The sequence below is a fragment of the Mycotypha africana genome (assembly GCF_025528875.1).
Source record: "Mycotypha africana strain NRRL 2978 chromosome Unknown BDF20scaffold_11, whole genome shotgun sequence".
In the NCBI taxonomy this organism is placed as follows: domain Eukaryota; kingdom Fungi; phylum Mucoromycota; class Mucoromycetes; order Mucorales; family Mycotyphaceae; genus Mycotypha; species Mycotypha africana.
The window spans coordinates 68,568-1,092,524 of record NW_026515735.1 but is presented as its reverse complement, the minus strand read 5'-3'; the positions used below and the strand labels follow the sequence as shown (position 1 = coordinate 1,092,524).

Below are 1,023,957 nucleotides of genomic sequence, written 5' to 3'. Positions count from 1 at the left end.
TTAGCGCCTACCATCCAATAATAATAATTGTTGTTATCGGGCAGACTTCTTTTCTTTTTCGTCTTACTCTTTGAAGCACGTGTAGAGGACAAAGATACTACGGGTAAATAAGTGATATTGCCTGAATATTTTGTTGAATCGACACCTCCTAGAATAAGTTCACCTGCCCAACCTTGGGCATTAGCTGAGTTTAGATAGATAGAAAATACAGGCTCTTTGATTAAGTTTTGTGCAGCAAGTTGAAAGACAAAGGGGGTATATGCGCCATGACCGTTACTGGAGGCTGCCGTCAGTTTAGGGTATCCGAGACCCAAAATGCCGTTACCAACTGGCGAATCCAATTCTGTTAATGAAGAAGAAGAAGAAGAAGAGGGAGATGCCGATGCTAAAGACCAAATTTTTGATAAGGAAGATTTGATAAAATCACTTGTTGCCATAGTAGTTGCTCCTACGTTTTCCGCTGTGATTGTGTTTGGATTGGTTAATATCTGTTTCGTGTAGCTTGCTAATCCGAATTGCTGGTTTTGAACTGTCGCTCCTGAAATGGAAACTGTATCTGTCACATAGGTGCCGTTTACACTACCAATGCCATACGTCAGTCCAAACGATTGTCCAAGATCCTTGAACGTGGAAGACTTTGCTTCGTCAAATAAATTATTTGGGCATTCAGTTTTTGGGCAAAATTTTCCAGGAATCCATAAATCAGCACTGAGCGGCCCATTCGTAAACAAACAAATCCTTACTTGTTAAAATGGCTCATTATTGCATTGGAGTCTTTATTTTTTATGTCATACCTTCCAGTATCAAGGGTAACCGAGAAATTTTGAGGTGGTGTGCCTACGCTAATATCGACAAGGTACTGGCTACCTTGATCATTGTATAATGGTGCCTGAAAGGGATCCCGTTTCTGAATAGATGATATGATCGTATCAGGCCGTCTTAACCTTCTTATAGGCATCTTGATAATTCCTTCTTCTTCTATGGCATATGTACCACTTAAATATAAAGCACCAATTAGAAATATAGCTGTATATATGTACATCTTGTTCAGATAAATCAATAGTAGAAAGGTGTAAATACAAGTAGAGATCGTGAAAGAGTTTGCGATAATGTATAAAATTCCTGGGAGATAAAGAGAGAGTAGGTTCAGAACATGATTTTATTACGATAATTTATAATACCCAATCGACACGAGATACCTTAACTTATCTAAATTGCCCGGGGCAGATCCATAAAAAGAGAATGCAGCATTCTACGCTAAAATTAGACCAGTTCAAATTCTTCTATTGAACAAATTGAGACCCCGATTGTTGTATTTGGTTTTCTTGAGACAATTGTATAATGAAACTAGATATATTTGCTTTTGTAAATTAGATATTCGTAAAACATTTTCTGAACAGTGTTTGGCAGTATAGATTCTTAGAAACTATAAAGGATTTCTCCAGTTCAATAAACCTCTATTTCTCTGCTATATGTATTTTGACGGTCAAACTTTGATCATTGATCAAAATTCTTCTAATGCTTGTTAACAATTTCTACTTTGTATTATAATTTCGAAGAATTTGTATTGCCAAACATTGTTCAGAAAATATTTTGCAATGATTTTGAAGTTACGAGTTTAATATGTGCTTGTCCAAAAAAAAAAAAAAAGAAAGCTCAAGTACCAGCTTGTTCAATAAAATTTCTGAAAACGTCTAATTTCAAAGTAAAATCTGTTTAAAGACGAAGGGGTACTAGAAACTAAGCAGTTTAAATCATGCACCAGCCCAACAAGAAAAATGGGCCTTCTCAATTTCAAAATCTTTTGCACGTAGAAAGAACTACGGGAAATAGAAAGAACCATTCTTCCTTATAATCCGCTTTTGTGAAATGACGAACGATCATTGCAGTTTCTTTCTATGTAGCTTCTTTCCTTGAATGAAACCGTATTCTCTCTTCTAACAAAAGGCTTGCATAGTCCCTCAGCAAATAATGTAATATGCCAAGAAAGTTAGAATAGTCAATAAGATTTTGTGTTCGTTTCATTTGATTTTCTACTATTCTTCATATTTTCTGGATTCCTTTGTCAGCTTGTGCTTACCTAGCCTGTCAATGAGGTATTAACGTTGCTTGATGTACTTCATTTCTGTCCTTCGTAACCTTGAGCTCTGAAGAAGCGCACATCCTTTTTTCGCAGTTACAGTAATGTAGTCATAATGATTTATTACTACTGCAGACGTTTGCCACAGTGACAGAATTACATTGCGGTGTTGTCATACATGCGTTACACCGGATACCAAGCCCTTTTCTTCAATTTCTTTTTTTTTTTTTTTGTATTTCAGGTACATTAAATGTACCATATTATCCGATACCAAAGCATGATGTAAAGTGAACTGTCTTGGTAAGGAGCAAGCAGAGTTTGAATATAGTAGTTTCAAAATCAGCCTGATTTTCGGCAGGACCTTGAACCAAAATGAAATTGAAAACGTCCGAGGCAACAGTTTTATATATTAATTATACCATCAAGTGGTATACAGCTTTTTGTTCTCAGTCTAACAAAATATTACTTACGAATGTTTGGATCATGATCACTTCAGTATGGTTATCACATACGATATAAAATACAACACACGACATTGAACCCGTGAAATAAAATGATGTACGTATATGGATAGTATATAAAATGAAGGTAAGAGATATTCAGTAGAGACCACTCCCACATAATACTAAAAAGCTTATGTTAATAAGATGCATCGCAGCAGTTTCCTAACTGCCGTTAATGTATAATTAATTATTTCGACATAAAAGATGGTATATTTATTGCCAGCAAAACGAGGATAATGCAGAATGCTACTGAAATACTCGTTGCGTGGGTAATGATAACAGTAGAGCCACCGCTGTCAAGCGTTGTTAAATTATAGCCATTAGCAGCTGCTCCAATGCCTATTTGTAATCCTAGCATATCATGCACTACATATGCGCTCCTTAATACTGTCTGTCCCAAGATCCAGCCTCTTCCTACCGACGCTACAAACGAGTCAGAAATTGGAGCCAGCCCAAATAAACATGTCTTGGCTGTATCGATCGAATCCGTATCTTGTGGTAAAGCTAATTCCTTTAATGGAACACGTATCACAACAGGAGATGTTGAAAAATCACTGATAGACGTGGAGAACTGGAAATCAAACCAGATATCTTGGCTGAGAAAGTCAGAGCAGTTAACTTGGTAGGCTTGCACAGTTCCTTCATTCAATGCAAGAGGTTTGTAGTTAGACGTTATAGTTCTCAGTAATGAGACAACTGTATCTTCAGCAAGATATGATAGAGTGGTGCCTGTGTCCAATATAACCGGTTGAATATCGTTGAACTGAGATTCATAAAGTTTTGTACCGTCAGATAAATAGCTAAGTACGGCTTGGCCCGCGACAGTCCAATATTTGTACAGTTTGCTACTGTTGCTGTTTCGAAACGAGCGACCTATATTCGCTTTGCCTGTTGTTGAATCGTAGTTGACCACTGGTAAGAAGCGTATTCCACCCATCAGTCGATCTGTCTCATAACCACCCAAAACAATCTCTCCTGTATATCCATAATTGCCTTGTTTGTTCAAATAAATGGAGAAAACTGGCTCATCGATTACTTTATTTTTTACGAGGTTTGTTATGAATGTTTCCTCGTTAGGATTTCTCAGCAGTCCTTGAAAACCGAGACCAAGAATACCGCTCGCCTTGTCTGTTGAATTAGTACCAGAACTAAAAAACCCTTTGGCTGATGTTACTAGCCCTAATGCTTGGTTAGAGGAAGTAAAGCTGTTGATAGTAAGTGTATCATAGGCTGCAATTCCTACTGCAGAGCCACTTCCGTATTGAACCTCAAATGCTTGTTTGGTTTGTTTCAACGAAGAAGAATCTTTTTCGATAAACAGTGAATGAGGACACATAGATTTCGTACATTGAGACGACGGCACCCATACGTCTGAACTTATAAATTCAACATGTTGGTCATACAAGGTATAAGTAATCAGCATACAATACAATTATTTTAAGTACCTTCCTGTATCCAAAGTAACATTAAAGAATTGCGGTGGTGTCCCTATACCGATTTCTATCAGATATTCTCTAGCATTCGCATTGTATAATGGTACAGAAGGTATATAAGCTCTTTTGGAAAAATGTTGGTTTTGTATGTGATATTGCTGTATAGGTATTATGAGTAGACGACCTTGAACTTCAATTGAACAAAAGAACAACACAAAGGTAAATAAGATTACAGATTTCATCTTAGAATTGAAAAGAAAAAACAAATTAACAAAATCAGAGGTACAGGCGTTGAGCATGGAATCAACTACTTATTAATCCTCAACATGCTAAATGCTATATTAAGTAATTGTTTTTTTTTACAGTTTTTTAGTAGAGTAATCCACTTAGTGTAACTATATGAAGGTCAAATGCTATGAATAGCTATCTTTGAGTTATGGTCGTAAATACATATGCTGGGGGGGGGCAAGAACAGAGCTATTGTAAAAACTAATGATTGTTGAGCTAAACTCTTAGAACTGCTAAGGGAGAAATTTCACTCGAGTTTTAATGATAGCTTGACTGTTATAGCCGTATCTTGACATTTTATCTTCCACCATTACATCGAAACGAAATTTTGATGCAAAAAAGAACGCCGCGTGTCTGTGCGCTTTTGGATGTATGAACTATTCAAATCCAATATTTCGTTTGACAAAGCTTGCATAATAGTGGATAAAGACACTAAAAGGATACATAAGAGACAGAAAAGAAGAAGAGACATGAATAGTTCTTCTACAAAAGCTGCTGATGATATTAACATTTGGCTTTCAATATGGTTTAGATTGTTTCTTCTTTAATTATTGCTTGTTCTACAAGTCAGTTTTCATGTTAAATATAGCGCGAAAAAAGAAAGGCACTGTGATTTTGTATAAAAGTACAATATGGGAATAAATATGTAAATTGGTTAAAGTTGTTGGGTTATTTCATGAGCAATTGAGGTATCTATGAATGAATCGGATACTTCTATGTTTGATCCAACTTGAACATCTTTGCTTGCCTCCAATTTATTCTTTGGTAATAACCAGACAATCTTATGTATAAATGGCTTCAGTTTCTTCACAATATTCTCGCCATCATCCATTTCCCAACCGCCTTCAATATGAATGAAAGGTTCAATGTGCCTGACGATATGAACTTTACCCTCTTCCTCTGAGCAATAAAGAATCTTGCGTTTGTCGAAGCTGCCTTGTTTGAGATTAGCTTTTAATAAACTGTCAATGTTCGACTTTTCTTCTTCAGAATTGACATGTACAATAATATAAATATCGTATATATAAGATAATCCTGCAAGAAGCTTCAAATTGTTTTCTTTAAAACCATAAATAGGCGTGGTAACGTCAGGTGAAGGATTCCACAATATGGTCTAAACAAAGAATAGCACTTTAAGCTTAGTATCAAAGAGTGACATAAAAATCATTGGGGCAACCAGAAAATATAGCGAAAATTTACATTCTTAAGAGATATTGTCATCTTCTTTCTATTTTTTCTAACCTTTGATTTCAGGTTATTTAACCATTTGCTTCCCCATGTACTATCCTGCCCTACTGCCTAAAATTTGTTGAAGAAAGCTGCCTTAGCCCGTGTTAACAATCCTACTTAACAACGCTTCCATACCTGTTCTTGCTGTTGAGAGAGATTTTGTCTACTTTGCGAACTTTCTGTACCTTCATCGTTCTTCCCTATTCTACGCCTCGGAGGAAACTTTTTGACATAATATACAACGAAGCCTATGATAACTGTGGCTATCGAAGAGATGCCTACTAATCGTAAGATCCAAGTTGGAAGTAATCTCGATCGCTTTGCTGATCCTGTCATTACAATTGTATAAAGGTCTTCGTTATGGTGTAGGTTATAAAGAAAAAATAGCTATATCGAATCAGACGTTATAAAAAAAGATAGAAATTCAGAAGTAAAGAAAAGGAAGGTATAAAAAGTTTAAAGAGAAAAAAGAACGCTGCTCGAAAATCATACTCAATGAGATTTTTGAAATTCATCAATGCGGGGTAGATTTCAATTTTTCACATGTTAAACAGCAGTGTGCACGCAGAGCCATTTAATCATTGGCCAAAGTTGAACTAGCCACAGGTTCAGGCACAAGTATAATTCAGCATCACTGCAACTGGAATGACTCAACGTGTGACAGCTACGCGGTGTCCTTAAACTCCAGAAAGGGAAGTCTTACCAAAGAAATGGTTGCCTTACAGCTTATATCCATGTTGAGTATATAAATTCTGTAGTGTGCTTCTAATTCAGGAATTTTCATTTCCTTACGAACGATATCTTCTCTCAACTGAGCTGACAGGTTCTTTAACAGTTAGCCAATCACTGTCCTCCTTCGTTATCAACGTCCTTTCTTACGAACGGTATTGTGCCATATAAAGCCATCAGCATGTTTCTTTTTTGATTTCAGTCGTCGGACGGCGTTTAAATTTATTCACAGTGATGACTGCTTCTTAGTTTTGCATTTCCAAAACAAAAATAAAAAATTTGACAGAAGCAGATCTCCTTAACTGCGATTCATAAGTAGAATTTATGATGGAGGAACGAACGCAAAAAGCGCACGTTCCAAAAAAAGCCGGCAAAAAAGTAGAGCGCAAAAAAGCGAATAAGTTTAGCAATGCAAAAAAGTCCAGCAACCCTAAGGCTTTCACCTTTCAAAGTGCAGGCAGAGCAGAAAAGACAGTGCGCAGAAACTTTGATATTGGTGAGAAGAAGCTTCATGTTCCCTTAGTTGATCGTACACCTCTAGAATCACCTCCAGTAGTAGTTGCAGTTGTTGGACCACCTGGAGTAAGTTAATCTCCATTTCGAACTGAAGCCTCAAATAGAAGGACATGGACACTTATAATCATCAATTTTTTGTAGACCGGTAAATCGACACTTATTAGATCTTTGGTAAAGCGGTATACAAAGCACAATTTGAATGAGATAAAGGGACCCATTACCGTTGTCAGCGGTAAAAAAAGACGTTTGACCTTCATTGAATGCAACAACGACATGAACTCCATGATCGATGTTGCTAAAATCGCAGATCTAGTCCTACTGATGATCGATGCTAGTTTCGGTTTTGAAATGGTAAACCCCTAAATATTACTATGAAAGATATTTTTATAGATTTTCAGTGTATTAATGTATACTTAAATTTGTGCAGGAAACATTCGAATTCCTCAATGTTTTACAATCTCACGGTTTTCCTAAAGTGATGGGTATTCTCACTCATTTGGATAAATTTCGCAACAACAAAACACTGAAAACTACGAAGAAGAGATTAAAAAATCGTTTTTGGACTGAAATCTATCAAGGTGCTAAACTGTTTTACCTCTCTGGCATTATCAACGGCCGATACCCCAATCTAGAAATTCAAAACCTATCCCGTTTCATATCTGTCATGAAGTTTAGACCTTTGATTTGGCGTAATACTCATCCTTACGTGGTGGCTGATCGTATAGAAGATTTGACAGATCCAGAATTATTGCATAGAAAACCTACATGCGATCGTACCGTCACTTTATACGGTTATTTACGTGGTACCAATCTCAAACCTAATATGCGTGTGCATATTCCTGGTGCAGGTGACCACTATTTAGCTGACGTCTCAGTTTTACCCGATCCTTGTCCTTTACCTGACAAGGAAAGAAAACGTTTGGATGAAAAGCATAAGCTTATCTATGCTCCTATGTCCGACGTAGGAGGCGTCATGTATGATAAAGATGCAGTTTATATTAATGTACCTGGCCATTTTACGAAAAAATCAGCCTATGCGCCATCAGAATTACAAGAAGGCGAAGAAGCTGATAAAGAAGAGAATACTCCTCAGGGAACCGGAGAAAAGTTGGTCATGGATCTGCAGGATGCGCAAGACACACTAGCGTCTCAGTTAGAGGATGCTGAGTTACGTATTTTCTCTGGCTCAGCTCCAGTAAGAGCCGCAGATGTGAAGGAATCTTTAGAAGAAGACGATAATGGCAGAACGCGTCGACGAGCTGTTTTCGCTAATGAAGATGCGGAAGATGATGATATGAATGTGGATGATGACGACGAAGATGACGACGAAGAAGATGAAGAGAACGATATGATGGAAGAAGATACTGACGATGAGGATGAGGAACATGCACCTCGACGAGGAAAGGCCCTGAGTAAATTTGATACGAGAAATATTCCCAAGAAAGGGGAAAAAGACGATAAAAATGATGAAGAGGAACCAGCATTTGAATTCGCCGAAAGTGACAGTGATTTAGGAGCTGAAGATGATGATAATGAAGAAGATATGGTGTTTATTGATGGCCATCGAAAAAGAAGTGCAGAAGAGGAAGAAGAACTTGCAGGCGAGCTTCGTTGGAAAGCCAATCTGAAAGAAAAAGCCAGTGAAATGTTCGCTAATCGTCGACGTACCAACTTGATGTCACTCATTTATGATAGTCCCGATCTTAGTCCGGAAGACATTATTAACGGCAATTATAATGACAACGCTGATAATGATGAAGGGAATACAGACGAGGATGAAGACGAAGAGTTCTTCAAATTGAAACGAGAAAACGAAAATGTCAAGAAAGAAATAATCGACTCTAGTCGTGATCCTTTAGATCCCGAAGATTTGGAAGATTGGGATGATGAAGACGTATTAGATTCCATTCGAAACCGTTTTATTACAGGTGATATTGACGCAGCTAATGGAGAAAGTGCGTTCCCCCCGGAAGAAGACGAAATTGAAGGCGATTTTGAAGATTTGGAAGCTGGCGAAAACGAAGTTGAGGAAGAACCAAATGACGAGGAAGAGACTTCATCTAGCAAGAAAAGGGATAAAGAAGGCATGATTCGTGATCCTGTTGCTGTTGAACGTGAAAGACTCGCCAAACGCAAAGAACAGTTACGAAGGAAATTCGAAGAAGAATATGGTGATGATGATGAAGGGCCAAAGATGGACTTCTATGAACAAAAGAAGTCAGAGATTGAGCAACAGCTCGAAATCAACCGTGCTGAATTCGAAAATGATGATCCTCAAACAAGAGCCATGGTTGAAGGTTACCGTCCTGGTAGTTATGTTCGTATTTTACTCAAGGATATGCCTTGCGAATTTGTGGAAAATTTTAATCCTACCTACCCTATTCTTATTGGCGGTTTACTGACGAGTGAAGACCAATTTGGTTGGGTTCAAGTGAGAATCAAGCGTCATCGTTGGTTCCCCAAGACACTGAAAACAAATGATCCTCTTATCTTTTCAATGGGTTGGAGACGTTTCCAAACGATTCCTATCTATTCCCTTAATGATGGTACACGTAATCGTATGCTCAAGTATACACCTGAACATATGCACTGTTTGGCTACTTTTTATGGTCCGGTGCATACTCCTAATACAGGTTTTTGTGCTGTTCAAAACGTTGCTGATAATAAGAGCGTGTCATTCCGTATCAGTGCAACAGGTGTCGTTGTAGATATTAGTCAGTCTGCAGAAATTGTCAAGAAGCTCAAGCTTACTGGTTACCCCACTAAAGTGTATAGGAATACTGCTTTCATTAAGGATATGTTCACTTCCGCTCTGGAAGTGGCAAAGTTCGAAGGTGCCAATATCCGTACTGTTTCTGGCATTCGTGGTCAAGTCAAGAAGGCCTTGCCTAAACCAGAAGGTCACTTCCGTGCTACCTTCGAAGATAAGGTCCTTATGAGCGATATTGTGTTCTTAAGAGCATGGTATCCTGTCAAACCTCGAAAGTTCTACAATCCTGTCACATCATTACTACTATCTTCCAAAAAGTGGCAAGGTATGCGTACAACGGGCCAAGTTAGAAAAGAAAACGACCTTCATGCGCCTCAGAGAGTGGATTCTATCTATAAGCCTGTTGAAAGAAAGGAGCGCCGTTTCAATCCCCTTAAGGTGCCTAAATCTCTACAAGCTGAACTACCATTCGCCAACAAACCGAAAAATGCAACGAAGAGTAAGAAGGCTTCTTATCTTGCTAAACGTGCTGTTATTCTAGAGCCAGAAGAGAAAAAGATCGTGACCCTAATGCAACAATTGAACACCCTTCGTAATGAAAAGGATCGTAAGCGTAAGTTAAAGAATAATGAACGACGTGAGGCATTGGAACAGAAGCGTGCAAAGATTGCTGCCGAGAACGAAATCAAGACCAAACAGCGCCGTAAAGAATTTTTCAAAAAAGAACAACAGAAGGCGTCCAAAGCCAGTAGTTAAATCAGATCCCCCTCCCCTCTTCTACTACCATCTATTAGATTCTAGCATGTTATTTTTCTTATTCAACTTTTGTATATTATTGCTTTTTATAAACGTCTTATTATTTAACGTCTCTTATCGACCGCAAATTAGTAAGGTTTTTATGTATTTGTTATATTTTGTAATTCTGCCTTTTTTTTCCATCGATTTTTGCAGTCTGATCTAATAGGGAAAAAACCGGGCACAAATGCATGAACAATAATAGATGCAGAAAGTGACAAGTTCTGACTCAACTGAAAGCTTAAATGTCGCTTGCATTTAGATAAGCTTTGTACAGCCCAAAAAATATGTATTGATTATTTTTGAGACTCGTATACAGCCATACATTCCCATATGCGGTAGCTGCATCTGTAGATTATGTCTTTTTCTGAAAGGAATTTGGGGGCGTGTTTGAACAAAGGATGTCATTCTATCGCTTCTATCCCAGTAGATCAGTCTACTGAGGCAGAAGCTATTCGCAAGAACGATAGTACATATGAACTGTATATTGTTATTTCGAAGTACACATAGTTAAATGTCTGGTCACTGTACAGCGTACCTGATTGAGTAAAGCTCTCAGCACGTTGATGGTATAGATAGCGGATTAAACATTCAACCAATGATAGTATTTACCTTTAATATAAAAAAAAAATTTTGACAATGGGAAACCCAATCTTTCCCGATCGGAACTACCCATCTTGCATTTTTTTCATTGTCAGAAAACGAAAAGAAGTCTCATTTTTTGGCCTATTTAATGACCAAACAGGTTCAGGAGCATATGTTCTTGTTGGTTTTCTCCATCTTCGAATTAGAATGTCTGCTTTTGAAAAAGGTACTCTCACAGTTGTCCTCGGTGCTCAGTGGGGTGATGAGGGTAAAGGTAAGTTATCCGATATCCTTTGCGGTGAAGCTGAGATTTGTGCTCGTTGTGCTGTATGTTGACAATTTTGAAAGTTTAAATGATACACGGCAAAAGATTCTTTAAGACTCATAGTTTTTTGATCCGCTTTTGAATAGGGTGGTAATAACGCCGGCCATACCATCGTTGTCAACGATACCAAGTATGATTTTCATATGCTACCCTCTGGTAAGTTTTGGTATTTTTGCTAGATTGTCAGTTTTTGACAGATACTTACAAATTTTTGACAGGCTTGGTTAATCCCAACTGTGTTGCCTTGATTGGTAATGGTGTCGTTATTCATTTACCTTCATTCTTCGAGGAAAAGGCCAAGATTGAAGCTAAAGGTAGTGTACCTCTCTTTAATGAAGGGGAAGAGAATAATAAAGGAAAGCCAGAGAGACTAAAATTTAAATTCGGGTGGAATTAACATTAGGTCTCAACTGTGATGGTCGTCTTCTTGTCTCCGACCGTGCCCACCTCGTTTTTGATTTCCACCAAAAGGTTGACGGCCTCAAAGAAGTTGAATTAGGTCGTGGTAGTATTGGTACCACCGGTAAGGGTATTGGTCCCACTTACTCTTCTAAGGCTTCTCGTTCTGGTATTCGTGTTCATCATCTTTTTGAATTCGAGGAATTCTCTGCTCGTTTCAGAACTATGGTTGAAAACAGACGCAAGCGTTATGGTAATTTTGAATATGATGTCGAAGCCGAACTTGTACGTTATAAGGAGTTGGCCGAACGTATCAGGCCCTATGTTATCGATACTATCCCTTACATTCACAACGCTTTGAAGGAAGGCAAGCGTATCCTTGTTGAAGGTGCCAATGCTTTAATGCTCGATCTCGATTTCGGTACTTACCCCTTTGTCACCTCTTCTAGCACTGCTATCGGTGGTGTCTGTACTGGTCTTGGTGTCCCTCCTAAGACAATTGGTAATGTCATTGGTGTTCTTAAGGCATATACCACACGTGTTGGTGGTGGCCCTTTCCCTACTGAACAATTAAATGAAGTCGGCGAACATCTTCAAACTGTTGGCTTCGAAGTTGGTGTCACTACTGGCCGTAAGCGTCGTTGCGGTTGGTTAGATTTAGTCGTTGCTAAATATTCTACTCTTATCAACGGTTACACTAGCTTCAACTTGACCAAGCTTGACATTCTCGATCAGCTCCCCACAATTAAGGTTGCCGTCGCCTATAAGTTGAATGGTAAGAGGTTAGAATCCTTCCCTGCCGATCTTGATCTTCTCGATAAGATTGAAGTTGAATATGTCGACCTTCCTGGCTGGCAAACCGATATTAGCAAATGCACTAAGTACGAAGATCTCCCCGAAAACGCCAAGAAGTACATTGCTTTCATTGAAAAGGAAACTGGTGTTCCTGTTGAATGGATTGGCGTTGGTCCCGGAAGAGACTCCATGATCCGTAAAGCCATCTAATTCAAACCGAATATTTTAGAATTTTTAACAACTTAAGTACAAGGATATGTCGTCATTGTATCCTTTTTGCACATAGATCATTACGCCCTTATTAGATATGAATTGTTTTCTCTCATATTACCAATAAATCACGCTTTGTTTTTGATGATATCCTTTAAATCTATTTCGAGGCCAATTTAAGTGCACAAATTGACTATTAACAAAAGCATAACATCTGCATCAGCAGAAAGAATGAATTTTGTGAGATTACAGTTATTAAAGATCTAGTCGTGAGGGTCGAATTTCCTTTCTTCATTTGGAAAATTAAAACTGGTTACGGATAAACGATCATTCGGCTGCTACCTCGCGAAAAGCGATGAAGGAAGACAATACTTCCATTGTATTTAGCTTAAAAATTGAGAAGTACCTTACGAAGGATCAATAGCATTCTCACGACTCGATTCTGACCTAAGTCAAAGATTGTACTAGGTTTTATCGGTATCTACACTCTGACAATATATACATAGAAAGGCCAATATGTTTAGTTCTGATTGGGATAGAAGGAAGTACAGTAGTTTTTACGACTTAAAAGCAGTGGAAATCAGTAAATCTAATATCTGAACCATCGATGGCCTCAAAGAATTCTTGCCTGTTGTTTATTCATACATACCCAACAGTAAGAATCAGTGTGCACAACAAAATTTTCTTTAGAAAGGAAAGGATACATCGATTAATCTACGATTAACAAATATTAATCTGATTTTTTTGTAGTAGCATTGATGGAAGAAGCATATGTACATAGTAGAAGGGAGGGCCACACGAAATGTCACTTATCTAGTCAGTGTGGTTAGACAGAAAGGCTATATGTAATGATAATCAATCAATTATTCTCTCTCAATGCTCTCGAAAAGTTCCAACATCAACAAGCAATAACAAATTAAAGTATAGATCAAGACACATTTGCATGGTCAACGCAGATTCAAATAGCGTTAGAGCAAAAATTCATCACTAAGGGAACATGAGCCAAAAAATATTTATACACATTATATGTCTCTATATAATTTGCTAAGTTACTTAAGGAGTACATCTTCCAGTGAAACGAGGGTACAGACAGCAATCACGAACAGTATAACGGTTGAGAAGCCAAGCAAGGAAACGTTCAACACCGAGACCGTAACCACCATGAGGAGTAGTACCATACTTACGTTGATCAGTGTACCAGTAGTAAGGAGTAGGGTCAATACCAGCAGTGCCGTAAGCTTGAAGAAGCTCTTCTCTGTTATCCATTCTCATACTACCACCGACAATTTCACCAACACCAGGCATCAACACATCAACACTTTCAGTCACACGTCTATCAGAAGGATCTTTTTGCATATAGAAAGCCTTGATTTCATGGGGGAAATGAGTGAGGAAAATAGGTCGGCCAATCTTATCAGTCATGGCACGTTCAGGAGCTTCAGGAATATCTTCACCAAACTCGTAGAAAGAGCCATCTTCCTTTTTAATATCATTTTCCTTCAAGTATTTGATGGCATCGGCATATTTCATGCGGAGGAAGGGACGAGAGGGCTTTTGGAAATTAGGGTTCAATTGCTTGACTAACTCAGCAGTCTTTTCGTCGGCTAAGGTACGATCAATAACGAAACAAATGAGGTTTTCAAGATGATCTAATAAATCGTCGAAAGAGATGAACGCCATTTCAGCTTCTAAGTGAGTGTACTCAGACAAATGTCTACGGGTATGAGACTTTTCCGCACGATAGGATTCGGCGACACAAAAGACATCACCAAGAGAAGGAAGACAGGTTTCAAGATAAAGTTGAGATGATTGAGTCAAATAAGCCTAAAGTGCAACCATGAAGAAAATTAGGAATAAGACAACACTACTTCAATTGTTACTCTATACAACTGTTTCCAAAATCTGCTTACATTTTCACCGTAATAGTTGAATGCAAACAAAGTAGAACCACCTTCGACTTGAGTTTGAACCATGCAAGGGGGAGTGACTTCAGTGAAGTGTGCTTGGTCGTAGAAAGCACGGAAGTTCTTGATAACTTCAGCTCTAGCTCTGAGAACGGCAGAGACAGTTTCACCACGGATGACAAGATGACGGTTATCCAAGAGGTAAGAAGGATCAGCATCAGGTGTGACCTTGTTATTGAAAGCATCCTCGCCGCTGGGAGCCTTACCGACTACTTCCCAATAATCAGCAACTAATTCATGATGACCAGGTGCGGTTTTACCCTCAGGAAGTTCGTTAATAACACCATAAACGGTGATAGCGGATTCAACGGTAAGTGTAATAGCATCAAAAGAATGGCACTACAGGTAGCAAAAAAAACTGTTAAAAGCGGCTCCGTACAACTGTCCATATAAAGATTATAGCATTTACCAATTTACCGGTCAAGACACATTGTAAGTAACCGGAACCATCACGCAGAATAATGAACATCATGTCCTTACCTTGGACACGAAGACGATGAACCCAGCCAGAAACTTTGACACGCTTGGTCCTGTTTTGTGTGGCATCACGGATTTTAATCTATATTAGGAGCATTAAACTAACGCATTAGGTACGCTGATACTTTGCTTCATCCTAGATTGTGTATTACCTTCTCGGCAGCGGGAAGACTCTTATCTTCCTCAAGAACAATTGATTTGGCATATTCAAGAGCCTTAGCTTCATCTTCTTGCTTCTTCTTCAAGTCGGCTTCCTGCTTGAGCTTTTGTTCTTCAAGTCGCTTAGCTTTTTTCTTTTGTTCGGCGAGTGTCTTTTTGGCTTTCTTCATTTGTGCGCCAGAGATTTCCTTAAAACCTTCATCGTCCTTCTTAATTTGAATTTTAACGTCTTCACCCTTTACTTCGAGGGCTTTGAGGACAGTTTTGAAAGGAGCATTTTCGGCACCGGTGCCTTGAGCATCACAGCCAGAAACTTCATCGACGTATACGGCTGGAGGTAAAAAAAAGAAACGAAAAGCGCAAGGTATTCAGTCACTCCATAAAAGGCAAACAAAAAAATAAAACCTTTTCTATCAAAAACTTCTTTACTTTCACTGATGCTGAGCTTTTCAGCTGCTTGGGCAATTTCTGAGGCCATTGTGAAATGATGGTCGATAGAATTGGTAGAGCAGTAGAGAATAAATGACAGGAAATTATTGGAAGTGCCTTGGTAAGCCACATTGTGTGTCATTTAAAGTTCAGTGACTGTATTTCCTTAATAGCAAGTATCGCAGCTGAAATGGCCATGATGACTAAGATATTACCACTGCTAAAGAAATACCTCCTTTGGGAAGAATTATCGTGAAGAATGCAATTATGCCGCTTTTTTCTGACATTACAATAAGTTTATTCTTTGGGACAAATTGCTTGGGTTATTGGCACTTTCCTATCCGATAGCGTGTTGAAATACCGCCTAAGTTCTGCAACACAAAATGTGCAGAATGCAATTGTGAACTGTACCCCGCTTTTTTTTCTATTTGAGCATAATCGAGAAGTAGCCCATATAACGAACTACATGTGCCATAAAGATATTGTTGAGGTAACAGCAGATCCATTACCAACACTGGATGAAATCGCAAATTCAGTACAGGATGATGCAGCAGGGGCTATCAGTACCTTCTCTGGCACGACTAGGAACACATTTAAGGGTACCCTACGCCTCTGTCAATTTGTTTATATCCATATATATTGCTATTTACAATAAAATTCTTTCATAGGAAAAAAAGTTGTGAAATTAGAGTATGAAGCATATATACCAATGGCTGAAAAAGTATTAATGCAGCTTGTGCGAGAAGCGAGAAATAAATGGAATTTGCAACACGTAGCTATTTATCATAGAATAGGTACTGTTCCTGTGGGGCAGACCAGCGTTGTGGTAGCGACATCATCAACCCATAGAGCAGATTCAATGGAGGCAACGCGCCATCTTATTGATCGTTTGAAAGAAAAATGTCCTATATGGAAGAAGGAGGTGTATGAGGATGGTAGCGTGTGGAAAGGGCAATGCCATTAAAGATAATTGATAAGTAAGCCAAAACGAAAAATCTGCAGCAAAATTCCCTAGAAACGGCTATCTTTGATTCTAACGCAAATAAAGTTGAACTTTCGCTATCATACAAAGAAACATGAATTGACATTAAAGCTCAAGTTTCCATTGCATTGAACTCAACATAGTCGATCAGTTTGTTACATTATCAGACTAGTTGAAATTTAACCCATTCTTTCTGTATCGACAGTAAAGTTCGACAAAGGCTGTGCTACATCTGCATTTGAAACATTTAAAATCGAAGAATAATTCTTTACACTTACTTTCGTTTGGTTAATCTAAGCGCTTCAAGGGCTTAAATTGTTACGTTGCATGAATAATGCCTCTGAGAAAGGGTACATCATTTCAAAATATAGTCAAGAATATCTAATGATAAAGTTAAGATTCTGCAAACAATATCTTTAAAAGCTTCCGAGCTTTTTATAACCAATCTCCACGCATGATTAACAAATATGGGTAGAACAATAACGAGGCAACAGAAAAAGAGAAAAAAAGAACTAGTTCCATTTTATTTTGTGTTTTCGTAAAAAATACTTTTTTCAACTTCTCTTTCTTTCCTCTACACATTTAAATCTGTCCCTCCATCTAAACCCTGCATTCGCATTACTATGTTGCCTTCAGGCCAACCACACATTTCAACCTCTGACGGCAATCAGCAAGACAATCAAAATTTCTATAGGTAACCATGGCCGCGCCTTCTATTTTAAATGCTGCTTTCACAAGTTAGGTGATATATCAATTCTTTTGACGGTATTCCTTTCCAAAATAGTCATGAGAGCCAAAATATGATGAACCACCAAACAGGCTACAACCAACAGCCGCCTTGCTACTATCATAAACAGGAGCCATTATTACTAGATCCATCTTTACGAACAGTCTATTTAGGAAATATACCAAATGATATATCTGTATCGACTATATTAGATTCCGTTAAAGCAGGGCCTATTCAGTCGATTCGTCCATTGCCAGAAAGGAACGGATTGTTCATCACCTTTCTAGATGCAATAACAGCCCATTACTTTTTTCAGAGAGCGAGTGATCCCAAAAGTCGACTGACCGTAGAGGGTAATGAATTGAAAATAGGATGGGGTAAACCTAGTTTACTACCAACAGCATTGCATGCAGCTATTCAAAATGGAGCAACCCGCAATGTCTATCTTGGTCTTTTGGACGATATAACTGAGGAAGAACTTAGAGAGGATTTATCACGATTTGGACACATAGAGCATGTTAAAATTATTCCCGAGAAGCATATTGCCTTTGTTCATTTTTTATGCGTCTCTAATGCAGTAAAATGTGTAAATACACTTCAACTAGAAAGTAAATGGAAGGCCAAACGTATCAACTATGGCAGAGACAGATGTGCTCCTGCACGTAGTATACGATACCCTCATTATCAGCCTCAACATTCACAGCAACAGCATTTGTACATGCTTCCGAATACAGCAATCTATCAGCCAGCACCTTCCTCGACAAACTTTTCCTCACATCATCATTATAATAATGTACAATACGCTCCATTTGATACAACAACAGCAGCAGCCATGATGTCACCTTCATCAAGACTACCTCCATATTTATATCATCAACAACCACAGCATTTTGTCACAGAAGAAGTGGCAAACCGAACTATTTATTTGGGTAACCTTCATCCAGATACAACTGCCGAGGACATATGCAATTCTGTACGTGGGGGCATTTTATCACAATTGAGATTCATGCCAGAGAAACATATTGCCTTTGTTACATTTCTGGATTCGAATGCAGCGCTTTCCTTCATGCACCAAGTGAATCAGCATGCTATCATCATTAAGAATCGTCGTTTGAAAGTAGGTTGGGGAAAACCCTCCGCTTTACCGTCAGATGTGTTTCGAGCTGTTCAACAAGGAGCGACACGCAATGTCTATATTGGGAATATCGATTTTGCCAATATTCTCGATGAAAATTCATTCGAAGAAAGATTGAGGGATGACTTTAGTCAATTTGGGGACATCGAACTAATTAACACCTTGAAAGAAAAGAATTGCGCTTTTGTCAATTTCATGAGCATCAGTAGTGCCATGAATGCCATCGAAGGAATTAGGAATAAAGAGGAATATGAGAAATTTAGGATAAGTTATGGAAAAGATCGATGTGGGAACCCGCCAAAAATATACAAAGCACGTGCCAGACTCGCTGACGATTTGGTAGATAATACGCTATCGAGTAATAGATCGAATATCACAACAGCAGCAGCAGACGATCAGCAACAGCAGCAGCCATTCACAACGAGTACTACTATTAACGATACTATACACACCACTTCTAATATGATTACATCCAACAAGGATACGGATACCACAAATAATGTATAGAAGGCTACTTTATCTGTTCAGCAGTGATATTATACGTATCATATACACAATTCTATTTATATAGTATGGCATTCACAATAGTTCCTATTTAATAGCCAAATTTACTACTACTTCTATGTAATAATATATCACGAAATGATTAATTCTGAAAAAGAGCGGATTTGTATAATCTAGTTATTATATCTTTTGCTTAACTGGATATGCAAGGTTTCAGGGCCCAATAAACCAATTCCACCACCATTAGCATTCTTAAGGCCATGAAGATGTTCACTACGAGGGGCTAATTTCCAAGTGTATCTTTTCAAAAACATAGCTTGCATTATTCTTTGCTCCTGTAAACTGAAGTTTTTACCGATGCAAGTTCGTGGACCATCTCCGAAGGGCATCCACATGCTTTGAGATCTGTAGCTAGGATGTTCTTTATTGAATCTATCAGGATTAAATATCGAGGGACGTTCCCAATATTCATCTAAATGATGAACACAATAAAGCTCCTAAAATGAAGGATAGAAAGTATGCATATTTTAAAACCAGTAAGCTTTGTGATAATTCATTAACAACACTCACGATTGCAACACGTGTCTCTTTAGGAATAAGATATCTGCCCAAAACCGTGTCTTTAGTGACTATACGAGGAAGGTTACCAGAGGTAGGAGGATTGATACGCATAGTTTCCAATATACAGCTGTTCAAGTAGGTCAACTGCTTCAATTCTGCCTCAGTGGGAATAACGTCCTCTGGTGAATCCCCGAGAATGCCTAATACTTCTTTGCGTGCTTTTTCTTGAATATCAGGGTTGGCGGCGAGATAATACAAAAAGGAAGCCGTTGCGCTAGCCGTTGTTTCATGACCTGTATACACCATAAAGATGATGAGTACCCCTCTATGAAACGAAAGGACGCATACAATTAGATTCATAGGTAAGTAGAAACTTACCAGCAACAAAGAATACAGCTAAATTTGAAACTAGTTCTCCATCGGTCAAATATGCATTCGTATTATCAGAGTGGCCATTAGCAGCCATGATCATGAGCGAGAGCAGGTCTTTGTTATTGCTTCCTCTGCCAATAGCATTTCTACGTTCTGTAATTATATCAGCCAGGATTTTGCGGAGGCTTTCATTCGCCAAGCGAGCGCGATTTCGATAGGGAATGTATTTAGAAGGGATACGAGCATAAGCTGGGAATAAGTATACGAAAGGATCTCTAACAATGCCTATAAATTAAAAGATAAATCATTTAGTTTATATTATAATCAATTTTGGTTCTGCTAGCACATACTGAATGCTTGTTTGTACAATGTAGCGTAAGGTGAATTGGGATCAGTTACAGCTTGCATATCAAAATCCTGAAGAAAACATATTAAGAATATACTCTGAACCGTTACTATAATTCGTATCTTATCCTAAATTTGCTTACAAAGATCCCTAGACCAAGACAGTCGAGAGCATATCTACAAATAAAATGAAGAAAAACAAAAAAAAGGTTACACATACTGACGAAGGATAACCAGACGTATCACTCTTTTGTACTATAAACGTTTGACTCATACCTTCGCATGTAGTCAGCCGCATCAATGATACCATTTCGACTATATTCATTCATAGAAGCGAACATCCTTAGAGCAATCTGACCAAATGTTTCTATTGGCATAGCTCTGTGGAACACCGGATTGGCAATGCCTCTTTGTCTTTTCCAGTCTGTATAATTAGCGTTTCCCATGTTGGGCTCTTGATTTGTTAAGATAAGATCCTACATTCAGATCGAAGTTGTCGCCATAAGTTAATAAATGATTATGTGCTTAAACGCAGTCGCTCTCTTGTTCTATAACACTTTACTCGATCCATAGTCACTTGTTCCTTCGGATAGGTATAGACATCCTTTAATAAAGTTTGTAATAAAATCGGATCACCCACTGTCACCGTCCAGCGACCTAAGATATACTTTAAGCAAAGGCCATGCTCAGCTATTAAAGGAAGCATCAATTTTTTAATTCGGACATCATGACTTTCACCGATCATGATACTCCAGAACCAACGCAATGAATTGACCTTTGGGATATGGCGGAGGTGCTTTGGGACAACAAGGGCTTTCCAGAGTGATCTGACAACGTAGCTACCGGCGAATACAGAGCAAAGGATGCTGAGGAAATAATTCCGTTCTGCACGCGTAAAAGTTGCAGTGAGCTTATTCAACGATGAAACAATCCGCGTAACATCGACACAATCCACAGCAATTGGTAGAGAAATAGCGTTCATTTTGATAAAATTACTAAACAAGCGGTAAGGGAAAAGAAACAATATGTAAAATTTAAAGAGAAGAAGACGATGAAAAGAGGTTTATTCTCCATGTTTAACGAAAATCAAGGATTTGTGTGGAGGGAAAACTGAAATTTCTTGTACATGCATCAATGCATTTTGTTAGCCGTATATGGGTAAAGACCGAAAAAACACCTTTTTCGAAGCAGGTATTAAACAGAACAATGAGTTTGTGTAAAGTTGGCTTTTAATGCTATATTTTTGTGTCTAACAAGTGTGTAATCAAGAAGTAATAGACTAAAGTAGGTATAATTTTTTACATTGTAATTGCCGTAAAGATGTCTAATGGATGATTAGTTATGTTCATATCATATTTGCACACTCATCGAAATTATGCTGCATGATCTGATACTGTCATGGGATTATTGTTTCTGGGCTCTAGTTCCAAGCTACGTTCGTACAGGAAATCGATATCTTTGCTTGTTTCGAGTTGCATTTTTATATATACTTGGATTTCAGGCACATATTGGAAATTGTAAGGTGGTGATTGAAACTGTTTGATCTCACGAATTACTTCTGCTGCTTTCTGCCTTTTGGCGAAATTGATCAAATTATTGGATTTTTTCAACATATCAGGATTTCCATCTTCAATGAAGGTTAAATCCTGAAGATAAATGCCCAAAAAAGGTATACATGGTGGGTTCACTGAGTGAATCATTTCCCGATACTCTTGAAAATTCTTATTCGAGCCCATGATTTTTCGAATATGCGCAAGTCCTTGATTCGTACGACCGCTGACTAGCTCCCATGTTTTTTTCAGTCTTGCCACAGCACTATTATCAAACGCAGAAAGTACGGCCATGCACGTGTTGAAATTGTTCATCTGAAGACAACGCTATTTTTATGGTAAAAAAATTATAGGTTTTACTTTTCGTTTCTTTTTATATGTTATGCACAGAAATATAAGAACTTACATTGGCAACTTGAGCCCAATATTTCAGTAATACCACTCGTTTTTTGGCTTCCTTATTGCTCAAAATGGTTCCTGTGACCCACGCTGTCAAGCGGTTACAGTAATCAATAGACTGCTTCACATTAACAGCTGTTGATCCATCCTTACACCAAGCTTTTCCCAAGCATTCAATTGGTTGAATTGAGCTATATAGTTTGAAGTCCAAGATGGTTAGCTGTCGAGCCATTTCCAAAGGGTCCGTGTCTAATAAATGAATGTGCTGCAAGTTTTTCGGCATGATAGGCATAGGACCATACAATGCATTTGGTATCAGCTTCTTCAACCCTCCAGTGTTCTCCTCTAGCTCTCTTCTCTTTCGAATGAGCCGGTTAAGCTGCTCTGCAGAAAAAGAAGATGAATCGCAAATAACAGTGTTCGCAAAAAACTGGAGTTTGTCGAGAATAAATTCATCTTCGTCATTGTAATAGTTTTCCAACCAATTTTTCATGACGTTGAAGACACTATGTAAATAAAGTTAAAATAAGTTTACACACGTAAGCATCAGTAGTAAGCCTTTTCCTTACCGTAGTCTAACTAACTTCTGCTTTTTATCAGTCCATATTTCTAATTCATCGGGTGTTAAGCTCTCAGGAGGGGCTAAATTGTAGCGCTCCTGTAACAAAGCAACGAACTCTTCTGTTGTGCAAAAAGATCGATAAGTGAGCAAAAAATTTGCAATAAAACTCATATCTAAGGTCAACCAAGGATGATTAGGTCAGGAAACATTTCACTTATAAGTCAATTTTGCAAGTACTCTTACCGATATAATCATGAAGTGTCAACCGTTCAACTAGTACCTCTAAAGTTCCACCCTTAATATTCTTGTCTTGCGTAAATTCAATATCGTTCTCATCGTAGTCATAACCCAAAAACCAAAACTGTGACCTAGCCGTGGCCTGAGCATTATCGCTCGCGCCGTTGGTCATTACATTGTTATTGCTGAGTTGTCGATTGATAATAGTGCGTTTATTAGAACTGTTTATAGAACGAGGTAATTTGATGCTGGTTTGTTTCTGTAAAGATTCGTTCTGCTGTGCAGAATTGTTAATTGATACTTGCTGTGGTAATGGCGCTTCTTTGCTGGGAGAACGTATCGATAAATAGTGAGGTCCATTGTGAGGAGAAGAGGCTATCGAGGTAACCTCATTGAAAGAAGTATTGTTTGGAGTAATTGTACTATTATCGCAAGTGTCAGTTCCATCCTTATTATAAACGCTATTGGTACTCATGCCACCGTCTTCTGTTCTCATTAGCCAAACTTTTCTTTCAGCTACCATTTGCACTACAGTGGAAAATATCATCTCTATCGTATTCTCCACATTCGCAATATTATGCTCAACCGAAGCAACCGCTGTCGCTAAGTCCTTCTTAGTATCGGTTAATGTTTGTATGGCGCTGAACAGTAGCCCAACTGCATTATACAACCTCTGCTTGTTACAATAGTAGTCAGGCAGAGAATGGAGCTGACTCACATCTACATTACTGATGTCAATATCCTCTAATATAGTGAAATAGTTCCCGATCTGTGAAGTCAAGTTTTGAAATAAAAGGATAAAATTGGACCTAGACTTTTGCTCCAAAATTAGACTTTGCCCACCACTTGAAGGATGTGTTGACAATATACTATTGCCATCATGAAACTGACCCTGCTGCTCTTCTTTTGAATGACATAGAAATGTCGTTGCTTTACACAAAGCATCTGTAGAACCAACGATTTGTTTTGCATGAGTTTGTAAACTGACGACTAAATCCTGATTTAAAGGATGCTTGGCTCGAATACTGTTTGCGTTGATAATAGTACCACTATCTCTTTTATTCGCTATTGCTCCATTATTATTGCCATGAGGCGCTATTGCAGCTACAAATTCGCTGTCATTTACTTTTAATATGGGTTCGATTTGCTGAATTTGGACGTTTTTTGTTTGACATATAGTTACAAATTTTCTTGTAGCGGTGAGAACATCAGCTGCATCACGTTTCACCTTATTATTATCCATATTATCTGTATTGATATCATTCACTGCTTTGGCCGATAAAATGAGTTTGGCTAAAGTTGAAAGGACTAATCGTAAAGATTCTTTAACCTCTTGATCTTGCAGATGTATGGCATCTTTGTCGAGTGAGCGAGAGGAGTACAGCATGTATCGAACTGCATCAACGACAGCGTAAGTTTCTGTTCTAAATTCATTTGCATTTTCAGTGTTTATGATAGCTCTTTGAAGGTCTTGAACTGATCGAGCAATATTCGTGGCAATTGTTCTCCAGTCACGGGGTATATTTTCTTCGAATAACATCTTATTGTGTGCATTTGGACTGTTATTCATCCGGTTGCTGCCATAAAATCCATTCATCGTGGTGGCTTTCCCCTTGATACTCTCGGTTTTTCTTGTGCACATCTGACGTAAGGACATTCATTTAGATATAAGAATCTCGTGGAAGCGTTTAAGTTGCTTTGATTAAATCTTTACCGCATCATCAGCTTTTGAGCTACAGTTAGCTTTCTGTGCCTCATTACAGTATGTGGTATGTTTACACCTTTCCCCTAATGCTGTTGGCTGTTAAACCTAAATTAATAAAGCTATTGATTTACAAGTTAGAATTTGTCATTCAAGAGTTACATACCTCACATTGGCATTTTATAGAATTACAACAAGAGCTGTAGTTCTTGCCGTGCTGTTTAGCGGTTGCCCTTGATCCGAACTCATTAGTATCGATTCTGAGCTTACTTTCGTCATCACATTTATCTTGCTCAACGCTGCAACAGCTATCGTCTTCTTCATTTTCGGATTCTAAAAGTGCTGGGTGAGTGTAGCGTAAGCCGCCTGTCCGTTGGTTAAAGTAAAATTTTGTTCGCCCATCAGTTGCTATATGCATTGTCCAGCCTTCGGGCAAAGGCGGTGTGTGTTCATCATCATTCTCTTCATCCAATTCGTTTGCCACTGCGGATGTTCTTATACTGTTTCTTATCGACGATTGGAATGACTTCCTGTTATTCGTATTGTTTTTTTCTCGGGCTGTGGTCGCTGTATTGCTGGTAAATGCAAATTCCGTTGAATTTTTCGCACTTCTGCTTGTAAGTGTATCCACAGAGTTGAGTGAGCAACCAGGAAATCCTGCGGTTTCTGTGTGCTTTTTAGTTTGCTGCTGCTGTTTATAGTTGTTAATATTGATACTGCTATTACTATTACTTTGACTGATAACCTCTACATAGTTACTAGGAAACCATCCCCGGTTTCCTTTACACCAGCCGTCCCACCAGCCAGAATCAAGCTGGTTGAGTACATCAATGGAGTCGCCCTCTTCGAATGATAGGGAGGAACTCTCGGTAGAAGAGTAAGTATATAAAGCTCTAACCGTACATAATATTTTTGGAAAATTGACTGTCTTAACCATGTAATGAAAGTGATGCTAATATAGAGGGGAGAATATACTTAAATAAGAGTAAAAGAGATGGTATAATTGTTCGTTAACCATCCCGAAAAGCTATATACGAATAAAATTTTTTGCCAAGGTAACACAAATTTAGTTATCAATGCTTTATTGCCAAAAGTGAGCCCTTGTCATTGGTCATGGAGGCGAATTGCCTCTTTCCCATTTGATTGAGCCGTTACGATAACTGTTCTAAAAGCTTACGAAACGAATTATTGAAGCCAATTAAAAGAGAAGAGCAATCCAGCTTAGAGTAGGCAACAAATAAAAGCAGAAGCTATTTTATACAGTACTAGTTTAGCAAAAATAAATATGGCTAAATGAATATAAATAATATATAGTTGATAGAGGTATGTTATAACGCAAGACGTTCAATCTTATAGGTTAAATCGATATAAATAAGATCAATGAAGGTAACTACTAACAAAAACTTCACACATGCCCACGAAGTATATGTTGAGCTTTTTCAGCTATCTTGGCTGGTGATTGGTACCCATTGTTTGCTCTCTTTGATGCAGTAGATACAAGTATGTCATCTTCATTCATTTTAAAAACCCCGTCGTCATCCTCATTATCGTCATCTTCTGAAAGATTACAGGCAGAGTCTGCATCGCCAAGATATGTTATAAAACGGTTTAGTCTGCTTAGATTATCTACAATAATGACGTTCTCAGGCACATTCTGTAAAGCTGGACATCCAATTAAACGGCGCAAATACAAAGTGATTTCGTTGATTCGCTCTTCATAAACAGTAATTTTTTCCGTTGTTGTGGCTATTGTGTTATCATCACTTCCTAAGATGTCAAGGGCACGCATCCATGATTCTAAACTTAAAAATGCTACTGCAAATTCGGCTTGTATCATCACAGTATCTTCCAGGCTTCTATTAAAATCGTTCCCAGCTACTGCTTCCCCATTATCAGTAAACGAGGAGCGTAATTTGGCCTGAAGTTTACGGATGGGTATACGGAGTGCTTCGCCATTTTCTAGTTCTTCTAAACCTTGCTTTTGCTTTTGTGGATCTTTGTTTCGTAAAAGAGTGGAGCCCACAAGAATATGAATCATATATTTTTTAAGTGTTTCATCCAAATGATTTAAAAGTTCTTTTTGGGCATTAGAAGAGGCGCTGCATGTCATGCATCGAGGAATACGATGAATCAGGGAGGAGAGGTGTTTTTCAACTTCTTCTAACTCGTCCCGCCAAAGACATTCTGATAGAAGACCAACTGTCGCTAACCAATTAACCAAGCGTTGATCATTATCCATGCTCTCATCAGTCGTTGCTTCGGTTAATAGTATGATATCAAGAAAAGCGGTTACATTGCTATTACTGTGGGCAATGTCGTCAACGTCGTCCTCATCTTGACAAGCAAACATTACAACCAATTTATCAAATTGAATACGAAGATTATCCAATAAGTGTAAATTCGACAAGATAGCCATTGGAACGGTTACAGGGGCATTGTAAGAAAGAGAAAGATTCGAAAGAGAGAATTTTTTGGCAGATGACACGCAGTTTGATTGATTTCGTATAATTTCACAAGTTTCAATCCAAGCTTGGCTGTTGTAGACATCATACACTACAGCACCATTGTCATCTTCATACAGATCAGGATCAACCCAAGAAAAAGATTGCATCCACATATCACTTTGCTCTGTCATAGCATCACTTCCTTCTATCAAATGCAGATCACCACCATCGAAACATTTACTGTTAGTCACAGCACAAGACCAGAAATAGCGACTAAGACGGTGAGCGAGCTTATTGGGTAACACGAGAGACATTTGAAATGCAGCGGTTGCATAAGCACGAGAGTAGAGTTGAGCAATTACATTTTCGTCCAGATCATTTTCGTCCAGATCATTTTCGTCGTTGCTTAAAGTATCAACCGAATTGATCATGCGGAAACAAGAATAAACCATTGATAAACGGTTGGGAGCCTGGGATGATCCACCGTCTCCACCAACGCATTTCAATTCATTCAATTTAATCCACATACAAACTCGATTCAATGCTTCTTCAGGTGTTGTCTCAACATTGCGCGTATTTCCGCCTATTACGACATCAAAACCGAACAAATGATGGCAGACTAACAAAATACACTCTTTCATGAAGTGTAAGAAGATCACGGAAGAGTTTCCAATCACCAATTCCCCTTCGGCCCTTAAAGACTTGGCAAGTATCGAGTAAATCTTCTCGCATTTCAGTTCGCCTGCCGTTTTGACTTTTTCTTCCATAAGTCCTCCTCTTCTGAACTTTTTGTTTTTAGTCTTTGATGCATGAACACGCTTTAGTCTAAAGGAAGAGTTTAACATCGACTTGATATATGGTAAAAAGACTTGAATTATGCAAATGATGAAAACAACATTACGTAGCGTGGACCTAAAAGAGGAAAGCGCAATAAAATAATAAGTAAAACAGGTGAGCATTGTCAGTGCGAAGGCATATAAACTTACCATCCATCATTGATGCTGAAGAAGGAGCTTAATGTGGATTGCTGTTGTAAAGATGAGATATGTGTAGCATTAAAGCTGTTCGCTGTTGTAGAAGCTTGATTTAAAGGATTATTGTTGTTATCACTGGGTATTCTGTTTGCTTTAGACGTATGGTGATGATTACGATATTGCTCAGAATAACTGGATCCACCACTCGTTAAAGGTGATGTGGAGAAGAAAGTAATACACATAAACAAAGCCATAAACACTCGGTTCGAAATATTCGAAGCAACAGGTGGAGTTTCTGGATCTGTCGACGAAGATCTACTCGATGATGAATCATATTCATCTTGCTCACGTGTAATATTATACTTGGTACGTTTTCTACTAGCTGCTCTACGCTGTTGAGCAGTTTGCTGCTTTTGACTCTCTCTTTCGAGCAATTGCTGTTTTTGAAGCATCTTTTCTCTCTGCTCCTTTTGACTCAGGTATTGTTGCAGAACTTCGGCGCCGCCCGGTAATTGCTTAAGGATTTGTTGTAAAGTTTGATTTTCTTGTCGAAGATCTTCTCCTGTCTTTTTCAAATGAATTATATACTCAGTCGCTTTTCGGAGGATAGTGGCTTTATTAAGTTTGGTGGCAACAGCCACGCCATCTAAATACTCTTCGCCGTCCTCAGCATCATCATCCTCGTCGTCGACACCTTTATGAGACCGCTTGTTGTTTACATTGTTCGAGGAACGGCTGGAATTATCTTTCACTTTCGCATAAAGAAGAGCGGGTACGGCATTCTTTAATTCAGCAATTCGATCATTAATGTTATTACGATAGCGTCTCTCAATGGCATTGTGGGCCGTCTTCTTTTGTTGACGCCCTGAAGTAGGTTGACTGTTGTTCGTTCCAACGTTGAAACTGCCACCATTAGTTTGACTGTTATTGTATTTTAAGCGTTGAATGGGGAGTTTGGCTATTAAGGGTATCTTTAGTATATTATCTTTCTGATTGGCTTATCGGCTAAATTAAGCGAACAAAAAAACTTTTTTTATTATTAATACACACCTTGCGTTCCTTCTGTGGACGAATTCACTGTTACTGATGGATTCCAAGTTGTTGGTATTGTTGTATGGTTCTGTGCAGCAGGTATAGCAGCAATAGAACTCGTAGATGTATCAATAACAGATGCTGCAGTTGTGGTTGGCTTATTACTTTCGGAAGTGGGTGATGCTGATTCGGGGAATTGGAAGAAGCTTATAGCTTGTTGATTTGAATTGGGCAAAGGGGGCGACAAAGACATTGTGGATTGCATATTCTGAGGTGGAGAATAAGGTAGGGATTCTGGACTAGCATAATCCTGTTTGGCTTTGCTATTATCAATTTCTTTAGTAACCCAATTTGTTGGTTGCGGCGGCAGGGTAGAAGAATTTCCGGTGGTTACGATATTATTATTTTCGATAAAGTTAGAATTTGTTGATACAACGGATGGATGCTGAGATACCACAATAGGTTGTTGAGCATTCGGTGGTAATAAATCTTTTAAGGGCTCATAAAGCAATGGTGTATTATTGGCGGAAGGTATATTGAAATAATCACTACTGTTCGTAGATTGAGCTGTACTAGCGGCAGCAGATGTTGCTGTAGTTGGTGTTGTAAAGATAGACTCAGCTTCTCTGCTCCTTAATAAAATATTTGCGTTATTGTTGAGATTTTGACTTCTACTGCTATTCGTCATGGTAGTAGTAGTGTCTATATTCAAGTTGTTACTCATTGGATTGAAAGGCTGACTATCCATTGGTAGGTATTTATCGAAATCTTGCCATAAATTCTGTTGAAGTAAGGCCGCTTGTGCCTGTTGTTGCAGTTCGAAATCAAATTGTGAAAGTGAAAAATAGGCAGCAGCCTCATCATCCCTATTGTTGATTCTATTACTACCGCCTCCATTACTTTGATCAGAATCTGCAAATAAGTTTATCGGAAGAGGCGCAAAAGCTTCCATTTTAAACACTGAAACTGAAAAAATAGTAAAGAAAAAGTAAAAAAAAAGAAGCTTCTCCACTCCTTTCCCCCCACTTCTAACCAGAAAATCAAAAAATCAAAAAATCATTTAAACTTTGTAATTCCGACTGCCAAATCCGTTTTTCTGTTGAAAAAATGGCCTGATTTTTTCTTTTTAAGTGATTCATTGTTAAAGATCATCGCTATATTTAGCTTAGTACACATTGACTCCACTCGAAAGCTTACTCTTTTTTAGATAGCACGAAGAAACTCAGGTCCAATGTTTGATTCGACAGTTTTGCTTGCATCGAACAGATTGTACAAACTGATATAAGGCTATTTCGCCTTCAAACGGCATCACAGCCGCAGAATTGTGGAAAGAGCCCATATTTCCATTTTCTGCATATAGGAACAGAAGCCACAGCTCCCTTTCTTGTGTCAAAAGAGCATAGATCTTGAAAGAGATTTATAGCCTTTTCTGACTTATTACTGTATTGATGAATACACAGTACACCATTACTTTTTAGAGCAGCATTCAGGAGTGAGTCTCATTTCAGTGATACTCTGCTTTTATTGTATCACATACATCAATAACGACATTCGAAAATGACAAGAATTTCACTCTTTGTAATATTAAACATAATTTATTTTAAATCTGCTGGTCGATAGTCAACTTGATCAAAAATAAAATGAACACGCATTCAATCTCTTGGGAAGGTCTACTGAATTGGATATATAAATTTGAATCACAACAGCACAGGTAAACCTTACATTCATATTCGATGGATTAATGCGGATTTGGTCAGCAAAAACTAATGCGTGCTACTTCCAACTTTCAGTTTATTCAACAGACAAAACAGAGAACTCAGTGGGTGTGACAAAGAACCATCAAATTAAATTAAGGTAATGTCAATATTTTGCGAATATAGTGAATGGGGATGCCCATTGAATACCAACAATTGAACTCTGCTCCAAAAGGTAAAGTTAAGGAGAAGACGAAAGATTACAGCTCTGCAGTTTAATCATTCATAATAAAGAATATAGTACATTAATCAATGAAGTCATTAACACAACAGTTTCAATTGCATAGACGTATGTCCTATGGAATAGGCTGTTCAACTGCTAAACCTGAAATTGCCATTAGGCGATATTGCTGCTCAAATATCCAAAAATAAGCAAGCTATTATGTGCCTCATATTTGCTCCATGGGCTACAGCCATCTTAAATGTGTAGATACTTTCCGTTACACTGATGGCTATTGGTGTTTTACAGTTTTTACAACATTTTTAGCCACTCAAGCAATTACAATTATTGACAGTAATGAATCATTAACAATTATTTGCCTATGGAATTGCAAATTAAAAGCACATAGAGTCACAGATATCACACTTTATTGGTATAGCGGGCTTACCAGCCTTATCTTACCTCAAATTTTATTCCTTATTCATACATTAGTTCACAGGGAGTTTTTTGCTTTTTTTATTTCATTGGATAACAAAACAATTCGTTCCTAATAGTAATAACGTAGTATCTGTTTATATTCTAGCCACTGTCGGCTGAGAGACTGGTCCATCAATCTTAGCCAAATGAGCGGCAAGAGGTAATATCATCGACGGTGATTAAAAGGGATATTGTTGATAATCTAAATATGGCAAATATAGGGTTACTGGATAGCACAGATACGTTCAGTTTGGATATCAATGGGTTGTTTATGGCTGTGTTGGATTAATTACTTCTTTGTGGCTGTATATTTGATTCTCATTGCTGTTGTTTGGGCTGTATCAAAATTTCCCGCAAAGTATCAGAACTGCAGCAGTTAATAAACACCATAACATTATGGTTGCAACAACTTCTCTCAGATTAACGCGCCTTTCTCGGGAAGCAGTTAAAGGTAATTTCAAGTAAATCTATATGAAAAGGTCAAAGCTAATTTAAATACGCTTCTCTGCAACAATTAGATTATATTATTCTATTACGGGGTTTTACACATTACTATTCAAATAGTATAGCACCATTGCAGATATTCGAAAAGTCATCATTACTGCAGCAAGAGGGTCATCGAGAGAGTAGCCAATATACCTCTACAATCATCAGTCCTCAACGAGGCTCAAATTTACTGACCGGATACTACGATCACAATTCGCAACAACAGCTTAATAGATCACATGTCGTAGCTATATCTCGATCATTTACTGGTCTATCAACCCTACTACCTCCTCCTAACCCACCTCATATAGGATTACGAAAGCAACAACAACAAGCTTCTTCCCATTCATCTTGCTGGCACTGCTATTGCTCAACCGCATCTATTACAGCACGGAAAACCAGATATTGTCGATAGCAATTTACATGCTAAGTACGACAAAATTCTTGATCTTCACTAGTATTTTTCAATACTACGTTATACAGTTGACACTAGCCTTTAAACGAATAATAGATTTCTGCGCAAAAGTTAAAAGCTTATAATAAAAGTAAACAAATATTTGGCGTTTCTTTTCCGGCGTTCGATTTTTAATCTGGAAATGTTCCTTTCCGTTTCTTCTCCTTAATCAAAACATTAAGAGATGCGTTTGAATTGCAATATAAGTAACAATTTAGGAAAATGAAAAAGGGTCCAAATGTTAGCAAGAGAATTTTAAGCGTTCCCTTCGCCCTTGTTTAGGGTGCTTAATTGGCTCAGAGTTCTTTTAATAGATGATAGCTTAAACCTTCAGAAGCTTAAACACATACCTGTAAAATACAATATGATAGTATCTACGCGGTTGCTCCTACATCTAATGAATTATTGGATTCACTTTATGCGGGATACAATAACATACTTTGATGACTCATTGAGCATCTAGACGATGCTACATCCTGCACAAGACAGTGAGGGAGAGCGAGACAAAGTGTAAAGGGAGTTTATTTAGCACCCCTTTTTTCTATGAAGAAGCGGAATGGCCATAGACACACAATTGAGAGCCTCACATATTTGAAAAGAGATAAATAACATCAAGCTCAACAATTATTTGTTACAGCAAGAATCTCCTCGTTATTCTGCATCTAGTGGCGAGTCTGTCTTCATTTTGCTCGCATACCCTTGGAAAGATTGCTTTCTAATTCTGCGTATAAAACAATAAAACAGTGTGAAAGGAGACAAAAAGGGGGTTGATATCAATCTCAACAACTTTGTACGACCAGTTACACATAACACAAAGCATTATTGTTTGAACTTTCCAAATTCGAGGACCTCAGAGAAGCTATCCTTTCTTTCACTCTTTTCTCATTTTCTATTATTTAATACCATTTTCTATATCATTATTATATATATATATATATAATTTCCCAAAATAATCCTAATCTAAGCTTCGTAACTACTGTTCTCAATATAGCAAAAGACTTATATTCTCCAACTTTGAAAAAGTGAACGCAAAGCTCAACAATGACCGATCGTAAACAAGGCATGGTTCAAGCTTATGGTTATCCTAGCAGCAACCCAGGCCCTGGACAAATAGTGTCTCGCGCTGTTGCAGCAGCAGCAGCTAATAATCATCATTCTAGCAGAAGTAGATCTGGTCGAACTTCCAAAAGATATTCAGTATCTGCTTTCTATTCAATGGCAGCAGAACAAGATAATGAAGTGGAAGATGAATTAGCACAAGGTACTATGATGTGCCAAGCATAAAACTTCATACTTTACAGTGTAGGCATACAATAATAATATATCTTCTCGTCAACGGAAAATTTATATAGCTCAAAGAAGCCTTAGAGATTTAAAATCAAGAATTTCAGCACAATCGAAGAAAAACTTTGTATTAGAACGAGATGTACGATATCTGGATTCTCGAATCGCCTTATTGATCCAAAATCGAATAGCTTTAGATGAGGTGAGTATAGCAGGGACATAATCGTTGTTATTGACCGAATTTATAGCTCAACAATCTCAACTTTGCTATCATAACAACACAGCAACATGAAATGGCTTCTCATTTAGAAGAGCATGGTGTAGAGAATGGAGATTCATTTCCCGATGATCGTAAAATGCAGCTGTATGGCAACTTTTTCTTTATCTTGCAAAGTGAACCAAGGCATATAGCTACTCTATGTAGATTGGTGAGCCTGGCAGAAATAGATACCTTATTACAAACTGTCATGTTTACACTTTACGGAAATCAATACGAAAGTAGAGAAGAGCATTTATTGCTTACCATGTTTCAAGTGAGTAAAAAGATACAGCGAAATTACATGAACTTGGATTGAAAGAATAGACTTAATTCATATCTGATTTCACTAATAGAACGTTTTAGCAGCACAATTCGAGACCTCAACGGAATTTGGCTCTTTATTACGGGCAAATACCCCAGTATCTCGAATGATGACAACTTATACACGCCGAGGACCTGGTCAATCCTACTTAAAATCAATTTTGTCACAAAAAATTAAAGATATCGCCAACGACCAAAATTTAAACTTAGAAATCAACCCTTTAAAGGTATACGAGGAGATGGTTCAAAAAATAGAGGAAAAAAATGGACAATTACCGGACGAACTGCCTCGAAGCGTCACACCCGAGGTCGCAGAGAGCAACGAAGATGTGCAAAGAATTATCAAGCCCCGGCAAGAGCGATTAATGGATATAGCTGAAGACTTCTTAAGCACCATTTTATCATCAACAGCATCTGTACCTTATGGTATTCGTTGGATATGTAAACAAATTAGATCGTTAACGAAGCGTAAAAACCCTGATGCATCTGAATATTCTGTTTGCTCGATGATCGGCGGGTTTTTCTTTCTCAGATTCATTAATCCAGCTATTGTTACGCCGCGAGCATATATGCTTCTAGATACTGCACCAGGCAATGGGCCAAGAAGAGTTTTAACCCTGGTAAGCGACCTGGAACTGCAGATATTATTTGTAGCTAATTTTACTGATGGAATGTTTCTTTATCGACTTTAAAGATCGCAAAAATGCTACAGAATTTGGCTAATCGACCTTCTTATGCTAAAGAAACATATATGTTGCCTACCAATCCATTCGTAGAAAAAAACAAACAGAGGATCAACAGATTTTTGAATGAACTATGTGAAGTGGGCGATTTCTATGAAACTCTAGAAATGGATCAGTATATGGCACTCTCAAAAAAAGATATACAAATTAGCATTACATTGAACGAGATCTACAGTACGCACATGCTGTTCCAGCGACACTTAGATATTATTGCTCCAAAAGAAAAAGACCATCTGCGGATCTTGATCAATGATTTGTCGCCTGTACCTACGCAAGTGTCGCGAAAAGAGAATAAAACAATTGATTTACCACTGTTTAGTCGATGGGAGATCCCAATTCAAGGTAAACGAGCGCCTACTTTTTGCTTATGGGAGTACTCATCTTCTTCCATTCTTTCTTTCATTCAGATCTCACTACGGCACTCATGTCAGAAAACAACATAACTCAAAATGATATTCTTTACATGGAGACAAAAGCCATATATGTTCAACTGATTCGTTCATTACCGCAGCTCATTTCGGGCCCGTTAGATTTGGATTATATTGCAGAAAACGCGGCTACCACAAAAGACGCACAACTCGTACGAAAGGGTATTAAAGTAAAAGATATGCTTAGAGAATTAGAAGACGCGGGCGTCATTGATCATAGAGACCACTACAAACTACTTGTTGAAGAAATTACCCAAGAATTAGCTCACCTTGGCAATTTGAAAGAAAAAGTACTTCAAGAAATCAGCTCTTTGGAAATTGTTTATAAAACCATCTTAGATCACAATAATTACTTAAGAAGTCAATTAGAAAGTTACAAAGCCTATCTACAGAACGTGAGAATGCAGAGTGGAGGAGAAAAGGGGTCCAAAAATTCTGTGGGTATTGGCGTTGAAATTGAAGGAGGTGGCAAACCTCGAAAGGCAGTGAAAGGCTCGCCGAAAGGGCCCTTCAAATTTTCACATAATAATTTAGAAAAGGACGGGGTAATATCAGAGAGTACTGTGCCTGAAAATAGACGACCCAATATATATTTCGCCATCACATCACCGTTACCCGGAACATTCATTATTGCTATGCACTTTAAAGGAAGAGATAAAGCGATATTGGAGATGGACCTAAAACTAGACGATCTTTTGGAAAAGGTAGTGAAATCGCACTGATATAAGTAAACCAAATACTAGTAGAATTATTATTGACTTAATGTATCTTTTTTGTTAAATGAATGTAGCAACAAGATAATGTGGAGTTTCTGGATCTCGAATACGTGCGTTTGAATGTTACAAAATCGCTCGCACTCCTGAATAAAACATTTGTTACCCGCCATAAATAAGCCTCAAAATATTACCAGCGAAAGAACGCACAATACCTTCACTACTACATCTAAATGTTTAAAATACCAATATAATATTATAATATCAATACTTACCCACGAATGGAACATCACTGGCTATTATGGCCTTGCAGCAGTAGTACCTCATTTCACTAATAAAGGGGATAAGGTGCCTTAACTGTATGCAACATTTACAAATCTGCAACAAATATCTTACTTTGAAATTTCTGACAACGACTTATTACATTATTCTTTTCGTAGTAAAGCAGCTGTTCTAATCTTGTACTCTTCAATATAGGGGTTTCGAGCACAAAAAATATACGAGAACTTCATCAGCAATAAGGCTTACCAAATTTATAGCAAAGTTCACCCGAATGGCCGTTTACGACTCTTAAATCATTCGGTCGACTAATCAATTACGATAGCGGCCTGTAAGCTCTATTAAAAATCAGTAGATACAATTTTCTAGTATCTCTATGTGCTTGCTTGCAGATCTAAAATTCGACCTTTCCTAAACGGATATCAATGTTTATGGTAACAGTTATTTGATCAAAAAGGTACACTTCATTGTTGATAGTGTTTCTAATCTCGATGCAGCACTTGGTCTTTGGCTGCTAGTTCTATGTAAACAGAGAATAATTTGATAGAACATAGTGTATAGACGTTGAGCAAATTTTTCGTTTGAGGATCGTAACACAACAGTTCGCTTGACAGCCATGGCGTTGCATTGACAGTTGAAGGACTATCATTAAGTTTGATATGCATGATAGTTAATCACATAATTTATCGCTTTGGTTAGTTAAAATTGATTTACGGCCATATCAAAAGTATATTACCTTGTTCTGGATGCAGTATCACCAATCGTAGCGACATAGTATGAGATCTTTTCGTATGATTGGAACAAAAGCGGCAGCGGTGGTTTTTTGTTTTGTTTTGTTTTTTAAATTCATTACTCTTTCTTTCTGCTTTATCAATAAACTATTCAACAGGAACGTCTTTGCTCTGAAATGGCAACTCTTGAGGATTTATTTGGGAAATTGGCTATGACAACTGTAAATACAGTGTCTAAAATTGCCATTAGCCATGCTACTAATCTCGCTATTGTAAGATCTAAGAAGTACAACAAAATTATGCAACCCCGCAATATTTGCTAACCGTCATTCTTATGTATAGCGCAATGTCACGTCGTATCTCACTACGCAATTACCAAAAAATAAACCTGATACCAAGGAGATATCAATGCTTCAGCGACAACTTGACTTGAAAATTAAAAATCTAAAGGTAAAAAGATACGTTTGCATTGTTTTCGTCACACTATAGAATGATAATACTTAGAACCCTCCATTTATCACCATCTGTTTTATAGCCTACAATTGATATCATTGCTAGATCAGTTGCTGATGGAAATACTGATTTAGAACCAGCTTTGGAAATGTGTAATGACTTGAAGAAGGATATGGATGAGTTTGCCAGAAGCATTGAAAACGTGAAAAATCCAGAGCAGATGAAGTTACGCTTAAAACAAATTATCAGGAACATCGATGAGTCTATTCCATCTCTTCACTTAGCCCTGAGGCAAGTTAATGAAGAAACGAAATTATCACCTTCAAAGCTTCTTCAAGCTTCACACATCCTCAATTCATCGTCAACAAAGAACATAAAATTTGTCGTGAGACTCTACTCACTATTCGCAGCCAATCAGCGGTCGGATGAAAAGCATTTCTTCACTTGGAAAGAGGAATATCATAAGGCACAGCTTAGTATTGTTAATACTACAACAAGAGAAAACGAAAAAGGAACAAACAAGAAATATCAGTACGAATTGAATGTCATAGAAGACCTCAATGATGGATTATATCATGATGACTGCGACAAAGAACAGAAGCTATGTATCGACGTAGGCTTAATTCAACGCATGTATTATACACAAAGTGGAGAATTATTGAATATAGAAGATGCGAGGTCACCAGTGCTCGTTCTGAAAGTGAGTAAGCATCATAAGAAGAAACACGAACTTAAACTTAATGATTCGGAACATGAAGATGCAGAAAATGTTGTTGAGGTATCCGAGTCAAAGCCAGAAATTGTTAAGGAGGAATTGAAGGATTCGAATTGGTACGCAATTGGTTTATTCAACGATGATGCTGATACTGACGAAGATGAAGACTGTGATGAGGATATCGATAATGATGCCAGTTCTAAAGCTATAAAAAAAGATGCAGGCAAACAACGAACAGTTAAGGTGAATGAAAATAGTCTCGGTTTCAACATGAATTTGTTGCTGCTGGAAAATATCATTAAGTTAGCCTTACTTGAGATAACCGAGCAAATGGATCATATGCAAGCTTCTGATGATCTGATATCTTCGTATATGTCAGAATAATAAACTTTTTGTTCTTTTTTTCTTTTTTTGCAATAATACGCATTAATATAATGTAAGCGCATTTGTACCTTTTGAATAAATCATGTAACCTGTTTGCGCAATATTTCCACTTGTTTCCTTCGCTCAGGTCTATAAATGCTCAAAGCAGTTTCATTCATGTCTGTATATAACTTTTTATCGTAGCTTGAGATTTCCACATTTTATATGATTGGCTCTCACTTTAGTACCGGGTGGCTTATTCGAGTAATGCGAGATCAGACAACACGTTAAATTCATATGTCAAAAAAGTTTCCATTAATTTTGGTAACCATCCTTCCACTTCCGACTGTTAGATCTCGTATATGTCCACCGAAGTTGTATTATCAGCATCAAGTACAGACAGTACTATTTATTTATGGGACATTCGTTCCGGCTCTAGTATTTTTTCATTCAAACAAAGCATGTCACAAAAGGGTGGTTTGACATTAGTTCAGAAACCAGGTGGCAGTTTTCAGATCGATTCGATTGTCGCAGCTCAAACCGATCGTGCTATTCTCAATGTATATCAATGGCAACGCGATCAAGTACTTCATAAAATGACTACCAACGAAAAAATGGTCAGCGTAGTATCTTCACATCAAGGTCGTTATTTAGCAGCTGCAACAGCCAGTGGCAAAGTGTATTTATGGCATATACCCACCGGTCATTTATTACGAGTTTTTGAAGCCCATTATCGCCGGATCAATAAGCTTGCATTCAGCTATGATGACGTAGTTTTATTAACAGCAAGTGAAGATGCGACAGTAAACGTATGGTTGCTAGCACATCTTGTGCAACCATCGGATAGTAATAGTGGCTATGGGGATCTGACAGCACGCCCATCCCCATTATATTCTTGGTCAGACCACACATTACCTGTATTAGATATATTTGTTGGTATTGGCACTCTGTCAAGCACAAGAGTGTGCACAGCTAGCTTGGACCATACAGTCAAGTTGTGGGATTTGTCAACTGGTCATCTTTTAACAACGTTTTTATTCCCTAAGGGCGTTACCAGCATTGTAATGAATCCATCAGAAACAACCTTATTCGCAGCTTGTGAAGACAATAAAATTTATTCAATTGATCTATACAAACGACACGAGGATCAGTCCTATGGAGTTAATACTTTGAAGAGTTTAGGAGGCATGAGCCGAGTTGAGTCGGTTGGTATCAAATCAATAACATCATCAACAGCAAAATCACATAAACTAGCAGAGGAGGAAGACACAGGATCGGTTTATGTGGGACATACAGATAAGATCAACTCATTAGCACTATCATTTGACGGCACTGTACTTATTTCTGGATCAGATGATGGCAGCTGTATCGTTTGGGATGTACTTAGTCGTCAGTTATTACGTAAATTCGAACTACATAAAGGGCCAGTGACACACGTTTCTTGCTTTTTGAAGCCATTACAATTACACTCTGAGTATACTAATAATACAACTCAACAACAATCCAATATACCAATGCCATGGAAGCCGTTAAAACGTGCTCTAGCAACATCCGATGAGGAATACCGTGATGCTAGCTATCAGGTACTTACTAATACCAGAAAAGACTTAGCGTCTCATCAGCAACTGTCAGATAATGGTCCCTTATATTCAAATGTGACCAGCGAATTGAAGTCTGTTAACAGAGCCGCTGAAACTGTTAGACTTATGAAGGTATGTTTGAGTGTTATTTGTATAGTATGCCTCAAATTGTAGAGTATTAATTTACTCATTGGCTTTGTGTTCCATAGGCTGACGATTCAAGTGCTGGTTTACAAAATCAAATAAACACTCTTCAATCAGAATTAAGTCGTTTAAATGAGCATTACAAAAAGGCCCGTTCATTACACAATGAAATGTATACGACACTTGTAGATAAGTTTATGGAAGAGAGAAGAGCAAAAAGAAAACTGGAAGAAGATGGTGATGGTGAAGATGAACAAGAAATAGAAGCAGAGGATCAAGAGGAAGAGGAAGAATAATGAATCAAGAATTAAAAGATATAGATTTTTTTTATATCGATGATACTTGTTCAATAAAAATGGATTCGTGATCGATTGATCTCTAACTTCAGCAATTTCAAAATTAACAATTACCAATATTGCTGCTTCTTATTCGAACGTAAAGCTTAGAACGAGGAGTTGCATAATCACATCTGCCTTTTCATTAGAATATTTGTCAATTCGGTTTCGAATCGAGGGTTTTGTCGTCTCTCATAATCTCACTCATATCCTTCTAAGGAATCAAGCAGTGATTGTACAGCTTTCTTGTCTGTTGGTCATTTCTTTAATATCGTGAGATATGTGGGAGGCGAATTAGTACGCGTCACAACTTCGGACGTGTTTTACAACAAATGCGCGAACATGAATTATTGTGCTACACCAAGCGATTTCATCCATTACATTAAGGTATAGGGTTAGTTGTTACGAATATGGAGTCAAAATCATATGAACGAGGCTACTTCGAATCGTTCTTTCTTATAATAAAGATCATTTCACCTCTACTCTATGGATAGAAAGTGTACATGGTTTCCAAAAGTATGTTGTTCGACCGCAAGCTGCTGTTTGAGGTATTGTACGAAGTGTTAGCGAGTGCACTTCATTTTGACAAAGAAATAAGAGGAGCCAAATCTCTTAATACTAAGACCGGCTTTGGATACTTCAGTGCATTTAGGACGAATGTCTTATTGGATAGTCTCACCTTAAAGACACCTGCTTACTGCTATTTCCTGTTAAATAGTTGCTAGAGAGCCAGCATTTATACGTTTTTATTATTTGATAGTAGCTGTAAAATTTAACAATTTCTATAAACGAAGAAAAACATAAAGCATAAAATCTACCAAATCAACTGTCGTTCAAAACCCTGTTGCTGAACGCTGTTTAGTAGCCAAAAGACTTGTCAATTAATCAGATGGTAATTTTGTTCGACCGAGTTTTTTTGAATAAGACAAATTCATAACAGTGTAATTTAGCCTTTCTCTCTTCAGAGAACATTGGTTGCTAGATACTATGGTTAACGAAAAGATCAATTAGATATCACGCCTAATGACCTCATTAACGTTTGACGCTGATTATCTACTTACAATAATTATTGTTTGGTCATCCCCATAAACCTTTAGTTCTTTTTGCAGAAAATATCTACCTCGTTGTTCAATATCTGTCATATCGTACAGTTGCTGTTGCTGATTGGTATCGGTAACAGAATCTTCAATAGAATCGGCATCATTGCCATTATATTGTCTTGGTGAGCGGCAGGTTGTTGAAGCACTTTCTCTTTCATCATCGTCTAGACTATTTAGATCGTTAACATTTAGCATCAATTGTAAGTCTTGCATTGTCAGTTGGTCATCATTGCTCTCTTTAGTATCTTCGGCAACAAAGTGTGTATATATCGCTTTAGGGTCATTATTTAAGCTTGCCATTGAAACCCTGCGGCTACTATTAGTAGATGAGATACTACTCCTTTCAATACCTTCAATTGCCGTACAGGCAATGGAAGACTGGCTTATAGGTCGATCATCACACATGCTAAGTGTGGTTGGTAAGTTTTGTTGAAAAATATCTGTTACTGTTCGTGGTCTGCTGCTACTTGTTGATGATCTTTTTAGTTGTATACTTTGCAATGTGACAGTAGCCTGATTCTCTTCTGAATAGTCCTCTTTTTCAGCATTCTCCCTTTGAGTTTCTATCGTATTCAATTCTGAGTTTGGTAGGTATTTGGTTATAAGTGACGCTGACTGCCTATTATTAGAAGTATCGTATCCCGTCGATTCAGATTGATGTTGCTGAGCTTCATTCTTTCTGAGATAAGTCATTAATCTTTGACTCCATCTTCGGCTTATTGTGCTTTGCTCTGAGTTAGTTTCTGATATACATTCTCTGTTTAATTCAGTACAGAAAGGAGAAGATGCTGTGAAAGCGCTATTATTGTCATTGACATTAAATTCGTCCATTTTGGAAAGATGATGGTACATACACGATTTTAGTGAAATTGTCATGAAAATGGTATGAAGATAGGCCAAATAAGCGTCATCAGACTAGTAACACACCAGAAAATGATGAAAACCAATGAAATGATAAGATGGTTTGACAATGCGATTATATCGCTTACCGTAAAGAGATTTACACGATCGATAAACTGGTTGATCCATTGTCCTTCGACATATATAGGGCCAGAGTTCAAAGAACCATTTACGGCGTCTATGTCAAGAACACAGCTGCTGTTGATGTAAATGCTCGAATCAACTTTCTGTTTTTCCACACCTATCAACTTGACATCATCAATTTCAATATTTGACAGAATTTCTTTATCGAACCATTCAACTATCTCATGCTGCTGGTTCATTTGCCCTGGTACGAACAAACTCAATACACGAACAGTTTCCTCGACTAGGCTATCAGGGATGCAATATTTAAACATTGAGGGCCGTAAATAATAACATCTGAATTGATTCGTACCCTTTATTTTGCTGACTCCCTTCAATTACTACCGTTCTTCCCGTCATGAGGGCAAAAATAACATCTACGATAATCGATTGAAAACGGCGCAATATGTTCAATAATTTTCCTTGCCTCCTATTTTCTGCTCTTGACTTCCATAACTCGACTGCTGAAAAGAGCATGGAATGATATGGCTCGTCATTATTGTGTTCTTCAATAATTGTGTTCATTTCAAATTGCTTGTCAAACCAACACAAGCTATTAATTGTATTGTCCTCTATAGGTGAATTTTTCTCCTAACAGTATCAAATTGAGTTCATGTCCTAACGCTGTATGGATATCAATATTTTGTACGAACCTTGTATAACGGACTTGGAGGTAGGCTTGCATCCTCTCTATAACACAAAGATAATCAATTTTAAATCGTAATCAATGTCTAACGGATGCAAATGCTACCTACTTCCTCAACGGTGGATTATTGAAGTTGATCATAAAGGTTTGTCCAATTGTTAAGGCAGAGGATAATGGTTTGATATGGTAATTCTCTTCATCTACCAAATCTAATACAATATTTGCTTTACCTAAACGTTCAACAATGCGTTGAATACAAGTAATTGCATCTGAGTAGGTGTCATGCTTTATAGCATTGGCGATGGTGATATTGTTATTAGGAGGATTGTCTTTCGAAAAAGAAAAGAAGTCGGATATTTTAGCAGATAGATGAGGTGGGGAGGATGTTGAATTAGTCGTGTGATCAATTATGTCTTGCTGTTGTTGCTGTTGTTGTTGAGCTTCATCCATCATCGAGAAAACCAAAGGAATCATCGTTGCGGTCGTATGAGTGATACTTGATTGCCTCATTAAACGATGCATTGAATTTGCGTCGTCGTTGTTATCTTCTGTCTCTTCAGTCTGCCCTTTCTCTGACTTGTATGGCTGTTCCTGACATAACTGAGCTAATGAGCGCAGTTTCCGCTCAAAGTTGGTTACTGGATATAACGTCTCCACATATTTTGGCTTATAGTCTGCAGGTATCGCAGAACTATATGCGTCTCGTTTCTCTTTTCCTTCATGGCTATCAGCCTCTACTGTCTGATCATCGACTGCAATTTTAGCATATTTTTCTGATATCATTTGGGTCATTTGCGTCATGCTTGTTTCTAATGTGTCTATCATCAATTTTGTTGTTGTAATTGCCTGATCAACTGCCTTCATTGTTAATGATGATTCCTTCGATTCATCTGATCTGGCCTTTTCATGCCACTTTTTCTTTTCAAGCGCAACACATTTGCGTGTATATTCGAGATCAAGCAAACGAAATTTCAATTCTCTCATGAAGTTGGAATAGTTGCCCTGCTTCATGCGAACAGCAACCTACACACACAGCCAAACATATTACCACTCTGTTTCAAGCAGGGTTCAAGAACGACTGATGGTCACTCACATCATTAAAATCATCTATTAGTTCTTCAAATCTTGCTATAATCTTATGGCTATCGCGACTGATATAAGATAAAGCAATTGGGTGGACAAAGCCTCTCGCGTTAATATCAAATAGAGATAAATGATGAGTCTATTAAGATAATGTGAGTACAGAGTGTAGATACGACATTCTGCTTATCCAGACTATGCATGGTCCAGTATAATATGTAAGCACTTACAAATGCGTAAAAGTTACTCTTTGAATCCGTAAAGTAGACTTGCGTGTCATCAGGAATTGAAAAAGACATTCTCTGTGGCTGTAACTGTTCCTCATCAGACGCTACTGTTCCGACTTCACCATTATCTTCGCTTAGAGAAGTTTGACTAAAGTTATTATACGCATATGTATATTCAATTATTTAGTTATTTTGCCATAGACTGCTACAAATTATGTCAAAAGGAAGGAATAGTAAAAATCCTAATTGCCTTTACTCATAGTCTGCAACTCCATCCACTGATATGACGCGTAAAGCGAAAGCGTTAAAGTCAAACCCGCTTAAACCCAAACGTTGAAGCTCTTGCTTTAAACGTTCACCGTTTCCTGAAATTTCATCACTACGATAATCTTTGAGATCAAGATGAACTGCTTCATTGACAATGGCAACGGGCAAAGGTCCTTCCAACTCGGAAAACTCACTGATAAGCACAAAGTCTTGGTACAAGGATGTAGCTGGTGATGCTGACGCCTCGGACTTATGTTCGAGTGTCTCAACGTCGCTCATTCACAGTTAATGGTTACTTAGATCACTGAACAAAGATAAAACTTTAAAAAGAACAACTGAATATGAAATTAGTTATAAATGATAGATTGCTGAAAAAAACATTATAAGTTGAACAGAAGGCGTGGTATCATGCATTCACATTTATTATCCTTTGAGAAATGTAAACAGCATGACCTAGTTGGGAGAATTCTCAGAGAAATTCATTTGAAGATAACCTTGTTTCAGTTTCTCGTCAAGCAGCCTTACTAGTTATTAAGTTGCAAAGCTCCGAGACAATGTTAGTTTTTATTGTGCCTACGTCTCTTCATAGACCATACATCTTTCTACTCCCTGGTACTGAATTCAATATTGTTTGGTACGACAACCATTTGACTATCTTTGTCATTTAGAGGAGCTTTTGATTGTTTTTTCTTCATGGAAACTGCTCCAACAACAAACAGTACTACCATTCCTATAATTTACTGGACTAAATGGTTTGGAATCGATCAGTGGGAAGGTTTCACTATTGAAAACTGTCCCCAGATTCCATCAACATACAAATGTCAAATAACTCACGATCGCCGAAGAGCGATCGATTCTTCTGTTATCATTTTTCATGCGTCGGACGTACAGCAAGGCAATAATGATGAGCTGCCACCGTCAACAGCCACTCAAGCATGGGTTTATCATACAGCTGAAGCGCCAAACAATAAGCAGAATGGTGTCATTAATCTGATGCAGTACAGTATGACTTATCGACTCGACTCTGATTTTCCATGGGGTTATTTTGAAGATCCACAAAAACTCATTGGCATTATGGAAAAACCACCTCTTGTATCCAAGGATAAAAAAAGAACAAGTGCACCTATTGCTTGGATTGTTTCGAACTGTAACGCTCAAAACTATCGGCACCATTATGTGCAAGAATTGAAAAAGTGGATTGATATAGATATATACGGCCATTGTCTAAACAATCAGATTTATCCAGACAATACAACTACAGTTGAATTGATTTCACAGTATCATTTTTATTTGGCTTTGGAGAACTCAAATTGCAAAGACTATGTCACTGAGAAGTTGCTGAATACGTACATAGCTGGCGTAATACCCATTGTCGACGGTCCCAGCGATTACGGACCTTTTATACCCAACGATCACGCAATCATTCGTCTAGATGATTTTGCAAATCCGCGTCAACTGGCGACCTATTTAAAACTTGTATTAAACAATGATGAGTTATACGATCGATATTTGAGTTATAAAAAACCTGGAGGTATAGCCAATTCAAGCCGATTTTGGTCAACGCTTGAAACATATAAACAAGGCACTTGTCGTTTGTGCAAAGTAGCATATGAGCGATATGTAAAGAATCCAGATTTTTATTATCCTGGGAAGAAAATCTATCCGGACAATACATGCATAAACAACAAGCATTTCAATTATCGCAGCCAATTGATAGAAACATGTACGTCTCCGTTCACAATTCTATCGTGTTTCATAGTATGTATTATGTTCTATTTCCTTTTCGGACGTCGCATGTTGGAGCGAAAAGCCTGGAAAAAACTTAATTATTCCAACTAGACGTAAAGGATTGTATCTGTCTTGGTATACAGATGAGAACTCTTTGCACTCAGTATTGAGTTTTCTATCGAACAATTTCTTATAACTTTAATTCAAGTAATCTTTACTAATTTTACTTGCGGTAGCCTTTAATGATTTGGTAATATGTTGATGATTGAAGAATACTTGTACACATAATGTAACATTTTTGCTACAAATAAATGGTAAGTTATTTAATCTACAATCACTATCGTATTTGTAGGCTTTGGATGGAAGTTCAAAAATGCACCTTTTTTTACACTCTAAATACTTGTATTAAAAAAAAGGGTACTATACAGCTGATTTTGCTTCGTAAAAGGGAGGGCTCCAGCAATGAATGTTGATCTATCGTCCGAGAATTGCCTTGAAATGTCTTCAGTCAGCCCTGTACAACGAAACGGGTGGGTCTATCTTTTCAAGTAAACCTCGATAGTCAATTTTGCTGATCATTTCACCAGTTTGTCGCTCTGAATGAATAGTTAAGGCTTTGTTATAGTTAAGAAAAAAAGGCTCTAAGATGAATATGAAGGCAGCGCTATTATGAAGTTTGAACATTTGTGCCTTCACTTACTTTTTAAATTCAGTGCAATTCCCTACTTGAATCGACGTCTGAATGATAACAGGCATTGCTGATGAGAAAGATGAAGAAGGGCCAGGAGGAAGGAAAAAAAGGTGGAGGGAAGCATAGACGTATTATGTAACTGGTGTATAGTTACATACAACGACATTTCATATACTTGAATTGTTCGGACTTGTGAGCAGGGCTGCGCGGTAACCCGCCAGTATAATAGTTGATCGCTGCTTATCCAACTCCTCAAAGACTGCTCAGCGTCAATTTTGTAATGAGATGTAAGCTCATATAATAAAGCTTGTCAGTGACTCATTCTAGATAGCATACCTTATTAATGAGCTATTCCATAGTATATATTTTTCTCTCTTAGTGCATAGTTACTTACTATCAAGATATTCCTGGATGATACTTGTAGGTGGTGTTATCAGGTGGTAGATCAGATAAAACTTACTCTGGCTCAGCAATATCGCTTGTGTCATTTGTTGATTGAGATGCTACTCAGATAAACATGATCGTTCTAATAATTTTCGAATCTCTGCCTTTTTCCTTGTCAAACGTCCAGTAGCAAATATATCCATGGACCGTATTATCTGATATCTTTAAGGCATGTTCCATGAATTTCTAATAGCAAGCAATAGCAATAAAACAGCAATACATATTTCATTTTCAGCAGTTCTTCAAATTAGGTTCCTGAAAATGTACCTCTATCAAAGTACATTCGTTCTTGGTCAGTTTTGGATTCTTAATAAACCTATTCATAGTTTTCGCAAACTTGTCTTTGTCTACTCTTTGATTTGTTAGTTTCCCTTTCATTTAATCCATACACAACAGAATTGAATTTACAGTAACTTACAAAAATGCAACCATATACTGAATTTTCCGGCTCTACCATGTTTATGGCTGTAAACTGTGATACTTTGCCTGCAGCACATTTTAAATTCCTCAAGTCTTTGCCATCCAATGCGAAAACCTCGAAGACACCGGCATCAGCCAATAACGTACCAAAAGCAAGAAATGGACCATGAGTAACATCGGAAAGGTTCTCCATTTTGCCGCTTTTGGGTGTACTTTGTGCGCCACACATTTGCACTGAATCTGCAACAACCTGTGTTTCACATTCATATAAGAATTATTGGTTCTTGCCTTTGTTTTGCTACTCCTCGCTTGCTTAAACCTCTTCAACTGAAGTAAAGATGAGCCATCACCACAACCCTTTGGTCAAAAAGGTCCTGGCTCTTTTTAAAAAAGTGCACAGTGATAAAGAAGGCAAAACCTCGAAATACCCACCAGATCTCGATGCCAAATATATTATTGATGAGGATGTCACTTTGGGTGTCGGCTCATTTGCAGTTGTCAAGCAATGTGTTCAGCGTACAACCAAAGAAAAATGTGCTGTTAAAATTATCTTAAAGAAGGCTATTGCTGGTAAAGTGAGAAGAATTATATCTCAAGAATGAGTGTGAAAGAAAGATAAACGCGTGTTTTTGTTCCTGTACATGTACCTTATCATAAAAAGGATAAACAGAGCGTCTCATCAAAATAGTTGGTTCTTTATTTTTGAACGATACTAGGTAAACAGCAAATGTTGGATAGCGAGCTGGGTAAGGATCCTTCCGTCACACTTTCACAACAGATCGTACAACTAAATCAGATCATGAGTGTATTTCATAGATATTTTAACGAAAGTGCGCCACAAGCACGTTGTCTCTTTACATGATATTTATGAATCAGACGAAGCAGTTTACATTGTTACTGATTTATGTACTGGAGGAGAGCTATTCCAGCGTATTGTTGAAAGAGGAACTTATACTGAAGAAATGGCTTCTGATCTAGTACGCCAAATGTTGGAAGGACTGGCTTATTTGCACTCGCTAGACGTAACAGCTTTTTTTATTGTTTTATGTATCTCTTGACATGCCTAAATTAGATTTGTCTAAGCCAGTTTTTCCCGTTCCATTAGATCGTACACAGAGATATCAAACCAGAAAATGTAAGTTTTTTCCTGTTCTGGACAGTTATCGAGCATAATGCTAATTCTTGTATTTTGTTCTTATTCTTATTCTTTCCCTTTCAATTTTAGTTATTGTTCAAAACACCCGCTGAGAACGCTGATTTGTTAATCACCGACTTTGGATTATCTAAATTGTTGAAAGACCGTAATGAAGTCTTAACAACCGCTTGTGGTACACCAGGCTACGTAGCTCCTGAGGTGCTTTTAGGTACCGGCCACGGTAAACCCGTTGATGTATGGAGTGTTGGTGTTATCATGGTAAACGGTTTATAATGGGATTTATACCCAACATGTAGAAGTCTTGAACTAATTGCCGATGTTTCTACTATGACAGTATACCCTTCTTAGTGGCTATACACCATTTTACGGTGAAGACCAAACCGAATTATTTGAATGCATCATGCAAGGAAAATATGAATTTGAAGAGGAATATTGGGGCAATATCTCGATTGAGGCCAAAAACTTGATCGACAAACTATTGACATTTGATCCTAAAGAGCGTATCACAGCCGAAGAAGCGCTGCAAGATGTGTGGATCACACACAAAAATAAGGCTATCAATTTGGCTCCGAATGTTCGTAAAGGATTCAATAGTCGAAAAACTCTACGTTCTTTAGTGACAGCAGTAGCAGCTATGAATAGGTTGAAGCTGAACTTGGAAGATGACAGTAGCAGTGGTAGTGACAATGAAAAAGAGAAAGACGCTCATTAAAAGGCTGCTCCATTTCAGTGGCAGATTTGTTCGTTAATACAGTCGAACCTGTCTAATTGAATCAAGACATTAACTTACAATGTTGTCCTTTTCTTAATAACTGAATTCTGTTAATTTTTCTACTAAAAACATTTTCCAACAATGGGCACGTTTTTTATAAAGATGGACAAAACAAACATTTCTAAGTTCCACGTAAAAAACGTTTACGATCCTTTGAAGGATCTTACTCAAATTGATTATCCGAATGTAGTTCCTGACAAAATGACTAGCCAACCAAAGGTTAAAGTGCCAGATTCGGATAGATCATACAAGAACTATCACGACTTTAGCAAAGAGACGTTTATAGATCGTATGCTTGAAAATCTTCAAGATTGTGGGTTGCTGGCCAAAGTTGATTATAGCCTATCAGATGAAATTTCTTCAGCCATAATCTTTATTTTGCTTTTAAACTGTTCAATAGGATTCAGTTCAAGTGAGGGTAAGCAACTGCAATTATAAGGGGGGGGGGAGAGAGATCAAAGGAGCCATTCTTTGGCATAGTTGATTGACTTTCAATTTCGTCCAATGATAATTGATGATGAAAGTGCTTAACAATAGCACCAGAAAAATAAGTTCTTTCACCTGTTGGTCTTACACTTACTTTCTCTTTTCTTTTTTCGCTTTTTTTCTTTCCTTCCTGAGGTAAAAATGAACACAACCTTCAACTATGCAGACTATCCTGTAATTGTAGGCATAGATTTCGGTACACACGCAACATCTTTATATGAATCATTTTTTAAGAAAACATACTTAAGAATATCATTTGCATTTTTTTGAACAGGTACAACTTATTCGGGCTGTTGTTATGCATTTGCACAAAACGAGGAAGTGATTGATATTGTTAAATGGTATAAAAGAGACTGACAGTTCATTGACAACATTTCTCAGAAGCAACTTGTACTTATCTTGCGATCTTTTGTATTTGTAGGCCAAAGCAAAATAATCAAGTTTATCCCAAGGTATGATAACTCGATTCAACTACTATTTATAGAACCAAAAGAAAAAACATCCAAAAAAGAAGAGCTCGTCTCACCATCATTCTTTCATTTTTACTTGAAATCAACTATCGGATACTGAAAGACACCAACACTCTCTTTATACCGTAAAGGCTCTACTCAGCTTGTAGAATGGGGTCATGGTGCTCGTCGCCTTGCCATGAAGCCCAATAATGCTGATTCCTTATTATTGTCAAAGTTCAAGCTCTATCTAGACGAACATTTACAGCAAACCGAACTAGGCAACGGTCTCAATATCATCGATGTCATTGCAGACTATTTGAGAGCCTTTCATTTACATGTGTGCACAGAATTATTGAAAGGGTTTGCAGGGAATTATGATCAATCCCGGTTTCGCTACGTAAGTCTCTTCGATGAAAAATGTTGTCAGTTAGGTAAAAAGGACAAAATATAATCAATCAAACTGAAATTAAATTAAATTCTCTATGATATACTATACATATAGTGCCTCACTGTACCTGCTATGTGGAGTGATCGAGCGAAAGCTACGATGCGTGAAGCGGCTATTCGAGCTGGACTCATCAATGCCAACGACCATCCCGATCGTCTCATGCTTATTTCAGAACCCGAAGCAGCAGCCCTTTATTGTGAAAAAAAATCAGAACAGTTCAATTTAAGACATGGGCAGCGTTTTATGATATGTGATGCTGGTGGTGGTACTGTCGATTTGATTGTTTTCGAGATTCATGAGCCTCCAGGTGAAAGACGCACCTTGAAAGAAGTCACTAACGGCCATGGCGGCTCATGCGGTTCTGGGTTCCTTGATTTACGAATGCGAGAATATCTTAAGCGAAAGTTCAGCCATTATCACACCATCAATGATAGTGCTATGGAACTGATTATGGATACCTTTGTCAACGTGATTAAACCCGATTTTGATGGTCTGGAAGATCATTTTTTGGATTTGCCTGCATCGATGGGCTTGGGTGATTTGACAGATACTGATATCGGACTGGATAACGGCTCGCTTTGTTTGCCTGCCGAGGAATTGAGGGAGTATGTGTTTGAACCAGTGATTCGACAGGTGCTTGAATTGATCAGGAATCAGTTAGTACAGTCGCCTCAATTGGAAGCTATATTTTTGGTAGGCGGCTTTGGTCAGTCAAATTACTTGTTCCGTCGCGTTGAAGAGGAATTTGCCAATCAAGTTGGAATGATCGGTGTTCCCCCTCGTGGTGAATTAGCCGTGGTTCGTGGTGCAGTTTATTTCGGCTTGAATCCTCAAATTGTAACAGAAAGAGTGTCAAGACGTACCTATGGCGTAGAAACACGCATGTTATTCCAGGAGGGCATTGATCCGCCCGAATATGCTGTTATGGGAGGTGATGGTAAACGATATTGCCGTCAACGGTTCAGTGTATACGTGCATAAGGGTCAAAGCGTAAAGGTGGATGAATGTGTATCAAAGAACTTTGTAATCAGCTATCCTAACGACACGGATTCTGACTTATTTGCCTTTGACGAAGACGGGCAACCGCCGAGACTTACTTCTCATGCATTGGTGCGCAAGGTGGGTAACTTTCCTATCCGAATGCCTCATTTAGAAGGCGTCAAGCCTGGTGAGAAAGTAAATATGTCCATCAAAATGTATTTCGGTTTAACTGAAATTAAGATTGAATGCGTTATCGCCGACAAATCATTTGTCTTTACTTCTTCTTTTGAAGCATCAGATGCTCTCAATGGATCTTCCAATTCGACGGCTACTACCAGCGCCTTGACGAATGGTATTCAAGTACATTCCCAACAGCAGTCGATGTACGATCCTTATAGCAACCCTGCTTCAGACATGACTGCGGCCCCTGCTCCTTATGCTAATTATCAAACGCCCATGGTAGCAGCTGAACCATCGAATAATATGTACGGATTAAATCATGCTATGAGTCATGTATCCCTTCAACAACAGCCACCACCACCACCACCACAGCAGCCTCCTTATGGTAACTATCCTTCTGCTACACAAGGAACTCAAGCACCCTTTTCGTATGGTCATCCTGTTTCCTCATCACAATATTATTATTCGAATCCCGCCCAAGGCGGTGGTTATTCCTCTTCCCAACAACAACAGAATGCTTATACCAATAGCTCGTTTTATGCTAATACAGGTTACTCACCATCTCATCAACATGGCTATCCTCCTCAACCGGCAACCCAGCCACCACCCTCCCAAGGGTATTATCGTTAAACTATCTACCAAATATTTTACTGTTATTATTTATACATCAACCCTATATCTATCCTATTGTTTATCTACTTAGTATTCAATAAAAAAAAAAAAAGAAATTCAATCGCGGCAAACGTCTCTTTTGCTGCATAGGAGGTTTTTTGCTTTAGCCAAAAAAGGCATGAGCAGTGAAGACAGAGAAAAAAAAAAAAAAAAGGAAAAAAAAAGCGATATGCAAAAACTTGGCCTGTTATTCTTTTTTCCACATTCTTAAACTCTGTTTCTCTTCTTCTTACTCTTCCATTCCAAGCATCGGAAGCTTCTTCCTTATATAATCTTGGAGCATCAGCTTTTCTTTTAAAGATACCAACTCTTTCTTTCAACATTCGTTCAATGGATTCACCTCCATCCAGTTCACAAGAGCAATTCTCCGAGTCATCAACACCAGAAAAAGAAGAGGTTGACAACACTAGTGGCAATGCGAATGCAAGCGGTAGTAATACAACGGACAATACAATACCTGCTATTCAGTTTGGACAGCACTTCTTTAGTGATTGGAATTCAAGTTACGACGAGCAACGGGAAGGTGATCATTTAGTGACATGCCCCGATGGAACACAAATATTATGCGATTCTCCCGATCCCAGCACAGACTTGCGACCACCTTCTTATGCTGAGAAAGACGAAGCGAGTCGTAGCACTAGTGATCAGCAAGTTGTATTATCAACACAGCCATCAAAGCAAAAGGATGACGAAGGAAATAATGGTTCCGATAGCACTGATATGAAAAAGGCAGTGAAAAGAGACAAGAGTTCTACAGTAGCTTCCACTAGCAGAACCAAACATAAGAAATCCGTCACGACGAAACCACGACGGATTATTGGCAATTATACGTTAGTGAGTACTATTGGATCTGGGTCAATGGGAAAAGTTCGTTTAGCAATACACAACCATAACGGAAATAAGGTTTGTTCTGTCAATAGCGATGATGTAGTGTCGAAACTTCTATGTATATTTAACGATTTTGTCTAAAAATAGCTTGCAGTCAAAATTGTGCCTACTAACTTGATGGATAGCAAACAGAAAGAGCAGCAAAGTCATGAAGACCACCATCGTCAAATTAGAACAGTACGAGAAGCCAACATCATGATGCTATTGCATCATCCATTTATTGTCAGTTTAAAAGAGATGATACTACTGGAACCATACTATTATTTATTCATGGAATATGTGAATGGGGGTCAGCTATTGGACTATATCATTGCACATGGAAAATTGAAGGAAAAGCAAGCCAGAAGGTTTGCACGGCAGATTCTAAGTGCATTGGATTATTGTCATAGAAACTCGATTGTTCACAGAGATTTGAAGATTGAAAACATTCTGATTTCGCAGTCTGGCAATATTAAAATTATCGACTTCGGATTGTCTAATTTATTTTCCCCAAGGAGCTCTTTGAACACATTCTGCGGATCACTTTATTTTGCAGCACCAGAGTTACTGAATGCCAAAGCTTATACCGGTCCGGAAGTGGATGTGTGGAGTTTTGGTGTCGTTGTCTATGTCTTGGTATGTGGAAAAGTACCCTTCGATGATCAAAATATGCCAGCTTTACATGAAAAGATCAAAAGAGGCGTAGTAGACTACCCATCTCATTTGAGTACAGGTAAATTAACCCATTCCTATTATCGCTTTATCGCAGATACTTACTATTTATATGTATATCAGATTGTAAAAGTATTTTATCCAGAATGCTGGTCACCAATTCAACGCATCGTGCTACAGTATCCGAACTAATGATCCACCCTTGGATGAATAAAGGATATGATGGACCTGTGAACAATTATGTTCCAGAAAGACTACCGCTCACTTTGCCCATCGACATGAATGTTGTGCGAGGTATGACAGAAGGATTTGGCTTTGGTACTGAAGAAGAAATCAAACAGCAATTGGAAGATATTATAACGTCTGATGAATATCAGAAAGCAGCACAGACATTGATGGAAAGGACAGCAGAAGTACAAAGATTGCATCGACATAACAGTCATCATATGGACAGCAGCAGCCATGCTAATGGCAACGGTCATCACCATCGACCACGATTCTTTTCGTCGACTTCATCGTTTCTTAATGGCAGTAGTAGCGCAAACAGTACAAATCACAATAGTAAGGCACCGATGACTCTGCCCAACGATGATCCGCAATCCATCCCAGCTGCCTATCACCCACTTGTATCCATCTACTATCTGGTCAAAGAGCGAATGGAAAGAGAACATAGGATTGCTGAATCGAACAACCCTGATACCGATTTAACATGCTATTTTGATGTGAACAAAGACAGTATGAATGGCAAGCAAACCACCAAAGATAGTTCAGTCGACTCCAAACCTTCATTTTTACGTATTCCCAACATTACTCTACCAGAAAGTATTCATCCCACCATTAAGGCGACCAACTTTGATACCGAAGCCATCTATCATGGCAACAATGGCAAAACACCCCAGTATCTACCCGTAGAAGATAATAACGAAGAACACAGCATTCATGAAAAACTTCATATGCTGGAAAATGGCCTCAGCCGTCTATTTTCGAGATCTTCTGGTAAAAGTTCGCATCGTCGACCATCAGCTACCACCAATGGAGAATCGTCTGTAAACGACGCTCATACGAATGTTGATGATGATATGTTGAATGCGCATACAATGTTCGAACGTCGCAGTTCTAGTAAAGACGCGGGTTCTACGAACAATAATCATACCACAATGTTTCGACGTATCAGCCAAGCCCTTTCACGCACTTCAACCAATGACAGTGCAAAATCAAGGCGACGAAAGTCTGCCGCCTCCACTCATTATTATTCCGATAAGCAGAACCCATCTGCTGCTGTTGCTGCTGCTGCTGATGATGATTTTGATAACCATTATCCAGAGCCTCCACTTTCTCCACCTGCACCCGTTACAACTTCTACATCCACGCCTATACCCATACCGTCCACATCTCATTATCGCTATTACAACGAGGACAACAACAGCATAATTGATAAAAGCAGTATCGGGGAAAAGTCACCACAAATATCCACTTCTTATGCACTATCACCGCCATTATCGGGCTCCTCTCGTTTCCCTAATTCCTTGATATCACCACCCATTTCTTCTGTTCATAAGTCCGTTAATCTAAAAGACGAGGAGGAGGACGATGATGTGGCTATTGCTACTGCGGCAGCAGCGGCGGCAGCGGCAGCGGCAGCATTTAGTTTACAATCCAATAACAAGAAGGGTAAATTTAGTCGTATGTTCCCCCGAAGAATGACAGTCGGCGGTAATACATCCGTTAATGCCCAAAACCATGCCAATTTCATTAAAGCGCAACAGGAACAACAACATATTCCCAAAAATCATCATCATCAGCATCTCAATTCGACGAACCGCACTCATGATAGAAAGCATACCGATAAGGACGACAATAGTGACTTGGGCGTATCCTCCCAGCAGTGCCATCTACGTCAACAACCCAGCCCCACAACTTCAAGCTCATCTTCCTCTTCTTCCTCCTCACCACCTCCTACAAGGCAGACTACCACTGCGACAACTACCAAAAATGGCATGGCAGACGAAAGTATAAAGCCTGTTTTCTTGAAGGGTTTGTTTTCAGTCACTACTACCTCTACAAAGCATCCCTCTGTTATCCGAGCAGATCTCATACGTGTTTTAGAGCGACTAGGTGTGAAATGGCGCGAAACGAAAGGCAAGTTTGAATGCGTACACATGCCTAGTATTGACATGAATCATGTGGCTTTTTCTCAGCAGCAACAACAGCAACAAGGACAATACATGCCGATGACTTCAATGGCCAATGAAGAAGCGCCATCTTATCAGCAAGCTGAAGAAGATATGACTTATGGCAAGACAAACAATGGCATTGCGCCATTACCCGATTTGGTGATGCGATTTGAGATATATATTGTAAAAGTACCTTGGTTATTGGGTATGCATGGATTGCAATTTAGAAGAGTAGGAGGAGATTCATGGCAGTATAAGAATATGTGTAGTAAAATTCTGGCAGAGTTGAAACTGTAGTAGCTGTACTTCCGTACAATAGAGGAATTTACGCCGGTCGTCTTAATATTTTCTTTTATATTGTATATCATAATTCCATTTTTATTTTATTTTTTTATCATTTTCTAATACTTGATCTTTATTATCTTTTATTTAGTTTTGTTTCCTTTCTTGTATATAGCTTCTTTATCATTTTTTGCTAATTTCAATGTTCTATACGTAATTGTATTTTTAGCTCACTCCTTGACAACTAAACATTGAACTTAATTTATATGGCAAACACACGAATAGTTTCAATAGTGTACCCGTGTATTTTTCCACTTAACATTTTATTAACAAATGAAAAGATGCCTGAGAAAGCTGTTGCCTCCAGCTAGAAGGTCGTTCTCTTCCTTTTACATCTAACCAAATCGAATAACACAGGTGAAATATGAAATTTACTCAGGGGCACAAACGAGCAAGTCTAGTTCTTGCAAAAAGTCAATTTGATGGCATCATCAAAATAATCAGTTATGCGTTGGTTGTCCATCAAATAGTTGGCTTGTGTCCTGAATACAGTTTTCAGCGACTTCCTCTCAAAATACCATCTCAACTTTGTTGTTCCTGAATATTTTAGATAGAATATCCAAATTTTGACAGATGGCCTGTGTCAGATTTATTACATTAAATGTGTGCACCCTAAGTTGTCCAGTCAATTTATAAAAATAGTGAAGCTCACAGCAGGTGTTTGTGGCATTACTGAGCAGAACAAGATGCATATAACAATTGTTGATGACGGTTTGACCGGTCCGTATATCAAAACAAACCGTAAAATTTATGAAAGTTAAAAAATTACAAGGAGCAAGAGCAATCATATCTCTCTATTACGAATCAATACAAGCAGAACCTCAGAAAATTACGAAATAACTTCCTCCTTTTGTTCAATAAATAATACCATTGTTCCACTTTTTTAGACACGCAAAAGATGTAAGAAATCTGATAACTATTGTTAGATTAGAATAGTATGTTGAATGCTTTAAAAATCTCAGCTTAAAACAGTTGCAACAACTTGTTGAACCGTGCAGAGGTAATTACAAATTTTCGACAATGACTTTTCCATATCTGAATATTTTCAAAGTATTTAAAGTTGCTGTCAAGATGTTGACCAATAAAATAAAAAGCGTTAATGAAAAAAGACGCTTTGATCCATCGTATCGACAAGAGAAAAAGCTAATATATCTGTATCCGAATGGTCTTTTTGACACTTAATTTTACAACTCAGCATTTTTCTTTTACTCGTTACTGCAATACTGTCGTTCATCTTGTTTCCCAAAGCATCAGCTTTTCCCATCTACTACAGTAATAACTATAAAAATGGACACAGAATCTATTTTATTTGGCATCCGTAATCTGTTTGCAGTCGGAAATTATCAAACTGTCATTAACGAAGTCAGTTCCACCAACGGACTCATTACACCTGAGGCCAAATTAGAAGCCAAAGCTTTCTTATATCGTTCCTACGTAGCTCAAGGCAAATACAATCTTGTTATCAATGACATCAAAAACGACGATGAAGCACCATTACAAGCTATCAAGTTATTGTCTCAATATATGGCTGACAAACAAAGAAACAACAACGTGGATGCTGAAGGCTATTTACAGAAAGCTAATGCCTTGTTAGAAGAAGGTGCCAATCGCATCAATTCAACTGTTCAAGTTACGTTAGCCACTCTGATGGTACAGGCTGGGAAATATGAGGAGGCTTTGAGAACACTTCACTCACGTCAAAAGAAATTAGAATGGTAAGCCATACAAATAAAATGTAAGGAAACAAGCTATGCAATTGTTATTGATATTTGAAACTTTACCGTGTGTGCATCATACTATAGCTCTGCTTTGGCAACTCAGATCTATCTTTTGATGGATCGTTTAGACTTGGCAAGAAACGAAGTAGCCAGTTGCAAATCTTGGGCAGAAGATGCGTTATTACTGCAAATGATGGAAGCTTGGGTTGATTTACGTGTTGTAAGGCTTTCATCAATAATGAAGTAGTATGATGTACGCCATACAGATGTTGAACTGAATGGAATCCTTTTACTCTTTTTTTTTTGTAAAATCCAGGGCGGTGAGAAGTATCAAGAAGCATTTTATATCTATGAAGAGTTTGGCCAATCATCTTCTTCTCAGACTGTCAATGTATTGAACGGACAAGCAGCTGCCAACCTTGCATTAGGAAGATATCCCGAAGCAGAGAGTTTATTATTAGAGGCTCAAAATAAGGTATAAATTTGTATAAAAGCAGCAGATATGATTGTTTCTTTCAAAAAGTAAGAGGAAGTGGTCTGATAAAGCTGTATGATACCTATAGGACTCTGATAATCCGGATACACTCATCAATTTGATTGCATGCGCCACTTTATCAGGAAAACCTCAAGAAGTTGTTAACCGTTATGTTAGGTATGTTGCAAGAATAGAACAGAAACGTTAATAATAATAATACTAACATGTCCTTTTCTTCTTTTGTAGTCAATTGAGAGAATGTGCTCCTAATCATTCTTATTTACAAGACCTTGATATGAAGTCCAGCTTATTTGATCATTGTGCATCTCGTTATTCTTTAGTAGATACAGCTTGATTACATTAATAAATTGCCATATGCACTATTTGAAACGTACAAGTATCTTAAAAGTTGTATTCTTGATTTGATTGGCTGCCTGTACCTTTTTGCTTTTCTTATAATTTTGCTGTTTGCATTGGGAAATACACACACAACGACGTTTCTTCATCTTGCAAAAAGAGTCAAGATGGGAGCAGGTTCATCAAAGCATAAGATTACTTCACAGGATAGGGCCATTTTAGACCTAAAAGTGCAGCGTGATAAACTGAAAAGATACCAAAAGAAGGTAAAACAGCAATTGCTCACCTAACTAAACCAAGGCTAAGCATGTCGGATGCAATAAAGCTAATGCCATTCGTAACATGTGTCTAGCTTAATGTCGTGATTGAGAGGGAAGTGCAAGCGGCAAAGCAGGCTTTAGCGCAAGGAAACAAATCAAAGGCGCTGTTAGCTTTAAAAAAGAAGAAATACCAAGTACAACTGCTAGAGAAAACTGATCAACAATTGTTAAACTTGGAAGACTTGGTAAGGGTTCAGTTTAAAAAGTTGAAGTAGTCACTCTTTTTTCTATTTCTTTTTTTTTTTTTGTTTTTAACTTTAATATCTGTATAGACACAATCTATAGAATATGCCTTAGTAGAGAAACAAGTATTGGAAGGGTTAAAGAACGGCAACCAAGTCTTAAATGAGATTCATAAAGAAACCTCAATTGAGGCAGTTGAAAAATTATTGGATGATACAGCAGATGCCATTGCTTATCAAAATGTAAAATGATTTGTACTATTGAAGACTATGGTTAGAGAATTTGACCTAAACTATTCGTGGTTATTAGGAAATTGACGAAATGCTAAGTGGTGTTATAAGTGCGGAGGCGGAGGAAGAGATTTTGGAAGAATTGGATAAACTCAGAGAGGAAGAGGTTTGTTTAAACTATTCGATTTTTGTACTAATTATACAAATATGGAAAAAATAACCTAGATTTTGCTTTTTAATTTTCTATCGTCGCACGTATCCGTTTATGCCCCTTGCACAACGTCGAAACTTTATCTATGGTTTTTTCCCAATTTTCTGGTCAATTTTTGACAGTTGAATGCAGAGCTGCCTTCTGTACCTGACAATAAGTTACCTGTCAAACCTATTGAAGACAAATTGCCAAATGTGCCTACACATATACCTTCCTCTGCGGCAGAAGAAGATCAGTTAGAAAACAGACAAGGTAAATGGAACTGTTTAGGTGCCGCCATTTTGTGACTAACCGTGAGTACGTTTGCGTGCAAAAGAATGGTTCTGATTTTTTTTTTTTTTTAACAGCCGTGAAATCCAGCAAACAAAAACAGGCTATGCTGGCTTAGACCTGCAATTTAAGCCAGGTCGAAAATGAGGGGTGGGGAATAAATGAAAACCCGCCCTGGAATGAGTCCGAGAGCTGATACTGCCAAGTGAATGGATAAACGATTACAGAGGCTGTCAAAATTTTTTTTGCTCCCCTATAAATAAAATGGTATAGTTGATATTTAATTGCCTTCTTCTTTTCATCTGTTTGCATTCTCTTTTCTTGTTCCAATCTTTCACTTCGCTCCTTCACATACCATATCTCGATATCTTTTCTGGCAGACTGTGTAGAAAATTGTTGAATTTCAAGCAGCCATAACTTTTCATGACATCGAAAGAAAACGATAAAATTCAAGGCTATAACCTTGATGTCACTACAGAAGTTGACTTTGGACCAAACGACGTTGAAAAAGTCGAAAAAGAAGCCTCTCAGTTGCGTCGTGTTTCTGAACGCATCCCTCTTGCAGCTTGGTTTATTCTAATTAACGAATTTTGGTAAGCTATTTCACTCGTCATATGCTGACTTTTTTGAGGAGCACATCACTAATATATTCATCGTAATTTTTACTAATAGTGAAAGGTAAAACTCATCTATATTATTGTCCACCATTGCTCGTTTTCCAAAAGCGGCAATACTGATTCATGAATTTTTCCACAGTACTTACACTAAAAATTTTTTCTTCTTTGGTCACGTCTTACAGATTTGCATACTATGGTGGTTCCACACCTTTCCAGAACTATGTTCAGGTACTTTTTTATTATTCTATCATGATGATATGCCAATTACACGTCAGTTAGTTAATCCTCTCCTTTTATTATAGTATGGTCCCCATGATGAAACTCCTGGTGCTTTGGGTCGAGGCCAGGCCACTGCCACTGCCTTGCAAAATTTCTTCACTTTTTTCTGCTATTTTACTCCTATGTTGGGCGCTATTATTGCAGATCAATATATTGGCCGTTATAAAACAATCATCATCTTTTCCATCGTTTATATGTTTGGTTTTCTTATCCTTACCACTACATCTATTCCTGCAGCTCAGGCTAAAGGGGCTAGTTTCCCCGGTTATATCGTCTCCCTTATTGTCATTGGCCGTAAGTACTTTTTTTTTCACCTTATCTTCTGCCAAGGATATGAACTCATCAGCATCTTTTATTTTTTTTCTTTTCTTCTTCATATTTTAGTTGGTACTGGTGGTATCAAAGGTATTGTTTCCCCTCTTTGTGCCGATCAATACAGAAGGACTGAGAACTACATTAAAGAACTCAAGTCTGGCGAACGTGTTCTTGTTGACTTTGATCTCAGCATCCAGCATTTATATAATTGGTAAGGCTCTCTTTTTGGTTCTCTGTACAACGGCCTTTTATTGACAATCTCTTATAAAATTTGGTTTTTTTTTTAGGTTTTACTGGGCTATCAACGTTGGCTCTTTGTTAGGTGGTATTATCTGTCCCATTCTTGAACTTCGCGTGGGATTTTACGCGGCTTTTGTATTACCTACCGTGATTTTCTTCATTGCTATCATTGTCTTTATTGGCGGTTCTAAAACCTATTATAAGCCTGGCCCCACTGACTCCGTCATTGCCAAAGCTTGGCAAATTGTCAAATTTGCCTATAAGCGATCGCGTTTGCCCGAAAACAAAGAAGCTCGCAAGAACTGTAAGGATGTACTTGATTTTGCCAAGCGTGACTCTGGTATTCCCGCTGCAATTGAGTGGACACCTGAAGCTTACAGTGTTGCCACTTGGGATGATACTTTTGTGGATGAATTGAAGCAAGCTGTCATGGCTTGTAAAATCTTTGTTCCTCTTTCCATTTACTGGGTCTGTTACAATCAATTGTCCAACAACTTACTTTCTCAAGCAAGTACCATGTATCGTCCTGAAGGATTTCCAAATGATATTATGAACAACTTTGATCCTATCGCTTTGATTGTTTTCATCCCTATTACCGATGGTTTCCTGTATCCATTATTACGTCGCTTGAAGATCAATTTCGCTATTCAAAAGCGTATTACTGCTGGTTTCATTTTCGGTGCTTTGGCTATGGTTTACGCAGCCGTTGTTCAGCATTACATTTATATCGATCCTCTTTTTGCCGAATCAGGAGGAAGAACTTCACATGTCTCTGTATTCTTACAAATTCCTTGTTACTTTTTAATCGCTTTCTCTGAAATCTTCGCATCTATTTCCTCCAACGAATACGCCTATACACACGCTCCCAAGTCCATGAAGTCACTTGTATCTGCGCTCTCCTTGTGGCCTAGCTGTGTCGCTGCTTTGATTTCTTTGGCTATATCACCTTCATCTCATGATCCTAATATGGTCTGGGTATACACAGGTGTTGCTGTTGCTGCTTTCATTACTGGTATCATTTACTATTGGATGTTTAGAAGCTATGACATTATTGATGAACAAGCTAAATTGAAGAAGTTTTTGGAGCAAGAACAGTTCGAAAGCAACATTGATCTGGACGAAACTAATGTTGCTCATAGTGTGTCTGATGAAAAAACCAACTTGTGATAATTCAGTCACAGAGCACTCTCATCAATAAATGCAACACTTTGTAGCGTCTTGTTCACTCATCAATTGGAACACTGCTATATCAACTTGTCCTTAACTTTTCTTTTTTATTTATCTTTTGTATTTTACTATATACTTAGATGTATATAATCTGTTTATATTGTATACCATAGCCTCTTTTTTTTTTCTCTTTTTGTAAATAAATAATAACCGATATCTCAAATTATTCATTCGTCATTATTTAATCTTGAAAATACTACGAGAGGACAGAATTGCTCTCTAGTAATTCCCTTGTTCTTGTTCATATTGCTCTTGATGATTCTTTATGATTGTCATATACATGTCGGCAGGGTACTCACTGCCTCTAATTTGAAAGGTATAACAGGCTGCTCGTAATAATATGAGTAATGTATGTTAATTTATCTTGTGCCAAAGGAGCAAGTAAAACAAGAGCAAAAAAGAAACTGGTGTACCTTGTTCTACTTTTTTTATGCTTTGCTTTAGCGTGTTTAACTTCTTGTTCAGTTGTGGTAGGTAGGTTGAGGCGATGAGATCAAAATCTACGTTGTATATGGCTTTTTTAATGATATCATAACTCATTCATATCTGATACGCATGATATCCAGATCTTTACCTTGATCGAGTTTTCGTAATGTTCGACAAATGTGTAGCGCTTTATCATATTTTCCTGAGGACACTAGGTGTATAGCGTACCTCATTAGCTCGCCTGTAAGGTCGGCTAAACCGCACATCTGATAATATGCAATTAGAATTAGCTACATTAATTCAGATGGTACAGTTACAAATGTTTACTAACATAATCTTCAGCTGTAATATGTAACCACTAATATGCATCGCAAAATACTTGCTTTAGTTGAATAATTTTGTTAACAGAACTTTCTGGTAGTTCCTACCGCTTTCCCTTCTTCGTTTATGAAGTGGCCTTCTACTTCTGGTTTCGTGATTATTTCATCCGTTTGTAAGAAATGGTAAAATGCCAGTGCCTCAATCTATCCGTTGGTATTACACATATATGAGATATAATGCTGCTTGTATATTTTTCTCGAAGGATTACTTACAAACTCTTCAATTCCACCAGAAAAACTTCTTGAATACCTATCGCATTATAACACGTCTTAATGATTAGAGTTACAGCACATACTACTCTTAATACATAATGCCTTCTTCAACCTGTAATAATCCCTTCCTTGTATATCCTCTGCTAGCTTTTTGAATAGAATAATAATATCTTTCTTTCTATCCTCTGTTTCACTGAACTTCTTTGTATTGTCTTTATACGATTTTGCCTGTGCCACTCTATACAATTTTGTTCACCAAAAAGTACATATTGCTTTTGTCTTAAATTTAAGCTTCTAGCTACCTGTGCAAAGCAAATATCATTTTTTTACTCTGTGACGTGATGTCTCTGTAGAATGAAGTCGTTAATGTCAATTGTCACTGGTCGATTGCCGAAGATCAAGTACGATTATAATGTCGAACCTGGATAATTTGATGATCCTTTCGCGTCTATCATACTTTTTATAAAATATGAGTTCCTCAAGCCTTTGTCAACCAACTAGCTCAGCTGTACCTGTATGTCCAAAATGTCTCTGCATTCCCTGAAAAAAACTTGTGTGTTCATTTCGAATTTCTCAATTTAGCTTGGTTTTAGAAAAAGGTTTAAATGATTTACAAAGAATAAATTTTATTTCATGCAGAACTCTAACAATTTTTTTGCTTGACAAGCATTCAGGACGAAAATAATAGGCGTAATTTCTACAACTAAATGTCAATCACTTCACTATCACAAGCAGAGCATCTGGGCACTTCCATAAACTCAAAGAAGTCGGGTTTTTTCAAAGGAGGCAATTTGCCAACAGCAGGAATATGTTTCTTGGCAATATCATTTTCCTCTTCTGCATCATCTTCGTCTTCTTCTTCTTCTTCTTCATCATCTTCGTCATCGTCGTCTTCTCCTCTAGCATTACCTTCATCATCTGTATTTGTCCATTGGAAACCGTTCTCACTCACAGGACTGATACCGTTCATCATTAGTTTCACCTGAGCAGCATCCAGGGCTGAACGACCTAAGGTCAGGTCCTCTTCATGATGGTTTCTCATGTCATGATACTGCTTCCACATAGTTTCTAAATGTTCTTCATATTCCGATCGTAGACGTCGAATAGTGAGCTCCAGATCACGATTTTCACGTTCAAGAATGGCTCGATCAGATTCTGTGCTGAGCTGTCTCTCTCGTTGTGCGGAAAGCTCAGTACGGATGGTATTGAATGCTTGCAATTGACGATCTACTTGATTTTTTAATTCAGTTACTTCTGGGGTATCTGCCACCTTGGCTTCCAGTTCTCTCACTTTTTCACGTAGTTCCCTGATTCTTGTTTCGCTTTCATTAGGACTTAAATTTTTGTCTAAATTATCTTCAATGGCATTCTTCTTGGTCCTTTCTAATTCAGCTTGTAATTGCGAGGCACGCTCATCCTTCTTTGTTGATTCCTCCTGTAACTTATTCAATTGTTCCTCCATATCATTATGTTTACTGATTTCTCGTTTGAGTTCCTCTAGCTTGCGGTCACGAGTTTGCACTTGTCGTTGAAGTTCAGCCAATTGTACTTCTAAATTCCTGTCATTTACAGATCTCGTCTTGTTGGTATCATTAATATTGTTCTTATTCTCACTGTTATCTTCCAGTACAGCGACTTTTTGACGGTATTCTTCTAGCTCCTTCTCTTTTTGCTTTAGCTTCTTCTCAGACTTTTTGAGAACAGAGTTTTGGTCTTGGAAAAACTGCACTTGACCTCTGAGTTTCTTGGCCTCTTTATCACGTTTGGCCAATTCTGCTTGAAGTTCCTCGATTTTTTTGTGTTGTTCGTTACTATCACCGTTGTTAACACTGTTATTCTCTTGAGTTTCACGGGAACTGGATGCTTCATCAGTTGTAGCATCATTATTAGTCTTCAGTTTGCTTAACTCTTCATTGCTCTTCTTCAATAAGTCCTCTAATTCCGTGATACGAGTTATCAATTTATTTGACTTGTCGGCATGTGTAGTTTGAGCCTTTTCATTAGCAGCGCTTTCTTCCGCCAACCTGGCTTTAAGATCGTCTACTTCCTTTGAATGATTATCTGTTAAGGTTGCAATTTCTTGTTCATGATTAGTAACTATTTCAGTTTTATTCTTTTCAGCCGCTTCAAGTTTTTGTTGAAGTTGTTCGTGATCTTGAGTAAGATCGTCCAACTTCTTCTTGGTATCACTGAGCTTCTCCTCGAGCTGTTCGAGAGTCTGAAGCTTTTCTTCAAGATCAAGTCGTGTATCTCTTTCTTCGGCAGCTTTTGCTTTTATATCTCCTAGTACTTCCTCGTATTCAGCAATCTTTGTCCTCTGTTGATCGGCAAGTTCTTGCATTTCAGATAGCTGTGACTGTAATGAAGTAAGATCTTTAAGTTGTTCCTGAAGTTTGTCGAATTCTATAGTTTGTGTTCTCAACTTGTCGTTCAAAGCTTCCAGTTGCTGGCGAAGTTCGTTCGCCTGCTTCTGTTCCTTTTTCAAGGCTTCTTCAGATCGCATCTTATGTTCTTGAACTTCCTCGACGTACTGTTCTTGCTCTTTCTTTTGTTTAAGAAGTGCATCTGAATTATCAGCCAGTTCTTTATTACGTTGTTCAATTTCCTCCCTGAGCTTCTCCAATTCTTGGTTCGCAGTTTCCAGTCGAGATTCCAGATCGCTTTTAGACTTCTCCGTATTTGTTAAGTTTTTACCACGAGTTTCGCATTCTTTCTTTTTTTCTGTTAATGCTTCTTTGGTAGTTTTGAGCTCATCTGAATCACGCTTCAAAGAGGGGAACAGGGCTTGTAACTCTTTTAATTCTTCCTGGTGTTTAGCTAAGCTGTCTTCCAATTGCTTTAATTCATCTCTCTTGGCGTTGAGCTCATCCTTCGCCTTTTCAGCTTCGTCTCTAATGGCAAGGAATTCTTTTTCCTTCTCGCTTAATTGATCATTAGAATTTTTTAGGTCTTCCAATACTTGTTTAGCATCTTCCAATTCCTTTGTCTTCTTACTAAGTTCGTCTTCTAAACCCATAATATTTTTCTGATGATGTTCAATTTCTGATGTCTTCTTTTCTAACTCTTCTTTGATGCCTTCTTCTCTGCTCACTGAACGTTGCTTTAGTTCTGCTAAATCTTTCTTCAGTTTATCTTGATCTTTAAAGAAATTGGCTTCCTTAAGTTTGAATTGTTTTTCAAGGTTTTCGAGGTCTTGCTTGAGCTTAGTCAATTCTGTATCTTTCGATTTAATAATGTTGGTTGAAGAGTTTTCCTTATCCTTGAGCTGCTGTTCATGATCGGCCAGAGCCTTCTCGGCTTTTTCTCTTGTGTCTTTTAATTCGCTATCCTTGGCGTTCAGGCGGTCCTCAACTTCAGCAATAGAAAGTTTGAGCTTGCCAATTTCATCCTCTTTGCTTTGTAATTGTTCTTGATAAGATTCTTTGTCTTTACTTAATCGTTTTTTTATCTTGTTGATTTCCTTTTCCAACGCTGATTTAGCATCAGCAGCTTCTTTTAATTTATTGGTAAGATCCTTCAACTCTTCCTTCAATTTATTGATTTCTGAGTCCTTATTGGTTACTGCAGTAGTATAAGTGTCCTGAGCACTCTTTAATTCATCTTTCAATTCAGCCAACTGCTTGTTTGATACAATCCCCACATTCTTCAGTTCTTCTTCTTTTTCTCTTGTTTTCACGTTTAATTGTTCAAGTTCCTTTTCAAGAGTTTTAATTTTGGACTCATTATATTGCAAGTGTTTTTCTTTTTGTCCCAGATCAACCTCATGCTCTTTTCTTAATTCAGCCAGCTTATCTTCAGACTCTTTTTTTAATGTATTCAATTCTGTCTCCTTTTTTTCAAGGTCTTCTTGTAAGGTCTTCTTTTCCTTTTCGAGGCTTTCCAGTTCGGTGGTTCTCTTCTTTAATTCCTCTCTATTGGATTTGTTTTGTTCGTCAAAATCTCTTTTCAACTTGGTAATCTCTTTCTTTGATTCTTTCTTCACATCTGAAAGCTCTTTATCTTTTTCGCTCAACTGCATACCAAGGTCTTCAATGTTTTGCTTAAGTTTTTCTACTTCTGCTTGCAGCTCATCAATTGCAGTTTGGTGTTCTTGCTGCTCAGTCTGTAATTGGTTATTCAAGATGTTTTCTTTCTTAGTCCATTCCTTTACAGCATCTGCTAGATCATTCTTTTTAGTTTCAAGCTGCTCCTTCACATCGCTAATTTCTTTTCGTAGGCTCCCTATTTCATCATCTTTCTTCTTTGAAGCATCCTTATGACGTTGAGCTTGGTTATCTAATTGCTTTTGGATATTCGCAGTTTTTTCGTCTGATGTTTGCTTCAATTCTGAGAGTTCTTTATCTTTATTACTTAGTTTATCATTCAATCCTGCAATTTCTTGTTTGAGTTTCTCGAGTGACTCAGTTTTCAGCTGCTCATGTTCGTGAAGCTTATTCTTCAAGTCTGCTGCAGTTTGTTCGTGTATTTTAGCTTTTTCAAGTGATTGTTCTTTCTGTTGTAGTTGTTCCTGCAAATTTTTGATCTCCTTTTCGTATCTTTTCATATCAGAGTCACCTTTCTTACGTTCTTCGTCATGCTGCTTTTGCAGCTCAGCAATCTGCTTCTTCAAGCTTTCAGCTTCATTAGCTAATTCTTCCTTGATCTGAGAAAACTCGTCTTCCTTATCCTTCAGCGTCTTTTTAGCGGTCTCTAACTCGACTTTTAGTTCACCTATCTGTTCAGTTTTTTGCTTTTCATCTCTCAGCTGATTTTCAAGATCAGTTTTTTCTTTTGTTGCCTGTTCTTGTAACCTAGTGAGGTCTTCCTCCTTACTATTCAATTGTGTCCTGGCTTGATCAATATCCTTTTTCAGCTGATCAATTTCTTGAGCCTTCTCTTTAAGAGTTTTGTTACTGGACCGCTCCTGAATATCTAATGTTTTCTTGATATCGGCAAGTCTTTCCTCGGACTCTTCTTGAGCTTTTTTTAACCTGACTTCCTTCTCTGTCGCTTGCTTTTGCAAGTCATCGATCTTTGACTTCATGCTATCAATTTCGATACCTAATTTTCTGGTTTTTTCATTTGCTTCAGCAAGTGCTACGTTCTTTTCCTTTAATTGCTCTTCCAGCTTCTTATTCTTATCTTCTAATTCTTCGAGTTCTTTCTGAAGTGATTCTAACTGACTTTTGGCTTCCATTAAAGAAGTACCACGTTCTTTATAAGAAGCTTCTAGCTCATCAAGCTTTTGTTGGAGCTGTTTGGAGGCGTCCTGCTCACATTTTAAAGTCCTTTCCAGTTTTTCAAGCTGATTATTGACGTCTGAAGAATTCTCTTCGTCGTTATTCTTACGCAGATGCATTAGTTGGTTTGATAACTGCTCGACCTTTGCGCGCTCTGTTTTCAACTGGTCTTTTAGGCTTGAAAGATCTTTCTCGAACAAGGCTGATTTCTCATCGCTGTCGTTGCTAAGTTTTTGTAACTTGTCAATCTTCGACTGCAGCACATCGGATTTCTTCTCTTGAGCCTGTAGACTCTCCTTTGCAGTATTCAAAAGCTTTCTTACGTCGCTGTTGACGGACGACTATTAACAGGCAATCAAAAGTCATTAGAACACGTTGGAAAACCTTTAAGATTGGAAAGGATCGATGACAGGCTCGCTGTTCATCTGTACCTTTTCTCCCTTAGCCAGGTTACTTGAGTCTTCCATATTTTGAAAATTACTGCTAGGACTCTACTAACTAAATAAGAGGTACGGCTTGCAGGTTTGTAAAGGTTCAAGCTGAAACCTGCATTTTCTCAACTTTTGCTCAAAAGTAGTGTTGGCGAAATGGCCCAAATTTGGCATCTTTATTCATGTTCAGATTGAATTTCTATAGACTTTCCGCTCAACTTTTTGCATTAAAAAATTTCCCTGTTGCCATAATTGGGCACATTCACGTACAACAACAGTGATTGGTATCAATTGCCTAATGGTGAAGAAACTGTGGTATATGCCTTATTCAGCGGTCATAATGATTGTGAAAAAAAGATAAATGATAAAATAACTATACACCAAAGTTTAGTAATAAAGCGGAAGCAAATGAAATAGAATAAGATGCCTAAAATAGGATCGTGAAACTACTTTTATTGTCTTCGGTCTCTCTTCAAAATACGAGTAAAAGAAGATCTACTGTATTGATCGCTGTCTAATTGAAAGAAAAGAAAAAAAAAAAAAAAAAAAAGATTCATACCTTTAGCCGCATAGAAATGACATCGTCAAATGGAAGGACTTACTATTATACTTATATAAGATAGTACGTCAATTTCGTATAGGGTTGGGAATGTGTTCATTTTCATCATATTTTAACCAATTTTATCAAATAATGATCTCTGCCGTCATATATTTTTTTGTGGTTTCATTCTCATTGATAGCAATGATATTTAGCTACCTCATTTTTATAATTTAAAAAACTTGCACAGAACATTAGGTTCCTGTATAAGATGTACAAGCTCTTACAATAGACATAGATAAAAAGCCGATTGATGAGGTTGATTATTCAGTGAAAAACGAAATTGTATATTGTATATGCTCAGGACATATAAAAGACACATTATTTTAACACGTTTTCAAATTGAAATTACAGACAGGCAAAATTCATGGAGAAGAAAAGCAAATCGGTCCAGTCAGTATGCACAAAGCAAAAGTAAAATACTGTCGAAGGAACAGCGGATGAGATCAATGAGGCACAACGAATAACAGCAGGATAATCACTAATACCGATGGCTTAAGTTGAGAGCAATACAGTCAGTTTATTTTACGGCATAATTGAAAATTGAGTATTTAGTAATCACCAATTCTTGTCTACAATAATATCATGAAACTATTATTGAAAACGATAATACAGAGAAGCTAATCAGAGGTCAATGATCAACGCATCTGAAGAATAGTTCTGTAAAATGCAAATGGCTCGTCCTCGCGAATTATATGGATGCTTGATCCTTTTTATGTGTTTATTCTTGTAAAATGCAATCTACAAAAAGCAATTTGTCTATTTTTTATAGAGAATGATATAAAGTGGAAATAGACAGTTATTAGCGCTTTCCAGTATTGCTTTTAGACACACTAAAATCAACATACCAGCGGAAATTATAACGTTTCAGATCAATATTGTGTGAGCTTTAGTGATAGGTTTTTCTGCTACACTGATAGAAGTCGTCACTCCTTTTCGTCAACGCAACCATTTACTTCAGGTACACTATTATAAAGAGTCGACGTGAAGTAAAACAACATAATCCAATTGCTTCGTCTTTACAGCAAAATTCAGTATAAGTAGATTGTTTGTTTTTCTCTTTCATTTGCATTATTCATACAAAAAAAAAGGTGTTGATGTTCTAGCCTACTCTCTAGGAGAGTAGTTGCTCAGACAACCTCCACGAGGAGCGACAACAATATGGCCGCCCATGGGGCTGATTGGCGCGATAGCCATCACCTACCAACCTCGAGACCCGATACGTACCCATTCGGCTATCTGCGGTGACAACCAGCATTACACATGAATAGAAGGGCCATCATTGAACAATAGGACTACTAGTCCATCTAAACAGAGGAAACCAGTTTAGAAATCAAAGCTGCTGCAATATTTGTGCTGAGCTGATTTCCTGGGTAAAGAAAAAGAAAAGCGGAAATGCAGAAAACTGAACGCCTTTATACACTTTTTGAAAAGCATTTAACCTCCTTTAAATAGCTGCTTTATAACCCAATAGAAGTCATATTACTTTATCTTCTATTGAAAGACTGCTCTTTCGTCCAATCGAAATACACCTGCAGCTAAAGAATTTACTTACAGCAATGGATTTTTTGAATCCTCAATGCCCAAGAGTAAAGATATCTGCTTAATAAAAGTACCTTTCAAACTGGGAGCACCAATCCTACCAGTTATCAGTGAAATCTTCCAGCAAGCTTAAGGTATCACCCTTCCTGAATATCATTTTTGTTTATGGTATATTTGACAGTTGGAGAAAGATTATGGGTTGCGTTGTCACTTTCTCAATTGGGAATCTATAACATGCACCTGGTTTTACACACATTCAACACAATTTTGTAACTTAAACGGGTTTATTGAATAAACCAAAGCTAGTTCTCAGAAAAGTGATTCTCATTTCCTTAAAAGTTGGCAGTACTCTTACGGTCAACGGTGGTTATTAGACAGATATCAAAAATATTTGCATTGAATTTGTGCTTTGAACCGATATAGTCCTTGACTGCCAAGAAACGCGGTACTTCGATCCAATAGAACAGAAATTGGCGCTATAGTTATCAATCAAAAATGAGTAATAGCCAATCTGTATATGCCTAGAACTGTTGTATTTAGCATTCTCTGTTCTGAATTTATCCTCTTGGTCATTTTGTGTTACTCCAGAGAACACCAACTTTCTCCTTTACTCTTAAACCATTTACGCCTCTTTCTGTCATTGATACGCGTAGAGAATAGGTCGGAATCGAGAATATCCGAATGCGCTTTTCCTCTTCAACATATCTTAGTGAAACTGTCTCACTGTTTATAGCTGACTCTAATTTTACCCTTCATAAGGAGAACAGTACTATCTTGTGAGAAAATTAGTGAGAAAAGAATCATAACCAAACACGACTAAATCGAACCTTAATCTCATCGACGTTGACCTGATCAAAAGAATCTCAAGTCAATAATCAGTTAATCATTAGCTGCAACGGCAAACGCTGTTGCGCTGTTATAGCCTGCTTTACTTCCCGGGTTGACACATGGTGATGTTGAATAATAAGAGCTAATGTAAAGTAATTGTTTAGATCAAAAAAGGCTGGAAAAACTGATATTTCCAAACTTTAAATAAGTAATTCATAAAAAACCCTCTGTGCAGAATCAATCACTAATCTATGTCGATCAATCTTGTGAATCCAGTAGAACATTTGAGCGTCAGCAAACTTCAGTATAATAGGTTACTATAGACTCTACATAGTTTGCCATATGACGTCTCCAATCATAGTCAGATTGTCAGAGTGACATACTACATCATATTACGGAAGAATGGTAAAGTCTTACTTTGTTCTTACAGTTGAAATTATTGATGCGGTCATAGTTTTTCCGGGACTATGGTACTGCAATGACCTGCTTTAATTTGATACAGTCGGCCACATTGAATATCTGTCAAAAAAACAATTCTTACTTTATAAGGAAGTACAGTAGTGAATGTTCCAGATCAAAAAAAAAAACCAAGGAAAGTGCTGTCGTAAGCGATCGCAAATGGGCATAAGTCCGCGCCTTTTAAATTATTGCTATCGTCTGAGTATAAACACCGTCTCGTTCATGTAATGCAACATCAAAAATACAAAAAATGGTAAAGCGTACTACCACCTTTTTGAATCTGTTTCATAGAAACAGTCTATAGATGACAATATTATGTTCACCCCGTTCATCGTTACCGTTATCGGCGTATAGCCTAGTTTATTTGAGTCTTCAAAATACCAATGTTTTAACATGGGATAATCTCGGCCCGCCCGGCCCGATATCCGTATTTATTAAGAAAACACTACCTGGAACCTTCAGCCGTTTCCCTGTTTTGAGTCAGACGGGAGAGGTATGCTGCAAGCTGGAGAAGTGTACAAAAAGAGTAAAAATAGTATACGGCAATGTGCAAACACAAACTGCTTACACGAAGCATGCAAAACTGTGACAATACCATTGAAGCAAAGATAAAGCTTCATTATTTGTGTCTACTTTCTGTCTACGATCTGGCCAACCAAATGAAGATGATATATGAGAAAAGGTTAATTTTTCTTTTTTTTTTTTTAGTATTTTCTCTCTCCACAAAATTTGTTTGTTCGCTGGTTAAATTGGAAAACACTTAAATCAGAAACGCAACTTCCTGTCAATACTTCTTCGCTTTCTTTTCGAATATAAAGTCGACTATTCCATAGTTCTTCATTACTATAGTTTTCCATTCTATGGACGAGACGAAGAATAGTTCTGTCCCTTTAGGAGCAGAAAATAAAAACATTCAAAACCAACCAAATTTCAATGATGATGCGTATTCCACTAATTCCACAGTAAATACAGCATTAAGAGATTACGGCCATAGAGATACTTTTGGCGAAGCACAAGCAAATCAAGTCAATGTGAAAGGTATAAATTGGATGGAAAAAAACCCAATTATATCTTTTATCATAATAACAGCGCAGACCTTACTTATAAATAGATGCTATACAGGAATATCAATCATTACGCCGAGAATTGACGAGTAGAAGTCAACATGCAGCACCTTCCATGATGGAAGAGGGTCAAGCTGATGCTGATGTATTCAACCTTGATGAATTTTTGCACGGCATTACAGAAGAAAGAGACGCCAATGGGCTAAGTGTAAGGAAGAAACTTGGCGTTGCTTGGACAAATTTGCGAGTTGAGGTATCTTCGACACTTTTCTTAAGTTGTCCTGCAATTTGGGCATTACTAACTGAAGCATTTAAAAATTTAGGGTCTTGGTGCAGATGCATATACCATTCCAACTTTCTTCAGTTATGTCACTGCTTTTTTGACATTTTGGAAAAAGAAAAAAACCAGTACGAAAGTTATATTGGATAATCTCAGCGGCTGCTGTAGAGACGGCGAAATGCTGCTCGTACTAGGTCGCCCGGGTGCAGGATGTTCCTCTTTCCTCAAAGTCATCTCAAACTTGAGAGATTCATATACACACATTGGTGGCGAAGTAACGTACGGCGGCATTGATCATAAAACTTTTGCCGAACGATACAGAGGGCAAGTATGTTATAATGAAGAGGAAGATCAACATTATCCTACACTTACAACGAAACAGACACTTCAATTCGCATTACGTACAAAGACACCTGGCAACCGTTTGCCAAACGAAACAAAAAAAGACTTTGTCAACCGCCTTATTTACTTATTGGGAAACATGCTTGGACTGACTAAGCAGATGGATACTATGGTCGGCAATGCTTTTGTCCGTGGTTTGTCTGGTGGTGAACGTAAACGTTTATCTATTGCCGAACAAATGACGACCAACAGTTCAATTAATTGCTGGGATTGTTCCACTCGTGGTTTGGATGCAGCCTCTGCTCTCGATTATGTTCGATCTTTGAGGATCATGACTGATATTTTTAACATTACCACTATTGCCACTTTATACCAGGCCTCGAACAGTATCTTTAATGTTTTCGACAAAATCCTTTTGCTGGATGAAGGTTACTGCATTTACTACGGTCCTGTTACTGAAGCTAAACGATACTTTGAAAACCTTGGTTTCCATTGTCCACCTCGCAAATCCATACCTGATTTCTTAACAGGTATCTGTAATCCTTTGGAACGTGAAATTAGGCCGGGTTTCGAAGAAACTGCTCCAGCCCATGCATGCGAATTTCAGAAAGTTTATTACAATTCCGACATTTATAAATTAATGCTGGAAGATCTGGATAATTATAAGCAAACAATAAGTGCTGAAAACAAAGCTCAAGCTTTCCAAGACGCAGTTCGTGAAGAGCATCAAAAGCGTGCGCCGAAGAAGAGCCCTTATATTGCTTCCTTTTTTCAACAAGTTAAAGCTCTTACAATTCGAGAACATTATCTTATGTCAAAGGATGTAATGTCTTTAATTTCTCGTTATGGTACTATGCTTATTCAAGGTTTAGTTACAGCTTCTTGTTTCTATGCGTTACCAATGGACGGTCAAGGCGCTTTCTCCCGTGCTGGTGCTATTTTTTTCTCAGCTATGTTCAATACCTTCATCTCACAATCTGAATTGGTTCGTTTTTTAATGGGTCGACCTGTCCTGGAAAAACATAAACAATATGCGTTATATAGACCTTCTGCTTATTACATCGCTCAAGTTATCTTGGATATACCCTACACTCTCGCGCAAGTGTTGTTGTACAGCATTTGCTCTTATTTTATGATGGGCTTAAATCTCACAGCTGGCAAGTTTTTCACCTCCCTTATTTTCCTATTCTTCTTGTCCATGTGTATGACAGGCTTCTTTCGTTTCTTTGGCTCCATCACCTCCAGTTTCTTCTTTGCCACTCAACTCACTGGTATCATTCTTCTGGCTACTACGACTTATACCGGTTATACCATTCCTTATAACAAAATGCATCCCTGGTTATTTTGGATTTACTATATCAATCCGATCACATATACTTACAAAGGTTTGATTTCTAATGAAATGGATGGTCAAATTTACAGTTGTGAAGGTCCTGGTAATGCTATTCCTTTCGGTCCTGGATACGATGACTGGAACTATAAGGTTTGTACTATGCAAGGAGGAAATCCCGGAGAACCTTTTGTGCGTGGCGAAGCTTATCTCGAAACGGCCTATTCCTACCATGCGAAAGACCTTTGGGCGCCAGATTTTGTCGTTGTTGTCGCTTTTTTCATTTTTTTCACCATTCTCACTGCGTTGTCGATGGAATATGTTAAATTAAAGAAATCATCCACTCTCACGAAGCTTTATCTCCCTGGAAAGGCGCCTAAATCACGTACTATAGAGGAAGAAGATGAACGTCGTCGTAAGCAAAATGAAATCACCGAGAACATGGGTAAGATTTCGACCGGTACTACTTTCAGTTGGCAACATGTGAACTACACAGTACCTATCAAGGGCGGCTCCATTCAATTGTTGAATGATATCGGCGGTATTGTTAGACCTGGCCATTTGACTGCGTTAATGGGCTCATCTGGTGCCGGTAAAACGACTCTTCTGGATGTTTTGGCTCGTAGAAAGACGATCGGTAAGGTGGAAGGTGAGATTTTCTTGAATGGAGAAGCGCTTATGAATGATTTTGAGCGTATTACCGGCTATTGCGAACAAATGGATATTCACCAACCAGCTGTCACTGTGCGTGAAGCTCTTTGTTTCTCTGCTCAGCTTCGCCAGCCTGCTGATGTACCTATTGAAGAAAAGAACAATTATGTTGAACAGATCATTCAATTACTAGAAATGGAAGATATTGCTGATGCCCAGATTGGTTCAGTCGAAAGTGGTTTTGGTATCTCTATCGAAGAACGCAAGCGTCTCACGATTGGTATGGAACTGGTCGGCAAGCCTCAATTATTGTTTTTGGATGAACCTACATCTGGTCTCGATGCTCAAAGCTCTTACAACATTATTCGTTTCATTCGTAAGCTGGCCGATGCAGGCTGGCCAGTTCTCTGTACCATTCATCAGCCTTCTGCAGTTTTGTTTGAACATTTTGATCATTTACTGTTACTTGTAAGAGGTGGCCGCACTGCTTACCATGGTGAAATTGGTAAGGATTCGCGCACCATGATTGAGTATTTCGAATCCAATGGTGGTCCTACATGCTCTCCTGATGCCAATCCTGCTGAATATATTCTTGAAGTTGTGGGTGCTGGTACCGCTGGTAAAGTTACTCAAGACTGGGCTGAAATTTGGGCAGCATCGAAAGAAGCCAAAGCGCTTCAAAACGAACTTGATGAAATTGCTAGGACTGCTGACAAAAATCCTACACGCGAGGCCAAAACATATGCCACTCCGTATGTTACTCAATTCAAACTTGTATTTAGTCGTATGTCACTTGCTTACTGGCGGTCCGTTGATTACAATGTGGGTCGTTCCATCAATATCATGTTCAACGCTTTGCTCACTGGGTTCACATTTTGGAAATTGGGTTCCTCTTCTACTGACATGCAATACAAGGTTTTTGCTCTGTTCGGTACTTTTATTATGGCCTTTACCTTAATTTTCTTGGCGCAACCTAAGTTTATTACAGAACGTACTTATTTCCGTCGTGAATATGCCTCACGTTATTATAGTTGGCTTCCCTGGGCAATATCTGCTATTCTAGTAGAGCTGCCTTATATTATTTTCTTTGCTGCTTTCTTTATGTTTGGCTTCTACTGGACGACTGGTATGCGTAACACTTCTGAAGCCTGTGGTTACTTTTACATCGCCTTCGTTGTTCTTGTTTTCTGGTCTGTTTCAATAGGTTTCGTCCTTGCTGCTATTTCAGAATCACCAACAACTGCCGCTTTATTAAATCCTACTTTCTTGTCAGTACTTATTCTTTTCTGTGGTCTTATGCAGTCCCCTAAGGCTATGCCCAAGTTCTGGAGTTCTTGGATGTACTGGCTGGATCCTTTCCACTATTATATCGAAGGCTTGACAGTCAATGAATTAGCACATCTGAAGATTACTTGTACGGATCAAGATCTGTTAAGGTTCACTCCTCCCCCAGGCCAAACTTGTGGCGAATACACTGCTAATTTCTTTGCTTCCGGAGCTACAGGCTATATTGCTAATCCTGATGCTATGCAGCCTGAACAATGTGGTTACTGTACCTTTAAATCTGGGCCTGAGTTTTATGAAACAACTATCGGTTGGAATGCAGCTAACAAATGGCGTAACTTTGGTATCTTGATCGCCTACGCTGTCTTCAATGTCATTGTGTTCATCACTTTAGTATATCTGAGGAGAAAGCCAAGACGTTAAACGTTGATCCACTCCTCGACTTTTACATTTTATATATTCATTATTGTATACATTTATATCTATTTGATAACATATCTGTTACATCCTGTACGTACTTGCTAGAAATTTGTCTCACACACTTAGAGAGGCATTCCTTCAAACCTATATATTCCTTGTAGACAAAGAATTTACAATGTATCACGATCCATTAAAATCTTTGGCTCTATTTCATCTGTAAGATTTCCATGACAAGTGTTTTGTTTGATTGCGTGAGTAAGTGTTGATTTTTCTCAGCCTTTTTTACATTTTAGAAGGTGGTAGCACAATCTTGGGCGGTTTCGTGACACTTCAAATGCTGTACTTTGGAGATATGCTAATATTGTATAATGATATACGAGAGGGGATTGTGTTCTAAATAAGGATGAAATTGCCGCAAATTCCTCCACGGCAATTGTCTCAAAGTCAATTAAAAAAGATCAGGAGATATTGACAGATTATAGAGTCCCAAGTCTAAGAAAGGCTGTTTACAGCAGAGAATATGCCTTTTAAAAGTATAACAGATTTGTCTTCTTAGAATATACTCCAGCCTTTTGTTTCTGCAAAATCCTTTTAGCTAACTTCTTATTTGTCGTTATGTAGGGTAGCAGCAGCTAATTTCCCAAGCAACGAAATGCTGCCAGCAGACGAAGAGCGGTGATTATATTAAGGGAAAAAGTTCTCTTGTTAAAGCCAAAAACTGTTTTCAGGGTTCATTACCTGAAATGGCCATATTACCGTTCTAGGTATAAGTTAACTTCCTGTGAAAAAAATTTAAGGTTATTTAATAGCACAAAGTTGAAGCGACCAAAACAATAACAGTTCACTGTCGATCAAAACATTGATTGATTCGATCTGGCAAGCGACTTATATTATTTTTGTAGAGTAGATTGTAGTAGCTTGTTTGTTCTCCAAGTGAAACTTTCGGGGCTTTTGCTGCAAATCGACTTCTTTGTGCTATGGACTAACTCCATAAAAAAGTCACATTTAAGGCAAAAAGAGATACTATCCAATCATAAGGGTTTTTAAAACCTCTTGAAACCAGCTTAAAAGAAAAAAATTTCTTTTTGACACAAAGAAAAAAAAAGCCATCAACTCAGGTACTTGCCTCCAGCATCCCTCTCTTCTTCTTTCTTTTTCCTTTTTACTTCTTCGTCTTTTTTTTCACTGTTCATCTCGTAAAGCGCCTTTTCTTTTGTTAAAAAAAAAGAAGCTTTTATTAGAAAAAGAAGACAAAAATCTAGCTGGGTCGTTCAATAGTCATAAAAACGTCACAGTGATTTAGCCCATCATCCCTTTAGAAGCCGTTTATCAAAGATCTTTCAAATTTCTTGTACTCAAAGCGGTACAGATACGCTTTCGCCCTCCGTAACAACAGCAATTTATTAGACATTACACTCTCTTAGCCACTTACTACCACATAAGAGGAAGATAGTATAGCATTTTCGTATAATATTTATGGTACATTCAACTCAACAATCTGACATTATCACAGCAGCAGCGGCATCACCAATAGTCACCACACCAGGTGAAAACTATTCAGCCTATGAAGGTGCTTTTGAAGGACCCGAGAAATTACTAGAAATTTGGTTTTCACCCTCGCCTGACCGTATCAAAGATCATCAAAACCTCGAAGATGATGATTCTGATAAAGAAGCAGCATTAGAGAATGGAAGCAGGAGGAAGGATAATAGATTCGGTCTCCGTGTCGTGCCAAAGCCTGTTTGGGATAAAATGTTGGCGTTGGTTAAATGTACTGTTTTAAATGTCATTAGTAACAAGGATGTAGATGCTTATTTATTGAGGTAGAGTATATGGAAAGGCAAAAGAGACGTGTCTTGCTGGTGTGGCTTTAGTTATCTTTTTTCGGTTCTAGTAAAGGGCACAAGATCTAATCTCCACTTTTTTTTCAGTGAGTCTTCGATGTTTGTGTATCCGCATAAGTTGATTTTGAAAACGTGTGGTACCACCACCCTTCTTCTGGCGGTGTCCCGACTTTTGGAAATCGCTAAGAGTTACCTTGGATATGAAAAGGTTTGGAGAGTCTTTTATTCTAGAAAAGCCTTCATGTTCCCTGAACGCCAAATTGGTCCTCATCGTTCTTGGGATGATGAGGTCAAATTTTTAGATCAGTTTTTTGGTAAGTTGCAGTAATGTCTTGCAAAGGGGAGAAGTAGATAGAGAGAAAATAGAGATGGTGAGCGAGAAGAGGTTTGCAAATTTTTGCTAATGATAGTTTCGCACTTTATTAGATGATGGCTCCTCATACATTGTTGGTAAAGAACGTCAGGATCAATGGCATTTATACATGACAAAGCCATCAGATGATGTTTTACACCATATCAACAGTAACCACACAATAACTACCAACAACAATAATAATACCAATCATGATAGTCCACTTTCCTTTGAAAACCGCGGCGTTCAACCTCGACTGCGCGGCGTTATGCAGGAACATGAGATTGCCAGCGGTGCCTCTACACCTGCGGCATCCGACTCTGACTCTGAAGATCCTTCACCTTTTGGCAATTCTGGACACTCTCATCCCGACCAAACAGTTGAAATTCATATGACAGGTCTCAATCCTGAGAAGATGAAGAAGTTCTATCATGACGCTTCGAAAACAGCGAGCGGCATTTCTGGTGGAAAATGGGTAGATCAGCAAACTGGCATTGATAAACTATATCCCAGCGCAACTCTTGATTCTTACCTTTTTGAACCCTGTGGCTATTCCAGTAATGGTCTTTGGGAAGATCGTTATTTTACATTCCATGTTACACCTGAACCTGAATGCTCGTACGCTTCTTTTGAAAGTAATATACCCGTTGAAAAATCGCATGGTGGTAAAGCAGCATCAGCAGACGACGAGGATAACAGCCCTATTGAAGATCTAATCAGTCAAGTTCTGGATATCTTTGATCCTACTTCATTCACTGTCACTTACTTTACTTCACATCACAAAGAACACGATAGCCATCGACATATGATACGCTCTATGAGCACTGTCAACGGTTATAAGAGAACCAATCGCATTTGGTACGAATTTGAAGGTTATGATTTAGTATACGGTCACTATGCAAAAAATGAATGATAGACGTTCTATAAAAAAAAAAAAAAAAAAAAAAAAAAAAAAGGAATAAAAAAGAACAGTGGTTTTTTCCGGCATATTTCAATCTGTAACTAGTAAGAGTGGTATTGAGTGAAAACAGCACGTTTTAGATGCATATTAATGAAATATGGCTTTGCTAATGTTTGTTGTACAAGCCTAAAGGTGTTTGAATGATGATATAATTAGCCTTTGGATTTGAAAAGAATTAAATTAAGGTGTAACTAGAGCTTGTTAATAGATAGAGATCGACCAATTCTCCTCATCCCTCCCTCCTCTTTACACCTTTTTCTTCCCATTCCACTTTCTTTGTCAAATTTGGACTGTTCTCTGTCCTTTTCCGTCCTTCCTTCTTTATAGTAACTTAAAGGCAGCAGCAATCAAGTTGCACTCTCTTACTTTACTTTCAACATCGAATAAGGCACCTGTACGCTGAAGATTTTCGGTCCACCCTGTTTACAGCCTTTTCTCCCTTAAAACACACATTTCATTATATCGTAACCGTGAAGCTTAGATTATATATTTATCTGCATACTCACGACGGCATAAGAACCTTACCAACTAGCAACGTAAAAGAATATGCGCTTAGAATCAAAATTCAAGGCCTCTCGACTGGCGAAATACGCCCTAGTGACTTACGTCATGTTATCACTATTCTTTGTGACAAACCATTATTTTTCATCACATTATGCAAATACATCACCCTCTTACTCATCATCCTCACTAGCGACGAGGAACAGAATCAAAATGCAACAGGAGCAACAACCACAAGTTATAGCTGCGGTCATAGAAGACGAGCAGCAACCTTTTCTCGTACCTGAAGCATTAACTAAAAAAACACCAGCAAACAGAAAAAAAGAAGAAACCGTAGTGGTAGATTATGAGACGGATAATGAAGAAGAAGCAAGTACCAAGCATGTTATTTGGCCAAGTGTTGAAGGTAAAATACCGTCATACACGTGCTCTTTCCGGATGAAAATCGCCTCTTTTTGGTCATTAACAACTTTTTTTTTTTTTCTTTCATTATCTTTTATATCACAGGCAGTGATGCTACACACAAAATATCCGAGCAGTTACTCAAATCGAAATTATTCTCCAGTGGTATGGGGTTGGACAATGTAACACCGTATTACTTCAAAGCCTCCCATATCACAACGTCTCAAGATATTACATTGGCTACTTTGGTAACTCGCAACCGTTTCCAAGTTTTAAGCAGGTTGGCGACAAACTACCAAGGTAAAAAGGGTCTAGAACACCTTGTCATTGTAAATCCCTTCTATTATTACGTCCTATACTAATGCTTTCTTTTAATTCTTTTCATGTTACCAGGTCCTATTTCAGCTGCTATTCACGTATTAGATGATGATGAAAAGTTAGCCACTATTAGAGAGCTCGTCAAAATCTACAGCACCAATCCCGATATGCAAAAATATGTCGATGTTCACCTCATCATTGATAAATTCGATCGACAATTTAATATGTGGCGTAATATTGCCAAACTTTTCACTCGGACCGACTATTTGATGATGCTGGATGTTGATTTCCATCTTTGTACAAATTTCAGAAAGACAATTTTCTCAAATAAGAATATTTTCGATATGTTAGCTTCTGGTAAAACAGCACTTGTAGTACCTGCTTTTGAATACATCAATCAGAAAGATGGTATGGACTGGCGCACTTTTCCTACAAAAAAATCTGAGGTGATAGAACAAGTGACAAGCCAAGGCAAGTTGGATAGCTTTCATAGCTCTTGGACAGCGGGTCACGGCGCTACTAATTATACTCGTTGGTATGAGGCGGATGAGATATATCCTGTAACAGAATATGAGTATTCGTACGAGCCTTACATCATTTATAAGAAAGATAACACACCTTGGTGCGACGAGAGATTTATTGGTTACGGCGCAAATAAGGCAGCTTGTCTTTATGAGATATTCATTTCAGGTATAGATTATTGGGTTCTGCCCAATGACTTCTTGATTCATCAGTCTCATAAATATGCAAACCATGATCGTACGAGAGAGGTATTACATTTAGGATTTCATGGAAAAAAACAAATTTTTTTTCTTTGGATTCTGGTTATACTAACTTTTCTCTAAACTACGTGGGACTTAGCGTGTACATAACAAGGAACTGTACGAAAACTTCAGAACTGAGATTTGTCTACGTTATTCAAGAAAATACGTAATCGAAGACACTTGGTATACACCAGCCGCCGATAACATGAAGAAAGTATGTACAAATATACCCAAATGGAAGTATTTGTCAGGCATTTCGAAAGAGCAACGCTTAAAGGATCTAGCTGAAGAAGCAGCCTTAAAAGCGCAACAGGAGCAACAAACTGCAGGCAACTATCAAGATGCTCAAGAAACACCAGTCAGCGACAGCATTGAAGTAGCATCCATCCCAGAAGCAGCGACTGCAAAGTCGGCAGAGTCAGAAGAACAGTACGCTGAAAAGACTGATGACGCAGCATCAAGCGCACAAAGTGAAGAACTTCGAATGGAAGAAGTGATTGCCACTATTTAGGAAAAAAATGTCATTTCAACAATTATGTAATATAAACTTACCGTACCCTTTAATCTAGAGCCTCTGTACTATTAACACGTGAAAAATCAAATCGATATACACAAAGCATAATATTCTCAAATACCTTTTCTTTTCTTTTCTTTTCTCCTTATCTTACTTTGCTCGTTACTTATCTTGCTCTTTTTTTTTCTCTCCTCTCATACATATAAAGTACTGCACGATTGTTATCGATAAATAAAGCAAGCAGTTCTAAATCGTAGTCTTTGCTACAGACAGCATATAGATAGACAAGTTTGCCATGAACACAATCAGTTCAGCCACCAAAATGGAGCTTTCGTCAGTATGTTTCATCGAAAGACCAAATAAACGAACAGACATCCACATCGATTATAGTCGTCCTTTGTGTTGGCTGATACATATATATATCTATACATGACTAATAATAGTATTATTATGGATTCTTTTTCAATTTACAGGAGCTGTGTAAAAAGCTTTTGCTCCTAGCAAGTACTCCGTTGTCGTCGAATACTAAAAAGACAATAGCATATTACGAAGAACAGCTGAAATCAGCAACATCATATGAAGAATGGCTCAAAATAGCTTCGATGCTGGATGAGATGGATGGTAAATGATAGAAAATTTAATCTTGAACTGGCTAAAAGATCAGCAGCACCTACATGCTATTTTTTTTTTTCTTCACATTTTAACAAGTACGTTTCACAATACCTAGGTTCTTACGCATGGAGAGAAAACATGAAATCGAAAGACTACGACTGGGAACTCATCAAGACGAGACTGGATCAAATGAGGGAGATACGAAGGTCAAACAAAGGTCAATCAGCCATGATATTTTTTCTTAGAACAAGCCTAGCAAGAAACCTTGGCGATATGGGTAATCCCAAGGTCTGTTTACCTGTCCCCTATTATAAGTTTTTTTTTTTTTTTTTTTTTTTTTTTTTTTTTTTTTTGTCCAGCATATCATAATCGTCTTCTAATCACTGACTTTTTTTCATTCTCTCTCTCTTCCTCTTTAGCTATATTCGCATTCACGCGTTGGAACGAAGAAGTTAATTTCAGAGTACATTGACGAAGTTGTGAGACAACTTAATTGGATATGTGAGGATGAAGAACAGAAAACAGAGGGAGATGCAGAAGAGTGTTCTGCGCAAAATGGCAGTAATGCAAGTAGAGGCTTAGATTTGAACGATAAATATGAGTTCTTTATGAATATTAGACAAAGCTTTGGTAGAACAGCGCTGCTCCTAAGTGGTGGCGGAACATTAGGACTGAACCATCTTGGTGTGATTAAAAGCTTATTTGACGCGAAATTGTTACCAAGAATCATATCAGGTGCTTCAAGTGGAAGCATTATGGCTTCTCTTATATGCACAAAAACAGGAGATGAGCTACCTTTTGATCCGTCTATTGTGCGTTTGGTAAGTTGCAAATAGTTTTGGCGCGACGTACCATTTAGATAGCCCCTACTGGTTACATTAATAGACAACATTGTACGTAGGATGTATTTGAGAGAAATGATCAGCCGGATACACCATTATTGCGATTACAGAGGCTTTTGATGAGTGGCCAGTTATTTGACATTGAGGTTTTTCGAGAAGCTATCCGATCTAATTTAGGGGATATTACATTTCAGGTACATAATTTAGACTGCAATGTTGCAAAGCTTCTACTAATGACTGATGAGAGGTTTAATTTTTGTAGGAAGCATTTTATCGGACGCGCTTTGTGTTAAACATAACTGTTAGTTCGTCAACCTTATATGACATGCCTCGTCTATTAAATTATTTAACAGCGCCTGACGTGGTAAGAAAGTTGTATACATTCAAATACAGTGAATTTGTTTTACTGATAGCTTAATTATTCTCGCACGTCATAGTTAATCTGGTCTGCAGTGTAGGTTTCAAAATTTTGGTAGTCAACATTTTGTACATGGCAATTTACCTAGATTGTCTGTATACATTAGAGCGGCATCATGTGCGGTTCCAATATTTTACGGCTCCAGCCCTTTATTTGCAAAAGACAAAACTGGCAAAATAATACCATGGAACTCTACAGGTAAAATGGTTTTTGTGCTATCAATCAAAATCATATAGTTAATCAAGTTTTTTTTTTTTGTAATTACTACTTGATACAGAACAACTTTACATTGATGGCTCTGTGGAGAAGTAAGTGACTCGAAAACAACATCCCGTTGCATGGCTATTGCTGGCAATGCATGGCAATATACTGACCTTTAGTTTTTCAGTGATTTACCAATGAATAGACTAGCAGAACTATTCAATGTGAACCACTTTATTGTATGTCAAGTTAACCCACACGTTATTCCATTTCTACAAAAGGCCCCTGCACCTACTAAATGGAGGCAAGTAGCCAGCTTTTGTATGCGTTTAGCAAGAACTGAATTACAACATCGTTGTACTCAAGTAAGTTTTCTTATCGCTTGGCAATATCTACCATCCTTTATCGGTTTTTTTTTTTTTTTGACCAAGCATATATAATATAAAAAACAAACAAACAAACAAAAGCTTACGGAGATTGGTGTGTTGCCTTCCTTATTCAACAAAATTCAATCCATTATCTCACAAAAGTATTATGGCGATATAACGATTATACCAGAAATAAGGTATATGGATTTCTTAAAGGTCCTAACCAATCCAACACCCGAATATGTTTTGGAATGTATACAGCGAGGAGAAAGAGCTACATGGTCGAGTGAGTATTGAATTCGCACCAAAAAAATTGTAATAAGGTTATTATCATTTGGGTATACTTAGCAGTATGATAACTGTAAATTATATCAAACACGCTGGCAGAGATGTCCATTATAAAGAACCATTTACAAATAGAATTATTGATCGACCAGATGTTATATCGGTTACGTTTACTTCGATTGGAACGGATGAAGAAGGCACCTTTATCGCAAAAACAGAACAAAGGTAGACCTGCTTTAGAGATTCGTTCGAATTCCTTATTTGGTATATCAAACCAGCATCTCTCTGAGCACCAACTTCATACATTCATGAGCCAGAACTGCATTGATGATGATGTTGTTGACGAAGACAAGCAGCAACAACAGCAATACTTGACAAACAAAGGGAGAAGGAGGAAGGGCCCACAACTGTCTCAACGCTCCTCTTCTCTACAGCACCTCAAGGAAGGGGTGGCAGAGTTTTCTTTCACTCCCTCTGGCAATGTCATAGGTACAAGAACTCCATGTATAATAACCGGCTCTCAAAGCACACCCATGATGATCACGTTAACAGACCCATATGAACTCAACCATAATGACGAGCATATAATCGCTACAACTGCTAGCGGTGTCAAAAGCAATGGTGGCAGCAGTAGTAGTATGGATAAAGAAAGAAGACATACAAAGCGAAATCTCTTGATGACCAAACACAAGAAATAGAGAAGAAAGCTGCCCACCCTTCCCACTGAATTATGTATACAATATTTGATATAAGAGTAGATATTATCAAGGCAAATCTTTTCTTTCCTTTCCTTTTCCTCTTCTACGAAGTAAACGAATGAAATTTTATTCTATATTTGTATTTACATAATGTACAATATTGAGAACATTTCTAAAGAAAAGAACATACTGAAGAGCAAAAATAATAATAAAGTGATAGACAGAAGTAAAGAAAGAATAAACAAAAAAGAAAGAAACGCCCCCTCCCCAAAGTATTGTTCGTTTAATATCGACAGACATTACCATAAATTTTCTCGTACCCGCTCATCCTTAATGAGGGTAAAATAAATGGTGCAGTAGATGAGGATTTGTCTGTAGCGGGTAATAGAGGCCTTAGGTTACTGGTGTTAGTATTGTTGTTCGTACTGTTCTCTATATTGTGATTATATAATGTAGGTGGTTGTGGTATACGGTGGAATGTAGATGGAGTGGATATAGAATTCGCAGCACCTGTAGCGGAAGCAGTAGTTTGATAAGGTGGGAAGAATGGAGGATAACCGCTTTGTTGGTTTGCTGTCACAGTTGCTGTTGCTGTTGCTGCTGTTGCTGGCACTGGTACTGAGGCTGGAGCTGCTATCGTTGTTGCGGTTGTTGTTGTATTTCTTGCTGCGGCGGAAGTTGACAATGGCGATATCGAAGGAGACGAGGTGACTACAGAAGAATTAACAGTGGAATTGGTTGGGGAAGGAGAGGATACAGACATATTGGAGAAGATATGCTGAATTTGTTGATGTGTATAAGGCGCAGGCATTGTAGGTGGCGGAGGCAGTGACAAGGATGGAGGCGGCAATGCTTGATGATGCATGGTATTATTGCCGCCACTATTTGAACTGGTAAATACTGGTGAGTTTGACATCGATATAGTTTGTTGTTGTTGTTGAGGCTGGGGTTGTTGTTGTGCATGCTGAGGTTGTATGTGGAAGGTGGTGGTGTGGCTATTGAGCCCGTAGCGGTGTGGAGAGTTAGGTGCTGACGGAGATTGCTGAAGGAAATTGCTACTGGTAGGGTTATTCTGGTATTGTTGGTATTGAAGAGGAGGATGAATCTGATGATGATTGCTATTCGTGCTATTGTTACTAGCTCCATTCGTATTATTACAGGGTTCATCCACCGACATTTGGACAGAATGTTTAGCAGTGGCTGTTTCTACGTTAATAGCCGGTGACGAGGAGGCAGCAGAAGGTGGAGATAACAATTTGTTCAGACGCTCCTTCAACGCTTCGTTTTCAGTCTTCAATTCCTAACATTTTTGTTAAGCAATTCCGACCGTTAGTAGAAGAAGAAGGGCAAAGCGAGATAACAGATGACTTACTCTGATATAATCGAGTGACAATTTTAGGATATTGCCCTTGTTGGGCTTTTGGCCAGGTTTAATGGCATTAGGAACAACAGTCGATAGTTCAAAAATGGTGTTGTTAATGTTATCTCGACGACGACGTTCAACGTGATTGTGATTTTCTCGTCGACGTTGGATTCTTTCAATGGCAGTCTTACTATCCAGCTCATTTCTGTTCAAAATATTGACACCGTTGACTCGGTAAGCTGTCTGTTTTTTGGATTTCGTCTTCTTCTTGTTCAATTTCTGAGGTGAAAGATCAGAAGTAAAATTTAAAAAAAGCGGTTGCGACAAGGGCGGACGATTTCCAGAATCATTATGAGCGTAATTTTCGCTTCTTATGACGGAGGTGGTAATGCTGTTTGCACTGTTGCTGCTGTGAGAGTAGTGACTATGGTGGGCAGTCTCGTCTTGTGAAGAGTCTTCTTCTGAATCCTCGTCATCTTCCATAGCCATATCAAAATCCGCTTGCTCTTGTGGCTGCTCTTGCTTGATGTAAATTTCTGCAGTTTTATGAGGTGCCATTGAGTCTAATTTTACGATATTCTGTGAAGTCGTATTTGTAGCACAAACCATCAGTGGGCGAGGCGGTATAAGGTTTAATGAAACGAAGCAAGCGCGCGAATATAATCAGAAATATATAATCAGTATATGTATCAATTATGTCTTATAAATAGGAAAGAAGCGGATTTTGCTTGAATGTTTGGGAAAAAAGTCCTTTTTTAATTAAAATAAGAAAAAGAGAAAAAGGAAGATCTAATCATATCTTTTTTGCACACATGACATGGTAAAAAAAAAAAAAAAAGAAAAAATTTCAACAGTCTTTTTTCAATTTCTGCGGTTCAAAGGAGCAAACATCGAACATGTGCGTTGCCTTTAAAGGTATGTTTGTCAAAGAAATTTTATATCGCCGATTGAAATCCAAAGTTCTCACGATGTCATCCAATCATTTTTGCACTTTCCCCTTTTATCCTTTGTACCCTCTCCTTCCTTTCGGGCCAATGGAGAAGTGATTTTCCTTTTGTTTTCTTTGCTGGTGTTCGAATGTTACAAACAAACCAGATAGATGGTTTATAGGGTAATAATAAAAAGGGGCGTGGTTTTGAGGAAAAGCCTGTGAAAACGTCACAGTATAGCTTGGTATTTTCTTGGTAGGGGCAAAGCAGCTCTACCCTCTTCAATACCCTATTTCCATAAATACAAACAAGGTTATTGTTTAAATATAGCAGCAATCGAGGAAAGGCTCAATCGCAGTCAGTGCCACTAAGAAATCAAGGTATCATTTCAATCGGAGAGTTGAGACACCTTGAAAGAGTAGGGTTCGTAAATTTGACTGGAAAGTAGTCCTTTAAAAAGCGAACAGGGAGGTACAACAAGCATCAATGACATCTTTCTGCAACTTCTCAATGCCTTTTATGGTGATTGCTTCGAATTACAATCCAGTTCCTTGAACACATGCTGTTATGTTTGGATGAAATGGAGCTAGAAAAGGAGGAAACAAAGCAGAGAGGGTGCGGGGATGGTTACGTCTGGTCTAAGGCTGGACAAACGGAGTTTTGGAGTTTTATGGAGTTTTATGGGGGTGAGATAACGATGGTCTCTGAAAAACGGTCTCATGAATATTCTATGCAAGTGGAGCAATTTGTATGTTTGATTTAAATGGCACTTTTTTCTTGCCCTTGAGTTTTCCAGTAACGTTTGACAAGCTAACGAACGCGCTCTTAACCGGCGGAAAAAATTTATCTTCAAGTGTGATTAGACCTACAGTCTGCTGTTGCTTCTGCGGTACAGTCAAACCTGTCGGAATCTTAAGAATGGATGGCTAAGGTTGGTTATAACAAAAGACCGATTGATCCTTTCAAAAAGTTACCGCTGCCTGTTTAAGCAGATATGGCTGTCGACTTCATAAGGACCCAATGATGCTTTTTACCAAAAACAAATAGCAACACTTGTGTTAGAATATCAGTTATAAATCATGGAAGCTTGTTTGAGCAAAATGTTTGCATTTGAATTTATAGTAGCACTTTTTTATTTGACGGTATTCAAAGGTTTTATAGATAGTTTATCCCTTTCTGTAGCTTCTGTCTACTTTCTGTCCCAGTTATAGCTTCCTTCAAGATCGTCAATACTTTTTTCTTGTCGCAGTATTCTTTCAAATAAAGTTTTTTGACTGAAATCTGTTGAATTCTGTCAACTGGGATTTTTATGAAACTCAGTCTTATGTTGTCCTTTATGTCGTCCCTTTCTACGTCATTGTAGAAAGTGAATCATTTAGACTGCTGCTATGAAACGAAACCCAAACTGAGATAATGAAAGGCATAGACAGACATGGCCACTGCAGGTGATGTCGTTTATCCAGTCAACCAGGTACAGCTTGTATAATTTTCTGGTACAATATAACCCCCCCCCCTTTTCCCGTCTGATGTCTACAACAGTGAGTTGTATAAGCCCAAGAGTGTGTCATGAAATGTAATATTCAGTGATGTCTTAAAATTCACTAATGTTCTTGACAATAAGACTGTTAATAGGTTCGTTAATTGGTGCACTTTTAAGAAATTGAAGTTGATGGACGCCCCCCTCAAAAAGAACCATGAATGAGACGGGACAAAAAACTGCAAAACATCACCTGTATGTACTGAAGGATAAACTCGTTGGTAAGAACAATTTCTTCAATTACGCACATATATATAATAAACGTATGCGCTAAGAATAACATACAATATTGGCAGCGGCTTTGGCAGACATCATCATAATTCCGCCAAGGTACCAAGCCAGTTTAATGACAATAAAATACAACGGGTAAGGGAAGGATTTGTCATTATGTTGACCAATATAGACCTATTGAGTAGACTTGTTAAAACACATCCATATACAGCAGCATCAAAGAAGTTGCTTAGGACGACGCATCATAGAGAACAAAGTTAAAATGCATATCAGTGGAGCATTCTTTGAATAAAAAGCAGAATATAAAAGAATTTGAATGTAAAAAGAGCTGCATTCAGGTGCTCAAAGTAATTTGATAAAATAGTAAATCGTTACATAAGAAGTCCATGTTAAACATAGTCTGTGGAATCGTCTCTCCAACAGGTATCCGGCCCAACTTTTTCCGCTCCTTCTAAATATTCTTTTGCAAGAGCCTTGCTATATGGCTCGTAGAAGAGCATGCGGTTGGCATTATATTGACCATCAGTATTTGTAGGATTGTAAACCGACATCGTAAAGAACGCCGTAAGGCTGAGCACGATATCTACAATGCGCCAGACTTTTTGACAAAACGGAGTACTATGACAATAAACAAAGGCTCACTCACGACAGATAAATTCAACGCAAAAACGAAACATGGCAGCAGTTTTAGTCACAGATAGGATTCTGTGAAATATACAAAAGGAATAGCTCGCTTTAGCAAAATAGGCTTAAACCTTCATATTCTTTTTCAAAAGGCCCTCCGATCGCTGCTGATACCATGGCATCCCGTCTTTTCTGATCGACTTCTGTCACAGCTATCGTATTTGAGGTACGACGGTAATATGTTTACATGAGTCGATCACTGCTACAACATCTTTTGAACGACATACAATTTAAAATCCTTCTCTACAATGCCAAATCGACTTGTTTTCATCTTACCACCTATGCTCTTCAAGGTTGTAATGTATCTCCTTTACTAATATTCTTAAAATATCAATAAGTCATCAGCTATATTCAAACCGTGAGTGATCTACCTCCACTAGAACTCGCTAGCCGCCTGAATCGCCTGTTATCCACTTACGTGACCCGACCACAGCTACAGTATGGTCTAGCTGTTTGTCCCATAAACCGAGCAAATGCACTCAAACTGAAAAACAGTTGGATATAATAAAAGGAAGGGCGTTATATTCCTCCCGCAATTTGCGCAAGATAAGACGTTTCAAATTCAGAAAAGCAATTAAAACAGTGGGCAAGCATTTCTGGTGAATTTCAGCAACCAAAACGCATTTTTTCAAGAGTAACTAAAAAACCAAGATAGAAACAACTATTGTCGAATATCGATTTTGATCCCAAGAGGCTTAACTTAACTCAACAATAGTACGCTGGTACGGCTTTTTTCATTTTTTTCTGTTTTTGTTTTCACTGGCCTGTTCTCACTCTATTTTGACCTTTGCCATTGACTTGTCATCATTCTCCATCTCAACATCATTAACGAAACAGCACTTCAACAGGAACATCTTTGCAAAAACTATACGATTGCATAAAACGTACCATAAGGAAGCTTTTGAAATTCTGACATAGTGGTTCCAAGCCAACAGCACAAAAAGAAATGAAATTAATTGAAAAGTGCGGTTTTTGCTCCATACTATTGTTCTTGACTTTTCTCGTTCAATTCACAGTCGCCGAAGAAGTTCATTTGGTAGGACGATGGCAAATAGTCGCGTTTCCTTTCGTTCAGTTGACTAAAAGGGAGGCTGAAAACTAAACTTGAAACCATTGCTCTGTTATTCCTGTAGACAAGTGACGAATATTCAGCAACATCATGTTCTGGTGTTTGGAGTAAAAAGTCAATACCGGGAGGATCACAACCTTTCATCAAAGGTTAGTCTACCAAAAAATTATATATATATACACACACACACACACACACACACACAGATGGAAAGACTACGAGAGAGCGAGCGTAGAAGAGTCGATCTACTTTCAGATAAAAGAATAAAGCCTAATTTACTCTCACCGTTATTTGTTGTGCCTACATGATGGTAGTGTCATTGGATAGCCGTTCTAGAGGCAATGTGTCATTGCTTATTTATGAATGGAAAGACTTTGATCGTCTAGGTGCCTTTGATGAATCAACAGGAGAAGTAAAATCACACAATGATCCATGACCCAGAAGTGTTACTTGATACTCACCCATCGACTCCTATTGCTTTTCAGTATATCTATGTTTGTGACTCGACAGCGGTCTCGCATAAACTCTGTCAAAAATCGGAACTAGGCCAGTTTATTGTCAATCTACCAGAAAATGAAATCAATACAACGAGTATCATGACATCCAGCTTCCCTCTAACAGGAAATCAAACGGAAATGGCATTGTATAAGATTGAATACACAGGGTATTATTGTGTAGCTTTAGTACCAACCGAGAGTAATAATGCTACCCAGTTTGAAGCGTGGGTTGAATGGAGTTTTGCTTATGGTGAATTACCAGCAGTGGATTACCCCAAATTGATTGTAAAGTATATGTATTTGTTATCATTCTGTCAGCAAGGGTACGTAACTGACTCGCTTTTTTTGGGTGGGGGGGGAGAGTAGCTGTATGGTGTTTTTACTGGTATTTACTTGGCAGTTGGCGTCTTTTGGGCCGTTCAAAGCTACCGTAATTGGTCTGATATTCTGCCTGTTCAGGTGAGAAGACAAAAGAATGGGAGTGAGTGGCTATCGTTTGCTCACAGTCTCCGTAATAAATTCTGTGATGTCTTTCTATTAGCACTTTTTATCCGGTGCTATATTTTATCTTGTAGTCGAAATGGCGTTCAATTTTGGTTTCTGGGAGGCGTATAACCAGTCAGGAAAAGCATGTAAGGCATCATTGCAGTTAGAATAGGCTGCATTTGCTGGCTCAACTTTATTAATGCACATTCATTTTAGCTTATGGTTTATTGGCGTTGGTCGCGTTATTGAATGCAGGAAGAACGAGGTAAGGGTGAAATAGTGGGTTTGAGAAGACGTGAAAAAGGAGCCGTTCATAAAGGCCATATGTTTAGTCTACGATGATAAACTAACTGGCACCTATAATGCTAGTATGTCTTTCTTCATGCTTCTGATCGTTTGTATGGGATACAGCGTTGTCAAGTAAGTTGATTATTTTACTCCTAAAAAGAAGGTTTTTTTACGTAGTTGCTTATTTCTGTGAATGGATCTTCCAACCAATCATTTTTCGTTCTCCTTTTTATGTTCCTTAAAAAAAAAACTAGACCCAGTTTAGGTTCTACTATGAAGAAATGCATCATTCTTGCTTGTACTCATTTCTTCTTTGGCGTAATTTATACCCTCGGCACAATGATCATGTCGCCAGAAACGGCGGGTCTACTGATTTTATTGGTCATTTTCCCCCTTTCTATCACTATGACACTTTTCTATGTCTGGACTCTCAATTCGATCACAGGCACGATCCACGATTGCGAACTCCGTAAGCAGCACGTCAAGGTGACCATGTATAAACGACTCTATCGCCTTCTTGTGTTTTCCGTTTTTGCGGTGATCGGCATCTTTATTTTCAATATGCTTGCTTTTTCAGGTCGTATGGAGATCGATTGGGCGGCTAAGAATTGGAAGTACCGTTGGGTCATGTTGGATGGTTTGCTGAACATTCTTTATTTTGTCGTCTTTTTGGTGATTGTCATTCTGTGGAGACCTACCAGTAACAATGCAAGGTACGGGTTGATGCAAATCAGTCAAGATGAAGAAGAAGCCCTGGATTTGGAGGAACGTCTTGGAAGAGCAGGAGACGACAATGAGGATGAACATGATCCTACTGGAAATAGACCGTTCAATAATACCCGTAACCGTCACGATCAGCATGACATCAATGATGCTGCTATCTTTGATTTAGGAGGTGAACTGAGTGAGGATGACGATGAAGAAGAAGATCATCCTCCTTTGTTTCATCAGAAAAATTCGAGCAATAAGAATGACAAGGGTAGCATGATGAAACAAGGTTACCAGCAAAGTTCTAATAAAGGAGCTGAGCAAAGCGCCTTATTGCATGTAGAACAAGATGAGGATGATTTTGATGAAAATGATCAGTAAGTGTTTGTTCTCATTCTCGATCAGAAAGTAAAGTTTCTCAGAGGATAAACGGTTAACTTTTTTCATTCATTCATCCGGATCGATTTGATTTCAGTCTGGATGATAGCGAACATGCTAGGTTAACTCAAAATGCTAGGCGATAGACCGATTATTGTCTATTTTCGATGAAATAGAAAGAATTTTTACTTAAACGAGAAAAGCAGAATGAATAAAAATAGGGGATGAAAGGCGAGATTAATTTTTAAAGGATTTATTGTATTACTAAAAAAGGACACATAGAAGGAATTATCACCAAGAAGATTGAACAAAGAAAAACTTTCCATGGTAATACCCTTTCCTCGCTCCACATCCCTTGCTTCCTCCCTTTTTTTTTGGAGTCAAAGGAACGATTACTCACCAAAATAAGTCAAATCATAGAACATTTAAGGTTATTCAACAAACAAGAATACCAGAAAAAACCACTTTCTTTCTCACCTTTTTAAGTCAAATGTAACATGTACCAAAAAGCTTATTTTTTAATGTGTTGGTGCACAAATGTACTCTCTTGTTGAAAAAAAGCCGAGTTAAAGAAAAGCTGTAAAGAATATTACGTTTTAGTATAATAGTCGGAAAGGCGAAAATGATTATATATGTAGAGAGAGAAAGAGAAAGAGAGAGAAACAGAGAAAGAGAGAGAGGGGCTGAACATCGGACCGATCTCAATCAAAACGATGAAATCCAGAGTTAAACAGATCTATTGTCTATACACTTCTTGAGTACGTATTATTTACCTAATAGGAAAAAAGAACGACACAAAAGTGTACGCAAAACTCCCCTTTATAAATCTTGTTGCATACTTTTTGTTACGTATCATGTTATGAAGAGCATATTTTTCATCTGTCATTTTGTTACGTTTAATAAAAGTTTGTAAAATGTAAATAGTTTCATTGTTTTGAATAACTTGAAAGAAAAGAAAAAAAATGCTTTGGCTTTTTTATGTTCGAAACAACCTTCATGTTCACAATGATCCCACAAAAACTGCGTGTATGTCACGACACAGTTTTTATAATATTCATATACAGATCTTAGAGTTCCTGGATTGTACAACTTTTACTACTTCTCGTTTTAGACTGTTTTACAATTCGAGAAAGTGACCAAGACTTTCTTTATTTTCATATCTTGGGCGAAAAAGAATAAATTATACATCGAAGTGTACATATGATGTATGTTGGTACATGTATTAAATGTCATATGAACAGAGAAATGAAATGCTGACGACGACGAGTGCGTGGGCATCAAGTAACCAAAAGAATGGAAAAGCTAGGGGAGAAGGGGGGGGAAGGCGGGTGTTTGATTTTTTTGGCTTTTTTTTTTTCGAGAAATAGAACAAATTTGTTTACTTTTTTGTTAACTGCATATAATAAAGTTAATATCTTTAAACCGTAGCGAAAAGAAACGATGTATATAAATACGGAGATTTCCTGTTGCAGAATGTATGAGTCTACATTTATGAATTATTGTTTAGCAATAAAGGTTATAGTCAAAGTAAGAAGGATCTGACTTGCCCACCGAAATAAGCACTGAAGAGTCAGAATAAGGAGTAAGAACACCAGCAGAATGGGTATATTGATCGTGACTGTTGTTGTTGTTGTTGTTGCTGTTGTTATTAGTAATATGAGTGTTCAGATTCATGTTCATATTGGGTCCAGAGAATGGTAGCTTAAGCATAGAGTTTAAAAATAAACCTTCATTGGAGGATGGAGTAGTCGTTTGGAAAGCAAACAATGACGGCAGATCTTTATCAATTTGGGTTGGTTCAATGGCGGGTAAAAGGAAGGGAGCTAGTTGTTTTTGCTGCGTTTGCTGTAGACAAGGAGTAGGAAGAACCGTAGTGGTAGAGTAGGACCAGTAACCAGTACATTGTTGTTGTTGTTGTTGTGGTGGTGGTGGTTGTTGGAGAGGAGGTGGCGAAGGTGAAGGTGTTCGTTGTTGTTGTTGTTGTTGTTGCTGATAGTGAGTGTATAACAATGGTTGCCGATCTGTCAGAGCAGGTGATAATGGCTTCAGCTTATCCAATGCCATGTTGGATGGCTGTCGACCCGAGAGAATAGCATCACTTCTTTCCATCAACTGACGAACACAGCGAAGTCTGTCTTCTAATGAGAGTTTGTTCTTATTAGACTGTTTTTGATGCACCTTGAAATGTCGCCTCAAGTTTGACACGACAGAGAAGGAACGACCGCAATTAGGACTAAAGATGTTAAGGATAAACACGTTTCAGTTGAATGAGCCTTCAGTTCCTAACACAAGTGAAAACTATTTTTTTTTTTTTTCTTTACGATAGATGCTTACCTTGAGCATTTGAAAGGTTTCTCAGCGGTATGCGTGTAAGAATGGGTTTGGAGCGCACTAGGGCGACTGAATATCTTTAGACATTCGGGACATTGATATTGCTTCTTGGGTTTTGGTTTTGTTGCTACATTGAATACCACATTACTTCGTCCTGGTTTGGATGGGTGGTTTATAGCAGCAGGTCGTGGAGGCAAGCATATGCCAGAAAGAGAATACGAAGAAGATAACGATAACGATGATGATGATGATGACGATGATGATGATGATGGTGATGATGATAATGGTAAAGATATGAGCAAAGAGCGCGTGCAAGTAGAGGGGGAGAGGGAACCAACGGATGATGCAGGTGAACCCGTATCACGGTACTTTGCAATGTTAAACTCCCCAGCCGGTGATCCGACGGTAGTAGTTTGCTGAATCAAATTGTCTGTGAACATTTCCTTTTGAAATACAGAAGAATTAAAAGGAAAATAGAAGACAATGGAAAACTATTTATATGAAATTAGAAGAAAGAAATAGCTTATTTTGAGTTGTACAGTCATATGATCCAATGCGTCAGAAGCCGAACTTCTTGTCATTCAATCTAGACGAATCATATGCCATATTTTGGGTAAACACTTCAAAAAGATAATGAAAACACTTCTGACGGCATAAAACTCGACCTTTTTCTGTAAATCAAGATTGTTTTAGAAAGGAGTAGGAGTACAGACAGACGGCATAAATAAAGCCACATGTGTATTCAATGATTCAGGAGCGAATTATGCGCACTCTTTTGTAACAGCAAAAGCCGAACTCTTATTTAGCTTTTTTTCTTCTTTTACACGTAAAAGAAAGTTTTGCCTGCTATTTTAGATTGCATTGTCTTTTGTCCAGAATGATGACAACTGCTTTCATAGAAAGTAGCTACTTATTGGATGTTGCAATACTCTACTACCGTTTGATAGATGATGACTAGCAACTGTAGTCTTTCATCATTCTTTGCGCTAACTACGCAAGTTCTTTTTCTAAAAAGACAATGGTTGCTCTAAGTGAACATTCTGCAAACAAACAAACCAAGAGACTAGACAAAAAAAAAAAAAAAAAAAAAAAAAAAAAAAAAAAAAAAAAAAAGGGGGGGGGAGGGGCGGAGGAGAGGAGTGATAATTTGAGAAAGGGAGACCAAAAGAAAAGCTAAAATACGATGGAAAACCCACAGGATTTCTGTGGTACAATTGGTAATGTCTTTGCGTTTTTTCTATAGCTTTTCCCATTACTTCTAAAAAGTTCGTTTCTTACAAAAAAAGAATACGTGAATTGTTTTGTACTCAGAAGCATAAATTTTTCACCGCCTTTATTCACGATGCAATGCTCAATATGGCAATCCATTGGTTGAGGGTACAATTTGAAGTCGAGTTTTTTGAATCGATAGCAAATCTACTGTTGGGTTCTTACGCGTTTGAAGAAGACTTCAGTAAGAAGAAAAAAAAAAGCTGTCAAGAATTATGATTCTAGTGGCAGTTTCAAACAAGCCAATGTATATTCAAATTGCGTTACTTATAGAATAAAATAGGATTACTTGTGGATGATAGCCGCTTTACCACAACAATACTGGTTGTGGTAAGTGCTTGTTCAATTGAATCAACAGCTTCAACAACAGCGAATAGCCTTGTCATGACTGCGTTGAATGGTATAGTTGTTGTTGTTATAAAAGCTTATGTACATCTTCTAAACCAGTTGGGTTGCTTTCCTGTCGAACTATATCACAAATAATCCGATCCCAAGTTCGTATCAACTTTATCTATTGCTCAGATGATTTCTGTCGTTTCTCGATGGTGAGATGTCTTTTGACAAGTGGGACGATAAGCTGCATCAGCATATTCTTTCTTTGTTTGCTTCAGTTCATAAAGGTTTCTCATTGGTAAGCCTTAACCATAACATCTAGTTTTGTACATCATAAAAAGGAGATGCTAGATACAATTTTTTGCATGAACACAGCAGCATCTTGCAGGAAATCGAGATTTCTGTCTTAGAAGTAGTTGAAAGGAAACTGTTCGTTACAAACTTTTGTTATCTGCCTCTTATATTAAAACTTTTGTACACGAGGAATCATTAGCTCTTTTTTGAGTTTTTTCTCTTCACAGCAGCCACAATGGTGATGTGTTATCGATTGGTGGACCCATAATGACTATTGGAAAACAAACAAATAAACAAACACAAGTCTATAAAATACAACATTACCGTTATAAGGTATAATGACTCATTTACACTTCATTAAAAGAATATGAAGAAGCTCGACCTTAACTCATGAACACATTGAGACTTTTCGTTTCTTTATATTCTTTATTCATTTTTGTTTATTGTAACCTCTCAAATCAAACAATGAAGTTATGACAACCACCAAAAAAAAAATATACTCTGTGTCCCCACCACTGTGTGAATTTAGTAATCGCCGTTCGATCCTGTAAAGCTTAAAAGATTCCCAAGATTGGTATAAAAAAAGGTTTTTGACCATAGTGTTGGTTTAACGTTGTATACCGTTTAATAAACACACAAAAGAACTTTCTATTAAAGAAGGCTGAACAATTTATCATATACAGAGATTATATACATTACTACAATTGGACTTTCATTCTATCTAAAAGTCCTGAAGAGACCCTTACGCAACAGCTTAAGAAGATACTCTCTTGATTCGACCAAGCCAAAAGATGACCAAACTAACAAGAGAGATAGTGATGGAGGCATCGAAAAGGGATTGAGCACCATAGTTATCAAAGACGTAACCGCCTAAAATACTGCCGAAACCATAGCCCAGACCTGAAAATAAAGCTGCAAGTACGCCTTGCGCAATGGCACGTTGATGATCGGGGAACATTTGGTCGACTTCTGATACACAAGTCGACCTATGGTATAATGTTAGTTTGTTTTTGAAAACAATCGACCGATTTTTCATTAGTTGGAATAACGCTTATCAACGACATCAAGTATGTACACTTACCAGGTCAATGCAAATGCAAAACCTTAAATTAAACGCAACCATAAAGACAAACAATTTCAGCATTCTTAACCATCCTTTCCCGCAGCAAAATGAAAAAAAAGAAACCAAAAAAAAACCAACACTTACCGCTAAGGAGTTGAAGAGCTAGAGCGAACCATAGTGTTGCTGACTCATTTGGTACCAATGCTTTGTATGCCAGGTTTCTTACGACAATGGTTAAATGCGAGCACGTAAGAAGAGTGCTAACATCAAATTTCTTCAATAACTAGATCGTATAAAAGTTACCCACACCGTTTTAGCAAATCTAGATACTGCCATTAACTATGTCACACGCCGATTTCATCAACGATATTATACAGATTCCAACTTTCTACACTTACAGCTCGGGAGAAATAGAATGTAGCAACTTCTGTCACACCCCCTAAAGGTCCTGTCCAACCCATCACTGACGCATTTAAACCAAGATCCTGTTTGAAGAACAAGAATAAAAATTGTGCAACCATTGAATAGAGCAGACCAAAGCATAAGGCTGTGATGAGAAACGTCCACACTTGCACTGATCCAAAAATAGTGCTGCCTAACGTTTTCACTGCTAATTCCTCCTCTGTCGTCGCTTCTACAACAGTTGCAAAAGCTGCCAACGAAGAATCAACCGTAGGGATTTGCGACAATGCAAGACCCAGTGGTGGTAAACTGTCCATATGCTCCATGACTAAGCTTGCCTCATCCTGAACATCTCTGACGGCGATGGATGTGGTTGTTCTTTGCAAAGCCAACAAATTCTGGTCTCCTTCAACAAGGATCGTATTTGCACGACTACTTGCAGTACTGTTCATGCGCTCAATTTCGTTAATAAAGTTGTCCACAGTGGGATCGGCCGCATAGTATCCTCTCATTTGCTTATTGTTGTTATTGTGGGCAGCATTTAAAAGTGGTTCCCGTTCAGTATCGGCGTTCGTTACATTGCTTCCATCGCTCGTTGTAACAGTGGTGCATAGTGCAGTAATGATGAAGCATGTCACGCTAATAGCAAATATATAGAAAGCATAGTTGATTCCAAGCTGCCCAATGACGTATCCAACAACCAGTATGTTCACGCCATTTGAAACTGAGCCCCATAAGCGCTGATCACCTGCATATAGAATATATGAAAATTTATTCCCTTGGTTTTCAGACATACTCCTTCCATGCACAAGCTCTCTCCCTCTTCTTCCCTCCCGCGCCCTACACTTTTGTGGGATTTTTTCTCTGACTTTACAAATAGGGAATGCTTTACTTCTATTCCTTTCATGTACATCCGCCTTGAGCGCACTTTAATTTTTCACGGTCAAAAGGAAAAAAAAAGGCTACCAAGTTGTTCCTCCACCCCTGAATTCATGCAAATCCAAGTCCTCAACTTACCGTAATAAATTGCATTGTCGCCTAAAATTTTAAGCACGGCACTGTCCACTAACACAGTGACGGGTTGACCAAAGAAAGCAAACGAAATAGCAAGTGATATGGTAATAGCCAAGATAGAAGAAGGCCTACCTCCATCACCACCGCCGAAAAGAATGGGTATAAACATCATAGCAACAATACTCAAACCACCGATCAGCATCAAAGCTGCCATAAAGGCTCCGTGTCGGTGGGGTCTTTTATCTACCTGCATTGTCCAGAAGGGGCATGCTAGACTTTGAACAAAGGGTGCGATAGCGAGGATAATACCTATTTGCTGTGATTGTAAGTGTAACTTTTCTGCATAAAAGATGGATAAATAGGGTATGGCTGAACCAAGTACGCCATATAAACAAACGTATAAAAGCTTTGGTAATAGGTACTGCACCATCAAACTATGATGAACCGATAAAGAACGACAACGGAAGAGAAAGCTGGAAAATACAAAAAAAACAGAATAAAAAATTACGAAACAGAAATGCCCATTTTTAACGAGGAACAAAATTGGATTTTTATTAATTTTTTGCACTATTTTAAATTGACATCATCAGTTTATCATCTTCAAATCACAGAGCAAATCCCTCAAATAAGACATGCTATGAATAGATGAAGAGTAAGTATTTTCTGTCAAGCCAACTCGAATGATTTGCCTATACGCTACAGAAAACCTCCCGTAACACTCTTGTAAACAAATGGCTGAAGCAGTTAATAGGAGCTTTGGTAAATAAGCGTGTTAAATGTCAGCTTTAATGCCGCGCTTACCTTTTAAAGAAGTACTTCAGTCCTACCATGTACCATCCTGTCTTTGCAGCATAGACAGCGCATTGTACACTTTGTTGCAAACAATCAATTCGAGATGCCATAAAATAAAAAATTTTCAAGCCGTAGTATAATATCATGGAAAAATGTTGATTTATGAATGCATAAAGTGATACGTTAAGGCAAATATGATACTCTCAAACTGTGTAGGAAGCCGCGTTGGCACATGCTAACCAAAAAATAAGAGCACGCTATCTTCGTTAATCAACAGCAATGAGGTGTTTGTGCTCTTTACGCATGTTGATAGGTGCAGCATGGTTCGAAAAGCTGCTACCTTGAAAAGTTGCTACCTTGAAAAGCTGCTACCTTGAAAAGCTGCTACCTTGTGTCTATAGGTTCGGTTATAAACCTAGCATATTCATTGTTCGAACCCAATTAGTCTGTTCGCATTCAATTGTAGAACTCTCATGGCAGGTTCAGGCAAAGGCGATTTACATCCATTGTTTTCTGGTCCAACACTTTGCATACATATCCACTTGAAATCTCAATAGGTAACTACTAGAAAGTAAATCCAGCCGTAGTACCAAGAGCTTGTTCAAGTCTGTAGTATAGTTATGCCCATATCGAGTTCAATCTCATTTAAAGTACTATGTCAAAAACATTTCTTTCAGCTCAGAACAATCAATCGTACATTAGCAATAAAAACATTCTCGAACCCTCCACATATTCGGCATACAAAGATTTGAAAACATGCTTCTCCGGTAACAACTTTCGAAGCAAATAAGCTGTTATAAATTTGCTATCCAGTAAACCCTACGCAAGACAGCTATGCTTATACCCCATATACTGGTTCATAGTGGGTCTACAAAACGTCATTGAACCCTTGTCATTGATTACTCAAAAGCTACAATAGTGATAAAAACTTTCAAACATAGGGTAGAATCAAAAACAAAAACATTGCCTTGACCATTAGAATCCTTGGGTCATTTCACCTCTTCAGAGCCCTTTTAGAAGAGAATATGTTGCAAAGTATATCGCATGACTGAGATGCACGATATATAAGCACAAAAATCCAAAAAGATACCCGCATACAGTTTCGTGTAGCTTTTGAATATTTCTTTTCAATTACGCTCGACCTTTCACATTTACCAGGTTGAAGCCCAAAAACTATCTAGCCCCATCATCTAAACGAAGGCTTCCAATAAAGCTTCTTGATAGACCATTCTTGAGTCATATTGTAGGAAACAGTAAGAAAAGAAAAAGCGGGTTTAATCTACTTTGAGAGCGTACAATAAAAATGGTTAAATAAAAAAAAAGAAAAAAAAAAAAAGAAAGACAACTTCTCCTTAATCACTCTGTTTATATAATTTTTGATATCAAGGAAAAAGAAAATTATAAAGAGTATGGTGTATAAAAATACTGGTAGATTATGTAATTTTTAGAGCAAAAACTTGTGAATAAAGTATATATATACAAGATTGATAAACATCAATCAAATAAATAAATTATGACAGCCATTGATTAACGTAAAGCTCTTCTCTTCATATATACAAGCGCAAGAAATACAACTATATTGAACATTAAAAAGACAATAAGAATACCAAAGTTACGCCATTTATTGGCAGCGCTCCAACCTAACATTGTTTCATAGAATTCAGGTCCAGACTTGAAGGTGCAATAACCGCATTGTTCTGGCTGCGTAGCATCAGGATTAGCAATATAACCTGTAGCTCCGGAAGCAAAAAAATTAGCAGTGTATTCGCCACAAGTTTGGCCTGGGGGAGGGGTGAACCTTAACAAATCTTGCTCCGTACAAGTAATCTTCAGATGCTCTAATTCATTGACTGTCAATCCTTCAATATAATAGTGGAAAGGATCAAGCCAGTACATCCAAGAACTCCAAAACTTGGGCATAGCCTTCGGAGATTGCATGAGACCACAAAATAAGATTAGAATGGATAGGACAGTAGGATTAAGGAGAGCAGCCATAGTAGGAGATTCAGAGACGGCAGCAAGGACAAAACCTAATGTAACAGCCCAGCATACAATCATAACAAAGGAAATATAAAAGTATCCACAAGCAGCAGACGCAGTACTCATACCAGAAGTCCAGTAGAAGCCAAACATAAAGCAGGCTGCGAAAAAGACGACATAAGGAAGCTCAACCAAAACGGCGGAGACGGCCCAAGGAAACCAGCTATAATAGCGAGAGGCATATTCGCGCCTAAAGTATGTTCGCTCTGTCATAAACTTGGGTTGTGCCAAAAAGATCAACGTGAAGGCCATAATGAATGTGCCAAACAAAGCAAAAATTTTGTATTGCATATCGGTTGAAGATGAACCAAGCTTCCAAAAGGTAAAACCAGTCAAAATAGAATTGAACATGACATTTATGAAACGGCCAGCATTGTAATCAGTAGATCGCCAATAAGCAAGCGACATACGACCAAAGACAAGCTTGAATTGAGTACTAAAAGAGGTGGCATAGGTACGAGCTTCACGATGAGGGCTTTTATTCACCTTTTTGGAGATTTCATCAAGTTCGGCTTCGAGTGCTTTGGCTTCCTTCGATGCTGCCCAAATGTCCGCCCAATCTTGAGTGGCTTTACCAGCAGTACCAGCACCCACAACTTCAAGAATATATTCAGCAGGGTTGGCATCAGGAGAGCATGTAGGTCCACCATTGGATTCAAAATACTCAATCATCGTGCGTGAATCTTTACCAATTTCACCATAGTAAGCAGTGCGGCCACCTCTTACGAGTAACAGCAAATGATCAAAATGTTCAAACAAAACTGCAGAAGGCTGATGAATGGTACAGAGAACTGGCCAGCCTGCATCTGCCAGCTTACGAATGAAACGAATAATGTTGTAAGAGCTTTGAGCATCGAGACCAGATGTAGGTTCATCCAAAAATAATAATTGAGGTTTCCCGACCAGTTCCATACCAATCGTGAGACGCTTACGTTCTTCGACAGAAATACCAAAACCACTTTCGACTGAACCAATCTGGGCATCAGCAATATCTTCCATTTCTAGTAATTGAATGATCTGTTCAACATAATTGTTCTTTTCTTCAATAGGTACATCAGCAGGCTGGCGAAGCTGAGCAGAGAAACAAAGAGCTTCACGAACAGTAACGGCAGGCTGATGAATATCCATTTGTTCACAATAGCCAGTAATACGCTCAAAATCATTCATAAGCACTTCACCATTTAAGAAAATATCGCCTTCCACTTTACCGATCGTTTTTCTACGAGCCAAGACATCCAAAAGAGTCGTTTTACCGGCACCAGATGAGCCCATCAACGCAGTCAAATGACCAGGTTTAACAATACCGTTGATATCATTCAACAATTGAATGGAGCCGCCCTTGATAGGTACAGTGTAATTCACATGTTGCCAACAAAAAGTAGTGCCAGTAGAAATCTTGTCCATATTCTCAGTAACTTCTTTTTGCTTACTACGCCGTTCGTTCTCTTCTTCAATTGTACGAGGCTTAGGAGCCTTTCCTGGGACATAAAGCTTCGTGAGAGTGGATGATTTTTTCAACTTGACAAACTCCATCGCCATCGCAGTGAGAATGGTGAAAAATATAAAAAAAGCGACAACAACGATAAAGTCTGGAGCCCATATGTCTTTGACATGGTAAGAAAAGGCTGTTTCAAGATAGGCTTCCCCACGCACAAAAGGTTCTCCAGGGTTTCCACCTTGCATTGTACAAACCTTATAGTTCCAATTATCGTAACCAGGACCATAAGGAATAGCATTACCGGGACCATCACAACTATAAATTTGACCACCCATTTCATTGGACACTAAACCTTTATAAGCATAGGTAATAGGGTTGATATAATAAATCCACGAGAGCCATGGATGCATTTTGCTATAAGGAATGGTATAACCGGTATAGGTTGTAGTGGCTAGAAGAATAATACCCGTAACCTGAGTCGCAAAGAAGAAGCTAGAAGTTATGGAACCAAAGAATCGGAAGAAACCAGTCATACACATGGACAGGAAGAATAAGAAAAGACAAGAAGTGAAAAACTTGCCAGCAGTTAAGTTCAAACCCATCATAAAGTAGGAGCAGACGCTATACATCAAAACCTGGGCTAATGTATAAGGAATATCCATGATGACCTGGGCAATATAGTAAGCTGAGGGTCGGTACAGAGCATACTGTTTATGCTTTTCCAAGATGGGTCGACCCATCAAGAAACGAACTAACTCAGATTGCGAAATGAAGGTGTTGAACATAGCTGAGAAAAAAATGGCACCACTGCGGGAGAAAGCACCTTGACCATCCATAGGGGACATATAGAAACAAGAAGCAGTAACTAAACCTTGTATTAGCATTGTACCATAGCGAGAAATAAGCGAGTCGCGATCTTTGATAAGCAAATGATGTTCACGAATGGCAAGGGCCTTGACTTGTTGGAAAAAAGAAGCGATATAAGGGTTTTTCTTATTAGCGCGTTTTTGATGTTCTTCGTGTACGGCTTTCTCAAATTCTTGTGCTTTATTTTCGTTGCTGACTGATTTTTTGTAATCTTCGACATCTTGCAACATACTTGTGTAAATTGGAGATCCGTAATAAGCGTTTTGGAACTCGCTAGGATGGGCAGGGGCAGTTTGTTCATAACCTGGCTTGATTTCACGCTCAAGCGGATTACAGATACCAGTCAAGAAATCAGGAATGGATTTACGAGGTGGACAGTGAAAGCCAAGGTCTTCAAAATATTGTTTAGCTCTAGCAACAGGGCCGTAGTAGATACAATGACCGTCATCAAGTAAAAGAACTTTGTCAAAAAGCTTAAAGATGCTATCAGATGCTTGGTATAAAGTGGCAATAGTGGTAATGTTAAAGATATCAGTCATGATCCTCAAAGATCGAACATAATCGAGAGCAGAGGCTGCATCAAGACCACGAGTCGAACAGTCCCAACAGTTGATGGAGCTATTGGTAGCCATTTGTTCTGCAATAGAAAGACGTTTTCGTTCACCACCAGATAAACCACGAATAAACGCATTGCCGACCATAGTATCCATCTGCTTAGTTAGTCCGAGCATTTTGCCCAGAAGATACAAAACACGGTCAACGAATTCTTTTTTCGTTTGGCTCTGAAGACGATTGCCAGGGGTTTTGGTACGAAGTGCAAATTGAAGCGTCTGCTTTGTAGTGAGTGTAGGGTAGTGCTGATCCTCTTCTTCGTTGTAACAGACTTGCCCGCGATAGTGCTTTGAAAATGTTTCATGGTCAATACCACCATAAGTAACTTCACCACCAATATGTGTATAGGCATCACGTAAGTTGGAAACAACTTTTAGAAAAGAAGTACAACCAGCACCAGGACGTCCAAGAACAAGAAGCATTTCACCATCTTTACAACAGCCGGTGAGGTTATCAATAATAACTTTTGTACTTGAAGTGTTCTTTTTATATCTTTTCCAGAAAGCTAAAAAGTTTGTAACGTAACTGAAAACATTTGGTATAGTGTAGGCATCAGCACCAAGACCCTATAATGAAAACAAAAGTAAATACGATATACTTGTTCTTATATGAAACTGCTTCTCATTTGAGCGATTACAAGGGGATAGACAAGATACGTTACCTCTACTCGTAAATTGGTCCACGCAACGCCAAGTTTTTTCTTTACAGCTAAGCCGTTTGCTTGTCTTTCTCTGAAGATTCCATGTAGAAATTCATCAAGGTTGAAAACTTCGGTGTCCGCTTGTCCATTTTCCAAAGCTGAAGGGGTAACTTGCTGATTTTTGTTACTTAATTCGCGGCGGATCGACTGATACTCGTGTATGGCATCTGATGGAATAGAGCAAAGTAATTTATTACTTAAGCAGTACTTTTTCATCCGAGCTTATTTTTATTGTAATGTACCATCAACGTTGACTTGGTTAGCATCTGCTTCACCATAACTATCTTTATGACCAAAATCTTGAGTGGTGTCAATTTTTGTCTTTTGGGATGATGTATCATTATAGTTGGGTAGGTCTCGAATAGCAAGACTTCTCGCTTCCTGCGTACAAAGCTCCTTTTTAGAGGAGTTATCCATTGAATATGAAAAATAACCGAGCTTATGAATCAACACTAAGGAAAAATGAAAGGTAGGTAAGGTATTATATGTGAAATCAGATCACTCTTGAGGAAAAGAGCAAACAAAAGAAGCTGTGATCACAAAAACACGTTCTACATTTATATGGTCTAAGTTCTGGTTTTTTTTTTTTTTTTTTTTTTTTTTTTTTTAGTTCCTGTTCTGCCCCAACAGCACTGGCACAGTCGTGATTACCGCAGCAATTACTGAATCAAAAAACATTTTAGTGATCAACTTCTCCTTCAGAAAGCTCTGATCGGTATGCCAATTGGGTAAGGATCAATGTCAACAACGATCAATTAGATTGCCGCAGCAAACTTTCAAATTTTCGCACAATTGCCTACACATACAAAGAAAGATATCTACAAGAATGGCCTTCAAAAATTCATTCTCGTGGAAATAGAGCCCCTTTGTATGGAAACTTACTGAAATGCCCACTAATAGGAACAACAGCATCACCGACCTTTATCCTTTACAACTACTACTGAATAAAATCAATCCGGAAAACATTGGTATCAGTTTCCAAACATCAACAAAACTGGTTGTTAGTCAAATACATAACAATCAACAACGATGAGTCTATGAATCACTATAACCTTTTACATTCAGAAAGCTTTTTTGCTTGTTCACTGAACCAAGTCAATAAATTCACTTATTCACAAGTATTTGTAGAAATTTCATCGAACTGAATGGAAATAACTTTAATCCATGTCATTTTGACAAGGATGTGTGTCAGTCCACTACAAAGACCAAGTTAGAGGAAATATTGAACCCATACTTACACAATAAATGCAGCAGCTTGGATAGATAAAGGGAAAGTATACATTCCTATTGATATAAACGGTATTATAATATTTTCCTCTGTAGTTGCCTTCAACTAGCAAAGAAGAAAAGAACATAACGAGAAATTTTCTACCTTTAAAATCTACAAGCATATTTGTCTAAGAATAAATCGAAAAGGAACAATCCTTTAAGAACATTTGCCTGTTTATATAGAGGATAAGCATATTTAGTAGCGGTTTACTAGTTTCTTTTATTAATATTGACCTTCCCTCAATAATAAAGGTTCTATTATAAAAGAAAGGTAGTTCAAAGAAATGGTTAAAAATCGACAACAAACGTTGATTGAGATCTATTCAGATTGTGTATTGGTGTAACAGACATTTATCTGGAAACTAACAAAATGAAGTTCTCTTTTTAATAGCCTTTAGGTACACATATTTGCTCTTATATGGACTACTGGCAAGGACAATTTTCAGAAAGCTATCTGATTCAGAATTACCGAAGCAGAAATACAGCAATGGTTCAGTTTTTTCCGTTGACTTCAAAGAATGTAGACACCAAAGCATTTGCCTCAAAAGTGTAGAGATTAACGTAAAGCTTAACAGAATAGATGCAACTAACACATTTGATAGACGAAACATCTTGACAAGTACAGTGCAATTTGAAATTAATGTACCATCATGGCTTTAAGCAACTGCTACTCCCGATTTGATACCATTCATCGTACTAAGTGAGTACCCTTTGAAATGCAATGTATTGCTTCAGATTACGCAGGTGTATGAGCAGTGCTACAATGAGGAGCGAAGCCAGCTGAGCCGTCAAGAATCCTACACTATAACAGTTACTGAGAAAGAGCGTATCTTCTAGAGAAGCGATCAAGGCAAAAATGGGTTTACAGAGTTATGAATGGGTGATAAAGAGACAAAAAGTGACATTCACACATGCTTCCCTCCCATTTTAGAACTTCGCAGACTGAACGTAAGTCAACCAGTTTTGTAACTGTTTCGGTCGCAATGCTAGTTTCACCAGTCCTGTCTACTGTATGTAGTCAGTATAGCCGGTCGTGATAAGGGTTCTTTTTTATACTACTATGAATTGGCTATTCACTTCTAACTAGTTCCAGAATAGCTTTCAAAGTCTTTATCTTTGGATAATGTTACAGCCCGATGTGCAATATAATTCAACTCGGCTGCTATACAACGAACGACCTGTAATTTTTGCACAAAAAGGCAGTTAAAGGTAATCAATAAACTTTTGGATTACAGTCGTAAACAACGAGTTAAACCATCTGGAATCTAAAAAGTCTTTTTAGTTGAGCCATATCTGGACAATTTTTTGTGGGGCAAAAACCACAGCCTTGATTTGCAGCAGCTGTCAAAACAAGGGCTTTTTGTACCTTAAATTATTATTTTCTTTTGTTATTGGAGCACAGTTGACAATGTTTAGACGCCAAATATTTGCGCTTGCTTATAAGAAAAACCTCTATCCTACAATACAACACACTTTCTGGAAGCCTTCACCGTTTGTTATTCAGCAACAACGATTCGCTGTAGGAGAGGAATCTGTTTCCCCACATTACGGGTCGATGAGGATCGTGCAAATTGACATCCTTCTTTCTTTTTTTTTTTTCTGTCTTAGGGACACAATAAGTGGAGTAAGGTGAAGCATACCAAAAACGCTAAGGATGCCAAAAAAAGTTCAATGTACTCAAAAATAGGCCTTGAAATAACCGCTGCTGCCAAAGGTACGATAGAGAGAGCTAAGAAATTTTAAAACATCAAAAACATTACTTTAACTATCAGCATGATGAATGCACTATATAGCTGGCGGGACTGATCCAATTACTAACAACAAGTTACAGGCGGCTTTGAACAGAGCAAAATCAGCCAACATGCCGAAAGATACCATAGAAAATGCATTGAAAAGAGCCTTGGATAAAAATAAGGATAGTTTAGAAAAAGTGACTTACGAATGCGTTGGTCCAGGGGGGATAGCGATGATTGTGTAAGTTTAATAAGTATTCTTGCCTAATTTTGATGTTGCGTGCTCCAACAGTTTTATTGAGCGGCAAATGTTTGATTGTCAATAGAGAAACATTGACAGACAACAAATCACGTACGGTGAAAGAAGTGAAAGAAGTATTAAATAGAGTAGGGTAGGTACGAGCATAGTATAATGAGTTGTTGAAAGTGATGTGGGTTATTGACTTGTATTTTTGCAATTTAAAAGTGGTTCTGTCTCGTCTGTGGGTTATTTATTCGATAAAAAAGGAAAAGTGACATTTACAGCGGGACAATCTGGACATAGTTTTGAACAGATAATGGATCATGCAATTGAGTGCGGTGTGGAAGATATAGAAGAAATACCAGCAGACGAAATTACTGCACCTGAAGGAGAAACCGAAGGAAACACTGATAACCTGATAGAGGTGATTTGTGAGTTCTCGGAACTTAATAATGTTTCAAAGGCTCTGATGGATCGGTGTCAATATGAAGTCCAAGAAATCGGACCTGTATACATTCCAAATAGTACGGTAGAAGTTAACGATGAGGAGACAATTGAAGCAGTAGAAAAAACATTTGAAAGAATGGAAAATTTGGCGGATGTTGTAAAGATACATACAAATGCAAGCTTTGCAAATTAAGTTAATGTTGTATATAAATAAACATGACAGAAATAATTAGTACAAAATGGTTGTGCGAATGTACAAAGTTGATAGAATTAGAAATACTGGCCCAAAGAGCCTTCTTTTTTCAACTCAGGATGATTGGCGACAACGTAGTAGGTATGCAATAGTAAATGAGGGAATCGAGTTGTGAAATAGTATAAAAATTGATTTGGTGGTTCACCATATACTTTTTTCACTGGATCAGGCAAGTCTTGCCAATGATGTTTCTAACGTGTATGATTGTAAACAGTGATTAGTACATATTGGTTCACAACAACTTAAATGAGTATTTTTTTTTTTTTTTTTTTTTTTTTTACCTTATTTCGTAATGCTCTCAGCAAGTCGCGAACTTTCTTCCCATCATATTTTCTAAATTTACCTAAGTCGTTCGCTACCACGCGGTCAATGCGCTTATACCAATCATTGAATATTACAGTATCCAAATTGGATTCGAGATCTTGTAACAGGCGTGAAGGAGGATCACGCTCTTCAATCTCAAAACGATCAGAAGCATCTTGCAAAAACGCCAGTTTCTTGGCATTGGACCAAAAGAAAGGGTGCGACAATATTGTATCACAATTGGGTCGCAGCTTTGGTTGAGACGAGATCATCCTCGTCACTAAATCTTTGGCTTCAACACCATCTTCTCCCATATGATCCAATTTGCTGAGATCATAGTCACCATTCAATATATTATTTTCACGTCCAAAACGATTGCCAAACGGATGGTCACCATTAGACAGAACGTAATAAAACACGCAGCCAGCCGAGAAAATGTCAATAGCTCGTGTTGCTTTCACTCGTCCCATCATTAAGTTTGGATCTTGCAGTTGCTGTTGAGACGATAAATCTCGTAGACTTCGACTACTTAGGCTTGTATCTGACGAAGTAGCTGCTAAGGCACCAGCTAATAATTCAGGCGCACGCCAACCCGATGTACCTGCAGGCGATGCTGCTGTATAATTAAAGCTGCTTTGTTCACCATCGAGCTTCTTACAAAGACCGAAATCAGAAATTAAGACACGTACTTGCGATTTATCTTTTGATATCCTATGTTTTACAGGAGCCAGCAAAATGTTATGCGGTTTGATATCACGATGGACAATTTTGAGGGAATGCAAATACTGGAGACCGCATGTCATCTGCAACAGTATATCAGCTGGATCCATGCGATCACAAAGCTGCATTTCGGGTATAGGAAGGCTTCTTTCCATATAATCATCAAGAGAGCCAAAACATAGTTCAAGAGCAATATACAGAAAGCGATCTGTTTCTTCTTTATAAAAATAGCGCACAACGTTTGGATGGTCATCACTTTCTTGAAGTAATTTGACCTCTTGCAGTGCCACGTCGTAAAAGTCTAAAAGAAGTCGCTTGACAGCAACATTTCGACCATCGAAAACACCTTTGTAGACAACAGTACCATGACTACCGTACCCCAAGACGGTATCTGTTATTTCTAATACACGAGATTTGGCTTGTTTGAAGTTTTCAAGATCTAGCCCTGTTTTTTGCTTAACAGCTATGAGTCGTCTATTTGCTAAATTTACCACTGTATCATTTTCAGAAGATCGTTCTTGCTTTTGTTTCTCAAGTTCTTCATTCATCTTTTTCGGTGCGTTTGAACCGTGATTCAACAAACCCGCAGATTTTTTGTCCTCATCTTTCTCTTTTTGCTTTTCTGTAATCTTTTCAGTCACATTTGTTGACACATTGTTAGTGGATCTGTCCTTGATGGCTGTCTTATGATCAACATGTTGGTTGTTATCAACAGATGTAATGGAATCAGCTCGTTCACGACGGATTTTTTCTTTTTCTGCTTTCACAACAGCAGCAATTCTTGCTTTGTTCTTCTTTTGCTTGGCTCGCCTTTTCATGATTTGCTTCCAATTATGAACCACTTTAGTTTTATAAAAAGTCATAATGCGTTCGCGATAAACGTAGATGATGACAGAACTAATAAGCAAATAACTTTTCCAAAATTGACCAAGCCCATTATTGAAGAAACTATCTTTTGTTGCTCCTAGAGATGAGTCATTAATGAGGTAAGGTTCCAATTCTTCAACTCTATATTGTCGTATTGTTGAAGGTGGTAAGGGAGATGCGACAGTCGAAGGAGCATGTAAGTGATTGGAAGATGTTGAAGGCAGAGCGATCCCTGGTGACGCAGAAGGTGGTAAGTATAAATCTCGATACTCGTCGTTTACTATATCATCATCTCCCATCAGCATTTGAACGACATGTTGCCCAATCAGACAATCGGTATGGTATTCACAGCCATGACAGCACAACTCATGAGGTTTTTGAGTCCAACTGGTTTTTTCACCATTAATCTTCTCTGACGTATCGTTGGCAAGTGAGTCATGCCTACTGCTATTGCTGCCTTCTATTAATGGGCTTGTATCGCCTGGCTTTCTGCCTGTGTACATGGATGACCATTGCGAAATTTGTACTAAAGGGTAGTTTTCATTCGAAAGAGCATATAGGCTACCATCATGAATACCCACATAAGCTGTCGAAATGGTGTAATTATTATCACTTCTGTCCCTAACGACTAAGCTAAGCATATCTCCAATAGGTCCTTTGCTCAGTGATTTTGGTGGTGCTTGTTTAGAGACTGCAAAAGTATAATCTTCTCTTCTAAATACATCAAATACATCTACAACTGGGTATGGTAGTTCTCGAGTCCACATTAAATGACCATCTTGCATGTTGACGCCTGTGATAGCTTTGTGTGCATCCGGAGCAATGTAAATATCTGTAGGAATTGTAGTGGAAGGAACATCCCATTCTAACTTGTTTGGTATATATTCACTGTAGGTTACGTTCCATAACTTTCTATAACGGTGATCAAATATAGCCACCTTGTATTCTATTGAAAACAACAATTTAGCAATCAAATATAAAAAAAAAAGTAAAACAGATAGTTTTTTACCATTTCTACCAAGCAGAATGGTTTTACTCGTCTGGAATTGATGTTGCCTTGAAAGCGGATATTTTGAACTATCTTCTACTTTGTTGAGATCAATTTGCTGCAATATCTTTCCATTTCGTGGGTCGATTTCAATCATTAGCGTTGATTTTCGCCCTATATAAGTTGTGCCATCTGGTGTACGAAATGGTGAGGTGTCTACAATTTCTTTAACTGTGAATGGCAGTTTCTATCAAAATAAATCTTGCGAGTTAGCCTTTCAACGTTATTTTAACCATGCCTAACTGCTTGCTTTCTTACTTCTAAAGGTTGCCCATCTTCATACAAATATAATGTACCTCCATTTTGAGGTTCAATAATATAATATATTTCTGACTCATTCATATCATTGTCTGTTTGATCCCAAACTGACTCTTGTAACTGTATATTATCATCCATTGCTTCAAAAGAGTCATCAGCATCAGTTATAACATCATCAAAAGTGTCATCATCAAATAACTTTTCCTCGTCTGTTTCTTCTTCAGACTCATAGCTATTGCTGAAATCTGGCCCTGACTTATATAGCTGATGTGTTTCAAATTTGGAATTGGACTTAATAAGAGAACTACTTGGTCCTCCTTTCAGGGTCCAGTGAACATCGCCTTGAAACCGGTCGATGCCTCGAATGGAACCGTCTAATGTTGACACTAATACCAAGTTGGTGGGATACAGATCACTGGGGACATCGGGGAAATCTTGCTGTAGCGAGGTGGCACGGCTTTTATTATGTCCCTTACTTTGAGTTGTTTGAAGTCTTGTTTCTGCTCCTTCTGCACTACGTTTCTGATGATGATATAAAATTATCTCCTGTGAGGAGGCTGGTGTGGAATCCACACAATAAATAGCAAAAGTTGATAATAAAATGAAAAAAGAGAAGCATAGCCATTGAAGTATGTTGACTGTACTTCGAAAAGACCTGACCATTAGCACCATTGGCTATAATTACACATAATTCTTTCTAGGCGAGAAAAACCAAGTTAAATGTTCCTCAATGAAAAAGTTGCAGAATTACAATTTTAAGCTCATACCTGCTTGGATTTTAAAACAAATACGGGTAAGTGAATTTTGATTCGCTAAGAACATCATTATTAGGGCAAGTGGGTCTTAGCAGTTAGTCAAACTGCTAATTAATAATCAGCGTAACTAGGTTTTTATTGAATAGGCTCGTCATCAAGAAAATAATTATTACTATGAATAATGATTAATTGAAAGAATAACAATCATGAATGGGGAAAAATTACTCTGCTGTAACAGCTTGTAAATGCTTAGCCTCTGTTGTCATATCTTCTTCTGTTTTCACCATCGCCAGGGTGTCCAGCATAATCACGTCTTTCACTTCTATCGTTATATCTAGATGATGGACCTCTATCATTGCTGTTGTGAAAAGTGTCACGATGGGGGGACGAAGCGCGACGGTCATCACGGTCATAGGGACGTCTATCATTTCTGTTGCTGTACGTACTATGGTGATGTATTTACGTTTAATAAATGTATATCTTCCGAGTCTTTTCAAATTAAATACTTACAGAAAATTCATGAATATTAGTCAACCGGGTCATCAATTTATGTGTTAATGATAGGCCGTAGAAATAGAGAATTTTGTAATATAAAGAGAAAAGAAAAAAGCCAGAAGGATGATGTCAGAAATTCAACCTGCAAGATATCATCATCGTCCCCTCATTTTGCAGCCGTCTTGAATAGCAGGGTACAAGATAGACGGAAACATGACATGGGATAGCATATTTTTGGGGTTTAAGGGTAGTTGAATGAAAATACCTTCGTCTCTCATCACGGTGTCTACCATCCAAAGGTGCATTAGAGGAGCGGTATGAGGTAGATGATCTATCTTCAATGTTCCTGTGATAGCTACTGCCGCTTCCACTGTTGTTGTATGCATAGGCCTTTTCCCGGTATTTACGTGCATTTTGATCACGATCACGATCACCGCCTTTTTGGGTACAGTCTCTCGCCCAATGACCTAAATATGAAGAAGTATACATAGAGTTGAGTTAGTTATATTGTATTCATCAATGATGATATCACACGCCATATAGTTTCATTACCTTCTTTGCCGCAATGGAAGCATTGATTGTCGGCTGTTACTCTTCTATTACCATTATTTTTTGCCCATTCCACGATAAATTCCTGATAGTAGAGATAATAGAAGGACGATGGATGTTTAGGTTTTCAAACTGGGCATTAATGAAAAATCGCAAGACAATCAAAAGGAAAAGGGGACTCTGCTGTACTGTTTTCTGTCCTTCACGGGTTTCTTTCAAAGCGTCTTCAGCGTCGCGTTTGTCTGCGAATTCCACAAAACCATAACCTAATCAGAAAGGATGAGACACTCTTAGCAAGGTTGATATAGATTGAAGAATTTGTTGTAGATGGGTAATCTACCTTGCTTTAGACTGAGTCTTGAGATTTTGCCATACTTTGCAAAGTAGTCCTCAAGCTCACGCTGCGATCAATTAATAATAAGCTTTAAAGAACCTGAAAGATAATTTCTTAACCTTATATGTCCTAAAACTTACATCGTTGATGTGGTGTGGAATTTTGCCTATAAAGAGTGCCATCGCTATTTGCAGATGAAAAAGGAAGTAAAAGGTATGTGAGAAATTAAAAGGGGAGAAAGAAGATTCAGAACAACTTATTCGTCACACATCATTCAATTGGATAAATACGTACATGCTCTGCTACTTTATTGTAAATAAATTTATGCTCATCACTGTGCTTTGCTGCAAAAGAAAAAAATGCAAAGTGATACTTACTTATTGTATCTTTCCTTTTCAATATCTCATCAGACTATACAATAATTAAGCCTATATAAGCCTGACATGAATACTTCTTTTTCAACTTTTCCTCACTTCTGCGATTATCAATACAAAGAATATGTTTTTGTACGGCAGTAGTACAGCAAAAGACGGCTGGTTGTTAGTTCTCGCTTCTTCCTGCGCATGTATAGCTGGTGCCAGTCTGATCTTTCTTAAACGACGAATACTAGAAAATAAACACTTCATATCAGCTTCTTTATCGTTGGGTGGAGGCGTTCTGCTGTTCAACTCACTTTACATTCTGCTACCAGCATCTCATCAAAACCTTAACTCTAACTTATTGACTTTCGCATGCTTCTTCATTGGAGTTTTCTTGACAATAAGTTTATCATATATAGTAGAATGGTCTACGCCAAATGCTATTCACACCTGTGATGCAACCGCTTCATTGAACAAAAATGAAGAAGAAGAAGAAGCTCTCTTAGCACGAAATCAACATAACCAGGATCACCGCCATCATAACCATCATCATAGCCACCAACATCGCCACGATAGTGCTCACCATAACCATCACAACCAACAGCAGCATAATCATGATGTTGAATATGGAACTGTTGTAGTAGGAGATGCCAGTCATGTCGATCATAAGAAAGACTTTCTATCTATTGGTATACAGACCGCTATTGCTATCTGTATTCACAAGTTTCCAGGTTAGTAGTATTATGCTGTGTTTATTGTTGAAGATTTTGACAATCTTGTGATCCAAACTTTGATATTAACATAAATAATGCGGGTTATACTCTTGGTATCAGAGGGTCTGGTAATGTTCATATCAAATGAAGCATCAAGTCAACTGGGATTAAAGGTCACTGCAGCAATGACCATCCATAACTTTGTTGAAGGATTCCTGATATCTCTACCTTTATTCCACGCTATAAACTCACGTTCTGCTGCCTTCATCTACGCTTCCTTGCTGGGCGGATTATCCCAGCCATTAGGCGCTGTTTTAGGCTTACTAACAATAACAGAACTAGATCAAATATACAACAAGTATCTATTCGGAATTACTTTTGGTGTAGTCAGCGGAATGTTGTGCTTCATTGCAATACAGGTAGAGTTAATTCGAAAACAATAGTATTTGCTTAGATTTGCTAGGAATACTAATTACATACATTGTATAACTGATTTTGCATGCAGAGCATGCTTCCTCAAGCTGTTAAATTAGACCATCATAATCAAAGAAATGTTACTCTATTCTTCTTCATTGGGATTTCTTTGATAGGCTTTTCGAATATCATTCAGTCTCTGTAATAGCGTCATCGGGAATCAGATCAGCTCACATGATATAATCATCTCATCAACTGGATATTATGAGAGCAAGCTGGAATTTTCATAATTGTATAATATGGCTTATTTATTTCTACATGCGTACGCATTTGAGACAGTGTTCATTGATAGACAGACTCGTTACCAATTCATTAAAGATTGACATAAACAAAACACATATTAACTATTTATAATCACAAAAAAATTGTGTTAGCTATCAATGTTGCTTTCAATTTATTGCTCAATTCACTGATCTGAAGGCGCTCAACGAGCAGCTGCTCCGTTAATGTTGGATACTCCGCTTTTTTCAAACAGTTTCTGATTTGTGGTGGGACCATCCATTGAGGAATGGTTTAATTGGACAACTGAATAAAAATTAGTGGCTGATTCTAGCCTATGAAATTTTTTCTTTTCTTTTCTGCTTTATTAAAGTCGTAACTTTGTTTGTTGCTAACTTTTCGACTTTCCTTCTTTATTGATTCAAAACATGTCATCCTATTCATCGTCTTATCACCAATCTTCCTCTGGAAGTAGCTACTCCAACAGCCGTGGCGGAAGTTATAGAGATAATAGAGAAACCTCACCTAGAAGATCAAGTAGACCGTACGTACTTTTTAAAAAGTTGATGGGAAGCTAATTGTAAAAATGTACAAAAGAAAAGTTTTACTAATTTTAACATACTCCTTTAGTTCTTCTGGTTATAGCCACTCTAAAAGTGATGATCGTGGTTATTCTTCTTACCGCTCCGGAGGTTCTGATAGCTCAAGATATGGGAGCAGTAGCCGTGGCGGCAGCTATGGTTCGTCTTCCCGTTATGGTGGTAGCAGCAGTGGCGGTTACGGTGATAGTTACTCTAGCCGAGGTGACTCCAGTAGTTATGGCCAACGCTCCTCTGGTGGTAACAACAGTATCAATAATATCAATTTAGGTGATATTCAATGGGATTTGGCTTCTCTTCCCAAGTTCGAAAAGAATTTCTATAATGAGCATCCTAAAGTTTCCCAACGCACCAAAGAAGAAGTGGATGCTATTCGTGCAGCTGCTAATATGAATGTGACTGGTCATGATGTACCCAAGCCCCTTCAAAGCTTTGAGGAAGCTACTTTCCCCGGTTATGTAATGGATGAATTGAACAAGTTGGGCTTTGAAAAACCTACTGCTATTCAGTGCCAAGGTTGGCCTATGGCTTTAAGTGGTCGTGACGTCGTTGGTGTTGCCGAAACTGGTTCTGGCAAAACTTTGGCTTATATTCTTCCTGCCATTGTTCACATTAACGCTCAGCCTTTGTTGCAACCTGGTGATGGCCCAATTGTTCTTGTTTTGGCTCCCACTAGAGAATTAGCAGTTCAAATTCGTGAAGAATGTGTGAAATTTGGCTCTACCTCTAGAATTAAGAATACTTGTCTTTATGGTGGTACTCCACGTGGACCGCAAATTCGTGATCTCTCTAGAGGTGTTGAGATTTGTATTGCTACACCTGGTCGTTTAATAGATATGCTCGAAGCTGGCAAGACGAATTTGAAGCGTGTCACCTATCTTGTACTTGATGAAGCTGATCGTATGTTGGATATGGGTTTTGAGCCTCAAATCAAGAAAATTATCAACCAAATTCGACCTGATCGTCAAACTTTGATGTGGTCTGCTACATGGCCCAAGTCTGTAGAGCGTTTGGCCACCTCTTACCTTAAGGATTATATTCAAGTCACTATTGGTTCGTTGAGCTTGAGTGCTTCTGCCAACGTCTCACAAACCGTTGAAATTTGTACAGAACAAGAAAAGCGTGGTAAACTGATCACTCATTTGGAACGTATTATGGAAAGCCCTGAAAATGAAAGAAAGACAATTATTTTTACAAGTACCAAACGTACGGCAGATGAAATTACTCGTTTCCTTAGACAAGATGGCTTCCCAGCACTTGCTATTCATGGTAACAAACAACAAAATGAACGTGACTGGGTTTTGAATCAATTCCGTTCTGGAGGCCATCCTATTATGGTGGCTACAGACGTTGCTTCTCGTGGTATAGGTATTGTATTATATTATTGTTGGGATTGTGTGTGTCTTTCTCTTCATTCTCTTCCTTGAGCATAGCTTTTTTCCGGTAAACCATTCAATTTTATGTATATGCACAATGTCGATCGTATTCTCTTTGTGTGTATATATATAATTATTGTAATTATCGTCTTTAGCGAGAAGATTGGATATAGATATCACATTTTATGTCGACAATCAATTTCTCTCTAAAAGATAGCTTGCAACTTTTGCTGGAAAAATTGCCTAGGAAGGCGGAATGAGATGGAAAACAAAAGGATTTCAATATTTTGTTACTTTTTTATTATCATACAATTTGGTAAGTTTGATCAAGGATAGAGAAAGTCGAAAGATACAAAAAGGTTTAGAAAGGAAAGGGACATACTCGGCATACTGTGTAAGTAGAATACTCTTTCCTTCTGTCTCTTTATCTTTTTGCCTGGTTTCTTTTTCTTTTTCTTTCTCTTCTCTTCTTTGATTATACAACAAAAAAAGTAGCAAATACATCCTTTTCTTTTCTTTTTTTACTAGCATTTGTCTTGATAAGTTGGTAACATTTTAACTGACCTTATGTCTTTTTCTTTTTACTCTTCTTCCAGATGTCAAGGATGTCAAATACGTTATCAATTACGATTTCCCTAACAATGTTGAAGACTATGTCCATCGTGTCGGTCGTACCGGCCGTGGTGGTGCCACGGGTCACTCCTTCACGTTCTTCACCGCCGATAATGCCCGTCAAGCAGGTGACTTGGTTGATATCCTTAATCAGAACAGTCAATTTGTTGATCCTCGACTTCAAATGATGGTTCAAACAAGACATGTTGGCGGCGGCGGTCGCGGTAGAGGAGGACGTGGCCGTGGTTACGGTGGCGGTCGTGGCGGCGGTCGCGGTGGTTACGGCGGCAGTAGTAGCAGTGGTTATTATGGAGGTAGCTATGGTGGTGCACAAAGCTACGGTGCTTCTTCTTCTTACGCTGCTAGCAGTGGAGGTTATGGTAATGCTGGTGGTTATTATGGTGGTGGGGCAGATGCTGGTAGCAGCTCCTATGGAGGTGGTTCTTGGTAAAATTATTTTGAATTCAAGTAGTATTGACAGTCATCATAAACACGCCGTTGATCAGTACTACTATATATTTCTTATTCTTCTCTCATGCTACAATATTTATATCATTTCATTTTAAATATGTTATATTTCCCAACATTTGATCAATGTGACCCCAACTTAGACTTACTTAACTCCATTAACACTCATTAAATATTCTTTACCTATTTGTCAATAATTCAAGGTTTTATTCTGTCATATCGTTTCTTGGGATATTATCTTTGTTCTGTCTTTGAGAATCGTTTGTAAGCAATTGCTAAAAAGGAAATATGGAGGAGCATGAAAAAGGTCGAGAGGGCGCGGGGAAAGAAGCGGCGCCAGGGGTTGAAATTTGACGGTTCCATTACAGTTTATAAGAAACTTTTGAATCCACTCATCCTTTCAAAATGACAGATGTCGAAAGCAATGTTGACACTAGCAGAAGCACGGAAACTGAGGAAAAATTATCGTTTAAAGATATGAAAAAGTTCGAAAAATGGACGAAATCGCTACGATATATGACTGGACTGGGACTAACGGAAGCTGAGAAGCAAGACTTTGAAAAACGCTTAGCAACAGAAAAGGAGCATTATCAGTGTCACCAATGTGAAGTTTGGAAAGACAGTTTGTTGAAAAACAGTAAATACTTAATTTGATCTCTTCAGTATGCTGTTAACAGTTTGGCACAAACTGATCTCACTTATCGTTTCATGTCCAGGCCCCATTGTGAGATTCATGGTTGACGAACTTCGCAAAATAAATAGGCCAGTAACAAAAGATGATTTCAAATGCTTACCTTGTGATACAACAAGAGCAGGGGGCTTCTCACCGGTCGATGGTATTTTATTATGCCAAAACTATCTAACAAAGTCTATTCAAGAACGTACAATGGCGCATGAAATGATACACATGTATGATCATTATAAGTTCAAAGTGGATTGGAGTAACCTAAAGCATCAAGCGTGCAGTGAAGTAAGCTCAAAGAGAAGAAGAATGTATGAAACTTTGTAACACATTGAGTTCAGGTCTAAAAATAAGCTTTTCATACTGTGTAGATTCGAGCAGCTAGTTTGAGTGGCGATTGCAGTTGGACAAACGAAGTTAAAAGAGGGTTTTACACATTTACAAAGCAACATCAAGCGTGTGTGAAGAGACGGGCAGTTCTATCAGTGATGCAAAATCCAAACTGCAAAAGCAAGGAAGAAGCAGAACGTGCAGTTTCAACTGTATTTGACAGTTGTTTTGCAGATACAAGACCCTTTGATGAAATCTATTAATTTATACTGGAATTCCTTTTCTTGATATTCAAGTCGATCGTTACACATTGTACATAAGTTCAATACAGATATCCTGAACTAAAAGAGCAACACATACAAAGCGTACCTGTAGAGGCCTTTTATAGATGACGCGAATTTTTTTTTTACTCCCTTTTTTCAAATCACTTTTATTTATACAACACATTTTATAAATAAAGACAAAGCTTGGTGCTTTTCTGTATTTTCTCTCCTTTCTTCTTCCTTTCTTCCTTCTGCACTCTTATAAGCATATCAACATGACTATTCCGGAACCTACATCTTCCTCTCAACAACCTACTGGTAGCACCCCTGCTATCAATATCTATAGTGCACAAGGCCTTAAGGTTAAGGCAAAAGAATATATTGAAATTTTAGACGTAAAGCTGAATGAAAGTTACTACGCCAAAGAATTTGAAAGTAAAACTGGTGTTCCAAAGACGTATGCTGTTCTTGGCGCTGGCACTGTCATTTTCCTCATGATATTCTTTAACTTTGCTGGTCAACTTTTGACCAACGCTATCTCATGGCTCTATCCTGGTAAAGTAATCATTACCGAAACGACTACAATGTATTATTTGCAATGCGTGATCTGAAACATATTGCAACAGCTCTTACTGATACCTTTTTTTTCCTCTGGTTCCCTTTAAAACGGATATGTAGCCTATGCTTCTTTCAAGGCCATTGAAACTGAAGGAACAACTGATGATAAACAATGGTTGACCTATTGGACTGTTATTGGATGTATTCAAATGGTTGAATACTTCTCTGATCTTCTTTTGTTCTGGTTTCCCTTCTATTATTTGTTCAAAACTCTGATTGTCCTTTATCTGGCTTTGCCTCAAACAAGAGTAAGTACATAACGTATACATGGCTGGTAGATGAAGGATGAGTGAGATAAGAAATTCTTTCTAAAACAATAATGCGTGTTTATGGAATCTTTGTGGGAGAAATTGGAATTATTTTGTGTTTACAGACTTTGTGTATATATGCGTGTATGTGTTATGAAACTTTCTATTAACATTTGTCAACTTTATTCTACCCATCAATAACAAAATCGAATAGGGTGCCGAAACCTTCTACAACCGTATTTTACGCCCTTACTTGTTATCTGCTCAAAGTGATATCGACAACCAAGCTGAAAGAATTAAACAAAAGATTACCGACCTTACTTCTGATGTCAACAAAACAGATTGAACGACCTGATTCTATGATTATTAGTAACAGTGATGTTGCGTTTTTCATGAGCAGGAGAAAAAAATGAAAGGAAATAAAAAATTAATCGATATTCTGCTCATAACTGACGATATTCACGATTATATTCTACGCTGGTTCACAGAAATTGTTTACCATTAAACTGCCCTACTGTATATATTATGGGATATATTCTGTTATATAGTATGAGAATGATCTGTTTGAGTGTAGTTATTAGCTTGATAGTTGGCTCCTTAGAATAATAATAAGTCAGGACTAGCTTTATGGAAGCTGATAACTCTCCTAGTTCAACAGTAGGAATGACTCATTTTTTTTTTATTTTTTAAGGCTTATTAAATTGGTGACTCCATCAGTAAGAGTAACTTATCATGTTGCATACTGCTTTACTAGTATGTAGGAAGTTACATTCTGCTGTTTTCAAATTTTTATTATATTTTGATTGAGTAGGATACCATCGTCAGTGTATCTCATATTGTTTCTGAGAAACTTATCCATAAGTCGACCAGGGTACAATCTCTCCACTGCCATTCCTAACCCACACATTCTTTGTTTCGAGACCAACATCGTTATGAAATTCAGATGAAAAATCAATGGCCAAGGTACAAGTTTACGCAAGCATACTTCATATATAGAGCTTTTTTAAATTACTGAGCCGTTTTGGAAGTAACGCTTCGATTAACAGCACTGTGAAGGACGAATTCTGTAGAGTATTCAAATCCATGCCAGACATTCCTCACTTGAAATATATTCTTTCGCTCTTTTCTTTAAACTAATTTCGAACGGATGCATTGGTCACTGACCGTAAGAAAGTTTTTTAAGTGCTCTTAATTACATAAAGTATGTTATGGAGACTATCAGGTCTATTAGGTATAAACGAAAGTGGTACATCAATGGTGTAGAGGTCATCCCGTGCGTCCATTAATTATGACAATTAACCAGTAAGCTCCACTGGGGTTATGAATCTAAGGCTTCCTTCTATCATCTGTCTTTTTCGCTTCTACCTGCGCTTGCTGGTAGCAGTTCAATCGTATAAACCCCACATGATGTTGCTGCCGCCACTGACAAAGATAATAACAGCATTGAATATTGTAAACACAATTCCCTGTTGATCGTTAAGAGCTACAAGATAAGAACAGGAAATCTCAAGTTGCAAACATATCCAATTTGAAAACAATTTTCCATATCAGTTTAATAGCTTTTTCCGAGCGAAAAAGACAATGCGGAAGTATTATTTATACAGAGCTTTCGAAATTGAACAACACCAATACAGAAGCAGTATGCAATATGAACTCGAATAATACGGCAAAAATAATCAAGAATTATCGATGAGTAACGTACAGGAATACCATGTGTTGCAGTGAACACCCTTTTCAAGAGCCACTAGTGTTGTAGAATCGGACAAATTAACGCGCCTGTACAATTGTTTCCGTACCCAAGATGTATAAGCAATTATTTAGATGTTGTTATGCCCTATTTCAGTAAAATACCACGTCATATTCGGATTTGGGGGAAGTACAAATTCAAGTGTTGGACTACTGCTCGTAGACGAGCAGTTGTCAATGGATTTATACGCAAACGCCGGCCATCTGGATTTAAGATCCCTACTTATTCAATGAGAGTTCAAATATACAGATTTACTAGGCTGTTTATTGGCTGAATAAGTGAGTATCTCAGTGATTATATGAAAGTAAAGGCGTTTGTCAAAGGTCCTTCGAACAAATGGATCGGCTTACCTGGGCAAACACTAATGCATATGGCCCGCTTGGTCGGAGTTTACAACAGCATTAAAATTAAGGCACATAAATCTGTCAAATTGTTGATGAAACCCTGGTTTTGACAACAACTATCAACCTCAATGTTGAGTACGATTGCAACCGCACGATCCGCTCATCGCTTCTATTTTTGTAAACGGTCTGCTGTTACCATCATAAAAGCTTCTTCGTTCAGATATCAAACTAAGTTTTATGCAACAAGTAGGTGACAACAAAAAGGAAAGGTGACAAAATAGTGGGGAACCTGAATAAAGTATACATTACCCATCGATGATTTAGATGCCAAGGACTTCTCCATTTCCAAAACGAGGAACATTGGTATTATTGCTCATATTGATGCAGGTAAATAAGAGCGAGTTTTCTTTTGGATTGATCTAGTTTGCAAATACATTAATACCAAGTGCAATTGTTGAATAGGCAAAACAACTACCACAGAACGCATGCTATATTATGCAGGTGTAACAAATCGACTTGGAGGTACATAGTGTATAAGCTTCAGTATTTTGGATTGATATTCAAATAATAATTTCTTTTTGGAATATTCATCAGACGTCGACGATGGCGATACAGTTATGGATTTTCTCGATGCAGAAAGAGAAAGAGGCATCACTATTAATAGTGCGGCTATAACATTCGGTTGGAAAGGCCATCGAATCAATCTCATTGATACACCTGGTCATGTTGATTTTACTATGGAAGTAGAAAGAGCCGTACGTGTGTTAGATGGCGCTGTCACCATTTTAGACGGCGTTGCAGGTGTGGAAGCACAAACAGAGACAGTTTGGAAGCAAGCCGATAAATATGAAATTCCCCGTATTGCATTCGTCAATAAGTTAGATAGAATCGGCGGTGCATTTGGAAGAACTGTAAAAGAGATGTGGAAAAAGCTTCGAACTCGTCCACTAGTTGTACAATTACCTGTTATGCATGAGGATAGCCTGAATGATGAAAGGAAAGGCTTAAAGTCAGTAGTTGACTTGGTGACAATGGAAATGATACAATGGGATGAGAATAGTGTGGATGGTTCAGTGATCAGTAGAGTCCCTCTGGAAGAAGCAACCAAGGACGAAAAAATATTGAAGGAAAGTAGGGAAGGTCGAATAGCGTTAGTCGAAACTCTGGCAGAAATGGACGATGACATCGTGGAGGTATTTTTTGATAAAGCAAATGGTGATCATATGTTAGTGGATGCTGAGGCTTTGAAAGGTGCTATCAAACGTGTCACTATAGCCAATAAGGCTGTGCCTGTATTATGTGGCTCCGCCTTTAAGAATCTTGGAGTGCAGCCTCTGTTAGACGCAGTAATCGATTACTTGCCAAGTCCAATAGAGCGACCCTCTTGTATGGTAACATACAGTAACGGTAAAACTGCATTGCTACCCTTGAATGATAGTCAATTATGTGCACTGGCGTTTAAAGTGGTTCATGATTCAAAAAGGGGATCATTAGTTTACGTTAAGGTTTACTCAGGTATAGATTACTATTTGTAAGAAACATATAATTTGAATGTTGTGCTCAATCATTTTTACCCTGATAGGAAAACTGAATGCTAGATCAACTTTATTTAACACCACAACTCAAACCAAAGAAAGAGCCAATAAACTGTTACAAATGTATGCTAAGGATGTTGAAGAAATACCGTCCATAAATGCCGGTAATATTGGCGTGATCGTAGGCTTGAAAGATACCCGTACAGGTGATACACTAGTACAATCCAACAATACCAAGGCTATCAAAAATGGCTTACAATTAGGCAATGTCGACATACCAAACGCAGCTTTCTTTTCGGCCGTCGAGCCTGCTTCCGTTTCCGAAGAAGCTGCAGTGCAAAACGCTTTGAATAACTTGGTACGAGAGGATCCTTCCCTCAAAGTCTGGACAGACGAAGAGAGTGGCCAGATAATGGTCAGCGGCATGGGCCAACTTCACTTAGAAATCGTCAAGGACCGCTTAATCAATGATTTTAAAGTCAAAGCAGAGATGGGTAAAATAAGAATCAGTTACAGAGAAACATGTCAAGCTGCCGCTATTGCAAAGGCCAGCTATGATAAAGAAATTATGGGTAAAAGAGCTAAAGCTGCTTGTCAAGTGGAAGTTAACCCTATTGAAGAGGATGAGCATGATGATGCGGAGGAGGGGCAAAAGGAGCGTAAAATGCAATTAGTGAAGCAAGGTTGGATTTATGATTCCGGTAATCACTTAGCTGTAGATCTGGGTATCAAAAAGAGCTCTGGTAGTAATAGTGAAGAACCTCATCCTACTGATGATACCACTAATCAGCTGAAGCCTGAAGATATTAAGCAAGCCATGCTAAATGGTCTTCGAGCCGGTCTTGCTCGTGGAGCGGTATTGGGTTTCCCGTTAACTAAAATGAAAGTTAGAGTATACGATCTCGAATTATTTGCACAGGACACAACTCTGGGTGCTATATCTGCTTGTGTCTCAAACGGTGTTTTCGAAGCTGTCAAGAAAGCCAGTCCTTGTCTTTTGGAGCCCATGATGGAAGTAATTACAACAGTGAATGAAGACCATATTGGTAACGTTGTAGGCGATCTAAGCGGTACTCGAAGAGGGCAAATTATCAGTTTGGAATCTACGATGGGTCTTGAAGATGAAAGTAAAAATGAGACTGAAGATTTTCAAGTGTATGCTCCGAAAGATTTATATTTGACAAATTCAGAAGTAGACGGATTTAAGCCCAAACAGATCATCAAAGCGGAAGTTCCTCTTAGTTCAATGTTAGGATATTCTAGTGCACTTCGCAGTTTGACAGGCGGTAGCGGCTCATTTTCCATGCGAGTTATTGGCTATGGCAAAATGAGCAAAGATAGAGAGAATGCCGTTGTTTCTGAAATGAAAGGTTGGTAAAAGCAATTTTTGTATAAACCTCGACTTATACTGTGTAATATAGTATTTGTAAATGTATATACATTTCTATTTATTTATAATTTAAAAGGCAGACAATACAAGAAGAGTAGCATTCTGTTTTAACGTATTTCATATTGACAAAACTGCTATTATTGACATGTCACAAACACAAAATCCATGAGGTTGTTTGTCAAAAGGACAAAAGTTCTGTTACACCACTTAATCTGAGATATAACCATTTAATTTATTCATTCCATTTTCTTTGAATGAGAAAGACCAGGCCTTTTCTTCCTTTCACTTCTTTCTCTATAAGTAACGCACATACCAATGTTAGCTTCTGCAATTAATGGAGTGGGTATCGCTCACCTCCCCAATCAGCGCCATAAAATTGTGACTAAACGAGGTGTCAATTTTACCCTGATGGTTTGCGGTATGTTTAACCTTTTCAAAAACTGACAGAGGATCTTGCATAGCTTAGATAAATGCAGTACAAATGATATTGATGGCTTTATTATAAACAGGCGAGTCTGGTGTAGGAAAAACAACCTTTATCAATACGTTGTTTACTACCGGTATTAAATCAGCGAAGGACCCCAACAAGCGCCGCGGAAAGCAATTAGAAAAGACTGTTGATATTGAGATAACCAAGGCTGGTGAGTAGCTAGAGTAGTGCTGAGAACTGAATAATGATATACAAGGACCGTAACATTGAAACAACTATATCTAGAGCTTGAAGAGAAGAATTTCAAAGTGAAATTGACAGTTATTGATACGCCTGGTTTTGGGGATTATGTGAACAATTATAATAGTTGGATGCCGATATACGAGTTTTTGGATGATCAACATGAAAGTTTCATGGCACAAGAGCAGCAGCCAATCCGTCAAGGCGTTATTGATATGAGAGTTCATGCATGCTTGTACTTTATCCGACCTAATGGCCACTCGTAAGTCATGTTTTGGATTTAGTTGAATGTATATAGAAGCACACTTGTTAAAAGAAGCCCTCACCCCCTGTTTTCTCAACCACACTTACACGCTTCACCATAAGTCTTAAGCCGCTAGATATTGAAGTGATGAAGCATCTTGGTTCCCGAGTCAATCTCATTCCTGTTATTGCCAAAGCTGACACTCTAACACCAAAAGACTTGGCTAGATTCAAACTGAATGTAAGTCGATCTGTTACTTTATACACAACTAACGTCTCAAATGTAACCTAACGTCTTTTTCTCGCGAAGGTTCTCGACTCAATTGCGGCTAACCACATCCAAGTTTATTCATGTCCTATTGAAAGCGAAGACGAAGAGGTTACCAAAGTCAATCAAAGTATTATGGCAGCTATGCCCTTTGCTATAATAGGGTCTACACAGGATGTTCAAACTAGCGATGGCCGTATTGTAAAAGGCAGAGAATATTCGTGGGGAATTGCTGAAGTAGAAAATGAGAAACATTGCGACTTCAAAAAGCTTAGAAAACTTCTAATCAGATCCCACATGCATGACTTGATATCTACAACTGAGGAGAGGCATTACGAGAATTATCGTCAAACGCAAATGAGCACGCGCAAATTCGGAGAGCCCAGGGTAAACAAGTATGAAAACCCTAAATTCAAGGAAGATGAGGACCGACTTAGACTGAATTTTACAAAGCAAGTGAAAGAAGAAGAGAATCGTTTCCGTCAATGGGAGGCACAGGTAAGGAGTTCTTTATTGAGCATATATAAACCTTAAGAAACTCACATTTAAATATGTGATAAATAGTTGGTTGCAGAACGCGATCGGCTCAATAAGGATTTAGAGGAACAACATGCTCAAGTGAAAGCATTGGAAACCGAGCTGGAACACTTGTATCAATCGCAAGGCCGTATGTCTACTCGAAGATAAATGGTACACAGTACCAGCAGCATTTAGAGGGCCGCAGTTTGAAACCTTTGCCACCCATCACAGAACAGCTTCCCATAATACGAACCTTCTAATAATAAAGCCCTGTAACTTCTTAATTCACATTATTATACCCTTTGTCTCAATGATACGCACAAAAATATTGAATGGCTGTATATTTTCCTCTTCTAACCAATCAATCCTTTCGAGGCATATAATAATTCAGCACAGAAGGAACTTCATTGCAGCCAGATCTATTCATAATCGTCGTGATTCTGACGATCGATCGAATAAGCCTACCTTTACCAAGCACGTCAGAAATATCAAGGACGATAAGCTCTCTTCGCAACCAGAAGACAAAGGCTTGGAGTATGTGTATGGGTTTTCAAGCGTAGTATCAGCACTTCGGCTGAAGAAAAGGGAGATTTTGGATTCACTGTATATTCAAGAGTCCGCAGGAAAAGCTACCACTAAAAAGAAGGACGACTCATTGCTCACTGATATAGTGCAACTAGCAAAGGAAGCAAAGATAAAAATTTTTCACATGGATAAAGGCCGATTAAACAATTTAACAGATAATAAGCCTCATCAGGTGGGTTTGAGAGAATTGTAAAAGTTAAAGGTACCGAAAGCGATACGACAGGGACTGATAGGTGCCATATTTTCCAGGGCGTAGTACTACGAGCTTCAGCATTGCAACCGCAAGAAGTTTCATCGTTGACACAAGTGACAGAAAATGGATATAGAGTTTTACCAATACAAAAATATGCTAAGGAAGGAAATAAGCCGTACACTTTCAATTTCAGTAGAAATGGGTCGAATAAGCGGCCTTTTTGGCTAGCGCTCGACGAGGTCCAAGATCCTCAGGTAATATTCCACTCTTAGGTCATTATGCTAGTTATAAGCTTAGTAAATCAACTAGCATTAACTTAACTATTGCTTAGAACTTTGGTTCAATTTTACGAACAGCCTATTTTTTTGGAGTAGACGGTGTTCTTGTTTGCAGTAAGAACAGCGCACCTCTCAGTCCTGCCGTTTCTAAGGTGAGTTCAGGAGCTGTGGAATTGATGGATGTATTTTCAACTACTAGACTTGACAAGTTCTTAACGGAATCCCGTGACAATGGATGGAAAGTTATTGGTGCAGTTGGCGACGCAAAATCTTTCATTATACCTTCTCAGATTGCTTCAGAGCTAAAGAACTGTCCAGTTATTCTAGTGCTTGGAAATGAAGGCAAAGGTTTACGAAAAAATATAAGAAATGTCTGCGATACATTTATCAGTATACCAAGAGCAACAAATCCAGTTTTACAAGATTTTGGGGGATCTATAGATAGCTTGAATGTTGGTGTGGCAGCTGGTGTACTGATACACTCTTTTACAACAGAAAATTAATTAAAATTATAATGTACACACGGAATACCAATTGCACTCTTTAGTTAATGATACTACATTTTTAGCTCTTTGAAAATAGAATAATATCTGCTTCTGCGAGATACATAATAAAACCTTGCTCATTCCATGGATAGTCTGCTTATGTTCCTAATGCCTGTGTATACTTAAATGTGTGTCTTTTATAAATTGTTATCAACACAAAAAAATTCATATCATTTTTGAGACATCAAAATATTCGCGTAATATATTGATTTGTATTTCCTTTCAGTTTTTTTATAATAGCAACTGCTTCGGTATTCTATTGTACGCTTTAATAGGCAAAATTTTTGGTTCGTTTCTTCTAAAAATACTTATCCCCTTAAATTGCATACGGCATGAGATTGAACTGTATTAAGCAACCTTTATTCCATAACTATTGGCTGGGAACAACAAATTCAACAAAAGAAAGCGGAAGGATGAGAACATATGGATTTCGTAGGAAAAAATAATAGAAGAATCAAGTACGCTATGTAATACATTGTTTACTGTAAGGTTTGTAGCGGTAGGAAAATTGGCCAATTTTAGAGCAATAGAATTTCAGCGCTAAGTATGGCCACCAAGTAAACTATATGTTGCTTTTCTACGATAATGTAGCAGGCACCACATGAATTGCAACTGTAGGAAACAAAATCTTTTTCATGTTCCATACTCATATATTACAATCGGGACGTTTATAATACTGTGCTGTCATGTTCTTGCTTTTACAAATATGTTGACCTCTGTAGTCGTACATAAAACGTGTAAAAGAAGGGCGAACTAGATATACGTGGAATCAAAGATCTGATCAACATATGTTGAACCAAATATCTTTTTTCATAGGGCAAGTGAAGGAAGAATGTTTAACCGTTTCAAAGGTAGGCGTAGATGAAGAACAGAGTAGACAGAATAGCGAAAGAGTTTGATGAGGTGAAAGACGATGTAGAATGTCTCTTATTGTAATTTTCCAAAGTATTAGACGATACCACACTGTGCAGGCTGAAAGGAGATAGTCAGCCGCCAGAATTGTGAGCAAATCAGAGCTGTGACAGAAGGAAAGGCAGATAAGTGCGGATGCAAGAAGGATTTGGAGTGGTGAGTACTATAAATGGAACTCGCGTCATGGAAGAAATATAGTGTAGACGCTACGTTGACGGAGTTATCACATGGCCGCGAGAGTGGAGAAAATTAGGTGCCCGTACACAAAGGGCTGACCCATTGCCATTGTAGAGCATATTGTTGTTGAATGGATTTAGCAAACAGACCACCATGCCTACGGATAAAGTAAGCGTGTCAAAGGTTAACCGTGAAAGATCCTATGGTTGATAAACGAACCACCGAGCTGGTATAAGCGAGTCAGTTGAGTGTTAGTAAATACTGTGAGGCAGTATAAGTCACAGTTAGGAAAGGAGTTGACAATCGTGACCCGGCCTCTAATGGATAGCTGATGATGAGAGTAAAGGTTACAGAGCGTCTTCAACTGCTCGTACAGGATGTTAAAGGCTACGTTTTGCTAAGAGATATTGGCGCTAAAAGGAAATCCAAGGTAAGTTAGGGGGTTGATATTACTTCGATCATACCACTGAGTAATGTTATATTGCTGTAAAAACGGTCGTCATAGGTGAAGGGGCGACAAGGTCGCTGTATCGTGATAATACAGAAGTCAATTTCTCGATTTTTGTTCCCCGATTATAAGTAGAAATTGGTTTTAAATCAGGTACATAATCACACTACCTTTTCTCACAGATGCAAGCATGTCTGCTTTCATCTCCAAATTCTTACCAGGAAGAAATGTTCCAAAAACAAAATTAGAACTCATAACAGAGGCATGGAACAATATTCAGAAATACTATGAGACAGCTGCCGGTATAGTGTTATTGATCAGAGGTTTAATTCTTGTACCTGACTGAAAAAGTAGAAGGCGGGCCACGGGTGTTTAAAACTGACTTTTCGTAAATCTACTTTGTAGACCCACTCAAAGATGCTGTTGACTTGACACCCATCCCACAGAGTTTGGACAATATCATCAAACTTATACAAGCTGAAGAAATAGAGTTTGAACGAGAAACTGGAAGTTTGGAAACAGGACCATGTCTAGAGTATCTACTACAAAAACGTGTGTTAGAGGAACTTGTCGAATTTGCCAAGGTTGATGTAAGTAAACCAAAGTAGATATTCTATTTTTCTTGTTGCGGTTGTGATAGAAACAAACCCTTAACTTTGAGCTTTACCTTTTACAAACGCATACACTTTAAATTGGGTATATGGTAGACACCTTACGGCATGCGCATACATTGTCTTAGATTTTTCTGTAGTCTAGTTACAAATGTCCACGCCCAATTATTACCGGAGAGAGCAGTTCACGTTCCACTACAAAAATTGATAAATTCCTCACATCGCTTAATATGTCGACACTATGAAGATTTAGCAGCAACAGCAGATAACAGTAACAAAAGCGCCTTTGAAACCTGCTCTGAGGAAAGAATTGCAGCGATATCAGAACTAACGCTGGAGTTAGTAAAGCTGATGCACGGAATTTTTTCACATTTTAAAGGTGCCAATGCGGCCTTGATGGATTTATTTTTCGAAAGAGGTTGGTGTCGATCCAGAGGCGAGAGTGTTTGGAGATGCTCGAAGGAAGGAAAACTATTTCACAAGCGCAAAGAAAGTGTAGAGGAGAAAATAGCATGGGACATGTTTTTGATGGTAAAATATAAGCCAATTCATATATAAGTACTTTGAACTCTTATCTTACATTGTTATAGCCTCGTTTTGACATGTTTCAATACCTGATTGACTTTATGAACATGCCTGGAGAAACGGGTGAGATTGCTAGAGAATCAATCCTTTTTGCACTACGATTGTTGGAAGATGATCCGGAATATGTGTGCTACATTGTCGAATACTCCAACTTATGTGAAGTGATGGTAAAAGAAAATATAACGATTTCGGATAGTCTTTATGCTTGTAAGGTTCCAAAGTGTTAAACAAGAACTTTATTCCTAGGCAGAACGACTTGCATTTTATTTCGCTCATTTACCAAAGAATAAAGGAGCTTTTTCTGTTTCCAGCAATAATCGCATTAATATGACCAGACCTTCGCGACGCCAAATTCGATTCTCAATACCCGCTATGGTGACCAACAACAGCCTGCTTATTACTGTTAATGCACAAAGCAGCTTTAAAAAGAAACGCAGAAAACGCACACCTTTTGATGTTAATTTCCTTCGTACTTTGGAAACGACTATTGATAAAGACCGAATTATTGATGAATTTTTCAGCTTTTGGGAATATTTGAATGATGTTGCTCGTGTTGCTGAGAAGCGGCTTATGACAGCACTCATGGTTCAATTGACAACTAGTTTCTGGCATCCTGTAATATGTACAGCATTAAGCTCTCCTTCTGCTGAGGTTTCCACGTCAGCTACCGCCTATACTACAGAAATGATTCGATCTCTTACCGATCAGAGATTATTACATGTATTTTTGATTGTATTATTGGGGGAAGATAGTGGGGTTGGAAAAGACCTCGAACCGGAAATTGAAACCTATATACCCATACGAGACTTGATTGATGACGATAAGGAAGAAGAAGAGGACGATGACGAAGATACCTCCACCACACATACAACAAGGGCAAGTGAAAATGAAGATAAAGCAGGAGATAATGAAAAGAGTTTGCTAGAGAAAAAACAAAGAGAAGCTGCTGAAGATGAGGAATTAACGCTCAGATTACTGTTAATAAACCGTATCGATACGGAAAATTATGATCTAGCGTTAGCCACATTGAGGTTATTTGATACCATTATTGAAACGTACAACCAATTTGCTGTTTACAATCTGGTATTAAGAAACTATTTGGATATAACTCCCGACGGTGATTATGTTGTTGAGGATGAGAACCGTGACAATATAGATACATCATCATTTGAATCGAGAACAATAGATGAAGATGCCAACGTCACTACAACTGCCACTAATAATGCTGCTCCTGAGGAGGCTAGTAAAGTAGATGAACTTGCAATTGCTGAAAAAAGTAACGTTTCGAATAGCAGTAATAACAAAGTAGACGATAAAAAGGAGAAAGTTCGCTGGTTAGTAGAGAGAGTCATATCGTTACTGCCCCTGGAAGACGAATTGGAAAGAATGAAGACTCCACCATTGTCATCTATCATATCCGCAGATTCATTTGTGTCCGGAGCGGATGGCAGCGAAGAAAAGCCTGGGCAAAACAAAAGTGGTAGCAGCAATCCTTACAGTGTGGTTCCAGGAAACAGTTACGACGACTATTTCCATGAAGCACAGGAAAGGTTCCACTATGCTTTATTGGCTAGAAATTTCTGGCAGATACCCTACCCACCGAAAAAAACGAAGCAAGATTATGAACAAGAGGTAGAAGATAGAAAAGGTCGCCCTGCTCGTCCGACTAGTATAGCAGCAGCGGAAATATCACATTCTGCTGAAAGCAGCCATCACAAATCCGCAGATCAAGCCAGTATTACTAGTTCAGCAACAACTAACACTTCAAATCGCAGGACTTTTGAGACATACGAAGGGTTATTTTTGTCTCGGCTCTTTGATCAATTTCAAAGGATGCTGGAATTGCCTATGGAACAGAATTTATTGATCACGAGTATCTTACAGAAAGTAGCAGGTGTTGTAGATAAACGTATGGATGGCATGCTATGTGACTGGCGAGCTGTGAGAGTAGGTAATGATGGAGCACTTTACGGCGGTGTATGGACGTTACCGTCGGCTAAAACGAAGCGCCGTACTCTCTATGCCCTTTTGGAACAAGTAACTTTTGAGGCTTTGAAAAGAGCCCAGCTCGTACCAAATTTTGAGACACGAATCTCATTAGCGAAAAAGCGAGGTCTATCTTCGAATATCAATCCTAATGTGACAGGTACATCACAAAAGAACTTCTCGCAGCTGAACGAGCGGCGGTCGCTGTCGAGCAGGAAAGAAGATCTCTACCACCCATCGCCGCAGCAGCAGCAGCAACAGCAACAACAAATGAGCGCCAATGCTGTATCAAAAGCAAGTGAACAGCAAAAACCCAATAGAAGCCATTCAACTCTATCCAAACTGATGTTCAATAAAATGTCTGTTAATAGCAACGCATCCTCAGTATCACCTCGCTCCAGTACTACTGGTAAGTCGGTAGGCCTTCTACCGTTAAAGATTACTCGAGATATGGGGGTTGAAGGTGGAGGCGGTGCTAGTACACCTAACTCTCCATCTTCTGCCTTCTTTCAAAATTCTCAACGCCCCAATGCCACACCTGTTACCATCACCAACCCTTTCGCCAAGTTTTCAAACTTTGTCAACGCTTATATTGTTCTCCAAGAATTCTGTAAGGAGCTTGCGGCTGTTATTCTTGTTCGTCATGCTAGCAACTATAATGACGTGAGCTTCGTAAGATATCAGGGACAACGTGAAATGATGATTCTCGATTCTGTCATGCAAACTAACCAAGCAGGCCCGTGGATGATGAGTAATAACGATGAGCTATTTATAGATGAAGAGGTGGAAGATATAGATGAGTTTACCAGACGGAAGAATTTGGAAAAGTGGAAGAATAGAATCTCTGTCGTATCGACTATGACAACAGATTGGCGAAGTGTAAAAAGTCTGGATACATTTGATGAAGTCATCACAGCAAGAATACCCTTTCAAAGAAAATCAGATGCAGCTATAAATAAGGATTAACAGAGCTTTACAACTATTTTCTTGATACACACATAACCCATTTATCTCATTCATATCCTCCATTATTACCACAATGAAGAAAAGAAAAGATTATTGTCGTAGATTGCATTGGCATAGCCTTGGTCTGCTAAGTGCTTAAATAAAGAAGTGGAATGTATGCCAGTGAATAGCATTTATAATTAAGCCAGCATAGTAATACCTAATGATTGTTTAGGGCGCAAGCGATCCTTTGGTTTTACTTGGTTACAAATATGAACGATTAGTCTATCAAACTCTGCATGATCAAATTTGTGAACAAACGAGAACATCGCCATCATATTAATGTATAAACTTGAATGCTCGTCTTATACACTCAGTTTCACTTCCTGCTTGTTTTAATTTTCTAATGCTGCGTGCTGTTCGTTTTTATACACTTGCTTTAATTTTCTCGAAACCTTATGTGTAATTATTGAAGCTCCCTTTTCACTTTATAACGAACAAAAATAAGTAGAGATTCAAAGTCGATAATATTAGTAGAAGAAAAAGAAGCCATGATGCCTACATCTTCCTCTGTTTCCATGCCTTTATTTCCTCAGTTGGCAGAAATGAGCGAAGAGGACAAATTAAGATTGGTCGCACGGTATTTACCATGCGATGTTTGCCCGACATCGTCCTCATCAGCCTGCAGAGGTTGGCGACCGAAAAGTGATAGCAGCAAGGTCGGTCGCGAGAAAGGTTGTCGTTGTGGCCATGACTTTGAACATCATGTAGATAAGGGTCAAGACCTTAACAGACGGCTAAAAGTCGCACTTCGATTGAATGAGCTATTGGAAGTAAGGATTTGCAATAGCCTTGATTATGCAAAACGTGCCCGTCACTAAGCAATAATGCTCATGCCTCGAAAACCTTTTTTTTTTTCCAGGAAAAAGGACAAACAGAAGATTATGAAGACGAAGATATTACTTCTTTGAAAAAGTAAAATGAGAATAAAGCCATGATAATGCATTGTTCGTTTCTCAAACTCAAACCCATATCCGTACGTTTTTGCGATAAACAGGCAGATTTTATACAATGCTGAGAATCAGACATCATTATCTCAAGGTGAGAGACGCACGCAAAATACTCGAATTGACTGATTCAAAGATATGAGCTTAGTGAGAAATAATCGATACTAAATGGAAACATGTAAAATGTGTAGGCGAGAAAAGAAGTAGAGAGAAGTTTGAAAAAGAGCATGAATTCGACAGTGTCAAGACAGGAGTACCAGCAGAAAAGAAGTATAAACCGAATAATGGTGATATCAGCGACATTTACAAAGACGATCCATCGATAACGCAGAAAAAACAGCACACATCGAATGGAAAATACGATAATGGGCGTAATGAGGATGAGGGAGCCTGTGTCATTGAAAGTATTAGTAATGATGCTGATATCCGAATTGACGACGAAGATGAAGCTGTCGACCAAACTGAAGATAAAGTGAGAGATAGAAAGATGGTACAGGATGGTAGAGATAAGACTGAACTGGTGCATGACAATACACTACATGAGATGGATGATTCAAAAACACTCCATCAAACGAATGGCCATACTTTCAAAATTGATGACGAGGAGGAAGACAATAGAGTGAGTGAGGAGGAAAATGATGATAGTATCAGGCATACAGATGTGGAGGATCGACTGAAGGAGTATATGGTAATCCTTAATATAATCGGATAAATTTGAGCAACCAAAAGGAAATGGTACAAACCGTTTTTTGCTTCCATAGCCGAAAGTTAGAAAAGAGACGCCAGCTATGAAAGAAGAAAAAGAGGGCTCCATACGTGTACAAGCAGTCGTTAACGATTGCGCACGGGAAAGCGTGATGCTACTCACAGGACTAAAAAATGTTTTTCAAAAGCAATTGCCGAAAATGCCTAAAGAATATATTTCACGTTTGGTTTATGACAGGTAAAGGGTAGTATACGATACAATGTCTCCTTGTGTCGCTAGTTTTTCACCAAAAGCCCCCAACAGAAATCATTGTAGTATAGCCTTAATCCGTAACCCTAACAAAGTCATTGGTGGTATCTGCTACCGTCCTTTTGATGCTCAAGAATTTGCGGAAATCGTCTTTTGTGCTGTAGCTTCTACTGAACAAGTCAAAGGCTACGGTTCTTTTATTATGAACCATCTCAAAGACTACGTTTCCACTCATACCCCCATCAAACACTTTCTTACTTATGCAGATAATTTTGCCGTGGGCTATTTTCGAAAACAAGGCTTCACTACTGAAATCACGTTGGATAAACGGAAATGGGTCGGTTACATTAAAGATTATGAAGGTGGTACGATCATGCAATGTACAATGATACCCAAAATGAAATATATGAATATGTATGATACGTTAGCCATCCAAAAAAATGCAGTGTTGAAAAAGATAAAAGAGAATGCAACGGATCATATTGTATATCCCGGTGTTTCTATGGAGATTGGCAACAAAGGGAAACGATCTATTGATCCACTGACAGTGCCGGGTATTAAAGAATCAGGATGGACACCGGAAATGGATATTCTGTCGAATAAGCCACGGCACGCTCCACATTACAATCAAATGCTTCATATAGTAGAAGAAATGCAAAACTTTACAGATGCCTGGCCGTTCCTCGAGCCTGTCAATATAGAAGAAGTAGCTGATTATTATGACATTATCAAAGAGCCAATGGGTAATTATGCACATATATATATATATATATATATATATAAAGCGTAGACAATAGGTGAACAGATGACTAATTTACCATTTGAAACAGATCTTGCTACGTTAGAAGAAAACGTAAAGAATGACGCCTATCCAAAGTGGGAAGACTTTATAAAAGATACGCGCAAGATTTTCGATAATTGCCGAGTTTATAACGCTGAAGACACAGAGTATGCTAAATGTGCAGCAAGACTAGAAAAGTTTTTCAATGATAAACTACGTACTGCCAAGAGAAAATCTTCCTGATCATTTTATTGCACAACTTATTTACACGACTATCCTTACTCCCTATCCTTACTCTATTTTATTAGAAATGTCATAATATCACGTTGCAACCGTAGTTACTAATGTATGTCAAAAAAGCGTTCCTTATACTGAGAAAGGAAAATAAAAGCATGCTTTAGCATGCGATCTAATACTTTTGCAATGTTTTTAATAACACATTGTACTATACATTAAAAGCACTGAGGTCTACGTCTTTGTAAGCCAGCAACTGTATTCATCTGTTCTCTAGAGTTTGTTACTCATATTTCATTGTTGTCTTTAATAAAGTATGCAGCTTAACAGATGGAATTAAAAAAAATTGGCTGCTGGTGTGTTCTATGTATAAAATGATCATAATCTGTGCATAAAGAAGAAGAAGGTGAAAAATAATGGTACAAATTCAATAGATGCACATATAACAAATGTAAGCACGAGTCATCACTACACCATGTTTTCTGGAGTATTCTGATTCATTCTTGTAGTGCTGTTTGTCGATGATGTCGCTGCCGATGTATCGGTCACGGCTAGAGCACTTCTTGCTGTTGAAGATTCAGAGCTTATGATTTTTTCCAATTGTTTCGCTCTGAGATAATCGGCAATGGACCGAAGGACCAAAAACCAGCCCAACATCATCAGGAAATAAGCGATAATAGCAGCGTCTGTACTGTCATCAACTGTTCCAGACGTGCTCGAAGATGACCTTGAAGACGTCTGGCTTCCATCACTTTTTTCCGCGTAATGATACTGATCGTCTTCCAACGTCCCACCTAACAAGAAGCAGGAAGAAGAGGTTCAATCATTCACGTTACACACATTTCCTTTTCACTTTCATTAATTCTTGTTGTAACATTCGATTGACATTGGAAGGATGAACTTACGACTACGAATATAGAAGCCCATTTGCACCAGAGAAACTCCCAAACCTGCTCGCGATCCTTGCTACAGAAGCGCGCGCGCGGAAAGATGATGTTAATGTGATGGTCGCTGAGAGGTATGAAAGTATCTGGAGGGTGGATATACCTTGGATGCATGTGATGTATGTAACAAATAAGTCAGCATAAATCCTACGAACTGAAAGCTTGCAGAGACTAAAAGAAAATCTCACGTGGGGTCAGAGCAATGAAGTAGGCCCCCTCCTTTTCTTTGGTTGAGAAAGTGTACTGCTACTTTACTCATTAAATTCCAGAAGAACGCAAAAATGCCACCCACAGGTAAGCCTTCGACGAGTATCATACCATCGAAAGTGGCCGGTGCAATGACAGTTGTTGGCCAGTAAGGTGGGGTAGCATCCGCTGCTGCCTCTTCGTACGTCTGGATGAGAAAACAGAAACTTTTTTATCAGCACAATGACTCAACAGATCCAGTAGGATAAAGCCCTTTCGTCTTTTGTTTGTTTTTTTTTTTTTACAGGAGGAATTTCTTCAACTGCTGTGCTATCCGATTCTGGTTTGGCGGACATGTTTGCAAATACGCCATCATTTGTTACGGGTAAAATAGCGACCGTTGATCTCTGTTGTTGTAAATCATGTTCTAACGGTCCTTGGTAAGAAAAGCTATCCGTTGTCGGTGGTATATAAATAGGGGTAGTGAGATTGGGTATGTTGTTTGTTGATGTTGATGATAATGTTGTTGTTGTTGTTGGATTTTGAGGTAATAAAGGGTCAGTGACAGCATGCGGGTCATCGTTATCCTCCTCCTCCTCCTCCTCCTCTAAACATTCCCCAAAAGTGTCTTCTAATTCATTTCTTTGATGTTGCTCTCGTTGGCGGCCGGCATCATAATCTATATCGGCAGTTGTAGTATGATGGTCCTCCACTGTATTTAACTTTACAAAAGAGAGCATTCAGTTTCATCAATAAGATTTCATTGTATTACTCTTTCAGTGTGAATTTGTTTTTCTGCTTTCTTTACTCTTTGGTACCGGGACGACATTACATGTAGATGTGAATAGTAGAAAAGAAAAAGGAAATAACTGAACGAAATTCAGGAGTCAAAAGAAGGCCTAAATCCGATTTAATTTGAAGAACCTCATCATCCATTTATTTGATCATGGCGAGTATCTCATTGATCGCTCGTTTTAGCCTATTCAAAATTGGCCGGTTTGAATTTTTTTTTTTTTTCTTTGCATTGATGATAAGTGCTGTTGTCAAATTAGACTTTTTTTTTCCAACTTGAGGGTCAACAAAAAGGGAAAAGAAAAAAACGCAGAAAAAGAAAGAAAGAGATTTCACAACTATGTATGCATTGGCTGACAATAATAAGCAGTTAGAGAGCGATGACAGTATGACTTTAGCCAACAAGGCCACGATAGATACAAACAAGTCGTCCACAGCAACAGATCATCAGCAAGATGAAGCCAATACAGATACTAATGATACCCCGTTAACTACTGCATCAGCTGTGCCGTCATCATTGCCCGCACCGTCATCGAAAACTTTAACAGAAGTGTCGTCAAGCAACAATAATAATTGGTCCGTGTTGGACTCGTTTCAATTTCAAGACGATGCGGATATGTTTGAGGAAGCTTTAATACCACCAGAGAACTTCAATATGGTCTGTGAGCACGTTTATCGATCTTCGTTTCCTAAAAAGAAACATTATAGGTTTCTAGAGAAACTAAAATTGAAGAGTGTTTTGTAAACTATCGAATGAGAAGTGAGTGTGTGTGTGTGTATATCTTATTCGAATTAACTTGTGTAATTTCTTGGTTCTAGAACATTGATTCTCGAAGAATATCCGGAGCAAAATATGAAGTTCTTGAAAGAACATAATATTCAATTCCTACAGTTTGGTATAGCTGGTAACAAGGTAACAAAGACTACTATCAAGTCTCCCGTCTTGATTCATTCTATTGATTTTTTCTTTCTTTTTCTCATTAGGAGCCATTTGTTCAAAGTAAGTAAAAAAGAAAACCAAAAGTGATAGTGCTCTTAGGGTCAATAGATAGCTCACAATGCATAAAAACAGTTCCTGAAGATAAAATAAGTGCAGCGTTAGCCGCATTACTAGATAAACGAAATCATCCTATACTGATCCACTGTAACAAAGGAAAGGTAAAAAGAGCTAGAGAGAACGCAACAGCCATCCATCCTGTCAACGACAAAACCGGCTTAACATTTCATTATCTACTAAAAATAGCATCGCACCGGTTGCTTAGTAGGCTGTTTAAGAAAGCTGCAAAATTGGAGCCATACATCTATATTTGATGAATATAGACGATTTTCGCATCCCAAATCTAGGTCCATGGATCAACAGTTTATAGAATTATATGACGCAAAACAGGTTTGGCCTTTGGTGGACAAACGCTATTTACCAGATTGGCCTACGTTAGCATTACCTTTTTGATAAAAAAAAAAAAGTCATCGTTTTCTTTTTCTTTTTTTTTATCATCTATTTTAAACCCAGTCTCTACGTGGTTTTTTTTTTTAATTTTTTGGGCCTGTGCTTTTTTTTTATCTTTATGATTTCTGTTGATGATGATTGATGATTGATGAGTTGGAATTTTTTTATTTGCCGTTTTTTTATTATGATTTTCTTTTCTGGCTTCCACTTCCCTCCTCATTTTTTTTTTTTTTCACTTTTTTTTTTTTTTTTTTTCCCTCTCTCATTGACCCTTTTCGTTACCTTTTTTTTTTTTTTTTTTTTTTCTCTTTCGTGCACCATTTTATAGAAATAATTTATTGATTCCTTTTTAGTTACCATGTTGATGCCTAATGGAGTCAGTGGTTTACCGCAAAATCCAGGTAAAAAAAAAAACAACAACAAAATAAATCAAAAGGGAGTCTATCCACAGTGATTTGATTCAGTCATTTATATATAACATATTCTACGTGTCAATGTCAATATAGTGACAGCAACCGCTATGGATCTTGATCCTCCTCGAGAGAACAGTGCAAGCGATGATGATGATGATGATGATATCCCCTTAGCTCAACGTCATCAGCAACAACAACAACAACAACAACAACAAAAGCAACGTTTAGCACCCATTAAATTAGAAGGAGAGAATGGCAATGATAGTGATGATAGTGACGACGATGATGATGATATACCTCTATCTGCACGTATGCAAAAGCCGCTTGGAGTAGCATCACCAGCCATCACCCATTCCAGTGCGAACAAAAGTGATGACGTTGAATCCAACGACGACGACGAGGAGGAAGATGATGATGATGACGATATTCCTTTAGCTAAGCGTACTTTACCCCCTAAAAGTAGCCATGCTATTGAAAGCAGTGATGACGATGATATTCCATTGGTAAGAGAACAACAAAAAAATGCCAAGGGAAAACCTCCTCTTCCAAAAAGTGATGACCTACATTTTCTTCTTTTATAAAACAGGCACAGAAGCAACAGATAGCAAAGAAAAAGACATCCAAACCCACCGTGAAAACGGAACCTATGGACATGGATGTTAAATCGGCCGCCGCCACATCAAAAAAGAGACCTTTAAGTGGTAGCGATTTTACCAAATTGAAAAAGGAAAAGGGCGGTGAACCTAGTAAAAAGAAGGTGAAAAAGGACGAAGACGATCCAAATCTTTATAAATGGTGGGAAGAAGAGCAAAATGCTGAATTTAAAGAAGACGATTCTATTAAATGGAACACACTGGAACATCAAGGTGTCTTGTTTCCTCCTGAATATGTGCCTCATGGCGTGAAAATGAAGTACGATGGCCAGTTCATTACGTTGAGCCCTGAGGCTGAAGAAGTGGCTACTTTCTTTGCCGCTTTGTTGGAAACAGATCACGGTAAAAACCCAGTGTTCCAAAAGAACTTTTTCAAGGATTGGCAAGAAGTGTTGAAGCAAGATCCTAGAGTAAGTTTTATTTCCATTTTTCTTTTTGCAAAACAAACCTAGGATGAAATGACTGAATGGAGTACCCTCCCCCCCCCCTTTTTTGCCCTCTTTAGAATCCTAAAATAACAGATTTTAGCAAATGTGATTTCCGACCTATTTGGGAAAAGTTAGAAAGAGACAAGGAAAAGAAAAAGGCATTGACAAAAGAAGAGAAACAAGTAAAGTAGCTTACGATGAGGGGAAAATCTACAATTTTAAAGAGAGGACGGTTCAGTTAAAAAACCGGACTTTTTTTTTGGGTTTTCTGTAGCGTATCAAAGCAGAAAAGGACAAGCTGGAAGAGCCCTATCTTTACGCTTTGGTGGATGGTCGTAAGGAAAAGGTGGGTAATTTCAGAATCGAACCTCCAGGTTTGTTCCGTGGTCGAGGTAGCCATCCCAAGACCGGTAAATTAAAGCAGCGCGTCCGACCTGAACAAGTCACACTCAATTTGGGCAGAGAAGCACCGATTCCTGATCCTCCCAAGGGCCATAAATGGGCAGCGGTGGTTCATGACCAGACAGCAACGTGGTTAGCTACTTGGAAAGAGAATGTCAACGGCAGCACCAAATATGTGTTTTTGGCTGCGACGTCTTCGTGGAAAGGCCAAAGCGATATGCAAAAATTCGAGAAAGCGAGAGAATTAAAGGTAAATAAAATGACGGATGTCACGGGGAGAGAGATGATTTACCCAAGTAGGCATTCGCGTACTTATCTTTGCGCCACACGCGCGTCCAATGCCCTCATTTTGACTATAGAAAGTGGTGGATAAAATTCGTGAGGACTACAAGCGTGAATTGAAAGATAAATTGAGCGAAGTACGTCAACGAGCCACGGCGATGTACTTGATTGACCGTTTAGCCCTCAGAGCGGGTAATGAAAAAGGCGAAGACGAGGCCGATACGGTAGGCTGTTGTTCGCTTCGTTACGAACATATCACGTTGGAGCCTCCAAATACACTGCATTTTGACTTTCTCGGTAAAGACTCGATTCGCTATACGAATTCAGTAGCGGTCGAGCACCAGGTGTACAAAAACATTGGCATCTTCAAGAAGCAAGTGGGCCCGGGCAACATGATTTTCGACCGCCTGACACCGACGAGTCTGAACAAGCACTTGAACAACTACATGAAGGGTCTGTCTGCCAAGGTCTTCCGTACGTACAATGCGTCGTACACGTTCCAGAAGGAGCTGGATCGACTGACTCAGGCTGACGACAGCATGGTCGATAAGCTGCTGTCCTACAACCGTGCCAACCGTCAGGTCGCTGTCCTGTGTAACCATCAAAGGGCGGTCTCCAAGTCGCACGCGGACTCGATTGCTCGGATCAACGAGCGTATCCGCGCGCTGAAATACCAGCGTATGAAGTTCCGCAAGCAGCTTTACTACGTCGATGCCAAATACAAAAAGCAGCCCGAGTTCGCCGACCCCGAGTCAGACATGGACGACGACTGGATTGTCCAACACGAAAAAGACCTGGTGGAGAAGGAAAAGGACAAGATCATGAACAAGTTCCAGCGAGAGAACGAGAAACGAAAAGCGGAAAAGCAACCGTTGATGGCAGAAAGCGAGCTAAAAGAAAAGTTGAAAGCTGCGGATGAATTGGAGACACGGTTGAAGGAAGAACGCAAGCAGAAAGTGATTGCACCCAAGTCTGCGTCCACGACAGCTGAAAAGCTCATTGAACGCATTCATAAGGTCGATGACCGTATTTACGCGACAAAGAATCAGGCGACAGATAAGGAAGAGAACAAGGAAATCGCCCTGGGTACTTCCAAATTGAACTATATTGATCCACGTATCTCTGTCGTTTGGTGCAGAAAGAATGACATTCCTCTGGAAAAGGTGTTTAGTAAGACTTTGTTGGAAAAATTCAGATGGGCAAAGAATGTGCCTGAGAATTGGGTAAGATCGAATCAACGTCGTCTAAAATATCGGGTAGAAAAACTAAATTTTTGCTTTTTTAATCCTTTTTGTTAGAAATTTTAATACATACACTTGTGGCTGCTTACTCATCTTTATGTACTTTACACACTTTTTATCTTTACTAATAAAAACAAGGACATCAGACTTGAGTTTACGATGTTTGATTTATTTACACATTACAGAGAGAAACGGAAAAAAAAAAAGAAAGAAAGCAAGAAAAAAAAAAAGTGAATAAATAAGAGATCAGAAGAAGAAAAAAAAGCTAATTTGATAGGAATCCTAAGGTAGTTGAGTGTTTGTATGGTGTCTGTGGTGCGTGTATGTTGGGTGGTGAGTTTGGTTTGGTTTTTCTCTTTTGTTTTTTTTTTTTATTTTTTTTTTTTTTTTGTTTTTTTTTTTGTTGTTGATAAATAGGATAACAGAATACTTTTTTTTTTTTTTTTCCATCCTTCAACACAATGAATTGCCATCATGGATTTCGATCCCATTCGTCAAAGAGATAGATATTATATAAAAGTAAAGATAGTAGTAGTAGTAGTAATGGTACATTTATCGTTTTTTGGGCAAGTTGGGCTTGGGTTTATGATAAACATGACACTAAGGAAGGAAAAAAGTAAAAAGTCAATTTTTTGTTACCAATCATCCGGAAGAAAGGGAGTAGTTTACCTTGTGTGCGTGCCGATACCAGAGAACACTGTTCTTTCTCTTTACGTTACTCACGGCGACCCATGTATGACACTGATGACACAAGCCTTCGACTAAATCTTGATCCACCCAACGCGTTTCAAGTGGTTGAACAAATTCTTTTCCTGACACGGAAGAAATGCCATGAAAAAATTGTTTATGGTACCTAAATAACAAAAGGAGGCGCGGGTTGTTGTTAGTTTTGAAGAATAGAAAAAGAGAGCACACAACCAACAGAAAACTTACCAATAAGCACTGTTCTTCAATTGTAACCATTTTCCAGGTTTACAAGTATCACACAACCCTTCTTTCAACTGACCATTGAAACGCACCCATTGTGGTGTATATTGATCGCCAGCAAACCGTAATTTTTGTTTACGCGGTCTCGCTTCGGGATCTTTTCGTGCGGCTTCAATATCACGGCTGGTCATGTCGGGATACTCTTCTTCATTGGCAGCTATTTCTTGGCTGTTGCCACCCTGGCCACCTGTATAATCATGGTTGTTGTCCTCTCCCATATCAAAATCGTCCATGACATTGTTGAAAGAAGATTTTTGTTTCTTTCGCTTGGGTTGTTTGGCGAGTAGTGGAGGGGGTGGATGGTGATGTTGTGGTTGTTGTTGCTGTGGTTGATGATACTGGTGAGAAAGGTGGTGATGGCGTTGCTGGTGATGATGACTTTGTTGTTGTTGTTGTTGTTGTTGTTGGTGGTGAGGAGAAAGATGATGCGGATGGTGTAAAGACTGTGACAGAGGGTGGGAATGAAGAGAATCCAGTGTAGAAGAGGAAGAAGAGGCAGGCAAGGGTAACTTTCCATGGGTCGAGGATAAATGACTACTGTTGGCATAGTGGTAAGAGGAGGAGGGAGAGGAAGAGGGTGGCGGTGGTTGAGGCGGGAATGTATAGGAATAATAGGAGGAGGGTGTCTGTAGTGGATCGAATTCGTTTTTGATGCCATTGTCAGGCTGACGCGCGAGAGGATGCAACATAGGGACGCCCTGATGAGGGTCCTGAGGATGTGGCTGTTGTTGAAGAGAGGGGGGTGGTGGAATATAACGGTGTTGTGAGTAGGATGACGTGGAAGGGGGAGGCAAAAGAGATTTACTATCCAAAGAAGGATGAAACAACCTATCATGCTGTTGCTGTTGACGCGGCGACATAGGATGGCTCGTACCACTGTTGAAATCGAACGTAGGTTGTTGTGGCTGCGGTAATTCGTGGAGAGAAGTCGTCGTTGTCGTCGTCGTACTGGTCGACGGCCGTAAATCTTCATGGCTCCAGCTTACTTTGGTAGGTGCATTTAGCGTAGGATTAGCCACAGAAGACGTGTTGACAAAGAGGTGATTTTCTTGATTGAATAAAGGCACCAAGTGATCTGATTGGGTTGTCGAACTGGAGGCGCTGATATTTTCAGACATGTTTGGAAATAAATCGGCTCGTTCCAAAAAAGCAGCAGGCATCGTCTGCCAACTCATATTGACATCGTAAGAGTGACGACGATTCGCCTCTGATTCGTTTGTCATGATGTCTCCCCATGATGTCTTGTTTTGAGTAGGAATAGACATATCATCTTGCCATGAATGACCTGTTTTATAGACAAGAAATTTTTTTTTTTAATTTTTTTTTTTTAAGGGCGGGCAATTCTGACAAAAAAAAAAAAAAAAAAAAATTTTATGCGCATAATTTCACTCCTGTTTTTTTTTATGCTTATTTTTTTTTTTGAAAATGGACAAATCCTTGCTCCATCGTCAAATGGCCCTTTTTACAGTTACCCCTCCCTTTATTTTTATATCAACAAAGGGAATAGCATAGCTTTTGCCTTTGAGATTTCCTTTGTTTGCTTTTCTTTGATTTTTCTCTTTTTTTTTGAAATTTTTTTTTTTTTATTTTTACCTTTATGATCGATATCGTTTGGTTTGGGAAAAGCCACAGACTTTGTAAAATTGGCTAATAACATGGCTGCTTCAATAGAATTTCTTTGTTGTGATAGATGTAAACTCAGTTGAGCTTCATGGTTGATACCATATGGTAAACCTAAAATGGCTGGACTGCTCTTACGTTTATCAAACCGAGTGGGTAATAATAAAGCAGGGTTTAAACTGTTTCCATTGATAAACTCTCGTTCTTGTTGTTGTTGTTGTTGTTGTTGTTGTTGTTGAAGTGATGAATTCACAGCATCCGTAACAGCAGCAGAGGCAGCGGCGGCAGCTGCAGTATAATCAATAGAAGAGGACGATGGTTCGCCCGACATGGGTGTACTTAGCAAATGATTAATGCTTGTAGCAGAAGGAGTGGTGGTGGTTGCCGCTGAGAACGTATTGTCGTTACTGTTATACTCCTCTTCAACTAATGTTGGCAAGATGCTGGGAATGGAGGATGTTGTTTTGTAATCCGAGGCTGAAGCTAAACTCAGTCGGTTTGAAGGGACACTTGCATAGTGGTGGGAGGAATGGTCTTCCTTTGGCGCAATATAACCTTGAATATCCATCGTCTTTATGAGGTTGCAAGTAGGGAAAATTTTTTTTTTTTTAAAAGCGAGAGTGTAATTTTTTTGGGACAGCTGCTTTAAAAATGTTCTACTCTATTGTTTGATGAATAAAAAAATGAGATTAATCAACCGGCGAAAAAAATAAAAAAAAAGGCCTTTTCTTCCCATATGTCCTCACATACAATGTCTATTAAAGTCGCAATAATGAGCGCTTTTCTTTTCTTTGATATGTGTACAGATCAAATGAAATATGCGTATATTCCTTTTTCCCTTCCTTTTTTTTGGAAAAAAAAAAAAAAAAAATGAAAAAGACTAAAACGTTGAAGCAGAAAAAAGAGGTGGACGAGGACCAAAAACAAAAAAAAAAAAAAAAAAAAAAAAGAATTGGAATTAAAGCAAAATGGATTATGATTGACCAATCAACAGCAGTTTGCTTGCACCTTTGTACATATAAATACAGTGTGACTGTAATGCTAGCTAAAATGCTGTTTCGGTCATAGAGAAGGAAAGGCGTATCATGTCGTTGACAATAGCCTTTATCTGGTCACGGCAACGTCTATCATTGCATGTTGGGCAATACTGAAGAAAAGAAGTGGCAAGTGTCTGTTTGAAAGGGGATTCTGAGTGGAACGACAAGTGATAAAAGTTAAGTGAATGAATGCATTAAAGATGGCTTGTTTATTCAAACTCAAAACGCTTATTTGATTGGAGTTATTTCACCTAGAGAAATTGAGATTATTATTTTTTTAAATTTGTGAAACTGTTAAGCTTTCTTACACAACACCGTTCTATTTTGATTTATCTACAGTATTTCAACTCATATTTTAGATGAAATACTTTTTTTTTTGGATGATCCATATTTTCATTTTAGATGAGTTGCAATTGTGTCGTAGATGAAAATATAAACCGTTCACATAATGGTTCAAAAATCAAAAAACTTGCCAGTAGTGCGAAACAAAATAAAAAACCGTACTATTCCTCACCTGTAATGATCTAAGGAAAACCGTGTTTATTACGGGGATACTTTCTTCTTCTTCGCTGGCATGAAAACGTCGGGTCTTCCGGCTCCAGATCAAACTGCTCGAGATAGGCTCATCATAGAAACAGAGGCTGCATGTTTTAGAGGATTGTGACAACAACCAACTGACCTTTAGCTTCACGTTTCTTCAGAGTGGCAAAAAGTTTACCGACAACACCCCATCGTTGCCCTTTCAACTTGACTACATCTTTGCCAAACATACCAGCATCAAAGACAATCAGTGGTACCCTTCTATGGAATTCGAGTACTTATCAAGCCTCCACTTCCTAGCATTTTTGACACAAATAATATTCTTCAGTGGGTGAGGTTGAATCAAACCTTTGTTGGAACACATCGTCATATCATAAAAAAGTTGTCCATCCTATTGCAAGATAATGTCAATAAAACCATTATTGGCGACTTTTTTTTACTGATAGAGACCCATTTATTGGGTTCGATTGTATGTCCTCCTTCATGCTGCTTGGATATCACTGAATAATGGAGTATCCAAATTGATATCCAAAATACTATAAACTTTTATAAAAATAGTTTATAATAAATCTAAATTTAAAATGTATATTGTCCCTTAAAAATTGTAAATTGTCTAAAATATAAGGTAGAATTCTCTATTACGCTGCCCCTTGATCAAAAAATTAGACAAGCTGTAGCTTAACCATATCCCCATTTACATCAACTCTATACGGATGACGTCAAAAGAACAGATTGACTAAACCCAAAAAAAAAGGGTTACCTTTGACAACGGTGATCTACAGGAATGGATGACTCACCTTGTTGAACCTATGCGTTTTTTTGGCAGTTACTGTCCAACTGCTCGACGCAGGGGGAGATGGGACATTTAAAGTGTCCTTTTTTTTTTTTACACTCATCAATAAAACAAAGAAGCATAGAGTTTCAAGCGCAGCTTATTGCACTTTCATGCAGCTCATAGCAGAGAAAAATGAAAAAAGCTTTTAAGGCTTCCAAATCCAGGGAAAAACCAAAAAAAGAAAAAAGTTGGCATGATGTACACAGTTTTTTTTTTTTTTCTCCAAGTTTCAAAAAAAGTCTGTACCTCTGATAGGATCGACGTCTGACTCTCTTCGTTTGTCGAGGACATGACAGACACCGAACGTGCACTGAGAAAGTGACTTTCTAAGGTAGCTTATTGTAGACCTTTGACTGTTTAGACACACTGGCCAAGGAAAGCCCCATTTCTATCCATTGCTCGCTAAACAAAAAAGCTATCTATTGAACAATGAGCCATTGAGTCTCGTTCTATGCTAAATTGTCTACACCTTATTTCCCTTAAAAAAAAAAGAAGGTGCTAGAAACCCTCGTCTTCTTTTCAAAAAATGAAATTTAGTAGTCACTAAACAACAAGAAATGAAAAAAAAAAATTTTTTTTTCTTTTATCGGATGGTACTGTTGGAGAAACAAGTATTTAAACACCCATCTTTTTTATTCTACACCTTTTCTTTTCCTTTGTTTTACGTCAAAACAAATGTTCTGTTGCACTCAAATGTGTTAAAGGTAACGTATCGATACTTGTTGGAAAGGATAAAGTGCTTTTTTTTACTGGTTTGCCGAGGATTACAATTATATTTGCTACTCCTGAAAGTCGAGGAAGGCTTCATGAGGCCAAAAAATATCACCAAGATCTATGAGGCTTTCCTTTAAAAGACAAAAAGCATTTATCCTTGCAATATACCCGTTGGTTTATTCTTTTTGGATTATCTAACCATTTTCTCTTTTTTTTCACATGATTAGGTCCTCTTCTATTTTTTTTTATTTTTTTTTACTGTTTGTTTTGTATATATCATTTGAAAAAAAAGATGATCCAATAAAAAAACCTTTTTTTTTTTTATTTGATATAAATTCCCATGTTGTTCTTTTTCGCCTGTTGTTGTGCGTGGGATTGGGTAGTAGTGCTATTTTTTTTTTTTCAGTAGGATATTATCTTGAGTGTTGCTCGTCCAAATAGACCGTTATGAAGGTTGGCTCTTTATGAATTGGTCGTGATACTCATCTTGAGAAAAGTACCCTCGATGACGAAAAAAAGGGAATAAAATACGCGTGGTACGCGTTGTGTCCCCTTTTGTCATCCCTGCCTTTACTAACCTCCACCGTCCCACAAGGTTCAGTTGAAAGTAATGAAGCGGATAAAGTATCTGTCACTACTTTAGAAGATGACTACGTGGATACAACTGCATGGGGGAGCATGGCTTTTTGATGCTTTTATATATGTCTCGTAAATGAAGGGGCTTATGATGATGTAGACCCCACTTTTTAACATCATGGCACATTTCCAGTAGCAGCAATGTCGTTCAAAGGACATTCTACCCTGCTTCTATTGAAAATGCATGGCTCTGTGGATTTGTTAGAATGTGCGCAGTGGGACGAGCGATTGGCTTTATTCAAATCAACAAGCGGTCTTTTTTGATTGGATAATTGTTTCTTCTGGGCAGAAAGTCACAATGAGAATCCCTCTTTTTTTTTTTTTTTTTCCTTTTTTTTTTTCCTTTTGGTTTTTCCTGTTCAGCTGTTCATGAAAAAAAAAAAAAAAAAAAAAAATTCAAAAAGAAAAATTTTTATTTTTTTTATCTTCTTTTTTTTTTAGTTTTTCTCAACCTTTTTTTCATATTATCTATTATTACATAATTTTCTTCTGTTCAAAGGTAAAAACGAAAAAAAAAAAAAAGAAAAAATAACAAAAAAGTCTGGCCCTAAATCATAGCTTTTTTTTTTTTTTTTTTTTTTCCTTGCCTTTTTTCTTTTTTCTCTTTTGTATCTGGATAAACGTTTGACCTTGCCTTTTCGTCCATATTATTACTATTCACAGCTAAACGACGACCACGACGAAACGACCTACCACTACTACACTACTGGACAACTTTTTTCTTTTCTTGGACGGAAGAAAGTTTGTATAAACATATCTACTACAAAAGTCATATCAAAGGAATAGAAAAAAAAATGAATGCAGAAATTAAAACAGAGGAATCTACACAAGTGTAAGTTGGAAGTATGTGTGAAACGCAAAAGAGAACACAAAGAAAGCGATCTATAACGCGTCTTTGTTCTTAAAACCCCATCGCCCTCCCCCCTTTCCCTATTTTAGTCAAGAAGAATTTCAAGAAATCGACACTACATTGAACAAGCCAAAATTGGCGCTTAAAGGAAACAAGTCTTTATTAGACCGTGGAAAGAGTGGAGGTATCAAAAAACAACAGGTAAGATGGGATAAGAAAAAGGACCTTCGAGTGACAGAGACAAGTCTATTGATGTTTTCAAGGGATTGGTTTGTTTGTTTTGTTTTTTAGTCTAGAACAAATTCGCCTTCACCATCCTTATCAGACATCAACAGCAAGTCCAACATGACACGCGATCAAATCAAATATTGTGGGGCCATCATGAGAAATCTAAAGAAACATCGCGATGCAGCTCCCTTTTTACATCCAGTAGACTATGTTAAATTGAATATACCTGACTATCCTATCGTCGTCAAATATCCCATGGACCTTACGACGGTCGATAAAAAGCTCAACAGTGGGGAATACGCCAATGTGGAGGACTTTGTCAGTGATATTAGGCTGGTATTCAACAACTGTTACAAATTCAATGGCCCTGAAGCCATGATTTCTATGTTGTGTCAGAATGTAGAGTCAGCCTTTGAAAAGAGTTTAAGGCAAATGCCACCTTCTTCGAATGTAAGTTGACCCAAAAAAAAGTAGAAAAAGAAAAGATTCGGGGAGGGGGGAGGGAAAAAAAGAACCTGTCACGCAGGCAAGGTCTCTTTTTTTTTTTTCTTTTTTTCTTTTTTTTGCCTCTTTATGTGGTGATGAAAAGCAATGGGAGAAGGGCCTTTCCATTATGAAATATACTATGTGGTATTCATTCTCTATCTCTTATTTCTTTGTTACAAACAGTCCATGTCCAATACACCAGCGTCCATGTCACCAGCAAATGACGACCATCTGCACCGGAATCAAAAAATGATTGAACGTCGCATCTCTGAAGATGGCCGACCGAAACGCGAAATTCATCCTCCTCCTTCCAAAGACTACCCCGAAACCATTACGAAACGCAATCGTAACCCCAGAAAGAACGATTTGCAAATGAAATTCTGCATGCAGACCTTAAAAGAATTGAAAAAGAATAAATACAGGGACATCAACTACCCATTTTTACAGCCTGTGGATGTCGTGGCATTAAACATTCCAGACTATGTTGAAATCATAAAGCATCCTATGGATCTAGCGACCATTGAAAGAAAATTAAACGAGGGTGATTATGAGGAACCAGAGCAATTTGAGCAGGATATCCGTTTGATGTTCAATAATTGTTACACTTACAATCCACCCAATTTACCTGTCTATAAAATGGCACGCGAATTGGAGAAAGTATTTGATGAAAAGTGGGCTCAGAAACCAGAACCTGCACCTGTAAATAGCGTCATTGATGAACAAGACGAAGATGACATCATGGAAGAACCAGAGGAACTGGAAAGAGGAGGACGAGAAGAATTGGACGAAGAGGAAGAGGAATCGGATGAAGATGGTAGGTTTCTTTTTTTTTTTTTTTTTTTTTTTTTCTGCTATGTCTCATCTAACCCACCCCCCTCCCCTCTTTTTTTTAAAAAAACCCCCCACTCACGCACGCACGCCCCCTATCGACGGATAGAACGTGAACAGAGAATTGCTGAATTAGAGCGTCATTTGATGGATATTTCGCAACAAATTGCGTCCATCAAATCACAAAAGCGAAAGAGAACAGGAAAGCCCAAGTCCACCACCACACGCAGACCCACCGGCAGCAGTCATACAGCAAAGGAGAGAAAGCCTGCTGCTGCGGTGAAAGAGAAAAGAAAACGGGCTCCAGCAAAGAGGAAAGAGACACAATCTCATCAAGCATCGAAAGCGTTACCAAAACAGATGGTGGATGATTACCCTGAATTCTCATTTGAACAAAAGAAAGAATTAAGTGAACAAATCAATAGCTTACAGGGCGATGACCTGACCACCGTCGTGAATATCATTCAAACCTCCATGCCCAACATCAGTGGCGTAAGTTGACCTCTTTTTTCTCGTAAGCAAAAAAAAACCAAAAAACAAACAGAACACAACTCACCATCCCTCCTTTTTTATAGCAAGGACAAGAAGAAATTGTGTTGGATATTGATGCGCTTGATAGAAAGACATTGCACAAATTACACGAGTTCGTTACAGGCGGCGATAGTTTAGTGGACAAAAAAGCCGCCAACTCACCACCCACAAAACGAGCTAGAAACAGTTACTCAGAAAGAGACAATGCACGTAAAATACGTCAATTAGAGAAAACCTTACAAAAATTTAATTCAGGTAAAAAAAAAAAGAAAGAGCCATTGCCTTTTTTTTTTTCGTTATCCCACCATGAACATGCCCACGAGACATTGAACGAACATTTTGTCAATTTCTCTTAGATAACGATTCTTCAAGCGAAAGCGACTCTGAAAGTTCTTCTGGCTCTGATTCAGATGATTCTGGCAGCAGTTCAGATTAGATGTAGATACCTTAACTTTTGTTATATTTTTTCTTTTTACTTTTTTTTTTTTTTTTTATATATCTCAGACAATCACATATGAATATGCTTTCTATACATTTTTATCCCTCCTTTCCTCTTCTTTCACGATATGGTAAGAAAAACGCATCCATTGACTCCAGATCATGATTCCAAAAAGCAAAAAATAAATTCTCAAAAAAAAAAAAAAAAAAAAAAAAAACGCCCCACAAGTTACCTTATTCATTATATTGTTATTCACAGGCTATGATTGTTTGAAAAATGATGCAAAAACAAAAAAAAAAAAAAAGCTATATTTTTGAGGAGGTGGGGGGAATAGAATTTTTAGTATATATATATATATGTGTGTGTGTGTGTATCATTTCCTAGTCGGGGTGTTTCTTTTCAAGTCGAATCTAAAAAGTTTCATCATCATACTCTAACGCATTCACTGCTGGCTGATGATGAAGAAGCTGCTCTTCCTCTCTCTCTGCTCTTCCTGGTGCTTGTTGCGTGGTGCCTGCCAAGATGTCCTCTTCTTCCTCAGGAGGGACTTCAAACCCATCCTCTGTACTGTACAGGATATTCTGGATATTACGCAAAATAGCATACGCCTCATGTTCTTCAGGTGGTTGTTCATTCTCTGCCGTGGCTACTTCAATTTGTTCTAAATTCTCTTGCACTTCAATCTCGATTTCTCTCAACTTTCCAAAATAAAAGTCGCGTTCCTTTTCAAGTCCATCGACAGCTAATTTGAGCTCGGTAATCTGTTTGTTTAAATCAATAATCATGGAAGCTGAATGGTTATCTAAAACACTTGTACGCCCACCGCCACCTCGACTGCCACTACGCGAAGCTTTTTTTGAATCAAAGGGGTGGGGTGTAAGAACAAGATTATCTATTCTATCCTTTGCGAGATTTTCTGTACCTGGTGTTTTTGTAGCCTTTCTATTGGTAGAACTGGCTCTTCCTCCTCCAACAGACGAGGAGACGACAGATCCAGGTGAGCTGCTCGTCGTCGTCGTTGTCGTTCGAGTGGAGGAAGCCACGGTGGGCACTGTTCCTTTACGACGACCTAAAGCATCATACTCTCCTCCAGGGTAGTTTTGTTCCCAGTATCTCTTTACCCATTGCATAAATTCCAAGTTGTCTTGAAGTTTGCATTTTATTAAACGATCCACAGGCACATTCTAATAAAGAAGGAAATCAACCAAAAGGGTTCTCTGTAGCCTATCGATTGTTTCTTTTGGTTCTTACCTTATCCACCCTTTTTTGTCCATCACCAAAATAGTGATACAATCATTTAAAAAAAAAAGGGGGGGATGTGTTCGTTAGCATCGAGCCATTCCATTCTATAAGCATCATGTTGACTTACTTGTGCTTTTTCAAGGCATTCTGTAGAATTTTAAAGTTGTTGATAAACTCGTATTCAAGTTTAGCGTCAAATTTTACTTTACTCATAGGCACATCACCTAGATGAACAACAGTGGATGGATTAGTTATTGAGAGACGACTCTTTTGTTTCCCCCTGCTCAAACTCATTCTTTTTTGTACCATAGATGGAGTCGAAAATCTGACAATAAGCACCACCTAAATTCATAAAGCCTACATTAGGAATCTTCATTGACCATCGCTCGGGATAGTGGTAATGAATGTTACCTGTTCCTGCTTGTTCAACCTTTGTGTATCTGGTCTGTAAAAGATCGTTAAGCCAAGCCAACAATTCAGTACGTGATTCACCCATGGCTCAAATAAACGGATGGTATAAAGAGTGGGAAAAGCAAAGAATAGAGAAAACGGGAAACGGGGAAATAGAAATTTAGAAAAAAAGGTTAATACACGTGTGTCTTCTAATATAAGAATATTGCATGTGACGTACGTCAAATATATAAATGGCCCTTATTTTTTCTGCTTTTTTGGTTTTAACCACTATAAACCAACATCAGTGGTCGCCCTGAATATCAAGATGGGGCACCCCACCCCCCGCACCACTACCACACCCCCCGCCTCGCCCTGCCTCCTGAATTCCATGCTTAGTGATTGGTCCATAATAATATGGATACAGGAACCCTTTTCTCAAAAAATAAAAAAATAAAAAAATAAAAGTACTGTTCCTAGAAGAAAAAAGACAACAACCGTAACAGTGTACTTTATTGAAAAGAAAAATAGATAGAATGTACAAAATTGGATGGATCATGGTATATTAAGGTCATTAGAAAAATGGGGGGGGGGGTATGTGTTCTTTTATAAGTAACTTTCAACATTCTGCAAAAAATCCCAATCCAAGCTTTCTTCCAAATCACTGTCCCAATACCCTCTGTCAACGTCCTCTCTTGTGTCGTCGTTGACTGCTGTTGTGTCATTCGTTTTCTCATCTTTCGTGATGATAGAACAAGATTCGTGGGTAGTTTGCTTGCATCTTTTCCGACTCTCTTTTTCAACATTTATCTTTCGTTTATTGCTGGCAAGGCCTGTTTCAACGTCTTCAGAGGGCTCTGAAAGAGGGCTGCTTTCAGCATCAAACAAGCTTGGCACTCCCTCAGCAATGATCTGCGAACTGGGTATAAACCCTTCATCTACCGTACATTGCTTCTCATTGTCGTCGTCGCCGTTGTCGTTGTCGTTGTCATCCGTCTTTCGAACTGTACTCCCTACTGCCCCCTTTTCCGAAGAACCCAAGTCGATCTGCGATATTAACCTGTCATTCACAGCATCATCGTTCCAAATATCCTCGAATTCTTTCGCTTCCTCTTCCTCTTTGATTTTTGCCTGCTTCACTTCTTCCCAAGCAGAATCCATTTCCTCTGTCCATTCCGCTCGCTCATCGCTCTCTTTTTTCACCACCTCCACTTCTTCTTCTTCTGGATCACCAATACCCTCCTCCTATGGACAATTGGAACATGAGGTTTTGGCATGTGTATCTATAGATTTCTTTTTTTTTTTTTTTTTTTTACCCTTATATGAAATTGAACAGGCCTGCTGTTCTCATTTTCAACTGCCTTATACAAGAAGCCAAAGCGATAGTGTCGTCTTCGAAACAAAAATAGACGATTGGCACACCAATAACCCCATTCCGAACCTAAGGAAGGTGTCAACGGCCCTTGATAACCATCGGATGCCACATGGTTCGTCACCACCACGGACAACGTATAGACCTTGGCTAATTCAATCAACATACGAGCCGTATAGTTTAAAATGGCTGTCCGTGCTCGAGCATCCAATACATTCAACCGGAAATGATACGCAATGGAATCAATAATGACGAGTTTGATCTTGGGATAGTGTTGCATAATGTCTGGTAATTGTCGAATCATGGCAATCAACTCTGAGTGATCCAAGATGCGGAATACATGAATGCTCTTGAGCATCTTTTCAATGCTAAAGTGACGTCGCCCTATATTGATGTACCGTGAGACTTGAAAAGAACCTTCTGTATCAATGTAAAGACATTCGCCATCTACACCGCCTTTTTCTTTGTCTAACTGTACATTCACAGCAAGCTGCATGCTGGAAGTGGGATTGACATCTTTTCGTGAATGGGTGCTCTCAAGTGTGTGTGTGTGTGTATGTCCCATAAGTTATTGCTTACCAAAGTTGTGTTTTTCCAGATCCAGGTTCACCGCATAACTCGGTTATCTTGAAAGGCGGTATACCATGACCACCGAGTAATGTATCCACATTTTTGGACAAAGTAGTTATACTATTCTCTTGTTCTGCTGCGATGATTTCTGCCAAGGTTCTCTTTTGAACAGTAGTAGGTTCTGTATTATATCATTTTTATTTTATTTTTTTTTTTTTTTTTTGTGTGTGTGTGTGCAGCCTTTGTTTAGTTAAAAAAACTGTCTACAATCGCAACGAGATGGAGAAAGTCATAAAGATCAGCAAGTAACATTTACCTCTACCGCACACTTTTATCACATACTCTACTTCTTCCGTTGAGAGTTGAAGTTCTTTTTTTTCAAAAAAAAAAAGACATGCCCAAACACGGATCGATCGAGAAAAAGTCAGTATGGCTACAAACCGAGAGGAAAAACAAAAAGAGGTGTCTCACCTTTGGTTAATTCAAGTATACTGGTTTGCTTTAATTCTTCTAACGTTTGATAGCCTCCATTGTCAAGTTTTTCTCTCAGTGAATGTAATTCGATCCAATCTCTCAGAGGCATTTTGCTCTTTTACTCATTACGCTTGGAGAAGGGAAAAAATCAAATCATTTTTGAGTTGAGTGAGGAGGACGAATTGATCCCCGTCCGGAGCATGAATTTTCCCTCTTTGGACACGCCTAAAATGTCGCTGCTGCTGCTGCTGCTGCTGCTGATGCTGATGCTGAGGCTGAGGCTGATGCTGCCCAAAAAGATACGGATAAAGCGTGGATACCTTGAGTCTCTAGAGTTGTCAATCTACTTTTAGGACAAGTAGAATAAACAGTCCAATCATCTTTTCAAAAAAGGTAGTGATTGTTCACTTCTTCTTCTTTTCCCTGGAACAGCGTATCCCTTCTTTCCTCCAAAAAAAGAAACGGCATCACTTTTCTATAAATAAAAAAGAAGAATGAAGCTAAGCGAGCTATCAGGTCTGTTCTTTATATCTCATCTGTGCATGTGATAGGTAGATTGATGTCTGGTTTCTCTCGCACAACAGTCCTTTTAAGCGAACTGTTGGCGTGTTTGTCTGCCGTCTCACTTGTCGAGAATGAAGTTTTTATCGGTCACATTTGGACCAGAGCAAAAGAAGTCGACGACTGCACAGCGACACTTTTAATAAGAGAGACGCAGCATTCTATGGATCGTTTGGATGAAGAAAAGCAGCAATTAACAGTACACGGTATATATTCAAGAAGCTTTTGTAACGTAGTGTGTATGCGTTACGTACAGTCGACCTATATATTCCTACTTTTTTTTTGTCTGTTAGCCTTAAGATTATGGAACGAGTCTGTTCGATTGACCCACCATGTTCAATCTGACAACAACTTGACATCATTCAAGATATTGGCGAAATGTAAAGAAACCAATAAGAAATGTGTCATGGTCTAGTTCTAAACGTCATCTTTTCGACAAATACCCCCCAACCTGTCCATAGTAAAAGATACTTGCTGCAGAGTTTTGCACTTGAATCAGAAATGGAAGCAAGATCATTACTGGGAATATCTACACATATTGAGCAACACCTACAAGCTCTGGTTAGGTATTCTATCTTTTCTTTCGTATCTCACCCATCCATACTAGGAAATCTTTCTCTTTTATTCATCATCCCACTCGAAAAGATTGTGATGGCCTAGATAATATCAGTTTGTTTATGATGGAAGAAATGGAAAAGGTAATCCTTAGAACCTACTTTTTGTTTTTGCCTTGTCATTCAAAAAGTTTTAAATTATAAATATACGGATAGTATTTGAACGATGGTAATGAAACAGGTCTTTGTAGCAGATCAGACGATCAAATACGAGCGTTCATTCGATGTGCTTTGTACCAATCTGAATACGTAAGTCATGGCGGTCTACCTCTCGTTAATAAGCTCTATTTTATTGGATGGTTGATTATCATCAGCCTCCCAATAGACGTCGCGCAAAGAGAAATGGATAGAGTCTCAACGTCTCTACGAAAAGGCGATAGGTACCACATAAAGACGAGAACTTTATCTTTCTCCCTTGTGTTTTTTTGTTGATTCTATGAGATTTATTTTTGTTACAGAAATGACGGCAAGTCATTTATCACAGGGCGTCAGAAAAGCAGAGGTGAGTTGTACACATTCACTAGCTCCAGTGAAGTAGGTACATTGGGGGGGGGAGGGGGGAACATCCGTTGTATACTCAGTCCATGCCTTATTCGATGTATTAGTTACCGTACATGTTGTATGTGCTTTTAGAAACGAGTATGCTCCTCTTGAAGAATTCGTGTAAAACGTCTGTTGAAATACTCTACTGGATGATGGGATGTCTCCAGCATATGATCGACTGCTCCGGTTTGGATAGTTTTCCGGCCTGTTTCCATGTAAGAACAGCAACCCTCTCACTCTTTCATTTTGCATTTGCTGCAAGAGAGGAAAAAAAAAATAAAATACAGATGATTCATGCTGCATAAACATAGGATATTTTAATGGATCTATTAGGTACCCCTATTGAATTGTCATTATGTCAACTTTCCTGAAAGTATGCAGCTAAGATATCAATGATAAGCTTCTGTATGCCAAAAAGATACGCATATTCTCCACGGGAATGACGCCACTCGGCTATTAACGACCTTGGATCATGTCCTAACACGAGTAAGCAACTTGCTTTTTCTTCTCATCAGGGTATTTGCTCAAGCGATAGATCATGTTCAATATAGGAAGAGAAACAATCGTTACACTACTATTACTGTAAATTTCATCTTTGGCTCAAATCAATGTCATGCGCAAACGAGATTTTACAAAAAAAGATGCAAGAAGGTCTGAATATGTCTCAATTGAGTTTTTGCTGATTATAGACAAGGCAATTATGGTTGTACTAAATACTGCTTTATAGAATACTTCAATATGGTGGAAACCATATCAGTAACGACAAGTACTCTAGATTTAGCGCTGTAAAAAAAAAAAGAGAGAGAGTTTTATTTGATCTCTTCCATTGGATACATTTGTAGACTGACTCTGTTCATCTATATAGGCTCGTGTCCATCGCTCATTTAGTCAACCAAAATCAATATGTGAGGTAAGTCTGTTCATGAGTAATTACCTACTTCCATCTCGAGCTAGATGCAGAGTAGTGCTTACTATGCTGTATATATAAAACATAGCATCTCGAGTATTATGGATGGATTAGACGTGTTGATTCATCGTGCGTTGCTGATAAGCAACAAAATAAGTAGTAGTGACAACAGCAGCGAATTCTACCTCGTCAAAGTTCTCATTCTCTCCGAATTATGTCAAGAAGCTATGCAGCTTTCGATTGACTTTGAAGAAAGAGTATTAGGGTCCACCATGGATGATATTTTTCTGATAAAAGGAGATATACCAGATGCGGAACTGTCCGCTATACAAATGGTAACATAACTTTGAGGCCTGAGAAAAGTAATGCGCACATGTATTCAAAAAATAAGCAGGCTTAACGATTTCGTTTTGTCAACAGTTACTTTGGAGAACAGGGGATGGCTTTTATGATGTAAGATGCAGCGGGACAGAATAACTCAAGTTTGTGCTTTGGTTTCTATTAAAGATAACCCACAAGAATATTGATTTTCTTTTCTTTGTAGAAATGTCAGTTTAGAACAGCATCGTTATGGTTCAAATATGCATACAATATAACAAGTTCCACTTTTGGAGAGAATACAAATGCTATCATCATGGCAAGGTGAGGGAAAGAAAGGCAAAGTCTCATGGTGGTCTCGTATGACGATAAGTGTATTCACTGTATTTGTGGGGGCGGGGTTTTTTTTTGTAGGAAATTATCGGTTTGTTTTATACAGATGGAAGATGCAGATGCAGCTTACGAATCGTTGAGAAAAGGTATAGAAGATACCGCTGAGCCTGCCATCGAAGACTATTTATTGCTATTCCAGTACAGTCTGAGACAAACCAAAGTTGAGCAGCCTTATTGTAAGTTACGTTCGTGGTGGAATTTTTTGTATTTATTTGAAAACAAGTAAAAAGCATGGAGAACAGACGAATTGAAAGAGATGGGTATTTTTTGTTAAAGTAACAGATCCTATTTTGGCGACTCTATTTGAATGCAAAGACTTGAGTTTAAAGCATTTTTTACCCATACTTAAATATTGTTACAAAGTATGTATGCTGGTCTAACCAATGATCTATTTGGGAGAGGAATAAGATGATTGATTTCTTGTTTATTTGCTCACATAGTATGGGAAGAAAGGATCTATTATGAAAACGGTTTTGGACGGTTTACTGCTCGTCTATGACAGAAGCTTGAATGCACTTATTGAACGACAAGAGAAATTAGACATGATTCATTTGCTAGTGTTTCTGATAAGGTATATAAGCGGTCTTAAACAACGAGTTCCTTTACAAACACTTGACTGTTAACGTCTACATGTGTATGTATGTATGTAGATGCACCGTTCATATAAAAACAACAGTTTATGATGCCATGAAAAAGGAGGGTAATTCCAGAACTAGGTACAGACCACGAGGTATGATATACTTTTATAATCATTGCTAAATTCTTTATTGTAAACTATTTAGAAAACTAAACTTCAAAGCAATCGCTTCCTATTTTGGTGTTGGTATGAGCAAAAATTCATTTTACATTGTGTGTGTCCTGTATAAATGCTTGATTCTGATGTTTCTAGTTCTCAGTATGCGAACTCATTGCAGAAGTTCCCAAAGATGAAGTTCAGGGAACAGTGTTACTGAGTGATCTTGAATGGATATTGCATACGTCATGGAATCTAGGGCTTTTCTGCTTTAGTCAAGGCAGGCATGAGGAAGGAGTTTTGATGTTTGATAACATTAATAAGGTAGTAAGACTGAAAGAAGATTCATTATCTTTCCTTCATTCGTTTAACGTACATTATCTGTTATGGTGTAGCTATCTCTTCACTTTGACGATTTAACAAGAATTACTTATGATCAGCATCGTATTCGTACATTTCTCTTTGTCAGTGCTTATCTTCTGTTACTTCGTGACAAAAACAAGGTATAGACGAGACCATCACCCTTAGGCTGTCAAAAAAAACCAAATTGAAAATCTCTCAATCCCTTTCTTTTTCTCTCAAGTCTTTGCTCAACAAAGAAGCAACTTTAGATAAAAAGATGATGAACGAAAAAGAAGGTGATATCAATGAAATACTTTCCATGTTGTCCTTTTTAAGACAACGCCAAACAGATGAGACAAAGGAGAATGATGATGCTATCTCTATCCTATCCCTCTACTTTGAGATCGAAATTCTTGTTAGCAAGCAAGATACAATGAACAAAGCCATCCATTGTTTAAAGGTGTGTCTTGAGCTCTGATTTGTCCTCTCCAAGGGAAGTAGCTTACCAGAAAGACCCTTCACCTACCAACACGATTTTTATAATAGATGCTTGAGCAATCGAACTCATGTTCTTATTCAGTCTTGGAAAGGGCGACAGGTACCCGATTATTTTCAATGAGGTTAAATTTATTTGTTACCAACGCTCCTTCTCATTTGGATTGCGGGTGAACACAGCTACTATATTATTACATCATCAATGCTCTATGGATGGTAAGCGTCTGTTTTTCGCTTTGTTACCAAGCATACAACCACATCTTTTTCTATAATTAATGAATGTCGTATGTCATTTTTCTTTAGATGCATTTTCAGCTATCAAGGTAAAAAAAAAAAAACAACCCCAACCTATTGACTGACTTTCTCGATGCTAAGGGGACTCATCATGTTTATGGCGGGTTTTGGGAAAGATTTTACAATCATCCATCAAGTCTATCGATTCAGACGATATGACACAGCATGCAAAATGGACGCGTATTCTTCTCTCGATGGCAGTAAAAAAAAGCGATCCTCAAGATCTACTTCAATGCATGACGTCTGTCATAGAACAAGAAGCGTATAAAAAGGTTGCGAAAAAAAGTTGGCCTTTTCAGATGGACAATATGTACTACAATTGTATATTCTAAAGCCTCTTTTTTCTTCCATGTTAGGTAACCTATCCTCATGAGGAGCTCTATTACTTGATTGTGGTAGCTTGGAATGAAGGTATCACGTGTTATTTAAAGTGGGTAGCTTTATTGATGGTAACAGAGAGTATCAAAGGAGTACTATTTCGGCTGATAGCATGTATTTCCATAGATCAGAGGTACAACAGGGGCAGAACTGGTGTAGAATGGCGTTTGATCTATTAAAATACCTTAAAGATGATGTAACCAAAGCTCAGCTTGAAGCGCAGGTGAATGCAAATGCATTTTATGCTGATGCAGATGAAAAGAACTGTAGAAACTAATCGCGTTGAATAATAGATGAACGAAGCCCACAAATTCTTTACTCATACCTCTATTGCGAGTGAAGGAAAAGAAGAGCAAGAAGACACAGAAAATGGATGGCTGTAGTTATACAACAGATAAATGGTTGTTTGCTAATAGACTCACTCTAAAGGAGTTGGTTACGTATATTCATAGCTGCCTATTTTCAATACAATTGCTTTTTTTTTTTTTTTTTTCCTTTTCTTTTTCATGTGTTAAACAAAAGGCCTTTAGAGTTGAAGAATAAATAGAACAATAAACATATTTGAGTGGTGGCTGATCCATAGTTGTAGTCTATTTCATCATACACATTGCTACGTCTCTATTACAAATGCAACTCTAAATTGTTTTCCCTGTACCAAACATGGGTATTTCACGTTTGATGAATGATATGCTGGAAAGGACTCACAGTGGATGAATAAAGAAACACAGGTACGGCATTACACGAAAGATCTTTTTCATTTTTAGACAGCCAATTTGAACGCGTCCGATCATTTAGCTTAAGCGTCAAAAAGCCCAAACTGATCATTTTTTTGGGTTTGTTTCATATACAAAGTCGAGAACTTCTTTGACAATATCAAAAGCAAACAAAAGCTTTCCTGTGACAAGCATGTATAACAATCCTATTCACAAACTTTAACCTCTTTTTCTAATGGAACAGTCTTCCATGATTGGGTTTCAAATTTATGGATATTTTTAAAGACTTGCGCCACACGTCGGAAAGTTCGATCCGCTAACGTGTGGGATAGAGCAGTTTTACCTGGCTCCGTTAAAAAGTTTTAATACAATTTTAGAATCTGTTGTCCATGTCCGCATGAGAACGAATTTTAACTCTACCGAACGCGTGCTTTCTCTTGACTTAGATAGCCATGTACATCATCTCGACCCTTTTCTACATGTGTCTTGCATTTTATTTTACCAGACGAAAGGCAGTTAAGAATAGGTCATGCTTCAAAAACACTGTATAGAATATACGCCTTTTGGGGGAGGTGGGAGGTTTGAAGAAAAAAATTTTTTTCTTTGTTTTTCCATAATGTGAAACCAAAAGTTAACTCTTGTTCTTCCTCCCTTTTCGGCGCCCCTCTTTTTTTTTTTTCGCTTTAGGTCGTTCTCTATCTGCGCGCCCGTGACATCTGATGATTCTATTCACTGGAGGCTACAGATGAAAAACCAACGAGCGCGTTGGTTCCGTCCTACTATTTTCTCCAAGGATCAAATGTTGTAGACAAGTTAACCAGACGCGTTTATTGTAACCAATGGGATGATTATGTTCGTTTATCTGTTGAAACCAAGCAAGCAGGATGTATTACTTTATTACTTTCCCTTTTTTAATAAAAAGAAAAAGAAAAAAAAGGTCCGAAATTTAATAAGCTCGACGTAAGTATAGTTGCTGGTTTCAGCGGTGCTTGTGTTTTTGTCTGTATGTGTAGTACGTCCGTAAAAAAATAAGGGCTTTCTTGTTTCTGGCTTTGACAAAGTTTGATTCGTTTCATAGAAAAAATTTTTTCATTCAAAAAGTAAACGCATTACTGAAGGATTAGTAAGGTGAGTACCCCCCTTTCTTGGTACCTTATTCTGTTAAAATCAGAGCAGTTTACCCAATCTTAAACATTGCCATCACAGGGCTTTGGTACAGGGCCTTGGTTAAAGTACTACAACTTTTTCCCTTTTTTTTTTGGGACGCAGCTGCACGTGCTTCTATAAAAGGAAAGTAAAAAGAAACGTAGAAATGATTATATGCAAGAGTAACGCGCCCAAACAGAGAGGGAAAAAACCAATTAATGGTCCGCTTTCAATATACCCTCTATTTCAGTAATTTTTTTTATTTTCAACTGACAGCTCACTTGTAAAAATGAAAATCGAGATGATTGATAAACTTTTTTTTTTTTTTTCTATGACTAAAACAATTGCCCTGATGAATAACAAATGGTTTTAGCTTGTCCTAATTCTATAAAGGACTTGCCCCCAATATTGTCACGTAAAAAGGGAAAAACAAAATAAAAGCTTTCATTCTAGAATGTATCTCAGAAGGAATAGTTTTTTATTCATGCTCCAATAAAATGGAAGGGGTTTGGTATATGTGCAAAAGAAGTATACAGGACATTTGCGGGGATTAAAAATGGAAGGCAAAAAGATGAAGGGACCAGAGAAAGGATCAAAAAATTTACAAGGAATGGGCCATTGGGAATCAAAACCAAAAGTACTAGATATTACAGGGAAAAAAAAAAGGTGGAAAGATAGATGCGTAGGTGTAAATTTTGTACAAATGCGAAATAATGAAAGAAAAAATCAAGACTTATTCAAGTGACGCTGAACTTTCTCTGCTACTTGTGCACGGACTTGCTGAAGCAGAACGCTCTTTTGTACGAAGCGCCTGGCGTTTATTTTGGAACCAAATCTGAACAGTACGAGGGCTCATACCCAGTTGACGACCTAATTCAGCTCTTAGTTGCGTAGAAGGGAAAACGGTTCTTTCAAACACCTTGTTTAATACATCCAACTGTTTCGAAGAAGCGCGTCTTCTTTTGGCTTTGAGAGGCACGAAATTGGTTTGCTGTTCCTGTGATCGTTCAGCGGCGGCTTGCTGTAACAGTTCTTGTTCAATCTTTCTGGATTCAATTTGATGTTGTCTTGAGGATCGACAATAGCGCTTGTCTAATAATGGGTAAGGTGTTGTCAATGAAGGTAAGGATGAAGATCGGTTACGGCTACTGCTGCTGTTGCTGCTGCTGCTGCTGCTGCTGCTGCTGCATGAGTCCACATGTTCGCTGAACGAACGCTTGTCTTGTTGTTGTGGTGGCTGTGCGTAACAGTGATGCTCATGGTGTTCCTGAAGATAAATGTTGGTTTGTCCATAACTGTCACGATAATAGTTGGAGCAGAAAGAACTACTGTAGCTGGCTGTCTTCACGTCGTCATAGTTGTCGTTGGAACATAGCAACGAAGAGATATTTAATATGGATGGACGTATGTATTGTTTGTGCTCCTCTTTAGATAAATTGTCCGTGAGCATGTTTCGCACAGAAAGCATAATGGAATCAAAAAACTGAATGATATTTTTGCACACACACAAAAAAAAAAAAAAAAAAAAAAAAAAAAAAGTCAACCATAAAATGGAAATGATTTACCCTTTTATACATCTTTCTATCCCGTGACGACGGAGAAGGGGTCTGAGGGAGGGCGCGGAGGATAGTCAAAGATTTTTCTCAAGAGAAAATTTTTTTGATGGGTTCATCCATGCCCGACCAGTGCATTACCCACTATTCGGTAGGACAATTGAATAAAGAAAAAACCCCCATTTTTAACGTGATAACAAAAAAAAAACTTTCTTTTTTTCTTTAAAGGGGGAGCATAAAAAATTGCCGTTTTTTTTTTAATTTTATCGGAATAAAGCCGAATGGAGTGCGTGCGGAAAAAGAAAATAGGGGTTTTCCTTTTTTTTATGGTTTTTTGGGTTAGCCTTTCAAACCATAGCTTAAAATGGTTAAAAATTCTTTTCTTCTATAAGCTAAACCACAACATCTAACAAGATGTCATCAACTGATGTGCTGGTCATCAATTAAATCACATTATTGAACCTGCCATTGCAATGACAGCTCTATCATTGAATGTTCTGATGTGTAGGATACGTAATCACAAGACAACGTCTTCAAAGACCAAAAAATACCTGTTCTCTTTTCGTAGTCATTTGCTGTGGTATTTTGTTGGGCAATGTGAAAGACTTGACAAAAAGCCAGTTTCGTTCTTTAACGTCTCTGAACGGATGTGTCGGAAAAAAAGGTACCATCGACAATTTATAGTTACGAGTCACTGAGAAAGAAAAAAGGAAAAGCATAGAAAGATGGGCTTTCTTTCCTATTCACGACCATCTTTGATCCGCAAGTCATTTTGATATGAAAAAAACGGAAAACTGGGTTGCACAGCTTATTCTTGTTTGTTTTGTAACGAGAACTGTTTTTGAAGCTCATTCCAGTTTAAAGATCCTCTTGTCTAAAATATAACAGTAGCTACTGCTCATGGTTGTCGTTTCTCGAGATTTGCTTTATTTATAAATTCTGCGTGTTTGTGGTTTTTTTTTTTTTGTACGAGCTGATTGAATGAATATATCATCATTTCGTTCTGGTATTTGGGGAGGTTTTCTGCGGTCTTTTCGACGAAATACTAGTCTCTTCAAGGGTCTTCATAACCAGTGGTAGGCTTACGGGGTCGGTTGGGAACTAGTAGCAATTTTTTTGTTATAACTCCTTTCTCTACTACAGCCGTCTCTCTCTCTCTTTATGTTTATACTTACGAGGATAGGTGATGGGAAGAGTCTCATAACCCTGAAAGCCGAAATACTCGCGTCTGACTTTAGGGACCGTGAAAACCATGACAGGGCCTTCAAAAGGTGGGTCAAGGAAACGAATAAGTTATCTTTCCGCTGATGGCCATGCTTTTTTAATAGACTGACAAAAATGGACAGGGTTATTTACCAATGCTTCCAATGACACAAGACCAAAAGATCGCTGGTTTCCTCAGGGCAAATTGATGTAACGCTTGAAACATAGGGACGAATGGGCTGATGGCCGATTTTAATGTAGCTTGCAAAAAAAAAGAATGAGGGACAATCGATAAATAATCTGTTATTTGCTCAAATACTACCCCACCTTTCCTGGAATTGAAAATACACTCTCCTCCTCTGGATGGCCTTTGTCTGTGGACGACAGCTTAAGCGATGACGTCAAGCATTCTAAATTTTGGAAATAATTTTTCCCAAGTCAAAAGCCCAAAAAACGTGTAGATTCATTTACTATTCTTTGATTACTCCAATTCATACAATGTCCATCGTCACTTTGTTCGTGGATACACAGGAAGAAAAAGTCAGTAGCGAGAGACGCTTTGACAAAAGCCTCACCATTTCACAATTGAAGGTACAAACGAGCTGACTGGGACAGACCATCCTGAACAGCCTTCACATTAAAAAAAAAATTTAACTATTACAGTACAAATTAGAACCCATCGCAGGTGTTCCTTACTCTACGCAAAAAATACAACTCTACAGAAAAGATGAACTACTATGTTCGCTGGACGACGACGACAAAATGTTGGGAGCTTATCCGGTAGAAGATTATATGCGCATCCTTGTTATCGACACCAACCCTCATCGCGTAAAGAATCAATATACCGACGTCTCTTTAGTCGAGAAATTCGAACTTTCAAACGAAGAATACGAGAAACGCTCAGGTGATTCTTCAATAAATAAAGCTCCCCCCCCTCGCCACCCACAAAGTGCCATCGTTTACCAACCACTATGTGTCTATTTTTGATACCCATAGATACTGTAAGAGCATTCAAAGAGCGTAACAAATTGGGCCGATTTTCTGATGAGGCCGCTGCTCGAGAAGATGCATTAGAAAAGTCCTACCAAGAAGCTGCAAAAAACATCCATGTTGGCGACCGTTGTGAAGTATCAACAGATCCTCAAGCCCCACAAAAGCGAGGCACTGTAAAGTATATTGGCACTACCAAATTTCAGCCAGGAATTTGGGTGGGTATACAGTACGATGAGCCCTTGGGTAAAAACGATGGAACCGTTAAAGGAGAAAGGTATTTTGAATGCCCTCCAAACTATGGCGGATTTGTGCGTCCAACAAAAGTTACTGTAGGTGACTTTCCAGAAGAAGACATTCTGTTAACGGACGATGAGTTGGAAGAAATGTAAAAACAATGATAGACCGTAAAAAAACCAAAAGAAAGGAAACGCTTCCCTCCCCACCCACTTTCATATACCAAAAACGGAAACAAAAAGTCACTGATCTCTCAATACAAAAAAAAAAAAAAAAAAAAAAAGAAAAGGCAGCAAAAATATTTTTTTTGCCTTACTATTTGACAGTTTGTTTCATTGCTTCAAGCAAAACTACTTTTTTTAAAGTAATTTGAGTGTGCATTACAATTTTTATTACATCTTTTTAAACTATATTTGAATAGTAAACTAATTTGAATATAACTTCCTTTCAAAATGTCTGAAGAGCGCAAAAGGTAGTATTTTTGAAAATAGAAAAAGTTCAAAAAGGTTGTCTTTTTTTTTCTTTTTTTTCTACTGCTCACAACTTTGAGTCCATGTAGATCACTAGAAAATGACATGGAAGAAGAAGAGGAAGAATTAGACGAGTTTGGAAGAGTCATACGTCGTAGAGCAAAATTCAAAAAAGAAAAGCCTGATGAGGCAACCATCGACTCAAATACACGACCTGAGATAAGTGAAATAGATGGACGTGAAGACAGACATACTTATCGCAGCCGTCGTCACAGCAGACACAAATCACGTTCACTATCACGCTCGCGATCCCGTTCTCGATCCCGATCTCCAAGGCGATCACGCCATCGCTATCCCTCCGATTCTGACGATGACTATGACTATCGTCATCACAGTAGCCATCGGTACAGACGTCGTCGTAGTAGCGGTGCTGGTCATAGATACTACCACCGTCCTTATTATCACAACAGCAGCAGCAGAGGAGCAGACGTGAGTACAACAGAAAAGAATCGATATTGTAAACAGAATGCGAGGGCTGTGTTATCAATTCGTCCATTCATCCCTTCATTTCCACATTAGGTCTATTCTGAGGCAGCGCAATATCTCGATACAGAATTTTATGCTACAAAAATATACGTAGGAGAACTGAAAGACGTGACAGAGAGTGACCTTAAAAGTATCTTTGCACGGTTTGGACCATTAGAAAGCGTAAGACTTGTCGAAGGAAAAGAGTACGTAGTGGCATTTTTGCATTTTTATCAAGGTTGTGTTTATGATACGCAGATGCTAAGCATTCAATAACATTTATAGCTATGGATTCATCACTTATGAGCGCAAGGAATCAGCATTAGCAGCTATCCAAAATATGAATGGCGCATTGGTGGGTTCCGGGCATATAAAAGGTATGATACACACCATCTGGGAATAGCATAGACTATAAAACATACAGCCTCAACATCAGTCACTCTAACCTCTAATATCGAACCCTCTCATAGTGAACCGTGCCAAAATACCCGAACGAAATAAAGTTGGGTTTGGTAACGTGCCTTGGCAGGATGAAGATGGTCTCTTAGCGCAAGAAGCAGGCTATGATAATCACACGCTAAGACCTACAACTTCAGCCAGCTTAGCTCCATCCGTTCCTCCTGTAGATGCCACTATACCTCAGCGAAGCCTAACTACTTATGACGATCTCTAATCTTTTTGTTGTGTTTCCTTATCTGTTACTATTACATATTTTTAAAAAAGGAAAAAAAAAAAAAAAGAGTTGCTTCAAAGCACTCTTACCACATGTATATTTTGACCATACTACGTATCTCTTACGCTATCATTTCAATCATTACGATCTATTTAAAAAAATATAAATAGTATCATAGTGGAGACGTTTCCCAGCCTGTGTATAAATCTTCTTGCCTGAATAAATAAAGCTATTATTTTGCCCTTTCTTCCAACAAGTGTAACATCCCTATTTTTCTCTTCTTTCAGGTTGCTGCTTAAGTGACTTTGGAATGATGTTCCAACAGAAATTCCGGACCCGCTTCGTTCGAAAAAGTTCTGACGCTTCTTTTTTTATTTTTTCTCAAATTATATTTTCTGGAGTTAGAAGAAATTTCAATAAAACCCACTTTCAACATCTTTTAAAAAGCAAAGCGCAATGTACGATTGAACAGTTATAAGCTGAGACTGTAGATGAATGGAAACACACCCATTACTAAACGAATACTGACGCATGTATTATTCATCCGTTATTGCTCAATAGGGGTTCTCCCAGATCGTACTCTAGATCACCTTCTCCTCGCTCTCGCTCACGTTCAAAAGGACGCTCGCGTTCACCCTCACCAAAATCTGCGAAACGACGTGGCTCAGCACGATCCATGAGTCCAAAGCACTTACACTCGATTTTGGTCACCAACTTGACGCGCAATGTTACGGAGGCACATGTGCGAGAAATCTTCTGTCAGTTTGGAACCATCACTGATTTAGAGTTTCCTATGAACAAGTTTTGTAAGTGACCCTCCTTTTGGGAGAGAACAATAACAAAGACTGAGAAAAACAATCACTGTTTAACGAGTGTCTATATTTTCTTTTCTCAACAAACAGTAAACACCAATAAAGCTAAAGCATATATTGATTTCGCAACACAAGAAGAAGCAGATAAAGCTATCAGTTATATGGATAATGTAAGGAGACAGCAATTTTCAAGAACAACGAACTTGAACTAAGCGACTTTTTTTTTGTGTTAGGCCCAATTGGACGGTAAGAGATTATCATGTGTAATGGCACCCAAACACCGCGAGCGTACACCTTCTCCAAGAAGAGGTATAGATTGTAGAAATAGAAGTTGAGCGTGCTGTCTCTGTCAAGACTAATGGATATGTTTTTTTTACTTGACTTTCCTTAGCTCGTTATTCCCCTTCACCGTATAGACGTCCTAGCGCGCGTAGCCCTCCTCGACCTCCAATGGCACGACGTGGCAGTCGTTACGGTGGCGGCGGTGGTGGTGGTGGCATGAGAGACAGAAGGGGCAGACGCTATTCTCGTTCTCCATCACGATCACCCGTAAGACGTGGAAGACGTTATTCTTATTCCCGATCCAGATCTCCTAGCCGTAGCTATTCAAGAGGCAGAAAGAGATCCTATTCTCGCGGCAGACGTAGCTATTCTCGCGGTCGAAGTTACTCGAGAAGCCGCAGCTACTCCCGCGGACGCAGTTATTCACGCAGCAGAAGTTATTCGAGAAGCTTGACGCCCAGCAGAAGTCGCAGTCGATCACCACTCAGCCGCAGTCGATCTCCTAGAAGAAGCCGAACACCGTTGAGACGCAGTCGCTCCCCCAGAAGAAGAAGCAGATCCATCCGACGAAGCAGATCTCGCTCCTATAGCCGATCCCTCTCCCGACGCAGAAGTGGAAGTAGCAGACGCTAAGAGAATTGCTTATAACCCAGCCTCACAGATTCAAAACTTACACCACACGCAACAATATAAGTGAAAAGCCAAACTAGCTTATATCAATCACACTAACAGAAGGATAATCATATCCATATGGAATAAACAAAACGAGAAAAAAAAAATAAAATAAATATATACTATATATATCGTCGGATCTTTCACTATTGTGAACTGACTGTTGTGATGAATGATGATGAAATAGACGGGTACACAGTGGTAGTGATAGTCATGCTCACGGCTGCCCTTATACAACAGAGTACAATCATTGGAGTGTATGGATAAATGAAGTACTGGGCCCAAAAACTAAAATACGAGTAGCCAAATAGAGCGGTCGAGCGAGGTATAGAGTTTAATATGCAAATAGGTAATGTAAAGAGACACAGAATGAGAAGCGAAAAAAAAAAAAAGAGAAGTCAATGGTCAGATGCCCAACGATGAGTTACTATCAAAGCTAATCTACTGGTGATGAGATTGTTTATAATTCACTGAACGGGCGAATACGGTGTCATTGTCAGTGTCAATTACAGCACCTATAAAACCAGCACTTTAACTCTCAACGGATGGCTCTCTTTTAGCTTTTATTTACAATCTATAACTACAAAGCTTAGCACTAAATTTTAGTCGTTTTAGAACTTGTGGGGCCTCTCCATTAATGTTCTCAAAGTAACTACAGCACTTAGGGTTGGATCTTTCAGGATGCCGTTCATAAATGTTATTTCGAACTTAACAATTTTCTTGGATTAGATATGGACTCATTATCATCCGAGACAAGCTTTCCAACTTATCCTTTTGTTGCTGGGAGAATTAAACCGTCTTAAAGGGCTCTGTTCAACATAGGGGCCATTTATCCCATATTGCAAAGTTTTCAATATTTCTAAGCGCTCTTTCCATAACTTCTCTTCCTCCTGGCTGATGTGAAAAGCGACTAAGCGTTTCATAATCCATACGCGTTACATGATCAGTTATTAAGATAATAGAATAAGAACCCTATGGAAAATTTCATTTGCTACTGCAATTCTGTAAGGGTATAACGTTTTGATGATGTTCTTAAATATATTCTCTTCCGCTTTTGCATGTCCAAACCTTGACAATTTATTTACGCATCAGAATGTTTACCAGTTTTATCAAAAAGGGTTTCTGGCTAGACATAATTCACGGTCCTTTGTTTCGTCTCGATAATATATACCAGCCCATGAAGGGATATAATAATCAACCAGGCGCATGTGGCACAGAAATCAGAATATCATTGGGTTCCCTTTCAGTCATTCGTCTATATGAATCATTACAACGAAAAGCGCTCAACCTACAATTATGTATTCAGAGAGTTAAATCTCTCCAACTTGCTTTAGCCAACCAGGTAGACCAAGAATTTACTGGAAAAAAGCATATGTCACTGAGTGCATCGCAAAAAAAACGGACGTTGATGCCAACCCAGTGTCTAGGAAAATCCTTGCCAATAGAATACTTAATTGAAGGAAATGATACTGTATTAGTAATCGAGCAGTATAAGAAATAGTTTGGTGATTTAGAAAGCCTCTTTTCTCTTTAGGACTCTTGTTTTGCCGCTTCAGAGAAATGCTATAGTTTGATTCACAATTCATACACTTAAAATAGATGACTAATAATGTGCAGAACGTATTATCGATGGATGCAGATAGTTTATACACACATGTCCAATTTGAATATTTCTTTCTTCGTCCTATCATCCATAGTCTAGACTATTTACATTCACCCTATCCATCAGATGAGATTGAAAGACTTCCTTTTTTATGTACACTGTTCGATGATCCGGAAATAGCTCTTCTTCACGTCCCTTCCCCACCTGGGATCGATTCGCTACTGATTTCACAGAGAATGTCACTTAGAAATTTCTGGAATGTAGCAAGCCAGATACAAAAGGTATAAAAACACTTATTTACAGTTTTATTAAAATACTATACAGTTATTTTGGTCATAAAAAGAAGAAGAATAACATATTTTTCTTTTTCGGTCATAGAGTTTTATCTATTAATAGGTTTTGGAATACATTAATTTTGGTTGTGAGGTGAAATATAAAATGGCTCTTGAGCAAATACTACCCTTCTGTTTTTCATGTTGAGAAGGTTGTAGTGGTCGAAGAGGTAGAAGAAGATGTTTTGTTGGAGTTCATATTAGTTGTCATCATCAATATACCCGTACCGGGCAATGATGTTACAGCATTTTTGTAAGCTGGCGTTATTGTGCCATCACTGTTCCTTGCTGAAAAAAGCGATTTTTGATCGTAATATCGAGGCTTTTTTAAGTTGTCGTGAGATACTGCTGAAGTGATGAGTGATTCTGTTCTTTGTCGCTTCTTTATCACATCTGTCTTCATAGATAGAGGACGCATTTCATTGTGCAGTTTTAGACTAAAACACAAAAAGATACTTCCGTTAAAAGAGGAGTCATTCACGGCTTAACCACAATAAAGAAACAACTTACTATAGTCCGCAAGCGTTACATAGAGGCGCACCTTGAACATCCCTACGCCATAAAGGGGTCTTTGTTGTCTTGCAGTTGGAGCATATAATCTGTGGTGGTGACTGTGATTGTGATTGCTGCGATTGCTGTTGAGCGTCGGCATTTTGCAGTAATTCTTTTCTCTCAAATTGTTTACTTCGTCGGTGGTAGGGTCGTGCTGCCGTTGGTGAGACTGATAATGGCGATGCTGAATTGAGACCCTTAAGTTGCTGGCGCTGCTCAGCTGTATGCTCCTCATCCATTTCCATACGTTCCGTTTGATCCGGTGAATTATTCTGACTGTTGGTGTCCTTTTTCATATTTTTGGGTCTTGGTATTTTATGTAGCTTGTAGCTGAGTTAATTCGTTGCAAGAATTTCAGTGAGTATAAAATTTAGCCTTTGTCAAAACCTGTACAAACATCTGTTACTTACTACAACCCGCAAGCATTGCACAAAATTTTATCGTCAGCGGATCGTCTCCACAATGGCGTGCTTGTTGCTTCACAATTACTGCAAACCATCATTTTATCTTCATTGTTAGTGTGCATACTTGTGGCCGGCAGCATGGAGCTATTTCCATTCGGTTTGCTGCCGTTGCTGTCTATCCTCTCCCCGTGGCTATATTTTTTCTTTGTGGTTGGTGATTTTGAAGGTAAAAATGCTGATGATAATGTACTGTTCGGGGTGCTTAGTTGAAACGTGTTATAGTAATGCTGTTGTGCGTTCTGCGTCTTATTCAAAATTACTGTAGTAGGGACAGATATGGCTATTGCTGGCGCATTTGAGCCTGTAGTTCTTCTGCCATTACTGCTGTTCATACTACCGTCCGTGTACTTTATGTTACTACTGCTGTTCAAAGGTTGAAGGTTATTGCTACATACACTAATATAATTGGGTGATACGTAATGGTTAAGAGAGGAGGATTGTTGTATTGTAGATCCTATGTTACTTCGTGTTGATGGAGGTGTAATTGGAGCATATCTTGCTGGTGATAAAAGCCGTTCAGCTGATGCTAATGTTTTAGGAGGTAGTGTAGCTAGTAATTTGTTATGTAATGTTGCGTTGGGTATGCTTGTGAAGGCAGCGGCAGTAACAGCAGCGGCATTATTGTAGTCTACTATAAAATCTTGCTGCTCTTGCGAAAAAGACTGTTGATTCTGTGCCTGTGCTGCAGCAGTAGCAGCAGTAGCAGCAGCAGTAGCAGCAGCAGCAGCAGCAGCCGTAGCAGCAGTGTTATTGTTCAAAGTGCCGTTCTCTTGGCAACAAGGTATAGTGATTGACGGGATATCAATATGGTTTGCAAAATTAGAATGAATTCCTGTTATGGGTTTCGGCATTGCGTTTTCTGTGCTTATGCTCTTAATGTTGTTGTTGTTGTTGTTGTTACTGATGGAGGCTTTATGGGTAGCAGTTGTGGCAGTAGTAGTAGTGACACGTTGCTGTGAATCGGCGGGCATAAAATGAGTAGATAAATTTGTCGAGTACGTCATAGCTTCATTATTACTACCACTATGATTACTGGTATCTATTACTGCGTTATTTGATTGGTTACCATATATTACTGGACTTTGATTGCTCATATCAGTATGCGTTGGTTCCCAAGCCATCGAAGGAGATGCTGAATTGTTATAGTAAGCTGGTATAAAACTTGGAGATGTTGAGTCTGTGTTGTTGCTTGCAAATTGAACATCCGCTGTCGTTGCCGTCGGATTCTCTCCATAGATGGGATACATGAATTCCTGCATATCATTCAAAGGAAATATGTCCTTTAACTCTATTATTTGATCACCCTCTTGATCAGACGTAAATTGATTAAGTATAAAATTCTCGGTCCCTAGTGGCTTTATATCATCCAACGAATAATTCAGCACTGATTCGGTAGGTTCGTTTGTTGAGGACGGCACTATGCTAATTTGTGGTGGTTGTTGTTGTTGTTGTAGTTGCTGTTGTGGGGTAGACTGCTGCCGCTTTTGTTGAGATGGTAGTGGCTGTTGTTGTTGTTGTAGTTGCTGCTGCTGCTGCTGCTGCAGTGGCTCCTTAGTCATATCTTCACTGGTTTTTTCAATGGGTAGTGTCAGGTCTACCGCTCTTCTATGCCTCGAGGTTTTCATACTCTTCGAGGTGTTTGACTTGATATCGTTTGCGTACGCAACATTGTGCATGAACCATAACCTCCAAGACAAATTCTCGAGTCTAGAACCATTCTCCAGTGAGTCTTTTACTTTTGTACAAACTCTCCAAGTTTTTGATAACTCATCTTGGTCTAAATTAGAAAATGGAAGATTTGACTCATTTCCTTCAATTCTCAGTATAATTGGTGGCATGCTTTTATAGTCAGTTACAGCAAGAAGAAAGAAAGGTCGAAGAAAAAGAAGAAACAGAAATCAACAACACAAGACACGGAAATGGTTCAGTGAAATAGAAAAGTTAAATGGAAAAACTGCGGGTTGTAAAAAAAAATAGAAAATCATCCAAACTGCATAAGATTGGAGAAAATACCCCTACAAGATTTTTTTAACAGACATCAAATCATGAACACACGGCAGTAACCGTAGTAAAAATGCTCATATGAACCCTTTTCTCAATTTTTTGCATATCAAATGATTTGCACGTTGTACACAGATTGAACGTGAAAAAATACCGTAAGATGCTTATGCAACGTCAAGAAAAACGGAAAAACCCCACAAAATGCAGCACCGGAGAGTGTTTCTATTTTTATTTTTTTGTCGGCTTCCTAGGAAATGAAGACCTTCTTCAGATCTTCCATTGTATAAACATCTCCTGTTCTGGGACAAGTTAACTTCCCTTCAAATTTAGCCGCCATATCTTGTAATGCCTATTTACCATAAGAAGTAAAAGCAACTTAGAATTTCTATGTTTAAACTCCACTTCTATTAGACTTACACACACTTACATGGAGACTGTAAACTCTGCCATTGGGTAAAAGCATCGGTGGATTGTCTTCGTTCATGATTTTACCGCTGATTCGACATACAATGGTTGAATTTACATGGTGGCTCAATGGAAGCTTTTCAGCCAAATTTCCTAGTGTTTGATTATCACATATAGGACAGTTGACATTTTGGTCTTCTGGCACGTAACATTGAGGGGTTTTGAGTGCTGATAGACCGGCTTGTAAAGTGATTGATAAAAGTGGATGTGATGTAAGCGAGCATAAGGCAAAATTATCTGTTCGGAACTGGTCAATCAATTCTTGCCATCTAGCATGATCATAAAGATCCTTTTTTCACAATCCAAGTTTTGAGACATCATTGAGTCTTTCTTTCTTTAAGAAATCGAAATAAAAGTCATGGATATTTCTTACCTTATATGGCTGACACTGAGTATCACTGCTGTAGGCCAACAACCCCATCGCTTGACCAATTCTTTTATGCTCAGTTGCGTTCCATGGTGTCAAATACTTCTGAGCGTAAGTAATTGCTTCTAAACCTTTATTTCCTCTAGCTAATTCAATATGTTCCTGCAGTCGTAAATTGAATTCTAAAGTGCTCTAAGTATAATTAAGAAACCGATCGTTCCTTCTGTTAGTTGTATCAGGGTTTACGACTTTTTTTGCTAATAAACGACAGATACCCTCATTTTCCTTAAGTTAGATTTATTTTCTGTGCACCATGCAAGACATTCCTTACAGCTGTGGTTTCTTAAGGCCTGCTCAATCTTTTCTGCTTGAGTAAATAAGTCTATATCAACCATATCCTGATATTGAAATAGCAAAAAAAAAAAAAAAGAAACAACTCATGGTAAGGCTTCAAAGCAATCTTTTGTTCACTTATAAGGAGAAGCATTTTCTTTGTAATCATAAACCCATACCTCAATGTGGCTTTCTTTTGCTACTCTCTGTGCAGTCCCTGTTAGCCCTTCTCTGAGTAAGTAATCCACTATCACTCTATGCAATCGAGTTTTACACCACGCTGTAAATTCTGGTGCAGTAGGGCTAGTCACTTCTTCAATTTCCAATAAATTCTTAATTCGCTTTTCTATCTTGTTTATTTGCACTGCATCCAATTCTTTAAATTTTTGTAACTATTAAGGATAGAAAGCCTGTTACTACTTGCTGTGAGACTGTAGAAGAGCGATAACAAAAACATACTCTCCGTGATAATTTGTCTACATGCTTTCTTATATCAGCAAGTGTCTCTATCCCCTTTTCGACAGACAGCTCACTATTCCTTATGCTACTTTCTATTTTCTCTTGCATATAAACTGTATCTTTCTCGATGTGTTTGTACTGGGAACGAAATGATTTACGTATTTGTTCGTATGGTACCTGGGGGAATACACCAGTCAAGTTTATTTGAAATGAATATCATAACTCTCTTGTTATTCGTTTTGCTACAAAAATAAGACAAAGCATACCTTGATGAAAGAGGGTTCCAGCTCAATTATTTGGTCTGCTTTAATGGTGTTCATTTTGTTTGTTAAAGATGTCAAGAAAGTAGTAGAAAAATTCCCCAAAAAATGTAAAAGAAATAAGTAAAAGGGTGCTATCCTCAAATTTGTGTAATCAATGCAGCAAATTCTCAAACTCAGTCACGAAGCGAATGAACATTCAACAGCATTTAAAAGGGACAGCATAATTTTTTTGTTCTTTTTTTTTTTCCATTTATACATTCTAACATATATCCTGCGATACATTCGAACATGGCCGACAAACCCATTCGACCTGCTGCGAAGAAGCCTCAGCCAACTGTAAAATGAATACATCAATTTTAGGAAATCAGTAAAAGATTTTTATTTCATTAACACATTCTCTGTTTTAACAGGCTTCTAATCAAGATAAAAGAAAGCTCGAGTTGATTCAATTGGAAACTCGATATAAGTCTACTTACCGTCTAGTCAGGTACCCATTGGATTATACTTTAATGATACCGAGTTTACTGTACTGTGGTCTTATTCATACTTTCTTTTCGATATGCCTTTCTTTTTCAGTGATGACGACCAGAAAACGTTGATTAGACTCGCTGTAAAACCCTCAGATCCCGACTTCCCTTACGATATTGATGCTTTGCAGTTACAAATTACTGTACCAAAAGAGTATCCCAAGCAAGCTTGTACGATTCAAGTACTGAATTCAGATATACCCAAAGGCTTTGCAGTGTAATAACACGAACATTAACTATTTTGACAGTTTGCTGACAAGCAACTTATCACGGCTCACTCATACTTTCTTTCAATTCACATTCCAGGAATGTTGAGAGAGGTTATGCTGAAAAAGTAACCCCTTCTAATTCAGCAGTCCACCAAACTCTTGTGAGGCAGATGAATTGGTTGGATCGAAACCTAGAGACATTATTACAACAAGCACCAGCACCAACTGTACGCTTTGTTTCCCATAAGCGACATTCTACACCAAATGTCGAAGAACAGATGTCAAAGGTCCCGGTAACCGCAGCAGTAGCATCAGCGCAGCAACAGCATCAAGGACACCAGCAATCTGTCAAACCTTCTGCGGAAGCTACACCTGACCGCAGCAGTAGCAGAGCATCTACATCTGTAATTTCAAGTTCCGCTATACCAATAATGGAGCAAGCCAATGCCACTGCTACCGAAGCATCAAATACCACAACTGATGCTAGCAATCAAACTTATAAAAACAATAAAGATACGATCAAAAAACACAACTTCTCTGCTGAACAACTTGCTGAAGCTGCAGAAAAACGTGCACGGGAATTGAGGCAGCTTCAACATCGTTTCTGTAACAGTTATAGACTCATCAGGTAAACGCATCCTATTTGTCTGGTGCTTTTTTGGGGGAAAAGGACGTGTTTCGACTGATATTCATGGCTGCAATACTATGTAGAACGAAATCGGCAGATACTATAGTCGCACTCACGATGACAATCAACGATCCGGAGTTTACTCATGAGCTTTTACTTGGAGGGAAAGAATTGGCGATCAAATATATTATTCCTGAATTGTACCCTTTGATTCCAAGCAAGATTGAATTAGACAACAAGAATATAGATAAAACCAGAGAAAGGTAACATGAACATGGCATTTTCTTGCTTATGTAAAACTTTATCCTATCTATACTGATGTGTAATCCATTCTGTTTCAATTATTACCGATGGGACATAAAGCTGGATTGTTTCTGGCTTCAACGAACATTTAGAGATCGAAACGAACAACCTAACTCTTTTTGAGAATCTGAATTGGCTGAACCGTCATTTAGAACAATTGATTAGCACACCGCCTGTACGCAAATCTGAAGAACAGGAAGAGGTTGACAAACTAGCTGCAGCTCAGCAACAAAATAGGCGTAGTAGTTCCTTAGCGCTGCAACAAAGTGAACAAAGCCAACCTATAAATCAGCAGCAACCATCGGCAACAGCCAACAAATCATCAAGGAAAGTAATGTCGCTTTTTGACGAAGATGATCTTTACTCCAAAAAGAACAACGTTATTATCGTCAATGATCCCAGCTTCGTCGATATGGAGCAATCCACAAGTGATGAACAGGAAGAGACTACAGCTGACGATGAAAGTTCGTCTGAGGACGAAGAATTAGAAAAGGATAAAGAACCGCAACAAGATAGCAGCACGAAAACAGTTGTGAGCTTAGCCCAAGCAACAGTTCGTAGAGGCACCGAAATTCGCCTAGAAGATCCAAGAATGGAGAATATCTCACTCTTCCGTTGTACTTTGTTACATATTATGGTCAAATGTGCGCGCTGTAAAGATACAGTGGAAGTGGAGAATATTAAACCAGAGGTAGATCCCACTCCATTAGCATCGGCAGAACCTTCTTCTTCCACAAACGCTACGGCGACCTCGAAAACTGAAAGATGGACCACTTGTCCAACTTGTTCCTCTGTCTTGGGTATTAAATTCCTCGGTGGTGAGTATATGTCATTTTTTTTTATTTGTGCTTATGCATGTACGTTGACTTTTTTTCTTGTTTCATCAAAGAATTTATTCATCAAGGCGCTAAAACTCTCGGTTTACTCCAGCTCGCTGGATGTACTGCTTACGACTTGTTGCCTTCAGCCTTTATTGGCACCTGTGGTTCTTGCATGGCCGATATGCCCTCAACTTTAAAATTATCCCCACATGATCCTCCTAAAACCATCCATTGTTTCTCCTGTCATGCTAAAATGACGTGTAACCTCGGCGAGTACAAATTTGTCAAGATCGGCAGCGAAGGTGGAGAGAGACTTAGAGCCAACGAAGAACAAATTTTGAAACTCAAGAGAAAAAAGAAAGATAAAGAAGCGTCTTTGACCGTGGGGGAACCATTACCTAATCAAGGTACTTGTGCTCATTATCGGAAATCGAAACGATGGTTTCGCTTTTCATGCTGCAATAAGTTATACCCCTGTGACATTTGCCATGACAGCCAGACAGATCATGTTGCTGAGATAGCAAAGAGATTTGTGTGTGGTTTATGTTCAAGAGAACAATCATTTCACACTGGAAAGCCTTGTGCGTGTGGTCAGGAATTCGAGAAGCAACCCATGAAAGGAGCCTTTTGGGAAGGTGGCAAAGGTGTCAGAGACAAAGCTAGCATGAGTCGAAGAGTAAGTATTTAACCATGACAGGAAACTATCTTCTTATTATTGTTACTGAAAAACTGACTGTCATCTTTTCATCATTAGGATCCTCACAAGCATAAGGGTTTAGCGAAAACTACCTCAAAGAAACAGGAAAGAGTTGGTTTGGCGGGTAAGCAGCGTCATCAGAAGGATACGAAAGATCAACAATGATAATCGAAGATATCAACAGAGCGTTATTGTCAGTAAGAGGCATCTCATTGAAGCAGGACAGCATAAATTTGTATCATGATGTTGTTATGCCAGCAAAGATGACAAAGCCTTGGGGAGCCCCCTTTTTGCTGCCGTTGAATTTCCTCAGGTGGAGATTGAGATACCCTTGGATTCCCAAAAGGGAAATAGAGATACAACTTATCCTTTGTAATTGTCTTTCTACAACCCATCCAGTATGGTCGCTTTACCTGCTAGCTAGTTTACGTTTCAGTTTTGATTGAATAAATACACTTCTTTTACGTAGTTAAATGTTGAATATTTGGTGAGCTAAGAATGCTCTTTTTTTTTTTTAGAAATTTCTGCCTTTTAAAACTGCTGAAAAAAAAAGAAAAAGAGAAAAACTATCCTAATTCAGTAACGAAAGTATCAAAATGGATGGAAGAATAAATACATCTCCATACCCCTTCACCTTTTCTTTCTTTCTTTAACTATTGCTTTGTAGAAAATTCAAACAACAAATGACAACTAGCACTGAACCACAGGATTCACTTCATACAATGCAAGATGATAACGATCTACATCCTTTGGCTACGTCTACTAGAGTCACTTCTAGCGTAAGTGACAGCCCTGCTGAATCATCTGCGTCTTCCACGATCTCATCCCCCCCTTTGACAGCTGTTGACAAAGTTACAACAATTTTCGTCGTTGGATTTCCCGATGATATGCAAGAAAGAGAGTTCCAAAACATGTTTTTGTTCTCGAAAGGTTTCGAAGGTGCTTCTTTGAAGTGGCACTGTAAGGAACAACAAGATGATCAAGATTTAGTCTCTTTTAATAACATGAATAAAAAGCAAATGGTAAAAAAAAAAACTAAAAAAAAAAACTATTAGATAAGCTTGTAAGTTGACAAAATAGCTTAACGATAGATCGGCTTTGCTAAATTCCATACGCGTAAAGAAGCTATGGACGCCGCCAATCAAATGAATGGTAAAAAGGTTGACATGGAGAAAGGTTCTATTCTAAAGGCAGAAATGGCGAAAAAGAATTTGCATATCAAGCGTAACTCCAGTATCCCTACCACTAGTATTTCAACACCATATGAATCTAACTTACAACCATCAGCATCTTTATTTTTGACGCCAGACTTACCGACATCCCAGTTGGCTGCACAAGCAGCTTCTCCCAGAAGACTGAGTCAACCACAGCCCCAGCAGAAGGATTTACTTTCACCTTTCTCAGCTATCAATGACAACTCATGCTCTGGACTGGAAGGATTCTCACCTCTTCCCAGTGATTTGTTATCACCTGCAGACTATAAGAATGACCCACTTTTGAATGATCCCCTTTTACCAACATCTGATGCACCTTCCTTCGGTGAGCCTTTGTTTGGTATTCGTTCACAGTCTTTTGATGGCCAAAATTTGAGCAGTAAGATTACAACATCCTCGACAGCTATCAATAGCAAGAATGACATTTTACATCCTTTCAACTTCTTTTCCAAATCTTTCAATATTACTGATGACAATGACCCCTTCAGTTATCTTTCAAAGTCAACCCCATCGACAAACAATGACTTCTTCTCTACCCTCTCCTGTTTTCAACCACAAAGTAACACTGGACTATTTGGTGCAGATGATTTCTTATCTATCAGCAATCGCAGATGCTCATTACAGCCTCCGTCCGCAGTAGCAGATTTGACATTCAAGAGATCAGCTAGTGTATCGTCGTCTTCTGGCCGTCCAAGCACAAACCCAGCTGACCAGAATCCACCATGTAATACACTTTATGTCGGTAACTTACCACCTACTACAAGTGAAGATGAACTGCGATCTTTGTTTTCACATTGCGAAGGCTATAAGCGTATGTGTTTCCGTCAGAAACCTCAAGGACCCATGTGCTTTGTTGAATTTGAAGACGTATTATATGCTGCAATGGCTATGACTGAAAACCAAGGCCATCTTTTGTCCAGTTCTATTAAAGGTGGTATTCGCCTTTCATTTTCCAAGAACCCTCTTTTCATCAAACCTAACAAAGATAACAAAGACAACAATAACAACTTGACTAGTCATGCTTTCAACTTTAAACAACTTGGCACTGCTTTATTAGCTGATGCTTAAAGAAAAAGAAGAACAAAGTACATTATATTCTTTCATTTTTTTGCATAATTTTGTTTCACATTTTTATACACATTTGTATTATTGCTTTCCATCCCGCATTTGCTAACAATAAAACAGCGTATTATTATATAACCTTTGCTTGGTAAGACGTGTCGCTTCCTCTGTGTTTGAAGATTTATTATAGTTTTCAGTTTTCGTCTTTTGTTTGTTATGCTGCCCTGCAGATTAAGGTTTTGGCTGTAGTAAGGCTGAAGAAAATCGATTGGGAAACAAAACAATCTTCCTTGGGCTGTTTAGAACAAAATTTGAGACAGCTGAAAAAATCTGGGACTTGTTCCAAGAAGTGGGATAGTTAAAAACGGGGGACAACCAATAAAGTGTTGGACACTTTTGTTACGAATACTAAACATACAGTGATGTAAATACATTGCTCTACCTGGCCGAGTTGAGAAGTATATCTGTACAAAAATAAAAGTGGGCCAAAGTTTGGAAACCAATACGCACCATATCTTTAAATTGAAATAGTGAGATTCCAAAGCAACAAATAGATGCTGATATGATGTGAAGCTTACAGCAGTGATTATTCCTGTTCTTTATAATTTTTCTAGAAACCCATAATACATACAATGAAAATAGAGATAGGGCTATGAATATAGCCTAGAAATAAGGAATTCAAGGATCAAGAAACACTTCTATCATTGGTATCAATAAAAAAGTGCGCTCCTCGATAATAAGTTAATAAGGCCTTTCTTGACTTACTATAACGATATTTACATCCCTTCAACGCTAGCATTATATCACTACTAATCTTCAGCTTTTTTTATTTTGTAGTAGACTAAATCAGTCCAATGAAAGGAACATTAGTAAAAAGTAAAATTGGCGGATTTCTCTAGTTTTGATGGCAGTTGTTCCTAATAAATGGCAAGGAGCATCTTCTTTAATCGACTATATATAATGTTAAAGAAACGAGAATGATACTGACTACTTGAAAAGGATAAGACGGATTCCTTGCAGTAGCATTGATTATTGAAGAAGGAAAACGATTGCTGTAACATAGCAGCATACCCCGTCAGGACATTAGGACAGCCTTTGCTAGACTGGCTTTATACCCACTAATATCAATACACTATCTTTTTTCTCATTAGCTGGGCACTGGTGCCAGAATGTGAAATTGGGCACCTCTAATAGTAGGTGGACACCGGTGCCAGAATTTAAAAATGGGCACCTGTAATAAAGTGGACATAAAGGAAATAACTATGGACACCGGTGTCCACCTACTATTAGAGGTGCCCATTTTTAACTGCCCAGCTATTCTTTTTTACGTCCACTTTATCACCCATTGAGTTTAAAATCATTTGTCAATCGTAACAAGACTTAAATAGGCTCTCCAATTTTCCCCTTTTCAATTGAAACTATCAAATGATACCAACGAAGTTGTCTCACTTTGATCAGGCAACCAAAACTGAGCTCCTTGGTAAAACTGATACGGAATCGATTATTTTTACAGGAATCGCTAGTAATGTAAGTCCAAGGATTATACAAAGTTAGAGTGTTCAAGTTGATCACTTAAAATTGTACCTGAACGCAGCAATGGTGTATTGGAGATGTTCCTCATGTAAGTTTCACCTTTAAAACGGATTGGTCAGGCTTTTACTAATGATAATTTGCATGATACATCTTTCTCTTAGGGAGGTAGCGTACAGTTATAGAACTGATACATTTCGGTCTCGTACCTGAAACTTATAACGAAATATTTACAAAGTAATATTGTACGTGCAAAGGTTACATTGCCAGTATTGTTACCGATAGTGTACTTCAACACTTTTCAGACAACTATCAGAAAGACCTTGTTGCCCTTAACTGCTTTTACTTCAGCAAAACTATTCCTGGTCCTCTCATTGTCGAAATAGAGGAACTCAAAATGAGTAAAAAGGGGTATTGTGTCGTCCGAGCGCTCTTGAAACAAAAGAAAGATTTGACACCATTAAGAGATATAAAAGCATATAAATCTGCTGAATGGCTTGTCAAATTACACTGCATTTTTACTATCGGCAACATGGACAGTGAAAAAGGTGTTACTTCATTTTATAGAAATCCTATTGCTCCCTCTAAAGAGTATATAGAACCTTACCACTATGCCTTCATGGGTGAGTTTCTCAAAACAACGATCGATGCAACTACTTTTCCTAGAAACGACAAACAACCTGGCAAACCGGAGATCATACAAACTGTGGAATTTTCAGATGGAAGGAATATTGACTTCAAATCCATTCCTTATCTATGCGATATGTTCGTGACACCGCCTTCGTTATTGGGACCATCAGTTCTGGGCGGTTTAGTATGGTGTCCTACCATGCAACTAGAAGTACAATTCAAGAAGAGGCCTACAGGGAAAGAAGTGCTTGCCCATTTCGTGGCACCTCACATTATCAATGGTAGATTTGACATTGATGGTGAAATCTGGAATGAAAATAACGAAATCGTTGCGACCACAAGGTAGTTATAAAGCATTGCACTAGTCTTTAGAAAAATCAACACTAATGAGCTACAATATTCAGACACCAATGCTTGATAGTCCCCTGGAGCCGAAACTCGAAGAATTCAGATGCTGTTCAAAGACGACAAAAGATGTTGAACGATAAATCCAAACTTTAAAAATAGATAGACATCGCTTTTGCATAGCAGAATTTTGCTGGCTATAGGCGTTTAAATCTATAGATAATAGCCATATGCATAGTATTGATTGTATCATGCCACAGTAAGTTTATTGATAGCCATATCACTTAGAAAATTGTTAATATTTTGTTAGTGAATGTGGGGTTAAAAAGAATACAGGCTTCGTCAGAGAATAATTTATCTAAATAGATCTGGACATGAACATTTATAAGTTGTACGTCCTTCTTTCTAACTCTTACTTGAGGACAAATAAAATAGCTATCTTCATCGATCAATTGAGAGCAATATACAATTCATGGTAGCAAGTATAACGCTCGCAAATTCATCCACGCGATGTGCGTGCCATTATGGAGTAAAGGTGGTGTAGCCGATGCCAGAACGCAGACGCAGATTGCATACTACCATGAATAAAGCAACGACACCGACTTTTAACCATTTGAAGTAGAATCAAGATATTCCCCACATTTTAGAAACATGAATATCTTGTGTACATGAAATAATTTGCAGATGGTTGGAAAGAAACCTTACCGATTCACATTTTACTTTTTGTTCAAATAAAAAGGCACAAAGTGCATAATTATTTTGTGGTAGTTTCAAGGGCTACTGGGAATAGAGCCTTAGCAACCTTAAAGAGTCCCGTCAGATAAATAGATAAAGCCAATCAGAAAACAGCGTTGGCCCTAATTTGGCCCCGTAAACACCGAGTGGCTCAACCTAGCCAATCAAAAAACCACGTTGGGATCAAATTGGGGCCAAAGTTCGCTAACTATTGCTAAAGAATACAGTACAAAGCCTTAGCTCGCAGCTCTTGCAGGAAGCGGCTGCCTTACGACTAATCACCCATCATAGAATTTGTCTTTTCCTCTCCATGCTCCACCCCTCAGCGATGTTTGACTGAATTATCTTAAATAAAATTATCTAAAAAAAAAAGAATACAAAGCCTTAGCCACCGAATGTGAACCGAGTGGCTCAAATAAGCCAATCAAAGAGTCCCTAAGGAGTACAGATATTTATCCAATCAGAAAGCCGCGTTGGGGCCAATTTGGGGCCAAAATGGACCAACGGGACCTAACCAAAAGCCAACTTCCTCTATTGCCATGGCAGCCACGTTTGTCACGTATGTGAAAAGGAGTTTCACTTTCCGTCTGGATTACGACGACACATCACGAGCAATCATCAAATACCATTACCCTCCAGACCTAAGACAGCATATTACGATCTAAGTGGGAAAACCCTTGTGGATAAGAATACACCAAACGCAATTCAACATTATGCTTGTCCATCATGCTGGACTTACCATTCTGAACTTAGTTGGATGAAGGCCCATATACCGTCTCATAAAATGCAACAACAACATGATATTGCTAGTATTCCCATAAAAACAAGGAAAGATACCTTTCTCTTCCGTGATGCCACTTCATTCTTACATACGCCCAAACGGCCAAAAATTACGACTGAGAGTATATCCACCTTGTCTTCCATAGCAACTATAATTAGTCCGTATAATGTGCATTTGTCCCCTGATCATAGACGTTTCGCAATTCAGCAGTTAATGGATCAAACCAACCACGTCTCATTAAAACAATTCCCGGTAGCATACTTAATGCTAAAGCAAGCGTTGGAGACGGAATTGGCGAGCTTACCTCATTTTCTTTGGACGTTTACCCAGCCAGATATCATTGCAACTGACGATGCAATTCTTTTAAAAACCATTCAATTTGTATTAACAGATTATTGCAATAAATGTCATCGAAATGCCTTTTACCAACCGAAAAATGAGCGTTCGTATTGGATTGACCGTGTAATACCCATTTTTCAAACATTCGGTGACCAGAGCCAGTTACTTGGATTCCAGTGGTGCGAGATTCCTACAGAAGAGCATGTCGAATTCACCATTGATCCAGATACATGGATGCGAACTACACCTATCAAATACCATGACGGCGTTGGCTATGATATTAATGGCTGCAGTCGTCTGGTGATGGAAGGATCAAGCAGTAGCACACTAAAAGAAAACGTACTTCACACCCAAGACGACACAATCAAGACGTTATACGCATCGATAGAAATCCTCACGTCATTCTTACGACGCCATGCCACTGCATCATTTCCTAGTCTTTGTTCTGTCGTCTCTTATTCTCTACAGTGTGTATGCACAACAATTACTCTTTCTATAACAATGTTGGACCCTGATAATGTTGGCAGTTATATTCAAAAGGAAATACGATCTGTAGACATCCCCTCTTCCTTTAACAAATGTCATTTATGGATGCAAGTATTTGAACTCGTCGCGTATCTTTTTGTTTCGCTTCGGGAGCAGGAAGTTATCCTGGAAACAGTCATGAAGGAAAGCTCAGGTGTCATTGAGGTTAAAGATGAAGAGAGAGGACTTCATGTTCTTAATGGGATTATTGGAACGGTTGAGCCTCTATCTGTTTGAGATGACCATGGAAGTGCGTATTCTGGGATTGATAAAATAATTTTATTTCTGTTTAAGTTTTATATAACATGGCGATTCAGTTATGTTATTCTGCCATTATCAATATCAACATCAATACCATCAATAAAATAGTTAGCTAATTTTGGCCCCAATTTGGCCCCAACGCTGCTATCTTATTGGCTAAATATGCGCTCAATTTGGCCCCAACGCTGCTATCTTATTGGCTAAATATGCGCTCAATTTGGCCCCAATTTGGCCCCAACGCTGCTATCTTATTGGCTAAATATGCGGAAGACTGACTCTTTCAGTCTTCCTTAAATTGCTCAATTTGGCCCCAATTTGGCCCCAACGCGACTCTCCAATTTGGCCCCAACGCGACGCTATCTTATTGGCTAAATATGCGGAAGACTGAATCTATAATTATTTATTTTACAATTTATTTTCCAATTTGGCCCCAACGCTGCTATCTTATTGGCTAAATATGCGGAAGACTGACTCCTTAAATTGTTCAATTTGGCCCCAATTTGGCCCCAACGCTGCTATCTTATTGGCTAATTCAAAAAATGACGCAGAGTGCGCAGAGTGTCTAATATAATTCTGGCATTTCTCAATGCTAATCAGCTTATTTGCTTGAACAATTCTATTTGAGACATTATCGGCTTGTGGCAGGCAATTCCTGTGGTATTTCCATACCTCCTATAATATATAAAGACGAATTAGACACACTTTCAAGCATTTGACTCGTTATTATGATCATAGAATCATAATAACACTTGCACACGTCATATTGTATTTCTAAAGATGCGCATATATAATGCTGCATTATTACTGGCTGAGAAATTAAGGAACGAGGACTTTTTTTTATTTTTTCTCTTTTAAATACAAACATTCAGTTTGCTGTGAACGCTCCCCTCTCTGATTTTCAGTGTATAATAAAAGGACTAAAGGAGACTCATTTCACCTTACAGTTTATATCAAATTATAAGTCGCGTTCACTAAGCATAGAACAACCGCAAATATCACAATTCCTTCCTACATCAGCCTTTACCTAGGAGCAAAACAATTTGATTGGGTTTAGGAAGGGCGACTAGGAAGGCAAAAATACTACAGTATAGCCTCGTTCTTGCATACATCTCTGAGTCTCTTCGGTTCTATGAATGATAGCATTTTCATGATAATATTACGTCACTGCATACAACGCTTATCCAGGATCCATAACTCCCTCAATAAACTGCAAAAAATGTTCGGCTCTTGTGCGTACTTTTATGGTTCCCTCTGGTATCTTCAATTCTGGCTCTCCATCATTTCTCTTGATGTGAACATAAGAATTATGTATGCTTAGGCCCCAGCTTTATATCATTCCCTCCGTTTCGTCCCTTTTTTTTCGGCCAAAGCACGCGCAATCCATTTCTTCTCATCGTTGTAGGTTTCAACGAAACACTGGGCTGATCGCTCCGTTAATGTACTGTAAAAGCCTGCTTGTTTAGCACACACGCCATACTCAACAATAAGATCTAATAACTCTTGAACTTGATGGGGAATATGTAAATCTTATAACTTTACGGATTATGGTGGACTAATTAAGTGTAGCAGGACTATTGTGGTATTCGCTAGTTTTAACTATAAGATAAAAGGTAAATAATAACTGTTGTATTTGCTTAATTAAAGATTTATAACTGTTGTAAGTCGATGACTATGAACTTAAGTGTCTTTATTGTGGTATTTGACGACTTGTAGAGTTAAATATCACTTATAATTACAACAGTAAAAAAAGCTTAACGAGATCAAACTAGTAGGTTTTTATTTTGAATCAAGTTTTCCAAGAGAAGAAAAAATATCTACTGCAAAATTTTAAATATCTTCTTCACATTGCGGAACTTAGAAACTGACAGCTGAGTTATTCTACTCAAAGAAGACGTACGTCTTCTGAACCGTAAAAGAATAGAATTCTCCCTTGAGGAGATTACGCATCTACCCGGAGCGGGTGAACTTGTAAACGTATCCATGGCTCGATCTAGTGATCATGCAACTAACCTATTTTTCATGCTAACCATTATGTAGCACTGCTTGCAGGAAAATAGTATTAATTAGGAAAATGGTATTCGTGCGTGGTGTTTGAGTTGAGTGAACAGTTATTGTAAAGGATGATCGCAAACTATTATCTTGTAATCATTCTTTATGCCGAAGGCAGAGAATAGTACTTATAACCTATTATACCTTGGTGTTGAATCAATATATCCTGCATGTCCATATATTAATTCTACTATACATCCTATGTCATATAGTAACGTATTACAGTAAAATAAGTAAACTATATATCCTAACTGACAACCTGTTCAGCCTTATACGAGGTAGCTAATCTCGTATAAGAAATCATCACCTATTCTATATTCGTTTCCTACTCTACTTTATATTATTTCAGCAGTAATGAGGTGTGAGGATCTGGTATAATTTGTATACGAGTTCTCCACATCTCATATGATGCTGTCAACTAAACACAACACTTAATTCACGGTACTCATATATTCGAGTTTATGTAGTTTCTAATTATTTCTGGTTTGCAATATTATATAATTCATCTTTATCCTTCATAAAGTGAATTATATCTTTAATATTTGTATATCATCTACCCTCAAATACGACAATAGTGCTTTTTAATTGATCAGGAAAGGGCCCCTCTTTATTTATCCAGATCTAGTTTGATATATCCAGTTACTTTAAAAGACTTATTGTTGGATCGGTAAGATCAAAATATAGAATAAAAGTAGGAAATAAACAAGTGACAAGTCTGTGAAAACTCTGGAAGGTTCAAGTTTATTTCTTTCTTCAAAAAAATTCAGATGAAGTTCGTTCAGATGAACAGAATCAACTGGTATTTATATTTTTTACGAAATGGGTATACAGGCTTATTCACCATGGACTATGTTGACTGATCTTGTAACTTGACTTAGTAACCAGGAGAAAGGACCAATAAACACCAGCGACAGGAACACCGAAAGAGAGCAACAGAAATGTGTAACTCGACCCTTACTGGTCGGACTTAGTAGTAGCGGTCAATATAAAGATTGCCCTATAGGACAACAAGTGATTGGGTATATAAACTGGTTCTGAATGATACTAATAGCATCCATTATAGGAACCAGTAGAGAAGAGGATATAATCGACATGGGCATTCAATAATTACCATAATCGAAATGAAGATTATAAATTTACAATAAAGTGATTACCGAATCTAGTGTACCTCCTCTACGACCTTTAATAGGTGGAGTCTGGAATAGAATAATGTCTGTGGAATAGCAAATAAAGACATCTCACTCTATAAGGCAATAGTTATAGAGGCTAACAGAAACTGGATAAGTCACTTCAATCATCAATGTAAATTATAGACTGAATACCAATAGATCATGCACGTGAAGTAACCTGCCATTTAATTATAACTATCAATAACGAAGCGTACTTCTGTTTTATTATGTAATATTCAGCAGTGATATCTTCATCGATACAACACTTATAAAATAAAATAAGACAGTAAAATGACCAGACACAACAAAGATACTCTTTATTCAAGTTTGTTGAGAATGATACTTTTATATGAGAAACGGGGTTATTAACGGGTATTCAACTATTAATACAACTGAACTAAAACTATCATGAGAATGATAAGATCTTAGCCGCAAGCGGGTGTCAAAGTAGATGTGTATCAGATTGTCAAGCAGTGTTGTATATGTTATAGTAAGAACAGAGAGAGAAAAGAAAACAAGAGGAAATCTGTGAAAACCAAGTTATCTTCTTTTATTCAGATAAAGAATGAAGACAAAAACCATGTAGGAAAAAAGTACTTCTATTTATATTGTGGATATTGTAAAAAACTTTTTCTATCGGGACCCTTAGGTACAAGATGACCTGATGATAAAAGAAAAGACATACCCAATTGCTACAGCACGGTTAATCATGCTAGAGCGGTGCCTTGACCGATTGGATAGGTATAAGAAGGTAAGTGATGAGCTGATCTGGCTAACGGTTCCTTTAACCGATACCTCGGCAGATTCATTATGACTAATGGGACGGATAGGATAAATCATCTTTAATTCTGCCGATATCTCCATTTCAGTCTTATTGAATTCTGTCAGAATGTAAAGAGTTAAAGTAAGGGATCAACAAGTTAGATAATAGCTTAAGTAGATTAGATTTATGTATTGTGGTTTGATCTGCTGAGTAAAGTTATCTGATTTAATCAAATCCAAATACTATAATATCTTATTCCTAAATAAAGTCAATTACTAATACAATGTTGTCTCGAATATACAGATGAAATATTCTTCCGTAAAAGAAAAGAATTGTTCTTGACGTGTTTGGTGAGATAATAACTACAATACTCGAGTACGTACAACCAGGTAGAGAATACATTCTACCACGGTCTATCTATATTGCATCTAATATAGGTTATGTACAACATAGAACAAGATATAGGCCTAAGTATAATAATCACCCAATAAGCATCTGAACCTGAAATTAGTGACTAGCATACGCGTCCTCAAATAATATAATTCCCATTAAACCTCACAAAGTAAATAATCCTTCTACTTCATCTGAAGAATAATAAAGACACCTAAGTTCATAGTCATCGACTTACAACTGTTATCAATTTTTTAAATAAGCAAATACAACAGTTCTAACAAATCTATCACTCACGGTTATTCTAACCTTCATAAAGATCCGCAATCTCTTATTTCAGTATTATGTAATAATCCAAGAGTAATATGCTGTTGGATACAACAAGCAGGTACTGAAGTCGTTCTGTAGTTTAAGACGTATAGTTGTATCTTGGATACAACATAGTTCCTTTAAATAATTATTTAGAATAAATTCCAATGAATATAATCTCCGGGTACACACATGATCGACCCGTACTTGCACTTCCGACTCAACAGATAACTTGACGGACTTTCAATTACTACTGCTACGTCATTCATATTTAAGCTTATCACAAATGACACGTTAGGAGTAGTAGTCCGTGAAATAACTATGGTTGGTTTTCCAGTATAGATTTTGTTGTACTGTTTCTTAACTTAGATATAAGATTGTTATATGAAAGAAAGCTCCTTTATTAAAGGTATATTTCTCATCTATCTATTTAAACTATTCTACTTCCGCACATTCATTCTATCGAGCACCGAGCCGGACCTCACGTGCTCTAATTCTATTGATTGGGCTGACAATCCTTCACACTCCGTTTCACAAATTAGGAAATAGTTTATAAAGTTTTGTAACGCGCATCTCTTCAGTAGAGGGAATGCTGTGTTTTCAAAGCAAGCAAGTGATGATAATATTCTATTAAACTCCATATTCACAAACATGATGGTGGTTTAACTGACTACGATGGTATCTGATGTTGCGTTTCCTGTACTATCTCGATATTACTTAAATTTATTTTATTTTGTTTTGCTTTTCAACATATTCGTTGCGTAATGCCTAGCGAGCTAGCTTTTATCTGTGAGGGATCTTCTTTATTTATTTATTTGAAAGTTGATTTTTCAATTGAGAGATTGATTTCTTCTTTATTTCGTAACGATCTTTTTATAATAACATTGATGCATAAGCTTATTAATTTGTATATAACCATATTTCGTCGCACGACAGCTGTTACTGTCTTTTGAGACGCAAAGTCGTGTAATAAGCCCTGCCATACAAGTCCTTTACATTTGTACATTGGCCTAATAGATTTGTCTGGTTGATCCATTACAGATATCGATGCTTGATAGAATAACAAAACCATCGAAACTGGATCCAGTTCATAACGTCAGCCTTGGAAATACTGTAGTGTGCATATTTTATCAGTAAGTTGTATGATCCATTTTCTAGGCAGTCACTCGTTCTTAAATAAAGCATATAGGGACTGACTTCGAATACAGCAATTCTCTCCTTATCCTTTACTCTCGCTAATGTCATACTTAGAACAAGATGATTTTGACGACGACTGGGATGATTTGACACCGAGCTTTCAGGATAAACTATTCGAAAATCTACAGCAATTAGAAAGTGAGCATTTACTGAAAACCGAAGTAAGAGTAATTAAAAGAATTTACAGAATTAGATAATGGCTTAATTAAGCACATCAAAACTTTGTCTCGTTTCAAAAAAGGACAAAGATAACAACTTTTTGACAGCTGACGATTTAACAACTGATCCACTTGCAAGTAACGATGAGTCATCGGATATTTTTGAGGGTTTCCTTGACCGCTTGCTCGAAATTCCTTTCAAAATGAAGGTTACTGCTTTTCCTACAGGTACAAAAAAACAACGCATGGTTTTGGAAAATTGTACAAATGAACAGCCTATAACAGTAACTTTAGAAGATAAACAACAACTTTTTAAAACCTTTGATGACACATTCCAAGAGGGTGATCCCCTCCAGCAACAAACGTCAACGAAGGAAAAGACCGAAAAAGCGTTCAGCAAGCGATTAAATGATGAGAACGAAGAGGCACCATTCAGCATTGAAACCAAGTCAATAAAGCATTCAGAACCGCCGCCAGCGCAACCGACAATGGTATCATTTAAAACGGCATCCGGCAAATCAATTTTGAGGGAAGCTCAAAGAAGGGCTTTAGAAGAGTTCAAAAAGTCAGAAGATCTGAAAGCAAGTAAATCGTTTTCTGTTAGTATGAAGAATACTGGGGAACAGGAAGAAATCCAACCAAACAGTAATCTCAAACGAACAATATCATTCTCCAAAGAATCACCAGAAAACAGTCAGCAAACTTCCTCAGAGCGAAATAATAAACGCCCTGCAACCGATTCGTTGGAAGATAGTAACATGGAATCCACAAATTTCCTAGCGAAATATGGGGGGTTTAAGCTTGGCAAGAGTAACCGTAATTGGGAGGTATCAGCAGCAGCTAAACGACGGGCGATATCTTTATTAGACAATGATCCAGTTATTGTTAACAACGAAGTCTTAACAAGCGATAAAAAAGACAAAACCGATACTTCCGCTTTAGTCCATTCTAATTCATTCACTCCACCAACACTCGTCATCGATTTGAAGAAAGTCTCTGCATTTCGAACACCCCTCAAACAGGCAAAATCAAGCATTATTTCCTCTACAATACCTTCTCGCACATTCTCCTCGATTCCCAAACAAAAAGCATTCAAATCGCCGGTAGTCGCAAAAGAACGTACCAAAGCTGCTTTACAAAATAAAAGTGCTCACCGGGCAAAAGGATCACAAGTTTTTGATTTAACAAGTAAGCGTTTAAAATTGATTAAATAATAATAGCTAAAATAATCCAAAATATTGAAACTAAAAGTTATCGTATTTGATTAGTACCCAATAATAGATATACTATTGCACATCTAGGAAAGCCGCTGCTATATACCCGTGAGCAGTTACTTGCGAAAAATGTGTAAGTTCAATTCAAGTTTCATTATGACGATGTGCCAATGTTTAATTCTATTTGCTCTATGCTTTACAGTCCTGGCTGCATCATTGATATGACACTTCAGGCCGCTAAAAAGTACAAATATAATGGATTTTGGGGTGTGGAAGAAGCTGCTGCTGAGATGATCAAAGCCGGAGTCTTGTCTGATCGAATTTCGTCGGCATGGATGGAAAACCATTTTGGAATGATTGTTTGGAAAAATGCTTGTCTTATACGAAGCTACCCGGACAAATTGTTAGAACGTTGGACATCACAATATGTATTAGATCAATTATTGTATAGATACGAGCGTGAGGTCAATATGGGTCAACGTTCAGTGCTGAAAAAAATCTTCGAATATGATGATGCTGCAGACAAGTATATGATATTGTGTATTACAGATATTTGTAAGCGAAATAGAAAATCGTCTTTCAGACCATGTAAGTCAAGACATAAAATTGAAGTATCCGAGAGTTTTTCTTGTTACTAAGTATCTCTGTCTAGCAACCAAAAATTACGAGAATTTGTCGACTGAATATTTCCTCAGAGTATCTGATGGGTGGTATGAAGTCCCTGCATGTATTGATAGGAGAATGGAAAGAGCTATACTGAAAAAGAAATTGAAAATTGGGCATAAACTCGCTATACATGGTGCTCAAATTGTTGGCAGCAAAAAAGCTCAATCACCGCTTGTTATCAAGGATGATGAAACACGCTTGATGATTACAGCAAACAGTTGTTTGCCTGCCAAATTTGATGCAAAGTTGGGCTACCAGAAGCGGAAACCAATTGTGCGCTCGATTTCATCCATATTCGACGATGGCGGATTAGTAGCAGTTGTGGATGTGGTTATATGCCGCAAATTTCCTTTACTTTACACTGAATGGCTTCCGAATGAAATATGCATCACACGCACTGCCAAGGAAGAAGAGGACATCCAAAATGAAATGAATGAACGCCATTTTTACAGAAACAACAGTAGTGTCGCCTTCCCATATTTTACAGCTGGCAAAAGAGATATTAGTTTGCCAAATCTTGATCGTAGTGTAAGTGAACCGCAGAAGCTTGAGGAGAGACGTGTTACTGGATCTTTCAAGGTTAGAATATGTGACAGTAAATCTTCACCGGATCAGCAATTGGCTACCTTATCAATATATGGGGCAAATGAGCTACAACATCTTGATATTGCTGAAGGCAACAGATATAGGATCTACTTTGTCCAACCAAACTCCAAAAACATGAAGTACTCAGGATTGGACCTTAAAACCCTGCCAATAACACGTTGGGAGCGTGTGTCTGCTGTCAATCAGCCAAATGCATATAAACCAAGGTATTTGACATGCTGTCTAAATATGCAGAGACAAGACCGTTATTCCGCTTTTGATTTAGTTGTGCTTGTTTTACGTGAGTATCTCGATGGAAATAGTTTCAGCTGCTTTTTGACGCCTTAACTTTGCTACTTTTTTGTAGATGCGAGTTCCCCTGAGCTGGAAACAATACATGGGCGAAAATTGTGGCATCAAAATGCATTTGTGACAGACGAAAGTCAAGGCATTTGTCATGTCAGTCTTTATTTCCCTGAAAAATCGCTCACAGATATTAATGGACAGATAATAGCATTGATTAACGTTCGTTATGAAGCTTATGACAACAAATTTGAGATTGCGAATCTGAGGGCAACTGACGATACGGAAATCTTGAGTAAATTGTCATCCGCCAGTGATTATATCAAAAAAGGTATTGCAAGCTTGAAAAAATGGAAAAACAGTAAACCTAATGAACTCAAAGCTGTTACTGCTCGAATTGGCGAATTAGTCTAGTAATACTATGATAAAAATCCTATAACATTCTCGATACCCTTTCATAATCAGTTTACGTTTCAACAATCTATCGTAATAAAGATAATACCTCTGTCATTACTAAATTGACTCAATTGAACCAATATGTTTCTCACTGAAGGTGTTGCATCAAAGATCCTTTGCCACTAGTGTTGGGAAAAGCTTTTCTCCGTTCTTTCTTACCACGTTTGACTTTTCAACGGCGATTTCTCTGAATCAGCATGAATATAGTAATACATTTGACCAGTTCCCTTTATGAAGAAAGTAAGGAATACATAGACACAGACAGTAACTAAAGTGCAGGGAATTGTTTATTTTTTTCTTTTTAAATCTGGCAATTTTTAAGAAGTGATATAAGGAATGGTCACACTAACATTAACAAACTTGCAGATATCTTTATTTTTCTTCGACATGATTGACATGTAATCCGGTTTGGACTGCTTTAATATTATTTTCTAAGCGAAGCAATATGTGTATTCTTAGGGCTTTTGTGAGCTCATTCAAGGAATATATCGCATGAAGAAATGTATCCCAATAATCTATTTTTGATTATGCCATCAATAGCTTCGTGCGAAGAAGTAGGATAAATTACGATGTTACACTACCTTTGCTGATTAAGCCTACGCTTATTGGCACATCCAGGAAATCAACTTTTTTGTAACCATTTTTTTTGGAGAGTATATTTGCGATTTCATTGGACACCATGGCAAAGCTATTCACAGACCGCGTGATAACCAACATGAACGCTCCAAAAAGTGAAAGCTAAAGAAGTCTAACTATAAAAAATAGAATCTTTTTTGATCCCTTTTTATTTCTGGATTTACCTGGTTTTTTTCTTCTTCTTCTTTCTCTTTCCTCTGTTAAAAGCACTTCTTTACCAACTACTTCTAACCCCCTCCTCTACTGAATATCAAAATGTCTAAGAACGTCTTGACTACATCCAACGGCAATCCAGTTGAAAACAACCAAACCTCTCAAACTGCTGGTCAATGGGGACCTGTGTAAGTATACTGGAGTAATTTATACAATGTCCATCTTTCAATTATAATTCTAATTTGACTGTTGATTGAATTGGGAACAGCCTTCTTCAAGATTTCCATTTAATTGATAAGCTCGGTACGTATATTCTACAGAGAGTGCTATTGCGAAGGGATTTGTCCCACGCATTAACTTTATTATTCAATTGCTGACATTACTTAATTTCCCTTTTTTAGCTCACTTCGACAGAGAACGTATCCCCGAAAGAGTCGTACACGCCAAAGGTGCAGGCGCCCATGGTGTTTTTGGTAAGTAACTAATTGGATCTAAGAGATAATCATGGAAATAGACATACTTATTTATCTATCGGTTCTTTCATCGCTACAGAGGTCACTCATGACATCACCCATCTCACCAAGGCCAAGTTCTTGAGCCACATCGGTAAGAAGACTCCTGTCTTCCTTCGTTTCTCTACTGTCGGTGGCGAAAAGGGTAGTGCCGATACTGCTCGTGATCCTCGTGGTTTTGCTGTCAAGTTCTACACTGAAGAAGGTACTGTCCAGCGTTAACAAATAGCATATTATAGCCTATGCTAAAAAACTTAATTGTTCTATAGGTAACTGGGATATGGTTGGTAACAACACTCCCGTTTTCTTCATTCGTGACCCTTCAAAGTTCCCTGGTAAGTAATACATATGTTGCGTAGTTTGCAGTAGACTATGTGTACTGATTCGGTTCATAGACTTCATCCATACTCAAAAGAGAAACCCTCAAACCAACTGTGCTGACCCCGATGCTTTCTGGGATTTCTTGTCCCTTGTTCCTGAATCTATTCACCAAGTCAGCATTCTCTTTTCCAACCGTGGTACTCCTGATGGTTATCGTCACCTCAATGGTTACTCCTCCCACACTTTGAAGTTGGTTGATGATAAGGGTAACTTCAAATATGTCAAGTGGCACTTCAAGACTGACCAAGGTATTAAGAACTTGAGTGCTCAAAAGGCTCAAGAACTTGCTGGTTCTGATCCTGATTACGCCACTCGCGATCTTTTCAATGCCATTGAACGTGGTGATTATCCTTCTTGGTCCGTCTTTGTCCAAGTTATGGATCCCCAAGATGCCAAGAACTACCGCTTCAACCCCTTCGACGTCACCAAAGTCTGGCCTCACAAGGTAAGAGACACGACCTATCAGAATTTTGTGCTTATCCACTGATAGCAACTGACATTTTTTTCTTCCCAAATTATTTCAGGACTATCCTCTCATCCCTGTTGGTAAGATGACCTTGAACCGCAACCCTGAAAACTACTTTGCCGAAACAGAACAAGCTGCTTTCTCTCCTTCCCACATTGTACCCGGTATTGATGTTTCACCCGATCGTATGTTGCAAGGCCGTCTCTTCTCTTACCCTGATACCCACCGTCACCGTCTTGGTGCTAACTATGCTCAGATTCCTATCAATCAACCCCAATCTCGCGTTGCCAACCATCAACGTGACGGTGCCATGGCTGTTCTCGGTAACGGTGGCTCTGCACCCAACTATGAACCTAACTCCTTTGGTGGACCTTACCAAAACAACATTGCTGCCACAACCTTCACCGCTGAAGAAGTTCAAGGTTTCACTGGTCGCCACAGCTACAATTTGACTGATGTTGACTTTGTTCAAGCTGGTGATTTATACCGTCTCCTCTCTCCTCAAGAGAAGACTGACTTGGTCAACAACATTGCTGGTCATTTGAAGAACGCCAAGAAACACATTCAAGAACGCCAAATTGCGCACTTCAAGCGTGCTGATCCCGAATACGGTCAACGTATTGAAGAAACAATCTTGACTCTCAGCTCTAAAGCTTAAATTTGAATTATTATTTATTCCATATATTTATTCATCTATGAAAGAAAAGAAAAGCATTATTCCCTTTTGTTACAAATCATAAATAAAGTTTCAGTACTCTTCATGCGGTTTGGATTTTTTTTAGAAGAAAAAATTTTGTCACTTTATATAATTGTTGATTTGCTTGGGTCAACAAAAGAGTACCGTTCGACATTTCCGCTGCGGTAAAAACTCGATTAATAGTAAGCATTCTCACAGACAAGAGAGTAACATCGAAGTGCTTAACGTAGTTGCATTGTTCAACCGAAGGGGAGTAATATAGATAGAGTGAGAGATAAAGAAAAAGTCAAATGCTACAAATGGCTGATAGTGTTATAGAATGGATAATCTGTATAACCCACCGCATCATGGGTGTAAAACGTTTGTCTGTTGTACTTGTTAAAATCGTACTTGCTGCGTAATCTTTCAGGCAAATCAGGGTTAGCGATGAATGAGCGACCAAAAGCAATCAAGTTACCGGTCTTCTCTGCCAATTGGACAGCATGCTCGCTAGCTGTTGAGAACCCTCCGGCAGTGATAAAGGGCCCTTTCCACAACTTACGATAAGGGTCTAAAGTGTCAACTGTATTGACTTTATCATCTTGACGGAAATCCGAACGAGCCTCGATGAAATGTAGGTAGGCTAATTGAGGATGTTTTTGCTGTAATTGCGAGGTGAGATAGCTCCATGTCTCTACAGGAGTATCGTCTTTCATCCCATGAATACCGCCGTTGGGAGAAAAGCGTATAGCAGTCCTTTGCTCGCCGATAGCTTCAACAATAGCATCAACGACTTCCAATGATAAACGGCATCGGTTAGGAATACTTCCACCATACTCGTCTGTTCTCTTGTTCGAATGCGAGTTGACAAATTGATCCAATAGATAGCCGTTTGCATTATGAATCTCTACACCATCAAATCCAGCCTTCATGGCGTTGATAGCTGCCCTTTTGTACCTTTTTACGAGTTCTTTCACCTCATCTGTTTCCAAGGCACGAGGTGTTTCATAGGGCCTTCCATTGGGATTATTACCGGGAATGGGTATAGAGGAAGCCGACACAACTGGCTCTTTAGCAGGGTTAAGACTGGAGCTGCCAACACGACCCAAGTGCCATAATTGTAAAAAAATGACGCCGCCCTTCTTATGGACAGCATCCGTTACTTTTTTCCAGCCTTCCATCTGCTCCTGGGTATAAATTCCTGGAGCTTGTTTATAATTGCCCGCAAGCTCATCAATAAAAGTCGCTTCTGTGATTAAAAGGCCACCCAGCGTACTTCGTTGAGCATAATATTCTACCATTAATTCACTTGGAACAGCTTCCAGTGTAGCTCTAAATCTTGTGAGTGGAGCAAGAACAATTCGGTGTTGTAGTTGATGATGACCCACTTGGATTGGACTGAATGCTTTCATTGCCTTATGCTGTATTGAACACTGTAAAAGTTTCTTCCAAATAACAATAAAAAGAACAAAACTCTCAATGTCGCAACAGAGTTAGTTACTGTCATTTAACATTGGATTTTGCTTACTAAACACATCGGTGGCAGTAACCAACGTAAATAAATAGCACGCCGCTCATTTGTTGGTGCCTGCCTTTGTGTGACCGATGATTGTCCGATGACTAACAGGGCAATCTGTTGATTAAAACATTTATTTCTGTTATGTCTGGTTCAGAGAAGGTTCATTAAATATCAGATAGAGATTAGCCTGTAAAAGTGATTTAAAATTAGAAAAGCCCCACAGAGTAGATATTTACCATTAGTTAATAGATTTAGAGAAATCATAAAAATCTAAAAGGCTAATTGAAAACCAAGTGTGTACGACTACGTTAGGCTTTTTATTCAACGTGCTTGTTCACTGTAACAAGTTTTCTGTGATTGTATTGATGCTGATAGTACCGATAATCACCGGTAGTTATTGTGATTTTATAAAAGCCGTCATATTTGATTTCTTATGAAAACACTCATAGTATGTGTTTTATAAAGCTGCAGCACTATGTTGACCAAATACATTGCACCTGATAGCTTTTACTAGACCTACATTTGAGGAAACAAACGAAATAGAAGAATCAACATTCCATAGACATGAAAGTATGTTTCTGCAGTATTCTCAATTTCTAAGAGTCTGCAGAGTACATTGTTCTTCAAAATATTCCCAGCTTAGAGATCTTTAAAAATGCTGTCTGCAAAGTGTTTACAATGATTGAAGTAGATTCAATTTCTTCTACCCTATCAAAAGTACTTCCTGTTCAGTGCTCTGAAAATAGCTAACAAAAGAAGGGTCAATAGCAAACAGTATATGAACGGGGATGGACACTTAAAAATTGATTTACAGAACATTAGATTTGAAAATGGGTAGACCAGCAGAACGATATTATTCTCATGTATATCCCCATTATCATTGTAAAAAAATATCGCATGTCCCTGATTCAAACACCTCATTTCATCGGTGAATACGAAATCCACGCAAAAGGTAATAAACCAGTGGGAATACTATTCGCTTGTGAAGAGAACATGCTAAGCATACATTCAGTAGGAACGGCCCAGTTGAATAGTAATAGAGCAGCTATAAACAGCCCTAGTTACCCCACTTGTGGCAATGTCCGCAGTCGTTAGGTGCGCCCCCGTTTCCTAACTCTCAGCAGAAAAAGGATAATGACAGCAACATTAGCTGTCAAGTATTTTACGGTTAAAAGGAAAGTCATACTATGCGGAGATGTTTCTCAACAGAAGCGTTTTCTACTAAGTTTGGCCACACTTAAATGTACTCTTATCAATGTTATTAAAATGCCTCCCCGTTTTTCCATCGCTCTCAAGGCGAATTCTAGAAGCTTAAGAAGAAAAAAAGAAAAACCTAAAGTCTACTCCAACCATTGTCAGAGAAATAGATGATTTTATTACATGAATAATACTTGTTGTTTAGAGATTATCTTATTACTACTACTCTAACAGGTATAACGAACAGATTGTATTACGATGATAAATAATAGATACAACAAAGTAACTTATAAAAAGCAAGTGTGAATATGGGGGAAATGAAATGATGAACCATGGTTTTAAACTGCGGGCTTGTTTTCAACTTCATATTCAGCAACCACCTCAGCGTCGTCTCTGGTACCAATAGCATCCTCAGCTACATCAGATTTATCATTCTTACCGTGACAGAAATAGAATAAGGGAGCACAGATACCCATGGCGATGGCAATACCGGCGTACATCCACATAAGTTTAGGATCCACCGCAACAGTAACAAGAGCAAATCCAAGTATAGAGCCAAAACAATTGGTCAGTAAAAAGGCAGCCATGATCAACGATTTCATCTTTTCAGGAGCTTTACGATAGGCATATTCAAGACCTGTGATGGAGGCAAAGATTTCTGAAATAGCGATAAAGATATAGGCAGGTACAATGTAGCCGGCTGAGATATCATTTTTGTTGCCAGTAGGGTGATCATAATAGGGCGGTTTGCTATAGACAAGAGCCTGTATACCAGCAGAGTAAGCCATGGCTATAGCTGCAAAGAAGAAGCCGACAGCAATTCGCTTCATAGGACCGAAAGTGATGCCGATTCTACGAAGACCAGGGTAGAAGAATGAATTCGCGATAGGAATAACGAGAACGAGAGTGAGAGGATTGATATTCTGCATGATATCGTTAGGAACATTTCCTGTTTGCATCGTGGCAGCCATAGAGACCAAATTGTTCGTCATTTGAGAGTAGCACAACCAGTAGATGGGATACCAACAGAATACTTTGCAAGCCTTGATCGTACGGCGAAGTTCGTCAATAAAAACGTCATCCCATGTGACCTTGTCAATTGCTTCTGGATGATCCATGCGTAAATTGGAGGGTTTACAACCTTCTAAACCATATTTAAAAGATAAACGAATGACTTTGCTAGCTTCAATGAAGATAGATCCACGAGGTGGGTTAATCACATAGAGATTCTTTCCTGCCAGAACAATGAGAATACCGGGTATGAAAACGATGGTAGGCAAAAGATAGGCAGCCCAGAAACCAACATTTTTTTCCAATATAACTGTTGTGATGGCAGCCAGTGAGCCACAATTGATACCCCAGTAAAAATAGTTGAAAAGTTTCTGATAGGTTGCTTGAGGAGATACAATGACTTGCTGTTGTGATCCACCTTTTTGAATTGTTTTGATATAAGGCTTGGAATTCTTATATTGTTCAGCGACGAGAGGAGAGACATTGGATTTGATACCACCCGTAGCTAGACCAATGATAATAATGGCGACAATAAACCCAGGGAAGGTAGCCCCAGACGTAATGGCAGCTGGTATGGCTGTCAATGTAAGAATGAGAAGCCCTAGTAGGTAGACACCAGAGAAAACGAGAATAGTCTTGTATTTGCCCCAGTATTGATCAGCAATGATCGCACCAATGATAGGCGTTACATAGCACCAAAATTGAAAGAAGGTAGTCAGTGCGGTAGCCGTTTGTTGACCTTTACCCATAGCGCCTGGAGTCTCAGCGGGATCTACACAACAAGACAAAAAAAAAAAAAAAAAGACGGTGAGTCTATCTAGCGCAGTAATATATCATGCTTCTCCTTTGCAACGTACAGCTTGGTGGATTGGGATGCTGGATGTAGTTTTGGAAGGGTCCTGTTAGGCCATAATATGTGAATCGCTCACAGAACTCCAACAATATGACCAAATAAGCTGCCTTGGGTATATCATCCGCGACTTCTCTCAGATTTTTCCAATCGTCTTCTGTAGGTTCCACAAACCCTTCACCATATTCATTTAACTCTATGCCAGTTTGATGCTCTGTTTCTTTAAGAGAATAGTCATTTTTCAAATCTTCCTTGCCTTGGATTGACATGGACATCAATTAATAGTCTGTTGTAGCAGTGAAAATTCAAAAAAAATAGATCAAAGAATAGAAAGAAAAGAACTGTCGTGCAGCGGTTTAAATGCGAACAAAAAAAAAAAAAAAAAAAAAAAAAAAAAAACCGCGAAATATGTGAATCAATACCAGTGATACAAAGCAAGCACACCCTTTTCCAGCAGGAATGTTCCTGATTCGATTGTTCAACTATAAAAGGAAATCCGTGGAATCCTTTTTTTTCTTCGGATCCAGCTTTCTGTTTATTCTTTTTTCCCCATTTGCAAGGTGAAACATTGGATCGTGGAAAAAAACGAGATTTCTTTTTTTTTTTATTCACAAATCTGAAAAGCTAAGATCAGCTAATTTGATATTGACAATAGCAGGCTCGTCATCTATGTCATCTTCACTTGGAGAACTACTAGGATGACTACTGCTATCAGAATCTATGCTCTCTTGACGAGTGATAAATAAGGATGGAGAGGAGGAGCATGCTTGTTTGCTATTATTAGCTTCAAATCGTTGCTTCAGGCCTTCATTTCCTTCCTCGTCCTCTTCTTCTTCTTCTTCTTCTTCCTCAGAAGAGGAATCCTCATCCTCGTCATCGTCGAGCACAAGGGCAACAGAGTCAATATGCTGCTCGATCTTCTCTGGTGGTATGGGTCGTGAATGCTCTGGCAAGATAGGTCTCTTTGAGTTTTTCATTGCAATATGTGCTATTTCTTTATCTACAACCCAGGGAAAGCTTAGATAATGGCTTGCAGAAGACGGGTATATGGCTGTTGTTGTCTTGGTATATTCTGATGGATGGTAAGTAACGTAATACCACGCTGCTGCTTTAGCTTCGCGTTGGTTTTCTAATTTTTTGTCATAGGTCAAGTTGAGTTCAGATTCAAAAACGTCTTTCCAGTATTTTCGAAAGTTAAGAAAGGCAGATCGGATTCTTGTACAATACACGTCCTTTTCATTCTCAGGTAGATACTTTGGCCAAAGGATGATATGGCCCGTTATGAATTCAATTTCTGTCTCAACAGAAAACTGAGCTAGTAATAACCGAAGACTATGGTCATATTTTGCTTTGGTTTTGCGAGCATCTTTGATGTATCTGTACATATCATCAACGTAGAGACGCGGATCATAAACGCATTGTCCTGAAGCAAGACTTTGATACTGATACTCCTTCACCTTTCGGTATATGCGGCCGACGGGTTTATCAGAAGTATAGGAATTCAAGTCACTTTGCTTCATAAAGTCGGGGTATAGAAATTGACGAGACTCATCGCTTAAGCTAGCATAAACACCTGTTTTGACAAAATCTAAAAGGGGGCGAGTGTATGTAGTGTATTAGCACGCATTCAAAAACCTATTTTTCAACAATCCATTTCTTTACCTAAAGCACGATTGATTTGCTGTGATAAATGTATACATGCACCGTTGAATATGCCTTCTTTATGCCAATCTGCGAGCGCTATATAGGCTTCTTTCAAAATGGGTGATACATCTTTTGATATGTATGTTGTAAAGAACTTGGCAGCTTCCGTGAATGAAATCTTTTTCAGACTTTTAGGAGATACTACCGTTGTATAGTTTCTGTGATCTGTTAGATGGACTTTAGGAGGAATCAAACGTTTATCCCAAATAATACTATGTATAACCCATAAGAAAGATGGGGGGGGGTTCCTTAGTATATACATACATTACCCGCAATAGCAATACACATTCCAAACGACTTACTTGAAGTTATCGTCATCTGGAGCATCATTTGAACAAATGGACGGTAGGTCACATAAATCGTATACTGAATACACCAAAACATTTACATAATGTCGTAGCTCTTTGTAATCCACAGCATGAACTACTCTTACATCTGAAGGAAAGCAAGAATTCTCCCTAAATACCACACATGGACCTTGTATTACGTGACGTGAAAGTACTGTGCCATATCGGTTTCTCGTAATTTGTAAGAATACCTCTCCTTTCGCCAGCGTGTTGGTTTCATCCATAATAGCAAATACTCGTACACCTTTGTGAACATACAGTCTCGTGTCTTCTTTCCAGCCTTTCAATAATTGGTTTTGAAATGAACGGACTAGATTCGTGATAAAAGGATCGCACCGTGCTGTAAAATCCCCTTCTTTAATAATTTGTTCAAAGGAATGAAAACCACCATTCGAGTAGTGTTCTATCATCAAATTCAAATGATCTTTGCCTTCAACGTTCATATGCTTTTCAACAAAGGCCATTCCTTCATCCAAAAGGTCATCGAAAACGTAGTTTCTGATGCCCATAGAAGACAAAATGGTAATAAATCTGTTATTTAGAAAAAGCTTGTTCGGCTTCGAAACCTTGATCACTTCCAAAGTCGTATCCTCACTTTTAAATTGTATCTGACTACTTCTAAGCTGTATTTTACGTTTTTTTAAATAATTGGAGAGCATCAGAATGCCTTTTGCGCCACAAAGATTGAACTTTACAACACTGGGTGTACAATTCATATCGAGACGTTTACTGATTTCACGAGCAATCTCAGGTGACATTTTCCCGCATTCTTTGCTAAAATTACAGTCGTTTCGAATAAAATCGTCAATTTCTTCTATCTCACTCAAATCAATGACCAGATTGAGTAGTGCAGGCTGATGACTCTATTCCATCCACGGAAATAAAAAAAAAAAAAAAGTAGCACAAGCATGAATGATTTCGTTCTTAAGAAGAATAAATAGCCTTTTGAGGGTATCCGTCTTACCTGCCCTGTACAACTGACATATTTTGCTACTGTTTGAATCTCGGAGAAATCACCCATTTGACGTAATATATCATTTCGATTGCATTCTTCCAAGGGTGCGAAAAACCAGCAACTATGACTTTGTGTATCCGTGAGTGATGAGCCAAGAAATTCGTAGAATCGATTGGCAATCCTCAGCCCTCTCCTTAATACAGTATAGATACGCTCATAAATTTTGCTATTTCGAGACTCTACAGTAGGCATGGCTTCGTTATGGTTATGGGTTTCATAAGGAATCAATGGGCATAAATCTTCATCAGTAAAGTAAACCTTTAGAAATCGATCAGCATGCTGTTGAAACTGACGTTGTAAGTGTGTCATTCTTTCCACTGTTGGCTGTAAAGGATAAATAGAGGTGGGTGTGACAATCACGCGTCTGAGGAGCACATACCCATCCGGCAAAGGCTGCTGAAAACCAATCTGTGCTTTACATAATCGATACGCTTGCGCGATGGCCGCATCCACATTGTAAATACGTTGTTGAGGCGCCGATAAAATGGATAAAAACATACAACTGACTTGTGGGGGAAATTGGCGCATCTTTTCAAAGAAATCAGTTGACACATTGTATGCGCGTAATATCTTCAAATTAAAAGCATGTTCTAGCATGTATCTCACGTTGAAAGAGGGGATAGAGGCAATTTGAGCGTCCACTTGAGGCGTTTTGCTAGGGGGTCGAACAAGAATCTCAGCATGATGTTGATCACCCCCTATGGATACTCCAGCAGCCAAGCTCAATTTTCGTTCCAACATCTCGTGAGTTAAACAATGTTCCCCGAGATGGTTTGATGAATGGCTGAAGGGTATTTGGAATTCTAAGCGGTACACAGTCCACATGTTAAGTTTCATCAAGTATTCAGGAAATTGTCCGTCTGGAGTGACAGGCTCTTTCTTCCATTTGGGATTCGTTGTCGTCTTATGTCGGATCATATCTCTGGAAAAATCATCCATCGGAATCTCTGTTATCCTCTCCCACTTTGACAAATAGTAAAGATTAAGATTTTCTATCCTCTGCACAGGCACTTTGGATCGCCAGAAGTAGGCCGGATATTTACCGCTGATAGTTAAGGATGTGATATTATGATAGCGCTGTAACATCAGCGAGTTCTTTAACTCATTATCATACACAATCCGAACACGATAATAGGCATCGATATGAGCGAAAAAGATATCCATATAGTTTTCATTTAAATTGAGATCGAAGAGTACATATTGATCTGTACTCCATTCTTCAATAAACACTTGTGGAGAGTTTAAACCACCGAGAGAGAGCTTGTCAGCATGAACAGGTTGACTACAACCGCGAATGTATTCGGCCATAGACAAAGGTCGAACAGAAATAAGACGACCATGGATATAAATCGATTGAGTAAATAGTTGGTCAGAGGGTTGTGAGCTGTCAAATTCAAAAAAGTGTTAGCTACAAGTTAGGTTTTCCCCCAGCAACCTGCATTTGAAGAAGCCTAGCTGACAGACCTGTATATGACTGCAGCCTTAATTTCATCGTCCTTTCGGATTTGGATCTCGACAAGATTACCGAACTGACCAAAGACTTTCTGTAGCGCATCACGGTCGACCTCTGAATTCAAGTTGAAAATAATATAGCCATGAACGTTCTCCGCTGATCGGGTTCGTAGAATATGAGACAATTGTCACACGTGTGTACACTACTTTTGGCATTTCAATTTCTGGCTTACTTAGTTTTTCAGATGGCAGGAACTTCATTGACTTTTGGCAATTTTGTAATCTAAAGCTAATCCTAAAAGCTGATCCAGTTGACAATATGCAGTTCAGGACACTATCAAAAAATTTGCTGCTCCGTCTGCATCAAAACACAGACCGCTCCTTTCCTGCATGAAAGCACTCCATTAGAAGTTGTTGCTTGATTAGTAAACTATAACGTAAATCTATGCGGATTTACGTTATATGAGTCAGTTTACTTTTTCTTCCAGTAGACTGTAACAGAACGCCATAAAATGGCAGTAGGGCCATCTACTTGCTTCTTTTTCAAAAGGGATTCAAACAATGAATTTGTAAGTTCATAGTCCTGTTGGACCCCTTTTTTTTGTTTACCCCTTAATTTATGCAGGTATTATAGAAAGTCTGAGCGCTCGCACTTTAAGTTCTTTTGTGATAAAAATAATGTATTTTCTCAATCTTTTATCACAAAAGGGAATGAGCATTGGCGGATGAACTGACTTACTGGAAATTTGGGCAATTGAATCACTCCGCAATAGAATTTGCTTCCACTTTTTTCTGTCCCTATCTTTTGGAGACTTGCTGTTGATCAAAGCACACGCAGAAACAAAAGTATTTCGATGCCCAACTGCCGCTGTGGATATCCAGCTACCTGTTTCGAAGTACACAAGCCCGGCCCTAACAGAGGTCGCTGGTATTGGAAGGTAACAGCATAGATAGTAGTGAATCTGTATTGGAAGTCAACTATTCAACGCGTGGTACTCTTTTACTTTCCTTCGCAATGCCCATCGTACGAATTTGAATTTTCTTTTCCATACATGTAGTGCGCAACAGGCACCTGCAGGTTCTTTAAGTGGGACGATTCAGCTTACAACTTCATTCGCCACCCCGTCGAAGCTTATGCTGCCGCTGCACCTTTAGCCAACTTGCTTAAACGACCCCCTTCTATTCCACATGACTACACGAAAGGTCACGAGAATGTGCTGCCACCAAGCCATGTCAAAATTGCCTTCAGTTTGCTGCCTGGATCACGAATAGGCATCAAGGCTCAAAAGAATTTGACCGTCGATCCAGTGATCGCAAGAATCGACCAAATTGAGTGGAACGACCAGCTAGAGTTATGGACAATTCCCGCCACTCTCTACAACTATGAAAAAGCTTTAGCTGCGCTACCTACCAGTATACCCAACATTCATCTTGACATTGATCCACTTCCTGATACTTTGATAGACGGCATGATGTGTGAACCAGAAGTCTTGGCTACAGGTGGCGATAGTATGGGAGATATAGAAATGAAGTGGACTGAATTCATAGAAAACCCTATACGAAACCGACTGACAGGTTTCCAAAGGGAAGCAGTACGATTAGCCATTGAAAGACGAGGACGTATTCTATTTGGAAACGAGCACGGTGTAGGGATGATGGAGCCAGTATTAGCGTTGAGCGAACTCTACAATGACGGAAAGCCCGTCTTCCTAAGTTGCCACGAAGTGTTGTGTAATACTTGGAAAGAGGAAATACAAAAATTTTTGGGTCTTGAAGATGAGGAAGTCTGTATCTTAGATAACGTGACGACCGCTTTGTTCAAAGCGCAACTACCAAGCTTGAAAAAGAAACGAAATAATCTATCGGCAACGAAGAACAACGAAACAACTAAAAAGAGAAAGTGTCCATCCCGGACCCATTCCTCCTCTTCACAGAAAAAACCGAGGAACAGGATACGACAACCTTATAAACAGAGAATGAGAGAATTAATGGAGAAAGGACACATATCAGATAGTAGCGATTCTTCGTATGAGGAGAAAAGTGAAGAAGAAGAAGAAGAAGAAGAAGAAGAAGAAGAAGAAGAAGAAGAGAATGAGATTGAGAATAGTGAGAGTACACATGCCAAAAATAGAGAATGTGGAGAGCTTGAAGTAGGAATAAGGCCTTCCCTTCCCGTCAAATTCTACATTGTTAGTCACCGAAAGGCATCCAAGAATAAATCAAAGATTATGGAACAAAAGTTTAATCTAATGATTTGTGATGGAAGTCATTATCTAAAGCATAAAGATGTAAGAGTCAGCAGTAAAGGGAAAGCTGAAGCATGTTGTGAAGTTGCCAAACGCTTTGTTAAAATGTTTTGTTTATAAAAACTGTAGATCAACGAAGCAAAAAACCTTTGTACATTACTTCAATCGCACCCAAGGGCCATTTTATTGTCAGATCAAGCGTCGTTTATGCTTCCTATTGATCTGTATTCTTTGATTAATGCTGTTGATAGCAGATGGTATCCCGATTTGGATTTGTATACGAAGCGTTATTGCAATCCTAAAAGCACAGTATTTGGCTGGGCATTAAATGGTAAGCGTATAATTTCAGTATGTATTTTCCTACTTTACGTACTCATACATTTTCTGTAAAGGAAGGTCCAATGTAGATGAATTCCAGCTCATTCTAGATTCTAAAATTTGGTATTGCCCAAAATTGATTGACATGAAATCTGAACTTCCAAAAGTCGTTCGACAACGAATTATTTTGACTTTGGAGGATAATACAGAAGAAAAGAAGACATTACAAGCACATATGCGCCGACTGCGAATAGAAGAGCACACATTGGACAAATACATTCAAGAAAATGATCTGGTAAATGAATGAAGTATCCAATCTACAACTATTTATTTATTCATACTAATGCTTTGTACTCATGATTTTTAGTTGAAAATGACAAACATAGCAAAAAGGAAACCAATATTTAATTACATTGATTATGCTTTCGAAACGTACAGAAGACCGAAAATTGCCATTGGATATTTCGATAATGATACCTTAAAAGCGATAGAAGAATTGATGAAGCAAAGAAGGGTAATTTGTGTGTGAAATATGTGTGCTATTGCAGATAAAGTGTCTGATTATTTTGCCTTCATAGATGAAGTGCTCTGTATTAAATAATCTACAGGATGCTCACGAGAGAGCTGAAGCTTACAACATTAGTAAAGCAGTACAAGTAGTTATGATAGATATGAATCTGAACTTTCAAGAGGAAAATATATATCTCCCCGCAGTTGATCTGGGTAAGCATACATCGATGCCTTAACTTTATTCACTCTTCGCAAAACGCTAATTGTACCTATGTATGTTTAGTTATTGTTGCTGACCTTCCGGCAGAGAAAGAGAAACTGAGTACTTTTGAGTCTTATTTCTCGGTAAATATCATGCGTTGAAATGCTTTGATCAATAAGAGCTAACGTTATCTGTATTTAAAGATTTATGAAAGAGAGACTCCATTAATTATTAAATACCTAATTGCGCCTGAAACCATTGGTAAGTAACATGCAATATTTACTTTGCTATTCAAAACAATGCTTACATTTTGTTATGTCCTTCGTAGATACCTACCTTTGGCCTATTGTGTGTCAAGAAGAATCATGAATGCCAGTGCTGGATGAACCACTCCCTGTACAAAATGTTTAATTAACATTCTATTACGTCTATACAGTATCTACTTATTATTCTTTAATATCTCCTTCTTCACTTTAGCATATTCATTATTTAATTGTTTAATCCCACAAATTTCAATTCAGTATCGTCAATAAAGCATTTTACAACATTGTATAGGATTGAGTCTTGCACCAGCTGCATTGGCAACAGACATGTGAATTGCCGTTGTGGGGTAAACGTCTGTCACAATTGCCCCCAACAGCCAATTAGAACGAAGGAAGCAAATAAAGAAACAAACACATTAGAGATATGGTAAAAGTGATACAGAGCCGACGAAAAAGGTTCTTGATCTCTTCTACTCGAAATAATCCCTTTCTTTTCTTCTTTGCTATATCCTCTATTCTCCTGCATTTTGCGTTAATTATCATACTAACGGTCAGCAATTGCTGAGTACCAGTTACGATGACAGTCTCAGCAGCTGATAAAACACTAATTCTAAGAGAAGATGCACCTCCACGTCGAGTAAGTTCATATCAGCGCTTGAAAGGAAGATTAAAACGGAATTTGCCTGAAACTGTCGATAAAAAAAATTGGAAAATGCCAAAAACACCGAACGAGGTACTACAACATTCTCTTAGGGGAGGAGCACGTAATCTACGAACGTTATACATTTTGTACTTCTGAGAAGTGCTTGGGAGATTGATCACCCAAATAATGTTTATCATCGTATACAATTTTTAGGTGCATTCTTATTGGCATATGGTGTAAGAGCTGGCATTAATTTCTGCTTATACTTGACGAGGATAGTACAAAAAAGGTAAAAGAAATCTTGCTCATTCTGTTCCTGGAAAACCATCCGAATTTTTGATCCGACTGAAAAGCATATTAATTTCTAAGGGGCCGATGGAGTCGTATTCTGGAAGTTTCGTTTAAGAACTTAGACTCAGTACGATTTGGAGCCATGTTTGGGCTATTTGCTCTATTATGGAAATTTGTCAATAATAGTATGCGATTGTGCCGTGGGAAAGATGATCGTTTGAATGGGTTCGTGAGCGGTGCTATAGCTGGTCTAAGTATCATGGTAGAGAAAAAAGAGCGAAGGATTGATATTGCCCAGCAGCTATTCGTCAGGTGAAAAAGTTTTTCGAATAATGTAAATATTACTTTGAATTATTGACATTGCATCCACCATTAGAGCCCTACAAGCCCTTTACAACGCAGGCAAAGCTAGAAATATCTTCTATTGTAGAAATGGTGATGCATTACTGTATGGTATAGCAGGCGCTCAGATTCTTTATGCATACACAATGCGACCGGATACTCTGCCGCCTGACTTTTACAAATTTATGGTCAACGCAGCACAATGTCCTGAAGGAAGCCTTTTACTAAATGCCAAGTCGGTAAGGGGTACTCCTATTGCGTCAGAAGAGACTATGTCCGTTGTCAAAAAGTTACACCCTACCAAACAGGCATTAGAAGTAGCAAGCGGGATTCCCTCAACTCAAGTACCTGTGATTCCATGGTAAGTATCTGTTAGAAGTTTGGAAAAAGGGAAGCATTGTATTCTAATGCGTTTAATCGACATTTATTAGTGAAGTAATACATCCTTGGAACAACAGTTGCTGTATTACTAATATTGAGAGGTTTATCAAGGTGTTTAAAGCTTTCCTTCCCGTATACGGTACATTACATTTTGTCCCCATGCTTTTGCTCCGCAGAAAACATTTCATTTCAGAGTAAGTATATAGGATCTCGTGTTAACTGTCTGACAGACTGCTGCACTTACCCTTGTGATTGATACTCCTTCGTTTCAATTAGCCCTGGTTACATGATTAAGAAAACTGCCATATCTACTTTGAGATCAGGTGCGTTCATGGCCAGTTTTATAACTCTATATCAAACTGCTATATGTATGCATAGGCAAATAGTCAAGACTGGCTGGATCGGTAACTGGAACCCCAAGTATTTATATTTTCTGGCCGGCGTTTTCAATTCTTACCCTGCTATTTTCTTTGAAGAAAAGAAAAGACGTAGCGAATTAGCACTCTACATATTACCAAAAGCCTTTTACAGTTTCTACCACATAGCTTATTCTCATAGCTGGATTTTCAAGCTAAAGCATTTTGAGGTTGTAATGACTAGTATTGCGATGGCCATCATTATGTCATTCTATCAAGAAGAAAAAGATGTGCTATCTTCTTTCGTGCAAAAGATCATGTATCAGTTCTTTGAAAAAAATTGATACGAAAAACTAGCTATAAACATACAATGTTAATTGATTAAATAGTTAAACGTATCCAGGTCAAGTTAGAAATTGCGTCAAAATTGTCTTTCAAATCGATCAAACCAACAATGATTACGCAAAGTACAATCAGATTTTGGTAACGCAAGCTTCGCTTTTAATGTTCTGAAATAGTAAATAAACTATATGATTGTCAACAATAAGTTACAGAACATACTGATATATCCGTCAATATTTTGCTATGTTAAATTTCTACAAGGCAACACATAGAAGAAAAAAGGGGCTTGAAATAGAGGGTCTCAGGCTTTAAAATAGCAAACAAAGACTTGAACGTTTATATTTTATTGATATAAGAAGAAAACAATGAAATGTAGGCTTTCAATGCCATCGAGCGTTTATCGAATGTGATGCATCTCACTTTGAAGTTGATGAATAAGCCTATTATTTTGATTGGGAAAGCTTACAGTATGAGAATACATTCTTCATAGAACTTACTGAACACTAAACTGTACCTTAACATTTGCTCATTCTCTTCCTTTAATTGAATTACATTCTGGGTTAGATGGCTATTGTCTATCTCCAGTTTTTCTATCTTATGGCTCTGATCCTTCAATTTGACCTAAATATTTTGAGATAAATCATAGCCGCTAAGAAATACGAATTATTTTGAGCTAAACGTTATCGTAATGCTTTGCGTTACCTCAGAACTTTCAAATTCTGCAGACATCCATCTCATTTCTAATTCTTTTGATTTCAAAATCTCATCTTTCTTTTGAACTTCTGCTTCTGCTTTAGCTAGCTTATCTTTATATTCTTCATTCATCTTTTCCATGTCTTTTTGTTGTGTTGTTGTTACAGTTTTAAGACGATAAGAAAAGTTTTCAAGCTCCTTATCCTTAATGTCGAGCAACTGTTGAAATTGCGTCTGAAGAACATTAATTTCTTTTTGATGTTGATTAACGATTGTCTGTATTCTATCATCCTGATCCTGCAAAGTATAGTCATCATTAGCAATTAATACGTTTAAATTAAAGAGTCGATTTAATGAAGAGTTACCTTCAACTGCTTAGATCTCATCGAGGCTTCTTCAATACGCTCCTCTGCTTCTTTGATTTCTTTGTCCTTGGCAGCAATCATCTTTTCATAGGCTATTTTGAGAGTATTCAACTCCTCGGCATTGCAGTTATTGCGCTCAACTTCTTTTTCAAGGTTCTCCAGCTTAGAAGTCAACTCACCCTGTTCTTTCTGTTTTATCGCTAAAGCTTCCTCGTATTCGGTTGCTTTTTTGGCATATTCCTGATCTTTTTGTTTATTTTCAGCAATTATCTATATGTAAATCCAATATGTCAATTTATCTCACTTCAATCTTACTCACAATTGGTTCATTGTTTGTTTACCCGTTCTAGCTCCTTGGTGATAGATTGAAGGCTCGATTGAAGCACTTGAATAGACTCTTTATGATTTTCTTCAAGCTCTTTTATCTTGCTATCGTGATCTAACTGAAGTTTAACAATTATTTCTTGATGTTCTTTTTGCCATTTCGCTTGTGTAGAATCTATTTCTTGTTGCAATTTGTCTATAACCTCATCATTATTCTTTGCCATAGTTTCAGCCTGCATTTGCAGCTCGTTCTGAAGAGCATCTATTTTTGCACGGTATTTTGTTTCTAATGCTGCTTTATCAGCCTCGTATTGTGTGTTTGCTGTTTGTAGGGCTCCTTTGGCGGCTCCAAGTTCGTTATCCCACTGAATTTTCGAGTTGTTGTGCTTCGTTATTAGCTGCTGCATCTGTTTTTCATAATTCTCTGCTATTTCAGTCTATACAATAAATAGGAGGTAAGTTTCAAAGATTGGTATCTGAAGACAGTATAATGTCAATATTCTTCCTACCTCGATTTCGGATCTTAATACTTCAGATTGAATCTCCATTTCAGAGGTCAATTTTTGTTGCCTTTCTTCGTGTTCTTTTTTCATGCTTTCAATGACTTCATTGTGTTCAGCCTTGATTTTTTGTATTATCTTATCATAGTTCTCTTGTAAGTCAGCCTTAACAACAAGGGTAATGACGACGGCATTTTAGCGTTCAATAAGGAAGGCAATTGTTATATTTAAGTTACCTTAATTTTGTCGGCATTACCAAGAGACTTGAGTTCAATACTTTTTTGCAATTGTTCAATCGCCTCTTCATGTGCAATTGTCACTGTATTCAGATGCGTTTCATGATTGCCTTTCAAAGCTTCAATGTCTTTATCATGGTTTTCTATCATACTATCAATAGCGGTTTTATGCTGTGTAACGATATTTTCTAACTTTTCTTTGAGTTGTTCATTTTTTGTATTTAAGGCAGCAAGCTCTTCTTGTAGGCTTTCAATCAACTGCATTTTGCTAGCTTCTAAAGTTGTTAGCTCGTTTTTATGAGCTTCCTCTATTTTCTTCAACTTCAAGTCGTGATCATTCTGCAATTTTAGCAACTTCTCATCAAAACTCATTCGCAACTCTTCTTTTATAATGCTAAGTTCGCTTTCATGTTTGCCTCTATACTCATCATCGAGCTTTTTTAGTGCAGCACTATGCTTCATATTGGTTTCCTTGAGAGCTTTTTCGTGAGCCTGCTGCTGATCCTTCAATTTTTGCTCATTTTCCACGATTAATTGCTCTTGAGCTCCTTTCAACTCTTTCAGTTCCACATCATACTTTTGTGATAGCATTTCCAACTCTTCTGAGCTTGATCCCTTTAGTATATCCAATTGCTCCAATGCTTGTGAATATTTGATTTCTAAATCTTCGACCTCTGTTGATCGTTGTCTTTCAGTATTACTATTAGCTTTCTCAAGTTCGACTAGAGTATCACTTTTTTTATCAATCTCTTGTTGCATCACTCGCAATGCATCGGCGTGCTTTTGAAGTAATTCATCGATTTTTTGGGCTTGTTGTTCTTTGAGTAATTTGATATCTTGTTCGTACTGTTCTTTTATATTACTGGTTTCTTTGTTAAGCATCTTTTCATAGTTGGCTTTCAGTTCTCCTGATGCGAGTTCTACCTGTCTTATATTATCGGTTTGGCATGCTTCTAACTGCCTTAAATGTTCCAGTTTTAGTTCTTCAAGAGCAGAAAGGTGTATATCTTGAATCTCTCTTTCATGTTTTTGAGCTGCTTCGGCCAGTTCTTCAGAATGCTGCTTTTTCAGATCAGCAATTTCTTTTTCAAATTCTGCTTTGATTGTTGACACATCCTCGTCCTTTCCTGCTAAGGATTTAAAGTTTTGTTCAAGCTCATCTAATTGCTTCTGGTGAGTCGCTTTCAAGATGTTGATATCTTCCTCAACTTTTAAGCGAAGCTTTTCATTTTCCTTTGCTAACTGAGTTATTTCGCTCTCATATTTGGTTTTTAATTCCTGCATTCTCTCCTGATAACGTTGCTCAATGGCTTGTTCAGCTTCGTCTCCTTGTTGGTCTAGTTTTGATTGAGTTTGTTGAAGAGATTCTTTTAATTGCTTCTCATACTCAGATTTCAAGGAAGCCAAATTCTCGCTTTGAGCTAATTCTAAATCAGATATAGCCTTTCTATGTTTTTCCTCTAATAAATCGCGTTCCCTATCACGTTGAAGAATGTAATCCCGTTTAGCTTCATTCAATTTCGAATCGTGTTCAGTATTCAAACGAGTAATTTCAGCATGGTGCACCGCTCGAAGAGCGTCTTCTACTTCTTTTTGGATCAATTCTAAATGGCTATCACGTTCTTTCAGTAATTCTGCCAGCTTGGATTCATGCTCAATAATGAGTTCGTCATGCTTCTTTTTAGCTACTTTCAATTCCGCTTCTAGCTGCTCTATTTGTGTCGAATGATGTGCTTCTAATTGCTCAATTGTTTGTTGATGACTTTTAGTTAGCTGATCAATCTTTTGGTCAAATATTTCCCGACTTTGTCGTTCGATATCTGATCTGACGCTTGAGTCAATTTTACTCTTCGCTTCTTTGAAAGCCTCAACATGATCATCGGTGAGCTTTTGTATCTCTTCAAGATGAACAGACTTTAGCTTTTCGATCTCAAGCCGCAAACTCTCTTCAGCTTCAGAATTTTGTTGTTGCAATGCTTCTGAATGAGACTTCGACAGTTCATCGAGCTTTGCTTCATATATTGCGGTGATACGTTCCTGATGGCAAATTTCGATCAATATTATTCCCTTATATTTCTACTTTTTCTTATTTTTTTTTTCTTTTTATGTTAGTTTTACCGCTTCTGTATCTTTAATATTCTTCAAAAGGATTTCTTCTTCTTCTTTGATCATGGCGATCTCTTTGGTAAATTTCTCCGTAATTCTGGCAACCTGAATTTCGGCTTCTTTTTGTTTGTCCTTCAATTTTTCCAATTCTGACTGATGTTCCGCTTCCAATTCAGTAATTTTTTTATCCATTTGCTCATTGCATTGTTTCTGTTCATTAATTTTTTCTCTTGAGTAAAATGTCTTCCGTTTATGCCCATAATGTCTCTGTGCTTTACCTCTGCTTCGTCGCGAATTCTTTTAATCTCAACTTCAGTAATTGTCACTTGCAGTTCCTTCAGTTCATTTGTATGCATTGCATTGAGTTCTTCTAGCTGCTTTCTATGAGTAGATTCGAGAAGTTCGATTTCTCTCTGTAAAATTGCCGCAAGGGTATTAATACAGAAAAAATCAGTTTATATGTTCCCCATATCTGTATACCTTTAATGAGTCAACAGTGTCCTTTAGCTTTGTTTGATGTTCTGCATTAAGTTCTTCCAGTTCAATGGCTGCTTTTGATTTGAGTTCGTCTAATTCCTTCTCATGCTGAATCTTATCAGCTTCCGAAAGTTTCTCGAACTCTTCTATTTTGGCTAGCAAAGACTCGTATTCGGAACTATCTTTTTCTTCATTATCAGCTACAGAGGAAACTGCCTGCTGCTGTTGTTTTGCTTTATCTAGCTCTTCTGCGAGAGCCTTGAGCTGATGCTCATAATCTTCTTTCAAACTAGCTACTTGATTCATATGTTGCTCGTTTAATTGATTGCTCAGATTGGTTAATCTTGTCTGATGAGATTTATGCATCTCCTACATAGCAAAAAGTAGAGTAAGAGTAGTTACTCGGAATCAGTAACTGCGAATGACTCAGTATTATCTGGTACGTATTACCTGAACACTCTCGCGCAATTCATCGAGCTCTTTTTTCAATTTGGCAATTTCTGTTTCTTTTTCTATAATCTCTTCCTTGAGTTCTTGTTTATCCGTTTCAAGCTTTTCACGCAGCTTCTCCATATTATCTCTCAAAATCTCTTCAGCTTCTTCGGTCTTTCGGCTCCAAAGAGATTTCTCTTCCTCGAAAGAAGCAGCTGACTCCTTCAGCTCCTTCAAGGCCTCATCACGAGATGTTTCAACTGATTCAATTTTCGCTTTCAGCTGGATGATTTCCTCTATTAATTGTCGTTGTTCCATTGAATCCTCTTCAAAATGCTTATCGCCATCTTCGGAATTGTTACTCTCTTTGTTAACAATATCATCCTCTTGCGTCTCCTCCGTTGGCTTTACATCAACTGCCTCTGATTCCTCAGGAGTAGCTAGGCCTGTTTCCATCTTTTTCAGTCTTTCTTTCAGAGTATTCAATTCTTCTTCCTTATTGTCCAATAAGGATTGTTTTTCTTTAAGCAATGTCTCCATTTCTTCAGTCTATCAAGTTTGATAAATATGAATGTCAAATCTTTTCACTGTATTGGCATTTCAGATAATGCTCACCTTTTCTTTTAACTGCTTCAGCTCCGCCATAACTTCTGTCGATCTTTTCGCTGTGGAGATTGAAGATGTGATAGAGTTCCGCTTACTGGTAGGAGATGTACGGGTGGTGGAAGAGGAAGCTGAGGAAGAATTAACAGACCGACGAGCTGCTGAGGCTGAAGTAGCATTACTGCCTGCAATTAAGGTACTACCAGCACGGCCACTTCGCGTGGTTGACGCGGTAGGAGATGTCATTTTCTTACTAGTGCTATGACTACTGTCATTTGTGGCCGAAGTAGAGTTGCTACTTAAATTAACTGATGAGCGTGCTGAAGGAACTGTTGTTCGACGAGTAAGTGAAGCTGTAGAACCTGTTCCAGTTGTACCCGTTCCTGACGAGGTAAGGGCTGGTCTCCTGGCCACACCAGGTGTAGTGGTAGCACGCGATGTAGTTGATGTTGCTGTCCCAGACCTTGAGGAAGAACCAGCAGGAACTTTTGAAGCGCGAAGTGAGCTTGCAGTCGGCCTAGTGAGCGAATTAGTAGTAGCCGTATCGGCTGTACGGGTCGAAGCTTTTGTGGCTGCTGCTGCTGACTTGGTCACGGGAGCTCTGACCGTAGTGCTTGCAGTCCTAGGTGTGGTAGCGGTTGTGCTAACAGGCTTTCTAGAAGGACCTGTCGGTGTACTCGTCAGGCCGGCAGCTGCTAAAGATGATATACGACTCCTGACACTTGGAGAATTATCCGTCATAGTTGCCAAAAAAAAGAGAAAAGAGCACTTATTAGTGGGTTAAGGTCTCAAAAAATTGTATACGGTGGTATATTGGTGGAAGGATTAAGCAATTGCAAGCCTTAGAAAGAAAAGGAGAAGGAAGAGAGAAAAGAAAAAGGTTCATGATTTGAGTTTAGAGACTACTGTTTCGCAAGTGAAGTGCACTGAAATCAAAAACGAGTAATTAAGATTCAAACACAGTTAGATTGGGTGCAAAAATGAAATGCATCCCGAAGCAACTTTAAATTTTCAAACATCCAATTAGATTGAACAATGTATTCTGAGTACGCACCAAAATCCAGGAACGAAAGGTAGTTTATGTATATCTTTTGCAGCAAGCAAGCATTGCACCGTAATTATACTACGTAGTGCTACTTCAATCAATGACACTTATATTATAAAAATGAAAAGAAAATCTTGCTCTTTATAGCGAAGCTGACAAATATTTGAAGATAATTGCAAAAGAACAGAATACTTCGTGTTACAGTCAATTTCCATCAATTTGAAAAAAAAATTGCCAGACTCCAAATGCCCATATGTGTATCCGTTGATTCATTTGCAAAATATATCCACATCATCTCAATGCACAGCTATTTACGAATATCCACTAATATATATATATGGCTGCTCAAAAATATCGTAGGTGTTCTAAGAACTTCTCGTATCACCTCATTCACACTGAATGTAAAATTACTATGAGAAGCGAATTCACCACGATGGCGTATGCATATAGAATTTATTTGATTTCTTTCGCTGTTATTCATCGTTGTCAGAAAGCAATAGCTCTGCTAGTTCCCTTTCCTCTTCCTCGGTCAATACATCAGCAGTATCTTTTGCTTCTTCTTTTTTCTGCTTCTGCAAACGGGCTTCTTCATTATATTTCTCTAATGCTGCCTTTGTCAAGGACCATTTCCGCACAGAGCAATCCAAAGAGCCACTATATAAAATCGTTCCCAGCACACTTAAACTTCCCACTTCGTCAAAATGTCCTTCAATTGTACATAACAGCTTTGATGACCCAACATCCCATACTCTGATGTTATCATCACTAGCTCCAGTTACGATATAAGGGCCAGCTAATGCAATTGACTTCACGCGATCAGGATGTTCCAGCAACATATCTTCCTTGCCTGTATTAATGTTGAATCGGCGAACTGTTTTATCGGCTGATGCTGTCCATAAATCTTCTTCCCACACACGTATGCAATAAATACTAGTATCATGTCCAGCAAATGATTTGACCACTTGCATGGTCGCTACATCCCATTGAAGGACTGTGCCATCAGACGAACCAGAAAAAACGTATTTTCCATTTTCAGATGGGGCCAATGTTTCAATAGGACGACGATGTTTCTTCTCCGCTGCAATGCATTTATTGTCACCATTCTTAATATGCCATTTACGAATAAAGCAATCAGAAGAACCTGAAAGTAAATAGTCGCCAATGACAAGTATCGTTTTAACAAAATCGGTATGCCCTTCTAATGTAGCAAGGCATTCTGCTGTAGCTATATCCCATTGCTTGATTGTTTTATCCCAAGAACCTGTCCAAAGTTTGTCTTTGCAAATTGCAACTGTTGTAACGGGCCCTTTGTGCCCTTTGAAGAATTTGACAGTTTTAGAAGTCTGCGGCAATGAATGCAGAAGAGGATTTAATAACAACGCATGAAAACAACAGCCAAAGTCAAAAAATAAGAAAGGTACCTACAGCTAATGAGATTTTCCTGACAAAAAAACCAGATTCAGCAACATAAAGGTACTGGCCATCCTCATCTACTTTGATCTCTAAAGCTTTCGACGATAGTTTAATAGCTTCACCGGCTGTATAATTGTATTTAGCTGCCTTTTCTTTCTGTTTGGCGATTTCTGCATCGGTTTGAAAAAAAGCACCTGCTTCTTGACTAACGTTGACCATTTTGAATGAAGATCGAAAAACTGGAGAAAATATATTCAAGAATTAAAAAAGCTTCCTTTTTATTTTCTTTTTCTCTGATTCCATATCCTTCTTTAAAAATCGTGTAGTTTAACAACTCAGCATTACGTACACAGTAAACACGGAAAAGGCGCACAACAATTTGAAGAAAGATCAGTTGTATGTTGACAGCAGTACTTGGGCAAGATTCAAAAGGGCAAGAATTAAGTAATCCTGAGATAAAGTTATAGATTTTAAGAATTAGTGCAAAGATACTATATGTTGGATAATTATGGTAAAATAGCAATAGAACAATTAGGGGTGTTTAATGGTTATTAGGTTTAGTAATATCTCGACTGGTACAGAAGAATATATCAAATGCGTTACTTGCTGATCTGTGCTTTAGATGTTGTGAATGGTTGACAAAATTACTACTGGTCGTAGTTGGTTCTCTTGTACTCTGAGTTCGTCTTATATTGACATTGTTAGTACTGGTATATCTTCTTGCATATTTAGGAAATGCAGGTTTTGTAGCTTGCGCAGGTACAGGTGGCGGAGGAATATGGTAGGTGTTTGGTTTGGTATTGATGGAAGTTGGGAATACATTATTATTATCATCGAAAGGGCTTTTCAAAGCTTCTTCTGTCGCTGCTATACAATTGCCATCAAAATTGGTATCAATATGAAAGGGATTTTTTGAATTCATTTCTCTCTTCTGAACCGAAGGTGACTCGTATATGAATTTTTGAGTTAACAGTAATTGTTTCCCTTCTAGTGAATGATGTCCATTTCCGTCCTCTAAAAATACCTTTGCTTCCAAGTCATTAATTTCTGACATATCTGTTTGCGTCCAAGGTAGCATTTCCTGCTGTTGATAAGTAATAGGAGGTGACAGCAATTTAGTTTTACTGGTAGAGTTATCACTCAAGGGTGCAAGTGTATTGAAATAATCCATCATTTGCAAAGTGCTGCTATTATTATCGGTGGCATTAACAATAGGAGAACTGATCAGTGTATTATTAGATGTAGTGGTAATAAATGTAGTAGTATTAGTATCATGCGGAAGAAGGTTAGGTGAAAAATGTGCATTATTGGGTATGGAGGTATTCGTGGTATATGGGCCATTATAAGAGCGACGGTTTCCGTTTTGCTGCAGTGATGGCTTATTGTTAATAAAGCCATTGCTACTACTAAAGCTGCCACTGCTGTTAGTGATGCTCCACCAAGATTGCCTATTAATTGGGCGTTTTTGATGCTCTTCGCACTGTGATACAATTGTATTATTTGGTATCACATCAAAGATATGGTTCTTGTAATTGTCATCCTGCCCTTTCTCACCATTGTCAAAATAAAATGACTTTTGACTAGAATGATGTTTAAATACATCTTCCATTCGTAACGTATTGCATGGTTTAATATTACATCGCGGTATAGGTGCTACAGAATAATGACCGCATGTTATTTCGTCAAGCAAAGTACTTCAGATAACCCTCTTAAACCGTTCTTACCTCCAAGATAAACAAGGGCTCTACTGACCTTACGACCATTCTGAGCATGCGCAACCAATCTGAGTAGGGCAAAGAATTGTAACCTATCCAGTCCATGTTCCTCTATACTGGATGTTTTGAATAAAGCTAAAATCTGTAAAGTGTTATAGAGTGGATATAATAAATTAAGCCTGCGTTCGATATTTTATGATTTCTTTTTTTTTTTTTTTTTTTTTTTTGCTCCTGTTCCTTTACTTGCTCTAATTTCTCGTCGGGTAAGCTACATCCATTCAAGAACTTAAACAGCGCATGGTTACTGACTTTGCCCAAGTCAAAAGGGTCAAAATCTTTCCACCAAGACTCATATGTTTTTCGTTCATTATCGGACAATTCGGCGCCGTCAATTGAAGGTGATGTTGTCAACCAATTGTCAATATTACTGATATTGTCTTGGTGTTTATGGCTTCTTGTCGTAGCTGTTGCAATTATTGACGCTGATCTATTCAGTGTAGTTGTTGCAATGGCAGAATGTCGCTTCACAAACTGTTGAGATCGCCTATTCTCTTCGGTCTGCGATTTTTGCGACCGTTGAAAGACATGCTTCAATTTGTGCATATTTGCTTCGATCCAACTGTCAATTTCTTATGATGAATAATAACTGCTTTATCAAAAAAGATAATTAATTAGGGTTCACAGAGTCCAAAAAAGTCAGAAAAAGGTAAGAAGAGATAAAGAAAGATGGCCATAATGAAAAATAAAGAAAAGATATAAATACACTTATTGAGCATCAACAATGATCAGATCGGAAAGCCTGGATTTGAAGTATAAATCATGCTGTCTTGTACTTCCTCATATCTCAGGTCTCGTCACAATCATTATTTTTTGACAAAGTAAGTTCAATACAATCCTTCCAATGATGTTATCTAAGTATAATGAATATCTACATGGGTGCTTTTTCTCTATTCGGAAAGCCTTGGGTTCACGGTTCCATCATCGTAACTGAAGATCATCTATTTTTTCGGACATACGGCGAAATTATCGTTGTAAACAAGACTACTTTTTTGATCTTTGTCAGTCGGACACACATTGTTTGATCGGTGTAATAATGCGGACGATGTAATATGTTGGAGTAGGCAATTTCTTCTACAGATTTATATTTTAAAACAGCTCATGTTTGCAATTTCTGTTTTTCAATTGTGAGAAGTAAATTTGTAAATTTGATAAAATTTAGGGGAAATTGGTTGGTTTTTAGTTTCTCCAAAAGCGATGATGCTTCATAGTACCTCTTGGGCTTGCTGAAAAATAACTTTTTTTTGTTTGGACGTATTTCAGTAAGCAACTATATCTTCACAGTTGTAACCAAAGTGCTGTTCAGCAGAGTGATTAACGACTTTCAATACCATGTACATCATTATTACTGTTGTTTACATATAGAGAATGGAGTTTCTTAAACACATCCCCTTTGTAACATTGAAGTGAAGTAATTTTACTTCTTTCTGATCCCTCAATCATGATCTAACGATCTTTTCCCAACAAAACATCGATATGTAACACCTGCTTTGACTATATACATGCACGAACAGACGTTCGATGATTTATTCAAGTTGAACAAAAAAGAACGAGGTACTGTTCAAATACGTGTGAATTGAGTTGAATAAAAAATGTAGATACTTAGATTAAACTAATTTAATCGAAGAGACCGAAGCCCATATCGTCATCTTCTTCTTCTTCTTCTTCAGCGGGAGCATCTTCAGCAGCAGGAGCATCAGAGGAAGCGGCAGCAACAGGAGCGGCAACAGCGAAGGCTTCAGGGTTGGCAATGTATTCCTTGATCTTTTCAGAACCTTCGAAAGTGTAATCAGAGGCAACAGAGACAGCCAACAAGTTCTTGTAACCGTTGATAACGGAGTGAGGAACGGAGGCAATGGTAGGATAACCGACAGCCAAAGAGATGGAAGCAACTTCACGGATAGCAGCCATGAGCTTACCAACCAATTCATCTTCTTCAACATCAAGAACATCGGCAGAGAAGAGAGAACCGTCATCGTAAACTTGAACAACGGACATACCGTAGGTGAAGGGAGAGATGTTCAACATGTTCAAGAGAACAGCTTCGGAAGGACCGACCTTTTCACCAGAGGTAACGAGCTTGACATCAGAGACGATTTCAATAGTACCACGAGCAATCTTGGTAGGGATACCGAGAGCTTGGAAGAAAGAGGTCTTACCGGGTTCCATACCAGTGTTACCAGCAGGAACGACGACATCAACAGGAGCAACAGCACCAGCACGAGCAGGAGCAGCAACACGGTTGGAGACGATCTTTTCACGGACCTCCTTAAGATCACCATTGGTGAAGACGAAACCAATGTTACCCTTGACGAAGTTGAGGAGCTTTTCGTATTCGGGATGATCACCAATCATACCCTTCAAGGCACGACGGACCATGGTGTTCTTACCCATGAGGACAGCACCTTCACCACGGAGAGAGTGACGAATTTGGTGCATTTGGTTGGAGCTGACATTGTCAACGTTGACAATGAAGATGGACTTGTAGGTTTCCAAATAGTTGGAAAGCTTTTGGAAGTAAAGGACCTTGGATTCTCTCTTCGACATGTTAATAACTGTTCGAGGACTTATTAAAGAACTAAATAACAATGAGGAAGGGATGGATTATATGAGTAAGACATGAATGACTAATGGATGGATGGATGGATGGATGGATGCATGCTATGCATTTCGTAAGTATTTACCTGGTTAGAGGAAGAATCAAGCAATGATAGCTTCTGTCAACTTTTTAAACCAGAGAGATTTCCCTCCCAAATCAGTGACTCGGTTACCATATTAGGAAATTCACAGAAACAGCCGTCAATTACCCCGTTCGAAATAATTGAGGTAACTGTTCGATTTATATTGATTTCATTATACCCCCAGCTTCTATTATGTTTGCTTGCTCAAAATCTCCACTTACATCGCGAGTCCTCATCCAGTTAAATGCTGCTAATCTACGTCTCAAATGTATATATCCTCCCATAAGTGGTTTTCACACATCATGCTTGCGTTATGAAGCGGAACAGCAACTGAAAGACAAACATTCGAATAAGTCTATACAATATAAGCTACGAGGAAAGGTAAATATGCAGCGCAGAATGGCTATAATAGAGTATAGACAAACTGTTCAGTTAATTCTAAACTATATTGGTGGTTCGTTGTTCTCATGAAGTTTGTGGACTTTGTTCGTATCAAAGCAATAGCAGGAGACGGTGGAGATGGCTGTGTCTCGTTCCTTCGAGAAAAGTTCTTACCCAAGGGCCCACCAAACGGTGGCAACGGTGGTCCAGGCGGAAACGTGGTAATCCGCGCTACTCGAGATGAAACTAGTTTGAAGCATGTTGGTCATGTGTGTAAAGCAAAAAAAGGGCAAAACGGAGCAGGTGGCGGGCGAAACGGTAATGTAGGAGATCATCTCGTTCTTAATGTGCCTATTGGTACTGTAGTTCGTGAAATTGAAGTAGAAGAAGAACCAAGAAAAATGATAACAAAAGAAGAGATACAAGCAGAGAAGGAAGCTCGTTGGGTGCTGTATCCACGAGCTGAGGATATTCAGGTGCCTGAAGGGAAGCCTAATTTCTTCAAACAAGCACAACGCATGATGGATGAAGAAGACCGTTATTACCGTTGGCGGCAACGCACGAAGAAAGGAGAACCCATCCATATCGATTTGACGGAAGAGAATCAGCAAGTAGTGCTTTGCCGCGGTGGCGTTGGCGGACATGGCAATCCCTATTTCTTAACGAGTGATAATCGCTCACCAAAATGGGCTACACGAGGTCGTGCTGGTGAAATCCGTGAATTCGAATTGGAAGTGAAAACTATTGCTGATATTGGGCTTGTAGGGCTACCGAATGCAGGCAAATCAACCCTATTGGGTGCTATTTCGAATGCCCATCCAAAACAAGCAGACTATTCGTTCACAACTCTTCATCCTTACGTGGGAACAGTTGATTATGCGGATCAATATCAATTAACTGTAGCAGATATACCTGGGCTTATATCAGGTGCTCATCGCAACATTGGTTTAGGACATTCATTTTTGCGACATGTCGAAAGAGCTAAAATCTTAGTGTATGTAATTGATATCAGCAGATCCTCGCCTATCGATGATTTGAAAACGTTACAATATGAGTTAAATGCTTATAAATCGGGACTGACAGACCGACAATCCCTAATTGTTGCGAATAAGGCTGACAAAGTTGGTACAGCAAAAAATAATCTTGAACAGCTTCAAGCACACGTTAAAGGATCTATTCCTATTGTACCAGTATCGGCAAGATATGAAAAGAATGTACTCAAGCTAACATCTGTGTTACGTAAAGAAGTTGAACGCATTAGAGCGATAGAAATCGAAGAAGCAAGAAAGCTAGAAGAAGCTAAAGAAGATGATGAATTGGTATAAATTATTTCCAGATTGTCCTTTCGGTTATTGTTGCATGTTGCTTTAAATAATTGTATATCCGTTTTGTTACACTTTTCTTCAAACTTGCACAAGAATGAAGCCTTGTAATTGTATAAATTTTGAATTGTAAATACACATAGTTTTGTTGCTATCTAGACGATGTGGACAACAATTTGTTGTGTACTCTTTTATCTACTATCAAGCAGAGGGGATATCATGTCTCTTTTATTTCTCTCGACAAATTAGAATGTTTGTATGCGTGTATCAATATATGTGAGCCGCTTCAGCACTGTATATACCGTCTTATCACATTCGTTATGTTGTCATCCGTTGTATTATTCTTATTTATTCTGATGCTGCTAGATTTTCGGCTTGTGCTCTGCGTTTTAATAAGATTTCTTTCTTTTCAGCGATTTGTGCAGCCTGTCTTTCTTGTAGATTGTAAAAAAAATAACCAACACCACCAAATACACCAGCAGCTAGAAGATGACCACTAGGATCTATTCAAATCTTGAATTAGTTTTGACATGGCAAAAGTACATTTGGAAAAAAAGCAAAATACTTACTTGAGAATAAGGGACGCTTTTGAAGCCCTAAAGCATAAGTACGGACAAGGACACCAAAGGCTGCAAAACCAGAAACGCTAGTAAGCAAAGTCATTTTCTATATGGTAATAGGTATATGTGTTATAAAGTAGAAGGATCTCTTAAAACTGGGGAACGTGAAAAAAGAAGAGAGATTGAAATTGAGTTTTTCTTTTTCCTCTGGAACATGTTCTGCCCTGCTTCCCCACATCAGATCAAATCCAGTGTGACGTCACTTGAGTTTTCTTGACTTGCTTAGTTTTTTTTTCTTTTCAACGGATCCTTTATAAGAGAAAGGCATCAGACATTGGTGAAGCTAAAGCTTGTAAATTAGTCAATTTGTATCTACCGTTACGACTACTATTTGATGCAAATTTCTCTTTCTTTTGTGCGTTGAAATGCAAGGCAGTGGGTATAACAAGCAGCACTTGGTTTGGACTTCGGAATACAAAGAATCGAGACCCTCCTTACCAAATATGAAGATCCTCCAGGAACAACTGTATAATTTTGCCCTTTACAAAGTTTGCGGGGTCGCAAATCTTAATGGATAAAAGTGAGCACAAAAGATGTTTGAGCTCCTTAGAAAATAAACAGATTCCACGTCTTTTTGGGTGTGTGTATCATACACTTTTTTTCTCTTCCTCTTTCTTCTTTGAAGCCTTTCAAAATATTGTTATACTGTTTCCGTCCTTCATCATCAATTGTCCGAATTAGAACAAAGCTATAAGGAAGCTTTGACTATAATCTACTTGATCAATGCCAACAAGACTTTTATCAACACAGCGTTTTCGACTTCTGCCATTACTATTATTATATTTCTTTAGCAATACATTCGCTCAAGATGCAATTCAAAGTACTCCAACCTTAACAAACACACCGACAGCAACTAGTAGTAGTCTGATATTTTATACAAGCAGTACTACTATCTCTTCAATAACAACGACCAATACTGGTCCAAACAATAATTCGATGACTTCTACTGCTACAAATGCTCTAACAATAACAACGGTAACATACAACACCATTGGTACTCCCACCGCAACAGGAACACAAAACAACACCAAGTATCCGATACCAACTTCTACTACTATTAATGCTGTTGCTACATCATCCGACAATAACAACAATAAGCCTACTCCATCTAATACTGATAATACTGTGCAGGGCACAGGCTGGAACTATAATGCAAATGATCGACAAACACAGCAAGAGAGCTGGCTCAAACAACATAATCGATTTGTTTTTATAATTTTCGTTGGGCTATTTCTGTTTGGTTTATTATTTTGGTACATATATAAAAGTGTCAAAGCAATGCGCAAAAGACTAGAGGAAGAGAATCAAGCCCAACTATACATGATCGATCAAGCCACTGGTCATCATCGGAGCAGCCAGTATCCTTCAAATAATGTTGCTGCTGTTGGCACTGATGGACTTGTTAACAACAGTAGTCAGCAGCCTGTGTTCCAGCCAACACAGCAACAGTCAACAATGACAACAGCAGTTGGCTCACCTCCACTTGGTTATTTTAATACCAATAGTAATGACAAAACAGAAGTTGAAAGTGATGATAACATACCATTGCCAACTGTATCACACCCTCAACAACAACAACAACAACTACAACAGCAGCAGCAGCAGTCTGTCACTGAACGTCAACGATACTAAGACGCTTCTTCTCCTTACAACCGCTATTTTTTCTAGTAGAACCTTGCCTTAATATGTATACCTTCAGCTACAATACAATTCATCTATACGATTTGCAACTCCTTATATCCTTACTTTTTTTTTTCTCCTCATGAAACCCCATGCTATTACTCCCTTCTTCCTGCTTCTCTATAACTTCTCGAAACCAAAAAAAGAAACAAAAAAAAAAAAAAAAAAAGCTAATATAATTTATAATGGTTTTACTATTATTGCTCATTGACAATTGCATAAATGATACGATTTTGTAATCAAATAAAGTATTACAGTTGATTAACTTTTCATTGTTACTTTACTGTTTTATACTTAATCGATCAAACTACACAATAAAATCAGTAACTTATACACGTTGTGTGAAGAGATTAAAAAAAGGTAAGGCTGTATTTCGTGCTAGACAATAAATTGTCTTGTGTTCAACTGCCTTCGCCTGTTACTGTTATACATAACATCGAGACCGTTATACATACAGTAGTACATTACACTAGAAGTTTAATATGTAAACAAGGGCCCGAATCAGGATAGGACAGAATAAGAAAGCGGCATTCAGCAGTCAAATTTTATTCTTCCTCACTGTTGCTCAAGATTATGGAGTAAGTGTTACTCTCGGTCCTACTGCCACAGTAACATTATGTTTATGTTTTTGATCAACACTTACTGCCATTCACAACCATACTTTGCAACGTGGGTTGATATACCTTGTGGTTTATCACCTCCTTTTTTCAGTAATCTCGAATAACAACGCTTAAGAGGATCAATTGGTTGATGGTATTGAGCGTAATTTATCCAGTTTTACATTCCATGAGCAGCAAGATCTATCAGGACTCTCTGAAATTTACCGCAAGGCTTTCTAAGAGGTCCATCTAATTGCCATCCTGAAATTGCCCTATCTACGATCAGTCATGGAAAACTATCGTTAGACTGTTTCACAGCTTCTTAAAATTATTTTACCATACTAAACGGAGCTTTACAGTGTCCAATTTTGTATATTGATGTCGTTTTGCGCGTTGAATACTTTGTGAGACTGCTCGAAATCCTTATACCATTGAAGTTGAAAATTGATTGGCTAACACTCTCCGCATCGTCACAGTAATCTGAAATTTTACAGAGAAAACCATAGCTGTCACCGATGTGATCTACTTCAGAATCACTCCATCATCGTAACCATGACCGATCAACCCTCAGAAAGGCCTATAATCAGTTACTGTATCGAACATGCCAAAACACAACAATCTAAGTGTAATGCTTGTAACAAAGTCATTCCTCATAAATCACTTCGAGTAGCCGAGATCTACAGGCGAAGTAAAAAAGTAAAAAAAGACGACGCTAAACACACTTGGTTCCACTTCAAGTGCTTTAAAGGTAAATTGATGAGTGCAATTCTGTTGCATGTTTCTCTTCACAAACTCACATTCTCAACTATGATAGTACCCGAGTTGTTAAAAAGAGTGCCAATCGAACAATTTAGAGGATACCCAGCCTTGAATGAGAAAGATAAAGTGAGAGTTCAACGGTTGATAACTGAGGGCAGTGTTGGAAGTACTTGGACAGACTTGATGAATAAGTCCAAACCTGAGAAAACAGAACAGGAGTTAGAAGTAGAAAAGAAGAAACAGGAAAATAAAGAAAAGAAGGAAAAGGAAGCAAAAGATACAGAAGATATGGATATGACAGAGAGCTTGACCGGGATGCAAGTTAAGAAAGAGGAAATGAAGAAGAATAAAGATAAAAAGTCGTTATCTGCAAAGGATAAAAAATCGAAGAAAGTGACAAAGCCAGAGAAACCAAAGAAAGAAGTTGTTTTGCCAAAGGAAGATTTGCAAGAATTAGCAAAGTTTGCCAAAGAGTTTAAAGCATTACAATAGAGCGTTACAATAAAGCATTTATTATTCACATTATAAATATAAAGCAAAGCTTAAAGTGGGATGACGGGGAAAAAAATCAGCACACTTCTTATAAGGCATATATGGGAAGTAGAAACTTACTACCGTGATATATGTGGTTGTTCAACATTCGTTAAAATGAAGAATGAGACATTGAAGTACAAAACGAATCCGTGAATGAATGACAGACTTCGATATAAAATATATGGACAAAACGATGACACAACAGATCAGTAAATATTTGATATGGTGATTGTAGTAGTTGTACAATAAATATGTTGACAAAACTTCTATTAAGTGTGGACTAGAATTATACGATAGCTGCGCACTTCTATTTCTTACGACGAACGGTCTCCCAACCGTCTTCATCGACTAAAGGCTCTTCTGGAGTAGCTTCTTCCATCACATCATCGTTATCCTCTTCGTTATCATTATCTTCTATGCCCTGTTTTATTAACAAAACAAACAAAAAAGACAAAAAAAAAAAAAAAAATTAGATCTTTTCCTATTACGTTTGATTATTATGGCAGCACCCGCCCTTCCTTACATTATCATTGCCATCTATATCACTATCTTCAGCTTCATCGTCATCGCCTTGTTTGATACTGCTTGAAGCAGCGGTAAAAGAATTTTGGGTTTTAGCCTTCTCCCTAAGCCTTTCTACTTCTGTATAATTGCCAACGATGCATTGATTGAATAATGCAATAAGATGTTTAGCGACTAAATAGGGCGAATCATCTTCTAGAGTGGTATTAAACTCGTCTGTCATAATTTGGTATAAAATATCTTCTACTTCATCAATATCTAACTTTTTGCCCCCTATGTACAAATGTCAAATTAAAATATATTCAATGCTGCATGTGACAATATCGGCTTACGTTTTCCAAAATAGTCTACAATAGTATCAATAAACCATTCTTTTTTTTCAACAGAATCAACACCTCCCCATTCTTGTTCGACGGCTAGTTTTAAAGCAGTCCAATTGTTGAAAATATATGAAGCACCTTCTTCGAATGCTAACTTATTAGGGTGATCTGCCATCGTCTGTAGTTGTTCACCAGTAAGTAAAAAAACTGATTTTGTATGCAAAAGAAAGAAAAAAAGTTTCCTGTGTGACTTTGTTTGATCTGCCCGAAAGACGGTGGCCCTTAACTTTTTCATTTAATCACCACTTTTTTTTTGTATTGTCCAATCAAATCATGCATTCAGCCTCCACACCATTCTCAAAATCTCAACATATGGCATGTACGATGGACCTACATTCTGGAATCATTGTATTACAAAAGTCCTACAGCCTAGCATTTTCAAAACTCGCAGCCAATTTGACATCATAAGAACAAGGGAACCTGTCGTGTACAGATGTTATTCGAAGATGAGTATAATATTCGGTGTGGAAAAGAGGGGTTATATTAACCAACCCCACCTTCGTTGGTGGGACTGTGAGTAGAAACCACGTCCGCATAGCATTCTTCAATTTTCGTATTCTCAAGAATCTGATAGAGGCACTCATTGAGTGTTTTTATACTAACTGAACAGCATCTTTTTTCTAATTGATATTCTATTTTTTTACGCAGCTTCAGCTTTTCACACTCAAGGTACTAAATTGGGAGCAATGTAGTCATGTTCAAGTGTATCTATTCTGACATTGAGTTGTGTTATTAACTGTTTGAACAAGAATTTTAGTTGTCGAGATGGTTTAGTCTTCCTCGAAGAACATTGTATACATGCATCTATCTACAATCAAAATCCCTTCAAAAAATGGAATGCTTTCTACTCAACACTTTAGCTCCTCCACAATCACCACATAGTGTTGACTTTTCTGGACCAATTTACGTCGCTCTCATTAGCGTTCAAAGTGTATGAAGGGGCACCTACCTTTTAACTAGAGGATCTTCATTTAACTATGTCGGCGCATGTTGATACGAGGAATAATCGTAGATGAAAACCTTAGTGTTGTATAACTGTCTTTGTAGGCTAATCATACGTCTCTTTATCTTTAACATCGTCATAACCCATTTCTTATACATCATTATAGAAGTGTTTCAATAATAACCTGGACACTTGAGTAACTACTTTTGACTTCCGTGTCAGGCACTCGGACTACTGTTGATTTTAGTTTATTAGTCGTTTAGTGGAGCATATAATTCAAACAATTTATTGTTATATGTCTTTCCAAATAATACAAAAGAGAGGGCGAATGGTTGATTTTCATATAGATTAAAGTGAAGCTACAAATAAGGATATTACAAAGTGAAAGTTAAATACCTTTAAATCCACTTGTGTTCTGTAGCATTTGTTGTTAAAAAAAAGTTGGAGACTGATAGCGACCAAAATAATTTACACCGCGGTTATTTTAGAAGCCTTGGATTAGACAAAATTATCTCACTGTATGACAATAATAGAATATTACCGTAGAAAAGGAAAATGAATCAAAAGCCAGATGGCTGAAACGGATGTTCACATACCTCGTTCAGTTATAGAATATTATATCAATGATCAAATGAAAGCATTCTATACATTTCCAGTTTGCCTTCTTTATCTTTGTTTACAATAGTTAACTTTACAAGAAACAGGAAAATTAAAGAATGTATAGTTTACTCTTGATGTTTTAAAAAAGAAAAGCAAGACTTGGAGGTAAGATAGGTTCGTGGGGGGGGGTGGAGGGTAAAGCATATCAATGGAGTGTATTCATCATTTTTAAGAATATAAAATGTTTTATTTTGGTAGTTTGTCATTGCTGAAATTTGATATCTGTAATTGATGTCTGCTATGGATGTGAAATGAGTATTAAGCATAGAAATATCAAAATGAGAACTTTATCAATAGGTATAATTGGGCAATTAACGATAAGTATTTTCTTTTTTATAACAAATATACGGACAGAACAAATCGCCTGCGAACTGTTCAGTCATGATATTTACAGAATTAAGAAACACAATTAGTAGCATGTTTTCTTCTTTTTTTTCCAGAAAAAAAAAAAAAAAGTGCAAAATAAACAAAAGAAAAACTTATAGCCTATAACTCAACAACCCCTCCTTATTGATCATAAGGAGACCAGTGAATGTTATATTCTTGGTTTCTTGCTACGACTTTACTGGGGATTAATGATGTATCCAAGGGCAAAATGGGTCTTGTACCGTCGTCCTGCGATAGCTGTTGAAGAGCGATGCCAGCCTTGATAATGTCGATGAGTTCAATAGCGGTACTGTCTGCTGATATATTAGCTGGTACTCTGTAGGTAATGTATGAATCACCATGAGCAGTTTCTGTAAGAGCTGGTTCAGTTACTGGTGGTAAAGGAGATGACGATGGGCAATTAGGCAGGTCTTGAGCTGTTTGATAGGAATTCAGGGTTTGCGAATGGACATTTTCTACCATGGAAAATTCTTCTTCTAAGCCAGTAGGTACAGTAGTGATATTCATGGTCAATCTGCTCTCAGGACCAATGGTTGGGCCACATTCTCCGGATGGTACATCATTATAAGCCAAGGAAGATCCTGCAGTTGAAGATGGAAAAGAGAATAAGGTAGACGTTGATGCTGCTGCTAACGCTGCTGCTGCCTTACGATTGCTTATTCTTGAGCTACGTCTGATATTGGAGAGGTTGGAGATGTTTTTGAAAGCGGACCGGCCATTGTCTCGACAATAAGGTTGGAAACGCTCAATAGGTTTTTTCGTCTTCTTACGAGTGATGGCAGCCGTAGCAGCCGTAGTGGAAGACATGTGGATATCTTCACCTGTTGACCGGCGTGACAAAGGAGGAAAAGAAGCGGAAGCAGAAGCAGAAGAAGAAGAAGAAGAAGAAGAAGAACCAGCAGCAGACAAAGAGGAGGAAGCAGAAGCGGAAGCGGCAGGTACAGAGAAAGAGGAGGAGGCAGAAGAAGCGTCGTTGGCTCCAGTATCAAGCAAAAGAGAACCATAATCAGCATGACTAGGCCTAATAGCTTCGTCAACAATGCGTTTGCCGAAGAGAGGAACAAGCTTCTTTCGAATTTTCCAGGCGACTTTTTTACAAAGCGCATATGCGCTTTCCATGGGAATCCTTATTGTGAGAAATAAAAAAAAAAAAAAAGGCTTTCCTTAGTCTCCTCATGGCGCGTTGAAATTTTCAGACTAGGAAATAAGAATATACTTACCAAGTTCCTTGGATTTTCAAACAACCTCCTCGTATCTTCTTCACTTTGAGGTTAGGGTTGGCCTGGACCATTTTGGCTATCTCGGTCTTTGATTTTCCCAAAGCCTTCCAAATGCCAGTGAAATGGACATGGCCTGGTTTATAGAAGTAAATAAAGGTTAGTATGTGCCTACTCATATGAAGCACGTGTCTGTATTCGAAGGAGCTACCTGTCTCTCTATCCCACATAATGGGCTGTCCATGAATCAGATATTCATAGACTATAAGAAATAAAGTTAAAGCATATTCATAAGCAGGAAATACACGCGCAAGATGACGGTGAATGAGCTTACCAGGGAGAAAGCCACGTGAATCCAACGAAGTGGAGTATTTTGCAGCTGTGATCTTTATTGATCCACAGAAGGTTGGTGGAAATTTGCTCTTTACAGTATTTTTTTGAAAGCTCATTATGAGAAGTTTTTTTTTTTTATTTTTAACAAAAGGAATAAAATGTAAAGAGCTAAGGAAAAGAGAAAGATAAGCCATTAGACCTTTTCCCTCAATATATATACACTTTGCACTGTTGAAATGAGGGGTACACAACTGATTAGGAAATCAAGGGGCTTATCGATCTGTGCCAACTCTAATTGTATAAAGCTTACATAAAGCTTGCGAGGCCTACCTATACGGCGTCGATCCATTATGTTGTATTTGGTAAGGCAAGTCTATCTGCCTTTCAATAGTTTTAAATATAAGGGTTTAGTCTAATATTCAATGAAATGAAATGCTGTTGGATTCTGGACAACCATTCTTATCGTTCATTACGACGACAACGGCAACAAAAAAAGAGAAAACAACAATATTTTTTTTCTCGCATGCACAATAGATTTGTTTTATTTTTTTCATGTGTGTTCCACAACTGTCAACAAACTGTTTCAAAGTGGGTCAGCTGCCTCCTGTCTATGCTTTACAAAAAACTTCTTGATAATGAGTTTAATTAGCAAGCTTTGAGGATGGCGTAACAGCACTTACTCCGGCAGTTAGAATCAATACACAAGCGCTTATATAACTGATAAAGAGCATACGTTTTGGAAACTCCCGAGAAACAGAGGCTAACTAGTAACAAATTGAGCTTATACAAGTGAGTTCTTACTCTTGGAATTAAGATGCTTCTCTAAAGATTCGAGATCCTTGGATATTCTTTGAATGGTACAATTCAGATGATCGGTAAAAAGCTTAAATTATCATTATTTGTTTTTCCTGTAAAGGAAGTACTATTTCTAGGTGAGCTCATCATCAGTAAAGTATTAGCAGAATATTCTAAATGAGAGATGTCTTCTCAAAAACATATACATCATAAACAATTGAAAAAAAAAGTATTTGCGCTTGGAAACTCATTTTTGAAGTCTTCTTTATTTACAAACTGATACAAGCTAAAAATCAGTTTCCTTTATTTTCCAGACATACGTTGATACACAAAACTTACGCATAGAATCCAGCTTTGTCAATGACCAAAATGACAATGGATAAACTCTTGTTGTACATTTAGTTTTTCTTGACATTGTATTTTCTTGCTAGAATATCAGCGTATTTCTCGTTGCCACAGTAAGTATCTTTAATACTTGGTCGGGAGCTGATGCCTTCAATAAACTGAGCAAGTCTAGGATGAGATTCGATAGCTTCGAAACGATAGCCGTCCAAGAATAGATCATTGAAGCTGAAGATACGCAAAAGGAAAGGGGCAATAGCAATATCGGCCAAAGAGAAGTCCTCACCAAGAAAGTAAGGACCCTTTTCTGATTGTTTCATCAGAAGATCATTAAACTGTAGTCAAAAAGAACGAGTCAACAAGCGTGGCATTGGGGATAGAAAGCTTTTTTTGCTAAAGAACTTACGCTAGCCAGAGCAGCATTGGTGTTTTTCTTATAATCCTCAATAGCATCTGCAGCGTCAGCGTCGTTGAATTTCAACATGCATTTATACAAGTGAGGGTTCACCTTTGAACCAAACCATTCGATAGCAAAACGGACATTTGCTCTCAGTAAGGGCTTCTTGGGCATAAGACTACATTTGGAAAGAAGAAAAGGAATGAGTTTTCTTGTTAAGAGCAAAGCATAACTAGCACACTATTCCCTAGCCAGATGTCCTACGTACTTCTTTTCAGGGAAGCGATCATTAAGGTATTCAATGATAATTAAGGATTCGGCAAGATTCTGGCCTTCAGTGGTTAACGTAGGAACCTTTAGTTCAGGATTGACTTCTTTGTACCACTCAGGCTTATTCAAGAGATCAATGTCGACAATGTCAAAATCTGCATCCACTTCTCTGAGAGTAATGTGCGCACGTTGGGCATAAGGGCAGATGACGGCGTTGTATAATGTTATTTTGTCTAAAAAAAGCAAACGATAAGTATCTTTATAAAAGAAACGGTCGTGTTTTTTACACTTTCTCACCTGAAGAAGACATTGCACTGTGAAGTTTGTTACTGCAAGGAAAACGAAAAACCAAATTCAATATGCCTTTGGGGTATTTTTTTTTTTTAACTCAACAGGAAAATGCATCTGCATTATTTTCTAGCAAATGCGTAGTAAATTCAACGACTTTCCAAGAGGACGCTGTAATGCCTTTCCACCAAAAAGTGTAATGGTTTTATATTTAAGCATTACAAGTGCTAAACCACTTTTGATTTATTAGATATGCTATTTATTTTGATAAAATGATCCTCTGGTTATATGTGGGAAGCGTAGTACTCCATGCTCGGTATATGCTATCTCTATCTATTCCTACATGTGCGCTGTAAAATTATACCGCGCTATACTCTCAAGAGTGATTCTTGGTGTATAGAGCCCGTACTAAAATCTACTGTTCAAGATGGGTCATCAAGCACATATTGTTGGTTCAACTGGGGTTTTTTTTTTAAAAAGTTTCAATCAGTTTCTTCTTACAGCGAAGCATCTGCTCGTAAAAATGCAAATGGTAGTGGGGGTAAACATTGTAACTCAACGACGGGGAAAAAATGCGGTGAAGATGCACGCGGCACGAAAATCCAACCTTTTCGCGTTTTTTTTTAATTTTTTGGGTCATTTTTCCTTTCCTTCTTCACATCTCAATAACAGCATAAATTTCGACATGGAGAAGCCAACACCACGCATTAATTCTGCTTTGAGAGAAAAATATGTTGGAAGAGTTGTTCGATTGATAGGGAAGCTTGTTTCTGTAAGTAACGAGAGTATGACATTCGTATGGAATCTCTTGAAGCAAACTAATGGTTTGTCTATTGTAGCTTTCTGGAAATACCGCAGTAATAGAATCGTCAGATCACGGACAGGTGCTTGTTGCTTTGAATGGTGTAAAGTATAAATAGTCTTATTTACATTTGTGGAATATATGAAAAATGCACGACTGATTCTCATGCTGCGCAAAATCGTGATTGTAGGATAGCACTTGGGGAACTGACTATGTCGAGGTCATTGGCCATGTTGAACCTGACTTTACTATAAAGGAATTCAAAACGCAAAACTTGGGCAACTCATTCAGTAAGTTATTTGTAAGCAGCCTTTCAGAGAAAAAACTTTTGCACTCTAACTAATGACTTTATAGATCTGGAAATAGCAAACAAGTTTGTGGAATTCAGTCAAAAATGTCCTGAATTATTTGAAGCAAACTGATAATAGACATATCACGAGATTCCTTTATCGGATAATTGTTTATTCTACAATAGCAAAATTAAGATATCCAGCATTTAACAAAATTGATACAATTCTATCACAGTAAACGATGTAAATTATGATAAGTCGAGTTCAATACACATATATAAAAATCCATCACAGCAACAAGGCTTTTCAGACTGCTTAATATAAACTATCTGAAGAAGCATATCTCTCACATGACCAAGGTGTATCAAACCAGATTACTTTTAAGGGAATATGAGGGGCAAAAAGACGAACAAAAGTTTAAAAATTTAGACTGGAATCCTTGATGAATGCAACACAAAACTTAAAAGATATGACATAAAAGGGGCCAATAGTTGGAAAAGACACTAAAGTTTTTGTATTTTATGAATGCTGTGTAAAGATAAAAAGACGCTAAAAACTAGTCGTATACATGCGAATATGCCTCAGAATGTGTTCTTTGTGTGAATATAGATATATATATATGTGTGTGTATGTGCGCGAATCATTATGTTAACGATAGAAAATGTAGAATTGAGATGGGGAGGGGGAATACGAATGATAAACATCCTTTGAATGATTCTGCTGTCAATTAAAGAAAACGAGGATGATAATGAGTGATAAATTGTTCACCTTAAGCCTCTTTGCCTAACTGTTCTGCTAATTCTCTACCACGATTTTGAGCAGCAAAGACAGCATCTGCCATGGCCTTTCTGATCCCATTGGCTTCCATAGAGTTGATTGCAGCTTCTGTTGTACCTTTAGGTGAAGTGACTTTACGACGCAGAGTAACCAAATCGTCTTCTGATGTTTGAGCCATACGTGCTGCACCAATACATGTTTGAATGGTTAAAGCTTTGGCGTCTTCGGGTGTTAATCCAGCTTCAATACCAGCGTTTTGCATAGCTTCCATGATTAAGAAAAAGTAAGCGGGACCACTACCACTAATACCCGTTACTGTGTCGATCAACGATTCGTCTTCAACCCAGGATACCTGCTTAGCCACTGCTTTCATAATCTTTTCTGTCATATCTCTTTGTTCTTGTTTCACATTTTCGGTTGCAAATAAACCAACAGAGCCTTCGCCTACCAAGGCAGGCGTATTCGGCATACAACGAACAATAGCCACCTCCTTGTTACTGTCGTTGCTCTCACACTTACTACAAATCCACTTATTGATGTCGAACGTAGTAATACCAGCTGCAATGGAGATGATAAGAGGTATTCTGGACTGTTGTAAGATAGAAGGGCCTAAATCAACAACGACCTTACGAAGAACTTGTGGCTTGACAGCTAGCACAATCACATCGGCATCCTGAACAACTTCAGCGTTATCAGTGGAACCGGCCATATCGGGATATTTGGTTTGCATATATTGATATCTTTGTTCAAAAGGCTCAGAATAACGAAGTTTTGAAGGAGGATGTCCAGATGATTGCAGACCGCACAAAATAGCTTCTGCCATGTTACCACCACCGATAAAGGAAATGACAGGCTTCGAGGTCTGCTTGTCTACATTGCTGTCAGTGTGACCATGGTTTTGATCTGAGGATATTGTGGAAACCATATGAGATGTAATTGATTGAAGTCTTTGAGTGATAGAATTAATTGTCATACGACTTTGGAAGAAGAAAACTTTGCGATGGATAGAACCAAGAGGCAAGTTTCTTTTAAATGAAAGGAAAAGCTGCTGCATTCTATTTTAAAAATACCAAAACCAGCTTATCAAATAAAAAAGGGTTCATTTTTTTAATTGTGAGTCACTTTCATCCAATTAGGGAAAGGTTCTTTTTGAGCCTATCAAATTTCAAAAATCGCTACGGAAAAAAAAGACCCAATCAATTGTCTCTCTTTCAATTTGAACAGAGATCATCAGTTAGATAAAAAGAAAGGTACACAGACAAAGTATATAAAATAGGTAAAAGTTATGTATACAGGGAAAAAAAAAAATTCTTAAATAGAGGGTTTTCTTGGTTTTTTTTTTCATGACGACATCGGCTCAATAATCGTCTTCTTCTTCCTTGTTCAAATGAGTAGGTAATTCATATAAATCATGTTCCGATAAGGCACCATTTCTAAATGCGCAGTTCAAAAAAGGTTAGATCAGTTTATGCTAACTATAATAAATACAGCTAACGTGCACACGCATCTTGAGCATATTGTATACACACACACGCACACAATTCTCCTCGCTCATGAAACACTCTCATATAAACTTAATTATAATGGAACTCATGACATAAACATGCACAAATGACGTATCATCAATAAACTGTACCTTAAAAGAACTTCTTCAATCGAGTCTATATCAAATCGTGATGTCGCGCTGCATTGATCTACTAGTCTTACCAGATTCGCAACAAGAATGCCTCCTTTATAGGCCAGAATAGCAGGTGAACCTACGAGGTCGAAATCCAAATCTTGAGCAGAAACACGTAGAAATTTCGCCAGTCTATATTTCTTGCTTAAATCAGTCAAAATAGTATCCAACTCTTTGCATTTCGGTAAACTGGAATCAAATAAATGAATGATAACAGGCACAGATTTCCATTCGTTATCCACTTCATCTGCATAATCGTCTGCCGCTATTGTCTTTAGTTGACCGAATCTCTTCTGCTGTTGACGTAGAGCATGATTTCGTTCCTGAAGTCTTTTCAATTCTAAAAGTCGCTTCTGTCGATAATCTTTAAGGAAAGTGTCGTCATCACCCTCTAGCTGATCGTCCTCATCATATATAAGGTTTTTTGCCCCAGATAGTGGTGACGGTTTATGCTCCAACACTAATTCTTCTTGTTGCTGAAGATCTTGTAAATAAGTTGTGGTAGTAAGCGCCTTAGCTCGCATGTGTGCATTGTAATCTGCATAGGCTTTTGATTTGTCTGCCAACTGTTGTTGTTTGTAATATTTGTGATCTGCTATCACCCCTTTTGGCCCTGTTTGTGGCCCCGATACCCTACTGTTTAGTTGTTGATGATATTGTTGTTGTGGACTGAATGCCTTTTACAAAAATAATAAAAGCCTTTTTAATTAGGGAAGCGAAAAACCAAGAAAATACAAATGCATGCATAGAGCATGGTTTGAAACTAAAATGTGGGGTTTGTTTTTACAAGTGAGTCTTCTTCTCCTTCTGTATCATTGTCGTCGTTATCAGTTTCACTTTCACTTTTGCGTTTGTCATCGTCATCGTCATCGAGATGACTATTTTGCAATCGGCGCAAGAGTGTATCTTCCATTTTTATAACTGACAATCCATATACTCACTGGTGTTATAGCTTATGGTTGAGTGGTATTGTTGCAGAAAAAAAGGAGAAAAAGAGGGACGAAGAATCAGGCTGCAAGTGAAAACAAAAAACACACCAAAGCAGAGCTGCCAAAGATTCTGCTTTTTTCAAAGGAAAACCAAGTTCCGCAATTCTTATGAAAAAAGCCCATCTCCAGCAGCAAAATACCAACACATGGTTTCTGATGTGCGGTTAATGATAATGGCCTTTCAAGGCGTGAAGGATCCATTTGCATTTGAACTTATGTTATGTTGGACAGCTTTGTTGACATTGTTACTCGTTGAAGTAACAGACTCGGCAAAATTTAACATATATACAGTTCAGCAATTTGAAGTCTAGTGTTCAGAGACAATGTAATCCTACACGCAGCAGGCACACAAGTATATATTTTTCTTCTATGCTATCATTGCACTCGAATGCCTTTTACAGATGCAATTCTCGTTAGCTATTTTATATAAAGTGAAATTGAACCAACCAATCGATATCGTTCCAACTTACCTTAAAAACCAAGCAGCTTCATTATATCCATCGTTCAATCGCCAAATGAAGCTTTATGCTGTTCTAAGTTGACTGAAAGTCAGGAAAGCGATACCCCAATCAAAAGTTGATAGGGTTTACATTGCCTTGTTTTGTTGCCGCAAAGTCGTGTAGCAGTTTTATTCTTTACTGTTTATGAGCAAGATAAGCTATGTAATTAAGTTGATGGGTTCTGACAGCCGAAATTGCACAGATTTCCTTTAAGAAAAAAAAAAAATTTCAGATGTTAATTGAAAAATAAGCATTTTTTGCATGAATTCAAGCAAGCTCTCGGCATTAATTTCACCTTTCCACTAGTCTTTTTGTTTTTACTTTATGGATGATATATCTTCATCAACATCAACACCGAAACGTAGGGCAAGTGAACCACAGCCTACAGAAGCTTTAGCACTTATCAGCAATCGTCTACACAATTATCAGAGAGTACCGCCACCGTTACCTTATTTACCAAGCGATTATGTGCCTTCACCTGACAGTCCGCGACAATACATTATACCAGAAACAACAGCTCCCAATGTGCATAACAACGCTCTCTTTTTCCGTAATGCCAATTCCGACAATAATCAGGGATCGAATAGTAAAAGACAAAGGGCTCATTCGATCGACTACCCTTTGGCCAATGAACCAAACAGTGCTTTAACCTACAATTCAGTATCGAGCAACTATGGCAGCAATGTCATTTCGACAAGAAGAAACCACCTAGAATTAGTTCCCTACCGTGAGTGGACAGTTATAGCGTAAAGATCAGCGGACGGGGAGACGCATCTCTCATTGACAAACTATCCTTACTAACGAAAACACCTATTGTAAAAATAGTCGAAACAATCAAAAAGGCCAACTTGTTTTATATAACGAAGACAGCCAATCCATCACTCTAAGGAACTATGTTCCTGATCAATTTTCAAATATGCCATCTATTCCAGTAAGTATAAATGATACGATAATCAGTGTTTATTATCTACTTATGATCAAAATCTTGATTGGCTTGCAATGGTAGTTGGAAGTAACAGAGGAAGAGTTTTGCCCTTATTGTCACCAACGCTTGCATCATACACCCGGAACCACACCATTGGAGGTATCTATAGCTATATGCATATTTAAAGAAGAAATATCTACTTTTTTTTTCTTGCAAAGGAGCTTTGATTGATCATCTTACTGTTTGAATAGACCGATGGGCCAGACTATATGGACCGAAACTACTTTCGCTTACTAGCCTCTAGTTCGACTCAAATGTAAGTATCCCACACAATAGGGTCTTATATGGCTTATTGAATAGACTACACTGACGCAGCATTATCTCTGAAATCGTATTAGCTCACCTACCCCATCACGAGCAGATACCACTTACACTACATACAGTAGTACCGATGAAGGGATAATGGACAATCATCAGCAACAACAGCAACAACAACAGCAAGAGTTACCCTCACTATTTGATAACCAGAACCTCAATGCGAATGCCTTCAATCAAGGATACTATGCCAAGTTTTTTGATGAGATCAATAAGTTAGGCAAAGGTTTCCGAGGCAGTGTCTTTTTGTGTGAGCACCGATTGGATGGTGTGAAACTAGGAAAGTACGCTGTGAAAAAGGTTGCCATAGGCAACAACCATCCTTGGTTAGTTAGAATGTTGCGTGAGGTTCATTTATTGGAAAGACTACGCCACCCCAATATTGTTAGCTATAAGCATTCATGGTTAGAGTACGCTCGTTTGACACAGTTCGGTCCCGAAGTACCATGTTTGTTTATTTTGATGGAGTGTGCTAATGGTGGAAATCTGGAGGAATATTTCGAAAGAGATACAGCTGAAACGAAGGATAACAGCAGTAATAGGTCGACTAACAATGGGGAAGAACAGCAAAGTTCCCTTGGCAATCCTACAACAGCAGGAGAAACTACACAAAAGAAAAAAATGTCAGCTAAAGAGCTGAAACGTGAACGGATTAGGAGGCAATATAGAGAACAGGAAACGTTTGAACAAGAACAAACAAATATCTCAGAGCCTATCACACATGTGGAGAGACGTTTGTTGACATTACAAGAAATCTGGTCTCTGTTTTTGGATATTGTTCAAGGATTGGCTCATTTACATCAGCAAAATATTGTGCACAGGGATTTAAAACCGCCAAATCTGCTGTTACAGTATGATACTCGTCGCAACAGACATGGCAGGAGAGGAATGTAAGTGATCTGTAGAGAAGAGAACTATTTTTCTGCGCGGATGTTAATGTGACCAATTTTTTAAAGTCCAAGAGTGTTAATCTCGGATTTTGGTGAATGTGAGGATTTGGATGAGACACGAGTTGATAACAACAGGACAGGCGCTACGGGAACATTAGAATTTATGGCCCCAGAACACGTGCGGTTAGATCCGCGTGGCAGAAATACAGTAGATTATTCACCAAAAGCAGATATGTGGTCGCTGGGTATGGTCCTCTATTTCTTATGTTATTCAAGGCTACCGTACAATGTGATTGATGATGTAGACATATTAAGAGAGGAAATATTGGCTTTCAATGAGTGAGTATCATTATTTGTTCGTCTGATCAAGCCTCACGTATTAATCATTATCCTATGCAGAATCCATTTCCCAGCATCAAGATATGACATTTACAAAGATAACCCTACACTCTACGCTGAGGCACTCAACGACCCCAAAATTACAACAGATGTACCAAAAGAAATTAAACAGCTTATTCGAATGCTTTTGTCGTTAGACCCGATCAAACGTCCTTCTTGCAACGAGATCTTATCGAAAATACAGAGCTTTCGTGGAAATGAAAGTACATTGTCATCAATTTTTGAGCAATCCAACATACCAAATCGATGGAAACCCATGACAGCTAGGAGACCTGCTCAGCCGCCTAGACCATCTGCAACTACAACTGTACCAGTGGCTTCTCCAACTGTATCTCCACCGTCGATAACGTTATCCCCTTATGTTTTATATCAGCCAAACAATCCCACAACAGCTTTCACATCTCCAATGCATGCAGGTCCATCTTTAAAACAACTGCAAGATAACAGGCCTAATGATTTCCATTCAATGGAGCCCTCACGAATGTCTTCGCAAAATATGGATGTAGACAAGGCGGAAGTCGTTACCAATGAAGACTTTGAGCTCATTTACAATAACAGTAATAGTAAACGCGCTCATAACTACCGCCATTACCCACCATCCAAAGCGGCCCCAGTAAATCCATCGATGGAACTTTTGCAATCTGAAGATGATACCAGGATGGGCCGCTATGCTAGCAGTAGCTGTTACAATCATGGAAATGATGCTATAAGCTTGTCATTGAGAAAGAGACAGCGTGTGTCAGAATCACCTAATATAATGCCCGATGATGATAGCATGAATGAAGACATTATGATGGAAGAGCGTGAAGCAAATCAAGACATGAACGTTACTAGCTGTTTGAATAGGGAGGACAAAGGCAATAGTAGTGCTATAAAATTAGCTGATGGCAGTGATAATGATCCATCAACTTCCTTCACACGACTCTTACTAGACTCACCCCCACCTCCGCCTACAACTGATGCCGTATTCAGAGTAAAGTGGTTATCAGACCGACAAACCAAACAACTGATAAAAACGATTACAGCGGTCTTAAAGATCGCTTCTTGTACGTATCCTTGTTCACCATATTCAGCCAACCCACTGATATTATATCCTACGATATTTTTTGCTACACTTGATTTCTGGTGCGAATCTAGTTCACCTAGTTTTATCTTATTATTGCTACATGTTGTTTGGATCCTGGCTGCGACTTTGTTATCAACGAGCGGAATGTGTGTAGCTTAACATCATACTTTTTAAAGCGGCGACGCTGAAGGATTTGTTGCAAGTCAGTGTGGGGAAGCCCAAAAAGAAAGGAAATCCGTCTTCAATTTTAACTTTCAGTTCTATACAATCATTGCTGATTTTTCTTCTCTCTGTATTTAATAATAAAATTTATATCCCTCCCACAATATAACCCATCTTTTTTATATCATTATATACATCTGTCAAAAATAGACAAAGCGAGAGATGTCAAATAAACAAGGGTCAGCTGTTGCCGATTTCGTTTCTGGAAAGTGAGTTCGCCGCAAGTTATATCTGTAGAAGGAGCAAAAAATAGTATATTTGAATAGCTTACTGTTTTTGATTTACGAAATGATATGCAAAAAAGCTTAGGTGGTATGTCACAGGTCTTGGTCGGTCAGCCTTTAGATACAATTAAAGTCAGACTTCAACTGGATCAAGGCAAATTCAAAGGTGCCTGGGATTGTACTGTTCAAACCGTTCAAAAGGAAGGTTTTTTTGCTTTATATAAAGGTAAAATTTGTAGCATAAAAATTACTAAACAGCAGAAAGCTCATTGAAGATTCTGTGTGATAAACGAAACGTGTTCTAAAAAAAAAGAAAAAAGGTATGGCTAGTCCATTGATAGGTATTGGTGCTGTCAATGCACTGCTATTTGCAGCCAATTCAAAATTCAAAGGCATGCTTCAATCACATCCTGCTGAAGTGCTATCTTTAGATAAAATTGCTTTGGCAGGCGCTGGCGCAGGCATTGTGAATAGTGTTTTGGCTGCTCCTGTAGAATTATTAAAGATCAAAATGCAAGCACAATTTGGATCAGCAGCAGCAGCAGCAACAACAACCGAAGGATCAAAGTTGCCATCACAGCGTTACTTCACGGGGCCTATCGACTGTGCAAAATACTTAATCAAGAAAGATGGTATTTCACATGGTTTATTTAGAGGTCTCTGGGCGACGATGATTCGTGAAATTCCTGCTTATGCTGGCTTTTACTCAGGGTTCGAGTTCACTAAGCGAACATTAACTAAAGGAAACGAAGCCAATGTATTGCAATTAATGATTTCAGGAGCCGTGGGAGGAATTGCTTATTGGACATGTTGTTATCCTTTGGATGTGGTCAAGTCAGTAGTAAGTGACAGAGATTAGCAGAGCATGATGTACTGACAAGATTCGACTGGATCTGACATGACCTTTCTCCTCCATTAGGTTCAAAACCAACCAAATCCGCCCAAAGGATTGTACATATCACAAGTGATGAAGCATATTTATGCCGTTGATGGTATGAGGGGACTTTTCCGCGGTTATGCTCCTACTGTATTGAGATCTGTACCTGCAGCAGGCGCTACGTTTACTGTATATGAGCTTTCTATGCGCATGTTTCAGTCCAATGACTGGTAAATATTAGATAGAAACACATCTAGTATTAAATGTTCGGCTCCTTTCACATATAGAACGAAAGAGAATTAAAATGCGCTAGTAGCAGTTTATTGTATATATAAACGATGTAGAATAAAAGAAAACGTAAAAGAAATATTTTGGATATTCGTACGTACTGTCAAATACGTCAAGATGAAAGCTATGTTAGGCTGTAACATACCATTACCTCATGGCCTTTGGATGAGTTCACTCCTCTTGTTTCACAGGAACACCCTCACTTTCTGATATCTCTTGTTTCTGTTTCTTTTCTTGTTCCTTCTCACGGAGAGCAGCACTACAGAGTTCAGATAAGCGTGCAAATTGCTCTATCTTTCGTGACATTTCTTCTGCCGTGTCAACAATAGTGGACTGGATGTTCTCCTCGTCATGTTTTGTACTATTGTCCAACTTGGTTGCAGTCGCTGTCTCGGTCTTATTGTTCACAACTATAGGAGCAGGATAATCAGAATAATTATTGGGTAAAATATATGGAACGGTCATAATATGACTACCATCATCCTTTTGCTCACTTTTTTCTACTTTGGTGGTGGCTGTCAGGTTAATGTTATAATAGAGAGAATGATAACCTTGCGGGTATTGACTCAATTGTGGAGGATATCCATAATCGATACTGCTGTTGTTAGTGGTAGATGCTGAAGAGATAATCGGATTGTTAACTTCGGTATTATTATCATTTTTTAGTGTGCTTTCCTCAGTCGTCGATGTGGCGATTACTGGCACGATAGGTACAGGTGAAACTTTGTTGCTTTGAATATCTGGTCTTCCTTCCTCTAACAAGGTATAAGCCATTTAGTCTTATATTCTTCATCAATTTATCATCAGTCTTTAACAATATAATGTATGCTTACCTTCATTTATCGCTGTCTTATTTTTTCTCTTGTAGGGACCACGTTTAATGCCCCTTTGACGTTCTTTACGAATGGAGTTAACGCACGTTGCTGCAAGATCAAGTTTGATGCAGCGAGGACAAGGTCTTTCGTCAGCACATTTCTTACAGGCTTTTTGGCAATTAGCTGTATATACAATATACATTATATTGAATAAAAATTAATGTTAAATTGATACATCAGTAAATTTTATAATTTAATTCAGGGTGATTCAACTGCTTTGCCTGCTAAATAAGAAGTCAGGCATGTAAACCTTCTTTCTTCTGATTTCAGTTGAAACCCGCCCCCGCCCCCAAAAAAAACAATATGCGTGTATTAAAGAAGAGACTGTTTACTTACTGCAAGCATTTTTAACTTGATTTCGCTTCTTAGCCATCATCTTCCTCTCGTTAGAAGACGCTTTTGAATGCGCTTGCTCTTGTTGTTGAAAATCCGCTCCATTACTATTAGAGATATCGTTATTCACCATGGTTGTTGCGGCAGATATAACTGATGTTGCAGAAGCCGTAGTGGCTGCTACTAAGGCGTTGGCTAGATTCTCTGAAGCTGGCGAGGCTGATGTTGCTGCTGCTGTAGCTCCTGTAGACATCACTTTATTTTTAGAATTGATTACTGTTTCAGAGTAGGCAGAATAAGGCTGTACAGTCTGCATTCCAGTCTTTCTCACAAGACTGTGGTGAATTTGGCACTTGGAATAGAAACGAAAAAAAAAGAGGCGGCGCTATAAACTGGCAACGAAAAAATGAAGAAAAGGAACCAAGGTTGAAGAGAAAAGAACATTAGCTACTATCAAGAAGCCTGTATTGCTCTTGAAAGCTGAAAGAAGCTGGCTTACCTTATTCTGTAATAGTTCTGAACCTGTATATTCAATAAAAAGTGAAGCTAGGAAAAGGATAGTGAAAGAAAAATAAAAAAATAGGAAGCCCCCAGATAACGATTGTACAAAAATCGCGCTAACAATAAAGGATTAAACCTTTTCGGACTTTGAATTTTCATTTTGTTCTCACAGAAGGTCAAACAATTCGTGAATGTGCTGCATTGAAGCATGTTCATAACACTGTTGTAGATTAACACTTAATGTCTTTCAATAAACACCTTTTGCTATAAATGTGCGATACTAGACAATGATTTAATCGCAAGAAAGTCGGCTTATAATGCAGATTTCAAATTAGCCGTTTTGTACTCAATCATACGAAAACAAAAAAAAACCCCAACCCCTAACAGGACAGGTATGACGAATTCTTTCGTCGTCAAAAGATACAAAAACAGTCAACGAAAGATACAACCGTTCCAATTAATACACAAAACGTCTTTAGTATTAAGCGAGATCTTAAAAACATAGTCCATTTTTTGTCCGTAGCCAATTCTACAAAATTAGTACACTTTCGCCGTTATTGGAAAGAATTGTACACATGTTGGCGACCTTTTATGCTACACCATACCTAAGTTATTCGCTTTTGAGACTTTTTTAATACTTATTTTGTACATTAGAAAGGTTTATTCAGACACACGTTGGTTACTTGTTATAATTCAAACTATTGGGGCCATTCGAATCACTAATAAAAATTCTTTTCTAGTCTCAAAACTATATAGCACAAAATACGATTCTTCTTCCTTCTATTAAATCAAACCTTTGATACACAACTTAGTATCACCTCATATATGAGGTAATGGTATCTGAATAATATTGAGACCGTACGTAAACGTCTCAATCATATTGGTTGTATTGAAGGAACGATGGATTTTCGTTTCTCTGCCATAAAAGCGTATCATCCACAATGATTGTGTTGTTCCTTCCCAACAGCAGTAGCAGAAGGGAACAATGTGTAAGTAATTAAAAATCAACATCAAAACATGAGCAACATCAAAATAGATATATCATAAAAATGGAGCAAGAACAGTCAGAAAAATAGGAAGAGTTAGTAAAAGCACGCCAAATAACGCGTGTATCGATAGTATCAGAAGCAGTCTTAGCACTCAGAAAAGCAACAGTAGTATAACGATGACGAGTATCAATGTAGTCAACCACCGCGTAATATTAGTGAAGGACTTGATCCAGAGAATTACGTTGGAAACGGAGATCATACTAAGCAACATACAGAAGAGGAAAGTGTCGAATAACTTACCTTTTTCAAACAGTTGATGATCAACCGAAGTTTGAGCGAGTATGAGCGACCGAACAACTATCCAATAAAGTGTAAGCTTTGATTTATTACGCAAAAAAGGGCCAAATGTTCAAATCTCACTGTTTCGGGCATACTTCAAATTTGTGTACAATATTTCAGAATTTTCATTATATTTTTCAAATATGTAAATTCGATATTTTGGCGTATTCGGTTTTACAACAGATCTAAGCTCTATACGGGCTCACTTTTTGATTGTCTAAAATTGTTCCATTTGGTAGATAATATAAACTTTACAACCGAATATATCCTCATTCATACGTATTACCATTCTGTCCCTGTCTTATAAAGTGATATATTTTATTGTTCCCAAGCAAATTGGCTATTGTTGATTAACATTTTAAGCGATATTTGCCAAATAATCTTTGACTTCACTCAAACTTAATTTCTTAAATAATGGAATCTCCTTTCTTTCACCACCATAAACACCAACGGTGCTTGTTCCAATAATACCAATTTCCAAACTATTTTCTGTCATTTGTCCTTCGAATCCCTCTTTAAGCTTTTTTTTTGTTTTGTCGAAAGAAGAAAACACAAGTTCGTTAGCTTTGGGTATAATAAATTGTAGAAGCAGAATCAAAATCTTACTGTTAAAATTGCTGTGTGTACTGCATCTTCTAATTCCATTTCTTCGTTGTATCTATAGTTTCATTGTTCACTTAATAAATGCTCGTATCTCAATCGTAGTTCGGCTGTGCCATGTTTTACCTCTTCTCTAAGAATGTCTTTGCATTAATCATATTTTTACCAATCGCACTAGCCTTCCAAGCAAAATAAGAACCGGAAGGGTCTACTTGATAAAGTGAAGGTCCATTGATTTCATCATAACCTGCAATTAAAACAGATACACCAAACGGACGCACACCACTAAAATGAAAATGTTCAGAAATAAGAATTGTAATTACAAAAAAAAAAAATTAATTGCATATTGCTTTCTATTGCCACTTACCCGCTCTGAGTATATTCTTGCATGATACTAGCCACTTCTTGTACAAGTATACGCACTGGTGGTTCTTCCATGTAAACTCTTTTATATGCTTGTGCTGCTTTACGTGCAGCAGCAACTAAGACACGAAAGTCAGGACCCATTCCGGAATAAACCATACCGATGTTGGCACTGATGGTTGCTACTTTCTCAAGTGTTGAATCATCAACGAGTGTGGAAGCTGATTTCTTTTCTGTTGCAATGACAATACCATTGGTAGCTATTTACAACATTGGCGAGAAAGTCCATTTTTTTTTTTAAAAAAAAAAGGAAGATAAAAAGCTCAAAGTTAATTTCGAAGATGGTATTGCTGTTGCTTTTCAATTGTTCAGAGGTTAAATGTACCTTTGATGCCAACACTTGTAACACCTTGAGATACAGCATTCAAGGCATATTCGATTTGAACAAGTTTTCCCGATGAGGAGAAGGTTGTAAGAGAGAAACTGTAACGGTCAGCCATTGATATTTATAGAGAATAGCTGTGAATAAGATGAAGGAGTAAAAGAAAGTTGTAGTTTCCGAAAATGCGTATTTGCAGAGAACGCGTGTCGAGATTAAAAAAATCAAGCAGCAACAAAAGGAAACTTAAAGTCCGGGTGACGTCTCGGAAAGAATCTTACCAGATTGCTCAGTACATTTTGGCACTGTTGTATGGCAATTTCACAAACCGAAAGCAGAAGTCACTTTTATTTCATTTTCAGGTCGTTAAAATGCAAAACACTGCACAAACAAAAAGTAAAAAAAAAAAAAAGTTTGTGATGCCCTTTATTGCTGGACTTCTTTTCTTTTTCATCAGCTTCTTTAGCCCACACTATGGAGGTAAGAAGGAAAAGCATTCGAATATAGTAAAGTAGGTTGCGTGTTCAAAATAATTCTTGTATTTCCATAGCAATTTGTTACGGGACTGGAAGAGCTTTTAAATAAGCTAGCCACAGCTCAAGACTCGAACACTATTAAGCTTGTAAATATGATACATGTTCTCTTCCCTATACCAAATAATGACATTTCTGTACGGAACGGACAACTAAATATTTGTGATACTATGACACCGAATAGGCTACGTCAACTTTAAATACACAGTTTTACGTATCCGCCGATTGTATTCCTGCACTTGTTCAAATTATTAGTCGTTCACCACACCATCCCGTTCGTCAACTAGCTGCCGTTGAGGTTAGAAAACGTATATCAAAAAAATGGCAAGAGCTCCCTACAGATGTAAAAGCCGCTTTGCGTAGCCAACTACTGCAACATGCACTGAATGAACAACAGTAAGTTGAAGAAGAAGAACTTGATCGACAAAAGTAGCGATATGCAACCTTTTCAAAATTTTGATACCTTCCCTTCCCCCTAATGACAGTGAAATTGTTCGCCATTCTACTGCTCGAGTTATTTCTTCTATTGCTCGTATTGATGTTCCCGAAGGACAATGGCCAGAGCTTTTGGGCTTTCTAAATGATGCCTGTAATAGTAGTACAGACATTCATCGTGAAGTAGGCTTTTATTGTTTATACACGCTGTTTGAAGTCATTGCAGATTTTTTCATGGATCATACTGGGCCATTATTTGAAGTATTTATGAAGGGTATTGCGGATCCTCAAAGTAAAAGAGTCAGAGTGACTACAGTCCTGTAAATTACGCCAGTGAACAACGAGCAATATCGAAAGGAGGAATTGGACTGATATAGAACCCCTAATTCTTTTCAACATCGGATAGGACATTGGGCAAGTTAGCAGAGTTTATTGAAGCCGATGATAAAGAAAACATTGTACGGTCCGCTCAAACATACATATTTTATATACGACCGGCATTATGTACAACCTGAACTCAACCCGCTAATATAATTTCTGCATTGTGTCATTTTATGCATTTAGAGATTATTTAGAACCATGATCCCTGGTATGGTCAATATTTTAGAGCAGTGTTTGACGGAAGAAGACGAAGAAAGCGCGAGTGAAATTTTCGAAGTATTCGACACCTTGCTAATGTTGGTAAGACTGAATTAAGGGATGAGTGATTCAATATCGCCACAACCGTGCTATACGAAACAAGGTATTCACTGCCAATATTCATCTTTTAGGAAGCTCCCTTATTATCCAATCATTTGGCTGATTTGATTAGACATTTCTTAAGTATTGGAGTGAATCATGACTTGGATGATGCCCTTCGTGTTATGGCTTTATCCTTCCTTATGTGGGCAGCCGTATAGTAAGTTTGCAGAGAGAGAGAGAGAGAGAGAATTTTTAATCGAGAAGGCTAGCTGGAAATTAAGCCCTTTTTTAGCAAACAGAATAAGATCAGAAGCCTAAAGCTTGTAGGTTTCTTGGTTGAAGGCTTGATGCCCATTGGTACTGAAGAAGATCCCGAGGATGTTGATGAAGATTCTCCCTCGCGTGTATGTACTACAATACGATTTGATGCGAACTCTTCTAACATAATCTATTTTCGCGTTGTTTTCATATATAGCTTGCCTTTAAAGTTTTGAACGCACTCTCAACAAACTTACCGCCTCAGCAAGTTTTTCCTGTTGTCATGCCATTGGTATTAACGTACATGCAAAACCCCGACCCCAATTATCGAAAAGCAGCCATGATGTCTTTCGCCGTTATCATTGAAGGATGTGCTGATTTCATGAGCCCTAAATTAAACGAGCTGCTACCGCTAGTTTGCACAGGCTTACAGGATCCGGACATTATTGTTCGTCGCGCTGCTTGTATGGCATTAGGCTGTCTCGCTGAAGAGATGCCCAGCGATATTTCCGAGAATCACCAAATTTTACTGCCACTTGTCTTCAATTTGATGAATGACACAAACTTGGAAGTAACAAAACATGCATGCAATGCTCTAGACGCTATTTTGGACGGTTTGGGCGATGAAGTATTACAATACCTACCCTTGTTGATGGAAAAATTACTATTTCTTTTGGATAATGCACCCCAAACAGAAACTAAAGCTACAGTAATAGCAGCTATTGGCAGTGCTGCCCATGCTGCAGGAGAATCATTTGAGCCTTACTTCAACAGCGTCATGCCTCGTATTCGCCATTTAATGTCATTGAAAGAAAGTACAGACGAGGCATTACTACGCGGTGTAGCTACAGACTCTGCTGGTGCTATTGCTGAAGCTGTAGGTGCCGAAAAATTTAAGCCTTTTGCTCAAGAACTCATGACTTTGGCTATTGAGCAACTTAATTTGGATTCTCCTCGTTTACGCGAATGCTCCTATGCCTTCTTTTCCATTATGGCCAATGTCTTTAGCGAAGACTTTGCAGCTTATCTCCCCACCATCATGCCCTATATATTCGCCTCTTGCAAAGCCGAAGAAAGAGATGACACTAATGTAACTGGCGAAATAGACTTGACTTTGGGTGATGATAGTTTTGATGACGATGATGATAACGCTTACGGTTATAACTCTGCTATTGCTGATGAAAAAGAATTTGCAGCTGACGCCCTTGGCGAAATTTTTGAAAACACACGATCTCAATTTTTACCATATGTGCCAGAAGCTGTTCAAGATTTGACAGAGTTGTCTTTACATGTAATCGATGGTGTCAGAAAGGCTGTCGTGGGTAGCCTGTTCAGCTTTCTCAAGACGTTTTATATCATGTCGGGAATGGAGGATTGGAAAGCAGGCTTACCAATCAGCTACCCTGTGCATGAAAATGTTCAAAATATGACCGCAGTTATTATTCCTACAATTTTGGCAATGTGGAAAGACGAAGATGAGAAGATGGTGGTTGTCCAAATTTGTCAGGAGCTGACGCATTCACTTAAATTAATGGGCCCTAGCATCGTTGCCGACCATCTTGAGGAAATTTCTCGCAATATCTTGGACATTTTTGAGAAGAAATCCATCTGTCAGCAGAACTATGATGAGGACGACTGTTTAGATGATGAAGAAGAAGCCGAGTCTGAATCGTTACTTATTGGAGCTACCAGCGACCTTGTCGCCACCATTTGCGTCACCGTTGGAGAAAGCTATTCATCTTACTTTGATGTATTTATGCCATTAATCGCAAAGTACTATAAAAAATCAAAGACACCAACGGAGCGTGCTATGGCTATTGGTTGTTTAGGGGAATGTATCATGGGTATAAAAGCAGCTGTAACACCCCATACGGAACGGCTTTTACAAACCTTCTTAAAAGCTTGTGCAGACGACGATGCGGCCGTCAGAAGTAATGCGGCGTATGCATTAGGTTATCTCGCTGTCAATTCTCAGGTTGACCTCAGTTCCCATTATGCCACCATCTTTACCGCACTACATCCTCTTTTCCAAAATCAACCTGTACCTACAGTGACAGATAATGCTACAGGTGCCGTCGCTCGATTGATCATGGCACATCCCAATGCTATTCCATTAGATCAAGTCTTGCCCGTATTTTTAAGCGTGTTACCGTTAAAAGCTGATTTTGCAGAGAACGAACCAGTTTTCAATTGTTTATTTTCGCTCTTCCGAGCTAATAATGCTTATGTAAGTTCTTCCCTGACGTCAATCGTTCATACGTCAATGGTTCATAGAATACTACTAACAGTTTGTGTCTTTTTATTACAGATCCATAGTCAGGTGCCAAACCTGTTACCTATCTTTCATCATGTATTGATCAATGAAGATCAAATTGAAGATAGTACGCGTGCTGAATTGGTTGAACTTTTACGCGCAATCAACGTTCAGTCACCGGCATTAAATATTGCCAACAGTGATTTAGCACAGTTTCTGTAGATAATTCATCCTTGTGTTCTTCATTTCGAAGCATTTACTCTTTTACTACTAACTGTTAACCATACACCACTTAATATCTATAGACGATCATTTACTCTTTTTGCTATTTACTAACAAGTTATCTCAATAAAATATATGTGGATAACAATAATACTATATTTTTTGAACTGTAACTACAAGTAGCCAGAGTAAGTAATGCAAAAAGTAATTAGATCATTCAAATATGATTCAGATAAAATTTATCATGGTGATTCACCATTGTATTAACATGTACAAAAGTCATGAATTCTTCGATATTTGATTCAAGTAGCAAAAACAATCAGTGGATACTTTTACCCCAGTTCACTCGCCTTACTGCAAGAATTCAATAGTGTAGTTGATCTTAGCAAATTAGTTGTCTTTAAATGAGAAAGAGCAAAAGTTTATTTGATACATGATCTATACACAAGAAACCCTTTTTCAGTTCTCTTAATATATTTGCTGAATACAATTCAGTCTTGCTCAGCAAATAAAGGAGAGAATCGTACAGAACGGGCAGCACCAGGCATTTGGAAAGCATTACATCTACGGTCTATTTGATTATTCAAAGATGCCATTATCATGCCTGTATATATTTGACAGAGCACGATCATCAGAAGAATAACCACATAAAATTGATGAGGGATAGTAAATTCTTTGTTGAGAAACCAGTTGACAATTCTGGATACTGTGTGGCCGACGACAAATTCTTTTGGTTGTTTGACAGCAGCTAACTTAAAAGATAGGCGTTTGGTAGAAGGGGATCTTATCGGCAGTTGCTGTTGATGGGTACTATTTGCGTCTAAATGCCTCCGCTTTTGACGGTGCCGAGCGCTTTTTCGTTTTCCTATTACAGCAGCTTGCTGCCCTGGTTGCTGTTGTTCTGTTTTAGCCAGCCGTGAAAGATGTTCTTGAAGTGCGATATCCAATTCCGTATAAAACTTCTGTTGGCCTTCGATCGATGCCTTCTCAATCGTACCTATAATGGTAGATAAGAATTTCTCAAAATAAAAAATCGTATATATATCCAAGGTAACATAAATAGGTTTCTCTAATTATACTTTACCTTTTATCCAACATGTTTTGGTAAATTCTACACTTACGGTGACCAGCACACGTACTTGCCCTTGGGCGCACCATGAAATACATGTGCGAGTCTTAATTAGAAATGATCCGCCAGAAGGTACATCGGGCGTTCGGCATACTGACAGATGAGTGATATAATCGGTGGTGTCCTCATGCTGAATTTGTTCCGTTAATATGCATCTGGTTTGTTTAGGACCAAGAGCGTTGTTGAGTGGTTTGACATAGCTTGTTTGACGTTCCCGACAGTTATTGTTCTCAATACTCCAAGCGCCAATACTAACATCTGTTTGTTCAGTTTTGAAATATCAGTAACAAGTATTTGTTCACGATTCGGGTTTTTGTTTTTGAGGCCTTACCAGAAAGCTTTTGATCATTATTAAGGAAGATTTCCATGAAATCAGTGACAAAAAGTAGCTCATAGATTGTTCTCAAGTCAGTTTTATATTTGCTGTCCAACACAACAATAGGAAAATGTTCATTCTTGATGCTACATTCACATTCGGTGATACTCTTGATCTGATGGGTAGACGTGCTGGTTTTGTTTAAGGCGCTATCACTCATTGCTTTTGCTGAAGCTGTTGTTTTTTCAGCAGTAGCATTGGTAGTCGTAATATCCGTTGAGGATGCTGACTTTGCAGTTGTCATCATGTCATTACATTTTGTTGTTTCAGGGGATAACTTTTCAATGGTCGTTTTATGATCCTCTTTCATATTGATGTCTCTCGCGCCAGTTTCTGAAAGAGCGTGGCATCGAGTAGTGGCATCATTTATTGTCATCGTCATATCCAGCGAAATTTGGTTTTCTGTTGTTTTCAAAGATGATACTGAATTCTGATCAATTATTTTCGCTTAAGGAAGAAGCAAAAAGAGACATGAGCATGAAAGGACAGTATACATATTGTATCCGACATATAAGTTTACCATTATTACGAACGATAAGGTGTTCATGTTCATCAAGCTCATGATCTGAGCAGTCTGAACAATCAAAGGAAGACGTATAACCGCTTTCGTCGTCACCTATAGTTTCACTCGTACCATCCATAGCGCTGTCTGTTGGACCTATAGCATTTCCCACTTTGTTACAGTGGCTGACTGTTCTTAATGCATTTGTAGTGTTGCATTTCATTTGGGCATTGTTCCATAATTCAACCAGTAAATCGTACGCTTGATCACGAGAAATAAAAGATCCAAAAAAGTATTTGGTTGAACCTACTGTAATGCATATGGCATTTGGTACAATAATAGCAGTGGATCTTTTCTCGATCAACTCTATATCCCTGAAGTCAATAACCAACTACGAGAAAGCCAAAAATAAAGTTAGACTAGGAAAAATAAAGTAGTTGTAAGGAAAATTTAGTACACATTACATTTGTGATCCAACCAAAAATATTTGCATAGAAGCACAAGTGATCTTCGGAAATATACATTTTACCCTGAGCAAGAATTTCTCTTTGAAGAGCACAACCATAATCTAATAATTGTCAGTACGGATAATGCGAATCAATTTAGAAGCATTTATAACTTTGCAGTTTAAAAACTCGGCATAACTGTTCCGATAACGTACCATCTATAAGTCTTTCGTCATCAGACAGCCCTTCGAAAAGCGAATGGAAGTCTTTGTTACGCTTTCGACTAGCATAATGGATAAGGTCACCAGCAGGAAGTATTGTCAAGGGCACAATAGCAGGAGAGGAATCCATTATAATAGTAGCAGATTGTGTTGTACATTTCTTATCCACCATAAGTTCGAGGGTTAGATCGCTATCGGAAGCAGCGGTATTGATATAAGTTGCTGTGGAGGATGCGCTCGTCTTGTTTGAAGTATCAGAACCACGACGTTTCCAGGATTTTTTGTTTGGTAAGTGAGGGAAAGACCGTTGCGTGGTAAGAGCTTTTACAGAGCCACGCCTAGTGTTGGTTTCGGATGAAGAACTACAGCGCCGCTGTATATTGAATGCACTCGATTTGGTAGGTACTAGAGGCTTATTAGCTGTAGAAGAGGGCGATATAATAGAATAATGTTGGAGGTGTGGTGACATAGGACGGATAGGATGAGCTTTGCTAGTTGAGGCTGTAGCACTAAGAGTTGCTGATTTGGATGATTGCAAGGCAATCATGAAATCGTAATAAGAGTGTATTCTTTGGTAGACAGAAGGTTATGTATATTCACTGCAGAAGATGAAAGTGATAGAAATAAGAAAGAAAAGCATAATGACATTATTGACAAACACAGTTAGAAAAAAGAATACTCACTTAGGGGCTCGCTTTAAGGAGTTATTTTCTCTCTGTCTGTTGATTCTGTGCTTTTTTTCTCGGAACAAGTTATTGAGACAGAGCCTTATTAGGATACTTTCAATGATTCCATTTTCAAAAAGAAGGCTGATTTCCTTAATCAACTAGCAAACATATGTGAAGCTATATATGATGAATATGTTGTTCGGCGTACAGACAACAACAATTAAGGAGAAGAAGTCCTAACCAAAAACAATACCAGTGGAACTACTAGCTATGCATATTATTATTATGATTTGATGGTTGAATGCTACCGTCAATAACCTTTTCCCCGAAGATTATACTTTTAAGTTAGGCGCATGAATTCTAATTTTTGTTTGTTAATAGCAATTCTGTTTGTTTATTTATTAGCAGTGGTGACCAAATTCTTTATGATGTAGCAAAAGTTTTAACCTATAGCATCACAAACAACATACTACACTACACTGCTGAGACTTTTGATTTTCAATATGAATGTTTCATATAAAGTCATTCATGAAGAGAAAATTTCATTTACTCTTCTTCATAGTGAACTGAGATCTTCTTAGTTCATCAAGCCTAACTTCCCAGAAAATGCTGGAGACACGAGTATCAGCAAAGTAAACCAGGAGAAGCAGTATTTTGGCAAGAAAAGTTATTTCGAATTCTCGCAGCCTGAATAACACATTACTAGACAGTAATCTTGGTGTTTAGAAGGTATATAAATGCTAAAACATAACTCCTTTTTCTTCCAGTTTCCTAACCTAGCATAACACGTGTATAGAAATTGTCGATTCAATTACCACTGTTATTTAGAGTAGAGGAAAGCATATTAAAGCCTCTTCACCAAGGAATAATGAATATTATAATCTAGTAGACAATGCAATGCTTTAAATTTGAGACTTTCTGAACATATGGTATTCGTAGATAAATTAATTAACCATGAGTGGTGCAGTCTTTTGTCTTCAAAAGACTGAAGTCTTTGTAAAACGTCATACTGGAGCATATCTCAGTGCAGTAGTCAACTTTTATACCCCGCTAAAAGCAGAGAGTAATCAGCAAAGAGAATTTATCCAACTTCTTTCTCATAGTACTGTAGGATTTTACATGGCAGCCAATTATTGGGCCTCAACACAGAAGTAAAAAGTCTCATTACGTTTTGCAATACGAGAGTGAGAACTTACCAAAAGCTGATGATATATAGGAATCACTGGACAATTGATCGTTGGACATTAGCAAAAAGTAGGGAGGAAGATTTGGAACACGTCCCAATAAATGATTACGTTAAACTGAAAATATGGTTCTGCCACTGTAAAGCCTTTATTCTTGCTACAAAAACATTATACCGTAAAAAAGTTGCTCATCGGGCTTTTACATTATGTTAATCGCTAGTAATTCAAAAGCTTTCAAAACGTTTGCAATTAAGACAGCAAATTGTCGCAACGGCTTTCGTTTATTTCAAACGATTTTACGTAAAGTAATGTAGTCTTGTAACGAGCAATATAATCTCACCAAAAGCCTGCAAGTAAGTAACATACTGACTCTAAATATAAAGCAATAGTCTTAGAGAAACAGATCCAGTGCTGGTATTGGTGACATGCGTGTATTTAGCAAGTAAAATCGAAGAATGTCCAGTCCATATAAAAATTATAACTCAAGAAGCGAAAACAGTATTTCAAGGTACATAATCTACGTTATAGACTTACCTATTTGTCTAGAAACTTATCCGCCCTTCTCATTCAACAACAGCCGATTTTGGCGGATTTCCATACGATGCTTCCAGAGTGGCAGAATTCGAGTTTTACTTGTTGGAAGAGCTTGAGTTTTGTTTGATTGTTTGGCATCCATATCGTTCTATAACTCAGATATGCAATGAATTAGGCATGCGAGAGTCCGGCATTCAATATGCTTGGTTCATTGTCAACGATTCCTACCGAACCGATGTCTGTTTATTATACCCACCTCACCTCATTGCATTAGCCGCTATTTATTTAACTGTTGCTTTAAACCATGCTGATTTTGCGCCAGGATCTACAGGAGATCAACGTGATATGAAGCAATGGTTTGCTGATTTGAACGTAGATATGACCAGTATTGTCGAGATTAGCCAAGAGATACTTGCAATTTATGAAATTTGGGCTGACTGGAAAGAAGAAAAAATGCTACCACTCTATAAGGAGCTGAAAAGTAAGCAAGCTAAGCAATAATACATCTACATGGAAGTACTATCCAGCGACCTTCCCTGCATACACAATACCATATTACGTAATTCAGCGTTTGACCCTTTCCACATCCACTTGTAAATAGACTGAACCTTTTAAATTACCACCTTAATTACATGGTACTGCATATTACGTAAGACAACGCATTACCTAATGACGGGAAAATTTTCCGTTTATGCGGTTTCTCGGTTGAATCCTTTTGTCCGTTGTGGCAGTCGGCTATAAACCTGAGGGTTTGATGTCATCAGTAAATCAATGAATTAAAAATGAGTGTTACTTACTGGCCTTATTAAATACTTCCATAATGGGGAGAATAACTTTGAAGAAACAAAACTGTATTTTCAAAGTTCGGTGATTAAACAGAGGGGATCTATTAGGTTTTTAATATGAAGGCCTCCCTTTCCATTTCTTTCCCTCTGCGGGATTATACTGACAAAGCTTGTAATTGGTTAAATTCATGTCAATTTGACTCATTTTTTTTTCCCTTTTTTTTTTTTTTTTTACCCTTCTTCAATGTAAAATAGGTACAAAGTAGGTCAGCGTTTCTTTCTTTCGCTACTACATAACTCTACTTTTCGACTATCAAAAACTGCATTAAAAATGGTGCGTTCGTTTCAGTACAGCAATAACGCTGAGTTACCATGGGTCGTTCAAAAATTCGGTGGCACAAGTGTTGGAAAGTTTCTAGACAATATTGCCAACGAAGTTATAAAGTAATTAATTCCTCCTATCTTCGAGCATATATACTTTTAGTCGTGAAAACACTCTAACCTTTTTACTGTTCTGCACATTTCAAAAACCAGAGAGTATGTTAAGCATAACCGCCTTGTTGTGGTTTGCTCAGCTCGTAGCGGAAAGGATAAACAAACTGGCACTACTAACAGATTGATTCGAGCCGCCAATGATGCTTTGAAACCTGGATCCACTGAATATCTTAGCATTATATCAGACTTATTAGAAGATCACCTTGCTGTTGCCAGAGACATGATCAAAAACGACGATATTCGAAAGGAATTGGAAATGCACATCAAATATGAGTGTGATAAATTGAAATCATTTTTGGAAGCAGCACAAATTATCAATGAAATATCGCCTCGATCGAAAGATATCATTATCGGTGTAGGAGAGAAACTGTCATGTAGAATTGTCGCTGCAGTCTTGCAGGATAGGGTAATAATTTACACAGTAGTCTGACTGAAGTGGCTAGAATCTCAGTATTTAATTTGTATTGTAATAGGATGTGGATGCTCAATATGTATCATTGGAAAACATAGTTGACCGTGAGTTCGATAAATTGGATCAAAGTTTTTATGATTACCTGGCCGAAAAAATGGCTAAAGCCGTTAAGCAATGTGGAAATAAGGTGCCAATTCTTACTGGTAAGCCCTAAGCAAGGTAATGTCCATGAGGAAAAATAGATATTCACAGTCATTTGTCTTCAGGGTACTTTGGAATTGTTCCTGGTAGTTTGTTAAGCACCGTAGGCAGAGGTTACACTGATCTTTGTGCAGCATTGACTGCTGTAGGATTATCAGCTGACGAATTACAAATTTGGAAAGAAGTGGACGGTATTTTCACCGCTGATCCACGCAAAGTGAAAGCCGCCCGGCTTTTACCTATCATCACACCAGAAGAAGCCTCAGAATTGACCTACTATGGTTCAGAAGTTATCCACCCTTTTACTATGGAGCAAGTCATTCGTTCGCATATCCCCATCCGTATCAAAAATGTCGAGAATCCTCGCGGACAGGGTACTGTTATCTTCCCCACGGATATTCATAGTAAAGACGGCACAGCTACACCCCCTCACTCCCCTCAAGTGTTAGAAGAAAATGGCTACTCCATTGATTTGTCCCGTAAATACCCCACAGCTGTAACGATCAAAGATCATGTGGTGGTTCTTAACGTTCATTCGAATCGTAAGAGTGTCAGTCACGGCTTCTTTGCAAAGATCTTTTCGACATTAGACCGATATGGTGTGGTTGTGGATCTCATTTCGACGTCAGAAGTGCATGTGTCAATGGCTTTGGGTGAAGATAACTTGGATAAGGATCTAAATCACGTCATCAAGGATCTACGTGAAGTGGGTCGAGTAAGTGAATTTTATGGAACAGAATTAGAATCCTTGGCAGTTTCTCAACATACTTCCGTTGTATAACTTATAGGTCGATGTTATCAAGAATCTTGCCATTCTTTCTTTGGTTGGTAAGCAGATGAAAAACATGGTTGGTATTGCCGGTATGATGTTTAGCACACTGGCTTCTGCGGGAGTCAATATTGAGATGATTTCGCAAGGTTCTTCAGAAATCAATATCTCATGTGTTATCGATGAGCGTTGTGCAGTTACAGCTATGAATGTTATACACGATCACTTACTAAGCAAACGCGGCAAATTGATCTTACCCTCTGTAAGGCTGGCACTTGATGAATAGAATACTTTCCATTGCTTCTTTTAAATACATTAAAAATACCATTTATTTATTTAATTCGTAACGTTACGATCGCGCATGCCCTATTTTTATTATCTCTCAGCATGTATAAAGCAATGGCAATCATAAAGTTCCATATAAGATCAAAATTTGAGTAAGCGTTCGGGTAAATGAAGCAGCAGGGCTTTATAGAATTGGATCCGAACAACGTTTATCGAAGATCGATATCTATTACAAGTTGCAAATCTGTGTATTGTATTGTACTATACTTTCAGTACAATTGAAACGTTATTTCTATTTTTTTGTAATACCTTTTTTTGCCTAATATACACATGCTGTAAAAGCACGGTAAAAGACTTAGAAGTTTGAGAAAAACACAAAAGATGAAAAAAATAAAATAAAAAAAAAAAATTGAATGTGAGTCCACTCAAATAGAAAATAACATTTCAGGTTTAATAATCAACTCACGCGTATCTCTGTAATCAGTGAGAAAGCGATACTTCGTTCGGATCCATTTTTATTTAGACAACATATTTTTGAACCCCACCTAATGCGGTTAAAATGGGAAGATTTGAACCGAAAGCCAGACTATTCACTTTCGTTATACTTTCCTTGGACAGATCACCCTTCATGCTCAACCCATTAACACAAAACAGACACTAAGTCCCCTTCATTCCCAACAATATGATACCTATAGCGCCCGCTCCCATACAGTCACAAGAATCCTCATCGGAACAACAACCGTTAAGCAGATCAACCGAGATCCTAAGAACAAAAAGAAGGAGAGCCAAACGAAGTTGTGATCTATGCCGACAGAAAAAGACTCGTTGTGACTCTAGCGTCAATTACCCTTGTTCAAACTGCAAGAAAAACAACAGTGAATGCCGATTCTTGAAAGAGCAGAAAAAGAGAGGGCCTGCACCAAGGTACATCTATTAATATTAAAAAACCTTCGTTTATCAGATCATTGATACCAGCTTGTTTCTTAGGAGTTATGTAGCAGTATTAGAAGATAGAGTACAACGCATGGAAAAACTACTAGAAAAAGTATCCAATAACAAACAGAGCAGCACTCCCGATGATACTATTTATCAACAACAGCAGCAATTACTTGCACTACCATTAACTGAAAATAAAGGTAGCGCCAGCGATTCAAGTTTTCTAATTTCAGCTAGCTTAAGTGAGCCTTCACCAAAAGATGACATTTCGGAGGACGGTTATAGACAATTTGATAAGTATAATAATCAAGCATCTGATGTTCCTTACAGTACAGCATTAGATAGTGATGAAAATGATAATTCGCCAGATATGTCTTCACCTAATCTTCTCGAAGAACCAGAGGAAGAATGTGAGAAAAATAGCACTAATACCATTGATGGTGCTTATGCCAATATGGAACAACAGTTGAAGAAGTTAACAATTAATGATTATCAACGGACCCGATATATCGGCTCTAGTTCAGGCGTACATTTACTGGATGATCAGTATCTGATATCGAATAGAAAGCATCGATCACAACAAGACACGTCTTGGTTTGTTCAAAAGTTGAACAAAGATAAAGAAGAGCACATTATTATGAAAACACAAGAGGTTGGTGCTATTGTGTCGAAAGGAAAATTAAAGGATAGAAGTCAAATATCGTATCTGAAAGATATACCATATATAACGCAAGAGTTTTTGGACTGTACAGTTTACATGTAAGATCCTTACCAAAGGTCGACAGCATATGGCGGTCCTCTTAGTTGTTTTTTATTCCCTTCACTTTTTCTAGGTTCTTCACTTACAATCAATTATATTGTCCCTTTATCAACAAAGTCCAATTTCTGGAACAATATTATTTCCATAACCCTTCACCACCCGACAAATATCTTTTTTATGCCATACTTCACGTCAGTGTCTCTGCGTTTCGTGACAGTTTTGAAAGGTCTAATGTTGTAAATCTCACACCAGATCAATGGACAGAACTTCAGCATGCCATAAAAGAAAAAGCCCTTAACTTGCTTGGTATTGTACATAAGCGATCGATGATCAGTACTGTTCAGGCACTCATGATACTTGGAATGTTTGCGAGCTACAATTGCAAGGATGATGAACAAACGAGCCACTGGTTTTTGACCGGTATGGCAATTCGCACTGCTCAAGATTTAGGTTTACATCGAGATTGTAGCAAGTGGTGTATACCGGAATATGAAAAAGAGCTTAGAAGACGTATTTGGTACGCTGCTTACATGATGGATCGATGGGTATCAGCTGAACTAGGGCGGCCACTTTCTATCTTAGATCACGAGTTTGACGTTCAACTACCGTCTCCCTATGAACTAGATTATCAGCCGATTGCAGATTTTCCTGAAGACTCGACACCATCCTTAATCTTGGAAACACAAGCGGCTTTGAAAGAAAGACGGCCTATTTACATTGCATTTACCAATTTGTTGACTCTGACGCAGATTTTTGGAGAAGTGCTTCATACTTTCTATTTAACTGATAAAGCCAAGGAGGATCGATATAATGACGTTGAATTGTTGAATCTTTATGACGAAAGATTGGCCCAGTGGAAGTCGGCACTGCCAGTTGAGTTGCAATTTGATGTTAATCGGCTCCATGAAAGTAAACAGCTTAATCCTGCACAAATATCAGCCAGTATCGTGAATATGATATATGGCTCTATACTATTATTACTCTTTAGACCGTATATTAAAAGACAAAATGAGAGTTCATCTCTTAATCCAGAGTTGGCTTTTAGATCATTAAGTATTTGTACAGCAGCAGCAGTCAATATTTTGAGTATAGCAGAATCAGTAGAGGTCGAGTGCTTGGTAGTTTTACCATGGAAAATGTCCATTTAGTAAGTATGGTGTTTGTGTTTTTGTCTGAATATTCTCAGTCGTCTTACTGTGACCTCTATAGCGCGTTATTTCAAGCAGCGGTTATATTCTTACATAACACTAAAGGCGAGAACGATGTTATTAAAGAACAAGGTAGAGAATATTTAACTAGATGCTCTAAAGTATACCTTGGACATCCTTATCTCTCTCAAGCTATGACTCTCAAAGTACTTCAACTTTTAATTGAGAATTTTGATGTCTCCATGAAGGATATACCCATATCAGAAAATACCAGAACCGAAAAAGGCGAATTGCTCTCAAAATTATTGCCAAAAGGAAATCACCCTTCTCAACAACAAAAGACATGCTACATTGACAGCCTTGTCCCACATATAACCACAGCCCCATCAAAAGCACAGGAGAATACGAAACTATTTCATGAGAAAGAAGCATTGCCACAAAGTAACTACACTATTTCTAACGTTGATTCCTCATCAATGTTTGCAAAATCCAATGGAACTTCATCAACAGCTGTGGAAAATACAATAGGAGACATGTCTGGCCATATTTTCCCAACGACTACAAATAGTGGTGATGGCTTTATGGATTTCAGTCTAGATCAACAAACTATCAAGCAAAATTATATTACTACCACCCTGTACAATAACAGCAACGCCGACTATTTAATTGAGAAAAATATAGATAATGAGTCTCACTTATGGTTGAACGGGCAACAATATAGTAACGATAATAACGACCTTCCGAATAGTTGTACTCCTAAGACAGCGGCAGATTACCAACGGCAACCGACGCCTGTCTCAACGTTTTATCCATCGACATCAACTTACACAACAACTTACAATTTGAATACTCCTTTTACGCATACTGAAAATTCAAATATACATCAACATCCTCGAAATCCATTTGATCTGAACTATCTCACTTCGTCACATCAAGCACAGGCACAAACACAAGGACAGACGATCCATTTCGATTCGACTTGTCTAACGTCTGAAGTCCCTTTGTGGGATTTACCAAGTGGCGGCACATGGAACGATTGGGAAGCATTTATAAGAAACAATCAATCGCAGGAACCTCCAGCGCCACCAGGATAGTACATCTTGATACGAAAATAGTAGTAAGTGGCACAAGTCTATGCTGTGCAAAAGTAGTAACCAAGCAATAGGGTTACACTCATTCTTTTCTTTTTTTCTCAATTCTGAAGGAGGAAAAGGGGCACCTTTTTCTTCACTCTGTTGTTGTTAATACCCATCCTCCCAGCCTCCCATTTCTCAATACACTCCTTCTCACCTTTTAACCCATTTTTTTTTTTCAATTTCATATAGAGAATTTTATTTATACATGTACAAATAATGAAAAGTACTTTTTGGCTCTATTATCAATACATTGTAACACTCGTTCTTGTTGTAGCAATCACCTCAATAAAAGCAGATGACAGTAAAAAAATGGATCCTTTTTATTTTACAATAATTGTGTTTCTTTCTCCTTATTAATTAACTTTGAGCAATCTATAGGCTGTTCTCCAATCAATTGTTTGACGAGTTGTGCATCGAGTTGTTCAGCAGATCAAGTATGCGTTGTAGGTACTATGACCACTTGTGGTATTTGTCCACAAAGCAAATGCGTACCTAGAGAATCATTGGGATTGTCATCTACAGGGCAGTCAATAACCAGTACTAATGGTGATAGTGGTACTCATGGCTCCAGTACGGCAAGCAGTGATGATACAAACGATGATCCTACCGTCAGTAGTACTAATAATGGTGCACTCATCGGTGGTATTGTGGGCGGGCTCCTTGGCGGAGGTACGTTGTTATGCCTACTAAGTTATTTGATCTTCATTCGTCCAAAGCGTAACCAAAGAAAGAGCAATATGCCACTACACCTTCGCCCACCCACGATTAAACCTACCAACAACAATACCGCTGAACCAACCGTACGAGATGAAGAGGAAATGTATCAACACAGTCAACACACCAGTTTAAGTAACAATATCTACAGCAGCAGCGGTAGACAGCAACAAATGTCCGGTGTTATTCCTGTTACTTTTATACCTCCAATGACCTATTCTAATAGGACCACAACATCTTTATCACGTTTTAGTGCCCTAAATGCACTACATCAAAGCATTCTAAATGATGGCAACCATGATGACGATCAGGCCAATCCTTTCCATGATAGACAAAGCATTGTTACAACAACTACAATGTCAACAGATACGCAATTTGCACCCAACCAATATAATCCAACCAGGATAAGCAAAAATAGACATATGTCGATCGAATCAGATATGAGCAGTAGCACGATACATCGCTCTTCAATAGCAGTAGCGACTTCGACTACAACAATAGCAACTATTGCCCAAGCAATGCAAGTAATGCGGGCTAAACCACAAGTTATGAGAGTGAATACTTTAAATAGCAACTCTGCCACTAGAAAAGTTTCTATTAAAAGGACATCGTCATCTGAGAAAGTCGTGGAAGAACACGAACAGCAACAACAAGATGATGAAATGAACGACAATCCTTTTGATGATAAAAATAAAGTGACTAGCAAGACATTAACATCTACAGCGGCATTAAATCATACCAGCACCTCAAGACAGCAACAATATTTCAGCGGAGTGGAATCTAGCAAAGCAACCACAGATAGTGTGTTATCATGCCCAGGTGATGGAGAGATTACTATCATATGGAACGCAAATTGATATAAAATATAATTTTATTCAAAAAGGAACTCCTTTTAGCTAATTGTATCTCTTGCAATGTTTATGCATGTACATGGTACAGTTGAAATGGATATAAATAATGTTTGGCTCATAGTGAACAATATTAAATAGAGCTTATTCTTCCTTGACATTTTTGCCAGTCTTCTTGATAGCGGCGAGGACAGTTTCGCGAGGAAGCTCAGTATCAACAACAACTTCTTGCTTTTCTAAACTAATGTCGACATTCTTGACGCCTATAATACACATATCATTAAATTCCCTGAAAGCCATCCATATTCTTTCGTATAATGATTACCTTCAAGTCTAGTTAGAGCTCGGTTAACAGCATTGGAGCAACCAGAACAGCTCATTTCAACGTTGAATTTGTATTGCTGGTAAAACGATCAAAGGTTACGATGAGGGAGAACATAGTAATAAAAAATAATGTCAATGCTTGCTACTACTTGACTATGAATCAAAAAGAGTATCTTACTTACAGGCATTGTATGTTATACTTGATAAAGTTGTAGAGTTGAAAAGTAAATAAAATGAAGAGTTGTCTTGTTCCTTAAGCTGGATGTGGGCAGTGAATTTATAGACACAGATGAATAAGCCAATCACGTAATCCAAGTGAGCAATTTATGCGTACAAGTTTAACCGACAGCACGCCTTTTCCTTTTTCTTTGTACCCAACTTTATTACTCATGACAAGCAAGGTAAAACGGCAGAACTTATGGCTACAAACATTCGCTTTCGTTTAAATTTGCATACTTAGAATCATATGCAAGTTTAAAATATTATATTTCGCAGGAGTGAAAGACATCACAGAAAAGGAGTCAGAAGAGATGTCCTTAGAAGAAGGCAAAGTCATGACCTTGAGTGATCTGTCAGTTACTCTCATAGACAAGTATGGTGCATCTTTGAAAGAGATACTATCAACCTCAATGTATGCATTCAACTTGGATTATATTGAAAAAGAAAAGGAGCCCGAGACTATCATTATACCTAATTCAGAGATTGCCATCATCCCACCTGTGAGTGGTGGTTAAGTCTTTATTGTTGTTGTTGGACAGACCAAAAGTGAAAAAAAAAAGAACCAAAACAGTTACGAAATGTTTCTGATTCATTGCCCCTTTTTTTATTTCTCACTTTGTTTCATTTCTACGCACAAAAGAAAAGTGACAAAGAATGCTCATTGACTCTTACTACTTGGTTGCCTCAAGTGTTGCAGCGCTCATTGCACGATTCATAACATACCCACGTAAACTATAATAAAAATGATTTTGTATTGTTATCATATGATATAGTAATCGAGAGATAAAACTCTCATTCTAGTTGATACCATAAAGACTCGAGTTCAAACTAGAACCAAGAAACATCACACAGAGTACATACCAGTACCTACAACCACAGCTGTACCAGTTACTGACAGTTCTACCATTCGCTGGCAATCCTTCCGATCGCTATTTGATGGCATAGGTATTACTTTACTTTTTTCTGTACCAGCTCTCACTGTTTACCTCACTTGTTACGAGTTCATCAAGACTTGGCTTGATTCTCAATACGGCGTAACAAGTGTATCCTGGTTACAAAGAGATTCTTTGTTGAATCATGCTATTTCAGGCTGTTTTGCTGAGTTGTCCGCGGGTATTTTTTTTACGCCCATGGAAGTGATTAAGAGCCAGTTGCAAATGCTATCTGCCGTCAACACCAACCACCATCATTATTCTTCCTTCGACAACAGTCCTCATTCAAACAGTTATAGAAGGCGAGTCACCACGTTATCTTTAGCTAAAACAATTGCAGTAACCGAAGGGTTAGTAGGGTTTTACCGTGGTTACTGGATTACAATTGCTGTCTTTTTACCTCACTCGGTTACTTACTTCATCGTTTACGAAAAGCTAAAATTTATATTTTGGTCTAACCCCGAAGATCAGACATTTGCTGTTTATATACTATGTTCTGCCATAGCGGCTGCCATGGGAGTGCTTATTTCAACGCCGCTTGATATTATTAAAACGCGCTGGCAAGTATCTTCTCAAGAGCAGTCATATCAAGGTGGCCCATTTCAAATTGCTAAGCAGTTATACCAGCTTGAGGGTGGTTGGAAGGCTTTCACTCAAGGCATGGGCGTGCGTATTTTATGGGGAATACCAGCGACAACCATCAATATGTCTATATTCGAATGGCTCATGAAATTACATAATGAGCAATAGCCTCATATTTCTTATCTTTTACTGTCTGTCAGCTGATGAATTATTTATTGTCAGAGAAAAAAATAAAATAAATAAATCAAGTCGTCTAACCACCTTTGTTTCTCCCTGCAAGATCGTTGAAACCTGCCATGGGTTTTAGAGTAATGCCTTTCTGGGCATCGCATGCTAAGTTTAAAGTCTTCCAAGTAATTTTTTGAATATCATGACAAGGATAACAGACGGCGCATTCAGATACTTCAACATCTGTACATTGTGGTATATGCCTTACAATAATATTATCATACATAAGCTTCATGTCGCTTATTTGGCGTACCCTTTTCGCAATCAAATCGTTTTCACAAACATGTTCACTTTCTTGTATCCGTCTGTCGTGCAGAGGTGGCGGTAAATTGAAACCAAACGACAACCAAATAGCTAGATTCTGCCCATCATCTTGAATAAACCGACGATGTTGTTTATGTTGGTGTTGTGTTACAATGAGCTCTAGGATAGAGTTTGATATAAGATAGAATACACTATGGGCATAGATAGGAAAGATGGGTAATCCATAATTGATCTGTAATTCTTTCGTGTTGGCCATGTATTGTATAGGTATATTTCTGAAATTTAATCCTTTCCAGTAATAGTCATGGGTATTGTTTTCTTTGCTTTCGATATTTAATAGATCGTCTATCATTTGGTCCCATCTGACAAACACATCATCTTCTGTCTTTATCACATAATCAAATTTCACTCGTTGCTGCTCTTGTGTAGAGGCTACCCAATTGAACGCTTCAAAAACTTTTCTACTTTTATCGGCTTTCAAATCAGAGGAGGAAACCATTAAAAGATCTTCGTACATTTCTGATTCCTCCAAGATGGATTCTGATTTGACTAATTGGTCTTTTGCAGAAGGCACTTTTCCAATGATGAATCGATAATGTATATTGATTCGATTCTTTGTGGTACTGGAGGCGAGAGATCGAGAAAGTAGCTTCAAACTGGTTTTCCTCAGCATATTACGTCTTTGTAGAGATTCAGTCGACCAAGAGGAAATGATCAATACGAGCACATTCATAGTTGCTAATGTTGAAACTCTTGTGAAATCTAATTGATTATTCAGAAATGTGGCTGAATTGTCCATGAGTTGACTCGTTCTATACTGCAGTTTATCCAATTGGTATAATACAGTAAAAACCGATAAACACGTTGCAGCTGATAATGGGTATAGTATAATCCGCATGACAGATAATTTCAAATAAATACTGGGGTCTTTCAACTTCTTTAATCGTCGATAGTAAGATATAATAGACAGTCGTATGATATCAGTAATGAGCAGGATGAAACAATTGATCATCCAAGTGCGAATAGGTTGATCTGGCCCGTTAAGTGAATTGACATAGGCAGAAATAGTCCATGTGATGACAATGAATGTGATCAAGCGAACGATAGCACTACTCATTTCATATCGGAATATCCAACGACGCATCATACTAGTAGTGAGAATCCAGTTCCAATAACCTGCTAAAGCGCACTATATCATGTAGTTCAAAAATTTGTTCGAACAGAGAGTTAGATCGTTGATAACAAACAGATATATTGATATGTTTTGAATGCTCAACTTACCCATATACTTGCCACGACGTAATCCAATTGTGAACTTTGCAATATAATAGCTCCACCGGCATCACGGAAAGGTACTCGTAAAGCTTCCTTACTATTATATACAAATCCAATAAAAGAGGGTATAAAACTCAATGTACGCAGGATATCAATCGCTATCTTGTGCTGACGAGGTAAATTGAGATCGGATAGTGAGAGTACTTTCCGCCAAAAGTAAAAGCGTCGTGATGAATTATTGGTCGTCGATGGAGATTTCTTCGGTTTATTTTTAGCCATGACTTTTTTATTACTGATAAGTTTCTATAATAATGCTTTAGCGATAAAACTTCGCATTTGCTATGCTCAGGAAAAATGATAGGACACGTAATACCAAAAAGGAAAGGAAAGGGTAGTAACGACTAGATAAATAGATAAATATGATGATAATAAAAATAGAACAAAGAAAAAGGAAGCAGAGAGGGTGTCAGAGAAAAGAAAAACGTTGAACCTGAATCAAACAATTTTTAAACGCAGGTCACACGAAGGCTGTTAGATTTTGATGCATCGCTTAAAAATTCTTCAACATTGCTACTTCTTGTATTAAAGACATTTCTATGCCTGTGATACGTGCGTCGAACTTATTGACATTTTCAGTTAACTATTAATATTAGGACATTTGTGAGTAACAGAATGTTCTGTAAGATCTTCATTATTGAAACACTTACGGCATGACATCCCCAGACTTGAACATCTTTTAATTTGGGGCAATTTTTGATCAATTTCAATAAAACAAAGTCATCCATAGAACGTACAAATCCACAATTGAGTGACTTTAATGACTCGCTTGCGATATACTCTAAACTTTCTGGTGTCAACTTCTCCAAACTATGAATGTTCAGGTATTCCAAAGTTTTCCCAGAATGGTCTATGATTGCTTTGAGTGCTTCGCCTTTTACCAAAAGGCACCTTGCAATATTCAAATGTGTCAACTTGAAGTTCTCTTGCCAATTGCTGAATAACTCTACGAAAGCTTCAGAAGTTAGCTGTCCACATCCCTCCAGCGTTAATTTTTTGAGCTGACGACAATTCTTCAGTATGCCAACGGTTAGAATAGAATCTGACAAATCAGGCCCACCGCGAATAGATAGCTCAGTAAGATTTTCCCCCACAGCTTCTAACAGATCATTCACATCCTTTGTTTGTAAACATTTGTCCTCACTTAACCAAGCAATTTCCAACGTATTCAGCTGTTGTAATTGTCCGATCAACGCTAACCAATCCGTATCTAGTTGACCAATATGGGCAAGCTTCAAAGAGGTCAAATTGGGACAATATTGCACCATCGCCTTCAGACAGTCTTTATCAAACCGAGCAGAGTGGCGTAATTCAAAAGATTCTAATCTCGAACCGATTTTCTTAAAGAAAGCTATCCATGCTTCTTTTGTAACTAAAAAAGCACCAGAGAAATTGACTGCCTTGAGTTGGTGTAGACGGTTTGCATAACCCTCAAGTAACACCTTATCCGTCATACGACCACAATAAATCAGCTCCAAACGCTCCAGTTGATAGCAGAATTGCGATAACATCAGCAGAGCGTCTTCTGTCATATTGGTACAGTCATATAACTTTAAATGCTTTCGATGAGGGGTCATAAATAGCTTTGCAGTCAAATCATTCAGTTTGCGGTTGCGACAGATAATCTTGGCTAACTTATTGACACTTTCGTCACTTATGATACCAAAATCTTCTACTTCTTCAATATATTTGGCTACGATGCCAATACATATATCTTGCAATGATGGAACATACGTAAAGTACTTTTGTTTGTGAACAATAGGAATGTTCTTTTTTCTCCCAACCGACGCTTTTTTCTTATTAGCAGCAGAAGTGTCACCGTTGCGGCAATTTGGACAAGTGGTGATAGTCTTATCTTCATCGAGCTTTCTAGCAAACCGCGACTTGCATTCAGTACAAAACAATATAAGTGCACGACCGGGTGTAATTGCTCTTCGAGACGATGAGGGGGGATTATAATCATCCTCATCATCACTGGTGTAATCATCATCGTCGTCGCTGCCTTTGCCGTTTTTCTTGTTGCCTTTTCGAAGTCTCTTTTTACCCTTATGCTTAATGTTCTTCTTCTCATTTTCAATTGCACGTGAAGAACCAGCAGAAGATACAGATGGAGGTGTATACAAAACGGTAGTCGTGGCCGCAGTACCTGAACCATTTGCTGCTGCAGTCCGATTTCTTGTCACCCTTCGATTTAAAGAGACTTCCTGTTGTTGTTCTTGCTGCTCATTTTGTACCTGTTGCTCCTGTTGTTGTTGTTGTTGCTCCTGCAATTCTCTCTCTCGCCTAGCCCTTCTACTTTGGTTTGGTACCCGAATACCATGTTCCTTGATAATGGTTAAGAAAAAAAAAAAAATAGATCAGTTTAGATCAATATATGCAATCTGAAGGCAAATGGCAAAAAGCTAACCCTCAAGAAGCTACTCAAAGCAGAAGTAGGTCCATGAACTCTGTTGGCACCACCATTGCTATTACGACGTTGATTACGATTGTTGTCGTTATTGTCCATAAATATTTTACGCAGCAAGTGTTAAAGGAATAAGCAAGTTTTGATTTGCATTACTTGTTTCTAAATTGAGCTGGCCGATTAAACATCCGCAAAAAAGTTTATTTTATCTCAGCATTGTCCGGTTAGCTACAAGAGGCATCCAAAAATGTTTTGTCAAAAAACAAAACTGAATCTTCCCTTTTTTGCTCGTCTTCTAAACCAATCCATTAAGGTATTGCATCCGTCATCAAAAGAACATCTATCAATCCATCCATCCATTCATCTTGACTTATTCGCTTACTTGAATTTTTGAAAACAAATAGTATGTCTGATCACGAAGAAGTTATTAACACTGAAGAAGTCGTTGAAGTTGCTGCTGAAACCACCAGTTCTGGTCAAATGTCCGTTGAAGACGCTCTTCAAGAAGTTCTTCGTCGTGCTTTAGTTCACGATGGTCTTGCTCGTGGTTTAAAGGAAGCCGTTAAGGCTTTGGATAGGTAAGATGATCAAATCTTCTAGAACAAAAAAAAAAAAGTCATTTTGCTCTTTCTTTTAGCAAGGTTGAACAAAAAAAAACAGTGCTGAGACACTAAGTGAGAAGAAGATTCTCGCTTTGTCGCTTTACTTTCGAAAGTTTCTCGATTTTTAAGAAGAAAAAGGAGAGATTTTTTTTTGTTTGACTTTTGTTAAAACCTTTAACAACGGGAAGATGACAAAAAAAAATGTTTTGATGATGTTTTTTTCTTAAAAATTGACACTTTAACTTTGGTAATGGATAAACTATGATAGACGTCAAGCTCACTTAGCCGTTCTCTGCGAATCTGTCACTGAACCTGAATATCCCAAGCTTGTTGAAGCCCTTTGTGCTGAGCACAACATTAACTTGATTAAGGTCTCTGATGCCAAGAAGCTTGGTGAATGGGCTGGTCTCTGTAAGATCGACCGTGACGGTAACGCCCGTAAGGTCGTCGGTTGCTCTTGTGTTGCCGTTACTGACTTTGGAGAAGAATCCGAAGCCATGAACGTCCTTTTGGATTACTTCAAAAGCCGTTAAAAACCTTATTATTGCTCACTAGAATTTGTTCTTGAATAAATACAGTTCACATCTATAGTTTATTTGTCTTTTTATTATTTATTGTATATACATCTTTGTCAGTTTGTTTGCGAAAGCTAATAAACCAGTATAGCCTCAAAATTTGGCTTTTGATCTGTTATCCGTTCCTAAATCGCGTTAGTTTTTCACTTAGAATTACTGAATACGTTAGCAAGTTGAAAGCCGGGACATAGTTTGCATTAATCAAATAAATGTCTAGCGTTGTTTTTGTCATCGGACCTTTTTTGCTTATCTATTGCTTCAAATACCTTCATAAAACAAAGATCTGATCGCAAATGACACATGAATTATGTTGGCATAAGTGAAGTATAAGTCAGACTCCGTAATTTTTTTGGTTGAAACAGTGTAGCTTTCCACTCTTCTTTCTCAGAACCCACTTCATACAATGACTTCAGTAACAGCCGAGCCAACATTCTTAATACATCAAGCTACTCATCAATTTGTGGCAGAGCCTATCCATTTCCAGGTGTTACAGATGAACAAGTCTGTTTTTGTATGGATAGGAAAAGATGAAGCAAAACTAGGTGACATGTCAGTTGCAGTGCCACCTTTTGGTAATCAGGTAAAAATTGCTTTATACAGTAGAATCATACTTTGAATTAAAGTCTAAAACATTTCGCACAATGCTAGAGTACTGCAGCAGCAACATCCATTATAGTTAAAGGCATTGCTGAGCAAGGAAAGAATTTAGCACGATCTTTAGGTACTAAGCATATATGAAAAAAAAAAAAAACAAAACCAGATAAGTTTGTCATCGCACCGAAACTTACCATACAATTTTTTCAAGCACTCAAATATAAGCAGCAGTTTTTCGTGAGCTTAAATTTGAATAATCCAGATGATATGTTGATCTTATTCATAGAAAAAAAGCTAATGGAGTTATTGAAGAATATAATGTAAAGCAATCTTAGTAAACAGGAAGATCATTATAGAGTTATTATTGTTTCTTATGACTGCTCCGGAAAGTAGATTGTGTGAATATGTTTCTATTTTATTGATGTGTGTACAAGGTGTTGAATTTCTGTCTTGCGAGGAAGGGGAAAAAAGTATATACTTACAGTGTTTGCATCTGGATGCTTTTAAGTTTCGTGTATGTGTCGGGGAGGGTGTATGTATGAGCTATGTGAATAAAAAGAACAAATCAAACTGAGAAGAACGATAATATACATCTACATATTACATATTAGAGAGAAAAGGGAATATAATCTAACTGAGATTACATAAGGCACGATATTGTCCAAGTAATCCTGAGGTATCAAGTAACCAATTAACCAAGATGGAACCGTTGGCATTCGTTGTTAATAATAAGGCATTTTGCATGATAGCAGCTGCAACATAGATCTGTATAAAAGTAGCAAATCAAATATCGTTCGCTGTCAGTGTCATTGTTTATTATTCGAGCACTTTGATCTTTCTTTACCTGTTGCTCCTTGGTAACAATGGCATTTTCAAGTATGGCACGAACGGCACGAGCACCATAGCGGCCTTGACCGATTTCCCAGCACTTGTCGACGATCCCATCGAATATATATTGATTGCGAGTCGGCCCCATACGTAAACAACATTGTACGACGTAATTGCCAAATTGATCGAGTAATAAGAGAGGAACGAAGGGAGCAATATGCTCACAGATCATCGCGATTTGTTCGTCGGTGCATGCAGTGGTGATGATTTTTTGGGCTGCCCAAGTACCATTCTTATGAACACCAATGGAGGCTAAGTAGGGTGCGATTTTTTTGAGCATAGTGAATTTGGTTTCTTCACAGCAGTTTTCAAAAAGTTTTTGAACGACTGTATTGCCGATATAATCTGATAAGGAAGTACAAGAATGTGTCAGTGTTAAATGGTAAGCCACCAATACATTGAAAAGAAAGCGATGCATAACACTTACCACTACAAAGTTCAACAATCTCCTCGTAGCATTCCTTAGCAATGGATTCTATATCATTCATTCCTTGTCCATTATCAATAAGCTTTCTGATTTCTCTTAAACGAGCAGGGCTGAGGCTACGGTCGGTACCAAATTCTGGAGCCGTAGGAATAGTAGACATGTACTCAATAACAACACGATCCACTATCACAAAAAAACAATGTAAGACGGCATAAGAATCTTTTCTTCGGAGGAAAATGAATGAATCTTTATGTGACGGGTGAGCGTTACCTTCATCAGCTTTTGGCTCGTAGCCTAACTGTTGCATGATCATTTTGCGCTCAGCAGCCAAACGTGCAGGTGTATCGCCATCAACTGTTTTGCTAAACGCATCAATAACAGTGCATTTTCCGTTTTCTTGCTTTTGCTGTTGTTGCTTTTGAGCATTCATCATCATACTGGCCATCAAAATGACTGTAGCCCATTGACTAGTATTCGTATTTTTGTTGTTACCATGGCTGTTATCATGAGTAAGTGCTTTCTGAAGCTCTGTTGATGTCAGATCTGATGTGTTACCAGCATTTTCATCGCTGCTATTAAAAGAAGACTGTGATACCGATGAAGATGACGGCAAATTAAGTGCGTCCAATCTGGACTTGTCCGCAGCGTTGCGTGTGAATGCGACAGCACTATCATTATCATTCATGCTTTCTGCAGTCTTATAGTTGCTGCTGCTGTGATTCTGCTTGTTGTTGGGAGTTGCGTAAGATGTTACGGTTTTTCCGGAAATGACAACATCCTCGATGACTTCACCAGGATTGTTTGTTGGTGCTCTTGCGAACCCAATACGCACAGTACCCGTACCAGTACCTAGGATCTCTTTATTCTGCATCTGTTTACGTGCGCGGACAGCGTCTTCTTGTCGTTCAAAGTTGACGAATCCACAATTCTTATGAGACAGAATACGAATAGATTCAATGCTACCGAATACCTGAAACACAGATCTTAGGACAGCAGGACTAATATTTGAGGGAATGTTACCGACCCCTATTTCCCAAAAAAAAAAAAAAGAGAACAGAAAGATGAGTAAATAAGTCAGAGCAACGTAAACCATAGGTACATACAAAGAGACCGAGTGGGTCCTTGAGCGTTCGGTCCAGCATCTTGAGTTAACGCCATAGCTAAATCAACATCAGCTTTTCCAAATCCTACTTTCACGACCGTACCTCCCACTTTGCATCCTAAACGGTTGACCAAATCTTCTCTGGCGGCCACAGCAGAATCAATAGAGTCAAAATTAACAAAAGCACATTCCTTATCGGACAAAATACGAGCACTTTCGACACGACCGTAACGAGAAAACATTTTATGCAAATCAGGAACACTTAGGGAAGGGTTGATATTGCCCAACCAAAGAGCACGCGAGGGAATCTGTGCGGAGGAGGAAATGACAGAGGACGATGAAGCAGCAGTTGTATCAGTAGAGGACTGATGGCGATAATGGTTTGTAGAAGGTAAATGAGAATTTTCTACCAAGTCATGACGGAAGTCCGATGTTGCTGTGACATTATCCAGATCTGATTGAGAATTCAAAGTATTTGTGGTAGAGAATGTACAAGGCTGATATAGTAAAGGTAAGGAGGTATTATTTAGATTATTACTGGTATTAAATGTATTATTGCTACTGTTAGTATTAAGGTTGCTCAAGTTACTGTTTTCATCTGTCAATTTGGAATTGGTGGATCCCGAATTTTGAAAATCCGACACTATGTCAAAAGGTGAGAATGCAGTACTGCCATGCGACAGCTGTTGTAGTGGTTGAAGCTGAGGGGTAGTCAAAGGTGAATCCATCATACCCAAACTGATGGCACGCGGACGATTAGCACTTTTACTGTTTTGCTGTTGTTGTTGCTGTTGCTGTTGATGTTGTTGTTGTTGTTGTTGTTGCGAAGATAGTTGTGGTATCGCTAGTTGATGGTGCTGGTTTGGTTCAGGGAAGGGACTAAAGGCTAACGATTCATGAGGCCGGGTCATATCGGTCAAAGTGCTTCGAGAAGAGACTGTGAATGCACGGTTACGCGTCATTGACTCGAGATAACTTGAAGGTGCAGAATTGTCTGTCGTAGTATCAGTCGAAGACACGTTATTGTTACTGTTATTACTACTATTTGCACGTTGAAAGATTCTACTGTCTTCATGAAGACCTAGTGACGCTAACGTGCTGGCGATTGAGTCTGTGGCGTTTTCGTCCAAAGGACTTGACAAGTTGGAATGAGAATACAGGTTAGCTGGTTGATGCAATGTAGTTGTTGCTGATGACGAAGTTAGAGAAGGAGACTGATTTGGCCTGTCCTGAGCGGTTGCAGACATGTATAAATGCGAATGGCCTAGGCTCATCAGAGGAGGGATGCTGGAAGAGGGCATGGTACCTGCACGAGAACGTTTAGCTATTTCCGAAATTTTTGTATTGTTGTTGTTGGAAGGCGGTGTATAAGATAAACGCGAGCCGCTTCGCGAGAGTGTTTTAGGTATCTCACTATACAATGGGTGTTGAATATATTATGTCAAAAAATCTCTTCGCCTGTCAAAAATTTTTTGTGGCCGAAATTGTCACTTACCTTTGAAATAAAGAGTTTTTGAAATTGTCCATGGTACTATTATCATCGATATCAGGGTTAGGTATACGGGAGGCCTGTTTACGGGTATTGGGGATATCGGATACCCACGGAAAATCCATTGTCTCTCCTTTCTTTTAAATTGTAAATTTTAGTGAGAAAGAAGATTTAAGGCCGTTTTGGAAATGAAAAGAAGAAAGGAATGGAAAGCAAAGATTGAAATTGGTTCTCCACTCAAAGGCCTTTTTTTTTGTTTTTCCTCTTTCGTTTTTATTGCTTCACACTTATGATATGAAAAGGACTTGGAAAAAATTGTTTTCAACCGCTTGCTGGTTTTTTTGTTGTGACATTTTTTTGGCTCATAGAAAAGTTTCATTTGTTAGAACTCTTTGTTGCGAAGAAACACCTTCTATTTTCATCTTTGTTATTTGAGATATGATTTAAGTCGCCGCTTACCGAGCTTAAGAGCTTTCGGCCAATACTAAAGCGTGGTGGTTAATGAAGGCTTACTCGTTAAAGTAAATTGGTTTTAATTCACGGAATCAGTTCCATCGTAAGTCAATGCAGGATTAAAGCCATTTAGCCCCTTTCTGTCAAGGTGATATTCAGACGTTTTCCCTATTGGAAAAGTGTAAAGGGCAACTTGCTCATCAGTATTTGGTATCCGCTTGAATGCCCACTTTTTGAGTAGCAATAGATTGTCATAAGGACCATCATCCGGGATCTTGATTTATGATATATAGTTTAAAAATCGACTTTGATGGCAATGTATATAAATCTCAGCCTCAAATCGAAGTTGGCAGACTAATATCAGATTGACGGACTTCCATCAACTTATCATCTGAGAGAAACTGTAACTGCTCGACATTACACTGAGAAAAAAGTAGTAAAAGAACACCCCAAAGATTGAGATAAGAAAGCAAAATATGATATTACGATTAAATGCAAGCTCTTCCAATTCTTTTACGCTTCGAAAAATTGAGACTTGACACCCTCATACACTATTTCACATCGTCAGCTAACATATTGCAAGTACAGCTCGAAACTATTCGTGAATATATCATCATAAAAGATACCTCGATTATTTGAGTAAAGGAAAACGCGTATAATGAATCCATATCCAAAATGAGCAAAAAGGTTACATTCCGCATATAAAAAGCTGCTTCCTGATTTCCAGATCTTGTTATATTATGCAATTGCTCCTTTACAGTCTCTAAGAAATTCTGGTAATGTACTTGAACCAAATAGTTGATCTCAATTATTTCAGTAATTACGAAGCAGTTCTCTGGATAATATTATCATGCGTCAAAAACAATTTAATGCACAAAGTTTTCAATCAAGGGTCATTACGTCTTGTCCGATAAACTGTTTAATGGTTATTACGCGTTAAATTACGGAATTGCTTGTTTGTACTTTGAACTTACGGTTACAGCACTTAGTGAACTAACATTTTCAGTGATGCTTGTAGGAGCAAATATGTCACCGTCAAAATGCTCGCCTTCATAAACGTATTTTTTACAAATGAGATGATCGTTGCTTGGCGAACGCCTCAATAGGCTATGACGCCTTTGCCACTGTAAGAACAATGATTAGACCTTCCCAGCATATTTATTTTTATGGGCAGAATCAGTAAGTCTCATCTCAATCAATACAGACTCTATTTTATCTTTTAGAAGATGCAACATATCGGAAAACATAATTGATGTGGTTGCCGCACTTTAAAAACTTATTGTAAACTTACTTAAGCAAAGGCGTTACCGCGACTGACCGGAGTAATTATCATTTCGATTCGGGGATGGCATACACAGAAATCTTCACTACGCTCGTCATGATTGTCTATCAGTTATCAGCTTTCCTCACCATTAGTTCCGCCTTACTAAGTGAGAAATATCGTCCGCGAGTATATGTCATGTGAGAATAAACTTTTTTGATCTTGATGGTAAGTTTTTTTTTCTTCCCACTTTCCATAACTGGCTATGACGACCTGCTCATGTGCCTAAAGCTATCATCATCCTGATATCGTTGAACAGTAATAGTGGCTGTAATTACTATCAGTTTGTTTAAATGAAGCATTACGAAAAACAAACTGCTCTGTTATTTCTCGTTCTACTCATCAATAAAGACCTCTATGAGTATTCGAGATACCAGATTTATCAATAATACTTACCATTTGAATACTTAGCACGAAAAAATCGATAGATATTCGCCATTCGTAATACTTCTTTCAGTAATTATCCATTTTTATCTACCTTACCAATGAACAGTCAGGAACGGAGTACAGCAATTGAAAATCATCATACTCGGGAAAGTGTCTATTTCACCATGTACGAACAATTTTAATTGTTGCATTTACCGTCCCAGAATGAAACGATCGCACTTGGTATCTGGTAAAGAAAAGATTTTTGTACAACAGATCTTCCATTTGAAAAGATAAATACACGTATCGTATTGTTTGGTATCTAAAGAAGTAGAAGTCTTAAACATGAGTTTGCTTTAATTAGCGTCACAAGTCTACAATGCAAATCTAACGCGAAGAGAAGTCACCCCTTACATCTGAGGGAATTGTAAGCCTTTTTGTGTGGAGTTTAATACATAGGAATCACTTACTATTGATAAAGCGGTCCTGCATCGCATTACACACCCCTTTGTGGAATAAGGTCTGTACGTGTGTACTCTGTCAAGCAAATAGTGTCTGAGCGTATATGTAAACAGACGTGACAGTAGTACCATTTTATTCAATAATCAGTAAGTTTCATGTCAATTTCATATACTTTCATATAAATACACAAACTTTCAAGTGCATAACATGGCTTTTTGGACTTTTTTTCCTCGAAACTCCTAAATTATTGATATGACGGTTGACGAGAAAATTCTAGATCAGAAAGATACTGGAGACTATCAATCCAAAACGACATTTTCCATCGATGAACATGTTAAACCTGAAATATCGCCAATGGAAAAAAAGCTAGTGAGGAAAATGAGTGCAAGATTCATGCCAATGGTGTGTGCACTCTTTTTCATTCAGGTATTGAATCATATTTGATAAAAAAAAATAAAGACTCTCGCACCTCACCTATTGAACTTTTCTGTAACTTACACAACCATTTAGTTCATCGATAAATCTATTTTGACCGCTGTTGGTATCATTCCTCGATTCTACACTGATACTAAGATTAATCACGACCAATATGGTTGGTTAGGCTCTATCTTCTCGTTGGGGTATCTGTGTATGCAAATACCAAATAATTATCTCATGCAAAAGCTTCCTATATCCAAATACCTCGGAACTGTGCTATTTTCCTGGGGGATTGTCCTCTTCTGTATGGCGCTTTCCCATAACTTTGCTCAGCTTGCTGCCCTTCGCTTCTTACTTGGTTTCTTTGAGGCTGTATCATATCCATGCATCTTCTTATTGATCGCTACTATGTATCGCAGGTCTGAGCAAGTGATCTTCATTGGTCTTAGCTATGTCAGTAATTCAGTAGCAATTGTTCTCGGTTCACTCATTTCCTTGGGTATATTACACATGCCAACACGCGGTGAATGGTCTGCTTGGAAATTCTATTTCGTTATTTTCGGCTCCATCACCATCATTATGGGCGTCATCTACTTCTTCTTACTACCTGATAATCCAAAATCACGCTGGTTCAAACTTACAGAAGAAGAAGTAGCAATTGTCGATGAAAGAACCCGCGACAATGCAGTTGTGCGTAATAAGCGCTTCGAGATCAGCCATGTTTGGGAAGCCATTAGAGAGCTACGACTTTATTTATACTGCCTCATTTCCATTTGCATCAATTTACAAAATGGCGGTATCAACTTATTCGCTAACATTATTATAACCGAAATGGGCTTTTCCAACGTGAATGCAATCTTGCTTCACTTACCAGGCGGTGTCATTCTTATTTTAATGATTCTTTTGACAATCTATCTTAGCAAAAGGCTCAAAGATATTTGTTATATCGCCATTGGGGCTACTGTTGTTTCTTTAGTTGGTTTGATATGCTTAGTAGCTATCCCAGCTGGCGGTAGTAAGCTTGTAGGATTATATCTCAGTGGTGCAGGTACACCTGTCTATGTCTTGATGCAAACGTCGATTTCGAATAACGTCTCTGGTTATACCAAGAAAATCTTCTATACCAGTTGTGCAATTATCTTTAGTACTTTCGGCAACTTTACAGGTCCTCTTCTTTTACGTTCGCAAGACGAACCTCGCTATATTATGGGCTTATCTGTTTATGCAGCAGCAAATGCTGTTGTCGTTATCTGCTTTATATTAATTCGATTTAGTTATGCAAGAGAGAATAAGAGACGCATGTTGAACAAAGCTGCTGATGCTGTAGCTTTACCAGACGACTTCAAAGACTTGACAGATAAGCAAAACCAGCATTTCATCTACAGAACTTAACTTCATTTAACCACTCATATCACATCTCCATACATCTAGTCAATAAGATTACCTTCATACCACTATTCACCCTTCATATCAATATTAAGATCTGTAGTAGTCAACAACAAGTTATTGTTTTGATTTCATTTTGAATTCATTTTAGAATTCAATTTACTTTTTGGTAATTTAATAAAGAAATCTTAAAGATAACGAGTAAGAGGTCGGTCCAAAAACTCAAAACCGTATTTCTTAGTATACAATTATTTGTCTGTTATTCTATTTTTAAATATTCGACAGCTTTAATACTGAATGTGTTCCAAAATTCAGTTGAGTCCAATCGAGGTTGAACACCACCTCGTTCGACTATTTCCTCCAATGAGCTATCACCCAAAGCTTTCTGGCAAGTTTCATCATTTTCAGCTAAATACCTGGCCATCTTAATTTGCTCTTCTGTGCCCCAGACAAGGAACAGTTTTAACCAATCATAGCAGCCATTGTCAGTGATAATCCATCGTTCGCCAGATTTGAAATTGTTGTGGACAGCTAGTATAGCCCTTGCAACGTCTTTTCCATGAATTAGATGTAATTGACGTGTTAAAAGCTTGTTTTTTATAGCATCCATTGTAGCGAAGCGAGGAACCCAACCTTTCGGTTGTCTATATTAGTTATAATTGGCGAAATTGAGTGAAAGTTGCCTGATAATGTATTACTTACTTTCCTTGCTTTACCTTTGATTTCCCCATAGCCCTGCCAAATGGAGAACAGAACCCCCACGTTCGATAACAACATCCTCTGCGCCCATACGTCCTGTATCTTTACTGCGATCAAGAGGAGTATGTCGGTTGGCGGGTTGGCCGACAAATGGGCGAGTGGACGACAATAATATCCATTGAGACGATATGTCATGTTGTTCTTCATAAACATCAATCAACCTATTCATACAGTCACGCTCAAGTACTGGAAAAGTAACAAGGACAGTTTTGGCTTTGGGTAATTGTGACACATCAATTGCATCGCACTTGCTCGGCATGTTCCATTTGATCGTGCTGTTACGCCCATCGCGTGTTGTAGCAGCATAGTTTATATTCATAGAGACCATGAGCTCAGCCAAGAATTGGCCTGTCCATCCTAGTCCGAGAACCAGCATAGGAAGGGTTGCTGATATAATTTGTTGCTCCATACTGGGATAAATGCAGTAAGAAGGTTAAGTGTTGCTTATCTGTGCAACTGGCCTGTTCCTGCATAAGCGGTGAGTTAGAATGTCAAAAAATACTGGAATTAAATTGTTGAGAAGCGCCTTGCCAGAAAAGGTTCAATCTATAATCAATTAAGCATTTATGTAAATATATTTTATTATTTTTCTTTTAAACAAACTTCTATTTTATAGATAACCCTCCAATAACAATACATATGAATTCAAAAATATGCCAGTAGTGCAAACCAAAAGAATCAGAACCGTACTATTTCTCACCTGTAATGATCTGAATCCTTAAAAATAAATGGAAACCGTGTTTATTACGGCGATGCTTTTTTTCTTCTTCGCTGGCTTGAAAACGTCGGGTCTTCTAGCTCCGGACCAAACTGCTTGAGATATAGTCATCATGTTAATAGCTGCGTTAATGTCTCTCTGTCATAGCTTTAGACATTGCTTGCAATGAAGAACGCAGGAGTATCAATAATTTGCATATCATTATAGAAACAGAGGCTGCATGTTTTAGAGGGTTTAAATTCATCGGTTGTGACAACAATCAATTGACCTCCAGCTTGTTTCTTCAGAGTTGCAAAAAGTTTATCTACAACACCATACCTTTGGCCTTTCAGCTTGACTGCATCTTTGCCAAACATTGCAGCACCAAACACAATCAGTGGTACCATTCTGAGGGATTCCGAGTACTTCTCAAGCCTCACTTTTTGGCACTTATCCTTCAGTGGGTGAATTCGAATCGAAACCTTTGGCAGTATAGACAACAGTTCTGGGAGACGACGTTGTCCTACGTCGAATAACTTCGCGTTCCCGCTCAAATCTGCGTTCAATGATAATAAACTATGTAAGACCGGGGATCAGCAGATACTGTCTTCATGTTCACTTTCTTCTTTAGCTTCTTCTTTAAGGTTCACAAAAGTTTGGGATCTTTTCCTTTCAAAGACTTAATATTTCTTTCAAAAGATTGTCGTTTTGGACATGGCTCATGGTATGTATAATAGAATGTGAAAATGACAGTGGAAGAGGCAACCTTTGATTAAATGAGCAATCTATTTTGTAGTGTAATCTTTAGACATCACCCATTAACTACGCATACAAAAACAATGACAACAAATAATATAACCACCCCGCCCCGCTATGGTAACTGTTATATTATGCTCTTTTTGTCCTCCGTCAATGGTTTGATGTCAATCAAGTTGAAGTTGACCTTTTTTGGAACTTTGTCCAAAAAAGTCACTGACGAACATATCCTTGGTCTTGGAACACATCGTCATTTTGGCAAGTTTTTTGTAGTTCAGTCTATTGCAAGATAATGTGAATAAAACCATTATTAGCGATTTCTTACTAATAACTTAGGGTTAGGATTGTAAGTCATCTTTAAGGCTGCTTAGAAGTTACTGAATTGTTGATTATCGTCCCAAGAATAAGTTACCACTTCATTCTAGAAAGCTTGCTTTTTCTACCAATAGACCAGATAAAAGCAAAACGTTTATGTTCGCAATGATTTGATTTTTATTACAAAGTAGAGTTTTATTATTGCTAAAGACATGCCATTCCGTATAACAAAGCAATAGTGTAGTGCCTTCTAAAAAAACTTATTATCTTGCCTTTATATGCTCGAATCTCATTCACTATGTTGTTTAAAGTTTCCTATTTTGGGTTGGTTGTTTGACGATGCACTATTTCTGAGCAAGTAGCACTTGCCAAGGTTATTCTACCACCGAGTTTCTTTTCACAGACCTCAGCAATATCAGAGCATTTGGCAATCTTTTCATTTTGTCCAAAGGCACAATAATCTGCCATTTTTTGTGTACCGGCATTATCACCGTTGCTAACCAACATCGGCAGGTGCAGACACTGAAGCTCCTTCTCGCTTTTCTGAATTTCATCTGCTGTGAGAACCTTTGATAATGTACATTCGGCAACGCCTAGTTTTTGACCCTCTGTAAGATATTCGATATTAACAATGTCGAAAGTTTGAGCGTCTGAGACAGGACGAAGAAAGGCATTGGCGATGCCAAAAAACAAGAAAATCATAATCATATATGGTAGCATGACAGTTGTAATAGTGGCCATTATGCTGTTGCAAAATTTACTGATCCTAAAGGAAAGAGAAGTGTTATCGTTAGAGTTGGGCTTCTCCTGTATACAAAATACACATTTTTATCTCACTAGTTGCAAATAAGGGAGCAAAAGATCATTAGTTATGCAACTTCTCGTCATAGTGTAAATTTTCCTCCTTATCATCTTTTCAAACTGCAATACTTTCTTTCAACTTTTGTCGCTTCGTATAACATTATGGAAGAAAAAAAAACAATTGTATTACAGTGTACGATTAAAAAATGTAAAAAGGTTACTTTTTAAAGAGATTCCACTTTGAGTAAGAAATGTATAAAGGGCTGGTGGCGACTATAAGAGTTGTAGCAATAATAAAAAGAACTCTCCTTAACTCTGATCATTGTTATTGCTGTTTATGAAAAAGCTTGTTAAAACATTGTCTAAATTAAAAATATATATTGTCCAATAAAGATCTGTAAGATGTCTAAAAAAATGGAAGTTAAAACACTTCTATTTGCCAGATCACATATTTCTCCAGAAAATGAATCTGCCAATAGGAATGCAGGTAAATAAGGTAATCAAGAAATTTAGCCATTTTGGTTCGAATTTCTATTGGATGAAATACAATTGCGCCATCACTTACTGGAGTCGCTAATCATCACGAAGCATTATAAGCTCATGAATAAAACAACCGACAAAATGCCAAAAAAGACGTTATAAGAACCCTCAGATTTCCTGCTACATCTTTTTTCTTATTCAACTATTTGATAATTAAGATGGCTAATACTCCTCATGGTGGCGTCCTCAAGGACCTTTATCTTCGTGATGCTGATATCCAAGAAACCCTCATATCAGAAGCTGAAACTCTACCTTCCCTTGTTTTGACCGATCGTCAATTATGTGATTTGGAACTTCTTTTGAACGGCGGTTTCTCTCCACTTGAAGGATTTTTAAATCAGCAAGATTATAATAGGTAAATATGGGGAAGCACTATTTGGATGTCTCATCGGAATGTATTGTACTCAACAAATCAATCTCGTTGATGGATACAGTGTAGTCGAAAATATGCGTCTTTCCAACGGCCTTATTTGGCCTATGCCCATCACACTTGATGTTAGTAAAGAAGATATTGAGCAAAGTCAGATCGAGCCTTCCAAGCGTATTGCCTTGCTAGACCCTCGTGATTATGAGCCTCTTGCCATCCTCACAATCAGCGATATCTACAGACCCAACAAATCCAAAGAAGCTGAATTAGTTTATGGAGCTGATGATATTGCCCACCCAGCTGTCAATTATCTTCATAATATTGCTAAAGAATTCAACGTTGGTGGTTCACTTCAGGCTATTCAACCTCCTTCCCATTACGATTACGTTGCTAATAGATGTAAGTATCCTGGATAAATGGCTTAAGAGGTATAATATCATTGGTACTGATCGGTTCAAATTGAATCGATAATTTTAGACACACCATCCGAACTTCGTGCTCACTTTAAGAAGCTTCAGTGGACTCGTGTGGTTGCCTTCCAAACACGTAATCCTATGCATCGCGCTCATCGTGAGCTAACTGTTCGTGCTGCTCGTCAGCGCAAAGCCCATTTGCTTATCCACCCTGTTGTTGGTCTTACAAAACCTGGTGATATCGATCATTACACACGTGTGAGAGTTTATAAGGCATTGATGCCGAAATATCCTAATGGTATGGCTGAACTCAGTTTGCTACCTCTTGCAATGCGTATGGGTGGTCCTCGTGAAGCACTCTGGCACGCTTTGATCCGTAAAAATCATGGTGTGACTCATTTCATTATTGGACGTGACCATGCCGGTCCAGGTAAAAATTCTCAGGGTGTCGATTTCTACGGTCCCTACGACGCCCAAGCCTTGGTTGAAAAGTATAAGGATGAGATTGGTATTGAAATTGTTCCTTTCCAAATGGTTACATACAGTCCCGACACCGATGAATATATTCCTGCTAATGAAGTCCCTGAGGGCGTAAAGACCCTCAATATCAGTGGTACAGAGCTTCGCCGCAGATTGAAGACGGGATTACCCATTCCTGAATGGTTCTCTTATCCTGAAGTCGTAGCTGTTTTACGTCAATCTCATCCTCCTCGCAGCCAACAAGGCTTTACTGTATTCTTCACTGGTCTTCATGCTTCTGGTAAAAATTCTATTGCTCGTGCTCTTCAAGTTTCTCTCAATCAAGAATCAACTCGTTCCGTTTCTTTATTAAGCAGTGAAAATACTCGTACTGAGTTATCTTCAGAACTTGGCTTCTCAAAGCGTGACCGCGATATAAATATCGCTCGTCAAGCATTTGTTGCCGGTGAGTTGACCCGTGCTGGCGCTGCTGCCATCTTAGCTCCTATCGCTCCTTATAGTGCTGCTCGTGACTCTGCTAGAAAGACCATTGAGCAATATGGCGGTTTTTACCTTATTCATGTTGCTACTCCTCTTGAGGAATGTATTAAAAGAGATAGAGATGGCATTTATGAACGTGCCAAGCGCGGTGAAATCAAGGAATTTACTGGTCTTGATGCGCCTTACGAAATACCCACCAACGCTGATTTAACGATCGATATTACCAAGCAGTCAGTATCCCAAGCTGTGCATGAAATAATCTTACTTTTAGAAAAAGATGGCTACATTGGTTCGGCTTAAAAAGCGATTCATTACGCTATGCTTTTTCTTTTTATTTATTTGATTATATCTTATATAATTTTATCCTTAGAATGATATCCATTTGTACATTAATTTCTATAATAAAATTGCTCCAATACGTGATCATTGCTTTTTTCCCTAAGATCTAAGGTTTTATTTTTCAAGCTCCTGCAGCATTTTCTAATCAAGAATATATTGATAAGCTTCTAGACAATTTTTTAAAGAGACTCAAAATCATTCCTTAGTTGACTGTAGAAAGTAAAGTAACTCGCTATGAATATTGTTATGTAAGTTATGTATGACATTGTATCGTTATTGAATTTTTCTCTGCAGTTCGAAAATTATAGTACATTTGTGGTGCAACAAAATAGAAGCTATCTAGCTTTTCGAGATCAAAATTACGTATATTTTTTGCAAAATCGACAACAATAGCATTTTAGATTGCGTTTTTAAGTAAATAGTCTAAGTGTATTTTGTTTATGCACATCCCTGCTCAATTAGAACAGTTACCCCTTCTGTCGTCAAACATACATGCGCTATTGGGAATAATCAAAATGTATGGAAACACTTGGAGCTAAAACACTGATTGATCGATGGTACACAAGTCGGAGGGATGTATAAATCTGCTGTCACTTTTTTATAAGCCTAACTAGTTTAACATCTCTTCGCTTTTTTCTTTCTTTTTGGTTTAGCCCTTCATTTTTACAACATTTGAATATGGTAACAGTCCAGTTGGAAGCGGGAAATCAGTGCCCCAGTAGCCATATAGAGAAACATGAACTCTCAACGCACACAACTGATATTAGGCCATCAAAACCATTAGCTCTTCGCCTGTTTGATTCGAGTCAATTGAAGGTTTTACTGCTAGAAGATATTAACGAAAGTGCAATTGCTTCTTTCAAAAAATGTGGTTATCAGGTAATATGAGCATTGCTTTATACTTGCTATTTGCAACAAAGATTAGCAATAGATTCTTATTAATACCTCAGGTGGAAGTTTATAAAGATACGCTGACTAGGGACAAACTGATAGAAAAAATTTGTGATGTTCATATTATTGGTATACGTTCTAAGACAGTGTTGACAGCTGAAGTGCTTAATCACGCAACAAAGCTGCTGGCAATTGGCTGCTTCTGTGTTTCCATTGATCAAGTCGATTTGCAAGCAGCCGCTGAGCGTGGTGTATGTGAAGTCAACGTTTAATTCATTCAAAGACAAGCAATGAATAACTTACTGTCTTTTTATACTAATAGATAGCTGTATTCAATTCACCATTTAAAAACTCTCGATCAGTTGCAGAACTTGCTATTGGCGGCATTATCATGCTTGCTCGACAGCTGGGTGACCGTATCCGGGAGATGCATTCAGGTATATGGAATAAAACTTCAAGAAACTGCCATGAAATTAGAGGAAAGACTCTGGGCATCATAGGGTATGGACATATAGGTTCACAACTATCTGTTTTAGCAGAGGCCTTGGGAATGTCTGTATGTTTTTATGATATCCTTCCTATAATGCCACTTGGTCAAGCTAAGCCAGTTGATAATCTTGGAGAACTACTGGAAATATCCGACTTTGTCACAATACATGTTCCTGAAAATCAGAGCACAAGGGATATGATTGGGGAACAGGAGATTCGCAAAATGAAACAAGGTGCTTTCCTTATCAATATGGCAGGGGGCTCAGTGGTCCAGCTACCAGCTTTAGTGAAAGCTTTGCAAAGAAGGCATCTCGGTGGCGCTTATTTGGATGTATTTTCAAAGCAGCCTACGTTAAATGGGCCCTATTTCGACTATTATCCGGAATTAATGAGTTGCCCCAACCTAATTTTGACGCCTTATATTGGAGGTTCTACAGAAGAAGCTCAACGTATGATTGGCCATGAGGTCTCGCACGTCCTAATAAAGTATGTAAATGATGGTAGTTCATTAAATTCCGTTAACTTTCCAGAGATTGCTCTACGCCCCATATCAGAGACAGATAAAGGTATTATTCGCTTGTTGCATGTCTATCAAAAAGATCCTTCTGTACTCAAGGTAAGTCAAAAGTTCTGGCATTCGTACAAATATCATTTACCTTTAAATAACAAAAGTATCTCAATTATAGGAAATCAACCGTATTCTCGCAGCTCATAATATTGAAAAACAATTCTCCAATACGAAAGGTAATATTTCCTATGTGATGGCAGACATCGCTAATGTAACTGATATCAGAACATTGTACGATGCCGTGTCTGTTACATCGACAAATATTCGAACAAGGATTTTATTCTAATATGAGAAAGGCACATCGTTATATGCATTCAACATACAATATATACCCAATGGTCTTGGAAAACCGCATGATTCTCAACGAATATGTCTAAAACGAACATCCCTTACTCAATAAAACTTTGTATTCTTCTAACCATAAGTTTGTATTGTTTTGTTTTTTTTTTTTTAGTTTTTTGTGAATTGTCTGCCTTACGGTCTTGTTTTTACTATCAATGGAGACATTGAAAGAAATTTTTATTGAAAAATATTACGTGCTTATGATTTGAACGTATCTGGGGCATAGCAAGCAAAAATTGATTTAATTTCTCAAGATTGACTAAACATCGATCAAAGTACTATCCCTTGATTATTGAGCACCCTCGTAATATATACATACTTCATCATTTATTCAACTCATTCTGACCAATTTTCCAACTATATTAAAGATATAGAAGCTTCCGTATCAGCCCTTACCAGTTTTCAACACTTGTTGTAATACTCAATAGTTTTGTTCATGCTACCTCATAAAACCCTTTTACTGTATCTTCCATGTGGTTCAAGAGCTTGTAAATATCTCTTCTGCGGGTTTCAATATTCCTAAAACGACGCTGAACACCATGCATTGATCTCCTTCGATCGTGAAAACTGCCGTTGCATGTACTGGTATCGTTCTCTTGTAGTATTCGTTGACAGAAAGGGCAGTAGAACAAGAATCCTGTATGGTAATACTTGTCTATTTTTTTGAAGACGGCATCATACCGTTTTCTTATTTGGTCAAAAATGCTAGCTGCACACATACGTTTCGCTTTTGCCAAGAATAGTTCACATGAAAGAAATGAGGAAGTAGCTACCGTATATCTTTCACAATTTGTAAAAGGTAAAACGACTCATTTATCTGTTAGATTATCAATCACTCTTGATGATACATATGTATAAATATGAATTACATCAAAGCAACCATTCCCTTAAAACAATTGATCACTTTTACGATGCATCACTTCAAAATAGTGACTGCACTGCTTATTTATTTAAAAAAGTTACATTAACCGTTAAGTCTAATATTTAATCAACCGTGCATTAAAACAAAGCTCTACCATATGGTGGCTGTCTAATCAAACTCCATTTGTCGTCGTAATCAGCCCAAAGTGACCAGCCTATTTGCTTTAGAATTTCATTACGTATTTTCCAAACCTTGCTAACATCCTTATTATTGTCAATATTTAGGGCTGCTTCAGAGAGATATTTTTGCACTGACTTTAAAGCATTGCCAAAACGGCCTGCAACACGATCACGCTTGACCTTGACAAGCAATGCTCCCAAATTGTTGGTAACGTCTTCAGAGGTCCAATAATGTAAGGCCTTGAGGGTTTGGTCAAGTTCTTCAGTATAATGATCCTCCTTCAAGACAGAAGCATATGCCATAGCTTTATTCCTCAAGGCATTGATAATCTGTTTCTTTTTCTCGGTATTCTCCTTCCGCTTTTCCTTCTCCTCATCTGACTCCTCTTCAGGCTTTTGGCGACCATAGTATTCCAGCAACTCACTGTCGTTGAACTTTGCAAGAATGGTATCAGCAATCTTTACAATTTCTTTACACTGTTCTTCGGTAAGTTGACCGGGTTTAATCAGGCAATCAACACTGCTCTTTCCAGCAGAAGCTGACCACACCGCATTTATCTTATACTCTAAGAAGGGAATCTCATCAGTATGAGCAGATTCAACTCTTTTTAGTAATTCTTTATGGGCATCAGAGTCAGCAGACATCTTTTTCAAATAAGAAAGCTCCAAGTCGAACATCTGGCTCTTCAACTTTTGGGATAGCTCGTCATCAGTGGGTGTCTTTTCGCTCTTGCGACTACTGCCTTCGGAAGCTTCTTGGACAGGAGCAGGAACAATGTAAAGAGCCTGATATTGTCCTCCTTCAACCTTAGGAAAGAAATTTAAGCTACCAACAAGGGCATCACCTGCTTTAGCCTCTTTAGGAATAGCATCCTTGCCAGTAGGTGCAGCAATGTAAAAGGCCTTTGCATCCTTGCGTTCTAATATAACCTTGCTATAATTGGAGCTATCCTTGGTGTATACATCACCCTTAGTTTGATAAGTATTGAATGTGGTAGTCTTGAGATCCATGTCCAATTCTAAAATAGTATCTTTCAACTTTTCTAATACGCTTTCATTTTCAACAGACAACTGAAGTGTAACTGTGTATTCTCCTTTTTGTTCGATCTTAATATTATGGTCGAAAACATCCAAGTAGCCAATGACTTTTTGATTTACATCATAAATGATGCCAAAAACACCGGCAAGAAAATGCTCGTAAAGTTGATACATTACAGTGGGAAAGCGTGCGGTAATATTAGTGCTATTCTCAATTTTCACTGGATAAGTCAAAACGAGTTGATATAAAAGACGCGTACTAGGTAATGTATCACGATCGGGTAACATGGGTGTTATGATGGCTTCACGGGGTCGAATATATCTACGCAATTTATTGAAGCTGACGCTGATATTGATGTTGTCCTCCCTGCGAATAGGGCTGGAAATATCCAAACGTGTTACTTGGGGTTCCAAATGGATAACGCCTTCTCCTTGAGCAAGATTTCCAGCAACTTGAACGCCATGGAAATTAAGACTTAAATCGACAGCATGCTTACCCAGACCAGACCAAAACTGAGCAAGACAGACTTCCAAATTGAAACCACCACGAACAGATAATCGCTTCTTTATGATTTGAGCATCTGATTCGGGGTCAGCATAAGATCCATTGCCGAGAATGAAACTGAAAGTATGTCTTTTCTTTTGATTCTGTTTGGGGATGAGCTGAGTAAGATGAAGCATAAATCTGGCAGGGGCACCTTCGTTATTCGGCGTACGAGCTCTAATGACCAGTTCACAATTAGTAGCGCCTTCAGGCACTTGAATGAAGCGACGAATGATGTCACCAGGTCCATATTCGACATTCGTGTATTGAATAAAACCCTGACTACAAACAGTAGGTTTAACAACAGAGACCGGTACACGGAATAAAGGCCCACGTTCAGGTGCAGCAGTATCATAGCCAAGAACTTCGCCGTAATGGAATTCACTTTCAGACAGCGAAGTAGGATCAACTCTGATTTGGAAGCTGTTGCCACTGGAGTGAAGATAAAGATAATCAGGAGCAGTAATCCAAGATTCTGTAGCAACCAAAGCAACACGGGCTTCATAATCAAACTTGGCTTGATTATACTTTGGAGATTCAGGATTTTGCTCCTGCATAAAATTAGGCGTAACTTTTGTAATGATATGTTGAACTTGATTGACTTCATCAAGCTCACGAAGATAAATACCTCGCTTACTTCCTCTTTTTTGAACAGTTATCTAATATTTTCCGGGATTGTTAGTTTCTTTATTGATTATCAGTCACAGAAATGAAGAGCAACTTACTTTGAACAACAAATCTAAATCCTTACGATCTTTGTAATTCTCAAGGTATTCCCAAGCCTTATCCACTTGAATAAAACCAACATTAAGAGGATCATCAACTGATTTACTGGTTTGAACAACAGCATTCTTCAAACGATATGGTGTGTATGTGTAATTGTTGGCTTTAAGAGCAGAGATAAGCAACGCAATACAACCACATGCATTAGGACTAGACATACTGGTGCCATTCTTCAAATCCATCTTGTTCAGCACATAGACGGGAACACTGGTAATTGCAGAACCTGGAGCATAAATATCCACGCCATGATATCCATCCGTTGTAGGACCACGAGATGACCATGTATAAGGGCGTTCTGCAACAGTCTCGAGTAAAGCATATTCTGCTTGCATTTGGGCATGCTTTACATAAGCACCGACAGTAATGAAGCTTTCATCCAAACCGGCAGGGGCACCAATCGAGCTATAGCAGGGTCCATCATTACCAGCGCTAGTAACAAAGACGCAGCCTGATTTACCTATGGCCTCCTCTGCCAACAATTTGATAAAGTGACCTTCGTTGGGCAAACTGCTTGATTCGCCATATGACATATTTGCCAAATCTACTTTATGCATAGCAAGGTGGGAAGCAGCACGAGTAAGACCGGGGCCGGTTTCCATGGACCCTAAACGGGCATCACCGATGCGAAGCGAGATCAGTTGTGCACCTGGAGCGACCTGAAAAGGATAGATGAAAGGTGAATGAAGAAAGAAATTTGTTTCTGATTTGATTTAATGTATGCTTACACCGTTCAGAGCTGGTTCATCAGGAAAATTACCAGCTGTGATACCGGCAACGTGTGTGCCGTGACTTCCTGATAATGTTACAATACTAATAATAGAAAGACTAAGTGAAATATACCTACTTTTCTGAAAGCTGTATAAGCTTCTCACCTGAGAATATTGCCGTTATCGTAAATGTTGACGGAGAAGTTAAGTAAGTCAGCTTTTCCAAATGTATGATACTGTAATTCCTTGCGATAATTAGTTAAGCAAGGTTGTGCTATTATATAGAAAAATACTGTTAAGCAAGTTTGTTGATTCGTTCCGTCTGCTTAAGATCTCAACCTGTTAGATCACCCGATTCATCTACGTCTACGACAGCTCTCCAGTCGCTTCCATCGAAGAAAACAACGCAGTCCAACAAAATACCAGGATCCTCATACTTCTTATCGAGCTCCTTTAATATTTCTACTCGAGCTTCCAATTCTGCTTTTTCCTTTTCGTCAACCTGTTCGGTTTCTTTAATGTATTTGGCAAGCTGAGCCTGAGCTTCACTTAATAAGTGAGCTTGCTTTTTAATAAAATTTTCGCGTCGTTCCTAAGCAAAATTCCAATAATACTTCAGTTTGACATCGAAAAACTTCATATTTCCTTTTTTGTATGCATTATATTTTACTTTCTTTATTCTAGCGGCCAACTCTTCAGGAAACAGCTCATAAGCGCGCTTAAGACCAATATGATATTCATCACTCGGATTTTTCCAATCGTCGCCCAAAATAAGTTTGCGTCCACTTAAGCCTTCAATAACTTTTTTACCATCTTCAACTTTAGCTTTTACAACTTTGCTGGTGTCCACGTCACCTTCGAGTTAAAAGCAGAAGATAGATTGTAAATGTGTAAGCACATCTTTATCAATAACCTTGATGTAACTCTCTTGAAACATTATGTTTAATCATTACCTCCACCAGTGCAGTCTACTATATCAATAATTTTCGGCTTGCCATCCGTAGTGACCTACCATATTATAGTATTAAAGTAGCAACAAGGAGTGTGTCAGCCTTATTTGCTGTCAGCATTCGGCTGTTGCAGAAACTGTACCTGCATACCAGCAGCCCCAGGATCAACACCTTAATGTGCGTAAGGAAGACTTTTAGCGAGTGAAAGGCGATGAAGGTTTGCTAAGTGAACATAGTACCTGTGTCTAAAATGGCAATGACAGTATTCCTACCGTCATATTTGGGGTATTTTTTCATAAAGCTAGCAGCTTGGGTATCCTGCTTAGGCATGAGACCGTGAACAGGATACTCATTGATAGGTCGTGGCGTATGAATTGTCATCTGTTGCTTTTCTAATGTGGCGTTTCTTTTGTTCAGTTGACCTAGATTAGCAATTATGATAAAGCAAAAAAGGAACAGAAGGTCCTTGGGAATTTTCTTCGATCAATTTAAGTTTATACTGGAACAGTTTTTGCAAACTTAAAGTTCTCCGCTTATTACAGAAAACAAAAAAAAAAAACGGGCAGGACAGATTATTTCTACAAATTGGGCCCAACTTAATCAATCTTTATTAATGGTGTAGACAAACATTAGTATTTCTTTGTTGTATTAACTTACAGATTTGGCATGTGACCACTATGCTAAGGCCATGTATTTTTAGATTAACGTGGTTCATCAAAAGTGGATGCTCAATTATTTAAAGAACCAAAGTTATTCGAAGATGGGCCCGAAGCTGCCAAAGTTAACAGAGTGCCTGAGACTCTTCTTGTAGACTTGGAAGAAACAGTAGTTGATGCAGAGCTATTCGATCCTATATTGTTTACGAGTGTACATTGTCAGTAACGTTGATTTATTTCATTTCATATCCAAAAACAACTTACTTGATCTGTTTACTGAGGTATTGCTAACATCACTATGCGTGGAATCAAGTTGAAATGGAGGAATATTGTTGATATTGCTTTTATCTGAGGTAATTGATCTTTGGGAAGAAGTTGATGTGGATCGATGAATTCTACTACCTCCTCTACCTGGTGATGGAGGAACAGTTCTGAAAACGGATGGTATCCTATGGAAAGATAAGGCAAAAAAAAAATATCTTCAGTTTAAACGACCTCATGTAGAGGGTATGTATAGAAGTCTGCTTTACCCTTCATCCAAAGGTATATCATCTACTGGTAATCCAGCTTGTTTTCGGAATTGTACCAATTCGCTTTTGTATTTATTGCATTGCTGCATTTTCAATAAAACTGCAAATCAAGGTATTTGGACTAAGCTCCTCGTTCCCTCTCTACAGCTTTTCTGTTTCTTAATGCACTTACACTCTTTTTCCATCTCAGTTGTTCTGCTTTTTAGTATTGCAATTTCAGATATTAACATTTCAGCCGTTCCTGCAGACTGAGGCGTTTCAACTACTGATCCGGTTGAAGAACCCCACTTCTTCGAGCTTGTTTTGTTGTATTAGTATATGTTTAAGATCCATTCCAACATTTATAATAATTCGTTTCTTATAAAAATGTACTTACATCAAAGGAGACACTGGATTAGACGTGTTAATTGATGTCGCATCATGCACCGTAGTCATCATAGGTGATGTGGTATGGGAAGAAGCACCTTGTTGCATTTTCATGGTCTCTAGCTGCTTCTGTAGCTTGTTAACAATATATTCTTGCTCCTGCTCCAATGAATTCTCCATATCAATCTTCTCGCGTTGTAGTTGGTTCAGTTTTTTCTGCAACATATTCGTCATGTATTCTTCTTCTTGTTCGACCTGTAACAATAATTCGCCCTTTTCCTTCTTTAGGCTGTTGATTCGCTTCAGTAGTCTGTTGGAAATGAACTCTTCCTCTTGTTCTGCCTGTGCATTCTACATTGACAATTTCGTTAGCCTTTACTGGTCCAAGTTGTTCACAGTAGCATTCTTTGTAAGAACGAAAATGAATGCCTTACCATATCCACAGTCATTTGTCTCAAAAGTTTATTGTCATGTTTTAATATTTTTACATGTCCTTGCTCCATTTCCAATTCGAATTCTAAACTTTTAATTTTATTCTCTTGTTCAACACATTTGTCATGGAATGCTTTGATCTGTTGTCTGAGCTCATTAATGTCGTTTGCGTTTATGTTTCCTTGCAGCTGAGCTGTATTCTCTTTACTTTTATTGTAGTAGAAAAAGTTGATGCGTTTAAGCATAATTGGTTCGTATGATAGCAAAAACATAAGGGTTAGCGATTAATTTTTCTTACTTTGACATTCTTTGTAACTGCTCCAAGTTCGTTTCATAAGCTTTTGTACGAAACTCCAAGTCTGCCTCTAAAGCTGCTTTATCTTTACGAGCCTAATATACATAGCAATGGAACGATAAAATGAATAAAAATATACTATTTGTTTCTTTAACTGATCAACGCCTGATTTATGTTCTTTTACCTTCTGTAGCTGTTCGCGAAGTGAGTTGGTTATTTTCTGTTCGTTGTCCTTTATCTCGGTCAACAGCTTAGTATTCTATTGTGGGGTAAAAATACCAAAAGAAAGCATAAGCAACAGCTTGATACTTCAACAGGGACAGGTCAAGTTTAATATCGCTATTTCTTCATACCTCAAGTTCGCTGTTATCTGAAATGCTAGAATCTTCTTTCTGCATGATGACAGTTTGCAATAAAATAGTCGAAGAGTCTAAAAGGAGAAAAAGCAATCTTTTTATTTCATTTTTTAACTGTTGCCAAATTTAGCAGCATTAACTTTTTTTTTCTTTTTCAGGTTGTTTGAGTGGTTTTGAAACTCGAATTACTACTATTTTTCATAATTAGGAAGACAGTTGGTGCACTGTATTAGACATGGGAACAGAACCGTTCCAAACGTTGGCTAACCGACTTTAAGCTTTTGACGGGTCAATGGGACCAGTAATTATAGCAGTATATACAAATAATATGTATCATTACAAAGTGCAAAGGGAGTAGTATTGGGCTCCTTCTCCAAAAGGAAACAAGATAAATCAGAAGTATAACTGTAATTAATTGAGCTTTCTTTAAGGTCCTGTAAATTATACGACTTTAGACCATTTTCGTGGTCAGTATTCAGTATTCTAGAATATCATAACTATCAATTGTTAAGCAATTTTGATCTGTATTCTTTACCAACAGCCTCTTTTTTTTAAGTGAGTATCCTATTCGACTGCTTTCAGTTGCAAATCTTATAGTATGGTATGATCTATTCTTTATCACCATGCTGCATAATTATTCCGTGAAAAAAAAAGAAAGCAAAAGTCGAAACTCAGCAAAAAGGTGCAAATGACTCTAGCATGCGAAAGTTTTACTGTATGCTAATAAAATTTGAGTTGTCTATCAGGTTGATGCTACAATATATTGCCGCATGCTTTGACCCGCTGGTCAGAAAATAAGGGTATGGCAAAAGCTTAAATTGTTGTAAGGAAGCCAAATGAAGGGACTGCAACTGCTTACTTCTTTAGGAGAAATGAGTCCTGAATAGTACATGTTTCAATAAAAATGAACTCATGAAGCACTTTTGGCCCTGCACTATGTTTCATGATAGAACTGATAAGTTTGTGCCATATCATGGTGAAGCTCAACAGAATAATATTATTTGAATTCAGCTTCCCGCAAGTACTATACCAAGAGGACCCTTAAAGAAAACCAAACGGGAATCAGGTTTCAAAATCTGACATATCCATATTTCATAATGCTATATCAATAACGTTGGTGTTTCTCCTACTTTCGTACTCATTGAGAAGAATAATTAGACATAATCTTTGAACAACCCAGACCTTTGAAGGATGTACTGAGGCTAGCAACTAACTGATTAAGGACTAAAAACTGTAGGAAACCAACAAAAGAAAGAAGACGAGGACTCTGAGCATTTGCCATGAGAGCCATGGGAATGGCTTAAACGATAGAGACAACGTTAAATAAAATAATCTGTGGTATACTGCTCAGGTAAGATCTCAAGATGGTTGAAAGTTATATGCTACTGACTGATGTTAATAGAAATTAATGGTAGGTACCTAAAGGTAAAATTGCCTTTATGTTGGGCTGCTGAGTGATGGATTCAACACAAGAGAACCAGTGCTATGTAATTGACGTTCTGTAATGTAATTCAAAGTACTGTAGTTTACTTCTGCATGGATGTATTAGCTTTTCAAAGCCATGAATACAGCCAGCATTGATTTTCCAATCGAGGTTATAAATGCTTTCTATCATTGACATCTAATGCTAATTCGATAAAAGTAAACCTTGTATGTCTTGATCATTATGCATAGAATAAACTTTCTTCTGCAATATCTACTTGATAAGGTCATTGATCTATTTGTAGGCGGCATTTTGGCCTATACTTCTCACCGCAACCTGCTATTTCAGTCTTTGGCTTTATTGTATGTCACCTTTTTGTGGGGGGGGGCGGCGGGTTTCATATACTGAATTGACAAAAGATTTCATTATATTTTTTAAAAAAGAGAAAATTCGACAATCTGTAGGAGATGAATGATTGATGTTTCGCGTGAGTGAAATTCTTATCCTACAATCTTTTCTACAATATCACAAAGTTATACCAGTTTATCGCGTCTGAACCTTTTAAGTGTTGTGCAATCAGCTTTAGGAGTTGAATCCCGAGTTCTCGAAAAAATCACTGAGTTTTAAAAAGTTTATAAAGATCATTCAATCTAGGAACTCCGCCTTTGATATTTGAAAAGGAACTATCGTTTATAGAAATGATGCACATACACTTTCTCAGTCCATTAATTGAAACTTTCTACACTTATTGATTCATGAGCTTGCTGAAGTCAGATAGTCAACCACCTGAAACCAGATCAATGGAAGATGTACAGTAATTTTTTGCAAATAGCGTCTCTGTTAGATTACTAACAGATGTTCGTTTCTTTGCACTAGATAATTCTGGAACCCTATACTTACTTGACCTCACATCCTGGGAAGGACATACGCTCAAAACTGATATCAGCGTTCGATTTATGGTTAAAAGTGCCCAAAGACATCTTGAATGTCATTAATAAAGTAATTGGCATGCTTCATAATGCAAGTTTAATGTAAGTGATGCTCTTTTTGTTGACATTCTGTTCATACATCCGTCTCATGTTCCTCATACTTTTGCCATTTGCTATTTTACTAAATGTCCATTTGAATATAACATTTAGGATAGACGATGTTCAGGATGATTCCGATTTGAGACGTGGTGTTCCAGTTGCTCATCATATTTATGGAGTTCCTCAAACTATTAATACTGCCAATTACGTTATTTTTCTGGCTTTGCAAGAAGTGATGAAGTTGAACAATCCGAAAATGATGCAAATTTGTACGGAGGAACTAATAAATCTACACCGAGGACAAGGTATAGAGTTGTACTGGAGAGATAGCTTGACTTGTCCAACAGAAGAGGAATATATTGATATGGTGAACAATAGTAAGTTAGCTTCGTTATTTTTTCTTTTTTTTTTTTTCTAGGGGACTGGGAGAGTATCAAACTCAATGACAAATTTGCATAAATTTTTCTCATATAACAATGAAAGAGACGAGTGGGTTACTCAGATTAGGTGTGAGATTAATGCAGGCAGCCAGTGAAAGTGATGTGTAAGAAACGTCGATGAAGTCTTATTGGATTGTATTGTCACTGAATATACTTGTTTCTTCATTAGGGATTATACACCTTTGACCAATATTATCGGAATTCATTTTCAAGTGCGTGATGATTATATGAACCTTCAATCTGATACAGTAAGTACTTACCTGAATAAAATCGTTGAAGCTTTGTGGAGGGTGTTTTAATCATTGCTCTTTATTGCAGTATACCAACAATAAGGGCTTTTGTGAAGATCTGACAGAAGGCAAATTTTCATTTCCCATTATCCATGCTATCCGCAAAGACCTTTCCAATAGACAACTATTGAACATCATTAGCCAAAAGCCGACCTCGATTGAAGTTAAGAAATATGCATTGGAAGTAATTCAGAAGGCAGGAAGTTTTGAATATGTACGTGGTTATTTGCATCAAAAAGAAGTGGAAGCGTTGAATGAAATTAAGCGTTTAGGAGGAAATCCATTACTGGAGAAATATATCGAAATGATAAGAGTGCCGAAGCCATAACAAGTGCACTAATATATTCATTGTTAATACCCTCTATACCTGCCATTTACTTTATATAATAAAAAACATTTGTTTAATAAGTGTGTAGTTTTATTCACATAAAGTCTCCTAGTTGTTTATTTCTGTATCTAAGATGAAGACAACTCTAATATGGTTCTATCTGCTTTAGGTTAAGATAGGTCGAAGGCAGCGTAATAAATCTGAACTAAAAGATTCTTCAGAAAACCTATCGGATGCAGACGCACGAGCGTTGCTTGCCATTTCTTCATAATCCTTTTCGTTCAATGATAAGGCATCATTCAAACATTCAGCAAATGTATCTGCCGAGTCTGCCAAATAGCCTGTAGGTTTTTCATCATATTCTGTCACAATATCCAATTTGGGTCCTCCAGATTTGTGTGCCACAGGGATGATTCCAGCTGCCATATACTCCACTACACCAATGCCAAAATGTTCATTCCACATAGTATGAAGCCCAACCTTGGCTTTGCCCAAGTATGAAACGAGCAAATCATAAGGAGCATTGATCTCAAATCGTACAGCGTCCTCAATCCCCAAGTCTTTCGCTTCTCTTTTCAATGCATCGATTCGATTAGCATCACCCTCATTTCGTGAACTGCCAATCAGCACGATTGTAGCTGATTTTCTCCACTGGGGAAAGCGTTTAAAGAGGGCCGCCATTGCTTGGATTTGTAAAGAATGGTCTTTTTCAGGTCTAAATTGTGCTACACTAACAATGAATGGGTTTTGATGGTTACGATGCTCGATAGATAACGCGTTGAGCCGTTCTGTATCGCAGGGAGGATATACAATTTCTGCATTGGTATGCCATAGTTGATCAATGTGATTTTTTGTCCAGGTAGAGTTGACAGTGACTATATTGGCATATGAACCACAAAATCCATAAATCTTGGCGAAAATCCGATAATAGCTATATTTTGTGATGTTGTTCATACATCAATAGCAACTGAAAATTAGCTTTTTTTTTTTTTTTTGAACATCAAAATCATAATAGCATACAAAATGAATTGACAAGCAAAGGAAAAGAAACTTACATAGCCTTCCCTGTACTCCAAATAATACTACTTGCAACTGCCTTATTATTCTTGTATGCGAATCTTTTTTCATATAAACGATTTAGCATATCAGAGCTGATAGTAGGGTAATGGGTATATGTTGCTATCTTGACTTTGGTCAAGTGGTAAACTAATGGATAAGTGAATGCATAACCCATAGTGTCTATGATAACGAGATCTTTTGGGTTAATATGTTTATCAATTTTTACTGTCTCATTGACGGATTCATCTTACCAAAATACAAATCAGGCACTAATTTACTGATGGCTTCATACCCAATGATAGTGGATGCTAGACTCTGAAGTATCAGAGTAAGTCGAGGATATCTGATTGTAATTAAGCAACGTGAATTAGCATGTTGACTGACTTCAAACGGGATACCAAGGCGTAGATTACTGCTGCTTTATTTTCGATAAACAAACCTCGAATCCTCCACCAGATATCTTTTTGTCAAATAAATGAAGAACAATCTATCAGGTTCTAAAGGAATATTGAAATTGTTGCTAACTTTGGTGATGATTTGTTCCTTTGTAGCGTCTACATCGCCTGTATATACAACACAGATGACATTGGGAAATTCTCTGTGAACGCTTCGGATAGCTGTCCAAAGGACACGCTCCCCGCCACCACCTGCATTACTAGATTTTACCAACTTTGAATGAGTGGTCCAAGAGAGAATGAAGTAATGTCAGTGATTGTTCGTACCAGTATGGGTGAAAAAATCCTAAAAAGAAAGGCCGTTCAATAGGCTGAGCAGGCTGTAACTCCCGTAATAGTTGCGCTCGGTTTTCTTCTCGCGAGTTCCTTATTTTGAACTTTAGAATTGTAAAAATGAGCCATATGGAGACTAGCAAAGCCGTTATCGAAATTGATAACGACACTATGAATTCTGTCATTGTGTCATCAGCTGCTCTTTAGTCAAATAAGGGGAAAAGTATTAGAAAGGCCACCTTTACGATTAAACGAGATTTTTATTGACAGATAATTTTAAACCCACATAAGCACATAATCATTATGAGACTGAATTGCCCACGTTAGATCAGATATATAGAGAAAGGTTGCAAAAATACCTTCTTGATACTCAAGAAAAAGAAAAAGTGAGAGAGAAGGGAAGAGGAAACGAGAATACAGCAAAAAGACTAGAGTAGTCCCTAGAGAGCCACTGTACTAATCTGTTATCAAGAAGGCGAGTTTCTGGGGGTGATCGTAATGTAGATAATCAAGCTCGAAGAGGATTTGATATATGAATAATTTGTTAGCGCGTTACATCGGATTTGGGAACTATGATTGTGATCACTGGTGCAATTGGCTACATACCTTTGACGTATTTACCTAAGCTACTATTCATTAGAATGGCGTAAATGTTATCTGTTTCCGTATGCTCGTTGGAATCTGTAATGGCAGAGCTCTACGCTCGATAAGGTCTATATTGTAGCCTTTTTAGAGGGCCTCTGAGGGGGAAAATATGTGAAAGAAGGATTATTCAGACTGTTATGCTCCCAGTTCTAAAAGTGCTTTGGACTGAACAACTGCCATCAGTCCAGTTTTATTCTAGGAAGTGTTCAGAACAGATCGCCAAATGAGCTAGATTTCAGCCAATAAATGGAGTCCTGTTCCAAATCCCCGTTGTTCAATAAATATCCCAGACAATCGTCAGCTAAATCTGCAAAATTGTAGACTTTTCTGTACGTAACACATTTACAAGCTAAATGACACTATGCATGAGTTCCAATTCACTAACTGATGACTCCAACCTTTGGAGTGAGGCTTCTACTTTTCCAGTTTTTCAGGACAATCGGAAAAGAAAAAAGTTACATGTCAGTCAAGAAAAGCGAGATAGGTACACTTAGATTATATGTATCGTTAAGTATTTCATTGACCAGTAAAATGGTTAAAATGGCTTTTGATTTTTCGTTGTTATCTAACGTTTCTGACGACTCCTACGTTATCCATAATAAAAAAAAAGGTGCGGAAATTCAGGAACGAATTTGCATGAAAAGCTTAGGTAAGAAAGCGTCACGTTTACATTTTAAAAAGCCACAAAATTGTTTGTATCTCCAGTGCTCTTTGATCCTTTTCCCGAAAAGTAACAGACTCAAAAAACATGGCAAAGATTGTGTTTGAAGAAGACGCAGAAATCGTGATTCCAGAATCAACAAAAGAAACAGAACACAATGCTCTTTTAGACAGTGATTCTTCAGACGATGAAGCTCCTGAGGCTGTTTCAACTTCTAAAGCGAAAGAAGATGTAATTAGTAGAGTGCAAGCTGAAAAAGAAGCAACCACTAAACTTGCAGCAGCTGAAAAAGAGAAACGTCGTTTAAGAGATCAGTTTTTGAAAGAACAAAAGCAAGGCAGTAAAAGGCAACAGAAAGAATTAGAAAAGAAAGCCAAGAGAGAAAAATTAGAGAAAGAATATAACGAGAAAATGGAGAAACGAAAAAGACGAAGAGAAGAAGAAGAAGAAGAAGAAGGAAATGACGTTGATGAAGCAAAAGATGATGTTAAAGATGCAGAATCCAACTTTCTACCACAGGAATTATTAAACCAAGCTCTGGAAGAAGAAAAAGCTGAACAAATTCAAAATAAAAAGCACATCTCAGCCGAGGATTTCGAAAGAATAATAGCTGCAGAGGAAGAAAAGGAGAAAGAACGAGCAAAGAAGAGAAAAGCTGAGGAGAAAGGCAAAGTTGTAGGCGAATATACCGTTAAAGTCTTGAATAATAGACCCAAATTACAGAAAGCTAGTAAACGTATGATAAATATGAGAGATATGCATTTGCACAGATCTGCAGTGCCTAGAAAGGAAGCCGTTGTAAATATTAGTAGCGGTAGAGATGGTGCTGCGTTAGTTTTTCGAAGGAAATAAATACTGTAAATAGCCAGAAATGTGCCCTACTCTTATGTTCTATACCACCATCATTTGTGGCGTGCATTTGAAGAGCACTTTTTGCTTGGATGCTTTGACCTGTTTTGCCTTTCTTTTTTTAATTTTAAACGAACGTTCATTTGAAAAAAAAAAAAAAAAAAAAAAAAAAAAAAAAACGGCTTGATGAGCGGCTACATGAGCTTCTAACCGATCTGCAATACTAATACCAGCTGTCTCAAAGCACTTGTTTGTATCTGTACCTCATCCTCGGAAAATCTCGTGCTTCAGCCGTTTTTCCCAAACTACGGAGACTCCGCCAAGTATCGCTATATGCTTTTCTGCGACGTCCTACTTCCTAAATGCCAGCAGTGAAAGAGGAAGCTTTTATGTTTAATTGCATAGCATCGTAGCTTACTTTAATAAGATAGAAAGGGGTTTGAAGAACTTCAATGCAAGTCTAAACTTGGCACATCATTGTTATAACAATATACAATACATTAAAGAACATCTATCGAAACAACCGTCTGAATGCTTGCTTTGACTTTCGTTACTGAATTTCTAATTTTTCTATTTTATTCCGCTTTTAGAGTTTGTCTTTTATAAGGACGGAAAATTCCAATGATCTTCCCTATTGCTTGTTCTTCTCCTTTTCCTTCCTACATCTTTCGTTTATTCACCTCTCGCAAGTGCATCGATGCTTATGAAATGACCATTGTTGTTCCACCGTTAACTATTGTTTATACTACAGGATGGTTCGGGCAGACAAAATTTCGTAGGTATTTCGCAATGGTCTTTTGCTGGTATGACCAATATTCTTACCTCCTTTTTTTTTTTTTTGGCTTCATGTTAGACGAACCATTGATACTACATGCTAGAGATTGTCCAATTCCCGATGGATACACAGTTCTCAATGATGAAACAAATACTACCGACATAGATGAAGAAGCTCTGCCTTGGTGCACACTTACCAGCTCCAAAGATGATATACATGATGCAGCTGCATTGATATTCCATGCCATGGATGTGCCTCCAAAAGGCCTACCCGACCGTAAGCAATAAAATATTATTTCTCAGCTGATAACGAAAATCAACGGCTAATCTGTTGTCATTTCTACCGTCTCATTTGATTATCACACTATAGATATTTCCAATCAGCCATGGATTTTGGAATCACTGGAAACGCCTTATTCCAGTCCGTACAGATCAGACCCTGACGGGGAACTGATGGAGAATTTTGATTATCTAGCATCATACCATTTAAATTCTTCATTTTGGTTTACCTATTTTTCGCCAAGCATTATGGACGTGGTGAACCGTCCCTTACCAAAAGATTTCATAAAGACAAAAACTAAATCCGCGCCCGTACTGTGGATCGCTCGAAACTGCCGTGCAACTAACGGACGGGAAAAGTATATCAAGAAGTTGATGGAATATGTAGATGTACATAGTTACGGGCCATGTTTGAACAATAAACCATTCCCTTCAGATAAATCAAGGTTGAATTTGATGAGTGAATATAAGTTTTACTTGGCAATTGAAAACGCCAACTGCGAGGACTATGGTATGAAAAAAAAGAAAAGAAGTAGCAATAAGCATTACAATGTTGTGAGACCCACAGAAGAGAACGAATTTAATTTATATGTCTTCCCTCTCATTAACTGGCCATAGTGACGGAGAAGCTTTTTGATACACTATCCCAATCTGCTGTACCTATCCTTGATGGTCCACCAAGCTATGAGGGATTTTTGCCGACACAGCGTTCTGCAATCTTTATGGACGCCTATCCTGATCCCAAGGATTTGGCTGACTATATTAATTTCTTGGATAAAAATGATACAGCCTATCTTGAATATCTATCTTTTCGTAGAGATGCATTAGATAAATCTATCAAAGATAGATTAGATCAAAAGTTTATTGACAACTGGAGTGATACTATGGCATTCAATGAAAAATCAAGTTATTGCTCTGTTTGCCGTGGTGTGCTACCGTGGTGGGCGTATAAAAATGATCCAACAAAAAGACAATCAAACGAAACGTTCCAAGAGAAAAAGGACGTATTTGTAGTCGATAATACTTGTGCAAAAAGAGGGAAATGGGACTACATAGACAACGGCCCTCCTTATCACCCCGACTGGACTCCTCGGTCGAGTGATGAGTTTACTCGGCCAAATTTCTACGTCAATTCGACGGTAGTTACAGTTAATCCAAGTAACATAGATATCAATAATCATAGCCTCTACTTTGTTTATTCCATTTTCATCATTCTCGTCTTTCTATTTATGGCATTCCTACATAGAAAATCCAAGCGATATCATAACAAATCATCTCATCTTATTTATTCACCCTTACAGGAGCAACAGCCTTCTCATCATGCACCTACTCAAGTAGCGACAACTGTCGTATGAAAGAAATAAAACTTTAAAAGACTTTGATATTTTTTATGCCGTCAAAGGGGTATCATTTTCTTTGTCAACATAGTATATACATAGTTGAGGTGTTTTTCTGTTCTTTAAAATTGATTTAAAAAAGACTAAATAACATCGACAACTACTTCCCCGTTGGATATTTCATGTTTCGTAAGAAAGGTTGCAGATCATCATTATGTATTTGTATCACTTCCACATCAAAAGAATCTTGCGAAAATTTGGCGTGCATTTTTTCTGCTGTTTCTGCGTACGCAAGGCTGAATTTACTGTAAAAAAAAAAATTAGGAAGAGTCATAAGTAATTGTAATTTGAATACTGTCCCTCGTTTTAAGTGATTGGTTATGCTGTTACTTACTTTTTACGTGTTTCACCAAATGTGGGTGCACCTGATATGCCTATCACCAAACTTGTGTTTTCAATCTCGTCTGCTACAGCAACCAGGATAGGCAGATTCCTTGTTCCGTGTTCCTAATACACAAGATTCTCTCAGTAATCATTCTTAAATTGATATAAACTGATTGATCAAGTTTACTCACTCTAAATGCCTCGGTAATGAATAATGCTAGCTTTCTCACTGATGATGGGTGCTGGAATATAGAAATGTCTGGGGTATGTTGTTCTAGGGTGACGCCTCTATAACATCTGTTGATTGTTTTTACACCCCTTTTCTCAAATAGGTCTGTTCCCTGATCAATGATAACCTTCTGAGTCTGCATGCATAGTTGAAGTCCTTGTTTTATCTTGTCTGCTGACGAGCCTGTAAGTGCATCATAAGCGGTATAAAAATTCTTCATCCACCAATTTTGCCGACTGCTTTTTACAGCTCGATTATCTGCCACAATATCCTCTGATTTTGGCCCCCATACAGTATCCTTGTCTTCCCAATCAAAGGTTCCTTTGAAACGTGTTATAGCTGTTGGGCTCGTTTCTAATAGCGTGGATAATGCATGGACCACATCACTGGCAGATAAGCAGCATTCATAGCCATAATTTCTCGTGAAGCTGGGGAAGCACATATCTGTAAGGCCGTACATAGGCGCAATGGCTGCAATCTTATCCTTCAATTGCTGTTTGAGATCCATATCCATATGTGTGAAGATTTGTTGGCATTGCTGTAACGAGAATCCCATTCGTGCAAACATATGATTAAGGCGCTTCTTTCCATCGTCTTTCCAAACTGCTAATTTTGTCGCTACATAACCGGAATAGTACATACTCTCATACAAGCTCCAGTGTCGAAACATCAGAAATCTATATTCGTCCTCTGCTTGAATCGAAAAACTCGCATGCTGTTGCTGTGATTGGTTTTGTCCTTCTTCATTCGTATAATCTATGTTCAGCCGTGTTCTCTCCGTACGAAATTCCTGAACATAGCTGTTATATCGTGAGGTATCAATTTTTTCGAATATATACTGGGATGTCACGCCTACAATAGCTAGCCATAATAGCTCATTATTGGTTTTGCCTAATTGTTGCGCAAGCTCATAAATGGTTCCTGCTGCAGAATTGGCATAATAATATCCCGATGCAAAGTAGTTTGTAAGCAGTATATTGAGACGTCTTCGCTCGCTTCGTTGATTGCTTGTTAAAGAGATATGATCACGGTCATTGTACCGTCTTCTTTTAGTGATTCGCGGGTTTCTGACTCGTCCATAATCATCCTCTAAATCTTCATCAGACATATCGCCGCTGCTATAAAGATTATCATCAGAATCATAAGACGTTGTTCTCTAAAGTTTGGAAGGACAGAAACATATTAATATAGCTGTTTTCATCAAAACCCTTTTTTTACTATAAATGTTACTTACCTTAAACGCGTCAATATATGTGTTCAGTTTGGCTGTTTCAAGTTCATCGGTAAACACACAGACGTGGTCAGTTTCAGGTACCAGATTATCAAGGTTTAAAGGTCGATGACTATCGATAATGTATACTTTGGCAGAGTCATTGAGTGTAAGCAGGTTGTTTATGTCCTCAGTACCTCCGCAATTGATCATAATGACTGATCGCAACTACAGTTTAAAGAATAAAATAACGTTGGCATGCAAGGAGTTTTTCTATTGTTTAATTTCAAAAAATGTACAATCTCAAATTACTGACCTCATCGTCGCCAGCTATCAGTTTTTGGTTAGCAGTTTCAAGATCCTGAGGGTCTGCAATAGGTACAATTCTATGTTGTATAAAGTCACTCTTCAGGATAGCCTAGAAAAATAGTATAATGGTTTAGTTTCCTCAACTGTTCGATTGGTTATGAAGACAACACTTTGTACCTGCAATAAGCGAACTGCACACAATGAGTCTACATCAGTGGCAGAAACAAAAACAATGCAACTACTGTTGCTATCTGCTGCATCTTCCTTGATATATTCGTATGCTTCGTGAAAGTGACGATTGTTAATTCTAACCATGAATTATTTCAATATAAGGTAATGCAATTGAAGATATAAGGGGCAAAGAGGGTAAAAAGAAAAAAAAAAAAAAAAAAAAAAGGAACACGAAAATTTAGAACGGCAGACTTTCTTTTCTGTGCGCGATCTGGTAGTAGAATCTTTCTATTGTTGTTCCGCTCTTGACACAATATCTCGAGAAATAATGACTACAACTCTTGAAAGACGTAACAGTTCTTGTTATAAGTGTTTCGTAACTGATACGTATTTACAGAATCTTTTATTTTGCATTTGATCAATTGGATTTACAATGATCCGCCACTGAGAGCTTTATTCATTGTATCCAAACCTCTTCTAAACTCTTTCATCACCAGCGTGTTCGAATCAAAATCGTATGCACTAAACACTTGCCGCCACCAACGATACCACTCGCTGATTTGATCATAATTTATGCTATAAATGTCTAAACTGAGCCACTGCACTAGCACATCATGCCATTTATTGAAAAACTCATTTTTCAATAGCATGCCTATTATCGTATCCGACACGACACCTTTCCACGCCAAACACCAAATCAATGGCTCTAGATCTTGACTCTTTGGATTCACACGAAATTCGTCATGAAGTACATTAGTAAGCTTGGGTAATATTGACTTGTTAACAAATTGCTCAAATTGTTGAGGCGTCCAAACTTCTTTCCATGGGGATATTATATGTAAGGCAGATTCATCGGAAGGATGCCATTGCCGTAAAACCACAGATAACTTTTGACGAATGGTAGTACACAAATCTGCCAATCGCCAAGCTTTCAGCGTAGGAAACCATGGATGTAGCCAGGTATGGATCATCACGCGATCTGTACGAGGATTCCAATCTGATACAGCCCTTTGAATCTTTGGTAGAATAAGCTGGTTGACAATGTTTTCAAAGATAAACCTGGGTAAAACTGGTTCCCATTCTTCTAATAGTTGAATGATAGGTTCAGGGTCATGTACATTCCATTGATTACTATTAAATTGAATATCGCGTATAAATCAGAAGTTAAGAATATGATTGATAGTGAGGAGCTTTTCTGCGACAAAAATACGTACTTTATAGCACTTCTAACCTTGGTTAGCCAAATGGTATTCATCATCGTCTCGAATGGTGTGCAAATCGATATAGTTGCTGGTATATTTCTTGGAGTTGTTGAAAAGTCGTCATTACATCTTAGCAAGGATCTCCATCTTTTAACATCTGCTAAACCCCATGTGGGCTCTTCTATGACGTTCCACGTTATTGATTTATATTTTAAAATTGGTGCCCAGACAGATATGACAAGTGCATCAACGTTCATTGTTTCAATATTGTCTGAGAATTCTCTTTCTAATATTGCAAATTGTTCGCCGAATAATGCGGTAATGTTGCCTGTTTCGTAAGCACCTGTGCCTAATGCAGTTTTACTAATTTTATCTAAATTTATGGAGATTTGTTTTAATTGTTGTATTTTTTTCAGTTGCTGTTGCTGTGTGTCCAATTCCTTTTCGATCGTCTTCAGTTCTTCTTCAAGAGATGTCTTCTTTAACTGATTTGCCTGCTTCTCTCGGGACAAATTCTCCAAATCAGCACGCGATAGATCAACTATCAATTGTAAATTATGCCTTAGTTCTGGAAGCCTTGTAGTGGTTTCCATTAACGTTGGAGATCCTGTGAGCTTAATATCAGAGATAGAAATTTCACGTATATTTGGCCCTCTCATATCAATCACTTTTTGATGTGTTGTTGTACTTATTGTTGGTAATAATCCCTCTGTTTCCGTAAGGATGTCTGCTGCTGTTTTGTATACTGTTTTAGCCTTTCTAGTTCTTTTATTTGCTTCTTCTTTCCATGCATAGCGTTTCTTCATTCGATTCAATTCATCTGCTCCTGTGTCTCCGTCGTCAATTTCTTCATCCTCATCCAATAGTTGTGGTTTACGTTCTTCTGATTCTATTTTTGCCTGTTCCGTGCGTTCATCAAAGCCTCTAAAACTCAAACCCATACCTTTTGGTCGTTGCTTTACTTCAATCGGTGCCGTGATACCGGTACCTTCTGCACCCAAACCTTGACCTCGTTTCCAACCCATTTTTTCCAACATTTTAAGACTGATTGATGAATATGTGCCTAAATCAGCAGTAGAATGAGGTGACGATGTCGCTGACCGACCGTTGCGTACTTTATTCTTCATTGAATCCCTTTTTGGTGATGCAGTTCTAGAAGGCATTTCTGGTGTAGAAGGTTCAGTTGTAGGAGTTTGCGTTTGTGTTGCGGCTTTCTTGAATGTAGGTCCAACTTTCAAACCTAACCCTCCACGCATTCCGAGACCTCCACGTAGTTCTTCTTCCTCTTCGTCATCATCGTCGTCATTCCAGCTTCGATTATTCTTTCTTTGTCCCTGAAACTGTCTACCAGCAAAACCTGCCATTTCTGCTTCCAGATCATCTTCGGTCACATCGAATTGAATTCTGCCTCCTTCTTCGTCCGAAGAACTGTCGCCATCGTCCATATACTGTTTGCGTCTGCCCATCGATCAAACAGAAATAATTTAAATGAGCCCAAAAGGTATGAATGATGCTCAAGAAAGGAAAAAGTTCCTAGTTCATGGTTTGTCGGCAATAATGTATAAATACAAAGCTTCAACGTGACTGGCTGCGCCTCTTCGAACTATGCAAATCTTCCTCATACAAGTGCAGAATATCCTATGTTTGGGTGACACTATTCAGTAATTGTACTCGTTTCTCTTGCGTTTTGTCGATGAAAAGTATACTAGAGACTATGCGCATGATGGGTTCTGTGAATAGTGTTATTTGAGTTGTAATAGTCGCACTGATTCTACAGTGTACAGGCAAATACTTTTTTTGGAAATGACAGATTTCGTGTATCTTTTTCCTTTTTTTTTTTTTCTTTTCTGTCCTTCTTTTGAAACTTACATTTTTCGTACTTTACTGCCGACGATGTCAGTCAAAGAATTACCATTTGTTTCCGTTCAAGCTGATTGGAATAAGGTTGTAGAGGAATGTAGTTCTAAAACTGCAGGGGATAGTCACTCTTTTTGGCTCGACTGTTATTTAACAGGTAAAACAATGTTACCTACTTTGCGCTGTCAAATAGAATGCTCTATTATGCATATCTCTTACACATTGTACTCCTCCTCTAAGGTCACGAAACTGTGCATGGAAAGGTTGATATAATAGTATCAGATGGAAAAGAGGCTGAACTAAAAGGGAAAGAAGGCATTGATGTCAAGGCAATAAACTCAGTAATGTCTAACTATCAGTTAATGGATTATAACAAATAGCTCACGCTTTTATCAACTTAGCGCTCATTCATATTGGAGTGTGATAAGATGAACCTAAAAGATGTTCTTGTGTTTAGCCCCAGGAAAGAAATCAATGTGCGGAACGGGTCATTAACGACCTCTGTAAGTAAGCCACGACTGTTTGAACGATAAGAAACAGACATTCATTTTTATGATTGATATGACAGGTTTCGTGCGTAGATATATCACCGAACGGTAAACTGTTCGTTGCAGGTTGTGGTGAACAAGCATTCTTGGGATCCATGGATACCGGTGAAGTACAGGTATGATACATCTTGACGCTCTAACAATTCTATTGGGGATAGAACTTTGTTATAACCTTTTCTATCAATGCAATTAGGTGACGTTAAACGGCCACCTTAGCGATGTTACCACAGTTCGATTTTTTCCAAGCAACTTGGTTGTTTTAACAGGCGGTGCAGATTTTCAATTGAAGATATGGTCAGCTATTAACGGAAGTAATCCAGTTACACTCAAAGGCCATACAGGAGGTACTACAATCAAGCTGAAAAGAAAAGGAGAATAAAATATCTCTGTTGTAAGGGCTTTCAACTCAATAATATAAATTAGCCATTACTGGTTTAGCGATTATATCAAAAGGAAGAAATGTATTATGTAAGTGGTGTTGTGTTTAAAAGCCGCGTATAGAATGTCCAAGTAACCAAAAATTTAGCTTGCTCACGGGATGGAACTATTAAACTCTGGAATTGCGGCACATCCTCTGTCATAAATACCATGGGCAACTATAAGGTGCCCATCAATAAAATGTTGTTGGCTAAACTTCCAAGAGAATATACACCAGCTTCTGTAGAGGACTTAGGTGAGTTTTTTAATAGCCCTATTATCGAATGAAATGTTTGTCGATTCTGTTATGCTCATTGCATTCAACATTGTATAGATCCACTTGAGGTTGAGACGGCTGATAAGTTTGTACTAGTGGCATTAGAAGATGGTAGTGCTCACTGTATACATCTGGGCACAAAGCAGGAGGTACAATAAACGAAATTTGTTAACTAGTAACAAAGGAGGGTTCTGATAACCAATATGTAAAACACGTCTCGTCAGCTTTCTGCTAGTCATCCAAAAAACAAAACTCCCCTTACAGCCATCGCTTATGATTCTATTTCCAATATGGTCGCTACGGGCAATAAGGACGGCATAGTTGAAGTCTTTGAGAGCCTGAACAGTCTTGATAAGCCTGTTTTACAATGGAAGAGAAAGGCATTTGCTATCACGTCATTAGCATTCAAAAAGAATGATGATAATATAGTTCTTTGCGTTAGTAGCGGTAAGATGAAAATCTTTTCGGACAATTTTGATAGAGATTCATAACTTACGACTACGATTAAAATTACTTTACTAAACAGCTGATGGAAGTATGTATCAAACAGGGCCTATAAATGGCTCCTCAAATGATGATGTATATGTACGTGCTGAATTCTCAGGAAGTGAACTCGAAACGATTCATGAAATGAAAGTGTACAATGACGCTGGTAGCGAGCAAAACATGGATAAAGTACAGAGAATAGTGTGCGCTGTACGTGATGGAAAGCTAAAGTTTTACTGATTGATTTCAGCTATGCCTTTTCGGATATGTATATATTTCAACTACTTATAAAAGCATGCGAACTACACACTTCACATCAAACCACTTCAATGATATGTACGTGACCCAGAGTACTAACTGCATAATGTCATTTATGATACTCTCACAACTTTGCAACCAAAAAAAAAAAAAAAAAAAAAAAAAAAAAAAAAAAGAAAAGAAAAGAAAAAAGAGACATATTTTCTGTAAAATATGGTAAGGTCGAATCTCGATCGCTATTGTGGGTCAAGGAATCATATTGTCCTTACATGCGTCGTACTATTTATCACTTTTTGTCTTCGCATATTTACAATTTCTTATTAAACCTCTATTAGTAGCTTAAGCATCATGTGTGAATCTTATCGAAATTAGAATTTGGAAATTGTAGTAGATTAAATTGAGTAGCGAGACTGTAATAAAGAATTGAAATTGTCTCCATTTAATGTTAAATTGTCTCTTTCATATCTCTAGATTGAGTAATGATTTGTAGAAAATGCATAAGTAGAACCGTTATAAGGGTTGTTATGGGAGATGTTAGGAATACACATAATGTACCTTATACAAATATTGTATATGATAGAAACATTATAGTAAGGAAAGCGTAAGGCATAAGAGGTACTAAGAACCCCCCACCTTTGTTCATTTTCTTTTCTGTTGCCATTTCTCTTTTCACAATACAACAATGACAGATCGTAATTGGCTAACCATGCCTTTACCTTTATAATACGTACCTGATGGTGATAAATATGTCTAATACCAAGGTATCATTGATCTTATCATTAAGGGAATACTTGGTGTTCCTACTGGTGCTTACACCTTAGCTGATGGTTAGTAGAATTATACAAACTGTGATGTACTGTACAAATTCAATCTACTAATACTATTCCCACCAGTGTTGACCGAAGTCCAAAGCACAATAAATGATTTGTTTCCCCAACACTTGGTGGATTTCTCTTGATATTAGAATTGATAATTTTATAAGTTAAGTAAACCCTAAGCAAGTCAGCGAGACCGAACATGATTTCTTGATCGATTTTATTTTGTGCTTTATAATTTAGATGGTCTTTTATATGACTGCAAGGTATAACTGGGATTATAGTGGAATAAACAAAGTAGCAGTGACAAACGATAAATATTGCTCCCGTTAAAGAATTGTACAACGCCATCGCGATATACTGGTAAGGTTGAAGTGTGCCTGAATCCTATTTGTTCCAGTGTACCATAACTGGGTTAAGGCAATGAACCTGGGTTTCTTATAATGTTTTTATGAATTAGCAGAGCGTGATAACGTTTGCGGTGTTTGTTCGTGGATTAATAAATATGTTAGTTTTACATTTGGATTCTGATTGTTGTATATTGAGGCATAAGTCCGTATATAGATATTGACAGAGACAAATAAATCCTGCAATACTTGCTATGTGACTATCCCATAATATGACATTACTCTCTTCTGGGACTTAATCATTCACTGTTGAGATTACATATGGATAAATGATATCTTCTTTATTGTCTGTGCATTATGAGATAATATTATTATAATAATAGAGTCCAATGCTACAGCATGTTCCATACATATTTTTATCCTAAGCCAGATAATATTAAGATAGATCCAATGGACATAATAGACTGAGGTATTCATGATATGAATGGCGCAGCAGAGACCTGAAGGTCGGATAAAAGATCTCTGGCTCAGCAACACCACTTGTATCAGGTATAGACCCAGACATTATCCAGAAAGATCATGTCTATTCCAGCAATTTCCATATTCTCTTAACATATCTATATCCGCCTATGAATATCCAATTGTATTCTTCCACATAGTCGTATCAACTGATATCAATGATATGGATGATTAAACATGTCTCATGTTACTGTTCTGATTTCCTAGAAATTTCCAAGCAAGCAATTCTAGAACTCCGCAAGGCATATCTCATTCTCAGATCAAGTTCCTGAAAAGTATAAATATGATCCCAAGTTGAAGTGTAGAAAGAAACTAGTCTTTGTCTTATCTTTATCTTTTGTCTTAATCGACTCTTAATAAACCTACCACGAGTTTTCACAGACTTTCTCTTTGTCTTTCTATTCTTTTACTATTATATTTTACCCATACACAACACTGATAGTCGAGACTAGTATTTTCTAACCGAGTGTTGGCTTATTAGATTAATTATTGAATCTTTACAGTCTTTTCAATCTTTCAATCTTTAATCTATTCTATTCAGTTTCAGTCAGTCGATCTCAAAAGTGTTGTATCCAACAGCACATTACTCTTGGATTATTACATAATACTGAAATAAGAGATTGCGGATCCTTATGAAGGTTAGAATAACCGTGAGTGATAGGTTTGTTAGAACAATTCTTTTCTTTAGCGGAAGAATATTTCATCTGTATATCCGAGACAACATTGGATGAGTAATTGACTTCATTTAGAAATAAGATATTATAGTTGTTGTATTTGCTTATTTAAAAAATTGATAACAGTTGTAAGTCGATGACTATGAACTTAGGTGTCTTTATTATTCTTCAGATGAAGTAGAAGGATTATTTACTTTGTGAGGTTTAATGGGAATTATATTATTTGAGGACGCGTATGCTAGTCACTAATTTCAGGTTCAGATGCTTATTGGGTGATTATTATACTTAGGCCTATATCTTGTTCTATGTTGTACATAACCTATATTAGATGCAATATAGATAGACCGTGGTAGAATGTATTCTCTACCTGGTTGTACGTACTCGAGTATTGTAGTTATTATCTCACCAAACACGTCAATAGTATTTGGATTTGATTAAATCAGATAACTTTATTTAGCACATCAAACCACAATACATAAATCTAATCTATTTAAGCTATTATCTTCTAACTTGTTGATCCTTACTTTAACCCTTTACATTCTGACAGAATTCAATAAGACTGAAACGTAGACGTCGGCAGGATTAAGGAAGAGTTTATCCTGTCCGTCACGTTAGTTATAATGAAACTGCTGAAGTACGGGTCAAAGGAACCTTTAGTTAGATCAACCCACTTACCTCCTGTCACCGATCCAATCGGTCAAGGCACCGCTATAGCATGATGAACCGTGCAGTAACAATTGGGTATGTCTTTTCTTTTATCATCAAGGCATCTTGTACCTAAGAGTCTCGATAGAAAAAGTTTTTTACAATATCCACAAATATAAATAGAAGTACTTTTTTCCTACATGGTTTTTGTCTTCATTCTTAATTGAGTTCTTTATCAGAATATTCTACCTAATAAAAGAAGATAACTTGGTCTTCACTGATTTCCTTTTGTTTTCTTTTCTTATACTTTGATCTTATCGTATACAACAAAAAGTAAATAATACAACTAGATAAAAACGAAACATATTGTCGAGACTAAACTTAAACTTAAAAAGTGAAAAAAGTCAATTTATCATGAGCAAGGTATTAATTCAATTCCAGCATCAACAGATAATAAGAGAAGAAAAGCATGACATTTCGAATTTGCCGTTCCATCAAACTGAACTCACCGACTCGAGCTCCAAAAACTGTTTAAAAGATCTCTATAATAAATTTTTTTACATAATATATCTGTCTTCGGTAGTATAGTGGTGAGTATCCCCGCCTGTCACGCGGGAGACCGGGGTTCAATTCCCCGCCGGAGAGTTTTTTTAGACTTATGTATGTGGTGCGTGAAACAGCGTTTCTGCTAATTCTTATCTGTAGGGAAAACAAAAAAAGTGGCCTTTTTCTCGTGTATTCATCACAACTTTTGAATCCACCAATCAGATTTCGGCATTTCCAACAACCTACCTTAGCACATCTCAACTTCATCGTCACTCGATCACCACATGACGAGTGAACCGAAAACCAGACATGGTACCAGCTAGTCTACATCGTCTCAAAAAGTCTTAAAACGAAAGTTCCGCCATCTCGAAGCCGTTATGACATTTCTAGAAAGAAGGAGTCTTATAGTGTTGAAACACTACTGGAGGAACCTGAAGTAGCAGAATATTTACGCTCGCAACGCGTCCAAGCTATTGTGCAGACCGCCATTCAACCTGATGCTGTTATCTTTTCAGTTCCCAGTAGACTTTTTGATCACCAGTCCGAAGCCTTTTGGCTGGTGAATGATCAAATTGGTCCGGTTGTGGGTAACTACTTTAATCCCGTTTCGCTGCGTGGAAACCGATCCCGCGGAGATTTGGTTTTCTACACTCGATTTCGAGATGCAGCACATACCAAGAAAGCGCTGGAGGAGGGCATTACTCATGGTGGAGTCCAATATAAGGCGGTACCATACAAGGACAAGACCGAGGCAAACGACTATTGCCGCGTAACTCTTAATCTGCCCGTCAGTGATGAGATTGATGTTGTTGTCAAGAAACTAACAGAGTCTATGTCCCATTACGGCCGAGTAATCCAGATCAAACAACGGATCAATCATGGATATTTTGAAGGTGATCTCTCCGTTCTCTTGGATCGTAGTCCTACTGCTCAGGTACCCAGATATCAAGAGCTACAACGTATGTTATATATGGAGGCTTGGAACATCGTCGTCCCTGCAAGTTTTAAGGGCGCCCAACCAATCTGCTACTACTGTCGGGAAGCAGGTCATATTAGAAAAGATTGCCCGGCTTTGCAGAAGATTATTTGTTTTCGATGTGGCGGTAAAGGACATACGCAGCGTAGATGTCGCGTCCCAGAACCACCAACACCAGTTCAGCAAAAAGAGCCTGAGTTCGAAGACGATTTAGCCGACTATGAAAAACTCACCGCTGGGGCGACGGTGTCAATGACGACTACTGGTGCCACCGTGATGAACGATACTGCTCACGATTTGAAGGATGATGCTGCTGCATTCAATGAGGATGAGGACATGAATGAACTAACGGAGGAAAATAATCAGGGTACGCAACTTTCTATCCTTTCTGCTTATGGAACCTACGCCTCAAAACATGCTCCGATCGAGTTGAGGTCCATTATGGATACAGATCAGCCATCGTCCACCACTGTTTCCTCTCGTCCCTCAACGAGTAACATGCAGGACCACTCCGATTACATTCTACCCGATCAGAAAGGCAGCCAAAAGCCCCATGGCCCCAACTCTTCCATAAAGACGATAACGAATAAGCAACCTCCTGTAAGTAATACAGCATCCGCTCAGCCTGCCGCCCGTAAGGGTAATGAGTAAAAAACCAGTCCGTATAGCATCCTTAAATGCTCGTAGCATTTTCAAGGATGCTGATAAAAACACTCAACGAGTGTTTTTATCATTCCTCAAATCAACACCTCTCTCCTTCGATATATTATGTTTACAGGAAGTCTCCGCCTTCCACCTTCAAGCTCACTTAACTCAAGAACAATGTCACTACTTTCAATCTTACCTTTTTCCACAATGTTCTGTGCTATTTACAAAATATGGTGCTATTATTTGCTTAAACAAGAATTTTACACTTCAGAATGCTACCGTCTCTCTTGATGAACGTGTCGTATTTGAGGGTAGATGATATACAAATATTAAAGATATAATTCACTTTATGAAGGATAAAGATGAATTATACAATATTGCAAACCAGAAATAATTAGAAACTACATAAACTCTAATATATGAGTACCGTGAATTAAGTGTTGTGTTTAGTTGACAGCATCATATGAGATGTGGAGAACTCGTATACAAATTATACAAGATCCTCACACCTCATTACTGCTGAAATAATATAAAGTAGAGTAGGAAACGAATATAGAATAAGTGATGATTCTTATACGAGATTAGCTACCTCGTATAAGGCTGAACAGGTTGTCATTTAAGATATATAGTTTACTTATTTTGCTATAATACGTTACTATATGACATAGGATATATAGTAGAATTAATATATGGACATGCAGGATATATTGATTCAACACCAAGGTATAATAGGTTATAAGTACTATTCTCTGCCTTCGGCATAAAGAATGATTACAAGATAATAGGTTGTGATCATCCTTTACAATAACTGTTCACTCAACTCAAACACCACGCACGAATACTATTTTCCTAATTAATTCTATTTTCCTGCAAGCAGTGCTACATAATGGTTAGCACGGGAAAATAGGTTAGTTGCATGATCACTAGATCAAGCCATGGATACGTTTACAAGTCCACCCGCTCCGGGTAGATGCGTAATCTCCTCAAGGGAGAATTCTATTCTTTTACGGTTCAGAAGACGTACGTCTTCTTTGAGTAGAATAACTCAGCTGCCAGTTTCTAGGTTCCGCAATATGAAGAAGATATTTAAATTTTTGCAGTAGATATTTTTCTTCTCTTTGAACTTAACTTGATTCAAAATAAAACGTACTAGTTTGATCTCGTTAACTTTTTATTGTTTTAACTAAGTGATATTTAACTCCACAAGTCGTCAAATACCACAGAACGGTGTATCCGTGCTTCGGTATACAACCAGGTACTTCAGCAAGTGGAATGCTCTATCACCAACATTTACGGCCCAGCCCAATACGAGAACCGATTGCCTTTTCTAGAACACTTTATGTCATCCCCTTTCGCGTCTACCGAGAATGCAGAGCCACCTTCTATTTTATTGGGTGATCTCAATTTACGTCTACTGCAGCTTGTTGATAACTGTGACGACTCTCGTTTCGTCACTTGGCATCAATGGCTTGTTGAGCACTTTGACAATTGCTTTCCGGACAGTAAGCCTACTTTCCATCGTGGCTCCCAAACATCTACCATCGACTACATCTTTTGCAGCAAGACTCACCAGCCTCGAATTTCCAATTGTCAGCAGACCTACCTGCCCGCTTCTTGGACAGACCACCAATTGTTACAGATTGATCTGCTTCCGGAACGGGACGATGTTGGCCCAGGTTTTTGGCGTTTCAACAGTTCGCTATTGAATAATGATACTTTCGTCGCTCTGTTGACAGATGTAGTCAACTCTTTCTTCGCTACCGTTAACTCGCTCGCTGAACAACCTGCCCAAACGACGTGGGAAAGCTTGAAACGCGCTTTGAAGGGTACCTGTGAAAGCTTCAGTCATGGCTTCAAGAAACACAGACGGACTAAAATACATCAACTACAGCAACAGCTTCAGCAATTGCTTGCTGATAGTACTGTTTCCCGCGACTCACAAAATGCCACCCGCCAACAGACATTGATACAACAGTTGAACGATACGTTGGAGAAGGAAGCAAAGGACGAAATGGAAAACGTGTTACTTCGATCCGCTACCAGGTGGCATGAGAAAGGAGAACGAAATACGAAGTATTTCTATCGGGTTATCAAGAAGCGACAAATGCAGCAGACTATTCATGCCTTACGATGCAGCGTCGATGGTAGACTATTAGAAACGACCCCAGAGATTTTGCAGGAGTCCCATCGATTCTATAGTCATCTATATACACCGGAGGACATTGACCTTGGAGCAGTTGACTCACTTTTGGCAAACCTTCCAGACGATGCGGTTTTATCAGCGCAAGCTTCTACTGCCGTAGGAGCTGACTTTTCTTCCGCCGACGTGATCGATGTCGTGAACCACACTCCCAATGACAAGAGTCCTGGATTGGATGGGTTGCCCTTTGAAGTATACAAATTTTTATTCCACAAGTTCCCTAAGGCTAAACTCTTATTTTTGACGGTGTTGAACGAGGCACTACATGGCAATATCCCGTTGTCGTGGAAGCAAACCAGGATGGTATTGTTGTTTAAGAAAGGAGACCCCACGTTATTGAGTAACTGGCGGCCTTTGTCACTTATCAATTCCGATGCAAAAATCTTCACCAAACTGCTTGCGAACCGCTTCAATCTTGTACTGCCAAACCTGATCAACCCGTACCAGACAGGCTTTATGCCACATCGCCTGATTTCGGATAATGGCTGGGTTAATTTGACATTAATGGACAACTACCGGCGTAGTAAAGCTGCACCTGCTTCTACTGCTGTGGCCGTCATGCTGGATCAAGAAAAAGCCTATGATCGGGTTCATCCAGAATATTTCCGTCTTGTCTTGAGACGATTCAGCTTTCCAGCTCATCTAGTTTCCGCTTTGTCGTCTTTGTTTTTCTCGACCGCCATTTCTGTGTCTATCAACGGTTTCTTGGGACAGCCTCTGCGACAAGGTCGTGGGTTACGCCAAGGGGATCCTTTGTCCCCTTTGCTATTCAATCTTATGTTCGAGCCTTTCTTGCGTACCATTCTGGCTTCTGCTCTAAAGGGCGTTTCAATGCTACCTCTTACAACGCCAGTCTTCTCAAGGGCTAAGACACCCACCATTCGGCATCCGTTCACTGGGGCAGACGACAGTTTAATACCGTGGTCTCAACCACCGTCCTTTAAGTTGCTTAGTTATGCTGATGATCTGGAAGTGTTTTTGGAATCCCCTGACGAGTGGCCTCTTTTATGCCAACTTCTGTCATTGTATGGGTCAGCCAGTAATGCCAAAGTCAATCTTCGCAAGACTGAAATTGTTTCTCTATCAGGTGAGAGCTGTCCATCTTGGGTCAATATTGCCAACTCTGAGGGTATCGACTACCATACCAAGCATAGTGGTACAATTGTACGTTATTTAGGGTATCCGCTCCATTCAACGTCCCAACAATTACATCGGTACTTGAACCGTATAACGAACATCATCAAAATCCATTGCAGTAAGATGAAGGAGCGAGGTCTTTCCGTCCGCGGTTTGTCATTGTTGGTCAACTCACAAGTTCTCAGCAAGATCTGGCATCTACTACGGGTGGTACCAGTTCCCAAGACGTGGCTGAATGAGATCCGTACTATCGCTCGAACGTTTGTATTACCTTTCCGTCCAGCTCCATCCTGGCGTTCTATCTGCCTGCCCAAGCGTAGCGGCGGTTTAGGTGTCATTGATCTGCATCAGCAACATTTGGCCCTTCAACTTATCTTCATTCAACGTATTCTTCGGCCAAAAAGCATCTATGATTTCGTTACTCCATTGATTGGCTATTGCATTTATCTTTGTACTGGTCACCACTCTTTTGTCCCTTGGCTGCAGCATCCTCGATCCTTTTTGCCTCTCTTTAAGCAGCTCCCGACGTTATCTATTCTAACACGGCTTTTGATTGAACTTCCAGCTCTACAGGATCATTCCAGTTGGCCAGGGCGCTGGTATGCGGACACACCGTTACGCTTTGCTCTCAAATCTGTCGCTTCACCATCGGACGCTGAGTATTTTGACCTGACTCAGATACCATTGGGTTATACGGTAGCGAATGCGTTCTCTTGGTCCTATACATATGATATGTTCACCAATTTTCTTAGAGCTGATCATACCCACTCCAACAAGGTCGACGAAGTGCTCCGGTTGCTGCGTACTGACAATCCTCCCATCGTTTGGCGCCCCAGCATTAAGAAGTTTCTGCCGCGTGATTTTTGCCAGGATGTTCCACCACCTGAGAAGCGAATTCATAGTGCTGATCAGCGATTATCCCTGATAGTTACTCTCGATCCCTCTTTCTGGGTCCCCCTTTGCAATCACTGGGTATTTCGAATCGGTGATCTTAGAAAGGTTCCATTTTATAAATTGACTCCGGGACTATTGAGACAGTTCTGGTCGCAGAGATATCTTCAGGAAAAGCTACCGGGTCAATTATCATTGCTTGGTATTCCACAGGTCCCCTATATATGCCCTCCAGGTTTCTGTCATCCACGGATTTGGAAGACTTTCTGGTCTTTGCGCTTATCCCACCAAGTCTGTACTTGTTGGTGGCGCTTGCTACGTGCTTCTCTAAGCACCCAGTTATCGTTACATCGTCTTCGACCTCGGCGATGGCCTTCACCAGCATGTCAATTCTGTCCAGCATCAATTGAAGACGACTATCATTTTGTTGTTGGTTGCCCTGTAAAATGGTCCTATTGGGCAGCAGCTCTGGCTCATTTGTCTCTCACGGATGTATTGAGGTCTCCTGCAGATGTCTGGCATATTTTGCTCAATCTGAAGCTGCCAACAGCTATCGTATATACTGAGAATTACACTTTGGAACTGGTGGGAAACATTTTGGAAACACTTTGGAAATACCATTGGCATACGATTATCACTAGAGAAAGTTGGTCCACCGATAATGCCTTACAAAGGCTTAAGTCCTCAGTCAACTTGACGATTACTTTAAGCAGTGCTGCACCCTTGTCCCCGCAAGCCGCAGACTAACTGCCTTGCTGGGTTTGGTGGTAACATTCGTTCTGTTGTACATCATAGATGCTCTTTTCCTCACTTTTTAATAATTCTATATCTTTATTTTTTATTGTTGAATAAATCGTACCTGAATTTAAACAAAAAAAAAAAAAAAAAACAAAAAAAGTGTTCTGGTCTTTAAGACTATCCTTAGAGTTGCCACTGGTTGGTGGCAGCTGCTGCGCAACTCTCTTAGTACACAGGCGTCAGTGCATCGTCTAAGAGAACAACTACTTTTAATTTCGATTTTCATTAGCAGCACTGATATTTGACTGTTAGTTGTGCTTTACTATTCAATGTATAACATTGATTCCTCACAAGAGTACGCTTAAATAGTCATCATTCTCAAAACGGTGCTATCCGCATACCTATTCTTAAGATAAATGTTTGTGTGGTATTTGACGACTTGTAGAGTAGAATATCACTTATTTAAAGCAATAAAAAGCTTCTTCATATTGCGGAACTAAGAAACTGACAGCTGAGTTATTCTACTCAAAGAAGACGTACGTCTTCTGAACCGTAAAAGAATAGAATTCTCCCTTGAGAAGATTACGCATCTACCCGGAGCGGGTGAACTTGTAAACGTATCCATGGCTTGATCTAGTCATCTTGCAACTAACCTATTTTCCGTGTAAACCATTATGTAGCACTGCTTGCAGGAGAATAATAAAAATTAAGAAAATGGTATTCGTGCGTGGTGTTTGAGTTGAGTGAACAGTTACTGTAAAGGATGATCACAACCTATTATCTTGTAAACATTTTTTATGCCGAAGGCAGAGAATAGTACTTATAACCTATTATACCTTGGTGTTGAATCAATATATCCTGCATGTCCATATATTAATTCTACTATATATCCTATGTCATATAGTAACGTATTACAGTAAAATAAGTAAACTATATATCCTAAATGACAATCCGTTCAGCCTTATACGAGGTAGCTAATCTCGTATAAGAATCATCACTTATTCTATATTCGTTTCCTACTCTACTTTATATTATTTCAGCAGTAATGAGGTGTGAGGATCTTGTATAATTTGTATACGAGTTCTCCACATCTCATATGATGCTGTCAACTAAACACAACACTTAATTCACGGTACTCATATATTAGAGTTTATGTAGTTTCTAATTATTTTTGGTTTGCAATATTGTATAATTCATCTTTATCCTCCATAAAGTGAATTATATATCTTTAATATTTGTATATCATCTACCCTCAAATACGACAGTTTGAACACTATAGTAAGACAGCAATAGTTGCACTAAGCAAAAAACCCAACTTCTTACACCTGGCAATGCCATCCGCTCCTTACTTGCAACTAAAATAGACACTCAATTCAATATGTTTGAATTTCTTGAGCACTTAACATAATTAAAAATTTACAGAAATATATCTCTACTTATTGTTAGGATTCCCGTGAAGTTAAGGATTAATAAAATCCCAAATATATTCCACACTATGAGAGATAAGTACAAATAACCGGGTGCTCTGTGCGTTTACGAGTTAGTATCCTCCTTTCATATTTGTTTTTGTTATTGAGAGCTAAGATTGTACAGCAATATGCAAAGCGGGTCATCTTCAGGGCTTTCTGTAATTAATCGGTATTACGCCCTTGGTCAGTTAACCGCCATATCGTATTTTCTAGATTATATTAAGGGGTAATTCTACTCTTATCGAGAGTCAGATGAATCGCTTAAAGTTTTTATACTAGTGAATTCATGGCGCATCAGAGAAAATGAAGAAGCATGTTCGACAAGGAGGGTATTTCTGTTGGCCTACAGCAGGATGTAGGATATTGATAAGCCCTAACTCACTTTAAGTGAGATTTAATTCACGATAATACAAAAACTGCGATTGTGTTGTTTGAAACGTTTATTGAGAGCGCTGTTGTCTATCATAGAAGCTGTATTATCATTGGCGAGCCAACAGTATGGATTGCAACGTTCTGATTTACAGCATGCAGGTGAAGCACTTCCTTTTAGAATACCAAGAAATAGTTTCTAACCTAGAGGACACATTCCAATTGTGCATTACCTATCTTGAACATAAAAGTGCTTCGATCGATAGGTATTTTACTTTCTTCTTGCTTTTTTAATACAACGTCGTGAATCGAGCACAATGACTACTAGTGTTAGTAATTCTACCAGTCTATCTATGCGCACTATCAAAATCTTTCGTCTGCTAGTGATCCTTGCCATGGTTTTCCTGGTTTGTACCTCCGAAGCTCAAGGCCAACAACAAGATACGCAATTGCAGACTGTATCCTTCATATACTATCTCGATAGAAATAGTGAAGCTAGGTTCAACTGCGATTTCTCAGCTCCCGGCAGGCAACCGCTTTCTTTTTCAAAATTGCAGCAGCAACAGCAATCCGATATACAACTGATGTGCAATAGTCAACCAAGTGGAACAACCGTCAACTGCTTATACGGCAGCCGTCAAAACCCTACGAATTGTACTGCGCCAAGAACTATCTGTGAAGACACATTCAAAGGCCAATATGTAAGAGTTTCCGGTTCATGCCCTTAAGCAACGATAGCAATGAGTAAATCATTATCAGTCCTTTCTTGAATTATCCAATCAATAGTATAAATAGAAATAAATGCGTACATGTTTGCCTTTTTCTTTTAATTGCTTAAATAACTTGTCTTTATTTTATTTTGTATAATTGCAAGCTAATTAAGGAATAAGTGGTTGGACTCGACTCAATAACTAGTATCCATAAACTAGACTTCAATAAATATAAACACTATTATTTATGTGCATTAATCAAAGTGCTATATGAACTGTACGGGCGTACGAAGCTCTTGAAGTTGAAACTAAGAGCGGTACTAACCTACTCAGTAAGAGAAGACCGGTAGGGTAATCTTATTCAAAATCTGCTACCAGATAATTATACGAATGTTGATGTAATAATACAATAGCTATTCATCAATAGCATTGTATTAGGTTCAAAGAGTCGTAGTAGTTGTGTGATAGATTACAGATCATAAAGTCCGTCAGAAGCAGTAAGAATACATATATCATTGAAAAAAAACAAAAAAAAAACTAGACTATCATAGCAGCAATGTCCATTTACAAATGACAGAATTATATTTGTAAGAATATGTTAGGTGATCCTGTTTAAATAATTACAAATGAAAATGATCGTTTTGTGAGAAATTTATGGTAGTGTTAAATTAGACAAATGATGAGTACTATTCAAGTTTTTCTTCATAAGGGTGACAAACAAAAGTTTGTTATAATGAATTTGAGCTGAAGATGAAGAATAAAAAAAGAACAACTGCTATTTTACAGAAAAACATCATCACTCTAAAATTATGCTTTTACTTTGTCAGCTTTATAACAGTTTTCTTTAGTCTAGCATCCGATAAGAAATTGTACGCAACTTTATTGAAAGGTTCTGGCAGTAGACAATATAGCTTCTTCCTCTTCTCACGATGTGTTTGGTGAGATAACAACTACAATACTCGATTACGTACAATCAAGTAGTTTCTGTTACAATCTATCTATATTGAATCTAATAAAGGTTACGTACAAGTATATAACACGATAGAGGATTGGAAGTATAAACAGTAAACACAAGAAGCATTTGAATTTGAAATTAATGACTAGCAACATTTCCCCACAATTGTATAAATTCCCTCTAAACCTTACAGAGTAAATAATTTTTCTACTTCATCTAGAGAACAATAAAACCACTAAAGTTCATAGTCATTGACTTATAACCGTTATCAATCTCCAATGATAAGCACATTTGGTCTGAAAAACGGAAGCTTGATGACACGGTTATACCATTTGCAAGGATCGTCTGCTAAACCTTATGAAAGAAATTGCCACCGATGAAAATCCTTTGAACAACAATTGTTATTCCAAACAGTTCCTAACTGCAAATAATCAATACTAAGTAATGTGCTGTGTGTTCCCGCGTCTGAAAAATCATTGTAGCGTAAATCAGCTTCAATATTGGATTGAACAGGCAAAGGTTTGGGGAAATCAGGACGTTCACGAAAAAATCAGTGAAAACCCGGACGAAGCATAAGTGGTTGATGAACAACTAAGCTTAATATTAGATTTATTTCCTGCTGTAGCAGTAATAACGATTCCATTAAGCGGGCAAAATATGAAAACAGAAACATGATTTTGGTTGATGAAGGGGTAAAATCATTTGGGTTTCAATATTTTAACAATCTTATTCTGTAGCGTTCGCGACGGATACTTCCAACTCAGTCAAGGCATGCTTCTAACGCTTTTGCTAAAGGAACTTGCTCTCTTTGAATATTTTGTTCGTGGTAGTCTTAGTGATCGCAAGTTTTCGCTTGAATTTGGTTGTGGTGTTAATTCTGACCAGGTTTCTGTCAGTGTTGACCTTGACTCGTTCTTTTACGTTTCCGAATATTGGTCTTTCTCTCTTGCGGAACCATCAAGTCCCGACTTCCAAAACACCGTGTTGGTGATGTTTACGTAAGTAATCAATGTTAGAGTGAATGAGGGGATTAGCTTGACTAAGAATACTACTAATTATTGTTATGTTTATAGTAAATATATTCTACCTTGACTTGATGGATCTTCGTCGTTAACCGGAAATATCGACAATAAGATGTCAAATACATAACAGTTTGATACGCACGTAAATCGCCAACTGACGAAACAAAAGAATCACGAATACGTTTATTACAGTTAATGGTGAACAAACTATACTTCCTCGGAAAGTGCGAAGAAGTCTTCATGAGCCCAATTTGCACAGCAGACCAACCAATATTAGGAAGAGACACCCCAGAGCAGGATGATTTACTGCTGCATTTAAAAGGATCCCATGGCGATATCTCAGGTACATCAAGGTTCAGCATAATAGTTATAATAACTGAAGGTTATTATAGATTTAGTTGCACGCGTCCATTTCAGCCAAAAACCTTTCCGCCTTGTCATCATTGACTTCGCCGGGCTTTCAACGTCACCAAATGATATTAGCTATCTGTGATCTCCTATAATAACCTTTATTGAAAAACCTAAATAAAAAAAACCATTTTTTATAAAAACTAGACATAAATACGTATTTAGTATTAGACGCCCTCAGGCCACAGATCTTTAGTTTTTTATTATTTTCAACTTAATGCATATCTTATAGCCTTACCATTAGCATAAGAAAAGATATACAAATAGATATTCAGTATACCTACTTATAGAACGAATTCGAAAACAAATATGAACAGATACACACACAGTATTTTGTGTACATAATTATCAAATTCGTTTCTATACTAACTTCATCAACGTCAAATGCATGTTTTATTCAAAACTTGAACATTCATCTCCTATCTTTCCCTTGTTGTACCCACATTTTCAGTACGTCTTGCATAAGAATGCATTTTGTTCTGTTTTGCCAAGAGATTTTATACGATCAACTTATTCCCTATTGCTATGATTGGAAGATGCTTCTTTTATTAAGATAGGGCTTTATTCTCTTTTGTTTTCAAACGAGTGCATAATATGTTATACAGTTGAGTAATTAAGGCTGATTTTGAACAATTCACAGATCTGTTGTTCTTATCGGTGGTTTACTCCACTATCTTCATAAGATGGAGGTGGTGCAGTCAAAAGAGTCATTATAGAACTGCTAAATTGAACTGATTTTCGTTTCTTGCAGCAATGATCATTGAAATTCTCGCTATGTAAACTATGCATTGTTATTGTACTCGTGGGACGTAGTTTCTGAAATATAATGGAAGAATTTCTTCTAAGATTATCAAAACTAAACGAAGAACCAAATGAATTTGTTCGATGCATGATATGCTCCGAACCTCTAGCACTATCTTCGCTTGTATGAATACCTCTCGATGTTGCCTCCACTCCATGTACAATATCATCGTTTGTTTCCTCCTCTCGTGGCGGTCGATCATATACCGGGAGGTTCAGATAATCGTCCATAGCTTTCAGTGACAGAGTAACAGGCATATTCATCTGCAGTTCTTTAAGAGAACCATCTTGCAAAATTAATATTAAGGTTATTTGGATCCAATGCCGAACTCGAATATGTGGGTGTGATGTCGAAGCGCGTAAACGTAACGATTTCCTCTCCGGTAGTGTATATACAGACTGCATCTCAATATTATACTGATCCACTTCAAAAGTACTAACAAAAGACGACAGTGTGATTTCCTGATGCAAAATGCGGGTCGTTTGCTTTAAAGGAGCTCTATATTTCTGCCGCTCGACTAGTTTAACATCCATTTGATCCACGGCATATACATTACATTGTTGATTAAAATAGAGAGATATAGGTACATTAATTCCTGGAATCAAATGAGCTCTTTCTAACATGAGTGTAAGCTGCCCTCCTGTTTCATTGATGAGATGTGTTTGAATGATACATTGTTGTTGATTTTCCAAGCTAGGCAATCGAACCAGGACGATAGGCCTCTGAGTTTGAAGGATAGATTTTACGAGCAGGAACCTAGGTTTCACATGCACCTGGCAGTGGAGTTTGTAGCGAACACTGCCTAGTCCGCATTCAATCGATTCTGACAGAGCATTGGACAATGGGATTTCGAATGGAAAAGTATGTATACCTTTCTTGAGCAAGACCGAATCTTTACAAATTGGAATTACAATGTCTACCAGAATGTGTCTATCCCATTGTTGTATAGCTGGTTAAAAACGAAGGAATAAACAGATTTTTGTTCCATGAGTATATTCTCGCTAGACTGTAATTGACAAGTTATTCATGCGACAAAACCTTCAGGCCACAATGTTTTGGAGACACCAACAAATTGTACGACGATATCATGAACCACAAGAGAATGTGGCAGCCTTAAGCGAACCACTCCACGAAGAATGTTGATAGCATGCTTATCTTTGGGATCGCCTCGTAAACAAACAGTAGGCTCTACTAAATCAATGGAAACAGATTTACGAAACATTGTTAAGGGCAAAAAGGATGCCAGTGATGATTGACTGCAAGAAGGAAAATCAAAATTTCTAGGCAGACAGAAAAGAGGAAAAGCGAGTTTTCTATTAGTATTCCTATTGTTGCGCTTAAATAAATATGTGGTTCCATCGTAGACAGTTGTGCATGCAAGTTCTATATAATAACTTTCGTTCATAATCTAACCAACAAATGCAAACCCCTTTTTTATTTGTCTGCTGCAAGTAAAAACTCCGTTTCGTTTTTTCTTTCCACCATACCGATTTTATTTTATTCCAACAAATCCCGAATGGAGTCTACTATAAAAAAGAAACTATGTGATTCCCAGCATTTCTTTGTTTATTGTTTCCTTTTCCTTTCGTTTTGCTTCAGTCCTATCTATTTATTCGCTTTTATACATTCTACAATTGCATCACAAAGCTCACTTGTTCAATACAGATTTAGATGCTTCACCTCGTAAATCAACGGTATGATATTGTGACTCCAGATAGATCTGTTCCTTCAAGCCCGACACTGTCACCAGCTGTTGTAACTCATACAGTTGCCACCAGCGGTAAATCTGAAAGGAATTCCTGGGACCCTTCAGCTGTCGATTTATCAGAATTATCAAAACTATTACTCAGTACCAACAGAAAAAATACCAAAGCTCGACCTCGTTCACAATTATTCCAAGCCTCTAAACCACCCTCACCGACACTCTCTACGTCATCTGCAGAACCTACCTTTTACGTAAACTCCAGCGCAGTTGCGCCTATTTTATCACATCATCATCTTCAGCAGAAACAACAACAGCAACGTCCAAACTTACATCATCGACCTGCAAGCTGTAACACTCCATCCCAATTTATATTCAGAAAGCCTGAATATGATGAACGATATCATCAAACCCATTTTCATAGAAGTAGTCAGAAGCAACACGATAAAAACGATCTATTTTTGGCATGGTCTGATTTACGTCGATTCTTCGTAAACTCGCAGAATTCTGGACCTGTGTCACCTACATCACCGACTCAGTCGCATCATTCACAAGAGGACCTTTTCAATACTGCTACTAAGTTTGATACAACATTTGCTAATCAATTTCGTAGAGGCATTGGTGGAAGATATGGAACCTGGGGTAAAAATTAGAAATTTTAAAAAAAAGGAAAAAAAGATGTAACGTTTGCTGACTTCCTTTCCCTTTGCACCGAACAGGCAAATATATTGGTAAAGGAGCAGGTGGTTCGGTAAGATTAATTAGAAGAGCTTCAGATCAGAAAACATTTGCAGTAAAGCAATTTCGAAAGCGATTACCAACAGAAAGCGAAAAAGATTATGTAAAAAAAGTGACAGCAGAATTCTGCATAGGATCAACCCTACATCATCCAAATATTATTGAAACACTGGATATTATACAAGAAGGGTCAGTTTTTTACGAAATAATGGAATATGCACCCAATGACTTATTTAATGTTGTGATGAGCGGCATGATGTCGAGAGAAGAAATTGCCTGTTGTTGGCGCCAGTTACTAAATGGGGTACAATATTTACAGTCAATGGGGATTGCACACCGAGATCTCAAATTAGATAATCTTGTCTTGGATCATCACGGTATTTTAAAGATCATTGATTTTGGCTGCTCCACCGTTTATAAATACCCTTTTGAGGATACAATCAATTTCACAAAAGGTACGATGGAAATATTCACTGGGGACTATCCAAGCGCGAGTTGCCCGTTTTGTATTGCGTGAACATTCAATGATATTAAGCCTTTGCTTTTGTTGCCTATTTCTTCACTTAGGTATTTATGGTTCAGACCCTTACATTGCACCTGAACAGTACACACAAACAACCTATGATCCTCGATTAGCAGACATTTGGTCTTGTGCAGTAGTATTTATCTGTATGACCATTCGTCGATTTCCTTGGAGGATACCACGCTTAACAGATTCATCTTTTCGCGCTTTTGCTACAAACCAGAATCAACAACAATTCCGCCTCCTCAAACTATTACCACGTGAAGCAAGGCCCGTGATGGCAAGAATATTAGTTATAGATCCTAACCGACGCCCTGATATCTCAAACATATTGGAAGACAATTGGGTTCAACAAATCGATGTTTGCCAAGTTCATGATCCCGGTAAAAATCATGTCCATCACGTATTAACACCCCCTTCACCAACGGATTCACGAGATAATCTTGTTGTCATTACAACTGAACCGCCGGGAGTAGTTGCAGAGAAGGAAAAGAAGAAACGGCCCAGTAGTAGACCGGCGTCACCTATACCACCCAAGATCGATGTTATTGCTGTGGGAAAGAAGCCTTCATCTTAAAAAGTATCCTTTATCTTTCTTGCGAAGACCTATTTATGTAGATATATATCTTTTCAACCCTTATTTATGTTTTAAATTGTATAAACTTTTTGTATATCCGTTATTCTGAATAGTAAGAGAGACGAAATATTATGAACAAGATGCCCTCCCTCCGTTAATTTTGTATTAAAAATCTGCTGCTTTGCACTGGCTGAAACAACAAATGGAATATTGCATTCATTTTCCTGGCTGTCCGTAGGAATAAGCGGACTTACTGATGCTGTATTGCATTCAAAAGATTAGTACTGATAGCATTCTCTGGTAAAGTTTAGGTCTTACCCCGATATCAAAGAACAATGCGTGCTTCCATAACTTTCCAAATGCTGTCCATCCTCGCTGAATAAAAGAGGTAAACATTCATTTCCGATCTGAATGATAAGCATAACACAAAACAATAAATAGCCACGCCCCATCTTTCCGGTCGAGCGACAGATAGGGTAGTTAAAAATGTTAAAAAAAAACGAGATTTCGCCAGCCTTCGTCCCTATAATCAATAATTTAGTTAATCTTTCAACCACAATGAGAAACTTAAATGTAGAAATAAACGAGACGTTTAGGCGAGCTGTGCAACCACATTTGGCACAGCGGCATAACATTGTATTTTCGAGATAGGAGTACTTATTGTACATAAGAAATTCATATATTATCCGACGAGAAGCCCCCAGTATTGCTACTGCTACTATCAATTAGTTCTTACGATTGATAAGAGAATGAGACACGCATTATGTTGTTCTATCGAAACGTAACTTAATGTTGGCGCACTTCGCATTGCTGTAAAACCAGAAGCTTAGGCATGACAACATACCCGACTGCACTGGTTATGTCAAATGCTGGACCGACCTGATGTAGTTCGACAGCCAAGGACGCTTAAAGGAGAAAAGAAGTGTTAGTAGTAAACAGTTTTTAATCTGAAAATCGAACATTGTATCTGTTGTAACCTTCATGCCACTATAGCCAATATCAAATAATTTGATATCAAACAAGCAACAGCATGTTCATTTTGATAGTAAAACCAAGAGGTACCGTTAAATCGTATTTAACCTTTTAGCAAAAATGGCTGATATGGCAGGCAAAATATTGAACTTGTTTATGTGATACTTGGCGCATAAACTGTCTGTTCCAGCTTTTTAATACGTGAAGGGTAATATCGGAGATTGTCTAATTTCAATACAGTATTTTACCTTATATTTTAGACGATTTACAATTTTTAATGGACAATATACATTTTAATTTTAGATTTAGTAAAAAATATTTTTAGAAAAGTCCATAGTATTTGGATATTTGGATACTCAATTATTCAGTGATATTCAAGCAGCATTAAGGATGACATAGAATCGAACCCTAGAAATTAGTCTCTATCAGTAAGAAAGTCGCCAATAATGGTTTTATTGATGTTACCTTGCAATAGGACAAACTACAAAAAGCTTGACAACTTTTTTAGTAAATGACGATGTGTTCCGAGACCCCAACCAGATATTCGTTGGTACCTTTTTTGGACAAGAATTCCAAAAAAGGTTAACTTTGAACTGATTGACATCAAACCATAGATAGAGGGCTGAGGGCCATAGTATAACAGATACCATAGCGGAATGGGATGGTTATATTAACTGTTGTCAATGTTTTTGTATGCGTTCATGGGTGACTTTCAAAGATAAGCACTATAAAATATATTGCTTTCTTAGAGTCAAATGTTGTCTCTTTCACTTTTATTTCACGTTTTTAAGATACATACTATGACCCATGTTCAAAACAATAATTTATGAAAAGAAAAAGCAAATTTTTGAAAAGAAAAAATCAAGTGCTGTTAATGGTAACTTGCCTTTTGAAAGCCTATATACCTGATCATATATATACGTAGAGATTAATCATCGTGTACTGTTAGATGTAACGTGTATTGATTGCGGTAAAGGGGGTCATTACACCCAACAATACTTTAAATGTCAATTGTATGAGACAGAAACTGCAGATCAAGGTAAGCACCTCATGTGGCTTCAAAAGTTGGTAAATTCATCGTTAGTAAGCGACCTCATTGTACCTATAGTTGGTTCGATAGGCAGAAAACGCAAACAGAACTTTGAAATCAAGAAGGAAAAGAAGAAAGCAAGGAAAGAGAATAATGAAGAACCGGATAAAGACAATACCTGTTGTACCAAATGCAAGCAACCAGGACATAAATCGGTGCGTTCTCCTCTGTGTCCTCAACATGTATTATCAAAGGCAGAGGTCTTTCAACATCATTTGGGAAGTAATTACAAGGCGTTTACAAGAAGGTTGCCTCTTGATAACTGCGTTTTTGGTGACTATCGTAACACATTCAAGTCAAAAGCTGTTGAAGCTTGTTCTGTTATTCGCAACTTGGTTCTTAGAGCGAAGCTCTTTGTGAATTATTACGTCTTGGAAAATGCAGCTCTTGCTGAGCCAAAGTGTATTAAATGTATCTTTACACAAAATTTCTGGTACTCTATGATACAGCTAGTGAATGGACAAAGACCAACAAATAGTAGGCTGATATCACAACAATTACTGAGCTCGTTTGATTCTTTTAAAACGACTTACCCTAAGATTGTCTTCCCTGTCAAGCTCTTTCCTGGACTTAGTCAAGCCATTACAGAAGCATGCACCGAAATTGCTACTTCCTATACGAACAGTATAGTGGAAAATTTTGAGGAGAAACTTCTCTATTTTTTGATATATAAAATACAAACGGCATTTGTGGTAAGTTGCAACTCAATATTACTTGGGGTCTTACATGAATTTTAAAAAAAGCTCTCATCTTGCGTAGTGTATGCCTTGGAAGCTTGTCAAAAAGGTCACAAGTGATTTCTGCTATCAAGAGATATGCCAAGGAAAACCTAAATGGCCAACTGATGACTACCTTACCAAAGATATAAAAGCAAAGATCCAAACCTTTTGTGAACCTTGGAAGAAGAAGCTGGGGAAGAAAGTGAACATGAAGACATTATCTGCTGATCCTGGGTCTTTCGTACCCTTTTTGTTATCTTTGAACGCAGAATTTGAGAGCGAACACGATGATCATAAACCATTTGACGTACGACGACGTCCTCTTCCAAAATTGCTATCCTTACTGCCAAAGGTTTCCGTTCAATGGAGGTTCATTACCTTGAGCGTGAACGCTCTGTCTTCTTTTGTGAAACGTTCTTTACCCCGCAATTACCAAAGCCAATTAGAGCTGTTTTTCCATGTCTTTGATTTCAAGAAACTCAGGTACAAAAGGTAAGCATACAGTTAATACGGTATGCAGTCGAGTATAATGTATGAGCTTTAACTTCTTGGGCACTTGTAGTATCTCTGAACTAACACCGAATGGTGATAACAAAGAGCTCTTTGGTAATATTGTCAGAACGGATGGGTTTTCAGTTGACTTTCTTTTTTATAAAAGACAACAATCTGGCCATGGTGCCTCGTTCCAAAAATTTGACCTCACTCTTGATGATTTCTCTCTGGATGAAGTTGACAATACTTATTTACCTATTACCCTGGATCCCGGAAGAAAGTCTGTTTTTACTGCTGCTATTGGCCTTGAATATAACAGACAAGTGCGAAGATGCACTACATCCGAATACTATCATATGGCAGGGTCAACGAAATATTGTAAGAAATTGAACAGTATAAAAGCTGTTACAGGAATAGATCTAGTAGAAAGTCAAATCCCCTCGTCAAAGACCTCTCGTCTAGGAGTATATGAGGCGTTCACCAGTTATATGCTCAATAACTTAGACGCTCTCTTTAGTTTTTATGGACATGAAACAGCAAAGGACCGGTTTACGTTGTACCAAGGAAGGCAAAGAGCACCCGAAACTATGGCCAACATGTTGACTCATGGAACGGCCAAGTACAATCGCAAAAAGAGAAGCAAGGCAAGGAAGAGGAAAAAACAGCAGAAGAAGAAGAAGAAGAAAGGAAAGAATGTTGACAAACAGCCGCCAATCAAGTGAGTATCAATGAATTACATGTTCATCGTTTAGCTTACGCACTGATTGATAATTTTTAGAAGTGACAAGAAGTGGAAGGCCGATAAGTACTCAGGATTCCCTAGAAGGGTACCACTGATTGTGTTTGGTGCTGGAATGTTTGGAAAAGATGTAGTCAAGCTGAAAGGGCAAAGATGTGGTGTTGTCGGTAAACTTTTTGCAACTCTGAAGAAACGTGAAGCTGAAGGTCAATTGATTGTTGTCACAATCAATGAATTCAAAACCTCTAAAACATGCAGCCTCTGTTTCTATGATGATATGCAAATTGTTAATACCCCTGGATTCAAGGGTACCGGCGTTCTTCATTGCAAGCAATGTCTAAAGCTATGGCAGAGAGACATTAACGCCGCTATCAACATGATGACTATATCCCAAGCAGTTTGGTCTGGAGCGGGAAGACCCGACATTTTCAAGCCAGCGAAGAAGAAGAAATAATCGCCGTAATAAACACGGTTTTCCTTGTATTTCAAGGATTTAGATCATTACAGGTGAGGAATAGTACGGTTTTTTTTTCTTTTTTTTTTTTTTTGTTTCGCACTGCTAACAAGTTTTTGGAATTTGAATCATTGTTTAAACGGTTTATATTTTGGTCTACAACACAATTGCAACTCATCTAAAATGAAAATATTAATCGTCCAAAAAAAAATGTATTTCATCTAAAATATTAGTTAAAATACTGTAGACAGTCGAATAAAGCTTTTGAATGAATACTTTACTTTTCAGAAATTTTTGAGCGTAACACGTCTGTAATGCGTTCTTCAATACGGCTCAAGTATGCTTCATCTACGAGCGTAAGGTTGGAATTTGCCTATCCCTAATATGGTATCTGCTGGGGTGCTTTGACTAATGTCGATTTCCAGTTATTATTGCTCCGAGCGAATCTATCTATGTACATAAAGACATACTCGGAGTGCAGAGAAGCAATGATTTTAAAGCAGGTTTGAATCATACCTTACTTCCAAGTAGCAGCCTATTCATCCAACAAGAGTGTCTTGTTGCATGACTCTTAGGAAAAAGGTCTATACTCTTTATGTTTTACTAAGAGCCCATAACAATACAAAAGAAAATGATAAAGTTAGCCAAACGCTTTTCCTTATATTCATTTGCATCCATTTCCCTTTTAGACATTCATTCGCATGTTTCTTTTCATATCCCGTTCCCTTTTTCATTATTTCTTTAAAATTAGAAAAAGCCCCCAGTTCATTCCTTTCCTTTTTCTTCATTTTTTATTCCTCTCATCTAAGTTGCTAGATATCATGGAAAAGTTTAAAGAGGTAAGGAGAATAAAGAAGGACATGATGAGCTTTACGTGTTTTTTTGTTTGTTTGATTTATCATTTTGCAGCATTTCTGATATCGTGATATTGCTATACACACTTTTTATAGAAAATTGCAGCTCTTCGCGCTGAAGCAGAAAATGCAACCGCTCGTGCGGACGAACTCGAAGCGCAGGTCAAACAATTGGAAACAGAACATATCGCCAAGGACCATGAGTTGTCTTCTCTTCAGAACAGAGTGAAATTGTTGGAAGAACAGTTAGAGAAGACTGAAGAACAACTCAAAGAAGCGACCCAAAAGTAAACTTTCCCTTGTCATATTGTTAGTTAATTTGTGCATGTTCTAATTTTAGTAACAATAACTTTAGTTTCAACGATGCTGATTTAAAAGCGGAGGAATCCGAGCGCAAAGTAATCAAACTTGAACAAGAGTTGAGTGAAATGGAAGCCAAATATGAAGAGCTGGAAGAGAAGCATAAGAGTTCAAAGGCTGAATTAGAAGAATTAGCACGTCAATTCGAGGATTTATAATGAAATGAGAGCTATATTTAAATAGAAGACTCCTATTCATGAAATACCCTGAACAAACTTATATTTTTATTCCCTCAAATTTGAAGAAAGCAAGGAAATAAAAAGTGGATTTTTCATTACTTCACTCTTTAATTCAGTTCAAACGACAATCTAGTATTTGTAATAGACATAGAGAGGTACAAGGCATTAGGTGGCTTGGGTTCATTACAACGTCTTTGATCTGACGTTTTTAGTGCTTTATTTGAGATACCCGTAGCACTCTAGGAGGCTTTTTTACACGACCTTTCTCCGTTCTTCGATACCTTACGATCGAGCCGACAGAATCAGGTATACTTGTCATTGAAGATGCTATATTCGTTTTTTCCTCGGGCTGGACTTTTTTACAGTCATCACATTCAAACAATTGTTTCCGAGGACTTTTATGATGATGATTTGATTTAAGTCCAATGCGTCCTCTCAACTGAGCTTCTCCTCGCTATTTCAACATAAAAACCAATGCTTCAGTCTCCAATTGCGCCACAGTATCCATTTTTTTTTTTTTGTTACCTTTATTTTTTCGACTTTGGTCACAAAAAGGCTCATTCCATCATGTTTTCTCCATTCTCGTGATTTTATCTTATGTCGTACAGAGCTTGCATAGTGTTGTAGTGTTGGTAAAACGCGTACAGTGACTTTCAGATCAAAGTCAGGGAAAAGCCGATTGTTGCGATTGATGTATTTTTTGCCACGAAGAGCCAGCTTCTTGGCTGCTTTACAGGATTCTTTGTATTTACCAGACACGGCTAACACAAATGGATCTTCCGTATCCAACGTTGACTCAATAAACTGAGGTTCAAATTTACCAGAATGAATAGCCACTATAACAATATGGGGGCCAAATTGGTCAGAACGTTTCATTCAATTTCATTCAAATAACTTGACCAAATACTTACTTGCTACTATATCCGAATCATCCGTATATATTTCGGTTCCCCATAATGCTCTCTTTTTCACTTTAACATTTCCATAAGTGAGATATTTCGCAGGTACTCGAATCTCTATGATGCCATTCACATTGCGTTCTAGGTTTGGCAGCAAAAATTGCGGTGAATACAGATAAAAGCCTAGAAAGGATTCCTTTGTTCCTTCTATCGACTTCCATACTTGATCATTATTCACTTTCAATGTAGGTTTGACATCTTTCTGCGCCGGCGGGCGTTGTTGAGGCTGTAATGGTATACTAAGAAGAGATTGATGATTCACAGAATGTGGCTGTTGTTGCTGTTGTTGCGGCGATGAATAGAAATGGGTAAGGTTGTTGGCTTTTAGCGATGAATTAGTATAATAAGGCTGATGGTGCTGCTGTGGGGGCACTTTTCCTCCTTCACTTCCAAAACTTTTATTCCTTCCCAACATCATAGCTGCTTGATCAATCATATTCGAAAAAGCATTTCCCATCAAATTCATTGAGCTTTTACGACGTTGTTGCTCCTGTACTGGTAATTGACCTTGTTGACTGATACTATTGCTACGTGCCACTGCTACAGCAGCAGCTAATTTCTGGGTATCTTCCTGACTGAATGAATTACGGTGGAAACCGCCTGAATGTAATAAGTTACTGATATTGGCAGTAATTGCCGCTAGGTTACCTATAGCGGTGGCTGTTGCATGTGCATTAGTGTTGTTTTGCTGCTGCTGTAATGGATGCTGCTGCTGCTGCTGCTGCTGCTGCTGCTGTTGTTGTTGTTGTTGTTGCTGCCGGTTCTGTATTGTTAAAGCACTATTGTGGGGTACCTGGTTATTTCTAACAGCTGCCACAGCCGCTAATGCATTACCTAAAATCTCGGATGGCAAGCTTTCAATAGACCCTTTACGATCATGTAAATTTCCCATGTTTGGCAAGCGTGGCGAGGATAGTTGCTCAATAACCGAAGCTGATACACTAGCATTACTTAAACGACGCAAAGCGGCACTGATATCCGGTAAACTATTCAGAGCGGCAGATAAAGACTGTTGTTGTTGGTTAGGAGCCATATTGTTTACATTGCTGTTATTATGATGATTGCTGACTGAAGTGGTTACAGCTGGCGAAGGCGTCATCTTTACAATAGGTGTATTATTATTATTCAAAGTATTATTGGAAGTTGTGGGTATAGTAGGTGCAGGAATAACAATGGGAGAGCTTGAAGTTGTTTTATTTGATGCATCGGGAATAGAAGATTGCTTCGCTAGTGGAGATACTGGCACTATCGGCGGAATATCTGCAGTGGTAATTGCTGGAACTGACTCAAGGGTTGTCGACGGTGGCATTGTGGAAGGTGCTTTAGAATTTATATGTTCTGGTCCAACGGCGGAAGCGGGAAAAGATGACTGTTCTTGGACTGATGTGGATGACAATGATGGATCTGATGTAACAGGTTCTGAACTTGTTGATGACACTGTGTTTGCTCCCACTGCTTGTGTAAGGGCATCATCGACTGTCTTTGTTTCGGCTTCTCGCTGTTGTACCAGACCACCCGTTGTTCCTACGGTTTTTTCGCCATCAGTTGCAGTATTAGAGTCCACAGGTGCTTCTGCATCCTGAACAGATGTAAGCGCTAATACCAGTTGCTCATTAGTGATTTGTTCTGATTGTGAGTTGTCCGTTGAGGCTCGGATATCCGTTCTTCCTTGTTTAATGGACGTTGCTATAGTTTGAAGGAAAGCGTAAACACCATCAGTATAAATGATATTGCACAAAATTTAAAAATTCAAAACAACCCAAAGGAACTATTATTACAGGTCGAAGAATGAGCTGCTGAGTCCACTTCTGTTATTATCGATGACACTAGTTAGCCATGAATGGAAGAGAGAGGTATTGCTATCCAATTTGCTTACCTTGCCCTGACAGAACATTTGTGTCTTGCAAACCCTTTTCCACAATTTGCACTGTATGTTCGTCATCCTGGCTTATTCCTAAGTTCGAGTCTTCAACAGTTGATGATGCTTGTTCAACTTGTGACTCATCGCTCAATTTCTGCTTTTTATACTTATCGGTTGAGGGATCGGATGGTTCCTCTGAAGTCCGTTTCATTCCGACATCCTTCTCTGTCATTGTATTCAGATATTTCTAGTTTCGTTCTGCTATACGGATTTTTGTTGCCGTTGCCAAAAAGTTACAAAATACAAGTTCAATTTTATTAATGTATAAAGGTTAGAAGTTTCAAGTATCTTTTTAATTTAATACGGTAATCGTTGATTTGCCGGTGTGACTCGTAAAATTGGGATTGGAAACCCCCCTTTTTCCTGCAAAACACAGTTCCAACAAAATTCCCCAAGTGAGCGTTTTCGCCGGTTTAATCTTAAATGACTGACAAGAATGTTCCTTGTTGACTGAACAAAGGCAGTAAGGGAAACAAAGCAGTGTTCCAGATATTGCAGATGATCTTTATAGAGTCTTGTGAACAATAGATTGCGTTTAACAAAAATTCTATAATGTAACATTGAGGAATATTGGGATTTTCAACTTTTGTGGCTTATTTGTGCAATGAAAAACTGTCCGCATGTGAGGAGGGGGATTTTGAATTTATGCTCTTCCGCAACAAATTACTCTTTTTGAACGGAATCAAATCCATCGTTCGTTATTATCAACTGTAAAAATCTGTAATATGCAATCTGACGAAGTTGTTTGGCAAATTCTCAATCATAATTTCTCTTCATATAAAGTCAAGTAAGTAGCTGTTATGGGGTTGCTTCTGATTAGCCTGCCGTGAACTCAAGGAAACTTGTATTTTTGCTGTTAGAACAAAGACGGGTACATTCGATCGAAATCCATATAATGTCACTGGTCTTTTCAATAGACAATCATGTCCCTTGTCTAATAGTAGATATGCTACAGTAAGAGAAGAGAAAGGTACGCATTGGTACTTTAAGAGCATCCATGCAACTCCGGTTTTGACGAGCAATTTTCCCATTAGGCATTCTGTATCTCTATATGAAAACACCTGAACGTGCACATAGTCCAGCAAAAATGTGGGAAAAGAAAAAGTTATCAAAGAATTACGCAGAAGCATTAGCACAAGTATGTAATACGAACAAGCAGCATTTCATTTTGTCGCTATTCGATTTCATTCACACAAAAATTCATTCTTGCCATCCTTTTTCACTTATTTTACCTGTAGATCGACAAAGAATTACAATATTGGCCCAACTTTTTGATTCACAAATGCAAACAACGTCTCACAAAACTCACTCAGATGTTGATTCGTATGCGTAAATTGAAACTTAAAGAAAAGTAAGGAAAAACTTGCCAAATTTTTAGTTTATTCATTTATATACTGATAAGCTTTATCAAATTGTTTTGCACAATAATTTAGGGATAGACCTCAGTTGGTCGGTATTAAGAAGAAGTTAGAAAGACGTGAAGCGAACCGTGAACGTAAAGCAGAAGCAGCGGCACGTATTGAGAAATCGATTGAGAAGGAATTAATTGAACGATTGAAGAGTAAGGCATATGGTGATGCACCGCTCAATGTCAGTGAAGAAATCTGGAAGAAGGTTTTGGAAGACGAAAATGGAGATGCAGAAGAAGAAGAAGAAGAAGAAGAAGAAGAAGAAGAAGAAGACGAAGAAGAAGAAGAAGAAGAAGACGAAGTAAGTTTCATACACCTCTAGTTATTTATTGAGAAGGCTCGTTGATGTTTAACCATTTGTCAAATCATAGGACGTTGAATTTGTGTCTGATGAGGGAGAATCAGAAATGGAAGGAGAGTTCGAATGGGAAGAGGAAAAAGCATAAGTTTACTTATTCGAGGCAGGATATCAATATAGACTATGTCCAAAAGGATGTTTACATTTTCAAAAGCACATTATCACTATTTAATAAACACAGAGCTTGTCATTTCAATTTCAACACTCGAAAGGGACAGTTTCGTACCTAAGTTGTGGCATAGACTGTTAAAGCAGACACGCGCAGCTAAAAGTGGGCTATCCTGCTTGAATGCTTCCACATGCTCGAGATGGATACAAACATTTGTAAAGGCTTACAACCATTTTACCCGTAAGCTTTATCCCAGCAAAGTCAATTTTGACAGTGTATAGTTCAGATTTGAGCATTTCTTTATCTGTTTTGGTGCTGAGTTGCCTAAAAACTACATCCGCGTGATTCAAATCATAAGTACTACAAATATCATTGAAAAAATCAATGTAATTCGCACTCATGAAAATTCTAAATTTCAGTCTGCCTTTTTCCCTTTCTGTAAAATTAATTTGCTGCTCATGTTAAAACCCAAAGTCATCGCTAATGTCCTAAGTCAAACAACAAATAATGGCATCAAAGCATCAATGTAAATCAAAAACTTCTGTTCTCTCTCTTTTTTTTTATATGCGTCGACTTTATTCTTATGACATTTGTTAGTATAATGACAAGTGAAGGATCTCTAATATCGTTTGCTGCAGACAACGACAAAGATGCAAGCACTTATTCAGCAATATGCGCAAACATATGGAACACTTACAAAAAAATGAATACCGGGGCTTACAAAAAGTTACAGTCGCAGCTTGTTTATTGTGAGGTGAATATGCTAGAAATCTCAAACGGGATTACGCTATTTTGCTAATTTGACGTTTTCCAATAGAACGGAGTTGTTCTCGTCACTTGTGTCGGTAACATGTTACTATGTTTGGTTGCATTGCCCTCTACTGACTTGGGCATTTTGAAGGCAAAAGCAGAAGCTATAAAATCCCACCTAAAAGAACCTTTAACCCAAATTGCAACGTCTGAAGGCTATCCATTGTGAATTAAGCGTCCTAGAAACTCATACCACGATTTTAGACGGAATCCAATTTATCTCTGTACTTTTGGCGAAATAAACCAACCAATAGCAAACAAGCAAAATTTTGTGCGCTTGCAACACAATCCCTCTTTTATTTCGTTCTATTCCTTTCTCTTTGACATTTTATACACTTCCCTTTTTTCCTGCTGTTATTTCAATTATAATGGTCAAGTTGACTTCTGTTCTGGCTTTTGGTCTGACTGTCATCAGTGGATTAGGTATATACATCGAGAGATAATTAGACGCGCATAAGGGTCTTTGGTATAGGTGTCCGATTGAACAACTGACCCATATGAATATAGTCTCTGCTGAACTTTCTGCCGATCACGTTCCTACGAAAATCTCGGTTACATCTCAATTTCCAAATAATCCTTTCGGATGTAAGCATCTCAATGGGTTCTACACTTTTTTGACGCTCACCATTGTCTAACGTAGCTTGATTACCTAGTGATTGTGAACGGTCAGCGTAACCAAGTACTTTTGGACGTTACTAGCAAAGAAGATACACCTTATACTGTGTTTGCTATTTCCGGACAAGTGTTTAAAGCTGATGATTTCAGTCAATCTGTCCGTAACGTAAGTCTTGAAACCCAATTAAAAAATTGTGGCAGAAATGATACGTACTTGTAGGCTCACTTTGTGGTCTCTCTTCTCTTTTCATGCTCATTTTGTAGTTGACAGCCAGTCGTTATGAAAAGTTATTACAACCTGGCTCCACATTACAAATTCCTTATAACTTTTACTCTGAATTTGCTCCTGGAGATCATGGTTTGACAGTTTACGTTGACTTATTAAACGAAGTAAGTGAAAGTCAATTCCATAGCATCTTGAGAAACACAATGCTTACCCATTGTTTGCTTACATCATGCTTTATAGAAAACTGTCACTCGTATTGTAGGCTATAACGGTACCATTACAGTGACTGATCCAGAGAATTCCTTCTTTGACCCCCAACTGTAAGTATTTTTATTGCAATAGTGTTCGCCACCTAGGACTCATTTGACTCGCTTCATTTGCCATGATGATGGTCGAAATAGCATTGTTTTGTATATTGTCTTGATTGCTGGTGCTGTTGGTGTTGGCTATGTTATCCGTGAAGCATTCTTTGCAGACACCAAAAAGAAGACAAAGAAAGTAAGGATAATATTCGGGAGATTTGGCCCTTCTGAAAGGACTTTATACTAACTCATCTCTCTCTCTCTTCTCAAGGCTAAAAAGGTGATTGAAAGCAATGAAAAGCCCACCCATCGTGATGAGAAGGGTGAGATGGTTTTGGATCAATCCTGGATTCCTGAGCAACATCTCAATTTAAGCAAAGGTTCACCTAAAGCTAAGAAGAGAGCAACTCGCAAGTAAAACGCTGAAGAACCTTAGTATACTATCATAGTTTCTTCATGTATAACCTATTGTAATTTTGTAAGAAGGAAAAAGGGCAAATCTGTGAATTGCTATACTGATAAAAACCCTCAAAAAGATAAACCTTCATTTGTGGTAAAGATACGTTCAAAGCGCAGGCTAGATTGTAGAATGAAGTTTCTATATTGAACTACAACTGACAAAGGACAATTAGAAGGTTTGAAAAGTTATGCCTATTTGTCATGATACGGAATGCAATTTTCTTTGGTTGAGATGGATACGACAGAGTTTTTTATTGATAGTATTATACAATCGTTGAGAAAACAATGCACGAGCATTGCAGGCTATATCTGAAAAGAGAGGTTGTAACCATTACAAAAACGTTGAAGAACAGAGTGTGACTGAAATGGATAAATATGTAGTTTAGTGGATATAAATGTTGACAGGATAATGAAGAATGCTTTTGCATATGGGGGGGCAATAGCTATTGTGTTAGCATACTCTTTACTTTGAAATCCAATAATGAAATAAGTTGGCAAAGTAGGACCGAGAATAGTACAGCAGCCAAAGGGGGAGTGTTCAGAAATTTAAAGTGGAGCACTGATACGGTTTGCTCAACTGGGGTAAATTTTTTTGCAGTAGAAAATGTTTGTAGTAGAAATTTTTTTCTTCTCTTTGAACTTAACTTGATTCAAAATAACAAATGTCGGACAGTGAAGAAAAAATCATTCTTTTTTGACCGGTTTGAATTTTTCTCTTTGGTTTTGAAATTGATTAGTTATAGATGAGTTTCAGTGGTTGGAAAAAGTATATTGAAGAAGATGATCTTGTCATCGTATACGTTGTAAGTAACCTATTTATTACCTCATGGTGGTTGAAAGGCGCAATTGTTCAAAGGGTCCTTTTTTCTACTTTAGACAAGAGAAAACATGTCTCCGATCTACGTGAAGAGAGGGGAAACCTTAAATAATCGATTTGGTACTTTCCATCATGATGACATGATCGGAAAAGAATTCGGTTCCAAGGTAAATTAGTCAACAAGCTTTAACATAGAGATAGTAGTTATTTATACTTTGTCCATACATCTAGATGGTTTCATCCAATTATAGAGGTTTTGTTTATTTATTACACCCTACACCGGAATTATGGACACTTGTTCTTCCTCATCGTACACAGATCTTGTATATAGCCGACATTTCATTCATCACAGCACAACTTGGTCTAAAGCCAGGTGTTAAAATGATAGAGTCTGGCACTGGATCAGGGTCATTCTCTCATTCCATTGCCCGTACTATTGCACCTACTGGTACATTGTATTCATTCGAATATCATGAAGAGCGTGCCAAAATGGCTGAAAGGGAATTCAAGGAACACGGATATGGAGATATAATAAAAATGCATCACCGTGATGTCTGTAAAGAAGGCTTTCAGTTGCATGATTTGGTGGATGCTGTATTTTTAGATTTACCAGCGCCTTGGGATGCAATTGCTTCAGCTAAACAAGCATTTAAACAAGATAGAACGGGAAAGATTTGTTGTTTCAGTCCTTGTATTGAACAAGTAGCGCGGTCAGTAACCGCTTTAGAGCAGCATGGTTTTGTCGGTATGCTATTCTTCCCACTTTTGATTTTGATGGTTTTATACCACCCGTGCTACTGTTGATCTAACTATCATTTATGGAATTGTGCCTTAGAAATTACAATGTATGAATGTTTGATCAAAGAACATATAGTTACACCTTTACAAAAGTTCGACTTTTCAGCAGCCCTGCAAGATGCAAGAGAAAGAAAAGAAAAGGGTTTGCCTCCATCGGATTCTTTTGGTGTAAAACGAAGATTAGCTAGAGATGAACGTACAGTGACACCTCAAGAGATTGAAGAAGCGGCAAATTTGATGTTAGTTTCGAAAACAATAGGCGAAACAAGAGGACATACTAGCTATTTGACGTTTGCAACCTTCTTACCCTTTACAACAGCATCATAGGTGGAGAAATCTGAAGATATACCATGATTCAGGAAGAAATAGTATAAAAAAGATGGACAGAAATTCATCGTTATTCTCATCGCTTTATTTTTTAATCTTCTACTATATGTATTTATTGTATCACTATAAATATGATCTGAAGCATTTAGCATAGTTAATATAGACACACTTATTCTGGTCATCATTCTTCAAGATCCTTCCATTGCACATAATATTATTTACGTTCACTTGATTTGATCTTGATAAAGTGATGGATCCAAAGCAATAAGCATTCTTACAAGGAAGATAACTCTGTTTTAGTAAACATATTTAACTAAGTGTTTTGATGAAAAATCTATGGATGGCTTTTAACAGGAGAATTGTTGGTTAAAGCAGCAATATACGGCAGAATAATCCTTATTTTCAGATAGTCCTTTCTTACATACTTTATATGGCATTGAGCAGCGCAGAGAGAATTCAAACACCACTGACTTAACTTATCCTTTTATGTGTGTGTTTCTTTATTTTTTGGACCTTCTTTTCTTGTAACCACACAGGACATTTCAAAACACTTGTTTTGTTTCAACTTACACATCATGGCCAGTGCACTCATCTACAACGAGAATGATGGTTTTGTCGATGGCATTCTGAGGGGTTACTATTCAGGCATCCTCAATTCCACACAATACTTAAACTTTACACAATGTGAAACACTTGAAGGTATAAGCTTGCAATGTTAGAACCGAGAAACTCATACTCCTCAATACTAACAGATTCAGAAACCAAAAAAATTCATACAAAACTTTGTTTCTACCAGACCTTCGTCTTCAATTGGGAGCAACTGACTACGGCACACTTTTACAAAACGAACCTTCACCGATTGCCACTTCCACAATCTCTGAAAGATTGACACAAAAGCTTGTAGAAGAATTTGAGTACGTTCGCAGTAATGCTGTTCAACCTCTATCTAAGTTCCTGGATTATATTACGTATGTGATATTAATATTAGTAAGAAATACTAACTATTTTCTTATATGATGGATCAAAAAATCTCAAATGTTTCATGTACATGTACTGATATGACAGTTACTCCCCTAATCTAGATATGGATATATGATTGATAATGTCATTTTGATTATAACGGGCACACTTCATGAACGTGATACTCACGAATTACTTGACCGTTGTCATCCTCTTGGTGTTTTCGATACAATGCCTGCTTTATGTGTTGCGACCACGGTATCCGAACTTTACAACACCGTTTTAGTTGAAACACCTTTAGGTAATTCAAAAATGCGAACAGTGACGCGTCTGAAGCTAGAATAAGTATTTTAACGCTATATTTAACAGCGCCATACTTTGCCAACTGCTTAAGTGCTCACGACTTGGACGAGCTCAACATTGAAATTATCCGTAATACCCTATATAAAGCCTATCTTGAAGATTTTTTCAATTTTTGCCAAAATATCGGCGGACCCACTGCTGAAGTCATGACTGATATCCTTCGTGTAAGTATTGCTGAAATGAGAAAAAGTTATAAATGTCCTCGTACGATGCCTTTTGTTAACAGAGTAAGTGAATGGTACTTTTGATTCTTTTATTCTTATGAAAATTGTTTGTTCCAGTTTGAAGCGGACAGACGTACGATCAATATAACCATCAACTCCTTTGGTACAGAATTGCCAAAAGAAGACCGTAGAAAGCTTTTCCCTACTATTGGTCGTTTGTATCCTGAAGGAAATGCGCGCTTAGCCATTGCTGACGAAATGGATCAAGTGAAGTCTACTTGTGAAATAATTCACGAGTACCGCAATTTCTTTGACAGTACAAACGGCAAGACATTAGAGGATAAATTCTTTGAAATGGAGGTATTCTTAAACCGACAAGCTTTCCAACAACAATTTAACTACGGTGTCTTTTATGCTTATATCAAACTGAAGGAGCAGGAAATCAGAAATATTGTTTGGATCGCAGAATGTATTTCACAAAATCAGAAAGATAGAATCAACAGTTATATCCCTATTTTATAATCAAGATTGCTTTCTTTTTTCCATGGATAAGACTATTACTTTATGGTTATAGGATTGCATCATTTGCTCCCTGCTCATCTTTTAATGGAGTCTTATAGATATCCCTGGGCCTTTTAGCATTACTTTTGACTTGCTCTTTATCGTATATAAATAAAACATGATTCTCTACAAGTAAATTACTATTTATTTTATGTTATATGATACAGTATAAGTGATATGAATAATGGATATAAGTGTAAAGTGTTGGTATGAGGGCGAATGAAACTATAATTTAACTTGTTCGTCTTGCTCTTGTTGCTTTTGAATCTCAGCGTACATTTGTAAAGCTTTCAAAATATGGGAATCATCCAAATTGGTAGCTTCAGCTAGTTTCTCTAATACATTAGCAAAGCGTCCCATTTTTGACAAATATAAAGAAGAAACAGCATTTTCGACTCGCGTTACACAGTTTTCCATCATCATGATCAGTTCTTCATCCGTAGCATCTTCTCGTAAGTGTCTATCCAACATTAATCCAAGACCATTAAAGGCTGTACTTTTAGTATATGGTATCATTGAGTTATTGTTACTGGTGGTGGTATCTAACAAACTGGTAGAAGAAGAGTTCTGTTGTTGTTGAAGAGTGTACTGATTGTTTATGGTGCTGCCTGCTTGATGCCGTGTGAGTTGTACATTTCCAGAAGTTAAGCGTTCTAATCGTATAGCCAGATTACTCATAGCACAGACCAAATTTGGATCAATGGTACGAATTGCCTTCCTGTTGCTGCTATTACCATTTATAAATGGGCGCGGAGACAAATAATCAGTCGAGGCTTGGCTAGCATTTAGTTCAGGGCTTGTAAGAAGCGACGCAGGACCTATACTGTTCGTATTTGATACACTAGGCGAAACCCCTAGCGAGGACGTTCCGAGTTCTTTGGCTGATACGACACTGCTGGCGCCTGTTGTTGTTGCTGTAGCTATAGCCGACATTGTAACGTTGTTTCCATTATTAGCAGCGGTATTCGCAGTAGCAGTAATAGCCTGACTTTTATCTACTTCGATACGGCTCAATAGTTGTTTTGGGTAAACCAAACTTAGAGTTTCTGGCGTTTCTAATCCCTTTAAACGACGTTCACCTAGTTCAACCACATGGAAACCCAATTGCTTCAATTGTATCAAATCTCGATTGATAGGGAAGCTGTCCAAGAAGTCGTCATTAGCAGCAATAGAGATCATTGTCGTTGTAGGCTCAAGGCCATTGCTACTACTGCTATTATGCCGACTTTGATTTCCTAACATAGCCTCTTGCTGTTGTTCAAACATACTAGGGAAATTTCTCAATGCCGTTATCACGTCCATAGAAACACAAATCTGTCCACCATCGGCAGCATTACAAATTCGACTTGCTTTATTCACCACAGGACCGAAATAATCCATTCTCTTCGTAATTGGATTTCGTTCAAATACAGGTGAACCAAAATGGATACCCATTCGAACGGAAAGTCCACGATAAACTATGACGCCATCTTTTTCTATTTCACGACCTTCTTCTGTATCCAATATTCCTGCCGGCCAGTCAGCTTCTAACAACTGAAGCTGGACAGTAAAACACCATAAAAGAGCAGCTGTTATGTTTTTGAAACAGACCATAAACGCATCACCTTCCGTTTTCACTTCATAGCCACCAACACTACGTAGTGTACGACGCATAATAGCATCGTGAATCTTGATGGCGGCCCGCATGTTTTCAGGTTGCGTTTCCCAAAATTGAGTAGAGCTTTTGATATCAGTAAACACAAGTGCCAATTCATCAATAGGAGGTGCCACTTCTCTTTCTAATCTGGCCAGTGTCTAATGATGAGACAAGGAGAGCATTAAAAAAAACATTGTTCACATTTTGTAAATCTACATATCATATATGTTTTGATGCTTACGGAATCCACGGGTATTTCTTCTTTTCCTCTATTTCGTTTATTGCTACTCTTTACCATCATTCCATCATCCAATATATCTACACCTGATCCACTACCATTGCTACCGCCACCGATAACTCTTCCGGCTCCCGCGTTACTACGGTTGTTATACTTGTTGTATCTTTTATTTCCACGTTTATTCATGAACAAGTCGCCGACACCGATCACCATCACCATTAGATTATCATTCGCACCATAGGTTATAGCAAAATCCCTTAGTTTTTGTGCTGCTGCCATCAAATCATCCTTTTCCGTTCGTGCAATATCGACCGCTGTCTGGTACGTCATCCTGTCCCATAATCCTCTCGATGCGATAATTACAAACTCGTCATTTTCTGCCAAATCAATGGTGGACACGAATGGATTACAGTTTACCGCAGGAATCAAGTGGAAATGACCAAAGTTCCGCGACACATTCAGTTCATTGTTAAGGAGCCCTGAGTTAGAAACATAACCTCCAGCTGCACGAATACGGGACACTTCACTAGGATTCAGAGGAATATGTTTTTGGGTGATCTCAAATGCTTGGCCGTTGTTGCGAGAGATAACAGCTAGAGCATCACCAACATTGGCAACATAGAGTTTGGTACCTGCAATATAACAAACAACAGCTGAAGCCCCACCACTATTGCCAGCAACGTTGGGTGATGATGAAGGATGCTGATAAGGCAATGAAGAATTCGTATTTGTGTGCTGATAATTATGCTGGCTTTGTAATTGTAGTTGTTGTTGTTGTTGGCCTAAATGTTGCTCCATACTAAGAAACGCTCTACGCACAGCGGAAACAATAGTATCGTCACTTTTAAGTGAGGCCAATTCTTTAGTAAATTGTAAGGTGAACATATCGTTTAATTCCTTCGTCAGTTTGCTACTGTTCAAGCTAGTATTAGAATTAGTGTTAGCCGCACTCGTTGTATTGATATGCGTCGTTGGTATTGCTGCGGTAGAAGCCGTCGAAGCTGCTGTTCCACCTTTATAGTTTTGATGATGATATTTGTTCGCATTCGTTGTAGTACTATTCGTGGTCGTATTGGTACTACCGCCGTGGCATCCGTCAAATAAAGCAAATAGACATTCATTATCCTTTCCCCTGAAACGAGGCATTACCAAATCCCAAGTGGACAGATGATCACTCGGGCCCAACCAATCTGCTACGCCGTAAGACATACGGTTCACCTCAGAAGGTGAAGTACGAACACGTCGATCATGGAATTCCTCTGGTATTGACACGCCTAAAATAGTAATATCCATAAGCCCCAGCATACGAAGCCGCGTAAGAGCACTAAAATCACTTAAATCCTTTCTTTGTTGCTGCTGCTGCTGTTGTTTCTTGTTGATAGCGTAAGGATGATGATAATGATGCTGGTGATAATAATCTCCATGTGCTCCTACGGAGGAGGTACCGTTCAGGTTGGCCTCAACATGCATATCATGTTCGTTGCTTACTCCACCTGTACTAGGGACAAGCTGCGCTGTGCTTTTCTGTATTTCTAAGCGTTTATTTCCTGATAAGTTCAGATATTTCAACCCCAAATTCCAGTTCCAGTTCCAATCATAAGGCCAATTAGCAATGTTGTATTTCAGAACATTGTTACCGACATCTAATACGAGCAGTTTACGTAGCTTGCCAATTTCAGCAGGCAATGTTTGTAACTTGTTGCCGTTGACGGCCAACACGCGTAGATACTGAAGCCGCTCAATGTCATCGGCAGGTAACGAAGTCAAGTGGTTTCCAGATAAGTATAGTTCGTATAGATGTTGATGACAGAGGCCGTCCGGGGGGATCTCGTACAAATCATTGAAGGACAAATTTAGGGTTCTCAACTCAAGAAATAGAGAAAGAGGAGACCAGACGTCATCAGTGAGACGGTTATCGCCCAAAAACAGCTGACGAAGTGAAAGAGAGAGTGGAGGAGGATGATTGCGCGGACTAGCGAAGAAGCTAGGAGGATTGAAGTTTGGCTGTTGTAATTGCGTCTGTTGTGAGGGCGGTTGTAACAGGGGGGTCGACTGTGGCTGTGAAGGTAATTGCTGGTGAGGATGAACCATTACTTGGTCAGATGAATAGGAAGACGATACCAGATGAGGATATGAGGGGGAGTTGTTATTGTTCAATATGGGTGTTGCAAGCGAATGTACATCCGAGGAGAAATAATCCATTTGCTGTTGCTGTTGTTGTTGTGATGCAGTAGTAGCTGCAGTAGCGGTGCTGCTGTTATTGATTGTTACGGTTGTTAATGATGCTTTACGACTACTAGCTTTCATACTACTAGTAGTGTCAGAAATAGCTGGTGATTCCGTCGCGTTTGTATTGACATAAAGGCTGTTGGTATGGCTGAAAGAGGAAGATGCAGAAGATGCGGCCGCTGCTGCTGCTGCTGCTGCTGCTGCTACTGCCACTGCTGTCATACAGATTGGTTCTGGAAAAGATTCCAATAAATTGGAAGAACAATTCAATGTTTGTAGAGAAGCACATAACCATATTTCTTGAGGCAACACTTTCAAGTTATTTTTCTGAGCATCCAATGTTCTTAATTCAGCCAATTGACCCACTTCATCAGGTAGTGTTTCCAAGTTATTATTTTGAATCGATAATCTAACCAATTTTCGTAGGGCACCAATGCTGGAAGGAAGACGATTTAAGGTATTACTGTCCAAAATAAGGCGCTCCAAGTTGAGAACATTATGGAAGAGGTCTTCCGACAAACTGGACAATTTACAGCAAGACAAATTGAGTTCGGTCAAAGCGGATAAAGCATTCGCAGATGGTAGAGAGAGGTTAAATTGCGTAAGGTGATTTTTATACATTTTCAGCTGCCTCAAGTTCCTGAGTCGAAAATGAACGATGCTGGTAGGGTTATAGTCCATGAGTAACACTTCCAAGCTTGGCAAATGAGACACTACTTCCAAGTCTGATATCAAGTTTTGACGTAAATCCAGTTCTCTTAGCTTCGTCAGATAAGTGAAGCTTAAAGGTAAAGCGCCAGTTAAACGGTTTGCGATAGCATATAGACCCACCAAGTTTGTTAACTGGCTGATTTCGTCGGGAAATACTTGTATCTTATTGAAACTAACATCCAAATAAGTTAAAGAATTGATACTACAGACGACCAAAGGAAACTTTGTAAATGCATTGTTGGATATGTAAAGGGATGTTAAGCGCTTGAAGCATGTAGCAAAGGATGCAGGCAATGCTTCCAACTTATTGTTGATAGCTCGCAAAGTTCTCAACTGAGACAATACATGTAGATCAGCATGATCCAGCTCTTTGAGCTTATTACCAGAGATATTCAAATGTTCTAGTGAGATCATGTGTTTCAGTGAAGAAGGCAATTGAACATATTCGTTATCGGCAATACACAATTGTTTGAAGTGCGCACTACTACACTGCTGTGCGAAATCTTGCGGAATGATGATTTGAAGGTTTTTGGAAATATCGAGTGAAACAATACGGTGTGCATGGTGATATAGGAATATAGGAATTGTATTCAGACACCTTGACTGCAAATCAATATGTTGACCCACCATATCTTTTTCGTTCTGTAGCGATAACTGGTGTGAAGGGGTGGTTGTTGCCATGTTGTTAGGCATCAATTGGAATCTGACGAGATAAGTGCAGTCATCAATCTTATCACTTTCCATATAGCCCATTTGTTCTTGCAATAATTTTTGTAGTTGCAAAGGGCGCTCTGGTAAGTGCAGGACGCGTTCTTTATTATGTCTTCGCATGACGAGGTTGACCTTGTTAATATCGAGCGACATGAAGTATTTGTTGGCTATTTTATGTAATATTTCCATGACGGTTGTGTCCAAAGGAACATGCAGGGTATTATAGGTTTCATCCGGTCTGTACACCTTGATATTTGCCTACAACAATAAATTAGCATAATGTCAGCTCATTCCTATCGCCCAAATAAAAGAGGCGTACAAATGTCAACAAATGACTTTTACATATTTTATAGGCGGTGCCTCATTTTGAACATCCATGTGATAATCAACAAATTCTCCTGATGGCTGCTGTTGCTGCTGCTGTGTATCTTCATCCAGTAGATTCACTGCTGTAGTTGTAGAAGGTAGTTGTACGCCCCAACTATCGGGTGGAGCCCAGGCTTCCAAAACGTCATAGTTACTATTCTTAGGAGCCTCTTGTTGCTGAAGCACAGATGGTATGGGGGACACTGTAGCAGTAGGTGCTGTGCTTAACTCATGATAATACTCCTTATTGACAATCCCATCCATTTTTTCAAAATTTTGGTCCACTGTGATATTGAATAGGTTAGTCATCTGTTTTCGATGGAATGAACTCAACAATAGTACTCACGTTTTAATTGCAACAATGAATCTTTGTCATTTTTATTGTTACTATTACTACTGCTGCTACTGCCTTGATGGTGATGATGATGCAATATATGTGGATGAGGATAATGAAGATGGCCATAATGGAAGTGGTGGTTCTTTTTACTGTTTCCACTGCCACCGTTGGAATTGATGTTACTGCTACTATTGTTATGGCTGTTGCTCATTGTTGTGGCAGCAGAAGACGAAGAAGATGAAAACGATGAGCCCTTTTTCTTATTATTATGATTGTGATCTTCCTTTGTTTGTTGATGTTGATAATAGTAGCGTTGGACATCGGATGCAGATGATAAATCGTTTAATAAGCTTGCATTATCATTCGACACTTTACGTGGAATAAGGGTGTTCGAGGAATCATGATATTGATTAGCATGATTTGTAAGACCATGACCTATTGCAATGGCAGAGGCAGGATTAGTGTTCTATGTGCGGATATACTAAACATAAAGAACTCACTTTTCTTCTTTCCAAATCTGAAAAGATGCCTTTTCCGCGGTTGCTGCTGAGGTTGTTCGTTGGTGGTCGGCTTAAAATACTGTCTTTCAATAGAGTTACTTCGCCGCAATGTATCTCCGCCTCCTACTTGTCTGCCCCCTCTAGGGAAGGGTAAAGGTTGTTGATAATGTTGATGTTTGGAGCTGATTTTGGCAGATGTTGAGGAATATGGTATAGGTGATAGCTCTTTATTGTTGTAGTTTGCAGTGCTGGGGGCGATAACATCCTTCATGTTAGAGGTATCGGGTATTATATTGGTATGTTTAGTGTTGTCGAATGAACGTCTTCGATGCTGTTGGTGTTGGTGCTGCCTCATATGTTGAGTTGACAGAACAGATATGGGTGCGGTAACAACGGTTGTAGCAGAGTTATTTTTATGCGATAAGTAAGTGGATAACTGGCCAGTAGAAGAATTACGGTTATGACGCGAATGTTTACGTTTGTTGTTATGGGCACTGGTTGTAGGAGAAGTGTTAGTAGTTATGGTGAGATGAGATGAACTTGATGACGATGGTATAGGTGATCCAGCTATAAGTAATTGAAAATTGAAAGATAAGTAAAGTGAGAGAAAAGAAGGGTTATCAACTGTAGTTTTGTTTTGCTTTTCTCCTTCTTTTTATATTCGAGTAAAACAATTGCTTCAAAATAGGTTTCTTTGTCTCTTTTCCTCCTTAAATCACTGCTATACTTTACCTCGAGATGACTCAGAAGAAGAGTGGTGACCAAACACACGATTAAAGAAAGACAATTCAGAATGTTGTTTATTGTCCCAACTTGAAGAAAGTTTATTATTAGAATTAGCTGTAGATGTCGAATGAGACATTAGTAGATTGTGGACAAAATGTCAATAGTTTTTTGAGGTATATTTAGAACGTATAATAGACAATGGAATTGTATCAAGCTATAGAGGCTTATGAATGTGAATAGGCTGGAATCAAGAAATTATCATCTAACTGTAGAACAAGGGAACAACAAATTGTTTTCCTGTTAGCTAAAGGCACACAAAAAAAAAAAAAAAAAAAAAAGGCTTTGGTCATTTCCCCACACATAAAAAAAAGGGGCGGGGGCAGATAGGGTTCACAGGCATTATCGTTTGCAAGAGCCACTCCCTCCTGGCTTATAGCCTCATGGGTTCATTATGCTTACTTAGAGCAAGACTATTTTTCATTGGTATGGCCTTTTTTGATCTCTGGTTTCATTATGTACTTTCAGTCCGCTAGTTTACAGTGACAGCAAAATGAATATGAAACTTCCTTTTTTTTTTTTTTTTTTTTTTGTTCGTTCCTGAATTTTTTATGCTTTGAAAAAGTTTAGGTTTGGAATTCAGAAAGAACATTTTCTTACGTAATACATTACATTGGTTTAACTTAGTCATTGCTGCTGAAGGTGAAAAAGCACTTTGAACTTTTTTTTTATAAGCTTTATTCATTATGATTCTATGCTGAATATCTGCAAATTCTGCTCATTAAGAAAACCCACCGAGGTCGTTCTTTCTGCTATTGACTGTATAAGATTTATAGAGTAGTAACGTTGATAGGGCCTCAAAGTATTGTAGAGAAGCTTTCCCCATGGAACTTTATTAATCAATTGAGTGTGTGTTTGTGCATCATGAAACAGAGCCTTAATGTGTGTTAGAGCTAGTTGTACAAGCTAAATGTAATTTGTGGATATTTCGAAATTGAAGGCGAAAATATTCTGCCATTTTCGAACAATGTTTCATTACGGCGCTCAGCAGTATTACGATAGGCTCATGATTCTGCTTCTTTATTAAAGCACATTGACAGCAGTGGGAGAACTTTTTTTTATCTGGAATTGCTTACGTTCTCTGGAACACAAAGTATGGATTGTTTAAACAAAAAAAAAAAAAAAAAAAAAAAAAAGCACGACAAACCTTTCAATTTCTACGTCATGAAAAGGAAAAAGAAACTGTACCTTTTTTTTTTGCCTTATAATTTCTTGTTGACTCAAAATTGGGTTTCAGAGCTTATGATCATGGTTATTCATTCTTTTACCTTTTTCGCTTCTTTTCCATACTTTTCTTTTTGCACTTATCTTTTTGTAAGATAACTTCTTCTAGCATCGATATCCTATAGCTACAGCTCTTGTACATACCCTTCATTTAAACAATAATGGAGTTTATTGACAGCGCACAGTATTCCCCACAACAGCAACACAACTCAACAATTTTGAAACCTATGACGCCAACGACTTATCCAAGTACTCCAAGTGCTGTTGTTCCGCCTCACTCTGGCAATAGCAGCGGCTCTAGTAGTAGTGCGAATGGCGGCGGTCATCACCCAAGGCGATCAGTCAGTGGTATGGATATTCTAAATGGACTTAAAATTACAACCAATACCCACCTTCATCATCACACTAATATCAATAACAATGATACTATACCCAATACACCTGTACCATCATCAGCAACAACAACAACAACAACAACAACAACAACACCACCATCAGCGTCAGTAGCAACAGATATCTTTACAACCAATACGTCCTTTCAAAATCATTTTTCACCAAACCATATTGAAGATTTCGAAATAACAGATCCAATAGGTAAGCGAAAAGAATTCTACTTTCCCATTCCATCTATGTAATACTCATCCTAGCTTTGGTAATTATATACATTTACAGGCTATGGGTCATCAGCCATTGTATACAAAGCTATCTACAAACCACTCGATAAGCCTATGGCACTAAAAGAGATTGATCTTGATAAATTTGAAAGAAATCAAATTGATGAACTTCGAGTAAAGTATGACAACTACTACTAGTTCTACTATTGTTCATTTTAGTAACAAGCTTTGGGACAACCCGACTTTTTTTCTATTTCTTATTTAATCAACCATAATTTTAGAGAGAGACAGCTTTAATGGCTCTATCAAAGCACCCTAACGTGCTTCGTGTTTATGGTTCTTTCGTTCATGGCTCTAAACTCTACATTGTTACTCCTTTCCTTGCTGGTGGTTCTTGTCTAGATATCATGAAAACTAAATTTCCAGAGGGTATGGATGAGTCGAGTATCGCAACCATTTTGAAACAAACACTCGAAGGCCTCATCTATCTTCACAAGAACGGACATATTCACCGTGATGTGAAAGCCGGTAATTTACTGGTAAACAATGACGACGGTACAGTCTTACTAGCTGATTTTGGTGTGTCTTCTTCCTTGATGGAAACAGGTGAGAAGGGTATGCGAAAGACGTTTGTCGGTACGCCGTGCTGGATGGCCCCTGAAGTCATGGAACAAGAAGCGTACGACTACAAAGCAGACATTTGGAGTTTCGGTATCACTGCATTAGAATTGGCAACAGGGCATGCGCCTTTTGCAAAATATCCACCACTCAAAGTGTTAATGATGACCTTGGCCAGCGAGCCGCCGACATTAGATAGGGAGCATACGTACCATAGGTATTCAAAGACTTTCAAGGATATGATCGATATGTGTTTAGTAAAGGACCCAACGAAGCGTCCAACGGCGGATAAATTAATCTTGCATCCATTTTTTAAACAAGCAAAAAGGAAAGAGCATTTATTGAAAACAATCTTGTCTGATTTGCCGCCATTGGAACAAAGACCCAGAAAAAGGTTACCTAAAAACCATCTCAATAACAAAACAGCTATCAAACAGTTTGGTGATAGCAGCCTTGCAAGAAACGAGGAAGAAAATGACAATGATGATGAATGGAACTTTGACGACGATGAAGATACCAACATAGATGAAAACAATAGAAGTGACTCACATGCTCAAGAAAATACGAAATCGACTATAAAGCCAATCACCTCTTCTCGTCAACAACAAACAAAAAAACATATTTCATTTGGTGATGTGATAGTCAAGGGAAACAGTAGCACTAGTAATGATAACATGACCCATCCATCTGACAACTACAATAACAATAACAACAATAATACAACAACTACAGGAATGATGACATCACCTTCCATATTGTCAGGTAGTACTCCACCTACCATCAGGAAATCAAGGTTCGTTATCGAAGAGGCAGCTGCAGATCCTTCTACAGCAACAGGCGTTGAGGATGAGGAAAGGCAATTACAGCTACAAAGTTCTTTGAGTATGCACAAAATGCCAAGTCATGACAATATTTCTTCCAGCTCTACATCTTCTGACCGTATCGCTGCAACAAAACCATCACGCTTTGAAGTATCGTCGTCAATGATATACCAATCTGTTCCCTTATCACGCGATAGCTCGTCTTACTCTTCCACTTCAACCTCTACAACTACGGCAGCAGCTCCTATACCGCCCAATAACACGGCGGCAGCAGCAGCAGCCATTCATATTGTATCGTCCCCTCCCCTATCTGTCACTAGAGATAAAAAAGTGTCAGCAGTAGACGATCAATTGTTAATGACGGCGGATCAGCATCAACAGCAACAGTCACGAAAAATTGGACGCTTTGAACTAACAAGTAATGCAAACAATGATCTCATGTCAGTGACTAGTTCAAACGTTTCAAGACATGGCAGCTTTTCGGACCATAATCAGTTCTCATCTCCACAGTTACCCCCAAGTCATCATCAACCACATCACCATCAACATTCTCAGTCTATTTCCGTTTCCTCTTTATCTTCCCATCCTTTGCATGGATCTTTATTGACAAATCCTTATTACCAAATAGAAGAATTGCTGCGCATCAACGACTCTCAAAGGCAATTATTACAAGATATCTATTCCAATTTTAATGCTGCTACAACAGCTTCCTTTGTAGCAAAAAAACCATCCTCTAATATTCCTACTAATACCGTTGCAGCTTCTAACAATAATGTGAACGAGGAATTGTTGGCTACAATCGATCATTTAGAAAATTTGATACAGCAAAGAGTCAAAGAAAATGATCTATTGCGAAAAGAGAATGAGGATTTGAGATACGAATTGGAGATACTCAAGCAATGAATAGCCACTATTATGTAAAATGTTGCAACTCAAATGGATACAACGGATGCGAATATATTCAGAGAATATAAACCCTTCTCATTCTTTCTTATTTATACGACCCTTCTTATATCGACTCTACTTATTTATTTTAAAAAAATGATATAATGTAACGAATAAATGAACGCCTGATAACAACACTAAATCATGGGAAATAGTATGTCCAATAGAGCAGATCACAAGGCGATTGTGAAAGAAAAACAATGGCTTTAGGAAACAAAGTAACAACATGAGTTTATTTACTAACCGTACATCAAAAGTGAACCCCCGCAGTGTATTTGGACGTTTGAATTCATTTTGCACATTATCAAATTGCGTAAACCAATTTCCAAAATTCTGCAAAACTAAAGGCATTGTGTGTGTAAGAAAATTTGCCAGGCTGGTCATCGTTTTTACGCAGCATGGGAAAGAATTATAGTAACCGGACTATTGTTGTAGCTATAAAAAAAATTTGTTGGTAAAAATGGAAATAGCATGAACGGAAACGAGATAATAACAGTAATGGATGTTCGAAGGTAATTATGCATTTCTGCGCAGTATTAGCCGCATACAATTTTACACAGATATATCAATTTTAACTCTATATCAGCTTTCTAATTGCTTGAATTGATTGCGATATGTTTTATGCTTATTCCAAACTGAATAAATCTGTAAATTTAATATCGAATTCATACCTTAATTGTGCTTCATCGAACTGTATCTAATTCTATGTTTAAAAAAGGCTTGATAAACACGGGTCAATCGGCGTAGGGATCATTATAGCGAAAGCCACTATTATCAATCGAGGCAACTGTTGTTTTGGATACTGTTAGTCCAACTGTAATTGATGTAGAGTATTAGCTCTAACTTTTTACAATTATGGCTAAGTTAGGGATATATACATATATATATATCATATGAGAGTGATTAATACTCTAACAGATAAACAGGTCGTTCTGCCCTTTATAAATTGTCAAAGGTATATGGTAGCTACTTCGTCATTTCTTTCATCAATTATTCTTGGTAGAAGCGAAACATATGTCTGAAACAAGGATCTTTGATAAGATAAAAGAACGCTATGATGCCGTCTTTGAGAAAATAGAAAATTATTACCATACCGAGAACTTGTTTTACTGCCCCTTCTGTAAACGAATAGTACAAGAGAATGATGAAACTAAATGCTACGGCAGATTTCACGATCGAAGGAGATCAATGCATGTTTTTCAAAGTGTACATAAGGATTTTTTCAGTCGCGGAAGAGATATTTACAAGCTCTTAAACCTCATGGAAGATACAGTAAAAAATTTTTATAAGGTAGTATGAACGAAACTATTGAGTATGACGATAAATATTGCAAATTGGTGAGGGCTGATACAGAAGCTTCTATGTCTTCAATATAGTTGGAGAATTGGCTAGAAGAAAAAGAAGTATAAATAATGAAGTGTTTTTATTTTACGAGGATACTCCATAATTAAGGGATAGTACTTTCATATCGACGTTTATTCAAATTGATACTTCAGACCAATTTTTGCTTATTATACTTCAGATACGTTCAATTCGTAAGCACACTATGATTTTCAATAAAGAATCTTTCGCTCCATAGATAGAAAAGCTAGCTACGGAACTGCAGTAGTAGACAAATAATGCCTTCACTCTAAAATTTCTTCATTATAAAGGTTTTTTTTTTTTTTTTTTTTTTTTTTTTTGTAAGGACAAATCTGTTTCTTTCCGAAATACACTATTACAAATAATTGATGAAGAAGGGGACAAATTCAAGCTTCTTCAACGGAAGACAGCATAGGCCCATATCACCCACTGTTATAATATATGCAAGTATTTGAAGTACCAGATCCTTAAACGCATCATGACTGTTGGTATGAGCTCGGTATTGTTATCAGCAATAGGGCTGTTAGCCGAACAGAACAAGACACTCCTGCTGAAACACGAAAAGGTATTCTTAGACCATATAATTATGAAAATACGGAAGATAATAAAAATGTTGAACAACAGTCGTCAAAACCAATAATCTATAGGCTATCCTGTTGCTTTATCAAGGCCAACGCAACGAAACTTCTCTTTGATTTAAAGCGGCCATATCATGAGAGCCATTTGTTTTAATAAAGAAGACTTGAATAAAATTGATGCTGAGAAAATCAATGACTGCTGTAACCCTTTTCTTGTTTTAATTTAATCAATTATTTGGCTATACGTATGCTTGGGATTGATGCTAGAACGCGTCCACAATTATGTCAATATTGAACCTTTGTTGATCTGTATACAATTAATATGAATTCAATATGATTTAGGCAATAAAAAATGGAAGGCTTTACAAAACTGAAATCCCTTATTTTTTCTTTTCATTTTTTTTCCCGTTTTTTTCGTTTTTGTTAAACTTTAAATTAATACAAACTATGCATGTGTATTTTATGTTGTTATTAGATAAGGCCTTATCGGCAAGAAGAAGAAGCTTAAATACCATAGCGTTCGTGTAACACTTGTCTTACTTCTGTTGGAATAGTAGCTAAACCTTGTTGCCATTGCGCTTCACCAAACATGTTCTTATAACCCATCAAAATATTACCAAAGGATTCATTCAAGCTACTTGACACTGATTGGAAGTTGGCTACAGCTGTACAAAAATTAGAGAATTCCTTCACGGCACCTTGAGGGTTCACTTTGATCATTTCACATAGACCTTCAAACGCAGAAAATTTTTCATCATTGTCACGGATAGGACTGAGAGCCATTAACCATGGTTGGATGAACATTTCTAAGTGAGGAGCAACCATCGTAGGACAGACACTACCGAGACGTCCGATGGTGATAGCAACATTTTCTAAAAGTGTACGTTGAATTTGAGCATTCGCCATAAGAGGGAACAGACGTTGTAATAAAGGTTCAACGTATTCACTGATTTCAGTTCCCCATTTAATAGCGATTTCACCAGCTGCCCAAGTGGCATTGTTACAGACAGACACTAAATCGGGTTGGTATACAATTTGTTGAAGTAAAAGAGGCATGAATTGAGGGATAACAGGACGAATATGCTCGAAGCAAGAGATGGCGAGATCACCAAGTAAAGCATAGGTGGATTGACGGACTTCAGCAACTTCATCCTATTCATATTGTTCAAGTATTAACCATTTAATCATTCTTCTTTTTTTTTTTTTTAAAAAAAAAAATCAGTTTCACTATTACTGTACCTGAATGCAAACATTTATAAGTTGAATAATAGGAGGATTTGTAGCTGCTACTAAGGGTTCGGCTTCTGTGTTGAGGGCTTGAACAATGCCTGAAAGTAAATCTAAAGAGACAATCATGTAATCTTTATCTGGTTCATCTAATGTAGGATCCATAGCAGCCATACGGCATTCTTCAATGATACCGCAGACAAGCTTGATACAACGATTGTAAACAGGTGCAGCGAAGGGTTTGAAACCTTTACCCAAGGCGGTTGTCACTGACGAGAAACACTAGCAAGAGAAAAAAACTTGAATTAGCAACCTACGAAAACAATTGAAGGATTGCTGATAAAGCTCCAAAAACATACTTCTAACAAGGGGAACAAATCATTGCTGTCATCTGAAATTTCTTCCCATTTTCTGATAAGTGGTGGCATAAGAAGTTCGATATATTGAGGATTATTCAAGCTATCGCCAACCATATCAGCCAATGTTCCAACAGTGTCTAATAAGAGTAACAAGTTTCTATGTTGATATTTGTTGAATGCAGCTGAGAAAGTGGTAAGAATAGGTTGGAGATAAGGGATCAAATCAGCGGCAGCTTCTTCTTCGAGTAGAGCAAAAGATGAACAAGCAGCCTCTTGTACACGCTTATTGTTGTCTAAAATGCGCTGTAAGAGGATTTGAATAAGAGGTTCAAAGTAATGTTGACGAGCTTCAGGACTTTGTCTGGCACTGGAGACAATCCAACCACAATATCTGCCAAGGGTCCAGCACGTGATGGATCTGACAAGAGGCTGTATAACAGCAAAATAATAAATAAACGGGTTACTGCCATTCCAGCCTACGAAAATATCTCTTTTCCAAGTAAAATGCGAATAAACTTACCTTGGGATCATTCAAATTACTAAGTAAGTAAGGGACAAGTTCTGGGAGATGAGGAGCGATTTCGTGCATACCACCTTCAGCAGCGGCACCAAGAGCCAAAATACCGCACTCACGATGAAGCCAATCCGCACTTTCAAGTTCACCCTTCAAAAGAGGAATGAGAATTTGAATCACTTCACTTTCATACGTAGTACATAAAACGTCAAGGGTAGCAGCGCTGCACTTTCTCAAATTCCATTCACCGTAGAATTCGTCATCTTCGAACTCATCATAATCATCGTCTTCGTCCTCATCATCCAAATCTGACTCGTTGTCATCCAGCAACCCTGACTTCTTCTTATCAGCAGCATTAGCATCTTCTGTCTTACCAGCGCCTTCGTTTTCAACCACATTGGCTTTATGAAAACGTGGCTTGATGTCTTGCTCGTCGTCTGCAATATGAGCATCATCTTCATCGCCACCAAGTGTCATAAGATCGAGTTCAGAGTAGACCATACCCTTCAACAAGACAGGAACGACTTTGGGAAGATAAGGGCGAAGATGTTCAGGCTCTTCATGTTCGGCAAAGACAAGCCAAAACTCACAGGCTTCAAGAGCGAGATCAGCATCTTCTGATTGGGTAGAGAAGAGCATATATTCAATCAAATTAGGTAGATGAGGTAGAAGGACCTGAGGACAGATTTCAAGCAAGCTGACAAGTGCTTGACAGACATCCTTTCTGACCTCTATATCATCATCAGTAGCTCTGTTGAAAAGTGAGCTTAAATATTCATCCATTCGAGACATCAAAGATTCTGAACGAAGGGTGATAAATTGAGATGCACTGCTGACTGCATGATGACGAACCTTGGAGTTGGGATGGTTGAAAAATTGGATGAATTTGGGAATCATGAATTCCAAAGGCTTTACGCCTGCAATGACACTATCAAGATCACGAGCACAGTCTTCACAGATTTTGTGGAAGGTACTAAACGCGTTCTGTTATTAAAAAACGTGTCAATGTACCAAAAATTGGTTGAATCAGAAAGAAAGAAATGGTCAGTCATACTGATAAATCTTGGTTTCTTTTTTTAATAAAAAAGAAATATAAAAAAAACAGTAAATGATTGTTCCCCATAACTCACCTCAACCATAGAAGGATTGGGATCATCGACCTTTTCTAATAAAACCTGAAGAATCTGTGGCCAGCTTTGAATACCACCACGAGAGACGATGGCTGCGATGACTAAACTGACAGGTTTGCCAACTTCGGCATCACCAATATGCTGTATACAGCATTGCTTTACGTACTCTAGTACTTCTGGCTGAATACTAGGGTAATAAGATCTGATATTGTTCTTGAGTGTCAAACCAGCTACAGAACGGATATACTGATCTTCTTGTGGCATTTGAGTCATGATGTATACTAAATAATTGTTGTAATCAGGAATTTTGTTGAAATATTCAAGTCTCTAAGGTATGGTGAAGAATGTTTAATACATTAACCGCAAACTGCAATCCAAAGGGTAATGTTTACCTCTTGAACATTTTGACCACCTTCGTTACTGGGATTGATGGCTTCACGTAAGAGTTGTAAAAGATCAGAAAGACCTTGAGGGGATGGTTGCCAGGCACTCATTGCGTTTCGTCCTTTTTTATTTATTTTTTGAAAAAAAATAAAAAAATAAAATAAAAAATGCACAGACGTTAAATCCTTCTCTTCTTTAGAAAAGGTCTCTATAAAGTAATAGAATTATAACGTGTGCCTTACTATTGTTATTTCTCTTTAGTTACTGAAAACGATTTAGAGCTTTTTTCTTTTTTTTTGTATTGTTCAACAATACTTCTAACAATATCAGAATAAAGGAATGACAATAAACAAGTTAGCATCTTTTTCCTGCTTTCAGTTACAATGACTGTTTCAAAGGACTGCAAATTTACGAATTACGAGATTAGGCTAACAAAAAAAAAGTCTGAAAAATAAAGGAACTAAGTTTTCTGCTCAACAGTGTTTTTGCACCTCCAACTAAACAGCTTGTTGTTGTTGTTGTTTTGATTGTTGAACAAGGAATATGCAGAAGAGTTATGCCCTATTAGCAGAGCGGATTTTTGCACCATATTTTTTTTTTTTTTTTTTCTGCACTTGAAGCCCATATTGCTTGTAATTTCCGTGACGTCGGTCACCCTTCTATTTTGTGGCTGAGCGGAAAAGGCAAGTTGCAGATGACTTACCGACCACATTTATTTGCCGCGCATAAATACGCAGAGATAAAAACTAAATGATGGGTTTGGGCGGGAACTGCCTGCATTACTGCTGCACAGCGTGCATGAAGTCCAGGCAGGGCAGATCAATGTGTCTTGATACATTTTTCTAAGCACATAAATTGCTATATAGCAAAAGAAAGATATACCTTACATAATAGAGTTGCTAAATGAGACATTTAAATGAAGAGAGCAATACTTTTCACTTCACCTCTTCAATCAATAAACGAACAAACGAATGAAGAAGGGTCATTAGAATTAAAAATCTTTAATCGCTTTAAACTATCCAAACGCGGCAGCAGAATATCGGCGTTTCCATGATTGTTGATTTTTTTTTTTTACGAAAATGATGTAGTTAATTATTCACAATACGAAACGTGCCATAAACCTTTCAACGAGGCTAATGACCAAAGACTTTTAAAGAACTTTACTTTTTTTTAAATGTTGAGAATCAGATTAGATACGTGTCTTTGCTGCTGATCTACTTGCTACACATCTACGTGCTAAAAGGACAAATAAGTGGAGCAGATTGTACTACCATACAAAAATTGCCGTAGCACATGGTTGACGAAAAGTGGACTGTGTGTTAGCTAACAAGCTGTTTTACTTGCGAGGTCCGTAAGGAAGTGTGGCATCATCATTCTTGTCTGTCTCACAACATCCGTATTACTGCTTGAAACTCAGGATAAAAACTAGAAACACCGCCATTGTTTTGTGCCTAAAAATATATCTTTCCTTTTTGTAGGAGTTCTTTTTTAGCTTTTATCCCATCTTTTTATTATTTCTTTCATTTTCCCTTTTTTTGTTATATTATACCTAACCTGCTATCTATTTCTTTTTCTTACACATAACCTAAACGTATACAAACATACATATATACATAAATATATTTATATAGATATCATATATCACACACACATAATATAATGATGGATAGTGATAAAGGACCACAAGAAAATATAAATAGATCAAATACAGCAGATTCGTCCAACTTGGCCAGCTATAAAAGCTATAAACCGATACAATTATCGGACGGCGTCTATGCTACTTTAGATTCTCCTTCAGCAGATGTATCTACTCTGAAAAGAACTGATAGTGACAACAATGACAAACAACCCAGCCTGGTGCGTGGTTATTCGACTCGATCTTCAAGATTAATACGTCCCTCTGAAACCAACTCCATTCATGAACCCAGCACTCCACTCTTTCGAGCAGCAACTACAGGTAATGTTCGATTGTCGTCGCAGAGCTTCTCAGTGACAGATGCCAATAAAAGTGGTAATCCTTTTGTCGACCCGATATGGTCCAAAAACAATTTTTCCTACGATTCTTTAGGTGCTCGTGGTTCACTCAACTCTTCTATCAACATGAGTCGAATGGGCTTATCAGACGGTCGTCGTACAACGGATTTTATTGATACTTCATCCACTGAATATCTTATCGCTAAACGCTCGCCGAATTCTCCAAACTCTTACGGCCCAGATGAAAAGAATGCTTCGGAGAAGGTCACAGAGAACACTTGTTTAAATAATTACTTTAATGAAGACATCGCTGCGCTGGAAGAAGGGGAGGGTCCAACTAAAGAGAAGAAAAAGAAGAAGAAGAAGAAAGACAAAAATGCTGGCGGCGCGACCGTTGAGCCGAAGGTGTTCTTTGCCAACGAGCGTACCTACATGCAGTGGCTCAACTTTGCAGCCATTTTGTTAACTTTAGCTATTACATTGATTAATTTCGGTGATCGAATCAACACAATTGTTGGAGGTATCTTTTTCGGTATTGCTATTGTCTTCGCATTATATTCATTTGGTTTCTCAAGATGGCGTGCCTGGCGTATCACTCACAAGCCACATCTACGTTTCGATGATATTTTCGGTCCCGTCTTTCTGTGTATCTTTTTGGTTGGCTGCTTAGTGGTAAGTGTTTTTTGAGGAAATATATAGGTGTATATGATTTTTTTCCCCTTATTTTTACACGTTTTTTCTAATAACTCTTTTTTTTTTTTTTTTTTTTTTTTTTTTTTTTTTTTTTTTACTCGATCAGCTTAATGCCGTTTTAAGATATAACCATCCGTCGCCGACGACTGGTTACTTGGGTACAAACAAAACTCAGACAGAGGATGATAGTGGTTTGTAATGCCAACATCTTCTCATCATCCTTTTTTCTTCGACCCTCATCACAACAACTTCTTTGTTATTTGTGCGCCGTAATAATACAACTTGTATTTTCCATATATCCTCTTATAACACTCTTATGCATAATGAATTCGTATTCAAATCTCACTATTTATTAAGCTTTTCCCGCCAAAATATAAATAAACCTGCGGCTTGAAAAAATCTGTTACATTTTAGTGTTAATCGACAGTAAAAGAATAACCTTAAGTCCATCGACCTTCTGTTTTTGTTTGTCAATGTCCGGAACTAATTATCCGGATTCCATGCTCGATGCTTGCTTAAGTTTCCATCGTAGTCTGTGCATTTAATACGTTTTCTTTTCTTTCTTTTCAGAATGCCAGTCTCACCACCGTTTCGCTTAGCCCTCTATGAAGGGAGGGTTGTGGGGAGTCGGGCGGCGGGACGTCTTGAAACCAAAATGAACCCATCCTCTTGCCAAGGTTTCTTGTCAGCAATTACTATTCAGTGAAGATGTAATAGGTTATTAGATATGCATGTATGAGCAGCTCATAGCTGATAGAATTTTTCACAGCTTTCATTGCGGTGAATTAATCACTTCCAAAGTAACTGTATATCCTTTACTGGCTTATCCAATTGAAGGCATTATACTTCTTCCTTTTTTTTTGTTTTATTTTTTTGAAACATTTTTAGCGTTCTAAATTTGACATGTGTCTCCCTGTTTGACTGACTCAGCTTGAACACGGGGGCTCAAAAAAAAAAAAAAGAAAATAGATCCAACAACCGCCATGTCCTAGAAAGCATCAGTTCGTATTTTGTACGTCCCAGGATCCACCTTTTATGTGTGCAGACCGGTGAATAAGTTTATAAAACTGTCTCAGAAAAGATGAACAGCGCTTTTAGAATATTTATTGTAGATCTATTGCTATGTTCTGTTTCGATTGAACTCAGAATAACCAATGTCGATGAATCCGTTAATGATCCAGTGTGTACGTTTCTTCAGCAAAGGGATCCGAGGCAGATCAATCATTCAACTCAACTTTATTAAGTGATATTACTCAATTGAACAACGTGCTTTATGTAAGTTCAATAAATACACTTACTTGTTATTAGAACAATTTATAAATTTGCTCTCACAAAAAGGACGAGCACAACAAGGCGGCATACGACAGATACACTCACTCACATATACCAGGAAAAAGGATATTCAAAAACCGAACTACTAAGACATGCAACCATTGGCTTAACACATCGGTTAAAGGGCTTTTTTTTTTCGCTTACTTCATGGCATACGAAAACATTGGATATGTGGCATAACAATCGGCTTCCTAAATGCCGGTCTTTTTTTTTTTGGTATATGTGTGCTGCTGTTCTTTTTTAAAAAAACTTACAATGAATGTTTAGCTTGTCAAAAACCTGCTATTTATAACTGGCGAAAGTATTAGGGCCGAAACCACGATTATTGCTGTTAAAAACTAACTTTTTTTCCTATTTTTTAACCTTTTTGGTTTACTTTTCTTTTTTTCTTTTTTCTTTTCTCAAATCACTTCTTTACCATCCATATTCTTTCCTTTCTTTTGTCACTCTTTACCGACATCAAATAACTGTTCCTTGTATCCGTAACACAAACACGTAGTGAAGAAATAAAATGAAATTCGGCGAACACTTGCAACAAGAAACGTTTCCACCATGGCGTCTATCCTATATAAATTATGACGTTTTGAAAAAAGAATTGAAGTCTCGACAGCTTGATCATCAATGGAACGAAGAAGATGAGCAGGATTTTGTACACAGACTCGAAAATGAATTAGAAAAGGTCTATGATTTTGTTTCAGCCAAATTGAATGAAGTGGAAGGCAGAATCAGTTACTGTGAACGTACTATACAAACCTTTATTCAAAACCCCACTTACAGCTCAGACGAAAATTGGATTGTTATGGACGATGCATTAACAGAAGTTTTATTTGACGTTAATGATTTGGCAAAATTTACCAGACTTAATTACATTGGGTTTCAGAAAATATTGAAAAAGCACGACAAATGGACGGGACTAACGCTTCAAAAGGACTTTATACCTCAGTTGAGAGCTAAGCCCTTAGACAAACAAAGATTTGATGTCGCCATTGTTTTCATTTCGGCATTGCACGACATTTGTCGACAAAGAGGCAAACCACGTCCCATTAGCACTCAAAGCGGTAAAGATACTTTGTCCTCTTCTACTGACAGAGGCACAGTTAAATATTGGATTCACCCCGACAACATCACTGAAGTCAAGTCGATTATCATGCTTCATTTACCTGTCGCTTTCCATGACCCAGAGAAACGTTATGAACCTACTGACTCTGCTATCTCTAGTGTCTATCTCGATAATGATGATTTTGGTCTTTATACAAGCTTATTACAGCGGGATGAAGGTGGTGAAGCTATCCGATTTAAATGGCACGGCCCCACCACCAACTCAGAAGTCTTTGCGGAACGTAGCACATATCATGCTGAGTGGGCGGATGGCAAATCGGTCAAAGACCGTATTCAGCTTGCCAGTGACGATGTGATGAAGTTCATTAACGGCACCCTTACAGCGGACGAATTTACCAACAAACTTAAATCACAAGGCATCATTGATTCAAAAATCATCGACGAGTGTGCATTCGTAGCATCTGGCATCCAAAAGTCCATTAAGGAGAAGGGCCTGAAACCAATGTGTCGGGTTTTCTACAACCGTGTCAAGTTTCAATTACCTGACGATCCCAGTGTGCAGATCAATATTGATAATGATTTGACCTTTATACGTGAAGACAACACTGAAGCAGGTGCGCGCAGAGGTCCTAATGACTGGAGGCGTCCTGATGTTGGTATTGACTATCCATTCAGCCAACTTGATGAAAATGAAGTGCTACGTTTTCCTTATGCTGTTTTGGAAGCTAAGTCCAAGAAGAAAACACCCGCATGGTTGGTGAAATTGTTAGAATCTCATCTTGTTCATGAAGTGCCTCATTTCTCTAAATACCTTCATGGTGCTTCTTATCTATTCCGTGATCGTATTCCTCTACTACCTTGGTGGTTATCCGAAATGGAAATTGATATCCGTAAACCTCGCGCATCTAACTTTGGTTTGTCTCGATCCAAGTCCTTCAAGCCTTTGATTGATGGTCAATACAAACGCGCTATGGAAGCAGAACAATTACGTATGGAAATCGTGAACGAAGCCGCGCTTGGAAGAGGAAGCTTGGATACCCTTAGTGACGGAAAGACGAGAGGCAACAAAAGTAGCAATTACCTTGATACAGGTGTAGTCAATCGTTCCGACAGCAGTAATTGGGACAACCGACCGCATCGTATGCAGTCGACATTGGTCGTAAAAGGTGAAGATCCTCTCAATTATGGTCCTTTGCGTGACAAGAAGATGAAGCGTAAGGATGGGGCTGTTGGTGAAGACATCGTTTTTGATAAGGGTGACATTCGTTTAGATATGGCCGGTGCTTCTGGTGGTGGAAAGAAACCATTTGAAACCCAAATGTTTGTTAAAGATCCTAACGATCCCAACAACATGATTGCTGTGAAGAAGGTGAAAGTAGAGCCTAAAGTATTCTTCTCTAACGAACGTACCTTCATTTCATGGCTTCAATTCTGTGCATTATTGTTATCCGTAGCGCTCAACTTGCTTAACTTTGGTGATAGCGTGTCTCGTATTGCAGGTGCTATTTTCATTGGTATTTCAGCTGGTATTGCTATTTATGCCTTATATCAATTCGAAAAGCGTGCTTGGTAAGTTTTGACTTTATCTATTTGCAAATTGTTCTATAGTTTCAGAATTAACACTTCGTTCTCTTTTCTTTTAGGATGATTAATCGTCGTGTCGTTGGCCGTTATGATGATCTCTGGGGCCCTGCTGTCCTTTGTGTTCTCTTGGTCGGCGCTATTATCGTCAACTTTTATCTTCGTTTCCGTTAAACACCTTTAAATACCATGCATCATCAATGTAAGCTATCTTTTCATCCCTCCAACAATTATACTATTACTACCTCTCATTATTCTTTAATATCCACGTATATCATGTACACAAGTCTTGTAAAAAGTTCCTTTCTTATTCCATCCTGATCATTTAATAAAAGTATGACATCTAATGTTTTGTTAATTTATTTTTTTTCTTTTTTTTGCAAAATCTTTCTTTGTCTTGTTCCTTTCTGCGCTTCTCCCCTACAGCAACTTACTTACCAAATAGAGTGTACAATAACAAGCACGGAAGGGTCCCTTTATGTTTTTGTTTCTGATATTTTGAGCCTCAGCTTCTGGTTATAAAAGCGAAGCGATGTATTGAGTAAGCAAGGCGGGAAAGTTTTTTTTTTTTTTTTTTTTTTTTTTTTGTTTATATTCAAAACTAATAGATAGACCAATGAGTCGTATCACATCAACCCACTTCAGCTCCTGGGTTTTCTTTTAATCCATCATTGATATTCCAATTGAAGAGCTGATGGGCACGTTTATTTACTCCTTCCGTTCTCAAATCAGAAAAACACGCGTTTTTTCCTGAAGTATACTGATTGAGCGTTAATCTTTAATCTCATATGCAGAATAGTAACGCCGACCTACAGACAACTTAATTGATATTAAATGTTGCGGTCACGACATTCTCTTATTAGTATTGGAGCTTTTATTTCACTTGTTCAATTTATAGGTGCCCGTTAAACACGAGCTAACCGTACGGTGAATCATAAATCAAGGTTGTAACATAGAGTAAACCACGAGTTATTGCAATTAGTTTTGCAAGGCTTCAAATTTCTAACTTTATCATTCTTAGTGAGCTACCCTTAGAGTGTCCATAATTTGTCCAGCCTCTTTTTTATTTTTAATCGTCGTCCAAAACAGAGGATGCTTCGGGATCAAAATACTCTGGAATATTATCGATATGATCAGATAATTCACATACATGATGTAAGCAATTTATAGGATACGCCAGGTCCATGTGAAAAGATAAGTTCGCCAGAATATAGTCATCCACCGTCATAGCATCCATTGCATAATAGAGTTCTAGTATGCAGTAACTACATATAACACTTGAAACAGCGATAGGTAAAAGGATTTGCATAGGATTCAATTGATAAACTTCTCTTAATCCTAGAGAGCTTATACATACTAATGCGGTGGAACAAAAACTACAGATATGGAATTGCACGCCGATTTAAGAATACTTTTGATCGTTTCTTCACGTTTGTCCATAAAATAGTAAAGACTCTCTCCTCCATCTGCCTCACCCACTGCCGCTCGCGTCCCCAGTATAACTAACTTACAATGGCTTTGTTCCAGTGAATTTGTACCTTTTTTGGAACGTATACAAGATGATACTAAGAATTCCGAAAGATGTCATTAGAAAGACAATCAAACCATATGCATGGAAAGTCTTTGACACTTTTTTTTCGATCATACAATTCAGCCGTTGTAGTTAGTATATCAATATCCAATTCTTCATCTTTTTATGCTTGGAAAAGTACCTATATCTGAGAGGATGAATGACACAGAAAGCGAATAGATCGCTAGCGCAACGCCTCTGCTAATGAATGACAATTGGTAATATTGCGTCCATAAATGCCAAGCGGAAATGATGGATATCAGAGCAGCCGGAAACAATAACACCCACCAAATATAACGACTAGTATAGATTTTATTCAGACAATGTTAGATCAGGAAAAGAACTATACAAAGCTCTTCCAGTTGGACACATATGGTTTGATGAAAAATTGTGAATGAACCTTTGTTGGTGCCAATAGGAGGAGTTGGTGAGAGTGATTGTTAACAGTGTGACAAATAAAAGTTGGGATAATGTTATCGTGCAGACTTTTCTGACAAAGTCTAATAGTAAAGAGAATGGGTCGAAAATACAGATCGTTTTTTTTTTCTTTTTTATTCAATTCGGTCTGGTTTTTTTTTTGAAAATGAAAAATATCTATCAGACGTTACTCATTTGAGATGTTACTGAGCTTCTAGAGACCAACGTTCCAAACAGATCAAAGTCCTCTCCAGAACCCATTCTTTCAAGCCGTCGCTGTGATGGTGATATTGTCGTCGTGCCGTAGAAAGGGGCGTCAGGAATTGTAACCGTAATATTTGTTGGGAGACCCATTTGTTGAACATCGCTGATATTCATGTTGAAATCGCGGATCAATAAAGGGAAATGTGAGGTATTAAAATGTTAAAAGTTTATTAAATAAAAGAAAATACATAGAAGAAAGAAAAAGAAAAAAAAAAGCAAAGCAAAAAGTCTAAAATGCTTTGTAAATGTGTTTCCATGTGCCCCAGAGTTGCACGACATCACATTAAGAATTGCCCCTTAATTGTTGCAGCAAGGACACACGAGAATATTAGAAAACTATGCCATTTGGCTTCTGACATTTTCGTAACGGCTATAAGGATATTGAAGATGGTTAGAAACAGTATCTGTTTGGTCACCCAAGACGTTATATACAGCGTTAACTAAGTTGCGAGGATCTTCAGGATGTCGATCAGCGCTAAGTTCCCAAAACATAGCGCCACCCAAGTTGTTTTGCTTAATATAGTTACACTTTGCGCTGATAACCTCAGGTGTATCGTAAGTAATGAATTCACGAAGATTGGGATCATAAGACCAGGAAGCTAACTTTTCCATATCAGTATATTCGGTAGCACCAGGCTTAGGTAAACAGTTGTAATCAAAGAGACCAGCTTCCCAGGTACCTTGAGGAACGCCTTGATAAGCACATTGAGGACCGTCTGTATTAGAAAAGCCACGGCCATACATGGGCAAACCTACAACCAATTTTTGTGAGGGAACACCAGCTGCTAAATAATCATTGACAGCTTGATTGGTGTTAAGAGGACAGTTATAGCAAGCAGCTTGATGGCCACAAACGTTATCCCAGGAACCAGCATAATCATAAGCCATCAAATAGAAAATATCGACGTATTGTTGCATTTCAGATAAACGAAGTTTTCTGTAATTATCAGGACCACAGGGAACAGCAACACTCAACAGGAAGCGAGGTTGATCTACTTGCTGGCATTGTTGTTGATAGGCATCCAAAGCAGCACGAGCTTCAGCCAATAACTGGACATAAGAAGCAGCTTCGTTGTCATCGTTAGGAAATTCCCAATCGATATCCAGACCATCTAAACCAACATCGGCAACCAATTTGACGGCGCTTTGAACAAAAGTTTGTCGCTTGGCAGGATCCGCAGCGATGGCAGCAAAGTTTGTAGACCAAGAAGCGCCACCAACACTGAGAGATATCTTCAGATGACGATACTTTTGCTTGAGTAAATAGAGTTGCTTAAAGTTACCATGAACGTTTTCGCCTTGGTCGGCCACATCATCTACGCCGTTGATAGCCAAATCTTTTTTTTTTTTTTTTCAGGTTGAGATCAATTAGTAACAGGGAATTAACGCAATGATTATCTTCATATATAACGACTTACCAGCAGGAAGAGGTTGTTCAACATCAGCCCATGCGTCCTATAAATACAAGTTGGTATGTACCGTTATTAACCAACTCTTCTATATAAAGATACCTACACATATATAACGTTTGAACAACTTACAGAGAGAACAACCTGACCATTTTCTTCAATTTTGGCGAAAGCGTACAAAATGTGCGTCAATTTCTCAGCTTGCAAAGCTAAATCAGTAACATTGTATTTTCTTTCATAGATTTTCCTAAGTTCATTGTTAACAAAAAAAAGTAACATTATAAGTATATCATATATACCACAATGAACTCAAATCATACGCCTATTAGCGCTAGAGCGTACCAGTTAGCGAAATAGCCAGCAATGATAGATCCATTGGTAGCAGGGCCGTTGAAAGGAATTTGATTATTATTGCTGTCAGCAGCAGGAGCAGGGTTGTCATTGGTAAATTGCTGTTCAGTTGCAGGAGCAGAAGCGCTCATAGGCTGCTGCTTGTTCTTGGAATGTGAGTTACCCATACTTTTTGTCTGCTGCACTTAACTGCACTGAAATGGGGAAAAGAAGTTGGAAAAAATGGATCATTCATCATCTCGTTCACGGTACTTTATAATTAAAAACAATTTAATCCCGCATTGGGAAAGCATTTAGACACAGCAAGACATATTTCTAAAGATAGTCCTCGAGAATAAGCTATCATTCTTAAAACCTACCAATGAAGTGAACATCATCTGTAAGTAAAGAGCCCACCTCGGTAGATTATGGCCAACACGCCACACACCCCTTTTTTCCTCCTTTCCTTACATTCACTGATTTGAGAATGTTTGGACAATAGCATCAAATAGTTCAACCGAACATAATAATTGTATTTTTATCAATCATAAGCTGGGATCACGCAGACCGGGTTATTGGTAGTTTTGAATTGTGAGGGAAGACTGTAATGTCTCCTTGATAAACGCCACCTTGCCCTACAATACCTAGCCAACTAAAATGCATAGCAATTGTTTGTTGAGCTCCTTTCTTTTAAAATTAAATTCCAGACAGCTACCACGGGCTTTACAGTGCTGGAAGCGCCCAATGGCGGACAACGAAAATTGATGGAGGTTTCCAATATCAGACAGATGATGCCTACAGAAAATGACATTTATGACAAGCTAAATTATCATAAACCACCATTGGCCTCGACAGCACTGTAAAATGAAAGAACGAAAAAAGGAAATTAAAAAAGCTACAAGTTATAAAGAAAGAGTATCTATATATATACTAGCGATTTATTACAAAAAAGAAGCGACCTTAATTTATACAAAGTCTACCCACTTTTTTCATTTTGGTTGGAAAAAAGAATAATAAATGGAAAGAATAATTACTTATAATAAAAGAAATAGTTAAATGATGAATACAGAGGCATCGAAAGTATGAGAGGTGAACAGAAAAAAAGAAAAGAAAAAGAAATAATACAATGTGAATCATACAATTTAGTCGACTTCTTCCATCTTGGAGACTTCAGCAGCTTCTTCAGCAGGAGCTTCAGAAACGGGTTCGTCAGCAGGGGCAACTTCATCATCATCAATGGAGAGACCGAGGGAGACCATACGGTTGATACGGGTAGCGAAAGAGCTAGGATCATCAAGACTGAAGCCAGAAGTCAACAAAGAGGTTTCATATAACAAGGTAACAAGGTCCTTAGCAGTACGATCATTGGCATCAGCAGTGATCTTTGCCTTGAGAGCCTTGATAATAGGGTGGTTGGGGTTGAGTTCGAGAGTCTTCTTAGAAGCCATGTAGCTGGACATGGAAGAATCACGAAGAGCTTGGGCCTTCATAATACGTTCCATGTTGGCAGACCAACCGAATTGACCGGTAGTCAAGACACAAGGGGAGTCAGTCAACATAGCAGAAAGAACAACCTTTTCGACCTTTTCACCGAGGATATCCTTAACAGACTTGCAAAGACCTTCGTATTCCTTTTGTTCTTCTTCACGAGCCTTCTTTTCTTCTTCGTCTTCTTCGAGTTCAAGACCGTCCTTGGTGATACAGACCAACTTCTTGTCTTCGTATTCCTTCAACTGAGTAACAGCATATTCATCAATAGGATCAGTCATCAAAAGAACTTCAATACCCTTCTTCTTGAAACCTTCAAGGAAAGGAGAGTTCTCAATGGCAGTACGAGATTCACCAGTGATATAATAGATGTTCTTTTGCTTTTCGGGCATACGAGTAATGTAATCCTTGAAGGAAGTCATTTCATCACCAGACTTGGTAGAGTAGTAACGCAACAAGTCAGCGAGCTTGCCACGGTTTTGGGTATCTTCGTGGATGCCGAGCTTGAGGTTCTTGCTGAAAGCTTCATAGAACTTGTCGAATTGTTCCTTGTCTTCAGCAATTTCTTGGAACATTTCGAGACACTTCTTGACAAGGTTCTTACGGATGACCTTCAAGATCTTGTTTTGTTGAAGCATTTCACGAGAAATGTTAAGAGGAAGATCTTCAGAATCAACAACACCCTTAACAAAACCGAGCCATTCAGGGATCAACTCTTCACAGTCATCCATGATGAAGACACGACGGACATAGAGTTTAATGTTGTTTCTCTTCTTCTTGGTTTCGAACATATCGAAAGGAGCACGCTTAGGAACGAAGAGGATAGCACGGAATTCAAGTTGACCTTCAACAGAGAAGTGCTTGACAGCCAATTGGTCTTCCCAATCGTTGGTAAGGGCTTTGTAGAATTCAGAATATTCTTCAGGCTTGACATCTTCGGGGTTACGAGTCCAAAGAGGCTTGGTCTTATTAAGCTCTTCGTTTTCAGTGACCTTTTCCTTGATGGTCTTCTTCTTTTGTTCCTTCTTTTCTTCTTCATCGGTGACTTCTTCAATCTTGGCACCTTCAGTGGTAGCTTCTTCAGCTTCATCGTCAGAAACTTCCTTTTCAACTTCCTTTTCAACAACCAATTGGATAGGATAAGAGATGAATTCAGAGTGCTTCTTAACGATATCCTTAATTCTCTTTTCTTCAAGGTATTCAAGCTAAACAATGACAAATTTTATATATCAGCAAACCTAGTTTTTCAATGCCGGTAACTCTAATATCCCCATACCCCTCCCTTATTTTTTCAATCCCGATTGCAAGTTTTAAAATCCTTACCTGATCTTCCTTCATGAAGAGACGCATTTCAGTACCGCGACCGAGAGAGGGGTTGACGGTATCACGGGTAATGGTGAAGGAACCACCAGCAGCAGATTCCCAAATATATTGTTCGTCATCGTTGTGCTTGGTAATGACTTGAACCTTATCAGCAACGAGGTAAGCAGAGTAGAAACCGACACCGAATTGACCAATCATGGAAATATCAGCACCAGAAGAAAGGGCTTCCATGAAAGCCTTGGTACCAGACTTGGCGATAGTACCCAAGTTGTTGACCAAATCAGCCTTGGTCATACCAATACCGCTATCACGGATAGACAAGATGTTGTTTTCCTTGTCAGGAGTGATACGGATGAAAAGATCCTTTTCAGAGTCGAGGACAGAAGGATCAGTCAAGGATTGGTAACGGACCTTATCCAAAGCATCGGAAGAGTTGGAGATCAATTCACGCAAGAAAATTTCCTATAATGATCGACAAGCGTAGAAAGAACAACATGTCCAAGTACGTATACGTCAGTCGCGTGTTGTTCAGCCCCATCACTTGATAGCTTTTCACTATATAAATTTACCTTGTTGGAGTAGAAGGTGTTGATGATCAAACTCATCAACTGAGAAATCTCAGCTTGGAAAGAAAAGGTCTCGGTTTCGGCAGACATTTCGTTAAAGAGGATACGAATGGTTTAGAAAAGAAAAGAAAAACAAAAAAAAATTCGTATGCTAAGGTCTTTATTTTCCTGTGTTTTTATATCAAAATTTTATTTTAGGGAAAAAAAAAGAAGGGGATTTGATTTTGAAAGTCACACAAAACCTTCTAGCATTTTCGAAATAATGAGGATTCGAATAGGAAACTTGGGTTGACAGTTGGCGACGTATGATCGTAGGAGTCAGTGCTAGCAAACTATAGCCGAAAATATGGTCCAAAGATAATGAAGATGCCCTCAATAACTGGGCATGGTGGTATTGTGGTGTCATGTCCATTTCAATTCAGATCTGGCAAGAGTCTTCTTTACTGGGGGTAAATTTGACTCAGAAACTCATCAGCATATGGGTTATGTAAAACAAACCCTCGTTATGGATACATTCCCTTGGCACATATTTTCAAACAATAACACGACTCACTCATTGTCCGCGCCATATAATAGCAAGGCTTGTTGGTTATATTCGATATGTAGCTGGGTTAAGTAGACGCAGGTTAAGTGCTGCTGCTTACTTTAGTAGTACATACCATGTGTATGAATTTATTCGCGTTTTCTTATTAAAGTTGAAGCATTTTAAGCATGTTAAGAAAGTATTCGGCCCCGAATAACAAGCTAAGTAAGCGAGGATTACCAACTATAGAGAGGAAATCAATCATCATTGCATCGGTTACTCCATGATGCTGTGGTAGAAGCGGGCAGTCGAGGAGGCAGGGCTGGCTTTTATGAAACATCAGGAACCGTTAAAATTGTCAACAGTAACGCGCACAGGAGTAGGAGTTGGGCGAGGTCAATTATAACCCATTAGATATCATTGGTTATGCAAGAGAGAAATGACTAGGTTGAGTTGTTTGTTCTTGGAAGAATAGCATGATATTATCATGGTCAAGGCAAGAAAACTAACATCGAAGTAGATAAAGTCTAATAGTAACTTAAAAAGGATTATGTCTAAGTTTATTTACTGAAGTTCCTGTCTTTTATAAATGTCGGATAAATTAAGTCTTTTTTAAATTATAAGGCAACATCGTTGTGATCTTGCTTGCCTACTGAAATAGTTCGGATGTATTGTTAAAATAGATGACACCTGGAGCATTCTCTTTAGTTTCTGCATTAATGCTGCCATTGCAAGGATGTAGTAGTCCTTCAACAAAAGTCTCCCTAACAAAACAATCTAGTACGTCGGGTATAGTGAGCGTGTAATCGCGCCAAAAGCTTGCACCTGGTGCTTCACCATGTCTTCCAATGGCATGTAATACAAAATCGGGAGATCTGTGTGTGTGACTTTTTCGGACAGAAAAGTGAGTACGAACGGGTTTTATGGGTTCTTTTCCTTATTCTTTTTCATCAAAATGGCCCATTGTCATCTTACCCAAAAATTTGACCCAAGCCGTATTTGTGTTTTTCAATCAATTCTAGTACATTTTTATCTTTAACCTTCAGAATTGAATCCGCTTCATACGCCAGTTTCTCTTGAAAGAAAACCTGAACCCTTCTATCGAATTGCATATGGGTTGTATCTTTGCAGGGGACTCTCTGGTTTTTAACAATTTTGACATGGCTAGGCACATTGTAATAAGCAGACAGGATTCGTTGCAGGTTTCCCGTTGCTTGAAGAATCATTCGCTCCACTGGAGAAAATGTATCTGGTAATTTGAGATACACGTTTTTTGAAGACACTTTTCATATAAATTTTGATGACAGAAAGGGGGGGGGAGGGACGTAAATGAATCTAATAGGCACACTTTCAAAACTGTATTGATGCATTCATACATTCTTCCGTGAATTGGAAAGGGATTCTTCGATAATTTTCCGTATTTTCCACGTCCGGTAGCTTGAGCTCTTCCAAAATCATCATTGCTGGAAAGGACAAAACGAAAGTTTGATTGCTCAAAAAGTAAAAAGAAAGAAAATGTCATTTGTCAAGGCCTGCTCGCCGCATCGTCTTTTTTCTTTTTTTCTTCTTCGGATTGGCGGACCAAACAAAGCAATGGGAAGGGGAAGCAAAATATTACATACTGTTGAAGATATAGTACCCGACCTTGACGCATGTAAGGACAGGAAGAGATGTATGGTTTGAGCACATTTGCATGTTTAACAATAACAGCATGTCAGAAGAGTGAGCATTATACATGTACGCTTTCTCAACAAGCATTATCGGCCGTGGGAGACCAAACATTTGTAACCCAATTTTGGATAAAAAAACTGCTATGTTTACAACCTGTCAATTTAAGCAATGATATAATGAATTATGGAAGCTTCGCAATAACACGCTTAGTAAGTTATATGAGTTCTTCTTCATCTCTAGCAACTATACGAGCAAGGCATTGCTGTTGGAACTATACTTAAAGGGAAAAAAGAAAAGACCAGTTGAAGTTCTGTAACAATATCTGCACACGCTGGAAATTTTGCTACGGTTCATATCTACGGCAGCCAATTCTGTAGACTACCTTCCTTTCATTTCAAATTGTAGTAGATCATTTTGTTATTTCAAAAATATGAAAGCATAAGCTATTAAAATGATCAGGTTTTGATAACATGAAGTCCCGAAGACAGTCATAGTGAAACCAATAGAGTTCTTCAATTTTGCTTATATAGACAGAGAAACTCATATTAATGGCGAAAAACAAAAATGTACAATTTCTCTTTATTGTTACAAATCTCATGATTTTTTGCTATACTGTTATGCACAAATTTGCTTTATGAAATTGTTCAATTAGGAGGCTGGATTCTCTGGTAAAGATTGGTAAAGTATTCAAAGGACGCACTGGTATTATTGGTAAGCGGTGACGAATAGTTAAGACTGCCTGTATCATTATTGAGGTCCGATTGTAATCTTGCTACTGATTTGAAGGTTCTCGGTGCCCATAGTTCGTCAAGCAGTGCCATAGAATGGTTCATTAATACAGGTGTATTTTGCAACGTCAGTGCATCGCTGGCAGGCTGTATAGCTGGAGTCGGGAAACTCTCTAGACCAGGTGTAAGTTCGGCTTCTGCGGCTGCTTGAAAAGGAGAGGAGTTGGAGGCACTGGGTTGACTGGAAGAACTTGTGCTTGTGGAAAGGCTGCCTAAATATCCATTCAGTAGATAATTATTTTCATTATCGGCGGCATCCAGTAAATGGTATGCGTAACTTCCATTGCCGTGTTGAGGGGGGCCGTTTCCTAGCGGGGCTGTTGAGTCGATCAAGACAGGATCAATAAATCGAGCGTTATCGCCATAAAATGAGGCCAGATTGTGTGGCTGTAACTGTTGATGATCGAGTACGTTCATAGACACACTAGAGTAAGAGGGTGCAACGTAGCTACTTTGTTGTGATTGTGAGCTATTCATAAAACCCGCAACGGTAGCCATATCAACAGATGCTGAATAGTTGGCCGGATCACTACGACCTGTCACTGCAAATTGTTGGAGAATATTCAAGCTTGGGTTGTCAATTAGAAGTGAATCCATGTCTGGAGAGACAAACTGCGTATAATTCACTGCTTGTAGACCGTTTGGATTATCCTCTGATTTAAACAACGGCCAATCGTCACTCAAAGCAAATTCAGAATTTGCTGATTGTAAAATCTGATTCTTTCGTTCCAACACTTTTTTCGCCTTCCTAGCTTTGGGACGGAAAGTATAGTCTGGGTACCTAATAGAGATTTTTAAATATATGTATTAAGAATAACCTGAAACGTAACTCGAGCTTACATTTGCGCATGTTCTTTTTTGGCTTTATCAGCTTCTGTAATATACGTTGCTTTTTTATGAGGCTGTTCTTGAGCCCACCATTCAGCAATAATTTTTGATATTTTGCGATGATTAGCAGTAGGACAAAATCTTCTAATGAGTTCCTGCTTCTCCTTCCGGTATATCATAAAACAGTTGACAGGTCGGGGAATATGCTTAGGATCCACCTTCCTCGTGCGAGGTCCACGAATTCGACCTGGAGGTGTGCTCAAGCAAAGCCTATGAAGGTCAAGCACATCCTGTTGTTGCTTTTCAGTAAAGTGCTTACTTAATTCCATAACATCCAGTGTTAGAGGAATCTTTGACACCTTTTTCGTATTGGAGTTTTTCATGATACGAAATAACTATCAGTAAAAGGAAGGTGCGGTATAAGGAGTGTAAGTAAAATTCTTCTTGCGATCAAGTTTGAGGGAAAGGAATGAGCTCTATGTGGACCAAGTAATTTCAGAAAAACGAGAGTAGGAAAACTTTAGTTAAAAGATACAGATATGACATTTAGAAATTCTGTCAATATTTTATAACTTGGTTGTATTGAAAGCTTTTCCAAAATAGTTATGCCTCAATCAAAAGGGTAACAGTTGTTATAATTAGCTTCAGAAATCTTGACAATGAAATTATTATTGGATTAATTTCCATGGACATTGAAAGTATCATCATATGAAGAACAAAGAAAAGCCGTATTGAGCTTTAGACAATGTGACCCTCTTTGAGCACTTAAAAAAATAATGAGCACCTGCACGTAGCCTTCCATCCAAGAATTGCTTGATTTGTATTTGTCGAGATAAACAATAATAACTACATTGCTGATGCAGTTACGAAAATCTCAGCTTCATTTATCTATAATAGCTTTGAGAGGAGTAGTGAGAAGCTCTGGGAGAGTAGGAAACGCGCATAGCTTGTTGACATCAGTAACTAAATTTTTTACTATTATCTTCAATCGAAACAGCTACAAATAATAGGAAAAGGATATTATTTAAGTTATTTCGACTTATCTAAGCGTAATGCTCTAAACATGGAGGCACAAAACATAATTTTGATTCATAAAGTTAGCATGATTTTGTGCGGTTTTATTTCCCTTATTGCAAAGGGTATGCGTTACAGCAGCAACTTCCCTCAACTCTGAGTAGCAAAATTCTGACGTTTAAATTCAACTAAATACTTTGTCAATATTATGCCTACTTTACGCATCCAACTTCAATGGAAGCAAAGCACTAGAATATTTTTTCAATGTAAATCATGGTACAATTGCTTTAATAAAAAAATTAATTACATAAAAACGAAACAAAACAAAAACAAGACTATAATAAGACCAGTCTTGCCTCACAAGTTCAAATATTTCAAAAAGTATATGCAGGTTCACATTACTCTAAACACAAGTATATGGTTTCATAACTTAATCATCTCTTTATCCTGTCGATTTTCAAAATATTACTGATAGTTTATTCTTCAACTCGTATTGACGTTGCGAGGAACATAATTTTAAAAGGTATTCAAGCAGACTATTGAGAGTAATTTACTATAACAGAAGATGTGAATATCAGCAGTTGAGCGCTATCATAGTGTGGCTCATTCTTAATATAATCCTCGATAAAAGGCTGTTCATTGTTCTCATCTTCAATCAAGAGGTCCAAGAAGCCATGCGCAATGGTATCAGTAGATGCTTCAACAGATCAGAGCTGTTCCTGAAATAGAAAAGGGGAAAAGATTTTTGTCCGAACGAATTTTGAAGCTTCATGCGGAACGTCAAAAATCTGATATGTCCGGATGAACTTTAGCTCGAAAAAAAATCCAAGTCAAAACAGAAGTTGACAGAAGCAAAATTAGGGAACCTTCTCTTTGAACGAAATCGTATAAGCGAAATGGTAAATGCAATCAACATATTAATCCATCAATCCATCAATCCATCAATCCATTCATATTGTTTCGACATTGCATGTTAACACTCTATAAATAAATGCATACAACAGGTCAAGCGTACTAAGAAGGTCGGAATCACTGGTAAATACGGTACCCGTTATGGTGCTTCTCTTAGAAAGACCGTTAAGAAGATGGAAATCACTCAACATTCCACCTATACTTGTACTTTCTGTGGTAAGGACGCCGTTAAGCGTACTGCCGTTGGTATTTGGAAGTGTAAGGGTTGTAAGAAGGTCTTAGCTGGTGGTGCTTACTCTGTCTCGTAAGTTCGAAGATCTATCAAAACATGATGTTACTTTTCAGTAATTTAACTTTTCTAATCTCTGTTCGCTATTATTTTTCTCAGTACTGTTGCTGCTGCTACTGTCCGTTCCACCATCCGTCGTCTCCGTGAACTTGCTGAAATCTAAAGATTTTACACTCATAGCCGTAGATTCCGTTCTACATAATAAATCACAACCGACTTCACAGAAGCACAAAAAAAAAAAGAACATTAATACAAATATGGAGTCGATGTAATTTTATTTTTGATGATGAGATTATGCAGAATTATGTCAATAGCTTTTATGACGGAAGAATATGAATAGTTAAATCACTACGTACGATTACAAAAAGTAGGGAATGAGGGAAATGAGGTCTATAGATGGAAGATATTTTATTTATCTTAGCCATTATTTCAGTTTTACATTGTCTTCTTCGGGTAAGTATAATTAAGCGTCAGATCGGCCTACGATGCTATGTTTGTACATGATTACTTGAGAGTGGGTTTGGGTCTAGCTTTGGAGCCGGCAACCCTCTGTGAGACAACGTCTAGTAAATATGCTTCCGTGTCAGGAAAACCTGCCCACTTGCTCAATTCAGCTGCTTTTCCTATAATGGGAGTAGCGGTCGTTGGCGTGGTCAACAGTTCACATATTTCTGTATATCCATGATTGGCAGCATAGAGTAAAGGCAAATTGGCTGTGCTAACTGGATTAATAGCCATATAGCAAGGATTCGCTTTTCCTTCTTCCAACAAGTACCTCAGGATGTCTGTTTTTCTTTGTTGAACTGCTATATACACGGCTGTATCTTCTTGAGCATCCACAACATTCACTTCACAACCGCGCTCTAGTAGCTGCTTTATGATAGGTAGACGATTCCAAGTGATGGCATGATGAAGCATAGTTGTGAACCTAACTTTTTGGTTGATGTCAGCACCTCCATCCATGAGTGCAATAGCGATATCTGTAAATCCAAAATTAATAGAAACAGCCAACGGAGAGAACCCACGTGCATTCTGCTGATTGACCTTTGCGCCCTTCGATAACAAAAGAGGAATGGCCTCTTCGAAGTGATTTGACACTGCTAAATGGAGAAGTGTGTTGCCTGTAGCGTCAGTAACGGACATATCTGCACCAGCACCAAGTAAAAGCTCGACAGACTTTAATGAGTGACTAAAGATTGCCTTGAATATAGGGGGCTGACCCAAAGAATTTTTAATGTCAAGTAAAGCACCCTTTTCTATTAGCAACTCGACAGCATCATTTAAACCCTTTGAACAGGCTGCATGTAATACTGTCTCCTGCTCTGGTCCATTTAAGCAGTTGATGTCAACACCTGGTTGCATTAATAATGTACGTAATGCGTCCAGACTTTTATTAGCGACGACCAGGTATAGTAAGCTGTATCCTCCGGGATTAGTTATATTTGCACTGCTGTCTTTAGTGTTCATATATTGATTAAGGGCTTCCGTGTCAAGGCTGTCAAGAGTAATTGCATTCCAAATAGCGTTACCGTCAGTCATAGTGTCTATCGTAGTCATCTGTTCAAAAATTAGAGCAAAGAAGAGGTTTAGTCTCCTGACATAGGATCCTTTATCTGATTTATTCACTGAGTTATCAGTTCAGAATCGTAAGACTTAATGCCCATTAAGACTCAGCACCGACGTGCGTCGCGTTACTACTTCCGTAACAAAAAATAGATCCATCCCATCAATCAATTTATGAGTTACATGTATTGATGAATATAGAATCACAACAGTATTAGTGTAAAAGTTTGACCTTTAGCAGTGTAAATGACAGACGCTCTTTCTCTACTTTTTGTTGTAATCAGAACGTATTTTGATGTCGCGACCTTCGGAAATGCTAACAGAAACGGAATGTGCTCAAACCGATGCCGTTATCGTATCTTTAATTGACACTCAACAACTGTTTTAATTATCTAGAAAGGAACAGCGACTTCAAGTCTGAATCAGTTTGAATTTAGTATTAAAGCAAATATAAAGAAAGCCAATTATACCGAGTGTTGCTATTGAGAGGTTGAACAAAAGAACGATGCGAAGATTTTTCTTTTTCTTTCGGACGAAAGAAGAATATTAGAAAAGTCAAATAGCCTATGTGTACCTCAGTGCAATCGTGTACTGGGAAAAGATCAGTCGGTAGAACAAAAGTTATAACTTCAATCCAGTCCTGATCGTATGAGATACGCTCAGATAGGTCGATTTCTATATCATAAGTCCTGATGTCAAAGTTTACAAAGCATTCAAGCACTTTAGTAACCACTTGAATAGCTACTGTTATTAAGATCTATATTAATTTTCGCTGGATTTACTATAGAGCGACCTTTACAGTATCAAAAGGTAATGATATTATTCGGACTAATGAGATCAGTAATTTTTTTTTCGTTCAAAATAGCAGCACGTCTATTTGGCACATCAGTAAACATAGTTGCTGATGTATGAGAATAATATGGTATTAAAGAGGAAAGGGGCGATCTCTTCCACCTGTCAGAGGTACGCTTAATGTCAATTCCCTTCTTTTTCAAATAACTTCCATGATTCTGGAGTAAGATATGCAATAAGAATTATAGTTCGAGTCCAAACGATAATGTATTACACATGAGTATATCCTTCCAGCGAAAGAAATCATTCATAGAAACCAAGCTGCTATAATATTACCCTCAAAGGTGACATGATAATCACAATGCACGTTTCGACAATGGTTTTCTTTTTCTTTTTTTTTTCTTTCTTCCTTCACAGCTAAAAGTAAAATTTGTAAGAGTAGGATTGACATGTCCACTTGAAGGTAGAAATGATGTATTCTAGAACTTGAAATTTTCAAACTTTGGGTTTATTAAAAGTCTTTTTTCCTTTTTTGGAAATCAAAAAGTTGGAATATCATATAAAAGGTTTTGAAGGAGGGATAAGAAAAGTGTAAGGAAAACACAAACAATTTTTCATAAAAGTTAGAAAAAGGATATAGTATATAGACATACCAAAAAAAGAGAAAAGAGTATAGAATATATTAAATTACACAGCTAATACGCAAAAGAAGTTCTTTTATTGACCACCCATTTCCTTGGCGAGCTCTTCAGCACGCTTTTGAACATCGGAAATATCACCTTGCATGTAAAAAGCAGATTCAGGTAAGTTATCGTGCTTACCAGATAAGATTTCCTTGAAGGAGCGGATGGTGTCGGTCAACTTAACAAGACGGCCTTCATAACCAGTGAAGACTTGAGCGACAGCGAAAGGTTGCGATAAGAAACGTTGGATCTTACGAGCACGTTCGACGACCAATTTATCTTCTTCAGACAATTCATCCATACCCAAAATAGCAATGATATCCTGAAGAGATTTGTAGTTTTGCAAGATTTGTTGAACTTCAGTGGCAACCTTGTAATGTTCTTCACCGACGATACGAGGATCCAAAATACGAGACTTAGAATCAAGAGGATCGACAGCAGGGTAGATACCCAATTCAGCAATGGAACGAGACAAGACAGTGGTGGCATCCAAGTGAGCGAAAGTAGTAGCGGGGGCAGGATCGGTCAAATCATCAGCAGGGACGTAGACGGCTTGGACAGAGGTAATGGAACCATTCTTGGTAGTAGTAATACGTTCTTGCATACCACCCATATCAGTAGAAAGAGTGGGTTGGTAACCGACAGCGGAGGGAATACGACCCAAAAGAGCAGACACTTCAGAACCAGCTTGAGTGAAACGGAAAATGTTATCAATGAAAAGCAACACATCTTGACCTTCGTTATCACGGAAGTATTCAGCAATAGTCAAACCAGTTAAAGCAACACGGGCACGAGCTCCTGGGGGTTCGTTCATTTGACCGAAGACGAGAGCACACTTGGAGTCACCTTCCAATTGGATGACACCTGTTTCAATCATTTCGTGGTAAAGATCGTTACCTTCACGGGTACGTTCGCCGACACCACAGAAAATGGAGTAACCACCGTGTGCTTTGGCAATGTTGTTGATCAATTCTTGAATCAAGACGGTCTTACCGACACCAGCACCACCGAAAAGACCGATCTTACCACCACGAGCATAAGGAGCCAACAAATCGACAACCTTGATACCGGTTTCAAGAATCTCGGGAGTGGGCGATTGATCGACGAATTCGGGAGCTTCAGCGTGAATAGGGCGAGTAGCCTTAGCATTGATAGGACCACGTTCATCAATAGGCTCACCGATAACGTTGATAATACGACCGAGAACTTCCTTACCGACGGGAATGGTAATAGGTGCACCGGTATCGATGACCTTTTGTCCACGAACGAGACCTAGAAAATTGTCAAGGAAGATAATGTCGATATATTGTTCTCATGTATACTCTGCTAACATTTCATTTTCATAATATCTCTACCCACTAAACTAAAGCCACTCTCTCATGATTTGTATGTAATTGTCATCCTCGCTTACCTTCAGTACCATCCATAGCAATAGTACGGACGGTGTTTTCACCCAAATGTTGAGCAACTTCAAGGACGAGACGTCCACCAGAGTGGTCTTGAACTTCGAGAGCGTTCAAAATAGCGGGAAGATTTTCTTGATCGAATTGGACATCGACAACAGCACCAATGACGGAACTACAATTAAAGGCATGTGTTTTCAACAAAAGGTCATTAACAAAGCCGTCATTTTGCGTTGTGTCGAAAAAAATTGTTGAAGATATTATTTACCGAATTTGACCAGCGGTTTGCTTTTCAGTGGCGTAGTTACGAACTATGTGTACATGTGTTTAATGACATCGTCAATAAATAAGTTGTTTCAAGTTGATATTCTTCTCCAAACTATTTACCAGCCATGGAGGTTTGAACACCAAGTGCACGGTTGATCAAGCGGGCATTAGCCTTTTGCAAACGTAAGGCAGTTGCCGAAGTCTTTCCTAAAACACGAGTAAAATGCATTTTTCCTTTAGGTACAGGAATAAAAAAAAGAAAAGAGAAGGGTGGTTTGAAGAAAGAAGACTCTTTTCACAGAGTCGAAGTGAATATAAAAAACACGCCCCCCTGGGGAGCTGAGTTGGTGAAGCCAAAAAGCTGAATCTGGAATTATGCCCCGCATTCAACCCACAAAATCCAAATTTTCAACTTTTTCAGCGGTGACGTAAATTTTAGAGTGTATTGAATCAATCAGGAACGGATTATCATTTTTTAACTGGAAGCGTAGATAAGAACCCTTCCTTGCCATCAAATTACAGATGAAAATAATATGAAGCAAATTGTTGTTACTGAAATATTGTACTATTCGGAGCGCAGTCGCAGTAAAATAATGTATCACAATCGAGTGTATTGAAATTATACAGCAAAACTGTAGTTCTCTGGAACATATTTATTGAGAAAAGCAAAAAGTTACAGATAGGCATCATTATTATTTCCGTTGGCTGCGTTATTGAAATTGTTACGATTATTATTGTTGTTGTTATTGTTCTGATTATTGTTCAAATTGCCTCCAAAACGAAACTGTCTGACATAGACCAAATAACCGACCAGCAGACATAAAATCAATATCAATAGACTTTCGAACAGTTCATCTTCCTCATTGTAGCCGTCCATACTGTAAGATGATTCGGAATGAAAGGGGTCATCATCTGCTAATCTCTCTTGCTCTTCCTTTTCTTTCTGTTTCTTCAATCTATACTGACGTTCCATTTCTTCACCGATGTCGTACTGTTGCTTATTCTTCTGTCGATTAGCTTCTTCTACTTGTTTTCGCACATATTCCGACGATTTCTTGAATTCTGTCATACTATCGCTTTCTCTGCTGTTTTTGTTGGCATCATTATCATATGAGTGAAGTGCAGTACCTACATCGCGCCCAGTAATCCAATTCCAATAGTATTTTATGTACATCCTGATAAGCGATACTTTCACGGGCAGATACGCGTCTTGATCAATATTTAATGCTTGATCATAAGCACGTTTAGCCAAATGAAAATCTTTGGCTACACCAACGCCAGTTTCATACATCCAACCCAGATTCCAGAATGCTAGAGGTGATCCTTGAATTTCGGCTGCTAAACGATAACATGCCGCTGCTTTTTCGAAATTAACAGGCGTGCCGATGCCTTTGTAATAATAGTCACCCAATTTAATACGTGCGTCTATGTTATTTTGATTAGCAGATCGACTCCAGTATATAAAGGCTGACTCTTCCTCATTGATGCCTCGAATGGTATCCTTCCTCTGATGTTTATGCTGTCCATCTATGTCTTCGTCCACTGATCCCAATAAGGGCAGATGATCCAACATTCTTTTGTCTTTGTCTAAAAGATACGCAGCGTTGGATTGCGCGATTTCGTATCCTCTTTCGGCTGCCAGCATGTAATATAAAAGTGCACTCTCTAAATCATCATTTTTATAGGCACTATAAGCTGCTTCAACTGTGGGATTGAGCCAGTCTCCTCTCTCAGCAATTGCTTTATAATACTTCGATATCAGCATGTTAGAAAGACGCTCCTACTTTATTGTTAGCTAAAACAGTTTTCTATCACTTACAGAAACAGCCACAGTACAAGAAGGCCTAGGTATCAAATTTTGTTCATTCATTTGTGCCAAATACCAGTACGCCAACAAGTGTTTTGCATCTGCTGCTTTCGTGAACAACCGTATGGCCAAAGGCAATGTCATTTCTGATTGGGCATACTCTATTGCCAAATTGACCTGAGCATGGGGATTCTCCTGTTCCGCTGCCTTTTTGAAATATTCAATTGCCTTATCTTTATTCTTCACCGCCACACCAGCAATGCCATTCAAATACATTGAACCCAAATTTGTTTGCGAATTCGCATCGCCCAATTCAGCACCGATCTGAAAATAACGAAAGGCTGTCTTCTCATCCACTTTGACACCTTCACCACGCCAATACATTTGACCCAAATAACCAGCCGCTTGTCCCACTGCTTTACTATTTCTCGAAGGAATTTTCCCGCTTGAAGAGGCTTTATCAACAATTTGATGGAAGAAAGTAAATGCTTCATTAAAATTGCGAGGAATATTCCGTGTACCCATATAATAAACCTGACCCAACATGACCTGAGCATCAATATCTTGCTTGGATGCTAAATAACGCCAGTATTGTAAGATCTCTTCAATACTAACAGATTTGTCCGATCCTCCAGCGGATACTGAATGTCGAGATCTTCGTTCGGTCATCATACTTGCACCATAACCGTAAATGCCACCCTCTTCTTCGCTCAGTCGTACTTTTGGTAAGGGAGGGGTTCGACCACCCGGTGGTCCTGACAGATAGTAGTCAATTACTTTACTGGCCACACTTTTGTAGTGGTAAAGAGCATCCTCGCAGGATTTTTCGTTACCAATACCTAAAAGGTAACGATATCCCATTGTCATTTCGGCAGCAATGTCTCCGCCGTGAGCGGCAAATGTATGGTATAGTAATGCTTTCGCTTGATCACGTTGGACAGCATTGCCGATTCCGGTGGCATACATGAAACCGACCATTTGCTGTGCGGTTGCATTGCCTTTGTTTGCTAATGCTTGATAGTGTTCGAAAGCTTGTCGATAGTTTCTTGGATATGTATATTTAGAGAACTAAAAAAATTACATACTGCCATGTTAGTTGAAGGATATTTTCTCTACATCATGACTACCTGGAAAGCTTACAAAATTTAACTCTGCTAGCAATAATAATGCGTCATTATTGTGATATTCTCTAGCTGATCTCTCTAACATGGATATTATTGGCTCAAAATCGGTTCGTTTTTGTAGTTCTAATGCATTTTCTGATGTTGTTGACGATGGTGATGTTGATGTACTTATTGAAGAAGAAGAGGGCGAAGCAGTAGTAGTAGAGGTTGAGCCATCTGTATGCGATGTCCAAACAATATTGGCTATTTTGTGAATGATGTGGTCAGTGACACTCTTCTTTGCTGCTTTCGATGACTTTTTATTATGCAGCTTGTATTTATTTTCGAGTATTTGTAACTGTTTGATAGCCTCATTGTATAAAAATTGGCCTAAGTTTGACATTGCTCTTGTGTCAGCTATTTATCGTGGTTTCAAAACAACTCCTTATCGAAATAGCTCATTTACCGTCATTTTCGCGATGAAGGAACTGTTTCTCTATGGAAGTCGTCACTACCTAAACAAAAATAGAGTGTTAATAATGAATATGGAATGAATGTAGTTCGAATGTTATTACAGTTTGGTCTGGTATTGTCTGTGCTTCAAGTGCATAAACTAATTGGGCGAAGCAACTCAGAAGAAAGGCTGTATGAAAAATGAAATGCTGATGAGCCTTATTGTCTATTGACAATAATCAACCCTATTGTAACCTACGAGTTAAATACGCCACCCGTTTCTTCCAATATATCGGACTATTGTATCGACTCATCTGGTTGCAATGAGCTAAAATGGGAGAAAGACTGAGCCCAACGTTATTGCAGTGATGGCAGATAAAGAAGCGGACAGCTTATCACAGCAACAATCATCACAAAAATTAAAGCAGATACTCTGCTGAGTTCCGAATTATAATGACCAAACTTTGAACGCGTACTGAAATTCCATTGGCCGAACAATCAGCGCTGGAAGCGGCCCGTAATTTCGTAAACAGCTGACTAAGACGATACGAAAAAGGGGCAATTTATGTCAGCCCTGAGAACTGCTGTCTGTGCATTCATAACTCAAAGTTAAAGTCAATACAGTTTAACCTTTTTATTCTACCACTGAATCCGTGTGAATGGTTCGTTAGCTCGAAATATAACAGGCGACTGTGTCTTGTATAAAATAATTCTGCCTTATTGGTACATTTTCTGGTACATTTTCTGGTACATTTTCTGTCAAATAATCTCTTTTCTTACTTTCTTTCCATTCTTTTTCTGCCAATTTGCTTTTTGCAGTTTTGTTCTCAAGACATCATGATTTTGAAGAGTTTAGTTCTAAGTGGATTGTTGAGCATTATCAGTGTTCAAGCTCATGCTGATCACCACCACCACCACCACCACCACGATGATAGCTCTCATCAAGCCATTGGACAAATTCCTATTTCTGGTCCTAGCGAAATGCCACTTTTATTTAACCGCCCCATTTTGGAAAAAGACAGTTACAATCCTTCCTTTGCAGGCATATCAACTTTTGCACACTTACCTTATTTACAATGTTGGGCCGAGGATGCCAATGAAGATTATGATATTGCCGTAATGGGAGCACCTTACGATATCGGTGTCACCTTCAGAACGGGGGCTCGGTTCGGCCCTTCAGCTATTAGAGAAGGCTCTAAGCGTATCAAGGTAGGGGAGAATAAAACTTTGAAAAGAGAACTAATTTGCGGGAGGGACAAGAAATTGATGTTATTATCTACGAACCGCTGACTTACAAGATGTATGATCATAACTCAACCTCTTTTAGGGTTACAACAATGAATTGCACATCAATCCTTTCAAGTCATGGGCGAAAGCAGTTGATTGTGGCGATATACCTTTCGAGCCTTTTGACAGTGGCCATGCTATGTCTCAAATTGAATCACATGCCAAGTACCTACTGACGCGTCCTGCTCGTCCTACTCACTCTCAACTCAACGGCGGAATTCCTCGTTTGATTACTTTAGGTGGCGATCATACCATTTTATTGCCCGTTTTGCGTGCTATGCGTGAGGCACACGGTAGACCCATTGCTGTTGTCCACTTTGACTCTCATTTGGATACATGGGCGCCTGAGATCTACAATGTCAAAGCGCGTGGATCCAAATACAACCATGGTAATCCTCTCTATCATGCTTCTGTCGAAGGATTAACCACCAACGGCACCTCAATGCACGTTGGCATTCGATCCAGTTTATATGATAAGGATGACATTCTGCGCGACGAGCAATTAGGTTTTAAAATGATCAAAGCAAACGATATATTTACATTGGGCGTGGAGGGTATTTCTGAACGTATTAGAGAATATTTGGGATCACCAGAAGAGGTATTGGTGTATTTATCTATTGATATCGATGTTATCGATCCCTCTATGGCCCCCGCCACAGGCACACCAGAAACAGGAGGTTTTCTAACAAGAGAAATGAGATATATTCTACGCAGTTTGTATGGATATAATATTGTGGGTACAGATATTGTCGAAGTGGCGCCTGCCTATGATACACAAGCTCAATTGACATCCTTCCTGGCTGCTGATCTGATTTATGAAATTATGTCTATGATGGTAAAATATGGAGAGGAGCATAAATGAACGAAAAAAGCTGTATATTATTGGTAGTAGAATTCAATATCACACTATAGCTATCCTTTACTAGTAGCTCTTCTGAAATGTATATACATATAAAAAAGTAGCACGTACCAAACGTTCGTTTCTCGATTATGTAAGCTTAGAGTGAGGTTAGGGAGTAGATCAGCATCAGGAAGCTGTCAAAACGCCCACTTCCTCAATCAACTCTTTCTCTGATTTCTTTGATTTCTTTTATGTTCCCATTGAATCTGGCTCCTGAGTATCCTGCCTCCCTTCATCCAGACGCAGGTATTTATCAAATTATTTCTTGGCTGCTTCCGATGATCCATTTTTTTGACCTTTTTTTGCCTGCCTAGTTGACTGAATTACAGAAAAAGAAATTTACTAACCGCTCTATTCATCATTGAGACAGGCCATGACAATTTGTCGTATGATGTTCTTTCCACATGAAGAGCAAAAACCCTCTGCCTCCCTGCGCTTGTTCCATCAGTGATGAGAAAAGACAGCAAAAATGCCTATCAGTTGTTTCCATCATTGAATTCATACCCTCTGCTCACATCATCTTTGACTTTTTGTTGCTGCTGTTTGCCACTAAACAGGCAAGGGTATTGTGTTAGATGTTGAGAAAAGTGGGGTTAGCCAACGAATCTATAGTATGCATTCAAGATTCGTTTTTTCTTGACTAAATTCCCATATTAGGACAGGTCAATTGGGTTATTGACGTTTTGGAATCAAAAGAAAAGAAAGAAAATAAACAAATTAAAAAGTTCGATTGTGAGGCAAGGCTACAGCAGCTTCTATGAAGAAAGGTAATTGCTATAAACAAAAAATTAAAGTATGACTTTACGGAGTGCATAAATAGAAACAACTCGGATTTCCGAATGGAATTTCCACTAAGTCCAACGTTACCTTAATGTGATCACATTTGTATATAAAAATTGGGATTTTTTGTCAATTGCTTGTTTTGTCTTTTGGATATAAAAGAGATCCATTTTTTTCTTCTTCTTGATATCTCCGAACCTTGTTGGATCTTCTTTATCAATACAGCATGCGCCTTTCAACAACACCTGATTCAGTGGCTCTTCTTTACCCGTCTTCGACACATGGTGCAGCTAATCTAACTGGCACTCCTAGTCATACTACAATGAATCATTTTAAGAGAGCAGTAACCAGTATCATCTCCAAGTTACCTCAGCAATCACAAGCTACCAAGAAGTACCGTAAGGTATCACCCGTCATCAAGAACAACAATAGTACCTACATAAAAATAGTCTCAAAGAAGCAGCACCGAGCACCGGTGGCATCCCCACCTTCTTCCCCGCCTTCTTCCCCGCCTCAGCCATCCAATGCTACTAGTTCTTCGGCTATTAGTCGAGAGCATAAAATTTACCGTGATTTGAGGAATTATTACACCAACAATAATAACAGTGCAGCCAACCAACGACAATCAGCGGAAGTTGACCATCAACAACATAGAGTTGAACACCATCAGACTGTTCAGCAATATCAAGATCAACAGCAGACAAGAAAAACGAATCAGTCCTCATCAGTGATAAAAAAAGCAGCCGTACTCAATCGCTGGAAAGAAGGCTCTTCTTCTTTGTCTTGCATTGCACCACCACAATTCATAACACATACTTATATTAGAGACATAAGATCGAATCCAAATCATCTCCGTCTACTAGCCATGACTAATAATTATTGCAGCCAGAACAATACAACGCTAAACCCTGGAAAGATGCATGTCATTCAACGAAGACAGGATCAGTTCGTTTGGGGGAATGGTTCAAGCTTACGTAACGGCCTAACGATAGCAGCTTGATAGACTGACTATCTTTACTACAATTAGCACCAGCTTACACTCTTTGAAACAACAACAACAACAACAACAAATATACCAGTATTTCATATGTACAGATATTTGATATTTTTATTAGTCGTGCCTTTGTGCACAAATGCATACCATTGTTCATTATTTACAGTATTAGTCATTACGTATGTATATGTACAGCTACCCCTTTTCTTTTTTTACTTTTTTGTAAATAGACTCTTTGCTATATGCCCTTTTCACCTTTGCTTGTCAGCCTGATCAAATTTCCCATCGGTGTCATATGCCTACAATATGTTCATGTTAATAATTACATATCTTCTCTTGTAAACACCATCAACCTATATAAACCAAATTACCTTTCTACTCTGCCACTACCAACTAGATCATGCAATAAAAAATCAACATTGAAAGTACATTTATGCAATTTCTTTTGTCTCAAAACCTTTTGTTTTTTTAAATGCAAATTTGTCAGCATTGTACTGATTAGATGATTATATATTAGTAAAACAATACTCACACTTTCCATGATGTCTTTGGTGGCTCTTTTTCTCAATATGTTTAAAATAGATTTTCGGCCATGAAGCAAATTGGTCACAAATGTTCCTTGTTTGGGTACGGAGAACCAGAATAGATCGATTTGAATATTGTGAGGCAACAAAAGGCCAGCTGATACAAGGTGTCTAAAAACACGAATATGTCAGATAGATAGAGTTTATGCTAAGCTTCATTGAAATGAGACTTACGATATCTCTTTGTCTGTCAAACGAAACGTATTGATCAATGTATCTTTGTCAATAGAAATTTTATTATGATCTTTATCCAGTACTATCTTCTGAAATATGTCTATGTGCCAAAAGAGAAAGTAAGATCAAATGCTTTGCTAATCAAACTTTTTGTCAAGTTAATTCTTACTAAAGATATGCGCTTCTTCTTCATTATGTTCTTTTATATAGTCTGCTTTCGACTGATCAATCAAATTACAATAATTGGTTGTTTTCATGATCACATATTCATCTTCCAAGCACCCCATAATAAAAAACTTTTTCCAGCTATTTCTTTGCAAACTCGCTTGCTGCAAGGGAGATAAATGCATTGTTGATAATAAATTAGAAAGTTAAATTGCTATCTGTTCAACCGGATCAAAAAAAAACCTACTATTTCTCTATCTGTCATTGTATTATTCGATAGAATGCTGTAAAGTTGGTGTATAAAGCATAATGGTAAAATGGATTTGGTATTATTTTGAATCAAGTATTCTGCTGTCATAACTGCATCCGAGTGATCTTCGAGATCAAGTTCTTCATTCAGATCGCTAAACTCTTCGTCGTTATGAGTCGTTTGCTGGAGCTGCGCACGCCTTATATGTGTTGAATGCTTTTTTGTTTGGTATACGTCTGGTTTATATACAGCTCCTTGCTGTATGCGGTAGAGCTCTTGTTCCGCAGCGATCCTTTGCCTTCTACGTCTTTGGCTCATCAATGGTGTAGGTTATGTTTAGAAGAAGGGGGAACAATAAGGGAAGAAAAGGAACCAAATCAAATAATTGACGGAGTCAGATTTAGAAGTGAAATTCATGCCAGAAAAATGCCTCATAGGGTTAAATTGTTTGAGACCCAAACAATAGAAAACAGTGGCAAAAAATATTCCATTCACCACGAAAGCACCATGCGGTTACATTGGAAGATTAAAATCTCACTGAAAAGATAATGCACATAAAGCTGCCGTAATAGAATAAATGACAGTAGCAAAAGCAATTCAACATTAGATGGCATCACAGGGAGCTATCACCTTCCAAATTTCGAAAAATTAGTAGGTGAATTGTAATGAGCGTTTACATAAGTGTGCAAAAAAGTAACCCAAGAAATTGCTTGCCTATTCCACAGTATGCCACAATAAAACAGAATGAATTTTTGCGCGGTTGTCGATCACCATGGCATTACTGATCTCTTTCTCACAACTGTGTATATCATTCGATGATAATGTGACTTGCTTTGCAACAGGAACAATACCATGGCCAGACAAACTATATAGCATCGCGTCTCTCTTTTGGATTTATGATCCAGTAAGCTGCCGTCTATCTTCAATTTTCCGTGGGTTTCATTGTGTTTAAGAGTCAAATTTCTCTCTGTACGGAAAAGCTATTTGTAATCCGTTTTCTGTTTTGGTGGGGTAAAGGAAACCTTATTGGTCATCCGAAATTGGGCTATTTCTTTTTTTTTTTTTAATTTTTTGATCTTCAACATCTTTCTTGTAACTTTATTATATCTTACCTACATTCCTATTTTTTTTTTATTAGTATACCAGATGAAAACATTTACAGTGGAGGAAGTGAAAGCCCATAATAGGCCGGATGACTGTTGGATCATCGTGGACGGCAAGGTTTTTGACGTTACAAAATTCTTGAATGATCATCCTGGAGGAAAGAAAGTTCTTGTAAAGGTAGCAGGTACTGATGCTACTAAGCAATTCAATACATTTCATAACGAAGCTATTATGCAACGTTCCGGGTTACCCTTACAAATTGGTATCATTGAAACCGCTACAAATAAGTCAAAGCAGGAATTAAAAGTTCAGCAGAATTCTTCCACGAGAAAGCAAACAGACGACGTCAAAACGACAGCTTCTACTACTATATTAAGCAATAAAGATACCAAATTTGGCGATGGTCTTCCTTACGGAGATCCTACCTGGTATCAAGGATGGAACAGGTATATTAAATAAGTGAATTGAGCTGCTGACAGCAAAAAGGACTTTCGGCCTCGATTTATTCATTCAGTCATTGAAATATTGTTGATAGTCCTTATTACAATGAATCTCATGCCAAGCTTCGCAGAGTGATACGTGCATGGGTTGATAAGGAAATCGCACCCTTCTGTCATGAATGGAGTGAAAATAAAGAAATTCCTCGCAGCGTGCTGAAGCAAGCTGCTAAGGTTGGTTTCTTGGCTGCTGCCTCTGGTGCAGGTACGAATTCTAAAATGGCTTCTTTGCTGCCCTATGGTTTGCCTGCTGGTATCTCTTCTGAAGAATTTGATATTTTCCACGAGTTCATTTGTGTAGACGAACTGTCCCGAGCTGGTTCTGGCGGCCTTGTTTGGGTAGATCATCTCCCATTATCAACAATTATATTTGTATTGTTCGCATACTAACTGTAAATCTTTTCATTCTTTGTGTTTTGATTCTAGGCCTTACAAGGCGGTCTTTCCATTGTACGTAAAAATGTGCTTGATTCTTCACTGTTTGACATAGTTTCAGACGTAACTAATCCATAAGCCCATCTGCTGACAATTCCCATCCGTGTTTAGGCTCTTCCTCCAGTTATGAACTTTGCTAATGAGGAATTGAAGAAACGTATTGTACCTGAATGTTTAGCAGGCGATAAAGTCATTGCACTTTGTATTACTGAGCCAAGCGCTGGCTCTGACGTTGCAAATTTAGCTACCACAGCCAAAGATACGGGAGACTTTTTCTTATTAAACGGTGAAAAGAAATGGATCACTCAAGGCGCTTATGCTGATTATTACGTCGTTGCCTGTAGAACAGGATCGGAAGCTGATGGCATGGCTGGCATCTCCTTATTGTTGGTTGAACGCAGCTTTGAAGGTGTGAGTGCTCGACAAATGGATTGTCAAGGCATGTGGGGCTCAGGAACCAGTTATGTTGTTTTCGAAGATGTAAAAGTGCCTAAAACTCACTTGATTGGCAAATTGAACGAAGGCTTCAAATATATAATGCACAACTTTAACCATGAACGTCTTGGTATCATCATGCAAGCGAGTCGTTTCTCTCGTGTCTGCATTGAGGAAGCGCTCAAGGTAAGCGACATTAGAGAATGAAAGAAATTAGCTTAATCGTGTCCATGACTGAATAACTTGTCGTTTTTCATTGAATAATTAGTATGCTTTAAAGCGAAAGACGTTTGGCCAGCGTTTAGTGGATCATGCTGTTCTTAGAAACAAGTTAGGTCATATGATCCGGCAATGTGAAGCCACTCATTCCTGGCTTGAAAGTATTTTGTTCCAGTGTAAGACACTTCCTGCTGAAACGCAAGCAATGACATTGGCTGGTCCTATCGCCCTCTTGAAAGCACAAAGTACACAAACATTCGAATACTGTGCTAGAGAGGCTGCTCAAATATTTGGTGGTTTAGCTTATACCCGCGGTGGTCAAGGGGAAAAGGTTGAGAGACTGTATCGTGAAGTTCGTGCTTATGCTATCCCCGGTGGTTCGGAAGGTGAGTTTATTTTTAACTGATAAAACAATATCATCACTTTAAGTTTGTCACGTCAATTCACTTCTAACCATTATGCCTATTTCTTCACATTCAAAATAGAAATTATGCTTGACCTTGGTGTTCGCCAAGCTGTAAAAAAATGTGCCAAATTATAGATTAAAATGGAATGAATTTTTAGATATGCTACTGATTTAAATAAAGGTCTTTTTCAAAGATGAACTCAAAGATGAACTGATCAAGAAAGGGATCCCTCCATCAAGGACATAAAAATGAAGAGTAAAGCTCAATAGAAATAGTATGACCCACGGCTCAGAGTCGGGAACATTTTCCTAATTACCAAAAAGCGACGAATGAGCCAATGGACATGTATTATGCAGTTCAAGACGCGTACGTCCCATTATGAGGTAGAGTGGTAGTTTGAACTGCACCAAGTCAAAGCGTCAGAGAGTCAGAGAGTCAGAGAGAGAGTCAGAGTCAGAGAGAAACACGGATAGCGCCTTGACTTCAAAATGGTCTTGTTGCGAGCTTCAACTTTTCAATGATTAGTTGCTTTTCGTTCAAATCCCAGGCGGTCAATCTCAATAATTCAGTTTTTGTTGCATCGGGACGTATGATGGATAGCAAATCAGCTTAGACTTTGCAAGGTATATCAAGTTGCTGGGAAAGCATAACAGACAGAATGAACATATCTGGTCGCCCCTTGCAAGGAACATCAAAAGTCGGTATATTGCTCTTGAACTGAGTACTTTTCTGAAGATTCTCTGCAGCTCAACATTTAGGCTAAAATTGATACACGGCGATCATTAGAGTTTTGAAGCTGTAGCTGTCCTTTTTCCCGTCCCAAAAAACAAGCCTCAAAAGCATAGTCAAAATGACGTTGAGCACCATTTCTTTGCATCATGTTTTGTTTGACAGCAAATAAATTATGGTTAGTAAAAAGGGAATTGCAAATTGTCAGCTTGTATATTGGGAACAAGCGTACTGGAATTAGGAAGAAACACTCCGCAGCGTTCAAGCTGACCTATCAAATTCAGCTGCCAGCCATGAAGCAAGCAGTCTTCTCCCATGCTCGATTAAGCTTAAATCCCAGGCCTTTTTTGTCCTCTTAAAAATCTCCATCTTTTTTTTTTTTTTTTTTTTTTTTTATCTACACCTTTAACAAATTACATTCAATTCTATAATAAAAATATGGCTCAACAAGCTAAGCAAGCAGCACAAAAATTAGGAGGCATGATGCCCAACGGTAAAGGCGTTGCAGGTGGTCTTGGTGCCCTTGCTGTTATCGGTGCTTTGGGTTATGGTGTTAATGCGTCACTTTTCAACGGTAAGTCATTGCAGTATGTTAATTAGTCATGACCGGGGTAAAATGTCGACTTTGTTAGCTGATGAACGAACCCAATCTATACTATTACTATTTATGCTACCTACAGTTGATGGTGGTCATAGAGCTATCAAGTATACTCGTCTTTTCGGTGTACAAGATAAAGTATATAACGAAGGTACTCATTTCATGATCCCATGGTTTGAGACCCCCGTCATTTACGATGTTCGTGCAAAGCCTCGTAACGTCGGTTCCTTGACTGGTACAAAAGGTAATTTATACAATACACTCAAAGACAAAACAAAAATCGATGTAATTTTTATGGAAACGGTGGAGGAATGGGAGTAATACTGTAAAGATTGGAGAACAATTTTGACAGTTAGAGAATCTGAGAGTGATAGAAACTCAAAATTCAAATGGCACATCGTAGTAACTTTATTTTTCTTTCTTCTGTTGTTATCAACGTTACCATTTCTGTTCAATCACAGATTTGCAAATGGTCAATATCACTTGTCGTGTACTTTCAAAACCTCGCATTGATCAACTTGCTACTGTCTACCGTACACTCGGCCAAGACTATGATGAACGTGTACTTCCTTCCGTTGTGAATGAAGTGCTCAAATCAGTAGTTGCTCAATTCACCGCCTCGCAACTTATTACACAGCGTGAACGTGTCTCTCGTCTTGTTCGCGAGAACTTAGTTCGTCGTGCTTTGCGTTTCAATATTATTTTGGATGATGTTTCTATTACTCACGTCGGTTTCTCGCCTGTTTTCGAAAGTGCTGTTGAAGCTAAGCAAATTGCTCAACAAGATGCTCAACGTGCAGCCTTCATTGTTGATAGAGCTCGTCAAGAAAAGCAATCCATCATTGTTCGCGCTCAAGGTGAAGCAAAGTCTGCTGAATTGATTGGTGAAGCTATTGAAAATAAGCCTGGTTTCTTGGAATTGAAGAGAATTGAAGCTGCTCGTGAAATTGCTGGTGTTATCTCAAGATCTGGCAATAAGGTCATGCTTGACTCTGATACTTTATTACTCAATGTCAATACTAAAAGCAATAGCAGCAGCAGTGACAAGAATTAAGTAATTTGACAACTGTGTATAACCTTTGTAACAACAATATGTCTATAATTTAATCCGCCTATCTTTCTTTTCCTCCCCTTTCTACGTAATCAGAGAAGAAACACATCATGATTCTGTATACTAGAAGGTTTCTATTATATATATCTTTGAAAGCAATTGATGACTCTTGCTTGCATCAAACTTTGGCAATAAAAATAATAAATCTAGAAGCAACATACGAATCCTTTTGAAAAATTAAAGCAAAAACCAGTCCTGATTTGGAGGAACGTTTCTGTAAGACCTTTGAAAGAAGCAGTGATGTGAGGATATAAAGCCCTTGATTTTTATGGTTTTTGTGGTAACCTCTCACAGCGCGCCCAAGCCATTTCCCATGTATCACCATCTCTGTGTAGGTTTTTTAGTTGTGTGGTACTTGCAAAAATTCATTGTTTCAGAATTTGAGCCGTTGCATACATGGTATGTCGTATATTTTTGAGGTTTCTTGAGTAAATATCATCATGAACTCTTTTTTTTTTCTGGTGATGAAGAGGCATTTGACTGGTGTACATAGGAGGACGTATGGGAAATTAAGGGATCACAGGCAAGAATTTGCTCGATGACATATAATCAGGATTACTGCAGGCTTTACTTTTCCAAGGGACCGAAGCTTTTTTTTTTTTTTTTTCTGTACTTTGCTGCTAAGCGTTAGAGTAAATTACCGAATCGAGGAATAAAACCACAATTAGTTTTGTTTCTCGACACTTTTTGTGTCTACGTAGACTAATGTCAGATGCTATCAATGAGAAACATTGCCTTGGTTCTGAACAGGAAGGGTATGCGTTTTGAAGTGCTCTATGTCCCTCTCTTTCCATCTCTTCTAACCGTTTTATGCGTGCGTACGAAAAAAGTAAAAGCTAACGGAAGCGGTGTAACTCAAATGATCCCGATAAAGCACAACCGAAGTGGCCCATTCAGACTTAACAGCATTAAGAACGAACAGTAAACTTTCTCTCTGTGGCCAATATCTCATTGCTCGGAACAGCTTTAAATTGAATCCTGCCTTTTCTTTGTAGAATATCTTTTTTCTTTGTATTCTTAACTCGAATTTGTTCTGTTAACAACAATATATACTTCTTGTCTGTAAAAACTCAATATCAAAAGAAATGGATAAACTATTACTTGGCACCAAAACCTCTCGACGTAAACGTAGCGTCTGCTCATGGAAAAGAAACAATTTACGTACAGATATGGACAGTAATAGCAGCGACTTGATAGAATATCCACCTGGTCCAATAAAGATTGTACCCTCATGGAACCCTGTCAATAGACAGGAGAAACCACCTTATTCTTATGCAACCATTATTGGCCACGCTATATTAGCAAGTGTAGAAAGAAAGCTTACCTTACATGAGATCTACGTTTGGATAACAGAAAACTATCCTTTTTATACAAACGAATCTCAAGGCTGGCAGGTAATATTGTCATACGCATTGTTGTAAATGTAGGCTTTATGGTTGTTGACGGGAGTTGCTTTGCTTTCCATTTGTAGAACTCCATAAGACATAATTTGTCTTTGCATAAATCTTTTGTAAAGATAGATCGCGATGCAAAGGCCAACACTCCACCTCGAAAAGGTTGCTATTGGACTATCAAAGCGGGCAAAGAACAATTTTTTATTGATAACTTACAGAAACCAGTCAACTCCTCTCGACGACAAGAGCATTCAATGGCAGAAATATTGTCATCCCATCGTACTGTGAATGGAAAGAGAGAAGTCATTAGCCGCCGCACTTCTTCAACGGCAACAGCCAAACTGCTCTACAGTCAGCAACATCAACGGCAGTACGTGTCTGCTCTCTCTTCTTCTTCAGGCTCGCTGGAGACAGTGTCATCATTAAACAGCATTACTAAGAACGGTTCTCGTGCAACAAGGACTGATTTCTCTAGTACTACTTCAACTGCTACCATCACAGCAGATAATACTTCTTCTACTTTAAATGCGACTCCGGAATCCGAACCTCACACTATCTCAACATCATCATCCTCATCATCCGCATCATCCACATCATCAGACCATCTCTCTTCTTATTCTTCGTACTCCTCTTCGTCCTCTTCTCCAATAACCAATTCCCCTACTTACCATCAACTGTTATGTAACGTTCCTGAAACAATATCCATGTCATACAGTGTTTATCCCGAACATAGCACAGAGTTATTTGGCGATCAGCATAACGATTTTATCTATCCTAGTTCGTCTGGCGCTTATTCAGATAATGATTTGATGTCGAATGGCACCAGCACCGTTACTACTCCAACCAAGAACTATTACTATAATACAGCAGCCACTTATTTTACAACCGATAACAGTAGTTGCTATGATAGCCATCCTCCGTCTCTTTCTCCTTGTGATGGTTGTTCTACGACTTCCTCCTTTCCCGAAAGCCAGACGCTTAGCTATCCTCATAATACCGGCACTTTAATGTGTACTAGGTCACCGGGTACGACTACCACTAGCAGCAGTTACAATAACCATTATCGACATCATCGACTTTATCAAGCGCCATCAGCATCAGCAGCAGTATATCCCTTAAATACAATTACAAGAACAAGAGATCAACTATCTACGGCACTTTGTGATTACAACAGAAAGATAATGCTGCCTTCTTCAGATAGTCTCGTGTCAAATGGAAATACAACTTTCCACAGCAAGCTCAATTGTTATCACAATGAATTGAAATCCCCGTATTCAATAGACTTATTTTTACAACCGCAACAATCCCCATTTCTGATGGATAGCCATAACATGTATGGTTCGTTTCATCGTTGAAATCACTACAACACATAAATCCAACCTCAGAATTTCCTAATTGTTCGAAGTTTACTATTAGAATGTCCCCCTTGAAAGTGGGAGACTTTTTGAGAAGCACACACACTCTCTAGTATATAGTCTATGCCTTTTTCCAATTATCAACGTTTATCTTTATTATATTCATTTTTTCGAACTTGCATATTCCCTTTATTTATTTCTTCCTTATTTTGTTGCTTTAAAATAAATAAAAAAAGGAAGCCCATGATCTTTCCTATTCTTAAGCTTTGGGTTATCTTTGGGCTGTATTGTAAACAAAAGATAGCTACACCAAGCCTACTGTTGGCTTGTGCATATGTGTCTAAGGTTTTGTGTGTGTGTGTGTGTTTGCGTATATGCGTAGCAGACACCACCTTTAGGCAAGTTTATACTTTGTGTTCGAACTTTTTGCTCTCCAGGTGATTACTACTAAAGATAGTATAATTGAAATTTCAGAGTTTAATAGATTTTTCTTGTTCCCAAGTGCAGTATAGATCATAGGTAATACAGTATTTCAACTTTCCAATTTAAAATAGTCAAAGATTTTATTGGACACTAAAGTATTATCATTTCAGTAGTATGGTCCAAATACCGAATATTGTATGATGTAAAAATGGACGTTATTTTTAAGGTCTTTTTCTTTTCGGTAAAGTAAACGCATACGGACTTGAACCTAAAGTCATATCCATTTATGATGACTCGTGTATTTCCCGCTTTTCTCTTTCTCTTTTTTAGGAAACAGTGAGAGAGAAAAGAAAGGGAAAAGTCGATTAATGTCATACCAACGTATGACAACCACTCCTTTGAAAAGAAAAAAAGAAAAGAGATATGGATTAGAACTGATGGAAGAATTTCGAAGATAGCTGGATGGAACTCATCAAAAGCTATGTAACAATAATGGGTACACCTTTGAACGATCGAGGACATTTCAATCAAATCAGTTATTGTCTTCCATCTTTATTATATAAAGCATCAAAAGGACTGCCATAACGATGGGATCATGCAAATAACTGATGATGACACTTTGTCGAGGATTGTGCGGATGAACACCAGACGACTAAAATGGATATATTGAAAAATAGCTTCAAGGTTCTAAGTTATTTAAAGTTGTTTTCTGTGAAACTTTACATCAAACGAACGCGCAGAAATCGCGGGAATGAGATTAGCTCTCCACTGCACGGATCATCTCAGATTGAAACTAATATTTTATCAAAGTAAACCATCTAAGCTTCAATTTACAGAAAACAAAGAAGGACTTTAAATGAACGATCCTTATTCATGACAACAGTCATTTAATATATAGATATATAAAGTAACAGATTTAGCGTTTAAAAAACATATTATGATAATAGTAATAACTTAAAGTAATGTATATGTATTCTCACTTAGTATTTATTCTGATCGCTATTTTTCTTGTCATCTATACGATTGTCCAGGAAGGAAACGCCAATGTGGGATAGCATCCCCAACTTGATGATAGGCAAATCAAATTGAATCGGCTTGAAATCACGTAAAGAAGTTAACGATTCCATTGTAGAAAGGCTCTGCTCTGTATCATTGAGTGGTATTTTCATAATCAAAGAAGAAGTAGACTGAGCTGACATGTAAGATATGGAATCAGAAGGTGTCGGTGATAACGGTATACACTGGGGTTGGTAATAATTACTATGGCGAGGGACGTATGTGTTCAATAAGTGGTTGCTGTCATGGGTTAGCTTTAATCCAAGAATTTGCTCTTCGTAATCCTCTTCTTCCTCCAGCTCTTCGTGTATAATATATTTCCTACTGTCATCATACTTGTCTTCTGGTATGATCTTATTTTTGCTATGTGCATGGCTACTTTGTAAGGTGTAACTATTGATTGGCTTCATTATGTTACTGTTGTTATCTGAGGCAACTATGGTCGAGAGAGATGAGCGATTGTACAAATTGCTATTTGACAAAAGTGTTCCTTGAGAAAATCGAGATGGGGGCGCTTCGATGGTGAAGATAGTAGTTGGAGGTATAGGAGACCGAATTAAATTTAATAATGTGGCGAACAGGGCCAACAACCAACAACCGACGACGGCAAAAGCTGAATAGAATAAAATGCGCTTACTATTACATTCTATTCGACAATCTTTCAAAAAGTATATATTCGCTTTTTTACCTAGTATTAATCCTGTATCGAACACTTTACATATGATATTGGTATTGTATGGTTGAAGTGAATTGGGAAATCTACAAGGCGATGAAGACTCTTTATAACGATATGAGTTCATCCGTTTGTATATATACTTTAACGTGCTTTACCAAAAATGTAGTTTTATAAGTACCTTGTGAATGAGTCAAGATAACAGAGCATGCTACTGTCCATAGAGCAATTGATATCACTGATAGGATGACTTGGGTGGCTGATATCCATTTAGGTGGACAAAGCGACTGTTTCGTTTTCCTCATTTGTATATACAAGTACAAATACAGACAGAAGTAGACGGTTGAACCAACAAATGAAACTGAGCCCAAAATCAGTAAAGCATAGTCAGAAAGACTCATTTTGCCATGTACAAATGCTTGCTGTTGCTGCTCTGTTGGTTGTCGAGACTGGTGCTTTAAAAGATAGAGTGCTATTGCATTTAATATGACAACGGACATGCTGGTCCATTGAAGCAATACGAGTATTGTCAAATGAAGCGCTGACTCTTTTCGAGCCCTTGACATTTGTTCACAGGTGCTTTCAAGTCAAGTGAAAAAAGAAAGATTAGAGTACAGTAACCCTAGAATACCAAAAAAATAAGAAGGAAAAGGAAAGGCAAGGAAGAAAGGTAAAAGTTTGTAGTAGTTCGTGTAAATGTCTATAGTAAAGAAGAGTATACTCTTTAACATGTTATTAACAAATCAAAAGAAAAAATAATCATCCCTACATTTCATAAATTAAAAATATGGGCATTCTTTCCCTTGCATCATTAGAGTCATTTTATGGCTATAAGATAAAAAACCAATAATCTTTTTTTTTTTTCTAATGTTTCAGTGCTTGTAAACATAACTTGTATAAAGTGCACATTCGGTTTTTAGTAATTGAATCTTCATCAAGTCGTTTGCTTTTCGATCAGCAGCAGTGCAAAGTGCCACCGCACGGGCTTTCTCCAATTCAATTTCATGTGCTCCAATTCAAAAGCCCCTACATTTCGTAGATGTCTACCCCTCCCCACCCCCTCTGTATTTTTTGCGAGTTGACATGGCTCACATAATCCCTTGAACGCTAACAAATAGAACGGGCTCTAAAGTGAATGGATAATCGAACTTTGCCCTTTTTTACAACGCATTTTAGGAAAGGAAAACAGTTATCCCATTGACTATACGCCTGCAACCTTAGAATGATCTTGGATACTCTACCGTTTGTCATCCATTTGTCACTCCGCACACATCACACGACTTTTATTGTAAGTGGCGGTACCGCATTTTCTGTAACGCATGAAAAGGATTCTGGGGCTCTCTTTATCTTTTTACGTAATTAAAGGATACTTTTCTAGCCTTACAACAATCATATTTATGTCTACTATCTCTCCATCAAAATTAGCGGCTATAGTTGCTTATCGCAACCTTTTAAGGACTCAAAAACAAGTATTTGCAGGTACGAAAAATAAAATTTGCTCGTCCAAACTTTAAGGAAAAGACTTGTAACAGTCAGTTAACGTAACTAGGTGACTTAAAGGCGATTCAAGGTATTTTGCAATATGGAGCCAATACATTTTGACAGTTGAAAGTTGTAATTTAACCTCATTCAAAATAGCTGCGAGAAAAGAAACACATTCACGGTTTATGCAGTATAAAGATGAGACAAATGTTGACATTTTAGATGAGGTGCGATGGCATTGACTTTGAATAAGCCATGAACGTCAGTTATTAACGAAGATTTCTTTCCTTTTCTATCTTTGGAATTAGAAACTGAAACTAGCTGACCAAGTCGCTTCATTATTAAGGCAGAATGGCGTTAAAGCAGTCAGAGAAGGCGAGGGAAGTGCACCAGGTAATGCCTGACATATTTCTTTAAAGCATTCAAACGATAAGTCATCGGATGAACGAAGCTAACCCCTTTCTTCATCGGATAACAGAGCTTAAAATCAAAGGTGAAAAAGGCAGCATAAAATTCGGTGATGTCCCACTTCATGCAAAAGAAAAAGTTTGATTCCAGCCAGCAACAACAATACCAAAAAAAAATATATACTCTTTTTGATGGGACAAAAACGTTAAATTTATAATAAATCGTCCGTATACTAACAGTGCGTTGAATAAACAAATAAATAACATTGAGATTGAGGATTACTTATCATTTTAGAATAAGGAAAGGAAACGCGAGAGAGAGTCTTGTCATGATGAATACCATGAAAAGAGATATGCAGTTCGACATAGAAGAAGCTTTTCGTCAATGTTACTCACCGGTCAAAGCGTTATGAATTATTGGAAGTTTTCAAACAGGCCTTCTACGAATACACCTTATTTCATACTTTATCACATTGTTTCAATGGGTTTTGACTGCAAAGCTATATAAATAGCTCTTCTGAGTTTGAAAAAATGATCTTTCTATACACTATACATTTCAAGGTCAATGAAATTACGAAAATGCCATTGGTGTAACTGAAATAAAGTATTTAATTTCATATGAAAACCGAATATATTTGAGCTTCTATCTCTTCCTTTCTAGGCGCTCAGAGATATTTAGTCTGCCATCCGTTGAATGACTCTCAAATCAACAAATTCAGACTTTTCTTATAGGCTTACAGAAAGCATCTTGTCTGCCTCTACAAGCCAACCATCTACAGTTAACCTAAATGCCCATCATCATAATCAGAGTAAAACAGCAAGGCTTGTCACTAATTTGCCTCCGAATTCCGTTGTGGTACATCCGAAAGACAACGATTCAGCTTTCAATACTTATCTTGGGGACCATTTTAAGGAAGATGCGCAGGTCCTTTTAGATCGACTTAGTGTAATCACACCAGTTACATCATCTCGCAATAACAATAACAATAACAATAACGACCAGCGCAAAATCTCCAATGTCAATTTATGGACGTCCTTATCAAATAACGAAGCTGGTTCACAGCCAAGAAAGCTTGTCTCTATTAGAGACGATAATCCTTGGCATGATTATGATATAGTTTTCCAAGGCAACCATAAACCACCTTATCATGAAAGGCTGCGACACTCACCAGACAGTTTACATTCATTTGGTGCATTCCTATTCTTGTTTGGTTTTCTATGTCCGCCTTTGTGGTGGTTAGGCTCATTTTATCCCTTCAAGTGTAGAGGAGAAGAGACAGACAAAGACGTAGAAATGAAAATGATGAAGAAATGGAGAACGCTCAATAGGTTTTTATCGCTTGGATTCAGCACTTTATTAATAGTTGTTGTCATTATTCTTTTAGCGTTGTATAAAAGCTTCCGCGCATAAATGAAATATACTGATAGAGTATATGAACTATGAGACCGATTTCGAGACAGATCAATGAAATGTGATAAATGTATATGCTATGAGTACGTGAAGAGGCACAAAGAAAAATAAATTAAGAAATGCTGTAATACTTACATATGAGGTGTAGTGCCAAAAGTTAGAGTTGAGCAGAATGACACATTTGACAGAAAAAGTAGTGTTACTGAGGGCTTTTGGCAGTCTTGTTCATTTCTTTATATTTCTTACCCAAAAGGAGACAAAGAGAATATACTAGAACCAATCAAGCTCAGGTTTTAGTCATAACTTGGCTTCCTTTGCTTAACACCCAATAAGCAAATGGACAAAAAGTGTTAAGAGAGTTTGATAAATCAGCTGTATACATAATCTCGAGAGCACTCTTTTTTTCCAGTCTGAATAACTCACCTCTCAGATGAGGGCATTTCATTGGACGATTTCAATTTTTATTTCCAAAAAGTTAATGATACTATTTCAAATGGCATGGTCGTTTATTGTCCTGAACATGACTTTATTTTGGGTCAATTGACATCATTGTTGAACACACAACCCGACATTGAACTCAAATCGAAAACAAACAAAACGTAAATGTTGACAGCTATGCTTTTGAGCTGTCAAAATTGGCTTTGGTTTGTGCAACTTAGGGACCAAGGGTTTGCAGTATTCGCATTTTAGAGCTCAGATAAGACGTACTAGAGGAAGTACAGTAATTCAATATATCGTACGTAGCCAGTAGACTGATGTGTTCCAAAAGTCGCTGTCAATAATAGAATGAGGAGATAAAGTCTAACTACTGAACTACTCCTTATCAGCCATTTGCACTCGCTGCTTGTTTCGTTGTTACTCCTCAAGACAAACTTCTCCTAAGGCAACCTTAATTTCTGCTAACGGTCTTATAATTAGTATTCGGACGCAGCGAATGCTTTAAAAGAGATGTACAAGTTACTAATGGTCGATTAGGCCTTTTTTTTTTTCCCTTATCTTTTTACTCAAATATTTCTTACAGCAAGTCGATCCTTCTTACTACGCCCATTCATTCCTTTGAAATAATATATACAACTCAATCGATTACATTCTTGTTCAACAACTATATGAAATTTGGAATTATTCATACATTCGTTACTGGAAGCTGATAGCAATATATAACCAATCACAACAATATCCTGTCTTTATTATAAGTTTAAATGGTTCGTTTAGATTTCTTAAAGAACGAAGTCGGTGACGTTATTACAAAGACAGTAACAACACCATCAACATCATCAGAATCCAAAAGGAGCTTAAAGAAGAATGACAATAAGAAAAAAGACCCGAATGTAACGCGATCAAGCATGAAACATATAAACAATAACACATCACTTTTACCAACAATTACAGCTCCAAATACAATCGCCTCTTCTTCATCGCAAGATCGAGCATCATTACTTACGAGTGCATCTTCTCGCTTTGGCAAAAGTTTGTTGCCAAATTGGTTTAGCGGTGGTGGATTTACCGCAACAGAAGGCGACTCGACGAATAGCAAAACTGACCCAATGAGTCTAAAAGATAGACACATTTCTGTTGTTAGTCTATCTCCCTCCACAGTATCCATAGGGTCCGTTTCCTCAACAGGCACCATAACAAATGAAATGGACGCAAAGGATGTAACAAACACATTCGAGACACTATTGGTAAAAAAAGATGCAACATCTCTCACTTTATTGTCAAAAATAATATGTTCAGTCTTTTACTCTTTTCCATGTTTTATCAATTAGGATGAACTCAATATGAAAGATCTTAATCGCGAAAAGCTACGGCAGCTTTCTGAAGAGCAAAAGCTTTACTTATTACAGCAAAATCATCATTTGAAAGAAAGTAGCTCGAGTAGTTTTACTGGATCAAGAAAGTCCACACCTTTATCTACATCAACTTCATCTATTTTCAGCAGTAAGAAAGGTTCTCGACCAAAAACACTAAAGCGAAGTGAAACCAGTGTTACTAGTAGTAGTCGCGTTTTACTTGCCTTGAATACAAGTTCATCAAATACCATGAACAAACAAAACAATAATAGCGACGCCGCCAAATTTTCAAAAAGTCGACGGTCTTCTACCACTACTACTGCTATAAAGAGCCCCAAGACGAGCCATAAGGAAATAAAAAGTAGTAGTAGCAATGCCAATTTACCAAAAATGAATACGCCGTCAACAGATTTAAAATCAGTCATATCATCTCCTACAATTTCACAGCCGGCTTCATCAGCTTATATTCTACAAAGAAAGACGAGCGATAATAAGGAGTCAATATTATTAAATGAAGAGGAGGAGAAAAAACAAACACTATCTTCATTGAATAGAATGAACACAAACAGTCGAGCAACCACCTACAAATATGCCCGAAAAAATTTATCTTCCAGTGTTCGAAGTAATCGATCTAAAGTGGGTTCCATAGTGCTCGAATTCGATGCATTGGCCAATAAAACAGGAGAAGCTACCACGGATGAGTCTGCAGTCTGGTTATTGCTTAACAGTAAAAATACGGGTAGTGCTAATAACACACTTTCTCATCGCTTTAACACAAACAATATAAGCACCACCACCCACTCAATAAAATCACGTCCCGCCGTCAGTAAGATTTTTGCTTCGTCTAATAACAGCACGCACCATAACAACTCTTTGAAATCAGTTACTCCAGAGGTATCCACATCAACTTCTCTGTTGACAAACAGCTATGCATATCAGAGTTTGACAAAGAAGGATGGAGGTCGGTTATCTAATTTGGTCACAGCTTCTTTGACGATGACGGACGACTGCATGAAACGGAATAAAGATCGCAACAGTCCGTATTACTACGTTGAGCGTTTACGAAGCAGGTAAGAACAATAAAAATACAGAAAGAGCGGGGGGGGGGGAAACGTATGCTAGGAATATCCAGTGGTAAATTCATCTTTATTTTCTTATAACAGAACAGTATCTTCTGAAAACTTAACAAAGCATCTACAGTCTTTACGCATTACAATGGCTACAGGCAATGTATCTTGGATCAATGAATTCTTGTCGAGGCGCCATGGTGGGCTTGGAGCTCTAGAAAATGTTTTTGAAAAGTTACTCAATAAAAGGTCAAAGTAAGCGCACTTTCTACATAAAACTAATGACGAATGGCTGTCTTCATTCGCATCTAAATGTATTATTCTGTATTTAGAAAAAAGAACTTGTTGAAATTGACAGATAACGATAGCCAGTGCTTGTTCGAATGTATTAAATGCATTCGAGTGTTGTTGAATACGGCTGTAAGTGACCCCACCTGCCCCAACCCCCTCTTTTTCTTTAATGGAACTTATTCATTACATACTTATTACCTACAACCACTCCACCTCTTCTAACTCTAATCCACCGTTCCTTTCTTTTCCAATTTTCAAAATAATAAAAAAAGAAAACGATTCGATGGCTAACTAACTATACATCCCCTTTTCTCCATATAGCCTGGACTTCAACAAGTACTCTCGCGGCCTACTATACTTTACACACTGCTGCTTGCTCTACTTTCCTCATTGGCATCTATCAGCGTATATAACGCAGCCGGTACTTCTACTGCTAATTCATCATCTATCTTCAAGCGGTCATCATCTATCTCCTCCATTGGGTCACAGCTCATACCTTCGTTTTCCATGAACAGTATAAATAGTTTTGTCTTATCGCCGTCTCAATCAACTACTTCTACAACCAAAGAAGCGGCCATTTCTACAACCATCTCCTCAACAGGCAATCATACTACTTTCATCACTATTACTTTGTACAAGATATGCACATCTCTATTTGACATCTTTGCGTCGCTTTGTACCGTTTCGCCGTCTGCATATGATCTTGTACAAACTATCTTTTCTGAAGTAAAAGGTGAACTATACAGATTTGAGCGTATCTTTCAATATTTACATGATCTCGCAGATTTTTGGATAGAGCACCAGTATGCAACTGAAGAAGTACCTACTACCCCAATCCACGTGAAACGGCGTTCTGCTTGTTTAGATGATATACAGCAACATGACACAGTCCTCCTAGATTGTCTCAGTTCTGCCTTCACCCTGTTCAGCCATATTGTCCAGGCACCCGAATCTGTTGAACAACGAGTGGCACTGCGTAGTGAACTTGAAAGAAGAGGATATGAAGAACTGATAAAGAAGCTAGAGCGTAAAAAAGGTTATCTTTCAAGTGCTTTGGAGAAACAGATTGGTATTTATTTTCAAAACAAACAGTTGGATCAAAAAAAGCAACGAGTAGCCGAAAATTTTAAGCGACAAAGTCTTTTACAACTGTAAGTCATACACTATCTATGCAGCGAAGAAAACTATTGAGAAAAAAAAATTACTGATAGAAAACTTTATTAGACAACATGATGATGTTCTTGGTGCTGCTTTAAAGTTATATCAAAATGATATAGAAATTTATTACCTAGTTTTGGATAGCATGAGCGAACTGATCACTACAGGTTCAGATCAGTTATCAACCAATAAACAGCTAGTACACGATATTTGGAGTATTGTACATTTGTTTGTTAAACACCTAAAAACGGTACATAAAAGCGGTAAGTTAAAAAGTCATATTCTTTGAATGCGGTTATAGTAGCTTATACAGACAATTCATGCGCTTTTCTATCAAAGACGACTTTCATTCTGCTTTACAGCAATTTATTACATCAGCGCAGCCAATTGTAGGGAAACTAAGTTCATCAAAAGAAGAGACTGAAGCAAAGCGTCGCATATCACTGGATATCAGCTCATGCATCACAACGCCGTCGAAAGGACATAATAGCAATGATGAAGATGTGGAAGGACTAAGAAACATGGTAGAGGAACTTAAAGCAAATTTACAGGAATGTCAGGAAGTGACAGCCAAGATTCGACGAGAAAAGAACGACTTACTTATGAAAGTATCCAAAGCACTAGCCGACGTTAAAGAGAGAGATGACCGTATAATTCAATTAGAAAATTTGAAAAAAGACGACTCACCCAGTAACAACACATTTTGTTTCGATGAGACTGAGCAAAAACTCATGGATGCTACTCCTCCACCGCCCCCACCACCGCCTCCACCTCCACCACCGCTGGCACCCAGCTATTATCAACAATCCCCAGCTACTCTAAACATTGGCATAGAAAAGATAGACGGTCTGCAACAGTCAACGTTGAAACGTAGAAGACCTATAGTTCATAATCCTGCTCAACGAGCTTCTCGATATCTACACCCCTTAGCATTAAATCTGTGCTTTCCTGACCTGAAATCACTTCATGAGAATAGCACACATAACGCTGGTCTTCTGTCACCAACATCACCAAAATCTCCAGTATCATCTATATCGGCAATGTCGCCCGCTTATGTGCATATTCGCGATGACCAACATTTGTTATCCATGAGTCACAACTCATCACAACCATCACAGACGGATATTGTTATGAAGCAATTTTTCTGGTCCAAATTGTCTTCTGATAAAATTGAAAACACCGTGTGGGGTGAATTGTTGAAATCATCAAATAGACTACCTACTCCAGATACTAGCAGCGTTGAAAGCAGTGACTGCAGTAGTAGTGATGAGGATGATTCCATTTCCACGGCTACTGCTTCTGCTGAAATTGGTCAGCAAAACTTGTTGAATCTGCAACTTGATACAGTTGAGCTGGAGCGTTTATTCAAAAAGACAGCAAGCGCTGCTAATGCATCTACCAATAACATCATCCAAGCAACTTCTTCAGCAGCAAAAACTATCACTACCTTTTCAGGTAATGAAATGTTACGCAAGCAAAACAAAGTAACTTTATTGGAATTCAACAGAGCCAACAATATCGCCATTATGCTGGCAAAGATAAAATACGCTTATTCAGAAATTCGTGATGCTATCTGGAACATTGATGACCATAGCCTGACTATCGATAATTTGATAGCCATTCGTCAATATATACCTACGAAGGAAGAGATTGAGATTGTCAAAGAGTATCAAGGTGATACTGAGATGTTAGGTAATGCGGAACGTTACTTTAGGTCTATCATGTATATACCGCGACTAGCGGACAGGGTCAGTTGTATGATTTTCCGTCGACGTTTCAGATCTGAATTGGAAGAATTATTACCTAAGTTAGACGCCATTCAAATGGCTATTACAGAACTTAGAATGAGCGAGAAGTTTAAGCATATTTTAAAGGTAACAAATTTTGCCTAATTATGTAAAGTAGACTGTTTATTCTAACTGTTTGAATGACCATTATCCTGTAGACTGTACTGGCCATTGGCAATCATCTCAATAACAAAACCATTCGAGGAAATGCATGTGGTTTCCATCTCGAAGCATTATTGAAGGTAATCTGAGTGAATCTAAAAAGTTCTGTTGTTATTGTTGGTTTAACCAAAGCGTTTTCATGAATCTCAGATGAGAGATACAAAGGCAGAAGGGGAGGGAATGGGCAATGTGCCTACTTTGCTCCATTATTTGGTGCACTTCCTGTCAAGGTCAAACGGCAACGTCGTCAATGTTAAACAAGATATGCCACACTTACAAGAAGCAGCTAGATGTAAATATAAAATACGTTTTTTGCTGCGTATGAGGGAACTCAAAGTGAAATTCTCGTTCTTTATAGTATCTTTCTCTGCTTTAAACGCTTGCGTTAATTCACTCAGCAGCAGCTTATCTCAAGTGAAAGATGAACTTAGCGTAAACAGAAAACGAAAACCGTCGGAACTTCAGATTGATAGGTTTGCCGAAGCGATGGAGGAATTCACATTAGAAGCAGAGCCTATTATCAGTGATTTAAAGGTGATGACAAATGATATTCAGGATAAATTGAAAGAGTTGATCTTGTTCTATGGTGAAGATCCAAACGCTATTGATTCCGAAGACTTTTTTGACATCATAGCAACTTTCTTAGGATCTTTTGAGGTAAGCTAAAAAGTCTATATGGTACACTGTCGTTTTGAGTGTACCAATTGAGCTTCTCTTTTTTATTATAGAAAGCGCAAACGGAAATACATGAAGCTAAAGAACGAGCATTACGACGACAACGACAAATAGACATGCAATTGAAGGTAAGCTTGCATACATTATATCGGTATTCATTTTTTTTTTTTTGTGGAAGTGACATTCTTATGCAATGCTATATATAGAGACGGCAACAGCAACAACAACAACAACAACAGCAATTATCTACAGTAACAACGAGCCTCAACGGATCACTGCTTACCAACACCTCGCTCAATTATTTTGAGCTTCAAGAACCTCAGAGTTTCGAACAAATACTAAAAGAGCTCAAGACTGCTCTCAAGCCTAGCGGTGAATAAGGCATATTAGTATAGTTGTAGCAATAAGGGCATAATATCGGAATAAGAAATAAACTCATTAGGTGGATGAATAACAAAAAGCTTTCTACACTAGGAATTTATGATTCGTTACTCTTTTTCCTTTCTCTTTTCCCTTCTCCCTTTTTTTGTCCCTTTTAGATAACATTATATATAAACAATAAACAATATATTAGTAGCAGTAATATAAATGTATAGCTCCTCAGCTTCAACATTGGAAGCAAAAGTAGTCATCTTAGGAAGTCAAGGTGAGCTGAACAATTAACTATAAACGCATCTCAGGAACTTGAAACACAGCCTATAATTCAACAGCTAACAACTCATCAATTTGACGAACAAAAAAAAAGGTGTAGGTAAAACTTCTCTTGTTATACGATATATAGAAAGGACATTCTCGCCAAACTCGACGTCGACAATTGGTGCTTCTTTCATGACCAAAAAACAGTAGGTTATTCGACTAATGTTCGATCACAAATTGCAATTTTGATTCGAACATCTTTACTGCTTTTAAATTTGCATATCCTAGAACAGTAGACGATTGTAAGGTCAGGCTGCAAATTTGGGATACAGCTGGACAAGGTAAAAGCATCAAAGGACAAATGATTAGCTTAAACAACAGAGGAAAGGTTGATTGATAAGGGTCTATGGATATAGAAAGATTTCGAGCAATGGCTCCTATGTATTACAGAGGTGCTCAAGCAGCTTTATTGGTTTATGATATCACATCACAAGACAGTTTTGAAGAGTTATCTTCTTGGATTGAAGGTAAACTGCGTAGAATTGGTGCGAAACATAAGTCGAGTATACAGACTGAACATGCTCCTTTCCTATATCATAAAAAAGAGTTAAAACGGAATATGACCGAAGAGCTTGTTATATTAGTAGCAGCTAACAAATTAGACTTAGCACAGAATAGAAGGGAAGTATCATATGATGAAGCGCAGAAATATATCACACGTGCCCTAGGACCAGAGGCATTAATCTATGAAGTATCAGCCAAAGAAGATGACGGTAAAATGGTTTAGATTCTTCATAAGAAAAATTGGTAGTTCAACTATTGACGCACTACTATACATAGGCCAAATTGAGGATTTGTTTATACACATAGCACGAACACTTGTCGAACGTAAACAGTACATGCCGTCAGCCAAACGGAAAGCATCAACTTATTTGCCCTTGGAAGAGGAACCGAACACCGCCAAGTCATCCTGCTGTGGCTTCTGACGGTATTGCTTCTCCCTCCCCTTCTTAACTATTTAAAAGATATCCTGCTTCTACTTACCCGTCCATTTCTATAACCGTACATTTATAATGCCATATAATTCGTCATTCCTCCTCGCATATTTATATCAAACTTCCTAACCCTTCTCCTCCCTTTTTCTATTTTTCATATGAATCAATGCTTAATTGTATGTCTGTTGGGTATACAGAATAATCAGTTATTGTATTACATTGATTTCGCTTGTTATTTCTGATCGTATGTGCACAGATCTACAATTTTTATCAATCGTTAATATATTTTTAATAAAGCGGGATCAACATAATTCTTCTCGTTTGCTAAAAGACACGAGAATCATGAAATCCTCAACGTATATAAAGAGGAAAATGAGGGAATTATCTCATACGAAAAACTTCACGTCTATTTCATGAACAACTACTGCCAAAAGTTACGTTTGCTATGCATGCTTCTCTGTATTGCACAGTCTTTTCTCGTTGTTAACGCTGGTTCGTTGAGTGGCTCGGCAGTAATCACACCTCAAGATTACTATGGACTTCGTAAGTGCATATTCTTTATCTTGTTTTTTAATGGATTCTTGTTTAACAATTGTTTGTCTTTCATCAGCTGCTAAAGCCCTTGCTAACAATCCTCCTGCTTGCGGAATGCCTTATAACCAACTAAATCTGGCCTTAATTACTGCTGTCGAAAAAATGGATACTTCGTCCACTTGTAATCAGTGTTTAAAGGTTGTAAACACACGTAAACCCTCTGTTTTTATTTACGTGTTAGCTGTTGATTTAGGTGGAAGCGGTTTGGATGTAAGTGAGCAAAACCTTATAATAGCAGTGCTATTATAATAAACCAAATGAGGTATCCATATCTATCCTAACTTATTATATACCTATTTTGTAGCTAAGTATACCTGCCTTCAATTACCTGTTCAATCAAAGTTACGATGCGTCTCCCGCAAGCTGGTCTACGGTAGATTCTTCTTATTGCGAAGGTATATATACACCAGGGAAGGTCAATACCAGACAAGGAATTGCTGCCACTGTCGGTGTAATATCAAGTAAAACAAGTACAAGATCTTCTACTACTCAGGTTTCGAAAACTACCACTGTCAGTGTAACATCGAGTACAAAAAAGATAAGATCCTCTACTAATAAGGTTTCGAAAACCACTACAACCTCTAACAAAAGAACGAGCACGACAAAAACTAGACGCTCTTCTACCGTTGTCAACAAGCGAAGAACTAAGAGAAAGTTCAAGCCGGCTACTACTTTCAATGATAAGAAAAGAAGGAAGCAACATGGGAGGCACAATTTAAACGACCTTTGGATTTAAACAACCAAATAGATCTCACACACACAATTAGCAATTGAAATATGACAAAATCCTTAAACAGTAAATGCTGGCCGATATTGGTAAAACAATTTAATGTCACTTTGCAATATTTATAAATGACATTTGTATAACAATTCTTAAGTGTTTAAATAAATCTGTAACATTACAAACTATTTCATTTCACAAAATACTCATCGAGCAATGTAAGCACCGCGCACTTCTTAATGTATTCAGACTTCGGACTCTGAGATATATTATCTTCCATAGATGTTCAAAATTGCGGATACTATACTTTATTATTATTAGAAAGGGAGGGTTTAAGGTTTGTAGGTAAAGAGGGTCTACTGTTACTGCCAGCATTATTATTTATGCCGTCATTGAGTTCCGTCACTGCTGTTGATGACAAACGGAAAGAACCTGTATTTCCACCTTGCTGTCGATAAAATATTCTATTAGCTACAAGTGCTGAAGCCGAGGTTGTTAACGAGGACGTAGAAGCGCGTTGTTGCAATTGTTGTTGATAATAGGGCCGCTGCTGTTGTTGCTGCTGCTGCTGCTGAACTTGCCGATTCTCTTCCGTGAGATTATCATATACTACTGCTTGTGCTCCATCCACTGCCGGATTTTCTATTTGATTAGGCTTATGGACAGCAGAATGATTGGTTGCCAGCGCTGAGCTGGTTGGGCTGTTTAATGGACTATTACTTTGGTCATAATTAACAGTACCCGTGAAAAATCCTCGCGGAGGTATTATACTATCATGAATAGTGGCTGTAGCAGCAGTTTCAGACGACGTGTCCGCTGCCATAGCTGTTGACGTCACAATTTGACCTCCTCCTACTGTTGGTGTTCCGATAATGGGTGGAGACGTAGTCAATCCGTCTCCAGTGTAATAATAATGGATTGGCAACAAATTACCTGTACTTGAAATGTTTGTCGTTATTATAGGAGTTGTTGGAGCAGCTGACATTGGTGTCGAACTATGACAGATCGAATCATCAAAAGGTGTAGCTGATTGCAATGGCGGCTGTAAAGAGTTATCAAACAAGTTTGTACTGTACCTTTGATACTCTTTGTGTAGTTGGGGTAAATTACTATGGCTGATATTGTTGCTGTCGTTAAGAAAGTCATGGTTTGTGATTTCGAACATAGTGCTAGTTGATTGCTGATGGCGCATTATATTTTCGTTACTTTCAGATATATGTTTCTGTTGTAATGATGGGTTTCGATTTTTTTTTCTCCATTTGTGAATAGTAAATAATATACAGCTTAGTGAAAGAACAATCTATGTACATAGAGTTTCGCTTAGAAGAGTTTGTTTAAAATTATCAATTTTAGAATGTACAGCCCTCACCCCTAGAACTGAACCGATAGATATGCCTATGATAGCCTTGTCACTCAACATGTTATTTTTGTTGATATCGTTGCTAACTGGAGAGCTTGGCGTAGCTGTGGGCGCTAAAGTGAATGATTTCACCCAGGTTGCAGACGCAGAAAGTACCAAGAAATAGACATCATTGGTTACCAATCCCATTTCATTGACACCAAATAATACAATCAATGTGTTGTTCCTGCATAAAACAGCTATCATTATATGTTAATAGTGGTTGAGTTGAGAAAAGCGCAAGTTAGCAACGTTTCATACCAGAGTGACCAAATCGAGGGCCTGCACCCAATTCCGGTTGGTTTTCATTAATTTTTGTATACTCTAATGTTTGCGTATCGAAGATGTACAGATAATCTGGCACTGCTGTTGGATCTATTTCAATATCGAATTGAGAGGTATTTTGTTAAAAATGAGGTAAGTTCACACCTATGTCAAAGTGCATTACTTACGTTTCTCGTTGCCTTCATCCGTCGCTCCACCATAAATCAGAATTTTATCTGTTCCGGGTACTACAGAGATGAACAATATGATTAAGTCGCGATTGTATTGCAATCTGTGTTTGTTTTCAAAGAGAAATCACTCACTCAAATTTGCTGTATGCATATAACGAGAAGAAACAGTTGCAGCTGAAGGGCTCTGTTGTAATGACCAGGTTCCTTTGATTGTGTTATAAATAAGAATATCATTCATCGACACGAGTTGATAATAAGGTACGATTCGCACAGTACGAGAAATGCTGTTTGTAATGTTTTTATTGGAAGCGTCAGTTGCGTTTGCGGTTCTAATTCTTCCTCCTATATAGAATATATAGGTTCCGTCACGAGACAATGTAGCTGTGTGTCCAAAACGTGGCAAAATGCCTGGGGGTAAAGGTTCGGAAACGTTTCCCCATTGAAAATTCTGTGATCGTGATTTTAGTATCCAAGAACTTCATGTACAAGACAGCAATGATACATCTTTAAAAAAAAAAACGTGAAGTTAAAATACCTTGCTGTAATCTAACATAGTACTTGCGGTAACCTGAGCGCCTGGGTACTGCCCACTGATAGAAATTTACTTATGGTTAGTCTGTAATAATAATCCTTTTACACTAGGTAGACATATGCTATACCTTAAACCTCCCCAAAAGTATATGCGTTTTTGGTTAGGCACTTTGACGGCTGTTCCCATGTAGCTTTATGATATACGTGTAAGTGGATAGAAGATGCATCAGTAATAGGCAAATGCAAAATGCATGCTCGCTCTTCCCCGTACATTTTTTGAGGGTATATACAAGCAAAGGCTTACATTGCGCTGTTATTAAATAATTCACGCTGGCTGTTATCAACCGTCGACCAGTGATTTGTCTCTAGATCAAATATGCGAGTTATATTTGTCACATTGGGAGCATTAGTGAATCCACCATCAAATAGATACTGTGTGTCAGATATAGTATTAATAGTTGCAGCCATCACTGGTTCTGTAATATAGTCTGCAGGATTATTTTGTATTGTGGTCCATTTTGTAGATATCTCATCAAGAACTAAATTCTGTGTTAAATCGAGATAGTGATGCTCGTCGAGAGCTCTTTTCGCTCGTATGTCACCTAACGGCACGTAGCCACCTGAATAGCAATACACTTTGTTGTCTAAAAATACGCATGCTATTATGATGTTATTGTTTGTATAGAGAGTAATTGATCTTGTTATTCAAAAACTAATTGAGACATTTTCACTATCTTTTCACTTACAAGATTTATAGGTTGGAGTTATAGAAGCTGCCTCAACTAAGCAATTGATAGTAGTACATGAATAGAAGTAGAACGCAAAAGATAGTACGAAAGAGAATGCCATGAGAATGAATTTTATATGCACAGATTCTATAAGTTTTGTCTATAATTACAAATTTACAATGTGAGAGAAGAAAGAGCAATAAAAAAGAAGAGAAAGAAGTGGGTTATTTGCAGACAGTGAAAGAGAGCGGTCATAAAAAGGAACAAAATCCTATTGTTTAGATTGCTGATCACTCAAAAGCAGGACAGTTTTAGCACTTATTTAAGTTTTAAATCTGCAAACGGAGCTACACATCCCACATGAACCGTTCTTTATTTATACTTACTACTATTCTAGGCAACCCAAAAGAACGAGTGCATGAAGTAGCAATAAAGTTACATAATAACTACCGTTTTATGGGCTCATCAAGCTGAATGCAGCAGGGTTCAATGGTTACTGCTTGAATACACTTGATAGTTATAGAAACCTTCTGTACCTGATAATTTTGGATTGTGCTGGAAACTTTATTGCTACAGACAGAGGATGATCGGAGCCTGTTTGGGCATGTTTGGGATAAACATAAACTATTTACAGCTCTTTTTTTTTTTTGCTAACTTAGTTGACCCACCTTTCCTATGTACATATTCCTTTGTATAGGAGGAAATGACACAAGGAAGACGTTTCACGAAGGAAGACCATTCACTCCTCATATTATTATATTCTCTCAAACATGTGGCTACCAGCCACAAGCAAATTCTTGTTCATTTTCCTTTTTGGACCTTACTTTATCGCTTATGATACTCAGAGGACACGCTTTTATGGAGTTGATGAGTTTGAACGAGATTGTCTGAATTAGTATTATTCAAATAAAGTTGGTACTTCCTGATCTGCCCCTTGATTTTTGTTTGATAGAATTGGGAAAAATGTTTAAACCTGTTTCACTTTAATATAATTCAGGCTTTAACTAATTAATGAAAGGTCCATAAACGGACCAAATGTCAATGGTGTCATAGCATGTTTATTGTTGTATAAACCCTTATGAGTCCTTTCTCTTTTAAATCTAGTCAATGTCCATATCGGAGCCTCCATCATCTTCTATCAAACTATCAGCCTGACTACTCGTTTGAGACCGTAAGCGTCCTTGTTTACTCAAAAGTCGAGCACGGATTTCGGAGACTTTTAAGGGGGCCCTTTTTACAAATCCTGGTGTAGGTATATGACGGTAATCAATAGTCTGTTTTTGCCAGTCGCACATATCATGCCAATCTTTGTCTCTCATCATGATCGTATGCTCAAATTTAGTTAGTGTCACTTTTTGATTACTGATATTGATGGTTCGAGTATTCTATAATCCAGTTGTTCGAGAAAAATGTAACAGTGTTAAATAAGCTTGCTTTACTTTTTGGCTATAAGACTGTCCAAACTACTACTTTACCAATGCATTTAATCTCTTAACCTTATCTTGTTGTCGTTTGGCTTGTAAGTGTTGATTGAATTCCCTCAACTGTTTCATTCTTTCTTCACTTGCGATCCGTTCTTTCTCCAATCTAATTCTTTCATTACGTTCCCATTTTTCTTGTTCTTCACGTTTCTACAATAACAGGGAAATAACAGGCAATGTTACATCAAAATGTAAATCAGTAATCAGAAAACGTCTACTATTGTACCTGTTGCTCCTTCAATTTTTTTTCGTTATGGATTTGATTATATACTGCATTGATGTCAAATGCGGGTAATGCAGGTTCTTTTGGTTTGGGTGGGGGCGCAGTTGGTGGTGAAGATGCTTTCTTGATTGCGGTGGCTACTTGTGATGATTGTGGTTTTGAAATAGCAAGAGCAGTTCTTCTATTACCATTCAAATTTGAGGCTTTTTTCACATCTGCCCTTTTCTCATTTGCAGCAGGTGGTACATTGTTGATAGCTAATTTGGGGTTTGGAAGTTCTTTACTCAAGGCTAGACCGGATGCCTTTGCTGCTGGGTTTGGTTTATCCTCTTCTTTTTTATCATCCTTGGGTTTAACAGATAATTTGAGTCGTAATATAGGACGACTTATCGCTTCCTTATTTTCACTTGTTGCTGTATCACTGGAGGTGCTCGTTATTACAGTGGCATTATCGGTCGTTGCTATAGCGGATGAATTATTATTCGAATTAAGTGCATCTGATAGACTATCATCTATCGTTTTGGCTGTAGTATGAGGTTTATGTTTATTTGTTGGTAGTAGTTGATGTGCTGACGGTGATCCTTCGTCAGCCGCCGAGGGAATATATTCGGTATCTATATCTGTGGTATAGAAGAATAAGCATAAATATAAACTCTTTCTACCCGCAAAACAATCAGTGTATAATGATCATACCTGATGTTTTCCTCTTCTTCACATTTTTCGTTGATACTGAGGAAGAATTTGACGTCCCTTTTTGACCATCCCCTGATGTCCGTGCTAGTAACTTCTTCCACTGTTTCTCAAAGTTAACCTCAAATTCCTTTCCTAGTTTGTGAACTAAATGACCCGGTGGATTGTAAGCATAACAGTTTTGAAACATCAAACGAATGTCTGCAATTAATTCATCTTGATGTGTATATTGATTGTCGTAAAGTTTTTTCTCGTAGGTTGACATGTCCATGGGATTTTTTATAACATCGTAATAATCAGTAGCCTGTGTGATCTCGGTATTGACAGGTTCTCGGAAGGGCCAGTTGTAATGCTGATGCCTAGGCTTTTTCAATTCTTTTACTATAGCTTCACACCGTTTATATTGATCATCAGGCATCTTTCGCTGCTGCTGTTCGTTAATACTCTTTTGGCTGGATAATGGGGACTCTTTATTATTTGCTCGTAATGATAATTTCACTTGTAGTGGTTTGGCAGAAGTAGGCACAGGTGAAGATGTCGTTGTATTTGTCATTACTGTATCAGGAGGTGTTGATTGCTGTGGCTGTGATGGATATATAGTATCTGTTTTCTGCGGATTAACCTAAGACAATAAAACGAAAATGAATAAGATAAAGGTAGCACTAAGAATGCGAGCTGTAAAGCATGTAAATAACGCAAGCTTATTGTATTTACCGTATTGTCGTTACTTGTTATTGTAGCATTGGATGAAACTGTGGAGGTTGAAGTTACTGTTGGCTCAACTTTTCCATTTGTTGTCATGGCTGGTGTGAGTCTCGTAGGCTCTTTTTTTACATGCTTGTGGTATTGTTCTTCTAGTCTCTTGGCATCTTGCGTTACGGGATCTCCAGGGTTGTTGTATAGATAACAATTGTCAAAGACAAGCTCAATATCTTCTTTAAATTGATCCATTGTGACATATTTGCCTGCTGATAGCTTTTTTTCGACTGTTCCCAAATCCATTGGTCTCTTAATGATGTCGAAGTAATCAGGAATATTGTAAAATACAGGATCAACAGGCTGGTTGAAGGCAACAGCATACTTGTTCCTTCTCAATGCTCTGATTGTTTGTTTACACCATTTTTTCTCTGAAGCACTCATAATAATAGACGGTGTTGGTTCATTTTGTGCTGATTCAAGAGTATTAACTTCGTTTCTTTTTTTGTCGTTGTTAGATTCTTTCATTTTAAATGAAAACAAAGGAAAAAACGAACTTACAGTTCTGTATCGTTAGCATCGTCAAAGGATCTCTTTCGGATAGCATCGGTCATGATCTAATATATACTGATTCTGCAGATCCCTTCACAAGCTATAAAACGAATCTTCAAGAACAAACAAAACTGAGGAAAAGAAAAAAAAAAAAAAAATAATTTTCCTGGTAGGTTTGCATGCAATTTGGGAATTGTGAAAAGAAAAAAGCAAGCTAGCAGAATTTAATACTCAGCCTTTTTTTTTTTTTTTGATTTGGTCGCGTTCTTTCACATTGGACAGGCCAGACAAATTGTTCCGTCTCTACTATTTAATGATTTTAGAAAGTGTCAAGTTAAGTCTTCTCTAATATTAGGAATAAAACCTAGCAAAATGTGCATGTTGCAGTTGTACAACACTAATCATTGATCTTCAGTGATTCAAACCAATGTCATTTCTTCTTTTAATAATTGACATTCAATCGTAGCGTTATGCAAATATTTCTGGATTGCTGCTGCTCAGATTCACTTATCTTCTGTTCTATATGTATGTATATGCAAACCATTACGCTTTGTTTATCATTAAACTCTTTTTGAATTTGTTTAAATGAGAAGGTGATTTTTTTGATTTTCTTTGGTTTGAGATATAACCGCGCCTTATTCATGCAGACAATGAACACTGTGTTTGTTCCGAAAAGAGGAAAATGTTTCGAAATGAGTAGTACCAACAAATTAATGCTTTTCATCTCTCTCTCTTCTTTCTTCGTATACGCATTTTCAACACATTTTTCCCCATAGCAAATTGCTCGATAAAATAACTTAACAAAATTATTGTAAGCATTCCAGCTATGTCCCACAGTCCTGAGGTGATGGCCACGATAGACGAAGATACACCTCAACTGCCTACCACTATATCTTCCAAACCTTCCCTCATGGAAAATGCTTATCTCGAGGATGGACCGCTCTTCAGAGCCACCATTAAGCAGCTAGAGGAACGCACCAGTTCTCTCAAATCTTCTGTTAAACGTATTATTAAAGCAGCCCACAATGTACTCGACACTCGCCGTCAGCTATTCAAAGCCGATGAAACTTATATCAGCAGTCTACGAGATACCAACTGTGTTGAGCCTTTGATGAGCCATTTCTTAAATCAAATCTGGCAAATTCGACAAGAGGAATATACACGGCTTGATCAAAGCTTTGTTAACCAGTTGCTCAAGCCTTTACATTGTCTATACGAGAAGGATATCAAAATTGCTGATGCCAAAAAGCGTCAATTTGAAGATGAAAGTAAAGATTACTACAATTCGCTTGCTAAGTATTTGAAGCAGCAAAAAAAGAAACTACAGCTCTATGATGAACACTTGCAGCATCAAAAGAAGAACCGATTTGATCTTGCCCGGTTTGACTACCTTAATTTTCTGTTGGATCTTCATGGCGGAAAAAAAGAAAACGAAATCTTATTTTGCATCACAAAACAGACAATTTGTGAAGTAGATTACTTTGAGAAAATACTCAATAAATATAAAAGCGAGAAGCATGGCTTGGATAGTTTGTTGAATCTCATTTCACTGAACACTCAGGAACAAGAAGTGATAGATGGCAATAGAAAAGCTAGAAGGAGAGAAATTCAAGAAAAGGCAGCACACGCAGTCTTGATCGATCAGCCAACCGTTTCCCAGCCTTCTTCATTAGTTAACCAGAAGCAGTTGGAGAATGAGAAAACAGCTATAGTGGAAGATGATGGCAGTAATAAATTTAAAGGAATAAGGGACTTGGACCATCAGCATTATAATACAAATAATATAGATGAAGATTCCGTAAAAGGTCGTAAGAAAGAAGGCTTTCTATTTGCGACTTCGAAGCCTGCAAAAAGCAATGGTGGATTTGATGTTTCAGCTTCTTCAGTCATGTGGCATAAGTAAGTTTTTATCATATGATTAATGCAGAACCATACATCCTTAATATCGTCTTCTTTTTAAAGGTATTGGTGTGTTTTGAGCGGCGGACAATTACATGAGTATTCTAACTGGAAGAAACAACTCGAACCACATATCGAACCTATCAATTTGAGCTTTGCGACAGTACGCGAAGCACGTAATTCAGACCGTCGATTTTGTTTTGAGGTTATTACACCACAGATTAGAAGAATTTATCAAGCGACATCAGAAGAAGAGGCCCAAAGTTGGATCAGGACTATACACAATTCAATCGAGGGTATATTAAATGGCACAAGTGAATCTTTATCCAATCTGAAAGAAATGAATCAATTAAAGGATAGTACACATACAACATCTTCGATGGCATCTAAGCGACATAGAAAAACCCTTAGCGATGCGTTCAGAAATGGTTTCGCAGCAGTAACGAATAGTAACGCATTACATAGTTTTCATAGCAACATTGATAATCACAATACTCACGGCTCTACTGCTTCCAATAATTCAACGATGCCATCCTTGAAGGGACAGCAAAAGAGACGATCTGTAGGCAATATGTCAGCAACGTTTGGAGCAAACACTTCAACGTCGATGGAAGGTGGAAATATCAGCGGTACAGATACGCTAGGCTCTTTAAGCAGTAGTTCGAATGATCAGCGTACGGGTAGATGGTCTGTCTTCAGTTTCGGCCATAATGATAAGTCCAATAAACATCGCCAGCAACAATTCCTTGCTGAAAACTGTATCTCTTCAACATCCGAAACAGACGTCAAGTCAAATAAGTATCTATTGGAAAGTTTGAGACAAAATCCTTCAAACCTTGCATGTGCTGATTGTGGAGCCAAGAATCCTGAATGGTGTTCTCTTAACCTAGGTTGCTTATTGTGCATAGGTAAAAATATTAAACAACCTTAATAACTACAAACAAAACGTGTGGGCTAACATAGAATGATATGTTAACTTGATAGAATGTTCTGGTATTCACCGAAGCTTAGGAACGCACGTTTCAAAAATAAGATCACTCACACTGGACAGCAATTCATTCACACCAGATATTATTGAACTCTTAAAATCTATCGGCAATGCATGTTCTGATAGTGTTTGGGAAAGTATTACAAACACTCATAAACCAAAACCTGAAGACTCGCGACAATCGAAAATCGAATATATCAAAAATAAATATGTCGACCGGGCCTTTGTGAAAAAGCTCGTTCCTCGTGGCGACGAGACTATAATAGATGTTGCTAATCAATTGCTTTTTGAAGCTATCGACCAAGACGATTTACCAAAAGCACTTCAGGCATTAGCCAATGGTGCAAACGTCAATTCAACACGACCTCGAAGACTGAAACCTCGTCGTATTTCATTACTTACAGCTGAAGAGACGAATTTTGACGAAAAATCAACTCATCGTTCTTCAGTTTCTAGGTTTATGCCATTTTTATTTGATTTTGATGATGAATCAGTGCTAAAAAAACAGTTGGAGGAAAATGAGCAAAAGGATAACAATCATTACACTGTTCGTTACGCCCTTCATTACGCTCTATTACATGGAAGAGTCATCGATGATCCAACAGTACCTTCTACAGACAAATCTTCGTCAATTACATTAGGAAGTTGTAGCTGTAGTACTTCAGGTGATGTCAGTAGTATTACATCAACTACTGACGATGAAGCAGACTATAAAACAACGTTGTCGACTTCTTTTCCTACCCGTGAACATTGTAGTCATCTTTCAACAGCTGCAGCATTGAGGAAGATAATTGTGTTTCCCATGGCAGAACTACTTTTGCAAAATGGGGCTGACACTAGTATTGAAGATTCTGAAACTGGCCTTACATTAGCTGATCTAGTGGGTATGGGATCTGTACTCAAAGATGATGCTATTACTTATATAAATTTAAAGAATGCAGCAAGAGGACAATCGAAAATTACAAGGTCCACCAGCACGGTTAAAGCAACTCATAGAAAGCCTGGTCAGCCATCATCGAATACGCCAGAGATAACGCCATTTATTCCATCCGACAATCCAAATAATTCTTCTTACTGCCACATTGAAACATATAACGATACCACCAAAAAACCACCGTTACCGCCAACGAAGCGCAGTGATTGCACTCCTCCTATTCCAGCCAAGGAAAAAGGCAGTGACAGCAACAACTAATGTTTAATCCTGCAAGATCTTGAACTATATCTATATCTATCTTATCTACACTGTAAATTATATAACCTTTCATCATTAATACAAGTATTTATTGACTTAATACCTGTTGACTTATTGAGTATATTTCTCAGTAACGACCTCTTGTACATCTTGAGCTTATTGACGAGCCGATGGTCTCGTTTTCTCTTCGCTTCTTCCTCAATTAAATTGTATTACTTTCATGAAGTATTTGAGAATGATAATGTAAGCTATAAATTAGTGGACATTAAGCATTCAACTCTTTTTTATTTTAAACCACCCTGCTCACATCTGTCTAACCTCTTTTTTTTTTTTTTTTTTTTTTTTTTTTGAGCACTAATGAATTAGTTTGGCATTGCTCCACAAAAGTAAGCCTCATGCATGTAGAAATTATTTATGACTTTTCTATACCCGTATGAAGCTTTTACCGCCTTCTTTCAGCTAGTATGTTCTTCAGCTTTTTTATTCTCCTATGAACTGTTCTTTACTTTGCAAAGGGAAGTTCCTTGCAAAGTAGTGCTCAAAGAGGAAACCATTTATATACTTTTCTTTATTCTCTAATCAATAAGCACCTGTTTTTTTCTACTCATCGATGTCCTTATGAGTTAATGCTGTATTAAGGATTTATTCTTTGAATAATAATAGGAGTGGTGTAACAGAAAGTTGCAATACATGAGGTGCAATCAGAAGTGTATTATTACTGCTTCACTATATTATCGTTTTCATGGATGGTTTAAAAGAAAAGAGTTAAATAGCTAAATTCTTCAGACTCCACCCACCTAATAACTATTGGAGGAATATGCACAATGAGATTTTATAATACAACATATAGATAATGAAAGGGCAGTTGAGCAAAACTTCTTTTTTTTTTTCGCTTACAAGCATGTACAGTTCCCGTAGCTGATCTAAGTAAGCATTTCTATAGTTGAGAGTTGTTACACATAGGTAACATCCAACTAAACAGGCGATGTGCATAAAATATGTATAACGCTCTTACACGTATAAATATAAATAATCTTGAGTATTGACAATGCTTAGAGTCACTCTTTTTTACTGATTCAGATACTAGCTTTGCATTCTTTCTTCTTGTCATCATGCGTTTCAACTTGCCCTTTGTTATAATCTTTATATTAACAAATAGCAGTTTTACCACCTGTAAAGATTACATTTCCGTCAATTCTCCTAAATTGAACGATGTGATTAGCAGCCAACAACTCTTGAATATATCGTATACATTCACTGGAATAGCGGCAGAACAGCGACAAACGAGTGAAAAAAGTGTGTATTTTATTGCTCGAAAATAGATATGCTTAATCATGCTTTAATATTCTTACATTACGCTTTCTATCATTGTTCAATACTAATAGAGTCAAATACATATTTACCAAGCTCATTACAAATTGAATTTTCTTGGACAGAGCAAACCAACAGATTAAACTCTCTTTCATTTGAGATTGCCAAAGGATTAAGTATGAAAACAGGAGGAACATATATCATTCACAGAACAATCTCATGGCGAGTACCCAACTATCATTTTTTTGCTCGATACCCTCCTTCGCGTTACGACTTTGCACTAGTTTTTACACCATATTATCCGCGTGGTGTTTTGCGAGAAACAGCACAAAATAATAGTACTGCTGATGTCTTGAAAAACGATCCACAGCACCAACTACAGAAACCGATTGTTGTCCCAGTCTTTATTTCCGTCATTGAGTCAAATTCTCGAAAAAAATGGTAATGTTTGAATTATACTTAATGCCTAAATGAACTTACACAATTGCACAAGTGAGCTCTTTGCCAATGGAGGCGGGGGTATCAGCTTTATTCTAAATCTAAACAACATCAAAACTATAATATTGAATTGATCTAATAAAAAAAAAAGAGTGCCGATCATTGAATGATCATTTGTCAACCAATCATCAATACAACGTTCCAAAATTATCTGTTCCATTCAATTGAGCTTATTTACTGTAGTCTAGGACTTTTGCGATCCTCAAGTACAAATATACGTATAATTTGACAGAAAAAATAAATTCAGATTCTATATATTTTTCATGAGCTTTTCGGGTTACTGTATATTATTTCATTGTTGTTGCTAATTTTGAGGGTCCATGCTTTTGTAGATGCTTTTGTTGGAGGTCCTCGTCACTAAACTGTTGTTCTTCTTCTTCATTCACATAGCCCCCCTCCTTCTCGCCGACAATGATCCATTCTACATTACCAGATAATAAAGCTCGGCAGTAATCAGAGGGGAAGTGATCATTCAGAATAAAGGGCAAAAGGATACGGAAAACGACACGTAAAGGTGTTTCTGTTTTAAGTCGGCAAATGATATTTTTGTTCAATAAACCCGATAAATGTAAGAAGGAAATCTTTCGGACACGCACAGGCTCCTGAGTGATTTGGTTAGGAGGGTAAATTGAAATCTTGTAGGTTGAATCAAGAAAGACGAGTGTCCCAGGCGGTGGACTATACCATGGAGGAATTCTAGGTATGATATCTATTTTTGTGTACAAGGTCATATGAGCATGTGTGGAAGAGTTATAGCGCTACTTGAAAAGCAAATGATTTACCATTGTTATATGTGTGATTAAAGATTTTGCAGGTGATGTCTGAACTGAAAGATCTACTGAAATGCCTGTCTCCAATGTTAGGTTGGCCGTAAGTATATAATCCAGCAAAATTCCTTAATAGTGGACTATCTTTCTGTATCATTTTGGCCAAAAAAACTACGTTTGTTTCGAGAAACGAACAAAAAATTTAATCTGACGAATTCGAACTAGCTTACCATAGCTGTTTTACTTTCTTGACTGACCTGTTGCAAGCGCGCCTCCTAAAGAATGTCCAGTAATGAGTAAGCGCTTTTCCTTTGTCCTATCAGATACAATATCCTTCTTCGAGAAGATGTCCAGTATAAACTTTTCAGCTTGAGAGTACATACTTTGATGACGAACAATTAAAGCGTTATGGCCAGCCCAGCTTGAATCAATAGGGTCGATCACATTAGTAAACACGTTGAACGTAAGTGCCTTCATAACGCGTAATATACCAATAACAGCTGTTGATACAGATTTCAATAAGGACGCATGACTCAAATCGATTTTGATGATGGAACCGCTGCTTGTTGAAGTTTCCAATGCCTTATCGGGCGGTTCTATTGTTGTGCCCATTGCATCCCAGAATCCTTTATGCACTCGGCCCATATAATCCCCCTTTGCTGATTCGACTTTTGTGAGGCCAGCATCAATGTTGGTGACATAATTTTGGATGTTGAGTGGATTGGTACTACGTAAGATTGCATTTAGTCTTAGGCAATGGTAATTTGCTTGCTACAACGTTAGTACTACCCTCTAAAAACTAAGATGACATCATTATCTTTTTCGACGACATAAGCACAAACATTCTATTGAATTCTTACAGGACATTGAACCAAGTTTAGCTTTAAAGTATCCGTCGCTGTTCATGCACTAACATATTTTTTAACGTTACCTTATAGCCCATAGCCTTAAAGGAATGCTCAACATCGTACCCTGCTAAGGCCAACTCGTATTTGACCACTGTTACATCTTCATAAACTAATTTACTTGCTACTGCTAATGTATGAGCAATAGCCAATGAATATTGTGGTCGCTTGAAATCAGGGTTACTAGAGCCATAAGAATGATCTTCGAGTTTGCTGAATTTTCTTTCCTCCTTTTCTTCCAAAGCCTTTTCCTTTTCCAAATTGAAAAAATGTGGATCAACAATGTTGATTAGCGCTGTTGATTTGTAGTGGCGACGAATTTAAAAAGAAGTCAAAGACTAAGTCAATGATGAAAAGCCCTGAATCGTATGCTTGCCACATTTATCAGAGCGAATCTTACATAGATAACGTTTAGTTATATGTTGTCCAGCAAATCGACCTAACACTATACGAATTACTTGATCACCCATGAGTAAGACCATAAACCAACAAAAGAATTGAAACCGAATGCACAAGCTGATCAGAGGTCCGATGACCTTAGTGCGCGATAAAAAGCGTACGATGGGTAATAGCCGTCTATTGAAGTGTATAAGTATTTTTCCAATGGTCGGTATACAATACATGATACATCTATAAATGGCGTAAAATACGACTGGCGTAATCAATATGGCAACTGATATCAAGTAGCATAGTAGACTCCAGAAGATCCTTCCATTGTAATTTAAATAGTATCCTAGAAGTGCTGGAAGGAAAGCTAAAAAAAGGGTGATTTCCACGATGCTTTCTACGTTTTTGCGGTTTTTATTATTGTTCATGTCTGAAAATTTGGTATTTGAGATTCTATCGCCATGGTATAACGAAAAAGTAGTAAAAAGGAAGATCAACAAAAGCTAAAAGCATGGCTTGAAACATATTCAAACATTTTCGTGTAACCAAACTTCCGATGGTCATTAACTATTAGAAGGCGTTGGCTATGGAGAAAAAATGTCTTTCCCGTTTCAACTGTATATATTGCAACAAAACAACAGGGTAAGGTTGAGGTATTTATTGTCAACGGTCAAAGTGTTACCGTTTAGTAAAGAGAAAAGAAAAAGGATTAAATACAAGTTGAATGAAAAAAACAAAACGGACAATGTTGAATATAGTACAGAAAGGGACCCCTTCCTTATATCAATATAGCTTACGCTAAAGCATAATGCTTCAAAGCATATAGTAAAACTTTACCTCTTGCATTCGCAATTGCTAGATAATCACTGTTTGGTGAAAACGCTACTTGAACAACGTTATGAAGAGGTGTTCTATCTGTGGGCCAATTAGCATAAGCTGTTCCTGTAGGGACATGAATTATCCTAAGTTGATCTTTCTTTTGTTGACTTGTAATAACCATTAATTGTGAATCATGATTGAATTTGATATTGTTGATTCTGGTCGTAAGATTGCCTATCGCTTTGATAGGCTTGGGTTTGTTCAATTCTGGATCTAAAACAGAGCGATCATACAAATTCACTATACCAGTGGAGGAGCTGGTTTTTTTTTACAAATCAAACAAAACATGAGTAGGCATTTCTCGTAAGATGATATTCATTTTTGTCAAAGAAGAAAATCCTTACCCAGTAGCATAGTATTTTTCGTTGGGACTGACACTGATAATGGAAGCACCAATACAACCTTCATCCTGCCAACGCTTAACGCATTCCTTATTCTGGACATCAAATTGATAAACTTCTCCTGTACTTCCAAATCCAAAGACAAAGGTTCCATCAGAAGACCAGCTCACCGAGCTGACTGTACCGTTCATTTTCAAATCACAATACCATTTCTTTGTCACATAACTGACAATGATGATGGTACCGCTTGTGCCCAAAAATGCAATGTATCTTCCACAAGGGCTGATAGAAAAATTTTCTAGGGATTTTTCTTCTTTACCCCAAATGCCAGGGCATTTGTCGATAACGCCTGACTGAATGTCATAAATATAGAAATAAGATCGTCTACCACTCACAACGATTTGATCTCCAGAAGGGTGAAATTCAGCGTGAAAAATAGGTAAATCGTTAAATCTGACAGATTGGATTTTTGGGTTGATTTTGCCGTCAATTTGGAAAAGTGTGAGTGTTTTATCGAGAGATGCTGTTAACATGACTTGAGCATTGGGATGAAATGCAACTGATGTGATAACCCTCTGTATTAGTGGTAATAATGAAATCAATAGGTTAAAAATGAGTGTTTCTCTCTCTAGTTCGTTTTAACAGAAAAATTCTTTACCTTCGGTTTCGGTACTGCACGATTCGCATTTTTTACACGCATTATGTCAATTTTATTAGGTGGAATACTCTTTTTATGCGCCCGCTTATCTAATATGCCCATCGTGCTCTTAAGCAAATCTAATCTCGTCTCTTCGTCCAACTGATCTTGATCCATTGTAACGCCATCTTCTTCATCTTCATCTGAGCTATCTGATGATGTGCGTTTCCTCTTTTCTGCTTTTATTTCGGATGGAAGTCGAGCCCATTCAGGTTTAGGGTAGATTTTATTGAATCTAGAATTTTGAAAGCATGAACACATCATCCCATTTTTTCCCTCTCTATCGCAAGCAATATCAACTTACTGTCTGCGCAATCTTCTGGTATATTCAACACCATCTACTACATCTTCGTCTACTGTGTTTCGCAATTTTTTGGTTATATTTGCCGAAGTCAGTGAAATTTTAATATTCTTATCGTCTTCGTCTTCCCAGGCAGCATAGCTATCTTTATATTCATCGCTACTTTCGTCTTCACTACTGCTGCTTTCTTCATCGCTACTTTCGACTTGTTGCTGCTCTGTCTCTTGTTCTGCCTCGTAGTCAATTTCCTCGTCTGAATCCTCACTACCGTATACTGGTGCATCTAGAGTAAATGATACTGGGCCGGAATCCAAGAAAAAAGTCTATAATAGTAGCAGTAGAAGACGAATTTGAATGAATAAATAGAATTCATCTACGCTTTTTCTCTTAACAAAAAACAAGCTTAGTTACATCTTTTGTCTTCTCTTCTTCTGCTTCTTCATCAGTGTCGGTAGCTTCAGATTTTGACTCGGGATTCAATTCGCGACCAGTTTTATCCCAAATGTTGGCATCAACATCAGCAAACAAGAAATTATCAAGCTCCTTTTCTGCTGCTGTTTTTACTTTTTTATTGACATGTGGCATTGGTAGGAAAGGAACGATGAGACAAGAAGAAAACTTAAAAGTTGAACAAAAAAGATGGTTAATTTTCCTTGTTTGGAGTATCGAAATTGGTTCTTGAGCTCTAAAGGGAACCTTTCAAATAACTGAAGAAAAGACGTCACATAATTAAGCCTCCTCTGTGAGTTGAATTCGGATTGCCAAATGCATGAAAATTCTGAATGAACAGTTTTTTAGCTTTGGGTTTAGACGAAGCCGCAATATAACTAGCCAAAAAAAAGTAAATTTTTGAGATCATTAAGTTAAAGTTTCAAGATCAAACTACACAAAAATTGAGACGCTTACCTGTAAAAATCAAACCAGCTTCGTGCTGGCGATTAGAGGATGGTGTTAAGTGGTTGTTGCGGGTGATTTTGGTTTTCTAGAAAACTCCGCAGGTCTTCCCGTTGACTTCCAGATCGAAACGCTAATTGCCAACATGTTGTTAGCAGCGTATCTGATACTGCCGGTCATATGATAATATTCCTTGGTAGAGCAGCTGCGTACTTGATGTTTGTTACGGTCTAGTCCGATTGCCGCTGTGAAGACAGATCTTCGCCCTGGATCAAGAAAAGCGGGTAATCGTCTTGTACTTCGTCATAAATAAAATCTTCCAAAGTCAAGGTGTGATTATGAATGGCCAAGTCTTCTTTTGTTTTCTTTTTGCGGCTGAACAAGATAGTAAAACCGTCCGACCTAACCATGTGTCGAAACATTACATCAGAACTCTCCTTCAAAGCGGTTAGACTATGCCACAAGCAAAAATAGGGGTGTGTCTACTATTAGGGATAGTTTTGCTGAAGAAGTTCTTCTCTTAAAGCCAAACTTTTTAAAGTTGAAGATTTTGCAGAATTGTCCGAGTTGGGCTGTATAACCTTTGGCAACTTTTCCATTCGAGGGAACGAAAAGTAGAATGACCCTATAAGTCACAACTGATGCACTTGATATCTCCAGTTGTTTGCTTCTTCTTTCTCTTTGCTTGCTTCTTTTCTTCCTTGATTGTAGCTGATTGCTTACGTTTCTTACCGCTACTTCCAACTAAATTTCCGTTAAGCAAACATAAACTTGTCTTGCAGTGAGAGCATGATACTTACCATCAGCCGCAGAAACTGCTTTGTAAAACTTGCATTCATGGTATGCCTTGTTGAAATGTCCGAGTGTTTTGCAATCCTTGCACTCGATGTTTACTAGTCATACAAAACATAATCTGAGGATTACTACTATAACCTATTTGTGGCAGCGCGATCATGTGTTACTTACGGAAGGACTTATCTTTGAGTTTGACAGCATCTATTTTTTATTACGATTGACAACAACAACCGTTATCAACATGGCGGAAGAACGTGCCTGGGATCAGTTTAACGCGTAGTTCAATTCATATGGTCCATAAATAAAGTCTCGTAAACCACAATCCTATATCTATTGCTCATAAGACCTGTGTCACACTAAAATACTCAATAAGTCTCGTAGTAGTTTAACGTAATGCCACTATCAATTGAAAAATGTCCACTGACCTTCAAAATAATGTCTCCAATTATTTATTCAATAAATCGTCCAAGAATATTATACCATTTCATCCTAAAGTAATTCAAAATTATCTAAATTAAATATATATATTGTCCAATAAAATTTGTATAAAGTATAAAGTTGAAGCTAAAACATTGTATTTCTTTCATATATAAAAACGAAAAGGAAAAAAACCAATAAGGCTTGAATCACTCTATTAGAATAGGCAGAATAAATTTCATATATGGTTACTCACATTTTAGTTTTAGCTTCTTAATAGGGTGAGAGCATGCACCATTAAGTCCAGCTTGAATCTGGGAATCACATTATTGTTTAGGGGACATCTTGCTGAAACCATGACTGTACATGCAGGAACCGCTGTTTTAAAGTTTGATTTATGTAAGTATGCTTGTGTTACCGAAAACTCCTGAACACATGATGTGAGAAGCAAACTTTTTTGGCGGGTTTTCATGTACAGTCGTTCCAACACTCAAAGGGCGGTTTTTTTTTTTGAAAAAGAGCGGTTTTTAATTCTTCCAAAAGGCGATGACGTGTTTGGTAAGATAACAACTACAATACTCGATTACGTACAATCAAGTAGTTTCTGTTACAATCTATCTATATTGCATCTAATAAAGGTTATGTACAAGTATATAACAAGATAGAGGATTGGAAGTATAAACAGTAAACACAAGATCTGAATTTGAAATTAATGACTAGCAACATTTCTCCACAATTATATAAAATCCCTTTAAACCTTACAGAGTAAATGGGTGCATGTAGACATACAGTGAAACTTGCTGCGTAGTTGTCTTAATTGCGACAAGTAGTCCCATGAATTGATTGAAATTGTCCCTTTGTTTTCGATAATCATATTGGCAAGCTTGATAGATTCTTTATCCAAGTAAATCGAAACGTTTTCTTTAGGAAAAAAATTATCAGTGTTGGAGCCTAATTCTACCGCTCCGTTTGTAGTCGCTGCATTATTATCGATTCTTAAACTGGAAGTAATTAACAAGTTACATGTCAATAGGCCAATTTTTAGTTTGGTTGTATGGTCATCTTCGACTGCAGCGGTTGTAATCCAACCGTACTTGGTTTCTTTCTTAGGAAATGATGACTGGCTTAGGGTTGATTTTGTTCGTCTTTCAAATGAGCATCAACAATTCGAAGCCTACCATAGGGCTCCAAGCCATTTACCAATAGTGCTGCATATTCATCTATAATCACTGCCCCAGAAAAAAGTTGTGGAATTGCATAGCGGAGTGGCGGAAATTGAATCCAGTCTTTACTTATCATGCTGACAATAGACTTAGACAGTTCAACATACTTCGTATCCGACAAATGCTTGAAAGGGTGAGGTTTTAATAATGTGATTTAAAGCAACGCTTTGGCTTGCTGCTGGAGATTCGGCACTTGTTTCCAAATTCTCCAATGGGAGTTCCCAGTTGCCAACTGGTTGGTCACTAAGTATATCATTGATATTTGCTGCATTACCTAATAAACAATAATTCCTGCCTGATTTAGAGGTTAAGGTTATTGGCTCCAAATATGCCATGTTGGCAAGCATAGAACATTTCTTTTGCTCCCTTTTTGACAGAGAGAGGGCATTCATGGCTATAAGTATTGCAGTCTCTTTTTCAAAGCGTGAGGTGGAAGGAAATGAACTTGAACCTTCCACTTGTAAATCAATTCTTTCAGTGTTAGGTGCATGGTGATCTAAACTGACTGAGGGAAACTCCTCCTTAGCATCTCCTGATTCAGAAAGCCCTTGTTTTTTTCCAGCATTGCTTGTCGGTTCGCGGTGTGTTCCAACGTGCCTTTTTAATGTTGTCAGTGTTTTTAGTTTTGTTTCGCATTTTGGACAATGAAATTTGTTACTGTTACTGTTCCTCTGAACTGTAATCAATTCTGAAAAAAGAAATGTCAAATCTTTGTCGTTTTACTATGAGCATGTATTGTCTTACCGTCACCAAAAGTCACCTGGATAGAGTCAGAATGCGTGTCATAATTATGAGTCGATAATTTCGATTCTGTTTCAAAATCAAGATTACAAACTAGACAACGAAGATTTTTGTTGTGAGCCATGTTTGCGATAAAAGTCAGAGGAAAAAGTCAGTAGTTCTGGCGTAACTTTATTATACCAGACCTCCGCAACTTGTTTCCATAACTCATTTAGGTTCGACGGTGCTGTATCGTACGCTGCTAGTTTGCACTTCAAGTAGAACCACAGATTCTCAATTGGATTAAAGTCCGGAGAATATGAAGGCCAGTCTAAGACATTCACCTTGTTCTTTTGAGGGAAAAAGTCAGAGGGGAAAAGCCAGAGAGAAAGAAACAGAGGAAAAAGTCAGGAAGAAAAGGGTCAGAAAGTCAGAAAGAAAATCAGGGGAAAAGAGTTTAAAGAAGTACAAGTTCAGAAACCGCCCTTCAAAAAAATGAACCGCCTTTCGGGAAATTTATTGGCCGCACTTTTTTTCAAAAAAAAAAAACCGCCCTCTGGCGTTGGAACGACTGTATGCAGACAACTCACCCTCCTTAAATAACTATACTGATAGAGCGAGCATATGTACTTTGAGACCGATTTCGAGATAGATCAATGAAAAATGATAAATGTATATGCTATGAGTACGTGAAGAGGCACAAAGAAAAATATACTTACATATGAGGTGTAGTGCCAAATGTTAGAGTTGAGCAGAATGACACATTTGACAGAAAAAGTAGTGTTGCTGTGTCAGTCATACATTTGTTATTGTCGCTGATTAGAGAAGCAGTATATTCACAAATGGCGTAATTTACATAATTGTTCTGCTTTGACTAAGCATAAAAGCAGTTTTTGTTTGATGCCAGTACAGTCTCTTTCTTATCACTTATACGGTTTCATGTAGCGATATACTTTTCATAAAAAAGATGGATGACGACGAATTCATCCAAGCCATAGAAAGTATGTGCACAGTTCAGCACAGGTACATATATTAAGATCATATAGAAAAGACGTAGAAGATATTTAATATGAGTAAAAACTAGGTTCTTGAAACTTAGAATGGCTTAAAAGGGTTAAATATGAATAGAAAGAATAAAGTGATAAGGTAGTAATTTGTCATTAATAAATTAAATACTAAGAGCTGTTATTTGGAGCTTTTTGTAAATGGGCTGCACGATAGAGTTGGCTGTTTAAAGATATTTTGCTTGTTGTGGTGGGGTTTTCTTCTTTTTTTTTTTTTTTTCCTTTTTTTACTTGCTGCATGATAAACTTTTTTGAAGGTCTATTTGTTTTCCTCAAAGAAGAAAACAGAACAAAAGAAACAGGGTGCCATAACTTAAAAATCATCATTGATCATTGCCGCCGAAGCCATCTTTTCTGATATCAAAAAGCCTTCCCAAGTCTTTTCCACTGCGAATAAGGCGTATACTCTTGAATGCATTGCCGTTGGGACGTTTATCCTTGGTGACTTCACCATGATGATCTAAGACCTTTGTTTCCAATGCAGTAGGCGTTTCAAAATCCTCGTACACTTCACCGTCCAGTTCAATAGACACACCAGAAGTACCACATGCCTTTATAACCTTATCATTGTAAAGAGATTAAGCAAACACAGACATACAGCATTTCAATTGTAGATATTAGTAGTAAAATGCTTTACCATCATTGATTTTGACACAATTACTTTGGAAGCACTGAAATTGCGTTTATATACAATAACATCTCCCACGCGTATCAAGCCTTTTCGGCACATATCTTTCAATGTAATACACTTTGATTCGCTATGCAGTTCATAAACAGATGAGTTATGAGCTGGTAAAACTTGGAAATAAGATAGTATAGTTAGCTTACCCAGCAACGTTATTTGCCTTCTCTCGTTCACTCCTACTGCTAGTATTATTACTATCATTAGATGCAACTCTGGAAGCCCAAAAGTCATCATAAAGCTCGTCCTACATCCAATTGAAATTATAATTAATTTAACCTCAAATGACTACAACATCTTATTTAGATTTTTTAAAAGAGAAAGAAAAATAGTCGATAATCTACTTTACCTTGACTTTGCTGCTATCCCGTTTTTTTGTTGGACTGGTTATGGATGATTTCGATTTTGTTTTTCGGTGAGGCGATCGATGGTTAGTGTCAGTAGTGCTACTACTAAAACTCATATTGGCTGCAGTGGTAGGAGCACTGTGATACGACGAAGAAATGGTTGAACTACTCGATTTATGAGTAGCACTGTGATTGACAGTAGTTGGGGGTGACGGTGATAAAGGCAGAGGACTGTTCGGTCGTTCTGCGAAATCACCTCGACTTAGCATCGTTTGCCAGTCTGTCAAGTGATCCCAAAAGACTGGGTTCTCTGCTTTGTTGAAGAAGTTTCCGGTAGTTGCCGTAGTTTGATGAGGTGGTGGCGAGAAAATGCGGTTCGTAGAGGTACAAGCTTGTTGCGGGTGTTGATATTGATAGTAGGGATGGTGGTAAGGGCTTTCGTGATAGTGACGATGAATATAGTTTTGAGAATAATGCTGAGAATGCTGAGGAGACACTACGGCTGACGGAGGAGGAGGAGGGGAGACACAAGGATGATGTGGATGAAAGAATGCATTTTGATCTGCCTCAGGTAGCAGTGAGTAAAGTTCGTCTCGTTTCTCTTGTGATAATAACTGGAAGTTGGTTACATTGAATACCGACTAGAAATAGATTGCTTTTAGAAACAAAGGGATATATTACGTGAACAATGTCAATGACAAAAATGTAGGCACCTGCAAATCTATGGATGCTAAAGGACTATATGGATGCGCGCATAATGTATCAAATGCCCAGTTTGTTTCGTAATGGGGTCTTTTAGTATGACTGTTAATAGTACTACTGTTATTGTTAACATCATTAAAAATGGATGAGGGTGAACGAATGGACAATTGGCTCGTTTCAATTAGAGACTGCTGATCCTCGTTGTCAGTATGTAATAAAGGAAGCGAGTCTCTCTTCTTCTCATTCAATGGTGACAGAGTCATACTTGGAGAAGTGCTTGTGAACATTTAAGTTATTAAACTGGGGGAAGGAGAAAGAAAAAAAGAAATTAAAAAGTGTTATTGAAATGCTGTTGTAATAACAAAATATAAAGTCAAATAAGAAATTAAGGAGTAATAAAGATACACAGAGTTAAGGGGACTTTGTAAACAGTTTGTCTTTAGTGAGCTACAACAGTTGCTTAAATAAGGGGATGGAAAAGAGGGGGCGCAAATGGAAACCGAAAAAGAAAGCGTGTGATCGATAATGATATCTCTAAATCAATTGCCTACCTCTGTCCTTTTCTTGACGTTAGTATAAAATGCTGTATATGTAGCATGTAAAAACTTTATATGCGGATTTCCATACATATATAAAGTCCCAAGCCTGAGCTTATTTAGCTATTGCTTCTGGTTTATAGCAGTAGAGAATAAGCCTTCTACAATAACAACAATAAGAAGTCCTTTGATGCTTTGTTATTGTCAAACCTATTTACCTCTTTCGTAACGGAGTCTTAGCTGAACAATAGAAACTCTCTTCTGTTGCACTAAAGTTTTTGACATACCAATTCTATAATAGGATATATGAATTTCTCAAAAAGTCACATATCTTAAAGAACCTACTTTCTGATGAAGATATAATGAATGCATGTTGCCTAGGCATTTTTCCAGTAAAAACTATCTACGCAACTATAACTATGGGTAAGTATGGCCCAATAAAAGGGCCCTCAATCACTAACTCTTTTTTGCTATAGTTGACACTACTTCCGATGCCGATGGTTTCCTATTAAAATATCAATGTTATTGTTACTACACCGTCTTTCATAAAGAGTTATTGACGAAAATCCTGCTTTGCAGTAGTAAAAGGACAAATCTAGGTTGTCTAACGACGAAAGAGAGATTATTACTGTGTCTGAAGCAGTTAGAGGGCGTATACTTACCAAGACATCAATCGATCATAGACGATAAAGCTTCGAGGGGTGTTTGCATAAAATGACAAATTTCAAAGATGTATTTGATTGAAACATTCAAGGCTGATCTGGCGTTTTTTGTCAAGTCAACTGCCGCGGTTCTATAATTTGATTAATTCTGTTCGACTGAGGGTCATCCCATCTTTTGTCAGCTACAACCAGTTGAAAGTTACAGTGTCGGGCTGATGAACTTTTTTTTTTTTTTGAAAAATGGTAAGTTTGGCAGTGGTAAAAATAGAGAAAAGTGTTGAATACCCGACCCTATGTCCTTGGCTGACTTTAATCTACCCTTTTAACCAAAGCCAAAAATTTGTATAACGCCTGTACGATGATAGTTTCTACCCTATAAAATGGCTATTCGCTAGAAAGAGGTTGGAGCTCAATCTTTAACGCCTGGCTAACATAGAATGTGTTGATAGGCTTTCAAGCCACAGTCAATGGATGGTCTATGATTGGTTTTTGCTAGATATAAATGGTACTAAAAGATTCGATCTTCGGCTACTTGCTTATCCACTATACTTATGTCAACAAACAGCTTAATTACTTCATTGCTGTTTGCAGTGAACAGAAATAGAGCAAACATTCTCCAGCAGTGTTTGAAGATAATCATTCATTTAAGACTAAAGTTTGCAAAGGTTCACCAACAGCAAGTTCGGTTGCTGATTGTCTGGTCATTTTTGATTTCAGAGTTGCCAGTCATTGTTGATTACGAGAAAAGTTGGTTTTTAAATCCATATTCAGCAACATTATCAAAGCGAAAAGAATGATCGCTTGCGTGAATTGCAATACAACGTCTCGTCTAAAGTTAAACTTCCCCTTGCGAATAACAGATTGCATCATCAATTGTTTTGTCTGTAAAATCAAGTCGTACCATTAAGCGTAAAAAGCATGAACGTTATCATGTTTTTTCTTTTAAATAAAGCTCTAATCCATTGTCATCCAAATGCTTATTTCTTACCCCTTTCCTAATCATAAAGTAGACAACTTTCCCGTCGCCTTTTTTTAATATTTAGTAAAGCTCATCAAGTACAACAATCAGTGTATTTTAAATTTTTTGTATTGGAAAGTTCAATACAAATAATAGCTACTCTTTTTGACTATGTACTAGTGGGTTGTGTCTTACATCTTCTAGAAGATGATAGTACAGAACCCTTTCGACAACAAGCATGCATAATTGGAGTTAATAAATCAACAAATATTTCCAACTTGATATTGAAGGTTCTACTCTATTCTCCTCATTCTAACTTGTAGGTGCCTTCCACAGTAGCCTTCGTTTTGGTAATCAATTTCAAGTAGCTCAACAAATGAAGAGCCATATAAATCTACAGAAGTCCTTAGAAAGAAATGATATTTATTCAGCAGTACTGCCACAGTTAATAAGGATAGTGTGCGTAACTATGTGGTTAGAGGTTTTTTGTGGCCAATTTTAACTAATCTTATAACTTTTTAGCACTTAAATTACCAACGGACCACTCATCAACAGTAAAACCGTTTGACAATTCTCTATGTAGGATTCACTGTGTTTATCGATACCCTGATTTTAGAGATGTGAATAAATATACCTCTGCGAATTATCCCGAATTAGGTACAATACTTGAAAGCCATATTCACGTTTTTTCGTCGAGATGAAAAACATGCTCGAATGTCATCTTTCACATTACTACATATTTTACATAGAGGATTCGGTCTAGCAGGAAGGAAGTTCAGCTGAAGAGTGTTTAAGGACAAGCAATCAGTCATATTCATTTATGATTATACTACTATGTTACTTTACATGTATGATTGCGAGATATCTTGCTTTTTTATTTTGGTTTTATTTTTGTCTACTCTTTTGTACATTTACCAAAGCATACAACATTTCAGACTGTGCTCTATAAAAAATAATTATGCTTACTTAAAATTCCACAGTCTATACTGTAACTTCAGAAACACCATAAATCGGAAAACGTAGTTTTTCGACATATTTTGGAATTTAAGACAGTAGATCTACCTTTGCCTCTTCTTCTCGTTTGCTGATATATCATTAAAAATTTTCGTTAATGATCCCTGCTGGCTATATTCTATTACAATTAGATGAGCCTATTCCAATTACATGTGACGAACAAATTTTCAGCACTATTGAAAACCACTTAAACAACCCTACTCAATTGAGGATACTCGAGTTAATAAGAAAGCTAAAAAGTAAATCAATCATACTCCCAACTCTTGCATACAACGAATATGGTACCTCGGTTTGCGTCGACATTAATATTGTAATCAGAAACGACGCCGAAGATCAAATGGCCTCTTCAGATCTTCTTGATCTGTTGACTTATGTGAATAGATCAACCCATCCAAAGCGGTCATTGTCGCCTTATGACTTGCGATCTTTCGATAGGAATGAATCAGCTCTCATACATAGTAGCCTTTTAGACATCTTTATTCATCTACCGTCACCAAAGATAGACAAACGAACATTACAATGGTGTCACAATAATGACATATTAAGCTTCCTTTTGGAAGATATCACTACTCAAATCCCTGGGATGAAAACTACCTTGTATAATTACCAAAAAGTAAAAAAAAAAAAAAAATCAAGTCTTGACAAATACATCAATGAAAAGAATTGTTTTTTTCTTAATCATTCGCCATTATGTTAGAATTCATTATGGAAGATCTTGCAGAGAGAGTTGGCGCCGTCATTAATCACCCCTTACCAGATAGTTGAACTCAGATCAGCTGATAATACTCCGTACTATTACGATCAGTTGACAGGTACCGTTACACTTCAATCTACTTATCGTTTACCCGATGCCCAGGGAGGCATCATCTGTGAAGACATGGTAATATAAAAGAAAGATAAGAACTGGCGTCTTTATTAGTATTAACCAAAACATATCAATAATGCAAAAGGGTACAGGAAAGACCTGCATCTGTTTAGCAGCAATAATGGTAACGAAAGACTTTTCAAATCCTTTTCAACATGATGGCAAATACTTGAAGACAGATTTCCCTTCAATTTTAACAGAGGCAAATAGGCCAGGAGGAATAACAAGTTTAAAGCACACTGCCGCTCTGTTAATTCTAGGATCCGGTATAAATTGGAAGCCTGTCGAACAACAGCTTCCTCAAGATATTGTCGATGACTGGTTCAAACAATACCCCATATATTATGAATGGACTAATATACCACAACATTTTGATTTTGAACGATCGCGCCGTTTTAAGCCAATATTCACCACTCTTAAAATATACCCTGCTACCACCACGCTGGTCGTCGTACCCGATAATTTAATTGCACAGTGGACGGGTGAAGTTTATAAGCACATAAAAGATGGGCACTTGAAATTTATAGTTTATGATGATACCAAACAGACCATCTGTTCGCCTTTTGAATTAATAGCTTATGATTTAGTGCTCATTAGCCAAAACCGATTTTCCCATGAACATTCAATAGGTGGATTGGACTTTAGCAGTAATATACAAAGAAAGAAGTTGCGCTATTGGCAGAAGAAATAATTAATGATCTTCAAACTGCTTCATAGGTCACCTATGTCGCTGTTCTTCAATAGCTTTTGATAAATGCGAATGCTCTGTAAAGAGAAAAAAATATGTATCACCATTATTACAGGTGCATTGGAAGCGTCTAATTGTTGGTAAGCTCAGTACTGCTACCTTAACAATGAGTATGGTCATTCTTGTAATGCTGATATGAAAATTCTTTGTTGCAAAAGATGAAGGTCATACGTTATCTTCAAAAAACAGACAGGCTGAATTATCAGCAAAACTCTTTGCTAATTGGAAGTGGATTTGTACGGGTACGCCCACTCGAAATCTTACCGAAACCGCTTCGACGCAAACAACGCAAGATAGTGAATCCGACGATCTGAATAGGTGAAAGTCGATATATATACTAGAAAAAGCGAGGTCTTTACTAACACTTATTTTATATAGACTTGGTTTATTAATAGGCCAAACATTGGGCATCGAGCCATTCAAGTCGAACAAGAAGCTTTGGTCCCGCCTGATTTCTCAACCGTTTTTAAAACGGAAACCATGGGCTGTAAACAATTTGAAACAAATGTTGGAGCGCATTATGATCCGCAATCAACGGATAGATATTGAAAGAGAAGTGACACTGCCGCCCTTGCATCAAAAAATAGTTTACTTGGGGTTTGACTATTATCAATGGATTGTAAGATCAATATAACAGAAAGAAAGTAAAGCATAGGCAAAGCACAGAGTCCTTAATATAATTAATTCCTTTGATGAATGTACAGGGACATAATTGTCAAATTGCAATGATTAGTTTGAATGCAATTCTATCTAGGAGAGAAGGTGCCGATTATCTCTTTTCACCCAAAAATCATAAAGCTCTGAGAGAAACAGTTCATAACCTATGGCAAAGCTGTTTATGGCATTCTGTTGAACCAAACCTTATTCGATCCGCTTATAACAACTGCATTGAGAAATGTACGGAAATCGTGGAAGGTCGTACTGATTATAACGAAAAAGACAATCAAGATCTGTTTCGTATCCGCGATGTATTGGAACACGCGCTGAATGATGATATGTTTCTATGCATGATGACGCATCATTCCCCTTCTTACGTGGTTCAAGGCTTACCTGCTTTGTTCAAAGAGACGTGGGGTTGGCTGAATGGAGATCATGGTGCCTATGTTCCTGTTGGTTCTTTCCCTTGGGACGATCATTGTGTTATAAATGCTGAGAGGGTAGTAGATGTCATGGATCAGGTGATAACAGCAAAAGCGAATGATTCGAAAAATTTATTCGTTTACAATGGGCTTAGTAAAACATTGATCAGCGTGGAAGAGTATGAGTTAAGAAAGAAAAGGAGAACGCGTGAAGCGCGAAGAAAAAAAGAGGCATTTCATGAGAATCTAAAGCAACAAAAGCTCCAAGCGTTGAATGTCAATCATAATAATGTAGCTGATAAGACACTCCCAGGGAAGCAGCCTTTGGTGCCAAAAATTGCAGTAACCGACACATCAAACGCAAAAAATAGCGATGAAGAGACACAGGATGAGCAATTAACATTTTACACGCTTAATGCCTTTTCCGATGCAAGGGTATTGTCGAGCTCCAGTGTCAAGATTAACTACCTTGTTGATCAAATTTATAAGTATCAAAAGACCGAGAAGTGCATAATTTTTTCTCAGCATTTCAATGAGATGTATGAAATTTATCTAGCATTACAACTAACTAGAATACGTGTTCTAATGTATCAAGAATCTGAAATGGTAATGAGGATATTTCGTTTGGAGTGTTTTTATTATGATTATACTACGTAAACAACTGGCACTCAAATTTGTCCTCATTTAATGCTAGAGTAATGCAAAAAGATCACAGATGATTTTGACTTTTAACACTTCTGACAACGCAAATGTGATTATTATGGCAGTCCAAAAGGCTGCTTATGGTATTGATCTATCGTCGGCCTCAAGAGTGTTCTTTGTCAGTCCTGTTTGGCAACCAGCAATGGAACAGCAGGCTATCAAGCGCGCTCATCGGATTGGACAAAAAAGACCGGTCTACGTTGAAACCCTCGTCATTCAAAATACGATTGAGGACGCGTTATTACAAAGAAGGAATCAAGTATCAAGTGGGGAAGGTATATCGAAAACACTGATCCTTGTTCTAAATGTTTCCTGATTTTCTAACTGATAAAGCCCTTTTTTTGGGTTCTGTAAAAACTGACCGTATAGCAATGACTGATCATCAAGTGATGGAGGGGAGTGATAATGATAAAGAAAACCTCAAGAGAGGCGATTTCTATACGGACTCCAAGTTGAAAGATATTCTAAACCATGCGTATTTTGTGCCTTTGCCTGATAGTATTACTCAAGAGGAGTCAACTGGCATTTTTCGACAACGGATCGTCCCTTTTAATGCTCCTCTTTGGTTTGTACAAAAAAAAAGGGCGTTGAACGATGAGCAAATCGACAGCAATAAAGTTGAGGGAAACGCTATTAGCAACAGTAATGTTACGACTTTCTACGCTGAGACCCCTAGAAGAACAACTGTAAATGATGCTGAAGTCGATAATGATATTGATGTGGAGCTTGACGATGGAATAACGAGCCTAAATGATGAAAGTAACGCTAATGTTGGCGAAGAAAGCGTTAAACCTGCAATAAAGGAAGAAGAAAGTATACAGCTCATTTTGAAAGATGAGGATGAGCCGTTGCTGGATATTGAAGGTGATGACGACGTGATGGATCACGTACAACCATGGAAAATTAGATTAATGGAGCAACCAAAACGAACAATGACGGCTAGTCGTGAAAATCCACCAGAGCCAATAGCAGCCTGTTTTGTTCCCAATAATATTACTAAGCAAAATACAAACGAAGTAATTAGCCTCAATCAATTTCAAACGAGCCCACAACGGTCTGTAATATCATCTGATGGTGATGCTAGTAGGCCTAAAAAGAAAAAGAAAACTGTATCCTTTGCTTTTTAATAAATATCGCATCAATTTTCTGCTCTCGCGTGTCAGTGCTGGCCGCTGTCATTCAAACCTGGATTGTTAGAGAGCAGTCATAACCCTAGTTAACAAAATTCGTCTTTTTTTGACAGATAAACAACCCCTTTTCCCTTTTCACTGCCACTTTTTAAGTTTGCTAGTGGGTTCGTTTTATTTAAACTATTACAGCATGAGCAGTACATGGAAAAGATTGATACCAACCTCTTCACGCAGCTTACTACGCAATCAAAGCTGCCGTTATAATGGCAAATGTCTCCAAACTATGTCAAAAACGTTATTTCAACAAACAAAATATGCCACTCAAACGCGAGCGTTTACTCAGTCTGTCATTCGTCCCGTCTCATTCAAAAACATTTTTGCAATGAAAGAACACGCACAAGAGAATCCAGTATTGTATGATCAAGATCATCTATTTCACATATTATCACAATCACCTATACCCGAACTAAGAGATAGAGCGAATATTGTCAAGAAATATGGTGTATGCCCAGTTTGTGAAGCTCTCGGCGAAAATACTGAACACAAGCCGGCTTATGATTGCCCTGATTGTGGCTATCCTACACACTGTAGCGAAAAACATTACTATATGGGCTTAGCAGAGCATAAGGAACATCATTGTGATATTCTACGACAAATAAACGAGGATGATCATGATTTACGGTCCGGTCGACCCATGCGCGAATTTGAATTTCCTTGTAAGTTGAGCTGTTAGAGCGTTGTTTGTAGCTATATTTGTCTCTAGTATTATGTGGGATATTCATTTACCTGCATTGATATTTTTTTTTCTTACAGCAACACAAGGGTTTGATGAGACAGTAAATATGGCCAACTGGGATATGTTTTTCTACACTCGCAGTTTCCCCTCCATGGACAGTGATAGATCAATGAGACACGTCTCAAAACTGTTGACATACCCTATGTCAATTGGACAGTTATTGCATGAATCATGTCCTTATAAATATGGCGAGCAAATTACAAAGGAAGGCATGAGGTCCATCGCAGGTAATAAAAGAATTGAGGTGTCAAATAAGCAGAATTCATGCATGAATTAACTGAGCCTGAATTCTGAACTTGTATATTGCAGCTTTACGAACAATTTTGTATCCTGGTGATCGATTGACAAATGGTGCTTCACCAGCCTTCAATACAGAGACAATAAACATCTATATACTTGGTGCTCGTGCAGAAGCTACGTTACCCTCTCACATATGGCTTCAATTATCATACTTATTTCCCGCTACCCCTTTCCATTTGCACTTTGTTGGGCCTGATGCTTTGGCACCCAAGCAAAAACCTCACACTGAATCTGTGCACGAGCGTCTTATATTTACTTACAACAATGCAATGTATCATGATTATCATGAGACGATTGAAAAGTTTGATCCTTTTACAGACTTGTTCTTTTTATTCTCCCCCGGTATTGGCTATCCTGATGCTCGTCCAAGTTGGAAACCTTCTATTGCTAAAGCTCTCGAAACAAAATGCCCGATATTCATTACAGGATTCAGTGAAGCAGACATAATGAACGATATAAAGGCTGTTGAGCAAGATCACGCGAATGAGTTTGACTGGTTATTGAAGCCTACAGTAAACGAATTTCGTAGTTTGAAGAGAGACGTGAACTTGATGGATTTAAGACAGACGGCTTTTGCAAATCATTCCATTTGGGGTATCCGTGGTAAACGTTATGATGTGGTGCATGACCCCGCTCACAGTGATTGATATGAACATATAGTAAATTAAAGACGATGCAAACAGATTTGCATACTAGGGACAATATATTGTATCTGCGTACACGCATATTAGTCGTTATGGAAAGAATCATGTACCATTGAAGGAACGGGTACGATAAGCGGTTAGAACTAACCTTGTATACAATCTATATCATTTTTTATTCAGAGAAAATAAAGAACCGTCGTTCTGCTACTGCATCTTGCCGTGAGTGGGGTAGACTCATGGATATTCTATTCCCTCTATCTAAGAACTATATGAATGCCATGTAAAACCGTTTTACTCCTAAGACGAAGTGAGAATATCACGATAAGGGGATCGCGGAAAAAGGAAACGGAGAGGTGATATTGCACCTACAACTCTCCTTAATCTGGAAATAAATATAATAATTCTACTTAAAGAAAAATTTGCAATGCACCCCAAGAACAGTCTATATCTATATTATTTTTGGACTTATCTTTAGTTGCAATGGATAGGGACACATTCATGCGAATTAACATGAAAGCAACCTCTCAAATATTTGTCTATCATGAATGCAAAAGTGCCTCACGAGTAATAGGTCCAATTGCTGACTTTGTGTCACAGTTTAGAATGTTTTTTTCTTTTGCTTCTTACACTGGCGTACAAACTTCTAATTGGTCTTTGGACGGAACTACATACTTACTGACGAGTGCATCAAATATTTTGCTAAGATGGGGAATCTGCGCAGGTTAACAACGCAGGTAGGTATTAATGTTAATAACCGTAAATGTTTTAAAGACTTGATTAACATATTGTAGGGATTGAATAATAAGAAAGAAAGTACATAAAAGGGGTTATTCTGATTTAGTACCTTCTTGTTGTACTTGTTGACTTACAGTCCACGCTTTACTTCGTGCAGAGCACAACAGCCTTTGTGCAAGCACTTCACAAAAAAGCTAATTTAGGATAAAATTTACGCTTTTTATTTCACTTTTTTTTTTTTTTTTTTTTTTTTTTTTTTTCTTATTGTTCCTCTTTTCCTTCATCGCCTGTTATCTGGAAACAAGGGTCTTCTTACCATTATTACCACCACTATCTATTTTTGAGTTTTATTTACAAAATTTAACGCCTTAAAACTATTTTAAGCAGTACAAACAGAAAAGAAAAAGTAGTAAGATATAACTGTTCTAGATTCATCTATGAATTCCAGAGACTTTATATGTCGAGTGAAAGCATTATATAAATACGAATCGAATGATCCCTCCTCATTATCGTTTAAAGCCGGGGCAATAATTGAAGTCCTTGCACAGTTGGACTCCGGATGGTGGGATGGCTGGTAAAAATTTGCGACACATATGCTTTGTTTAAGAAAAAGAAGAAGAAGGGGGGGAAAAAAAAAGCAATGACCCTAACTCTTTTCTTTTCCAGGTCTGAAGGGAAACGAGGATGGTTTCCCAGCAATTATGTAGAAATATTGAAAGAAAATGTAGAGGAGTCATTTGGAAACAATGTAAGTTCCAATGCAACAATGATGATAAGCAAGGTCTAGCTTATCTAAGTTCCCTTCTTTTACGTTAAAACAACAGCAGATATGGAACCTCCAACAGGAGTGGAGGCACAAACATCAGCTTCAAAGAACAATGGGTAGCCAGCAGCGCGTAACAGATCAAGATATGCAAAGGCAATTAAGGCTAAGTCTACAAGCATCAGATATACTACAGAGACAACAGCGACAGCAAGAAAGCCCTCCGTCTTCTCCATCTTCATCATCACCATGGATCTTGCAAACAACAGAAGATGGATCAGAACAATATTACTACAACACTTTAACACAGGAGATGAGATACTCAATGCCGCCAGATTTATATATGGATGATAGAGATGTAAATGCGTTGGCTATTGCTGACAATCATAACATTTTAGAGAATTCTTTATACCATAATGGTGCTAATACAATGGCAGCATCTCAGTTAATGTACGAAAATATCAATCAGCCTACACGCCCTGTGCGTGCTCTCAACAGAATAAATACAAATGAAAGCGACTTCCACTCGAGCAATATTGACAATTTATCGGCAATTGATCTGAGGAAAGGGAATACTCAGCAAGAATTGTCCCTGAAAGAAGAGCTTGAGCATAAATTTGTAGATGATGAAAGACTTCCTCCTAATTGGATTCGAAAAACTACACCGAAAGGGAGATTCTTTTATTGTAACGTTAAAACTGATGAGACGACATGGGAGTTGGAAAAGATCGACCCGGATACGGGAATCTTGCTCACTTCTCCTACAACAACAGCAGAGTCTGCTGAACATATCTTTCCTTACTCACCGAAGCAAGCAAAGTTTTATATTACGGACTTGTCGGACGTAAACGATATCTCAGACTATATGCAACAAATGTACACCCGTGACGATAAGGTGCAGATGACCTGGCAGGGTCTTTCAACAGCTATTGCACAAGCCATTCAACGTTTGAAAGATTCCATACGTCAAAACCAAAGCCAACATTTTTCTGAAGATACCAATACCATTGTGCAACGTATTCGCCTTCTACTACATGCAAGCGACTGCATCGAAAAAGAGACTTCCCTTCATTTAAAATCAAATAGGCAACTACGAGCATTACATCGATCATTATTAGCATCACTAGCAAAACTTGTACTATCAACCAAAGTAGCATCAAATGCCTGGCCAACATCCGAATCTCTTATCAAATTACAAACCGATGCGGAGGAACTACTTATTGCTGTGCGCAACTTCATGACATGCGCACAGGAACTTCAAATAGTTATCAAAGAATGCAAGCCAGTGTTAACATATGAGGATGAAAATATTTGGCGTTCACACCCATCTATATCTAAACATAATAAAGGGTATCCTGAAATGAGCAAATCCGACAGTATAACCTCGATACATATATTAGAAGAAAACGTACGTGGAGCTATAAGCTCATACATGGAAAGTATACGCGCTGCCTTTGAGCAAAACAGTACTAAGGCTGTTTTGAATGAATTAAAAGCAAATGCACCATTGCTGATTGCTCAGTTCCGAAATCTTAGCAATACGACGAGCAATTTCTTAAATGCTACAGAAGAAGCATGCCATCATTCAACACAAGCAACGCATAATCACGAAAAATACAAAACATTACTCAAATCGAAGCAACCTATTTATAAGGCAATGGGGTCATTATTTATAATTTCTCAAGCAATTACAAATGCAGTTATGAATCAAGAACAAATAAAACAAAGTTACGAGCAAATTAAAGAGCACGTACATCTTATTGATAAAGGTCTACAAAAAATGGTTAGTGCAACGGAACAATATATTACGGAACAGAATATTATCGAATCGCGAAATACACCAACACCTACCCAACGACACTATATCACCAGCAATAGCCATGCTGGTTCGATTTCAACAGAAGATGAGCGTGAAGGCCAAAATACATCCATCGACAATCTTAAAAGATCAGACATTGGACTAAACTTATTAATGAACTCCCTTGTAAGCAATCCCAACGGCCCTTTATTAGATAGTAACGACGATTTACCGAGTGAAACAAGTAGCGGCCATCACAGCGAAATGACAGGCACCAATAGCCGTCAGCAAGCAAAAACAATAACGAATAAGTATCCAAGTACTGAAGATCCAATTTCTCGTCGTCGTGATACCCTCATTGGAACTCCTAGCAACCATGTCAATGGTTCATCAGCCACGGTGGCTACTAATGGCAGTGGAGGAAGCGGCCATACACCGACATCGGCAACTGCTCCAAGCTCAAACCTAAATGAAGCATTGCACTGGTTTTTGAAAACGGATTACGATCCCAACGAAATGATCATCAATGCAGAAGGAAATGTCAAGGGAGGTTCTTTGCATTGTCTTGTACAACACCTAACACAACATGATCAATTAGGTATTACCAAAATTTTTTCTTGCTTCTAATATGTTTATAGTTAGCTCAGGGAAACAGAAAAATAACATTGGCTCTTTATTTGATCCCTTGAATTTAGATTCTAAGTTTAATACCACCTTCCTCTTGACATATCGATCTTTCTGTACTACTGAAGAATTGTTCCATGAGCTATTTAGCAGATATCAATTAGCACCACCCGATGGACTATCTACGGATGAAGTAGACATTTGGAAAGAGAGAAAGTTGAAACTAGTAAGGCTAAGGTAAGCATGCAAAAATACTTTGGGTGAACCCACCTATTTTGGGTACATAGCACAGCACGATCTGATTACTTTGCACATTTTACTTTGCTTGGTTCTCCATAACAGAGTATTCAATGTTATAAAATCTTGGCTAGAAACATATTTCAATGAAGAAGAGGATCGTTCAATACTTCCAGAAATCAGTCATTTCACTGATAATGTAATTGTCGAATCAATGAGGTTTGGTGCCGAGCAACTCACAAAACTTATCAAGAAGCGTATGCTATCTGAGGACTCGAGCCAAATTCGAAAGATGAAATTGAATGTGCGCACAGGTGATTTGCCCGTTCCTATCCTTCCTAAAAATATGAAACGTATCAAATTGCTCGAATTGGATCCCCATGAACTAGCTCGACAAATGACTATTATGGATTTTCGTCTGTACAGTAAAATTAAACCTGTGGAGTGCTTGGATAAAAATTGGGGAAAGCCCGATACAACAGCGCTAGAGCATGGAGGACATCATATTGCCGCTAATGTCAAAGCGTCCATTGAGCACTCAAACCAAGTAACGGCATGGGTAACGGATTCAATTTTGAGCAAAGAAGAAGTTAAGAAGAGAGCTGCTGTGTTGAAGCATTGGATTTTTGTTGCAGAACGATGCCGTTTTCTTAATAATTACAATACATGCATGGCAATCTTATCAGCATTTGATAACGGTTCTATTGGTCGGCTTAAGCGTACATGGGAGTTGATCAGTACGCGAACTATGCAGATTTTGCAGAATATAAGACGACTGATGGGGGCCAACCGTAATTTTAGTGAATATCGCGATATCATTCATCGCATCAACCCACCATGTATTCCCTTCTTGGGTATCTATTTACAGGACTTGACTTTCATTGAAGACGGCAATTCCAACTATTTAAAGAAGTCTAACAATCTCATTAATTTTGCAAAACGTATGAAGACAGCAGAGGTGATCAGAGACCTTCAACAATATCAGTCCACCCATTACATGCTTACACCTGTACCCGACATCCAAGAATTTATCAAAACTCATTTGCATTCGAGTAGAGAAGAGGAGGAGCTTTATAATCTCAGTCTGAAGTTAGAACCTCGGTAAAAGAACACTGCCACTCCTCGTAGTATTACTATAAGGTTACTTTTGATTTATTGATATATATTATTGTCATTTTGAATTTTAGGGAACGTGGTGAGGACACTATTGCCAGACGTTTGAAGGAATCAGGACTCCATTAAACCCGGACTAACAAAAGGAAAAATGACTATTGTCAATGCACTTAGGAGAATATATCAAAATGGTCACATGGTCTGTGAACGATCGTCAATTAGCGCGATCAACATTTGTTAGGGATGATCCATGAATAAACTTCTAAACGTTGAGTGTAATTTTGCATGATACAGTCCGGCTGATGGATATTGTCGGCTACAGAAAATGAATTGTTTGGCAGAAAAATCAAATTGGTGGTAGTTATAATAAAATGTTATGGTTGTCGGTTAATGGCAGACTTTTACACGAGATATTCAGCCACTTCAAGGCCTACTTCAAGGCCTAATTTAAGATTCGAGCATTTTGTGGTAAAAGCTTGTATAAATACATATATAGCATTATATGTCTTGATTTGCTAAACAGGCGAAGCTGCGTAATTGTTCAGCTGACTAGTATTAGAACTTTCATAAAAATAAACAAGACTATTTGTCACGATTCAATACTTTGCTAACAGTGCTTTCAATTCAACCGTTACTTGTCTTTGTAGAATAATTAAGATGACAAGAGCTAGAAAAGTAACCCACTTATATCGACTCTGCACGCAGATTTCCAGTTTGACTACTTTAAGCATACTGATTGCACCAAGAATAGTAAGACTAACTGTTTTGGTGAAGGTGTTGTGATAATTATAGGGTATCTTGCTTTAAGTGGTGTCCTATCAGTGTCAAATGCACTTTGATTAATGAACATTCAAAATTTCATATAGTGCATACCAGCTTTTGAACAAGTTTCAACTCTTTACGTCTTTCAATAATCTAAGTACTCCGGTTACGTGTGGCCGATGACAAATAACTTTTTCATTACTTATGTTATACTCGAAACTTTCTAATTATAGTTTCTTTTTCAAGCTAGAACCTTCAAAGCTTCTGGGTGAGTACAACAGTGTATAAGACACTCAGGCAAGAACTATTCGTCAAAAAATGGTATAAACCCGCTCTTTATGTTCCTCTTGATATTGACCTTTTTTTGGTGTTTGTCTTGTTGGTTTATTTTTCGTAAGTATTCCACTCAGGATCTTTTCTAACTTTCTTGGCCCAAACTTATACATATTACATGGAGCTACCAGATTATATCCATAGAATTTTGAATAAAAGCTCTCTTTAATTCCCTGATGATCCTTCGAGAACAGGTCATTCGTTTATGCCCGATTAATAATACTTCTACCTTTACTTTAACCTGAATAACTTCTCCTACTAAATGAGCCTACATCTTCGTTCGCTCTACTTAAAATTTAAGTAGTTGCGATAAGATTTTACCTCTTTGACCATAGAAATCTTCGCAGAAATACTTTAACCTAATACAATGAATAACACTCCATTTATAAAGTTCCTTGTCTTATTTTGCCAATTTCCGGCTCGAACCTCTAAAAAAGCAGATATCACATCGGACTGTACCTATAAGTCTTTAGTCTGTACCTTTGGAAAAATTGGTTTAATCCTTTGGACCGGAATAAACTGTATTGGCATTTAAATTGACAGTTTAAGCTTCACTCATAGGCATGGAAAAAGAGAACATTCCCTGCCATATTTAATATCAACTTCCTTTTGAAGATTTGATAGCGTACAGTACCAATGATATCAACCTCATCAATTGTAGCAAGCTCTTTCGTAAAGTCGGAATAATTTAATGAAAGAAATACGTAACACAGACACCTTATTATTGAGGTTCGGTAAGGTGGTATATATTTGGTAGGTTACATCCAAAGCTTAAAAGCGAACTACATGTCCATCATTCTGCCAACTTTACCTACAAAGGAACACCATGTTTCGAAACAGAAAAGCTCCTTACTTTTCAAATTTCTGCTTCAAAAAAGGTGATAAAAAGGAAGGCTAATAGACTGACAGAGACCACTTTGTAAAAAACTGCAGTTACAACTTCAAGCACCCAGATAAATTCGAAAAAATATATATTGAGGAAGACGTTGCGGTAACAATTCTGATTGGCTCGTATACGGATGCACTGCGTTCTATCCTTTCTGTCTAGTGTGTTTTATTTGAAAACAGAAATCTGATTTTCAAAAAAAAAAAAAAAAAAAACCAACAGGGAAAAGATTTTGCCCCTCTTTTTTCATTTTTTGAAGTCCTTGTTTCCACTTTCTTCCCAGAGTGCTTTTTTACAACGTCTATTTGATGCGTACATGGACGAAACTGTTTCATATCATTTTGCTAGCGTTAAGCAGAGAAGACAAAATCGACATGAAATGTAAATTGCTGACAGATTTCGCAGTACGATTACCAGAACTCATTCTGCTGTTTTTGTCTTAGTGAATACCAACTGACTTTGAGACAGCAGCCAAAGCAATCGCGCATGTGTGGTGTCGGTGAAAAAGGTAAAGCCTTTATAAACATGAATATCACCTTGAATATTTTCTAATGAATACCTCTTAATGCAGCCGACAGAAGGCCGATTGACCCACCACGTAATAACTACTAATTACTACTACCCATCTGATATCCATTCGCTAATGACTGTTTGAATATCTAGCTATTGTCCAGTTAAAAGTAATTGACAATAAGTTACCTCCTTCCGAGAGAAAGTAGGTCAACTCAAAAAGGGATATTAATACAATTTGCATGTCTAGTAACTGTTTCTTATTCCTTTTTTATTTCAGTACGTATTTGCAAAATCCATATTATTTTATGTATGCTTCGTTAATGGCCGCTGATTTGGATGAAGAATTGCATCTTTTAAAAGACGGTAAAACACGAAGTACCACGGGTTCAGTCGTTTCTTCCTTATACCACCTGAAAGATATCGATAATACGGATGCTGGTTTCTTTGTATTTCCAGATCTTTCAGTGAGAATGGAAGGAAGTTATAGATTGAAGTTGAGCTTGTTCGAGATCATCGGCAAAGACGTTTTTCATTGCAGATCAATCATCTCAAACAAGTTTTTCGTATATTCTGCAAAAAAGTAAAATGAATCTGTTGCAGTTTTAAATTGATCGATTATGCTAATTACTGTTATGAAATGTAGATTTCCTGGTATGGAAGAATCGACCTTTTTATCGAGATCATTTGCAGACCAAGGTTTAAAGATTCGAATTCGAAAGGAACTGCGGCAAAGAAGAAAACTGAACAGAATCACAGCAGATTCAGAAGACAACTATTTGAACGATCCGGATGCAACAGGGAAAAGACCCAAGACAGTAATTGACGATAATTCAATTCCCACTACACCAACTGCTCCCTCAGCAGCAGCAGCTTCAACACAAATCAGGTTGGATGTGTTACCTAACCCAGCCAAGTACATCAATTACAATCCTAGACCACAACAGCAACAGCAAATATGGGCAGCAGCTAATACACATCAGCAAACACAACGATTTTATCATCCTCAACCTGAGCCTAGAAGCATGGGTATCAATGACAGTAAACCCATGATTACGGGTGAGTGACTTTTCTTGATTAATTAGTACTATGGGAATGTTATCTCGGAATACTGATAAATGTTTTAATTCTTTTCTTTTTAATAAGATCGACGACATTCGCAAGTTGCACAATTAGTGCAACCGCCACCGCCACAACAACCACAAACATCACAACCAACACAACAACCTTACCCATCGTCTATACCAACAAGCACACCATCTGCTCCATCTTCTCACGCTAAAGTTGCTTTCAATACACCGAATACTAGTCACCATCAATCATCAAACAATCACTTACTCTATTCTTATTCAAACTATTCACCCTCTTCATCCTTATCCTCTTTACCGCCTATATCTTCTTCGGCGGCGCCCTCCTCATCATCTTATCAACAAAACGCTTTAACTCTGTCAACTAGAACACCAGCCCTTCCGCACTTGCCTGCGACTATTCAACGACAGCAACAGTTGCAACAGCAACAGCAACAATATCAGCGAGAATATTAGCCCTTCGTTTTTTTTTTCTTAAAAAAAAAAAAAACAAAAAAAATTTGCTAGAATACTTCAATACTTATTACACTTTCTCTTAATTCAATCGGCTTCTTACCTCCATTTTCTTTTTTATTTATTGCTTTTATTCCACCTTGCTTGCTTCACCCATTTTTGCTTTTTTATAACTTCTTTCATTATCTAGAATGAAGAAAAAATTTCCATACAATGTAATTTTTCACAATAAACTAAGCTGATCAAAGAAGATTCTCAAAACTAACATTCTTGACAAATAGCTGCAAGGTTTGAATTGGGACAAAGAACACAATACAAACCTTGAAGGCAAATACTGCTATTGTGGAAAAGACAAGAAGGAGTAAAAGCGTTTTTTACAACAACACCTTATACTCATAACGATTAGCAACTAATTCCGAATTTCTATTTGTAGCGATCAGCCCATGATCCGCTGTGATAGTTGTAAACAGTTTTTTCATCGCGGTAATTAACTGAACGCAGCACCATTGGAATCGATTTGTGCATCGAAACTGATATGTTTCTTTTTTTTCGGTTAAGATTGTTTGACTTGTATGGTCAAACCTTTGTTATTTGGAGACATATTTGGCACTTTTTGTTGTTCTGTCTGTAATGGAGGAGAAGAAACGTTTGAAAGAAAAGCAATGAGTTGGGTCACCATTGTTCACCTTACTATTTATAACTTGATAAAAAATGCACAGATCGACAATGAGAGAAAACCTAAGAAGGACAGAAGGGAGCATTTTTATTTCAGGTGGAAAGATGATGTTTGTGCATTTATTGATGATTACTGGGAATATTTCACACCTGGAAAGCAAAGATCGATCACTTGGAATAATACAATTGCTAGCGTTTTATCAACTCATAGTACTATCTTTCTGTCTGGTATTGAGAAATTTCACCAGAGTGGTATGTCACTGTAGCATATTTTCTTCATCCTGAGTATACAAAACCATGAAACTGATTGGTATTTCTTCAACCAAAAGCTTGGTGGACCTTGCATGAAATAGCCCCTCCAACAGGTGAAAAGAAGTCAAAAATGGTAGGAACCCGGAAACCCATAGTGAGAAAGTCTTTGAAAAGATCGAGGCCGTCACCTGCGCCAGCAACAAAAGAAGCAAAGGAAGATGGCAAAGCAATAAAGACACGAAGTGTAAAGAGACATAAAAAGTACAGCAACGATACAGAGGATGATGATTTGGATGCATTCGATATGAGTTCTTTATCGGAACTATCCTCTGCTGATGAGCTTCTATCCGACGAGGATACCTCAAAAGAAATTGTAGAAAAGCAAAAGCCTTCAAAACCAAATGATGCTGAGTCAAAAATAGTGGATGTGCAAATAACAAGGCAAGCAGCACCAGCCTCGAAAGAGCAACAGGCGTCTGATACAGCGAAAGCGTCTTTAAAGAAGGGTTCACGCATAGCGTCCACGTCAACTGTGGTTCCTAATCTCGAAAGTACAAACAAAATTACAACTGTCGACGAGTCACGCGAAACTCTGTCTGACATGCAGACATCCTCACCAGCAGCCTCTTCGCCCATCGATACCCCTCAAGAATCTAAAAAAAACCAGATACCAGCAGTTAACACTGATACCTTAAAACCCACACTACGTGATAACCAATCTGCCCAGCCTTCGGTCAATGTAAATAGCAATAAAACCCTCACGTCAAAAGAAGAATGGCTATTGCTGCAAAAACTCGAACATTCGACGAAGAGATTAACACCAGCTGCTCGTCGATACAAACGTAAACTCGCGGTTCGTCGCTTGAAACGAAGCGTGGGCATCAAATTATTCGATATAGATCACCACATGCTTTCTTTGTTACGAATGCAAAATCATATTTTAGAGCCCATATCTACAAAAACAGTTATTCAGCCCGCCTTCAATCAGCATGCTGAAGTAGACCATCATGATGATCAGCAACAATTACTGGATAAGATCTCTTTCACACCCTATGCTTCCTCTTTTGCATCACGTCTTTATGGTTCCATTAGACAACGCCATACCATCACTCGTGATGAACCTTGGCTATCATCGTGGAACGGTCGAAAATTGCGGCCATTTATACGACGTGATTTCGAAACAAAGCCGAAACGAATGCTATTGTTGGGTCAAATTAAAGCTTGCAATGGAAAACCGGTGAAGAAGGGTGAAGCAGAACCTTCAGGTCTCGTCGCGGGTGATAGTATTGATTATGTATATTTTCAAAAGGAGCATTTGGTTCAAGTGAATTCACTGTTGTGCCGCTCTTTTTGGGAAGGTATCGATGCGTCTGAGTCGTTGTTGTTTCCTGAATTTAGTATTGTGGCTTTATACAAACGGCATGTCATTGGATGTGCTTTTATGACGCCTGAAGCATATATTACCTATTTTGCAGTTGATTCAGGATGGCGAAACGCTAATATTGGGCAGTAAAGTTCTTTTTATGAAAACCATGTCTTTGATCGAAGCATTTTTAACTGATTTATGCTTGGTTTTTGTCTTTACTCAATAGATTCATGCTGTACCACTTATTTCAGACAGCCATTAGTAAAGATATCACTCTTCATGTGTCTGCCAATAACAATGCTATGGTACGTTTATACTACACATGATTCTAGATGATCATTGGAAGATGAAACTTACATTGTGTAATTGATTATAGATTTTGTACCAAAAATTTGGATTTAAACCTGAAGAATTCATTGTTAACTTTTACGACAAATACTATCCAGCAGACAGTGTATACAGCAAAAATGCATTCTTTTTACGTTTGAGACGATAGACTGGAAGATACAGCAGCCCTGAACTCAAATTTCACAACCTTTCTAATCGTTGAAAAAAGTCAATAAATTCTACGATCGATTATTGTATAGGCTGATATATTCTGATAGATGAGCTCCTGAAAAGAAAAGTCAAAAAACCAGAAAAAAAAAAAATAATAACCGAACAATACACTGCCATATAAATCGATAACTACGTTTTCAACAAAGTCTTTCTGTCAAAAACGGTTGATCATATCTCGTCAATAACATAAAAGACTGAATCATCCTACAAGAATGCTTTCAATATTATGTTTCCCAATAATGATGCGAGAGTTAAACAAAAACTTCAATCTAAATACTTTCGGCTGAAGGGAGTGAATTGAGGTTGCTCGTTATTTTTGAACAGCAAAACAAGCTGGAAAAGCTAAAGAGAAGTTGGATGTGTCGTATGCTTGGTTATTGACGGATTTGCCTGGTGAAAGAGTACGCGTCCTCACACAAGAATCTCAAATTAGTGATTCGGATAAAGAGTTGCTGAAGCAGAATCCCTTAATCCTATGCTGAATGTTAAAACAAGCTTTGGATAGTAGTGTAGCTCTCAAAAACAAAATTAACTAGATTTTCTTATAGTTTATAATAAAGGTTTTTTGCTCTTCAACAATGGTTTATGAAATAAGCTGAACTTCAGAAACATTTACTTTCCAAACCAAAAGAGAAGGATGGCAAAACTTCAAAACCTCACGAACGTTCTGGTGATGAATAGACATTGGCCTAATACGCATAAATTCGTGGGTTAAATTTGATGAAAAATATAAGTTTGCACTTTTATACTTTAAAGTGCGGGGAGCATCTATTTGAATGACTAAAAATAGAAAATTATACCTTAACTATCAGCTGTAGCTTGTTAATGCTCTTTTTACTGTCCTTTTTCAGCACCACAAAACTAAGAGTTTTAAGCTGCGAAAGAATCTTTTATGAAAGCCTGTGTTAAAATACCTTGATTGGCTAAAAGGAAAAATTGATAGGCAAATACTGTATCTTGAAAGAAGTATATAAGTATGTATGGCTAGAGAAGCACAAGCGACACAGAAAATTAAAGTTAATAAACAGCTAGATATAAAATTCTGACAATTTAGCAGATCATTATTCCTACTTTTTTTCGCTTTACTTTCGCACAAAATGGCTATCAAATTGAGACTATCTTACAATCAAAATTCAGATTAGTTCAGAAATTATTTTGAATAAAAAGTATAATTTTTCAGATCATACCTTTTCTGTCAAAATGCTCAATGCCAAATGACATGGCTCTTCCCAACTCCCAACACTTTTCTCGGTCAGCGGAGTCCAACTCGGCCTCCAAGCCCAAAAATCACTCTAAACGCTCCTATGCCCAAGTGGTCACAGCGTCTAAACGTGTTTCGCTGATGCATAAAGGCATCGAAGCTCCTGATATTGATGAAGGCACGACTTATAGTCGCCTTCAAACACGTGTCTATAGGTCCTCACGTACAATGGGGGCTTTGCTATTATCTATTTCACCGGTTCTCAAAGACTACTCCGAACTTCAATGTATGCAATTAGTTAAGGAACAGCACCCGGAGGTATATGGGTGCACCATTGCAAACGACGGTAGTCACAGATATCTTGAGATATATATCCAGAAGGACAGTAATGATCTCGCTTATAATGGCGTCAAGTTTCCCAACGCCAAGCTACAAATTCTTCCCTGCCAAGCTATCGATGACACGAACACCATTACTAAAGTCACTCTCACGAATTTACCTATGTTGCCTCCCACCGAAGTATTGGCTGGTTTACAAGAAAGCCTTCAACCGTTTGGAAACTTAGTTGACATAGGCATCGTTACTGAACCTACCACCGGCCTGTTCATGGGATCAGGTTACGCTGTACTGAGCACAAACCCCACCGACTCCACTATAGTACCATTGGCACACACTGTTATGTGGCAAAATACAGATGAAGTCTTTTATTGTACTTGGAACAACATGCCCACGTGGTGCCGCTATTGTCATGAAACTGGTCATACTAAATTTGAATGTGAAAAATCTAAAGCAAGAATCCGCTGTTACAACTGCCACCAACTTGGCCATCGGGCTTTTGAATGCCCTCGTAAGACGATTAATCCGCAAGCTAAGAAAAGAAAGACAACTCCCGCTCCCGTAATCGCCGAATCTATTCATGCAGCCAGTACTGAAACCGCATCACCTAGTAAACCAATTGAAGCTGAGAGCCTTCAGGATGAATCAGATACAGATATCGTCAGTGACGCCAACGAAGATATTGATGACATGGAAGTTGAACAATTAGTCGCAGAGAAAGATATACCTCTGGATGAATTAATGATCGCATATAAACGTAAATTGTTTGACGAAGCTCAACTTGAACACCAAATGGAGAACAACGGGTTAGCCGTGGAAGACTTATCAACCGAAGATGCAAATGCACTGCGCAGGCTTCATGATGATCTAACTGTGCTAGTAAAGGAAATTAATAGACGTCAGGATGACGCCTCTGCCGAAGAGGCTCATCAATAATACATTACCCTAAACAATATATATATAATGACAAAACATATCTCTTGTCACTACGCTTCACTGAACGCCAACGGCTTGGTGAAGACCATCACATCCTCAACCTCAACTTCAACCCATAACTATCTACGATATCTTAAACTTCAAAAATTTGATATCCTTTGTCTACAAGAAACGCATACCAACTCCTCAAACATAATCGATCGCTTACAACTACAATTACAACCTACTCAAGCCTTTTGGACTGATTATGTAGGCATTATCTCTTTCTCACCAAATTATCAATTGACTTTATTTGATACTTCAGCATGGTACTCATCCCATCGATATCAGCTTTGTAAAGTTACCCATCCTCAACAGTTTTTTACACCTTTTTATATACTGAATCTCTATGCACCCGCTTCATCCCCACCGACTCGACGTTCTTTCTTTGCTGACTTGACTAAATTACTACACAATTTGAATACAACCATCCAGTTAGACAGATTAATTATTTCAGGAGACTTTAACTATTCGCATCTCCGTGAAAATGACTTAACCTCTGCCACATCTAACATTTGGGAAGCACTGCTTACCGAATCCTTTTTCAATAGTATGATACTTAACAATATGGACAGCATACCCACTTTTCAACGGCAACACGGACCGACATCGCTCGTCACATCCGTCATTGATTATATCTATCTGGGCGAAAGCCTTAGACACGGTATTTACGACAACGCTAATATAAGAATTGACCCTCGATGGTCTGACCATTCGATTTTGTCCATCCAGTTACGGGTAGGCAAATCCAAACTAGGTCCTGGAATGCTTCGGGCGAACCCATTCTTATTAAGACAAGATAAATTCAAACAACATCTCACCCATCGATTAGAGCGTCTCGTGGAATCGTTTGATTCACGAATTACGCCTCAAGACCAGTGGGAACAAATAAAGCAAATTACAAAAGAAACAGCCAAAACGTATGGAAGGAAAATCTCCTGTTGGCGACAAAAAACTCTGACTCAACTTGAAAAACAACGCAACCGCCTGTTACGGTCCAAACCACCTGCGTCCGTTCTTGCAGAAAAATTACCTTCACTGATGGGCAAAATTTATAAACTACAACAGGAGCTCACAGATATAGCAGCTTTAAAATCCGGCGTTCGATGGAGGGAACAGGGCGAAAAATCAGCCTCATACCTGAAAAGATTACATCAACAACGAAGCACACAACAATACATGGCCGGCATCCGCCGAGACGCAACCAATGAAGCTAATGACGTGATCATAGATCAACAGGGTATGCAACAGCTTGTCAAAGAATTTTATCAAAGATTGTACACCGCCCAGCCAGTTGCACCTGAATCTATTCGGGCGTATTTAGATAGCATCCACTTCCCAACTAAAGTAGAATCATTCGAATCTGAGAACTTAATAACGTCTATTACAATCGATGACTTACGCCAGTTGGCCAAGCGGTCTCCTACCCAGAGTAGCCCTGGAAATGACGGACTAGGATATCCCTACTTAGCATTTTTATTCAGCCTTCCTTTTCTTCAGTCAATTATCGTCAAGGTATACAATTATGCTTTAAGTGATGGGATCTTTCCTATCTCATGGAAAGATATACGGGTCCGCCTTTTGCCCAAGAAAGGTGACTTAACGTCTTTGAAGAACTGGCGTCCCATTTCTTTGATTAATTGCGACGGGAAAATCTTTACACGCCTCCTCACACAACGCTTGGCTCCCATTATGACTAGAATAATCAACCCATATCAGAAAGGTTTTCTTCAAAACCGTTTCATAGGTGAGAATGGATTGATAGTACATCTAATTTTACAACAAGCGCGACAGTTCAAATCAGAAGGAATAGGCCTCTTGTTAGATCAAGAAAAGGCCTATGATCGTGTTCACCCCAGCTACTTGGAACAAGTCATGAAGCGCTTCGGTTTCCCTGCCACATTAATTACTTGCGTTCAACAACTTTTCTTTGGCAATGCTGTTCAAATCAACACCAACGGGTTTTTCACCGATGATATTGCCCAGACCCGGGGACTAAGACAAGGGGATCCATTATCCCCTCTCCTTTTTAGCCTCGTACTTGAACCACTGCTTCTATCTATCCAACAGGATCAATCATTTCAGGGTTATTACTCGTATGTTCAAGGATCACCACAGCGAATCAAATGTCTCGCTTATGCAGACGACATCTGCGCATTTGTTAAAGATGCGAATGATTTTCAACTGTTAAATCAGCACCTTCGACGCTACGCAGAAGTTTCTAACGCTCAGTTCAACCAACACAAGACGGAAGCCTTTTCTCTATCAGGGGATAAATCCATGTCTTGGACATCCTTATTACAGTCGCATAATATCTCTGTTTTCTATACTAAGTTCTATCCTTCCCCTCTCCGGTATTTAGGCTTCTATTTACCTTATACGACTCACCAACGAAACTATGTTCAAGATATATTATTAGAATCTGTTCAAAAGCAAGTGGCACTTTATTCACCGAGACAATTATCATTACGTGGTCGGGTAACGATAATGAATACACTTATATTGTCCAAAGTTTGGTACTGTCTTCGTATATTCCATCCTACCAAAACCTTTATCAAAGCCTTACAGAAACTTAGCTATCAGTTTGTATGGCGGAAAAAATTCCCACTAGTTTCCTATGCTCGACTTCTAATGCCCAGACACTTAGGAGGAGTTGGTCTGTTAAATGTTGCGATGCAACATTTAATTCTGCAAATGAAATGGTTAATAATGTTATTCTCACCACAGCCTTCCCTAGTTCAAGTACTCCTTCGCCATCATTTCCGGTTGATGGGCATCACATTTACTAGTCCCTTACTTCCTTTCTTTTGCGCTATTCATCGTTCTCCTCATCTTTGTCATCCAACCTCGGTTATACCGATTATGTTCACAGCGTTTGATCATTTGAATGTTACCCTCCCATTGGAGGATATTCCACTCAAGAGCTTGTTACTCTTCCCATTACATTCGTTGTTTACACGTTTACCAGAGTCGCACTGGCTAGAACGCCATCCCAAGATGCTTGCCAACGCCTTTTTCCGCTACGACCAGTCCACTAACCGCCTCATAATGAAACGACCAGGTGAATATAATGTGAAACCGCGGTTGCTTTCACATCTCTTGGGCCAATTGCTCACCGATGCTACAGTTCAACTTCACCCGTATATCCACAGGGTGCCGGCAGGCTCTTCTATCACTACCGACGACCCAGATAAGTCATTGGAAATTACACTACTACGACGATTGGCCAACAGTAACCTTTGGCGTCATTATTCGGCTTCAACGTTTAGACTTCATCATCACATCCAAATGCAACAAGCATCAGGTATAGGGGTGATCCCCAAACGGATGTTCACCCTGTTCTGGTCCCTTCCTTTGTTTCTTCCGGCTCGTGACCTAGGCTATCGCACCATTTTGAAAAAATTACCTTGCTCATCAGTCTTACAAGCCGCAGGGGTAGTTTCATCTGCTACCTGCAGACTCTGTAATCATGATATTGATACGTTCGAACATTTTACAACCAGTTGTCCACCACGCTGGCAGATATGGCAAGAAGGACTCGCGATATATTTCCCATCCTTCGACTTCGATCCTCAAAGCATCTCCGCCGCCCTAAGATTACAATCGCCACCATCACTACCTTCGTCCGAGCAATCTCGACTTTTCACCGTCTGCTTCAGTATCCATTGGGCTATCTGGACGTCATTTTTTCAAATGATATTCCATGATATTCCTTTTCATCCCCCATCCGTCTCTAGTAAAGCATACAACATAATTTCTTTGAGCCTGTCTTCCTCGCAGCTCATGCGGGAAGCGGCTGCTTTCGACTAAATTTACTTGTCATAGAAATCTTCCTTTCCTCTCCATGTCCCATCCCTCAGCGATGTGTGACTAATTTATTATTTTAAATAAAATAATCTACAAAAAAAAAAAAAAAAAAAAAATCAATGTCAAATGTGCGACCTACTCTTACTCAAACAAGGTAAATATACTGTGCTTTGGAACAGAATACCTACCCTGTTTGAGTATGTAGTAACGTCAAGCAGCAGTTAATAAAACCCCAGAAATGTACAGTGACAAATTTCACAAGATAAACTCACCTAAACGCGTAAAAATCTTTGAGCCGTAGGTATAGAACCTGCAGCACCATTTTCGTCATGGCGATGGTGGCAGGAAATGTCGGGGCGGTCATGTGTTTCCATACGGAATTTGCAATAGTAAGCATATTTTTGGCCGCATTGACGTCTCTTTGCCATATTATACCACAGGTTTTGCAGGCCTTGGTACCATAGACGCTGGAGCCGTCCGAAATTCGTATTTCTTTCATTTCGACACCATTACAATTGTTACAAACCTACGAAAATGACATTACTTTTAGAGAAGGGCACTTGATTAGGCAATTTGGGATCCACCTTTGAGGTTTTAAACTCACAGTATTCAATGGCGATGCTTTTCTCGCTTCTAGCCTTCTCTTTTTGCCCTTCTCTTTAGCTTGCTTTGTTTCGTATTCGTCTTTTCCGGACTTCCGCTTCTTGGCTAGAAAAGCGTACGAACAGAATATCAGTGAAAATGAACAGGAAATACTACCTCTTCAGCTATCTGTTACCATTATATTCTGGACACAAGTATGAGCCCTTATAGGCATGTCCTTCCTGTCCGCAATCGAAACATGTTTCTAAAAAATTGGTGGTTCAACAATTCTGTTAAAGTACATAAACGAATAGTAAACAGAATACAGCAATCATGAACTGAATTTCTTTATTTCCTTGCTGCTTTTTCTTCAACTTTGCTTCAAGGTAAACTTTTGCTTCTCTTGACGGCATGATAAAAAAGCTACTCAAAAGATACAAACACTCAGTTACAAACAAAATATGTACAGTACAGTCGTTGTGAGTAGGTCGTGATGAGATCTTATTTTAATCTACCTGATGATCCACTGTTAACACTTCTTTAATAATTCTTCAAAGGATATAACTAGACTCTGATAAAAAAAGGGAAAAGGTACCAACTTTTCATCTTTTAATAAACTAATACTTTTTGTTAGAATGTTATATTTGGACAACAAAGTTTTGACAACAAGAACAATCTAGACGCGCTAAATTTTGACATCAAATCGAGACACGTTTATTAATCGAAACACGTTTATTTATCACTTCATCAGTTACTGACAAGAAACAGGCGTTTAACTTAATTTATACAATCACCTATTGTTATTGCTTTCTTCAAGGGAAAAATGACACTAAAGTGACACGATTTTAGATCAAGAGAGACGCTGAGCAGTCAATGAGAATACAGGATTGTGAGTCATTTACATTGAATACAACTGGACTATCAGTTCAAATGGCAGCTAAGGAGAATGTATGCAATTCTTCTGGGCCGATCAAACAACAAAACTTACTGCAACAAATGCGTGCAAAAAGAGGCGGGCCACAGATGTTTACTACAAGTGTCCAAATGTAAAAAGTAATTTGTCCGAAAATAATGACTCAAATTTTCTGAATTAAATCAATAAAAATATCCAATTTTTTATACAAAAAAGTCTAAATTAAACCCGAAAATACTGTAGTAAAACGCCTTAAATGTGCTTGTGAGTGCTGAGATATTTTGATCCTTCTGTTCAAGCTTATGCGGTTTTAACATATTCTCGACTTTATCCATGCAACACTATTTTTAAAATGGCGTACAACTGGGCCAAGCATAGTTGATGGGCTTTTTGATCTTTTCCCATTCATCCTTGTCTTCTATTCCTCTATTCAGTGTAGTGTACAAAATTACTTTTTAACTGTGTTTAATGTCAGTTAAAACAGCTTGACTAGATGCAAAGCAAAGCTTTAAGTTCTTTCGGCGTACTTTCCCAGCTGTTAGGAAGCCTTAGTCGGTATAGCGATTCTTTGAATCTTTGATTTGAATTGCTGTATGTTGATAAAATGATCTTAGTGCCTCTGTAACTTTGTGATTTAGCAGTTAGCCTTGAGCTTCTTTCAGATCTCGCTATCTCTACAGAATTCAGCATTGTGATGCGTGTATATAATAGCAATGCAGGACAATCAGTTATTTACATCTTTCCAACAGTAATGATAACACCGTAGACTCTATTTCATTGATCCAGGTTTTATCGTTTTCTAACCCTGTGACTTTCGATCGTTTTTCTTTTATAATACTTTTCCCTTCTGATTCCTCTTTGATTTTGATAATCAGTTTCTTCTGTTCAGATCGTTTTAAACAAAATGTGAAATAGGCGGGGAGAACAGGGAACGACACTCCGATTAACTGTTTAAAACTGCACAGTGCAACTTTCCTTTGGTGGTATAACTCTCATAATTCATTCCGACATTAAGAAGTTCTGTTACTATTTGTGTACCTGCTAGACTTTGCGCTTGGTTATTGCAACATTGTACTCTGAAATTATGATTCACTTTGCCTAGTTACTGTCATTAGTCATTCATTCGAATCACGTAAACATTTTGTATCTGAATTCCTTCCACTGTTATGCTCGTTAGTTGTAATACTTGATGTCCTTAAACTGTTACCGCATAATTGAAACAATTCCTATTTAATGGTTCTTAGAGTGTGATTGTACAACCTTCATTTCCAAAGTTTGATAAATGCATGTATTCCAAAATCGACAGTTCGAAGAATTGTACGCGAAACAGCTTTCATAAGTAGAATACCATTACAGTCTTGTAGATCCACTTTGCTGTTGTATAAGTTGGATAAAGCCATAACGTAAGCAATTATTTGGAAATGTAATGGTATTATTTGAAGCATGAAGGCTTTTACTTGAGGGAGATATTACATTTGTCAATAAACAGGTGTTGACTATTTGTACAAGGAGCACAACTAGTAGTACAAGAGCACTGTCGGTTCATCTCACATTAAGGCCACTGCAGATATGGAAAGAGCTAAAAAATCGTGAGCAGGTGATTATTGGGGTCTCAATTTTGCTTTTTTTGCCTTTCATAGATTTTCTCGTTGCACAGACCGTTCAATTGATATTTTGAGGTTTCTCGAAAGTTGACTGATAGAAGAAAAGTTACTTAATTGGTGCTTCTGGCAAAGCGCTGGATTCAGCTTTGATCCAAAGAAGGAGTGTTTCTTAAATGTGAAAATTGAACATTGTTTTTTGTTGCCTACAGATCTCAACAAATTAGAGGATTTCTGGTTTTGATCTATAAGAGATAGACGGTGAAAAGATTTAAAAGACTTAAAAATGACGTTCAATTGTTCATCTTCTTGATTTGGCGCTTTTGGCCAAATTAAGAAAGAATGTCCGTTTAAAGGATGCTTGTAATTTCAAAATGAAAAAGGTTTGAGCACGTTTTGTAGGACAAAAACTGGCTATAACATGAATCACTCTTGCAGTCTGTCCCTTATATTTAAAAAGGAAAAATTGATAAATCGAAAAAGAAGGGATACCTTTCTCTTTCTCTCTCTCTCGTTTCCTTTATTCTTTTTTCTTGAAATTCCACATATAAAGAGCCAGAACGCTATCTTGAGTAAAAGGACATGGTAGCAACAAGCATAGCCTCAACGGAGAAGAAGGAGGATTTTCTTTCAAGCGGAAACAATTATGTCGTTACCGAAACTGTCATAACATCTGATAAAATGGATGAGTATCTTCCAGAAAAAGAAAAACAATATTTGGATGATGTAGAAAAGTCATCTACAAAGCATATGGACGATGAGGAAGACTCACCTATTGAGGAAGTACGCGCTGTAGTTTCAAAGTAACTATCATTGACTATAACAACAATTGCATGTGAACAGTCATTTGTCTTTGACGAGCAATCTTTTAATTAAAACAAACTTTTCCCTAAATTTTTCTATTTCAAATCTAGCACTGATGATCCTTCGCTTCCCGTATACACATTTCGCATGTGGTCGTTAGGCATCATTTTTGCTGCCTTGCTCAGTTTCGTCAATCAATTCTTTTTCTACAGGCAGAATGCCTTGAGTTTATCACCTCTGGTCGTCCAATTGCTGACTTTCCCTCTAGGCAAAATAATGGAAAAAGTCATTCCCAAGTCTCCATTCTTCAATCCCGGTCCATTCAATATGAAGGAGCACGTTTTGATTACCGTTATGGCGAACTGCTCATATGTCACAGCTTATGCTGTGGACATAGTAACCATTCAACGGCTCTTTTATGGTCAAAACTTGGGATGGGGAGGTGGTATTTTGCTGGTTTGGACTACTCAGTTTATTGGGTATGGTATGGCTGGTGTACTTCGCCCTTTCCTGGTATATCCCTCTGCAATGGTTTGGCCTGCCAACCTGGCCAACATTTCTCTCTTTCAGACTTTCCATAACAACGAAAATACATGGACTGGCCCTAGCCGTATGCGCTGGTTCCTCTACTGTTTTGTTGGAATGTTCGTTTACTATTGGCTCCCTGGTTATTTCTTCCAAATACTGACATTTTTCTCTTGGGCTTGCTGGATCAAGCCATCCAATCTTGTTTTGTCCCAGGTAACAGGTACTTTAAACGGCCTCGGTATATTGGGTGTTTCTTTCGATTGGGCTACCATCACATCTTACCTTGGCTCTCCTCTGGTTGTTCCTCTTTTTGCAATCATGAATATTGGTATAGGTTTTGTGATTATCGCTTGGATTGTTGTGCCTCTTTTGTATTACACTAACGTCTGGGATGCGAAAACATATCCAATTATTACTTCTGGCCTCTTCAATGCCAAAGGCGAACCTTGGGATAATTCATTGGTATTGACTCCTGAAAAGATTCTGGATCCTGAACTCTATGCTCAACATGGCCCTCTTCGCATGTCTACCTTTTTTGCATTCACTTACGGTATTGGTTTCGCTGGTGTCACTAGTATTCTGACACATACCTTTTTGTATCATGGTAAAGACATTATAAGACAATATAAGAACTCCCGTCAGAAGAACAATGAAGACATTCACCACAAATTGATGCGCGCCTATCCTGAAGTTCCTCACTGGTGGTATATTGCTATCTTTCTTATCGCTTTCGGTGTTTCCTTTGCTGTCATTTACCGCTGGCCAATTTATTTACCATGGTGGGGTCTTATTCTGGCAATTATTATTTCTATTATCTTTGTTCTTCCTATCGGCATCATTCAAGCCGTTACTAACCAGCAACCCGGTCTCAACGTTATCACTGAATTTATCATCGGTTATGCCCGTCCTGGTCATCCTATTGCCAATGTCGTTTTCAAGACCTACGGTTATATCTCTATGTATCAAGCTCTTGTGTTTGTAGGCGATCTCAAGCTTGGTCATTACACTAAAATTCCACCCAAGGCTATGTTCTTTGTCCAATTGTTAGGTACCGCTATTGCTGGTTTTGTCAATCTGGCTACCGCTACATGGCTCATGGACACCGTCAAAGATATTTGCACCCCTGCCGCTTATCCTTTCACATGCCCTAGCGCCCGCACTTTCTACTCTGCTTCTGTAATCTGGGGCGCTATTGGTCCTGAAAGAATGTTCGGCCCTGAATCGCCTTACAACTCAATGCTCTGGATGTTCCTCGTCGGTTTACTCATTCCTATACCCTTCTGGTTTTTATCCAAGAGATACCCTAACAGCTGGATTAAGTATATTCACTTGCCTTTGATTTTCAGCGCTACCGGTATGATGCCTCCTGCTGTTCCTCTTAACTTCTCCATGTGGTTCGCTGCTGGTATTGTCTTTATGTGGTATGTTCACAAGTATCACAGAGACTGGTGGACCAAGTACAACTATATCACTTCGGCTGCTTTTGATTCAGGTGTAGCCATTTGCGGTATTATCATTTTTGGTGTCGTCTCGGGAACGAATTGGCAAGCAGATTGGTGGGGTAATGGTGATGCTGAGAGCTTGGACCACTGTCCTTTATCTGCTGCTAATTATTCAGGCATTGTCCCTTAAGAGAAAAAATAGCCCGTGCCTAACAAATTCAACCATTCACCTAGCTTTCTCTAATATCATTTATTTAAACTGATGCACCTAATATATATTGCTAACATAATCAATAATTGCTGCTATACCATCTATAGTCGTGACAGCAAATAATATCTACTATAGTTAAACATTATATTTACGAAAATATGTATGTAATCTTTGCATACATTGGTCGAATATTTTATTGTACTCATAATTAAAAAAAACTACTAGAATATAAACTATGCTAATCAAGCAACAGGCGGCCAAACAAACTTGGAATTATTCTTTAATTTAGATATTGTGCCTGTTTTCTGCTGGTTAGAGGAATATCTATCTGTTGTACTTGCAGTGATATTAGTAGAGGTCGAAGGTGACACTGGTAATGAAGTTGAGTCCCTGCCAAGTTTCATAGCAGAGATTTGATCCTCATATGACTTCTGTAGCTGTGCGACTTGCATCGAATGGTTATGTTGGGATTGTTCAAACTCAATAAGAATCATGTCTAATTCATTGTCTACATTCATTCTTGCTTTATTTTCTGCTTTCTTTAATCGCACTTTTAACTCTTCCATGTCTGTTTCATGTTGTAGTTGAAGCTTTTTGAGACGATGCATATGTTCTTGCTCTAATGTTTTGGCATCGTTTTCTTTGCTAATTTTGAGCTCTTTGATGGTCTTTTGTTTTTGGAGAAGGGCTTGTTCTTTTTCAGCCAATACTTTTGCATGTGCCTCTAATACAGTTTCATGTTTTTTCTTTTGTGCCTATTTCAAAACCAAGCAGAAATTCGTTAAAATATGTGGACAGTTCTGTGTCTTATGTGAACACTAAAACTGTGGTATACTACCTCTAACTGCTGATTTAGATCATTTAGTCTCTGCATTAAAAGACGGTCGTTCTCCAAGTCCACTGTCAATCTATTCAGACGTCTTTGATTCTCTTCGTCTTTCGATAAGGATTGCTTGGGTTTTCTTTCTCTACGGTTCAGTTCAGAGCGAAGCTCTGCAAGTTCATTTTCCTTTTCGTTCAATCTCTCAGTTACCAACTTATTCTAAACAAAAAAAAAAAAAAAAAAAAAAAAAAAAAATAGATGAAAAAAGTTGTTAGCAATAAATATTAAGTTTATGCATTCAGGTGCACTACAACCCCCTCTTTTACTTTTTTTTCTTTGCAGACAAGATTATTTAGCTTACAGTATCTCTTAACTCTTCAAGCTGCTTGGTGACCTGCTCCAAAGCGGGTTTTGTAAGTTCGGCTCTTTCTATCTCCCATTGCTGTTTATATTGTTCCAACTCCAATTGCTTCTTTTCAAGAAGACTATCTTTCTCTAACAATAATTGGCGAAGGCTTTCTTCTTTATTGTTTGCCATTGAGCTTTTGGCTATAGTGTTATTAACAGAATTTTCTCTGACTGAAAGTGATAGAACTTCATCTTCGTCAATTTCCTTTGTCATTGTATGTTCTGATTGCTGTGTTTGACTGATGTGCTTTTCATCTGTGATAGCTTTGTCGGAAGAAAGGATGGAAGCAACATCCGTCTTGCTTTCATGATCAACAGCATCTTTACTGGAGAGTATGGACGCATGCAATTTTTCTTTTAGATCATCAATTTCTGCTGCTTGTTTAGCAATGATAGCCAAATTCTCTTTGTTCTAATTAATGGCACATGTAATTAGTAAACAATGGCCCTTTTATATGGTACAACTTGATCACTAATGTATCAATCCTACTTTTGATTTTAGTTCGGCATTTTCCCTTTTTAACTGATCGAGATCAGCAGGATGGACGGAAACATTACCGCTTCTGATATCACCGGCATGGCCTGTATAAAATGTTGGTTAATCGGATCAGTAATGCTTCCTTCCTTTGTGTAAGGATTTTTTCTATATTTTCTCTTACTTTGGCTTTGAATATTAGATGATTTCTTTCTAGCTCCTAGACAAGGCATAGTTTTTAGAGTGGAGAGATGGAAGTAAAAAGTTGGTTTAGGTATTCAAAGGGAATAATGAGAAAAGAAAAAGGTATAAATAGTTAGAAGAAGGGATTCTATAATAGGAAGAAGAACAAAAAGAAAAAGCACAAAAAAAAAAAAAAAACCAGGATTGAATACTGGGGCATACAAAAAGGAGATGTATTGGAGAAAGAATCTCAAAGTAAGGAGCTACATTAACATGGGGGAAAGGGGAAGATCAAAGCCAGTTATGTGTTTGTTGCTTCAGGGTTAATCAAATAATATGAACGAAGTGGAGTAAAACATTCAGACGTGACGAAAATACTGGAGAAGCGGTTTGTCAAGTAGTAAACAATATCAAGTATTGAATTTGAACAATTAGAGAAGTTGTAAGTTAAATCTCACAAGGGGTCATAAGCGTCTAAATTAATCATTAGAAAACTATGCATCGATATAAGCAACTCTAACAATGTGAGTATGACGCTAACCTCGAGGACGAAATGTATGTGTGCAGGATGTTATCTTTACTGTTACTCCTCTTCAACTGGTGCATATTTGCTCTAAGCGCACTTAAACTTTCGTAATTGACCTTCATATAAAAGAACGATATACATGATAGAGAAGGTAGGTGCGGGTATTTCGTTCAGATACACTTGGGTGATTACGATTAGTAGAGTATAGTTATAGAATGACCAACAAAGATCGATCAACTAGTTTTTTTTTTTTAATTGTAGTTTTCGTGTAAGTTCCAATGAAAGCAAGATGAGAATGAAAGATAAGGGAACGTGCCTATCGTTGAATTCTTTTGCGTACACGGCATTATGTTTATAATCTGTGCTCAATGGAGATTGGAGAATGTTGTTTGATATGAGAATCCACATATTATCAAGCTCTTTGATTTAGCACGTAGCGCAGATAAAGCTCATCAATAAAATGCGCATGTCTATGGATGTGTTTGGAAGGAATTTTTGTTGTTTGTCACTTATATCCTTAATACAACTAAAAAAATAATAATAATACTGCCCACCTACCTTATTCCTGGTGGCCTCACTTCTTTAAAATACTTTAAAGCATCAGGCACAGAAACTTTCAATTTTTCAATCATGTAACAACATATAAAAAACCCGGTTCTATTGAACCCATAATGGCAATGTACAGCAATCTGTGCATCTGGTATCTTTTTCCAACAAGAAGATGCAATTTCAATGAATTTGGCCACTTCTTCTTTCGTAGGAGGTATTTTTGATACTGTTTTGAATTTGATATACTCAATACGGGAATGCTCAAAGTCGCTTGAACGATAAGGCGGTGTGTCATTGGAGATATCGATTATAAACCGGATATCAGGATATTTTGCCAGAAGGGCTGATGGGCAATGTGAGGTATCTGTTTGACGCATCACTTTCATAGCCCTAAATAATGATGGCCCAACGGGTTTTTCTGTAATGTTGGCAATGCCAGCCCACTTAACCAATCAAAAAGTATTCGATATTTAGGCTGAAACGAAAAATCAATTGAACGTGCGTTATCTTACCTTGGCATAATTCTTCAAGTCCCACTTATTCTCACCTTTGGTTTTATGCAGAATTTGCCATGCACCACTTAATGTATCTAGGCTACAATTCTTTATCAGAAATTCTGAGATTACTGGATTGACCAGTTCGGGACGAATAACCATAGGTAAATGTCCCACGTCTGGAATGATATAAGGAACAGGAACGCGAGTGTTGCTGTTGTTTGGCTTTCGTGTCACTGTTGTATCCACTGGTTGCTGCTGCTGTATGAGATCACTGAGAGGTTCTATTCCAAGTAAATAATCTCGGATGATGTTCATCTCTGCCGGAGGAGTAATTGAATCCACGCTACCACCAATCAACAATACGCCAGTCTCAATTTTTTGGTACGTATCTCTGGATGGAAAAGTGGCACCGCTTACAAACCGTTTATAGACAGCAGATCTACTTTGTAAGTTCCAGCACAATTGACTACAATAGTGCATAGTTAACTCGTGTGTCTCTTCTGTCAAGACATGGATCAATAATATTGTCATGGTGGATAACCTTACTCTCTACGTATGTCTTCACTCGCATCTTTCATATTCAGTAAGCGGTCAACACTTATTGAATAAAGCCCTCCTTTTCTATCGGCTGTTCTAGCACAATCAAATAACCAGTCTGGTATGAATTTTAATCGTTCTTTGCTCTTCAATTGTGCATCATTAATATGTGCTTTTGGTGCTATTAAAACCAAGCCTTTCAAAAGTGGCTGAACGTCCGGTGATGCAGCAATGAGAGAGGCAAGTGCACAACCATAAGAGTGCGCAATAATAACAGTCGAAGGGTAGTTGTAACGTTCTAAGAGTAATGTTTTGATATCGTTGACTAGTGAAGCAGTTTTGTAAGAATCCCAGCTAGATCAAGCACGATAATAACGGTTTTAATCGCTTGTTCCAGTGCGATATTATACAAAGCAATAAACTCTCTTTATGAAAACTTACTCTTTCGCTACTTCACTTTTACCGCAACCCAAAAGATCAATAGCTAAAATGTGGGCTGTTTTAGAAAAATACTCAATCTGATACTTCCATTGTGAAACCTTAAGTGAGAAGAAAGAGATTTTAGGTCAGTTCATACGCGCTTGCGCTGCAGAAATCTCATTTGGCTATCTTTGGTACCTGGCCTCCTAGACCGTGAATAAACACTATCAATGGCACTTTGCTGCCTAATTCGTGAATAATATGCACAATTCGAAGCGTATGTCCATTCAGTTTGACGTATTGTGTATTATCGGCAATGATTCCTGGTTCGGCTAATAAAAATGTAATAGTTGAGATGTGCTGTCTCAGCCTTCTTAATGTATGTAACGGGTACTCTTACAGCGATTTGTTAACTCAATCTCCAGCAATGCCTCTTTTAGATCTCGACGGCAAATCAGGAAGTATATTTTTTTTGATAAACTAACTCTTCTGTCACGTAATAACAAGTAATAGAAGCCGAGAGTTCCCGCTAGTAAGTAAACTACGACAGCTATTCCACTTTGTGTATCAAATGGGAGTACGTTTCTCAGCATCTTGAGATGTGCACTTGAGTAAAGTATGTAATTTCCATAAAAATGCTTGTTCACCCTTTCCTACTGGCACACCTGACCTTAAAGACCCGAATATAAAAGGAAACTTCGAACTGAGCTGATATTCGTTCTTCCCTAACAAAACAATTTGACTTTTTGACATCAATGCCAAAGAAGAAAACGAATGCCACTTCCAACAAGGAAGAAGGTAACGGCGAGAATCAGTTATTTAAGGATTTTGGATTGAGTCTAAGTCACAGCTTTTTACTTTTATAATTGTCAGAATCGATCATTTTAGAATATTTAACCAAAACCAATAGACCATATAGTGCCAGTATATGACAAATTATTATCTCGCAATAACATTGGCTTCACCATCATTTTTCTACTCACTCATTGTACGGTCTAATATATACCTCATAGCTGATATATTCAACAATTTGCATGCGACAATATCTAAGGGCAACATAACGAAAACACTTGATAAATTGATTGAAGATGAGGTTGTCGTTTCAAAGACGTACGGGAAACAGGTCATTTATTCTGTGAAACAGCAGACCGACAATCAGCCGACACCAGAAGAAGTCGAAGCAATTGAGAAAAAAACAGCTGAATTACAAGAAAAGTATGATGCATTAGCCCAAGATAATAAAAAAGCCGAACAAGGTATTTCCTGTCAACATTCTTGAAACATGCTATCTATCGGACTGCGCAAATTAATTAGCAACAATTCGGTTATACAGTGTTGTCAAGTATCAAACATGAGCCAACCACAGCAGAAGCCAAGGAACTAGTAGAAAAATTAAAACAGCAGGTCAGTAAGTGAGTGTAGCTACAATGCTCGTTCAAAACATTTATCAATCATTGACGCATATCACGTAAAAAGAATCAGCAATTACAAGAGAAATTGAATAATTTAAAGAGTGGGACCATTCTAATCCCACCAGAAAAGAGAAAGAGAGCTAATGAAGACTATGAACGGAACAGAAACTTATGGAAAAAGAGACGAGGCATGGTAAAGTTACTGAACCATAGACCGAAGGTTTGCATTTTTCATTTTTATAATACAGCTGTTCTCTACAGTTCAGAGACATCTTTAGGACTATTACTGAGCATTATCCTGGTAATCCAAATCAACTGAAAGAAGAAATCGGTATTGAGGAAGATCCTATACCCTTCGAGCAAGACCCGCTTCAACAATAATGCCGCAATTATTTCCACTTTCTAAAACAATTTTCATACATCTGTCTTTTTGCTCTATATTATAGCATAAAATTGTGATTAGCTTGCAGTTTGCTCCATATATTTATCTTCATTGTACATTAAAGATTTCATAAACAAATGCAATATTTATACCTATTATATTGATGTCGAGTATTGCCGCACTTGAAAATAACAAGCCACGTTTAACCCACCCTTTGGAAAACTTCTGAGGTGTGAAATGAGGATAGGCAACTTCTTTGTTCGTGTTTCTAAATGAATAAACACATTCGATTAGCATAAACGAGCTACTATGATTATTTGTCTCTGACTAAAGTTATGGAAAGAGCTCAGTTTTAAGCCCTTTGAACTATGTATACACGTTGAGACATCAAAGTTGAGAACTGCTCCAACAAATCGTTCTTCATTCGACCTTATCTAGGACTATTACAAATCAAATATCATCCAAAGAATTAAGCGAAAAGTTATAGTCACTTCATTTATGAAAATAGCTTTTTACAAGACATAGGCAGTTTTTCTATTGGAATACAAGCGTTTATATAAATAGAAAGGAAGTTACTTGCAGAGGTTTATGAATATATACAGGGTTCTGGAAGTAAGAGATTTGCAAAGGTAAGATTTTCAGCCACTGATGAATGACTAAAAAGTTTGTTTTCATTGTTCAATATCATTTACTTCAACTTCTTGTTCTTCTTCATCATCAGATTTATCAGGTAAATCGTATTCATAACAGATATCCCATCTTGATCCTGGCGATTTTGCACTGACATACTTTATGAACCGCATAACACCTTCGTCTCTCAGAACAATTGATAGTTCATTATGCCCAGCAGGTAATGTCAATAATGCACCATCCTCATCAGCCGCTTTATATGTAGCAGGGTCTTCCTCATCATCATGCGGTGCCATATAACATTCATAACCGCCAATGTCACCGTCTTTCCATAAAGCTGCCTTATCCACTGTACAAAAAGTTACATCCAATACTCCTTGACTTCTTTTGTTGGTAGTGGCTAAAGTATAATCATGTCCTGGACGGAAGCGTCGTGCCTCACCACGATAGCCAATAGGCAGAATTTGTACAATCGAATTCAACCATAGTCTAAAAGATTCCGATTCGAACTTAGATCTCAAGTAAGCAAAGATATCGTCATTCTTATCTGTGCTCTTGTTGATCATGTATCTGAGTTGATGTGGTGGACCTTGAACTACCCAGTCTTTCGTTACGCCTGTGCCATGAGGAACAATACCTTCCTTATTTTCATACAAGTTGTCTTTCTTATCCAAGGCAATAGTAGCACTTTCCAACCTAGCTAAGGTAGCTTCACTCAAAAATTGCTTACATTGAATTGCTGATTCATCCAAGAACTTTTCCGACATTTGGGATATCACTTTCAAATCCAAATAATGGGGATTCATCCACTCTGCTAGGTCTACTAGCACATCTTCTGTAAGTCCTACAATTTCTTCCTCTTGAGGATTCTGAACGGCATACCGTGTATAGTAATCCTCCGCATTTTGCTCTTCTTGCAATTGTTGTAGTGATGATTTTGCAACGTCTTCTTCATTGCCTGCATTTGGATCATAGCCGATTTCTCCTTTTTGAGGTATATGAAACCACCCAGAAATACTTAAACGGTTTCCTGTTCCGACCACTTCTTCGACTGAGTGGAAGGAATGACCAGGCTGAACTGTGAACATTACAAATTGATTCCATTGAGGAGGGATGCTGACAGTAGGCTCGGATGCAGGTGTACCCTTCTTTATGACAGGATACAATTCCAAAGCACCACCTTCTTTAGGTAGCCAAGGAATATCAGGATCCGTCAGATATAAGATATACGACACTCGACGAGTGCCAATCACATCATCGTGGTTTAACAAGTGACAGCCAGTTTGGTAAGAATTGATACTCATATCCATTTTAGATCCAGATAAAGGGCCGCAGCCTGTTACTTGAGAAATGAAGGAACGGAACTCAGACGAATATATGCTATTGCGAAGTTCGAACAAGCTCGATAATTGCTCCAGTTCATGTTTAGGAAGACCATCAAGATTCGCTAAATCGCCGGTCTGGAGTACCTTTTGTTAGATATTGCCAATATCGATAGTAAGTTAACGGGCCGATACATTACAAAATAGAGAGTTACCATGCTATATGTACTTTGTATATATCTGTCTCCTTTAAAGTAAAGTGTAAACTACGTAAAATCTCTTTCTGAACTCTTCTCAACAAACCATCTTCAAAAAGCTGGTCAATTTTACAATGAAGATATGGCTTGGACTGTTTGAAAGATTCTTCAATAGCCTTTAAGGATTCATGCTCGAATAAACCCTTATAAAACTTGCTTTCGACGTTATCATCAAGCTTCTGTCTCTTGTTGGACATTTGTTGAAAGTTGAGCAAAAAAAGCGTAAAAAGAAGAAACTATAAAAGAGGCTTTTTGTGTCCCTGGAAGAAAATCAGAAATTGAAAAAGAAAAAGCGGGGAATCCAATTTGACAGCTTCTTCTGACAATCTTGGGGGTGGTGCAGTCGCATAATCATATTTTTGAATTTCCGCTCGATGAAGGAGGGTCATCTCGTTCAAGGCGGTTGTTACAATTCGTATATGCAGTTTTGCTTCACAATTAGGCTATAGTTTGGTGTATCATACAAAACACAGTAGAACAAACAGCATACGTCAGCAGAAACGAAACAGGGAAAATAATTATGTACCGATAAGACTCTTGTAAGTAGAATAGTTATGAAAGGATATACTCGAAAGAAGAGCTCCGGATTTTGAGATAGTCTGCATAAGAGAAAAGAATTTGCTGCAAGATCAGTTTCGCTGAAATCAGCCGTAAACTGAAATTCTGTCAACTTCAGCATATACTTGTGTACAAATGGATTTGTTATTGTATTCGAATCGAATGACTTCAATTCTGAACACAAAGATTCTTTGCACGACATCAGACGCAACCATTTTTCACTATGAATGACCTTTAATTGCTTCATTTTTGTTGCCTTTATTCTTCTCGAATTAGTCTTGCAGCAATATATATCCTCAATGAACGTATGTGTCGAAGATAAAATACCCGATTAATAAACAAGTATCTCAACTTGGTCCTCAATGTTATATAGGGCTCTTTTTCTTATACGCACTATACACCAGATAAAGGGTATGCCAATCCAACAATTAAATAATGGCTTTCAAATTCATGCTTCCTAATAAGCATATTGCTCCAGCTTACCCGTTACCACTAAAGTCATGATGGCTTCACCCATTGAAAAACCACGTATTTTATTGATGGGTTTACCTAGGTAAAAATGGACTACACTGTCTTGCATTAGCCGTTGGGATGTGGTACGGATTTTGAAGGCCTTTGGACTAAAAGATTCAATTTCTTCTATGACTGGAACCGCTATTATCTTTAGAAGTGGGAAATCAAGTATACAAGCAGTTGTTTTTGGTAATATGGCACCTCACGATACAATATTCTTAGAAAGTACATCGAAGATTGAGAAAGAAGAAGTCGCGTAAGAAGGAAAAAAGTTCGAGGTCAATAGAGAAAGACAGAGAACAGGCCACTGATAAGTTACGTTTTGAAGTCGATCATTCATAGACTTCCAAATATGGGATTTTCCTGGCCAAATTGATTATTTTGACGATTCACCTTATAATACAAGGGAAATATTTGGCACTGTAGGAACGCTTGTTTTCGTCATTGATGCTCAAGATGACTATGTGGATGCTTTACATAGATTACAGTATACGATTGTTAGAGTTTACCAGATAAATCCTGAAATCACCTTTGAAATTCTGATTCATAAAGTGGATGGACTGACTGAGGAGCATAAAGAAGGTAAATAGGAAAAATATCGACGAAAGTTAGCGTTTTGTAGTCAGTTATTGATCTTTATATGGCGTTCAACTGCATAGACGTTAGAAACGACATCATCACGAAAATGTATGAATATTTAATAGACTCGAAACAGGAGAAAGATATACATTTGTTTTATCATATGACGACTATTTATGATAACTCAATCTATGAAGCATTTAGCAAAATCATCCAAAAGTTAATAAGAGAATTACCAGCGCTGGAGAAATTGCTTGATATATTGAGAGCCGTAAGATAATGCTTCTCAATCTTGTTCTGATTTATGGCAGAAAGTCGCAAGGCTCGTCATTTTTCTCACCTACTCTAATTGTAGAATTCAGGCTTAGAAAAGACCTATTTGTTCGATATCCTAACGAAGATCTACATTGCCACAGACAGCACACCCGCGGAAATCGATTCGTATGAACTGTGCTCAGATATGATTGATGTAGTTGTTGATATAGACTACATTTACGGGTAAATGATAGAAATATATCGGCTATTTGACATCAAAAATGTCATATTTAGCCAGTTTTTTTGCTGACCATATTTTAGTCCTCAAAGCGGTTCAAAGCCTTTATTTGGTTCAGAAGGCACACCAAACGATGAAAATATAATCAATGATCTCAATGTTGGTAGCGTATTTGACAAACAGAGCAACAATCATTATCAAATATCTGCAGACGCAGCTGAAGCATCGGCGCCAGCCTTGAAAGCGCCAAGCATTATTAAATTGAAAAACGGAGATATCCTTTACATGAAAGAAATTAACAGGTTAGCTGATTGCGAAACAACTTAGAGCAGCAAGAAACGGACCGTTTCTGAAATAGCGACTAAAATCTTCTATATATGTCCTGTTAGCCTATTGGTGTTGATTTGCATGATAAAGAACGACAACTACAAAAAGTATGGATTACTAGATTATAACCTGCAGCAGTTTATTGATGCTGTTAACGAGTTGTTTGCTTACTCAATACAACAGAGAAGGAAGGAAAAGGGAAAGAGCCTAGCTTTTTATGGAAATGAAAAGGGAAAACGGCAATAAATTTAAGCGTTATAAGGCTCGGTTGAATATTTCCGGCGCCGAAGTGGATATCCCTGCATGTATGCCTCATAGCGATGTTCATTAAATTGAATCTCATATCAAAAACATGTTATGAACCTGCTAATCGCATGGAAATAAACTCATAACTTGTAAATAAACATGATTATTTTGTCGTATTTCTTTTACTGCTATAAAAGGTAATTTGACTGATCTTCGGTTTCAGCACAGCCAATATGCGTTTTGGAAGGCGAAAATGATGGGGCAGGAAGAGCAAAAAGAAGTTCTGCCAAAGTACCAATATTATGCTACTGATCGATACGGTTTCGATGGCGGTTTCGGTTTTAATTTTGTCGTAGAATGGTAATCATCGGTCAGCTTTTCCATTGTCCGCTTTTCCTCAGATTTGCTAAGGCCCAAGTATTTTGATGTTTCTCTCTTTCTCCTTTTTACACCTGTCTTTTCTTTATACCGTCTGATTCACGGTTCGATTCTTCAGCGATACTCTTTGTAGAATGCTCACTAGTTTATCGTTTCCTTTGCTTCTTTTGGCGCTGAGTGCTTTTACACCAACAAATGCCAGCAAAAGCGTGACAAATATTTCGGATTGCCCGAAATTGACGCCTAGAAATGGAACTAACAGCGTACACGATCTTCGTATCGATGATATCAAAGTAGTGGGAGCATTGGGCGATAGGTAAAAAGTATTTGCAGATCAGATGAATAGCTCAGATACTTACGTATCATAATGATGCTTCGCGTACTTTGCTTAGTATTACTGCAGGATTTGGTATACTTGGATATGACGCCACCCTACCGCCGCTGCTCGGTTTATTGGACAGTTATAATGAATATAGAGGACTCAGTTATAGTATCGGTGGCGATGAGAAAGCATACACAGTTCCTAACTATATCAAACATTTTCAACCACGTTTAAATGGATATTCAACAGGCAAGCATATTGGCGAATACTGCAATGGTAAAATTCAAGCAATGTATTTGTCTAGACATTTAGACGTCGAACTTATATATATTTCTTCCCCTAATTATAGCTGATAACTGTGCTGCTAATTGTAAGTTTGAGAAAACTAGTTCATTCTCGGGGAAGGTTTTACCGTAAGCTGACGTTCTCTTATATTAAGATTTACCTGATCAGGATGAACTGAATGCTGCCCAAAGCGGCGCGATAGCTATGAACCTAGATCATGAATTGGACTATCTAATTAAGCGTAAGAACCTCGATTAAAAAATGCGACGTGAAATTGCGTACCTTTGATACTGACACCCATTTATTTGCTTCGCTTGGAATAGAAATGAGAAATATGAAAAATATTGATTTCGATAAGGATTGGAAAATGATCAATATTCAAATTGGCTCAAACGATATGTGTGGTGCCTGCAATACTTCTTATTCAGACGAAGTGACGCCTGACAAATTTGGCAACTATGTTGAAAAAGTTATTGAGAGGATTGAACGAAATATTCCACGAGTCCTTATCAACTTAATTGGCACCTTCAACGTTTCTGAAGTGTTTCCGCTGACGGCAAATCACCCTGAGTATTGTCATAATCAAAACGCAACAAATGGGAAAGAGCACCATTCTTGCGCTTGTTCGGCGACACCCGAGGGTTTAGCCACGTTGTATAATTTATCTGCTGGTAAGTATCCAGTATTGAGATAGCAGTAATTCCTAGCGTAACAATCAAACGGATTTTCTAACATTGGCAAACATTTGCTTTTTGATATGTTCCTAGCTTACAATGAAAGATTGTACTCTATTTATAAAAAGTATCAAAAAACAAAGAAGGATGATTTTGCAGTAGTTTACCAACAAAGTAATATCAATATCTCAGGGTTTCCTCTAGATTTCTTTAGGTATAATAAGTTATTTTTTGGAAATTGAATTACGCATTAACGATCTAACCTAAATGAATCATGCTGTGTAGTAATTTGGACTGTTTTCATCCAGGATTGAGAGGTCATCAATGGGTCTCGAAGATTATTTGGAATCAGCTCTTTTTGAAGCAAGAGCAAAAACCGAGAGTCTTTAATTTCAATGAAACGGAACAGCTCTATTGCCCTGTTGATTCTGATAGAATTGCCACTGATTAAGTCTCTCTAGAGTTTAATATTATATTTATTGTAGATTACAACTTCTCTGCTTACTATCAATCCATTTACCAATCCATTATTTCACCTTATTCTTTTTCTCAGTTATTGATAAAAGCAGACCCTTCTTTGTACGTCAATACCTGATTTTGTGCTTCACGGTTAACGGTGTAAGACAGTTTTGAAATTAGCGTACATACATTGGTTGATATGTAAAAAGCATATTGAAGGCTTTTAGAAAGGCCGTATGTATCATATTTCAAAACTAGTAGTCACTTCGTGTTACATTAAACCAGAATTAGCTTTTGCGCATTCATGTCGATCCACTTCAATTAAGAAACTGCATGAATGAAAATATAGGTTGTTTCCATCTGATAAGGCCTCATACCGCCATTCCTTCGGTTTCAGTTTTTCAAGAGTGACTTAATCTGAGACCCAATTGAACAGAAACAGTTTATATGGGAAGTTGATTGTGCCTATTTTTTGATTTGTTTGCTTTCTTTTTTTTTTTGCATTTTATTACTAATTCCCTTCAGACTCGAGAGTGAGAGAAAATGGCTTCATTTTACGACGAAGTAAGTAAAGACTGTTTAGGTTATACACTAAGGTACATTAGAATTAATCTTTTTGAGCATTATAGATCGAGATTGAGGACATGGATTATAATGAGGAAGAAGATGTTTATACGTATCCTTGTCCCTGCGGTGACAAGTTTATGATTTCCACTGTAAGTGATTGTTATAAAAAGCAAGCAATGGAGATGTAAAAACATGCCATATTCATCTTTACGTACAATTAGGACGAGTTAATTGACGGTTCTGATGTCGCACAGTGTCCCTCCTGTTCGCTCATCATTAGAGTCATTTATGACCCAGCCGATTTCGTTGATGAAGCTGATGAAGAGACATCATTTGAGGTTACACCCACCTTGATTACTGCTTAAACTCAACGGACATTACAAAAAAGCATACCCTTCGAAAACTCAATCATTTATCACTTGTAAGCGACATCGTCTAAAATTTACAGTTTTTAATTCTTAACATACACTCACTTTTCTATAATTAAGTGATGTTGCATTTTTTCTGTCCCTTTTCTGTCCCATAAAAAGAAAAAAAAAAAAAAAAAAAAAAGGAAGAAAAACCCAACTTTTTCTATGATTCATGAACGGAACTTTTAATTGTTAAGTTCTGAGTCATTCGAGACCACTCAAAGTATTAACGTTCAATGCTCATAGTGAAAATAAAGATCGTCTTGCGTTGCACAAGTCAATTAAATAACTTCATATTTTGGAATGGTATGAACGAGGTCTTTATATTTAAGACAATACATTGCTGAAAAAGTTCTCCATCCCCATCTTCCTTCTTCCACGCTTATTGTCAACTTAATACTTCCCTTACGTTCATTTGCTAGTACTCCCCTTCCCCTCCTTCCTTTTGCTATCTGCAAGATCAAAGAATGAAATACTTTCAATTCTGCCTTTTAATGGCAGCATCGTTCCTCGGCCATGCATTTGCTAATAGCTTCGAACATTTATTAACTTCAGGAAATGGCAACTATATCCTGCAACTGAACCACACAACTTGTATCAAACACTGTACGTAGTATAGTTTGCTCTATTCACAGTAAAACGTTCCAAATTGTGCTATGCCGACTCGAATAATTGATGGTTTTTTCATTCTTCAAAAATATAGTCGTTCCTCGCTTTATTGAAGGTGCTTTTCAAATATTTAACCACTCATCACACCCTCACTGGCATTTGTTTGAAAAGTCCAGCACTCGAATTTCTCGCAGAGATACAGGCGATGACCAAGTTCATGTATTTGATGCCTATGATTTTGGCAGTTCGTTCAAAGCTATTAGCGTTCATTTCAATCATTTAAACATAGTACAAAACCTGTTGACATCTTTTACAGATGATATCATTAAATTCATTCCTGACGAGGATATTGAATTTGACTTGTCAAGTACAAGTGGTAAAACTAGCATGCGCTCCAAACGGGTTGAAAGTAATCATAGAAGAAAAAGAATTGGAAATTTTGATTTTGACAGCTTTGAACATGACACCAATTGCCCGTTCAAGCATCCTAATGATGAACATACTTCTTCTCAACTCGGATATGCTCATAGCAATAAAGTTTTAGATTCTATTTCAAACAATTCTGCTCTTATCATAAAAAACCAAAGCAGCAAAAAAACCAGTACAAGGAAAGCTCCAACCAGCAAAACATCAAAGAATAAGACTAATAGTAAGAAGAAATCGACCACGAAAAAGGGCCCTGTAAAAAAAATGTCATCAAATTCCAAAAAGAAACCAGCTTCTTCCAAGAAGGTTTATTTGAAGCAAACCAAAGCTCAATGGAATTTGGCTCGTATTTCTGAACGTAAACGCTCATTGTCAAAGCCTTACATCTATACTGATGGCGCTGGGTAAGCTTTTTGTACAGACTAAAGTTAAGCCCTGTCTCTAGTAACACGGATACAATTTGTTAATACTTTTTCTGCTCCTTTAAAATAATCCCTTAAACACATAGTTCTGGCACTTATGTCTACGTTATCGATGACGGCTTGAATACTGGACATGTTGAATTTGGTGGTCGCGCTAAATGGGGTTGGTCAGCTTACTCAGACACTTCTAAACTTGGAGAAGGCCACGGTACTCATGTAGCAGGGATTATTGGTAGCAAAACATATGGTGTCGCTAAGAAAGCAAACCTTATTGCTGTCCAAGTCCTAAATGATGAGGGAGTAGGTTCTGTTTCCAGTTTATTAGCCGGACTTCAATGGGTAACGAAGGATGTTAAAACGCACGCATTAAAGGGAAAAGCTATCATCAATATGTCTCTCGGTGTACGTAAATCCGAGACATCTAATACGGCTATAAAAGCCCTCAACTCGGCTATCACTGCTGTAGTCGATGATGGTGTTCCTTTAATTGCTGCTGCTGGTAATTGGAACTCGGACGCTTGTGACGTTCTCCCTGCGAGTAATCCAAACGTCTTTGCTGTAGCTGCGTCTGATAAGAATGACAAAATGGCAAGCTATAGCTGTTGGGGCAAATGCGTTCAATTACTTGCTCCTGGAGATAACATTAAGAGCACTTTCATAAAATCCAAAACTTCCACTACCACTATGTCAGGTACTTCCATGGCTGCTCCTCATGTCGCTGGTGTTGCTGCCTTATTGATCAAATCATTAGACAATCCTACACCCGCTAATCTGTATAAGGAATTAGTCAAAGATGCAACACGACAAATTGTATCAAGTGTGCGACGTAGTACTCCTAATCTATTGTTATATAACGGACAAGAACTCACTTCCACTTAATTTATCGATTCTATAAATGTTATTTGTTTTAGTTCTATTGTAACTATGAATGTTCAGGATATTTACTGTTCAAATGAGGCATTTGCAACCGATGTTTGTCTATCATTAGCTTACAATTGTCAAGATTCTTCAGCTGACAAACGGTTGGTTTTGTTGTTTGAAATCAAAAACCTTATTGCTGTTACTTTACTTCGTTTTTTTTTTTTATGCAGATGAAACAGAATTTATTATTTATTTGGTGTACGCTTTCTCACACAAACGGCATCCATAGATATCATAAATTCTGCTTTGGTTTATTAATGCTGTCTTGGTTTATATTTCAGCTTAGAATTTTCGATAGATTTTCTCCGCCTGACGCTTCGATTGAAGATGAAAGCAATTCACTTCCAGGATATAAATGGTTGCTGTTACCAATTAAGTGGAACTATTAAAAGAGATGATCGTGGTGATGGAAGAAGAAGCAACGGCAATTTAGAGAAAGTAAACTTCCTTCTCTAAGATTGATCCAGATAAATGGATTATTAATGTGATCAAAAAATGAGAGTATAAATTTTTGTTACTCTACTTGCTCGCTTTTAACTCTTCATAGCATAGAACTTCTGTAACCTTTCATTGGAGCTTAGCGCTACAATAGAGGAAACATCTGTTTTCTTTTGACATTAATGATATGGATAGAAACATATTGTTTCTTGCGTGTATTTGTTGTATATTCATATCTATGCGTGACCTAGCAAATTCTTCGACTTGGATACCATTGACAAGTTTTGATTATCGGCCTCCTGTGGGCTTCAGTAATTATCAACTCTCGTTTTCTACAGCAGTATCACTTTGCACCGAAGTTGTAAACTTGATCAATAATTGCGATGTTTCTGTAGAGGACGCCCAAGAAGCAAGGCGAGTGGCGCTATCTGAACCTTTTTATAGAGCTAGACTTGCATTTCGCGTGAAATGACTGACAAAGCTGCTGCTTTAACATGTAAGCGATGAACGAAAAACAGGCTTCAAAAGATTGATGGAAGTGCGTCAGATGCATCATATTAACTTTTAGTAAAAAAATGCTGAGATTACAGTGTAATAGGTTCAAAGAGAAGAAGCCCCTCTTTCCGCGAGGATCACTTTTATTATTTTGCTAGGTTTGAAATGATATTAACCGGAACTATAGTACACAATTTTGCTTTCATCTATGTATAAATCCTTGGCGGTATCGTGCGCTTTTAACTTATCACGATCTTTCAAGTGGGTGTATAAACAAGCTTTCATTAAGACTCATTATAATTTTGATTTATCCAATCATTCTTCAGATTCATATGCCTATTGCATGCCGGAATTTCTTAATTCTTCCAATCGTTTGACAATGAACAGACTGGAATCGAGGAATCGGTCGACACAGTTTACTAAACAGCTTTCCTCAGAGCGATCAAGCTTGTTATTAATCTTGAAAATACATTTATCCTAAAACATAAACAAACGCTCACAATGTAAGTTTTAAGTCTCCATTTGATGCGTGATGCTAATGCATACCCAGCAGGTATCGGTGAAGGAGTGGACAGTTTGCTGAACACGGGCCTTTGCTTGTTCGGCTTCAAGAAACTGCGAATACGCGCAAACGGGACATGTAAGTCAAAATTCGGATCAGCTATTTACAAGAGTCATAGTTTTTCACACTCACTTGTCCAAGTTCACGTTGATCGTTTTCAGAAAATTGAGGTTGAGACATTGTTATAATAGTTTCGGCAAGAAGGTAAAAGCTGTGTCCTCTGTTCTAGCAAGCACTTTTTTTGTGTAGGGGTGTTTTTAATAGTCCGGCCTTACTTCAAGTGTTGATTGGAGAGCAAAACAAGTTTTGGCTTTCTATTGGAAACTGAGCTGTAAACTGTTAAAGCATGAAACTATTCCACATCAAAATTAACTGTCATTATTTCGTCCCTGGAGAAGACATTCCACAATTCATTCTTTTTAATGACTGAAATGACAGTTCAAAAACAAATCTTCACTAAACAAGCTGACGAAAAAATGAAAAGACGTCTTCAAGCTATGCCTCCGACAATGAGGGCACGGCAGTTGAACGTACTTACGTGGGCTTTGTCAATAGGTATTGCATTTTCAAGAGTTCACTAACGACTACAGGACTAAGCAAAGCCAATTTCTTTCCGCAGGTATAAGCGGTTACATTGTGCTCTTCGCTGATTTTGGGCCAGAGAAGAATTGCTACACACCGGTAAAATTTCTTTGACTCTTTTTCGCATAGTGGGAACTAATGCAATCTATATTTATATGTAGATTCGTGAATGGTTTCAGAATAAGAAAAAGCGTTTTTGGTCGCTTAGTGAAGAAGAAAAGAACGAATTGAAAGAACAAGGAAAATTGTAAAACATTATATAACGATTCCCCCACCTTTAAGGAGGTTTGTCAGCCTTCCACTCGATATATATATATATAACTTTTTTGTAACATAAACATGTAAACTAGACACAACGGAAATTAAAGCTGGAGCTTCTATACCTTCATCAACAGACGCATTTTCAACAAACCTTCTTATACCAACTCTAAACACTCAACGTTATAAATCTCTATATAAAAGAAGTAACATTGTATAGATGCGATTTTGTTAATCACATAGGTTGCTATAATTCAGTGCTTAGCAAATAAAAACTTTTCTGGCAGTTCTTTGGCCACAAAGGCTTGCTAATCTTCAAGGACGTAATAGAAACAATACTACCAAAGAAGTACCTCTATATAATTCTTCAGTTTAACATAGTAATGTAATATACGTGAGGCAAGAGTTGTAATCCATTAAAAGGTAGAGTTCCTCATTGGAGCATTAGCGGAACATAAACGAGAGAAAAGGCCACTCTAGTCAAAAAGAAAAAAAGAAAAAAGGCTATCTAATGGGAATGACACCCAAATTTCTTGGATCCTTTATCTTAATATGGCAGATCCAGTATTTGCGCCTCGAGTCTCATTTGAGACTCAAAAGGCGGTTTTGATATTCTTGTTTGACTTATATACCTTATAGCCAAACATAGAGGAAAACAGGGTACTTACCGCAAGAGCTTCAACTTCCTCCTTTTTTTCGCAACTTCAAAAAGACATGCATTATTGATGACTATTTGGTAATCACAAACACTTGGAAAAAGATGATTATGCTCTAAGGTGGTTCTTACAGTTCAGTGAAAGCAGTGTAACAAGCAACAAGGAAACCTACAGTTGAAAACAGAAGATCTTCAATGAAAACTGATAAAATCTTTCAATTAAAAAAAGGTCGACTAGCATTTTAAAGCCGTATCTCTGGTACATATTTACGCTCGCCGCGTTTAAAGATGTTTCTTTGCTTCCTGTTGCACAAAGGCTCCTCTTTACGGACTGTGTTCAAAGAATTAAAACCCCACAATTTTTTGGTCTGTGACTTTAAGTGCGCGCCTGCCCTATGGCATTGCTCCGGGGTGAAAAATGGGCCTGGATTTTCTATCCTTTTTTTATTTGACACATCCCCCTACCCCTCTCCCTCTCTTTTTTTTTTTCTTCTCTTATACTATTGCTTCTTCTTACCAGCACTTTATCATTCATTAAGTAAAATGTTTTCTTTGAAGACTGCAGCAAACAAGATTGCTCTTCCTGCTACTCGTATTGCCTCTCGTAGATGTGCTTCTACTTGCGCTACCAGAACAGGTAAAAATCTTTCATCTACTGAAAATGATTTATGCACTTATCGAACCCCGTACACTAATACTTGAATCTTACATTAATAGCTATGATGTCCACACGTATGGCTCTCAATGCTGGTAACAAGTTTGTAAGTACATATACAGTCAGTAAATCAGAAGTAAGCATAACATACTTATTGATGTGGATGTCAATTACTCTGTTCATTTTGTAGACTGCTAACTTGGTTCGCAGCGCTTACAATGCTGCACCTACCCGTGTTTTTGTTTTCGGTAAGAGAAGCAAGCTATCATTATCATACTTTTTTATTTCCAGTAAGAGTAAAATTGTACTTACATTATTCATATTTTTGGGAAATGTGTTATAAGGTCGTCGTACTATGGCTACTGATGCCGGAGGAAAATTCAGTCGTGGTAAGCCTCACGTCAATATTGGTACTATTGGCCACGTCGATCACGGTAAGACCACCTTAACTGCCGCTATCACCAAGTGCTTGGCTGCCAAGGGTAGTGCACAATTTATGGATTACAACCAAATTGATAAAGCACCCGAAGAGAAGGCTCGTGGTATCACTATTTCTACGGCACACGTCGAATATGAAACTCCTAACCGTCATTATGCCCATGTTGATTGTCCTGGTCACGCAGATTATATTAAGAACATGATTACAGGTGCTGCTCAGGTAAAGCGTATATAAAATGTATAATGAACGAAAGCAAATTGTTCGTGTGAGAAGAATAGAAGTAGTTGACTTTTATTTTATGGATCTGTAGATGGATGGCGCTATTATCGTTGTTTCGGCTACTGATGGTCAAATGCCTCAAACTCGTGAACATTTGTTGTTGGCGCGTCAAGTCGGTGTCCAAAATTTGGTTGTCTTTGTCAACAAGGTTGACCAAGTTGATGACCCTGAGATGCTTGAACTTGTCGAAATGGAGATGCGCGATCTTCTTTCAGAATACGGCTTCGATGGTGAAAATACTCCTATCATCAAGGGTTCCGCTCTGGCCGCTCTCGAGGGCCGTGATGAAGAGATAGGTGAAAAGGCTATTAATGAATTGATGGCTGCTGTTGACGAGCATATCCCTACACCTGTTCGTGATTTAGATAAGCCATTCTTGATGCCTATTGAAGATGTCTTCTCCATTTCCGGTCGTGGTACCGTTGCCACAGGTCGTGTTGAACGTGGTACAGTACAAAAGGGTCAAGATGTCGAAATTGTTGGTATGGGCCCTACCATCAAAACTACTTTGACTGGTATTGAAATGTTCAGAAAGGAATTAGACCGTGGTGAAGCTGGTGATAATATGGGTGCTCTTTTGCGTGGTATTAAGCGTGAGCAAATTCGTCGTGGCCAAGTCATGTGCGCTCCTGGCACTGTTAAATCTCACAAAAAGTTCATGTCTCAAATCTATATTTTGACCAAAGAGGAAGGAGGTCGACACACTCCTTTCGTCAATAACTACCGCCCTCAAATGTTTGTTCGTACAACTGATGTCACCGTCAGCCTTACACATCCTGAAGGTACCGAAAATCCTGATGAAAAACTCGTCATGCCCGGTGATAATGTAGAAATGCAGTGTGAATTGACTCATGATGTTGCCCTTGAGGAAGGTCAACGTTTCACCATCCGTGAAGGTGGTAAGACTGTCGGTACTGGTGTCGTTACGAAGGTCATTGAATAAGTAATTTCGTACTCGTTCATCATCATTATTTGTAAAAACAAATTGTATAGTTAGCTCCCATTTATTTTATTGTTTCCTTAACCTTATCGTCCCCCTGTTCCTTGTTAATCTTTTATTCTACTCTAAAAGCTGTCATTATATACACTTTATCCATTCCCGAAATCCTCGTTAAAAGCTCAAGGTTAAAACTGTTAGTTATAGAAAGTAAACTATTTTATTTAACTTCTCAATATACATAATGGAGGAAGTGACCTTAGGCTGATAGATTGCTCAAGGGCACTTTAGAGGCCAGGATGGAATGATATGTCATGTATTGTATTGTATTGAATACGGGACTCTTCATTCGATCATTTATCTAGACGCACAACTCATTGAGAGTTTTTCTGAAAACGAACGTAACATTGAAATTTACATGGAAGTCAAATTGTCAAGTGCTTGTGCTTACTCCAGTCGATTACAAATCAAAAGTTTGCGAAAAATTCTTTATTTACTGAAAATAAGCATAAAATAATCAAAGTAAAATACCTATTAGCTGTATTGCTTAATCAGATTCTTCCTCTGAGGATTCTTCTTCTGCATTTTCAACCCAATCTAAAAATGGAGCTGCGGCTTTTTTGATTTCTTTGGAAATATCGCGCTCGACATAACGCTTAGACGGCTTTTCACCCCATTTGAGGTACACTTCATCTTCAATAATATCCAAATCATAAAGCTTCATCAGAATAGTAGGGACCTTCTTCAATAAAGCATCCTTATAGTCATTACCAACCAGGCGTTCGATACCGCCTAAGATAGCTTTTTGACACTTTTCATCGGCAACAAACTTTTCAAGTAAGTTTCCGCGCTTGGGAATTTGAGAAACGACATTTTCATCGAAGAGACCTTGGGCCAAAACTTGACAGGCCTTGTATTTACCGAGAACACCTAATTCACGGGCCTTTTCAATTATAGCATCATCTGTGGAGGTCTTGTTTTCCAAAAGCCAGTTACCAAATGCTTCGTACTTATTCTCACCGCCTTCTTCTTCATCATCGTCACCTGTAAAAGCACCAGCACCCTTGACCGAGAGTTCCTTCATACGTTGAGCAACAGCAGCTTCGCTGGTATCCTCAGACCAATCTTCCAAAGCCAACTTACTTTCCATATTAAGGCCAGCGGCTTGCTTTTGTATACGTTGAGAAATAATATCGTCATCTTCGCCATCAGCATCGTCATCACCAGGAGAAGCATTATCAACATCAGCATCTTCACCGATGTTATTAGCTTGAGCGGTAGCAGCTTTGCGTTGCTTGCGAACATTCTTAGAGGCGACGGAAGGAGGGTTCTTCAAAATGAAAGCAGCTAATTTATGGCGCATATCAGCAGTATTTCTTGCACCACAAGCTTTGCAATCCATTTGAATTTCATTATCTTTGATAATAAAATCAGTTTCAGGGTTCTTACAAGAATGGCATAAAACAAATTTGTTAATGAAGCCATCCAAAGTATCTTGAAGCTTAGCAGCGTCATGGTCGCCGTTGACAATATAACGTTCATTTTTATCGTCACATTTGACTTGGGCACCAAGTTCACAACCAAAGTATTTTGTAGGATCTGATTTTCAAACATAGACAAAAAAGGGAAAAAAAAGTCAGATAAGAAACGACATTGAAAATTTTTCAAAGCGTTGAATAAAGTACAAAAGCGCAGTGCTTACATGAAGGAGGACGAGACAAAGCACGAGCAATCTCGGTCATATTGGTGATAACAGTTTTGATACCATTACCCTTGCCTTCAACCTAAATAATTTTTTTTTCAATATTCTAAGTCTTCATATTGACTGATATATATATTTCAACTTTACCTTGGCGCTTAAACGAGGCATCTTATAACGGTAAAAAGAGTCCTTGACATCACGTCTAACGTTGATAGTAGCCATTTCGAATTATTGAATTGTTATTGTTAATTGGTGTTGAGATATAGTGAGTGCTAATAAAGCTGTTATTTGAGAATTTTAAGATTGAATCTTCTTTTTGACTTTAAGAAAATGTTGTATTTGATGCTGCTCTATGCTATCTTTCTGTCCGAGATTTAGATTCCAAATTAATGACATGTACAAGTTTGACAACTTTTTTTTCCTTTTTCTTTCTTTTTCTGTCTGTTGTTAGATATTAGGAAGGTGAGAAGTTGCTCAACAGTATAATAGTTATTTCAACTTATTTAAGAGTGAGTTTGGAAAGAGGAAAAAAAAGGGAATTTGTCAACGTAGGGCTTGCCTTCTGCCTTTTTGCAGGCTTGCTTGTGACCGCAGTGTTTGTGGAAAACCTTTCAATTTCCGCGGAAAATGTACGGGTTTTAAAACATCTGCTGTATAAGGAAATAAAGATCGTTGTGTACCTACCTCTGACAGTAATTCGATATATTGCTATCTTATTGAATTATATGAAAGACTTTATAATTTTTCATTTTTCTTCCCTAGAGTTATAACAGGTTTTTGACCTTATTCTGTATGCTAAATGGGAAACGCAACAAGCAAAGAGCACGCTCATAACGGAATTACTAATATAATTGAAAATACCACAAGCAGCATAAATGTAGTGGAGCTGAAATCAGATACAGCGAACCAATTAATAAACGAGCATGCATCAAATCAAAAGTTAGCAGATATACTAGTTCCACCACCTTCAAACATTTCAACAATCAGTTTGGCGTCCAACTTTCATATCAGTGAGCATCTCACGGAGCATGTCATTTACAGCAATCTCGTGAAGCAGGACACAGTGCTGGCCCGTGTTTGGGTTGCACAATGCAAACTATACGGTTTCGGTACACCGAAAAATGAAGCAGAAGGCGCACAAGCATTATACGCATTGAGAAATCATCGAGAGGCCTATTACCCTTTAGCTTGCTATTACTACGACCATCAAGATTATACTAAGGCATACGAATATTTTAAGAAGCTTCAAGACTGTAACCATTTCGCACAATATCGGATTGGTTTAATGCTCTTTCACGGTCAAGGTGTCCCTGTAGATTATCAGAAAGCGCTTCATTACATAAGTATGGCCGCCAGTAATAACAATAAGTATGCTCAGTTTCTTATGGGTGTCTATTATGAACATGCTATACTGGTTAATCAATCTATTACTTCCGCGCGGATGTGGTACGAACGGTCTGCTTACCAAGGGTTTGCAGAAGCACAGACAGCCGTTGCTAGCTTGTTAATAAACCAGATGGGTTTGAATACTAACGAACAAATCTTTCCACTCTCTGAAGATAAAAAAAAACTTAAACAGCAAGCTTTGAATTGGTTATATAAAGCAAGCGCCCAAGTAAGTTTACCTTTTCAATCGTAGCTGTAGTATGCCACCTAGAGTATATCTTGATCATATATGTTTGCTAGGACAATGCCACTGCATTGATTCGTTTGGGCGCCCTTTATGAAGAAGGAATACTTTTGCCGAAGAATATCACGAAAGCAATTGATTGTTATCAACGAGCAGCAAAATTGTCCCCTAGACCTCATCTAACAGCATTGGCACAATATTTGCTGGGTATCAATTATCGATTTGGCCATGAAGAATTAATGCAGGATTACAAGCTTGCCAAAGAATACTTGTCATTCTCTGCTGATTTAGGATATGGACCTGCTCAACGAGCTTTAGCCATCATGTATGCAGATGGTTTAGGAACTACAAAGGACGAAGAGAAAGCAAATGAGCTTTTACAGAGAGCGATCGCTCAAGGAGATCCCCATACCGTTAGTTTTATGACCCAGCATCAAAACCATAAACATAAGACTTCTGTCAAATCTGCACTTCTTTCGTTTGAAAAAGCAGCTAAATCGGGATCTTTAACAGCTCAGCTATCTTTGGCAGGACTATTACAGCGTGCTGGTCAACATACTTTAGCTTTTCAATGGTTCGAAACAGCTGCCAAAAATACATTTAATCAAAACAGCAATAACAAACACGAACAAATGTCGCTACTAGACTTCAGTGTAGGATTCGTAACGCAACGCAATACAGCCCGGCTGATGGTAGCCCGATATCGCTTCAATGGGTGGGGCGGTGTAAAACAGGATTGTTTCTGGGCGTTCCAAGAATTTAAAGCTTTATCCAACAGTGGCTTTCCTAATGCCCATTACTGGTTAGCAGCATGTTATGAGGAAGGTGTTTACGACAAGACAAATAATCAGCAGATAGTACAGCCCGATTTAAAGCAAGCTTTGAACTATTATAAAAAGTCGGCTGAAGCAGGTGATCGAGATGGGCAATTTCAGCTGGCCTATATGTTGGCCAATGGATTAGGCGTGCCTAAAAGTACACAAGCAGCTTTACCTTGGTTCATGAAAGCAGCAGAACAGGGGCATGTTATTGCTCATTATAGTTTAGGTCTCTATTATGAAAATGGAATAGGTCTCTCTTCTGACGTCGAGAAGGCAAAATATTGCTACGAAGTTGCGGCTGCAGAAATGCCTATGGCTATGGTACGATTAGCAAGAATTTTAATTGCAACGGATACAACAACGACAAAAAAGGCAGCAGATCTTTTGCAAAGAGCTATTGCAAAAGGGTGTGCACCTGCCTACCGAGAATTGGGTAACCTGTATTTGAGAGGCTTGATGGACGATGAATCAAATCATGTTGGTTGGACCACTATTACTACTGCAGAAAATTATAACACTGCATTCAAATACTATCAAATGGCAGCAGAAAAAGATGACGCATTATCGTGGCATATATTGTCAAACTTTTATGAAGGTGCTTATGTTCTAGATAATGGAGAATCCGCAATACCAAAAAACTTTGAAAAAGTAGTTGAGTGTCTTAAAAAGGCGAGTAACTTAGGTTATACACTGTAAAGTATTAAATTTTGTGTATTTATAAAGAAATTCGTGGGCTTAAACTCACTATTGCTTATTTTAGTGCGTCATTAGATTTGGCAGAGGCTTATCATCGACGAGGTATGACAGCGGATGCAATAACAGTTTATGAAGAACTGGCTACTTCGAAAACTATTGGCCTTCTTTACACCAAAAAAGCGCGAATTGAAGCCGCCAAACTATATATTTTTGAAAATTATGGAACAAAGGAGGATAAAGATAAAGCGTACGCATGGTTGAATGAATTGGTTGCAATAGTTCAAGAAGGAACCAACAGTGATGCAAAAGAAGATGCAGTTGAGCTTGCAGAAGTTTATGAATTGATTGGCGTCTGTATTGAAAATGGAATCGGAACTGATGCCAATAAAAAAGAGGCTTTCCGTTATTACATTGAATGTGTGGAGGAAGATGATACAAACATAGTAACAACTGCGACAACATGTGTAGAAGTGCCTGTGAAAGAACGGAGACATTGGGCAAAGCAAAGGTGTTTATGTCGCTTGATTTATAACTGTATGGAGGAACAAAATTATCATGCAGCATTAGCTTATCTTGATATTCTCAAACCAGACTTGCGTGATATGGCCAAGTTGGATTCAGAAGATGCAAAGGCTCAGGCTTGCCGGATGAAATATTTTTTGGGTAAGTTTATGAATTTATTTTATAATATTATATTTTATGATTCTAATTCTGCGTATAGGTTATCTGCTATTACACGAACATGCTACATATGACTCAGTAGATGAAGGACATGGCTGGTTAAAGATAGCTGCTAAAGAAGGAGATGCAGATGCAGCATATGAATTAGGCGTATACTATTTGAACAATCATGACAACATCCCAAATGCAGATAGAAAAGCTCTAAAACAATTCAGACGTGGGGCAGGTATGAATCATGCTGGATGTATGCGAGAGTTAGCTCTCATATTAATTGAAGAAGAAAAGGATCCCATTCTTGCTGAAAAAAATCAAGAAGTGAAGGCCAGAATTTTTACACTTCTGTTAAATGCGTGTCAATTAAATGACACTGAGGCCATGTACCAATTTGCGCAAATCCATGAAAACAGTTTGGGAAATATTATCCCTGAAAAAGATATGGAGAGGGCAGCAAATTGGTATGCTAAAGCAGCTCTAAAAAATTATGAGCCGGCTATGATCAAAGCAGGCGAAATTCTTGGAGATGTGCTGGGGCGACACGATGAAGCTATCAGCTGGTTCCAAAAAGCAATACTGAATTATAATAATTTGAAAGCAAAAGTAATGCTCATATCCTACAGGTTCCATGGTATTCAAATCGACCAGCAACCTTCGACAGATAGAAATGTATTAAAGTCACTACAAGAAGTAATCAAGGAAGGGATGATTCTCATGAAAAAGAAATGCTTGTCAAACACGACTTATTGCCCTTCCCGCGAAGAGTTCCTACGCGAAGAGTTAATCAAGGATGCATTAGGATTGGCACTCTACCTGCTAGGTCAATGTTACGAATATGGTAGAGGCGTTGAAATCAATTTGGCAATTGCTAAAAACTATTACCGACACTCTATCCATATCTCACAAAATACGGAAGCTATGTGGAGATTGGGTGCTATATATGCAGACAAAGAAAACAACGATACAAGTGCGTCGGATTGGTATCGAAGGGCAACAGAGAGAGGGAATCATCCAGAATCCTTATACCAGCTTGGAGTATTCCATTTGTACGGACGAGCTGGTTTAGACAGAAATATTCTTGTGGCTAAAAGATATCTCACTGCGGCAGCGGAACAAGGTCATCCAAAATCGACATATGAGCTTGGACGAATTGCCTGGAGTATTGATGGTGATCATCTATACGGTTATGGACTTTATAAAGATGCCGGTCAACAACATGTTCCTGAGGCTTTAAGAGAATTGGGGCATCTTACTCATACTGGATCGGTCGCGCACGGCATCAACATTATCAAAAAAAATCGCAAGCAGGCATTTGCATACTATTACGAAGCTGCTCAATTGGGTGATGCTGTATCCGCGTTGATGGTTGGGAATTACTTTGAAGAGGGCTATTTACAGAAAGAATTAGAGCAAAACTTTGAACAAGCGTTATACTGGTATACAACTGCGTACAAGTTGAAAGGTGGGGCTGTGACTGAATTGGCAATTGGAAAACTGAAACACATGTTGGCTGATGAAGTAGAAGACTTCAAAGAGGCTGAGGATTTGAGAGAAGATGCCTTGACATGGTTTGAAAAAGCTTCGAGCGATTTAAGTTCTGCTGCATCTTTTATAGCACGAGTTATGATTGCACTATACAATTTGAATGGATGGGGGGGAAAAAAGCGGGACCCCGAATTTGGTTTTCAAACACTACTGCATCTTGCCAATTCAGGCGTCACTGAAGCTTATATACCCGTGGCAAAATGCTACGAAGAAGGCCTAGGAACGGATTTGGATAATACTAAAGCTTTGTACTATTGGCATATGGCAGGCGAGGCAAATGATGCGGAAGCATTGTTCCGTCTAGGTGATTTTTATGCTTTAGGTCTGACGGGAATAATAGACAAGTCCATAGCAGAACATTATTATGACAAAGCAAGAAGCTTAGTTGAAGCAAAGCAGGCAGAAGATAGTTTGCTTCGCTACCATGAGACCAATTCAATTTCTTCCCTTTGCCGTTGATAGATGGGCAGCTGATATCTTGTAATGAAAGAAGTCTATTGTAAATAAACTATCATTTGACGTTCAACCAAATAGCGGGTATAACAATAGCAATGCTGAATTATAGAAAAGAAGTTCCTTGTGTTATTTAGCCATAATGCACACTAGGATAATTTTTCCTTGTAAGTGTTAACTAGTATCAACGCACCTATTTGGGTGCCATCTTTGGATGCTTTAACTTCATATTTCAGTATATCAACCTGTGATCATAAGGATTCTTATCCATTCATGTCGGATCAGTTACGTCTCTCGTATAAATTATAAAATAAAGATTATATGCACATATCTTGATATGACATAGAGCTACAGCCATTTTACTCGACAATCGCTGAAGGAGAAATAGTCATCATAACAACTGAATTTTACTTCAAAAATTGATTGCATTTTCTAATCTGTAAACCGCTAATAAGGTTGTAATATACTGATAGAGTATATGAACTATGAGACCGATTTCGAGACAGATCAATGAAATATGATAAATGAATATGCTATTAGTACGTGAAAAGGTATAAGAAATGCTGTAATATTTACGTATTGGGTGTAGTGTCAAAGTTAGAGTTGAGCAGAATGACACATTTGACAGAAAAAGTAGTGCTTTTGGCAGTCTTGTTCAATTCTTTATATTCCTTAACCAAAACGTATTACAGCCATCGGCTGTAGCGCATGTACCGTTTCTGATTAGGAAGGATGTGATATTTGTGGTTATTTGTTGTTGTGAACGCGACTTATAATTGATAAAAACTGTAAGGTGAAATGAGTCTCCTTTAGTCCTTTTATTATACACTGATATTTAGGCCTGAGGAAACAAATTCGGAAGGTTACAGTTTGCTTTAATCTTCTTTTATTGATTTAACAGCGAAAAAAAATTTATTTTTTTTTTTCTTTAATCTTAATGCTCGACGTAACGAGGAGAGGGAGCTAATTTGTTTCCGACGGTCTCAAACAATTCTCGGGAGACTTGTTCGACTGTGAAATTTCTGAAAATAGTGTAGATTAACAGTAGTTCCTCTACAACGTCAGCTCACTTTTCCGTATCTAGGGATACCTTTTCAACTAGGTGGTAGTATAGATATAAATGAACTAGCACGTACTAACACATTTAAGGCCCTTACTACGATGAACCAACTAGCAGCAATCGGTGTCAATCCTGGTGGATTCGAAAAACTGCTCTCACTACGGTTATATGCCCAATTAGTCCGCGCAAAGATGGAATACGGACTGGCCATTAGCCCCCTAACCGCGAAGCAATATAAACAATTCGAAGATACCCAGAACAAGTGTATTCGACGAATCTTTGGTGGATCCAGTAGATCGTCTGCCAGGCTTATGCTCCACCTTGCCAATCTGCCCACCATGAAAGAACGCTCCTTCGTCCTACAAGCTAAGTTCCTATTACGTTCTACCTCACTGCCTACTGATACTTTAATCTCGATACTACTCCCATATATAGGCCAGCAACAAAGTAAATCGTTATATTGCAAGCTTGCTCGTTCTCCGATCTGGCAAGATTACACTTCTTCTCCGCTCAATCAACGATCTGAATCAGCTGCTCTGCGACGCTGTATTGCTAACTTCCGCACTAGCCTCCTTCACATCCAACAATCGAACAGCCTCAACTCCAAACTGATCTCTCAATGCCGTTCTCGATTAATGATCGACCCGATCCTTTATCTTCCTATGTCAACTAATGAACGCAGTCGATGTATCCGATGGCGTTTGGGTTGGCTTCCTGGAGGCCACCGAACCTATTGCCTTAAACATCCCTCGTCATTACTTACAAAGTTCCACGCTATCTCCTGTTTAAACATGCACCACCGCCTACGACTCCCCACATCAGTCCGTGATCCCATATCCTATGTCCTCAACCGTCTTCCTACACATCCGATCAACAACCCATCCCAAATACAACACTGGCATTTTCTATGGCCAGCACTTTGTCACATTTTGTTTGAACTCGACTACTTACACCACTCTCAAGAGCCGCCTACAACTCCTCGGTTAGGGCACTTATTGCTCGACTGGTTACCCTCTTCCCCTCCCACAATCCTTTAGTACATAATCCTTTTTACCCTTGAGCCCTAAGGGGTTTTTAGTTTCTTTTAAGCCTTTGGAGCTGTCCCGGGCAATTTAGATAAGCTTAATATCTCGTGTCCATTGGGCTTTAAAAAAATTAATATTTATGTAATAAAATCTCTGTTTAAACGTAGATTAACAGTTGAAGGATGCTGGTTTTGATTAAGCAGCTTTTGAAGGATGCTGGTTTTTAAACATGTTCCCTTTATTCCAACAATGCCGATTCAGTGTAAACATTGCGACAGTCTATTTGAAACAAAAAGCAAACGCGATAAACACGCGATAGATAAACATGTCTCTATGGTGATAATTGGTGAGACCTATATTTATTGATTTAGTTGTATTGATACTTATAATAAAAATTGTAAAGGAGAAACAACTGTGTCTCGTACTTCTTCCGGATTTCCGTGCCCATGTTGTCCAAGCTATTTGAAAAATGCAAAAACCTTGAAAGTACATTTGGCAAAGAAGCAGCTGTCATGCTTGTTTGTTTACCCCAGAGAAAGCTTGTCTTTAAATGTCGAAACAGTTGCCTTGCCAACAGCTGCAACAACAAACTCTGTGAATACCGAGACAGATTCCTTGACAACAGCAACAAACTCTGTGAATACCAGCAAGGACTCGCCGCTTATTGAATCAACAGCTTCAACACTCTTGACCTCATCACCCACTTCCTCTTCAATTATACTTGATGAGTTGAGTTTTTCCCCGCCATCAATGGAAAGTCGTCTGCACTTTAACAATATCGACGTGTCTAATCAGTTTTATAAGTTTCAGCTAGATGTGCAAAGCCGGCTGCGAGAAGATGGTACTTTCACCATTGAAGAACATATGCAACATTTATTAGCTTTATCCTCAATTCTCTTGCTAAAGCCTGCGCGCACTCATGAAGATTTGCACAGGCACATCGATCTTAACACTTGTGAAGGACTTCGTCGACATATTCTTTCTAAGCAGCAGACTACGTATCAACCATTCCCAACTTCAACCAGGAACCAACTTGAAGAACTTCGAGACAAATGGATTTCGTAAAAAAAAAGTAAATTTTTTTAACAGCTACTTGTCGCTCAATGGCTTTTAACTTTTTGTTAGGATGGCGACCAAAATCATATATGTACGCGTTTGACAGCATCTTGTCGAATCTCTGCAATGATGAAGGATGATAGTCTCAATTCTACAAACAGGATTCTGTTGGCCGTTCGTAACATGTAAGTATCTTGAGATGTGACGATTTAATAAGTAAGAACTCATACCAGTAATAGGGTAGAAAAACTTCCCCGTCAAACCTTTGAAGACGGGCCCAGAGAAACTGAATTAATCACAAGGCATTTGGAAGCAATCCTGGCTCCTCTTTTCGAGGACTTGGATAATAATATAATTTTTCGATGGTAAGTAAAGAACTTTCTCATGAAAAAATGGGTATTTCAGAGAAGAATACGATTTGATCATAACGTAAATTGAATAGGACTTCCGTCAGCGATGAAGAAAAGCAAGCCACGATACGACCAGATGCCTCAATAAATATCATAACCGGAGCAGCTTTGAGTAAGCGAATTGGCTGCGGTGAGGTAAAAGCGCAATACCAAGCTCTTAATCATCGGTTGGTTGGCATTGATTTAATGCGCATTGCAGTGTTGGCCAAGGCCGCATCCGATAAGCACAAGTTGAAAGAAATCTTTACCTTCATTGTTGTCGGTAAGCTCCGATTGAGTTTGCTATGCTGTTCGTATCCTTACCTTTTTTTTTCTTAGGCAAATATGCCACTTTCTACATATTTACTCGCGCTCAAGCTGACTTGTATACAATGTGTGAAATCGCTCATATCCAACTACCTTTTACCCTTGATCATGTGCCCCTTTTTCTTTCACAATTGGACAAGGTCGTCAAAATTATTTCCTGCTTTCAATATATTTTAAATAGCGGCAACCACAACTATGCAAATGATCCATTTACACTCACAGATAACATGCTCCACAACACTACAAATCCTAAATCGTCACGGAAGCGAAAATCAATTACAAGTCATTATAACCATTGACGATCCTCTCACTCCTTTGTGAATATAACCCCTCTCTCTCTCTAAATTTGATTAAGCAGCCTTTGAAGGATGCTGGTTTTGATTGGGCAGCTTTTTGGAGAATGCTAGTTTTGATTAAGCTGGTTTTGATTAAGCAGCTTCTGAAGGATGCTGGGTATTTGTGGTTGTTTTATGCTTAGTGAACGCGACTTATAATTTGATATAAACTGTAAGGTGAAATGAGTCTCCTTTAGTCCTTTTATTATACACTGAGAATCACAGAGGGGCGCGTTCACAGCAAACTGAATGTTTGTAAAAGATAAAAAAGTCCTCGTTCCTTAATTTCTCAGCCAGTAATAATGCAGCATTATAGATGCGCATCTTTAGAAATACAAGATGACGTGTACAAGTGTTATTATGATTCCCTGATTATAGTAACGAGTCAAATGCTTGAAGGTGTGTCTAATACGTCTTTATATATTATAGGAGGTATGGAAATGCCACAAGGTACGGCATATACATCTGTCAGTAACAAGTTCGAGCAACCAGGCCAGCAGAAGAAACCATGAGTTAGAACAAAAAGAGGCGAACCATGGCACTAAAACACAATTGAATGATAGCCAGCATAAGCATATGTTCAGAGAAGATGAGTTTTAGTCATAACTTGGCTTCCTTTGCTTACCACCCAATAAGCAGAATGGACAATTTATACAACGAAGAATACAAAAAGTATCAGAGAGTCTGATAAATCAGCTTTATACATCTTAAGCAGCTTTTGACTGGATACCTAGCTTCACTCCTGAGGTGTGGCGAAAGTCGCAAGTTGTCACTATTTACAAAAAAGGGGATAGTAGCGACCCAAACTCCTATAGACCTATCAGCCTTACATCTATCTTCCGAAAGTCCATGGAATACTGCCTACAGCCAATGATATACCAACAGACATCATTCATTGATATTGCACAAGGCAGCTTTAAACCCCAACTATCTGCCATCGCCCAAGTAATATGCCTAGATGAACTAATATACAGACATACGCAAAGCATGGGGCTCCACCAACCCTTGCGTTTCTGGACGTGTACAAGGCCTATGACTGTGTCGATAGAAATATCATATGGAATACCTTAGCAGGCAAACACGTCAACCAAAGAATGATTGCCATCCTGAGGAACCTATTTGACGACGTACAGATTCAGATTATCAATGCTAACTACCAATCCCAATTCTTCCATATCAAGACAGGAGTGCTACAAGGATCTGTACTGAGTCCTCACTTATACTCCACCTTCATCAACTCCCTACCGCAACTACTCAGGTCTCTACATCCAACCTCAACCAACCAACCGACTGCTCAACATGAGCTTGGCAACATCAACTGCTTGCTTTTCGCCGACGACGTGGTACTCATCCACAAAGCAGAGCAGATTCGAACATGCTCTCAACTGTTGAACAACACTCCTTGCTGAATGGCTACCGATGGTCTCCACAAAAATGTGTAATTCTCTCTGCCGAAGAAGACATCACATACAAACTATACGATGAAGTCATAAATAGGCAAACTCAATTCAAATACCTTGGTATTGCAGTATCTGTAGAGGGCATAAAAACCCAGTATCAACTCGAATACACCAAAGACAAGGTCAAGAATGACTTCCAAAAGTTCTCCTTGATAGGCTTGAGACCCTCTGGGTTTTCCATTCTCACCAACAACAGCATCTATAAACAATTCATAAGGGCAAAGATTGAATATGGACTATGTATCCTTAACCTCTACAAAAAACAACTTCCTGCCCTGGAACGCATACAAGATGACTGCCTGAGAGCAATAGTAGGAGGTCACAGAACAGCATCAATGGAATCATTTCGTGTAATGACATGTCTCGAGTCGATGGAAATAAGAAAGATATCTTTAAATGCCAAATACAACATAAGGTTGCAGTATCTACAAGAAACCTCCCTTATCCGAAAGATTGCTGACTCAAATAGTAGATCCAGCCTGGTCGAAAAGTTGAAGCGAAAAAACCAGATCTACAGACAATACAAAGTTGACTTATCAACCGCCTCCAACAACCACGAGATCAACTGTCTAAAAAAAACAATCAAAAAGTACAGGATAACATCAATCGCAACATCTGATAGAGTCATGGGCTACGGCCATTTACACCCCATTGATTCTGTACTCAAAAGTCTGCCTGCCGCTAAGCCAAAAACCATTGCTGCAAAGCAATTAGTACTGGATTACTGGAAACCGAAGTGGCACGATCTCCTGAATATCCTGCTTCTGGTAGATGAATTCAATTACCATCCACCAACCCAATTTGAGCCGGAAGAAAACATAGGTGAACTACTCTATGACTGGATCTCCAGCTAATACCAACAACCTACGCATCACCACTGATGCTTTATGATACTACCATAACGTCTCTACATAGACACCAACAATAATACATTATCAACATTTCATTTTTCTTAGATAATAAGTTTTTTTAATCCACTGCTATCTACCAAATCCGTATTGTTCCGATTAATGGGACATTTTAAACATGATTATTAGCGATAATAAGAAACAGAGAAACGTTTAGAATTAAGCAGCTTTTGAAGGATACTGGTTTTGATTGGCAACTTAGTCTTGATTTTGATCAAAAGTGCAGCCGATCACTTTTGTGAATCTGGATGTTTCGGAGACACGTACTGTTGGACCATAAATAAGACAACCTGGTTATTTGCAACCAGCAGTAACTATTAAATACATAATTGAAAATCAAATATGAACCCATTTAATTCCAAGATGCTACTATACGTCTTAAAACTACAGAACGACTCCAGTACCAGCTTGAACAATCTGACACACATCAAAACCAGCATCCTTCAAATGCTGCCCAATCAAAACCAGCATCCTTCAAGGGCTGCTTAATCAAAACCAGCATCCTTCAAATGCTGCCCAATCAAAACCAGCATCCTTCAAATGCTGCCCATTTAAAACCAGCATCCTTCAAAGGCTGCCCATTTAAAACCAGCATCCTTCAAATGCTGCCCAATCAAAACCAGCATCCTTCAAATGCTGCCCAATCAAAACCAGCATCCTTCAAATGCTGCCCAATCAAAACCAGCATCCTTCAAGGGCTGCCCAATCAAAACCAGCATCCTTCAAATGCTGCCCAATCAAAACCAGCATCCTTCAAATGCTGCCCATTTAAAACCAGCATCCTTCAAAGGCTGCCCATTTAAAACCAGCATCCTTCAAATGCTGCCCAATCAAAACCAGCATCCTTCAAAGGCTGCCCATTTAAAACCAGCATCCTTCAAATGCTGCCCAATCAAAACCAGCATCCTTCAAATGCTGCCCAATCAAAACCAGCATCCTTCAAGGGCTGCCCATTCAAAACCAGCATCCTCCAAAAAGCTAAAAATCTCAAGAGCACTCTTTTTTTCCAGTTTGCCTACCCTATTTGGACATTTTAAAAAAAAATGGGGGACAATTTCTATTTTTTATTTCCAAAAAAAAGAAAAAAAAAGTTAATGATACTGGACAGACTTACTGTTGTGGTATTTCCATACTCCTATAATATATAAAGGCGAATTAGACACACTTTCAAGCATTTGACTCGTTATTATGATCATAGAATCATAATAACACTTGTACACGTCATCTTGTATTTCTAAAGATGCGCATCTATAATGCTGCATTATTACTGGCTGAGAAATTAAGGAACGAGGACTTTTTTATCTTTTACAAACATTCAGTTTGCTGTGAACGCTCCCCTCTCTGATTTTGAGTGTATAATAAAAGGACTAAAGGAGACTCATTTCACCTTACAGTTTATATCAAGTTATAAGTCGCGTTCACTAAACATAAAACAACTACAAATATCACAACTGTTGTATTTGCTTATTATAAAATTTGATAACTGTTATAAGTCGATGACTATGAACTTAGGTGTCTTTATTGTTCTTCAGATGAAGTAGAAGGATTAAATACTTTGTGAGGTTTAATGGGAATTATATTATTTCAGGACGCGTATGGTAGTCACTAATTTCAAGTCCAGATGCTTCTTGTGTTATACTTTAATCCTCATGTTAAATACTTGTACGTAACCTTTATTGCATGCAATATAGATAGACGTGGTAGAATTTATTCTCTACCTGGTTGTACGTACTCGAGTATTGTAGTTATTACCTCACAAACACGTCACGGGACCACGCCTATGTTAAAACGGAAGGCTTTACACCAGGCCATCAAAGCATATCGTCAAGAGAACTTAGACGCCATACGTTCAGCGCCCAACTCAAAGTTGATGAACCAATGCCGCCCTAACATTTCTTTGATCCCATTCTTTGGCTCCCAATGAGCTTTATTGAGCGTAGTTGCTGTCTTCGTTGGACACTGAGCTGGCTCCCCAACAACTACTCAACTCATTGCCTATTCCACCCCTTCTGTACTCTTACTAAAGCCCACGCCATTGAATGCCTACAAATGCATAACCGTCTGCAACTTCCGACAACCGTCGTTGACCCCATTTCTCATTTGTTGAACCAACTCTCCACTCGACCCATAAAACAGCGTGCCAATATCCTAGTCAACTGGAGTATATCTTGGCCAATTGTCCAAATGCTTGTTTATGAAATCGATTATCTTCAGCAGGAGAAAATTCCCCGTACCCTGTCAGAAATATTAGGACAGCCCTAGCTAGACTGGCTTTATGCGTCCACTACGATCGTTACTTGATTGTCCCGTTTTTTTTACCTAGTTTGCATTGTGATCCCTTATCCTTTTCTTTCCTAGTACATTTAGGGTTTTTTCTAATTCCTGCACGTATTTTGACCTGCCCAGGGCAATTTTCTGATATGTAGTTTATCTGTGTGCCCATTGGGTTTAAAATTATATAATAAAATCATGTTTAATCGTAGTAATTTTCCATCAATTCTTGTACGCCGCTGATATTTTTTCAGCTTTGATCCTTTCTCTTTGCTTCCTTAGGTTTTTTTAATGCCGCTATCAAGGTGGTTCTCGGTCGGTGTTGGTGTTTAAACAAGTTATGAATAATTGCGGTGCCCGCCCAGGCTTTATTAAGCAAGATCCCGAACCGCGCCCAGAGTCTTAGCCTACCAATTATAATGATTAGTTTAACCCCTTCTCCCTACCCCGTTTAGATGGTATGCTTTTTTCGCCCACCACGGCCCTTAAAGAAAAATTGTTTTGCATGAACTGATTGTACTTAGTGGGTTCAGAGAGGTATATTTGTCAAAAGGAGCAAAATGTTACACATAAGCTTTTTTAAGAAAATCTTGGCTGCGCATATTTAATCTTGGGTTGCTACTTTTCTTCCCTCATCTTGAGCATTTGATTCTTTATCTAAAGGCATTATGTCGAAAAAACAACACAATTACTACTACTCTTTTACTTCACCTCCTCCAGAGTCATTACATACTTCACAGTCAGCGTCTTCAGCAGCAGCAGGCTCTTCACCACCTTCGTACGATGAAGCTCTTGCTCCGGCGGGATCATCGGACAACATTGCTCCTACATCAAGCATACCATACTACGAAGGATATGCTCAGAACAGTAGCGTACCAACTTTTACATCCAGTGTTATACCAACAGCAATACAAGCAATTGATGACGCACAAACTGCCGAGTCAGCAAGTGCGCCTTCATTAGCTAATATCTATAAAAACGGCAATAGTGCTGAGGGCAGTTTTGCAGGAAGACCTGCGCCACCACAATATTCACTTTATAGAGCCACTTATGAAACTGTTAAAGATGGTATAATAAGTAGGGACAAGCATATCAATCAGGATGGAGAGGCATTGCTTCAATTCTTGTATCAACATAACAATAAGCCCCCACGCATGATTATGCATTTCTATGGTACGTCTATAATGAGTGAAAGTTACCCAGAGCGAATTTTTAATCTCACTTTGACCTTGATTATTGTTTAGGTTACCACGAAGAAACCGTATGGATAACTCAAACTTATAAAAATAATAATGGAGAAACAGTAGAGGAGCGTGTTCCGACGACAAAACGAATTGAAGACTTTCATTTTTATATTGATTGTAGCGCTGATATATCTCCAGTCTGCCAAGGAATGTATATTTCTCCAGATCCTAAAACTGGAGAGCAGAAAACATTACGGCAGCTTTGTGATGAGTATACACATTCAACAAATGCATTGAAAGAACTTAAACTAACAAAAGAAGTCAGTTGGGACTACAACGGTCTTACCTGTGCACTTACAAGTGCTATCCGGAACAGTGGCTATTACGAAAATGTTGAAATTACGTTCAGAATGGAAGATCATAAAATTGTTGTGAAATCGGATGCTGCTGTTTCGCGATGGATAGATAATAAGGTGCTACGATTTCTGAATTTCATAACTTGTCTTTGGATAATAACACTTCCGATCGTTTGGTTCTGTAAAAAACGATTTGGACACTCCCATTTGAAGAGTTCTTGGTGTATGAATATTTCTGAAAGAGATTGGTATGGCATGCATGTGCAAGAAGTAATTAATTCTTGCCGTGGCCGATATGCGTTTAATGGAAGAAGGGCTTTGTTTCGATGATATTGTTATTCTGTTCAATCTTCTAAATAAAGCGATACACATCAGACATTTCTATTATTTTTTAAAGACAACGAACAACAATAGGAAAGTTATCTTCTTTGCATGCTTATATATTAAATAGAATGCACTATATAAGAAGTTATTTATGTGTAAAGTCAAAAAAAAAAAAAACTTTTTATAAGAAAAAGTCCATAGATTAAAATAGTTAACACCTGTATTGTATACAGATATCGAAAAGCTTGTTGGTATTTCAAAAAGAAAAAAGCTTAAGCTCTTGGTTTAAATGTTACAATGCTTTTCACATCCGTCTTTGATTATTTATATCAACTTGATCAGGTTTGTAAAATTGATCTCCATTTACTGTTGTACTGTAAGTTCCTTGGTCTGCATAATTATGTTGATTGTATTGAACCGGCATGTCATAGTTGGCGCCGGGAGGATGGTGATTTGCTTCGTAGTAATAACCTTGCTGCTCAGAATAATATCCCGTGTTACCTGCAGTCATTCCCATAGTTCCGTTTTGATGCGATTGCTGATAATAATAAGCTTGTTGTTGTTGAGGGTAATCCAAAGGCATTTGATTGTTGTTATAATCAGCGGCTGTCATCGCAGGGCTTGCGCCATTACCAATGTCTTGTTGATAACCTGATACAAGTTGCATTTGATTATTGTACGAAGTATCCATTGCATTATTGCCATAGAATGTTCCTTGATCGTTCAAACGCGGGATAGTAGGCGAGCCGCCCGCTCCTACAGCAGCAGCAGCCACAGTTGCGCCTGCAGTAGGTCCAGGAAGGTTCATCGGCTGCACACTAGGTGAACGCATTTCAGGTTGATGTTGATAATTATGAGGGAAATCAGTATCTGCTAAACCATAATCATCAAAATCAGCTGAGCGTTTATTGCTTCTTTTCGCACATCCACCATGTCGATTTATCCATGTTAATGCACCACCAATCAAAGCAATTCCAACTGATTTTAAGCCGTAAGGAGGAGTTCAAGATTATAAAAGTAAGATTTCCGTAAATAGGGAGTTAGGAATAACACAACGATGTTTTTAAGTATATATCTTTCCCTACTTACAGATACTCCCAACAACTGCACCTACAATCACACTTGTCTTATTTCCAGAGGGACTACTGTTATTGCTCGCTGATACTGAACGGTTAACATTATTAGTAGCGGAAGGGACGTTTGTATCGGTTGCTGCTGTTGTGTCTTCCGATATTGTAGAGCTTTTGTTACTTTTAGATTTAGAGCTAGCGCTTGATAGATTTGTAGGTGATGAAGAGGAAGAAGATGACACAGCTGGAGATGGGGAATTCGATGTATGCGTATTTTCATTATTAGGCGTCACTGGCTTATCATTAGAAGAAGTATGTGTATTAGCAGTTGAAGGATTATTATTCGATGCATGTGTGCTTGATCCTTTATCTGTGTTGGGCTCAGGTGAATTTTGAGGTGTGGTAGAAACAATTTGAGGCTTCTCCGCAGAAGATGGGGTCGTAGATGATACAGGCGATGGCTCCGGTTTTGAAGAAGTTACAGGCGATACTGCACTGGTTGATGATGATGGTGGAGGTGGTGCTGGAGAAGGTGTCGCAGGAGAAGATGATTGCGTTTGAGGGGATGCAGAAGGCGATGCGTTGGCATTACTATTGATATTATTGTTGCTATTGTCTGCTGCATGGGTTGTTGAATCTGATTTTTGGTCTGAAATACCGTTCAATACGTGAGAGACATTATTTAAAAGTTCAGACTGTATAGAGCTGATAGCTTGAGATATTATTAAAGTAAAGAGAAGAATGAGATGAATTGAAAGTTTCATTTTCTCTTTATTTTTGCTGTATATGGTGATATATACTGTGCTGAGTGGATGCCCAGATTGAATAGTGTTTTTTGAAAGTATACGTTACAAAAAATTGCAAAAAGTTGTAAATATGGAGTAGGAAAAAGGCTTGAAAAGAACAAGAGAACAATCCAACATTATCAATTGAATAGAAACTGTATCCTTTATTAATTAAGTGAACGATTTTCTAATTTTGGTTTTTTTGAGGTCTCCTGCCTTTCTTCTTCTTTTTGTCGGTCGGTTTTACGAGGCACGAATGTTTGGCTTGCAACCTGCAAAGCTTTAGAGAAGTCATTTTCAACTGGAGTATGCTGAAGATTGCTTTGCTTTACACGTCCTATCAGAGCAATGTTTTTTGTACTTGGAATGCGCAAATAATCTTCTTCACAGATATAGCCTACTTTATGTGCTATATCTTTTACGTAATTGGTATAGGCTCGATATTTACCAATTGACTCCGATAGGGGAAGAGACAAAGAACGTGTCCCATCTAAGGCGTAGAAACAGCAAGGGATCACCAGAAACCTATAACAAAGAAAGCCTTCTAAGTTGCATGCTTCCTTATGCTTTAATTTCTGTGTACACTTCTACTCCTTACTTGCAACTTTCTCCTGATTTTGAAGCAATTATTGGAATCCTGTATGGGCAAATGGGGTTACGTATTAGAAAACATTAACAAATAAATAAGGAAAACTTATGTACAAGCATATCTCTAATTGCATTCATACCAAGGCACCAATTCGTCTGCATGATTTCCAATTAGCCACTCAGTGTTAGGAAATGTTGCTTTGGATGGGTATAATGTATCAACTATAATGGACAGTTTACATGAATATTATTCATACTTATACAGTCATTCACTCCTTATTCACAACTGAAATCCAGCTAACTCATCCTCACCTCGCAGCATTCCCTTATGGCCTCCGCAGAGCTTAGACCATATTTTACGGTCTGCTAAATCTATACCATATCCATTATAACCTTCATTAACTAATAAATATGTTAAAAGTCCATTGCCACATCCGAGATCGACAAATGATTGCTTTCTAATCAAACGAAGCAGTTGTTATCCCCACACATAAAACGATTGCATAAAAAAAAAAACTGTAGTCGTACCTTTGTGTTTTAATTTCTTCTTCTTTCCATAAACAGATCAAATAAGTAGCTATGGCTAGATCTTCGTAAACAAATTTCTTGGGATCAGTCTTTTCAGTCCAATCTCTAGAATAGAAATGGCAAGTAAATGGTCAACGTTCAGTAACATTTTTGTTAGCCAACTAAATGAATATGTACGCTATTAGTTTTGCACCATATTTCGCTTTCATGTATTGATACATGTATTGATACGTTTCTTTCGGAACCAGAACATCATGGTTTGCTTTTTTCTTATAGCCGATTTTCTGTTGTATACACCATTTGAAAAGTTTATGAAATATACTTTTCAACGCATATTGCTATACGATATGGTGAGATAATGATCATCATGGAGGTAAGAAAAATCGAGCTTGATTTACCATTTTACTATCTTTTGTTGCAGGTTCATTCAGATCCAAAGGAATAATTTCAAGTTTTAAATAACCCTCTTCAGTTTCAGGGCTTCTATTCAATTATTGTTAATACTTTCATTCTTACCTTTTTAGAAAATCCCAGCGCTACTTACATTGTATAATTTTCTGAAGCTTCTCCTCCTTCACTAATTTTGGTGCTGTAGACAAAACTATACGCTTTCACCTTTAAAAGTCGTCAGTATGGAATAATTTTTCTGATAGTGATCAGAGCATACTTTTGGGTAATAAAACGGCAGCTTCATTTCCTCGGGAGGTTTGGGTAAGTACACAACTCTGCTTTCCCTAGCTTATCAGATCATCAGATTACATTCACCAATTTTGCTTTTTCTTTGCTCAAAGCTTATTATGTGACATTACAGGTTTCATAATACTCTACAGTCTCCTCCAATACAGGATCTTTTGATTTCCGTTTAGGATAAAGCCGTCTGGTAAAAGATTCGACAGGACTTTCGGTGGAGCTACAATGTTCATGACTCTGTGATAGCATATTTTCCTCAACATCTGCTTTATCAATTGGTGGAATAACAAGCTGAGGCTCGAACGTCCATCGTCGCTAACAAATTAACAATTCATCAGATACTGCTCAACGTTCGTATGTAGTTTGGAAACACTCCGCGGCTTGAAACGTACAATCGTTTGCCAAAAAGCATTCTTAGAAGTTGGGACAAACTGCTCTGCTAATACAAACCAACCTTGTCTCGTTGACTTCTTAGGAATTTCGAAATGCAGCGAGGGTGAAAACAGTTGAAAGAGCGATTGTGCGTCTGCTTTGGGCTCCAATTGGCTTAGTTCTTCCTTCTGTTGAGACTTTGCCATGGCACATCTAATCGAATCCAAACCAAGAATAAGAGAACTGATACCTTCGATACAATAAGCCACTTACACTTTAAGTGGCGACGCATAATGTAATTTGCTCTTTTGATATCAATTTTTAAGGTTTCAATGGACAAGCATGAGTGAAGTTGCTAATTTGCTCAATTTCAAGATTTCAGTACATAAGCATGACTGAAGTTTACCGAGCAGTTTCTAGTATTATCGTACGCCGAATGCCGCTGAATACTCAAATTAAGACGTCAACAGTGCGAGATTTGAGGAATTATAACCGTTTGCCAAACGAAACGCTGTACCTCCTTGTTCAGAAACCTCGACAGACGCATGCATGGCAATTCCCTCAAGGTGGACAAGATCCAGGCGAAACAGGTCTGGAGGCAGCCTTGCGGGAACTACGAGAAGAGTGTGGCTCACAGATAAAAGTTGATGTTGTGAACAGAAATCCATTAGGCAGTTATAAATACAAATTTCCTTCAAACTTTAACAGATGGGATACTTCTGTTGGTGCCAACGTAAAGTTATGTGAAGAATACAGCATTTTTATTCAAATACAAAATATTTAAAAAATCATTTTTCAACATTGCTATTGTATTTCTCCAGGTATCCTTTTACTTATCCAATTGGTTAGAAGGTCAATGCCTTCCCGATGGAAAGGAGATTGTCGACTTTGCTTGGTTATCGAAACAGGAACTTTACGAGTATGTCAGTCCGGAATATAAAAGGGCTATTGACTCGTTTCCGTTATGATGTTGTTGAAGCTACAGATAATTTGTGCTGACCTTTCTCAGATCGTGCCTCACCCGTCATCTTTGCTGTCTTAGCGCCGAACTGTATAGCTCTCTTCCAATTGCGACTTGCATTTATTAACCCTAACTGACGAGCAACATGCCTCAATAAAAGCTTTTCACCCAGTCCTCTGTTATACCTTAAATCCATCTTTATATAAATTGGCTGACGACATAACCAATCTACGACGCTGGTGCTTAAAAAGGGGAAACGGACTTCTTTACCATGGTCAGACATGATACGATCGTCTCTGCCTAAATTTCGTGTCGATATTCTATCGATATCTAACTGAACCTATAGCATTTTAAGATTAGAATACTTTTGACAATTGAGCCAACAATATCAAAAAAATAACTTTACTTCTTCTATTAGACGGTTCCAGCCGCCATGTCTGAAAGCCTCTCTATGCCTAGAATAACCACCTAATTGTTCATCCGCACCGAGCCCAGAGATTAAAACTCGAGAATGACTTTCGTATTCCTTTACAGCATATATTAGTGTAGGTACTATTTGTTTTACTAAATTTTTGTACTTACTTGTAATTCACCATCATTATTACGAATAGCACCTGTGATTCAATTGAAACATTAGTATAGATCTGTTACGTTTATATGCATGTTGGAAAGATTACCTCTTCCTCTTGATGCAAACCAAAATGCCATCGCGATACTCTGTAAAATAAATATTGGTCAATTTGTTACCATTTTAGCCATCTTAATATCAGTGCTTGTTCTTATCCCGTACCAAATCCATGACGGTGTCCAACGGATACATCCGGTCAATTATTCGTTGTCGGTATTCCAAGGCTTCACTGTAGGGCACATTGATCTCTACAAAGTTCCATAGACGATGCGGAGCTATACGCCTTAACTCTTCGACGCTTGCTCTTCCAGTCAATCGATCAGGCGTATCATATATGTTATTGATAGGTTCATCCATATGCAACGAATCAGCCGTGTGATCATTTTTATTGTTTTTCTTCTTTTTGCTTTTAGATTGTTTTTGTGCACTCGACTTGGCTTGTTCAGCTCGGGGATTCTCGAAAGCTACGTTTAACAAATCAATCGCCTCCAACGATGGTAAATATTGATCTGCCAAAGCTGCTAAACATATACAATCTAAACCTCCGGAAAATAGAATAGCTACTCTTGGCTGTCCTTTCGTGCTAATAGAACACGGAAAATGCAAAGTGAGTTTGCGGTATAAGTAAACCAGCGCGCCTGATTTAAAATCCTACTTTAAGTATGGTATATCCGCCACCCTTCTCTTTACGGCATCACCAAGGACTGATACAAATTCATTCACCTTTTGTTCCATCTCAATACTCATGCTTGGCTCAACGTTAGCATCCTCGATCTCTTCTAAAGTTGGAATATCTTTGTTCAATTTGTGATACGGCAGTTTCTAGATTGATATGATATGAGTATCTGCTGCTATATTTCCCTAAGTCTAGTGATACTCACAAGGATTGTACTTTCTGTATCTTTGGCGTCCAGATCCTCTGCTGCATACTTCCAAGGTATTAAGCTTAGTGAAAGTCTGCATACTGTGGGTAATTCAAGAGGAGGATCAACGTTGCTCAAATCGATGCGATAAAAACCATTTGCTGGTACTTCTTCCCATGCATTGTTCTCTTCTGGAGAATCTTTTTTAGGAACCATGCAAACTGAACTTAATATAAAATGACCATCAGCTGATCGATGCCATAATAATGATCTGCGGCCTAAACAATCCCGCCCAAAGTATATCTTTTTCATGGCTGCTCTATAGTAAACAAAAGCAAAAGGCCCCTCTATGCTTTGAAGGATATTCAAGATGTCCTTTTCATTTTTTGCATTCTCTAAGTGATTCATCAAGACGTTCGTGTCGTTTTCTTCTTGACCAACCTATAATAGATTACTTCGATCAGTAAGCGTTCACTCATCGATCTATATCTTTATAGCAACTTACTTCGATCCCACCAAAAATTTCACCATTCCAACAAAGAATATTACCGCTGTCCTTATTATATTTTGGTTGAGGGCTAATTTCAGTCCCTCTCAAGTGGAGAACAGTTGAGAAGAATCGAAGCAATAGTGTTCGAGATCCTTCAGTTTCCAACTGTACACACTCCAAATTCTGTGCATCAGGACCTGACGATCAGAAAGTTAATCTACTGTTTTGAGGATTCCAAACTATGGCTACTCTACCTCTTCTTGTATTCAACTCTTGCAAAGTGTTCCATACATCCTGATTTATTGGCTTATCCGGCGTAGTTACAGAAAAGAGTATACCACACATAGTTACATATGTGTTTCGCTAGAAGCCTGAATCGATTTTGATACTTCTTTTGAGTTGCAAAATTTCCAGTACTGCTGCTGCTGTGAGTTTAAATTGGGTTTTTCTGAACGCATAAAGCAAGCATTTTCCAACAGACACATCTAGATTGACTGTTTTCCTTGGAAGAACTTTTTTTAAATACAATATGGTCGTATGTACCGAGTTTTCAATTATAAATTCATTTATTGACAAGAATAATTGATTCGTTTCTTCGTAGAAATTAGGGCTTTATTTGAAAGCTGATCTCGAGAATGTAACCGATCTCCTTCCAGCCGAAGATTTTGAATGGAACTTTAAGGTATTTAATGCAATAGTACCGTTTGACTATAAGGAGCTATGAGTTTCTCGAATAGTTTACTTACATACAATTGCTCGCGGAAAAAGGTACAGTGCACTAGTTGTCACGAGATAGATGAATCCTGGATCACTTTCAACCAACAAGTAAACAACGCTCAAATACGATTGATATAGTTACTACACGCTTTTATACTTATAAAGTCAATGAAATAGGACACCTACGAAATGAATTCTTCACGCGGCTCAGCCAATTTGGTGATGCGCTGCAAGTTTTGCAAGCGTGATATGACTGCCAGTATGTATAGATCAAATGCATGAAAGACGATCATTGTAGGCTGAAAACCGCATGTTAATAACATACCAATATAGGTTTTGAACCATCTTTTAAGATTAAAAAATATGATGCCGAAAATAGTGGAAAATTCCAGCAGATTGCTCAATTTGACTGTCGTGGTATGGAGTTGGTTGATTTTCAGCCTAAGGTATATATATACATAAAAGATAGTCTTGCAGTAAGACATATAATTTTCATCTGAATCACACTGATGGTATGATGTTTTATCTAGGAGCCTTGGAGTGCCAAGGGTTTAGAGACCAACTCAGTATTTGAGGATATTGACCTTACTGAAGGGGAATGGGCAGATTATGATGAAAAGGTACATTCAATGATTCTGAAAGCGAGGGCAAAGATAGTGTCTAATCAATACCGATTGTTAGGCTGGTGAACCCGTGGCTATCAATAATATTGAGGTAGAATTCAGAACAGAAAAATAGATCAATCAGTTCGTAGCAGTGAATTGTAATAAATAAACAAAACCGCGAAAATAAACTTCATCTTAAAACTCCATTTGTTTGTTTAAAACTTTTATATAAAGATGAGCAGGATACAATTACAATGAGGTAAAATAGGTTTTGATTCAAAAGTGACATCCCGTGACTTTTTCTATTTGACACAAAGTCTACATATCAAACTTTTTTCCTCCTCTTTCGTTCAGTCATTCTTTTCCGTTTCTGTTTTTTTTTTTGGTTTTTTGGGTCAACTGTTGTAAGAAGTGGAATATGACGAATTTGAATGCCGTCCCATTCCACGAAAAATCGTACTGGGAAGATAGATTTAAAAGAGAAAAGCATTTTGAGTGGTTATTGACTTGGAATAACATAAAATCAGAAATCATTCCTTTTCTTAACGTGTCTGATGAGATACTTCATGTTGGTACTGAAAATCGTTGCTCAATTATGAACATGTCTTGATTTTACATGCGCAAACCACTAAGTTATCCATTCAAACTTTAATAGGCTGTGGAAATTCAACACTCGCATTTGACATTTTTGAAAGTGGTTACAGAAATATCACAAATGTAGATTACGCTGAAAATGTGATCTCGTACATGAAGTCTGTCACACAGAAAAGGGAAATTGAAGCAAAAATCAATTATTCGAGTATTTCTTGGTATAAAGGAGACTGTTTATATCATCTGCAGTCCTATTTACCAAAGAAAGTATACCCTGTCGTCATTGATAAGAGTCTTATTGATACAATTGCATGCGGTGATGATGACAACCAGAGTCGTGTCAAGAGACTTGCAGCAGAAATCCTCTCTGTGACAGAAACAGATGGACATTGGTTCTCAGTATCTTTTTCAAGTGAACGGGAATATCATTGCCAAATGAACGCAGATACAAATAATGTTTACCATTGGAAAACTAAACGTAAAATACCCATTCAAGTAACTCAACTCAACGACAAGCCAGGGGCACCGCCAATTTATTATTATCTCTACATTAATCAGAAAATAAAAGTTACTTAAGAAGCTATAAATGTAAATGGAATATGCATAATTCTCCAGAGGTTCTTTAACCAAAGGTTTGGCTAATACGACCGCCGCGTTTGACTCTACTGAGACGCCATTCATTAGGCTTTTCATAACGATTATATAAGGGTTCAATTTTTTCTTGCTTCTTTCTTTTGGAGATCTTGTTAGCATCTGCAACACGGAAGAAAGTAGGTGCCGCTTCTGTTAACCATCGTGGGTCGATCGCTGTCACTTCACGCATATATTCTTTTGTTGTGAACACAATTTCGTGATAAATAACCCTAAAAAGAAGCGAGTTTTAGTTTCGGATGGATGCAAAAAATGAACAGAGGCATCAAAGAAATTACTTACCACTCAGGACCCTTATTGAATAAGGCACTAGAAGGGTGAATATATACAGGTGTACCTTCTAACAACGTCTTATACCCTTCCTGCGGGTCCTTTTTCGCTGCATTTCTGAAATAACCAGACACGAGCGCTTTACACACTTTAGTATAGTTACGTCCACAAGATACAATATCATGGCGATATCTAATATCCAATAATGTCAATACTCCTTACTTTGCATCTGTACTATTGTTTTTCGAGCCATCTTACCTGTCCATAATACCTAGTAATTGTTTCCTCACATCTTGAGCACGTTTCATACTTCTTCCTTGAATATAGTTGTCGAAACACCATGCGTTTGAAAATTTACTTCCTTTCCAGCCGTTGTATACAGTCAGAAGTGTCAAATGGTCACCTTCGGGTTGATGGAACTTGGCTTTCTTTTGATCTGCTTGGGCTTGTTTTTCTTTTGGTCGATAAAATACATTCTGAGCTGTCAACATAGCGACAATGGTCAATATCTCTTCTGAGCAGCCCAAATCAACGGACTGAATCAACATCTTTGACAATTGAGGCTCCAGTGGGAACTCTGCCATTTTACGGCCCAAACGCGTCAATAAGCCTTCATCATCCAAGGCTTGCAAAGCATACAGCTGTTCCAAGGCTTGAATTAAATTGTTCTCAGGTGGGGGGTCCATAAAATCAAAATGCAATAAATCGTTGACACCCATTGCTTTCAATGTAAGTACTGTCATGGATAAATTGAGCAACTGAATTTCGGGAATGGTATTAGGCAGCATTTCATTACGATAAGCAGCTTCGGTATAGAGACGGTAACATTTGCCTGGACCTGTACGACCAGCACGACCAGCACGCTGCCTAGCGGCAGCTTGAGAGATAGGAACAACGACCAAGGAATCCATACCTAATTTGGCATCCCACTTGTTTTGCTTGACAAAACCGGGGTCCACCACGTAATAAATGCCATCAATGGTAATGGAGGTCTCGGCAATATTGGTAGCTATAACTACTTTACGACTGCCTGGTGGCGCTGGATCGAAGATACGTGATTGCATTTCTGAAGGCAAGGCACTATACACCGGTAAGATAATCAAATCAGGCACATCATTACCTAATGCTTTCATACGTTCAAACAGAATTTCACATGCTGTGTCAATCTCTTCTTGACCCGTTAAGAATAATAGAATATCTCCTGGAGGTTCAGAAAGATGAATTTGCATAACAGTGATCAAGGCCGCATCCAAATAGTCACTTTCAGGATCTTTTGTATAAAGCACTTCAACAGGATAAGTTCGACCGGGAATAGTGAAAATAGGGCAGTTATTGAAGTAAGTGGCAAATTTATCGGCATCCAACGTCGCAGAGGTGATGATAAGCTTTAAATCGGGCCGTTTTTTTGCAGCTCGTTTAAGTAAACCGAACAAAACATCCGTCGAGATTGTTCTTTCGTGAGCTTCGTCTAGAATAACTACAGAGTACTGCGACATTTCAGGGTCGATAAGACATTCTCTCAGAAGCATACCATCGGTCATGTACTTGATACGTGTTTCGGGACTGGTACAATCCTCAAAACGAATTGTATAACCGACCTCTTGACCTACACGACAGCCCACTTCTTCAGCGACACGCTTAGCAACTGACATAGCAGCCACACGACGCGGTTGCGTACAGCCAATCCTACCCGTGTTTGCGAAACCTTCTTCTGCTAAATATTGTGTCATTTGGGTCGTTTTACCAGAACCAGTATCACCCACAACAATCAACATTTGATTCTAATCATTCAATCGTTTTTAGTCATACAATTTCTCTTTGATGGATGCGAAGAAGCATCTCCTTTTTCACCATGTGATAACTTACTTCATGAATAGCTTGGATAAGAGAGCTGCGAAGCTTATAAATGGGTAGCGATTCACGCTGTTCTTGGATTGACAAACTTGTCACTTTACCAAAGGTAGTTGCGTTATTAAAAGTAGCCTTTTTCCATTCGGGAATCTGATCTGTTCGTGAACTGGCAACAGCACCACGAGCATCTTGAGCGAATTGTCTTCCATTAGGTGCAGCCATAGGATCTAACCACCCAGTATTCACATCCTGCGGCACAGCATCCATTTCTTGTTGCTGTTGCTGTTGTCTTAATTCTCTACGTTCTTTAGCTAAAGATGCACCGGACAATGCTGCTCTGTTCATTGTGCCGTCAGGTACTTTGACTACTTTGACAGGACTCAAATCTAATGTTTGATTCGTCTGTCCCCGTAAAAAGGGTGGCTCTTCTTCTCGTACTTCTACATCAATTTCTTCTTCTGTTTCAACATTGCCTGAAAAATCTAGATCTTCATTTAGCTCTGGATAGTCTGCTGGATCAGCGACGCCAGAGGCAATCAACTGCTTCAATTCCCAACGTTCAGGAGACGACATTCGCTTAATGGATCGCGAGGGAGTATCATCCATTGCCAATTTTGTGGTTTGTCTATCAGGTCCATGAAGATAAGAAGATCGGTCTGGATTTCTCGACTTGATTGCTTCTAATTCTTCATTTGATCTCACTCTCAAGTTGGGACTCAAGTCTTCGCCTGTCTTTTGGTCAACGTCTTTCATAGATAAGCTGACACGAGAGCCAGCGACTGACATCACCTTCACTTTGACACGTTGATGTACTCTGATGATTTCCCTAGGGTCGTTCACACGCCCAGGAATAATAGCTGTAACATGTACCAAACCTTCTACTCGGCCTTTGATCCCTTCCAATCTAACAAATGCACCAAAGTCCTTAATCTGTGTAATTGTGCCGTCATATATCTTATAAATGATGGGTGAATCGTCAAGTTTGCTACTTCTCGAAGGTGACCCATGTCTCCGATCTCTTCTTCTAGGTGAGCGTGAGCGTGAGCGTGAGCGTGAGCGTGAGCGGGAGCGGGATCGAGACCGAGAATGACGTCGACGACGACGTCTTTCGGTCGGTGGACTTTCTCTCCTACGTTTGCTGCTCGTTCCTTTTGCTACTGCATTTAATCCCTCAAGTTCGGCCATCATGTCATCAGCAATTCTTATGTCCTCTTCTCTTTTCTTCTGCCACTCATCATCGTCTTTGATCGCTAAGCCTGGGAAAGCTTGGGCTTTCTCTTGATCTGTATCGTCCCTATGAATTTTCTTTTTTGGCTTTAACGTTTTAATCACACGATCTAAATTCTCAACAAAAGACTCGGGAAAATCAGCCGAAGCGTCTTTTAAAGACTGCTTGAATTTGTTCAAATCTCCATTAGCCTGATCATGAAGATGGATAATGAACTCGGCTGCATTAAAAACAAGGAGGGTTAGTTCGATTGAGCCGAAAGACAGTTTCCCTTTTCGCTCCATTGACCCTACCTAAAACTTGTTCTTGTAAGCCGGTATGGTTGTAAAGTTCACTAACGACCTTCTGAACAAGTGACAAGTGCTCTAATTTCTCAAGATCGTCCATGGTTCCTTTTTTTTTGTAAACGAATACAAGCGTTCAGAAAGGGGGAGACAATTCGTATATAAATGTGGAAAAGCTTGATGCGGGAAAGCGCTTTTGACGGAGTTCATTTCGAGAATTTTGCTGACAGTGTTTAGCTGCTACTTTATTCATTCAGTAACCAATACAACGCTTTTGAAGGGCATCCTTGGCCTCAGGCCAAACACTGAGATTCTAAATACTCTTGTAATAAATTCTAGTCTCACTATTGCATTACAGAAAATACATACTGGAACACTTACTGCAGCAGTTTTAAAGTGACAAACTATGTGAGCCATTGCATTAGAGACCTAGGAGCATTACGTAATATAAGTAAAAAAGCCGACGCTTTTTCAATTGGGTGGGGGTGGGGGAGATTACAAAAGAGAAAATTTTTTTTCCTTTGCAGCCGTTTCCCTTTTTCTCTTTTCCTTAATCATTTAAATTCGAAGAAGCCCCAAAAAATCAAGGATTTTTAAGTGTCTTTGTTATTTTCACAACCCTTTTATAACCCACATATTCGATAACAACTTTTATCGTCTTTCCAATATTGAAAAAAAAGTTTGATCAGTACAGTCAACTATTCTTCTTTGTTTCGCTATAAGAAATACCCAATTTTTATCGTTAAAAAGGAAACCCAAAAAAAAAAAGCCCTAAAATCCATTAACCCTTAACTACTTTTTGAAAATGGCCGAAAGCAGCACTAGTGAAAATAAGCCATCTGTTGTAGAAGACTTTTTCTCAGCTTTATTTGGGAGCAAAAGCACAAGTAGTAATACTGCTAGTAGTACTACGGATAGTCCTAGTTCTGATATTCCAGCTCCTGCTGTAGTTACTACTCTACCTGCTAGTCCTTCTAATTCTACAAACACATCCACAGCTACCAGTGCTATTATTACACCTCCGTTTATTCCAAAAGCAGATAGTCCAAACAAGTCATTCACTACTATTGAAGCAGAACCCAATCCAGTGTTAGCGTCGTCGTCGTCGTTGTCGTTGTCGTTGTCGTCAAATAATAATGCCGATGCTAATAGTATTATACCCGAAGACCACCCACAGCCACCATCAGCAGCTTCTTTAGAAAAAGAAGAGTTCCATGAGCGTGCTACGGAGAAAAACTCTGATGTCATCACTGAAAATTTTGCAAATGTGGAAGAGAAAGGAAAGGTCCTAGATGAGTTTGATGAGTATGCGCTCTTGAGTAGTAGAAAAAATACAGAGCCATCTAAACGTCGTTTTTCTTCATCAAGACAGTCTAACACGACTTCGGATCCTACTCCTGCTAGTCATTCTACTACTACTACTACTACTACTACTACTACTATTATTACTCCTAGTTCTATGCATGGCGATTCGCCAGTTCAGATTTTATCCAAAAAAGAAATTGATTGGAGCACTGTTTCCCCTGAGTCGCGCATGCTAATCCGTCAACTCCCTCAAGGTGTGAATAAGCAGGAAGTTATGGATTACTTTAGCAAGTATGGTGATGTTATTGAAGTTGTTCAGAAAAACTCTTTTGGTTTCGTTCATTTTGAGAAACCAGACATGTGTGCTCGTGCTGTAAAGGCTGAGAATGGCAAAATATTCAATGGTGTTGTATTAGGTAAGAAAAACTTTAATTTGTTCAAGAAAGTTTATATTATGAAAAGGAGAATTTACAATTATTTTATTTATGTCCTTATTGATGTATGCGTACATTTACACGTGTGTGTGTGTGTGTGTGTGTGTGTTTGTATCTGTGTGTGTGTGTACGGTATTTGTTTTTTTATCTTTGAATCCTATACTATGTAGAATTAGAGATATGCAAAAAGAAACCTTTCTTTGCACGTGCTCGTGAAAATGTGCATACATCTGCCACCCGTAGAACAGATTCCCCGCCTCAACGCCGTCGCCGTGAACGCTCCGTCGATTTGGGACGCAACCGAAGCCGTTCACCTCCACGTCAACGTGTTCGAAAGAACGATCCTTCTAAGGCTTTAGAACGCAATAATTTCAGAGGTCGCCAGGAACAACATAATTTGGATAACCACGACAGAGCGAAAAGTAGAAATGATTTTGGAAAGCCAGGTGCTATGCACAATTATGGCTCGAAACAAGCGACTTCCATGTACCAACCTAACTTTAAGAATTCTTTGATCCTTCGTAAGAATAACATTGTACCTGTTGTCCAGATTATATCATGGAGTGATGCCTATCGAGGGTTTGTTGCGACAGTTGAAAAAATGTTTGTACAAAATCGGATAAGTACTTCTTCTGCTACTTTATATTATACAAAGGATAATCGAGAAAACGTCGTAAAGCAAATGGTTTTAGAAGGGGTCAAGGCGCTTGTCATGATCGATCGTGCTAATGAAGCCAAGCATAAAGTTTATTTGCAAGTGTTTGCTATGAACCAGAATGGTGGTGTTCATTTTGATGGTATGAATGTATTGCGATTCATTATACTTTATTATTAGGATGAAACTAACCAAAGCTATTTTGTCTTGATTTAGAATATGATAGCGTAACTCCTATGGAAGCAGTCAACATTGTAAAGCGTTCACAACCTCAAGCCCCCCCTTCATTACCAGCTCAACCACGGCCTTATTATAACAACCCACCTACTTTCGCACCTCTATCTCAAGCGCCACCACAGCCTATTCAGTATCATCATCATCAGCAACAGCAGCAACAACAACAACAACGACAACAACAACAACAACAACAACAACAACAACATCAACTACATCAACTACATCAACCCTATATTCCACAATCTCAACCTGCAGCCCCGCCATTAAACATTGATCCTAATACCTTGAAAACAGTTCTCAACATGCTTCAAGCACAAAATAGCTCTGTACCTGTTGCACCTGTACAGCCCTCCATAAGTCAACTTATTGCTACTTTAGCTTCTGGTTTGAATGTGAATACTCCTTCTCCTGCTCAGGCTCATTCAACCCCGCCCATTTTCCCTGGTGTCACAACCTCCAATAATACCACACCTGTTGCACCGGCCTGTATGAATGCCCCAGCACAACCCTACGCACCACCTTCTTCAATACAGCAGAATCAAACATTTAGTCCTCCGCCTATATCTTCACAAGTACCTTTTCCAAATGCAGCGACCACTGCAAGTCAGCCTAATATTGCCGCGCTGTTAAGTACGGCAGCTACGGGCAATCCTGCTTTGGCATCGTTGCTATCTCAGGTTACTGCTAGTTTAAGCGCTACTAATAATATCAACCACAATCATCACGTTCCCTCCAATCATCCTCCAGCCAACCCCTTTTCACCATCAATGAATCAACGAAATACACAAACACCACCAGCCTCCTCGTCTTCAGAGTACGCCAACCAGGCTCGTCCTGGTTACAATTATGGCGCGTATACACATATGTGAGATGATGATTCAAAGTACTTTTATTAAACTTTTTTTATCCCGTTTTTTTTTTGGGGCATTCCCTCTAAATTATCTTTTATCATTGTTGATTAATCAGCCTAATGTATTGTAACAAGTGCAAGGATGTGACTTGATAGCAGGTCTCTTTTAGATACTATTTTATTTTCCTTCATTTCATGCATCTGGTTCATTTTGTCATCATCGACCAATGAGAACATAATAAAATTCTTACGTATTATCTTTATGATTGGATGAAAAGATAACCATATTTACAAAACTGTGTGCACCGGTCTTTTTAGCTGTCTCATAAAATTAATGCCTCGTTCCTCCACAACGGTCATATAAATTCTCCCACTTTTTTTTTTTTCATTCTGTTTCCTTCTTTTCTGCTATACTTTTCTCTCGCGTATATTTATTTTTTTTTCAATCACAAAAAATGGTTGTCGCTGTTGCTGTTCTTAAGGGTGCTGAAGTTTCTGGTGTTGTCAAGTTCACTCAAGCTTCTGAAGATGCCAAGGTTGTCGTTGATGCCTCTTTCACCGGTTTGAAGCCTGGTAAACACGGTTTCCATATTCACGAATTCGGCGATACTACCAACGGTAAAGTATCTAAAAATGAAACACTAGAGTGGTGTGGATGGAGCAGTGTGTGCCGCCCAGACGAGAGAGAGAGAGAAAGAGAGAGAAGACCATAGAACTGTCAAAAAGAAAATATGACTAATCTTTTTACACATCCCAAAAAAATTTAGGTTGTATTTCCGCTGGTCCCCACTTCAACCCTCATAATAAGACCCACGGTGCCCCCGATGCTGAAGTTCGTCACGCTGGTGACTTGGGTAACATCGTTGCTAATGACAAAGGTGAAGCCAAGCTACATATGGAAGATGCTCAATTGAAATTGATCGGTCCTTTGTCTATCATTGGGTAAGAAAAGAGTATTTGTAGGCGTCTCCCCATGTCAGGATATTAACAAGTTTTTTATCTTTTGACACTCAGTCGTACCGTCATTGTTCACGCTGATGAAGATGACCTCGGTCTCGGTGGTCATGAGCTCTCTGCCAGCACTGGTAATGCCGGTGATCGTTTGGCTTGTGGTGTCATTGGTGGTAAGTACTTTATGTGATCAATGTATCCCGCTCTTTTAAAAGCGCGCAGTCCATTGATGAGTTCCTTTTCCCTTCTCTTATTCACTGTAGTCACCAAGCAATAAGTTTCTCATTCACTCTACCTTCTGGAAACATTGAGAAAGCAAGTTGCCAATAGTGCAGCGTTTTTGTAACAAAAAAAAAACTTTTGTATTTATTTTCTTATTTTTGCCAAAAAAAAAAGCCCAAAAGCAATGAACAATAAAAATTTCTCAAAAAACGTGGATATCGGCTTTTCTTTTTTTTTTTCACGGGTGGGGAAATGCGGGATCTATGTAGAATTCAGTTCTCTGAGTATTGCTTCTAAAATGTTTGTCGTTGCTGACTGTCTTGCTAAATCTGTCAAATCCTATCAATATCAGACCTGCATGTTAGTTTGTAGTTGATGTTTGGTTTTTGGTTCTTTTTCTGGTGTAGGCTCACCTTGCATAAACCTTGTTGATCTGGTTTGTTTAAAAACTGATAATTTTTGATAATGAATAAATAGACTTGATTGTTCAAATGGGTATTGTCAAGTAACAAATAAAAGAAATGATGCAAAGCATCGAGTAATTGTTCGGGAGTTGCCATGTCGGTATGTAGATGATGACGTTTGGCTCTTTTAATGGTTGCTTCCCTTTGCTCTTCCGTCAAGACACTCATTTCAGTCTCGATGAAGATGCACCAATGCATACATTCTTTAATGAACTCAACATCCCACACAGCGACTTGATCTGTTTTGGCCATATGGACCACTGTACTGTAATTTCCGACAGCTTTCTCGAGTGATAGATGACTCATTCTAGAGATTTTATTCAGGAGAGAGGAACATTCTATGGGTAACAAACTGTAACAACACGAACAAATAGATAATTAAAAACAAAAAAAAATAAAAAAATAAAAAATATACAAGCAATTGGGGATCTCTAAATGTGACTTTTTTCAAAATCTATCCTCCAAAATGTTGAGCTGTACAAATGTCTTCAAGGCCTTTTCATACACGCCCAAAAAGATGCTTCCGCCTATGGAAATCCACATCACACGAGGTCCAATGCCAGAAAATAAAGCTCGCGGTCCTTCCTCTGCAGCGATACGTTTCATGGTGGAAACAATGCCAGCATAATGCTTTGCTGTGTGATTTTTGTTGGAGAGCATAATTCGCGTTTTACACACATCCAATGGCGTTGTGGCGGCGGCTGCAATCCCGCCCGCGATCGACCCCATGAACGCCGCTTCATAAGGTTCTGTACGGCGTCCCTTGAGATTAGCATAAGTACGCTTAAAGTATTCGTACAGAGGGAATTGGATACATGTAAAAGGAATTTCACGCACAACGGTCGATAAAAATCCGCGATACAGGCCTAAAATACCTTCTGTTTTGAGCACATGGGCTACAGCAGCGGACGTTTTGTTGAATTGCTTTGTTTGCATTCTTTGCTTGATGACTTCGGTCGGCACGCGCACTGTGCAAGCAATCGTTTCACCGAGAGAGGCTGCTGTCATATGCACGATGGGAGCGTATTTTTTGTCATCGATGGTGGCTCCCAAAATACGTTTGGAGGCTTCATAGGTCACAAAGAACAAAGAGGCTGTAAAAATATAGGCCAGAGAGGTTAAAAAGCTTTTCTTTGTGTCAATCCTATGCTGTCGTTTCCCCCCAAGCTCCTACCTCCTGGTGCACTACCGATAACAGCCGTCAGCAAACCTGAGTAGATGCCACGAAATCCACCGGAAGCGAGGAATCCGTGTTGTGATTGTAAACGCGTCTTGATGGTGTCTAAATCAATAACAATGACATTAGCCTTCATTCGTGCCATTCGATCTTTGAGAACATCCGGGCGATGACATCACTACGGCTCGTTGCGAACTTGCCTAATGGAAAAAGAGCCGTATCTACAGCTGTGCCTGCACAAGCACCGGCAACTAACGCTTGCTTTAAATTCCCTTGCTGACTATTGTTCTTGGTCATAATTTGGCTTTAATTTTTTAAAGGTGCTACTGCCAAAAAGGCCATGATCAAAATTTTTGTTTTTTGCCCCTTGGTTTTGGTTGTTTTTTTTTTTTAATCTTTTGACATATAAGGGAAAAGGGGGTCTAGAGTTTTTCTTTTAAAAGTCCTGTTGCTTGCATAATGCATTGATTATGTAATTGAAAGTTAAAAAGTTCGCCTTTTAAGGCTAAATACAGAAAACTAAAAGAAGGGCCTTTCAGTTGTATTGTTACAGCACCAACGGCATTTGTGAAACCGTCCTCTTGCTTCTCATGGCGTCGTTGTTTGGTTGATAAAAGAGAACAAGTCAGGCCCTCCAAAAGTTTTCAATGTGCCATGCTCTGCGCACCTCCCCCACCCCTAGCAGCAATCACTAAGATTTTATTAAAGAGCAAATTGCGTATTTCACCAGCGCAACGATGGCTGATGCATATCTTATCATTGGTGTCTCTCTCTCTCTCTCTCTCTATCTCTCTTTTTCTTTCAATGGATGATGAACGATGTGGGCACTCTTTCACAGTAAATATGAAATGAACAGACCCATATCAGCAGCCATAATGACAATAAGGAAAAAGCTTTTGCAGGAGAGCGAAAAGAAGGCTCATTGTCAGTATGCCTAGCAAAAAAAAAAAAAAAAAAAAAAAAAACGACAAGAGGGTCCTTTCTATGGATGTGCATAGTTGCGTGATCGGCTTTTTTTTTTTTCCCTGTTGAAAGCACTGTTATAGAACCTTAGTTATCTGCAGTACTACTATGACAATTCATTCTTCATCAAAACTCTAGAAAACCATGGTCACATGCCGTAGAGATGAAAAAAGATATTTACAAGAATTACTTTATTCTGTGGAGTGGTATACGTTAGGGTTGGGTTTTTTTTTGGTATTTTTTCTTTTTTTTTTTTTTAAATTGCCATAGAGAAAGTGGGATTAAAGGTATAATAGAAAGCCTTTGGTATAGAGTATTAGTAGTAGTAGTAGTAGTAGTAGTAGTATTGCATAAGGATAAATATATATATATATATATATATCAATATATATATATATATGCGTGTATGTTATAAAAGAAACCTGTTAAAGGCACTAGTATAAGAATTGTATATGGATTACTTTTTTCTGTTTTTTTTTTTTTTTCTTTTTCAGGAGGAGTATGTGGAAAAGGGAGAAGATTAATTTTGCAAATAAATTATTCAGAAGGGGAGAAGATGTATTAGAAGATATGCTTAGAAAGAATTAATAGAAGATATGTAAGGAATTATAATGAAAAAAAAAAAAAAAAAAAAAAAGAAGGCCATGCAGAAGGTTAAAGTTAAGATGTATGTTTGTGTGGTTGCGTACGTTTTCAAAAATGCGCACAACCGTTTGTATGGGATGCTGAGGGGGAGGGGAGTTTATATGCTGATTAGTTTGTGTCTGTGTTCGTGTAATGCAATGCTGTAAGAAAAGAGTCGACTACGCTTATAAGGATGTGTGTATGTCTGTGTGACTGAAACATGAGATAATAACTGTTGCTGTTGTTGCTAATAGGTGAATGATGCGTATAAATTATTCTTTTTGTTTTGTGGGTTTTTTTTTTTGTTGGTATCGATTTGGGATATCTGTGATTTTCCATAGTTTAAAACTCGAAAAACCAAGGGTGATTAAGGACCTGGTGGATGGAAGGTCTTTTTTCGGGAGAGCGATTAAGCATACAAGAGATGAGGTTGTAACATTCGGGAGATACGCTTCTTTTTGGTTGAGCAAACTGACCAGCGATTGCCATATTGGAGTCGTAGAAAGGGACTTCACCAAATAGAATTGTATAGAGTAACACACCAAGTGACCAAATTTCTGCAGGTTCAGCACGGTAGGGTCTACCTAATAAGATTTCCGGTGAGGCGAAACTGACAGTGCCGTAAAATTGACTGAACAAATAATTAGTGTTATCGCCATAATGACGCGGTAGGAGTACAGCAGAACCAAAGTCGATCAATTTGACCTGTCATCATGGATCGTGAGAGACATGGATAGGGTTAGCAAGAAAGATAAAAATAAAAAAAAAAAAGAGTTTTTGCAAAATTGTGGGGGGGGTGGGCAGGTACCTGAAAGTGATCATCAATGACAATATTTTCATCCTTGATATCACGATGGCAAACGCCAATTTTGTCAAGGTAAGCAACACAGGAAGCAATTTGCTTGAAGATCATTTTAGCGACAGGTTCTTCGAAAGAGTGGTGACGTTCGATACATTCAAATAAATCACATGAAGTACGTCTCTTGATAACACAAGGCGCTTCTTGCTGTTGTTGATTCATTTTGTTGGTTGTTTCAAAGGAAGGGTACTCTTCAAGAGGAGTGTCGATAGAGCAATAGGAGCTTGTACTGCCAGAAGAAGATGTTTCTGATAGCGCTGGAGATCTTGGTTGCTCAAAGTGAGTAGTTGTGTAGTTGGTGTTGCTGTTGACAGCGTTGGGTGTAGCTGACCATTGTGTGCCATGCAACTCCATGACGAGGTAGCAAAAGTAATTGTCTTGATAAAAATCAACATAGCCAATAACGCTTGGGTGTCGAACATTCTTTAAAATATAGACTTCCATTGGGATCGGTCCAAGTTCGCGATCTTTCACCCAGTTGTGTAAAGGCACTTTGTTACGAAAGATAAACTTTACTGCTCTTTCTATACCTGTTGAGCGTTCGCGAGCTGATAAAACAAAGCCATAGCCACCTGAACCCAATTCTTCGCCAATGATGTAGTTATGAAGAAATGCAGGATGAAATTTGTAGCTAGACAGGAATTTGTTGGTGTTTGGCGTCGTTTGCACGTCTTGCTTGGAATTAACATTTATTTGATAGGGTTGGTTTGATTGCGTAAACATCTTTGCTCTGTGTGTGTCTGTTAATGCAGTTATACTCGAATATGAAGAGAGGATGAATACAGTAGGATTGGTAAGTATATGATACACGGAACTGGATATAAAAAAAAAAAAAAGAAAGAAAGAAGGTAGGAAAGGAAAGAAAAAATCCGACTATTTAAATAAGACGAAAGTAAGGGGAATATTTGATAGATCAGATATATAATATCTCTTTGCTGAAAATTAAAGAATACAGAAAAAAAAAAAAAAAAAAAAAGTATCAACACTAGTAAAGTGATTTACGTATCATCATCATACAAAAAGGAGAGCTCTAATAGATCATTGAAACTCAAAATGAAAAAAGTTGAAATTCATCGACAATATCATAAATATTTTGCTTGGACAAAGTTTATACAATGGAATGTTGGCAGCTCCTGAAATAGAGGCCAAAAAGTTTTCAATAGGACTATGTATTGTTCTCTCTACTACGACACCCTTTCATCTGATTATCAATGATCAAGAAGCTCTGTTACTAAGAATTTACGTAAAAATATAAAACAAACTTATTCGCATGCAGGCAGGCTTGATCGGGACGTTGGGAAAAAAGACGCTCAGTTTCAAATAGCTGGATAAATAAACGTCTCTCCTATGCAGTCAATTATTGTTCCACCATGCCCATGATGTACTGCAAATTTCTTGTTCCTGAGTAATAAAAAATAATGAAATTATACAGTACTGTCAGGAAACACTTTTTTTCTTTATGTTACAGAGGAGGGGGTATGTGTGTGGGTGTGTGAGTGTGAGTGTATGTGTGTGTGTGTGTGTGTGTGTGTGTGTGTGTGTGTGTGTGTGTTTGTGTGTGTCTTTTGCTCTGGAAGGGGGCTTCTTTATTATCCCTTTTAAGGGTACAATGAATCTCATCGAAAACAAATGATGCCATGCAATTTATTCAGTCCTATTAGCACATGCTTACAACGTACATTTAATTTTATTTTTTCTAAAGCCTAGAGAAAACGCGTGTATATTCGCGCACCACGATCCAATCTTTATTCTGAGCTGTATTGTTAGACTGCTCCTCCTTTTATTGTAATTAATAAAAAAGAAAAACAAAGAAAAAAAAAAAAAAAAAAAAAAGACTATCGTCTCTCCTCTTTTCATTGGTATCACGATGACTACTTATGTACTTGGAGCCCTTTCGTAAATCATAGTATACTATATAGTAACAAAATATGTCCTGAAACTATTTTTAGCTTTGTTCAACTCCATTTCCTTTTTCTCCATCAGTTCCTTCAGCGTCTTTTTTCCGGCTCATGAAATCTATAAGGGCTCTATAACAGAACTCATATTGTGATTCGGTCTGCACCATGGTTGTACGGGCTTTACGGATTTCATTCGTTATATGATAAATAGGATCTGTAGGCGAATAAGGATTTTGTCGTAGGTAGGTCTCTGCAATATCAAGCACGCAAAAAGTGCCTGTTCTCCCACACCCTGCGCTGCAATGAACGACTAAGGGTGGTTGTTGCCGTACCGGATTCAATTGTCTTGCTAATTCAACCAAGTTGATGACGCTTGTCGTTGTCTTTGGTATGCCATGATCAGCCCAACCCAAGAATTGAATCTGACTCACTTTACGTTTGGCCAGCAATTTTGCGTCATCCCCTTGGCTGTAAAATTCAACGTTCATTGTTCTGATGATACACTCGGCTTCTTTATTGTGTTGATCCTTTTTTGCATGGTATACTTTCACTTTCACCTTTTCATTTTCCATCTCAAGTGGTTGCTCTGGCAGAGACCAGTATCTTTCGCATTTCTTTTTGTTGTTCTCAATCTCGGCCGTTAAACATACTATGACTGCTACGCCATTCTCGACGACCATTCTCCAGAAATCGATGATGGTTCTTTTTAAAGGGCCTTGTGTTGCGATATACAGTTTTTTTATTTTAAAAGGTGCCATAATATAGCTTGCATTGATATAGTCATCGTCGCTTTCACCTAGTTGTGGATTTCGAAGTGCCACTCGACACCCATCGTAAGGCAGAATGTCTGAATATCGGTTGAGCTCGCTGTTATTTCGTGCTGCTTTCATTTTACAAGTTTTCAGTGACTTTCGGTATTTTTCTCTATCATTCAACTTCATAAAACCTGTCTCTACAAAGTCCTGAAACTTCATTTCATCTGACATGAACCTTTTGAAGAATTCTGCTGTTGTTTCCTGAGGCATTTTTATTGTTTACAAAGTAGGCAAAGATCGGTGGAAGAAAAAAAGAGAGTTGAAAGAATGAAAATAAAGAACGGGTAAGGGAAGAAGTAAAAGATGTATTAAAAAAAAAAATGTGTGTATAAAAACTTGTTGCATAGTCACGGGCTACATAAACTGATCTTCTGTATGGAAAACTTCCATCGCCTATGTCGTTAATTCATCGATTGGACGAGTTTGTTAATGTCAAACTCTCGATCACCAGCATCACCACCTTCAACATAATGCTTGAATTTTCTTGGCTTCCACGACACTTTCTTATGTCCATTTGGATTACTCAATTTGAATGGCCATAAAAAGCTGTTGACTTGTTTGAAATTGTCACCCACAGTAAAAATCTCATGAATCACGTCTTCTATACAAATAATACCTAGCTTTCCCAAGTGTTCATTTATAAGCGCATTATCTGTGATGGGTATTCTTTGTCCGTTGACTTTGGCAAAGCCTCTCTTATAGATCAATTCTCGTACTGTCTTCAAATTAGGTGGGCCATAGGTCACATAAGGCTCAATGATTTGCAACATTTGCAGTGTCGCTTTGTTCACCTTGACAAATACACCATTGTTGGTTTGAAGCAGACGAAAGAGTTGTAATACTTTCTTCACCTTGGGATGAATATCATTGATACCGCAAATACGAATGACAAAATAGAGCTTCGGTTGGGCTGGTACATAGAAGTTGCCGTTGCTTTTGGCCAGTCGTCGTAGCCGTAGTTCGTCGTTTTCTTTTCTTCTGTATTCTTTGATATAAGCATCGGCTTTTTTGAACATGAGCTTTCTTGCATCTTTCTTTTCTAAAGCTTGCTTTGCTTGCTCCACTTCTTTTTCAGCATCGGTTTTTTCAACTGTTTTCCTTTTTTTCAAAAGGGTTTCTGGCACATACACCTCATTTTTAGTAGGTGTGCTAAAAGGGGAAGAGACGTGAACATGCTGGTTACTTGTTACAATTTCATATCACCTTATACCTGAAGCCCATTTCTGAGAGAGAAGCAGCGATAAGAGAAAATAATGAATATTGTTGGCCTTTTCCGTCTTTATTATTTGTAATAGTGCCAGCAGCCTGTTTTAGTTCTCAGAAAAAAAAAACCTGTTCAATGAGCTGTGAGCGGGAAATAAGCGCAAACCCATTGCATCGTCATGAAGAGCAGTAGCAATATACGCATCGGCAACAGCGGTTAAGTAAAAACACGTATAAATCAATTAAAAAAGTATTAACAAGGAATCTCTTTGTAATAACTGCACTCCTTTCTCATCGGACAATGCAAAAGAACTTTTTCGTTGAGGGAAACAAGAATAACTATATGAACTGTCGATCTCTTTTTCTGCCTGATATTACAACTACAATTCGAACGAATCGAACAAAGGTTGACAATCTAGATTTGTAGATCAATCAACACTAGTTAGGAGATGTTTTGCTTAAAGGCACGACGACTTTTGCCATTGTCAAAAATTGAAAAACTTAAAGTTTCATGGAGGGACCTTTGAAAGAAATGTAGGCTCAGGTTTTCTTTGTCGTTCACATGGGAGTCAAGCCAACATAACTCCTCCTTCCTTTCAATATTGGAGATCGTCCAAAGACAATTAAACGCACTATTCTTCATGGAGAAACACGGCCTGAAATGACATGGCGTACTTTCCTCTTTGTTTTATTATCCACTTTAAGAATTCGGACAATAAGCTTTAGGTTCGTTTCGATGCATCATCGACCTGATGGGATGACAATAATGACATTTCTCAGATTTAGAAGTGGGTTCTTCAACCTTCTTATTTAGCTTAGCACAGACTTGGTCAATTTTAAAGATTGATTTTTTGCTCTTCCCTTTCAATAAATTAATGGGACTTGAAACTCAATTCAACTTTTTGGTACCTTAACAAATCAGAAACCATCTTGTTCAGGGCAGCAACTGATTTCCTTTTTGTATGACATGATAAAGTAAATGGAAAGTCATATTCCAATGAACACTCACTCCCTTTAATTCCCCTTGCTTTTATTTCCTTTTCTTCCTCTCTCCCTCCTTCTGCGTTTTAGTTGGTTATTATGACCTCTTCAGACAATACACTCGAAAGTATCCCTGCTGATCAGCAAGGAAGTTTTTCCTCATTCTTGAAAACATTAGCCTCATTCACTGGTGATCTCTCTAGCTTGACTTGCCCTTCATTTTTATTGGCACCTATTTCGCTACTTGAGTATTCGTAAGTTACATAATAACATCAGCTGGCGATGTGCTTGATTTACTTTAGCACATCAGCAACTTACTTTTTATTTGCTCGCCCTCACTCATAGCTCATTCTGGGCAGATCAGCCAGGACTTGTAAGTGTATACATAGGTTTTTCTTGTTTTTCTCTTCGCGCCTAGTGTCTCACCTTTTTTTTTTTTTTTTTTTTTTTTTTTTTTTGCACTATGGATGTCTTAAGTTATGTAATGTTAGTAAACCAGATAACGCGGAAGAGAGATTCTATGCAGCTGTTAAATGGTTCATCTCCTCTTTAAATGGCTCTTTTTCAAGTCGTGTTCCTAAGGGCGAATGGGAAAAGAAACCATTCAACCCTATTCTTGGGGAACAATTCCATTGTCAGTGGGAAGACAAAACTCGAATCGTATGTGAACAAGTATCGCATCATCCTCCTGTATCTGGCTTCTATATCGAAAATAAAGAAGCGGGTGTGATTGTAAACGGCCATGACGGCCAAAAGACTCGCTTTTCAGGCACACAAATGTTAGTGGATCAAATTGGTTACTGCACTCTCCAATTGACGGAGCGCAACGAAACATATTTGTTCACTTTGCCTTCCGTTTCTGTGAATGGTATCTGGTATGCTGGTAAGTTGTTTTACGCGTGCAGAAAAGAGCTGATGAATGTCCACTAGAAATCTTACTTGTTCTCGGGATTCACCATACACCTTCTTCCACCCTCTTTTACAAACACAGCACCTTATGTTGAGTTATACGGCACTTCCTTCATTCACTCCACCACTGGATACTTTGCAACGATTGAATATACCACGAAAGGTTGGATTTCCGGAGAAATTCATCATTTCAAAGCCTCTATCACTCACGACACGCTTCTCTCCACCCCTACTATCATTGAGGGTCAGTGGACGGGTAAATCGACCATCTCAAAGAATAAGAATAAAGCAGAACCCTTCCTCGATTTGACAAAGCTCGAAAAGCCAATGCCTTCCGTCAAACCTGTGGAAGAGCAACATGAATTAGAATCACGTCGTGTTTGGAAAAAGGTCTCGGAAGCTCTCAAATCAGGAGATTATGCCACAGCTTCCACAGAGAAAACATGGATCGAAAATCAACAACGTGCTCTTCGCAAAGAACGCGAGACAAAAGATGAGAAATGGACACCTGCTCATTTCGCTTCTGTCGAAGGTGAAGAGTTGTATGACAATTTACGTGAACAGATCAAAGCAAAGGCTGGTTCGAAATTTGTAGATACCATGGGAATGGGTGGATGGAAATTCAAATCATCAGCTTAAACGAATGCCATGCAATCTATCTCATAGCGGCGTAGAATCTTATATAAATATTATCCATTACTGAACACGCGAAAGAAAGCATCCTACACAGTTTAGTCAATGGGTGTTCTTTTGCACTAATTTCAAAATCTATATAATACTCTACAAACGGCTCTATGTCGTCCTACAAAGATATTATTTTTATACTCCTATAAATGCTTTTTCGTTTTCAAATAGGATAATGTATCCATTACTGGAGAAATAGATTCTATTCATAAGTAAGAGTGCCTCTTTTTTTTTCACTTTGTAGGATGCGGGAAATATCAGAAATGGAATCATCTACTGTTTAACAAGGGCTAAATTCTTGAAACTGCGTAAAATACGATCAGTGACCCTTTTATCACGTCTTTTCTTTGTGAGGAGGTAGGAAAGGTCAGCAATCACGGCTGGCGTTATAAAATTATCCTTATCCTTATCCATATGGTACGTTGAATCTTTAGCTTGGTGAGATATTTGTACTTCTTCTGCTACCACGGTTGCTCGTTCAATCACTTGACGAGGTATGCCCGCCATGGAGGCCACATTCATACCAAAGGATTTTTCACATATGCCTGGTGTTAATTTGTATAAGAAAGTGACATTTTGCTCGTTTTCGTCGACCATGTAGCCCCTATTGCATAAATGTTGGTTCATAAAAGTCAATAATGTTTCAATCAATGGGAAATGTGCGTGGCGATGGTGGTGGCATGATACTTACATATGCATATTGTTGATTTCAGGGTTACGCTCGAATTCTTTACACAACGTTTGATAGTGAGTAGCGAACATACCAAGGCATCCAATATGTGTCGACAAATAATGTAAGACAGAGTAGGCAATGGAATAACCATCAAAAGTTGAAGTGCCTCGTCCAAGTTCGTCCAAAATGACCATAGAGCGTGGCGTCGCTTCCTTCAAGATTTTAGATGTTTCAGCCAATTCGACCATAAATGTGGACTGGCCACCCATAATATTGTCGTTGGCGCCAATACGGGTATATATTCTATCGCATGGTGTCATGCGACATGATCTGGCAGGTACATAACCTCCCAATTGTGCAAGTATGATGGCGACACAAGTCTGTCTGAGCAATGTTGATTTACCACCCATGTTAGGGCCGGTAAGAACAATGATACTTGCTTTATCGTTGCCTAATCCAACGTCATTCGGTATAAAATCAGTCGCGATGCTACGAATTGATTTTTTGTTAATATTGCTATCTTGTATTTATAATCAGGTATGACGAGAAAAAAAAGGGGGTGCTCACCCAGGCACGACACAAGGATGTCTTAATTCCTCAAATTCGATTACACTTCTTTCTTGATCGACGAATTCAGGTCGGCAGCAAGGTTCTACGGTCGAAACAGACGTAAATGATGATTTAATTTCTTCATTGTATTCATCAGCTCCAAAAATCTTATTACCTCCCATATTAGCAGAGCTTTTTGCCAAACCAAACAACGCATCAACATTCGCGATAATCTGTACCGCTTGCAACCATATATTGTAATTCTTATCGAATGCTGAATACACTTCTAAAGCGAATTCTTTAACGAATGCATTCTTTGTCTCCAACAACTCTTTGTATTCTGTGACCATGGTCTTGATCGTTTGATCCCAGTAACGCGACACTTTACTAGTACTTGAAAGTTGAATCCAATTGTCGGGAACCTTTACATTCTTAGGCACCTCCATTTGATATATGTCTTTACCGATATCCTTGAAAGTGACAGAAGAGCACTTGAGTTGCTTCTTCACAGCTTTCAAATGATCTTGAAATTCATTCTCCTTCTCTACAATCTGTTCATTCAATTCATCCCATCTCTCGTTATGACCACTGCGGGGTATAATTGTCCTTGTTTTCTGGTAATCGACTTCGACGTCAGCGGTAATAAACGAGTCAAGAATATTTTGTAATTCATCATCAATGCGGGGAAACTTATCTATCCATTCGCCTAATAAGCTAGAGTGAATATCCATTCGACTTTCCTTTATCTCATTCATGATATTGCTTAGTTTTTCGAAGCCTTGAAGGGTGTTCAAGAATTCCTTCACCTTGATTCTCCCTGAATGAATACGTGATATCAATCTTTCCAGATCTGGTAAAAAGGCCAACTGTTTAGCCAAGGATTGCTGCAATTCAATCAAGCGCATAAAGTCCTCCACGGCATCCAATCGAGCGTTAATTTCCTCAATCTTACGTAGAGGGTGACATAACCATTGCTTGAATAAACGTTTACCGAAAGGTGTGATGCTGTGGGACAGGAGTTTATAAACAGTGCCTTCTGTAGTCCCGTCGTGCGAGTTTTGGAAGATTTCCAAATTGGCTAAAGTTTGGCCATCAAGCACTAATGAAGTAGCGTTGCGAATAGGATCATACAAATGAATGTTCTTGGCGGAAAGTAATTCTTTATCAAGCTTCAACTATTAATCGACTTTCAATCAGTATTCTCAAAGCCATTCTCTATTTCGAGGCAGAAATATCCATGGCGGGTACTTACAGATCTTAGATACCAAATCAGAGCGCCGAAGGCTGACATGAGTAAAGGGTCTGCTTCAGCTTCTTTCATGGCAATATTGAACTCGGTTTTCCGATCTCCAACAAAATATTCATGTATTTCAATCTCGTCTTTCGCTGTTCTGGCATCCCAAAACTCAGTTTCTGGCAATAACATATTCCAGAGGGGCTCATTTAGTATAGACTTGAGTAATTTGGTGGAAGTTCTAGATAAGCGGCCCTTTTCTGTCACAAGCTCTCTCGGTTTAAGTTGCATTATAAGTGTTTCAAATTTAGTGCGGTGAAGGTCGTCTTCAAAATGAACCAAGTTGAATTCGGCCGTGGCTGTATCAACGAAACAGATACCAAAGCTCGGTGCGGAGGACTCATCACCGCATACTTCTTTGATAGACATACAGTATGTACCCAACTCATTCGTTAATAGTCCTGAATCAACCAAAGTACCAGCTGTCAAAATAGAGGTTAATTCTCTACGAATGACTTTGTCTGCTTTGCTTGTCTTTGTATCAGCCTTTTCACGCATTGATTTGCCAATGGCTGTTTCCATTTGGTCCACTCTAGCAACTTTATATCTGTAAAGAATGGTTTCATTAATGAAGGAAGCGATGGCGGGACTATAATTCACTTCATTGATGTATTTACCCTTTTGCAATGAACTGTGCAGTCCAATAATCAAATGACATTTCAGGTACACCAACCATACGCATATTGACTCTATCCGTCAACTTGAGATCAAACTCCTTATGTCCAATATCTGCATCCTTTTCATATAGTTCATAGAATTTGCCTTTTTTAAAAAACACAACCTAATATAAAAAAAAACCGATAGTGTGTGTTGAATGACTGACTGCACCAGCAGGGTAAGCTCATGAACAAAGCATATATGTAACCTACTGTATCCCAATGTTTGTGCTTAACTTCCCAATATTGTTTTTCAAATGGTGTGAATTTATTCCAGGCAGAGTTTGGAATAAATAATGTTCTAGGATCGTAATTTGGGGAGCCCTCAGGATTTCCTTGTAAATCCTTGACATTCTGGAGCCAATGATAACGCTCATCATTCTTTTCTTTGAATTTCTGTGATCGCTCTTGTCTTTTCTCCATTTTGGTAGTAGCTGCTTTATTGTTAAATATATTTGCTTTCGACATAGCACTTAAAGATGGCTTTGTATTAACTGATATTCCCTGCAATCTTTCAGCTAGAGGTGTCATAGATGTTGATCTTTTTGCTGGAGTTGTTCCGGTGGGCATAGATAGGGTGGATCTTTTTGTCAAACGAGATGTCGGCTTGTTATCATCGCTCTCATCATCCTCTGGGACAAGGTCATCTGCCATATCTTCATCATCTTCTTCCTCAGCTTTCATTTCGGCTTTTGTTGGTATATATTCGTCCTCCTCCTCGTCGTCACTCAAAATGCGACGAACAAGTCTGCGCTTTTTCTTTTTATCTATACATGAACCGAAATAATTTTGATTAGACTTAATCTTTCGAACTTATCCTTCCTTTTCTTGGAATTTAATTGTACCAGCTGCGAAAGGGTTGATCTCTTTTCTTCCTCTGTTATCGTTATCAGCTTCATCGTCAGATTCTTTGTAATTGATACGTTTACGGCTGCGTCCCTATTATTGAAAAGGTGCGGATAAAAATTAGTAATATGGCCCTGCACCCAACTGGTGGTATGACTCGTCTTACACTCTTCGTTGACATTGGCATATCATCTTCCGAGTTTTCATCATCAATATCCATTTTTTCGACAGTATCCGTTTTGTGATTGTCTGCGACTGCAAGTTCCTTTTGCTTTACATATTTAGACGCTTTCTTCACAGCTAAACTCTCTGTTGTCTGCTCATCACTTTCGAGAGGTTTGACTTTTACCTCCTTCTTTCTATTCTTGGGGCCCGAATTGCTATCATTACTATTGTTATCATTACTACTACTTTTAGAAGAACCTGTCGTTGGAGCTTTTTTTCCAAAGAAAGAAAGCAGTGAGCTTTGTTGCTGTATTTTGGGAGGCATGACGAAGACTTTAAAGAAAGGGAAAAGTTGTTTGTGATATTGATTTGAAGGGGAAAGAGGGCACTGTTTGTAAAAGAAAGAACAGAAAAAGAACGCGCTTTTTCCCGCATTTCTCTTTTTTAACGTGAAAAATGTGACTTGACTCAGTAACAGTGTTTGATCAAACAGAAAGAGTCGCATTTTGGAAATTGTAATTCAGATCATAGACAATTTAGAATGGTAAAGAGCCATATCTATAGTCCATAGACAAGGGTACTGTAATTTGATTGAGAGTATCATCAGTGAGAAAAAGTGTAAGCAATCATAAGATAATACTTGAATATAGCAGCTTATGTTACAATTGCTGATCCAACAGTTAATCAATTCTACGTGCGGCTGGAAGCTCTTCTACATGTTCTACGCGTGTAAGTCACCATAACACTTTGATACCGCTGATGCATCAAAAGAATAAAAACATGAAAAGATATAAAAAAAACATATTGGAAGATAAATTGACTGCCATCAATTGGTGGCTTCACAGCATGAGTATAACTAAAAGACTGTATTGTGCGCCTATTGCCCTTTTTTAAATTGTGGGGAGCACTAACGTAGATATATAAACTGTCAATAGCCAACCATTTAACTCTTTTGCCATAAGTTGTATCTGTTTTGCTACATTGATATTAATCCGCTCTATATTTAAGCAAGTCCACATCTTTAAATCGCCACTTTCAGTCTAAGTCCATGGTTTTCCTCTATATTATCTTCCTTACCAACTTTACCTCGCAAATACCTTCATCATTGCTATAAAATGTCTTTCGAAAAGGATGACCAACTCAATGACAACAAATATATTGCAGTACCAATAATACATTAAATATCTCCTTTGTCGATTAAGAGTGGCAATAACTAACCCTCATAATTTTGCGGCGACAACTGCAGTGAGTACGGTTCTGTGCCTTCAGGTACAGTTTGATGGTATTCGCGTTCTGGTAAAAAGTCAAGGTCTAATGCTTTTATCACTTCAAACCTCTATGTAACATAAATTTTTCTGTTTGATAGATACAGTACAAAGTCAAGTAACTTATATTGAATGAATGGATGTATTAGGTTTTTATAAGATCTAATGTTCATTTGCTTTTTGAGGAGTATAAGCCCCTGCCACAATACATAAGTTACGATCAGTGAATCGAATATCATATAGTGGTGTCAATTTTGTTGGGAATACGGCTAAACGCTCTTGACTTTCATGCACTCTTTTAGATTTCCTGTTAATTTCATTATCATCCAATCTCGGTCGCTTTGGTTCATTATTGTTAAAACTATTCTGACTTGCTGTCGTATCCATGTAAGTAGCATTTGTCGAATCAGTATTGACATCCCACACGCATACAGCGTTGTCTGATCCTCCCGATACAAGAACAGAGCTATCCGCGCTGAAACTAAGGGAGTAAATGAACCCAGTATGACCTGTCAATTTCTTGATACGTTTGCCTGACCCCAGATCCCATAACATAATCGATTTGTCTTCGCCAGCAGAAGCCATTAGACGACCATTGGGGGACACAGCCACTGTTTTAATAGAGCCTGTATGACCTGTGAAGACACGAACGCAATTACCGGTTTGGACGTCCCATAATCGGGAAGTACGGTCACTCGAGCCGGTAACTAAGTATTTCGAGTTAGGATGGAATTTGACAGTCTAAATAGAAAAAAAGGTTGAGTTAGAAAAAAAACAACAATCAAGTCTGGTTGACGCGACTTACATCAACATCTGATAAGTGACCAGCAAAAATTCGTAAAGGGTTTATATGGTCAACACTCCATAATCGCGCTGTTCTATCATGTGCACCAGTCGCAAAGTAAAATCCGTAAGGTCCGAAATCAACATCCCAAACTGGGCTATTATGGCCCTTGAAAATAACCAAGTTGGTGAAAGTTTGTGTGCTCCATAGTCTAGTCGTTTTATCCTCAGAACAAGAAACCAGATATTTCTTATCTGGGCTGAAGCTGAGTCCATATACTGGACCCGAATGTCCCACTAACTTTTTGTATTCTGATCCATGCCGTTCCTTTTGTCGATTCAAATCGTTGTCTTTAATTTTTGGAGGAGGTGGAATTAAATGATTGAGTATATAGTACCTGAAGGAGATATAACCATTTGTTCAAAGTTATTCATCATCACTTACAATCATTAACGTGCGCTGGGTTGATGGTATTTCTAAGTGACTTCAGCTTTTCGCCTTTCAAACTCCAAATTTTTACATACGATTCTGAAAACCCTCCTGCTATTAATGTTGCATCTTTGGTCGTAGCGATACAATTCAAACTATCATGTGTATTGTGAAATGTGTAGCAGCATATACTCGGTAAAGACGATTGGCTCAAGGGTAAACGATGATGGATGCTTTTCAAATATTCAACTTGTGCAGTAATATCTGTGCCTCTACTGTAATAACGGAAAACTCTCAGTAAAACTGGGAAGGGGTGTACGTTAAAACGTTAGGCCAAAACTTACTATGGTGGGAGTGGTATGTCGTCTGGTGCAGGGCCGTCTGCTGTATATTCTTGCACATACTTTTTGAATGTATCTAATAATGATATGGTAGGCTCAGACTGATCGAAATTGTCATTTTTGCTATTCTCTTCCTTCTTAGCTCTATCGATTTCTTTCAATGTGTTTTCTATCTCTTCTTTAAAGTTTGAATCCAGTTGGTTTAATCCGAGCTGTACTGGCTGTCTGTTAAATTCTTCCAACTGTTGTGTTTGGTGTCCTGTAATGCCAATCACACCATCTAACTCTAGTCCGCCTGCGGATTTCAACAATTTACCATGAACCACTATAGTAATTGTTTATATTATACAGGTTTAGTAAGCAATGCTCAACAAATCTCGCATGGACCTTTTTTACCTTGTATATTTAGATATTGATTCACAATTCGAAGCAGTAACATAAATTTATTATCTTGTAAATAGTTCAAAAATAATTCAAAAGGAACACCTGACATCCTTAAATTATATTTATTATTCTTATACATCTGCGCCAGTTCATTTTCAAGGATGTGGTGTGGCTCTGTCACAGCTTCGAGTATAGTTAAATCTGGTGTATGTAACTCGACGTGATCTCGTTTATACGTATCCATAAATTGCTTGGCTATTGCAAAGAATAAAGTTAGCAAAAGCAGGGTTTTAACCATAATCCTTATTTCCTTCTAACCTTTCTCCAATTGACTTTTACTGACGAGATCAAGATAAGAATGGACAAAAATTGGAAATAATACTGATCGTAATTCAGGCTAATGATTGATCTTTCTGTTTCAATACAGCAGGGCTCTTTTTTACTCTAATTCTCAACTGTTCGTTACCTTGTACCAATCTAAAGAATTCTCGATCCATTCTCTTAAATTTTTATAATTCAAATCGTACAATTCTGGATCTTCTTCTTCCTCTTCTTCTTGGTGTTGTTCTTCTGCTGCTTCGGAAGTTGTAGCTTCTTCCATCACTACATCAGTATCTTTGCCTTTCTGCTTATCTTTGCGTTTTTTGTTGTTTGTTGTCATATTACTGGAATCAGCAGAGGTATCTGCTTCTTGTTGCTCGTCTTTTATATTAGTGGACTTTTCCCCTAAAATGTCATCCAACGATATTTTTTCACCTTTTGCTTCGCGTGAAAAGATGGCTTCAGTAGCCTTATAACCCTTCTTTTGCAAATATGACGCGACCATTTTATCAATATCTGCTGGAGAATATTGTGCTGCAGGTGCAGCAGCATTAGCAACAGGTGCTGGCGAAGATGAAGGTACCGATGCGGTTGCATTAGAAACAGTTGGCTGCTGTTGCATGGATGGTTGTGAAGGTTGTGCTTGGACTTGTTGCGGTCTTGGCGATTGTAATTGTTGCTGTGGAGTTGAAGGTTGCGACATCGGTTGCTGCGGTGAGTGTTGTTGTTGGAGTTGCGGTTGTTGTCGAACCTGCTGAGGCTGCTGGGCCGGCGATGCTTGATTGCTATTGGTTGTAGGTGGTGTATTTGACATTAAACTAACTTTCCTTCTTTACAAAATGTTAATTGCTGAAATGGGAGTATGATAATTGATGAAGATGCAAGAGGAGCTTTTCCTAAAAGTAAAAGATCTTTCTTTAACTCAATTAGAAGAGTTTGAAAAATGCTAGTTCCTCGTTCATGAAGTGGAATCCAACACGAAAAAATAGCGAAATAAAAATTCCGTGACTTCTCACTTTTACGGGATCAGGAAACTCTCGTATAAATGTTATTAAAGAAATAGAGGTTTTCTTCTATTGTCTACACAATATAATGGCGCAAACAATTAGAGAAACTTATCTAAGCGTAACCGCTAATAATCACGATTATCTTGACGAGGTATAGCCAAACTCATACAACTCTCTCACTCTGAACTTGTAGACCCTTAATACCCCCTTAACCGTACTATCAGATTTAAGTACGAAAGATCGCCCTGCCAAAAAGCAAGCCATTGAAGCGATCAAGTCAACAATAAACGATCTGAAAGCCGAATCCGACTTGACAGTTGTTGCTCCTGAATTGCTCAACCAAATAATAAAACCGTTACTAGGATGTACTGAGAGCGCTATAGAAAGTGTAAGGGAGCAAACTGTTCGAAATATACTGCACAGGTACAGAAGTTGACATGACTTAAATGCTATACTTCGATTTCGAACTGAGCTTTTTATACTTAACACATAGCTTAATCGATTTATGCGAACCGGACAGTCCCAAAAAGAGTACTATCCGAGATACTTTATCACACACTATCAAACGTTTAAGAGAAGAAGAAACTGAGGAAATTCGTGTAGCATGGATGGAGTTGTGCATACTCTTATTCGGAAAACTGAGTTCTGCCAAATTAGGCGTAAAAGAAACTGTTTTATTCATGGATGTTATGCAAGTAGCGGTTGAAGACCCATTCGCTGATATTCGAAAGCTATGCTCACAACTGATCATAAATTACGCTAAAACGACACCACAATATGTAGATTTTGCCTGCGATCGTATGATACGGTTAACAATACCCTTGCTTACGCATAAGCACACGGCAGTGAGAGTAGCTGGCATAAAGGTATGGAATACTATTCGATAAAACTTGAATTTTATAGGTGAAAATTTTCAAACTCGCGTTAATACTTACTTTTTGTACAGGCGATGGCAGAGGTATCAATGGCATCACCCAAGGGATTATACTTACTGTTCGAATATGACGAGAAAATGGACCGTCAACCTGTTATACCAGGTTTGGTTTTTGATGCATCCGCTACTGTACGCTACAATTTATATACAGCGCTAAGCACTTTACTGTGTAACTGGCCTCCTCAAGAAAGATACCAATATGGAGATCGCATCTTACCAGTGATATTGTCAGGAACATTGGACGAGCTTCCCGATGTGCAGTCCACTTGTCGAGCAAGTCTATCAAAAATAGGAAAAAGCTGTTATCAGGACTTGGTCCAAGCAGAAATTATTGATGATTCTCCCGTAAACGAGAAAGATACAGAAACAAAAGGTTGGTTAAAAAAAAAAAAAAATTTAATGCTATCCTGCGTGAGCTTAAGACTGTTTCTGATGAAAAAATAGGGCTGAAGCACTTGGTTCATATATGCTTCGATAATTCCTTACTCTATCTTTTGCATGAAACTACTGATTTCCTCACGACTAAACAGAAAGTAGGTTTAGACACACTGAAATTATTCTTGGCAAATGCGTCGATAGATGACGTTGTTCGATCCATCAAAAGAATAGTTCATTATTTATTTGTCGCTTACGCGAACCATACAGATGAAGCAATTGAAAAAAAGTTATTTGAAGTAGTTCAGCTTTTATTGAAAACCGAACTATTACCTTCACCCGATATCTTTCTGGAAGTTCTACTTCCAAGACTGGATAAAAAGTTCCTCAGTATGGAGAAAAATGGTTTTACAGGCGAAAAAACTATTGCAGTAGTCATGGTGTTTTTGAATTATTTTTGTAAATCAGTGCAGCTGACAGAACCTTTGCAGCAAAAGATCTGGCAAGCCATAGATAAACCTCATCTAAGGGAATTTATGGATATTGAAAGACTCAATCAATACAAGCAGACCATCACATCCTATTTTGCATAAATGAAGCATGAAAAGATCCATATTGACTTAGTAGAAATTACATATTACTTCGCGCTGTAACTATTACAGTATTTTTTTTAATTAGTTTTAAAACATTTCATCAGTTGCTTGATATGAAGTGACATGCATTTACTTTGAAGCACAACACTGTCTTCGGTCTATATTTTTTACTTAATGATATTCTAGAATGAAAAAAGACTAAGGAGGACACAATACTTTCATGCTGCTTTACCTAGATTAGGCCGGAATGAAACTACATCAAAATCGTTATTCTTGAGTTACTGATTTGATAATGCTAATAAAAACTATACGGTCTTTATTTATATTTTTATATAATAACTGCAACAGTCATTGTGATGCTTGAGACTCATAATCGTTTACTACTTTTACTTAGATACTAAAGATGAAGTTGCTGCGTTCTCTGTTGGAAGAATTGGAGGATCTGTTGTTGGCCTTACAGTCAACCAGAAACGTAACTGGGAATAAGCGCATGCCAAACAGAAGGAAAAAAAAAAAGCAGCTCGTTCTCAAGGTAAAGTTGAGCAAGGATTTTCCGTTGGGTTGCACTTAGCTTTAATAGCAATGCTTAATCAGAAATAGCCATGACTTAATTGGTGTAAAGAAGCTTTAAATTAACTCTCGATCAGTGAAGAAGTTTGAAAATAATAACTAATAGTTGGATATCAGATTCAAATGTTCATTGAAAAGGTTTTGTCAAGGCTTATAGCTGACCCTTCGCTGGTTATGCATACGGCTATAAATCTACCATTCTTAAATTGTATAATCCCTCACATTTTCTAGTATCTTACTTCTCCAATCCAGCATACGTACTGGATAGTGCAATTTTGTTATTTTGCTAATACAAATTACACATTTCAGATAACCTGCATTTCTGTATATTCATTCTACTGTATAATCATCTCCATAATAGCAAGGTATTATAGTGGAATAAGTAAACTATATATACTGAATGAAAACTTGTTTTGCTCTCGTATTAATTGCACATTTTTATTGCCAAACATCGTGTGAGCGAGCAAATTTATACTCATATCTGATCAAAAGATCAAAAAATGCGTCCAAGAGGACGACGAATTGAATGAACCCGTTGCCCTGTCCATATTTCCGCGGTGGTGCGCGAAGAAAGAGACATTAAGACAGTAAGAAAACTTCAAACCAGAATTCAAACCAGAAGTCGTCCGAAATTTCCTTGAAAAGGTTCAAAAACCAAGTAAATATACTGTAAGTTTTATAACAATAAGATTAATGTAGTACTCTCATCGAATGCTGAAAATACACCTGAAGTAAGAACCAGTTCAAGCTAGCTTCCAAATCAAGGTTATGCAAACAGTTTTGTGGGGTTTATTCATATACTCCGCTACCGCTTTTGGGACTGCGAAACATTTCGTGGAATTAGGGGCCTCCATGGGACATCAAAAGTGTTCTTCAAACAGGAAAAGATAAAACCAAAAAAACTCTTAGTATGACTACGTCAATCACCATTCCTTCAGCATGCGATTTTCATCTTCACTTACGTCAAGATGAGATGATGCGTATGGTTACACCCAAGGTTCAAGAAGGGGGTGTTTCTCTCGCGTATATCATGGTAGAATATGTTCAAATGAATTACGATCGTCTTTGTCGGCTTCCAACAGCTAAACTTCTCTTTCATATATAGCCCAATTTGCAACCGCCTATCAAAACAACGGCTGAAGCACTTGCATATAAAGCAGAATTGGAAGCCCTTGCGCCCAATGTCACCTTTTACATGACTCTCTATTTATCACCTGAACTTACTCCTGAAGAAGTTCGCAAGGCCGCCAAAGCTGGTATTGCCGGCGTAAAATCCTATCCAAGAGGCGTTACAACAAACAGCGAAAGCGGCATTGAGAATTATGAAGTCTACTACCCTGTTTTTAAAGCTATGGAAGAAGAGGGGCTTGTATTAAATTTGCATGGCGAAATTCCTAGCGATGCTGAAAAGGATATTTGTGTTATGAATGCCGAAGAAAGATTCCTGCCCCAGTTGGAAAAGATCCACAGAGCTTTTCCAAAATTAAAAATTGTCTTAGAACACGCCACTACAAAGGCAGCCGTAGATATGGTTAAGAGTTTGGGCGATACTGTGGGTTGTAGCATCACAGTGCATCATCTACAATTGATCGTGGATGACTGGGCAGGTCAAGCCCACCATTTCTGTAAGCCCGTGGCTAAATACCCTCATGATCGTGATGCTTTACGAGATATTGTGAAATCAGGTCATCCTCGTTTTTTCCTAGGTACAGATTCTGCTCCTCATCCTATCGCTGCTAAAGAAGGCCCCAAATCTAATGCAGGCGTTTTTACCACACCACTTGTTCTTCCTTACTTGGCAAAGATCTTTGAGGAGATCGGATGCTTAGATAAGTTAGAAAACTTTGCTTGCCACTATGGTAGACAGTTTTATGGACTCTCTCATAAACAAGGATTTGAGGATAAGAAGGTCACTTTAGTCAAAGAATCGAACACTGTTGTACCTGCCAAATTTGAAATCTCAAGTACCGAAGATTTAGGCGTTGTAGTGCCTTTTTATGCAAATAAGGACATAGGATGGAAGATTACTTCTAACTTTTATTAGATTTGTTGAAATAAAAACCTGCATTTGTCTAGATATGTCTCTATTGTTCAATATTTACATGTAACATGGCTCTTTTCTTTTTGAGATGAACACCTAAGGATTCAGTATCAACTTCATCTTCGTGGCCTCTACGGCCATCAATCTCTATAGAATGACTGTAATAATTCATAAACGATTCTTTATCTTCATCAAATTTGTTATTGTCAATGCTTTTTCGAATAGAGGCCATGAATCTGTCCAGTTGGTAGATATTATGCGACATCAGTAAGATGGGAGCCAGCATTTCATGTGCGTTGAGTAAATGATGTATATAAGCCTTTGTATGAGGTCGTGTGCATGCATAACATCCGCAATCTTTATCAATAGGTTCAAATGCATGTGATAACTGCTTGTCCCACAAATTCAACGTTTTCGGATGATCAGTGCTGGTATCTTTATTTAAATCTTCACCAAATCTGAATGTAATGGCTCTGCCTTTTTCTGTTACTTTGTAGGCATAACTTCCGTCAAATAAATCAACGCCGTTCTTCACGCCCTCTAAAATGCCCTCTGGTGTTGATAATCCATACGCAACGCGTGGTTTATCTGTAGGTAAGTTTTCTGTCGATGCTTTTACGAGCTGACTCAATTGATCCTCTTTCAATCCAAGAACGTTGACAACAAATCCTTGAACATCGCGCTCGGCTGTTTCTTTGGCTGACCTACCGCGTTCTTCGATGTCTGTATGACCCATAACGTGAGCAAATATAGGAATGCCTGTATCCTGTTCATAGTTTTTAATACAGATCTATTGCGAACTTTTAAAAGTTCTTTTGCGCAGATTTACCTTTGATTTCTCCAAATTGTCATCCAACCACCGCAGTGATCTATCAACAGATCGCCTAATCCTTTTTGTCTTTGCCTCTAAATCTGTTACAGTATCCGCCATTGCAACCATTATATCTGGCTTGAGAGTAGTTATAGCTTGCGCCCATAAATCAGGCGTCATTTGACGTACACCACCATGTGTTTCTACCGAAAGATATTTATCTGTATTGAACGATAAAGGAGATAGCTTTAAGGTATCACGGATATCACAATACAATAGGTAATTTTCCATGTTCAAATATTTATGGAGACCGTGTGGATAATTTAAAGAAGCTGGTTCCTTCTGTTCCATACTATCAATGAAGTCATTATTATTAGGATATAAATTACATTAAAGTGACCCGATGCATAATGTCTTACAATTGTTCGAGGGAAATGTGTAGTAGCTCTATAGGCAATAGCTTCATCGTGTCAGAAATGAGATGAGGTGGTGACCCACGTAGAGTATAAGTCAGACATGCTGGTGTCTGAATTATTTTGTCTTTCTTAATAAAGCTTAAGGCGCCTCTGCGAAGAAGGCTAGATTCGGCTGTTTGTAGTTGGAAATTGACGGCGCCGGTCATTTTTAGCATTCGCTTGTTTAGTTTCTTTATTAGTCGACGGTTAAAAAAGTGGAGAAAATGAACTGTTCGTTTCTCAAAATGGATGACAAGCTCTTTTGTGGCTTACTTTGACCTGCCAAAATTGACGGCCAGTGAATTAAACCATTTTAAATTGCAGATTTGACAATTCCGCGTTTTCAAGGACTCAGTTATTACATATTATCGATATGAATAGAAAACAAAAGGTCTTTATAGGTTTTTACAAATATTTTTCTTCTGAATTTGCAATATTCATTCCGTTAATGTATCCTGTGACGAAAGCTTTTTGGAACGCCTTTTACGTAAGGTACCATTAGCTACCTTTTCTTGGCGAGTTACTCTTCTAGACCGCATTTCTTTATGACGATTGCGATACGAATCTACGGTTCTTTGAATAAGTCCTCTTCTACCAAATAGTTGTTCCTTGTTGAGCCAGCATAATTTCCAACCTAATTGATTACAAGTGGTTTCGTAGTTCCACCTATTTCCGTCATACTCAGATTTGTCTACATTTGCCCTCGGATAAATCTGCAAAGCACGAACGAATGACAAATTATGAACGAATAAGAAGAATACTCATTATCATTTTCTCCCCCTCTTTCTATTCTATTGTAAATTATAACTTACTGCATTTTGTATTCGAAAGTCCATCGAAATATCATCTAAATTCACACTATTGATATCTGTACGCACCGTATATTGCTTCACTGTACGGTCGTGAGAGTATAGAAAGGAAATATGCTCGACTCCATCGATGATTTTCGAGACAGGCTCATGAGCAGTAAGTGAAACTACGGATGCCACGGAAGGATGAGAGGAGGTTCTTCTTCCGTACGTGCGTTGAGGACGATGTGTTGTATGTACATCCGATGCACTTGTTCTTCGCTGCCGGAGAATGGCCCTTTTACCATTGAATTGATTTTGATTTAGCATAGTACTATTCATCGGACCACTATCATTATGAGTAACATGGTTCAGATTGTTATGCATGCTATCATTGCTGTAATTGTTTTGATTTAGGGCGAAAGGCAATGTGCCGTACGAAACAGAAGGCCTGATCGGTAAATGCGTGCTGCTGCTGCTGCTGCTTCTATCATTGCAACTACTACTACTCGGTAAACTATGGCGCTGTGTAAAATAATTTGGGGTTGAATGAGAGGAAGTGGGAGGGGTCAATGATGAAGATGGTATAGACGGAGCTGATGCAATGTGATTGAGAGCAGGCGTATTTATAGCTGTAGGTGGTATGGAAGATGTTATTCTTGATGCAGTTATTGCTTTTGTAGATTTTGAAACGTTCGGTACTGATGTTGCTTCAATAGCATTCGAGGATAGCATAGAGGTCAAGGTAGAATGTAGATAGTCCGAATTCATTGGTAGAAGAGGCCCAAAAGTACTGCTAGTGGGAGTAGTAGTGCCACTGTGTGTGTGGGAAGGCAATGCGTTTTGAGTAAATGGATAGCTTCCAGTTGATGTATTGAGAAGATGACTAGCACTACTATTACTATGAGAAGAGTTTAGTACGTCGCCTAATTGTTGATTTTCAGAGTCTATACGAGTCTTATCATGTTGGGCATGAGGAGCAATAATGATGTAGGTGGAGTCGGGATGATCGGCTCTGGAAAAGGTCGTGCTTTGATGTAAAAGTGATGAACTTGTGCTGTCGTAAGAAGCTGGATGGTAGGTATGCAATTGTTGGTTTTGATGTGATACCATTGATTGTGGCTTCTGCTGTTCTTGTTCTTGCAATGCAGACACATTTTGCTTTTCTGTATATGCGCATCGAGTGGGTGATTGTAAATTTGCATGTTCTATTTTCAATTTCTCCAGCGGTTGTAATATAGGTTCAGTTGTGTGATGATCGATATTCCAGTCATCTTCTTTCGTATCTTCTAACATAGGTGTGATTGGTTGTAAAGCAGTATTGGTGTTTAGCGGATGCATGATGGCTTGGGCTTGCTGATCAGTGAGATCAAGAATGGCGCTTAAAGAGTTTTTTAGAAATGGCACTGTGCTATTATTATCAGGTGTGTTTAAAGCAGAGGGTGTAGTGGACGTTGACGGGTCCGTAGAGAGACTGAAGCAAAAGTTCGCATTTGCATAATTATTCATATCCATGCTGATACCGCCGCCATTATTTATGTCGTTGCTACTGCTAATATCAACGTCAACTGCAACAGTTTGATTGTTATCCGGCTCATCGTAAACTGAGTTGCGTGAGCTTTTCTTACTATTTAAACTACAACTATTAGCTGTCTCGCATCGTGATTTTTGCTGAAGCTCAAGCTGCTCTTGTTGCATTGCTGCATATAATAGCACCTCAGAGGGCCTTCTTGTGGATAAGTCATTTCCAGTAGAATTGCTAGAAGTGCCATCATCACTGAATTGTATCAATGCCTCCTTCGTATTTATGTCGGCTACTGGCATGATTGCTATATGTATGTCGAAGGCCAGACTGATAGTATGAACAATAAAAAAGCAAACGGTTAATAAAGCGCTGAATAGAATAATACTGAAAAGAGAACTTGTAAAGAAGGACAAAAGTAAAAACCTCAATTCACAATTTTAGCGTGAACCGCGTAATTTTTTTTTTTTTTGTTTTTTACGACGTTATCAAAATACCACATTTGGTTAAGGCTCGTTGAAACCATCTATTCAAAAAAGCTATTCAGCGTTCGACAATTTTCCTTTACACTCATCGCTTGATTTATGCTAAAATATATACTTGGACTTACGGTCACCCCACTTTACTTTTTATCGGTGAAACTTGATCACTGAAGCATCGAAAGACAGTATATTTTCAGGTATTTGAACAAACACCGTGCGAAATTCGGCGTTATAACTTTTTCAAATTCCGTAATTTTTTTATGCGGGACTTCATTTGAGTGGCTGTTAGTAGATTTACAATGCCTGCAGTAAAGGATATTTGAAGAGTACTGAAGAACTAGTATTCATAATGTAAGCTTCATATTAATAGTAGCTACTATAATTAGAATAAGAAGTCATAAATGTTGAATTCAAACTTGTACCTGGCATTTCATCACTACCAAACTTAATCACCAAGTCATCAAATCAATTCTGAAACCGTACAATAACCAGTAATTGGTTTTTTATTTCTGGCTTTCTGGTGCAGAAAACGTCATTTGATACAGTAGTGTTGATCTAGCGAAGATCCCTACTCCGGTTTGCCTTACACTTAATCTAGTGCTAATTATAGCTCGTTACACTGGATGCATCATTCAAACTGAGATGCAGCTATTGTCTGCTTCCCGGCTGCCAAGAGTGGAAAAATTATCAGAGAAAGACCCGCCAAAATCAAATTCCGTGATATTAGCGTACTATTATAAAAAGGCAGTAAAATTCAGGTTCAACATTCATTAGATATCTATACTCTTTTCTTCTCATTGTACCTTTAGAATGCAATTGAAATCGCTAGCATTGTCAGCTGCCTTGACTCAATTTGTTACTTCAATAACAGCCGATGCTTCAGCTTATTGGCAAAGCTTTCAATCAAAAATTGATCCCACCAACATAACTGTTCCTGTCCTACCACAAACAACCAGCATCGATCCTACTACAGAATGTAAATATTTCTTACCTGATCCAAACTTATTTGCTATCAACGCTACTGAATGGCCTAGTATTTGGCAAGTGGCGACCACGAATGGTATGAACGAAACTGAGGAATTCAAAAACCTATACAACTCGATCGACTGGTCCAAATGCCCTTCTGCTCCGGTTCGTACACTAAATTCTGACGGTGGTATTGATACGACCCAATACGACCCCTCTGACCCCGATTGCTGGTGGTCAGCAACTACTTGCACAACTCCCAAGCATGCAGGCATCAATCCTGATATTCGCAATTGCCCTGAACCTGAAACATGGGGTCTAACTTATGACGATGGACCTAATTGTTCTCACAATGCATTCTACGACTATCTTGAACAACAAAAGTTGAAGGCTTCTATGTTCTACATCGGTTCTAATGTGCTTGATTGGCCCTACGGTGCTATGCGTGGCGTCAAGGACGGTCATCACATCGCTTCTCACACTTGGTCCCATCCTCTCATGACGACTAAGACCAATCAAGAAGTGCTTGCTGAACTCTATTATACACAAAAGGCCATCAAGTTAGCTACCGGTCTCACACCCCGTTACTGGCGTCCTCCTTATGGTGATCTTGATGACCGCGTACGTTGGATTGCTAGTCAACTTGGTTTAACTGCTGTTATCTGGAATCTTGATACTAACGACTGGTCTGCTGGTGAAACTGTTACTATTGATACAGTTGAAAAGACTTACCAGAATTACATTGAAATGGGTAAGAACGGTTCCTTTGCCAATAGCGGTAATATTGTTTTGACACATGAAATCAACAACACTACGATGCAAATGGCTATTGATAACTTACCTGCTATCCGATCTGCTTACAAGCAAGTGATTGATGTTGCCACTTGCTACAATATCTCTTATCCTTATTTCGAAAACCTTCAATGGACACATACTTTGAATGCTACCACCAACGCCACCAACGCTTAATTATATGGGCTTACAAATAGTACCTTCTTCGGTTGAACCCTTATTCATTGTTACCGTTGGTCTGTCCTTCAATACACTTTATTTAATGCTTACGCCATATAGTCTGTGTTTCATTTGCATTTTTTCTGTAAAATATCTATTTAAATGTACCTCGGGCTGTTATCCTGTTATTGTAACTTCGTGAGGTCATACTTTGAAATAAAATTCGAGAATTTACCATAGAACTTAAAGCATTTGTTTGTTGGTGCTTTTTGTATAGAAGCTTCTGGGCGAAGTTTTATAATTTTACCATAAACGGTTGTAACTGTAAAATTGAGGGGCAGGGCGGCTTGGTCCGTGCGGAACAGATATTTGGAAATATCATGTTTCATATGTCATGTCATATCACGGGTAAAATTTTCCCTGCTACTGAAAGTTGCCGCGCACTTATTCATCACATTTAATCAGATAGATCAGATACTAAGGGTCTTGCTTCTAAAAATAAATGGATCTATACAATTTATATAGCGCATTATTATACTGAATTCATTCAATCAACTCATCTTTTAACAATATCTTCTATGAAAACTCTTAATAACAGTTATATGAAGTTAGAAAAACCGCTACAAAAGAGAATATAAGTTGGATGATTCTAATATGCTCATGAAGCAGGCCGTGCTGGTATTGCTGCGTCAAAATATCATAGAGAATGGAATATCCTTCAAACGAAGCCTTGGCACTCGGAACGCAATATTAGAAAACTAGTGTCCATTAAAACCTAGTGTTCCATGTAAAAATTCTACTTAGAATTTGCTTTTATATCTCTGTATATTATCACCATTATATTATTCAGAAATGTGATTAAACGTATTTTTCAAAGTGTCAGGATGAGATTTTGTAAATAGCGGTTGATACGGTATAAATATGTTTAAGATTTAATTTTTTAGTTTCCTTCTGATTTTCAGCCTGTGTGCCTGGCACTATAATACTGCATTGGTCATCTCTGTTTTAAAGCGTAAAAGATCTTGTACCATAATGGCGTCCACTCCCAGCCTAATTTGCTCCAAGATACATTCGGGATCATTTTGATTATTCAAGTGGCCAAATGTCACAAGAACAAGACCATTTTCTTTTATATTTGATATCAGGGATGGAACTTGCACCTGAAGGTGAATAAAAGAGAAGAAAGAAGACAATGAGTATAAGTTCTATTGTTTGTTCAGAAAATCATGCTTACCAGAGTGGCTGCATCTGTCATGATGCCTAATATATTGTTCCTTTTAACAAATTTGACAGCTTCTTTGAGTGTTGTCCTTATAGAGTCAGAATATGATCTCAAGAAGGAACTAATCTTAAAATTATCCACATTTGAATTAAATTTCGAAGTTTGCTTGTTGATCCTGCAACAAGTGCTGAAAAATACTGCAACTATAATTTAAATATTTAAATCATTAGTTTTAGAATGATATGTCCATTCAAAAATCCAAGTTAACTTACAATTTGGTTGTTTCCAATTAATAACTGTACAAATTGCTGGGTTGAATGATGTGAAGATGATACGAGTAGATGGCACGCCAATGGGTAGCGAGCGGACATGGCCATATATACATTGCAGTACAGTATCCACATAACTGTTCTTGTCTAAAATGTTAGAAAATGAGTGAATGTCTAACTCATCTATATTAGGGTATTTGACTTCTAGTAGAACACCCATTTCTGACGGTAGTTTCTGACGAAACACAAAATACTAGTTCAGTTATTGTCTTATTGCATATTTTGCACAAACAGTCTTATTGTACCTGAAGGGCTTTTTGTAATGTCAGAACTTCTCTTTCCAGTTTAAAATCGTCTATAAGGTAGACATTTCCTGTAAAATCATGTAAATTGCCAACGCCTTGACTCAAGAAGTTCGCTACTAATTGGTTTATTTGATGTAAAGCCAGGTCAGATACGGCCAAATCCAATCCATCGCAGGGTATCATCCAATTAGTAAAAATAATGGGTACGCGATCCTTCGTCAATTGTACAACAAGATGTACGTAATCACCGGATAGCGACGACGCAGTAACAAAAGAAGATACAGCGGTTGCAGGTTTAAGGTTTTCTGTAACGCCTGTTAAAAGAGTGGCACCGATCATTTTTGACTTCCAATATGTTTCAATACGTCCACCAATTTCAAGCTGCACGCCCAAAAACGGTTTAATGATACAGTAATCAAATACGAGCTCACCGACAGCATTCAAGTGTGTGTCTAATAATGGAATTATTCGATGACCTTCGGAAATTTTAAAGTCGCATACAGGTAGTACACCGCGTCCAAGTATACGCTTTCCGAATGTTGGCAAAACATCAAACTCTAGCAGGAAATTGTCCAGAGAATCAATATGAAAATAGATGTTTTCACGACGGTGAGCTAAAGGTAGAATTAAGGAATGAGGAATGACACCGATGTCTGGTTTCATAGATATAACAAGTTTGATGGAAGAAATGGGTGTGTTATCATAAAGCCGAATGGGAGGTTGTTTTAGCATGATGTGAATCTGATATTTCTTATCCAAGTAGTTGTGTCCATAAATACGGAAGGGAATAATTGGAGGAGGAAGTTCCAGCGACGGAATATTGTCTAGTTCTAACGGTATATCCAAATTCTCTTCCATTATAATATCGTCATTGAGTGAAGGCGGCTGGGTGATCGGGTGCTTATTAATGTCATTCACTATGTTCTGGTATATGCTTTCTTTAGGTGGAAATGCATCCACATTGCCGTGACATCCAGCATCCATCATGAGTTGCGCGCATTTTGTATGTCCTTCCCAAGCAGCATAATGCAATGCTGTCTTTCCATTGCCATCCTTCAAGTTCAACTGACACCCTTCAGAAATCAAGATTCTGACACATTCTATATGTCCATAATTGGCAGCCCAAAACAATGGTGTCCAATTGTAATAAATATCAGGTTTATCCAAGTATTCGTGGTCTTTGGAAAGAATACGGCATAGTTCAACATGACCTTTTTGTGCAACAAGATGCAGTGGATAAAGTAATTCTCTATCACATCTCGTTTTCGCACCACGATGATATAACATGAGTGCAATATCTGTATGGCCGTAAAAGCAAGCTAATGATAAAGGTATATGATCTTTGTCGTTTTCAGGCTCGATATTAGCACCGGCATTAAGCAAAATATCAACTGAAACGGTGCGTCCATTAATGATAGCACATACTAAGGGGCTAAATCCATCTAAATCTCTAGCTTCGATGTCTGCATGTTGATCCAGCAAATAGGACACACAATCATCGTAACCTTTCATCGCAGCATAATGTAATGGCGTTCTTCCATAGATATCTCTGACGTTAATAGTAGTTGTGCAAGTATTGGTGAAGTTAGAATGTTGGCATATCGCTTCTAGAATATCTAATCTCCCATTCATAGCTACAACATGTAAGCACGATCTTTCGTTGATATCATCAATGTAGTCAAAACGAACATTATGTGTCTCAATCAACAAATTGATAATATCCACAGATGTTCCAAAAAGGCATGCGTGAAAGAATAGGCGTGAAATACGATCAGGATAATCAAACTTGTCAATCAATAAGTTTGAGAATCGTTCCAATTCAGCTTGTGCAACTAACATTTGATTTGATGAGAGTGCCCTGAGTAGATCCATTTCAATATCATCGATGGGCATATTCATGGTATTTGAAGCTTGTTGCTGTTGTAGCTGCTGATGTTGTTTTTGTTGCTGTGGCATATTCTTCTTCTGCTCATGTGCATAGTTTTTACTGGTCTTTATCAGTTCTAACAATTCAAATCGGCTCGTTGATGCTGTATCTATCAACTCGGAAAACAATTGATCGTCAAAGCATGGCTGAATATCAATTTGTCTTGATAAATATAGATCTTTCGTATTCGTTTTGGCCTTCTTATCCCACTTTTTCAAAATTTTCCGGAATCCTTCTTTGTTCAATTCGGCATAATTCTGTTGACAATCGAGAATATAGTTTCAGCGGAAGAGCAAAAAGTTGGCTTAGTAAACTATTCCCCTTGTGGTTTTACCTTCAATTTGTTGAGATCCCTTTCGAACTGGGTGAAAGCTTCTACTAAGGATTCCAGCTGTGTAAAGGATTGAGCTAGTCGAGCTGAGTCTAGCTGTATAAGTTTCCTTTTATCTGTCAAAGTTTTTAATCGAACTTTGAGTTCGTTCTCTTTATTGAGATAGAACGAGTTGATCTACAACACATTAGATGAGCAACAAATTGAGATACACTTGAATAAAATTTCAACGGAAGATCAAGTGGCTTCACTCTGTCTTACTTTTTCCAATTCTCGTTCTAACTTAAAAAAAAAGGAAGCTTTCTTCGATTCCAAAGTGTCAGCATCGTCGTTAAATGAAGATTTTATGAATTTTTTCAAACATTTGTAGTCGAGATAGTGGCAGCTCCACTCGAATAATTGTTGGCTTTGTATCCGTTTCCCAAACTATTAGTAGCGCATTCAATATTAATGGTACGTTATTAAACAAGGTCAATTAATATAATACCAGTTATTCTACTCACCTTCATTTCCGTGATACAACCTTTTTTAGCTGGATAATCATATAGTCGGCAACCGTTTTTTAATCTTGTGACAAAAAAAAAAGTTGAAATGTAGAAACAGAGTCAAGAAGAGTGACTGGAAATAATCGTAGCAATCAGGTTCCTGATGGCACGAAATTCTTTTCAATCTGACGATTCTTCGTTTTTATTGGCTGGTTGATAAGTTTCCTTACAGAGCTATAATGTCGTTTATTTGCATCAAGGGCAATCATAGTATACACAATAGGCTGTGAAACAAAAACCAAGTTATGGATCCTGTGTTGAACAACGACATAATAACGTGAAGACTTCGTAATGAATAAATTCTATACCATTGCGTGTAATTGTTGCATCGAGACTGTATTCATATAAAACATAGTAGTGTTATTATCAACTACCCGAACAGTCATCCTTAAAAATAAGCAATCATTTTGCAGAACTGGTGTCAGCCTTGGCTAGGTAACTTTTATTTTGCTACTTTGTAAATAGCTGCATATTAAAGTGGCAGCTGCAATACCTACCAACATACCTATCACTATCTCTGTAAAGTGATGGAAATATGGTTGGCTAGCATTTAATGATATATTGTTGCGTCTATAATGGTATAAGAAGAATAAACGATGGGCGAGATCTGACAACACCTGCTGTTATTATGGGCAACCATTACAAATTCAAGGCCTCTATTAAGTTTTATTAAACTGTATCCACTCTATAACCAGGAAGCAAGTAAAATGTTAATATTAAATACGGTATAATTAAATTTCTATGACAATGAATTCATGAGCGGTGAAGTTTGAGCTGACGGAACTGCTGCTTTTTTCATGAGTATATACAGATACACTTCATAACCGCCAATACCAATAGGAATTACTTTATGTACACTCCAAAGTTTCTGGCACCAGTCATAATCCAGTGTTCTATTCATCAGCTTACGCCCTTGCGTCACAATATATGCCCTTCCATCTTTGTTCACAATTCTCCACATCTCCTTTAGAAATTTTGGATACAGCTGAACACATATGTTAGTATAAGAAGAGTCCCGCATTTTCGGCAAGAATTACCAAAACCATGACAATACCTTTTGAATTTGCGTGAAAGAGTTTTCTCTCAATCCCCAGGGCCAATCTTAAGAAGAATAAAAGAGTTTAGAACGAATGACGAGCAAATGAAAGAGCAATTCCACTTAGTACCTGATATAACAGAATCCACAGTATTATCCCTTAAGCATAGTTTTCTACCGTCTCCCAATAGTAACTCTACATTCTTTAGATTGCAGTATTGGACATTACCCAGAGCCTTTTGCGTCAATGTTTTATGCTTAACTGTTATAGAATCCGAAGCTTGATTCAATATTTTTTATCTTTACCATTTTATCGACATTATGCTCATCATGAAAATAACTTACCTTCACTTCCGACCCATAGCACATCGCTGAAATTCGAAGCACCTGTAAATATAGCAGATTTTAATTCGGAATACATTAGAAAAGATAACAAACAAACCAGTAACAAGGATAATTTATAGATAATTCTCACCTTCGATAGGGATAGTACCAGTTCCACAGCACATGTCTAAAATGATTTGTCCCGGTTGAGGATTAGATATCAAAGTTAAACAATAAGCAATACAAGGATTGAGACTTGTTTGGCCCACAAACACTCTGTTTCTTTGCTTCTGATCATGTTGGGTTGGGATAGTGACGCCTAACATTAAAATAACAGAGTCCTCCTCCACTTTTAACTGGTCCTCTGATCTTCCTTGTTGTAAACGATTCAAAATATGTTGATCTTTGGTACGGATCCACACAGCCATAATTTCATAGTCAAAACCTGTCATTTTCGCTTTCCAGTGTTTAAAAAACGAGCTGAAAGCGAAGCCTACATAGCCAGCCATTTCTTGGCTACGAGCTTTATGTTTGATTGATCCTTTTTTGAAAGTAGCTCTAAAGGTTATTGGCTCTTTCATTTCGCAAACATATTCTTGCTGTAGGTGCTGTTGCTGTTCATCTAATGTCGATTGCTCAGGAATAACTGTATACCAGGGCGCAACGCTGGTTTGCCTGGCAACAAAATCATGCGTGGACTGCTCGTTATCATCATTGAATATTTCAGGAGGTATCACTGATTCGGAAGCAATTAAAGTCATACTGTAAATGGAAAAAAGTGGGGTGGCTGATAGTTGACTTTTAAGAGTAGCAATACTGTCCGTTTGGCAGAATAAATGAACACGACCTGTTCGAGGCTCATACGTGAATGTAGTTGTTGCAAGGTCATCGTTGACGATCTTGTGCAAAATAAGTGTCTTTTTTATATCTTCTGCTGCAACAAATTCGAGTCCTTTCCTCAGCAACAAAAGAAAGAAGATAAATTAAACCTTGTTTTAAATGAAATAGATAGTAAATTTGCATTGAAGAGCTTTAATACCCTCAGGGACATAAAAAATTATATGGATCGCTTCTAAATTCTCCATGTCGATAAATCGATGAAGTTTGGAAGATGTCAAAAAGAAAGAACAGATACTGATTTGAATTTCCGTACAGCCTCTTTAATTTTTCTCTAAGAAAAAAAAAAAGAGGAAAGCTCTAATCATGCCGAGCCACTTTAAATGAGACCTCGTCCTTCAATCGATGTACGTATAAAAATACTTCGTCTGTCTGTCTTTATGGCACTCAATGAAATAGAGCTCGTACATCTGTATACACGGTGGTACAAAACGTCAAAGGAATTAAGAGCGTTTCTAGTCCAATTTCGTCTCGAAAGACTTTAGCTTTGAGACGGTTAGCAAAGCCAAGTATGCTTGATTTGTCTACCAGCCAACAGTCAAGGGCTACTCATCGCTGCACTCTCAAAAACAAACGAAAGCGGGGAAGGAAAGCAGCCTGGTCTGATAGTTTTTAAATCAGTTGCAACCACATTCTATATGGTTCTGATTGAGCTTTCTCCAACAATACAAATCATTCACACTCGCCATCCACGTTTGGACTAAACAAACCAAAATTAAGTTACACTTTGTACCTTTAAGATTAAATTTTGGCAGGACAAGCGCATCAATCAACACATACAGCCGTATAGCTTGAAACAATTCCATAGGCTTATTTTATCACTTTTCGCACGTCAAAAGGCATACTGCAAATAGACGAAAGGAGGCAGTTGGAATGAAAAAATTGAACGAGTGTTTCTGAACAGAGCATAGTCATAAAAATATTACTTGGTCAAAGGATGGAGTAAGAGGTTCAATTAAACGAAAAAACAGAAAATTGAGCGATTTTATTGTTTTTAGTAGTCACGGCCTCAACTTGCTTCACCGGGAGCTGTAATGAGATTTACTGTGAAAGGAAAGAAAAGGGAACCTCCTCTCTCATCCGTATCTCTACGCAATGCCTAAAGGTAGATCATTGATTGCAATATAGTTAGAGCCGAAGCATTTCATTTGATACATGGAAGGAAAGATGGATGTATATAGATTTGGATTAGCTTGATGGATTACAGCCAGCTTAAGATAATGGATATAGGAAATGTTATATTGATGGATGGAGATGAACTGCAGTAACATGTATCTCAAAGCGATGCCTTATCACTTGTATATGTATATGTATCACAGTATCAGTTGTTCTGAATCCATTTTGAACGATGAGTGTCAATAATATTAGCTGGATGCTGTCTATTGAAATGGATGGATGTTATTGCAAGTGGAAATATTGGATCGTTGCAGAGCTGAACTATTTTATTACAGCAGAGCACTTCATCAATTGATATTGCATTACATGTGATTAGACTCATCGTCGCATTTCGGAATGTTCAATTCAGCAGTGTCAGCATACAGTGCCATCTCAATTGAAATGCTTCCTAAAGGCTCATGTCACTTTGAGTCATCAACAAATGTTTGTTAATACGTTTTCTTTCACTAAATAATAGTTAAAGTTTCCGGCACAAAGTTCCGTATGACCCTCGGTCTTCCCGTTGGTGCTGTCATGAACTGTGCTGACAACTCTGGTGCTAAGAACTTGTACGTTATCGCCGTCCGTAATATCAAGGGTCGTTTGAACAGACTCCCCGCTGCTGGTTGTGGTGATATGGTTGTTGCCACCGTCAAGAAGGGTAAGCCCGAATTGAGAAAGAAGGTCATGGCTGCCGTTGTTGTTCGTCAACGTAAGGCCTGGCGTCGTAGAGATGGTGTTTTCCTCTACTTTGAGGATAACGCCGGTGTCATCGTCAACCCCAAGGGTGAAATGAAGGGTTCCGCCATCACTGGTCCCGTTGCTAAGGAATGTGCTGATTTGTGGCCCCGTATCGCTTCTGCTTCCGGTACTGTTGTCTAAACTATTGAAAGCAAGAAAAAAGGACAAAAAAACTTCATTTCATAATTTTAAACTCTTCTATTACACTTTAATAAATGGACAGAGATTCTTTAACTGCTAGCTATTCTTCATTTACAGATGTTGTATTATACATGGTATGTGAGCCTAACACACGAATTCACGTTGCGTGGGATGGAGTTGTTTATTTTTTGAAGAAGTAGAACAAATTTCTGCAGTTGATTAAATTGGAAAATGTTTTGAATATGTGAAAGCGTGGTGCTTTAAATTGTACAATCTAAACAAGATCGGTAACTATTGAACACAAGGATAGAATGAGTCGACTATTTAGAAGGAGGGTTTAGCGTAAGTGTGAAAGCTTACCATTCATAGGCATTTCGTCGATTTGTGTACTATAATATTGCTCGATATCACGTAGAATCTTGAGGTCATCGTTTTTAACAAAATTAATTGCAACACCCTTACGTCCGAAACGACCAGATCTACCAATACGATGAATATAATTTTCACGATTGAAAGGTAAATCATAATTAATGACTAACGAAACTTGTTGCACATCAATTCCACGAGCCCACACGTCAGTCGTGATCAATACACGGCTACATGCAAGAAGATATTAGTTATCAGTATAAGCTGATTGAACTCCAAAAAATCCATCGTACCTAGCTCCTTGACGGAATTCCTGCATAATAGCATCACGCTCCTTTTGAGGCATTTCGCCGTGCATAGCTGAAACCGTAAAATTTGCTTCTCTCATCTTTTCTGTTAGCCAGTCAACCTAACACATTATATGATAAATAAGTATAAATCTACGTAATGCTTATTTCTGTAGTAAGCATCCTGACCAATCATTACCTTTCGTCTAGTATTGCAGAAAATAACTGCCTGTGTAATAGTTAGAGTATCGTATAAATCACATAATGTATCGAATTTCCATTCTTCTTTTTCAACGGCAACAAAAAATTGTTTAATGCCCTCCAAAGTCAATTCATCACGTTTAACAAGGATACGGATAGGATCTGTCATAAAGTTGTTTGTCATTTCTAAAACATCATGTGGTAGCGTAGCTGAGAGAATAACAACCTGTGTTCCAGGTGGAAGATAACGATAAACGTCATAAATTTGATCTTTGAATCCACGGTTTAAAAGTTCGTCAGCTTCGTCAAGAATCAGCATTTTGATATTTCGGGTACGTAGAGTACGACGGCGAATCATGTCATACACGCGGCCAGGTGTACCAGAAACAATCTGGACACCAGCCTCTAATTTTCGAATATCTTCACCTACACTGGTGCCACCGATACAGGCGTGACATTGCACGCTCATATAATCGCCAAGTGCTAACACAACACTTTGGATCTGTGTAGCTAATTCACGTGTTGGGGATAAAATCAAAGCTTGGGTTTCTCTAATGGTGGTATCAATTACTTGTAGAGCGGAAATAGAGAAAGTAGCTGTTTTACCAGTACCGGACTGAGCCTGTGCAATGACATCACGGCCTTTGATGATGGGCATGATAGCTGTAAATTGTGGGAGAAAAAAGCAATTTAATAAATGTAGTTGAAAGGAATTGAGAGGTAAAAAAGTATTCTACTAACCTCTTTGTTGAATAGCTGAGGGCTTTTCAAAGTTGTAAGCGTAGATACCACGGAGTAAGTCTTCTTTTAAACCGATAGCATCAAAGGTGGGCATCACCTTGACCTAAATGGACAATATGGAAAGTTGTAAATTAAGAACTAATCAGAAGAGCAAAATCGTTAGGAGAGATTACGCTTTCAGAAGTCTCAAAAGAGAGCTTGTCATCATTCTTGTGATCAAAGGACATGCTGAATTTGGCTTGGTTAAAACGATCGTGCAAAAAGAGAGCAATTTACTGCAGATTTTGAAGATGACGCCGAAGGTGACTACTCCTGCCAACGGAGCTCGATTTGCACTCAACAGTTGCGTGCAGCTGAACCCAATTTCTTTTCTTCTTTCTACATGACAAAAAAGGAAAAAAAGGTGACTTTATTTGAATCACTGCGGAATCCCTTAAATTTGACAGGTTGAATGCTTTTCAAATCCTTTTTCTTCTTTAATCAAGTTCCTTTATACCAGCTACTACAAAAATATGACAAACGACTCTAAGACTATTACCGTCGGTGTGCTTGGTAAGTTATCACAATGGGATGAAGGCCTTCAAGTATGGTTATCTTATAGGACTTTTTTTGGAAATAGCTTTGCAAGGTGCTTTTATTGAACATATTCATATGCTCAAAAGAATTCCGAAGGTTAAAGATGTTATTCCTGTTAAAACTGAAGAACAATTAAATTCTGTGGATTGCTTGATTATTCCAGGCGGTGAATCCACTTCTATGGCACTCATTGCTGAACGTTGTAATATGTTGGAGCCTATTCGTGCTTTTGTTCAGAAGAAGCCTACCTGGGGCACGTGCGCAGGCATGATTATGTTGGCAAAGGAAGCAACAGGCGCTAAGAAGGGTGGCCAGCAATTATTTAACGCTTTGGATGTGGTTGTTAATCGTAATCAATTCGGATCACAAAAGGAAAGCTTTCAAACAATGCTTCATTTACCGGAAATTTTGGGAGAGGAACCATTTGCGGCTGTGTTTATTCGTGCTCCAGTCATTGCAGAGATCAAGTCACCCAAAGTTAAAGTAGTTGGTCGCTTAGAACAAAAACATGGCCAAACAGAAGCTGAAACAGCAGTGGCAGTGTTGCAGGACCATCTCTTTGCTACAGCATTTCATCCAGAATTAACTAATGACCTTCGTCTCCATGAGTTCTTCGTCGATATGGCAGTTAAATATTTATAAGTGTATTTAACAATCTCCATATTTTCATTATGTATATTATTGCCTAGATTTAGTAGTTTATAGATCAAAAATCAAAAATGTTATTGTGAGTGTAAAGCATCTTCATAAATGTATATGATTGTAAATTAAAGTTATCCATTAGCATTTGATGGATGCTATCTCGCAAATTTGCCACGAACCCTTTTGGGTTACATCCTTAATTTCTGTTCATACGTATGACTGAATTCAGGTCTCACTTATTCGTCTGTGGAACTTTGATTGCTACGGTTTTTGGTTTGTAATTTGTCTTGGATGGTGGGTCCTTTTACTATATGCCTAAAATCCTCATTTTCAGGAACTCAACATGATTTTGAAGCCAACAACGTGCGTTTAATCCGCAAAAATCAAAGGCTCAGCTCACGTAAATAAACTATCGGAATTCTTGTAGGTTATGCGCCATTTATGTTTCTTAGATTGTTAAAGTATTCGGGATTTTAGCAAATCAGATATATGTAATCGAAGCTATGTTATGATTTCTTTTAGTCCCTTTTATAAATAACTACTCAAAATCAGAATATACGTAAGAGCAAGATCTCGCCGCAATAACGTGCGCCTATATTATTCATAAGCTTTTTGGATAAAACCAACCATTCAACTGTAGATCTGCTTGGACCAAGCAATATCGACAAAGGGTTTTTCATGTCCTAAAGAAATAAAACGCAATATTTGCTCACTTTAATCGTCTACAATTCCAACTGACCACTAGCGAGAAAAAAAGAAATCTGAAATTGAGCTTATCGGAATAGGTTTCCAACCTTTTCAAATTATATTTTCAAAGAAAACAAATGTGAACCAGTAGCTGAAACAATGGAGAAAGGCTCTGCACGTGCGCTTCACTCCAATCACAAAGATCCGGTAAGAAAATAGGAGTGGCAGTTAAATTGCGCTTTTGTTTATCACCGTAATTTGAGCTCCATATAATGTGGCAAATGAAACTCGTAAAGACGCTTCCCTTCTTAATAAGCAAGACAGCTGTATTTGGGTCGTCAACCCTCGAAACCCTCTCTTGTTCCCACATCACTGTGATTATTTGGACGTTTGTAAGTGTCGCGTTTCTTGATTGATAGTGACTTTGAACTATTCAACGAAAAATTACGCTCAGATTTTTCGTTGGAATGGCACAGGATCATCAGATTTAGGAGTTACCAAATACCATAATAGTAAATTGCTGCAACCGTTTATCATAATGCTTTTGAAAATTTAAAGTTCACAATTTTCAAACTGCGCGTATTCTATGTTTAAATTCAGACAGGATCAGTCGAAAATGACACAAGATGAGACTTCAGATTTGATAAAAAAGCAGATGAGATAATGGTTTATTATAAGTACAAAAAATCATGATTCTTTACAAAGAATAGGTTGTTTAAATATGTATAGTTATCAAGATAATAATTTAAAAATGATAGATGGAATAGATGGAAGAGATGGTATATTTAAATAAATTACCAACCACGTTTGGCGAACTTTTCGTTTTCGTTTAATTCGTCCAAGTTAATACCAACCATAGCTTCACCGAGATCTTCAGAAACCTCAGCCAAGACCTTAGGATCATTGTAGTGGGTGACAGCTTGGACAATAGCCTTAGCACGCTTGGCGGGGTCACCAGACTTGAAGATACCAGAACCAACGAAGACACCATCACAACCCAATTGCTATTTGTTAAGAAAGCAGGGGGATAAAAAAAAGAAAAGTATGAGTGGATAAATTTGCCGCTCAACTTGAAGTGTTTTTAAAATGCATTGAAGAAAAAAAAAATATTACCATCATAAGCGCAGCATCAGCTGGAGTAGCAACACCACCAGCAGCAAAGTTGACAACAGGGAGACGGCCTAACTTGGCAGTTTCTTTGAGTAAGTTGTATGGGGCTTGAATATCCTTAGCATAAGCATAGAGTTCCTCGTCAGTCATGGCAGAAGCGCGACGAATTTCGGCAGAGACAGTACGCATATGACGAACAGCTTCGACGACGTTACCAGTACCAGCTTCACCCTTGGTACGGATCATAGCAGCACCTTCATTGATACGGCGAAGAGCTTCACCGAGGTTCTTGGCACCACAAACGTAAGGTACCTTGAAGTTGTGCTTGTGGATGTGGTTGGCCTCATCGGCAGGGGTTAAAACTTCGGATTCATCGATATAATCAACGCCAATAGACTCGATGATTTGAGCTTCAACAAAGTGACCAATACGGACCTTGGCCATGACAGGGATAGTGACAGCTTCAATGATTTCTTTGATCATCTTGGGATCAGACATACGAGCAACGCCACCTAATGAAAAGCACAAATAGTTAATAAATCTGGCACAGACCTTACGCACATTGAACTTAAACTGAGTGGGGAAAAAAAAAGACGCTTACCGTTCTTACGGATATCAGCAGGGACACGTTCAAGAGCCATGACAGCGCAAGCACCAGCTTCTTCGGCAATTCTAGCTTGTTCAGCGTTAATGACATCCATGATGACACCACCCTGTACAATTGTAACGAGACATCGTATGAGTTTTTGAACAAAACACAGTATATTACACCCTGCTTTACACCCCTAGCCCATTACACTTCACAAACACTTTACCTTTAGCATTTGGGCTAAACCAGCCTTGATCTTGAAATTTTCGGCTTGAGAGTTGGACTCATCAACCTTACCGGAATGAAGGTTAGCAGGAACTGGGAAAGAAGAAGCAGACATGGTTGATGTAAAAGGCTGGCTTTAAGAGTTTGAAAATTATAAAAGAGCAAGATTTTTTGCCTGTCTTTTTTTAGGTCTTAAATAGACAGAAAAAAAAAAAGAAGTCAAAGTTCGGATCAATAAAGTTCTTTCTTTCCTTAATTGTCAGCATAACCCAAATCTGTCCTTTGATTAGACAGATGGGCACGTTTACAGTATTAAACTTTCAAATAGCGCCTGTTGTAAGTTTATTTAAGCTTCAAAAGTCTTAAAATAAAAAAATACATTGCAAAACTTTTCATGTCGCGACTATTCGAGTAAGATCAGTCCAATGATGATCCAACGGTAACAATAGCTCCAAAATGGCTCCTTTTACATATGGCGACAAATTACAACTTTCAAAATTTAAGCGGTTTGTAGTGCATCTCTTCGCACTTTAAATCGAAAAGGTCAGTGCACGCTTCCAAACGGTACTGATTACTACGTTCACCTGACAACAACAATGAATAATTATCGTAACACTCAATGCTAACTACTCTTCAACAAAATCTCAAAGAATTTCACTCCAACTTTCATCACATCATACCATTGTAGATCAATCAGCGGTAGTTGAAGTGGATTTATATACTCTGCGGCAACTAAAGACAGGCACGTGCGCTACTTCTCTCCTTTTGCATAAAAACTCCACAACAGTATACAAATTGTTTCCGAAATCTAAAACGATTCCTTTTTGTATGAGAGTTTCTCGCGTATGAATAAATGTATTAGAAGGAATGCTGAGTTGTTATTTAGTTTCACGACAATATTTTCAATCTTCGCGTTGTTTTTGGCCCAGAGAAAGCATATAATTTAGCTACTGGCATCTTTTCAGACTATACCTGAACATTTTTGAACCTGAGAATATAAATTTTATCGCTTGTTGTGAGACAATGCTCTTTATTTAAACCTGCAAAGATGATTATATTCTTCAGTCTAAATGCGGAACAAAACTCAGTAACAACAAGAGGTCAATGAGACGCCACTTGCACGTTCGACTGTAATTCTAATAGAAGTGCTCTATTTGTCATACTGTTTACGAGCAAACATAGCAGTAGTTAATGATTCAACAAATTTGTCTTGTTCGATACATCGTATTGAGCGCGTTTCTGCTGCTTTCCAAATTTCAAGTCCAATATACATGAGTAGAATCAAAAACCACATTAGATAATATTGGAATGAACGTTAAAGTCACATTTTGAAGTGGAGTAAGCTTCAAAGACGGACGCTATAATATAGGTGACGTTGGGATGTATTGAGCATGCAGTTGTTTGAGCATATTTGATTTGCTACGCTCTCGAACTCAAAAATAGAAGTTCCGATATTTTACTGCACCGAAGGGAACGTGTTCAGCGTAATGTAGAAGCAACATTTGATATATAAAGGATAGGAAAAACAACAGTTAAGTTACTTCAGTCATCTACATCACAAACTGCCACAAATGCCTTATCCTAAAAACAAAGTTACTTTCCTCTCCAACTGGACCGCCACTCCCTACCATGCCCCTTTCTACTTGGCTCAAAAGATAGGTTATTTCGAAGAAGAAGGCCTTCAAGTTGCTATTATGGAACCATCCAACCCCTCTGATGTCACTGAACTCATCGGTTCCGGTAAGATCGATCTTGGTTTGAAGGCTATGATCCATACTATCGCTGCTAAGGTTCGTGGTCAACCCATGATCTCTATCGGTACTCTTTTGGATGAGCCCTTCACCGGTATTATTCACTTTAAGAACAAGTCTGGTATCAAGGAATTCAAGGATATCCGTGGCAAGAAGATCGGCTACGTCGGTGAATTCGGCAAGATCCAATTGGATGACTTGATGAAGAACTTCGGTATGTCTCCCTCCGATTACACTGCTGTCCGTGTCGGTATGAATTGTGTCGATGCCATTAAAAAAGGCATTGTTGATGCTGGTATTGGCATTGAATGTGTTCAACAAGTTGAGCTTGAAGACTATGCTGAAGAACAAGGTTGGGGTCGTGATGCTGTCGAAATGCTCCGTATCGACCATCTTGCTAACTTAGGTTGTTGTTGTTTCTGTTCCGTAAGTTATTCTTTACTTCTTCTGTTTGTCACTGATGCAATACATCAGTATTGTGTAGTTAATTTTTGATCTTACCTAACTTATTTTGGTTTTGTTGCTTCTCATATACAATATAGATCATGTACGTTGGTAACGAAACCTTCGTCAAGGAAAACCCCGAGAAGTGCAGACAATTCTTACGTGCTGTCAAGAAGGCTACTGACTACTTGGTCAACAACCCCAAGGAGGCCTACAGCAAGTACTGTGAAGTCTTCCCTCGTATGGACACCATTACTCAACGTAAGATCTTCCAACGTTGCTTCCGTTACTTCTCTCGTGATCTCAAGAACGTCCAACGTGATTGGAACAAGGTTACTGGCTACTGTAAGCGTCTTGGTATTGTCGGCGATGACTTCGAACAAAACAAGACTAACGAGCTCTTCAACTGGCCTCTTCTTCCCGAAGGCCCTGGTGGAGTTGAGCCTGAAACTTTCGATACTGGTGTTGTTCCCGGTGGTGCTCAGTGCTGTCTTCACCCTGCTATTTCCAACCCCGTTGGTATCCTCTAAATACCTTGCATTCTCTCATCATCGTATATTATCTTCCCAACTTGATCTAACATCACATTTCACTGTGATAGTCAATCATTTTTCTATTATGCATTTTTTATATCAGTAAAACTCATAATGATTAAAATTTAGGATATTGTATGTAGAAGCCCGAAGATTGTCTACCTCGACAGTATTCGGTTTTCTGATCATTCAGTCAAATATCTTACTGAATTGTTTTTCATAAAAAAAAGTTGTAATTGCTTTGAATTCAAATTGATGGAAAAATTTTCCATGGTTAAGGATGAAACTAATATACTTAATCAAGGGAACTATAAATTTCTTACAAGCAAAGATAACAGAATAATAAAAAATTTGAATGGAATCTTTATTCTATAGCATATGTTAACATGATTCATCCGCAATAATACTTCTCAAGACAGATTCTAATAAAGCTGAGTTATATCGAGGCTCTTCACTATTTGGATCAGGTTCAGCAACCACACATTTTATCCCCAAATCCTTAATAGCATCAATGTCAACTTCTATTCTGGAGTTAGAAAGATAGATAAGGTGTGTAATATATGTAGAAGGAGGATTGTTAGGCACTAATTCAGCTGGGAAAGGGGATGCTAAGGGTGGTAGATGCAGATTGCCACTTTTTGGATATCCTTCATTGTGTCCACAGAGTGAAGTTTTTGAAAAATTTGTATGAATCTGTGGTGGCCAATGTCGAAAGCCGTGATCTACAGGTCTACGAAAGAAATCTGGATGGGATTGCCCATGTTGTCGCATAGAACCCGCCATTGGATCTTCCTCAGCATGAGTATCATAGTATCTACGACGAGCATCTATTAATAGACTCTCATTCAATGCATTGGTGATGGTTCCTATGAAATCCAGGGCGGTGTAACCTTCTGTTTCACGATCGGGGGTACCATTTAGGATGAGGATTTTGCGACGAAGTGTTGAAGAATGAGCAATGGTATGTCCAACTTTGCGTAGAATCAGACATGGTAATATTGATGTATAAAGTGAGCCGATGGAGTACACTAAATCACTTCGCTTTGACAAATGATCAAGCACCTTTGGGTTTGGAATGGGATAAATCTCTTGACCATACTCATTCATGTAATAAATACGAGAAATCGGTGCTGAGAGTTTCTCATCGGTTGATTTACTGAATATAAGATTACCATTTGGACCGTCTTCATAGCTACCTTGTAAAGGAGAATTTGGTAATGCTAGCTTTGAAAACGCATCTATAGGATTCGTACTCTTTATACAGGTCTGATTGAGGCCAGGATGACTGATTTCGCATTGCCCTCGGAGTATCTGGCCATCTTCTAAGGATGCAGCTATCGAAGCTGTGTGATTGGTGTTTATAACAGGAAGTACATAGGTTGGTTCGCGTATGGCGGTGATTGAAGAAAAGAGAAAAATTGCTGCTTCAAGAGAACCAAAGAATAGCCGCGCTCCAGTCAAAAAGAAGTTGCCGATAGATCCATTGCAAAAATTGAAATGCTTATGAGATCTCTTAAGAATTTCAAAGTTGAACAAAACTAAAAAGCCCCTAATAGTTTCTTTTTTTTCAATGGAGATCTGTCTCCAGAGCCTAAAGTTTTAATCAAGGCGGTCAGTAACCGAAAGACTTATATTGGACAATAAAGTCAGTATGGTTTTTTTCATACTCGTGGCGTCCTTCGACTATTCTTGTCCACTCATCTCGAATTGCATGTTCATCTCCAACTGAAGGCAATCTGTAACTGAGTAGATCCTTAATAGCAGTTCTCTCCTCTGAATTATGACCATCAACATTAATCAAACGGGTGAGTCGAGAACGAAGATCACCAATACTTGGGCCACCAAGAACTCTCAACAGCTCGCTCTGATATACACCGAACCGCTGTTGGTTAGTAATCGAAAGTTTACGTTTTCAAATACACGGTAATAATTACTTTACAGTTGAGCCTCCATTGTCTGACACTCCCAACACATAACAGACGCTTGGAGTAATGGACTGAAATGCGTTGACTAAAAAGAAGATGAGAATTAAGATAGAAAGTCCTCAAATCGATATTGTGTGCTTCCAGAGGTACCAATAAAATTGCAGGCGGAACCGCCAGAGAATATGATAAAAGAAGTGTCTGTCATTTTGGAAAACAAAGCTGTTGAATCTTGGAAAAGGCAAACAATACCAGTTAACTGGTCGCAGATCCTTTTTCCAATTCGGTCTGGACCCTGACGTAGACTGAATACGAAAAATGAATTTCAAAAATAGCAGACAGCAGTAAAAATCGCAGTCAAGTAAGGGGGCGGGAGAAACGAATAAGACAATAGTTTTGAACCCAATGGGCACAAAGATAAACTATATCTTAGAAAATTGCCCTGGGCAGGTCAAAATACAGTAGGGAATCAAAAACCCTAAAGGAACGAGGGCAAAAGGTAGCGTATCACAAATGCAGACTAAGGAAAACGGTCCGATCAAGCATTGAGAGTTGTGGGTGGATATGGCTATTCTAACAAAGACTGTACTAGTTTCTGACGGGATAGGGGCCATTTTGTCGTGCTGAAGGTAATCGACCTCATAAAGTAGCATTTGGACAATTGGTTCAACAAGTGAGAAATGGGGTCAGCGACGGTTGTTGGATGTTGCAGTCGGTTGTGCATTTGTAAGAATTCAATGGTGCGGGCTTTAGTGAGAGTACGCAAGGGATAATATTGGCAGTGGGCTGAGTAGTTGTTTGAAAGCCAACCCAATCTCCAACGAAGACAACGTCTACGCTCAATAAAGTCATTGGAAGCCAAAGAATAGCTTGAGAGAGATATTGGCACGGCATGCTGCCAAGTTACAGTCTTTGCAGTTCAGTTTTGAATTGAATTTTTAAGATCAACAGAACAAAAAAGTTGAGAGTTTAGAGTACAATATTTTTGGATATATTTTCGATAAATGTAGACTTACTACCTGTATCTTCAAATACCAGGTCTTCCATGACCAGCCCAAACCTCTTGAGCAATTTGATACATGTTTTGAGCCGCCATTACATCACGGTTCCTAAAGTACTACAATTTCTGCAAAAAAGTATATGATGGATTTCCCTGTTATAATAGCACGTTACTTTCTTAAATCCGACGATCTACACGAACTACAAATCTATACACGGATTGGTGTAAATCAGAGTTTTGAGCTATGATTAGGATATTAGTGCAATTGATTATATTACCTTTGACGTACGGAAATCAGCAATATCTAACATTTACACTAGCCTTGTTTCTCTTTATTTTTCGAATGCATGTATATTTTGTTCCAGACACCCGCTTGCAAACCTTTGAAGCGGACTTGCGATCTATTGGTCAACCCATCACCAACCAGTACCAGTGGGATTTTTGACATATCGCCTAGGTTCGAAAGGCTTTTGCACGTATTAGGCATTATGCCTAGAGAAGTGAGAATATACTATTACAGTAGTGCATACTGTGATTACAGTATACCGTAAGCAATGTTAGGGGTACATACTTGTCGATCTTCTTTTCATTGATTAGAGATTAAGCTTCGTAATAAGGCTTAGGCCGTGTCATTAATTTCTGCTAAAGAGTATATGAATCTAAAGCAACTGATAAGAAAGAAGGATAAAGGTACAGAAAAAGTGGGAGTCGTATTGCTGACAACATTTTTTTGACAACAATCTATTACTCTGCTACTGTCTGATATATTGGAATGATGTAAATGTTATCTGTTTTTGTTTGCTCAACGGAGTCTGCAATTGCAGAGCTTTACGCTCGAGGGGCTCTTAAGAGGAAAACATGTAAAAGAAGGAGTATACGAGCTGTTATGCTCCCAGTCGTAGAGGTACTTTATAAGTGAAAAAGCTAACATTTGCAGTTGTTTGAACTGGCCAGAGCCCAATGTATTGAAGACGTTACGTACTCTCAGGTCACAATTGTTTCAATAAAATAGATGCTTAACTGTAATTAGGAACATAGTTGGAAATTGCTTGCAGTGCTTATGTCCTTGATTGGCTGTTTCTGATTTTCTATGATGGTATCGCGTTTTGTTGATTCAATTGGTATACTGCAAAATTTCCAAATGGAATGTTAAGCCTATCTATTGGCGTTTTACAATTTCAGTTACTTCTGTCTATTTCAAAAAGAAAACTCACACACTGTAGAAGACTTAGACGACGTTAACAATTAACGGCCCTTAAAAGTAGTTGAACCCGGCTTAGTAAAGTAGGCCAAACTGTTGAAAACGTGCCAGCGCAGTGATATTCAAAAATTATGTTACCCAGGACTCTAATAAGATCCATTTGCTGCTCTCGCACTATTTTACACAAGCCAAGCCATTTCACTGCATCTAGCTCCAAGAAGTACTCACTTGACATTTATAATTTTACATCACGTTTCTTTTGGTGTATATACAGAGATTTTCAATCAAGAAACTCAATAAGTAAACGAACTAAAACAATTGAATTATGCTTATTGTGCGCAATATACGAAAATCCTGACCTTTTGAAGGAAGAGAATACCTCAAAAAGCAATATTTTGGAATGCATCACATTTCGTTTAGATGAAACAAGAAACAAAAAAGATAACTGATGAACTTAGGTCAGAGGATGACGAAGGCTAGTAACAAGAAATAAGCTCTGACAAAGGAAATAGAGCTGAAATGGATAAGGCATTGGGTTGAGAATTTTGTTTTTCAAAAGGAAAACAGAGGTGTAATTGGAACTGCAAAACGCCAACAGTCTTAGGGTAAGCATTCGCAAATATGGAAAAAGGAAAAAAAAATTAGTATAATATTATTACGTTGTTATGAATACCCAAGAATAATGAAACTACAGGTTTATACACATACTTTTTAGTAAAAGCTCTTGGTATCTATCCGATCCATTATCTCGAATATGCTATGAGAGTTCTGAATATAATCTAACGCTTGGTCAATGCGCATAATAAAATAATTTACTTTTTTTCGTTTGTATAAGTTCAGGAATTTATCAAGTACAGGTATAAGAGATGAGAAGTATAAACCGAGATTCGTTCCAAATTCGCAAATTGTAAAAAGGCAATGCAGGTGTAACAACTGCATAGAATTTGGACACACACACACAAAAAAAAAAAAAAAAAAAAAAGCAACAGCTATTATGCAATTCCGGCACTGATCTTAGTATCAGTTGTTAGGCTTCACTAGCATTGGGTAGAATGTGCAATTTAGCCTTCATTAGCATCTTTCGAAAATTACAAAAAAGCTGGATGAAAATGGCTACTGTAAAAAGTTTGGTATATTCATGCAAGACTTCATAATATTCGTTGGTACATCCGAATAATGGCGTCTGTTATCTCGTTAAATCGACGGAGCATGCTAATGTAACCATGATTATACTCAAAAGTGTACACAACGTAACAAATTTCGTGTTGCAAGGCGTCTCAACACACCTTCCATTGATACACTGGCCATACTATTTCGATCCGCACATTGAAGACATTCCGCTCATACCATCTAATACAATTACTATGCTAACATCAAAGATCTAACTATCAATTGCTTTCTAAATCTAAGGAAACATAAATGAAGTTCACGATTGTTTGGTATATCATCTAAAAATTTGCAACGAAAACTTCATGCCTGAATAAAAATGCATTTAGGCATACTGATTCATTCAATCCTTTTGATGGCTCTGTCAAACGTAAGCTTTACAATAGTAGCGACACTAGAATAAAAGCGAGTAGTAAAGAAGACGAAGCTGGATTAATTCATCAATATGGCAATCAATGTGTCCAGCCGAAATAAACATTCAAAAACCTTCGGTCCTAATATAGATCAGATGAGCAGAGCTTTTCAGACAAAAATATTAAAAAAGTGAGACAAATTATTTATTTTTTGGAAAGATACTCTATTTTTCGGAAGGATTTATCTGTAAACAACCACAATTTATTTGAATGAACCGCGCTCTATAAGCCAATGTAAGGACAAAACGAGTCATTGTAGGCTGCAAGAACTGGACAAATTTATCCATGATAACAGTATGTTCGACAGTTTCGTATTTTTAGTTAAAATTAAATTTATGTCATGAAAAGCATACCGAAATTTTGGCAAGCGGATATGCGGTGGTAATGGATGAATACCTCGTGAAGGTTTATATAAAGTCTTGATAGACGTTGGGATAAAGATTTACAGAATCAGATTCAAAGTATAGCACTAAGCAGGAAAGAAACATCTTGCATGAATATTCTCCATTGTCTTCATAGCATAAGAAACTGATTGACATGACCAAAAATGACAGGTGCAGGCAAAAATTATCTTCTCTTACTGAATTGTCCAAATAATTGAGCCAATATACTACAATATTAGTTACATTGGAAGACTGTGTTTTCGTTTTTAGTTTGCTTTCATCAATTAAACATGGAGCTAACTTTATTTTTGAACTCAAATCTTAATGTGTGAAGAAAAACGTACAATGATTTGGAGAACAATCATTTTAGTGATGCACGTTACGGCTTCGTTCCAATACAACAACAGGAAACTGTACTGCTCCTGATGTATTGGAGTTTAAATGAATATATACCGATCAAATAAAGGCAACGTTATAGGCATATATATGGTACGTGCTGATTAAATGATGTATGCAGATAAAAAAGGTATTTTAGATTCAAAAATTCTGTCCAAATTTTTGTTGGAGTACGTCTAATTATAACAGTGGATCACTCTCAAGCTATGATATTTATTAGTCCGAAAAAAATGTTACGAGAATCCGAATCAAAGCAGGGAAAATGAGTATTAGGATTTATTCCCAGCTCAATTTTTTTTATCAAACTTAATCGTATCGATCACAAACAGAAATCACAGCAGAAGCTTAAACAACGCATACATATTGCTTATATTTGAGTTACATATGTCAATTATCTGACAAGACTAAACAAAACCAAATACTGGTAGCGTGCACTGACGCATACGTATTCCTTAGCAACTAAACAGTATTTGTGAAACGTTTTGATTAGGTAACATTCAACTGCATTAATCCTAGAATTTAAAATGCTGTGCCAAAAAAAAAACAAAAAAAAAAAAAACTTTTTCATCTGAAAAACCATTTTTAATCATGTTTCAAAAACCAAAGGTCCTTCCAATGAGATTCCTATCCCGCTTCATAAGATGAAAATGCAAAGAATGTTGGAAGACTTTGCACATCATGTTTGCTAAACAATAAGACGCGTATGATCTCTATTAATGATAAGATTGAATAGATTCTGTAAAGAACCTAAATCCTACTTTCTAGAATTTACTTTCTAGAACCTAGAAGCAATGGGAGTCTCTACTACTGTTTATTTTCGGAAGATTAATGGGGTTTTTTTTTTCAAAAAAATGAAACAATATCCTTATATCGACCTTCTGCGGAAAGGTTCACCCTAAAAGTTTGCGTCACTGTTTGTGACACGTGTATCATAAAATTACTTAACCAAGAGCGACCTTTACTTTTTTTTTCTTCTTTTTTTCTTTTCTTTTTCCTTAACTTATTTCCTTAATAAAGTATTATCAAAATGCCCGGAGGAGGTGAAATGCCCAAGACCAAGCAAGCTGCCCAGAACAAGGCCTGTCTCATCTGTATTGATGGTTGGGGTATTGGCGAAAGAGAAGATCACCTTGGCGATGCCATCTACAACGCTGAAACTCCTGTTATGGATAAGCTCGAAAAGGAAGTTCCTTTCGTTCCCATTGCTGCTCACGGTCTTTCCGTCGGTCTTCCTGATGGTTTGATGGGTAACTCTGAAGTTGGTCATCTTAACATTGGTGCCGGTCGTGTTGTCTATCAAGTAAGTGCATTGAATTTTTTTTTTTTTGAAAAAAAAAACCAGTAAAAGTGACTGTGATTTAGTGATCAAATTGCAATATATTAATAATCTGCCCTTCTATTTTGCTTATATTGTGTGTGTGCGTGTGTGTGTGTGTGCGGTTACGCTTAATGATAGGATATTGTCCGTATCGATCTTGCTATGAAGAACAAGGAATTCGGTCAAGTCGAAAACATCAAGGGTGCTTTTGAACGTGCCAAGAATGGCAATGGCCGTCTTCACTTCATGGGTCTCGTTTCCGACGGTGGTGTTCACGGTCATATTGATCATCTTGTTGCTCTCTTGACTGCCGCCAAGGAAGCTGGTGTCCCCGAATCCTACATTCACTTCTTCGGTGATGGTCGTGATACCGCTCCTAAGTCCGCTGCCAAGTATATGCAACAACTTGTTGATGCTCTCAAGCAACTTGGTTACGGTAAGATTGCTGATATTTGCGGTCGTTACTATGCTATGGACCGTGATAAGCGTTGGGAACGTGTCCAAATTGCTTTCGACGGTATGACCCAAGCTAAGGGCGAAAAGGTTGAAGACCCTGTCAAGGCCATTGAAGCTCGTTATGAACAAGGTGAGACTGATGAATTCTTGAAGCCTATCATCATCAACGAAGAAGGTCAAATCAAGGAGAACGATACCATCTTCTGTTTCAACTTCCGTTCTGACCGTATGCGTGAAATGTCTCAAGCCCTTGGTATTGCTCCTTGTCCCTTCGATTCCCCTGTCCCTAAGAACATTGAAGTCTTCACCATGACTCAATACAAGGGCGATTTCCCCTTCAAGGTCGCTTTCCCTGCTCAAACTATGGATAACGTCCTTGCTGAATGGTTGTCCAAGAACGATGTTCCTCAAATGCATATTGCTGAAACTGAAAAGTACGCTCATGTTACTTTCTTCTTCAACGGTGGTTCTGAAGCTCAATTCCCTGGCGAAGAACGTGGTTTGGTTCCCTCTCCCAAGGTTGCTACTTATGATCTTCAACCTGAAATGTCCGCTGCTGGTGTTGCTGATGAAGTCGCCAAGGCCATTGATTCTGGTAAGTATCCTCTTGTCATGTGTAACTTCGCCCCCCCTGATATGGTTGGTCACACTGGTGTCTACGAAGCCGCTAAGGTTGGTGTCCATGCTACTGATAAGGCTATCGGTGTTGTTCTCGAAGCCTGTAAGAAGAACGGTTACGCTCTTTTCATCACAGCCGATCACGGTAATGCCGAAAAGATGATTGCTGACGATGGCAAGTCTCCTTTCACTGCTCACACTTGTGCTAAGGTTCCCTTCATCATGGCTAACGCCAATGATGCTAAGTTCAAGGATGGTGCCGAAGGTGCTCTCTGTGATGTTGCTCCTACTGTCCTCCAATACATGGGTCTCGATATCCCCAAGGAAATGACCGGCAAGTCTTTGTTGGCTTAGATATGTTGATATTTATATTATAAATTGTCCCTTTAATCTCTCAACGTAGTGTATAGTCTCTTTTCATATTGATTTCTTTAGATCTTCATGTGCATTCTCATCGTTAAAAAAAAAAAGTAATATTTTTGTTTTGTCATAAATAAACTTTGTACATTTCTTTTGCATGGAAAAAATATATTTCAGAAGCTCACTTTTTAATGTGTATTATACCTTTGAAGATCCATGTTTTAAGCTATAACAAATTCTATTGAAACGTTTGACAGCCAACTGATTTTTGAAACCGACGCAAAGCGTGAAGTTAATTGGCTCATATTTGACCGATTTTGGCAATCGAAGAATTTAAACAAAAAATCGAAACAACCAGAAAAATAGAAAGCGAAAAATATTTTGGGTTAAACATTCCCCTTTGCCTTCTTTCTCATTGATATTACCACGAAGACCTCTGTTCATTATCCTCAACGTGAATGCCTTCACTTATTGCACCACAGCTTACAGAGCCGCCGCAACGGAAATTCTTCAATAATATCACTTCTACGAAGAATAGCTTTCGGCAGTACAACAACAACAGCTTTCCCTCATCTGGAAGAGGCTCGATGAGCAAGAATGGCCCAAGTCATTCATTGTCTTTGTCAGATAATACCAAATTTCTACTATGTTGTTTTTGTTGGTACCTTTCTTCATCTCTATCGAGCAACACTGGCAAGCAAATCATGAACCATTTCAGATATCCCGTTACTTTGACATATGTACAGTTTATTTTTGTGGCGTGCTGGAGTGCCATAGCAGAAAAAGCAGTAAACATGAAAAATATTAGAAAACCGACAAAAGTGATTATACAGACCATTATACCATTATCTATTTTCATGATCGTTGGCCATGTGTTTTCCAGTATCTCAATCAGTAGAATACCTGTCAGTTTAGTGCATACAATTAAGGTAAATCCCACATATTAGCAAAAGTTAATGAGTGAAGCGGCCATTGACGTGGATTTCCTTTATATGTTTAGGCCTTAGCGCCCTTATTTACAGTGTTATTCTATCGATTTATATTCAAAGTACATTATTCTTCAAAAGTTTATACCGCATTGATCCCTCTGACAACCGGTGTTATCCTCGCTTGCTCGTTCACATTTTCCAACAATTTGATTGGCTTACTATGTGCTCTGGCGTCCTGCCTAATATTTGTCCTACAAAATATTTTTAGCAAAAAATTGCTGTTCAAAGAATCCAAGAAGGGAAGCAGCAATCCAAATAAACTGGACAAGATGAATATGATGTTCTATTCAGCATTTATTGCCTTCGTTTTGATGACACCAATGTGGTTTTACTATGACGGATTTCATATTCTATTCAACCAAGCCAATAGAGATATCAGTAGGACAAAATTATTGTATTATTTTTTATTGAATGGTACAACGCATTTCGCACAGAATTGGTTTGCATTCACAACACTATCGATGTCATCACCTGTCACTTACTCGATTGCTTCACTCGTCAAGCGTATCTTTGTTATCGTTATGAGTATTATTTGGTTCGGTCAGCAGGTCAGCTTAATTCAAAGCTTGGGCATCATTTTGACATTTGTCGGCTTATGGATGTATCAATCTGCAAAACGTGAGGTCGACCAAGGAGAAAGTAAAGCTTGCGAAAGATCAATTGATGTTCTTCCTACGTCAAATAAAGGACAAGATGCAGAAGAGATATTGTTGAACGAGAAAAGTCATTTGCCCAACAGTAATGCTCTTAATAACCCAGCTATGACGATGAAGAAATGGATAGGAAACCATATACCTGGCTCAAACACAGCAAGAAACGTTAAACTTTTATAGACATAACATTAATAGTAAATTAACAAGCTGCATCATTACATTTTATAGATTAGACATATTTACCCTTTCAAAATTTCCTTATGTTACATACACACTTTTCACAAAAAAAAACCTTCGCAATTTGAGATGTTACTTTTTTCTAAAGTATTATCGTTCACTTCCCAACGCTAGAAAAGCCATCATTTTTTTCATTTCAATTTGATGTTAAGCAGTAAGTTAGTTTTCTAATGTCACTCCAACTGCTACACAGCCAATTTCAACATTTCACTTATCCCAAATTTGTCCTCCACAACCAAATTTTGAACTTTTTTTTTTTTTTTTCTGCAATTTTTCTTTGTTTGCCTTTAACAATACATAGTCTCCACAGATATATCTTTTCAATTTATATTCGCATGTCTTCAAATTCACCAATTGCTTCAGTACCAGATCCCAATGACAATACGAACAGTGCTGATAACCTTATCTATCAGCAGCAACCACAACCTTTGCCGGATGAAATTGACGATTTCGAAGGTCAAGAAGCCATTCCTCAAAAACTGAAGCTTGACCTTAGAGGAACTCGCATTGACCTTGATAGAGATACCTTAATCAACTTACCCGAAAGTCTACTCATTGCTATGTTCCCTAACGGTCTAATATTACCTAGACCAGCATCGGAAGAATATGACGACTTTGACGAAGACTACGATAACATTTCGCGCCATTCCATTGGTGTCGATGAGCAAGTTAACTTTGTTGACTTTGACCCAGCTTGTTTGGAGTATGTCCTAAAATTTTATAGCCATGCTGCAGAAGTGCGAGATAGGAACCAGCAAGATACTGAAATCCAACAAATGTTGAATAACTCATCTGCTGCAACTTCGCCTGTTTATTATACACTGTTGACAAAACAGCCAATCATTGTTTTACGAGAAGAACTCGAGTACTTCTGCCTTCCTACAGAAAAGAACCAATCAGTAAAGCATTTAAAATTGTCCTCTGGTCAGTATCTGAAAAAACGAGACCATATTTTTGAGGCTCTACAACGCAATATATCCAGGGAGAATAATGTAGCTGAACAGCACCTTATTGATATGCTATGCGATGCTGGGTTTCATCGAGATGATCGTTGGGGATATCGTGAAATTGAGCCTTTACGCACAATTATTAGTAGCATGGCACTTGTTTTACTGAAAACAGTTGGCCCAGATAACCATATGGCCACAGCTCAAAAACTATTTTTATTCTGGAGAAAGCCTGCTGTAAGTTATTTACTTTTATTATGACAGCTGTTATTTTGAATCCTTAACACTGAAAATTATATTTACACAGAGAAAATGCTGGTGGGATGGCAACACTGTCGAGCTGGAGGGCCACAAAATCCGTCTATGGGCTCGGAGAACCTGGACATTAGAATTGGCTTTGGTGTAAGGTATCGAAGCTTTTGTACACATTGACTATTATGAGCCTCTTGTTACTTTATATTCTCATTTGTATACCAGATATGTTGTTCCTCTCTTTTAATATTTTTATTTAACCATTTTCGTTCCTCATTTATTTCCTTCCCTCCTTTACAAACCTTTCAATGCTCCTTTTCAACAGCGACATAAATCATACTTATTTAGGAAAATGCGCCTAGTGATTTTATTGCTTCGTCAATTCTATGGCATTTGTATAGAAGAAAGAATGTAAAATGGCTTGCTTTGATTGAAATAGATCAACTACTTCAAAGCGTTTTCGTCGATCTTCTCTAAGCTTGCCTTTTTATCCGAGGACTTGGGTCCTGCCTCCAGTTTACCAATGATTACATAATGTTCCTTGATCTGAGCTGAGTGCAAAAAGGTCACATAAGAGTCACAATTAGATTAATTTGACAGAAAAAAAAAAAAAAGTAACATCAAACTTCTTGTCCCCAAGTGTATTCCTATTGTATCTCTTTATATCCATTACGGAAACGCAATAAAATGTCTGACGTTGTTGAAGCAAAACCTGGTGAAGCTCTTATCAAATCTAAGTAAGCCACAATTATAATTATTATACTAATCATAACATATCATAACGCTCTCACTAATACAATGCATTTCGTTTCTACCTATCAAGGTACCGAAAAGAACGTTGGTTTAATGAAGAAACGGCAGAGCAAGCCATAGAAGTTGTTCCTAATGATGATGAAGCTGAACATGCCGAAACAGAAGATGGAAAAAAAAAGAAGACCAAGGTTAGACCATTAGAGTTAAGTTTGTTTTTCTTGGATGGAAGAATTTACTCACCAGCATTTACATCTGTTTCAGTATGCAAGAGGTGCTAACAAGGGTCAAAGAGGAAAGAAACGTATTGAAGATACAGTAAAAGTAAGTTAGCTCAAGATAAGACTTGATTCGATTACAATCAACTATAACTGACGATAATCTCCTAGCTTTGTAAAAATACTTCGCTTGGAGAAGAATGCAAATTCGGTGATGAGTAAGGAATCATTTCCGTTGAGAATAATAACGACATGGCACTGACCATCTATCAACAATAGTTGTAGATATTCTCATGATTTGGAAGGCTATCTCAAAACCAAACCCGAGGATCTCGGAGACAAGTGTATTCAGTTCGAACTCTTTGGAAAGTAAGCTATCCAACTCTATATGCTATCAGAGAAACATTGAGATATTAACATTACTTTTAGATGTCCTTACGGCTACAAATGTCGTTTTCTTAAAGCACATTTGGACGAGAATAACAAATTGATAATTGATGAGAAGAAGTATAGCGAAAAACCTGTTTATACGTTTAATGGTATCAGTGCTGAATCCCAAAAGAAGTTGTTGAAAAATAAGGTAATAATGGCGTCTTACCGTCAAATTGTTATTTTGAGTATACTAATAGGCTTTGAGTATCATTCTTGTTTTTATAGTACGAATTTCCCAAGACAGAGGCATACATGATACAAGTTCAGAAAGAAATTGAAGAGGAACAACGTGTTAAAGATGGGAATGCTTTGAAAAGGAAAGCCATTTCGGACAACTCCTCATCAGAAATATCCGAAACGAATAAGAAAATTAAAAGCCAACAGAACACTGATAGTGACAATGATGACGATTTCTTTGATGCCTCTCAAGAGTTCACAAATGTGACCATTGAAACAGCAACTTCAACTCCAACAGTGACGGAAGAGAAGGCAATTGGTCCTATCGACCTTAAATATAAAAAGGTAACCCATCTCTGAGAAGGTGTATATATGCTAGTTTTGACTCTAACTTTGTTATGTGATAGATCATTGACTTTAGAAACAAAACATATCTTGCACCATTAACGACAGTTGGTAATTTACCTTTCCGTAGAATCTGTAAGGAGTATGGGGTCGACATTACTTGCGGTGAGATGGCGTTGGTGCCAAATTTATTGAGAGGACAACAATCTGAATGGGCCTTGACGAAGCGTCATAAATCTGAAGATATATTTGGTGTTCAGATTTGTGGTTCTAAGGTCGAAACCGTTACTAAAGCTTGTGAAGCTCTAAATAATGAAGTAGACGTCGATTTTATTGATCTCAATATGGGTTGTCCTATTGATCTTGTCTATAAGCAGGTATAATTGATGATGAAGCTGGTTACCGAAGGAATCAATCTGTTTACTTATGGATAAATTGAAATTTTTTTAGGGTGGCGGCTCAGCTTTATTAGATGCTAGAGGACGTGCTTTGAAGATTTTAAAGGGTATGCAAACGGTTACGAATATTCCTATCACTTGTAAATTTAGAATGGGTATCCACAACAACTACCCTATCGCTGATCGTTTGGTGCCACGTATTGATGAACTAGGCATTGCCTTGGGAACCGTAAGTAAAACGAATGCTGTTGCTCTTAATTGCGCGCCTTTTTGAATTAATACATGTTCGTTTCAAACTGAAGATTCATGGTCGCTCCCGTACCCAAAGATATACCAAGAAAGCTGATTGGGAATATATTGGTTTAATGAAAGGTTTGACCAAAACGATGCCTCTTTATGGCAATGGCGATATCATGAGCTTTGAGGACTACAATAATTTTAGAGAAATCAGCGGGGTTGACGGTGTGATGATTGGTAGAGGTGCGCTTATCAAGCCCTGGCTTTTTGAAGAGATCAAGTCACAGCGCAATTGGGATATTTCAGCAAATGAACGTTTTGATATGTTAAAGCGTTTCTGTGATTATGGTTTAGAACATTGGGGTAGTGATAGTCAGGGCGTCAATACGACGCGTCGATTCCTTTGTGAATGGCAATCTTTCCTATATAGATATATACCCGTTGGAATTTTAGAAAGACCCCCTCAACGTATGAATGAAAGACCTCCCCCTTACGAAGGAAGAAATGATCTGGAAACGTTAATGGCAAGCCCTTTAGCGTCGGATTGGGTAAAAATCAGTGAAATGCTATTGGGCCCAGCACCTGAGGATTTCAACTTCATTCCCAAGCATAAAGCAAACTCTTTTGAGAAGATCGAGGTAAAGCCTTAATTACATTAGAACTATTGTACATTTTGTGGTCACTTTATTAAAGAAAGAGAACTAATTAATTGATCTTTCTGTCTGCAAAAACTATAGGGCTAAGTTAATATTCTAACAGTCAAGTTCAACATGTATTCAGATAAATTATGATGTGCTCAAAAATAAAAATGTCCAAAATTTGAAAACGAGAAAAGAATGTTAGTTGTTATTACTACAGCAGAATTCAATGTCTACAATTTCTTTTGGTGAGGTGGATGTTAAGACATAGGGCTCGTCTTTACCGATAACCACATTGTCTTCAATACGGATGCCGATACCTTGATATTTCTCCGGGAATTTGTTATCAAAAGGAACATAAATGCCTGGCTCAATCGTAATCACCATATTTTTCTTTAGCTTGCGGGATCTGTCAAGATCATGCAGATCATGCACGTCAAGCCCTAAGTAATGCCCAACGTGATGAGGATAAAGGATACGTTCCAAATCCTACCCAGTGATAAACATGATACAGATGGAAAATGTGTGAGACTCTTATCAGTTTTGAAATAATTTTTTGTGATATTACCCAAGCTGACACTTCGAAACCTATCGCTTGGAGTTCATGTTTCAATAATTTGACAGATTGGGCGTGTATACCATGCAGAGAAATATTATTTCTCTCAGTGCAAAGCTTAATACAGGCTTTATTGACATTAAGCACCGCTTGATATAGCTCTTTTTGAGGTTCAGTAAACTTCCCATTAACTGGCCATGTACGAGTGATATCACTAGCATATCCGTTATATTCACCACCACAGTCTACTAAGACAAGGTCACCGTCCCTATTATGGTAGTACATATCAGATTACTGATACTATCAATATGTCCATTTAGATTGAGAGATTTCTTTCAACCTACTTTAACTCCATATCATTTCTAACGTAATGCATAGATAAGGCGTTTGGGCCACCTGCAACGACTGGAACATAGGCTAATATGGAAGCTCCATGTAAACGGTTCTCGTAGTCGAATTTAGCCCAGAGTTGTGATTCAGTTTTGCCAGGGCTTGTCCATTTCATAGCCTCGATGAATGCTTTTGAACTGATCATCCCAGATTTCTTCATAATTTCTACTTCGTCATCACTCTTTACCATACGTAATTCTTGGATGATCTTGCTCAAAGGTAAAATTGTCTGCAGCTTCAGCCCTATATTCCAACATAAAAAGGCAAAATATGATTTAATAAGTAACAATAAAACCGACCATATTTTGCCTCGTTGATGTTTTTACTACCCCTCCCCTCTCCTCCCTTTCAATGAAAGACTATTAATAGTAAATGATGCCCGTGTTGTCACAGACCTCTCTCCGAATCATTAGGGTTTAATACGCCATAAAGCTTAGTCAGTAGTCAACTTACCAGTTTCGATTAATGCCTTGGTTTCACTGCTTTTGATCAAGGTTGGCATTGAGCTTGGATCATCCATGAATATATGCTTTACATTCTTTAAAACCTTTTTGAAATATGACTGAAACCTAGTGTTTTCATATGCTTCATCAGCACCAAACAATTCTTTCACACCATCAATGCCTGTTCTTGGTCCATCCCATAATTCTGCACTAGGGTTTTTTGGTAATACAAACATGGTTTGTTTGTATCCGCGCTCTGAGCCATTCTTTTCTAAAAGAGTTGAAGCATATGTGGCAAAAATGTGAGTTTAATGCTACATATTGTACCTCGACTTTTAGTCTGTACCCAAAATCATTGCTGCATCTGGTTCATTGAATCCGCACAAATACCAGAAATCGGTATTTTGGTGAAATGGATAGAATATATTGTTTGTCATGTAACGCATACTGTATCCTAAGCTGACAATCACACTGCCATCCGGTAGGCTTTTCATCAGGTTAGAGCGTCTCCTTTCAAACTCTTCTTTCGCGAATCCAGGTGTTACTATGGGAAGAATATCCATTTTAGTATTACAGTAGAAATTCGCTGAATAAGCAAACGTGTCAGCATACCTTCTCCTTTTTTCATTATATTTGGGTGAGTCAGATATGTTGGCTGCCCAAATGACCGTATATGTGTTTCCGGTACTTTATTTGTGAACGAACGCTTGCTCATCGGGGTAACAGATTTGGTCAAACTATTATATGTGATTGCGCTGATTCCTCTACGAGCTATATCGTAATACCTTTAGTAATCAAAGTAATCGGAGAATTAGTTACAAGCATGCATCTATATACCCGGTATGGAGGCGAATCGTAATAGTCGTGTCCGTAACATCATTGTTCGCGTGTAAGAAATTCGTAGAAGTAATGGGGGGAGAAAACGAATCTTCAAAACACAGGAACGGGGGAAGGAGGGGTTGCTGCTCGCATCATTTTAGATACCAAATTTTGGTTCAACGATAATGCGGAGACGGAACAGTTTGGCCGATTCATGCGAATTGACGTGGATGCCATAAACAACTTATTTGGAAGAAACGTCCGTCCATTAACCTTTAAACTTGCATTGCAGCTGTCAATTGCCGTTTTTAGCAGACGTTAAATTTCGCTTTTTATACATTTACTCAGAAAAAGTATACAAAGCACGAAAGAATATGTTGAATACAACGTCTATTCGTAGCTTCAAAAACTTTTGCACAGTGATAAGCAACTATATGGATATATAAATCTCTACAAGTATTCTTTATCCTTCCTAATATAAAAGATTTGATGATTCTGTCCCTCGAACTTACTATGAAACTTATGGTTGAGAGCTAATCCTTCACGATTTTCCATTTTGTTGAAAATGACGTACTGCTTGAAAAGCTTCATATTTTCTCTCCATATGATTCTACTTTGAGCTGCCTATGCTTTCTTTTGAAAAGGCTTGTAGAGAATCTAAAAAGATTTATGCTGTTCTATCATTCAAGGATGGTTTTTGTGTCGATGAATACATCATTGCTTCATGAACATGTGATCAAATTGATACATATAGAAAGATATTTACTTCCCGGTTCCAACTGTTAGCGCAACTTAGTACGCTCGACGCTAGGCCACAACTGTTAATGTTGGTAAAATTAGGATAAAAAGACAACTACAAAGGCCTGTGAGTATCTGTGATACTCTTTAATAAAAAAATTAAATGAAAAGGACAAAAGGAGAAACGCTTAAAAAGATGAAGAAACTTTCTACTTGAATAGCGATGCTTCGGGACTTAATAAAGGGTTTGCACTTACTGATAGATGCTGTCGATCGACTCAATGGAAGCCGTGCGTCCTCTTTAATGTTGAGTATGGATACGCATTCCCTGATCTATTGTGGAATTGGAATATATGCGGTTGACAATCAGTTTAATTAATGGTATAAATGGAACACTATAGCCCATTCCCAATGCCCAAATGATAACGGTTCATAATGCTGAGAAAAATAATTCATTCTTAGTATAAACATACTATTCATAATGGGATATGTTTGAGCTACATTCTCATATGTATAAAATATAATTCATGAATACCAATGCTATATCACGGATAGATCATTTCTTTTAAGTTGATCATCGTATAACCAATCATTCCATATATACAACGACAACGGAAGTGGAATGCTTGTAGCAGGTGTAACGGTAAGATACCTTTTATTATGGGAGGATTGACGGCATAAGAAGCACTCACTTGCCATTTCATTTTTTCTTTTCAAAGCAGATATCGAACTGAAGCTGTAAAGTATGATATTTCGTTTCATAAAGGTTTGGTTTATAGGTACGAATAAGAAATGTTACAAATAATGATTAAGACGAAGTATAAATGAGTCTTCTTGTTCGTTCAGGTTTTTGGGGGTACGGGTAAGGGTACGGGTACGGTACGGGTTACAGTTACGTGTTAAATAAAACTTAAATTTTTTTGAAATAAAAACCAGTAGAGTACGATCAAGACCTTCTTTTCTTTATTCAAAGGGAATTGACCTTTTGATGGGGAACATAAAGAGTCTCTATATATAAGCAAAGTATGGATCTGATATGCTTTAAAATGTATCGCGACAGAACTATTATGCTAATCCTTAAAAAGGCGCTAGATGAAGGGTTAAAAGTAGATTCTGAAGGTTGATTGTTGTATACAAGTACTATTATAATTTTTCATTATAATGGCATACTTTTTTGTTAAGAATGCGCCTAATTCTTATTCATATACGATAAGAGGTATGCAAATCCACAAATAGAATTATACCGCTTTTATTGAAGATTGATGAATTACAACTGAATCTGTTATCAAGTGCTCTAGGTTATAGTTTTCCTTCTAGGTAAAGCTAGTTTGGCAAAATAATACATTTCTTATATTGATATTATATACTTGACGGCTCAAACCTACGAATGCGAGGTCAATTAACACACATGTGTGTAAGAAGGATAAGTAAGAAAAAAAGCGTTTTATTCAGATATAAAGCCAAAGTAGCCATGAGGTCACAGCTTGCTCTATGGAGTATAATTCTATTTGCTAATCAGCAGGCCCCTAGAGCCTGTGATAGCTTCTTAATGAAGGTAAAATATGGCCAAATCTCAGGCACCAAACTTTTATAAAATTGCTGCATAAACTGGAGTTTATTTACACCAAGTGACTGTCACGGTCCGCGGGGTATGTTGCAATCGAACCCTGAACCAGCTTCCACGACTATCACAGGTGAGATTATTTGTTAGTTCTAACTGAACCCTCGACAATGGAAGAACCAAAGGTATATTCTTAGCAGTGAAGCATACATGGTTTTGAGATGCATTTGCTGAAGCAATTGCCAAATGTTTAGGGATCAGCAGGGTATGAAGATCAAAATCAGCAACAATTCCAACAAGAAGCTGCCCGGCGTTTAATGAACTTGGTAATATGTCCTTGATTGCAGACTTAGACAACGTACCATTAACCATCAATCTATAGTTGCAAGAAACTGCTGGCTCAAAAACGCATGTTAATTCAGTTTCGGTTCTTGGAACCAAAATAACTCGACCTCAGTTTTTGCAAAAAGCAACAAAGGCAGTATTAAGTTCAACAACTTACGCCGATGTAATTAACAATGCGCAAAATATTGCTGAAGAATTGCAGCGGCTCGATATTTTTGATCACGTTCAGGTTTTATTAGATAAGGCATCAGACAGTGATCCACTAGCTTTGCCAGACTCAATTAATGTGGTGTACCAAGTGAAAGAAAAAAGCCGTGTATTTTTGAGGACAGGTACAGAAATAGGCAATAATGAAGGAAATATGGTGAGTGTTATGATATTTGTTTTCAATATAAATGTGCAAAATCTTCAACAAGGTTCAATTTGTTTGCCTTAGAATGGCTCTATCACAGTACGTAACGTTTTCGGCGGTGCCGAATTACTGGAAGCAGTTGCAGCTTTTGGCACAAGAAATAGTTCAGCCTTCCAATTCTCACTTTCTAAGCCGACCAATGCTTCTCCAGATGCCAAAGTTGATATAAATGCCCACAGAGTACTTTGTAACAATACATTGACGTCATCATACGAAGAGTTGGCAAGAGGAGTAGGAATGAAATATAAATCAGTCTCAAAGTATGGCTATCATGAGTTGGGCTATGATCTAACATGGCGTACTATTGACAAAGTGTCTCCCAATGCCTCACTCAGGTTCGTTAAATCTGAATTTTTGGTTCGAAAAAGGAAGATTGCTAATTTTGCAATAGTATTCGAAAGGAAGTAGGTGATTCATTGAAATCATCAATTAGCCATACGTTCATCCGTGAACGTCGTGATGACATGCTGTTACCCGCAAACGGTCATTATATTCGCCTTGCGCAAGAGATTTCAGGCCTTTTCGGGATCGGAAATGCCCACTTCTTCAAAACGGAATTGGAATCACAGTTCTGCAAACAGCTCGGAGGTGGACAACTTTTGATGGATAAAACCGAAAGCAACGTATTAGGTACACACCCAGGGTTTGTCCTTAGTACAACTTTCAGAGCAGGCTGGTTAGGTGATCTCAGCGACAACCCAAAAGCTTCGACCGTATCTGATCGATTCTTACTTGGCGGCCCCTTATCTATCCGTGGGTTTCGAAATGCTGGTGTTGGCCCTCGTGATTATAAGGATGCTTTAGGCGGTCATATGTATTGGGCAACTGGCATTAGTGCAATAGCACCATTACCAACATTAGAAACTAAACCCATTAGGGCACATCTTTTCGTCAATGCAGGCACAAATATACCTCAAAAATCAGGAACAGCTTCCCAATCTACCATGGAACGTCTGATAAAATCTCCTAGTATTGCTATAGGTTTCGGTATGATATATCGTCATAGCATTGCTCGAATGGAATTGAACTATTGTATACCTTTAACGGCTGCCAAAAATGATCAAGTCAAGAGAGGCTTGCAATTTGGTATAGGCTTAAACTTCCTGTAATATTATTATTAAAATAAATAAATAGTGCTATGAGATTTACATCTAGAGATATACCTAGAGACGTTTGGATAAAAAGAATAGAATATCAAAACAGTTATATGTAGATGATAGTTGATAATGAGGATGCTATGTACATAAATTAATGGTGTGTAAAGAGGGTTATAAATTTTTGCTAAATAATAATTGCAGTTCTTCCAGCTTTCTATTTTTGCTTTCCTTTGCTCCGTAAAGTTCATTCGTCAAACTGTGCTTTCTGTCTTGTATCGCTAGAATTCTTTCTTCAACGCTGTCTCGCATTATGAACCTTGTAACAACCACTTCTTGAGATTGCCCTAAACGATGAACACGATCTATAGCCTGTGATTCAATTGCAAAATTCCACCATGGATCCTATCAATGAAAGGGGAAGAGTGTTTCTTAGAACCTTATCCTGCATTAAAAGCCTGGTGAAAGGCACTTACCATCATAATGATGCGACTGGCACAAGTCAAATTTAACCCTACTCCACCTGCTCTTAAACTGATCAAGAGTACATCAGCCCCGTCTTCAGCCATAGAAAAGTTTTTAAGCACTTTTTCACGTTGTGCTTGTGTCTGTGTTCCATCAAGTCTAGTGAAGTTTATTGATTCACGTTTCAAGCCTTGTTCAATGAGGTCCAGAAAAGTAGTGAATTGTGAAAACACGACAGTTTTCAACCCTTCTTTATTGTATTGCCGTAGATGTTTGAAGAGAGCATTCATTTTTGATGACGGTTTGAATCCTCCAACTGCTTTTTGGATTTCAAACCGGATTGTACCACTTGTATTTGTTGACGAAGAGATAGCAGAAAATTGTTGATTTTCGATATTATTACTCGGTTCCTCGGCCTCAGGCGTTTTTTGTTGTGTAAACTCTAATAGTTGTGCCTGTGATATTGGTCGGCGGCAAACTGGGCATTCTCCCTGCGCACCCTCATTTTCTCGTTTCTGAAAGTAATCCATTACGCATGGTCTACAAGCAAAATGCATACATGGCGTACCAATCATGGTATCCACTACTTCGAAACATATGGGACATTCGTCACTGATAGGTGCGCTCGGTTGCGAGCCATCATTTTGCACAGAGGTCGAGGAAGAACCTAACTCTTGCATAGCTAGCATATTTTGCAATACTTTTACTTCATAACTGCTTCCACTTTCATACGATGAGATATTCTGGCTTTCAGCATTTTTTGAAGCTATAAGTCCTTGTAGTGTCAATTTGTCACTGGAGCCCTCTTTCAAAAACTCCTTATTACTATGTAAAACTAAATACGGGTGGCAGCAAATCTGGCGAAGCCGAGTTAACAGTTGGAATATAGAAGCATAGTTTTGTCCGATCTTTCCTGCTTCACAAAAATACGAGAATTGAGTACGAGAATGTTCATAAAATGAATCATAAAAGTCTTGTTCCTCCTTTGAAAACGTCAAATATTCAATATTGATCGTTTTAGGAGGTAAAGGTACCATCGGCCGACCAGCTGAATCACGCATTGCTTTTGTTCTTCGCAAAATTATAGGCTCTAAAACCGTCTGAACAGCCGAGAGTGCTCGCGGATCTTGTTTTTCGAAAGGAATAGTAATAAACGTTTTCCAAAATGTGTGATTCGCCCAAGGTTCATGATGTAAATAACGAACAAGTGAATACAAGTCATCAAGTTTGTTTTGAATAGGCGTGCCTGTGAGAGCCCAGCGACGACATGATCTGATTTCACTACAGGCTTGAGAAATTTTTGCAGCCCGATTCTTTATATGGTGAGCTTCATCAATTACTACCCGCCAAAAGTCGATGGTGAATAGCTGGGATTTTCCAGCAATAGGGGTCTGTGATCTAGTCCATTCTGATAAGATAACACCATAAGTCGTTATCAAAACATCAGGAGCTCCACCATCCCATTGGCACAAATGTGATAATGTGCTCTTTCTATCGTCACCGTAATATAATTCCACAGATAATGTATCACGCTTAGATCCTCTCAATAATTCATCCCGCCATTGTGCTATCAACGACATTGGGCATACAACAAGTGTAGTAGGTGACTTAAACCTATTTGCACGGTTGTATCCAACAGAAAATTCTTTGAACCGATTTGTATGGATTAGGCTTAATATCTCAATCGTTTTTCCTAAACCCATTTCTATAATGATGTATATTAGCAACAGTCTTCTATCAGATTATTGGTATATCACTTTTATTCAATAAATTACCGTCAGCTAATATGCCTCCCCTTTCACTGGTACTTGATTCAGGAAATTCCAGGCTTAATTCACCTAAAAGTAACCGTTTCAATATAACGTTCAATGACATAATTGGATTGAATCTTACCACTATAAGGATTAAAGTAAAAGAATCTGTGTTCGTCTACAAATTCTCCTGGTAGTTCATATTCCTCCCATAAAGGATGCATTGCTTTCATATTGGCTTCACGCTCATCATAATCTCCAATTTCTTTTGTGTGCATCCAAGCTAATGCCTGAGATTCGCATGCACATCAGTTTAGCCTCGCTCGTAACAAGAGTAATTTTAACATGACTTACTCTTTTCTGATATTCCTTTAACTCAAGTGACATGGTCGTTGGTGTATCCATTGGTTTGATATGTGCGTCAAAGATCTGGGCTTTACTATAAATAGTATCCAATTGCTTATCTGTAATCTCCTTTCTTTCCTCTTCCCCTTCCTCATCTTGTCCATCTTCTTCATTTGCCTTACTGCTGCTCTCATCCTTTGATAAGAAGGTTTGTAATAATAGATCAACCGTTCCTCCACTATCAACATTCATTCTTTGAATAGCAGATCGAGTTGGACGTAATCCAAGTTGCTTGAACATCTGTAACAGAGCAACCTTTCTGACAACTGGAGTATCATCAGATCCTTTTACAATACTCTTCTTCTTTGATGATGGGATGGTATTTGACATGAATGATGTGGTATTTAAGGCGAGCGGTAGCAGGTAACATTTTATCAGGAGAATCACATCCTCTCCAATAGATAAAGTATATGGTGACCAAACAACTGATCCTTCAAATTGACATAGTTGTTGATCGAGGAGAACAGAAATATAGTTTGCCGTATCTTTAGGAAGCCGTCCAATCTCTCTACCGTCAGCTTTAAAGCGAACAATTCTATGGGCATTTTTTCCACCCACTTTATCACGTACAATTTCAACTCTCTGACCTTCTTTTACTGGACTATTACCCTTTACCAAAGACCAAGCTTGAATTAAGCTATCAATATAATTGTGACAAGTTGAATATAATTCGATTTACCACAATAGCTACCTGTAACAACTACATCACCGATGAAGTACCGGGTAAACTGTCTCGGATCGCTTTTAGTATGGCTGATCGATGACGTTGTCAATAGCTGCTGTGGCGGTTCTGGATTGGCAAAATAAAGGTTGATAGCTGTTTCAACGTTGTTATTTGCACGATGTAATAAACTAGTCAAAAGATCGTCAGGAAGATCGCCCAAGATTGCCTTTAGAGAGGCAATGGAGGCTTCTTCTCTTTGACGCTTTGACATGACGGAGAAAGGACGATCAAAACAAAGATTAAGGAGGAAAGATTAGCAATTTCTCTTATTGGACCCAGAGCAACTTCCATTTTTGGTTTCTTTACGCGCAGTTCTTTAGGCAAGCAGAAAAAAAAATTGCTTAATGCGGGACTATTCTTACTTCTTCGTTCTATCTCCAAATATTGGTAAATCAGTTTATATAATGAGTGATGAAGAAGAGGATGATTATATGTCTCTGAAGTTTTTACAAGATGCTGAGCAGTTTGAATCGCAAAGGAAAGAAGCTACTTACACAGAACGGCGGAAAAAGCAACTACGCGAGCAAGAAAAAAAAGCTCATGTAAAACCGCGAGCCCAACTGGAAGCAGAAGAGAGAGGAAAGGCTCTCCAACGCTCACTAGAAGAAGACAAAAGCAATAAGGGTATGAAAATGCTTATGAAAATGGGCTTCAAGAAAGGCATGTCACTTGGAAAGAATAGCAGCGGTATTGTAGAACCGATCAAAGTCAATATCAAGGCGGGTAGACAAGGAATCGGTATGGAAATTGAATCAGAAAAGCGTTTGAGAGCATTAGAAGAAGAGGAAATGGAAAACAGCAAAAGGGCCAAGGTTGATTTGGAAACCTTTCGAACCATCAAAGCAAAACAAGCAAAGGAAAATCAATTACGAAGATACCTCACTGCAGCTATTTCTATTTGCAAGAAGTTTGATGAGGAGAACTCAGTAGAAACAAACATATTATGGACGCTAGAACCTGCATCCCAAGAAATGGAAAATAATGAAGATACAGAGCAAGACAAAGAAGAAGAAGCTACAGACAATATTATCGATTTATACCCTAAAGAAGAAATTGAGAGATTGAACAGCTTAGAATTAGATGAAAAATTTGCTCTTGTCGTAGAGTATTTACGCAACAAGTATTTTTATTGCTTTTGGTGTAGTGCTAAATATAAAGATGCAGAGGATCTACAGGCCAACTGTCCGGGACCGGAAGAGGATGATCATTAAAGCAGACAATAATTACGTAATAAAATAAGGAGATTTTCTTTTGCCACTGAGTTTGGCAATTTGAAATGCAGAAAACAAGCTAAATTAAGTTTGACAGACAAGTACGTTATACCTTTTTTCCATTTGCTTTCAAGCTTGATACTCGTTCGTCATGTCAACTTCAGAAACAAAATATTTACGCGCAAAATGCTTCATTTTTGACCTCGATGGAACTTTAATTGACACTATACCGTTAGTGGAGCGATTTTGGCACCAATTTGCATCTCAGAATGGTTTGGATGGAGATAAGGTGAAATGAAAATATACAGCACAAAAGCTACTGCTTATAACTTACATTAAATGGCTTGTTTAGATACTAGCCAGCTCACATGGTGTACGCACGATAGAAACTATAGCAAAGTGGGTTCCTGAAAAAGCAACTCCCGAACATGTTGCAGACTTAGAAAAGCAATTGGCTGCAGAGACCGAGGGTATTAGCGTACTTCCAGGAATATCAGCATTATTAGAAAAAATACCTGTTGGTAAATGGGGTATTTGCACTGGTGGAAATGAATATATGGCCAGAAAACGGTTAGAACAGTGTGACATTGCAGCCCCGCGCGTTATGATATGTGGTGATATGGTACGGACTCGTAAACGGTAATTTGGCTAGATGTAATTTGTTTGTTTAACCGCTACCACAATTTAGGTTTCTCGAGGTAAACCTGACCCCGAATGCTATGCACGGGCCATACGTGAAATGGGTTTTGAACCAAATGAGACGATTGTTTTTGAGGATGCGCCTGCCGGAACGAAATCTGCCCACGATGCCGGTGCTCAGGTCATTTGTTGCACTACTACTCATGAGGCAAACCCACTGAAGGAAGCGGGTGCAGATTGCGTTGTAAGATTATTAACGGACGTGGATATTTTCAACCTTCCAGATGGCACGTTCGAAATTGAAGTGAAAAATGCCCTCTAATATATTTTCAAGTAGTCGTTACATTGTTCTATTTTATTTGTTCGGTATCATAGAATATACAGTTACTCTAGATCCGACATCTTTTTTTTAATTTTTGTAAATTTTACTTTTTGTATGCTTAAATAAGTCTGGCTATCTACGGAGGGATCTGTTGAATCTTTGCATAAAAGTTCAATTTTCTGAACAATTATGAGACTAGCGGAGGTGTACAAGTATTCAAATGAGTATTGCAGAGTTTACGAGGAGTTTCTGTTGCTTCTGTTTGGAAAGGTGAGAGTGCCTCTCTGGCATGAAGGACCTGAATAAAGCAATCATAAAAAATCATGAGAATGTGACATACCTACGGCTCGAATTGGCACAATAGAACTTACTCGTTTTGCAAGTCGAGTGGCAGTTTTATCTATGGCAACAATTTCCCAAGCAAAATCAACGTTATACCCAAGTTTGATGCATTCGACCAGATGCCGGGATTCAACTTCGGCCATTCCAACATATTCTTCTTCTGGAGATTGAGGCATAACCTCTGGATTGTTATTCAAAACATTCTGAATCCATTTTAATATTGTTTGTTTGGTAGTATCGATATTGATCGGTTGCAGGACAGCTGGTGCTTTTATCTCAAAGGGTTTGGATATAGCCATAACATTGTGCTTGTTATCATGATGATATCGCAATTCATATACACCTGCCTTCCAAGGTAACTTAGGCCCTCCGAAGGTAACTGTTCCTGCTGTCTGAGTTGCTACGTCGGGTGGGAACAGAGTTTCTCCCGTATCACAATCTTTTACCCCGTTTGTCCATTTCCAGATTCCACGCGATACAATGTTTGTGATATGTTTGCTTTTATTACTGTTTACTTCGAAAATACCAATCCAATCTTGTGGACCATGGTTCTCCGGTGCCTCCCACTCTACTTGAATTTGTTGACCCATTTCAAGCACATTGTTGTCGCTATTTATAACTTTTACAGAATAACGCGATAGGTCGTATGTGTCAATATCAGCTGCTGTTAATGCAATAACGCGTGAGCGCGATGTCTCTAGTAAGTGTTTTGTTTCCCATAGAACTTCTTGTAAACGAGGACGTGCTGCTTCGACGATATCTCCTACTGCATCCTTTGTTTCTTCCACTGCCTTTTCTACCTTTTCAACTGTTTCTTTAACGATGCGTTCAACGTTCTTTGTACTGTCTTCTCGTAATATCTTGGCAATCTCCATATGTACTTTTTCAGGGATAGTTTTTGGTATAGCAATTGCAGCAGATTTAAGAGTTTTAGTGAGGCCCGCCTCTTTCCTGATTTGATCGCCATACAATTTGCGCATGTGCGGACTAACGCATTAAAAACAGTTTAGTGATTGTTGCATTATTAATGACAGCCGATTTTCAACCTACTCTTCGACATATTTAATGAAAAGAATGTTACCGATCTGAGAGAACAAAGCCAAAGCAAAAATGGTGGCATTGTTAGCAATTAGCGTCATACCCCAGAATGCAGCATGGCCCATTATCTTTTCGGGATTGTTCAGGTATCTGTTTTCCCAGCATAATTGGTTTCAGTACGTATAATATAGATCCTGACTGAAAAAGTGTTGCTTACCTATAAATGCCTGAATACAGTAAACCAGATGGATGATCGTCCATGAAAAAGTCGCCGTAAAACCTAAACAAGTCATATTATGTTATGACTCTAATAAGTGTTCAATATTGCGGAGGAGCACTGATCGCTTACCATCCAAAATCTCCAATGACCTCATAAATAGATACGGATGTCCAAATATGTAGAGAAATGAATGTTAACCCAAGTATATGGCGCAGAAGAGTCATTCCATATGTCCAATCATCGGGTAAAGTGTAAGTTTTCCAGCATGCAACGAAAAATGTGATATATGTCATACATAACGTAAGATTATAAAGACTTTTTTGATAGTTAGTATGACATGTTAAGTTCTTTGTTTGCAATACACGTAAATTGCCTTTTCTGAATACCTTTTCCAGTTTTGAAATGCTTCGTAGACGTCGCTTCCCCACTTTATGAAATGACGAGTAAAGTATTTATTGTTAGATTGTAAGCGGAGAAGAACCCCATTTCCTAGGCAGTGTACTGTTCGCCAGAAAAATGCCTGTCCAATAGCAACAACAATCCCCAGGTTTCCAGGCATAAGCAATGGCATTATAAAAGCGTAAAGCATAACTACAGCTGAAAGTGCATCTGTCGCCCGGAAGAGGTCAAAATTTTTCATTACTATCAAATCTCGTCTAAAATATGTCGTAGCCGGCTGCTCATCTGTAAATTCTTTAACCTCTGATTGCAGGTTAGCTGGACGACGTCTAATTGTCTCTGGTGGATTATATGTCTTTTCAATATCTTATAGAAACAATAATACATGTTAATAAGCTCGATAGTATAAGTCTTGCTCCTAGTATTAAAAGTAGACCTACGAGGAGTTTCCACAAGAACAAGGAAGGCAAACTGTAATGCATGTGCTGCAATACTAGCGAGTAAAACGGTGTAGCTTGCACAAATCAATGATATGCCATAATAACCAAAGTAGCCAATGGAATACATAGGATGAGGTGCCATTTCGAATACACCATCAAATGTCAACGACTGTTCTATCAAAAAGAAAAAGTCGCCCCAATCTAATAAGCAGAAAAGATAGTGTTAGTGTTTCGTTAAACAATAACAGGAGGTTGTCAACAATCTTACACCAAGCAAAATCTTTAACAACCCTTTGAGCATCTATTTTGACCCAAATGTTGAAAACAATCAAAAACAAGCCACCGATCCATCGTAGCGTGTTACCCAAGAAGATAGACGATTGAGGAGTTGTGTTAAACCAAGAAAGCGCGAAACAAACATATGCTGTAAAATCATTCATCAGAATAATATCAACCAATTGTCTAAACAGCATCCAAGTGTTGTATTCAACAGGAGCGGTCTATATTCACGATATGAAGCATTGAGTAAAAGAGGTTAGAGTAGGTCCTTAAGAATTACTACTTACGTCAAAGTCATAATCATCACCCATTTTAATACTAAGTTGATGTCGAAGCCATTGATAGAGTTTCGGGTTTGCTGCACGATCAAATATGCGGTACTTTTTCGCTAATCGAACTAAGCCTCGATTATCACTTTGATATTTAAGAAGAAATCCCAAACCGACATTATAAGCCAAACGCCAAAAAAAAAAGGTAAACAGGAAAAAGACGCCTTTGAACCATGCTGGTAAAGCAAAGAATAAGCCAATTTCGGCAAACATAATCCCTAAAGTGATCCAATCGAATATACCCTTCTTTATCTGGGGATTCAGTAAATTTGAGACCATTTCACGGGTAAGAGGCACTCGAAAAACTAATCGTGTAACTCGTTAGTCTACCTTTTGGTATCTACGGAAGAGTCATTTTCCTAGCTTTTCTTACCTTTTCCGTCAGGAGTTTTACCATAAGAATAACGCATATCCTTCTTTATATCACCATCGTAGTCTTCATTGACAGAAACAGTAGCCTCACTACCACTATCGTCGTTTATACTAAGTTTTGTACCTCTACGACGCAACTCGTTATCGGACATCTGTATAAAGTTGAAACAATCACGATATTTCTTTTGCTTAAAAAAGAAAAAGAAATATTACGGACAAGATGTGTCTATATCAAACTTAGGAAAAAAAAAGAAAAAAAAAAAAAAAGAAAAAGAAGGATGTACAGAACACTACAGTGTTTGTTGAGAAGGTGCACGTGAGTACATAACCTAGGATTTAGCAGTCAGAGATAGCATTAACTTTAGCACGTTACACAGACTGTTCGTTACCTAATTGTAAGCCAACCAATGGCCAATAAACAAGTTTACCAAATTTTAATAGACGAAGTGGCCATTGCCCCATTGAACTCTATGCCACTATCCACTCCATTAGTCAAAGCAACTGCACTAATTCTGCTTTGCAATATGGAACAGATATTGTCAATAACTATTAAAAACCTATAAGAAGTAGGTTGATCGTACCAGTTGAGCACACATTAACTGAATTATCTCTTCAGTGACTGCCTCGATTGACTCAATCCAAGCGTGAACAACACAATTTACTCGTAATTGAGCCAAGATATAAACATCGGCTATAAACAGAGCGCAACTTGATTCGATTCAAAAACGAATTAATCATGCCTTGTGGCAGCAATTGCAATTGGTAAGACCAGCATTTCCTTCGATTTACAAGGTTAAGATATATCAGACCAGCTAATTGTTCTATAATTCAATTAGTCCAAGTACGCTAACAAGCTCAAAAACTCGAATATAGTCACTTTTGTACAACGACTTCATCCACTGTGTCTAGAGGATTTAAGTGTTGTTAAGTGTAGCCGCATTTCGTTACAGCAGACGTACGAATGATGATATATCTAGACGGACCCTCTCTTCAGGACATAATTTATAAAAGTAATGCTTCGTAGGATAAAGACTTTGACCATGTTGTTTAGTAGCTTATTGTTCATCTTGTCTCGTAAATACAATGTCCCCTTTTTACAACTTTCAATTAGCCAGTGTCAAAGAAGTCTCATGAATAGATGGACAGACTACTTTGTATTAGACCCTCATAATTTCATGTATTTGATTTAGTAAAACCGAAGTCTTAAATAGCTCAAGGAATGTCAATAAAGTTATTGAGGACAAAAGCGGTTTATTATAGTGTAATTCATACCGGAAAAAAGTTTTTGATAGGCAGATACTTGTGCAGACCAAAAATGGCGAACACGAAAGTGATTATAGCGTATGTTATCTTTATGTTTATACATCATTCCATCAAGAACATTAGAACCTATTTCACCTTTTTATGATTTATAGTATTCGCGGGACTCTTCAAATTCGGTATCCTCTACTTTGACTTTTACAATAGTAGGACAATACCAGTGGAAGGTGATTACAGTAAACGATACTAACAGTAAGAGCAGTCTAAACAATCATAAGCAAATCACGTCAATATGATTATCGACCTATGTTTAATCATAATGTAGGCTTTATAACAGAAATGATAATGCCAACTCCATCTCACTATATACTGTGAGTAAGACCGTGCTGTGAGTAAGACCCGTGCTGTGAGCAAGACCCGTGCTGTGAGTAAGACGGTACTGTGAGTAATTGATTGCCGATGAACTTCTTTGTATTTACTGTAGGATAGGTAGAGAAATGTCGTAAATTGCTATCGAGCGATAACCTTTACTTTTTGTTTCCGCTTCTACATCTTTCTAGTACAAACGAAGCAATACATTTTTTTACACAGCAACATGTATATTTTTCAATTAAAATGACAGAGCAAGATAGAGTAATAATGTTTCCAAAGCTCTCATTGCAAATTAAAATGCTTCCCATTTTTTGTAATTCTATTGACTCCAGTCTTACAGTTTTACCAGTCAAATTAGATCATGAAAAGATCAAAAAATTTTCAATTCAGGCTTTTTATTTTCCCAATTTTCTGGACTGTTTTTAAATAAAAACATACGTGGAAAAAACCCAAGCATAGATCAATTTTGTGGATCTTGTTCGAATAGGTTAAATATACGTTATGTCCACCTATCCCTTATTCTATTTACGTTTCTTAAAGCCGCCCCCAACAGACTGTTATGTTGGGCAGCATTTCACCATTGTTTGGACGATCGAAAATGATTTAGGAGATCAGACGTACTTGGAACCTGTAACCGTCAACTTATCTCTCCACACCAGTCGAGTGAGCCCTGGTAATGACGACCAACAATTAGGCTTACGTTTACTAAACTCAAATGAATCGACAAGAACCAAAAGAAAAAAGGCTTCTCCATATCCGCCTCATGATAAATTATCATCCACCACGGCAACAGCAGCCAAACGTGATATTACAACCATTTTTGATCCGTTCCGCGGGGGTGGTATGGTTACTAAACTGGTGGTTGAGGAACTGCCGCTTAATATCAGCCATAAAAAGGAACCTCTTCCATTGGGTACAAAAGTTGCTGTACAGTTGAGTATGGCATTATCCAATTTGGATACAAATAGCAGCCATAAAGTTTGGCAAGGCGCTTACCCGCTCCATTCAAACATTTGGATCATACCTGCTTGGTCTATACCCATCACGGCGACTGTAGTCAAACAGCGTCATGAAAAAGCCGCGAAAAGTGGCAATCAAGCCGAAAGAGTATTATGCATACCCTGCGACCCACACCGTCAACAGCTTGTAAGGATTAGAGAAGATGCTGTACAGAGTATTGCTCGGCATGTTTGGTAAGGAGAGCGAAAACGGGTAGTTTCTGTTTAGTCCTTAATTTTTACTGGCTCCACATTGTTGTACATAGGGATTGTGGTATGGGTATGTGCTATTTTTTGAGCGAATACAAGTTGGATATGGATAATATCACTATTTTAGAACTTGGTAAAGATACAGGCAAAAATACTTGCCCATCGCACATATGGAAGTTACCTTTTTGTTGAAATGCCCTCGTACCTTTCTCTTTGCTCATTATATTACCACAGGAAGCGGGACAGGCTTGGTTGGCATTTTCGCGTCGCTTTTATTCAAACCCCAAAAAACGTACTTGACTGATTTATCTGATGCGCTTAAAATTATGCAGCAGAATGTTAATCTGGTTGAAAAACAGTGCAATAACCATACAAAAACTGTAGTAGCTGAACTGCCGTGGGGATCTGAAAAAGTACCAGAATATAGTAGGGTGAATTTAATTCTGTTGGCAGATGTGCTGTATAATCAGTCGTCACATGATGTATTACTCGATACGTTATCCTGGCTCTTAGATAATAACAACTGCAGGGCTCTTCTCGCGTATAAAGAACGTAATCCTGACGAGAGGGAATTTTTTGACAAAGTTGCATCCAAAAAGTGGAAAATGACACAGTTGAAGAGCATGCGTGATTTTATGTGTGAAATCTACATGATTCATAAATAAACATTCCTCCCTCAACAGCTAATATGTTTATGCTCCTAACTACTGTAAACAATTCTATACAAATGATGTATATCTTTCTATTGATACTATTACTTTTGCGATACCATACTTGCAACAAGAAGAAATGATTTTTGCCATGTCCTGCACTACTTCAAAGTACCAAACTGACATGGAACTCAGATCTATCACTCAATTGGTAATTTTTCATGGTTGTCTCAGCCACGTTCTCTTTATGATGCTTTATCATTATCTGCAGATTGAACTAACAGAATTAATGTAGCCACATACTTAATATAATCATTTTACCAAACTTCAGCTTGAATAGCGTCACAAAAAGCTCTATTATCTTGGTTGCCGCATGTTTCTTCGATGTAGGGCAATGAAAAGGTGAGAGCTTAAACGATAGGGGTAATAAAGATCAGCAGAGTAGCCTGTGACATAACATCTTTCTTAGGGTTTAACAGTCATTGGATTCAGATATTATAATCTACTATACATAGTCAATCATAGGCAAACATGAGGTAAATATTGGAAAATATAGGCAAATATAAGCAACAACGTAGGCAATCATATAGAAACGTTTACCAAATGCATAGGAGAGGAGATTTTGACACCTTTCGAATTTACCGTGTAGCTGAAGAGGAAAGTATCAAATTGTACGTTCTAATGTTTGCCTATGATTGCTCATGATTGCCTATGCTTGCCTATGATTACCTATGTTTGCCTGTATTTACCAATATTTACTTGTTTAAAGATACTTTCCTCTGGTAAAACCGTATGTTGAGAACGTCAGATTTCATGCAAACTAAAACAACCATGGTCTGTGAGTTTTTCAAAGACTGAAAAAGAGAATGGAGGTTCTTCTTGAATTTGTATTTGCATTCTTCAGACCAGTGTGCTCCCCGACTCTCACTTCGATAGTGGTATAAGGTTAGTTTAAGAGAACGTATGTCTGTAGACATACCATTTGAACACACGTCTTTATGAAAAACATTTTGAATAAAGGTTCCCAAGAGTACAGTATATTGTCTAATTTAAAGTACTTTCTTCAGATCTCATCAAATATTTGGCAGCGCTTTCGGTGGTTTTTGAGATCTTTTCAGGAAACAGATTGTACATTAATCATAGCTAAAACTACTTAACTTCTCAAATAAATTTCCCTGTAGATCCTGAAACGTAAGGTATTTGTTTAGGTTGTGAATTGGGTAATTGTTGTAAGTCAATGACTATCAGTCCTCAGGAGAAAAGAAGATTCTTGACATGTAAGGTTCAGCGGGAAGTATATCATTAGGTAGGCTAATGACTATTTTCAGCTTCAGGAAATTTTATTTACGTAGGTCTTTATCTTGTTTATATATAAACTATAGTTAGAATAATCTTTACTTGTTTATATGAATTGAATATTTTTACCAAACACAGCCAAACGCCAATGTTATCAGCGTCAGTGTCACAGATTCGGCTACTACCAAATTTTAAGGGCATTTTTGATGTTTTTTCATTCTAAAATAAGGAAGGATTAGTCTTTAACCTGGCAAAAAGCTGTTTATCATCCTTACACTCTTGGTTACAACTTTGAACGGATTAAAGTAATGCCAAGGAGAATCTTTAGACTTGAATTGATTATCGAGTACATTGACTTGCTGAAAAGATAGGAATTCATCTGATTATTGTTCTCTTGATTCTAAGGTTAAGCACATCGTGCGTACTCATGCTAAAAATGTTATCAGTACGTTGCAGATAAATCAAATTCAAAAATAGTTGTATACAGTAGTATTGTTATTTCCCGCATTGATCTTTAAAATTGTGAGTTTTGTTGACAGTAACAGTTTCAAATTAGAGAATATACGCTGTGATATGATTGCGTGGCAGGCTTGCGTAGTATTGGCTTAAAAACTTCTATTGTTGTCGTCCAAGACTGTGCTAATCTTACAAGTTCATGGTATTAGTAGAAATAGCGTTCTCTTTGTTGCTGATAGTGACGGCAATTGAGCTACCATACGCAATTACTATCGTTTGCAAGCAATACGTGAACTCGTTTGAGGCAGATCTTTCAAATGCGGTCGCAGATAAAAGAAATAATTTTAATCTAAAGCACTTCTTTTTATCCCTTTACCCAGTAATGCGTACTCGTTTGAGTTTTCTTCTTATTACCATGCGCATATTGTAAATTGGAATGATCTGCTTTCGCTACTTTCATGCAATACATATACGTGAACAGTTAAACTAGTGTAAGCATACAACTGATATAATTGGATACTCTTGATTAAATTCTGTACTAGTAGACGCATGCAAGGAAAGAAAGAAATCTCATGAAAAGAAAACCCTTGATAGAAATTTTCTCTTCGAAATAACCTCTTTCAGTCGATTTACTTATTGAATTGCTACGTGTCTACAATATGCGCCAGAGAATTTGCTTTAAAAACTCTGAACATCCAAACAGTGTTTAATATTCCAACAAGTTATATGAAAGTACTTTATAGACAGTTGTTGACTATAGCAAAGCCATGCCAAGATGAACTATGTATTTTTATATACATTCAGGTTTATTGTATACTTTTGGATCTTATTATGCTCATATCATACAATTATAGAAAGTAATGCCAGAAAAATTTAAAGGAAGGCTTGAACAAGTTCATATAAACGGAGAAAGAAGTGAATTGTATGGTTTAATAACCAAACATAAAATAAAATAAAGTAATTGCTCAGAAGACATTGCGTCGGTAGGTACTATGTTTCTGTTACTGCTGATTTTTCTTATTGTAACAGTGCTTCTTTTAAAATTATTTTGATCTTGCGAACCTCCCCATCGGATCCTACCAAGAGGCAATTTGCTAGACCGTTATACTCAGCGCCGATATGATTCTTGTTGGAAGCTTTCACCCGCCGTTCAGGAGAGACCATGGAGCTTCCTAATGGTTCACCACCGCATGACACCAGTTGCCAACCTGGACCAACATGGTAGGCTCCTACTTGTTTACCGTGTCTCATTTGGAAGATTTTTAAAAAACCACTTTTTGAAGAATACATTACAAGGAACAACAAAATTTTTTTAAAGCTTGTTTGGTTTTTTGGCTGTTGATAAAGCTCATGCTCGAATACTTCCACCCAACCGCAAACTGCATCGCGGACGCCTTTCCATATACGCAACATCTGCCCTTCGTGAATATCCCATAACACCACTCTTCCTAAAGCATCTGTTGTAGCTGCTAAAGTGTTACGCTGTACTGCACTGATAAAAGGCGCAGGCGACAAATAAATATGATTGATTTTACGGTAAGCATCATTGACAGATAAAACAGCGGGAAGGGGTGTTGCTGGCTCGATGTGAGTGGGTGGCGGACGACGTAAATCAGGGACATAGGGTGTTGGGTTATCAGTCTTATTGTTGTGTAGAGTAGAGTGTCGGCTTATTGTTGTGGTAGTGTTAGACCCTGATGAAGATGAGGAAGATCCCCACCAGGACTTGGCAAATGAAAATACTGGAGAGGCAACCCGTGACACGACATAACTTGCCATGGAGGCTGCTGACATGAGCGGTTTCGATGATTCGGATGTGGCATAATAGGTGAGCATAGGATGAGAACCAACAGCTATAAACTGTGAAGTAGCATTTTTTGGCGGGAATGCATTGGTGGTAGATATAGCGGTAGATGGATCATTGTAAGGTATTTGTGAGTATGTTGGAGAGGGACCCAAACTAAGAATATCATTCACTTCATCTTGATGCTGAAGATCCCATTTTTTATATGTAAAAGCTGTATGCATATGTGAGGCATCGATGCCGCTTTCTCTTTGTCCATCACAAACTCGTAGAACCATCCAAAGACTTTGACCGTCGATAGTAACAATTTTATTACCTCGAAACAGAATTGTAACATCCTCATTCTCATTCGCAAATTGTCGAAGTTTTGCTATTTTGAACACAGGTGGTGGCGCCCTGACCTTGATAGAAAGGACACTAGTCGTTTCTAGTTGCTGTGCTGTCAACAAAACGCCAGACTGATTACCGTAAGTTTTATAGCGTAAGTATCACAGCCTCAGTTAGAACCAAGTGCTTCATAATTAAAGTATACCTCTGAAAACACGCGAATCCAACCTGTATTGTATCCGCAAAGTATATAATGTTGACTGAACGATGTTTTGATCAGAATTCAAAATTTGTAGCTCCAAGCAGCTGAATGGTTGTATGTTGTACTTACGTTAACCGAGTTGATGGAACAAATAAAGGTAAGCATACTACAGCTGTAATCTCCTCTCTGAATGGAACGATATAAGCGTGAGGTTTCGAATTTTATACTATATAGTTATCATAAATATCTTTACCCTTCCTGCTGACAACCTGAGCCTTGACCTAATGCTGAATATTCTCCTTCTTTGTTTAATCGTACCATTACAAATTTTGATTTATGCGCTAATACTAAACTATACCCGTCTGTTGAAGCCGATATCATAATGTTATCGGTACGTGGTATATTAGGAGAAGTAGGTCGAGTTTTACTATAAGAAGTCGAGGGTATGGACGTGTTCAGGCATTCCTTTTCGGAAAGACTGTTCAATGTTCAGTTCAGCCAATGAACAAGACCTCGTCATTTTTCCTTCTTTACCTCATCTGCTTCGTCTTCATAAACATTACTCCAATCGTCTAGGAATTTTCAAGAAAACGTTTGCTTCCGCTCATTGTGCAAATAGTTATGATTCGGGTGAAAACTAACCTTCTTTCAAGGATTTAACATACTGTAAAGCTTCAAGTTTCTCATCTGTGACATCTTCAATGGAACTGGATACTTGAGGTAAGCGACCCATTAGAATAGACAAGATAGGTAAAGGAATTTTATAATGTGATTCTAAGACACATTTTATTCTTCCTTTCAATGCCTGCATCTACGTTCTTAAGTGACATACAAAGTGACAGAAGAAAGCAGCATCAAGACGGAGTAACGACCCTCAGCATGTGGTCAACACAGAAGGTTTAAAAGTCAGTGTAACACATACAGTATTTTAACTAATATTTTAGATGAAATACATTTTTTTTTGGACGAGTTGCAATTGTGTTGTAGACCAAAATATAAACCGTTTAAACAATGATTCAAATTCCAAAAACTTGTTAGCAGTGCGAAACAAAAAAAAAAAAAGAAAAAAAAACCGTACTATTCCTCACCTGTAATGATCTAAATCCTTGAAATACAAGGAAAACCGTGTTTATTACGGCGATTATTTCTTCTTCTTCGCTGGCTTGAAAATGTCGGGTCTTCCAGCTCCGGACCAAACTGCTTGAGATATAGTCATCATGTTAATAGCAGCGTTAATGTCTCTCTGCCATAGCTTTAGACATTGCTTGCAGTGAAGAACGCCGGTACCCTTGAATCCAGGAGTATTAACAATTTGCATATCATCATAGAAACAGAGGCTGCATGTTTTAGAGGTTTTGAATTCATCGATTGTGACAACAATCAATTGACCTTCAGCTTCACGTTTCTTCAGAGTTGCAAAAAGTTTACCGACAACACCACATCTTTGCCCTTTCAATTTTACTACATCTTTTCCAAACATTCCAGCACCAAAGACAATCAATGGTACCCTTCTAGGGAATCCTGAGTACTTATCAGCCTTCCACTTCTTGTCACTTCTAAAAATTATCAATCAGCGCGTAAGCTAAACGATGAACATGTAATTCATTGATACTCACTTGATTGGCGGCTGTTTGTCAACATTCTTTCCTTTCTTCTTCTTCTTCTTCTGCTGTTTTTTCCTCTTCCTTGCCTTGCTTCTCTTTTTGCGATTGTACTTGGCCGTTCCATGAGTCAACATGTTGGCCATAGTTTCGGGTGCTCTTTGCCTTCCTTGGTACAACGTAAACCGGTCCTTTGCTGTTTCATGTCCATAAAAACTAAAGAGAGCGTCTAAGTTATTGAGCATATAACTGATGAACGCCTCATATACTCCTAGACGAGAGGTCTTTGACGAGGGGATTTGACTTTCTACTAGATCTATTCCTGTAACAGCTTTTATACTGTTCAATTTCTTACAATATTTCGTTGACCCTGCCATATGATAGTATTCGGATGTAGTGCATCTTCGCACTTGTCTGTTATATTCAAGGCCAATAGCAGCAGTAAAAACAGACTTTCTTCCGGGATCCAGGGTAATAGGTAAATAAGTATTGTCAACTTCATCCAGAGAGAAATCATCAAGAGTGAGGTCAAATTTTTGGAACGAGGCACCATGGCCAGATTGTTGTCTTTTATAAAAAAGAAAGTCAACTGAAAACCCATCCGTTCTGACAATATTACCAAAGAGCTCTTTGTTATCACCATTCGGTGTAAGTTCAGAGATACTACATGTGCCCAAGAAGTTAAACCTCATACATTATACTCGACTTTATACCGTATTAACTGTATGCTTACCTTTTGTACCTGAGTTTCTTGAAATCAAAGACATGGAAAAACAGCTCTAATTGGCTTTGGTAATTGCGGGGTAAAGAACGTTTCACAAAAGAAGACAGAGCGTTCACGCTCAAGGTAATGAACCTCCATTGAACGGAAACCTTTGGCAGTAAGGATAGCAATTTTGGAAGAGGACGTCGTCGTACGTCAAATGGTTTATGATCATCGTGTTCGCTCTCAAATTCTGCGTTCAAAGATAACAAAAAGGGTACGAAAGACCCAGGATCAGCAGATAATGTCTTCATGTTCACTTTCTTCCCCAGCTTCTTCTTCCAAGGTTCACAAAAGGTTTGGATCTTTGCTTTTATATCTTTGGTAAGGTAGTCATCAGTTGGCCATTTAGGTTTTCCTTGGCATATCTCTTGATAGCAGAAATCACTTGTGACCTTTTTGACAAGCTTCCAAGGCATACACTACGCAAGATGAGAGCTTTTTTTAAAATTCATGTAAGACCCCAAGTAATATTGAGTTGCAACTTACCACAAATGCCGTTTGTATTTTATATATCAAAAAATAGAGAAGTTTCTCCTCAAAATTTTCCACTATACTGTTCGTATAGGAAGTAGCAATTTCGGTGCATGCTTCTGTAATGGCTTGACTAAGTCCAGGAAAGAGCTTGACAGGGAAGACAATCTTAGGGTAAGTCGTTTTAAAAGAATCAAACGAGCTCAGTAATTGTTGTGATATCAGCCTACTATTTGTTGGTCTTTGTCCATTCACTAGCTGTATCATAGAGTACCAGAAATTTTGTGTAAAGATACATTTAATACACTTTGGCTCAGCAAGAGCTGCATTTTCCAAGACGTAATAATTCACAAAGAGCTTCGCTCTAAGAACCAAGTTGCGAATAACAGAACAAGCTTCAACAGCTTTTGACTTGAATGTGTTGCGATAGTCACCAAAAACGCAGTTATCAAGAGGCAACCTTCTTGTAAACGCCTTGTAATTACTTCCCAAATGATGTTGAAAGACCTCTGCCTTTGATAATACATGTTGAGGACACAGAGGAGAACGCACCGATTTATGTCCTGGTTGCTTGCATTTGGTACAACAGGTATTGTCTTTATCCGGTTCTTCATTATTCTCTTTCCTTGCTTTCTTCTTTTCCTTCTTGATTTCAAAGTTCTGTTTGCGTTTTCTGCCTATCGAACCAACTATAGGTACAATGAGGTCGCTTACTAACGATGAATTTACCAACTTTTGAAGCCACATGAGGTGCTTACCTTGATCTGCAGTTTCTGTCTCATACAATTGACATTTAAAGTATTGTTGGGTGTAATGACCCCCTTTACCGCAATCAATACACGTTACATCTAACAGTACACGATGGTTAATCTCTACGTATATATATGATCAGGTATATAGGCTTTCAAAAGGCAAGTTACCATTAACAGCACTTGATTTTTTCTTTTCAAAAATTTGCTTTTTCTTTTCATAAATTATTGTTTTGAACATGGGTCATAGTATGTATCTTAAAAACGTGAAATAAAAGTGAAAGAGACAACATTTGACTCTAAGAGAGCAATATATTTTATAGTGCTTATCTTTGAAAGTCACCCATGAACGCATACAAAAACATTGACAACAGTTAATATAACCATCCCATTCCGCTATGGTATCTGTTATACTATGACCATCAGCCCTCTATCAATGGTTTGATGTCAATCAATTCAAAGTTAACTTTTTTTGGAATTCTTGTCCAAAAAAGGCACCAACGAATATCTTGTTGGTCTCGGAACACATCGTCATTTAGTAAAAAAGTTGTCAAGCTTTTTGTAGTTTGTCCTATTGCAAGATAACATCAATAAAACCATTATTGGCGACTTTCTTACTGATAGAGACTAATTTCTAGGGTTCGATTGTATGTCATCCTTAATGCTGCTTGAATATCACTGAATAATTGAGTATCCAAATATCCAAATACTATGGACTTTTCTAAAAATATTTTTTACTAAATCTAAAATTAAAATGTATATTGTCCATTAAAAATTGTAAATCGTCTAAAATATAAGGTAAAATACTGTATTAATGCAGAAAGAAAAAACCCCAAAAACCAGGGATTTTTTATTTTATTCAAATCAGGCAATTCACTTTTTCTTACTGCCAAGAAGAAAGGCACGGAAGTCATCATTAGTTTTTGGTGCTGCTGTTGAACTGTCTGCTGTCACATTTGTTTCATTGGTTGTTGAAGAAGATGTAACCGTAGCAGTAGTACCTGCTGGAATCTTATTCATACGTCCGCCTGGGAGTTTGACAGATCTTCCACGACCACGGCCACGCCGCGATATCGGATAACCCTCCGGTATGTGTTCCTTGATTGTATTGCTACTTCCGACTGCAGCGTTATCTCGTGATTTGTGCTTTTTGGATTCTGCATTCTCTGTTGATTCATCGACAGATAATTTACGCTTCAATGTTGACGACGTATTCATGGGCGTTGATCCACCCGCTCTGCTGAAAGGTAGTTCTGGCTTCTTAAACTCCAGCTGTTCGCTCGATTCTTTTTCTTCAACATTCTCATCCATTTCATCATTAGAAGTGCCTTCTTGTCCTGCTGTTTTCAAGGTCTCTGATGCATTCTTCATCATTGAATTTTGACTTGGTTTTCTAAATTCATGTTGCTCCAATTTCTTTCTTTCTTTCGCCTTTTGCTTTTGAGCGGCACGATGCTGACCCTTTTTTCTCTATTTAAAAAACTTTTGTGTTGGCTTGAAGTTTTTAACAGGAAAGTATTATGAAGTATTTCATCCAACCTTTTCGTGAATCTTCTTTTCTTCCATTATACGTGCTTTTTTGTTTTGTTCTCGTGCATATTGAGATTGCCATTGTCTTGTTAATAATTGTGTCTTATGATTGATTTTCAAAAGGCATTGCTCATACGACTCCAAAGTGCCAACTTCGCGTTCAAAAGTGGACCACGCATCCATCAATCGGTTTGGATTATCGAGGCGTTTCTGAATAGCTTGCTTGAACAAAGTTTCGCAGCGAGAATTGTTGCCATGCTCGCTAACAAATAATCGAAAAGTCAATGAAAAAAGTTGTACTCATTGAAATAGACGGCCTTCACTCACCGTTCGAAGTTTATGAATTGAAGCCAAGCTTCTGTATCTAAACCATGTCTATCAACTATGTCTTGCCACAGTTCTCTTGCTTTATCAATATCACCCAGTCGTTTTGAGATGTAAGCATAATATTTCTCTACTCTATAAAAGGGGTCTCCAGTGTCTGGGAACACTATGATAAGGACTTGAATAAGAAGATCTTTTCGACACATACAGAAATTTAATGAGACATACGTTCATTGAGATACTCTAAACATTCTTCAAATGTAACACGCAGATCCATCACTACATCCTCATCCACTATCATAATAGATAAATTCAGTAAGTTGAAGGGTAAGGTATGGCCCCGTTAATGCTCAACTTACAGTCTTCCCAATCGACTTTTCTTCTCTTGTAATCACACTTTGCCAATAATACAGTTACCAGATCTTCAAGGCTAGATAAAAGTAATTTTGATCCCATGGCTCTATCAAATACCTCTGATTTTTGTCGGGTTAATATTTACACACAGCAATCATTTATCACTGTCCTTTACCTTCGATATGTTCATTTGGCTTATCATTCGATTCGAGAATCCTTGCTAGATGAGTCCAAAGGATACCAGACCAAGGACAGTTACGAATAGCTCTAAGGCAAGTCGATTCCAAGAACGAGGGTATTCTGGCTTGTTCAATCTGAGTCGAAAAAATTTGATTAGTTACCAGGAAGTACTTTACTAATATCTTCATTTCTCTCATTAATAAAAATGTCCCTTACTAAAAATAGAATATAGTTGTTCCATAATTCAGGATTAGTGCAATGTAGCAAAATAGCTCTTTCATAGAGTGATCGCACATGATTCAGTGAGAACATATTTTTGGCACCCTTTTCAAACTCGATATATTGATAGAATGAATCCAAACTATATTGTTCGGATGTCAGCTTCATTTCATACACATCTCTTTCTTCGGCGGCCTTCTTCGTTTTTGCAAAAACTTTATTGGCTTCTACCATAGTCTTCTCGTAGTTTGTATTAGCATAGTTGGATATAAAGGTTGAGTAAGCACTGAATGTATCTGCGTATTGAATATGTAACACAGCCAATCGATCTAAATACATTTTATTGACAAGCTCAATTTGATCCGCATTTTCGAAGTTTTTCAAAACTTCAAGTTCGAAGTCTGAATAGGGTTTCCAAATCTCTTGTCCTTGTTGAACATGCGACGAAGTCGCACGAACAGCACGTAAAAGATATTCACGGGTTTCCTCGATCAAGTCCATCATACTCTCATCCTTATTTGTCATTTCTCCAGCGAAATTTTCATGAAATTTATGCAATCCATATTCGACATAATCTTTCCAAATTCTAATTGCTGTAAAAAACGTAAACACAGTTAAGCATACATTGTCAAGGTAGAAAAAAACAAGACTTTTTTTTCAAATTTACAGAAGTAGTCTTGCTCTGCTTTATTGTATAAGTCTTGTAACTTGGCTTGCCCTTCAACAGTATTTGCATGTTTTTTTGTATCATTGATCCAATCGAGCCATAAATCTGATAACGATCAATATGTCAAAATTAATGACCTCTATTGAATTAAGAGGTAAACAATTCTTCTCTAATTTACCTTCACTTAGTGGGTAAATGTCATGCATGGCCAATCGGGCTTCTTCAAGTTGATCGTCAAACCCTGCTTTCTTCAGAAGGCCAATCAGCTGGACGTGCAAATCATATCGTGTATTATCTTCTGATAGCTACAGTAGTAATATTCAAGTGAGGAAATGACTACAATCGCTTAACAGTTTGCGCACTTACCTTCTCCATAATACTGGGGATTGCTTCCAGTTCCTCCAAAGCCTTCTGTGCATCGTCTAACTGCTCAGTATTCTCTTTAACGTCCATCGACGATTTATCATCAATTATCATAGCTTCTGCAACTGGAGACTGTTTATTCTCGGTAGTATCTGTTGGTTCTGACATACCGACACGTAGTCTAAGGTAATGGGTAGAGTAACAAAAGATTTTAAACTCGAAGGTGCTTGCAACCACAATATTACTTTTCGTGACTCGCTGCTGCATAAAATTCAAGATTCAGTCAAAATCCAAAAATTGGCAGCCTTGTAGGTCCGTCCCTGATTTTATTCGATTTGTTAATGTTATCAATTTTAACCAAAAAGTACCCTCTGGTTCGGCGACGTTTGATCTCAACATTATGGCGATCATACCACGCCACCAATAGTATCAATGATTCCAACCGAAAATTGAAAGGCTATGAATTTTACGAAAAAGTATTGGGTTCACCGAAATATATCTTAGCGCCCATGGTAGAACAATCAGAGCTTGCTTGGAGACTACTATGTAGACGTTACGGGGTCCAACTGTGCTATACACCCATGTTTCATGCCCGTCTCTTTACAGACCCTGGATGTGGAGAAAAATATCGATTTGAACAATGGTCAACCAGCCTTATGGATAGACCATTGATTGTTCAAGTAAGGAAGTGCCTACTATTGGTTTTGGGTACAGCAGTGGCTCAAAAAGAGACAGAAAAAAATAATAATAATGAATTATCTATTTTGCATGAGTTAGTTTTGTGCCAATGATGTTGATCATTTCTTAAAAGCAGCCAAGATGGTTGAGAACCAATGTGATGCCATTGATTTAAACCTCGGTTGTCCTCAAGCTATCGCCAAAAAAGGCCACTATGGATCTTATTTACAAGACGACTGGGATCTGATCAATAAATTAATCTCTACTGCCGATAAAGAGCTCAATATTCCTATCACTGCTAAAATTAGAGTATTTAAGGATGTGTCAAAAACGATCGACTACGCTAAAATGATCATAAAATCCGGGGCTCAGTTATTGACAGTTCATGGGCGATGTAGAGAACAGAAGGGACACCACACCGGTTTAGCTGATTGGTCCATCATCAAAGCAGTGAGAGATGCCATTCCAGATACTCCCATCATTGCCAATGGGAATATTCTGTACCATGAAGATATTCAGCGCTGTCTGGATGCGACAGGCGCAGATGGCGTAATGAGTGCAGAAGGAGCACTATTCAATCCAGCCATTTTCCAAAAAGAGAGAAATATGCCTCCCTTAGCGTATGAAATAGCGCTAGAATATTTGAATATCTGTAAATCAGTCCAGCCAACAACTAGAGCAGAAGTGGTACGAGCCCACTTGTTCCGATTGCTTCATGCCAGTTTAAAGCAAAACGAAAATCTACGTCCATTATTAGATGGCTGTAATTCTCTTGATATGATGGAGCAGATAGTTTGCGAACTAAAAATTAGAATGGAACGGGAAAGACTTCAATGTACTGAGCTGCCCGTAAAAGGGGATATTCACCAAATTAGGGATTATGCTCCCTGGAGATGTCAGGTAAAACTATATGTTATTCTATGGCCAAAAGCAATCGCTTACTCATTTATAATAGCCAAGGTTTCGACCCAAACTAAGCGTGGATCACGAAGAATTAAGGAATAAAGAGAGAAGACAAAAAGCATTAGCTGCATTGGCAGCACTGAAAGCTGAAAGAGAACATTTGGACGTTAACAAGTCACGGCAAGCTGCAAGACCATGACCCTTGATTATGGCAACAACCTGCTCGCACACAACTGCTCAAAACAAAATCTCTTTTGTCTTGAACAATGGGTTAGAGAGAAGGAGCTTAAACCTTGGAGAGTTTTGTAAGCTTTATTGCTACTATACCACGGTCCGGCGCTCTATTCCTCAGGATGATTTATTTGAATACTAATAGGTGAACTGTGTTAGGCATTTTATATATAGTGAATAAGCATCTTGAAGCCATATCGCAATTGAATTAGATCACGTCAGTGCGTGCGACAGTTCTATGATACCCTCAATTACCCAAAGTAATGTTGTAATGAAAGCGATAGAAATTATTATAGCCCTACCAGTCAAAATTTTAGACTGTATCTTAATAGAGCTTTTTTGGGTTTCTTAAAGGTACATTGTAACTCCGCCAACAGCTACAATTTTAAATAGATGTGGAAACTTTTGAGTCTCTTTCTTCCATTCAAATTGTAATGAGCAAACTATTCCATTATGCATTCGATGCTGTATTGATAACAGCATTATTAGCTGGTATTAAGAAATCAACAGGCTTGCAGTAACTGTTAATCCGCTTTCAGTTAAAAGTATATAAAGCATTGGCTTATGTTCTCTCAACTTTCTTTCTCATTTATAGGCCTGCAACTTCTAAAATTGAGAATAAAACAGTGCGAAATTATGTTGAAAAATATTTAAATTTTGGAGAATGGATGTTTGACATGGGAGCCGTATACCTTAGTCACTCTAGTTTCTTTATTAAAGACAACAACAACAAGAAGTAATAATGCCAGAAAGTAGTCGTAAAACTCTCTGTATCCTTTCGGCTAATGCGATTGCATGCCGTATATTTCCGCACATGACACGAGCACACTCTTGATTCTCGCTGAGCGAACGAAACATTATCGTCCAACAACGTCAGTTTATTGCAATTTGTAATAAAATCATCAAATATACCTTTCGTTGACTACGTTTTAGTATTGTAATACTGCTTTCAAATACTAATGACTCTTTCATCAGAGCAGAAAAAAAATAAACGAAAGAAAAAACCTTTAAAGGATAGCTTTCATGGCTCGAGAAAAGTGTGGGGTTTCTGCATTTAAGCTTGATCATGCAAATGGGTGTCAATGGGCCAATCAAATGACTTTTGACTGAATTCTTATGCTCTGAGTTCGTCTAAAATTAAAGAATGACAGATGAATAAGCTGACTAAAAATAGCCATACAGATTGTATTAAGAATACCTCTTTGGCACAAAAAATTCAATGTTAAACGACTTTAAACCACCATCAGAAGCCATAACTACGCTTTTGGCTTCTTTTTTAACATCACAATTGCGGATGAGCACTTTTTCAATATTACTTGTACAAATTCTTAAAATGGCGTTTCAGGACCTCTGCACTTTCATAGCTGGCAAATAGATAAGGGACATTTGCATCTTTTTCTGTAGTAAAATGAGTAATACTATCACGAAATGGTCTCTCAAGGACATCGATATCCATTGTGCAATGGATATACACAAACATCTCACCGTAAAGGAGCAGTTTTTCCGTTGGAGTTAGAGACTTAAGGGGTCAATGATTCCTAAGATTACTTTCCTATTGGCAGTGAAAATTAACTCCCTTTTTTTCCATTTTTTTATTTTTTCGTTTCTTTTTTTTTTTTTTGAATTTAAAAATAAGCTTCCTTCACAATATTACTTCGAATTCTTTCCTTGAAAAGTTTTAAAGAGAAGCTTATGGAAGTAGATCAGCCTACCATGTCACAAAACCCAGTTAAATATGAATCGAATGATATTAACGCCATGGATGCATATCAAACAAGTAATACAACAACATCTTCCTCATCCGATGTAACAATAGCACCTTCCTCATTGACAAACACGAATATGGACAATATTGACAACAATAACCGTGGGGCAGAACAACAGATACTAACAGCAACAACAGAAGAACAGGAGTTATATCCTATTGCAGTCTTAGTGGATGAATTAAAAAATGAGGATGTTCAATTACGTTTAAATGCAATTCGAAACTTGAGTACCATTGCCCTGGCGTTAGGACCGCAAAAAACGCGAGACGAACTGATACCGTTTCTCAGTGGTATGTAGCTGACTAACTGATAAACAAGGACACGTATATATATTGTGGCAAGTGTACTTACCTACAGCCACCTAATTAGAAACCATCGACGATGAAGACGAGGTTCTGTTAGCCGTAGCAGAGGAATTAGCCAATTTTGCAGAATACGTGGGCGGATCTGAGTATGCACATTATCTTTTAGGCCCACTAGAAAACTTGGCAACTGTAGAGGAAGTACTTGTGCGAGACAAGGTAATTTAAGCGAGAATAAAAGAAGAAAAAAGATGTGACCTTGGTATGCTTACTATGGAAAATATTGGAATCGGATAACTTAGTCAGTTAGCTCTCTAAACACTATTGTTGAATTGCTCAACGCAACACAGATAACGAATTACTATCTGCCTTTGTTGAAACGTCTCACAAATGCTGACTGGTTCACAGGGCGAATTTCTGCTTGTGGATTATACACGCATGCTTATTCAAAATGTACACCAGAGCAGCAAGAAGAATTAAGAACAGCATTTGCTCAGCTTATTCAAGACGATACACCTATGGTGAAACGAGCAGCAGCAAAAGCTTTAGCTGTAAATCAATATACTCGACTTTTAAATTTGAATTGTATTTACTAGGTAGCTAATCTACTACATTCAATTTAGGGTTTTTCGAAAGAGCTTTCACAAGAACAGCTTATCAAGAATATCTTGCCATTGTTTCTCAGATTAACCAGTGATGATCAAGATACAGTTCGGTTATTGACAGTAGAGGACTTAGTGCAAATAGCAAAAATATTTACCCCCGACGAAAGTAGACAATATTTATTACCGATACTGAAGAATTTGGCGCAAGATAAATCCTGGAGAGTGAGATACATGGTCGCGACTCATTTCAATGAGGTAAGTAAATAAAAAAAAAGTTTCAATAAAATTTTCTTAGAAACTCACCTTCTCTTTCTTCATCATAAGCTATGTGAAGCTTTAGGAGAGTCAGTCAGCCGTGAAGATATGGTAGCAATGTTTGTCAACTTGATTAAAGATACAGAAGGTGAAGTTAAGATCATAGCTATTGGTCAAGGGCCTGGTACGTTACAAACAAAGTGAGTTTCTATATTCCAGAAGATCAATCTGATGTTTTTTTTTTTTTTTTTTTTTTGGTTTTTTTTTTGCGTGATATAAAATAGCATTTGCAAAGACTTTGGACAGAACAATTGTGCTCGAGAAAATAACGCCTTGCATCAAGGAACTTGTGGTTGATACAAACCAACATGTTCGTGCTGCAGTTGCTACAAATATAAGCGGATTTACGCCTATCTTAGGCAATGATATGTAAGTTAATGCTACCTCTATGTTTGGGTTATTTTTTTTTTTGATATTTATTTTTTTCTTTAATAGGACGATTGAATATCTATTGCCCTTATTCCTTCAATTACTAAAGGATGACTTTCCTGATGTAAGACTCAATATAATCTCCAATTTAGAAAATGTCAATCAAGGTAAAGAAAGGAGGGAAAAAAAAAAGCTTGTAGACGATATTGTGAAAACTAACAAAGGGATCTGATCGTCGGCCTTAGTGATCGGCGTCGAACGTTTGGCGCAATCGCTTCTACCTGCTATTGTTGAGTTGGCGGAAGACAAACAATGGAGAGTGAGATTGGCCATTATAGAATATATACCTCTGTTAGCTTCTCAACTAGGCGTTGCATTTTTTGACGAAAAGCTCCTAGGCCTATGCTTATCATGGCTTGGCGATCCCGTTTTCTCTATTCGTAATGCTGCCACGACAAACTTCAAGAAATTAGTCGAGATTTTTGGTCATGATTGGGCCAAAGATACGGTTTTACCTCAAGTGATGAAGATGGCACAGAATGAGAACTATTTATACAGAATGACAACTCTCTTCACATTATCAGTAAGTCTCTAGTATTGGACATTTGCGTTTTCTTCCGCAAGATTTGCTTACCACTTTATTCCGATGTAGACAATGTCTTCTTCATTAACAGCTGACATTATCAAAGATAAAGTTTTACCTACCATTATTGGATTGGTTAATGACCCCATTCCCAACGTTCGTTTCAACGTAGCTAAAGCATTAGAAGTACTTATACCTATTTTACATCAAAACACTACAACAGCAGAGTTAGTCAATACGCAAGTAATGGACATACTTAAAACTTTAAGTGAGGACAAGGATGTTGATGTACGATTCTTCGCAGAGAAGGCTCTAGTGTCAGGTATAGTAATGGAATGTTTTGCATCTGTTTGTCCTGTTACTAACGGAACTCTCATATCCAATATTATACTAGCACAAACAATTCAATAAATATATTATAACCTTTTCGTGGGTTTCAAATAAAAGGTTTTCAGAATAAGACCTGTACAGGCATTATCAATAATTTGTTTTATTTTTATTTTTTTTTACAAAGTCATCTGAGATTTATTGACATGGAAATATATTACGTTTGAAAGGAGGGTAAAGAACTTTTAAATAGAGAAGTAACAATATGCGTAACAGATACTCAATGATTAAACCAATAAAGGTACCCACGGTGTATGTATATCAATAATTTTGGAATTAGTCCTGCATTTGTAAGCCGTACATTCCTATGAACCTTTAGAGTGTAGTCCAACCGCCGATATCATAGTTTGCTTCGATTTGTCGAGCAACGTATATCGGTATGTTATGCTGTAACCATAATTTACGGATTTCAGCATACCTCTTTGCATTTAAATACTGTGGTCTACCATGTCTATTATGACTATTGAAATAGTAACAATTTAGAAATTTGATTGCACAATCCATTATTATTCAGATATACCTTAATCCTTGATCGACTTCACCATGTGGATCCAGATAGGGTGCGTTCATAAACCAACCATTGCCGTTATGAAGCATTATTAGAACACAGCGTTTGACTGATAAGAAAAGACCAATTTCTCCACCACATCTATCATTTTAAGGAAAGTATTTTCAGTGCTCTGAACTACGATAATCAAATGGCTTTACTTACTCTAGTGTATGGAGATTACATTCTCCTTCTTCATCCTCTGCACAACAAAAACTCTGAGCGCAAACAAAGGTACCACATAATAGACAAAGGGCGGGATCACTAGGCACAGTACCGCACTTTTGACATACCCGTTTCATACTTTCAGCAAATAGGCTGTCTAGCCTTTCCGGTAGGGCAACAAGATGCAGAGGAGTTGGCAGATCTAATTGAATAGGTAACAATTGATTCGCTGTCAATGGACCTACATGTCCCTCTTGTACTTGAAGCTGATGCTCTGATCCGCGAATATGCTGTTCACACCAATAATTCAACAGACTGTCTGTATAAGGGGTTGGTTGCAAAAAGTCGGCAAACTTTGGTAGCCGAAGAATTTCCATTAACCGGTCTATTTCATCGATGCTTTCAGCGGTATCCGTCGTTTCCATCATAGGAGGTACAATTAAGCCAAAGCGCACAATTAGCAAAATAAGAGTACGTCGCAAAAATGGAAGAGCGAAAAATTTGAGTAAAGCACAGAAAGAAGCCTCGCTACCAAACTTTTTGAACGTGCTTTGTGCTTCCTCAGATGTGAATTGCAATTTTTGCATCAATGAGAAGGCGAAAGAGCAAGCAGCTGTAATATTTTGAGAGGGTTCAATGGGAGCAGTTTGATGTGATTGTTGGCTGGAAATATCTCTGCTAAGTCGATCCTGTAACAGTCCGACAGCAATCTTGGCGAATTCAGCTAATAAAAGTATCTGAATGAATGGGAAGATATCAGCTTGTGTCAGAGGGATTATATGATGAGCAATCTCCGTCAAAATCATAAAAGGATCATCTTCTAAAAGAGGGGCGTTTTCATAGAGCATCAGCTTTTGAGATGAGCCAGCTGTGATCGCAACGATGTCATCGATATTGACTTTGAACAATTGCCGCATCCGACCAAGAGAGAATAAGTTCACACGAGCCATTGGTATACTTGGTGAGCTTGTCTTGATATCACCAGTGCGGGGACACATGATGGTGGTATAAGCCATGACAGTGTCGCTTAATATACGAAGCAATATTTGAGTCTGAGAGGGAATCTGATCAAATAGGGTATGTGTGGTAGTAGCATTTTCACCAGAAGTTTGATTTTTTGTACTCTTATTACCGCGAGTGGCTATTTCAACACCGGCAATGGTATATCCCATCATACCCCAAAGCATATCAACATTTTCAGCAGCAGTTGACATTTCGCGTTCACTTTCGTTTGAGCAGATCTCTTGGTATATGGTACTTAGCACCTCGCATAAACGTCGATAGGATTTTCGAATAAAAGGAGCCTTTGTCATGGCTGTACTATGTAGTATGCCATTTTCGAATGGACCCAGTCTACCATCTGGCGGACGAAGTGAGCTTGAATTAAGTGCATTCTGTATAAACATTGTTTCTGCATCTCTGTCCATTTCCTCAATTATATTACTGGGATGTAACAACTCTTCTACTTGCAACCCAGCTTGTCCAGCAATATTTGTGAGATTAGCCATATTGTTATTGATGGTATTATCGGCCCCAATCTGCGGGTTATTAGTGTTGGTATCCACAGGTGTAGGGATCGGAAGACGGGCAGGGAACGTGGTTGGCGTCCATTCACGATTCGCAGGCATACGACCAGGCATAGGAGCAACTAGTGCAGCTACGGGTAAGTTAGGCAGAAGTTGCGCCATGACATCCTTCATTCGATTAGTAGCTGAGACATCACGAGTGTTTTTGCGCAATTGTGCATTTCTCAACGCTGAAACGACGGTATGCTTAAGTTTACCGACAATTTCCCCTATTTGAGTCTCGTAGAACGCTGAGTCTTGCGAACCACCAGATTTTGATAGTACACCAGGGTAAGACTCTTTCTTGCCTTTCCAAAATACTGGCAACAGAGCATTCCCCAAGGATTTACATAGAGGGCACATAAATTCCTTTCTTGATCGATTTTCCGGATGATTACGAGTTAGCTGGTTAGTGTGTCGGGAATCAATAGAGCTACAGTACACTTCGAAGCATTTGATATGCATGAAGTGACCGCAAGTTGAAGCATAAAGACCCGTTTTGTGTAATTTGGCAGGAAACCCGGAAACAGTTAATTCACCATTTGGTAAACATTGGTGGTCTTGCCACTCTGTATCCAAATTGGAACCCATTTGGTAAATATCATTGAACAAACTTTCATCATCCATAGGTGCTCCACGTAAAATGTTTGAAGTTTGAATGAGACCAAGCAAACCATAAGACATGGAGCGTTCATTGGCATCTTCCTGACACACAATGCATGTACCTGTGGGGTAAGAGCAGAAACGATGAATACTATCTGAAGACTCCTCCTGGGCATGGTTTAGATTGTCAGGAGCATCAACAAATGTCTCCTCTTCATCTTCTTCAACTTCTTCGTCATAAAGAAACTCATTTTTTTCCATAAACTGTGATTGTGCTTGCGCGAATTGAGCCATAATCTTCTTTTGACGTTCTTTGGCTGCCAGCTTTTTTTTCTCCACTTCAGATAATTTTGTACCGCTATTTTGACTCTTTTTGGCCTCTTCTTCTAATTGCGCAGCACGTTTTGCTTTCCAATCATAGACCTTAGTACGAGTATTTTCTACTCCCTTATTGAGAAGTTCTTCGAAAATCCACTTCAAACGGCTTTTAATTTCTGCGTATTGTTCTTGATCGTATAGTTCAGCCAGGATTTCGAACAAACAGAGCTTACGACTCGTTTTCGGTTTGGCATTTTCTTCAGCCTTTTGTGGTACCTCCATTATGAAGTACAAAGAGCAAACATAATCGAAAAACTTGCCCTGGCCGAAATTGGAAACGTCTTCTGAGTTCTTATCGGTCATAGCTAGCATAACCAAATGTAGAACTTGGTCCAATATAGTGTCACTCTTGTGAGTATCACCGGTATAAATGTTCCATAAAGCAAAAGCCATCATTTGCACGAAGACTGTAGATTGTAAGAACGAACCTAAATGTTGAAAAGGTCCAGGAGCAATCGGAATATGTTGAGGTAAAACGAAGAACTCTTTCTCATCTCTATGGGGATTTTCCTTCTTCCAGCGAGACCTCAGAATTGTTTCTGCTTCTTCACGATTATTGCGGTTAAAATGCCAGAAATAAGTGTCGATCATAGAGAAATAGTCATCTTTCAATTCGTAGACGCCATGATCATTAACACCTTCAGGACTCTTAAAGTTTGCTACCTCGAGAAGGATACGATCGAATTCAGGATGCTCCGCAATACGCTCAGGAATGCGTTTGCTAAGGTCGGAATAAGCAGAACTTCCTAAACACAGATTATGAACGATTTCGCGGCGAACTTTATCGGTGATCGACATACCATCAATATTGGCTCTTTCAGATATTATAACAATCAACAAGTTGAGGAGATCTTCCACCATAAATACAAGTTGTGTACTATCATAAGTATCATGATTCTGTTTACCCATGAACCAATCTACCAGGTTGAAGCGATCTAATAAAGTTGCTAAAAAGCGATTGCTTGGAATTGTAACAAAACCAAATTGTAACAAAAAGACATCAGCATCGTAGGTATTTTCACGTAAGGATATGTCACGGTAATGATGCGCCTAGGACAGTAATGACTATTCAGTCAATTTTTCTATTCACTTGAAGTACGTGTAGAATTTTAAATACCTGATTTCTGATACCATAACCATTACGAACCCATACACCAGCCCTAATTTGTGAAGAGAACACTATTGTTCTGATAGGGTAGTCTAGAATAGGCAATAAGATGCTTGGTGATGCATTTCTTGTTTCACTGAAGAGGACTATCATTTTTTTGAAGCCGCCGTCCCAACCTGCTTGTTTGAGAGTGTCGTTATCTAATAAATGAGCATACTCCAATACTCCAGCTAAAAGCCAATGCAATGGATGATGAAAAGAAACAGGTTGGCTGGCAACGTCATATTTGATGATTTCAAATGGCTCTGTGTATCTAAGGCTAATGGTGTGATAAATTTGGGCCGCAATACCCTCAACTTTTGGAGATGTGGTGGCTATTGAATCGCTCGTCTTTGCTTGTCCATTAGCTTCTTCAGAGCCCCAATCTGAAATTCGTTTCAGCAAGCGAGAGATGGCTCTGCATACGATAATAGCTGAAGATATTTTCTCCTCTTTAGTTGATGTTGACAGCTTACCAAAGCAATCAGCAAACTGACGGCAACACTTCGCTATCTGTAGTGTAACATTAAACGCATTGACCCAAATTTCTGATTCATATTCGACGTGGGTATCCTTCTGACAGACTTGAGCATTCATACCTTGGAATAAGCTGATGAGATCCAGATATTGTCTTAAGTAAAGTGGATCTTCAGCAAGTTCACGTTTGATCATTTCTACATTCATAATGTATCTTAAATCATGAAAGGCATTGAAATAACGTCGTGTACGAAAAGCACGGGATTCACAATTAATACGAGCAGGGTATTTTGCACGTTCTGAAGGTAGCAGGAGGTATAGCCGATCTGTTAAGAAAAACGCTGTCAATGTCGAGCAAATGAGTCCAAAGAAGTAGTAGTCATGTACGAGCAAATCAGATACGGTAGGCACTGTCAATAATTGAACGGAGAACAGAATGATTGAATTTTCAGGTTCGCGATCACGTAGTAAGAATGATTCTGCCAGTCTAGCATAATTGCGCGCTAAACGTTTGCCTAAGGTTTTCTTATATTCAGCATTGGATGCCAAAGTTGCGATATACAGTTCACGCAACGAAATACGAACTTCTTTCCATAATTTCAGATCGTAAAGCATGAAATAGTCAAGCCGCAATTTCTGCCCGAATTCTCGTTGCATAATCAAGGCTGAAGAAGCTGCTTCTTTACTGTATGTGTACACATTTTCGGGTTTCGTAGCGGGCTGTTTGCCGTTACGATGTCTGTTATCCAAGAGATAATCTCCAAAAGCTATCTCCTCATTGCGTAAACGGTTGTATTCTCTTACCATAGAGGCTGGGTCCCAATCAATGGTAGCAACATCGCATTGCGAACGATATAAAATGGGGGTTGAAGCGCCTGAGTCAGGGCTGCCGTCCTTACTCATCATCTGACTGTCCGAATCTGGTTCAAACATTTCAACATCCTCTACAATATCCGATATAGACATGGCCATATCATCTTTCATAACACCATCTTCATCTTCATCCTCCTCTTCTCCTCTTTGGGCGTTTCCGCTTCGCGCTCCTGCGGTCAATATAGCTAATGGTAGTCGAAGCTCCCATTCTCTACACAACTCCTCGTATATGATTCCACGAATAATAGCATCGCCATTTTTCACTCGAGTGAAAAAGCATTTATTACCACTGACTAATTCGTTTAACCATTCGACCAATAAACCAGCAACTTGTTCTCTGAATGTCTCTTTTGCTGGTCTTATGGTAACGCTGAGATTGATAGCTGACAGAGGAGCAGCTATTTTCCGTAATTCTTCAATATTTTTCGATACAGCAATTATCTCTCTGCCATGTACATGAATAACGTCAACGATTTGCTTCGCTTTTTCCCAATCCCAGCCTGTTGCTGTCATTATAGATTCTAAAACATGTGAAAATGCATGGGCTTCATCATTCCAGACTATACAAGCATAGAGTTCTCCATCTTTCAGGGTCAAATCATTTGTACTTTGCGATGTTGATGCTGATGAGGAAGCCTCTGCATTATTAAACTGCTGATTATTCTCATTATCCATCTCTACGTCCTCCTCAGTAGTCATACGAACTCTAGTATTCACCTGGTTAGCCATAGCTGCTGCTGTCGTTGTCGTATTCGCTAGTTGAGAAGGTATACCCATTCTATTCAAAATATGTCGTTGTTCTAAATTTTCCCTGATTATATCCTCTGAAGAAGCATTAAGAGTAATCTCATCTGGAGCTAAAGCAAATATATCTAATAGAAAATTCAACACGCTTGCCACTGTATTTCTTATCGAGTCGATTAATTCAGGTTCAATATGCTGTTTCTCGGTTCCTCCATCATCAGCTGTATAGTTATTCTGTTCGCTCTCTCCAACAGCAGAGTGAATTTTACACTGTAAAGGCACCTTCCAAGCTTCTGGATCGCCACAATCGCAGCAACCTCCCGATCCGGGGCTTATTGAAAAGAAGATGTCATGCCCGTCATGGTTGGTGGCATGAAAGCACTTTGAACAGAATACACAGGTGTCATCTAAACCGCAGTTCCTGAAATGTTGGGTATTAAGGGTGATTATCTCAAAAAATTGTTCAATGTCCATAATATGCATTGTTCTTTTCTTACCTGCAACGATACACAGGCTCCCCTTTGCGGAAGACATGGCCACACTGTCTTCCCTTCTGGTTTGACAAATCGGTTGGCGGTATTAAAGCATTGGTATGCCATAATTTCGGATCGTTAATAACATTCCTCTCTTTGCCATCGCGTCGGCGGCTTTGGTTCATTACAACATCTCGTAGCTCTTCAATACTTTGGAAAAAGTACTTTTGCATAAATTCTTTATTGTCTTTCCATAAGGCTGCGAAACAGTGTGATAAAATATCCAGTTTGACTGTCTCATCGAATTGGCAATTGTAATATAGAGGTGTTTGCCATAAATAATCCGTCAACGTTGTATCTGAAGGCTGCTGTTGTTGTTTTCCATTTTTCATTTTATTGTTATTGTAGCTTAAAAAGGTTAGAGTAATATGAAATGAAGGAAAGGAACCACTTCTTTTTAAACTTAACACATAGAATTAAGTAGAGCAATCAATGGAAACGCGAATTCTCACTCCTCAATTTGTCGATCTAAAGCTCCGAAGACCGGATGTATCGAGTTCGCTTATCACACGTATGCCATGTTTGAGTGTCAAGATCTATTAAACATATAGAGTTAGATAGTCGCTAATGATCTAAACTGTTTGTTTATAACGAGTTTTGTTATCTTTCTTCTTTTCATTATAGCAGAAATATAAGGTAAAATTCAAGAAGAAAGAAGATAATGAAATCGAACTTTTGCTACAACAATGTAATTTCATTATGTTTATATCTTTATTGTTAATTACTAAGAGCATCATTAATCATCTTCTTCGGCGACAGCATCATCTTCAAGCAGTTCTCGATTATTTTCCATCACCCCCGTTAATAATCTTCTATACATAGCCATGGTTGGATGAAGCATGTTTGTGTAGTCCATATCATACCAGTAATTAATGGCGATAACGCCCTCATCACCTTTTTGCATGACTTGGTGAAACCATAAAGCTAGCATCATCAAAAACTTGTTAGTTGATTCATCTGTATGGGCTATAGATACGATATATGTACCTGGCAAATAAAGCATATCACCTTCCTCAATTGTTACTGTGATGGGACAAGCGTGAGCAAATCGAGGAAAACGAACAAAGTCTGGATAAAGTGGATTGACAGGGATCCAAGGTGTCGTTGATTCTAAAACCTTCAGTTCAAGTTTATCTGTTTTCGGGTTTGGCTCGTAAATAGCATTTTGATATACGTTTTCTACATAAAAATCAATTATCAACGGCGAAAAAAAAAGAAGCACTATTTCAATATACATTTGATTGTTTGTTAAGTCTTACCATGCATACAGTAGTACTCGGTTGGTGGATATAGGATAAATGTTTTGGTACCACGGACAACAGCATAACAATTCTCATAGGGGTCCTTATGTAAAGATGTTATACTTTTTTCATCGCCAAACCAAAAATTTACTGCATCAGGCATCTTATTCAAGGCTTCTGAACACCATGAAATATCTTTATCTACATCTTCTTCTATAGCACTATATTCTCTAGTCAGACTGCCATTCTGCAACGAAATGTAGTTGGCGTTCTTAGACATCTTCTTGCCTTCGATAATATCCAAGAAGGAATTGAACTCCATACATTCTTCATGAGGCATAACAAAGTACTCTTTATCTGACACTGTATCATAAGTCACTGCATCTGCATAACTACGGGGAAAGAAAATTCAAATCCAAAGGTAAATTATCAAATATCTTTCCTTGTTCTTTTCTTTTGTTCTGTTACCCATTGGGAGTGACTAAACAAATACGTGTTATAAAGAACAGCTTTTTATTAGAGACAGGCTTTTAGGAGCTTCTTACCTGCAACAGTGACTTTAGTTTCACCCATTTTCGATCGCAGGTACTCATTCGTCCATTTTGTACGAGCGGGCCAATGGTCAAAAGCTCCTAGAAAAATTCAGAATTGGCATTGATCAATAAAGGTCAAAATGAAATGCTTTTAGTATATATCGTTTACCCTTGATGATAGCAGGTCGGTTTGTATGCACTGAGGTCCTCAAAAATTCCAAAGCACTTGGTGGTTTTTCATACACATGAACATAAGTACCGTTTATATCTTATATCAATTACATAAGCATGCATATGAATCCATATCACCAGTTCTCAATGAATGTTATAAACACTTATTACCTTGATACTCCTTCACATATTTTAGAAAAACGTTATCTATGTCTTTTTGTGGGATCATTTCTGAGCTTTATGGTATCTGAAGTCTTTACCAGCGAGAAAAAAATGAGTTGTATACAATTACCTTGAGGTGGCTTGAGGCATTAAATTTATGAAGCGAATTTTTTGCATCCGAATACCAAGCAACTGGCTGCAATCCTATTTTTGATTAGCATTTACCGTAGTTAACTTTTAGCTGATATTATCAACAAGGGGCTGTATGAAAGATAAATATTGCTTCTTTTTTAATGGATCTTAGCACTCTTATGTGTCGTTGTAAGGATCGAATTGTTTTATTCGCAAAAACTAAGACATATGAGTAGTAAAGAAAGCGTTGGGACAATACTTAGCAAGCTTCGTGCAAAGTAGCTTTCACCAAACAACATCTCTACAACCATGTAAGTCTTTCGCCATAAGGGATGCTCTTCGTGGTGCAGAACTGGCAACGCGAACAATGGAGGCTGCTTTGAAGGGATCAGTGAAAATGATTAATTCAAACGCCGCTGAACGCCAGCCGGCTTCATTACCAAGTTGTAGTATACCTCTTGTGGTTGAAGGCAGAAACTCAGATTCCCTCTCTTCCTTTACATACTTCCTCTAACCATGGTTAAGTTTATCAAGGCTGGTAAAGTAATGTATCGAACCAATACCGAACAGCTATGCAACAGATGGATGAGTTTTGAAATGGATGGATTGATACATATACGAGTCATTTGAATGATAAAATAATTCTTGACACGATACTCTACTCCACCACTCTGAAATCTTCTGCTTCAATTGGCAATTTCCACTGGCATCTCCATTTCACCAAACTAATCATTCTTTAACTTCTGTTGACTGCAGGTTGTTGTTATCTTGAATGGCCGTTACGCCGGTAAGAAGGCCGTCGTTGTTCGTAGTAAGCATCGTTTCCAACTTTTATCACAGTTGTTTATGTGGATACAGAAAATAGAAGGGGGATCTTGTAGAAAGTGGCATGTCAGATAAAAACAGAGCAATTTTAGTCAAACGTTACAAAACTAAACTGTGGATCACTCTTTGAGCGTAACAACTTTTTAACAGAACGATTCAACTTTATTTAGACCACGATGAAGGTACCAAGGACAGACCTTATGGTTATGCCGTTGTTGCTGGTATTGAACGTACCCCTCTCAAGGTCACCAAGGCCATGAACAAGAAGAAGGTTGCCAAGCGTTCTAAGGTCAAGCCTTTTGTTAAGATCGTTAACTACAACCACATGATGCCCACTCGGTATGGCACAAATGACATTTTGGAAAAGAGTAACACTGCATGGACAGCAGATTGACTTTTCATTTTATCACGATTCATTAGTTATGGTTTGGAATTGGAACAAATCAAGGGTACTATCTCTGCCGAAACCTTCAAGGAACCCACTCAACGTGAAGAAGCCAAGAAGGTAAAAAAGAAACAAAGCTGGATGATAAATTACGTTTTGGGTAATTTTATTCTTAACATTGATTTGAAATAGGTTATCAAGAAGCTCTTCGAAGAACGTTATCAAACCGGCAAGAACAAGTGGTTCTTCAGCAAGCTTAGATTCTAATTGTCTCGTTAAACCCAATCTAGCCTTTATAACTTTATCTTTTTCTCTTTTTTCAATGCACTTTGCTTTTTCACGTTATGAAAGAAAAGAAAATTGAATAAAATCTTCTTTATGCTCAAAGATATATATTTTTGTATTATGCCTATCAGAAGTCAATTTAGAGAATCTGGATGAATTTTTGAGTTGTATGCATTATACAGTTTTTTAGAAAGTAATGGTATATGCTTGGAAATAAAAATGGCACAACAGAGAATTAAATTTTGGCTCAAAGTTGCCCAGTTCTTGAATAATAAATCCGGGCAGGCGGGTGGCAGGCAGGATCAACACGTAAAAGTTGATAGTTCGACCAACAACTGTATTCCCAGAATTCCATCCATTAGTACTTATTGGTTGCAACTGCATCTTTCTGACATCTATAAGCCAAGTTTCCTCTAAAAACAATACAAAACCTTCATGTTCTCAAATTTAATTAACATTTTATCTGACTTTTTGGTCTTTTAGAAAGTTAAGAAATCTTACTTCAGCATTTTGTTAGTGTTCGTATTCAGTTACAATTATGTGGTTGTGGTCTAGATCATTGTGTTCATTATTATTTGAGCTACCAAGTCAAGCGGGTTCGAATTGTTTATTGTTGTGAAGCAAGTATCCTTGGTGGTCAGTGCGAAAATGGTCATTAAGAGCATTTAGAAGATCAAGGTGCGCGACACAACACGGACATACATAGTGATTTTTGACCTTTCAACGTTGGGAGAATGACGTAGAGACCAAATGACTCATTATTGTACCGGCGTATTGAATCAAAACAATGAGGGAACATAAAATGGTAGATGGACTTCAAAAGCGCCCGTAGATTTTGGTGAGTGGAGAATTTCCTAGTAGAATGTAACGACTAAACTGTGGGCAGAAACGGTTAGAACCAATTAGAACAGGTGGAGAACTAGGGGTTGGCGTTATTAACGTTTCAAAATATAACTTGTTACAATAGGACAAGCTTTATATTGCAAATGATTTATTATAACAAATGTAGTTAGAAGAAAAATAGATAAAAACACTGAGTATGCATTGATGAAGGAATTATGTATGACGATGCAGGAATTGAAGTAGTTATAGTGGAAATGAACGTAGATAACGAAACATACTCACTTGAAAGCATTACCAATTACAATGAATACGTGGATTTGAAACCACCAGAAACACCAGCGAAGCAAGAATTAGAAACTGTTATTGATGAAAAACCTCCAAAAAGAAAAAATGTATCACATCTTGACGCCCGATATACGAATGCACAAAGAACTTTTCTTAGTTTAATGTATGAACGAGACATGTCCGTCCGAGCAGCAGCAATGGGATTCAAGATTGCACCTCGCGCCGCCCGGCGCTGCGTGAAGAAGGACGAAGATGGTCCTGATTCTGATGACCAAACACGCAGATCTAATGGCAGTGGACGACCTGTTGGCCGTCCAACAAAGCTAAGGGAAGTCCACGCAGATTTTTTGATCAGCTTGATCGATAAGCATCCGTTCTTTACATTGAGACAAAGGATGACTGGGTTAACAGAGAGATTTGCGGGACTACAGATTTTCAAAACCGGACTCTACAACTTCATTACCCAGATTTGTTGCATAGGCTTCAGAAAAACATAGTTTCATTCTGTTGGTCGAACTTCTTTAGTCAAAATGGAGGAAAGAGTCAACCGGGTTGAACAGTGGTTGGAGACAGATATGGACTTCACCAGCAATTGTATACTCAGCCTTTCACGTCAATTTGAAACGTGCTTTTGCATAGTCGAAGAAAGGAACTCGTGCAACAGTAAAGGTACGCAAACCCAGGGCAAAAATCACTACCCTCATTGGAGCCATTTCTCCAAATAGAGCTGTGCAAGTTTCTATAAGATTGCCTAAACCATTGTCTCTATTAAGAAAAAAAGAAAAATCACAGGAAACAGCAAAACTATCACCACAAGAAAAAGTGGAACCGTTACTGGTCATTATTTTAACTTTATCGAAACCGTTCGAAGAGTTCAAGAGCAATTATTTGGTAATGGACAATTCTCCTATTCACAAGCCTGAAGATATGGAAAAGTACTGTGGACATGAGCCAAAATTATTTATGTGTAATGACATTTTTATTTCAAGGTATGCGCCATTATTTTCTGAAAAGAGTGTATATGAGACGCACCTGTCAAAAAAATTCTGACCATAAACAATATAAATTTTTTGATCCGGCGGATTAAATTATCCCGGGCAAAAAAGTCCTTGTGTTTTTATTGTTCGTGCGCTACAGCAAGCTCAGAAATTGGAAAGAATATATGTCAAATCAAAAGCGCCATCACTATGAACTCTCTCTTTTCCTGCCAACTTTGTAAAGTATCCATCCATCAGTCAATCAATGAATCCATCATCCATTGAGACGAACCGTATAATTTGTAACAGTTCACACCTAATGCTAACAACCATCTGTTACATACGCAAATAGATTGAAAGCAGTTTATTCACGATGTCCCGTGTTCCTTCCGGTAAATCTCTTCGTTGAATGTCAAATTTCAAGTTTGTTACCAAGTAACTAATATGGGCATTACATTATTTTCTAGTTCTCAACCCCACTGAAGAAGATATTCAAATGCTCTTGGCTGCCCAATGTCACATTGGTACCAAGAATGCCAACATTCGTATGGCTCCTTATATCTTCAAGCGTCGTGCTGATGGTAAAGTGTTTGTGAATGTAATAGAAAGTTTGAGAATCGATTGTTAATTTGTAATAATACGTTTAAATAATGTAGGTATCAACTTGATCAACGTTGGTAAGACTTGGGAAAAGCTTATCTTGGCTGCCCGTATTATTGCCGCCATTGAAAACGTAAGTTTGTCGTTGAAGTAGAATTTCTCCAGGGCAACTTTATTTTGACAGCTGACATTTCTTTCGTGCATTTTTTGGGTTTTTTTTTTGGTACACCATTTGTGTATGATTAGCCTCAAGACATCGTTGTTGTCTCTGCCCGTCCCTACGGTCATCGTGCTGCTCTTAAGTTCGCTAAGTATATTGGTGCTGAAGCTATTGTCGGTCGTTTCACTCCCGGTACTTTCACCAATTACATCACCCGTTCTTTCCGTGAACCTCGTTTGGTCATCTGTACCGATCCTCGCTCTGATTTCCAAGCTATTCTCGAAGCCTCTTATGTCAACATTCCTGTCATTTCTTTGGCTGATACTGATGCTGTCCTCAAATTCGTTGATGTTGCTATCCCCACCAACAACAAGGGTAAGCACGCTCTCGGTTTGATCTACTGGCTCTTGGCTCGTGCTGTCCTCCGTCTCCGCGGTACTCTCGACTATAACACTCCTTGGGAAGTTATGGTTGATATGTTCTTCTACCGTGATCCCGAGGAAGTTGAACGTGACAACGCCGAAGGTGAAGTCGAAGGTGACCTCGCCGCTTCTGGTGACGCCGCTGCTGCTGACTGGGTTGTTGAAGGTGATAACGAAGGTGTTGCCGGTATCGCCGCTGCTGCTGACTGGTCCGCTTCTGCTCCTACTGACTGGGCCGAAGAAACCGAAGCTCCTGCCTCTTCTTCTTGGGATGCTTAAATGCTAGTTCTTCTAAAGAACCAGAATACAATTTTGAATCGTTAAGTCTTAGACTGTAGATATAATTATGTACCATTCAAAATCCTCTTCAATAAAGTTAAAATCAACATTGATTTAGGAAGATTTCAATTACTGGGCATTGTCAAATTTGTATTTATGGGTTCAAAACAGAATTACTTTTTGTAGTTTCTTTTATATAATCATAATGAACTTTTTATTATAAGGGCAAGTTAAATTAGCGGGCATACTTATTTCATACTGACTAATTTGACATCGAATACTAAAGTAGCGTTCTTGGGAATGTCAGGAGGAGCACCGCGTTTACCATAGGCCAATGGTGCGGGAATCGTCAATTTACGTTCACCCCCAACCTTCATACCAGCAACACCAATATCCCAACCCTTGATCACTTCACCGCGTCCTAAGAGGAAGTTGAAAGGCTTGCCGCTAACATTCTTATCAAAGACTTTACCATTGGTAAGCTTGCCAATATAACGCATGCCAACCCTTTGACCGGCTTTGCAAGAGGCACCTTCACCAATCTTAACGTCTTCGATGATAAGGCCATTAGGGAGTTTGGTGACTTTGTTCTTCTTAGGTTCTTCCTTCTTCTTAGGTTCTTCCTTCTTCTTAGGTTCTTCCTTCTTCTTGGGTTCTTCCTTCTTCTTAGGTTCTTCCTTCTTCTTGGGTTCTTCCTTCTTCTTGGGTTCTTCCTTCTTCTTGGGTTCTTCCTTCTTCTTAGGTTCTTCCTTCTTCTTGGGTTCTTCCTTCTTGGCTTCAGCCTTTTGTTTTTTGAGAGGTTGCTCCTTAAATGAAAGGGCCTCAGCAGCACGCTTCTTATTGGTAGGTTTCTTATCTACTTCTTCTTCTTCCATATCACTAGCTTCTTCTTCCTCTTCATCACTCATAACTTCATCACTATCAATTTCTTCATCAGAAGAGCCTTGGGCATTCAAAAGCTCCTCTAATTCTTCCTTTGTGATATCCTTAGGTAAGCGTTTGATAAATTCATTGATATCCATAGAACCTTCGCTATCGCCGCTCTCGTCTTCTTCGTCATCTTCAGCTGATTCGTCTGTTTCTTCTTCCTCCTCCTCAGCAGATTCGACCTCATCAGAGGCCATTTCGTCATCGTCATCACTGAAGACATAGTTACCAGTTAAATGAACCAAATTATCACCTTTGACAAAGAATGTAACTTCTTCACCTTCAACGAAAGTGATATCCAAAGGTTGTTGCTCGACCTGTATAAATATGTCAGTGCTGAAACATTTTGGAAGAGGGCATAAGCTGAGCTACTTTAGCTTTACCTTGTTAGGAGCCAAAGTACAAAGAACAAATTGTTGTTGGTTAGCGCGAACATAAACTGAGGTACGCTGATTGTTTTTCACATCTTCAGTAAGAGAAGCCTAGAGACAATTTGAAACAGTGTCAGTTCCCACTACATTTTAAACGCATCCTTTCTAAATGTAAAAAATTAGGGTTTTATTTGGAGTTTTACCATAGCAACACGGAAAGGTGCAGCGACAACTTGTGAGTAGGTTGTGCCAGGTTTGACAGCTAGACCCCAGAATCCTTGAACGCTCATTTTATTAAGATTTTAGTTAAATAACGATAATCGTGGAGTGAAGCGTGAAAGAAAATACTTTTCTAAAGAAAAAGCGGGTCACACTTAAAGTCACGAAACCCATAGACCCCTTGGGTCTTAGCTTCTGTTTTTGTCTGTTCGTAAATTCAGGAGTGCGGATTTTTTGTACACGATAGCCCTAAGGTTAAACACGTCGCAAACAATGCAGCTGAATAAAAGTACAATTTTATTACAGAATCTATTTTAACCATTGTGATTTTCTTTAAATAAAGATTAATAAATAAAGGTTTTGTGTCTACAGCTCTTACTAATCGGTTTGTCAACAGTAAGTGGTAATTTGCCGGTGTTACTGATTTATATAAGTAGTAGTTGTGGTCTTGTCAGGTATAATTAGTGCTGGTTGGATTTATATTGCTGCAGGTATTGCTTTTACATCTTTCATATCCTTTCCTAAAAGGTTATTCAACTTTTCAACCCATTTTTGACTAAATTCATACAACCAAAGAGCATAAGTTAATGATTTATATTGCCACCAAGCATGAATTAGTTGTTTGAGAAGAGCAAAACTAAAGCCAGTAGACGATCTAATCTTGTCCAGGATATGCTTTTTGGTATCAAGCCAGACAGCTTTCGAACAGAAACTACCCATAATTACATAAGTCATACGATCATCCGCCACAGTATTAAGCTTTTCATCAACATGTCGTAGTAAATCATTGGTCTTTAGCAGTAAAAGCACGGGCCGTGGTAGTTTACCCAAGATATCTGTCACTTCATACAGATAAGTGAAGGCACCGTCGGATATACGACCAACTTCATCTTTTTGTCTCACACTATTCAAATCGGACTGACTGATAACATCCCATTCACGTCCAGTCAACATACAAGCGAAAAGCTGGTAAATATCAGTACCACCGACAAGGTAAGAATATTTACGAATGCCTTCTTCATCAGCTTTGATCAATGATGTCCATAGATGAGCATAGTTCGATCGCAGATCTTCTGATAATTCACGGTAAAGTCCATGGTCCAGCAAAACAAGATCAAAATTGTACTTAGAATGCTTAGGGTTTTTGGTTGGTCTGATGAAAACATTTCCAGGGTCTACATTTTTTAAAAGTACATGCGTTAGTAAGCTTTTCTATTTGGACAGAGGGTTCAGTTTACAGTTACTCACGAGGGTCGCAGTGCACAAAACCGTGTATGAAAATCATCTGAGAAAAGATTCTCGTAAGCTCTGCAGACACTACCTTGGGATCAATGTTATGCTGTTTCATGTATTCTAAATCATCTACTCTTGAGCCATGTATGACTAAATGTGAAAAGTATTTTTTTTTAGGGGAAAGAAAAAAAAAAAAAACTCTGCCTGACGATGAATGTATAGTTTACTTACATTCCATGCACATGATTCGTCTCTTGGCCCATATAACTTTAGGGACCACAAGAGAGGTGGTCTTATTTCTCAGATCTTCCGCGAAATTAGCTTCTACTCTTCTTGAATTTTCCGTTTCATGCACAAAGTCCAGCTCTTTAGGAACTGATTCTCTCATTTCCTCAGCAAACCAATCGAATCCGAAATCAGGAAAGACGCGCTTAACAATTTCAAGAATAAAAGAGACTGTATCCATATCCAATTTACAATATTCGTCAAGATAAGGATGCTGTAATTTAACAGCAACCCATCTATCCTCTTCATCGATACAATTTTTATCCAGATAATTTAGTCTGCTATTGCTTCGACTCACTTCCTCCTGCTGCTTAAGTTGCTCTAACATAAATTCGGATAAACGAGCTCGATGCACTTGAGCTAACGATGCAACCCCAATGGGTACCCAATCGAATTCATCAAAAATTTTTTCGATAGGCTGCCCAAAATCAGTTAAGAACAATTGTTTAATAGCTTCTGGTGGAGTCGGATCACAACGGTCCTGTAGCACACTCATGGTTTTACACCATTCCACGGGCAATAGATATTGCATGACAGAGATATGTTGGCCCAGCTTGACATATACACCGCCCAATTTTTGCACACCCGCTAAAACACGATTGGCGCATCGTTGATGACAAGCTCGTTTCGCTTCCTCTAATGTTTTTTCATCTGGATAATCTTTGGATAGCGTCTTATGATAGTCATATGCAACTTGGACACCTACAGCACCAGCGACAGCACAACGTTTGAGAGCATTGGCAACGTGACGAAATTGGTCGCTGGACTCATAAAGGACGGCACCACCAATACCAACGGTAGCAGTTGTGGCTAAGGTAATTATGGCAGCACCATTAATAATACGACGGACAAGTGATTTTCGTGGTTGCTGCTGTAGTTGCTTCTCTATAGTAGTGGTTGTATAATGCCGAATTGAGTAGATAGCTTTGGTTTTGTGACTTTGGATACAAGGCCTCGTTGTGAATGACAAAACTGGGTTGATTGCTAATCGCCTCGATACACATACTTTGCAATGCCTCGACAACAGTTGACTCTGCTTCATTGAGACTATAGAGTTTACAAAATGCAGTCGCTATTTTGCTAAAAGTGTGACAAGGGATCTTGATAAAATAAACAAAGAAGATGTACAAGCACTGTACAATTCTATGGGCTTGTCATTGGTTCCGAAGAATCTGTATGACTGAATTTGAAAAGAAGCATGATGATCGATTGACCATGTAATCAAAAACACACTGGAGCTTCTTACTTTTTCTAAAAAATCAGCGAAACCCTGGTATTTATAATCTTTCATCGTATACAGATGCCGAAGTGGGTCATAACTTCAATTTAAAGGATGCTATGATAGCACTCGTATATTAGCTGTATACGAAACTTTAGACTGTCTGTACAGTCTCATAAGAATAACGCATTCTCATTGGCTTATAATTTCAGGAACGACTCTCTTTATACCGTTATTGTTCGAAGCTGTCTCCTTACTGTTTACTAATTGAGGAAACCATTACACTCTCTTTTGGCCCTCTAATTGTAGCATGTTACGTTTGCATTTTTAGAAAGAAAAAAATAAATAAAAAACGCGGTTCTGATGTTGTTATGCTATAATGAATAATGCAGACATAATACTTCCACTATTTATCAAGCGTATAATCAACCATAGGAAGATTGTAAGAAAATCGCCGATGTTATGCTACAAAATGCCAGACATAATTCCTTGGACACATATTTTGCATCATTTTTATAGGCAGCAATACTGACGCTGTTTTTTTTTGGTTTTTTTGGTTTTTTTTTTTTTTTTTTTTTTTTTTTTTTTTGTATCTGCTCCACGAAGTAACGATGCCACAAGCATAATAAATGAGTTTACTCATTTAAGTCGTACTCTGCAATAATTACAGATTATGAAACTAAAAGCAAGTTGATTCTATATATTTATAAACAATTGAATACTGCCTGAACTGACCAAAGTTGAGCATAACAACATGATATCTCTGATAACCACGTCTAAACCAAAATTGTAGAAAATGTTTTAAGCGCCGGACTTTTCTTTGGAGATTTTTTCGGTTGCAACGATATTGCATCTTTACAAAGAGTTTGTAGCTAAAATGGAATAGCTTACATCTTTTTTAAGTATAAGAAATGATCATCAACAGTATTGCTTCAGCTTCTGGGATTGAGAATCCGCACCTTTTAGCGATGATTGCAGGAATGTGAATCAACTGTAACCCTTCTGAAGGTGTAGGATGGATAGGAGCTCTTTATACTCTGTCATTTTTGGTCATATCTATTATTGCTCACATAAAACACTACTATTCAATCACATCCCTATTCTAACCTTTTGTTATGCTGAAGAGGGAGATACTATTCTTTCCTCTGTCACGGTTTTTTGTTTCTCTTCCTTCGTCCTTTCAAACGGAAATTGTCCACATATGTAGTAACCTATTAACAAAGGGAAGCAAGAATACTCTTCGATCCTCAGTTAGGTCAGGTGCTAAATACGACTCTGTAAGAAAATTTTAATTAAGTTACATATTCAATTTTTTGTTCCTGAATTAACTCAAAAATGGAAGCTGTGTTTAATCCAGTGTGCCCATGGAACTACTACTTTGGACCAACCATAATACGTAACGCTTATATCAATTCAGACAATCAAATATAGCAACATTCTTATTATGACTATGGTATAAATGATTACTGAACTGCATAATGTTGTCAATCCGTATCAGGTCTCTTTGTTAGTTTAATAATGGAAATTGTATAAATGTTAATTGTGTGCTTAACGTTTTCCATTGTACGTATCTCAATTCCCTTTTCTTTTTTCTTTCTTCTTTTTACTTCATTTTCTATACTTCTACGCTACAGCCAGAACAAGAAAAGCCATGTTCAAATCAGCAACATTTTTGCTGGCCTTCAGTAGTTTATTATTTACATATTCTTTTGCTGCGTCAACACAGATTTATGGCAATCATCACTTGATTGCCTATGTAGTAGACTGGGTAAGACTTCAGCTCTCTTTTAACCACTGTAAGGATCCATTACTGAGGTTATTGTAACTCTGATAGGACTTTACGAACGAAATACCGTGGAGAAAATTGGATCATATTGCATACGCTTTTGCTGTGCCTGACGAGAATGGTAACTTGAAAGGTTATCAAGAAAGTCAATTACAGAAAGGTAAGCTTACGCTGATCATAATAAATAGTTGATTATTTGCGTGTTATTGATGATCTACCGAAATATTTTATAGTTGTTTCGGAAGCTCATACGCGAAATATTGGAGTTAGTATTGCTGTAGGAGGGTAAGTTAACCGTTATAGCTTTTTCGTGATGTTATCTGTCTATTGTATTTAGACGACAACCCTGCTTCGCCTTAGATGGACAGGCTCTCTATATTTCAGCAGCTTGGTAAAAAGCGCAGAAAGTCAGAAGAAATTTGCTGATAATCTGGTGGACATGGTACGAAAATATGAATTAAACGGCGTCAATTTAGATTGGGGTAAGAAGGAATGAGAAAAATATTTGAACGACATGATATTTGTTCGTGCCTAAGACAGACTTATCTGATGATAGAATATCCAAATGATCCTGATGGCATATCTTGTAACCAAAAGTGAGTAAACAACATAAAGGTCTATTTCCTCTCTGACACTAATAATACTGCTGCTAATTGGTAGGGATCCTCAAGATACAGACAACTTTTTGACTTTTATAAAACTGTTGAGGCAGCTACTCGATCAAGCTTTTCCTGAAGAACGCAAACTTATAACAGCTGCTGTTGGTGCTGGCGTGTTCAAGGGTGTGGATGGGAAGCCCATTTCTAGCCTTGACAGCGGATGGGCTACAGATATGGATGCATTCTATATCATGGTATGTCATTGATGGCTTATTCCCGCTGACAATTCGAATGCAAAAGTATTCTTTTTCTGAATACTTTACTCAATTACTGCCACATTGTTCAACCACAATTTTATCTAGGCTTACGACATCAATGGCTCTTGGTCAAATACTACTGCTGCCAATGCACCTCTTCATCTTGGAAAGACAGGAAATCAAGTCAGTGGCGAAACTGCTGTACAAGCCTGGATAAACGCTGGTATTCCGTCCAACCAAGTTTTCCTGGGTGTTCCTTTTTATGGCTATACCCAGAAGACAACCAAAAAAATGACCCGTAAAGCAGGTCTTTCCGTGCCATTAGATAGGAGTGTTCCTCAAATAAAAGGCGATCAATACGATAGCGTGGAAACTGACCCATGTCCGGGTGCCATAGGGTCCTATTCTGGCGAAATGCAATGGAGAACAATCAATCAAGTAGGCGCGGACCGTAATACCAATGGTTGGGCCACTTTCTGGGATAAAACCACAGATACGCCATTTTCTTATCATGCAGGTAATCGGCAGTTCGTTAGCTTCGATAATCCTAAATCTTTAGGATTGAAGACGCAATTTGTAAAGGAAAAGGCGCTAGGCGGAATGATGCTCTGGTCACTTGAAATGGACGACAGCAGTAATTCACTCTTAGAGTCCATGCAAAGTATTCGTTCTCTATGAGCTTAACTTACATTCTTAAGTATATTGAAAATTGTATTTGTATCTAGTATGTTTCTTTAGCCTAAATAAATTGCCATCAAAATCGCTAAAAGTCAATTTTGCTCTGCTGGACAGCAAATCAATGCAATAAATTCGGTAGCGATTCATTCTACCCAACTTGGCTTCATTACAACAAGATGAAACAAACTTCATGTATCATACTTAACCAAAAAAATATTGTAAAAGCAGAAGAAAAATCATACACTCCGTTTATAAAAGCAATTCTATCATTTGCTGCTTTTCTTTGCGTTCACTTAATGAAAGGCACATCAATTAAAACAACATTTACAACCAGCCGTTTGATGTAGAATCTATCAATTAGTTAAGCTTCACAACGCCCCTTGTTTGCCTATGATTGCCTATGATTGCCTATGGTAGTACCGAAGGACAGTTACAATGGATAATTTTTCCTATACTACAGAGATAAGCTCAAAAACCTTAGCATAAATAGTACAATTGGCTATTGATTTTAACAAACGGGAAAATATATGATGATAGTCTTCTTTTTTCTTTTTCTCAGATTGTCTCCAGTTTCGAAATCGTATAGTAATGAATAGTTTGTCCTCATTAACCATTTATTCGAAATAGTGGCTATGAGCAACGGAATGATTGAACATTTCTTCAAAGTGGTTTTGTCTTTTGAAATTCGATTGACCAGATATATAAAAGCCGAGCAAATGTGCTATTTCCTTGTTTGTGTCCCTCGATCATATTTAAATATGCAGATTACCGACTTTTTGGTAAAAGTTAGTTTAAACAAATTACTTATGATAACATAAAAGTACAGAGAGAGAAAGAGCCAGTATATCTGGAAGGGTAGTTGATACACTGTAATTTGTTAGTTGGTTCCTCCTATAACCAACATACCAAGAAATAGATAAAAATAAATCAGGAAACGAGCACATTTTTAATGACACAAAAAAAAAAAAAAAAACCCACAATTTGCTATGCTTGACATAAATTTTCGCTAAGAATATAATAAATGGTTGCAACATGAAAAGTGGAATGGCTGAGAGGAAGTTAGCTCGCCGAGATAAAGTTTGAAAAAGTACAGCGAATATAATAGTAATCAGATAGTCATTGTTACTCATTTTCCTAATGTTATTGCAGCTTCCAAGGTTACGTGAATTAATAAAGCGTATGATCGCGTGTATCCAGCCGCACCTCCCTCCTTAAGCGTACACAACATTTTGCTTATCCAGTAGTTATGTGTTTATCATTTTTTGCTATTTTAAACTGCGATTTTTGCAAAGAGCTTCATAATATTTTAGCCTAACCTATCATATTTCCAGCTATCGCTTGATAAGGATCACTTTATTAGAGACTATTTGTTCATTGAAGGCTTACCTTTACCAGAAAAATAGTACGGCAGAACTAGCATCATGCTTCTTTCTGAGTAAAGGCAATATGGGGTTTTGACTGATACGTTTTCGGCCAAATCAGAGAGGCAAAACCTAGGACATTGATGAGTAAACAGGCAGCACATAGTAGTTTTTTCTTTAAAAGTTGTATCGGTAGAGAGAAGCTTAATATTGTCTATAGGCTGAATTTCCTACTTTTTTATTGGTAATCACTCGGAGTATACAACATCAAATTTATCTTTTCATTCTATATGATTACTTCACTGAAAGTCAGATGAAAGCATTTTCTTAGCTCTTTGTCCTTAGGAAACTTGTTTTCTTTACATAGAACAATAAGTATAAAATCTATGTCAGCATCTAATTAGTGACACAAATGCAAAAATGTTTTCTGAATAATACTTACTTTCAACGGCTGTCACGCACTCACTGTATTAGCTGAATGCATGATTCGCTATTAGTTCTAAATTATCTATTATTTAGAGTATATACTAGGGTTGCTTATACGGCATAGGAAGTAGATAAAGATGCAATAAGACTAATTTACTGTACTTGGTGGTTTAGAATTGTTACGTATTGGTAAGACACACTAGCCAGGGAAGCAAAGACACGGACATTGATTTAAAAGAAGTATCTTACGAACACTGCAGAATTTTTTTATTCTTTTTATTTTAAGGGATAGATAGTTGGACTCAATTGACAAAAAACCCTTATTTGCTCTTCTGGCCGGCATGCGTGTTACATGCGATTTTAACTTTTCCTACACTTCCCCCTTCTTTTCAATTTCCCCCTTGCTTTTCATAATAGTATAATAGCCAGTAGCAACAGAGATTCATGCTAACAAGAAAGCCGTCTATCAGTTTGATCCTCGAACCCTAGTAGTACAAGAAGAAACATGCATTTGATTATGTTAAACATAGTATGTATACTTTAATACTCTACAATTATGACTGTTATTACTTGAGTTATGTACACTGTCAATATAACGAAAAATTACATCTATCACTAGTTATGAACCTTCATGTAAATGACAATAATAGAAAGATATAAGTAATTATTTAAAGCCCTACTTCGGCTGATAATGGTCTAAAATATGCATGCATGCTAGATAAATTCTCCTTGAATGTTGCCATATGAAAGTAAAATTAAAAAAGTCGATTAGCCATAAGTAGAAATAAGCTGCATTTGCACGGCCTCAACAGAACTAGCTCTATAATTGAAACGTAACTATAATGGAAGTGTAGGTAAGTTTAGCATTTGAAACATGTTATAACTTTGGTTTTGCCAAGTTGCTTGTTGTTGCATTTGAGGTTCGATACTGACGTATTTGATTTGCAAGAGGCCGTAGACCAAGCCTTTCTCATATTGCCTTTAAATTAACGTTTCCCAGCACATGAGTAAAGCTAGGAGAGATTAAAAAAAAAAAAGAAAACTGATACTACGTACATGTACAAACGCGGAAGCAACACCGCAACATGCAGCTTGTATTGTTGATGGCACGAATTCCCATAAAAAGGTAAAATGCAATCAATGAGTAACTTTCTCATTCATGGATCTCCTCACTTGTCAAATTATACCTTTAAGGGGCTAACCCAAAAAGTATCGAAAGCAAATTCCGAAAATCATATATAAATACCCTACAAGTACGCGGTCCCGCTTATTCGAATAATATCCTCTTCTTAGTCTATATAACTATACCATACCTCTCTACATTCAATACTTTAGATGACCGGTATAACTCCTCATTCACTATTTGAGAGCCCCTCTTTTCTACAAAAACTTTTAAAACGAAAACCAGAATCAAAATATGCAATTAGACCTTTGTATACAGCAGACATTATTACTGAAGAAAGACCTTGGAGGAAACAGATCCAAGCTGCTAAAAAAGCTGCAACAACTTATACATTCCAACCGATATGTCAGAAAAGAATAACCAAGACATACAACATGCAGCAACAGTCATCGCCTATCACAACTCCTTCTGCATCCTTACTTACCAATGATTCATCCTTATCAGATTCAGTTGTTATTACTCCTGAGCATTTCAGTTCAATACCTCTCAGTCACCAACGACAACGATCTCCACCTCCTTCACCACGTCGTAAACGTCCTTTAAGCTCCGAGTTCCTACTCAGACTCATGGATCAACAACTGATGAAGCAGCAACAATTTGAGCAACAAAAGATAGCACATGCATTGCTGTCAACGAAAAAAACAACGCCTACAATAACTAAATCTCTCTCAACATCCACATCATCCTCCGCGTCCGGTCAGTCTCGTTTAAACAAATTGATCAGCCAAAACAAGCCGCTTTTAACCCCATCTATATCCATGTCACTTCCGAGTCGTCGCAACAGCCAGCAGTCTCAGAAACGACAAAAAAGCAACAAATCAAGTTTATTGCAAAATAAAAGATCATTTCCTTCGAGCAATAGCAATAGCAGCAGCAGCAGCAGCAGCAGCTACAGTGGTCATTTGACCAGCAATAGTAGTAACAGTATCAAAGCAGCCATGGCTGCGTTCTCTGCTATGCCTTATGTATTATCGCAAGATAACGATGAACAAGACCGTTTGGTTGCACAGCATTATCTTTTACGAACTGCCTTTGGATCTGACTTCAAGTCACCTGTCAAATCCCAACTTCAGAAAGGAATAATCGTGTTAGACATTGGCTGTGGTCCAGGCACCTGGACCATGGAAATGAGCACTGCTTTTCCTAAATCCACTTTCATCGGTGTTGACCAGCACGCCTATTTTCCAAAAGATATCAAGCCTCGCAATTGCCATTTCCGGACATGTGCATCACTCGCCGTAGAGCGACAACAGCAGCAACAGCAGTTACAGTTAAATAACCATAGTCATTTGCAAAATGGCGGTCATCATGACGCAAGTGAAGAAGATACCCATGACGACTGTGAGAAACTTTTAGTATTACCTTTCCCCGATAACAGTATTGACTACATATATCAGCGTGACATGAATTGGGCTTTGATGGGTCAAACATGGCAGCCCCTTTTATTGGAATGCTTGCGTGTCTTGAAGCCAGGCGGTTGGATAGAATTCGTTGAACCCGTAAAGTATTCCAAACGATTTTTTTCTTTTTCTTTTATCTGCTACACTATACGGTCATTTTCCTTTTATTCTAACAATGTTCGTTCTTTTTTTTTGTTACTAGGATCTTGAAACTCAAAATAGTCTTGAAAGTGAATACCTCATGAACGATCAATTGATCACGGGCTTAACATTGCGTCAACAAGACCCTTATGCCGCTCATCGATTGCCCACAATGCTTGCGATCAATGGCTTTTGTCACGTTGAAGATTTTGGTGAAAGTTTGCCCTTGGGCTGGGGCTTTTCGCACAGTGCACCTGCTTCCAAGACAAACAGTGTTGTGATGGAGACCAACCTATCTTCTGAAAAGAATGCGGCAGACCAAGCATCGGAAAAGTGTACGAAGCAACAAAAAGGAAGCACTACTTGTTCTGAATTTGCACGTGCTGTGTCGAGTCAATATCTCTTCTTCTTAAAGTCCTTAAAACCCTGGTTATCAACGGTTATGAACCTTGGTTCCGATGAATACGACAATCACATCAATAGCCTGCCCGAAGAATGGAAGCGTGCCAAGACATATATCAATTGGCATACCATCATCGCTCAGAAACCTTACATGTAAAGACACTCCGCCTCCCTTTCTATATAACAGTCTACTCTTCTGCTCCCCTCTGTGTCTGGATACGGATATCATGTTGATCATGTATTCTTTGCTTTGGAAACTGTACTTTGAAAGCCTTGCAGCAGTAACACTTTTGTATATACAATCACTATTCCTCTCCTTATCTCTTCATATTTATACATATAGCCACTTCCCCTTTTTTTTAAGAAAATTTTCCTCCAAGTTCTGTATGTCGCTTGAATCATAATAAAATGAACATGCATTGCACAGTTTGATGCCTCCCCCCCCTTTGTCCGTATGTTTATTTAGGATCATTAAACAGTTTCTTTATTTGTTGTTGATTAGGATGATGCTTTCGTGTAGACTAAAATGATGACAGCCATATTCATTGGCCAATAAACTGTACAGAGAAAAGTTAAAAACCAAGCTCCCACGACATGATAATCTGATAAAATGGAACTGAGTATATCCGTTAAGGACATGTGAGTGACCCAACTGAATATTTGGGCTAGACCCACAGGGGATAAGAGTAACAATACAGCAGTTTGAGCAGCCTTGTAGATTGAAGAAGCACCAAAAGAAGGTTGAGCGAGGCTGTACGGGATCAAAATAAGGATAGCGGTTGCGACACCTAATGTAAAGTTAAGCAGTGAGACGGTGGCTATAACTAGGGCGCTATAGGCAAGGCAGAATGATTTCAATATGGTGCCATCGTGTTCAGGAGATTGACTTTTGTTGATCCATAGAATACAAGAAACTATGGTGATGATAAATACAGCTACTGATATACCATACTGTACTTCAACGGCCTAACGAGAAAGAATAAAGCTTAATTTTTTATTTTTTTTTTTTTTCTATAGAACTTAAAAATTTTTTTGGTGATCGAACCTCTAAAGCCGCCCCACCCCCCCCCTATCCCAACCCCCTTAAACACAGATAGTACTATGATTTATTACCTCATTCTCTTTTAAATGGCCAAGGTAATTCCATCCAAAGCTAGGTTGCAGAATATTGAAGATAACAAGTCCTGCCATATGGACGATGATCATAATAGTGAAGGGAAACCGTATATGGCGTTTTTTCAATGAATAAGCAGGCGGTACCATTCCGGCTATTTTTGAAGCTGTGGCATCTGTAGAGGTACCTGCTGATAGGTTATCAAGGGTCTGCTTCTTTGTACCCAAATAATACAATGATAATGACTGAAAGATAAGCGCACAAGCAAACAGAGCGACAGGAGGCATATACTGGCTGATAGACACATAGCGATAGGGGTGCGGTAGTAAGTAGAAAAAGAAAGATTGATGAAAGTGTTCTAGCAGATTGTTTAAACTTCTGAAAGTGGATTCCACAAGTCTAATAGATAATGAATTCGTATAAGGCTCAAATTTGACGAGCTTCCTCGTGTTTTCATAGATAATACTCATGCTTACTTTCCGATACGGTTGAAGCCAAACAATTGATGCAAATGTTCAGAGCCTACAATGCCGTGAATGGTTACAGCATCGATTGCATAGCTAATTATAATCGACTCAGCAGGTTGATTCTCAAACAGTTATCGATAAAACGATCAACTTACCGCAAATAAAGGCCAGCTTCACTTGATGGCTTGCCCAAGACAAGGTACTTCATGCTTTGTAGCAAATGATATAATGATCCCAAATAAGGACCATACTGATGACTTTCAAAGGGGTGTTTTGCTGTATCATGAAGTGTAACACGCATTGGTGGACCTGTTCTACCTGCAATGGCTATCATGGTGTTAACCAAGTCCAAATTAGGTAGTTGCCCGTTGACACCCTCTGTTTGAATGAAATAGTAATTAATTCCTATAGAAGGTCCCATCATCTCTGAAATTCATAAACTCAATGAACTAACCAAAAAATATGCCCAAAGTTTCATAATCTTGTGTTCCAGGAAAATCAAGATGAACGACTCCTTGTACTGCTCCAGATCGAGGCATGACAATAGAAGAAAACTCATCTATATGCATTAACTTTTTTTGATTAATATCCAATTTTTTTGTGTCTTGTCTCATAACGTGACATCTCCTTGATGATAACTTACCATTCTGAACAGTGCCATGATAGGCGTCTAACCAGGCTTGTGTTCCGTGAATTCCTTCATCAGCAATCAATAGTATCACATCTTTTGCCCAATATACATTTCTTTTGAACAACTTTGCCAGTGATAGCAGTAGAGCAATACCATTTGTATTAACTGCGCAGAAGACGAAGCAGAAGTAAGGTGTGCTAAGTATATTCTTTCAAATGCACATACGTTCATTAACTTACATTCACCGGTTCTTGACTTCCATGATGCACTCAATATCAATGCCTCTTTACCATCACTACGCGGTGCTCTATTTATAGCGAAAGTATTGACGCCCTAAATCATTTATCAGTGTAAGACTTTTTCTTTTTTTTCTTTTTTTTTTTGGGTGATTTAATGAAGCTGCATCAGGTATGTACGTTGTAGTTACCGTTTTGGGTTCTTTTCCGTCCACAACGAAATGCTGTACTGCTGATACAAACCCGGATTTTCTAAATTCCTGTTGTATAAAGTTGGCTCGACTAAGTTTCAAAAAAGGTTTAGTAATGTATTAGGGTATACACTATTGATCTCTATGAAAAAAAAAAGTGGTTTTTCGACTTTTACGTTTCGCTGTCTAGACCTTGGATGTGTATCAATTTCTGACGGAAATCTTCCGCTGTTCGTACATCGTTGTATCCATATTCTAAATTAACCTACGTTTTTCAAAAGGAGGAATGAGAGGCATTATTTATGCTAATCCATATAAAGTGAGAGTGTATTCTGTATTGCCGCTCTACCTGCCCCGGTAACAAAGCATTCTCAGAGATATAGGTTCGTTTGCTATATCCATCGTATGGCAACAACAATAGCCAAGCAATAGCTATAAAGAAGAGCAAAAAGCTGGCAATACCAAACTTGCTTAATCTCTGACCATCCTTGGTACGTTGTTCATTTACGTTTGGATGGTATGCAACTGTACCTGACAATGGGAATAAACTTTTGTAAGGTATTGACCATCCTCATTCGCTTTTGCGGATCATATTTATACGCTCTCGCCTTTCTGGCTGCCAGCTTCTCTGCTAGTTTACTGAGAAGCATCGATGACTCAGAAGTTCAGAATGTCTCTTTAGAGTTCTCTGAAGTTGCGGCTATCAGAAAAACTGCTCCTTCACTTCATTATGCCGTTTGGTTTGGTGCAGTCGCGCCAATTAAAACACAGCAGTAAAACGAGTTTTCTTTTCGTTTTACCCCTTTCTTTCATTTTTCCATTCTTTTCCTAATGACGAGCCAACATATCCTACTCCCTTGACATACTCGTGGTTATAGCCATACATGAAGCTTTTGACAAATTTAGCTTACAGTTTGATGAAGGACAGTGTTTCTTTGAGAGGGATGGTGAGTTTGCGTCGCTACGTCGTGCCTAGGATCTATACTCTTTACCCCACCATCACAAAAAAAAAACCCTGTCACTGGCTGCCCTGTGGATTTGACCCTTGGTGTCAGCCGTCAGCAGCGGGGAAGGTTCAACATTGGCCGCCACATCCACACCATCCTTACGAGTTGTCCGTACGCCTACTGCTGTCACTGACATTGAAGGAAAGGAAACATCTGGGCTCTTTCGTCTTTACGAACAATTCTACAAAGACGAGCTCAATGTGAAATTCAACCAAAATGTCATTGTTCATCAACTGTATAAACAGTATGTCACCTCTGAGCTTAGTTTGAACGGCTATTGCTCAACCCTGTTCACCGATGCTAAGCAAAAAGACCGTTTTCGCGAAACGATTACAAAGGAGAGAAAGTGTTTTCGATTGCACGAACATTCGAATGAATCCATCATCTCTATCATTCTTATTCTCCATCCTGAGTGCAACTTGGGTCATTGGATGCGATCACTCTACGAAAGCTTTACAATAAAGAGATACATTTTATTTGCGCTGTTACATCTTTTATAACAGACCATGTCTACAATAAACTGAACAAGCCATTCATTGAATTGCTAGATTAAACAAACAAAATCGGACTGTGCCATGGGCGATATGAAATGGGAATAATGAATACAACTGATTCTCTCATTTGTTAAAAAGTAGCAATCACGGCTGGTTTGTCTGCAAAATTGAGGAGGCTTAAGCTTTGCCTTTCCCCTTTCCCTTTATTGTCTTGGTCTCTTTTTCTTTGTCTTTATTATCGACTTTTTGATCTTTCACTTCATCGTCATCCGATTGCTCTTCTTCTTCTTCCTCCTCCTCCTCCTCTTCTTCGGACGATACATCATCATCAAATAAACTGGAGGATGTCGACGCTGCTGGTTTATGATTCACTTTTTGTTTTTTCAACGCACTTCCGATAGCTGATTTGACGTCTTCAATTACTTCTTCCTTATCTTCCAGAAATTTGTTATCGTCAAACAAGTATTTTCGAGGCTCTCTCTCTTTCAAAGCTTCTTCAATTTTTCTCTTTAATCGTTCTCTCTTTTCGGCTTCCCTTTGTGGTAATGCGTCTAATTCTTCTTGAAGTCTAAACAAGCAAGTCAATGAAACATCAGTGTTTTGTATTTGAAAAAGAGAGAAAAAAAAGGTCTTTTTACTTTTTGGCTTCATTCACTGTTCTAATGCGTCTTCCCTGCAAATCTCGACAGGCTTCATAATTGGTGGTTTTTTGTGCGTTCATTCGACCACCTTGAGCACGAAGCATGGAGCCAAAGCCACCTTTGCCTCCTAAAAGACGACAAGTAAGTTGGAGAGACATAAAATCTTGATCGACCATCCGTAAAGCTTCATCATTGTCCAAAATATGGCCATCGATTGTACGTAACATCTGATGACGAGCATCAAGCCCTGTTGTTGCAGCAATGTGCTGTTTAATATGTTGTGCTGTGTTTCCATGTCCTTCAATAGAAAAGCAGATGGCAGACTTGGTAGTAGGTAAGGATATGAGTACTTGCACCATAATGAAGATAGTGAGAAAGAGTGAAAAACAATTTTTCAAGTTGAAAAAAGAAAAAAACCAACCTGCGCATTGGGTACTCGTAATGATTAGGAGATTTTCTTATTGGCTGAATCCAATGTTGATCCAATCATCAGGAACGATGAAAAGTGGGCAGCTTTGGGACTTTTTTTGTAAATGCTGTTCATATACTATAGAAGGTGGGTCAATTTCACAAAGACAGCATTTTTCAAGTGACTGATTTGAAACAAACACGAGCAAAGGCTTAGCCATTGACCATCATTTAAAAAAGCTAAACTGACCGTTAGGCTCTCTATTGTACCTGCAGCCTCATCTTTCTTACGCTTTCTCATCGCCCATGGACAGTTTCGTTACGAATGTGTATTTTTTCAAAGTGACCATTTCAAGAGGAGAGCTTTTTGGGCCAACGGACGAATAACTGAAATAGCCAGTAAGTCAAATGACCAAAAAAAAAAAGGGTACAGTCAACACATGGTTACGTTGTTTCAAAAATGTTACAAATGGAACGTAGATGGGTAGATTTTATACGTAAATAAAACAAACAAGGAAGGGGAAAAACTGACAAAAATAGGTTGATGGGGGATTAATGTATGTTTGGAATTAAGACTGTTTACATTCAGGAGCGTTTTCGTCCTTCACAGGTTGCTATCAATAAAGAGGGTCAACATTCATTCCTTCTTCCATTGACAGAGCTCATTAAAAGAAACGCTTTATACTTACAGCAGCATCATCATCGTCGTCTTCATCGTCGTCAATGTCATCGCTGTTCTCGTCATCATCTTCAGAGAAAAAGTCATCCTATAAAAGACAGTGGCGGGGAGCGTCAATATCCCCGACCGAAACGACATAGACACACACGCTTATAAAATGATTGCCTACCTCAAAATCGTCCTCCTCATCATAATCTTCATAGTCAAGAGCCTTGCCAGTGAAAAAATCAACAGCATGAGGAATGATCTTTTCCTTGAATTCTTCACCTGTAGTCAAGAGGATATAAGAAAGTTAAGTCAACGATGTCGCGTTGCTCATAACAAGAAACGCGGAGTGGTTGGTGAGAGGACTTACCCATTTCATAATCGGCTTCCAACTTGGCATCAAGCGTTTCAGCTTCTTCTTCATCAAGGTCAGCGTCGTCAACGGGTAGAACAGGAGGATTGAAAAAGTTGAAGAAAGTTTCGGCAGGAACAGTGCGCTTGACGACACGTGTCTTGTTGGTACCCTTATGACGTTGCTTCTTGGTTTCAACGGTCACTGTCAAATCTTTACCTTCCTTCCAGTGGATCTTACAACCTTCAGCACGATCATAGACATAATCACCGCCAGAAATATTGTCTTGATAATAGTAGGTCTTGGTAAGGACCTTGTCAGTGAAGAAGTCGTTTTCTTCGAATTCAAATTCTAAACAAAAGCCGGGCTTTTCCAGATAGTGGACACGGATATCGATCAAATGCTTCAAAGCATCGCCATCTTCATCAGAGATAGTTTCACCAATTTGAGGATGTGTCTTGAGAGCCGTCAACCAGAACTCGGGGATACCGTTCAAATTGTCCTCATCATCCTCATTGACGTCTTCCATTTGCTTATCTTCGGCTTCCTTTTCCTCTTGGTTGGCTTCCTCCGTTTCGCCAGCGTCTTCTCCTTCTTCTTCATCCACCTTGGCACCGATAGCGACTTCTTCTTCGGTAGGCTCGTACTTACCACGGATAATGTCGGCACGCTTGTCGTAGTAAGGACGATATAACTCGAGATATTTCTTCTCTAAAGCCAAGATTTCCATTTGGAATTTTGCTTCCAATTCGGTGTGCTTGGATTGAAGATATTTTAAGCCGTTGATACGGCGCTTGACGGCAGGAGGCAGGTTGGCTTCACCACTAAGGTATCCTAATTTACCTTGAAGCATGTTCATAACACCTACGGATAGAAATGAAAAAAAAAAAAAAAAAAATATGACTATTGGTTCCTTGGTCGGACGCATGGATAGTTCTGTTGTTGGAATAGAGTGTATAGTAGTTTACCAGGAGTAGTAATAGTTTCCATTTCTTCAGAGATGGCTGCGATGGAGGGGTTGAATGGAGAGCTAATGGGTGCTGTGTTGATGGGTGTGTTTTGAGGTGTAGGAGCAGTAGTTTTCTTATTTTTGATGTCAACTAATAAAACGTGGGGAAAGATACATGAGCATTCAAGTTGTCGTCCAACATTGTCAACATGTCAAACTTTGGTTACCTCCTTGCTGATCCATTAAAAAAAAAAAAAAAAAAAAGAAAGGAAAAATAATGGAAAGGGTCTGTTTTTCTTTTTTCTTTTTTTTTTTTTTTTTTTTGGGATGAAAGCGTATTTTCTGTGCCCGCTTTCTTTCCAGTTTGCCCATCTTTGCCTAAAAAATTTCTTGCCAAAAAACCTTTTTTTTTATTTCGTTTTTTTTCTGGCTGTGACTTTAAAAAAACCATAACAAAGGAATTTTTTTTTTCTTTTGCCCCAACATAGGGGAGAAAACGAACCCAAGATTAGATAAAGTCGTCCCCAAGCAATTGTTTAAAAAAAAAAAGCGGGGGGAATTATGCTCCACAAACACGATGTACCTTTTTTGCTTTTTTTTTTTTTTTTCAATTCAATGGTAAATTATGCATACATACATAGTCCATAGATCAACATGGACAGCCAATCTCGATTGCATCCTTCCTATTGTCTGTGCTCATTTGTGACGGTACTGAGAAATCTATAGTGTTTCGGCTTATGCCTTCATAAAAACGCATGGTTCATCGATCACGGTTTTTTTTTTATTTCCATTATGGATGTTGGTGTTTTTATTTGAAAGTTAAATAGCAGGCCACAAGATCATGACAAAAGGTATGCTTCTTTTGATAATCATTGGGGGTGAAAAAAAAAGAAAAAAATTCGAACTTCATGATTTTGTATATCCCCCCAAAGAAAAAAATTTCACAGGCTTTTCTGGTTATTTTGGAATGCTTCAAATTTGCTTTTTTTTTTTTTTTTTTTTTTTTTTTTTTGTCCTCTTTTATCCTGCTTTCTACTCCATATCGTCATTTCCATGTTCAAACAAGTAATTGGCTGCCATTTCTACAGAATAAAATACAGATAGGTGAATGAGAATGCATACATGGGGAGACACGTGTAGATAGCACTGTTTTACCTTCATTTTTATCACATGCAAAGTAGGCTTCAATAGCAAGGTGTCGATCAAAACCTAATGCAACCAACTAATACCCGCCCCGCCCCATGATCATCGTTAGGCAAAAATAAAGATGAAAGTTCACATTTTAAAGAGAGATCCACAACGACACTTACTCTATCAATAGCATCCTTTTCTTCCTGGGTCACCTGAATCATATTGGTTCCAGGAGGTAAATTATCTTCTTCATCTGTGCCTTCCAACAAAGCCTGTAAAAATCCATTAGGGTCCGCATTGATGGTTCTCAAAATCTCAGGATTGCTTTGTCCTAATTGTTGTAATAAGGGTTGAAGTAGGGCTGGATTGGATTGAATCAATTGACGAATTTGCTGGAAGTGAGGTGTGTTTCTTAACGCCGCTAGTTCAGCATTACCACCCCCTTGTTGTTGTTGTTGTTGTTGTTGTTGCTGTTGCTGTTGTTGTTGTTGTTGTTGAGCAGCTGCAAATAAGTTCAAAGGTGCATCTAGGGACAGTGAAAATCAGATACATAGGCATGATGAGTCAATCCTTTTTCTGGAATTTATAAAAAAAAAGCATATTTACTAGGATCATTTGTATTTGTTGCTGCTCCTGTATCGCTAGTAGGTGATGTGATGTTTGTATTATTAGGCGATTGTTGTTGTTGTTGTTGTTGTTGTGCTTGAGCTTGTTGAGCAGCATTCATTTCGTCCAATATATTTTGAGGAATACCCTACCATCAGACGATGATGTTTAGCAAAAGCCGCTTTGCCTAGCCTAGGAACATTCAACAACCCTTGTCCACGCACAACTTACATTGAAAAGATATTCTACAGCTCTGTCAGGATTGTTGAAACTAGCACGAAGACAGCGCACACATTGTTCACGTTCAAAACCCATCTCCATCATATTCTGGATGACACCTTCGAGTTTTTCCCCTGTCACTATGTTATAGATCACGTTGCAAGGTTCAATGAGACTGTCCCTTATCCACGTATGAACTTTTATCTTTTTACCTAAGGATGAATCGTTCGCATCCGGTAGTGTTGTTGTTGTGTCGCTAGGGGTGGTAGAAGAAGCTGAGGGGGTCTTTGTTTCAGCAGCATTCGTGGCTGCAGGTGCAGGTGCAGGTGAAGGTGTTTCGATGTTTGCATCCGTGGTGGTAGACGCAGCAGTAGCAGCAGCAGCAGCAGGTGTTTCTGACTTGGCTGGTTCCTTGGCAGCCGGAGCTACTGGTTTAGAGGATGAAGCAGCTGTTGTCTTTGGCTAGTATAAGAAAGAAGGAATGAATGAGGGTGGCTCCTTTGGAAGGAGGGAAGGTGCTCGTTCTGATTTTTTTTTACCTTGGAAACCATGACGACTAAAAAGTCCTTTTCACTTATATTATAGTCTTCTACTTTTTTATCATCCGCAAGAATTTTACCTATAAAAAACACAAACGTGTCAGTGTTTTCGTTTGATAGAGTTAAAACGCTCTCTCCTGAGAGACTTGCCAGAGAAAATAAGTTTTTGTTGAGCCACAGCATGTCCTTGGCTTTCTTGAATTTTTTGCTTTACTGAAAGAATCTTTATCAATCGATAGATGAATGAGTCTTTTTACTATATAAAATAAAACTTTTTCTGAAAAACATACAGAATCAGAGCTATCCACATCGAGTTTGAACTGCTTTTGTTGAAGAGTCTTTACGGTAATTTGCTGATGGACAAAGAATAGTGTGAGTTGACATGAATACAAACTACTGAACGTTTCTATTGCTGATTTACCAACGCGCCCATTCTGAACAGCTTGTAATTGAAATGAAAGAAAGAGAAAAGAAAAGAGAAATTGGAAATGAAAAAAAGTTTTGCAAGGTTTTTTTTTTTTTTAGTCACTCTCATTAGCGACACGTATGCCAGCTGCTCGTAGCATTGAAAGAAAGGAAAAAAAAGAACCTTCCAAAAAAGGAAAGCCATTCAAACGTCACTCATTCTTTTTTTTTTTTTTTTTTTTTTTTTTCTTTGCGTCTGCCTGGTCTGAGGTTGCATTTTTCTCAAAGTAACCGTTTCTAAGCAGCGTAGGATACTTTGACACTTTATCATTTGGAAATGATGCCAATGCGATAAAGATTCAGAGGTATCTCGTCCTTTATTTATGTACGCGAATAGTTGGACGAGGGTCTTTTTTCAGTCAATAGAATCTTCAAGGAACCCATTAAATCATAGAGTTGGTAAAGAACGCCAAAGGAGGCTTTTGTATAAAGCCAAGCCCAAGGCCACCTGCGCACAAGTAGTGTTCTATTTTCTCTGCGAGGATCGATGAGCGCGAAGGAAATAGACTCTCATGATAGTGTTTCCTAAAAACATATTCCATTAAAGATCTACAGAAGAAGGCCATCTTTCTTTCTGTTGATCATTTACGTATCTTGACATGTATTTCAGTTTTTTGGCAGAAATAAATAAACCAACTTTTATAGTGTGAAAGAACGGTGGTTGTTTTGCCGGACAAGGTGACATTTGGTCTACTTTAACGTCATCCGTTACCGTAAACGGATACGGATAATGCATTAAAACCTGCTTTATTCTGTCTTCCCGCTGCTGAGGATAATGCACGGCGAAATGGGGTCCCCGAATGCAGTCTCACAGGTGATATATTGGATCGACCTTTTTTATCCTTTGACGGAGAAATAGTAATTCCTTTTTTTTTTCTTTTGCAAAGCGGGACGAATATTGCTATCATAGCCTTTTTTTATGCAAAAGCGAAAATGAGCCTTTCTTGCAAGTAGACCGTCTAAAACGTCCTCGAGCCTCTTGTGTCCGATATTGGCCAACCAACGTGGATTGAAAGGCTTCTTGGGACCCTTTCTGCTCTTAAAATAAAGCACGTGCACGATAAGCTTAATGTCAGATAAGAGATATACCCTGTCTTTCAGTATTCATCTGTTTCAAAAGTGCTGTCTGCTCTGTTATACTTTGAATCGCAAAAACATGTTTGATCCAAGCCGTTTCTTCTTCTCCATTTGACCACCTTTGACTATACAAAAATCTTGAGCCAGACGCATGCTACCAAGTGTTGTTTACCTGACACACACACTGAAGCCTGTTGAACCTCCCATGCAATCAGAATGACGAACCCCTCATTCTGTAATTTCATGCCGTTGTGCCTGATTGGACCAGAAAGGTCCGTTCAATCGCCATCTTAATGTTCACGAAAAAATAAGGGTTCATTTTTTTTTTTTTTTTTGGTGCAAATGAGAAGAACCCAAAAAGGGTTTCTTTCAAGTCAATAGGGCCAATAGAAACAAGGAAGCGGGGTCAAGTAAAAAGGGGAGGGGTTGCGGGCGACAAGTCATTTATCAGTTTGCAAATGAAGTGGAACGGCTTCCTCTGCAAGGGACGGTGGCTACAGAAATAGCCAAAAGGGGTCTTATTGAACAGTGTAGAGACACACTGTCTCTCTGTAGGATAATAAAACAGCTTTTCTTTCTTTTTGACAATGCTTTGAAGGAGTTGTTCTATATATCGTGTCCTTTCATTTCATTCGAGGCCCCGATCATCAGGTTACTCAAGCACACCACTGAGCAAATGTAAAATTCAATGGTTTGATGGCAAGACCATCGACCGGTAAGGAAATGGCTATTGGGTCATTGCTAAGCAATCCCTCTCAATAAGTGATGCTGCCTTGCAGCTTTCCCATTGAATTCACATTTCTGTCATCTTGAAAATGATATATTCCACTTTTATGATGTTCAAAAGGCGTTTCTTTTTTTTTTTTTCCTATTTTATTTTAGCCCAAAACCAGAAAAAAAAAAAAGCGTTAAACCTCTCTAAGGGATTTTATCTGACAGTCCATTTCAATAACATGAATGAAGAGCAGCTGCATGAACCAAATGATAACTGACTTTTTTTTTTTTTTTTTTATTGAATGACGTGAAGATGTTGGCACAGTGGGGGAACCAGCGAGAGAAAGTTTTTTTTCTGTGATACATTACGAAAGGAAGCAAGTTTCACTTCAGTGGAGTGATTTGCAATCGAGTCACCAAGGCCAAGAGACGAATGGACTTCTTAAAGGCACACACAGAAGAGCCTAGTGAAAGGAAGTCCCCGTCTGAAGCATATTATGTGTAAACGTTGCAATTTGTGTCACCGGATCGGCTTTTGGTTTGGTAAGCGAAATGTGAAGAAGACGGGTCTTTATTATTTTCTGCCTCCACCTTTGCCCTTCCCCCACCAAATAACGTCTCTCCTTGTAACACCCCAATTTGGGAACGGACGGGGTAACAAGGATAAAATAACCAACGGATGGCTGGAATTGCTTCTACCTTCTAAGCGGCGCCTTTTTTGTGCCAAAAACGAGACAGAAGCCTGTTTGCTTTCCTTTCCATTGCCGTCTTTTTTTTTTCTTTTTGAGGCGCTTGAAGCATCGGGAAAAGCTATAAACTTTAAAAAAAAAACAATCTGGCCATCTCCCATGTGTCTGACTTTAACTACCTACCAAAATCAGAAGCGTAACTGATATTGAGAAGAAACCCCGATTTTAATTTTCCTTGTATAGACGAAATAAATGAGGCAAAAGCAGATTTGATACTTTTTGAATTTAACTTTTGGAATTGTTTACAAAAAGTCATTTTGGACAAGAGAGTGTCTATAGATGATCTGCCGCCCCCATGATGTCGGGTCTTCTTACCTTTCCTTCGACTACTTGGCGCTATCTCACATGGTTATCATAGCCTCTCTAGGGCGACGGCAAGTTGGAGTGGGTTTCTTTGATAAAAAAGTCAAGCCTCTATCCAACCCCATGAAAACAGATACCACACACACTGAGTAAGTGACAGGCATACTGAACCTTTCATAACAACAGTTGCAGGATAAGAAAGAGAATGAATCAGCACTATCCCCCAAAAAGGTCTGATGAAAGGTAGAGAGAGAGACTCTGCAGTAGGATGTAAATGAACACTAGTGTTGAATGTTGAATGGTTCTTCTTAGTAATGCGGATGCGGCTCTGTCTAACTACTCTAGAGTTATAAATAGTTCTAGTGATCCCTTCTACTTTGGCCACTCAACATGAAGGGCCTTTAGGTTGCAGTGTCTGGTTGTACCAAACGGTCACATTTGATTTATAGCAAACACAGCCATTTATAAGGTCATGGCTTGGAAGAGCGATGCCAGTGACAATGAGGAGTAAGAAGGTTTGGCGGAGGTGGGACCTTTTAGTATTTCGTATTCTAACAACAATTTTGAAACTGCATCAAACTTTACTTGTAAAAACTGCATGAATGTACAGGTCCTTTCACTTATTATCGTCCGTAATATCGACATGATACGCAACCTACGGAGCTTCTCCCATTCTGAAAAATGGTTCATCTGATCCATATCCGTTATAGCTATGGAGTAAGTGCGCCTGCAACATGTGAGGTTATCTTCATTTTGTACTGGCTTTAATGATTCTCCAAGGAACACATTTAGGAAAACGGAATGTATGACAAGCAGGTCACCTCCACTCACTTCATCCAAAGCGCCTTCTGCATGCCTTCCTCCCCTCTCTCCTCTTCGGACAAGCCTAAAACTTTAAAAAATAAAAAAATAAAAATCGACGGAGTTTTCTTTTTTTATGTTTCTTTTTTTTTTTTTCTTTTTTCTTTTGACTGGACGGGAACTATCGGTTTTCATCAACCGCTCATTTTAGTAAATGATCTTTTGAGATGCATTCTTTAAAGTTTTTGTACAAAACATGTAAGAATTTACCAAGCAAGCTGTATTATCAAACAGTTTTCTACATCTTAGAACAGTTATCTACATTGGTTATGGAGCAGTCATTGAGAGGAATAAACACGTTTAAAAGTAAAACAGTGGCTATTTTATAATTCAAGGGATCTTTGTTTCTGTTTTCTCAATCTCATGTCGTCTGCACCCAAACGGTAGGATGAAAGGGTAGGTTTATTGAATCTGCGTAGGTTTCAATACTGTCACAAACAATAATTCGTAACGCCAATACGACAATAAAGTCCCAGACAAAAGCACATCGAATTTAGTTATTTACAGAAGAGGCATAGCATCAGTTCCCACCTTTTCAACCATTGTTTACTTTTTTTGTCTCAAAATTTATTACAGTTATGTTCTAAAAATTGTGTGTCTGAGTTTGGTCCCAGAAAAATGGTGTAATCGCAATGTCATGAAAAAGGGAGCTGTGCCCATATCCATTTTTGGTTCCCCAGGTCCTGCCCCGCTATTTACATCATCTGGGCAAAAAAAAAAAAAAAAAAGAACGACGATGCACAGAGCAAGGAAAAAAAAAAAAAAAAAAAAAAAAAAAAGTATATAAAAGAGAAGGGGACTTTGTAAAATTTCCTTTTTTTCATAAAAAAAAAATCCAATTTTTTTTTTCAATCAGATTACTCTATTTATCTCATCTACTTTTTTGCAAAAAGATTATAATTACTCTCCTGCTTTTAACAACATGTTAGCATCTGTTCCCGCCTCTACAAATACGCTGTCTAAATCAAGTCCTGTCAGTAATACCTCTACAAGTCATTCCTGTGCCGCTAGAGCTGTTACTTCTATGCCAACGGAGAATCCCTCAAAGGGCGCATTTTATCAAATTCCACATGACTGGCCTTTAAATGAATTACAAGAAAACATCATGACAATAGCCACAAGCTCCTTAATACATACTTTACATTATCAGCATTCACATCCACCTCCACCAGCAATAGTAGAAGCAGTAGAAGAAGAAGACGACGACGATCTGTCTTCGCCATCCTCTCCTTTGTCTTATTCTTCCTTTGAAATCGATCAATCGACGTACTTGAATAGACGAAGGTCATCGACTGCAGTTCGATGCGAAACTTGCCAACGAAAATTTCACTCCCTTGGTAATCTTGCTAACCACCAACAGTTATACCAACATTATTAAGAGATTTTACCTCTTCAGCCCACCCAATCCCACAATCATCGCATCCAACCCTACCTACCTATTGTAAATAGCTCATTGTACAACATGTCTCATTATTTATTCTATTTCAAATAATAATTTCGTTATTATGATTCCCTCCTCGCTTTTTTTTTTTTTTCTCAACTCCATCAAGTCAAAAGGCATTAAAATCCTGCTAATAAATCAAAAAAAGTTACAAATTAAGCGTGTTGGAAACTATCTGATTCATCAGGTTCCATAGGAGGAATGATGTGATTTTCTCTTTGACACATTTTCTTTCAATGTTCTATAAAGTGAGACCTTTCTGCTCAAAAATGTCCGAAAAAAAAATGCAGCCAACAGGGTCTTTTTTGATTCGCTGAATCATCCCCCTCTCTCTCTTTTTGGAATTGCTGTCATTTTTTGGTCTTATGCAAGTTTATATTGCTCCCTATCAAAGTTTTTCTTCGTTTATTTTTACGAGCCAAAGCGAATCTATTGGACACAGTACAAAACCATACTACGGTCCTATCGGATAGGAAAAGAATTATCTTAAGCGAGTGCTGCCTTTTCTGCAGACACTATAAGTTTTCCCCAATGTGTCTCTTCATGCATCGTTCGTGTCAAAGTAAAAAAACACCCATCATACTTCACAATGTGTTAAGAGTATCCAAAGAGCCATACGAGCTCTCTCTCTCAAGAGACAGATAAATAAGAAATGTGGATGTCTACAAATTCATAGAACCCATCACCTTATCGACAATGGATGCATCGTAGCTTTGGCTTCGGAACGATCTCAAAAGGCTTCGGGCACCACGGTCATGTGAGTGAGCAAATGATAAAAAGGGCCCCCGTTTGAAAGCTTATCATAAATGAAGCCTCCATCAATGAAGCCTGATGACACATCATGGCAAAGCTTTTCCATCCATGCATGATGGCTGTGGATGCAATCAATTTTATTTCAACGAGTGGTATAAAAATGTTTTAATGAGTGGGTACCTTGAAAGGTTCCTTAAGGGCATCCCCAGAGAAAACAACACCAGGAGCAGCATGAGGGAAAAGCGTCGTGAGTAGAGTAGGAAGCATTCGATCGTAATCCTTAGGGTCTCCCGCTGCATACTTGTAACCCCAGTTTGTCAAATTGATAGGCGTCAATTCTTTCATAAAGTGTCGATCTGCACAGAACAAACTTTTATGAGGAACAAAAAAAAAAAAAGCAAATATCTCATTTCTATTCACTTACCGTTCTTTACAATGTTAGCAGCATCCGTCAGGATAGCCCTTCCCATTGTATATGGAAAATGGATGCCAGAAGGCCGTGCTCGTTCAATCAAAAGACCCACATAAAGCTCCACATTCTCTGGGGTGCCATACAATTCTTCCAATGCTTTTTGAACCTCAACATTCTCTGAAAAGTCTTCGAACGTTCTCAAAGCCATCAAGTTGAAATGTCTTCTGAAATCGTTAAACGTGCACAGGTTTAATTTGCGTGCCTGCAGAATACCAGCAATTTCTACATGCTCCAAAGCAGCGGGGATATTGCGTCCATTTCTATTGCATGTCGATAAAAAAGTAAAATGGTGCCATACCCGCCCCCCCCCATTAGATAAATGTCATTCATTTCCTTTTCCTTAGAGAACAAAAGCATCCTTACCCCAGCTCAGAAGCCATCTGATGGTAGTCATTCTTTAAAAACGTGACAAGATCAGTGTCAGGGAATGTACCGTCGTCACGACGATGTGTACCAACAATAGGATACCCTCGCTCTAATTCCTTAGGAGTGGCATGGATCATTTCTCGATTTAATAATTGCAGCATATTGTCAAAGAGGTCATCCTTGGTGGCTAGTTTGTTACAGCTGGGCCACTTTTCGTTGTCTTTGCATGCAGGCTGGTGATGGTGCTGGTGATGGTGCTCGTGCTCGTGCTGGTGCTCTTCATGTGGGGTGTTGTCGATCCTTTTCGTGCTTGACGATGTAGCGTCTCTTTGTGCATGACTGTGATAAAGGACTTTATAGACCTTGTTTAACCACTGTGTGTCCTCTTGTCCGATAGCAGCATGCCAACGATACACTATATTAAACTCAAAAGAGACTGCATTGCCGTAAAGTGGGTCAGTGGGAGAGGTTTCCGTGTCAATAAACACAAAGCTCGCACTCGATTTGGACCCAACGATATTTCGAACATAATCGTGCGTAATGACTCGCAGGTAGCATGCGTTGTTGATGATCCTAGCTGTCTGAAACAGCTCTTCATCTTGTTCTTCTGGCGAGCACAACGCCTTTTTGGGTCCATACGAGAATCTTCCGTTTTCATTGTGCTCCAATAGCTTTCGCGCAATATAGTTGTGGTTTCGCGAAAACATGACCAGCAATGCACTCACGCCCGGAGGTTGTAAAAGAAAGCGTCTATCCCACCATTGATCTGGTTTTAAGAGACCCCCTTTCATTTGCCGTACAGATTCTTGTGCTTCTCGACTCGTTCCGTATAAGAAGGACCTGCAATAGATGGATCCAATGGCATAAATGAATGAGTACATGGGCGCAAAAAAAAAAAAAAAAAATGTATAAAAACCCCAGCTATACTTTACATATCTATGTAACTGGTCGTCAAATTGATGGCAGGATTTTTTGGGTCGGTATGAAAGAAATCATGTGTGAGCAAAGTACCAAAGTGGAACAACAACATGTTGAAATTTTCAGGATGCTTCCTAAAAACACCTTCTGGGCGTCTCAGTAGTCTATCAAATAATTCCTTGGGATCCGGCAATGGCATCATCACGTCTCGGGTAGAGTTAAATACCGTCTTTGAATAATAGGTTCCTGCCTTGCCCTAAAAAAAGAGGGTAGATCATGAATTATCAGTGACATCTTTTCAAATGGTCCAGGACCCCTTCTATCGATATCGTACCACATCAGGGAAAAGAAGACTGTTACCACTGCCATCAGCGCTACGGAATTGATGGCCAGCGTAATGATGGAAGGGCTTTGGTATGTCATTCTAACAATGGAAATAAATATAAGCAACAGCCTGGCATGTGGAGTTGTCTTTGATGTGGAAACAAAACGAACGACCTACATAGACAGTGTTTATAAAACTGCTCAATACGACTTTCACAAAGTCCTTGTCTTCCGGCCTGGCTTCTCGTAGAATATTGATCACCGTTTCTAAAGTATTGTTGCGGTCGTTGATGGGCGCATTATTACTTAGCAATCTTGGTAGCAACATAATCAAGAGGATGGTAGGGCATTTAGTAACGGATGGAATCAGGTCAAACATTTCATTCATTTGCCTGTGTATAGGTATTATCTTACTGCTCTACAACAGCGCTCAGTAGCAATAACTTGTCCCTGAAAGGCAATCGGAGAGCGCTTTCCAAAGCATTTTTATTCGTTGGTGTAATTCGCAAGATAGCCTTGATGTTTTTCACTAAAGCATCCAATTTCCAGGCAAGGCCAACTGGGTTAGAAGACGGTGCTGGTGGGACTTTATGAGGTTGACTTCGTTTGGAGTAGTTTTCTTTTGAAATGCTGTCTTTGGTTCGGTTGATATCGTCCCCAAGAACTTCAAAATGCTTCAACAAATTATTGACATCCTTCTCCTCTTTGATAAGATAGCGATAAGCCTTGTCATAGGAAGAAGGATCCTCGGCTAGTCGTTGACGGTTTTTGTGGCTGTTGTCCTAACAATCGCAACATTTGGGGAGGAAAAAATGAGCTTAGCCGTTCACTGTGCGCTTTTCTCGTTTAATGCATGCTTTTACCATGCTTGTTGAGGCGTTAACGGAGACAATGAAATAGGGATCGGTTTGAAAGAAACAGAATAGAAAGAAATTCTCATATCAGCCTTATTTATACCAGTAGTTGCCGATGTATAAGTACTTTGTATATTTAAGCACGTCATGCTATTTCAAAAACAATAAGACTTGCAGTGGAGCGCTTTATCATGTAGTATATATCTCCAGTCATGTGTGAAAAGTGATTCAATAATATCCTTTCATTGACTCATGGGTAGTATTTAATAGAAACAGGAGAGTATAAGACACACCAGTGAGCCCCGATTTTTCGCATTCACTACTTTCCAAGTACGCCTAGTGATAGAACACGTGAAGAAGTATGAGTGCCTTCTGCTTGCTAGTATTTTAGTCAAATTTAAAAGTATTGTTCTTTTCATCTCTGTTACCTTACCGCACCATTCAAGCTGTTCTTCCGACCCGATGTCAATTCATGTCTTTGTCCAACATTATATTACTACCCAATAAGCAACAAATAAAAACTCTGTGAATCGTGCTGTTACAATGAATATGTTGATCTCTTGTTGATGCACCACTTATTATGCAGCTGATAATAACAACGACGCAAGTCTGAAGTTTTCTTCGTAACTGCCGTTTTACCAGCCGTGATGCATTAATACACTCTATTTTCAGCCATAGCAGTACATTGTAGCTGAGTCTATGACCTTTTTTTTTTTTTTTTTTTTTTTTTTTTTTTTTTTACATATCATCATCCCGCATTAAAACGCACAAAAGGAGCGAGGCGTCATTCATCTAGCAAGCAGGATATCAGCAGTCCTGTAAGAAAGATTGAAACGTTATACTAGCTTACTTACCGAATCGTTGTCTGCAAGCCGACCATAACACGTGCCTTTATTAGGCAGCTTAGCAGCATGTAAAAATGCATAATCCCTTCTTTAAACAAACACACACAAAGACACAAACACATCGCTCGTTTTGTGGAAGCGTTTTATCCCGTTGTCAATCATTCAAGACAAAAGAAATCAAAGGAGACTGACGAATGCGGAAACTTAGATTCGTGCTCTTCCTTAGCATTTTTTTCCAAGTGAATCGGATCAATCTTTCAAAAAGTATTGAATCTATTAGGACTAGCAGAGCAAAACATAAAACATACAATAGGTAGGTACATTTCCATCTTAATTAGTGCTGACAAAGGTACAATTAGATATTATTGTATTATAAAAAGTAAAATGAACGTGTTGGAGGGGTATAGGTTCTAAAAAGGTCAATCATATCTTGAGTAACTATGCCTGCAAACGTGAAAAGAAAAAAGAGTGCACTTAGTCACAATGTGAACGATTGTATCAGACGTTGACTGTGTAAAGCAAACTTACAGGGACAGTTACATATTCTCTTTTCGCAAGCATTTTCTTCACCATCGCTTTACGCGATTTTGAATGTCTATTTCGGATCAGCCGCGCACATTTCACCCAAACAAAAAAACCAACCAAAATCAGAATGATCAGACCTGAAACAATGGATGTGGTTACCAATCCAGGGAACCTTTGCCCTGTCTATTTTAGCCGTTAAAAAGCGTGAAAATGTCGCACACCTTTGTCTTGACAAAAATAAAAATAATTACCTCTTGCAACCACCAACAGTTTCCATAACGTCCAATCACCCAGCAACTATCATCCGCCGTATAGACGAGATTCAGATTGATCCACACTTTATCGTCCTCTTTCAATTTGTTTTCCATCTTTGATAAGGCGAATCTTAGTGCAGTGTTGTCGCGCGGGAGTCGAGGTACATCGAAGGTATAGTGTTGAGGACAAATATCAGGGGACAATGCATAATCATAGGTCACAGTATCATTGGTAACTAGCCAGTCATACGGTGCATCCATTCTCTTGCAAGCAACGCGATAATACCCGTTACAATCCATAGAACGCCAACGTCCTGTCGATTTCACAATAGCAGCGCATCGTTTCTGATTGTTATGATACATGTTGTTGCCTTGACCCGGCGTCACGGCCGGCTCATTGATATCCCAGGACCAAATAGTGGAAAGAACATTGTCTGATAAATGGCCAGTATCATCTACATTATGGATGGAGGATGCTGAATCAGAGTAATTAGCATGCGTAAAGTAAGGAGAGTAGCCACACTGTGTGGCATTATTGGCGGAGAAATAAGTGAACGGCCGAATTCTATCACTGACGAATGCCCACGATACATTGCTGTTGACGGGCGACGACAAAGTGGGTGAACAAGCAACGTCAGTGGCAGCCGTTGTTGTATTCATAAGGCCGTTGATGCTACTTGCGCTGAAAATCATATCGTTATCAAATGAAGTGAGTTTGAACGTTCTAGACACGGGTGGATCAAACGTCCCAAAGCCAAAAATAATCTGGACTTTTCTATCTATCAAATTCAGCCATTCTGGCCACCAGAAGGACGTCTCCATCTTATTGTGCAACGCTTGCATTTGCTCCCTATCTGCTGTTAAGTTTTTGGGTGTATAGACACGGGAAGATTGTGTGGAAGACAAGGATAGTGAGGCTGAAATGATCTGACTCAAATGAGAGTCTGCAATGGGCACAACTGCCTCTGACAAGAGAGGTGATGCTATTGTAGCACGAGAAAAAGCATTGGTAGCGTCATTGCTATTGCGCGTGTTGGTTATGTTGCTATTGGTGTTGTTGTGACGGATATCAGCAATTGCTCCTGCTGCTGCTGCTATGGTGATAGTATCATTGTCGCTTACTCTGATATTTGCATCCGCATATTCATGCAAATTCATAATAATAGAAATAATGTCCGTCTTTTGTGAAGCGCGTCCTTCTTCCGTTGAATACAAGTAATTATCTATACTTTCTAAAAAATCACGAAACTTTGAACGCTGATAGTTGCAGACATAACCATCTTTTTGTACGAGTATATCTGTATCTCTATTTCCAGTTGTCGTTACTGTGAAAGCCATGTCGGAAGCCGCTGACGGGAGCGAATGATCCTTACTGTTCTTAATTTCGTTCATCGAAGAGGATAGAGAAGATGTTAAATTCATGAAAAACGGGCACACTTGCCAATCAGACATCAATGGATCCCAATATAAATCCACCACAAGCCGTTTATACCCCATGAGAAGAAGGGTATCCACTTGATTTATTTTGGAATTGGTAAAGTTCTGCCCAAAGAATGCAGTAGATAAGTCAATGGCCGGCTGCACCAACTGATCTACAGTGACATTAACAGCAATATCTCGCTGAACTCGTAAAGCCGTAGCTATTTGATCATTAGCCATAGGAGAAGAGCTGGAACTTTGGTTTTGGTAGGGTGTATTGCCCAAATAAGTAAAACTATGAGTGTATACGCTATAACTGGGAGTCATGGAAGAGACTGAGGAAGATGAGAATTGCTGGTGCCATTGTTGTTGGTCGAGTTGTGCCTGACAAGTTGACTGGATGAATATGAATGATAATAAGAATTGTATACTTGTTAGATGGTATTGTAATAACATATTCGTCGCTATGCTACTTAAGAAAAGTTAAATGTGTTGATTTGGCCATGAATTGAAATTCTGTGTTTTTGAGATCTCAAGCAAGATCAAATGTCAAGAAGTGGTACTTGTTGATGCATTTTTCACTTTCTCCTTTAGAATTTGAAGAAAAAATGACAAATCCGGAGAATCTGTTTAAGCAGCTGCTTTGTGATCCGCACAGACAATTTTTAGTGTTTTGGTATCACATTCGGGGAATTTATTGTTTAGTTGGGCATTTCTTTTCTGGCCTCTTCAAGAGTATACGACCATACTCAGAACATCATTGTGGAGGCTTTACATAAGTAAGGTATTTGTAATGAAAATATTATAGAAATTAATTTAAGTACTAGGCGTTATGGCAAAAAAAAAAAAAAGAAAAAAAAAGGAAAAAACAATAGAGAATCTGTTCGACCGTGTATTAATCTTCTTCGTCAAGTGTGCCAAGGTCATTACTGGGTCTAAAAGAGGAAATAGATGGAGTGGAGGATCCTGATTGTTTCCTACCTTTTTCTATGGATTTCTCTGTGTCATCTTCACCGAACGAGTCAACGGCACTGTCATTATTTATCCCTGATGCCGGTGAGTTTGTTCCCATCGCTGCAGAAGTTGTGGGTACAGGAGACTCCTCTTTGAAATTAGAGGAAGAAGAAGACCAAGCCAGACCACTCATTCTTCTCAAAGCTTTAGCCCAGCCACTGCCACCACTACTACTGTTGCTATGGGTGGCTGTTGAAATCGATCGTTCTGGCTTGGGTGCAGGAGCGCTTGGTTGCTGCTTTTGCAGTTGTTCTTGTAAATTAGCATTTTCTCCTGCGAATAGCGGCGGGGGTGAGGGTGCTTTTGATCCCCAATATGAAATAGTCCTTCTACGATGGCGGTTAGTAGTATTAGTGCCGTTTTTGCTATGACTACTCGCTTTGGACATTGTACCCGCATGTGCTGCGGTGGATACTGTCTTTGTAGGCATGGGTCCACTCTTTGATGTTGGTTCTGTTGCATTTGTTGCCGTCGCTTCATTTACGGCTTCTTTGCTCGGTTTTGAAGATGGCTGATCAATGCTAAGGACATCTACTAATTGTTTATTGTTGATGATCTTCATAAGGATTTTGTTCATGTATAATTGTAATGCACGGTTGGTGTCCTGTAGCGTTTTTATTTCATCATTCAATTCTTGAATCGTTTTGTCTGATTCAGTATCATTTTTACTAGGCCAATCTGGTATAGATGATGCCAATTCTGCTGCCAAATTCAGTCCACCGCCACCACTATTGGATGAAGACGTGCTGGCAGATTCTTTCATTGCCAAATTGTTATTGTTGCTGCTGACTTTAAGGCTGATATCATTGTCTACCTATTTTATCACAGTTCAATGTTAACGGCTCTGGGCAAGGGTATGGTACCTTCACAATGACATCACTATATTACCTGCATGATTGGATTCATCATGAATTCTCCATTCATGGTTTTTTCGTGTAGCAAGATTTGATAGCTTTCGTTATCCTCCATAAGAGATCGGTTAAGTTGCTTAATACTCGCAATTTCATGTTCCAGATGGACTACTTTCAGCGACTGTAACTGAGTTTCTTTTTGCGCTTCCTGAAGCAATGCTTTTTGCTTTTCTATTTCAGTTTTTAGTTCTAAAATGAGCTTGTCTTGTGCTTTGATTGTTCTTTGGGCAATCTTCGACTCCCTCAAGTAGGATGAATCAATCGGTGCCAACTTGGGTGTAGGCCTATTGTTGATATACTCATGTTCAACTCCATTCCTTACCGCATCACTGCTGCCATTATTGCTATGACTGCTCTCCACAGTTGAGTTTTCATCAATATCGCCTAAACCGTTCGAATAAAAAGGAGAAAGGCCATTGCTTGTCAAATTGATACTGGATCTTCTTCTCGGTGTACGAGGTGTCCGGGGTTCACCATTCAGATTGTTATTTTGTATGCTTAAATTCCTTATCTGGTTATACAAATCAGCCTCCTTTTGCTGCCAAAGGGATTTTTCATGCTCGTAACTTTCAGTTTCTGTATTCAGTTTTTTTTCAGCATCTTTTTTCCATTTTGACAGTTGTTGAATTTCTTTTTTCAATGTCATCATGTCTTGTTCCTGGGCATACAACTGTGTCTCTAATCGTGCTCGAATATTGTTGTGATTTGAATTATCTAATTGAATTGCAGCTAATTTCTACATATGCGTGTGCTGTTTGTTATTTATCATGTTCATAAAGAAGTATCGACATATGTATCACAATTTACACACCTGCCTGAGGTAGTCATTATCATTTGATAAATCCTTTTGCTGTTTCAATTGTAAATCAATTTCATGTCTAAGCTAAAACAAATGGAACACACAGAAATTAAAAGATATTCAAGTGATACACCAACTCAGTTTAAAAATGAGCGAGAAAAGTTATTTCCTTTACCTCACTTTCAATGTCTTGCTTTTCTTTGAGTTGATCTTGTAATGTCTGAATTACAAGAGTGATCTCTTCTGTTGTCATTCTGCTTGTACGTAAGGACAAGGTTGGCTTTTATAAGTGTGAAAGAATAAAATAAAACGCACAGTTGATGCACTTTAGACAAAGAAATGTTTGTTATTAAAATAAAAAAAAAGTAGAAATAAAGGGGCAAAATTAAAAAAAAAAGTAGGGTGGAGAAGAAAGAGAAAAACCCAAAATGAATGAAAAAAGCAGTAAAGATCACAGATAACAGGCTAATGTACAAATAGAAGATACAGCATAAAAGCTGCAGAAGTCTTGCCTTGGCAATAAAAGAGAATAAGAAAGTGAGAAGAAGGAAAAAGGAAAAAAGATGGACAAAAGGCCTGCGATTCTCTAATTAAAGTATATGAAATTTTAAATTGCTTATTTAATCCCACCAAAGTTGGCTTTTTTTTTCATGTAAAAGAGCCTTGGTTTTTAGTGTATTCTGCATGTTGTATTTGTCTTTATAACAATATATACAAGCTACATGAGGCGCCAATGTCAGTGTACTTGTGTTCAGTAAATGGGTTACGATGTAAATCTCAAGGTCCAAATCAAGGAGTTGGTAGTACACCCTTCAATATATATTCATATTGTGGTCGTACAAACACGTTATTTCTACATAGGGTATTAACATCGCCATGCCAACCTGTGCCTCAAACCTCCACCAAAGTCAAGTACAAAGGTGCAGTGGCTCTATAGATGTAAGGTGTAGTAGCTTCCTATCTATTAAAAGATTTCTTATAGTTTCTTGCTTTTTTCTTCCATTACAGAAAACAAGTACTCTGCTTCACAGACTCTTACACAATTCAATAAAGAACACTGAAATAAGAGACGATTAAACGAAACCAGCAGGCTCATTCTTCGAGTATTCCGACCAATCAAGCCCAACAAGGGCTTAACCAATTTCACGCAATGTTATAGACCCTCAAGCCTTTCAGAAGATAAATGCCTGTTTTTGTAGGACAAACGCGGCAACACTCGTTATCTTCCTTTGTTTGCATAAGGCGATAGTGTTAGCTTTCACATGACGAAGGCTTGAGCAGCCAGTAATTTAATGATCTACTTGGATTTCAACAAACTTCTTCAAGCGTGAGATCTCAACTCTTAAATAGCTGTCATTAATAAGTTAAAAATCAGACGTCCCATCTGTATAACATCTAAGATCGAATCAGAAACCACCCTTGGGCAATTGATTTTGTCAGAGCATTTGATGATGAATAAACGGCTTATTATATCCCGTTCACGTCCTTTTTTTTTTTTTTTTAATCTACTTTTTTGCTTCTCCCGTCTCTGTCTCTCTATCTCTTTCTTTCACACTTTACACGTTTTGATAATGACAGATTTTTCACACTTGCTTGCAACCAACTACAAAACACTCATCACGGGTTATCTTGAAGAAGATATTCCTTCCTTTGATTACGGAGGCTTTGTAGTGGGTGAGAAAGAACAAAAAGCCATTTTATATTGTAAGGCAGAAGGTGTTGTTGCTGGTGTGCCTTTTTTTGACGAAGTATTCAGACAACTTGATTGCAAGTAAAGTACCATTTTCTTATTAGAGGAAACATGGGTTTTATGTGTCATCTGATTACAAATAATGTGGGGTATTAATTTAATAATTATTTGTTTTGGGGAATGGAAGAGTTGAATGGAATGTAAAAGAAGGGGATTATCTTCAACCCAAAGGAAAGCAAGCTGTTGCAACTGTCACCGGTAAAGCACGTAATATTTTGTTGGGCGAAAGAACTGCCTTGAATATCCTTTGTCGCTGCAGTGGTATCGCATTAAGGTAAATGTGAAACGAAGAATGATACACAATCAATGCACGTATAAACCACTGATAAATCCACATTGGTTGACCAGAGCACGAAGAGTAAGCGAGTTGCAGAAATCTAAAGGATTCAAAGGAATTATAGCTGCTACTCGAAAAACTACTCCAGGTAGAGGGGCAATTTATCACTCGTTAAAAACTGATAAAAGAAGTCTATACAAGCCTTAATGGTTCATCTTTGCTTTTACAAAATATAAAGGCTTTAGATTGGTTGAAAAGTACGGTGTGCTTGTCGGAGGATTGGATACACATAGAATGGATCTTTCGTCGATGGTTATGCTTAAAGACAATCATATTTGGAGTTCAGGTATAGTGGTGTGTAGACTATGATACGAGGAAAAGGGAGTGATTCATGAACTGTGATTTGAATATTAGGATCTATCACAAAGGCTGTAGAAAATGCTCGTAAAGCATGTGGTTTCTCACTTAAAATCGAGGTCGAATGCCAATCCGAGCAAGAAGCTGATGAAGCAATTGCAGCAGGTGCTGATATTATCATGCTGGACAATTTTACAGGGGACGCATTAAAGCAAGCTGCCAAGAGGATAAAAGAAAGATGGAGTGCTAAAGGAAAGACGCATTTCCTTATCGAAAGCAGTGGTGGAATCACTTATGAAACTTGCGCCAATTATTTCTGTGATCATATTGATATTCTTAGTATGAGCACCATCACGCAAGGTGTGCCTCACGTCGATTTTTCATTGAAGATCAGTCAATAACAGATCTGACTCAGAATTCATTCAAAGGCTTTTGATTTCCCTTTTTCGTCTATAGCTACTATACAAAAATTTCTATAAATGCTTTTAGATCGTAAACATAACACAAAGTTACTTACTGTACCGTGGTTACGTCGTAGACATAATTCTAAAGATTTTTACATAAAGCATGCTTTTGAAATCAACGAATATTTCATCTTGATTACTGATCTGCGTTTAGCATGGTTTGAACATGGCGATTTCAAGCGCATTCAACAGAATGCCAGATTGCTTAATATTGATATTGACAGCGAAGAGGAAGCTAGACTTGTGCTCATTAGAATAAAAAAGCTATTCACAGAAACTGTTCTAAGTAATAAGAAGCACACTATCAGCTTGACAGATAACAATCGTAAGCTAAAATTGCATTGTAAGTCGAGCAGCGACAGCCGAATAAATACATTTTCTTGGATTTTTGACTGTGAGCTACTGGATCAAATAAGAACTACAACAGATACTATTGAAGAGGAGAAGATGGTAGCCCCAGGTGCCTCTGGCTTTCTGACGGGATCAGAGCTGATATTTGAAAATTTCATATATCCAAGCCAGGCAGTTTTTAACTATTTCACAGAGTCTTTATCAGGTGAGTACTGCCGTTAAAGTTGAATCAGAGCACGATGTAGTGTCACTGACATCTTATTTAACCTAGATGATGCGCCCATCGAAATAAACTTGGTAAATCAAATTTTGTATTAAGGATAATACATGGCAGCGCTTCGTATTAACTATACTACTACTTGGATTTGCAGGATGAAATACATAACACGATGTATTCCGCAACCTCACTAAACTATATATTAAATATGACCAAAAAGCGTAATAAAAGGAAAGGTAGAATCAAAAAACAAAAAAAAACCCAACAAGTGACGAATCTTCGCAACCATAGTCATTCTCATACTTATACACCATCACTTTCTCTTTTTTGTTTGTAACCAGTAAATGCTACTGTTGGTGTAACAAAAGCTAGTTCCTCAACCGAAGCCATGGAGATAAAAGAAGCGCATGAACCATCTCCAGAACTATCAGAGGAAGAACTGGCTCTAAGACACAAAGAAGAATTAGAGAAATTAGCAGAGAAAGAAAAAAAGAGAAACCCTAATTTGAACAGGAAACGAAGAAGATTCTGAAAATTTTATTATTGACATTTTGTTCATACGACCCACTTGGGGCCAGCTGATCTGATCTGATTTTCTTACAAATAATCGGATGGGGTGTGGAACAGATGTACTCTATCAGTATCATTACCAGCCTTACTTGTATTCTCCTTGTCTATAAATACCCTTCTATTGTAATAAACATAATAGGCTTTTGTGAGGTTCATATCTTGGACTTGGTTTTGCTGATGCTGTTGCTTTTCATCTGTGAAATAGAACTCATTGCAGTTGAATCTATCAGAGGGTGATGGTGGAAGGTAAATGCCTGAAGCATTGACTGTACAAAGTTTGATAAGTTCATTGTTGGAGGCTCCTCTTCCATTCACCAACGAACTATTCATCATGCTCATTTTGCCGTTAAATTTTCTCTTTTTTGATATTGATCCGAATAGTTGTCTGTGGTTATTGTTACTGCTATTAACATTTATAACGCTTTGAAACTATCTGATTATTAACATCAAGCGGCGGAACGAGTGTAAATGTCGATTGATTTATACCATTTTGATTAAATAACTTTGCGCTTTTTCGAAAAATCTATGTTTGATGAAAAGAAAAAGAAACCGTCAAACAAGAATTGCACAAATGTGGCAAATAAATCCTTTTCCCAACGACCCCCATGTGTTGAGGCTTTCTCTGTCGATGATAGCACAATGTTACGTTGCTCCAACAAATAAAAGACGATCTGATAAGATTTTTTTAAGGTTTAGCATAAGGCATAAATTCATTGATTACTCCATTGTTTTTGCAACTTTCTAATTCTCAGCTTCAATGCTAGCAAATTAAGAGAAAGAGTGTCCGGATAACGTTAAAATACGACAGTTTTTCCGTTTTACCCTAGACTGTAAAGCAGAGTCAGTTAAACTGCGACAGACCATGGTAATACGACGCGATGATTTTCTTTATTTCTTTTTTTGGTAGAAGCAGAAAGAGAAAGAACTCAGTCATTCATTAGAAAACATATACATTTTATATAAAGAATATGGTTAATTATGTTTATAAGATACGATGAATGTTGGGAAATGGGGAATTTTGATTTAACCAGTGAATATTTTAAATATCAAGTAGAGAGTGGAGCCCGTAAACCTTATCAAAGATAAACCGGCAACAGACCAAAGGATAAAGCCTAAATAAACGGCGGATCGGTCTCCGGTTGTGATAACAGACGTATTGGTGATGGCAACCACTAAGGCCAGGTTCGAAATAATCCATGATAGTACCAAACGAGTACGGAAAGAACGATAATAATCTTCTTGCTTTGTCTTTGCATCACGATGCTGTTTTTCTGGTTCCACCTTTTTTGTTAGTTCTACTTGGGCATCAATATAGGCACCATTGATATCCTTCTCTTCCACCGGCATTTCAACTTCAACAGCCAAATCACCCGATTGATCTTTCTTTGCCTTGACGACACCTAGATCCGTGGCTACTGTGTTATCACCTTTTGTACCCCATGAGACATCATGGGTATTACAGAATGCATAGATGTTGAGCACATTGGTATAACTCGGGGATAAGAGGATATATTGAAGGAAACTGGTGAACATGTGCCAAGGGTCCAAAAACATGAAACTAGAAACAAAATACATCACATAAGTAGCACAGAGTGAAATGATGATGTTCCTAAAAGCGCTTTGACCCAGCATTTGCATAAAATCTCCATTGGCTTCTTCGACAATTGTGGTCACTCCTACAACGGTAATCCAAATAGCAGCAAACATCATATAGATCATCAAAAAAGCAAAGAACACCATAGACCCCGTATAAGCGACTTTCGAACCCTGAGGGCGGTTACCAAGAGCAATGATGAATTGAATCACGATCAAAATGATATAGATGTAGTTGAGGATATTATGAAGAAGACTGGCGACGTTGGCGGAGAATGGAGCGTTGGATAAACTTGTTGGGTCATCTGTTGGAATCAGAGCTCTTGTCAGAATAAAGAATGTTAAATAAAAGTTACCCAGGGCAAACCACGAAAAAATCAAATTATAGGTGTTGTAAATATCTTCAAACATGAACATCATTTTACGCAAAAACGAGTGATCTGATGCCCAGACCTTGCGCCAATGATAAAGAGCGTAAACACCAGCAAAGAATGACCCTAGAAAGTAGCTCGAAAAGAGTAAGCCAACTGTCCAATACGACAATGTTTATTCTCTTGAACTGTCTTTCTACTTACCATTCAGCCAACGTCTACGTTGAGAAATAAATTCATCTACTTTATCGGGTACATCAGTTTCACCATAAGAGCTAGAAACATAATGCAAAACCCAGTGCGCTTTCTTTTTTGCTACCAATTCATAACATAAAATACGATCTTCTGCCAAATACATATTCGCTGTAAAAATATCTGCATCGCCGCCATGTTGAGTTTCACCCAAGAAGTACTTTTCTAAAGGACCATGGCCATCCACGTCATTCTGTAAAGCTTGAAACCGGTACGCAGAAAACGCACCTGGTAAGACAGAAATATAACCGAATACTGATTCCAAAGGCTTATCAAGAATATTGGACATTTTATATTCAAAATTCTGGGCAGCTACCAAAGGATTCAACAACGCTACACCTGCTGTACCAGACATAGCACGAATTTCACCGCAGGCGCCTGCAATATTAGAATTGATATCAAATGCTTTCCATAAATGATAAATGGAAGTGCCGCCAGGTCGAGTACCCACATCAATCAAGACACACACATGGGGATCCAAAATAGGACCAAATGCTTGAAAGAACCAACGATGAGAGTTGATTTTCTTTTGATTCTTTTCCTTTAAACAGAATAAAAGTTGACAAGGAACAACGTTCTTGGAACCAGCTTTTCTGATCTCCATATCGGGATCTATCGAAATTTGTGTAGTGTATTCATATATATGTGCTGTGACTGGTTTACCATGAACAACGTTCTTGGCAACACCATCTTGATAAACACCCAAAAGTGACAAGACGTTTAGCGTACGTGGATTGATTTTGTTACGGCCATCAGAAACGATACAAACAGTGACTTTATGCCATCCTGGTCCACCAGAAGAAGGTCCCCAAGTTTTTGAACGGCTACGCGAACAAAGATGAGCTATATTTTTCATCACACCATGCATTGTACGTGTAAATAGGACTTCATCTTCCTAACGACGGCAAAAAATGCAATGGTAAGAATTTTGTAAAGAATTCACATCTTTTAAAGAGGCCTAAAAATTACTTACGTTGTACATAGTTAACACAATAAACAATTCCGTTTTACGGCGGTATATCTGTTGACGAAGTGTATATCCCTCGTTAACAAAGTCCTTGGGATCACAGGTAGCAGCTGTATAGCGCATATGCGTGAACTCCTCCTCATCTTTCAAGGGCACATCCTTCAAGTAGGCAGTGGGGACAGGACAATCCAATACCAAATTACCTTTTGTCAATTTTACTTGTCGCGCTAATAAAAATTTTAAGGTTATATTTAAGCACACAACCTTTTTATCTTTTGTATTTTCTCGAGCCCCTCTGTTTCATCCATCGTATTCTCTAAGCCCTGTGGTTGCGTTTTAGCTTTCATTTCTTCATTTTTTTTCCAACTGAACTTACTTGTTTTGTAGCGACGAGGTTGACGCTTTGGTGCTTCTCCGTAATGCATATTGGGTGAGGGTGGATTAAAGTATTGGGGAACAATGGGTGAACTGCTATCATACGAAGGATAAGGTGATAAATCACCTGGACTGATTGGAGGATAGGTTGCCATTCCAGTAGGAGGATATGGTTGTGGATTGCTGCTAGGCGGGTAAGTTGGCCCTGCTGGCGATAAGAGAGGTTGATGGTCGTAAGGCGGCATATTCTGATCCGCAGGGTAATGGTCGTCATCAAACGGTGAACGGGTCATTGGTGGTTGATGAGAGAATTGGGTGTCCTGTAAAGGATATTGATCGTGTTCTGGCTTCTGCCCTGGTGGTGGTTGATACATTTAAGACTTTTGTAACAAACGGTCAATCTAGAGGTAAACTAGTATAGAAAAGCGTTCTACGTAGACAGAAATATAATGAATTTGGAATTAAAAAAGTAAAAAGGAAAAAAGAGCTTAAAAAAAAAAAAAATCAAAAGGCTTATCATAACAAATGGTTGTTTTTGTTGTTTTAGTTAACTTTTGTATTACCCTTCCCTGAGGCTGGGTGGAAATGCCTCTGCTTTTTATGACCTTCTACTCTTGGGTTATTTTTTAAATGAATAGAATAAGCCTCAATGTGACACAGAGGACAAAACTGTCCTTTACTCTTATTTGACAAGAAAACGCTTTTTATACATGATCGTGATCCCTCCAATAAGCTCGTCCTTTGAATTTGATTCGGTGAGATCTATACTAATTAACATTTCGTACAACGGTTGAAGGACTATTCTATAGCTTGATTTTTGTCTCTAGACACTAGTTCCAGTAGATCACAATGAAAGAGGATTACTGTGTGGATAATATTTCTATCAAGTCACATCAGAAAGTCTGTGTCATGTTTAACATGGGCCAAGCAACCAGCTATGGCAGCGTAAGCGGTCAAAAATTGTCGTAACCAATCGTTCACACTGATACAGTGGGAAAGCGGATCAGGTTTGTTTGCTGACAGACCGTACGGTTACACTATGCAAAAGCCTTTGGAATATTAATTTTCATTCTATGCTAAAAAGTAGGTCAAACTGAAATGTACGGTGAAAGAATTACGGCTGAATAACTACATAAAATTGTGGTTACTTTTAATTGAACTAAGGTCTTCTGAATGCATACATCAGTTTTACTACCGTGGGACGCACGCATTCTTCATTTTAGATGATATACCAGATTGTAAAAGCCAGACAATTTGAAACCGTTCCTGAAAATACGGCGTCTCTCCGTCAACTCAGCAAACTGGTTTTGCTCGATTCAGAGCATCTCTTGCTTTTAACCGAGTAAACAAAGTGCAGATAATTAATTTTACTACACTAGTTAAAATATGCCTAGGGGGCGTTATAGATCCTGTGTTCTCTTGTTAAGAAAGAATTTAAGATAAAACCATCACGTCTATGGTGATTCAAACAGGACCGTGATATGTATAGTTTCGCAGTGTTTCTAATTACACATTAATAGATATACGGCTAGTTCAGAACGCCTTCCTTTTGTCAAAATTGTTGAATTGACAGACCTAAAGCTTTTCAACAATGATTGAAAAACCAAAGCATATTCTTCGCACCTAAAGTAGAAGGCAAACCGAGAGGTTTCCGTCCCGATTTTAATTTGTCCTTTGAAATTTTTTTTTTTTTTCAGCGGAAGAAAAGCTACAGTTGTTACGGTTCTCACTAAGATATTAATCCAGTTTTTGTCTTTCCTTAATCTCCACTGTAGTTCCTGTGATCAAGAACGCTAAATACCAGTTGCTGTCTCAGTTCAACCATTGTCTACCAGCTTCAGCTTCGTTTGTTAGCAAGGCGGAGGCGGGTGTTAACTTATAGCTGTTGTTTTCAAAAAAGTTAAAGTTTGGAAATAAAAACCCTTATGGCAACAATAAAATCAATGTATACAGCAATTCAAAAATTGCAACGAATAGCCATAATTCTGAAAGCACAATAAATATAGCAAAGTTGCATGCATGACTCATAACAATATACAACAAGGAAAGCATATTAAGGCATCTTTTCCAAAAATGCTCTGAACTAATATGCTTAATTCATCTTTCTATAGAGATGGGACCATAAAATCGATCAGTCTCCCCTGAGTCGTTAATACAATTGCATGAAACCTTGTTCGTCATGCCACCTCAATAATCATTTGTCAAAAAGCTTGTGATGTTGAGCAGATTGCCTACTCAGATAATGCCCTGACGGTCTCTCATGAACAATACAAAATTGCAGTCACTATAAATCGCCTGATAACAGAACCAAGCATAGAAAGTCATCAACTCTTGGAATACTGAAAAGTCAAAACACAATTGACAACCTAGGTCTCTGACATCTGTATTAATATTTTTAGTAGGCTTACTTTGGGGTTATCAACAACGTCTATAATATGATTTTGATGCCACCACGAATAAACGAAGGCTTTCTTCAAAGACACATCAACTACATTATACTACGTATAGAGCAATATAAATTTGGAACAGCCTTCAAAACAACCTGGAAACCCCCCCCGTCAGCAAACATACATATAGGACGCAATTCAAGGCACACAATAATACAACCTTTTGATTGTGTTGATTTGTTTGCAGATCTATATGATCAGATAGCAGCATTTTAGGGAAAATGCAGTGACCATTTGTATGGATATAAACATATCAAATCCTTCTCGAAAAATACGAATCTCTGCATTTCTCGACCTTACGAACATTTTTAAACAAACATAGCCGTTGAGCATATATACACTTTTGACTCTTTCAAAATGCCTCTTCATTACACAGGAGTACCAATGTTTGCCAGACAAGAGAATTACATAAACTTTTGGAATGTGATTATTTTATTCCAAATATGGCTTTTGCATCCACCATTTACTCTGACACACACTTTAAGATATCCAAACCACATTATTCCAAGGCTTTAAATGATGGTGATAGATATGATGGCAATAAAAGCCGGCAAGAAGATTTTTAAGATTTATATGAAACGGATATCGACAGAATTACCTTATACTTGTGCTTTTAATGACAGAAGAAATAATGAAAATTTCATTACGCAATCGCTTTTAGCCCTCGAAAGTTAATTCACCAACCAAAAGCATTATACCTACAGAGCGCTGTTTCAAGTTGCGATCGTTTATTGAATTTACAACCCCACATTTCTTACTGCTTGTTGTGAGCATGCTAAATTTCAGGAACCATCTTCAGCTTTCAAAAAATTATGGAATTCCGCAGTGTAGAACCTAAAGGTGCTTTAGTAATGCTAAATAGGTATCCGTGACTTTTAAAGAAGACCTAAATCATTTATCCTTTAATTTTTTCTAGATTCGCCTTCCAAATCTATACCTTCTTCCTAAATCCTTTACCTTCATATACATTTTTTATTCGATTTTAAATGCCTAGTTCCACTTTCCCAGCAGTTATATCATTTGCCGATAAGAAAAACTCATCTCCAGTCATAACAGCTAAATTTGGAGACGCCGATGATGAGGATTTTGGCGCTCGCATGCTGAATGCAGTTGATGTACAGGAAATTGATGCAAATTTGTATATGAGTAAAGAACTTTGGCTTCCAGCCGGTGCTCGTGGTGTCTTTGGTGGGCAGGTATAAAATGGAGAACACATGACAGAATGATCTGGATGGTTCATAACATAATGACTTTTTTTTTTTTTGTTAATCAATGTTATAAATCAGATCGTTGCTCAAGCTTTACGAGCTGCATTTGCCACAGTAGGACACGAATTTGACATTCATGTAATATAATAAGGTTTATTAATGGACTTTTAATGTTTGGTGAAAGAATCTTACCTCAAATATTTCTTATAGTCACTTCATTCGTACTTCATCCTGCCTGGCAGCGTGGAAGTGCCAGTTATATATCAGGTGCAGCGTCTTCGAGACGGCAGGTCATTTGCCACTCGTTTCGTTACTGCTTCACAGAAGGGTAAAGCGATTTTTGTCAGTAGTTTTAGTTTCAACAAGCTTGACATATCGACCCAATTAAATCATCAAACTGAAATGCCTGAGGTTCCACCTCCTGAATCGCTGCCCTCGTATGACAGCTCTAGCAACCAACTTTTGCTCTGCATAGTTTAGCCAGTTATAGTAACCAGCCGTTTTTTTTTGTTCTTCTTTAGTGATACTGAACTCATACAAAAGGCATTAAAACAAGAAGATCTTAACCCTAAATACCGTGAATATCTCAAACTACGCATAGAAGAAAGCTCACCAATCGATGTACGAAAGATTGAAATTACCGGTCAAACTCTCATATCTGTAAGCACTTACAACTTCACATATACTGGCTATCTAATTCAAAAGTGTGGCTTACACATCCATATAACTATAAAATAATCTTCTAGCGTCGGTGGTTCAAGACTAGAGGGCAACTTGATACAGACAAAAGACTTCACGCCTGTGTAGTCGCATATGCATCTGACAGCGGCTTTATTGGTACTGCCGCTAGAGCTAATGGTGTACCTTCTAAAGGAATTGGTATGCTTGCCAGTCTGGACCATTCCATGTGGTTTCATGTTCCTACACGCGCCGATGAATGGTAACGGTTACTGACAGTGCTTTTCCTTTACCATTAGTAAATAGTAACAAATAGTTCCCTTTTTTTTTTTTTTTTTTTTTTTTGTTTCTTTGTATGTATTAGGCTACTGTATGATATGCATAGTCCTCGTACAAGCGGTGGACGCGGTGTGGTGTTCGGCAGAATTTATAGCAGAGATGGCACGTTGATTGCTACCACTGCTCAAGAAGGAATAATTCGTTTATCGAAAGAAGAACAAGAAAAACGTAACAAGACATTATCAAGGGATGCCAGCAAATTATAGTTGAAATTTTCGCCCCTTTCGATTAGATTCCATATATTATTTTCTTATCAAAGCTCACATAGAGAAGTAGTCAAACTGTATAAGTGAGGTCTAAATCAAATACTGTAATCTTGCTATGCTCTGTGTCTTCATTGGTATCTTAACTCTACCTTACACCTGATCTTAACATATTTGCCAACGAAGATTATTCCTTCGCTTGAAAGATTGTTCACACTACTTCGTCAGTAAACTGCTGCTTTTTAATACATTGTTACTGAAGCTACGCCTTAATTGAAGGACAGCTTAATAGTATTCATCTATGCTTGTTAAAATTTGAAATTTACATTAGAGCTTTATGACTGCTTAGAAGTAGTTGGTGTCTTGTTCCTCAAAAGCAGCTGTAGTAGTTGCACTACTTGAACGCTGCAATCTTGAGCATTATCACGAATGATCACCCTTTTTATGGACTCCTTTGAAGATCAGATTGAAAAGCAGTTCCTTCCCTGCGTTTTGTGTGCCTGTGCTCTTTTTAATACCTATTATTATGAATGAATATGGTGAGATTGGGACGAACCGTAGGATTCTGTCGTCAGGATGGTATACAATCGATGTCTTTGTCCCAATTCTTGCATTACATTATCTCGCCAGTAAACCACCAAATATTTTAAACACGTACCTTAAACAAGCAATAGCTTTACCACTTATGGTGAGCTTAGTCGCAGTTCCGTATTTTTACAGAGACAAAAAAGACGGTATATAAATGCTATGTTGAAGTTTAGAGAATATACCAACTTGCAAACTACAACTGATTACAGATTATTCTAGGTTTATTTTGTGTCCTGTGTCAAGTGGTTTCTTTTTCGACATTTCAGCGATTCAGTGAAATATTTTGGATTCGACCTCTCATTTACAAAACAGATGCCTACATTTCGATATCTGATCTGAAAAATGAGTTCTGGTCTCCCGTTCGCATTAGGGCTTCCAAAGAAAGCACCGCGAAAAAGAAAAATACATCCCAAAAAGCAGAAAGAGTAAGCCTTCCACAGCTAAAAGTTTTTCCAGAACAGAATTGACTTATTTTTGCTTTGCTTTTCTGAAGAAATTTTACTACCTTCTACCCTGTATCGTAATGCACCTCATCCTCAGTGATATTTTTGCTGCTCACCTAAGAACGTTCAATGGAAATGATATACTTTACATGCAAAAGCATAATAAGTTTCGCTATTTCATCGTCTTCTTCTCGGGTGTCACATTTATGACGGCACTTTTTAATTTTTGCGGTCAAATGCTGCAACTTGCTTATGCCATCACAATAGGGCAGGGCAGCTACTCTCCTGGTAATAATAGCGAATGCAATTACTTTGAAATTATAGGTCGCATTATACTTGACATATTAAGCAAACGCTCTCTCAAACAGATGATTGGCGGCTAATGATGAACTATCCTGTATTGGCAAACTCGTTAGAGGATATCTGGTCAAAGCGGTGGCATCGTGTTTTTCGAGTTGCTTGGATAAGTTGTGCTTTTAAACCCATCTATTATTTGCTCCGAGAACGAACGCGTCATATACCAAGTTTCAAATATATTGCTCTAGGTACAGCTACTTTCGCTGTATTTTTAGCATCAGGTATAATGCATGAGTACCTGGTGCTTTGCAATGCTGGATGGGCGATCTATAGAAAACAATATGCTGGTGACCAGCTTATCTTCTTCGGTATGCATGGAATGTTGGTTGTTTCCGAGAAGGTATTGGAGCAGGCCTTAAAACACTCAGTTCCCCGCTCTATACGTACTTCACTAGTAATACAACTACTCCGCCACTTATACGTGGTGGCAGTCGCATTCTGGACACTTCCATGGTTTATGACTAGTTTTGCACCTTGGGGCTTTGATAAGCTACCCTTCGTTACACCAATTGGAGATAAAACCATCGAGTTACTGAGTGTTAATACTTTCTTCCGACAATATTGTGGATCATGTTTGCAGTAGATATTTATGCAATAAATTGAAAATGTTAACCAAAAGATACATGGCTTGAATTTAGCTTAGAAATATCGTATATAATCTTCTGCAATTATCAGTTATGCCCTTTAATCAATGTATATTTTATATAAAAGGACAGGATGGTATCTATGTTTAATCGAATTCTAGCCGGATTTTTGTTATTTTTTTATTTCCCTTTTCAATTTTCGATTTTGGATTAATTAAATAGTACAAATGTATATGTTTAGAATCTATGGGAGAAGTGATCATAGCAAGTTAGAGTCTAATGATTCAAATGGCAATCGATTTTCATTATTTCATTTTACCTGTTGTAAGCCATGTTACCACGAACTCTGCCGAAGTCAGTTAAACATTCAACAGGACCGTGTCCTACCACAGCAATCTCTTGATCCCAAATGTAACGGTACGCAGCTTTACGGACATCATCAGCAGTAATCTTATCGATAGTAGCTTTTAATTCTCCAGCATCCAAATATTTGCCCGTAGCAAGGACTTGAGTACCGATTTCTTGCGCGACAGTGCAAGTGCTATCATTATTTAATAACCAAGAAGCCTTGATTTGTTGTTTTGCACGTTCAATTTCTGCAACAGTAACAGATGTGGAGAGACGATTCCATTCCTTTTGAAGGAAGTGGACAAAATCGTCAATTTGATCCTTATTTTCAGTGACGAAGTACATACCCCATAGGCCAGTATCCTTATAACCTTTAGTGAATGAAGCGAAGGAGTTGGCAAGATGATTACCATGTGTCACTGTGGATAATTTGGATGATAAGTTAGGGGCGCCACCGAGGTTTCTATCATAGGCGCCGATAACGGCTTGCATAATGAGTAATTTGAAATAATCGTTAGAGAGATAAGGTGCACCCTCAACAGCAAGAGCAATACGAGCTTGTGGTAAAACATCATCACGAATACGGATTTCGGAACCTGTAAAAGTGGGTTTCTGTTGACTAGAAATGCTGGTTGAGGTGAGGCTTCCAAACTTAGATTCGGCAAGACGAACAAGTTCATCATGATTGACAGCACCGGAACCGACGAGAACCATACGGTCAGCACTATAGTTTTCCTTTTGGAAGGCAGCTAAATCATCAACAGTTAATTGCTCAACGGTTTCTTTAATACCAGCAACGGGGCGACTGAAAGATGAGCCTTGGAAAGCTGTGGCATATAAGTGGTCGAAAACAACGGCGTCATAGTCGTATTCAGCAGCTAATTGTTGCTTCAATACAGCTTGACGTTGCTTATCAACAGCGGAAGCATCAATTTTGGTATTTTGAATAAGATCAGCTAAAAGTTCGATTGATTCATTAACTTTAGACCCTAAAATCTTGGCAGAGAACGACGTAACTTCACGTCCAGTTTTTGCATCCAGAATACCGCCAATCTTCTCGAACTTCTTGGCTTGTCCCTAAGTCCCAGGTACGTAAATATGCGTTAGATTTTGAAATATATTTTGAACCTTGTGTGTTGCAATATGTATATCCACATTCAGATCCATATCGATTCACGCATTTTCTTATTTTCTCTCTAGTTTTGAGGTGTACCCCATAATACTAAGTATAACTGAATATCCCTACCTGAACAGCAATTTGTTCTAAAAGGTTGGCAGCACCATTGGTCTTAGCGGTTTCTTGACGAGAGCCGGCTTCAATCCAAACACCAACAGTTGCTGAAGTAGATGGCTTTTCATCGGTTGCAACGGTTAAACCGTTAGCTAAGTGGGTGATGCGAATAGCTGAAGCTTGTTTAGCAGCTGTAGCTAAAGGACGTACAAACTACAATAATGTTTAGCTGCCTTCCTTTCATTCGACAGTGAGATAGTTCGTTGTTAAAGCGCAGAGGTACCTGCTTTGTCAATTTGACGTTCGTTTGAAGTGCATTACTAAGGAGCCTGGAAGCCATACTTGTTGATGAAGTAAATTAGATTAGAAGAGTGGGGAGAGTTGAACAATAAATAATTAATACAGAGTCAGAAAAAAAGTTGCCCTTTTTCGATGGTGCCTTCATGCGCCTTTTTTTGTGGGGGGCCCACACTTTTTCACTTTTTTGAGGCGGGTTTTTCTGTCCACTCACGTCATCAAATCATCTTGTTCCTCAAAATAAAAAAAAAAGTTGTTTGTCGGTTCCTGAAAATGTTTGATAAGCAGTTTGAGCGCTTCTGAGCAAAAAACTTTTCCAGCTTTTTCCTATAATTGACATTTTGACGTTTCAATGGCCAAAGAAGGTACGAAAACGATCTCAAATAGAATTCACGCCAGGAAAATTAAATAGTATGCTACAAAATAGACATAGTTACAAGCCAGCCTCGAGAAAGGAGTACTCTTGGTCCATTGAAGCTCTATTTGCTCGCCTACAACATGGCTTCTTTGAGTGGTTGGGCATATGTGCTTGCGCTGGCTCTTCTTCAAATAGTACAGTCCGGAACTTATGTACATGTTTTCGATAAGACATGGCCAGTTCTTTTAATTGTTCAGACAACAGCTCTTCTAGAAGTACGTGAATAATAGATCTATAATACTTTGTGATATGTATTGACATATTATTTCCCATAAGATTGTTCATGTATTACTAGGCTGGGTGAGAGCGCCTCTTATGACCACTGTGATGCAAGTCTTTTCACGTATTTTCCTAGTTTGGGCTGTCAATTACCCCTTCCCTCAAATTCACTCTCATTGGTCTTACAGCACCATGATTATTTCATGGTCGATTGCCGAGATTGTTAGATATTCATATTACTCCACTAACCTGTTAGGTTCAGTTCCAGCTTTCATCACCTGGGCACGTTATACGTTTTTTTTGGTCTTATATCCTACCGGTATCAGCTCAGAGTTGATTATGACTTTCTTATCCCTACCTTACGTCAAAGCCGAATGGGGAAATATCTATTTTTACCTTTACATTATTGTTGTTTTATTATATGCACCAGGATCTCCTGTGATGTATAATCATATGAGAGCTCAGCGCAGAAAGTATCTTAGAGATTCAGCCAATAGTAATAAAAAGGCAAAATAGGTTGCTTGACAGTTCTCAAGAGTGTCATTATCTCTCAATAACTTCTGATCACCCATTAGCATTTTGTAATAATCAAGGATTAAACAGCGTTGTTGTAAGAAAATATTCATGATGCATGTGGGTGAATATTGACTGAAAATGTAGACTAGGTTTATTATGGTAATTCTACTGGGATTTGTAAAACATGATACAAGGAAACTAGTTAGAAGAAGGAGCTGCTTTGGCGATTTTTCTATCCCTTTGTGCTTTTCGATTATGGTTTGCAAAACGAGCCTTGTTTTTCTGCTTGAAAGCATGATCCTTTGTTTCAGACACAACATTTCTTTTAGCGTCTTCTTTGCCTGCTTGTCGTTGTTTTTCAGTAGTTTTTTCTGATACTTGCTCCTGTTGCCCATCGAAAAGCATGTATTTGTCAAGAATTCGTTGTTTACGTGGCTGCAGTCAACAAATCATATATGAAATGTCAGTCAATTTCGAAGTCTAATACTATCCCCACTTGTCTATTCACCAAACCCTTAACACACTTACATTCCGCTTGAACATAATTGCCCAGCCTTCCAATTGTTCATCCGACATACAAGTTCGCTTTCGTAGTTCAGCACGAGCAGCGGACTTACGAACAGCACCGCCACGTTCAAACAACTGTGGATTATCAACAAATGTGTGTACTAACAAGCTTTCATTCTGCACTCCAGGGTCTACAGCTTCTTGTTTTCGTTTGACAACATCCATCGCTGAATCGGTATCTTCAGTCTCAGTTGAGGCTGGTATGCCCGCATCATTTATATCATCATATGTATCATCATATTCGTCGTCATAAATATCCACAACACGTTGTATGACCTTCTTCTTATCTTCTTCTGTAAGACGTTCATTTTTAAGAAGTGCATCAGCAGTGCCTTTATCTTTTTTACCAACGTAGACTCTCGTTGTATCAATATTCTTGCGATTAAAGACATCAAATTCATCATTGTCATAAATATTATGTCGGGTCGACAAAATACTGCCATCGTTACGTGGCTGATTTCTATTGAGTGCCGTCGCTTGTTCCTCATTCTCCAGATCTTGAAAACTACTGACACTGGCGATTTCATTAGGCAGAGCCTTTCTTTGCATAGTACGGTCCAAATTGCTGACAGTGGGAGGGAGTGTATCTTCCAATAACTGCATCACTACAGCTTCAGTATCGCCATTATTGGCCTGCAAACAAGCTTCAATAAATCCTTCGCCGAAGTCAGGAAAGAGATCATGAATTTGTGATATTTTGGCCATGTTTTCCAAATCCGTATCCATTTGTGTTGCGGTTTCCGATCCTACACTATCATCTTCTGTAATAAGGCTGTCCCCCCAAGATTCTTCTCCCTTATTACTGTCATGAACTTGCTCCATTATCAATTTGAGAAATATTGTACGTTCATCTTCTCCATGGAAGAGTTCGCGGTTAATGAAATCCAACTTTTCAACGATGTGATATTCTACCTCCCAATCCATAATCAATGGTCCATCAACGAATGCGTTCTGCGTCGTTTTCAGATCGCTTTTCTCTACATATTCTAGAATTTTTTGGTGTAAATGATCGAGAACCGATTCATTGGCAGTCGAAACTTTAATAAGGCGATTGGGATTCTTAGAGGAAGTAGTGTATCCCAGCGGTTGGAAGTAATGATAATCAACATATGTGTTGAAAACAGACACAATTGCTTTCTTAAGCAGAAAGGCATAGGTTGCGGCTTCAGCACTAAGTTCAACTGTTTTTTTAAGATTAGGCGTAAGATCATTATAGGAATCAATCAATATTGCGTCCAGTTCGATGAAGGCAGTATGAACAGAGTCTACTAATAAGGTTGCTGACAATAGTGTCTGTAGTATCTGCATAGACATATAACCTCGAATCAAAACATCTTGGGGAATCGGCGTCACCAGTACGTTTGAAAACAATTGAAGAGTTTGAACTAGGGAATTGATGATGGATATGATGTTTTCTTCTAGGTCGCTATACTTTCCCAATACTAATTTTGTCATTCGTCGTACTTGCTCGGTGTTGGATTGATTAAACACAATAATAAAGTTGCAAAAGGGTTGACATTTCAGCATTGAATAGTCATCATCCATACTACATAACTCGGCCAGCCTGTTGTACACATAGAAGACATAACGCAACAGTTTGCCGTCAATGGTGTTTTCGTTATCTATTTGTTCTTCTAGTACTCGTTCGATGAAATGTTGAAGTGACGTATTTGCCTTAATTTCGCGTAAAAAGGTTTCATCTGACAAGTTCAGTAATTCTGTTAAATTTGCAAGCCAAGATTCCAGAGCAGCTTCCCAAATTGATATACTGACGCCTTCTGTAGAGGCTGGTATGAAAGGAATAAAATCACGCATTATCCTGCCGTATCATTGTATCAAATGACTCTTTCAACTATACTCTCTGAAAATCGGCTGCTGTTGTATTTTGCTGCGGCCAGAAAAGTTGACTTTCAAAAAAAGGAAGCTTATACAGTGGTGGAGACGGTCAAAATATCACTACAGACGAAGTAAGATTGATATTTAGAATTCCGCAGCAAATTTACGAGCAGCCACTACAATTTCCCAGATAGGTCTACCTGTAAAAATCGAGCCAGTTTCGTTCTGGGGATGAGAGGATGCTGTTAAGCGGTTGATGCGGGTGACTTCCTTGGTTTTCTACAAAACTCAGTAGGTCTTCCCATTGACTTCCATATCTACACGCTAATTGCCAACATGTTTTTTGCAGCGTTGACGTCCCGGTTCCAAAGTATCGAACAGGTTTTGCAGGCAAGGATACTTTGGCCTGGAACAGTCTTCAATGCCTCAACAGTGTTGGAACGGCAATTGTTGCATATTCGAGAAGTTAGGTATTCATCAATTGTTATCACTCGTAAATTACCAGCAGCCTCTCTTCGCTTCAAAGTACGCCAAAGAATCCCAACGGCACCAGTCTTGTGGCCTTTGATGGGCACGGCTGATTTCCCGAACATGCCACTACCAAACACAATTAGAGGGACCTTTCTAACGTCGCCTACACTGAAGGAGTCAGGCTTCCACATGTTCTTTACGGAATTGCTATGAAATTCTGTTATATTTTCTTCAGATAGTGGATGATGTACTTGTCATTTAGAAACCTTACTTATCTTTCTTTGCGATAACTTCGTCTACGTTCCTCGCTTCATCATCTTTCTTCTCTTCCGGAAACTTTTTCTTCTTCTTCTTCTTTCTTCGTTTAGAAAAGGCCGTTCTGTAATTATTCTTCTTTGGCCATCTGTCTCGATTTTTTTTCTTCTTCCACCTCAATTGCTTATTGTAATTTCTAGTTCCATTGATAAGCATATTGACCATATTGTCAGCGGCACGCTTCCGACCCTGATACAAATGAAATCTGTCTTGAGCAGTGTTCTCGCTGTAAAAAGAGAACAAGGCATCCAAGTGCTACAATAAGTACTGTACATAACAGTTGTATTGATCAATGAAGCAAGTTTTGGCGGACGGCATGCCACTTTCGATCACTTTAATAGTATCTGCTTTCTGCTGTTCTAGTTTTGCAATGTATCTAGTACTGCCGGTCATATGATAATATTCCTTGGTAGAGCAGCTGCGTACTTGATGCTGGTTATGGTCTAGTCCGATTGCCGCTGTGAAGACAGACCTTCGCCTTGGATCAAGGAAAGCGGGTCTGTAATTGTCTTGTACTTCGTCATGAGAAAAATCTTCCAAAGTCAAGGTGTGATTATGAATGGTCATATCTTCTTTTACTTTCTTTTTGCGGCTGAACAAAAAGCCCACAGTAAACCGTCCGATTTAACCATGTTTCGAAACATTACATCAGAACTTTCCTTCAAAGCGTTTAGACTATGACACAAGCAAAAGTAGGGGCGTGTTTACTATTAGGGATAATATTTTGCGGAAGAAGTTCTTCTACAGGTTTTACCTTTTAAAGCCAAACTTTTTGAAGTTGAGGACTTTACAGAATTGTTCGAGTTGGGCTGTATAACCCTTGGCAACTTTTCCATTCGAGGGAACGAGAAGTAGAATGACCCTTTAAGCCACAACTGATGCACTTGATATCTCCAGTTGTTTGCTTCTTTTCTTCCTTGGTTTTAGCTGATTGCTTACGTTTCTTGCCGCTACTTCTAACTAAATTTGCGTTAAGCAAACATAACATCATCCTGTAGCGAGAGCATGATACTTACCATCACGCACAGAAACTGCTTTGTAAAACTTACATTCATGGTATGCCTTGTTGAAATGTCCGAGTGTTTTGCAATCCTTGCATTCGATGTTTACTAGTCATACGAAACATGATCTGAGGCTTGTCACTATAACCTACTTGTGGCAGCGCGATCATATGTTACTTACGGAAGGATTTATCTTCGACTTTATTTCTATGGGCTTCTGCCACCGATTTAATTTTTTGCAAGATTTCGGCTTTGTACATGATAAGTAATGGCTTGCAGAATGAGGAAAGAAAGTATAGAAGAAGAATGTGATGATGAAAAGTTAAAGAAAAGACATCTAAATGCTTCGAGTTTGACAACAACCGTTATCTACGTATGTGGCGGAATAACGCGTAGATCAATTTATTTCATCTAAAAATAACGTCTCGTAAACCACAACCCTGTGTCTATTACTAATAAAACCTGTGTCGCGCTGAAAGTTTCAATACATCTCGTAGTACTTCAGATATGGTGCCGCTATCAATTGAAAAATGTCTAATAACCTTCAAGTAATGTCTCCAATTAAAGTGTAAAGGTCTTAACAGGTATTTCAATTCGTGGCCTGTTTTACCTAGAAACATCTTCCAATAAAACTCAAATTATCCACCAAATAATTCAAAACTGTCTCGTACGGAAAGTAAAAATACTGTAACATGAATACTCTTTATGAACTCGACCATTTGTTTCATGGATTGGATCCACCTCCACCAGACCCCTCACTAGGCTATGCCCTATTACAATGGTTGACCCAGCCCTCACATAGTAACAACTGATTAAATCCTTTTTTACCCTTGTTCCCAAAGGGGTTTTTAGCAATATATAGTTTATACTATAGAAACTTTAGGATCTGCCCGGGCAATTTTTGGTGCTCATTGGGTTTTAAATATTGTAATAAAAAGATTTCTTTAAACGTAACATGAATACAAAAATGAATTTTTGCTATCCTTCAAAAAGAAACAAATGAAATCTTTTAAAGCTTCTTCGCTATGAAGCTCGCTGATAAGAATAAAAATCGCTCAAGCTGGTGTGTGCATTATCACTTATTGGAAAGAGAGCAGATCTTTTGAGTCATTCAACGGCGACATATGCAGTTTATTCATTTGGCGTGTTTTTTGTTCGGAAAGCCAGCATTTGATGATTGTTCAAACCACCTGCAGCACAATATGGAGTTGATTTACGGATACCCTAGCTTACCTTAGAAATTACTGTTCCTGAAAAGTGAAATGGTTGAAATACAAAATTCATGCAAATGAACAATTAACTTTAGCAGTCCCAACAGGCATTTGTTAATGTAAGCCACCTGAATCACAGAATATATAGAAACCAAAAGTTACAATGCCTTACATGGTTTAAAATCTGTCAGATTCTAAGCAAATAGATGGGAGAAAAGACTATAAAATTAGAGGAGTTCTATACTACACCCAAGGAAGTAGCTAATGCGCTTAGAATTAAAGATTTACAATCCCTTATTAAAGGTAACAAAAATAACAGGCTCAAGTCATTAGTAGCTCTTATTGACACAACTAGGAATGTTTAGGTCTGGTGGTATTAAGAGCTCAGTTGAGTCATGCAACAAGAGTTCGAGTTGATCCTATGGAAAAGTATACTCGGCCACTTGTTGAATATTGTCAATCGTGTTCTGATAGTCACGATCTCAATGGTTTATGGGATTATCAAGCTTCTGTAAGACATCCAAATAAGCAACACACATTGTTATGCAAAAGCTAACTATATTGTTAATTAGTCTAATATTCAGGATATGGAGTGCATGGTGCCTGATATCATCGGTCTATTCATTAGACTATGTACAACACCTATTATCCGTTCATATGGGCTTCAAATTGTTCAAACTATTTTACAGAGACAAATGAAACTCATTTATCGTGGTGTTTCTTCCATGCGTATATCTCAAAGTCAATCTACTTTCAAATTAATGACATCAATTGTTTCTTTTAACGATTCTGCTGCAAGGGATTTCTATACAACGTTCAACTTTCAAGCTGAAGTAAGATACAATTTACTCAATTTTTTGTTATCGCAAGGGACTAAGTGCATTTCGTAGGGATTTATGAAAGCTTCGCGGTATAGGCAGATGAAGAAAAATAAGAAACCACAAAGCTATCTCTACGGTAATTCTCCTGATTATCATTCGAAAATAGATGCAAAGTGATATGAACTCTTTTCTTTTCTTTTTCCCAATAGATTTAAGAACGAATTACGTCCAGTTTATACTGGCATTTTTCAAACATGGAAGCTGTGATCTCAAAAAACAACTTTTGGGTGTTAAAGGTGTAGTCAGCGCAATCTATGTAGGCATGGATGAAGATGCATATCCTGTAAGTTGAAATATTCGCTATTGGCCTGCTACCGATGTTAATTAAAAGAGCACATAACTTTAATTAGTTAATGGAACAAATACTCTCTGTTACGTATGAAAATTTGATGCTCGACAGTGGTGTACCGAAAAGTAGCAAAATATTTTTCTTTTCATCTTATATCCTTGAAAAACTTGCCAAAATATACAACCGGAACGAAGAAGAGGAAATAGCAGGAGGGGAGACTAGAATTCCAGCCGATTTAGTACACCACTTCTTAATCTCTATCTGTAGTATTCCTGATGTAGGTATCTGCTTGAGAGACACACAATGGTACCCTCCCCAGCTCGAGAAGGAAGATACTGCACCTGATGTTAAAAATACACGCATTACCAACCGAGTCCTCGCTAAGTTTATCACAACTCTAAGACCGGCAGATGATTTGCGTCAGCAGGAACTTCTTCTTAAAATATTGGCTTCCTGTCCTGAGCTTGTGAAAGAGTAAGTTTAATCAATTCGAAGGGTGATAAAGCATTATACTCACGAACACAAAATTCTACAGATATTGGAATGGCACAACTCTAACATTCGAGCCACGAATTTCCAGCAAATGGTTAGCGAATATGACAGTTTTACAAAAAATCGTGCGATTATCGGTTCCTTCTTTAATGTACGGAACAACTGGGCTTTATCCAGCTGAACCGCCTGCAATGAACATTATTCTCGACAATATTATACCCAATGTATTCAATCGATCAGCTTCCAGTAAAGGCTTGCAGCACGCTAGTCCTCTAGTACGATATGTAACTATGACTTACTTGGCAACAGTGTTTCAAAAGTTTGATAAGGTATCCAAAGCAATGAGGAATGCTATTATGATTCTTGAAAAGTCTGAAGCAGAGAATAGAAAGACAGACAACACTGAGGATATTATCACACAAAAGCCTTCACAAACTTGGAAAAAGTGTTTGGATAGCGTCCAAGAAGGGGTCCGTAGACGAATTCCAGAGATTCAGACAATAATCGCTTTGTATAAGCAAACAACTAATAAGACCGAACTTAGAAATGGACCAAATGAGGAAGAATTGCGAGCGCAGAATGATCTTTTGGAAGATACTGCATTCAGATTGATACGTTATTATCAAGAATTCGTCCCTGAGACCTTAATGGAGTCCAACATAGATCCCACCAACTTGATACCCTCTGATATTTTATCAGTTAAACCTGCTACTTTAATTCACTTGCTTAAATTACTATTGAACATGCGCCACTTCAACTTAGCTGGTAAATCATGTAAGTAATTGATTGGAAACAAATGGACATACTATCCGTACACTACACTTTGATCGCTTACATTGTTATTCTATTGTTAAGCTGGATCTTCAACATCACATATTGTCACACTTCTAAAACTATATCTCCAAACACCATACAAATATATTCGTGAACTTACTGCAAATTTATTGTACCAAGTATTATCCGAGTCATTTATGTTCGCTCATAACCCTGATGAAGTTCAGCTTTGGCTGGAAGTTCTACCACAGGCTGAATCGGCGTCTGACAATAACAGCATCACAGAAACACAACAAGCTGTACTTCAATTTCTCGACAACTGTATCACACGTTTCAGTAAAGGACAATATAAGTATACAGATAAATTAGTCGATCTTGTCAATAATATTTCAAGTGAATCCATGGTTCAACATGAAAACCTTAATGTCACTAGCAGTTTCCTGATTTCCCAATCAAATATTGCAACCGCCTCTGATTATTGTCATCCTTTCAGTCCTTTGTTGTTGACTTTATGCGAAAATTTGAAATTCATCAAGGGCGATAAACGGCCTGCATTATTATACGTTAAAAAATTGCTTGTTGTGCTTCTCACCACACAGACCACACCTTTCTACCTTTTGGAGATTTCGAAAGATCTGAAAATTCACAACCAAGGCGAACAACAACAGCCTACAGTTGAAGAACTTGTTGAAGAGAAGTATATGAAGCATGCTCTAATTCGCTTCAAATCGAATCTGGGACTTGATAAGTAAGTCCATCGATTGCCGAGCAACTTTTCTTTTTTTCATTCCAATATTGACGATTAATTATTTCTTGCTTTCGAATATAGTGAGCGTATTGTCTCTATTTTGGCTTTCAGCCCCTTTATTGCGTCCATTTACAAGGCCATTTTAGTGTCAGACTTCAGCGATGAACGCCTTGCAAGTCTGCAACAAAGACTAGATATCAGCGAAGGAAGAAAAATACTCAATGCTATCTCATTTTTGTTCCAGCTCATCAATATGACGTTGATAGGCAATGAAAGGCAAAAATTCGACAAGCTTCGATTTGCATTTGCACTTATTAGCTATATCCTCCAATCCGTTAATTCTTTCTCCGATTTCAAATTACAAAGCGATATCAAGGCACATATACTCTATCACCCTAGTTTAGAACGTGTCAGTTCAGCACTAGTTAACACAATCGATAGCTTCACCAGCGAAAGTGCAAATGTTGATGCCAATGTAGGTTGCAAAATTGTCTACCAGTAATGTTCCTATGAAATCTTATAAAATCTAACATTTTTTCACGGTTATAGTGCTTGAAACTAGCATTTATTTTTATAGATGTATTCTATGAAACAATCAATACGGAAAGAATATGGGATGTCATTGCTCAATTTGCAAAAAGAAATGCAAACTCAAATATCAGAAATGAAATTCTTTTCTTTTTGGAATCAAGAATAATCAAAGGCAGTAACGGCGAAATAGAAAACGAAGCTATCATGATACTTTTAGATTGTTATTGTGAACCAATAATTGAATACATCCTTTCTGGGAAAAGTATTTCAATAGAGAAGGCTAAATTAAAAGAAGTCTGCCGCAACCAATCTATTGATGTATCTAGAATTATATATGAACGTCTGGAAAAGCCATTCCATTTGGTTCCTGGATTGATTGACGTGATTCAAATTGGGTATGACCTGCTGCCAGAAAATTTATTGGAGCAACAAAAGTACATTAAGTCGGTCATGCAAAAGCTCATCAAGCAACTCACTGTTGCTGCTGATGCTAATACCATATCTGAAACAATACCTGAAGATGATTTTTATGAAAAACTAGCAGAGTTTTTGAACTATTTACCAGAAGAATTGAACATGACAGCAATTCTAGAAGCAGAAGCGGTTCGCGATTTTATATTAACTTCGATAATGGATACTCTAGACAATGCTTCAGCTATGAATTGTGTACAAAGCTTGATAAAGCGATTCTATGTAAACTTTGACAAGTCCGAACCTATTGCAACTTACATCCGTCGTATTTTGGAACATGGTGATTATCAAAGATTAACAGCACTAGATGTCGGTAAATTATTAGCCTATCAAGTTCCCGAAAACAGTGCGCAAAGGTCTGTAATCATTCAAATACTATCACTGCTGAATAAAATACAGCCCGGGATATTAGCAGCGAATCATGGTTTACTAGATCCACTTTTGACTAGTTATAATGCCACAACAAATTCATCCGATAAATTGATACTGGAAATTATGATGTCGTGCGAAACACACGGTCGTGAGACAGTCCTGCCAAAAATGCTAATGTGGGGTTCTGGTTCTGACCGCAATCGTCAAAGTCATGCTCAAGCCGGCACATTATTACAAACAAATTCGATTTCGATTGAAACATTTGGTCTGATAGATCCAGCACTTATGAAATATACGTTTACGCACTTCCCCGACAATCATGGTTTGTCAGTTGTTGCTGCTCATGAATCAGATCTTTGTATTATTCAACACAATAAGCCGGTTGTTTATGACACAGCATTCTTTTACCCTCTCTTTGCAAACCTTATGTCTTCTGGTGCCCTTGATTGCCGCAAATTCATTGAATGCAATGGTTTAGGTCTCGTTATTGTTGGCATATCGTCTACAGATGCTCATATTCGGGAGATTGCTTTTCAGATGCTTGACCAATTCTATATCATGTTGGAGCACGCACGATTTAAAGAACAAAGCACAATCAAATTCGTTTTGGATAGTCTCAAACATTCTATAAAGAATCGATCCGAAGCAGAAGAAGCCCCTCGTATTCCTGCAGCCATTTCTGTTTGCATGGCGCATACCTTGTCTATTTTACTTCATCCTGATCATTTTATGTTGCCTCACATAACTACTTGGATTCTACAAAATTCAACTTTCGACTTTAATGTAAGTTTTTCTTTTTCCGTTGTTACTATGGTTCCATCGCTAAATTTTCTCTTAATAGTACATTCCTCTATTCTCTTCCTTATTCAATTCGTCATCTGCGAACCACAAGAAAGAGCGTCTTTGGCTACTGCATGTCTTATCATCTTCGCTACGAACATTTGAAGATTACAAAATATTCTCCAGACAACGTATCTTTGATGTGATTGCAAGTTATTATAGTTCTGCTTATGCAGATATGGCTAGTAAAAAAGCAATTCTTGAGGTAATACCTAAAGAAAAGCTACCTTTGCAGATTCAATACTAATAATTTCTTATTATTATTTTTCCCTTTTATTTTTCTTTCTCTCAAATAGATCCTGGAACAGGCAATGGCTATTCCCAATGTGGTAACCAACCTTATCAAATACAATGGACTCTTAGCCTGGGTACATACAGCCTTGGCATTCGCTTCTGATAAAGAAGAATATCGAGCTTGGGAAGAAATCTCCAAGCATTGTACGCCTTTTTTGTAAATTTTGTGTATTCTCGTGAATTGAGATAGAAGTTTGTAAACTTATGTACATAGATTGCCTTTATATTAAAAAGAATTTTGGTTTAACCAGGCAAAACTTTTTGAGTAGGAAACCTTAATGATGGTGCTCGATCTCTCTGACGGCTTTTTCGTTGAGAAGCTTGAGCTAGTAAATCAGACAATTTCAAATTATTTTAGTGTTAAAGTTCAAATTGTTGAAAAGTTGGGAACGAATGTAAAAGCTCGACGGCTTTACTCGTAAATATTGAAGCCTGTGAGTAATCGGGTTTGATATGGCGTTATAGATGTGAATGATAGATACTATATAAACCTTCAGCACCGTATAACAAAGGGTCTTCCTTCCCTTTGCTTTGGCCTGCTTTCAAAGAAATGTTTAGAGCAGAATAAACAGCACCTGTTCGCCATGGCCGTATAATTCGACACCACACAGCTAATTAATGTGAATTATAGGTAAATTTTCGACAATATTCTACTAGCAGCATCGACTTCAGCTTTGAACATTCCGAACAGTATTTGCGCATCTACATTTTGTTGACCAATTTCTTTGACTTCTACTTCACTAACAACCTGTGTTATCTATTAGATAGGCTATTAATCAATGGTCATTTGTTTAATGGCAGGGTTGAAATGAACTCCTTCTTAAAAACTGCTGCCAGTAATAAAGAAGCTCATGACACTATCTTGTCTACAAAGCTCATATCCACTTCTTTCAAATAAGTAATACTTCCTATTGACTTATTTTTTTACGCTTTACTCTAGCTTTCAATGACTTTCATTTGAACCTCAATTATTTTTTTAGGCACACCGTCTAGAATTTCTGTCTTCAAAAAAACTTTGACCCCGTCAAAGAAGGCTAGTATGTAGCAGACAATAAATCTAGTAAAATGGATATTGATTACAACGATATTCAAACACTGGTTCAATACGGTGAACCACAACAGCCTGCAGAGACTCCTAATGTTGAGATGTCTGACGTAGTTGATGAGCTGCAATCGCATATGGAGGCGCTTGTATCAAGGAGATGAAACAACGACGAGGGTATAATACCGCTCAAATTAAGAAAATGATTTATCTTTTGCAAGAAGAAGGCAAAAGTGTTACAGAAGCTGCGTTACTTTCAGGGATTCCGCGCAGCTCAGCATACAAGTTAGTCAAGAAGTTCAACGATAGTAATGGTACTATAATCCCATTAAACCTTACAGTAGATAAATTAAAGAAACGAACGATGTCCAGCAGGAAGTTTTCGCCTGAGCACACTGCTTTCATTTTGAAACTATTTGACGAAAATTCGTCACTTACTCTTTCCTTAGTCCGTCTAGAATTGATTAGTAATTTTGAGGGTTTTACTATCTCTATTTCTGGTTTATGGAAGCATATAACTGAGAAATGTGCTCTTTCTTCGGAAAATGCATCCAAATATACTATTGAAAGAGACTCACCTAGAACACTTGACCTTCGTGTCAGTGTTATAACAGAATGGAAGGCTGCAGGCGTCGATTTTCAAACAAATTGTGTATTTATGGATGAGGCTGGCTTCAATATGCATATGATCAGAAATCGCACATGGCCGAAAGTTGGGAAAGCAGCAAACGTGAAAGTATTTCCTCAACAGGGTTCGAATATCAGTATTATAGGCTGTATCTCTCACTTCGGTATTGTCGATTTTTCAAAAGTTAACTCTATGACAGTCAAGGAGGCCGAAATCATTTCGAAGGAATTCCAAAGTGAGAAAAAACGGAAACGAGACAATGACGAAAAACCGAAGCTTAGGAAAAGGACTACCACATATCATGTTGTTAAATTTGTCGAGAGTGTAATGGATATTTTGGATCAGCTTAACAAAAAGGATATGTTCATTGTTATGGATAACTGCAGAATGCAACATTCTGAATTTGTCGTGAAAGCAATGAATTTACGTGGATCAAGCCTCTTTTCCTGCCACCATATTCACCCTTTCTAAATCCTATCGAAGAGTGCTGGTCCAAAATTAAAAGTATCATTCGACGAAACCCTTTAGATTCCAATGATACCTTAACTCCTAGAATTAAGCAAGCCTGCCTCTCAGTCTCTGTAGAATATTGCTTAGGTTGGATCAGACACTCCGAAACTTTTTGGGACAGATGCTTAGATAGAGAAGTTTTGTTAAGATGAAGTTTTTATTCTTTAAACGTATATACATCAGCGGGTTTATAAAAAACAGTAAATCCGCAAGTGACTACAGCAAATCCGCAAGTGACTACAGCAAATCCGCAAGTGACTACAGTAAATCCGCAAGTGACTACAGCAAATCCGCAAGTGACTACAGTTAAACCTACAAGTAACTACAGTGAATCCGCAAGTGACTACAGTGAATCCGCAAATGACTACAGTTAAACCTACAAGTGACTACAGTCAAACCTACAAGTGACTACAGTTAAACCTACAAGTAGCTACAGTGAATCCGCAAGTGACTACAGTTAAGCCTACAAGTGACTACAGTAAATCCGCAAGTGACTACAGCAAATCCGCAAGTGACTACAGCAAATCCGCAAGTGACTACAGTGAATCCGCAAGTGATTAGTAAATACCAAAGTTGACGAAACGAAGGCTCAAAATGTGATACATACCCGACCCTGGTACCGCCTTTTCGGTTAACCAACAAATTTATTAGTATTACATTATCATTTATTTCCCTCCCTCAAAAAAATAAAAAAATAAAAAATATAGCTTAGCTTAGAAGATATAGGGAAGAAAGGAAAGACATTTTATTATTATCAAAAAAGGAAAATAAAGCGTGGCTCAGAGAGCATGTATCACATTTTCAGCCTTCGTTTCGTCAACTTTGATATTTACTAATCACTTGCGGATTCACTGTAGTCACTTTTGGATTTGCTGTAGTCACTTGTAGGTTTGACTGTAGTCACTTGTAGGTTTGACTGTAGTCAGTTATGGATTTACTGTAGTCACTTGCGGATTTGCTGTAGTCACTTGTTTATCTTGGTGTTTGAGGTACTTTGGTGGAAACATAAGACGATACGAAGTGAATCCCCGTTGATTTCCTTTATTATAGAATAGGAGGACGTACAACAACTATTCATTGATATATAATAAAAAAGTAAAATAAATAAATGGGTAATCACTCGCTCCCGTAAAATACTAGTAGGATGATTGAGACCTTCGCGTTAGAACTATTAGCAAACACCTACTTATTAGCTGTTCTGTAATACTGCTAAACATGTATGGTTACGGCAGGTGTGATATAATTTGATAAAAGGAAGTTGTTGTATCCGCTTAATGAGAGACACTTAAAATAATAGAACATTGTGTCCAAAGGTTAACCAGACACAAAAGCTATCCTTTATTGAGTTCTGTGTGTCCTTTTTTTTTGAATAGATTTTGGTAAACTAAATATGTTGTTCAATAGTAAAACCTGCTAAGTGCTAACTGAGTTGGTTAGAGCCATCTAAAAGTTTTTATAGTTGAGTTTGTCATATAAGAGCGAGATGTAATACTGATTGTCAAATAATAAAGAACATAGTTGAGCCTTGGGCACAACAGAAGTATCTGCTATGGTGAATACAATAGCATGTAAGAATGAAGCAGCATTAGATTTGAACGTGAAGTTGCCTCGCACAATTTGTATACTGAAGCCAGGTATCAGATTCATTTGAAAGAGTTCAAGGATTACTTAACCAAACCAGGCATCTTCAACAAGAATGGAGCCGAACTCCACTTTCGGTAAGATTCTTGAGCACTGTTTGAAAGACATTGTCTTGACATCTGGCCCACCCATCGATCTGGCTCAAGGTGGTTTCCGTATTGCTCGCAGTTCAATGGATCTTCTGCTTAACTGAAATATGCAACATTTTACGGCGACACTACGCCACCTCTCCAGTGCTCGCTTTCCTCGATATATAATCAACTTACGATACTGTAGACCGCCGGCCTGTTTGGAGCAGCCTACGTGAATCAAATGTACCGAGCCTCCTTCAACCTCTACTCCAAAATCCTTTTGACGATGTACAGATTAATATCCTTTTCCAAAATGCCAAGTCCACCCGTTTCCAACCCCACCAACGGTGTTTTTCAAAGTTCCATCCTATCTACTTTACTATACTCCTACTTGTGGTACTGGAGACGATGAGCTTCAGTTAAACATGTCTGCCTTTCAATATGGTAATCTCAAATAGGAAGCTCAATTCAACTACAATCAGAACGCGTGTTTATACTTTCGGATAGCTCTCAGAATATTTAGTTCTTGGTCTCTATTCTAAAGTACACTAATATACCTAAGCTTTACGACGTATTCTTCGTGCTTATTTCTATTTTCATCAACTTCTAAAAAACTCAAGCTATTTACTACTTAAATAACTTTCACTACTACATCAAAGAGTTACCAGCCATCCTACGCTCCCGACAGACCGTGAATCACCTACCTCCATTAAAACTCACGAGCCGCCTGAATTGCTTACTTATGCCGATGATGTGGTACTGATAGCAGACCGCCGTCACCTTCCACTCCTCTTACACCAATGTGAACAACACAGCTACACTCTCGGTTATTCGTGGAACCCTGACAAATGTTTCATTCTGGATCCCCATAATGGCCCTCTAACCTATCGACTCTATGGAACTCCCTTGACACCAATCATCTAATTCACTATCTTGGTGTTCCTTTCCGTCCTAATGTTTATTAAGATCCCTCTGAACTCGTCCATATAAACACTACGAAAGCACTGGCTACGACGAATATGGTCAATACTATTGGCTTGAACAACCCTGGTTTTGAGAAACACTACCTCAGGTTTTACGCTCATATGATCCGGCCACAGCTAGAATATGGTTTAGCCATCTGTCCCATGACCTAAACAAATACACCTAAACTGGAAAAGGCCCAGAACTCTTGTATCCGAAAAATCTTTGACGGTTCGTCCCGCTCCGCTGTAAAAGTGATGCTCCATCTGGCTAACCTCCCATCTATGAAAGAACGCTGCGCCATCTTACAAGCCAAATACCTGCTCCGTTCACAGCATCTACCAGATGGTGCGCTCCTTGTTCTACTACGCCCGTTCGTCCGACAGCCTTCCAGCAAATCTATTTACGTCCGCATTAGCCGCTCCCACCTTTGGAATCGAGTTCAACAACAACCATCTGCTGATAATAAAGTTCTCAACTAATGCATTCATGCCTACCGGACAGAAAACCCTACATCAACAGCGACAGCCACACCAAAATTCGAACTCCTCTCGGCATGCCGATCATCTATAAGCTTCGACCCTATATTATGGCCCCCAATGACAAGTGGTGAACGTAGCCCCTGCATCCGATGGCGCCTCGGTTGGCTTCCAGGCGGTCATTTCAACTTCTACTCCCGCCATCCTCACACCCTCATGACCAAACAACATGCCTTACACTGCTTACAGATGCACAACCGTCTCATAATGCCAGCATCCATTCCTGACCCACTGTCTTATCTGTTGAACAAACTGCCCACACACCATCCGCTTTCTCTTATTACTCGCCAATCGTGGAAAGTCCGTTGGCCAATCATTTGCTATATTTTTTTATGAAATGGGTCACCTCTTCCATGGCATTAATCCCCTCAACCAGCTCCACCTCTCGATGATGCCTTACTACAAAGGTTGACTCCCAGTTCGGCAACCACAACTGTTTAAAACCTTTTTGACACTTGCTCCAAAAGGGATTTTTAGCCATAAATAATTAAAATATGTGTTCATGAGGATCTACCCCGGGCAATTTTGATGCAATTAATGAAAACTGTTGTAAACTACAAGATTTTCTGAGTTATTTAGCTCGAATCGCTCACTAACAATCTGCTTGCACCGTGAAGTCGTTTTTTGGTTTTTGGTTTTTTTTTGGTTTTTTTTTTTTTATTTGAGAATTACAGAAAACGCGGAATAATTTTACAGTAAGGATACCGCCATCACTTGGAGCGCTTGATACAGCCGTTTCGAGACTTGAATTTCTCGAGCTTCTCTTTGCTCCCATGCAACAAGGCGTATCTATCGATTGATTCAATGTGTGAATCATGATCAATTGTCACGCTCTTGACCATCTTGCACGCGCTATGTATGAGTACAAATAGTAAATATGTGATTTGGCTCGGTTTTATTCCTTTCTCTTTCTTTTTTACCGAAGAAAGCATTCCACGTCATCTGGTCTAGTAGATAGTCCGGCATACGAAATGACGCAGAGCTGGATACGCTTAGTGGTGTGCGTTAAAAAATGTAGCATATCCTGTGCGTTGCCGTCACAGCCAGCTAGGCTATCGATTATGCTGGCGTTTCTCTCCGACATGTCGAAGTCCCTTTCCATGATAGCCTTGGATGCTGGACTGTTGGGCGAAGCGTAGATTCGGGAGCAAAAACAACGATTCTGCAATTTGTTGATCATCAATTGCAGTAATCTGGTCGTGTTTGTGATATTTGTAGTTGTTTTATGTTTAGTAAACGCGACTTATAACTTTGATATAAACTATAAGGTGAAATGAGTCTTCTTACCTTTTATTATACACTAAAAATCAGAGAGGGAAGCGTTCATAGCGAATTGGATGTTTGTATTGACAACAAAAGAAAGAAGGAAAGGAAAGAGTTACAAAAAAAAAAAGAGTTAAATACTTGTACCTGAATTTCTCAACCAGTAATAATGCAGCATTACATATGCGTACAAGATGACGTGTACAAGTGTTATTATGATTCTATGATCATAATAACGAGTCAAATGCTTGAAAGTGTGTCTAATTCGTCTTTATATATTATAGGAGGTATGGAAATACCACAGTGTTTTCGTCCGATTCTTTAGTGATTGACTTCCGCACATAGCCAACCAAGGCCCAATTCTCGCCACGATTATTCAGCTCTTGGCGTAGAGCCGACGATGTCTCAGTGAGGACACCCGCTGCACTTTCCCTCACCTTGTAGAGTTGGCGGCCTTTGACTGGCTTGCCATTTTTACGCGCGGACACTCTCGGACCAAACTCAGCGTCTGTGATCCATTTGCTAAAAGTTTCAAAGGTAACCAAACTATGTAATCGAGGCAAGTGAGTTGTCAGATCATCATAGATTTGGCGCGTCGTATGAAACCCATAATCAAATAAACTCTTTGTCTGAACATTTTGGTAATACAAAGACTTGAGTATTGCGATTATTGACGAACGACTATAATTCTCAGTGGCCTCAGCACTGGAAATGCTGTCGTTATCGGCAATCATAGCGGTTTCCTCGCCCATGTTGTCATAGTCTGCAACACCACCAATATCAAGGCTAACATTGAGCTGATTGTCGTTGTTAATGTTTGTTGCTGTCACTGACATTTCTGTTGCTGACAACCTGGGGTACCTTAAATATGTATATGGACGTTTTGCGATCAATGATCTTCCCATGGCAAAAGGTTTAAGAGGTCCATTTTCACGATCGTAGACAACATTGTTGTGTATGGGCAAAATATAATAGTAAAAGAATAGAAAGACAAAGAGAAAGTCTGTGAAAACTCGTGGTAGGTTTATTAAGAGTCGATTAAGACAAAAGATAAAGATAAGACAAAGACTAGTTTCTTTCTACACTTCAACTTGGGATCATATTTATACTTTTCAGGAACTTGATCTGAGAATGAGATATGCCTTGCGGAGTTCTAGAATTGCTTGCTTGGAAATTTCTAGGAAATCAGAACAGTAACATGAGACATGTTTAATCATCCATATCATTGATATCAGTTGATACGACTATGTGGAAGAATACAATTGGATATTCATAGGCGGATATAGATATGTTAAGAGAATATGGAAATTGCTGGAATAGACATGATCTTTCTGGATAATGTCTGGGTCTATACCTGATACAAGTGGTGTTGCTGAGCCAGAGATCTTTTATCCGACCTTCAGGTCTCTGCTGCGCCATTCATATCATGAATACCTCAGTCTATTATGTCCATTGGATCTATCTTAATATTATCTGGCTTAGGATAAAAATATGTATGGAACATGCTGTAGCATTGGACTCTATTATTATAATAATATTATCTCATAATGCACAGACAATAAAGAATATCATTTATCCATATGTAATCTCAACAGTGAATGATTAAGTACCAGAAGAGACTAATGTCATATTATGGGATAGTCACATAGCAAGTATTGCAGGATTTATTTGTCTCTGTCAATATCTATATACGGACTTATGCCTCAATATACAACAAACATCGACCTTGTACTTGTCAAATGTACTTGTCAAATTCTTCACTCGCCCTTTGTTGATTGAGCTCCGTAGGCTCAAGATCAAGCACGAGACATGCTGCTTCACCATGTGTGATTATATGGTTTTTTGATGACATGGTATCTGTTGAAATTTATTTTGAACTAACCAAAATTGAAACGAAAAGAAAGGGTAAACAGTTTACTTGCTGTTTTATAGCACAAAGAGTTGGAAGTCGTAAAAGGGGTCAGGGGTTAAAAAACCTGAAGTGGGATTAAGAATAAAAGGGTGAGGATGGGTTTGGCTATACTGAATAGTATTCATAAAGAAGGAAAAAAGAAGGGGAAGACTAACTAATTTGTACTATATTTCAATAGGATCATCGAAATCCTAATGGTGGAGGTGCATCTGGTAGGCGTTTTATCAACCAGCTGAGGAAGGGACTGATATATCCAGCAATAGTTATTATAGACAATAAAAATGACCAGACACAACAAAGATGATTTTTATTCAAAATGTTGAGGTAGTCTCTTCAAATATGAGAACGAGGATCATAACTGATGTTAAACTATTTATACAACTGAGCTGTAACCTTTAAAGATGCGCTACGCGTTATAGAGGCGGGATCACCTGCAGAATAGCTATGCGTCAGAATTGTTAAGCTAGGATTGAGGTCGACTTATTAATGTAGTATCATGGATACAACAGGGACATTCAACTTTGCTAGCGTTAGGTGAGTCAATGTGGCCAGGGTGTTGTAGATGTTCCAATTTCCGTAATATATCGCAGATGGTGGGGTAGAACTTTGTAATCCTTGGATTGTGATATTTGAGATTAGTGGCTGTATCATTTCCCTGTATACGTTTTGAACCGTTCAGACAGAAGCGAGAGGAAGTCTGAGATATTGAAGTAGCTACAAACAAATAATAAAAAAGAAAAACCATCAGAATGAAATAGACTCAGCATCATCACTACAGAATATAAAGCATATTGCTAACCATATAGCTTCACCATACATAGATCTTGTAGGAGCTTTTGAAAGAGGTGAAGATATGACTTACTTAAGCTGTGGAGGCTTGTTTGAACTCAGTAAACAGAATGAGAACGCTGCCTGATATGGACGACAGCATAGCACTTTTTGTAGTCGTTTTGAAATAAAGGAGCAAGCACAAGTTTGAACCAGCTGGACTTATTGACGATGGGCCCAAACATTCATTTTCACATACACAACCAGCGAAAACCGTGCATATTTTAACTGGGGTAAAAAGAACAACTTAGGGCTAAAATAAACAATGCTGCAAGTTTTCTATGCCAAATCTTGCACCAATGTTACACTCATATAAGATGTAATAGGGGTTCCTAACAACATTAAAAAAACAGACAGTTTGGGAATCAGTTGGAGCTGCACAACCATTCTCGCCAGAATGACGTCTGTCCCAACGACCTCGAGATCTTTGTCTCCTGCAAATTGACTGAACAAAAAAAAATTAAAAAAATAAAAAAAAAATAAAATAAAATTGGGAAATGAAGGTCATAGTGTAGGTGCATTTCATATAGTATAATTGATTCATAAGGTACACGTAGTCCTAAGCATAAGGTGTTCATAAAGTACAGTATTATTCATATAATCTTGAAAGAACTAATTCCTAGAGGTAATAAGGATAGAATTCAATATCAAAGGATACGTTTATCAGCCACCAAAGAGAACCATGTTCTGACTTGTTAACCATTGCAAAGTCTATTCCTTCAATTGTAAATGTATGCCACGGGTGACTACAGCAAATCCACAAGTGACTGCAGCTCAGGTTACACTGTTCCTCCTTGAATAGCTCGTTGTTAACCTCATCGTCAATTCCCTTTGCAGCAGCTCCTTCAGCCATTTATGCATATACATCATGCTCATCAAGTTGTCATAAACGTTAAATGTGCTCTCTTCAGGATCTTAAAAGCTCAGTTCGTTCATCTGAACGCCAAGAATCATTATTTTGAGAGTTGAGTATGAGAGACACTTCTGCCATTTCAACATCTGCCATAGTAATATGTACTACTCCCCTGCCAAAATAACTCTGGAGGCTCTGCCATTTTTTACTATAAACGTTCGCCAAAATTGCTGCAACATCCAGCATTTGTATTCGTGCTTTTTGAATTCGTGACCGTCAATCCTGGCTTTGATTTTCTTTTTCCAAAAAAAAAAAATTACTTTAATTTCAACAAACTTTACCTTACCTTTATCTATACCTATTCGTAAAAAAAAAAAAATGGGATTAGCTGGCCAGAAAGACAAACAACGCATTAGTGCTGATCCGAACAATTTATTTTGGAGTAAAGATGAATCAAAATTCGGTTTTCGTATGTTACAAAAGATGGGTTGGGCACCCGGTAAAGGTCTTGGTGTGAACGAAGATGGCCACAAAGAGCATGTCAAGATCCGCTTGAAGGATAACAACTTGGGTGTAGGCGCGACAAAGAAGAATATTGATAATTGGCTTGGCAATACCGATGCATTCTCCAGACTTTTAGCTGATTTGAATTCGCAAAGCAACTCTGAAGCTAGCAGCATGAATGGGGATGAGAGTATTGAAAGCAAGGACAAATCAGAGACCACAAATGTGGAACATTCAGAAGATGGAGAGGATACTAAAAAGAGCAAGAAGAGTAAAGACAAGAAGAAAAAGAGTAGTAAAAAAGACAAAAAGGAAAAGAAAAAGGAATCCAGTAGTCATAGCAGCAAAAAAGATAAAAAAGATAAGAGCAGCAAAAAGAGATCTAGAGAACAAGCCGATGACGATGAAGATAAAGAGTCGAAGAAAAGTAAAAAAGACAAGAAGGATAAGAAGAGCAAAAAGAGTAAAAAGGACAAGGATAATGTATCAACTTCGTCTTCATCGACACCAGCACCTGTCGTCTTAAGAAATGCGTAAGTACATTCTTTAGCTTGTTGGGCATGCCATTGTCTTCATTGTTCACTAAAATTACTTTTCGATAGTGCCCGTGCTAAGTTTTTACGAGCCAAAAAAATGGCATCTGCAGCAGGTGATAAAAGTTTGAATGAGATTTTAGGCATTAAATCAACCACAACCAAATCAACACCAGGATACCAAACAATAGAAACTTCTGAAGCAACATTTATGGCTTCATTTTCCGTGTAGTGATCTTCAAACGATGTTTGTCAATTTTGTCGCATTTTCAAAGTATCTCGTATATTTCTCATTGCTTGTTTAAACAGCTTTCTATTTAATTGATCAAATAAAGAAAATCAATACTCTTCAAGGAGTTCTTTTATGATTTTTGAACGATCAAGCTAAGTTCTCTGGTGCTGTTGCTGCTTTATAAGAAATTCTCTCTCTTATTCTCGCTATGATGTCCTTGCAAACCGACTGCGTGTTTCGAGTTTGTTGGTAATACTCAGCTACTAATGCTTCAGTTTTTGAGTTCTCTGTCAATTCATGAAATAGATCAATAAATTGACGCATTTGTTTAGCTGTAAAATGATGTTGAGAATCTAAAACAGGTAGTGTTGGGTGATCAGATACGCATTTACTTCTGTTAGTTACTATGTTTTCAGAAAGTTTACCTTCTAATATTTGCATAATGTCAACCATTAAGACAGCTTTAAATTGTTTGGGTAGGTATTCATTTCGTATCAAAAGCGCAGAAGACTTTGCGGCATCAGACCACTTCTTTGCAGCTAATTCACCTCTAAAATGATTGTAGTCCAATAGAGCTTTGTAATGATTGCTTTTGGTTTTTAAGTCAAGTTTGATACCATGATATTCCTCATCTGTCACAATACTCTGTAAGGTCCTTCTCTCCAAGTATATATCCAGTAATTGTCGAGCCATTCTATCCAAAGATGGAGTATCTGAAGCTAAGGCATAACGAACGGTTGCCTCATGAATATTGTTGGCTTTTTCGCAACGACGACCTAATTCATAATTAATACGAGCTACGACATTTCGCAAGTGATAGTATTCTGCAGTTTCAAGTATGGATTCCAGGTAGGTGCTGTCTTTCGTTGGTAATGGTGGGTTTCCGAGAAGCTATATATTATCATATAAACACACGGTATCTTGATGGTCAAAACTTATTTTCATATTCCACTTTACCTGTTCAGTCCAATATTCTTTGTTTAGCGAGCAACAGCTGATGTATGTAACGGCTTCGTTCCACATATCAAAATCTTGAGCTAGCATCATTGCGTAAGAGTGGATGCTGTGATAGACTGGGTCCAATAACGGAGATTCCTTTTCTTGATCCTGCTCTGCTAAATCAGTCGGTTGTGCTATAGCAAAATAGGTGCCGTTGGCTATTAAAGCATGTCCGAGATGGGTCTGTAACCAGAAATAATCCCCCATCTCATCTAGTGCATCATCAAATGCACCCATAATCAATGAACTATATATAGGCCAAAAATGCTGCTCTTCTGGCGTAGCTAGATTGTCTTTGGTGTAGGATCCAATATCTTGAGCTAATGAGTTTAATTGCGATACTAAAATTTGTGGTCTGGTAAACAGAATGGTGCCTATAATGCTGTTCAGCCAATCTCGACCACTCTCATGACTCCATTCACGTAAATGTTCTTCGACACCAGCCAAGATACCATACATGGATAGGATTTCGTTATCAATTTTATCTGCATATGTAACCTCCTTAATAAAATTTGATTTGTAGTTCTGGTAATAAGATTGACTATTTTGATGCCATTGCTGCCAAAGAATTAGATATTCAGTAGCATTTTGTTCATATAATCCTGTCTCGTATTGTTCTATAAGCTCAATCAATTTAACGATGTAGGTACTTTTTTTTTCATCAACTTTCTCGATTATACGCTGCAGCAGATCACTTGTTTGATCCAGATCGCCGCGTAGTAAGCGTTTTTTAGCGTGAACACATATATCAAAAACTTCAAGATTCTCTGGGTTTTCTAAATCTGTCATTGGATAAAATTCATCGTACCAATCCTTCAATCGTGTTGCAATATTTGATGATGATTCTGTTGTTGCTGAGAAGTAGAGACATTGAGCCAAATCCCATAAAGGCTCTGTTTTTTCTGTATCGACAAAACTCGATGCTAACTCTACATACTGTCGGAATAAATTATTTATATCTGGTACATTGTCCTCATCAAACACTGTCAATCTATGTGAATCAGCTTGCTTTGTGCATATTGAAGCCGTTCTCGCATCATGTATTTTTTTGAAAATTTTGTAAGATTCTTGAAGAAACTAAAAATCACATCAGTAAATCAATCATATTTTTGCTTAAGAGCATCCTGTTTTTCAGCTTTACGTCTTTTTTCGATTCTATCCTCTTTCGTTGTAATGATTTTAAATTCTGCTCGAGTAAGCTAAAATCATCTAAAGCTGATTTCTCTTTTTCGTCCTCTTCTATGTTGCCATCTACTTTGCTTTTCGTTGTGCTATTTTTCGACTCGCTCGCTTTGGCTCTTTCTAATTTCTCATCGAGAATGTTTACTGTTGTATCGTTGATAGTCTAAATTATAAAGACCACCATCATTTATAAGTAAGTTCCAATGCCTGTCTGAAGTGCGGACATTAGAGCATACCTCATCCTTTATGTGCTTCTCTTCTTCCACTTCACCCTGCTTTGTAGGTGGAGGTGGTGGAGGTGTTTGTGCTACCGTTGGTGTAGAAGAGCTGCGGGCACTGTTATCTTTTAATTGCTCAACTTCTTTCTCATTTTCGTCTTCATTATTCTCAGTTACGATTAGAAAATTAGAATCCTACAATTACAACATGTTTGGGTCATTAAGTCTTTCCGACGAGGGCAACTAGTGTATAAATATTTTACTTTGTCTTCCAGTTCAAAGTATCCGAGTGGATTGTTTTGAGACGGTGGAATAGATTTCTTTGTCATATTAAAGAATTTCTTTTCTTGTTATAAAGCTAACAGAAAGAAACAATGAAAAGTATAGAAAATAGAAAAAAAAAAAAAAAAAAAAGAAAACACGAAAAAAAAAAAATAAGGCACAGAGCGTCACGGTTGCATAAATCTTTTTTCCCTTTGTTTGACGAGGCATTCATAATTGGTTTAAACATCAATTTCAAAATTTGTAATTTGAGGCAGATAAGCACAGGCGCTCAGTTCTAACATATATACATCATCAAATACATTTCTCCCATCATATCCGCCTAGAATATATAATCTTGAGTCATGTAAAACAGCTGTATGGTATCCTCTAGGGCTTGGTGCCCCACCATATATCTTTCTCGTCTCCCAACTCATGGTAACTAATTTTGTACATAAAAAAACGTTACATACTGCTCAGTCTGTGACCATCGTTCCATGATCAGGATCCTTTACCTAAATTCAACAGCAAAACTTCATTGGAATATCTTGTTCCATCGTGTCCGCCAATCACAAATACATAAGAACCCACTTGGGTGGCTGAATGGGCTAACCTAGGCACTGCCCGATCCAAATCAATCTGACTCCATCTGTTAGCGACTATGGAAAAAGGTTCGATGTCAATAGAGGCATCACAAACTGAAGAATTATTCTTTTTTTTTTTTCCCCTTTATATTTTACCTAAATCCAATACATAAACATCGCTAAAGCATTCATGACCATCACTTCCTCCATAAATAATCAATTTATCCTTTACTAAGTTACTTGTATGATATCCTCTGGCAATAGGTGGAGTCCCCTCTGGTGTCAACCTTGTCCATTTTGGCACTTGCTGCTGCTGCTGCTGCTGCTGCTGCTGCTGCTGTGATAGCTGTGACTGCTGGTATACCTGTTGCTGTTGCTGTTGTGGTGATGTAGTAGAGGAAGCTGTAGTTGAAGGGGACGGTTCCAGGCATGATAAATCCAGCATGTGCACATCCGCCAGCGCACGTGCACCGTCCCCACCACCTACGATAATGATTTTCTTGTTCCAAATACAAGTAGTATGCGCTCGTCGTGGAGAGGGTGGTTCACCCTCCGTCTTGGGCTTAGACCATGTCAAGGTATCAATATCCAGTACATACAGATCATTAAAATAGTTGGGTCCGTCACCACCACCAAACACAAAAAGACTATAGGACTTTTTACCATTGCCTAAATCGCGTTCAACTGTGGTACAAGAATGAGCACGACAAGGAGGAGGGATTTGGCCGGATGTTTTAGGTTTAGACCAAGTGAGAGTATCCATATCCAGAATATAAAGCGTATTAAAACAAGCTTTCATATCACATCCTCCAAACACGTATAAATATTCACCGATCAAATTGGCAGAGTGTGCACGTAAGGGACGAGACGGGGATCGGCCGTAAGTGAGGGCTCTGGACCAATACATACCAGCAGCGGGGGCTGGTGGGACATTAGGGCTCACACTGAGTTCAACAGCGGCTGCCATTTGGTCTGTCATATGCACAGGGCGTTTTGGCAGTTTTTGATGTTGATGATGGTGGTGATGATGCTGTTGCTGTTGCTGTGAGGTATGATGAGGACGCTGGGCTTGAGACACCGTTGTTGTTGGGTGATGCTGTGAGTTATTATTACGCTGCTGCTTATAGTGTTGCTGTGGGTGATAGTCATTAGGATGAATTCTATTATTATTGGCTGTATTAATGGTATTACTAAAATTGGTATGATGTGATGCAGTGTTATTGCTAATACCGCTATCGTTTATATTTTGGCTGGTATGGGTAGAAGTGGGGTTGAATGAATTAGCCATATGCTTATTACTGTTTCTATCCAAGGTAGAAGAATAATAAGGCCCTATAGCAGAAAGCAGAAGCAAAAAAATGGGTCAACTCATTGACAAAATACGATCAGCATTCGCAACATACCAGTAGGCGTCGGTGGTGGTGGTGGCATTGAGGTATCTATATATTTATGTCCTGTTGGTGAGTTAGATGAAGAGTGCGCTACTGATAGATCCAATTGATGATAATTGTTATCGTTTAAGGGGAGATCTTGTTCGGGTGGTAACGTGGGTGATTCAGGACGTTCGAAACTAAATAGAGAAAAAGAAGGTTCGAAACTTACTTTGTGTATATTAAAGCATTCATTCATTCAATAATCATTACCTCTCCACTGATGTGAGCGTACTACTAGGGTTCATTGAAGCTGAGAACGAAGAGGGTGAGTTTAACGTATTTGCCCTGGAAATGCCTTGTTGCTGTTGTTGTGATGGTTGAGGAAAATGAGGTTGCTGCTCATTAGTACTAACAAAGTCGTTATTCTGTGGACGGATTTCTTTAGAAGATGCGTCATAAACTTGACTCATCCAAGCAATGGGAGCTGTTGGCTGAGGAGCTTTCTGCCTTTCAGACATTGAAAGAGACTAGCAAGGAGAGAAAGAGAGAGCGGGGGTGCGGAAGAGGAAGGGAAAAGTAATGTGAAAGAAAAAGATAGAAAAAGAACTTTGAACAAGTCGAGAATAAGGAGGAGAAGGAAGGAAACAACAGCAGGGCAGAACCAAAAAGCTAACTTAGTGGAACTTCAACCTCCAAATCAGGTTATGTCTTTGGGAAAAAAAAAAAAGCAAAACCTTAGATCAGGAAAATACAATTTTCAAAGAAAAGGTAAAGGTGACGACGACCATGACGAAAATCACTCCGCGTTTTTTCAGCAAGTTTCTTCTCATTTCCAAAATGTTCAAGATTCCTTCCTTCATTAATCATCAGCAATATGAATAACACTTCTTTGAATAAAAAGACCGATCAAGGACAGATAACAATTTTACGTATTAAGCGTAAAAGAACAGAAGAGCCTTTGGATGCTTTACGTAAATGTTGAGGCCTCAATGAGTTTTGTTTTTTTTTTTTTGAAGATTTTATTGCTTTTTGATCTTTGACGTTAATTTATGCATTTGTAAACCATACCTACCTAAGTCGTGCACCAAGAAAACGAAAAACGTGTAAAAAAGAATGTAGAAAAAGGCAATAAGTCCAGTGAATTGAAAAGTAAGAAATGGTCATGAGTAACTTTGCTACAACAAAGCGATGTTGTTTCTTACGTTTGTCTATACAACATTATTGCTCGTTCAGTTTCCGGTGCAGCTTTCCCCACACTATTTAGACTTGCTGAGACAGTAGAAGAAAAGAGTTTTGCTAATATAGACGAAGCCAAGAAGTTGAAGGACCGTATCATGTCTAGACGTATGCAACCTGGAACAAGTCGACCACAGACGCCCATTTCACTTGAAGATAGAAAAGACCGTTTGGTGCAGAAACAAAAGGTTGAACCATATAAACAGGGTTAAAGCCAATCATTCCCACTGATATTTTCTGGATTACATATCTACAGGAAGCATCAACAAAAGCTAGATACAGACTCATTAATCAAAACAGAGCAAAAGCAGCAGCGCAAGAAAATGCGCCACCTGTGTATGGTTTGTTATAAGCGTAGTTTTAGAGAATGACCTCCTTCATGCTAACACATCGTTACTCATATAGTGTACGCAGTGCAGCTGAAGTCGCTGCAACGGACCTTTTCAATATGTTTGAAGCTGTAAAAGATGAAGATAAAAAGGCATCGAAACCGAAAGTTAAGTAAGTTGTCTTTTACTTTTAAGTTTGCTCGTGTCTATGAATATACTAAAGGTTGCTGGGTACATGTAGCATCATGTTAGATGACGATATTGAAGACCCCGATGATATAATGTGCAACTTTATTCCTATGATCAAAGAATATTTGACCTGCAAGTATAATGCATTGGGTTTCTTAAGCATCAATATATTTAGCTCAAACTGATTTGCTCAAAATTGTATAGTGCAAGACAAAAATCAACCACAAGAGGAAAACGAAGACGACTATGTTTACGATGTTTATTACAAAGACGACGCGGAAATATTGAGTCAACAGAGCATTAACTCAATGAATGTGGGTTCACTTGTTTGGTTTGACGATGAATCTGAATACATCGACGACAGCGATTCTAATAGTGAATTGGGTGATGAGTTAGATGAGGACTCGAATGGTAAGCGGGTTGGCTTGAAAAAAGAATGGATTGTCAGATGTTAATAGTTTCTGTTGGCTCTTTAGCCGAGGATTATTACCAAAACGATTATCCTGAGGAGGAAGATAGTGATGAATTTGAGGATGGTAAGAGGAAAAGGTATAATTTTGTTCATCAAGACTACGTTGAATTAAGCATATCACGCTACATTAATCTTTAGATTATGGGTACGAAGTCGTTTCGAGCGAAGATGACGAAGATTATACATTGTAAGAAGAAAATATAATCCATACAAACACAGAGTAACACTGCAGATACAATTTTGAGTTTTTTTTTTATTGTCCAATGAGCCGACAGGCATAAAAAATCTGACATGGAAAGGTACCAAAGATAAATAAAGTATACATTCATTTAATCCTTTCAATCTAAGCTTTTTGATGAATTTACACTGCTACGATGAATAACACTGAAAACAGCCATTTTAAGAAAGTGAGTTGTTATTGCAACTATAATTTAATGTATTTACTTGGAATGTTAAAGCAAATGTGTAGAATCTACCAAAATCAATACCACCTCCACCGTCTTTTGACAGTGCACCTTCATTTAGTACAGGCAGTATATCCATACCTTCATTTTCAAGTGCTCCAGACATTTCATCCACAGTTATACCGCATCAACGACAAGGTAATAATTAGTATATTATACAGTGTTAACGCCAATTTGACTTGCGGACTCAACGCCGAATGATTTACAATATTTAACATCTTGTAGATCGCAAGCAAAACGACATTGGGAGAAAACGTGAAGACACAAAAAGCAACGATAGAACTTCAAGAAAGCATAGGGAAAGTTCAATTCAACGGAATGAGGACGATTATCGCGGCAGCGACCATCGCCGTCGTCATCGTCGTTCTTACTCACCTTCTCACCATCGCAGTGATCATAGACATTCACGCTCTTCTCCGAACTCTCGTCATTCACAGAAGAAGCGATCGAAATCGCCCTCACACCGGCATCGTATAAGCAGTAAAAGGAGGTCAGAAAGCTCAAGAGACAAAGATGCGAAAAGGAGAAGAAGGTCGTCTTCTCTTTCCTCCTCGTCTTCAGAAGAGTCAGAAGTTCACACAGGGACTTTGGATACTGGCATCAGTTTCGTTATGGATACGAGTGGTGATCCGGATAATTTGGTTTATGGAAAAAATCATGCCTACTCAGTGCCATCCTTTCACAGAGCGAGAAGAGGAAGAATTTTGGGGTTACCACCCAACATCAGAATTGATCCTACACAACCGCCGAAATCAGGAGAAATTGCTATCATAGATTTGAGCGAAAACAAGGTAAGATAGACACATAGTGGGCGCTTGGCTCAAGTTTTTCTCTGATGACCTCCTCTGAATGTATATCTCGCCTATTTTAGAGATCGGCAACATCTAATTATGCGTGGAAAGAACTTGATAAGGATTTCAAAAGGATACGAATTCGTCCCAAAAAAGAGGATAAAGACTTGTTCGCTGAACACGCCAATGTAATAAATCTAGAAGATACTGACTCGCAAAAATCATCAAAAGTGCGACAGGAGCATCAATTAATTGATTATGACTTGTATGACACTGGAGTGGATTATAGATCTATAGAAGGGAACAAAGTAAAGCCCTCAGCCCAGTCGTCAGAAGAAGCAGGGGAGGAGGAAGATGAGGAAGGTGAAAGTTTTAATGAATACATTCGGCGGCGCACCATTGAATTTAACCGACAGCTCGACCGGGAACCCGAAAACGTACAGCTCTGGCTTGATTTTATTCGATTTCAGGATGAAGCTGTTAGAGGGTTGGATTCGAACATTTTTGAGAAGAGTACAACTAGTAGCAATAGCAGTAAGCGAGCTAGTTTGAACGAAGTGAAATTAAGTATTTTTGAAAAAGCACTAGAGCACAACCCTGAAAGTGAACAATTGATCCTCGCCTATTTGGAATGTGGAGCAGAGACTTGGGAAACATTACCTTTACTGCAGATGTGGGACAAGTATCTTAAACGACTCCCTGATTCCATCCAGTTATGGTCAAGCTACATCAATTTACGCCAAACTAATTTTGCCAGCTTTACGTTTACGCAATGTGTCAATGTATTTGAAGACGCTTTATCCATCCTAATGAGACAGGCAAAGAAAACAGAGGAAGTAGACAGACGTGCAGACATTGAATCCCTTATGGTATATATTTTACTGCGCGCTTGTTTGTTTATGAAACAATGTGGTTATCAAGAAAGGGCGTTCTCTGTAATTCAAGCCTCTATTGAATTCAATTTATACCAGCCTTCGATCTATAAGACTATCACACATGAGCACGCAGAAAAAGTGAGTGCCTTCGTTGAATTTTGGGACAGTGAAGTTTTACGTTTTGGCGAAAAGGGAGCTCAAGGCTGGCATGAATATTATCGTGCTGTTAATAATGATGACCAAATCCCAGAGCCTAATATAGATATGAACGACAATAATACCAACATCGAAGACGAAGAGGATGAATTCATAAATCTGCGAGATTGGTTGGTCGCTGAAACGAACAATGAATCAAACCGGCGTCTACCTCTCCGTATGGTACAAGCTGATGATGAACTGCTTGGCACTGATCCTTTCCGTGTGCCCCTCTCAGACGATGTCAAAAACTTTCTGTTTGATGTAACCACAGCAGAAGCGCGTCAGAGTTTGATTTATAGCGTGCTAGTATTTCTAGGTCTGCCGTACACACCACCGGAAATAGGTAGCAATACGCATTTCTTCACAGACACCTTCACCCGCAATGATATCTCGTTAGACCATTTTTGGCCGGTCAAAAATCATTCCCTAGAACAAATTGTTTGGTATGTGGCAGGTGTTCCTATGAGATCGGAAAATACTGTGCAACAGACCAATACGTACGATATACCCAGTTCGTATCCAGTAGGCATATCTGAAATGTTTGCCAAATATGGCGAATGGTTCAGATGCTCTGGAAGGGAGAATATCCGTTATGAGGAAGATATAAAGTTTACAAGGTAAGGATGTGGTCACTTTTAAAAGAGGAGGAAGCCCTTTCGTCTAATTTTGGCTATGCATGTTATAGGGAGGTTTTCCAGCAATTACTGGTTGTTGAAAACTCTGATCACTTAAGGATATGTTATTTAGCATTTGAAGCCAGTTGCGGACATAAACTGTAAGCTATTCTTCTTGCGAGTACTAGTTAGTGTACATATTTTCTCAACATGATCAATTTTTTTCTCTAGGGGTCGAAAATTGGCGAAAAAGTTACTGAAGGAACATAGCACAAACTTAGCGTTATGGAATGCATACGCTTGTATGGAAAAAGGTTATGGACGGATTGAAGAGGTAAGACTAGGATTACGTCTACAACATGCGTAGGAAGGGATTTACTGAATTATTTTTATTCATGGTCTAGGCTCGAAAAGTATATCTTGCAGCTATAGCTATGTCTCACAAACAGGAATCGCAACAATTATATATACCCTTGCTGTATTATATGCTAGCAAGGCTGGAGTTTGACAGTAATCGACCTCATGAAGCACTGAAAGTCCTTACCAGCATTTCCGGCGATCAAGCATATGGTAGATGACGTATTTCACTATGATTTCATAGGTGGAGATGGTACCTAACCATTTTTGTCTGTATTGTTTGAATAGATGCAAACTCACCACCAGTAACTGTACCTGTCGTACTTCGAACAAAAGAGGTAAGAAGTTTTGAAAATCAAGGGGCTTCTCTGCACTTTTATGATGCTGATTTCTTTTTTGGTGGTGCAAAGTATTTCTTGCAAAAATTAGCTCATGTGTCGACAATAGCAGTCAATTATGCAGAGAGAGAAGCAGCGATCAATTTTACACGATGCTATGCCTTATTTGAGTATTTGTCTGGTGGGCTTGACAGTGCATGTTTAATTTACGAGCATGCATTAAAGTACTTGGTCGAATCTAAAGCAGAGAAAGGATATGAGTCAGAAATGATATGGATTGACTATGCTACACTTGTATATCAACATGCTAGAAATGTTACTATCAAAAGCGGTAATAGCGGTGATGATCTATACAAACCCAGTAGACTACGTCAGTTAATGGAAAGGGCTCTTGCTCTATTTCCAAACAATACCATCTTTCTGTCATTTTACATCTGGAACGAGTCAAGAACAAAAATATACAATCGTGTTCAACAGCTTTTAAGCAATGCATTACATAGGTAAAAAATACGAACTACTTTCAGTATAGGAACCTTTCACCTCATCAGCTTGCATTTTTTGCTAAATCTAGGGATTCAAATATTGTTCTGTATCTATCGGCCATATTTAGTGAGCTACATCGTTATAAGCCATATCAAGTGAATTCAGTAAGAGACCTCTTTGAACGATCTGTGGAGGATTCAAAGTAAGTGATAGGTTATAATGGCCGACGTAACGAGCTTCACACTAATAAATTGCTTTTATTGTTAGAACAAGAGCTTCCGTTGTATTGTGGAAACTATATATCCAATTTGAGATGCTGCAGAACAATAAAGAAAGGGCCAAAACTCTATTTTATAGGGCGGTGAGAGAATGCCCTTGGTCCAAAGGTAAACCACCATTGGTTACATAATGTTTATGCAACCTTGATACTGACATGCATTATCTATTGCAGAGTTATATTTGCAAGGCATAGAGCTATTTGAAAGCACGATGGATACCAGAGAAACGAACGAACTTGTCAACGTCATGATGGAGAAGGAGATACGTATCAGAATACCCATTGATGAACACTTGTTGGAATAAGAAATGTTGTCAATGAGTGACATGTTTCCATTGTTGAAACAAGCTGATGAATAAGGAGTTGGTCAAATACAATGAAAAGCATGTGGCATAATAATGGAAATGATGGCTTTTTTTAATGGTGATTTGATATTTTGTTTGCACTTTCTTTTTAAGCTTTTACCTTTGGCTTTATTTCATGTACATTTCTCTGTTCTTTTTATTTCTATCCTATTTATACAATTGGTAATAATATTCAGTAATGAAACGTAGAAACACGATCAACGCTCTTCATGATTCTTGGCCTATGTGTCCTTATTATTATACTTTTAACAATGGTAGTTATGATGATGTGTTCTTATTTCAGCATGATATTCGAACGCATCGACAACTTCGACGTCCGTCGTTATTGAGCCGACGAAGAGTTAGGAGCCAGATAAGTGGTAACAATTCTTGCTTATGGTCGTCCAAAAGGAAAAGAAACAGTCGCATCAACCCTGAACCACATCAAACGGACTGCGATATGCAGCAACATTCATTTAGAAAGTGTAAACGCATTCATCTTTCACAGCAATTCTGCAACAGCCTATCTTCTGCTGTTTCCGCGAAGGAACAAGTAGATAATAGTGCCTGTGAAATTCATAGCGAATCCAGCTCTATCTACGATGAAACGCACAATAACACAACCCAGGATAGACAATTAACTCTGCAATTGAACAATGAGCAATTTGACAATAAGCTACAATACTATAAACATTATTTTTCATTACCCCATTCCAGGAGAGAGAAACGACAGACTTTAGCAAATGTCATATCTTGCCTTTCAAGAAACAATAGCATTACAACGAACGTTAGCAGCAATAGCAGGGTTTTGCCCATTGCGATTAATCATAGTCTGTCCCAACAATTATTGCCAGACGAAGAACTACAAACAAAATGGGAAAGTATTAGACAATATAAGCATTTAAAACCTTCATTGCCTATATTGGATAATGAAAAAACATTACAACAATCAAATTCTCAAACAGATCCGTCATTTGAAATTTCTGAGTACAGCCATAATAAACGAGCCTCATCATCCTACAGCCATTTATTAACTACTTATACAAGCACTCATAATCCTTATGACAACAATAGTAATGGAAACACTCAGCATGCTTCTGTCTGGCTACTATCGAATAGTGATCATGAAGGCCATGTACCTACTAATATGCTGGAAGTCAACTCATCACCCACTGCAACCAATACACTAACAACCACCTTGCATGGAAATGATAGTAGTAGAGCTAGTCATCAATCTTCTAGGAATATCTCCGAGTTTACTGCTGTTACAGCAAACAAAGGACAGCTTCCATATAAGACAGATACAAAAGAGCAAAGCCGATATAGTCATGCTTCTGAAAAAAGCCGAGAGTATCAATTCCATAGCGATCATCCTATCACTTTAGACAGTAATAGTGATGAAAACCCGGATGATATTCTTATGTTCCCCATAGATGATGCATCCACTAACAATACTTCCAATATTCCTTTTCAATCTTCGTCATCCTCGACTACGACTTCCTCAACCAGTTCTCATACTTCCTCGTTACCTCCGCGCATCTCGAACTATCCTCAGAAAATGATAAGCACAGCGAGTTTCCAGACATCGCTTGAAAACCGCCACATTACTATTGTAGATCCTACAACAACAGTAACTGTGCAGCACTCCAACCATCACGAGCTCAGTGTTACCGCAGTAACAGCTATACCTACTGGTGAAAAGTTTTTACACTTAGAAGAAATAGCCATGGTCGATTTGTTCCAACGGAAGACAGCACGCGTTGATATGCTTTTACTATTGTTCGGCTTTTTGTTTTTCCCCTTGTGGTGGTATGGCTCTTGGCGATTTTTTATGCATACCGAATATAAACAAAAAACTGCAGCTAAACACTTACAATTGATAAACTGCTTCATGAGCCTTGTAAGTCTTTTACTCTTGGGTTTAATGATCGGTTTAGTGACAGTCTGGGCTTGATGGACGATGGGATTTGCAGACATTTCCGACTCGTAAGACAAAAACTCCCACGATAATCTTTCCAAACATGATCCTGCCGTCATCTATTTTTATTTCATTTTTTGCTGGTGTATCCCTCTTTCTTTCTTTTTTTGTTCTTGTCCTTGATTTGTATAAATAAAAAATAAGTATCCTTACAGTACCATGCGTCTCCTTTCTCCTTTCAATTTGCAGAATTTAGGTAGACCAATTTTGTACAAATACCAGGTTATTATCGATGTTTTGCCATTTTCCGAAGCAATGAAAGCTGTTCTATGCTAATATCCATTGACACAGGTCTCCTCCCTTATGGTGCGCAAGTATAGTACGCCTATAGCCTCGCGGTTTGTCAAGATTGTTGAAGTAGGCCCTCGGGATGGCTTACAAAATGAAAAAGCTCTCGTCCCTGCAAAAGTGAAAATTGAGTTGATTGAACGTTTAGCCAATAATGGCTTACCTGTTGTGGAAACCACCAGTTTTGTAAGTCCTAAATGGGTGCCTCAGGTAAATCAAAGAAATAGCTCTCGCTTCAATGGAGAGTATTTTGAATCAAGATTAGAAAAGATCGATATATTTTTAAAAGGAAATTGCTGTTGTGCACGAAATAGATGGGTGATAATAGGGAAGTCTTGACATCTGTCGAAAAGCAACCAAACGTTTCTTACCCTGTATTGACCCCTAATTTGAAAGGTTTGGACGCGGCTGTAGCCGCTGGAGCTGAAGAGGTGGCTTTATTTACAGGCGCGACAGATACATTCAACATGAAGAACACAAATTGTTCAACGGCTGAATCAGTGAAGAGGGCCAAAGAAATTTTAGAAAAAGCATTGGAGCAAAAACTCAAAGTGAGAGGGTAAAGGAATATGGAAGAAACGCTATGACTCTGTTATCAGGCCCTTAAAATTGTATCATTTGGTTTATCTCTTAGATACCTTTCTTGCGTTTTAGGCTGTCCTTATGAGGGTGCTGTTAAGCCTGAAAAGGTTGCAGAATTAGCAAAGGAGTTATATGACGCAGGTTGTTATGAAATTAGTTTAGGGGATACCATTGGCGTTGGTACAGCAGGTTCTATGGCCAAATTGTTAGATCACGTATTAAAAGTCGTACCTATCGAAGCAGTAGCAGTTCATTGCCATGATACCTATGGACAAGCTTTGGCCAACATACTGAAAGCTTTGGAGGTAATTTTCATTTATGCGTAATTAAGCCTAATAGAGCTATTCCTTGATTTGTTAAATGAACATTCATCCTTCAATTAGTACGGCATACGTGTAGTAGATAGTTCTGTTGCTGGTTTAGGTGGTTGTCCTTATGCACCTGGAGCAAAGGGTAATGTAGCTACTGAGGATGTTGTTTATATGCTGAACGGCATGGGATTCGAGACAGGTGTCGATTTGAATGCTCTTGTAGAAACAGGCGAATGGATTTCACAACAGCTAGGCAGACCCACTAGCTCAAGAGCCGGTGCAGCCTTAATGGTTGCTAAAAAACGTCGTGACGAATTAGCAAAAGCTGCACAGCTGGCATCAAATAAAGCATCCAAGCTGTGATTGCCTATTCATTATTCCCTGTTTAATGACTTGTACATATTTCCTACATTCATATGGGGTAACGCAAAATTAATTGTAACAACAGTACAAACAAATTGACTTACAGTTCATTCAGAGTTTCTTTGAGTTGTTTTTTCTTCATTAAGTTTTTGTTCAGGATAACTATTTGACAGTTGCTACTCCTGTGGTAACAGTATTATGACATTTGTCAATTGCTTTTTGGAGCCTGCTTTGGCAAATCCTCACATGAAGTGAAACTACATACTGTATATCTACAAAAATCCATTATAGTAATAGCATGCTACAAAGCAAATATTGAGTCTCATTTTTTCTTTTTCGAAAGTTATGCAATATAATGTCAGGCAAAAACCCATTCTCTCATATGAAGACATAAATTCTTTACAGCCTGCCACTCAATAAAAAAGTAGAATTGCATTGACTTCCCGACAAAATAGATACTTCAAAATTTGTCGATAAGCTTTCCTCATGAATAGCGATCAAACAGCATCTTTGAACAGAAAGCGATCAACTGAGCTTAATTCCCCGGAAATGAGTAAACAATGTATATAGATCTATAGTTCAGTTTCCTCAGTTTAGAAATATCATCAGCTAAACGATTGTTTATGTCTCTGTTAGTTATTGATCAAAAGAGATTGAAAGAGAACGAATCTACCGCTGAAGGGCCAAAACTCACAGCGAAACAAAAGAAAAAAGCAACTCGAGCGCGGAAACTTGGTCTACCTTATGCAATTAAGGAGGAGGATGTGGTATATAAATGGAAAATCCGATATACTTGAGACTGAGATACAGTTATATGCTCACTATGATATGTCACAATACAATAGATCGTTTATCCAAAAATATTTTTCAAACAATTCAATGATTTTGCAACTATGAAAGATGTTCGTAATATGATGTTGACTGCTCTAGAACCTAAAGGAAAGCAAGCTCGCTTAGCCGAAATACCAGATTTCCCAGGTGTTACACCTGTACGAAAGGCAATCATTATAGATGTACCTATATTGGATCCTACTAGCTTACAAGTGCCCATAAATACTCGTTATATCTCGAAAGCAACAACTCCCGATATTTATCAGCAATTAAAAGCCAACCGATTGCTCGCACAATATTTTCAGCAAAGACCTGACGACGACGAAAATAACATCTTCGGCATCGTTTGTGCAGCGGGATTCGATCAGTATAAACGTGTTCATGACCGATTTTGGGATTTATTGGAGGTCCCTTTATCTAAAGGCGAACTCAAGAAAAAGCGGGAAGAAGAGGATAAAGAGCCTGATCCAAGTAAAGCCATTCACCCTGAGGCTTTGATCATGACAAAAGAGTTACTGGTAGCAGAGGATTTTCCTATACATAGCAGCATGGATGCAGACAGTGTTTTAGAAGATGGCTGGGTTGATACTTTACAAGGAAAAGGTTCAGAAACCAAGAGACTAGTTGCCCTAGATTGCGAAATGGTTAGTAGTGAGAGGATATGTACATTTGTTCGCTGAACATTTTTCAAAGTTGCTCATTGTTTGGTTGATAGTGTAAAACTGTCAACGGTTATGCTGTGACAAGAGTGGCACTTATTGATAGAGGTACAATATTTACAGTTTAAAAGGAAAAAAGAGAGAATTAATTGACTCCTAAAATACATGCGGATTAGAAAAGAAGGTTTTGATCAATGAATTGGTGAAGCCTACCGAAGAAATTACGGATTATGTTACGCATATCAGCGGTGTAGATGAGGCATCACTAAAAAATGTAAAAACTACTTTGGCCGATATGCAAAAAAAATTACTCACCTTCATTGACAGCGACACAATACTTGTCGGCCATGGGTTAGTCAACGATTTGAAATGCTTGAAAATGCGACATCCATTCATCATTGATACCTCAGTTATATATCATCATAAAAATGGTCCACCCTATAAACCCTCCCTTCGAGACTTAACAACTCGATATCTCAAACGTACAATTCAAGTGAGAGATGAGGATAAGCGCCCTGGAGACGTCAAAGGACATGATCCTTGTGAGGATGCTATAGCCAGTTTAGAGCTGTTAGAACGAAAACTTCGTTACGGTCTTAGTTATGGCTTTACAGGACTGTCACAAGTAGAAACCATTTTAGATTATCTACATCGTGCAAATCAACATGGTGCAGTTATAGAGCATAATGCAGATTTGAGCGTAATGATGAAGTCCAAGCTGTCAGAAAACAATAAAGATTATTATTGTTCTGTGGATAGTGATGAAGCAGTTGCTGAGAAAACAATTATGTTGCATAAAGACAGAGAAGTGATTATTGCACGATTTGATTTGCCGCAAGAGACAGAAGAGGAGAAGCAATGCTTCTTTCTGAAACTATTTGAGCAAATTTACCACAATATGGAAGATAATACGGCATATTGCATTACAACCGGAAATAGGAAGGACAAGAAGCGTGAAGGGTATGATACTTTTTAAATTAGACAATAGAATAGGTCTGAGGCTTACTTAATCTTATATCGTAGGCTTCGCGATAAGCGAGTGACATACAAAAAGCGCTTAAAGAGGGACGGTTTGCAGGATATCCCAATGGGAGATCGCTGGACGTTAGAGGACGAGGAAGAATTGATGAATATCTCCGAAGCAACACGCCGTGGGCTTGTATTTGCATCGGTCAAAACACCAGTAGTATAGCTAAATTATAACATTTGAACAATAAATGTTTTTCTATACCGTTCATCAGCAGAGTGGATCTTTTATCATCCGATCTAGGGTTAATCGATCCTAAGAGATAGGGAAGTTCCGTTTAATTAAAGTGTCCGACTCTTTTTGGGCCGCATTTTCTCCTTTATTAGGCTGCTGTATTATATTATAATTAAAACACTACTTAATTGAATGTAATGAAGGGTTACAGAGTGCATAATGTAATCCAATTATTTTTGGTCCTCTTCAAATATATGAATGAGTTCTCTTGTTAGCATTAGAAGGCAACAAGTACACTTGAACTGACAGACCATTACGAGGGGGAGAATGAAGAGGACTAGTCGTACTGCTAATATCTACAAGCAGGAACTGTTGTTCTTTGTTTTAAGTTGGCGAAGGTGATGTTGTTGTCCAGGTTGATCATGTGATAAACGAACATAAACTTCAGAGATGAACGAAGTAATTCCGATTCAAGCATACAGACAGGGATAATGATATATTGTAGCTTTTGACGTATATAAACATCTTCTTACACAAACAATTGAGCCAGATATCCACGCCTTCCGATAAAGTCATAGTACAAAATAGTGTTGTCTGTTGAGTCAGTCATTAAGTTAACCTGGTTATGAATGCAGCTGTTAATTCTGACATTTTTGCTTTGCTAATGATTCACTAAGTTGTCTTGTGCTGCTGCTTAACTCAATGTTTAATAGCTCGTCATTTTGACTTCCAATCATCAACGTGTCTTATCTTCTTCCAAATAGTCGTTAAAATAGCCATTCGTTTGGTCTGTGATATTTGAGGTTTATTTTGTAGTTGTGAATGCGACTTATAATTGATGAAAACTGTAAGGTGAAATGAGTCTCCTTAGTCCTTTTATTAAACACTGAAAATCAGAGAGAGGAGCGTTCGTGGCGAACTGAAAGTTTGTATTTGACAACACAAGAAAGAAGGAAAGGAATACTCGTACCTTAATTTATCAACCAGTAGGAATACAGCATGATGTATACGTATGTCTTTAGAGTACAAGGTGACGTGTACAAATGTTATTATAATTTTATGATCATAATAACGTGTCTAGTATTTGAAGGTGTGTCTAATTCGTGTTTATATATTATAGGAGGTATAGAAATACCACATAGGAGCTCCCAAGGGTTCGGCTGTTCGCTGAGTAAAGTGGTAAGTGAGTTGGGTTAAGTACGTCGTGAGACAGTACGGTTCCTATCTACTAACGGAATTAGTAGCAGTCAAAAACCTGCGTTAAGTACAAAAGAACTAAGGTGGATGAACCTCTGGAGTCTTGAAGACCAGCAGTGAAGTATGTTATTTAATGTGATGACCGGCACAAAATCTTACGATTAGGCATATTCAGTGCAAAGATGTTAAATAGGATTCCTTTCGTACTCCAAAGGCATACATTAGTCATATTAAGTAATGCAAAGGCCTGCACTATTGTTGACTGTACAAAAACAATTTTGCTACTCACACTAGGTGTATAGACATACAAAGCTTAATTAGTTTCCCTCAAAATTGCTGTATCTAACACTTCTAATGGTGACAACTCTGGTTGTATGAGCGAACTTGGCAATTTAAATAAAGATACAGCAGCAATATAAATGCATTCAGATGGGAAGCCTTTGCAGACAAGATCTTACACTTACTCAGTGCCAAAGAGTTGAGACGAATTGAAGTAAGAGCTTCATAAGTTTCAATTGCAATAGTTTGTTGGAATTTGTATTATTTATTATAGTAATTTGCTATGCTTGGATCAATAAGTAATATGTTCAAAAGATTTTACAGGTGAACATCACGTTAAACGTGTGCTGCAACGAAGCAAAAGTAAACTTTGACCATTGATGACTAAGAGACTTTACTTAATCGAGCTACTTGAGCAACAGTTGGCGGCTTGCTTAGATTCCTAGCATCCTTATCTTTGGTTAAAAACTTTTGTAGCATAGGATAATTTTCATCCGTCGAGTTCCTTCTTTCATCCTACATTTTGACATCGGACGGTTTAATAGTTAATTCTTCAGGGCTTGTAGTCTACCATATAAAAACTTACCTTTCTTTTGTGTTTATTAAAAGAGGCAGATTTCGATGAAGATCGAAAATCATTTTCTATGGGTTTAGTATAATCATATGGCAAGAACTTCTCTTCTAGGATCTTCTTTTCTTCCATAATTTCAAATGTATATTGATCTGCATTCATCGAGTCTCTTTTATTGCCTGCTGAGGTTTTCTTCCTAACCTTAAGTGGATTTTCTTCTAGCAGAACCTCTTCTAATTCGTGTGTGGGATCAAAATTTGATTTTTTTTCCTATTTGAAGAGAAATGGTCAGCATAATTAAGTTGAATAAGCTTCAGTTCTTTCATAGCGCACGCTAAAGACCTACATCTGGGATAAACGGTGCACCGACTGATTTTGATGCTAAAATGTCCCAGCATATATCCTTCATCCATGGATGTTTTTTCAATCTCCTGAAACCTGCATCCCCTACTCCAAGTCTTTTGTGAATGTCTCTCGTCAAAAGCTCTCTAACAAAATTTACAGCTTCAGGAGATATTTTAGGTTCTTTTGGGAATTCAACGGGATCTGACAGTATTGCTTTTTGTAAGTCTTCGTTAGACTTTGCTTGGAATGGCCTCTAAAATCAAAGAAAAAATAACGTTTTTTGTTTATTTGACGCTGTTGTTTCAACCTATATTTTTTTAAGTGACATTTTACTATTTTATGGGACGATGAACTGTACCTGACCAAATAAAAGTTCGTAAATGACGATCCCGAGTGACCACCAATCCGTCGAAAATGAGTAGCCTTGCTTTTTCAGTATTTCGGGGGAAATATATGCAAGACTGCCCGCTATAGAGGTCAGAGGCTTTGTTCTCCTTTGATTCAACTGCACGGCTATATTGAAATCGGATAGATGCGCATGGCCTTTTTCGTCCAACAGTATGTTATCAGGCTTCAAATCTCTAATTGAGTATTGTGTTTTTGTGGTTAATTTGATGGCTCAATACAGAGTGACTAGACAATTGTTCTCATTTTTGCTATATGTGATAAGAAGCAAAAGCATAGTATTACCTATGAATGATATTCCTGCTATGTAAGTAATTCAAACTCAAGGCTATCTCTGCTGCATAAAATCGAACATATTCTTCAGGTAGAAGACCCAGTCTATCCAAGTGAAATCGTAGATCGCCACCGAGCATTAAATCAAGTATCATGAATAGATTTTCATCATCTTGAAAAGCGTATCGTAAGTTGACAATAAGATTAAAATTGATTTTCTCGAGAAGGCGTCTTTCTGAGATGATGTTGTCCATTGCATTCATCTGTATACATTTATCCTTATTGATATACTTCAAAGCAAACAATCTTTTGTTTCCTTTGTGTTGTACAACTCGAACTTTCCCAAACGCCCCTTTGCCAACCGATCGTAAAAGTACAAAGTGTGATAATTCAACTATATAATCAATGCACTCAGTATATTTTGCTACAGCCATTCTTGACACAAGTACAAGAGTTACGCCACAATCTTTCCTTAGTAACTGTACCTTCACTCAACAGATCGACAGGTTCTTCTTTACAACAAACGAGTCCCATACTTTTTGCTTTACGAAGAAGAGAATGAAAGGAGCTGAGGTAAAGGAAGAAAAGAATAAGAAAGAGCGAAATAAAGTAAGGTCCAAAGATTTAAGGAGTCTTGAAGAGAAAAAAAGTTAGTATACTGCTAGATTTCAAACAATTTACACAAAACGGAAGTATGGAATCCATGAGCAAAGGGTCAACATGAAAAATCTTAAAGGCTATTAGTTGTTCATTTCTTCTTCTTTTCCTTTACAGACAATATGGCATCATTGTGAATCAATTGATAGATACGGATATAAGCTTTCTCTGATAGATCATTGATTTAAAAGCATTGAGCATTTTCTACTGTAATCTGTGCGTAAAGTCAGAAAAAAAAAAAAGCTTGTGTTTTCAGTGGACTTTGTGCATGTGGTTAGACGCAAAAACAAAGTGCCACTTTAAATCAACCCTCTTTTTCTTCTAAATCTGTTTTCATACAGCTCTTTACTCAAGTAAAATCAATAAACGCCGATCTTCTTTCATAGGATGTAATGTCTCAACCATCAAATCAATAATGAGAAAGAAGCTAGTTCTGTTGCTGTAATAGGGATGTAAAATAACTCTGATACTTAAGATTGTGTATCTTTTTTCAACATAAGCAACATTTTGTCAACAGCTTGTCAAATAAAAAATGTCAACTTCTCAATTGAGATCAGAGTTTAGAAGTTCTTTCACAGTCGGACTAATTAAGTGGTACTCACAACACTATTATTTAGTTTCCAGCAATTGTAATTGCTATACATGAAACTTAACAAAGGTTGACTTTTGACGGAAGGGATTCGGGCTGTGATATAAATGGGAATATGCTGGACTCAATGCATGGCAGCTATTAATGTGTGAGATTCAATCTAGAACCGAGCCCCAGTGGCATACTGGGCGGACAGAGCCAACATAGAAGCATAATGTCGCCTCGCAAAACTGACTAAATTTGTATATGATTCCAACAGAATGGAAAGATGTGAAGAAGAAAGCAGTAATCCCTAATGCATTGACGCTGACGGAAACTTTTATATTTAAGGCGGAATACAGCTTTTTTTACTTGTGTAGCCACAACCATATGCTTCAAATACGATTTAAAGTTCCTCTGCTAATGTTGAATGCTACCAAACTTTAGCCCGAATTCTCGTGTCGTTACTTCCACAGGTTATTTTTCGTAAAATATTGTAGTCCATAAAATTTACCTTGGTGTTCTGAAGATTATCAAAGATGTAATTCCATGATCCATGTTCATTGGACTACTATAGATGGCTTCAAAAGTAGCTCTAGGATTATCTTTTTTTTTTGACATTGCCCAATCTCATTCTAGCTCCTTGTGTAACTATAATAAATTTCTTATATCACCTTTAGTTGCCTTCCTAGAAACAGAAAGAATCTGTGGAGAGAATGCACTATAGATCAAAAGCCTTTCTTCTCAAGCGATCTACGTAGTAATGCCGAATCAAACACATTTTACTTCATTCTGGTCTTGATAGTCAAAGCTCTCATCCGTTAATAACCAATGACAAGCTGTTCTCTGGAATGGACACAACAGTTGCCCTTCCTTGTTCGTATATGGTTTGTGTCATGTTGCTCTTATACTCCCTAAAAATTAAATACAACAGAAAAAAATGAAAGGGGTTGACAAATAGGCTTTCTTCATAAAATATATCAAAAACTTTACTTTCATTTCAGACCCCTTTTATCCACTTTCTCAATCTTTGTCTTTTGCAGCTTAGGTGTATAACAATTAAGCTTCCCGTCTCCTTTTCCAAAACTTTTCGCATCATTAGTAAAAATGGGCTGCTGTCAATCTACAGAATTTGTTGAAGAAAAGCAAAGAAATCATGAAATTGACGCACAAATCAAAAGAGACCGGGTCAACATGAGAAAGGAAATCAAAATGCTACTGTTAGGTATTTCATACACCTTTAGACACAAGATTGTTTAGTGATCTTCAATAGTATAGCTATCAGCTAATTGCTGATTTATTTCTTTTTAGGCGCTGGTGAGTCGGGAAAGTCGACCATATTGAAACAGATGAAATTAATACATGATGGTGGGTATACACCCGAGGAAAGAGAAAGCTTCAAAGAAGTCATTTTCAGCAATACAATGCAATCGATGAGAGTGACATTAGAGGCAATGGATAGTCTTGGCATTATGTTTGAAAACAGCGAGAATGAACAACACAAACGTCTTATAATGGAAGCACCACCTCAAATTGATTATCTTGGCCATGAACTTGTTGAAGCCATCGCTTCGCTTTGGGATGACGTAGGTGTTCAGGAATGTGTCCAAAGATCGAACGAATTCCAATTGAATGATTCAGCGCGATAGTAAGCCTCGCATCTAACGCACGTGCTGCTTTGACATCAAGGGTAAACTCACTGTTATTCACTCTTCTTCCTTCTGAAATAGTTACTTTGATTCAATCCTCCGTATCGGACAACCAAATTACATGCCTAGTGATCAAGATGTGCTACGATCTCGTGTTAAATCCACAGGCATTACAGAAACTACCTTTGTCATCGATTCGTTGACTTATCGTATGTTCGATGTCGGTGGTCAAAGATCCGAACGAAAAAAGTGGATCCACTGTTTTGAAAATGTAACAGCACTCGTCTTCTTGGTGGCAATCTCAGAATATGACCAAGTTCTGTTCGAAGATGCCAGTGTCAACCGTCTGCAAGAATCCTTAACATTATTCGACTCAATTTGTAACTCAAGATGGTTTATAAAAACATCTATAATTCTATTTCTCAACAAAATCGATCTATTCGCTGAAAAACTTCCACGCAGTCCGTTGGGTAATTACTTTAGCGACTACAGAGGTGGTGACAACTACGATGCCGCCTGTCAATATCTTTTACAGAAATTTGTCTCATTGAACACAAAGGCCGATACGAAACAGATTTATACTCATTTGACATGTGCTACTGACACAAAGCAGATCAAATTTGTAATGAATGCTGTAAATGATATTGTAGTTCATGAAAATTTGCGTAATGTTGGTCTTTTGTAAAAAGAACAACTACACTTTTTATCATTCACCGCACACCCATTGCTCAACATATCATACTACTAACTATTCCCTCACGCTCAAAAGAATCTCTCTTTTATGAATATCTGTAAAGCTTACTTTCATACTGTTTTTCTATTTCCGTTATTTTCGTATTAATCCTCATCTGAACAATATAACTTTTTAAAAATTTTCCTTATTTTGTACTTGTAATACAGAATCCACATCAAAAATAAAGTTAAAACTTGATAAAAAAGATCGTCTGCACATATTCGGTTGTGAAATACCAGACTTATAACGCTGGCAAAACTAGAAAGGTTGCATTCAGTGATTAACAACATTAAACAGCAGCACCTGCTGTTCTGTAATAGATTTACGTATTATGATTCAGCAAAGCAGCATTATGAATAAATTATTTATTAAAAAGCGTGATATGCGAGATGTTTCAGATTAATGATAGTACGTAGTAATAGTAAAAGATAGAATAGATCCAAAGATATGTATTAAGTATTAAGAAATTTAAGTTATGATGTTATGACCTACCAGAACACTTTGGAAGAGTTTTTCTGCGGCCAATCATGGTCGCCATCAGATTTTGTGCTCTCATACGGATCCCTGTTTTCGAGCTAGAAGTGGTATCGCTGCTATTTTGTGCACCATCATTGCCAACATATTCATTTACACCAGTATTAGGATATGCATCTAAAAGTACTTTCTATATCAGTATAATACTTTCGATACCTTCTGATGTCGAGCTTACCGCTACTGGCTACAATAGTCTTTTGCTTGTCAGAAGTGACAGCTTCTGAAGACGGATCATCCTTAGTGCTCTTTGTTAAGGCATTCTTGAACTGTCCAGAAAAATCTTTCATTGAACGGCGGTAAGTTTGGGCACTCCTTCTACGGATCAAGTTTTTGACATCATTGGACATTGTATGCTTGATATTAGTGGGTCTCGAAGTAAGCTCTACAAATGCTAACTGAGCATCCTTAGTGCTCGATTGTTGAAAAGGATCAATGCAATCACCCTCCATTGCTTGCTGCCCAAGCTGAACAGTTGTAGATTTTGGCCTTTCTTTTACTCTTCTGCCTGTCCAACGGCCATCTTTTGAAGTGTTGCTGCTATCTATACTATTTACAATTTTACTTGCTGCAATTCCTTTCTTAACTAGGCCGTTAAAGATAGATAGCTTTGCTTTATTGGTAGGTAATGAAAATTTATCAGATTCCAATGCGGTTATCTCTCCATTGACAACTATAAGCAACATAATAGTCAAGGCGTTAGCACTAGTTTCGGATATACACAATTATTCGCCTTACGTTTTGCTAATAAAAATTCTTGGAATACGGTGTCATCATAGAATAGTGGTGGACATGTAATAAACGGCGAAAACATCTCTACTTCCTTTCTACGTAACACTTCCACTCTGAAAGATAGACATAATATCAGAGTCTATCTCAACCTAATGGGTTTTTTTTAAAAAAAAAACAACAACTTACATACCTCCATGCGCTTTTGTTGTTTATTATCTCGTTTTTGACAACGATGAAGACGTGTATAAATTGTGACCGAATGATGCTCGGGTCAAATTTTTGCTTGTCGCTTTCTAAGAAGATTATGCAAACAATATCTATATATACCCGGAAATGATTTGGTATTAGAATAAGTTAGAAGTAAACTGAAGATAAAGAGCACATATACCATTGCCAATGTATCTTTTACGATGCACTTGCTGCAGGTCATTACAACGTAAAGGCATGAGTGGAGCAGCGTGATATACGATTTCATAACCTTTCCATGAAGATACATAAGCTATTTCCCCTGATTCATCCGCTATACTAGCATTATCAGAACAATTGCTAAGACTAGACCTTGGAATACTTAAATATCTTGTATACCTTTCGTGTCTAAACCGCCTGTATACCCTTTATAATCCTTCAGTTTGATCGGCTTTCCAATTATGTTAAGGAACGCTTTGAATTGCGTAGATAAAGTCGTATTGCCGAACCATTCTTCCTCCGTATTTTGGCCTTCATGAACTGTTAGTATTCCAAATTTATAGGATTTGGGAACCTAAACATTTCAATAAGGCTTATTGAGTTTAATAATTTGTACGATTAGATTGCTTTTTTATTTTACCCCTATCTCGTCGTATTTCAAAATTTCCTTTTCTAATCCTGCCAAGATCGTGATTTCTGCTGAAAGTTCTTCTAATAAACGAAAATCAATATCTTGGAATAGGAAAAGAAGTGACGCTCTCATAAATCTCGCGCAATCTTGTTTATTTTGGTAGATTTGATCTTGTTGTAGGGTGTTCTGATGGGCTGCACTGAAGCCTATCGTAGATGACAAGCTACGTAAAGGACGGTTGCGCTTGGAACCGGTCCTCAGATCTAATTTGCCGATCTGTCCTGTGCTTTGTAGTTGAAGTACAAAGTCTTTAACATCTAGCTCATTGACGATAAATGTCATATTGATATTCTGTGTGGCGTACAAGTATATACGAAGGAAATTACTGCTATTGATGAGTTTTACTCACATTTGACCTTAATGCCCAAGTCGTTTACCTTACTTGTGTTGTTCTAATGATGATCTTGTATTGCTGACGTGTTTTGTCCACGACCTCATTTACTATTGTTATTACAGCATTGTCAGATGTATTATCGAATATTGGCCCAATGAGTGTAATATACGATTTTCCAACAAAAAACTTTCTGAACCAGTAGGCTGTCTTCATCAATGGTTCGTATCTATTAAGATACATATCTGTGTCTGAAAGATGTTCTCCATTATTTACAAGTAGCCTTTGCTCCTCCTTTAAGAAGCCATTTGGTATAGTTGCTAATGTTTGTACGCAAAGTCCGTCAATTTTATTACAAACATCTAAGACAGCCAAAGCCTGTAACCAACTAGTAAGTGCACAGTGCATATTTAGGACTTGGTATGTTATCTCAAACTATCACCTGTTCTTTATAATTGTACGAATCTTCCAGTTTCAACTGTTCCAGCAGTTCCCGTTTGCTTTCTTTTGTTAATTCCAAAGCATTTATTAGAGGTATAATTGTGTTATGAATTTTCTGCATTAAGTCTCCTGTTGTAGTAGCGGTATTTTCTCTTTCGACTAGTTTTAATATTGAAAGGCAATGCTCGACAATCCAAAGTTGGCATTCATTTATTGTTGGTGGATAATTCATGATATAGAATGCAGGTCAAAAAGCAAATTAAATATGGCAAAATTATATTAAAAGAAAGAAAATCAAAGAGTTGATAAACATTGGAGAAAATGCATACATATAATTTAAATAAGGAGAGGCTAAGAAGGATATAAGGGATAATAGCGGGCTTTTTTGGAGTTAGATTGATCCTTGATAAATATCATTAAGAACAGTGTTTTTCTTCAGAACTGCATTTGTAGGTAAGATAGATTTGGATGTTCTGGTTTCTGCACAAACACCTTCTCCTGGGCTTATATTTTCATCGTTGATTCGTATCATATGCTTCTTATCCGCGTCTTTTTCCAGCTCATAGACCTATAAAAGGACTTATGTTAGGGACGCTCAAATCAAAATACAGCTGCATTAAGAGAATTTACCCATCCTTTATGCTCAAAATGCTGCATAATATCACTATACATCGCCGTTCCTTTCAGCGTAGATACAGAGCCAACCAAGACTAGCTTACTTTTCGCTCTTGTTATAGCAACATTCAGTCTACGCCAATCCCTTAATAAATCACCGGCCTATTACAATGGATTTAACGTCAGAGATAAGCATAAACACACGTGGTGTCAATAGTAAAACTATTGTAGCTTAAGAACTTACATTCCCTTGCTCATTGTTCCTGACTAGCGACAACAGAACGCATTCCTTATCACGACCTTGATATTTGTCTATGGTAGCAACCTCAATTCCACTCCTATTTCTCAATAAATTGTTCAAAAGACGTAACTGCGTTCTATAAGGCGATACGACTGCTAACTGATCTTCAGTAATTCCACAAATTACCAACGTTTCTGTTATATGATGGATTAGAGTAGCCTCAACTTCATTTTGAAGAAAACTGCCAAATGGCCTGCTCTCTTTTCCTGACAGTTTATCTGTATTCACAAACACAACTCTTCGACTAATAGATGGCATTAATGTACAGTCAGACTATTAACGACCTTTTAAAACTTACCTAGGATCCAAGATACTTCGTAACCAACAGGTAGAAGAGCCAAGACACCCCGATGTGCCCTGATGAATTGTTTTCAGCCCAGCTTCTAAGGCGGGAATTTTTAATGATCTCGTGGCAACTCGATGATTACCACACTTCATTTTGCCGTCATATATAAGCAAGTTAGAAACATCCATGATGTCTTTCGCCATACGATATTGATATTCTAAATAGGTAACAGCTTCGGGTCGGGCTTCGGCTAAAATGTTGAATAGCGATTTATCCAAACCATCTTCCAAAGCTTCTTTATTACGAACAATAGGCGGTAGCTGATATGAGTCACCTACGAGCACAAAGGTTTTTGCATAGCGAAGTGGCCCTATACACGTTGGTAACGTGATCTGGGAAGCTTCATCAATAATGCAATAATCAAACACTCTTTGCTGTAAAATGATACTTAGTGAAAATAAAAAGTTTTGCCATCAGAAAAAGTTTCGGCTTCTATTTAAATAAGGTTGTATCTTACTGATTAATGCCTAAACATGTAACTCCCACTACTTTTTTAGACTCGTAGTATTGCTTCATCGCTTCTACAGTTTTGATTGTGCTATTGGCTGTTGGGACACAGTCCCTTAATGAAGGCATCACTTTATCAACATTTCCTAATCTCAAAAGTTCAATGCCGTGTTTTCGAACCTTGTGTAATATATTGTCGAGCGCTGAATGGGTATATGCGGCTACTAACACTGTTTTGTTTTGAGAAACGAGATAGTTGATGATCTCTGCCGTTGTCGTTGTTTTTCCTGTCCCAGGCATACCGAGAATCAAACTATAGTCTTTTGCCTTTAATACATGTTTCAAGGCATTTCGCTGATCTGGATTCATATGTGGTGTAGGGGGCAAGTGGAGGTTAGTTGTATTATAGATCGGCTTTTCTAAGTCGATGATAAGTTCCCTGAGTCTTCGTCCTCTCTCGTCATTACTGTTTTTCGCCACCAATTTGACCAAATTGTGACGGAGCAGGTTCATACCAGTTGCCATGTCGTCTTTATCAATTCTATATTCAATGTGTCGGCGACTATAATAGCCTTCAATGTCACCGCTAAAACGAACAAATGTATGAAAAGATTCATTTTCTCCTTGTATAAAATCCTCACCAGCCTGTGGAGGACTCCGTAGTGGTTCTGCCAAAGTCAATATAATTTCTGACGGTGTAATTGCCGTAATAAATCCCATCGCTAAATTAATATGCCCCTCCATGCTCGACACAACAACCGGATCCCCGCTATTCATATTACATAATAACTGCTGATCTCTCTTCGATTGGCTTCGAACAAAGGAATACTTCCAGCGTGCTATTTCATGATTAATTTCACAAGCAGGAAGATTTAGCACCATATTTCCCAGACATCGTCCATTCATTTCACGAATATTGGCTGGCTGGCTCCATATGTCTTTACGTACATAATCAATGTTGCTCTCTTCTTTCTCTAACAGTTGCCACCAATGTTTGAAGAAGGCGCAAGTAGCCTCTGTCATATGGTCAGTCTTTTCTTCAAAAAGTTTGTATAATCCACTCGTTTCACCTGTTCCATTTTCTATGGCTTTGTGGTATATGCTGCAAGTGTCATTTAGGAAACAATGTTGGCAGGTATGACTATCCTTTATCATTGCTGGCAGCGATGCCTTATGTTTAAAAGCAACAGCTAGTTCATTTCTAGCCATGATTAATAACCGAATGTCGCTGCGTGCAGAAGGTACTACGTATAAGCTGTTGGTTTTTGAGTAGTACAGTACACCGGCCTGGATATCAACGTCTAATTTTCGAATAAACAAAATCATTCGTCAACTACGCTCATATCAGATAGTGGGCATTAATATGCATACCGTATCTATCGCTCATCAGTAGCGTATATAATAGAGTTTGCGCACGATTTGTAAGGAATGCAGAGGTTCTTCCGGTTTTTAATTCAAAGGGAACAGTCAAGACCTTTTTAGTTGGGCTCAGCTTCAGTTGGACCGACGCATCTACCATACCCTTTAACCCAAAAGTAGGGCTCCATAAGTGCTCTTCAATATCCAAGACTTTCGAAATAGCAATTGAATCACAGCCCATCTCTTTTAATGCATCAGGTCCTATATCAGTACTCAATCGTGCGTTTGGTTTTGGATTATCATTCACGAAAGTTGCGCCAAAGTTGTGAATACTATCTACATAGTTTCCGAGAACAGCCATAGCTATCTTTTCATCTTGACTGATTGCGTACAAATCCTCTAAAGAATTTTGTACCACCAATTCTAAGTTTTTTCGAATATTTTCGATTGAGAAATCATCGCTTTCTAATGCGTTTTGCAGCACCTTGTGTATTATATTGCCATGAACAAGCGCTTCGCTATACTCGCTAGCTCCTTTCACTTTCATTTGCATAACCGATTTTCGTAAGCATGCAAAACTATCGGCAACTGCAGTACATGAGATTAGCTGGTCAGGATTTACGATAATAAAGTTGTTCTCATTGTCAATTATGATTTCTCTAGCGTTTTGAATATAGGGAATGTGAATCACGTCTCCCACTGCTACTATCGTGTTTTTCCAATCTTGACGAAGCCTTGCAATAGCTGAGCAGTTTGCACACTCTTCTGATAATGTTAAGACCTTAAAGGAAAATCTCGTTAGAGTATGTATTCTGAATACGAGCTCATTGCAGGAGGTTTAGCATACTTTCTCTGGGTAACTATCATCGTTCAACGTATATTGGCCGTGAGTTACGTTAGCCACCAGATATCTACTAAACTTTCGTCTCTACATATTTTGAAGCTGTGAGTCTCGCAATTGAGCAGTGTCAATAGCATTTAATATTTTACAGTGGTACTATAAATACGCTGTTGACTGTCTGCTGCTTCAGGCACAAAACTTGAAATTTGGACGGGTGTTTGAGTGGCAGAGCTACCTGCATCAGCTTTCGCTTCTCTCTTTTTCTTTGCTTCAAGTATCGCTGATATGTTAACATTTTCGATATCGATATCGTCATCGAACATAAACTCGTCCTCATCTTCATCCTCTATTTCTACAGTAACATGATCTAAATTTTGATCTGGTTTTTAGTAAGCGATCTTCATGTTGGCGTATAAAGGAACATACTTGTCTTTAATCGCTTATTCATAGACATATAAGTGAAACTATGCGGTAGGTCGTGAAATAGCTCTAATTTTGTTGCAAGGTTTTATTAAGTATCGAAATCAGGGGAGTAAGAGACATCGGGATGTTCAGGATCTTGGAACAACTTTCGCTTAACGCTGAGTCCCAAACGACTCATAATCAAGCAACAAAAAGTTAACAAAAAAGGGGCGAATAACTATAGAGTATGGTCGAGGAAGTCAGAAACATAGGTTTATTTACAAAGAATTGAGTAGAGAAGCCGCCATAAAGTTTTGAATAGTATTCGATTAAACAAATCTATAGACAATTGGAAAGGTATGAGCACCTCATAGTTCGCGCGGTTCGATTATATGCTGTACTACCTGAAGTTATCACTTTGAACATAGTAATTTCCTGCTTGCTTCTCATCTGGCATCAGAATAAAAGTCTGTGCGAAATGACGTTTAGCAGGATTGTCGCCATATTTGACCGTGCCTGAAGTATTTATCAGAATGCTGCAAGCTCCTTGTGCGTTCATAGTTGCTGGTAAAGGATGGCAATCGTAGACATCGATTTCATGATGTGACAATGGTAAACGACCTAAAAACTCTGAATATTGTTGGGCTCCAGAAAATGCATTTCCTGTAAAACGCACAGAAAAGATTAGCCTATGTTTCTAATGTCTTTTGAAGAATATTTTTCTGACCATTCCACAAAATCGCAGAGGAGTCTCGATATAAATTTCCTAGATTCTTTTAATTTGCATAGTCAGGATCAAATATTTTTGGTTTTTATTGTCAAAATAGCAGTCGGTTACCTGGCGCTGTGTATCATAACTTGGGTAAAAGAATTGAATAAACTGCTCTGTGCTTTTTTCTGTAATGCTAATGATGTTTTCCATTGAATAATCAGCAGTTGGTTGGCGATCTTTGGCTCTTAAAGCTGAGGAAGAAAAAGGAAAGCACTTAGATTATGGAACTTGAACAGTCACCGGTAAGCTTTTGAATCTTCATTTTTGCTTTTCCACCACAGCTATAAACTATTCTTCAAGTTTGAAAAAAGAACCCATAATAACTATTTCTACACGCTGTGGGTCTACAGAACTTGTTTACTTTGCTAGTAGATGACTTTTTAACAATTGTACATTGTACTTGAATTGATCTCACCTGCTTCAAGGGGGTTTTCAAGTGAATTATGTGTTGAAATTAAAAGTATATCCTTGTCTTTCGCACAAACTGTTAAAAATTGCCTCTAAATATGAAACAGAAGCAATTTTGAACAATCAATCGCAGATTTTTATTATTCAGTGAATCCTTTTGCTCATTGGAGATGGTCATACAGCAGTTTAGACGATGAGGTACGGTTTCAGATCAGTAAACCTGTTCGAGCTTGGTTACTGAGCCTTCATAGGCCGTTATATCCATGGGAGAGTACAATTTGCAATATCAGTCTGAGCGTAAGTGATAATTTTCTGGACAAAGTCCCACGTAAAATATAAAAGGAAAGCAATTGTGGATCTAGTTTGTTCGTTTAAACAGTATGATAGAATCTAAGTTCTTGTCAAACGTTCTTTTAACGGACAGTAAAGTATTAACCTATCTATGGACTGTTTGCCTACTATCAAACGTTCATTCGTTCATTTATTTCTTTCTGATGTTTGTAGATGAGCATGCTATGTTTTTTCCTATCGGTAAAACAACTCGTATGTATGGAGAAATTGATGTTACTATTTAAATTTGAACAAAGTCTTTGACGTATTTATAGCCTGTACTTGGAAAGCTTTTAAAATTTGGGATAGCTGTGTTAAACCATTTACGTCAGAAATATCAAAGCAGGCGTTTGAAATCATACCAAACATCATACAGATAAAGCACATGAGGGTACAATCGGAAACTGGTTGATAAATCTAGCTCACATCCAGTATCTAATTGCGAAGCTTCTAACATAGACACGACGGAAACCACTACTCTTTCTACAGCCACAATTGCAGCTAAGAAAGAATTTTAACTTGTGCGTGGCAAAAATAAGCGGTCTGGTAGCTCATTAAAGTATTTCCAGACGATGTTTAACAAATCAAAGGATGCTCAAGAATCACTTGAAGATGCTATTAATAACAGTAATTTGATACCATTCTCTCCTAACTGTTTGTGCCCAATTCTAATGTATTGACTGGATTATAAAATATAATCAATTCCAAACTGTACAAAAACATCAAAGTTAGGAGGGCAGCATGGCACAAACATGGTTTACTAACTACCAAAATCTCTTTGACAAAGACCAATTATTCGAATAGAATGTTTGATTTAACACAATTGAGGAGGATCATAATATACCTATCACTCAGATGAAGCATTGAGCCTGAAATTAACAGATGCTGGTTTTCTGAACGGCTCCGACATCACCATAATATCACTTTCAAGTTCATCTATTGGTATCTTACATAATATTGAAGAATCTGTTACGTATATAATTGTAACTTTGCAGGTGAGCACTTAGTCTAAAATTATCCGCGTGAAAAATGAGCAACCGCTAACCTACGATATATATAGCTCATAACGGATTCAGCATGTATACTACCGCCGCCAATCACCTACTATGTTATTATCTGTTATTCTCTGCCATATAGATACGTATTGTAGCTTAAATCTCAAGGATTCTGAATGCTAATAAGATTATCCCCTTAGCTTGGTTATGAGAATAATAAGTTGGTTGGGAAAAGGCGTTCGTCATTTATGCATGATTAGTTCCATCTTTGATGAAATCCAAGCTGTATACGATTTCGTAACAGCAATACATCTCACTAAGTTTGATGTTCAAAATGTGCTTCAAGTAGTGGTCTTAATTCGAGCTCTCTTACTTTACTACAAGAAATCAAGGAAACCCCTCCCCCACCCAACTTTATCAGTGTAGGTCCAATTTTTCTTATAATTGCTGTAAGTAATTGTTTTTAGCCTAAATTGTCAATTGACATGGCTAGCTACTTTCAATGGCTTGGGTCAGAAGGAAAGCGTGCTCGAATATGCTGCTTTTTCTGTAGTGAAATTAAGCGAATTCTATTCGACACGCTTGTACATGCTGAATAATAGTTTATGCTGCTACTCGTGCAGCAATCATCAAGCTTCCCTTCATTCTATTAGTCTGTTAATATACAGGCACCACGTGATTAGAGAAAACCTTAAACTGTTCAACCTCCACAAAGGATTTTTTTTATTATTCTCTCGTTGTTTTTCATTCTTCACTTGAATAACTCTTTCATGGTTTCTGAAAATAATTGTTTGTCGTTTGACAATTTTGTCAAGACACTTGTTGAAGAAGCTGAGCAAGCCTTAAAAGATCCTTATGTCTTTAAGAATCAAATAGAAAATATCGCTGTTATAGGTGCTGGTCCATGTGGAGTAAGTTGCGACAGATTTGGCTAAATGACTGTGCAGAAAGCATTATACGTTTAACATATGACACAGCTTGTTTCGGCAAAACATTTGGCTGATGCAGGTTTGAAAGTGAAGGTTTTCGAAAGAAATTCTACAGTAGGCGGTGTATGGTAAACATTCGTTTATTATTGTCTATAATGTTGCATTCTTGATTTCGTCTTAAAAGAAGATATCCATTTTCAATCATTCGAATGGAAAGGGTTTATTCTGACAGAGCACGTCCGAAACCAAAAATGCCCAGCAATCGTGTTACTAGAGAAATTGACCCTGAAGCATTAGGGTTGAAAGCAGGCGAGCGTCAAAAAAGAACGTATGAATTGACTCCAGAGATGAATAACTTTCTTTTGAAGAAATGCCCGCCTTCAGCTTGTTACAGAGACCTTCACAACAATATCGCAACAAAACTATTTGCGCTGGATTATCACCCATTTCCAGAAGGCACACCATTATGGTGTCCCCATGAAACCACTCTGAATTATTTTGAAAGCTACGCAGATAAATTTGGTTTGAAAGAGCTCATAGAATTCAATACAAATGTCGATTTAGTTACAAAGAAAAAAGATACTGAGACTGGATGCGATAAATGGGAAGTGACACTTTGTAAATACATTGTGGACTCTGAAAATGGCAAAATTGAGATAATCCGATGGAAAGAATCTTTTGATGCTATTGTTGCTGCTTCAGGTGTCTACCAGGATCCGTACATTCCTGATTTCAAGGATTTTAATGCTTATAATAAGTTATTTCCATCTAGAGTGTCACATTCAGTCCAGTACAGACAGCCTGAAGTATACAAAAACAAGGTAAATCATTGTATTGAATTGTGATATAGTACTAGAAGAGCTAAGCTCTACTGCATAGAATGTACTTGTAGTGGGTGGTAGTATTTCTGCTGTCGACATTGTTCGAGCTTTAGACGGATTTGCGAATTCTATCAGCATGTCAATCAGAGGACCTCTTGTAACAGCGATTCCAATTATTAATCTTGTTCGATCAAAAATACCAGCGTGCGTCAATATTAAACCAAGCATTGCTGCTTTTGCCAACCTTAATGATGAGGTTGATGGATCTATTCAATTTGTTGACGGTACTTCTCTATCAGATATTGATTACGTTATCTTTTGTACAGGCTACATAAATAGATTATCGTACTTTGCAAATCATATTATGGAAGTTCAGTCTACAGAAACAACAGGACAACTATTCTTATCAGATACCGTTTCATCTAAAGAGGTTCCAGAAAGCCATATAGTGATGGGTCCTAAGTGTCCCCTTAACACTTATCGTGATGTTTTTCTGATTGATGATCCTACAGTAGCTTTTGTAGGTATGACAGCGTTTTTTAGTACTATATGGCATTACGATGCACAAGCTCTTGCAGTTGCTCGAGTCTGGGGAGGTCAAGCTCTACTACCGAGCTACAGCTTAATGCAAAAGTTTACAGCAGAGGCTGATTTTACACCTGCTACGGACTCTAATGGATGGAATGATGGTGATCGCAGAAGACGTGAGACGTTTGTTACTTGGTTGAATCATCATGCAGTAAATCAGATTAAAAGTAAAGGTACAAAGTGTCAACCTCTCCCTATAGTTAACAACTACCCAGAGAATTACGAGCTTCTTGGAAAAGAAACAGCACAGCTTTGGTTGACTGTTTCGGAGGAAAATCTGCAAAAATCGAAAGACAAGATACGGCAAGAAGGAGGAGAAACCTTCAAACACTAAAATTAAGCTTCTCAGTCATTTTGTAGTAAAGTTATTCTACAATCGATTCAATTATGAATTTATACTTTCTGTTAAAAAAAGATTGAATTGCTCACATAGAGTGGTAATATTCGCGGTCAATCAAATGTGTTACATACATAGAGCAGGTTTTAGTTTTAAATATACCCACGACGAAAAGCTTTTCACACTTTAAGTTGTAAGAGAAAGCTGCTCACAAGAGGCAAAACTGGTTTGAAAGAACCATATGAATTTAAGCACGGAATCATGAGTGTCGCAGTCATTGGAGCGGGGACCTTCTGGCATAAAGTCTACTACTACTATAATACGACAATTATTATGCTTGCTTATAGGGGGTTTTTTTTTCAGGCGTTGCTTTTGCTTATTGTAATATTTTGTAGGCTGGTGCTCCTAGACATTTGTGAGATGCTGGCTTCAATGTGAAAGTGTTTGAAAGAAATTCTACCGTAGGCGGTATATGCTGAATGTCATAAACATATTCAATGTTCCTTCGGATACGCTTACGAATTTGTCTTTTATGATCAACATTTTCACTCTCAAGGTCTAGTCTGACAAACGCAGTCTAAAATACGAATGACCAACGAGCATATTGTATCAAAAATAGATCCTGAAGCATTAAATGCGCCACTATTTGACAAATAACCACAGACGAAAGTACGCGACATAACTGATGAAACAGAGCAATACTTATCACAAAAATGTCCACTCTCTGTTTGTTATCAAGATTTATACAACAATATCGCCGCACGACTGTTCGCGTTTCCCGATTTTCCACCCACTGAAAATGCACCTTTATGGGGCCATTGAAAGGTGACATTTGATCACTCCCAAAATTATGCCAAGGAATATATTTACTAGAATTGAACGTCTTCAATTCCAACAGTGAACTCGTAAAAAAAAAAAAAAAAAAAAAAAAAAAAAAACCATAAAAGAGAACATGGGAATTATTGAGCAAATATGAAATGCAAAAGACGGTAAAAGGTTGCAGGAAACAAGATGAAGGGAAACCTTCGATGCTTTTGTTGCTGCTCAGGCACTTTGACGTACCAGAATTAAGGACTTAAATTATTGGGAACAAGCTTCCCTAGGCAAGGCAATTCACTCATTGCAATATAGACAACCTGAAGATTAAGAATAAGCTGAAAAGGGGATATTCAATAAACGAATAGGACATGAATCAATAAATAATGACTAAAGTTGAAAACATTTAGTTCTGCGCACAAAAAATAGAACGTGCTAGTCGTAGGTGATAGTGTTTCGGCGGTTGATATTGTTCATTCATTAGATGAAATTACTAACAGCGTCACCAAGTCCATCAAAGGAACCCCTTGAGACGGATATTGACGGGTTGAGTAATCTTTGAATGAGTAATTTAAGGCAATCAATATCAAGCCTAATATTACTGCTTTGTTTAATATCAACGAGGGAAAATGCACACCGGTAGATAAGTATGACCATATCATTTTTTGTACGGGCATTGTCAATCACTAACTAGCTTTGGGAGTCTTGTGATTGAGAAAGTAACATCCACGATAAAAATGCTTCCTCCTAGACCATTGTATGGCGATGTGCTGAAAGCCAAATTGTCATTGGTCTCTCTTCCCAACGTCCTCAACGTGTACAAGGAAGTAGTCTTTGTAGGTATGCCTGCGCCCTTTTTGTAATATGACGCATTTAGTGACGCATTTTGATACCAAGCACAAGCGATATCTCGGGCTTAGTCAGGCTGCGCTTATTTGCTTTAATCACAGTTAAGACAAGAGTTCACATCCAAATTTGATGCTAACGTTCGACCTACCAGCAAGTTGCATGAACCTGAACGTAGAAAACTAGAGCCTTTTATCGTTCAGTTGAAACTATCATGCTGAGCATTTAAGGGAGAAGACCAGAATAGATTTACCTAAATTGAATAATTACGATGAGAATCATGAACGGGACGCACAAGATCCTACTATTACTTAGTTTATAGTGTCTGATCAAAAAGCTATAGAAAAAATTTCAAGCAGCATTATCTATAGTCGGGCAAATCTTCTAAACTGTACGGTCGTCTAAATTCGAAGCTATTTCCCCCAAGAAAAAAATTGATATTTAATTGAGAGCAATGTTACAGTTTCATGCTATAGAGTCGGTTAATTCCAAAATAAGTGAATTGAAGTGCTACATAAAGAGCCTATTGTATTTTGTTGATGCAATGGAATGAAGAAAAAAAGGAGCTGGACTGTTATAGAATCCTTTTCATCTGATAGAATCAGTTTAGCATTCGAAGAAAAACAGTAAAAGGTATTACGAGTGAAAAAAAAACCAAAACAAAAAAAGACTTCATTTACCATACTAACCCAGCATCAGTCTCAAAACTGTGTGTTAGTGCTTGTAATTTTCGAACATTCAAGCGGTCTTTTAAGGAGAATATAGGGAAGCCTTACTTGTTACCTAAGAAGAAATGCTCCCATGTGTTTTTTCACAAGGAAAAAAGGCAGCCAATGCTAGCTAATAGCAGAGGAAGCAAGCTGGCCTCACTAAAAAATATCTTCTTCTCTTTGTTCTTGTTATAAAAAATTCTTATTCTAGCTATAAACGGCTAAACAATTGTACCTACTGCCGGTTCTCTCAATTCGACGCTTTTTTCATTTTTTTCAGTTTACCTGCTACGGAAAACGTTGTCCTGAAACAGTCCGATTTGTCATCTACCAATGATGAATTTTCTATTAGCGGATAAGAATTGATCCCAGCATCATTTTTGTTGTAAGTACAGAAAATGTGTCGACAGAACGAATTAATTCATTGTCCGCAAAATGTCAGTAGAACCCTTTCTTCGATTTGGATATCTGTAATCTTTTCAAATCTTTCTTTCCTTTTGCTGTTGTTGTTTGTGAAGCGACAAAATAGTTAGAGAGTTTGGTTACCATAATCACGGTATAGCTCTCATTGGTCAATATAGAGAAGTATCTCTGATATAATTTTATTATTATATCCAAATAGTATTTCTTTTGTTTGCCGGAAATAGGTAACATATTTCAATTTCTCTTCTGTCGTAACTTTGGAAAAGAGAATTGACCTTTTATTACATATACACATAGCTTCCCAATTTTATTTTATTATAGACATATTTCCTTGTATTTTTATGATACTCCATTTATAGACTTTTTATCCATACCATTATCACTTATGAACAACAAACAATTACGGTTTAAAGCCCTGTTTTCACGGAAGGCGAAAAGACAGCTGGACGATGAGAAGATTCAGGCAGAGATTCAGAGAACAGAGTCAACATCGTCTTATATGCAAAAACGACGAAAAATATTTGTCAATATGAAGCCACCAACATCAGAAATGGACGCAAACGGACGACTTCATAATCATTCCTATGTGCCCAACCGAATCCGTACAGCAAAATATACGACTCTTAATTTTATACCAAAAAACTTGTTTGAGCAGTTTAGAAACGTTGCAAACTTATACTTTCTCTTCCTCGTCATTTTACAATGCATTCCTGTATTTGGTGTCACCAATCCTGCAATATCAGCCATGCCACTGATCTGTATTCTTGCTTTGACAGCAATCAAAGACGGCATTGAAGATTTGAAAAGAAATCAAAGTGATAAAAAAGTCAATTGCGCTAAGACACTCACATTATGTCATTGGAAAAATGTCAATATACCAGAGGAGAAGAAGAGTTCTTTACATTTTCTTCATGTCTTTTTTGGCTTTTTTTGTACTCTTGCCGGTGTGGATAATCATTATACTCATATCTATCGAATGTCGCTTGTCAAGGATAAACCTGTTGCAAAAGTCGCTTTGAATTTTGATGATGATCAATCACCTTTGCATGGCAGTATCGAAGAAACCGAATCATCGTCAGCAACGCCCACTATACCTGAAAATGGATCAATACAAGGACGACGTCAACAGCAGCAACAGGATGAAGACGCCGATATCACAACAGATTTACCTTCTCCGAATCATTTAGCTCCACCGCAGCAAAAGACTTTTTATGCAAAAGTAAGACAACGATCAGATACACTTCGATCAGAATTCAGCAATATGTTTAGCATAGCCACTCGAAAGAAGTTTTATCGTCCTGGCTCTATTCCTCACAACGTATTACAGAGAGCTCCCACTCCCAGCATTCGACGTAAGTCCTCCTCTATCCATCCTGGTGCTTTAAAATGCTCAGATCTTCCAGCAGGCGACCCCCCAGTGCCTACATGTCAAGTAGGTTGGCAAGAACTTCAATGGCAAGATGTGCAAGTCGGTGACTATGTTATGATTCGAAATAACGAAGATGTTCCGGCAGATATTGTTATTTTGTCAACGTCAGAAACAGATAATTTATGCTATGTCGAGACGCAAAATTTGGATGGCGAGACTAACCTGAAAGTACGTCAAGGTCTACGTGCCACAAGTGAACTGCGATCAGTTCATGATTGCGAACGAGCATTTTTCTATTTCGAGACAGAACCACCTCACGCCAATTTATACCAATACAACGGCGTTATGCGTTGGAATATTGAAGAGCCTGCTCAAGCAGAGACAACAGTATCTCATCAAAAGACTGAAGCTGTGACCTACAACAATCTATTATTACGTGGTTCAATATTAAGAAATACAAAATGGGCTATTGGCATTATCATTTTCACCGGTGATGAAACAAAGATTATGCTTAATTCTGGTAAAACACCCTCAAAACGTAGTAAAATAGCGAAACAAACCAATCCATATGTAAGTTAAATCATGAACGTTCTTCCTTGAAAATGCATAATTTACAGCGTTATATCTCGCAAAATTTAGGTCATTGCCAACTTTTGCATTCTGGCTATCATTACAATTGTTTCTTCAGCTTTAGCCAACGCTAACTTTGATTCGCCCGGCTCAGCTCATTTTTTCAATTATGGAATCGAAGGTTCCAATGCGACTTATTTGGGCTTTATCACATTTTGGTAAGCAGTTTTATTGTACTGCCTTAACTTGCACTTTACTGAATCTCTATGTGGTTGCTATTTGCAGGGTCTGTTTAATTTTATACCAAAACATCGTGCCTATCTCTTTGTATATTTCAGTAGAAATTGTCAAAACACTTGCAGTAAGTGACTCTATTACACCAATAGTAGTTCTCGCTTGTTTTCATTTTTAACACCTGTTAATCTTATTTCAGGCGTACTTCATCTATGCCGATGTTGACATGTATCATGAGCCAACAGATACCCCTTGTATACCTAAAACATGGAATATTTCAGATGATCTTGGACAAATTGAGTATGTATTTTCAGACAAAACAGGCACACTTACTCAAAATGTTATGGAAGCCAAAAAATGCACCATTAATGGCGTATCCTACGGTATGGGCAAAACAGAAACATCAATGGGCGCTGATATTAGACGTGGGTCTTTCGATGGCAACAATCAAGGCAATGACATTAACATGGAAAAGGCCAAAGAGGCCATGTATTCGAAACAACGAGAGTTATTCGAGAACAAATACCTCGGTTCTAATCCAACTTTCATCGATCCTAAATTTTTCGAAGATCTCAGCCAACAAGGCTCAAGTCATGCAGCTGCGATGGTTCACTTTTACACATCTTTGGCCTTATGTCACACCGCAATTGCTGAACGTCCTGATAAGAATAATCGTTACTTCCTTGAATATAAAGCTCAGTCACCTGATGAAGCAGCCTTAGTAGCATCAGCGCGCGATGTCGGTTTTGTATTCTTAGGTCGCGAAGCCAATACATTAACAGCAGAAATTATGGGTCAAGTCAAGAAATTCGAGCTTTTGAATGTTTTAGAATTCAATTCAACAAGAAAGCGCATGAGCGTAATCATTAAACCTCATGATAGCAGCAAAATTGTTTTGCTCTGTAAAGGTGCTGATTCCGTTATTTACGAACGTCTATGTTCTGACTTTGGCGATCAGATAGAGCTACAAAAACAACAAACTCAACTGAAAGACACTACTTCTGAACATCTGGAAAAATTTGCTAATGAGGGCTTACGTACCCTCTGTTTAGCTTACCGTTTTATCTCGGAAAAAGACTATAAGGTCTGGAATAAGCGCTATCAGGAAGCTAGTGCTGCTATCTATAATCGTGACGATAAGATTGACGAGGTCTGTGAAGAGATTGAAACTGAAATGTTGTTGATTGGTGGTACTGCTATTGAAGATCGTTTGCAAGATGGGGTTCCTGAAACAATTGCCCTGTTGGCCCGATCGGGTATCAAGCTTTGGGTTTTAACTGGTGACAAAACAGAAACTGCTATTAACATCGGTTTTTCATGTAATTTACTTACGTTGGAAATGGAACTGATTGTTGTGAAAGCCGATGACCGTGATTCAGTTGTTGGAGAGCTTGAAAAGGCTATTAAAAAAATAGAATCTGTTGGCGTAGACAAACGTTGTGCCTTAGTCATTGATGGAGTTACGTTGAAATATGCCTTGGAACCGAAAAACAAGGATCTTCTGCTAAGCCTCGGTACTCAATGTGCTAGTGTTATTTGCTGTCGTGTCAGTCCTAAGCAAAAGGCTGAAGTTGTCCGTTTGGTTAAAAAGGGTCTCAATGTTATGACTTTAGCGATTGGTGATGGTGCCAACGATGTTTCGATGATTCAAGAAGCTAATGTCGGTATAGGTATTTCCGGTGTTGAAGGCCGTCAAGCGGTTATGGCTTCTGATTATGCTATTGCTCAGTTCCGTTTCTTACAAAAGCTCCTATTAGTTCATGGTCGTTGGTCTTACCTTCGCACAGCTGAAATGATTATGACCTTCTTTTTTAAGAATATCGTCTGGACGTTTGTTCTTTTCTGGTACCAAATCTTCTGCCAATTTAACGGATCTATGACATACGATTATATTCTCGTTGTCTGTTATAATTTGGTATTTACTTCACTACCAGTCATTTTTATGGGCATTTGGGATCAAGACGTCAATGCTAGAATATCCCTCCTTTACCCGGAAATGTACCGCACCGGCCTTCGCAATGATAAGTTCAAATCTTGGCGGTTTTACTTGACCGTCTTTGATTCCATCTTTCAATCGGCTGTTTGCTTCTTCATTCCCTACATGTTGTTGCTTGGTGGCCCCTTGGACCCTCAAGGTCGCGATCAGAATGGCATGTACGAGTTTGGTACGATTGTGTCAAGTATTGCTGTTATTGTTGCGAACTTCTTTGTAATGTTTTCTATATACAGCTTTACATGGCTTCAGGTGGGTATTATATCATTGTCCATCTTGGTCTACTACGCAATCGTTTGTATATACTCTCAAATCAATACATTCATATTTATGGGACATCATCAGTTGTTCGGCACTGGCAATTACTGGATGACACTTATCTTGACTGTGGTTGCCTGCTTCCTTCCTCGTATTTGTGCTAAGCATTATCTGCATCAATACCATCCTTATGATAATGATATTGTTCGAGAGCAGGAATTGGTCTTATACAGTGGACGGTCGTCTGAAAAGAAGTGTAATTACCAATATATGAATGGAAGCAGCATTGAAACAAAAGTACCCACAGATGACAAAGATGGAATTAACGACAAAGTGAAACGCTATAATTTTAACGAAGAAAAGCCGATTGCTTAGTTACCATTATGTCCATCCATTTTCAATTTTTCAATTATTTTTGTTTTCCTCAGTTTTTACTGCAAACCAATTTTGTCCCCTTCATAACGTCTACTACATACTTTGCATCATTTGTTACATAATCTACTCTTTGATTTTCAACTTATTTATCATCCTTTGCTCATCATTATGTCCTACATATTCTTTCGTTATCTATATTGTACATATATTTTCATGCTAATCTAATACATCGTTTTAATGTTAAATCTCTAATTGTTTTAAAAAATTACATAATAAAAGATGTAAACTTTTTTTTTTTCTTTTTTTTGGCAGACTTTACTTTCTACTCAATAAAACAAGGCAAGTGTACAAATTATAAGGAAAGAATAAATAAATAGCAGGAAATAACAATATAAACAGTAAGAATTGTATGACCCTGTCTAGGAGAAGTGAATAGGATCTTTATAACACGATTTTATATAAGATGGCAAGTAGAACGGTCGTCCAAAAAAGGTTTTTCGGACATGCTAAAAATCTAACTGTCAACTTCCGTGGTAGAAAACCTGGTCTAAACTGGAGTGGAAGATACCGATCATACTATGGTTAAAGAGCGTCAGTGAGAAAATCTATTCTATTAATTAATTAGTCTTAAACTTACATAATAGTTCATCTTTTTGTCTACTTTCAATGTTAAGGCTACCAAAGAAGCAACTTCATATGACCGAACATGAGTTTCAGCACGAATTCCTACAGCGCGAACATTATTATGCGAACATAGCACCTTGCCTTCCATGATAGCTAATTTGTCCTGTTCTCTTAAGAAGCCGTTTTCATTTAAGCTAGCATATTTAGGGATATATGGTTTTCGTTGTGGGAGGTTATTCGCGGTAGCAGTGGGGGAAGTGTTAATTGCTGTGCCCCCTGCTGCTGAATTTGAGGCTGTGGGATTAGCATCGCTGGGAAGCGCATTATACGTTGTAACAGCAGAGTCCATCACTTTAAATGTTGCTGTCAGTAATTCGTAGGCTTCTCCCAACTGTAACATATACTTTTTTGTATCCTTAATAGCTGTCGAGTTCAATTGTAGTTTGCTTAAGCTACTGTTACTTTCAGTCTGTTTAGTACGAAACGCAGAGTAAACGGACCCTACTGTCTTCAATAAAGCTTCAGATCGTGGTTGAATATCATTTGTAAAGAGCCCTTTTGGTTTCCAGTTGGAATTCTCTACTTGAATTGAAAAGTCGTAGGCTGCTTTCAATTTCTGACAAACAATTGAATCCATGTTCTCTGTTCCATACGCTATCATAGATAGCTGTTTAAAATAATTTGTACTGCTATTGCCACCACTATCAATTGCTGACGAACCCATTTGTAACCTTTCAATTGCTTTTTCAATATATCCCAAAAATTCCAAGAGACCATTTGCCTTTATAACGTTTATAATTCGATACAGTATACGAAGTTGGCCTCTTATGGTACCATTATAGCTAATATTAGAAGTTGCTCTCGAAGGTAATTGTCCAGTGTTCGATGTGCTGCTATAATTAGGCGGATACGAATCCTTGTACATGAATGTGCTCGCACGCTGTAGGAAAATATCTGTATGGTGCAGGTAGAACGGAAGATTGTCCAATATAAAAGCAGCCCAACCATGCTGAATAGGCATATAATCGTACTTTTCTGAACTTCGTGGTGTCACACCAAACTTCCAAGGTGCTGCCCACACAGCCCATAAATCTATTACGGACAAGTAATCGTCATCTTTTTTGTAATTCAAAGCTAAACGTGAAATAAGTAGACAAAGCTCGTCCTTCATTGTCAAATATACTCGACTAATCAAAGGTGTTGTAATATTATTTGATGAAACGCTTTTTCTGCTCATATTGCTATTTTCGGAGTGGATGTTTACAGGATTGATACCATACTGTCTTAGATCATGTCGAACAATGAATTTCACGAAAGCTGTGATGAAAAAAAGGAGATCTGATGAAAGAGCTTGATAAGGTACAGGCACGTACGTTACACGTATGAAGAGTTCCATCAATACATCAAAAAAGAAGGATTGAATGATCGGTGGAAAATCTTCACGAATACCTATGGGTATAAGTTCTGACATGTATTCTTCAAGTACAGGACTGTATACACCGTAGCTGACGGCTCTGGCTTTTCCAGGAATTAAATGAGGATAGTTTTGATTCGTACTATAATTATTGTTGTTGAAACTGGGATTGGGGGTATTGTTCACTGAAGGCGAATTGTTCGAAAATCTACTGTATAAGGCAGATGTTGATACTGATTGGTTAGGCTGATTTGATGTATTAGGTATATTTGTAGGATTCGTATTTATAACTGGCTGTGGAGACCAAGTTGCTACGCTAGCAAAATAGTAAAGGTAAAACTGAATCATATTGAATTTAATTCTTCGTTCGCCTCCAAATGGAGCCAGCAGTGTCGACTGTCTCGTGGCTGCTGCCTTTATATCGACCGACTTATTGATTGCTGATGTGCTCAGATAAGTACAGTTTTTATAGACGTTCGGTAGAATATGTATTGCTCCTGTGGATAATAGTCTTTTAACATCGGCCTATATTGTCGAATTATGTTATTAGATCTGATCGTTGTATCCGAGCGTGTTCCTGCTAGTATGAAATTATTACCGGCAGAGCGTCTGTAACAAGATCGTACGAATACTCAGGAAACTGGCTTAATTTGATTAATGCTTGGAAGAAGTGACCTTTTACAGATAGCAATTTTTTAATTGCTTCGTCTTCATGATCTAGTGTCTCTATTTGCGCCCAACCTCTGGAAGTTTCCAAAGAAAGGCCTCATTGTAAGTAATTCTAAGCATTTAAATGTCTTGCTGTCATGTTAGTGACCGTACCTGACATTTGGAGAACCAAAAATATATACAAGTAATGTCGGAAAGAATGTGTGAAATGATCTGACATTATGTGATGACGGATTCAGGGAAGAGTTTATGTATAGTTCACAATACTTGGATATATGCTCGCATGTAGTAGAAATATTTCGACACTGAAATACCTTTGATATATCCATTTAGATATTCACATAAAGAAATCAAAGGAAATGTTTCTAATAATTTTACTCGAGGTTTTGATTAAGGGGTGACTTGTAAAAGAAAAAAACCATAAGTTTCCATGGAGCAACGTGTCAATGATGATTAATTGTTTCTTTATTCTTTGGAAGAATTTAAAACGCAGGTTTTTTATGGCACGCGTAAGCGTGGAGCTTTGAACCGGAGAATAAGTCCTTTCCATATTACGCGTTAAAAGAAAGGCCCATTGCTGTAAGCGGACTACACATTTAACCGTCCTAAAGACACTTCGAAGTATATTAAGCTACCTGCGGTTGAATCAATCTATAACCGTCAGTATGCTGTTGCTACTATCTGTTTTTATTGTATAGTGTACTTTATTCAACAAGAAAATAGAAATGAAACAACATTAGATTATTATACTCTTTTTTCCTTAGCGAGAGGTGGCGGCAGCCTTGGGAGCGAAACCCTTAGCTTGTTGCTTGCTAACCTTAGGTTGGTTGGCCTATAACAAAAGGAGGATGATAGGACAGGATCAGTCAATCAAATTCTATATAACGAGCAATCTCTTCTATCTTGTAAGATTAATGCTACTTACAGTAGGGTTGGCAGCCTTCTTAGCAGCGGCAGCAGCCTTTTTAGCTTCCTTAGACTTGGAGATAGCAGCTTGACGAGCAGCAGCACGGGCATCAGGCTTTTGATTACGCTTGGCACGGATGGCGTCCCAAGAGGCACCAACAACGGCACGTTCGTGCTTGACAGTACGGCGAGAACGCTTCTTTTGCACTTCCTCGGTCATACCCTTCTTGTTCAAACGACGGTAGATTTGAGTCCATCTGACCTTACGGGGGTTCAAACGTTGAAGGAAATAAGAAGCAGCTTTACCGTTGATGAAACGGAAGGTCTACGGTGAACGCAATGTGAAAATATTGAATATAAAATAGGGTAAGTTTGACAATTCACTGTGTGTATGAGGTGCACTCTTTTTTAAATATTCCATTCTCATCTCCACTGCATGAAATCCCTCTATATTATTTAAATCCATTTCCTCGCAAAATCCACGCTCGCTCAACGTGTATTTCAGAAATTAACTTACTCTACAGGAATATATGAATAACAAAGTTAGTTTAAGCGAACGCTAGACAAAGAATGGCAAAATGTTAAGTACCTGCTATCGAGACGGACGTAAGTCTTACCCTTGGCGGGGTAGATCTTGTGACCAGAGAAAGAACAAATCTCGAGCCTATTTTATAATTGTACATATATTGTTAACCGATGTGTCGAACTGAGATGTATGATGGTGCTCTATCTGGATGGATATTTACTTCATCTTCGATTGATGGATGTATGTCAAAAGAGGAGGTTGATAGTGTTGGCCAACTGATCTTCCTACCTTGATTCTTTCTCCTCCCCCCAATTGTTTGCTGTCCCTCAGTTAAACCAGCAATTTCCACTTACCAGAGTGCTTCCCACCCGGGAGTGACTCTGGGGTCAAATAGAAAGTCCGGTTGTCATTCCAACGAGACTTACGATTGATTCCGGTCGGAACGTCAATATCAATAGTTGTTGCAGGCTGAATACTGTTGGCTTTCCGCTTCCCCCACTTTTCATTCTCGTCCAAATTTGTATACCAATGCAATGCATTCGACAGGCATTAGTCAAGCGTCCATCAACATTTATCTGCCAAGGACGGCCATCTTTACGCTCTTTTTATGCTTTTCATACAGCGTCAATTGCTAAAGCTAAGAAAGACGAATGTTATTCTCCCGATTCAAAGCGCATTTTGGAAGAATATATGATCCCTGGCCCTTACCTGAAGTTTTTTGAAATCTCAAAAAAGAATAACGATGGTTCAACTAGTTGGGTAAGTAATGTGCTACTCTGTTCTTTATCTGTATTACAGCTCTGGCTCATAATATTTTATAATTTTTTAGCATAACACTCCAAAGCAAATCATACGGTCTATACCAGCGAGACCCGTCAGTTATAATGAATTTGACACTTCACCAACCATTGCTCAGGAACGCTTCGCCCACCGAATTAACAGAGCCATTGCAACAACATTTGCTATCGAACTGATGCCTTCAAAATGGCTAAACACTAATTACCTCATTATCCGAAATATCAAAGTGTCACGGAATCTTAAGAAATGCCATATATTGTACACACTCACTTCAGTCAAAAAGAAAGAACGGGAGAATGTTCATAGTGCACTAAAAACTTGGACAAAAGCGTTGAGCGCAATGATTCGCAACAATGCTCAATTAAAATACCCTATTTCTGTCAAGTTTGTCCCTGATACAGAAACAGTAGAATTGGAATCTGTACTAAAGAAAATAGAAGCCGAAGAGAACCAGCATTAAAGTGTATAAATGTGTGCTCTTTACTAAGTGAATTTTTTTATTATGATACATTAGCCATATTTTATCTTCTTTTTGGTTTGGCGAAGCCTATTTGTTTCCGTCTAATATCAAATACCTTTAAATGAAGACGAAAAAAAAATTGTAAATAGCCGCTACATGGATACAATACTGTAACAAACTGCAGACAATATTGATAGCTTACTGTATAAAAGTTTCTCAAAAATACATCACCGAAGATCCATACTTCACTATTTCCTGTTGCCTGTGTAGATACGCCCGATAAGCATTTTTTATCTAGCGAGTTGCTTTGAGTTAAAAAGAGACCTTCTGGCGGAATGGTTAAATTGATGTTTTCAGTATTTATCACCAACGAATGCATGGAATCAATTGCTTGGCACGGGAAAGACCAAGTTCCGTCTCTATTGTAAACAGCACCTTTTATTTGTTTATGGTATGCTATTGCATCTTCCTTGGGCATTATGATCAAACTTGATCCTAAAAAATATGAAGATTTAATATTCAATAAATCCCAATGAGTGTTTGCATTTGTGAATTCGTCTTGTTCTTACCGCTATCAATGATAGCTTTGCGGTCGTTATAGACTGTTGTCCCAAAGTGAACCTTATCTGCTGATATCATCCAAAACTCATCACTGATCCCGTTTAGGTATAATAAATCGTTTTCAAAGCGGTTTGTATCCACGCCGCCAAAGTCTATTTCTCCAGTCTCTTGTTCCGAATAAATAGCAAATAAAGGTTCGTCTAGTAAGCCTTGATTTATCATGGACTCAATTGGCGAAGTAAAACCTTTCAAACTACTTAAATTCTGGAGTCCAAGCCCAAAAATACCATGTATAGGTAGCTGTTTGAAGTTTGGTGACAAACTGTGAGCATCAATGATGGCTTGGCTCTCAATAATAATTTGATCGTTAGCCAAGCGCACCGTGTCACGTCCCAATTGTCCCTCCATATTTCCGGTGCCATAGTCAATTCTGATAAAGTTATCGCCATCGGCAGCAGCAAATTCATTATCCTCTTCCTTATCTTCCTCATCCTCATCGTCGTCGCCATGGTTTCTACCGTTGACTTGCTGTCTCGAATATGTGCTTGATGCTTGATAATCAAACTTTTTCCTTTCACCACAGATATCATTCGTGCATTCCGACGATACAACCCATAAATCAGAACTTCCAGTGTCGAAAATAAGGTTGAATGATTGCGGTGGCGTCCCGATACTGATTTCTCCATAGTAACCTATTCTTTTCAAAGCGTAATTATATCAGTATAAATGCTATTCCACGCACGTAATTTTAACTTTCATCTTCTTCCGTGGGTTTTGCTTACCGGTTTGATGGTTATATTGAACTTGTTTTTGCTTTTTGGCAAGAAAAGAAACGAACGATAGAAAATTATCATCTGTTTCATTGAAACTTGTTACCTGCTGCTGCTGTTGCTGTTCTGGCTCATAGTACTTCTGTATTGTTAATTTAAACTGCCTTTTCTTTTCTTCCAAAGCAGGTTTACCATTGGCTACAGTAAAGAATGAGGCAAAAAGTGTACTGGCACTAAACAAAATCACACTGTGGATTGTTATTGACCGCATAACTCAAGAAAGGATAAACAACAAAATAATTGATTGAAACAATGTACGGTTGCATTTTGTATTTTATATTGATTTACCCCTGGTTTATTTGTTTGTTAATTTCTATTGTGTATTGAGTGTGTTTCTCAACTGTTTGCTAATCTTAAGTTTTTAAATGTTAATACAAAATTGAGTTGCAATATGATAGTGAACTCGGCAAGAGCTCGTTATCTGTTAAAGCAAAAAACTGTACTGTAAGTTTTATTAAAGAGTGAATCATCTTTGTTTCTACAATTGGGTGTTGTCTAGATAGTCGCCTGGACGAAATAAATGTGGTATGGTTACTGTTTACGTAATTACCGAAAATATTTTACTCTTATTTTTTGTTAAAGATGAAATGTTTGTATTTAGTCGCAGAATGACCATAAAGTAAATAAACCTCAAGAAATGGTTACAATGGGACTTTTTTGCGAGAAGAGTAAAAAGATAGTACGGATATAATGTTTTCATTTATGTACAAAGAGATAGGTAAATTAAGAAGTACGAGGTTTTTTGCTGGCGGGAGATTGAGGTGCAGGAGGAGGTAGGTGTGCAGGAGCAACACCAGGAGGAGCCTCTGGTAGTTGGGAAGGATCGATACCTGGAGGTGGAACCACACCGGGAGGAGCCATTACGGGAGGCAGCTCTTGATGTGGAAAAGGGCCAATTTGTGGTGGTTGATCAACGACTTGGTCACTAAGAATAAGAAGTAGGTTTTTTTCGAAATTAATTAATTGTAAAGCGAATAGCTTATACATTAATATAATACTTACTCTGGTTTTCGCTGTTTTGCCATCTGTGTAGCCATTGCCATAGTGGCAGTATGACCATCCCACATAACTTTTTCCTTTTGTTTTGCCTCTTCGGTCATCTCTTTGATGATATTCTTTACATCCGTTTCTTCAGCACCACCGAAAATATCTGGACGAACACGAGTAATTCTCTTCAAATTCTTAGCAACATCTGCACCTTCCAACAAATTAGTTCCTCTATTCTTATTTTCCATGGCCATCTTTTGTTCCTTCCACTTGGGGTCCAATAATTCTACACGCATGTGTTCTGCCATTTCATCAACAGGAATAGCTTCACCACAACGAGGACAGAGCTCGGTTGGCTTGGCAATATTTGTAGCAGCAGTAACACCCAGAAGTCTGGGTTTATAATCGGTACGAATTTTGATAGGCATCGCTGGTGTAGGTAGAGGAGCTGCTGTAGCAGTAGAGGCTGCATGTTCTATCGGCTCTTCGTCAGATTGTTCCATCTCTACATCCTCGTCTAATCCTTCATCTGTCACTTCTTTGTCTAATTCTGCTAAAGCCTCTGAAGGCATAGCTGCTAATCGTTTCTGAGCTAATGACATGCTTTCTAACTCTGCCAAACTCATAGGTGGTGGTAATTCTGCTTGTTCGTCAACATCTGTAAACTCGACTGTTTCGACAACCACAAAATCGTGCCAATCAATACTAGCATAAGCAACTATTTCAAACGAAAAGATTGAAAAAAAAAGAAAAAGAAAAAATATAACGCATTGTTACGGTTATTATGCTATACTAATGAAAAGAGAAATTGAAAAAAAAAAAACCTACTTCTTTCTTTTTCATCTTCATCACTCTTCTTCTTCCGTTCTGCTTCTTGCCAAACATTCCATTCAACGCGTTCCTTCACTTTATCCAAAATCTGATATTTGTTGTTTTTAACAGCCCTTAATTTCTCTTGAAGATCCTTAGGTGGTAAGAAAACTTTCGTATACTGTTTAACCAATTCAGTGAAGTAAGGAAATAAACTGTGAGATGGACGCAAAAAGTCAAATTGATAATTTCTGGATTCACGTTGAGCAAGTTGATTTATGAAAGCACGACCATTTCGTGCAGCGAATTGTGCTGTCAACTTCATGATATCCCTAAGTGTGAAGAAAAGGTCAGCTTTTTGTCGTACGTTAAGCATAAGTCTGTGAACGGAAACTGAAGCCAAATACTTTACAGATCTTGTGCCGACATGGCAGGAATGGTTGCTGAGAATTCGAAGGGTTCAGGTTCTTTGGGTGCCTGGCTAACAGATTGAACTGCTTCAACTGGTTCTTGCTTTTCAGCTGTTTGTATTGTTTCTTGAGAAACTAATGTTTTTTTGGTTTTTTTTTAATATGAAAAAGAATCGTCAAATTGTACTGTTTCGAAGTTTTGAGACGAAGGGTGATTACATTTCTTCGTACCTTTGCCTTCCTTGAATTCATTATACTTGAATCGATAATAAGCATAATATGGATCGTTGGGATGCAAGAAATTGAACCGTCCGTCTTTGTTTGTTTCCCTAATATGATTCTCTAACTCGGGGCCTTTTGTGGATAGATTGGCAGCGGCTTTATCGATCATCTCTATTTTACGTATGTCAGAAAAGGGCTGAATACAAACTAAACCTAGCACTGCTTGAGTAAGAGCATTGTTTCAACTTACTTCTAATGTCAGGAGGAGGATAAATAATACCCGTTACAACGGGTTCCTTCGCAGGAGACACGCTCGAGGAGGATTGATCAACTTCCATTGCAGACATTATTTTCGTGGTTGATCTGAAAAGAAGACGCAAAAGCTGAAAGGAGTGATGCGGGAATAACATTACAATTCAAAAGAGGTGACTTGTAATTTAGTTATCCAATAAAAGATTTGAACTAGACCTACAATGAATTTGCAACGTACAGTCAGGAAAAGGAAAGCAGCATAAGCAGAACTGTCCTCTCCTATACAAGTCGAAAATGCTTCAAAATATCAATATCAGATATCATAGCCACGTATTTCTTTTTTGTTCTTATTGAAATTTTGGTGCACAGAATGTAAACATGGAACTCAAACTACGAAACTCCTTCCTGGTTTCTTCATTAAGGTTCTCCAGACCTGGCGCTCATAGATTATGCAAGATGCAAGTACCAGAAAATACCGGGAAGTTTTCAAAATAGATATGCCGGCTCCTAATACTTCATGGTCGTTTGCAAGGCTGCAATATTCTGAATTGTTAGTAGTTTTCTATTATGCGTCATATATGATATACCCAAACTGGATTATGGCCGAAATGGTTAACAGTCAAAAGAGTTTTTTTTTTGTCTTCAGTGTGTTTGGCTGAATGAGATGCGTAATAGATACAGTGTTTATACTTTAGTGACTTCTAGCTATAGGGATGCTAATGATAGCCTCTCTTCATGGCTACGCTATAGCCAATCTTGAAATGATACTACGACTTTCTACAAGCTTTGCTTGGTACATTTTTCCTTCAACTCTGAAAGACGACTATTGAGGCAAGCATGCATGCACGCTTTTAATCAACAGAAAGTGTTTTTAATGAAGAAAATAATAGCTCAAAATAGTTAAAATGCATAATGATGAATTACTGATGACATGATTGTAAACAGAGTGTATACGAATGAGAATGTGGGTTTAGCCTTTTCTTGGTCTTCGCAGTTTTTTTGTGATACTTTTACTGAAAAAAAGATTACTCTTCTTTCTTAATTTAGTGTATAAAAGTGTTTGAGATCAAAGTTTTTATTTTGTAGATTTACATTCGAATTGTCATTAAATAAAAAAATAGAAAATAGAATAAAGGTAAAGATAGCGTATTACCGTACAATGATTAAATAGTTAGTAAATATTGTGTAAAGTGCGTAAGTAGGATTAAATCAGAAAGCAAAGGTATATAAACAGCTTTGTTGTTGTTGTTGTTAACGTGACAAGGAATTTGACGTCGTTGAAGAAGACGAGCATCGTAATTTTTACAACAGAAGAATATCAAAAGAATTTTCATTGTTCCGATATGTATTCGTCGTTGGTTGTGTATTTAGTTTCCCGTTACATTTGGTTGGTTTTTTTTTGGTTTTTTTTTTCTGCTGTCAAATCATACATTATTTTCATTAAAGAACTTTTCTGCAACAATGTATTTATCATTTGTCTTGTAAAGTCTTTTGATACAAGCAATGGTGGATGGCAGAGTCATGAAAGCCCAAGCGGCTATTGGTAATGAAATGTAATCCAAAACGTTACGCCAGCTACGAGACTCCGCTTTGCGATACAGTTCCCGATCGACAACACGATGAAGGTGCTCGTAAATCGCCAAAGTACCAAATAATGGAATAGGCAAAAACAGAGTGATGATCTTTACGATGTTCCACAAAGTTGAATAGAGTTCGGAAGTGAGAATGGGATTGTCAGCAGGGTCAACAAAAGCAATCATGGAATGAGGAGGGAACAAGATGAATTGCATCAAAGGTACAGCGGCAAACATAAGCCAACCCGAAGTGACAGGAATCAGATGAGCCTCCATTACTTTCGTGCACATGACAAGCTTGTCAAGCCAATAACCGGGTGCTGCATACATACTTGTTTTCTTGTTAGCTGCAGCTACGAATCCACTCAAAACACCGTCTTCTTTGACGCCAAAAGAATTGCGCAAAGTGTAGGCCAAATCTGCAATACCGTTGTAATGACGCTTAGCTTGGACAAATCGAGCGTGCATATTGGCAAGATATCCAGAGGTTTGAACGTTGGTAAGGTTGATGGGAACAAAAATAGGACAGCAACGAGCAAGTCCGTCTGTTTTGAAGAAACATTTGAGCATCATATGCATGTCTTCACCAACTGCATCAGCATCTGTATCCCAATATCCGACTCGTTCAGCTAGCATCATACTGAGACTGTAGGTTGAACAAGGGAAAGAAAGTCCACGGCTATTACTTAAACTTGACATCACCATAGCAGACCAGGTAATATCTGTCATTCTGACAGCAGCAGGTACATCAAAGCAATTACGGGAAAAGAAAATGGGTGGTGCAAATAACAAAAAGTAAGGATCTTCTGCTTTATTAAAAGCTGTCTCGACCTGAAAAGAGTGGTAAGCATCGTTAGGTAATTTGATTAATGATTGGACTATGCTAATTCCATTGCTTTCTTACCTCCTTGATGTATAATTCAGGAATAGAAGAATCAGAGTCGGATACCGTCAAAATGATTCTTCGTCTATCGATTCCTTTCTGTAACATCTGAGCACAACCGTGTTTTGCAGCATATGCAACGTTTGAGCCTTTACCACGCGATTCGCCAGGAGTATCAGCAGGGTGTGCAGTAACAATAAACTGAAGGAAACTGTCTTTAAAGTAGTCTGCTAAACTGTAGGCCTTCTCTTCATAATTAAGTTCGGACGCTTCCATTGCTAAGATAATTACATAGTTCGTTTGTGCATTTCTAATGATGTTGAATTAAAACAAAATAAGTTTGTTTAGTAAGTATATGAGCAAAAAAAGAAAAAGATTACAATAATGAAGGCCCTGTTCCTCTAAGCTCCTTTTTAATTGTAATGGTTTCAAACACTTTTGCTCTGCCACCTCTCCTCTGTCCCTTTCTAACCCCCAACCCCTTTCGCTTTTTTGTTTTGCCTGCATTACTTACTTGTGATTGGCCAAACGTTTAATTGTATCTCTCAACAGGGCTTCGGGTTCTGCATAATTTGGTACAATGAAAGCATGAATCAAATGAGAATCGTCGTATAAGTTAAAGGCTTCCTTTTCCATTTCTTCCAATTCCTCGACAGAAGTAATTCTTTCACGAGTGGTTGTGGCAGTAGGTGAAGAGGGAGCTGTATTATTAGCACTATTGTTTGTGCTGCTATTAGAACTGCTCGTAGTCGTTGTAGTTGCAGAGCCATCCGAGAAAGCAGTAATCGTAGTGATGCTGTTGCTTTCGGTCAAATTACGTTTGTTCCAATTACGGATAACCTTTGTCATTTTGCTTGCGGTCAAATAGAACTTGAACAAATGATTGACTTGAGTGTATAAGAATACAGTAAAATAGATTAACAGAAAAATGATATAAATACGAGGAATAAGGAGCGGGCCCAATGGTAATAAGAGTACTGAACCAACGGCGGCCATGGGTGCAACCAATTCGAAAGGATAATTGAACAGTGAAGACTTCATTGATTGAATTATATTAAAGTAATAGTATTATGTGATAGTAGTAATAGTAATAGTAGTAATAGTAGTAGTAATAAGAGATTGATTTGTCTAGATAATCTAACTGGTATAAAATAACCTATATACCGAACAAAGATATACAAATTATGTTTGATTGAAAAAGACGAGAATTAGAAAGGTATAATGTATGTACAAAAGAAACAAGAAAAGCCGTAAAATTATGTAAAAAAGAAAAGAACTAAGAAAAAAAAAAAAAAAAAAAAAAAAAAAAAAAAAGAGATTTTTTTCCTATAAGGTTGTCCTTTTAAATGTCTTTTTAAACAATTGGTGTAACTGGTTGCTTTTTTTTGTACAAAATCAGCTCAGCTTTAAATGATAAAACTAAAGCGAACAACCTTAACCCGGGCAAAAAGTTTGATAAAGTTAAATTTGATAGCATCATCCCAGGAGACGCTTATTTTTCCTCCTTAACCTACATTTAAGAATAAAGGGTTTTTCTATGGGTTGTCCTCCATGGCCATCCTGGGTCATTCTTGACTAGTTTCAAACAGTTTCCATTATTGCACTTGGGTTAAAATAAAAAAGAAAAGAAAAACAAGCTCTGAATGTGTTTGTGACACGCGTACACAAAGGATAAATTTATGAAACGTGATATCAGCAGTAACTTTTATAAGCTTATATTCAGCCTTATTGCTCGCTCTGCTTCCTAGCTTCTCTGCGTACAATCTATACTAAAAAGAGATACTTTCAAATGACTTTTTGTCTTTAAAACAAAAATTTTCTTTTCAAGCGGTTTTACTCGACAACAAGACTTTTTATTGTTTTCTGTTTGAGATCTGAGGAAAGAACAATAAGACAGCAGCAGTGGAAAGCCGGATCAGCCAATAATTTTTCCATTTTGATTGGCTGAGCCAGTCAATGGTTTTATATTTGATTTCAAGCTTGGCATTCCGATCTCCAAGCATTGCTTGATTTGTGTATGGAAACTAAAAGGCAAAAAGGCAAAACAGACAAAAGCTATCCCACGTGATGTAAACAAGCCCTTCGTCACCAATTTAACGTATTCTTTATCAAGATTATCAAATACCCGTGATCAATTATGTGTTTCTTTGTAATAATACTTTTTTGATTTAAAAGATAATGTTCTTTAAATACTTGGAAAATCAAATGCCTATCGATGTAGAGAGTATTTTTCGATGATGTACAAAAAGGGAAGCGTTTACATAAAGGAAACAATTAAAATGAAACGTGATATATACAAGGCATGCTCTTATTTCTTCTTTTTACTACTCGTCTTAATCTTTCGTTTTTTCTCTGCTTTGGGTAGTTTATGTTTTCTGCGTTCTCTAGCTTCTTCTTTCGCCTTTTGCTTTCTCAGTTTCTTCTCCTCCTTGTCTTCGTTCTTTTTACCTCTAGGTTTTCGAGAGCTCTTTTCGTCGTCATCCGACCCCTCATCTTCAGAAGAATCAGAAATAGCTTCGTCGTCATTTTCACTATCCAGAGCACTATCAGAGGCATCGTCGTCACTAATACCTTCACTTTTTTCACAACCCTCCTCGAAGGAACCATTATCCTTATCCTCATCTTCTAACCTCAAATTTTGCACGGACTTTGTCACATCTGTTCCTAGTAAATCAGCATAAACTAAATTCTTCGCTTCACCCTTTTCAACTAGTAAGGTATCTCTTTCAATGTCTATCACTTCTTCTAGAGTGGTTGGTATATAGGACTTTAAGAAAATCTCTTCTTCTTCTTTGCTGACTTGTTGGTTGGGGTTAGCATTCATGTCTTCTTGAATCTAACAGATGCATCAAGTTAATCCACGGTGAATTCACAGTTCAACGTCTGCAGACTTAAAGAAAGGTACCTTTTCCAATTGAGCATCCACTTCTTCTTCGCTATTGCCGAAGGATATATCTGTGACAAATTTGAACAATTGCATTACACTCATTACCCGAACACCCTTTTTGGCAAAATAATCTGTCACATTCGCAATATCTTTTCTCAAAAACTCTGATGCGTGAGGGTGATCGTGCTCAACAGATTGCGAGACATCAATAATATATAGTTTCCGAGAATGATATCTACATTTAGAAAAAACATGTAAATATCTAACCAAATCGTACTTAGCTTTCCTTTGCCCCTTTACTTACAAAATGTTGTATTCACTTAAATCAGCGTGCACCAATTTACAGACTTGATACATGGTACGAACATTCTTCACAAGTTGATAGTACAAAGCAGGATATCTCGATAATTCAATCTGTGCATCCTTCAGTCGTGGATAAGCCCAACCATTCTTATCACCCAAGAACTCCATGACTAGCACATGCATTCTTAATACAATTGCGTCTGGAGAAGGTATTCCCGCTTGTTTCAAACGTCGCAAGTTACGCATCTCCTTTTCAGCCCATACTTTGACCATTTTACGAGGGTTCGATTTGGAATAACCGTGACGGAAACGAAATTCACCTGTAACATAACGATCACGGTCTTTGAAGGTTAAAATGGACGTCTTGTAAACTTTAATAGCACGATGTTGTCCATCCTCGGTCATAGCATGATACACATTGGCTTCTTTACCAGTACTGATACAACCATTGATTTCGTAAAATATGCCACGGTTCAACATTTTAAATAGAATGATACGTGTACGAGGATCGAGCACTTGCTCCACAGTAGCACGATCGGCTTTATCCTTCTGTATTTGCCTAGTTTCATATAAGTATGGTTAGTTTTTTTTTTCTCAATATTGAATGACTGCAAGCGTCATTACAGCGAGAGAAGCGGGAAAAAAAAGCCGAATACCTTTCACCACCTGCTTTTTTTGATCCCAATTTAATATCACTGACGACTGAAGAGCTCATTTTGGAAGGATTATAGTTTTCCTCAATATGAATTCTACTAGCAAAGTGTTCCAAACTATCTAATTGGCCTTTCATAGCCGCCGCGCCGGCTGCAGTCGAAGAAGTAGGGACACCGACAGTCGTTGTAGCTGTGGCAGCTGCTGTCTTACGAGTAGGTGGAATATTTGACGCTGTTTTGGAAGTGCTTCCACTACTGGCTGTGACAACTTGTTGTCGAAGCTTATTATACTGCTTGGTAAAATCTAACAAGATGTATAATGAGTAACCCGTGTCCAAAATTGCGGGCTTTGACCCTTTCTTCTTTACCTGCAGTAGCAGTATCCCACATATCATCATCTAAATAGTCATCGTAGTCGTCGTCATCATCATCAAACTCCACTTCATAATCGTTAACTGGCTTATTTTCAGCCATTGCTTGGACTTCAAGATCCTTGGAATCTGACATTGCTTTCACTGTCTGTCGTTCAATGAAGAATATACGATCAACAAAAAATGCAAGAGCATCACTGAAGCTGAGATACAATTTTGAAAAGGTGAAAGAACATCCTATAAGCCACTGGGCTTTCAAAAGTGATCTAATCAAACAGGCATTAACCGAACAGCAGCTGATGATAGCAATAAAAATTTGTCCGCAGAGCGTTAAAACAAGATTCAGAGAGGTCAAATAGCTTTTTATTTGAAAAACTGCATCACTGTCTGTAGTTTATATTGAAGAGCAATAAAGAATGGAAGAATACTGGTCTATTATCCTTGATAGAGCATACTTTATGTCGAAATAAACCTGACATTGTTATCCTATGGTCAACATTCAGGAAGTGGTTATATTTCCCTAACCCGTAATATAGAGCCTTCCCAGTTACCATAAACATCATTGGTAGATCTAACATAGCCGAAAATTATCAAAATATATCCCTTCTCTTAGTTTATAGAGAAAGTATACTAAGCAAATAAACTCTACAACCTTATGACTAATCATTGCAAATGCAACGAGTCTGGAAAATAGAATGAGGGGGTGTGCGCTGTACCGGCTTTAATTAAGGGCCAAATAAAGCATCACTTAAGTTTTCCATTCTCATTGAGTCAAAAAATTGGAAGAAAACCCTCAATCTGTCCCTCAATCTCAGCCTTAGGCTAATGCTTGCTTGTAATACAATAAAAATGTACCTGTAAGCAAAACCATGTGTTAGAAAAAAAAAAGAAAAAAAAACTGCTTAAGAAATGAACTCAAATGAATAGTATGCTTCTGTTACACCCAATGGAGTCACTTACTAGGCTTCTTCAGTACAGGCGATTTGTAGACGGTACAGTAGAGAGGCCAAGCTACGGTACTTACCGAGCTAAAACGAAAGCAAGATTAACCTCTGGAATAAAGTCGTCTGCCGGAAAATTAATTAGTGCAAATTATCATTCAAACTATAGCACCTTCTCGTGAATAGTCCTAATGCGATCTACACTATGTCTTAGTTCTTTAGTAATACTTAGCAACACAAACGGTTCAAAATCAATTTTTCTGCCGGTAGTTGGGTTGCACATAGTAAGGGTAGAACCAAAGCTGACATTTGCGCTTATTTCCCTGCTGGAACTCCATTTCCCTCCAAGGTTACCACGGATTATTGTTTCTTAGATTGTTGAAAAACTTTCTACACTAATTTTATATACCATTGTATCATCTCACATCAATTGACATAGAAATTATATACAACGCGTATCTGTATTTCAAATAATCAAATTTTTAAACATACACTGATCATAAAATATGTAATAAAAATTGGGTCTTTCCATACTTAATTTGTCGTTCGTAACGCTTTCTACATCAGATTCTCAATACTCAACTCTGACATACCAACTCCAACGTGAGATGGACGGCACGTATAACTATTTAGTCACTGAGTGTGCACACTTGAATTTCTCGTTCAGCCCTAGATTTAGTCATGCGTAATCGACGGACGGATATGGGTGCCATCTCAAAGGAATTATTTGCTAGAGCGTCGATAATGCCTTGATAGATAGATGCGCTCACATAATGGTCTACAAATATAAGACCATTATTGCTGTTTCTAAAGAGTTTTCTGAGGCTCATAAATGATGATTCATGTTCCAACCCTGTTAATACATCAGGATGGATTTCTAGTGGTAAATTTGCTTCTTTCAGAGTGAGTTCAACTTTGGTGGCCTCGAAAGCAGGGGAGACTATGGTTATGTGCACTCCTGTTAGTTCACTGTTGTCTAATTGAAAGACCACCATGAAAGACTTTTCAGTCGGATGCCATTCCATATTGACATAGTATTTCAAAGAAGTACCTGCTTCAACAATAAATGCCTCTGCCTTTTCTTTTTTCAGTACATCGGCCAGATGTTGCTGACGAAGTATATATTCTTCAGTTTGAATAGGTTTAACAAGAAAACAATGATCTTACAACGAATTAAAATTTGGCGCAGGGCCATACTGGCACCGAACCAATGAAGCAGCCCGATTACCCCAACCATACATAGCATTATCATCGAAGCTACTGCTGCGCGTAGAAGCTTAATAAATTGACACACAAGGATTTTTTAATTCTGTTGCTAATGCAGGAAAACGTCTTCTGCATTTGGGTTTTTACCATGGTTTTTTTTGTTATATGGTTCCAATGACGCGCCCAAGTGTCAGCTTTTGGAAGGAGGGTTGAACATTCCTCATCTGCAGAGGACATTTTTTTTATTTCAGTAAGTTTGGTTCGTAGTAGAAAGAGGACTGAAATCAGGTGAGGAAAATCATAGTAAGCGAAAGAAAGAGGTGCCTTATCAGAACAAAAGTTCAGAAGGTGTGTGTGGGCATGTGGGTGTGTGAATTTCCGCTTAAAACTTGACTCGGTGGCCAGGTTCAAACATCGTCACTGATTTTGATCCATATACATCACTAGCTTACCCTGCCATCCTATCAATATAAATTATGCTTTATGTTAGACCTGAGCTACTTATCTTTCTTTTTCTATTAAAATAACTTTCATTCGGTTACAAACCTTGAAATACCGTAAAAATAGTATCCTTTATATACTTTTCCTGCAAGCCGTCTAAACCTCCACCCAGTTGGCGCGGTAAAACCAAGCTATAGACGCCTTCTTTCTCACACAATCTACGGAGTTCAATTAAGCAGCGTTCCATGTTAGAGTAAGTGGTCTTGTTATAAGATTTTTGTCTTGTGATCATGTAAAATATGTGACGTTGCCCATGGATGATTGATGCGACTTGCCCAACTTGTTTCTTCTGCATTTGCACCTGCAACAGTTGATTCCCGAACTTTTGACGCAATGTTCCTGTAATACCTTTGGCTGGTAGCTTCAATTCCTCATTCACACAAATGATTATACTGTCAGTAGCAGATATGGTTTGGAAAAGGTCAGCTCCTTGTCGCTCTTCGAAGTCAAAGGTCATCAATATAGTTTGTTCGATGATGTTACAGTGAAGACTATAGAAAAAAAAAAAAAAAAAAGAAAGAGAAAAAATCAAGAAGATTACAATCTTGAAATTAAGTATGTGAATCATGTTCTGCTCCTGAGGATTATATTTTTCAAGGAGGACCATAAAGTGACTCTATTTGGTTTTTGCTGGCATTTTTTCCAATGCATATCGGTTTTTTGTTCGATTGAGGAGACGAAAGGTTTCCTTGATCTTCATCTTTCGTGCGATGGTTTAACGCGTCCCAGGAAAGCAGGTTAGATTCTCACTGCCTTTGTTTTTGGTTGTTTTTTTTTTGTGATAAAAATAACGATTTTCGACGCTGGTAATACTTTTTTACACGTGCTTAGATTAGTAATTGCAGAAATACTCACTGTGGAAGAAGTGACCGTTAAGTATAATTCAGTGCTTCATTGAGTGATTAATTCACTAATGCTTATTACAGCGTGAAGTCGAACTGATATAGCGTAAAATAGACTTTGTCCTTCGATAGTAAAACAGTTTGCTAATCTTTTAATAAAGACATATACAACAATGACCAGAGTGCAAAATGAGAAATAAAAGTTCTGAAAACAAAGTATAATGCAACATTTTCCAAGGGATTTTCATCCGTTCTTTTTGGGGTACAACAGTATTGGTTCGACATTTTACTTTAAAAAATCGCTATGGCAGAAAGAAGCTGAGCCAGTGTTTACGTTATTCGTGCTATCCAAAAACAATTGTCATTGCTTTCTTTTCCCGAGTTCTACATTTGCTATTGATAAGTTTGATGGTACGGAATTTGCTGAACCTATACTATAAAAAACTATCGTAGCCCCTCCATAAAAATGCTCACTGTGTATTGATAATCGGTTAATTTTTGTGCTGCTGTGGTTAATTGTTTTCAGGTTCGTTTTGAAAAATGCAATGCCTGGCCTCAGTTGAGAAACAATGACTGAAGCATTTACTGTCTTCACAGTTGCACGCTTTCAAAAGCGTACCGACTTTGGATTTTTGCTTGTCGAAAAGTCTTTCTTGAATTTTTGCTTGAAGCACTGCTAGGATAAGCCCATCAACTATTGCATCCGTAGTAATCCTTACAATGTCTTTTGTTCGAATATATTGAGCAATTAAGTAATCAATGTACTTGTTGGTGCTATTTTTGGCTCCACGTCCTGCTATATGGTTGAGTGTAACTCCATTAATTGACAATCTATGTGTTTACCTGCACATTCTTGTACTATGTTTGCAATCCTTCCCAGGAAGATATGAATCTAACTTTTATCCAAGACATCAGCTTCCTCCTTTTATTTGCGGGTCGTGTCCTTTAATTTCCTTATTATGTTAACAATTTGTCGTATTTAACTTAATGCTGTTTGATGGCACTTTATTTAGTTTTTGTAGCGTTGTCCAATGGTCCAAAGCTGTGGTACTCTTATAACCCCGAAATGCTTTTCCGCGGAATACATGCCCTTCTTATTCCTTTCTATGTTAGACGTACGTTAGAGTTAGTTTCTTTTGCTTCCATTCTGTGCCGCTAATGCACCGCTTTTTGAAGGTTTGAAAAAGATAAAGTTTTCAAATCCGCGAATGCTGTATAGTTAAGATGGTGCATTAAACCATACTCTGTTTAGCAGCAGCGAGTCTCACGTAACTAACGATTCTCAATGATATGTAGTTCATAAGGCATAGTGCGCGAAATGAATAGCAATAAAGCACAATGCTATCTTGTAAGCACATAATCTCAGAGCAAAATCATTTTCTGACATTGAACGATAAGGTGCATCACCGCTTTTGAAGATTGTGTTCTTGGCATCCACACAAGTATAGTATCCGCTGGGTTCACTTCGTATATTTTTGTTGACAAAAAAAGCTTTTTTTTTCGCAGTTCAAATTATAGTACAACGATAGCTCTCAACTTCCATAATACCAAGTATATTGCTTATCCAATCGCAGTTATAGTTAGGTAATGGCGAGTAATATTCTTATTAATCAAGCATTGCGTAAACGGGGGATTTTACACGCAGAAATGTTTACTAGTGCCTGACTGAACAAAACTATAATTTACTGCCCTGGCAATACATTCCTTAATACGACACGCTCATTGCTCTATCACTTTAATTTACGGTATATTTTGTTACAGGCTATTTACCATCCAGCCACTTCAAATGAATTTAATAAATGCTGAATTCACAAAGCTCGAAACCATAATCAACGTATACAACCGATTTTTTGAACCATATTGATAACATTTCTTGTTTTCTCTGTTGGTTTTCACGTAAAAATGAAAAGCGCGTCTTTGTCATTGCTTTTCTTTCTGCTAACTCTCTATTTTACTCTATTTCCAGCCTCTCAGCAAGGCTAGAAGTGTAGTTAAAAGAAGGCCATTCGAGATGTTGAGCGCACTTCAATCATTGATAGATTCGAAGGACAATTGTGTTATTTTCTGATATTAGCATGAAACTATATAGTATGTGTAAGGAAAAAAAAAAGCAACGTTCTTCTTGTAAATATAATCATTCTTTAAATTTTTTGCAGTAGAAACCATATTTTATTCAATTTTGTATTCCCAGTCAATTACACAATCAGCGGTTTTTTTTTTTGTTTTTTTTTTTTTTTTTTGTTGATGTTTCTTAACCTTTAGATTTAGAAATTGTTAACATGTCCAACAATGTATATTTTAAGTAAAAGCAAAGGGATTAAAACAGAAACCAAAATGTGAGCCATAACAAAAAAAAAAAAAAAAAAAAAAAAAACCATTGGCTTGAAGTGATCTGACTAGCTTTTTTCTCTTTTTGTTTATCTATCTGAGTAAAATACGTTCCATAAAATAATTGTGATATATCTGTAACAACTTATTCAGGCAGTCCATTATGTCTTCTCATCAACAAATCGCTATCAGGGAAAAGATTTAAGGAACCGATATTTCTCTGAAGTAAAGCAAGCTCGCATGCAAATTATAACCTTATAACACCACGATATCACTATCTATACTATTCTTATTCAGCTTCAGGAACCATTCGTTCTATAGTGGGTATACCGGGAAACAACGATATCTCTTGATCTTCTACTTAAACAATTGCAATATGAATTGCAATCCATTAAAAGTCTTTTCATTGGTACGATATGACAGATAAAATTAGGAGACAGTACTACCTAGTCGTAGAGAACTGAAAGAGAGTGAAAAAGCAAATGTGCATTCTATAAAAGTGATTCGACTATAATACAATGTATACAGAAATAGTAGTGCGAATTTTTGATCATACAGGAAAACAGAAGACTATATAAATATTAAGATATTAATGAGCGTTAGGACGAGGTCGTTTATCATTTGTAGTAAAATGTAATAATTGTATTTTAAAAGAGATAGTGAATAGAAAGAAAGGGTTAGTTTGGGCCACTAGCTCTTCGTGAGGCATTATACTGCTGTTGTGTGAAATCCAAGTTAAATTGCTCTTGTTGTTGCTGTCGCTGTTGCTGTTGTTGGTGCTGTAATATTTGTTCATTCGCTAAGTAAGAGGTAGTAAAAATATTTTGTTGATGTGGATTCATATGGTACGTTGCTGTAGTATACATGCTATTTGCTTGCATTTGTTGAGGAGGTGTTATAAACTGTTGGATTATTTGGGAAGAGTGGAAGGGAGTAGTGAGTGAAGGAGGCCGTGGGGTTACATCGGCCGAAGGTTGTTGTAACGTGTTTCTATATGTGTAGTACCTTTGTCTATCTGTTTTGGAAGTAGATTTTTACCATATACAAAGTACAATGAGTTACAGAAAACTAAAGAGACTCCATTTAGCTCCTTTAAAGCAAAAAAGGGGTTACTCACCGTCATTTTCGTCGATAATATTCTGGAGTTGTGAAAAGGTGGAGGGATATCCGCTAGGACGAATCATGCTTTGCTGATCAATAACTGCTACATCTCTTGGAACAGATATGGACGAAGCTCTAACAACGGTAGGCATCGCGTTATTGTACGTCAGGGAATGGGAAGAAGGCCTTTCTTGATGATCTGGGGATGGTATAGGTTGATGCGTAGCCAAAAGCTTCAAGTTGTTGGTTTGACCTTGTTGTTGCTGCTGTTGTTGCTGTTGTTGCTGTTGCTGCTGTTGCTGTTGCTGTTGCTGTTGCTGCTGTTGCTGTTGCTGTTGCTGCTGCTGTTGATTGAATAAAGCGTTCGAGTTATATAATAAGCGTTGCGGTAGTGGTTGTTGGGTTCGATTGGAAGTATTCGTAGTGAGATTACTGGAGTATAACTGCCCCGCAGAAAAAGTAGCCTGCGGTGTTTCTGATGGCTTCATGTAGGTGTTGGTCATTTCAGTTGGGATACTTGCCATGTTATTCTGAGAAGCATGGTAAATCAAATTATTGTCAACTGTCGCTGTTGAGGCTGCAGATTGCCGTGATGCTGGGTTCGACGCCTGAGGATTGAACTGAGTGCTACTCATCAGTGAATTAGCGCGTTGTTCACGGCTTACTTCTGCTGTGCTTGCTAGCTTGCTGGTCGGTCCCCCCATGAGTAAGGGCTGATGAGCGGACGGTGATGAATGGATTGACATATTATCAACTTCGTCATCTAATATAGTAGGCGCAACTTGCCTGGATAGTTTACGTGCAGGTGTGTCAAGCTCCATATTTTCGTTGTCTTCATTCGGAGCAAATAGAGCCCTTGACCGTCGTCTGCGTGGCTCACGTTGTTGTACAGTATCTTGTTGTTGCTGGTTTGGATTGCTTCTGAGCCGATTTTCGGTTGTGTCTTTTGCATTTTTCAGAAGACGGTTGATATGGTCGTTCATGTCTTTATTATATAGTCTAACTTGCAGAATATAATCAGAAATTGGTACAGCCAGATTTTTAAAAGGGATGTTCGATCGCTGCAGCTCGTTTATCTTGTAAGATAATAATGAAACGGGTTTTCAATAAGCGCGTCGAGCTATACACGTTAAAAGCTGTTTATACCTACATTATCAGTGTTATCCTCCTTGGCCAATCTGTTATGAGATGTAGCAGGACTATTACTTGCGCTTCGTTCAGCTTCGCGTTTATTACCGTTTGTTATCATCGCTGCCTTTTTTAATAGCTTGTCAATATCTTCATGCGTCGCTGTTCCGAAAGGCGATGAGTTTGAGGATGTTGGTGACGATGGCTCGCTTATTGAGGTGGGTTTATTTGTGAATGGCATGGAAATAGGTACAGGTATAGTATCACTTGTCGATTGGGTGATTTTTGAAATGGTTTCTTGTAGAGTTAACAACTTACTTTCAACGTATTCCGATAGTTTTTCGTTTCCTGCTGCGGCTGAACAGATTTGGGCACTCAAATTGGTTAATCGAACAGTTCTTAACGCAGCTTCGCGTTGTCTTACTTTCGAACGCTCTTCTTGTGTACGATTGTAGAATCGTCTATCATCCCAAAAGATCTCGGGCCACGTTTTTTTTATCTCTTCTCTGATCACACTTGTCTCTAAACCCTGCCGGATTAGTTCAAATATTCTTTCATTCACTTCGCGTGGCCACTCTTTCTTTATTTCATTCGGATTCAATAAACTGTGGTTATGAACTGAGTGCTGCGATTTTCGAAATTCCCAACGTTTATCGTTGTTTTCAAAGAGGACAATGCGCCAACGGCATCCACAGCGTTTCGACGTGCGGTTTCTTTGAGGCTTAGGTTTTGGCTTTCGATGCGAATCGGATAGGCCTTCTCGTGAGCAGTATATATATATGTTCTACATTTTAACAACGGGATACCCGTTATTTTACTTGTGACGGCTACAGGTTCCAATGATTAGGCTTACCTTATGATTACTTTGTTCTTGTTTGACCGTAAACCCGTGAGATTGACATAAATCCCTGCAATAATCGATGGCACCCGTTTGTGTTTCAAACGTCTGAGAGAGCAACGATGTATAAAAGTCATCTAACTATGATAGAATATCAAGTACAATATGCGTTTAATCATCAACGGGCAATAACTGCAAAAACAACGAAAAAAAAAAAACAAAAAACATTATAAAATCATACGGTATAATAGGGCAAGTCTGGGCTCTGATTTTGGATATTAATTTGGCTACTTGCGTCGTCTGGCGGTGCATTGCGTTGATTAAGCATTTCGAAATGGAATGGATCAAGGGACAAAGTTGGTCGAACGTCCTCGTTTTTTCTAAAGAATAATACGTTTGTCCCAAATACTATCAAATTCTAATGGAAGGGATCCAACTTTAGCCGAATCCTTTAAATAATCACTTAGTATGTGAGCTGAATAAATATTATGTCAAGGCGTCAGGGACTCTAGTGTCAGCCTTTATCCTCTTATTAAGGTTTTTCAGGTACCAAACTATATAAATTGAGTAACGGATATATTTTTATAGAATGTAGCTATAAAGAAGATGGTATGCCAATTCTATCTTTTGTTACTATGGGCAAAGGCGCCTGAAAATATCAGATACCAAAAAAGTTTGAAGAAAAATCTGGAAAAAGAAATAGAGAAGAAGAAGAAGAAGAAAAAGAAGAAGAAGAAGCGATGCTCATTTATAATCTGTGCCCACATATAAGTATTAAACATCTCAGTGAATGACAAAAGCGAATTTTAAGTGTGTTCATTTAAGCAGCAACTATAAGCTATGAAACAAAGCCAATAAGATGTAGTGAGGGGATGGAATCGCTTTACAGTTTTAGTGTCACAACTTCCCCTTCCTAACCTGACCCCGAAATTCAAACGAGAAGTTGCAATGTACACATAGCAAATTATCGAGTAAAGTTTGCAAACAATCAATTAATGAAAGCATTATGATGTTTTGGATTTACACTTTTTTTCTGGAGTTTTTTCTGGCATACGCGCGCGAAGATGGTAATGCTTGGAGTGATCCAATAGTCATGTTCTTTCCACCACCTTCTCTTGTTATAGGATCCTTTCGGCTGTCTAAATGGCTGCAATCCGTGCGTTGAGAAACAGATGAGCCATTTTGGAAAATTAAAGAATTTGAATTATTAACTCTGTATAATTTCTATTTATCGCAAATACAAGAAAGATCTGGAAAACTTGCATTTCTTTCAACATGGTAGAATTGATACATTTCAACCATGCTTATGACAAATTGTAAACCCAAAAATGTCTTTTATTTGGATTTATAAGAACGTAAACACAATTTAACTTCAACACTCAAACACTCTCCAACATCAAAACTGAAAAAAGCTTTTAAATCAAACATAAAAAGACGCGTTTTTTATTACTATAATAATAGACATTAACAATTGGAGTGAAAGTACAGTGATAAAATAAAATAAAAGGAAAAAAGAAAAAACCCAGCGGGATGCTAGATTTGCAGTCTATTTTCCGCTGGCTTAGTAAGCCAGCGGTCCATTAAATACAGATTACTGGGAAGTGGAGATGTTCGGCAGACCTTCTTACTTTCAAAATAGACTTCCACACAAACGATGCATTCCAGGAATTTGGTGCATTATTCCTAAGATTTGAGGTTCAAAAGGGGTGAACGCGCCCGAGTACCATGAATTGATCACCATGAAACCCCGCAGGAATAACGGGATTGTTAAACAGGCGAAACCGAGCGTCCAAACCCGTCTCAAAATCATGACAAGCTGGCTCTTTGTCCAGGGCTGGTTTCCGCAGGCCTTGCTGACAAACTTTTCCACCATAACGGCTACACCATGAATAGTAAAGAAAGCCATTTCCTCACCGCGAAGAAGCCTATACTCTTTCAGACCAGCATTGACGTATACAAGGTATTCATGTAACACGCCAGAGATCATGAAAACAGAAAGAGCCGCCGCCATAATTCCGAGACGCTTGAAGCTTTTAATGCCACATTTACGGAACACACGCTCGCTCAGGATACGAACTTCAGCAAAAGGAAGGTTGCGCCAGGTGGGCTTTAAAGCTTGATGCCAACGGAAGGACCAAATGTCACCGAGGGATGTAGCGCAAAGAGGAAACTCCATCAATCTACGCCATTGGGCTGCACAAAATGATAGATTTGTCCAAATGAGTAGAGAAAATTATACGTGTGGAATACACAATAAACCAAGGTACATACCGCTGCAATAAGAACCCTTTTCATAAATAAGGACATAAATAAACCGTAATAGGTAACCGTTCGCATTGAAACCAGCACACATAGAAGCCAAAACCATACAGAAATATCCAAAGAAAAAGATAGGATTCTTGGTGTATGTACTTAGAAGCTCTTCCTCGGTGAACGTTTTGAACCAAGTATTGATAATGTCAGAAATAATAGCATGAATAAGATAATGTGGTATAATATGATAGAATTTCTACTAGGATAAGACGTAACGAAGCGATGATTAGACTTATTCTCAAACCCTTCAAAAACCCTATAAATATTAAACCTTGTCTTTGACATATTTTTCTTCTTCTTCCTTCGTTTTAGGGAATTTACGTAAACATGACCAGAATTCTTCATGCAAGTATCTTTGTGTGGCGAACGCTTCAACGCCCTGTACCATGGGGGCAACCCAGAAAAGATCAAGAAATCGGAGAAATGCCATAAATGGAATGGTTGCACCAAGCAAGTTCCAAGCTAAGTAACATGACAAACAATCAGATACAAGCTCATTATCGAAAAGTCAACCGTTGTCGGGGACTGGTGCGACACTTACAGTTTGCGCCATCTCTAACGAAGACCGGAAATAGAAGATCTGTCAAGATCAGAGGAGTTGCCAAAATCCGTTTGACAGATGTCGACATCGTGGTGGGTTTAACGCCAGCCAAGACATTTTGAGCGTAAATCAATGCAGCAATTGATCCCAAGTAGTACGAGGTACTCAGAGGTATTCTCGTTGCTCCTGCTTCAAGGTAAGGTAACAACTGCATGAGAAATCTGTAGAAATGCTTAGAACGGGTTAGAAGAGGCAAAGAATTTTTTATTTATACCGTTCAAATCATACAAAAATTTTAAAAAAGCGCAATCCCCAATTTTAGGGAAGATGACTTTGGTATACAGTTGTTACTATTTTGCTAGCATTCATACAACGAAAGCTATTGTGCCTGAAAAGACTGTATGATTGTGCCGGTTCAATCTAATTTAAACTTTATTTATTTTATTTTCAGTCTTCAATTGAACGTATCGACCGGCAGATCAGCAAAGCAACTGCATGCTCAACAAAAAGAGTCGAAAGACAGAGCCAAAACTTTCTACCTCAGTTTGAAATACAGTCGTTTTTAACGTTGAGTGTTGCATAAGAAAGTTATAAAACCTTTTCTTTCTTATATCTTTTTCCATCTTTAAGAAAATGTGAAACGCGTTCAGTGCACTTTTCGCGTCGTAAGTGTCAAACTGACGACGTTGATCATTGTGTGTCGAATAAATTATTGCGGCACAATTGAAGTCGTTTCCTATTTTTGTATTATTCATCAAGATAACAATTTATTAGTTGGAGTATTCAACATTTGTCATGCCTTGAGAAACAGAGGCAAGTTGTAGAAACAATAAGAGTGATTAAGAATACAGTATAGAAGATATTATGTACACTTGAGAAGAACAATTTCAGAACCTTTGCAAAAGTAAACGGTCTACGAAGTCTCAGAAGACTCTTTCATAGGTCCTTGTTCAATCTGATTCGCTCTGACATCCTCTGAAGTAACAGGGCTATCATCAGTTGTTTGACCTTCAGCGAGGTCTTCAGAAAAGTTCTTGTTTCGCTCCTCTTTGCCTACCAAGGCTACAGTTTGTTTTGATTTAAAAGAAAATAGTGAAGAGTGAGCTAAGCGTGATCAGTTGAAAAGTGTTTATAGAATGATGTATTTACCTGTGATTAATAGGCAACCGCAAACGCATCCCATGAATATTGCTTGAGTTAAGCCATAATCCGCAATGGGTTTACCCTTACTATTGAGTTTATAACTACCGTCTGCGTTTCGAAGTGGATATCGTTCACCTATAGTGGCTTCAATTTGACTAGAAGCCGCACTAACCTAGTTTCATAGGCAATTATTTTTAAGGTTAACGGCTTTTTAGATGCCCCTCACGTCCATTAACCCTCCCCCCCCCACCACAGTTGTACTTACAAGATTACCAAGCTGGTAAGCTAATCCTGGGATCAAACCTCGGAAAGAAGCAGGTGCCAATTCGTTGATATGTGCAGGAATAACGCTATCAACAAACTCATGTTGGTATATCTTTCACTTTCCGTAAATCATCCTACTTTTTAGGTAAAACACTACTTACCCCCATCCTCCTTGTACGAAAAATTGCATCACAAAGGCTCCAAATTGCAGTGCATGAATATTGGGAGCGTAAATCCACAAAGGTATGAACGCACCAGCACAAATAGCACAAATACTCAAGATAAAACGACGTCCAAAGTAATTCGACAAGTAACCAAAGATGATACCACCACAAATAGCACCAATATTCATAATGACATTCGTCACAGTTTGTTCGGTGGGGGTATAACCCAGCTGCGCTGTAAGAAAGGTTGGGTACAAGTCTTGCGAACCATGGGAGAAGAAGTTCATAAAAGCCATCAAAATGACCATATAAATGATGCGCAGCCAGTGCCTTTTGAAGGCCAGTTTAGTCTCTGTCCATAAGGAGCGCTTTAATACTTTTCTTGCTTCTCTTTGCTTTTCGAACGTTGGCGATTCTGGCACCCATATTCGAATAACGACGGCTAGCAACGCAAAACCAGCACCCACCCAGAAGATGATGCGCCAGCTAGAGTTTGTTTGTACTATAGCATAATTAACAAGTGTAGCCAACAAATAACCACAGGCGTAACCTTCTTGATATATGCCTGAAAACAATCCTCTAGCCTCTACTGGGAGAGTCTCCAACGCTAAGCTCGCGCCTAAGCCCTACGGAACGAAAAAACGATATGGGATTAGGGCACACACGGATATCCAAGAAAATAAAAATAAATTTTATGCTCCAAGCTTTACCCATTCACCACCCATTGCTATGCCAAATACTGCACGAAGGCCAATGAAGGTCTGCAGATTCGGGGAGAAGCCACTCGCCATATTGATGACTGAAAATAGCACAATATCAATCATGAGCGGCCATCGACGCCCATATCTATCAGCTAATGCACTATGCAAGGAAGAAGTAAGTTAGCTGATAGTCAATCCATGTACGCACGCTAATTTTCTTTTCCAAGCAATATCCCATAGATGATGATATTGTGAAAAAAAAGAAAAAAGTTATCTGTACCCGAACAACAATGCACCAATAGAACGAAGCATCTACGCATATCCAAGGGTTTTTTTTTTGCATATTTTTTTACGAGCGTGTGTGAGAAATCAGCATATATGCTTGGTTTTTTTTTTTCGTTTCTCAATATGTTTTCTGTACTCCGGTGCTCTCTATCACACTTACCAAAGTTGTCGTAATTGCACCTATTTTGAATAAATGAACCATTTTTAGTCAAACCAGCAAATCTTTGAAACTCAAATTTCGAGAAATACCGCCGTACTTGTAACGTCAGATGGTTGTACACCAAAATCTTCAGCTGTCGTTTGGATATCAAATCGGATCAAGATGAGTGTCTTAGTCATACTTCAGCACTCGAATTCTCATGAATAGCAAACTCTCTTACCTATTCGTGTCGCTGTTAAAGACACTGAGAAAAAGTCAAACGCATCCAGCGTCCATCCAAAAAAGGCTGCAAGGTTAAAAGCGAAAACGACGTTAATACAAGATCCAAGTGGCATCATAACTCTTTTACCATCCATCTACCTGCAGCAAACGTGATTCTCTGAGTATTTGTAAGGTTTGTCAGTAAATGCCATATGTTTTCTGTCTTCTCGGGCTTCGAATAAATCGAATCTTTGAATCGAAGAAAGATATTCTTCTTCGTCCTGTCTTCTTCATGGTGTGAGGTTTTCTCGGATACACCTTTGTAATCAACGTCCTCCTCCTTCGTTTCATGGCTGCTAACCGACAGTTTTGTATGAACACGTTCAATTTGTTCAATTTCTGAAGCGGCTTTGATCTTGCTGCCATCACTTTTGTCGTCGTGTGCGCTCATGGAAGCAAAAAGTCTTATATTATTAAGTTATGAAAGAAAGTAAAATGAAAAGGGAAAAAAGGAGAGCACGGGAAATATACACATGAGAATATGCATATAAGGGGATAAAAAGTTATTTGATCCGCACGTCAAAATCGTGTTTGTTATCATTGGCTGCTGAATGAAATGACTCCTTCGGTTTACACCGAGGACAGTCTACATTAAATACTCTCATATATGTATCCCTTTAAGGTTCACCACATCCCTTTACTAATGTACTCAATTTTATATTGTACTAGACTTCATTTTAGGACCCAGTACTTGTTTGTTAAACGGTGTTTCCATCTATAATAAATAGCGTCTTATATCGTGATATATTTCTGATGCTGAACCTTAGAAGATTGGATCCGCCTTGAACACAAATCCGGAGAATTGTTATTTAAGATTTACAACTTGGTCTTCCGCAGGAGATCAAAAAAATGTGGATCCGAAAAAAGGCGGGGGAACGTATTACAGTGTTTTAGCTTCAACTTTACACTTTATACAAATTTTATTGGACAATATATATATACAATTTAGATAATTTTAAATTATTTTAGGATGAAATGGTATAATATTCTTGGACGATTTATTGAATAAATAATTGTAGACATTATTTTGAAGGTCAGTGGACATTTTTCAATTGATAGTGGCATTACTTTAAAGTACTACGAGACGTAATGAGTATTTTAGTGTAAAACAGGTCTTATCAGCAATAGATACATGGTTGTGGTTTACGAGACTTTATTTATGGATCATATGAATTGATCTACGCGTTAAACTAATCCCAGACACGTTCTTCCGCCGCGTAGATAACGGTCGTTGTTGTCAATCCTAATAAAAAATAAGATGTTGTCAAACTAGCATTTACAGAAAATAAGTTTGACATCTTTCCTTTGATTTCCATCTTCTTCTTCTTATTCTTCTTTCATCTTTCTTTCCTCATCCTGATAGCTACTACTCAGCATGTACAAAGCCAAAATCTTGCAAAAAATCAAATCGGTGGCAGAAGCCCATAAGAATAAAGTCAAAGATGAGTCCTTCCGTAAGTAACACATGAGCGCGCTGCCACAAATAAGTTATAGTAGTAATCCTCAGATTATGTTTTGTATGACTAGTAAACATCGAGTGCAAGGATTGCAAAACACTCGGACATTTCAACAAGGCATACCATGAATGCAAGTTTTACAAAGCAGTTTCTGCGGCTGATGGTAAGTATCATGCTCTCACTGCAAGACAAGTTTATGTTTGCTTAACGGAAATTTAGTTGGAAGTAGCGGTAAGAAACGTAAGCAATCAGCTACAATCAAGGAAGAAAAGAAGCAAGCAAAGAGAAAGAAGAAGCAAACAACTGGAGATATCAAGTGTATCAGTTGTGGCTTAAAGGGTCATTCTACTTCTCGTTCTCTCGAATGCCCCAATCACATTGCTTCAAAGGAAGAAGTTATCACCTCGACGCTTGGAGAAGGCTCCACTGTATTCACGAGGAAGCTCCCTCTTACGTCTGCTGTAAAGCCAGCGTTTCGCGGACAATTCCAAGAAAAAGTCATCTCTTGCTGCTCTGACATAAGGAGAATAGTATTCTCTAGTCAATTATTCGTTAACTCGTACCTCATTCATTATCAGGAGAATAGAAGGAATGCTAACAAAGGCGACAAGAAAGACACTGATAAAAACAGCAACAAAGGCAGTAAAGAAGCCAACAAAGAAGACAGCAAGAAAGACAGTAAAGAAGCCAACAAAGACAGGTCTATTCCTGATGTATTCTGCCAGCAATTCTGGTATTCAGTTGGTCAGCTTATAACGGGCAAGCAAGTTACTCACAAAACGGCATTATCCGAGGACATAAAACAGTATTATACAGACTTCAAGGCAAAGTTCCCTACTATCGAAGTAAAACACAAGCTGACCGTGGGATATAGTCATTGCCTTACAGAGGCAGCAAAGGAATTGAGCGTCTCTTACACGAACTCCATTGTAGAGCGCTTCGAGCAGCGCTTAACAAAGTTCCTTACTTACAAGTTGAGAACTATGCTCCCGGTAAGGCTGTAACCGAGTACCTTCTTAATGCTCTGCTGTTTTATTCATTTTATTTCTCTTTATACACATTCTAGAATATCAAACGCACTGATGTACAAAGAATTGTACAGCTGTATTGTTACCAATCTGTCTGTCATGGTCATCCTCATTGGCCAGAAAACCTCGAGCTGGCGGCTGTTGACAAAAACCGAATTGAATTACTCTGCAAACAATTTGAAGAGTTCATTCCAGGAGAAGTAACCCTCGTTTCTCTTTCTGCTGCTCCTGCAAAGTTTGTTAATGCGTTATGGAACATACAGTTTACGTACGAGCAAGAACATATACAGCATAAACCGTACGATGTCCGTGTCCTACCACTTCCTCAGCGTTTCTTTCTCTTTCCTACTCCATCGCTGAAATGGCGTTTCATCGCGATAAGTTTAAATGCTCTTACAGCCTTCATGTTTCCCGGAAAAGTTGCCAAGGGTTATACAGCCCAACTCGAACAATTCTGTAAAGTCTTCGACTTCAAAAAGTTTGGCTTTAAGAGGTAAAACTATAGAAGAACTTCTTCAGCAAAATTATGCCTAGTAGTAAACACACCCCTATTTTTGCTTCTGTCATAGTCTAACCGCTTTGAAGGAAAGTTCTGATGTAATGTTTCGAAACATGGTTAGGTCGGACGGCTTTACTGTAGACTTTTTGTTCAGCCGCAAAAAGAAAACAAAAGAAGACATGACCATTCATAATCATACCTTGACTTTGGAAGATTTTTCTTATGACGAAGTACAAGACAATTACAGACCCGCTTTCCTTGATCCAGGGCGAAGATCTGTCTTCACAGCGGCAATCGGACTAGATCATAACAAACATCAAGTACGCAGCTGCTCTACCAAGGAATATTATCATATGACCGGAAGTATCAGATACGCTGCAAAGCTGGAAAAGAAGAAAGCAGGCACAATTAAAATGATCGAAAGTGGCATACCAACCGCCAAAACTTCTATCATCGAACAACATGACCGTCATGTACAATATATATTGCAGCACTTCGAAGCCTTGTTCTCTTTTTACGGCGAGGGAACTGCTGAAGACAGATTTCGTTTATACCAGGGTCAGGAGCGTGCTGCCAACAACATGGTCAATTTGCTTATTAATGGAACCACAAAGTACAATAAGCAATTGAGGTTGAAGAAGAAGAAAGATCGAAGCAAGTGGCCAAAGAAGAATACCGACAGAATGGCCTTTTGTAAACGTAAAAAGAAGAAGAAGAAGAAGCAAAAGGTTCCAGAAGAGAAGGAAGAAGCAGATGCGAGAGAAGTAAGCGATGTTCTCGCTAAGAAAGATAGGTAAGGTTTTTAAATGATAAGCAATTCATCCACTATTCGCAGAAATATTGATAGAACTCATGCTTTCTACAGTAATCCCCTGAAGAACAAGTGGAAGCCTGAACCCTTTAGTGCAGGCGACACTAAAAAGATCCCTTTGATTGTAGTTGGTGATGGCATGTTCGGGAAGAGTGCAGTGCCCATCAAAGGCCATAAGACTGGTGTCGTTGGTGTTCTGTGGCGTGCATTGAAGCGAAGAGAGGCTGCTGGTGATCTCCTTGCCGTTACAATTGATGAATACTTGACATCACGCATATGCAATTGTTGTCGCTCAGACACATTGAAAGCATTAGACACCGTGCGTGGCTGTAGTATCCTTGTTTGCAAAACCTGTAAGATACTATGGAACCGCGATGTCAATGCAGCAAAAAACATGATGGCCATCAGCATTTCGGTATGGAAGTCAACGGGAAGACCTGCGGAGTTTTCTAGAAAACCAAAATCACCCGCATCAACCACTTGAACACCATCCTCTAATCGCCAGCACGAAGCTGGTTTGATTTTTACAGGTAAGCATCTCAATTTTTGTGTAGTTCAATCTTGAAATTATAACTTGAAGGTCTCAAAAATTTACTTTTTTCGTCTAGTTATATTGCGGCTTCGTCTAAACCCAAAGCTAAAAAACTGTATTAAGAAAGAGTTTAATATCAGCCTACCATTCTAAATTGCTTTAGACATTCCAAAACACTGTTACGGAGTCGCAGACAAAAACTTCCAATAAATTCTACAGCGAGCAGACTTCACAATTACTTGGCATGGTTCATCATTGTTTATTGATTGATGAGCAAGTGACGTTGTGTGTATTATTGTATTTGAGTAATCGCACACACTACGATAGACACCGCACTAGTAGCTCTCATGTTGGATAGCACCTTGTGAATATTCGTCGCTTCAATCACAGAGGGCTACGAAAACGTGTGATGTCATGCAATCACAACCAGTCATTTGCGTTTTATCAGTTGAAGCATTACTTCTTCAATTCAGATGACTTATATCAACTAAGGGTGTTCCTCTCTATCGATCGGATGCAAATAGCATGGTTTATGAGTGTGTCTTACGTCTTGCTCTATTCAGAAAAGTATCAGGTAACGGGTTGTCGTGTTTACTTACTTGGAAACAACTATAGACATGTTGTATGGTAATCAAACCTTTATAAACGAATTCAACAGCACCACTTCCATTTTACAAAAAATGTTTTGTTAAAGATGTTACACGATAGCCTGATAGGTTGGTTAGATACATGTGGAGACAATATACAGGTTTCTAATATCGTTGTGGATGCTCCAAGTTTCTTTATATGTTTCATGTATGCTTTGCAAAACAGGTACACGCACTACATTTGTATTTTGCAAAGCATTTTATTTAGAAAAGCCAAAACTTCAGCTACCATGAAAACTAAAGCTAGAAAACGAAGAGAAAATTGTAGGTAGACATCCGTGTTTTTCAAATTGAAAGGTCGTATATGTACATTATTACTTATTGAGTTTAGGACAGTAAGAGCAGATATGGGTGTCATTTTTTATCAGCAGGACACAGGTACGTTTATTCAGTAATTGCTGTTCACTGCATTACAAGTACTTGGCTGAGAGCACTCTGTTTAGTGTAATCACTAATACCATCTTTATCAAGGAAGATCGCATTGCTGTTGCCCACATTTTCGCTATTATTCCTTAAGACATTAGATTAATTATTGACCCTTCAATCGCTAAATCAGCTGTATTGCTCCTGATGTATAACAATCCACTTGATACTTGCTGGTTTCATCCAAACTCGAATGGTAGGATATAGGAACTCAAAAGCATACTCATTTTTATTAAACCTCAGTTTTCTGTGTGCTTAACTTTATTCAGTGTTTATCTTGTTCAAAATCGTCTCACTCATATAGTACTGACTTTTTTTGAAGGCATAATATCAGGATTAGGACAGTATCTATATCTGTAACGTGTGTGAATAAAAGCAGGAGAGGATGAAAAGAAAGGACAAACATGTATACTTGGAGATAAAATACCACCTTTTTCGCGGGGGCTGGATTGGGCGCGTTGTCGTTGAAAATAGCAAGAGCGAGAAGCCTTTTTTTTTTGCATTGGTTTGCAATAGCTCTATTATTTCTTTTTCATCACCGTCCACTTCACTCAGCAATGGCCCTACCACCAGAACACAGACTCGCTTTTACTCCAAGCGAGATGGAATTCATTGCTGGCAACGAAATGATAAAGATTATACCGAAAGAAAAGATGAACAAATTGCAGTTCATTCAAGTAAAGTAGTTATCATAAACAGTGATTTACGAAGCGATCATTCCTTAGTAACTTAGGCTGGGCTTAACAGGGCATATTTGGTCCATTCCAACCGCCAATAGAAGCAGAGGTACCAGTTTGGCTGGCCATACTGATGAAAAAGAATAATAAATGTTCCATCGTTTGTCCAGAGTGGCTTGACGTAGGTAAAGTCAAGGATCAGTGTCATCGATCGATGAGTGAGCAAAGGATGGAGAAAAATAAATTAGCTGTCATTATACTTACGAAACACTTACACGGTCTAACAGAATATTTGAAACAAAGACACGCCGAGGAAGAGAAAGAAGATGAGTTCAGTAAGGTGCCCTTCCATTATCTAGAATTGTCACAGATGTTATTAGAAACGTAATGTATCATTTAAAGCGCAATTTCATATTTGAATTTAAACAATTGACTACGAGAGACAAAGAATAACTCAGCGAGTTTTTGCAGTGCTCCAGATGATATACCCGATGCAGAACAAGTACGACAGGCATTGAAAGATTTAAGAGAAACCAGACAAGTGAAAGCAAAGTTAGGTCTGAATATCCTAGACGATCGATGGCTTCATGTAAGGGCTTCTATAGAGTAGAGCAAGTAGTATGAATCCTATATTGACATGACATGCGCTGCTTTGTACCCATAGATTCCTAATATGTCATTAATGGAAATCAATGAAATCAAACCCTTCTATTCACGGGCTTTTGAGGAATTAAGGAGGATCCGCTTGAATAGTCGAGGAGCAGGGTCAGGCGAAGAAGAGGAAGATTCACATCTTATGAGTTCCACAATGTATTAATTCAGTTGCTCGCCTTTATATAATCATTGATACGCCCTTTCATACCACTTCTTTCTTAAGTTAAATACAACTACAGCATTATTGAGCATCACAAAAAAAACAAACATTTTCATACATTCAATGAACGCGAGGCTACTTCTCCATGTTAAAAGTATCTGTCGACGCGAATCAGCAGCATTCAACTGCGGATCAAAGTTAAAGATAGACTACTGGGTTAGTCTGTCATTTGCAGAACTGTCAATCCATAATTAGAGTAAAGCGAAAAAGTACAAATTCACAATAGAACTAGTTCTTGAATAAACAGTATGCAGAAATTTACTTTCCCTTTCCCCAGCAGCGAAGTGTATCGGAAGTGTTTTCCCAACCAATCACAACAAATTGTTGCAAATGAATTTTATTCTCTAGCACAGGTGACTTAAGTGGCTGGAGAGGAACAAAAAGGAGAAAGTATGGGATGAGAGAGACAAGAGATCAAAAAGGGAAAAAAAAAAAAAAAAAGTAAATGGAAAACATATTTGATATGATATGATAATAAGAGATAGGATTTAAATATATACATAAAAATAGAGGTATTATGGAAATGAAATTGCGTCGTTCGCCGAGTCATGAGGAAAGAGATAAAAAGGAATAAGGACAATTTCAAAGGTCCTCCATAAAGATACCAGATGAATCGTTCGAAACAATCGAGATAGTTTCATCTTCGTCTTCCGCTGGTTCGACGTCGGAATCGTCAATATGGATAGATTCATCATCATCATCATCATCGTCGGCCTGATAGTTTTGAACTGAAATATTAGCATTAGTAGTTGTAGTTGTAGTGGTGGTTGTAGTTGTAGTATTAATGGTAGTGTTGCTGGTATTGCTGTTATTGTATTCGGTATTTTCTAATTTATTATTTCCTCTACGATCCATGCCAACGAGAATGGCAGCTGCTTCAAGCATCTGTACTTGTTGATGCTTTGTTAAAGGGAATTTTTTAGTCAACTCCCATTCATCCGAATGCTCCCAACGATGTTTTTGTAAGCAATTGGGTGACTTGTATGATTTTCCACAGTCCATGCAACGATATTGTCCACTGAAGGACTCGGAGAGTATACGGGTACCTGTGAAACTACTCTTTCTACGGCCCATGTTGATTTCAGAAGGTCGACGATTACGAATAGTTAAACCCCCAGTTGCAGCGGCAGTAGCAGTAGCAGTAGCGGCAGTAGATGCAAGTACAGCCTTCTTGTTACTGATGCTATTATTGTTACTATTGATTTGTGAGTGGTCTATGGTGTAATTCTCGGGTAATGACACTGAATAGTCTTTCAATGTCATATCGTTAAATACAGTGGGAAGTGAATCCCTGCGGATATTTTCTTGGACTACTTTCAAAGGAACTTTGTCATTAATAGTGATGGTGATTCCTGTTGCTGCTGAATTGCTGGATGCTTCATCACCACAGAATGAGTTGGGTGGAGATGGAAGACCACCACCCACACTACTCTTAGAAGGTTTAGCATCTAGCGTTTCCTGCTGTTGTTTCTGTTCATTTTGTTGTTGCTGTTGGCGAAGTTGATAACTTAAAATAGATGACATTGACTGATTATGAAGACAAAATAAATTAAAAAAAAAAAAAAAAAAAAAAAAAAGATAAAGGAAAAAAATGCCCTCCAGGGATTGTTTTAAAATTGAAAATTAAGGATTGGCGGATTTCAAATTGTGGAGCACTCACAACCACCAACAACTATCATGAATCATTCGCCCAAAAAAGAAGGATTTTTGGAGAAGCAAGCTTAAGAACGCTAGGAACTATAAAATGATAATTTGCTTAGAGCTTTGATGAAGCATCATAAATGAACAGTTTGAATAGTTCAAGTAATACAACCTTTAGGAATCTATTTGGTGCAAACATCTTACTACCCTTCGATTCAAAGTTAACACTTTCAAAGGCCATATATGGTTTTGGTAAGAATGATACTGAAAGCACTAGATCTTCTGCTAGCGCCATTTGGAACAGAAGAAGACCATTCTGATGCCATCCACTTAAACGCATTATCGGCGCAACCTCGCCATGACCGTAACGACGATGACAATCTCCGGCGAACGTTTGAACCGCCGGTTAAAGAAGACTTCGTTGTAAAGTCACAGCAGCTACACAAATGTGCACTTAAAAGAAAATCCTTTGATTCTTACTTTTTAATAAATCAGATCAACTTATAAAAACAACATGTCAGCTCAACAAGCAGTACCTGATGCAGTTCAGGATTTTCAAGCTTTCAAGGATTCTTTATATAAAGCTCTAATCTCTGCTACCAATGCTGCTAATCAAATCTCCATGGAAGATTATGGTTTTCATAGATCACTCGACATGGCATATTCTAAAGATCTTGATCAAGCTGGTATTACTAGCTTGAGCTTGGGCAATACGTTATTGAATCATTGTGCTTTGGATTGCGCTGTTGATGTTACCGAATTTGAGGATGAGAATGATGTGGTTGATCGTTATGGATCAGTTATTGATGTTTGTGACAGTTTACTGGAAAAGGCTGTAAGCAAATAATAGGTTGAGCATATCGATGTGTTGCTTGCTCACAATCTGCTTGTGTAGGATTTTTGTTTTGACGAGATGACAGGCGCAGGCAAATCTAAAGAAATGAAGCAGACAGCGCCCGAAATTACACAAATAAGGGCAAAGGTAACTTCAGCTTATTTTATTATGGTTGAATTGATTGCATGTCTCAACGGCTGTCGTTTAAACAACTTTGATAGGGAAAATTGGATCTTAATCTACTACATGCAAATAATATTATCCGTCCTCAACTCAAATTCAAAGATAAAATTGACAATTCCAACTCTACTCCCTTTATGCGAAAAATTAAATATAAACCACACGCTTTGGTTCCACTCGATTCCAATATTGAATCTGAAGATAGATCACTACCGCATCCTTACAAGTATGAAATTACCCATATTGAATATCCTAAACAAATGTTTGAAATACACGATCCCGAGCCATATCAACCCTTTGATACCACTACCGCCACTTGGGTCGACAACGACGAAACGTTGAAGGTGATGATGGATCATCTCGAGGACCACGAAGAAATTGCTGTCGATTTGGAACATCACAACTTTCGTAGTTACCAAGGTTTTACCTGTCTGATGCAAATTAGTACGCGTGATCGAGACTTTATTGTGGATACATTGGAAATACGCGATAAGTTATGGCAATTGAACGAATATTTTGCCAACCCTAACATTGTGAAAGTATTTCATGGTGCGGATTGGGATATACAATGGTTGCAGCGTGACTTTGGTCTCTACGTTGTAAACCTATTTGATACCTATTTCCCTACGAAAGTGCTCAACTTTCCTCACCATGGTCTGCAGTACCTCTTAAAGAAGTATTGCGATTTCGACACTGACAAGAAATATCAATTGGCTGACTGGCGTATTCGACCGCTTCCTGAGGAAATGCTAAGTTACGCTCGCTCAGATACACATTTTCTCTTGTTTATTTATGACAATCTACGTAACGAGCTTTTGAACAACTCAACCTCCGCTGATGGTAATCTTGTAAAGTTTTGTCTGGAAAAATCTCAAGAAGTCGCCCTGCGCACATATGAAAAGCCCGTATATGATTCTGTATCAGGAGAAGGGCCCGTGGGGTGGAAGAATTTATTGTCAAAATGGAAATTTGCCTTGAACACTCAACAAGATGCCGTCTTTAAAGCACTCCATTCATGGCGTGATCATACAGCCAGAGATGAAGATGAATCCACTCGTTACGTTTTACCAAATCATATGCTAATGACTTTGGTAGAACGTATGCCAACGGATAGCAGTGGTGTTATTGGTTGCTGTAATCCTTGTCCACCCTTAGTAAGAATGAACGCACAAGCATTAGGATATATGATATTGAAGGCAAAGATGGATGCACTTCAAGTGGAAAAAGAAGAGGATGCGGTTATGGAAGACACAACAACTGCAACCAGTAAGACAGCGAACTCATCAGTTACAACTGCAGTACATAATGATGGTGCAGTGACAACAACGATGGACGTACAGCAAGTGAAACGACGTATGCGTCATGATGAAGATCCTGAGCTTTTTGATTTGGGAAGAGTGAAGAAACAAAGACTAGCAATTATCGAAGACCCTCATTGGATTAAACAAAAATCTGACTTATTCGGTGATAATTGGTAGTAACAGCCTATTCTGCACTATTTACTCTCATTTTTATGTATAAACTTTCCATGATAATGTAATTTACCAAAAGAAATAAATTCCTATCATCTTTTTCACATTGAAAGCCACGAGTGACTATGAAGGTACACTCCTGACAGTAGTACTTTTAAACTTCATATTCAATATAAAAACCCGATTTTCGTTATCATTGGCACCATTGTTCCTATTCAGATGCATAAAAATTGAACCACTCCAAAGCTTTCTATTTGATCGGCGTTTGAAACGTAAAATCTGTCAGCAGTCCATTTTGCTTGTATTTTTTTTTCTCTCTATCTTTCACGTAGTTTAAAGTTGTAGGATTTGACGTCCCTTCTCTTTCCAGGTTTGAAAGAAAATAATAAACAAGTCTAAAGCGCAACTAGAAAGATATGGAAGAAAGAAATGAAGATATTTCAAATCATACAGCTATGAATGACAGTAGCTATAAATTTGCCAAGGTATCAGTTTTATTTGTCCTCTGATTATCTGTAAATGGCCATATAAATTCTAACTTGACTTTTGCTTGGCTGTCAAACAGGTACAAACGAACGAAAAGAGCGAAAAGGATTCACATTCTGTAGAACATCCAATGAGCAGTAAAAAAGACGAAGCCAAGGAAAAGAATGTTCGTAAAGAAGTAAAAGAGAGTGATAGAAGAAAAAAGGCCAGCACTTTAGACAAGGAAAGGCATGAAAAGACTTCCTCTGAAGAAAAGTCAGAAAGGCCATCAGAGTCGACACGCAAAAAGCGAACAAAAAAGAAAAAGTCAACAGCTGAGAATTCTCTTAAAAATAACAAGGTTGATGACACTAAACCTGGACTACAAGAAAAAATTGACAACTGTGAAGAAATCAATGAAGCTGATCCCATCAAAAAGCCTCGCAAACGTAGGGTTAAAAATAAAACAAAAAAGCGAGATGAAATTGATAAAACAAACGAAGAAGGTCTACGTCAGTCTCATGAAAAAAGCCTAAAGAACACAGCTTTCAACAAGAACAATAAGAAGGAGGACACTAAAATTATAGATGATAAGGAAAACCTTGTTTTTGACTACGAGGAAATCGAAAACGAATTGATGGATGCTTCGTTCAGCTTTCAGAGTATCGAACAAGTGTCAAATCTCAAATTTGCTCCTATGCCTGTCAATAAAAAACGATTGCAAAGTAAGCAGCAGCAACAGCACCAGTCCATAAGCGCAGCAGGATCTTCTTCAGCATCATTTTCACTGTCTACTGCTGCGGCATCAGATACTTTCCGAAGTAAGAACAAGGAAGGTTCACGACCCGATAAATCTTTATTTAGTGATTCTTCCTCGAGAACTGCAAACAAGCTTAGACCTACTGCAAAGAGTAAGTATACAAATTGGTTTATAGGAAAAGTACGTCAGGGTCACCCAATGCTAATTTCTCCCCTCTTTGTGTCTTAGATCGTCATGCTGAAATACCGCCTCCTTCTTCATTGATCCACCACAGCAGAGGTGGTAAGAAGAAAATGTCCCATAACCGAGTTGCTGAACCTACCAACACTTTTAGTAAAAGCAGCGAAAAGGTGCCTGTACAAAAAGTACTTAATAAGCTGACCATGAAGCTCGGCAATGATGATGTCACGTCTTATAAGGCAACGAAGGATAGAGATACTAGTAAGAAGAAACAGAAAAGTGCTGTATCCAGTCGCAGTTCAGCTAAAGAAATAGGTGCGCCAGTAAAGCCGGTTATTTTTGTCAAGGAAGAGAAAAAAAATAGCACTCTTGTGTCTATCAAAAAGACGAACAAAGCTACTGATACTGAAAAGAAAACGGAGAATCGTGAAATTATGAAAGGAATGAAAGAGATCAGACAAGTGGATTATTGTCATCCAGATGATATTATACACAGCACTATAAGAAAACGACTCTTTTTCGACCGATATATGGATCCAAAGACTTCTGGAGAAAAAGTCATAAAAGAAGCACTCTATCGAGGCGTAATTCGCATCAATAAAAGAAACCGTAAGGATGCTTACGTCACTTGTGAAAATTTGGATGCAGATATTCTTATTTATGGTCAACGTGATCGTAATCGTGCTCTTGATGGTGACGAAGTGGTGGTTGAACTGTTGAATCTAGAAACGGTTTGGGGCAAAAAGAAGGATGCAATGGTAAAAAGACGGGAAGAGCGACATAGTACAGCTGAAGAGTGGCCAGTTGCAGATGAAGATAATGATGATAAGTTAAAACCGAAATATGTTGGTAAAGTCGTCGCTATTGTTAAAGCAGACAGGCCCCTCACTTGCGTCGGTATACTTTCGCTTGATCATCATTTCAAGGAGGAAGAAGCAGAAGAAGAAGAAGAAGAAGAAGAAGAAGAAGAGGAAGAAGAAGAAGATATGGTCACAACAGAGCTCGAAGATATAAACAATGTTAGTGGCGGCAAAGAAGATAATAATGAGGACGAGAAAACAGAGGTTTCTTACAAGAATGGGGAAGCACAGTTAAATAATAAAAAGACTGAAGGAAAAAAGAAAACGGCTCGACTCGCATGGTTCAAACCCATCGATCTTCGTAAACCTATATTTGCTGTACAGCTTAAGTATGCTCCCTCTGATATACTTACAAATGGAGAGAAGTATAAGAATTTACTTATGGTAGGTCAAATTGCGCGTTGGCCGATTGATTCTTCATGCCCTTTCGGTATGGTTGTGCGTGAACTGGGCCATATTGGAAACATACCAGCTGAAACGCAAGGCATATTAGAGGAAAATCACATTATTGAAAAGTCGTTTAGCAAAAAAGCACTCAAATGCTTGCCGGCTACACCTTGGTCTATCGACGAAGATGAAATAGAGAAACGGCGTGATTTGCGAAAGACGCGTATTTTCACTATCGATCCTGCAACAGCCAAAGATTTAGATGATGCTGTTCATATCACTAAATTAGGCGGAGATGAATACGAAGTGGGTGTTCATATTGCTGATGTGTCGCATTTTGTTCGTCAACATACCGCGTTAGATCATGAAGCTTTTGATCGCGGTACCAGTACTTATTTGTGCGACAGGGTAATTCCTATGTTACCTTCTCTGTTATGTGAACAGCTATGTAGTTTGAATCCTGGTGTGGAAAGACTCGCATTTTCGGTTATATGGAAGATGGATGGAAGTGGGCATATTCGCGATACTTGGTTTGGGAAGACTGTAATCAAATCATGTGCCAAGCTATCTTATGATGATGCTCAAAGTGTTATTGAAAAGAAAAGACTCCCGGAAAAGGTGTCCATTCACAATTTTGAACAGTCTCAAGTGGAAGAGGATATCTTATATTTGTTTGAGATTTCCAAGCAGATGCGTCAACGTCGCTTTGAAAATGGTGCTTTGTCTATCAACTCTATTCGTTTGTCATTTCAACTCAATGAATTAGGTGAACCCTGTAGTGTCTCTGTGTATGAACAGAAGGATGCAAATCGTCTCATTGAAGAGTTTATGCTTTGTGCAAATATGAGTGTCGCCAAAAAGATTAGTAGTCACTATCCTAATGAAGCTCTACTTCGTCAACATTCACCCCCTCATGAAAGGGGTTTGGTATGTAAAAACAAATACTTGTCAAAGTTGAGCATTATTTACTGATTATGTCTTCAATTATAGAATGATTTTATAAAGCTTGCAGAAAAGCTAGGTTACTCCTTTGATGGTTCTTCTGCTGGCGCTATTCAAAAATCTATCAATGCCATTGATAACGAGGATGTAAAGTCTGTCTTGAAACTACTCCTTGTCAAACCTATGCAACGCGCAAAATATTTTTGTACGGGTTCATGCGAACCTGACAAATATAGACATTTTGCTCTAAATGTTCCCCTCTATACTCATTTCACATCACCTATTCGTCGTTTTGCAGACATTATTGTTCATCGTCAGCTTGAAGCGGCTTTGAAAGAGAAAAAAGCTTGTGGATATAAGAAGCATTCTGTAGAGAAAGCAACTGCTCACTGTAACGAACGTAAGGAGGGCGCCAAGAACGCTCAAGATATGAATATTCAACTTTATCTCTCTCATTACCTTCATTTGTTGGAGCAAAAGAATGGAAAGCCAATCATAAGTTCTGCTATTGTAACTCAAGTGATGAAAGATTGTTTTGAAATCTTAGTACCTGAATATGGTTTAGAGAAGCGTATACATATGGATATGCTTCCTATCGACAAATTCGTTTACGATTCAAGAAATGATTCTCTGACTGTCTACTGGAAAGAAGGGGTGGAAGCTTGCCGTGCATTTGATTTGAAAAGAAAAAGAGACGAAAACTACAGAGAGCCTTCTGGTACAGAATTACTATATGACACAAGCGAAGTTCCCAACGACGAACAAGCTGCTTCTAAGGTTGCTGTTAAGATTTCGGATGGAACAGTGAAGGAGGATTGGATTGATAAGAATAAAAAGACGCAACAGTTTCAGCCTTTATCGAAGCTAACAGTTAGAATTCAGATCAACATTGAACGCTCTCCACCTATTGTTAACATTTACCCTGTTAATCCTTTTGCTTAAATGAGCTACTAGAGATATTCAGAACTTATAAAAACCTTCAAAAGTTTTTTTTTTTTTCTTCCCTAAAGAGGTTCATTTGCTACAGTATCGTCAATAATATTAACATACCAACTCTTAAAGCCAATAGTGCTACTATCAACTAATGAAAGGCCTTTATTGTCATTCAGGGGAAAGATTACCCAATAAATTTGCATATCGCTTTACCTAGCGCTACAATAAATGTAATCTGAAATAAATGATCTATATCAATACAGTGTGACACAGTGCATGCGTCTCGCCCCATTTGATTGCCTAGGCGTCGCACTTTGTCAATTTGATTTCGAATCTCGGCGATTTCAGTGATTGCGAGAAACTTCAACGACCAGAGTGCAGCTAAAAAGAAAATTTAAAATCCATTCTCTTAATGAAATTGTAGTTGCAAGCAATAAAAAACACGCACAAATATCTCTTCTAAGCTAACATGTAATCATTCTCACAATATCAGCGCTAAGGGCATGTTAAGAGTAAACCCTCTTTCCATCAGATTTATTGTTGGTTATTTTTCTGATCGGCTTCTTTTCATGCTTTCAGCATGCTTTCAGGAGGTTGAAGTCACTATACGTATCGGAATCAGTAACAGCATTCATGGGATAGTTAACTGTGTCAACATCCATATAAACTACGTAAACCGCACACCATTTTCATCAAATCCGCCCCCCCACCATCTTCCAAAGACCACATTGTCCATTTTATTTCAATTTTATAATACTATTGAGGGCTCAGCAAATGTACGAACTTTAAGCAGAAAAGATGTTCCATTATCTTTTTCTTTTTTGACCGGATTTTGATTCTGTCAGTGGCCAAGCCGTTGTCCGTTTCGGTTTCCAATTAGTGAGTGTCTGAAATTTTAGTCCAAAGTGTTTCAATAATTTTTAAAAATACTGTAAAACATTAACCAATTAAATCTCAAAAAGGGTCAATTGTAGTTTAAACAAATGATGGTAATGTAAGTAAAACCTCGTCAATCGTTCTGACTCAAAGTAAAGGAGCGTATATTTTTTAAATGTCCTTTTTGAAAGTAAAATTTGTATTCTGACTTCTCTCTTCATCTTTCAAGCTTTATCTTATTAACATTTGTTATTGTAAACACGATATCGTTCAGTTTCAGCCTTTCGAATGAATGATAATGCAGTAGATATACACGACGATTCTGGCAGATATTTACAAGAGTATATATCAAGTAAGAGAAAGTAACAGAGAAATTAGTATTATTTTGTTTGAAAACTCACTGGTTTTTTTCTATATTTTAAAGGTCTAGAGAATTTGCCAAGTGAAATACAATATCATTGGGCTGAAATAAAGAATCGAAACGATCAAGCGAAGCGTATGCATTATATTATAGAAACCATTATCAAGTTAGACAGAGTTGTTGTACTCAATTCAATTATCTGTTGGTTCACAACAACTTTTATGCTTGTTCTTATTTAGTATCTGAAAAACGTATAAAAAGTGGGCAACGAGATCTTGCTCTCATTCATAAACAGTGGTTTTCACCTGACTATAAAGATAAGAAAGAGATACTATTGAAAAACCAGCCTGCCACGATAAAACGGATACAAGATGATTTTAGCAGACTGGAAGATTTGGCAAACGAGCGTGTATCTTTAGCAGAAGAAGCCTTAAAATTGGTAGAGAACATACCGAATTTAACGTTGCCTTTGTGTATACACGAGTTTTATATAAGCTCAACTAATTTTTATACTTTTGACCTTGGTGATTTCTTGTAGGTGGATCGTCATTTGAGTAAACTGCAAAAAGATTTAGACAAACACGATCGCGACCATCCCGAATTAGCAGCAGCAACGCCCTCACTATCATTACCAGCAACGCCTTCACAGAATTATTCAATAACGCATGGAAATTTAACAAGCACAAGTAGTAGTCGAGGCAGCAGTAGGAGAAGTAAGTTTATTATACTCTTCGTTAGAGTGCTATTTATGCACCATTTTGCTGCGAGTTTCTTCATTATCCTTTTAATGTAATTCGTAACACTTCTAACGAAAATTTAGACACAGTTTTAGACTCTGATTTTGATGAGACAGACGAACATGACAATGAAGATAACAATGATTTAGCAGGAGAGTCTTTATTCATCGACGGGAATATGGCAGCAATACCGGGCAGTGCAACATTTATCGAGAAATCTGAATCAGAACTAATAGCAAATCGTAATCAGAAAAGAAAAAAGAAAGAAGCTAGAGAAGCGGAAAAGGAGGAGCCTTTATATTGCTTCTGTCAACAGGTGTCCTATGGCGAAATGGTCGCTTGCGATGGAGAGAATTGTCCTTACGAATGGTTTCATATGGAATGTGTGGGGCTGGATGCTCCACCGAAGGGTGCTTGGTATTGCCAAGCCTGTTCCACCGAATTACGGAATAAAAGAAAAGGATTGGCATCACCCGGTACAGCTACAAATATTACAACCACAGTAGGAACAGCCGGAGCAGGCACTTCCATACAACAGCCATTGCATAAAAAGATGAAACGAAAAAAAGAATCCCAATCTTGAAAATGCTATAACTATGCCACCGCTTTACACATCTTGGTCTGTCACGACCACCTGTAAATAGCTCAATTTATCCTTCTACCATATACTACTACATTGTTTATTTAAGCTCCTTCTTTACGTTTCCCTAATTATACTATGTTTGTTTCTTTACATTCCTCGTACTATAATCATACATCGATACTCTCTTTCAAGATAGGTAGCACTTTCCACATCATGTTTTTTCAGAGTGTCATTAAACCAGAACAAATTCATTATTACAGTGTTCTTATAATAAAATGTCATCTATTTCAGTAAAGCTCGTCTACAAGAACCAGGCTAGTTGCTTTGTAAGATTTATTAGTCGTATGCTGCAGAACAACCTACCACTATGTGAATTAAACTGCTAGTGTTAAGCAATTTAATTGCCGTTCTCAGTCCAGCAAGTGAATATGCTGAAATGGATTAAGCTGCTTTAAGTTGCTTTAAGCATATGCTTTAAGTTGCTTTAAGCATATGCTTCAAGTAACCATGAAACCCTCGGTATTAACCAATTCCATCTGATGATGAGAAAACGTGAGAGAAGGTATCATATAATCCAAAAAAAGCAACTGTAGAGGATAATGAGCGTCAAAGCTGGCAACGAAGGCGAGGAATCATATTTCCTTGTTAAGCCATAATACTAATAGCTTATGGGTTTTGAATGAAGACAAAATAATGGTTATATTCCAAGCTGACTTGCAAGCCGCTATGAATTACCTAATTGAGATTGCTGCAAGTATAGCCATTGAACGGCTTCGAGTATTATACTACGAGTCTTCAAGGGTTGTACTAGTTTGTATTGATATAACAGCCAAGCAAACCAGAAAGAAAGCCACGTATGAAGACGAAGAAATATAAAAGATACGGACAGTATTTTCATCCAAAAATTCAGGAACAATCTCTCTCTCAACGAAGTGATAAGCGCACATTTCTTTGGCTCCGTAAAAATGGTTGACAAAATAGGCAATGCTATGCTGGATGGGTGAATTGATGGCAGTCGACACTTTAAGTAATACCGGATTGTTACTGATTATCTTTTTTTTTTTTTTTTTTTTTTTTTGTAAATGCTCCAGTTAAAGGAATTAAGACAAAAAAGTAGACAATGGCCGCAATCAATTGAGTCGCTAAGTAATATCCATGATTAGCCCAAGAACGAATACTTCTTCCATAGCTTCGTACAATGAAATTATACACTTTAGAGTGAGAACATGCGAATATGTCGGTCAGTGCAGCGTTGTTAGTAAGTTTTGATTAGACTATATCATCATAAGCAAATTTAGTAAACATTTTGAAAAAAGAATTTTACATTTACATTTTAATTGATGTTAGAATGCATCCATAAAGGAAAGAGAAAAGAAGGTGAATAAAAAGGAATACGTCTACTAAGGGAAAACTATATATACTATATTAAGGCTACAATTTTTTTTGTTACTTTATTGATTGGCATTGGCATTGTTTTCAATTGCTGAGGTAACAGCAGCAGTGTTTCCACCAGCAATCAACTTAGCATTACCGATAACAGTCAAGATTTCATTCAAATTATTCTTCCAAGCATTCAGACATGTGCTCAACTTCTTCCATTGCTCTGTGCCAAAGACACGATAAATACTACGGTGTACCAAAACAGTCTTATTCAATTGATCCAATTTTGCTTCGACGAGACCAGCACGGATAACATCAATGACCCACATTTCAACTTCGTCTTCAGAAATTTGTAAATTAGCAGCAATATCCGCATACTTCAATTCACGAGATAGGTTTTCTGAACCCAAAGAAGCTAAGGATAATAAACGCATCTTGTGTAAATTATTTTCGGGTGATGGGCATAATTTAACAGCGTTAGGGTGTGATTTCACAAATTCCTGATAGGTGGACAAATTGCCATTCAAGAAGACATCTAACAAAGCATATTCTTCGCTGTTCTTGTCTTCTTTGAGTTGTTGAACAGCAGGGTATTGAAGTAAATCCTCAAAGGCAAAATAATTATCCATAGCAATAGCACGGATAATGACATCTTTAGCGATCTTCTTTGACTTTTCGTCCCTGGCCTCAAAGGTGGATAGGTTTCTCAATGCAAATTTGAGAGAGAGTTTTCTAGAAGATTCAAGTTAGATTGATATACCTATCCTACGTTCTGATATGTCTACTAAACTTACTCTTCACCAGCATTTAATAAAACTTCGTCTAAATATTGATACAAATGACGTTCGGTTTCCTTGCCAATTCCCCATTGCTTAGCCCAAGTATCAACATATTCTAATTGACCGATCAAAGAATCTAATTCGTCAGCTTGTGCAGTTACTTCGATCAAAGCGATGAAGGCATTGTAACGAAGAGTTGAGTCGTTGGGAAGAGCGTTATATAAGTTGAGCAAACTATTCAGAAGAATGTCATAACGATCAGTGATGGTTCCAAAGTATATTTAATCGACATCATCTCTTACATCTTTTGCTTTAAACCGATTTTGCTACTTTCCGTCTTTGTCAATGTATCAATCAAAGTAAAAACTGCATCCTTAAGAACGGCTTCTGGGGCTTGCAATACGAGAACAACAAGTAGGTTAAAAGCACCTTCGACCTCTACAATTCGTAATGGAAAAAAAACCGTTTAATTAATCAACAATAATCTTGCCTTCAGTTACAAGATGAACTATATTTACGTTTGTTATTCTCAGTCAGAAAAATCGAAGCATCCTTAGCAAGTTGAGTATAAACTGCATCCTTCTTGTCTTTGTAGATAGACTGAATCTCTTTAACATAAGGTGCGTCCATATCACCATCTTCACCTCTTAATTTAGCAATATAAAGGGCCAAGTCGGTAATCTAACAATCGAATTTTTATGATTAATGTCTGTCATCAAGAATATATGGTTTCTAATGAAAAGCCTAGAAGTAAGAAAAGTGGAACCAAGCAGGTATCTGTCGATGATGTGAATAGAATTGTAACTGTATGATGTTGCGAGCAATTCTAAATTGGCACTCGGTTTCCTTGATTATTGAAGATTACAGATGTCAATAAATCTTCTTTTTTTTTTTCTTCTTTTTGTTTGCCAAGCTGACATTGTTGCAATAACTCATGAATAACAATATGCTCGGGGTATGCCAAACTATTACTGACAGTTGCTGTAGTCGAACAGATACCATATGGCGTATATCGTTTCTCTCTGGCCTTCCTAATAGTACGCGTCGTAAAGAAATTACAAAATACTTTACTTGGCTTTCTGTATCTCCTTTAACATAGATGCTGTTTGCAGACATTGCTAATTTGTTGCAGAAAAGTAAAGAAAAATAACGAAGGAAAAAGATACTAAGAGAGAGTTCGAAAAAGAGATTATAGCTATCCAGACCGTATAACGATTTCCCTTTTGTCGAAATTTGCTGCCGGGCTTTTTGAGTTGTCAAGATTTTTTCTGGTTTATCCATAAGCAGTGGCTTAGGATGGCGGCTTCCAAATTGCTTATGGCATGAGCGCAGCCGCAATAGGAGGCCAGCTATTTCTCCATGCATTAAAAAAGACGCTATGGTTACTGATACAAATATATATTGTTCAAAATAATAAAGAATAATAAAAAAAAGATTTGCAAATAATACACTTATATTTTAGATCGATTACTGGCTTTCTCCAAAAATATTCCTTGCTTTAGCATTGAAAGTACTTAAGGGGCAAATTGTTTTCAAATATATAATGCATTCGAGTAGCTACTCACAACGCCAAAAGCGGATGCTTGTGCCTGCCTAGTTGTTAAAAGTAGACATTAAGTGGTAAATTAGATGTAGCAGTATTTTTAATGATTCCCTTTGTATACTGTTATATACGTTATACTTTCAATAAACGTACGATTAAGTTCTTAAAAATGAAATGGAACGGGTGAATGAGCGTTCCTTTGTCGTTTGTAAGAATTGAGCAAATATAAGAATTTTAGTATGACGGTTTTGTAAATACTACATTGTTACAAGCTAAGATATATGGTATTAGGATAAAAAAGAGAGCTAGAGGGTAAACATAGTATTAAGACCTGACTTGATTAAACGGCAGAAGATGCTGAGGAAGGAGAGGGTGAGATTGAGCGATCTTCGTCATATCTCTTCACCGTCTTGTCTACAAACTTGCCCCATTTGTTGCTTGTTTCATCAACTTCATGCGAGGAGGTTCTTGAATGTGAAGGCGATCTGGAGGAATCCTTCTCTCCAGTGGGTTTTTTCCTTGACTTTCTATCGTTCGACTTCCTACCAGTCTTCCATTCTGTCCAGGTGTAAACCTCAGTTTCCCGATCATCATTTGAAGGGGTCGTCTGAGAATGATTTGCAGTTGCTAATTCTGTGTTAGAATGGTTACTAGTGTTATTCCATTCATCTGCTACAATACTGGCAGGCGCATCGCCCCAGCCATTCTCCTTCAACTCTCCCGTCATTCCTTGTGCCTTCTCAGATGCTGGACTTGCGTGAGTACGATTGTTGCCAGCTCTCCAATCCCTCGCAACCATACTTGCAGGCGTGGTACGCCAGCCATCTGCTTGCTTGCCCATTTTCCTAATTCTTGTTGTGTCTTTTCCAGGACGGCCTCCCTTTTCCCTCCAATGATTGACGATTGTATTTGAAGGTGCACTACGCCAACTGTCCTGCTTTCTCAGTTTCGTAGCTTCGCGTGCTTTATTGATCGCTGAATTTTTGTCGGTACGGTCGCCATTAGCGTTCCATTTATCAATATGCGTATCAGCAAGCACATCACTCCAACCATCTTGCTCTTTTTCCTTTTTTCCTACTTTCGGAGATTCTTGCGTGGGAGTTGTATTGTCATGGCCCTCTTTACTTTTCCAGTTATCTACCATTTTGTCCGCAGGCACAGAACCCCAGCCATCATTTTCATTGCTAGCATTCACTGTAACTTGCGCTTTCCTGTCTGTGGCTGTTGCAACTTCTTTAGCATTTTCATCACTGACAGTCCATTTATCCACACTTGTGTTCACAGGTGGTTCGCCCCACCCGCACTCTTTCTCATCTTCCGCTACTTCCTGTGCTGCTGTAATTGCTAGTGTTTCATTAGTAACATCATTATTACTCTTTTGTTCGTCAGCTGCGGCGCTCATAGATGTGGTCGAACGACTAACGAAATTTTCCTTTGTACGTTTCAACGCTTCGAGCAATTGTTCAAACTTATCCAGGTCTTTGGTATGTTGTGATAAATGAGTCAAGTTTTCGTTGATATTTTTTTCTGCCTCTGTATCCTTCCCTATTCCTGCAGCCACCTCAACTTTGGCTAACTTTACCGCTAACAATTTTCTGCTGATAATCTCTCCAGGCTCGATGATAATAGATCTGCAATCAGGCGTCATCAGGATAACTGTTGCTTCATCATTGACTGCTGGAGGTGAATCAGCCGACGGAACGGTTGGCCGTGTTCCACGATCAAATAAGTCCTTTTTTTCTATTGCGTTCTGGTCAATCTTATTGAAGGTATTTTTCGTTGTTGCTAATGTAGGGATCTGAGTGTCTCTATTACTAGGAGTTTTATGAGATTCATCTTCAAAGCCAGACCTTTTGTCGTTTGGCATGTCCATCATATTCTTAAACTGAAGTGCGGCCCAAGCATCAGATACCCTTTCATTGTCCGGATCTGACATTGTAGTGCTGCCAGATCCTGCTGTCACCTCTTTTTCCAGATTGTCCTTTATGGTTGTTAATGCTTGATCCTTCTCTGCCTTTTTCTCTTTATTTAAAGCTTCCTCATGCGCTGTATTATCCCAGACATGCTGCATGTAGACTTGTATATCTTTAAAAGTGACATTGTTGGTCCGATCATTGTTATTTTTGTAATGGTAGTCCTTGAACAATACTACCCGATCGTCTGACTGGGTGTCCAACTTCTTCAATAGATAGAACACTTCTTCCCTCTTGTCTTCTCTTGTGGATCGTTTTATACTCGGAGCTGCTTCATATACAGCAGCGCCAATTAATTGATCACATAAATTGCTGAAAGCTTGATAGTAATCTTTATTGTTATCCTTGTCAGGTTGTGTTGGTGCTGGAAGCAAATCAAATAAACCATACTGTCCTAATCGAACAAAGTAAAAGAATTGCAGTATCTTCAAGATGAGAGATTTATACTTTTCACGCTCTTTTTTAACCAGAGAATTGGCAGAAACACCGATCTTGGTCCTCCAAGGTTCTTCTTGCTTTAATATGGAAAACAAAGAGGAAAACGTTCAAAACCTTCAATATATATAACAATACTTTTTAATATACTTACGAATCGCTTTAACGATTCCTCAAGTGTTTCGATAGATGCCTTCTTCTTGGCAATATTAATTTTTTGCTCTGTTGTTGTTTCACCATTACTTTTTTCTATTGCCTCTATATCTGCCTATGATTAATGGAAAAGTGATTAACAAATAGATTTCTGAAGAATATATGAAGCTGAACATACTAATTCTTTTCGGAGAGTCTGTAATTGATCGTTAATGCAATCAACATGAGGGTTACTAGTAAGCCTCTTGTTGTTCTGTCGGCTTCTGTTATTAGACCAATGCTTTCTGGGCGGCATGTTGTCGTGGTTTAGGATAAACTGGTGTGGTGATTGTAAACACTGGCAATTGCAGTGGAGGGTCAGAAATTTGAGTGAGCATTATTCCACAGATGGATGGACTGAGTTTAAACTGATAAAAAGAAAAGTTGAGAAATCAGAAGCTTCTTCTACGTACTTTTGCACAGGTCGTGTCCACCGAAGCAAAGTTCAAGTATGGAAGATAATCCCTTTAGAGGGCATCACTATCAACCTCTTCATTATTGCATAATAATATTTACGAAAATTGCGGGAACTTTGCAGTCAAAATCGTTACACAATAGTTCAAATATTTAAATGAAGCGGTAACTTCCTACTCCCCACAATACGAACAATAAATGGTCTTTTGTCTTTGAAGTAATCATTCAGTAAAGCTTCGACAAGCCCTGATCTTTATGAAACGTTTCCTTGAATATTGTCTAAATGCCGCTGTTACTACAACATTTCTTAGGATAATATGTGAAAAATGCTTTCATTTGATGTGGCTGTGGAGGGTTTTATATACCAAGTTATACATATTTTGCCACAGTTATTTACAGATTACTTTGTACATTAAAAGACAGCATTCTATGTTTTAAGCCAGATAGATACTGTTCGTTTTAGTCCTCGCGTAATTGGTAACCATTACATTTCTTTGCAAAATTTGGAAAGCTTTCGAGATCAAGACACCTTGTCTGAGAGAATTGATTCTGAGAAAGTAATACCAGTCGAAAATACTTGAGTATTTAAACGGACATTCGATATTTATACAAGCAGTCTTAGATGAATTGGCCAGTGTTCTCTTTCGGAGACATGCTGAGTATAGTTCTTTAAAAGTCTGCTTGTCTTTGTGATCTAGGGCTTGTTTCCTAATAAAAGAATATTGAATGCACAGACAAAAAGCTAGCTCAATTGTGCATGCAGCAGCTAGTTTTTTACGGGACAAAGGTTCTTAAGATAATTAAAGTTGTAGAAGAGACCATTGTCTGTACAACCTAAATCTACCTCGTTCCTTGGGAGCACAAAAAATTATCTATCTTTAAAAGCTAGTATTTTGGTCCTGTCTTCAGCCTCTTTCTCTCCTTCTAAAGTCTTCCCCTTTTATATCAGCAAAGTTCTTCTATACACTCATGGTTAAAGAAGAATAAACTAATATGCCCTTGTTTCTAATAGATCATAGTAAAAAAAAAACTATCGTATTCATAGGAAGCATCCTATTCCTGTCTACAATCACCTTCTCGTTATTTCTTTACCAAACGACTAAAACCACTGATACTGATTCAACCACAACCAGCATTGTTGATTCAAGTTATTTAACGAATGAACAGACTTTCTTTGATACCATCAACTACAACCACACAATTATAGAAGAATCTCCTAATATATCATTACCATGTCAATGTGACAAGAGTAAGAATAGTCTTCAACAGATGAGAGAAGATGTACAATCCATAATAGATAATAGTTTATTGAATGAGAACCAACAGCAACAGATTGACGTACCGGAATCCTTACCGCCTCCACCTGAGGCTTTAATGAAAAAGATCAAGAAGAATTTGTTCCGTTTGGATAAAAATGGAAATAATAAGGAAGATAAAGTTCTTATAGTCGCTACCGCAAACTATGGTATGCGCAACCATGTTTACAACTGGATAGAATCCTTGAAAAAGACAAATGAGCATAGGTTTCTCATTTTTTGCTTCGATCAAAAACTTTACGACCATCTTGTACTTGCTGGCTATGAAGCTCATGCAACTTTAATTCCTGACGTTTGGTTCCGTGATCTTCAACTTGAAGCCGGCTTCAAAACATATTTCAGCCAAGAATATCGGGTAATCACTCATGCCAAAACATTAGTAGTGCAGCAACTTCTTTATCTGGACATCCATGTCTTTTTTAGCGATGTCGATGTCATTTGGCTTCGAAAACGAATGGTAGATTATGTTACTACTTTGATGGATTTGCGACAAGAGACACATGTATTATTTCAGCAAGAAGGCTTGAATCAGCAAGAAGTGAATACTGGGTTTTATTTGATGCGACCGACGTTGGAAATGAAGAAATTATTGGCAGAGACTATTCAAATTCAAGATGCGGGGGAAAAGACACAACAAGGAGCCATGAATGCTGCCTTAAACCATTTAGATATGGATTTAAGAACCACATCAATTGTATTACTAGACATTCTGCATTTTCCAAATGGTTTTGCATATTTTGATAACGATTTACCAAATAAGCATGGTATTCAACCATATATTGTTCATGCAAATTATTTGGTAAGTATTTAGCAAACGTATACTACACTAGTGATTTAACCACCACTGTGTTGCTCTGAGTAGTTTAAATGCATTTCCTTAGAAACAGGTTGAAGGAATAAAATAATATTCGATCCTTCTATTAACATAACTTACTCTTCCTTAACTTAGGTGGGAGAAGATAAAAAGACAAGATTAATAGAACAAGGGTTTTGGTATCTTAATGATACTTGGCTGGGACAAATAGACGCCGTTTTAGAAGAGAAATACGAAACAGAGCAACAACAGCATCGAAAAAAGGCTATAACGAGGCCTAAAAATGCAACTAGTGCAAAACAAAAGTCGAGGAAGAAAACACACTAAAAAATTGTTGATCTATAAACCAAGCTATTATAGTATAGAGGTTTACTTAATAATATGCTATCCTTTCATCTAACTACTATCATTATTTTATACTATATACTCATTTTGTACCTTTCTACTCTATATCCCTAATCATTCTGCTCAACAACAGCCTTGTATTATAGTTTCAAAATACCAAAAAGTGTAAAAAGTTCCCTTTGTTTCTTTGCAAATAAGCTCTTTGTCAATTATTAGTATTGCCAACTGGTATGATATCACTTGCGAGTGCAGGAATTCAAAAGTTATTTGCGGAGAGCGGATAATGTCCAAGTAAGGATTATAGATCGAAAACAAGTTTATTGGCCTTTTGGATTTGCAAACTACGTTCCTGATTTTTATTTGTTTGTTTTCTTCCAACCATACAACAATATTCGCGTGTATTCTAGTTTTCGAGATAGTATAAAGTCCATACACCCAATTTTCTGCGCTGTTACATCTTTTCTGTTGAGGGATTGGAATTGCTGGTGACATTTGTATAACGTTAAATTCTGCAAAAAAAAAGAAAAAAAAATTTGTCATTACACCCAACTCGTTCTGTCTCACTCAGTACTTGGATACGCTTCGCTTTTTTTGTAAATTGTTACATTTTTGTCATTGAGTGTCTATTTCCACTTGGAAACAAAAATGTGTTGTTGGCTTACTGGTTATCATTGAAGACTTAAGTAGATCTTAAGAAAGCTCCCATTTTTCGTAATCATCTGTAATAATGAGAAATGTCAATCCTTAAAACGGCAATGAGAACGAGTCAAATGTTATTGCAACAAAAGATTTGTGTATGGTGATCTTCTCTTTTTTTGTATTGCGAGTTATGAATATCCTATGATTGTGCAATTGAAATTAGTGTTTATTATGTAGTATTAGTGGGTATTTTAATTTACAGTTATTTAGACTATCTAGGCTCAACAGCCATCATGTAATTTGAGGGTACAATCGAGCTTTGTGCCTTTACCTTGTGCCACCCCGCCACGTTACTTCCAACCACTTAAATTTTCTCATAAAGTAGCTACCTCAAAGTCATGTTTGTAAATTATTCAACAATAGTATTTCTATAATGTTTCAATTTGAAGCTTATTGAGCATATTTCTCGAAGTCAAGCAGCGGAACAGTATATGCATTGTGCCAATGCACTCAATCATAATCTAAAAAAGGCGTTGGACGTTTTCATCAAGATCTCGCTAGTGTTTTTCAGATAGGAAAGGTCTATACATTTTCTAAAGCCCCCATTTGGTCCCCCAATTATTCAATCCATTGTATGCATAGCTTTCATGTAGCCCCTAATTCCACTACAGAATCATGTAAGTCTACCTGGTGTTCTTTTCAGACACACCCCCTCCCCCTCCATCTCTCTTCTGTATAGCTGTTGCCATCGTGAATTGTCGTTTATTTCTGTGATCAACTCTTATAAATCAAGCAGAGCTTAATCTTGCGGCTTTATGTTAAAATGAAGATCTGCCAAATCGCCAATCAAAAGAACTTTTCCTTACCACTTCCCTTTCCCGCCCCCCCCCACATTCTGAACACCCCCACTTAGACATGCGTTTAACACTCGATTCTTTTAATCGGTTGATTACAGGCATCTTCAGATTTCCAATACCAATACTTATACAGTATAGAGTTTGTATGCTTGACCTTACCTTCAACTGCTCCTTTTCATTTCCTTCCCCCATTCTTTTCTTTTTTTGGTCTTCCAAAAGAAAGCTGCACCTACCCACAAAAACAACTTTTAAGGCATACCAAGTACTATTTGTGCTCATCGGATTTTACTAATGTGATCTTGATTCGTGTTTCTATTATCTATAGTTGCAAATAAGGTAGTTAAGCTTACCATTTAATGATAATAAAATCTACATAATTCGTGATATTGACATTTTAGTAAGTCTCTAAATGCTTCTTTGGTATTTGCATAAATTCGTTACTCAGATCACTATTGTTCTGAACATTCAGTAGCTTGCAGTTTTCTATAATACATGTTCACATTTAAGCATCTGCTAACAACGATCTCTCCCCCAAGATTATAAACCTACCCACCAAAATGAAGTCCCCCAAGATTATAAGCCTACCCACCAAAATGAAGTCCCCCAAAATCTAAAACTTAAGCGTGCAGGAGAACCTTAATCAGTCAAACGAAAGTAAAGAAGGAATGTTTGCTTTTGGTTATAAGCACCATACCGAGTAGATTAAGAGCAAATAGATAGTTTATTAGTGTAAGCCAAGCGCTATTGAGCCATTCTACTTTTTGCATCTTTTTTTTTTTTCATGAGAGGCCACTAATTTGCGACGAAAGAATCAGTTAAAGCTTAATAGGCAGCTAGGGGATTTGGGGGGATCTGTTGATAAGATAAGAATTCATATAAATAGGATGAACACTTTGTCTTTCAAATCAAAAAAATCTTCATTTCATTCTCATCTCTTAAGCAGTAATCAAATTATATTATACCTTGCAGTATCTATTCTTTATATGAATAGTTCTTATCAGTTACCAAATCAATTAGTGACAGTCATCTTCATTCTTTTCTTTGTTTACACTTTTTCGCCTTTTAGTATCTTATTTCACATTTCTGCTATTTGTTACTTCTTCTTTCTCGTAAACAACTTCAATACTGAAGATTGTCAATCTCTTTCGCGCATTTCGCAGAATAAAAAAATGATAACCACTAGCAAAAAAATCAGCATTTTCCGAAATCTCAAGCCAGCAAAGACCAACTCAGTTACACCTGTCACTACTGCTGCACCTAAAAGGACCTTTCAAATGTCAGATAAATTTACTCAAGCTCAAAAAGAAGCAGCACTTCCATTCATCACTCCGCCCACACAGAAAGTCAAGTCAGCAACATCCAAGAAAGCAAAGGTAAAACATCTCAAAAACAGAGGTATCTTGGTGTCACACATTTGTCTAACGTGTTGCTTCTCACTTCAATCTAGGCCTTGGGTCGTTTCTTTAAAAAGCTAGCGAGCAAAGAATCGCTCAGTCAATCGTTTTTATGCGACACAACCAGATCAAATACATACTACAATCCTACTTTTATTCCAATTGACACAAAGAAATGGAAGAAGTCGGCATCACTTCCAGTCATTACACCGAAAGCGATGATTACGAAAACAACCTCTGCCATGAGCAATTATCACCGGGACATTAACAACGTTGAGGTTGAAGACGGAATAGTTACCCCTGAAACGATTGCCATAACAGCAACACCAGTGAGTGCAGAAAAATCAACAGCAGCCACTAACGGTCACATTTCATTGGCGACGACCTTGATTGAAAATGCATTTCCTGAGCAATATTCCAACAAAAACGCTCTTTTAATGTCTTCTTCCTCTTCCTCTCCTTCTCCTATTCTCGACAATAATCATGCTATCGCAACAGCGCAGCGTATCTGGGATGAAGACAAAACAGTTTATCAGAAGCTTGATCAAATTGTCGAATGGATTGGCGACGGGAAGCCTGAAAGCAACGCTATTCTCAAAGCATATATGAATCATTTCGATTTCTCTTCTTTGAAACTCGAACAAGCTTTTCGTAACTTGTGCTTCAAACTACACTTGAAAGGCGAAACACAACAAATCGATCGTATCCTCTCTGAATTCTCTACTCGTTATTTTGAATGCAATCCCACATGTCTTTTCAAAAAAGCAGGTAAAGTAGTTTAAGACCATTTTTCCAAAAACAATCAACCTTCTACTTTTTTTCGCACCCCAAACAATAAACGTATGCACAGTTTATATTAACTTTTCATCTTTTATTTTCTGGTTGCAGGCATTATTCACGCTATAGTGTACTCTTTATTACTCTTGAATACTGATCTTCATGTTGCTCAAGGTGACTACAAGAAGATGACTCGAGCTGCCTTTGTGAAAAATACCATGGATGCTATTTACTCCCAATTGGACGAAAACACAACTACTCCTGCATTGATAGACGATAACATCAATGATATTCCTCTCTCCGATGATCACAGAGCCAGCGGCATTTCATTTCAATCATTTGATTGGATGCATCACCTGCATCGTACTCCAAGCAATCACAGTGCCTTCAGTACACGCTCTAATGCTACCACTACCCATACCACAGCCTGTATCCAACCTTCAGAGACCCCATTTTTTTCGCAAAATACTACATTAGCCCTTACAGTAGGCTCTAAAGCGTGGCAAATGGAAATGAAAAATCTTTTAAAGGAGTTGTACACCAATATCCGCAATTCACAAATTAGTACTCCTGACTCTCCTGCAACATCAATTCGCAGCTATCGTGTAGATACTATTCTCAAGCGTAGTGTCAACAGCAAGCTCTTCAACAACAACAACAACAACAACAACAATCATAACAACAACAATGATAATGATTCCATGCTCGGATCGACTATTTCTACTGAATCCTCTGCCACTTCAGTGATGCAATATCAATCCGTTGCTGCTCATCTCTCTTCTGATATTCCTACCTCTTACACAAGCAACGCTCCTTATTACAAAGAAGGTATGGTTGTACGTAAGCACCTCATGGAAAAGGCCAATCAAAAAGCAAAACATCGTGATTGGAAAGAATGCTTCATGGTCATTGAACGTAGTCAGCTTCGTATGTACAAACTGGAAAATGCCTCTTTAACAACTAGCCGGCATCATCTCAGACGGCCTCATCATATTATTCTTCGCAATAATGCTAACAAATCGAGATCTTCTATAGCACTAACAGATACCTCTTCTATTATGACCGGTACTACGAGATCAACTGCTCTTTCGTCCACAATGACATACAGTAGCCAGAATGAGCCTGTGGTAGGTGGTGGCGATTGGATGGCCAATGCTCAATTAATTGGGTCCCTTGATCTCAAACACACTCTGGCCAATGCTTTACCTTCCGGCTATAGTCGTCAAAGACAATATGCTTTTGCTCTTGAGCATGCCAATGGTGCTGTGCATCTTTTTCAAGTCGGATCTGATGAACAATTGCATGAATGGGTTTCTACTTGCAATTACTGGGCCGCTCGTGAATCGAAGGAACCGTTGCCCAATGGTGTCAGCTCCATGGACTATGGTTGGGGAAATTGCTTAAATACGGATAATAACAACCACATCGTGATCAATGATTGGCAGGCACCTGAACCTCCTACCAATAGTAGCATGTTGGATGAAGTAAATCAATTAGAAACTCTTCGTAAACATGTTCAGGAGTTGACCCAAGAATTGGATCAACATCGTGATTTGAAGGCTAAAATGGAAATTCGTTTTGGTACTAGTCATCATTCTAGTAAATCAGGAGTCAAAGCTTTGTCAAATTGGGAGAAAAAGTCGCGATATCTTTTACGTGAAATCATCAAATATCAAAATTATTGTGATGCGATCGAAAAATCTCTCGAGTTACAGAAGAACATCAATTCAGCAATCACACCAACTTCTACCACAACCTCTACAACTGTTACTACTTCCTCTACTGCTTAAAACTTTTATGTATTATAGTCAGATGCACTTATGTTTTCGGTTTATTTTACAAAACTAATTGTGTTTAGGTCTTCTACGATAGATTTAATATTTATTTTCTTTTCTTATTTGTATATTAATAGTATTCTATTCTTCTTGTACATAATCCTTACTCTTTAATAAAATTTCTTTTTTTTTCTGTTCAAGATTTAAACAGAATTCACTTGGTCGAGCTTGACTTTTCTACAATTAAAAAAATGTTTTTCAAGATGCACTGATGAAGCAGACTTTTCTCTTTCTTTTTATGCTTTATAATTGTTCTTGATTTGGGCTTTGATAAGATGAAAGCAACACTCCAAGCATCTGTTGGGGGCAAAGCTCAGCAATCAATTGCATGATGTAGTTGGCAATGCAGTCTTCACCAAAGTGTCTGTAACCAAATAAATGATTTCTGCTCTATCTCTTTGTTCTCAGAATGTACACATTTGTTTATTTGGATTCTAGACATTCTTGCACTGTCAGATGAATGCAAACTTCCTCCAAATTCAAAGGAGCCTGCCGCAAAAATTGTGCTCACCAGAAATTAGACAAACTATATCAACTGTCCAGAGTATGATCGAATGGACTTCACTTATCATGTACTTGCGAAAGCATGTACAAATATTGTGCTAGTAGCGAGAAAATACAATTTCAGCATTGGAAAAATCTTCATTCGTTTTTCTTACCAAAATTTTATGGCAACCACACAAGATATTAAAACGAAGATGAAACATTCTGGTAGCATTATCAGACTAGCATCCTTCTGCCACCGTCGATAGACATTGGATCAGTTAATATTAATTACAAAGATTGAATACAGAAACATCAGCACTATACAGCTTCATTACAAAGCGTATGTGTGTACGTTCAAACGAGTTGACTTTCACGGGCTTTTTTTTTTTTTTTACAGACACCCCTTTTCCGGAAGTAGATTGCACACTTTCGGGCGTTTGATTCCTTTGTGGGGGTTGTGGTTATCGTCAAGGACAAAAAGAATTTTTCAAAGACCCAATTGAAGGAGAAGTGTTGCCCTCGGTATAAAAAATGTTTAAAAGAAGCTAATAATACCCAAACAAGAAATAAAAACAATAATCATAATTACCTCAATATGCTATTAGCTTTTTTTTTATCTACAAACGTCTTGTCTTTCATTGTATGCGTACTAAATGTTTGTATTCATTCTCTAAAATACCGCAATACTTCTTTGCAGTCAATGAATTAGAGAATCTTGTTTCGAATACGGGCTGTATTTATTACAATTTGCGAAATTTGGTGCCGACCTTGATTTATATTCTCATCTCTTATACTCACACTTAATAGTTCCTCAACGTATACAAACGAAAAAAAGTGCAATATTTATCATACGTATTAACCAAGCGTTACATTATATTCGAAACTCTCATATCATACTAAAGATAATAGATCAGATCTATTCCAAGAGTGTTACTAAAAAAAATATGTCCTGTATAAACCTGTAGGCTCATTATTCTTGAGTATTCATAACAAAATAATAGGAGTATGTTTCCTTTTTCCATATTTTGCGAATGCTCCCACTAAGACTGTTGTTTTTCACTTCTGCTTACCTTCTAGAATTCAATGCCTTATCTATCGGCTTTATCTTGCATGAACTTCTAGATAGACTTCATTCCTTTTTCATAGTCAAAGATCAATTCTTGTTGCTGGCCTTCGCACTAACTTTATCAAAAAAATGTTTTTTTTCCTCCTTGTCATGTATAGCGAACTGTGGTGTATATTCCAAAACGTTGCTTTTCGTTGTATTCTCATCCATCAAAAAATTCAGGATTTTCCATATCAAGCGCAATAAACATTATTCAATCATTTTTGTTCGTTTACTTTATAAGTTTTCTGATTGGGAATTTTTGTATACACATCAAAGCGATATGCGATATATAAAACAATAAATATCGGGTAGATATTTCTTGAAGCAAGATGTAGTGAAGTAGATTAGCTTTAAAGAATAGTCTAAGAGCATCAAATGGATCAAAATTAGAGTTCTTAGTAACATAAATTGGTTATCACTATATTGGCCCATTTTAATAAGTCCGGTTCAGCTACTTTTGAAGGCTGTTGATTGCTAACATCGTCTAAGTCTTCTACAATGTGTGAGTTTTCTTTGAAAATAGTTTTCTTTTTGAAGATTACTTTATTGAAAAGTAACAAATTAGTCACATACCACATAGCGGTGGGATATGGAAAGGATGAAGACAATATTTGTATCGGTAATTAGTCAAGAGCAGCCGCTTCCCGCAAGAGCTGAGAAGATAGGTTCAAGGGGATAACATTGTGGGCTTTACAAGGTACGGATAGTGTGAGATTTCTAATGATCACCTACGCCAAATATACACAGTATTTACCTATTCTCCTATGCCATCTATTATAACGGTCTCAGACATATACTTTCTCTAGATCATCACTCATTGTAATAAAATGTTATCTGGTTTTCGTATGCTCGAACGGAATCTGCAATTGCAGAGCTTTCAGTTCAATAAGATCTATATTGTATCCTTTCAAGAGGGATTGTGAAGAGAAAAATATGTGAGAGAAGGGTTGGTCAGACTGTTATGCTCCCATTCCTAAAGGTGTTTTGCACTGAACATTTGCCATCAGTCCAATTTTATCTTTAAAAAGCGTTTAGAACAGATTGCAAAATTAGTCTCAAATCTAAGGCAAAAAATACGGTGTTTTAACTACTATTTCAGACTTTTCACAAATTTTATTGGACACTATTAAATCTTAATTTAGACAACTTTCAATTATTTTACGATGAAGCGGTATATTATTCTTGGACGATTTCGCTGATAATCAATTATCCAGTATCATCCAAGCAGCATTAAGGATGGCGTACAAGCTAGTCCTAAAAATGAGTGCTCATAGTAAAGAGGTCGCTAAGAAAACTCTTATTGGCGTGACTTTGCAATAGGACGAGCTACAAAAAGCTTGACAACTTTTTCGTCATTTGACGATGTGTTATAAGACCCTACCAGATGTTCGTCAGTGCCTTTTTCGGAACTTTGCCCAATGATAAAGACGTGTCTTTCTTTTCTCGCGTTTTGTTGTCAAAGTTAGATTATAATGAAGGGGTTCTTTTAAACGAGAATAAGATCCCTTCTTTTCCGTATTTCGCTTTTTTTGTAACTTACAGCTCTATTCATGTACAAAAGTTTCATTATACAGAAGATTAGATCTATTAAAGAAAAGCATAAGAACCAGGTTAAAAGGAACCCATTTGGTAAAATGCTTGATAATTGTAGGAGAACCGTCAGATCAAGATATAAGGATTCTGATATTTGTTGTAATTTTTTAGAGCATACCAAGTGTCGAGACTGCTATGAACCAGGTCATTTTGACAAGCGTTACTACAAATGCAAGTATTACAAAGCCGTAAATGCTGATGATGGTAAGCAATAAACCTAAATCTATCTTACACACAGCACTTAATTGCTTGTGAGTAACCTCCTTAAAGTTGGTAGCAGTGGCAAAAAGAGAAAACAGAGTGACCAAGTGAAAGAGAAGAAGAAAGCAGTTAAACGGAAAAAGACCACCGCACAAGCTGTAAAGTGCCTCAGCTGTGGACAAGATGGCCATACCACTGCTCGTTCGCCGCAATGCCTCAAACACACGCCTTCGAAAGAAGAACTCATTTCATCTGTTCTTGGTGATGATGCTACTGTATTCACAAGAAAGCTTCCCATCGACAGTGCGGTGTTACCAACCTTCCGCGAGAAATTCAGAGAAAGAGTCATTTCGTGCTGCAATGACATTAGGGCTATTGTGTTTCGTTCGCAACTATTTGTTAACGCTTATCTCATCCATAATAAGAAAGACACACCAAAAGAAATTTTCACCCAACAGTTCTGGTATTCGGTTGGACAACTTGTAACAGGTAAAACAGTAACCAACAAGAAAGCAATAAATGATTCCATGAAAAACTTCTATAAGCAGTTCAAAGAGAAGCATCCAGCTGTCGAAGTAAGTTATAGCTTCACCAAAGGCTATAGCCAATGCTTGACAGAAGCTTGTAAAGAGCTCAGTACCACATATACAAACAGCATTGTTGAGCTTTTTGAGCAGCGAATGCTTAAATATCTATACTATACCTTGCAGAATTTGTTCCCGGTAAGGATTAACTTTACATTAAACCAAACAGCAGCAAAGTCAATATTCTTTTCTCTTTAGAGCATGGTAAAGCGCGATGTTGACGAAATCGCAACAAAATACTGCTATCAAGCGATTTGCAAAGGCGAACCCAAATGGCCTGGTAAAGTCAAGTTAAGCAGTGATGACAAATTAAGAATAGATAATTTGTGCAAGAACTTTGCAGACCTTGTGGAGGAAAAGGTTACGCTTTTATCATTGGCGGCCGATCCGGTCAAATTTGTCAAGCCCTTGTGGTTTATCCAGGACTACTACGAAGAAGAGCATTCTAATCATTTTGCCTACGATGTTCGTAGGTTACCATTACCTCATCGCTTCTTCCCTTTTCCAACACCCTCAGTATCATGGCGCTTCATTACCATCAGCATAAACGCCCTTACTCCTTTTTTATTTCCTGGAAGACTTGTAAAGGGCTATTGGAATCAACTTGAACAATTTTGTAAGGTGTTCAACTTCAAAAAGTTAGGCTTCAGAAGGTAAAGTAAATAGCACTCTGCTAAAAGACTCTGTTCTCAAGATTATTCTTTCACTTATATCATAGTATTGCTGAGTTAAAGACAAACACAAGTATGCTCTTCAGGAATCTCATTCGATCTGATGGCTTCACTGTAGACTTCCTTTTTAGTCGTAAGAAGAAACCAAGAGAAGACGCCATCATTGATCATCATGACTTGACGTTGGAAGACTTCTCCTATGAAGAAATCACGACAAACTACAGACCCACATTTGTTGATCCTGGCCGAAAGACCGTATTTACAGCAGCAATCGGGTTAGAAACAAACAGACATGAGATACGGCGCTGCTCGACAAAAGAATATTATCACATGACGGGTAGTACTCGTGTCAGTGCAGAATTAGAAAGGAAAAAGGCCGGTTGTATGATAAAAGCGATAGAAAGCAATATACCGAGTAGTAAAACAGGCTCGCCTGAACAGTATAAGAGATATACTATTTACATACTACAACATTTAGAGATCCTGTTCTCATTCTATGGGCCAGGTATGGGTGAAACAAGGTTCCGTCTGCATCAAGGCAGACAGCGTGCTGCAGACATGATGGTGAACATGCTTGTCGATGGAGGGATCAAATACGACAAAGAATTACGGAAGAAAAGAAAGGAAGAACATATGAAATGGCCAAAGAAGAAGGGCAAAATTAAGCATAAAAAAGGAAGAAAGAAGACGAAACAGAAAGTGAAAGTAAAACAGGAAGAAGAGAATGAGAAGGAGATCCGGGAAGAAGAAGAGACAAAGAGCGATAACCACGTTCGGTAAGTCTGTAGCGATTAACTGTCCACTGAATTTGTGTATACTCAATCTACTGTCTTCCTTCAACAGACGATGGGCCCCTGAGAAATTCAGGCTGAGTGATCGCAAAAAAGTTCCTCTGGTTGTATTTGGTGACGGCATGTTCAATAAATCCGCCGTTCATCTAAAAGGCCTTAGAACTGGTGTCGTTGGTGTTTTGTGGCGTGCATTGAAGCGAAGAGAGGCTGCTGGTGATCTCCTTGCCGTGACAATTGATGAATACTTGACATCACGCATATGCAATTGTTGTCGCTCAGACACATTGAAAGCATTAGACACCGTGCGTGGCTGTAGTATCCTTGTTTGCAAAACCTGTAAGATACTATGGAACCGCGATGTCAATGCAGCAAAAAACATGATGGCCATCAGCATTTCGGTATGGAAAGACAAGGAACGTCCTACGGAGTTCAGCCGGAAGACAACTTCTTAGTCTTTTGATTTTTATTATCGCCAGAACGAAACTGGCTTGATATTTACAGGTAAACGTCTCCATTTTAGTGTAGTTCGATCTTCAAACTCTAACTCAATCGTCTCAAAATTTTGGTCATTCCATCCAGTTATTTTTAAGCTGCGTCTAAACCCGCAGTTAAAAAACTGTACGGTAATGCACCAAATGAAAAATTGAAGACGAGTTAGGAGTCCTGACAAAGTAGATTAAACATCCGACCAAGTAAAACTACAGAATTTTGAAATGGAAACAGTTATTTTATTTTTTTATTCTGCTCTCTTTTTTCAACCCTAACCCCTTATTTATAACACGTTTCTTCTTCGTTCTTTCATCCTTAATAAATCCTTTTTTTCGTTCTTTGCTTATTTATTTATTTATTTTGCAACTTGTTGAAATACGCTCTTTATGAGGTTGAAAACTATTCCAACGTCTTCAACCTTGACGTTGATTTTTTGTATCTTACTACTTCTTTGTGCTGGTAGTACAATGTACGTCAATGCAGCAACGGCGCACAATCATTATGATCACTATAGTCATCAGCACAAACATCAACGACAGCAATACGATTTACGAACCAGTAATTACATTGTTGAGCTAGCAGAAAGTCCAGCGAGTGCTCTATTCCTAAGAGAAAACCTACAGAACCAAAATATCAGAAGGATAAGATATACTTATGATATCGATATCTTCAAAGGGTCTGCCATTGAATTCAAGAATGACAAAGTAGCTAGACAACTAATAAACGACCATCCACAAGTATTAAATGCTTGGCCTATTCGGCACCATAATCAAGCAGCCGTATCAGGTTCAACAGATTACAAACATCATAAAAATAAAAATGAGGAGGCTGGTATGATTGCGAATGAGACCTCTGTTACGCCAAGGTTCTTTCCTCAACATAATGTAGGTCCCTTTCTATCTTTTCTACTTCAATCCACTCGTAGCTGCTCTGACTCTTTTTATTTCTATTGTTAGGGTACTATTCCGACACTTACTGAAGCATACATGCAATATAGAAATCTCAGATCAAATGGTTCTCGTGTCAAAATCGGAATTATTGATACTGGTAGATTGAGCCTTTGTCTTACAGCCTCTTGGAATGCGTTTTGGAAACTGACACTCTTTTTCTTCCTATCAATAGGTGTCGATTATAAGCATCCTGCATTGGGAGGTTGTTTTGGTGAAGGATGTAAAGTGGCTTACGGTTATGATTTAGTTGGCAACAGCTTCGATGGCAGTGTCGAGTCTATCCATGAAAGTGACGATCCGATTGATGATTGTCCAAAGAATTCAAGTAAGTTTGAACGTGCATGTGTGTGAAAGACTTAACAAAGGAACCTTCGAACTTTACTCATTGTAAACATTGTGTATAATAGCTGCTGCTACCGGTCATGGTACTTTTATTGCTGGCATGATTGCTGCTGAAGATAAAGAATATGTAGGTTGAATAACCTTTCTGAAATCGTACTATAAGTTGTACAGTACTAAATGAAAGCGTTATACTTTGTTACTAGAACTGGACAGGTATTGCTCCCGGAGCTACATTAGGCATGTGGAAGTAAGTATCTTTGTAATCCAGGTATGGACTTGTACGGATAACCTGTAATAAGTTGTGTTTGTGGGATCTACTTCTGATAGAGTGTACGGCTGTAATTATGCAAGCTCACCAAACGATATAATTTTGAAAGCTATGGAGATGGCTTACAAGGTTAGTAATGGTTTAAAAATAGAAATTCAAGAAGGTTGTTCACATGGGCAAACTTGACAGGAGAAATTGTGTGTGCTCAATAGAATTATAAATAGTTCGTAATACTTATACTTATAAATACATCATACTGTCTTCCATAATGAATTTTTGCTGTTCTAATAATAGGCTGGTATGGATATAATCAGTATTTCCCTTGGCGTCAGCGGAGGTTGGGAAGAAGATATTCTCTCTGTCATGGCCGATCGACTGGTATCAAATGGAGTTCATGGTAACATAAGAATGTTAAGTGCTGTCAGAAAATAAAAAAAAGCACGGGTGACTCATTCACGTGTTTTATTTTCACAATGCTATACACAGTTGTAACTGCTATGGGTAATAGTGGTACAAGCGGGATTTTCTTGGCAGCATCGCCTGCTAGCGCAAAAAATGCTATTGCCGTTGGTTCTACGATGAACGACCATGTTCCTGGTTATTTGGTGGAAATTATGCGCCCTGAAGGCGAAGAAACCGTGCGTAAGAAATCGTCTGATATTGCGGGGTTTCATTTTTCTTTTATTGGGTATTCTAATTTGATTTGTATGATCTTGTAGCCTACCGTACATTTACAAACACAGCATTGGCTCTTAATGATGCTTTGCCTTTCACTGCCACAGGTGGCAAGTTCAATGAAGAAAAGGATGCATGTCATAGTCTGTTTAAAAATCAGACCGCAAAGCGACATAGTAGGCCGCCTCAACAAAACAATTTTAATAACAGCATTGTTTTAATTCACCAAGGCGGTTGCAGTTCTTTGGAAAAGATCAGACATGCTCAAGAAGCGGGTGCCAGAGCTGTTCTTTTGTATTCAGATGATAAAAATGTAACAACTAGCATTGAGACGCTCACAGATGCAGTTCTTCCTGTTGCATTTATCAATAATGATGGAGCAGCTATTATTTACAAGCGGTTATCCCAAAGGGACGATATAAAAGGACGCTTTACAAACACATTGGTAGCTCTGAGTGCACCTGAAAAAGAAGTCAACGCTATTTCTGCTTTCTCTTCATTGGGTCCAACTTATGAGCTTCGGTTGAAGCCTGAATTAGTGGGCGTTGGAGGAAATGTATTCTCAACACTTCCTCGATATCAAAATTCGTATGGGTTCAGATCAGGAACCTCCATGTCTACCCCTTTTATTGCTGGAAACCTTGCACTGCTATTATCCAACCTTAATAATGATAAGATAAATCCTGCGTTAGCCAAAAACATACTGATGAACTTTGCATCTCCAGGTAATTTCATGACATAAATAGCACGCTTTTCCACATAGTGTGTTTATCGATATTGACTTTGCACTATTCTCTTAGTCCAACGACCTATCCCAGCTTCTCCTTATGCTGACTCTCCAATAAGGCAAGGTGCTGGTATTGTTAATGTTGCACAAACCATACGTGGTTATCAACAATTTCATGTTTCACCTGCTGTGCTCAACTTGAATGACACGGCTCACTTCAATAACGGACGCAAAATAACTATTTATAACCATAACTTGGAGGACGACCTGTCATTGACCATTGGTCACCAGCCTTCTTTGACCGCAACAGGATATGCGTTAAAAGAACACGAACAAGAAAACTATACACCCACAGAGCCTGTGGGGCTATATGCAGGAAATGAAACGTCAGTTGCCAATGTTCGATTCTCAAAAGAAAAGATTGTTATACCAGCTGGTCAGACTGCTACAGTGTATGTGCGCATTGAACCGCCTACAAAATTATTTAGACCGGAAGACCATGTTATTTATGGAGGTTTTATTACCTTTCAGAAGATCGATCATGATAGCATCAAGAACGATATAAAGGAAAAGAAAACAATAACAGCTCAGATTCCATATTTCGGAATGATTGGAAATATGAGAGACATTCCAATACTTGATCGAACAGCAAACGTATCTATAGAAGCACCCTATAAGTTTCCATCTATTGGACTACCCAACGGTAACTTTACTATTTCCAACAGAGAAGACTCGGGTTCCTTTCGAATTCACTATGATAAAGAGATACAGGCGATGGCAGGTGGACCTTACGTATTGACACGTTTGCTAATGGGAACTGAGGAGCTCCAGATTTTGGTGTTGGATGGTGAGGGTAAAAAAGTGATAGGTGAGCTTCCACCCAATCCATCACGCTCTTTTATGATGCGTAACACCCTTGGTATAACGGAATACTCAAATACCTTCTACTCTTGGTATTGGGCCGGTGACTATATCCCGCTAAACAATAAGAGAAAGAGAAAAGGCCAACATGTTAAAGTGTTAAAATCGGGAGAGTATCGATTACAAGTCAGAGCTCTTCGCGTTTTCGGAGATCGTAAGCATAAAAAAGATTGGGATCAATGGATATCACCAAAACTAATACTTGATATTAATGCGTAAATCAGCGTGAATGCCTTGTACTATATTCAAAATATTATGTAAAAAATCGTATTTATTTCATTTTTGTTTCAAGAATTACGCTTCCAATTAAAAGATGTCTAAGACAACCAACAGCTCATCATTCATTTTGTATATCCTTGTCTTGTCATTGTGCCTGAGCAATTTCTCTCCGCTCCTTCGCGGAACATCCCCGACCACAAAACGTTTAAGTTGCATAAAGTAATATGTATACTCATCATTTATCAACTTTGAAAGCTATTGAGCACCAGACAAACGAAGTGCTTAACACAAAGGACATACAGTACGTCCAGTAAGAAATGTCACATCCAATCCGATTCACTGTCATTGGTCAGCATACAACATTCTCATACCTATTTACAATGGTTACTTTTTTGCTGAATCATAATAAGAAAACTGAGTCCATTCTGAACAATGATATAACACACAATTAGTGTTAATACTCAAGTCCTGTCTGATGTTATAAACCTCAAAGCTATGTTCTCTTCCTCGTCCCAACTTTGGTCCTTTCATATCCGTTATACGCGTGCTCTAAAAGAGAAACCAAAAGTGGAGCAGTCATCGTGTCATTTTGCTATGTCGCCGCAGTATACGCTCTACCAACAGGTAAAGCTCGATCTCAGTAACATAGCAATACATTTTTACCGCAATCAAATGATATTTCCAAACTTAAGCAAGTTCTGAATGTTGAATTATTACCCTAAAAGTAACAGCATCATCATCACTATTAGGCTCTCAATGGCTTGTGATGGTAATGAAAGTATTTATGCTGCTTTACAGAGCAAGGACATCATCGATCCTTTGAAAAAATGTCGCAGTCTATACTCTCATTGTTACTGTGTCGATGATGGCTTAGTTAGCGTAGCTGACCCTGCATTTATCAGCTGTTCAATTCTCGAAATACGGAATGCAATGTGAGGGATATCCGCAAGCTTGGACTTCTTGAAAGCGTAGATGTGTTATATTCTTATGTGAATGGTAAGTACTGTGTCGTTGAATAATCAGAATTTCTTTTGAGCTCTCATAGAGGCACAAGCAAGATAGTTCCTTAGTGCTGCCAATATTTCCAATCACGTCTTTTCAATAGAATTCTTAGAGCGTGTACATACTTTCTCTTCTCAATTAGAATATTATACTGCAAGAATAAAGATTAAATATGTTGAAGACGGAGGTGACTCGTCGTACCAAAATCCAATAGTGGCAGGGAATTCGAATGCTTCGTATTCGATGTATTTCTTTTCGTGGAAAAATTTTCCATACTTAGCAAGTAGATCGCAAAGACTAATTTTCTGCTCTTAATTCCGGTTCCGATTGTTCAGAGACCTCAAGAAAAGATATCGTCGCTCAACATGTAGGGCTTCTTGGGGTTGCTGGAAGAAAATAGTTGGTTATACTGTCAGTGATCTTGATCAACTGCAAATTGAACTGTCCTCATTGATTACTTATGCAAGCAAAGATTTAGTTGAATATGTAACAGGGAAAGACAATTCGCGCACCTGCTATAGTTGAAACAAAAGAAGACCTCATTCGTTTGCTAAGTGTCTTTGTATTTCTTTTTCTGTTATTGCTGGCATGCTCTTGAAGAACATGTTTAACTTTTTTTCTTTTTCTTTTTTTTTTTCTCTTCCTCTCTCTCTCCATCCTTTTTTACCGTTTATACCATTATTTGCATATCTTCCCTACAAACGGTAACCATAAAGAATCCATTACAATTCTTTTCAACTTCCACGTAGGAATTTCTACCCATGTGATTCTGCTGCAGACTTGCTACTGTTGTGGTATGAAAAGATACACGATTCGTTAGAGGTTGATATAATTTGATGAAGATATGAAGCACTGATATTTCTCATATTCTCAACAATTTTTTAATCCAATTATATATACTATGGCATCTATGGATATAACAACAACGTTCAGTATTTGCACGCATCGCTAATTTGTGTACATAATATTTAACGCCGTGCAAGGTAAAGTCGTTAAAGACGAGCTATTACTCTAAGCATGACGGATATGAAATGTCAGGTTGGGAAAAGAGGTATGTTTCACCACTCATCCTTTATTTTACCTTAATTGCTGTCCTCCACGATTGAGAAAACCAAAGTATACGATCAGAACTTTGTCTGCTAAAATGAAACTGATATATTAAGCTTATTCGGATTGGAAACTATAAGAGCTCGCTTTGAGTTGTTTAATACATTTTTTTGATGCTATTGCTATTCTTTTAAACTTGATTACAAGTAAAATACGAAAGCGATTTACTAACATTCCAAAAGTATGCGGCTGCTTTTTATTATACCACGTTGTTCTTAGATCGCGTATCTGATGTTATGGTTTCTGTTACTCAATGGACGATGATTGGATAATGAAAGATTTATTTACAAATGCTTGAGATGCGTGATAGAAAATACAGATTTATCATTAAATAATATAAATTAGTGAGAGTAAAAAGGTAAATGTCCAATTATGATTCGTATAGAGTAAATGGACCAAAAAAATCATTGCAGGGATTCGTAAGATGGGGGTGGTGTAGAGTCATTAAATACACTAAATTGATCTCGTATTTTGATCCAATCACGTCGGCTGCATTTAGTTTTCTTTCTGTATTCCAAATAACAAGGGCACATAAAGAATCCAGACGGTTTCGATTCTGCTATATCGTCGTCAATAAGAGATGATACCAGAAGGGTTTCTTCGTAGGTCGGTAACGTATTATAATCCTCTTTCAGTCGACAATCTAAAATGGTAATAGGCGTCTCTAAATGTACTTTTGTGTATACAGTGTCTTGCGGTGGTTTATGAGGATCTAGGTTTCTATGACTTGCAGTCGGTGAGGATAGCTCAATCTGTATCCTCAAAGTATGTTTAATGCTGATTTCCGAATAGGTAGAAGTATGGTTTAGCTGGACACAGTTGGGTAAAGTAAACAAAAGACGATGTCGAAAGGCACCTTGATCCAATGGCATATGAGCATTCTTCACATTCAAGAGTCGACGCATGTCCCTTAATGTGGGTTGCGCATAGAACGCCTGAGTTGTCGTCAGTTCACTATCTGCTAACAGACTGGTAAAAGATGTGAGTGACAGCTTGAAATCATGTTGTTCTATTCGACGGGCATTGAATTCAGGGAGTTTGTATTTTCTCTTTTCTGTCAGTAAGACTGAAATCGACTCTATAAAAGTGTTTTTCATATTGGGTGAGATAGTGAAAGCGATTGGAAATTGAGTGCCGGAAGAGACATATGATTTCTCGATACAGATGATGGCATCACAGACCTCTAAGCGACGATCTGATATAATAGATGAGGAAGGCAATGAATTAGCTGTAAGAGCTGTATCTGACCAATTTGGCAGACGAAGAATCAGAACATCTTGCCGCGCTTGAAGCTTGGTCGTCCCTTTTCCAGTTCTATGCACTGTGGTGGTGAGGTAATAGAAGACCTTGGCCATTTCATCTTCGATTGTTTCAGCCAATGCATTTGAAAGGATAAACTGAAATGGCCAGCGGTGAATACCCGCTGATAGAACACCCTCTTTTTTAGTATGTTCATTGAAATTCTCCAGAATGATACTTTGTGTGTGTATTGTTTTTTTGTGATACAGCTTGTTGCTTTTATGCCCAAGTCCTAAATTTTGTATGGACGATGAAAGTGTATTATTAAGAATGTTGAACATATAAGTAAGCATAAGGTTTTAAACCAAATGGATATGTACCCTCCGGCCACAAGCTGTAAGATTTTCCAACAAACTTAATATTGACTTCTGACACAGATATTGGCCTTGTTAAAACAAGACTAACTTCACCTTGGAGGACGTGCTTAGTGTCATCAGCAGCTGTGCCTCTAAGAATAACAACAGGCTCAGCTAGATCAATTGAAAGTTCCTTCGCTCCAGTTAAGAAGGGAACGAAAATAGGCATACTAATGGTTCCACTATCTTGATGAAGGTGTTGCCTCGGATGGAGATAATTAAAAATTTAGAGAGAGCAAAAAGAGAGGAACAAAGAGAGAAACAAATATGTCAAATTTGAAGCAGAAAACTTGGTAAGACAGCAAAAAATAGGCCGAGATTGCGGAAATTACAACAGCTCCTGGTTTAACAATTGGTAGAAAAGCAGAAACATGATGTGCGCTCCCCGCAAATCATAAAATAGGAAATTTGCACTCAACGCCTGAAATATACATACATTCATTTGCTTCAGTATATTCTTCGGATAGAAAGGATAATAGGCAATTACAAACCTTTATAAAGTTGTTATATGGTTTCTTCCAGTACAATTCCTGGATGAACAAAAGAGCGAAGGATATTTGAGACGAGGTTACATTAAGATCATTTATTTAGGCCGGTTCTAAGGTTTCCCGCAAGGGTAGAACGGCCAAAGCATGCAGGTGATCAAAAGCAAAAGTTTTGATGATTTTGAAAAACTTTGGTAGCATGTACTCAAATCTCCTTTTGATCACTATCATGTGCATCAAGTGTTTTTAGACATAGATTATCATTGTTCGATATAAAGACATTATATCTTGTCAAAATGACGGTATATTACATGTCCACATGCCATATTGCGTTATCAAAAAGATACTGCTGTAGTAGTATGTCTTGGCTTACAGCAATTTCCGCAACTTGGAGTTTATCCTTGTGCATTTGTAGGATTAGCAGAAGTTTGGAAAAAACAGCGTGTACAGGATGAGTCATCACATGCAAAACGAAGGCTGTTTCTGAAACTTTTTTTTTTCCCTTCGTGATCTTCCATTTTATCAATTGCTTAAAAGAAGCTTCTTTACGATTTGGCAGGGCAAAAGTGTTAATCAACAGATACCTCAGCAAATTTAACGAACTATCAACATTATTATGCGCATTGATTATGGACAAACATCGAAGCAGATCTTTTAATTACTTCAAACTCTATTAACAAAAGTGTAATCAATAAAAGATTTGAAAAGGAAAAGCTATTTGATGATGTACCGTTGATGTCTAATAAGCCAGTGATTGAAAAAGAGACAGTATTGGTCATTTCACTTTTTGAAAATTAGTTAGCGTATCGCTCTATCATCTAACGTTAGTAGCAATTGAAGGAGCAATAAACCAGAGTCTTAAAAGGGGCCTTAACTTTCTACTTCTTTTCGGTTGGTTTGTTTAGCCAATCGAACCTGTAAGGTATGCTTATATCAGAAATATTTCAAAGCAATATGAATTACATGCGGAATCAGCCATATGAAACGTATAATTGATAGATGGCTTCTGTTCTGGCTTTGTGCTTTTCTTTTCGTTCGAGCAGCCTTAATAATAGCTCCATACTTTATAAGGTCATTCACTCCACAGCAGCGAACATCTGTTTCTGATTCTTAGAAGCGAACAAAGGTGTGACGACAGGTGATCTATCTTGGGATATGTGATAGAGTCACTTTATTAAATGGTTAAGAAAGTACTAAATATGACAAGATCAAGGCTTCTTGATAATAATCCTTGAATAAAAATACCACCAATGTCGAAAGTATAACGTTGAAAAGTAGTAAGAAAATATGAAAAAGCCTATCAGGTAGACAACGCTAACTATATCTTGCACTCCTAGTGTATGCTCTGCTTAGCGATATAATGTCTTGAAGCAATTCTTAAACGTGGAGGTCCATGTTTCTTTGGGACTAGAATCATACTTTTCGGAAAATTTACAATTTTCTGCACGCACTATACAGGGGGGGGGGGTTGCGGGTGCGAGATTAGCCGCAATTGTGAAGAAATGAATATCATTTACGGCTGGAGAGAACCCTTTACGTGCAGATTTTTGAATGTAAATTACTGCTAAACTCGAATTTGATGGTATGAATTCTAGTCAAGGCTTCCCTGATACGAAAAAAAAAATCTTTGGCATAGAAGACCGGTACAAATATATTTTTATCCTGATTTCCACGAAGGGACCGTAAACCATTTGAAGCTTTCATATAATGCACTCTCTCGTATTTTAAGCTTTTCTATTGTAAGCTCTCGAGGAAACACTCATGGGCTTGCTATGATTGCTTATATTGGGTATTCCGCTTTAAGATTCCTATTCAAATTTCATGAAACGCAAACCACATTGGCAAGTTTTATGACTAAAGCTTCAAATCATTCATGATAGATGACAGTCATGGAGGAAAGTTCTGTTTAAAAAAGGCAAATTCAGGGGGAGAGAGAAATTACTTCCCATCTTCCTTCGTGCATTATACCCAACGATAGATACAGTACTCAAATAAACAATGGTAGGAAAAGCAGCACGTAAATTAATTGAGAATATTCCTCGCCCATTCCGACGCATCCGAACAGCACATGACGACAAAGCCAAACATATGCTAGCACTTATGAGTAGACCTCAGTATCGGAGAGATCATGGTACTGTTCTGGTCCAGGGTCTTAAAACGATTCAAGAATTAAGAAAGCAGAATGTTGAAGTTCAGACGGTCATCGCTACTGCGAAAACAGAATTACAGGACATTGAGGTTGAGACGCACGATCCGGCCAAGAAAATTCTTCGAAATCCAGACTTGATACCTGCAAAAAATTATTACGTTACAGATGTCAACCTAACACGTCGCATTCTGGGGACTTCATCGAGACCCAATGCTCATGAGATCTATGCGGAGGTTAAAGTGCCTCGAATGAAAGAGTCAACAGCAATAAACGCCGGTCAGGACGAGAAAAGTCGTCAAGATGACAATGAAACAACAACAACAACAACAGCAACAACGGCAAGTTTCATTACCAGCGAAACTGATAAATTATTGATTTTAGATGGTTTGAGGGATCCAGGCAATATTGGTTCTTTGGTCCGCACAGCTATGGGATTAGGTTGGGATAAAGGATTTACTACGACAGGCACTTGTGATTTATATAACGATAAAGCGGTGCGTGCTTCACGAGCATTAACCATTTTATGGCAATTCAAGGTCATACCACGACGGGAACTGTTAAAGGTTTTGGTTGAAAACGGATTTACACCCATTGCAGCTGATATGTTGCCTAGGAACTCCACAAAACTAAACACAACTACTTTACATTCCTTGGAAGACATTTGCTCTCTTTGTCAGCAACAACAGTCACTAGAAAATGCTGCTCAGATCAGCGAGAAAAGTAACAGTGGAGCGGAAGGAGGGTTAATCTTTCACAATTTCCAACAAAATAATACTCGGGGGGCAAGTTTAAGCCATTTACTAGAAAAGAAAAAGATTGCATTGATTCTAAGCGATGAACATCATGGACTTAGTGCCAATTCTCTGCTGGACAATGTCATCAAAGTATCTATACCCATGGATCCAAGGGTCGAGTCTCTTAACGTGGCAGCTGCTGGCAGCATCATCATGTCGCAGTTGAGTGCCAAATTTCCATTTTTATCCCTGAAAAAGAGTACCTAAAAGAAGGAGATCTAAAAATAGGAACTACTATTTTCCTACCAATCACAAAGCATCCCCCTGCTACTATTTTCTCAATTGATTTGCAGTTTAAGTAAACTCAAAGATAATAATAAATTTAGCTTTTTTTTTTTTTTTTTTTTTTTTCCACTTTGGTCCTTTCTCGAAGTCTCTCTCTCTTTCTCCATTTCTCTTTTTTTAACATCTCCTGTATTTTGCGCCTTCCCAGCTTTTTTCGTTCAATTTGGCCTATTTTCGGTTATCGTCTCAAGCACAAAAAAAACCAGGATTTTAGACAAGGTAAAAAAAATTTTCTGTTCTATTCACATTCAGTGCTTTTAAAAGAAAGACTAAACAACATCAATGCTTATCGTTGCAAAAAATCACAGAAAAACCGAAAGTTTCTAATAAATTCTGTATCATCGTCGCCCCTTTTTTCTCGACGACAAAGGATTATTTAACAGAGCAACCTTAAATTTTTTTCTTTTTTTACCCTCTTTCACTTCTTTTTTTATTGTTTTTTTCTTTCTAAAAAAAAAACTTCTTTTTTTTTTTTTTTTGAAAAGAAAAAAGAAAAAAAAAAAAAAAAGAGCCAAAAATAAAAATTTTCATTCAGCCAAGCCAACGCAGCAGTAGTAATAGCAATAGCAGCAGCAGCCCCTGGAGTATTTTTTTGTGTGATATAAAAATATAATACCAGCGAAACACCAAACTTTTAGTGCCACAACACAAAAAGCGCAGAAATAACAATGGGACGTAAAAAGATTAGAATTCAGCCCATCACAGACGATCGAAACAGACAAGTGACCTTCTTGAAGCGAAAGCATGGTTTGATGAAGAAAGCTTATGAATTGAGTGTCCTATGTAATTGTGAAATTGCATTGATTATTCTCAACAATTCCAACAATAAACTTGTTCAATATGCAAGTCATGATATTGATAAAGTACTCATGAGATATACTGAGGTTAGCACTATTATAAATAATGAAAATTTTTGTAGGGAAAAAAAAAAAAAAAGGTTACTTATTTGATCACATCAATTTATCATAGTATGATGAGCCTTATGAAAGTAAATGTAACGAAGATGTAAGTCATAATGAAAGCTTTTAACTAGAAAAAACATGTTTAAATCGAGTCTTACTCATATTTTTTATGAACAAAAAAAAATTTTTTTTTTTTTCTTTTTATTTCAATTTTTTCTAGTTCATCAACGCTAGCGAAAAAGGCGAGGATGATGGATCAGATCAAGAGAATAATAACACGACTGTAATGAGTGAGACAAGTACTACCGCATCAACTCCTGCACCAGCTGCTAGTATTGCCACAACATCAGCCTCTGCAGCTTCAACTGCGGCTTCCACCAAAATTTCGGCAGCAACTACTGCAGCAGCGACCGCAGCACCCGCTGTTGTGCAATCCCAGCAACCACAGCATCGACCTTATACTTCTCACACCCAACCTTATCATCCACCCAATGCGACACCCATGATGAGCAGTTATTCACAACCTACTGGACAAACTGCAGCGGATCCAAATATGGTACATCAACGGTCAATGCCACCTGCTTACGAAGTGTTTCCCATGTACAATATGGTAAGAGAGCGCTCATTATTGTGGGCATGTCACATGCTTTGTTTCATCCCTATAGAATGCTTACTAATTTCTCTGAAACCGTTACATAATCGCTATAGCAATATTCTCAAAGGCCACCCTCGGCTATGTATGGACCATTGCCTCCTCCTATGCACCCTTCGCATCCTCACCACTCTGCAGCTGCTCAAGCAGCTCCAAACCATCCACAGGGGCTCATGGCTCATCCTTCTCACCACCCACAGCAGCATCCTCATCATTATCCATCACAACCACCGTCGCAACACCCTTATCCTCCTCCGACAAACGCCAATGGAATGACTTATCCTTCGCCTTCACCGCAACCAATGTATATTCAGTCTGTGAATAAGGAGCAGGCGGCAATGCAATGGGGCTCATTACCACCGCCTCAAGGAGCCCAACATAACAATAGCTCTACGAACGTCATGCCTGCAGCAGCTTCTTCTGTGCCTACGTTGACTACACCTTCCTCCGATTCCATGGACAGAATGACGTCTACAACCGTTTCCAGTAATTCCCCTCATTCTCATCACCGCACTTACGAGCAACCGCAATTACAGCAACAACATGAAGGCTTGCATCATAGTAACAGTAGTAACAGTAATGGAAGTAGAACACCCGGCCATTCCCGGAACAACAGCAGTAGTAGTAAACGACCTAACCTGCGTGTTCAAATCCCAAGCGAGAGTCCACAACCAACACAATATTCTCAGGCACGAGACCACCACCCCCAGCAGCAGCAACAGCAACAGCAACAGCAACAACAACAGCAACAACCATCAAATTCTGACCAGCACACTCAGCAGCAGCATCAAGCACAACAAGATCAGCAACAATCCAGTCGTAACGACAATAGTAGCAGTGGTAGCAGCAGTAACAATAATAACAGTAATCCCAGTACAAGCATGAGCCTTAACCCTCCATCTGCTCTCCCCTCTCAGTTCGCTCAGAATCTTCCCTCTCCCTCTCAGTATTTCAATCAACATTTGGAAATGATGCCAAGTCCATTGAATTTTAGTATGACGCCAGTCAATACATCGAGTAGCTTCAATTGGCCGCCAAGTAATAACAATAGTAATAGTAGTTCCTCTGCCAATAACAATACAACAACAACAGCAACATCGTCAGCATCCACATCGAAAGGCTATAAGCCTTCTCCTTTAAATACGTATAAAACTGAAGCGCAACAGCAAAAGCAACAACAACAACAGGAAGGGTAAGGGCGCACCACACTGGTCAATATTGTATCAGTAAGTTGAATAGATCTAACCTTTAACTTTTTTTTTTTTTTTTTTTTCCCCATCAGTTCTTCCACCGATAATAACAAAAGGCGAGAGCCGGATAGTTCTTATGATATGATAAATATGAATAAGAGACTCAAAGTTGAAACGTAAAAAAAAAAAACTAACACACACTATTATACTCACACATTTCTCTTTCACTTTAACCTTGTAACATATATTACTGTCATGCATTCGACCTTTTTTTTTTAAATACCCTGCTTAACTTTTTCAAATAAATATCAAAAGATAAAACTGTCATTCTTTATAGCCTTTGACCTTCATCGAACATTTTTGTAACTTTCAATCTGAAAAGAAATATCTTGAGAATAGTTTCTGTTACTATACGTAGTATCTCTATACAACTTGAAGGTAAATAGAAGCAGCGTTCAAAGCTTTGAAATGGGTTTTATCATCCACAAATACTGATACTTCACAATCCTCGTATGGTTGAGAAACATCATGCCACCGAGAAAGACCTGGACCATGTATGCATTATCTCTTTAAAGTTCAAGGGATGGCTGCGTGCGTGTTTCTGCTCAAACTAGATCAAGAGAAGCTTTCGTAGGGTCTTGGAAATTTCCTCCTCAGTAGTAATAAAACCGTTTTTATTTATTTTTTTTTCTCCCCTCCCCTAGTCTTCTTTTTTGGTTTTAACAGAAATGCCATGTCATATCATGTTCGTATAAGTGGAACTGTTCTGTCATCTTTATTGTACGAATGCGCAAATTCAGAAAACGATGCTGTAAGATGTTACAACAAAAAAGGGGCTGTCGTTACAGATGGCCCATACGGGCGCTTATTGACAAGTTGAAATCGTTGCATAGGAAGGATTCTTTTTCGGAACCTTGTCTGTCAGAAAAACCATCATGAACGATGACATTGCAGAGCAAGGTTTTGAGAAGAGAGAGGACTATCTAAGTAACGAGCAAAGTCCTTTTTGTGACTCAGCGTGGGTGTCCTCATGAGACGTCGATGGCTAACTTTGAATAAATCACGCTTTGTAGTCATTCATGGATATCAAATGGCGAAGGACAAACCGTATGATGCCGAGGGCAAACTCAGCAAAGGCAAAATGCTGAGGGCCTTGCCGTCAGAACAACTTCTTTCATCTGTAGTAGGTTATTTCAAGTTTAGACGACAAACTGAAACAGAGCTATCACTACGCGATCAGCTGTGGATGACATCTTATGCTTCACATATACCCTATGGCTGCATGGCTATTATTACTGCAAACATGAATGCTGACACGGATAACTCGACACAAACGTATGAATTCGCGTTCTGGGATATGAAGAGTTGTTCCATCCCACCTGGTCAACCTGATGAAAGTAATAGAAGCATAAAGAGACTACCTTTGCACATTTCGAATATGAACGAAAGCACACTAGGTTACAAACAATTTATGTCAAACGCTGCTGTACCACTGCGGCTGGAAAGCGAGAATTTCAATAACACAAGTCCCTTTGAAAGGTAAAGACCATTGAGAGAGAGAGAGTGAAGCGTTATCAAAACAAACTCACTAACTGACAATCCTACCCCCTTTCTCTCTAAAACCACTCACAGTGATCCTTTTGCAGCTATCCCATTTGAGACCATTCTCCAGCAATATGATGTCTTATACGAGCAATCGATGAATGCCTTAAAAGCCTCTATAGATCGATTAAATCAAAAAGAGCTACAATTACAATCACTGAAGGAGGAAATAGAAGAAAGGTTAAAAGGGTTAACATAGACATAGACTTGTGAAATCCATCCCTAACTGAGAAAAGAGCACTTAGTTGTTTTGTGTATCAAATTAAAAAAAAAGGTAATTGTCGTTATCATTCCTGACAGGACTGGGTCTGTGACTTAATAGATGAGTTCAATTTCATTTGAGAAAAAGTTAACAAATAAAGCTTGAACTGCTGAGACGATCTTTCTGATCTTGTACAAACAAAAGAGTAATTTGCTAATGAAAAGAGTTGTAAACTTTGAAGAAAACGAGGATGCCGGCGGCATTGGTTGGGAGTTCAATAATGAGCACACCATAAAGCATGAAGTCAAAAAGCAGAAAAAGAATCACGAAGGAAAATTGAATGCTAAATCAAATCGGCTTGACAAGCAAGATTTCACTAAAAAGAAGAAAGAAATGTTAGCATTCAGAAAGCAGTTACCTATTTATTCAGGTAAAATGCACAATGCAAGAAAAGGATAGACCGAAAACTAGAATATTTAAATTCTTTTTATCTTCTGTCATGGAATGGTTAGGCCGAGACGCTATTATAAATAGTTTAAAAGAGAACGACACAATTATCGTGATGGGTGAGACAGGTTCAGGCAAAACAACTCGTAAGTTCTGTTGCTATTTCTCAATAAAACACACAAGAATTTTTTACCATGCAAAAAGTATTCTAAAACCTTTTTTTTTTCTTTCTTTCCTGCAGAAATCCCTCAGTTTGTCGTAGAGGCAGGATTGGCTTCCAAAGAATTAGGTGCAGTAGCTATCACCCAACCGAGAAGAGTTGCTGCCGTAAACCTCGCAAAACGTGTAGCAGAAGAAACAATGTGCCGACTAGGGTCAAAAGTAGGCTATACCGTGCGTTTTGACGATACATCTAGCCCGCAGACCATTATCAAATACCTCACCGATGGTATGTTATTACGAGAAATTTTATCTGACGAACTATTATTGCGGTACAAGGTTGTAGTTCTTGATGAAGCCCATGAGCGTACACTCCGTACAGATATGCTTTTTGGTATGATCAAAAAGATCCAGAAAATTCGACAAGAGAAATACAACGCAGGCGAAACAGATGTGCAGCCTCTCAAGATTATCATCATGAGTGCTACCTTAGATGCCGAGAAGTTCAGTGAATTCTTCAATAACGCAAAAATTTTATATGTATCCGGTCGATTATACCCTGTGGACACTATGTTTACCACCGAACCTCAATCTGATTATTTGGACGCTTCACTTGTGTCCATATTTCAAATTCACATGAATAACCCCAAGGGTGATATTTTAGTGTTTTTGCCTGGTCAGGAAGCGATTGAAAGTCTTGCAGCGCTCGTCAACGAGTATGCTTCACAACTACGCCCTCATCAACAAGCTCTCATGGCCTGCCCTCTTTTTGCCGCCCTACCGCCCTCTCAACAACAGAAAGTGTTTGATCCTGCACCAGAAAATACCCGTAAAGTCATTCTGTCCACCAATATTGCTGAAACCAGTATCACCATTCCAGGCATTCGTTATGTGATCGATTGTGGTTTAGCTAAGCTTCGTGGCTTTAATCCCAAAATTGGCGTAGAGTCACTGTTATTACATCCGATATCCAAAAGTTCAGCATGGCAACGTACTGGACGTGCAGGTAGAGAAGCAGCCGGTGTCTGTTATCGATTATATACAGAAAATACATTCCGTGAATTGGAAGATGATACCGTACCCGAAATTAGACGATGTAATTTAGCCTCTGCTGTACTAGCCCTCAAAGCCTCAGGGATCAGTAATGTGTTAGAATTTGATTATATGGATCGGCCTTCTAGATCATCGCTTATTCGAGCATTAGAAGAACTATACGCCTTGAATGCTATTGATGATACCGGAGAACTATCTGATTTGGGTAAGAAGATGGCAGAGTTTCCTTTGGATCCTTCCTTTTCCAAAGTGTTGATACAATCCAAAGAGTATGGGTGCACTTTGGAAGTTGTGGCCATCATCTCTTTGCTTTCCGTGGATACCATTTTCTTTACTCCATCTGATAAACGAGAGCAGGCCGCTGAGGCCAGAAAGAAATTTCTCCATCCTGATGGCGATCATCTCACTTTACTGAATGTATTAAAGTCCTATTGGGAAGTCAAAGGCGATGTGGAATGGTGTAAAGAAAACTTTATCAATAGTAGAAACATGAGGATTGCGATGGAAGTACGAAATCAACTGATTCGCTTTTGCGAACGTATTGATATGGACACAAATGCAAGCTGCGGCGCAGAGACAGACCAGATTCTGAAATGCTTCTTAACAGGTTTCTTTCAGAATACCGCGCTATTACAGCCTGATGGTTCGTACAAGAGTGTGACAGGAGGTCAATTAGTGAAAATTCATCCTGCATCAGCTATGTTTGGTAAAAGAGTAGAGGGTCTTATGTATAACGAACTGGTTTTTACAACCAAGCATTATGTGAGGGGCGTTTCAGCTATACAGTCATCTTGGTTACCTTTAGCTGCACCAAAATACTTTAATAACGTAAGGAAAAATGAACCATAATAAATCAGATCACTTTGACTGAGTTTGATGCATGATTCTTTGCCCTTTCCCCTTAAAATCAATTTGGCTATTCTTTTTCTGTTTCCTTCTTGCTTTTCCTTTTCAATACAATCTATCAGTTGTTAAAATGCAAAACAAATATTCACATTCTTATCCCTCTCAGCAGCAACATCAACAGCGTGCGTATATGCCTCAAATCGCTTATCCAATGATGGCTAACATTCAGCCTTCACCACGAACACAAGGCGTCTTCTCAACGTATGGATCACGACTGAAATCCTCAGATGACAGATCATTACTTTTACCAGAAACTTATATAACAAAACGACGAACGCGCTTCACTGGAACTTATAATTTAGACGATGAGAATGACTTTGAAGAGCTCGTTGAAGACTCCTCGTCAGCAGATGATGAAGAAAATGAAAGGAGACTGTCAAAAGTCGGTAGTGTAGGAGACAATGAAAGGGATGGTGGGGAATCATCTGCATCGACAGTGCCAAAGAATGATTATATAGCAACACCACCTATATCGACCTCGACAGCCGCAGCTTTGGCTTCAGGAGAGTTAAGAACAACAATTAGGAAAAAAAGTGAAATTTTCTATTCTTCAAGAGATCAAAATATCATATCCAATATTGAAGAGGTGTTAGTACCCATAAGACTAGATATCGATATCGAATCAATAAAGTTGAGAGATCGATTTTTATGGAATATGAATGGTAAATGGACAAACAATATCTTGAATGAGAAAGAAACAAATAAACTGATCATTAAGCATGTCCGATACACTGCCTGTACTTTTAAATGATTAGAGCAATTCTTGACACCCGAGAAGTTTGCTGAATTGCTATGTGACGACCTTGATTTACCTGCTTACAAGTTTTTACAACCTATTGCTGAATCAATACGTACACAGGTATTAGATTTTGAAAGTACATACTTCGTGGAAATACCACCTGAACATTCGCGAGTGATAATCAATGTACATACCCTTTCTGCTGTCTTTTTTTTAGTTTGTTTTGTGAAAGTAGACTACTAACACCCGCATCCCTTTTTTTCTCTATAAAAACAAAAATGCGGCATGAATAAAACAGCTCGATTTACAGATCGGAAAAATTAATTACAGAGATCAATTTGAATGGTCTTTGCAAAACACTGATAAGAAAGGCAGCAATTCCCCGGAAGTTTTCAGCAAACAATTAGCTGCTGAATTAGGCGTAGGAGGCGAGTATGTAGCGATCATATCACATGCTATTCGAGAACAAGCATATAGGTACAAAAGACAATATATGGATGAGGTAAGAGGATAGTAGCCGCAGGATATGATCGGATCCACTGTGTATTCAATCGCAATATTCTATTTTATTCACTTCAACACTAGCATTATATCCAAGGTGAAATCAGAGGCTCTTTGGACAATGCATACAGGCCAATGGATGAGGCGAAGGATTTTATTCCCCACATGGAAATTCTTTCAAACGATGAATTAGAGAAATTGCTTATAGCTCAAGAAAGAAACATTAGGTATGCACCTAAACTTTGCTTTACCATTCTGAACCATTCTCTAACTGTCCTCCGTTTGTCCGCTGCTCTATATACTACTTTATCAGACGTATGCGTAGAGAAACAAGATTCAAACGAACTCGGCGCTGAACAAATGGGTGAAGTATAATCGTTAAGCTTTGCGAGGTTTTCAGTACACATCTATGATCTTTAAGCATTAAACATATTTGCATTATCGTTAATGAGATGAGAATCAAACAAACTGAGGCACAATTCCTCCTTCTTTTTCTTTTTATTGTTTTGTTTTCGCGTTGAAAGGGCGCTAGTAATCTTATTGATTATAAATAGTTTGGTATGTTGGATGATAGTTTATAGTTGACAGGTTGTTCAATGCTTGCTATATTCCTCGCATCTGACGGGCAATTATTGTTGTTGTTCTTTAATGATGTTCTTCATGATGATCATCACCGTGGTGATCCCAAGGATGTCTCCAGCCCTATTGTTCATGATAAGTTCCTATTGTCAATGACGCTAGCAATTAAATTTTAACTTACCAAAAGAACTGGACCGTCTTGTTTTGCACGATACATCATCCAGAACCACATGGTTGCACCTAACGCTTTACCAACAAAGCGATGTGTAAAACTTGCCATATGTGGGTGAAAGCCAAAACCAGCAGCAGCACCAGACATTATTTAATTTTTTGTTAAGTTCTACTGTAATAAAAGAGGGGTAATTTTGAATAGTTTCCCTCTCCACTTTTTTGTTATTTTTTATTACTTCCTCCCTTGGTCAGTGACAACTCCGAACACGATTGTTACGTCATCGAAGTTAGAAGGTTCCGGATCGAAAAGAATTTGAATTTTGTCGGAGCCTTCATTGAATAGATGGGACAAACGGAAACAGAGAGAGGGCAAGACAGCGACAAGCTTGAAGTAAAAATTAAAGTGGGAAAAGGCATAAACGGACAGATCCTCCTCTTCCAACATCAGTCAGAAGGTAATTGCAACACATCCATCAGAAGGATAATGTGATAGTCAAACAACATAATACGGATATAGAGGGTATGATGAAAGCTTCGTTCAAGAATATCAATATACTAGACAGATGGATCGAAACGAAAATGGATTTTTGGATGACAACGGCTTGAAGATGGACAAAAGCTGGAGCACAATTTGCGAAAATAGCATGGTTGATCAGTTAGCTGTATTCAGAGTATGTTAAGTACATGCTACATGTTATTATGAGAACTTTTCTCAACAAAGCAATCAATAGCCACTGTTATCATCGCAGCTTTAAGAGTTTGAACGTTTGCATTGTTGATCCTTTTGTCTACTCTCTATACCTATTATGTTTTGTTGGACTGGATTAACCAAGTAATAAGTACACTGACTTTTTTTTTTTTTTTTTTTTTTTGTTCATTCTCATATCAGCTTTGAAATGGTTACTCCTGCCGTTAAGCACACCATCGTGAAGAAGCGTACTGCTCACTTCAAGCGTCACCAATCTAACCGCTTCATGCGTGTTGGTGTAAGTGTCACTCGAATTTTGTATTTTCAATATCAACAGGATATGGATATTAATTACAATGATTCTTTTGTCTAATGGCAACGATAGGAATCTTGGAGAAAGCCCAAGGGTATTGATTGTAACATGCGTAGACGTTTCAAGGGTCAAGCTCCTATGCCCAAGATCGGTTACGGTTCCAACAAGAAGACCCGTCACCTTTTGCCTAACGGTTTCCGTAAGTTCACTATCTCCAATGTCCGTGAACTCAACCTTTTGTTGATGCACAACCGCACTTATGCTGCTGAGATTGCTCACAACGTCTCCTCCAAGAAGCGTGTCGCTATCCTTGAACGTGCTGCTCAATTGGACGTTAAGGTTATCAACGCCGGTGCTCGTCTTAGATCTCAGGAGTAAATTCTTTATTCTCAATATTATCATTTACATTTGTGAATAATGTATTAAATATGCCGTTGATTTGAATATCACACAACGCAAACTTCACACTCAATTTCTTCGCAAGTTATTAAATCATTTCGTTTGTTATAAAGGAAGTATGGAGGATATTGAACATTAAGTTATTGCATGCATGGATATAGAAAGCTTTTTATTTTACTGTATCAAAATTTGTCAATTACTCGAGAAATTGGCTAATAACTTAACATTCGCCGCAGTTAACAACTGTAATAGTCTTCTGAGGCTGTTCACTGATTTCTTCTACTGCATTAATTTGGTCAAGCACTTCTAAGCCTTCTACAACCTGACCAAACACAACGTACTTGCCGTTGAGTTTCTCTAATTGAGGGTGCTTATCACTTAATGTTATGAAAAATTGCGATGTGTTGGAATTCTTTCCTGAATTTGCCATAGCTACTAATCCCTTTGTATCAAATTTCTTTGCCAATCCAGGCTTTTCGTCGTTAAACTTGCCGTTGTAGATGCTATCTCCCCCGGAACCATCGCCTGATGAAGTAATCTTTATTAACTATGCTTTCGTCATTGACGTTTGGTTGACGCTTACCTCTCGTCACATCACCACCTTGTACAACAAAATCATGCACTAAGCGAAACATCTTTGTATTCTTGAAGTACAATTCTTTCTTGGAGCTTTTGCCGACCTTACCCCCTTTACACAAACAAATGAAATTTTCAGCAGTTTTGGGGCATTCTTTGTCGTTCAACTCAATGGTTACTTTCCCGCCTGCTAAAGGTGTAGGTTGATCAACGAGCCACTTTTCATTTGTAGCAGTTGGGTCATTAGCTAATACATCGCGTAAAGTTTCTTTGTCTTCCAGAGCGATCTCATCCAGATCATCAGTAGCAAAACCGTAAGTGACGGCCCATTGTTTGACCCAAGACTTGGCTTTGTTATAACGACAAAGCTCATCTTCATATTTGGCGATATCACCTATTTTAATGTCAAGGAAAACTCTTCTACCCATCTCTTGTGATTTCAGCAATTGGACGAACAAAATCAAAAAATGCAAACCAGAAAATTAATTTTTTTTACTCATGAAAAAGCTAAGTTATATAGGGTAATAGAATGAGAGAACTTACGGCTTAAAAAATGATAAGATATAATGAGATATCAAACTTCGTGTAAAGGGGGAATATAATTGAAATTGCAAAAGAAAAATAAAAAAATGACAATGATATGGTATCCATGAGCATGAAACTTCTCTCTTTCCAATTAGTCAAAGCTGAAGCTGTAACCATAGCGAGGCCCACGACTGTAACTTGATGTATCTCGTTTACGCTGAAGAGCTAATTCTTCGGCAAAATTAGGAACGCCTTCAAAGATGTGGTCACGGTCGAGTTCATGAACTGGTCGCCTTGAAATGCCATTAGAAGTGCTGTTGCCGTTATCAGTAGCAAATACCCAAGCGGAACGACAGTAAACACAGGTGACATTTCTGTTGCCCTTGGAAGATCTCCACATATTGAAGCACTCTGTGTGAATATTGTTACCACAAACTTTGCAGAAATCAATATCGTCAATAGCTTGTTCTTCGAACGTTTCGAAACAGATGGGGCAGTCTGAGGTATCTAATGGTCGACGCATGCCTTGTTCTTCCTCTTTCTTTTCCTCTTCTTTGACTTCTGCAGTGGGTACATCGGGGTGTTCATGATGTGTCATACGCAGGATTCTCTCGCGTATGGCTAGAGGAACCAAAACAGAAGGATCGACCATTCTACCGAACCTCCTGGCGATGAGACGCTGTTCACGGGTGGTATTCATTGATTGAAATAATGGGCTGTCATAAGGAAGACGATAAACTTTCAATAGAACCATGAGAATATGTTTACAGTGTGTACGTCGAATTCTGTAATCCATGCATTCACAACTGATTCTGTGGCCGATAGATACTTTATATGTCTATTTAAGAAAAAAACACTTGCTTCAGTAAGGAAATCTTTCATTCAATCAGAGCAATCTTACAGCTCAAATAGTAATTCACTTACGTTGCCAACACTGCCAATTACGTCGAAGGATTCGACTGAATCATCTTCAGGTGAAAGTTGCCTGGAGAGAACGAACATTCTTTGCTTCATCGCTCTCAACACTCTACCACGCATAGTCTAAAAGCTGCAAGTTAATCATTTATGCTCATAAACAAGCGTATATATTCTTCATAAATCAAAGCGCTTACATCGGACAGATATATATTAGCTTCAGGAGGTAACTTGAGGACTACTCTCTTCTTACGCTCTTTCTTCACTTTAGCTTCTTTCTTCACTTTAGCTTCTTTCTGAACCTTCTCTCTCCTCTTGCGTTCCTTTTTCGGAACAGATAATTGGCCTGCTTCTTGCTTGGCTATCCTTGGGGGTGCTGTAATTGCTACAGCCTTCTCTCTTTTGAGGCGTATAACCTTTGCTTTCTTTTGTGTTGTACTATTATCGGTAGTCTTTCTCTTCAGTGATTGACTGTATTCACTTGCGGACGTTGTGATTTCAATGGTTGATGCATTCGTAACAGCACTGCTTTGATTATATGCTGTTGCCTGCTGCAGAGGTGTTTGTTCAACATCAATAGCAGTAACTTCATTAGTGTCTTTACGTGGTCTTCCTCTCTTCCGAGGCAAAACTAAGGTGCTTTTTCCGTAACTATTGACAGTTGTACTCATTTAAACTGATCAAAACAAAACAGTAAAAAAAGAACTACGGTGGAAATCCTTTTGGAGGAAAATTAGGATTTTTTATTCCGTCAATTTGGAATTCAGACACAATGACGCTTTTGAGACAATTGGTCAGGGGAAATGAGAGATTTTTGTTATTTCTTTTAATAAAACTTACAGCGACTGAGCTTGACGAAAAAAAGATAAAATATCAGCACTCTTGGTTTTTTACTTATAATCGTATCGCATTGATTAGTGATGCAGTCGGAAGATCAACACATACAGCTCTATGCCGAGATACGCCGTACAGAATGTTGTAGAAAAGGGAAGCCCAACCGCTTAATGTTTTAAAACAAAAGCCTAGTACAGCCTTAGGGGAAAGTACAAAGATATCTTGCCAAGATTTTGAAAGCTGTGCCCCCAAGGGGTTGAGCCTATAGGCCTTATGATATTAAAACTGTTTTTTTTATCAAGTCCTGCGAATAGTGCGCATTATAGCTCTTGAGAGTTCATTGACAAATATGCCCTGAGTGTAGTGAAAGTGTGCTGAAATTGAGCTTCGAGATGTTTTAGGCTACTCTGATTACTACAGCTGTGAAATGTTGGTAAGAAGGTAGTGGGATAGTTGAGCCAGCAAAGCATGCATACATTGATGAAGGTTGACCAACATATTCTGCAGGCTCTCAATATTGAGATCTATATCATATCATCGCTCATTTTGAATTCAGTTCGATGTCAGGTATATCATCTCGGCTTTATTTAGTGCAGAAAGAATTGAGAGAAAAGTTCGTCTGCTGATTATTTGAACGGATAAGCTGCAGACAGTGAAAACAGCTTTTTTATGCCCAACTTCAATCTGTTTCGCGTTTTGCACGAAAAATTCTGGAACATTTGGATTTTTTGACAAATCAAAAATAATTTTTAATTTCGCTTTAAAAAGGAATTCTCCAGCAATTTCCATCAAAGTCATCTGAAACAGATTTATTCAAATTAACCCGCAGTGATGGTTGAAAGTATAAATATACACGTTGTTCGGTTCTTCACTCTCTGTTGTACGTTTAAATCGTAATCCTACAATTTCATCAAACCAACGTTCAACAAGATGGAAATGGATCTCTCTTGGTGCATTATGTGTGATAAGCGCATCGTGGAGGACGAAACATTTAATTCTCACCAATCGCTATACTGTTCCCTTGAATGTCAAATGAAAGATCAAGGAACGTCGTTACAGTCAGAATCTACCTGCAACAGCATGCATAGTATCTCTCCTGATGCTCCTCAGCAGTTCAACAATGATGTATTATCAAACGCTTATTCCATCGAACAGTCAACCAATAATTCTAATACCAACTCCAATATACATGAAGCAAATTCTTTACTCTCGGCCGTCATGGAAAAGGCTAAACCTTGGATGACGAAAAGAGCTGTCAAACATCATCTCTATAAGGCCAGTAATCCATCATCTACCGCATACCCTTGGGTTCCTCTTATTTACAGAAAACGTCGTAATTATCTTACTATTCCCAAACGTTGTGCTCAACCAACAGTGGCAAGCTCCTTTACCACCGTCAATGGCATTCTCAGCTCTTAATTATGTACATACTCAATATTCCAAAGGATTAACATACATATACCCTGTCTATAATTTGCATCTTTCATATTACTGTTCATTTATTTGACACATGCTTATTTATTTCCATCTTCTATAATTCCATATTATAGAGTCATAATAATCTTAATAAAAATTAAAATGTATCTTAAGCTTAACAAATAATCCGTATTCTTAGGTAATGGTAAGAGGACACTGCCTTTTCTGTCAATACAATTACGTAAATAGCCATAGAATAAATCGTGAGAAAAAAAAAAGTTGAATTGATTATAAAAAAACCCGTGGTCAGGAACAAAGCATCAATACCACAATAGATGCTGTCTGGCTTGTTTGTTTAAATAATCTATTTGCTTCAAGAGACAATGTAGCCGGCATCTGATGAAAACAAAACGATTCATCCGTGTATAATTCCTTTTCAGATAGACAGTGAAACACCAAGGAATGCAAGTGTCAATTGATGTCCTAAAACATTTAAGCTGCAATGGCAAATTACAGGATATTCAATATCGGCAATCGTTTGGGTCAATTAAGTATCAAGGTATACCAAACTTAGCTCTCTAAAAGCAGTCAATGAATCTCAAAGGCATTTCTGATCCCATCAAATATGTTTGAGATTGTCACAGTTGAATCCCGATAACCTCTAAATCAGGAACCGTTGCCCGGCTTCAACTTGCAAACGTTTTCTACTTTTTTTTTATTTTGGGAGTTTAAATATAGAGGGAAGATAAGTCACGGGAATAAGATACTTAAAATATCGCTTGAATTGTCAACAATTTTCCTTCCACATTATAACGTTGAACCAACCAACCATACCTTCACCCCTGATAAATATACATACTGAATGCCTACTGGTAGACGTGCCTCTAGAGATAGACAAAGCAAACAATTCGAATTGAATAAGCTATCATCTATCACACCGAGCAATAGTGACAAGGATATAGGAACTGTTAGAGAGAATTTTAATTCTGCAACTTCTTTTTCTACAAATCTAACATCGACCTCTTCCCGTATAACGACGACTAACAATGCACAGTCAGAGTTTAAAAAAAAGAGATCCTTTTTGCTGTCTTTTATGAGCCTGAAATCATGGCTATTATGGTGGAACTCAGAAGAATGGTGGTCTTGCTGGATAGGTCTGATCTTTTTCGGTTGCATTACAGCTGCCGTCAAAGATGGAATCCCCTCACCTGAGTTTCTAATATGGGACAGAAATCCATTTCTGACGTTTGCAACCGTTGGAAATTTTGGATTGATAGTCTTATTCCCCGTCATGGGTGCATTATTATGGATTGCTCTGGCGTCTACTAATGCACCGAATTGGAGAAAGTTCCCAATAGGTTATGTTATTGTCTTCTTTGTTGCCTTGATTAGTAAAATGCTGGCAAGTAATGGTAAGTGATAGAACAATTGAGAGAAAAGAGAATCTACTTGTAACAAGACCTAAACCTATTCTTCAAATTTTTTGATTTTTGTAGTTGTATTAAAAAAAGGCAGCGTTGGTGACTCCATCTGGGCTATCATTTTTGGCTGTTGTTTACGGAATGCACTATCCTTCTTCACCAAATCAAACATTTTGCCACCATGGCTTAAAGTTGCTCAACAGACAGAACTCTACATCGCCATCAGTTTAGTCCTTCTTTGCATTGATATTAGTGTTTTACGTCCACTGGCAGCTCGCGCTCTTTTCGTCAGCTGGATCGATACACCCACTTTGTTTATTGTTGTTGCTTATTTCGGCTGGAAGATTTTAAAAATAGACAGACAAACAGCTATCATTATGTCAGGCGCTACGTTTATTTGTGGGTCTTCCGCAGCCATTGCTCTCGGGTCAAGTATGGGAGTGCCTCATAAAACAGAGTTTCCCATTGCGATTATTTCTATTTTTACCATTCCAAGTATTATCGCCTTGCCTTATATTGCTAAACGTATGGCCCTGTCAGCAACTGTCAGTGGCGCGTGGTTTGGCGGATGTGTCGATTCGACAGGCGCTGTGATCGCTGCAGCAAGTATTTATGGTGATCATGATGCAATCAACACTTCGGCTATTGTAAAAATGATGCAGAATGTTTTAATTGGCCCTCTGTCAGTTATTTTGGCTTGGGCTTGGTCTCGCTATGAGTTACAGGCTGCCTATAAGCAAGAAGAGGAATTGCTAAATAATCCCGATAACGATAAAGGGAATCGCAATATTGATTCATTGGCTCAAACACATCAACAGCAGCAGCAACACATAACAGATGACAGTCTGGGAGGTGAGGATAGTAATACTCCCTCTGTAAAACATCCGCGCAACATCCATGTAGCTACTCGCCCGACAGAAAGCGCCTACGTTTTGTTATGGAAAAGGTTTCCAAAGTTTGTCATTGGCTTTATTATCACAGCTGTACTGTTTAACACCACCATCGATGATGACACCAATTTGAGACAGCTGATTAATAACTATTGCTTTTACGTTTCTGAATGGTTCTCAACACTATCTTTCGTTAGTATTGGGATGGGGCTACAGTTGAGTGATGTAAAGCGAAATATACGTAGTTTAGGAAAGCTAGTGACCTTGTATATCATTGCTCAACTGATCGATATTATCGTCACATGCGTTTTGGCATGGACAGCCTTTACACATCTATGAATAAAAGTGTAAAAAGAAATTAACGCATAGATTGTGTTCTTTACAACGGGCCAAAAATGCTTGTTGAGATTTGATTTCGGCGTATATGGAAGGGTATACTTCTATAGTCTCTGAAGTGGTTAAACTATTGATGTCAGGATGTATATGAATTGGTGTGCTGTGCATGATGTTAAAAAAACCTTTCGGTGAGGATTTTATTCATATAAGATTCAAGTAATGACTGATTGTAGTTCCCTTTGGCGCGTAAACTATGGTGCCTGCTTTCTTTTTCTTCCTCCTTCGATTTTACAAACCTTAGGCTTTGTGAGACTCTAACTCAATATCAATAAACCCCCATTGCGCCAATGGTGGCTAGTATTGACGAAGGTTGCTTTAATCGACTTGGTTTCAGCATGTGCAGGTGTTCCGACTGTTGACCGACCCGAAGGTGGACACATGGGAAGAGCACAAGGTTGTTATTCTGTATACGGTTTCCATAGAGTTACGAATGCTGATTCTCTCAAACTAAAATTTTGAACGATTTCCTTAGAATATCAACAATGTCTATAACACCTGGCTGATAGTTTTGTTCATATAGATTGATAATTAAATCTATATGCTTTTCTTATAAACATCTCAGTTTTTCGTTTGTCTTTTGTTCCTTTGCTTTTGATGTATATCTTATTTCAGGTCCCCCACCCCAAACTGTTAGCCCATGTTTGTTCAGTACGCTCAATTTCGCTGGATACGCTGGCAGTTTTTGCTGCCTTACACCCTTTTCCACTTTCTTTTTTGTCTTCTTCATACTTAAAGTTACTTCACCCGTAATCACGTAGAGTTTATCTCTCAGTCGTTCTTAAACAGATGGGTAAGCCTGTTGATATTTTCGATACGTTGAAGATTTTTATCAAAAAAATATCAATCCCTCAAGTTCATCCTATGGCATTTTTGCTTTTGTTCGTTGACGGTTTTAATTGCCCGTTTCCAAGAATGAAATATGTAGCTTGAAATTGTATACCCAGCGATTTTATTTTGCGCTCACCGTAGGCGACCATTATTGTCTTGAGATATTTTATGGCGTGTGTACATCAATTATAGCTTAAAACGGCTGTGCATATTGGATATAAAAATTGTACAGTATCAACAATTTACATAGCTTAAATCCATACATATTTCAATAGTAGAAGAAACACTTGCTCGATTTGTATGAACACATTTCCAAGTTTGGAAATTTTTTTGGAATATCTAATGTATCTCAGTGATTCCATTAAGCAGTACGGCTCCTTCTTCGTTTTCAACTGAACATATGATATATGCATGGATTCTATGTTTGTAGCCATTTTCTAGAAATAAATTTGCTGTCTTAATATAAACAAAAGTCATATAAAACTTAACCATGATGAAGAATGTCTGTTTTTACATATGCCAAAGTATATTTGGAAATCCTGAATTTTTTAGCAAGTTCATATGATGTACGGTGAATTCAAAACGTTTTACCCCTTATTTTTTTATTTGAAATAAAGATATTCAAAAGAAAACAAAAAAAGTTAAGGCACATGATATCATGGAACACACCTTATAATTTATACCACAGGATGTCTTGGGTTTCTTTTATTTCTTTTCATCTTTTTGACTTTTTATTCTTATTCTTAAACAAACAAATAATACTATTTGTAACTTACTCCCAACATGATTACAGCCGATTACTTTACAGGATCAAATGGCACCGCATCCAGTCTCAATAGAACGACCATGTTTCAACAAAAGCCTTCTATAAGAAGAGGAACTATATCCAGCATTTCAAAAGATGTGAGAGTAAATGATATTGCAGAGATTATAAAACAGCAGCGAGCTCTGACACAAAGAGAGCGTTCGATAGACAGCAGCAACGCGCCACAAATGTTACAAAGGAGGCACAGTATTATGAATCTATCAAATAGTAAATTTCCTCATACCCGAAAGCAACCCTATAGCGGCAACAACAATATTACGGCACTACCAAGTCGTAAACGAACCCTTTCCAATAACGACCTTGGAATGAGTTGGCTGGATCAAGCACAACAACCACAACCACAATCACAACCCCAAGTTGCTTTTCAAAAGTTTGATAGCATAGCAAACTTTAAAGACCTTTACAGGCACCAAACAACAACTGCTGCCCTGGCTACTTCGGCAAAAGTCCGATTGGTGGAGGAAAGAAAAATGGGTAAAACGTTGAGTACGCCCTTCAATAAGACGTTAGTACAACCACACCAGCAACAACAACAACAACAACAACAACAACAACAGCAGCAGCAGCAGCAGCAGCATGAGCAGCAACACCACCACAACCGAGACAATATCGTACTGAGAAAATGTGAAGCATGTGCTATTGAGATTCCAACTAAAACCGTGGCAACATTCAACACTTTCGCAGAACCTGATGTAGAGAAGAAGTCAACCATTTTGTTACCGCACGTAGTTAGCCCACCTATGTCACTTACATCAGACATTGCTCCATCCGATATCAATACTTCTACTACTCTTTCTACTTCCTCTTCACAGAAAAGTTGCTCTAAAAGAGAAGCTTTGCACACAACAGTGAACGAACAGATCAATATTATCAAGAAAGACATTTTCTGTTGTATGCTCAATTACTCAAGACATATCGAAGACTTATCCAAAGATGTTTGTACGCCACAACAAGGGCAAACACCGTATGCGAACAGACTAGCTCTAGATACAAAAAGATTGAATGAATGCAAAGCTCTCTCGGCGAAACAGAACCAGCTATTAGGTGAACTTGAAGCTTTGATGCTAAAACTACCACAGAAAGCTACTAATGATTGTTCGGACACACCGTTAATCTTGGTTACTTCTTCTAAAACTGCTGAAAATAGTAGTCAAAAGGAAGTAGTAGCATCAGCACGATCCTCTTTTTCTATTCTAACATCGATACGCCAAATCTTCACATTAACACCGAAATACGCAACACGACAAATAATTATTAGGCAGAAACCTGATAAAAAGGAAATTGATACGATCTTCTCTGTCCAGGGCGTTTGTACAACTACCGAAACTTCTTACATACCAAAACAGGTAAGAATGGAGCGTTTCAAGGTCATATTTGATCAGCACGAATATAAGAGTTTAATAACAATAACAGCTAATTTTGTTGTAACGTATTTTGATTTTTCAGCTTCAAAGTGCTATAACTACTACTTGGTCCTTTGAGAAGCATAGCAGCAAAGTTCATCATTTTGAATATTCTCTTGATATCACTTTCAGAGATCGTCAAGAAAAATTCACTCTTCTACCAAGAAATAAATGGGATAAGGATGAACTGGTGCATGTCTGCCACGACCGGAACTGTGAATTAAAGTTTAGTTGGCGTCAACGTAAACATCATTGCCGCAGGTAAAGAAGAAAAAAGTCTGTACAATCAACAAAAGGATGCCCAAATCAACAAACTTAATTTATCGATCGTTAGATGTGGCCACATTTTCTGTAATTGGCACAGCGGAAATCGATTACCGTTGTTTACGAGTAGTGCTTCTGCTGAAAGACCATGCTTTACGCGCGTGTGCGACGGTTGCTTTTTTACCTTAGCGCAGCATTCAATCGTTGGACCATCAATATCTGCGAGGATTTCGGCATAATTCTGCAACTCTTTGGTCTGATTACCAAAACACTCATCGAATCATTCATTTGCTGTCGGCTGTATTACATATTTATTCACAAACTTTAGTTTCCTTTTCTTCTTAGCATGACGATTTTCTTTCAAACAGTAGCTAGAGCGTCAGAGTCCCATCCGATTCAGAACATTTAAAATAATTAAATTTATGGCAAGCCTTTGACTATTATGTCATTGATGTGTCTCATCAGACAAACAATCATTATGGACAATAAATAAACCTATCTAAACATTTTATCTATGTTATGCTCATATAAAGGTTGCTTTCTGTGAAACGTGTAAAGTGTGTTTTTACTTCCAGTTCTGCGTTACCCCTTTTATTCATAAACTTCAGCTCCAGAATTTCTGAATAAGGTGCATATCAATTTACTCTGAAAACATTAAACAGCTGCGGCTTATTTTATTTGTCCGAAGATGAATGTTTATGTACTGCAGATAGCCAATAAAGCAATTGCTACGAATCGTTACGATCTCTATTACGAGTCTTTGGGAGCCATTACAGTCCTATACCACTTGAAATGCTTTTACTTAACAATTGTTATTCAACTACTATTTAGTCCGTCAAGACCCAATCCCTGTAAGCAGATGGTTATAATGCAAAGCTTTGTATATGATAAGAAAAGGAAATAAAATAGTTTTTAGGTCTTCTATACTAACATTTAGGATGATGTGCGCATGTTACAGCAACACAACAGCGTAGTATAATAGTGTCCGTGTACATTGTCTTTACCCTTAAAGGTATCCAGCCTTTCTTTCCTTAAAGTGGAGTTCAGCCGTGTGTGTATAGTAACAGCAGGGGCACAGACCAGTTTATTAGTTCTTGAAATAGGCTTTAAGCGTGCATTGCAGGGCTTTCACACCTTGCTTTTTTTTCTAATAAGAGGAGGAGGAGGAGATAACGGCATTCTTTTAATAGATCATTATTTTGCCGCAGTGAAAAAGGAGGTATTGAAGGGATTCTTTTGCACTTTTCATCTTTTCAAAAGTGTACAACTACTAAAAACTACACAGTCTGTTTCCCATCAAAGGATCAATTCGATAATATCGTGTTACATGAGGCTTGATTGACCGCCTTGATTTGTGTGCTGTTTCTATTTCATGTCACGGGTCATAGTTTCGATCATTCTTGATATATTTCTTCCTTAGTCCCTCTTTCATTTTTCATCTCGTTTGTTATATCTGAATGTTATTGACATCAGCAAGATTCTGGTTGTAGAAAATTGATATAAATTAGAATCTTTGAAAAATTTATCTATCCAACTAAGGAAATATAATTAGGTACCTTTTTTTTGTTGTTTCAGACTCATTCATATGCTTATTGATTTAGCTCGCACATAACTTTATAACAGTAGCGCAATGCACGAATCTGATCTGATGAGGACATGGCAACCCGAACAGCAAGGCTTAAGAGAGTTAATTTATTTATTCACTGAGGCAAACAAAGTTATCAATAGTGATTTGGGCATGATAAGTCAAGTAAAGGAATAGAAAATCAGTCATTGTAGCTAAAGATACAGATTGTACTTAGCGGTGTCATTTTTAATCTGACGGCATAAATTTTACACAAATAGCGAATTTATACGTTCAATGAGCACCCAGATTTCAACTTGCATTTGGTGTATATACTAACCAAACTGAAGAATGAACAACATAATATACGTCTGTCGGCCGGAAGACTACTAAATAATAATATCCAGAATGACTTCAACAATATTCCACTAAGAGTACTTTCATACATCAAAAAATGTTGCACAGATATCATCCTATGTCCTTCGAATGAAGATGAAGAAATATACCAGTCGGTTTCTTTTATTATTGCAACAGTTGTTCGTTATGGTCAGCCTCACAATTGGCCCGAGATTTTTCAAACGCTTATTGACAAATTAGGAAGCTCGGACAAGTTCACTCTCAGGGTATACAAGATTTTTCGCGCATGTTCCATATATGTGTATGAAAATAAACAGTACTTTCGCTTTTCGTCATAGACGTCAATTCGGACACTTGCTATTATTTGTGAGCATGTGGCATCAGAGCTTGACTTTGAAGTTACCGAAGGTGTCCGACCTTTAAATAGATTGATCAGAAAGTTCATCGAATTCTACACTCACTCTGATGCAACAATACGAACACAGGCTATCTATATGACTAGTCAATTCATCCTTTCAAAACCAGTTTCCCTCCTTGAACAATTGGAAGATATTTTGCAAGTATTGTATAAAATGGCAGCAGACGAAACAAATACTCCTGTTCGACGGGAGTTGGGTCGGATACTATCTGCATTATTGGAGGCTTTCCCTCAAAAAATGGTGCCCTATGTAAAGCAAACCATTACATTCATGATAAATGCATTATCGGACCCTGACGAAGAAACTCAGTTGACTGCGTGCGGTTTCTGGGTGCAGTACGCCCAGAGCAATTACTTCAGAAATGAACTCGTTAGCTATTTACCTCAACTGGTGGAATCTCTATTGAAACTAATGGTTTATTCCGAGGCAGATCTTATCTTGAGCACGACTAATACCGTTGACAGGCAACTATTACAATTATCTAACGACCGATCTACTTCTACTGTAAGCGACGATACTACAAGAATAGTTGAAACTTCATCAGGTCAAGAGGAATCTATTCAACCCACGACGAGATTTTACCGAAACAGGATAGAAGCTCAGGAACCATCAAAGGACAGCACGACTAACAGAAATGAATCTCTGAGTGATTTCGACGAAGAAGAGTCTGACTCATCATCAGAAGAAGTACTTGATAAAGAAGGTGATGAAAAGCAGGATAACGAACAGGAGTCAGATAATGAAGTTGAGGACAATCTGGTGGACAACTTTGAAGATGAAGAATTTTACTCTGATTATACACTTAGAAAATATAGTGCTGCAGCATTAGATGTCTTATCAGTATCATTCAAAGATGATATAGCCAAGGTCACGTTAGACCTCTTACAGAGTCGACTATTTGTCAGCGACAACTGGTTCATTCGTGAAAGTGGAATTTTAGCGCTTGGTGCGATAGCAGAAGGTGAGCTACATCAAAGTTTTACTGACTTCTATTTTCTAACTCTGCTTTATCTATATGCCTCTTTGCAGGAGGAATAAATATAATCAGTGAACAACTATACTGTTTGATTCCTTATCTTCTAATGTCAACAAAGGACGGTAATGTAAGTCTTCAATAATCCAGACATTGCAAAAACTCCTCGGTCAGTAAAACTAAACCTGTAGCATTACTGGTCTTTAATAGCCACTGATACGATCTATTTCCTGCTGGGCGCTCAGTCGGTTTTCCAGTTGGTTGATCCATCAATATGATGATACAAATGCGGAAAGTCGTTCTAGTACAACCTTTTTTGAATCCGTCCTGTACGGCTTGCTCGAGAGAATAACAGATAGTAATAAGAGAGTTCAAGAATCCGCTTGCACTGCATTTGTCATTATAGGCGAGGCAGCATCCTTTCGCCTAATACCATACATTAAAGCAGCCCTCATCCAAACAAATATAGCATTTTCATTATATGGACGCAAAAATAGGCTTATTTTATACGACGCGTTAGGTACCTTAGCCGATGCCGTTGGCTCAGAACTAAATCGACCTGACTATATCAATCTACTGATGCCTCCATTAATCAACAAATGGAATGAGTTGTCAGATCATGACACAGACTTATTTCCGCTATTAGAGGTAGTAACTGGGATTTTCTTTACCAAATTAGTTAAGCTACTCTAATTTTCTATTTTCTTGTTCCCAACCGTTTTTAAAACGTACAGTGCTTATCTAATATCACTGCTGCTCTAGGATCCGGATTTAAACAGTATGTTGAACCAGTCTTGTCGAGATGTGTAAAGCTTATTTCATCTACATTGCAAAAGCAACTGTTAGCAGACCAATTTCCGGAAGAAGTGTATCCACCAAATGTTGAGTTTCTCATTGCGGCACTCGACTTACTTTCCGGTATCGTTCAAGGATTGGGCTCAGAAATAAACCCCCTAATAGCGCAAACAGATCCACCCTTACTCCCACTATTAATAACGTGCATACACGTAAGAGTTTTTGTTATCGCTTATTTATTGCCGATGCTCACCTAGTGTTATAACGTCTAGGATCCTGTTCCGGAAGTACTACAATCAACTTTTGCTTTAATAGGAGACATTGCTTCTGCTAGTTTAAGTTTACTGTTACCATTTATACATGGCATCGTTACGGAAATGATACATATCCTTTGTAACGCAGACAATATCATGCCGGTATCCGTATACAACAACGTTCTTTGGGCACTTGGAGAGATTATAATGCGGTGGGGAAATAATGTTCACCCTGATATACCAAGTTTATTAAATGCATTTTTACGATTCTTAACACATCCGCAAGCACCGCCTTCAATTCACGAGAATGCAATGATTGCCCTGGGTCGATTGGGTTACGCTTGCCCCGGAGCAGTTGCACCCTATTTGAAATATTTTATAAAGCCTTGGTTAGAGAAGTCTTTATCGGTCCGAGATGGGGAAGAGAAGGATTCTGCATTCATAGGTTTATGTTTGATGATAAAGTTGAGTGTACAAGATGCACGCCCTGTAAGTATGACTTGATAAAATTGAAGTTTTTGCCGAAAGTTTAATTTTATTGTCTTCCCATAGGAATTATGTTTGTTATTGCACGCCGTATCCATACTGAAAGCACCTTCCATAACTTTATCGAAAGAATTGGTTGATGTAAGTTAGTACCATTTTTAATTTAAAAATTATAACAAAGCTACTAAAACGCTGTTCATAGGTTATTAAATGGTACCATGACTTCATTCCAACTGACGAGTGGGAAGATGCCAATTCCAGGCTTGAGCCAGAAGTCAGGAACGTTATTTCTCAACTATTGGTTAAAGCTGACTTGCACAGCAATACCTAAACTCTCGTAATTTTTTACCATTTTCCTTTTGGTTGGAAAAGACATACGCTTTTCTGTAAATTATCCATTTTTCAATGTAAATCTATCCTATTTATTCGTTACTAGCTGGAAAAAAGTACACATCCAAATCCTCTATAATTATTACCCACACTGATACCTGCAATCCCAACTTGCCTTATTTAACTGCAAACAATCTTAATAAATCGCTTCTCTTGATGTTATCTTAACTAACCTATACAAATAAATTACAGGTAAGTGTTTGAGTACTTTAAGATTGAAGTAGCTAAATCCTGGTATTGAAAGACACCTTTCATACCTAGAGATGTTAGAGAAGTGTGGGGATGTCTGTTCTCCTGCACTCTCGGTTAATTTTCCGCCCTTGAAATTTGTTTAACTGTATAAGCATAATTCCGCTCAACAGGCGCTCCGAGCATAATAAAAAAAGGAGAAGCCCTGTCTTGTTCCCATTTTAAGAATATATTGTATTTAACAAGAGATGCCTTCTTCCTGCAAGGAATTACGACAAGAATTAGCAGAATGCATGTTAAAATCAGACTGTGTCTTGAAAAAGCGAAATACTGTCAAAGAATGTTTTAAAGAAGAACATCGAGCAGATGTTCCTGATGAATGTCGTAGTATAATGAGAGCTTTTGGAGAATGTAAACGTGGCATGGTAAGCATTGTAATTTTGAATGTGAGTTATTTGACTAGAAAACCAGCTATTTTAACATAAGGCCTGGCTTTATTACTTGTTGCAGATTGACCCTCGTATGCGTTTCCGAGGCAATAAACAATAACATATGTACATTCAAAAGAATTCACTAGGTATATATGTAGCACATGCTAGTACAATCTTTCATTTTTACTTTGTAAAGTATATATCGCTCCCTGCACTAATCTTCTCCGGCAGGTACTTCTTCCTCCAAATAGCGAACCATTTTAACTCGCATTTCAGTCGAGTCGTCTCCACGAAGTGTATCACTCACAAAGTGTGTCTCCACCTGCATTTGTACCTACCATGCATAAAACAAAACAATCCGTTAAACTTGAATGTTAGGCTATATTCTTATCCCACTATATCAATAAAAAACTGTAATAATCCACACCCCCCCCAACTTTCGGACAATTACCATTTCAAGTGCTCCGCGTAGAACACCACAATAGATATTAGAATACCATAAACCACCTTCCAGAGCATCATCGGGCAATTCGACAAAATCAACAAGTGGATTCTCATCAAATACTAATGAGAATTCTTTATTATCGCTTGACCAGTCGGTAACGGTAGGCGTAATATTTAAAAACATTTTGAACCCAATCTAATAGCAGTAATGACGAGATTTAGTTCAGATGTTTCTGCATCCTTCTTTTCTGCGAAAGGTCGTAACAGGATTACCTTCGATACGGCTTCTGCTGTTTCCCTGAAATCTGCACAACGACCAATGCCCGATCTTGCTAAAAAGTCCTCAATCATACGCTGTCCGATATTATATCCCCTTTGTTGATTATTCAAAGACAAAATTTCGGATGAGTCAATGAACCCACAATGGTGTGTTTTCGTTATACTGAAGTTGATGAGTTTTACATTTTCTCTAGTTGTTTATTTACTTCACCATAGTCTTCAAAGTCTTTTACGAGTTGAACAACCATGGAGCCATAAGTTAGCGTGAATAGTTCAGCGTTCTACAATTATTGTTATGCACATCAAATACAATCATAAATATCAACGCGTTTGTTTGTCTCCAGGAATAAATTTTGGGGGGTTCCATACAATTTTATCCACTTTATTTTTCCAAACTTCCTCTCCTACTGCTTTAAACTGTTTTACTGAAGGTGCTGATGACATGACAGAAAGTTTTAATTTGAAAGAATAGACAAAGCAAAAGGAAAAAGTATGGAAAGGGGAACTGCTTACGAGAAATAAAATGGTTCCAATTTTCAAATGGGAGATCCCGCAATTTGACTGAAGACGTTGGACATTGAATTTAAACCCCAGTTTACATTATGAACGGCTTCTGTCCGTGCATCCATTCTTTGTACCTTCTGTTCTTCCTCGTTCCGCTTCCAAACTTGTATTTGCTTGAGGACGTTCCCTTTGACAATTTTTGTATAGAACCAGGTAAAGATACCCATAAAGAAGGTCGCTAAACCAAACAAAATAAAACCTGCCCACTGGGCTTTCCACATACTTGTGCTTGTAAAGACAATAATAACTTTGATAATGTACGCAGCTATCAGAAGCACACCCCATGTAGCTGTCATGAAGCGCATATCGTGTCTGAACTTGGCCATGTTGTTGTATAAGAATTCCAAGCCTGATCGGCCTTTCGATTGAAGATGCTGGGGTTGCTGGTCTTTGTCCTTTGAGGAAGAGGAGACAGCAGACGTTAACCTAGAATCATCGTGCTTTTGGAGATCTTCGTCGTCTGATGGGCGTGGCATAACTTGAGTTGCAAGCTGAAATACCAAAGGTTTGAAAGTATGGTTTCCTATTGTAATAGGTAATATCGATATAATGCAACTAACGCCTACAAAAAGAGACACCAAGCCTTCACAAACTGCACTCACTCGTTCATTAGGTTGAGCGATGGACTATAAGCAAGTGGCAAGCATTTAGTGCCTTCATACTATTAATAGCATCACCGTTAAAGCCCCTTTTAAAGTGTAATACCAGAATCCCAGATATAAGAAAACTAACACCAGCCACACAACCTAAGGGGTCGAATGAATGATCTCGAACCATGCGCCTACATCCGTAACATTAGTAAGCAAGGACAAGTTTTACTTTTTGTGCCTGAATTCCTACTATCTGCAAATGAGGATAACGTACGTGATGACAATGGCCAGCGGTGGAGCGGAGGCTATGACCATAGAGACTACTTGGCCTAGATGTGGCTTCAAGATATTGTATATCAACACGGGCAAACCGATACTCCACAAAACAGCCAAGATAAAATTAAGAATAGGCCTTCCGCCCATGAATTCAAAACTAAAAATGTCTTGTAGTTCACCTAAATCCATCGGTAAATCTTCATTTTGAGCTTTTGGTGCATATTCATACTGCATAGCACATTGTTCATCTTCTTCTGTTTCCGCAGTTATGCCTGACGGTGAGCCGGTCAGTGTTTGTTTATCTGTCAAAGATTCTGCTCGTCTTCGAAAAGGCCAAACCATGACTATAATGCTCAACGAATGTGAAGTTTTTATCTCACCGTACGTTCCTGCCAAATGTGCTGAAAATGAGAAGAAATAAAGGGGAGGATCGACGTCTCGAAACGGTGATATGGAAAGTGATACACAAATGGGAAAATTAATAAAGAAAAAGAAGGAAAGAAGGAAGCCGATTGCTCCGAATGACGAAAAGCAGCTGCTGCCGTGTTTTGTCTACCCATTTTGTATAACTCTTTCTCCATAAAAGATAGAAAGCCAAACACAAATTCATTGTCAAGTACAGAAGAACTGGTATTACAAAAATGAGTAGCTTAAAACCCAGACAAAGACCTTGATATCATGGCAATAACTGACCTCATTGAATAAATTACTTTATAAAGTCTTATGATCTGTATCAATTGTCTTTGTTGGCCGTCTCTTGAATAAGCGATCATAATGATGTGATCGCTCGCAACAAGTAACAATGGATCAAACACCGAAGGATTTCAAAACCGTGCCTGATCATTGTTGAGTAACCTGTATTTTCCATGTCATGGACGAAAGACAATCCATTGCGGAGGTTTCTCTTGAGATAATATAATCGAAAGCATTTCTGTCTTTTTCACTACAGTAGTTACAGAAACTGCAATAGCTTATTGAAAGGTTTCGACAGAGAATTGTTTAACATATACATACAACACTAGGAAGTTTCCTTGAAGCCCATAAAAATATTCTAAGAAATAATTAAAATTGCGTCGATTGGGTGATTCATGGGGGGGGTAACTGTACATCCTTCGTCGACTGATATGAAAGAAAGGATGTTTAGTTTTCGTATAAAGGTGCATTTGCTGAACAAATTCTCTATCTGTATGTATAAGAAATCTGCCCTTCATATAACTTACGACAAAAGGGTCAGAAGTTCTCTAACTGCGATTGGATAAATATTCTAAATGTGGATTTTTGACGACGCCATCCATGGCAGAATTTGACGGGTCTGGTTGTAGAATGTTGCTGTATAAAATCAACATGGCATCGCAAGCTTATGTACAAAGAGTTCAATCGCATGAATTACATACAACTCGGCTTAGATAATCCTTGTCCTATTTTTTCAAGCTTATCGGTCTATATCGGTAATACAGCAAACAACTTTTCTCGGTTTGAATGTAGCTTTTTATGATAAGGTTGAACATAATGCCCACATGTGCTTTTTGAGTTTCTTTCAAAATACAACCTTTTTCAAATTTATTTCATCTTTTATTGGGAGCTGAATGCTCATTTGAACCTTGAATTTCCTCTTTTAATATGATTCTACATTCTAAACACGCCAAAATTATTATGTGTTCTCTCAATGGGAGCGTTCAGGGCAGCACTGAGACCCAGTCCTAATACTGTACGTGTATCTTTAGGGTTTATGACACCATCATCCCATAAACGAGCGCTGGAGAAATAAGGATGACCTTCTCTTTCGTATTTCTCTCGAATCGGTGCCATAAACTTCTCTTGGTCTTCCTCAGACCAAGTTTCACCTTTCTTCTCTTTGCTATCGCGTGTAATTTGAGCCAAGACATTCGCACTTTGCTCACCACCCATGACGGAGATACGAGCATTCTATCGGCAGTATAGGTAAGAAAATTCGGCTTACTTTTACTCGGAAAGACTCACAAAAAAAAAAAACCCCCCCCAACCCCGCACCCCATCCTACTTACAGGCCACATCCATAAGAACCGAGGAGAATAAGCACGACCACACATACCGTAATTACCAGCACCAAAACTACCACCTGTAATCACGGTGAATTTCGGCACCTTGGCACATGCCACTGCATTCACCAATTTGGCGCCATTTTTAGCAATACCACCTGCTTCGGCTGAAGAGCCTACCATGAAGCCTGTGATATTTTGGAGAAAGACCAAGGGAATGCCTCTTTGTGAACATAATTGAATGAAATGCGCACCTTTCAGTGCAGATTCAGAAAACAGAATACCGTTGTTGGCGACGATGCCTACGGGATAGCCATGTATACGAGCAAAGCCTATCGTTGAACGAGATTAGTACTCGCACATGTTGCAAGATGCCCCCACTTTCTTGATCTACTCTACCGGTAACGAGGGTCGTGCCGTAATTCTCTTTGAACTCTGCAAATTGACTACCATCCACGATACGTGCAATCACATGTTTACTATCAAAAGGCTTCTTCAAATTGTCTCCTACGATGCCACCGATTTCTTCAGGTGAATAAAGTGGTTCTTTGGGCATCCTTATGTCCATAGTGTCTACACCGCGCTTCACTCTGTTCAAAGTACCAACCACTCGACGTGCCAGCACAAGAGCATGCTCATCGTCCATAGCATAGTGATCCGTGACACCCGACGTACGACAATGTAGGTCAGCGCCGCCCAGGTTTTCAGGACTAATGACTTCGCCAATAGCTGCTTTTACAAGAGGTGGACCGGCCAAGAAGATGGTGCCTTGATTTTTGACGATGATACTTTCATCAGCCATAGCCGGAACATAGGCGCCACCTGCTGTACAAGAGCCTAAAACGGCTGCAATTTGAGGTATTCCTTGAGAGGACATATTGGCTTGGTTATAAAAGATACGGCCAAAGTGTTCTCTGTCAGGGAAGACATCGGCCTGCCGAGGTAAGTTGGCTCCACCCGAATCAACTTAGAGGGAGAAGCGCACGATGGGAGTTTATACATGAGTACGATACGATTTTTTTTGTCAAGTACAGCTCTACCTCCGTCTCTATATTCTGCTTACCAAGATAGATACAAGGTAAATGGTTGTCTTTGGCAATTTCTTGTGCTCGAAGATGCTTCTTTACTATTCAATCAGAACTAGTCAAAAATGGGTCGATCATGCATATGTTGATTTACTGACGTCGATTCATCTACCTGTGATAGGATAATAAGAACCTCCCTAGTAAAATAACAAGGCAACAAGGTGAAGGCAATAAGTCCTCCGTGACAACGCCCAAAGTCCTTTTCTTTTGAAACACTTACTTTAACCGTTGGATCATTTGCAACAATCATACATTCAACGCTAGAGGTAATAAAAGTGGGGGGAGTTGAAACTCAGTGTACAGTGTAGATGAATTTCCCACGAGCCTTATGCTACTTCATTTTTACCCATTAACACGTCCAATACCAGTGATGATACCGCCGGCAGGTACCTCATCTTCATATAATTGATAGCCTGCTAAAGTGGATAACTCAAGAAAAGGGGAGCTGTATGCAAAAAAACAAAAAAATGAGGGTGTTCGTCATCAAATCATCTCAACGCGTATTTGCCAGCTATTATCCACTCTGGTTTTTTTTTTTTTAATTACTTTGGATCCAATAAGCGATTGATTCTGTCCCGAGGAAGCATTTTTTTACGAGACAGATGTCTTTTGCGAGCAGCTTCTCCACCGCCTATCCATATGAAAAAGCAAACGTGAATGCACAGTGGCGTTTCTTCTGTGAAAAGAGATTGTGAAATTTACCTAGTTTGATCTTTTCTGTCACCATGTTTAAATCATCAATCAATCTTTGCATTCTCTCTGCATTTTCCTGTCAGAAAAAGGAAAGGTAAGCGTCCCTACTACCAATCGACTCGAACCACTGAAGCAATGCCTTTTTACTTTGAAATCTGGACTAGCTGTTTCTATCTTATTCGGCAAGACGGATGCGCTATCTTCAAACAAAGTATGATAGTGGCATCGGGTCGCTGGCAGGATCGCTGAAAAACGACCCGGTGAACGCTGAGTAAACCCTTTAAGTACAGCTACACTATGTGCAAGCATAGTCATGGTGATATAGCAGTTTCAAGAATGAAAAAAAGACAAAAGAAAGAGAAAGTGCGGCGTTCCTTCCTTCGTTTTCAACTGTCTGTCCACACATAATTTTTCCCACGATAAGGTATCGAGGAAGTACCCAATGGAGAAACCCTAAATATGTCCCTGAATCAATGTATAGAGTGGACAAAGATAGGCATAGAGCGCCTCTCTAACGTTCACCGGCTGTAATGAGCCATTATGGAAAGATAGGAGTTGACTATCTGGCAGAGTACGGATGATGGTATAGCCATTGCTAGCATGGTTAACATAGGCTAGAGCTCGTCCGTACACAGCAATAAAACACCCAACCAACATAATGATTTCGCACTCAGCAAAGAACGTTTTCATTCTTCATCTCGTATTCCGTTCAACCAGCGTATGAGTATGTCGTATTTATTATATTCGGGCAAACGTCCTGTCTGGCCGTACTTGCAAAAAATTAAAATTAAAAAATTAAAAATTAATGGTCATTCTGTCACGGCAAAAGTAAAGAACGGACTACCAGGTAAAGAACTACAATCGTTTTTTTAAAATTCACTGTAGCTGGTCGACGTACTTATTAGAGTGCCAAGTGCCTGAAAGTAGCTTCATACTCTTTGCTATGTTACAAATGCGCTCGTTGATTTATCCAGGCTTATGCTGAACCCGAATGTTTACAATTACGTCATGTTGATTTATGCGTTTTCTACAAGTGAATATTTTTCCACTTTCTTGGAGCGATCCATTGATTCGTTGATTTGGGGTTTCATGCAATTTGGTAGGCCAAAAAACAAAAAAAGGAGTAGAGCTGGGAATACCAACTATATCATCACCCTATTTGCCCCTTTTTTTTTTTGTTCTTCTTCTTTTTTCATCCAATCTTCAAATGTTATAACTTCTTCTTATAAACAGAATGAATCATACAAATAATAGTGCGACCATTACTATTACTGCTACTGCTGCCACTACAGTATACAAAAAGAAAAGACGTCCATCTCAATCACAACAACAACAACAACAACCTATCTCCGCAAAGGACTGTTGGTTCGTTATAGGTGCTCATCTAGCAGGTTCATCTGAAAGAGAGTGTTCGCAGCTATCAGGTCTTTCTAAAACGATTACTCATAATATTATTGCAAACTTTAAAAAGTTGGGGTCACCTCATCCAACCAAATTGTCAGTAACTGAAATGTTCAACAGCAGAAACAATATTCAGTCAGGCATAACAGGTGGGTAATAAGGACAATCAAGGGTACAAGACAACTGATTCATGGATGATTGATGCATGCAACGGTTATTTTAATTTAGTTGACCAGGACACAAAGAAAAAGAAGCGAAAGATGACTGATGTCGATGCTGAAGGAAAGGTAAATGAGAACGGAAGAAAAAAATAGATTTGCTGCCCACATGATATTGGCATTTTAAGAAAAAAAAAAGGTCCGCTGACACTTGTGCCCTCTATTAAAAGGATGCTTTGCCCCGAAAGAGAGGCAGACCACGCAACCCACCAGAAGCACCTTTTTTTACCCGAGCCATAGTTGAACAAGCATTGAAGGAAGCTAGAGACACACCCTATACAACTACTACGATTCAGGTAAGCCATCGACCGCTCATTAGGGAGCTATGACGTGATCTCAATCATATTCTGTTGGAAAAGCTAAGCACCTTGCATGAAACCAATTTAGAATGACCGTAGTAAAGTTCAATGGACTGAGACCCCTATAGAAACAGCTTATCCATTGGATCGGCTTGACACGCCACCTCGTGACGGAAACCAGCAGCTCATGAAAGGTCTTGAACGTCCGTCACTCTCACCATCTGAATTTTTCATAAAAGGAAGCGGAAACGCTTCCTCTTTACCTTTGACACCGCGGTCGCACACCAGCACACCATCTCCTTCGCTTGATGGTGATGACGAAGATGAAGAAGCGCCATGTTCATCAGAACCAACCATTGAAAAGGATTGGACGTTGGAAGACGATAAAGAGATTTTATTACATGTCCTTGGATTGCCTCTGACCAAGAATATCAAATGGAAGGAAGTAGAGAAGCAATTTGGAAATAGACACGTAGCTAGAATGTGTTCTGAAAGATGGGCCTACATTAAAAAACAATTGATAAACGACATCATCCAGTCGACAAGCACTTGAAATTACCAAAATTTCATTATATACCAATAAACTGTAGATCCCCCCCCCTCCTTTTGTGATATCTTTTTTTGATTGTTTTTTTTTTTTTGTGCGCTAAAAAAGACACTGAGATTTGTGCTACTGGACAAGTGCAAAAAACCAAGTGTAACCAGGTTGAACGTGCCATATGCCCTTATTATAAACACATAACATGCTTGCAATAATCAGCGTCAGTGCCTCTATCCACCCACCGCAAACCCACTCCTCACCCAACATTGAGACGTAAAATTTTATTGTCCTTTTCTTCATTTTTGCTCCTTATTGACTCTATATTCATATCATCTTTTTCTTTCCTTCTTTCATCTCTGTTCTTTCCCCCATTTCCCTAGACTTTTTTATTTTTTTTTTATTTTTTTTTTTTACATTAGTACATTCCTTTACTTAGCGTATAAGAAACGTAGCGAACATAAAGAGAAGGTTAAATCCTTCAAGTTGATTATTTGACTTACGCCCCGCCTCCGTCCCCACTGACAATCAATAATGAAAATTCTGCAGTGGCTACCAACCACTTTGTTTATTATTGCATCGCTATCTTTCATCGCCCATACGACAGCAATCACCGAGAAAAATAAGCAATATCATGGCCACTTGATACCTGCGAGAGCCACAAAAACAATCCACAATTGCTACTCAGCTTCACTTCAACGAAAGCAATTCTTTTCCAACAAAAAGAAAAGTAAGAAGCACCACAGTACCTCCTCATTATCTGATCATCCTCATCCTCATCCTCATCAGCGAAAGAGGTCTTTGGAAAAGCGATCCAAAATTGAAACGCTTTACATTTGCACAACTACAAAAAAAAACCACTCTTCCACAGTCCATGTCAAACAACACGACAAACTTCCTCATAAAAAACATAAAAAACATAAAAAATCATCCGCTTCTAAGCATCACCATGAGAAGCACCGCAAGCATGGTAGCAGTAATGAAAAAAACCATCAAAAGGCGAAAGAAGATGCCCATAAAAAATCAGGAACAAAGAATTTTGCTGCTAAGAAAAAGCATAAAGACCGCACAAAGTTAACCGTGCATTACGGCAAATCTTTGTCAGTTACGAAAACTAATAAAAAATTTCATAAATTTCGTGAAACCTCAACGACGACCCATCCTACTGAACCAACCGTCTTGCCTTATTCAATGGGTACGATGAACCCACAGAAGGAGAAAGATGGAGAGAAAGATACCTATTCTGTCCAAGATAAAAAGCAAGAAACAGTTGTCAACAGCAGTGTGAGTAATGATGATAGCGACAATGACAGTAACTCTGATATCACTCAATCACAACCTACGACGAAGGAGGACAACAGTGTCAATGAGACGGAACAAGAGGACGAGGATGGAGCTGATGATACGGATACGGAGGACGATTTTGCAACAGATTCAGTCGCCCCGTCTTCGATTGACCTCGTATCCGTTCCTCTTCCTACTTCACCTGTCAATGCTCCTATCCCTCCTGTCGATAATAACAACCAAGTCACTGCTCAAACTGTTCAAAATGGTCAAGCGGTGGATAACGAGCCTCAAAATAAAATCATTGGCGTATCTGTCGGTGCTGTTGTAGGTTGTTTAGCAGCTGCTGGCTTGGCAGGCATGTTTATCTATAAGCGCAAACAGAAATCAGACCAAGACCAGACGAGCGATTTTAACCGTCATAGCAGCGGTGGATGGGGCAGCAACGGCGGCGATATGGAGGAGGCTACACGAGTGAATACTCGTTGGCGTACACAATCCTTTTTGGCCGTAGTGACTGGCGCTGTGGCCAAATTACCTGCTCAACGTAGCAACAGTAGTAGCTCCTCAAGATCTGGAGGAAGCTTTTTGGGAAGCATACGACGCGCTGCTAGTCAAGCTTCACGTTCTCTCTCCGTCCGTTCAAACAATGCTTCTCTCAAGCGAAGCTCTTCCGGGAATAGCAGTGTGCAAAGCTACGGCATTGCTGTCTCTGGCCCTATGCCGTCTATTGTCCGCGTAGACGGCGATCAAGCTCATTATTATACTGAATCGAATAGTCCCTCCTTATCCTCTGCTCATGGCTCTCCTCCAGAACAATACAATCAAGTTTATCATACCCATGCGTATTAGAATTTTCTACCCACTATTACTTTTAATAATGTATTACAACGCTCGTCTTTTCTCTAACCCCCCCACCCCACCCTCCGCCCTCATCTCCACGAAAACTCAATAAACGAAGCCCTTCAAACTATATCCGTCCCTTGTTCAGCTTTACTTTTCTTATCTATAAACACATTGCCTTATCACTGTTTTTGGTCAAGCGTAGATAGCATGATTGCTTAGAGCAACATTGTTGCACAAGCATAGTATGAAGAAGTACTCTGTATAGAACGTACAAAAGCTGTAGTCTAACGATAAATGAAACTGATTTTGTAAACCTTTATTTCAGCCCTAAAGTGATTGGAAAGATATTTCAATTTTATCAGTTTTTCATAGACGATCGAAATAAAGGTACAAGACACAGAATTAAATTGTGTAGATTAAAATTGCGAGTTCTTTGGTGGTACAACAGGAGCGGGCTGTTGTTGGATGGCTGAAAATGGGAGTGAGGTGGACGAGGTGGATGTCGGGAGTTGTTCATGATGAGCATTTTCATCAATAGAGAATGGATCATTTCCAGACATCTCTAATAAACTAGATGTGATAAACAGTAAACCAACGTGAGCTCATCTCTTACATTAAGCTCTCACACATACACAATGAATTTCAAAAAAAAACTTACTTATCAATGGATTTTGTCAAATCACCTCCATTAGCATGTAAAACAAGGTGACATACGCTGCTATCTATATTCGAAAACATGCTATTTAGGATTTCAAGGTTGGCTTCTAATTGCTGGTTCCTTCGAGCCATCATTTGATCATGTGGCGGCCGAGGCGGTAGAGTGGGCGGTTGTACCTCAGGTTGTACTGCTAATGTCTGTCGTTGATGATCGCGTGTAGGTAATGATGGCGGTGAGTAGGATGATGCTGATGCATAGTGCGGTTGATATGGGTTATAAGGCTGTGACAATGAGTCTCGAAGATGGTTTTCTTCATCTTCGTTGTTCGGGCTACCCGTTCTACTATTATTGGATGATGTGTCACCGAGGCCCTGAAAGATCTTTCCAACAAAATTTAAAGGTCTTTGCATCGTCTTTTGTGCAAACTGGCTGCCTTTCTCTAACAAAGCTGCCGCTTTTGCCGCGTCAATCAATGGTGGAGATGGCTGAAGAAGATGATGATGTTGATAATGATGATGTTGTTGTTGTTCTTGTTGTTGTTGTTGTTGTTGAAAAGCAGTCGAGAATCGCGTTGGATGTAACGCGTTTTCATAATTGACTTGCTGCTTATCTAGTGTAACAGAAGGCCTCTCTTGCTTTAATTCCGTCATTGTTCGTTCAATGTTTCTATCGAATTCTTCCTTTGAGATTGACAATGAAGTTGCATCCATAGTTTCTATAAAGGAGATGGCGCCCATCTTTTTTTGTTCTAAATTAGCATGTGAAGAGAGGAGGCGTGTATGAGGGCTTATTCAACTCCAACTGAACTCACCAGGTTTGTTAAATAGTAGCCAGCTTCGGCTTGAAGTTGTTCTGGACTTCTGAATCGATAAATATACCTACGTAAAACAGAGCCCCATATTCATCAATATTGAGAAAAAATGTCTCGGCATGGACCATACTGAATGCACACTCACTGAACATTCGACACTAATCTTGGTGGATTAGCTCTGAGGATTACATAGATCAAAATAGGTAAAAATTTGTCTGCACCAGCGTCTCCTTCAACATGTTTAATCAAACCTAATATTGTTCCTTCAATTTTTAGTATGTGGAGAGCTACCCATTGTTTTTTGTTCTACACATGTCTTTACCAAAGATGACTTTGCAACTGTTTAAAATACATATAAGCTTATCTCTTGGAGCTTTGAAATTATTTATTTTCAGCAGCTCTAAAACAGAAAGCACCACATCATTAATCATCCCAACTCCTTTGTTCATTTGACCAAGACGGTCTTTACCTGATTCTGCGAACGTCAAAAACGACTCGTTATGTTCAGTGTCAGGTATATCCAAATGCTTTTCGCGAATCCAGCGAAATATACTGATCTTTAGGTATAAAATTTCATCCCTTTCTTTATCGTCTGTGGTGCTGGGTGAAAATGTACTATGGTATCCAACAGATTGGAATGATCAACATACACGCTTTTGTTAAAGTAATAGGATGGATCAGAGCAAAGATTCGATTACTAACGCATGGTATAAACGGTTCATCACAAGCTTTTCCATTCCTTCTTTGGCATTTTCAAACTCTTGCTGTGTCAAATCCTTCCAAACATCACATTCTCTCATTTTAGCATAAATAAACTACATAAAAAGTTAGCATTGTATGCATCGACAGGAAACTTTTGGTTTTTGTTGTACGGATATTACATCTAAGAAATCCTGCACAATCTTGATTTGTTCATTTACTGTCCACGGCCTTCTCTCAAACGCCTGTAGGAAGCTTTGGAAAGAGGTCTGTCAGTGCTCTGTTTGTCTGTTGGACGATCAGTATCCAACCCGAATAAATAAAGAATACCTCTTGAAATATCGAGTAATAGGTTTGGCACTTTTAGATTTCATCTGTTCTAAAAACCGATTGAATTCAAAAGGTGTTACTTGTTCTTGCTGTGGTTCTTGTTGCATTTGTTGAGTGTGTAGGGTATCATTGATGTTTTGTTGTAGCTCGTTTGATGGTAGAGAATCCCTCCTGGCTTCGTTTGATTTCGTCATATCATCGTTGATGATTTGTTTATTTACGTCTTCTATCATATCAACAACAAAAATTATATTTCCGTGGCCATGATTATCAATTATTTATTCATATCCATACCACTCTTGCTGAACTGGTTAAAGATATGTTCCATTTCTGCAGAGTGATGACCTGCCGGGATGTCTATTTCTTTGTCCTTATTACTTTTACGGAATGTAGTCATGTCAGCATCTATTACACAATAATGGTGTGGAACTTTTATTATTAGCGGCAAAAATTTCTTACTCTTCTTCCTTGTTGTTCGCTACACTATTGTCTGTTTGTTCCGCTGCGGCTGTTAGTTTCGTTTTCTCATCTAATGTCTCTGTTAGGCTGTCATCGAACTTGGTGTCTTTCTCTGAAGCGGAACTATTCTTCATTGTGCAGTTGTACAAAATGAAAGGACAACAAAAAGAAGAAAATAAATTTGTTTTACAACGAAAGGGGAAGAAATCAAATGCTGCAAATCAATAAATATGCAAATGGCTACAGATGCTATATATTGCGGTCACGAGTCATCAGTGCATTTAGCAGAGAACCAAATTAGTGCTCGATCAGGCAATCATATTGATTTCCAGTATGACTTTTACATTCTTTGAAGACAATTCTCTCTCGTTACCCAAAGTATAAAGATTATCAACCATTAAGTTTTCATCATGTTTTTCATGTACTCACATTCTCAAATATCGAATAAAAACTTTTTGGATGGTGCGCTTATACTGTGAAAGGTGTTTACATTCATAATCAGACGGTAGTTCTGTAGTTTGCACTATCCCTACATTACCTCTGATTTTGCTATGATTATTAATGCATGAATTTATATATCGAAGTGACTTGGGTTGGGGAAGAAGAGAATGTTTGGCATAAAGGAAGGTGTTCGCCAGCAAAATTGAAAGACACTGAAGCACATGAGCCATCTACTCTAGCTGTTAAGAGTGATAAGCGGAAACATTAAAAAAAGTCAGTAGCAGTAAGAGCTGTGAAAGCAGGACAATCAAAAGCAGTATGTGTACATAAACAACATTTTCAAAGTGTATTTTGTCTTGCGAGATTTTTATCTCCATGTCTTTATTTCATGACAGTAGCAAGCTACGAACCGTTCATCTTGCCAAAATATATGATGAAAGATATCAATGTATACAGTCCAGTCGATCTGTAGATTCTATCAATGGTTCTGATGCGGACATGGACTGTTTCAAAATAAGTTGTCATTCTTGAGCAAAATATATAGTTATTTATACTCTTTATTATCCACAACGACACAATTCGACAAAAGTGCAAGAACTCAAATTATACCTGCCTTACAATTCAAATATATAACTGATATAGAAGATGTTTCAAACGGTATCATCATCATTTTATATAAACTGCCGGAAAATATCTATTAACAGAGAATCCGAATCTATGAAATGCATAACAGAGGTTGCAGACACATGCCCAAATAAGACCATGTTTTGCCGAAATGCCTGCTGAAGCAGTTTACAATAACCCTAAAGTGTCAGAAACAACCCTATTGTTCGCTATACAACACGCGACTCGGTCAGGGAAATGTGTTGCGGATAAAAGATTTCTACGCTGTATTGAAGATTGCTTTACCAGTTGTCATCCATATGACTGACGGACAAAACTTACCCATCAATAAGACTTCAGGTGAACGGATTGAATAACAGCAACAATATCATCCAAGTGGAAGCTCGGTTGAAAGTACGGCAATTTGTGGTTTGCAAATGAAAACGTGGGCTATGCAAGAAAACATTTGAGTTGATATGTCATTGAAATAATTGTTCAACAACAAGGTCAATAAAGGATAATTGCTCTCAGCTACAAACTGTTCAATTGAGTAATTGTGGGTTAAAAAATTCATTGAAAGATAAACAAGGTTATCATCGCGTATCAAAACGTCTCATTTCATGCTAAACGTACAGGAAAAGCAGGGTCAGAGAATATAGCGATCGTTTTGACCAACAGTTTGTATCTTGGTTGAAAAGAGAAAAGAGATCAAGGAAGAAGAGAAAGGAATTACAGAACTATAAATAGAGACATAAGTGGGAATGATATCCTCCGTTCGAGGATCTATAGAACCCTACTTGTTTTAAAGGGCCATCAAAAAGCGGTATATTCTGCATGTTGATGAACTACATTTTCCAGAGCAATAAATAGACTATGGAAGTGCAAGATATTAGATCAGCTGAAGGCATTTATACAGGATTACAAGTCAAGCATATTAGTGAGGCAAAAATCATTTTGTTAGACCAAGTATGAATAGACCGAATTTTATTATATATTATGTTGGTGTATGATTATAAATTAAACTATTCGGAATACAGATACACGTAATTCATAATTTCTATGTTAAGTGATGAGAGATAACACAATGGTATACAGAGATAGTACAGAAGGCTTTGTTCAGCAAAAGAAACAACTATCTGTGGTAACGAGTTCAAAAGGGAATGGTGTTCCATCAGGGTAATAAGCGTTAACTTTAGGCCGGTCTGTACCCTTACCACGGATTTCAACCCAACCTCCGGCAGGAAAGTTGATTCTTAACTGCTTGTGTGTAGGAGTACCACCTAGGAACTGAAATATAATGTAGACAACATTAGAACTGTTCACAGACAATTGTGTGATAGCCTGAATGATATATTACCATAACCTTTATAAGGGCATTTTTGTCACCTGTGCTATTACAATCGTGGTTAGTGTACGGACAGCATGCACTCTCACCAGGCTTGAGGGATTCGCGATAGAAGCGACTATATACGAAAACAATAATATGAACGACTATTACTATGAAACTGTATTTCCAATATATAACATCTCTATGTTCGCGTTTTCGAAAAAGTTTATACGTACCCAAGATCAAAAACACCAGAATTTTGACTCAATTGTCGTACCCTATAAGAAACATCATCTGTAAAGTTGTAGACACAGTAGCCATGAATCAAGCTTATGCAAGCAGCAGCGTATACAGAGAATACAACGATTAAATTGTTAAGCCTCATCATTTATTTTTCTCGAAGGAACGGAAGTGGTGAAAGTAGAATTTGCTTCAATTTTTTAGAAAAAGCGATGTAGAAAAAAAAGGCAAAGCACAATATTGTGGTTCTTTATATACTAATTCTCCACCATTCCATCTTAAAGCTCTCGCTGCCTTTCCTTCTTCGTTTCTCTTTTCCTTCAGTGCCATGATCATCTCATAAACAAGAAGGCTTTTGTTTTACAAATCGAGTAACTGAATAAAGAAAGTATATGTGACAGCAAACGCAGACGATATAATCAATACAATGAAAATTGAAATCTGTATGCAAGTCAAAAAGAATTACTTACAAATGTCAAAATTCCTAATATATCACCCTGAAATGTTTTATCACTTCTCCTTTCTACGGAGTCCGGTGACAAGAGGAATAGAAATGAGAGCTTTATTTTTCTTAATTAACATAACCGTATGGTCTGAGCTTGTTCTTCATCAGACTACCGATTTATTCTTTTTCCAGTCTTTGAAACAGTGGTTGTCAAAAGCACAATTATCCAGACAATATTGATAAGGTTATCAATTTATCGAATGAGAAGTGTCCTATCTGACTGAATCAAGATTTATTCAGCAAATTGAAAGAAAAAGCCAAAAATAAATACAAAGTCAACGGTTGTAGCTAATTCACGTTATCTTTGTGAAAAAATAAACTGAACAACAACTTCAGTATCATGAAAGAAACTACGATACCGTCAGAACAACAGTTTTAAGATATATATATTCATTAGTAAATGTAACGTTTAGCTGGTACACCATTATCTCCAGCTTTTTCCACATGAATCTCAGTCATAGTTAGGCTACGAAACTGTAGGAATTGCTCGTCTGGACAGAAAGCTACCTTCATGAGAAGTTAATCATAGACTATGCTTACGATGGGTCTATAATATGACTTCTTATCGATCAAGTTGTAATTGAATGCACCACCTCAAGTTTTTCTTTTAAAAGCCAACTACTACCGGACGTAGAGTTTATGGTGAATCTGTGTTTCATGAAAATTTAATCAGCAATTCTATAAAAATCTTATCAGCAGCTGCAACCCATTTAGTTTGGAGAGTGAAAGCAACACTATCTGCATCAATGGTTATTACGAACACCCTTCAACTAGCGAAAGTAGTCCATTGAACATTATAGAGCTGCAGTTTTTGATCTATTGGCGCTATTCTTCTGAAAATCTGTTGGTTTTGGCTTACTAGATAGCTTTGAACAATAAACGCTCAGTATTTTGGTATATGTAATATTCTTTTAACGATTATAATATTAATTACTTGAGAATATTGAAAAATAGATAAAGTCCATAATTATAAAGCCAAGTACTTTTACATTCAAGGTGAAAAAGCGAGTGAGCAATCATGCCCATAGCTATTGACGCAGCGAAGGCGGAATATCTATCGAGCTGTAAATCAACTTAGTTCAGAAAAATAGAGGTAGTTAGTTCAAAAGTGAGAAACAATGCATTTTCATTTTGGTGAGAGATGGAACAATGGCAATCCTGCAGATATTTCTCTGCCTGCCCGTTTGATATAATTGGTGGAGCAGCTCTGGTAGCCAAAAAGGGACAATCAACGACCCTTTCTAAGGATTGTTCCTCATTCCCCCTTTTATCTTCTTTTTATCTTTTACAACCAAATCAAATAATTTTGACAGATCTTGCTTATACTTCTCTTGTTTTTACTTTTCTAAATGAATCACAATGTCGACCGACAGAACTCGAATCTGATCAAAGCAACCAATACAGCTCAGAAACGTATGACTGCTTCCCACTGTAATAATAGCATTTGAGGCCAACTTTCTTAATCATAAAATAAATTGTTTTCTTTCGCTTGACTTTACTAGAAGCTTATTGTACTCAAAACCAATTCAACTGCAATTGTAAGTGCTGACGTTGACATTTGAATGCGTAACGCACTTTGAAGAAACTCATTTATCTCTCGACACACACAAAAAAAAAAAAAAAAAAAAAAAAAAAGCTGCTGCACCTAGTTCAAATTGTACTTCTGTAGGAAAAACGGATAACTGTACAAATAAAGATAATTTTACAACTTCAAATAATACAACAACGCCAGTAAAAGGGCAAAAAAGAGGATATAAATCTCATGTTCCCAGCGCTTGTAAAGTTAAGTTACAAATGTAATTGCGCACTATTTTGTATTGACTTTTGGTTACCACAATGCTTAGGTATTAACTGTAAAATAGCTCACTTGGCATGTGATGGTAATGTTGACTCTTTTCAGACATTGATCCAACACAACTCTAACTAGATCCTTTCTTACTAGTTTCTCGACCCTGTAAACGATGTATAACGTTAAAAAAGACAGATACATGCCAAGATATGCAACACAAGAAAAGAGGAAGGCCCAAATTGAAGGACAAAAGATCGATATTTCCAACTTCAATCTCTGCAGCGAACAATGATAATTTTAAAATACTCTATGGTACGATAGAAACGCCTGCCCTGATATTCAGTAATGCTACCGATGCAGCTTCAACGTCTACAATGTTTGTAAATAACAACAATACTTCTCCATCTATTCAAAAGAACAATACTATATCTTTTATACACGAAGCAATCGAGTCGTTCCAATCTACATCTACTACTGCTACAACGACGACTACCTATCACAACAATAACAACAATACCAACAATACCCACCCTCTATCTATACCTCACTCCACGTCTACACTGACTTCAACTAAACCTACTTCTACATTTATGCCTGAAATTGCACCTACTACAACAGCAATTGCATCGACCAATAATATACTCTTGACGCCCATATCAATGAAGCAAACACCAGCCAATATGTCTTTGCCACAACAGAATAACATGAATGGCTCCAAGACCATTACCCCAACCCCCTCAACGACTACGGCTACTACTACTTTTATCACTGATCCAATGGCGATAACTGCACCAGGATTAATACCACAACCATTTTACTGGGATACAAGTGATAACAGTCAAATTGAAAACAATATTATATCCAGCCTAATTCCTTTCATGTCGTTTGAGGATACTTTAAGCAACGTAACCGCGGCTACAGCCAATGTTAGTACAAATACATATTCCAATACTACTTTACCAGCTTTAATGAAAGAGAAATTAACTGAACCATCTACAAACGATTATACAATTACACTGATTCTATCTATGGAAATTTGCTGTGCAAAAGCTCCAGATGATGTTATTGAGCATTGGGGATATTATCCGCAAGAATTGGCTCATCGTTCACTTTATGATTTTATATCACCAAAGGATACAGATCGATTAGCTCGATTGCATCGTTTATTGATCGATAATACCATGAATATTATCAGAAGTCAACAAGCTTCTCCGCCAATGGCATTACCGGCTTCTGAGAGGACGACTTCTTCTTTATTTAATACAACCGATCAGGAACAATTAAAACAATTGGCTAATGGCTCCAAGCAATATTCAGATACTATTCACATAAGGAAAAGAAGTGGAGATTTTGAATTATACGACGTGATTGTTTATATTGGCGGAGGTTTAGGAGCTGATCTGTATGATCTTTCCAGCCTTTCCAAACAATACATTGTAGCCCAGCTTAAAAAGCATGAATACGAAGTAAAGCCAGCAAGAATAACAAAAGCAAGTATGACTTCTTCTGCTGTGCAGCAACAGTCATCAAGCAATACAGTTATTCCTGCGCAGAATGCTAGTGCTAGCAGTACAATCAACCGCAAAAGCATCAATAACAACCTTCAGCCAGGGAGTGAATCGCAGCCCCATTCTTTAGCAGCCTTTTCACCGCTATCACCTTTGTCACCAGCGTCTTCGTTCTCAGCTTCATCATCACCCTCAAATAGACACAACAGCAATGACATAAATAGCCGCAAAACTTATAAGACGTTCATGTCGATTAAGCCATCAGCCACAGCAAGGTCTCCTTTAAACTTGTTTAATAAAATAGACCATACAAATAATCACCTCGCCTCTTTTGAAAAGAAGAAACGTCAGCTTTCTATATCCGTTCATCAACCCAATCTTATCTCAACAACTTCAGCGCCTACTCCCCATCATTCTCCACCTAAATTTCACATTGCACCTATCACTGATCCTTACTCACCCATAAAGAAAACGGCTGTTCTACCTATTGCTACCTTAGCTACAGCTACGGCACCTACTACTGCAGTAGTGATGCACCCTTCCATAGCTTCTCCCATCACACATCCCACACAACAATACTTTTTACAGACATCAAGTAGTACTTTAAACGCAGCAGCTTCTTCTGTACAAAACAAATCAAGAACAACTGTTGAAAATCCGATTTTGTCTACAACAACAAATTCTGCTAACCGCAAAATAGAAATGAGTATTCGATCCTTATTGTGTTAAACCAATAAATCCTCCTAAAGTCTCCTATGGAAGTCTAACTTTTTTGATTTAATTCTTTATTTGTTCTCTGCTAATTCTGACATTGTTGAATTTCTTAGGTTTCATCCTCCCCATAAAACCATGTTTAATGTTGTGTGCTTTTTCACGCTGTATGATCTCAAACAAAAAAAAAAAAAAAACACATACGAAATAAGGCCAAGCAAGAATAGCGGAGCTTTTTCTAAAAGTGTTTATTTACCCAAAAAGAAAGGCCCAACTTTAAAGATAAACTTTTCAATTTCGTTTTCTTAATTTTATTACTCTTTCTCTTTTCCTTTTAGCTTTCCTTTTTCTACAAACACTCTCTTTTCCTATATCCCTTTTTTTATTTTTGTTTTTTTGTTTTTTTCGTCTTTTTATCAAAAACTTCAACATGTCTAACGGTGATCTCAATAATATGACTCCTGAAGAATATAGAGCCCGAAAGGTTGCTCTTATCACTGGTACGTTTTTACTATTTCAACACGAAGCTGTCATTATTAAGATTCGTTATGACAGGTGCTTTCGTTAGCACACAGTATCAAAAGCTTCGAAACAGCGATATGACAGGACAATTTATTCATACGAAATTTACAATTTTTTTTTTAATGTAACCAGGTGTCACTGGTCAAGATGGTTCTTACTTGGTCGAATTCTTGTTGGAAAAGGGTTATGAAGTTCACGGTATCATTCGTCGTTCTTCTTCTTTCAATACGGGTCGTATTGAGCATATCTACAGAGACAGACACGAAACTGGTAAATTTACATTTTAGTTTTAAGAAAAAAGAAAATGACGGGCGTTTGTGTATATGTGTACTTGTGCTATGAGATTAAAAAATTCCTCGGCGATATTGATACGTTTCCTCTTTCTTTGCACAAAATAGGTGTCAAATTCTTCCTTCACTATGGTGATTTGACTGATTCCACATGTTTGGTTCATATTGTCTCCAAAGTTCAACCTACTGAAATTTACAATTTGGCAGCTCAATCACACGTCAAGGTTTCCTTTGACATGTCTGAATATACCGGTGATGTGGATGCCCTTGGTACACTTCGTTTATTAGATGCCATCCGTACTTGTGGTCTTGCTGACCGTGTCCGATTCTACCAAGCTTCTACTTCCGAACTCTACGGTAAGGTCGTAGAAACCCCTCAAAAGGAAACCACACCCTTCTATCCTCGTTCTCCCTATGGTGTGGCCAAACTCTACGGTTACTGGATCACCGTCAACTACCGTGAATCATACGGTATGTACACCTGTAACGGTATCTTGTTCAACCACGAATCTCCTCGTCGTGGTCGCACTTTTGTTACTCGTAAGATTACTCGTGCTGTCGCCGATATCCATTTGGGACGTCAAGAATGTCTTTACCTTGGAAATATCGATGCTAAGCGTGATTGGGGTCATGCCCGTGATTATATTGAAGGTATGTGGCTCATGTTACAACAAGAAACGCCTGATGATTTCGTCTTGGCTACTGGTGAAACACACACTGTCCGTAGCTTTGTTGAAAAGGCTTTTAAGGTAACAGGCCGCACTATTGTTTGGGAAGGTGAAGGTGTCAATGAGATTGGTAAGGATGCTGAAACTGGCAAAGTGCGTGTCCGCATTGATCCCAAATATTTCCGTCCTGCGGAAGTTGATCTTTTGTTGGGTGATCCTACAAAGGCCAATGAAAAGTTGGGCTGGAAGCGTAAGGTCACTTTTGATGAACTCGTCCACGAAATGGTTGTTGCCGATATTGAAACGAGTCTCAAGTCTTCTACCCTAGTGTAATATGTTTGCTCTTCGTTACCTCCCTTTTATTGTGTTTTACTTATATATCATTACTATTTAAAAATCCATCCACACCCCTGTTCTTTTGTCACTGTCATGTTATCAATACATATTGTTTTCTTTTAATGTTTTCTTTCATTTTTAATACATAGAAATAAAAAAAAAGATCTATACAGTTTAATCGAATCTTTACCGTTCAACGATTATTCGTTTAAATACAGTTAGGCTTTTAAGCAGCATTCAATTTTTTAAAACTCTCTTAGCCTTGGAGTCTGGACAAATGATCTGTAGACGAGTCTATTGCTCAAAATATTAGCTCTTAAGCAACACAGAAGCCGTCATGTATAAATGACAACGACGCTGGTTCAAAGACTGAAAAGGAGAGACATCCCCCCCCCCTCCCACAACAAGAATTATCTCTACGTTCACACTGATGACTGATGGTTTATATATCATTCTCATCATGCGATCGCTGTTTCAATATCCTAGTATGTCGCCTTTTGGAGATAAATGTACCTGAAAGCTAAAGTTTTGCGAGAAAGGCAGCTTGAAAAGTCCTAGCATATATTCTCTCAAAAGGTTGCTTATACCCACTTACACGTCTATGGATGCATAGTTTATACTGAATCGAAAGACAGATTCGGGAAGCTAAAAGAATGCACTATGCCTAACGACGAATTTGAATCAAACAATGCCCACAACGGTTATCGAACGTGTGCATCTGCATCTTTTGGGGGTTGGGAGGTTGGGAGCGGTTGATTGGTTGGTTGATATGAGAGCCCTCATACTACACGATAAATATTGTTTGTCAGTCGAACGATAATTATAGTAATTCTCTTTCTAACGGAAACCACCTATTACGACTGTATGTTGGAAACTCTGCTTTTCTGCTTAACTACATATTGGAGGGGGTGGGGGAAATTAGTCTTTCCATCGATTACTTATATCTGTAGCCTTCAATATCAATATCATTGACCTATTTACAGCACTTACATCTTTTCCAGTTTTCAGCATAGCATCACCTTTCTGTTCTGTTCTTTGAGGTCAACAGAAGCGTTAGCACAAGTTGATAGGTCTGTTACTGAAACCATCTATAGGAGCTCTAACGTAGACACGATTCTCGTGAGACAGCTTTGGATTATCATTCGTTGCGAATATAGCTTATTAAAACATAAAAACTGCTTCTTTCGCGATGAACGAACGGTTTCCTTTTAACCTCGATAAGCTGTAACGGCAAGTTTAGCCATTTTATGACTGTGTCGATGGCCTATAGGATGGAGATGCAAGTAAAGGATTAACTTTGCTTTAACAAGCTTCTTTCAAAGCCTGACAATCAGATTCATTGCTAACTACGATTTACAATATTGTTACTCTCTTTATTGTACAAGTCTGGCATTCAGCGCTAACTAAAATAGTCTATGGTATAACAAATTTTGGACATTACAATTCACGAATGCAATACTAGCAGCGTGTACTAATTATAGATCATGCTCAATTCTTTGACTTTTTGGCGACCTTTTTGTTTTCCTTCTTGGGCTTGATATCATCTTGCATTGCCTTTCTTTTGTCGTCCATTACTGTGGGCTTATCGTTGCTGGTCTTTTTGGAGGCGGCTTTCCCTTTCGCCTTTGCAATGGGTTTATTGTTTGTATCATCCTTGGTATTTTCTTTCAATGGTTGTTGTTGTTCCTTTTCCACTTTAACTGTTTCAGCATCCTTGGTTTTGCCCTCCTTTTGCGCGGCAGCAAGCTTGTTCTTCTTTGCCCATTTTTTCTGCTTGTACTCTTTTCTCTTTCTTCTTCTTTTTTCTGCTTTATCTTCTTTTGGTTTGTCCTTTTGATTATCCTCAATTTCACCTTCTATCACACCTTGTCTGATCAAATATCTCTCGCGTCGTTTATGATATTTACTGTTAAGATGTTCTTCTACTTGCTCTTCTGTTTTCAATTTTTTATCAGGACAAATATCACAAGCATAAACCAAATTGGTAGCTGATGCTACATCTTCATCATTTTCTTCTGTTTCTGCAACTAACTCTTCGTCATTATCATCGCTGCTGTTGCTATCACTATCATCATCATCATCATCATCATCATCACTGTCTGAAGAAGACTCAGATTCATCAGCTAACTGATTCATAGTTTGAATGAGGGCTTTTCTAGCTCTTTTCTTGTATCTTCTTGTTTCTTCATCGTCAGAGTTGTCGCTGTCAGTATTGGACTCGTCGGAAGAGAAGGCACCAGCCAATCTTTCCTCGTCATCATTAGCATCAAATTCTTTGTCTTCAATTTGCTGCTTTTTCAATTCCTTTGCCACTCGTTTGAACATTATCGTTATACGTTGTGTAGAAATAAAACGTCTGCATTTCGGGTTTCCAGCAACGCGATTAATTTTGTAGGAAATTGAGAGAGTGAACACGAAACGATTTCCAGTCACAGTGGCTATTTTTGACATAATTTATGCAGCATACACACATCGTTCCTGATGTCAGTTTTGACTAATCAACCATTTTAGCACTCTTGTTGGTTGGCTTCTTTTGCTATCATTTATATATGAACTCTGTGCTGCACTAAATTGTTATTCAAGCGCCTTCCATGATGTTTATACTGGGCTTCTCTCATCCTATTTCGCTGATATCTGGGTACTCTATAAAAAAAGATGCAAGCGTCAACATTTCCTGTTGCTAACTCTCAACATGGCAACAGATGGTCCCAATTTACAGTTATCAATGGGTAGACCAAATTCTGCTTTTTATACTTTATGTCAACGGGGTGAAAGATTCAGACTCTGTTTATACATGACGGCACTTAAACATTCTACCGAACGCCTCATTTTTGCATTAATAATTTATTCTCAGCTGTTTTAAAATGTTAGTCGACCTGCCCCATGGCATTGACTATAGCTTATTCATCATTCGGGGCGGGCGAGCGGGAAAAAACTCTAACCATTTATATAAAAAGCATTAAATTTTCCATCAAACCAATTCCCTTTTTCCCTTCTTTTTATTATCTCAAAAAGACTCCATATCCATCTACACACTATAAAAATGTCTGTTCTCGAACAACTCAAGAAGTTCACTACCATTGTTGCTGACTCTGGTGACTTTGAATGTAAGTTGAATGCAAACGAACGCCCCCCATTCTTTCCGCACACAGCGCTCGAAAAATGAATGCTGACGTTATCTTCTTGTGTGTTCATGCTATAGCTATTGCTCAATACAAGCCTCAAGATGCTACCACCAACCCTTCATTGATCTTGGCTGCTGCTCAAAAGCCTCAATATGCTCATCTTATTGAAGATGCCATCAAATATGCCAAGGAAAAGGGAAAGTAAGTATCGTAATGGGGTGTGTGTGATGATGTAAACAAACAAAAAAATGGGGGAGCAGGGAAGGAAGAAAGAGGGCTTTTGTTGTCAATGTGTATGAACTTTGTTTCCCACATGGATGTTAGGCTTAAGTAGGGTCACTCTTTTGATTATGATCTGGAACTAACGTACTTTCTTGTGTATTATTAGATCGGATGATGAAAAGCTTCGTTTGGCTAATGACAAACTTTTGGTCAACTTTGGTACCGAAATTTTAAAGATCGTTCCCGGTCGTGTTTCCACCGAGGTTGATGCTCGTCTCTCCTTCGATACCGATGCCACCGTCTCCAAGGCTCTCGCTCTCATCAAGCTTTATGAAGAAAATGGCGTTGACAAGGAACGCGTCCTGATCAAGATCGCTTCTACTTGGGAAGGCATTCAAGCCGCTCATGTTCTCGAGACCAAACACGGTATCCATTGTAACTTGACCTTGTTGTTCGGTTTTGCTCAAGCCGTTGCTTGTGCCGAAGCTGGTGTCACTCTCATTTCTCCTTTCGTCGGTCGTATTCTCGACTGGTACAAGAAAACTACTGGCGAAGATTACACTGCTGCCAACGATCCCGGTGTTTCATCCGTTACCAAAATCTACAACTACTACAAGAAGTACGGTTATAAGACCATTGTCATGGGTGCTTCTTTCCGTAACACCGGTGAAATTGAAGAATTGGCTGGCTGTGATTTCTTGACCATTTCTCCTGCCCTTTTGGCCAAGTTGCAAGAAGATAACAAGAACATTGAACGCAAGTTGAGTCCTGATAATGCAAAGACATGCGACCTCGAAAAGGTCACTTTCTTCAAGGACGAAAAGGCTTTCCGTTGGGAAATGAACCAAGATGCTATGGCTACTGAAAAGTTGTCTGAAGGCATCCGTAACTTTGCTAAAGATGGTGTTAAGCTTGAAGACTTATTGAAGGAAAAGCTTTCTTTGTAAATATATATATATAAAAATTGAATCATTTTCACTATATCCCGATCACAACTGTATGTTTGTAAAATCAGAGCATGGAAAGTAGTTTATGTTAGCATTAATTAAAATAAAAAACAATATGTGTTGTTTTTGTTACAGAGATCTAGCCTTATTGGGGCTTTTTGGCTGCATAATGATGGATACAGGAATTGCGTGAATAAGGCTTTGCTTACTAAGACGATTTCAAATCCCGACTGTCCCCATGGAAACGGGCTTGGTTTTTATTACATAATCGCTGAGTGGCTATCTTTCACTTTCTTTCGGATGAGAACACAGTAAGTGCAGAGATTTGTAGCAATGCCCTTTTCTATGACAACCATGAAAGCATCAGCTCTATATGAATGTTATTTATCTGAGTGGACTGTGAAGTATAGGCCATGATGAAATTGGCAAGAGGCGCTCAATGCGGGACAGGTGTGGTTACATAAGCAATACTCGGTTTCACTGCCATGTTTTGTCAACACACTTTTTGTTTGTAAACACTCATAAGCTATACTTATCGCTATAAGAAGCGTCTGTATCTTTTCATGAAAATTAGGCGTTCACTTCAGAAGCAACCTAATGACTCCTAATTTTTTATAGAGGCATACCACGATAAATATCGTAGCGGTTTCTTTCATAATACGGGCCTTGGGGCCTAATTTATAAAGCTGCATAATGGAAATCAGACTTGCTTTGCTTATAAATCAGATCAAATTAATAAGCCAACGGGATTTTCTGATCCAATGAACCCTTTCCCTCTATTCTTTTGAAAAAAATCTGCTTTTTGCAGTTTTTTATTTTACAAGAAATAAGATTAGATGTTGCGTAATAATTAAGGGAGTAATAGGTAAAAAAAGAAGAAATAAAATAAAATATTATCTGTAGATGAAACAAGGTGTCAAATGCAAAATATGCGCAATTAGGTAATGTTTTTGATTCAATTGTTAGAAATGAGACTTCTAACAGAGAATAGACTCATTAGGTAGAGGTAGGTAATATAGAGACGAGTGAAGAAGGTTTACAAAAGCAGTTTTGTGTACACTTAATACATAGTGATTGCTTCAGTGAAATTGTAACTATCTACCAGCACACGAACGTAATCGTGGAGCTTGGCTTCTTCACCAGGAGAAGAGTTAGCACCTGGTGCACCTTCGTCAGCATACACAAATCTATCTTCATCAATCGTCACTCGGCCTTTTCCTTTTTTGTTGGGTTCAATAGCGGCGCCCCGCGTTGTTGCTTCAATATTGTTGGCTTTCAATTCTTTGACTTCGTTTTGAGCAATACCAAGCTCGTCCTCAGGAAGCCAGATGGTAGGCGCGGGTGAATAAGTCGATGGATGCATATAAGATTCTGTATCATATAAGGATTTGGCTGTACGAATAATCCTATCGTTGTCCTTTTTGATCTCTTCAATGTCTTTCTTTTGTTCACTTTCCAATCTTTGCAATAACTGTCGACGAGCACAGTAAGCTTCTGGGAAAGTACGCGATTTCAACGAACTATGGGTAGCCAATTTCGTAAAGTCAACCTTGTGATATACATTCTCATCGCTGCTATTGCTATTATCTGAATCTTGTTGGGAAGTGAGAGGTTCTGCGCTTTTCATGAGTTGCATCTTTTCATCATGTGTGTGAGCGGTGAAATACTTTTCATCCTCATCCAGGACAGAGTCATACTTAGCGGACATATCAACGTCTTTAAAGGAGGATACGGGCAAGTATTTGAAGAGAGGTCTAAATGCATGATTGTAGTAATAGAGCGCGAAACAAGTGAATACCAAGGTAGCGATCATGACACCCATTTGACCATGTGTTCCTGGTCTAATAGCAAACAGACCAATCAAGGTTAATTGAGAGATAATTTGACCAATGTAAATGTGGCGGATAGCTCTAGGAAAATGACGACCGGCCGTTTCATAAGGTAGTTCATATACATATAAGAACTGATAAAGGTATACGAAATATTGAAGCATGAAGAATAACAGGACAAAAGGTAAAATGAGAGGGGAAATCACACCGTATTCGAGACCAAGAATGAAAATGACAGTTTGGGCAGGAATCAAAGTACCCAGGCTGATGGTAGGACATGTCTTTTTGGAATTGCAAATGTCACGAGGAGTGCCGTTCAAGAAGGGGGTCAGATAAGACAGTAAAAAGGGTACGAGCTGCACCATCGTCTGGCCGGATTGATTGGTGGATTGAAGCATGACGAAGGTGATAAAGAAAGTTGAAGCCTTGGGTAAATTTTCGGAAAGCACGTTAATGATTTGGAATGGTTCTTGAGCAAAGTGGGCGAACTGATCTGTGATCTGCAAGAAACCACCGGAGAGTGTAGAGATAAGCACTACATCGACCAATTGGAAAAAGAAAAATTTATGAAGGACAGATAATTCTACAAAGGATTTTTGAGGAATGCCTTCCAAAGTAGAAAGAATTTTAAAGATAATAGGAACCAACGCAATTAAAATAGCCAAAGCGACAGAGGGTAAAATACCCTGGATGATACCAACGACTTGATCAGGCCAGGTTTTGATGCCTGCTAAAAAGGGTAATGCTTTCGACAAGGTATCGATATTTGCAACAGCCTGGATAAAGATAACTATAAAATACAGTTCGTTGCCCAGAGTAGAAAAGGTTAGACAAAAAGGATCAAAAGGTTATACAGAAAAAAATTATGCAATAGCAACGCAAATTCCATACCAGGTACAGCCCAAAAGGCAATAATGACAGCAGTGACTGACATACTGGCAATGCGGCGCAACATTCTTTCAAAAGAGTGAATATTCATGTTTTCCCAAATAACATCAGAAGGCGCGATGCCATTATAGCGAGGTGCCATTTCCATCGCTCTTTTGTGCATTAAAGATTGGGCAGCCATATGGGCAGCAATTTGTTGATTGAACTCGATAAATGCAGAGTTGACCTGTTTTAAGTTGTGTGCATCTTCTTGTTTGGTAGTAATTTTGTCATTCAATTTCTTAATTTGATTATGGTAATATCTAATCGTATCTACCTTCTCGCCAAAGCAAGGTAGAGGGATACAAAATGCGTTATCGCGCTGTGTAGGTCGAAATTTTTGTGGAATGCCGACGTCAGATACTCCTTCTTCCTCTTCCATAATCCTATTGCCGTTGTTCTTCATTCGATGATTATACGTGGCCAAAATTGCTTTGGTGAGTTTATGTTCCAGAGTGATCGCCGCTTTTTGTCGTTTTTGCACAAGTTTGGGAAGGTCTCCTAACTTTCTGTTGAGCCAAATGCGTCGAACGCCTCCGGGAAATTTGTTAAAGATCTTCTCCAATTCATCGGCAGTGTTGATATCTTTGGGAATGGATGGTACAAAAAGCGTACGAGCTGCAACAGTGTCGGCATAAGCTGAGCTGAGGAGATACTTTCTCCTTAAATTGATATATATTTTTGTTTCGCGGAAGGTATAATACCATACCAAAACTGTAATTGTACAGAATATCAAAATAGTTAGCAAGAGTTGATAAAGTAAGAATTCCTGATAGATTCACTTACTCGCTAAAAGTACGGCTAATATGCAGTGTGCCCATAGACGATTATCGTCTATGACGTTACCCATTGTAAGATAGTTTAGACCACTCAAATTTCCCTGATTGATTGTAATAATTGGAAACAAAATTGGTACAGCGACGATAGAATATAAGAAGAAGGTGACCATGCCCATTCTCAAAAACTTCAAGACCATGAATCTGTCTAGGCCCATGGATCGTATTAATTCATCGTCTTTAATCTTAAATATTGCTATAAACCACCGCCCAAACCCTTCTGGCAGCGGCGGCGGTCTTTTACTATCGAAAATAAAAATATAAAAAGTCGATCAACACTTCCAGCAAGGGTAATGTAAATCACCTTTTGTGCACGTGTAACTTACTCTTTATCCACCGCATAAGTTCGTGGAGCATATGTTTCTCTTCTTAAGGGCCTTAATATAAAAAAAGCACCAAAAAATGCTGTCGCCAATGCAGCGTTAAACCATAAACTGGACGTGAAGGTTGAAAAGGAGTTGTCCATACTATTGAATCGCAATGTACCATAATTTTTTGTTGAGATGTCGCAAATGAGCAAAGAAGAGAAGTGTTGTGACGACCAACAGAATAATAGCAAGAGAACATGCGAAAAAGGGAATAAAACGCAAGATTCGTTAGTCAATTGATATTGAAAAGTGCCATACAGATGATAACTTTTGATTTTACGATGTTTGATCTGATCCAGTCGTAGAACTCATGATTGTATTATGCGTGTATAGTACGGTTTAATAAAGCAACAGCAACTGCAAATCGAAAAAAGATTTACTAAATTTAAAAAAAAAGAAACAATGAAAACGAAATTGATTAGGATGGAAAGAAAAAATCGAAAAGACAGTAGAAACATCGAAAAAAAAAAAAAATAAAACAATTTTAGCCCAACAATTGCTGATTCATGGCCTAATCTGGTTAGTTTTCTGATGGAACTTCTGAACAAATGCACCCTTTGTGTGCCACCACCAGCCTCAAGGAATCACAATGGTTCACAATTTACCTTTTTGGGGAAGTGGACAAAAACATTGTCTCCGTCAGAAACAGTCTTGAATTTGTGTAAGAGCTCGCTCTCAAGTACTGAAGCCATAGCACATTGTTTAAGACCATTTGGATGTATTCAAGTGTTCATTCAATGCACTTTATGTGATTTTTTTGTACTTTAAATTCAGATGCAGTACTGTCCCTTACATTCGTTTTTTTTTCCCTTTTCAAACCCATCCCTGCAAACATGCTTGCTGTTACATATTTCATTGGATTAATTTCTGCGGTTGGCTTGGTTGGTTTTGGTTTTGAGTCGACAAACGCATGCAACAACTACGTTCCTTTCACAGGTCATGCTGTTAATCTATATTATTGCTAGATAGGTGTCAAGAGACGCATCAGTCAATTAAAGAAAATAGCTGGCCGGTACAGTTCGTAAACATTTTGGTTTATGAAGGATAATGAAGCAAACAGCTTCAGTACATGGTGCTCGAAAATAGCATTGCTACCTTCTTGGCTTAATAGACAAAGTCCTTCAATGGATGGTCAGATCACATCATGTGGGTTTCAAATAGATATTTTGAATCTGTAGACCGGCACCTTCAAGTCAAACAATATTAATGCACAATGTTTATTCGATTTTTATTTGATGGGAAAATTATATGGTAGTTACTATGGTATATTATTTACATTATAATGTACATTACAGATTAGAAGAATTAGATAATGTTATTCTTATAATATGTAGATAGCATCTTGACTCACACAGAAAGGCAAATGTTGTTATTGACACAGTGCTATGGGTTTTAAAGTTCGTATTTACTAACAAGATCGTTCCACTGTTGTTTCATTTCATCCTCGAAGCCAAGAATGGAATTGAAATCGAAGCTTAAGTTATCAACAACTGGCATCGACATTGCTGTCGAGGATCTTTTATTCTTGATATCAGTAGGCGTATAAACAGCTTCCATAAGTGTTGTGGGTGGAGTAGGTGCTGGAGTCGGTAGGTTGGGCGAAGTGATGGGAGATATGTGCTTGAAACTTTGTAGTCTTTCTTCTTCCCTTATTAGTCGGCTCTGTGCCATGCTTCGTTTATCTATATCTAAAGTCAGGTAATCTACTTCCACATCATCATCGTCGTCTACGCCAAGGACGTCATCAAACATACTGAAAGAGGTTACCGCACTCATATCACTTCCCAACGAAGAAATTGTATTTTTATTGTTGTTATTCTTCATGTCTTCTTCACCATTTGTAATAGACTGGGTCTAAGAAAAAAAGGAGGGATCAATAAGAACAGCTTATATGCTGTGCAAACGAGTTTCAAATGCTGATATTTTACCATTTTGTAATGACTACTAACGTCGTCTTTAAAATGGCGTTCTTCTTCGTTTGAAGGTGTTGGTAGAAGTTCATGGTGTGATAATGGCGTGGTGGAAGAGGAAAATGTTGTGATAGATGAATTTCGACTGAGTGAATCACTACTATCCTTTTGATGATGACGATAGCTGCATGCTGAAGTAGAAGAACCGCTCCAAGAGTGATGTACTGGCGTAGGTCTTTGTTTTGCCGAAGTTGATAAGGAGGATGTTGGTGACAGCTGCCCTTGCTGGGAAAAGTTGCTTTTTCTATTGAGCATTTTCGACGGCGAAACTGATCTTGAGCGTGTTCTACCATCATTACATTTATTACTATAATTATCATTGTTACTAACACTTGGGGAAAAGTGAGCATACGTGGCATTCGCAGCACTGGGGGTAAGGCTATTCGTACTGAACAGCTTTCCGATGGTTGACACACTTTGTGGACGCGTTATAGATCTTGACCTGTGACGCTGCTGAGGATGGCTTAAAATGCTTTCTTGAATTTTTACAAGTGTCTGCGTCGCGTAGTCTGCTGTTTGCTTCAAGCATTGGTTCAAGTAATAGACTGGAAAAAGACCATTTCATTAGAGGATGTTTCATACATATCGATTTTATGGAATGTACTTACGATTGTTCCAGAATATGTTTTCGAAATCAATAGTCTGCTCAGCTAAATTTGAAGCTGAACGAGAGGCTTTGTAAGCTGGAAAATTGACCCTTGTGCAAACCTGAAATCGAAAGCCCTTCATATCTTCGGGTTGTATAAGTCCAACAATCCAAGGGCTATAAAGAGGTGAACAATCCGAAAAGACTTCTTCTGTTTCTATCTGTGGATGGTCGACGTAAATAATCGCTGTATCACTCTTGTATTTGGCATTCATATAACTTTCTGCAGTATAAACGTTACAGAAAGTAGGCACACCGCTCCAGAGCTTGTAGTAGACTTTATCGTTGAAGGTGTCGTATCTTTTCATGAGAGCTCTTGTTCGTTGATACGATTCCCTAAATACAGTCACTTTCTGGAAATAATCTTCTCTTTTATGTTTTGTTAAACAGCTACTGTTGTTTGGCATTACGGTGAAAATCCTTGGTCCCTTATAAAAGTACTTTTCAAAAGATGTTATATTGGAAACCTCATCTCTTTTGATTTCAGGAACATTCGTAGCAGACAGAATGAAAGAACCAGGGCGTTCTGCAAATTATTCGTTGGTGAATATCAGAATACATGCACACATGTATGCAATGGATAATCCACTTTACCTGGAACACCATCGAACATTTCAATGCTCTCCACATCAGCCCAGCCTTTGAATTTCAAAGTTGGTTTATCAGACTTGGTTAAATTAAGATGATGATGCAGATTGCTTGTACTGGAAAATAAAGGTGCTGAGCTAATAGTACTTGTTGGGCATACAGGGTTGGAATTGTGCAATATTTGGTCCAAATTAATCTCCTTCGAATCAATGGAAGAGCGGCTTGCTACCAAAATTTTATCTGTAAACAGAAATATGGATACTGCTCTTGTTGGCTTATTAGTAACTCGGTGTATTTCAATAGCGTCTAAATGCGCAATCAGGAGTCTTTTCTGATTTATCAAAGAACACTACATCCATCAAATTTCGAAATAAACTTAGTAAATAGAAGAGAGACAAGAAAAGGGGTAGGTTAACTGAAGTGTCCTGTTGTATACTTTACTGGTGAATCCTTTATTGCTTGGTATAGATTTAAAAACATGGTTGCCGTTTTTGTCGGATTATCGTCCGCTAACGTTGCAATTTCCCTTGCCTTTTCACATGCTGCTTGTAAGCCGTTGTATTCTGGGTGTTCTGCTGGGGTGAGTTGAAGGATACCCCTCAACATCAACGAGTATCTACTAATACGTTGCACTGGTTCTACCAAGATATCTTGCAGCCGCTTCCGTTTGAAATCTGGATGCTCTTTTACTCGTGTGATAAAACGCTTATATGCCTGGTTTGTTTTATACTCTTTTGTGTGCAGCTTTTGTGCTTCTGCTTGTTCAAGCAGATATTTTCTATAGCATTCAAAATTGTTGATCTGTCCTTAGAATAGTTCAAGTTAGTTTCTGCAAGTCTAGAATTGCAACATACAGCTGAGAGATTGACGTACATGCTTTCTACATAGATCACCGAAATTTTCTTCTTTTTTAATCAGGCTGTCTAGAAATGCTTGATTGGCTCGTAATATTTGATCCACATTCAAGAATATTTTTTGGCATTTGAATGTATTCAAGGTACAATTCTTTTGATGCATTGTTGATTTGAGCGGATTCACTATTCTTTCGACCAGTGTTCTTAATGTCTCTACGTAGCTTTGCTCAGTCCTAATAAATTCTTCTATACAATATTCTCTTTTCTCATCGTCTTGTTTGACCTGAAAAACGATGTGACATATCATTAAATAACTGCTGACAATGCTTTCTACGTTTCGTCTTTTTTTTTTTTTTTTTTTTTTTTTTCTCAAGGTTACTTCTTTAGTGGCGTTATCTGCCATGTTGTTGCTTAAATCGCTATCGTCTTCCTTGTGGAATTGAGATCTCTGCTCATGTAGCTCTGTACCGATGATATTGAAAAACTGTTCAAGCTGTATTTCTTCCTCTACATTGATCAAAGTAGAACTGGTGTAAACACTCCTCAATGCTGTAACATTTCAAGCTCATTTATTTTGCTTACTTTGTGTTCTTTTTTTAGCGGGCACAATCAAATCTATATTTTGACACTTTGAATAAGCAAACCTTAGTCCCTGCATGACCTGATTTTCATATATTCTGCCTCAACTTTTTCTTTTCTTTTGTTTTTACCAACGGCTTCGTTATTTGCCTCGATATTTTTTCGTAGAATTCCAGATGGTATGATTTTGACTCATTGCGCTGCTTTTGTTTGATATCCTTGTCTTTAATAAGTTTCCAATGGTGCGAATACCCATATCGTGACAGTTTGAGTTTATGTTCCTGGCAATAGAAACGTGTGAGGCATGAATTATTTCACATATTTCAATAAATTCCAATTCCCGATGATCAATTTACTCTCAACGTTGCCATAATTAACCTGTTCTAAATAGTTGAAAGTCGAAATAAATAGGACTGATGATACAAAGAAATGAGCGGAAGAGCTTGGTGGTTAAGTGTACACGTTTGAATATATCACAAAAAAAGAGAAAAGAAAGGCAGGATAGCGTAAAGAGAGTTGGGTTTATTTTTCTTAATGCTGGTTTTTTTGTTATTGTTTCAATATCCTAAAATAGCGATCCGTGCAACAAGTCAAACAATTAAGTGTGTCTGTAAGCCGGATGTTTGCTGTCAAAGCCATTATAGAAAAGCATTCCTCATATGAATCGTCAAATCCGCTTATTTCAAGGGCTCATTTTTCATTTCATTGTCCATTTAACTATCTGAACTGAACAACCTTTTTCAGAGTGCAATTCTCAGGATGTTGAGTATGTCAATCTTGAAAAATTGTTATAGACACGTGAATCAAACACCTGTTGCTATAGTTTGAAAAGCTGAGAAGGACCTAAATATAAAATTTAGTTTCTTCTCTTATTGCAAATTCTGTTTCGTTGTTTAATTATCACAAATTCAATTTTAATTATGCAAATTTATTGAATCCCGGACGATAATAATGAATTTGTTTTAACCAGAAATTCCCCATTCAGAGTCTTCGAAAGCTTTCTTTTGATGGAAAGGCGATTGTTGTTTTAGCCATAATGATGAGAAGCAGAACTCGTTTTAAAACTCAGACTTAACCGTGTGCACCGATACCGTGTTTGGTACTTTTTTAATATTACTTTTGCAAGTATTGAAAAATCACCGCACGCGGTCATTGATCAACGCTAATACACTGTGCTCGCCTATTTCTTATTGACATTTGTATTTTTTACGACCTCTTCATCAAACAAACTTCCACCTTTTCTATTATAGTCAAAGTATTTCTAACTTATCGCTCTCTCTTCTTTGTACGTCTTCTTCCGCTATGTTAGAAATAGTTCGCTGCTCTTTTATCATATTCTGTGGTATTGTAAGTATAACCAATTATTGGTCTATCTATTGCAAGCAAAAAAATCTACAGAGTTCTGATTTGAATTAAAACTGCTAAAGCTGTTTCTCCTTCACTTTCTATTGTTTTGATTTATGTTGAACTTCTCCTTGACTGCGTGTACTAAGTTGTTCGAAAACATCGTTCCAAGCAAAATGTGAAGAATCTGTCACTTAAAGAATTGGAAAAAGAGCTAGTTTATGTGGGGGAAAGAAAAGGGGGAAACTGGCATCTCATAGTCGCTTATTATACCCTCAAAACTCGTTTGACAGATTTTGGAAAGCTTGTTTGTCTATTCATAATATTGATGAACCAATATATATATATATAGATTTTTGCATAATGATTGCGAAATAAAACGCCAAATAAACAATTTCTACGACAATCACATAACATTGATATAATATTTAAAATATTTTACTACAATGGATGGTTAAAGCTGTATAGATAAACCAGTTTACTTCGTCTCCAAATAAAAATTTTTGAGCCGAGGTATCGTTCAGCTTAAATTTCTGAGAAGAAGGAAGGAAGTACTGCTGGCTATTCATCACTTCTTCAATTTATACTACCAACAAACAAATGAACCATGAAAAAGTGTTATGTGTCTGTGCATAATATGTTGAGCAATTTTTCTTCCCCATCATTGTAGCCTTTAAAATGAAGGGCTTTAAGTATTCTAATTGGCTTCTACAATCGATACAGAATAGCCCTTGTTCTAATTCAACGTGATAAACAAAAGAGCTGCGTAATCAAACTAGGCCTATTGTTGTATTATGTGATGGCCGACGAAACTGAAAAAAAAGTTCAAGGCCACATACATAGTCAATATTGACCGCTAAATGGGACGCTGACGTTGTAAATATTGCTAAAGCCTTTGCTGTCAATGATATTGCCATAGATAGAGATTCTTTCGTTGCAAGGGTAGAGGTATGCGCAAAGAGCTTACACAGCTGAGAGGCTTCTTATTATGTTGGACTAATGAAGTTTCCTCTTCCCTCTGGCAAGTACTATATGAATTGCTATATATGAGCGGTGGAGCTATTGATTGAAAGTAGAAATTAAACACATTCAATATCAATAAAACAGCTGTTCAAAGATTTAATACGTAACTCCGAAACTTTAGGTCATATCAATCTCTAATAATTTCTCGGCCTGGCTGGGCGCGCTGCATAGGTTTGTTTTCTAAGATATAAGCTATGTTTTGTGTAGAGTTGAGTCGTATATCTGAGCTGAAGCCGCAAGATAATAAAAACTATCTTTGCTTTATTAAGTATGTGTTCGCTCAATCTCTCGCTGAATACATCAAAAGGTTAAGATAATGAGTCATCGTCAGCAATTCCAACACTTGCAGCAGAATAAGAAACTGAGTTTGTAACCAGCAACAAATCAATGCCCCACATTTTACGTTTAAGATCCTTTCCTCTTTTTATCCAAGACAATCTTCTCTTCCTTTCTTTCTTCTTCAATTCTCAACCTCCAGTAGCACTCAAATACATATCATTCATAAGATGACGCTAAAACTGAAGCCAACACTTGAAGAAGTACAAGCTATCGTTGCTGCGAAAAAGGGCAATACTATTCCGATTTTTGCAGAATTAGAAGCCGACTTTTTGACACCTGTTTCAGCGTACCTTAAAGTTGCTGATCGTTGCGATTACTCTTTTCTTTTTGAATCAGTAGAAGGAGGAGAAAATATCAGTCGCTACTCCTTTATAGGTGCAGGTACGAAGGCTAATCATCTGCGAAAATTGACGTTTATAATTGCAGGCGAGCAGTAATTTTTGAAACTTTATCGAGTAGATCCTTATAAATTGATCAAGGTCGGACCCAAAGAATCTATTCAAGGAGACCCATTAATACCTATCGAAAAAGAGTTGGCAAATATAAAATATGTAAAAGTGCCCGGTTTACCGAGCTTTACAGGTAGATTATTTTTCAATAGTCCGGATAAGGCAGAATATAGTAGGCGATTCTGATCTCGTATTCATTTCTAACAAACAAACAATAGGCGGGGCAGTGGGTTATATAGGCTTCGACTGTTTTCAGTATTTCGAGCCTAAAATTCAGGGCGAATTAGCGGATCCATTGGGCATTCCTGATGCTATCTTCATGATGTGCGATACCCTGGTTGTTTTTGATCGTGTGCGCCAGGTTGTTAACGTTGTCTCACATTATAGATCAGATGCTACCGATCCTCAAGCTGTTCAACATGAATACACTAAAGCAGCTGAAGAAATCGAAACAACATTATCTCTTCTCACTCAAGAACATATCCCTCAAGTTCCTCAGAAACCTATTCAATTAGGCAATGTGGCCAAATCCAACGTGGGTAAAGAAGGGTATATGGGATTTGTCAGCCGCCTCAAACATCATATTAAGGAGGGCGATATATTCCAAGCCGTGCCTTCCCAACGCTTAGCCCGTCCTACTAATTTACATCCTTTCAACGTTTATCGCCATTTACGATCTCTCAATCCTTCACCTTACTTATTTTACATGAACTTGAAGGATTTCACATTGGTTGGTGCTTCTCCTGAAGTGCTCACCAAAGTGGTGGATAATGTGGCTTTCACTAATCCCATTGCTGGTACGAGGAAACGCGGCAAAACAGCTGAAGAAGATAAGGCATTAGAAGAGGATCTGATTAACGACCCAAAGGAACGTGCAGAGCATGTCATGTTGGTTGATCTGGGAAGAAATGATATTAATCGCATATGCAAACCGGAAACAGTGAAAGTTGACAAATTGATGGAAATAGAGTACTATTCCCATGTCATGCATATTGTATCAAATGTGTCCGGGAAATTAAGAGATGATAAGACAGCGTTTGATGCGTTTAGATCCATTTTCCCAGCTGGCACCGTATCAGGTGCGCCCAAAATCAGGGCTGTTGAATTGATCCGTGGATTAGAAAAAGAGAAACGAGGAGTTTACGCAGGCGCAGTGGGCCATTTTGATTATTCGGGCGATTTAGACACATGCATTGCGATACGTACAATGCTTTTCAAGGATGATGTCGCCTATTTACAAGCAGGTGGCGGTATTGTATATGACTCGGTGGAAGAAGATGAATATCAAGAAACAATGAACAAAATGGGATCCAATTTGGCAACAATTGATCAATGTGAAGCAAAAATTTATGAGCAACAACAACAGAACGCGAAATAAAAAGTTCATCTTTTGTACAAATGAAGAGTTACTATGGCATTTATTTACAGCCTAGAAGTCCATTTACCTAACAAAAAATTACTATACAATTGTCATGGTTGATCTCGAAAGAATATAAATGCAAACCTATACATATCAATAATGCAAAATTAACGCTAAAATATCACGGGAGAGGGCGAATGGCTATGGAATTAAATGAAATTGTCTAAGAAGAAGTCATGGTAGCTACTGTCGTATTGTTAGAGCTATCATCATTAGTAGTGGGAAGTGTAGCTGGGTGTATATTGGTTGGTTGATGTGGCATTTGTGCCTGCTGTTGTTGCTGTTGATTTTGCTGCTTGATATGAAACAATCTGACTTGGGTATTATTCCAAGGTCCATAATACGATACAAAGGCTACGTACGTTTGTCCCCACAACATACTTCTGAACCAAATAACTAAAGGTTCTATCCATTGGAATTTACGAATTATTACAGGATGAGCCGCTGGTAAAATTTCGGACATAGGTGCATAACTTATCATGTCGAATATTTGCTCCCTTGTGAGCTTTTCCTCTTCAATTCGAGGTGCGAACTGGTAAATAATAGCTGTTATCGTTTCGAGAGGAAGTGAGGCATGCCAACTCCTAACCTGATAATTGAAATTTTGAAGAAACATCAGACACATACGCTTCTTTTTTTCATTAATTCCATCACTCGACCATATACTAACCCATTCTTCCGTTGGTATAAAACCATTCTTGGCCCCAGGAAGTGGGGCGTTACTTGTAATTGAATTTACCGACATCACGCTAGATTGTCTGTGCATTAACCTGAGTTGGGGTTTAGTTGGTGACGATGGCTGTTCCTGCAGTTGTTGTTGCGAGGTAACACTTGCTGTACTAGATACCCTTGATAAAGCACACTCTGGTAACTTGCCTTTTTGCTTTTCAGACAAGTTGTCGTCTGACGACAGTTGTCCCTGGTGGTGAGGTTGTTGCTGTAGAGACAGCCTGTTCAAGCGTGCCCGTTCTATGTCTAGCAAGGCGTTTTCCAATGTGAAGTCTGCTAATTTTTGAAATCTTTGTTGGTTTCGTAATATTGTGTAGATGAAATATACGTTGTTTGCACTCTGAAAATGAATGATGTTGTTGAAAGTTTCTAATAAATATTCGCATAAATGATGATTCGATTCATCCGCTAACAAGAAACCTGGCGCCGACATGGAGTTGAATAAGGAAATAAGTTTACTACAAGTAAGCTGGCATATATTTTTTAAATAAGGTGATATATTGGTGATCGTCTTTATAAAAGATGGATATAATGTCGATAAAACGCCTCTGGAAGAGGCGATCAACGAGAAAATAGACTTTTAAAAAGAAGATAAAGTATGTTATTAATGTTTGAATTTCTTATTCTTGGATGAAGCCATTGATACTTACAAGTATAAGATAATCAGCATATGTCCCCTCAAAGTTCGGAATTCTAATACTTGTAGGAAGTGAAGCATGTCCAATGAACGCTTCGTTCAACTTGACGCTAAATGTTTGGTTGGAAGAGAGTTCTTGCAATATGAATGCACACATTCTTACAAGACCTATTTGAGCTTTGATACATAGAAAGCAATCGTGAGCTAATCTGATAAGGCTACTGATTAGTCATCGAGCACTTACATGGATCCAGTTTGTTTTCACTAGCATAATATAATGCAACAACCATCAGATCCAATACCCTTTCTGTTTCTATCAAATAGTTCCTGAATCTCTATATGGTCCAAGGGCAGAAATCCGTCAGGTTAATATAGCGAAAATTATATGTTATATAAGTCTATTTTCTTCTCTTACATTGTTAAGTTCAAGTAATTTCCAGCATAGCATCATCATCTCAACATGGTATCTCACACGTTTTGATGACCCCGGTAGATAACTATTTAAAGTCTAAGGTTTTTCATATCAGGGATAGTAACTCAACAATAGACTAAAATTGTACCTGTATTTGTACCTGCATCGGATTACTAAGTATTCTGTAAATGCCATCGATTAAGAATTGGAAATCCTGCGCACGATGCAACTTTGACAGATAGTATCGATATGCATTTTCTGACAACTCAATTGACTGCTGTGACTTATTTTGCTTCCACATTGCAATTCCTTGCTGTGTATCTGGAGACCAATGTTCATCTGTTATGGTTCCTTTAGCTGATTTAGCAGCAACACCGCTACTGCTACCGTCACCATTATTATCAAGTAGTTCGTACTTAGTATTCGATGACCTATAATCCAAAACTACTAACAAAACACGCAAGCAAACGGCTACTAATTGCTCTCTCGGATCGGTATAGACAATGTGGTTATAAGGTACGGCTGTCCAACCCATAGGATTGAATTTACAGGCTGTATTCATCATGCTGCACAAAAAGGCCAAGACTACTTTTTTCTCAACTTTTGTCACCATGAAATCCAACCAACGATCCTGCTGTACGAGTACTTGGGGCGGTGTTTGATACATAGATTTCGATAACAGAACAATGAGAAGACGGAGTACTTCTGTCCGATTCACATCGTTTTCTCTCGATGAGCCTATAGGTGTGGAAGACCCTACACCCGTTTCCCAAATGACGTAGTTTACATTAGATTCTGCTGTGCCTATGGACTGTGGCAATGTAAAACCAGCGAAGAATAATGCTTGTAATGTCACTATAATTTGATGTATAAAGTGAGTTTTATATGCTCATAATCATAAGCTATCCTCCTCTTCAAGATAAAATTACATTTTATTAGTATCTCTCCTCTCGAAGATAACACACGGATTTGATTGCGCTGCGGCTTGGAGTTATTTTGGCTTTCTCTATTGTTTGTGTCTACTGTGTCTGTTGCTGGTATATAATCTGACTTTTCGTCGCGCATCCTTGGTGTCCAAAAAAATTGATCTTCCCACTCTGTGCACTCTGGGCTTTCGAAAATAAATGGTATGATACGAGTCAATAAGCGGCAGCAATTTAAAAGCTGATTGTTATTAGATGTTGCGTTGGCCGTGTTAATAGATTGCGTCATCGTTGAGTTAAGTATTTGTGTCATCTGGTCTAAAATCTATATGATAGAGGGGAAGTAAGCAAAAAAAACGAATTACGAACGATCGTCTTAACAAGCATCAAGAACTCTACATTCTTAACGTCGCTAAAACATGAGTGCTCAGATGACGACGCCGTACCTTATCAATTAGAGTTTCAAGATTCTCCCTCGCTCCATCGCGAGCCTTTCTTATGTCAGATGCACTAATGAGGGTGAAAATGTCGTCGACGGATTCAGGTAAAGTCCAGAACTGCCTCGTTATAAACATCCGATATAATTAATATGCTGTCTCATCTGTTTAACAAGTGCTTATTATCTTCTTTTGCTTCAAAACTCGCACTTGCACTATTTTTCTGCTTACCAAAGTCCAATAATCATCGGCATCAACAGGTACATTCTATAATGGAAACTTAGTCGCAAAATAACAAGGCATAGCTTCTATTACCATCATAAAATTAGCTAAAACATACCCTCTCTTCGTATAAACGAAATACGCCTTTTTTAAAAGCAAGTTTACTATCTGTCGCACCCATACTTTGGTATATTTTACAGTTTGATAAATTTAGCAGAAAATGCGGGGAAAGCAGACAAAACAGGAAGAAGGAAATAAAAGGGGGTCAATTGGGGATCTAACTACAGCCAACAATGACAGTAACAGGAAACGTTCCAGAACGAATAAAAACGCCAAAATACTACATTAAAAAGTACAAGCAAAAAAATGTACCAACCCTTTTAAATGAATAATTAGGGCCTTTTAATCGGTAGTTCAATGTTTTCTTTCTCGTATAGAAGGCTTCTCGGAACTCTGCCGTCATAATGACATGGATACATGTAAAAGAATGTCAACAGGCTATTGACAAATTTGCATCGTCAAAGAAATACTTTATATCCATTTGATTTGTCGTTTTAATCGCATATACTGTATTTTGGCATCTTCATAAGTATGAAGCACCACAATTTGGTGTACTAAAAATTTCGTTAGAGCTCCAAAGTCCGTCTTGGCAGTCATAGGCTCTTTGTACTTATTGAGACAAGGGCATTTATTGTAGATGCTGTGCGTATATAATCCCGTACACATGTATCTCTATCTGTGTACCAAGAAGAAGGACTAGATAAATAAATTGACATTAACGCAGACTTTCCTTTGGGGAAGAACCCGTTTGTGTTTTTAATGTTTAGTTACATTGGGGGAGACTTTTATTAAATCATTATGAAAATGTAAAAGAAAAGAAAATGCTGGGAGAATAATGCTGTAAGTGAATGGCTTCTATGGGCTATTCTTTACTACTCCGAAATACATTTAGCAATACGTAATGTTTGCTTGTCTGTCTGTCGTCAGATACGTCGAAGTGGTTTTATGAAGTCTTGTTTGTGATACAAAACGTAGACTGTCAATGTATACTCAAGAGTTACACAATTTATGCAGGGCATATTGTCAATGTTCGTAATTGTTGCAGTGTTATATTTTGCGAATTCGATTATGCGGAGAGGTGTATCTACATGATCCTGTACATGTATTAAAATGATTCAAGAGTGCTCCAATGATAATACACGATCCATTTTAGGCGACGTGTTTGAGAACTAATACAGCATTATTATATTGACGCGATAATGTTGCTAATGAAATCAAAGAAAAGACGGTCCACGATATCAAGGAATAAAACTGTTGAGAAAGTATTTTGATCCTTTCATTCTTTTTTTCCTGACTATTTTTTGTTAGTTTAAGACTATTGTTATGAATGCATCCAAATCATTAAAAAAGAAAGCAATTGGTAGAAAAAGAAAGAGTACAACGAGCGCTTATCCCACTGACTATGCCTCTATTGCAGCTGTAACGGTGTATGGCAGGCAATCCTCTGCCTACGAAAAACCTGAGCGGTATGCACCTTATGATAGTACTTCGCCTTTCGAAAGTTTGTATGCGTCGTCTTCGTCTACTATATCTACTGATTCCACCAGTAGTCTCCAAACAAATGTTACTGTGGTACGTCCCGCGACTGATACATGGCTTCCCCCTATCTCAAGTTTGTTATGTCAGCAAGAACAACAACGCCAGTCACCAAGCAATTATGGGAGCGATTATAACGCTCAAGATTACTATTACTGTTATCCTCCAGCACCTATAAATCACTATTCCGCACCTTATGAAAGGGGTGCTTCTACTACTAGCTATGTACTAAATGACACTTATCCATATAATTGGTCTAACAACATAATTAAAACAGAGCCCTCTATTTCATACCACATTACTTCCTCGCAAAAGAAAGCTACCAACCATACAAGCTCTTCTAGCACAAGTACAACTGTTTCTGCTAATCCTTATTGGGCTCAAGAGAAGGCTAGACCTACCAAACTTAATAGGAATCGTTACAACTGTTCCTATGATGGCAATCAGCAGCAAAGAATAGACGCAGCATTGCCTATTATTCCTTTCTTTTTCCATCATCAGCAATTTGGAATCGAAGCTTGTATGCTTCAATTAGACCAGCAGAAAAAACTGCAGCAGCAGTAGAGTTCGAATTTGCCACGAAACGTTTGCTTGAAACCTTCGACTACTGTCAAAGTGTCAAATACAATTTTGTCAAATAACCTCCTCAATATTACTATCCTATTTTCCTAAACCCACTTAACTTTTCCATCAATAAACTCTTTAGACGTAGAATGCAAAAGTTAATTGTTGGGACTTCAGCTGCATGGCATGTGTTTTTTCTTTAAGATAATTCAGCGCAAATTTAAAACTGCAGAAAGACAGTCAGTTTGATCCAAAAAAAGTGACAAAAATCGGGCGAATAAGCTGGCTGTACACTTCATAAGGCATACAAACGCCAAACTACGGAAAGGACTACGGAAAGGACTAACATAATTCCATCACTCATAACAGAACGTAGACAGCCTTCAATAGAATATATGAACCAAGATGACTTCCATTTTACCAACAACAAGCACAGCTAATAATCGATTCAATTCTTCCAATCCATCATTTCGATATTATGCTTCTCCCCAGGAACCAATTCGACATGGCAAAAAATCTACAAGAATTTTGCGTCGTCTATTTCGATTCCCACATATGGACTTTGAGGTACAATATTTTACTATGAATGCTCTCAGTAGGACTGATTTACTTACAGTCAATTGCTGCATTAGTTTGCATTATGGCAAATGTGTTATTTGTTGATATCACCAAAACGAGTGTAAAGTATTGGTTTGTCACACAAAATGCCAGCTTGAACAGAGCTAATCAGTTTAACATATATCCACTCTCAATATGTACTTCAGATATCGAAATATCTATCTCCACAAACGTAACGAACAATTGAAATTATACAGGAAAATGATAAATTGATCTAAAAATCATTTTCAAAACAGAAACAAAAAACCGATGGTCCAGAGACGATCCAGCTTTTATAATATTAACGATGATTTTTCTATCACGTAACATCTATTGATTAATGTCTCAAGATTCTGAACAATGCCTTTTAACTAATCGAAATTAGGTGTATAGTGGCAGGTTTGCTGTGGGGATATACGTACGGCCTTAATACATACGGCACTGTAAGACTCATTTTATCGATGGTATTCATTGATTTCCTATTGGTTGGATGCATTATATCCACATTAACCTGGTAAGATAGCTATACACACTATTCTATATTCGTTTCAAGCAGCTCTAAAACCACTTTGATAGGTACATCACAAGTAACTTCCTCGCAGAAACAATTAATGCGTATGCAATAGCACAAAAAGTTGAATGGACATATGCCTTTGATATACACTGCAACTCATTTGTGCCGGTTTACATTATACTGTACATCGTTCAAGTGTTTTTCTTGCCATTGATACTAAAGGATAATTGGGTATCTATGTGCATTGGCAACTTTATGTATTGCGCGTCTTTGATCTGGTATTTGATAAGCACATTTTTAGGCTTCCATGGTATGTTGATAGAGGAAACGATTTTTTAACATTAAGGGGAAATTTGTGCTAATTTAATCTTCTGGTACGGTCAATAGCTCTTCCGTTTTTGGTACATACTGAACTCTTTCTTTATCCAGTCGCTCTTTGTATAGCGTTGTTTGTTGCATCTTTGTTCGGTTTCAATATTCCTCAGTGCTTTCTTGGATTTTACTTCCCATCTTAGTTCACGTAAAGTTATATTTAATCTCCTAAACTTACATAATCCAGTTATTGCAGTGCGGGTAAGTCTTACCCTTTAACAATACAGTTAGACAGCATAAGATGAAATGCACTAAGCCGCATTAAACAGACATTTTAAAGTATGTGGTATTCTTTATCTATTGGATTATTCTATAATCGTTGGGTAAAAGTAGAAAAATGAATGTTGCCCTTGTGTGGTATGAATTATTAGTACAATGACGAAAATTAGGTAGGTAATGTTGATACAGAAGTCAGGGTAAAATTAATGATCGGCTGTGTAGATGATATTAATAGTAGTAATAGTAGTAGTAGGAGTGATGGTTGTTGTTGTTGTGAGGTCAAACGTAGTAGATGTATGCAATGTTCGGTTCTATGAATAATAATGTAAGATAATCACGAAACGGACGATAATAACTTGTCGGCTTCAGTTTATGTCCGTCTTAATCTTGAACATCTACAATACTCATTCTTCTTCCCTTTTGCTGTTGGGCCATCAATAATTCCCTATCTTTTTCTCTCAAAGCATCGTTTTCCTCCTCTTCACCATAATAACTATAATCTGCTTGTTCTTTACCGCCTTCAAGATCTCCTGCGCCCATAATGACCCAGTGGACTTTACCTTGTCTTAAAGCTGTACTGTAGTCATTGATGAAATGATCATTCAAAAAAAAAGGAAAGAGAATACGGAACCAAATCCGAATCTGATTTTCTTTCCGTAACCGCCGGATGACATGACGATTGAGCAGACCAGAGAGATGTAAGAAGGAAATAGGTCGAACGGGGACAGGTTCGTTTGTGTAAGGATTAGGCGGATAAATTGCAATGTTAAATGCAGTATCAATAAAAACAAGTGAGCCTGGAGGTGTACTGTAATGATATTTGGATAGGACTGGAACTGTTAGGCGAGGAATGATGTCGTTATTGTAAACGTGATGGAAGATTTTGCTGGCCATACGGGGACTGAATACCTTGGAGAATTGAGCATCCCCTATCTTGGGTTGACCAAAAGTATACAAACCGGCAAAATGATCTAGCAAAGAGCTTTTTGATTGAAGCATTTTAGCCAAAAAAACTTAAAGTAAGAGGATAGCACGTTAGTCAACAGCTCTGTTGAAAGTTATATCTACTTTAATAAAGCAAATTCCGTCAACTTACTTGTTCCCAAAGCACCGCCAAGAGAATGGCCAGCAATAAATAACCGCTTTTTCTTGGGTTGATTTTTTCCGTCAGGACCCCTTTTCGATTGAAAGCCTGGTGCATTTAACATATCGTCGTCGCTCTCGTCTGTGCTACTATTTCCGCCATTGTCATCTGCACCGTCCTGCTTTTCCAACTTTTTCATTTTAGAATCTTGCATTGACGGCTTATTATCCTTCCGAATCAACTGTAAAATATGCTCCTCCGCTAGTGCGTACATACTAGTCGTTCGAATATCAATACGTGGACCTACCCAACTACTATCGATAGGTTCTTTGACATGATGAAATAAACTTTTTGTCACAAACTCAAACAGTTTAATGCTTCCTTGGAGAGCTGAAACAATAGTCTGATATAGTGATGTATTGGTGAGCTCAATGCGAAGCACAGGCCCTAATGAAGAGGCTGTTTCGGCTTCTGTATTGATGATATTTATACCTTCTTTAGTAGTTTTATCAATATGGTGCTTTGTTGTAGGTTCTCCCATTGCTCGCCAATATCCTTGGTGAACTCGGCCCATAGGACCCCACCATGCAGATTTGATAGCCGTTTTTGTCATAGAGATATTAGTCAGATAATTTTGAATGTTCAGTGGGTTGGTGCCTCGAAAGACAAGAAGGATGTCATCATCTTTTTCTGCTATAAAAGCACAAATATTCTATTTTCGGGAAAGAAGTGAAGGAGTTTCGTTATTGCCATCTCTCATTTTAAGGTACGTATAGGTATTACTGTCGGTAATTATAAACCTACTTTGTAAGCAATGGGTCGGAATGTATTTTCCACATCGAATCCTGCTTTCGCCAATTCATATTTAATGATTTCAACGTCTTCATAAACAAGTTTACTGGCTACGGAAAGGGTATAGGCCAGGGAAACAGAGTACTTGGGTCTTTTCAATAACTCAGTTAATGCACGTGATTCAGGGTCACCACCAAAGATATTATGTTGCTGTTGTTTCCTCTTATTGAATAATTCTTTATTTTCTAAATGCTTCGTTTTCGGAATGCTGTAATCAAACATTTCTATTCGAGGATCCATGGCGCTTGTGATAGCTTTCATAGTAAAAAATTAGCATTAAAGAAGATCTGCAGATGATGTGAAAATAGGGGTCGTTCATAAGATCGAATATAATATACTTACAATAGTTTCGCTTGGAAGGATGCCTGCCAATAATGATTCGGAAGAATGTACGAACAAGCTGATCACTCATTAACAGAATAATGAATCCCATGAAGAAGAATGATCGTATGATAAAAGAAAAGAGAGGGCCGATGATAGCTGTTTTGGATAAATAGTGAGTACAAGGTGCTAGCAATTTGCTGATTTTCGCTAATATTGTTGGAATGCCTAGGAACAGGATCCTAAACCCATAAAATATCAAGGTTGACAATTCCATGATTAAGTCTGCCAGTGTCGTTGATTGATTCTTTGCTTATGTCGTTTGATGCAATAATAATAATCTATAGCGTTTGTTAATGCATGAAAAGTAAAATAAGGAGACGCCAAGATTTCGTAGTGAAGGTTTGTTAAATCAATGGCAGTGAGGTGCTTTTCTGTATGGCGAATCGAAGCGATTCTACAATATAATAGATATAGAAGATAATAGAATGACGTGTATGACTCAGGGTATGTAGAATAAAGAATCTTGAGGCAAAGTAAAGAAGAATAATCGAAAATGAAGTGCGGCTCATGAATTGTTAAATGCAGTGTTTTTACTTCCGTACGAGACACTTTTGAATTTTTAGTGGATAATCTGAGTTTTATTTGGAGACGTTTCTAGTTAAACCAGGATTGATTGTCGTACCTAAACGAATCCCAGTTGACTTCACTTTGGATTCCAATGTGATACATGCTCTCTGAGCCACGCTTTATTTTTCTTTTTTGATAACAATAAAATGTTTTCCCTTTCTTCCCTATATTTTTCTAAGCCGCGCATCGTGGACAAACTATGACTGATCCGATTATCAATAATGAACCAAGAACATTTACCGAAGCTGAAGTCATCGAATTACTTCGACGAGTTAAAACGGCCGACAACCGAAACCCAACAAGCAAGAGAGGAGCGAGAATTACCATTGGGAACCACTTCCTCTTTGGACAAAAATACGAAACAACAACATCAAGATAATTTCAAACGCTACAAGCGTGACCTTACCAAATACCACCACGACGAGTGGACTATCGCAGAAAGAGATTAATAAATCCTTCATCCCAAAGCTCAAACATTACACTGTGGACACGACTCAAGTCGTTAACGCTCACTACAAAGGAGCAGAAATCAGTAGATTACACGGAAGAGCAGCAACTGAAATTTTCGAACAACTCTCAGTTCCTAAAGCGAGAATTCCCAACAATAGAAGCACTCCAACTCTTGGACGAGGCCATCGAAAGTGCCAGAAGACTCGCGACTCATGCCTGGTTTCAAGGTAAACAGCATGATGAAGACGCTAAAGGCTACGCCATTAGAGCACTTAAATTACCCCCCAGTCTCAAACACTTGGAAACAAAAGACTCGGTTAGCAAACGAGAAGCTTTTGATGACGAATTTCTATCAACAACGAATACTTCGAGCAGCTACCACCAACCCTTTCAATGGACGAGGTCGAGGAGGGTATTCAAATTCCTCAAGTTGGAACAACAATCGAGGAGGAGGACGTGGTTGTTTTGGCCGAGGAGGATTAAAAAAACTACTTTGGGAATTATATTATTTGAGGACGCATATGCTAGTCACTAATTTCAGGTTCAGATGCTTCTTGTGTTTACTATGTATACTTCCAATCCTCTATCTTGTTCTATGTTGTACATAACCTATATTAGATGCAATATAGATAGACCGTGGTAGAATGCATTCTTTACATGGTTGTACGTACTCGAGTATTGTAGTTATTATCTCACCAAACACGTCAGATTATTTCTCGTCGAAAAGCATAGCCGATATGAAGATTCGCGATGATTATAAGAGCTGGACATTGAGTGCAGACTATATACGATTCTGGTCTACACGATCACAAACGAATACACTACTTAAAACAGAATTGGATTGCAGCGAGGTTATCGACATTGTGACTGAACAACGACTCCAATCTCTACAAACCACTGCTCCAAGCAACGGGGCGTCTAGAGGCGATTCCTCTGCTCTTAATGTTTCTAACAATTCTTCTGTTCCTGAGGTCCCTGATTATTCCTCTGCTTTTGATATCTCTGATGATTCTTCTGCTCTCAATGAAACAACAAGTCTCATTAATACCATGTTGATTGAAGTGAAGGACTATTTAGTCAGTATCATGAATAACTTTGTAAACAAAGAAGATACAAACGATAATCCATGGATGTTCGAGGATATTAATATTAGCCATTTATTCCGGAAATACCAAGCTGCTCTAGCGAAATCCTCGTGAAACACAAGACCCTACCAGTGGAATCCTACGTGTATGAACTCGCGTCTTTGACCCACATTCTTTTTCTTTGCAAAGACCAACATAGCGAGATTGCAGAAAAAGTTTTTTCTTTGGAAACACTGCAGCAACTAACGGCTTTCTTTGAACAAAAGATAATGAACCATAACCTTGACTTTCCCTCGAACCATTTTATGACAATCACCAATACTCTTACGGATTTCAGCTTAGCAGAAAAAACAAGAGAACAAGCAATTATTGAGTTTACAGTTCTGGCTTCTCAGATGAATTATGGCCAAAAACGGCTTCTATATGGTATTACCAACCTGTAAGTTTGCAAAATTACGATTTTACTGACTTTTTTTGTGGGGCTTCGATTTAAGGATTCAGAAACTCCCAAGAAGACCTTTGAATGACTACACACAAATTAGTGAAAGCGAGTTGTGGAGTACGTACTTCGATCCCCTATTGTCTTGCCTCATAAGCGATCCTGACCGGCTCATTCATCTTCGCTGGACTAATGCTATCCCTATTTTTTTTTTTTCTTTTTTTTTTGAATTTAATTCACGTACTTTATTAAAAGTGACTAACAACGGACAATAAATTATATTTTGATAAGTGGCAATAAAAGAAGTGAAGGAAAGGCATACATAAAAACTACGACAAAGAAACCATAAATATACTACGAGCTCGTATTGAGTGTTCTGAATCGAACCTCGTCTTGGTAGACGGTACGAACTCCTGCTAGGGACCAAGAGAAGCGACCAAAATGGCAGCGCCAATGATATTTCCAGATACTTAAAAGTATCAAACTAACCTGAACGATTGTGTGGTCAGGCAGAGGAGAATTATCTAACGGGGAACAAAGTGTTAACAATATATGCCAAATGCCAGTAGGTGTGGCAGGAAAAGAGATAATTCTATTTTCCTCTAGTGCCGTGATCCAAAATTGCCATTTAGGTAGACAACCAACGAAAAAATGAAAACCATCCTCAGGGGAGCCTCTGCAATGGCGGCAAAGAGGGGAGTCAGCTATGACAGGATTGATGGAAAACAGCCAAGCTCTGTACCTGCTATCCCTATGGAAAAAGGAAAAAATCGACCTGATGCAGTAATTAGTGAAAAACGACAGATGTCATTTGGAAATAGTGTTGGTTATGGTGAGGCCAAAACCCTACAAGGTTCTTGTAGCAAGTCATTATGTCTGGACACGCTCCGTTTGGCAATATTCACTAAAAATGCCATTGATATAAATAAACTTGATGGTGCTCTTACCTTTCAAATACATGGTTTCAATATCATTTTTTACCTTCAACAATTAACTGACAAGGGCATATATACCTTTGTTGAAATTGCTCACTTTCGCTTTTCTCAATCCCTGGATGATTTACCTTCTCTCGTCACTATGATCAATATCAAAAAGCTCCTTGGGGTCAGTGACGTTTTCTGGAGCCTCTGTAGAAAATCCAAGCAACCCGATATAATTGAAGAAAGATACAGAAGAATTCTAATGAGTTTGGATGCCATGATTGATACAGCTCAAGACAGCACACGCCGATGTGTTTTGAGATTTGGTCACTAATAAACAATCATAAATGAGTATATATTATTGTATATTTTCTTTTTAAAAAAAAATACTGTCTATCTTAAATTAATTAATGTCATCTTTTCTGTCTCATGGCAAACACATATATAATGACATTCACTAAAGGAAGACATACAACTTACCAACCATAAGATGTATTATATATAAATCCATACATTTGAATTTATAATAAGAACATTTGATAACCGTTACAAAGTATATTTATTACTTGTCTACTGTCATTTTATAATATTGTTAATCCTGTACTTATTGAACGAGAATACATACCTGTATATCTCTCATTCTATTCGCCTGACCTTATTGGACAGTCTCGGAAAGCTTTGAAAAATAGAGTCAGAAGAAGCGAGTTGACTGATGTGGAAACTCCTAGCTCAAGGGGCGTTGAAGGAAGTGAAGATGTTCCAGCTGAACATTTGCAGTTTTATTTAGCATTTCATAAAGCATTTTCCTGAACACTTTAATGAAGAACCTTTGCGACTTATTTGACTAGAAATTGGTCAAAAATAATTTATAATTTTTTTTTCCGGAAGTGGGCATTTATTTTCCAATTATTTTTGAAGAAAACGCCAATTTCTATAAGCTTGACTGTACAAGACTTTTTTGGGGTGATGAGGTTTCACACTACAAAAAAAAGCTTGTGTGCTGCTGTTTCCATTCTCCTAAAAACCAAGGACACCACAGCGTCCCAAAAAAAAAGTTGCAGTGGGAATCCTGAATTTTCTGTTAATTTGTCCTTACCAACGTGCATAATTAAATATTTCGCATAGTAGATCGCCATTTCTCATAATCTGAAATGAGCGACAGCGAATATGAAGAAGAGGTACTCCATTCAATCTAAATCATATCTTCTTTTGACATTGTGATCCGTTTCCTCAAAACGATCTCAAACAAACCCCATTCTAAAAACGAAGCTAATATTTTTTAGACTACTTATGTGGTATTTGACATTGGCGGTACAGTTACAAAAGAGTTCGTCGAAAAAGTATCTCATAAAGATGGTGGATGTAGAATTATTGTAATGCGGCGTAAAGAGACGATCACTTTGCCAATTTAATTGAAACTAACTTAACCGCAATTTTTGCATTTTGCTGTATTAGGGCTTAGAAGAAGGTCAACCTTATTTGCAACTAGGCGATGCTGTTTTCGAAGGCGAAATTGACGAAACAGTAGGCACCCACTTATTCTTCGAGATCGAGGAAAGAAAAGCTGATACTTCAGGTTTAGTACCACTTTTGTCGTCTATGCGATCAACAGCCGAGGAAGGGCCAAAGCAACAAAGATACACTGTCAAATACGCTTGTCAAACCGAAAATATAGTTCAGCTGACTCCAGTAACCATAAAACCTAAAGACGATGACAGCCTTGATGAATTATTGGCTGCAAAACAGAGCGCGAGTAACGCAACTATATTCTTTGACTCGCTTGCTGCTCCGTCTACAACAGAGAGCAACTCCCCTGATATCGAGGCCATGGAAGAAGATTGAACACACATACTTCAGATATAATCCACCCGTCCCCAAACACTTATATGACATATTTCAGAAAGTAGTTACTATAGTTTTATTATACCACATGAACGCACGATAAATACAACCAACTGCTTTTAATAGCTGCACTAAGAGTCTTTGGTTATATTAAGCTTTTTATTTTTCATTTCCTTTTAATTTTCTTGATAAAATGGTTATAAAAATAATGAAACACACAAAATTGCACATAATGCCATGGGTTGGTACGAAGACCAATCCTAACCATTCTGTGCACCCATTTATATGTGCTCAATTTTAAAGCTTTTCTTCAATTGTTTGACGATTTCGTTGTATCTTCGATAGCTACCGGAGTAGCCATCTCACACGAATGCTTTTTATACAAATTGTTATAATTGCGTTGTAAAGAAAAAAAGAAGAAAAAAAAAGTTAAAAAGTCGAGATGATAAGACCCTTTTTATAGCTATGTTTAGGATGGTCACAGCGAAAACACAAAAAATTTTTGGAACTTCATTTTTCAGCCTATCAAAAAGGTAGAGGAGGACGCGGTCTACAGTGTTTTTATTCGTGGTGGAAACGGGTCAAAAATATCACTACAGACGAAGTAAGATTGATGTTTTAGAAATCCGTAGCAAATTTACGAGCCGCCACTACAATTTCCCAGATAGGCCTACCTGTATAAATCGAGCCAGTTTCGTTCTGGCGATGAGAGGATGCTGTTAAGCGGTTGATGCGGGTGACTTCCTTGGTTTTCTACAAAACTCGGTAGGTTTTCCCTTTGACTTCCATATCGACACGCTAATTGCCAACATGTTTTTTGCAGCGTTGACATCCCGGTTCCAAAGTATCGAACAGGTTTTGCAAGCAAGCATACTTTGGCCTGGAACAGTCTTCAATGCCTCAACAGTGTTGGAACGGCAATTGTTGCATATTCGAGAAGTTAGGTATCCATCAATTGTTATCACTAGTAAATCACCAGTAGCCTCTTTTCGCTTCAAGGCACGCCAAGAACACCAACGACACCAGTTCTAAGGCCCTTTAAATGAACGGCGGATTTGTTAACATGCCCTCACCAAATACAACCAGAGGAACTTTTTTGCTATCACTCAACCTGAATTTCTCAAGGGTCCATCGTCTTCTAGAAGAAAGATACTAGAGTGAGTATACACAAATTCAGTTGACAGTTGATCGCTACAAGACTTACTGAACGTGGTTATCTTCCTCTTTCTCTTCTTCTTCCTGCTTCTCTTTCTCTTTCGGTTTCTTTTTTTCTTTCTTGTTTTACTAAGTTTAGGTTTGCCCTTCTTTGGCCATTTCATCTGTTCTTCCCTTCTCTTTTTCCGTAATTCTTTGTCGTATTTGACACCTCCATCAACAAGCATGTTCGACATTGTATCTGCAGCACGCTTGCTGCCCTTGATACAGACGGAATCTTGTTTCACCCATATCAGACCCGTAAAATGAGAACAGAGTGCCTAAAAGTTGCAGTATATAAGTAGTATATATTTTATAATGTTCAGGCGAGCCTGTTTTGCAACTCGGTATATTGCTTTCTATATCTTTTATCGTACAATTGGCTTTTTTCCTTTCTAATTCTGTATTGATACGAGTACTACCCGTCATGTGGTAATATTCTTTTGTTGAGCAGCGTCGTATCTCATGTCTTTCTGTTTCTAACCCGATCGCTGCTGTAAATACGGCCTTTCGACCAGGATCAACAAATGCGGATCTGTAGTTTGCTGTGATCTCTTCATATGAGAAGTCTTCCAACGTCAAGTTATGATGATCAATGATGGCGTCTTCTTTTGGTTTCTTATTAAGACTAATAAAAGTCTACAATACAGCCATCAGATCGAAGGTTCCGGAAGAGCACACTTGTGTTTGTCCTAAGCTCAACAATACTACGATAAAAGTGAAAGAATAAACTTGAGAACAGAATCTTCTTAGCAGAGTGTTATCTACTTTACCTTCTGAAGCCTAACTTTTTGAAGTCGAAGACCTTACGGAATTGTTCGAGTTGAGCTGTATAACCCTTGGCAACTTTTCCATTCGAGGGAACGAGAAGTAGAATGACCCTTTAGACCACAACTGATGCACTTGATATCTCCAGTTGTTTGCTTCTTTTCTTCCTTGGTTTTAGCTGATTGCTTACGTTTCTTGCCGCTACTTCCAACTAAATTTGCGTTAAGCAAACATAAACTTGTCTTGTAGTGAGAACATGATACTTACCATCACTTGAGAAAACTGCTTTGTAAGACTTCATTTATGGCATGACTTGTTGAAATGTCCGCGTGTTTTGCAATCCTTGCGCAATCATGTGTTACTTACCGAAGGACTCGTCATTGGCTTTATTCTTATGGGCTTCTGCCACCGATTTGATTTTTTGCAAGATTTTGGCTTTGTACATGGTTAGTAATAGCTTACAAAAGGAGAAAAGAAAGTATAGAAGAAGATGATGATGATGATGAAAGTCAAAGGAAAGACAACTTTCTGTATAAATGCTTTAAGTTTGTCAACATCTATTTTTTATTACAATTGACAATAACAACCGTTAGCCACGTATGTGACGGAAGAACGCGAAGATCGATTTATCTGATCCATAAATAACGCTTCGTAAACCACAACCCTGTGTCTATTACTAATAAGATCTGTGTCGCGCTGAAAGTTTCAATACTTCTCGTAGTGCTTTAGACGTAGTTCCACTATCAATTAAAAAGTATCTAATAACCTTCAAAGCAATGTCTCTTATTAAAGTGTAAAGATCTTAACAGGTATTTCAATTCGTATCCTGTTTTACCGAGAAACGTCTCCTAATAAAAGTCAAATTGTCTACTAAAAAATTCGAAATTGTCTCGTACGAAAATAAAACAAAATGCTAGCGAAGAGCGTAGTCGCTGTATCCGATGGCGTCTTGGATGGCTACCTGGTGGTCATTCCAACTTCTGCTTCCATCATCCCACCACCATCATGACAAAACAATATGCCATACAGTACTTACAGATGCATCAACGCCTGATGATGCCAATATCAATTTTAAATCCATTGTCTAATCTTTTGATTCAACTTCCCACTCGTCCCCCTCGATCAGCCGCCACTCGCCAATCATGGGCCGTCCGTTGGCCGGGCATTTGTCACATTCTCTATGAACTTAATCATTTGTTTCATGGATTTGATCCACCTTCACCAGACCCCTCACTAGGTTTCGCCCTACTACAACGGTTGACCCCCAGCCCTCACACAACAACTGATCAAATTCTTCTTTTACCCTTGTTCCCAAAGGGGTTTTTAACAATATATAGTTTATACTATAGAAACTTTAGGATCTGTCCCAGGCAATTTTTGGTGCTCATTGGGTTTTAAAATATTGTAATAAAATATTTCTGTTTAAACGTATTACCAAATGTATCAATCAATATCAGCTCCTTCGTCCGTGCTCCTTATTTATACGACTAAAACTGCCTTTGGTGAAAGTAGCTCATTATATTGCTGCCTACTGAATATACGTCGCAACAGAAAGGTTTCCAAGATGCAATCCATATATGCGATATGTCACATTAAGCTTCGTCAATGCAAGGTATATGCTATATGGCTATTTAGCATAATTAACTCTGTCTGAGGTGTTGAGATTCCTTGGCCAAGGAATGTAGTCAACATGGTTAAACCATGAAAGGAAAAATAAAGTTACAAAAACAGATGAAAAGGCTCACTTTCCGAGTCGCTACTATCCGTACCATACTTGGAGAAGAACCGATGGTGCAATACTCAATACAGTCCCATATTGTTATACTTAAGCCACTCTGTAAGACATCCTTGTAGACTACTGCACTGGTATTGGGGACCACTTCTCAAACTGTCATTGATTGCTGTAATGGAAAATAAGTGCTTGATCTTCGTTACCAATAAACAATTCCTTTCACTTCAATTATAAGGACAACACAGCTCATTAGACATCAATCATTCAAATACACGAATTTCGTAGATATTTCCACTAATAAGTAAAAAAAAAAGTATATCTCTAACTTCAAAATAACATTTGATTTATTTCAAAATAATAAGTTGGAAGTTGATGTATAGACTGTATCAAAAATTTACTTTCTTTGCTTTTGAGCAAGGAAATCAGAGAATTCTTGATAGGGGGCCTTAAGGTATTCAGTTTCTTCCCAAAGATCAGGAGTCAAGAAACCGTAAGTGTTACCAATGGCAGCGAAGGTAGCCTTGATGAAGTTACCAAGGGTACGGGTAGAACCGCGAGAGGTGGTATAACAATCGGTAATACCGGCCAATTGAAGGACACGCTTGGCAGTGGGAGAGGCGACAATACCGGTACCACGAGGAGCAGGGACCAAACGAGCCATAACGGAACCACAACGACCGCTGACCTTACAAGGGACAGTGTGAGGTTCACCAAGGTTGTTACCCCAATAACCACGACGGACAGGGATGATGGAGAGCTTGGCCAAGATGATACCACCACGAATGGCAGTAGCGACTTCCTTGGCACACTTGACACCGAGACCAACGTGACCATTTTCGTCACCAATGACGACGAAAGCCTTGAAACGGGTACGTTGACCAGCAGTGGTTTGCTTTTGAACAGGCATGATCTTCATGACTTGATCAGTGAGCTTGGGAAGGAAGAAGTCAACAATTTGGTATTCCTTGATAGGCAAAGAGAAGAGGTAAATTTCTTCAATGGACTTAATCTTGTTAGCCTTGACGAGACGACCGAGCTTGGTGACAGGAACCCATTCGTTCTTTTCTTCTCCACGACGACCACGTCCACGTCCACCACGTCCACGTCCACGTCCAAAACCTCCACGTCCTATTTCGATGAACATCCGATGACAAAAATGAAAAGATGGTTGAATTAGCAATCCATAAAAGTCTACATGTGCATTGATTCATTGAACAAATCGTAAATTGAAACATTCGACATACCACGATTACCGGCCGCAGCAGAATCAGCCATACTAATAATAATCAATCGTCAATTTAAGAAATCCATCAATATATATTCCATTCATCCTTAGTCAAATCATTGTCCATCCATGCTGTAAGGTATTACTTACTTTAATTATGTAATTAAGGAAGAAAGAAATATGGAATGCTTGCCTTTTGTGAGGCTATTACGGTCTTCCCACGTTCGCATCTAATTCCACACACAATCTGCGCGTAAGACGAACGAAAGCAGATTTTACACCCTTGACGGTCCGGTGATACATCATTCTCCGGATCGAGGTACTACCTATTTCGGTTTCAGTCGTATACTTTTATTTTTGCACCTGTGATCAATGGGCGATGAGCTTTGGTTTTTTTTTTTTTTTTTTTTTTTTTTTTTGTTTTTTTTCGAGTAGCTTGGGATAAAGACACGTTTTGTATTATGTCTTTGATCTGAATCGCAGAGCAATCAACTCTATTGAGCTATGTAGTGATTGCACCATTACAAATATTTCACTAGAACAAATGTTCAATGATAGAACTCTACGTGAATTTTTACTTTTCTTTCCAGTACAAAAGATACTTCAACATCATCATCAATAACTTGAAACAAAGGCTTAAAGCAATTATCAACATTGAAAGAATTTTCTGATTGCACGTTACTGTAGTCGTCAGTCTAATTGTAATAGGAGCACAGACTCATGCTCCGCCAGCTCAAAAAAGCAACCTTTAGAGCTGAGGGAAACCATCCTTTTTTGTCCCCTGTAATTTTTCATTTATTTATTATGCAGACGTTCATCGATTGGGCACGGGATCAAGGTATCATATCGAATGCGGCTACCATACAGCAAACCGAATACGCAGAGTATGGCTTATTTGCCACGCAAGATATGACTTCAACGTCTACGGCCATAGAAGCGATTGTATTCATTCCTGGCAAATTACTTATCACGGCCAACAGATTTTTTCAAGAACATCCCTTGTTAAAGAAAGAGATCATCAACGAGAAACAGGCACTACGACTCTTCCTCATCTATGGTCGGTATTTCTCTGCACTGCATCAGCAACAGCAGCAGCAGGAGCAGACGAATAACAATTACTTTTGGAAACCCTACATCGATATTCTTCCAACCGTGGATTATTTCAAGAAGCACCATATTCTTTTTAATGTATCTTTAGTGAAAGGAACCAATTTAGAACAATCCATACATGCCAAGCTATGTTGGCTGGAGAATGAATTGAAACATCTTCAAGAGCAGTGTTTTACAGAAGCGGCGACACATTGGATCCATGAGATAACGCTGGATATGTATTTTTGGGCAGATTGTGTTGTATGGTCCCGTGTTGTAGGCGTCAGTGAAGCATGTCAACCGAATGATAATGAGAGCAACGACGGTCAAAGCAACCTGGCTTTGATACCCTTTTTCGACTTTGCTAACCATTCTTCTTCAAACTGTAACATACGCTGGCAATGGATAGAGAATGACGTCGATAGTACTGATGAAGCTGGTATACAGCTTGTGCCTTATACCGACAAAAATATATCCATCATGAAAGGTGATGAACTCTTATTAAGCTATGGTTCGAAATCCAATCAAGAGTTGTTATTCCTGTACGGATTTTGTGTTGAGAATAACCCTACACCGATCAATTATACGCTGTCGATATTGCCGTTCCTCGATGCTAACGAGCCTATGGGCATGTTCAAAAGTCAATGGTTGAAACAGCTAAAAGTTAAACCGCTATTAACATTTATGCCAAAATTGGATGTTTCAGATGGAAACGATAAAGATACAGCTTTGGAAAATGAGCATAAGATAAGCCTTCATGATATAGGGTTAACTGGCGAAGATTTGTCAATAATATATTTAATAGCTGCTGACGACGAAATAGGCAGCCTGGAATTTTCATATACTGATAATGCTGTTGCGGATGATGACAGCTGCTCTACAACTACCACAACTAAATTGCTGACATTAACCATCAATGCGGTAAAGATAACTTCAATACGTCAATTAGCAGAATGCATCGAACAGCAGCAAAAAATGAATTTGCCCATCATTCAACTTCGCATTGTTCTACTCCTCATTGATGCATTGGAATATCAATTATCTACTTTAACGATAAGTAGCAACGAAGTCAAAAAATTCAAGGAGTCTGTATCAGAGGGCTTGATAAAACAAATGGATATGTACAGGCAAGAAGAACAAACAATTTTAACAAACGTTCTAGGCCTACTGTATTATCTGAGAGATAAATTGTCAAGTGATCCGATAGTGGTTGATTACTTGAAATAGCTATGAGATTTTGCTAGCTTGTCTTACCATCAGATTAAAATAGCATGTTGTTGATGGAACATTATTTTTGAAGCCAAGTTTAGGGATTTTTACTGGTATGAATAGATTCGTTGCCTTTGACTTACGCTACTCTCAAGCCTATGATTTTTTTTTAAAAAGTAAATTGTGAGACTGTCTTCCTGTCCTTTGTGAAAGGATTCGGCTTAAGGGTTGCTTTACATTTCTAACATAGACTGTTGGTCTTGGTGGAGTCCCAATTTTATTCAGCTAATATTATCTGACGATTAAGAAGCTGTTCTTAACTTTTTGCTTTCCAACATAAATGAGCGGTTGAACTGTCCTATCAAGCATGGTTACATTTAATAAAAGCCGTGGATTTGCCAGAAATCTTTTTATCAATCTCAACAAGGTTACACTTCAAAGCATCGATAAAGCCGTTTCGTGGATCTGTATCCTTATGCGTGAGCGTTCTTTTGGTTCGGCTAGTTTAAGCATGCTTCAGACCAATCACGAAAAATCTTGTTAAATGAAAGCTAAGGTCAGTGTTACTTTTCGCTGAGCTTTGAGATATCAATAACCTGTTCCAACAGCGACGATGCATCCTACCCAACTCGTCAATCGGTATCGACTACAATATTATAATAAATTGAGAAAGCATTTATTTTGGCAATGGTTTCAGAGGCTTTTGCATATTGGAGGAAACGTATAAAGTAAATAAACAGTTAAACTGCGCATGTATGACTGAAAGAATTATATACTAAGTCTCAGTAGTCTCTCATGAGTTGTGTAAACAAGGTAATTTGCTCCCAAGGCAGGATTGAAGAGACCTCTAGCCACACTCTAATAAAGGGAAAAGTTATTTTTAGAAATTAAAGCAGCAGCATTGGTAAAATGCAACAAATTTTCGTTTTCGACACGTAAATTAACTGAACTTTTGAGCGGTTTAAAAGTAATATTCTAGCAGTCATGGTCATGAAAATAATATCTCATTGAGGACGACTATGACTACTTAGCAAATGGTAGACATGCTGCAGATCAAATATAGATCTTGTTTTACTCCTCCCTCACTCAGCAATGGAGCTTCGCATCAAAAGCGATATTTACGTGACGTAATATTCCACAAAGACCAAAATTGTTTCAAATACGTTAAATCAATTACGATTCCCTTTTCCAAAGCTTCTTCAATTTAAACCTTTTTTCTTTTTTTTTTCTTTCGCTTTTCCTGTTTTCACCTTTATAAAAGAAATAGCACTAAGCAAACTACAACAGAATGTCAGGCAATGATGAAGTAAATAACGTTGATAAAATTCCCTCAGAACAAAAGGGCGCCTTCCATCAATTTCTAAAGTCCTTGGCATCTTTCTCTGGGGACCTTTCATCCTTGACTTGCCCTGCTTTCCTACTCGCACCCGTTTCATTAGTAGAATACTCGTAAGTGTCGTTGGATAACCATTCAACTTTGTGCATTGAGTCAAAGTAGAATATAGAAGCATGGAATTGGAATGCATCAAGTTGTGCATAAGCTATTATCCATCATGAGAGTTTACTAAACATCCCTATTTATTCGATAGACAATATTGGACCCAACAACCGGATTTGTTTGTAAATATCACCAAGTCAGACAGCGATGTTGAGCGTATGGTAGCCTTTGTAAAATGGTTCATTTCTTCTCTCAATGCCTCTTATTCTCGACGTGTTCCTAAAGGCGAATGGGAAAAGAAACCTTATAACCCTGTGTTGGGTGAACAATACATGATGAAATGGGGTGACGTTGCTGGATGCGGCGAAACGGATGTCCTTGTAGAGCAAGTTTCCCATCATCCTCCTATCACTGGTTTCTACATCACGAACAAACAGAACGGTATTTCCTTAAATGGTCATACAGGCCAAAAGACTCGCTTTTCCGGTACTTCGCTTCTCGTTGATCAAGTAGGACAAAGTGTAGTTACTTTGCATAATCGTAACAATGAGCGCTATATGTTCAGCTGTCCTTCAGTCACTGTGAATGGTATTTGGTATGCTGGTAAGTTAGAATTTTTTCGAATGGCCGCTTATCGAACGACTTTCTTTTTAACACATCTCCACCGAAACTTTCTATTCTACAGCTCCTTATGTCGAACTTGCTGGCACTTCTTATATACAATCTACATCAGGCTTATACTGTACTATCGAGTACAGTGCTCGTGGTTGGGTTACTGGAGCCAAGAATCGGTTCAAGTGTTATGTTCGTCGCAATGGAGAAAATCCCAAGAACTACATTTGTAAGATGGAAGGTCAATGGAGCGGTAAATCAACCATCACACAACATGGTGCCAAACATAGTGAACCCTTCTTGGATGTAGCACAGTTGACACCGGCCCCTATGATTGTAAAGGATATTTCAGAGCAAGGTGAAATGGAAAGTCGCAAGATTTGGCAAAAGGTATCAGAAGCCATTAGAGCCAACGACTCCACATTGGCTGGTGTTGAAAAGAGTAAACTTGAAAACCAAAAGAGAGAAGAAAAGGCTGCTCGTGAAGCTGCCGGACAGACATGGGAACCTAATTATTTCAGTTGGAATGCGGAAGAACCTACTGTGGTAGAATTGCAACACAAGCTAACAGAAGAAGTCAAGAACAAGTATTCGCCTGCTACAAGCGGCAATTGGGTGTTTAAAGGTGCTTTGTAAACTGAAAGCGATAGATCCATTAAACATACTAAATTGTATAGACAAATGCCCTTTCTCATCGACTTTGTTAAAATAAATTCAGTCACATTTCTCGAGCGATACTTTATAAGGTTAAGAGAAATGCTTATTTCATCTTATTTTCATGTAAAAGGGCACAATGACCTTTCCCTCATATTTCAACAGAAATCACATCTGTCTACGTCATGGTGGTTGGTTGGTTTTTTCTTTCTTTCCCAACGTCAGCATCCATTTGAGAGAGAGAACCCTTTCGTTCCCTTACCCGTGCACCCTGCGGCATTAAATAAATTTACCCCCGAATGCCCGTAAACCCAGCATAAAACAAATTGCGGCAAAGGGCGGAATGACAGGGAAATGAGACCTTTTCCAACTGTTGCATAAAATATGAAACAAAAATCCATTTTCTTCCCCTTTCCTTATTGACATTTAAGGAAATGAGTGTAACTTGACGTAAATTCTAAGCAACAGGAACAGACTGTGCAACTGTCTGTGGTTATTTAGATATCTCCTTGTCAGAGCGTCCATACCCGTTACAGTTCTGTAAAGGAAACACTGGCAATTTTCGGTAAGAAAACTGTAGACTTGGTCCTGCTTATGACGATAATCATTTTTAATAAAACGGTTTTTTGTCCCAGAGACCTTTACATTGTTGATTTTATTGGGCTGGAATTTATGCCATGCAATTCAGATGTTCTTTCTCCCATTCGGAGGTTCTAACGTATTCTATAGAATTGAAAAAAAAAGGAAACCAGCATTTTAAAGGAAAGGAAAAAGACATCTTGTATTTCCGTATTTTTCTTTCCCTTCCTCTTCCTGCTTTCTTTTTTTTAAAAACATATTGAAAGTAATAATGGACACTATGTCGCATTCTCGTAGATCCTTTTCTCAAGGTCCTGTCACCGGAACTGATGCTCAAATTGAAGCTGTCGAAGAATTGAGAAACCATCTTAACCTATCAACAGAAGAATTGAAGCAATTCCGTGATGATTTACGTCACGAAATGGACGTCGGTTTGTCTTCTGATGACTCTCACATGGATATGCTTCCTTCTTGGGTTTATAAACATCCTACAGGCCAAGAAACTGGCGAGTATCTCGGTTTAGAAATGAGCGGTAAGTGGAGTTATTTTGGTCAAATCGGTTTGTTTGCATGATATTTTCAAACTGACACAACTGCGTCTTATTTAGGCTCCAACATCCGTATCTATCTTGTTAATTTGCATGGTCAAGGTCGTATCAGCACTCGTCAACAAAAATATGTCATTCATGACAGTCTCAAGAAAGGAGACATCAACTCTGTAATTGATTTCATGGTAGAGAGTGTGGACAGTTTCTTATCTTTTGTCGGTAAGTATGAAGTGAAGGAACCCTTGGCTCTCGGTTTTGTCCTGTCTTTCCCTCTCAAGCACACTGCTTTGAACAAGGCTTTCGTCCTTCAATGGACCAAGGATTTCGAAATCACTGGCGCTGATAATAAGAATATTGCTGAACTTTTGCAGATTGCTTTCAAGCGTCGCCATATCAATGTCAACGTAGAGGCTGTTATTAACGGTGCAGTAGGCTGCCTTTTGGCTCACAGCTATCGTAGCTTGGATACTTTAGTGGCCTGTACCATCAGCACAGGTACAAATGCTGCTTATTGGGAAAAATTTGAAAGCATTAAAAAGAGCAATGTCACATTGCCCTCTGTTGAAAACGGCGAAATGATCATCAACACCGAATGGGGATCGTTCGGTGACTTGAATCCCGGTCTTTTGCCCCGTACTTTCTACGATAACCGTGTCAATCGTCAATCGGTTAACCCCGGTGTTCATCTCTTTGAAAAGATGGTATCTGGACTTTACTTGGGTGAGATTGTTAGAATCATCATGGTTGATTTCCTTGACCGTCGTCTCTTATTTGATGGACAATATACCACGGAATTGAATACACCTTACTTCTTTGAAGCTTCCTACATGAGTGCTATTGGCTCTGATGATACTCCCGACTTGGAGGCTACAAAACACGTCTTGGAATCCATCATGAATCTTCCTTCGACCACACTCTCTGATCGTAGAATCGTCAGAACTATCTGTGAACTTGTCTCTCGTCGTGCAGCTCGTCTTGTTGCTGCTGCTATCAGCGCTATCATTGAGAAGAGAAATTCTCTTGAACAAGGCTTAACTATCAGTAAGTTATATAGATTACTACATTTTTTTTTTTATTCAAGACTGCATACTCATCTCTTCCCCCCTTCATTCCTTTTGATCCATAAGGTATGGAAGGTTCCGTCTATGAAAGTTTCCCCAACTTCCCTAGACGTGTCAATGACGCTTTGAAGGCTCTCTATGGCGAAAATGTAAACCACATCAATCTTGGTGTAAGTACATCCATTGAACAAATGACGTGCACTTTGTTGGGGTTCTTTTTTTTCTGGTTTTTGGTTGTTGTTTTTTTTTTTTTTTGTGTGTGTTATGGTTATTAATGAAACATGTATTATTCTATAGGTTACTCGTGATGGTAATGGTATCGGTGCTGCTATAGCCGCTATGATTAATATTACCCAAAAGCAATCAGCCTAAATAATTTATTGTAATATGCATACTATTCTGATCATCACACACATCTGTACAACATAGTTATTTTCTTTCTGTAAGATCAACAAACACATTCAACTTCATTCTCTCTGTATCAATAAATCGTGGGTTCGCGATGAAACGTATTCAAGCGATAGCTTTTTTTTTTTTTATAGTAGTTTAATAAAGAAACACAGTATACACTAAATGAAGACAATAAATAACGATAATCAGGTCATAAAATTACAAAAGCGAGGGAATCTATTTGTGGTAGTTAGTTTCGACGAAGGGCATTTTGGTAACAACAGCCTTTTGAGCCTTATTTCTAACTTCAACGGTCAATTCGGTACCCTTCTTGTGGAAACCGTTCTTGACATAAGCCATAGCGATATTTTTCTTGAGAACAGGAGAAGGGCAACCAGAAGTGACTGCACCAATGACTTCTCCCTCTTGGTTCAAGATCTTGGCGCCATCACGAGCAGGGGCACCACTGACGATGAGACCGATACGACGGCGGCTAACACCACCCTTAATTTGAGGCAAGATATATTCAGCACCCAAAAAGCCACCGGTTTCACGACGGGATTTAGCTTTAGAATGCATAGATGATGGATGGGTTATTATTTTTGCGCCTTGGAACTCTTTCTGCAAATTACGTTTTCATTTTCCTTATACTTACGAATAGTCCATGTCAAACCTGCTTCAATAGGTGTGGTAGTGTCATCAATATCATTGCCATACAAACAGAGACCGGCTTCAAGACGGAGAGAGTCACGGGCACCGAGACCAGCTAATTCAGCATCAGGATGTGCCAACAATTTCTCTGTAATGCTAACAACTTCTTCTGTAGGGATGGAAAGCTAGCAAAGAGTGGGCAACATAAATTGAGTCAAAAAGCGTACCTATTTCACCTCAGATTACTACATACCTCGAAACCATCTTCACCGGTATAACCAGAACGGGCAACATGACAAGGTATACCTGCAATATCCAAATTCTTACCGTGCATGAATCCGAAATCACTCAAGCTTTGGCCTACTAAGCCTTCCAAGGCAGCAGCAGCACTTGGTCCTTGAATGGCTACCAAGGAATGGTCGGTAATGATATTAAGATCAACATCACCACCCTTATTTTGGAATTCAGTGAGGTGCTTTCTAATGTGGGCCAAATCCTTATCGGCGCATGCAGCGTTGGAGACAACATATAAGCTGTTTTCTTGTTGCATGATAATGGTATCATCAATAATACCACCTTGTTCGTTGGTGAATAAGGACAAAGTACCTTGACCGATAGGCAAGTTGTGAAGGTCGGCAACCACTAATGTCTCAAAGAACTTCTTACGATCGTTGCCGGTAAGGCTGAAAAAGCAAACCAAAAAAAAAAAAGTTAAAAAAAAAAAGTTAAAAAAAATGGACACATAGCAAATGATAAGGTCTCTACTCTTATTTCCATGCTAAATCAAAAAATCCCCAACTCCAACTTACCGTGTTTGAAGCATATGGGAGACATCGAAAATAGAAGCCTTTTGACGTGTGTGGTGGTGTGACGCCAACATGCCCATGTTAGAGTATTGGACAGGCATGTAGTATCCTGCAAATGGGACCATTTTACCACCGTTTTGAACATGGAAATCGTACAAAGCAGTCTTCTTCAAAGCCTATAGTATGAGACAATAAAAAATCAGTACCTGCCTTTTGCTGAAGAGCAGAATCTACTGGAATAGGATACTAACCTCGTTACCGGCAGCGGAAGCATAGAGACGTTTCGCGGCAGGTTGTTGAGCGATGGCGGTCAAAGATGAGCGAAGGCGAGGAATGAGCATGACTTTTAGTGGAAAAAGTTGAACAAGGACAGAAAGAAGCAAGGAAAATGGTATAAAGCCCTTTCTCTTAAAAAGAAAAGGTGGGTATATTCGATCAAAGCATCTATTTTTCTGGCTTTTTTTTTTAGCAAATTTTCATAGGTTATTCAAAGCTGACTCGGTGGAAATCCTTTCACAAAAAGCTAGAGCCTTGCTCTTTTTTTCCTCTAATGGTAAACATTAAAGTTTTCCTTTGATATGCGCTGAATTTTTTTGGGGGCAAAGAACAAAGGCAAGTTTTTATTACAGTGAAGGAGAGGAACTAATGTTACAGTAAGGCAATTTTCATACAGCAAGATTACACATTCTTCATCCATCTTTTCAAATCGTTCAACTTTTGCTTTAAGGCTTCTCTTTCAATCTCGCTGTGTGCATATTTTATCTTCATTTCGATGGCTAGCTTTTCAATATCTGCTAACTGGTCTTGAAGCTGTGCATTTTGTTCATTCAGTGTTCGATTCTTTACACATAAAGTGTCCATATCGGCTTGCATTTGGCTTTCAATCTGGCTGGGTATCACTTCAAGCATTTTTTGCAGCTCTTTAACCTGCTGTTTCAATGCTTCATTTTCATCACGGACGCTCACAAGCTCGAGCTTTTTCTGAAGTAATTCTTCTGCAACTAACGCATGTTCTTTCTTCAAATGTTCATTTTCTGCTTTCACGCGTTGGAAACTTTCTGATAAGACACGGTTTTTTTTTCGTAACGACGCCAATTGTAATGCCTCTGTATCGGCTTTGGCTGTTTGTACCTGGTATTCTTTTGCTAATCTATTTAATCGTCGTTCTGCGATTTTAATATTGAATGATTCACTGAGTAAGCCTGTGATATTTTCCTACAAAAAAAAAAGGGGGGGGGTCAGCCTATGTCATTCATAGGCAACTCTTCTATTTACTACAAGGGATCGCTTACGTTGTAAATGGAGAGCATATCATCCTTTAGATAAGTCACTAAGTTATCAAAGTCGAGTGATAATATAATTGACTGGTTTTTTGATAATAATGCCAGACCAATACGGAAAAGGCAATTTACTCCTTCAATGAAAAAAATGTCATATATACGAAATACAACATCAAGCGGGAATTTATACGCAAATAAAGTCAGAAACCATTGCGATGCATACATATTCGATCGTACGCCTTGCTCGTCAAAGTGTCTGTGTATATGGGGTAAATGGTCCTGGAGTAGCCCATCAAATTGAAATAATCGTTGCCGTAACAAATCCAGTTGAGGCGTATAATGGCCTCTTAGTTTGTATTTATGCATGAGTTGAACAAGAACAAAAAATGCTTCTTCCTCTGGCATCTACATCAATAGAGAGAAAGCATTAAGTCAAAGATATGTACTCCTCATCTATAGGTGCTCTGTGATAGAACCAAATTTACATGTAGTAGTAGAGGCCCCGCAACAAAGGATAAACCTTGGCAATATCCTACTTCTGAATCATAGATGGAATATGCCTTGACTACATTAAATAAAGCCTCCTGGCCTTCAGATGTTTGGAAAAATGAATGATGTGGAAATGTACGATGTAGATCACGTGTAATGGCTTTTTCATAAACTGAGTCTTGTTTCAGTAAATCGATATATAAATCCTGTAGCTCTAGATCGGATTTCCTAGTCAGCAGTGGCCATATAGTTCCTCTTAAAGCTGCGGGGATTCCGTGTTGAACTTGGAACGACAATAGCTTCAATTCTGATTGGGTGAATCGCTCATAATCCGATATTACTTTTGACCAGAACTCTAATGGAGTCAAATGAAAGCACAGCATGTTTATTAAGGACCCTAATTGTAAAGACCATCATTTTAGTGTAAGTTATATAACAATGATTACCCCAATCGATGCTTTCTGATTTGTTGTTTTTTTCTTCCAAGCGTTCCTGTTTTTGCACTGTGTTGTCTATTGTAATACAAGGCTTTTGAATTTCTGATCCAGGTGTTACTGTCATTGGAGGCGTCAATAGCTTATCATCTTCGTCTGCATCAAAAGAGCAAGCACTGTCATCATCATCAGAGAACGTTGCTAATTTATTCAAGTAGTGTATATCTTCTCCCATTGCCAGGGAAGGCTGCTCTTTTTGCTTAACAGTAGGGTTGTTCAAAAATGACTCAACATTGTCATCATTCAAGAAGGTGGGTGGCAACTGAGCTGTGGTCATTTTTTTTTGCTGTAGGAGATGGAAAGAATCAATTGAGGGAGGAAAAAAGCAAGAAACAAAAACAATAAAAAAGGAGTTTTTATCTTGTAAATTTTATATTTCCTCCATAATTAAAATATTTGCTCTAGAGACTAAAAAGAAACTGCATTTTCGTTGCTTCAACCACAATCTGTTCTCAATGTATGAAAAAAATAAGGAACATAACCTTATAAGGAAATCTGCAGACCCAGCTGCTGCTGTAAAGCAAAGAGGAGTTCTTTTCCAATTAAAAAGTGAGAAAAAAGTTATTAGACGGAGAGCTGTGCACTTCCGCAATAGCACGCTCACGAAGAACCCGTATGTCCGTACAATTAGTACATATCCACGTACGTCTAGGTGGCGTTAATTCGTTGATCTATATTAAAGTACTCTATGTACCTTTTCGAAGTATTCGCAATGACCGACTATTGCTAGAAAATTAAAGAACACTCGCTAATTTTACAAAAATTACAACCACACCTACGATAAGCGATATTAAGAGTAAAGTAGAAAATAAGGCCATTCGTAGTATTCCTCATCTTCAGAAGTATGTATTATTCTGTTCTTGTTTTTTTTATTGCCCTCCAAAATGAGCATCTTTCATATGTTGTCGTTTTATATCGTTATTATTAAGTGTTTATTATCTAAACTTTGAAATAGTTTAGAACGGACCTCTCTCATTTAACACAAAAACGGACCATTTGCTTGCAGCATTCAATGAAGCAGTTTAGCGATGATGTCTCAACTCATGTCTCTTCAAAATTTTAGAAACTCTGTTTATACAAGTAATTTGTTCGTATGTGCGATGTCCTATCGCCGAGTCAGCAGCATTGGATTGAACGATAGTCATATGGATGGCTCTTTCAGATTTGCTTGTAACAGCAAAATGAACTTTTGATCCGTTTGCAATGCTATCAGCTTTGTTTATGATATACCCCCAATCACTTCCATTAAAGCGCACGAGCACGGTTATGCATCAACGGTTGAAGCCTGCGGACTAAATTGCCCGTAAAGGTAGACTGCCATGGTGTAAATAAGGCCAATTTTGGCATGTCGCAAACGGCTACATTTGTTGAATACAATTGCACTTTTTAATCTAAAAGGAGAAATTCGTAAAGGAGAAGTGTAGAAGGAGAAAATAGTCTGTGATGTAGCGTGAGCATGCTTTAGCATCTCTTGGTACAACATGTGTATATCTATTTTGGTGGCAAAATCAGAAACAACGTCACGTAGCTTTTCAGCTATATGGTGTACTCTTTAACTCTAAGCTAATAGCCTCATCGAACCAAGGACAGTCTTGGCGTTATGTTTTCTTACACAGCAGGTGGTGGTGGTTGGTTTGAGTATAGATCCTTTAAATGCGACGTGGAGTTGAACACATCGATTTTCCTTTCCCTGTAATTTACACGAGTAACTGCTGTATTGCCTTGAGCAACAGGTGCTACTGCTATGTCCTCTGCAGGTTGAAAACCATTTTCTAACCAGTACATTGAAAGATATTTAAGTGGGCCACCGTGAGTAATAACTAAAACGGACTTAAATCGCCTCGATGTTGCATCGTCAATAATGTATTTCCAAGCCGTAATTATTCGCTCTTTGAAAACCTCTTCACTTTCTCCTCCATGCTGTGAAATGAAGTTGTTCATGGATAACTTTTGACGTTGTGATTCTGTAGTGAGGAAAGCCAAAGGTTTACCAGATAACTTTCCAAAATCCCTTTCGCGTAGCAAAGAAATATAATCAACGCTAACTTGTGGGTGATGCTTTACAATGGCTGCTGTTGTCTGGATAAAATATTAGCATAATGAATAAGACGTAAACAGCAACAACAAACTATCCGACCTGTTTACAACGCTCTAGATCACTACAATAGACGTGGTCATAATGTTCATGCTGCAATCGCTTCGAACAAAGTTCTGCCTGCATCAACCCATTTTGATTGAGAACGGTATCTTTCAACTTGTTAACCTAACTTGTTGAAGCAAAAATGTTGATGCTGTCGACTGTACCTATATGCCCTTGTAACCAGCGTTCATTATTCGCGTCTGTATTTCCATGACGAACCAATGTTAACATTAACATTTCAAAACGAGGCAAAACGAAACAAAGCGAACAACTTTTTGAATGGTCTCAGTAAACAATATCCTCAAGTTTTTCCGACAGAGAAAAATATTTCGAATTTTTTTTTAAAAGGAAAGTTACGACGGGTTCTATGGACCGAAAAGAAGTGCTATATACAGATGTATTACCATTAATGAAAGAGAAAAACAAAGGTCGGCTACTTGTTCAATTTGTTCTCCACCATTGTTACAAGAAGCGACGAGTACTTTTCAAGCAAATCGGATGTATTTGTTCCAGTGAGTGGCTCTTGAGGTTCGACAATTTGATTGATTTTGCTCATGATGCCTCTTAGCTTTCTCTCTATGTCCAGCACTCGCTGCTTTTGTGAGGAATTTCTATAGTTGTGATACGTTTCCAGCACAGTATCCACAATAGATGCCATTTTATCCAGTTCCTTTAGCACTGTATTTAACTTTGCTGATTCTTCTGAGTTTTCTTCTTTAGTTTTCTCTTCTGTTTCAGTAGTTTTGCAGCATTCTACAGTGTTGTTACTTTGACCTCTAAGTGTCTTCAGAACGGGTGCAATATCTATGACCATCTTTTCTGCAGGTATATCATGATTTGTTGCTATGCTAACAACTGAATCTCTTTGCTCTAGTTGTTGCGTCACCGAAGCTTTTTCGAAGGAACTGATGACATAGTCCAATGATGGCCGTTGCGATTCATAGCTATGTCCGTTAAGTTTCGATAAACTCTGTGAGGACAAAAACCGAGCAGTAAGGCTTTGCCTTTTACCAATTTTATCAGCGTTTTTCTGAAGTTTCCTCAATGCTACGTCTAATGAATTAACGTCATTATCAATGTTATCATTTGTACATATCATCGCAAATGTTGGATCCAAAGAATCTAGGCTAGAAAATGTTTTAGTAGTAGGTCTTTGGAAATGGAAGCTATGACGACCAAGCTTTTTAGCTATAGATGCGGATCGACTCATAGAAACTGTTACTCGAGGTGCCTCCGCAGAAGTAATATCTCGATCTATAGCCTCGTCTATATTATCTTCACTGGATAGCTCGTCTTCTTCTTCCTCTGACTTAGACTGTGTTTCAGCATCAGTCTCTGGTGTACTCCTTCCTGTGAGCGCTTCTTCATTGTTATTATTCACAGAGACCTCGAAAGGCTTATTCATGTTTTCTTCCTCAGGCGTGAAAATGATTTCATTCTCTTCTTCGACATACTGCTCAGCAATACCTTTCTTGTTTCCATCTTCATCTCCAGTATCATCTGACTCAGAGTTAAATACTTCTATATATAAGCTCAAAGCAGAAGTATTACAAGCATTAATCTGTCAAATTTACCTTTTGTCGTATGTGTTTCTTCTTTTTGCTCTGGATCATGATCACCATTTGAAAGCTTTATACATGGAGTAGGAAGACTGACTCTCCTGATATTATTGCCAGCATGTTGTTTCGGCTCGCTGTAGATGCTGTTCTGAGTACCATCCGTTTTGAACGATTGGGCGCTTGAGTTCTCATATCTATGGTAATTTTCTTTTCTCAAAATTTCTCTTGATTTAGCTCGTTTCAAGGTAAGTCTATGATTCATATTGCGCTCGGCAGATAGTAGCGTAGTCTCTCGATTTGAAGCATACGGCAATGCAGGTGAGAGTTGGTCCGGTGTTTTGAAACTGGTTGGTAAACCACTGTATAATCTCTTGATTATAACCGTTCGATCATTATTGGATGGAGCGACAGTGTTGCTATTATCGCCTTTCGAAGTATTAGTGTTAACATTGTGCTGAACACAACTTGTGCTGATTGATTTGTCTTTTTTCTTTTGTCTTGCATTCGCATCGGTCAGAGTTTTATTGGACTGTGTTTTCTGTGAAGTAGCGATTACTACAGCGCCGTTTTCCTCAACATGTCGAGGGATTTGACGGTTTTGAGTGCTAGCTATTCTTCTGTACAACTTTTCATATTTTTGCTCTGCTGCTGAACAAGATGAAAACGTTTTACGATCACCATATCGAATAAATTGGGAAGTACTTACAACAGGCCGCAAGTCGTCGATAAAGGAGGTTCTGCGAAGTCGTTGCTTGGAACTAAGAGAGCTTAGATCCTGTGCATTATGCCCTACGTCAAAAAGAGCGCCCATCGCTTTTCGACCAGGTTTTGGCTTCATGGTACGCTCACCAGCACGTGTAAGCATTTTCACAACCACATCAGGAGTAACTCTCCAAATAAAAATGGTACCATCGGAGCAGGTACTGATAATTCGTAGCCCAGACTCTTCACTGTTTGTCTGTATAAATTTTACTGAAGTTATCAGTTCCGCATGAGCACATATCTTTTCGATACATGTATTATTAACCAAGTCAAACAAGCGAATGCATCGATCTGACCCGCTAGTGACTGCGTAAGTGCCTGAGAATGGATCCAAATCTACATTTATCAGACTTCCACCAGAGTTCTCTATTGATTTCCCCATTTCCTCAGCTGTTTCCGGCTTGCATGTACGGAATGACTTTCCCGAATCAACATTGAATACAAATAATCTGCGTTCTCCTGTAACTGCTGCAATATGACGATTATTGACGTCTATAGACATATCAAAGACTGTGCTTCTGCCGGAAAAATTGTGGTAAGTAGTATAAGGACGAGCTGATTGGTTGTAAAATGGTGCAATCGGGCCAGTCAGTTGACGAAATATGATACCCTTATCAGCCCCACAGCTGATAAGCTTGCTACCATCTTTAGTGAAACGAACTGATGTTATGGACGAAGAATGGTCGTCGAGACTCTGTATGAGCTGGAACTTGGAGCTGATGTCAAAAATATGGATCATGCGGTCTCTACTGGCGGTTGCTATTAAGTTTGGACATTCTTTTACACGAAGTAATTGTATTAGAGTTTTGTCCAATGTGAACAATAGCACTTTAGAAGCCTATCTACACTACCATCGTTTTCGGATGTCGTCAAATCAATTGAGAGGATTTCTGAATCATGCGCTTCTTGAAAATTGAGCAGCTTCCAGGTCCTCATATCATGTACACGTAAGTTACCACTACGATCTCCACTCGCTATAATACTTCCATCAGAACTAATTTTTACGGATCGAATGCCATAGTCCGGATATTGATCTTCGATGGAGTCTTACATCATTTTGGTTAAGGTTGATTTCCGGTACATCCAGTTTTTATGTATCTTACCTATATCCCCACGAATTTTCGAAAACTCTGCTGCTTCTGAATCGACGTAAAGCATTTTAACAAGTTCGCGTGAGTAAATATTTCTTCTGTGCGCGGAAACTGTTGTGCTATTGCTGGGTGAGATAAAACTATCATTTACATGCTCTGGTGATTGTGTGGGTAATGATGAAGCCTGTGCATTGTGTGGGTTATCTATGTTCCAAATTCTGATGGTTCCATCAGCTGAAAAAGTAGTGAACGAATTCAATGGGATTGCATTATCTTCATAGTCAATTCTGGGGCAAGGCTAAAATTTTTGTGCCTTTCAATACATTGAAATTGGAGTGCATTCAAAATTTTTACTTTTAACTTACCTCCACTCCCCATACACAATCACTATGATAAATGAAGCTGCGAGATTTCCCAACCTTTGCTATATCATGAATATCCCATATGTACAGACTTCGGTCAGAGTAGATTGATATTACTTTACTACTGTTTGCTTCATACACCATTGCAACAGAATCGGGGTAAATTGGTGCTTCCTTTAATTGCCGAACCATATTTGGAGAAGTGAAGGTAGTTACATCCGTCCCAAGAGGATGTGGTTTTGGTAGTGTACCTAGATATTTTAACGTAATCGGTTCAAAAAGCCTAAAAGTACATACATGAGCGATTGCAAAATCTATGGATTAGCGTTCGTAGTGTTATCTAACCTGATTATTCCTTCCGAGCAGGAGCATATTACGAACTTTCGCGTAACAGCTATTGAATAAGCATATTTAACCTATTCTTCTATCAATATTTAGTAAAAAACATGATCCCTTCTCACTGTTCAAAAAGCTTCGTATACCTGAAGGTCTAACCACTTATCAAGAACTCTCTCTGCTTTAAAACTGCACAGTATACCCGTATCAGTGACACAATAAGTATAGCCTGTTTTACTACTATTCTCACAGGCTACATCTACAAAATTAGCATCGCGTAAGACACCGAGTAAACCTGATCGTCCGTCTAAAACACGGGTTTCTCGTGAATGGGAGTCCTCCTAGAAATATAGATGATGCCATCAGTATTGATAGCTATTGAGCTGCAATCGGGTTTATTATTACTTTTTTTGTGAGCTTGCCTCCACCATTTAAATACCAAAACCTAACATGGCGCAAGCCTGCGGTAACAAAGTAGTCTCCATCCTTGGAAAAGGAAATAGCGTTTATTCGGCTGGTTACTTTGTTCCCGGCTATTTTTGTCTCTTTCTTCCAATCCCAAACATAAAGATATCCATCATGCTAACATAATGCAGTTATATTATTTTGAAGCACAATTAAGTGATCAAGTGATGTATTTATGTACCTGAAATCCAACAGAAACCAAGTGCCGCATGTTCGGTGAGAACGACAATGCAAGTACGCCAAATTTGTGGGACCTAATTTCCCTAAGTAGCTTCTTTTCCTTAACATCCCAAATAAATATTCTCGGTTGGTGGCCCATCTAAAGATTCAGAATGTCAGTTTTGATTAAAGCAGTAACCTCTCAGTTACTCTTAAACATTACTTCTCCAGCGGCCAAGTAATTTCCATCGGGCGAAAACGTGAGACAACTAATTGGCTTTGCCCGATTACTAGCTGGTGTAGCTTTCTTTCCTTCTGCAAAAGTGGTTTGGGTTGATGTGATAATGTCATTCTTTTTTAAATTTCCATTTCCGAGGGCTGTGATTTTAACTTGATTTTGGAAATTGGTGATACCAACCCCATTGCTATTATCAATAACATTACTTGTTGATTGTGCGTTGGGTGGGGGATAAAGAAATGCAATTTGTTTGTTCTTTTTCTGGCTATATATTACTACTACTGCACCTGCTGCGTAAGCTATCAAATCATCAGCAACAGATACGATATTGGGTGAAATGGACGTAAGACCTAAAATTCTCTCCAATTCTAACTAGAATATTTTGATTCAGTTAATCAAACATAAACAATGTTCCTGAATTTTTGCATTTTTTGTTAAGCAATGTAATACTTTTGCTGTGTTTTTAATTGTTTGCTTTGGCTTTCGTCTCAAAACGCTGTTGCTTAAGAAGGGATTTTGTGCATTTAACTGTTGAGGAAGTAAATTAGCGGAATGAGATGGTGGTGGCACATTTCCTGAATTGACAGGAAAATGTACTTCCATGAGTACGATCAAGGTTTCAAAGAACTAAGGAAAAAGTAAAAAAGTACAACCACAAAAAGAAACAGAACTACTGCAAGCAGATATGCATTCACTGTGTGGGCTAGGCTAGCTTTTAGTCGGACAGCCGATGCATATCCAAATTTGTGCTGGTTGTACACTCTGCCATGTGCTTAAACGGGGGCCACTGCAACTCCTTAACCAATTGTACTACTATCCTCATTACAGCATCATAAAATTTAACTCGAGATCGCAAGGCGATCCTCTGCACGAAGTTTAATCCAAAAAAGCCCTATGACAAATGACGGATATATTGTACATGTGGATCCATATCTCACAATTCTAGTCATAGTTCACAATTAATTTTGCTGCACAATTGCCCATTAGCAGGAGTATAGACGTTAATATGAAAGTCCATCCTACAGATTAATGTGCAGGCAACGCTTGTCTGTAACATTATTACAGATTCGTCGGCATCCATCGACCACTCTTTAAACTTTCCTCATAAACTCACGATATAGATGGATGGATTAAATTTGTTGCTTCCTTCCGCCTTAGTATACCTAAAACCTAAGTGTGTCAATATGGCATCAAAAACACTAAATCAAATGAAACGACACTATGGCAGGGTATTTATAAGTTAACCAGAAACATGATCAACTTTTTTTTTTCTTTTCGGTAGAGAAAGATCAGAGCAAGAGCAATTGATATGAAAGAAAGCTGAAAATTGAATAAAATAATTTGGCCTATGCTGAGAGAGAATTATTGCTGCCGTGTCTAAGGGAGGCTTACTATTAACCTGTATCGAAAACGAACTTGTCTCTGAATCGTCTCACATCGAGTATTGTTCTTACGCATGGCCAAATATATAGCTTAGGCGAATTCAAATGTATCCGTTCAATGTTTTATTGCAATGAGATATATGTGGGATACATACGAAGAATATCATTGAATGGAGGATTGTTGGTGAGCCCTGATGATTGGTTCAAATTTTTTTTTTTTTTTTTTTTTTGCGAGCGCCCTTGTATCACTTAGAATAAATGCATATCCAAAGATTTTATCGACTCATCATAGGCACGCCACCATAATTCGTACAAAGGTCTGTAGATATTCTCCAAATCCGATAGTTCGTGGTCTATAGCAATATCCCAAGGTTTCGATAGAATAAAATGAATATTTTTGACTTGCTTGATATCCCACATTGGTGCATGAGCCCATTGCAGCGTTTTCAGAGCGTTATACGTATAAGGGATCGATTTCCATTGATTTTTAAACACTTCATTCAAGAAATCCTGATCTGGGAACGGATAAATGCTAAAATCGGTGATTCTGTACAAATGTTCAATCATGGCGTTGAACCTTTTTATACTGGGCGTCAGGACAACCAATCCACTATTGAAATACCCAGTTTTGTCTTGCGCCGGCTTAGGATCAACACATGCACTAGCATCAAGGTTTGTATAGCTACAATTCGTGGGCGTCCAAGTGGGGGGATAGTGCTGTATCTTCTGTGGGTTACAAACACATGCATGGGCAGCAGCTACCCAATTCTCATCATTCAACTCTAAGTCCATTAACTCGTCCATATTCTGAAGAGGTAACATATCGGCGTCCATCATAACTAAACGGTCATAACCCTGCTGTTTCCATACGGCTAATTTTGTCCATGTCTCAGTGAATCTTTCCGCTGTGTACTTTACTTGTACAAGCGGCTTTATCGCATCAATCTTCCTCATAATACACCCCATAGTTCTCAAGACATCAATAACGTCAGGAGTTACAGCAGATGTATACAATACTAACAAAGGATATTGACTGTTACAAACATTATGCAATGAATATTTAAGGGTGATGATGCCTTTAGTATAGCTCGTGCTTGTTAGGACAACGCACCACGCTGCCTTCATCTAAGACGATTTGAGCAGAAGATATATGTATAAAAAAGTTGAACAAGCAGGAGAAAAAGAGAAAAAGACAAGAGTGATACGACAGGAATAATGAAACATGGAAAAATGAAGCGGACCATCAACTTTTCGATCAAAATCCGGAAAAGCAAATACTCATGAAGAACACCTGAAATCCGTTAACGTCTTATCGAAGAAATTTTAAGAATGCAGAAGCTCGTTTTGTTATTGATCGCAGGGTAAACAACTTTTGAAATGGCCCGAAAGAATATATCATAAACTAATTATTACACAAAGTCTATTTGCAGCTGTAGTCAAGGCTGTGGAAATACGTGGAAAGATTATTACTAACAATGTCATTGATGGTAAGAAGATCACTGCTTAAATCAGGTACGATACTGACTCAATCGTTACTTCAGATGTATCCAAACTATCACCCTCCACAAGAATAACACTTAATGGAGCATCCTCTATTGTGAACGTTGATAAAAATGGTGAATTTATTTTGTAAGTTTTATTCATCCTATCCTCGCAATCACATACCATTTCTTAACCACCTGCTTTTGTTTATTTTAGCCCGAATGTAGAAGCTGGTTCATATTTATTAGAAGTGCAAAGTATAGATTATCTCTTCCCCAAGGTTAGTCGTTTGATTAGTCAAAATTTTGAACAGAGTTTTAAGCAATTATGGTACAGCTACGCGTAGATGTAAAGGAAGATAATCATATTCATGCAACATATACAGCTGTTGGACTCGATTGGAATCAAAGAGGTCTAGCTTTGGGTTACCCATTAGAGATTCAAGCCAAGGCAGAAGCTGAATACTTTGTGGTAAATTAATTAAGATAAAAGGTAGTACATAAATGAGAGCTCCAGTCTAAAAGCCAAATAGCACCGTCAAGGGTTCAATATTTTGGGTATGTTCAAGAACCCTATGTTCCTCATGGTTGGATTCAGCGGTCTTATGATGCTCGTTATGCCAAAAATGATGAATTCCCTGAAAAACATGGGTAAGGAGTATATCTGATACATATTACTTCGTCGCTCATTCCAACAATCATATCATTTATAGACCCTGATGCAGCGGATGATGTCAATGAATCTCGCTCGCAAGCTGAAAAAATGCTTTCAGATATGCCGAGTTTACAACAAATGTTCGCTAAACGTTAGATTTTGCGAAAAAAAAAAGAAAAAATCATTTATTGTATTAACAAACGTTTTTCTGGAGGTGTTTTTTCTGCAATTATGTTTCTCTTCAACATTATTGGACATCAACCATATTCAACTTTTTTGAATGAATATCCCATTGATTGACACTATTGATATAGTACTCAACCCGTTCCATCAGAATTTCAAGAGTTCTGGAGCAAGTAACTCCACTCAATAAAACGTCATAATTTTTTGCATGTACTTAGTACCTTAATTGAATTTGGGTACAGCTCTCCATTAAGACGATTTTCTTTCGATACATCGAAGAAAGAAATCAGATATTTTCAATTTTTCTTTACACTTATCACTCTTATACGAATAGTACAGACTTCATGGAAGTATCTTCACTATTTTTTAATAAAGTGCAGAAAGCAAGGGCGCTCGTCTATTACGAAAGATGTAAACTTGAATGAAAAATGAATCATGAATTTGCAGATTCTTTATTACAACTTGCTGGTATGAGGCGTATGCGAATAATTCAGCTCTAAATTACTGATAAATGAAGACCGTGAACAATCTATGAGGATTTGACAGTAATAACTGTGAAGCAAGGATTGCAAATATATAGCCATCGCTCTTAAGAATTATTGCTGTATGATAAAGCTCTCTTAATCACCCTCATAGAACAATGAAAACATTAGCTTCTATAATAATCGCGCTCCTGCTGTTCAACATCTGCCCATGCGCCCTTGTACATTTTCTGAATTTCTTGTTGGTCGTAGATACTTTTTTTTTCTTCTATACAACAACAAGTGGTTACACGGTACTTTCGGTAAAAGCAAATCAAAAATTACAAAAAAATTTGATGTATCTTTTCTTCACAATTCTTCACATTGCTTAATGTTGCCTTCTCTGACTAAATCAATAAAACTATACCGCAGACCTCTTGAACATTATAGAACAATTACAGCAGGAGTGTCTAGACTTTACTCTCATATGGTGTTCAAAGATGGCGAAATTCTCTCAATAGATAATGATAGTATAAATATAAAATGGACAAATCAAACAGCTGTCAGTTGTTATAGTCACTTATGGCTACGGGATAATTGCCGCTGTGCCAAATGTCTCCACCCGACTAGTCGTCAAAAGCTTCACTCCTCTGCGGATGTTCCGCTTAATATAAAACCAAAAAAAGTTGAAATTATAGAGGATGATGCAGTTTTTACTTGGAACAGACCTCTTCGTCATGGCCAGGAAAATGGTACACATGTTACTCGGTATCCTTTGGACTTCTTGAAGCAATATCAATCAAAAACTTCAATGGACAAACTCAGATTTAATGATGTTCGTCCACAAACTTGGAACGCAAGCGAGTATATTATGAATTGGGTATCTTATGACGAATACATGAAGACAGATGAATGCTTGAACACAGTTGTTCAGGGTCTGTATAATAGAGGGCTAGTTTTCCTAAAAGACGTACCACTCAAAGAGGATTCATGCACAAAGGTCGCTGAAAGGATTGGACCTGTGCAAGAAACATTTTATGGTCGTGATTTTGATGTCAAGAATGTAGCCAAATCTGTAAACATCGCCTACACCAGTTTGTACCTAGGTTTTCACATGGATCTGATGTAAGCTGAAATACCTTTTTAATAATTTTCTTTAAGATAGAAATGTGATTATTTATTCTCCGCTTTGTAGGTACATGGATTGTCCTCCAGGTATACAATTGTTGCACAGCTTGAAAAACACAGTTACTGGCGGTGCAAGTATTTTCGTCGATTCATTTCGAGCTGTTGAATTATTGAAAGAGAAATATCCTGAAGATTACAGAATCTTGAAAGAAGTTCCCGTAACGTTTCACTACGTAAATAATGGTCACCACATGTATTTCAAAAGACCAACCATTGTAACGGATGAAATTCATAGCGGTCCTGCATGGGATAGCCATGTAAACTATGCACCACAATTTCAAGGACCAATGGATGATTTATCTCCAAAGATGGCAAGGGCATTTTATGGTGCCTTCCAAAAATTAGCTGATTTTATTGAAGACCCATCTTTGCGTTATGAGATAACACTCCAACCCGGACAATTGGTAATGTTTGCAAATAGGCGCGTTCTGCATGGTAGAACCTCCTTTGATCCGACAAGCGGAGATAGACATTTGAAAGGCACATATTTAAGCCTGGATTCTCTTAAGGATAAGTTCCGAGTACTAAATGCTAGATTTAATTACATTGAATAAAACGTAATCGTACATTTTTTTATTGTCTACAAAGGTTTTTGAAACTTGGCTTGCGCAAAGATTCTGTCTACTCTCAACTCTCTACCACGATTTATTGTTTCTCTATAAACGTATTGGCAATTTAGTGTGCTAAAGCCTTCATTCTCAAATCTGTTTCTCAAGTCGACTGTTGAAAAGAAATAACTTAAGGTACCATCTTGGCGAACATAAAGATTATCACCTAATCGTTTATCAGTGGCAGCACTGAATTTTATCTGGGCTTCATCGTAAATACCATAATCACGGAATAAGACACAACCTCCAGGCTTAAGCACACGATATATATTTCTAACAGCAATATGCATTTTTTCTGGTGGTATAGCTGAGAATACAAAAATTGCTGATACCTACATAATACGTTAGTAGCTCGTCCTATGATGGTGATAGAAAAAGTCGGGATACTTTACTAAATCTAGTGAATTTTCTGGGATATTATCCGTCAGTTGGTCTTCAGTTAAGTCACAAACAAATGCCTTGCATCTGGTTTCATCGTATTTTTCATTCGTTTTCACCAACTCAATTGCACGTTTTGAGAAATCACAGGCATACATAAATAGTTTAGGGTTATCAGCGAGTAACGGAAAAACAAAATTTCCAACACCACAACCAACTTCTAAGCATCTTTGCTCTTTTGTTTGGTCTGCTAACTCTTTGAATTCGCGATCTGTCCAATGTCGATCTGTACAACTATTCAAGTTAGTTATGGCATTTTTTTTCAATGAAGAAAAGATTGATGCATTTTCACCTTTGAAGAATTTTGTTGTGTTTCGTTTGTAGAAGCGATCCCAGTTTTTCGAGGCTTCCTTTTTATACTTTGCTTTCCAAAAATCGGGTATTTCTACATTATCTTTACTGATAACTTCTTGTGCTCTTTGGATCAAATTGTCCAAATGTTCCTTAGGGATGTCATTATCGAAGCGACGTTGTGCTTCGCTAGATTCTTCACTCATTTTAAAACGATCAGCTGTTTCTGTGGTTTTTTCTTTTTTTTTTTTAAGCTAAATCGAAAAAATTTACGGCGCTTCTTGAAATGTCAACTACGCTTGGAAAATAACTCATTGCAGGATCACATTCTATGTATCAAAATGGCTAGGATTACTGAAAGCAGATAGTAGGCAAGCTGCCTCAATTAATCTGAAATTGCTTTATACAAACGTCAGAATTATATTATAGAGGATTTATTATAACCTTTATATTAAATAATGCTATAAAGACGTTTGATATATAATAATGAAATACAATGCGAAAAGGCATTTTTTATTAGGTTGACAAACCTCAGCAATCTGCAAATGTAAAATTGGCCCTATAAGCGAGAGTCTACTTTCAAAATGAAAAGATAGCTTAAGCTCTTAGTTAAGAGAACTTTCTCACTGAATGTTTATATTAGTTCAATGTAAGAAGCCGTTTTTCAGGACCCTAAACGACCTACAAGTTAAATGAGAAAGTTCGTCTAAAAATATCTTCAAGCTACTCACAGATAAATGATTATCATAAAAGACAGCAAATCCTGTTTGACATGCGCACTGTACAATGTTCGGTTTTATGGATGAAAAAATATACAAAGGGTAAAAAATAATGCAAGAATTTACGGAACTCTATGCTTAGAATCGTAAGTCCCAACCAATTTGGGCACCTAATCGAGGCAGTACTTCAGCAACGGTATGCATATCCTTATCTCCTCTACCCGAGAGACAAATGACAATATCTTCATCCTTGGACATTTTTGCAGCAACTTGCATAGCGGCGTAAATTGCGTGTGAAGACTCTAAGGCAGGAATAATGCCTTCTAATTGAGTCAGCTTTCTAAAACCGACTAGGCATTGTGCGTCATCTACAGCGACATATTCAGCCCTTCCACTATCTTTAAGATATGCATGTTCTGGCCCTACACCAGGATAATCTAAACCAGCACTGACGGAGTGTGTTTCAATAATTTGACCCTTTTCATCTTGGATAAGGTAGGTACGAGTACCATGAAGCACACCGGGAGTACCCTTTGTTAGTGTTGCAGAGTGCTTATCTGTATCTACACCGTCACCAGCAGCCTCTGCACCAATAATTTTTACAGTTTGATCTTCAACAAATGGATGGAACATACCAATAGAATTTGAGCCACCACCAACACACGCAACAACGGCGTCAGGTAATTTGCCTATTTTTTCAAGCATTTGACGCTTCGTTTCTTTGCCGATGACAGATTGGAATTCACGAACAATTTGTGGGAAAGGATGAGGACCAATAGCAGAGCCAACAAGGTAGTGTGTAGTTGTGACATTCGTGACCCAGTCACGCATGGCTTCATTGATCGCATCTTTCAGAGTTCTTGAACCATTCTTGACAGGAATTACAGTAGCTCCTAGCATTTTCATACGGAAAACATTGAGAGCTTGTCGTCGACAATCCTCTTCACCCATATAAACAATGCACTCTAATCCGAATTTAGCACACACTGTTGCTGTGGCCACGCCATGTTGACCCGCGCCTGTTTCAGCAATGATACGTTTCTTACCCAGACGCTTAGCCAACAATATCTGTCCAACAGCGTTATTAATTTTGTGAGAACCAGTGTGATTTAGATCCTCACGCTTTAACCATATCCTGGCACCACCGACCTCTTCTGTTAGACGGTTGGCAAGCTGAAGCTGTGAAGGTCGCGATATGTAGTCGTAGTACGATTCGAATTCGTCTCTAAATTTAGGATCATTCATTGCGTTAACAAAGCAGGTTTCGAGTTCAGTAAGGCATTCAACGAGTGCCTCTGGAGCGTAACAACCGCCAAAGTTGCCAAAACGAGGATCAAGTTGGTATAATTTTTTGATATCATCAGGGGAGAACGGACCTTTACCAGCAGCATCATTTACTTCGAGATCAGCAAGCTCGACATCAACACCGGCTATGGTTTCAACAGGATCTTTGCGACCAGTAACCTCTGCAGCATATGTATAAACAGTGTCAGGTACATCCTTCTTTTCCTCTGCTGCTTCTTTGATAACAGTAATAATACGAGAGCCGATAACAACACCTTCCGAGTGAGCACCCACTTCCACGAACTGCTCACGATTTGAAACACCGAAACCAACAGCCAAAGGCACATCAGTGTATTTTTTGATACGGGAAACAAGTGCAGGCAATTCGGTATTGACAGTTTGGCTGGCACCTGTAACTCCCATACGTGAAATGACGTAAATAAAAGAGTCGGCGAGTGCTGCAAGGATCTTGATGCGGTTTTCAGAAGTAGAGGGTGCGATTAAAGGTATATACGACAATCCGTGCTTATAACAGATGCCGCGGAAGCTTTGAGATTCTTCAGGAGGTAAATCAACCAAAATATAACCATTGACACCAGCTTCTTTACAATCTTGTACTATCTTTTCCTCGCCGTACATTAAAATGGGGTTGTAATAACCCATAAATACTACTGGGACCTTTAATCCTTTAGCGCGTGCTTCGCGAACCATTTGCAAGCACATAGGAATATCAGTTCTGTATTGTAATGAAATCTTTAATTGATACCATGAGTAAAACAGAAAAAAATAGATATATCTATTTTATGAGTTACTTACTGTGCTGGCATATTGAATGGTTGGACCATCAGCAAGGGGATCAGTGAATGGTATACCTAATCGCACAGAATGAGTAAAAGTGCTTAACAATAAACTGAAGTTTCTATTTGTATTACCTAATTCAATTACATCAGCACCGCCTTTTTCCAAGGCTAACATAATACTGACAGTATCATTTGGCGTGGGATAGCCTGCCGTAAGGAAAGTGACAAAGGCAGGGCGGCCTACGAACACATAAAAAGAAAGGTAGGTAACTATCTAACTGTAGATTAAGCTCCAAATTTGTTTATGATAGTTACCTTGCTTTTTAGCGTTGGTGAATGCGTTATGAAGAGCGACTGACATGTATTAGAATAAACTATCAAGTGATGGTGAAGAAGTGAATATCAAACTAACTTGGAATTATTTATATGAAGCGGGGTAAACTGCTGCTTGAAAAGAGTCGCTGTCGAAAAATGTTGCATTTTTCATTGGAGACATTATGAGTCAGGATTGGTTAGCGCTAAGACAGTTGAAGGACTTTAAATAAAAACCAAAGCGTATTCCTTATGAACAAAAAACACAAAAAATACAAAAAAAAAAAAAAAAAACCAAAACAAAAAAAGCAAAAAAAGATTGGTGAGCAATTCAGCACCTTAAAACCTTTCGACCGCTTGTCAAATCAATTAACTCCTGTGAAGCGCTCTAAACTCTTTAGGGATTAGGCAGAGAACATTCAACAATTCGACATGAAGCAGACCTTGAACGTACTATTTGATGGTAAAGAATAGCTCTTCTAATGATACAGCAGCCATGGACATTTGTATGTCTATTGGTAGATATAATTTATTCAAAAATATGGAGATCAAGGTTAGAGACAGGATCAAGAGAAAGCAATAAGTACCCTTAAAAGCACATGGAAGTATTACATATGAGAATGAACTGAAAGGCTAGACATAATTCTTGTATTTGTATTTCATAAGGAAAGTATGTTCTACATGACTCAAATTGTACAAACCCGGATATCATTTGTTGACCTTTCCATGTTCTACTATGTGTATAGTTTCTTCCTAACAAACAAACTTTCCCTAACCTTGATCCTTTTCCGCGAAAGAAATTAAAAATAAAAATACGAGCACTGATAAGCCAGTAACAAATGTGTTGAAGACTGTCGCTAATAGATACCCCTGACAAGCATAGAAACTCTTGATGCTCGGCTTTATGAACAGCCGATACAACTTTTACCCCACATACAACAATACTTATAAAAATGCGGTAAACTTTCATTCTTGGAATACTTCCGATGGATGTATGGTTACGTTACAGTTAATTGAGTAAATGTCATTGAAGACCATGAAGATAAAGATCTGACAGTAAGTTGTCCCTTTGCATGGTGAAGGTAATTGCTATAATATTTCTTAGTTTAATAGTGACAGAAAAGGTGAAAAAGCTAGGGAAACTCCGTCCACTCAATAATAGATCATTCATTCCCTGAGTCTTGCTCGAGATAATCATTTGCGAAATTCACTACATTTCATCATGATCTAATTCAGGCCTACAAATAAGAAGGCTATGGTTATAATAGACTTACAACGATAAGCGAATCGTTAGTTTTTTATCTACTTTGTCCTGAGGTCTATCTTTTCTAGGATTGATTTTTTCCTTTTTTTTTGGTATGATAAAGGATATACTAACAGCCCTCTATTGTGAAGCATTTCAAAGATTAATGATACCACTAGGTCTTATCCTGTTGAGATAATTGTCTTGTTTGGCTTATGTTTCTAACTCTCTAGTCAACCAAGCCTATCATCATTCTAACGTGGCTCGAATCTAGTATTATTTTTCTATCAAAAATAATATACTAAAAGAACCTTCACTACAGATGTACTGAAGCATACTCTATTGGAAAAGATGGTCAAATTGTCTCCTAATAATCTCAGAAAGAGTTGCATGATAGTATTACTGTTGCCCTATCATAGCTTTTAGATACATTATTTCAGAGGTAGTTCAAGAATATGTGAGAATTGTTCATTACGCTATACATATCTCCTATAATACGAATATGTAAGGAATACTTGAAAAGCATTTGTTAATCAACCAGGAATGGAAGCACAAACTGACTCATCTACCTTTGCTGACGAGCTATTATTGTCTGGTAAACGTTGGTCGAGCATCAAAGGCGCAGTTACTAGAGGCCCTTATTTATACAGGGTTTCTATAATTCTGTGAGCAATTTTTACTTTATTCTTAACTATCGTTAGGCGGTGTTTGTTTAAACAGTAAATGAAAGAGGGTAAATTTCCAACCATAATATTTTTTATTTATAATATCTTTATTTAAAGGATAACCTGCTGTTGAAGGTTAAGCAACAAGGGATAAGCCCATCAAATTTTAATACGGCATTGTGAGCATCCTTGAATAAGTTGGAAAAACTTTTCTCACGTGAAAATATTTAGAAATAGTAGCAGAAATAAGACTATGACAAAAAGGAATATGTAAATGATACATGGAGTTAGCTTATCCCAGGACTTGAACCTGAATAAGAGTACTCTTGGTTTAACCAGATAAACAAGATAAGCGGGTATGGGAATCTTGGCCTGAAATCTCCTTACCATCCTCAAAACATGTAACATCTGCTCAAAAGAAAGAAAAACTACGGAACGTGGAAGCTTGGATTATAATAGTTGAAGTCCTAAGCTAGGTCATAAAAGGTACTCTGCAAAAGCAGGCGTTCGGTTTACCCTTCTCGCCAAGCGTTTCTCGATTATGATTAAAGCTTCAAACAGCCAAAACAACTCTTGATAACCAAGTGGTAAATAAACCTAAAAAGGGCAAGGTGTGAAGGGCCATTGACAAACAATCTACCGCAGCCCTTCAGTATTAGGATCCCAGAACACGACAGATGACCGCTCAACCCCAACACTAACGACAGAGGGGTTTACGAGGCCCAGTAAACTGTCCTACGGTCTGCCGGTGTCTCAAGAACAAGAATAATGGGAATAAAGAACAGAGTATGCAGTAGACTGCCGCCAAAGCCAAGGAGCAAGCGTTACAGAGGATATAAGTAAACAATGGCCGTTAATATATGAGACAGAAGAGAAGATAAAAGAGGGCTTTTTATAAGAAAATTACTTTTTGTCACGCGACCTCCAAACAGTCAACGATACAAGCCTCCTTATTCTTATTGTAACTATCTCTTTCTTATTAGTACACACGCCTACAAATCATCGTAGGATACGTTTCTTTCGAACGCTTGTAATATCATCAACAATTATCAGTTCTGGCGAACATCATGTAATAATCGATGACTACTACAAAATTGCATACATCGACTATGATGATAATTCCTTCAAAAGTTATAGGATATATTAACATGACTTTTTTGTGATTGATTATGACATACAATATAGTGGATTCTCACTATTAATCAGTAAAGTAGAGATTGTGCAAATGCAAATGATATCTGTCTCTTCCCTTCAATAAAGTACAAAGTACGCTCTTTATTAGTATTGGGTTCATAGTTTTCGAAACAGGTTATGCAGTACTTCTAAATTTTAATGATTTAGCACCATTATTACATCTTGTGTTGCGGAAGTAAAGGTGGAAAGAGTAGAAGGGAAGGGCTTACAGCACATTGCTAACCTTGCTGGAACACGTCATCCTTCAAATTAAGAAAAGAAAATGATACAGATTTCAGTTCTTAATAGCACAAGCTAGAGAAACCGCAGAGTCATTTTTAAGCATCGCATACTCTTCAATTAGTTGCAACTGTTTAATTGGCTTTTTATTCCTTTTAGAATAAGCTTACTGAAATGTGAGGTACTTTTTCGGTCTGAAGGTTTGTAATAGATTTACAGGATTACTCTTTGCAGGAGTTTTCATGTAAAAAAAGATGAAGCAGAAATGGTATATGTATGCTGAATACTCCTGCTTTTATGTATAATGCATACTTAGATCTGCACGCATCGTTGAAGTCGTACCGCGGATGTTATGCTTGTTAAGTCGAGCTGACCCTTCATCAGGCAGAAAGCTTCCGCGGGAAAATTGAGTTTCAATTTCATGATAATTCTGGTTGAGCAAACTTGTTTCGTAAAAAACAAAAAAATGAAAAGAAACCCATCTTTTTTCCATGTCTATTTTCAGCCAAGAATAAAAATAGCAAACTGGGAAAAAGACAAAGTTCCAGCTTTCCCTTTTACCTTTTTTTAACCTACATTATCATAATACTTTGCACGTTTTCTACATGACACCTGTTGCTACTATGAAGCATGACTTGGAGAATAAAAAAGAACAAAAGCCTAAACGGTTTAAAGTCGGAAGAGCTTGTTATACCTGTCGAGTGAAGAAAATTAAAGTACGTTGTGTTCAGAATACATTGAATATGGCATGTAAATACATTGCTGATATAAAGCTGCTCTCAATAGTGCGATGGTTTGCAACCCTGTATGCAGGTAGAGATTTATATCTTAAGATGTTGGTCATAGTAGTACTCATGGGCTGATATTCATTATACATTTATCCATAGTGTAAAGGTGGGCTAAAGCAATTTTCAATTTTTTACAGCATTTGCAGCTTTTATTAATTCAATTGGAAATTCTTAGCCCGCAGAAGAACATGCACCTTCTCTAAAGATGGTTCGATAGACACCAACGCAGTTACTATTCAAACATTGGAAAATAGCTCACCATCACCGACAACATCTAAAGACTCTTCACCTTCACTACTTCCTCACCATGCTTCACCACCGTCAACTACACATGCAACTCCAACAGATACACCGCTGAGTCAGCAGCAGATTGTCACCACTACAGAGATTTTAATCAAACTTACAAAGTCATGGCCTGGTGAAGGCAAAGAAGGGAAATGGGAAATTGATCACACTAAACTACAGGAACAATTTTACGATACCCCTAGAGTAAATATACCCTCATCGTCAACAGCGGATGATGCTAATAGTTATGGAGTGTCATTTTTACCTTCAAAACCTGTACAGCTACAGTTGATAGAATCTTACTATACACACTGTTACTTTACATTTCCAATAATACCTAAACGATTACTTTTCGAACAACTCAATTCACCAACACATTGTAGAAATACCACCTCTAATTTAATAGACCCTTTATTGTTGCTGATGATAATTGCACATGGCGCACAAACTGTCAACTCAGAAGATGCCGACTCATATTTTCTTCATGCAAGAGCTTTACTGTTAGATAATGCACTAAATGTGCCTAAACTGAGTACAGCTGCTGCTTTAGCACTAATGTGTCTGTACGAATCACCAAAAAATCGACGGCCAAATATGTACGGTGCATTAGCAGTTCAGATGTGTATTGATCTCGATTTGATGCGTGATTACAGTGGTAACACAATAAATAAAACTGCTCAACTGGAGCAGCAACATGACGATGACAATGAAAACAGCAAGGAATTAAGAAAAAGAATTTGCTGGGGATGTTATACTATAGATAAAGTCTGTAGACTTCAGTCTGGTCAGCCTTGGATGCTTCGCAGTAATGATATTGAGTTAGACATGCCGCTTTTACAACCTGGCGATGATGCAACGGAAAACAATATACTCCAAGGATTCGTGGCGACCATAAAATTGATGCAAATCGCAGAACGTTTTCTTCATCCTGGAATGTCTCAAAAGACCGGCCAATCCTTGGTGAGGCCTCAGGCTTACGATCAACTCTTTCTTAATTCCGACAATGACTTACTGCACTGGCTTCGATCTTTGCCTACTACTCTGCAATGGACTTTGCCTTCAATTTCAACATCCAATAGTATTCCTCATCCAACCTTACCATCAAACCCTGTCACATGTTACCTTCATATCCTTTACAATCTAGTGGAATTGTATGTCTTGAAGCCTTATTTCAGTTCAACAGCGAGATCAATTCGCCAACGATCCGCTGTCAACGCTACTAATATTACTCGCCTCACAGCAGCTCTCGTTGAACAGACTACGTTGGCCTTCAATTTTGAATTTGTAACTCGTGCACTTATGGAGTCTATTCTATTTCATCTGAGGGATTGCTCTTATGAGAATTTGAATTTAGCGCGAAATGCACGATTTATGTTTCAGCAGTCAATGCAAACAATGAAGTTATTGTTATCTACCGTTAAAATACCGTCAACAACACGTCTTATCGTTCGGTTTATTTCTGCTCTGAGCAATGTTATAAATGAAGCAGATGAACATACTGCTGCCATATTTACCAGTATTAATGAAGAAGATATCATGACTCCGTTTGTACTTGGTAGCTTGAACGCTAGGTATGCTGAGGAAGAACGTCAGCAATGGTCAAAACTCGATTACTATGCCAATGGTTTGATTACGCCCCCCAATGTTAAGTCAAAATCTATCACGATGTCATCAAACATGTTTGCTGCCCCACCATCTACGCATACATTTCATGGATTCAGCAGCCATTATGCTTCTTCAAATTACAACTCGCTGTCAAATGGATCAAGCAATAACAGCGCTGCTCTGTCACAATGGAAGGCATCAACGGTAACTAAAATGAATTCCGAGAAGTACCAATATTCAACAAAAACTCCCAATTTGGATTTCTTGAATGAAACGACTCAGACGTCGTCGTCTGGCCATACCCAACAACAGCAAAATCAACGACAAGCTTGGCAAAGAATAACGAACAATAACAAAGCATCAGTTACACCTTCTGTCAATAATAACAAACTCACTACTGTAGACTCCTACTCACATCCTCAAACACCTTCTGACCTTCTTCTAACTCACTCCACAAATCCGACAGATATTGCAGCGTTTGTTGCTCAAATGCAGGATAGCAGCAACACCAACACCAATGGAAGTCGCAATCAACAAAGTAACCTTGGTTTAAAACAAGGAGATGTCATGCAACGCGACGATTGGAGTAGCTCTTCCACGCCAAATCAATCTGCTGCAGCAAGAAACGCTACCGCCACTTCTTCAGTCAATTCGGATTTGATGGTCAATGAAAATGATAACCTTCTGTATTCATTTTTATCTGAGCAACGAACTAGAAATTCTGTTACACCGACATCGACATCTCAGCAGCAGCAGCAACAGCCTCAACAACATCAGCAGCAACAACAACGGCAGCAAACGGCTACAAATCGACCGCAATACAATACTGCTTTTGTGCAGCCATCGTATATGAGCATTGGTCTAGGCATTTATGCTTCTGCACATCAGCATCACAACGATGTGATAAAGCAACATCTACCCAATAATACCATTAATTCGAATAAAGGCTTGGCCTTTACGGATACTGCATCATCGAATGAACAGCAGCAAAGATAGCAATGTAAACAAGAGCACTGAGATTGTATTAGAGTTGGAAACCTTGATTTTTTTAATTTCCTTAAAAAATTTTTAGTAATCTTTTTAATCTCAAATGACGAATAAAAGTCTCGTGCGTTGCGGTTTACCTAACATATAAAGTGGCTACGTGATGTCAGTGTGAGACATTTCCATCTTGCCTTTTATTGAGAATAGAAAATACTCTTTTTCTCGCTGAACATCTTAAACACACCCTTCTCTTCTCGCTCTATCTTACTTCCTAGCAACGCTGGAAAATTTATATCAGCATGTCGGATACATTGCTTGAAATTTTCACGTCGAAAAAAGATCTTACATTTTCTTCCGTTATTATTCCTCGCTCAGCTAATATACCTACCAATATAACCTATAATCGTCTGTTAGTTATCCTTCATGACTTTGCCAAAAAGTTGGCTGACCAAGTTCCAGCAAGTGCTTTGGCACCCGGCACTTCCATTTCTATCAGCTACCCCAACTCACTTGAATTTACGATCGCCTTTTTAGGTGTCACCTTTATGAGATTGATTGCCTCACCTTTAAACCCTGCTTACACAGAAGATGAGTTCAACTTTTATTTAGAGGATGCTAAAAGTTCAATTATCATTTTACCCAAAGGAGCCACCAATGTTAAGAGTAATCCTGCTGTGCTAGCAGCTCAGAAACAAGGAGCCATCGTTGTGGAAGTTCATTGGAACGGTAATTCTTTAGAAGTAGATGCACATGTACCACGTAACAAGTCAATTGGGGCTCGCCGTACCATTGATGCGTTTTCACCCAGACCCGATGATGTTGCTTTACTATTGCACACTAGTGGTACAACTGGAAGACCAAAGGGTAAGTCTTTCTTGCAAAGACAATGATTCCATTGATTGTATCGTTTTCATTAAATATGAAACTTCACTTTTGTACTCTTGTTAGGCGTGCTTCTCACTCATCTCAATATTCTTACAAGTATGAGGAATATTATCAACACATATGAGTTAACAGCAAAGGATCGCTCTTTAGTTGTTATGCCATTGTTTCACGTTCATGGCTTAGTGTGTGGTCTTTTGTCTACATTACTGTCTGGTGGCGTAGCTGTCATTCCTCAAAAATTCAGTGCCTCACATTTCTGGCAAGACTTCACGGACAATGGCTGTAACTGGTACACAGCTGTACCTACCATTCATCAAATACTTCTTCGCAACCCACCTGCTAAGGTTCCTTCCCTTCGATTTATTCGTTCTTGCTCTTCCAGTCTAGCACCGGCTACTCTTGAGGCCCTCGAAAAACATTTCAAAGCGCCAGTTTTAGAAGCCTATGCAATGACAGAAGCTTCTCATCAGATGACATCCAATCCATTACCTCATCGCGGATTTCATAGGGCTGGATCAGTTGGTATTGGTCAAGGCGTTGAAGTAGTTATATTGGATGAACAAGGCAATCCTACCGAATTAGGTGAAGTCTGTATCCGTGGTAAGAATGTTACCAAAGGTTACTTGAATAACCCCAAGGCTACTGCTGAATCTTTCACCAAAGATGGCTTTTTCCGTACCGGCGATCAAGGGAAAAAGGACAAGGACGGTTATTTGATATTAACAGGTCGCATCAAGGAATTGATCAATCGCGGTGGCGAAAAGATTTCTCCTATCGAATTGGATTCAGTAATGTTGAGTCATCCAAACGTGGCTGAAGCTGTCAGTTTTGCTGTACCTGATGATATGTATGGTCAAGAAGTCCATGCTGCTGTTGTATTAAAGAGTGATGCAAAGGAGAGCGAAAAGGCCTTTGAACGTGAATTGCAAGAATACTGCTTGACTAAACTTGCTAAATTCAAGATCCCAAAACGTGTCTATGTTACTGACGTTATGCCTAAAACAGCTACCGGTAAGATTCAACGTCGTAAGATATGCGAGGTCTTCTTCAAAGAACCTGCGAAGCCCCAAGCTAAATTGTAAAGCACACACAATATATGTATTTTCTCGTTACCATTTTGTACAGTTATTTATCATTCATAAGTAAGATTTGATCATTCATTAAGTTGTCAAATTTTGTCACCCTGTTCGGGTGGAAGAAGAGCTGAATAAACACTCGAACCATTTTTTGCTCGGGTTGCTAAGCAACTCTTATTCCCATTTTTTTCTTTTTGTTAGAGTATTTTGCATGTAACAGGTTAAACGAGTGATATCCGTTCATAGTTTGCTTCATCTATGGCAAAAGAAAGTTACACAGGTTTAAGCTAAATTGCAGCCAACCATTGAAATGACTATTGTTTTCTTTATTAGAGTGCCAATCGAAAATGTCTTTGATAATCCAACTTGTAAACGTGCGTAAATCGAGCAATAGCATATTGAATAATATTTATTGCAGCGATATAATATCTTCTTCTTTTGATGTAGCTAAAGCTGTATATGACAAATTTTTGAACTACTTGAAAAATATGAAAAATGAAGGTTCGCTTTACTCTCGAGCCACTTTTTGCTATATATTCATGTTGAGATGCATAGTAATATTATGAACAGGAACGGGGTATTGCGGCTTAAATAAAATGCATGAGATAATGGACAACTTGTCAGTATAAGGGAGCAGCCATACCATTCTCTTGGACACCTGCTAACTCATTTATTGTCTGTTTATAAAACGAAACAGAGCCCTGATTCGGATCCTTTTTCGTTGGATGTGTGCATTATGAAAGGCAGAATCCTTTTAGATGGATAGTTCTCCGTTCACAAATGGAATATGTTTCCAAACCCAAGTCTCTCTATGTTTTCCGTGGACCAGCGGGCATTAAGGAAATACTTGGAACCCTATGAGAGTGTCTTTCGCTTATTTGCTTTCACGATGTCCATAATCAATACACCATCATATAGAAAGAGTCTTATTCATCCCTTTTGCTGCTTAAACATTTCGTTACTGATAAGTTGTTATAAGCTCCAAAGGGTGGAATGTAGTCTGTTGCAATTGAAAGAATCAATAAAATTTTGAAATCAGACCGTTTCCTGAAGCCTGAAAAAAAAATCCCCGTACAAAATCTTTGACGAATATTCTGTTCATCATTTTCAAACATCAACTTACTAAAATAGAGTACATCCTTTCATTCGACTATGATTCGCTTTTTATCTATTGCACTTTCAGCATTGCTTGTCGTCACAAGCGTACATGCAAGAGCTCGTGTTGTGATGCCTCCTCCTCCTCATCATGGCTCCCATCATGGTCATAGTATCCGTCCTATCCCTCCTCCTTATCCTCCTTATCCTCCTTATCCTCCTTATCCTGGTAACCCTCCTCCTCCCGTACCTGAAACTCGACCCGGTACATGTGCTGGTTATGGATTAAATAGCGATGCTGTAAGTATTGTGAAGCAGAAAAAAGACCATCCTATTTGTCATGAAATTCTATTTCATCTATTAACATATATGTCTTCTACAGTTCAGCCGTTTCAATGCCATCTTCTTTGGAAATTTTAGAACGGGTGGTGGTTCTGATATTATGGGCCCTCTCGCTGTTGGTGGCAATTTTACTGCTCCCAATTCTGTTGTTAACGCCAACAACGGCTCTAACTGTGATGACAATCCTTCCTCCATCGGTTCTATGGGTCTTGTTGTTGGGGGAACTGCCATTACTTCCGATACACAAGTCCACGGTAACGCTTTGATCGCCGGCGGAGGCACCCTGGACCAAATTAGAGAGTCAGAAGCCGGCTTTCAAGTGACTAACCAACTTGGCACCGGCGATTTCGATTTCTTTGCCGTTCGAGAAGCCGCCCTAGATAACAATGAAGGCTATGCTTATATGGATCCTACTGCTATTATCGAACCTAACGGCGCATTTACTCAATTCAGATCCGATGCTGACTACGAGGTTATCACTTTTGGCGGATGCGGGGGAATGCAATGTAGTCTTGACCCCAATACGGAATCAGACCCTTCCAATATTCTTTTAGGCTCAGGTAATTGGAACGGTTTCCAACCTATTGATCCCAATAAGACTTATGTCTTTAATGTAAGTAGAAAAACGCTGTTGATCATTCGATGCCATTCGTCCATATGCCTCTTTTAACGCCTCCTTTTCCACAATACATAGATTCCTGTCATCAATCGTGGCACCCTCACCCTTCGAACCAATGATCCTCTTGATAGTCTCAATCCTTGTAAAGTTGTTTGGAACATTTATCCCGTTGACGACCGAGGCGTCTACCTGCGTGATGGTGAAATCACCGTTTATCGTGCCACTACTTCTCAGTTGGGTGGTTTGACCATGGCCCCTGAAGGTAAGCTAATCTTCTGCAATAGACATGTATGAAAATAGGAATAAACAAAGCCTGATAATTCCATTCTCTCTTATATTTGTAGCCCACATTATTGATGGTACTACAGGTAACTTTGCTGGTACCGTCATAGGTAGGGACTATACTTGGTTTAGCTTGGGCGCCGGTGTTGAAATTCACGATTACCACGCTATTGGTGGCACCTGCGATGCCTTCCAAGGATGTAATCCCCATCCTGATCATAATGCCCCCAACTGTACCAATACAATGACAACTACCTCTACTGCTACTACTACGCAAGTAATCCCTGTTACCACTACAGAAATAGCACCTACTACCACTACGCAAATAATTCCAGTTACCACTACAGAAATAGCACCTACTACCACCACAGAAATAATACCTACTACTACCACAGAAATAGTTCCTACTACCACTACAGAAATAGTACCTACTACCACTACGCAAGTAATTCCAGTTACCACTACAGAGGAGGTGCCAGTACCTACTACCACTACAGAAATGGTACCTACTACCACTACGCAAGTAATTCCAGTTACCACTACAGAAATAGCACCTACTACCACTACGCAAGTAATTCCAGTTACCACTACGGAGGAGGTGCCAGTACCTACTACCACTACAGAAATGGTACCTACTACCACTACGCAAGTAATTCCAGTTACCACTACAGAGGAGGTGCCAGTACCTACTACCACTACAGAAATGGTACCTACTACCACTACGCAAGTAATTCCAGTTACCACTACAGAAATAGCACCTACTACCACTACGCAAGTAATTCCAGTTACCACTACGGAGGAGGTGCCAGTACCTACTACCACTACAGAAATGGTACCTACTACCACTACGCAAGTAATTCCAGTTACCACTACAGAGGAGGTGCCAGTACCTACTACCACTACAGAAATGGTACCTACTACCACTACGCAAGTAATTCCAGTTACCACTACAGAAATAGCACCTACTACCACTACGCAAGTAATTCCAGTTACCACTACGGAGGAGGTGCCAGTACCTACTACCACTACAGAAATGGTACCTACTACCACTACGCAAGTAATTCCAGTTACCACTACAGAGGAGGTGCCAGTACCTACTACCACTACAGAAATGGTACCTACTACCACTACGCAAGTAATTCCAGTTACCACTACAGAAATAGCACCTACTACCACTACGCAAGTAATTCCAGTTACCACTACGGAGGAGGTGCCAGTACCTACTACCACTACAGAAATGGTACCTACTACCACTACGCAAGTAATTCCAGTTACCACTACAGAGGAGGTGCCAGTACCTACTACCACTACAGAAATGGTACCTACTACCACTACGCAAGTAATTCCAGTTACCACTACAGAAATAGCACCTACTACCACTACGCAAGTAATTCCAGTTACCACTACGGAGGAGGTGCCAGTACCTACTACCACTACAGAAATGGTACCTACTACCACTACGCAAGTAATTCCAGTTACCACTACAGAGGAGGTGCCAGTACCTACTACCACTACAGAAATGGTACCTACTACCACTACGCAAGTAATTCCAGTTACCACTACAGAGGAGGTGCCAGTACCTACTACCACTACAGAAATGGTACCTACTACCACTACGCAAGTAATTTCAGTTACCACTACAGAAATAGCACCTACTACCACCACAGAAATAATACCTACTACTACCACAGAAATAGTTCCTACTACCACTACAGAAATGGTACCTACTACCACTACGCAAGTAATTCCAGTTACCACTACAGAAATAGTACCTACTACTACCACAGAAATAGTTCCTACTACCACTACAGAAATAGTTCCTACTACCACTACAGAAATAGTACCTACTACCACTACGCAAGTAATTCCAGTTACCACTACAGAAATAGTACCTACTACTACCACAGAAATAGTTCCTACTACCACTACAAAAATAGTACCTACTACCACTACGCAAGTAATTCCTACAACCACAACTAATGTAGTTACAACAACAAGATCAACAACAGTAACTGCAACAGCAGAGGTTACAGCATTACCTCGACCGTTATATGATGTTAATAGTGGTCGTTGTCTTGTAGCATATGGTTCTCATGCTGTTGTTAGATTTATTAGCACTACTTTAATTAGTGCAAATACTTGTTATTATTCATGTGTGGGTTCTAATGCAATGAATATTCATAATACGTGGTATATAGGATTAGCAAATAATGTAACTGTGACAGCTAGTAATCCTAATATGAATAATAACTATTATGTATGTAACTGTCTGGATAGATTATCAAATCCAGGAACACCAATTCTTAGCGCCACTACTTGTAGTAATAATATGGGCGATTATAATGACGCAGGCACAGCTAGTGCGTATGTGTATACTGTACCACCCGCTTAAATAAAAATGAAGATACAGTTGTTCCAGATTCGCGGAGTTTTTTAACATTGATATGTCAAAATTAGTCTTTTTAACAGAAAATGGGCGGGAAAACATCTATGATGAGAGGGGGAATGAAGCAATGGATATTATAGATGAACCAGCCGACCCATTTGCCATCAAGCAACTAGTCAGCCTAGATTCAGCGAATAACATTGAGAGGGAAACATTCGTGCCTAAAAGCACTGAAAGAGCCCCCAAATATCGTGATTATAGCCTCTCTACAAGAGAGCTTTTTTTTAAAAACAAGATAGAAAAGCTGACGTCAGTCAAGGCTGCTGCACTTCATGTAGGTGTCAAAGAAAGCACTGCGCGCATCTGGTGGAAAAAATACCAAGAAGATCCTGATTCATTTGTTCTCGGCAAGAGCACCAATCGCCAGAACAGACCGAAACCACAGCTTCAGGATACACATAAGGAATGCTTGAAACAATTTTACGACGAGAATCCTAATGCCTATAGGATGCTGCTGAAACGCTCACGAGCAAGTTCGAAGGCCTGAGATAAAAAAAATCAAGAGTGCATGAATTCATGAAGAACGAATGTAGCTTGACTTTCAAGCAAACGACTCTCTGGTCTGAGGCAAGAATGAGTTCGAGCACTATTAAGAAACGTTACAATTGGGTTGGTGAATAGAGTCTAACGGGCATGGAATATTCCCAAAATTGCGTGTTTATTGATGAAGCCGGCTTTGACATTAATATGAGGTAAAGCAGAGCATGGGCACCAAGGGACTCAATGGCAGTAACTACTACATCTACGACAAAAGCCCCCACTCATACCATTCTTGGTGCTATTTCAGCAGTTGGTGTTATAAATTTGAATATACGTATTCCAAGACAGCCACCAAAAGTGAGAAAAATTCAAGGTAAGGAGGTAGTCCGAAAGTAGATTGGGATTTGTCTAGCGCAGCGGGCAAAACCCATAAAGAGTAAGGGACAATCGCTAACCTATCCATATATGACCAACCGATCTTATCCAGAAAGTGGCAACTCATCCAAACGTTTACTCCGTATAGTTTAAAAATCAACCACGCTTCGCCTGGTTAGAACTGGTTATAGGTACATGGGTAACTACTAAGTTGCCTCTTACTCTTTATGGGTTTTGCCCGCTGCGCTAGACAAATCCCAATCTACTTTCGGACTACCTCCTTACCTTGAATTTTTCTCACTTTTGGTGGCTGTCTTGGAATACGTATATTCAAATTTATAACACCAACTGCTGAAATAGCACCAAGAATGGTATGAGTGGGGGCTTTTGTCGTAGATGTAGTAGTTACTGCCATTGAGTCCCTTGGTGCCCATGCTCTGCTTTACCTCATATTAATGTCAAAGCCGGCTTCATCAATAAACACGCAATTTTGGGAATATTCCATGCCCGTTAGACTCTATTCACCAACCCAATTGTAACGTTTCTTAATAGTGCTCGAACTCATTCTTGCCTCAGACCAGAGAGTCGTTTGCTTGAAAGTCAAGCTACATTCGTTCTTCATGAATTCATGCACTCTTGATTTTTTTTATCTCAGGCCTTCGAACTTGCTCGTGAGCGTTTCAGCAGCATCCTATAGGCATTAGGATTCTCGTCGTAAAATTGTTTCAAGCATTCCTTATGTGTATCCTGAAGCTGTGGTTTCGGTCTGTTCTGGCGATTGGTGCTCTTGCCGAGAACAAATGAATCAGGATCTTCTTGGTATTTTTTCCACCAGATGCGCGCAGTGCTTTCTTTGACACCTACATGAAGTGCAGCAGCCTTGACTGACGTCAGCTTTTCTATCTTGTTTTTAAAAAAAAGCTCTCTTGTAGAGAGGCTATAATCACGATATTTGGGGGCTCTTTCAGTGCTTTTAGGCACGAATGTTTCCCTCTCAATGTTATTCGCTGAATCTAGGCTGACTAGTTGCTTGATGGCAAATGGGTCGGCTGGTTCATCTATAATATCCATTGCTTCATTCCCCCTCTCATCATAGATGTTTTCCCGCCCATTTTCTGTTAAAAAGACTAATTTTGACATATCAATGTTAAAAAACTCCGCGAATCTGGAACAACTGTATCTTCATTTTTATTTAAGCGGGTGGTACAGTATACACATACGCACTAGCTGTGCCTGCGTCATTATAATCGCCCATATTATTACTACAAGTAGTGGCGCTAAGAATTGGTGTTCCTGGATTTGATAATCTATCCAGACAGTTACATACATAATAGTTATTATTCATATTAGGATTACTAGCTGTCATAGTTACATTACTTGCTAGTCCTATATACCACGTATTCTGTGTATTCATTGCATTAGAACCCACACATGAATAATAACAAGTATTTGCACTAATTAAAGTAGTGCTAACAAATCTAACAACAGCATGAGAACCATATGCTACAAGACAACGACCACTATTAACATCATATAACGGTCGAGGTAATGCTGTAACTGCTGCTGTTGCAGTTACTGTTGTTGATCTTGTTGTTGTAACTACATTAGTTGTGGTTGTAGGAATTACTTGCGTAGTGGTAGTAGGTACTATTTCTGTAGTGGTAGTAGGAACTATTTCTGTGGTAGTAGTAGGTACTATTTCTGTAGTGGTAACTGGAATTACTTGCGTAGTGGTAGTAGGTACTATTTCTGTAGTGGTAGTAGGAACTATTTCTGTAGTGGTAGTAGGAACTATTTCTGTGGTAGTAGTAGGTACTATTTCTGTAGTGGTAACTGGAATTACTTGCGTAGTGGTAGTAGGTACCATTTCTGTAGTGGTAGTAGGAACTATTTCTGTGGTAGTAGTAGGTATTATTTCTGTGGTGGTAGTAGGTGCTATTTCTGTAGTGGTAACTGGAATTATTTGCGTAGTGGTAGTAGGTGCTATTTCTGTAGTGGTAACAGGGATTACTTGCGTAGTAGTAGCAGTAGAGGTAGTTGTCATTGTATTGGTACAGTCGGGGGCATTATGATCAGGATGGGGATTACATCCTTGGAAGGCATCGCAGGTGCCACCAATAGCGTGGTAATCGTGAATTTCAACACCGGCGCCCAAGCTAAACCAAGTATAGTCCCTACCTATGACGGTACCAGCAAAGTTACCTGTAGTACCATCAATAATGTGGGCTACAAATATAAGAGAGAATGGAATTATCAGGCTTTGTTTATTCCTATTTTCATACATGTCTATTGCAGAAGATTAGCTTACCTTCAGGGGCCATGGTCAAACCACCCAACTGAGAAGTAGTGGCACGATAAACGGTGATTTCACCATCACGCAGGTAGACGCCTCGGTCGTCAACGGGATAAATGTTCCAAACAACTTTACAAGGATTGAGACTATCAAGAGGATCATTGGTTCGAAGGGTGAGGGTGCCACGATTGATGACAGGAATCTATGTATTGTGGAAAAGGAGGCGTTAAAAGAGGCATATGGACGAATGGCATCGAATGATCAACAGCGTTTTTCTACTTACATTAAAGACATAAGTCTTATTGGGATCAATAGGTTGGAAACCGTTCCAATTACCTGAGCCTAAAAGAATATTGGAAGGGTCTGATTCCGTATTGGGGTCAAGACTACATTGCATTCCCCCGCATCCGCCAAAAGTGATAACCTCGTAGTCAGCATCGGATCTGAATTGAGTAAATGCGCCGTTAGGTTCGATAATAGCAGTAGGATCCATATAAGCATAGCCTTCATTGTTATCTAGGGCGGCTTCTCGAACGGCAAAGAAATCGAAATCGCCGGTGCCAAGTTGGTTAGTCACTTGAAAGCCGGCTTCTGACTCTCTAATTTGGTCCAGGGTGCCTCCGCCGGCGATCAAAGCGTTACCGTGGACTTGTGTATCGGAAGTAATGGCAGTTCCCCCAACAACAAGACCCATAGAACCGATGGAGGAAGGATTGTCATCACAGTTAGAGCCGTTGTTGGCGTTAACAACAGAATTGGGAGCAGTAAAATTGCCACCAACAGCGAGAGGGCCCATGATATCAGAACCACCACCCGTTCTAAAATTGCCAAAGAAGATGGCATTGAAATGGCTGAACTGTAGCAGACATTATGTTAATAGATGAAATGGCATTTCATGACAAATAGGATAATCTTTTTTCTTTTTCCTTCAATACTTACAGCATCGTTATTTAATCCATAACCAGCACATGTACCAGGAGGTTGAGGTACGGGAGGAGGAGGGAAAGGACGGTTACCAGGGTCAATAGGATTAGGAGGAGGGAAAGGACGGTTACCAGGATCAATAGGATTAGGAGGAGGGAAAGGGCGGTTACCAGGATCAATAGGGTTGGGAGGAGGGAAAGGATGTATATTATGACCATGATGTGAGCCATGATGAGGAGGAGGAGGCATCACAACACGAGCTCTTGCATGTACGCTTGTGACGACAAGCAACGCCGAAAGTGCAATAGATGTAAAGCGAACCATAGTCGAATGAAAGGATGTACTCTATTTCAGTAAGTTGATGTTTGAAGATGATGATGAACAGAATGTTCGTCAAAGTCGAAAATCAAAAGGCTCTTATTTATAGATGAAAAGGGCTTGAGACGACGATAAATAGGCTTTCACTTATTTACGGAATGTTGGTAGTACCTTCAACAAAAAAGAAATCTTCCTTGCCACCATTTTGTACGGGGATTTTTTTTTTCAGGCTTCAGGAAACGGTCTGATTTCAAAATTTGATTGATTCTTTCAATTGCAACAGACTACATTCCACCCTTTGGAGCTTATAACAACTTATCAGTAACGAAATGTTTAAGCAGCAAAAGGGATGAATAAGACTCTTTCTATATGATGGTGTATTGATTATGGACATCGTGAAAGCAAATAAGCGAAAGACACTCTCATAGGGTTCCAAGTATTTCCTTAATGCCCGCTGGTCCACGGAAAACATAGAGAGACTTGGGTTTGGAAACATATTCCATTTGTGAACGGAGAACTATCCATCTAAAAGGATTCTGCCTTTCATAATGCACACATCCAACGAAAAAGGATCCGAATCAGGGCTCTGTTTCGTTTTATAAACAGACAATAAATGAGTTAGCAGGTGTCCAAGAGAATGGTATGGCTGCTCCCTTATACTGACAAGTTGTCCATTATCTCATGCATTTTATTTAAGCCGCAATACCCCGTTCCTGTTCATAATATTACTATGCATCTCAACATGAATATATAGCAAAAAGTGGCTCGAGAGTAAAGCGAACCTTCATTTTTCATATTTTTCAAGTAGTTCAAAAATTTGTCATATACAGCTTTAGCTACATCAAAAGAAGAAGATATTATATCGCTGCAATAAATATTATTCAATATGCTATTGCTCGATTTACGCACGTTTACAAGTTGGATTATCAAAGACATTTTCGATTGGCACTCTAATAAAGAAAACAATAGTCATTTCAATGGTTGGCTGCAATTTGGCTGACCTAATTGTCATGTTCTGACCTCCAATTCGCTTAACAATCTGAGAAACAATTCAGATTTACTGCCTTTACCAGTTGTAAGTTCCATGCACACTGAGACAAATAAGATTTCAACAGGGTACATTTCAACCTTACTGGTAATCAGTACGATTAAACAAGATTTTTATTGGCAAATAATTTTAACCCCACATGAGCACATAACCATTATGAGATTGAATTGCCCGGGTCAGATCAAATATAAGGGGAGAAGGGTGCTAAAAAACCTTTTTGATAGTCAATAAAGGAAAAAGGCAGTAGAGAAGGGAAGAGGAAAAGAGGGTAAATCAAGGACTAGATTAGTCCTGAGTGAGCCACTGGACTAACTTGTTACCAAGAGTGGGAGTTTCTGGGGGGGGTCTTATCATGATGTAGATAATCAAGTTCGAATAGGATTTGATATAGTGCGGGCCATCGAATTTTCCAGCTGGAGAAGCGTTGAATATTTTGTTTGTTACGTGTTTTTATGGTTGGAAGCATGCTGAGAAGAAATGATATTGGGTCATTTACTGTGCAGGGCATTTGTAATCGACGGTGCATGTGAAGGCATATTATTGAGTGTTTGCGGGTAAACATGACATTAGGGTGATGTATGCACGGTTTTGGAACCCCACCAGGTAACCAACCGAGACGCCAACGTATAACTCGACTGCGTTCCACGGGAGTCATAGGTAGCCAAAGAGTTGGATCAACACCATGAAAAGGGCGACAAGAGGAGAGGAGAACCGAATTGTTAGCTTGGCGTTGTGTTTGAAGGTTTTCGACACGAAGTTCATGATAGGTAGTATTGAACACACGAGTATCGATGCGGTCAGGGTTATGAAAGTTGCAGCAGCGTTGCCAGAGGGGAGTTTTGGAGAGCTTGTACCAATGAGACAGACTAGCTGAAGCACGTAAGTATGGTAAAAACTGCGATAACAGGATATCCCTGGGACCATTGATGGACCTTAATAAGAACTTTCCTTGTAGGCGGTGAACACGCTCTTTCATGGATGGAAGGTTGGTCAGATGTAACATGACCTTGGTTGATGAACGGGAATTTCCTCCAAAAATTCGTCTTATACATTCTGTTTGGCATTCCTCGATTTTCTTTATTTGGGGTGATGAAAATGAGCTGATGGCAAGACCGTATTCCAGTTGGGTGCGCACAATTTGGGTGTAGAAGCGTGTTGATAGGAGCTGATTGAAACCTTTATGATTGACGCCAATAGCTGACATGGTGTTCATAGTGTGTAAGGCTTTGTTGGTATTGTTCTGAATTAGATCGTTGGTAAGTAAGTGTCCACCTGGGCCAATGGGGATACCTAGGTACGAGAATGATGTCTGACGTGAAATGCTAGTACCATATAGAGAGTAAGAGGATGTATCGGAACTGGGAGCGACTACAGCACATTTAAGTGGGTTCCAATGATATCCAAGACTGTGACTATGCTCCTCACATTTGTTGAGGAGTATCTGAAGTTGTGTGGGAGCAGCTATGAGCACAACATCATCCGCATATAGTAGGCTTGTCACAGATAACGCAAAACGACATACCCCATCGGGCTGCGGTAATGAAAGTGGTTGTTCACGAAGTAAAGAAGGTAGCTCGTTGATATATACGGAATAAAGGTATGGGGAGAGGATAGACCCTTGCAATACTCCTGTAGCCGGGGTAAACCGAGGGGAAGTAGCGTTAGACACAAGTACTTCTATTTGAACTTCGTCAAATAGGTTTTTAAGAAGACCTAGCAGGGCTGGATGTAAATAGGTTTGGATTGCGTTCCATATATAATCTCGGTCAACAGTATCATATGCGGATTTGATATCAAGGAATGCCAATGTTGGTGTGATTTTGTGATGTCGACGCAGGATGGCACAAGTTTCAATAAGGCAGAGCGCTTGGTCTAGAGTACTCCGAGAAGGCGAAAACCACCTTGGGCTATATCGAGAGGGGGGCCAGTTTGTTCAAGGATGTGATGGAGAGTTTTTTCCAAGATCTTACGAAACGTAGATGTTAGGCTGATAGGGCGGAAGTTAGCGGGAATCAAACGGTTCTGTGGAATATGTTGACGTAGAGGAACGAGGAAGAAGTTTACCAGCATAAATCTGCTGTAGGTGTTGTGACATCAGATTTGCTGAGTATTGAGGGCCTTCCATTGTTGAGAAGGTTGGTTTGATCTTCCGGTTCTTGCGGATTTTGCTGAACTTGACAATGGCTTTGATGTAACCCCTTGTGCTAATTGTTGACAGAAAGTACGCCAAGTTTCTCGTCTACGTTGTAGGACTAGACGCCGGAGTGTGGCTTGCGCTGTTTGATGCTGTTCCCAATAACGGAGGCAATTCAAACCTCGAGCTTTCGCCATTTTTGCATAGGTATTCCTTCCGGTTAAATGCAGCTGTCATTTCAGGTGTCCAAAAGCCTTTGAGATAGTCATCGGTATGAGGTGGGCGTCTTCCACAGACAAGTCTAGTGTCGCTATGATGCTCTCACATAGTTGATTATGGATAGTTTCAATATACTGGCAAGCAGTGGATCTATCAGAAAAGGATGGATGTGGGGGCAATACAGGGATAGATTCTGTAAGAATACTTTTTTATATAGATCATAGTTTTCGAAGCGTTTGAGTTTCTTGACATTCCAGGTAATCCGTGGGGATGTTAGTAGAGCGGGTAGATCCTCATGAACAACAAAGGACGGAGTCATAAACTTATGGTTAGAGTTGAGTGACAGGTCATCGCGTATGCGAAGGGTCGGTGTATGCAATTCAGCAGTGCTGAAAAAGTAGAAATAATACTAGTGCCTTGGAACGTATAAGAGGTAGGTTGACCGTGGGTAAGACGTTCATTCCATAAAATAAGATTGCTAGCCCTCATCCAATTGAATATTAGTCGTCCTGTGGGATTGATTCTGGTATCGCCAGTGAAGTCGCCCATTCGTGCATTGAAATCCCCGCAAATGATAGTATTGGTTGTATGTGGTAGATGTAAGGGTAGTAAATCTAAAATTTGTTGTATATCTTCAGTTCTTAGGGAGGGAGGAAGATATAGGCAATGAATCAATATTTTGTTGGAGAGAATGATGGATAGGGAATATTTAGCTAGTAAGGGGTGTTCATGTGTTAATTGGTAGATCGATAGTTTGCTGTGTGTGTTAACTGAAAGGGCGAGACCGAGCGTACCACGATGGGTATTAATAGAGTTAGTTGGTATTCCATAAGTATGATATTGGGGCCAAAGGGTTGGATATTTGTTGGGTGTAAATAACCAAGTCTCATTAAGAAAAAGAAGATCAGATTTGTTAGCAAGTTGGAGTAAAGGTGTGATCGCTTGTTTCGGGAGGCCTGTTGCATTAAATAAAGAGATTGTCAGGGCTCTCATATATTTAATGTACAACGGAGGAAGAAGGTCCGTGAGCTGTAGAATCGTCTAAAGTATCCATTAGCAGGTCATCATCTGATGTGGGGGTGATAATATCCTCGCTTGTTTGCTCTTTAGGCGTTTGAGCAAAAAATTGAGGATAATTTCGTATTGTAGCGATCAGCCATAATAGAATCATATTTGGGGCGGGTAATCCATTCTTGGTCTAAGAAGGAGCGGGCCACAGCGTACTTAACTGGTGCTCTCATGTAATCAAGTGCTCGAGATAGACGGTTTTTCTGAATTTCAGTTGCAATGGAGTCGCGTTCAGCAGCAGGAAGTGAGGTGTATTTGGGATCAGCCAGGATTTTACCGCTGAATGGTGTAAAATCTTTTAGAAGGTTAACGTTCTTGTGGATGAGGAGTTCTGTGAATTCGGCTTCATAATCGTTATGTATGAGCACCGCAACCGTGTTACGAGCGGGGTAGTGTATGTCAAGGAGTCTTGCATTATTGACTCCGAGTTTACGGAAAGTGGTACGAATAGTACCTACTGGGATACGCGTTTTGGTGGGAATGTATACGTATTTGAAGCCTTGTTTCTCAGAGGGTGGTTAGAAGAAACGTGCTGCAGCTGCTTCGCGTTGCAGGCGTCGCTGTTCAATTTGGTGTAATGATGGTTGATTTAATACCTGAATTTTCGCTGGGTTGTGCCAGGGTGCATCGGTGAAGGGTGTTGATCGGGTTTGGGATTCCGGAAGGGGCGGGAAATCTGAAGATGATAATGGGTCAGCAGCCTCGTTCATATTGTTGATACGTTCTTGTAGGTTGTCGATTTCACGACGGGCTTCAGAGAGTTCGTTTGTCAGGCGTTCAACAGTCTGGTATAACTGTTGGACAAGTGTTGCTTGGTTATTGCCAATAGTGGGGTCGGAGGTGATTGTCTCTTTATCCATAGCTTGTGTGGAATTCAATGAAGCTCTAGAGCTTCCGAGAGTGGCGTGAACTATGGGATATAATTCAAACGCTTTGATGGTTTTATGACATGAAGTACATGCAAATTGTGGTTGAAAGGGTTCTTTGGGAGAGGAACCGTGTTATGAAACGTTGTAGTTTCGAAACATTCAGGACATATTAGGTGTTTGCGAACGGTGGGGAATGCAGCTTCTAGTGCAGACAGTTGCTCTTCTGAAAGTGCAGGATCTGCAGCTTTATTGTAGGAGCCTCTTAATGGTCCCATTACAGTTGTCAAAGGTTTTGTTTTTCGATATGTGGTTTTGCTTAATGTGTAAACGTCTATTTGAGTCGCTTGCCTAAAAAGGAAAAATTATATAAAGTGATGGAAAGTGGAAAAATCTGCAGGTACGCTATTTTCAGAAATTATTCGGACACTTCTGACTGAAAATTTCGGAGCATAAAATGGGCCACGGACAGAATAACAAATTCGGTCGAAAAGGAAAAAGAAAAACGGGGCGCTTTTTCTGCTTGAAGTTCGTACATTTGCAGAGCTCCTAACAGTTTAATGGACAACATTATATTCGAAGATGGTTTAGGTGGAAAGTTTGACAAAAATGGTGCTGCGGTTTGCGTCGTTAATATGGATGTTGACACAGATAACTATCCTTTGGGTGCTGTTACTGACTTTGATATGTTTAATGACTTCAAACCTCCTGAGAGATCTGAAAAGAAGGAGATCAAGAAAGAATCCAATCATAATTCTGATAAAAAGCTAATCGAAAATGAAGAAATGCCGAAAACAACCTATAGAAAATATAAAAAAGAATATATGGAAACATTTTTATTTACTTACTGAAAAAGGGATGTGAATTCGCGGTGCAGCAAGCGCGCTCAAAATTCCTAAAAGCACAGCATATGGCTGGCATAAAAAGAGTCTTAAGGCGGCAGATGAGTCGAAATGAGAAAGGCTGGTAGTGGCCGGCCAGTTGGCAGACCATCACCTTTAACTGAGAGTCATCGTCAATATCTTGTCGAGCTCACTGATGATAACAGTGATCTTCGTTTAGATCAAATGATGGAGAGCTTGACTAATCAATTCGAGGATCTCTCTATCTCCAAAACAGCCCTTTACAATTTCGCAACGCAAAAGTGCTGCATCAGCTTTAAAAAAGCTCGTTTTCACTCTATTGAGAGGAATAGCCATGATAAAATCGAAGAAAGATATCAGTGGGTTAAGCGATGGATAGAAGATACCGATTTGGATTATAAAAGCAATTGCGTATTCATAGATGAAGCAGGCTTTCATATCAATCTAGAGCGATCCTTTGCTTGGTCTCAAAAGGGAACTCGTGCAGTTGTTAAGACTCCCAAAACCAAATCAAAGAGGATGACGATTTTTGGCGCTATTTCGCCCTATGGAATTGTGAATATCAAAGTAAGGGCTGCAAAGGCGATGGAAGCATCTAAAAAAAGAAAAGTAACAGGTAGTTGTGGCACAGCAGTAGTTGCTACAGAGAAAGGCAAAGGCGGTACCTGTACGGGACACTATTTCAATTTCATTGCCAGTACGTTAGATATTATGGACAAGCATGAACAGTTCAGAGGTCATTATCTTGTAATGAATAATGCACCTATACATACACATGACGACATACGAAGCTATATACAGGGTCGTGGCTATGGATGAGTTTTATCTCCCGGCTTATTCTCCTGAATTGAACCCCATAGAACAGTTTTGGTCAGTTTGTAAAAGCAAACTCAAGCGAGAAGCACTTTTAGACGAAGAAACATTGACACTACGTATTCGCGATGCCTGTAACAGTATTCTTCTGAGTGATATAAAGGGTTTATGCAGGTATTCCGCCCAAAAGTTTCCTGATGTGTTTGGAGCGCAAACCCCTTTAGACAATTGGGACATTTGGTCCACTTTCATTTTTGTCCTACGGCCCAAATTATTTTCTTTCAGTGGCCCATTTTATGCTCCGAAATTTTCAGTCAGAAGTGTCCGAATAATTTCTGAAAATAGCGTACCTGCAGATTTTTCCACTTTCCATCACTTTATATAATTTTTCCTTTTTAGGCAAGCGACTCAAATAGACGTTTACACATTAAGCAAAACCACATATCGAAAAACAAAACCTTTGACAACTGTAATGGGACCATTAAGAGGCTCCTACAATAAAGCTGCAGATCCTGCACTTTCAGAAGAGCAACTGTCTGCACTAGAAGCTGCATTCCCCACCGTTCGCAAACACCTAATATGTCCTGAATGTTTCGAAACTACAACGTTTCATAACACGGTTCCTCTCCCAAAGAACCCTTTCAACCACAATTTGCATGTACTTCATGTCATAAAACCATCAAAGCGTTTGAATTATATCCCATAGTTCACGCCACTCTCGGAAGCTCTAGAGCTTCATTGAATTCCACACAAGCTATGGATAAAGAGACAATCACCTCCGACCCCACTATTGGCAATAACCAAGCAACACTTGTCCAACAGTTATACCAGACTGTTGAACGCCTGACAAACGAACTCTCTGAAGCCCGTCGTGAAATCGACAACCTACAAGAACGTATCAACAATATGAACGAGGCTGCTGACCCATTATCATCTTCAGATTTCCCGCCCCTTCCGGAATCCCAAACCCGATCAACACCCTTCACCGATGCACCCTGGCACAACCCAGCGAAAATTCAGGTATTAAATCAACCATCATTACACCAAATTGAACAGCGACGCCTGCAACGCGAAGCAGCTGCAGCACGTTTCTTCTAACCACCCTCTGAGAAACAAGGCTTCAAATACGTATACATTCCCACCAAAACGCGTATCCCAGTAGGCACTATTCGTACCACTTTCCGTAAACTCGGAGTCAATAATGCAAGACTCCTTGACATACACTACCCCGCTCGTAACACGGTTGCGGTGCTCATACATAACGATTATGAAGCCGAATTCACAGAACTCCTCATCCACAAGAACGTTAACCTTCTAAAAGATTTTACACCATTCAGCGGTAAAATCCTGGCTGATCCCAAATACACCTCACTTCCTGCTGCTGAACGCGACTCCATTGCAACTGAAATTCAGAAAAACCGTCTATCTCGAGCACTTGATTACATGAGAGCACCAGTTAAGTACGCTGTGGCCCGCTCCTTCTTAGACCAAGAATGGATTACCCGCCCCAAATATGATTCTATTATGGCTGATCGCTACAATACGAAATTATCCTCAATTTTTGCTCAAACGCCTAAAGAGCAAACAAGCGAGGATATTATCACCCCCACATCAGATGATGACCTGCTAATGGATACTTTAGACGATTCTACAGCTCACGGACCTTCTTCCTCCGTTGTACATTAAATATATGAGAGCCCTGACAATCTCTTTATTTAATGCAACAGGCCTCCCGAAACAAGCGATCACACCTTTACTCCAACTTGCTAACAAATCTGATCTTCTTTTTCTTAATGAGACTTGGTTATTTACACCCAACAAATATCCAACCCTTTGGCCCCAATATCATACTTATGGAATACCAACTAACTCTATTAATACCCATCGTGGTACGCTCGGTCTCGCCCTTTCAGTTAACACACACAGCAAACTATCGATCTACCAATTAACACATGAACACCCCTTACTAGCTAAATATTCCCTATCCATCATTCTCTCCAACAAAATATTGATTCATTGCCTATATCTTCCTCCCTCCCTAAGAACTGAAGATATACAACAAATTTTAGATTTACTACCCTTACATCTACCACATACAACCAATACTATCATTTGCGGGGATTTCAATGCACGAATGGGCGACTTCACTGGCGATACCAGAATCAATCCCACAGGACGACTAATATTCAATTGGATGAGGGCTAGCAATCTTATTTTATGGAATGAACGTCTTACCCACGGTCAACCTACCTCTTATACGTTCCAAGGCACTAGTATTATTTTCTACTTTTTCAGCACTGCTGAATTGCATACACCGACCCTTCGCATACGCGATGACCTGTCACTCAACTCTAACCATAAGTTTATGACTCCGTCCTTTGTTGTTCATGAGGATCTACCCGCTCTACTAACATCCCCACGGATTACCTGGAATGTCAAGAAACTCAAACGCTTCGAAAACTATGATCTATATAAAAAAGTATTCTTACAGAATCTATCCCTGGTATTGCCCCCACATCCATCCTTTTCTGATAGATCCACTGCTTGCCAGTATATTGAAACTATCCATAATCAACTATGTGAGAGCATCATAGCGACACTAGGCTTTGTCTGTGGAAGACGCCCACCTCATACCGATGACTATCTCAAAGGCTTTTGGACACCTGAAATGACAGTTGCATTTAACCGGAAGGAATACCTATACAAGAAATGGCGAAAGGCTCGAGGTTTGAATTGCCTCCGTTATTGGGAACAGCATCAAACAGCGCAAGCCACACTCCGGCGTCTAGTCCTACAACGTAGACGAGAAACTTGGCGTACTTTCTGTCAACAATTAGCACAAGGAGGTTACATCAAAGCCATTGTCAAGTTCAGCAAAATCCGCAAGAACCGGAAGATCAAACCAACCTTCTCAACAATGGAAGGCCCTCAACACTCAGCAAATCTGATGTCACAACACCTACAGCAGATTTATGCTGTTAAACTTCTTCCTTGTTCCTCTACGTCAACATATGCCACAGAACCGTTTGATCCCGCTAACTTCCGCCCTATCAGCCTAACATCTACGTTTCGTACGATCTTGGAAAAAACTCTCCATCACATCCTTGAACAAACTGGCCCCCCTCTCGATATAGCCCAAGGTGGTTTTCGCCCTTCTCGGAGTACTCTAGACCAAGCGCTCTGCCTTATTGAAACTTGTGCCATCCTGCGTCGACATCACAAAATCACACCAACATTGGCATTCTTTGATATCAAATCCGCATATGATACTGTTGACCGAGATTATATATGGAACGCAATCCAAACCTATTTACATCCAGCCCTGCTAGGTCTTCTTAAAAACCTATTTGACGAAGTTCAAATAGAAGTACTTGTGTCCAACCCTACTTCCCCTCGGTTTACCCCGGCTACAGGAGTATTGCAAGGGTCTATCCTCTCCCCATACCTTTATTCCGTATATATCAACGAGCTACCTTCTTTACTTCGTGAATAACCACTTTCATTACCGCAGCCCGATGGGGTATGTCGTTTTGCGTTATCTGTGACAAGCCTACTATATGCGGATGAGGTTGTGCTCATAACTGCTCCCACACAACTTTAGATGCTCCTCAACAAATGTGAGGAGCATAGTCACAGTCTTGAATATCATTGTAACCCACTTAAATGTGCTATATTCGCTCCCAGTTCCGATACATCCTCTTACTCTTTATATGGTACTAACATTTCACGTCAGACATCATTCTCGTACCTAGATATCCCCATTGGTGCAGGTGGACACTTACTTACCAACGATCTAATTCAAAACAATACCAACAAAGCCTTGCACACTATGAACACCATGTCAGCTATTGGCGTCAATCATAAAGGTTTCAATCAGCTCCTATCAACACGCTTCTACACCCAAATTGTGCGCACCCAACTGGAATACGGTCTTGTCATCAGCTCATTTTCATCATCCCAAATAAAGAAAATCGAGGAATGCCAAACAGAATGTATAAGACGAATTTTTGGAGGAAATTCCCGTTCATCAACCAAGGTCATGTTACATCTGACCAACCTTCAAACACAACGCCAAGCTAACAATTCGGTTCTCCTCTCTTCTTGTCGCCCTTTTCATGGTGTGGATCCAACTCTTTGGCTACCTATGACTCCCGTGGAACGCAGTCGAGTTATACGTTGGCGTCTCGGTTGGTTACCTGGTGGGGTTCCAAAACCGTGCATACATCACCCTAATGTCATGTTTACCCGCAAACACTCAATAATATGCCTCACATGCACCGTCGATTACAAATGCCTTCACAGTAAATGACCCAGTATCATTTCTTCTCATCATGCTTCCAATCAGAAAAACACGTAACAAACAAAATCTTCAACGCTTCTCCAGCTGGAAAATTCAATGGCCCGCACTATGTCAAATCGTATTCAAGCTTGATTATCTACATCATCATAAGACCCCCTCAGAAACTCCCACTCTTGGTAACAAGTTAGTCCAGTGGCTCACTCAGGACTAATCTAGTCCTTGATTTACCCTCTTTTCCTCTTCCCTTCTCTACTGCCTTTTTCCTTTATTGACTATCAAAAAGGTTTTTTAGCACCCTTCTTCCCTTGTATTTGATCTGACCCGGGCAATTCAATCTCATAATGATTATGTGCTCATGTGGGGTTAAAATTATTTGCCAATAAAAATCTTGTTTAATCGTATCGATTACCAGTAAGGTTGAAGTGTACCCTGTTGAAATCTATTTGTCTCAGTGTGTATGGAACTTATTTGTTTCAGTACACTATAGTTGGTAAAGGCAGGTAAATCTGAATTGTTTTTCAGATTGTTAAGCGAATTGGAATCAAAAAATCAAATGAATTTTATATATTCCAGTAAAACAAGATAATAAAAGGTCAGAACATGACAATTAGGTCAGCCAAATTGCAGCCAACTATTGAAATGACTATTGTTTTCTTTATTAGAGTGCCAATCCGAAAATGTCTTTTATAATCCAACTTGTAAACGTGCGTAAATCGAGCAATAGCATATTGAAATAATATTTATTGCAGCGGTATAATATCTTCTTCTGATGTACCTAAAGCTGTATATGACAAATTTTTGAACTATTTGAAAAATATGAAAAATGAAGGTTCGCTTTACTCTCGAGCCACTTTTTGCAATATATTCATGTTGAGATGCATAGTAATATTATGAACGGGAACGGGGTATTGTGGCTTAAATAAAATGCATGAGATAATGGACAACTTGTCAGTATAAGGGAGCAGCCATACCATTCTCTTGGACACCTGCTAACTCATTTATTGTCTGTTTATAAAACGAAAGAGAGCCCTGATTCGGATCCTTTTTCTTTGGATGTGTGCATTATGAAAGGCAGAATCCTTTCAGATGGATAGTTCTCCGTTCACAAATGGAATATGTTTCCAAACCCAAGTCTCTATGTTTTCCGTGGACCAGCGGGCATTAAGGAAATATTTGGAACCCTATAAGAGCGTCTTTCGCTTATTTGCTTTCAAGATGTGCATAATAAATACACTATCATATAGACAGAGTCTTATTCATCCCTTTTGCTGCTTAAACATTTCGTTACTACTAAGTTGCTATAAGCTCCAAAGGGTGGAATGTAGTCTGTTGCAATTGAAAGAAGCAATCAAATTTTGAAATAGACCGTTTCCTGAAGCCTGAAAAAAAAAAACCACAAAATGGTGGCGACATTCCGTAAATAAATGAAAGCCTATTTATCGTCGTCTCAAGCCCTTTTCATCTATAAATAAGAGCCTTTTGACTTTCGATTTTGACGAATATTCTGTTCATCATTTTCAAACATCAACTTACTGAAATAAAGTACATCCTTTCATTTTACTATGATTCGCTTTTTATCTATTGCACTTTCAGCATTGCTTGTCGTCACAAGCGTACATGCAAGAGGTCGTGTTGTGATGCCTCCTCCTCATCATCATCATGGCTCCCATCATGGTCATAATATACATCCTTTCCCTCCTCCCAACCCTATTGATCCTGGTAACCGTCCTTTCCCTCCTCCTAATCCTATTGATCCTGGTAACCGTCCTTTCCCTCCTCCTAATCCTATTGATCCTGGTAACCGTCCTTTCCCTCCTCCTAATCCTATTGATCCTGGTAACCGTCCTTTCCCTCCTCCTCCCGTACCTCAACCTCCTGGTACATGTACTGGTTATGGATTAAATAACGATGCTGTAAGTATTGAAGGAAAAGGAAAAAAGATTATCCTATTTGTCATGAAATGCCATTTCATCTATTAACATAATGTCTACTACAGTTCAGTCATTTCAATGCCATCTTCTTTGGTAATTTTGAAACGGGTGGTGGTTCTGATATCATGGGCCCTCTCGCTGTTGGTGGCAATTTTACTGCTCCCAATTCTGTTGTTAACGCCAACAACGGCTCTAACTGTGATGACAATCCTTCCTCCATCGGTTCTATGGGTCTTGTTGTCGGGGGAACGGCCATTACTTCCGATACACAAGTCCACGGTAACGCTTTGATCGCTGGCGGAGGCACCCTGGACCAAATTAGAGAGTCAGAAGCCGGCTTTCAAGTGACTAACCAACTTGGCACCGGCGATTTCAATTTCTTTGCCGTTCGAGAAGCCGCCCTAGATAACAATGAAGGCTATGCTTATATGGATCCTACTGCTATCATCGAACCTAACGGTGCATTTACTCAATTCAGATCCGATGCTGACTACGAGGTTATCACTTTTGGCGGATGCGGGGGAATGCAATGTAGTCTTGACCCCAATACGGAATCAGACCCTTCCAATATTCTTTTAGGCTCAGGTAATTGGAACGGTTTCCAACCTATTGATCCCAATAAGACTTATGTCTTTAATGTAAGTAAAAGAACGCTGTTGATCCTTTGATGCCATTCGTCCATATGCCTCTTTTAACCCCCTCCTTTTCGACGATACATAGATTCCTGTCATCAATCGTGGCACCCTCACCCTTCGAACCAATGATCCTCTTGATAGTCTCAATCCTTGTAAAGTTGTTTGGAACATTTATCCCGTTGACGACCGAGGCGTCTACCTGCGTGATGGTGAAATCACCGTTTATCGTGCCACTGCTTCTCAGTTGGGTGGTTTGACCATGGCCCCTGAAGGTAAGCTAATCTTCTGCAATAGACATGTATGAAAATAGGAATAAACAAAGCCTGATAATTCCATTCTCTCTTATATTTGTAGCCCACATTATTGATGGTACTACAGGTAACTTTGCTGGTACCGTTGTAGGTAGGGACTATACTTGGTTCAGCTTGGGCGCCGGTGTTGAAATTCACGATTACCACGCTATTGGTGGCACCTGCGATGCCTTCCAAGGATGTAATCCCCATCCTGATCATAATGCCCCCGACTGTACCAATACAATGACAACTACCTCTACTGCTACTACTACGCAAGTAATCCCAGTTACCACTACATCGGAAGTCGTCATTCCTACAACCACCACAGAAATAGTACCTACCACCACCACAGAAATAGTACCTACTACCACCACAGAAATAGTACCTACTACCACTACGCAAGTAATTCCAGTTACCACTACTGAGGAGGTGCCAGTACTTATTACCACCACAGAAATAGTACCTACTACCACTACGCAAGTAATTCCAGTTACTACTACTGAGGAGGTGCTAGTACCAACTACCACCACAGAAATAGTACCTACTACCACTACGCAGGTAATTCCTACAACCGTTACAAACACAATTACTAATGTGCTTACGGATACAATAACAAATACATTAACAATACCTACAACCGTTACAAACACAATTACTAATGTGCTTACGGATACAATAACAAATACATTAACAATACCTACAACCGTTACAAATACAATTACTAATGTGCTTACGGATACAATAACAAATACATTAACAATACCTACAACCGTTACAAATACAATTACTAATGTGCTTACGGATACAATAACAAATACATTAACAATACCTACAACCGTTACAAATACAATTACTAATGTGCTTACGGATACAATAACAAATACATTAACAATACCTACAACTACAACTGATCTAGTTACAACAACAACATCAACAACAGTAACTGCAACAGCAGCAGTTACAGCACTACCTCAACCGTTATATGATGCTAATAGTGGTCGTTGTTTGGTAGCATATGGTGCTTCTAATTATGTTAGATTTATTAGCAGCACTGCATATACTCCGGATAGTTGTTATTATTCATGTTTGAGTTCAGGCAAAACGATTACTCAGGCTACGTGGTATTTTGCATTAGGAGATAGTGTAGCTGTAACAGCTAGTAATTATAATTTGAATAATAATGACTATTACGTATGTAGCTGTGTGGATGGTTTACCAACACCACTTACTGAAGCCACTACATGTGTTAATAATCTAGGCAATTATGGTACCCCTGAGAACGCTACTATCTATTTGTATACTGTACCACCCCAAGCTTAAATTAAAATAACAAATTAAAAATATTATAAGACACAGTCGTTCCACTCTCAATTAGAAATAAATTCGCGGAGTTTTTTTAAAAAAAAATTGGGGGACTAACAGAAAAAAAATCAGTGATTGATTGTTCGAAGTTTGATTTCGCGAATTGAGAGAGGTTTAATTCTTTGATCGCTGTTAGTCAAAATTAGTCTTTTTAACAGAAAATGGGCGGGAAAACATCTATGATGAGAGGGGGAATGAAGCAATAGATATTATAGATGAACTAGCCGACCCATTTGCCATCAAGCAAACTAGTCAGCCTAGATTCAGCGAATAACATTGAGAGGGAAACATCCGTGCCTAAAAGCACTGAAAGAGCCCCCAAATATCGTGATTATAGCCTCTCTACAAGAGAGTTTTTTTTTTTTGAAACAAGATAGAAAACCTGATGTCAGTCAAGGCTGCTGCACTTCAGGTAGGTGTCAAAGAAAGCACTGCGCGCATCTGGTGGAAAAAATACCAAGAAGATCCTGATTCATTTGTTCTCAGCAAGAGCACCAATCGCCAGAACAGACCGAAACCACAGCTTCAGGATACACATAAGGAATGCTTGAAACAATTTTACGACGCAGAATCCTAATGCCTATAGGATGCTGTTGAAACGCTCACGAGCAAGTTCGAAGGCCTGAGATAAAAAAAAGTCAAGAGTGCACGAATTCATGAAGAACGAATGTAGCTTGACTTTCAAGCAAACAACTCTCTGGTCTGAGGCAAGAATGAGTTCGAGCACAATTAAGAAACGTTACAATTGGGTTGTTGAATAGAGTCTAACGGACATGGAATATTCCCAAAATTGCGTGTTTATTGATGAAGCCGGCCTTGACATTAATATGAAGTAAAGCAGAGCATAGGCACCAAGGGGTCCAATGGCAGTAACTACTACCTCTACGACAAAAGCCCCCACTCATACCATTCTTGGTGCTATTTCAGCAGTTGGTGTTATAAATTTGAATATACGTATTCCAAGACAGTCACCAAAAGTGAGAAAAATTCAAGGTAAGGAGGTAGTCCGAAAGTAGATTGGGATTTGTCTAGCGCAGCGGGCAAAGCCCATAAAGAGTAAGAGGCAACTTAGTAGTTACCCATGTACCTATAACCAGTTTTAACCAGGCGAAGCGTGGTTGCTTTTAAAATTATAGGAGTAAACTTTTGGATGAGTTGCCACTTTCTAGATAAGATCGGTTGGTCATATATGGATAGGTTAGCGATTGTCTCTTACTCTTTATGAACTTTGCCCGCTGCGCTAGACAAATCCCAATCTACTTTCGGACTACCTCCTTACCTTGAATTTTTCTCATTTTTGGTGGCTGTCTTGGAATACATATATTCAAATTTATAACACCAACTGCTGAAATAGCACCAAGAATGGTATGAGTGGGGGCTTTTGTCGTAGAGGTAGTAGTTACTGCCATTGGACCCCTTGGTGCCTATGCTCTGCTTTACTTCATATTAATGTCAAGGCCGGCTTCATCAATAAACACGCAATTTTGGGAATATTCCATGTCCGTTAGGCTCTATTCATCAACCCAATTGTAACGTTTCTTAATAGTGCTCGAACTCATTCTTGCCTCAGACCAGAGAGTTGTTTGCTTGAAAGTCAAGCTACATTCGTTCTTCATGAATTCGTGCACTCTTGACTTTTTTATCTCAGGCCTTCGAACTTGCTTGTAAGCATTTCAACAGCGTCCTGGATATAGGCATTAGGATTCTCGTCGTAAAATTGTTTCAAGCATTCCTTATGTGTATCCTGAAGCTGTGGTTTCGGTCTATTCTGGCGATTGGTGCTCTTGCTGAGAACAAATGAATCAGGATCTTCTTGGTATTTTTTCCACCAGATGCGCGCAGTGCTTTCTTTGACACCTACCTGAAGTGCAGCAGCCTTGACTGACATCAGGTTTTCTATCTTGTTTCAAAAAAAAAACTCTCTTGTAGAGAGGCTATAATCACGATATTTGGGGGCTCTTTCAGTGCTTTTAGGCACGGATGTTTCCCTCTCAATGTTATTCGCTGAATCTAGGCTGACTAGTTTGCTTGATGGCAAATGGGTCAGCTAGTTCATCTATAATATCTATTGCTTCATTCCCCCTCTCATCATAGATGTTTTCCCGCCCATTTTCTGTTAAAAAGACTAATTTTGACTAACAGCGATCAAAGAATTAAACCTCTAATTGAGAGTGGAACGACTGTATCTTTAATAATATTTTTAATTTGTTATTTTAATTTAAGCTTGTGGTACAGTATACGCATAGATAGAAGCGTCAGCACCGTTATTATAATTGCCTACATTATTAACACATGTAGTGACATCAATAGGTGGTGCTGGTAAAGAATTGATACAGTTACATACATAATAGTTATTATTCAAATTAGTATTACTAGCTGTTATAGCTACATTATCTCCTAATGCAAAATACCACGTAGCCAGGCCATTCATTTTGCCTGAACCCAAACATGCATAATAACAATTATCCGGAGTAATTTCAGTGCTGGTAATAAATCTAACAAGATTAGAAGAACCCAATGCTAACATACAACGACCACTATTAACATCATATAACGGTTGAGGTAGTGCTGTAACTGCTGCTGTTTCAGTTACTGTTGTTGATGTTGTTGTTGTAACTAGATCAGTTGTAGTTGTAGGTATTGTTAATGTATTTGTTATTGTATCCGTAAGCACATTAGTAATTGTATTTGTAACGGTTATAGGTATTGTTAATGTATTTGTTATTGTATCCGTAAGCACATTAGTAATTGTATTTGTAACGGTTGTAGGTATTGTTAATGTATTTGTTATTGTATCCGTAAGCACATTAGTAATTGTATTTGTAACGGTTGTAGGAATTACTTGCGTAGTGGTAGTAGGTACTATTTCTGTGGTGGTAGTAGGTATTATTTCTGTGGAGGTAGTAGGTACTATTTCTGTGGTGGTGGTAGGTACTATTGCTGTGGTGGTAATAAGTACTGGCACCTCCTCAGTTGTGGTAACTGGAATTACTTGCGTAGTGGTAGTAGGTACTATTTCTGTAGTGGTAGTAGGTATTATTTCTGTGGAGGTAGTAGGTACTATTTCTGTGGTGGTAATAAGTACTGGCACCTCCTCAGTTGTGGTAACTGGAATTACTTGCGTAGTGGTAGTAGGTACTATTTCTGTGGTGGTAGTAGGTATTATTTCTGTGGAGGTAGTAGGTACTATTTCTGTGGTGGTAATAAGTACTGGCACCTCCTCAGTTGTAGTAACTGGAATTACTTGCGTAGTGGTAGTAGGTACTATTTCTGTGGTGGTAGTAGGTATTATTTCTGTGGAGGTAGTAGGTACTATTTCTGTGGTGGTAATAAGTACTGGCACCTCCTCAGTTGTAGTAACTGGAATTACTTGCGTAGTGGTAGTAGGTACTATTTCTGTGGTGGTAGTAGGTA

At 38.2% G+C, this 1,023,957-nt stretch overlaps 405 protein-coding genes and 1 non-coding gene across 406 annotated transcripts in view; 219 read left to right on the top strand and 187 right to left on the bottom strand.

Annotated features, from left to right (window-relative positions):
* BDF20DRAFT_894175 (aspartic peptidase domain-containing protein) overlaps window positions 1-1,284 on the bottom strand; it is a 2,360-nt gene extending 1,076 nt beyond the window's left edge. Inside the window, exons 1-3 of the mRNA XM_053082385.1 lie at window positions 1,081-1,284; window positions 795-995; window positions 1-708 (exon numbers count right to left, since the gene is read on the bottom strand). The exon at window positions 1-708 is cut by the window's left edge and continues 1,076 nt beyond it. Coding sequence (XP_052932498.1) covers window positions 1-708; window positions 795-958 — 872 coding nt within the window. The 5' untranslated portion in view covers window positions 959-995; window positions 1,081-1,284. The remainder of the gene's footprint in view (window positions 709-794; window positions 996-1,080) is intronic.
* A 1,014-nt stretch (window positions 1,285-2,298) lies between these two features.
* On the bottom strand, window positions 2,299-4,235 carry BDF20DRAFT_894171 (aspartic peptidase). The gene is made up of 3 exons (XM_053082384.1): window positions 4,091-4,235; window positions 2,728-3,989; window positions 2,299-2,668 (listed from the first exon to the last, which is right to left on the bottom strand). Exons 1-2 carry the CDS (start codon window positions 4,108-4,110, stop codon window positions 2,771-2,773), a joined length of 1,239 nt encoding a protein of 412 aa, XP_052932497.1. The 5' UTR covers window positions 4,111-4,235; the 3' UTR covers window positions 2,299-2,668; window positions 2,728-2,770.
* Window positions 4,236-4,959: 724 nt separating this feature from the next.
* BDF20DRAFT_827316 (uncharacterized protein) lies at window positions 4,960-5,870 on the bottom strand (the record flags this gene model as incomplete). Its single annotated transcript, XM_053078151.1, has 3 exons — window positions 4,960-5,418; window positions 5,505-5,528; window positions 5,670-5,870. 3 exons carry the CDS (start codon window positions 5,868-5,870, stop codon window positions 4,960-4,962), a joined length of 684 nt encoding a protein of 227 aa, XP_052932496.1.
* A 726-nt stretch (window positions 5,871-6,596) lies between these two features.
* Window positions 6,597-10,239, top strand: BDF20DRAFT_793766 (uncharacterized protein; the record flags this gene model as incomplete). Its single annotated transcript, XM_053076238.1, has 3 exons — window positions 6,597-6,845; window positions 6,921-7,130; window positions 7,207-10,239. Coding segments are annotated over 3 exons (3,492 nt in total), but the record flags the coding sequence as incomplete, so codon positions are not given.
* Window positions 10,240-11,076: 837 nt separating this feature from the next.
* Window positions 11,077-12,598, top strand: BDF20DRAFT_827007 (Adenylosuccinate synthetase; the record flags this gene model as incomplete). The annotated part of the gene is made up of 4 exons (XM_053078130.1): window positions 11,077-11,196; window positions 11,281-11,350; window positions 11,413-11,511; window positions 11,598-12,598. 4 exons carry the CDS (start codon window positions 11,077-11,079, stop codon window positions 12,596-12,598), a joined length of 1,290 nt encoding a protein of 429 aa, XP_052932494.1.
* Window positions 12,599-13,564: 966 nt separating this feature from the next.
* On the bottom strand, window positions 13,565-15,795 carry BDF20DRAFT_894134 (uncharacterized protein). The gene is made up of 5 exons (XM_053082383.1): window positions 15,628-15,795; window positions 15,192-15,529; window positions 14,972-15,121; window positions 14,509-14,901; window positions 13,565-14,422 (listed from the first exon to the last, which is right to left on the bottom strand). The coding sequence occupies exons 1-5, from the start codon at window positions 15,767-15,769 to the stop codon at window positions 13,652-13,654; spliced, it is 1,794 nt and encodes a 597-aa protein (XP_052932493.1). The 5' UTR covers window positions 15,770-15,795; the 3' UTR covers window positions 13,565-13,651.
* Window positions 15,796-16,093: 298 nt separating this feature from the next.
* Window positions 16,094-16,591, top strand: BDF20DRAFT_839204 (Molybdopterin biosynthesis MoaE; the record flags this gene model as incomplete). The annotated part of the gene is made up of 2 exons (XM_053079249.1): window positions 16,094-16,226; window positions 16,296-16,591. The coding sequence occupies 2 exons, from the start codon at window positions 16,094-16,096 to the stop codon at window positions 16,589-16,591; spliced, it is 429 nt and encodes a 142-aa protein (XP_052932492.1).
* Window positions 16,592-17,000: 409 nt separating this feature from the next.
* BDF20DRAFT_153933 (uncharacterized protein) lies at window positions 17,001-19,063 on the top strand. The gene has a single exon (XM_053074812.1). It carries the CDS (start codon window positions 17,410-17,412, stop codon window positions 18,976-18,978), a length of 1,569 nt encoding a protein of 522 aa, XP_052932491.1. The 5' UTR covers window positions 17,001-17,409; the 3' UTR covers window positions 18,979-19,063.
* Window positions 19,064-19,148: 85 nt separating this feature from the next.
* On the bottom strand, window positions 19,149-20,316 carry BDF20DRAFT_907967 (cytochrome P450; the record flags this gene model as incomplete). Its single annotated transcript, XM_053083432.1, has 4 exons — window positions 19,149-19,472; window positions 19,546-19,760; window positions 19,915-20,193; window positions 20,259-20,316. 4 exons carry the CDS (start codon window positions 20,314-20,316, stop codon window positions 19,149-19,151), a joined length of 876 nt encoding a protein of 291 aa, XP_052932490.1.
* A 604-nt stretch (window positions 20,317-20,920) lies between these two features.
* Window positions 20,921-21,133, bottom strand: BDF20DRAFT_801870 (uncharacterized protein; the record flags this gene model as incomplete). The annotated part of the gene is made up of 1 exon (XM_053076404.1): window positions 20,921-21,133. A coding segment is annotated over one exon (213 nt), but the record flags the coding sequence as incomplete, so codon positions are not given.
* A 322-nt stretch (window positions 21,134-21,455) lies between these two features.
* On the bottom strand, window positions 21,456-24,756 carry BDF20DRAFT_153942 (ras guanine nucleotide exchange factor domain-containing protein). The gene is made up of 4 exons (XM_053074814.1): window positions 23,008-24,756; window positions 22,772-22,937; window positions 22,210-22,708; window positions 21,456-22,130 (listed from the first exon to the last, which is right to left on the bottom strand). The coding sequence occupies exons 1-4, from the start codon at window positions 24,656-24,658 to the stop codon at window positions 21,627-21,629; spliced, it is 2,820 nt and encodes a 939-aa protein (XP_052932488.1). The 5' UTR covers window positions 24,659-24,756; the 3' UTR covers window positions 21,456-21,626.
* Window positions 24,757-25,874, bottom strand: BDF20DRAFT_153941 (uncharacterized protein). Its single transcript, XM_053074813.1, has one exon. The coding sequence runs from the start codon at window positions 25,638-25,640 to the stop codon at window positions 24,855-24,857; it is 786 nt and encodes a 261-aa protein (XP_052932487.1). The 5' UTR covers window positions 25,641-25,874; the 3' UTR covers window positions 24,757-24,854.
* On the bottom strand, window positions 25,697-30,136 carry BDF20DRAFT_991056 (uncharacterized protein). The gene is made up of 3 exons (XM_053085337.1): window positions 29,172-30,136; window positions 28,134-29,079; window positions 25,697-28,059 (listed from the first exon to the last, which is right to left on the bottom strand). The coding sequence occupies exons 1-3, from the start codon at window positions 30,103-30,105 to the stop codon at window positions 26,109-26,111; spliced, it is 3,831 nt and encodes a 1,276-aa protein (XP_052932486.1). The 5' UTR covers window positions 30,106-30,136; the 3' UTR covers window positions 25,697-26,108.
* Window positions 30,137-33,525: 3,389 nt separating this feature from the next.
* BDF20DRAFT_839198 (Rho GTPase activation protein) lies at window positions 33,526-36,411 on the top strand (the record flags this gene model as incomplete). The annotated part of the gene is made up of 7 exons (XM_053079248.1): window positions 33,526-33,745; window positions 33,837-33,970; window positions 34,017-34,301; window positions 34,381-34,968; window positions 35,043-35,433; window positions 35,499-36,223; window positions 36,310-36,411. The coding sequence occupies 7 exons, from the start codon at window positions 33,526-33,528 to the stop codon at window positions 36,409-36,411; spliced, it is 2,445 nt and encodes an 814-aa protein (XP_052932485.1).
* An 886-nt stretch (window positions 36,412-37,297) lies between these two features.
* On the top strand, window positions 37,298-38,965 carry BDF20DRAFT_153802 (RanGTP-binding protein-domain-containing protein). The gene is made up of 3 exons (XM_053074811.1): window positions 37,298-37,514; window positions 37,585-37,692; window positions 37,778-38,965. The coding sequence occupies exons 1-3, from the start codon at window positions 37,419-37,421 to the stop codon at window positions 38,792-38,794; spliced, it is 1,221 nt and encodes a 406-aa protein (XP_052932484.1). The 5' UTR covers window positions 37,298-37,418; the 3' UTR covers window positions 38,795-38,965.
* A 170-nt stretch (window positions 38,966-39,135) lies between these two features.
* BDF20DRAFT_826897 (quinon protein alcohol dehydrogenase-like superfamily) lies at window positions 39,136-40,527 on the top strand (the record flags this gene model as incomplete). The annotated part of the gene is made up of 1 exon (XM_053078117.1): window positions 39,136-40,527. The coding sequence occupies one exon, from the start codon at window positions 39,136-39,138 to the stop codon at window positions 40,525-40,527; it is 1,392 nt and encodes a 463-aa protein (XP_052932483.1).
* Window positions 40,528-41,456: 929 nt separating this feature from the next.
* BDF20DRAFT_894050 (uncharacterized protein) lies at window positions 41,457-45,056 on the bottom strand. The gene is made up of 8 exons (XM_053082382.1): window positions 44,912-45,056; window positions 44,695-44,752; window positions 43,711-44,624; window positions 43,609-43,645; window positions 43,269-43,546; window positions 42,922-43,204; window positions 41,894-42,847; window positions 41,457-41,817 (listed from the first exon to the last, which is right to left on the bottom strand). The coding sequence occupies exons 1-8, from the start codon at window positions 45,004-45,006 to the stop codon at window positions 41,794-41,796; spliced, it is 2,643 nt and encodes an 880-aa protein (XP_052932482.1). The 5' UTR covers window positions 45,007-45,056; the 3' UTR covers window positions 41,457-41,793.
* An 812-nt stretch (window positions 45,057-45,868) lies between these two features.
* On the top strand, window positions 45,869-47,014 carry BDF20DRAFT_839194 (uncharacterized protein; the record flags this gene model as incomplete). The annotated part of the gene is made up of 1 exon (XM_053079247.1): window positions 45,869-47,014. One exon carries the CDS (start codon window positions 45,869-45,871, stop codon window positions 47,012-47,014), a length of 1,146 nt encoding a protein of 381 aa, XP_052932481.1.
* A 1,782-nt stretch (window positions 47,015-48,796) lies between these two features.
* On the top strand, window positions 48,797-50,772 carry BDF20DRAFT_924911 (kinase-like domain-containing protein; the record flags this gene model as incomplete). Its single annotated transcript, XM_053084694.1, has 4 exons — window positions 48,797-49,028; window positions 49,275-49,480; window positions 49,684-49,872; window positions 49,949-50,772. The coding sequence occupies 4 exons, from the start codon at window positions 48,797-48,799 to the stop codon at window positions 50,324-50,326; spliced, it is 1,005 nt and encodes a 334-aa protein (XP_052932479.1). The 3' UTR covers window positions 50,327-50,772.
* On the top strand, window positions 50,468-50,716 carry BDF20DRAFT_801658 (uncharacterized protein; the record flags this gene model as incomplete). Its single annotated transcript, XM_053076395.1, has 1 exon — window positions 50,468-50,716. A coding segment is annotated over one exon (249 nt), but the record flags the coding sequence as incomplete, so codon positions are not given.
* Window positions 50,773-50,954: 182 nt separating the features above from the next.
* BDF20DRAFT_894016 (uncharacterized protein) lies at window positions 50,955-53,758 on the top strand. Its single transcript, XM_053082381.1, has 5 exons — window positions 50,955-51,068; window positions 51,147-51,213; window positions 51,294-51,324; window positions 51,446-51,721; window positions 51,827-53,758. Exons 1-5 carry the CDS (start codon window positions 51,014-51,016, stop codon window positions 53,561-53,563), a joined length of 2,166 nt encoding a protein of 721 aa, XP_052932478.1. The 5' UTR covers window positions 50,955-51,013; the 3' UTR covers window positions 53,564-53,758.
* A 177-nt stretch (window positions 53,759-53,935) lies between these two features.
* On the top strand, window positions 53,936-57,615 carry BDF20DRAFT_839190 (uncharacterized protein; the record flags this gene model as incomplete). The annotated part of the gene is made up of 3 exons (XM_053079246.1): window positions 53,936-54,508; window positions 54,581-55,205; window positions 55,268-57,615. The coding sequence occupies 3 exons, from the start codon at window positions 53,936-53,938 to the stop codon at window positions 57,613-57,615; spliced, it is 3,546 nt and encodes a 1,181-aa protein (XP_052932477.1).
* Window positions 57,616-58,818: 1,203 nt separating this feature from the next.
* Window positions 58,819-60,293, top strand: BDF20DRAFT_153212 (coatomer epsilon subunit-domain-containing protein). The gene is made up of 5 exons (XM_053074810.1): window positions 58,819-59,375; window positions 59,463-59,598; window positions 59,695-59,853; window positions 59,942-60,030; window positions 60,100-60,293. The coding sequence occupies exons 1-5, from the start codon at window positions 58,948-58,950 to the stop codon at window positions 60,206-60,208; spliced, it is 921 nt and encodes a 306-aa protein (XP_052932476.1). The 5' UTR covers window positions 58,819-58,947; the 3' UTR covers window positions 60,209-60,293.
* BDF20DRAFT_894003 (Snf7-domain-containing protein) lies at window positions 60,294-61,708 on the top strand. Its single transcript, XM_053082380.1, has 6 exons — window positions 60,294-60,476; window positions 60,563-60,715; window positions 60,803-60,955; window positions 61,023-61,109; window positions 61,277-61,406; window positions 61,502-61,708. Exons 1-6 carry the CDS (start codon window positions 60,378-60,380, stop codon window positions 61,540-61,542), a joined length of 663 nt encoding a protein of 220 aa, XP_052932475.1. The 5' UTR covers window positions 60,294-60,377; the 3' UTR covers window positions 61,543-61,708.
* Window positions 61,709-62,442: 734 nt separating this feature from the next.
* On the top strand, window positions 62,443-64,042 carry BDF20DRAFT_907959 (POT family-domain-containing protein; the record flags this gene model as incomplete). Its single annotated transcript, XM_053083431.1, has 3 exons — window positions 62,443-62,614; window positions 62,705-62,846; window positions 62,923-64,042. The coding sequence occupies 3 exons, from the start codon at window positions 62,443-62,445 to the stop codon at window positions 64,040-64,042; spliced, it is 1,434 nt and encodes a 477-aa protein (XP_052932474.1).
* Window positions 64,043-64,224: 182 nt separating this feature from the next.
* On the bottom strand, window positions 64,225-65,728 carry BDF20DRAFT_893991 (Translin). Its single transcript, XM_053082379.1, has 10 exons — window positions 65,634-65,728; window positions 65,543-65,577; window positions 65,424-65,468; window positions 65,234-65,359; window positions 65,122-65,158; window positions 64,957-65,052; window positions 64,860-64,886; window positions 64,677-64,794; window positions 64,516-64,602; window positions 64,225-64,428 (listed from the first exon to the last, which is right to left on the bottom strand). Exons 1-10 carry the CDS (start codon window positions 65,682-65,684, stop codon window positions 64,322-64,324), a joined length of 729 nt encoding a protein of 242 aa, XP_052932473.1. The 5' UTR covers window positions 65,685-65,728; the 3' UTR covers window positions 64,225-64,321.
* An 8,697-nt stretch (window positions 65,729-74,425) lies between these two features.
* Window positions 74,426-79,572, top strand: BDF20DRAFT_839184 (ABC-2 type transporter-domain-containing protein; the record flags this gene model as incomplete). The annotated part of the gene is made up of 5 exons (XM_053079245.1): window positions 74,426-74,451; window positions 74,553-74,713; window positions 75,048-75,236; window positions 75,310-75,515; window positions 75,586-79,572. 5 exons carry the CDS (start codon window positions 74,426-74,428, stop codon window positions 79,570-79,572), a joined length of 4,569 nt encoding a protein of 1,522 aa, XP_052932472.1.
* Window positions 79,573-80,656: 1,084 nt separating this feature from the next.
* BDF20DRAFT_991040 (adenosylmethionine decarboxylase) lies at window positions 80,657-82,712 on the top strand. The gene is made up of 3 exons (XM_053085336.1): window positions 80,657-81,392; window positions 81,501-81,727; window positions 81,840-82,712. Exons 1-3 carry the CDS (start codon window positions 81,046-81,048, stop codon window positions 82,676-82,678), a joined length of 1,413 nt encoding a protein of 470 aa, XP_052932471.1. The 5' UTR covers window positions 80,657-81,045; the 3' UTR covers window positions 82,679-82,712.
* Window positions 82,713-83,796: 1,084 nt separating this feature from the next.
* Window positions 83,797-85,222, top strand: BDF20DRAFT_827351 (glycosyl-transferase for dystroglycan-domain-containing protein; the record flags this gene model as incomplete). The annotated part of the gene is made up of 3 exons (XM_053078156.1): window positions 83,797-83,929; window positions 84,023-84,717; window positions 84,809-85,222. 3 exons carry the CDS (start codon window positions 83,797-83,799, stop codon window positions 85,220-85,222), a joined length of 1,242 nt encoding a protein of 413 aa, XP_052932470.1.
* A 298-nt stretch (window positions 85,223-85,520) lies between these two features.
* Window positions 85,521-88,649, top strand: BDF20DRAFT_916612 (acyl transferase/acyl hydrolase/lysophospholipase; the record flags this gene model as incomplete). Its single annotated transcript, XM_053084479.1, has 12 exons — window positions 85,521-85,562; window positions 85,669-85,846; window positions 85,953-86,125; window positions 86,257-86,658; window positions 86,739-86,873; window positions 86,942-87,043; window positions 87,117-87,133; window positions 87,204-87,295; window positions 87,375-87,405; window positions 87,486-87,663; window positions 87,766-87,952; window positions 88,054-88,649. 12 exons carry the CDS (start codon window positions 85,521-85,523, stop codon window positions 88,647-88,649), a joined length of 2,133 nt encoding a protein of 710 aa, XP_052932469.1.
* A 141-nt stretch (window positions 88,650-88,790) lies between these two features.
* Window positions 88,791-90,787, bottom strand: BDF20DRAFT_152821 (uncharacterized protein). The gene is made up of 3 exons (XM_053074809.1): window positions 90,619-90,787; window positions 90,022-90,548; window positions 88,791-89,949 (listed from the first exon to the last, which is right to left on the bottom strand). The coding sequence occupies exons 2-3, from the start codon at window positions 90,499-90,501 to the stop codon at window positions 88,933-88,935; spliced, it is 1,497 nt and encodes a 498-aa protein (XP_052932468.1). The 5' UTR covers window positions 90,502-90,548; window positions 90,619-90,787; the 3' UTR covers window positions 88,791-88,932.
* Window positions 90,788-93,098: 2,311 nt separating this feature from the next.
* Window positions 93,099-94,309, bottom strand: BDF20DRAFT_991035 (uncharacterized protein; the record flags this gene model as incomplete). Its single annotated transcript, XM_053085335.1, has 5 exons — window positions 93,099-93,327; window positions 93,670-93,714; window positions 93,812-93,877; window positions 94,168-94,258; window positions 94,282-94,309. 5 exons carry the CDS (start codon window positions 94,307-94,309, stop codon window positions 93,099-93,101), a joined length of 459 nt encoding a protein of 152 aa, XP_052932467.1.
* A 578-nt stretch (window positions 94,310-94,887) lies between these two features.
* BDF20DRAFT_826927 (lung seven transmembrane receptor-domain-containing protein) lies at window positions 94,888-96,822 on the top strand (the record flags this gene model as incomplete). The annotated part of the gene is made up of 5 exons (XM_053078121.1): window positions 94,888-95,244; window positions 95,326-95,418; window positions 95,501-95,591; window positions 95,778-95,865; window positions 95,988-96,822. The coding sequence occupies 5 exons, from the start codon at window positions 94,888-94,890 to the stop codon at window positions 96,820-96,822; spliced, it is 1,464 nt and encodes a 487-aa protein (XP_052932466.1).
* A 1,387-nt stretch (window positions 96,823-98,209) lies between these two features.
* BDF20DRAFT_152488 (uncharacterized protein) lies at window positions 98,210-99,183 on the bottom strand. Its single transcript, XM_053074808.1, has 2 exons — window positions 99,141-99,183; window positions 98,210-99,052 (listed from the first exon to the last, which is right to left on the bottom strand). The coding sequence occupies exon 2, from the start codon at window positions 98,926-98,928 to the stop codon at window positions 98,323-98,325; it is 606 nt and encodes a 201-aa protein (XP_052932465.1). The 5' UTR covers window positions 98,929-99,052; window positions 99,141-99,183; the 3' UTR covers window positions 98,210-98,322.
* On the bottom strand, window positions 98,986-99,257 carry BDF20DRAFT_790721 (uncharacterized protein; the record flags this gene model as incomplete). Its single annotated transcript, XM_053076189.1, has 2 exons — window positions 98,986-99,052; window positions 99,154-99,257. Coding segments are annotated over 2 exons (171 nt in total), but the record flags the coding sequence as incomplete, so codon positions are not given.
* A 1,475-nt stretch (window positions 99,258-100,732) lies between these two features.
* On the top strand, window positions 100,733-101,305 carry BDF20DRAFT_893909 (uncharacterized protein). The gene is made up of 2 exons (XM_053082378.1): window positions 100,733-101,050; window positions 101,131-101,305. The coding sequence occupies exons 1-2, from the start codon at window positions 100,962-100,964 to the stop codon at window positions 101,243-101,245; spliced, it is 204 nt and encodes a 67-aa protein (XP_052932463.1). The 5' UTR covers window positions 100,733-100,961; the 3' UTR covers window positions 101,246-101,305.
* Window positions 101,306-101,322: 17 nt separating this feature from the next.
* On the bottom strand, window positions 101,323-104,033 carry BDF20DRAFT_893901 (major facilitator superfamily domain-containing protein). Its single transcript, XM_053082377.1, has 6 exons — window positions 103,529-104,033; window positions 102,508-103,259; window positions 102,254-102,392; window positions 102,128-102,149; window positions 101,451-102,032; window positions 101,323-101,379 (listed from the first exon to the last, which is right to left on the bottom strand). Exons 1-5 carry the CDS (start codon window positions 103,953-103,955, stop codon window positions 101,801-101,803), a joined length of 1,572 nt encoding a protein of 523 aa, XP_052932462.1. The 5' UTR covers window positions 103,956-104,033; the 3' UTR covers window positions 101,323-101,379; window positions 101,451-101,800.
* A 1,811-nt stretch (window positions 104,034-105,844) lies between these two features.
* On the bottom strand, window positions 105,845-110,190 carry BDF20DRAFT_826947 (ABC-2 type transporter-domain-containing protein; the record flags this gene model as incomplete). The annotated part of the gene is made up of 2 exons (XM_053078122.1): window positions 105,845-109,840; window positions 109,936-110,190. 2 exons carry the CDS (start codon window positions 110,188-110,190, stop codon window positions 105,845-105,847), a joined length of 4,251 nt encoding a protein of 1,416 aa, XP_052932461.1.
* Window positions 110,191-112,119: 1,929 nt separating this feature from the next.
* BDF20DRAFT_907954 (transcriptional regulator TACO1-like protein) lies at window positions 112,120-113,857 on the top strand (the record flags this gene model as incomplete). Its single annotated transcript, XM_053083430.1, has 6 exons — window positions 112,120-112,191; window positions 112,748-112,762; window positions 112,852-112,957; window positions 113,037-113,217; window positions 113,303-113,368; window positions 113,443-113,857. The coding sequence occupies 6 exons, from the start codon at window positions 112,120-112,122 to the stop codon at window positions 113,855-113,857; spliced, it is 855 nt and encodes a 284-aa protein (XP_052932460.1).
* A 38-nt stretch (window positions 113,858-113,895) lies between these two features.
* Window positions 113,896-117,852, bottom strand: BDF20DRAFT_152288 (uncharacterized protein). The gene is made up of 4 exons (XM_053074807.1): window positions 117,114-117,852; window positions 116,817-117,042; window positions 114,199-116,753; window positions 113,896-114,108 (listed from the first exon to the last, which is right to left on the bottom strand). The coding sequence occupies exons 1-4, from the start codon at window positions 117,783-117,785 to the stop codon at window positions 113,935-113,937; spliced, it is 3,627 nt and encodes a 1,208-aa protein (XP_052932459.1). The 5' UTR covers window positions 117,786-117,852; the 3' UTR covers window positions 113,896-113,934.
* A 135-nt stretch (window positions 117,853-117,987) lies between these two features.
* Window positions 117,988-119,489, bottom strand: BDF20DRAFT_893884 (uncharacterized protein). The gene is made up of 6 exons (XM_053082376.1): window positions 119,387-119,489; window positions 119,253-119,313; window positions 119,102-119,178; window positions 118,916-118,997; window positions 118,629-118,830; window positions 117,988-118,304 (listed from the first exon to the last, which is right to left on the bottom strand). Exons 1-6 carry the CDS (start codon window positions 119,426-119,428, stop codon window positions 118,118-118,120), a joined length of 651 nt encoding a protein of 216 aa, XP_052932458.1. The 5' UTR covers window positions 119,429-119,489; the 3' UTR covers window positions 117,988-118,117.
* Window positions 119,490-119,744: 255 nt separating this feature from the next.
* Window positions 119,745-120,937, top strand: BDF20DRAFT_826842 (uncharacterized protein; the record flags this gene model as incomplete). The annotated part of the gene is made up of 5 exons (XM_053078114.1): window positions 119,745-120,057; window positions 120,161-120,180; window positions 120,213-120,340; window positions 120,476-120,737; window positions 120,824-120,937. 5 exons carry the CDS (start codon window positions 119,745-119,747, stop codon window positions 120,935-120,937), a joined length of 837 nt encoding a protein of 278 aa, XP_052932457.1.
* Window positions 120,938-121,439: 502 nt separating this feature from the next.
* BDF20DRAFT_907953 (P-loop containing nucleoside triphosphate hydrolase protein) lies at window positions 121,440-124,049 on the top strand (the record flags this gene model as incomplete). Its single annotated transcript, XM_053083429.1, has 5 exons — window positions 121,440-121,555; window positions 121,642-121,850; window positions 121,881-122,978; window positions 123,583-123,888; window positions 123,913-124,049. The coding sequence occupies 5 exons, from the start codon at window positions 121,440-121,442 to the stop codon at window positions 124,047-124,049; spliced, it is 1,866 nt and encodes a 621-aa protein (XP_052932456.1).
* Window positions 124,050-124,582: 533 nt separating this feature from the next.
* On the top strand, window positions 124,583-125,341 carry BDF20DRAFT_826686 (peptidase M76; the record flags this gene model as incomplete). The annotated part of the gene is made up of 3 exons (XM_053078093.1): window positions 124,583-124,703; window positions 124,783-125,036; window positions 125,195-125,341. 3 exons carry the CDS (start codon window positions 124,583-124,585, stop codon window positions 125,339-125,341), a joined length of 522 nt encoding a protein of 173 aa, XP_052932455.1.
* A 275-nt stretch (window positions 125,342-125,616) lies between these two features.
* On the top strand, window positions 125,617-126,553 carry BDF20DRAFT_916601 (TB2/DP1, HVA22 family-domain-containing protein; the record flags this gene model as incomplete). The annotated part of the gene is made up of 3 exons (XM_053084478.1): window positions 125,617-125,896; window positions 126,020-126,207; window positions 126,422-126,553. 3 exons carry the CDS (start codon window positions 125,617-125,619, stop codon window positions 126,551-126,553), a joined length of 600 nt encoding a protein of 199 aa, XP_052932454.1.
* A 2,362-nt stretch (window positions 126,554-128,915) lies between these two features.
* BDF20DRAFT_907944 (P-loop containing nucleoside triphosphate hydrolase protein) lies at window positions 128,916-131,211 on the top strand (the record flags this gene model as incomplete). Its single annotated transcript, XM_053083428.1, has 2 exons — window positions 128,916-129,813; window positions 129,881-131,211. The coding sequence occupies 2 exons, from the start codon at window positions 128,916-128,918 to the stop codon at window positions 131,209-131,211; spliced, it is 2,229 nt and encodes a 742-aa protein (XP_052932453.1).
* Window positions 131,212-131,538: 327 nt separating this feature from the next.
* BDF20DRAFT_826983 (putative septin) lies at window positions 131,539-133,091 on the top strand (the record flags this gene model as incomplete). Its single annotated transcript, XM_053078128.1, has 6 exons — window positions 131,539-131,641; window positions 131,733-131,864; window positions 131,939-132,155; window positions 132,260-132,377; window positions 132,447-132,902; window positions 132,969-133,091. The coding sequence occupies 6 exons, from the start codon at window positions 131,539-131,541 to the stop codon at window positions 133,089-133,091; spliced, it is 1,149 nt and encodes a 382-aa protein (XP_052932452.1).
* Window positions 133,092-133,233: 142 nt separating this feature from the next.
* On the top strand, window positions 133,234-134,482 carry BDF20DRAFT_826772 (Alpha/beta knot methyltransferase; the record flags this gene model as incomplete). Its single annotated transcript, XM_053078107.1, has 3 exons — window positions 133,234-133,680; window positions 133,758-133,955; window positions 134,033-134,482. 3 exons carry the CDS (start codon window positions 133,234-133,236, stop codon window positions 134,480-134,482), a joined length of 1,095 nt encoding a protein of 364 aa, XP_052932451.1.
* A 1,769-nt stretch (window positions 134,483-136,251) lies between these two features.
* BDF20DRAFT_907942 (Retinoic acid induced 16-like protein-domain-containing protein) lies at window positions 136,252-140,209 on the top strand (the record flags this gene model as incomplete). The annotated part of the gene is made up of 5 exons (XM_053083427.1): window positions 136,252-136,363; window positions 136,467-136,651; window positions 136,769-137,203; window positions 137,263-137,424; window positions 137,504-140,209. 5 exons carry the CDS (start codon window positions 136,252-136,254, stop codon window positions 140,207-140,209), a joined length of 3,600 nt encoding a protein of 1,199 aa, XP_052932450.1.
* A 265-nt stretch (window positions 140,210-140,474) lies between these two features.
* BDF20DRAFT_151378 (uncharacterized protein) lies at window positions 140,475-141,223 on the top strand. The gene is made up of 2 exons (XM_053074806.1): window positions 140,475-141,021; window positions 141,111-141,223. The coding sequence occupies exons 1-2, from the start codon at window positions 140,740-140,742 to the stop codon at window positions 141,165-141,167; spliced, it is 339 nt and encodes a 112-aa protein (XP_052932449.1). The 5' UTR covers window positions 140,475-140,739; the 3' UTR covers window positions 141,168-141,223.
* A 459-nt stretch (window positions 141,224-141,682) lies between these two features.
* Window positions 141,683-143,174, top strand: BDF20DRAFT_907941 (uncharacterized protein; the record flags this gene model as incomplete). Its single annotated transcript, XM_053083426.1, has 4 exons — window positions 141,683-141,883; window positions 141,957-142,138; window positions 142,205-142,893; window positions 142,981-143,174. The coding sequence occupies 4 exons, from the start codon at window positions 141,683-141,685 to the stop codon at window positions 143,172-143,174; spliced, it is 1,266 nt and encodes a 421-aa protein (XP_052932448.1).
* A 459-nt stretch (window positions 143,175-143,633) lies between these two features.
* Window positions 143,634-144,425, bottom strand: BDF20DRAFT_826744 (uncharacterized protein; the record flags this gene model as incomplete). Its single annotated transcript, XM_053078104.1, has 5 exons — window positions 143,634-143,892; window positions 143,938-143,959; window positions 144,071-144,131; window positions 144,213-144,280; window positions 144,365-144,425. The coding sequence occupies 5 exons, from the start codon at window positions 144,423-144,425 to the stop codon at window positions 143,634-143,636; spliced, it is 471 nt and encodes a 156-aa protein (XP_052932447.1).
* A 1,275-nt stretch (window positions 144,426-145,700) lies between these two features.
* On the top strand, window positions 145,701-146,513 carry BDF20DRAFT_794292 (protein-tyrosine phosphatase; the record flags this gene model as incomplete). The annotated part of the gene is made up of 5 exons (XM_053076247.1): window positions 145,701-145,828; window positions 145,907-146,000; window positions 146,072-146,087; window positions 146,160-146,245; window positions 146,331-146,513. Coding segments are annotated over 5 exons (507 nt in total), but the record flags the coding sequence as incomplete, so codon positions are not given.
* Window positions 146,514-147,075: 562 nt separating this feature from the next.
* Window positions 147,076-150,102, top strand: BDF20DRAFT_893807 (uncharacterized protein). Its single transcript, XM_053082375.1, has 6 exons — window positions 147,076-147,450; window positions 147,534-148,010; window positions 148,106-148,210; window positions 148,303-148,680; window positions 148,790-149,935; window positions 150,011-150,102. Exons 1-6 carry the CDS (start codon window positions 147,259-147,261, stop codon window positions 150,017-150,019), a joined length of 2,307 nt encoding a protein of 768 aa, XP_052932445.1. The 5' UTR covers window positions 147,076-147,258; the 3' UTR covers window positions 150,020-150,102.
* A 253-nt stretch (window positions 150,103-150,355) lies between these two features.
* Window positions 150,356-153,430, bottom strand: BDF20DRAFT_1003946 (uncharacterized protein). The gene is made up of 5 exons (XM_053074654.1): window positions 153,311-153,430; window positions 152,534-153,221; window positions 150,887-152,225; window positions 150,623-150,806; window positions 150,356-150,553 (listed from the first exon to the last, which is right to left on the bottom strand). The coding sequence occupies exons 2-5, from the start codon at window positions 153,126-153,128 to the stop codon at window positions 150,506-150,508; spliced, it is 2,166 nt and encodes a 721-aa protein (XP_052932444.1). The 5' UTR covers window positions 153,129-153,221; window positions 153,311-153,430; the 3' UTR covers window positions 150,356-150,505.
* A 3,464-nt stretch (window positions 153,431-156,894) lies between these two features.
* BDF20DRAFT_893787 (Bromodomain-containing protein) lies at window positions 156,895-159,738 on the top strand. Its single transcript, XM_053082374.1, has 7 exons — window positions 156,895-157,154; window positions 157,262-157,373; window positions 157,464-157,850; window positions 158,070-158,700; window positions 158,824-159,206; window positions 159,290-159,500; window positions 159,602-159,738. Exons 1-7 carry the CDS (start codon window positions 157,117-157,119, stop codon window positions 159,679-159,681), a joined length of 1,842 nt encoding a protein of 613 aa, XP_052932443.1. The 5' UTR covers window positions 156,895-157,116; the 3' UTR covers window positions 159,682-159,738.
* Window positions 159,739-159,967: 229 nt separating this feature from the next.
* BDF20DRAFT_893783 (calponin domain-containing protein) lies at window positions 159,968-161,572 on the bottom strand. Its single transcript, XM_053082373.1, has 6 exons — window positions 161,338-161,572; window positions 161,233-161,268; window positions 161,054-161,150; window positions 160,936-160,945; window positions 160,607-160,868; window positions 159,968-160,534 (listed from the first exon to the last, which is right to left on the bottom strand). The coding sequence occupies exons 1-6, from the start codon at window positions 161,420-161,422 to the stop codon at window positions 160,095-160,097; spliced, it is 930 nt and encodes a 309-aa protein (XP_052932442.1). The 5' UTR covers window positions 161,423-161,572; the 3' UTR covers window positions 159,968-160,094.
* An 80-nt stretch (window positions 161,573-161,652) lies between these two features.
* Window positions 161,653-163,987, bottom strand: BDF20DRAFT_991012 (P-loop containing nucleoside triphosphate hydrolase protein). Its single transcript, XM_053085334.1, has 5 exons — window positions 163,730-163,987; window positions 163,575-163,628; window positions 163,268-163,439; window positions 162,633-163,185; window positions 161,653-162,561 (listed from the first exon to the last, which is right to left on the bottom strand). The coding sequence occupies exons 1-5, from the start codon at window positions 163,839-163,841 to the stop codon at window positions 161,923-161,925; spliced, it is 1,530 nt and encodes a 509-aa protein (XP_052932441.1). The 5' UTR covers window positions 163,842-163,987; the 3' UTR covers window positions 161,653-161,922.
* Window positions 163,988-165,793: 1,806 nt separating this feature from the next.
* On the top strand, window positions 165,794-168,542 carry BDF20DRAFT_151143 (uncharacterized protein). The gene is made up of 15 exons (XM_053074805.1): window positions 165,794-165,823; window positions 165,966-166,101; window positions 166,178-166,235; window positions 166,316-166,360; window positions 166,446-166,692; window positions 166,778-166,810; window positions 166,911-166,999; window positions 167,090-167,244; window positions 167,345-167,430; window positions 167,509-167,639; window positions 167,719-167,784; window positions 167,851-167,891; window positions 167,965-168,125; window positions 168,271-168,304; window positions 168,385-168,542. The coding sequence occupies exons 2-14, from the start codon at window positions 166,059-166,061 to the stop codon at window positions 168,292-168,294; spliced, it is 1,179 nt and encodes a 392-aa protein (XP_052932440.1). The 5' UTR covers window positions 165,794-165,823; window positions 165,966-166,058; the 3' UTR covers window positions 168,295-168,304; window positions 168,385-168,542.
* Window positions 168,543-168,993: 451 nt separating this feature from the next.
* Window positions 168,994-169,784, top strand: BDF20DRAFT_151087 (uncharacterized protein). Its single transcript, XM_053074804.1, has 4 exons — window positions 168,994-169,204; window positions 169,289-169,362; window positions 169,437-169,533; window positions 169,604-169,784. The coding sequence occupies exons 1-4, from the start codon at window positions 169,088-169,090 to the stop codon at window positions 169,691-169,693; spliced, it is 378 nt and encodes a 125-aa protein (XP_052932439.1). The 5' UTR covers window positions 168,994-169,087; the 3' UTR covers window positions 169,694-169,784.
* Window positions 169,785-171,959: 2,175 nt separating this feature from the next.
* Window positions 171,960-172,169, bottom strand: BDF20DRAFT_804624 (Homeodomain-like protein; the record flags this gene model as incomplete). Its single annotated transcript, XM_053076472.1, has 1 exon — window positions 171,960-172,169. A coding segment is annotated over one exon (210 nt), but the record flags the coding sequence as incomplete, so codon positions are not given.
* Window positions 172,170-172,342: 173 nt separating this feature from the next.
* Window positions 172,343-172,676, top strand: BDF20DRAFT_893749 (uncharacterized protein). Its single transcript, XM_053082372.1, has one exon. The coding sequence runs from the start codon at window positions 172,368-172,370 to the stop codon at window positions 172,542-172,544; it is 177 nt and encodes a 58-aa protein (XP_052932437.1). The 5' UTR covers window positions 172,343-172,367; the 3' UTR covers window positions 172,545-172,676.
* Window positions 172,677-173,776: 1,100 nt separating this feature from the next.
* On the bottom strand, window positions 173,777-174,151 carry BDF20DRAFT_827236 (uncharacterized protein; the record flags this gene model as incomplete). Its single annotated transcript, XM_053078145.1, has 3 exons — window positions 173,777-173,823; window positions 173,898-173,984; window positions 174,079-174,151. 3 exons carry the CDS (start codon window positions 174,149-174,151, stop codon window positions 173,777-173,779), a joined length of 207 nt encoding a protein of 68 aa, XP_052932436.1.
* A 101-nt stretch (window positions 174,152-174,252) lies between these two features.
* BDF20DRAFT_893741 (CAP Gly-rich domain-containing protein) lies at window positions 174,253-175,435 on the top strand. The gene is made up of 3 exons (XM_053082371.1): window positions 174,253-174,516; window positions 174,589-174,829; window positions 174,922-175,435. The coding sequence occupies exons 1-3, from the start codon at window positions 174,424-174,426 to the stop codon at window positions 175,305-175,307; spliced, it is 720 nt and encodes a 239-aa protein (XP_052932435.1). The 5' UTR covers window positions 174,253-174,423; the 3' UTR covers window positions 175,308-175,435.
* A 7-nt stretch (window positions 175,436-175,442) lies between these two features.
* BDF20DRAFT_151027 (uncharacterized protein) lies at window positions 175,443-176,891 on the top strand. Its single transcript, XM_053074803.1, has 5 exons — window positions 175,443-175,624; window positions 175,712-176,111; window positions 176,202-176,353; window positions 176,433-176,524; window positions 176,618-176,891. Exons 1-5 carry the CDS (start codon window positions 175,605-175,607, stop codon window positions 176,818-176,820), a joined length of 867 nt encoding a protein of 288 aa, XP_052932434.1. The 5' UTR covers window positions 175,443-175,604; the 3' UTR covers window positions 176,821-176,891.
* A 191-nt stretch (window positions 176,892-177,082) lies between these two features.
* Window positions 177,083-178,885, top strand: BDF20DRAFT_150743 (uncharacterized protein). Its single transcript, XM_053074802.1, has 5 exons — window positions 177,083-177,278; window positions 177,382-177,626; window positions 177,723-177,802; window positions 177,866-177,941; window positions 178,024-178,885. Coding segments are annotated over exons 1-5 (927 nt in total). The 5' UTR covers window positions 177,083-177,276; the 3' UTR covers window positions 178,548-178,885.
* A 1,624-nt stretch (window positions 178,886-180,509) lies between these two features.
* BDF20DRAFT_893730 (uncharacterized protein) lies at window positions 180,510-182,247 on the bottom strand. Its single transcript, XM_053082370.1, has 3 exons — window positions 181,484-182,247; window positions 181,032-181,403; window positions 180,510-180,958 (listed from the first exon to the last, which is right to left on the bottom strand). Exons 1-3 carry the CDS (start codon window positions 181,867-181,869, stop codon window positions 180,661-180,663), a joined length of 1,056 nt encoding a protein of 351 aa, XP_052932432.1. The 5' UTR covers window positions 181,870-182,247; the 3' UTR covers window positions 180,510-180,660.
* A 1,682-nt stretch (window positions 182,248-183,929) lies between these two features.
* On the bottom strand, window positions 183,930-185,482 carry BDF20DRAFT_826737 (CTLH/CRA C-terminal to lish motif domain-containing protein; the record flags this gene model as incomplete). Its single annotated transcript, XM_053078102.1, has 6 exons — window positions 183,930-184,292; window positions 184,377-184,562; window positions 184,646-184,768; window positions 184,883-185,095; window positions 185,163-185,339; window positions 185,429-185,482. 6 exons carry the CDS (start codon window positions 185,480-185,482, stop codon window positions 183,930-183,932), a joined length of 1,116 nt encoding a protein of 371 aa, XP_052932431.1.
* Window positions 185,483-185,688: 206 nt separating this feature from the next.
* BDF20DRAFT_893724 (uncharacterized protein) lies at window positions 185,689-189,098 on the top strand. The gene is made up of 8 exons (XM_053082369.1): window positions 185,689-185,761; window positions 185,836-185,912; window positions 186,002-186,169; window positions 186,259-186,789; window positions 186,873-187,052; window positions 187,153-187,910; window positions 187,982-188,589; window positions 188,668-189,098. Exons 1-8 carry the CDS (start codon window positions 185,714-185,716, stop codon window positions 188,773-188,775), a joined length of 2,478 nt encoding a protein of 825 aa, XP_052932430.1. The 5' UTR covers window positions 185,689-185,713; the 3' UTR covers window positions 188,776-189,098.
* Window positions 189,099-189,293: 195 nt separating this feature from the next.
* On the top strand, window positions 189,294-190,892 carry BDF20DRAFT_916581 (uncharacterized protein; the record flags this gene model as incomplete). The annotated part of the gene is made up of 2 exons (XM_053084477.1): window positions 189,294-189,632; window positions 189,702-190,892. 2 exons carry the CDS (start codon window positions 189,294-189,296, stop codon window positions 190,890-190,892), a joined length of 1,530 nt encoding a protein of 509 aa, XP_052932429.1.
* A 1,285-nt stretch (window positions 190,893-192,177) lies between these two features.
* Window positions 192,178-193,994, top strand: BDF20DRAFT_893709 (thioesterase-like superfamily-domain-containing protein). The gene is made up of 5 exons (XM_053082368.1): window positions 192,178-192,413; window positions 192,481-192,511; window positions 192,674-193,388; window positions 193,451-193,650; window positions 193,728-193,994. Exons 1-4 carry the CDS (start codon window positions 192,312-192,314, stop codon window positions 193,545-193,547), a joined length of 945 nt encoding a protein of 314 aa, XP_052932428.1. The 5' UTR covers window positions 192,178-192,311; the 3' UTR covers window positions 193,548-193,650; window positions 193,728-193,994.
* A 599-nt stretch (window positions 193,995-194,593) lies between these two features.
* On the top strand, window positions 194,594-196,279 carry BDF20DRAFT_893694 (uncharacterized protein). The gene is given in 2 exon segments (XM_053082367.1): window positions 194,594-196,247; window positions 196,259-196,279. 1 exon segment carries the CDS (start codon window positions 194,884-194,886, stop codon window positions 196,006-196,008), a length of 1,125 nt encoding a protein of 374 aa, XP_052932427.1. The 5' UTR covers window positions 194,594-194,883; the 3' UTR covers window positions 196,009-196,247; window positions 196,259-196,279.
* A 2,635-nt stretch (window positions 196,280-198,914) lies between these two features.
* BDF20DRAFT_893688 (uncharacterized protein) lies at window positions 198,915-199,275 on the bottom strand (the record flags this gene model as incomplete). Its single annotated transcript, XM_053082366.1, has 2 exons — window positions 199,111-199,275; window positions 198,915-199,047 (listed from the first exon to the last, which is right to left on the bottom strand). The coding sequence occupies exons 1-2, from the start codon at window positions 199,179-199,181 to the stop codon at window positions 198,915-198,917; spliced, it is 204 nt and encodes a 67-aa protein (XP_052932426.1). The 5' UTR covers window positions 199,182-199,275.
* Window positions 199,276-202,081: 2,806 nt separating this feature from the next.
* Window positions 202,082-205,378, top strand: BDF20DRAFT_150322 (BRCA2, oligonucleotide/oligosaccharide-binding, domain 1-domain-containing protein). The gene is made up of 5 exons (XM_053074800.1): window positions 202,082-203,255; window positions 203,336-203,414; window positions 203,484-203,869; window positions 203,934-204,833; window positions 204,900-205,378. Exons 1-5 carry the CDS (start codon window positions 202,271-202,273, stop codon window positions 205,247-205,249), a joined length of 2,700 nt encoding a protein of 899 aa, XP_052932425.1. The 5' UTR covers window positions 202,082-202,270; the 3' UTR covers window positions 205,250-205,378.
* Window positions 205,379-206,090: 712 nt separating this feature from the next.
* BDF20DRAFT_893674 (catalase) lies at window positions 206,091-208,246 on the top strand. Its single transcript, XM_053082365.1, has 7 exons — window positions 206,091-206,268; window positions 206,349-206,383; window positions 206,482-206,553; window positions 206,633-206,797; window positions 206,862-206,927; window positions 206,988-207,418; window positions 207,498-208,246. Exons 1-7 carry the CDS (start codon window positions 206,183-206,185, stop codon window positions 208,095-208,097), a joined length of 1,455 nt encoding a protein of 484 aa, XP_052932424.1. The 5' UTR covers window positions 206,091-206,182; the 3' UTR covers window positions 208,098-208,246.
* A 17-nt stretch (window positions 208,247-208,263) lies between these two features.
* BDF20DRAFT_150367 (uncharacterized protein) lies at window positions 208,264-210,023 on the bottom strand. The gene is made up of 2 exons (XM_053074801.1): window positions 209,871-210,023; window positions 208,264-209,779 (listed from the first exon to the last, which is right to left on the bottom strand). Exon 2 carries the CDS (start codon window positions 209,525-209,527, stop codon window positions 208,430-208,432), a length of 1,098 nt encoding a protein of 365 aa, XP_052932423.1. The 5' UTR covers window positions 209,528-209,779; window positions 209,871-210,023; the 3' UTR covers window positions 208,264-208,429.
* Window positions 210,024-211,169: 1,146 nt separating this feature from the next.
* On the bottom strand, window positions 211,170-212,961 carry BDF20DRAFT_916576 (POT family-domain-containing protein; the record flags this gene model as incomplete). Its single annotated transcript, XM_053084476.1, has 2 exons — window positions 211,170-212,614; window positions 212,700-212,961. 2 exons carry the CDS (start codon window positions 212,959-212,961, stop codon window positions 211,170-211,172), a joined length of 1,707 nt encoding a protein of 568 aa, XP_052932422.1.
* A 339-nt stretch (window positions 212,962-213,300) lies between these two features.
* BDF20DRAFT_916575 (RNA dependent RNA polymerase-domain-containing protein) lies at window positions 213,301-217,471 on the bottom strand (the record flags this gene model as incomplete). The annotated part of the gene is made up of 6 exons (XM_053084475.1): window positions 213,301-214,280; window positions 214,355-214,608; window positions 214,699-215,606; window positions 215,708-217,142; window positions 217,223-217,367; window positions 217,444-217,471. 6 exons carry the CDS (start codon window positions 217,469-217,471, stop codon window positions 213,301-213,303), a joined length of 3,750 nt encoding a protein of 1,249 aa, XP_052932421.1.
* A 418-nt stretch (window positions 217,472-217,889) lies between these two features.
* BDF20DRAFT_893645 (uncharacterized protein) lies at window positions 217,890-221,022 on the top strand. Its single transcript, XM_053082364.1, has 8 exons — window positions 217,890-218,148; window positions 218,269-219,498; window positions 219,586-219,787; window positions 219,849-220,069; window positions 220,142-220,288; window positions 220,353-220,497; window positions 220,568-220,747; window positions 220,815-221,022. Exons 1-7 carry the CDS (start codon window positions 218,065-218,067, stop codon window positions 220,645-220,647), a joined length of 2,109 nt encoding a protein of 702 aa, XP_052932420.1. The 5' UTR covers window positions 217,890-218,064; the 3' UTR covers window positions 220,648-220,747; window positions 220,815-221,022.
* A 304-nt stretch (window positions 221,023-221,326) lies between these two features.
* Window positions 221,327-223,106, top strand: BDF20DRAFT_907926 (uncharacterized protein; the record flags this gene model as incomplete). Its single annotated transcript, XM_053083425.1, has 6 exons — window positions 221,327-221,513; window positions 221,606-221,681; window positions 221,762-221,995; window positions 222,114-222,386; window positions 222,457-222,600; window positions 222,683-223,106. 6 exons carry the CDS (start codon window positions 221,327-221,329, stop codon window positions 223,104-223,106), a joined length of 1,338 nt encoding a protein of 445 aa, XP_052932419.1.
* Window positions 223,107-223,566: 460 nt separating this feature from the next.
* On the bottom strand, window positions 223,567-224,710 carry BDF20DRAFT_827042 (uncharacterized protein; the record flags this gene model as incomplete). The annotated part of the gene is made up of 4 exons (XM_053078132.1): window positions 223,567-223,725; window positions 223,807-224,094; window positions 224,163-224,402; window positions 224,549-224,710. 4 exons carry the CDS (start codon window positions 224,708-224,710, stop codon window positions 223,567-223,569), a joined length of 849 nt encoding a protein of 282 aa, XP_052932418.1.
* Window positions 224,711-228,783: 4,073 nt separating this feature from the next.
* Window positions 228,784-229,682, bottom strand: BDF20DRAFT_150183 (uncharacterized protein). Its single transcript, XM_053074799.1, has one exon. It carries the CDS (start codon window positions 229,579-229,581, stop codon window positions 228,838-228,840), a length of 744 nt encoding a protein of 247 aa, XP_052932417.1. The 5' UTR covers window positions 229,582-229,682; the 3' UTR covers window positions 228,784-228,837.
* A 676-nt stretch (window positions 229,683-230,358) lies between these two features.
* On the bottom strand, window positions 230,359-231,517 carry BDF20DRAFT_916571 (WD40-repeat-containing domain protein; the record flags this gene model as incomplete). The annotated part of the gene is made up of 2 exons (XM_053084474.1): window positions 230,359-231,228; window positions 231,311-231,517. The coding sequence occupies 2 exons, from the start codon at window positions 231,515-231,517 to the stop codon at window positions 230,359-230,361; spliced, it is 1,077 nt and encodes a 358-aa protein (XP_052932416.1).
* Window positions 231,518-231,885: 368 nt separating this feature from the next.
* BDF20DRAFT_150110 (uncharacterized protein) lies at window positions 231,886-233,774 on the bottom strand. The gene is made up of 4 exons (XM_053074798.1): window positions 233,257-233,774; window positions 233,023-233,155; window positions 232,323-232,951; window positions 231,886-232,165 (listed from the first exon to the last, which is right to left on the bottom strand). Exons 1-4 carry the CDS (start codon window positions 233,614-233,616, stop codon window positions 232,145-232,147), a joined length of 1,143 nt encoding a protein of 380 aa, XP_052932415.1. The 5' UTR covers window positions 233,617-233,774; the 3' UTR covers window positions 231,886-232,144.
* A 913-nt stretch (window positions 233,775-234,687) lies between these two features.
* BDF20DRAFT_907924 (ribosomal protein L10-domain-containing protein) lies at window positions 234,688-235,617 on the bottom strand (the record flags this gene model as incomplete). The annotated part of the gene is made up of 1 exon (XM_053083424.1): window positions 234,688-235,617. One exon carries the CDS (start codon window positions 235,615-235,617, stop codon window positions 234,688-234,690), a length of 930 nt encoding a protein of 309 aa, XP_052932414.1.
* Window positions 235,618-236,218: 601 nt separating this feature from the next.
* On the top strand, window positions 236,219-237,457 carry BDF20DRAFT_916568 (obg family GTPase CgtA; the record flags this gene model as incomplete). Its single annotated transcript, XM_053084473.1, has 1 exon — window positions 236,219-237,457. One exon carries the CDS (start codon window positions 236,219-236,221, stop codon window positions 237,455-237,457), a length of 1,239 nt encoding a protein of 412 aa, XP_052932413.1.
* Window positions 237,458-237,629: 172 nt separating this feature from the next.
* BDF20DRAFT_150019 (uncharacterized protein) lies at window positions 237,630-238,587 on the bottom strand. The gene is made up of 4 exons (XM_053074797.1): window positions 238,391-238,587; window positions 238,251-238,323; window positions 238,024-238,169; window positions 237,630-237,957 (listed from the first exon to the last, which is right to left on the bottom strand). Exons 3-4 carry the CDS (start codon window positions 238,115-238,117, stop codon window positions 237,803-237,805), a joined length of 249 nt encoding a protein of 82 aa, XP_052932412.1. The 5' UTR covers window positions 238,118-238,169; window positions 238,251-238,323; window positions 238,391-238,587; the 3' UTR covers window positions 237,630-237,802.
* A 47-nt stretch (window positions 238,588-238,634) lies between these two features.
* On the top strand, window positions 238,635-239,910 carry BDF20DRAFT_893628 (uncharacterized protein). Its single transcript, XM_053082363.1, has one exon. The coding sequence runs from the start codon at window positions 238,798-238,800 to the stop codon at window positions 239,704-239,706; it is 909 nt and encodes a 302-aa protein (XP_052932411.1). The 5' UTR covers window positions 238,635-238,797; the 3' UTR covers window positions 239,707-239,910.
* A 995-nt stretch (window positions 239,911-240,905) lies between these two features.
* On the top strand, window positions 240,906-241,604 carry BDF20DRAFT_916565 (uncharacterized protein; the record flags this gene model as incomplete). The annotated part of the gene is made up of 2 exons (XM_053084472.1): window positions 240,906-241,101; window positions 241,168-241,604. The coding sequence occupies 2 exons, from the start codon at window positions 240,906-240,908 to the stop codon at window positions 241,602-241,604; spliced, it is 633 nt and encodes a 210-aa protein (XP_052932410.1).
* A 42-nt stretch (window positions 241,605-241,646) lies between these two features.
* On the bottom strand, window positions 241,647-242,787 carry BDF20DRAFT_893623 (Pre-rRNA-processing protein TSR2-domain-containing protein). Its single transcript, XM_053082362.1, has 3 exons — window positions 242,501-242,787; window positions 242,170-242,441; window positions 241,647-242,067 (listed from the first exon to the last, which is right to left on the bottom strand). Exons 1-3 carry the CDS (start codon window positions 242,781-242,783, stop codon window positions 241,954-241,956), a joined length of 669 nt encoding a protein of 222 aa, XP_052932409.1. The 5' UTR covers window positions 242,784-242,787; the 3' UTR covers window positions 241,647-241,953.
* Window positions 242,788-244,588: 1,801 nt separating this feature from the next.
* BDF20DRAFT_893618 (uncharacterized protein) lies at window positions 244,589-246,248 on the bottom strand. The gene is made up of 4 exons (XM_053082361.1): window positions 246,090-246,248; window positions 245,967-246,017; window positions 245,759-245,891; window positions 244,589-245,664 (listed from the first exon to the last, which is right to left on the bottom strand). Exons 1-4 carry the CDS (start codon window positions 246,202-246,204, stop codon window positions 244,659-244,661), a joined length of 1,305 nt encoding a protein of 434 aa, XP_052932408.1. The 5' UTR covers window positions 246,205-246,248; the 3' UTR covers window positions 244,589-244,658.
* Window positions 246,249-247,107: 859 nt separating this feature from the next.
* On the bottom strand, window positions 247,108-248,404 carry BDF20DRAFT_149568 (glutathione S-transferase). The gene is made up of 4 exons (XM_053074795.1): window positions 248,190-248,404; window positions 247,891-248,125; window positions 247,632-247,800; window positions 247,108-247,560 (listed from the first exon to the last, which is right to left on the bottom strand). Exons 1-4 carry the CDS (start codon window positions 248,200-248,202, stop codon window positions 247,282-247,284), a joined length of 696 nt encoding a protein of 231 aa, XP_052932407.1. The 5' UTR covers window positions 248,203-248,404; the 3' UTR covers window positions 247,108-247,281.
* Window positions 248,405-248,865: 461 nt separating this feature from the next.
* BDF20DRAFT_826819 (replication factor A protein 3) lies at window positions 248,866-249,325 on the top strand (the record flags this gene model as incomplete). The annotated part of the gene is made up of 3 exons (XM_053078112.1): window positions 248,866-248,952; window positions 249,020-249,085; window positions 249,173-249,325. The coding sequence occupies 3 exons, from the start codon at window positions 248,866-248,868 to the stop codon at window positions 249,323-249,325; spliced, it is 306 nt and encodes a 101-aa protein (XP_052932406.1).
* Window positions 249,326-250,041: 716 nt separating this feature from the next.
* Window positions 250,042-250,872, bottom strand: BDF20DRAFT_826963 (pyrroline-5-carboxylate reductase; the record flags this gene model as incomplete). Its single annotated transcript, XM_053078127.1, has 1 exon — window positions 250,042-250,872. The coding sequence occupies one exon, from the start codon at window positions 250,870-250,872 to the stop codon at window positions 250,042-250,044; it is 831 nt and encodes a 276-aa protein (XP_052932405.1).
* Window positions 250,873-251,406: 534 nt separating this feature from the next.
* Window positions 251,407-252,640, bottom strand: BDF20DRAFT_916559 (thioredoxin-like protein; the record flags this gene model as incomplete). Its single annotated transcript, XM_053084471.1, has 3 exons — window positions 251,407-251,482; window positions 251,686-252,404; window positions 252,515-252,640. The coding sequence occupies 3 exons, from the start codon at window positions 252,638-252,640 to the stop codon at window positions 251,407-251,409; spliced, it is 921 nt and encodes a 306-aa protein (XP_052932404.1).
* A 900-nt stretch (window positions 252,641-253,540) lies between these two features.
* BDF20DRAFT_980887 (uncharacterized protein) lies at window positions 253,541-258,428 on the top strand (the record flags this gene model as incomplete). Its single annotated transcript, XM_053085124.1, has 14 exons — window positions 253,541-253,802; window positions 253,929-253,962; window positions 254,042-254,147; window positions 254,223-254,300; window positions 254,393-254,457; window positions 254,585-255,051; window positions 255,118-255,367; window positions 255,473-255,745; window positions 255,806-256,008; window positions 256,549-256,976; window positions 257,256-257,302; window positions 257,398-257,483; window positions 257,659-258,158; window positions 258,237-258,428. The coding sequence occupies 14 exons, from the start codon at window positions 253,541-253,543 to the stop codon at window positions 258,426-258,428; spliced, it is 2,991 nt and encodes a 996-aa protein (XP_052932403.1).
* On the bottom strand, window positions 258,230-259,592 carry BDF20DRAFT_149795 (uncharacterized protein). Its single transcript, XM_053074796.1, has 3 exons — window positions 259,316-259,592; window positions 258,977-259,237; window positions 258,230-258,892 (listed from the first exon to the last, which is right to left on the bottom strand). Exons 1-3 carry the CDS (start codon window positions 259,497-259,499, stop codon window positions 258,654-258,656), a joined length of 684 nt encoding a protein of 227 aa, XP_052932402.1. The 5' UTR covers window positions 259,500-259,592; the 3' UTR covers window positions 258,230-258,653.
* A 2,285-nt stretch (window positions 259,593-261,877) lies between these two features.
* On the bottom strand, window positions 261,878-262,982 carry BDF20DRAFT_839122 (nucleophile aminohydrolase; the record flags this gene model as incomplete). Its single annotated transcript, XM_053079244.1, has 5 exons — window positions 261,878-262,039; window positions 262,126-262,177; window positions 262,246-262,404; window positions 262,487-262,742; window positions 262,868-262,982. The coding sequence occupies 5 exons, from the start codon at window positions 262,980-262,982 to the stop codon at window positions 261,878-261,880; spliced, it is 744 nt and encodes a 247-aa protein (XP_052932401.1).
* A 353-nt stretch (window positions 262,983-263,335) lies between these two features.
* On the top strand, window positions 263,336-267,244 carry BDF20DRAFT_916555 (armadillo-type protein; the record flags this gene model as incomplete). Its single annotated transcript, XM_053084470.1, has 10 exons — window positions 263,336-263,341; window positions 263,412-263,483; window positions 263,579-263,790; window positions 263,880-264,149; window positions 264,236-264,287; window positions 264,394-264,510; window positions 264,600-264,727; window positions 264,803-264,914; window positions 264,986-266,995; window positions 267,077-267,244. 10 exons carry the CDS (start codon window positions 263,336-263,338, stop codon window positions 267,242-267,244), a joined length of 3,147 nt encoding a protein of 1,048 aa, XP_052932400.1.
* A 491-nt stretch (window positions 267,245-267,735) lies between these two features.
* On the bottom strand, window positions 267,736-270,465 carry BDF20DRAFT_916554 (uncharacterized protein; the record flags this gene model as incomplete). Its single annotated transcript, XM_053084469.1, has 6 exons — window positions 267,736-268,241; window positions 268,329-268,631; window positions 268,705-269,196; window positions 269,270-269,642; window positions 269,716-269,819; window positions 269,913-270,465. 6 exons carry the CDS (start codon window positions 270,463-270,465, stop codon window positions 267,736-267,738), a joined length of 2,331 nt encoding a protein of 776 aa, XP_052932399.1.
* Window positions 270,466-271,705: 1,240 nt separating this feature from the next.
* Window positions 271,706-272,805, top strand: BDF20DRAFT_827560 (cyclin-like protein; the record flags this gene model as incomplete). The annotated part of the gene is made up of 5 exons (XM_053078173.1): window positions 271,706-271,737; window positions 271,803-271,909; window positions 271,991-272,075; window positions 272,154-272,278; window positions 272,348-272,805. The coding sequence occupies 5 exons, from the start codon at window positions 271,706-271,708 to the stop codon at window positions 272,803-272,805; spliced, it is 807 nt and encodes a 268-aa protein (XP_052932398.1).
* Window positions 272,806-273,420: 615 nt separating this feature from the next.
* Window positions 273,421-275,659, top strand: BDF20DRAFT_963782 (Aspartate/glutamate/uridylate kinase; the record flags this gene model as incomplete). Its single annotated transcript, XM_053084958.1, has 5 exons — window positions 273,421-273,533; window positions 273,624-273,990; window positions 274,058-274,199; window positions 274,263-274,912; window positions 274,986-275,659. The coding sequence occupies 5 exons, from the start codon at window positions 273,421-273,423 to the stop codon at window positions 275,250-275,252; spliced, it is 1,539 nt and encodes a 512-aa protein (XP_052932397.1). The 3' UTR covers window positions 275,253-275,659.
* Window positions 275,660-275,933: 274 nt separating this feature from the next.
* BDF20DRAFT_916551 (fungal-specific transcription factor domain-containing protein) lies at window positions 275,934-279,189 on the top strand (the record flags this gene model as incomplete). Its single annotated transcript, XM_053084468.1, has 4 exons — window positions 275,934-276,175; window positions 276,239-276,946; window positions 277,021-278,094; window positions 278,157-279,189. 4 exons carry the CDS (start codon window positions 275,934-275,936, stop codon window positions 279,187-279,189), a joined length of 3,057 nt encoding a protein of 1,018 aa, XP_052932396.1.
* Window positions 279,190-279,318: 129 nt separating this feature from the next.
* BDF20DRAFT_149181 (uncharacterized protein) lies at window positions 279,319-281,278 on the top strand. Its single transcript, XM_053074794.1, has 3 exons — window positions 279,319-279,532; window positions 279,610-280,878; window positions 280,964-281,278. The coding sequence occupies exons 1-2, from the start codon at window positions 279,448-279,450 to the stop codon at window positions 280,800-280,802; spliced, it is 1,278 nt and encodes a 425-aa protein (XP_052932394.1). The 5' UTR covers window positions 279,319-279,447; the 3' UTR covers window positions 280,803-280,878; window positions 280,964-281,278.
* On the bottom strand, window positions 280,938-281,191 carry BDF20DRAFT_827437 (uncharacterized protein; the record flags this gene model as incomplete). Its single annotated transcript, XM_053078165.1, has 2 exons — window positions 280,938-281,056; window positions 281,119-281,191. Coding segments are annotated over 2 exons (192 nt in total), but the record flags the coding sequence as incomplete, so codon positions are not given.
* Window positions 281,279-281,990: 712 nt separating the features above from the next.
* On the top strand, window positions 281,991-283,018 carry BDF20DRAFT_827564 (mitochondrial carrier domain-containing protein; the record flags this gene model as incomplete). The annotated part of the gene is made up of 2 exons (XM_053078174.1): window positions 281,991-282,063; window positions 282,138-283,018. 2 exons carry the CDS (start codon window positions 281,991-281,993, stop codon window positions 283,016-283,018), a joined length of 954 nt encoding a protein of 317 aa, XP_052932393.1.
* An 85-nt stretch (window positions 283,019-283,103) lies between these two features.
* On the bottom strand, window positions 283,104-284,896 carry BDF20DRAFT_827155 (galactosyltransferase-domain-containing protein; the record flags this gene model as incomplete). Its single annotated transcript, XM_053078141.1, has 2 exons — window positions 283,104-284,531; window positions 284,624-284,896. 2 exons carry the CDS (start codon window positions 284,894-284,896, stop codon window positions 283,104-283,106), a joined length of 1,701 nt encoding a protein of 566 aa, XP_052932392.1.
* A 419-nt stretch (window positions 284,897-285,315) lies between these two features.
* BDF20DRAFT_804969 (uncharacterized protein) lies at window positions 285,316-287,144 on the bottom strand (the record flags this gene model as incomplete). Its single annotated transcript, XM_053076481.1, has 3 exons — window positions 285,316-286,697; window positions 286,821-286,998; window positions 287,082-287,144. Coding segments are annotated over 3 exons (1,623 nt in total), but the record flags the coding sequence as incomplete, so codon positions are not given.
* Window positions 287,145-287,271: 127 nt separating this feature from the next.
* On the top strand, window positions 287,272-288,628 carry BDF20DRAFT_148922 (50S ribosomal protein L30e-like protein). Its single transcript, XM_053074793.1, has 2 exons — window positions 287,272-287,656; window positions 287,949-288,628. Exons 1-2 carry the CDS (start codon window positions 287,484-287,486, stop codon window positions 288,211-288,213), a joined length of 438 nt encoding a protein of 145 aa, XP_052932390.1. The 5' UTR covers window positions 287,272-287,483; the 3' UTR covers window positions 288,214-288,628.
* On the top strand, window positions 288,420-289,652 carry BDF20DRAFT_148092 (uncharacterized protein). The gene is made up of 3 exons (XM_053074792.1): window positions 288,420-288,835; window positions 288,904-288,976; window positions 289,061-289,652. The coding sequence occupies exons 1-3, from the start codon at window positions 288,659-288,661 to the stop codon at window positions 289,171-289,173; spliced, it is 363 nt and encodes a 120-aa protein (XP_052932389.1). The 5' UTR covers window positions 288,420-288,658; the 3' UTR covers window positions 289,174-289,652.
* BDF20DRAFT_916543 (uncharacterized protein) lies at window positions 289,480-292,880 on the bottom strand (the record flags this gene model as incomplete). Its single annotated transcript, XM_053084467.1, has 6 exons — window positions 289,480-289,614; window positions 289,694-290,082; window positions 290,165-290,347; window positions 290,435-291,190; window positions 291,268-292,679; window positions 292,762-292,880. The coding sequence occupies 6 exons, from the start codon at window positions 292,878-292,880 to the stop codon at window positions 289,480-289,482; spliced, it is 2,994 nt and encodes a 997-aa protein (XP_052932388.1).
* Window positions 292,881-293,287: 407 nt separating this feature from the next.
* BDF20DRAFT_839111 (uncharacterized protein) lies at window positions 293,288-295,242 on the bottom strand (the record flags this gene model as incomplete). Its single annotated transcript, XM_053079243.1, has 6 exons — window positions 293,288-293,482; window positions 293,901-294,041; window positions 294,183-294,332; window positions 294,354-294,474; window positions 295,008-295,070; window positions 295,112-295,242. The coding sequence occupies 6 exons, from the start codon at window positions 295,240-295,242 to the stop codon at window positions 293,288-293,290; spliced, it is 801 nt and encodes a 266-aa protein (XP_052932387.1).
* Window positions 295,243-295,711: 469 nt separating this feature from the next.
* BDF20DRAFT_827186 (major facilitator superfamily domain-containing protein) lies at window positions 295,712-297,166 on the top strand (the record flags this gene model as incomplete). The annotated part of the gene is made up of 2 exons (XM_053078143.1): window positions 295,712-295,783; window positions 295,868-297,166. The coding sequence occupies 2 exons, from the start codon at window positions 295,712-295,714 to the stop codon at window positions 297,164-297,166; spliced, it is 1,371 nt and encodes a 456-aa protein (XP_052932386.1).
* Window positions 297,167-297,347: 181 nt separating this feature from the next.
* BDF20DRAFT_893500 (uncharacterized protein) lies at window positions 297,348-298,696 on the bottom strand. The gene is made up of 2 exons (XM_053082360.1): window positions 297,877-298,696; window positions 297,348-297,804 (listed from the first exon to the last, which is right to left on the bottom strand). The coding sequence occupies exons 1-2, from the start codon at window positions 298,326-298,328 to the stop codon at window positions 297,420-297,422; spliced, it is 837 nt and encodes a 278-aa protein (XP_052932385.1). The 5' UTR covers window positions 298,329-298,696; the 3' UTR covers window positions 297,348-297,419.
* Window positions 298,697-299,899: 1,203 nt separating this feature from the next.
* Window positions 299,900-300,686, bottom strand: BDF20DRAFT_893498 (uncharacterized protein). The gene has a single exon (XM_053082359.1). It carries the CDS (start codon window positions 300,426-300,428, stop codon window positions 300,003-300,005), a length of 426 nt encoding a protein of 141 aa, XP_052932384.1. The 5' UTR covers window positions 300,429-300,686; the 3' UTR covers window positions 299,900-300,002.
* Window positions 300,687-301,139: 453 nt separating this feature from the next.
* BDF20DRAFT_996122 (sulfate adenylyltransferase) lies at window positions 301,140-303,283 on the top strand. The gene is made up of 3 exons (XM_053085418.1): window positions 301,140-301,383; window positions 301,463-301,794; window positions 301,873-303,283. Exons 1-3 carry the CDS (start codon window positions 301,187-301,189, stop codon window positions 303,066-303,068), a joined length of 1,725 nt encoding a protein of 574 aa, XP_052932383.1. The 5' UTR covers window positions 301,140-301,186; the 3' UTR covers window positions 303,069-303,283.
* Window positions 303,284-303,785: 502 nt separating this feature from the next.
* BDF20DRAFT_839105 (uncharacterized protein) lies at window positions 303,786-305,341 on the top strand (the record flags this gene model as incomplete). Its single annotated transcript, XM_053079242.1, has 4 exons — window positions 303,786-303,986; window positions 304,028-304,249; window positions 304,321-305,103; window positions 305,174-305,341. The coding sequence occupies 4 exons, from the start codon at window positions 303,786-303,788 to the stop codon at window positions 305,339-305,341; spliced, it is 1,374 nt and encodes a 457-aa protein (XP_052932382.1).
* A 1,055-nt stretch (window positions 305,342-306,396) lies between these two features.
* Window positions 306,397-310,841, bottom strand: BDF20DRAFT_826714 (uncharacterized protein; the record flags this gene model as incomplete). The annotated part of the gene is made up of 9 exons (XM_053078098.1): window positions 306,397-308,679; window positions 308,746-309,459; window positions 309,529-309,613; window positions 309,676-309,784; window positions 309,850-310,102; window positions 310,181-310,365; window positions 310,464-310,518; window positions 310,603-310,631; window positions 310,700-310,841. 9 exons carry the CDS (start codon window positions 310,839-310,841, stop codon window positions 306,397-306,399), a joined length of 3,855 nt encoding a protein of 1,284 aa, XP_052932381.1.
* Window positions 310,842-311,016: 175 nt separating this feature from the next.
* On the bottom strand, window positions 311,017-313,184 carry BDF20DRAFT_147541 (uncharacterized protein). Its single transcript, XM_053074791.1, has 9 exons — window positions 313,093-313,184; window positions 312,924-312,998; window positions 312,743-312,834; window positions 312,447-312,651; window positions 312,023-312,363; window positions 311,819-311,943; window positions 311,647-311,746; window positions 311,381-311,565; window positions 311,017-311,310 (listed from the first exon to the last, which is right to left on the bottom strand). The coding sequence occupies exons 1-9, from the start codon at window positions 313,135-313,137 to the stop codon at window positions 311,189-311,191; spliced, it is 1,290 nt and encodes a 429-aa protein (XP_052932380.1). The 5' UTR covers window positions 313,138-313,184; the 3' UTR covers window positions 311,017-311,188.
* Window positions 313,185-315,116: 1,932 nt separating this feature from the next.
* Window positions 315,117-316,707, top strand: BDF20DRAFT_893486 (geranylgeranyl pyrophosphate synthase). The gene is made up of 6 exons (XM_053082358.1): window positions 315,117-315,327; window positions 315,395-315,549; window positions 315,658-315,923; window positions 316,030-316,090; window positions 316,156-316,234; window positions 316,305-316,707. The coding sequence occupies exons 1-6, from the start codon at window positions 315,274-315,276 to the stop codon at window positions 316,602-316,604; spliced, it is 915 nt and encodes a 304-aa protein (XP_052932379.1). The 5' UTR covers window positions 315,117-315,273; the 3' UTR covers window positions 316,605-316,707.
* On the bottom strand, window positions 316,674-317,851 carry BDF20DRAFT_147370 (uncharacterized protein). The gene is made up of 2 exons (XM_053074790.1): window positions 317,660-317,851; window positions 316,674-317,582 (listed from the first exon to the last, which is right to left on the bottom strand). Exon 2 carries the CDS (start codon window positions 317,556-317,558, stop codon window positions 316,770-316,772), a length of 789 nt encoding a protein of 262 aa, XP_052932378.1. The 5' UTR covers window positions 317,559-317,582; window positions 317,660-317,851; the 3' UTR covers window positions 316,674-316,769.
* Window positions 317,852-319,784: 1,933 nt separating this feature from the next.
* Window positions 319,785-320,921, top strand: BDF20DRAFT_839100 (uncharacterized protein; the record flags this gene model as incomplete). Its single annotated transcript, XM_053079241.1, has 2 exons — window positions 319,785-320,527; window positions 320,780-320,921. The coding sequence occupies 2 exons, from the start codon at window positions 319,785-319,787 to the stop codon at window positions 320,919-320,921; spliced, it is 885 nt and encodes a 294-aa protein (XP_052932377.1).
* Window positions 320,922-321,848: 927 nt separating this feature from the next.
* Window positions 321,849-322,954, top strand: BDF20DRAFT_907899 (uncharacterized protein; the record flags this gene model as incomplete). Its single annotated transcript, XM_053083423.1, has 3 exons — window positions 321,849-322,110; window positions 322,218-322,738; window positions 322,901-322,954. 3 exons carry the CDS (start codon window positions 321,849-321,851, stop codon window positions 322,952-322,954), a joined length of 837 nt encoding a protein of 278 aa, XP_052932376.1.
* A 142-nt stretch (window positions 322,955-323,096) lies between these two features.
* On the bottom strand, window positions 323,097-325,383 carry BDF20DRAFT_839098 (DNA replication pre-initiation complex subunit Cdc45; the record flags this gene model as incomplete). Its single annotated transcript, XM_053079240.1, has 6 exons — window positions 323,097-323,241; window positions 323,331-323,443; window positions 323,512-324,705; window positions 324,784-324,987; window positions 325,076-325,177; window positions 325,246-325,383. The coding sequence occupies 6 exons, from the start codon at window positions 325,381-325,383 to the stop codon at window positions 323,097-323,099; spliced, it is 1,896 nt and encodes a 631-aa protein (XP_052932375.1).
* Window positions 325,384-325,667: 284 nt separating this feature from the next.
* On the bottom strand, window positions 325,668-327,886 carry BDF20DRAFT_839097 (GC-rich sequence DNA-binding factor-like protein-domain-containing protein; the record flags this gene model as incomplete). Its single annotated transcript, XM_053079239.1, has 2 exons — window positions 325,668-326,370; window positions 326,454-327,886. The coding sequence occupies 2 exons, from the start codon at window positions 327,884-327,886 to the stop codon at window positions 325,668-325,670; spliced, it is 2,136 nt and encodes a 711-aa protein (XP_052932374.1).
* Window positions 327,887-328,276: 390 nt separating this feature from the next.
* On the top strand, window positions 328,277-330,432 carry BDF20DRAFT_893463 (WD40-repeat-containing domain protein). The gene is made up of 10 exons (XM_053082357.1): window positions 328,277-328,455; window positions 328,539-328,639; window positions 328,700-328,801; window positions 328,867-328,962; window positions 329,040-329,190; window positions 329,270-329,314; window positions 329,373-329,519; window positions 329,598-329,689; window positions 329,765-329,987; window positions 330,067-330,432. Exons 1-10 carry the CDS (start codon window positions 328,335-328,337, stop codon window positions 330,264-330,266), a joined length of 1,278 nt encoding a protein of 425 aa, XP_052932373.1. The 5' UTR covers window positions 328,277-328,334; the 3' UTR covers window positions 330,267-330,432.
* Window positions 330,433-331,016: 584 nt separating this feature from the next.
* BDF20DRAFT_893460 (uncharacterized protein) lies at window positions 331,017-331,644 on the bottom strand. Its single transcript, XM_053082356.1, has 2 exons — window positions 331,178-331,644; window positions 331,017-331,111 (listed from the first exon to the last, which is right to left on the bottom strand). The coding sequence occupies exons 1-2, from the start codon at window positions 331,448-331,450 to the stop codon at window positions 331,085-331,087; spliced, it is 300 nt and encodes a 99-aa protein (XP_052932372.1). The 5' UTR covers window positions 331,451-331,644; the 3' UTR covers window positions 331,017-331,084.
* Window positions 331,645-333,857: 2,213 nt separating this feature from the next.
* On the top strand, window positions 333,858-333,929 carry BDF20DRAFT_t142. Its single transcript has one exon. It is a non-coding gene; the product is annotated as a tRNA-Asp (tRNA).
* An 8,414-nt stretch (window positions 333,930-342,343) lies between these two features.
* Window positions 342,344-343,017, top strand: BDF20DRAFT_893449 (uncharacterized protein). Its single transcript, XM_053082355.1, has 2 exons — window positions 342,344-342,402; window positions 342,492-343,017. Exon 2 carries the CDS (start codon window positions 342,576-342,578, stop codon window positions 342,984-342,986), a length of 411 nt encoding a protein of 136 aa, XP_052932371.1. The 5' UTR covers window positions 342,344-342,402; window positions 342,492-342,575; the 3' UTR covers window positions 342,987-343,017.
* Window positions 343,018-345,080: 2,063 nt separating this feature from the next.
* Window positions 345,081-345,290, top strand: BDF20DRAFT_806843 (uncharacterized protein; the record flags this gene model as incomplete). The annotated part of the gene is made up of 1 exon (XM_053076535.1): window positions 345,081-345,290. A coding segment is annotated over one exon (210 nt), but the record flags the coding sequence as incomplete, so codon positions are not given.
* Window positions 345,291-345,891: 601 nt separating this feature from the next.
* BDF20DRAFT_147129 (uncharacterized protein) lies at window positions 345,892-347,653 on the bottom strand. Its single transcript, XM_053074789.1, has 4 exons — window positions 347,643-347,653; window positions 347,194-347,538; window positions 346,289-347,104; window positions 345,892-346,169 (listed from the first exon to the last, which is right to left on the bottom strand). The coding sequence occupies exons 2-4, from the start codon at window positions 347,375-347,377 to the stop codon at window positions 346,135-346,137; spliced, it is 1,035 nt and encodes a 344-aa protein (XP_052932369.1). The 5' UTR covers window positions 347,378-347,538; window positions 347,643-347,653; the 3' UTR covers window positions 345,892-346,134.
* A 173-nt stretch (window positions 347,654-347,826) lies between these two features.
* BDF20DRAFT_916527 (kinase-like domain-containing protein) lies at window positions 347,827-349,695 on the top strand (the record flags this gene model as incomplete). The annotated part of the gene is made up of 3 exons (XM_053084466.1): window positions 347,827-348,499; window positions 348,577-349,050; window positions 349,163-349,695. 3 exons carry the CDS (start codon window positions 347,827-347,829, stop codon window positions 349,693-349,695), a joined length of 1,680 nt encoding a protein of 559 aa, XP_052932368.1.
* Window positions 349,696-349,803: 108 nt separating this feature from the next.
* On the bottom strand, window positions 349,804-350,808 carry BDF20DRAFT_147029 (uncharacterized protein). The gene is made up of 4 exons (XM_053074788.1): window positions 350,673-350,808; window positions 350,482-350,600; window positions 350,014-350,410; window positions 349,804-349,954 (listed from the first exon to the last, which is right to left on the bottom strand). The coding sequence occupies exons 2-4, from the start codon at window positions 350,501-350,503 to the stop codon at window positions 349,912-349,914; spliced, it is 462 nt and encodes a 153-aa protein (XP_052932367.1). The 5' UTR covers window positions 350,504-350,600; window positions 350,673-350,808; the 3' UTR covers window positions 349,804-349,911.
* A 459-nt stretch (window positions 350,809-351,267) lies between these two features.
* On the top strand, window positions 351,268-351,477 carry BDF20DRAFT_893420 (uncharacterized protein; the record flags this gene model as incomplete). The annotated part of the gene is made up of 1 exon (XM_053082354.1): window positions 351,268-351,477. A coding segment is annotated over one exon (156 nt), but the record flags the coding sequence as incomplete, so codon positions are not given.
* On the top strand, window positions 351,464-351,833 carry BDF20DRAFT_893416 (uncharacterized protein; the record flags this gene model as incomplete). The annotated part of the gene is made up of 2 exons (XM_053082353.1): window positions 351,464-351,544; window positions 351,617-351,833. Coding segments are annotated over exons 1-2 (174 nt in total), but the record flags the coding sequence as incomplete, so codon positions are not given.
* A 166-nt stretch (window positions 351,834-351,999) lies between these two features.
* BDF20DRAFT_806560 (uncharacterized protein) lies at window positions 352,000-352,768 on the top strand (the record flags this gene model as incomplete). Its single annotated transcript, XM_053076526.1, has 2 exons — window positions 352,000-352,449; window positions 352,517-352,768. Coding segments are annotated over 2 exons (702 nt in total), but the record flags the coding sequence as incomplete, so codon positions are not given.
* A 98-nt stretch (window positions 352,769-352,866) lies between these two features.
* BDF20DRAFT_924676 (uncharacterized protein) lies at window positions 352,867-353,690 on the top strand (the record flags this gene model as incomplete). The annotated part of the gene is made up of 1 exon (XM_053084692.1): window positions 352,867-353,690. The coding sequence occupies exon 1, from the start codon at window positions 353,010-353,012 to the stop codon at window positions 353,688-353,690; it is 681 nt and encodes a 226-aa protein (XP_052932363.1). The 5' UTR covers window positions 352,867-353,009.
* A 94-nt stretch (window positions 353,691-353,784) lies between these two features.
* On the top strand, window positions 353,785-354,092 carry BDF20DRAFT_893401 (uncharacterized protein; the record flags this gene model as incomplete). Its single annotated transcript, XM_053082352.1, has 1 exon — window positions 353,785-354,092. A coding segment is annotated over exon 1 (226 nt), but the record flags the coding sequence as incomplete, so codon positions are not given.
* An 840-nt stretch (window positions 354,093-354,932) lies between these two features.
* Window positions 354,933-355,644, top strand: BDF20DRAFT_893393 (uncharacterized protein). The gene is made up of 3 exons (XM_053082351.1): window positions 354,933-355,000; window positions 355,112-355,302; window positions 355,371-355,644. The coding sequence occupies exons 1-3, from the start codon at window positions 354,983-354,985 to the stop codon at window positions 355,531-355,533; spliced, it is 372 nt and encodes a 123-aa protein (XP_052932361.1). The 5' UTR covers window positions 354,933-354,982; the 3' UTR covers window positions 355,534-355,644.
* Window positions 355,645-357,249, bottom strand: BDF20DRAFT_893388 (histone deacetylation protein Rxt3-domain-containing protein). The gene is made up of 3 exons (XM_053082350.1): window positions 356,466-357,249; window positions 356,080-356,390; window positions 355,645-356,008 (listed from the first exon to the last, which is right to left on the bottom strand). The coding sequence occupies exons 1-3, from the start codon at window positions 356,977-356,979 to the stop codon at window positions 355,763-355,765; spliced, it is 1,071 nt and encodes a 356-aa protein (XP_052932360.1). The 5' UTR covers window positions 356,980-357,249; the 3' UTR covers window positions 355,645-355,762.
* A 1,845-nt stretch (window positions 357,250-359,094) lies between these two features.
* Window positions 359,095-360,730, top strand: BDF20DRAFT_893383 (ribosomal L28e protein family-domain-containing protein). The gene is made up of 6 exons (XM_053082349.1): window positions 359,095-359,221; window positions 359,295-359,404; window positions 359,469-359,572; window positions 359,673-359,785; window positions 359,868-360,144; window positions 360,215-360,730. Exons 1-6 carry the CDS (start codon window positions 359,160-359,162, stop codon window positions 360,287-360,289), a joined length of 741 nt encoding a protein of 246 aa, XP_052932359.1. The 5' UTR covers window positions 359,095-359,159; the 3' UTR covers window positions 360,290-360,730.
* Window positions 360,731-360,768: 38 nt separating this feature from the next.
* On the top strand, window positions 360,769-361,289 carry BDF20DRAFT_827556 (uncharacterized protein; the record flags this gene model as incomplete). Its single annotated transcript, XM_053078172.1, has 3 exons — window positions 360,769-360,836; window positions 360,908-361,064; window positions 361,128-361,289. The coding sequence occupies 3 exons, from the start codon at window positions 360,769-360,771 to the stop codon at window positions 361,287-361,289; spliced, it is 387 nt and encodes a 128-aa protein (XP_052932358.1).
* Window positions 361,290-361,363: 74 nt separating this feature from the next.
* BDF20DRAFT_146957 (uncharacterized protein) lies at window positions 361,364-363,109 on the top strand. Its single transcript, XM_053074787.1, has 6 exons — window positions 361,364-361,705; window positions 361,774-361,901; window positions 362,000-362,125; window positions 362,202-362,281; window positions 362,363-362,459; window positions 362,535-363,109. The coding sequence occupies exons 1-6, from the start codon at window positions 361,618-361,620 to the stop codon at window positions 362,679-362,681; spliced, it is 666 nt and encodes a 221-aa protein (XP_052932357.1). The 5' UTR covers window positions 361,364-361,617; the 3' UTR covers window positions 362,682-363,109.
* Window positions 363,110-363,770: 661 nt separating this feature from the next.
* BDF20DRAFT_907893 (1-methyladenosine methyltransferase catalytic subunit Gcd14) lies at window positions 363,771-364,664 on the top strand (the record flags this gene model as incomplete). Its single annotated transcript, XM_053083422.1, has 2 exons — window positions 363,771-364,284; window positions 364,375-364,664. 2 exons carry the CDS (start codon window positions 363,771-363,773, stop codon window positions 364,662-364,664), a joined length of 804 nt encoding a protein of 267 aa, XP_052932356.1.
* A 425-nt stretch (window positions 364,665-365,089) lies between these two features.
* BDF20DRAFT_893373 (ATP synthase subunit) lies at window positions 365,090-366,845 on the top strand. Its single transcript, XM_053082348.1, has 5 exons — window positions 365,090-365,363; window positions 365,461-365,632; window positions 365,747-365,925; window positions 365,994-366,151; window positions 366,269-366,845. Exons 1-5 carry the CDS (start codon window positions 365,240-365,242, stop codon window positions 366,671-366,673), a joined length of 1,038 nt encoding a protein of 345 aa, XP_052932355.1. The 5' UTR covers window positions 365,090-365,239; the 3' UTR covers window positions 366,674-366,845.
* Window positions 366,846-374,504, bottom strand: BDF20DRAFT_893368 (uncharacterized protein). The gene is made up of 6 exons (XM_053082347.1): window positions 374,173-374,504; window positions 373,441-374,007; window positions 372,950-373,375; window positions 372,580-372,887; window positions 368,590-372,495; window positions 366,846-368,506 (listed from the first exon to the last, which is right to left on the bottom strand). Exons 1-6 carry the CDS (start codon window positions 374,300-374,302, stop codon window positions 366,938-366,940), a joined length of 6,906 nt encoding a protein of 2,301 aa, XP_052932354.1. The 5' UTR covers window positions 374,303-374,504; the 3' UTR covers window positions 366,846-366,937.
* A 1,104-nt stretch (window positions 374,505-375,608) lies between these two features.
* Window positions 375,609-378,403, top strand: BDF20DRAFT_839083 (kinase-like domain-containing protein; the record flags this gene model as incomplete). The annotated part of the gene is made up of 3 exons (XM_053079238.1): window positions 375,609-376,041; window positions 376,120-376,235; window positions 376,343-378,403. 3 exons carry the CDS (start codon window positions 375,609-375,611, stop codon window positions 378,401-378,403), a joined length of 2,610 nt encoding a protein of 869 aa, XP_052932353.1.
* Window positions 378,404-380,889: 2,486 nt separating this feature from the next.
* On the bottom strand, window positions 380,890-384,109 carry BDF20DRAFT_827208 (armadillo-type protein; the record flags this gene model as incomplete). The annotated part of the gene is made up of 6 exons (XM_053078144.1): window positions 380,890-381,537; window positions 381,625-381,894; window positions 381,972-382,400; window positions 382,492-383,469; window positions 383,616-383,942; window positions 384,008-384,109. The coding sequence occupies 6 exons, from the start codon at window positions 384,107-384,109 to the stop codon at window positions 380,890-380,892; spliced, it is 2,754 nt and encodes a 917-aa protein (XP_052932352.1).
* Window positions 384,110-385,658: 1,549 nt separating this feature from the next.
* BDF20DRAFT_916516 (uncharacterized protein) lies at window positions 385,659-386,865 on the top strand (the record flags this gene model as incomplete). Its single annotated transcript, XM_053084465.1, has 2 exons — window positions 385,659-386,645; window positions 386,773-386,865. 2 exons carry the CDS (start codon window positions 385,659-385,661, stop codon window positions 386,863-386,865), a joined length of 1,080 nt encoding a protein of 359 aa, XP_052932351.1.
* Window positions 386,866-388,509: 1,644 nt separating this feature from the next.
* BDF20DRAFT_839079 (VTC domain-containing protein) lies at window positions 388,510-390,812 on the top strand (the record flags this gene model as incomplete). Its single annotated transcript, XM_053079237.1, has 2 exons — window positions 388,510-390,626; window positions 390,701-390,812. 2 exons carry the CDS (start codon window positions 388,510-388,512, stop codon window positions 390,810-390,812), a joined length of 2,229 nt encoding a protein of 742 aa, XP_052932350.1.
* Window positions 390,813-391,261: 449 nt separating this feature from the next.
* Window positions 391,262-392,510, bottom strand: BDF20DRAFT_893354 (uncharacterized protein). The gene is made up of 3 exons (XM_053082346.1): window positions 392,351-392,510; window positions 392,150-392,267; window positions 391,262-392,014 (listed from the first exon to the last, which is right to left on the bottom strand). Exons 2-3 carry the CDS (start codon window positions 392,224-392,226, stop codon window positions 391,708-391,710), a joined length of 384 nt encoding a protein of 127 aa, XP_052932349.1. The 5' UTR covers window positions 392,227-392,267; window positions 392,351-392,510; the 3' UTR covers window positions 391,262-391,707.
* A 715-nt stretch (window positions 392,511-393,225) lies between these two features.
* BDF20DRAFT_827379 (chitinase) lies at window positions 393,226-394,780 on the bottom strand (the record flags this gene model as incomplete). Its single annotated transcript, XM_053078160.1, has 4 exons — window positions 393,226-394,226; window positions 394,308-394,344; window positions 394,431-394,545; window positions 394,641-394,780. 4 exons carry the CDS (start codon window positions 394,778-394,780, stop codon window positions 393,226-393,228), a joined length of 1,293 nt encoding a protein of 430 aa, XP_052932348.1.
* Window positions 394,781-395,507: 727 nt separating this feature from the next.
* Window positions 395,508-398,124, bottom strand: BDF20DRAFT_893347 (hsp83-like protein). The gene is made up of 3 exons (XM_053082345.1): window positions 398,009-398,124; window positions 397,440-397,901; window positions 395,508-397,321 (listed from the first exon to the last, which is right to left on the bottom strand). Exons 1-3 carry the CDS (start codon window positions 398,093-398,095, stop codon window positions 395,771-395,773), a joined length of 2,100 nt encoding a protein of 699 aa, XP_052932347.1. The 5' UTR covers window positions 398,096-398,124; the 3' UTR covers window positions 395,508-395,770.
* A 955-nt stretch (window positions 398,125-399,079) lies between these two features.
* On the bottom strand, window positions 399,080-400,023 carry BDF20DRAFT_893344 (uncharacterized protein). Its single transcript, XM_053082344.1, has 3 exons — window positions 399,905-400,023; window positions 399,504-399,810; window positions 399,080-399,415 (listed from the first exon to the last, which is right to left on the bottom strand). The coding sequence occupies exons 1-3, from the start codon at window positions 399,987-399,989 to the stop codon at window positions 399,178-399,180; spliced, it is 630 nt and encodes a 209-aa protein (XP_052932346.1). The 5' UTR covers window positions 399,990-400,023; the 3' UTR covers window positions 399,080-399,177.
* An 820-nt stretch (window positions 400,024-400,843) lies between these two features.
* Window positions 400,844-402,198, bottom strand: BDF20DRAFT_916510 (uncharacterized protein; the record flags this gene model as incomplete). The annotated part of the gene is made up of 2 exons (XM_053084464.1): window positions 400,844-401,768; window positions 401,828-402,198. 2 exons carry the CDS (start codon window positions 402,196-402,198, stop codon window positions 400,844-400,846), a joined length of 1,296 nt encoding a protein of 431 aa, XP_052932345.1.
* Window positions 402,199-403,510: 1,312 nt separating this feature from the next.
* BDF20DRAFT_907884 (60S ribosomal protein L37a) lies at window positions 403,511-404,193 on the top strand (the record flags this gene model as incomplete). The annotated part of the gene is made up of 3 exons (XM_053083421.1): window positions 403,511-403,513; window positions 403,834-404,045; window positions 404,130-404,193. 3 exons carry the CDS (start codon window positions 403,511-403,513, stop codon window positions 404,191-404,193), a joined length of 279 nt encoding a protein of 92 aa, XP_052932344.1.
* A 341-nt stretch (window positions 404,194-404,534) lies between these two features.
* On the bottom strand, window positions 404,535-406,736 carry BDF20DRAFT_990937 (ankyrin repeat-containing domain protein; the record flags this gene model as incomplete). The annotated part of the gene is made up of 4 exons (XM_053085333.1): window positions 404,535-405,587; window positions 406,168-406,282; window positions 406,548-406,603; window positions 406,722-406,736. 4 exons carry the CDS (start codon window positions 406,734-406,736, stop codon window positions 404,535-404,537), a joined length of 1,239 nt encoding a protein of 412 aa, XP_052932343.1.
* A 135-nt stretch (window positions 406,737-406,871) lies between these two features.
* On the bottom strand, window positions 406,872-408,762 carry BDF20DRAFT_893337 (ATP synthase beta chain). The gene is made up of 2 exons (XM_053082343.1): window positions 408,480-408,762; window positions 406,872-408,340 (listed from the first exon to the last, which is right to left on the bottom strand). The coding sequence occupies exons 1-2, from the start codon at window positions 408,493-408,495 to the stop codon at window positions 407,103-407,105; spliced, it is 1,254 nt and encodes a 417-aa protein (XP_052932342.1). The 5' UTR covers window positions 408,496-408,762; the 3' UTR covers window positions 406,872-407,102.
* A 649-nt stretch (window positions 408,763-409,411) lies between these two features.
* On the bottom strand, window positions 409,412-412,051 carry BDF20DRAFT_916506 (uncharacterized protein; the record flags this gene model as incomplete). The annotated part of the gene is made up of 3 exons (XM_053084463.1): window positions 409,412-410,488; window positions 410,558-411,613; window positions 411,686-412,051. The coding sequence occupies 3 exons, from the start codon at window positions 412,049-412,051 to the stop codon at window positions 409,412-409,414; spliced, it is 2,499 nt and encodes an 832-aa protein (XP_052932341.1).
* A 1,031-nt stretch (window positions 412,052-413,082) lies between these two features.
* Window positions 413,083-414,250, top strand: BDF20DRAFT_827367 (agmatinase; the record flags this gene model as incomplete). The annotated part of the gene is made up of 2 exons (XM_053078159.1): window positions 413,083-413,310; window positions 413,429-414,250. The coding sequence occupies 2 exons, from the start codon at window positions 413,083-413,085 to the stop codon at window positions 414,248-414,250; spliced, it is 1,050 nt and encodes a 349-aa protein (XP_052932340.1).
* Window positions 414,251-415,063: 813 nt separating this feature from the next.
* Window positions 415,064-416,201, top strand: BDF20DRAFT_893323 (uncharacterized protein). Its single transcript, XM_053082342.1, has one exon. It carries the CDS (start codon window positions 415,296-415,298, stop codon window positions 416,067-416,069), a length of 774 nt encoding a protein of 257 aa, XP_052932339.1. The 5' UTR covers window positions 415,064-415,295; the 3' UTR covers window positions 416,070-416,201.
* On the bottom strand, window positions 416,186-417,554 carry BDF20DRAFT_924613 (serine-threonine protein kinase 19-domain-containing protein; the record flags this gene model as incomplete). Its single annotated transcript, XM_053084691.1, has 6 exons — window positions 416,186-416,362; window positions 416,435-416,520; window positions 416,596-416,758; window positions 416,822-416,921; window positions 416,991-417,150; window positions 417,234-417,554. The coding sequence occupies 6 exons, from the start codon at window positions 417,552-417,554 to the stop codon at window positions 416,302-416,304; spliced, it is 891 nt and encodes a 296-aa protein (XP_052932338.1). The 3' UTR covers window positions 416,186-416,301.
* Window positions 417,555-418,309: 755 nt separating this feature from the next.
* Window positions 418,310-420,467, top strand: BDF20DRAFT_980776 (acyl-CoA dehydrogenase/oxidase; the record flags this gene model as incomplete). Its single annotated transcript, XM_053085123.1, has 6 exons — window positions 418,310-418,786; window positions 418,876-419,176; window positions 419,264-419,287; window positions 419,384-419,893; window positions 419,976-420,312; window positions 420,412-420,467. Exons 1-6 carry the CDS (start codon window positions 418,383-418,385, stop codon window positions 420,465-420,467), a joined length of 1,632 nt encoding a protein of 543 aa, XP_052932337.1. The 5' UTR covers window positions 418,310-418,382.
* A 992-nt stretch (window positions 420,468-421,459) lies between these two features.
* Window positions 421,460-422,959, top strand: BDF20DRAFT_893289 (prohibitin-2). The gene is made up of 3 exons (XM_053082341.1): window positions 421,460-421,636; window positions 421,743-421,904; window positions 422,122-422,959. Exons 1-3 carry the CDS (start codon window positions 421,501-421,503, stop codon window positions 422,712-422,714), a joined length of 891 nt encoding a protein of 296 aa, XP_052932336.1. The 5' UTR covers window positions 421,460-421,500; the 3' UTR covers window positions 422,715-422,959.
* A 981-nt stretch (window positions 422,960-423,940) lies between these two features.
* Window positions 423,941-424,344, top strand: BDF20DRAFT_827350 (uncharacterized protein; the record flags this gene model as incomplete). Its single annotated transcript, XM_053078155.1, has 2 exons — window positions 423,941-424,165; window positions 424,243-424,344. Coding segments are annotated over 2 exons (327 nt in total), but the record flags the coding sequence as incomplete, so codon positions are not given.
* A 2,521-nt stretch (window positions 424,345-426,865) lies between these two features.
* Window positions 426,866-428,649, bottom strand: BDF20DRAFT_145199 (uncharacterized protein). Its single transcript, XM_053074785.1, has 4 exons — window positions 428,442-428,649; window positions 427,854-428,372; window positions 427,688-427,777; window positions 426,866-427,612 (listed from the first exon to the last, which is right to left on the bottom strand). The coding sequence occupies exons 2-4, from the start codon at window positions 428,236-428,238 to the stop codon at window positions 426,924-426,926; spliced, it is 1,164 nt and encodes a 387-aa protein (XP_052932334.1). The 5' UTR covers window positions 428,239-428,372; window positions 428,442-428,649; the 3' UTR covers window positions 426,866-426,923.
* A 363-nt stretch (window positions 428,650-429,012) lies between these two features.
* On the top strand, window positions 429,013-429,906 carry BDF20DRAFT_893276 (uncharacterized protein). Its single transcript, XM_053082340.1, has 4 exons — window positions 429,013-429,151; window positions 429,222-429,242; window positions 429,311-429,381; window positions 429,463-429,906. The coding sequence occupies exons 1-4, from the start codon at window positions 429,070-429,072 to the stop codon at window positions 429,556-429,558; spliced, it is 270 nt and encodes an 89-aa protein (XP_052932333.1). The 5' UTR covers window positions 429,013-429,069; the 3' UTR covers window positions 429,559-429,906.
* Window positions 429,907-430,208: 302 nt separating this feature from the next.
* On the top strand, window positions 430,209-431,009 carry BDF20DRAFT_893274 (uncharacterized protein). The gene has a single exon (XM_053082339.1). It carries the CDS (start codon window positions 430,256-430,258, stop codon window positions 430,970-430,972), a length of 717 nt encoding a protein of 238 aa, XP_052932332.1. The 5' UTR covers window positions 430,209-430,255; the 3' UTR covers window positions 430,973-431,009.
* A 965-nt stretch (window positions 431,010-431,974) lies between these two features.
* On the top strand, window positions 431,975-438,382 carry BDF20DRAFT_980767 (uncharacterized protein). Its single transcript, XM_053085122.1, has 12 exons — window positions 431,975-432,654; window positions 432,739-433,832; window positions 433,926-434,084; window positions 434,162-434,249; window positions 434,442-435,271; window positions 435,345-435,541; window positions 435,618-437,152; window positions 437,224-437,307; window positions 437,378-437,519; window positions 437,586-437,884; window positions 437,956-438,030; window positions 438,109-438,382. The coding sequence occupies exons 1-12, from the start codon at window positions 432,172-432,174 to the stop codon at window positions 438,280-438,282; spliced, it is 5,160 nt and encodes a 1,719-aa protein (XP_052932331.1). The 5' UTR covers window positions 431,975-432,171; the 3' UTR covers window positions 438,283-438,382.
* A 267-nt stretch (window positions 438,383-438,649) lies between these two features.
* BDF20DRAFT_826646 (small GTPase superfamily) lies at window positions 438,650-439,325 on the top strand (the record flags this gene model as incomplete). Its single annotated transcript, XM_053078090.1, has 4 exons — window positions 438,650-438,744; window positions 438,827-438,879; window positions 438,955-439,065; window positions 439,144-439,325. Coding segments are annotated over 4 exons (441 nt in total), but the record flags the coding sequence as incomplete, so codon positions are not given.
* Window positions 439,326-439,615: 290 nt separating this feature from the next.
* On the top strand, window positions 439,616-440,968 carry BDF20DRAFT_145052 (uncharacterized protein). Its single transcript, XM_053074784.1, has 3 exons — window positions 439,616-440,076; window positions 440,144-440,337; window positions 440,432-440,968. Exons 1-3 carry the CDS (start codon window positions 439,947-439,949, stop codon window positions 440,861-440,863), a joined length of 756 nt encoding a protein of 251 aa, XP_052932329.1. The 5' UTR covers window positions 439,616-439,946; the 3' UTR covers window positions 440,864-440,968.
* Window positions 440,969-441,053: 85 nt separating this feature from the next.
* BDF20DRAFT_144987 (uncharacterized protein) lies at window positions 441,054-442,364 on the bottom strand. The gene has a single exon (XM_053074782.1). The coding sequence runs from the start codon at window positions 442,038-442,040 to the stop codon at window positions 441,150-441,152; it is 891 nt and encodes a 296-aa protein (XP_052932328.1). The 5' UTR covers window positions 442,041-442,364; the 3' UTR covers window positions 441,054-441,149.
* On the bottom strand, window positions 441,686-444,472 carry BDF20DRAFT_145003 (uncharacterized protein). Its single transcript, XM_053074783.1, has 9 exons — window positions 444,348-444,472; window positions 443,980-444,121; window positions 443,538-443,892; window positions 443,362-443,424; window positions 443,238-443,292; window positions 442,835-443,150; window positions 442,700-442,759; window positions 442,509-442,622; window positions 441,686-442,447 (listed from the first exon to the last, which is right to left on the bottom strand). Exons 2-9 carry the CDS (start codon window positions 444,080-444,082, stop codon window positions 442,149-442,151), a joined length of 1,365 nt encoding a protein of 454 aa, XP_052932327.1. The 5' UTR covers window positions 444,083-444,121; window positions 444,348-444,472; the 3' UTR covers window positions 441,686-442,148.
* A 522-nt stretch (window positions 444,473-444,994) lies between these two features.
* On the bottom strand, window positions 444,995-447,754 carry BDF20DRAFT_144985 (Bromodomain-containing protein). Its single transcript, XM_053074781.1, has 5 exons — window positions 447,070-447,754; window positions 446,359-446,977; window positions 445,669-446,285; window positions 445,437-445,592; window positions 444,995-445,346 (listed from the first exon to the last, which is right to left on the bottom strand). The coding sequence occupies exons 1-5, from the start codon at window positions 447,577-447,579 to the stop codon at window positions 445,062-445,064; spliced, it is 2,187 nt and encodes a 728-aa protein (XP_052932326.1). The 5' UTR covers window positions 447,580-447,754; the 3' UTR covers window positions 444,995-445,061.
* Window positions 447,755-448,325: 571 nt separating this feature from the next.
* On the top strand, window positions 448,326-451,952 carry BDF20DRAFT_1003853 (putative GTPase activating protein for Arf-domain-containing protein). The gene is made up of 3 exons (XM_053074653.1): window positions 448,326-449,502; window positions 449,566-450,410; window positions 450,487-451,952. The coding sequence occupies exons 1-3, from the start codon at window positions 448,430-448,432 to the stop codon at window positions 451,680-451,682; spliced, it is 3,114 nt and encodes a 1,037-aa protein (XP_052932325.1). The 5' UTR covers window positions 448,326-448,429; the 3' UTR covers window positions 451,683-451,952.
* Window positions 451,953-452,759: 807 nt separating this feature from the next.
* BDF20DRAFT_144888 (uncharacterized protein) lies at window positions 452,760-453,608 on the top strand. Its single transcript, XM_053074780.1, has 2 exons — window positions 452,760-452,978; window positions 453,068-453,608. The coding sequence occupies exons 1-2, from the start codon at window positions 452,795-452,797 to the stop codon at window positions 453,436-453,438; spliced, it is 555 nt and encodes a 184-aa protein (XP_052932324.1). The 5' UTR covers window positions 452,760-452,794; the 3' UTR covers window positions 453,439-453,608.
* Window positions 453,609-453,778: 170 nt separating this feature from the next.
* On the bottom strand, window positions 453,779-455,645 carry BDF20DRAFT_827572 (Alpha/Beta hydrolase protein; the record flags this gene model as incomplete). The annotated part of the gene is made up of 6 exons (XM_053078176.1): window positions 453,779-454,200; window positions 454,319-454,429; window positions 454,516-454,985; window positions 455,045-455,103; window positions 455,190-455,458; window positions 455,564-455,645. 6 exons carry the CDS (start codon window positions 455,643-455,645, stop codon window positions 453,779-453,781), a joined length of 1,413 nt encoding a protein of 470 aa, XP_052932323.1.
* A 698-nt stretch (window positions 455,646-456,343) lies between these two features.
* BDF20DRAFT_827087 (WD40-repeat-containing domain protein) lies at window positions 456,344-458,353 on the bottom strand (the record flags this gene model as incomplete). The annotated part of the gene is made up of 5 exons (XM_053078134.1): window positions 456,344-456,686; window positions 456,774-457,345; window positions 457,429-457,702; window positions 457,772-458,091; window positions 458,180-458,353. The coding sequence occupies 5 exons, from the start codon at window positions 458,351-458,353 to the stop codon at window positions 456,344-456,346; spliced, it is 1,683 nt and encodes a 560-aa protein (XP_052932322.1).
* A 2,402-nt stretch (window positions 458,354-460,755) lies between these two features.
* Window positions 460,756-462,231, bottom strand: BDF20DRAFT_893228 (uncharacterized protein). Its single transcript, XM_053082338.1, has 4 exons — window positions 462,024-462,231; window positions 461,842-461,931; window positions 460,850-461,785; window positions 460,756-460,778 (listed from the first exon to the last, which is right to left on the bottom strand). Exons 1-3 carry the CDS (start codon window positions 462,040-462,042, stop codon window positions 461,196-461,198), a joined length of 699 nt encoding a protein of 232 aa, XP_052932321.1. The 5' UTR covers window positions 462,043-462,231; the 3' UTR covers window positions 460,756-460,778; window positions 460,850-461,195.
* Window positions 462,232-463,204: 973 nt separating this feature from the next.
* Window positions 463,205-464,899, bottom strand: BDF20DRAFT_916489 (uncharacterized protein; the record flags this gene model as incomplete). The annotated part of the gene is made up of 5 exons (XM_053084462.1): window positions 463,205-463,441; window positions 463,519-463,639; window positions 463,710-463,810; window positions 463,913-464,551; window positions 464,624-464,899. The coding sequence occupies 5 exons, from the start codon at window positions 464,897-464,899 to the stop codon at window positions 463,205-463,207; spliced, it is 1,374 nt and encodes a 457-aa protein (XP_052932320.1).
* A 3,220-nt stretch (window positions 464,900-468,119) lies between these two features.
* On the top strand, window positions 468,120-471,131 carry BDF20DRAFT_827542 (SNF2 family N-terminal domain-containing protein; the record flags this gene model as incomplete). The annotated part of the gene is made up of 8 exons (XM_053078171.1): window positions 468,120-468,395; window positions 468,480-468,662; window positions 468,733-469,294; window positions 469,365-469,475; window positions 469,554-469,713; window positions 469,774-470,014; window positions 470,100-470,653; window positions 470,846-471,131. 8 exons carry the CDS (start codon window positions 468,120-468,122, stop codon window positions 471,129-471,131), a joined length of 2,373 nt encoding a protein of 790 aa, XP_052932319.1.
* Window positions 471,132-471,222: 91 nt separating this feature from the next.
* On the top strand, window positions 471,223-471,447 carry BDF20DRAFT_790053 (P-loop containing nucleoside triphosphate hydrolase protein; the record flags this gene model as incomplete). Its single annotated transcript, XM_053076173.1, has 1 exon — window positions 471,223-471,447. A coding segment is annotated over one exon (225 nt), but the record flags the coding sequence as incomplete, so codon positions are not given.
* BDF20DRAFT_893222 (uncharacterized protein) lies at window positions 471,429-472,431 on the top strand. Its single transcript, XM_053082337.1, is given in 2 exon segments — window positions 471,429-471,488; window positions 471,501-472,431. 2 exon segments carry the CDS (start codon window positions 471,482-471,484, stop codon window positions 472,301-472,303), a joined length of 810 nt encoding a protein of 269 aa, XP_052932317.1. The 5' UTR covers window positions 471,429-471,481; the 3' UTR covers window positions 472,304-472,431.
* A 257-nt stretch (window positions 472,432-472,688) lies between these two features.
* BDF20DRAFT_827023 (zinc-finger of mitochondrial splicing suppressor 51-domain-containing protein) lies at window positions 472,689-474,049 on the top strand (the record flags this gene model as incomplete). Its single annotated transcript, XM_053078131.1, has 3 exons — window positions 472,689-473,022; window positions 473,120-473,329; window positions 473,412-474,049. 3 exons carry the CDS (start codon window positions 472,689-472,691, stop codon window positions 474,047-474,049), a joined length of 1,182 nt encoding a protein of 393 aa, XP_052932316.1.
* Window positions 474,050-475,063: 1,014 nt separating this feature from the next.
* On the top strand, window positions 475,064-479,897 carry BDF20DRAFT_893218 (ras guanine nucleotide exchange factor domain-containing protein). The gene is made up of 5 exons (XM_053082336.1): window positions 475,064-475,529; window positions 475,606-477,940; window positions 478,038-478,203; window positions 478,309-479,304; window positions 479,391-479,897. Exons 1-5 carry the CDS (start codon window positions 475,341-475,343, stop codon window positions 479,443-479,445), a joined length of 3,741 nt encoding a protein of 1,246 aa, XP_052932315.1. The 5' UTR covers window positions 475,064-475,340; the 3' UTR covers window positions 479,446-479,897.
* Window positions 479,898-481,613: 1,716 nt separating this feature from the next.
* Window positions 481,614-483,351, top strand: BDF20DRAFT_916485 (velvet factor-domain-containing protein; the record flags this gene model as incomplete). Its single annotated transcript, XM_053084461.1, has 7 exons — window positions 481,614-481,678; window positions 481,741-481,805; window positions 481,869-481,895; window positions 481,961-482,012; window positions 482,088-482,390; window positions 482,454-482,866; window positions 482,954-483,351. The coding sequence occupies 7 exons, from the start codon at window positions 481,614-481,616 to the stop codon at window positions 483,349-483,351; spliced, it is 1,323 nt and encodes a 440-aa protein (XP_052932314.1).
* A 659-nt stretch (window positions 483,352-484,010) lies between these two features.
* BDF20DRAFT_916484 (uncharacterized protein) lies at window positions 484,011-486,137 on the top strand (the record flags this gene model as incomplete). The annotated part of the gene is made up of 4 exons (XM_053084460.1): window positions 484,011-484,275; window positions 484,353-485,784; window positions 485,868-485,946; window positions 486,018-486,137. The coding sequence occupies 4 exons, from the start codon at window positions 484,011-484,013 to the stop codon at window positions 486,135-486,137; spliced, it is 1,896 nt and encodes a 631-aa protein (XP_052932313.1).
* A 6,653-nt stretch (window positions 486,138-492,790) lies between these two features.
* Window positions 492,791-493,059, bottom strand: BDF20DRAFT_893200 (uncharacterized protein; the record flags this gene model as incomplete). The annotated part of the gene is made up of 1 exon (XM_053082335.1): window positions 492,791-493,059. A coding segment is annotated over exon 1 (206 nt), but the record flags the coding sequence as incomplete, so codon positions are not given.
* A 3,137-nt stretch (window positions 493,060-496,196) lies between these two features.
* On the top strand, window positions 496,197-498,578 carry BDF20DRAFT_826962 (OPT family small oligopeptide transporter; the record flags this gene model as incomplete). Its single annotated transcript, XM_053078126.1, has 2 exons — window positions 496,197-496,417; window positions 496,529-498,578. 2 exons carry the CDS (start codon window positions 496,197-496,199, stop codon window positions 498,576-498,578), a joined length of 2,271 nt encoding a protein of 756 aa, XP_052932311.1.
* Window positions 498,579-498,841: 263 nt separating this feature from the next.
* BDF20DRAFT_839044 (uncharacterized protein) lies at window positions 498,842-500,538 on the bottom strand (the record flags this gene model as incomplete). Its single annotated transcript, XM_053079236.1, has 5 exons — window positions 498,842-499,354; window positions 499,438-499,641; window positions 499,784-500,242; window positions 500,321-500,412; window positions 500,490-500,538. 5 exons carry the CDS (start codon window positions 500,536-500,538, stop codon window positions 498,842-498,844), a joined length of 1,317 nt encoding a protein of 438 aa, XP_052932310.1.
* Window positions 500,539-501,426: 888 nt separating this feature from the next.
* Window positions 501,427-503,610, bottom strand: BDF20DRAFT_916478 (uncharacterized protein; the record flags this gene model as incomplete). Its single annotated transcript, XM_053084459.1, has 7 exons — window positions 501,427-501,484; window positions 501,573-502,006; window positions 502,076-502,526; window positions 502,607-502,951; window positions 503,039-503,136; window positions 503,216-503,349; window positions 503,418-503,610. The coding sequence occupies 7 exons, from the start codon at window positions 503,608-503,610 to the stop codon at window positions 501,427-501,429; spliced, it is 1,713 nt and encodes a 570-aa protein (XP_052932309.1).
* Window positions 503,611-503,772: 162 nt separating this feature from the next.
* Window positions 503,773-504,810, top strand: BDF20DRAFT_916477 (Tat binding protein 1-interacting protein-domain-containing protein; the record flags this gene model as incomplete). The annotated part of the gene is made up of 6 exons (XM_053084458.1): window positions 503,773-503,815; window positions 503,891-503,941; window positions 504,031-504,273; window positions 504,351-504,421; window positions 504,494-504,622; window positions 504,691-504,810. 6 exons carry the CDS (start codon window positions 503,773-503,775, stop codon window positions 504,808-504,810), a joined length of 657 nt encoding a protein of 218 aa, XP_052932308.1.
* Window positions 504,811-505,333: 523 nt separating this feature from the next.
* On the bottom strand, window positions 505,334-507,297 carry BDF20DRAFT_893132 (Oxoglutarate and iron-dependent oxygenase degradation C-term-domain-containing protein). The gene is made up of 3 exons (XM_053082334.1): window positions 506,993-507,297; window positions 505,504-506,910; window positions 505,334-505,417 (listed from the first exon to the last, which is right to left on the bottom strand). Exons 1-3 carry the CDS (start codon window positions 507,215-507,217, stop codon window positions 505,364-505,366), a joined length of 1,686 nt encoding a protein of 561 aa, XP_052932307.1. The 5' UTR covers window positions 507,218-507,297; the 3' UTR covers window positions 505,334-505,363.
* Window positions 507,298-508,147: 850 nt separating this feature from the next.
* BDF20DRAFT_893120 (Gtr1/RagA G protein Gtr2) lies at window positions 508,148-509,905 on the top strand. Its single transcript, XM_053082333.1, has 6 exons — window positions 508,148-508,347; window positions 508,420-508,673; window positions 508,751-508,941; window positions 509,026-509,168; window positions 509,247-509,465; window positions 509,553-509,905. Exons 1-6 carry the CDS (start codon window positions 508,220-508,222, stop codon window positions 509,734-509,736), a joined length of 1,119 nt encoding a protein of 372 aa, XP_052932306.1. The 5' UTR covers window positions 508,148-508,219; the 3' UTR covers window positions 509,737-509,905.
* Window positions 509,906-510,248: 343 nt separating this feature from the next.
* BDF20DRAFT_827354 (uncharacterized protein) lies at window positions 510,249-511,637 on the top strand (the record flags this gene model as incomplete). The annotated part of the gene is made up of 6 exons (XM_053078157.1): window positions 510,249-510,430; window positions 510,507-510,712; window positions 510,786-510,806; window positions 510,876-510,962; window positions 511,045-511,392; window positions 511,489-511,637. The coding sequence occupies 6 exons, from the start codon at window positions 510,249-510,251 to the stop codon at window positions 511,635-511,637; spliced, it is 993 nt and encodes a 330-aa protein (XP_052932305.1).
* A 760-nt stretch (window positions 511,638-512,397) lies between these two features.
* BDF20DRAFT_792270 (uncharacterized protein) lies at window positions 512,398-512,750 on the top strand (the record flags this gene model as incomplete). The annotated part of the gene is made up of 3 exons (XM_053076211.1): window positions 512,398-512,418; window positions 512,484-512,570; window positions 512,643-512,750. Coding segments are annotated over 3 exons (216 nt in total), but the record flags the coding sequence as incomplete, so codon positions are not given.
* Window positions 512,751-513,325: 575 nt separating this feature from the next.
* BDF20DRAFT_827060 (peptidase S8/S53 domain-containing protein) lies at window positions 513,326-515,167 on the top strand (the record flags this gene model as incomplete). Its single annotated transcript, XM_053078133.1, has 3 exons — window positions 513,326-513,437; window positions 513,535-514,270; window positions 514,375-515,167. 3 exons carry the CDS (start codon window positions 513,326-513,328, stop codon window positions 515,165-515,167), a joined length of 1,641 nt encoding a protein of 546 aa, XP_052932303.1.
* A 1,311-nt stretch (window positions 515,168-516,478) lies between these two features.
* On the bottom strand, window positions 516,479-516,884 carry BDF20DRAFT_826790 (Tim10/DDP family zinc finger-domain-containing protein; the record flags this gene model as incomplete). The annotated part of the gene is made up of 3 exons (XM_053078110.1): window positions 516,479-516,619; window positions 516,689-516,757; window positions 516,837-516,884. 3 exons carry the CDS (start codon window positions 516,882-516,884, stop codon window positions 516,479-516,481), a joined length of 258 nt encoding a protein of 85 aa, XP_052932302.1.
* A 242-nt stretch (window positions 516,885-517,126) lies between these two features.
* BDF20DRAFT_839037 (uncharacterized protein) lies at window positions 517,127-517,652 on the top strand (the record flags this gene model as incomplete). The annotated part of the gene is made up of 4 exons (XM_053079235.1): window positions 517,127-517,234; window positions 517,260-517,385; window positions 517,448-517,533; window positions 517,637-517,652. The coding sequence occupies 4 exons, from the start codon at window positions 517,127-517,129 to the stop codon at window positions 517,650-517,652; spliced, it is 336 nt and encodes a 111-aa protein (XP_052932301.1).
* Window positions 517,653-518,742: 1,090 nt separating this feature from the next.
* On the top strand, window positions 518,743-520,515 carry BDF20DRAFT_839036 (elongation factor Tu; the record flags this gene model as incomplete). The annotated part of the gene is made up of 5 exons (XM_053079234.1): window positions 518,743-518,836; window positions 518,917-518,990; window positions 519,045-519,102; window positions 519,199-519,512; window positions 519,604-520,515. The coding sequence occupies 5 exons, from the start codon at window positions 518,743-518,745 to the stop codon at window positions 520,513-520,515; spliced, it is 1,452 nt and encodes a 483-aa protein (XP_052932300.1).
* A 541-nt stretch (window positions 520,516-521,056) lies between these two features.
* Window positions 521,057-522,433, bottom strand: BDF20DRAFT_826653 (domain found in IF2B/IF5-domain-containing protein; the record flags this gene model as incomplete). Its single annotated transcript, XM_053078091.1, has 3 exons — window positions 521,057-522,108; window positions 522,212-522,293; window positions 522,359-522,433. The coding sequence occupies 3 exons, from the start codon at window positions 522,431-522,433 to the stop codon at window positions 521,057-521,059; spliced, it is 1,209 nt and encodes a 402-aa protein (XP_052932299.1).
* Window positions 522,434-523,010: 577 nt separating this feature from the next.
* BDF20DRAFT_990903 (uncharacterized protein) lies at window positions 523,011-528,037 on the top strand (the record flags this gene model as incomplete). The annotated part of the gene is made up of 4 exons (XM_053085332.1): window positions 523,011-523,826; window positions 523,898-525,335; window positions 525,386-526,021; window positions 526,080-528,037. The coding sequence occupies 4 exons, from the start codon at window positions 523,011-523,013 to the stop codon at window positions 528,035-528,037; spliced, it is 4,848 nt and encodes a 1,615-aa protein (XP_052932298.1).
* A 2,805-nt stretch (window positions 528,038-530,842) lies between these two features.
* On the top strand, window positions 530,843-531,046 carry BDF20DRAFT_805077 (uncharacterized protein; the record flags this gene model as incomplete). Its single annotated transcript, XM_053076487.1, has 1 exon — window positions 530,843-531,046. A coding segment is annotated over one exon (204 nt), but the record flags the coding sequence as incomplete, so codon positions are not given.
* A 252-nt stretch (window positions 531,047-531,298) lies between these two features.
* On the top strand, window positions 531,299-532,187 carry BDF20DRAFT_839032 (uncharacterized protein; the record flags this gene model as incomplete). The annotated part of the gene is made up of 4 exons (XM_053079233.1): window positions 531,299-531,357; window positions 531,412-531,537; window positions 531,615-531,844; window positions 531,901-532,187. 4 exons carry the CDS (start codon window positions 531,299-531,301, stop codon window positions 532,185-532,187), a joined length of 702 nt encoding a protein of 233 aa, XP_052932296.1.
* Window positions 532,188-532,525: 338 nt separating this feature from the next.
* Window positions 532,526-534,583, top strand: BDF20DRAFT_990902 (uncharacterized protein; the record flags this gene model as incomplete). Its single annotated transcript, XM_053085331.1, has 4 exons — window positions 532,526-532,622; window positions 532,653-532,673; window positions 532,939-533,168; window positions 533,764-534,583. 4 exons carry the CDS (start codon window positions 532,526-532,528, stop codon window positions 534,535-534,537), a joined length of 1,122 nt encoding a protein of 373 aa, XP_052932295.1. The 3' UTR covers window positions 534,538-534,583.
* Window positions 534,584-535,180: 597 nt separating this feature from the next.
* On the top strand, window positions 535,181-536,099 carry BDF20DRAFT_142732 (uncharacterized protein). The gene has a single exon (XM_053074777.1). The coding sequence runs from the start codon at window positions 535,225-535,227 to the stop codon at window positions 535,684-535,686; it is 462 nt and encodes a 153-aa protein (XP_052932294.1). The 5' UTR covers window positions 535,181-535,224; the 3' UTR covers window positions 535,687-536,099.
* On the top strand, window positions 536,053-537,061 carry BDF20DRAFT_143355 (uncharacterized protein). Its single transcript, XM_053074778.1, has 2 exons — window positions 536,053-536,189; window positions 536,283-537,061. The coding sequence occupies exon 2, from the start codon at window positions 536,512-536,514 to the stop codon at window positions 536,851-536,853; it is 342 nt and encodes a 113-aa protein (XP_052932293.1). The 5' UTR covers window positions 536,053-536,189; window positions 536,283-536,511; the 3' UTR covers window positions 536,854-537,061.
* An 802-nt stretch (window positions 537,062-537,863) lies between these two features.
* Window positions 537,864-538,714, top strand: BDF20DRAFT_805028 (uncharacterized protein; the record flags this gene model as incomplete). The annotated part of the gene is made up of 3 exons (XM_053076484.1): window positions 537,864-538,035; window positions 538,107-538,394; window positions 538,464-538,714. Coding segments are annotated over 3 exons (711 nt in total), but the record flags the coding sequence as incomplete, so codon positions are not given.
* A 967-nt stretch (window positions 538,715-539,681) lies between these two features.
* Window positions 539,682-540,734, bottom strand: BDF20DRAFT_893068 (uncharacterized protein). Its single transcript, XM_053082332.1, has one exon. The coding sequence runs from the start codon at window positions 540,558-540,560 to the stop codon at window positions 539,808-539,810; it is 753 nt and encodes a 250-aa protein (XP_052932291.1). The 5' UTR covers window positions 540,561-540,734; the 3' UTR covers window positions 539,682-539,807.
* Window positions 540,726-542,702, bottom strand: BDF20DRAFT_893057 (uncharacterized protein). Its single transcript, XM_053082331.1, has 9 exons — window positions 542,365-542,702; window positions 542,242-542,312; window positions 542,096-542,180; window positions 541,875-542,035; window positions 541,698-541,802; window positions 541,482-541,627; window positions 541,310-541,391; window positions 541,180-541,218; window positions 540,726-541,106 (listed from the first exon to the last, which is right to left on the bottom strand). The coding sequence occupies exons 1-9, from the start codon at window positions 542,389-542,391 to the stop codon at window positions 540,749-540,751; spliced, it is 1,074 nt and encodes a 357-aa protein (XP_052932290.1). The 5' UTR covers window positions 542,392-542,702; the 3' UTR covers window positions 540,726-540,748.
* On the bottom strand, window positions 542,365-542,914 carry BDF20DRAFT_801674 (uncharacterized protein; the record flags this gene model as incomplete). Its single annotated transcript, XM_053076396.1, has 3 exons — window positions 542,365-542,435; window positions 542,507-542,702; window positions 542,780-542,914. Coding segments are annotated over 3 exons (402 nt in total), but the record flags the coding sequence as incomplete, so codon positions are not given.
* A 236-nt stretch (window positions 542,915-543,150) lies between these two features.
* BDF20DRAFT_916467 (uncharacterized protein) lies at window positions 543,151-543,543 on the top strand (the record flags this gene model as incomplete). Its single annotated transcript, XM_053084457.1, has 1 exon — window positions 543,151-543,543. The coding sequence occupies one exon, from the start codon at window positions 543,151-543,153 to the stop codon at window positions 543,541-543,543; it is 393 nt and encodes a 130-aa protein (XP_052932288.1).
* A 178-nt stretch (window positions 543,544-543,721) lies between these two features.
* Window positions 543,722-546,046, bottom strand: BDF20DRAFT_827341 (asparagine synthase-domain-containing protein; the record flags this gene model as incomplete). Its single annotated transcript, XM_053078153.1, has 8 exons — window positions 543,722-544,060; window positions 544,127-544,297; window positions 544,372-544,437; window positions 544,511-544,931; window positions 545,004-545,101; window positions 545,230-545,652; window positions 545,717-545,898; window positions 545,956-546,046. The coding sequence occupies 8 exons, from the start codon at window positions 546,044-546,046 to the stop codon at window positions 543,722-543,724; spliced, it is 1,791 nt and encodes a 596-aa protein (XP_052932287.1).
* Window positions 546,047-546,302: 256 nt separating this feature from the next.
* On the top strand, window positions 546,303-547,156 carry BDF20DRAFT_827477 (uncharacterized protein; the record flags this gene model as incomplete). The annotated part of the gene is made up of 5 exons (XM_053078167.1): window positions 546,303-546,383; window positions 546,596-546,677; window positions 546,752-546,864; window positions 546,949-547,038; window positions 547,100-547,156. Coding segments are annotated over 5 exons (423 nt in total), but the record flags the coding sequence as incomplete, so codon positions are not given.
* Window positions 547,157-547,407: 251 nt separating this feature from the next.
* BDF20DRAFT_990898 (uncharacterized protein) lies at window positions 547,408-548,190 on the top strand (the record flags this gene model as incomplete). Its single annotated transcript, XM_053085330.1, has 2 exons — window positions 547,408-547,595; window positions 547,679-548,190. Exons 1-2 carry the CDS (start codon window positions 547,442-547,444, stop codon window positions 548,188-548,190), a joined length of 666 nt encoding a protein of 221 aa, XP_052932285.1. The 5' UTR covers window positions 547,408-547,441.
* Window positions 548,103-548,816, bottom strand: BDF20DRAFT_893004 (ATP-dependent RNA helicase DHX8). Its single transcript, XM_053082330.1, has 2 exons — window positions 548,548-548,816; window positions 548,103-548,477 (listed from the first exon to the last, which is right to left on the bottom strand). Exon 2 carries the CDS (start codon window positions 548,435-548,437, stop codon window positions 548,237-548,239), a length of 201 nt encoding a protein of 66 aa, XP_052932284.1. The 5' UTR covers window positions 548,438-548,477; window positions 548,548-548,816; the 3' UTR covers window positions 548,103-548,236.
* Window positions 548,817-552,703: 3,887 nt separating this feature from the next.
* Window positions 552,704-555,398, top strand: BDF20DRAFT_916463 (uncharacterized protein; the record flags this gene model as incomplete). The annotated part of the gene is made up of 3 exons (XM_053084456.1): window positions 552,704-553,619; window positions 553,808-554,434; window positions 554,509-555,398. 3 exons carry the CDS (start codon window positions 552,704-552,706, stop codon window positions 555,396-555,398), a joined length of 2,433 nt encoding a protein of 810 aa, XP_052932283.1.
* A 218-nt stretch (window positions 555,399-555,616) lies between these two features.
* On the top strand, window positions 555,617-556,830 carry BDF20DRAFT_142460 (copper/zinc superoxide dismutase). Its single transcript, XM_053074776.1, has 4 exons — window positions 555,617-555,997; window positions 556,147-556,321; window positions 556,394-556,503; window positions 556,594-556,830. The coding sequence occupies exons 1-4, from the start codon at window positions 555,835-555,837 to the stop codon at window positions 556,605-556,607; spliced, it is 462 nt and encodes a 153-aa protein (XP_052932282.1). The 5' UTR covers window positions 555,617-555,834; the 3' UTR covers window positions 556,608-556,830.
* BDF20DRAFT_892996 (uncharacterized protein) lies at window positions 556,749-557,458 on the bottom strand. Its single transcript, XM_053082329.1, has 2 exons — window positions 556,966-557,458; window positions 556,749-556,891 (listed from the first exon to the last, which is right to left on the bottom strand). Exons 1-2 carry the CDS (start codon window positions 557,320-557,322, stop codon window positions 556,814-556,816), a joined length of 435 nt encoding a protein of 144 aa, XP_052932281.1. The 5' UTR covers window positions 557,323-557,458; the 3' UTR covers window positions 556,749-556,813.
* Window positions 557,348-558,585, bottom strand: BDF20DRAFT_892994 (mitochondrial carrier domain-containing protein). Its single transcript, XM_053082328.1, has 3 exons — window positions 558,394-558,585; window positions 558,191-558,298; window positions 557,348-558,110 (listed from the first exon to the last, which is right to left on the bottom strand). Exons 1-3 carry the CDS (start codon window positions 558,488-558,490, stop codon window positions 557,464-557,466), a joined length of 852 nt encoding a protein of 283 aa, XP_052932280.1. The 5' UTR covers window positions 558,491-558,585; the 3' UTR covers window positions 557,348-557,463.
* A 1,537-nt stretch (window positions 558,586-560,122) lies between these two features.
* Window positions 560,123-561,911, bottom strand: BDF20DRAFT_907859 (kinase-like domain-containing protein; the record flags this gene model as incomplete). Its single annotated transcript, XM_053083420.1, has 3 exons — window positions 560,123-560,485; window positions 560,589-561,270; window positions 561,883-561,911. The coding sequence occupies 3 exons, from the start codon at window positions 561,909-561,911 to the stop codon at window positions 560,123-560,125; spliced, it is 1,074 nt and encodes a 357-aa protein (XP_052932279.1).
* A 567-nt stretch (window positions 561,912-562,478) lies between these two features.
* Window positions 562,479-563,636, bottom strand: BDF20DRAFT_892991 (protein-tyrosine phosphatase-like protein). The gene has a single exon (XM_053082327.1). The coding sequence runs from the start codon at window positions 563,560-563,562 to the stop codon at window positions 562,585-562,587; it is 978 nt and encodes a 325-aa protein (XP_052932278.1). The 5' UTR covers window positions 563,563-563,636; the 3' UTR covers window positions 562,479-562,584.
* On the bottom strand, window positions 563,637-564,589 carry BDF20DRAFT_892988 (ribosomal protein L30, ferredoxin-like fold domain-containing protein). The gene is made up of 2 exons (XM_053082326.1): window positions 564,563-564,589; window positions 563,637-564,501 (listed from the first exon to the last, which is right to left on the bottom strand). The coding sequence occupies exons 1-2, from the start codon at window positions 564,571-564,573 to the stop codon at window positions 563,754-563,756; spliced, it is 759 nt and encodes a 252-aa protein (XP_052932277.1). The 5' UTR covers window positions 564,574-564,589; the 3' UTR covers window positions 563,637-563,753.
* A 929-nt stretch (window positions 564,590-565,518) lies between these two features.
* Window positions 565,519-567,450, top strand: BDF20DRAFT_142295 (uncharacterized protein). Its single transcript, XM_053074774.1, has 4 exons — window positions 565,519-565,790; window positions 565,882-565,909; window positions 566,014-566,419; window positions 566,528-567,450. The coding sequence occupies exons 1-4, from the start codon at window positions 565,636-565,638 to the stop codon at window positions 567,082-567,084; spliced, it is 1,146 nt and encodes a 381-aa protein (XP_052932276.1). The 5' UTR covers window positions 565,519-565,635; the 3' UTR covers window positions 567,085-567,450.
* A 366-nt stretch (window positions 567,451-567,816) lies between these two features.
* On the bottom strand, window positions 567,817-570,985 carry BDF20DRAFT_907855 (muts domain V-domain-containing protein; the record flags this gene model as incomplete). The annotated part of the gene is made up of 6 exons (XM_053083419.1): window positions 567,817-568,291; window positions 568,370-568,454; window positions 568,527-569,526; window positions 569,604-570,192; window positions 570,263-570,426; window positions 570,515-570,985. 6 exons carry the CDS (start codon window positions 570,983-570,985, stop codon window positions 567,817-567,819), a joined length of 2,784 nt encoding a protein of 927 aa, XP_052932275.1.
* Window positions 570,986-571,066: 81 nt separating this feature from the next.
* BDF20DRAFT_142336 (uncharacterized protein) lies at window positions 571,067-571,944 on the bottom strand. The gene is made up of 3 exons (XM_053074775.1): window positions 571,497-571,944; window positions 571,147-571,412; window positions 571,067-571,068 (listed from the first exon to the last, which is right to left on the bottom strand). Exons 1-2 carry the CDS (start codon window positions 571,815-571,817, stop codon window positions 571,227-571,229), a joined length of 507 nt encoding a protein of 168 aa, XP_052932274.1. The 5' UTR covers window positions 571,818-571,944; the 3' UTR covers window positions 571,067-571,068; window positions 571,147-571,226.
* A 623-nt stretch (window positions 571,945-572,567) lies between these two features.
* Window positions 572,568-575,362, bottom strand: BDF20DRAFT_963594 (WD40-repeat-containing domain protein). The gene is made up of 8 exons (XM_053084957.1): window positions 575,182-575,362; window positions 574,982-575,082; window positions 574,834-574,912; window positions 574,528-574,770; window positions 574,135-574,456; window positions 573,806-574,065; window positions 573,383-573,711; window positions 572,568-573,318 (listed from the first exon to the last, which is right to left on the bottom strand). Exons 1-8 carry the CDS (start codon window positions 575,339-575,341, stop codon window positions 572,740-572,742), a joined length of 2,073 nt encoding a protein of 690 aa, XP_052932273.1. The 5' UTR covers window positions 575,342-575,362; the 3' UTR covers window positions 572,568-572,739.
* Window positions 575,363-576,807: 1,445 nt separating this feature from the next.
* Window positions 576,808-577,221, top strand: BDF20DRAFT_827525 (uncharacterized protein; the record flags this gene model as incomplete). Its single annotated transcript, XM_053078170.1, has 1 exon — window positions 576,808-577,221. One exon carries the CDS (start codon window positions 576,808-576,810, stop codon window positions 577,219-577,221), a length of 414 nt encoding a protein of 137 aa, XP_052932272.1.
* Window positions 577,222-578,148: 927 nt separating this feature from the next.
* Window positions 578,149-580,359, top strand: BDF20DRAFT_839013 (uncharacterized protein; the record flags this gene model as incomplete). Its single annotated transcript, XM_053079232.1, has 5 exons — window positions 578,149-578,277; window positions 578,433-578,523; window positions 579,015-579,046; window positions 579,160-579,348; window positions 579,421-580,359. The coding sequence occupies 5 exons, from the start codon at window positions 578,149-578,151 to the stop codon at window positions 580,357-580,359; spliced, it is 1,380 nt and encodes a 459-aa protein (XP_052932271.1).
* A 40-nt stretch (window positions 580,360-580,399) lies between these two features.
* On the bottom strand, window positions 580,400-581,347 carry BDF20DRAFT_826774 (tRNA-guanine(15) transglycosylase-like protein; the record flags this gene model as incomplete). Its single annotated transcript, XM_053078108.1, has 2 exons — window positions 580,400-581,122; window positions 581,186-581,347. 2 exons carry the CDS (start codon window positions 581,345-581,347, stop codon window positions 580,400-580,402), a joined length of 885 nt encoding a protein of 294 aa, XP_052932270.1.
* An 800-nt stretch (window positions 581,348-582,147) lies between these two features.
* BDF20DRAFT_141850 (uncharacterized protein) lies at window positions 582,148-584,364 on the bottom strand. Its single transcript, XM_053074772.1, has 3 exons — window positions 582,612-584,364; window positions 582,435-582,514; window positions 582,148-582,335 (listed from the first exon to the last, which is right to left on the bottom strand). Exons 1-2 carry the CDS (start codon window positions 584,232-584,234, stop codon window positions 582,512-582,514), a joined length of 1,626 nt encoding a protein of 541 aa, XP_052932269.1. The 5' UTR covers window positions 584,235-584,364; the 3' UTR covers window positions 582,148-582,335; window positions 582,435-582,511.
* Window positions 584,365-585,194: 830 nt separating this feature from the next.
* Window positions 585,195-586,573, top strand: BDF20DRAFT_892972 (chitin deacetylase). Its single transcript, XM_053082325.1, has one exon. It carries the CDS (start codon window positions 585,225-585,227, stop codon window positions 586,347-586,349), a length of 1,125 nt encoding a protein of 374 aa, XP_052932268.1. The 5' UTR covers window positions 585,195-585,224; the 3' UTR covers window positions 586,350-586,573.
* Window positions 586,574-587,992: 1,419 nt separating this feature from the next.
* BDF20DRAFT_142097 (ankyrin repeat-containing domain protein) lies at window positions 587,993-590,132 on the bottom strand. The gene is made up of 3 exons (XM_053074773.1): window positions 589,965-590,132; window positions 588,128-589,825; window positions 587,993-588,044 (listed from the first exon to the last, which is right to left on the bottom strand). Exons 2-3 carry the CDS (start codon window positions 589,757-589,759, stop codon window positions 588,027-588,029), a joined length of 1,650 nt encoding a protein of 549 aa, XP_052932267.1. The 5' UTR covers window positions 589,760-589,825; window positions 589,965-590,132; the 3' UTR covers window positions 587,993-588,026.
* Window positions 590,133-591,669: 1,537 nt separating this feature from the next.
* BDF20DRAFT_924436 (putative RNA methylase family UPF0020-domain-containing protein) lies at window positions 591,670-593,738 on the bottom strand (the record flags this gene model as incomplete). The annotated part of the gene is made up of 6 exons (XM_053084690.1): window positions 593,280-593,738; window positions 592,442-593,247; window positions 592,312-592,353; window positions 592,097-592,228; window positions 591,985-592,031; window positions 591,670-591,915 (listed from the first exon to the last, which is right to left on the bottom strand). Exons 1-6 carry the CDS (start codon window positions 593,339-593,341, stop codon window positions 591,670-591,672), a joined length of 1,335 nt encoding a protein of 444 aa, XP_052932266.1. The 5' UTR covers window positions 593,342-593,738.
* A 528-nt stretch (window positions 593,739-594,266) lies between these two features.
* On the top strand, window positions 594,267-595,298 carry BDF20DRAFT_892949 (60S ribosomal protein L23). Its single transcript, XM_053082324.1, has 2 exons — window positions 594,267-594,292; window positions 594,821-595,298. The coding sequence occupies exons 1-2, from the start codon at window positions 594,283-594,285 to the stop codon at window positions 595,222-595,224; spliced, it is 414 nt and encodes a 137-aa protein (XP_052932265.1). The 5' UTR covers window positions 594,267-594,282; the 3' UTR covers window positions 595,225-595,298.
* BDF20DRAFT_892944 (ATP-dependent RNA helicase FAL1) lies at window positions 595,299-597,152 on the bottom strand. The gene is made up of 6 exons (XM_053082323.1): window positions 596,993-597,152; window positions 596,820-596,922; window positions 596,077-596,741; window positions 595,884-595,999; window positions 595,585-595,820; window positions 595,299-595,515 (listed from the first exon to the last, which is right to left on the bottom strand). Exons 1-6 carry the CDS (start codon window positions 597,044-597,046, stop codon window positions 595,499-595,501), a joined length of 1,191 nt encoding a protein of 396 aa, XP_052932264.1. The 5' UTR covers window positions 597,047-597,152; the 3' UTR covers window positions 595,299-595,498.
* Window positions 597,153-597,331: 179 nt separating this feature from the next.
* Window positions 597,332-598,037, top strand: BDF20DRAFT_916446 (PdxT/SNO family; the record flags this gene model as incomplete). The annotated part of the gene is made up of 2 exons (XM_053084455.1): window positions 597,332-597,371; window positions 597,439-598,037. 2 exons carry the CDS (start codon window positions 597,332-597,334, stop codon window positions 598,035-598,037), a joined length of 639 nt encoding a protein of 212 aa, XP_052932263.1.
* Window positions 598,038-599,374: 1,337 nt separating this feature from the next.
* BDF20DRAFT_996070 (pyridoxine biosynthesis protein pyroA) lies at window positions 599,375-600,848 on the bottom strand. Its single transcript, XM_053085417.1, has 4 exons — window positions 600,650-600,848; window positions 600,436-600,547; window positions 599,838-600,346; window positions 599,375-599,728 (listed from the first exon to the last, which is right to left on the bottom strand). The coding sequence occupies exons 1-4, from the start codon at window positions 600,761-600,763 to the stop codon at window positions 599,519-599,521; spliced, it is 945 nt and encodes a 314-aa protein (XP_052932262.1). The 5' UTR covers window positions 600,764-600,848; the 3' UTR covers window positions 599,375-599,518.
* Window positions 600,849-602,219: 1,371 nt separating this feature from the next.
* BDF20DRAFT_827175 (NMT1/THI5 like-domain-containing protein) lies at window positions 602,220-603,373 on the top strand (the record flags this gene model as incomplete). The annotated part of the gene is made up of 2 exons (XM_053078142.1): window positions 602,220-602,825; window positions 602,942-603,373. 2 exons carry the CDS (start codon window positions 602,220-602,222, stop codon window positions 603,371-603,373), a joined length of 1,038 nt encoding a protein of 345 aa, XP_052932261.1.
* A 296-nt stretch (window positions 603,374-603,669) lies between these two features.
* On the bottom strand, window positions 603,670-605,618 carry BDF20DRAFT_892934 (uncharacterized protein). Its single transcript, XM_053082322.1, has 4 exons — window positions 605,452-605,618; window positions 605,316-605,386; window positions 605,044-605,240; window positions 603,670-604,967 (listed from the first exon to the last, which is right to left on the bottom strand). The coding sequence occupies exons 1-4, from the start codon at window positions 605,504-605,506 to the stop codon at window positions 603,758-603,760; spliced, it is 1,533 nt and encodes a 510-aa protein (XP_052932260.1). The 5' UTR covers window positions 605,507-605,618; the 3' UTR covers window positions 603,670-603,757.
* Window positions 605,619-605,953: 335 nt separating this feature from the next.
* On the bottom strand, window positions 605,954-606,112 carry BDF20DRAFT_804284 (uncharacterized protein; the record flags this gene model as incomplete). Its single annotated transcript, XM_053076461.1, has 1 exon — window positions 605,954-606,112. A coding segment is annotated over one exon (159 nt), but the record flags the coding sequence as incomplete, so codon positions are not given.
* A 4,746-nt stretch (window positions 606,113-610,858) lies between these two features.
* Window positions 610,859-612,787, top strand: BDF20DRAFT_892931 (2,3-bisphosphoglycerate-independent phosphoglycerate mutase). Its single transcript, XM_053082321.1, has 2 exons — window positions 610,859-611,158; window positions 611,315-612,787. Exons 1-2 carry the CDS (start codon window positions 610,886-610,888, stop codon window positions 612,602-612,604), a joined length of 1,563 nt encoding a protein of 520 aa, XP_052932258.1. The 5' UTR covers window positions 610,859-610,885; the 3' UTR covers window positions 612,605-612,787.
* A 410-nt stretch (window positions 612,788-613,197) lies between these two features.
* BDF20DRAFT_827567 (triose-phosphate transporter family-domain-containing protein) lies at window positions 613,198-614,432 on the top strand (the record flags this gene model as incomplete). Its single annotated transcript, XM_053078175.1, has 2 exons — window positions 613,198-613,539; window positions 613,611-614,432. 2 exons carry the CDS (start codon window positions 613,198-613,200, stop codon window positions 614,430-614,432), a joined length of 1,164 nt encoding a protein of 387 aa, XP_052932257.1.
* A 321-nt stretch (window positions 614,433-614,753) lies between these two features.
* Window positions 614,754-616,340, top strand: BDF20DRAFT_963552 (uncharacterized protein). The gene is made up of 2 exons (XM_053084956.1): window positions 614,754-615,673; window positions 615,744-616,340. The coding sequence occupies exons 1-2, from the start codon at window positions 614,825-614,827 to the stop codon at window positions 615,840-615,842; spliced, it is 948 nt and encodes a 315-aa protein (XP_052932256.1). The 5' UTR covers window positions 614,754-614,824; the 3' UTR covers window positions 615,843-616,340.
* On the top strand, window positions 616,320-619,373 carry BDF20DRAFT_980643 (uncharacterized protein). The gene is made up of 11 exons (XM_053085121.1): window positions 616,320-616,425; window positions 616,512-616,629; window positions 616,703-616,762; window positions 616,828-616,874; window positions 616,936-617,025; window positions 617,086-617,236; window positions 617,314-617,610; window positions 617,673-617,987; window positions 618,061-618,237; window positions 618,311-618,883; window positions 618,983-619,373. Exons 1-11 carry the CDS (start codon window positions 616,376-616,378, stop codon window positions 618,986-618,988), a joined length of 1,884 nt encoding a protein of 627 aa, XP_052932255.1. The 5' UTR covers window positions 616,320-616,375; the 3' UTR covers window positions 618,989-619,373.
* On the bottom strand, window positions 619,085-620,508 carry BDF20DRAFT_827286 (peptidase M24, structural domain-containing protein; the record flags this gene model as incomplete). The annotated part of the gene is made up of 4 exons (XM_053078148.1): window positions 619,085-619,372; window positions 619,452-619,707; window positions 619,784-620,072; window positions 620,283-620,508. 4 exons carry the CDS (start codon window positions 620,506-620,508, stop codon window positions 619,085-619,087), a joined length of 1,059 nt encoding a protein of 352 aa, XP_052932254.1.
* A 2,922-nt stretch (window positions 620,509-623,430) lies between these two features.
* Window positions 623,431-625,284, top strand: BDF20DRAFT_892923 (surface antigen-domain-containing protein). The gene is made up of 5 exons (XM_053082320.1): window positions 623,431-623,575; window positions 623,645-623,716; window positions 623,773-624,099; window positions 624,172-624,482; window positions 624,539-625,284. The coding sequence occupies exons 1-5, from the start codon at window positions 623,561-623,563 to the stop codon at window positions 625,254-625,256; spliced, it is 1,443 nt and encodes a 480-aa protein (XP_052932253.1). The 5' UTR covers window positions 623,431-623,560; the 3' UTR covers window positions 625,257-625,284.
* A 131-nt stretch (window positions 625,285-625,415) lies between these two features.
* On the bottom strand, window positions 625,416-628,797 carry BDF20DRAFT_916436 (SNF2 family N-terminal domain-containing protein; the record flags this gene model as incomplete). Its single annotated transcript, XM_053084454.1, has 6 exons — window positions 625,416-625,646; window positions 625,718-627,411; window positions 627,482-627,544; window positions 627,600-627,747; window positions 627,812-628,488; window positions 628,554-628,797. The coding sequence occupies 6 exons, from the start codon at window positions 628,795-628,797 to the stop codon at window positions 625,416-625,418; spliced, it is 3,057 nt and encodes a 1,018-aa protein (XP_052932252.1).
* BDF20DRAFT_141122 (uncharacterized protein) lies at window positions 628,562-630,178 on the top strand. The gene is made up of 3 exons (XM_053074771.1): window positions 628,562-629,898; window positions 630,034-630,086; window positions 630,157-630,178. Exon 1 carries the CDS (start codon window positions 628,931-628,933, stop codon window positions 629,795-629,797), a length of 867 nt encoding a protein of 288 aa, XP_052932251.1. The 5' UTR covers window positions 628,562-628,930; the 3' UTR covers window positions 629,798-629,898; window positions 630,034-630,086; window positions 630,157-630,178.
* On the top strand, window positions 629,949-630,758 carry BDF20DRAFT_838996 (HAD-like domain-containing protein; the record flags this gene model as incomplete). The annotated part of the gene is made up of 3 exons (XM_053079231.1): window positions 629,949-630,086; window positions 630,150-630,419; window positions 630,486-630,758. 3 exons carry the CDS (start codon window positions 629,949-629,951, stop codon window positions 630,756-630,758), a joined length of 681 nt encoding a protein of 226 aa, XP_052932250.1.
* Window positions 630,759-630,945: 187 nt separating this feature from the next.
* Window positions 630,946-634,329, bottom strand: BDF20DRAFT_907836 (phospholipid methyltransferase-domain-containing protein; the record flags this gene model as incomplete). Its single annotated transcript, XM_053083418.1, has 10 exons — window positions 630,946-631,056; window positions 631,130-632,087; window positions 632,151-632,288; window positions 632,356-632,418; window positions 632,488-632,673; window positions 632,745-633,123; window positions 633,198-633,398; window positions 633,466-633,697; window positions 633,764-634,110; window positions 634,179-634,329. The coding sequence occupies 10 exons, from the start codon at window positions 634,327-634,329 to the stop codon at window positions 630,946-630,948; spliced, it is 2,766 nt and encodes a 921-aa protein (XP_052932249.1).
* A 255-nt stretch (window positions 634,330-634,584) lies between these two features.
* BDF20DRAFT_838994 (uncharacterized protein) lies at window positions 634,585-635,367 on the top strand (the record flags this gene model as incomplete). Its single annotated transcript, XM_053079230.1, has 4 exons — window positions 634,585-634,715; window positions 634,879-634,939; window positions 635,014-635,132; window positions 635,202-635,367. The coding sequence occupies 4 exons, from the start codon at window positions 634,585-634,587 to the stop codon at window positions 635,365-635,367; spliced, it is 477 nt and encodes a 158-aa protein (XP_052932248.1).
* An 860-nt stretch (window positions 635,368-636,227) lies between these two features.
* On the top strand, window positions 636,228-637,283 carry BDF20DRAFT_140950 (uncharacterized protein). Its single transcript, XM_053074770.1, has 2 exons — window positions 636,228-637,002; window positions 637,074-637,283. The coding sequence occupies exons 1-2, from the start codon at window positions 636,311-636,313 to the stop codon at window positions 637,207-637,209; spliced, it is 828 nt and encodes a 275-aa protein (XP_052932247.1). The 5' UTR covers window positions 636,228-636,310; the 3' UTR covers window positions 637,210-637,283.
* Window positions 637,284-638,330: 1,047 nt separating this feature from the next.
* On the bottom strand, window positions 638,331-639,970 carry BDF20DRAFT_990867 (uncharacterized protein; the record flags this gene model as incomplete). Its single annotated transcript, XM_053085329.1, has 5 exons — window positions 638,331-638,634; window positions 638,726-638,777; window positions 639,093-639,144; window positions 639,613-639,789; window positions 639,834-639,970. The coding sequence occupies 5 exons, from the start codon at window positions 639,968-639,970 to the stop codon at window positions 638,423-638,425; spliced, it is 630 nt and encodes a 209-aa protein (XP_052932246.1). The 3' UTR covers window positions 638,331-638,422.
* A 215-nt stretch (window positions 639,971-640,185) lies between these two features.
* On the bottom strand, window positions 640,186-642,116 carry BDF20DRAFT_892884 (Rab3 GTPase-activating protein regulatory subunit N-terminus-domain-containing protein). The gene is made up of 4 exons (XM_053082319.1): window positions 642,006-642,116; window positions 641,882-641,938; window positions 641,756-641,810; window positions 640,186-641,681 (listed from the first exon to the last, which is right to left on the bottom strand). The coding sequence occupies exons 1-4, from the start codon at window positions 642,071-642,073 to the stop codon at window positions 640,437-640,439; spliced, it is 1,425 nt and encodes a 474-aa protein (XP_052932245.1). The 5' UTR covers window positions 642,074-642,116; the 3' UTR covers window positions 640,186-640,436.
* An 846-nt stretch (window positions 642,117-642,962) lies between these two features.
* Window positions 642,963-643,270, bottom strand: BDF20DRAFT_892866 (uncharacterized protein; the record flags this gene model as incomplete). Its single annotated transcript, XM_053082318.1, has 1 exon — window positions 642,963-643,270. A coding segment is annotated over exon 1 (226 nt), but the record flags the coding sequence as incomplete, so codon positions are not given.
* Window positions 643,271-643,364: 94 nt separating this feature from the next.
* BDF20DRAFT_827288 (uncharacterized protein) lies at window positions 643,365-644,045 on the bottom strand (the record flags this gene model as incomplete). Its single annotated transcript, XM_053078149.1, has 1 exon — window positions 643,365-644,045. One exon carries the CDS (start codon window positions 644,043-644,045, stop codon window positions 643,365-643,367), a length of 681 nt encoding a protein of 226 aa, XP_052932243.1.
* Window positions 644,046-644,286: 241 nt separating this feature from the next.
* BDF20DRAFT_805559 (uncharacterized protein) lies at window positions 644,287-645,055 on the bottom strand (the record flags this gene model as incomplete). The annotated part of the gene is made up of 2 exons (XM_053076497.1): window positions 644,287-644,538; window positions 644,606-645,055. Coding segments are annotated over 2 exons (702 nt in total), but the record flags the coding sequence as incomplete, so codon positions are not given.
* Window positions 645,056-645,221: 166 nt separating this feature from the next.
* On the bottom strand, window positions 645,222-645,591 carry BDF20DRAFT_892850 (uncharacterized protein; the record flags this gene model as incomplete). The annotated part of the gene is made up of 2 exons (XM_053082317.1): window positions 645,511-645,591; window positions 645,222-645,438 (listed from the first exon to the last, which is right to left on the bottom strand). Coding segments are annotated over exons 1-2 (174 nt in total), but the record flags the coding sequence as incomplete, so codon positions are not given.
* On the bottom strand, window positions 645,578-645,787 carry BDF20DRAFT_892849 (uncharacterized protein; the record flags this gene model as incomplete). The annotated part of the gene is made up of 1 exon (XM_053082316.1): window positions 645,578-645,787. A coding segment is annotated over one exon (156 nt), but the record flags the coding sequence as incomplete, so codon positions are not given.
* Window positions 645,788-646,212: 425 nt separating this feature from the next.
* On the bottom strand, window positions 646,213-649,243 carry BDF20DRAFT_916429 (uncharacterized protein; the record flags this gene model as incomplete). The annotated part of the gene is made up of 10 exons (XM_053084453.1): window positions 646,213-646,809; window positions 646,879-647,131; window positions 647,197-647,359; window positions 647,422-647,487; window positions 647,553-647,666; window positions 647,723-647,861; window positions 647,944-648,539; window positions 648,614-648,718; window positions 648,792-648,918; window positions 648,980-649,243. 10 exons carry the CDS (start codon window positions 649,241-649,243, stop codon window positions 646,213-646,215), a joined length of 2,424 nt encoding a protein of 807 aa, XP_052932239.1.
* A 74-nt stretch (window positions 649,244-649,317) lies between these two features.
* Window positions 649,318-650,756, top strand: BDF20DRAFT_838989 (dihydrouridine synthase-domain-containing protein; the record flags this gene model as incomplete). The annotated part of the gene is made up of 3 exons (XM_053079229.1): window positions 649,318-649,656; window positions 649,754-650,554; window positions 650,610-650,756. The coding sequence occupies 3 exons, from the start codon at window positions 649,318-649,320 to the stop codon at window positions 650,754-650,756; spliced, it is 1,287 nt and encodes a 428-aa protein (XP_052932238.1).
* A 466-nt stretch (window positions 650,757-651,222) lies between these two features.
* Window positions 651,223-651,528, top strand: BDF20DRAFT_916427 (uncharacterized protein; the record flags this gene model as incomplete). The annotated part of the gene is made up of 2 exons (XM_053084452.1): window positions 651,223-651,305; window positions 651,384-651,528. 2 exons carry the CDS (start codon window positions 651,223-651,225, stop codon window positions 651,526-651,528), a joined length of 228 nt encoding a protein of 75 aa, XP_052932237.1.
* A 1,102-nt stretch (window positions 651,529-652,630) lies between these two features.
* Window positions 652,631-655,139, top strand: BDF20DRAFT_826751 (armadillo-type protein; the record flags this gene model as incomplete). Its single annotated transcript, XM_053078105.1, has 9 exons — window positions 652,631-652,844; window positions 652,924-653,075; window positions 653,159-653,407; window positions 653,480-653,716; window positions 653,786-653,900; window positions 654,001-654,145; window positions 654,212-654,312; window positions 654,391-654,728; window positions 654,798-655,139. 9 exons carry the CDS (start codon window positions 652,631-652,633, stop codon window positions 655,137-655,139), a joined length of 1,893 nt encoding a protein of 630 aa, XP_052932236.1.
* A 291-nt stretch (window positions 655,140-655,430) lies between these two features.
* BDF20DRAFT_916425 (uncharacterized protein) lies at window positions 655,431-662,479 on the bottom strand (the record flags this gene model as incomplete). Its single annotated transcript, XM_053084451.1, has 5 exons — window positions 655,431-655,575; window positions 655,636-655,764; window positions 655,828-659,423; window positions 659,491-662,035; window positions 662,112-662,479. 5 exons carry the CDS (start codon window positions 662,477-662,479, stop codon window positions 655,431-655,433), a joined length of 6,783 nt encoding a protein of 2,260 aa, XP_052932235.1.
* Window positions 662,480-662,838: 359 nt separating this feature from the next.
* Window positions 662,839-663,847, bottom strand: BDF20DRAFT_892813 (cupin-like domain-containing protein). The gene is made up of 3 exons (XM_053082315.1): window positions 663,407-663,847; window positions 663,135-663,326; window positions 662,839-663,071 (listed from the first exon to the last, which is right to left on the bottom strand). The coding sequence occupies exons 1-3, from the start codon at window positions 663,726-663,728 to the stop codon at window positions 662,884-662,886; spliced, it is 702 nt and encodes a 233-aa protein (XP_052932234.1). The 5' UTR covers window positions 663,729-663,847; the 3' UTR covers window positions 662,839-662,883.
* A 1,038-nt stretch (window positions 663,848-664,885) lies between these two features.
* Window positions 664,886-665,987, top strand: BDF20DRAFT_892803 (ribosomal L27e protein family-domain-containing protein). Its single transcript, XM_053082314.1, has 5 exons — window positions 664,886-664,929; window positions 665,143-665,197; window positions 665,382-665,550; window positions 665,632-665,716; window positions 665,789-665,987. The coding sequence occupies exons 1-5, from the start codon at window positions 664,903-664,905 to the stop codon at window positions 665,861-665,863; spliced, it is 411 nt and encodes a 136-aa protein (XP_052932233.1). The 5' UTR covers window positions 664,886-664,902; the 3' UTR covers window positions 665,864-665,987.
* A 943-nt stretch (window positions 665,988-666,930) lies between these two features.
* On the top strand, window positions 666,931-667,272 carry BDF20DRAFT_803957 (uncharacterized protein; the record flags this gene model as incomplete). Its single annotated transcript, XM_053076455.1, has 1 exon — window positions 666,931-667,272. A coding segment is annotated over one exon (342 nt), but the record flags the coding sequence as incomplete, so codon positions are not given.
* Window positions 667,273-667,974: 702 nt separating this feature from the next.
* Window positions 667,975-669,576, top strand: BDF20DRAFT_892799 (ribosomal protein S2, flavodoxin-like domain-containing protein). The gene is made up of 6 exons (XM_053082313.1): window positions 667,975-667,998; window positions 668,116-668,224; window positions 668,339-668,378; window positions 668,454-668,567; window positions 668,643-668,719; window positions 668,833-669,576. The coding sequence occupies exons 3-6, from the start codon at window positions 668,360-668,362 to the stop codon at window positions 669,445-669,447; spliced, it is 825 nt and encodes a 274-aa protein (XP_052932231.1). The 5' UTR covers window positions 667,975-667,998; window positions 668,116-668,224; window positions 668,339-668,359; the 3' UTR covers window positions 669,448-669,576.
* A 3-nt stretch (window positions 669,577-669,579) lies between these two features.
* BDF20DRAFT_892796 (uncharacterized protein) lies at window positions 669,580-670,130 on the bottom strand. The gene has a single exon (XM_053082312.1). It carries the CDS (start codon window positions 669,945-669,947, stop codon window positions 669,696-669,698), a length of 252 nt encoding a protein of 83 aa, XP_052932230.1. The 5' UTR covers window positions 669,948-670,130; the 3' UTR covers window positions 669,580-669,695.
* Window positions 670,131-671,267: 1,137 nt separating this feature from the next.
* On the bottom strand, window positions 671,268-673,756 carry BDF20DRAFT_892792 (ABC1 family-domain-containing protein). Its single transcript, XM_053082311.1, has 3 exons — window positions 672,429-673,756; window positions 672,213-672,347; window positions 671,268-672,139 (listed from the first exon to the last, which is right to left on the bottom strand). The coding sequence occupies exons 1-3, from the start codon at window positions 673,522-673,524 to the stop codon at window positions 671,442-671,444; spliced, it is 1,929 nt and encodes a 642-aa protein (XP_052932229.1). The 5' UTR covers window positions 673,525-673,756; the 3' UTR covers window positions 671,268-671,441.
* A 1,596-nt stretch (window positions 673,757-675,352) lies between these two features.
* Window positions 675,353-677,021, top strand: BDF20DRAFT_827387 (glycoside hydrolase superfamily; the record flags this gene model as incomplete). Its single annotated transcript, XM_053078161.1, has 7 exons — window positions 675,353-675,469; window positions 675,536-675,647; window positions 675,721-675,772; window positions 675,848-675,969; window positions 676,044-676,083; window positions 676,148-676,340; window positions 676,449-677,021. 7 exons carry the CDS (start codon window positions 675,353-675,355, stop codon window positions 677,019-677,021), a joined length of 1,209 nt encoding a protein of 402 aa, XP_052932228.1.
* A 3,926-nt stretch (window positions 677,022-680,947) lies between these two features.
* Window positions 680,948-682,091, top strand: BDF20DRAFT_827429 (S-adenosyl-L-methionine-dependent methyltransferase; the record flags this gene model as incomplete). The annotated part of the gene is made up of 4 exons (XM_053078163.1): window positions 680,948-681,229; window positions 681,338-681,490; window positions 681,594-681,804; window positions 681,856-682,091. The coding sequence occupies 4 exons, from the start codon at window positions 680,948-680,950 to the stop codon at window positions 682,089-682,091; spliced, it is 882 nt and encodes a 293-aa protein (XP_052932227.1).
* Window positions 682,092-682,432: 341 nt separating this feature from the next.
* Window positions 682,433-685,223, bottom strand: BDF20DRAFT_827271 (Gaa1-like protein; the record flags this gene model as incomplete). Its single annotated transcript, XM_053078147.1, has 11 exons — window positions 682,433-682,900; window positions 683,048-683,342; window positions 683,525-683,608; window positions 683,671-683,920; window positions 683,970-684,074; window positions 684,159-684,311; window positions 684,386-684,479; window positions 684,574-684,664; window positions 684,750-684,838; window positions 684,923-685,025; window positions 685,105-685,223. The coding sequence occupies 11 exons, from the start codon at window positions 685,221-685,223 to the stop codon at window positions 682,433-682,435; spliced, it is 1,851 nt and encodes a 616-aa protein (XP_052932226.1).
* Window positions 685,224-686,018: 795 nt separating this feature from the next.
* Window positions 686,019-686,917, bottom strand: BDF20DRAFT_139500 (uncharacterized protein). Its single transcript, XM_053074769.1, has one exon. The coding sequence runs from the start codon at window positions 686,723-686,725 to the stop codon at window positions 686,252-686,254; it is 474 nt and encodes a 157-aa protein (XP_052932225.1). The 5' UTR covers window positions 686,726-686,917; the 3' UTR covers window positions 686,019-686,251.
* On the bottom strand, window positions 686,709-687,074 carry BDF20DRAFT_827267 (Sde2 N-terminal domain-containing protein; the record flags this gene model as incomplete). Its single annotated transcript, XM_053078146.1, has 1 exon — window positions 686,709-687,074. One exon carries the CDS (start codon window positions 687,072-687,074, stop codon window positions 686,709-686,711), a length of 366 nt encoding a protein of 121 aa, XP_052932224.1.
* A 618-nt stretch (window positions 687,075-687,692) lies between these two features.
* Window positions 687,693-689,331, bottom strand: BDF20DRAFT_907825 (uncharacterized protein; the record flags this gene model as incomplete). Its single annotated transcript, XM_053083417.1, has 6 exons — window positions 687,693-687,737; window positions 687,813-687,890; window positions 687,972-688,069; window positions 688,158-689,003; window positions 689,108-689,239; window positions 689,316-689,331. 6 exons carry the CDS (start codon window positions 689,329-689,331, stop codon window positions 687,693-687,695), a joined length of 1,215 nt encoding a protein of 404 aa, XP_052932223.1.
* Window positions 689,332-690,120: 789 nt separating this feature from the next.
* On the bottom strand, window positions 690,121-692,016 carry BDF20DRAFT_907824 (uncharacterized protein; the record flags this gene model as incomplete). Its single annotated transcript, XM_053083416.1, has 9 exons — window positions 690,121-690,170; window positions 690,244-690,310; window positions 690,399-690,745; window positions 690,826-690,973; window positions 691,057-691,455; window positions 691,584-691,663; window positions 691,734-691,806; window positions 691,874-691,936; window positions 692,005-692,016. The coding sequence occupies 9 exons, from the start codon at window positions 692,014-692,016 to the stop codon at window positions 690,121-690,123; spliced, it is 1,239 nt and encodes a 412-aa protein (XP_052932222.1).
* Window positions 692,017-695,353: 3,337 nt separating this feature from the next.
* BDF20DRAFT_838972 (uncharacterized protein) lies at window positions 695,354-696,295 on the bottom strand (the record flags this gene model as incomplete). The annotated part of the gene is made up of 2 exons (XM_053079228.1): window positions 695,354-695,783; window positions 696,258-696,295. The coding sequence occupies 2 exons, from the start codon at window positions 696,293-696,295 to the stop codon at window positions 695,354-695,356; spliced, it is 468 nt and encodes a 155-aa protein (XP_052932221.1).
* A 251-nt stretch (window positions 696,296-696,546) lies between these two features.
* On the top strand, window positions 696,547-697,324 carry BDF20DRAFT_892737 (uncharacterized protein). The gene has a single exon (XM_053082310.1). The coding sequence runs from the start codon at window positions 696,675-696,677 to the stop codon at window positions 697,128-697,130; it is 456 nt and encodes a 151-aa protein (XP_052932220.1). The 5' UTR covers window positions 696,547-696,674; the 3' UTR covers window positions 697,131-697,324.
* A 787-nt stretch (window positions 697,325-698,111) lies between these two features.
* BDF20DRAFT_827436 (heme peroxidase) lies at window positions 698,112-700,742 on the bottom strand (the record flags this gene model as incomplete). Its single annotated transcript, XM_053078164.1, has 8 exons — window positions 698,112-698,302; window positions 698,371-698,678; window positions 698,782-698,985; window positions 699,100-699,624; window positions 699,717-699,958; window positions 700,037-700,126; window positions 700,244-700,340; window positions 700,441-700,742. Coding segments are annotated over 8 exons (1,959 nt in total), but the record flags the coding sequence as incomplete, so codon positions are not given.
* Window positions 700,743-701,665: 923 nt separating this feature from the next.
* BDF20DRAFT_892713 (uncharacterized protein) lies at window positions 701,666-704,541 on the bottom strand. The gene is made up of 3 exons (XM_053082309.1): window positions 702,502-704,541; window positions 702,254-702,433; window positions 701,666-702,169 (listed from the first exon to the last, which is right to left on the bottom strand). Exons 1-3 carry the CDS (start codon window positions 704,377-704,379, stop codon window positions 702,164-702,166), a joined length of 2,064 nt encoding a protein of 687 aa, XP_052932218.1. The 5' UTR covers window positions 704,380-704,541; the 3' UTR covers window positions 701,666-702,163.
* A 277-nt stretch (window positions 704,542-704,818) lies between these two features.
* On the bottom strand, window positions 704,819-706,900 carry BDF20DRAFT_838968 (uncharacterized protein; the record flags this gene model as incomplete). Its single annotated transcript, XM_053079227.1, has 4 exons — window positions 704,819-705,751; window positions 705,826-706,584; window positions 706,660-706,731; window positions 706,823-706,900. The coding sequence occupies 4 exons, from the start codon at window positions 706,898-706,900 to the stop codon at window positions 704,819-704,821; spliced, it is 1,842 nt and encodes a 613-aa protein (XP_052932217.1).
* A 175-nt stretch (window positions 706,901-707,075) lies between these two features.
* Window positions 707,076-709,760, top strand: BDF20DRAFT_924302 (Quinolinate phosphoribosyl transferase; the record flags this gene model as incomplete). Its single annotated transcript, XM_053084689.1, has 6 exons — window positions 707,076-707,091; window positions 708,226-708,418; window positions 708,525-708,671; window positions 708,746-708,822; window positions 708,913-709,020; window positions 709,089-709,760. The coding sequence occupies 6 exons, from the start codon at window positions 707,076-707,078 to the stop codon at window positions 709,430-709,432; spliced, it is 885 nt and encodes a 294-aa protein (XP_052932216.1). The 3' UTR covers window positions 709,433-709,760.
* Window positions 709,761-710,364: 604 nt separating this feature from the next.
* BDF20DRAFT_138269 (uncharacterized protein) lies at window positions 710,365-711,417 on the bottom strand. Its single transcript, XM_053074768.1, has 3 exons — window positions 711,280-711,417; window positions 711,120-711,156; window positions 710,365-711,062 (listed from the first exon to the last, which is right to left on the bottom strand). Exons 1-3 carry the CDS (start codon window positions 711,345-711,347, stop codon window positions 710,661-710,663), a joined length of 507 nt encoding a protein of 168 aa, XP_052932215.1. The 5' UTR covers window positions 711,348-711,417; the 3' UTR covers window positions 710,365-710,660.
* On the bottom strand, window positions 711,282-714,693 carry BDF20DRAFT_892691 (chitin synthase 2). The gene is made up of 4 exons (XM_053082308.1): window positions 714,193-714,693; window positions 713,823-714,043; window positions 712,802-713,744; window positions 711,282-712,723 (listed from the first exon to the last, which is right to left on the bottom strand). Exons 1-4 carry the CDS (start codon window positions 714,563-714,565, stop codon window positions 711,657-711,659), a joined length of 2,604 nt encoding a protein of 867 aa, XP_052932214.1. The 5' UTR covers window positions 714,566-714,693; the 3' UTR covers window positions 711,282-711,656.
* Window positions 714,694-717,624: 2,931 nt separating this feature from the next.
* BDF20DRAFT_826765 (HotDog domain-containing protein) lies at window positions 717,625-719,069 on the top strand (the record flags this gene model as incomplete). The annotated part of the gene is made up of 6 exons (XM_053078106.1): window positions 717,625-717,834; window positions 717,925-717,984; window positions 718,057-718,283; window positions 718,368-718,506; window positions 718,593-718,786; window positions 718,889-719,069. The coding sequence occupies 6 exons, from the start codon at window positions 717,625-717,627 to the stop codon at window positions 719,067-719,069; spliced, it is 1,011 nt and encodes a 336-aa protein (XP_052932213.1).
* Window positions 719,070-720,141: 1,072 nt separating this feature from the next.
* BDF20DRAFT_137909 (uncharacterized protein) lies at window positions 720,142-721,195 on the top strand. The gene is made up of 2 exons (XM_053074766.1): window positions 720,142-720,385; window positions 720,466-721,195. Exons 1-2 carry the CDS (start codon window positions 720,178-720,180, stop codon window positions 721,035-721,037), a joined length of 780 nt encoding a protein of 259 aa, XP_052932212.1. The 5' UTR covers window positions 720,142-720,177; the 3' UTR covers window positions 721,038-721,195.
* BDF20DRAFT_137959 (Metalloenzyme, LuxS/M16 peptidase-like protein) lies at window positions 720,878-723,302 on the bottom strand. Its single transcript, XM_053074767.1, has 4 exons — window positions 722,901-723,302; window positions 722,633-722,830; window positions 721,358-722,463; window positions 720,878-721,282 (listed from the first exon to the last, which is right to left on the bottom strand). The coding sequence occupies exons 1-4, from the start codon at window positions 722,955-722,957 to the stop codon at window positions 721,276-721,278; spliced, it is 1,368 nt and encodes a 455-aa protein (XP_052932211.1). The 5' UTR covers window positions 722,958-723,302; the 3' UTR covers window positions 720,878-721,275.
* BDF20DRAFT_838961 (Ptplb-like protein) lies at window positions 723,267-724,067 on the top strand (the record flags this gene model as incomplete). Its single annotated transcript, XM_053079226.1, has 3 exons — window positions 723,267-723,279; window positions 723,342-723,547; window positions 723,609-724,067. 3 exons carry the CDS (start codon window positions 723,267-723,269, stop codon window positions 724,065-724,067), a joined length of 678 nt encoding a protein of 225 aa, XP_052932210.1.
* A 198-nt stretch (window positions 724,068-724,265) lies between these two features.
* BDF20DRAFT_916404 (uncharacterized protein) lies at window positions 724,266-726,449 on the bottom strand (the record flags this gene model as incomplete). Its single annotated transcript, XM_053084450.1, has 2 exons — window positions 724,266-724,502; window positions 724,596-726,449. 2 exons carry the CDS (start codon window positions 726,447-726,449, stop codon window positions 724,266-724,268), a joined length of 2,091 nt encoding a protein of 696 aa, XP_052932209.1.
* Window positions 726,450-727,968: 1,519 nt separating this feature from the next.
* Window positions 727,969-728,517, bottom strand: BDF20DRAFT_990838 (uncharacterized protein; the record flags this gene model as incomplete). The annotated part of the gene is made up of 3 exons (XM_053085328.1): window positions 727,969-728,216; window positions 728,273-728,365; window positions 728,439-728,517. 3 exons carry the CDS (start codon window positions 728,515-728,517, stop codon window positions 728,044-728,046), a joined length of 345 nt encoding a protein of 114 aa, XP_052932208.1. The 3' UTR covers window positions 727,969-728,043.
* Window positions 728,518-729,674: 1,157 nt separating this feature from the next.
* Window positions 729,675-735,321, top strand: BDF20DRAFT_916402 (ribosome 60S biogenesis N-terminal-domain-containing protein; the record flags this gene model as incomplete). The annotated part of the gene is made up of 12 exons (XM_053084449.1): window positions 729,675-729,771; window positions 729,834-729,979; window positions 730,041-730,301; window positions 730,359-730,425; window positions 730,499-730,632; window positions 730,700-731,112; window positions 731,174-731,904; window positions 731,986-732,652; window positions 732,734-733,127; window positions 733,202-734,809; window positions 734,868-735,071; window positions 735,163-735,321. The coding sequence occupies 12 exons, from the start codon at window positions 729,675-729,677 to the stop codon at window positions 735,319-735,321; spliced, it is 4,881 nt and encodes a 1,626-aa protein (XP_052932207.1).
* A 3,715-nt stretch (window positions 735,322-739,036) lies between these two features.
* BDF20DRAFT_916400 (uncharacterized protein) lies at window positions 739,037-739,976 on the top strand (the record flags this gene model as incomplete). Its single annotated transcript, XM_053084448.1, has 2 exons — window positions 739,037-739,136; window positions 739,741-739,976. 2 exons carry the CDS (start codon window positions 739,037-739,039, stop codon window positions 739,974-739,976), a joined length of 336 nt encoding a protein of 111 aa, XP_052932206.1.
* A 1,288-nt stretch (window positions 739,977-741,264) lies between these two features.
* Window positions 741,265-742,722, bottom strand: BDF20DRAFT_838957 (uncharacterized protein; the record flags this gene model as incomplete). The annotated part of the gene is made up of 4 exons (XM_053079225.1): window positions 741,265-741,406; window positions 741,475-741,747; window positions 741,965-742,038; window positions 742,117-742,722. The coding sequence occupies 4 exons, from the start codon at window positions 742,720-742,722 to the stop codon at window positions 741,265-741,267; spliced, it is 1,095 nt and encodes a 364-aa protein (XP_052932205.1).
* Window positions 742,723-745,788: 3,066 nt separating this feature from the next.
* BDF20DRAFT_792647 (uncharacterized protein) lies at window positions 745,789-746,142 on the top strand (the record flags this gene model as incomplete). The annotated part of the gene is made up of 1 exon (XM_053076217.1): window positions 745,789-746,142. A coding segment is annotated over one exon (354 nt), but the record flags the coding sequence as incomplete, so codon positions are not given.
* A 514-nt stretch (window positions 746,143-746,656) lies between these two features.
* Window positions 746,657-748,762, bottom strand: BDF20DRAFT_137626 (nucleoporin Nup85-like protein). The gene is made up of 3 exons (XM_053074765.1): window positions 747,637-748,762; window positions 747,105-747,570; window positions 746,657-747,032 (listed from the first exon to the last, which is right to left on the bottom strand). The coding sequence occupies exons 1-3, from the start codon at window positions 748,465-748,467 to the stop codon at window positions 746,827-746,829; spliced, it is 1,503 nt and encodes a 500-aa protein (XP_052932203.1). The 5' UTR covers window positions 748,468-748,762; the 3' UTR covers window positions 746,657-746,826.
* A 765-nt stretch (window positions 748,763-749,527) lies between these two features.
* BDF20DRAFT_1003768 (uncharacterized protein) lies at window positions 749,528-752,006 on the bottom strand. The gene is made up of 5 exons (XM_053074651.1): window positions 751,567-752,006; window positions 751,327-751,493; window positions 750,080-751,255; window positions 749,855-749,998; window positions 749,528-749,781 (listed from the first exon to the last, which is right to left on the bottom strand). The coding sequence occupies exons 1-5, from the start codon at window positions 751,812-751,814 to the stop codon at window positions 749,582-749,584; spliced, it is 1,935 nt and encodes a 644-aa protein (XP_052932202.1). The 5' UTR covers window positions 751,815-752,006; the 3' UTR covers window positions 749,528-749,581.
* Window positions 752,007-752,170: 164 nt separating this feature from the next.
* On the top strand, window positions 752,171-752,744 carry BDF20DRAFT_838953 (uncharacterized protein; the record flags this gene model as incomplete). The annotated part of the gene is made up of 3 exons (XM_053079224.1): window positions 752,171-752,267; window positions 752,374-752,445; window positions 752,530-752,744. The coding sequence occupies 3 exons, from the start codon at window positions 752,171-752,173 to the stop codon at window positions 752,742-752,744; spliced, it is 384 nt and encodes a 127-aa protein (XP_052932201.1).
* Window positions 752,745-752,788: 44 nt separating this feature from the next.
* On the top strand, window positions 752,789-753,845 carry BDF20DRAFT_137537 (uncharacterized protein). Its single transcript, XM_053074764.1, has 6 exons — window positions 752,789-753,033; window positions 753,103-753,182; window positions 753,255-753,461; window positions 753,527-753,586; window positions 753,661-753,709; window positions 753,791-753,845. The coding sequence occupies exons 1-6, from the start codon at window positions 752,900-752,902 to the stop codon at window positions 753,801-753,803; spliced, it is 543 nt and encodes a 180-aa protein (XP_052932200.1). The 5' UTR covers window positions 752,789-752,899; the 3' UTR covers window positions 753,804-753,845.
* A 13-nt stretch (window positions 753,846-753,858) lies between these two features.
* On the top strand, window positions 753,859-758,343 carry BDF20DRAFT_137242 (NRDE-2, necessary for RNA interference-domain-containing protein). Its single transcript, XM_053074763.1, has 11 exons — window positions 753,859-753,929; window positions 753,992-754,124; window positions 754,212-754,777; window positions 754,858-756,467; window positions 756,536-756,625; window positions 756,696-756,798; window positions 756,869-757,034; window positions 757,110-757,659; window positions 757,731-757,844; window positions 757,910-758,028; window positions 758,094-758,343. Exons 1-11 carry the CDS (start codon window positions 753,897-753,899, stop codon window positions 758,222-758,224), a joined length of 3,615 nt encoding a protein of 1,204 aa, XP_052932199.1. The 5' UTR covers window positions 753,859-753,896; the 3' UTR covers window positions 758,225-758,343.
* A 956-nt stretch (window positions 758,344-759,299) lies between these two features.
* On the top strand, window positions 759,300-760,340 carry BDF20DRAFT_892620 (uncharacterized protein). Its single transcript, XM_053082307.1, has one exon. It carries the CDS (start codon window positions 759,411-759,413, stop codon window positions 760,215-760,217), a length of 807 nt encoding a protein of 268 aa, XP_052932198.1. The 5' UTR covers window positions 759,300-759,410; the 3' UTR covers window positions 760,218-760,340.
* On the top strand, window positions 760,341-760,948 carry BDF20DRAFT_892619 (uncharacterized protein). Its single transcript, XM_053082306.1, has 2 exons — window positions 760,341-760,739; window positions 760,819-760,948. The coding sequence occupies exons 1-2, from the start codon at window positions 760,545-760,547 to the stop codon at window positions 760,849-760,851; spliced, it is 228 nt and encodes a 75-aa protein (XP_052932197.1). The 5' UTR covers window positions 760,341-760,544; the 3' UTR covers window positions 760,852-760,948.
* Window positions 760,844-761,785, top strand: BDF20DRAFT_826723 (uncharacterized protein; the record flags this gene model as incomplete). The annotated part of the gene is made up of 3 exons (XM_053078100.1): window positions 760,844-761,088; window positions 761,164-761,416; window positions 761,495-761,785. The coding sequence occupies 3 exons, from the start codon at window positions 760,844-760,846 to the stop codon at window positions 761,783-761,785; spliced, it is 789 nt and encodes a 262-aa protein (XP_052932196.1).
* A 486-nt stretch (window positions 761,786-762,271) lies between these two features.
* Window positions 762,272-764,467, top strand: BDF20DRAFT_838950 (uncharacterized protein; the record flags this gene model as incomplete). Its single annotated transcript, XM_053079223.1, has 6 exons — window positions 762,272-762,347; window positions 762,422-762,552; window positions 762,631-763,260; window positions 763,332-763,383; window positions 763,452-764,235; window positions 764,299-764,467. The coding sequence occupies 6 exons, from the start codon at window positions 762,272-762,274 to the stop codon at window positions 764,465-764,467; spliced, it is 1,842 nt and encodes a 613-aa protein (XP_052932195.1).
* Window positions 764,468-766,200: 1,733 nt separating this feature from the next.
* Window positions 766,201-768,173, bottom strand: BDF20DRAFT_892597 (kinase-like domain-containing protein). Its single transcript, XM_053082305.1, has 5 exons — window positions 768,032-768,173; window positions 767,559-767,940; window positions 767,227-767,449; window positions 766,870-767,121; window positions 766,201-766,793 (listed from the first exon to the last, which is right to left on the bottom strand). Exons 1-5 carry the CDS (start codon window positions 768,078-768,080, stop codon window positions 766,506-766,508), a joined length of 1,194 nt encoding a protein of 397 aa, XP_052932194.1. The 5' UTR covers window positions 768,081-768,173; the 3' UTR covers window positions 766,201-766,505.
* Window positions 768,174-769,743: 1,570 nt separating this feature from the next.
* BDF20DRAFT_892594 (G-alpha protein) lies at window positions 769,744-771,368 on the top strand. Its single transcript, XM_053082304.1, has 2 exons — window positions 769,744-770,419; window positions 770,502-771,368. The coding sequence occupies exons 1-2, from the start codon at window positions 770,121-770,123 to the stop codon at window positions 771,103-771,105; spliced, it is 903 nt and encodes a 300-aa protein (XP_052932193.1). The 5' UTR covers window positions 769,744-770,120; the 3' UTR covers window positions 771,106-771,368.
* Window positions 771,369-772,375: 1,007 nt separating this feature from the next.
* BDF20DRAFT_980556 (uncharacterized protein) lies at window positions 772,376-773,889 on the bottom strand (the record flags this gene model as incomplete). The annotated part of the gene is made up of 6 exons (XM_053085120.1): window positions 773,676-773,889; window positions 773,243-773,584; window positions 773,002-773,176; window positions 772,805-772,936; window positions 772,648-772,733; window positions 772,376-772,555 (listed from the first exon to the last, which is right to left on the bottom strand). Exons 1-6 carry the CDS (start codon window positions 773,865-773,867, stop codon window positions 772,376-772,378), a joined length of 1,107 nt encoding a protein of 368 aa, XP_052932192.1. The 5' UTR covers window positions 773,868-773,889.
* Window positions 773,890-775,275: 1,386 nt separating this feature from the next.
* Window positions 775,276-778,540, bottom strand: BDF20DRAFT_924189 (DNA replication factor Dna2-domain-containing protein; the record flags this gene model as incomplete). Its single annotated transcript, XM_053084688.1, has 6 exons — window positions 778,401-778,540; window positions 778,124-778,341; window positions 777,981-778,061; window positions 777,146-777,914; window positions 775,885-777,075; window positions 775,276-775,601 (listed from the first exon to the last, which is right to left on the bottom strand). The coding sequence occupies exons 1-6, from the start codon at window positions 778,426-778,428 to the stop codon at window positions 775,276-775,278; spliced, it is 2,613 nt and encodes an 870-aa protein (XP_052932191.1). The 5' UTR covers window positions 778,429-778,540.
* Window positions 778,541-778,776: 236 nt separating this feature from the next.
* Window positions 778,777-779,298, bottom strand: BDF20DRAFT_838945 (uncharacterized protein; the record flags this gene model as incomplete). The annotated part of the gene is made up of 3 exons (XM_053079222.1): window positions 778,777-779,039; window positions 779,104-779,149; window positions 779,215-779,298. The coding sequence occupies 3 exons, from the start codon at window positions 779,296-779,298 to the stop codon at window positions 778,777-778,779; spliced, it is 393 nt and encodes a 130-aa protein (XP_052932190.1).
* Window positions 779,299-781,651: 2,353 nt separating this feature from the next.
* On the top strand, window positions 781,652-783,553 carry BDF20DRAFT_827345 (uncharacterized protein; the record flags this gene model as incomplete). Its single annotated transcript, XM_053078154.1, has 4 exons — window positions 781,652-781,792; window positions 781,859-781,938; window positions 782,028-782,641; window positions 782,703-783,553. 4 exons carry the CDS (start codon window positions 781,652-781,654, stop codon window positions 783,551-783,553), a joined length of 1,686 nt encoding a protein of 561 aa, XP_052932189.1.
* A 3,297-nt stretch (window positions 783,554-786,850) lies between these two features.
* BDF20DRAFT_827472 (uncharacterized protein) lies at window positions 786,851-791,150 on the top strand (the record flags this gene model as incomplete). The annotated part of the gene is made up of 6 exons (XM_053078166.1): window positions 786,851-787,283; window positions 787,515-787,727; window positions 787,770-788,261; window positions 788,409-788,508; window positions 788,576-788,651; window positions 788,724-791,150. 6 exons carry the CDS (start codon window positions 786,851-786,853, stop codon window positions 791,148-791,150), a joined length of 3,741 nt encoding a protein of 1,246 aa, XP_052932188.1.
* A 1,117-nt stretch (window positions 791,151-792,267) lies between these two features.
* BDF20DRAFT_799223 (uncharacterized protein) lies at window positions 792,268-794,186 on the bottom strand (the record flags this gene model as incomplete). Its single annotated transcript, XM_053076334.1, has 6 exons — window positions 792,268-792,616; window positions 792,698-792,890; window positions 793,050-793,292; window positions 793,353-793,713; window positions 793,787-793,931; window positions 794,011-794,186. Coding segments are annotated over 6 exons (1,467 nt in total), but the record flags the coding sequence as incomplete, so codon positions are not given.
* A 215-nt stretch (window positions 794,187-794,401) lies between these two features.
* BDF20DRAFT_136083 (ribosomal protein L24e-domain-containing protein) lies at window positions 794,402-795,665 on the bottom strand. Its single transcript, XM_053074760.1, has 4 exons — window positions 795,510-795,665; window positions 795,370-795,427; window positions 794,783-795,088; window positions 794,402-794,689 (listed from the first exon to the last, which is right to left on the bottom strand). The coding sequence occupies exons 1-4, from the start codon at window positions 795,512-795,514 to the stop codon at window positions 794,618-794,620; spliced, it is 441 nt and encodes a 146-aa protein (XP_052932186.1). The 5' UTR covers window positions 795,515-795,665; the 3' UTR covers window positions 794,402-794,617.
* Window positions 795,666-795,817: 152 nt separating this feature from the next.
* On the top strand, window positions 795,818-796,547 carry BDF20DRAFT_916383 (uncharacterized protein; the record flags this gene model as incomplete). Its single annotated transcript, XM_053084447.1, has 2 exons — window positions 795,818-796,048; window positions 796,119-796,547. The coding sequence occupies 2 exons, from the start codon at window positions 795,818-795,820 to the stop codon at window positions 796,545-796,547; spliced, it is 660 nt and encodes a 219-aa protein (XP_052932185.1).
* Window positions 796,548-796,608: 61 nt separating this feature from the next.
* On the bottom strand, window positions 796,609-797,801 carry BDF20DRAFT_826961 (aspartic peptidase domain-containing protein; the record flags this gene model as incomplete). The annotated part of the gene is made up of 4 exons (XM_053078125.1): window positions 796,609-796,662; window positions 796,750-797,042; window positions 797,117-797,590; window positions 797,687-797,801. Coding segments are annotated over 4 exons (936 nt in total), but the record flags the coding sequence as incomplete, so codon positions are not given.
* Window positions 797,588-798,374, bottom strand: BDF20DRAFT_892501 (uncharacterized protein). The gene has a single exon (XM_053082303.1). It carries the CDS (start codon window positions 798,147-798,149, stop codon window positions 797,838-797,840), a length of 312 nt encoding a protein of 103 aa, XP_052932183.1. The 5' UTR covers window positions 798,150-798,374; the 3' UTR covers window positions 797,588-797,837.
* A 31-nt stretch (window positions 798,375-798,405) lies between these two features.
* Window positions 798,406-800,835, bottom strand: BDF20DRAFT_136320 (Pre-mRNA splicing factor PRP21 like protein-domain-containing protein). Its single transcript, XM_053074761.1, has 6 exons — window positions 800,618-800,835; window positions 800,383-800,538; window positions 800,148-800,280; window positions 799,754-800,067; window positions 798,941-799,643; window positions 798,406-798,863 (listed from the first exon to the last, which is right to left on the bottom strand). Exons 1-6 carry the CDS (start codon window positions 800,775-800,777, stop codon window positions 798,662-798,664), a joined length of 1,668 nt encoding a protein of 555 aa, XP_052932182.1. The 5' UTR covers window positions 800,778-800,835; the 3' UTR covers window positions 798,406-798,661.
* Window positions 800,836-801,661: 826 nt separating this feature from the next.
* Window positions 801,662-804,349, bottom strand: BDF20DRAFT_892498 (uncharacterized protein). The gene is made up of 3 exons (XM_053082302.1): window positions 803,591-804,349; window positions 803,098-803,386; window positions 801,662-803,024 (listed from the first exon to the last, which is right to left on the bottom strand). Exons 1-3 carry the CDS (start codon window positions 804,115-804,117, stop codon window positions 802,044-802,046), a joined length of 1,797 nt encoding a protein of 598 aa, XP_052932181.1. The 5' UTR covers window positions 804,118-804,349; the 3' UTR covers window positions 801,662-802,043.
* Window positions 804,350-805,384: 1,035 nt separating this feature from the next.
* BDF20DRAFT_826818 (RIO1 family-domain-containing protein) lies at window positions 805,385-806,818 on the bottom strand (the record flags this gene model as incomplete). The annotated part of the gene is made up of 3 exons (XM_053078111.1): window positions 805,385-805,912; window positions 805,958-806,198; window positions 806,268-806,818. Coding segments are annotated over 3 exons (1,320 nt in total), but the record flags the coding sequence as incomplete, so codon positions are not given.
* A 2,954-nt stretch (window positions 806,819-809,772) lies between these two features.
* Window positions 809,773-810,903, bottom strand: BDF20DRAFT_135890 (uncharacterized protein). Its single transcript, XM_053074759.1, has 2 exons — window positions 809,984-810,903; window positions 809,773-809,898 (listed from the first exon to the last, which is right to left on the bottom strand). The coding sequence occupies exons 1-2, from the start codon at window positions 810,543-810,545 to the stop codon at window positions 809,855-809,857; spliced, it is 606 nt and encodes a 201-aa protein (XP_052932179.1). The 5' UTR covers window positions 810,546-810,903; the 3' UTR covers window positions 809,773-809,854.
* Window positions 810,904-813,985: 3,082 nt separating this feature from the next.
* BDF20DRAFT_135796 (uncharacterized protein) lies at window positions 813,986-816,642 on the bottom strand. Its single transcript, XM_053074758.1, has 5 exons — window positions 816,417-816,642; window positions 816,191-816,316; window positions 815,360-816,121; window positions 814,226-815,285; window positions 813,986-814,119 (listed from the first exon to the last, which is right to left on the bottom strand). Exons 1-5 carry the CDS (start codon window positions 816,501-816,503, stop codon window positions 814,067-814,069), a joined length of 2,088 nt encoding a protein of 695 aa, XP_052932178.1. The 5' UTR covers window positions 816,504-816,642; the 3' UTR covers window positions 813,986-814,066.
* Window positions 816,643-817,610: 968 nt separating this feature from the next.
* BDF20DRAFT_892461 (uncharacterized protein) lies at window positions 817,611-819,276 on the bottom strand. The gene is made up of 4 exons (XM_053082301.1): window positions 819,030-819,276; window positions 818,760-818,950; window positions 818,447-818,684; window positions 817,611-818,368 (listed from the first exon to the last, which is right to left on the bottom strand). The coding sequence occupies exons 1-4, from the start codon at window positions 819,241-819,243 to the stop codon at window positions 817,806-817,808; spliced, it is 1,206 nt and encodes a 401-aa protein (XP_052932177.1). The 5' UTR covers window positions 819,244-819,276; the 3' UTR covers window positions 817,611-817,805.
* Window positions 819,277-819,642: 366 nt separating this feature from the next.
* On the bottom strand, window positions 819,643-821,618 carry BDF20DRAFT_892455 (major facilitator superfamily domain-containing protein). The gene is made up of 6 exons (XM_053082300.1): window positions 821,582-821,618; window positions 821,311-821,461; window positions 820,598-821,226; window positions 820,438-820,522; window positions 820,179-820,344; window positions 819,643-820,091 (listed from the first exon to the last, which is right to left on the bottom strand). Exons 1-6 carry the CDS (start codon window positions 821,611-821,613, stop codon window positions 819,943-819,945), a joined length of 1,212 nt encoding a protein of 403 aa, XP_052932176.1. The 5' UTR covers window positions 821,614-821,618; the 3' UTR covers window positions 819,643-819,942.
* BDF20DRAFT_135731 (uncharacterized protein) lies at window positions 821,595-822,452 on the bottom strand. The gene is made up of 4 exons (XM_053074757.1): window positions 822,107-822,452; window positions 821,967-822,032; window positions 821,844-821,879; window positions 821,595-821,766 (listed from the first exon to the last, which is right to left on the bottom strand). The coding sequence occupies exons 1-4, from the start codon at window positions 822,396-822,398 to the stop codon at window positions 821,705-821,707; spliced, it is 456 nt and encodes a 151-aa protein (XP_052932175.1). The 5' UTR covers window positions 822,399-822,452; the 3' UTR covers window positions 821,595-821,704.
* A 693-nt stretch (window positions 822,453-823,145) lies between these two features.
* On the bottom strand, window positions 823,146-823,655 carry BDF20DRAFT_892450 (uncharacterized protein). The gene is made up of 2 exons (XM_053082299.1): window positions 823,378-823,655; window positions 823,146-823,276 (listed from the first exon to the last, which is right to left on the bottom strand). Exons 1-2 carry the CDS (start codon window positions 823,539-823,541, stop codon window positions 823,198-823,200), a joined length of 243 nt encoding a protein of 80 aa, XP_052932174.1. The 5' UTR covers window positions 823,542-823,655; the 3' UTR covers window positions 823,146-823,197.
* Window positions 823,656-823,901: 246 nt separating this feature from the next.
* Window positions 823,902-824,776, top strand: BDF20DRAFT_801980 (uncharacterized protein; the record flags this gene model as incomplete). Its single annotated transcript, XM_053076406.1, has 3 exons — window positions 823,902-824,023; window positions 824,132-824,456; window positions 824,531-824,776. Coding segments are annotated over 3 exons (693 nt in total), but the record flags the coding sequence as incomplete, so codon positions are not given.
* Window positions 824,777-825,169: 393 nt separating this feature from the next.
* Window positions 825,170-825,484, top strand: BDF20DRAFT_892444 (uncharacterized protein; the record flags this gene model as incomplete). Its single annotated transcript, XM_053082298.1, has 1 exon — window positions 825,170-825,484. A coding segment is annotated over one exon (288 nt), but the record flags the coding sequence as incomplete, so codon positions are not given.
* A 2,036-nt stretch (window positions 825,485-827,520) lies between these two features.
* On the top strand, window positions 827,521-828,898 carry BDF20DRAFT_924099 (DNA replication complex GINS protein PSF2; the record flags this gene model as incomplete). Its single annotated transcript, XM_053084687.1, has 5 exons — window positions 827,521-828,081; window positions 828,152-828,299; window positions 828,369-828,465; window positions 828,553-828,670; window positions 828,746-828,898. Exons 1-5 carry the CDS (start codon window positions 827,962-827,964, stop codon window positions 828,896-828,898), a joined length of 636 nt encoding a protein of 211 aa, XP_052932171.1. The 5' UTR covers window positions 827,521-827,961.
* A 473-nt stretch (window positions 828,899-829,371) lies between these two features.
* BDF20DRAFT_892426 (uncharacterized protein) lies at window positions 829,372-830,504 on the bottom strand. Its single transcript, XM_053082297.1, has one exon. It carries the CDS (start codon window positions 830,477-830,479, stop codon window positions 829,538-829,540), a length of 942 nt encoding a protein of 313 aa, XP_052932170.1. The 5' UTR covers window positions 830,480-830,504; the 3' UTR covers window positions 829,372-829,537.
* A 490-nt stretch (window positions 830,505-830,994) lies between these two features.
* BDF20DRAFT_892424 (ribonuclease H-like domain-containing protein) lies at window positions 830,995-833,416 on the top strand. The gene is made up of 3 exons (XM_053082296.1): window positions 830,995-831,431; window positions 831,492-831,578; window positions 831,653-833,416. Exons 1-3 carry the CDS (start codon window positions 831,111-831,113, stop codon window positions 833,087-833,089), a joined length of 1,845 nt encoding a protein of 614 aa, XP_052932169.1. The 5' UTR covers window positions 830,995-831,110; the 3' UTR covers window positions 833,090-833,416.
* Window positions 833,417-833,499: 83 nt separating this feature from the next.
* Window positions 833,500-837,619, top strand: BDF20DRAFT_916371 (uncharacterized protein; the record flags this gene model as incomplete). Its single annotated transcript, XM_053084446.1, has 4 exons — window positions 833,500-833,568; window positions 833,649-834,459; window positions 834,537-836,662; window positions 836,726-837,619. 4 exons carry the CDS (start codon window positions 833,500-833,502, stop codon window positions 837,617-837,619), a joined length of 3,900 nt encoding a protein of 1,299 aa, XP_052932168.1.
* A 2,239-nt stretch (window positions 837,620-839,858) lies between these two features.
* BDF20DRAFT_797860 (uncharacterized protein) lies at window positions 839,859-840,026 on the top strand (the record flags this gene model as incomplete). The annotated part of the gene is made up of 1 exon (XM_053076303.1): window positions 839,859-840,026. A coding segment is annotated over one exon (168 nt), but the record flags the coding sequence as incomplete, so codon positions are not given.
* A 1,592-nt stretch (window positions 840,027-841,618) lies between these two features.
* On the bottom strand, window positions 841,619-843,442 carry BDF20DRAFT_916369 (uncharacterized protein; the record flags this gene model as incomplete). The annotated part of the gene is made up of 5 exons (XM_053084445.1): window positions 841,619-842,279; window positions 842,342-842,560; window positions 842,629-842,764; window positions 842,845-843,007; window positions 843,398-843,442. 5 exons carry the CDS (start codon window positions 843,440-843,442, stop codon window positions 841,619-841,621), a joined length of 1,224 nt encoding a protein of 407 aa, XP_052932166.1.
* A 767-nt stretch (window positions 843,443-844,209) lies between these two features.
* BDF20DRAFT_916368 (uncharacterized protein) lies at window positions 844,210-846,725 on the bottom strand (the record flags this gene model as incomplete). The annotated part of the gene is made up of 3 exons (XM_053084444.1): window positions 844,210-846,357; window positions 846,432-846,545; window positions 846,609-846,725. The coding sequence occupies 3 exons, from the start codon at window positions 846,723-846,725 to the stop codon at window positions 844,210-844,212; spliced, it is 2,379 nt and encodes a 792-aa protein (XP_052932165.1).
* Window positions 846,726-848,152: 1,427 nt separating this feature from the next.
* On the top strand, window positions 848,153-849,340 carry BDF20DRAFT_916367 (nucleotide-diphospho-sugar transferase-domain-containing protein; the record flags this gene model as incomplete). The annotated part of the gene is made up of 2 exons (XM_053084443.1): window positions 848,153-848,998; window positions 849,149-849,340. The coding sequence occupies 2 exons, from the start codon at window positions 848,153-848,155 to the stop codon at window positions 849,338-849,340; spliced, it is 1,038 nt and encodes a 345-aa protein (XP_052932164.1).
* Window positions 849,341-851,381: 2,041 nt separating this feature from the next.
* On the top strand, window positions 851,382-855,014 carry BDF20DRAFT_892384 (uncharacterized protein). The gene is made up of 3 exons (XM_053082295.1): window positions 851,382-852,227; window positions 852,302-853,016; window positions 853,137-855,014. Exons 1-3 carry the CDS (start codon window positions 851,739-851,741, stop codon window positions 854,813-854,815), a joined length of 2,883 nt encoding a protein of 960 aa, XP_052932163.1. The 5' UTR covers window positions 851,382-851,738; the 3' UTR covers window positions 854,816-855,014.
* Window positions 855,015-857,938: 2,924 nt separating this feature from the next.
* On the top strand, window positions 857,939-858,322 carry BDF20DRAFT_892371 (uncharacterized protein). The gene is made up of 3 exons (XM_053082294.1): window positions 857,939-858,083; window positions 858,110-858,111; window positions 858,161-858,322. Exons 1-3 carry the CDS (start codon window positions 858,005-858,007, stop codon window positions 858,260-858,262), a joined length of 183 nt encoding a protein of 60 aa, XP_052932162.1. The 5' UTR covers window positions 857,939-858,004; the 3' UTR covers window positions 858,263-858,322.
* A 210-nt stretch (window positions 858,323-858,532) lies between these two features.
* On the top strand, window positions 858,533-859,489 carry BDF20DRAFT_826703 (uncharacterized protein; the record flags this gene model as incomplete). Its single annotated transcript, XM_053078097.1, has 2 exons — window positions 858,533-858,970; window positions 859,031-859,489. Coding segments are annotated over 2 exons (897 nt in total), but the record flags the coding sequence as incomplete, so codon positions are not given.
* An 80-nt stretch (window positions 859,490-859,569) lies between these two features.
* On the top strand, window positions 859,570-860,157 carry BDF20DRAFT_804782 (uncharacterized protein; the record flags this gene model as incomplete). Its single annotated transcript, XM_053076479.1, has 1 exon — window positions 859,570-860,157. A coding segment is annotated over one exon (588 nt), but the record flags the coding sequence as incomplete, so codon positions are not given.
* Window positions 860,158-861,250: 1,093 nt separating this feature from the next.
* Window positions 861,251-864,885, top strand: BDF20DRAFT_916364 (peptidase S8/S53 domain-containing protein; the record flags this gene model as incomplete). The annotated part of the gene is made up of 10 exons (XM_053084442.1): window positions 861,251-861,667; window positions 861,740-861,830; window positions 861,906-862,058; window positions 862,141-862,202; window positions 862,279-862,322; window positions 862,403-862,472; window positions 862,638-862,740; window positions 862,830-862,985; window positions 863,063-863,743; window positions 863,819-864,885. 10 exons carry the CDS (start codon window positions 861,251-861,253, stop codon window positions 864,883-864,885), a joined length of 2,844 nt encoding a protein of 947 aa, XP_052932159.1.
* An 848-nt stretch (window positions 864,886-865,733) lies between these two features.
* BDF20DRAFT_134795 (uncharacterized protein) lies at window positions 865,734-866,282 on the top strand. The gene is made up of 2 exons (XM_053074756.1): window positions 865,734-865,881; window positions 865,948-866,282. The coding sequence occupies exons 1-2, from the start codon at window positions 865,879-865,881 to the stop codon at window positions 866,200-866,202; spliced, it is 258 nt and encodes an 85-aa protein (XP_052932158.1). The 5' UTR covers window positions 865,734-865,878; the 3' UTR covers window positions 866,203-866,282.
* Window positions 866,283-867,398: 1,116 nt separating this feature from the next.
* On the bottom strand, window positions 867,399-868,818 carry BDF20DRAFT_827491 (uncharacterized protein; the record flags this gene model as incomplete). Its single annotated transcript, XM_053078168.1, has 2 exons — window positions 867,399-868,525; window positions 868,614-868,818. The coding sequence occupies 2 exons, from the start codon at window positions 868,816-868,818 to the stop codon at window positions 867,399-867,401; spliced, it is 1,332 nt and encodes a 443-aa protein (XP_052932157.1).
* A 2,314-nt stretch (window positions 868,819-871,132) lies between these two features.
* Window positions 871,133-871,546, top strand: BDF20DRAFT_827093 (uncharacterized protein; the record flags this gene model as incomplete). The annotated part of the gene is made up of 1 exon (XM_053078136.1): window positions 871,133-871,546. A coding segment is annotated over one exon (414 nt), but the record flags the coding sequence as incomplete, so codon positions are not given.
* On the top strand, window positions 871,535-872,427 carry BDF20DRAFT_892327 (uncharacterized protein). Its single transcript, XM_053082293.1, has one exon. The coding sequence runs from the start codon at window positions 871,712-871,714 to the stop codon at window positions 872,282-872,284; it is 573 nt and encodes a 190-aa protein (XP_052932155.1). The 5' UTR covers window positions 871,535-871,711; the 3' UTR covers window positions 872,285-872,427.
* A 415-nt stretch (window positions 872,428-872,842) lies between these two features.
* BDF20DRAFT_134039 (uncharacterized protein) lies at window positions 872,843-873,471 on the top strand. The gene is made up of 2 exons (XM_053074755.1): window positions 872,843-873,246; window positions 873,332-873,471. The coding sequence occupies exons 1-2, from the start codon at window positions 873,031-873,033 to the stop codon at window positions 873,389-873,391; spliced, it is 276 nt and encodes a 91-aa protein (XP_052932154.1). The 5' UTR covers window positions 872,843-873,030; the 3' UTR covers window positions 873,392-873,471.
* On the top strand, window positions 873,259-875,459 carry BDF20DRAFT_133833 (uncharacterized protein). Its single transcript, XM_053074753.1, has 4 exons — window positions 873,259-873,367; window positions 873,485-873,874; window positions 873,973-875,108; window positions 875,199-875,459. The coding sequence occupies exons 2-4, from the start codon at window positions 873,551-873,553 to the stop codon at window positions 875,284-875,286; spliced, it is 1,548 nt and encodes a 515-aa protein (XP_052932153.1). The 5' UTR covers window positions 873,259-873,367; window positions 873,485-873,550; the 3' UTR covers window positions 875,287-875,459.
* A 585-nt stretch (window positions 875,460-876,044) lies between these two features.
* BDF20DRAFT_800009 (uncharacterized protein) lies at window positions 876,045-876,334 on the top strand (the record flags this gene model as incomplete). Its single annotated transcript, XM_053076352.1, has 2 exons — window positions 876,045-876,093; window positions 876,180-876,334. Coding segments are annotated over 2 exons (204 nt in total), but the record flags the coding sequence as incomplete, so codon positions are not given.
* Window positions 876,335-877,017: 683 nt separating this feature from the next.
* BDF20DRAFT_133858 (P-loop containing nucleoside triphosphate hydrolase protein) lies at window positions 877,018-879,501 on the top strand. Its single transcript, XM_053074754.1, has 3 exons — window positions 877,018-877,340; window positions 877,423-877,503; window positions 877,599-879,501. Exons 1-3 carry the CDS (start codon window positions 877,127-877,129, stop codon window positions 879,416-879,418), a joined length of 2,115 nt encoding a protein of 704 aa, XP_052932151.1. The 5' UTR covers window positions 877,018-877,126; the 3' UTR covers window positions 879,419-879,501.
* A 1,859-nt stretch (window positions 879,502-881,360) lies between these two features.
* On the bottom strand, window positions 881,361-881,613 carry BDF20DRAFT_907794 (uncharacterized protein; the record flags this gene model as incomplete). Its single annotated transcript, XM_053083415.1, has 2 exons — window positions 881,361-881,417; window positions 881,476-881,613. 2 exons carry the CDS (start codon window positions 881,611-881,613, stop codon window positions 881,361-881,363), a joined length of 195 nt encoding a protein of 64 aa, XP_052932150.1.
* Window positions 881,614-881,891: 278 nt separating this feature from the next.
* On the top strand, window positions 881,892-883,004 carry BDF20DRAFT_892289 (50S ribosomal protein L32). Its single transcript, XM_053082292.1, has 3 exons — window positions 881,892-882,136; window positions 882,355-882,451; window positions 882,539-883,004. The coding sequence occupies exons 2-3, from the start codon at window positions 882,362-882,364 to the stop codon at window positions 882,842-882,844; spliced, it is 396 nt and encodes a 131-aa protein (XP_052932149.1). The 5' UTR covers window positions 881,892-882,136; window positions 882,355-882,361; the 3' UTR covers window positions 882,845-883,004.
* Window positions 883,005-883,368: 364 nt separating this feature from the next.
* Window positions 883,369-883,869, bottom strand: BDF20DRAFT_826696 (uncharacterized protein; the record flags this gene model as incomplete). Its single annotated transcript, XM_053078095.1, has 1 exon — window positions 883,369-883,869. The coding sequence occupies one exon, from the start codon at window positions 883,867-883,869 to the stop codon at window positions 883,369-883,371; it is 501 nt and encodes a 166-aa protein (XP_052932148.1).
* Window positions 883,870-884,117: 248 nt separating this feature from the next.
* Window positions 884,118-885,552, bottom strand: BDF20DRAFT_838910 (uncharacterized protein; the record flags this gene model as incomplete). The annotated part of the gene is made up of 3 exons (XM_053079221.1): window positions 884,118-884,804; window positions 884,891-885,007; window positions 885,079-885,552. 3 exons carry the CDS (start codon window positions 885,550-885,552, stop codon window positions 884,118-884,120), a joined length of 1,278 nt encoding a protein of 425 aa, XP_052932147.1.
* A 1,093-nt stretch (window positions 885,553-886,645) lies between these two features.
* BDF20DRAFT_916356 (uncharacterized protein) lies at window positions 886,646-887,134 on the top strand (the record flags this gene model as incomplete). The annotated part of the gene is made up of 1 exon (XM_053084441.1): window positions 886,646-887,134. The coding sequence occupies one exon, from the start codon at window positions 886,646-886,648 to the stop codon at window positions 887,132-887,134; it is 489 nt and encodes a 162-aa protein (XP_052932146.1).
* Window positions 887,135-888,422: 1,288 nt separating this feature from the next.
* Window positions 888,423-889,781, top strand: BDF20DRAFT_907792 (uncharacterized protein; the record flags this gene model as incomplete). The annotated part of the gene is made up of 2 exons (XM_053083414.1): window positions 888,423-888,543; window positions 888,628-889,781. 2 exons carry the CDS (start codon window positions 888,423-888,425, stop codon window positions 889,779-889,781), a joined length of 1,275 nt encoding a protein of 424 aa, XP_052932145.1.
* A 2,264-nt stretch (window positions 889,782-892,045) lies between these two features.
* On the top strand, window positions 892,046-893,765 carry BDF20DRAFT_892279 (uncharacterized protein). The gene is made up of 4 exons (XM_053082291.1): window positions 892,046-892,536; window positions 892,643-892,838; window positions 892,939-893,156; window positions 893,230-893,765. Exons 1-4 carry the CDS (start codon window positions 892,499-892,501, stop codon window positions 893,396-893,398), a joined length of 621 nt encoding a protein of 206 aa, XP_052932144.1. The 5' UTR covers window positions 892,046-892,498; the 3' UTR covers window positions 893,399-893,765.
* A 1,024-nt stretch (window positions 893,766-894,789) lies between these two features.
* Window positions 894,790-898,338, top strand: BDF20DRAFT_838906 (armadillo-type protein; the record flags this gene model as incomplete). The annotated part of the gene is made up of 9 exons (XM_053079220.1): window positions 894,790-894,909; window positions 895,005-895,346; window positions 895,419-896,460; window positions 896,529-896,602; window positions 896,683-897,120; window positions 897,207-897,479; window positions 897,540-898,010; window positions 898,074-898,148; window positions 898,210-898,338. The coding sequence occupies 9 exons, from the start codon at window positions 894,790-894,792 to the stop codon at window positions 898,336-898,338; spliced, it is 2,964 nt and encodes a 987-aa protein (XP_052932143.1).
* Window positions 898,339-898,834: 496 nt separating this feature from the next.
* Window positions 898,835-899,135, top strand: BDF20DRAFT_916353 (cytochrome c oxidase assembly protein PET191; the record flags this gene model as incomplete). The annotated part of the gene is made up of 2 exons (XM_053084440.1): window positions 898,835-899,011; window positions 899,097-899,135. The coding sequence occupies 2 exons, from the start codon at window positions 898,835-898,837 to the stop codon at window positions 899,133-899,135; spliced, it is 216 nt and encodes a 71-aa protein (XP_052932142.1).
* Window positions 899,136-899,231: 96 nt separating this feature from the next.
* On the bottom strand, window positions 899,232-900,184 carry BDF20DRAFT_916352 (transport protein particle complex subunit; the record flags this gene model as incomplete). The annotated part of the gene is made up of 5 exons (XM_053084439.1): window positions 899,232-899,351; window positions 899,469-899,657; window positions 899,735-899,834; window positions 899,924-900,021; window positions 900,110-900,184. The coding sequence occupies 5 exons, from the start codon at window positions 900,182-900,184 to the stop codon at window positions 899,232-899,234; spliced, it is 582 nt and encodes a 193-aa protein (XP_052932141.1).
* A 92-nt stretch (window positions 900,185-900,276) lies between these two features.
* Window positions 900,277-901,404, bottom strand: BDF20DRAFT_826697 (uncharacterized protein; the record flags this gene model as incomplete). The annotated part of the gene is made up of 3 exons (XM_053078096.1): window positions 900,277-900,930; window positions 901,010-901,085; window positions 901,169-901,404. 3 exons carry the CDS (start codon window positions 901,402-901,404, stop codon window positions 900,277-900,279), a joined length of 966 nt encoding a protein of 321 aa, XP_052932140.1.
* A 1,392-nt stretch (window positions 901,405-902,796) lies between these two features.
* On the bottom strand, window positions 902,797-905,027 carry BDF20DRAFT_907789 (methylcrotonoyl-CoA carboxylase beta chain; the record flags this gene model as incomplete). Its single annotated transcript, XM_053083413.1, has 9 exons — window positions 902,797-903,096; window positions 903,195-903,520; window positions 903,588-904,154; window positions 904,252-904,314; window positions 904,386-904,410; window positions 904,494-904,533; window positions 904,620-904,718; window positions 904,820-904,904; window positions 904,976-905,027. 9 exons carry the CDS (start codon window positions 905,025-905,027, stop codon window positions 902,797-902,799), a joined length of 1,557 nt encoding a protein of 518 aa, XP_052932139.1.
* Window positions 905,028-905,741: 714 nt separating this feature from the next.
* BDF20DRAFT_132655 (uncharacterized protein) lies at window positions 905,742-907,807 on the top strand. The gene is made up of 4 exons (XM_053074752.1): window positions 905,742-906,516; window positions 906,596-906,654; window positions 906,756-906,881; window positions 906,973-907,807. Exons 1-4 carry the CDS (start codon window positions 906,201-906,203, stop codon window positions 907,435-907,437), a joined length of 966 nt encoding a protein of 321 aa, XP_052932138.1. The 5' UTR covers window positions 905,742-906,200; the 3' UTR covers window positions 907,438-907,807.
* On the top strand, window positions 907,628-909,558 carry BDF20DRAFT_838902 (uncharacterized protein; the record flags this gene model as incomplete). The annotated part of the gene is made up of 3 exons (XM_053079219.1): window positions 907,628-907,698; window positions 907,845-907,893; window positions 907,972-909,558. The coding sequence occupies 3 exons, from the start codon at window positions 907,628-907,630 to the stop codon at window positions 909,556-909,558; spliced, it is 1,707 nt and encodes a 568-aa protein (XP_052932137.1).
* Window positions 909,559-909,968: 410 nt separating this feature from the next.
* Window positions 909,969-912,643, bottom strand: BDF20DRAFT_916347 (uncharacterized protein; the record flags this gene model as incomplete). Its single annotated transcript, XM_053084438.1, has 11 exons — window positions 909,969-910,122; window positions 910,211-910,947; window positions 911,022-911,088; window positions 911,167-911,272; window positions 911,344-911,421; window positions 911,491-911,636; window positions 911,724-911,836; window positions 911,903-911,975; window positions 912,051-912,276; window positions 912,345-912,427; window positions 912,510-912,643. The coding sequence occupies 11 exons, from the start codon at window positions 912,641-912,643 to the stop codon at window positions 909,969-909,971; spliced, it is 1,917 nt and encodes a 638-aa protein (XP_052932136.1).
* A 2,026-nt stretch (window positions 912,644-914,669) lies between these two features.
* On the bottom strand, window positions 914,670-915,265 carry BDF20DRAFT_916346 (uncharacterized protein; the record flags this gene model as incomplete). Its single annotated transcript, XM_053084437.1, has 3 exons — window positions 914,670-914,840; window positions 914,911-915,016; window positions 915,117-915,265. 3 exons carry the CDS (start codon window positions 915,263-915,265, stop codon window positions 914,670-914,672), a joined length of 426 nt encoding a protein of 141 aa, XP_052932135.1.
* Window positions 915,266-916,727: 1,462 nt separating this feature from the next.
* BDF20DRAFT_892203 (uncharacterized protein) lies at window positions 916,728-919,830 on the top strand. The gene is made up of 5 exons (XM_053082290.1): window positions 916,728-917,038; window positions 917,128-917,163; window positions 917,262-917,402; window positions 917,470-917,505; window positions 917,568-919,830. Exons 1-5 carry the CDS (start codon window positions 916,975-916,977, stop codon window positions 919,649-919,651), a joined length of 2,361 nt encoding a protein of 786 aa, XP_052932134.1. The 5' UTR covers window positions 916,728-916,974; the 3' UTR covers window positions 919,652-919,830.
* A 257-nt stretch (window positions 919,831-920,087) lies between these two features.
* BDF20DRAFT_827414 (GDP-mannose 4,6 dehydratase) lies at window positions 920,088-921,446 on the top strand (the record flags this gene model as incomplete). The annotated part of the gene is made up of 3 exons (XM_053078162.1): window positions 920,088-920,133; window positions 920,288-920,425; window positions 920,554-921,446. 3 exons carry the CDS (start codon window positions 920,088-920,090, stop codon window positions 921,444-921,446), a joined length of 1,077 nt encoding a protein of 358 aa, XP_052932133.1.
* A 1,491-nt stretch (window positions 921,447-922,937) lies between these two features.
* BDF20DRAFT_916343 (uncharacterized protein) lies at window positions 922,938-923,774 on the bottom strand (the record flags this gene model as incomplete). The annotated part of the gene is made up of 1 exon (XM_053084436.1): window positions 922,938-923,774. The coding sequence occupies one exon, from the start codon at window positions 923,772-923,774 to the stop codon at window positions 922,938-922,940; it is 837 nt and encodes a 278-aa protein (XP_052932132.1).
* A 668-nt stretch (window positions 923,775-924,442) lies between these two features.
* Window positions 924,443-925,881, top strand: BDF20DRAFT_892192 (transaldolase). Its single transcript, XM_053082289.1, has 3 exons — window positions 924,443-924,556; window positions 924,652-924,775; window positions 924,963-925,881. Exons 1-3 carry the CDS (start codon window positions 924,493-924,495, stop codon window positions 925,741-925,743), a joined length of 969 nt encoding a protein of 322 aa, XP_052932131.1. The 5' UTR covers window positions 924,443-924,492; the 3' UTR covers window positions 925,744-925,881.
* A 922-nt stretch (window positions 925,882-926,803) lies between these two features.
* On the bottom strand, window positions 926,804-929,475 carry BDF20DRAFT_907786 (uncharacterized protein; the record flags this gene model as incomplete). The annotated part of the gene is made up of 3 exons (XM_053083412.1): window positions 926,804-928,362; window positions 928,464-929,213; window positions 929,286-929,475. The coding sequence occupies 3 exons, from the start codon at window positions 929,473-929,475 to the stop codon at window positions 926,804-926,806; spliced, it is 2,499 nt and encodes an 832-aa protein (XP_052932130.1).
* Window positions 929,476-932,264: 2,789 nt separating this feature from the next.
* On the bottom strand, window positions 932,265-933,549 carry BDF20DRAFT_827089 (uncharacterized protein; the record flags this gene model as incomplete). Its single annotated transcript, XM_053078135.1, has 4 exons — window positions 932,265-932,668; window positions 932,914-932,986; window positions 933,068-933,256; window positions 933,349-933,549. Coding segments are annotated over 4 exons (867 nt in total), but the record flags the coding sequence as incomplete, so codon positions are not given.
* A 3,596-nt stretch (window positions 933,550-937,145) lies between these two features.
* On the top strand, window positions 937,146-939,056 carry BDF20DRAFT_131918 (anthranilate synthase component I). Its single transcript, XM_053074751.1, has 3 exons — window positions 937,146-937,427; window positions 937,506-937,628; window positions 937,714-939,056. Exons 1-3 carry the CDS (start codon window positions 937,214-937,216, stop codon window positions 938,871-938,873), a joined length of 1,497 nt encoding a protein of 498 aa, XP_052932128.1. The 5' UTR covers window positions 937,146-937,213; the 3' UTR covers window positions 938,874-939,056.
* Window positions 939,057-939,078: 22 nt separating this feature from the next.
* Window positions 939,079-942,456, bottom strand: BDF20DRAFT_916338 (high-temperature-induced dauer-formation protein-domain-containing protein; the record flags this gene model as incomplete). The annotated part of the gene is made up of 10 exons (XM_053084435.1): window positions 939,079-939,504; window positions 939,586-940,221; window positions 940,295-940,458; window positions 940,526-940,616; window positions 940,697-940,789; window positions 940,854-941,548; window positions 941,623-941,941; window positions 942,063-942,173; window positions 942,285-942,320; window positions 942,394-942,456. The coding sequence occupies 10 exons, from the start codon at window positions 942,454-942,456 to the stop codon at window positions 939,079-939,081; spliced, it is 2,634 nt and encodes an 877-aa protein (XP_052932127.1).
* Window positions 942,457-943,658: 1,202 nt separating this feature from the next.
* Window positions 943,659-944,435, top strand: BDF20DRAFT_916337 (uncharacterized protein; the record flags this gene model as incomplete). Its single annotated transcript, XM_053084434.1, has 1 exon — window positions 943,659-944,435. The coding sequence occupies one exon, from the start codon at window positions 943,659-943,661 to the stop codon at window positions 944,433-944,435; it is 777 nt and encodes a 258-aa protein (XP_052932126.1).
* Window positions 944,436-944,840: 405 nt separating this feature from the next.
* BDF20DRAFT_827508 (UNC-50) lies at window positions 944,841-946,061 on the top strand (the record flags this gene model as incomplete). The annotated part of the gene is made up of 7 exons (XM_053078169.1): window positions 944,841-945,002; window positions 945,068-945,114; window positions 945,200-945,225; window positions 945,290-945,355; window positions 945,432-945,546; window positions 945,609-945,856; window positions 945,934-946,061. 7 exons carry the CDS (start codon window positions 944,841-944,843, stop codon window positions 946,059-946,061), a joined length of 792 nt encoding a protein of 263 aa, XP_052932125.1.
* Window positions 946,062-946,518: 457 nt separating this feature from the next.
* BDF20DRAFT_838888 (class 3-domain-containing protein) lies at window positions 946,519-948,671 on the bottom strand (the record flags this gene model as incomplete). Its single annotated transcript, XM_053079218.1, has 4 exons — window positions 946,519-947,150; window positions 947,234-947,933; window positions 948,026-948,327; window positions 948,416-948,671. The coding sequence occupies 4 exons, from the start codon at window positions 948,669-948,671 to the stop codon at window positions 946,519-946,521; spliced, it is 1,890 nt and encodes a 629-aa protein (XP_052932124.1).
* A 1,416-nt stretch (window positions 948,672-950,087) lies between these two features.
* Window positions 950,088-952,252, top strand: BDF20DRAFT_996011 (uncharacterized protein; the record flags this gene model as incomplete). The annotated part of the gene is made up of 4 exons (XM_053085416.1): window positions 950,088-950,606; window positions 950,651-950,998; window positions 951,102-951,252; window positions 951,728-952,252. The coding sequence occupies exons 1-4, from the start codon at window positions 950,119-950,121 to the stop codon at window positions 952,250-952,252; spliced, it is 1,512 nt and encodes a 503-aa protein (XP_052932123.1). The 5' UTR covers window positions 950,088-950,118.
* An 817-nt stretch (window positions 952,253-953,069) lies between these two features.
* Window positions 953,070-953,760, top strand: BDF20DRAFT_838886 (uncharacterized protein; the record flags this gene model as incomplete). The annotated part of the gene is made up of 3 exons (XM_053079217.1): window positions 953,070-953,096; window positions 953,202-953,291; window positions 953,374-953,760. 3 exons carry the CDS (start codon window positions 953,070-953,072, stop codon window positions 953,758-953,760), a joined length of 504 nt encoding a protein of 167 aa, XP_052932122.1.
* Window positions 953,761-955,131: 1,371 nt separating this feature from the next.
* Window positions 955,132-956,167, bottom strand: BDF20DRAFT_916332 (uncharacterized protein; the record flags this gene model as incomplete). Its single annotated transcript, XM_053084433.1, has 4 exons — window positions 955,132-955,582; window positions 955,728-955,800; window positions 955,913-955,933; window positions 956,089-956,167. 4 exons carry the CDS (start codon window positions 956,165-956,167, stop codon window positions 955,132-955,134), a joined length of 624 nt encoding a protein of 207 aa, XP_052932121.1.
* A 595-nt stretch (window positions 956,168-956,762) lies between these two features.
* Window positions 956,763-957,152, top strand: BDF20DRAFT_892082 (uncharacterized protein; the record flags this gene model as incomplete). Its single annotated transcript, XM_053082288.1, has 1 exon — window positions 956,763-957,152. A coding segment is annotated over exon 1 (233 nt), but the record flags the coding sequence as incomplete, so codon positions are not given.
* A 621-nt stretch (window positions 957,153-957,773) lies between these two features.
* Window positions 957,774-958,853, bottom strand: BDF20DRAFT_963343 (40S ribosomal protein S2). The gene is made up of 2 exons (XM_053084955.1): window positions 958,699-958,853; window positions 957,774-958,582 (listed from the first exon to the last, which is right to left on the bottom strand). The coding sequence occupies exons 1-2, from the start codon at window positions 958,727-958,729 to the stop codon at window positions 957,849-957,851; spliced, it is 765 nt and encodes a 254-aa protein (XP_052932119.1). The 5' UTR covers window positions 958,730-958,853; the 3' UTR covers window positions 957,774-957,848.
* A 630-nt stretch (window positions 958,854-959,483) lies between these two features.
* BDF20DRAFT_838882 (uncharacterized protein) lies at window positions 959,484-960,995 on the top strand (the record flags this gene model as incomplete). Its single annotated transcript, XM_053079216.1, has 1 exon — window positions 959,484-960,995. One exon carries the CDS (start codon window positions 959,484-959,486, stop codon window positions 960,993-960,995), a length of 1,512 nt encoding a protein of 503 aa, XP_052932118.1.
* Window positions 960,996-962,633: 1,638 nt separating this feature from the next.
* Window positions 962,634-963,663, top strand: BDF20DRAFT_827578 (uncharacterized protein; the record flags this gene model as incomplete). The annotated part of the gene is made up of 2 exons (XM_053078177.1): window positions 962,634-963,018; window positions 963,101-963,663. The coding sequence occupies 2 exons, from the start codon at window positions 962,634-962,636 to the stop codon at window positions 963,661-963,663; spliced, it is 948 nt and encodes a 315-aa protein (XP_052932117.1).
* An 877-nt stretch (window positions 963,664-964,540) lies between these two features.
* On the top strand, window positions 964,541-966,241 carry BDF20DRAFT_826959 (uncharacterized protein; the record flags this gene model as incomplete). The annotated part of the gene is made up of 4 exons (XM_053078124.1): window positions 964,541-964,793; window positions 964,869-965,849; window positions 965,936-966,039; window positions 966,167-966,241. 4 exons carry the CDS (start codon window positions 964,541-964,543, stop codon window positions 966,239-966,241), a joined length of 1,413 nt encoding a protein of 470 aa, XP_052932116.1.
* A 255-nt stretch (window positions 966,242-966,496) lies between these two features.
* BDF20DRAFT_916327 (putative aminomethyl transferase) lies at window positions 966,497-968,057 on the bottom strand (the record flags this gene model as incomplete). Its single annotated transcript, XM_053084432.1, has 5 exons — window positions 966,497-966,825; window positions 966,915-967,095; window positions 967,164-967,593; window positions 967,720-967,892; window positions 967,968-968,057. 5 exons carry the CDS (start codon window positions 968,055-968,057, stop codon window positions 966,497-966,499), a joined length of 1,203 nt encoding a protein of 400 aa, XP_052932115.1.
* Window positions 968,058-968,225: 168 nt separating this feature from the next.
* On the bottom strand, window positions 968,226-970,338 carry BDF20DRAFT_131292 (rab-GTPase-TBC domain-containing protein). The gene is made up of 3 exons (XM_053074749.1): window positions 969,482-970,338; window positions 969,009-969,401; window positions 968,226-968,931 (listed from the first exon to the last, which is right to left on the bottom strand). Exons 1-3 carry the CDS (start codon window positions 969,866-969,868, stop codon window positions 968,395-968,397), a joined length of 1,317 nt encoding a protein of 438 aa, XP_052932114.1. The 5' UTR covers window positions 969,869-970,338; the 3' UTR covers window positions 968,226-968,394.
* Window positions 970,339-971,587: 1,249 nt separating this feature from the next.
* On the bottom strand, window positions 971,588-972,356 carry BDF20DRAFT_907776 (histidine phosphatase superfamily; the record flags this gene model as incomplete). The annotated part of the gene is made up of 3 exons (XM_053083411.1): window positions 971,588-972,058; window positions 972,117-972,226; window positions 972,284-972,356. 3 exons carry the CDS (start codon window positions 972,354-972,356, stop codon window positions 971,588-971,590), a joined length of 654 nt encoding a protein of 217 aa, XP_052932113.1.
* A 964-nt stretch (window positions 972,357-973,320) lies between these two features.
* Window positions 973,321-977,694, bottom strand: BDF20DRAFT_826852 (uncharacterized protein; the record flags this gene model as incomplete). Its single annotated transcript, XM_053078116.1, has 13 exons — window positions 973,321-973,640; window positions 973,835-974,168; window positions 974,238-974,467; window positions 974,528-975,217; window positions 975,292-975,486; window positions 975,544-975,829; window positions 975,897-976,176; window positions 976,239-976,309; window positions 976,376-976,567; window positions 976,752-976,811; window positions 976,876-977,013; window positions 977,077-977,463; window positions 977,587-977,694. Coding segments are annotated over 13 exons (3,291 nt in total), but the record flags the coding sequence as incomplete, so codon positions are not given.
* Window positions 977,695-978,722: 1,028 nt separating this feature from the next.
* BDF20DRAFT_826926 (nucleotide-diphospho-sugar transferase) lies at window positions 978,723-979,598 on the bottom strand (the record flags this gene model as incomplete). Its single annotated transcript, XM_053078120.1, has 1 exon — window positions 978,723-979,598. One exon carries the CDS (start codon window positions 979,596-979,598, stop codon window positions 978,723-978,725), a length of 876 nt encoding a protein of 291 aa, XP_052932111.1.
* Window positions 979,599-979,773: 175 nt separating this feature from the next.
* Window positions 979,774-981,058, top strand: BDF20DRAFT_891990 (uncharacterized protein). Its single transcript, XM_053082287.1, has 7 exons — window positions 979,774-979,834; window positions 979,893-979,960; window positions 980,015-980,102; window positions 980,172-980,235; window positions 980,292-980,426; window positions 980,488-980,605; window positions 980,668-981,058. The coding sequence occupies exons 1-7, from the start codon at window positions 979,803-979,805 to the stop codon at window positions 980,763-980,765; spliced, it is 603 nt and encodes a 200-aa protein (XP_052932110.1). The 5' UTR covers window positions 979,774-979,802; the 3' UTR covers window positions 980,766-981,058.
* A 682-nt stretch (window positions 981,059-981,740) lies between these two features.
* On the top strand, window positions 981,741-982,995 carry BDF20DRAFT_826719 (uncharacterized protein; the record flags this gene model as incomplete). The annotated part of the gene is made up of 2 exons (XM_053078099.1): window positions 981,741-982,378; window positions 982,449-982,995. 2 exons carry the CDS (start codon window positions 981,741-981,743, stop codon window positions 982,993-982,995), a joined length of 1,185 nt encoding a protein of 394 aa, XP_052932109.1.
* Window positions 982,972-984,056, bottom strand: BDF20DRAFT_891984 (S-adenosyl-L-methionine-dependent methyltransferase). Its single transcript, XM_053082286.1, has 3 exons — window positions 983,780-984,056; window positions 983,442-983,713; window positions 982,972-983,381 (listed from the first exon to the last, which is right to left on the bottom strand). The coding sequence occupies exons 1-3, from the start codon at window positions 983,982-983,984 to the stop codon at window positions 983,022-983,024; spliced, it is 837 nt and encodes a 278-aa protein (XP_052932108.1). The 5' UTR covers window positions 983,985-984,056; the 3' UTR covers window positions 982,972-983,021.
* A 430-nt stretch (window positions 984,057-984,486) lies between these two features.
* Window positions 984,487-987,122, bottom strand: BDF20DRAFT_990756 (tryptophan synthase beta subunit-like PLP-dependent enzyme). Its single transcript, XM_053085327.1, has 4 exons — window positions 986,897-987,122; window positions 986,714-986,821; window positions 986,598-986,653; window positions 984,487-986,534 (listed from the first exon to the last, which is right to left on the bottom strand). Exons 1-4 carry the CDS (start codon window positions 986,940-986,942, stop codon window positions 984,636-984,638), a joined length of 2,109 nt encoding a protein of 702 aa, XP_052932107.1. The 5' UTR covers window positions 986,943-987,122; the 3' UTR covers window positions 984,487-984,635.
* Window positions 987,123-987,246: 124 nt separating this feature from the next.
* Window positions 987,247-988,288, bottom strand: BDF20DRAFT_891980 (uncharacterized protein). Its single transcript, XM_053082285.1, has 2 exons — window positions 987,999-988,288; window positions 987,247-987,949 (listed from the first exon to the last, which is right to left on the bottom strand). The coding sequence occupies exon 2, from the start codon at window positions 987,861-987,863 to the stop codon at window positions 987,483-987,485; it is 381 nt and encodes a 126-aa protein (XP_052932106.1). The 5' UTR covers window positions 987,864-987,949; window positions 987,999-988,288; the 3' UTR covers window positions 987,247-987,482.
* A 654-nt stretch (window positions 988,289-988,942) lies between these two features.
* BDF20DRAFT_891979 (uncharacterized protein) lies at window positions 988,943-989,659 on the bottom strand. Its single transcript, XM_053082284.1, has one exon. The coding sequence runs from the start codon at window positions 989,207-989,209 to the stop codon at window positions 989,015-989,017; it is 195 nt and encodes a 64-aa protein (XP_052932105.1). The 5' UTR covers window positions 989,210-989,659; the 3' UTR covers window positions 988,943-989,014.
* Window positions 989,660-990,819: 1,160 nt separating this feature from the next.
* On the top strand, window positions 990,820-993,888 carry BDF20DRAFT_916318 (fungal-specific transcription factor domain-containing protein; the record flags this gene model as incomplete). The annotated part of the gene is made up of 4 exons (XM_053084431.1): window positions 990,820-990,930; window positions 991,001-991,027; window positions 991,102-991,108; window positions 991,178-993,888. 4 exons carry the CDS (start codon window positions 990,820-990,822, stop codon window positions 993,886-993,888), a joined length of 2,856 nt encoding a protein of 951 aa, XP_052932104.1.
* Window positions 993,889-994,175: 287 nt separating this feature from the next.
* BDF20DRAFT_827359 (uncharacterized protein) lies at window positions 994,176-995,843 on the top strand (the record flags this gene model as incomplete). Its single annotated transcript, XM_053078158.1, has 2 exons — window positions 994,176-994,740; window positions 994,825-995,843. The coding sequence occupies 2 exons, from the start codon at window positions 994,176-994,178 to the stop codon at window positions 995,841-995,843; spliced, it is 1,584 nt and encodes a 527-aa protein (XP_052932103.1).
* A 4,786-nt stretch (window positions 995,844-1,000,629) lies between these two features.
* On the top strand, window positions 1,000,630-1,001,497 carry BDF20DRAFT_923928 (uncharacterized protein; the record flags this gene model as incomplete). The annotated part of the gene is made up of 3 exons (XM_053084686.1): window positions 1,000,630-1,001,094; window positions 1,001,127-1,001,234; window positions 1,001,325-1,001,497. Exons 1-3 carry the CDS (start codon window positions 1,000,689-1,000,691, stop codon window positions 1,001,495-1,001,497), a joined length of 687 nt encoding a protein of 228 aa, XP_052932102.1. The 5' UTR covers window positions 1,000,630-1,000,688.
* A 630-nt stretch (window positions 1,001,498-1,002,127) lies between these two features.
* BDF20DRAFT_916314 (uncharacterized protein) lies at window positions 1,002,128-1,002,547 on the bottom strand (the record flags this gene model as incomplete). The annotated part of the gene is made up of 1 exon (XM_053084430.1): window positions 1,002,128-1,002,547. One exon carries the CDS (start codon window positions 1,002,545-1,002,547, stop codon window positions 1,002,128-1,002,130), a length of 420 nt encoding a protein of 139 aa, XP_052932101.1.
* Window positions 1,002,548-1,006,375: 3,828 nt separating this feature from the next.
* Window positions 1,006,376-1,007,500, bottom strand: BDF20DRAFT_891932 (uncharacterized protein; the record flags this gene model as incomplete). Its single annotated transcript, XM_053082283.1, has 1 exon — window positions 1,006,376-1,007,500. A coding segment is annotated over one exon (1,125 nt), but the record flags the coding sequence as incomplete, so codon positions are not given.
* A 3,284-nt stretch (window positions 1,007,501-1,010,784) lies between these two features.
* BDF20DRAFT_891925 (uncharacterized protein) lies at window positions 1,010,785-1,011,486 on the top strand. Its single transcript, XM_053082282.1, has one exon. It carries the CDS (start codon window positions 1,010,907-1,010,909, stop codon window positions 1,011,195-1,011,197), a length of 291 nt encoding a protein of 96 aa, XP_052932099.1. The 5' UTR covers window positions 1,010,785-1,010,906; the 3' UTR covers window positions 1,011,198-1,011,486.
* A 4,163-nt stretch (window positions 1,011,487-1,015,649) lies between these two features.
* BDF20DRAFT_130176 (uncharacterized protein) lies at window positions 1,015,650-1,016,755 on the top strand. Its single transcript, XM_053074748.1, has 2 exons — window positions 1,015,650-1,015,687; window positions 1,015,756-1,016,755. The coding sequence occupies exon 2, from the start codon at window positions 1,015,852-1,015,854 to the stop codon at window positions 1,016,329-1,016,331; it is 480 nt and encodes a 159-aa protein (XP_052932097.1). The 5' UTR covers window positions 1,015,650-1,015,687; window positions 1,015,756-1,015,851; the 3' UTR covers window positions 1,016,332-1,016,755.
* Window positions 1,016,348-1,016,626, top strand: BDF20DRAFT_891915 (uncharacterized protein; the record flags this gene model as incomplete). Its single annotated transcript, XM_053082281.1, has 1 exon — window positions 1,016,348-1,016,626. A coding segment is annotated over exon 1 (157 nt), but the record flags the coding sequence as incomplete, so codon positions are not given.
* A 3,923-nt stretch (window positions 1,016,756-1,020,678) lies between the features above and the next one.
* On the top strand, window positions 1,020,679-1,021,520 carry BDF20DRAFT_923862 (uncharacterized protein). The gene has a single exon (XM_053084685.1). The coding sequence runs from the start codon at window positions 1,020,929-1,020,931 to the stop codon at window positions 1,021,118-1,021,120; it is 192 nt and encodes a 63-aa protein (XP_052932096.1). The 5' UTR covers window positions 1,020,679-1,020,928; the 3' UTR covers window positions 1,021,121-1,021,520.
* BDF20DRAFT_923852 (uncharacterized protein) lies at window positions 1,020,929-1,021,794 on the top strand. Its single transcript, XM_053084684.1, has 2 exons — window positions 1,020,929-1,021,536; window positions 1,021,680-1,021,794. The coding sequence occupies exons 1-2, from the start codon at window positions 1,021,407-1,021,409 to the stop codon at window positions 1,021,766-1,021,768; spliced, it is 219 nt and encodes a 72-aa protein (XP_052932095.1). The 5' UTR covers window positions 1,020,929-1,021,406; the 3' UTR covers window positions 1,021,769-1,021,794.
* A 44-nt stretch (window positions 1,021,795-1,021,838) lies between these two features.
* Window positions 1,021,839-1,022,667, bottom strand: BDF20DRAFT_923846 (uncharacterized protein). Its single transcript, XM_053084683.1, has one exon. It carries the CDS (start codon window positions 1,022,429-1,022,431, stop codon window positions 1,022,183-1,022,185), a length of 249 nt encoding a protein of 82 aa, XP_052932094.1. The 5' UTR covers window positions 1,022,432-1,022,667; the 3' UTR covers window positions 1,021,839-1,022,182.
* Window positions 1,022,668-1,023,957: the final 1,290 nt, after the last annotated feature.

Excerpts from the sequence above, each read along its gene's own strand:
- BDF20DRAFT_893498 (XM_053082359.1), bottom strand. The coding sequence starts at position 300,428 with ATGGCCACTATTACAACTGTCATGCTACCATATATGATTATGATTTTC.
- BDF20DRAFT_151143 (XM_053074805.1), top strand. The coding sequence starts at position 166,059 with ATGTCATGCGCAAACGAGATTTTACAAAAAAAGATGCAAGAAG. Across the intron at positions 166,236-166,315 it reads AGTACTCTAGATTTAGCGCT|GCTCGTGTCCATCGCTCATT; the intron begins GTAAAAAAAAAA and ends TCATCTATATAG. Across the intron at positions 166,811-166,910 it reads CAGGGGATGGCTTTTATGAT|TTTAGAACAGCATCGTTATG; the intron begins GTAAGATGCAGC and ends TAGAAATGTCAG.
- BDF20DRAFT_893783 (XM_053082373.1), bottom strand. The coding sequence starts at position 161,422 with ATGGGTGAATCACGTACTGAATTGTTGGCTTGGCTTAACGATCTTTTA. Across the intron at positions 161,269-161,337 it reads GGTTGAACAAGCAGGAACAG|GTGGTGCTTATTGTCAGATT; the intron begins GTAACATTCATT and ends TTATGAATTTAG. Across the intron at positions 160,535-160,606 it reads AAAGGCTACAAAAACACCAG|CTTCGCGTAGTGGCAGTCGA; the intron begins GTACAGAAAATC and ends ATTCAAAAAAAG.
- BDF20DRAFT_893787 (XM_053082374.1), top strand. The coding sequence starts at position 157,117 with ATGAATGCAGAAATTAAAACAGAGGAATCTACACAAGT. Across the intron at positions 157,155-157,261 it reads ACAGAGGAATCTACACAAGT|TCAAGAAGAATTTCAAGAAA; the intron begins GTAAGTTGGAAG and ends TCCCTATTTTAG. Across the intron at positions 157,374-157,463 it reads GAGGTATCAAAAAACAACAG|TCTAGAACAAATTCGCCTTC; the intron begins GTAAGATGGGAT and ends TTTGTTTTTTAG.
- BDF20DRAFT_892620 (XM_053082307.1), top strand. The coding sequence starts at position 759,411 with ATGCTGGAAGTCAACTCATCACCCACTGCAACCAATACACTAACAACC.
- BDF20DRAFT_146957 (XM_053074787.1), top strand. The coding sequence starts at position 361,618 with ATGAATATAGTCTCTGCTGAACTTTCTGCCGATCACGTTCCTACGAAA. Across the intron at positions 361,706-361,773 it reads TCCAAATAATCCTTTCGGAT|TGATTGTGAACGGTCAGCGT; the intron begins GTAAGCATCTCA and ends TTGATTACCTAG. Across the intron at positions 361,902-361,999 it reads TCAGTCAATCTGTCCGTAAC|TTGACAGCCAGTCGTTATGA; the intron begins GTAAGTCTTGAA and ends CTCATTTTGTAG.
- BDF20DRAFT_134039 (XM_053074755.1), top strand. The coding sequence starts at position 873,031 with ATGGGACGTAAAAAGATTAGAATTCAGCCCATCACAGACGATCGAAAC. Across the intron at positions 873,247-873,331 it reads TACTCATGAGATATACTGAG|TATGATGAGCCTTATGAAAG; the intron begins GTTAGCACTATT and ends AATTTATCATAG.
- BDF20DRAFT_893460 (XM_053082356.1), bottom strand. The coding sequence starts at position 331,450 with ATGGCGTTGTACAATTCTTTAACGGGAGCAATATTTATCGTTTGTCAC. Across the intron at positions 331,112-331,177 it reads GCTTTGGACTTCGGTCAACA|CATCAGCTAAGGTGTAAGCA; the intron begins CTGGTGGGAATA and ends AATTCTACTAAC.
- BDF20DRAFT_147370 (XM_053074790.1), bottom strand. The coding sequence starts at position 317,558 with ATGAACAACATCACAAAATATAGCTATTATCGGATTTTCGCCAAGATT.
- BDF20DRAFT_892203 (XM_053082290.1), top strand. The coding sequence starts at position 916,975 with ATGAATCACAATGTCGACCGACAGAACTCGAATCTGATCAAAGCAACC. Across the intron at positions 917,164-917,261 it reads AAACCAATTCAACTGCAATT|CTGCTGCACCTAGTTCAAAT; the intron begins GTAAGTGCTGAC and ends AAAAAAAAAAAG. Across the intron at positions 917,403-917,469 it reads ATCTCATGTTCCCAGCGCTT|GTATTAACTGTAAAATAGCT; the intron begins GTAAAGTTAAGT and ends CACAATGCTTAG.
- BDF20DRAFT_892994 (XM_053082328.1), bottom strand. The coding sequence starts at position 558,490 with ATGACCAAGAACAATAGTCAGCAAGGGAATTTAAAGCAAGCGTTAGTT. Across the intron at positions 558,299-558,393 it reads TACGGCTCTTTTTCCATTAG|ACACCATCAAGACGCGTTTA; the intron begins GCAAGTTCGCAA and ends TTATTGATTTAG. Across the intron at positions 558,111-558,190 it reads TATCGGTAGTGCACCAGGAG|CCTCTTTGTTCTTTGTGACC; the intron begins GTAGGAGCTTGG and ends ATATTTTTACAG.
- BDF20DRAFT_891979 (XM_053082284.1), bottom strand. The coding sequence starts at position 989,209 with ATGTTACATGTTTTGAGGATGGTAAGGAGATTTCAGGCCAAGATTCCC.
- BDF20DRAFT_133833 (XM_053074753.1), top strand. The coding sequence starts at position 873,551 with ATGAGTGAGACAAGTACTACCGCATCAACTCCTGCACCAGCTGCTAGT. Across the intron at positions 873,875-873,972 it reads TGTTTCCCATGTACAATATG|CAATATTCTCAAAGGCCACC; the intron begins GTAAGAGAGCGC and ends TAATCGCTATAG. Across the intron at positions 875,109-875,198 it reads CAACAACAACAACAGGAAGG|TTCTTCCACCGATAATAACA; the intron begins GTAAGGGCGCAC and ends TTTCCCCATCAG.
- BDF20DRAFT_151378 (XM_053074806.1), top strand. The coding sequence starts at position 140,740 with ATGATGCCTACATCTTCCTCTGTTTCCATGCCTTTATTTCCTCAGTTG. Across the intron at positions 141,022-141,110 it reads GATTGAATGAGCTATTGGAA|GAAAAAGGACAAACAGAAGA; the intron begins GTAAGGATTTGC and ends TTTTTTTTCCAG.
- BDF20DRAFT_142336 (XM_053074775.1), bottom strand. The coding sequence starts at position 571,817 with ATGCGACTCTTTCTGTTTGATCAAACACTGTTACTGAGTCAAGTCACA. Across the intron at positions 571,413-571,496 it reads CCAAGAATAGAAAGAAGGAG|GAACTTGCAGTCGCAGACAA; the intron begins GTAAAAGTCAAA and ends GTAAAGCAAAAG.
- BDF20DRAFT_893057 (XM_053082331.1), bottom strand. The coding sequence starts at position 542,391 with ATGAAGCTGCCGTTTTATTACCCAAAA. Across the intron at positions 541,803-541,874 it reads TATGGTGCAAAACTAATAGC|AGATTGGACTGAAAAGACTG; the intron begins GTACATATTCAT and ends TTTCTATTCTAG. Across the intron at positions 541,628-541,697 it reads GAAGAAATTAAAACACAAAG|AAAGCAATCATTTGTCGATC; the intron begins GTACGACTACAG and ends TCGTTTGATTAG.
- BDF20DRAFT_145199 (XM_053074785.1), bottom strand. The coding sequence starts at position 428,238 with ATGTCAAGGGCTCGAAAAGAGTCAGCGCTTCATTTGACAATACTCGTA. Across the intron at positions 427,778-427,853 it reads TATCTTGACTCATTCACAAG|AGTCTTCATCGCCTTGTAGA; the intron begins GTACTTATAAAA and ends ATCGTTATAAAG. Across the intron at positions 427,613-427,687 it reads CGATACAGGATTAATACTAG|CTTTTGCCGTCGTCGGTTGT; the intron begins GTAAAAAAGCGA and ends TATTCTATTCAG.
- BDF20DRAFT_892799 (XM_053082313.1), top strand. Across the intron at positions 668,568-668,642 it reads CTTCAAGCGTCGTGCTGATG|GTATCAACTTGATCAACGTT; the intron begins GTAAAGTGTTTG and ends TAAATAATGTAG. Across the intron at positions 668,720-668,832 it reads TTATTGCCGCCATTGAAAAC|CCTCAAGACATCGTTGTTGT; the intron begins GTAAGTTTGTCG and ends GTGTATGATTAG.
- BDF20DRAFT_140950 (XM_053074770.1), top strand. The coding sequence starts at position 636,311 with ATGTCCACCTATCCCTTATTCTATTTACGTTTCTTAAAGCCGCCCCCA. Across the intron at positions 637,003-637,073 it reads AGTATTGCTCGGCATGTTTG|GGATTGTGGTATGGGTATGT; the intron begins GTAAGGAGAGCG and ends TGTTGTACATAG.
- BDF20DRAFT_892944 (XM_053082323.1), bottom strand. The coding sequence starts at position 597,046 with ATGTCCTTTGATCACAAGAATGATGACAAGCTCTCTTTTGAGACTTCT. Across the intron at positions 596,923-596,992 it reads CTTTTGAGACTTCTGAAAGC|GTCAAGGTGATGCCCACCTT; the intron begins GTAATCTCTCCT and ends TTGTCCATTTAG. Across the intron at positions 596,000-596,076 it reads TCTGCAATACTAGACGAAAG|GTTGACTGGCTAACAGAAAA; the intron begins GTAATGATTGGT and ends ATAATGTGTTAG.
- BDF20DRAFT_892619 (XM_053082306.1), top strand. The coding sequence starts at position 760,545 with ATGGTGCGCAAGTATAGTACGCCTATAGCCTCGCGGTTTGTCAAGATT. Across the intron at positions 760,740-760,818 it reads GTCCTAAATGGGTGCCTCAG|GAAATTGCTGTTGTGCACGA; the intron begins GTAAATCAAAGA and ends TATTTTTAAAAG.
- BDF20DRAFT_141122 (XM_053074771.1), top strand. The coding sequence starts at position 628,931 with ATGCGGGACTATTCTTACTTCTTCGTTCTATCTCCAAATATTGGTAAA.
- BDF20DRAFT_892597 (XM_053082305.1), bottom strand. The coding sequence starts at position 768,080 with ATGGGACTCGTTTGTTGTAAAGAAGAACCTGTCGATCTGTTGAGTGAA. Across the intron at positions 767,122-767,226 it reads ACGAACTTTTATTTGGTCAG|AGGCCATTCCAAGCAAAGTC; the intron begins GTACAGTTCATC and ends CTTTGATTTTAG. Across the intron at positions 766,794-766,869 it reads GTGCACCGTTTATCCCAGAT|GAAAAAAAATCAAATTTTGA; the intron begins GTAGGTCTTTAG and ends CTCTTCAAATAG.
- BDF20DRAFT_153941 (XM_053074813.1), bottom strand. The coding sequence starts at position 25,640 with ATGGTTAAGACAGTCAATTTTCCAAAAATATTATGTACGGTTAGAGCT.
- BDF20DRAFT_893730 (XM_053082370.1), bottom strand. The coding sequence starts at position 181,869 with ATGAACAGCAGTAATGGCAGAAGAACTACAGGCTCAAATGCGCCAGCA. Across the intron at positions 181,404-181,483 it reads TGCAATGCTTGCGGGTTGTA|CTACAAGCTACATAAAATAC; the intron begins GTAAGTAACAGA and ends GAATTAACTCAG. Across the intron at positions 180,959-181,031 it reads TGTAACGCTTGCGGACTATA|TCTAAAACTGCACAATGAAA; the intron begins GTAAGTTGTTTC and ends TTTGTGTTTTAG.
- BDF20DRAFT_893909 (XM_053082378.1), top strand. The coding sequence starts at position 100,962 with ATGGTGAGATGTCTTTTGACAAGTGGGACGATAAGCTGCATCAGCATA. Across the intron at positions 101,051-101,130 it reads TTCATAAAGGTTTCTCATTG|CATCTTGCAGGAAATCGAGA; the intron begins GTAAGCCTTAAC and ends TGAACACAGCAG.
- BDF20DRAFT_1003768 (XM_053074651.1), bottom strand. The coding sequence starts at position 751,814 with ATGTCTGAAAGGCAGAAAGCTCCTCAGCCAACAGCTCCCATTGCTTGG. Across the intron at positions 751,256-751,326 it reads ACCACCACCGACGCCTACTG|GGCCTTATTATTCTTCTACC; the intron begins GTATGTTGCGAA and ends TTTCTGCTATAG. Across the intron at positions 749,782-749,854 it reads AGTTTTGCTGTTGAATTTAG|TTACCATGAGTTGGGAGACG; the intron begins GTAAAGGATCCT and ends GTACAAAATTAG.
- BDF20DRAFT_893741 (XM_053082371.1), top strand. The coding sequence starts at position 174,424 with ATGTCCATCGTCACTTTGTTCGTGGATACACAGGAAGAAAAAGTCAGT. Across the intron at positions 174,517-174,588 it reads TCACCATTTCACAATTGAAG|TACAAATTAGAACCCATCGC; the intron begins GTACAAACGAGC and ends TAACTATTACAG. Across the intron at positions 174,830-174,921 it reads AGAATACGAGAAACGCTCAG|ATACTGTAAGAGCATTCAAA; the intron begins GTGATTCTTCAA and ends TGATACCCATAG.
- BDF20DRAFT_130176 (XM_053074748.1), top strand. The coding sequence starts at position 1,015,852 with ATGAACACCATGTCAGCTATTGGCGTCAATCATAAAGGTTTCAATCAG.
- BDF20DRAFT_135890 (XM_053074759.1), bottom strand. The coding sequence starts at position 810,545 with ATGGTCCTCCTTGAAAAATATAATCCTCAGGAGCAGAACATGATTCAC. Across the intron at positions 809,899-809,983 it reads TATTTTTACGGTATTTCAAG|GATGGCAGGGTAAGCTAGTG; the intron begins GTTTGTAACCGA and ends TTATATTGATAG.
- BDF20DRAFT_892884 (XM_053082319.1), bottom strand. The coding sequence starts at position 642,073 with ATGGTACGATTAAACAAAGAAGGAGAATATTCAGCATTAGGTCAAGGC. Across the intron at positions 641,939-642,005 it reads TCAGGTTGTCAGCAGGAAGG|AGAGGAGATTACAGCTGTAG; the intron begins GTAAAGATATTT and ends CGTTCCATTCAG. Across the intron at positions 641,682-641,755 it reads GGATTCGCGTGTTTTCAGAG|TCTGGCGTTTTGTTGACAGC; the intron begins GTATACTTTAAT and ends TACGGTAATCAG.
- BDF20DRAFT_137537 (XM_053074764.1), top strand. The coding sequence starts at position 752,900 with ATGACCTCCTTCATGCTAACACATCGTTACTCATATAGTGTACGCAGT. Across the intron at positions 753,183-753,254 it reads GATCAAAGAATATTTGACCT|TGCAAGACAAAAATCAACCA; the intron begins GCAAGTATAATG and ends AAAATTGTATAG. Across the intron at positions 753,462-753,526 it reads GTTAGATGAGGACTCGAATG|CCGAGGATTATTACCAAAAC; the intron begins GTAAGCGGGTTG and ends TTGGCTCTTTAG.
- BDF20DRAFT_892803 (XM_053082314.1), top strand. The coding sequence starts at position 664,903 with ATGGTTAAGTTTATCAAGGCTGGTAAA. Across the intron at positions 665,551-665,631 it reads AACCACATGATGCCCACTCG|TTATGGTTTGGAATTGGAAC; the intron begins GTATGGCACAAA and ends ACGATTCATTAG. Across the intron at positions 665,717-665,788 it reads AACGTGAAGAAGCCAAGAAG|GTTATCAAGAAGCTCTTCGA; the intron begins GTAAAAAAGAAA and ends GATTTGAAATAG.
- BDF20DRAFT_891925 (XM_053082282.1), top strand. The coding sequence starts at position 1,010,907 with ATGGACAACATTATATTCGAAGATGGTTTAGGTGGAAAGTTTGACAAA.
- BDF20DRAFT_893724 (XM_053082369.1), top strand. The coding sequence starts at position 185,714 with ATGGCCGACAAACCCATTCGACCTGCTGCGAAGAAGCCTCAGCCAACT. Across the intron at positions 185,762-185,835 it reads CGAAGAAGCCTCAGCCAACT|GCTTCTAATCAAGATAAAAG; the intron begins GTAAAATGAATA and ends CTGTTTTAACAG. Across the intron at positions 185,913-186,001 it reads TCTACTTACCGTCTAGTCAG|TGATGACGACCAGAAAACGT; the intron begins GTACCCATTGGA and ends TTTCTTTTTCAG.
- BDF20DRAFT_893323 (XM_053082342.1), top strand. The coding sequence starts at position 415,296 with ATGCGCCTTTCAACAACACCTGATTCAGTGGCTCTTCTTTACCCGTCT.
- BDF20DRAFT_133858 (XM_053074754.1), top strand. The coding sequence starts at position 877,127 with ATGAAAAGAGTTGTAAACTTTGAAGAAAACGAGGATGCCGGCGGCATT. Across the intron at positions 877,341-877,422 it reads GCAGTTACCTATTTATTCAG|GCCGAGACGCTATTATAAAT; the intron begins GTAAAATGCACA and ends TGGAATGGTTAG. Across the intron at positions 877,504-877,598 it reads AGGTTCAGGCAAAACAACTC|AAATCCCTCAGTTTGTCGTA; the intron begins GTAAGTTCTGTT and ends TCTTTCCTGCAG.
- BDF20DRAFT_145003 (XM_053074783.1), bottom strand. The coding sequence starts at position 444,082 with ATGGCATTCTCTTTCGTACTATCTTTTGCGTTCTACTTCTATTCATGT. Across the intron at positions 443,425-443,537 it reads TTATTTAATAACAGCGCAAT|CTACATGGGAACAGCCGTCA; the intron begins GTAAGCCTTTGC and ends TATATCATAAAG. Across the intron at positions 443,293-443,361 it reads TACTTTTGGGGAGGTTTAAG|TGGGCAGTACCCAGGCGCTC; the intron begins GTATAGCATATG and ends AATTTCTATCAG.
- BDF20DRAFT_893449 (XM_053082355.1), top strand. The coding sequence starts at position 342,576 with ATGACTACTAGTGTTAGTAATTCTACCAGTCTATCTATGCGCACTATC.
- BDF20DRAFT_893674 (XM_053082365.1), top strand. The coding sequence starts at position 206,183 with ATGTCTAAGAACGTCTTGACTACATCCAACGGCAATCCAGTTGAAAAC. Across the intron at positions 206,384-206,481 it reads CCATTTAATTGATAAGCTCG|CTCACTTCGACAGAGAACGT; the intron begins GTACGTATATTC and ends TCCCTTTTTTAG. Across the intron at positions 206,798-206,861 it reads CAAGTTCTACACTGAAGAAG|GTAACTGGGATATGGTTGGT; the intron begins GTACTGTCCAGC and ends ATTGTTCTATAG.
- BDF20DRAFT_145052 (XM_053074784.1), top strand. The coding sequence starts at position 439,947 with ATGAACAACTACTGCCAAAAGTTACGTTTGCTATGCATGCTTCTCTGT. Across the intron at positions 440,077-440,143 it reads TCAAGATTACTATGGACTTC|CTGCTAAAGCCCTTGCTAAC; the intron begins GTAAGTGCATAT and ends GTCTTTCATCAG. Across the intron at positions 440,338-440,431 it reads TAGGTGGAAGCGGTTTGGAT|CTAAGTATACCTGCCTTCAA; the intron begins GTAAGTGAGCAA and ends CCTATTTTGTAG.
- BDF20DRAFT_144888 (XM_053074780.1), top strand. The coding sequence starts at position 452,795 with ATGCGTTTCAACTTGCCCTTTGTTATAATCTTTATATTAACAAATAGC. Across the intron at positions 452,979-453,067 it reads GCGACAAACGAGTGAAAAAA|AGTCAAATACATATTTACCA; the intron begins GTGTGTATTTTA and ends CAATACTAATAG.
- BDF20DRAFT_892450 (XM_053082299.1), bottom strand. The coding sequence starts at position 823,541 with ATGTTTACTAGTCATACAAAACATAATCTGAGGATTACTACTATAACT. Across the intron at positions 823,277-823,377 it reads TTTGGCTTTGTACATGCTGA|TTTGACAACATCTTATTTTT; the intron begins GTAGTAGCTATC and ends TGTAAATGCTAG.
- BDF20DRAFT_893709 (XM_053082368.1), top strand. The coding sequence starts at position 192,312 with ATGATACCAACGAAGTTGTCTCACTTTGATCAGGCAACCAAAACTGAG. Across the intron at positions 192,414-192,480 it reads TTACAGGAATCGCTAGTAAT|CAATGGTGTATTGGAGATGT; the intron begins GTAAGTCCAAGG and ends ACCTGAACGCAG. Across the intron at positions 192,512-192,673 it reads TGGAGATGTTCCTCATGTAA|GTTACATTGCCAGTATTGTT; the intron begins GTTTCACCTTTA and ends GTACGTGCAAAG.
- BDF20DRAFT_153802 (XM_053074811.1), top strand. The coding sequence starts at position 37,419 with ATGGCAACTCTTGAGGATTTATTTGGGAAATTGGCTATGACAACTGTA. Across the intron at positions 37,515-37,584 it reads ATGCTACTAATCTCGCTATT|CGCAATGTCACGTCGTATCT; the intron begins GTAAGATCTAAG and ends TCTTATGTATAG. Across the intron at positions 37,693-37,777 it reads TGAAAATTAAAAATCTAAAG|CCTACAATTGATATCATTGC; the intron begins GTAAAAAGATAC and ends TCTGTTTTATAG.
- BDF20DRAFT_142460 (XM_053074776.1), top strand. The coding sequence starts at position 555,835 with ATGGTTGTCGCTGTTGCTGTTCTTAAGGGTGCTGAAGTTTCTGGTGTT. Across the intron at positions 555,998-556,146 it reads ATTCGGCGATACTACCAACG|GTTGTATTTCCGCTGGTCCC; the intron begins GTAAAGTATCTA and ends AAAAAAATTTAG. Across the intron at positions 556,322-556,393 it reads GGTCCTTTGTCTATCATTGG|TCGTACCGTCATTGTTCACG; the intron begins GTAAGAAAAGAG and ends TTTGACACTCAG.
- BDF20DRAFT_991056 (XM_053085337.1), bottom strand. The coding sequence starts at position 30,105 with ATGGAAGCTTTTGCGCCTCTTCCGATAAACTTATTTGCAGATTCTGAT. Across the intron at positions 29,080-29,171 it reads GTCCACAGAAGGAACGCAAG|CCAAACTCCCCATTCAACGC; the intron begins GTGTGTATTAAT and ends TACCCTTAATAG. Across the intron at positions 28,060-28,133 it reads TTCAGCATCAATGATGGATG|GTCCACGCTACGTAATGTTG; the intron begins GTAAGTTTATAT and ends TTCCTCTTTTAG.
- BDF20DRAFT_149568 (XM_053074795.1), bottom strand. Across the intron at positions 247,801-247,890 it reads GATCGCTTCCCTGAAAAGAA|TCTTATGCCCAAGAAGCCCT; the intron begins GTACGTAGGACA and ends TTCCAAATGTAG. Across the intron at positions 247,561-247,631 it reads CCAATGCTGCTCTGGCTAGC|TTTAATGATCTTCTGATGAA; the intron begins GTAAGTTCTTTA and ends TTTTGACTACAG.
- BDF20DRAFT_153212 (XM_053074810.1), top strand. The coding sequence starts at position 58,948 with ATGGACACAGAATCTATTTTATTTGGCATCCGTAATCTGTTTGCAGTC. Across the intron at positions 59,376-59,462 it reads CGTCAAAAGAAATTAGAATG|CTCTGCTTTGGCAACTCAGA; the intron begins GTAAGCCATACA and ends ATCATACTATAG. Across the intron at positions 59,599-59,694 it reads CTTGGGTTGATTTACGTGTT|GGCGGTGAGAAGTATCAAGA; the intron begins GTAAGGCTTTCA and ends TGTAAAATCCAG.
- BDF20DRAFT_151027 (XM_053074803.1), top strand. The coding sequence starts at position 175,605 with ATGTCTGAAGAGCGCAAAAG. Across the intron at positions 175,625-175,711 it reads ATGTCTGAAGAGCGCAAAAG|ATCACTAGAAAATGACATGG; the intron begins GTAGTATTTTTG and ends GAGTCCATGTAG. Across the intron at positions 176,354-176,432 it reads AGACTTGTCGAAGGAAAAGA|CTATGGATTCATCACTTATG; the intron begins GTACGTAGTGGC and ends TAACATTTATAG.
- BDF20DRAFT_151087 (XM_053074804.1), top strand. The coding sequence starts at position 169,088 with ATGACACAGCATGCAAAATGGACGCGTATTCTTCTCTCGATGGCAGTA. Across the intron at positions 169,205-169,288 it reads AACAAGAAGCGTATAAAAAG|GTAACCTATCCTCATGAGGA; the intron begins GTTGCGAAAAAA and ends CTTCCATGTTAG. Across the intron at positions 169,534-169,603 it reads AAGCTCAGCTTGAAGCGCAG|ATGAACGAAGCCCACAAATT; the intron begins GTGAATGCAAAT and ends GTTGAATAATAG.
- BDF20DRAFT_893618 (XM_053082361.1), bottom strand. The coding sequence starts at position 246,204 with ATGAGCTTTCAAAAAAATACTGTAAAGAGCAAATTTCCACCAACCTTC. Across the intron at positions 246,018-246,089 it reads TTCACGTGGCTTTCTCCCTG|TCTATGAATATCTGATTCAT; the intron begins GTAAGCTCATTC and ends TATTTCTTATAG. Across the intron at positions 245,665-245,758 it reads TTGAAAATCCAAGGAACTTG|GATTCCCATGGAAAGCGCAT; the intron begins GTAAGTATATTC and ends TCTCACAATAAG.
- BDF20DRAFT_894050 (XM_053082382.1), bottom strand. The coding sequence starts at position 45,006 with ATGAGGAACAGTTACAGCCACAGAGAATGTCTTTTTCAATTCCTGATG. Across the intron at positions 44,753-44,911 it reads AGAGTAACTTTTACGCATTT|TCGCGATAGCCATAAGATTA; the intron begins GTAAGTGCTTAC and ends ATCTTATATCAG. Across the intron at positions 44,625-44,694 it reads TAATAGATGATTTTAATGAT|GTTGCTGTTCGCATGAAGCA; the intron begins GTGAGTGACCAT and ends CTGTGTGTGTAG.
- BDF20DRAFT_152821 (XM_053074809.1), bottom strand. The coding sequence starts at position 90,501 with ATGGCTATGGAAGATGACGAGGATTCAGAAGAAGACTCTTCACAAGAC. Across the intron at positions 89,950-90,021 it reads TGTCACTCGATTATATCAGA|GAATTGAAGACTGAAAACGA; the intron begins GTAAGTCATCTG and ends CAAAAATGTTAG.
- BDF20DRAFT_893228 (XM_053082338.1), bottom strand. Across the intron at positions 461,786-461,841 it reads CCAGGTGACTTTTGGTGACG|AATTGATTACAGTTCAGAGG; the intron begins GTAAGACAATAC and ends TTCTTTTTTCAG.
- BDF20DRAFT_891980 (XM_053082285.1), bottom strand. The coding sequence starts at position 987,863 with ATGAAAGTTTACCGCATTTTTATAAGTATTGTTGTATGTGGGGTAAAA.
- BDF20DRAFT_894171 (XM_053082384.1), bottom strand. The coding sequence starts at position 4,110 with ATGCGAATGCTAGAGAATAT. Across the intron at positions 3,990-4,090 it reads ATGCGAATGCTAGAGAATAT|CTTGTATGACCAACATGTTG; the intron begins CTGATAGAAATC and ends GATTACTTATAC.
- BDF20DRAFT_150019 (XM_053074797.1), bottom strand. The coding sequence starts at position 238,117 with ATGACTTTGCTTACTAGCGTTTCTGGTTTTGCAGCCTTTGGTGTCCTT. Across the intron at positions 237,958-238,023 it reads AAAGCGTCCCTTATTCTCAA|ATCCTAGTGGTCATCTTCTA; the intron begins GTAAGTATTTTG and ends AGATTTGAATAG.
- BDF20DRAFT_893901 (XM_053082377.1), bottom strand. The coding sequence starts at position 103,955 with ATGGTGCAGTACCTATTACCAAAGCTTTTATACGTTTGTTTATATGGC. Across the intron at positions 102,393-102,507 it reads CATTCTATTTCTCCCGAGCT|TTATTGAAGAAATTTGATGT; the intron begins GTAAGTGTAGAA and ends TATACGATCTAG. Across the intron at positions 102,033-102,127 it reads TTTGCATTTGCATTGACCTG|GTCGACTTGTGTATCAGAAG; the intron begins GTAAGTGTACAT and ends ATTATACCATAG.
- BDF20DRAFT_153933 (XM_053074812.1), top strand. The coding sequence starts at position 17,410 with ATGATGAACCACCAAACAGGCTACAACCAACAGCCGCCTTGCTACTAT.
- BDF20DRAFT_892424 (XM_053082296.1), top strand. The coding sequence starts at position 831,111 with ATGTCAGCTCAACAAGCAGTACCTGATGCAGTTCAGGATTTTCAAGCT. Across the intron at positions 831,432-831,491 it reads ACAGTTTACTGGAAAAGGCT|GATTTTTGTTTTGACGAGAT; the intron begins GTAAGCAAATAA and ends CTGCTTGTGTAG. Across the intron at positions 831,579-831,652 it reads TTACACAAATAAGGGCAAAG|GGAAAATTGGATCTTAATCT; the intron begins GTAACTTCAGCT and ends CAACTTTGATAG.
- BDF20DRAFT_893132 (XM_053082334.1), bottom strand. The coding sequence starts at position 507,217 with ATGTCCAACAAGAGACAGAAGCTTGATGATAACGTCGAAAGCAAGTTT. Across the intron at positions 506,911-506,992 it reads AGGAGACAGATATATACAAA|GTACTCCAGACCGGCGATTT; the intron begins GTACATATAGCA and ends ATCTAACAAAAG. Across the intron at positions 505,418-505,503 it reads AAGAAGAACAAGAAGTTGAA|AACCCTGTATATATTCATAA; the intron begins GTAAATGATATT and ends TCTTACTTCCAG.
- BDF20DRAFT_892371 (XM_053082294.1), top strand. The coding sequence starts at position 858,005 with ATGTACAAAAGTTTCATTATACAGAAGATTAGATCTATTAAAGAAAAG.
- BDF20DRAFT_893274 (XM_053082339.1), top strand. The coding sequence starts at position 430,256 with ATGACTCTCAAATCAACAAATTCAGACTTTTCTTATAGGCTTACAGAA.
- BDF20DRAFT_136320 (XM_053074761.1), bottom strand. The coding sequence starts at position 800,777 with ATGTTATTCCCGCATCACTCCTTTCAGCTTTTGCGTCTTCTTTTCAGA. Across the intron at positions 800,281-800,382 it reads GTATAATGAATTCAAGGAAG|TTTCTCAAGAAACAATACAA; the intron begins GCAAAGGTACGA and ends AAAAAACATTAG. Across the intron at positions 800,068-800,147 it reads GCCATGTCGGCACAAGATCT|GGATATCATGAAGTTGACAG; the intron begins GTAAAGTATTTG and ends CTTCACACTTAG.
- BDF20DRAFT_892426 (XM_053082297.1), bottom strand. The coding sequence starts at position 830,479 with ATGTCATCTATTTTAAGTTATCAACTTCGCCAACAGCAACAACAAAAT.
- BDF20DRAFT_148092 (XM_053074792.1), top strand. The coding sequence starts at position 288,659 with ATGACTTCAGTAACAGCCGAGCCAACATTCTTAATACATCAAGCTACT. Across the intron at positions 288,836-288,903 it reads TGCCACCTTTTGGTAATCAG|AGTACTGCAGCAGCAACATC; the intron begins GTAAAAATTGCT and ends GCACAATGCTAG. Across the intron at positions 288,977-289,060 it reads GAATTTAGCACGATCTTTAG|CACTCAAATATAAGCAGCAG; the intron begins GTACTAAGCATA and ends AATTTTTTCAAG.
- BDF20DRAFT_892972 (XM_053082325.1), top strand. The coding sequence starts at position 585,225 with ATGCAATTGAAATCGCTAGCATTGTCAGCTGCCTTGACTCAATTTGTT.
- BDF20DRAFT_147541 (XM_053074791.1), bottom strand. The coding sequence starts at position 313,137 with ATGCAGAAAGAAGATTCTAGCATTTCAGATAACAGCGAACTTGAG. Across the intron at positions 312,835-312,923 it reads TTCGCGAACAGCTACAGAAG|GCTCGTAAAGATAAAGCAGC; the intron begins GTAAAAGAACAT and ends TATGTATATTAG. Across the intron at positions 311,747-311,818 it reads AACTGAGATGGAAAAAGAGT|TTTTATTGAAAATGCAGCAA; the intron begins GTAAGTGCATTA and ends CTTGATTTGCAG.
- BDF20DRAFT_892384 (XM_053082295.1), top strand. The coding sequence starts at position 851,739 with ATGAACACTTTGTCTTTCAAATCAAAAAAATCTTCATTTCATTCTCAT. Across the intron at positions 852,228-852,301 it reads CAACATCCAAGAAAGCAAAG|GCCTTGGGTCGTTTCTTTAA; the intron begins GTAAAACATCTC and ends ACTTCAATCTAG. Across the intron at positions 853,017-853,136 it reads ATGTCTTTTCAAAAAAGCAG|GCATTATTCACGCTATAGTG; the intron begins GTAAAGTAGTTT and ends TTCTGGTTGCAG.
- BDF20DRAFT_893004 (XM_053082330.1), bottom strand. The coding sequence starts at position 548,437 with ATGCGTGAAGTGACAGCGATCGACCCACGATGGTTAACAGAAGCGGCA.
- BDF20DRAFT_892931 (XM_053082321.1), top strand. The coding sequence starts at position 610,886 with ATGCCCGGAGGAGGTGAAATGCCCAAGACCAAGCAAGCTGCCCAGAAC. Across the intron at positions 611,159-611,314 it reads CCGGTCGTGTTGTCTATCAA|GATATTGTCCGTATCGATCT; the intron begins GTAAGTGCATTG and ends GCTTAATGATAG.
- BDF20DRAFT_891990 (XM_053082287.1), top strand. The coding sequence starts at position 979,803 with ATGCAGAAGCTCGTTTTGTTATTGATCGCAGG. Across the intron at positions 980,103-980,171 it reads AAAAATGGTGAATTTATTTT|CCCGAATGTAGAAGCTGGTT; the intron begins GTAAGTTTTATT and ends TGTTTATTTTAG. Across the intron at positions 980,236-980,291 it reads TAGATTATCTCTTCCCCAAG|CTACGCGTAGATGTAAAGGA; the intron begins GTTAGTCGTTTG and ends ATTATGGTACAG.
- BDF20DRAFT_150743 (XM_053074802.1), top strand. Across the intron at positions 177,803-177,865 it reads CTATCAGTTATATGGATAAT|GCCCAATTGGACGGTAAGAG; the intron begins GTAAGGAGACAG and ends TTTTTGTGTTAG. Across the intron at positions 177,942-178,023 it reads TACACCTTCTCCAAGAAGAG|CTCGTTATTCCCCTTCACCG; the intron begins GTATAGATTGTA and ends GACTTTCCTTAG.
- BDF20DRAFT_893393 (XM_053082351.1), top strand. Across the intron at positions 355,303-355,370 it reads CTCAAAGAAGCGACCCAAAA|TTTCAACGATGCTGATTTAA; the intron begins GTAAACTTTCCC and ends CAATAACTTTAG.
- BDF20DRAFT_153942 (XM_053074814.1), bottom strand. The coding sequence starts at position 24,658 with ATGTCCTTACGTCAGATGTGCACAAGAAAAACCGAGAGTATCAAGGGG. Across the intron at positions 22,938-23,007 it reads GACACTTCATGATTATATCG|ATATGAGTTTTATTGCAAAT; the intron begins GTAAGAGTACTT and ends GGTTGACCTTAG. Across the intron at positions 22,709-22,771 it reads CAGAAGTTAGTTAGACTACG|TGTCTTCAACGTCATGAAAA; the intron begins GTAAGGAAAAGG and ends TTATTTACATAG.
- BDF20DRAFT_131918 (XM_053074751.1), top strand. The coding sequence starts at position 937,214 with ATGACGCTAAAACTGAAGCCAACACTTGAAGAAGTACAAGCTATCGTT. Across the intron at positions 937,428-937,505 it reads CTACTCCTTTATAGGTGCAG|ATCCTTATAAATTGATCAAG; the intron begins GTACGAAGGCTA and ends TTTATCGAGTAG. Across the intron at positions 937,629-937,713 it reads CGGTTTACCGAGCTTTACAG|GCGGGGCAGTGGGTTATATA; the intron begins GTAGATTATTTT and ends AACAAACAATAG.
- BDF20DRAFT_139500 (XM_053074769.1), bottom strand. The coding sequence starts at position 686,725 with ATGAAGCCAAAAAGTAAAAAGACCTTTTTTTTCTCTCTTTTTCAAATA.
- BDF20DRAFT_1003946 (XM_053074654.1), bottom strand. The coding sequence starts at position 153,128 with ATGGATATTCAAGGTTATATTGCGCCAAAGGAAGACCATTCCTCCCAC. Across the intron at positions 152,226-152,533 it reads AAACGATATCGATCATAAAG|GTCATTCATGGCAAGATGAT; the intron begins GTAAAAATAAAA and ends TCTATAAAACAG. Across the intron at positions 150,554-150,622 it reads GGTATCGGCACGCACACAAG|TGTCATGTTTATCATAAACC; the intron begins GTAAACTACTCC and ends TTCCTTCCTTAG.
- BDF20DRAFT_143355 (XM_053074778.1), top strand. The coding sequence starts at position 536,512 with ATGAGCTTTATTGAGCGTAGTTGCTGTCTTCGTTGGACACTGAGCTGG.
- BDF20DRAFT_892934 (XM_053082322.1), bottom strand. The coding sequence starts at position 605,506 with ATGACAGACACTTCTTTTATCATATTCTCTGGCGGTTCCGCCTGCAAT. Across the intron at positions 605,387-605,451 it reads TTCCGCCTGCAATTTTATTG|TCAACGCATTTCAGTCCATT; the intron begins GTACCTCTGGAA and ends TCTTCTTTTTAG. Across the intron at positions 605,241-605,315 it reads CAGACAATGGAGGCTCAACT|AGCGAGCTGTTGAGAGTTCT; the intron begins GTAAAGTAATTA and ends GGTGTATATCAG.
- BDF20DRAFT_893628 (XM_053082363.1), top strand. The coding sequence starts at position 238,798 with ATGCCAACAAGACTTTTATCAACACAGCGTTTTCGACTTCTGCCATTA.
- BDF20DRAFT_149181 (XM_053074794.1), top strand. The coding sequence starts at position 279,448 with ATGAAAAGTACTTTTTGGCTCTATTATCAATACATTGTAACACTCGTT. Across the intron at positions 279,533-279,609 it reads CTCAATAAAAGCAGATGACA|GCTGTTCTCCAATCAATTGT; the intron begins GTAAAAAAATGG and ends AGCAATCTATAG.
- BDF20DRAFT_893289 (XM_053082341.1), top strand. The coding sequence starts at position 421,501 with ATGGCTCAACAAGCTAAGCAAGCAGCACAAAAATTAGGAGGCATGATG. Across the intron at positions 421,637-421,742 it reads TAATGCGTCACTTTTCAACG|TTGATGGTGGTCATAGAGCT; the intron begins GTAAGTCATTGC and ends TGCTACCTACAG. Across the intron at positions 421,905-422,121 it reads TTCCTTGACTGGTACAAAAG|ATTTGCAAATGGTCAATATC; the intron begins GTAATTTATACA and ends GTTCAATCACAG.
- BDF20DRAFT_892923 (XM_053082320.1), top strand. Across the intron at positions 623,717-623,772 it reads CCCGGCGTTTAATGAACTTG|TTGCAAGAAACTGCTGGCTC; the intron begins GTAATATGTCCT and ends ATCAATCTATAG. Across the intron at positions 624,483-624,538 it reads TCTCCCAATGCCTCACTCAG|TATTCGAAAGGAAGTAGGTG; the intron begins GTTCGTTAAATC and ends ATTTTGCAATAG.
- BDF20DRAFT_144985 (XM_053074781.1), bottom strand. The coding sequence starts at position 447,579 with ATGAAAGAATCTAACAACGACAAAAAAAGAAACGAAGTTAATACTCTT. Across the intron at positions 446,286-446,358 it reads GAAGAAGAGGAAAACATCAG|ATATAGATACCGAATATATT; the intron begins GTATGATCATTA and ends TCTATACCACAG. Across the intron at positions 445,347-445,436 it reads TTAAGAGATTAAATGCATTG|AATACTCGAACCATCAATAT; the intron begins GTAAAGTAGTAG and ends ACTGGATTATAG.
- BDF20DRAFT_923852 (XM_053084684.1), top strand. The coding sequence starts at position 1,021,407 with ATGGCAGTAACTACTACCTCTACGACAAAAGCCCCCACTCATACCATT. Across the intron at positions 1,021,537-1,021,679 it reads AAAAGTGAGAAAAATTCAAG|GAGTAAACTTTTGGATGAGT; the intron begins GTAAGGAGGTAG and ends TTAAAATTATAG.
- BDF20DRAFT_150110 (XM_053074798.1), bottom strand. The coding sequence starts at position 233,616 with ATGCACAAATTGAAGCATGTCTTTCAACGGTCGCAAAAATCGCAGACC. Across the intron at positions 233,156-233,256 it reads CCGACGAGAAATTAGAGCAA|ATTTTAGCTTTATTCAAAAC; the intron begins GTAAAGGAACAG and ends AACACTTTACAG. Across the intron at positions 232,952-233,022 it reads AGCCCTTGTTTATCTTGGAG|CACCTATACCGCGATGTAAT; the intron begins GTAAGAACGGTT and ends ATTATTCTGTAG.
- BDF20DRAFT_150367 (XM_053074801.1), bottom strand. The coding sequence starts at position 209,527 with ATGAAAGCATTCAGTCCAATCCAAGTGGGTCATCATCAACTACAACAC.
- BDF20DRAFT_893388 (XM_053082350.1), bottom strand. The coding sequence starts at position 356,979 with ATGAATTTGATGGGAAATGCTTTTTCGAATATGATTGATCAAGCAGCT. Across the intron at positions 356,391-356,465 it reads TGATTCGGATATAGTAGCAA|TGGCTATTCATTCTGGTAAA; the intron begins GTAAGTATTTGG and ends ATATTGTTATAG. Across the intron at positions 356,009-356,079 it reads CCAAAGTCGAAAAAATAAAG|CGAGGAGAAGCTCAGTTGAG; the intron begins GTAACAAAAAAA and ends ATGTTGAAATAG.
- BDF20DRAFT_891984 (XM_053082286.1), bottom strand. The coding sequence starts at position 983,984 with ATGAGTGAAGAATCTAGCGAAGCACAACGTCGCTTCGATAATGACATC. Across the intron at positions 983,714-983,779 it reads CACAACAAAATTCTTCAAAG|ATCGACATTGGACAGATCGC; the intron begins GTGAAAATGCAT and ends ATAGTTGTACAG. Across the intron at positions 983,382-983,441 it reads CAGAAAATTCACTAGATTTA|GTATCAGCAATTTTTGTATT; the intron begins GTAAAGTATCCC and ends CGTATTATGTAG.
- BDF20DRAFT_893749 (XM_053082372.1), top strand. The coding sequence starts at position 172,368 with ATGTTCGCTGAACGAACGCTTGTCTTGTTGTTGTGGTGGCTGTGCGTA.
- BDF20DRAFT_893276 (XM_053082340.1), top strand. The coding sequence starts at position 429,070 with ATGTCTACTATCTCTCCATCAAAATTAGCGGCTATAGTTGCTTATCGC. Across the intron at positions 429,152-429,221 it reads TCAAAAACAAGTATTTGCAG|GTGACTTAAAGGCGATTCAA; the intron begins GTACGAAAAATA and ends TAACGTAACTAG. Across the intron at positions 429,243-429,310 it reads TGACTTAAAGGCGATTCAAG|CTGCGAGAAAAGAAACACAT; the intron begins GTATTTTGCAAT and ends CATTCAAAATAG.
- BDF20DRAFT_892996 (XM_053082329.1), bottom strand. The coding sequence starts at position 557,322 with ATGAGTCATCTATCACTCGAGAAAGCTGTCGGAAATTACAGTACAGTG. Across the intron at positions 556,892-556,965 it reads ATCAACAAGGTTTATGCAAG|GATTTGACAGATTTAGCAAG; the intron begins GTGAGCCTACAC and ends TGATATTGATAG.
- BDF20DRAFT_893354 (XM_053082346.1), bottom strand. The coding sequence starts at position 392,226 with ATGACATCTTTCGGAATTCTTAGTATCATCTTGTATACGTTCCAAAAA. Across the intron at positions 392,015-392,149 it reads TTCACTGGAACAAAGCCATT|TTTTTGTTCCACCGCATTAG; the intron begins GTAAGTTAGTTA and ends CCATATCTGTAG.
- BDF20DRAFT_893120 (XM_053082333.1), top strand. The coding sequence starts at position 508,220 with ATGACTGGAACCGCTATTATCTTTAGAAGTGGGAAATCAAGTATACAA. Across the intron at positions 508,348-508,419 it reads ATTGAGAAAGAAGAAGTCGC|TCGATCATTCATAGACTTCC; the intron begins GTAAGAAGGAAA and ends TACGTTTTGAAG. Across the intron at positions 509,169-509,246 it reads GATATAGACTACATTTACGG|TCCTCAAAGCGGTTCAAAGC; the intron begins GTAAATGATAGA and ends ACCATATTTTAG.
- BDF20DRAFT_132655 (XM_053074752.1), top strand. The coding sequence starts at position 906,201 with ATGAATCATACAAATAATAGTGCGACCATTACTATTACTGCTACTGCT. Across the intron at positions 906,517-906,595 it reads TATTCAGTCAGGCATAACAG|TTGACCAGGACACAAAGAAA; the intron begins GTGGGTAATAAG and ends ATTTTAATTTAG. Across the intron at positions 906,655-906,755 it reads ATGTCGATGCTGAAGGAAAG|GATGCTTTGCCCCGAAAGAG; the intron begins GTAAATGAGAAC and ends CTCTATTAAAAG.
- BDF20DRAFT_893373 (XM_053082348.1), top strand. The coding sequence starts at position 365,240 with ATGGCCAGTGCACTCATCTACAACGAGAATGATGGTTTTGTCGATGGC. Across the intron at positions 365,364-365,460 it reads ACAATGTGAAACACTTGAAG|ACCTTCGTCTTCAATTGGGA; the intron begins GTATAAGCTTGC and ends TGTTTCTACCAG. Across the intron at positions 365,633-365,746 it reads AAGTTCCTGGATTATATTAC|ATATGGATATATGATTGATA; the intron begins GTATGTGATATT and ends CCCCTAATCTAG.
- BDF20DRAFT_996070 (XM_053085417.1), bottom strand. The coding sequence starts at position 600,763 with ATGTCTGCTTCTTCTTTCCCAGTTCCTGCTAACCTTCATTCCGGTAAG. Across the intron at positions 600,548-600,649 it reads GTTTAGCCCAAATGCTAAAG|GGTGGTGTCATCATGGATGT; the intron begins GTAAAGTGTTTG and ends ACAATTGTACAG. Across the intron at positions 599,729-599,837 it reads CTGATGCTGCGCTTATGATG|CAATTGGGTTGTGATGGTGT; the intron begins GTAATATTTTTT and ends CTTAACAAATAG.
- BDF20DRAFT_142295 (XM_053074774.1), top strand. The coding sequence starts at position 565,636 with ATGACCTCTTCAGACAATACACTCGAAAGTATCCCTGCTGATCAGCAA. Across the intron at positions 565,791-565,881 it reads ATTTCGCTACTTGAGTATTC|CTCATTCTGGGCAGATCAGC; the intron begins GTAAGTTACATA and ends CCTCACTCATAG. Across the intron at positions 566,420-566,527 it reads GAATGGTATCTGGTATGCTG|CACCTTATGTTGAGTTATAC; the intron begins GTAAGTTGTTTT and ends TTACAAACACAG.
- BDF20DRAFT_893807 (XM_053082375.1), top strand. The coding sequence starts at position 147,259 with ATGCAAAAGCCGCTTGGAGTAGCATCACCAGCCATCACCCATTCCAGT. Across the intron at positions 148,011-148,105 it reads TGTTGAAGCAAGATCCTAGA|AATCCTAAAATAACAGATTT; the intron begins GTAAGTTTTATT and ends TGCCCTCTTTAG. Across the intron at positions 148,681-148,789 it reads AGAAAGCGAGAGAATTAAAG|AAAGTGGTGGATAAAATTCG; the intron begins GTAAATAAAATG and ends TTTTGACTATAG.
- BDF20DRAFT_147029 (XM_053074788.1), bottom strand. The coding sequence starts at position 350,503 with ATGCGAAGTGCGCCAACATTAA. Across the intron at positions 350,411-350,481 it reads GCGAAGTGCGCCAACATTAA|CAGTAGCAATACTGGGGGCT; the intron begins GTTACGTTTCGA and ends AATTGATAGTAG. Across the intron at positions 349,955-350,013 it reads CATTGTTCTTTGATATCGGG|CATCAGTAAGTCCGCTTATT; the intron begins GTAAGACCTAAA and ends AATGCAATACAG.
- BDF20DRAFT_142732 (XM_053074777.1), top strand. The coding sequence starts at position 535,225 with ATGCTGCCCAATCAAAACCAGCATCCTTCAAATGCTGCCCAATCAAAA.
- BDF20DRAFT_963594 (XM_053084957.1), bottom strand. The coding sequence starts at position 575,341 with ATGGTCGCGTCATATTTGCAAAAGAAGGGTTATAAGGCTACTGAAGCC. Across the intron at positions 574,457-574,527 it reads TCAATATCTAAATATACAAG|TGGTTCATGGTAAATTGTTG; the intron begins GTAAAAAAGGTC and ends CAATTACTATAG. Across the intron at positions 574,066-574,134 it reads GACATACCACTCCCACCATA|TAGAGGCACAGATATTACTG; the intron begins GTAAGTTTTGGC and ends CCGTTATTACAG.
- BDF20DRAFT_892737 (XM_053082310.1), top strand. The coding sequence starts at position 696,675 with ATGTTAGCATCTGTTCCCGCCTCTACAAATACGCTGTCTAAATCAAGT.
- BDF20DRAFT_893500 (XM_053082360.1), bottom strand. The coding sequence starts at position 298,328 with ATGGAGCAACAAATTATATCAGCAACCCTTCCTATGCTGGTTCTCGGA. Across the intron at positions 297,805-297,876 it reads GGGCTATGGGGAAATCAAAG|ACAACCGAAAGGTTGGGTTC; the intron begins GTAAAGCAAGGA and ends TAACTAATATAG.
- BDF20DRAFT_137242 (XM_053074763.1), top strand. The coding sequence starts at position 753,897 with ATGAATAACACTGAAAACAGCCATTTTAAGAAA. Across the intron at positions 753,930-753,991 it reads AAAACAGCCATTTTAAGAAA|AATCTACCAAAATCAATACC; the intron begins GTGAGTTGTTAT and ends GCAAATGTGTAG. Across the intron at positions 756,799-756,868 it reads GTTATGGACGGATTGAAGAG|GCTCGAAAAGTATATCTTGC; the intron begins GTAAGACTAGGA and ends TTCATGGTCTAG.
- BDF20DRAFT_963343 (XM_053084955.1), bottom strand. The coding sequence starts at position 958,729 with ATGGCTGATTCTGCTGCGGCCGGTAATCGTG. Across the intron at positions 958,583-958,698 it reads TGCTGCGGCCGGTAATCGTG|GACGTGGAGGTTTTGGACGT; the intron begins GTATGTCGAATG and ends TCATCGAAATAG.
- BDF20DRAFT_893383 (XM_053082349.1), top strand. The coding sequence starts at position 359,160 with ATGCAATCTGACGAAGTTGTTTGGCAAATTCTCAATCATAATTTCTCT. Across the intron at positions 359,405-359,468 it reads TACAGTAAGAGAAGAGAAAG|GCATTCTGTATCTCTATATG; the intron begins GTACGCATTGGT and ends TTTTCCCATTAG. Across the intron at positions 359,786-359,867 it reads AAATTGAAACTTAAAGAAAA|GGATAGACCTCAGTTGGTCG; the intron begins GTAAGGAAAAAC and ends ACAATAATTTAG.
- BDF20DRAFT_980643 (XM_053085121.1), top strand. The coding sequence starts at position 616,376 with ATGTCTGACGTTGTTGAAGCAAAACCTGGTGAAGCTCTTATCAAATCT. Across the intron at positions 617,237-617,313 it reads AGAAGTTGTTGAAAAATAAG|TACGAATTTCCCAAGACAGA; the intron begins GTAATAATGGCG and ends TTGTTTTTATAG. Across the intron at positions 617,988-618,060 it reads TTGATCTTGTCTATAAGCAG|GGTGGCGGCTCAGCTTTATT; the intron begins GTATAATTGATG and ends AAATTTTTTTAG.
- BDF20DRAFT_923846 (XM_053084683.1), bottom strand. The coding sequence starts at position 1,022,431 with ATGTCAGTCAAGGCTGCTGCACTTCAGGTAGGTGTCAAAGAAAGCACT.
- BDF20DRAFT_893884 (XM_053082376.1), bottom strand. The coding sequence starts at position 119,428 with ATGGCACTCTTTATAGGCAAAATTCCACACCACATCAACGAT. Across the intron at positions 119,179-119,252 it reads AAGACTCAGTCTAAAGCAAG|GTTATGGTTTTGTGGAATTC; the intron begins GTAGATTACCCA and ends CTTTCTGATTAG. Across the intron at positions 118,998-119,101 it reads CCCGTGAAGGACAGAAAACA|GAATTTATCGTGGAATGGGC; the intron begins GTACAGCAGAGT and ends CTCTACTATCAG.
- BDF20DRAFT_980767 (XM_053085122.1), top strand. The coding sequence starts at position 432,172 with ATGGTTCGTTTAGATTTCTTAAAGAACGAAGTCGGTGACGTTATTACA. Across the intron at positions 432,655-432,738 it reads ACACATTCGAGACACTATTG|GATGAACTCAATATGAAAGA; the intron begins GTAAAAAAAGAT and ends TTTATCAATTAG. Across the intron at positions 438,031-438,108 it reads AAATAGACATGCAATTGAAG|AGACGGCAACAGCAACAACA; the intron begins GTAAGCTTGCAT and ends TGCTATATATAG.
- BDF20DRAFT_1003853 (XM_053074653.1), top strand. The coding sequence starts at position 448,430 with ATGTCCCACAGTCCTGAGGTGATGGCCACGATAGACGAAGATACACCT. Across the intron at positions 449,503-449,565 it reads TCTTCAGTCATGTGGCATAA|GTATTGGTGTGTTTTGAGCG; the intron begins GTAAGTTTTTAT and ends TTCTTTTTAAAG. Across the intron at positions 450,411-450,486 it reads AGGTTGCTTATTGTGCATAG|AATGTTCTGGTATTCACCGA; the intron begins GTAAAAATATTA and ends TTAACTTGATAG.
- BDF20DRAFT_923862 (XM_053084685.1), top strand. The coding sequence starts at position 1,020,929 with ATGTCAGTCAAGGCTGCTGCACTTCAGGTAGGTGTCAAAGAAAGCACT.
- BDF20DRAFT_892327 (XM_053082293.1), top strand. The coding sequence starts at position 871,712 with ATGGGATTAGGTTGGGATAAAGGATTTACTACGACAGGCACTTGTGAT.
- BDF20DRAFT_893486 (XM_053082358.1), top strand. The coding sequence starts at position 315,274 with ATGAGCTTGCTGAAGTCAGATAGTCAACCACCTGAAACCAGATCAATG. Across the intron at positions 315,924-316,029 it reads TATTGATATGGTGAACAATA|AGACGAGTGGGTTACTCAGA; the intron begins GTAAGTTAGCTT and ends TAACAATGAAAG. Across the intron at positions 316,091-316,155 it reads GCAGCCAGTGAAAGTGATGT|GGATTATACACCTTTGACCA; the intron begins GTAAGAAACGTC and ends TTTCTTCATTAG.
- BDF20DRAFT_963552 (XM_053084956.1), top strand. The coding sequence starts at position 614,825 with ATGTCTTCAAATTCACCAATTGCTTCAGTACCAGATCCCAATGACAAT. Across the intron at positions 615,674-615,743 it reads TATTCTGGAGAAAGCCTGCT|AGAAAATGCTGGTGGGATGG; the intron begins GTAAGTTATTTA and ends ATATTTACACAG.
- BDF20DRAFT_894003 (XM_053082380.1), top strand. The coding sequence starts at position 60,378 with ATGGGAGCAGGTTCATCAAAGCATAAGATTACTTCACAGGATAGGGCC. Across the intron at positions 60,716-60,802 it reads TGTTAAACTTGGAAGACTTG|ACACAATCTATAGAATATGC; the intron begins GTAAGGGTTCAG and ends ATATCTGTATAG. Across the intron at positions 61,407-61,501 it reads TCAGTTAGAAAACAGACAAG|CCGTGAAATCCAGCAAACAA; the intron begins GTAAATGGAACT and ends TTTTTTTAACAG.
- BDF20DRAFT_996122 (XM_053085418.1), top strand. The coding sequence starts at position 301,187 with ATGGCTAATACTCCTCATGGTGGCGTCCTCAAGGACCTTTATCTTCGT. Across the intron at positions 301,384-301,462 it reads AATCAGCAAGATTATAATAG|TGTAGTCGAAAATATGCGTC; the intron begins GTAAATATGGGG and ends TGATGGATACAG. Across the intron at positions 301,795-301,872 it reads CGATTACGTTGCTAATAGAT|ACACACCATCCGAACTTCGT; the intron begins GTAAGTATCCTG and ends CGATAATTTTAG.
- BDF20DRAFT_149795 (XM_053074796.1), bottom strand. The coding sequence starts at position 259,499 with ATGTATATTGTATATACAGCTAATTGCCAAAAAGCCTGTAAGAAATGT. Across the intron at positions 259,238-259,315 it reads TAAGACAGCGATAAATGAAG|AGGAAGGAAGACCAGATATT; the intron begins GTAAGCATACAT and ends ATACCTTGTTAG. Across the intron at positions 258,893-258,976 it reads CACCACCAAAGTAGAAAAAA|TTGTGAACAATAAGACCGAG; the intron begins GTGAGCAAAAGG and ends CTGCTCCTATAG.
- BDF20DRAFT_892501 (XM_053082303.1), bottom strand. The coding sequence starts at position 798,149 with ATGCGGTCAATAACAATCCACAGTGTGATTTTGTTTAGTGCCAGTACA.
- BDF20DRAFT_148922 (XM_053074793.1), top strand. The coding sequence starts at position 287,484 with ATGTCTGATCACGAAGAAGTTATTAACACTGAAGAAGTCGTTGAAGTT. Across the intron at positions 287,657-287,948 it reads GCCGTTAAGGCTTTGGATAG|ACGTCAAGCTCACTTAGCCG; the intron begins GTAAGATGATCA and ends AAACTATGATAG.
- BDF20DRAFT_893347 (XM_053082345.1), bottom strand. The coding sequence starts at position 398,095 with ATGTCTGCCGAAACCGAGACCTTTTCTTTCCAAGCTGAGATTTCTCAG. Across the intron at positions 397,902-398,008 it reads ACACCTTCTACTCCAACAAG|GAAATTTTCTTGCGTGAATT; the intron begins GTAAATTTATAT and ends CGATCATTATAG. Across the intron at positions 397,322-397,439 it reads TCTTCATGAAGGAAGATCAG|CTTGAATACCTTGAAGAAAA; the intron begins GTAAGGATTTTA and ends GTCATTGTTTAG.
- BDF20DRAFT_892289 (XM_053082292.1), top strand. The coding sequence starts at position 882,362 with ATGGTTACTCCTGCCGTTAAGCACACCATCGTGAAGAAGCGTACTGCT. Across the intron at positions 882,452-882,538 it reads ACCGCTTCATGCGTGTTGGT|GAATCTTGGAGAAAGCCCAA; the intron begins GTAAGTGTCACT and ends TGGCAACGATAG.
- BDF20DRAFT_892792 (XM_053082311.1), bottom strand. The coding sequence starts at position 673,524 with ATGAAGCAGAGTCAACTGTTGTCGAGGCATTGCAAAGTATGTGTATCG. Across the intron at positions 672,348-672,428 it reads ACGAATCATGTGCATGGAAT|TCATACATGGCTCAAGAGTA; the intron begins GTAAGTAAACTA and ends TTTCACATTTAG. Across the intron at positions 672,140-672,212 it reads TTTTGTGCACTGCGACCCTC|ACCCTGGAAATGTTTTCATC; the intron begins GTGAGTAACTGT and ends TAAAAAATGTAG.
- BDF20DRAFT_135731 (XM_053074757.1), bottom strand. The coding sequence starts at position 822,398 with ATGAGCGCACACGACGACAAAAGTGATGGCAGCAAGATCAAAGCCGCT. Across the intron at positions 821,880-821,966 it reads TTTAACAGCGACACGAATAG|CTGAAGATTTTGGTGTACAA; the intron begins GTAAGAGAGTTT and ends TCCAAACGACAG. Across the intron at positions 821,767-821,843 it reads ACAACCATCTGACGTTACAA|GTGCAATTACGACAACTTTG; the intron begins GTACGGCGGTAT and ends TATTCAAAATAG.
- BDF20DRAFT_152288 (XM_053074807.1), bottom strand. The coding sequence starts at position 117,785 with ATGGTGCTAATGGTCAGGTCTTTTCGAAGTACAGTCAACATACTTCAA. Across the intron at positions 117,043-117,113 it reads AAGATGGGCAACCTTTAGAA|AAACTGCCATTCACAGTTAA; the intron begins GTAAGAAAGCAA and ends TTATTTTGATAG. Across the intron at positions 114,109-114,198 it reads TGAGAGCATTACGAAATAAG|AAACATCATTGGCAAGACTT; the intron begins GTAAAAAAAAAA and ends CATACACGTTAG.
- BDF20DRAFT_894134 (XM_053082383.1), bottom strand. The coding sequence starts at position 15,769 with ATGACACACAATGTGGCTTACCAAGGCACTTCCAATAATTTCCTGTCA. Across the intron at positions 15,122-15,191 it reads GTCTTCCCGCTGCCGAGAAG|ATTAAAATCCGTGATGCCAC; the intron begins GTAATACACAAT and ends CTCCTAATATAG. Across the intron at positions 14,902-14,971 it reads GTGTCTTGACCGGTAAATTG|TGCCATTCTTTTGATGCTAT; the intron begins GTAAATGCTATA and ends TGCTACCTGTAG.
- BDF20DRAFT_990756 (XM_053085327.1), bottom strand. The coding sequence starts at position 986,942 with ATGTCAGTCGCTCTTCATAACGCATTCACCAACGCTAAAAAGCAAG. Across the intron at positions 986,822-986,896 it reads CACCAACGCTAAAAAGCAAG|GCCGCCCTGCCTTTGTCACT; the intron begins GTAACTATCATA and ends ATGTGTTCGTAG. Across the intron at positions 986,654-986,713 it reads TGCTGATGTAATTGAATTAG|GTATACCATTCACTGATCCC; the intron begins GTAATACAAATA and ends CTGTGCGATTAG.
- BDF20DRAFT_894016 (XM_053082381.1), top strand. The coding sequence starts at position 51,014 with ATGAACACAACCTTCAACTATGCAGACTATCCTGTAATTGTAGGCATA. Across the intron at positions 51,069-51,146 it reads AATTGTAGGCATAGATTTCG|GTACAACTTATTCGGGCTGT; the intron begins GTACACACGCAA and ends TTTTTTGAACAG. Across the intron at positions 51,214-51,293 it reads GTGATTGATATTGTTAAATG|GCCAAAGCAAAATAATCAAG; the intron begins GTATAAAAGAGA and ends TTGTATTTGTAG.
- BDF20DRAFT_892813 (XM_053082315.1), bottom strand. The coding sequence starts at position 663,728 with ATGCCTCATGAAGAATGTATGGAGTTCAATTCCTTCTTGGATATTATC. Across the intron at positions 663,327-663,406 it reads CGAGTACTACTGTATGCATG|AAAACGTATATCAAAATGCT; the intron begins GTAAGACTTAAC and ends ATTTTTATGTAG. Across the intron at positions 663,072-663,134 it reads TGATATGCTTTATTTGCCAG|CTTTATGGTTTCACCAAGTC; the intron begins GTACATATATCG and ends TGATGATGCTAG.
- BDF20DRAFT_892796 (XM_053082312.1), bottom strand. The coding sequence starts at position 669,947 with ATGCGTTATATTGGCAAGCTTACCAATGGTAAAGTCTTTGATAAGAAT.
- BDF20DRAFT_893623 (XM_053082362.1), bottom strand. The coding sequence starts at position 242,783 with ATGAAAAAGTTAAGGGCCACCGTCTTTCGGGCAGATCAAACAAAGTCA. Across the intron at positions 242,442-242,500 it reads TGTAGACTATTTTGGAAAAC|GGGGCAAAAAGTTAGATATT; the intron begins GTAAGCCGATAT and ends ATTTGTACATAG. Across the intron at positions 242,068-242,169 it reads ATATAGATGGCAATGATAAT|GGCATAGAAGATAATGATAA; the intron begins GTAAGGAAGGGC and ends TTAATAAAACAG.
- BDF20DRAFT_892498 (XM_053082302.1), bottom strand. The coding sequence starts at position 804,117 with ATGAAGTCTTCACTGTTCAATTATCCTTTCGAATTGGTTGCACCCATG. Across the intron at positions 803,387-803,590 it reads AAACGTTTGGCCAATCACAA|AAATGCACAAACGAACTATG; the intron begins GTAAGTAATGCA and ends CAACATCATTAG. Across the intron at positions 803,025-803,097 it reads CTGAATTATACATCAAGGAG|GTCGAGACAGCTTTTAATAA; the intron begins GTAAGAAAGCAA and ends CACTCTTTTCAG.
- BDF20DRAFT_150183 (XM_053074799.1), bottom strand. The coding sequence starts at position 229,581 with ATGACGGATAATTCTCCAAGTGTCAGGAGTCGTATATCATCTTTAGCA.
- BDF20DRAFT_892192 (XM_053082289.1), top strand. The coding sequence starts at position 924,493 with ATGTCTGTTCTCGAACAACTCAAGAAGTTCACTACCATTGTTGCTGAC. Across the intron at positions 924,557-924,651 it reads TGACTCTGGTGACTTTGAAT|CTATTGCTCAATACAAGCCT; the intron begins GTAAGTTGAATG and ends TTCATGCTATAG. Across the intron at positions 924,776-924,962 it reads TATGCCAAGGAAAAGGGAAA|ATCGGATGATGAAAAGCTTC; the intron begins GTAAGTATCGTA and ends GTGTATTATTAG.
- BDF20DRAFT_147129 (XM_053074789.1), bottom strand. The coding sequence starts at position 347,377 with ATGTTTCGTAAATCTGTTTCCATTGATTTAGTAGAGCCTACTGTTTGT. Across the intron at positions 347,105-347,193 it reads CAAAACATTGTGGCCTGAAG|CTATACAACAATGGGATAGA; the intron begins GTTTTGTCGCAT and ends GTTTTTAACCAG. Across the intron at positions 346,170-346,288 it reads AGTGGAGGCAACATCGAGAG|AAACTACGTCCCACGAGTAC; the intron begins GTATTCATACAA and ends ATTATATTTCAG.
- BDF20DRAFT_991040 (XM_053085336.1), top strand. The coding sequence starts at position 81,046 with ATGGTACATTCAACTCAACAATCTGACATTATCACAGCAGCAGCGGCA. Across the intron at positions 81,393-81,500 it reads GTAGATGCTTATTTATTGAG|TGAGTCTTCGATGTTTGTGT; the intron begins GTAGAGTATATG and ends CTTTTTTTTCAG. Across the intron at positions 81,728-81,839 it reads ATTTTTAGATCAGTTTTTTG|ATGATGGCTCCTCATACATT; the intron begins GTAAGTTGCAGT and ends GCACTTTATTAG.
- BDF20DRAFT_892455 (XM_053082300.1), bottom strand. The coding sequence starts at position 821,613 with ATGCTTCGTTCTATTGGTGCATTGTTGTTCGG. Across the intron at positions 820,345-820,437 it reads CTTACCAGCTTGGTAATCTT|GTTAGTGCGGCTTCTAGTCA; the intron begins GTAAGTACAACT and ends CTATGAAACTAG. Across the intron at positions 820,092-820,178 it reads CGGTTGCCTATTAATCACAG|CCTTGGTAGGCAAAGAGGAG; the intron begins GTAAATACATCA and ends AACAAACTGTAG.
- BDF20DRAFT_893645 (XM_053082364.1), top strand. The coding sequence starts at position 218,065 with ATGCCCAACTGCCGCTGTGGATATCCAGCTACCTGTTTCGAAGTACAC. Across the intron at positions 218,149-218,268 it reads GAGGTCGCTGGTATTGGAAG|TGCGCAACAGGCACCTGCAG; the intron begins GTAACAGCATAG and ends CCATACATGTAG. Across the intron at positions 219,499-219,585 it reads ATTATCTAAAGCATAAAGAT|ATCAACGAAGCAAAAAACCT; the intron begins GTAAGAGTCAGC and ends TAAAAACTGTAG.
- BDF20DRAFT_141850 (XM_053074772.1), bottom strand. The coding sequence starts at position 584,234 with ATGCCAGTAGCCGACATAAATACGAAGGAGGCATTGATACAATTCAGT.
- BDF20DRAFT_892461 (XM_053082301.1), bottom strand. The coding sequence starts at position 819,243 with ATGCAGTTGTTACCTTACCTTGAAGCAGGAGCAACGAGAATACCTCTG. Across the intron at positions 818,951-819,029 it reads CGTTAGAGATGGCGCAAACT|CTTGGAACTTGCTTGGTGCA; the intron begins GTAAGTGTCGCA and ends CATGTTACTTAG. Across the intron at positions 818,369-818,446 it reads AAAGGGTTCTTATTGCAGCG|CCCAATGGCGTAGATTGATG; the intron begins GTATGTACCTTG and ends CATTTTGTGCAG.
- BDF20DRAFT_152488 (XM_053074808.1), bottom strand. The coding sequence starts at position 98,928 with ATGGAAAGAAGTGATGCTATTCTCTCGGGTCGACAGCCATCCAACATG.
- BDF20DRAFT_137626 (XM_053074765.1), bottom strand. The coding sequence starts at position 748,467 with ATGACAGATTTAGAAAACCCAGAGAATCTTGAAGTTTTTGATATATGT. Across the intron at positions 747,571-747,636 it reads AAGAATATTGGACTGAACAG|CTTCTCGGAAACCCACCATT; the intron begins GTAAAGTGGAAT and ends GATAATATATAG. Across the intron at positions 747,033-747,104 it reads CATTATGCAAATATTAGAAG|ATTCTCAACATCATTTTACA; the intron begins GTAAACTTTCTG and ends TACCTGTTTTAG.
- BDF20DRAFT_893991 (XM_053082379.1), bottom strand. The coding sequence starts at position 65,684 with ATGAACACACAAGTTTTTTTCAGGGAATGCAGAGACATTTTGGACATA. Across the intron at positions 65,469-65,542 it reads AGGATCATCAAATTATCCAG|AGACATCACGTCACAGAGTA; the intron begins GTTCGACATTAT and ends TTCATTCTACAG. Across the intron at positions 64,887-64,956 it reads TAAACGAAGAAGGGAAAGCG|TGGTTACATATTACAGCTGA; the intron begins GTAGGAACTACC and ends GATGCATATTAG.
- BDF20DRAFT_892279 (XM_053082291.1), top strand. The coding sequence starts at position 892,499 with ATGCAAAGCTCTCTCGGCGAAACAGAACCAGCTATTAG. Across the intron at positions 892,537-892,642 it reads GAAACAGAACCAGCTATTAG|TCAAAAGGAAGTAGTAGCAT; the intron begins GTGAACTTGAAG and ends TGAAAATAGTAG. Across the intron at positions 892,839-892,938 it reads CTTCTTACATACCAAAACAG|CTTCAAAGTGCTATAACTAC; the intron begins GTAAGAATGGAG and ends TTGATTTTTCAG.
- BDF20DRAFT_138269 (XM_053074768.1), bottom strand. The coding sequence starts at position 711,347 with ATGAATTTATGCCTTATGCTAAACCTTAAAAAAATCTTATCAGATCGT. Across the intron at positions 711,157-711,279 it reads CTTTTATTTGTTGGAGCAAC|ATTTTTCGAAAAAGCGCAAA; the intron begins GTAACATTGTGC and ends CATCAAACATAG. Across the intron at positions 711,063-711,119 it reads AAAGTTATTTAATCAAAATG|TTTCAAAGCGTTATAAATGT; the intron begins GTATAAATCAAT and ends ATAATCAGATAG.
- BDF20DRAFT_892691 (XM_053082308.1), bottom strand. The coding sequence starts at position 714,565 with ATGTATCAACCACCACCAGGGCAGAAGCCAGAACACGATCAATATCCT. Across the intron at positions 714,044-714,192 it reads ACCTCGTCGCTACAAAACAA|CGCGACAAGTAAAATTGACA; the intron begins GTAAGTTCAGTT and ends AATTTTTATTAG. Across the intron at positions 713,745-713,822 it reads TTGTGTTAACTATGTACAAC|GAAGATGAAGTCCTATTTAC; the intron begins GTAAGTAATTTT and ends TGCCGTCGTTAG.
- BDF20DRAFT_991012 (XM_053085334.1), bottom strand. The coding sequence starts at position 163,841 with ATGCCTCTGAGAGATTGGATCGAATTACATTCACTGAGAGAAAAACTT. Across the intron at positions 163,629-163,729 it reads TATACTTGAATTAACCAAAG|AACTTCAACTCTCAACGGAA; the intron begins GTGAGACACCTC and ends TTGAAAAAAAAG. Across the intron at positions 163,186-163,267 it reads TCTGGAAAAACACAACTTTG|CATGCAGCTTGCTGTGAATG; the intron begins GTAAGCAATAAC and ends TCCCACTTCCAG.
- BDF20DRAFT_136083 (XM_053074760.1), bottom strand. Across the intron at positions 795,089-795,369 it reads CCGCCAAGGGTAAGACTTAC|ACCTTCCGTTTCATCAACGG; the intron begins GTCCGTCTCGAT and ends CGTTCACCGTAG. Across the intron at positions 794,690-794,782 it reads AGAAGGCTGCCAACCCTACT|GCCAACCAACCTAAGGTTAG; the intron begins GTAAGTAGCATT and ends CTTTTGTTATAG.
- BDF20DRAFT_893218 (XM_053082336.1), top strand. The coding sequence starts at position 475,341 with ATGGTGGGATGGCTGGTAAAAATTTGCGACACATATGCTTTGTTTAAG. Across the intron at positions 475,530-475,605 it reads AGGAGTCATTTGGAAACAAT|CAGATATGGAACCTCCAACA; the intron begins GTAAGTTCCAAT and ends TTAAAACAACAG. Across the intron at positions 478,204-478,308 it reads TTGAAACTAGTAAGGCTAAG|AGTATTCAATGTTATAAAAT; the intron begins GTAAGCATGCAA and ends TCTCCATAACAG.
- BDF20DRAFT_892594 (XM_053082304.1), top strand. The coding sequence starts at position 770,121 with ATGAAATTAATACATGATGGTGGGTATACACCCGAGGAAAGAGAAAGC. Across the intron at positions 770,420-770,501 it reads TTGAATGATTCAGCGCGATA|TTACTTTGATTCAATCCTCC; the intron begins GTAAGCCTCGCA and ends CTTCTGAAATAG.
- BDF20DRAFT_137909 (XM_053074766.1), top strand. The coding sequence starts at position 720,178 with ATGCACCTCATCCTCAGTGATATTTTTGCTGCTCACCTAAGAACGTTC. Across the intron at positions 720,386-720,465 it reads GCAGGGCAGCTACTCTCCTG|ATGATTGGCGGCTAATGATG; the intron begins GTAATAATAGCG and ends TCTCTCAAACAG.
- BDF20DRAFT_893463 (XM_053082357.1), top strand. The coding sequence starts at position 328,335 with ATGTCAGTCAAAGAATTACCATTTGTTTCCGTTCAAGCTGATTGGAAT. Across the intron at positions 328,640-328,699 it reads ATGTCAAGGCAATAAACTCA|CGCTCATTCATATTGGAGTG; the intron begins GTAATGTCTAAC and ends TTATCAACTTAG. Across the intron at positions 329,988-330,066 it reads AGTTCTTTGCGTTAGTAGCG|CTGATGGAAGTATGTATCAA; the intron begins GTAAGATGAAAA and ends TTTACTAAACAG.
- BDF20DRAFT_142097 (XM_053074773.1), bottom strand. The coding sequence starts at position 589,759 with ATGAATGGGAGATTAGATATTCTAGAAGCGATATGCCAACATTCTAAC.
- BDF20DRAFT_893368 (XM_053082347.1), bottom strand. The coding sequence starts at position 374,302 with ATGTCTCATTCGACATCTACAGCTAATTCTAATAATAAACTTTCTTCA. Across the intron at positions 374,008-374,172 it reads TTCTTCTGAGTCATCTCGAG|CTGGATCACCTATACCATCG; the intron begins GTAAAGTATAGC and ends AATTACTTATAG. Across the intron at positions 372,888-372,949 it reads TTCATTGTTGCAATTAAAAC|TGGACCAAAATTTTGAAAAA; the intron begins GTGAGTACTATT and ends TCAATATCACAG.
- BDF20DRAFT_137959 (XM_053074767.1), bottom strand. The coding sequence starts at position 722,957 with ATGGCTTCCAGGCTCCTTAGTAATGCACTTCAAACGAACGTCAAATTG. Across the intron at positions 722,831-722,900 it reads ACGTCAAATTGACAAAGCAG|TTTGTACGTCCTTTAGCTAC; the intron begins GTACCTCTGCGC and ends ACATTATTGTAG. Across the intron at positions 722,464-722,632 it reads TAGAACAAATTGCTGTTCAG|GGACAAGCCAAGAAGTTCGA; the intron begins GTAGGGATATTC and ends CCTGGGACTTAG.
- BDF20DRAFT_893344 (XM_053082344.1), bottom strand. The coding sequence starts at position 399,989 with ATGATGATTTTGGAAGAGCTCAAGCTACCGGACGTGGAAAATACGGAA. Across the intron at positions 399,811-399,904 it reads TTTCCAATTCACGGAAGAAT|TGTCTTCAAAAAACGTGTAT; the intron begins GTATGAATGCAT and ends TTATATGAAAAG. Across the intron at positions 399,416-399,503 it reads GGCTTGGGTCAAATTTTTGG|TCACACACACAGATCTCCCG; the intron begins GTAAGATGACAA and ends TGTCCGAAAAAG.
- BDF20DRAFT_135796 (XM_053074758.1), bottom strand. The coding sequence starts at position 816,503 with ATGCTTAATCAACGCAATGCACCGCCAGACGACGCAAGTAGCCAAATT. Across the intron at positions 816,317-816,416 it reads CAGACTTGCCCTATTATACC|TTAGATGACTTTTATACATC; the intron begins GTATGATTTTAT and ends ATTCTATCATAG. Across the intron at positions 814,120-814,225 it reads TATTATCGACGAAAATGACG|ACAAAGGTACTACACATATA; the intron begins GTGAGTAACCCC and ends CAAAACAGATAG.
- BDF20DRAFT_893068 (XM_053082332.1), bottom strand. The coding sequence starts at position 540,560 with ATGAAACTTTCAATTCATCTCATTCTTCTCTTTACTTTAATAATATCT.
- BDF20DRAFT_892991 (XM_053082327.1), bottom strand. The coding sequence starts at position 563,562 with ATGCCTCAGGAAACAACAGCAGAATTCTTCAAAAGGTTCATGTCAGAT.
- BDF20DRAFT_892713 (XM_053082309.1), bottom strand. The coding sequence starts at position 704,379 with ATGTTATTACAATACCATCTAACAAGTATACAATTCTTATTATCATTC. Across the intron at positions 702,434-702,501 it reads ACTGTTGGTGGTTGCAAGAG|ACAGGGCAAAGGTTCCCTGG; the intron begins GTAATTATTTTT and ends CGGCTAAAATAG.
- BDF20DRAFT_893694 (XM_053082367.1), top strand. The coding sequence starts at position 194,884 with ATGAAGGCCCATATACCGTCTCATAAAATGCAACAACAACATGATATT.
- BDF20DRAFT_144987 (XM_053074782.1), bottom strand. The coding sequence starts at position 442,040 with ATGCGCCATCAGCAATCAACTAGCACTATGTTCGAAATCACAAACCAT.
- BDF20DRAFT_131292 (XM_053074749.1), bottom strand. The coding sequence starts at position 969,868 with ATGCTGTGCTTTCATTTGACTCCATTAGAGTTCTGGTCAAAAGTAATA. Across the intron at positions 969,402-969,481 it reads CGGGGCCTCTACTACTACAT|ATGCCAGAGGAAGAAGCATT; the intron begins GTAAATTTGGTT and ends CTATTGATGTAG. Across the intron at positions 968,932-969,008 it reads ATATGCTCTCCATTTACAAC|GAAAATATCACAGGCTTACT; the intron begins GTAAGCGATCCC and ends TTTTTTTTGTAG.
- BDF20DRAFT_150322 (XM_053074800.1), top strand. The coding sequence starts at position 202,271 with ATGAAGGTTACTGCTTTTCCTACAGGTACAAAAAAACAACGCATGGTT. Across the intron at positions 203,870-203,933 it reads AAAATCGTCTTTCAGACCAT|CAACCAAAAATTACGAGAAT; the intron begins GTAAGTCAAGAC and ends ATCTCTGTCTAG. Across the intron at positions 204,834-204,899 it reads TTTAGTTGTGCTTGTTTTAC|ATGCGAGTTCCCCTGAGCTG; the intron begins GTGAGTATCTCG and ends ACTTTTTTGTAG.